Source organism: Callorhinchus milii, unplaced genomic scaffold, assembly GCF_018977255.1.
Source record: "Callorhinchus milii isolate IMCB2004 unplaced genomic scaffold, IMCB_Cmil_1.0 Scaffold4, whole genome shotgun sequence".
In the NCBI taxonomy this organism is placed as follows: Eukaryota; Metazoa; Chordata; class Chondrichthyes; order Chimaeriformes; family Callorhinchidae; genus Callorhinchus; species Callorhinchus milii.
This window is the reverse complement of record NW_024704745.1, coordinates 5,899,457-7,027,882: the sequence shown is the minus strand read 5'-3', so window position 1 is coordinate 7,027,882 and position 1,128,426 is coordinate 5,899,457. Positions and strand designations below refer to the sequence as shown.

Below are 1,128,426 nucleotides of genomic sequence, written 5' to 3'. Positions count from 1 at the left end.
TACAGTGTGTATATACCCACCCCATGCTCTGTGTCATTGTGTATATACCCACCCCATGCTCTGTGTTATTGTGTATATACCCCCCATGCTCTGTGTTATTGTGTATATACCCCCCCATGCTCTGTGTTATTGTGTATATACCCCCCCCATGCTCTGTGTTATTGTGTATATACCCCCCATGCTCTGTGTTATTGTGTATATACCCCCCCATGCTGTGTTATTGTGTATATACCCCCCCATGCTGTGTTATTGTGTATATACCCCCCCATGCTCTGTGTTATTGTGTATATACCCCCCATGCTCTGTGTTATTGTGTATATACCCCCCATGCTCTGTGTTATTGTGTATATACCACCCCATGCTGTGTGTTAGTATGTTTATACCCCATCAGTCTGTGTTACAGTGTGTATGGAGTCCTGTAGATCAGTGGTTAGAGCACTCGCTTTGCAATCGAGAGACCCGAGTTCAATTCCAGGCAGAGGGCGAAACCTTGGGCAAGTTTCCTTACTCCACACAGAGCCTAATAATAATCCCTCCAAAACCAAACAATAATAAATTGGTCATTTTCAATCTACGACTGTTTGTGGGGCACTGCTGTGCACAATTGGCTGCCGCGTTCGCCCACAAATATATACAGTCAATTCACTTTACAGTGTGTTCTGTGAAGCGCTTTGGGACATCCTCCTGACGTGAAAAGCGCTATATCAAATGCAAGGATTATTATTATTACGTACCCCCTATGCTCTGTGCTATTGTGTATATACCCTGTGTGACGGACATCCTCACGCTGTCCTGTGCTTTTTGTCCATCAGGTGACATGAGTTCCCGCCACTACAAGCCTGAGATACGTGTGAGTTGCCTTCGCTTCTCCCCCACTGGTACGTAGCATCAGACACCATTTACGCTGTCCGTCCCAGGTCAGCTACAGCACGAGTTAGAGACGAGTAAAGATCCCTCTGCACTGTCCGTTCACACTCCTGGGTCGGTGACACCACAGTTACTCTGCGCTCTGGGATGTTAGCCCGTGTGAGGGGCACCATATAAATGTTGTTGTTGTTGTCTGTAGGCCGGAGCTGGGCGGCCACCACATCAGAGGGGCTGCTGATTTTCTCTCTGGACGGATCCGTGGTCTTTGATCCGTTTGACCTGGACGAGGAGGTGACGCCGGTCAGCGTGCGCCGTACCGTGCAGCGGCAGGAATTCACCGCGGCCGTGGTCATGGCCTTCAGACTGAACGAGAACTGTCTGATCCTGGAGGTGCTGGAGAGTGTGCCCCACACCGAGAGTGAGTGGGGAGGGGTTGCGGGGGAAGGGGGGGGGCTAGAGATTGGGGCGGATCGTGTGAGATTGGGGTGGCGTGGGTGGGGTTTGTGTGGAGTTGGGGCAGGGCCTTATGGGTCTGGCGGGTGGCCTGTGGGGCGGGGCCTGGTGTGCTGAGTGGGGCTGTCAAGGTGGGGTGGATCTTTGGGACTGGGTGGGGCCTGTCAGGTTGGGGTGGGACCTGTGTAGATGGGTGGGGCCTGTGGTGCTGGGTGGGGCCTGTCAGGTTGGGGCGGGACCTGTGGGGCTGGGCGGGGCCTGTCAGGTTGGGGTGGGGGCTGGGCGGGGCCTGTGGGGCTGGGGCAGGTCTCTGACACTGTTCTGGGCTGCAGTTGGGGTGGTGGTGGCCTCGCTGCCCGCTGTGTACGTGGAGAAACTGCTGCTGTTCGTGGCCTCAGCGCTGGAGACCAGCCGTCACCTCGAGTTCTTCCTGCTCTGGGCCCAGAGGCTGCTCACACAGCACACACACACGCTGAAGAGCAGGTCAGTGTCCACGCTCACACACACACTGTCCACACACACACACACAGTGTCCACACTCACACGTACACACATACATATTGATGCTCAGTCTGTACAAACGTTTCACAGAAAATCGAATGAAATTCTCTTGCCCACAGGTCAGGCCAACTGCTCCCAACCATCCACGCTCTGCAGAAGAGCCTCCAGCAGCAATTTGACTCCGTTTCCAAGCTGTGAGTTATCAGACTTCTCTCTCTCTCTCTCTCTCTCTGTTCCTTGAACCATTCAACCTCATTTCCTTCTCCGTTTGGACAGTTGCACAGATGTCCCCTGGTACCTCGGTCAAGTGGCCATTGTGTGAGCATGATGGCGGGGGGTGGGGTATGGTTTGGTTAAGAGTGCTGCAGTGTCAGAGAAGGTCCCGTCTCCCTGTTGAGGCAGATTTTAAAGACTCAGCGGTGCTTCTTTAAATCTATTTTTGATCTAAAAAATGACTTGGCCTTGGGGATTTTTTAATCCCCAACACCGGGCCCATGATTAGCTGCTAATTGACGTGTTTCCCTGCTTGCGTATAAGGTTGCCGCTACCTCAACATAGATTTCCCACTCTTGTGCTGAATGAAAAAGTTCTCTCTTGCTCTCTGATGTCTCTCTTGCTGAGGAATTCCCACTCTCACCAAATTCCTTAACAGAATTCTCACTCTGTTCTACCTCACTCAGTTTCCTTCCTCTTGCTGCTGGGCTCTCTGCTCAAGTGAGGCTCTCCCAAGTCTTCTCCTTTATATGGGACTCATAAACAAAAGCACCCAGTTTCGACTGGTCATTCAGCAGATTTTTAATCCCTAAAACCTTCCACCTCACTCAGTTTCGTCCTCAAGCTGCTGCACTCTCTGCAGAAGAAGTAGATGGATATTTGGGGAGGACAAATTTACAAGGCTATGGGTAGAGTGCGGGTGAGTGGGACTAATTCGACAGCTATTTCAAAGAGCCGGCATGGTCACGATAGGCCGAATGGCCTCCTTCTGTGCGGTATAATTCTATTGGAAAATAAAAGGAAGTTTCTCTCTCCTGGTGCCCTGGACAACAATCTCCCAAATCAACACACCAAGTGAACAAAGTTTCACAAAATACACAGTCAAAAAAGAACTTCACACTTTGACAGACGTCTTGGCAAAGGGGAAGGAGCTATATCAAATGCAGGGATAATTATTATTTTATTCAGACGAGATTGCACTGTGGATTCCCTAACCTGTGCTTTTCTCTTGTAGGTGTGACTGGAATCGCTATAATATGCAGTACACACTGGCTCTATCACAGCAGCGGGGGCTGAAGCGCAGGGTGGAGCCCCCTGGGGGCAGCGAACAGGACTCAGACATGGACGGAAAGTGACTTTGAGTCTGGAGCGGCAGATTACAGCTTCCCTGGGACAGATGAGTTACCGCAAAACATGCAACAAATTTATTTAATATCACCAGCAACTTTTACTCTTGTTTCTAATCTGTGCTGTCGCTGACCTGGGAATGTGGACAGACAGCGTAGAGGGAACTTTACTCTTGTTTCTAATGCTGACCTGGGAGTTTGAATGGATACCAGAGGGAGCTTTACTGTGTCTCCTAACCCTGATCCAGGAGTGTGGACGGACAGTGTAGAGGAAGCTTTACTTCACCCCACTCTAACCCTAATCTGGGAGTGTGGACAGACAGTGAGTGGTTAAAATCCTCATATGTACATAATGTGTAATAAAGTGTTTCTGTTTTTATTTGTGTGTCTCATGACGTGTGATGTTTAACATGTTGGGGGCGATGTGTTTGTGTGTGTGTTGGGGGGTGGGGGCAGCAGTGTGTGTGCTGGTATGCATGTGGGGATGGTGGAGGTTGGGACAGATGCTGAACTGAATTCCTGACCCACTGGACCTCCTCTCGCAACAACCTACCACCACTCTCCTCCACAACTGTCCGTCTGTCACACTCGGTGCCCTTGCCCCCCACCCCCCCCCCCCCCCTCCTCCTTCACCTCCCGAACTGCCTCCCACTCCCGCAAATTCCCCGGTACACCAGCCACCTCAAGGTAGCAGGCGTGTGCCGCAAAACACATCGAGCTCAAATCCAAGTGCTTTTTAATACTGACTGTAACGTTAAACCTTGAGTTGCTCTTTTGCTCAGTATGTGGCGAAGCAATCTCCCGGGCCACTTACTGAGAGATCAGAGGCCACTGGTTTCTCGTCTCTGAGCAGGATACTCATTCAGCTCACGTATGCTCAGAATTACAAACAAAAGCTTAGCAGAGCCAAGCAGATCATTGATATGGAGAATGTTCAACCTAACATCACCTGCCTTTGGTGCAGTGTTCCGTCACTTCAAAACGTCTCATTTCTTTGAAGCAGCTGTGACAAATGACGAGGCAAACGCAGCAGCACAAATCGGGAGTAACACACGGCAGCAAAGTGGCTGATAAATTATGCTGGTCTGGGGGCGATTTCCTGGATTAAGGAAAAATATGGAGCAGGCAGGAAACGGGAGAAACTCTTTGCCCTTTCAGACAGCTGCATTGTTTACATGTTTCTTCCAGCACTTTTCTTGTCGTTTAAATCCATGAACCATCAACTGGTACTTTCCACGTCATGTCGTCACCTTCTCTTCTCCTTGGAACACATGGCCATCTGGGATGACTTGCCTTCCAGGCTGTGCCATGATGTGATCAATCTTACCTGGGGTACTGTTGGCCAGGACCTTTCTCTTCTCAAATAGTGCCATGGGATCTTTAATATCTCCCTGAACAGGCAAACAGGGCTTGGTTTAACATCTCATTTAAGGACAGCACCTCTGACAATGTAAAACCCACCCCAACCACCACTCCCCACACATGCTAAAATGTCGGCTTAGACTATCCTATTGCTGAAAATTTGTTCAACTTTACAGTTCATAATTTTTGTCTGACACAGGCAGAAACCCATCCCCGTGCGTAAGAGTCTCAAAATCAAACTGCAAACTCCATGCACAATCAGAGAGAGGGCAGAGCAGGGTTTGATGGGCAGACACACACAGAGGGCAGAGCAGGGTGTGATGGGCAGACAAGAAGATTACATTTGTATAGTCGGGAGGACGTTCCAAGGCGCTGAGAGAGGGCAGAGTAGGGTTTGATGGGCACACACACAGAGAGGGCAGAGCAGGGTTTTGATGGGCAGACGCACAGAGAGGGCAGAGCAGGGTTTTGATGGGCAGACAGACTCCGCACACAGAGCAGCTCGGCAACCAGCAGCTCGAGGCAGTCAAACGACACCCAACACTGCCCTTGTGTGGCTGCAGCTGGTCCTGCCACGTGCATCTCTCACCCGATATGAAGAACTTTCTACGTCTCTCGTAATCCAATACAATTTGCATTTATATCACCTCGGAGGATGTGTCAAAGCACTTATAAACTGCTGTGTGTGGAGGGAGAGAGAGGACTGCAAATGGAGTTGGGAGGTGTATCTCCCACCTATTGGGGCTGATTTCAATTCTGATTTCAGGCACACTCAAGAGAATGGGGAGAGTGGGTTTCAAGGCTTCTATTAAGGCGATGAAGCAATAAATCCGCAATGCTCAAAATGGGAAATCCCTTCTCCTTTTGAATAGTGCCGTGAGATCTTTTAATGTCCCCCCTGAACAGACGGCGTGGCCTCGGTTTAGCACGTCAAACAAACACCACCTCTGATAAGGCAGCGCTGTGGACTGAATGTACCGGCCAGCTCAGACCTCCAGAACAAGCCCACTGCCTGGCTGCTCAGGGGCAGCAATAATAATCTTTAAATTTGTTACATGTGGGTGAGGACAACTCAAAGCGCTCACACAGCGACTGCACTGTAAAATACCGTCAGTCTGTGTTGCTGCGATCAAAACATGTCCGCCACACGTTCCCTCTGCTCGGCGGACACTGGCCACACGTCATTCCCCCACATTTCCCACCCCAACATTGGTGGTCGGGCATTCAGCATATCTGCCCCCTCTCTGGAACTCTATCTGGAATTCCTCCACCTCATCCCCTCTCTTGCCTCCTTGAAGTCCCGTCTATAGACCTTCCTCTTCGACCGTGCATTTGGATCCCAACTCGGGTCCAAGACTCCTGATTGTCCAGCGCTGATGTGAAAGGCGCTATACAAGTGTAGTAACCTGTTGCTGTTGTTCATTCTGTGCTGAATGGCGTTATGTTTAAAAAGGTTTAATGTCTTTCCTCTACACAAAACTGCTATTTGTTTTTCATTGAGTGAAACCACCAACAAAATTGTTCAGAATTTCTTTAATTAAATTGTGCTCAAAATAAAATAACTGTCTCCCAGACCCGAATAATGCTCAGAGTGAATATAATTTCCACATCTTGCAAAGTGCACCTTCCTAGATTCAATTCCTCCAAATACACCAACTACACACCCCGATCAAGATTGACAATTCTCTAGCAGCTACACCCAACCTTTCAAGGATTAAGATTCAGCTTCTGCAGTAACAGAGTTAGGCTTTTTTTTTCTGGAAAGGTCAGTGAATTTCGGTTCCATTAACGACAGAGGTGGAGAGAGCGAAGTGGGGAAGAGAGATTAGAATTACTTTCATGCAAATTAGCTGGTTTATTCCAGTTTTGTTCCTGAATCGGTGAGTCCCAGGATATACTGAACAAATCAAAACAGGAGCCTCACCCTCCCAATCTATACAGACAGATACACAGCAGTATAGTATAGTATAGACTGAGACTTCCCCAGCTCATATACATAGCAGTGCAGACTGAAAACGCACATGCGCTCCACGTACACAGCAATCTCGCGTATAGACTCACCCCCGCATGGACACACAGTTTAACACACAACCCTGGCAAAGCTGGAATAGATTAAGCGGTGCGCCTGTAAATGCACTTCATTAATCATACAGAGCACAGATCGTGACCCACGTTTTAATGCTGACTGTAACCTTGCATTGATAGCTTTGACCTATTTAGAAGAACATTAGTCACATACAAAACACAGGGTGGTGAGTCGTAGTACTTAGTACATCAGTCACTACAAAAAAAAGCGTCTCACACGCAGCAGGGTGGCGGCAACTTCAGAGAGTTTTTGTTCTAAAAAAAAATCTGAAATCTAACATTTTAGCCATTTCCAAAGGAGTTTTGAAAGCCTCTCAACTTGGTCTGCACTTTGGTATTGTCATGCCCCTATTCCCAAACACAAATGCCACTTCTGGCTGTGGGGCCGTGTTAGAGTTAGTCGTTTAGTAAACCAAAGCAGTCACCATTTGTGGTTAAGGGGCACAAACCTGCAGCTGAGGCAGCCGGCCTAGGACCAACCTCAACATGTGCGCTATGCTTTGCAGACACAGTGTGCTAAGAGTGTGCTATACAGACACAGTGTGCTATGCAGACATAGTGTGCTGCGCACACTCAGTTTGTGCCGCATGTTGAGGATGGTTCTAGGTTGGCTGCCTTAGCTGCAGTTTGTTCAACTCACATTCAGGACCAAGCAGAGAGGACGGGCACAGAAGGGGACTTTTGGCTGGTGAAGTGAGGCACTAATCAGCCCTCAATGCGGGCTCAACAATCACACGGTGCAAGAGAACAAACACAGTCTTTCCTCTCCCAACCTCCCCACCCACACACACATTATAATGAGGTAGCCATTCCTCTCCCCCTCCCCCCCTTCCCAATCAACTCACTATATTTCAGGGCTTAAAGTGCCAGATTGGCAAAAAGGGTTTGTAAAAATAATTATTCCTAATCATTCCTGTCCTGGCCGACCATCTGGAACTCTGTTGGTATGGGAAGTCAGAGGAGGAATCAGTAGGGCAGGATTCCAAACAGTCAGCATGACAATCCAGCATTCAGTATTTACACATCCTTTTGCCAAACCTATCATTCCATTCCAATTAAGGCATCAAGTTAACTGCGAGGACACATTTTATACCCCTCACTAGGTCGAACACTTTATATCACATTTACCCCCCCCCCCCCCCCACTCCCAACCCCACGTTGCTTATCTATTCTAACGGCATAATTTCTTTGTAAAGGTGATGGCCATTGAGATGAGGTGGATTCTCGATTCCGGTCCCAGTCCCTCCAGCACTGCCAGGGTGGAAGTGGGTGTTCAATTTGAGTCATCTACATTTGCCAGTATAATTGCAGTTCTGCTGGGAAGGTAGACCTGAAGAAACAATACAAGAATGGGAATTAGCATGAGAGCACAGTGCATCAGAGAGGACTCAGTTTCCAGAGGCTCAAGTAGCTGCACATGACACCTTCTATTTGGAAACCCTTAAAAAATGTCAAACAATTGCTAGTCCGACTGGGTGTATTGTGGAAAGGGATTCCGTTTGTAAAGGCATAATTTCTAGATTAAAGTGATCTTAACAATCTCCAATCGCAAAGCTTCTGGCCAGTGAAAAGCTTTGGAGGTTTTGAGTTATTCCCAGTTCCCGACGGTTAGCGATTGTTGGATTTTGATTGTAATTGGTGAAAGGTTGCAGGTTATTTCTATAGCTAGCTACTCAGGGTACTTAGCACTTAGCCTCCATAAGTCTGTGCTGTGGGGAGGGAAACATGCAAGTGTCTGAGTTATTGCTGCCAGACAAAGCACATTCTAAACTAACAAGAGCCATGTATTTTACGTGCTAAAACAAGACCGATCACAAGACCTTTTCCACTAGACTCCCAGAGGCAGAACCCGATAGACAAGCTAACGAAAACAGCCCTAAAATGGAAGCAATTCCATAATTTAAGGACTTCTGACCTGAAAGCTCACCCTCGAGAAGCTGACCATGAGAAATCGCACTCTCATTCTCAACAAAGAACTGCAGCACGAATACTTTGGGCCTCAGCAATACTGAAGAGGCTGCAGGATGGGCATCACTCACAAAGGAATTTTTCAAGAAAAACCTTTGGTTGGAGGCTCTCATTCCTGGTTAATTGGGGCTGGGGTAAATAGTCAGTCTGTGTGTTGGGGTAAGGCTGGCTGCTCTGCTTTAGGCTTGATCCTAAAGCAGTCCCAGTGCTTCCCCAGCAGCCTCGAGAGCTCAAACAATCAACAACACGGCTCTGATCCTGACCACCTCTGGAGAGGAGTCACTACGTTTAACCTAACAACAGAGGGTGAGGGGAACCTCAAGGGAATGGGAAGAAAGCATTGGACATTTTTTCTGCCTTTATACAGCATGATGCAGAGGGCAGGCAGAAGAAGGAGGTTGCACGGTGATAATGGCAAAGGATTTCCTTTCAAATCTATGTCTGGGAGTAGAATTGTTTTACAAAATTGGGAAAACTAGATAAACAGCGAGCACTGGAAATGTACAGCATGATAGATTGCAGTGCAGACAGCACATCCAGCAGTCACTGGTTTGCACCTATTGAGTGACTATAGCACTGGTGAAAGCACGGCAGATTTGTTGCACTTATCACACTGTCAGCAGAGGTCAGGACTAAATGAATGTTTAGTAAAAGAATCAACATTTTCTCAAAGCCACTTCAACAGGAAGCCGAGCCTTCAAAAACCCAACTCAAGAGGGATTCATCCATCTGTTCACACGACACACTGGAGCACGAACTAACACACACATTAACCTATGACTGAACTGATTTGGATTACTCTCATCTGTAAGAGCATTTCACAAAGAATTTCACAGAGAGCCCATTCTATCTGAGCTCCAGAGTGCACCCTTATTGTCTCTCGACTCAAAGTTGATTGTCAAACCAAGCTGGGGTCAGACATGTAAGCTGTGATCTCCTACTGTTACAATATTAACACCAAGTCTAACAAATGTGCATCCAGTAAACAATGCCAGATCCCACAGGATCTTTCCCATTCCTTCTGTTTCCAATCTCTCCCCCACCCCCCCCCCTCCCCCAACCACTCAACATCCCCCCTTGCTGTGGCGTGCCAGGAGCAAGATACAGGAGTCACTCTTCGAGGTGAGCTGACTGATGACTTGTAGTCAGTCTGAGACCAGCTTTTACAAGGCACCATGTAGGATGGAACACACCACCATAGTTCTGGCCGGCACATTTCCACTAACCCACCCCTCATCACAAGCTCCAAACCACACCAGCACTTACCTTAAGAATATGAGGGATTATTCGCATGATATCAGTAGTGAGGAACTGAGGAAGGAAAAAGAAGGGAAATAAAGAAATGGGAAAAGGAGCAAACAGTAGGAAAACAGGAGTGAGGAAAAACAAGAGGGGCAGTCAATGTTTCAAAATGAGCAAATGTGCAAGTTAGAAGCACGGTAGAACAGGGAGAAAGTGCACAGCGCCAATAACTGAATAAGCAAACAAGAGCTGGAGAAAAAAAGCTGTGGGAGGAATGGGTTGGGAGGACACGTGTGTATGAATAGAGAATATTCTGTCTGGAACTCAAAAATCTTAGAATTTTACAGCACAGAAGGAGGCCATTCAGCCCATCATTGTGCCTGTGTCGGCTCTTTGAAAGAGCTACCAACTCGTCCCACTCCTTCGCTCTTACCCCATAGCAATTTTTTCGTTTTTAAGTACCTATCTAATTCCCTTTTGAAAGCTACTTTCAAATCTGCTTCCACCACCCTTCCACCATGCAGTGCATTCCAGCCCATAACAACTTCATCCCTTGCATTCAAAGCCCACCTTAAGACCTATCTTTTTGACTGTAGGAGGGAGACTGAAGAAGGGCAAACTAAAGCAATGGGAAACAAATTAGGAGTAAAATAACTCTCAAACTGACTGATTAAATGAATAAGTAAATTAGGGAAAGTTACTACTTTTTTATAATAAATACAGACAATGGGTGAAGACATTTTAAAAAATGGAAATTTTGATGTGTTTGGGGTCACAAATGAGTTGTTAATGACTTGGGAAAGTAGTGTTGAGGATATTTTTAGAGGACGGGAGAAACAGAAAAGTTAAGAGGAAATGGAACAGGAAGCAGGAGGGATGGCTGATGGGTTGGTCCATTCTTCACCCGTTGGAATCAATGCTTCTCATGATTTACAAGTTGTAAATGTATTCACCTGTCCTGCCATAGAACCTAACACATAGAACCACACAATGCTTTTAGCACAGAAGACCTCAGTTATACAGCATTGAGCAATACAGGCAATTAATTTCCTCCAATCTGAAGAGGACTGATTACACATTTGCAGAGAATATAGGCATTACTTTTTGACTCAGTCAGACATAACGATTGGATCAGGAACGCAAGCTTCTCTTAGTCATCAGCTACCATCTTGGATACTGCCAAATACAGGACAGATAAGAGGTGTGTAGTGGCCATTATGGCTTTGAAAGGATTCGGCATTCCCACTTTGGGAACCATGCAAGATGGAAAGAAAGTCCTAGGTTGCTATCTGATTCATGTCCCAAGGAGAAGAACTTGCATTCGATATAGCATCTAAAATCTCTTGCCTCTTCAGAGTAATTATTGTCAAGTGTAATTTTATACATAAGCCCCATACTCTAGGTTGACATTCCAATATAGTGGGGGAGCGCTGCATTGTTAGAGGTGCCGTCCTTTGGTTGAGACATTAAACTAAGGTCCCATCTGTTTGTTCAGGTGGGCGTTAAAGATCACATGGTATTATTTGAAAAGAGAAGGGAGTTTCTCTCTCCCACTGTCCCGGCCAACAATCCCCAAAATAAAATTTGTCACTCACTTCACGCTTGTTTGTGGGACATTGCTGATTGCACAATGGCTATACTGTTCGCCTGCAAAATACAGTCACTACACTTTACAGTAAAATCCTGCAAAGCACTTTAAGATGCCCTCCTGATGTGAACGGATCTATATCAAATGGAAGGAAATGGAAAACACAGACTCCTATATTGTCTTAAAGCTCTTTGCAGTAATCAGTGTCAACTATAGTAACTATTTGTTGTAGGCAAAACAGGCTAGGCTGCCACTGAAAATGTTCCCCTGGAAGCTGAAATACCAATCGCCTGGATGATGACAGATGCATGAGTGCTGCATCCACAGGAGAGGGTTTTAGGAACATTCTGTGGGCTGATAGGCGACTGAACAGAACAGAAGCCTCACGACTATGCACGTGAATTACAGGGAAACCCACATCAATTGGAATCCAGCCCGACACTCGTGCTGCCTGGGGCACGGATCCAGCAATTTCCTTCCTTTAGCAGCTCAGAAGCTTGTACAATCATTGGTCCCACAGTGGTCCAATGCCAGGAATCCTGTGGAGCGCCAGCTCCTAATGTAAAGTGTGTTCCAGAATCAAGTGTCTTGCTAGGCTGGAAACTGTCACCGAGGGCACCAAAAGGCAGGGCCACCATTGGCAACTGCATGTAATTATTTCTGCAAAGAACGTACTATTCAGCTGTGAGTATTTCTCCTGCTTCTGAAACAAAATGCCTACTGAATTGAAACAGGCATTTTGATTTGTATTCATTTATCACTTCACAAAATAAGGTCTTTGCCAGCAAGACATTATGGGGTGAATCAGCCTCAATTATACGTATGCACATGGTGGCAAACAGCAGCAGTGAGTCATTTCAAGACTTACTGTAATAAAGGGAAGGAGGATATTAAAGCACGCTGCGCTGTGTCTGCTGTGGTGCTGTGCAGTTCACAGGCAAATTGAATGTAAACTGCAGTTTCCCTGGAGTATAAAATACCAATGAGCTCGGAAGTCCATTTTGTGCAGAGCTGGCTGCATGGCTTTTGAACACCAGCGATGTCATTAGATGTCGCCACCAGACTGCAGAACCTTTCTCCCCTTTAATACTTATTTCCTCCCAGCACTGGAGTAATAGTGCCTGTACTCTACCTAGAAAGGCTACTGTGCATGTGTGATCCTTGGCAGCGAGTGTTGGTGGGGAGAGGAAAAGGGGCATCACAGCTACGCTCAATTGTACAATTGTACACACTAATTTTCTGGCAATCTTTGGCATGAAGTTCCAGCTAGTGTTCCATCCAGACCAAGGTGGTCCAAACTTTTGGCTGCCGTGGGACAGATTCCTATTTAAGAAAGGTCCACAGGCTGCATCCAGCGTGGGCCAGCTGGCGGAGAGAGAGGAGAGAGGGAGAGAGAGGAGGGGAGGAGAGGAGAGAGAGGAGGTGGGGGGGATTCCCACAAAAATTCTTTGTTATCTTATACTTTTAAGACTAAATGGACTGATGGGTGCAATTTCATATTTCAGCTCCAGAAAACCTGACAGAATTCTCTCTAAATAATTTTTGCCTTCGATAAAGCACCGACAATGTTGAAATGCCTCCAATAATAGTGCTTCACAGATAATTGCTGTCAAGTGAGGTGTCTGTAATCCAATATAGCAGCAATTTGTGCACAGTAAGATCCCACAACCAACCATGAAGTGAATGACAAATTTATCTAGAGGGTTGTTAGCCAAGACAACAAGGTGGGGGGGCAACGAGAACACCTTTCTCCTATAATATAGAGAGGGGGCCAGAGGTCAATTATAACTCCCACCTCTGTTCTGGGATGACAACCACTAACTCCACACAGATCGGCATTCAAACCTGTGACCTTCCAGTTTAGAGCAAATGGCTCCAGTGGAGAAACTGGCAGCATCTTGAGGCTTAATGGGCCAAATGGCCTCCTCCTGTGCTGTCACTTGTAGGATTCCATGAAAAACAGATGTCACCAATAAACAACACTGCCAAATGGCACCAGCGCTGATCAAACAGGAAATGAAAACGAACGCTTCCCGAAGGAGTGAGAGAGAAGTGTCTCTCTCCCGTCCCTCAGTTCCTTTCTCTTCAATCAATAAAAATCCATATCTCCATATCACTATTATTGCAGAAAAGTGAAAGGTCAACAGAAAATTGCCCTTTAATTATATAGAATCCATCAAGCTGTGCTGTGATAATTGCGAGTTGTCCTTCAAGCTTAAAGTTCAAGGTTGCACAATCCAGACACATAGAAAATAGCTGGAACCTGGTACTGGAGCAATAAAACATTCAAGAAAACATTTAATTGTATCTGGACAGGTTGCCTTAGTATCCACACAGCATCTCAGTCCATTCCTGACTGAGCAAATATTTTACTTTCCCTGATGTAAAACACAAAAATCTATTTTAAAAAAATCTGCCTTTATAATGCATTAACGTTAAAGTTACTGCTCTCTGGAAAGGTCCTCTGTACTTCTCCATGTCAAAAGAGGAATAGACTCTGGGGAAGAATGTCTGGTAAACTCGACCCGATGCTGCTGTCAGATTGACTGTTATCACTGGCTGCTGTTCTCCCTCCTCACTGAACCAGCCCTGGAGCTGTGTGGATACCCACTGGCACCGCAGTTAAAGTCAATGTTCAAATTGTCAGCACACCCTCATGACATCCCCTTGTTCAGTAAATGGAATCAAATAATAAAAAGCATCGAGAGAAGCAAAATAAGATCACATGTGGAGCTTGTTTCACTATAAGGCAATGGAAACTCTTCATTCCCGTGACCCAATCACCACATGCCTTAATATTCTTGCTTACCAAGTACCTAAGTGTGTCTCTCTCAATTGCTGAAATTAACTGCATCTGTGATGTCTGAGGCAATAACGATTTTCTTTTCTGGATTTTTCTTTGGTTTAATTTTAAGGTTACATCCTGTTGGCTAGTATAACCTTCCTCAGGTGGAAAATTCTGCCAGTGTAAATCTCCCGAATGCCATCTGCAGAGAGCAGACAATGCTACGCAAACGCAGCCAAGCAGAGGAACCTCTTCTTTTTTTACTTAACAAACCTTGGTTCTTAACTGCGTAAGCTACATCACAGACAGGCTCGTATTCCATTTGGCAATAACCTCCAAAAGTAAAATGGTAACTTTACTATGATTAGAAAAAGAATGGTCACCGTCACTCCTATATATTACAGTTTAAGATTTGTGATCTTTTAAACACTGAATACCTGTTGAATTTTAACTGAGACACAATAGAAATTGCCCACTGAAATGTAAAACAATGAGTATCTGGGACAGGAGGAGTGTATCACCTCAGAGTTGCAGAATTCCATCTTCTTTGGTCATCAAAAAATCTAATGTGAGAGTTAACCGAAACATGAGTATTGAGCTGAACTCTCTCCTCACCTAAAAAAAAACCCTGGAACTAACAAGAACAGAATCTCCTGAAACCATGGACTTACCATCACAGAACTGGCACGGTTATTATGCGGCATGGATTCAGTGAAGAATTCGGTTTTGTTGTCTAAGCGAGTGTGTCCACCGAATTCGCTCGCGTCCGTGTCCAGTACTATTTTATATCTGACGCAAACCAGTGAAGGAAAACAAAAAGATGCATACTCTCCGAGATCACACACAGCTCACAATATTCAACCAGTTTTTGAGCAAAAATTAGACAGCAATTGAGGTTTCCCAGTGTGAAAGCATGAGTGTAGAATGTTTGACATTATTCCAATTGTAGGTGAAAATGATCATAATAATCCTTGCATTTGATATAGCGCCTTTACTACGTCTTAAAGCTCTTCACAGAATATACTGTAAAGTGAATTTACTGTATATTTTGTAGGTGAAACATGGCAGCCAAGTGTGCTCAGCAGTGTTCCTCAAACAGTCATGGAGTGAGTGACCACATTTTTTTGTAAGGGACTATTACTCCTGGAAAGCAATCCACCAATCGACTAACAACCGGGTTCCTATTTACTGCTAGGTAAACAGGCATGTGGAGTAAGGAAACTCGCCTAATATTATTATTATTATGCCTAAGGTTTCACCCTGCCCAGGAATTGAACCCAAGTCTTCTTGCTTGCGAGGTGAGAGCTCCAACCAATAAGCTACAGAACTCCTTATTCAATTCATGACCAAATTATGCTCTGTAAGCATGCCTGATGAATTTTAGGGATATAGGAACAGAAAATGCTTCTGAGGTTCACTTGACAGGTCGAAAGCTGGATGGATAACGGACCCCTCTCTTTCATACTTCTCCATCGTTTCTTTCGACTCTTGGCTCAATTGGTAGCACTCGTGCCTGTGGGTCAAACTAGAGTTTTCACTTATATAACAACATCTTTCACTTTGGACGAATAATTCAAAACACTTCACAACTACTATAGGCATCACTGGGCAGGAAGGAAAGGAGCAGCGAATGAGTATAATGTGTTGAGCTCACCATTTAAACAGAAACAGATCAACAACGCAAACCTCATTACTGAAGGTTTGGAAGCCACTAATGATTTCTGATCAGACCTGGGTTAACATAGGTTATATTATTTCATGTTATAACTCTCATAGGGTAAATGCTCTGTGTTAACTCAGCCACTGATCCGTGCAGCACAGAGAAGTGCACCAGAGTCCAAAAGAATTGAAGAAACGTATTTTGAGTTAGCCACAGATTAAAATTCAGTGGAGGGATCTCTGAGTAGGACTTAGCACCAATTACAATTTAATGCCAGACACTACTTTGTAGGAACTTATGGCATATTTCAATTTATTTAAAACTGAGCAATTCTGGACCCGCTGAGAGCTACATCTCTCACAGTGGGAAAGTGAAGTGTGTAAGAGCAGCTTGCCTTACAACTCAGGGTCAAAAGTGTGCGTGGGTCTGTTGGGAGGGGTTAGAAATACATTATGTATGGATCTATCGTAACATTATAAAGTACGATTGCAGACAACTCTGGGCTCAAACAAACGCTGATCTGTACCTGTGTTGTCAAGGGGCACTTGAGTGGAGTGGCTTTGGTGATGACAGGGCAATTACTTCCAATAAAAGGAATTGAGTTTAAATGCACTGTAAGGAAGAAGAGTGTGCACTTCAACTGAATGCAGCTTGATTTCTTTCATCTTGCAAAAATGTGGCCTTAGCAAATAGCTGCATAGAAGAATATATCCATAATCCTGTCTCATAAGGCGTGGCCATTTTCCTTCTATAAGACGCCCCAGCCCGTGACAGCCAGATTTCAGAAGCTCCTCTCCAGTGTACGATTTGCAGGCAATTCTCTCCCAGCCCCATTTCTGAATCCACATTCCACCCAATAAAATGGAGGTACGCAATAGGTTTCAGGTTAACCTGCTCAACAAAGCCAGAAAAGTAAATTACTCTGAAATGTTAACAATCTGCACTTATAGAGTGCATGAGATGTCTAGAAGACGTGAAAAGCGCTGTATCAAATGCAAGGATAATAATAATAGTATCCCCAAGGAGAAAGTCTCACATGGATGGTGTGGAACACAAAGAAAGTTGGGAAGTAGGTGGATTGGGGGATGATGTCTGAAGGCATGGTTGAAGAGCAGAGTTATAAAGAGAGGGTGAGAGGAGGTGTTTTAGGACAGTTCAAGGATACAAGAGTGTAGTGGAAGCTCAGCTGACAACGGTGGGATGGAGAAGACAAGAACTGTGCTAGACTGTGTGGAGCAAAGGCAAGTTGTGGGAGCATGGGGCGGAAGTAAATTACAGGTGTAGAGTGCAGGTAGCAAAGGTAGAGATATCAGTAAAGCTCTCAGAATGCAATCACAGGTGAAATCACACCTGCCGACAGATAAAACTGTTTTTGGAAAAACAGAAGGGAAGATGAAAGCCAAATATTGTGAACATTTGGGTGTTCATCCAACAGAATTTATACTGGAGAGTTATAGCTTTCCAAGCCACTGGTGTACAATGATAGAAGTTCTGAGCAAACAAGTAGATCAATAACAAATTAAATACCAGGACTGTGGATATCCTTAATGGCATGTTACACTGGGACTGCTGGGCTAGCACACTAATACACACCAAAACACAACTGGAACTGTTTTGCTGGGCCACGGAGCCTGGTGCGGGAGACAACACGAGCTGCAGAGTTCTGGATGATCTGTAGCTTGTGGAGGGAAGACCGACAAGCAGGGAGTTGGTGTAGTCAAGCCTAGATGTTATAAATGTACACAGCACCAAGAGGTTATTTAATGAGTTTTTGGTGAATTTGGATGAAGCATTTGTCTTGAACACCAGGAAAAACTCCACGTCCTCCTTCCAAATAACACTGAGGATAATAATAATAAATAATCCTTGCATTTGATATAGTGCTTTTCATGTATTTTAGACGTCTCAAAGCGTTTCACAGAATATACTGTAAAGTGAATTGACTGTATATTTGTGGGCGAAACGCAGCAGCCAATTGTGCACAGCAGTGTCCAACAAACAGTCATGGATTGAGTGACCAAATTATTATTATTATTTTTTGAGGGATTATTATCAGGCATGTGAAGTAAGGAAACTTGCCCAAGGTTTCGCCCTCTGACAATTACCCTTCTCATTACTGTGTTGGGAGTGTCAGCTCCAATCACAGTTCAATTCATTTTCGATTAAGTTAATCAATGTTTCTATTTGATCACTGAATGGGTTGGGGGGAGAATTACAGCATTTGCAGTCATCCAAGATTGGGCGCAACCGTGAAAGACATCACCTCATTTATAGCTGCAAAGGATCTCTAACAAGTAAAGCAGCTTCAAAGCGATTTCAAGACAGCCCGTTTGGAAGCGAAGATCAGAAGCTGAAATGCAGATTTTGTACGCTCACAGAAGTTTTGGACAGAAAGTAAAGGGAATGATTGGGACACTGCAGCCTGGGGTTATTGATGAGGGAAAGCGTGTAATCAATGGCCAGATATCAGGGCAGTGCCACAGAGCTCCAGTTTCCAGCAATCTGGGCAGATTATTCCACACACACAGTCCAGAAAGAAAAANCTATACAGAGGCAATTTGTCAAATTCTCAATACAGCAGATTAGAGAGGATCTGCATTGCTGATGGGCTCAGAGGTGGAACTGCAATGTTGCCAAAATTCTTAGCAATGCACAGTACATAATTTTACTTCAGCACCATTTTGTGGAGGGATATGATCCAGATAGATAGCGAGAGTCCCCCACCATACACATTTATCTGTCTCTCTACTGTCTGTACAACAACCACCACAAATTACATTTGTATAGCTTCTGTCATGTCAGGAGAATATCCCAAAGTATGGCAATCAATAATCTAATTTAAAGCAATCTGACATTAATGTAGGAGGATCCTTTATCCATTTGTACAATCTAATTTGCATTCACATTGTACCTTTCACATCGGGAGGATGACTCAAAGTTTTGCTGGGGGAAAAGGAAGCAAATATCACAGAACAAGCAATCAAAGAGGTATGTCTTAAGATGGACTTTGAACGGGGGGATGAAGGAGGAAGGTAGTTGGGTGTAAATCTGGGATGGATTTCTAGCGAGTGGGGGCAGAATGGTTGAACGGCTGCCAGGGGAATGAGGAGCTGAAAGAGGATGGAGGTGATAAGGTAGTGCTGGAGAGGACACAGGCTGCAGAGTTCTGGATGGCTTGCAGTCTGTGTAGGGAGTAGCTGGGGAGTGAGTTGAGCAGGGAATTAGCGTTGTCAGGCCTGGATGTGATCTTGTCTTGAAGACTAGATTCACTGTTACAGATCTGAATGGTTTCACACCCACATAGTCAATGTTGATGAACCGTCTGGGAAAGCTAAGCTGCTCTGCAACAGTTCAGAATGTCTCCCTCAGGAACCTTAGCATTGTGTGTTACAAAGTAGAGGTTACATTAAATCCAATCATTAGATTTATAATCTATCAATAGATCTTCAGAAATTTGTTAAACTGATAGATGTTAAAGTACGGTGATCATTACCCAATGGAACATCATCTTTTGTTGCTCTGGTAATTCAAAATAAATGTTCACCATGAAAGAGGTCTTATTAGTGGATTAACCCCACTAAATAAATATTCTCAATTCACTACTACATACTTTATACTAAAAACTGAGACTATGACTTCAGTGGAAGGTGAGCATTATCACCACCAACGACTCATTCAGACGCACTGAGGTCAGCTGCAGAATGGCTGAGACACTGTGAATGGCTGGAGGGTAGGAAGTCCAACTTATCAACCTTGCACTATGGGCCTTGACTCTTCTCCAAGTTTCTCAGTAGATAAATTATCTTGTCTTGCTTGAAACTCCAATAGAATCACCTCAGACACAAATTATCTTCCTCCTCCAAATCTCTTTAGTGTGTTTCCACAAACCTATTATACTCTTGCAGGTCCTCCACGAAAGCTACCGGTGTATCTTGCTTCTTGCTCTGGACATTGTGTGTAGAAACACTGTTCATCAACAATGTGTGTGAAACTGATCAGATTGTAATGGTGACAATGCTGAGAAAGGGATAATCCTCCAATTATGCCAGATTCTCAAACTAGCTAATAAATGGTGGAGCGTCTATGTGGGGTGCATTACCTCACAACATCATACTGAAAGACGACCGAGGTCATGTAGTAGTTGTCTCATTGACATGCCAGCATTACCCTAAAATGACATTAATGTCATAAACCTATGAGATTATTAAGGGGCACGACAGAATAGATAGTGGGAGACGTTTTCCCCTGGTTGGAGAAACTATAACCAGGGGTCACAGTCTTAAAATTAGGGGTAAGCCCTTTCGCACTGAGTTGAGGAAAAACTTCTTCACTCAGAGGGTAGTGAATTGATGGAATTCTCTACCCCAAAGGGCTGTAGATGCTCAGTCCTTGAACATATTCAAGACTGAGATTGATAAGATTTCTTGTGGATAAAGGGATTAAAGGATATAGGGATAAGGCGGGTAGGTGGAGTTAGAATAGATCAGCCTTGATCTTATTGAATGGGGGCGCAGGCTAGAGGGGCCGAATGACCTACTCCTGCTCCTAGTTCTTATGTAGGAGGATCCTGTATCCATCTGTACAATACAATTTGCATTCACATTAAATTTTTTATGAACTGTTAAGTTTTTACTTCTTAGTTATCAAACTACAAAATACTGCAGTCCAGTTAAGTACTGAGTCCAGTTTAATAAAACAAAGGTGATTTTAAAGACAAGTAGCAGTAGCATTGACACACAATGAGCCGAATTCTGCATCTCTGTGCAGAAAACTTATTTGTCCATAAAATTCATCTCAGCGCACAATTATCCTCCTGCCTTTGCCTTGTATACAGATTCTGTCTACATCTCTAGTTCTACAGTACTGGAATCAGAGGAAGCTACGGTTGACAGGTGACACAAAGAGAATCTTGTTCTCTAAAGATGATGACATTCCCCAAGTAACTGCGCACTTACTCACAATGTAGGCCAGACTCTACAGGAAGTGCCTGTAGGAATGAAACCTCTTAACACAAGACTCCTGAAGGACAAAAGGCCGATCTTGCATCCGAGGGTTGCAAGTTTAAGCTTCAAGGCAGGACTTTGAACTCACATAATTGAGGCTGATCTATCAGGACTATTCAAAAACAGAAGAGTTTCCAGTGGGACACTGCTGTATGCAAATTGGCTGCCACATTTGCATTCAAAATACAGTCACTCCACTTTACAGTAAATCCTGTGAAGTGGTTTGGGACGTCCTCCTAACATGAAGGTGTTATATCAAATTCAAGGATTGTTTTTAGGATTATTACATTTTGTTGCTTATGATTTCATTATTATTGGTGATCAGAGAGTATCATGAAGAACATTCTCCACAGTGGATAGCGTGAGTAGCTGGGTAGTTGTGGCAAGAGGCAAGAGCGTACTTGATGAGCTCACTGTAATCTTTGGTACAAGATTTAGCAGAACCCAGATGATCACGCTACTGTAACATTAACTGCTGTTGACAGTTTAAATAGAAATAAATGGAGCAAGATTTTTTAAAAAATGATTAATTGTATAATTGTATAAGAAGGCACAGAACAAAGCCATTGAGTCCACTATAAATGGATCTACGATAAAACAGGGTCTGTTCTCAAGTAGTTACTGATACAGTTCTTTCTGGAAGAAGCTTATTAATGTTGAGTCAGCTATTCTCAATGTGAATTTTTTTNCTAAACAGCTATTTGATTTGCTTGTCCCCATTTTATTACAGTAAAGAGCAAATGCAAAACCAATTGAAATCAAATCTTCATTCACCTTTTTATGAACCCATATTCTATCTACATACCGAATCTTAACAAAGGACAGCTGAATACATAAGCTTTTAGGTTGTCTACAAAGTCAGCCTAACTGAAGATATTCAAGTTGTAAGGGCCTGCACACCAGTCACATATGTCACTGGCCTTATCTGTACACTAGTAGCTCGCAATTAAGTGCTAGAAGAGGCAGAAAGTTAGGTTTAATTTGAGCAACATTAGATGGGCAGAATGTTCTCATTCAAGGAAGCACCAAATGTCCTCTGAACCATAAGATTTAAAAGCCAATCTCAGTCCCAGAGCTTTATGGTTTGTGCTGATGTAAAAACAATCCTTTAGCAGCTAATACAGGAACTCAAGCATCAGAGATTCATCTCCCCTCCTCCCCTCCTCCTGCTCCCTGCTGTATGTAATTTTCACAGAGCACAACTTGCTCGAAAGCTGGATTGGTCCTGAACTCAGCGAGCACAAGAAAAAGAAATACAGGTGACATTAGAGCTGCTGAAAGCCTAGCATGAAAATAGAAAGGTGACGAATTGCTGCATGGATGGAGGGACTTCAATATGGGTCAGGTAGGGGTTTTGTAAATGACATGGAGACTGTTTTCAGGATGACAACCATTGAGATCAAGCAACTAAAGTAGAAAAAGCTGATAGCATTCCAAGGATACATTAAGAGAGCAAGCTGCAAGTGGGAGCTGATTTTAAAAGAGATAATTGCATTCTTCAGACTGGAGCAGAAAGCATGAACTATTTACTGAATGAATTGCCATCTATTATCAAAATGGAAAAGGAGTTGGGTGAAATTATGAACCACTATATTCCCCACAGTTCTTAGACAAATGAAACTATTGTTAAATGAAGCTAACACACTAGGGCACATTTGCAGATCAAGATATATGGAAGGCCACAAAATACACAGTCACTGCACCTGCTGAAATCCAGCCTACAATGACCTGTCACTCAACAACTGCAGGTAGAGCTGGCTTCACGACAGCTACTTCATTTTGCTAAAGCCACACATGAGGATCTGGATTACGCAGTTGTTCAGTAAACCTGGTATATGGCACTCGTAGCCTTCCGTCCCCATCTTGCGCCTTAAGAGCTTCCTCTTCAACTCTGCTTATGGTCACCACCCCCGAGCTTGGTGTCGTGCTACCCCACTGTCAAGCGCTCTGGGAACTACCCTGCGTGAGGGGCGCTATATAAACACAAGTTGTTTTTGAGACATAGATCCTTAGAGCATCAAGGTGGATGGTACATCACAACCTGTCCTGTAAAGGTCCGTCCGCTTGGGAAGACAACTGCTGAAGGATATTACCTGGTATCCTGAACACAAGCTCATGTATCCAGGGCTTGGCATCGACCATGATTGGTGGGGGGGGGGGGGCGAGGTGGGGGGAGGGAGGATTGCTACATTGTCAGATGTACTGTTTTATGGATGAGACGTTAAACCAAGGTCCCATTTCAGATTAGCATCAAAAAAATAATCCATTTGAGAAGGGAGTTTCCTGCAGATTAATTTCTCTGCCTTAAGTTACAGCTTCTCTAGATTGATTACAAAAAGTTTACAAAGTTTGGAAAAGCAGGAATGATTGTGGCTGGCACCAGCTGAGCTATTTACTGACATGTACTTTCTCAATTTTTAACCAGGTTGAAATGACTGCGGTGTGAAATGGAGCCCGATCCATCACGTCTGACTATAGAGTCAGCCATACTATTGATCACTGAAGTATAATCATTCTGTGCTCCAATAAGCACAGTTTTGCAAAGGAGATTTGGAGAACAGTCTGTCAATTCTAAAATTGGCAAAGCTGGTAATGAATACTAACAATCTGTGTGCTAAAATATATGAGTACAAGTGAAGCTTGCGCATGCTCCATTTGCACAGCAGAATGACCTCTCCATGACTTTAGCTCACTTTATAATATGCCAGGATAGTCTCAGGTTTCCTGAGCAACAGCTTGGATTTACACAGAGCATTGTATGTATTAGAAATGCCTAAAGCACTTTATAGAATCGGTACAACTAGAAATTCATTGAATGTTATTATGTAGCCAAATTTGGTAGCTATTTTAGACCGATAAAGACCCCAAACAGCGAAATCAGTAGCCTACTCTGGAAGGTGAGTTTGGTTGATAACTGCGAGAAAAGCATCTTCTTTCCTTGAAATAACAGTAGAAAGTAAACAGGAAATAAATCAGTTTCAAACCATCCCCACCCAAGCTGACCTTTCGAGTTGGCCAGAATTCCGGATTAATCTCTCCTTTTGGCCCACGGATCTAATCATCTCAGAACCATCTATTTTTAGCAGGCACGTCTCGCGCTCTGTGGGTAGGTTATTGATTGACGCTCAGTCAGCGATAACAAATGGATAGAATTAATGAACAGATCTCGGGAAAGACTTGAAATATTTATTCGCTATACAAATGGTAAACATGGCCAGAAGCGGGACATTAACCATTCCCTGCACTGATTCCCCCAAAGCTTATCAATAGTGATTTCTCGTAGGACATCTGTGAAGAGGCAGTGATTTGGGGTGGGTGGGAGAAGTAGCTTACCATACAGCAAGCTTAAGAACACCCCCTCAGCTGAGAGGTGGGATTCAATGTCTCTGAGTTAATGTCAATGTTCTATTTATGAAGAGAATTTTGCATATTAACAAAACATTCAATACTTTTTACATCTGAATGAAGACACACCCAGGCATTCGGGGCAGCTCAGTTTCACAGCCAAGCCCCATGGATTTCATGATAAGCCATATTTCAGGATGGTCATATTGACGAAATTGGTCTGATTTTACAAAGTGCTAAATTCAAACAGGTTCATGAGGTCTCAATCTTCCAGAATATCACCTCCCATCTCTGTTTGTTAAATTATTCCACTAACCTGCCTTCTAATAGTCTCCTGCTAACGCATTCCAAATGTTGATTCCTCTCCATCGATAAATATTTCCTGATATCTATCCTAAACTTGCCCTCCAATCCTGTTGCGGTGGAGAATCAGAACATATTGTTCAGGTTTACTTTCTCTGTCATATTAAAGCAACTTACATACCTTTATAAGGTCCCTTCTGAGCCACCTCATACGGTGAGTCACTTTCTTCAGGAACATAACTGTGTCAAAAAATAAACTGGATGCCAAATCTCAAAAGGATACTTCCCTGGTCGTTCGACTCCCACTCTGTAGTCCGTGAAACTTTTCTGGGAGTTGAAATTGAAGATAAAGAGAAGGTTGGCCCGCTCAAATGCAATCACCTTGTTACTTTCATGCTTCTCACTCACGTAAGCCTGGAAGGGGAGGAGTTGTATAAAAATGCGATAGGTTGTTATTAAAAGCACAGATGTACAAGTTTGAAAGAGTGATGCTTGCTTTCACTAGCGAGAGATGGTGGGCCTCCTTGCACAGTCTATCAGATTCGGCATACCAGCTGTAGCACTGCACTTGACTCATAGAAGCGAGAGACAGATATATCTGGATTGTAGTTCTCAATAAAAAGTGATTATTTTAGGGCAGCTGGGTGACACACGGAAACCCATCATCAAGCTTAACAGAAGCCAAACCAGATACAATCCCAAATATCTATATCACTTACCCATGGAAATCTCCCTGCATTTGGAATGGAATCTGCATTCTCTCTATGGAGGGCACTCTCTGCTTATGCAATTCTGCATGGTATTAGTCACAGGCTGATGAGAATCCCAAGGCTTGGGGACCCCTCACTCAGTATGCATTTGGGTGACTGCTGGACTTTAACCAACTAAAAACGAATAGCTTGTAAATGAGAGCAGTTTCTAGCAAGCTTTCCCATTGCTTCCTGCGAGGACAATCCTCTCCATTAGGGCTTTGGCTTGCATGGTTAACAGGAGTTAAGTGGGAAACAACCTTGCCCCCGGTGACTGGTCTGTCACTCCAAGTCCTGCTGATGCGCCAGACACGCTGGTCTGTCATCAGCAGTGTCCCGGAGCACTGCAGATGCACCTGGCTCAGAAACCAGACCACTGAGACAGCCAGAGGGTGGACTCAATTCCGACATTCTGTGGCCAAGCTCAGCTCCTTTTCCCTTTCCTTAAATTTGTGCCTCGTCATTCCTGACCACTGATCAGTGGAAAAATTTGTTACTTATTTATTAGTTATTAACCTGCCCCAAACCTTTGATCAATTTCAAACACTCAATCAGGTCACCTCTAGTTATTTTGCAAAAGCGCAAAAATGTGATGTTTAGAATCAATCCCGGGGAACAGACATTTTATGGAACCATGAGATTTAAATACTGTATAGTATTCACTGCTGCTGTTGCCGAGTAAGTCTGGGATAGTAACAGTTGTGTCAGTCATGCTTCTAAACGATTCAGAAAATATATCCTAACCATGATTTCCCACATCACAGCAAGAACCTCATCTTTACAAACATCTTCACAGCAAAGCAAAGTTGTGTCACGGTTGTTAACTCCCACCCATTCACATAATTACTGTTACTATAGTTACTCCCCCCCCCACCCCCTCCCCGCGCTCAGATAGCCCACCAATGTCACTGTAGGGAAGTGTGAGGTCATCCACCTAGGTGGCAAAAACAGTAGAGCAGATTACTTTTTTAGAAGGGGAGAGACTAGATAGTGTTAGCGTTCAGAGGGACTTGGGTGTCCTTGTACACCAGTCACAAAAAGTTAGTTTGCAGGTACAACAAGCAATTAGGAAGGCTAACGGTATGTTGGTATTTGTTACAAAAGGGTTAGAATATAAGAGTAGGGAAGTCTTGCTGCAACTGAATAGGGACCTGGTGAGACCGCACCTAGAGTATTGTGTGCAGTTTTGATCTCCTTATTTAAGAAAGGATGTACTCGCCTTGGAGGAGGTACAACGTAGATCACTAGGTTGGTAACTGGGACGAGGAGGATGAGTTATGAGGATAGGTTGAGCAATTTAGGCCTATAATCTCTAGAATATAGAAGAATGAGAGGTGATCTTATAGAAACCTATAAGATTATTAAGGGGCACAACAGAATAGATAGTGGGAGACTTCTTCCCCTGGTTGGAGAAACTATAACCAGGGGTCACAGTATTAAAATTAGGGATAAGCAATTTCGCACTGAGTTGAGGAAAAACTTCTTCACTCAGAGGGTAGTGAATTGATGGAATTCTCTACCCCAAAGGGCTGTAGATGCTCAGTCATTGAACATATTCAAGACTGAGATTGATAAGATTTCTTGTGGATAAAGGGATTAAAGGATATAGGGATAAGGCGGGTAGGTGGAGTTAAAATAGATCAGCCATGATTTATTGAATGGGGGCGCAGGCTAGAGGGGCCGAATGACCTACTCCTGCTCCTAATCCTTATGTTCTTATTATCTCCCCCCACTCACAACTCAACACTAGCGCAGATCATTGCCCTGCTCCCCCACTCTCACCACTATCGTCTCCCTCCTCTGAGACTGCTGAGGAGAACATTTGTGGATTGCTCAGTGGTCCAAACTGCATTGATGTTCAAGGCCAAGTATAATGGAGTAAAGCCACTATCTTCTGGGCAAAGTAGTTGCAGTTCAAGTGACGCGTAGTCTGTTTTACAGGCTAGTTCAGATGGAATTACAAATTGTTTCAGCTTCACTTATGACCCGTTCCATCGTATTAGTCTGGACAACACAATGCATCATGCATAGACACACAGACAATCACAACAATATGCCCACCACACCCATACGTACCGGTTGTGATGCAAGCCAGGCATATTTCTCTTCGGTCTTGTTCATGGCTCTGTCAAAAGTGTACAGGTATTTGTAGCGAAGGTTTGCATCATCCACAAGATTGAACTGACGCCGGGCGTAATGGTAGCTCTCGTTGTTTCCCTTTCTGGGGAAATCCAGCCACTCAGGGTGTCCAAACTCATTGCCTGGAATGAAGAATTGCGATTATTAATATTATAATAATAATCAATCCTTGCATTTGACATCTTCAAGACATCTCAAAGTGCTTGGATGGTGATAATGTCAGCGCCTGAGGTGCATATATTGTAAGATGAATTGACTGTACATTTTGTGGGCGAAACGCGGCAGCCAATTGCGCAAAGCAGTGGCCTACAAACAGCCGTGGATTGAGTGACCAATGTTTTTTTTTGAAGGAATTGTTACCCCCGGAAAAGTGATCCGCCAATTGACTAACAACCGAGTTCCTACTTACTGCTAGCTAAACAGAGGCGTGTGGAGTAAGAAAACTTGTCCAATGTTTCGCCTTGCCGGGAATCGAACCCAGGTCTCTCACTTGCAAGGCAAGTGCTCTAACCACTGAGCTACAGTGCTCCACGATTTTATTGAAACTTCACAAAATATCTCTCCTGTTCAAGCCAATTTCTCTCCTCAATTCAAAATATAGAAATGTCTGCAGGCAAGATGACCATTAATCATTATCAATAATACTTTGATAACCCTTACATTTGGATTATTGTGTGTGTGCCACAGCTAACTATTTTCCTCAGTTGATGATTACTCCCATTTTCTAGCTCTTTCTCCTCACCTTGTTACATGTCAATGCTCAGCTGATAATTTAGTTTGCTTTTGAATGTTTATTCCAATTCAACTGCTACTTGCAGTACTAAATTCCAAACCCAAACTAACCATTCAGTGAAGAAGTTCCTTCTCACCTTCAAGGAGTGGACTTGCAGTGAATTCATTAGATCTAGGACATTTTTGTTTTTGTAAAAAGGTGCCTATGAAATCATCCACGCACAGGGGACTGAGCTTGTGACAATGTTAGATAAACAGAAGGTGCAGTTTTAAAAAAGCAAACCTTTTAAATCAGACTTACAGGGTAACAAATTCAGCCAAAGATGGACCAAACAACTTTGTGCGTGTGGTGATGGAGGTGTAGGGAAGGGGGTGGATAAGACCCTTGTGAGCTGGTTGAGCGAGAGGCTGAGCGAACAAACAGTGGAGACATATTCACTGTGAAACATGCACCCACCACTGCATAGATTAGGCAGTTGGCCAGCAAGAGGTAAATACCTTGGGGCAGCTATAGTCCCACAAGGCTTGGAGCACAATGACATCCTTTGTGATTGTACTTCAGATGTTAACCAACACCTCTGGCAGCCTCAGTGAAGCTGCAGGGTGGCGCACATGAAAGTAAACTCCTGTAGATGGCATCCTTCGCTCAGTAATAAGCAGCTTTTGATCCAAAGCTCTCACAGCACAGTGCATCAGCTAGCTTTCAACAACCGGATGCTATTTTTTCCTCCTTATTTAGATCTTAAGTGGAATTAACAAGAGAGAACGTATTAAGGAATTTTATTCAACGTGATCATTATAGAAGGTAACTCTCGTTTAACTTTAAACTACCGGGAACTGCTCTCACTGGTGGAACACTCAGCAGGTCAGGCAGCATCTATGGAGAGAGGAAAATCAGGTAATATTTCAGGTCGATGATCTTTCGCCAGTGCAATCAGGTCAATGACCTGCAGTATCTTGCGTCAGTTACACGGATGGGTTCAGAGGAGATTCCCTTACGGTCCTTGATTTCCAGGTTTTAAACCAATTTGTCATTTATATATTGTTATATTTACAAAGTTCCTTCCACAGAAACTTGCTCCCTTTCCATAAGTAAATGGGGAAATCAAGGACCGTAAGGGAATCCCCTCTGAACCCATCCTCTTCCCAACACCTGTGTAACTGAGGCAAAATACTGCAGGTCTTCGACCTGATTGCACTGACAAAAGATCATCGACCTGAAAAGTGAACTGATTTTCCTCTCTCCATAGATGCTGCCTGACCTGCTGAGTGTTCCCAGCAACTTCTGTTTTTATATCGTGTAACTGGACCACTTCAAAATGCACAAATCATTTTTTCAGCCTTTGTTCCACTGGAAGGGGGAATAGATAAAATCTGCTCCTTCAATGGGTCAAATAACGAGGGTGGGGGTACACTTCTCTCCAATGGAAGGAGCATGCCTCTGTCTTAGGGTGGGAGCGGTGGTGGGGAGAGTAGGTTTTTCACCATTTTCATCCGCGACTGTTTGTGGGACACTGTTGTGCGCAATTGGCTGTCGCGTTTCACCCACAAATATACGATCAATTCACTTTACAGCATATTCTGTGAAGCACTTTGAGAAGACGTGAAAAGCGCTATATCAAATATAAGGATTATTATTATTATTATTAAACCAAAACAGGCCAAAGCAGAACTGAAATGTTTGGGATGTGTGCAAGACTGCAGTCCCTTTTGGCAATGCATTATTGACACGTGTCACACTATCCACATGCAGACAGTTTCAATAAATTTGGTATTTCAGACTGCTGTATATGAATTAATTCCTATTAACCCCTGGCACTGGATAAATTATTTCCAAGATACACCAAAACTATTGTTATTAAAAGCTATTCAAAACATTAGCATCTGAAGTATTATTTGCACATTTAAGCAATAACTTGTTCCTCGTTTTAAAGCAATTAAATTATTCTGCCTGGCGTGAGGGGGCTTGGGGCGGGGTGCTGAGGCTCTCTGTGGTACAATGTAAAGACGTAAAAAAGCTTAAAGGTAGTGCTGTCCTTCATTGACCAAAATTATTTCTAATGCCTTCATCATCTTGATTAGCAAATATTAAAGTGACACAGTAATTTAGTGACTCTCATTCATCTCAGTGATTTAGGAGAACAGCATCAACGAACTCATGCTAACACGAATACATACTCCAACAATGAGCAGTCGGTCGGCAGTGACGAGAGCGAACAAATTGAAGATAATCACAGAAATAAAATAAAGGAGAACTGAGGAAAAAAGGCTCTGCAGTGGGTGGGTGGAATATGAATTCTCTGTCACGCACAACTGTTGAAGCAGAGTCCATCAATTCTTCTCAAAGGGAATGAGATATTATTCTTGAATAAAGAAGAATATCGAAGGTATGGAAAGCAAGTAGCATCGTGGGATAAAGATTAAGTGGAGAAAAATAACAGGCCGAAAATAAAATAAGAGTTGGGCTGAAAGGCTTGTTTTTGTGCTGTAACATTCTATGATTTTATGTTACTAATGTAGATTGTGATTATGCCACAGTCCAGCATAGTTAAGCAGGGTCTCCTTGTAGTTGAACTGGCTCCAAGGTGACATGCCTGGCAATGGAATGTGAGCTATTTTCACATTGCAAGTATAATAATAATAATCCTTGCATTTTGATATAGCGCTTTTCACGTCGGGAGGACGTCCCAAAGCGCTTCACAGAACACACTGCAAAATGAATTGACTGTATATTTGTGGGCGAACGCGGCAGCCAATTGCGCACAGCAATGTCCCACAAACAGCTGTAGATTGAAAATGACCAATTTATTATTGTTTTTCTTTGGTTTTCGAGGCATTATTATTAGGCTCTGTGTGGAGTAAGGAAACTTGCCCAAGGTTTCGCCCTGCCTGGAATTGAACTCAGGTCTCTCGCTTGCAAAGCGAGTGCTCTAACCACTGAGCTACAGGACTCCACTAATGCCAAGATCATGCTCTCTTCTGTAATTAGAAATAAATGTGGGGCATAAATCTACAATGAGCTGAATTAGAGTAGGCAGATTTGGTAGCAGTGGCTGATGTGTCAGTGTCACTATCCAGCAAATATGTATTCAAGTCTACAGAAATGATGCTGAGGCTTCACAATGCATTAGTCAGAAAACAGTATTGGGTTCTGGTCACCAGTCCTCTAACAAGATTGTCTTGCATTAGGAAGACAATAAAAAAGCAAGAAGATTTATCCCAAGTGTAAAGCTGTGGAAAAAAAATAAAGAGAAACTTGGGATTTACAGTTTGGTAAGAAGATAGCAAACAAGAGACCTCATCTAAAGCATCTAAAATATTTAATGGTGCAGAGCCAATGTCAACTTTCTTCAGTTGAACGTCAACAAGACCGAGGCCCTCCTAATTGGCTCCTATTAGCGCCTTCACACCTCAGGCGCTGACAGCCTCACCATCCAAGGAAGCATACTACTAAGCCAATCTGGAACCATGGCGTCTTGTTTGACCCTCAACTATCCTTTCTACCTCTTCCATGACACGCTCTGCTTTCCCCCACCTGCAATATCGCCCGGCTCCGACACTGTCTCACATCTCAGCCCGCCGAAACCCTCATACACGCAGTCATAACATCCAGGGTTAACTATGCAAACTCCCTCTTGTTGGCCTCCCCAACTCCTCCCTCCATAGGCTGCAGATCATCCAGAACTCTGAAGCACGTGTTCTCTCCCGCACTAGGCTCCGTGACCCTTCCACCCCCATCCTCGTCCGACTCCACTGGCTTCCCATCAAACAGAGGATACAGTTCAAGATCCTGGTCCTTACCTTCAAAGCCCTCTATGGCCTCACTCACCCCTACCTGTGAGACCTCCTAACCCCTTACATACTTGCCCGCTCTCTCCGCTCAGCGGACTCTGACCTGCTTCATGTCCCCTGCCTCATTCACCCCACCACTGGTGGACAGACCTTCAGCCACTCTGCCCCTATCCTCTGGAACTCCATCCCTAAGTCCCTCCACCTTGTCCCCTCCCTTGCCTCCTTCAAGACCCATCTCAAGACTCTCCTCTTCGACTGTGCTTTCGATCACCCTCCTTCACCCCCTACCCTCCACCCACCCCAATCCTGACTCCCAGCTCAGATGCAAAACACTGACTGTCCAGCACCATGGGACATCCTCCCTTTACAAATGTAATATTGTTGTTGTTAACTCAGATCATTACTTCAAAGTAAAGGATACACATAGGACTAGGGACATTAATGGGAATTAGGGAAAAGAAAATTTAGATCAGACATCAGTAAAAACTTCTTTACTTAAAGGAGGGATAAGATGCTTGTAATTTCCATCAAATTAGCTAATGGAGATGGCAACAGTGGGCTTTATTCACAGTAAAACTGGATGGTGTGACAGGGAGATCTTCTTCTGTGGGTGTGAGGACAGTGGCTGAATGACACTTTGTTATCCTTGACATCTCCAGGGATACTGTCTACGTCTTGTGTATAATGGAAGTCATAATAATCATTCTTGTATTTGAAATAGCGCCTTATCAAGACGTTGAGGAGTCTCAAAGCATTTCGCAGACTATATTGTAAAGTGAATTGACTATGTACTTTGTGGGCGAAACGTAGCAGCCAAACGTGCACAGCAGTGTCCCACAAACAGTCATTGATTGAGTGACCAAATAATTTTTTTTTTGGAGGGATTATTACCCCAATCGACTAACAACTGGGTTCCTACTTACTGCTAGGTAAACAGAGGTGTGTGGAATAGGAAACTTACCTAAGGTTTCGCCCTGCCTGAGAAATGAACATGGGTCCTCTCACTTGCGAGGCGAGTGCTCTAACCACTACACTACGGCCTCCTGAGTCTTCTGTATAATAGAAGCAAGTAATAATAATTATCCTTGTAATTGATATAGTGCCTTATAATACTTAGGAGACATCAGGGATGACAAAGTGCCATTCAGCCACTGTCCTCACTCACACAGAACAAGATCTCTCATGCAGGGTGACCAAAAAGTCTTATTTTTCAACTAAACTGTTATCTAAAAAAAATCATAATTTTTTTAAGACTTATTAGACATTGTAATATTATCACAACTTTTTTGTCACCATGCATAAAAGAATTTAACATTGTGGATCTCTGCTCCAGATCATAGCAATTCTTTTTGGATCAGAGAGGGAAAGGCTCGGAAAGCAGTGAAAGGGTGAATGCTTTCTCTTGCTATCACCTAGTTTGTGCAATTGCCACCTGCTGACAGGTCTCAGTCAATGCAAGACCAAAGCTGTGTACAAGATGATCGTCTCTTCCTGCCTTGACTTCGCATTTCTCCTCAGAACAACCAGGATAGGGAAATCGGAGGCACGGATGAGCCCAAATAATCAGATTAGCTTTCTTCTGGTGTCCTCCCCCTTGTTTCAGAATAGAATTTGCTATCTTGTACCCTTGTGGTAAATTGAACTATGACTCTTTTAACAACAAACTGCATTTATACAGTGCCTTTTACGTCGGAAGGACGTCCCAAAGCCATGGACAGTCCATTTGGGAGCGGTGAGGGCCAAGATAACTGAAGGAGTCACAGAGGAATGTGTTGAGATGGGCCATAATCAAATGCAAGGATTATTATTATTATTATAATGGAGCCAAGGGAGGGGGTGAGGCGGTAGGACTCAGGATGGAATTATAAAGAGTGAGGGATAGAAAGGCTGAAAACCCAACCATTGATGGTAGAGAATGTGAAGCTGGTGACTAGAGGGAGCAATTGGGTAAGGAGGTCGCAGAGGTAAGGACCATGAAGGTACTTAACTGTGAGGACAATCGCTTAAATCTTGAACTGATTCATCTGGTGGTTGGGGAGCAACAGGATCCAGGCAAGGATGGGGACGATAGGCTTGTGGAACTGAGTGTGAGAGAGGATATGAGCTGCAGAGTTTGGGATGATCCACAACTTGTGGAGAGAAGGGTTGGTAAGTCCGACAAGCGTAGAGTTGGAGTAGTCTAGCCTGGAGGTTTTAATCTTGTTAAATTTCAACAATCGTGAGGTTTCATTTTGTTTTGCTGCAATTTTTCCTTTCTCTTCTCAACTCCTCTTCTGAAGGCATCAGATTCCTTTTGAGGTGACAGTTCACAGTCATTGGTCAATCCGCAGAACCTGTCCCCTAATTGACAACGTTTTGGCTTGACCCTTTCACATCGAAGTTTGTCAACAGTACAGATGAACTGTACTATCCTCACTGACTGCCACATGGTCAACTGCACAAGGAATCTCAGGCTGGCTAATATGATTGATATTTCCCCTCACTATTCCGAGGGGCGTTTGCAGCCTGAAGTATTGCTCCAGCTAACTATCAGCTGATCCAGCACTAACACGGGACTGAAAATGTGACTTTTTTTTGACTGTATGGCTCATCAACCCACTGGATAAACTTGCCGATCCTTTGGAAAATAGAGACCTCAAACTCTGGTCTCTGCTTTTGACTGATGCATTCGTGGTTTGGTGGGAAATGTCTACCAGTTCATAAAACAGGAATGCCAAATTTTCTCCAGAGTGGAAATGCAAAAATAATACCCTCAATACCCAAGTTCAAAGCCACTAGTAACTTCAGAATGCCTGAATCCTTGCAAGAGAGAAGCTTATTGATTTAGGGCTTCATTGCGGCATAAGAAGATCAATAATGAAATATGGCTGAGAGGTTTGGGGAGCCACTGTGCTGGAACAAGAAGTTGGACATGGCTGAAAATGGATAGCTTGGAGTGTAAAACACAGTTCCCTCCCCTCCTCACACCATTGTATATCAGAGTGAGACAGCGGTATGGCATTAGCGTTCTCAGTGAACAACAGATGAAGTACAGTACAGGCTGCACCAAACATCAAACAAAAATGAGAATAGACTCCCCCTTCTCTCTCAGCCGTTATGAATGACATACTGTCTGTCCTGTGCAACCAAAAGTGGAAAAGCCTTCTGCAGAACTCAAATTACAAACAGTAAAACGATTTGCACGACAGATTCTATTCTAAGGTTGGGGTTTGTAAAGACAAGGAAGAATTTAACCAGAGTCACTGTCAAAGGGTTTAAAGGGATGACCTCCAACATAAGCAATTGAGAAGTACAATCATCAGTGTTTATGTTCCTTGAGGTACACTCCTTCTAACACACATCCTGGAACTCCTAACTATTACCATTATAAGAGCACTTTTACTACAAGGACTGGAGCAGGTTAAAAATACCTAGGTAAGGGGAATTAGGGATGGATATCGAATGCTGGCCCAGGCAATGTCATCTAAATCCAGATGCTGATTTAAGGAAAAAGGCAGAGGAGGAACACTCTGTGCTGCTTGAATTCACAATCTTATATTTCAAAGGTCAATTGAGTCAAGCTGTGCTTCCCACAAGGCTCAATAGGAGGTGTGGACTAGCATGATAAATTGCATTTCTTTTAAATGCTGCAAGTTTTCAATTCTTGGCAGAAACTCGTACAGGTGGGAGAAAGAGTTCTTGAAACACATTGCTAAGTTTCCGCTAATACCACAATCTCAGAAAAATGGAGTTGCTGTGCAAAGTGCTCTCCACAAGAGTGCACTGAGTAAAAGCTGATAACACTGACACATTATACATCGTTTGTCTCCCAAATGGCATCTCATACACATTCGTGTTTTTCTGTCCGCCTGCTGAGGGTTCAGAGCAAGAGAACGTGTATGGATACACATTGTTGGCAATTTCAAATAAAAATAGCATGCAACAACTGTGAAAGGCATATTCTTGCCAATTAAGAGCTCTTGCCAGCAATGCTGATGGAGCGTTGCATTGTCAGAGGTGTCATCCTTCAGATGAGACATTAAACTGAGGTTCCGTCTTCTTGTTCAGGTGGATGTTAACAATCTAATGGCACTATTCAATAGAGAAGGCAGTCTTGGCCCCCACATAAAAGTAGTCGTTCCAATTCATGGCTGTTTATGGGACAATGCTGTATGAAAATTGGCTGCTGTGTTCATCTCCAAATCGTTACTACAATTTACAGTAAATGCTGTGAAATGCTTTGAGACTACATCGTTTATGTTCCACTGTGCTGCATTGCTGGAGGTGCTGCCTTTCGGACGAGATGTCCCGGGATCCGTTACTGTAAAGTGCTCTGAGACTCCGTCCGGCGTGGAGGGCGCTATATAAATCCAAGTTGTTGTTGTTGTTGATGTTAACCGGTAGACTGAGCCTTGGTTTAAGGAGGACCTTAAAGAACCCACGGCATTATTCAAAAAGAGAAGGTAGTTTCTCCCGATATTCTGGCTAGCAATTCCCCGAATAATCTGATAAACTGATCATTCACATTATGGCTGTTTGTGGGATACTGTGTGCAAATTGGCCATAGTCGCATACAAAACACACATGCACTGCTTTTTAAAGTAAATCCTGTGATGTGCATCTTCCTGATGTAAAAGGCGCTATATCAAATGTAAGGATGATTATTATAATAATATCAAAAAAATACATTTCTGTCCTCAAGGTGAGAAATGTCAGTAGAGAAAAGTGGAACATTTGCCAGTGTTTGACCAGATTCAGGGTCAGTGCCAAACAGTGCTTGGGCAGCGATTGAACAGGTTAGATTTGGATCAAAGCTCAATATAATAAAACAAAAATACAGAGTCACTACACTTTACAGTATATCCTGTGAAGCCCTTTCAGACGTCTCAGTGACGTGATAAGGCGTTATATCAAATGCAAGGATTATTATTATTATAACGCACTCTCTCTTCCCTCAAAAGCCAAGAATTTCAAGATTATCGTCCCTTCACTAGTGCAGAACCTATTTATTGCAGACTGTTTGACACTAGTCAGGGCCAAACCAGGAGAAGTATGCACTTAGGACTTGTCCCTCAACCCAGTTCACTCAGCACATTCACAGAGAGTTTTCAGCACATAAAACTGGACTGGATTCATCCCAGGACTGTTAACAGACAACGCTGAAATTCAATGTCTTGCTTGCATATCCAGTGCTTCCAATTCAAATATAGCTCTTCAGTAGATCTAAGTTTGTCCCATCCAAAAACAACAAAGATTTGTATCCTGCCTTAGAACTGCAACGTGAGATTGCTGTTTGTAGTTACAAATTCCAAACGGCTGTAGGTCAGCCCCTCAGCACAGATTGTCGAGACAAGAAGATGACTGGGCCTTGATTGCACGCCGATTGCTGGTCATTACATTTTAATGCTCAGCTTTGTAGTACCAAGGTCACATTTACAATTACTGTGCACAGAAATCCAGAAGATCGCACAGATACAGAGAATTTTCTACACATCTAATTTGTAAGGTTTGCAAAGGGATTTATAACCATCAGATCGTGCAGATGCCCAGATATGCTGGCCAGTCTGGAACACTGCTCAATGTTAATCCCACACCAGGCTTCAAGGTGGCTTCACACAAGCCAAGCTACGGTTGGCCTGAGACACATTCAGGCACCTGTAGGGCTCTCATAAATTACAATTCACACAAACAGCACACAGCTATTCATCTTATCCCTCCACAAGATTGATTTGGATAAAGAAGGACCTGCGGCTTTTCCAACCTATCCCTCCTGAACACCCACCCTACAGATCCGCTTTTTAACGTGTTCCAGGGTACTGGCCTCAACCACCTTTCCTAGTAACCTGTTCATCATTGATTACTCAGTATAAAGAAAAACTTCTGTCTATCCTGAAATTGCTCTTTACATCTCTAAACCCGTGTGCTCTTGTTTTACCGCCTTGATACATCCTAAAACATTTATCTAAGTTTACTTTTTAAAACCCTTGTTTTTGTTATACACCGCTATGAGGACCCCTCTGAGTGATCTTCTCTCAAGCCTAAAGATTCAACAGTTTGTCTAATCAGTGCTCTTAGCTTATTCTTCTCGCACTGGGAATCATCCTCGTTGCTCTCCTTCTACACTGCCTCCAGGACCTGGACAGCCCCCTTAGGTCACAGTGACCAGAGCTGTCTGCAGTATTCAAGATCCAGTCTGACAAGATTACTGTACAGCCTCAGAGTGACGACAGGGATCTAAACTCAACTGATTTAGCAATCTAGCCAGCATCCTGTTTACCTTGTTTACTGCTGCATCAAACTGGTTTGACATAGGGAGTGACAAGTCAACTAGCACCCCTAGATCTTTCAGCTTCCCCATTGGCAAGTTCTATCCCATTCATGGAGGACTTGTGTTTCTTGTATACTATATCTAGTATCATGTATTTATCAGGATTAAACTTCATTTGCCATGTGCACCCTCTATCAAGCTCTTTTTGAAGGACCTTTGCTGCCTCCTCTGATTCCACAGTTCCCCCCAACTTGGTGTCTTATACTGAATCTGTGAATCTAGGTCATGAAATGTGTATGAGGAACAGGATGAGTTCCACTACAGATCCCTGAGGTATCCTGCATAATTTTGATCTAACCCTGTAATAAAAAGCCTCTGCTTCCTCCCCTTCAACCAATAATCAAAACTGTTCACTACACTCAGATATTATAAAGAGATTTGGGAAGTTGCAGCTGATAATAGTTGTTCAAAGTGATGAAGGTTACAACACAGTAAACAGTACAGATTATTGCCAGGAATCAGTCACTCAAAAAGAGGGCGAAAAGTTAAGCGAACACAAAAGGCATGAAAAGCTAGACTGGAAAACGTGTCTTCACACAGAGGTCAGTGAAAATATGGAATTCTCTGTAATCAACCCTATTTGAAGCTGAGCCTGTAAATTCCTTTTTCCCCTTGTAAAGATAGATGTGAAGAGGAGGAATATTAAAGTGTGTGGGGAGCAAGATACGACATGGCTCATGTGGATAAAAACACCACTGTAGTCTTGATGCTCATTAGAAAGCTTGAGAATTCCTAGTATCTGCCTAGTGAGGGCTCAAACTTGTTTGGAAATCAAACAACCAACTGGTGCCTCTCCTCCTGGGGGTGGGAAGAGAAAATAAATGGTCTCTCCTTGGAGCTATGCTGGATGGAAGGCAAGATTTTTGGCAGTGGTGTATCGGAACCAGGTCAAACTTGTCTAGTGGTTTCGGGAATTCAGTTCCCTAAACAGTTGGGTCCATTGTACTCGAGGCAGATTCTGGCTGCTGAGGGCTGAATACTGGATTTTGAGAAAAGTCTGCAGGCCGCTTTAGCAATATTTTTGTGTTTCCGTCCATGTCCGTAAAACATAACCTGTAAAAATTATATACAAATCCTACGTTTTAAATTACAGTATTACTTAAATTCACTCTATTTTAGATACAATGCAAACTTCAAACAGACAATATAACAATTCATACACATTTTCAAACCCATTTTAAAACAATATACTTTAATCACTAAAGTACATACATACAAGAATAATTATTAAATCCGGAGTAAACAATGGAAGTGAAATAAATAATTAAGCGTATTAAAATGCACATAATTGAATAGCCCTAAAAATGAACAAAATAATGATAACACTGTGGAAAATGTTTGTCTTGAACCAGAGCTCCAATGTCCTTGATTTTCCACAGCGATTTGCGTTTCTTACTGAGACTCAAGGGTTCTGTAGTTTTAGAATTGCAACATGTGCAACAAAACCTTTTTAAAATACTCTCAATGTCTCTCACAAGGTTGTATGAGACTAACTGGAAAAGAGGTGCAACAATAATATTGGAAATGGTTCATGGGCCAGATGAAATCATCCCCTGGGCCGGGTGCGGCCAATTGAATCACCCTGCTCTCGGGCACTGCTGATGACAGCCCAGTCCTACATCTCATCAGTAGGAATTGGAGGGGCAGACAAGTGACTGGGGTAGGGACTCTCCACACTCAGCTTCTATTAACCCTGCAAGTCGAAGCCTAATGGGTAGGTGGTCCTAGCTAGACAAGCAGCGGGAAGCTTGCCAAACAGTGCACTCAATGACAAGCTATTCATTTTTAGTTGATGAAACTGCAGGAGTTACCCCAACGCACACTCTGGGATCTCCAAACCTTGGATCTCACCAACTTTTGCCAAATACTCTACGGAATTAGGTAGGCAGAGTGCGTTCCTTCAAGAAGAGAGTGCGCATTCCAGAAACCAGGAAATTTCCACGTGTATGTAGTATACATACGTGGAACTCTCTGGATGGTTTGGAGATTCCTAAGCATGGTGATGGGCTTCCGACCAAACGAAAAAGCCTTGACTGACCAAGTGACCTCTGCAAGCAATTGGCTTCTGCGCTGAATGACAGCTCTTCCTCTCAAAAAGAAATTAAGATGCCAATCGTGAATCAGCAATCTTGACAATTTAAAACATATCATTACAGGTACATACATGATCACATAAAAATACTTTGGACATCTAGAAAATAGAATGAATTATATGAAATGAGCTGGTATATTAAGGACAGTACCATTAAAACCCCACACTATATAAAACGGCACAATTGCATTTCACTTTAGCAGTAAATATGCATGAAACTAAACTGCTATATAATTCACCCCAGCAGAATGCAACATTTCCATAAATTAAACATACAGAACCATATTACCTTCTGTGCCGAATAAAAAGCAGCACATTACACAACCAGATGAACAAGACAAGAGAACAAATAATAACACCTATAGCTGCAGTTGTAAAACTTCATTTCATTTATGACCTAATTTTCATGACAAAGAGGTAAAAAACAGCTAGAATCAAACCACTTTCTGAAAATAGTGGCACCAATTGTGGTACCCTTCCACAATGAGAAGCTGCAAATCCATTTACAAATGAGAAACGGGAAGGGAAATCAACAACATCCACATTCATGCAACACAAAGCCTTGGACCACATGAAAGAGCAGTGAAGAACCATAGAAACCTACAACACATTTGGAGGCCATTCAGCCATTGCATTAATGCTGGCATTTACTCTTCCAATGAAGCATCTGCTGTAATCCTAATTGCCTGCTCTTTTCCTGTAACCTCTAGGATATGCTTTCTGCAATAGCAGAGAAAAGGAAAGCTCGGATTGCTGATTTGGCACCAGTAAAAATACAGCAATCTAAGACTGCCTAGCAGACTATTTGGAGCAAGCTTCCCTTTGTTTAGCTCTCTCAATCTCTCCACCGCAGCCACCAAATGCATCCCCTTCTCAGGCCTGGCATCCCTTTCCCTGCCCTTGGCTTTGCTGGTTTACTATGCGTTGTCTCCATCAAGGGAGATTAGACCCATGAAGCCTGTGACCACAGCAGGTCTGTGACCTTGTCAGTACTTCCACACACGCGCACGCAATTGGGTTTTAACTAAAGACACCACAAACAGAGGATTAATAATAATTGGAAGTGTGGCAACAATGAGCTAGCCTGGTGGGGAATCACTTGGACAAATGACAAGACATGCACAACCCTTCGCATTGAGCATTTTGTGGAAGAGAATGCTTTACGATTTGAACTAAATTTAGTTAAACATTTTTTCAGAAACGAATACAGAAGAGGTGGCAGAGATGCTTTTATTTGTGAGAGGTTTTGTAACTAGTGGATGCTGTGCGTCAGGCTGTCCCTCTGGAAATCGCATCTGCACCTGCAGCATCCCGCTTGTTATAAAATCCTTCTGCGTTTCGAGCAAGTTTGAAGTCAGTGCAGCAGTGTGCTCGGTCTTGCATTTTGTTGACCACCACAAACAATGCCTTTTTAAAAACAAAAGGTTCACGCAACTCCTAAATGCCACTGTGGGAGCTGGAATAAAGGGAGACTTGATACAACACAGTCAAGGCACAATATTCAAAGTAAAAGAAATAAGAAAAAAAAGTTTTAAAAAATTTAATTGCCAACAGTCTCTTAAAAATCTTTCCTGCATTATTTCAAAGAAATGTATGATTAATATTTCACTAATATATCTATTCTGAATATTGAAGGCATCACTACAATTTGGATTTAAGTATAATGATTCTTACATTTGGTATAGTACCTTTCGTGTCAGGAGGACGTGCTTCACAATTTTTACTAGAAAGTAGAGTATAAGGCTGCACATAGTATAGAAGCTTCATATGTCTCATCTCTCTTGATGGAGGCAGCACATAGCAAACCAGCAAAGCCGGGGGCAGGGAATGGGATGCTAGGCATGACAAGGGGTGGATTTGGTGGCTGCCTGTGGTGGGGAGATTAAGAGAGCTAAACAAAGAGATGCTAGCTAGTTTTCTGGGAGAACACGGCAGCCAATTTGCACAAAGCAATATCCCACAAACAGCCATGGAATGACTAATTTTATTTTGGGAGATTGTTGGCCAGAACACCAGAAGAAACTCCCTTCTTTTTTCGATTAGTACCATGGGATCTTTTCACTTTCATCCAAACAGGCAAATTGCCTTAGTTTTAAAGCTTCTTCAGAAGGATAGCACCTTCGGCCGCCAGCATTGGAGTATCACCTTAGAGTATATAAGTTTCAAGTCCCAGGGTGAGCTTGAACACACAAGCTTACGATAACTCAAAGGTGAGAGTGTTGCTGACTGAGCCAGGCTAACACACACATTAGCATCCAGAATTGCCTCCATAACATTCCCTTCTTTTCTAATTTGAGATATTCCATTTACAATGTTTTTTTATTATACATCATAGAATATGACACAAATCTACATTTATATAACAAGGTTTATATCATGTCGAGAGGAAGTCCCAAGGCGTCTGACACTCTAAGGTTTGTATGTGAGCTTGGGGGTGGAGATGAGGAGGGGAAAGATGGTCGAATGTCGAAGAGGAAGGTCTCGAGACAGATCTTGAAGAAGGCGAGTGAAGGAACTTTGGGATGGAGTTCCAGAAAGTGGGGGCAGGTACACTGAAAACCCGATGCCAATGATGAGGCAGAAGACATGAAGCAGCCTAGTGCCAGCTGAGCAGACGGACTGACCAAGTGTGGGGGGTTTGAGGAGGTTGCCAAGGTAGGGTGGGGCAAGACCATGGTGGGATTTAAAGGTTATTTATATTGTTTCCTTTTATGGTCAGAGGCTTGGTAAACATGAGTTCTATTCGTTAGAGCGGAGGAGACAGATTAAAGATTAGTCTGACTGAAGTGAGTAAAATAATGAAGAGAATTGACAATCTAATTTGTGATCGATTGTTCCTTCCTTGAGAGGAATCCAAAATGAGGAAAACCGTAAGATCGTTGGAGAGGCTGAGATAAAGGAGAGTCTTCTTATTCTTCCGGTCATCTGGCCTCAGTCACCAGCACTCTCGCCTCAGAGTCAGAGGCTGTTTTGTCCAACCCCATTCCATCCCAGGACCTTTAAACTCACATAATCTAGGCTGAAACTCCTATGAAGTAGCAGGGGAGGACTGCCGTTCTTCGAATCAGATATTAAAGTAAGGTCCCATCTGCCTGTCAGGTGGATATTAAAGATCCCATGGTACAATTTGAAAAGAGAAGGTGTTTTGGGCAACGGTCCCTTGAATAAAATTGGGTCATTCACTTCACGAGTCCAGTATCCTGACATCAAACACCATTCCCAGTAACATGTTCCAGGCAATAATTACCCACTAACAAACCCGATAGAAGTGAGATCAGAAAGCATATCTGCACACAGTGTTGTTTGATAGATAAATACTTAGGAAACGTTATTAAGGAGTATGGGGGAAGATATGAAAATTTTATAGAAAGATAATAACCTGGTGAAATAGGTTCAGTGGTCTGAACAAGCTGTTCCTGTGTTCCATGTTGTTAGAGTAGTAGTTTTAATTAAATATAATAATAATCCTTGCAATTGATATAGCGTTTTATCACGCTTTTGAGATGTCTCCTTAGCCTCCTTCAAGTCCCGCCTCAAGACCCTCCTCTTCGACCATGCCATCGACCACCACTGTAAAGTGAATTGACTGTATATTTTGGGGTTGAAAGTTTTGTTTCAGTGTCACAGTAACAGAACAGCACAAAACAATATGAGCTCAGAGACTGCAAACGCACCAAGCGCTAAAGACCAAGACAATAGTACTGTATTTTTTTCCTCTCATCCCGTACACAGAGATGCCCAATTGTGCTTTTATGGAGGTAACAAAACTATCTGAAAACACAGTAAATGATACAGCTATAGAGCGTTCAATTTACACCTATAACATGCTCCCTAAAGATTCCTCACAGAACCAAATACCATGTATTCTTTGTAACGATAGCCAAAATAGAAAATTAATTACTTTTGTTTTGCACAGGGAATTAGGCCTGACATCAATCTGAGAACAGGATGCTAATGCCAGTAGCTCACTGCTCCCTTAGCCTGGCCCCCTCATTCATAGCATCTCCTTTTCATTTCTCTCTACTTCATGCCTTTGTGATCGTCCCAATCACCCCTACCTCTAGCCGGAAAAATTAAAGTGCTGTGTTTTGGAAGGGCAGTCAGGGAGGAAGCTGGTAACTCCTCAACTTGTGTGAAAGAGCCAAGGATAGTTCCTACATGTGCTTCTGGGTGAATGAGGCTAATCTTTACTCGGACAGAAGCTGTTTGAAAGTAAAGCCGATGCAGCGTAGCACAGGCAGCTAATGGCATGTAACCCAGCATGTGGTGTGAAGTTCCCCTAATGCCCTCCTCTCGCTCTACCACAGGAATGATAATGTTTGCAAATGACCTGATTATTCTTTATGCACGACTGCAAACCATGTGGAGCTTGGTTTAACTTCTCTTCTGAAGGTGGCACCTGCGCCAATAATGAAATATGAGGTTTATTACTTCCAGATTAATGCTAACAGATCACAATACTCCTACTCCCCAGCACAACAACTTGTATTTTTATAGCGCCCCTCATGCAGATCAGCGTCCCAGAGCGCTTGTGCCATCCTAGACTGTGAGCTCAATACGGACTAGCTTGAACCCATATTCTGACCCAGAGGCGAGGAAGCTACAAACTGAGCGAAGATTTGGAATCCTGACTGTTTCCTGTGAATATGTTATGCTGAATTGCCTAATATTACTTCGCACTTTGCCACCTGTAATAGATGCAGCTGGGTAAAGGGCTCTGTTCCCTGGGCTCCACTTGGAGCAGTTTAATATGCCTACAGATGCAGTGGAAGGAAATGAGTTCTCCACCTCCTTTACAACAAATCGGTACATGCCCAATTATTTACACAAAGCTTCTACCGAGTCTAGCTTTTTTTAAAAAACAAATAATTTTAAATAAAGTGTTGTGCTTTGCTCCCTTTCATGGTTCTGCAGTAAAATCTGCGGAGCAGAAATGAACCTGACAGCCTTGAAATGTGTTACTGCATTTAAGGGGTCACAGGAATTCCTGTTTGCCATTATGCAGTTCACGGCGGTCAGTTTCTCTGAAGAGTGCTGTTAAAATGTTTATATACTTTAGGGATAAGTATGAACTAAGCACGAGCTCAGCTCAAATGGAGGTTCCTCAAGAGGAAAGACAACAAGCTCTGAATTCATCCAACCACAGTTGGGAGGAGAGAATTGCAATAGCTCAATATCCCTACAAACAGATCCAAAGCAGCATAATTTCCATCATGGCCAGCAGTGAGAAGACGAATAACCTCTTACAGGTACAGTCTCTGAAACAGTTTTTACAAACGTTTGTGATAGAGTATGTTCTCATATCTGTGTCTTGCAAGTTCTGCAAATACTGTATCTTACATGAAATTGAAGGGAAGTGAATTTAACAGGAAAAGGAGGAGAGTTTTTCAATACCAGCATCAGGCAAGATTACAAACATAGGAAAGAATGGAATGAGGAGCTGACAATCAAACCATTAAAGCGGTGACTTCCAATCTGATTCCAATAATACCTTGACAATTTCATCGCCAAGGGGAATGTTCTGCATAAACACTCCCTGATCTAAAGGCCCCCCCACCCCCCAAAAAAACAATCTATCCAACAATCCACCCCAATTTCACTCTTCATCCCCAGCCCAGTTACCTCCAGTGCCCCGCAATCCCAAACAGATGACTTGTGTGAAGTAGCCATGCTCAGTGTACACCTCATCCAGCTCTTTTTTTTTTACCTTTCTACCCCCACATTCACTCAGCTGGCACAGGTCTGCTGCCCACTGTTCCTTTTGTGCTTTCCGCCGAATCTCTGGAACTCCTTTCCCCAATCCCATCGTCTTGCCCCTTCTCTGCCCATCTTCAAATCACACCTGAAGATTCTCCTCTTCGACTGTGCCTTCGGTCACCTCCCTCCATTCTGGCTCTGCATCAAGCCCCATTGCTGTTAACTGCTCTGAGATGCTACCCGCGTGAAGGGAGCTGTATAAATGCAAGTTGCTGTTGATCACATGGATGTTTTGCAGACAGTGTTTGACATTTCCATTACAATATTTGGCGAGGGGGTAAGAAGAGCCACAGCTCCGCCTGTTTCAATCAACTGGATCAGAGAGGAAGAGTGTGAAGATACAACTAGCAACAAAAAAACTTGCAACAGATTCAAGATTTTTCCTCTGCGGATGAAGTGTTTGAGGTCTAACACCTGTTAGTTATGTAAGGGTTTGATAAATAGGCCGTTTCTGCTTGTTGATGAGTCCATAACAAGGGGGATATCAATACAACATTAACAGATATACACCAAATGGCACAGTTATACACTAAATAGTACAGTTTTAAAGGGGGGTTCAGGAGCAGAAACACCGGGGCTCACATACACAGGTCTTTGAAGATTGTTCTCCTTAGAGCAGAAAAAGTTAAGGGGCGATTTAATAGAGGTGTTCAAAATTATGAAAGGTTTTAACAGAGTAGATAGGAAGAAGCTGTTTCCACTGACAGGTGGGTTGGTAACCAGGGGACATAGATTCAAGATAATTGGCAAAAGAACCAGAGGGGAGGTAAGGATAACTTTTTTTCACACAGAGATTTGTTACGGTCTGGAATGGTGGAAACAAATTCAATAACAACTTTCAAAAGGGAGTTGGATAGGTACTTGAAAAGGAAAAAATTGCAAGGATCTGGGGAAAGAGCAGGGGAGTGGGACCGATTGGGTAAATCTTCCAATCCTTCTGTGCGGTAATAACAACAAGAACAACAAGATTACATTTGTATAGCGCCTTTCACGTCTATGGTTCTATGATAACAGATCTAAAAGATAACTGAGGAGCATTTTCGTTACACAGACAGTGTGAGAATCAATGTATCTAAGAGGAAACTCAATGCATACATAAAGCATTAAAAAAATTTGATCGCTTAATCCACAACTGTTTGTGGGACACTGAAGTGCGCAAACTGGCTGCCACGTTTTGCCCACAAAATACACAATCACTTCACTTTACAGTATATTCTGTCAAGCACTTTAAGATGTCTTAATGATGTGATAAGGCTCTTTATCAAATGCAAGTAATATTACTATTATTAAGGCAGCAGGAAACACAGAGGAGTAAGACAGGGGAATACGGATTAGGATGGGTGGAAGATCATAGGTAGTACCAACATCAATACGGTAACAGAGCAGCCAAGCAACACTGGCACCCAGCCCATCTCAGCTCCAGCACAGGTTACACACAGATGGCCACCCAGAAAACCTCAGCTCCAGCATTCAGAACTCCAAGTGAGGAAAGTATTGTCAAATATAGAATAGAGCTCACTTTACATTATCCATTCAGCACTCCTAGGGCAGCTCGGTCAGGTTAGCGTGATGGGCTGAATGGCCTTCTCCTGTTCTACAGTGTGGTTTAATGCAGATGCTTGTTTGATTTATGACAAAGGAGCTGAAGAAGGCAATACAGCTTGTTCCTATTTTAAAAATAAAAGCTATAGGTGATATACACAGCCAAATGGCTGGCTGCACTGTGGAAGTTTCCCAGAAGCATAAAGGGTCAGTATACATACATATATAATAATACTAAAAACTGAACGATGGCATTGGAGCAGGAAGGTAACGTATATATTCTGTGATATTTTAAGCCTGCTCTGAGCTGTTCTGTTTCCTGGGAAATGAATAACCTGGAGGTCTGCGATATCACGTTGCTTTTCAAGTTCATTTCAACCGCTGAGCGCCAGCCTCTGCTGCCTTTCCGCCCACTCGCTATCTGAGCAGCGAGACCGCACTGCAGCAATTGAATTAGGATGCGATTCAGCAGCACTTTAATAATGCTCTTGTCACAGATCCCATGTTATTCCTCCCTTTGCATTAAATAACTAAACTGTACATTGTACTCTGCCCCTTCATGTTAAGAATTGTTTTGAATATCCTGAACTCGTTGGCTGAATTTCACTTTAGCACTTCACATCAATTATGTACTAACAAATCAAATATTTCATTTGGCTCCAATCCTCCACAATAGAGAAATACAGGAGGAGAAAGCATTCAGGAAAATACATTTCAGATAAATCTATTAGTTTGAGGTCTTGGCAGATCCCCAAGTGCTATTAAATAAGAGATTTATCTGGGTCCTCTACTGAAACAAACTCATTATGCCTCCATTAAGCACAATTACTCTAAAGCCAGTGGTGCTGCAGTTTTGTGTCCATGGGGGTGAAAGGCTACTTCTAACCTTTGTGTTGTCACTTTGAGGCATCTTTTTTCTATTTAACTTCCAATTTGGTAAACCCCAACCTCTTCTAGATCAGATTTTATAATATATTACACTCTGCAAAGGGGTCTTGTCAGAACTCTTTAAAAACAGCAACTATTTCCCAGTAATCTTCTACACAAAACAAACCAGTGCTACTCCTCATGACAACTCCTCAAATTAGCTTGACTTAGTCTGTAATGTTCTCATCTTATGAGTCAAAAGATTGTTGACTCGAGCCCTGCACAGGGCTTCAGCTCAGCATTCCTGCAGTATTGAGGGACCTTTCCATTGTCAGAGGTACCATTCTTTAGCTGTTAAGGCATTTTCAGATCCTCTTTCAGATCCTGTGGGATATTTGGAAGAGGAGGGAGTTTCCTGTGTAGCCTAGCCAATCTTCTTGCCTCATCCCAATTCACTGAAGTTAATCATCATTAATATTTTGACTCTAACCCTTGGGGAGAGAGTTGCAGAAGACAGAGGTGTGTGACAGAGGGAGTGAGGACCAAGCAGTGAGAAGCGCTGAGGGGTGCAGACAGAAGCGTAAGCTGGGGCAGGGGGAAAGAAGACGGTGAAGTGATTTGAAGGTCATTAGGATCTCTGGGGAAATCGATCCTTGTTAGGCCAGCGGGAAAAAGAACGACTGAAATTAAACAATAAGAGAGATGGTCGTGTCCGACTGTAAACTACTCAATGAGTAGTGTGAGCTAATTAATAAGCAAGATGATGCACAGTGTAAAGAGGGCAGGTGAAACTGATGTCTGTTGGTAATCAAAAGGTGAACTTGTGCACTATACCAATGCTTGTTACAGTGTGATTGGATAGAAAGACGAGTGGAGTGAAAATATAATGCACACAATCACTTGAAGCACTCGGCAAGTGCCACTCTGTCAAAATGCAATTTCTGGTCAAATCGTTAATATATACAGACAGCTACCAAGCAGATTGTAGCAATCCATGCAAGAATTTTATTATTGAAATCTTATCACTGCTTCACGATATCAGGAGTTTACCAATGACTATGAAATTCCCAGTCATTCCCTGATGGAGATGTGTACAGCAACTGCCAAGCGCTCTTGTCTTGATTCCTATACCAGGCTTCAAAGACTGCACAGGTCAGGGGAACACAGCCCTATTCTAAATTCAGAATCCTAGTTGAGGAGCGAAGGACCACAATGCAGTGGATCATCAAATGCTGACAATAGAGAGAGGTACACAATGGTTAGGTGCTTCCAAATGTTTAGATAAAAGCTTGGAGAGTGCAGAACAAGGGGAAGCCTGAGGTAAGAGCTGAGTTCCATTATCTTGAGATCTTGGGTAAGAATGAGTTGGAGAAAGCACTGTGATAAATTTTGATTCCAGTGAGGATAATAATAATAATAATCCTTGCATTTGATATTGTGCCTTATCACTTTAAGAGGGGTTGAGCCATGGTTACGTGACTGCTGAAGGGGCAATGAAATGTGACCTCTCTGTCTGGAGAAGTGTTGGGTGGTGTAGTTGTGCTTTAGGGAGACAAGCAAACTGCTCACACACACCAAAAACAGCTGGAGATATGAAAAGCACCTGTTAGGACACAGTTTTAGAAAACACCTACTCAGGCTAAATTGATGTTGTTCAGCTGCTTTAATCAGTCACATTCATATTTCAACTTATTAAAATGAGTGCAGGAGTGCAGTTATTTCATTACCACACTTTCAAATACATTATTCATGCTCAAACTATTAAATTAAAAAATAAACAAATTAACAACACTGTTATATATAAAGCTGCCTGTACAGAGCTGCAGATTTCAGACATCCTTCTGTGCCAGCTTTCTTCCCTCAAGCTTTAATTCAGACACACATGAAATGCCTCAGTTTCCTAACAATAAAAGCCAGCTTTGAGCTCGTCAAGTTAGACCAAAGGTCCCCTCCACACACACACACACACACACACACACTAAATACGGCTAAAGTTTTTCAAGTATTCGGAAAAACTCTTCAGTGGATAAACATTAAGGGAAGTGGAAAATGGAATGAGTCTGGCATAGCTGATAGCAATTTAGCCTCTGGGTCAAAATGTTGTATTGTCTGTACAATTCTCACATGGGGAGTGGAGCTCACAGCGCAGGCTGAGACTGTAGTGCTATGCTAAATGGACATTCTACAGAAGCTATGCCTATAAGAGTGAGTGGCCTGTTTCCGTCCTGCACATTCTTTGTAAACAGTCCACACTGGTGCTTAAACCCTACACAAGTCTCCACCCGGTCCTTTACTGCCTCTCATACCCTTCTATTCCCTTTGCTTGTATATGAAGGGCTCGCTTCTTCTTGAATGCATATATACCATCTGATTCAACCACCACTTCAGGCAGCGAGTTCTACAGTCTCATTGCCCTCTATCTGAAGTAGTTCCTCCTAAATTCTCTTTTGTGTCCTCTAGTCATTATCTTACACTTGAATGCCCTGGGTACCGATTCCCAACCAGTAAAAATGGCCTATTTATGTTATCAATGCTTTTTGTTTACCCCTGAAAGATCTCTTCTCTTGAGAAGTGGCCTAAACTATCCTGTCTCTCCTGACCCAAGATGCTGTTATGGGACAGGATAGAGGGAGTTTTACTCTGTAACTATGGTATACCTGATCCAGGAGTGCTGGATGTCAGGGGGATCTTTACTCTGTATCTAAGCTGTACTATACCTGATCTGGGAGTGCTGGGATGGACACTGGACACCAAGGGGAAGTAGATGAATCACTTCCAGCAGTGACACTGAAGACCCAAATATCTCTTTGGCGTTTTCAGGAAGGAATTGGTTAAAATATTAGCTAATGTAATGGTGCCTCAGCACAGCTCTGCACAACATCCTTTCACTGTATTCAAGGCTTTGGTTCAAGGCTGTTTGTTTCTTTCATTCAAACAGCGAGTGCTGAAAATGGCATCATCAGGGGAACTGGCTAGCAGGCTGCTCTTTCAGGAGCTCAATTATCAGAATGTTGAAATGATGCATTGAAAAAGCACTCTGGGCTAATTACTCTCTCTCCACGTGGTGTTAATTCATTTTCCTCCTCATCCGTTAAGGTCAGGAACTCCGCTGTGTCCGCTACACTGATCAGATCACAAGACTCACTGTTCAAACAAGCTTTTTTTTTAAAAAAAGAAAAATTCATAATAAAATATTAACTATAAATATTTGGAGGCTTGGGAACGATAGCTGTATATCGTTGCTGCGGGTCAGAGAACCAGTACTCAGGGGCTATTGAGCTCAGCACTTGTGCATGGAAGAGCTAAGAAGAAGGTTAGAAAAATAATATTCATGCAGAGGGTTATTGGAACGTGGAATACTTTATCAGGAGTGGCTATTGAGGCCAAGGCCTAAACATTAAAAGGGAACTGGATAAACATTTGAAGAGGAAAAATATAAAAAGGGTACGGGAAAGAGCAGGAATTGGGCTTGGAGGGGACAGTTCCAATGGGTGAAGCCTAGCACAGATACGATAATAATATAATAATAATAATCCTTGCATTTGATATAGTGCTTTTCACGTCGGGAGGACGTCCCAAAGCGCTTCACAGAACACACTGTAAAGTGAATTGACTGTATATTTGTGGGCGAACGCGGCAGCCAATTGCGCACAGCAATGTCCCACAAACAGTCGTAGATTGAAAATGACCAATTTATTATTGTTTTTATTTTTGGAGGGATTATTATTAGGCTCTGTGTGGAGTAAGGAAACTTGCCCAAGGTTTCGCCCTCTGCCTGGAATTGAACTCAGGTCTCTCACTTGCAAAGCGAGTGCTCTAACCACTGAGCTACAGGACTCCACGATGGGGAAGGAGTAAGCGATTGGGATGAAAGTAGACATGGAAACAAAAAATATGAATAATTACTATCAAATCAGAGCAATTTACTTATGATCAGTTCAACAAAGAAGCCCTGCACCAATTAGTACAGAGACCCACTGGCCTCTGCCCCCATCGGCATTTGAGAACAAACCTGGCCATCTGGACAAATGTGATACCACAAAACATAAAGAAACCAGGTGAAAAAAAGAGTTCAGTGTGCTGTGCACTGAATCCACAGCATTACTAGTAGGAATATCAGGGGACTAGTTTGAAGAAAGTTCTTCAATGAGAGGGTGGTTAGGATGCACAATTCTTCACAAGTGGCAATTGAGACCAGAGCAACAGAATCATTCAAAAGGGAATGAGATAAGCACCTAAAGAGCAAAAATATTAAGGGATGTAGGGAGAGAGCTGGAAAATGGCTTTAATTACAAAAAAGGAAAATAGGTTGCACAGACAGAATGGGTGAAAAAGGCCACTTTTGTGCTTAAAGTTTCCATTCCTAGAATGTCACACAGTAAAGCAGAATTTCTTCCGAGCCACAGAATTGTGAAGCTGTCACCAGCTCTAAACAACCACTGCCACAGACTCAGACAGGTGAGTAATGCCTGAAAAAAGTACATCCAGAACATAAAGACATTACAAGACAGCAGCTCCAGACATTCACTATTTGCAAATTGGACAAGATCAATGTCTGGACATTTCATCAGTCCTGTAGGTCAGTGGTTAGAGCGCTCGCCTTGCAAGCGAGACACCTGGGTTCAATTCCAGGCAGGGCAAAACCCTGGGCAAGTTTCCTTACTCCACACGCCTAATAATAATCCCTCCAAAACAAAACAATAATAAATTGGTCATTTTCAATCCACCATTGTTTGTTGGACACTGCTGTGCGCAATTGGCTGCCGAGTTTCGTCTACAAATATACGGTCAATTCACTTTAGAGTCTATTCTGTGAAGCGCTTTGAGACGTTGAGAAGATGTGAAAAGAGCTATATTAAATGCAAGGATTATTATATTATTATTACCAATGTTATTTAGGTGTTGGCCTGACTCAGTTGGTAGCACTCTCGCCTCTGAGTCAGAAAGTTGTGAGTCCAAACACCCATTACGGGTCTTTGAACTCACATATTCTAGATTGACACTGCAATAATAATCCTTGCATTTGATATACTGCCTTATTACGTCTTCGAGATGTCTCAAAGCGCTTCACAGAATATATTGTGAAATTAATTGACTGTATATTTTGTGCGTGAAATGCAGCAGCCAATTGTGCACAGCAGTGTCCTACAAACAATCATGGATTGAGTGACATTATTGTTATTATTTTTTGAAGGAATTATTACCCCCGGAAAAGCAATCCGCCAATCGACCAACAACCGGGTTCCAACTTACTGCTAGGTAAACAGAGGTGTGTGGCGTAAGGAACCTTGCCCAACATTTCGCCCTACCCAGAACTGAACCCAGGTCCTCTCGCTTGCGAGGCAAGTCATCTAACCACAAAACTACAGGACTCCACTGTGACTCCACTAACTATAAATGTAAAAGATTTAGGCTCGGTAAGCAACTTGGTAAGATTGCTTGGTTTGTAAAACCCATTCTGACTCACTGAAGTCTCCGCCACCAACAGAGCAGAGGCCTTTGGATGCCCATTGATAATCAGAGCCATTTCTTTCAGTGGACAAATGGTCCTGGAATACACAGCATATTAAAATAATGCATTTCTTCCAGGGTAAGGGCAGAGAAGCTGCGCATTTCAGAAATCAAGCCGCTACATTTGTATGAAGAAGTGTCTATATAATAATAATTATATATAGCCAAATTTATTTCACTTGTAGTTTGTGTAGAACTGAATTAATACCAACTTATTTTATAGCTGAAGAAAATCCAAAAGAGAAGCTTTGTCGTATTTTATAATCGTCATTTTCATCAGTATATAAACACATGAGAATGCTGTAATGTAAGCTTCAAAGTGGGTCAAAAACAAGCACAGAGAATGTTTTTCACAAACCATCTTCAGGAGCAATAGATGTGAGGTTCAAAAATCACATCACATGGATGTTTAAAGGAGGATACATCACCCAATAATCATAACCGGAAATTGAACCTCTTAATGATTCATGAAATATTATAGGCAGCAGCAGATATGACATTCAGGTATCCTTCTCACCCCAGTATATGTGAGATGAGGCAAGGTTGTGCAACTCAATCTATTACTAGCGTTAATGGGCTGAGCAATGTTTTCCCTATTGGATTGGGAGACTGCGCCACATTAAGGATTAAAGCCTTCTCAATTACTTCTCCCTCCTACCATATCCCACATGGACTCCCTGAATTGTAGAAATGAGGGGGGGGGGTGGGGGTTGTGAGGTGAGGTTGGCTCCAAGCTTAGCTTTTTTGAGCCTAAGCTGTAAGGAAAGCTACCAGAATCTCTTAAACTCACCATTAGAAACTGAGCTTATCGAGCAAAGAGAACTCATCCAAAAATGATTACATCTACTGTGGGTTGCCATAGCAATGAGTGAATTCAGAATGTAATGGAAATCCTTATAAGACTGTCAGGCAAACACCCACCACAGGTGCATCACTCAACAATCAGAACGCATTTTTCAGCTCAAATGGCCTCAACTGGACAAAGTTTCTTCTTCAACACATTTTATATAAAGCCTGCGCTAAACTTAGTTTTAAATGGAGTTTCTAATGTCACATCACACAGGCTTTACAGAGAGGTGTTCAGAAGAAGAGACATCACTCCGCAATCATAACTGGTAATTGAACCTTTGTTACTCAAGAGATATAGTTAGCAGCAGACTTACCAATGAAGTTCAAGTATCCCTCTCCTCCCAGTCCATGTGTGATGAGGCGGATCATCTTGTGCAACTGAAGGCCGCGATCTATTTTTAGCGTTAACGGGCTGAGAACGCTCATGTTAGTGTACATCTCTGCATCCATTAGCCAGAAAGCCAGAGTCTTGTCCCCAACGAGGGCCTTGGAAACAAAACCAAAATAATATTAGTATTTGTGGCCAATTATTTAAACCAGGAATTAATAGGAAGGAAAGACAAAATGTTCTTTATACCAGATCCTGGGAATGCAGAAATCTCTGCCACGCATCATATTGAAGCAGAGAACAGAGGTGAAGCAAAGAGCACAGCTATCAGCCTGGCTCAGTGTCCTGGCCAACAATCCCCTAAATTAAAATTCATGTCTTTTTGTGGGACATTCCTGTGCACAACTTGGCTGCCATGGTCTACTAGAAATACACAGTCACAATACTTAACAGTAAAATCCTGTGAAGCGTTTTGAGACCTCTTGATGACATGAAAAGGCGCTGCATCAAATGCAAGGATTATTATTACCATTAGACAAGAGGATGTGGCAAGAATGAAGACCCGACTGAAGAGGTAAACTGTCCATCTAATTTTAGCAGCCACAAGAGACGTCTGCATCTGAAATAGCATTGCATTGCAAACCCAACATCCTGCTTTAAGGAAAACTGAGCAATAGTTACCTGATCATGGCTTTCTGCATACGCAATGCACTTCTCTCCATAACGCCGATTTGACAGTGTAAATACTATGTTACCCATGTTCCAATCCTCATCCTTCAGTTCTTTCAACATCTGCACCGGTTGGAAAGAGAAGCATTCCAGTTAGGTAGAATCCTCACGGTAGGAATGGTTTGGTTCAAAGTATTATCGAGCCAGAACATCGAGCTTGAATCTGACAATCAACCTAGAAAATCACATTACCTGGACTGCAGCTGAAGCCTCCAACTCCTTCTATTAAAAACAATTAAATTTAAACACTGCATGTTACCAGCTTTATGTGATTGAGAAACAATGCAGCTGCAGCTAAAACTCTTGATAATAGCCAATTTATTTTATGATCAGATGATAAAGAAACAGTCATCCAGTTGATGAATCGGGGATTTGTAATGTAAGCTGAGAAAAGCAACTTACATTCTTATATCACCAGATCATGTAGAAATGTCTCAAAGGCCTTTACAGACAATTTCTGGCAAGTGTGATCAGTATTTTTAAAGGCAAATTCTAAACGTAATCCATGAACAACATATCCCACCACGCTGAAGGCAGTTATCTGTCAAATACTTAATGAGGAAACACTGATGCTCGAGATAACTAGAAAGCATTACCTGAAGTCTGGTTGCTTGGACACATGTTTATATATCCAGGGCTTGGTATCTACCTTTATTGGTATGCATGCAGAGAGGTTATCATCTGCTGCTCATGCTCCATCTGGTAGAACCATCGCTCACTGGGAGGGATGTGTGTCTGAGCTGAGGGCAGGAGGATGATGGCAATATTTTCACACATTTTATGTTGCTCACCAGGAAACTCACAGGAATTTCTGGTACCTCCTCTTCACCGAGTGAGAGTTCAAACCTACTTGCCGATGACCATCGAGTCAATTGACTAACAGGAGACTTTGGAGATGCTATCCCACGTGAAGTGGTATAAAATATAAGTTGTTGGTGTAGTGATTATTCTTGGAATCAGGGGAGGAAGGTAAGTGGGTATTCAGCTAGCCTGGCTGATCAGCGGGTCATGGAGAGTTGACTGAGGGCACTGGGGGCTGTAATTCTTTCTACTTGACGCCTGTTAACCCTGCAAGCCAAAGTTTCAAGGAGCAGAACACAAAATACTGCAGCTGGAATCTGAAACAAAAACAGAGAGAGCTGGGAAAACTCAGCAGGTCAGGCAGCATCTATAGAGAAAGGAAAGTGAGTCAACGTGTCGGGTCCACGAACCAAAGGGTCTGATGAAGTGTCGCTTAAAAGCTAAGCGTTTTCAGCTGATTGAACTTCAGCAATATCGTAACACTCACTCAGATTCCCCAATTCTTGAATGCTGCCAACCTGCATTTAATACTCACTAGAACCGATTAAATGGTACATTCCCTAGGGAGAGAATGCGGATTCCGTTCCAGACAAGTGGAATTTTCCATGTGCGGGTGGCATATATATGTGGAACTCTCGGTCTGGTTTGGATACCCCAAACAATGTTGATGGGTTTCCAGATGGTTCCACACTGGCTGACCTAAACAACTGTACACTCTGTGCAGCAAGGCACAATTGATAAGGCACTTTCACCTCTCCGTCAAAATCTTGTGGGTTCAAACTGAATGTTTGAGGCTCAACGTCTAAGCAGATACTCCAGTGCTGTAATGGGGGTGCCCTGCAATGTTAGAGTTAATGTCCTTCACATGAGATTACAAAGAATGTACAACATGGAAACAGAATACTCGGCCCAACTAGTCCGTGCTGGTGTTCATTCTCCACACGAGTTCCTTACTCCCTTCAGTACCTTCCTATTCCCTTCTCACTCATGTGAAGATCTAGCTTCCTTTAGAATACATCTACACTATCTGATCCAACCCATGCTTTTGGCAGCGAGTTCCACAATCTCACTACTTGCTAAACCATCGTCCCATCTGTTTGTTCAGTGATCCCATGGCAATATTCAGAACATTTCTCCTGGTGTATTGGCCAACAATCTAACAGATAAATTGGTCATTGTTCGCCTTCAAAGACACAGTTACTATGATTCGGAGCACATTCCTTGATGTAAAACATTAAGATGTTTTGATATTATAGTCGCTCTTCAAATGTAACAGATTTTTGTAAAATTGCAATTTGTAAATCATTCGTAATGTGTTTTACATACAAACATGCCCACGATCTCTACACCTCAAGACTATTGTGGCATCTTTCAAATAGCAGCACACGAGCAGTGTGAACGGCTAAACTAATTTAAACTCAGTTGTGATGTGCCTGCAAAATGTGACACCTCCTTAATGAACAGAATGCATTTGATCCTGATCTGAATATTAATATGCACAAAGAGCATTTTGTGGTATTAAAAAACCTGATAATCAGTCAACAATTACTGTATGATATATGCAAGGGCCTGGGGTCTCCCTAATCAGCTCACTGCTATAGAATCTCTCTTTCTGTCATCCACCAAGCCTAACCTAACTTCATTTACTGACTTGTCCTATTTTGTGGGCCTCGATTTACTGTAACTTTAGAAATGTTTGCAGACTTGGATTGAATAAAAGCTAGTTTGATTCCTTCAGTGTCATTTTTCACAACCATGTTCAGGATTTAATTCACTTCTCATTCCTAGCCCAAACACACGAGGATTTCAAAAGAGGATTTTGTCAGAATTACCAGTGTAATGCCATACAACACATTCGACATCCCATGACCACATTGGGGTGCCAGCTGGAGGACCGAGCTGCCTCAAGATACATTTCAGGACAAAGCCAGCCTTGGTTGAACCATATATTATGTCCCGCCCTCTCTTTGTAAGGCTTTCATAATATTCCATTTTTCAGAGATTTTGACCAGAGCTAGGCTAAAATATTAAGCCTTGCAGAAATCATTTAAGTAAAACTGCAATGTATAATGAAATAATAATAAAATTCTTGCAATAGATACATTGAAGAATGGTTCAAATACTGTGCGCCAACAAGTTTGAAATTGAAGAATACCACAACTGATAGCATCAATTGTAATTGACACGAGTGTTGCATGCCAGGAGGCCATCTCAAAGCACTTTACAGACATTACTGTAAAACGTATTTTGTACATAAAGCCAATTTGCGCACAGCAATGTTCCACAAACAGCTATGAAGTAAGTGACCAATTTTTATTTAGGGGATTGTTGGCCAGAACATCGAGTGAATTTCCCTTCACTCTGAACACTGCCATGGGATCTTTAACGTCTACCTGAACTGGCAGACGGGGACTCGGTTTAATATCTCATCCGGAAGATGGGAATGTGTCACACCCCCAGAACTGCAATGGAGTGTCAACCTAGGCAGTGACTTTAACGTCCCGACGTGAAACCTCAGAAATGAGAGTATGAGTAATTACAGACAGCTCATGTCCTGGCCAACACTCCCGTAATGAGCTAGCCTAAAATTACAGTTTATGGTGAACAAAAGCGCCATGTCTCATTTCACCCATCACAGTAACTGAAACAACTCTTAAGTCTAACATAATTGCAGACTACCTGTGAAGTCACAACCCTAAACTTTCAGCATTTTCATTTTGATACAAAAATATGCTGATGGCCTCATAGTGTATTGTGCATTTCTATGGTTCTTATTAGAGAGCGTTTCCACTCTGCACATCATTTGGATTTCTCAATTGCACTTATCGGAAACAGGTTCTACAAAACCAATAAAAAGGTACTTTTTAGCAAAGTAAATTTTGCCCGAATCTGAAGAGGCTGAGATTCGCAGCCCCTCCATGGGATTAGAATCTCTTTTTAATAAAAGGGGGGAAAAAAATCAATGTAAAGATTCTTAACATGATCTGAGCTTTTACTGCATCACCTTGAACTTATTGCTTCTTTTGTTCATTCACTGGCTCTGAAACACCAAATCAACTCTCCCCTGAGAACGGCAACTGCTACTGTTGCAAACAAGATTTCACTAAAAGAGCAGATCAGAGCAGGGCATGTGAAGCACGTCATTTGATGAGTGCAGAGCCTGGTGAGAGATGAAAGGAAATGAAAAATAAGGGTAGGATATTTACAGACATTGATTTTAGTGGGGAGTTACAGAAAAAGAACGAGAGATAAAATCACAGAATGCTTGAAACAGAGAAAAATACACATACAGACGATTTGTATAGTGCAGCGAGCTCAGCGGTTAGAGCGCTCGCCTTGCAAGAGAGAGACCTGGTCTCGATTTCCAGCAGGGCGAAATATTGGGCAAGTTTCCTTACTCCACAAGCCTCTGTCTACCTAGAAGTAAGCAGGAATCCAGTTGTTGGTCGATTGGTGGATCTCTTTCCGAGGGTAATAATTCCTTCAAAAAACTAAAATAATAATAAATTGGTCACTTCAATCCACGACATTCCTGCGTGCAATTGGTTGCCGCAATTCCCCCACAAGATATACAGTCAATTCACTTTACAGTATATTCTGTGAAGCGCTTTGAGACGTCTCGAAGACATGATAAGGCATTATATCAAATGCAAGGATTATTATTATTATATCTGCACGATTTTCATATCCTTGAAGGTGCCAATTAGTAAGAATAAAATATAATTTCTGCCTAACTTAGAAAAAGGTGTTGAGTGCAAAATCAAAGTATGTCAGCCGAGTTGTCATACAACACTGCAACAGCTTAATTGCAAAACACTGCAGCATGACAAGACAGAAGGACAGACACTTCACAACGATGGAGCTTTTTCAGTCAGTGTAAATCAAATAGGGGTTTCTCACCTGGATCCACTTGTCTGGTATAGCCATAGCTAAGCGATAATCAAAACCAGCTCCTCCCTCACTGATAGGTCGGCACAGTGTCGGCATTCCAGACACATCCTAAAAACAAAAGCTTTCAGTTTAGCATAGCAGCACATAAGTACATGAAAGTATAAGCTATAAGGAGAGGCTCGGGAGTTCAGGACTGGAGCAGGTATGTTCGGGAGTGACGCGATGGAGATGTTTAGGAAAATGAAAGGGTTAGAAAGAACTAATCATGAAATCTTCTTCAAGAAGTCAAGAGGGCAAGATCCTATGGAAAAGATCACTATTTCAGTTGATTGCCGCTTATTTCCACGTTCCTTTCCTTATCTACATCAGGGCTCAGATACAGAAGTAAAGTTGAGCTGCTATGTCGGGCAAAATTCTGTTGTGCATTTGCATGCATTATCACCAAGTTTGTGAGTGTGAGGACTACAGAGGGAGGGAAAGAGAGCGAGAGAAACACGCACACACACACACACACACACACACAGGGATATCATTACCAATCAATTAGACTCCCCAATAGACCAATAGTTTGTGGGAAGTACTTTAATTAAGATATTCCGAAGGACACCACAGAATACCAGCACAAAAGGAAAATGGGTTGGATTAGGAGTTTCCCCACATTGCTGCACACAGCACCACAAATGTCCACAAATGTGACTCTCTTAAACAACCAATATTTTGCACAATCTATTCATGTTCCTTTTTTAAAAACAACATTTTAAAAACAGTTATAGCGGCATGGGCTCTGGAGACGTTCTGAGAGATGCAGAGGTTTCATTAAGATACTTACTGCTAAAATAACGCCAGTGCCAAGTCATCAGAAGGGGGCAACTGTTTACTGAAGTACAATGCGAACAGTTGTGATGGTTTAGGCAATAAATTAATCACATTTTAATATACACAGGAAATGTCATAAACAATATATTCTGTAATATGTACCAGCACAGCAACAACAACTTGCGGGCTAGCATCCTATATCAACAGACGTAATGGAGAGAGAGCAGGGAATGGGATCCGAGTAGAGAGCTCCAGTGGGGGAGTGAGCACCAGCAGACAGACATGATAGGGAGAGAGCAAGGAATGGGAATAGAGTAGAGAGCTCCAGTGGGGGAGTGAGCACCAGCAGAGGCACAATGGAGAAAGACCAGGGGAATAGGATTAGAGTAGAGAGCTCCAGTGGGGGATCAAGCACCAGCACAAACACAATGGGGAAAGAGCTCCAGTGGGGGAGTAAGCACGATGGTTAAAGAACAGGAATGGGATATGGGTAGAGAGCTCCAGTAGGGAAGTTTCCACAACAACAACAACAAGATTACATTTGTATAGCGCCTTTCACGTCGGGAGGATGTCTTGAGGCGCTGGACAGAGTACAGCATTTCAGACCCGAGCTGGGGTTGGGGGGGAAGGGAGGGGAGGGGAAGGGGGGTGGCCGATGGCATGGTTGAAGAGGAGGGTCTTGAGGCGAGACTTGAAGGAGGCTAAGGAGGGGGCGAGGCAGAGTGACTGGGGGATGGAATTCCAGAGATTGGGGGCAGAGTGGCTGAAAGCTCTCCTGCCAACGGTAGGGCGGGTGGGCCGGGGGACGTGGAGCAGGCCAGAGCCGGCTGAGCGGAGGGAACGGGCAGGTTGGTAGGGGGTTAGGAGGTCGCAGAGGTAGGGTGGGGCGAGGCCATGGAGGGCTTTGTATGGGAGACCAGGATCTTGAACTGGATCCTCTGAAGGATAGGGAACCAGTTGAGTCAGGCGAGAATGGGGGAGATGGGATCACGGAGTTTGGTGCGGGAGAGGACACGGGCTGCAGAGTTCTGGATTATCTTCAGCCTGTGGAGGGAGGAGTTGGGAAAGCCGACAAGCAGGGTGTTTGCACAGTCGAGCCTGGAGGTGATGAAGGCATGAACAAGAGTTTCAGCGCCTGAGGCGTGGGGTAGTGGCGGAGTCGGGCGATGTTATGGAGGTGAGGGAAGGCAGAGGCAGAGGCATACCAGCACAAACTAAACTAAATGTCCTCCTGTATCGCATCTATTCTATGATACTACAAATCTCTGTCAGTAACTCTTTCAATGTGACAAAGCTTGTCAGTCTCAGTACAATAGTTAAACTATGAAACTCCAAAGGAAAAATTCCATAAAAGTAAATGATACGAAGCTGGGGACATAAAATAAAACCAGGCACTTGGGAGCTGGTTTACAGTTTCAAACACACTCTTGCCAGTTTCTCTCCAAAAGACCATTAATTCTCTACACATTGTGCAGTGGAATACAAGGGAATCCAGCACGAAACAGACAGCTGGTTTATTATCTTAGCTGGGGGAGGTCAAAGCTGAGCCAGGCACCTCCATTGGAAGAAGAGTGGGCGAAATACATCAAACATTGTTTTTCAGGATGAGATCGACGTTTCACTGTGCCATGTCACAAATCAGAGCTGTGCAGAAGTGAGCAAGTGTCTTTTTCTCTTCCCACAACTTCAACTTGTGAAGACAGTGCCTCAGTAAAGGGCTGCCCTCAAGGCAGTGCAGTCGAGATCAATGAGGCTGAGACCGATTATGAGGAGAATGAGAATAATGTAACTAATCTAATTTGATGTAACAGGCTCTTCAGCCTTGATGTTACCTGAAGTCCGAGTTTGTGAACACACATTTGTACATCCAGCTACGGAATCCACTTTGATTGGCGAACAGAGAGGCAAGCGCTCTGGTCCAAATCCCCCAATTAGTGAAACTATCACTCAATGGGAAGGGACAGTTTTTGGCAGACCTGCTAGAATGGCAGTAAATGGAAGGGTCGTCCAGTCACTGGCATTAGTGATCCTTCCCGCTCGGTGGGGGGGTGGGTAGGCAGAGGATATAAGCGGAGTCTCAATGGAGTTGAACTGGCTTCAAGGTGACCTGTTCAGCAACAGCCAGCCCTCTGTGATGGTCTCTACTCCAGCTCCTGATCCAGGTGGGTCCGCAGTACTCCAGGACACTGCTGATGACAGCACAGCCCAGCCCATCGGCAGGACTTGGAAAGGCAGACCAGTCAGGGGGAGCAGGGAATCACCCCACCCAGCTCCTGTTAACCTTGCAAGCCAAAGCCCTAACGGATAGGGTGGTCCTAGATGGACAAGCAGCGGGAAAACTTGCCAGACAATGTTCTCAATGGGAAGTTTTGCAGTTTTAGCTGGTTAGACTCCAACAGTACCCCACACGCTCTGGGGTCCTCAAGTCTTTTTTCTTGCCAATCTGCACCCAGTAGACAATGCCAGATTTCAGCACATAGCTCTAATTAGATTGTTTTGTGGGGAGCTCTAGTATGATGTGGTGAGATGCTCATAGGAATCCCTCCTGCCACTTTGAGATTCAGAAGAAAATAGTTTCCAGCAACATAGGGACAACATTTTTAGCACAATTCAGCCCATTGTGTCTGTGCCAATGCTTTTCTCTTTCTAAGTAATCTTTATTAATCCCAATTTCCAGCTCCTTTTCCACATCTCAATGTTTTTTCTGCCTAGCCGGTTCCCTTTTGTATGATTTCCCTGATCCAGCTTCAACAGCCACTTGTGGTAATGAATTCCACTCTGTAACAACCCTCAGAGTGAAGAAATTCTCTCCTAAAGCTTCTGCTAACAATCCTGAGATAAGGGCCCTTGAAACCATTCTGAAAAAGGAAATCGTTTTTGCCTATTTGCCTTGTGATGCCCTCCACTGACTGGAAAATAATAATAGTTACCCTTCATATCAGGATATCAGTCCCACTGGTTGATTTTCAGGGGTTTGTTGAGATCAGCTTTTGTTTGCACTGTCTTGCTGGTCTACTCTGAAAAGGTGCAAATGGGACTCGAGTCATTCTGGTCTTGCTTCAAAAGACAGCAAGGTCCCAATGTATGCTAAGCTTGTGCCTTGTAAGACCTGTGTCCAAAGAGTTCTACATGGTTTTGAGTTCTTAGGCATCCAGTGGAGAGGTTTCCTTTGGCCCACATGCAAAATCCAGAACCAAACTAAGAGTTGGTATTCTGGTAAAAGGGGAAGAGGCTACAAGGAGGCAGAGCTCCGGCCAGCACTCACCTGTTGTTGAGTACCCTGGAGGCGAATTTGACTTCACAGGGGGCCTTTGACTTTTTTCTTTTTAATTTTTCCTTCTTCTCATCTTTATTTTGTGTGTGTGCATGTGAGGTTTGCGTGTGTGTGTGTATGTATGTGTGTGCGTGTGGGGAAGGGAGGAGGGGCAACAGTATTTTTTTCAAGTATTTGCCAAAGCCCCTCACATGAGGACCTGCATTAAGCAACTGATGCTGAGTAAGCCTGGTACGTCACATTGATCTGAGATCACTAGATCATCAAGGAAGCTGGTACCAAATGGCCCTACTAAGGTCCTAGTGCCACAGCGAAAGCAGATGAATAGCTGATGAGTAAACTTGTTTAGGAAGCTTGTTAGGGCACCTACTAGAAGGCATTACCTGGAGTCCGGTTTCGTGAATACACGCTCATATATTCAGATATGATATGATATCCACTTTGATTGGTGTGCAGAGACGTAAGCAGCTGCTGCTCTACTTAAACTCTGCTAGTCTCAGCTCCGCCCGTCCCACCATGGGAAGGGATATGTGTCTGAGGTGTAGACAAGAAGGTGGTGGTAATGCTCTCACGCATTCCATGCTGAGCTGTGTTGCCCACTGGGAAGCTCGCAGGGAGTTCCTGGTACCTGCCATCCACTTAGTGAGAGCTCAAACCTGCACTTGTCGGATGTTATATAACCGACTATTGACTATTCTCTTTGGGGTGGGGGAGAGGGAGGAGGTAAGTCGGGTTTTCCTGAGAGCCAAGATGGCTCTAAAGTGACTTATTTAACAGAACGCACACTGGAATGTTACCTTGCATGAGGGGAGCTATATAAATACAAGTTGTTGTTGTCGAATGTTGGAATCAAGTTAATCCTGTGCAGTGGTCTCTGTGGTCTGCATTCCAGAGTAACTGCAGGGCACTGCTGATGACATTTCAGCCAACTCGGCTCATTGGCAGAAGTTGCAGAGGCGGAGCAGTCACTGTGAGCTGCAATTCATCCTATTTCGTCTTTAAGTTACAAGCCAAAGCCCGAACTGGTAGAGTGATCCTTGCTGGACAAGTAAGGGGAATGCGCTTTCAATAGTAAGCTATGACGTTTTAGCTGGTTGCATTCTAGTGGCTACCCCGCACACACTCTGGGGTCCCCAAGACACGGCTCGTGCCAATCTGCACATAATACTCTCTGCAAGTAGAGTGTGTTCCTCCAGATGCATTCCATTGCACACAGATGTAGATGCATCCTTATGTGGAACTCTCTGTCTGGTTTGGACACTCTTAAGCACAGTGATGTTTCTGCATGCCCACCTGACCAAATTTAAAAGAAAATCCTGCATCATAGTCTTTCTCGGTCTCTTCTGCTTCAATAGAAAAAGCTTCAATTTAACCAGCCTCTCTTTATACACATATTAGCTGGGGATTCCAGATGCTGAAAGGATTAGCTGCATGGTCAAGCACAAGAACCGCATTAATATTAGACACAGGACCATGGCATGCCAGAATTTCAAAATAGAAACTGTTTGCATCACATTTCACCAAAACGTACATCAACCTCAGTGGCACCCCACTGGAATATTAATGCACTGTTTGGTTTTTAAGTTACTGACAATTTCGGAAGGATCAAAGAGGAGAGGTGGGTCTGCACATGTAACAAGCTGGTTTGATTCACCTCAGTGAAAATGAAAGGTAAGACAGTCCAACAATGCATCCCAAATATTGCCAAATACACATCAACTAAACTGCTGAAGTGCTGCAGATGACGCCACAGAATGCTGTTAAAGCTTTTGGAGAAACTAAGACAGTGTTTACTGATTGGATTTAATTTCCTTTGGTTTGGAAAAAATTGCAAAATTGATGAATCCCAGTTTTTACCGATTAATGGGAAACGGACAAGCCGTTATATATTATACAATTAACTTTACACTGGGGACAATTTTGCAGACATTAGATATTTATCACATTGCTAAGTGCAACCCCTTTCCCCCTCCTGACCTATTTCTAATGAACATGTCCCAGAAGCCAGGCACACGGCGTTAGATTTCTGGTTCGCAGCTTTTGACTGTCACTACAAGCTTTATACTAAACAAACCGAGCAACTCTTTGGACATTGAAGCTTACAGAACATTGAAACCAAAATTATGCTTTCAATGGCCCATTGTGACAAACACACTGCAAAGGCACACTTGGTTTAAACTTGGCAATACCAAAGCCTGAATGTGGGATTATTGAGTTCCGTTTGATGGTGCAACTGAAGCATTACTCAGACCTCCTGCTGACTACTGCATTAAGTGTCCAACTGTCTTTACTACATTTTCATTTCCCCCAGGGGTAGGCAATTGAAGAAAGATTTCAGAACACATAAGAAATTCAGTTTGATGCAGAAAATCATCTGTCCAGAATACCAATCCTACCACCTTCCTTTTCTGAATCAAGTTGTTTCTTAAGAGTTCCCTCACCCAATTGCCCTTCCTGGGAGCCAGTTCCAGTTGTTGATTCCACCTCAGTGTGAAAGAAATACTTACTGCTGTCCACCTTGAAATCACCTTTTATAATCCCTGAACCTGTGCCCCTTTATTGGTGCATCTGGGATAGTGGTCATTTGTGAATTAAGTTTTGTGACAACATTTAGCAGGCAAGGATAGTTACCTCGGCAATGGTGATACAGTCTGGGTATAAGCTATGAAGGAGATGGTTTGAGAGCATGAGGTACACCACGGACTCGTCATCAACTTGAAGACCAAAATACTCGCTGTAATCTCCTGAAAAGCCAACAGCTGCAGAAGGGAGTGAAAAAACATAAGAGAGTAACCATTAAACCATTCATTCAATAGCCCTTTCAGCTCTGCAACAGAAGGTTGTGGGTTCAAGCCTCCAATATCAGGTAAATAGGAATCCTGTAGCATAGTAATTAGCACGCTCGCCTCGCAAGCGAGAAGACCCGGGTTGTTAGTCAATTGGCAGATGACTTTCCAAGGGTAATGGTTTCTGCTTGGGCAGTTAGCAAATGGTATTCCTTGATACCATGTTATACTGCTTGCTATCTAATTGTAATTCCCTCAATGATTCCTGGCCAATCCATCAGACTTACCAAACCAGTGTGCAACCTAAGTGTCAGGTTCAAACCACAACAATCCTTCCTTCACCACATGCGGTCCCTAACCAGGCCTGCCTTCCTCCACCTCTGTCACATTGTCCACCTCCGACTATGCCTTACACCAGAACCAGCCGAAACACTCGTCCATGCATTTGTCATTTCCCAACTCGGCTTCTCAAATGCCTTCTTTGCCGGTCACCCCAGCTCCACCATCCACAGGATCCAGCTGATCCAAAACTCCGTCAACCACATACTCACCCATACTAAACTCTGTACCCCCATCACACCAGTTCTAGCCAGGCTCCACTTGCTCCCTATCGCTGAACGGATCAAGTTCAAGATGCTCACACTCGTCTAATGTAATTTGTTGTTGAGGTTTTCAAAACCCTTCATTCCCTGGCACCTCTCTACCTCTCCGATCTGCTTAACCCCAACCCACAGCCCCCTACCTCCGCTCAACTGGCTCTGGCTTTCTGCATGTCCCTTGTACCCGCCGTATCCACCATTGGTAGCTGCGCTTTCAGCCACTAAGCCCTGAACCTCTGTAACATTCTTCCCTGATCCTTCCTTCCCCATCTGCCCCACAATCTGAACATCCAAGTGTTCACATTGTGTGAACGGCCAACTTCGGATATGAAGGGTAACTATTATTATTATTCACATCAGGTTAACAATTCAACTGTCAGTTGGATCCATAGCTGGACAATCTGAACTCTAAGAGTGTAAGTACATAATCTAGACTGAGGACTGCACTGCAAGGAATGCTGCATTGTCAGAGATATCATCCTTCAGACGGTAACGCTTGTTCTGGGATTTGGGTGTACTTTCCCTACGCAAAACGTTGAAGAGTAAGAAGTTTCTCCTATTGCTATGGACCACATTCCCTCATCCAAATACATCAAACAGATCAATTGGCCATTCATATTTTATAGCTCTTACTTATTTTATAAACGTTGGAGACTGTGCTGCTACACAATAATTGATTAAAGCTGCTGGATAGTGTCTGTAAGTGGGTTTTCTCAACTCTGGCCCAGCATTATTCTTTACCCCCGTTTCTGAAGGGCACCCTGTTGTGGCATCAACCTGACATTTTCATTGCTTTTGACCCTGTGTACCACGTTTCCTTTCTTGGTGGCGGTTGTACACTGTTCCAGTGGGTCACATCCACTAAGAGATGGAATTCATTTCAAAGAGATCCCTTGGCACTAACTGTGAAACAGGAGCTCAGGCTATACAGTTTGCACTGGCTTGAAACAAAACGCATATCGATCCAGTACTTTTTTTTACCTAAAATAAAAAAATCTCCAGCACGCAGCAGAATGAGATTATTTAGAAATTGAATATTACAATGGAGGCAGCTGATTTTATCAACAACAACATAAGTTGATGGTCGATTAACTGGAATTTTTGCAATGAATTTGCTTGACAAATGGAAGCCAACATAACCTCCCACAAAATAAAGGAGTTAACTTTTCCTGTCCATGTAAAATAAGGAAAATAAAACCTACGTCCGACAAGGGTGATGATCGGGAAATAAACAATAAAGCTTGTACGTAATAGAAAGTCATTAATAAACTAAATGTGTCAACCAATCTGCACCAGCAATGCCTCACAATAATCAAATGAACTGCATTGTACTGGAGTGCAACTGGCTGGCTGCCTGAGACATCGTAATAATCCTTGTATTTGATATAGTGCCTTATCATGTCGTTGAGACGTCTCAAAGCACTTCACGGGATTTACTGTTGAGTGTGACTGTATTTTGTAGGCGGTCGAAGCAGCCAATTGGCACATAGCAGTGTCCCACAAACAGCCATGGAGTGAGTGATCAATTTTATCTGCGGGATTGTTGACCAGGGCTCCTGGAAAACTCCTTTCAAGTAGCCAATGTAACTTCCTGCATGCTAAGGATGCACACTATGCACAGGAAGCTTCCCAACTTTCACTGACCCCAACTTCACTTCACCTTCTGGTGCTCTCTGCGCTATATACAATCCTGAAAAGGAAGTGACCTTGGCAGCAACTCCACGACTAGCAAGTCATTCTGTATTTGTGTAGGAAGGCCCCCCCCCACCCACCCAGGCTTTCGCCCAACTAGTGACTTACAGCAAGGTCGACTGCTTTACATTAAACACCAGAGTCTGAGGGGGAAGCCATGTGTCTAGATTAATCCTCTCCATTCAGTTTGTTACCTGAGAGGTGGCTGAGCTTATAGAGTTACTTATTGAGAAATGGATCAATCAGAGAGCATGGTGGACTTTAATCTGAAAGAAACCGAACTGCCAAAACCTTCAGGCTTAAACAGCACCACAGTTTCCAGCAGCACATGAAGGGGAGGCAAAGGTTGTTAGTTTCTCACCTGACAACACTTACCTAGGCCATGGTGGTGATACAGCATGGACGTCACCCCATCAAATCGGAAGCCATCAAAGTGATACTCCTCCATCCACCAGCGCAGATTGGCCAGCAAGAACCGCAGCACCTCCCAACTGCAAGTAAAGCAATATCATTCCTCACCATCACAGCACCATAGGATAGCCAAGCAGAGAAGCAGGCCATTCTAAGCTTTTTTCTGAATGGTGACTTTCTCCACGTGAACCACCAAACCTAATCCTGCCTCTTTACCTGCTTCCCGTTGCTTTCAACTAAATCAAAAGTCATATACATAAGCCGCTTTAGTTGGACGCTGGTTAACCCTGGACGCCGGATAAATCGGACAAAACCCCCTGGCCCTGATTCATTTGCATTCTTACCCGTTTTAAAGCTGCCTGTTGATTTGGACAAAAATCCGGTTAAACCGGACAAAATACCGCGCTGATCACTGCTGCATCTACTCACTCGCCACGAGCCGCTCCGGGATGGAGATGGGACTAGTCAAATTGCAATTGATTGACAGAGGATGCCAGCCATTCACAAGCAGCTTCAGGCTGTCAATCAGCGAGGGAGCGCAGAGAAACGGGGAAGAAACAGGGAGTGAATGGGAGGAGTCATATCACAACTGATTGACGGCTGGAGTCGTTCGTGAATGGTTGTCTCCCACTGTACATGACAAGCTGTTCTCTGCTGCCTTGGAACATTGGTCTGAATTTGATCTCCACCTCATCAAGTTCCTCTCGAAGGTCTGTTTTTTGAGGCTCAATTGCCGCATAACTCATTCCTCTAAAACTGCAGATCTCACTCATTGTTCCTCCCCGCACTGCTTCTGGGGACTGTTTTGTGGTGCCGGAACTCACTCCCACGCGCCTTCTGTCGGCTGGTTTCACGGTACTGGTGCGAGTGGTGTTACCACGGCTAACGCTGATTCCTTAGAGGACCCAAAAATATATTCCACACAACCCCATAACCTACTGTACCAGGCTGCAGGAGTCATAGCAATGTCAACACAATGGGAGCCTATTCAGTCCATTGTGTTTTCTCCTCCAAACACTATCCACTCTAATCCCAATCCCTTGCCCTTTCCCCCTGCTCTCCATTCCCCCCTCTGCATGTACTTGTCCAATTATTATTTTTAAAAGCCACTCTAACAGCTCTGCTCTAACAGCAAATTAATCCCTTCTCTCAAACTCTTTCATTACTTTAAACACTTCAATTCTATCATCCCTCAAGATTCTCTATACGAAAGGGAAGACTTGTAACATCTCTAGCATCTACTTATAGCAAAATCTTTCCAGTTCCGGTATAATTTTCACTACTTATGTTTGTTCTCTCCATAGCTCTAATATCTTTCTACTTCCCCTTAATAACCCCTCCATAATTCTGCAACCTCCTAACCCCCTACCAACCTGCCTGCTCCCTCCGCTCAGCGGGCTCCAGCCTGCTTCACGTGGCCTAAGCAATGTCTTCTACAGACTCAATATCACATCCTTCCTCTTTTTTGATTCTGTATACAATCCCAGAATCCTGTTTTCCCTCTTAATGGCCTGAAATCTCTATTTAAACAAACTTTAAATATCTACTTACAGACCCTCTGTTTCCCTATTGAGAATTCTACACCCGGGATACAATTCTGTTCCTTAAAAATAATAATAATCTTTGCCTTATCACATTGTTGAGACGCCTCAAAGCATTTCACGGAATATACTGGAAAGTGAATTGTCTGTGTATTTCGTGGGCGAAACGTGGCAGCCAATTGCGCACTGCAATGTCCCACTTGTGGATGTCCATATTTCTTCCAAAAGGAATTCTGACATTGCTACATTCCCCACAACTGCCTGGGTGAAGACTAACTTATTAAGCATCTCTGCCGTTAATGCTCAGCTCCCACAGCTTTCCCCTTACTGTTGAAAAAAGTATTTCAAAAAGCATTTCTATTACTGTTAATGATCCCGCCAATCTGTTACAGTAATGTCTCCTCGTCCTCATCACTTTTGTACTTCGCTTCTATATGTGACAGACAAGTTATTTGCCTATCTGTTGTAGCCTCTGTCGTGCTTTTTTAATTTTGCTTAATAATAATCCCTACATTTGATATAGTGCCTGTAACTATAAAGTGATATACTGTAAAGTAACTGTGTATTTTTGTGGGCAAAATGCAGCAACCAATTGCACACGGCGGTGTCCCACAAACAGTTATGCATTGAATGACCAATTTTTTCTATAAATTCAGCCTTACCTGTAACAAGACAAGTAAGACTTAATTTTAACCCCCTGCTATTTGGGGTATTTTGAAATGGGCTTAGTGCATTGATAATAATCCTAGCAATTAATAAAGCCTAGTGAAACCACCTAAGCTTCACTGGAATCACTATCAAATGTAGTGACTGTATTCGTACACAAACATGACCGCCAATTTGCCCACCGCAAAGTCCCACAAACAAACATGAAATGAAAATTCAATTTATTTGCAAAAATTGATAATAATAATAATAATCCTTGCATTTGATATAGCGCTTTTCACGTCGGGAGGACGTCCCAAAGCGCTTCACAGAACACACTGTGAAGTGAATTGACTGTATATTTGTGGGCGGACGCGGAAGCCAATTGTGTACAGCAATGTCCCACAAACAGTCGTAGATTGAAAATGACCAATTTATTATTGTTTTTTGGTTTTGGAGGGATTATTATTAGGCTCTGTGTGGAGTAAGGAAACTTGCCCAAGGTTTCGCCCTCTGCCTGGAATTGAACTCAGGTCTCTCGCTTGTAAAGCGAGTGTTCTAACCACTGAGCTACAGGACTCCACTATGATGAGGACACTAGACAAAACTACTTTTTCTTTTCAATCTTGTGATCTTAATGTACACATAAACAGGCATACTTAGAGTACAAGATTTTTTTGATTAAAAAAACAGCCCAACTAATACACAACACACTGGATTTACAGCATGTTAAATATGCTATACTTTATGTTTTAGAATGGATTCAGCATAAATGGGTAATATTAGCTTCAGTAGGTAAGCCACATATTTCGCACAGGGAATAACTAGTGCCTCTGGTAGGGAGAAATATTTGATAGTCAAGAATCTAATTATTTCCCTCATTTATAATAAGTCTAATAATTTCCTTATTTATCAAAGGAGGCTGCACCTTATAGAATAATTCTCAACCCATTTTGGATGTACTTATATGTGTTATGTATTTCGTCTGGTCAATACCCAGTTCAACTTTTAATATTTCTCACTGTCACCCTATCATCTAATCTGCTAATTTTTTCACCCGATCTATCTGTGCCAAATCTTTTTTTAATTCCTACAAAATGTGCTTTTTCGAATCAAACAATTTTAATGCTTGCAGATGGTTTTGGTATATTTATTTTGTATTGTACAGGGAAGCAGTATGAAAATGTGTTCTTTTATGAAAAAGTGGGAGAAAAATACTTTACCAATAAAGATCCATTAACTGTCAACAGAATCTCATACAGCAAATAGAGAAGCTCGAAATTATCCTGCAAGAAAGCACGCTAACTATTAGAATAAACCTTGAAGGAATTTCACTTGAAAATAATTATTTTACTGGGTTCTATTCCTTTACATAAAATAAACCAATTTAAAATAAAAAAAATTATAACCCGATGGAGCTCAGCTTCAAGCGTGACAGATTGGAATCACATGTTGTACTTCACAATAACTGTAGAACAGGCTAAGCCTTGCACTGTCTCATATATCTAGTAACTTAATGTCAGAGATGGCAAACTCAAAGCGCACTCTGTAAAACATAGCAATGAAATACTTGCCAACAAAAAATGTAATGCAAACTGAATATTTTATAGCTCTTATTTTGTTTCCACACTGCATGCTGTGTTACGACGTTGTAAATTATTAAAGCTGCCAGTTTAACTGTTGAGAGTAAAATCTGCAGGGCTTTATTCGTCTGGAGGAACATTTTCAAGGGGATTGGGGGCAAAGTCAGTTTGTGTACTTTGTTTCACATCTGGGACCTGGATTTGTATTTAAGCCAGGAAAATAAAGTCACAAAATAGTAATGTCGTGTGGTACATTCCTCACGTCCCAGGGTTGGAGACATCGGAGCACTGAAAACTCTCATTAATTTGCCACAAGACTGCTCAACCATCAACAACCATCAACTACCATCAGCCAAGCTGCCTCACTGACACCTTCAATACCCTTGTTCAATCGAAAGGCTTCACAAGTCAAAGATCCTCGTTCTGACTTTCACGTGCTTCCACACCCTCGCCTCATTCTCTCACTCTGCGATCTCCTGTCGTCCTTCCCACCTACTCCCGCCATTCTGATAACCTGGATCTGGTCCTTATCCCCTGTCCACCCCGACTAGGGGAGCTTTCAGCCTCTTTCCCCCCCCCCCATCTTCTGGAACTCTTTTCTTAAATGTATCTGTTTTGCACCCTATTTTTCCGCTTTCAAAACAATTCGAAACCTTCTCTTTGACTGTGCCTACAATCACACCTTTCCAAGCAACAATTTGCATTTACATGGCACCCTTCAAGCAGGGTATCGTCTCGGAGCACTGCACAAGGGCGGGCTGACACCCAGCAAGGGAGAAAGGAGAGCTGACCATGGGCATGGTCAAAGAGGCAAGGAGTGCGTTTGAGACATCGAGGGAAGTGGTGACAAAGGTATGGATGAGGATTTCAGGCACTTCTTAAGAGGTGAGCGATATGGTGAAGGTGGAGAAAAGCAGTCCCAGTCACAGACTGAACATGCAGACAGAAGGACAGTTGGTATTGAACTGGAAACCAAGGACGCACACATATTTGGCGGGTTCGAGATAGGCTTGGTTAGGATACGGAGGTCGGAGCGCGGGGTGAGGAAACTTTGATGGGAGCTAAAGAGGATGGATAGCTTCCTTCTTGTCCGTATTTAGTTGCAAGAAGTTGGTGCTCATTCACGCCTTGATGTCTGACAAACAGGCAGGCAGAACATCCATGGACCTGGGACTGAAGGAAGTAGACTTGGATATGTGGAAATTGAACTCCTGTCTGTGGATGATGTCACTAAGAGGTCGTATGTAAATGAGGAAAAGGAAGGGGACAAAGTGAGAGCTCCGAGATACACTGCAGGTGTGAGGAGAAACCATTAGGAGATATAGTGGAGGTGATTGTCAACTGTAACTAAAGCAGAAGAGTGCGATCCTAAGGAGTTGAATGATTGAGGAGAGACGATTGAAGAGGATGAAAGGATCAATAGTGTTGAACCCGCAGAGTGATCGAGGGGGACAAAAAGACAGAGGGAGTCCCGATGGCATTTGCAAGTGAACCAGCAGGCAACTTGCACACAGAAAGGTTCCTCAAATAGCCAGGTGGTCTGAAGCAGATTTACCCTGAACATTCCCTCTACTCCGTTTTGGTGGGTTGTTCAACATCCAGTTTGACAACGCATCTGAAAGATGGATAAGACTTAAAACTGGACCAAGGAAGATCACAAGAGACTTTTAGCACATTTAACCTTCCAAAATACCCACCCTACCATCGTCCTAGTGCAGCATTTCAACACAATTCTACTACAAAAACATGGTGACTTATTGGCAAGCTCAACTGTAGCACCCACCTGCTGCCACTACTGAGATCTGCTAACTCATCAATAACAACTTGCATTTATATAATATCCCCCATTCGTGGTAGCATCCCAGAGCGCTTGATCACCAGAAACATCAGACTGGGCTCCACACGTGTAACATACAGTCTATACCTCCTTATCCCTGACATATCCTTTATCCACTAGGCAATCCTGGTCATGTGTTGAACACTACTTAACGCAGTGGTGCCCAACGGGGACGTCAAGAAGCCTCCCTCACCCCGGAACATTCACACAAGCCTAGGTAAGTCTGTGTCGTTTGTTAAGTGTGGTTTCTTGATTTATGACATAAATTGGTTGGTCAACCATAAAGGTCGGCCACCACTGACTTATTGTGTAAGAATTAATAGTATTTCAGATCTTAATGAGATTAATAATGGTCTTAATGAGACCTCAGGCAGGAAGTTTAATTTGTTGATATAAACTCACACCTTATCCAGCCCATTATTGATCTCCATGCAGTTCTACATGTTATTATGAAGCCTCAATTAAGAGAATCTTTGAAAATTGTGACCACTGATCCCCTGGGAGTTTTTGCTAACACAGTGAAATTAAAGATTCTGCCACAAGGAGACCAACGGACTCCAATATCCAATTCGCCGGATTCCAATGTTGATGCTGGAAAATGAATGAAGAAATAGTTCAGTAATGATTTATGGACCCAGATGGCTGTAGCTGGCTTTGCAAATAAAGTAGGGCAGTGTATGTAGAGAAACACACCGATTCTCATGGCAGAACTTCGATACTGCTCATACCAGTTTATAATTACATTGGCAGAGTGTTAATGATTCCTCAGACTGACAATTTCCAAGAGATTTTTTCACAGACCTGTTCCACTCGATGAAAATGAACAGGCAGCTAATGCAGCATTGAACTCCTCCTTTGAAATATAGCTAGATCATATAATCAGAGAATACAATACAATATAAAATTACATTCACAGTCAATTCGTCTTTTCCCAAGGCGCTGAACAGACAGGGATTAGGATCAGGGAGGGTGGCAGGCAGAGAGGGTAGTCGACGGCATGGTCGAAGAGGAGGGTCTTAAGACGTGCTTTGAAGGACGCAAGGGAGGAAGCGAGGCGAAGGGAATATGGGATGGGAGTTCCAGAGGGTGGAGGCAGAGAGGCTGAAGGACCAACCGCCAATGGTGGGGAGGGCAGGATGGGGGATGTGGAGCAGGCTGGAGCCTGCAGAGCGAGGGAGCGGACAGGTTGATAAGGGCTTAGAAGGTCGGAGAGGTAGGAAGGGGCAAGAATGCCTTGAAGGTGAGGACGAAAATTTTTAACTCGATCCTCTGAGGGATGGTGAGCCAGTGGAGCCAGGAGGGGTTAGGTGTGATGCCTGGTGCAAGAGAGGACACGAGCTGCAGAATTCTGAATGATCTGCAGCGTGTGGAAGCTAGAGTTGGGAAGGCCGACAAGCAGGGCATTGGCATAGTCAAGCCTGGTTGTAATGAAGGCATACATGAGGGTCTCGGCGGCCTTAGTGGTGAGGCAGTGGCGGAGTTGGGCAATGTTGCAGAGGTGGGGGAAGATAGAGCGGGTCATGGCACGGATGTGGGGGAGAAAGGACAGTTGAGGGTCGAACAAGACGCTTAGATTCCTGGCTGGCTTGGTGAGGGAGAGTGTGCATCCTTGGATGCTGATGCTGCCAGTGCCTGAGTTGTGGAGGCACTGGCGAGAGCCAATCAGGAGAGCTTTGGTTTTGCTGACGTTCAACCGTAGGACCATTTAAGGACAGAACCTTGAAGGTTGAGGTGTGAGGAGAAGCAGTGGAGGAGGATAGAGTGGTCCACAGTGTCAAAGGCAGCAGAAAGGTCTAGGAGAACGAGGAGACAGAGGGAGCCCTGGTCACAGAATGTCATTTGTCACCTCGACCAGGGCTGTTTCCGTGCTGTGGGGAATGGGACAGTCAGTGAGGCTGCTGCTGGATAGCCAACCCGAGTGCCACTGTGAGCTCAGCAGAGGATTCCCAGGTGGAGCAGGAGGCTGTGGGACTGTCAAGTGAGGATAGGAGGTGAGGAGGACGAAGAGAGAGGAGGACAGAGCGGGAGAGATACAGGGTAGGGAGCATTTTGGGGGAAAAGCAGCTTGGGTCGGGGACAACAGTCAAAATGCACATGCCGAGACTTGAGGCAAGCGATTAGTGGGGCATGGTCAGCCCACAGGCATGGAGACTGTGGGGGATAGATGTGGTGCAGAGGGGGTAGGGCACTCATTGTGTTATCCACCAGGTTGCCTAACATGGAAGATAACATCGAGCAGCCTGCAGCAAATAAAAAGGGTTCAAGCCCCACGCCAGATCTTTATACTCAACAGTCAGTTTCATAGGTTGACACTGTAGTGCTGGAGTGTGCAACATTGTTAGAGCTATCCTTCAGATAAGACATTCAACTAATATCCCTTCTGCATGTTAAGGTAGACATCACAACTCAAATGAAGGACAAAGTTTCTCCCGACGCTCTGATCAATATCTCCCCAGATAAAATTAGTCATCCATTTCATGGCTGTAGGAAATTGCTATACATAAATTGGCTGCTGTGTTGTCTACAAAATCCAGTCACTACATTTTACAGTAAAAATCATGTGCAGTGGTTTGAAATATCTTCGACATAAAAGTCACTGGATCAAATGCAAGGATTATTATTGCAATGTTCCAAGACATCACCCTGCATGAAGGGTGATTCATAAGTACAAGTTGTATTATTACTCATATTATCACTTATCAGTGATTTAAATTTCAAGATTATCAAGGGCTGTAATACCCCATATTTCTGCTTATGATAATGTAGAAGAATTAAAAAGATTAGAAAATATGTCTTACACAGAGGCTGGCAGAAATGTGGAATTCAAATCATCGAAGAGAGAATGAAAATTCTGTTTTAGGATAATTAGAAAGATGTTTGTAAAACAAAAATATGAAAAGCTTTGGAGTGAGCAACAACAACTATTTGTAGAGCACTGAGCTCATGTGTTGCTGTGGGCTAGATTGGGTGTGGGGTCATCTGTGGAGAGCAGACAGCCAGATATCAATGGTGGAGATAATAAATATTCTGCAGTTGTCCTTGGTAATCTTTGGTAAAACGGAGTCAACGATAATGGATAATATGTGACAATTGCTTAACTGGTCAAAGTGGAATTTGACCAGTTAAGCAATTTGTAGGCAAACATAGCAGTCCATTTTGCACAGCAATGACCCACAAACAGCCATGAGGTGAATGACCAATTTTTATCTGGAGGATTTTTGGCCAGGAGACCAGAAGAAATTCCGTTCTCTTTTCGAGTCGTGCCATGGAATTATTAACATCCATCTGAACAGAAAGACAGAACCTCAGTTTAACATCTCATCTCTGACAATGCAACATCCCCTAGCAGTTGCCTTGTAATCAATAAAATTCACAACAATTAGCATCAATGCTTTTCTCTAACACTTGTGAGTTTTGATTATGAACCGAACTCAGTGTATAGGCTGGGAAGAGATGAAATACTTATTTTATATGAACTGACCTGTATACCCCTGTGAAAAAAGTTGGTCATTTATGTTGCTATCTGTTCTCCTGCATTAAAAAAGCCGATTCTAAGGTCAATCAAAGAATATCTAACCAGCCTTAAAATTTACTGGGTGTCTGATGGCACCAGAAATACCGTTCTATACAACAGGAGAAATTAAAATCAATATTCATCTCTTTATCTTCAGTAACTGCATTTAAAACCGATTAGGTTTCATGAGATTTCCAAAATAGTGTCAGGAAGAACGAGAATGAGGAAATATGTGCTTTGTTAAATTGATCTGCTCAGTTTATTGGTTTACAGGAAAAGACAGCTATTTTCAAAGCAACGGCTTACCATGGCTGACAACAAAAAAACAGAAACAGATCCCATTTCAAATGTATTTTGTCACCGATTGAAACACCCAGAGGGTTTGGAGCACCAAAGTTTCGCATTTTCTAAGTACAGAGAAGCCCACGATCTACAAGTGAAGTTGAGCTGGAATGTCAACAAATAGTTTTACTTCTCCACAAAAATCACTGTACATGATTTTTCCTAAGAAAATCTGGGAAAATCTGATTTTGGCATGTAAAGGATTAGAGACACACAATGCTGTATAGAGTTAGCAAGAAAGCCATTTTTAGAGGCACAGAGAAACTGACAGACAGACACCTGATAATCACACAATGGGGCCAAACTCAATTAATGTGGATATCACGCGCTCTGCACTGTACAGCCCCCCATATCTATATAATTATTAAACAGCAGCACCTTTCACAACACAATGACCTGTATTAAAGGTCATCCTTCCAACATGAAAGGCAGGCACTATATAAATGTGATTTGCTGTTGCTGTTATTTATTGCACATACTCTCATTCTTTCTCTAGAGATCACAGGTTTACAAACCCAATGACGAGGGTTTTGAACTCTCCATTAGACCAACTCTAAACAGTATCTTACAGTATTCCATATATCAAAGACTATGTATTGCTATTAAACCTTAGGTCTCATAATTTCAGGAAAACTGCAGTCTAAAAGGAGTCCATTCAGCCCATCAAGCAAGGTGCAGTTCAATGTTCTGCTCTTCCTTGTAACCTTCTATATTATTCCTCCTCAGATATTTATTCGTCCAGCGCCTTGGGACATCCTCCCGACATGAAAGGCGCTATACAAATGTAATCCTGTTGTTGTTATCCAATTCCCTTAACGGCCACTAGTGGCCAAACATTCAAAATTATCATAACCCTCTGGGAGCAAAATTATCTTCTAACCTCCCTGTTAACCACGTTAGGCATAATCATGACCTTATCTCCCACTTGTTATTGATTCAATCATCAGCAATAATCTTCCCTATTTATTCTCTTGAAATCTTTCAGAAGTTTGAAGATCTCTATTAATACCGCTTCTGAATTACTTCCAAAAGATAAAACCACAAAGCGACCATGGCAAATTACTAAAGTGCCAGCACAAATATACAATCACTACACTACACAGTAAAATCCTGTGTGCTGCTTTGGGACATTTCAGCGACGTGATAAGGCGTTATATCAAATGTAAGAATTATAATCTATTTGCATCATTCTCTCTGTCTGAATGTGTGTGTTTGAGTGCATGTATCTCTTCCGTGAAGTATCTTTCTTGATCTGTGAAAATGAGATTTAAAGATGTGTTTTCTGGACCAAAATGACTGTGATTTACAGTGCAATTATTTGCACTCAGAGGTACATAAGTATAAGGTGCAATGTTAGTCAACCAATTGAACATGACCTGGCATTTTCTATCTTGGCTGATACCTACTTCAACAAAAAATTTCAATAAGTCAACCTATTCCTGGTAATAAAACAAGATGTAAAATAAAAAGTGTCACAAAAAACCACTGGAAAGAAGCCTACACTTTAAACTAGAGAGCTGTCAGTGAATTTAAGATCTTGATCCAATTTCACAGCTCAGCGATGGAAAGAAAGCCGGTGAGTTTCACTCTCACAGTTTGTGACATTTTCCAAACCCTCCATTAGATTGCAGACTGCAACTGACTTCCTGGTATTTATTATTCTATATCTTCCTCCAATTTCAAATCACAATCATTTTGGTCCAGAAAACACATCTTTAAATCTCATTTTCACAGATCAAGAAAGATACTTCACGGAAGAGATACATGCACTCAAACACACACATTCAGACAAGAGAGAATGATGCAAATAGATTATAATTCTTACATTTGATATAACGCCTTATCACGTTCGCTGAAGTGTCTCAAAGCATCACACAGGATTTTACTGTGAAGTGTAGTGATTGTATATTTGTAGACTAATGCAGCAGCCACAGCAATGTACCACATATAAAGTGAGTGACGTGAATTTTGAACTGGACACCAGGAGAAACTCCCTTCTTTTTGAATAGTGCCATGGGATCATTAATTTCCTGGGTTTAAAGTCTCATCTGAAGGACGGCCCCTCTAACAATACAGCACACCCCAGCACTGCATTGGAGAGAAGGAGAAAGACAGACATCAAGAGAGCAAAAGAAACAGCGAGAGAGAGAGAGAGAGAGAGAGATAGGCAGGGCAAAACAATGTGTGAGAGAACCGTAGCGAAGGAAAGAGAGAAAGTATTTCGGAACTTTGAGCTCATGGTTCAGGCTGACAGTCCAATACAGTGCCAAAAGGCGCACCTTTGGGATGAGATGTTAAACCAAAGTCCTGTCTATGTCACCTGGATGTTAAAGACCCTGTGGCACAATTATAAAAGAGAAGGGAGTTTCTCTTGGTGCCCTGTCCAACAATACTCAAGATAAAATAGTTTTTTCACTTCATGGCTGATTGTGGCACAATGCTGTGCTACTGGTATCTTCCACAAAATATAGTCACTTTGGAATAAATCCTATGAAACGCTCTGAGATGTTATAAGGCATTAAATATATGCAAGGATTATTTTTGAACACAGAGGGTTATGCAGATATCTAACGTGCTATCCCGGAATCTGTAGAGACAGAATCAATAGGGACATATAATACATGGGTAGTAGAGTTAGTAAGGGATATGGAGAAAGAGAGGGGAATCCAGATAAGACTGCCCTGTGTACTGTACAGAATAACTTAAATATTACCCCTTTATACTGATAAGACTGTCCTGTACACTGTACAGAATAACTATATTACCCCCCTTTATATTGATAACACCATCCTGTGTATGATCACAACACTGAGGAGCCACTGGTTCTGAATGAATATCCTGAAATCAATGTCACATTCCTATAACAAGGGCAGACAGCTTCACGCATAGAACGACAGGATCAGTCTCTGTTCAGCACCATTTCGTAGAAAGATGCAAAGCTTTGCAGTGAGAGCACTGATTGCTGCCTGCCTCACACAGCCACCTCACAGAAACCAAACTAGTCTTTGAACCTCCCTTCTTTGAGCCCACTGGAGGCATCATTTTGTTCAACATCTAAAATCTGCCATTTGTAAGCTGTCAATGTGGCATACATACACGTGCAGTGATATCTTGACATACCACAATCTAGAAATTAACTGTCTGAACATTCCTACTGATATGTAATTTGTGATATTCTCAAAGGGGTGGAACAACATCACAGCATCAAACATGGTATGAAATTTGCTGGTTAGATGTGCTCAACGAGAAAAGCTTCAGACTGACATTTGAGGTTTGTGACAAACCAAATTAGGGAGATTGACTTGGCACTTTGTAATATTCGGAGTGTATGTGAAAAAAACAACACGTTGGCACTGAAAGAGACTTCTATCAGCAACATAACCAGGGAATACCCAAATAGGAAGGACTCTGAGCTTGTCAACGTACGACTTCTTCCAGAATCACTGTATCAGCGAACCCACAAGTAGCAGTATACTCAGACACGATTCAGGAAGGAGTAGTTGCCCCAATGAGTTACAGTGACAACAGCTCAATAACATTTCATTGACCATTTCTTTTTGACATGGGAAAAAGCACAAGCACTCAACCAAACTAGTATACAACTTCAGATGAGCAAACATCGTGACATGAGCGGTGATGTACACTGAGAGCCAAGACGAGAGGACAAATCACTTGACGATAAATGGAAACAACCGTTATGGAGGGCCTGCAGTACAAGTACATACTAAATAAATGACAGCCTATGTGGGTTCAGTCAGGGTAGATCTTCTCTGACGAAACTCATAGACTTTGAGTGGACGGTCCAAATTATACTGTGGGAATCCTTATGAAACATCTAATCCTTTAAAAGTTATCTGACCATGTAGTACATAAAAGGATCTGTCACAAACTGAGGTCGCTGGGTATCAGCAGCAAGAGGTGAACGTTGATTCAGAATTGCCCAATAGGGAAGGAAGCAGAGGCTCTTTGTTAGGGGAGCTCCGTCAAAATCAGGAGAGGTATTCAGCCAGATACAACAGGGGGTTCCACTGGAACCCTCCTTTCCTTGGGTACATTAGGGATCTAGATTTGCAGACCGAATGCAACTTTTTAGATGACACGAACTTTCAGGAAATGTTGGAATCAGAGGAGGCAGCTAAGGCCTTACAACAACCCTTCCCCACTTCCCTTGGGTAGCATCTCAGAGCCCTTAACAGCGGTGTGGCTTACCACCAAGGGGAAAGGGGAGGAGGCACGGTCAAAGAAAGTCTTCAGTTGTGATTTGAAGATGGGCACAAAAAGGGTCAGGATGGAGGGATTAAGGCAAGGAATTCCAGATATTTGGAGTATAGTGGCTGAATGCACAGCTACCAATTGTGGAGTGGATGGGATGAGAGATGTGCACAGACCCTTGTCCCTGAGCGAAGGTGGCAGGTAGAGGAGTGAGCAGATTGGAGAGATGCACCAAGACAGCAGAACCGTGCCACGTGTGAAACGTGAGAGTGAGGATCTTGAAATTGATCTGTTCCGCAATAGGGAGCCAATGGAATCTGGCAAGAACTGGAGTGATGAGGGCGTGGGGAGGACATGGGCGGCAGAGTTTTTAAATCATTTGGACCTTGTTAATCGTGGAACTAGGGAGACCAGCCAAAAGTGCATTACAAGAAGAATTTGATAGGCTGCGCTGGGCTGATGACTGGCAAACAAAGTTAACACAAATAAGTGCAAGATATTACATAAAGGAAGTAAGCGTAGGAAACACAAGTCCTCCATGGATGGGACAGAACTTGCCAAGGGGGGAGCTGAAAGATCTGGGGGTGTTAGTTGACTCATCATTCATCATGTCAACACAGTTAAAGGCAGCAATGAACAAGGCAAACATGATGCTGGATTATATTGCCAAATCAAATGAGTTCATATCCCCAGAAATCATAGAAGCTGGGCTCCTGCGGCAGACAACCTGAAGTTTTTTAGTCTTGAAAAGAGACATCTATCTCAAAGCAAACTTTAAAGTAGTTTAGGATTTTAGATGGAATTTTGAGACATCTCAACAATGTGATAAGGCGCCACATCAAATGCAAGGATTATTATTATTTTAAATTGGTTTGAGAAAATAAACTCAGAACAATACGATTTGATGCGTCAAGAGAGCAGAACCGTCACACCATCTTGAAAAGGGCAATTTCAGGACAGACACCAGGAGTTATATCTTTACTGGGAGATTATAATTATATTATAATAACTATATTATAATATATATTATATAATATATTATAATATAATTATAATTATAATGACTGGAAGGGATTACCACAAAGAGTTGTTGAAGCCAGGGAGCATTTAAAACACAGTTTGATACTGTGATGACAGGACGATAGATAAGGCTTTCTGAAAACGTGAGAGCCAATGGGCGAAAAGGCCTTCATCCAAATCAATCTTGTGATGTTGAGAAGTGCTAATTTGAGCCTCATGGTCAACATGAATAGGGGGCAGTGAGCTGTCATTTCCAAGGAGGGCAAAGTACAAACCAAGTCTGGAAAGCAAAGCAACATCAAGGGCGAGGACTGTAGCTGCATTGGAAATGTGTTTACACAAATTAACATTAGGAAAAAACAAGAGCAGAGGAAGAGCAGCCCCACCTCCAACACAGTTCTCCCTATCCCCCTTGTAGGAGACGCTGGTCTGCAATCAGCACCTGGCCATTGATATGTACCACACCCACTCATGTACTTGGCAATGACTGACACAATGCCCTACACTTTGCACCACAGAACCACCCCACACTGACAGACCCCCCCGCCCCCCCTCCTTGGTGGTCATGGCACTGCAACAGCAATTTGTATTTATACCGCGTCCTTCACTAATGACGCTTAGTTGCGTCATTAGCAACATCGGTAATACGGCACACAATCCATAAAACATTTAACATGCAGTTTTTCTAACAGTAAAACAATTTACAGTGTGAGTTTAAAACAAATTAGCCACATGCTTTTTACTGCAAGATTATCTTTATTATGGAAGTAGCCACAAGTGCTCCACTATCTAATATCTAATGACGTTTAAAAGGGTTCCTTTTTCATAATTTAACAGCGCCTGTCACTTTAGAGAAGAAAGGAGTCCAATTAGTTACCACATGGATAGATTCATTTTTACAGTTAAACAAAAAAGGGTAGAGGATTACTGGAGGAAACAGCTCTCTTACTCGTCTTCTCCTACTCTCCCCCCACCCCGCGCCCCCCCACCCTCCCGTAAAAGGTTTTGATTTCCAAGCTCCCATTCTTCTGACTCAAGTTAGAAAATCCAATTCCTCTCCAATAGTTAACCCTTCTTTCTGAATGCACCAACTCATGCTGGGATGTGGTTGCACAGGCACCTCGCCAGTAACCAGGCATTTTCCATGTGTGAGCCTAGTCAGCGAGTGTTGCAGTTGATTTAGCTTAACATCTGAGAATGCTATAGAACAGAGATGGGCCGTTTGACCCACTGAATCGCGGCTGGTGTTTTTCTCTACTTTATCATTGGTCAGTCATGTTTCCACCTAATACATGTGAAAACCCATCACCAGCTTCAGAGAATCCAAATCAAACAGAGCTCCACTTTTATATGCCTAGACACATAGAGAATTCCCTTGGTCTGGAAAAGAGTGTGTGATTTCTCCCTGGAGGGCTGCACCCTGCTTACCTAATTTTGGAAAGCAGGTGCAGATTGGTAAGAGTCAAGGCTTAAGGATTCCAGATGTTTTGCTTGGCGGCAGCCGGAGTTTACCCAGGTAAAATCACATAGCTTGCCAAGTGGAGCAGTGTCCAGTAAGCTTCCTGCTGCTTGTCCAGCCAGGAACCCGACAAGCCTTTGGCTTGTATACTTAGCAGAGTGGGCAGAGTTCCTGCTCCTGATGACCCCTTTAAGTGCTCTGAGTTTCTACCCCGCGTGAAGAGTGCTATATCATTGTTCTAAGTCCTGTCATCGAGCCAAGCTAGCTAATCTGTTAACAACGCCAGAAGTGCGAACCCACCTGGCTCAGGAAACAAATTACTAAGACCAACCCAGGAGGTCAACCTGATTCCAGTGTTCGGTTAGCAAACACATGACCTGGGAGCCAACTCGGACTCGTTTTACGTCTGCCGGCCCCAAAAAGGGGACATTCATTGGTTAGCTATTCAACATCTGACAAACGCTGGTTTCAAAAACGTTTTTTAGAATCCATATCAAATAAGTGCTTGCCATGAAGCTGACGGCACCTGCTGAGCGACCGATCACTGTAGGCTGGAGCCCTCCCAGCAGCAGCTTCTCCTCGCCATTGCATGGTCTTGGATTTTGCGAATGGCCGTCGCAGGAAATCCGTCTGCAGCATCCCTAGGAGCTCGGAACCATGAAGGAGAACTGTTTGGATACATCTCATTAGCCACAAGCTTAAAATGCTTTACTAGCATTGAAGAGAGATGAGGAAAACCAGATAGCCCTTTGCCCTAAGCGCTATCCTGAAGGATAGCATCCAAGCCTCAATAAAACAATACGGATCAACAATTGGGACGGATGCCCCAATGAGCGGCTATCATGCCGGGCCTTCAGTTTCTACATCTCTAACCTCTGGAATTCCTTCCCCCTGCCCACCGTGAAATAAGGGCCCAAGCCCTAAAGACATTGCAGAGGAGAGAAAACGAGGATGTTCCCCAGTGTTAGAGGAATGAGCTATGGGCCAATAGAAAAGTACGGAAATATTTGCCCCCAAATTGCGGGGAGGTTTACATATCCTCCGGAAAATTGCATGGGGGTGGGTTTGGGCGCTGGTGCTATAGAGGTAGATTTTACTGCCAACCTTCAATTTTCACTTTGTTAATTAAAAATAAACGTAACGAAATAACACATATTAGATTGTTTAAAAAATATATATTAATTGCTTCTTTAACATAAACTGAGTGGCCGTTTTGTTTTGGCGGGGGGTGAGTGGTGAGTGGGGTGTTACACCAGCGAGTCTACAGGAGCTCACCACCTCCTGCCTCTCAGGCCATTATCGTACACAGGCACAGAGACACGCCTGTGCAAGAGACACGCACATTCACAAACACAGAGAGAGACACACAGACACCCACAAACAGACACAGGCAATAAGAATAGCGCCCTCCACGCCGGACGGCGTCTCAGAGCATTTCACAGTAATGGTTCCCGGGGCCGAGCCAGGGGGAGGGAGAGGAAGGTGACCAAAGGCGCGGTCAAAAAGAAAGGTCTTCAGCCGAGACCTGAAAGTGGGAAGAGAGGGGATGAAGTGGAGGGAGTGAGGAAGGGAGTTCCAGAGCCTCATAAGACACAGCCGCTGATGGTGAAGCGGAGGATTCAGGCGACAAGGAGGAAGCCAGACTCGGTGGAGCGAAGGCCGCAGGCACTGTTGTGAGGAGAGAGGAAGTCAGAGAGGTAGGGGATGGTGCAGAGGAGTGGAGGGATTTGAAGAGGGATTTTGATGAGTCAATATGGAGAAGTTATTTCCATTAGTCAATGAGTCAATGACTAGAGGGCATTCATTTAAGATCAACAAGCAAATGTAAATCCATATTTGTTTTCAATGGGTATCCAGATAAATATCTAACCAGGAGTTAACTACAAGGGTATGCAGAAAGAGCAGGTAAATGAGACTGAAAAACTGCTGTTTTTAAAGTCATCAAAAAACACGATGGGCAAAGGCTTTCTTCTGTACTGTATGGATTTCTATAACATAACATGTAGGAGCAGGAGTAGGCCATTCGGCCCTTCGAGCCTGCACCGCCATTCAATCATGGCTGATCTTCTAATCTAACTCCAGCTAATAACATATCCCTGCCTTATCCCCATATCCCTTAATCCCTTTTGCAATAACAAATCTATCTATCTCAGTCTTGAATATGTTCAAGGACTGAGCGTCAACAGCCCTTTGGGGTAGTGAGTTCCATACATTCACCACCCTTTGAGTGAAGAAGTTCTTCCTCAACTCAGTACGAAAGGGCTGGTCTCTGATTTTAAGGTTGTGACCCCTAGTTTTAGTTTCTCCAACCAGGGAAACAATCTCCCACTATCTACTCTATCATGCCTTTTGATGATCTTATAGGTTTCTATAAGATCCCTTCTAATTCTTCTATATTCTAGAGAATATAGGCCCAAATTGGTCAGCCTATCCTCGTAACTCATCCCCTTCATCTCTGGTACTAACCTAGTAAATCTACGCTGCACCCTCTCCAAGGCAAGTACATCCTTCCTTAAATAAGGAGACCAAAACTGCACACAGTATTCCAGGTGTGGTCTCACTAGGGCCCTATACAGTTGCAGCAAGACTTCCCTACTCTTATAATCTAATCCTTTCATAATGAATGCTAACATACCGTTCGTCTTCCTAATTGCTGCTGCACCTGCAGACTAACTTTCTGTGATTGTGTACAAGGACATCCAAGTCCCTCTGGACGCTAACACATTCCAATCTCTCCCCTTCTAAAAAATAACCCGCTCTACTGTTTTTGCTACCTAGGTGCATGACTTCGCACTTCCCTACATTATACTTCAGCTGCCACCTACCTGCCCAATCACCTAACCTTGCATTTAAAGATCAGTCATTTTAAAGATGAATCGGAGAAAGACTTAGCATTCTGTTATTTACAAAGACTATTGTTTTCAGCCGCTACGGGACTCTAACCTATTATGTCTCGCTGCATTTTTTTAATGGATTTGAGATCCTCCCTCTATATGAACATGTTTATGGCCATCTCCGCCTCCCCGCTGCTCTCACTTGCTTGGTGTAAACTGTTCTGAAACGTTATCTATGTGAAGAGGGTTATATAAATGTTAGTCATTGTGTCATGGACACTAACTCTAGCAGATCAACCCCTTCCCTCAAAGTATGAGTTAAAAGCTGTGGCTGAGATCAGCTAACTCAGCACACACGACAAAGTATGAAATCTGTGTCTGCAGAGCTGAGCACCAACACTCGGTGGTTTTATCAGCAGGAAACATTTTCTTACCTTCTTTTGAAATGCTTAAAATCAAACCACAGACTGCGAGCAGCAAAACAAAAGAAGTGACTAACCACTCATTAACTAACTTGGCATCCCATTAGAAGCTATCATCACTACAATACATTAAACGTCAAGCAAGCTTGAAAAATGTTTCATTTAAAAGAAATAATACATCTCCCTCCACCAAAAAGGTACCTTCTTCATCAAACGCTTTGATGAAGATCAAGCTTTGCAAACTCAATAGTAGGATTGATAGCTGGGGATTAACAAGGACAAAAAATGTTTCAGTTTGGAACATTTACCATTGAGGAAAAATTATTCCAATCTCAGCAAAAAAAGATGTTTTAAGAGGACAGAAGTTCAAGCAAACCGTTTCTCATTTCATTCCCCTCCTGAAAGTGCTTCATTTAAAAAATAAATCCATGTAAAGTATTCCTTGGGGAATTAATTAAAAGCGAGATACAAAGAATATCTTCAGATCGAACAGCAGGACTTGGGCTAAAATCCTGCAGACCAGTCAATTTGTGATAGTTATCACATAAATCAACTACGGCAGAAAAAGGGAGGAAGGAGAGGAGAAAATGAAAGGAGGGAAGAAGCAGTGTCACACCACACCGTACACTAAATGCAGAATACACTGCAGAATACACTCAGCGGGCACGCTGCCCACGGCGGCCACATTCCATCAACACATCCCATCCTTGCAACTTCCACCATTCAAAAGAAGAACACTGATGGCAACCCCACCTGTTTCCCTCCCCATCACTCAACAACCTAAACTGGAACATGTACCACAGGGTCAAAGCTATGGCAATCTCTACCCAGCATAATTGTTGAAGCACCTCACAACAAGGACTGCAGCAAATTTAAAGAATAGCACCCCCCCACCCAACCCAACCATCTTCTTTGCAAAACTTGGGATGGATACAAAGTTTACAGCAATGGAAACAGGCCATTTGACCCAACCAGTCCGTGGCAATGTTTATACTCCGTACCAGTATCCACCCACTCTTGTTACCTCCCTCATCCTTCTATTTCCTCTCTCAATCATGTGAAAGTCTAGCTTACTCTGATTGCATCTGCACTATCTGATTTAACCACCGCTTCAGGCAGCGAGTTCCACAATCTCACTACCCTCTGCATGAAGTAGTTTCTCCTGAATTCTCCTTCAGATCCCCTAGATCTTTTAGATCTTATATTTGTGTCAATAACTTAGCCACATCAGAAGAATAAGTTAAAAAGTGGTAGAGAGGGAGGAGTAAATTATTTTATAATGAGCCAAACAAGATATGTAAAGGCACTTACTGAGAGTAGTTGAAAAGCCGGCTGTCCCATAGTGTGTGAGTTCCACGGGATCCGGAATGGAAAAAGCAGGAGTCTGTTCCGTCAAATTCATTCAGTCCATCATCTGTGTTTGTCGAAGCGTGGCTGTGCACCACATCAAGCAGAACCACAATCCCCATTGAATGAGCGGTGTCCACTAACTGCTTCAGCTCATCGGGAGTCCCGTAGCGGCTGAAAACAATAGTCTTTGTAAATAACAGAATGCTAAGTCTTTCTCCGATTCATCTTTAAAATGACTGATCTTTAAATGCAAGATGGATCTTCACAGAGAAGCCATCCCAAGCAGGTTATTGTTGAATGAAATCATTACTCAAAAGAACATGCAGGGCTCAAAGCCAAGAACCATTTGAATTTTTTCTTACCAGCAGGGACTGATATTTCAGAGCATCTCGCAAACAATAAATAATTCCCCATATTTTCCCCCAACTAAACAATCATGCTTCCTCCGCAAATGATCAGTATGCTTTGGGTCTAATCCCAGCAGTGTTGCTGTGGGAAGATGGAATAGATCAAGAGTCAAGGCAGGAGGGGGAAAAGTACCTCCTCAAAACAAAGTCTCAACCTTCACTACAATTTCAGTTTTCCTTCAAAATATCCTTCATTTTAACTACAAGCATCCTCATAGTCAATGTGCCAAGGAGGGAAAAAAAACAGTTCTGATTGCTGTCCAGAGGTACGCGAACATTGACCCTAAAGCAGATGGAAAGTTTATAGGCCACCAGAAACAGCTTCAATTAGATTAGTGGTCCCATTGAAATAGCTGGAACCCATGGCAAAACTAATTTAGACTGTTGAAAATATAACCGTAGCCTAGCCTAAGCATTCTGAAGTAAACCACATGAGTGTTTCATCATCTGGATTATAAAAATCCTATAAAATAATATGAGATGAGTCAACTAGGTCTCATTAACTTAATGGCATAGTCTTTCAATAAATATTCTGAACATCTGCCAAACGTACTGATCCCAGCAGAACTGTGACAATAAGGGCTTCGCTGGATTGGGAGAATGGACTATACTCAGCTGCAGCATCCCATGCCAGTCATCAAGAGGTCAGCAGGAAATGTTTCTCAACACACTAACTTGTTGAGGCTGGTTAGACAACATCTGTAGGAGGCTGACATGTTCTTCTGTTGGTGGATGATGCAAGCAGACAAAATAATGGAAATGTTTAGCAGTCGGTCTCAAAACAGCTTGGCTTCAAAGCTCTGTGCTATGCAATGGTAGGTTGCAGGCTTGCACTCGTGATTCATACTGCAGTGTGTTGGAGCTTCAATACTTTACTCAATTTCAAGCCATTACCCAATGAGTATGTCAAGGGGAGAAAACATATCTTGTTCTTCATTGCAACCAAGTGTGAACAAATGGGTCTTGGTGTAGTTAGCAACAGAATATTAGAAATAACAATGTTTAAGATCTCTGGTACATGCACGAGTCAACTGGCCCCCATCTGAGCTTTAAACCTCCTTGATCCTATTTCCTACAGATTTGCTTTTAGAAAACAAAACAATCTATAATTGTGCTCAAAGCAAACACCAGCATTGTAATGAACCTTCTGATCACAAGGCGAGAGTGCCAGCAGCCAAACCAAACTGATTAGATCAATATATGGCATTAACAATACAAACTGAGGTGCAATAATAATAATCCTTGCATTTGATGTAGCACTTTTCACGTCTTCTAGACGACTCAAAGCGCTTCACAGAATATACTGAATTGAATTGACTGCATATTTGTGGATGAAACATGGCAGCCAATGAGCACAGCAGGGTCCCATTAACAGTCGTGGATTGAAGTGACCAATTTATTATTGTTTTTTTTTTCTTGAGGGATTACTATCAGGTGTGTGGAGTAAGGAAACTTGCCCAAGGTTTCGACCTGCCCGGAATTGAACCCAGGTCTCTCACTTGTGAGGTGAGTGCTCTAATCACTGAGTTACAGGATTCCACAAATGACAAATGACAATGAGTCCGCAATGACAAAACAGCGATCACCTTCATTAACACAACAGAGATTGGGATGAAGATGTCCCTTCAGCCCATGTGATCTCACCTACCCTATCGTCCTCCCATTGCTGCAAAGAGCTGTTTCTTAAATGTCTCCCAGTGTCCAGGCTTCAACCACCCTTCCTGGCAACCCTGCTCAAATTATTAAAGCACCTTAGATAATGAAATACTCACTGATGCTTGCCCTACACATATATAACCGAAATGTTAAACTGTCTACTTCTTCAGGAAGATGTTAAAAGATCCCCTGACATCATTTGAAAAGAGAAAGGAGTTTCTGCAGTGTCCTGGCCAACAAACCTCTAAATTAATTGGACATTTACTTCATGGCTGTTTGTAGGACCTTGCAGTGCACAATTTAGGTGCAGTGTTTGCCAATTAAGGATACCACAGTTGACAGCAATTACCTGTGAAAAGTTCGAGATGATCTGATTTTACATGCTTAATATTAAATACATGCTTAATATTAAATACAAGGATTTTTATAAAAAGAGACTATCGCTCATATGTATATATTCCATATTAAAAAAAATCCATACCTTGATGCAGCAAAGAAGCTGGTAATCTGATAACCAAAACTGGCATAATATGCATGCTCCATAATAGCCATCATTTGGATAGCATTATAACCTGCAAGAATAAAAAAAAGGCATGTTTTCATACCTTATTGCAACTAGGAAACAGATCACAGTATGTGTGCACAGCATTAATTATTGTAAGTTTCATTATCTCAATCACAACACAGATAAAGCCTATTGCACATACAGGATTGATTCTGCATTTATTATCCATTCTCTGACGATTTACAATAATATTGCACCACGGTATCAGTTACACAATGCCACCGTTCACACCTTAAACTGACAGATCAATATCAAAGACATGTTTTGCTTGCTCACATCATTTCCATTCCGTTTACGCACTTAAGTCAAATCACATTGGCAAATCTATTTTAACAGTTATTCTTCAAACATCTGTGCTCCTGCTCAACCTTCTTCTACCATTGGTCAAATTCTCTCATATAATACATAATAATCCTTACATTTGATATAGCAAGCCAGAATTATATCTGTAAAGCGCTTCACAGGATTTACTTTAAATCTTAGTGACTATGAAAATCCAATTTGCACACAGCAATCCCACAAAAAGCCATGAAGCAAATGATAAATTTATCAGGGGTATTTGACAGAACAGATGGAAAAACTCCACTCTCTTTTCATATACTGTATTAATATAATAATAATCCTTGCATTTGATATAGCACTTTTCATGTCTTCTAGATGTCTCAACGCGCTTCACAGACCATACTGTAAAGTGAACTGACTGTATATTTTGTGGGCAAAACGTGGCAGCCAATTACACACACCAGTATCCCATAAATTGTCGTGGAATGAGTGCAAATTATTATTTTATTTTATTATTTTTCTTGAGGGATTATTATCAGGCATGTGGATTAAGGAAACTTCCCAAGGTTTCACCCTGCCGGGAATTGAACCCAGGTCCCTTGCTTGTGAGGCGAGTGTGCTCTATCCACCGAGCTACAGCGCTCCAGGATATGCCAGGGTATTGCCATATGATCTTACAAAAGTCATACAACAGTCGACTAACAACCTGATTGGCGAATCGCTTTTCCAGAAGTAATAATTCCTTCAAAAAACTAAAATAATAATAAATTGGTCATTTCAATCCTCTGTTTTTGGGACGCTATTGTGCACAACAATTGGTTGCCACGTTTTGCCTACAAAATATACAGTCAATTCACTTTACAGTGTATTCTGTGAAGCGTTTTGAAACATCTCGAAGGCGTGAAAAGGGCTATATCAAATGCAAGGATTACTATTATCTTTAACATCTACCTGAACAGGCAGGCAAGAAGGATCTGATTGACACTACCTCCAAAAAAGAACTCCTACATCACTGTATTAGAGTCAGTCTAGACTGAGTTCAAAGCCCCAAAGCAGGGCTGGAACCTAATACATTCTGACTCGGGAGCAAGTGCTGGGGTTAGCTGCACTGTCATTGGTACCGAATTTGGATGAGACATTAAACTGAGGTCCCGTATGCCTAATCAGGTGAAAATATAGGACTGTGGGTATTCTTGAAGGATCAAACGGATCATATCCCATTCTTTGGCATATCCCAATCTCCCTTGTGACCCTTTGGGCCATTCCATTCACACTCTGAACGGCCAAAAAACATCCCCAAAGACTTTACATCAACACAATTTTTAATGAGAATACTTGTATACCCCAGGAGAAAAGAAAGATACAATCACTCATTCATCATTTGAACATACATTATTCCATCCAGAATTTAAACTAATGTCTTATTACCCACATTGAACAGACAGTTTACTCCATTATTAGTGGCATTGTGGTCAAGGACACTGTTGATAACAGCACAGCGAATCTGGTTTATTGGCTGGGGCAATAGAAAAGTGCGGACATATTTGCGGAAAAACTGCAGAGCGCTTTACGAATCCTGTGTGAAATTGCGGAGGTCATTGCTAAATTTTGCAGGGAAATTATAGGGGTTGATTGGTGCTTTTGAGGTATATTTTACTGCTACATTTTTCCACTTTTTTTGATAAAAACTAAAGATAAGGAAATAACACATATTAGATTGTTTTGCAAAAAAAAAATTGCTTCTTTAACAAAAACTGGATGGCCATTTTTTGTGGAAACGAGACACACCAGCGAGGCTACAGGAACTCACCCTGTCCTGCCTCTCAGGACCAGCACAGCACCCAGACACACAGACCCAGAGAGAGACACACACACTCAGAGACAGAGAGAGACACACACACACACACAGAGACAGAGTGAGAGAGACACACACACAGATGCACACATTCAGAGACACATACACTCATATACAGAGAGAGACACACACACACTCTCATAGACACAGAGACATACGCACTCAGAGAGAGACACACTCACAGACACAAACAGACATGCAAACACAGAGATGCACATTCACACAAAGACACACACATATATAGAAGAGACATAGATACACCCACAGAGACACACACACACACACAGACAATCACAACAGCGTGTGAGTGTAGCCCATTTTCCGCTTGCGCCGCACTGTGCTTGTGCATCCGGAGCCGCGAGCGGCCCGCGGGCCAGAAACTGCATTGATGGCGGGTTTGTAGCAGACGGGGTTGTTGTAGCGGGAAAGGTGCAGCCACATTTTTCTATTGGCCCAGCTTATCGGGAGGACTTGAAGGCGCAGACCAGTCACTGGGGGCAGGGGTTCTCCCAACTCAGCTCCTGTTAACCCTGCAAGCCAAAGCCCTAATGGGTAGCTGGTCAAGCTGGACAACAAGCTTGCCAGAGTTTAAACTCCAACAGTACCCAAATGTACACCCAAGCTGTCTCTTTCTACCTCTCAGCCTAATACAGCAACAACTTGCACTTATATAGCATCCTCCAAGCAGAGTAGTGTCTCAGAGCGCTCAACAGTGGCAGAGGAAAGTTTCAGTCGGGACGTGAAAGAGGGGAGAGAGGGGGCAAGGTGGAAGGCTGAGGAAGAGTGTTCCAGATTTTGGGGCGTAGTGGCTGAAAGCACGACCTCCAATGGCAGGGCGGAGGGTGCAAGGGACGAGCAGGAGACTGGTGGCAGTCGAGCGGAGGTGATGGTGGGTGGATTGAGGAGTGAGGAGGTCAGGGTGGTAGGGAGGTGCCAAGGAGTGACGCAATGTAGCCAAGGGAGTAATACTCTCTGGAATTAGGGAAGCAGGATGTGTCCCACCAGGGAGTGCGTGCATTCCATTCCAAAACACACAAATTTCCATGTGTAGGTGGTAGGCACGTCTCTCTGTCACAGGTGTGACAGGGAGCAAGAAATATCTTTTGTACATCAACAACATAAACTAGGGTATTTCACAAAGGATGAACATCAAAGTGTTTTCGGAGATAATATGAAGCACCAAGCAGGGAGGAAAATCAGGAAACTGAGTTGCATGTTTGGTATTTTATTACAATGTTCAGCCATTGTACCAGCCTCTGGCTGATGTGAAGACTATGATAGTAGGCCGAAGTGTGAAGTAAATTCTTTAATCAGGAGGGCTGAATATTTTTTTCAATTTATTTTGTGGGAAGGTGATGATGAAATGAAGGATTAGAAAAACACGTTTGTATCTCCACTGCCCGGAACGATGTATTGATGAAATAATGCAAGTAATTGAGGTTTTACAATTTTTAAAAAATAATATTTTCAAATGGATCCATTTGAATTCTTGGCTCAGATTCCATTTTATTTCCATTTGCGAAGTTCTGCTAGCACCGTCTAGCAACTTTTTCTAAAAATGACTTTGAACCGTATGGATTCTCCAAGGAGACTGACCTGCCACCACAATATTAAAACATTTATAATGGTGCTCCGTGCATACATTTGGAGCTACTTGAAAGGTTAACTTAATGCAAGATTTTAACTTTCATTATGTATGGTGACCTCCGCTTTAAAAAAGAGGGCAGTAAATGGGAGCACATCTCAGGAGATCCACCTCTAGATTGTTAAATAAAAGCATCCGAACATCTTGAATATTGAGAGCACATTTTAGTCCACATGTATAAATGTAATCGTAGAAAGGACTGTGAATGTATCCTGGGAATGAATGTATTTCAGCAACCAACGTCCTGCCGCAGGCTCATTTTCTTCCACAAGTCTCAACAGCAACAACGTATTTCAATATTTATTCCTTTTCTTGCTCTTTAAAGAAAATTTGTTTTATTTCAGGTGCTTGCGGAGGTGAAATGCAGCCATGTGTACTACCGAGGACTAACTGAACACCTGAATGAACTGGCTGCTGCACAGTGGCATGTTGGTTTGGTGTACGAGGTAGTGAAAATATTTTACTATTGGTTCAAAATACTAAAAAGAAAAAAACAGCCAACTTTTTAAAAANTATATAGGCATCATGTGAGTTCTAACCAAGAGATGACCGTGTAAGTCACATTACTTCCAATACTTCACACCGGCGATATACACATATGCTTTAGCATGAATATTCAATATTCAACAGCATTGCATTAGGAGTCAAAATCCTTGGAAGAAACACATGCATCACCCATTGCCCATCACGCAGGTTGTGTCTCAGATTTAAGGAGATAACCTGGAGTGAAGCTTAAACAAAGTTAGGGAAGCTTTACTTCCATCATTAGCACGTCAGCCTAATTTGCAAATCTCTTTCAGGCAAATTGCCTGAAATTGTTATTCTGAATTCTTACAATCCACAACACCACGCAGATGAAGAAAAGGTCAGACAACCCAACCCAATGAGGCTCTGATGATTTAGGAAGCAGATATACAAGTCGAGCCTGTCGGCAATAGCCCTGTGTCTATGACTCTGACTAAAAATTGTTTGACCTGCTCCCTTGACCCCATCCCTACCTCTCTCCTAATCTCCCTCTTGCCCCTCTACTCACAGACATCATAAATCTATCTCTGTCCACTGGTACCGTTCCCACCCCTTTAAAAACAGCCGTCATCATTCCTATCCTTAAAAAACCCTCCTTGGACCCATTCCTGTTCTCAAACTACCGCCCCATCTCCAACCTTCCTTTCCTCTCCAAGGTCCTGGAACAAGTTGTTGCTTCCCAGCTTCGCTCCTTCCTCTCCCACCACTCCCTTCACGGACCCCTCCAATCGCAATACAGAAACAGCCCTGGTCAAAATGACTAATGACATTCTGTCCATCTGCGACCAACTCTGCCTCCTCGACCTATCTGCTGCCTTTGATACCGTTAACCGCTCTATCCTCATCCAACGCTTTTCCTCTCACCTCAATCTTCACGGCTCTGTCCTTGAATGGTTCAGATCATACCTCTCACACCGCCTCCATTTCATCTCCACAAACAACTTCACGGCTAGCTCCCACACCGTCTCGTGCGGAGTTCCCCAGGGCTCTGTCCTTGGTGCCCTCCTTTTCAACCTCTATATGCTCCCTCTTGGTGACATCATCTGCAGACATGGGATCAACTTCCACACATATGTGGATGACACCCAATTCTACCTCTCTGCCTCCACCCTCGACTCCAGGACCACTGCTGTGCTGACAGAAAGTCTGTCAGACATCAAGTCCTGGATGAGAGCTAACTTTCTTCAGTTGAAACAAGACCGAGACCCTCCTGAGTGGCTCCCGTCAGCACCTCCACACCTCAGGCGTTGACAGCATCACCATCCAAGGATGCACACTCCACCTTGCTAAGCCAGTCGGGAACCTTGACGTCTTCTCTGACTCTCAACTATCTTTTCTACACCACATCTGTGCCATGACACGCTCTGCCTTCCCCCATCTCTGAAACATTGCCCGGCTCTGCCACTGTCTCACACCGCAGGCCGCCGAAACGCTCATACACGCATTCATAACAGTGAGGCTTGACTATGCAAACTCCTTGCTTGTCGGCCTCCCCAGCTCCTCCCTCCACAGGCTGCAGATCATCCAGAACTCTACAGTCCATGTCCTCTCCCGCACCAAGCGCTGTGACCCTATCACACCCAAACTTGCCCAACTCCATTGGCTTCCCATCACACAAAGGATACAGTTCAAGATCCTGGTCCTCATCTTCAAAGTCCTCCACGGCCTTGCTCCCCACTACCTTTCCAACTTCCTAACCCCCTACCAACCTGCCCGCTCCCTCCGCTCAGCGAGCTCCGGCCTGCTTAATGTCTCCCACCTCGCCCACCCTTCCTCTGGCAGGCTGACCTTCTGTCACTCTGCCCCTACCCTCTGGAACTCCATCCCACAGCCTTATCCCTTCCCTTGTCTCCTTCAAGACCCATCTCAAGTCCCTCCTCTTTGACCGTGCTTTCGATCACCCTGCTTCCCCCCCTACCCTCCCCAATCCCGAGCCTCAGCTCAGGTCCGAAACACTGACTGTCCAGCACCTTGGGACGTACTCCTGACGTGAAAGGCGCTCTACAAATGTAATTTTGTTGTTGTTGGTTCTGTTTGGAGCAGTCTGTCTGGACTTTGGTGAAGTGGCAACAACAATGTGCAGGAAAGCACCAATGCTGGTCTGCTGTTTGGACAGCTTTATTCCTATGTTCAGTGCGTTTGCATGTAATTTTAACCAGGCTTGGACTGGAGCCCTCTGTGATGGTAGAATTAAGTTAATAAAGTTAATAAAATAACACTGAACAAGATACTCCGGCTCATCTGATATTTTTCCTTTCAGAATACCTGCCTTTCCTTCCCCGTTACAATTTTTAGCTGATGCTTATTGCACCAGTGTTATGGAATCAAGTACCCTCTGGTAACGCAGCTGTTAATTTCCCCATGTGTAAAGAAATACATCCCGTTGTCAGTACTTAAACTGCTGACAAAAGAAAAGGTTACAAGCCATATCACTGAACCCGTGCCCTCTTATGTTGGCAAAGTCTTATTCTGGTTCTATGTTCTCAATCTGATTTAACACCTTGTAAACCTCTATTAAGTTCATTTTGAGACCTCCTCTTAGGGCTGAAGAGCTCTTTCTTATCCAGTTTCTCTTCGTAGCTCATTTCTCCAACACAGAATCAGCCTCTTGGCTTGCATCTGCAATGCACTGCTGTCATTATTAAGACCTCAACAACAGCTGCTGCTGCTCCATATTAATACGCTACTAATGCGTGTAGATCTAACACCAATGTTGTTAAATACATGAGAAATGACAGCCCTGCCAGAATCAATACCAACACTGTACTCAGAATCACCTCCACAAAGAAAAGGTTACAAGCCAATTCTTTACTAAATGCACAAATTAACTGGAACTATTTTAGATACCAGGACAGTTCAGCAACATGTTCCCAAGCCTACCACAAAGACACTATCTTGTGCTTTAGCTAAGTATCTTTTTGTGATCATCCAGACAATGAGCAGAGCATGACAAACATTGAAATGCGAAACATAGACTCCACAAACAGCACATTTTCCCACTGTTGCAATGTCTGAAAGAACACGAAAAAACCAATTCTATCCAGGAAAATTGAATTTGGCTATGGGGAAAGGATATTTTTTTAACCCCAGTCTTGCATCCACCAAGGGTAACACACGGTAATAATAATAATCCTTACATTCTATAATGTCAAAACCCAGGTCAGGCTTTGCATGGATCAGAAACAGTTCCTGCTACATTGTCCCACAAAATCCCTTACCCAATTTCCTACTATTCCAGACAAACCATTTCACAGTAGATCTTCATGTGGCAGAAATGAAAGCACAGAACGTTATCATTTAACCCGTGGAGGCCACTTTGTTACCAGCTTCCCTATCTGCACTGACTACTCTTTCCTCTTTGATTTTGTTTCTCATTAGATAATCATTCAATTACAATAACAACAAATTATGTTGGACAGTCTGGGGTTTGCACCAGAGCTGAGGGTTGGATTTGGGAGGGCTAAGAATGGGGGGAAAAAATGACTATGGTCTTGCTCCACCGGGGTCAAAGAGGAAGCTCTTGAAACAGACTTTGAAGGAGGCGAAAGAAGGGTCAAGGCGATAGACCTCTGGGATGGAGATCCAGATGTGACACACACGAAAAACTTCACCATGCTCAAGAGAGTGGGGACAGACAGACCGAAAGCCCCACTGTTGATGGTGGGACAGGCAGGGTGGGAGAATGTGAAGCAAGCTAGTACCTGCAGAGTGGAAGGAGTGAGCGCGTTGATAGGGTTTAAGGTCGCAGAGATAGGGTAGGGAAAGACAGTGGGGGGATTTAAAAGTGAGAACGAGGATCTTGAACTCAATCATCTGGGGGATGGGGAGCCAATGGAGCCGATAAGGAGCCAGTGAAGCCGTTGAGGATGAGAGTCATAGGCTCATGGAGCTTGGTGTAGGAGAGAACACGAACTGCAGAGTGCTGGACAATCTGCAGTTTGTGAAGGGAAGTCCAATGAGCAGAGAGTTGGTGAAGTCTAGCATGTGATGAAAGCATATTTAAGGGTCTCGGTGGCCTGAGGGAAGAGTTAATGACAGAGGCGGGGAATATTGTGGAGTTGGGGAAAGCTGAAAGGGTCAGAGCACGGATGTGGGGTTTAAAGGGCAGTTGAGAGTCAGACAAGACACTGAGGATCTGGACTGACTCCGTGAGGTGGAGTGTGCATCTGTGTAGATTGATGCTGAAGTGAGAAGGCGCTGACAGGAGCCAAGCAGAAGAGCCTCTGTCTTGTCAACATTCAACTCTAAAGTTAATTCTCATCCAGGATTTGCTATCCGACAGGCAATCGGTCAGAACAGCAATGGTCCTGGAGTCAAGGATGGAAGCAGAGAGAAGATGAGTGTCATTGGCATGCACGTGGAAGTTAGCCCCATGCCTTGGATGACATTGCCGATAGGGCGGAGATGTAGATATTAAAGAGAAGACTGAGGATAGAGCCCTGAGTAACACAGCATGTGATGGTGTGGGGGCAGGAGGAGAAGCCATTAGCAGATACGAAGCAGAGACGCTGGGGCAGGGATACCATGAGCTGAGTGGGAAGAATCCCTGCTCCCAGTCTGCTCCTCACCGAACCAGGTTGACTGGACATTCATCACTAGTGGCCTAGAGTTTGAAAGAGCTGTCTGGTTCAGGAACTAATTAATAATTAATACTGTGGCTCAGACTGTCACAGTAAGTTGATTCGATTCCAACATTTCGCTGCCAAGTGTGTCCCCTCTGGAGCCAGTTCAACTTCTGCATCCCCCCCCCCCTCCCCTGCCCTCACCCAAGAAAAATAGTCACCAGTTCGTCTGACAAGCACAGCTTTGGGACCTCATGAGGTGTACAGCCGGTACCAGGAACTCCCTGCAACCTTCCTGGTGAGCAGTACAGCTCAACATGAAATGTGTGAGAGCATTGCCACCTGTCCACAGCGCAGACACATATCCCTACCCACTGAGACAGGTTTCCACCAACTGGTGGTGCAGAGCTGCAGCAGCTCAAGCTATGCATTAATAATCCTCAGCAAGAATATAATTTGTCTAACTTCAAACTCCAATCTTGCTTTTACGCCTCTTGTTACCATTTCAAGGCCTTTTTGAGCGAGGACTGGGTACCAATTTGCGTCTAGTTATTAACAACTTGTTCTGTGAACTTGCATGCTCTCGGAACTGGGTCAAGACTGTCTAAACTCATTTCACGTAGGACTCGCACTGATGCCAGAGGGAAGACTTTTATCTCATTAGTTTTAAGATACATTTGAATCAAAGCTGAAAGAACAACATTTTAACCCAATGCACCATCCAGTCCCCAATGGAAAACATATTTATAGAAGAATTAAATACGGAGTATTTAATATGAAAGTAGCCTGAACGATGTTGATCTACTGAATATGAAGCACTGGCTCTATTGGAGGGGGAGGTATAATGCTTGTCACATGCCATATCAACGACTGTATCATATTGCTGGGCTTCTCCAGAGGCCAGGATCTAATAGAATAAAATATTTTCAGTTAAATTCTGCAGTACAATAGACAGCCAGTGACCTACCACAAGAGTAGGGCAAAAATATACCAGCACATGGCACCCAGCCACCAACGCCTAGCACCAAGTTTGAGGTATAGGCTTGATCTTGCTCCCCACGAAATCCCAAGTCTCAGCTACCATCAGATGCCAGATAATAATGTTTTTTTTGAGGTAGTGACTTTCATGTCGGGAGGGGTTTGAAAGCACTTGAAAGGATAGATTGTAAAGTGAAGTGACTGCATATTTTGTAGGTGAATGCCAATTTGCACAGAGCAATGTCCCACAAATAGCCAAGTGGTGAATGATGAATTTTATCTGAGGGATTATTGGCCAGGATACCAGGAGAAATAACCTTCTCCTTCTGAGTCATAAAAATGCTATCTTTAATGTTCACCTATAAAAGTAGATAGGACGTCTCATCTGAAGGACAGCACATCCAACAGTGCATCACACACCCAGCACTACCTTGGACTATCAGCCCAGAGTGTGAGTTTTGAAGTTTTACACTTACTTGCTTTCATGTGGAGAGAAGGAAAGGCAAATGGACGGAAAGGAATCAAGTGGACAAAAGAAATACTGGCCTGGTTACCTGTATTTATAATCGGAGTGCATATCAAGTAATCTAGGAATACACGAGAAACGCCATAAAAATCTCCACAAGCAACTCATCACTGGCTATATCACAGAATATTTTAAGCATTCTGCCTGGTACGTTACATTAGAAAAACACCTTCACAACATCCCAATTACAGAAACAATCTGCAATTATTAAGCAGCAACAAGAAGCTGGAGACAATACTTTAAAAACACAGAGACTTTGTTTTCATCACAATGAGACTTTATCACTGCTTCGAAACTGCTGTAATTGTTCTGGTTACTGCAGAGCCTTCATTTCAAGAAGCAAATTATTCATTTTAAAAAAAAAATCTTTCATGCAGCAGCTCGGCAATCCATCAGCACATCTCAGAGAAGGTGTGAGGAGGCACTGTGCATAATGAGAAGCTTCATTATGCCAGCCTATGTGCTTATGAACCGACTTCAAATAACGGACCCACTGGCAAGTGTCCCAACCAAATTCCAAGAACATTAGTACATTCCAAACGGCAGAAATTAAACACCGCCAACACTTCGCCCAAAATGGTTTGTTTTGAACTTATTAAATTTAGTCAAGTTTTCCAGCCCCTGCATGAGTGCCGTAATAAAATGACACAATACAACAACTTGCACTTACATAGCATCCTCCACGCAGGGTAGCGTCTCAGAGCGCAATACTGTGCAGAACTGCGCACGTAATGTTTACAGCACAGTAAAAGGACATTCGGTCCATCGGGTCTGTGCTGGTTCTAGCTCCTTCACTGGAGTTTTCTACACTAATCCTATTCCCCTGCTCTTTCCCCATAACCTGGGCCAATAGAAAAATGCGGCCACACTTTTTCTGTGGCATCCCCTATAAACGCCCCCCTCCACTACAAACAACCCCATCCACTACAAATGCCCCCTCTGCTACAAATGCGCCCCTCCATTGCAAACGCCCCCCTCCATTGCAAACGCCCCCCTCTGCTACAAACAAACCCTCCGTTACTTGGAATCCTGTAGCTCAGTGGTTAGAGCACTTGCCTCGCAAACAAGAGACCTGGGTTCAATTCCCAGCAGGTCGAAACCTTGGTCAAGTTTCCTAACTCCACACACCTGATAATAATCTCTCAAGAAAAACAAAAACAATAATAAATTGGTCACTTCATTCCATGACTGTTTGTGGGATGCTGCTGTGCGCAATTGGCTACTCTGTTTTGCCCACAAATATAGTCAATTCACTTTACAGTATATTCTGTGAAGCGCTTTGAGACGTCTCGAAGACATGGAAAGCACTATATCAAATGCAAGGATTATTATTGTTTTAGATTACAAACAAACCCTCCGCTACAGACAAACCCTCCGCTACAACCCCCCCATCCACTACACCCACCCCGCTACAAACACCACCCTCCGCTACACATGCCCCATCCACCACAAATACCCCCTCTGCTACATACACACACCCTTCTGGCTACAAACCCGTAAAAACCACGCTCCTGCTGGCTGTTCGCTCAATGCTGCGACTGTGAGCGGAGCAGCTCTGGAAGCGTATGCGCTGTGCGGTGCAAGCGTGAAATGGCTTTCACTCATCCCCAGGCCCCGCTGTTGAGATTGGGTTTGTGTGCCTCTCTCCTCGCTGTGTGTGTGTCTCCCCTCTGTATGTTTGTTTATGAGTGTCTCTGTCTCTCTCTCCCTTGTTTGCGAGTGTCTGTCTGTGAGCGTGTCTCTCTCCTGGTCTCCATTTCTGGTTGTGATGGATGGCCCCGAGAGGCAGGAGGTAGTGTTCTCCTGAAGCCTGCAGTCAGGACACTGGTGAGCTTGGCAAGCAATGCTGGTGTTTGGCAGATCTCGAGGCCTTCAAATGTAGTGTGGGGTGTAAACGGACCATTCAGCTCTTTGGACTGCTCTGGTGTTTCACATTCCACTTACAAGCGGCTCCAAGGCTGTCAATCACCTCGGAGACGTCGCTAATTGATGCCCTTCCCTTCCTATCAGAATGGCAATGAGAGGGAGAAGGCACCACCACCGTTCCACTGCTGGGCGGAAAGAGGTAATGGAACTTCGTTTCCTCGGACGCCACTTAACCCGGACAAAACGGCCGACCCCAATGTGTCCAGCTTAACAGGCTTCCACTGTACTAAAATAATAATAATAACCTCACTTTGTTTTTTTCCCCCACATTACCAAGAAAGGTATTACAGCAAGGACACTGGGACTCAGCTTATGAATTGCTTGATGCTATAATGGGTAGGCAGCAGAGTTGGTGAACGACCAAAGCATTGGACCCAGGATTATACTGATATTGGTTTCATCCTTCCTGAAGGCTGAAAGGCCCCTTCTGAAGGATGAAATCAATATAATATTGGGGTACGGTGCTTTTCCCCTGACTTCTGGCTTAAGTCTTAATCCAGCTCAGGACCATCTTGGTTTACGGGGATTCGAAACATTTTGAGCACAACTGGCACTTACCTTACAATTGATTTTCAAAGAGGAATAAGCCAAATATTTGAAACAGAAATATAAAGGCACATGGGGAAAGGGAAAGGATGTGCGGATGGACTCTCTTTATGAGAGCTGGACTAGATTCAATAGGCCAAATGACCTGCTTCTGTCCTGTAAATTCTATGATTTTATATAAATTTCTGTCACACTCAGTCAACCCGTTAGCAGCTATGTTGGGTAACAAGCAGAGTGCTGGACTCATGGGTGCTGTTGGGAGTTGGAGGTCAGGTACTATATGCAGTCAGACATGTATAACTGTAGATAAATTCCCTTTGTCACACCAATACAGAAATAACCCATCAATTTCTTCTAGTTCCTGGAAGCACTCCAGATCCTGCCCACAAACTCTGAAAAACATAAAATTGGCACCTTTGCCAAATAAGTCCCAAACTGGTTAATTAGTCGAAACAGTACAATTTTGAGCTCCTATAATTAACAAGCAGCAGTGAAAGAAATGATTTATTTACTGGTCTCTGCAAATTGCCACAGTTCCATCTGCAACATATTCCCACTCATTATGTCACACATTTCTTCACCGCATCCAAAAGAAAAAAATAAGCTTAATAAGTGTTGTGTAAAAAAANGACAAACCCAGGCTGTTGGGGAAACCATTGAAACTTTAGATATTAAAGCAGTGGAAAATCCAAATGGAGCATGGCTTTAACAATCGTCAAAATAACAGTTGCAGCTCACTGAAATCTGCGACAGTGTTGAAAAGACAATAAAAATGAGCGCTGACTTCCTTACCATCAAATTTCTAAGGAGAATATTTTTTTTTCCAGGAAGATTCAATTTTCCAAACACTTGGAGGGGGCACAAGAAAGAGCTGAAGCAGCTGATTTGAGGTCTAAGCCAGCAAGTTTGCAATTTCAAGAACCTCCAGAGGTTTCTTCCACCTCCCAACCCCACCCCCAGCTTCTAATCTTGTCAACAGTCTGATAACCATTTCAACAAGTAGTTAAATAAGCAGGTCACTGGTTAGGCCTCAGCTAGAGTACTGTGTTCAACTTGGGCCCCACACTTTAGGAAGGATGTCAAGGCATTCGAGAGGGTGCAAAGAAAATTTACCAAGATGGTATCAGGAATGAGGGACTTCAGTTATCAGGAAAGACTAGAGAAGCTAGGATTATTCTCCTTAGAGCAGAGAAGTTTAAGAGTAGTCTTAATAGGTTTTCAAAACTATGAGGGGATTCAATAGGGTGAACAAGGAGAAACTATTTTCACTGGCAGGTGGGTCAGTAACCCGAGGACACCGATTTAAAATAGTTGTTAAAAGAAACTGAGGGGAGGTGAGGAGAATTTTTTTTGCACAGCCAATTGTTCGAAACTGGAACTTATTGCCTGAAAGGATGTTGGAAGCCGATTCAATAACACTTTTAAGAGAAGTAGATAATTATTTGGGGAGGACAAGTTTGCAGGGCTACGGGGAGAGAGCTGGGGAGTGGGATTGAATTGGATAGCTCTTTTCAAAAAGCCCAGACACGATGGGCCAAATGGCCTCCTTCTGTGCTGTATAATACTATGAAGTATCAAATAACTAATTTTCTGCTGAACTAAAGACAATCACAGACAATTGCATATGACAGGAGTAAGCTGACTCTGGAGGGGAAGCACTACCATTTCTTTCATGTTCATCTATTGCACCTCATTTAGTTCAATGCTGACCAAAAGCGCAGCAGTGCTTCTTCATATTAGGACTAAACAATTTAAATCAAGGGAAAGCTTCACCCTCGACTCTGCCCCAACAGTCTGCTTTAATTCTACTCAGCCTGACTGCGTACTCTCTAATCTTTACTCACTAATATCCCTCGATACCTTACCTCCACTCACCTCCTGCAAGTTCATCTGGTACACCAGCCACCTCTAATCCCTCAAGTGACAGGTCCGTGCTGCCAAAACCACCTGACTCAAATCCAATCTAATGGTTCATTGCCAGAATCTACCGCTCCACTCTTGCCTCAGCCAAATCATCCATCTACTCCAGAATCATCCTGGAGGACAAGGGCAACCCCAGGTTCTTCTCCACCATGAACCAGCTCCTTTGACCACCTTCCTCTGTTCCACACATTCCCTCCTCCATTGAAATATAAATTCACTGTGAGGAGATTGATGGACTTCCTCGGGTCCAAAATCAAAAGGATCCGTTCTGCTGCTTCTGCCCTTTTTACTGCCACCCCCTCCCAACCTCCACTTCCTTCTATGGCCTCCACCCATCCTTTCTTCTTGTCCAGCTAGGAGCACCCTACCCTTTGGATTGCAGAATTAAAGGGAGCTGAGGGGGAAAGAGTCCCTGCCCCCAGTGACTGATCTGTCCTTCCAGGTCCCGTCGATGAGCCAGGCTGGCTGTGTTGTCATCAGCAGTGCCCAAGAGTACTGTGGCCCCCCGCCTGGCTCAGGAACTGGACCAGGGACCCTCACAGATGGCTGGCTCGATTCCGACACTCCGTTGCCGGAGAAAAGGAGGGAATTGGAATTAGAATGGATAGCTATCTCGAGAAGCAAACACTCACACACCAAAATGAGCCAATCATCACTAAAATTTCTATAGTTGTAAGCACTTTGAGACATGCCCTTCTGTGAAAGGTGCAATAGATTATAAGTACAATTTGTTTGGTAAACTTAAAATCCAGCAGCGAGGAAACAATCAGTGTATGCAAGAACTCACCAAGATCTTTTATTCTAGGCAGCATATTTCGTGTGAAGTTTGTATAAGAAGCTATTTTTCCTTCAGGCGATGCAATTCCAACATGAGCCTCATAGATTCTTAAGCTCCTTGGTCTTTTGGGACGAGGTTGTATGCACTGTGAATAAATGAATTCATATTTCAATGATAGTTCCTCCACACACTTGCTCAGGGGGGCACAACAGGGAGAAATTTAACACACTTGGAGATGAAGCATCCAGGTGTCCCCAGCATGCTGTGCCGTGAAGCAGTTAAGTTGCAGAAATCCTACAAGCAAATGCCCACAAGTCACACTGTCAAACCGACGTGTCAAACAGAGCCTTTTGCTGTTTTCCCACAGGAGAGAAAGGGAAAGGAGAAAAGAGAAAGAGTGATAGGCTGCTTAAAAACAATGTCTGGAAGTAATATGCTTGTTTCTCCAGCGCTCTGATGGCAATTTGCACTGTTGTGGATTCCTTAACTCATTAATTTCCTGAATGAGATGAACAGACAACACTTACACAACAAATCCCTACTAGAATCCCAAAGACAATCAAGCAGTCGTCTCCCACCTTGACATTTTATATTTGTACAGAACAGCAGCATGGAAAGGTAAATAAGGTACCTCTGGGGGAAACAAACTACCACTATTTTTTAATGTCAAATGACCAACTAGTGAACATCCTAGTAATCAGGGTCTCCTTGGAGAGGAACTGGCAATAGAATGCCAGAATCGAGCTAACCCTCTGTGGTCTGTACTGTGTTCTACTCTGTAGTCATATTCCTGAACCCAGCGGTGCTGAAATGTTAAGAGAAACTGTTGCTCATGAATTGCCTGGGAATTGAAAGAGAGAAGGGGTTAACATTGAGGTCAATTGAAAGTTTAAAGGCAGCCCAATAACAACAACAACAACAACAAAATTACATTTATAGAAAGCCTTTCATGTTGGGAGGACATCCCAAAGCGCTGAACAGTCAGGTGTCGGGGCCTGAGCATGGGAGAGTGGGGGTGTAGGGGTGAGGGAAGGCAGAGAGGTGGGAGGGAGACCAAAGGCATGGTTGAAGAGAAGGGTCTTGAGACCGGCCTTGAAGGATGCAAGGGAGGAAGTGAGGCGAAGGGACCGTGGGATGGAGTTCCAGAGTGTGGGGGCAGAGAGGCTGAAAGCCCGGCCACCGACGGTAGGGCGGATCGGGCGGGAGACATGGAGCAGGCTGGAGCCCGATGAACGGAGGGAGTGGGCAGATTGGTAGGGAGTCAGCAGGTCAGAGAGGTAAGAGGGGACAAGGACATGGATGGCTTAAAGGTGAGGACGAGGATCTTAAACTCGATCCTCTGGGGGATAGGGAGCCAGTGGAGTTGGGCGAGGGTGGGAGTGATGGGGTCGCAGAGTCTGGTGCGTGAGAATGCACGAGCTGCAGAGTTTGGATGACCTGCAGCTTGTGAAGGGAAGAGTTGGGAAGGCTGATGAGGAGGGAGTTCCCGTAACAAGCCTTGAGGTGACGAATCCGTGGGTGAGGGTTTCGGTTCAGAAAACAGTCATGTTCGCTGCTTCAAATCAGAGACCTTGCAAGAGAACATTAAAGAGAAGATTCCACTTATCTTACCCCCCATCAAGTTCTCCCTCCCTCTGTTTGGCACACAAGCTATTAGGACCATAGATTAAATGGACTTGGCGCTGGCTGAAATGCTGGTGGGAAGCAAAAAGCAACTGAGACCTTAAAATAAATTTGAAAACTAACATATTGCAACATTGGTAATAGTTGTTTTTCTGCCACACAAAAAATACAGCCAATACCTTTGAGTTATCTCACAGAGAGAATGAGAATTGAAAGGTAACCATCTGCTGTGGCAGACTGAAGGACTTTGCCAAGGGTTGGAGGACCATTCGTCCATTTTATCAGCGAAGAATGACAGTTATAAAAAATGAGTAAAGGTCTTTTCATTAAACTGAGAAGATTAAGGAAAGATCTGAAATAAGTTTTCAAGCTTAGGAAGGGTCATGATAAAGTAAACATAAATAGATCATCCACTAGTCAAGCTCCAAATCTGGAGTAACAGGTTGAAGAGCATGTGTTTTTTAAATCAAGCTTTAGGATGATAGAGTTTGAGGAGTAAATTTCTTCCGAAGTCAGTTTCTATTTCCACAAATTGAAAGATTGTTCTATAATTCTAGTGGATTGACTTTCAAGGTTCCTTCAGCACCCATTCCCTGGGTTCATCTTTATCTTCAAGGCCAGTTGTTGTTGTTGAGAGTGGCTCATTCGCAGATGTGATGGATTAAATGGGCTGTTTCTTGCTGTAAAATTTAATGGAGCCTCACTCCTGCCATTGCTGAATGGGGCCAGAAAGGAACACTGCAGATCTGCTATCACAATGCAATTGTGCTACAAGCAGAAATGGTGAAGTTACTCAACTGTACAACTCTGAGCACCCTGAAGAATTGGTTACAAACTACTCCAAAATACAGCTGTAATGCCCAGATCCACTTCTCCCCTCAATCCGTAATGAGTGATAATAATAAATAATCCTTGCATTTGATATAGCGCCTTATCACGTCTTGAGACGTCTCAAAGCGCTTCACAGAATATATTGTGAAGTGTATTTTGTGAGTGAAACATGGCAGCCAATTGAGCACAGCAGTGTCCCACAAACAGTCGTGGATTGAGTGACCAAATTATTATTATGATTTTATTGTGATTGTGAGCGATGCAGGTTTAAGTCAATGTACCTTTAGTCAGATTTTGTTAGGTCCAGACACCTACTTAAAATAGCTCAATTAGGCACCAACCCAAACTCAACAAATGCTGTTCAGCCTTTCTGAGGTGAATAGGTGTCAGGCCACCACATGGGCTAAAAGGGCTCAGTTCAACACTTTACAAAGCTGAAATTTATCTTCCCCCTCTGTCTCTCTCCCCCAAAGAAAGTCATAAGAGGAAAGATTCCTAATACATTTAATTGGACTAGCATAATGCACAAGCTTTCAAAATATCATAAAGATAGTTTCCTTTATCGGCCAAGATATGGCAAGAAAAAACGCTTACATTTTAAATATCCAGGTACATTAAGCAGAAATATTCTGCTGCTATGGCAACAATGTCTGATTAGGCAGCTAGGAGTTCAAACCTATCGTAATAATACTGTCTTCTCCATTTGTATAAAAAATACACAGGAGGCTGAAAATGTTCAATTCTAAAATAAATGCTGAACAAGTCCCTACCTGAACTCAAACTGGTCAGTGCAAGGCCAACCTAAATATCTATATGCACTATAACGTTTCCTTTTATTGTGATGAAATCCAATTCATACTGACAGACAAATGATGTGCATATCCAGTACATTTGTACCACATTGAAATTAGGGAAGGCATCTCAACAAGCAAAGTATTCCTTTTTTTAATCAATGGACCAATTATTGCTGTAAGAAATATGATGGATCTATATCCATTTGAAGTTAAAATGAAATATTCTCCATTTAACCCTCATTGAAGATCCAGGGCTATTAAATTGAAAACATTTAACAGTTCAGCATTATTTCAATGGGGATGTTTCAGCAAGAGCTTCCCCAGCATTGGAGTAGCAACCTAAATTGTGGGGCTTTAACATACAACATTACAACTCATACAGAAACCTTTCCCCAGGCAGAAAATATGGCCGCAGGTGCAGGCTGGATTGAGGTGTTTTAAAAACTGATAGATTATTCAGGAAGAAATTTAAAGTTACGGGGAAAAGATCTGCCTGGATCTAATAAAATAGCAGAAAAGCCTGACAAGCTGTGTGAGGAAGGGCTGACAGTTTTAACTATTCCTATGTGAGGACAGGGTTCAACTTAATATCCTGCAAGCACAGTTTCGACTCGCCTGGCTCCAGCAAATCAGCATTAGTATTTACCACATATTAAATTAGGTCTTATCTCCCCAGTAACTACGTGAAGGATAAACAAGTAAGTTGCTTACCAGATATGGCTGGGCTGGGTCCCAATGTAACCAGTCGTAAGTAATATTCTTTTCACTAGGCACTACATGCTTTGCCCAGGGGGATATGCGGTAGAGCAGTTCTGATTTTTTGTTGTGTATCAACACCTAGGAAAGAAAAAGAAAAATATTCATTATTTGCTAGCGTTTGAATGGATTTATTTTGTTAAAATATTCGATTCCTCATTTCCTCGATTCCATATTGTTGAAATGTCTCAAAGCGCTTCACAAGTAACTTCTGTTAAAGTTTAGTGTACATGTTGTGGACAAATGTGGAAGAACAGTCAATTTTGCACCCATCAAGTTCCTAGCCATGAAGGGAATGATCTATTTATCCAGAACAATTTTGGACACCACCTACTTTCCAATAGTGTCATGGGATAATAATAATAATCCTTGCATTTGAGTCTTTGAGACTCCTCAAAGCGCTTCACAGGATATACTGTAAAGTGTAGTGACTGTATATTTTGTGGGATCTTTAACATCCACAAACTACGGAACCTCCGAGGATCACAAACAAGTGTCAATCCATTCCAACAATCTATCTCTGGAATTTCCATGTGCGAGTGGGATACATGGAAATCTCAGCTTAGTTTGGATGCTCTTAAGCATGGTGATGGGTTTCCGCATGTATCAGATACATGGCTGACCAAAACAACAATCAATCTGGACTGTGAGGTCAAGTTCTATATGGGGTTGAACACATAGCCTCTAACCCCAAAACTAGAACACATCTCGCTGATCCAATCTACAGAAAACATTTTAGACTGAGGCCTATACTATGCGTCTGATAAAAAGTCAGTACAAAGGCACTTCCAATGCAGGGAACTACAGCACTCTGCAGAATAACCCGAGATAAACTTATTTTACTCATATGACAACATGAACACGGTACAAACATCTTTCCTAATTTTCTTAATGAATCCAGATCCATCACACAGATTTCAGGATTGTTCCAATGAGGTTCCCTTTTTTGTAATCGTTGCTTCCAACTCTGATAAGGGTGTAATGGTGATGAACTGGAATTCAGAACCACCTATTTGAAAAAAACACCAACTCAATCCATCATCTGAGGAGAGACTGCTTTGAGAATCAATTGGGTGGAAGAAGGTTGAAGGTTAATATAAGCCACAATTTAATACTGTAGCCAGTGATAAGAGTTGACAGGAATGAAGAACTTCGAGGCTAAGAAGATGAAAGATAGGCCATAAGTGAACAGGGCAAAACCCAAATGCAAAGAGTAATGCTCGATTCAGGGATTTCATAAGAGACAGTTAGATGTGGGCAGCTGCGGCCTTGTAAATCATAACCAGTCACAGCAAAACAAGCCTCACTTGGAAGTTATATTGGAGTTATTAAAGGGAGCTGGAGGCTGTGGGCATCCTCAACCTCAACCACGCTAAACTGTAATTGAAATAGCAACACAGATAGCGAGCTGATGGCTGCTTTGCAAACCTCAGGAGGTCCATGTCCTGGGAAACAATACAAGCTTTTAAGTGATATTATTAATAAGGATTTTATGAAAAAAATTCAAAACACCTTTCTCCAAGAAATTGCAGAATTCAATAAAAAATCTCTCCAATCCCACTTCTGTCCCATAACTTTAAATTCTTAACTGCCCTCAGGAATGAAAACATTCTTTCATTCCCATCTTTCCTTGCACTTCTAATAAGCATGATCAGAGATAAATTGCAGATTTCAATTATCACTGTCTTCAACCATGGGTTTATCCGGGTATTTCAATTGTCTCTTCAATTATCACCATCTGTTATCAAAATTCAAACAGCTGGGTTGAAGTAGAACTTAGGCAGGATATCTTGCTCAGTTTCGCTCCCGTGGATCAGCATGAATTTTCCCAGTTACCATCTACGATGGTGTCACTGTCTCTTAATGATAACTCATCTGTTCAAGGTGATTGGCTCCAGTTGTCAGTGTACAAACAATGGATATCTATAATTCCTCTGTGGAGGACGTTATCACATGTGCAACAAATTTGCCAGCTGGTCTGAACAATCAGACAACATAAGAACATAAGAATTTTCTAGGCAAAAGAAGACCATGGTCCATCCAGTTCGCCTTCCACCATCCTGACAGTCGCTTGACATGTCGGGTTCCAAATTATATATTGTATCCCGAGATATTATTTTCTAACAGAAATCGATTTTACTTTGTCTAAGTAGCGTGGTCTGAGGAGAACAATTTGCTCTGCGAAATTCAGAATCTCAGGCTCTTAGTCCAATCGGGCCAAATACATCGGAACTATGCCTGGGTCATATCAAAACTTTCTCCTTCCCGCTCCTGAGTAGACACTCATTCTTCTCTTCTCCCAATCCTATTTGGAGTAAGTTTGTGACTTCCTTTTGAACAGTCATCAGCACTCTCATAAATAATCCTTCGTCCAGTTCAGTATGGTAGCTCCGACACATGTGATGCTTGCAATTCACCATTCTTGGACAGATTCTCCAACAGAAATGTACAAAAAAAAATTTCATAGTGCATTAACATATCAAATTATCTTCAGCAATTATGGTCAATTATAGTGACTGTTTTTACATAGCAAGAGCAGCAGAAATTCCCCTAGCAAGGTCCAAAAAACAATATATCTGGAGGATTGTTGGCCAGGACACTGGGGGAAATTCTCTTCTTTTTCCCACTGGATCTTTTAACGATCAACAAAACTTACAGAACTCAGTTAATTTGTCGACCACTCTATCCTCATTCACTGTCTCTCCTCTCACCTCAACCTCCACGGTGCTGTCCTTGAAAGGTTCAGCTCGTACCTCTCACACCACCTGCACATCATCTCCTCAAACGGCTTCGCCTCAAGCCCCCGGACCGTCTCGTCTCATGCAGTGTTCCTCAGGGCTCTGGTCTTGGTCCCCTCCTCTTCAACATCTATATGCTCCCTCTTGGTGACATCATCCACAGACATGGGGTCAACTTCCATATGTATGCGGATGACACCCAACTGTACCTCTCTGCCTCCACGCTTGACTCCACTGCTGTCAGACATCAAGTTCTGGGTGAGCGCTAACTTTCTTCAGTCGAAAGTCAACAAGACCGAGACCCTCTGATTGGCTCCCGTCAGCACCTCCTCACCTCAGGCGCTGACGCATCACCATCCATGGTTGCACACTCCATCTTGCTAAGTGAGTCTGGAACCGTGGGGTCTTGTTTGACCCTCAACTATCCTTTCTACCCCACATCTGCACCATGACCCGCTCTGCCTTCCCCCACCTCCGCAACATTGCACGGCCCGTCACTATCTCACACCGCAGGCCGCCGAAACCCTCATACACGCTTCATTACATCGAGGCTTGACTATGTAAACTCACTGCTTGTCGGCCTCCCCAACTCCTCCCTTCACAGGCTGCAGATCATCCAGAACTCTGCCCCCTGTCCTCCCCCCTTTCCCACCCCGACCCTCAGCTAGGATCCGTAACTCTGTCTGTCCAAAAACAACTTGGATTTATATAGCGCCTTCCACGCCGGACGTCTCAGCGCTCTTCACAGTAATGGATCCCGGGGCCGAGCCAGGGGAGGGAGAGGAAGGTGAACAAAGGCGCGGTTCGAAAAGAAAGGTCTTCAGCAGAGACCGAAAAATAGGAAGAGAGGGGGCGAGGCGAAGGGAGTGAGGAAGTGAGTTCCAGAGCCTCGGGGTATAGTGGCCGAAGGTGGAGCGGAGGACTCGGAGGAGGCCAGACCCGGTGGAACGAAAGCAATGGGGCACTGTTGTGAGAGAGGTCAGAAAAGTAGGGGGTGCAGAGGGATTTGAAGACAAGGGTGAGGATCTTGAAGTCGATCCTCTCTGGGACAGGCAGCCAGCGCAGTCTGGCAAGGACTGGGGTAATTGGGGAGCGGAGTTTGGTGCAGGTAAGAATGCGGGCGGCAGAGATTTTTATGACCGGGATTTTATGGATGGTAGTGGAGGGGAGACCGGCAAGGAGGGCATTTGAATAGTCCGGCCGAGCGGTGACAAAGGCATGGACCAGGGTTTCAGGCGGCTTTTGGGATGTCTTCCCGACATGAAAGGCGCTATACAAATGGAATTGTATAGTCTAATTTGAAGGATGGTATCTCAAACACAGTGCTACATTACTAGCCATGCTGACCAGCACAAATGAGGGAGGGAAGAATGTTCCCGAGAACATGGTTCTAGCATATGGAAATTATTCAGTCTCTACACTATAAGGGAATGTAAATCTAACCAGAATTTCTCTTATTTAATAAAAGTGCTGTCATGGAAGAGAAGAGTCATTACAATCTAAAAATATTATAGCAGCAACTTCTGCAAGATTACTGGCATTGATTAGTGAAAAAGCCGGCCTCCCATAAAACATGAGCAGCTTCCACCTGCCAAGAGAGGGAGCCATCACTCTGCAATTGTAGAAACACAAGCGAGCACAACATTTTCCCTTTCAGTCTACCAAATGTCACTGCAATAAAAATAATACAACCCTTATGAAAGTCAGACGATGACTATGGGAGAGTGCTTTCAAAGTTACCATTTTACATCTCGGAGGAGGAGGGGAAAGACAAGGAAGAGGCTCGAAATGGTCTACATGTGGAGAGAAACTGTTATTTTAACAGGATTCTCCCTCCCCTCATAGACATGACAGAATAAAAAGTCTGCAATAAACTGATACTGTAATAAACTGATGGGGTAAATCAACCCGCAGTCCTGCTGCGCTGGGCAACTCTTTGTTTCGATGCCTATCCAAATCATCAGATCCTTTTCTGACTTGGCAGCAGCTCAGCACACAGCAGATACAAAAATAATTAACAGGAGAGGAGAACTGCCAGGAGGGAAAGGTGATGTGTGTGTGTGTGTGTGTCTGTGGGGTGGGGGTAGGGAGAGAAAGAAACCACACGGCAGTAGCAGGACGAGAGGAAAGAACTGCCAGACAATATATCAACAAGAACACCTTGCATTTATAAAGCACCCTTCTCACTGGGTAGCGTTCCAGAGCGCTTAAATAGCAAAGTGCGTGTGTGTTGGGGGTGGGAAAGAGGAAGGAAGGAGCAACTCAGCAAGAGAGGAGAAAGAAACACGCAAAAGGCAAGGGATGGGAGGCGCCGGGGAGAGAATAGAACTGCCAGGCAAAGGGGGTGGGGGAGGAAATTCAACAGGCGACAGGCGAAATGATGGGGGGGGGGGGAGAGGATCTACCAGTCACCGAGTGGGGTGTGGGAGGGGGGGGGGGGGTGTGGGAGCAGAACTGTCAAGAGAAGAGGGTGGAGGTTAGAAGATACTTGACGAGAAGATGGGGGGGAAAAAAGCTCTCACTCAACACAGCTACGAAGACATCTTTCTAGCCTGGTAGCGCAGGGCAACAATGGAAGCAATGTGCTGGATCATTGCTGCCTTGCACACAGGATCTCCCGCACTGCAAATCTCTTTAAGCTGGGGATAGTGCACAGAGAAGATATTACCTTGAAGAGAGAAGCTCAAAAAGAGACGCTTTTGAAAACTAACTTCACTCGATGCTTTTGTAGATTCAGCTGTAACTCAGGAATTGCTGTGGGCGCTCTGCTTTATTTGCATTCGAGTTACAAGAATCAGTAATTATCGCAATTAAAGGGGAATATTACTTCTGATTACTCTTTAGGATTTTACAACATGCAAATTGTATACTTTCTAAGCTACTAAAGTTGGCTTGAAAATGTGTTGCGGGGGAAAAACGTTTCTCTAGGCAAATAAAACCCATATTAGAAAGAATAATTAAAAGGAGCCAGCTTCAAATCCAGTTTATATTTTTCAAGAGTTTCCATCCCCCCCACTTTCGTGAATAACATAAAAAATAAGAAGCTATTGCTAGCAGCAATTGCTGGTTTAGGAGCTGAATGGACAGTGAAGTCAATGCTGAAACCTAACCAGAAGCTCTTCCAGAGATAAAAGCCACAACGCATCTGGAAACACACAACAAAGAGAGTTCCAGAGATTACAATGCACTAAGCAGTGAAGACGGGGCACGGAAGCTTTATCAATCCACTTGGGGGACAGAGCGGAGAAGAAATTAAGTGGGAAGAATGCAATTTTTTTAAATGTAGGGATCAAACAAATGGATGCTGAGATGTGACACCAGAAACAAGTAACTGCTTAGAACGATAAAAAGTTTATTTCTCAAAGCTTTCGTTGTTTTATTTGTCACCTTCAGACTTGACTTCTCCACCTCTCTGCTCACCGCCCTCTCCAGCTCTGCCCCCCGAAAGCTCCTGATCATCTAGGACTCTAGCCCACATTCTCTTTCACCCTAGACTCTGGGATCCCATCACCCCATCCATACCTGGCTCCCGATACCCCGGATCAACTCTTAAAAACCTTGTCCTCACCTTCAATTGCCTATACAGTGCCTGTAGCCAATCTTACGTCTGCCATCTCCTGTTATCCTACCCTCTCCAACTATCCTCTCTGCTCCGCCAACTCTGACCTGCTTCATGCCTCCCGCTGTCTCTGCCCCATCAGCAGGCACACTTTAGCCACCCCGCAAATTTTCAACATCCTGTCCTCTTGCTCCTTCTCTCTCCACTTTCAGTACCTGTTTACAAATCTTTGAACTGCACCCAGGGCATTCCCCCATTTCTCCATCCAAACTTGTGCTCTCACTCTGCCTTTGTGAAGCAGCTTGAGACATTCTCCTAAGTCAGTAGTGTCCAACCCATGGTCCATGCGGCTGCCAAGAACATTAGCATTGGTCTATTTTACATGTCCCTTTTACATCAATGTTTGTTATCAACTTTTTCTTCAATTAATATTTATTGATTTATGCCACAAATCAGGAAATATTCAATCAAGAATATTTATTTTGTTGGCAAACCAAGAGAGCTGTTGCCAATATAAATAATGATGTGAAGAGTGCTATATAAAAACTATATAGATGCAATTTATTGTTACAATAATAATATTGTTCTTCGTTTGCATCATTCTGAACAGTGTGAGGAGGACACAGTGTGTGGCAGTCACCAACAGCGAGAAAAGCAAGACTTACAACTTTGATAGTTGACTTTCAGTGTTAACCAGCTCTTGGGCTTCAATCTGAGCAGTTTCACACTCTAAAGATCAGGCTCCTTATTCTGTGTAAATTGAAACGTACATGTACATGTAGTGTATTTAAAGAAACTCAAACACTGCGAACAGTTTAAAATCAATCTGACATTGCTTTTGGTGTCAAACAGTCCTGTCGACAATGAAAAGAGAACAGGGGTCTAAAAAAAAAGAGTTTTATTCATCTTGTGGTAGTGGGATATTGCTGAGGCAGATTAGCTGCTGCATTTACCTCCACAAATACTTTCACTTCGGTTCTAATCCATCTCATTCTGTAAAGTGCTTTGAGAGGTTTATTTTTTGTAAAAGATCCATTAAATTGTAAGTTGTTAAGTGGACCCCTGGACAACACGGACAAGGGATCATGCATGTGTTACTGTGAGGTCAAGGGCAGAATACTATTGCTTTCCCACTTCAATGACAACTCCAGTGTATTTGGGGGTTCAATGTATGAGGAAGAATTATGATTGACCTTTTTTGTTTGCTTATATTTTTAGATAATTTGGTTTCAAACAAGTGAAGTTCTACCTGAGGTGCTGATTGGTGCAGTTTCTGAAAACCCAGAGGAAATTCAGTAAACAGATCGAACTAGGAGCCATGATCAGCCTCGATTAATGGCTGAGATAACTGCTGTTGCACCGAGTCTTCCTTTCACACAGCCTCAGTAACTCAGCACTTCCACTCCCCAGATGAGCCAGTAGTAATGCTTAAACAAAAAATATTGTACTTTTTAAAAAAAATAAAGTCAAACATTTCATAATTCTCTGTACCCTCTGCTTTATGAAACTGTACAGATGGTGAGAATCATTCATTAAGCATTTACAGACAGCACTGCAACTTATTACCTACTCAGACGGGACCACGATTCAACTCCTTTGGAGCCCATCTGGTAAGATAATCCTCAAGGCAGTGCTCGAAATGCATACTGCCCACTTCCCTCAGTTAGGGATTGTGCACAGCTATGGGGATTATAAAATAAACACCTGTGCCGTTTCAGCAGCCATGCTTTCTGCACAACAGCACTGCCATTAACAAAAAATAAAAAGCAAGGCACAAATACTGAAATATTGATGCCGGTCGCCAGATTTAATAACCAATACGTCTTTCAAAAGATCAGCTGCCATCTTAAAGGGCAATCCGAGAAAGTGAACAAGTCCTGGGACCTGGATGAAGAATAAAAGAAACAGGTGCAACACAAGAGGAGCTGAACTCATTATTCACATGTAATTTATGTGTATTTGGATCTCAACTGCATTGAACAACACAAAATCAGCCAACCCGCCCCAACCCCAGACCCCAGCCAACCCTCCCAGATAACCCACCCCCTACCTAGCCCCAGCCAATACCCTCTTACTCAACCCCAGCCACTGCATTCCAAGATTAAGTTACACCCTTTTACCTCCTCCACCATTGCTGATTTCATTTTAATGTACTTTGTGGCCATGAGAAACTAAAGCATATTATTGGCAGTTAAAATTAGCAATGGGAACCTGCTGCTTACAAACGGCTAATGGCACTGAGGACTGGTTCAGAGAGAGGTTCAATGTCAGAATTTTTCTACAGTTTTACAACATGATTCTGTTAGGGGAATGGCAGCTTCACAAAAGACATATAGGATATCACACTTATCCAACTCTTGTTGCCAAACCTCACTCATTGAGTGGTTGGAAAGTGCCATTCTTTGCCATGAACTACTGGGCTCATCCTAAACTGAGTTTCTCTCGGTGTTCTGACCAACAATCCTGCAAATTAAACTGGTCATTCACGGCTGTTTGTGGGATGTCGTGCACAACTTGGCTGCTGCGTTCTCCTACAGATATATAGTCACTATACTTTACAGGATATCCTGAGGCACTTCCAGACATGATATACTGCACATCAAGTGCAGTATTATTATTGTTATCCATCAATTCTATTAAGAGGGAATCAGAAAGAAGAATATTAAAGGGAATGCACAAGCAAGTGGGGCTAGATTAGTGGTTTATATGGTGAAAATACTTGTAATAAGGACGTAGACCCAACCTTAGAAATGGGAAGGTTGACTCAGATTTAATTCATTTATACAGAAAACAGTACATATGTACAGTACGGTCCCTGATAACATAATCAGGATTCAGACTATCTATATCCTTTCAGTTCTTAAGATTCAATCAGACAAAGATACACAATCAGTTTGTAATGTGTCTGCTTGGCTCAGTTGGAAGTGCTCTTACCACTCGGCCAGATGATTGTGGGTTCATGCTCCACATCAAGACTTTGATATGAATTATCAAAGATCCTTTCTTTGAATGAGACGTTAAGCCTAGGTCCATGTACAAGTTCAGTTTTTTTTTCACATCTTCTAGATGTCTCAAAGGCTTCACAGAATATACTGTAAAGTGAATTGACTAAATTTGTGGGCGAAACGCAGCAGCCAATTTTGCACAACAGTGTCCCACAAACAGTCATGGATTGAAGTGACCAATTTATAAAAAAATTTTCTTGAGGGATTATTATTAGGCGTTTGGAGTAAGGAAACTTGCCCAAGGTTTCGCCTTGCAGGGAATCAAACTCAGGTTTCTCGCTTGCGAGGCGAGTTCTGTAACCACTTTAAAAAAGATATTCGGGCATTATGGAGGGTGCAGAGGAGATTTACTGGGATGATATGTAGAATGAGTGGTTTGACCCAAGAGTAGATATTGGAAGAACTGGGCCTTTTTTTCATCAGGAACCGAAAATGTTCAGTGGAGATCTGATGAAGTGCTTTAAAATGATGAGTGTTTTACGAGTCGAAAATGAAAAATGATTTCATTAATCGATGAATCAGTGACTTGAAGGGATCAATTTAAAATAATAAAAGAGATTAGGAATTTTTTTTATTTACACAGAGAGTGGTTAGGATGTGTAATGACCTGCCGGGTGCAGATGAACACTGGCCATCTTCCTGTCGCCTGTGTCATCTGCTCCATTGATAGCAGAAGAGCTTTCAGCTATTCTGCCCTCGCTCGCGAGAACTCCATCCCAGAGTCCCTCTGACTCGCCCCTCCCTACCCACTTTCAAAGCTTCAAGACATACTTTGACCACGCTTTCAGTTGTCTTCTACCTTCTGTGCTGTAACGTTCAACAGGATAAATTCAAACCACTTATGGCAAGAACCAACTATGCTATGTGAAAGATCTTACATTTTCACTCTAACAGGATGTCAATGTAAGGTTTCACTTCACTTCAAAGCTCCAGAAATAACTTTGGTCACATAAAATTCTTACAGATTAATGTTCTATTCAAAGATATTTTTGGAACTTCAACACAGGATACTCAACAAAACAGCAAAGAAAAATAAATATTTAGCACTTTGCCTGCCACTGCATAACCTCACACAATTACCAGCTTATGGTGCACAAAAAATATCTATAGTTAGATCATTAGTACAGATATTAAAGCTTTTTTAAAAAACGATTAAAGATATTTATGGTTATTTACTGAGGTGGCTGAACACACTGCACTTCCAATTTATTGTGCCGCAGAATGCCAATCCAGTTGGAGAACTTTATTTTCCCTCTTGTCTTTTCTTCCCCAAAAGTGTTTGATTCCTTTTTAAAAAATTGAGGTTTCAAAAGCATTAAAGAACCTCTCACTCAAAATTAACAGCTTCTTTTAACGCAAATAAAACTGTACAGATTACAAATAATTTTTGTATTTGACATAACATTAGAACTTCTTAAAGCACTTTACAGGGAATTGCAGTCAAGTGCAGTAGCTATGTAACAGGATTTGTGCACTGTGTGGCCCCCAGTGGGTAATTTAAATAAGAGCAGGGAACCGAGGTAGGCTGCAGACCACTGTGCATGGCAGGAGGAGAACCTGCTGGAGGAGACAAACTAATAGTCAAGTAGGACAATCATGAAGTAAACGCTCAATTAATCTGCAATGATTACTGGACAGAAGATTAGGAGAAACTCCTTGTTTCTAATAGTGTTGCAGGATCTTGAACATTCATCCGAACAGACAGGACCTCGGTTTATCAATTGAAGGATAGAACTTCGGACAATACAATGCTCCCCAAGTACTTAAATGGAGAGTCAGTCTTGACTGAGATCACTAAGAGATTGAGATTATGAGGTAAGGGATAAAATGATAACAGTGGTAATTAGGTTTAAAATTACAAACTGATTTTAACTTAACTCCAAAATAATTTAGAATTCAATGCTTCCCCAAACATTTTGTGAACAAAACATGTCTGCCTACAAAACAGTCACTACACTTTACAATGAATCCTGTGATGCAGTTTCAGATGTCCTCTTGACACAAACGAGTGCTATAACCGATCAAATGTAAGGAATAGAGTCATAATAATAATAATAATAATAATAATAATAATAATAATCCTTGCATTTGATATAGCGCTTTTCACGTCGGAAGGACGTCCCAAAGCGCTTCACAAAACACACTGTAAAGTGAATTGACTGTCTATTTGTGGGCGAACGCGGCAGCCAATTGCGCACAGCAATGTCCCACAAACAGTCGTAGATTGAAAATGACCAATTTATTATTGTCTTTGGTTTGGAGGGATTATTATTAGGCTCTGTGTGGAGTAAGGAAACTTGCCCAAGGTTTCGCCCTCTGCCTGGAATTGAACTCAGGTCTCTCGCTTGCAAAGCGAGTGCTCTAACCACTGAGCTACAGGACTCCAAACCACTGAGCTACAGGACTCCGAAGGAACGGTCATAATAATACAGTACTTACCATTACAGTAATAGCTGAATTTTTAAATAAAAACAAGCGGCACCATTTTAACCATCTAACAAGGAGCCACACACAGGATCGCATATCATTGCAGTGTGTCACTCAATGCAAAAGGAACGGTTTTGCAAGTATCCTGTGCAAAGTAACTGTGAAATTTAAGAAGTGGCACAAGTGATGTAGCGCTGAAATTCTGAGCACAGCTGAACGCAGACCACCTGGAGTGTGCGAGGGAAAACTGACTGAGTCTACTTCAAAATTCAGCTGCATAATGTGGAATCAACTTTAGTTTGGTTAGACACCAATAGTAAAAGACATTTTTCCTCATTTGCAATTACAACTGTTGAAAAATACACACATTAAACCATCTGGCATCATCTATACAAAGTGAACTTCAATTATCTGTATCTACCTGTTGTACTAAAGCAAATTTGTTTTTTCTATTAAAAAAATCATTCATTAGTTTACAAACCGCTAAAGTATTCTGTCAGAATGGCCTGCGGATATCTTCAAAATTTTACAAACAGCTACTATTTTCATCGATCGGCCAGTGAGTAACAAGATGGCATAAATTAATAATTACCAAAGGCAAAGGCTAAACTGCTTTTTTAGCAGATGGTTAGATTATGGAATAATTTATCACAAATGAGTGCTGAAGACAAATCCATAACATGATTCAAAAAGGAACTGAAAAAAAGTTGAGGAAACATGTTAAGAGGAGAAGAAGAAGCTATCATGAGCATAGCACTGATCAGGAAAGAGCATGGGAATTAATTAAAATAGGGAGCTCCACGAGGGTAGCAAACACCAGCACACACACTAAAAGGAAGGAGCAGGTAAATAGGGTTACAGCAGACAGTTCCAGTGGGCGAGCGAGCACCAGCACAGACATGAAGGGGAGAGAGCAGGGATTAGAGTAGAGAGCTCCAGTGGGGGAGCGAGCACCAGCACAGACACGATGGGGAAAGAGCAGGAAATGGGATTAGAATAGAGAGCTCCAGTGGGGGAGTGAGGACCAGCACAGACACGATGCGGAAAGAGCAGGGAATGGGATTAGAGGAGATAGAGCCAGCGGGGGAGTGAACTGAAATAATGGGATGAAAGACTTCTTTCAGTAAGATGTTTACCTCGATCATTTACCTACCAATTTTCCATTCCCTCCCTACCCCACAACCTCAACAGGCACGCACATGGCCTCCACTTAGAATCTCTGCCATAAGTCGGCATAAAGGATGAATAACCACTACTGCAACATCAACTTGCTTTTATACAGCACCCTTCATGTGGAGTGCTTAACAGTAGCACAGGTAGGTAACCGTAGGCACAGTGAAAGTGGAAGGTCTTCAGGGTTGATCTGAAGATGGGCAAAGATGGGGCAAGGCAGAGGGATTGAGGCAGAGTTCCAGAGCATAGTGGCTGAAGGCACAGGCGCTGACTGTGAAGTGGAGAGAATGAGGGACATGGAGAAGCCAACCTTGCAAAGGGGTGGATAGTCAAATGGGGGGGGGGGCTCAGAGAGACAGGGAAGTGCCACAGAGAGAAGTGATTTGTATGCAATGGTGAGGATCTTGAAATCGATCTGTTCTGAAGTAGAGAGCCATCAGAGCCTGGCACGGACTGGGGTGATGGGAGTGCAGGTACAGGTGAGAATATAGATGGCAGGTTTTGAATCAGTTGGATTTATGAATGGTGGAGCTGGGGAGACTAGAAAAGAACACATTGGAAAAATCGGAGTGGGAGGCATTGGTGCATGAAATAAGAGGTTTGATTCAAAACTCTGTCATTCCACTAAATTGTGTTGGGTGTGAGATATGGTTAAAGGTGAGCAATGTGGCGGAGGTAGAGGAAAGCGGTCTTGGTCAGAGAAATGGGGAACTGGATGCCTAGGTCGTGTACAAGTTCAGTCAGTCTGAGGGCTAGGCCAGAGAAGGGGAGGAGGTTGGAGCTGCAGGGAAGAAGAAGGATGAGTTCCTTCTTGACAACACTATTATGAGACATGGCAAAGGTGCATTACTTATCACAGATTTATAGAATCATTCTGTATAGTAACAAAGTCAAATATACTGCATTGAATGAAGGTTTTGTTTTTCTTGATCTACACGGAGTCTGTAGACCAATTTCTACTGTAATAGGCAAGTCACAGGCTCAATAATAAGCAGTTAAGCCTCAAAACGCTAACTAATCAACCGTTCCTTTCAGGTCTTATTTGAATTTAAAACCTTTAATATGAATTCACAAGGGGAAAAAAAATCAGTCATTAAAATGGAATAAGGCAAAGAATTTCAAATCTAGGATTGAATCATACAATATCCAAAAAGACTGACAATGACTCATTGCATTCAGCTGAAATGTCCGAAAATTTCTGTACAGCAGAAAAGAATAAAGTAATAGTAATAAAAATAACAACCACTCGGGGAATTCAGTGGAAGCCACTTAAGCTGGATATCAGTTTAGCTCGGACGCCAGGAAAATCAGACAAAATGCCTGGCCCCGATTCATTTCTATTCCTACCGGTTTTGAATACGCTTTTGGGCAAAAGTCGGTTATTCAAGATAAAATGCCGCGCGCTGCATCAACTTACTCGTTCCTTCTGTGAACAGTCTCGAGCGGCTCCATTCAGACTCCATCCATTCATAAGCGGCTGCGGGCTGTCAACCAGCAGCAACCAGTGATGGGAAGGGAGCAGTGACTGCATCCGGTGGATGGGAAGGGGACCAATTAACAGCGGCTCATAGGTGTCAATCACCTTGTGGTCACAGCTAATTGAACTCCTTTCTGTTCAATGGCAATGGGAGGGAGGAGGCACTGCTGCAGCTCCTCAGCTGCACGGGAAGAGGTAAGAGAACTTTGGTTACCCTCAGACACGCTTGAGCAGGACAAAACATATCCATCTTAGGCGGCTTCCACTGTATATGCATTTGATGGAGTGTGTATCACATCAGGAGCAGACTTCAAATCATTTCGCTGAATTTAACTGTAAAGTGTGTTGTGTGACACCTCTGAAATAAAACGAAAACACTTTCCATTCAGAGCTTGAAAAGTTTTCAAATTTATTGGAGGTCCACTGCCTCTTCTGCGCGTGCAGCGACGGAATAAAGAGTACATTTCCTTATATATGATTAATAAACATATGAGTTTTACTGCATCTTCTACAACAGAGTGGAATGACTGTATTTTATATGCACAAAGCAACCAATTTAGGCCCAGCAATGTCCAACAAACAGCTTTGAGAGCATGGTAGGTATCAAGCCTCTCTCTGGGTAACACTGGCTCCACTGAGTTTAAATTTGAATTTAAATTTACTTTACTTCCGTTTTACAAAGTAAAGAGATATTGGGATTGGGGTAACACTAGAATTAGGAAGGGGTATGATAGGGGCGCTGAATATATCTTGAGAAGCAGTTAAAAAACTGAGTAATCTCAAGGAAGACAAAGCACCAGGACCTGATGGAATACACCTGAGGGTTCTGAGAAAAATTGGAGGAAATTGCTGAGGCCCCTGAGATTATATTTCATAGCTCAATGGAAGAAATTACATACCAGAAGACTGGAGAGTGGCTAAGGTCAAACACATCTTCAAGAAAGGAAATAATGCCAGTTAGCCTGACACCGTAGTGGGAAAAGTAATAAAATCTATTCAAAGACTCCATTACCAATTTTGTTGATGAGGAAAATATAGTTAGAAAAAGACTTCATGGGTTTCAGAAGATCCTGTTTGACAAACTAAATATAATTTTTTGAGGGGGAAATAAAAACGGTTGACGAGGGACATAAGGTAAATGTAGTGTACAAGCTGAACTCGATATAACAAACACCCTGGGGACCTGGGAAAAAGTGCATTCTTTTTTCGCTATAAACATTGAAATACTGAAATGGCCAAATGTTACACGTGGTGAGCAGTCATCTACTGAAGGGGAAGAGGAATGACTATGGGCTGAGGGAGGGGGTGGGCTGTCTGAGCAGCCGCCTTATGCTGTCACTCTCAGGTGCTTAGATAAATTTGTTTGCTCAATTCCGACATTCAGTTGCCAAGCATGGCACTTTGCAGCCAGTTAAGCTGTGAGACCCCACTTCCCTCCCTTGACCCAGGAGGGAAAGTCACCAGTTCATCATCTGACATCTGACAAGCATGGGATTGAGCCCTCACTAGGTGGATGGCAGGTACAAGGAACACCCTTGCGAGCTTTCTGGTGGGTAACACAGCTCAGCACGAAATGCGTGAGAGCATTGCCATTATCTTCACTTCTACAGCTTGGATACACATTCCTTCCCATTGAGTGATGGTTCCACCAGTTGGAGGTGTGGATCTTGAGCAGCAGCTGCTTACCTCTCTCTCTGTATTCCAATCAGGGGAATCAAAGCCCCGAATGTTCACAAACTCAGACTCCAGGTAACTCCTTCCAGCAACTATCGCCTCAAGCCTCAGTTTCCTTATCAGCTATTTGCTGAGCTTACCCAGTTTATGACAAATGCATTTCACTACTTAATCCTAGAGTTTGTAAATGGGCCTCTCCGCTGCACCACCAAGAGCTCAGAACCAAAAAGGAGAACTATTTGCAGACTGGACTTATATGTCACAATCTTGATCCGCATTGGGACCTTGCTGTCCTTGAAGATAAGCATGATCAGAGTGCCCTTCGCCCCTTTTTCTGTGTGGTCCCTCATGTAAATATTGGTGTCCACCACAGCCCGCCATCATGTCCCACCGAGTGGCCAAGTGTTCAAGATCTAGTGCAGCGCATAAGGTCCTCAGATGAGTCCACCAGCAGTGCAATATCTTCAGCAAACAGAAGCATTGCTATTCTGTCAGGAAAGCCTGGACAAGATGCACCAAGTCCGTACCCCTTGATGCCATTGATGAATGTATTGAATAAGATGGTGATAGTGGACAGCCTTGCCTTATCTCCTTTCAAGAGGGAGAGCTTCAGTGAGTCCACCAAGAACCCTTACATGGATCTTGGAGCTGAAATACACATTCCGGATAAAATCTAAGATTTGGCCATGTTCTCCCATGGTTTGTAGTTACATTGTGAAAACCTTGTGGAAATCAAGAAACACAATGTCGGTGGGCTTTCCCTGAACCTTATGAAGTTCCATGATCACATATAAAGCTGCAACTTGTCCTACACATTCCTCACGAGAACAATTCTAGCCTGTTTCTTTCTGATCAAACCACGAGCCTCCAATATCTAGGTTATCCGTGCAGTGACTATCTGAAGCACCACCTTAAATCACTAAGATTTCTCGGTAGATCCAGGTCTCACTAAGTCATCCTTTTTTGTGGACAGATTGCACTATGGAACAATGACGGAAAACATGCCTCAGAGAGAACCCTGTTGACCTGCGCAAGGAGGACAATTCCAAGGTGAGTTGGTGCTTCTGGTTTTCATTTGTTCACCTCGCCTTCAGAACAGTTTTTAGGAACTTGTCATTAACGCCTTTGGCACCTACTGCCTCACCATGAGCAAGGCTGCAGTGTAGAGCACACCTCCTCCCCGGGGCACTGAGCCCCTCAATTCTTATGGGTTTATTGTAGAACACCAGACTTGTCAAACAACTGGTCTCTCGGCCAGAGGAAGCCTTCTGGCTATGAGCGACGACGGACCTCAGCCAGCAGAAGAAAGATCATGAAAGATAGAGGCACAGACAATAGGCTAAACGGCCGCCAACTGTACTGAAAATTTCAATGTAATTCTCGGGTTTGTACATTAAGAATATGAACCCTGTAGCTGCTAATATCCCCAGAAAGTTGTTCAATTGTCCGTTTCCTGACAAAACAGAGGACGTGTAGACACTGTCAACACCTCTTCGCAAATCACGTAATCTAAACCTAAATTTCTAACTACTTAAGAGACATATGAAATACCCTTTTTCTAAAACAGTTTTTTTCACGCGATTCCACCTAAAAATTACGCGAGGATTGCTCCACAGAAGCAATACCCCAACCTATCACACTTTCAAAGTTCACATTCAGTTTTTTTTATAACGAAGAGAGCCTTTGATGGCTGGGAACACATGCTGACCACTTTCTCACAGCGCATGATATATAGCACAATAACTGGCAAAGACGTTTGAAAATAAAAACAAATTTTACAAGGGACAGAAAGGATCTCAAACAAACTGGAAAAGGCACAAGATCAAAAACCGAAGATGAGCTGTCACATGTCATTACTAACAAACTCCATCAGTAAGAAACAACCTGGCCCTTTGTTACCTCAATCTGCTACTAACCATCCCTGGCAGGTATCTGCGCTGGACTTTTGCATGAGAGGCACCAGAGAAGGATGTCAAATGAAATGGGAGCAGTGGTTGTACACGGTCACAAAAGGTACGGACATAAAAATACAATTCTAGGAATAAATTACACATCACTTCAAAAAAAAATACACAAGCAGGACTGAAAAGTGCTAAGGTCACACAAACTAAATGAAAGAACGAACAACCTCCTGCAGCACAAACAAGAGCAGCAGAAGGTTGAGCGTCTGGTAAAAAACATCCTTGCTTCCATTCAACTCTGATAACTCTCACATCTCTTCCTTCGGAACACTGCAGCTCCAGCAGCAGCCACATGATTTATTCACATCGAAATGGAGACAAAGAGCTTGAGTTTGTTCTGCACGGCTGCAGACAGTCTCATCCATCCCCACAATGATCCATAAAGTTCAGATCTGAAAGAAGTTCATTCTCTGGTTGGCCCCATAAAATAAATGGTTCCCACAGGCTGACCACATAGTTGTGAGAGTGATGTATGCTCCTAAGACTCTGCCAACAGAACAGCGAATAGACACCCAATTCCCAGCCACCAACAATTTGTCTTCCTCTCCCCGCTCCCACCAACAATCCTCAGAAATATGAATGGAGATCTTCAGTTCACTCCAATCACTCAGTCATCAGACAAATAGTGGAATAACTTGCATTTTTGTACATTACAATTACCCTTACATTTGCTGTACAGCACCTATAACATATTTATAATTCACAACATATTTGTAGGTGAATGCAGCAGCCAATTTTCATACACCCGAGTGAATGATTAACTTATGGGGAAGATTCATGGCCAGACACCTTCCTTTCTCCAGTCGTGCCTTTAGGATCTTTAATATCCACCGATCTTTAACAGGCACACAGAACCTTAATTCGATATCTCATCTAAAGGACGGTGTCATCGTCAATATAGCCCTTCCCCCAGTGTGAGAGCATCAGCTGAGAGTGTGAGCTCAAAGTCCTGACATGGGACAATCTTCTGATGCAGAAAATGTGACAGAAGCAAGGCATTGGCACAGATATAGACAACAGGTGCAAGGGCAAACATGCCATGCATTTGAATCTTGTGGTCCGCGGGACCATGGAAAGACTTGGGATGTCTGCAGTGAGCAAGCAACACTCTTTTTAAACCATGTGTGCTCACATATCCCTGATGTAACTTGCAAATGGCAAGACACAAAAGCAGTGTTTAACATTCCTGAACCATAGCGAAATATATCTCCCTGTTTCCTCTCTCTTCTGTACCATTTGGACAAGAGTTGAATAATGACGAGGTAGCATCCCAGCTGCTGTTGTTATCGTTTTAAAGCTGAGACAGTTTGAAGTTCAAATGTTACCAGTCATTCAATTTATTGAATTCAATTTAGCATTCAGGTGGAGTAGCAGGGCAGATTGTATCAGTGCCAGCACAAACCAAGCTAACCAGAGAGAAAAAACTCTGGGTGAAGGATTTTATCAGGAAAAAAGGAAACAAGCACAAGGGCTGCTTGTAAATGATGGCTGTCCCTTCCCCTTAGCAAGCTAGATCAAATGGAGACAGCTGGAGCTGCCTCAGTAATAAACTGGGCCCTACTTCACTGAAGCCAACACATTTATTTTATGACCCAAAATATAAAAGCTCAACAGATGTCACCACGCAGTAACCTTCAAAAGATGGAATCCCGCCACTGCATCCCACTCAAAATTCACACTGTTAGGAAGAATGATTTGTTTTCTGCTGCTACTGGTAATTGTTCTGTATTGGGTTGGGATACTCTGAAGCATGGTGATGGGTTTCTGTATGTGTCAAGACACCTAGCCGACCAATTTTTTTTTGTGTTTTCATCTCTACCCCGTTTTCAGCTTTCCCTGAGCTACACAACCAAGAAGGCAGCAAAGCCAATCGTTGTCAAATTATGTTCATTTGTCAAGGAGAACTGGTGTCTTCTCCCTGCCCCGGCATCAAAGAATTGACAGCTCATAGAGCAGAAAGGGATTCGGATGCAGATTGTTCAGGTTCACTGTAACATACAGGTCCTTACTGTGCAAGTTTCCTTCACTGCTTGACCCACCCCACCCAGAAAAGGAAACAAAGAAACATATATTTGGAACCATTTATATTTCATACAAGATCATGTGTAGTCACCGTACTGAAACCAAGCTAATGTTTCTACAATATTCTGTAAGTGTTGAATCATTTATAAAGTACCTTAAGCTTAGACTTGTGGGGTATTGGTGAGAAGCCTCTGGCATCTGGTGGAATGCGCAGTTCCCATTTTCCAAATTCCAGCTTTTTGTAGGGATGGGATGAGGTATTCCATTGATCTAGGGTAGAAGACACAGGATACTTTGATGTTATACAGCAATGACTGCACGTCTAGAGAAGAGTTATATTCTTCAAATCCCCAAAATATTCTGTTGTCAATTATAACATTATATATTAGTAATTAGTGTGTCAGCCTGGCTCAGTAGGGCAGCACTCACGTCTTTCAGTCAAACAGTACCTTCCACAAGCTGCTGATTATTCAGAATTATTCCCTCCTTTGCCTCCTTCAAGGACCGTTTTAAGACCTTCCTTTTCGACTGTGCCTTTGATCATCTTCCCTCCTCCATTCCCCTTACGCTTCACACCTCTCTGATCCCAACCCGCAGTTCGGGTGCAAACCCCTCACTGGGATGTCCCCCCGATGTAAAAGGTGCATAAATGCAAATTGTTGATGTTGTGTCTGTTCTGAAAATGCCATTCACAGTCCTAAACCTGTGTCCTCTTGTTTTGCTGTCTTGGTGCTTCTGAAAGTATTATTGAGAATAATAATCCTTGATTTGATACAACAAATCAGGTTGTTGAAGCGTCACAAAGCGCTTCACCGGATTTTACTACAAAGTGAGTGACTGCATTTTGTAGTTGAACCCAGCAGCTAATTTGCAGACAGCAATGTCCCACAAAGAGTCAAAGATGAAGTTAATTGACACTTTTATACTGGAAGAACAAGATCATCCATATATTGTGTTTTTGCAAGCACATTATTTTGTTCAGTCTGCAGCAGCCCAGGCTGACCCAATGTCACCTCCAGATATATCAGTTTTTACAAGCCTTTGTTCAGTGCCCCAGATTGATTATTGTGAAGTAGTACCAATTATTTGTTGCAATAACAACCTGAACTTTACATACCAGTTTTGATGTAGGGTGAAAGTCTCAAAGCACTTTTCCTATATTTTTCCAACTAGTAGGCACAATTCCAATGTCTAATCTTACATACCCAGGGAAAGATAATGTCAATTACTCCTACACCCCCCCACGTTCTTTCCTAAACCAGCTTGGGTTGAATCCAAATCTCGGTTCAAGAAGTGCTAACTAACTACGACAGAAGTACTTTAAGACTTGTACTGCTCTTCCTTCCTCCAACCCATCAGCTAATATTTTATGAATAGACAGGAACATTGTGTTGCAGGTACTTCAGATGAAGTGCTGTCAGACACACGGCACGGCATGCTTAATATTCTCATTACCACTGCTTTCTCCAGATTCTGCAACCGCGATGTTTCAGAACCCGGAAAATGTCCTTAACAAGTGCTGCCCGTGTGTCATTTGACTGGCAAGCCTTGTTGAAAACTTGGGAGAACATGTCAAGGTCTCAGTACATATGTGGAAAGCTGGCTTTTTAAGCCTGTATGCTGCCATGTATAGTTAAGTGCTCCAGGGCCACACAATTATATTTCTGGTAGGCAATGTTTAGAGGTAAGGCAACTTACCTGGGGCCAACAGAGTATATACTGCACCAGTAACACAGAACTCGCATTCTTATAGTGCATTCTAAATAAAATGTCCCAAAGGGCTTTACAATAAGTAAGTGTTGTGACTTTTTCTGCCTCAATACTGCATTAGCTAAAGTATACGTGCAGCTTGAAGCCATCACCTTTTGCAGCAAAAGTGCCACCAATTGAGCCACGTTAATAGCACACCCAGAGATCAGAATCGAGAAGTTCAAGATTGAAAACCTCATAAAATCAGACAAATTATAGCTTGATTCAGCCCATTAAAACTATGCTGGGTGCAAACTGCTAACCCACTGAAGCTATTTTACTCGAATGCCAATTCCCTGCTCTTTCCGTGCCCTTTTTACATTGTTCCTGTTGAAACATATTAAGTCAATTTAAATATTGCAGCAACTTGCCATCTGCAGCAAATAAGTTCCAAAAACTCTCCAACAGCAATCCAACAATCCAAATACTTTCTAAACTGGAGTATTGCTAGCAAACAATGCTGCGGGGGCGGGCGGGGAGAAACTCCCACCAGTTCATATGACTCAATTAATAGAACTTTTATAATACTTTCGCCCACAAATATACAGTCATTCATTTTGCAGTATATTCTGTGAAGCACTTTGAGACGTCTAGAAGTGAAAAGCACTATACCTAATGCAAGGATTATTATTATTATTATTACTTCACAAAGCATCATCAGTTTCAGGACAAGAATGTGCACCGCAATGATCCTCTTTGCTCATGTCACTTTTTATATCCTTTTAATTACCTAGGTGAAAGACTTGTAGATGGCACAATGTGCCTTACAGAAGATGTTGGTTTGATTCACCAACTTAGTGAGTTGTTGAATTCATATCATCATGAAGCAGCCCTGCACTAAAGAGCAAGTTTTCCTCACAGGTAAGAGAGGTGGAAATCCTGAAGTGACCCAAGCTCCGTGGAGACCTCCTAAGAGCCAACTAAAGCACACGTTTCAGGTGAAACTCCGCAGCCGGTGCTCTCAATTGCAAAAAAGTGTTTGGCATGAGAAAGGAGATTTTATTGATTCATTATATATGGTTGGTGTCGGCCTGGCTCAGTACCACTTCCAGCTCTGGGTCAGGTTGGTGCATTAAGTCCTGCGTTGGAGACTTTGTCATTCCACACTCTAGTGCATCGATTATGGCAGTGCTGCATATATTGGAGTGTCCTTCATCAATACAGCAGTAAAACCGTGATCCCACCTCCTTGTTTATCATCCTGGTGCCATCATCCGCAGACATGGGGTCAATTTCCGCATGCGTGCGGATGACACCCAACTCTATCTCTCTGCCTCTACCCTCGACTCCAGGACTACTGCTGTCCTGACAGAATTCTGTAGCTCACTGAGTCCTGTAGCTCAGTGGTTAGAGCACTCGCCTCGCAAGCGAGAAACCTGGGTTTGATTCCCGGCAGGGCAAAACCTGGGCAAGTTTCCTTACTCCACATGCCTGATAATAATCCCTCAAGAAAAACAAAAACAAATTGGTCACTTAATTCTACAACTGTTTATGGGACACTGCAGTGTGTAATTGGCTGCCACAATTTGCCCGCAAATTTAGGCAATTCACTTTACGGTATCTTCTGTGAAGTGCTTTGAGACCTCTAGAAGACAAGTTCCTCTCTGCCTTCCCCCACCTACTCAACATCGCCCGTCTCCGCCACTGCCTCACACCGCAGGCCATCAAGACCCTCATACACACATTCATAACATCCAGGCTTGGCGAGGCAAATTCCCTGCTTGTCGGCATCCCCAACTCCTCCCTCCACAGGCTGCAGATCATCCAGAACTCTGAAGCCCGTGTCCTCTCCTGCACCAGGCTCTGCGACACTATGACCACCATCCTCATCCGACTCCACTGGCTTCCCATCACATAGAAGATACAGATCAAAGCCCTCCATGCCCTTGCTACCCCCTACCTCTGCGACCTTCTAACACCCTACAAACCTGCCCACTCCTTCCGTTCAGCGGGCTTTGGCCTGCTTCACGTCCCCCGCCCCACCAATGGTGAGTGGGCCTTCTGCCACTCGGCCCCCACCCTCTGGAACTCCCTCCCACAGTCCTTCTGCCTCGCCCCCTCCCTTGCCTCCTTCAAGACCCTTCTCAAGACCCTCCTCTTCGACCGTACCTTCGGTCACCCTCCTGCCCTTCACCCTCCACCACCCAGTGATCCCGGCCTCGGGTCCGAATCACTGATTTGGGACGTCCTCCCGACATGCAAGTAATTTTGTTGTTGTCGATCAGGTGGATGTTAACAATCCACAACACTATTTGTAAAGAAAAAGGAGTTTCTCCCAGAAACCTCAATTTCACCATCTCTTACGACAATGCAACCTTCCTTCTGTGCTGCACTGGATTATCACCGGCCCTGGGTAAGAACCCATAACCTTCTTACCCCAGGCAATAGTGCTAGCGAGCGGGTGAATCTGACACCATCTGTGTGCCAAGCATAAATATCAGCTTCTTGACCTCCAATAAGACTATTCTCGAGCAGCCAGGAATCACAGTTCAGACTGAGGAGCTTGCACTTTACTATGGAATCCTGTAGTCTAGTGATTAGAGCACTCGCCTCTCGAGCGAGAGACCTGGGTTTGGTTCCCGAGCAGGGTGAAGTGTTTCGACCACAAAACACAGTGAATTCACTTTACACTATATTCTGTGAACCGCTTTGAGACGTCGAGAAGACGTGATCAGGCGCTATATCAAATGCAAGGATTATAATTATTATTGCTTGAAATCTGTATCGTAATCTTGGTGTCAGAAATCTGGCAACGCCTTGCAATGCAACATCTGGCCATATGCACCACAAAGCATTGCACAATTCAACTATTGTGGGTGGTTTTAAAGCACATGCACATCACCGTCTGTGTTCTATTCTTGCAGTGTAATTGATGCCCAAACATGTCACATCTGTGATTCTAAGCTGCAAGTTAACAGCCACACAACACATCAAACCCCAAACAGTTACAGACGGCATTGAGCATTGCCAGAAATATGCAAATAAAGATTCTGTATGCAGAAGTTAAATAGAACAGAGACAAAGGCATGCAAAGATATACAGGTACAAATAATCATAATAATCCTTCCATTTGATTTTGCATATTATCACATCATCAAGATGCTTCAAAGTGCTTCACAGGATGTACTCTAAGTGTCGGAACTGTGCGAATGCAAATGTATGTAAGAAAAAGACACACAGAGACAGCGTGAAGAGTAAATCACCCGAGGTTAAAAGTCAATAGAAACACATTTAACTAGCTTTTGGTGAGAGCGGTCAGATGGACAGATATGAGAGTCAAGGGAACCTCTCCCAGATATCCAAGACATAATCTGAAAATAGGAGCATTCCACAAGGAGTCTACTTATTATATTTTATTTATCAGACTTTCAGTTGCTAAATCAAGAGTCTGACAGGATGACCAAAGTCCATAGGGTGACTGAAGAGAACAGTATCGACTCTCTGTAGGCTTGTTCATCGTGTCAAAGTTGTATCTTCTATCGATTTTCATCTCAGAGCCATCAAGTCATTCTTGCACTATCTGACTCACAATGACTCTAAAATGTACTTCTGTTTAGTGAACTGTCTCAAAGTGCACCACCACTGGCGCAAGGTTACATCTAAACAAGAAAGGACTCAATTAATTTTTTATGTCTGACATGGGCAGAAACCAGCACCGTGCTTAAAATTGTGAGTCAGCCTGTCTCGAAATCCTGTGAAGACCTTTGAGACCCAATAACCTCAAAGATCTATATCAAATGTAAATACATCATCATCAAAAACAAAATATAATAATCTTTACATTTGATATGGTGCCTTCCACATCAGGAAGACGTCTCAAAAAGCGCTCAACTAGAAATAATGAATAATAATCCTTGCATTTGACAGAGGAGCATGTTATTGAGATGCCTCAAAGCAGTTCACGGGATTTTACTGTAAAGTGAAGACAATTTGCCCACACCAATGATCCAGAAGCAGTCATGAAGCGAATAACCAATTTTATTTGGGGGATTATTAACCAGAATATTGGGGAATTACCCTTTAATTTTGAATCACTATCATAACTAAAATAGAGCATATTTTAATATACTGTGCACTTTGTAGACAGTCAAGGCAGCCAATATACACAGAGCAATGTCGCACAAACAGCCAAGAAGCAAATGACCAATTTTATCTGGAGGATTGTTGACTAGGCTACAGGGATAAACTCCCTTCTCTTTTTACGTTGTCCCACATATTGTAAACTTACATCTGAAAAGGCGGATGGAACCTCGATTTAACATAGGATAAATTACTGAGCGTTCAACATATATATGTAAATTTCCCTTCACCTGGAATGGAATCATAACAACAACTTGCATTTATGTAGCACTCCTCATGCAGGGTAATGCTCCAGAGCGCTTGATCATATTCTCTCCCCAGAGAATAACCTGCTAACCTCATCCTAGAAAGTACTAGGCAAGAACCAAGATTGGAGTTTAACCAGCTAAAACCATTGCAAACACTAAACGGCAAGCTTCTTGCCTGACTACCAAGCTTGCTGCTTGGTTCCTGTTTGTAAATTTCTCAGATTCTATGCTGTTTGTCCAACTCAGTCCACCCTACGTGTTAAGGCTTTCGCTTGAAGCATTAATAGAAGCAAAGTGAGAAGAATCCCTTCCCTTGTTTAAACAGAAACTGCAGACTTTCCTGCAAGTTCTGATCTTTTGCTTCAGATTCTTTCTGCTTTCAAAAAATTTGGGCCTGTCTGCAGGTATATGTAAAACCTTGGTTAGACCACATTTGAAGTACTATGTCCAATGATGGTTGCCTCACAACAAGAAGGATATAACAGCAATGGAAAGAGTACAGCATGGGTTTTCTAGAATGATACCAGGCTGGCGGGTTACTGCTCTTAGGATGAAACTGCTAGGTTAGGCCTTTTTCACTGGAGAAGTGTTGGGGAGCCCATAACCGGGGAACACAAATATAAGCAACTAAGGGATCTAAAAGGGAATTTGGGAAGAACTATTCACACAGAGGGTAATGAGAATGTCAAACTCATTGTCCGAAGTGGTGGTTGAATCAGATAGCATTGATGCATTTAAGAAGGAGCTAGATATACACATAAGGGAGAGGGGAATAGAAGGATAAAAGAGGGAGTAAGGTGTGGGTGGAGTAGAGAATAAAGTCACCTGGTAGCTTGGTAGTCAGGCAAGAAGCTTGCCGTTTAGTGTTTGCAATGGTTTTAGCTGGTTAACCTCCAATCTTGGTTCTTGCCTAGTACTTTCTAGGATGAGGTTAGCAGGTTATTCTCTGGGGAGAGAATATGATCAAGCGCTCTGGGGCACTACCCTGCATGAGGAGTGCTACATAAATGCAAGTTGTTGTTATGATTCCATTCCAGGTGAAGGGAAATTTACATATATATGTTGAACGCTCAGTAATTTATCCTATGTTAAATCGAGGTTCCATCCGCCTTTTCAGATGTAAGTTTACAATATGTAAACTAGTTGGGTCGAGTAGCTTGTTTCTGTGCTGTCCATTCTTTGTAAATCTGGATTTCTGTGAGACAAGAGGACTAAGAAAAAGAGAAGCACAAATTAAAAATAGAATTTTTTGACTTTATGCTCCATTTTCAAAAGAAGAATTGATGGAAATTTCTCACTCTGACTGATTTTTGGGGGGCATGAATCAGGTTAGTTCTGTGTGATATTGCCCCATCGTCAGTTTGCAAAATTAATATTTAGAAAGGCATTTTGTCCATGTACTTTACCTTCATGAAGATTAAGAATTAGTGTTCTCTGCATAATTAAAATGAAAAAAAAGTCTTCACTGCAAGTGTAATAATGTTGGTTTATTTAATGAGCGTGCAGAATCTTTATTTGCCCTTTAGGCTCAGGGGGAAATATCAGAATTTTGGTTAGAGGAAAGAAAAAAAATGCTCACAATTCATATCATGAAGAATATCAGGGTCACAGAGAGAAGTTTTGTGACGGGGATGGAAGAGAGGAAGTGTAAGTCTCAAAGGCAAAATTCTGAAACTTCAAACCCAAAGGAGAATTAAACACCTGGAGGCGACTCACTAAGTGTAATTATAAGTCTATCAATTCCGCGATGGACTAAATGACTTAGTCCAAGCTCCAGTGAGCAATTCAAGGACCACTAATTGATTAAACTGTAGCAGATCAGCAGGATTCCAGTGCTGCCCATGGAATCTCAATCAGCTCAAGCCCAAATCACCTGGAGGCACAGCCCGTCTTTGCTGCAAATCTGAGCTGAAAGAAAACGAGTGAGTGAGAAAGAAGCAGAAAGTATAGTGGAACGTGCTGAGCAGTGCGTCAGCCTGGCTCAGTGGTAGCACTCGGGAATTAGAAGGTTGTGAGTCCAAGTTGCACACCAGCAGTTAGAATCACTTGGTCTAAGCTGACGCAACCAACGCAGTGCTGGGGTGCATTGCACTGTCAAAGGTTCCCTGCTTTGGATGAGACGTTAAAGTGAGGTCCCGTCTGCCCGTTCATGGAGACGTTAAAGATCCCATGGCACGATTCGAAAAGAGAAGGGAGTTTCTCCCAGTGTCCCGGTTAACATTCCCCAAAATAAAATTGGCCACTCACTCCACGGCTGTTTGTGAGACACTGCTGCGCTCAAATTGGTTGCTTTGTTTCACCCAAAGAATACAGTCAATCCACTTTACAGTACGTCCTGTGAAGCGTTTCGAGACATTGCGATGAGGCGCTATATCAAATACAAATATTATTATTATTTTTAGAGAGGTTGTACTAACAGTGCCAGATGATGATAGACCACACAACACACATCATGCTTGGAAAACAAACTCAGAAACGTTACTTATGCAATAACGGATTCACAATCTGCTGGGAGAGCCAAGTTCAAGCAAACCTATGCATTTAAAAGGGCGAACACAAGCAGAGTGTCTATCCTGTATTCTCTTGTAAGAAACACATAAGCCCATTACTGTTATCTACTCTGTCGACTGAGGTTATCCATCTATTTTAGAATTTTAAAAGATGCATTTCCCAACAGACCATAGTTAGTTTGAGCAGTGGGATAATGTCCTCAAAAGACATTTGAAAGGAAGCATTCAGCTGACTGCATTGGGCTGCACTGGAATGATCAGATAGTTAGCACAGCACATTGCTCCTAATTAGTGTAATGCAGATTAAGATTCTGCTTTACTTTCAGTAAGATGGTAAAATGAATATAAGATGGTAGCAATGAGCACCCACTCACAAACAGCTTTATTTCAGTAGCAATTTCAGTAGCAAGCCTCATGCTGGGACATATGGAGCCCATATCGTCTTAACAGACACTCCAATGCAGTGCTGGAGGTGTGCTGCATTGTCAAAGATGTCATTGCCTTTCGGACACATTACACCGAGTTCCCGTCTGTCTGCCAAATGGCTGTTAAAGATACCATGCCGCTATTCAAAAAGAGAAGGAAGTTTTTCTCTCGCCATGTCCTGGCCGACAATCCCCTAGATAAAATTGGTCATTCAGTGCGTGGTTCATTTCTGTGCCCAAAATGGTTGCCGCTGTAAAGCACTGTGACTATTTGTTTGGCCATTTTCACACTACTTTACAATAAATCTTGAAAAGTGCTTTGAGACATCAAGGAGGTGATAAAGTGCTATATTAATTGCAAGACTTATCATTATCTATTGAATGGGCTCTGCTTCAACTATGCCCCATGACAGAGAACCCCAATTCTAACCATGCTCCACGTGAAGAAAGAATTTGATCCATTACCCCACCACACACACACCTAATGGTTAGAGACAGCTCACAAAATACCTAAATTAGAAACAACTTGATCTTAGCAGCCCCATGACACTATTGCTCCCAGTTCCCTAGCCAATTCTTCAAATAAATTGGGTCAACAGCAGCTATTTGTGGAACTTCGCTGTGTACAAATTGACACAAAGAATCACCGCACTTCACATTCGTTAAATGAATCGAGATGTTTTAGCATTTTGTTTGGTCAGCTGGGTGTCTGAAACATGTGAAAACCCATCACCATGCTTAAGAGTATCCAAACTAAACACATTTCCATGCATCCCACCTACACATGGAAATTTCAGATATTTATTGGAAAGGAAACCACTCTCTCCCCGGAGAGCAGCATCCTGCTTGCATAAATCCAGAGAGTATTTGACACAGGTTGACAAGGGCCAAGGATTGGGGACCCCAGACTGTCTATTAGGTCACTTCTGGAGACTAACCACCTAAAACAGCATAGCTTGCCATTAAAAGCACTGTCTGGCAAGCTTTCCTGGTGCTTGTCCAGCTTGGAGCGCCATACCCGTTACGGCTTTGGCTTGCAAGGTTAAAGGGAGCTAAGTGGGAAGAGTCCCTGTCACCAATTAAACCCGGGTGGCTGGGCTATCATCAGCAATGTCCTGGATTACTATGGACCTGTCTGGCTCACGATTGTCACAGAGGGTTAGCTCAAATTTAGACATTGTGTTGTCAAACAGGTCACCTTGGAGCCAGTTCAGCTCCAAGGAGATCCTGTTTACCTCTTCCAAGGAAGATTGTCACGAGTTGTTCATTTAACATCTGACAAGTAATAATAATAATAATAATAATCCTTGCATTTGATATAGCGCTTTTCACGTCGGGAGGACGTCCCAAAGCGCTTCACAGAACACACTGTAAAGTGAGTTGACTGTATATTTGTGGGCGATCGCGGCAGCCAATTGCGCACAGCAATGTCCCACAAACAGTCGTATTTTGAAAATGACCAATTTGTATTATTGTGTTTGGTTTTGGAGGGATTATTATTAGGCTCTGTGTGGAGGAAGGAAACTTGCCCAAGGTTTCGCCCTCTGCCTGGAATTGAACCCAGGTCTCTCGCTTGCAAAGCGAGTGCTCTAACCACTGAGCTACAGGACTCCAAAAGTGCAGGTTTGATCTCTCATTAGGTGGTTGGCAGGTTCTCCTTGGGAGCTTCCTTGTGGGGCAACATAGCTCAGTGTGAAATGTGTAAGAGCAATCTTCCTGCCCACATCTCAGACATGCATCCCTTCCCATTGAGCAATGGTTCCACCAGTTGGAGATGCGGAACTTGAGCAGCAGCCTTTTATTTCTATGTTTCAACAATTCAAAACTCTGTATCAAATGCAAAAATGTCAATGGGGTTGATTGTACAATCTACATTGTTCACAGTTTATAGTTAATAACAATCTTCCATTTCAACTGTAACATTTACAGATTGGCTGCAATCAGTGGATTTTCCTGCCCGTACATTACAGTGATGACAAAATATTCAAAATAACCAGATCTGCAGCTTTCTGGACCCGAGTTATTCTGAAATCTAATCCAGTACAAAGCGAGAAAATTAACTGTGCATATTCTACAGAGCATAACGGGGTGAAGAAGCACAGGAAGGATCAGTGCAGGATTTAATCGTGTAGGCAGGGAATGGAAGAGAAACGGCAGAGGGATGTTCTTTGCTAGCTGACTGAGCTGCCATTACGTTGAAATGTTTCAGAAATATTCAACGTTGGTCATTACAGCAGTCAGAGATAGATCAGAGGACAAAGAAGCAAGGTATTAAGTTAGAAAAAAAAACATGTATCCACGCGTGGCTTATCCATCCATCCATTCATTACTTGAATAAAATGAACTTTTTCATCAATTTCCGGAAAGGTTCTGAAATCCTTGAAAGTTACATTAATCAATATTCCAATGGCTGCATGTTAACCATACAATTACTCCAATTTACCCAATTAATTCCCAGCCCCGATTAATTTTGACCTCTCATCCCTGCTGGATTTTCTACCCGTCGTTGTTGTTGTTGGGAGTTTGTTGAAAGGCGGCGAGATGACCAATCCTGCAGATTTTTTCTGTGCTGGGAAGGGATAGTGTGCAGCAGCAACAACAAATTGCATTTATATAGTACCTTTCATTATCAGGAGGACGTCCCAAGGTGCTGAATGTTGAGCATACAACCAGCAGCACCCACTTCCAAATAGTTCACAGACATGAATGTTTGATATTGGAGCATGGTCTTGCTCTCCCCTACCTCTGCGACCTCCTAACCCCATACCATTCTGCCGGCTCGCTCCGCTCAGCAGGCTCCAGCCAAGTTCAAGTCCCCAGCCTCGCTCGCCCCACTATTGGCGGGCGGGCCTTCTGCCCCTCTGCTCCCACCTTCTGGAACTCCATCCCGCAGTCCCTTCGCCTCGCCCCCTCCCTTGCCTCCTTCAAGACCAATCTCAAGGTCCCCCTCTTCGACCTTGCTTTCGATCTCCCAGTGTGCCCCCCTGCCCTCCATCCTCCCCGATCCCGACCCCCAGCTCAGGTCCGAAACTCTGTCTTCCCAACGTGAAAGGGCTACACAAATGTAATTTTTGTTGTTGTTGTACCTTACTACACTGAAACATCTCAGAGCTTCACTCAATGTTATTTTCTAACCTGTACTGACACTTATGTGGACAAATACAGCAGCTATTCTGAACCAGCAGCAAGGTTCACAGGAACCCAGCAAAACAGGAGCGGGTGTAGGCCATTCACCAGTTTAGATCTTGCCAGATCTTTTAATCCTAATGACCTGTCATCTGTCCACCACTCATTTAAATAACCCATTGAATCCACATCTGCATCATTCTGGGACATAGCATTCCACATTTTATGTACGAGTATCCTTAGGGGGAGTAACTGAACTGGCTCCAACGTGACATGCTTGATAACAAAATGTTGGCATTGAGCTTAACCCTCCGTGGGGATCTTGGTAGGATTTGGAAGGGCAGGCCAGTCGCAGGGGGCAGAGGTCCTTTCCACTCAGCTTCTTCTAACCCTGCAAGCCAAAGCCCTAACAAGTAAGTCATGGTCCTAGCCGAACAGGAGCTGGACAGAGCTTTCAATGGCAAGATAAGTGGTTTTAACTGGATGAATTCCAAGAGTACCCCAACAGACACTTTGGGGTCCACAAGCCTTGACCCTTGCCAATTTGCACCAAATAGTTTTGGAATATATAAGCAGTTTGCATCCTCCTGGGAGTGTGGATTCCATTTTAATACATGGGAATTTCTATATGTAAGTGGGCTGCATTGGATTCTCAATTTGGTTTGGATACTCTTAAGCAAACAAAATAGCACCTTATAAAATCATCAGTATGTATCAAGGCACTTCACAGGACATACTGTAAAGTGTAGTGACGGTGAATTTAAAGGCAAATGCAGCAGCTAGTTTGCATACAGCAAACAGACACATTTTATTTGAGGGATTGTAGGCCAGGACATCGGGAGAAAACTCCCTTCTCTTTTCAAATAGTTTCACGGGAAATTTAACATCCACCTGAACAGGCAGTCAGTCAAACAAGACCTCGGTTCAACATCTCAACCAAAGGACGGCACCTCCAATAATACAGCATCCGCAGCACTGCACTGGAACTATGTGAGTTCAGAGTCCAGACATGGAGCTTAACCCACAACCTGACTCAGGCAACCATGCTGCCAACTGAGCCAGGCCGATCACTAACTATGTGGCTGAAGGCTCAAACCTACTATTTTCCAGTGAGAATGCAAACAACTGAACCAGGCTGACATCCCAACTCAGTTATAAAGCAGGCAGACAACATCAGTTTAACCTTTCATCCAAAAGCCAATGCAGAGTTGCCTCAGCTGGACTGTAGCGAAGCCTGGATTACACAAGCTCCTGTCCGAGTGCAGGCTTCCAACAGGTCATGTTTTGACTCTGAAGCAAGTGTCTAATTGACTGAGCCAGACTGACACTAAATAATTCCATAGCAGGGTACATGTCTACGTGAACAACAACAACAACAACAACAACAAGATTCCATTTATAAAGCGCCCCTCACGTCGGGAGGATGTCCCAAGGCGCTGCACAGTTGGGTCATGACCCGAGCATTGGGGAAATGGTCAGGGTGAGGGGAGGGAAGGGAGGGAGCGAGGAGGGGGAAGAGAGTCGAGAGGGGAGCTGAAGGCTCGGTCAAAGAGAACTTACAGCACTGTAAGATTCTCGTTCATTCCCTCTGGATCACCAGTTACTTTGAGTCAGTCTGCAATCAGGATTCTTCCTTCCCTCTGGCAGACCACACGCAGGAACCATTCTTGTTGAGCCACATACCATGTCAGGTCTCTCCAATAACTATCATCAGGCAGAAAACAATGTCGTGACTACGAAACACAAGACTTCTCTGAAGCTGTTACTCCATGAGATATACAGTACTAGCAAAGTGCATGTCAAACAGGGAGCAAAGCTATCCCACCACACAGTTACAATCATCTTTGACCTTATGTTGGGGGAGTTGGGCTGATTCTGCATCGTACAGATTCAATAATTACTTATATAATACTAAAAAAACAATTCTGCTCCAAACTTTGGAAAGAGAACCAAGGGAATGGTCTTATTCTTTCAAAAAATTGATAATTATGGATGAATAAAATGAAGCAAGAATCTGTTGTTACAACAGCATTCTCAACAGTTAAAAAAAGGTAATCGCCTAGAAGATTATGAATATGAGAGGACAGAGAAAAAGGTAGTTCCATTCAACCCATTGTAACTACATTTTTACTCAAAAATTAAGATTAGGGCCAGAACATTTAAATAGACAGGTGTTTGAAGAAAAATAATGTAAGAGCACAGGGCCGAGCAAGGGAGTGGGATTCGAGTAGAATGGAAAAGCTCACACCAGCTCATGCTCTCTATCCTTATCCACATGTGGGGCGAAGAGCAGGAGGATGGGATTAGGATATAGTACATGAGTGAGGGAACGAGTGTCAGCAAAATACCAGGAGGGTAGGAGATAGCAAATAGAACTGCAGCTTGTGGTCAATGGTTCAACCTCTGGTTTTTGCGCCAAACATTCTGGTCTCCATCGGGAGACTAAATCAGTCCCAGATTTCCCGGTGTAAGAGAGAGTAAAACCAATGCTGAAAAGAGATTCAATCCCCTTTCAACATCCTCTACTGGTCTTGTGTGTGTGTGACACCCTGGTGGGAAGAGGTCAGGCATGGCTGTAAAGCTCTCTGCAGTTGAATAGCCAACAAACGTTCACAATCAAAACTAACACATAACCTGGACCAAGAGAAAATTGCAGAAATATTTGCCAAAAATTGCAGGGAGATTTGCCAAATTTGGGGGGAAACTGCAGGGAGATGATTGGTGCTATTGAGGTACATTTTACTGCCATCCCACATTTTTTTCACTTTATTGATAAAAAACTAAACATGAGGAAATAACACATATTTAGATTGTTGCATAAAATTTGAATTAATTTTTTCTTTAACGGAAAAAGGGTGACCCATTTGGTGGGGGGAGACGTCAGCGCAAGCCTGAAGGCCTGGAGATTTGACAAAAAGTAGACCTAAGGACCAGTGTCCTGACTGCGTGGCTACAGGATGTACCACCTCCTGCCTCTCAGGGCTTGGCACTGATACAGAGACAGAGACTCAGAGAGACACACAGACATTTACACAGGGACACTCATAAGCACACACGTATAGAAGAAACACCCACAGAAACACTCACAAACACACAGATGCAGAGGAGAGACAACCACAACAAGATTACATTTGTATAGCGCCTTTCACGTCGGGAGGACGTCCCAAGGTTCTGAAACACAGACACACTCACAAACAGCCACACACACATACAGAGAGAGAGAGACAGACATACACACACAGAAACACACACAGAGAGACACACTCACAGAGACACTCACAAGCACACACACACACACACAGACACACAGAGAATCTCAACAGCGGGGCCTCCGAGTGGGGAGCTGCACCGCGCATGTGCGTCCGGAACTGCTCCGTCCACAGTAACTCCCCCGCAGCACGACAGGCCCAAGCGCCAGAAACTTTTTTTTTAGCGGTTTTATAGCGGAGGGGGGTGTTTATAGCGGAGGGGGGTGTTTATAGCGGAGGGGGGTGTTTATAGCGGAGGGGGGTGTTTATAGCGGAGGGGGGTGTTTATAGCGGAGGGGGGTGTTTATAGCAGAGGGGGGTGTTCATAGCAGAGGGGGGTGTTCATAGCAGAGGGGGTGTTTATAGCGGACGGGGGTGTTTATAGCGGAGGGGGGTGTTTATAGCAGAGGGGGGGTTTATAGCGGAGGGTTTTTTTAGCGGAGGGGGGTGTTAATAGCAGATTCCGCGGAAAAACCACAGCCGCATTTTTTTTTGGCCCAGCACATGACCAATGGCCAACTTGAGACTGGTCCTGTAGGGTAATCAACACCTGTGGAACCACACCTCAACCAGATGAGCAGGGAACGATCTCGGTGCCAGAAGCAGAACAGCATATTCCAATGAGAAGAAAATTAGAAAAACAACTGACACGCAAAAACTCTGGGGAAAGAGCACAAGATGAAATTACAGTGGAGAGCTCCAGTGAGCATCAGCATAGGCTCAATAAACCATCCTGTGCTGCGGTTCGATTCTTTCCTATAATTCAGAGTCTCATGGGGAAAGAAACAGAGGAAATACTGAGGGCATTCGCGGTAAGTTTACACCTTTACAGTTATCAACTACCTATCAACTATTAGGGAGCTATTAATTACGCAGATTTATATTGCAAAAGCCTGAAAATTATCTTGGTATTGGGTACACCATTTTTAAATAATGATTAAAAATTAAAGAAAACAATATCTCCTCTTTTGCCCCTTTCAATCCTTCGAGGTCCTCAGTCTCTCCGCTGTATCCCAGGGGCTCAGAACCATAAAGGAAGTTCGCAATATAGTCAATCAAAATCTCACTCGCTTTCCTTCCTTGAGCAAGGCTTTAACACACGCGAGAACTTGCTGTACTTGAAGAGAAATAAGCATACCCGAGTGCCCTTTGCCCCTTCTCAACGAGATCCTTCAAGACAGTGTCCAAGCAAATGTTGACGTCCAACCACTACCCCTAACTATTGGGACTGATGCCCCTTGTACTTCCAATCAACAATCTCGGTATCTTCCCTTAGCCCTGCAGAGCCATGATTCCGCACTTGGGGGCACACACCACCATGTCCCACTAGTTGGCGCAGTGTTCAAGATGGCGAGTGCAGCAAATAAAGTCCCCAAAACAGAAGCACCGCAATCCTGTCAGAGAGGCCTGCAACAGACGCACCCAGTCCATCCACCTCAATGCCGTCCAACATGTCATTGTTGAATACATCGAATAGAGTTGGTGTCAATGGGCAGCCTTGCCTTACTCCCCTTTCACAAGGGATGGGATCAGTGAGCCTACTATCCACCCTTACCTTAAGCATGGTGACAGGTATCCTCATGTTGTCACCCAGTTGACCAACAAAAAAAGCTGAATGTTTCAACTCTTGAATTTGGCAGATCAAATTCAAGATTCTCTTCCGTACTCTTAAATGACTCCACTTTACCTCTGCCACCCTACTGCTCCGATCAGGATAATGCAGAGGTGCTTTAGTCGGCATTTAACCAATACCGTGGCTGCCCTGGGAATGTGGAAAGGGACAGTGTGGACAAAGATTTATAGTTTATTCCATGTCTAACTCAAACTGTAGCTATCCTGAGAGTCCTGGATGTGGCAGCATAGAGCAAGCTTTTATGTGTGTTTAACTTGAGCTATAACTGATCTGGGAGTGAACTAGACAATGAATATGCAATTCAGGAAAGTGTTCTCGTTCCCAAAACAATACCATTTGCAGCTTTAAAAAGAAACCCTTGGCTCAGCAACCTTAATAAAAGGAAAGGAGATCTAAGGGAATAAAATCGTCTTTTGAACATTCTGCTGATCCGCAGGGAACTGACAATCTCCAAAGTATCAGATGGAGCAGAAAAGCTGGGAAAAAGCAACGTATGGAGTTGGAGTAACCTAGATGACATGCAGTTTTACAGGCACTAAATTTAGTTAGTCGTCAAGTAATGGGTGAGAAGGCGATATACCAGCAATGGTTTTAAAGACACAGCATAAGAAAATGGATAGCAGTAGCAGGTTTCTAGCACTCACATCAGAAATTACTGGCAGAGTGCAGAAGAGGGTCAATGTCCAACCTCTTGGTTGGAGATTGATTAATGATACACAGAAATCCAACACACCGGAATCTAGAAGGAACATGTTCAGTTTCGTCCCCTCTCTGCAGCTTTGAAAACAAAGGGTGCTTTGCTGGGAGTGCAGTTTAATGCAACTTCTCTCAGGTTGTATATTCTTTGGTAAATGAAATGCTTTCGCAATGACAGGATACAGTTGGAAAAGCTTTGTAATATTCTTCCCCTTTTATTTAAGAAGTTAGACACTTGCATATTCTTCTTATTGTGATGCAATTAACATTGTACTTCTGATGGTCTTATCCATAGCCAGTGGCAAATGCTGCAAGACACTATCTTGAATTACCTCAAAGCAAGGTCTCTTTCTTTCCTTCTCCTGCCTTTTACTCACACACGCCCATGCACACACACACACAGACCCGCACGCGAACACACACGCACTCATTACCAAGTGAGTATTTACTCACTTTCACAGTTAAAGACAGCCATCTCACTAAGTGCAAATCCAAGATAGAAATTTGCAACATTCTCAGATGGCTTTGGTACCATTATTATTAAAAATTTGGCCAGGGGCAGGTATGAATTAGAAGAGAGAATGTTTAATACTTTAGAACATATTCTAACAACTCTTCAAACAATTTTGATCCAACAAGTCCATTTTACTGCAAGCCAAGTGCAGTACTTTTCTTCCCCATCTCCAAATTCTTCAACTTAATTCTCCTTTGTCATCCAACTTTTCACAGTAGATCAAAATGATCACATGCAGAAATATGAAACCTACTGTTGGATTCATTAACAAGCGAGAGGACCTGGGTTCAATTCCCGGGTAGGTCGAAACAGTAGGCAAGTTTCCTTACTCCACACGCCTCGGTTAACCTAGCAGTAAATAGGAACCCAGTTGTTAGTCGATTGACGAATTGCTTTTCCGAGGGGTGATAATCCCTTAAAAATTAATAATAAAATGATTTGGTCACTCAATCCACGACTGTTTCTAGGACACTGCTGTGAGCTATTCACTGCCGCGTTTTGTACTCTACAGTATATTCTGAGAAGTACTTTGAGACATTTTGAAGACAAGATAAGGTACTATAAGGATTATTATGATTATTATTATTCCAGGGAAAATACGATGTCCAACTACCCAACTGTATCCAGTTTAAAAATGCACTCAGCCATAACGGGCTTCACCCCTGGCACCTGCAAAACCCTGGCAGATTTAAAGATAAAGCTTTTCTTTCAGTTCCAAAGGAAAATAACTGACTGGATGATTGAAACGCACGAAGTTAAAGCGCTGATGTTTTTTAGCTCGAAAAACATAGTCATTCATTCTCCATTGGAATAGAAATCTTTGAGAGTTCATTATCAGAATGAGTCTAAAAGGGGCAAAGCATCTGTGGGATTCCAGGACATACTCAGAAATGACTTTCATCAAAACCTCACTGTAGAACTAACCCCTAAAATTCAAGCTTCATCATCTGCAATTGTAGTAGCACAAGCCAACCACTAATGGGATGCAGGGCCTTCAAGCTCACAAGAAAGCCCAAACTGCTATGGATTATAGAAGAAAACCCGATATCTGCATTAACTGTCCACAATGTGGATATGAAAACTATGCAGATACCAGGCCTGATGGCATCTGTATGTGTTTGTCTTACTCTCTCTATGTATGTATCTATATCAATACGTATGGACAGATCTGGATCAGATCGCCACTTTGCACTGCTCGAGTAAAATCATGAACCTGGGTACAATGCAACCATAGACCAAAGAATAAATTTTCACCGACATCTCAGCCTGACTTAACTTCCGTATCTGCACCCGGATGAGGAAGGCAACATTCTTATATAATGCAGATTCACAGCGATCTGCCACATTTGGAAGGAAGCTTTTTGGGGGTCAGCTGGGTATCTGACATGCAGAAACCATACCGTGTTTCAACGTATCCAAACCAGACAGAGTGCATATTTCAAGAAATATCCTCATGTCTGGAATGAAATGTGCACTCTTCGTCTGGAGGGACAAACAATCTCGAGGACTGCCTGGCAAACATCCCAGCTACGTGTCCAGCTAGGTGCACCCTGCCCATTAGGTCTTGGGCTTACAGGGTTAAATAGGACCCGAGCGATGAATCACTTTCCCCATTGACAGGTCTCAAAATCCTGCTATTAAGCCAGGCTGGCTGGTCTGTCATCAGAGATGCTTTGGAATCTAATGCGTCCACCTGTCTCAGAAAACAGTCCAGATCACAATAGAGGGTCAACTCAGTTCCCCATATCGCATTGTCAAGTAAGTCACCTTGTGCCAGCTCAGCCCCAAAGAACCCCACCTGACCCCCCACCTAAGAGATGTCATCGTTGGTCATCACTAAACGTAGGAAGAGGGGGACAATGCAGATACCTACAAACTGTATAAACAAAACTAATTTCCTAACTGAATTAATGCTAACATTAAAGCAGAAACATTATGACCAGGAACAAGTAGACACATTAACCAGTCTGTACAGTTACTTACTGAAGTCTCCAACGAGAAACACAGCCTCTGCGCCCGGTGCCCATTCCTTGCAATAAATAGTATTGCCTTGAGAGTGGATCCCAAATGTCTCATAAGCCTTTGAAAACTGGTCCAGACTTCCTTCATTCTCCTCAATACTCTTCAGCAATGTATGGAACTTTTTGTACCTTTAAGAATAAAAACAAGGGAAAAGGGAGCTTTGAGAAAGTATGCACAAATACAGTGGAGCTGAAATTTAGATTGGCTTTTGGCTTAAAAAAACTGTAAAAGATGAGGAGTGTTTTATTTACTGAATTGCAGGTTTCATCATCGAAAACGCAATTAGACATGTGTAACATAGGGCCAATCAAGTTTGCAAGTCTTATGAGAATAATTAACTTGCATTGTTAAATTGCCAACAGCATCAAAACATATCAAAATGCGTTAGTCATGAATGTCACATGTATTGACGTTTTATAGGCAAATTCCCACAAACACTCATGAGATGAATGATTTGAAGGATTGTCGACCCGGAATCCTTGAGTGGAGTCCTGTAGCTTAGTGGTTAGAGTACTCACCTCGCAAGCGAGAGGACTTGGGTTTGAATCCCGGGCAGGGCAAAACATTGGGCAAGTTTCCTTACTCCACATGCGTCTGTCCAGCGCTTTGGGACGTCCTCTCAACTTGATATGTGTTACACAAATGTAACTTTATATATTTGTACTGTATTGTTTACTTAGCAGAAGTAGGAACCCATTTGTGATTCGATTGGTGGATCACTTTTCCGAGGGTAATAATACCTTCAAAATATAAAAATTTGGTCACTCAATCCATAACTGCGTGTGGGACACTGCTGTGCGCAATTGGCTGCCGTGTTTCGCCCACAAAATATACAGTCAATTCACTTTGCAGTATATCCTGTGAAAAACTTTGAGACGTCTCGAAGATGTGATAAGGCGCTATATCAAATGTAAGGATTATTATTACTGTTATTATAAACTCCCCTCTCTTAGCCAATAACCAGGGTCACACTTCAGTGCAGGACTGAGAGAATGCTGCCGTGTTCGCTGAATTGAAGTGTTAGCCTGGACTATAAAGTCAAGTCCATTGGGCTTAAACCCACAAAGTCTGATCCTCTGCATGTTCTTCTTCAGTAACATACACTTCTTTCACATCTTAAGAAATATATAGGACTTGTGGTGTCCTGTAGCTCAGTGGTTAGAGCACTCGCCTTGCAAGCGAGACACTCGGGTTCAATTCCAGGTAGAGGGCGAAACCTTGGGCAAGTTTCCTTACTCCACACAGAGCCTAATAATAATCCCTCCAAAACCAAAAACAATAATAAATTGGTCATTTTCAATCCACAACTGTTTGTGGGACATTGCTGTGCGTAATTGGCTGCCGCGTTTTGCCCACAACTATACAGTCAATTCACTTTACAGCATATTCTGTGAAGCGCTTTGAGACATCTATAAGACATGAAAAGCGCGGTCTCAAATGCAAGGATTATTATTATTATCATTAAATGCAGCCTATTTCCCTCTCTTGCCTTACACACACCACACACACAGGAAGCATTTATTCAACCTGACAAAGAGACATCTAATGTAAAATAAAGCCCACCAGTCAGGGATTGAACTCGATCTCACCCACTGTCATTCCTTCTATCATGAGTCTGAGTGTGAGCACTGGATTGTTCCAAGTACCCTCATTCCTTAGGTTTGCTTCCTGCACTCCCCTTAACTCCACATCACCAAACTTCCCCGGCATACAGCAGATTTTGATTCCTTATTGGCTTCAATTATCCCTGGCAAAATTTTCATTCCCCCAGCAAAATTAATCAGAATCAAGAGTGAGACTGATGACAGCAGTGGGAAAATAAAGATTGAATGCTGGGACGCTGACCCTCATCGGAGATTGCAATGTTGACGCGAAAGGCGCTATACAAATGTAATCTTGTTGTTGTTACCGTATGAAACTGCATGGAATCCCCTCATATCTCACCCGCGAGTTGCTGTAATATTACATTCAAAGCCCTGGTTTCACAGCAGTTTCTTATCCTCAGCTTTCACTTCACCTCCTCCTGCTCTATCTCCTCGGACTTCTCCTCTCTCCTTTCTTTTCACAACCTCTCCCTCCACATCCGCTCTGCTAACCCCTCTGGCCTACCTTCCGCACTGATTTATCCTCCTCGCTCACTCTCCTGCACAACTCCCTCTCCACCGCTCTTGATGTCTTTACACCCCTCACCTCCCGAACCACCTCCTAACTCACGAAGCTCACCCCGGTACACCAGCCACCTCCGCTCCACCAAGGATCAGGTGCGGGCTGCCAAACGCACCTGGCTCAAGTCTGATCTCACGGTCCACCAGCAGACCTGGCTAGATCACATCAAAACATACCGCTCCGCCCTCGCCTCCACCAAATCGTCCTTCTACTCCAAGATAATCTTGGAGGCGAAGCACACACCAGGCTCCTGTTCTCCACCACCAACTGTCTCCTCTGTCCACCCTCCCATTCTCTCCTCAAGCTCTGACTGTGAGGAGATGCTGGATTTCCTCGAGTCCAAAATCGAGGGGTTCCGTTCAGCTGCCTCGGCCCTCCAAATCGCCACTCCCTCCCTTTCTCCCCCCGTCACTCCGACCCCTACCCATCCCTCCCTCCACATTTTCGAACCTGTCTCCCCCTCCACTCTCATCACCATCATATCCAACATGAAGCACACCACCTGCTCCCTTGACCCCATCCCCACCCTTCTCCTTAACTCCCAGTTCCACCTCATCGCCCCTCAACTCTCCGAAACCGTCAATCTCTCCCTATTATCTGGCACCGTTCCCATCCACCTAAAAACAGCTATAATCACGCGCATCCTAAAAAAACCTTCCCAGGACCCATCCCTGCTTTCTAACTACCGGCCCATCTCCAACCTCTCTTTTCCTTCCAAGGTCCTTGAAAGCGTCGTTGCTTCCCAGATTCGCTCATTTCTCTCTTACTACTCCCTTCACGAGCCCCTGAATCGGGTTTCCGTGTTGCTCACAGCATGGAAACTGCTCTGGTCAAGATGACAAACAACATCCTGTCCATCTGTGACCGAGGCTCACTCTGCCTCCTTGTCCTCTTGCTGCCTTCGATACTGTGGATCACTCCATCCTCCTCCACCGCCTCTCCCCACACACACACAACAACAACAACAAAATTACATTTGTATAGCGCCTTTCATGTCGGAAGGACGTCACACAGTACTGCCCTCATAGAGCCCCTCTCACACACACACACACACAAAGCCTCACAGAGTCACACAAACACACAGTAAGCCTCACACACAAGAATACATTTGTATACCGCCTTTCACGTCGGGAGGATGTCCCACACAGCAAGCCTCAAAGAGTCACACACACACATAAAGCCTCTCAGAGCCACATACACAGAGTGCAACCCTCTCAGAGCCCCTTCACACAGCGCTGCCCTCACAGAACCTCTCACACACACACACACATTCAGAGCTCTCTTCCAGCCCCCGCAGTCATGTGCGGTGTTCCTCGGGGCTCTGTCCTCTGTCCCCTCATCTTCTACCTTTATATGTTCCCACTTGGTCACGTCATCCGCAGACATGGAGTCAACTTCCACATGAATGCGGATGACACCCATCTCTCTGCCTCCACCCTCGATTCCAAGACAACTGATGTCCTGACAGACTGTCTGTCTGACATCAAGTCCTGGATGAGAGCCAACTTTCTACAACTGAATGTCAGCGAGACTGAGGCCCTCCTGATTGGCGTGTGCCAGTGCCTCTGCACCTCAGGCACTTGCAGCATCAGCATCCACACGATACACACTCCACCTCACCAAACCAATCTGGAACCTGGGGTCTTGTTCAACTCTCAACGTCATTTCTCCCCCATATCCGTGCCATGACCCGGTCTGCCTTCCCCCACCTCTGCAACATTGCCCGACTCCGCCACTGTCTCACCCCTCAAGCCGCCGAAACACTCATACGTGCATTCGTCACCTCAAGGCTCGACAACGGAAACTCACTCCTTGTCGGCCTCCCCAACTCTTCCCTCCATATGGTGCAAATCATCCAGAACTCTGCAGCGCGTATCCTCTCCCGCATCAGGCTCCGTGAATCCATCACCACCACCCTCGCCCGGCTCCACTGGCTCCCCATCCCTCAGAGGATAGAATTCAAAATCCTCGTCCTCACCTTCAAGGCCCTCCATGGCCTTGTCCCCTCCTACATCTCGGACCTGCTGACCCCTTATCAACCTGTCCGCGCTCTCCGCTCAGCAGGCTCCGGTCTGCTCCATGTCTCCCGCCTGACCCCCCCCCCTACCATCGGCAGCCAGGCTTTCAGCCGCTTTGCCCCCACCCTTTGGGACTTCATCCCACAATCCCTTCACCTTTCTCCCTCCCTTGCCTCCTTCAAGCCACGACTCAAGATCCTCCTTTTCGACCGTGACTTCAGCCGCCCTCCTACCTCTCTGCCCTCCCTCACCCCAATCCTGCCCCCCACGCTCGGGTCCTGATCCCCGACTGTTCAGTGGAGTCTCGTAGCATAGTGGTTAGACGCTTGTCTCTCAAGCGAAACTATCCGGGTTCGATTCCCGGGTGGGACGAAACCTTAGGCAAGTTTCCTTACTCCACACGCTTCGGTTTATCTAGCAGAGAGTGGGAACCCAGAAGTTCGTCAATTGGTGGATCGCTTTCCAGGGTAATAATCCATAAAAAAAGGTCACTTAATCCACGAATGTTTGTGGGACACTGCTGTATGCAATTGGCTGCCACATTTTACCCACAAAGTACAGTCAATTCACTTTACAATATATTCTGTGAAGCACTTTGAGGTGTCTCATCAGCATTTTAGGTGCTATATCAAATGCAAGGATTATTTATAATTAAAAGATTGCTCTTTAAAAGAGCCATCACAGTGGATTGAATGGCCTTCAGTACTGTAAATTTCTATGGTTCTTTAACCTGAATCTGAACAATATGTTCAGCAGAGTTACAAACTCAAAAACAAGGAGGCATAAAGTCAAGCTTAGAAAACGCAAAAAGAAGAAACAGTTCAATCCAATTGCAGTATACAGAGTGTAATAGACTGTAAATTGAAGAGGAAATAAGACAATTATTTGGAGAGAATCGATTGAGTTATGCGATCTCCTTTTTTAACTGAAGGATCATTTTAACTAGGGTCATTTATTCAATTTATTTCTTATTAAGATTTTTACTAGGGTCCAGCCAGGTGACCACGATCTTTTCTACTTCTGTACTTTCCGACACCGACAATAAATAAAGCCTAAGGTTATTCCTTCTGGGACCGGAACTGTGGCCTTTTCAAACAAAAAGGCAATGGAATCACGATTATCCACCATGGAGGGAAGGAGCCGCACATCCTTATAGCAGCTTGAACATTACAACCAACAATTAATATCCACCTGCCTAATCGTGGAGCCTCCACTACACTAACCTGAGTGTCTGCCATTTGCTCCATCTCTGGTTAATACTAAATTACTTGCCTGCTTAATTTCAGAGCAGGATATTAGATTTTTCTTCAAGTTGCACCTGTATTGTGTTTGGCCTGACCCAATATATTTCAGTTCTTCCAATTATCATCATTATAATTAAGGGCTTGAAGACCACTTACACCTCCATTACAGGCAACAAAATATTTTTCTGTGACAGGCATTTTATGTAGTATTTAGGCGATAATGGAATGGCTGGAGTACAGTTGTAATTGAAGAGAGGCAGCTTCAAGAACGAGATCATTACTGACCACATCTTGAAGGATGCTTGCCTTCGAATTCCAATTATTTTTATATACAAGCTTTCTTTTTAGTTAAACAAAAAGACCACTCCAACTAGCCAGGCTGAATACAAAGTGTATTTATACCCAAAAAAGTTTTAAAGGCAGAGGAAGTGATTGAAATAATGCACATTCAGCCAAGAGAAAAAGAATTGGATAAATGCTCCAAAAATAATGTTCATGGGTTATGGGGAAACAGCATGAAAATGCCATTAAAACAGCATTCTTAAACAACTCCTCGCTCAGCTCCCCAGTTCCACCATCATCAAGAGCCAGCTAATCCCAAACTATGCGCTTGTGTCCTCACCCGCATTGAATTTTGCACGTTGATCAACCTAATCCCACCTGGCTCTTCTGAAAGGATCGATTTCAAGATCCTCATACTCGAATTCAAATCCCTTCATGCCCTAGCTCCACACTATCTCTCTGATCTATTCCTAACATATTCCGCTCAATGAGCACAGGCCTGCTGCACATCCCCCTCCATTGGTAGCTGAGCCCTTCACGCCTCAAACCTTGCCTCTATCCCTGTACCTCGCCCCCTCCCTACCCTTAAATCTCACCTTCAACCTTTTCAACCGTGCCTAGGTACACCTCTCCCCTTCCTCAGTGTCTAATCCTGCAATTGTGAAGCTCTCCGAGATATTGTCCAACGTAAAGGGTGCCATATAAATGCATGTTGTTGTTGATAGCTGGAGAGGTGCAACAACGATGAACACAGACACAACAGGGATTTCAGTAGAAAGAGATTGGGATTGCAGTAGAAAGCTGAAATGGGTAAAAGGAATAGATGAAGATCCTTTGCAATCTCGACCACCCTTCCCGGTGACATTGCAAGTAAACCCTATACTTAAAGACAAATTGCCTGGGTTTGGCTCTGTGATTCTCCATCAACCATTGTAGTGTGTTTGTGGGGGAAACCAGTTTTACCCTCAAGAGAAAGAAGAATGGCATAAAACACCCCAATCCATTATTATCACTTGCCTTCTTATGGCCATCCAAACACCAGCAGAGAAGCATGTGAGTTGGCAGCACTCGCATCTCTGGGTAACATCTCGAGACTCCAGCACGGCTAACCGGGGAGCGCTGCATTGTCAGAGGCACCTCTTTCAAAACATATATTAAACTGAGCTCCTGTCTGCCTGTCCAGGTCCGCATTAAACATCCAATGATATCTATTCTTAAAGAAAAAGTTTCTCTTGCTGGCCTGTCTGACAATCCTCCATATTAATTGATCACTCAATGTACAGCTATTTATGGGACTTCACTGTGCACAAATTATGTTTGCCTCTTTACAAATACACAGCGACAACACTTGATACAACTTGGAGAAATTGTAGATGCTGTAATCAAGTGCAAGGAATATTTGTTGCAAATATGCAGTCACTACACTTGGCAGCAACGACCTGTGAAGCTCTTTGAAAAGTTATAGATCCTATATTAAATCAGAGTATTATTGTTACTATAGCAAGTAGGAACCTGAATAAATAAGGCAGTGGTCCTTGACTTTTACAAAAAAAATAACTTAATGTTGTGCCAATAGAATTCTTATGGGATGCCCTTAATTTGTCTTCTGCTTCTCCACTGTCAGTCCTTCACTTCTGCGTTATACAGTTCAACACGATCTCCAGATGTGAGCTAGGAAGCAAAAAATCTATAACTGAACTCTGCAGCAGTAGGATCATTTCCCACGCCTACCGTAACACTGGACTGAAATCCCAGCGACATCACTGTGGTGGTGCATTACAGAGAGCAAGATAAAAAGCATAGGAGATTAAAACAACTGTCAATGTTGAAAATCTAAAAATGCAGGAAACGCACAGCAGGTCAATCAGTATCCGACAAGAGAATGACACGTGTAATGCCCTTCATCAGAAGTGAAAGCTGGTGGACTGGATGAGACTCTTTAAGAGAGAATCGGATCCAGAAAGCAAAACATATCAGAGACACTGTTGATTGCGGCCAGTTGATGTTTATTAATTCCACAACAACAATGAATACTTTTTTGCTCCAAATCAAAACTGAAATAGTAATAGCAGCAGAGTCCAGGAGATATTCCTGAATACAAAATTACCCAGCTTCAGCCTTTACCATCAGCTCTGCAACTGCTACTTAGCGAGCGACACAATTACATTTGTATAGTGCCTTTCACGTACAGGGGGATGGTGAGGGCGACCCAAGGTGCTGGAGCAACTCGAAAGGATTTGATGTCATCGTGATGGTTGGCAGCACATTTGCATGGTTGTAATTTGGTGCAGAGGCAGCGGGAGAGCGGGTAATAGCAAGCCCATAATGAAAAAGATGCACAAGGTTAAAACAATGAATATCAATAACTCAGACACAGCATATCTCCAGCGGGTCATTAATAGCCTATAAATTGCATAAAGCAGGTATTGGCAAGATCTGCAGTAAAATAATAAGACGGCGCGGCTCAAATGAGAAGTGATAAACAGCAGAGCATAAGAAAGCTGGAAACCCTGAAATAAAAACAGAACACGGCAGAAATGCCCAGTGGACAAACAAGCAGCCGAAAAAGGCTGCTCTGTGCCTTGCATCTCTGTATAGGCCATCCACCTGCCCACAGATGTCGGCCCACCTGCTGCAGGGGCCCCACCGCCCTCGGTTCCACATGAAAGCTACGTTTAAAAATGCTGCATATTTTACAAGACAACTCAATTGTTTTATTCAAAAGATTTCTGGAATGGCTGCTGCGGCTAGCTCAGAAGGATTTCACTGAAACGTAGTCCATGCTGTATTATTCTACGGTTTTATGTGGCGCTTCTACAAAGCAGGATATGTGTTCACTTTTTCTAGATTACAATTGGTACTTAAGTGGCACAATATCACACACACGAAAGCCCAATGGCTAAAGGACGACGTGCGCGTGCATCTCTTTCCTGCTCTGCCTCTCAAACTGCCCCGTGTGTTGTGCGTGAGTCTCTCTCCATCCTCTCCATCCGTTTCTGTACGTCTCACTCAGTATCCATAGGCTTACTTTGTGCTACTTAAATAAAATTGCAAATTTTATCATTCATGCAACTAAAGACTTTTCTCCCACATCACAGCCTGACTTGACTGATGGCATTGAACCACTTCTGGGATTTGTTCATCTGATACAAAATTCATTTTGAGAACATTGGACTCCTGTGATCTCCAAAGTGGATAAGGGGACACGCAGCTTCAAATATACTGTACATATATAATGTGTGTGTGCAAGCATACATTGCATACCTTTCCCATCTCAATTTGAAATCCATTTCAGGATTCTGACTGCATGAAACTGGATTGCTGCATTACACGAGGAGAAAATCAACTTGAAAGGTCACTTCGATGCTACAAAAGCAGCCACACAAGTAATCAGCAGAGCATGTAGCGAGGACGTGCAGACACACAGGCATGACAGGGATATCAGTATCGGCGCAGAGACACGCTGACAGTCCCACCAAACGAGAGCACTGCAATTCAGGTCTCGAATAAACACAATAGCATAAGATTGTGCAGCACCAGAAAAGAACCATCTGCTCCCAAGGAAACCCCAAAAATTAATTCCGGAAAGTAAATGATCCTATGATACGCTCTGTCCGCTGTCCTTCAATCAAATTCTTCAACACATTTTTATAGCCCCTAAACCCTTGGAAAAGCCTCAAATTTCTTCAGCTTAACTGTAATTTCCACCAGCGCAATGACTTGTTTGTTGGCAAAAGCAGAAGCCATTTCACGCATAAAGATCCTATAAATAGCTACAAAGTGCACGATCAATTAATCTGGAGGATTGACCAGGACACCAGTAGTCAAATCATGGCTTCAGGCATCAATTCCTTACCCCTCCCTCCCTCCCTCTCTCCCAAAACACTGAAGGTAAAGAGGATCTGAAGCCACACCCTTCAGGCACTGTTTTGCATTGATAGTACCAAACCTACTTATTCATAATATAGAGTGCACCAAACAACAGTGAGTCGATTCTGCTGGAATTAACTTGGAGAAGAGGGAGAGGAATGTGTGGGTTGGTGAGAGACATACATACATGAGAGGAGTGAGTGCGAGAAAGGAAAATATATGTCACTGCTAAAGGAGAACTGACTGCTTTTAGAAATTAAGAAAACATTTACTGAAGTTTCTGAAGGAATACTCCAGGATGAGCCTCTGTAATAACCTTCCTGATAAGTATTTTACCTGAAAGCACTATTATTATACCTAACTTGTGAAAATGCACAGATGCCGTGGTTTCCATTATCCCTACTCAGAACAGTAATAGACGTTTTCATTTATCCCGCAAGGTAATAATCCTAGCTTTTGATATAGCGTCATCACACAAACAGAGCTACACTCACATTTTAAGAGAAGCAACAAAATACGAGGTGGTAATGTACCGGAATACAAGCATGCTTGGTCACCCTGTGGACCTAAAACGCCCAACATCTTTCATTTAAAAAGACCTGTTTTCCTCACATACATACTTTATAAATCTTGTTGGAAGTGATTCATGCAGTGCTACAGTCAAGTAACTTATTCTTTCAAAGCCTTATTTATTACCACCTAAAGTGACACGAAAACAGCGCTATGGGAAACGCAAATTTTCCCTTAGCCATTATCTCAAGATACCACGCTGCTGAAATGTAATTTCTCTCATTTAAATGTCTAATAGTTCAACAGAGGCAGCCACAAGACCACTGCCAGTTCATTATTGCACGGCTTATTCCCTCGGCACCTCTTCAAGGTTTTAATGTTTATTGGTTTTGCAACAGAGGCACTGATAGGATTGCCCTATTGAAGTCTTGCACAACAGCCAAAACCCACTGAGCCATTGCACAGCAACAGACGATCATAACAGAAGCTACAACACGATTCTACCGTATACAGCCCTAATCCATTTGCAAAAGATATACCCTTGCGACCTCTAGAAAAGCATCTACCAATCACATGCATCAGGGTGGTCCACGAGCTGAGGGCTGGATGTCCTATTTGAGAAACATCCGCGGGCTACACAAGCAATATTTTTGAATTTCTCTTCCAGAAACATAACATAATATTTACACAGCACCTTTCTGACGTCAGAGGTGCTCAACCCTATCGGCTTGGCATCTGAGCTGGGGGTGGGAGGTGAAACACTGAGGGAGGTGGGATGGGGAAGGAAAAAGATGACCGAAAGCGCAGTCGAAGGGTTAGATCTTGACATGCCTTGAAAGAGGGGAGGGAGGGAGCGAGTCGGAGAGACTCAGGGAATGGAGCTCCGGAGTGCGGTGGTAAAATGGCGCCAGTGGTGCAGATAAGGTGGGAGAACATGAAACAAGCCGATGTTTGCTTGGCAAAGGGAATGGCCTTGTAGGGAGATCACAGAGGTAGGGTGGGGAAGGGGTTGAAGGGCATAGAGGAGTTTCTTACTGGGGAAAACCGGAATTTTTCTCTCTCTCTCTCTCTACCCCCCACACCATCTCTCCCTCCATCCCCACTCCCCACCACTGCCTCTCCCCTGTCCCATGCTCCCCTTTCCCTTCCCCCCGCGCACTCGCCCCCTCCCTCCCCCCACCATAGATACGGTCTCCAGGTGTGATCTAAAGACAGCCAAAGAGGAACAAGGCAGAGAGATTGAAACTTCTATCTTTTCGTGGCTGAAAGCACGGCCGTCAATGGTAGAGGAGGAGGGCGAGAGACATGAAGGAGTTCGGCGCCGACTGAGCGAAGAAGGAAGTTCAGTGCGGTGAGGTGTAAGCAGGCTGGAGAGGTAGGGAGATACCAGGGCATGAAGTGATTTATTCGTGAGTGTGAGAATCTTAAAATGAATCCATTCCACAATGGGAGGCCAGTGGAGCCTGAGAAGGACTAGGGTGATGAGGTAGAGAGATTGGTGCCGGTGAGGGTACGGTTGAAAGAGTTTTGAACTAATTTGATTTTACGAATAGTGGAACTAGGAACAGTTACAGTGAGGAGGGCATTCAAATAATGTTAGTTTATATGAAGCAATTTAGAGCCACCCTCCCAATGCAAAAGTTGCACTATATAAATAAATTGTGGTTGTATATACAGGAAAGTAAGAGACTGGGACATACCTTGGCATGTCGGAGGAATATTGTTGGGATAAAATCTGGGGAGCCCAAAGCAGTCAGTGAAAGAATGTTTTCCAGTGTCAGCCATGTATCTCTCCGGGACATGTATTCACTTCAACATGATGTCTCGAAAGACACTGGAAGGGGTAGGGAGGGTGGATAGAGGATGAGGACATGAGAGAAAGGATCACCCAATTACAGGAGGTTTACAGAATTTGTTTCACGGCAGGTGAATTGATGCATATGTACATAGGGGTGCAAAACTTCCCTGCCAGCGATCAGATCTATTCTGCACAACCTGAATGTGGAAATAACTGATTAGGTGAGGCACAGACAGCATCAACACCAACATCAACGGAGCAAACTGGCTTGCTGAGCCGGACGAAGCAAAAATAGGAACACCTGGGAACTGAGGCACTGTCTGGAAGCCTTGGTGTTGTTTTGAAGAATCCTTACTGGAATAATTAGTAAATGCAACATTCACACTCCCTACTTGAGGCTAACACAGGACAGGCAGTAATCCCTGTAATAATGCTGCCATTGCTTTGGCTTCTTAAATTTCAAGGCCTTTGAGTCACCGTGGAATCTGGTTGGGATAGATTTCAAATCCCTGGATTTAACAGTCTGCGGCACAAACAACATGCCTTTATACTGCCTTATCCACTGGGAAGAGCTTGCCAACGACCATTAGGACCAGCAAGTTGAGTGGGAGGAAGTTGGAACTTGAGAAAGTTAAATAAAGACACAGGTTTTTAAAAGGGCAGGGAAAGGAGGTCCAGGACAAACCATTTGAGGAGAAAGTTTAACAGTGGGAAATCTAAAACTCTGACAGCAGAATGGAAGAAACTAATAATTTCAAACATGCAATGTTCAAAGGCCAAGTTTTTTCTTTTAATTTGCTGCTGGACACTCTCCAAAATCCGTGGTATTCACTCTTTATAAAGGATGCAAGGGGGAGGGATTGAGAACACAAGGTTACAGCAAGGTGGAGGCCGAGAAGTCTCATGACATTCCTTGTGAAGCCATTTTTGGGAAGGACTCCAAATGTTTACTGTGTGGCTAACGTTCCTGATATAACCTTGACATTCAAAGCGTAGGATTAACGGGAACATGTATTCCCATTTTTGTGCATTGTGGTATTGCACAAGTTTTTAAAAAGGCTAAACACTTGTGCAATACCACAATGCACAAAAACATCAATCACTGAGACATCTGAAATTTCCATAAATCAGCAGTATAAAGTGCAGATCTAAACCCACAAGCAATATCGAACCAAATGATAACCATTGTTGCCATTCCCCTTGTACACCAATATCATCATCTAAGGATTCACATTAGATGTAGGTTAAGGAAACAAAATATATGAGATGTAGAGGTCACCTGAGCTGAAAGAATAAAAGTGAATTCTGTGTTTGCTACAGTGGAAGTGACAGTATTTCAGGCAGACATGTTCCCAGTGCAATGTCATAAACCTATTACTATTTACCTTGAAGACATCGATTCACTCAGTCACCCTTGAACTATTCTCAGCGCTAATGAAAAAGGAACAATAGTGGACACTTAAGGATGAAATGAAGAATGTCAAAATATATTGGCAAACAGCAGATCATGCTTGACCAATAGTTGGGAGGAACCAACCAATATAGGGACAGGAATGGAATATGTATTCAAGTATAGTAGTTAGCAAATACAGGAGCCAAATGACCTCCTTCCGTGCTGTAATTTCAAGCATTCATACAGATAAAAAGAACACAGCGTATGTTATATACATAAACTTTCAAAAGGCGTTTGATTCAGTGCCAGTCTACAACTTTACAAAAACCCTCTATTTTTTATATTTCAATACACAGAAACAATTCCCCAAACACCCGGTGTCGATCCCTACAGTACAACTTGCCTTCAGATTGCTCCCAGACATCTGAAGAGAATGCTTCAAAGAACCACTGGTAAGGTTCAAAGTCATGAGAAGATTTTGTTTTTAAACCGACGTCCAAGGTTTCTAAAATTTTGCTCATGACCTGGTTTGAAGCGGAGTTCAAAGCTCAGGTCGGGGACATTCAGCCAACACACTTGGTTGATACTCTTAACGGGGTGCGAGGAAAGAGAGAGAGGAGAGAGAGACCACCGCACACTCAAGCGATGGTATAATTCAGGCGCGACGTTAAACCGAGGTCTCATTTGCCTTCTTAAGTGAATGTGAAAGATGCCGTGAGAATATTATTAACAACACTATCGACCGGTGCATTTGATTTTGCGCCTTTCGTACCGGGAGAGCAGCTCAAAGCCTTTCAAGATCCACTGAAGCGTAGTGACTGTGTATTTGGTTAAGCAAACGTTGCAGCCAATGTGAACACGGCTTTAATGTTTGCCGCACGGCACGAAACCACAACTTTTCTAACTCAAGAGGCAAGAGCGCGACCCACGGAGCCAGGCTCGCGCCAATCAGCCGATGAACCCCCCAAAACTGTCGTACCCTTCGCGGCTGCGTCAGTGCAAAAAAAAAATTTTTTTTTCTTTTAAAAAAATCACTATTGCTTCACACTCGTTTCCGATGAAACATCACGGAATCGGTGCAAATGCAAGAAGATTAACGGCAACATAGAGAAGGGGCACATCTGCGGGGAAATGAGGAATAACCAGACGTTACTCCAGAGGCGGTTGGTTGGTGGCTGCGCAAACAGGAAGGAGAGTGTCTCAACCCCTCACTCTCAATCCTCCGCACATCCCTCACCCCCTCCTCACTCTCTCTCTCTCTCTCTCTCCCCTCACCCTCTCTCCCACCTTCACCCTCAACCCTTCACTCCTCCACCCTCACTCTCCCCTCTTCACCCTCACTCTCCCTCCTCCTCCTCAACCTCGTTCCTCACTCCCCTCCTCCTCCTCCTCCTCCTCAACCCCTCACTCTCACCCCCTCCTCACTCCACTCCTCAACCCCCTCCTCCCTCACTCTCACCGCTTCCTCACTCTACTCCTCAATCCCCTCCTCACTCTCACCCCCTCCTCACTCCACTCCTCAATCCCCTCCTCACTCTCACCCCCTCCTCCCTCCCTCCCTCTCACCCCCTCCCCACTCCACTCCTCAACCCCCTCCTCACTCTCACCCCCTCCTCACTCCATTCCTCAACCCCCTCCTCCCTCCCTCTCACCCCCTCCCCACTCCACTCCTCAACCCCTCCTCACTCCATTCCTCAACCCCCTCCTCCCTCCCTCTCACCCCCTCCTCATTCCATTCCTCAACCCCCTCCTCCTTCCCTCCCTCTCACCCCCTCCTCACTCCATTCCTCAACCCCCTCCTCCCTCCCTCCCTCTCACCCCCTCCTCACTCCACTCCTCAGCCCCCCACCCCACCCACTCTCACCCCCCTACTCTCTCCCCCCCCCTCACCTACTCCCCCGGCCCTCACTCACTCCTCCCTACTCCCCCCCCCCCCCCAGCACTCGGGGCCTGTGGCTGTAGCTGCAGGAGGCAGGAGGCAGGAGGCCGGGGGCCGGGGGCCGGAGGCCGGGGGTCGGGGGAGCCGTGTCTCACCTCCTCCGCAGCTCCTCGCTGAACGGTTTCAGGTTCGGGTCTATTTGCAGCAGCGGCTCCAGCTGGGGCTCGGCCGCCACCGCGCCGACAGGCATCCTGCACACCGGGGCCCGGCGCCGTCCCACACTGACACCGTTACCACCTCTGACCCTCGGCCCTCCGTCCGTGCCCGCGCGCCTGTCTCCCCCAACCGTCACTCACTGCCCGGGGCGGGGCCAACCTGTCACTCACTGCCCGGGGCGGGGCCAAGCCGTCACTCACTGCCCGGGGCGGGGCCAACCTGTCACTCACTGCCCGGGGCGGGGCGGGGCCAACCTGTCACTCACTGTCCGGGGCGGGGCCAACCTGTCACTCACTGCCCGGGGCGGGGCCAACCTGTCACTCACTGTCCAGGGCGGGGCTAACCTGTCACTCACTGCCCGGGGCGGGGCCAACCTGTCACTCACTGCCCAGGGCGGGGCCAACCCATCGCTCACTGGCCGGGAAGGGGGCGGGGCCAACCTGTCACTCACTGCCCGGGGCGGGGCCAAGCCGTCACTCACTGGCCGGGGCGGGGCCAACCTGTCACTCACTGCCCGGGGCGGGGCCAAGCCGTCACTCACTGGCTGGGGCGGGGCCAACCTGTCATTCACTGCCCGGGGCGGGGCCAAGCCGTCACTCACTGCCCGGGGCGGGGCCAACCTGTCACTCACTGCCCGGGGCGGGGCCAAGCCGTCACTCACTGCCCGGGGCGGGGCCAAGCCGTCACTCACTGCCCGGGCCGGGGCCAAGCCGTCACTCACTGCCAGGGGCGGGGCCAAGCCGTCACTCACTGCCCGGGACAGGGCCAACCTGTCACTCACTGCCCGGGGCGGGGCCAAGCCGTCACTCACTGCCCGGGGCGTGGCCAAGCCGTCACTCACTGCCCGGGGCGGGGCCAAGCCGTCACTCACTGCCCGGGGCGGGGCCAAGCCGTCACTCACTGCCCGGGGCGGGGCCAAGCCGTCACTCACTGCCCGGGGCGGGGCCAAGCCGTCACTCACTGCCAGGGGCGGGGCCAAGCCCTCACTCACTGCCCGGGGCGGGGCCAACCTGTCACTCACTGCCCCTTGTGGGGCAGGGTCAGCGCCTGTCACTCACGGCCCGGGGCGGGGCCACGCACTGTCACTCAATGCCGGGGGTGGCGCTGGCGGCTGTCAATCATTGGCTCACGTCCCCATCCAGAATTTCTTTTCGTCTCATACTTTGCTCACCAAGTTGCTGGAAGGTCAAGGACGGAGCGCCTGTCCCAGACACGACCGACTGTTGCTTGCGCTTCGCCGAGAGGGTAACAATATCTCAGCAAAATATTTCCTGGAGCAAAACCACACACAGAACCTAATAATAATCCCTCCAAAAACAATAATAAATTGGTCATTTTCAATCTACGACTGTTTGTAGGACATTGCTGTGCGCAATTGGCCGCCGCGTTCGCCCACAAATATACGGTCAATTCACTTTACAGTGTGTTCTGTGAAGCGCTTTGGGACGTCCTCCCGACGTGAAAAGCGCTATATCAAATGCAAGGATTATTATTATTATTATTATTATTATTATTATTAAATAGTTCAGTGGGGGATGGCACTCTGATGAAGCACGGCTCAGCCTCGGTGTGGCCTGTGAGCGCGCTGCGGAGAAAAAGGGGGAGGTTTGCCCTTTAGGTGAGGGTGGGGGGGGGGGGGGGCGCTTGTCCCGCGCGCGGTGAACGGCTGCTCAGACGCGGGGGCAGGTGTTCGGACGGAGGAAACGGAAGAGAGATTTCGCTGAGAAAATATTTTGCACAAAAAACCGCCACGAAAGCCCCGGGTGCACCGTTTGCAGGCGTCGGTCTGTCTGCCGTCCTCTCCGCCCCAAACTAAGGTTCTGAGGGCATCAACCTATGCAATCGGGAAGGTTTCCTTACTCCACACTCCTAATAATAATCCCTCCAAAAACCAAAAACAATAATAAATTGGTCATTTTCAATCCACGACTGTTTGTGGGACATTGCTGTGCGCAATTGGCTGCCGCGTTCGCCCACAAATATACAGTCAATTCACTTTACAGTGTGTTCTGTGAAGCGCTTTGGGACGTCCTCCCGACGTGAAAAGCGCTATATCAAAAGCAAGGATTATTATTATTATTATTATAAGGTGGCCTGGGCCACTTCATCTCCCAGTTGCCCTCTCTCTCTCTCTCTCTCTCTGCGCCCCAACCAAATCAAAGCAACGGCTGGAACTCCTCTGGTGGCTTGGAGTCCTGGAGCGTATCGGTTGGAGCATTCGACCTCGCAAGCGAGAGGTCCTGGGTTCAGGTCTTGGGCAGGGCGAAACTTTAGGCAGGTTTTGCTCCACACGACTCTGTTTACCTCGCAGTTAGGAGGAACCTGGATATTAATCGATTGGTGGATTGCTTTCCGGGGGTAATAATTCCTTCGATCAATTGATCGATCGATCCATCCATCGATCCATCAATGAAAATAGTAATCCTTGCTTTGGATATGGCGCCTTGTCACATCTTCGAGACATCTCAAAGGGCTTCACAGAATATGCTGTAAAGTAAGTTGACTAAATTTTGTGGGCGAAACGCAGCAGCCATTTCCCTGCCCGGGAATCAAACCTGCGTCCTCTCGCTTGCAAGTGACACTGGATGACACCGAGTGACACAGAGAGTGACACACGGTATAACACACACAGTGACAAACACAGTGACACACGGTATAACAGTCAGTGTAACAATATATTCTGTGAAGCGCTTTGAGACGTCTTGAAGACATGATGAAGCATTATATCAAATACAAGGATTATAATTTTTATTATATTATTAGTCAATGTATCTAGAGTAGGAAGACGATCCTAGTTCTATCCTCAGTCTTTGCTGAGTTCCTTATTGTGATCGGAGCAGCAGTTAAGCTTAGACAGGCGGGAAAATGCAATGGTTCTTTGTTTCAGATCATTCTTCAGGATGTGTGCAAATATTTGCATGAGTGTGAGTATGTGTAAATATACCTTATGATGTTGTTGCAACATCTCAAAGCGCTTACTATCTATTTGTAGGCAAATGTGGCAGCTAAACTATACATGACAACAAATAACAGGGAAAGAGACAGAGAGCCAGTGAAGCCTGACAGTAATATCCCACGAACAGCCATGAAATAAATAACCGATTTAATCTGGAGGATTGTTGGCCAGTATACTGGGAGAAACTCTCAGAATTAGATAAGCAGGATGCGTCTCTCATGGGAGAAATACACATTCCATTTCAGATATGGTAATTTCCATGTGTAGGTGACATACATACGTGGAATTCTCAGTCTTACTCATGGTGATCGGTTTCTGCCCGTATCATATATCTGGCTGCCGACCCAAAGAGTGGGTGTGTATGTATGTGCATGTGTACGTGGGTGTATGTATATGTGCGGGAGTTGGGGGTCGAGCGAGTATAGGATTGGGCTCAGCTACGATGCCTCTCCCCAGAGTGTGTGGGGTCTGTCAACACTCGCCATCATGGCTCACACTTAAATCTAACAGTCACTCGGGCGAGGTAGTGGGTTGGGGTAGAGGAAGGGAGAGGGTTGGGGTCGAGGAAGGGAGAGGGGGTGGGATGGGGTAGAGGGGCAGAGGGAGTGAGTTGGGGGAGAGGAAGGGAGAGGAAGTGGGTTGGGGGTAGTGGGGTCGAGCGGAAGTGGGATGGGGTAAGGAAGGAAGAGAGAGTGGGTTGGGGTAGAGGGGCATAGGGAGTGGCTTGGGATAGATGGGCAGAGGGAATGGGTTGGGGGAGAGGGGCAAAGGGAATGGGTTGGGGGAGAGGAGCAGAGGGAGTGGGTTGAGATAGAGGGACAGAGCGAATGAGTTGAGGGAGAGGAGCAAAGGAAGTGGGTTGAGATAGAGGGCAGAGAGAGTGGGTTTGGGAGAGGGGCAGAGGGAATGAGTTGGGACAGTGGGGCAGAGGTAGTGGGTTGGGGGAGATGAAGGGCAGAAAATAAAACTTTGAAGAGAAGCGAGTTGACTGATTACAATTCTGTTCTTTTCACAGTTGCGAGGTACGGTGCTGACATTAACAGCTGCCCTGAAAGGTCGACTGAAGGCACAAGCTTGTTGCTGGAATGTTTGCTGCAGAGAAAGGAGTGTTGGGGAATGTTTAACTTATGCTGCACACTGAATTTCAACAATTCTCCCACTGAATAACTACAGCACTACAGGATGACTGTCAGCTAGGACACCGGAGAAACTCCCTTCTCTCTTCCAATAAAATCACAGGACGATAACATCCTCCTACAACAACAACAACAAAATTACATTTACAGAGCGCCTTTCACATCGGGAGGACATCCCAAGGCGCTGGATAGTCAGGGGTTAGGATCCAAGCATGGGAGAGGGGTAGGGTAGGGGTGAAGGAAGGCAGAGAGGTGGGAGGGTGACTGAAGGCACGATCGAAGAGGAGGGTCTTGAGACCGGCCTTGAAGGAGGCAAGGGAGGAAACGAAGGGGCTGAGGGATGGAGTTCCAGAGTGTGGGGCAGAGGGGCTGAAAGCCCGGCCACCGATGGAAGGGCGGGTGGGGTGGGAAGCATGGAGCAGACTGGAGCCCGCTGAACGGAGGGAGCAGGCAGGTTGGTAGAGAGTCAGCAGATCAGAGAGGTAGGAGAGGACAAGGCCATGGATGGCTTTGAAAGTGAGGATCAGGATCTTGAATTCTATCCTCTGAGGGATGGGGAGCCTGTGGAGTCGGGCGAGGGTGGGAGTGATGGGGTCACGGAGCCTGGTGCATGAGCACAGAGCCTGGTGACAGCACAACCAGACTGCCTCATCAGCAGGACCTGGAAGGACAGACCAGTCACTGGGGGCAGGGAATCCTTCCACTCAGCTCCTGTTAATCCTGCAAACCAAAGCCTTAATGGGTAGGGTGGTCTTAGCTGGACAAGTGACATGAAAGCTTGCCAGACAGTGCTCTCAATGGCAAGCTATGCGATTTTAGCTGATTAGACTCCAGCAGTTACCCCAACACACACTCTGGGGTCCCTAAGCCTTGACTCCTGCCAACCTACACCTAATACTCTCTGGGAGTTCTTCTTTGTGAGCAACACATCTCAGCTTGAAATATGTGAGAGCATTGCCACCATCCACCTGCCCACAGCTCAGGCACATGTCCCTTCCCACTGAGCAATGGTCCCATCAGTTGAAGGTGTTGAAATTGAGCAGCAGTTGCTTTCCTCTCTCAAGACAATAAAGGTGGATTCCAAGCACTTGATGTATGAATGTGTGTTCACGAACTTAGACTCCAGGTAACGCCTTCCAGCAGCTGTTGACCCAAGCCTCAGAGTTTCCTAATCATCTATCTGTTGTACATCTGCCTTCAGCATGGTGGGAGGACCTTTTCAGCTTGTGATGTGAGAGCCACCTTGATGTTCTCAAGGCAGGTTCAAGACCTGAATTATTCAGCACCAGGTCTTCTTGCAAGTGGCTGTGGCAAATAGACTGGTGCCCACAGTGAAGCCAACTCCTCATCCAAGGTGCTTAGCGACAGGTAGGCTGGTCACTCCTCCCTGTAGCTGTTTCCTGTGTTTGCCACAAGTCCAACTCATTGCTTGATTCCAGAGGAAGCCCCTGCTACATCCCCAGGAGCTCAGAACCATAAATGAGAACAATTTGTGTAAGTGAGAGGACCCGGGTTTGATTCCCAGGCAGGATGAAACCTTTGGCAAGTTTCCTTACTCCACACACATGCCTCTGTTTGTCTAGCAGTAAGTAGGAACCACTTGTTAGTTGATTGGTAACAATCTCTCCAAAAAAAATAATCAATCCACGACTGATACTGGGATACTGCTGTGCGCAATTGGCTGCACATTTCTCCCACAAAATATACAGTCACTACACTTTACAATATATTCTGTGAAGTGCTTTGAGACATCTTGAAGATGTGATAAGGCGTTACATCAAATGCAAAGATTATTTTATTTATTAAGCTTGACCTGCATTGGGACCTTGCTGTCCTACAAGAGGGACAACAATGACTTAGAGTGCTCTTTGCCTTTTATCTGTGCGGTCTTTCAGGACTGTGTCCAAGCAAAAGTTGGTGTCCACTACATTTCCAGGTACCAGTAAGAATCAATTGGGCTGATGCGCAGGGAGTTTGACAATGGGGAGCACTGCCCTACTCCCTTTCAAGAGGGTTGGGCTCAGTGAATCACCATCAATGCTTATACAAAGTTGGAGCTGGAGTACACATTTCAGATAAAATTTGTTCATTTATTTGCCGGAACAGCACGATGGGCCGAATGGCCTCCTTCTATGTTGTAAGATTCTATGATTCTGTGCTATACCCTTGGCTTCCATTTTCCAATCAATACCCTCACAGTCTTCTCTTGAGCCCTGCAAAGCCATGATTCTAAACTTGGGGACACCCACCACCATGTCCCACTGGGTAGCCCAGTATTCAAGATGGCAAGTGCAGCTCCTGAGGTCCCCAGGTGAGTCCACCAGCAGTATAGTATCATCTGCAAACAAAAATATCGAAATCCTGTCTGAACGCCTGGAACAGATGCACCAAGTCCATCCCCCTCATTGCCATCCAAGCATCATTGATGATTTATTCAAATAGGTTGGGTGACAATGTCCCCTCGCACAAGGGATGGGTTCAGTGAGTCCACCTTTGACCCACACATGGATCGTGAAGCTGGAATACATATTCCAGATAAAATCTTAGATTTGGCAATGTATTCAAGATTTGAATCTGGGTTCAATTCCCGGCAGGGCAAGTTTCCTTACTCCACATGCCTGATAATAATCCCTCAAAAAAAAATAAAAAAATTGATCATTTCAATCCACGACTGTTTGTGGGACACTGCTGCGCGCAATTGGCTGCCGCATTTTGCCCACAATCAATTCACTTTACAGTCTATTCTGTGAAGCGCTTTGAGACGTCTAGAAGATGTGAAAAGCGCTATATCAAATGCAAGGATTATTATTATTATTATTATAATTATTATGTACTCCCATGGCTTCCAATTTCATCATGAGGGTTTTAAGAGGGCAGCACAAGGCGAGGTCGAGGTTCCTGAGTTGGATCTGTAAGAGTCTCACAGCTCTTTGTTACCCCCTCAGGGCAGCTTTTAGGAACATGAATGCATCTGTCCTGCAGTTTTGACCTTCTCCCTGGCCTATCCCTCAGACTCACCGAACCAGTGCACAACTAGACATCAGGTTCGAGCCACAGCTATCCTTTCTTGCTCACAACTGGTCCCAGACCAAAAACGCCTTCCTCCACCTCCACCACATTGCCCGCCTCTGACTGTACCTTATCCCAGATGCAGCCGAAACACTTGTCTATGCGTTCGTCATTGCCCGCCTTGACTATTCAAATGCCCTCTTTGCCAGTCTCCCAAGCTCCATCCACAGGATCCAGCTGATCCAAAACCTGTCATCTGTGTACTCACCTGTACTAAACTCCGGACCCCCATCACACCAGTTCTAGCCAGAACTGATCCATTTCAAGATCCTTACGCTCGTCTTCAAATCCTTTCATGCCTGGCACCTCTCTCTAACCTGTTTACTCCCCACTCCATTACCCACTGCTTTCGCTCGACTGGCTCCGATCTCCTGCATGTCCCTCATGCCCTCCGTTTGCCTGCGCTTTCAGCCACTATTTCACAAAACTCTGGAACTCTTCCTCTATCCTTCCACCTTGCCCCTTCCTTCCCCATCTTCAGGTCACTCCTAAAGACCTTCCTCTTCGACCAGGCCTGCGGTCACCTCCCACTTCTCCTGGGGTCGGAATCGTACTCTGCCACTCTCAAGCACTCTGGGACGCTACGCTGCATGAGCAGTGCTATATAAATGCAAGTTGTTATTGCTGTAATGCTGTCCACACTTGCTGCCTTGCCATTAGCAAGGCGCCACAGTGTGGAGTCCACGGATTGGGTTGTTAAGACCTTTAGTCTGACCCACACTTGCCCCCCAGCTCATTGAGAAGTTGCAGGATAAGATGCTGTATTATTAAATGTAAGCGTGACATTTTTTGGTTTTAAATTGCTGCTTTTCAAAGGTTTGGAATTGTTTGCCAGGTTTTTAAAAGATCCCAGCAAGAGAATTATGTATGGAGAGCACAAGCCTGAGAACTCACCAGGGGTTTGCGTGTATCCAGTTCTAACCTAGTAGGTTACAGTGCAGCAAGAGGTCAGCTAAACGCTGCTGGAAAACCATAAGAATTGGTTGAATCTCCACAGAGACAGAAAGGGTTTTGCGTTAGATTGAAACACTGAACGTGTTATGGAGAAGGACTGTTCTCAATCCCCAATGAGGATCAGCCGGAGGAATGAAGATTTGAAGTGAGATTGAGAATTTTTACTGAAAAGTCCGATCAGGTTGAGGCTGTCAATTATGGGCTAACTTTGCTTTTCATGTTTAATATAATAGTAATCCTTACATTTGATACAGCGCTCCTTCACATCAGAAGAACACCTCAAAGCACTTCACAGAATATATAGTGTAGCTGAATGTAACTGTATTTTATAAGTGAGTACGGCAGCGAATGTGCACACAGCAGCATCCCACATACAGCTGTGAGGTGAATGTAGGAATAACTCACCTGTGAGTCAGAAGGTTGTGGGTTCACGCACCATCTCGGGATATGAACTCACATAGTCTAAACTGACACTACAATGCAGCGCTGAGAGGTGTAGCTTTGTTGAGGTGCCGTCCTTCGGATTAGGCGTTAAACCGAGGTCCCATCTGCCTGTAGGGGTGGATGTTAAAGATCCCATGGTGCTATTCGAAAAGAGAAGGGAATTTCTCCCTCCCAGTGTCCTGGCCAACAATCCCCCAAATAAAATCAGTCACTCACTCATGGCTGTTTGTGGGACATTGCTGTGCACAATTGTGCTGCTACATTTGCCTACAAATATACAGTCACTCCATTTTGCAGTATATATTGTGATGTGCCTTGAGACATCCTTCCGAAGGGATAAGGCACTGTACCAAATGTAAGGTTGATAGAATTATTATAACTCAAAATAGCAACCACACATCCACAGCATGTGTGTATGTGTGAGAAAGATGAGAGGAGGCCCAGATATACATTTGTATTTGTAGATCCAGCAGCCAACGTCTCACACAGACATCCAGGATCATTGGCCAGGGCACTGGGACATAGTCCCTTCTCTTTTCCAACAGTGTTGCAGGATCTTAAATGTCCATGTGAAAAGACCCAGATCATCAATGATGCAGCCCTCCCCCAGTACTGCTTGGACTGTGAGCTCAAAATCCAGATCGGTCTTTTGACTTCATCATGTTCTTGCCTGAGGTGAGAGCACCACAGACTGAGAGGTTTACTGGTGAGGTAATGTAGAGCCTGTGGCTTGGTTCTGAGTTTTTCTCAGTAGCATTATCCTGACTGTATAGGAAAAACCTATGAGATGTGGAGATATGAAACATGTGGTTTAGTATGCCCTGCACATGAGGTCTGGAGTTTATAAAACATTTTGGCCCCAAAAAGGCCTCAGTTTTTGTACACATGGTTTCAGAGTAGGTCCCATTCAGAACATCATACCAGTAAACAACAACAACTTGCATTTAGATAGTGCCCTTCATGCGAGGTAGCATCCCGGAACAGGGAGAGCGAGGGGGAAGGTGAACCATAAGCACGATCAAAAAGGAAGACCTTTAGGTGGAATTTGAAAGTGGGGTGGTAGGGGCAAGGCGGAGGGATTGAGGAAAAGAGTTCCAGAGTTTCGGGGCATTGTGGCTGAAGACACAGCCGGTGGTGGAGTGGGGGGGTAAGCCGATCGGATATGTAGGGAGGTGTGAGGGCATGAAGGGATTTTAAAATGAGCGAGAGGATCTTGAAATCGACAAGACAAGTCTCAAAGTTAATATTGATCTCAAATGGCTGAAGCACACCCATAACATTCCCCACGGCGCTTCACTGAATCATCTCCTCTGTTACAGGCTACAAGGAGAGCAGAAGCTAAGACTCCTAAACCTGCCCACACATAGAGACAGGTTTGTAATGTTTGGAGATGTAATAATGTCACAATTTTCAACCTAACATGTATATTAATTGTCACCGATTCTTCCACTCCACTGTTTCTGCTTCGAATCCCATTTCTCTTAGCTTTCAAATCTTACCTAAAAATTCTCCCAGCCTGAGCTCCCACTCCCACTTCATAATACAATTGGAGATATTCTCTCAATATGAAAGGACCTTTATAAGTGCAAATTACGTTTGTTTTGAACAATTCTACTGATCACTAGCCATTGTGGCAATGAATTCCAAACAGTATTAATCCCTGGATAAATAAATTGCTTCTAATCTCTCCCCTCATTTTTCTGCTATAAAAATTCTGAGACCGTGTCCCCTCGTCACCCATTCCCAATGAAGGGACATGTTTTTCCTTTTTTACCTTGTTGGTACTGGCCCTTCAGTAGCACTATTTCGATAAATTTACACATGTACACGCACATATCACAGGGTTTGTTAAATAATGATAACTGTGTCGCGAGGCACGATCTAATCTGCTGAGCTTTGTCACTGTGCAGACTGCCATTGATACAGATGGGAGATCAGAGATCTTTACCTCCAGTGACACTGAAGCAAGGATTTCTGAAAGAAACCAGAAGCTCAGAGTATGAGGCAAATCCCCAAAGCCCAGAGAAATGAATTATCTATCCATGTTATCAATACTTTATGTACTAAGAATATTTCAGCTGCCTTTTGTTTCTTTATTAAATCTATAGTGAAACATTCCACTCCTCAGTGAAGCCTGTGAATACCAATGATTCACTTATTGAATCCTCATTTCATCCAATTTGGATTTAAAATTTCTGTTAAAATCAATCAGTCATGGTGTCACAGAGTCTGGTGGGCAAACATCAAACCTCCCCAACTGGGGAGATCAGTATTAACTGAAATGCTTGGCGCTGACGCCCTGAACTGTGTTCAACCCCCAGATCCCAGCTTTTTCGTTACACCCACAAAATATACAGTCACTCCACTTTACACAATATCCTGTGCAGTGCTGTGAGATGACTAGATGACGTGATAAGGCGCTATATCAAATGCAAAGGATTATTATTATTATTATACTTGCATACTGAAACATTTGAGTATTGCTTAAATGCTGGATTGTGCTACAAAGTCTACCATTTACACTGTGTCGGTTGGTTATCTCTCTTTGCCTCTGAATCAGAAGGTTGTGAATTTAATTGCCACATCAGGACTTTGATGTAAACTGTGATCTCAGGACTTTGAGCTCACAGTCCAGGCTGATGCTCTCGTGCAAGCGGTGGTGGGGGGGTTGCCATTTCAGAATTGCCATTCTTCAGATAAGATATTAAACCGAGGCTGGGTCTATGCCTGTTCAGGTAAATGTTAAAGGTCCCACGGTGCTACTTGAAAAGAGAAGGGAGTTTCTCCTTATGTCCTTGGCCGTCAATCCCCCACATAAAATTGATCGTTCACTGAATTATTGTTTGTGGAGTATTGCTGTGCACAAATTGGCCCGTCGTGTTTTCCCACGATTGCGATTGCAGCCACCTCGAGGCTGGCCTACAATTACAGAGTCACTGCGCTCGACAGTTAAATCCTGTGAAGCGATTAGAGACGCTTCAACGATGTGATGAAATATTACGTGCAAGGGACGTTATGTGAGTCAATACGTATTAGGTAACTGCCAGGAGGTGGCGCCCTCAGCCCCAAGGTGGAATCTTCCAGTTTGCCCAACACCATTTGTATTAATCAGAGGGTTTTATGAATCCAATTTTCAGCACCTGGGAGACTTCTCTGGTCTCTCTTGTTAGTTTTCTAAAGAGAGGGGAAAACCGCCTCTCTCCTTGGCACCGATGGGCAGCTTTAGCCTTAGTGGTAGGGAGCGAGAAAGAGAGAGAGAGAGAGAGGAGGCGAGGGCGAGGTTTCTGCTCAACATACTGATGTAACTAATCCCCAGAGTTGGGCTCGATGCCAAACTCACTGAATCCAATTTGCTCTTGTGCAATTATAAATAAATATATATGAAATTTTAAAAAGTATCATTTAATTTATCATGCCTTTCTATTTATAATTTAATGCTATGAGCCTTTTATTTATAGAAAGGGATAAGCTCGCTAAATGGACTGAACAGAGCTCAGAGGAATATCATGGTGCGTCTCTGGTTCCTTTGAAACGCAGGGGTTTACGGCTGCGTCCTCAAGCCTTGGCTCCTGCCAACCTGCGCCTAATACTTTCCGGAATTAGGTAAACAGGATGCGTTGCCTCTGGGGAGAGAGTGCGCATTTCCACGTGTAGGTGGGATGCATCGAATTCTCAGTTTGGTTTGGATACTCTTAAGCACGGTGATGGGTTTCTGCCCCGACTGACATAAAAAATATCTCTTATATACTCTTTCCCCACCCCGAGTCCAACTTTGTCTTCCGTGCTTGAAGGCGCCTTCAAGGGTGGTTTGATGTGCGCAAAATAGCTGTCGTGCGTTTTTCCTCCAAAAAAAACCGTCACCACAAGCGACAGTGATTGCTGTAAAGCTGTTTGAGACATTGGAGGTGCTGGATCTAACGCAGGTTCCTTTTCCAAAGCAGCCTGGGAGAAGCTGTCAGTGAGGCTGAGCTGACAGTAAGTCACAAGTATATCAGACCCACTCGAGTAAAACTCCGAATGTCTGAGAGTGTTTCTCTGCTGCTACCCATATGTTACGCTGCATTTTAGAACAATACAATAGAAATTAACATTTAGATGCAGTTGTGGCTTTCACGTCAGCAGGACGTTCCAGAGCACTTGATACCTGGCACCTGAGATGATGGAGTACATTTTATGGAGGGTTTTTCTGGAGGGGAGGAGACAGGGCAATGGTGTTGGGGTGCGGGGGGGAATGGAGGGGCGATGGTGGCAGTGAGGGAAGGAGGGTGTCAGAGCCTCAGCCTATGATACAGTTTTGTCTTAAAAATGTGCGTTACAATGTAATACAATTTAAATTTATACAGCACCTGCCAGGAGGATGTCCCTCATGACACAGAATGAGCTGTAATTTGGAAGCCAGTTTTCCTTCAGTGTCTTAAGATAGAAAATCAGCTTCCACATCAGGACTGGGTGTAAATAGTTCCCACAATGTAAAGTTGAAGAGATAACTATCTGATGGGGGAGACTGGATGAATTTGAGGTCTCAGATCCACAGAATTTAATTGCAGATCAGTTTTCAGATAAATATAAATTCTACTGAAGTCATGTTTCATTCATGAGCTTTAACAACATATGGAGCTCGTCCAAGACTCAAGAGATGGTCTGATTGAATGTATAAACAATTTAATATACAATGCATTTAACGGATAAATCATAGATGAAAATGATTTCATTATTTATTAGCCATAAATGATTTAGCAAGGAAACAAAAAAGAGATTTGGATCTGCGAGGCGGGAGTCAGTTATTAACAATTAGATGAATATTGTGGTGTTTATTGAAAGGTGCAGCAAAATTAAAAGCTTGTTGGTAACCAGGCAGGAATGAGGAATCGGGTGAGAGCAGGGAATGGAGTGGAGAGACAGCCACCTGGAGGGATTGACTCCTCACACTGACATTTCACAGTCTGTCATCGCACAGGGGGATGAGCGAAAACTTCCTGTCGTACTCGGGCACCTGGTGATTGACAGGCTGGCTGAGCTTTCTGGGTTCTGGGTTTCAAGAGGCACTGAGGCACTGACAAGTGAATGGGCAGATGGTGCCTATCAGGCATAGCGTGTTTTTTGAGGCAGCTAATTTGCACACTGCAATGTCCCACAAGCAGCCATGAAGTGACCACTGATTTATTTGGAGGCCAGAACGTCAGAGACAGTACAGACAGAGAATGTCTGTCGGAGTACAGGCTGAGCCCTCCCTGCATCCGGAGCAGTTACTCAGCACACGTGGTAAGAAGCCCCCACTCCCCCACCCCCTGCGCCCTTCCTCCGGGGCGGTTATTGCAGGCGACAAAGGGAGGGTGAAGCTCAGAGTAGGGGACGGGAAGGATTGAGGAGTGAGTGTAACGTGGGGAAGCAGCACAAAGTCCTCAGTTTAATGACCATTGGAACATTTGGAGACATTACAGCAGCTTCCCTCCTCCCCCAGGCCATACACTGGCTTCAGTAAAACACTGAGTGTGAGCACGCTCACTGGACAAACACCAGCTCCTTATAATATTAATAATAATAATCCTTGCACTGGGATATAGCGCCTTATCACAACTTTGTGACGTCTCAAAAAGCGCTTCACAGAATGTACCGTAAATTGTATTGACTGTGTATTTTGTGGGCGAAACCCGGCAGCACAATTTCGCACAGCGGTGTCCCCACAAACGGTTATGGATTTAGTGACCAATTTATTATTTCAATTTTTTTTAAAAAAGGGATTATTACCCCCGGGAAAGCGATCCTTTCTGATCAAAGCCAGAGAGAGAGCGATCGACAGAGAGAAAAGAGAGAGGGGAAAGAGACAGATATTGGAGAGAAGAGAAAGAATGTAAAGAGAGAAAGAGAAAAGTGGAAAGAAGTGAAAGTAGGATTGTAGTTGAGAGAGAAGAGGAAGAAATGGAGGCAAAGGAGTATAAGGAAGGGGTAGTGGCAGGAGCCGTGGCAGAGGAAGAAGGTGGTGTGGATGTTCCGGGTGGGATGGAAGGGGACATGGGGTGGGAGGACGATGCAGCCAAGCAGATGTTTTCAATTTTTGAGGCAAAGAAGTCCAGGACCTCTTCGCACTTGGCGTTTGATGTGAGGATAGAGGGGGCTTGAGGGGTTGCATGAGGGAGGTGATGGGCGGTGGAAAACAGCATCTTTGGATTGTTGCTTGCCTCCAGGATGACTTTAGAGTAAAAGTCAGTTTGGGCCTGTGAAAGGGAGAGGCGGTAGGAGCGGAGGTACTCGAGCCATAGCTGGCGGTGAATCGTGAGGCCATATTACTGCCACCTGCGCTTGGGCATCCGGGTTTATGTTTTACGTGAGCGGGGATGACTGTTGTACCGGGGGAGAGGAGGGGGTTTGGAAACAACCCTGGATTTCAGGGGAGCCAGGAATTGAAGGTTGTGAAGAGACGCCATCTGGTCATTGTGCAGCTTGACATCTGCGTCAGAATCGCTGCCGGTGGAGGACCAGAAGGAGAGGAGGTCCAAGGAAGAGACGCCATTTGTGAGGGACTCAGGGGGAAGCTTTTTCCAAGGGGGGAAAAATGGTGAAGGGTTTGAAAGAGGGGAGGGGGATGTGGGAGGAGAACAAGATGAGGAAGTGGTCTGAGGTGGCCTTTTCCGTGATTGACAGGTGGGAAATGTCAAGGCCATGTGTGACGACGAGGTCAAGGGAGTGGCCGTGGTTGTGGGTCAGCGAGTTGATGTGGAGGGTCAGGTTTAGGGAGGAGAGGAGGGCAGTGAAATCCGAGGAGGTGGTGCAAGCGAAGTTTAGGTGGAGGTTGAAATCACCCATTATGATCAGGTGTTCAGTGCAGAGGGACAGGGATGAGGGGAGAGATGAGATATTGGTGAGGAAGGAGCCAGAAAGTTTGTGGGGGGAGGGGGCGGTAGACTAGGAGGATTTTAAGGGGAAAAAGGAGGAATGTTAAAGGGTGAGGTGCTCGAAGGAGGAGAAACAGCCAGAGGAACAGGGAGATAGACCAGGGAAGCTTGGGAGATGAGGGCCACACTGCTGCTACGTTGATTGGGGCGGTGGGTGTGATGAAAGATGTAGCCAGGAGAGGAGGGGTCACCGGGGAGAGCCAGGTTTCTGTAAGCCCAAGAATACCAATGTGCTCATCCAGGATGAGGTCATGGATGGTAAGGGCTTTGTTGGAGAGGGAGCGGACATTTTGGAGGGCAATGTGGATAGGTTTGCTGGTGGGGAGCGGTGATGGGGAGAGGAATTGAGGTCGTGCGGGAGAAGTGACCATGGATTTTGAGGAGCAGGCAGTGTTGGGGATGGTATGGATGAGGGAGGGGGTAGGTGCCAGAGACCAGAAGGGAAGAGGGGACAAGGTAGCAGAAGGATAGTAGAATATACGCGATACTTACCCTACCCTGGCGGATTTGAAAAAGACTTACTCACTCTCACTTATTTACTGGTTCACTCACACATTTTCACACTCAGCCGCTCATTTGATTCCTGGCTCATTTATTAATTTATTAATTTATTAATTACTCCCTCACTGACGGGGCAGAAGATTCACCAAAGTGCTGGTTATGATTCGCTAAAGCTCTGAATCGAATTGTAATGTTCAAGTTCATTTATAATACAAAGTAAATCAGACAGCTGATATTAAATGACCCGATTAGATTATCGTTCACTTAAACTGAGTCTGTGTGTGAATTGCAAAAGAAAATCTGAGAAGGCAGTTTCTTCCAATGTCTCCGGATCCAGTGCTCGTCCACTTCATGGGACATTGCTGTACGCAAACTGGCTGCCATGCTTGCCTACAAATACCCAGTGAATATATTGTATTTTACAGGCAATCCTGTGAAATGCTTTGAAATGTTTCAATGCGATAAGGCGCTAGGTAAGGATTATTTGTTGGAGTTCTGTAGCTTAGTGGTTAGAGCGCTCGCCTCGCAAGTGAGAGCACCTGGCTTTGATTCACGTTTCTTACTCCACACACCTCCGTTTATCTAGCAGTAAGTAGGAACCCGGTTGTTGGTCGATTGGCGGATTGCTTTTCCGGGGCTAATAATCCTTTCCAAAAAAAAATTTTAAATAATAATTTAGTCACTCGATCCATGACTGTTTGTGGGACACTGCTGGACATAATTGGCTGCAGGGTTTTCTCCACAAAATATGCAGTCAATTCACATTACAATATATTTTGTGAAGCACTTTGAGACATCTCAAAGATGTGATTAGGTGCTGTATCAGATGCAAGGGTTATTATTATAGTTATTTGGATGTCCTCCTGACGTTAAAGGCGCTATACAAATGTAACTTGTTGTTATTATTAATACTTGTATTATTATTACAGACTGTTTATGAGACATTGCTGAGCGAGAAATCAATGGGCTGAATGGCCTCCCCTTGTTCCCTTCTGGCAAACTATGGGCCAATTATCAAGGGTTGCCTACTGCAAGTCGCAAAAAGATCCTATCACCGACCCGTAAAGCATCTCCTCGTGAAGCCTTTCCCACTTATTTCCTTATTTACTTACAGTACATTAAACCGTACATAAAAAACTAACCTTTGATGACCTTTAATATGCAGTTTGGATAGAAACAAATTGTGTCTGTTCAATCTGTTTTATCTATTCAAGCCTCACAATAAACCAAAGAACCTTTTATACAGATACAAATTGCAAAAATCTACGATTTCAATGAAAATGTGCAATTCGTTGACAGGTGATTTGCTTGAAAAAAGCCACATTACATTTTTTTTACTGGCGACTGGCAAGGCAGTAAAAACCCAGCCAGGTGGCACTCCTGTCACCGCCCTCGTGGTTAATTAATGTAATTGCAGATCTTGCCAGCAAAACCGTGGCCAAGTTGAATCCATGGGGAGACAGACCGCCTGATCAGTGGGAGAACAAGTCTTAATCATCTCTTCCCTACATGACCACAGCTCTTGTAACTCCTCAGTCGAAATATCAGTGGCCTGAGTGTGTTTTTACACGTGAAGCGCTCAGTGAGAACCTTGTCCTTTCACCTAACCTCAGGGGATCGTGTTCAAATCCAGCACATTGATCAAAGAAAGGCTATGTGCCGGGGGCTCTCCAAGTCAACAGCAAGGTTTAAGTGGCATAAACCTGCACCTAATCGTGCACTAAACCATTACTAACTGCAATAACCTAGTACCGAATTATACTAAATTAGTACTGATCGGCACTAACCTAACAGACTGTCAATAAACTTGTGTCCGCCTTCATGTTCTGACCTTCAGATGAAAAGAGAAGCGAGTTTCTCCTGGTGTCCTGGCCAACAATTCTCCCAATAAACTGGTCATTCATCTCATGTAAATTGGTCATTAACCTCCTGGCTGTTTGTGGGACATTACCGTGTACTTCTAAACACGCACTCACAGGAATGAATGATTTGAGACGTTGACAAGGAAAATGATTAAGATGGGGCTTCTCAATCTCAACAAGAGGTGTTTCTGAATGAAGCTTAGAAAAGGATAAATGGGACTGAGTAAGGGGACTCAGAACAATACTCAAGAGCGTGGACTGACAGTGTAGAGGGAGCTTTACTGTGTCTCTAACCCGTGCTGTCACTGACCTGAGGAGTGCGGACAGGCAGTGGAGAGGGAGCTTTACCTTCCCTCTGACCGATGCTGTTGCTGATCTGAGAGTGCGGATGAGATAACGAGGAGATAAAATTCCCTTCACAACGAAACATAACTAGAATCAAATAAACAATTTTTGATAAGTGCGGTAAGCTTGGCCCATTTGAATATTTTAGCTGCTAAAAGTTATGTGATTTCTTTGAATGTGTGTACTGTGGGCGTCGCTGACAGTAATGGAGACAGCTGCATTTTGTGGCATCAGACTCCATCCCCATTTACATCTCCCTCCTGTCGAGCTGACAATAACCATCACTCCCTAGTGTCATGTCTGCCCGTTCTCTCAGCCTTTTACCTGCTCTCTCTCTGCTTTACAAATAAATAACAATAAGCCTTGCATTTGCTGCCGCCCTTCATCACCTTGGAATGTCTCAGAATATAAACGTGTCTTTGTAGGTGAATGTGTAGCCGGATTACACACAGCAATGTCTCACAAACAACCAGGAAGTGACTGAATCTGGAGAATTGATGGTCAGGACACCGGGAGAAACTCCCTTACCTTTTCCAATTTGTCGTGGGATCTTTAACGCCCACCAGAAAAGCCTCGATTTAATGTTTTATCTGAAGGATGGCATCACCGACAATACAGCACTCCCCCAGCGCTGCACTGGAGTATCAGCTTAAATCAGCAGCTCAAAAACATGACATGCTGTGCGGTTCACGTTGGGAGGACGTCTCTTGGTGCTGAATAGTCCTGGCTTGAAACCTGAGCTGAGAATGAGACCGAGGAGGTGAGCAGGGGAAAGAATCACAGTCAAAGAAGTAGGACTTGAGATGGACATGGAATGAGCTGAGGGAGGGAGCGAGTCGTAAAGCACTCAGAGATGGATGAGTTCCAGAGTGGATGCAGATAGGCTAAAAGCCTGCCTGCTGATGGTGGGGCAGGTAGGGTTGGGATATGATGCAGGCTAGTGCTTGAACAACAACTACTTGCATTTATATAGTGCCCTTCACACGGGAATTGAACCCACAACCTCCTGACTTAGAGGCGAGAACCAGGCTGAGATCTTTATTTTTACTTTCCTGCCATTGAAACAGAACAACGTAATCAGATCAGCGCTTCCCATTGCCCCGGGCACAGTGACCAGAAAAACTGCTCTGAGATGTGAGCTGGACCTTACTTAGACACCCCAATATTCTTGATAAAAACGGGGTCACTTTTGCAGTTGTTGAGGTTAAGGGTTGGGTTGGGGATGGTGTCAAGCTCTCTCCACCCTCCAAGGAAATGGACAGATTGTTCAAATGTCTCACTTCCCTGCTCGCTATCTACTACATTTGAGAGGTGCTTTGAAGCACTGTGTAAGTACCAGCAGAGAGAGCAATACAACCCAATTTTACAATTTATATTTACATAGCGCTTTTGGGAGGACATCTCAAAACGCTTTACACTGCCAGCTGGGCACCCAAACCATGGGTTGGGAGCAGAGTCCTTCATCCCACAAACCTCCCTCTCTTTCCCGAAACATTGCTGTATCTTTTAAATCTGAACAAGCACAGATGGCGCCTCGGTTTAATAATAATAATCCTTACATTTCGTCTACAAAATATTGTCAATTCACTTTACAAAATATTCTGTGAAGCGCGTTGAGAAGTCTCGAAGATGTGATAAGGCGCTGTATCGAACGCAAGGATTATTATTATTACAACATCAACAACAGCAACTTGCATTTATATAGTGCCCTATACTCAGGGTAGTGTCTCAGAGCGCTTAACAGTGGTGGAGCCTGACTCTGAGCCAGGGAGATGGGAGAGGTGGCTGTGAGCATGGTCGAAGAGTGAAGTTTTCAGCTGGGACTTGAAAGAGGAGAGAGAGGGCAAGACAGAGTGATTTAGGGAGAGTGTTCTAGAGTTTTGGGGCGTAGTGACTGAAAGCGCGACCTCCGATGATGGGGAGGAGTGGGCGAGGGACAAGCAGGAGGCCGATGCCAGTCGAGCAGAGGCTCCGGATGGTGGATTGGGGAGTGAGGAGGTCGGAGAGGTAGGGAGGTGCCAGGGAGTGAATGGATTTGAACACGAGATCCACGAGATTACTACATTTGATATAGCACCTTTTACATCAGGAGGATGTCCCAGAGCACTTCACAGGATGTACTGTAAAGTGGAGTGGCTGTGTGTTTTATGGGCAGCCAATTCGCACACAACAATGTCCGAAAAACAACCTTAGAGTGAGTGACCAATTTTATTTGGGGATTACTGGCCAGGACACTGGGAGAAATTGCCTCGGATCTTTAAACATCTACCTGAACAAACAGATGGGACCTCTGACAATACAGCACACCAACAGCCACTGCATTGGAGTGTCAGCCTGGAAAACACATGTTGCAAGTCCTAATGTGGGAGCTTGAACCCACAACCTCCTGACTCAGAAAGGAGAGTGCTACCAGCTAAGCCAAGAATGCTGGAAGCACTGACAAGACCTATTGCCACAATGGCAGACCCAGATCAGAAAGGGATAGTTTTGTGTTTGTGAGGGAAAGCATCTCTTGAAATGACACAAACAGATGAAGCTCCTGCTGACTCCAGCGTTTGCCAGATGGACTCATTGCAAAATACACATTTCCTCCATGTATTATTGCAAGCACATCATTATTTTTTTAAAAAAAAATAAATGACAGAAAACATTGGAGCTCCAAAGTGCTGATCTTTATGAGATGTGAGAAAGAAGTAGGAAAATGCAGATTTTATAAAAATCTGTTCCACCATCAAAGCGTTCATTAAAAAGCCTGCGAGAGGAACGTTTCTCATACATTAGCATGAGATTTACATACCATCAACAAACATAGGCATAAAGTGGGAAGATTAAACATTGTTCTAAGCGTGGTTATTCAACCCAGACAAAGAAGCGTGACTTTCAATACACTTAAAACCGTGGTTTGCTGGCATCTAGGTGCTTCCATTAGGAAATGTCATAACATGAAGCTAGAGAATGATTCACTGTGTGTTCCACTCCCTAATATCTTCTTAAACGCTTCCCCAAAATGTTATTATCTAAACATCACTTGTCAGCGGCTGGTGATGGGATAAGTATCCCCGAGTCAGATCGGGGCTTGTGATGAGTTGTTTCTGAGTAGGTCAGTAAAGTGACATCCAACGCGGCCTAAATAACTTCCACTCAGCTGTAAATTCACTCCAGCAAGTCAGTAATATTTACACCGTGGCTGTCAAACAGGAAGGTCTGGGTGGAAGCTCGTTCAGCCATGGTGGGTCACCCACTGGGACTCACAGTAACCAGGGCCAAATATCTCTCACTATTTCGCCCACAAAATATACAGTAAATTCACTTTACAGCCTATTCTCGAAGACGTAATAAGGCACTAGCTATATCAAATGAGGGATTATTATTATTCCACCTGTGAAAAAATATCCTTCACCCCTCACCTCTCCTTAAAGCACCCGCACATGCACACGCACACACACCCCTCACCTCAAGGTAGGACAGCATGGAGCTCCTGAGAAACCTCGCTCACAGCAAGAGGCCATTTAAATAACCCTCGTAATTTATCTAACGTTTTTCACATCAGGAGGCCATCTCAAAGCATTCTACAGGCTAAATTGTAAAGTGTAGTGACTGCAATTTGTAGGCAAATATAGCAGCCAAATTGCACACAGCAATGTCACATAAAAGGGCATGAAACAATTTTTGATCAAAGCCATTAACATCCACCGAAACAGACACAGACAGCACCTTGGTTCAGTGCCACAAGTTTGGGCTGGATGAAGGCCCCATCGCACAATCACAGTCACCCTACCCTCCCCATCACAAAATCACACACACCCTCCCCCATCACTGCATCACACAATCATCCCACTCTCCCCTCTCCATCATAGCATCATACACACCCTCCCCTACCCACAGCACTGCATCAAGCTGCGTTTTAAATGAGACCAGCGTCCTGACCTCTACCACCACCTCATCTGTTGGGAACCTGTTCCAGTCGTTAATTATCCTCTGGGTATAAAAAAAATTCCTGGTGTCTGTCCTGGAATTGCCCTTTACAACCTTAAACCTGTGTCTTCTTGTTCTACTCTCATGATATATCCTAAGTGTTGATCTGAGTTTACTTATCGATCCCACTTAAAATGTTACGCACCTCTATGGGGATCCTTCTGAGTCATCTTATCTCTGTCTAATCGTTGCTAATAACTAATTCCTCTAACACTGGGGATCATCCTCGGGCCTTATGTCACAGTGACCAGAACTGTGTGCAATACTCAAGTCTGGCCTGACAAGAGCACTGTACAGCCTGAGAGTGACGTCTAAACTCAACTGATTTAACAATCTAGCGTTCCAGCATCCTGTTTGCCTTTGTTTATTGCTGCCTCATGCTGGTTTGACGTAGTGAGCAACAAGTCAAGCAACACTCCTCAATCTCTTTCAGTTTCCCCGTTGGCAAGTTCTATCCCATCCGCGATGGCCTTGGGTTTCCTATTCTTGGACTCTATATGTAGCACCTTGTATTCATTTACCAGCTATCAGCCCAAGTGCACACCCTATCAAGCTCTCTTTGTAGGACCTTTGCTGCCTCCTCTGATTCCACACTTCCCCCAGTTTTGTGCTACCCGCGTGAAGGGAGGCTATATGCAGGTAAGTTGCTCTTGTATGCCAAAGCAGGTCATTAATATACACAACAACAAATTACATTTGTATAGCGCCTTTAGAACAAAAGGGTTCCCAGGACAGACCTCTGAAGCATCCGCTTAGTACCTCCCTCCCAGTATGACCTCCCCCCCCCCTAACAACCCTCTGCTTGTTTCCCTTCAGCCAATTCTGAATCCACGTCTGTTTCTTGCCAATGACTAGTTTGTGTAGAATTTTGTGATATCCTACGTGGAGTCCTGTAGCTCAGCGGTTAGAGCACTCGCTTTGCAAGTGGGAGACCCGAGTTCAATTCCAGGCAGAGGGCGAAACCTTGGGCAAGTTTCCTTACTCCACACGCCTAATAATAATCCCTCCAAAACCAAAAACAATAATAATTTGGTCATTTTCCATCTACGACTGTTTGTGGGACATTGCTGTGCGCAATTGGCTGCCGCGTTCGCCCACAAATATACAGTCAATTCACTTTACAGTATGTTCTGTGAAGCGCTTTGGGACGTCCTCCTGACGTGAAAAGCGCTATATCAAATGCAAGGATTATTATTATTATATTTCATGTGGTACTTTATCAAACACCTTTTGGAAGTCATAATATATATATTACATGATGTGGTTTCTCACAACAATCTGGGCTATCACCTCCTCTCAAAAGTCTATGAGATTGGTCAGACAAGACCTACCCTTTCTGAAGCTGACATTTATCAGATTATATTATATAGATAACCTTCCAATTCCTTTCTGATGATTGACTCCGTCTTATTTCCTGTTATTGAGCTCAAGATAATGGTCTACAGTTGCCAGGTTTAGTTTTGTCGCCTTGATTGAATATGGGAACAACATCTGCTGCCTCCTGTAAATTGGAACCTCCGCAGTGCTGATTGACTCCCTCATGCTGTCTGTCAGAGCTACACAAATCTCCTGCCTTGTCTCCCTAAGTACCCTGGGCTACAGGCCATCCGTCCAGGGGGATTTGTCGGGTTAAGTCCCTTGAGCCTATTGTAAATCTCAGCGTCAAGTAATGTTTGCTGTCTGTTGAGAAGCAGGTTTTAGTGTCCTCCAAGAATTTAATAAGGTCGCTGTTTCCTGTTCATTCTCTTTTTCAGCCTGATGTGAATCCCTGGGAGTGTTAATGTCTTCCCTCACCACTCGTGTATTGTGTTAATATTGAAAGTATTTGGGGTTAGGTTTTACATTTGCTGTTACGTCCCTTTTCAGTTTCTCTTCACTTCCCTCATCTCTTTTCACCTCTTTCTGTTCAGACTCTTCACTTTTTTCTTCTGTCAAACTTTATAATTCCTCCTTTTCTTTTTCTTTCTCTCTTTTTATTTTACTATGAATCCATTTGAATGTGATATTGTTTATTTTCCCCTACTGTATTTGGGTATAGACTTGTCTTGCATGTACTGTATTGTATAATGTCAATTTATCCTCAGCTGATCTGTCTGGGGTAATGCTTCCCAGTCTATGTCTCTGAGCTCAGCCCTCACTCCCCTGATATTTACTCACTTAAAGAACAATGTGCTGGTGCTGTTTCCCAATAATTGAAGGTTATTGAACTTTGAAACTCCAAGGCTATTAAATGTGGTCACTGTCCCCTATTGGATCATCAGCCGAGAGTCTAATACCCAGTGTTACAGCAATTTGCTTTGAGCAACGATAAATAAGCTCGGGCTTTTCAGGTTTGGAAAAAGATATCTCAAAGCCTTACAGAAAAACACATAAAATAATAATACAGTGAAACTCACATAAGTCGTACCATTCAGGACCATAACATTTAATATGACTTATGCAAAGTCTGAGTTGCAGGAAAACTGTAGAAGTCATAGAAAATCCAATTAAATCAATAATCTACACTGTGCATGCATAATTTAATGCAGTGGTAAATGCGCCTGCAGTAATTCGTCATTGCAGCCGGTAAGTGCGCTGACGGGTTAAGACTATATTTCCTGTCATTCTATCCTCCTTAAGGGGAAGGTAAGCACCCCAGGAGCCTGTTTAGAGCTGAACTGGCTCCAAGGTGACATGTTTGGCAACGGAATGTCAGAATCGAGCTCTCTGTGATGGTTTCTAATCCGGTTCCTGAGTCAAGCGGGTCAGCAGTATTCCAGGGCACTTCTGATGATAGCACAGCCCATCCTGGCTCATCAGCAAGACTTGGAAAGGCAGACCAGTCACTGAGGAGAGGGAATCATCCCACTCAGCTCCTGTTAACCCTGCAAGCCAAAGCCCTAACGGGTAGGGTGTACCTAGATGGGTAAGCAGGGGGAAGGCTTGCCAGATAGTGCTTTCAATGGCAAACCATATGGTTCAAGCTGGTTAAGACTCCAGTAGCTACCCCAACCCACTCTCTGGGGTTCCCAAGTCTTGCCTGTTGCCAATTTGGGCCTAATACTTTCTGGAATTAGGTAAGCAGGATGCATCCATCCAGGGAGTGAGTGCACATTCCATTCCAATAAATATCTCTGGAATTTCCATGTGTAGGTGGGATGCATGGAATTCTCAGTTTGGTTTGGATACCCTTAAACACGGTGATGGGTTTCCGTATGTGTCAGACACTCAGCTGGCCCCCCAAAAATCCCAAAGTAAATAATTATGTCTCTTAGTTATTTATATCTGTTTCCATGTGTTAGCGTTTGACATCTCTCAGCGATTCAAATGCCAGAGATTCATGTGTCAGGGATTCACCCGTCTCAGAGATTCATGTCTCTCGGGATTCACATGTTAATGATTCACATGGCAGTGATTCACGTCTCTCAGTGACTCACGTGTCAGTGACTCAGGTGTCAGTGACTCACGTGTCAGTGACTCAGGTGTCAGTGACTCACGTGTCAGCGATTGGCGTGTCAGTGACTCACGTGTCAGCGATTGGCGTGTCAGTGGTTCACGTGTCTCAGCGTGGCACTGGTCCCATTCACAGCTTGTTAATATTCATCAGGCCCAGTGATGGTTCAAAGATGTCAATGACATTATTATTCACATCTTAACAAATCAATGAAATATGGCTTCTTCTCTTGAACCACTCCAATCTAACGCCAGCTAAACAACCCAGCACGCTTCACCTTAGACTTTTGACTGCAAAAAACATCTACTTTATGCAATCAGTCCCCGTACAGCTACTTGCAGTTTTCACCTCCAGTTAGCCTGTCCCACAACTCCTCAGCTCTGGGATTTTAACTCCTCATCCTCTTCTCATAGTTTCCTACATTTTAAATCAGATTTTCTATCGGTTATAGTAGGGTACAAATCTAAGTTAACACATTTTAGAGACGGAGTAAAGTTCCCTCTACATTGTCCGTCCACACTCTCAGGTCAGTGACAACATGGGTTAGAGAAGGAGTTAAGTTCCCTCTACACTGTCTGTCCACTCTCCCAGGTCAGTGTCAGCACAGTCAGAGACACAGTAAACCTATTATTATTGTTGAATCATCTGGCTGTGTGGTGCCTCGCCCTCTCTGAGTAAGACTGACAATTAGAGTCATAGAATGTTCCAGCGCAGAAACATGCCATTTAGCTGAGCAAATCTAAGGTAGTAGTTTTCTCGCCTCAGTCGCTCACTCCCCCATACTCTTTATTCAGGCTTGACCTGGCTTTGTTAAGTACAAATCTAATTACCATTTAGAAGAATTTATACTGTGCTTCAACAACAGTGGGAAGAATTCCACAATCCACCTCGCCTGTGTGACAAATAGTTTTTCAACCTGAATGTAGTTTTGTGGTTATCTCAGAGGTTTCTGCAGCAATTGGTGGTGAACCGTGGGCAGTTTGGCTCTGAACTTGTGCTCATCAGGAAAGGGAATAGGAGAGCAGGCTGAAGGCAGAGGACACACTCACATACACACACACACACAAAATTGCACACCGGACACATGTACAACACATGTGTCTATCCACCACCGTGGGAGACATAAGAGTGCTTAAAAGGATATTGCAGCAAATGAGAAGACAGAGGAGTGCAACAACAACAACAAAATTACATTTATGGAGCGCCTTTCAAGTCGAGAGGACGTCCCAAAGCGCTGAAACCAAGATGATTGGGGGGATGGAGGGACTGAACTACCAGGAGCGATTAGATAAACTGGGCATGTCCACGCTGGAAAAGGGAATGTTGAGGGGCGATACGATTATGGTCTTTAAGATTCTGAAAGTACTCGATAGTGCAGACCTTGAGAAGCTGTTTTATTTTGTACTGAACAGTAGAATCAGAAAACACCATCTGCGATTGAAGTGGGGGTAAATTCAGAATAATTCTGCGGAGACACTACTTCAGTGAGCGATCAGTAAACTTATGGAACAGGTTCCCTAGGCAGAAAGTGGTGTTTGTTTCACGAATAAGTTAGATGGATTTCTGCTAGAAAGTAATATCTTGGGAGAGTGTGTGTTGTTTGGGATACGACATGTCAAGCGACTGCCAGGATGGTGGAAGGCGAACTACATGGAGCTTGAAACAAAAACAGTGAGAGCTGGGAAATTCAGCAGGTCAGGCAGCATCTATGAAGAAAGGATAGTGAGTCAACGTTTCGGGTCCACAACCCTTCGTCAGAACTGGACCTGGGCCTTCTTTCGCCGAGCAAATTCTTATGTTCTTGTGCATGCACATGAGTACAAAGACAAACCTGTGCATCTCCCCTTTTCTTTCTCAGTCTACAAACAGCAGCCACATAATGTAATAATTCACCGCTGGTCTTTTTAGTCTATTAACAGTAATTGCTGCTACATCAGAAAAGGCAGCATTTGACTTCTCGCCAGGACTTTATAAAATTTGATATATATTTTCTTCAATCAGTTAGTGAAAGTGGGGGAGCGAACACCAGCCCAGACTCGATGGGGAGAGAGCAGGGAAAGGGATTTGAGTGGAGAGCTCCAGTAGGGAGCAAGCACCAGCACAGACACGATGGAGAAAGAGCAGGGAATGGGATTAGAGAGCTCTACTTTATCGGGTATGTAGTGATGAATTTATGTGTAATTTTTTGGGGTCAGCTGGGTGTCTGACCCATGCGGAAACCCATCACTATGCTTAAGAGTATCCAAACCAAATTGAGAATTCCATGCATCCCACCTACACATGGAAATCCCAGAGATAGATTGTTGGAATGGAACGCACACTCTCTTCCTGATTCCAGAAAGTGTTGGGTGCAGGTTGGCAAGAGCCAAGGCTTGGGCACCCTAGAGTGTGTGTTGAGGTGACTGATGGCACTAAAACCGCAAAGCTTGCCATTGATATCACTATCCGGCAAGCTTTCCCGCCCCTTGTCCAGCTCGGATCATTACCCATGAGGGCTTTGGCTTGCAGGGTTAACAGGAGCTGAATGGGATGATTCCCTGCCCCCCCAGTGACTGGTCTCCCTTCCAGGTCCTGCCAATAAACCAGGTTGGCTGTACTGTCATCAGCAGTGCCCTGGATTTCCGCAGACCCGCCTGGCTCAGAAACCGGATTATCGATACTGCCACAGAGGGCTGGCTCGATTCCGACATGCCATTGTCAAATGCTTCACTTGGAGCCAGTTCAGCTCCAAGGAGACCCCACTTACCTCCCCCCCACAAAGAGGATAGTCACAAGTTGGTCGTTCAACATATGTGTGAGATACGGGTTCAGGAGAGCACTGTTATCCATGGTACACACTCACAGACAACCGAAAATCCATATTTTTGTTTCTGGAAGGATGAGATTAGATGGTCTGATGGGCCTTGTTCATCCAAGCTAATCTTGTGATGTTATGAGTTGTTCCCTGTCTGGTAACCTCTGCCCCTGAGAATAGCTCCATGTCCCGTCTGCCTGTCCTACCTGCAGGCTTGCATAAAATTCAGAAGAATGCAGCTCCCTGTATCCCTGTTGGCTTCTAGAAACTGTCTGAATGGAGGTTGAATGGATGTTCAAACTGTGGCTGGCTCTGAGCAAGCTTTGAAATCATCTGCCTTTGCATCTTAAGTATTTTTCAGCCTCCTCGCTGCACCTCTTGCCATTATTGATTGTGTTCAAAGGCTGATAATGGCGTCGTATCACTGGGAAGCTCCGAGCCAGTAGCAAAGGCTCCCCTAGCTCCCAGTCTACATAAAATTACCTTTGTAGAAACCACTACCTTTATTCATCCTCCCCAAAAAAGGATGAGAGGCTGGAGGTTAGGGGCTATATTCTCAAGTGATCACATTGGCTGCTTTGAATTTATGAGATGCAAGGCTGTTGGGCACACTGGGTCAGCTTTATAGGAACCCTGTGGAGCAATGCACACGGGTACTATAGCATAGACTGTAATTCTTCCTGCACACGAGCTGCAGTGTCAGCACTGTTGGCAGCTATGGCAGTGAACCACATGCCACAAACATAGGAGGCTGCAATTTCCTTCACGCTGCTCTTCCCAGGGTGCGTGGAGGGACATTTCGCACAGGAGGAAAGCTACTCAGCAAAGCTGATCCCAAGCCTCAGCCTGGCTCAGTTGCTGGTTATCTCTGGGTCAGGAGGGTGTGAGTTCAAACCCCACGTTGGGAGCTTGAGCTCGTTCTCCGGGCTGACATTCGAGTGCAGTCCTGCGGGGAGGTGGGGGGGGAATCAGAGTCAGTCTTTTGGATGAGACACTCAACTGAGGTCCTGGCTGGGCCTCTTCAGCAATGTCCCACAAACAGCCATGAAATGAATGATGCATTTTATTGGAGATTGTTGGCTAGGACACATGAAGAAACTCCCTTCTCTTTTCCACGAGTGCCGAAGCAACTTTAACAACCACCTAAACAGGCAGACTGTTTAAAGTCTCATCTAAAGGACGGCAATTCTAACAATGCAGCACAATGCAGCCCTGCATTGCAGTGTGAGTTTATGCGATTCCAAGTCCCGACGTGGGGCTTGAAACCACAACCTTCTGTCTCAGAGGCTCGAATGCAACCAACTGAGCCAGGTTGACACACATGAAACAAAAAATACATTGCTTATTAGAGTTACAAATTCTAATACTGTGGTTTGGCCAGCACCATGTGACAGCAGGGGATAAAGACAGACTGTTCTTTGAACCATAGAGATGGACGACACAGCAAGAGGCCAGTTGACCCAATTCTTTTGTGGCAGTATCTGTTCCTCCAACAAGCTGTCCATCCTAATCCCCATTCCATGCTCTTTACCCTCTAATACGTTTCCCCTCTTTGTGCTTGTTCATTTCTCTTTAAACCCCCAGCCCCAATTGACGCTCTTCTCCTCTTGCGGGTCCCCCACCCCTGCCGCAGACCCAGGGCAAATTAATATTTACAATGAAAAGATTTGTACACAACACACTGGGCTGCATTAAACTGCGCTGTGAATCTGAGTGAAGTGCCATCTGTTTAGTGCCAAAATATGGCATTGTGCTTGTCTGGTTTATTCAAATGAGATCTGCCCCTAACAGTTGTCTAATTTGGCGTTTAATCGACAAGCTCTATTCTATTAGAGCTGCCTTTTATAATCCTGGGATGAGGTGGAAAGGCAGTAATTACTGTATCAGCAAAAGCTTTAACCTCACTCAACACTAAGCGAGCGGGAATATTACTCATCCAGGACCGTCCACAACCCTCTGCTCATCGTTCACCACAACATCTGGACACAGTGTACACGCCAAGGCTGTAATATTTAGCACCAGTGAAAACAATAATAACTTGCACCCTTCACGTAGGATAACATCTCACAGCACCTCACAGCATTGGAGCGGAACACACACAGCATTGGAAAAAGGTCACAGACCTAGGGGTATCACTCTCGTACAGCCATTCAGGCATTCTCCAGATGTGCAAAATCAATGGACTCATTAGCACTTCACAGTGCCCATTTTACCCTCTCATTGAAAGCTATAGCATGGTAACAGTCCATTCAGCATAACCAGTTTGTGCTAGTGTTTCTCTCCACATGAGCTTCCAGTTTAGCCCCACTCTCCCTCCAAGGATCTATTCCTCAGTATTAATTATCTCTCTGATTCCCTTTTAAACAAGATTAAAGAATGTGCTTAGCAATGGTTTGTGGCAGAGAATTACACACACACACTTAGAATCTCCCTCACATTACCTCCCACTACTGCCTCAGGGACAAAGGCACATCAGAGGGTGAGCAACAGCAGGTTTCTGCATAAGGTATATTCTATATTATATAGAGTTTCTTTTTGATTTTCAGATTATCATCCCCATTACTTGTGGCTCAGTTGATAGCGTTCTCGCCTCTGAGTCAGAAGCTTGTGGGTTCCGCCCCAAGTCGGGACTTGGAATTCAAATAGCCTGAGCCGATGCTCCAGTGCAGTGCTGTGTGTGCTGCAGTGTCAGAAGTGTCATCCTTCAGATGAGATGTTTAAGAGGAAGTTAAAGATCCCATGGCCTTTATCAAAAGAGAAGGAAGTTTCTCTCTCCCAATGTCTTGGCCAGCAATCCCCCCAAATAAAATTGGTCACTTGCTCCAATAGCTGTTTGTTGGACATTGCTGTTCACAACTTGGCTGCCGCATTTGCCCACAATAACACAGTCTCCCCACTTTACAGTAAATCCCGTGAAGCAACCTGCCGTGTGAGACACAACACCTAATACAAGGATTTTTATTATTGTTTGATCATTGTAACAATTTAAGTTTCTTCCTGTCTTATGATTCTCGACAACAATTTGCATTTATATGGTTCCTTCACATCGGACAACACCTCAGAGAGCTTTACAGTGATGCGGTCGGACACCGAGCAGGGACAGGTGAGGTGACCACATTCGCAATTGAAGAGATCCGTTTTGATGCACCGCTTGTAAATAGAGAGGAGGTGAAATGGAGGAGGAAAGGGTGGGAGTTTCGGAGGTTTAGTGGTGTGGAATCTGAAAGCTCAGTCACTGATGGTAGCTCGGACAGAGCAAGGGACCTACAGCAAGGCTAAGCTAGCTGAGACTTGGAGGGGAGCGAGACCAGGAATGGGGTAGGAGTACATCAGAGAGATACAGAGCTACTTGGAGTGAGCAGAGGAGTGGAGTAGGGGATCAGAGAGCTATGGAAGAGCTGGGGCATGCCTCTGCTTACCTTGCAGTAAGAAGGAACCTGGTTGTTAGTCAATTGGTGGATCGCTTTCTAGGGGTAATAATCCCTTCAAAAAAATAATGATAATAATTTGGTTCCTCAATCCACAACTGTTTGTGAAACACTGCTGTGTTTCACTCACAGTCAAAACCCTGCAGTCAATTCACTTTACAGTATATTCTAAGGAATGCTTTGTGACGTCTCATCAACAGGATAAGGTGCTATATCAAATGCACGCATTATTATCAAATGCAAATACAAGGGTTATTATATTTCCCTCCTCGTCCTACATTCCACCCCAGATTTAAATGAATTGCTGCTCAATTCATGACTGTTAGCAAAATGTTGCTGCCACATATTAGCTGCTGCGTTTTACTTATACAACAACATCCATTCATTCATTGTGTCATTTCTAACCAATTAGACTTTGTTACGTGCTTCAGGGCGTTATTTTGTGTCAAAGGCACTGAGTAAATGAAAGTTATTGTTGTGGTGCATATTACCCTTTCTGAACTGAAAGGTTTATTCAATTCTTGCACAGCTCACCGTCAAGCTGTACTCTAGTTATTTTTGTGTCCAATTATCTTTTGAATTTTCTTCCCATTGGCACACACCTCTCTGCCCCCAGCCTGGCCTTGTCTCTGTCCATGGTCTCATCTATATGCTCCCTCTCGCCGAAGTCATCTGCAGACATGGGGTTTCATATTTCATATTTCAATATTTTCATATTTCCATATGAAACCCAAATCTACTTCTCCCCCTCCAGTGGTGACTCCGATTCCGCTGATATTCTGTCAGCTTTTTTAACGGACATCAAGGCCTGAATGAGCACAAATTTCCTGTAGCTGAATGTCAGCAAAATGAAGACATGCTTTTTGGCTCCCATCAACGACTTCTCTCCTATGGGTCTGAACTCAACTTCCCCAGGCTCTCCCTCAGACTCACCGAATCCGTGAGAAACTTGGGCATCAGGTTCAATCCCCAGCTTTCCTTTCTACCACTCATCTGTTCTCTACCGGAATGCTTTTCCCAACTCTGCCACATTGCATGCCTCAGTCCATATCTCACAACCACGCAGCTAAAACCCTTGTCCATGCCTTCGTCACTTCCCAGCTGGACTATTCCAATGCCCTCCTTGCTGGTCTCCCCAGCTCCACAATACACAAAATCCAATTAATTAATAATAATAATCCTTGCATTTGATATAGCGCTTTTCACGTCAGAAGGATGTCCCAAAGCGCTTCACAGAACACACTGTAAAGTGAATTGACTGTATATTTGTGGGCGAACGCGGCAGCCAATTGCACACAGCAATGTCCCACAAACAGTTGTAGATTGAAAATGACCAATTTATTATTGTTTTTGGTTTTGGAGGGATTATTATTAGGCGTGTGGAGTAAGGAAACTTGCCCAAGGTTTCGCCCTCTGCCTGGAATTGAACTCAGGTCTCTCGCTTGCAAAGCAAGTGCTCTAACCACTGAGCTACAGGACTCCACAATTAAAAACTCTGCCACATGAAACTCCGTACCCTCATCACACCAGTTCTTGCTAAGGCTCCACTGGCTCCAAATCACCAAATGAATCAATTTCGAGATCCTCTCACTCGTTTTCAAATCCCTTCATGGCCCCGCACCTCCCTACCTATCCGAGCTGCTTACCCCCCACTCCACCACCTGCTGCCTTTGCTTGGCTGGCTCCGACGTCCTGTTTGTCCCTCGTGTCGTCCGTTCCACCATCGATAGCTGTGCCTTCAGCCACTACTCCCCGAAACTCTGGAACTCTTGCCCTCAATCCCTCCATCTTGTCCCTTCCCTCCCCACTTTCAAATCCCGTCTAAATATGTTCCTTTTTGATCGTGCTCATGGTCACCTCCCTCACTCCCTCTCCTCCGGCTCAGTGTCAGACTCTGCCACTGTAAAGCGCACCGGGACGCTACCCCGCAGAAAGGGCGCTATATAAATGCAAGTTGTTGTTGCTGTTGTTGGCTTGGCCTGGGCTCTTCTCCGCTCCTGGTCTGGCCTCCTCTCTGTCCCTGTCTGACCTCCTTTGTCTATGTGCCCACTGTACTTTGCCTTCGCACTGAGTGCTTGATTGTGACATCTGAATGCATGTCACATTCAAGCCTATCATCCCCTCATCCGTCTGCCCCCCGTAACCCCCCCCCCCCCCCCCCCCACACACACACACACACACATGCAGAAGCAGCGCACAGTGGCCTGTGGAAGGAACCAGCAACAGGGTCTACTGGCTCATTTTCCCCTCCTTCGCTGTGTAACGACAGCACAAATTTTGCATTTCTTTTGACCAAATGCGTGGTTGAAAAGAAGGGTCGTGAGACGTGACTTGAAGGAGGCAAGGGAGGGAGCAAGTCGAAGGGACTGTGGGATGGAGTTCCAAAGGGTGGGGGCAGAGAGTCTGAAGGGGTGGAAGTGGAGCAGGCCTGAGTCGGCTGAGTGGAGGGATCAGATGGATTGATATGGTCAGCAGGTCACAGAGGTAGGAAGGAGCGAGGCCGCAAAGGGCTTCGAAGGCCTCCATCCACTACACTATCAGGGCTATGCCATCTTACATACTCTCACAAATAAATTCATTGGGACATTGAGAAAAACAATCCACGGTACTGTGTAGCTCAGAACCTGACATACAGACTGTGGCACTTCACTCCCTCCCTCTTGGAACATTGTGGAGCCTAGGATGTAACAGCGATCGAAAACAGCAAAATGCAGAATGCAGAAATATATATATATATAAACAGGAAATGTTTGTGATGTTATTCATGTTTTATTTGCAGGATTTGAGTGCTGAAATCTCATTGTGGTACTGTGCTTCCAGGAGACAGTGTATCCAGGTGAATTATTGATAGCTCAATAGGATTAAATGCTGGATTATCATGAATTATTGCTATGGTATAACACACAGGCAAAAGCTTTCGGCTTTCAAACCAAGAATAATACAGTTCTTCTTGCATTTTCACTCGTGGCCCATCATGTCTCAAAGTGCATTGCAGGTGATTACTGTCAGGTGTAGTGACTGTTTCTGTAGACAGCCATTTTGTGCCAGCTGCGTCAGACAAACAGCAATCTGGCCTCCGAATCTGGCCAGTGTATTAGGAGAAATTTCCTTCTCCCACAATAGAGTCAGAAGATCATTAGTATCCACTTGAGTAGGCAGACACACCTCAGTTTAACATCTCATCTGAAGGAAGGAGCCTCTGACATCCAGCACTGGCTACAGCTTTGACAGTTTGACCTTAAAGTCCTCAATATTGGGCTTGAATCCAGAACCTTCTGACTTAGAGATGAGAGCATGAGCGGCTGAGTGAACAATTTATAAACCTTGTGTGTAGGTGTGTGTGTGTGTGTGTGTGTCTCTCTCAGTGCAATTTAACAAAAAGCCACTCTCTTCTGACAAGCACTGTTTTGGATGAGGATGGAACATATTTATAAAAGGAAGCCATACAGTGCTTTTAGTAATGTAGAAGCAATCAGGATTATGTTTCTGACTGAGCACTAGCTGAACATGATAGGTTGTGTACAACTGTACAAAACACTACAAAGTGCACAAAGCAAACCGAGAACGATACAATTTGTTCCAAAAGTACAGAGTCAATGGCACCTAGTCAACACAGGCTTGGGATGAGAAAGTAGAATTAGGTGTCAGCCTGGCTCAGTCAGGAGTACAATGACGGAAACATACAACCAAACCCTTTTCTGGGGAGTTCAGGTGGAATGAGACAATTTTGCTCTTTACTCAAAATTAAAGAAACATTTTATCATTCAGAAGAGGCCGGCTTCACCCAATCCAATTTAATCCAATCCAAATTTCACGAAAATGAAAGTACAGTATATAATAATAATCATAATAAACCTTGCATTTGATATAGCGCCTTATCACGTCTTCAAGACATCTCAAAGCGCTTCACAGAATATACTACATATTTTGAGGGCGAAACACAGAGACCAATTCCGCACAGCAGTGTCCCACAAACAGTCATGGATTGAGTGATCAAATTATTTTTTTTAAGGGATTATTACGTGATAATCGGATTATTAAAGGACTATTACGCGTAAAGTGATCTGCTAATCGACTAACAACCGAGTTATATTCTCAACACACAACAGAAGGAAATGGCAGGAGGTAGCAGCAGACTCTGAATATGGGGACCTAATGTTTAAATGGAGATAGATACAAAGACAATACACAGCTCGCCTCACTGATAACAAACAGATAATGTTGTGAAGATTCAACTAAGTGTAATGTAAAGAGGTGGAATAAAAAGATAAATATATAGAACACTGGTTAGATCTCACTGGTATTTGGTTCAGTTGTGGGCCCCCGATATTAATGATATACTAACAACCTTGGATGGTGTCCAATGATGAATCACTAGATTAATACCTGATTTGAAGGGGTTTAGCTATGAGGAGAGGATGGATAGACTGGGCTTATTGTTCATGAGAGCAGATCAGGTTAAGGGATGATTGAGATGTGCAAAATAATATGAAAATTGACAAGTTAGATGGTGGATGAGTATTGCTAATCGGCCTGGCTCAGGAAATGGACTAGAGACCGCCACAGAGGGCCGGCTCGATTCTGACATCCCATTGCCAAGCATGTCACCCTGGAGCCAGTTCAGCTCCAAGGAGACCCGGCTTACCTCCCCCCAAGGAGCATAGTCACTTGTTGGTTGTTTGACATCCGACAAACGTGGGTTTGAGCCCTCACTAGGTGGATGGTAGGTACCAGGAACTCCCTGCGAGCTTCCCGGTGGGCAACACATCTCAGCATGAAAAGCGCGAGAGCATTGCCACCATCTTCCTGTCCGCAGCTCAGGCACATTGTCCCTTCCTATTGAGTGATGGTTCCACCAATTGTAAACGCGGAGTTTAAGCAGCAGCTGCTGACCTCTCTGCACGCCAATCACGGTGGGTTGAAGGCGCTGGATGTCCAATGTGTGTTCACGAACTCAGATTCCATCAGCTTTCATGAGGGAACCAGACAGATGTCTGAAAATGAACAATATGGTATGGTGGCATTCGTGGGGAGATACATTTAATAGATAATGACAAACAATTTAACAACACTAGGACTGATTTGGGAAGTATAAAGAACACTAGGAAAGGGCAGTGTGTGGTTATTGCAGTATATTGATTTGGATTGAGATGCACATAAACTCCTTAACGCACCAATAAGTTGAGTACTAATTATAGCACTGAATTGATCGCTCTTTCAAAAAGCCAGTACAGACATCATGGGCTGAATAGCTGCCTTCTGTGCTGTCAATTACTGTGGTTCTATAATTCCTATAATAATGAGTACAGTAATAGTGTTCTGGCCAAGAAACCACCAAAATAAAAGTGGTCATTCATCTTGTGGCTGTTTGTGGGACATTGCTGTGTGCAATTGGGCTGCTGTGTTTTCCTACAAACTGTTTGCCTACGCTCCACTTCACAACAACAACAACAAATTGCATTTATAGCATATTTCACATTGGGAGGAAATCCCAAGGTGCTGAAATCCTGTCCAGTGCTTTGGTACGTTCTCCCGATGTGATTATTAATATTATTATTACAGTTTACATCACTCTGTAGAAGTAGTTTTTAAGTGTTTTTCAGTGCCAGACCAATACCACCTCCACTTTGTATATAAATTGGATGTTACTTTCCTTAGAACGTTTGAACTTCCTAAAATAGCTGCTTTAATATTATTATTATTATTGTTTTGACCCCAATACTGCAAGTAGAATGAACTACAATATCTGTGTACAGGTTTTGCGAACATAGTCCTCCCCACTCCCAAACCCAGTGAAATGGTTTGCTCCAAAGTTTCTTTTCAAAATTGTTCAGCTGCACTCTTGGATTCTCACAGAGTGACAGAAATCCCTTCCAACGATCTCCCAGGGTGTGTGACTCCACAGCTTTACAAGACACCAACCAAGTCAAGCCAATATCGTACCTTAGTGGTCAGAGCATTTGCCTCGCAAGCGAGAGAACCTGGGTTCGATTCCAACAGGGCAAAACATTGGGTAAGTTACACTGCACCTAGGAATGGCAGACTTAACAAGAGAAAGCAGTCAATAAACCAAATGGGATGCAGGCCTTTAGTACAAGAAGACTGTAATAAATAAGTAAGGAGCCCTTTAGCATAGTGGTTAGAGCGCTAAGTAAGTTGGAACCCAATTGTTAGTGGATTGGTGAATCGCTTTTTTGGGGGTAATTTTAAAAAAATTGAGTCACTTAATCCATGACTGTTTGTGGGACACTGCTGTGCGCAATTGGCTGCCACGTTACGCCCACAAAACATACAGTCAATTTACTTTGCAGCATATTCTGTGAAGCGCTTTGAGACGTCTAGAAGACTTGATAAAGGCATTATATCAAATGCAAGGATTATTATTATCCTGTATGGAGTCTGATCAGGAGCACGGAAGGCCATTGTGCCAAAGATTTTCTTGTGTGTGTGTGACTGTCTGTGTGTAGGGAGAATGATTCGCACTGCACCTAGGAATGGCAGACTTAACTAGAGAAAGCCAACAAAATATACAGTCAATGCACTTTACAGTGTAGTCTGTGAAGTGCTTTAGGACGTCTCGAAGATGTGATAAGGTGCTATATCAAATGCAAGGATTATTATTATTAAGGAAGTGCTTCTCCAGTTATCTGGAGTGCTGGTCTAACCTCATCTGGAGTAGTGTTCACCCAATCTTAGGAAATGGGATGCATTGAAGGGTGTTAAGCAAAGCTTCACTAAATTTATAGCCGCCTGAAGGGAATTAGATATGTTGAAAGACCGGGGTTATATTCCTCAGAGAAGAGGAGGTTAAGGGATGATTTGATTGAGATTTTTAATATAATGAAAACAATTGACAGGTTAGATCGTGGAAGACTTTTCCCTCTGGTTGAGGGATCTATTGCAAGGGGCAGAGGCTTAAATTCAGAGCCAAGACAGTTAGAACTGAGGTCAGGAAGCATTTCTTCACACAAGAGGGTTGTGAAGATATGGAATGCTCTGCCTCAGAAACCTGTGGAGATGTAAACAATATAAATGATTAAAAGAGAAATTGACAGTTATTTGGGTTGTAGAGGTAATAAAAGGAATAGCAAAAGACCAGTGCATTGGGTTAAATGATCTGTCATGATGTAATAAACTGATGGAAAAGACTCAATGGGTTGAATGGGCCTCCTCCTGTTCCTATTTTTCTATGTTCCTAAATCAGGTTATGTTATCAACAGCTCCAGGTTACCATTTATTGTGCGTTATTATGATGATATTAACAACAATAATCCTCACATTTGGCACATCTACGTTCACATTGGGAGGACGTCTCAAAGCGCTTCATGGGATTTTCCATAAAGTATAGTGACTCTGTTTTTTGTGGGTGAAGGTGGCAGCCAATTGGCACACAGTAATATCCGACAAACATTTTTATCTGGGGTATTGTTGGCCAGGACACCGGGAGAAACTCCCTTATCTTTCTGAGCAGCGCAACGGGATCTTTAACAACCACACGAAACAGACAGAGAGAGCCTCATTTTAATGTCTCATCTAAAAGACAACAACTCCAACAATCCATCATACCCCCAACACTGCATTGAATTGTTTGCCTATATAAATTCCAAGTTCCAACAAGGGGCTTGAACACGCAACCTTACTGACTCAGACTGCTACCAACTGAGCCAGACTGACACACAGGTTTGGGCCTTTAAGTTGTGAATGAATGTTTTGCCCAAACCACCTCAACAGCAAAGCTCCAGTGGAATCCCCTCCCGATTGTACTGCAAAAACTAGGCGTGCGTGTCCGATCTTATCCATCGGATTCAATTTGCTTCTCATCGGATGCACTATGCATGTTGACCACTAGCAGGTAGCACAGAACATTCACTCCAAATCATGTGGCTTTTACACAAACTATCAAAGCATCATTCCTCCTTGATTGGTTACGCTCTGTCTACTGATACTGAGCACACCATTAAATCCACCAGCATAATGTGGAGAGCAGTTGAAGGTATTCACGTTTGAGGGAGAAGTTGTTAAGATTTGGAATAGAATTTTTACAGGTTTCTCCACTCTGCTGACGGAGGTTATGTCAGTCCTCTCCCTACTGTTGAAGTGGGTATTATAAGCCAGTGACTCTCAAGCACCTTGGGACGTCCGATCAACGTGAAAGGTTTTATACAAATGCAATTTTTTTTGTCGTAAAATTATTTTGACTTAGAATTTATGGTCGCTCAGAATTATGTAAAATACTTTAAGTCTTTCATTTAAGTCTTACCTTGGAAGCTGGTTATTTTCAGAAAGTGTGTGAGGCATAAAAAACAGATTTTTTTTCGCATTTTTGCCATTTCAGTTTGATGGAGGAATAACTGGAGGAATAACTCATCTCTTCAAAAACCATACTACGCATGCGTCTATGTTGTTAGCAACAGCTAATTTCGAGACCTCTCAACCTGTCGGCCTTGAAATTCTGGCCTCTCTCAGCCATCCCAAGTCAAGGGTTTTTTCTGAAGATTTCTGAAACGTCTCGAGGAGGTGATAAGATCCTATATCAAATGCAAGGATTGTCACCGTGTACCACAGTGAGGAACATCTATTCCCTTTGCTTATGTGTTCACAACCAGCCAGTGTCTTACATTTTTACAGTAAAGGGCATTTCCCAGGATTTAACTATAATAAACAATAATAATCTCTGCATTTGATATAGCGCCTTATTATATCTTCGAGACATCTCAAAGCGCTTCACAAAATATACTGTACATTTTGTGGGCAAAACGCGGCAGCCAAGCTAAACTGCTTTTTTGCCTTCCTCTCATCCTCTTTTTTAAAAAACTTTGGAGACTCTGACATGAAACATTAGCCCCAGAAGAAGATAAAAAGCTTTCACGGAGGATGATTTCATTCAGGTCATTTTACTAATACTTTTCCTCTGCAAACTGCACATTGTTAAATCAATTTAATTTTTTGAAATATTAGACACGCACACACACACACATGCGTGCATCCCTCACACACACACACGTGTACGCCCCCCATACACACACGTACATCCCTCCCTCACACACATGCGCGCACACCCCCCCACACACACACACACCCACAACAACCCCCCACACACACACGCAAACGTGCACATACACACACGTGCGCGCACTTGCAAACATGCAACAGATGCACAGCTGTACGCCCGAGTCCGCACCTCCCGCACACATGCAGCATGTGCACACACACACACATGCGCGCGGTCGCCAGGCGTGCATTCACTGTGTAATATTTTGAAAGTGACATCTCCGATGTTGGTGGAATGCTCATGGGGTTTATATTCAAAGCTGTCAGCGGGTAAGTCGGATGTGTAGAATTACCTTTGCTCATAATGCATTGTGCATGAATAATATTTTGTCTTGAGCTTTTTTTTATTCTTTATTCAATATTTTATTGCACAGCTTGTTCGTGGGAGCGTCGCTGTGCAGACTAGCTGCAGAGTTTGCCCTGTATTATACACCTTTCATCATTAATCAGGTTCTACCTGCTGTTGATTCAGGACGTGCTGTCAATATTTCAAAGAAACACAGAGACTTTCTCCTGATTTTCTTCAGTTTATATTCTGCTCCTCAGTCAGTTTCACCCCAACCTCCTCCTCCTCTGCCAATCCTGTCCTGCCCACACTAATACCCTTCCATTACAGGTGTTTGTCCAATTTCTTTTTGAAATGCTTCCCATTCGTCTTTGCTCTAACAACAACAACAAATTACATTTGCAAAGTGCCTTTCACGTCAGGGATCCGCGCCAGAGCTGGTGGTTGGGATCAGGAGGGGCGGAGGGTAGGGGTAGGAGGGTGGGGTGAAACAGTCACTCTCTGAGTAGATAGACCACATACCTGGACAGGGCTCACACAGTGTGCCTGAGGGAGGCGTGTGGGAAGGGAATATTTATCAAGCTTGCGTTTGATCTAATGCATATGATGTCAATATGCCTCAAAGAGCATCACAGGGAATTGCTGTTGAATGTGATGATTGTGTATTTTTGCAGCCCATTTGTGAACAACAAGATACCACACAAGAGAATGACAAATCATATCCGGAGGATTGCTGGCCGGGACACCGAGAAACTCCAGCCTAGACTGTCACGATGTGGGGCTTGAACCATAACTAAAATTGATTACAAGACATACTTCCTGGGTTTCAAATCCATCCCCCACGATCATCTCCCTGTGCCTCCTCCAGTCCCACTCCCCACCCAATCCCACACTGCAAACTCAGACTTGTTAGCCACCCCCAGCTCCCTCCTCCCCACCATTATAGTGTCTGAGCGTCCGCCAGTGGCTTCAGAACTCCCTCCTTAGAAACAGCTGATCTGGCCAAATGCTGGTTGGGGGAAGGGAGGATATTAGGGAAGGGATATTGCATGAGTCTCAAAATATGGGTCACATCGGATTAACCAATCTAGGTCCACAATAATCCTCAACTGTTTCTAAATCAGTGAACGGTTTATTCACAAGCTGCCCCATAGCTGCTTGTTTTACTCTTCTGAGCATAATACGAACGTTTTGATGTAAAATTGAACCAAATGCATTCCCTCCCTCTAAGTGCTGAAACATGGTAAAAGGAAAGCAATAGTTAAAGCTGTTTATTCGCATCCCAAATGCTATAGTGTTGCTGCCATGTAGCACTCTGCAAATCTCCTCTGTTTATGAAAAAAATAATTATCAGCGTATTAGCTTTCTGAACAGGCTGGATTAGGTGCCGCTACTGAAGTCCAAATTTATCTTTTTATATTCTATTGTGTGTCCACACTTGATCCACAGCCTCATCAATATTCGTCAACGGTTTCATACAATTTCAGTTCACTTTTTTCTTGTTTTTTCACCCAGTTGTGAAACAGATCTAGGTGTAACAATAGATACTGGGCAAAAGACAAAACTGTTTGTTCTAATCCAGCCAGTGGCATGTGACACTTGGTATTGTTCTGGGCAACAGGCAAAAACTGGCATTTCACTCACAAAATGTACAGTCAATTCACTTCGCAATATATTCTGTGAAGCGCTTTAAGATGTCTTGACAATATGAAAAAGCGCTATATCAAATGCAAGGAGTATTGTTGTAAACAATGATAACTCACACTTATGCAGAGTCTCTCACACACAATGAATATCTCTAAACACAACGCCTTCACGTTTCCAAACACTTCACAACAACTCACACTTATACAACGCCTCCCACACAGGATGAACATCACGAAGCAGGAAGGCAAGTGCTCCAAGACATGACTCTAGGTATAACTACAAGTTGTTGTTGAGTTGACTGGGAGTTTGAGGTTGTTGACCAAAATACGGTGAAAGAGAGCTGTATAACTATAATAGGGTTTGAAGGTAGAGAGAGTTGCATGAATCTTGGGAGGGAGTTACAGATTTCTGCAGCTCTTATCGGCAACTGATCTTCAGTCACAGCACACAGTTATGTATTGTCACCAAAGGCTCAGCTGCCGATGGTAGAGCGGAGGCCAGGGAGTAAGGAGCGAGCAGCGGGTAGAGTCAGAAGAGCAGAAAACAGGCTACACAGAGATTGAGGACAGCAGAGGGAAAACAAATAAAGAATTAGAGATTGTGCTTTTGAAGGCTACATTTTGGCAGGTGGAAAGAGTGAGGACGGGCAGAGTGAACCTGAAGGGGGTGAGGAATATTTGTGGAGCAGTCAGAAACTCACTAATATAACAATAACAGTTACTGTCGCATAACATCAAAACATCTCAAAGCACTTCACCAACACTGCTATCAAGTACAATGACCATCACTCACAGACAATGTACTCCGGGCAAGGTTCGCAGTCAGGCAGGATGTAAATGACTAATTGATCTGAAGGCTTGACCAGGATATAAGGTGAACCTCCCTCCTCTTTTCCATTTACGTGGTGGAATCTTTTAACATTGGGGCTTCGAAGCACATAGTCTAGGTTGACACCTGGACTATGGGGAGGGGTTTCATTGTTGAAGGTGCTGTCCTTCGGATCAGATGCCTGTTCGGGTGGATGTTAAAGATCCTACGTCGCCTTTCAAAACAAGAAGGGAGTTTTTCTCTCGTGGCCAACATACACAGTATAGTATACACAATACAAAATACACTTTACAGTATAATCTGTGAAGCACTTTGAGACGTCTCGACGATGTGAAAGGCACTGTATCAAATGCAAGGATTATTATTATGTAACATCTGCCTGAACATTGATTTAACATTGAACATACTAGTACTAGTGCAGTACTAGTGTGTTGTCCCTAGTTCGTAAGCCCTTGATTTGAGATTTGAGCTACAAACTTGTCACCCACATGGAAGTTGCTACCAACTGAACTACACAAAGTTACAAACCATGACCTCAATACTAGCAATACGCCTGTGGAGACTCAGGCACTGCACATTTGGTAATGCTTTTTGGTTTTGCACTTTGTTTTAAAAAACTCTGAAAACCTTCACAAGACGGAAGCGTTCAACAACAAGGTAACGCTGAGGTGCTCCTGCGAGATGGGCTGGCCGCAGACTCATGGACAACAAATATGAAATGCTCCCAATGAGCAAAAGGAACATAGAAAGTCCCCCAAAATACTGATGTGACTTTGCATCACACGAGGCCGTGTGTGTCAAGCAATATCGCATTCTAGATGCCACTCTGAGAGATATAACTTCTCACACACAGAGCCTCCCAAATGTCTGTTGCTCATACAGACGCGTACTGGTCTTACACGGCTGGGAGATATATTATCACAGTACTTTGCGTTCTCAGCTTTTGTTTGGTTTTGCTTCACTGACACAACTGGCAATTAACATGAGAAGAGCAGGGAGGTTGTCAACAGAATAATCAACCAGAAGACATGTGATGGAAAGGAGCACAGACTGGGGACTGCAGTCTGCAGACACAGAAAGCCCAATGCTTTAGTTAGACATTGATTACATTCCACAGGAGGGTTTTCTTTATATTTTATCCAGTCTGCTTGTTCAGGTGGACGTTAAAGATGCCATGATGCTGTTCAAAAAGAGAAGGGTGTTTCTCTTTCGCTGTGTCCTAGCCAACGATCCTCCTAATAAAATTGGTCACTCACTACATAGCTGTTTGTGGGTCACCGCTGTGCACAATCGTGCTGCCGTGTTTGCCTACAAATAGAAAACCTGTGAAGCGCTTTGAGACGTCCTTCCGACTTGATAAGACGTTATATCAAATGCAAGTATTATTCATTACTTAAGAAAGAAAGGCACCTCATACGCGACAACGCAAAGAGCTTCACAGTCATCAATGTCAAGTGTAGTGAAGTGTTATTATAGGTAAATACAGCAGCAAGTTTGCCCACGATAAGACCTCCCTCCCTCCCTCTCCCATGGTTGCATGTACACAGAACCATGAGGCCCAAGCAATGAATCTGGGGGAAAGTCCCTTCACTTTTTCCCCATCGTGGTGTGCGATCTTTAACATCAATAAAAGCCATTTATGGAATGAACTCTTGTTAATCCTGCTGTTCTCGCAGCAGACATTGTGCTTAAAACCTTCCATGGAGGTGGAAAAGAAGCCCAAACTTGCCACTGTGTAATTACTGTAAGGAGAGCAGAAGCACAGTCCTCACAGTGGGTGTTAGCGTGAGGTGCTCTGTAAGTAAGTGCTTTAAGTTTAGTTAAGTAGATAACAAATGTATATTAGCAATCAACTGTGGATTACTCTCTTCCCAAGTGTATAGTTTGGGGCAGATCATCCAAATAATAAACAAATGATGATAATAATTCAGTCACTCAATCCACTACTGTTTGTGGGACACTGCTGTCCGCAATTGGCTGCCACATTTCACCCACAAAATATGTAGCCTTTACAGTATATTGTGAAGCGCTTTGAGATGTCTCAACGACGTGATCAGGCGCTATAGCAAATGCAAGCATTATTATTATTATATCCTCAGTACCAAGCATACATGAATAGGAATGCACACAAATAAGCACACACACAAAATCTGTCCCCGTCACTTTGAGTAATTTCTCCAATCCCCAAATTACAATTAATTATAACTCAGGATGAAGCCTCCAAGTTTAGCACATTTAATTCTGAGGGGCATTAAAATTGAAGACAAAACTGTCAGAAGTTCAGACTGGGTGGAATTTGGAGTCAGAGTTGCAGACAAGATTGGGGTTCACCTGAGAGGCTCTTGGTGCTCAATCCTCTGGGATACTGACAGCTGAGGGCAAGCCGGTGCTTACAGACAGGAGGAAATAGAAGGAAGAGAAAATGACAACCAACAAAAAAGCTCAGCAGCAACAACTATTTTAGGGAACACACCCTTGTAGATGATCGTCCGATAATAGTGTGGCTGACACATAACCCTGATCATACATCAGTGACTAAAACATCACAGTGAAGAGGTGACTGAGGCCTTTCACCAGCTGTGCTGTGCTAGTGAAAGGTAGATTCACATTATTACCTTCAGCTGCTATTGCCATGAGCCCCCAGTCTACAGCCACTGAACAATCGGTAACTATGATATTATTCAGTTAGCTAATCAGGTTACACTAAAATAATCAATCACGTAAAGTAATGAAACCAATCCCAGGAGTGACTCTATGAATCTCCAATATAGAACACAGTCACTCCGAGCCAAAGATCACAAGTAATACATCTCATCCTCTCACACACACACATACTGTTTCTGCAAGGCTCCCAACAGCCAGCTGGAAGACAAAAGGGATGAACTCAGAACAACCCAGAACAACTACAACATTTTACATTGAAGAGCACTTTTCATGTCAGGAGGACATCTCAAATCTCTTTATACTGGTAACTGTGAACCCAAGCCGAGGGAGCGGGAATTAACTAAAATAATAATATAATAATCCTTGCATTTGATATAGTGCCTTATCATGTCGTCGAGACGTCTCTAAAGTGCTTCACAGAATATACCGTAAAGTGAATTGACCGTATATTTAGTAGACGAAAGCGGCAGCCAATTGCGCACAGCAGTCATGGATTGAATGCCCAAATTATAAATATTTTTGAAGGAATTATTTCCCCCAGAAAGTGATCTGCCAATTACAGCAACAGTTGAAGAGATAGGTACAAAGATAAGCTTTAAAAGTGTGGAAGAAGGTTGCGAGGCGTAGGGACTCCAGGATGGAGTTTCAGAGAGCAGAATGGAATGACCGAAGGCTTACTCATTGAAGCAGGCGATGTGAGCTGAGCAGAGGAAATAGCTGGATCAGTTGGGTTGCAGGAGATCACAGATGTAGGTCTTATACTTTCAGGTACAGCAAGACAGCAGAACAGGCAAATTTAGGTCCAGGGTCAAAGGGCAAGTTTGGGGCAGACACATGAAGTGTTTCTATGGCCACAGAGGTAATGACAGTTGGAATGAGATTACCAAGAAGAGTAAAACACTGGGACTGATTTAAAGCGCAGTTTGATGGGAGAAAGGTAGAGAAGGGATTCAGAATGTTGAGCTTAAATGGGGCAAAGGGTCTTCTTCATTTGAACTTCTCTTGTGATCTTGTAGGGAGAGTGTTAACAATGAAAAATAATATCTGTTCAAATTCAATGGACATGGGGAATGGGATTAGAGTGGAGAGCTCCAGTGCGGAGTAAGCACCAGCACAGACATGATGGGGAGAGATCAGGGAATGGGATTAGGGCAGAGAGCTCCAGTAGTGGAGTGAGCACCAACACAGACATGAGGGACCTCATGTGCAGTAAACTTTCCTATGGGGGTTTGAGATACTTCAATATAATTCCACAGAAAATCCACAAAGTGAATGATGGAACATTTTATTCTTTTAGGTTTGGAAGTAAAATAAATTTACTCTCCACATGAGCTGCGAAATTGCCAATTCAGTGCTGTAATAGGAGTTGTTGTGGGTTATGAGCCCAGGTGCCCTGGGATCCTCAGCCAGCAGGCGAGGAGACAAGGCATGAGCAGTCGTCCCATTTACTGTTTCCCTCAGCTCGTCTCTCCATCTCTTTGCAGAGCGGACAGTCCCTGAAGTGAGTCTGGATAACAAGTGAAATATTCTGTGTATCTAGGACCTCTCATTTTTCTGGTGTGATACTAATAATTATCCTTGCATTTGATACAGTGTCTTTCTGTTCAAGAATTTCACAGGATTTTACTGTAAAGTGTAGAGACTTTTTTTTGTAGATGAATGGAGCAGCCAATGTACACACTACAATGTCCCCACAAACAGCCATGACGTGAGTTATTATTTCTGTGCTGGATTGTTGGCCGGGACACCAGGAGAAACTCCCTCCGCTTTTCAAGTAGGCATAGGATCTTAGACAGCTTTGGGTCCCATCACAGCTTTTAAGAGAGAACTGGATAGGTATCTGGAGAAGACAGGTTTGCAGAGTTATGGGGAGAAAGCTGGTGAGTGGGGTGAATAAAAGTCAGTTGCTCTGTCAAAGAGCCGGCACAGACTCGATGGGCCGAATGGCCTCCTTCTGTGCCGTAAGATTCTATGATATGATTCTATGATATGATAACAACTCAACCTCTTTTCAGGGTTGAGGGGAGAGAGTAATCAGCATTCCTGCTCTTGAACACTATCCCGAGCACCCCCACCCCCCTCCACACTCCCCGCAGCTGTGCGTGTAGAGTACTGAGTATGAAGTAGGTAAGGCCAGTGTTGCGCTTGGCTTTGATAGCTCTAATAGCCCAATGCTCACTGTCACTGCTCACACATGAACAATGGCCACTCAGCAGCATAACCCAGAGAAGAGGGAAGAAAGGAGTCATGACGACGCCTGCAGCAGAGGAGAAAAATTGGCAGAAAGAGAGAAAAAAAGTTGCCTCGGGGCACATTTTTATTTTCTGGATGCTTGCTCAGCTTCTCATTTTTGTCTGAAATTTCTTCTGAGTTCCCGGAGGAAAGGCCTGTTTTGCAATTGTTGGCGAGATGTGAAACAGACGCGTTAGAAATGAGCAGTTCCTCTCCAGCCTCCATCAGTTGGGGAAGCTGTAGTTTACAATCACGTGGGGCCCCAGATTACAAAGATGTTTGTTCCCCACAGAGGGAAGATGTGTAAAGCAGACAAACTGATCAGGCTGTGTTCATTAACCTCCTTCAACAGGAAAACTTGTAAGCATCCACCAGGGACAAGATTGAGAGACAAAGGAAAATTTACAAAGCTTGCATGGAAATAGAGAAGGTGACCATTGGGCTGAATACAAAACTGTAGAGAAAAAAGAGGAAACAAACAGTAATTAGGGAAGCCGAGAGAAAATTGGAAAAGGACAAGGCAGCAAGCGGAAAATACAAAATCAAAAATATTCTTTCAATCTCATCACATGAGAAGGGAGTTCGGGAAGACATTAAACCCTGAGGGACACAAAGAGAATTGAAAAAGAACAGCAAATAGCAAACATATTAGATGACTACTCCCTGCAGTTTTTAACCAGGAAGGACACTAAAACCTGCCCCCAACATTCACCAAACATTATTGAGCTCAGGACCTTGTCATAATCAAGGCTGAGATTCTTGATAGGCTCAAGAGTTTAAACTAACAAGTCCCCTGAAATAGAGGAATGATACCTCAGACTATACAGAGAAACAGGGCATAAGGTTTGTGTAGCTCTGATATGAGGGAGTTGATCACCACTGGGGGGGTTCCAACACATTGGAAGGAAGCGAATATTGGCCCTAGCCATATACAGGGATTTGAAGGCGAGAACGAGGATCTTGATCCAGGTCTTCTGTGGTTGGGGAACCTGTGGAGCCGAGCAAGGCTGAGGGTATTAGACTCGTGGAGATTTGTGTAGGAAGGACATGGGCTGTAGAGTTTTGGACAGTCTGCAGCTTGTTTAGGGAACTGCTGGGGAATTTGCTGAGCAGAGTGTTAGCATAGTCAAGCCTGGGTGTAATATCTTTCCGCATTTTGATCTAGTTCCTCTAACAATGACCCTCTGTTTCCTTCAGCCTATTTAAACATATGTCCAAGGCTTACGGTGAAGCTGTGAAGAACGTTGTGATATTTTGATGGCAATGATGGGGTTCTATATCAAATGCAAGGATTATTATTATACCTAATGTTATTACAGAGTCCAAATGAGGCAGTTAATCTAATGCCAGCAATGCAAGGCATACAACAATAAGATGATCAGCTAATTCATTTGAATTTGGGGTGGGAAATGTAGCTCAGCACGGGAATATAAACAAGGCGAATCTGGAGAAAGAAAGAGAGCAAGTAAGTGGGGTCTCTTTGGAAACCTGTATCGCAACAGACTTCTGTGACAGTCTCTAGTCCAGTTCCTGAGCCAGATGGGTCTGGAGTATTTGCAGGATACTGCTGATGACAGAACAGCCCAACTTGGCTCATCGGCAGGACTTCGAGGAGCAGACTGCGAGCAGGGATTCTTTGTACTCATCTCCTGAAAGCCACAGCCCTGGCAGGTAGAGCGGTCCTAGCTGGACAAGCACAGTAATAGCCCTCACACAACCCTGAGTTAAATGAGCAATTTATTTGGAGGACTGCCAGCCAGGACACAAGAAGCATTAAACAAACTCAAGTTGTTGTTTCACTTGAAGACCAGCAAGTCTTTTCTGGTCCTGTACATGCCTGTGTTCCCAAGTGATGTGTAACAAAATGTCACAGGACAGAGAGAAGCGAGGCGGGAGAGTGGGGAGTTCAAAGCACTCCACAGCCTTGCTCCTCCCTACCACTTGAAACCAGCTAATTTCATATCACATGTCCGCTCCATCCACACATCGGGCTCTGGCCTGCTCCATGTCCCCCGCCCGGTCCGCCCCACATTGACGGTATGGCCTTCAGCCTCTCTGCCCTCATGATTTGGAACTCCATCCCACAATCTCCTTGCTTTGCTCCCTCTCTCACTTGTCTCCTTCGAGGCCTGTCTCAAGACACTCCTCTTCAACCGTGTTTTCAGTCACCGTCCTGCCCCCACCCTCCCTCCCCTCCACCCCTCCTGATCCCAGTCCTCAGTTGGGGTCCAAATCCCAAACTGTCCAGCATCTTGGGACATTCTCCCGATGTGAGCGGTGCTGTGTAAATGTAATTTGTTGTTTCATGTATATGTGTTTCTGCAGAGTGGGATTGTGTGGGCTGATCAGAAGTAAACGAGAAGGGATTTCAGGGGGAAACATTGTCAGTCTCTGTTTTCCATATCGTTGTCATGTTATTTCCTCTTTGGAAGCTTGAATAAATATTTCAGAGGCCACAATGTTCTCTTTTCCCTGGACAGAGCAAGCGTGACGTACATTTGTTTGTAGTCAGATGTGGGGTAGACTGCACAGGGCAAGTGACAATAAGTGCAAGAAATGCACAATCCTCATCATCTGTCCACCCAAACAGTAACAGCAGGTCAGCACAGTAAAGGTGTTCCAGGGTTTCCTCGCTTCCTCCCTTCCCTCCCCTCACCCTGACCATTTTCCCCCCAAGGCTCGGGTCCTGACCCAACTGTCCAGCGCCTTGGGACGTCCTCCCGATGTGAAAGGCGCTCTATAAATGGAATCTTGTTGTTGTTGTTGTTGAGGGGAAGAGCGATGAGTTAGGAGATAGACAGTGCAGATTACATGATGATTTTAGATCGATCGTTACAGCGACGAGACTATCAACCAAGACAAGTATCACAAGCTCAACAGTGCGCTCTTGCTTTGGGGCAGAAGGTTGTGGGCTTAAGTAGCACCTCAGGACTTTGACACCTAGACACGCAGTGCAGGGGAGTGGGGGTTGCTGGGGTACTGGTGCATTGTCAACTCGAGGCTCTTATCCCATGAACTCTCCGATGAACACAAAGACCAACGTACACAATGGCAATAATTCTATTAAGAGTCTGGAATATGCTAAATGTACAACAAATGTACTGTATTGAACACCTTCAGCACTCGGGGCACACTAAATGTACAGCACTGTGTTAAAGAGCTTACAAAGTGCACCAAGGACACAGTGAAAGTACTACACTGAATTGTGCATCAATATTCAGAATGGGTTATGTGTAGACAGAGAACAGAATGGTTTGGAGGCGGTGACAAGAGGACAGTCAGTGCTGTTCACTTTGTGATGCAATACACTTCCCACTATAAAGAACTTTATAGTGCCTTATTACAATAATAATGCCTTTTCATAATAATAACCCTTGCATATGATATAGAGTTTCATCCCGACAATGAGACATCTCAAAGTGCTTCACAGGATTTACTGTAAAGTGTAGTGACTGTGTATTTGTAGGCAATCACAGGAGTAATTTTGTGAGTAATTATCCCCAAAACAGTCGTGAAGTGAATGGCTAATTTTATCTTGGGGAACCCAGAAGCACTCCACTGGAGTGTTAGTCTAGACTGTTAGCTCCCCAAGCAATGCACTGGAGTGTCAGCCTAGATTATAAAAGTTCAAAGTCCTGATGGATAAGGTGATAAGGATTTATCATTGCCAACACCTCTCACTGCTCTTCACAGTAATATGCAATGCCTCTTCTTGCAGGCAAATAAGGTAGCCATATTTATGTAAGGCAAATTCTATGAGGTTAATGACCACTTAATCCAGAGGATCATTATAAAGAACACTGGAAGAAACACCCAGTACTGCACTAGAGTGTCAGCCAGGACTGTAAATTCTACCGTACGCAACCAAGGCGTCAGGTTCGACCCCCAATTATCCTTTCTCTCCCACATCCGGTCCCTCACCAGCACCGCTTTCTTCCACCTCCAACGCATCGCCCGTCTCTGCCAATACCTCTCCCCAAAAGCCGCTGAAACCCTGGTCCATGCCTTTGTCACCTCTTAGCTGGACTACTCTAACGCCCTCCTCACCGGTCTCCCATCCACTACCATCCATAAAATCCAAATCATTCAAAACTCTGCCGCCCGCATTCTCACCCGCACCAAACTCCGCTCCCCGATTACCCCATTCCTTGCCAGACTGCACTGGCTGCCTATCCCAGAGAGGATCGATTTCAAGATCCTCACCCTTGTCTTCAAATCCCTCCACTCCTCTGCACTCCCCTACCTCTCTGACCTCCCCTCTCCTCAAAACAGTGCCCGTTGCCTTCATTCCTCCGGGTCTGGCCTCCTCCTCGTCCCCCAAGTCCTCCGCTCCACCCTCGGCGGCCACTATGCCCCGAGGCTATGGAACTCCCTTCCTCACTCCCTTCACCTCGCTCCCTCCCTTCCTATTTTCTGGTCTCTGCTGAAGACATTTCTTTTCGACCGCGCCCTTGGTCACCTTCCTCCCTATCCCCCTGGCTTGGTCCCGGGATCCGTTGCTTTGAAGTGCTCTGAGACGCCGTCCGGCTTGGAGGGCACTATATAATAATAATAATAATAATCCTTGCATTTGATATAGCGCTTTTCACGTCGGGAGGACGTCCCAAAACGCTTCACAGAACACACTGTAAAGTGAATTGACTGTATATTTGTGGGCGAACGCGGCAGCCAATTGCGCACAGCAATGTCCCACAAACAGTCGTAGATTGAAAATGACCAATTTTTATTATTGTTTTTGGTTTTTGGAGGGATTATTATTAGGCGTGTGGAGTAAGGAAACTTGCCCAAGGTTTCGCCCTCTGCCTGGAATTGAACTCAGGTCTCTCGCTTGCAAAGCGAGTGCTCTAACCACTGAGCTACAGGACTCCACAGGAGTCCAAGTTGTTGTTGTTGTTGTAGTAAATTCCCGACCTGGGTTCGAACACTCTGACTCGGAAACAAAGAGCCTAGGCGAGTAGCACAGGAGGTCACTGCTCTGCACTGCTCTTACTCACTCAGTCATTTTCCACAAAGGTGCTTTCTCTCTACGTGAAAGTAACTGTGAACCAGGTCAGGCTGTCTTTTATTATCCAGACAATTCAGATCCATCAAGTGGCTTGTCAATGTAAAAAGGCTGCAACCCGCAGAGTGGCTCAGCGCAAGCAGGGACGGGATTTCAGAAGGGAAACACCATCAGCCTCGGTTTTTCATACTGTTGTCACATTATTTCCACTGCAAGTCTGGATAAATATTTTAAACTTGTAATGAATTAAACAAACGCGATTCCCATAAAGTTACACAACAAATGCAGGACTGAAACCCTTCATGTAGAAATCAAAGATTCGGTAACAGATGGTACGAAGGTTAAGATGCAGTCACAGGAAACAGGTGAACGTAAAATGCCCTCACAGGGCTTTTATTCTTGCAGTTTTTACCCCATTTGCTTTGCTCTGGGAATCAAACCACAGTTTGCTAAACCTTGAGCCACTGTGTGGGACCGTGTCAGCCTGCGAGTTCAAAGTCCTAATGTGAGGCTTGAACCCTCAACCTTCTGACTGAGAGACAAGTGCACTTCCAACTGAACAGCTGATTTATCCTTCCCACTTTCCATATTCCTCAATGGTTTTGCTGCTCAGCTATTCATAAAATAATCCTTCATTTGATGCAGCACCTTTCACGCAGAGAGGACGTCTCAAAGTGCTTTATAGGATATATGGTAGGAATTTTTTTGTTGAGCTATACATTTATTGAACTTGGTTCCCTTTTAATGGAAAAATTCTATTCCAACATGTTTGATAAATTTCCCGACATTTAGAATATTGGGAAAATATGTTAAGAGTCTCTCTAAATTATCCCTGATTCCAAATAAGGCTTAAACCTTTTTATTTTGTTGAGGTAAGGTTTCTACCTTATCTGGAGTCTTGTAGCTTAGTGGATAGAGCACTCGCCTCGCAAACAAGAGGACCCAGGTTCCATTCCAGGCGGGGCGAATGTTAGGCAAGTTTCCTTACTCCACACATCTCTGTTTACCTAGCAATAAGTAGGAACCCGGTTGTTAGTCGATTGGTGTATCGCTTTTCCGGCGGTAATAATCCCTTCAAAGCATGCGTGCGTGCGTGCGTGCGTACATACATGCGTACATACATACATACATACATACATGCATCCATACATACTAGCACACAGCAATGTCTTCACGAAAAGTCATGAAATGCATAACCAATCTGGAGGAATTATTGGCCAGGTCACCAAGAGAATATATTCCCTTCTGTTTTCAAATACAATGGTATTTTATGCAATTCCCATTTGAATTTTGGGCGTGTGACACATACGGAAACCCCGATTTTCTACTGACAATTCTGAGACGCCGTCCCCCCTAACCCCATGCCACCCATTCCCAACAAAGGTTTTTCACGTTTTACCTTGTGGTGTCCATTCAGAATGTTAAAGACCTCGATCATATCCCCTCTCAGTTTCTGCTCCAGTGGAACGAGCCCTGGTTTCATTCAGTCCCTCTGTATGTAAAGTGGCTGATTGGCTGCACTCTGCGTTTGCCATCACAATATCCTACATTAGAAAAAGTTCATTGTTTATTTCAAGGTCGGCATCTATTTTTAGATCAAATCATGAATTTAAGTCTTGCCTATCTAGTCATTCAGTTGAATTCCCACCCCACCCAGCCTCCCCACCAGCAACTCCCACATCGCTGTCGTTGTCTATACTGTCAAGAATGTATCTTAGAATACAGCACAAGATAGAAAAAGAAACAAGCCATTTGGCCCTTCCAGCCTATCCTCAGGATAAACCCTCAATCTAACCCTACCCTCTGACAACTGCTCATTCCCCTCTCACACACCTGAAAGTTTCCCCAACTTGCTCACACTTTATTATTCCTTCTGCTGCTCGCTCCTCCACACACCATTTCATATTCCTCTGCGCTCACTCCCTCACATGCTTTAATATAACTGTGAAGCGCTTTGAAACATGTTCTCCACATGCCTGCAGATTTTAATATTGTTCCCCATTTGCTCCCCTCACATCTTTTATTATTTCAGCCCAACTAGTCCGGTTGGTGTCTGTAATCCACACCAGGCCCACCCCTGCCCTAACCCCCTCGATTCCCTTCCCCCTCATGTACGCATCAAACTCTTAAATACATTCATGTTCTTAAATACATTTATGGAATCCTGTAGTTCAGTGGTTAGAGCACTTGCCTCTCAAGCGAGAGACCCGGGTTCGATTCCTGGCAGGGCGAAACCTTGGTCAAGTTTCCTTACTCCACACGCCTAATAATAATCCCCCAAGAAAAAAATAATAAATTAGTCACTTCAATCCACGATTGTTTATGGGACACTACTGTGTGCAATTGGCTGCTGTGTTTTTCCCACAAATATCCAGTCAATTCACTTTACAGTATATTCTGTGAAGCGCGTTGAGACATCTAGAAGACATGAAAAGTGCTATATCAAATGTAAGGATTATTATTATTATTTGCTTCAAACACAGGTTTTGGCAGTGGTGTTCTATACTCTCACATCCTCTGTGTGAAGAAAATCTTCCTAAAATCCATATTAGATCTACTGCAAGCTTTCATATCTTTATCTTCTCTAATCTATTTGATTTTAACATGTATTCAAGTCACATTTAGTGCAACTCCTACACTACTCAGTCTCCTACTCTGCCTCCCAAATCAGCACTGCTGCAGTTGCAGTCTGCAGGAGAATGACTGCATGTTTAATGGGCAGCTGACAACACTGGTACTGCAGCTTTCACATCACGAACAAAGAGGCCCCCCTACACCTATCAGTGGCTTGAGACTGAAAGTCTTCTCACTTCTAGGGAATGTGAAACATCAATTTAAGCACCATTCGTGATACCCATTCTTCAGATGAGATGTTTAACCGAGGTCCCATCTGCCTGTTCAGGAGGATGTTAAAGTTTCCATGGCACTATTCGAAAAGAGAAGAGAGGTTCCCTCTCTCCCGATGTCCTGGCCAACAATCCCCCAAATAAAATTGGTCACTCCATGGCTGTTTGTGGGACATTGCTGTGCGTACCTGGGTGCCGTGCTCCGTCCATATCCTGTGAAGTGCTTTGAGACATCTCAATGACGTGATGAGGTGATATACCAAGTGCGAGGATTATTATTATTATTACAGATCAATGCTGCTACCATTCATTGTTTGAATAATTCTGAGGCTGTCAGTTCTATAATATTGACATCTCCCTGTGTAACATCATCACTATTATTGGCATCTCTGTGTGATACGTGCCTCTGGTGTAATATTAGAGTCTTTTTCAAATAGTTTGCCCAGAAGGTCGCAGACATGGATCAATGGGATGTTTAAAAGAGATAGAACGTGAAATATTCAGAAAGTGAGGATCGCCTAATGACCCTGGTGGCCTCCCATCAGAAGCAGAGGATGACGTACAAATTAAATATAATTACAAAAGGAATTAAATGGGAGGATAGAAAACATGTCTTTACATAGAAACTGCAGTGTGCAATTGCCTGCCACAAATGGTAGTTGAATAGAGTGTAGTTGAGTCCATTAATTATTACAGTAGGGAAGTTGATAGATGTTTGAAGAGGATGATTATTAAAGGGTGTGGGGGAGGAGGAATATTAAAGGTTGTGTGTGGAGAATGAGTGGGTAGCAATATTAAAGCATGTGTGGTGCAGTGAGTAGAGGGCATATTAAAGGAGAACGTGGAGTGGAAGAATGGTAAAGGGTGCGGGGGGAATGAGTAGAAAAATATTAAAAGGCGCAGATGGAGTGAACAGGGGAGTATTAAAAATGGGAGAGAATATTGAACAGTGTGTGGGGGGCTAGCGAGTGGGGAAGAAAATTAAAAGGCGTGGGTAAAGACTATGTATTCTGTAGGTGAATGCGGCAGTCAATTTGTACAAACCAATGTGCTACAAACATTCACAAAATGAATGACCAATTTATCTGGAGGATTGTTGGTCAGGACAACAGGAGAGAGAAACTCCCTTCTCTTTTTGAATAATGTCCACCTGAACGTCTGCTCATTCCACTCCTGCCTCTCATTCTGCTGCTCATTCCACACTCCCTCTGTCCCACCAACAATACCTGGCCTTCGGGGTACACTGCCTCCCTTTGTAACCCACTCCCCAAATCCCTTCAAAACCCTCTAAGAAATGTTGACTGTGGCTCTGGTCAATGTTCTCAAACTCCTCCCCACCCCACCTCCCGCCCATTATCCTCCCTGCTTGTTAATTTGCATTGCCGTTAAGCATGTCTGAAAGGCACTATATAATAATAATTATTAAATTTTGAAACATCTCACAGTGCTTCATAGTTATTAATGTTAAGTGCAATGACCATGTATTTTGTGGCCGAATGCAGCAGCCAATTTGCACGCCGCAAAGTCCCACAAACATCCAGGAGGCAAATGAGATCTTGGTTTCACGTCTCATCTGAAGGATGGCGACTCTGACAATAATGGTCCTCCCAGACCTGGGCTGGAGTGTCAGCCTGTACTATTATTACAATATAATAATATTAAGGTGTTGTTATTGGCTTGTAAACACGGATGCTCTTGCAGATCTGACTCGGTTGTTTCTCTCTCTCTGGTCTGTCCCTTGTGAGATCTGAAGCTATTTCTAGTTCCCTTAGGTAGACCTGAAGCTTACAGTAATTCCTCCTGCTCACAAGAGAACTAAATCGGTCAGCAAACCACTGAACTCTATGGAGAGTACAATAACCCATTCCACAGTTGTCTCTGTGAATCAGGAAGTGAAGTATGGTCTCGTCCATAACCTGGTTTTTAAATGAGCTCTTTAACAGTGACTGATGCAAACGATACAAAAAGCTGCATCGATCTATAGAGAAAATGACAGAATAATTCATACACAAAGTCACTGAATACAAATGAAAGGAGTTACACTGTCACAATAGTGCCATAATGTGCAAGCCTTTGTCTCCGTGACACCACTCTCTCTGGCAGAGAGGGTAACTTGCACTCGTAGAACCAATTTCCAGCAAGAGGAGGCCAGATCAGGAACAATTTGAATAGGTTTGCTCTGGATATAAAACCCAGATTCGCGTTTGCCCTCCGAACAACCTTCTCTACCTGCAACCTCTCTGTTGATCAACTGCAATATGTGTATTTGTACTCCCAGATTCTTCTGTTTCTCAACATGTTGAGGATTACAATTTGACACCCAGAGTATCATTCCTTTCTCCCAAAATGCACGAGTTCTCATTTTTCTTTATTGATTTCCATTTACCACAAATCTGTCAACTCTGCTATGCTGTCAATATCCTCCTGTAGCTTCCTGCACCCTTCCTCACTGTTAACAACACTTCCTAATTTACTATCATCCACAAATGTAGATATTATTCCCACAACTCCTGCAGCCAGATCACTGATATAAATCCTTGCTCAGGCACACAGGCAGCATTGGGCTGTCAGCCTGCAACACAATGGTGAAGGCAAGAGGAAAGGTGTTTCAGTGTTTTCATGTAAAATCTGAGAATCTTAAGTTGGATCATAGAAGCTCTGGTCACATTCTCTTTTACTGAACCTGACTAAGGCTACCAACCTGTTTTCTATACTTCATCAATTTAACAGAGTAACCAAAGCAGCCTATAATCTGTAGTAACTGGCGATGGGATAACTGATACATGAAATCCAGCTCTGTCTTTTGAAGAAGAAGAAAGCATTCTGTGCCCCACTCTGAGAGGAACAGGGAAGGAAAGAGACTGAATGCAGAGCAGGTGAAATGGTCAAAACATTTTCTCAGAGCTGCCTGGATGTGAGATCACTGTAATACTCCAGGACTAGCTGACTTGTTGTAACTTCAAAGCTAGGTCCATGACTCTGCAACTCCAACCCGAAGTACCTCCCTCACCTCCTTCAAGGTCCACCTCAAGACCTACCTCTTTGACCACAACTTTTGATCACCCTTCCAACACCCCTTGATACCCACCCCCAACTCGGGTTCCAAGCAGGGATTGTTATATGCCTTAGGATGTCCTTCCAACACGAAAGGCACCATATAAATGTAAATATCTATTGTATTAATCTCCTTCCTCACCCCACAGATTTCCTGAGCCACGCCCCTTACTGAGGTAGGAATAATTGCTCCCAGCTCACCAATAATTAACACTCCGACAGAAAGGACCATTCAACTCCCCCACTCGCACCCCCACTCCCACCATCACGACCACCCAGAAACTTCCTGGTCTCTGTTTAGCCTTCAAATCACATCTCACTTTCACGGTTTAGGGAGTTCCCAATTCTAAACATGCAATTGTAATTGAATTGCAATTTATTTTACACAACACTTCTCTGGTGAAAAGAAGCGCCCCACAGCACTTGACAGAGTGAATACAATTAGAAATGGAGGTAAATCTAATGTACACAGGCGACATCCTCCACAGAACAATCAGATCAGCAAACAATTCATCAGAACATTTGGGGTGAATTTATAATGAGGGAGGGAGGAGCCTGGGAGCCTGGGGGAAAGCTTCAGCTGCTGAAGTCACAAGGCGACGGGAGCGAAATTAGTGAGTTTATCGTAGAACATAGATCTAAGTGATCTGAAAATACGAATTTGCATTCAATACGAGTTCAGTGATGTTGTTATACAGGCAAATGCAGTGGCCAATCAATGCCCGCAACCTCCTGCACACAACCAAGAAATAAGGAGCCAGATCAATTTACAATCTGCACTGAAGCGTTGTGACAAACCCCATTCACACAGAGCCAGCTTGCCAAGAGATGGGAAATATTTCCTGTCTTTCTAAATGTTTTAAGACGCTCCACTGTCCTTTTAATCAAGTTCATCTGCTGCGGCTTAGATGAATTGAGTGTTATTGCTGTGAATGTTTCGTTTTGTCTGCTTGTCGCCTGTGTGAAGTATTTTATCTCAGAGACTTATTTTTGTATTTAAATTCTGAGAATTGCTTCATCGCCCTTATTCACCCACAGAATAAGTGGGAATCCCTTAATTGAAGTTGGATTGTTTTAAGTAGGAGCCCTCAATCTCTGTCGACAAGTGAAGTGCTGGTATTGAATGCAATTCAGTTACAGTGTAAACATTTTTTGACCAAATTTTTTTGGTGTCTGACACATCCGGAAACCCATCACCGTGCTTAACAGTACCCAAACCAAACTGAGAATTCCATGCATCCCACCTATATTTGGAATTTCCAGAGATAGATTGATTTAATCGAGAGCGCGCTCTCTCCCTGGAGGGACACATCCTACTTACCTAATTCAGGAAGGTATTAGGCGTAGGTTGACAACAGCAAGGCTTGGGGACCCCAGAGTATGAGTTGGGGTAACTGAATGAGTCTGACCAGCTCAAAGCCCATAGCCTGCCATTGATATCACTGTCTGGTAAGCTTTCCCGCTGCTTGTCCAGCTTGGACTACCCAACCCATTAGGGCTTTGGTTTGCAGGGTTAACAGGAGCTGAGTGGGAGGATTCCCCATTCCTGTTAACTGGATTTAAACTGGGTGCTGAAGTCCAGCTCAGAATGAACGAGATGTGTATTCTGTATAATAACAAAATAATAATTATATTTGCATTTGATATTTCACATTATCATTTTATCAAAATGTCTGATAAGATTTAAAATGAAGTGACTGTATTTGTGGGTGAACATGGCAATCCATTTCACGCATAGCATAGGAATATAGGAACAGGAGTGGGACATGCAGCCCCTTGAGCCTGTTCTGACATTCTATCAGATCATGGATGATCTGTATCTCAACTCCATTTACCCCATAATCCATAATCCCTTGATACACTTACCTAGCAAAAAATTATCGATCTCATTCTTGAAAATGGAAATGGATCCAGTATCCACAGCCTTTCGGGGGAGAGAGTTCCAGATTTCCACTACCCTTTGTGTGCAAAAGAGCCTTCTGATTTAATTCTTAAATGGCCTAGCTCTAATTTTAAATTTATGCACTCTTGTTCAGGATTGCGGCACCAGAGGAAATAGTTTCTCTGTTGCTACCCTACCAAATCCCTTTATTATTATAAACACCTCATTAAGATATTAGCAATGTCCCCATGAGGTGAATAACGCATTTTATCTGGGAGATTGCTGACCACATTGGAAAATACTCTTCTAATCTAATAGTATTGTGGGATTTTTAATCACCAGATCGCAATTTATCACCCAATCTGACAACACAGCACACATCCTGCACTGCACTATAACATTAGGCTGGTCTGTGAGCTCAAACTCCCAACATGGGGCTTGAACCTACGACTTGCTGACTTAGAGATGACAGTGCTAACAACTTAGCCAGGCTACCACCCTGTCTGGCTGTCTCTGAAAGAAACAAGCGGTACTTGTTGAAGTGTGGTTAGAATGCATATCACTTTCCCAACAAGATTACTCGCGGGACCTTGTCAAACCCAAACCACGAGAGGACTGCGACAGTGTGCAAGTCAGATCATAATACCAATGGTGGAAAGCTGGTCCCTGGACATCTTGTGGATTTTTAACATCCCTTCTCTTCCTCTGGCCTGGCAATGACAATCTGCTATTGTCATCTCTAGCAGTGCCTCCCGCCCTCCTCTCTTGCCTCGCACAGAGCTGTAAAAGTAAATTGATGTTTAGTCTCAGTTTGGGCTCTGATTTGCTACATGGAAATGCAGTGCCGATTTACTGTGTTCAAAAGCAAAACTAGCAAAAACCTCAACAAAAAAACGGTGAATATAACTCTAACTTGCACTGTAAAAGTATCTTGCTAGAATATTTGAAATTTCACGCAATTTGCCTCCCAGAGCACTTTTGTTGTGTCTGTATGTTATTACGTTTGATCTAGCATGCAGTGATTTTATTTTTATATAAAAGTACATCAGATTATGTGTAGCAAGATAATTTAAGCTTCACAAATGGACCCTCAGGAGAGTCAAATGAAGAATCTCCATAATGTGAGAGAGAAACGTGGAAGCAATGTTGGAAGTTCCTGCTTTACCATGAACTGGGCAGCACAGTCAGCTGATCAGCGTCCTGTCCTTTCACCTCTAGGAGCTAGGCTTGGATCCAGTCCAGACTGATGGGATACAACCTCATTGTCTTCACTGGCTGTAGAGCTCTTTCATCCATGGAGTTGAGAAATGTCACCAGTCAACAATGACAGTGCAGAGGAGAGCAATGAGGCTGATCACCAATGTTAGAAGGATGAGATGTGACGAAAAACCAGATAGGGCTCTTCATCCTTGAAAAGACATCTGAGATGAGACCTTACAAAGGTGTATAAAATGGAATAAAGAGTGTAAACCCAGAAAATGTTTCCAGATACCCAAGGGATGTGATGAGCAAATTCAGGACAGATACCAGGAAGTAGTTCTTTGTATGGAGGGGAATGCGATAACCAGGGTGGTTCAGGCTGGTGAATGGGGAATTTTAGGAGGCACTGCTCGGATGCTTGTTGTCTCTCTTCCTCTTGGCTGATTACTATTTATTACAATAATAATCATTGCATTTGATATAGCACCGTTCACTTTGGGAGGATGATTCCAAGCCAGTAGTGTAGTGCGAAGTGTAGTGACTGTGTATATTGATGGATGTAACAGAGGGAAGAGAGAAGCCAAAACTCCACAGAGTGTCCAGCAGTGATGTTAATATCAGCCAAATCGAGACAGACTTGTATGCTGACACAGCCTGCTCGTTCAAAGGTGACCAGGTGTGTCTGATTCACTTGGGAATTTGACCATACAATTTGGCCGGGACATTGGCTAAGCAAAGCTCTGTTTGTTCCTTACAGAGAATAGGCTCAAAACCCTCCATAGAGGTGCTGAACACAGGTTAGGCTTTTAATGTTCTTTTGACCAGCACTGTGATTCATAAAATGTTCGCAACAGGTTCTTAGGTGGGGAAATGAACTGTGAACAGAGACTGAAGCAATTTAATTATTTCTCTCCAGTTTTCTCTCCTCCTTTACTGAGGGCATAGGTTCATTTAACGGTTGTCAAATCTTACTCAACCGAACATTTCCTGACATGCAAGATGCAGAACATCTCTACCTTCTAATGGAAATGAGAGCAGAAAATATTTCTAAGCAAGGGGTGGTGAGAATGTGGAACAAAACTCCCCTTTGAAGACCACAGATGCAGAATCGATGAATATGTTTAAAAATGGAAATAGAATTTGGGAAGTAGAGTGGTTGATTAATGGGAATGGAGAGAGATGGAGAAATGTGATTAAGTGCCAAGACCTAATGAAACGGCAGCACATGCTTCATGCTTAAATGACCTCCTCCTGTTCTGATCTTGCTTTGGTCCTATTTATATGTAATTCTGGGTCATGAGTGTTCGCAAATAATTATGTCATGGGCAGCAAAGCAGCCAAACTCAATCCTGTTGTTTACCTACACTTTATCCTCCCAACCCCCACCCTCCCCACCCCTCCACACACTCACCGCAGTAGGAAGTCAGTGGATAGTAGTCAGGAAAGTTTTTGTGGTCTCCTCACTGAATATTAATGCAACCTAAATCCTAATGTAGCCTGAATCACTTACTCCACACGTCTCTGTTTAGCTAGCAGTAGGTGGAAACCTGGTTGTTTGTCAATTGGCAGATCGCTTTTCCGGGGGTGATAATCCTTCCAATTTTTTTTTAAAAAATAATTTGGTCACTCAATCTTCGACTCTTTGTGGGACACTGCTGTGTGCAATTGGATGCCATGTTTCACCGACAAAATATACAGTCAATTCACTTTATAGTGTGGAGCACTTTGAGATGCCTCGTTGATGTGATAAGGCGTTATATCAAGTGCAAGGACTATTATTAATATTCCAATGTATCACTAAATCCTAATGTAGAACTGAATTCAAATCTAGGACTGAATCCAAACGAAAGCTTCCTAAGATCAGTAAATTCAGCCCAGACCAGGGAGCAGAAATATGAGTATTCTGTAAGAAACACCAAGGGATGTGCTTACCCACTGCGAGAATACAGATTGAATAAATGTTTTATGTTTTATTGACTTGAGCTATTATTTTCCATCATGTTCCAGCTGTGTTCAGGATAGTTTATTATGTTGAATCATGCATGATCATTGCAATAAAACCGACCGACAGGAATGTGTTCAGACAGATGATGTGCCGACTATTTTGATAGGTTAGGTATTCCATTTTTAATGTACAAAAAACAAAATGAAAAGAAATGAAATATTAATCATACTCTGTAGCATAATAGAATACCTTGCTATCTCACAGCTGAAATACAAGGCATTTTAACGCTTTCAGTGAAACCTGCAAAAGCTGATTCAATCAGTAGCTCATTTGTGGATAGTGGAGGCTTACATTGGGATTCAGTGGACCATTTGAATTCAGTTAGAATCATACACCACAGAACGAAAAGCTATCCAACTAGTCCCACTCCCCCATTCTTACCCCACACATCGGAACATTTGTCCTTTTCAAGTACCTATCCAATTCCCTTTTGAAAGCTAACATCAAATCTACTCCCAACACCCTTTCAGGCAGTACATTCCAGATCGTAACAACTCTCTAGGTAAAAAATGTTCTCCTTGTCTCTCCTCTGGTTCTTTTGCCCAGTTCTACATTAGGATTCAGGGCTACATTAGGATTCAGTCCTGCATGTCTGGACTTGAACTCACAATTTAGACCGACATTTCAACGCAGTACTGGGAGAGTTAAAGGTACATTGTTAGAAGTGTCTTCCTTCAGAAGAGAAACTAAACTGAAGTTCATTCTGCCTGTGTGTTACTTGGCACATGAGAAAAAGCAAAGAGCTTTCCCCCTGGTGCCCTGGATAACAATCATCCAGATACATTGACCATTCACTGCATGGCTGTGTAGGGGACTTAGCTTAAATTGGCTACTGCTTTAGCTTACAAACAAACAGATAACAATTAACTTTGAGTGCTTTGAGACATTTCAACATCATTTTCATCAAATGCAAGAATTATTATTGTTATTTTCCCCTTGAATCTTTTGTTTTATGTCCTGTATAATGCAAATTGGAGAGACTGTGAAGAGCTGAGCGACCCAGAGGGACATCCATCACTCAGTCTGGTTCCGAGTCTGTCAAACTGAATGTGAACTAGAAATACTCAGTCAGATTACAAATAAATCTCATCGCAGACTGATCGTAGGAGTGGAATCTAACTATCCCAAAACATTTCAGAAATAAATACATGGAATAAAATATCAGTCCCATAAAAGCAAAGTTTGCAAAAAGACCAATATCACATATGACGTTTATTCTGGTGGAAGTGATCTGTGCACAGACTCACTGTCTAATGCAATATTGTGTCAGACATCACACATGGGCTCAGTGTTTCACCTGTCAACTCAGATATTGCTGAACCAGGCATTTCAACTAAATATTGCTTCATCCATTATTGAGCTGGTCAAATTGATCTTGATGAATTATGTTTAGTTTCACTGATTCCCACTCCAAATATATAAGAAATAAAGCACCGAAACTTCCAATGAACACCATCAAAATTGATAGACAATCTCTGCGTTTCCATCAATGATTTGCATCTTTTTACATCCCTATTAAACTGAATCCCATCTGCCTTTCCAGATGGATGTTAAAGGTCCCATGGCAAGGCTCTGAAATGTGTTGTTGCAAGTCAGCTTTGCTCACACTTCTCCCTCTAGGAGCCCCAACCCCCCCACCCCCCAAGTCTGGTTTCCACTTTGCCCACTTCACAGAGATGATGCATACCGAGGTCACAAACAATGTCCCTTCTCTGTGACCAGGGCTCCCCCTGCCTCCTCGTCCTCCTGGACCCACTCCGTGGCGTTCAACATAGTCGACCATGCTATCCTCCTCCACCGCCTCTCCTCCCTCATCTACCTCAGTGGTACCGCACTCGCATGGTCCAAGTCCTACTTAACAAACCGTCAACAATATAACTCAGAAAATATTTTTTCTTTCTTCCCCTGCCCGGTCACCCGTGGTGTACCACAGGGCTCCATCCTTGGCCCTCTCCTCTTCCTCATCTACATGTTCCCTCTTGGTGATGTCATCCGCAGACATGGGGTAAACTTCTACATGTGCGCGGAATGCACACAAATCTACTTCTCCTCCTCCAGCTGCGACTCCAGGTCTGCCAGTGTTGTCAACTTGTCTGGCAGACATTAGAGGCTCAATGAACACAAACTTCCTGCAGATAAATGTGACCAAGATGGAAGCCGTATTCTTTGGCTCCCGTCAACATCTTCCCTCAGACTCACCAGACCAGTGTGCCACCTAGGCCTCAGGTTCAACCCATAGCTGTCCTTCCTACATCACATTCAGTCCCTGAACAAGACAGCTTTCCTCCACCCCCACCTCCGACCTTACCCTAAACGCAGCTCCTGCTCGACTACTCAAACGCACTCCTCACTGGCCTCCCCAATTCCACTATCCACAAAAAACAGTTAATCCAAGACTCCGACGCCCACATACTCACATGCACTAAACCCCATACCCTCATTACACTAGTTCTTGCCAGACCCCACTGGCTCTCTATCACCAAACGGATCAATTTCAAGATCCTCACATTCGTCTTCAAATCCCTTCATGCCCTGGCACTTCCCTACCTCTCCAACTCCCCAAACCACTACCTGTTTCCTCCGCTTGACTGGCTCAGGCCTCCTACTTGTCCCTCGTGCCCTCCGTTCCACCAACTGTGGCCACGGTTTCAGCCACTGCGCCTTGAAATTCTGGAACACTTCCCCTCAATCCCTCCACCTTGCCCCCTCCTTCCCCATCTTCCAGTCGTGCCTGAAGACCTCCCTCCTCTCCCTGGCTCGGTATTGTGCTTTGCCACTGTCAAGTGCTCTGGGATCGTACCCTGTATGAAGGGCACTCTATAAATCCAAGTTGTTGTTGTTGGCACGATTCAAAATGACGTGAGTTTCTTCCAGTGTCCAAGCCAACTCCCCAGAAAAAAATCCCCATCGACTTCATGGTTGTTTGTAAGACACTGCTGTGTGTAAGTTGGTTACTGCCTTAGTCTACAAAATAGATAGTAACTCCTGTACTTTAAGACGTCCTCCTGAAGTGAAAGGCCTTGCATTCAAATGCAAGAATTATTTATTTATATATCTTTCTTTTCCACGCACATGAATGTAGCACATAATGTGATCATTCACCAATGATCATTATAACATCACATTCCCTTCTTTCCCCTTATACAACAGATGCTAAACCATCAATGAATTTGATTTTGTACAGGATCTCTGGCAGCCCACAGTTGGTATATTTTGTACACGTTTGGCCAATACATTGTAAAAGGCATCTGAAAGCAATGGAAAAGGTGTACTGGACATTCACTCATGTGGTACCAATGACGAGGGGTATCATTATGAAAAATTAAAACTTGAGGTTAGGGTTTAAATAATGACGACACAGTGCCAATTTCACTATTTCCACAGAGAATGGTGAGTACTGTATATGGAACAATCTACCTAGCGAGGAGATAGTGTTGACACTGCCAAGATGGAATTATATACATGAGAGGGACAACTATGGCAACACAGTAAATACCTGCTTAACAAACCAATGCTTTCGCTGACCTAGGACTGTGGACAGACAGTGCAGAGGGAGCTTTACTCTGTCTCTTACCAGTGCTGTGACCCAGGAGTAATAGATGCACATGAAGAAAGTGAATGAAGAAAATGGACAAAAGTCCCTATTAAAATTGTAGTGGCAAAAATATGAGCTCAGATCCTGCAAGAGTTAATGGAGGAAAGCCATTGCAGGCTAGCAGACAGCTATAAGTCTATCAAGGCTATTGGGGATGGCTAGCCCTGAAGTCATAAAATCAATCTAGCAGACCAACTGCTCTAATGAGCAAAACTGTAACTGTGTCAGAGAATATGCTGAGAACTGAGGGTCTGTGTGATACCCAACCCTCATATCAATCAGAGCTGGGAGTGAAAAATGATTTCCAATAAAATCTCGGCCGGTTTCTCTTGAATAAAGATTTGCTTGGAATGTAACTGTATTTGTGTAGAAGAGGCAAGAAAAGCTGTAAGTATGAAAAGCAATGTGCTTTGTTCAAATTGTGTTTGGAGATGGTGCATCAGCAATATCACAAATGGAAAACAGCGCTGGTCTGAGAGAATAAACAACAAAATTACATTTGTAAAGCGCCTTTTACGTCGGGAGGACGTCCCAAGGCACTAAACAGTCGGGGATCAGGACCCGAGCGTGGGGGAGCAGGGTTGGAATAAGGGAGGGCAGAGAGGTAGGAGGGCAGCTGAAGGCACGGTCAAAAAGGAGGATCTTAAATCGTGCCTTGAAGGAGGTCAGGGAAGGAGCAAGGCGAAGGGATTGTGGGATGGAGTTCCAAAGGGTGGGGGCAGAGAAGCTGAAAGTCTGGCCGCCGAATCAGAACAGACCTCTGATAGACAACATCTCGCACTTACACAGCACCAGGGTAACATATCAAAGTGCTTTACAGAGAAAACGGGGAATCACTGAACAGGAATGGAAGGAGGGAGAATATCAGGAGCTTAACCAAAGGCACGATTAGATTCACTGGAGGAACTGGGGAATTGGAAGAGAAAAGGTGGAGGGGAGACCTGATAAAGGTCTTTAAAATTTATCTGGGTTTTTGGTAGTCATAAGGGAGACAGAAATGGCTGCTGTGTTTGCTCGCTATACTTGACAGCTGAAAGCTTTTGAGACCTTGTGATGTTTATATGCACTGAATCAAATGCAAGTAATATTATTTGAAGGTGGTGCGCAAGTTAATAAAGCTGTAAAAAAAAGCTAATGGAATTCTAGGTTTTATAAATCGGAGCAAAGATGTAATGCTAAACACAGACACAGCTACGCGCACAGTTATAGTGATATATAAATCATTAGTTACGCTGCATTTGGAGTAAAGGGTCCATTTCTGATGTCCCAAGTATAGGAATAGCCATAAAGGGAGTCTCAGGAGATTCGCTGCAATACTACAAAGGATGAGAGGACGGTGGTCACAGCAATGCCCCACAAACGGCCACACCTCCAACTGGTGGAACCATTGCTTAATGGGCAGGATTGTGCATCTTAGATGTAGACAGGAAAGATGTGGCACACAGTTTATACTGAGCTATGCTGCTCACCCAGAAATTCACAGGGAGGTGCTGGGAACTGCCGTCCACCTAGTGAGTGCCGAAATGTGGGTTTGTCAGATGTCAACTGACTAATCAGAGACTTGGGGGTGGTAAGCAACGTCTCATTGGAGCTGAACTGGCTCCAGGGTGACATGCTTGGCAATGGAATATGGAAATTGAGTCAACCCTCTGCGGCAGTCTCGGTAGTCTGGTTCCTGAGTCAGATGGGTTGGCAGGAAACACTGAGGAAGTTCCAGGTAGTTGCCATCGACCTAGTGAAGCTGAAACGTATATTTCTTGGATGTTAACTGACAAGACTGCTCTTGGAGGGCAAACTGGGGCAGGGATTCCTCCCACTCAGCTTCTGTTAACCCAGCATCTGTAAGCCAAAGCCTTATGGGTATGGGGATCCTAGCTGGACCAGCAGCTTGTTAAACAGTGGTGAGGCACTATCCTGTGTGAGGGGCGCTATATAAATCCAAGTCGTTGTTGATTTAAATGGCAAGTTATGTGTTTTTAGCTTGTTAAACTCCAGCACACTCCAATGCAGACTCTGCGGCCTAATACTTTCCAAAATTATATAAGCAGGATGGGTGCCTCCAGGAGAGAGTGTTCATTCCTCCCAAACATAGTGATTTTTATTTGAAGGTGGAACTCTCTGTCTGGTTTAGATACTGTTAAGATATGGTGATGGCTTTCCTCAGGTGTCAGCCACCTGACTGGCCAAAAACAAAACAACCATTAAGGGAATTTTATCTGGCAGAATGTTTTAGGTATTAGGAGAAACTCCCTTCTCTTTTCAAACAGTGCCATAATGGGATCTTTGACATCCACCTGAACAGGCAAATGGAAATCTTGGTTTAACATCTCATCTGAAGGTTGTCACTTCAAACAATACAGCCATCTCCAACACTACTGGAGCTGAAAAATATAAGAGTGTGGGGAAAAGACAAGAGAATGGAGAAAAGTGGAGTGTATTTCATAGAACTGGCACAGGAACTTGGTCGGAACAGCCTCCAAAGTGCTGGAAAACTCTTTGCTTCTATAATCTGTCGAGCCACTTGGAGCACAGATAGAGTTCAGGGTTATACACAAATTGATTTTCACTATACCATTTCTCTGTCTTAGGCTTTACTGTGGGTGGGAGAAATTGTGTGACATCTTGTAATATCATGAAGTGAATGTGACTCTCTCCCCTGTTCCCCACTGGCCTCCTCTCCTCCCACTTTGCTGTCCTCCTAGTCCTCATGAACCCGGAGACATGATATGGCACAAAATGTCTGCCTCTAATCTCTAGACTTATAACACACAAACTGCAGGAATAACAGATGAGGAAGAGGCATCAACAGTGCACAGCCATCTCTCACTTATAGCATTAAGACTCATGTGACATTTCAATGAAGTTCACTTCCCTTCAATAAGTTATTTAAAAATATCCGACAGAGCAATACACACATACACAGCAATGCACACAGCCATACACACATACAACAATAAACACAGCCACCCCCACACACAACCATACACACACACAGCAATAAACACAGTCACACATAGCCATATGCACACACACAATACACACAGCCACACACACGCAGCAATGCACAGCCACACACACACACACACAGCCATACCCACAACCATACACACACAGTAATAAACACAGCCACGCACACATAGCCATATGCACACACAGCAATGCACATCCACGCACTCACATAGCAATACACACAGCCACACACACAGCCATGTGCACATACACTGCAATACACAGCCACACACATATAGCAATACACACACACAGACACGCAGCCATACACACACACACACAAATACACACAGCCATACACACACAAACCAATACACACACATACACTAACACACAGCAATACACACAGCCACACACACACACACACACACAAAAAAAGTTTCCTTACTCCACATGCCTAACAATAGTCTCTCCAAAACAAAACAATAATAAATTTTCAAATTTTCAATCCACGACTGTTTGTGGGACCCTGCTGTGCACAATTGGCTGCCGCGTTTCGCCCACAAATATACGGTCAATTCACTTTATAGTCTATTCTGTGAAGTGCTTTGAGACATCTAGAAGACGTGAAAAGCGCTGTATCAAATGCAAGGATTATTATTAGTAGTATTATTATTATTAAACACACATAGCCATACACACACACAGCAATACACACAGCCATACACACACACAAATACACACAGCCTTACACACAGACACAGCAATACACACAGTCATATACCCACACATACAGCAATGCACATAGCCATAGAACTACAGACCTTAGAAATGTACAACATAATACAACCCAATATGTCAAACTGTCTCTTTTAAACAACAGTCCTTTCAGTGCAAATTTACCAGCCCTTTTCTCCATATCCTTGAAGTTTATGGGTCCATATTGACCTGTCCACTCCCTCCGCTCAGCGGGCTCAGGACTACTCCATGTCCCCCTGGTTGGCCCACCCCACCATCAGTGGTCGGGCCTTCAGCCTCTCTGCCCCCACCTTTGTAACTCCATCCCACAGTCCCTTCACCTTGCTCCCTCCCTTGCCTCCTTCAAGGCCCGTCTCATGACATCTTCGACTGCGCCTTCGGGTCCAAAACCCTAACAGTCCAGCACGTTGGCATGTCTTCCCGACCTGAAAGATGCTATACAAATGGAATTTGCTGTTGTTTATACTTTTTTAGATATCTGTCTGGTTCCCTTTGGAAAGCTAATATGGATTCTACCTCCACCACCATTCCCGGCAGGGCATTCTTTTTCCTAAACTCTCTGTACTTGAATAGATGCCCTCTAGTGACCGGCTCATCGACTGGTGGAAATAATTTCTCCCTATTGACTCTTATCAAAATCTCTCATAATTTCAAAGACTTCAATCAGGTTACCCCTCAACCTCCTTCGTTCCAACAGTCTCCCCTCATAGGCCAAACCACTCCTTCCTGGGATCATCATGGTAAATCTCCTCTGCACCCCCTCTACCGCCTTGACATCCATCCTAAAGTGGGGTGGTCGATTCTGGATACAATATTCTAACTGCAGTTTAACTAAACATTTATTCTTTGTCTCTATTTAAAAACCTTGGATTCCATTTGCTTTCTTGACAGTTTTATCTACCTTGAAGAGTTTTTTGTAATTAACTCCCAAGTCCACTCCTCTTAATATTTTAGCCCAAAATACACTTGACCTTCTTCTTCCTCCCAAAATGTATAACCTCACATTTATTTGCATTAAATTTAATTTGCCATTTCTCTGTGCAAATTATGTAATCTATATATGTCCCCTGAAGTTGCCTACAATCTGCACTGTTAGCTACACTCTCTATCTGCAAACTTAGAAATTATGCTTCTTAAGCCGGAATCTAGATCATTATTTATATAAATGGAGAACAGCAGTGGTGCTAACACTGCCCCCTGGGGACACCACTATTTACATCTCTCCATTCAAATAACAACCCTGAACTCCCACCCTCTGTTTCCTATGATAGCATCTTATCACTTCATTGTGAAATCTCAAAGCGTTTTATAGGATTTATCTGTGAAGTATAATGACTCTGTATTTGTAGAAAAACAAATTTTGCACAATAGCAATGTCCGACAAATAGCCATGAAGTAAATTACCAATTTTTATCTGGGAGATTGTGGGTCAGGAAACTCATTCTCTTTTGGAATTGTGCCACGGGATCTTTGACATCTACCTGAACAGGCAGACGTTTAATGTTTCACCCATAAGATAGCAACATCAACAATGCATTACCCCAACACTACATTGAGTGTCAGCCTAAACTGTGATTTCAAAGCCCCAATGTGGGACTCTTTCTCGTTCTATCACTGTTATATCCTTCCTATAGTGTGGAGGTCAGAAATGGACGAAATACTCCAAATTTGGTCTAATTTATAAATACAAATGGTTTGTATAACTTCAACACCTCCTCAGCCAGGTTGACACACATACCATGTGCCCTATTTTTTAACAAGACTTATACGGCATCTTAGCCTTCTGAAAATCCCTATATATCACATCCACAGAATTATCTTTATCTATTCCTTCAGGTATTTCATCATGGAACTCTATTAGATTTGAGAAACAACACCCGTGTTCAACAAATTCTTGCTGAATAATTTAACAAGCACAAGGATGTACACAGGCAAAGTGTTGCATACAAACACAATGATATATCCAAAGAAAACGATGAACACAGACATACCAATGCATTCAGGTAAAGTAATACACAGACAGAAGAATACACATAGAGACAGTGATGGACCGAGACAGAGTGAGGCACACAGACAATCTGATGCACACAGACACAGCAATGCACAGAGATGGATGGAGGTATTTTATCAGACAGTCCCTGGATTCCTCACTGAAAATAAAACTAATAGCATGAGGCATCTGACAGACACAACAGAAGGAAGTTTCTACAGCCATATGTGCTTTGGAAGGAAAACAAGAATGTCAACATTTCGTGCTGGCCCTGTGATATCACTGAAGATCACAGACGGTTGATTAATTGGCCAAGCTACAGGAGGAGATGATGAAAGGTCACTTGAAATCATCAAGCAGTGCGTGTGTGGATTTTGTTGTTGAGAGAAGCACAACTTGGGATTCATTGTGGCCTTTCCCTGGGGTTAGTGCTAATCTTAGCATAAAGTTGCAGACCTGTCAGGTCCCATTTGTTCTCAGTCAGACTCGCTGATTTTGCAATGGGAGAAAACTGTTTGCAACATAACCTCGCTCTCGCTGTGTCTGGCAGAGACACAAAGGCTGTTTTGTTCTTTTCAGCATGCAACCATTCTCATAAAGTCTCCTGTCTGGGATTACCTGACCTTGTCCTGACACATGTGACAATTACATTGTGCCTCCTCTGGTTTGGCAACAATAATGAGCATTTATACAATGCCCTTTATGTAGGGTGAACATCTGAAATGCCTCATTTGAGTCAATAAGGAGCAGGGAGTAGAAGGGGGAGAATTTAAGGGAGTTGATCAAAGGCAGGTGCAATGGGATATGTTTTGAATTTGGGAAAGCAAAGAGATTTTGGGAGAGGATTGGAAGATCTGGGTGCAGGATTCGCCACAAATGGAGGGAGTGAAGATTGAACAGTGCACCTGGTAAAGGTTCCCCAGAATTGAGTTGGTTAAGCCATGTGGGTGATGTTATTTGAGAAAGCCTTATTTTGTGTAGTGGAGTGTAGTAGAGAGCAAGCAACAAGCCACAGAGAATCAAACAGATGAACAGAGGATGTAGTTGGTTGCGACTGTATTGTTTCACCCTCTGCAATCACCCCAAAGTAGAATAATCAAATCATAGAATATTAATAATAATCATTTTTGAAATTTACAGCACAACAACAAGATTCCATTTATAGAGCGCCTTTCACGTCGGGAGGACGTCCCAAGGCGCTGGACAGTTGGGTCAGGACCCGAGCAGGGGGGAAATGGTCAGGGTGAGGGGAGGGAAGGGCGAGGAGGGAGTAGAGAGTTGAGAGGGGAGCTGAAGGCACGGTCGAAGAGAAAGGTCTTGAGACCAGCCTTGAAGGAGGAAAGGGAGGAAGCAAGGCGAAGGCACTGGGGGATGGAGTTCCAGAACCTCGGGGCTGAAGGCCCGGCCACCGATGGTAGGGCGGTAGGGGTGGGGGATGTGGAGCCAGAGGAACGGAGGGTATGGGCAGGTAGATAGGGGGACAGTAGGTCGGAGAGGTAGGAGGAAGCAAGGCCATGAATGGCCTTGTAGGTGAGGATGAGGATCTTGAATTCGAGATCCATTTGAAGAGCTCTTTTAAAGAGCAATATTTTAATGAAAAAATAATCCTTGCATTTGATATAGCACCTTATCAAGTCTTTGAGATGTCTCAAACTGCTTCACAAAATATATTGTAAAGTGAATTGACTGTATATTTTGTGGGTGAAACACAACAGCCAATTGTGTACAGAAGTGTGGATTGAGTCACAAAATTATTATTATTTTTTACTCCCGGAACAGTGATCAGCCAATCGACTAACAACTGTGTTCCTACGTACTGCGAGGTAAACAGAGGCAGGGAGTAAGGAAACTTGCCTAACGTATCACCCTGCCCAGGTCCTCTCGCTTATGAGGCAAGCTCGCTAACCACTATACTATAGGACTCCACAAGACTTTACATATTCCTGTAAAGGAGATATATACAAATGCACCAAATATACCCACAAATCTACAGCAAAGTGAAGTGCTTTGAGATATCTCACCAATGTGATAAGGCTATATCAAATACAAGGATTAATATTATATACAAAACCGTGTGGAGAAAAGGCAGAAAGATGAGACTAATCGGATGTCTCTTTCAGATGGTACGATGAGCCACATGGCATCTTTCTGTGTGGCAGGAATATGTAAAGTCTTGTGGAGTCCTATAGTATAGTGGTTCTGATACAGAAACAGTGTTTCCTCCCATCAAACCTGTGCTGGTGCTTTTCTATCCAAGGGCCATTCAAATAAAACTCTTCAAGAATCTATCCAAATTCCTTTTTAAAGAATTGATGGACACTGCTTCACCGCAATTTGTGGCTGAGAACTCCACATTCGTATCACCCTGGTGTAAAGATATGTTTTCTAACCTCTCCCCTTTTGGAAAATTCCTTTTGGACCTTTCCTTTGGGATGAATGGAAGCAGTCTCCCCTTTCTCAGAGTTGCAGGATGCTAAGACAAAGTAATAGACATGGTCTTAAGCCAGTTCCTCAGTGTGCAATTGCCCAGAGCTAGATAGTAATTGGCATAAATTATCAACCTCACTCACACAAGCTATAAGGGAGCTGTGAAAATGAAAATCTCTGCGAAAGGATTCAGACCTGAACTCCATTCTGTATCTGATCTCTGTTGCAGCTGATCTAGGAGTCCTGGATGGGCAGTTTAGAAGGAGCTTTATTCTGTATCTAACCCATGTTGTAGCTGACACAAGAGTGCCGGATGGACAGTGAAGAGGAAGCTTCACTTTGTATTTAACATATTGCCTGATCAATTTCATGGACTTTTTTGAGCTGCAGCTAACCAGAAGAACTATTAAAAAGAAAGTAGGTTGTTAGTATATCATGTGAAGCACTTGAGACATCGCCTGATGTGAAAGGTGCTAAATTTAATGCAAGGATTATCATTAATAAGTTTTGTAGTGGTACAATTTTTAATCTAGATTTTTTATGGCAGAAACCTTAACATTCATTTATTTGCTTACTTTTAAAGCCAGTAAAATATGCAAAGGCAATCTTATCCACTGTTAAAATTCACTCAACTCTTAAATATTTTATAATTAACTTTTTTTGGCCTTTTTCCACAGATACATTTTTTAGTGAGTGAGTGAGTCTGGATGATGGCATGATCAAGGAGATGCAATTTGGAGGAGTCGGTGAATGTGATGGTGTGAGAGAGATAACTAACACAATTTAAACAGCACAATCACTGCAGCAGTGGCCTTGACGATATCTGCATTGATGTTAATTCAGTTTGCTTCACGATGTCAGACTCAGCAGACTCCAAGCAAATTCGCCATTGAAGTTTAATTACAATTCATTGTACTGGTTTAATTCTTATAAAGGGTAGAGATAGCAAGACTTCCATCTTCAAAGTAAGAATGACTAATAGGATCCAGAGGCCAGAGCAGAGATTAGTGAGTGGACTGGCTTTTCCAAAGCAAGGAGATGCGAATCTCAAATTGACCATGTGCTGAAAGGAGGTGGGGTGCTTCATGGCAAGGACAACCACACACTGTATAAGGGAGAGCAACAAGAATGATCCACAGTGTTAGATGAATAGGCAATTCTGCCGTATGGTAAAACCCATCACCATGCTGCACAATACCTATCACCAGGCTGCGCAGTATCCAGACCAAACTGCGAGTTCCACATATAATAATGATAATAATCCTTGCATCTGATACCAGCGCCTTATACAGTCGATTCACTTTGAGACACCTAGAAGATGTGAAAAGCGCTATATCAAATGCAAGAATTATTATTATTACTATCATGCCTCAACATGCTTCACAGAATATACTGTAAAGTGAATTGACTGTATATTTTTNGTGTGTGCGAATTCACTGCAGCCAATTGCACACAGCAGTGTCTCACAAACAGTCATGGATTGAGCGACCAAATTATTATCATTATTATCATTTATGTATTTTTGAAGGGAATATTACCCCTGGTAAAGCAATCTGTCATTCGATTAACAACCGGGTTCCTACTTACCGCTAGATAAACAGAGATGTGTGGAGTAAGGAAACTTGCCCAACCTTTCGCCCTGCCTGGAATCAAACCCAGGTCCTCTCACTTGCAAAGTGAGTGCTTTAACCACTAAGATGGAATGCATACGCATTGAGAGATGTATCTGCTCTTATAATTCTGGCGAGTATTAGGTGCAGGTTGGCAAAAGCCAAGGCGAATGGCAGGTACAGGAACTCCGTACTAGCTTCCTGGTGAGAAGCACAACTCAGCATTCTCATTCTCCCATCATAGTATCAAGTCGTGTTTTTAAAACCCTTGCTGATAATGTTACGGATGTTAATTACCATCTGAACAAAGGAAAACATCCAGGTTCTCTTGTTCTATGCCTTGCTCTACTGGATCTCCATTCCCCCAGCGGACTGAGTTCAAAATCCTCGTCCTCATCTTTAACTCTCTCCTCATCTTTAACTCTCTCCTCAGTCTCGCCCCACCCTATCTCTGCAACCTCCTGAAACTGTATCGACCAGGCTTTACCTGCCTGCCCCACAATCGGTAGTTGGGCTTTCAGCCTCTCTGGCCTCTCTTTCTAGAAATCCATCCTGGAGTTCCTCCAATTCGCTCCCTCTCTCACCTCGTTCAATGTCCGTCTTTGACCACATTTTTAGTCATCTTTCCCCTCCACCCCCTCCTTCCCTTCAGGCATCACCGAAGAAACTGTGCTGAACAGAAGTGTAATTTCATTTTGTCTTAATTAGCAGCAGGAATGCTTCAAGGAATACACACAAACACGCTCCAGTAACTCTCTATCAAGTGATAGTTAACTACTGAAGTGAGTATCATAACAACATTCAAAAGGGAATTTGATAATTGAAGAAAAACAGAATTATAGGGTATAGGGAAAGAGCAGGGAGTGGAATTAGAGTAGAGAGCTGCAGTGGGGGAGAGAGCACCAGCACAGACACAATTGGGTTAGAGTAAAGAGCTCCAGTGGGAGCACATAGCACTTGCATTAATAGCCACATTGGAAAAGAGCAGCTAGATTAGAAACAAGGGCAATGATTTCACTTGTTAGCGAGAGCTCCAGTGGGCAAGCAAGCACCACCCATACGGTAATAATCCTTGCATTTGATATAGTCAATTACAGCATGGAGATGTCTCAAAGCGCTTCACTGAATATACTCAGTCACTTCAATCCATGACTGTTTGTGGGACTCTGTTGTGCAAAATTGGCTGCCGCATTTTACCCACAAAATATCGTCAATTCACTTTACAGCAATTCTATGAAGCACTTTGAGACGTCTCGAAGACATGACAATTATTATTATCATATTATTATGCTGTAAAGTGATGTGACTGAGTATTTTGTGAGTGATGGTCGATGGGAAAAGAGTAGTGAATAGTATTAGAGTGGAGTGAGCCGTGCAGTGCCAAACAGGAGTGAACCCCGTATGCACTGTGGGAGCTTAGATATCCTGCTTTTCTCAGCTCCATAGGATCAGATACAATTCTGCTTTACCTCTTTACCAATGTGTACTGCATGTGTGTGCAAGTTTAAATGTATTTGTGAAAGCTGGCTGTCCTCATCGCATTCTGTGCCACCAACATCAATCAGAACTAATTATAAGTAAACCCAACTCAAGTGGGAATTTATGCAGTGCTAAAACATTGTGCAGTATTTCAATAAATTCACTATTTTTTCATCCTGGGCCAGCAGTGACTTTACTCTAGATTCTAGACAGAATTTCAGAATTTGATATCAGCGACCTGGTTTATTTCAAAAGCAATCGCTCTGTTAAAACTGAATTATTCACTGCGGTTGGTCTAACCTGAATTCATTGCCCTTGTTTTTCGAATGTACCTGGTTTGGAAAGAGCGTTAATTAACAGAATGGTGTCTGTCTGTGTCCCACCTTAACAGTTTTGAATAGAGCTGAATCTCAGGGAGCTGGTCTTCCCAGTTTCCCCATCCCTCTCTGTTGCCTGACTGTTTTAACTCTGCCGCTGCAAAATATAAGCACAATAGGATGTAATTGGGGCTCATTGCCATCCCTGAGCGCAGCCTCCCTGAGCGAATCCTCTGTCACACAAACAGTACAGTGGCGGTGGCAGTAACCATGTGCACTGAAGCACCGATGTGCCCTGTAGACATGGAGCTTTAATTTCTTCCCTCCAGAATAATAATAATCCTTGCATTTGAGATAGTGCCTTAACCTGGCATGAAAACGTTTCAAAGTGCTTCACAGGATATACTGTAAAGTGGAGTGACTGTGTATTTTGTGGGCGAAATGCAGCAGTCAGTTGCACACAGTAATGTCGCACAAACAGCCAGGGAGTGAGTGATCGATTTTGAGGATGGCACCTTCGACACCCAGCAGTGCATTGGAGTGTCAACTTAGATGATGTGATTCCAATGTGGGGTTTGAACCCACAACTTTTTAACTCAGAGGCGATGAGGGAGAAGGGGAATGTACGCATACAGTTCTTGGTGATAGCCTGTGACTACACAGTGGAGATATGGGGATGGATAACGATTCGGAACTTCGACTTGATTTGCCTTGGGGGGAGTTTGGGATATAATAAGACCAATCCTTGCATTTGATATGTATTGGGAGGATATCTCAAAGCACTTCCCAGAATTTAATGTACAGTATGTACAGACTGTGCGTGTTGTGGCGATAACATTGCTCCAAGAGTGAAGCTGAGTTCGTGATAGGTTTGATTACATGTGTAGAGATTGGAAAGAGCAGGTCTGATGAAACAAATGCCCTCTTCTCACTCTATTCTCTCTCCAGCATTCAAGAGAGGACAATTACATTTAAAAAGAGAACGGAGGATTTGTGCTCTTGGCTAGAGGGCTGCCATGTAAAGATCAATTTTTTTAAAAAAAAGTTGATGCTTCCTGAAGCCAGAATGAGCCAATGAGAGCTTATGAGATCAGAACCTGCTTATTTACCCACACAGGATTTATTGCAATTAAGGGGATGGACTACATAAATGTCAGTATGGTTTGTTCTTTGCACCTTAATTGTCGGCTTACCAGTTGGTAAACACAACAAGGATAATGATAATACAACAGGTAAACACCGAGCAGTAGCTTATTATTTCGAAGGATCAAAAGATCAAGTTGCCTTTTTGATGTTCTTTTCAGTTGTTGATGTCCAGGAAGCAGCTGCACTACCCTGCCTGACCACCGAGGGAGGCTGTTTCCCTTCAAAGGCCCCATCGAAATATGGAGGTTTCAGTCTATCTTAACATTGCTCCTTATTAATTTTCACTTTGCTCGAGTTACATCTCATTGTGCGTAGGATGTCGCTGGCACACATTTGCTACTGTGTCTGCCTCCATGACAGCTTTCCCTTCATTTCTAATCAACTTTATTCTGCTAAATGCTTTGATGCTATTTTTTAAAAAACACGAAGGCACTGATTTCAATAGAATCGTAGAATCATAGAATTATACAGCACAGAAGGAGGCCATTCGGCCCATCGTGTCTATGCCGGCTCTTTGAAAAGAGCTATCCAACTCAATCCCACTCCCCCGGTCTCTCTCTCCATTTATGGCATTTCTTAACAGGATTCCTTAATAAGGATTTTCCGCAGGTCAATGTGAAGTAAATCCTGTTAGGAATAGAAGTCTCTGTACAATGCTCCAGCTCAGTGCTCAGGACAATGAGCTCGGGTCCCGATGTGGGGTTTGTATAGAAAAAATGAGAGGTATCTAAACAGCGGGTATACAGGACTTAATTGCAATAATGGGGTCAGATGGTGTCTAGTCACCATCACTGGACACCATCTTTCTCATTTCGCAGATGGGTGATCAAAACTGATTCATGACTTTCACTGTGTGAAAGGATTATCATTGCATTATTGTATTACTGTAGATCTGGTCTTATCAGTTTGAGGACCTGCCAATTTTGTTTTGTTAAAAAGGGCTTCACATCTTCAGGAAATGATCTTTATAATCCTTGGCTGGAGAAATGGATAAAATCAGCAAGAATTCTTGCTCCTTATCCCCAGTCAGTAATTATTAGAGGAAAGATGTTGAGTGAGTACACAATCTGGTTCAAAATGGGCTGTGATACCATCACAGTTCAAATACCTGCAGACATGCCCTATTTAGGGCTAGCAGTCTTGCGTATCCCAACAACAACAACTTGCATTTATAAAGTGACCTTCATGCACAGTAGCATCTTGGAACGCTGATATCCCAGTACAAGTCCTGGAGATATAGGAGCAAAGCAAAATTTGTGGTTTAGCTTTTGTTTTGACTTAATTTTCTGATTTAAAACACCTAAATTGACTTACAATCACTTAGCATTTGCAACGACAAAAATACAGCAGAAGATATTGAGGCAGGAGAACATCTCAACGTACTTTACAGAGATGGAGTGGGCTGGGCTGGGTGGGAGATAAGGGTGGGTAATTAGAGCAATAGACATTTATGGCACTGAAGAAGGCCATTCAGCCCATCATGTCTGCGACAGCTGTTTAGAGAATAATCCTATTAGTCCCATTTACCTGGCCTTTCCCCATACCCTTGTATTTGACTCTTTTTAAGGTATCTGTCTAATTTTCTCTTGAAGGCCAATATGAATTCTGCCTTAACCATTGCTCCCAGCAGGATATTCAATATTCTAACCGCACTGTGTGTAAAAAAAAGTCTTCTAACCTCCCCATTTGCTTGTTTACTATCTTAGAATAATCATGTCCTCCAGTTACTGACCCACAAACCAGTGGAAATAATTTCTCCCTACTGACTATCAAAACCCTTCTTTGTTACAGTGGAAAAGTCATAGTTTTTCCAGTCTTTGTATACGGATGAAACCAACTATCCCCGGTATCATCCAGGTAAATTTCCCCTGAAACCCTCTGTCACCTTGATATCTTTTCTAAAGTGGGGTGAGACCAATACTGGACACAATATTCTAACTGCTGTCCAACTAAAATCTTTGCTTTATATTCTTTATTCCTCTTTATAAAACCTAGGATTCCATTAGCTTTCTTGACAGTTTTGTCCACTTGCCTTCCCACCTTTAAGGAATTATGTACATTTACCCATTTTCTGTTCCACTTCTTTTAATATTTTACCCTAAAATATACTTGCTCTCCTTAATCTTCCTCCCAAAATATATAACCTCACATTTTTCTACCTTAAATTTCATTTGCCATTTCTCTGCCCAATCAACTTTGTTCCCCTGAAGTTGCTTACAATCTTTTTCACTGTTAGCTCCACTCCCTATTTTTGTGTCATCTGCAAACTTGGAAATTGTGCCTTTTATACCAGAATCCAGATCATTCCTGTCAATGGAGAAAATTTGTGGTGCGAACACAGACCCCTGGGGGACACCACTGTTTACATCTCTCCGCTCTGAATAACAGCCCTCAAAGCACTTCACAGGGTTTTACTGTGAAGTCTAGTGACTGTATATTTGTAGGAAAACACAACAGCCAATATTTCGCATAACAATGTCCCACAGACAGCCATGAATTGAGTGACCAATTTTTATCTAGGGGCTTGTTGGCCAGGACACTGGGAGAAACTTACTTCTCTTTTCAAATAGTCCCAAGGGATCTGTAACATCCACAAGAACTGAACGAGTTCTTGGTTCAATGTTTCTTTCCAAAAGACAGCACTTCCAAATAATTATTAATCGTATCCTGCGCTATAGCCTCTAAGCATTTGCCCACTACGGACGTTAGCCTGATTGCTATAAAATTACTCGCCTGGTCCTGTTCTCCTTGTTTAAACAGAGGCATTACACTAACTAGCTTCCAGTCTTCTGGCACAGCTTTCGAATCCAAGGATGTTTGAAAAATTGCAGTTAGAGCATCTGTGTGGTGGTTGAAGACACAGTGAAAGGTTGGTTTTTAGAAGGTTCTTGAAAGCGGAGATGAAGGGAGAGAGGTCAAAAGCCATTAGCAATGTGGTGAGCAAATCTCAATCACTAAAGGCCATAATCATCAAAACACCCCAAAGGCTGATATCAATGCAGAAGAGAATCTCAGCATCAAATGACTGGTCATATGCTTGGGCCGCCAAGACCCTCATCCATGCATTCATCACATCCAGGCTCGACTATGCAAACTCCCTGCTTCTCAGCCTCCCCAACTCCTCCCTCCACAGATCATCCAGAACTTTGCACCCCATGTCCTCTCCTGCACCAGGCTCCATGACCCTATTACCCCCATCCTAGCTGGGCTCCACTGGCTCCCCATCACTCAGAGGACAAAGTTTAAGATCCTGGTCCTCACCTGTAAAGTCCTCCACAGCCTTGCTCCTCCCTACCTCTGTGACCTCCTAACCCCCTACCAACCTGTCTGCTCAGCAGGCGCCGTCCTGCTCCAACGCATTGCCCGCCCCACCATTGGCGGACAGGCCTTCAGCCTCTTTGCCCCACCCTCTGGAACTCCATCCCACAGTCCCTCCCCCTCACCCCTCCCTTGCCTCCTTCAAGACCCGTCTCAAGATCCTCCTCTTCAACCTTGCCTTCGGTCACATTCCTACCCCTACGCTCCCTCCCCTCCACCCCTCCTGATCCCAACTACCAGCTCAAGTGTGGATCCCTGACTGTCAGCGCTTTGGGACGTCCTCTTGACGTGAATGGCGGTATACGAATATAATTTGTTGTTGTCACTAATTGTGTAAAAATTAACAGGATTAAATGTTGTACAAAATTCTAATATAGTTATGTATTGTTTACATTTGATATAGGACCTTTCATGTCAGGAGGACATCACAAAGTGCTTTACAGGAATATAAAGTGTAGTGACTGTTTTGCATAGGCAAATGCCATATTTTTATTTGACGATATATTTTCCAGAGAATCTATTTGAATCGCTTAAATGAACGTAGATTGAACTCATTATCCATTTGTCACAGTCCTTAAGTAACTTGGTGATGAGAGTGAGGTAGAAGTGAAATTTTGGAGGGAAAAGACTTAGAGTGAATCTGATGGCTTCTATTGGAAATGTGTTGTGCAAGGTTTATGTCAATTTCAATTATGCCAGATTCCATATTTACAGACGAACTCCGCAAGTCACATAAAGTCCTACAGCTCAGTGGTTAGAGCACTCGCCTTGCAAGCGAGAGACCTGGGTTCAATTCCCAGAAACCTTACTCCACACACCTGATAATAATCCCTCAAGAAAAAAAACAATAATAAATTGGTCACTTCAATCCACGGCTGTTTGTGGGACACTGATGTGCGCAATTGGCTGCCGCATTTCACCCACAAATATAGTCAATTCACTTTACAGTCTATTCTATAAAGCACTTTGAGACATATAAAAGATGTAAAAAGCGCTATATCAAATGCAAGGATTATTATTATTATTATAAAGACACTGAGATTTATAAACCAAACATAATGTCTGTAATGTGAGTGGATGTGAACAAGAGTGTAGCTATTTAAAGTTCAAATGATATTTGGGATTCACCTAAGAAATTTCTTTAGCTGAATAAAATCACTAACCTCAATAGTTGTTGCTATTTTCCCCCACCTGGGCAAAGCATCAGGAAATAAGTGTTTGCGTGCAAAAAATCAGGCAACTGCGCACAGCAAACAGCCAGAAAGTGATTAACCACACAATCTTTGCTCAGGATATCAGGAGAAACTCCCTCCCACAATACTATAGGTAAAGAGGAGGGAGTGTTCCACAAAGATCAGGTGTTCATTCACTTCCTGACTGTTAGTAGGATCTTGCTGTGCACAAGTGTTTTGTTTTGCCCACAGACACTTACAAGAAATTCCTGGAAAGCACTTTGAGCTGTTCAAAGTGAAATCTATAACCTATTTTCTTGCAAATGCAGTGTTGCTGGAAAATCTACTTTTTGGCTTTGTCTCAAATCTGTTGAGCAGCAGATACAGACAAGATAAATGAACCATCTGGAGGTGATGGTAAGGTAAACAATAGCGGAACTTCATCACCAGAGCTTGTGATTTACTGCCAAGAGTGCAGGCCACATGTTGACATTATACCACACGCGAGTGGAACTTAGGGTTGTGCCTACACTCATCAAGTTACTAATCTTTGTCATTAAGAATTCCCCATAGGAGCCTGTAAAGATTGGAGGGCTATTAATATTGGGCCACTCTCGAACTTCAACTTCTGGTCAATTTAAAGCAGCAGGGAATGAGGAGTCTGGACTCTCTGTGGCCATGTGAAACTGGCAGTAAATGGAGGAAGGGAGAGAAAAACGAACCTTAATTTAATAGATGAAGTTGCCATCAACCAAACAGAGAAAATCACAGTCTAATTTATAGTCTGGAAGGTCTGAGTCAAAATCTTCCACCCTGCAAAAAGCACAGACACAACCCCAAGCCACTTTCCTTGCTACAGGAGAGCGCTCCTGATAACAACAAACAACAACAAATTACATTTATAGAGCGTCTTTCACATTGGGAGGACATTCCAAGGCGCTGGACAGTCAGGGGTTGATAAGAGACCAAGGTGGGACCCACGGTGGAAAGAGAGCAAGGGAAAAGAATATGTGTGAAAAAAAAGTCAATGCCAAGAGCTACCCACATTTCCTTACTGCCTGCTTTGAGTTCTTGACCTTCTTACCACAGCCAGCAGATCCCCAGTGCACAAAACGCTTGACCTTGCAGAGGAATGTTGAAGAGATCCATTCACCAGGGACTGGGTACATTTCCATATTCATCTAACTGAGAGGAAGATGGATGGGAAAACATTTCAAGAAAAACCAATACTGACATCAGTGAAACCACATCTTCCTCAATGCTGCCGGCTTGTTGCACAGGATTCTGCCAGCTTTATTGATGCGTGCGATCTTTAACAGTTGCCATCAGTCAGTGAACCGATCAAAAAAAAACGCAGACTCAATATTGACTGGGGACCCGCTCTGAAATCACACGCTTCGTCCCCTTCAGGGGTGGGAGGGGGGGGTAAAAAAATCAGCGAGGTCGTAACTAAAACAAGTCTTGGAACCAAGGCTGCGGTAAATGTTGCTGAATTTCTAATCTAAATTATCATCAGCCTTGTCACACGCAATGCTAATAATTACCAGGATTAGCATTCTCACCACTGCTTTAGATTTGCATCGCTGAAAATGTCACGTCTGTCCTTCCAGTGTGCCAGTATGCTAATAATGAACATTGCAGGAGGTGCTTTGCTGGAGCGGAAGGACAGAGACCTGATTAAAGTACAATGTACAGTCATGCCCAGGGGTAATCAGCTGCGGGTCCCTCTGGTCCAGCAAACTGCACTCTTTTAGTTAGTTAAACCCCTTCAGTGGCTAACGTAAACTCTGGGATCCCCAAGCTCTTTCTGCCTCTAACTCCAGAATTATTGAGAAGGATGTATCCCTCCAAAAAGAGAGTGTCAACTCCATACCAAACAAATTAACATGTTTTTTTTTCCAAATAGAGCAAGCGAGAGGACCTGGATTTGATTCCCGGTAGGGCGAAACGTTGGGCAAGTTTCCTTACTCCACATGCCACTGTTTACCTAGCAATAAATAGTTGATTAGCGTTAGTCAGATCACATGTCTGGGGGGGGGGGGGTAATAATCCCTTCTAAAAAATAATAATATTTTGGTCACTCAATCCAGAACTATTTGTGGGACACTGCTGTGCGCAATTGTCTGCCACTTTTTGCACCCAAAATATACAGTCAATTCGCTCGACAGTATAAACTGTGAAGCACTTTGAGGTGTCTGAAAGATGTGATAAGGCACTATATCAAATGCAAGCATTATTATTATTATTATTATTATATGTGTAATATTTGGAACTTTCAGTTAAGTGTGGATGTGCTGAAAGAGACAAGGAAGATACATCAATCTCAATTGTTGATTGTTCTGGACTGCGGTAAACCGAGAATGGCAGGCAGGGATTGCCCTGTCCTACACTGATCTGTTGCTCAGCACCCTCTATCTGATGAGTCAGTTTCACACAATCACAAGGTTGGTTTTGATGAAGATCGTCATCAAAGCACTATTTAAGAAGCTTCTTTTTATGAATTCTGTGCCCTGGCCCCAACTTCTCTGGCAAACTGTCCCCGGTATTAATTACCCTCCGGAAAAATATCTTCCAAATACGTGTCCTGAAATTGCCCTTTGCAACTCTAAATCGGTGTCCTTTTGTTCTATTGTCATGAGGTATTGATCTGGGTTTACTTTTTCAATCCTATTTAAAATGTATACGTTTCTACGAGGTCCCTTCTGAATTGTCATCTATCAAGACTTCAGAGTCCCAGTTTATCTAATCATTGCTCATAGCTCATTCCTGTAACACTGGTGGATTATCCTTGTGGCTCTCCTCTGCAACGTCTCCAGGACCTAGGCAGCCCCCTTATGTCGCGGTGACCAGAACTGTGTTCTCAAAGTGCAGTCTGATCAGAACGCTGTACAGCCAGAGTATGATGTCTAGGGATCTAAACTCAACTGATTTAGCAATATAGCAATACCAGCATCTTGTTTGCCTTGTTTATTGCTGCTTCAGACTGGTTTGATATAGTCAACAAGTCAACTAACACCCCTAGATCTGTTTCAGCTTCCTCCTTGGCAAGTTCTATCCCTTCCATGAAATTTTCTAATCTGGCATCCCACATAAAACACCTTGAATTTGCCTGTTAAAAATCCATGAGTTGGAGAAAATTATCAAGTCCAACTTATTCTAAAATATCAGTAATAAGATGTTTCTGAAAGATCAGCACTTTTTTTTCTCTCAGTCTACCTACTTCTTAGATTGATGTGAAAGATTCCACGTGGAGAGAGGTTTTTCCCATTGTCTTGCCCAACAATACTACAGATAAAATTGGTCATTCAATTTATGGCTGTTCACTTAATTTGGGACTTTCTGTGCACAAATTGGCTGGGCACACAACGGCTTACAAACACACAATCTTTGCGTTGTAATTATCCACACGCTTCTGTTTACCTAGCAGTAAGTAGGAACCTGGTTGTTACGTCCAGGGGTAATAATCCCTTAGAAATAAATAAATTAAATAATAATAATTTGGTCACTCAATCTACAACTGATTGTGGGACACTACTGGGCGCAATTGGCTGCTGCGTTTCATCCACAAAATACAGTCAATTCACTTTACAGTATATCCTGTGAAGTGCTGTGAGATGTCTCAAAGATGTGATAAGACACTACATCAAATACAAGAATTACTATTATTATTATTTGTGAAGTGCTCTAAGGTGTTTCAACGTTTAGATGTTGTATCAAATTTAAGGATTATTTTGATTGAAAATAGAGATAAACATTGAGACCCCTCGATGAAGCACAATGTTCTTTTCAAGTATTGTACCAATTACAGTTCTTGAGAAATAAACATCGATCTTGTAGTTGCTTTGTCAAAATCAGGATGTTAAACATTTGTTATGATGATTTTAGTCCTGGATGTTTAACATTAACCAAGATTGGGAACAAGGTCCAGTCAATATGCCCAGAGGCGAGAGCATGACCAACTGAGCTAATCTGATACCCAGTCTCACTGTCCACTGCTCATCTCCACAATGCAAAGGTTATCTCTCAAAAACATTTGTGGCTCAAATCTATGCAAGACTTTCAATGCAGCTCTCCTCATCTAATGAAACTAGGGAGTCCTGTAGGGTAGTGGATAAAACATTCGAGAAGACCTGAGTTTGATTCCCGGGCAGGGCAAGACCTTAGACAGGTTTCCTTACTCCACACTGTTAACCTAATAGTAAGTAGGAAACTGGTTGTTTGTCGATTGACAGATCATTTTCTAGAGGTAATAAACCTTTTTAAAAAAAATTGGTGTTTCAATCCACGACACTGCTGTTCGTGGGACACTGCTCTGTGCAATTGACTGCCGTGTTTCATCCACAAAATATAGTCAATTCACTTTACAGTATATTCTGTGAAGCGCATTGTGACGTCTCAATGATGCAATAAGGCACTATATCAAATGCAAGGATTATTATTGTTATAAATATGACTGAAGAAAGTATCTAAATATTTCTAAACACAAAGTAAAAAATTACATACAGGAGAATAGGATAAACAGAAAAGAGGTAAAGCAGCAACCATCTTCAATGTGTCCTGTAGTGTATGTTACAAACTAGCTCTTAGCTTTGAAGACTAATCTCCTCTAAACAGATCCCCTGCAAAGCCCAGCAGACTGGCATGTCAAGAACACACTCTCTCGACAGCAGGCAGTGAGTGCCCAAGGCAACGTCTCCTCTTGGAGTTGGTGAGATGAGACTAAGATAAATAGTTTCTCTAAAAACGTTAGCTTGTCTTTCCTCTTTCAGCTACAGACTGGCCTCCAGTTAGAAAATTACCAGCAGGGCCTGAGACACCATCTAGTCTTATTCATGTGTAAAGGTTACAGCACGTGCCTCGTAAGCGAGAGGACATAGGTTTGATTCCTGGGTGTGAAATGTTAGATAAATTTCCTTACTCCACACATCTCTGTTTACCTTGCAGTAAGTAAGAACCCAATTGTTTGTTGATTGGTGGATCGCTTTTCTGGGGGTAATAATCCCTTCCAAAAACAAATAAATAAATTGGTCACTCAATCCACAACTGTTTGAGGGACACTGCTATGCGCAATTGGCTGCTGTGTTTTGCCCACAAGTTATGTAGTCAATTCACTTTACAATATATTTTGTGAAATGCTTTGAGGCATCTCAAAGACGTAACAAGGCACTATATCAAACATAAGGATTATTATTAGCCTGTATAAAACAATTCTGCAATAAAATTTAGAAATTATTATCCTGCAAAATTATGGAAAACAATTTGGAAGCTGGTTTGGTTTTAAGAGGTTAACATCGGGTGAAATGTCAGTCCTCAGGGATCCAGTCACTTAGCTGCAGGTTGGAGGGGGTCCTATGGAGGGTGTAAGCCTTCTGAAAAGCTAGAAGCGAGTTTGACACTTGGGGCACAGAAGTGAAGGTCTATTTTTCCACACGTTAAGTACTTTTCCCTGAGTTACATTCCATTTTAATTAAATCACTGTGTAAATATCATTCTTCTTGGCTGCAGATCAAATCTTTAACACTTCTAATCAATTAACATTAACAAAATGAATGCATTATTAGTAATTGCTTTGCTAATGGTTAAGTAGGGGGGGGTAAGTGCTTAAGCCCCAAGTTGAAATGCTCTTGCCAACCCAAAAAACATGTTCTGCTTCAGCTGACCATTTTTTTCCCTAGGGAAATTTGCAGCCTTTCACAAATCAATGTTCCAACACACAATGACACACCGCTCATTTTGCCCCAATCGTAAAATATCTCAGGGTGCTCAGCCTCTCGCCATACCCCTACCAGACATGGTTTGCTGTTTCACTGTTTTTTTAGATAAATCGTTGCCTCTTGGATTTGGGACCCTCCTCTCTCCTGACCAGAGTTTAATTTTAAATGCGTTTGCATGCTTTTTTACAGGATATTGACTGAGTTAAGTTGAAAGCCTGTTTTAGCTGTATTCAGAAAAATTCAGAAAGAAGCAGAAAAGTACTTGGGAGCAATCAATGGAGCATTTGGCAGGAGGTGAGGTGGGGGGGGTGGTTGGGAGGGCAGAGAGGGATGGAACATCACAAATTTCACACCATCATTCCTTATTAGGTCAAAGGTTCTTTGGAACAACAAGAAACAAATGGGGAGTTGGGGGAGTGGGAGGAAGAGCAATTTCCACACTTGGTCTGATGCATCTCAAATGAGATCAGGGCTACCTTGGCAATGGATCCTCCGCCTATCTCCTTCTCACAGGTATTGGTGCAGAACCCCTGCCCAGCTATCCTCGTGGACATGAACATTGGAACGGTTCCTTTCCCTGTCTGACCACCCCTCCTGCAAATGGCCATTAGAGCAGTTCCCCTGCATCATCGCCCTGACGGATATAGACATAGCTGTCCTCTCCCAGCAAAACCCTCTCAGACATGGACACTGGAGTCGGTTCCCCCTCCCAGCTCCCTTCTCAGAGACAGGCAGGGATATGGTGTCAAGAAAGTGAAGAAGATGAAAAATGCTGCAGAGGAAATCTCAGCCTAGATATAAGAAATATATAAAGTATTGCGTCCTCATTGCATTGCCTGTATAGTACCTTTAATCTGGAGCAGTTTCTCTCACCCTGACACAAAGACATTGACAACAACAACAACAAGATTACATTTGTATAGCGCCTTTCATGTCAGGAGGACGGCTCAAGACCTCTGAGAGAGGAAGGCGGAGATCAGCCTCTGTGCCGAGCAGCCCGGGCTGACACTCCTGCTTGACCTGCTGCTTTTACCCTTGAAGTGTCATCGCCCCCCGAGCAAGGCTCTTTGTTATTCAGCTGAGATGTTTATAAAGGAGAGTGAAAATAATAATAATAATTTGCATTTATATAGCGGCTTTCACTTAAAATAAACATCTCGAAGCGATTTGAAAAAGTAAAACTAATTAGGAATGATAGCGAATGTTATATAGGCAAATGCAGCAGCTAATCTATGCCAGCAACACACCATAAAGAATAATGAGAAGAACAGCCAATTAATTTAAATTTGGGGATAGATTTGAACGATGAGAATAGAAACCAGGAATAACTGGGAGAAAAAAANTCCAAGATTCATTGAAATAGAGACAGGCTGCTATCACAAGAAAGATAGCACCTAAATCGAAAAAAAATTATGATTTGGAAATAAATAAAAAATGTATTTTCTCGGAAAATAAGCATATTGAAGGATGAGCAGAATTTTTGATTTAGTCAGCCGGGTGTCTGACACAGGAGGAAACCCATCACCATACTTAAGGGTACCCAATCCAGACAGAGAGCTCCGTGTTTGCCACCTTCACATTCCTGTGCTTGGAATGGAATGCGCGCTCTCTTCCGGAGGTAATGCAAATTGCTTACCCAATTCCGGAGAGTATTACAGGTTGGCAAGAACCAAGGTTTGGGACCCCAGTGTGTCTATTGGAGTTTGACCAGCTAAAATAGCACAGCTTATCATTGCAAGCTTCTTGTTTCTTGTCCATTTAGGAGCATCCTTGCCATTACGGCTTTGGCTGGCAAGGTTGACAGGGACTGGGTGGGGACAATCTCCACTCCTCCCACCAAATGAACCAGGTCAGTAGTCTGTCACCAGCAGTGCCCTGCAATACTGTAGAGCCGCGTGGTTCAGAAACCAGACTGCCAAGACCGCCAGAGAGGGCTGACTTAATTTTCATATTCCGTTGCCAATTATGCCATCTTGGAGCTCGTTCTGCTCCAAGGAGATCACCTCTCCCCTCTTGCCACCCCCACGCCCCCTCCCACGCTCTCACTTCCCCAAGAAGAATATGCAGAAAATGGATGGAATTAAAAGATCTGCTATGTTGACTACAATACAATATAAATTTCCCCTCATGTAGTGCCTTTCACATCAGGAGGATGGCCCAAGGTGCTGGCCAGTCCATGGTTTGGACCAGCGAGTGGGGGCAGATAAGCTGAAAGCCTGATTGCTGATGGTGGTGGGGGAATGGCCTGGGGACATGAAACGGGCTGATGCCTGCTGAGCAGAGGGAATGGGAGTTTTGGTAGGGTTTGAGGAGATTGAGAGATGGGGCAAGACCATGAAGACCATAATTAATAAAATGGCTCAGTGAACCTAATGGTCTCTACCTGCTTCTATATCCTATGTTCTCAATACTAAAGAAACTTGTTGGGAAGAGTTGTGGGCAGTAAAATCTCTGCTAAAGTAATTTTGTTTAAAAAGTTCATAAATTTTCCAACTAAATGTAACTAGACACAATGACAACCCACAATAATTCTGTGCAATAAAGAGCATTCAGGTTGTCAATAAATTAACCAAAAAATAAACCGTTGATGTATTATGTGTGTGAAACCTGCTTTCTTGATTGAATATTTAAAAAAATGTAAGATTCTATGCAATGCTGCACAGCACCAGAATGTATTTAATGATAGTCCTAGATCCAGCACCCAGAACTAAGTGCTTCACAGAGAATCACTGCCAAGCGTAGTAACGGTATTTGTGAGCAACTGCAAATGTACACACTGCAAGTTCCCACACAGCTGCAAAGTGAATGATTCATTTATCCAGAGGATTGTTGGCTGGGTCACCGGGCATAACTCCTCTTTTCTAGCATGATGGAATCTTTTATATCCACCTGAACAGGCAGACAAAATCCCAGAATCTTCAGAATATACTGTATATTCTGAAGGACATTTCTTACAAACTCAATCTCTCTCATTTGCATTGTCAGTGTGGCCAATGTTGTTTAAACCTCCAAGTCAGAAGATTGTTGGAACGTAAGTTAAGTTCTGACGACGTTCTGACTTGGAGGCAAGAGTGAGCCAAGCCAACAAATGCTTCCGACCAATACAATACTGGAGGCAGATTGTGCCTAATTAAAGAGAGATCTGAAAAGCTATTTGGCAAAGAAATAGATTGAAGGGGATGTGTGAGAGTAATGCAGGAATTTATTTCCCATACACCACTGGACAGATGGACCACAATAATGGGCTTTTCTGCGTCTTCAGTACATTCCGATTTCCCATCCCCAAAAAAATTCCTATTGACTACAATGTAGTTTATGAATCACATCAAATATCACTTAAGATCATTACTTAGATCATTATTTCAGTTCAGAATAATTTAAAGGTGGTGTTGCCATGGTGAAGTGTCTTGCAAGATACTTTGCGATCTGTGTGCAACAGAGAACAATGCATATTGGCATCTCAAAATCATTTCCCTGTCAGTTGCATATGGTGCTGTAAATTTGATCTTTATTGTTGCAGCTCCAGCACAACTAAAATTAAAAGTGGCCAGAATTGCCTTTTGCTTGGCTGTATATTTAGCACTTGCAGCAGTTCGTAGCCAATTGCAGGAGCCAAATGGGAGGTGTTGCATCGGATATTTTTGGAGATGGCTCTTTCAGGAAATGAGCTTTCTAAAAAANCTCTGCAATGTGGGAATGCAGCACTTTAATTTCAGTATTCTGCCTTACTGCTCGTTGCACAATGCACTGTTAATGGTTTTACCTTAAGGGCTCTGTTCCTCTAACAGTCACAAATACAAAAATAGATGGAAATGTCCCCAACCTGTATCTATACACAACAGTCCAATTTCCTTTCAAGGCACTGGAGAAGCTAAATAAATGTCTAACTTATGTATTGATGTCTGGAGGCTGTTTCGTCAGGATCCATTTCAGTGGGTAAGTTTGGGAGGAATTCACACCTATAGGTCTTGGCAGCATCCAGTACCAGTGAATGGTCAGAGACTCACTGCCCACTTCTCTCAATTTTTCCCCAAACTCCCTCCCTCTACATTCTTCAACTGCTCTATCAACTCCCTCCTAACATCCATCAGATTCAGGCCTGGGATGGTCAACCACCTACCACCTCAACCCATTAGCAATGCAGATCTTGAGCCACCAATCTAACCCTTCTCAACCTCCTGACTGCCAACATTGTCAACATTTCTCTATTATCAAGAACTGTGTGGCCAACTTCCTAACCACTGTCCTCAGCTCTTTTTTTAAAAAAGCCACCCTCAGGTCCTTAATATTTTCAAACTCCATCTCTAACTGCTTTAATGAAGTTCTTAAATGTTTCATTGTCAACCAGATTCATACTCTAAGGCCATTCATTCTTGATACCGACTGTCCCACAGCACTGACAACCTTGGTCAAAGTCATGAATGATACAGTGACTGTGATTTGCTGTCCCTCCAAGTCTCTCCATTGTTTCAATCCAGTCTCCTTTGTCAGATCTCCTCAGCGGTTGCCAACTGTAGTGCTGTCTACTTATTGTTCCATTTCTATCCGGCCTAATTACTATTGCACAAATTCCACATGCCTCTGTTCACCTAACAATAAATAAGAACCTGGTTGTTAATCTATTGGCAGATTGCTTTTCTAGGGGGAAAAATCCCTCTGAAAAAAAAAATGAAAGAAAATAATAATTTGGTCACTCAATCCATGAGTGTTTGTGGGACATTGCTGTGCGTAATTAGCTGCCGCGTTTCGCCCACAAAATATAAGTCAATTCACTTTGCAGTATGCAAAATACTGCAGATGCTGGAAATCTGGAACAAAAACAGAAGTTGCTGGGAACACTCAGCAGGTCAGGCAGCATCTATGGAGTAATGAAAGTGAGTCAACGTTTCGGGTCCACGGCCCTTTGTCAAAACCACTTATGACGAAGGGTCGTGGACTCGATTCGTTGACTCACTTTCCTTTCTCCATAGATGTTGCCTGACCTGCTGAGTGTTCCCAGCGACCTTTGCTGTTGTTTTACTTTATAGTATATTCTGTGAAGCGCTTTGAGACGTGATAAGGAAGATGTGATAAGGTGTAATATCAAATGCAAGGATAATTATTATTATTACTACTATATCTCCTCCTACATCTTCTCCCTCCATTTCCAGTCAATTCCAGGGTACTCCATGGCTCCATCCTGGAGCATTCAATTGCTATCTGCATCTACAGCTGCATCTCTCTAAATATCACTTTTAATTCCCAAACTATTGCTGTTTGTCCAACGTTAATTATTTGATGAGACATTTAATAACTCAATGTCAAACAAGACTGTATTCTTACTAACATCTGTATGTGCCTTGGGATCCCCTTCCATTACTTGCTCAGACAGAACCTTGCACAAGTTGAATTCTGAGTTTCAAACTCCACAACCCCTTCTGGAATATTGTCGAATGAGATTAGAGGATTGATAGGGTGTGGGGATAAGACAGAGCAGTTGGATTGAATGTGCAGGTTCCTCTGTGAGCTGGTGCAGACTCAATGGGCCACATGGCTGTAAATTTATATGACTGTATATCACCATATTTCATTTTCATTCCCTCACAGAATCTAATTCATGCCTCCATCATCTCAAGCACAGAATTCACTAAGATTTCCCTTGTAGCTCTCTCCTTTCACAAACTTCAACTCATCCATAACTCTGAGTAACCCTGTTCTGTACATGGAGAAATGATATGGAAATCAGATTAAATAAATCTGCCATGATCTGAGAAAGTTACCTAACAGGCTTGATGGGTGACCTGTGTCTATTTCTTGCTCAGAGTCCATATTAACCCACTGAGAATTTTAAAAAAAATCTGAATGGTGCCTTGCAAATCCAAGCAGTTATTGTTCGAGATTGTTTCTATTTTAGTGGTTGCAGAAAAATCAGACATCATTTAATCTAATTAACTTTTAACAGAGTTTATGGCCTCTGCCCCAATAATATTTGTAGGAAAAAACTTCTCACTCCAACTGGCCACTGTAAAAAAAAATCACTTTGACTTTAATTCCTCTGCTAATGTCCTCTGCCTTTTAAACACAGCTAGAGAATAGGTCTACACAGATGGAGACCCATTTAACCTTATGTCTGTGCCATGGCTACCTCTGGCATTTCATATTGTCCTCATATAATAATCACAATAAGTTCTGCACCCGTCTCTCTGAGCAGTGCCCTGGCAGTCCGCACATGTTTGGCTATCATGTACAAGGTACTTTGGGAAGTTACTCTGCATGAAGGGTGCTATATAAATGTAAGTAGTTGTTGTTATCATAAACTGTAAGGAGAGAGCTGAAAGTCCACATGCGAGATAAACAGAAAATGGATCCCATTTCTCTCCCCCACCAAACAAAGTGCCATTTAAAAATGTGGCTGCTGGTTAGCATCTGCTAATGGCAGTTGCACTGAAGAGAAGAGGCATTTTTTGTTTGAAACAGACAATCTAAATATAATTTAAATACAGAACAGCAGCGTAGACCTGAGGGCAAACTGAAAGGTTGTTGGCCAGAATTAGGCTCACATTTGGAATGCAGTACTATGAGAGGTAAATAGTCAGGCTGATGGTGCCTATAAATAACAGTTTCAGTATTTAAGTGAAGTATTAATTTACTATTGAAAGCAATAAAATGTATCTGTTGAAAGCCGGGATGTTTACATCAATATGCCAAGACACTTTGAAGTGATCAATATGCTGGCGGCATGTGTAATTCACTGTGAATAGATTAGTGAGGTAGCAGCCACGATCTAACAGTGATCCTGGAAATGCACATACAGCAGAAGTGGAAAGATGAATTAACAACTTGCAAGCCATTAATCACACAAATATGTAATAATCAGACCCTAATTCGATTTTCATGCTGATTGCATCTGGACTTTATTACATCCATCTGAATCCTATCGCCTTAAACACTTCTAAATGCCAAAGTCAGAATTCATAAAAGAGGAAAAATACAGAATGCAAACAAATCCTTGAAAAATGAAACCGAAGCTCAGGTGTTTGGACAAGTACGTCAAGTCCCATCCTAACCAGAGGCAATGGCATCTGCTAATAGCTTCCAGTGTAACTCCCTGGGGGATTTGGATAGGAACTATACAATCCACTTCCCAGAAGACAGAATTCAAAATCGCCTTCAAAGCCCTCCAAGGCCATGCTCCTTCCTACCTCCGTGAACTGCTGTAGACCTGTCTGCTCCCTCCGCTCAGCAGGCTTCAGCCTGTTCCATGTGCCTCCATCCTTTGGAACCCCATCCCACAGTTCCTTCGCCTCAGCCCCTCACTTGCCTGTTTCATACCTTCAGTTACCCTCCCACCCCTACAGTCCCTGGCTTCTACACCACCCCCTTGATCCCAACCCCCAGGCTCAGGTCCAAATCCCCGACTGTCAAGCACCCGTGGGAGGTCCACCCGACGTGAAAGGTGCTATACAAATTTAATTTGTTGTTATTGTTGCACCAACTTATTCACTATACACAGGTACATCATTTACTGCACCTAGCAACAACAACAACAAGATTCCATTTATAGAGCGCCTTTCACGTCGGGAGGACATCCCAAGGCGCTGTACAGTTGGGTCAGGACCTGAGCAGGGGGGAAATGGTCAGGGTGAGGGGAGGGAAGGAGCGAGGAGGGGGTAGAGAGTCGAGAGGGGAGCTGAAGGCTCGGTCAAAGAGAAAGGTCTTGAGACCGGCCTTGAAGGAGGAAAGGGAGGAGGCGGCGAAGGCACTGGGGGGATAGAGTTCCAGAGCCTAGGGGCTGAGAGGCTGAAGGCCCGGCCACCGATGGTAGGGTGGTTGGGGCGGGGGATGTGGAGCAGACTGGAGCCAGAGGAACGGAGGGTACGGGCAGGTAAGTAGGGGGATAGTAGGTCGGAGAGGTAGGAGGGAGCAAGGCCGTGAATGGCCTTGTAGGTGAGGATGAGGATCTAGAACTATATTATGGGCAAGCACAAGACATTTCTACTTTGACCTACCTCTTATTCTGCATTTTCAGTCGTGGAGTCCTGTAGCTCAGTGGTTGGAGCATTCGCCTCACAAGCGAGAGACCTGGGTTCAATTCCCGGCAGGGCGAAACGTTGGGCAAGTTTCCTTACTCCATGCACCTCTGTTTACCTAGCAGCAAGTAGGAACCCGGTTGGTAGTCGATTGGTGGATCGCTTTTCCGGGGGTAATAATTCCTTCAAAAAAAAATTGGTCACTCAATCCACGACTGTTTGTGAAACACTGCTGAGCACAATTGGCTGCCGTGTTTTGCCCACAAATATACAGTCATTTCACTTTACAGTATATTCTGTGAAGCGCTTTGAAACGTCTCAAAGACGTGATAAGGCACTATATCAAATGCAAGGATTATTATTATCTTTCCTATTCCCACTTTCCTCGACTCCCACTGCAGTCCAGTGCTCAGCTAGTACTGTTGAGCGCTTCAGGATGTCCTCCTGATGCGAAAGGCACTGTATAAATGAAATTTGTATTATATTATAATTAACTGACACAAATTTAACTGCTAATGTTCTAAAAATACTTTATTCCATGGGGAGCAAAAATCTTTATCCCTTGTCACATTTAAGGCTAGTTAATTTCAACCTTATGACCACTTCTACTCTGCTCAACGAACAAACAAAATCATCTGCTTACATCTGCTTTATTTTAACTTCTCATCAATTTGAAGACTTCGATCTTCTCCCCCTCTCAATCCTTTTCTCTAATAAAATGCGTTCTGCTCCACAATTTTTCCTCATAACCTGTGGTCCCCAAATACTGGAATCATCTTGGTTGCTCTTCTCTAAAGCTTCTCCACCAGCTAAGTATTCTTTTGAAAGTAGGTATCACAGGCAATGTGTGCAATATTCCAAGCGTGGCCTTGTCAGTGATGTGTACAAGGTTAGAATAACTTTTTTTGATTTATAGTCAAATGTTCCAGAGATACAACTTAGAATTTAATTAGCTTTGTTGCTAAGAGTTTCACATCGACTGGAAACCTTCAGTGATTGATCAATAATTATACCAAATTTCTTTTCCTTCTCTATCATTACTAATGGCCATCCCTTCACCCTGTACATGTTCACTGTGTCTGCTTCCAATATGCATTACCTTACATTTATCCGCATTAAAATCCATCTGTCACCTTTTAGCCCATCTGCTTAATTGGATGACATCTTCTTGAATGCTATTTATCCTCCTTATATTAGTTACCTGTCCAAATAGCTTAGAATTATCAGCACATTTTACAATGTTTAAGAAGGATTCACCACCAAGACATTCATAAATAATGTGAACTCCCAAATGAATGATTCTAAAACAGAGAATGGAAGATGTTAATAATGATATTGCAATGAAAATGAGGGAAGGGAACAAAAATTCCCAGATTTGTGTTGTCCCTATGAGAGTATCTACACACAAAATTCAACTCTTGCCAAAGCTGAAAATGACATGCTTAACTAGATAAGAGACCCTCCTTTCTGTAAACCAGCAGAACTTCTCAGTAATCATGTTTATCTGTTAAATAAATTGTCTGGTACTGTCTGCCACAATCACTTTGCCTTTCGCATTGTTTTCAAAATAGTCCTACACATCCACGTCTTCGATCACCTCAAAATTCCTCCCATTTTTGCTCACTTTCTACCACTTACATTGTTAGGTGCTTCCATAAGACACTGTACAATGTGGATAATAACTGATTTTCAGTCCAATGTTAAATTTTATTGACAATAAACTCAACGTCGGGACTTGGAACTCATATAGCCTATCCTGACAATTCAATGCAGTTCTGGGAGGTTGCTGCATTGTTGAGATGCTGTCCTTTGGAAGAGATGTTAAATCAAGATCTGTTCAAGTGGATGTAAAAGATACCACAGCATTTTTTTAAAAGAGAAAGGAGGTTTTCCCAGTATTCTGGCCAACAATCCTCCAGATAAAATTGGTAATTTATTTCATGGCTGTTTGTCGGTTGGTGTTGTGTGCAAATTAGCTGCCAAGTTAGCCTACGAAATTCAGATTCATACCTGTGAATTACTTTGAGATGTCGCTCTGACATGAAAGGGTTATACCAAATGAAAGGATTATTATTATTATTACATTTCCAGAGTATGAAGTTTTGATCTCTGAATTCTATGGTTTCAGAATTTCACATTTGCTTAATTTGCTTTATTTCAAATCAACCTCCCAGTTCTGTAAAAATGAGAAACTGGCTTCTTCTTTGTTCAAAACATATGGCGTGCTATTCAGGTATGAACCAGTATCTCACACTAGATGGGGGCTGTCTTCTAGATGTCTCAAAGCGCTTCACAGAATATACTGCAAAACGTCCACAAATATAATACCAATAAACTGTGCAGTTGGTAGAACTAAGGTTGGGATTGAGATATATTGTCTGAGCAAAACAGAAGCTGATTTATCTGGTTTCAAACTTATGCTTTATTTCACTTGAGAATGCTTCACATTGATGTTAGGAGCAAAACTTGGGGAGGGGCAGGGAAAAGAGAAAAGAATCCATTCCTAGCTCCTTCATCTCTCATTCTGACGCACACAAGATTCAACCATTATTCTTCAAATCAACTATTTGCTGTTTGGAGTCACATCTGCATGTTTGATGCTGCAGAATTCAATGAATGTTAACAGCTGCTAACATTATGTTCAGAACATATGGAAATCAGTACTGCATGTTGGAACAACAATCACGCCAAAGCTGTTGAGGTTGTGGAATATGCTGCCACAAACTCTAACTGGTGCAAAGGCCATAGATTCTTTTAAAAGGGAATTGAATAGATTTGTTGAGTCCTGTAGCTTAATGGTTAGAGCTCTCGCCTTGCAAGCGAGAGGACCTGGGTTTGATTCCCGGGCAAGGCGAAATGTTAGGCAAGTTTTCTTACTCAACACACATCTGTTTACCAAGCAGTAAGTAGGAACCCGGTTGTTAGTCGATTGGTGGATCGGTTTTCCAGGGGTAATAATCCCTTGAAAAAAATAAAATAATAATAATGATAATAAATAAATCAAACAATAATAATTTGGTCACTCATTCCATGACCGTTTGTAGTACACTACTGAGTGCAATTGGCTGCTGCAATTCGCCCAATTCACTTTATATTATATTCTGTGAAGCGCTTTGAGACGTCTCAAAGATGTGATAAAGTACTATATCAAATGTAAGAATTATTATTATTATGGATTCTTAAAGTGAGCAGGGGCATTAAAGGGGAAGAGGAGCCAAGTGGAAAGTGGGATTATATTAAATGGCTCACGTGGAGAAAAACGCCATGGTAGCCTTTTATTGTCTGATTCTCCTCTGTAGGTTTAGATAAAAGACAATTCTATTCCTATCTCACTCAATACCTATTCTCAGTGTGCCTGCTCTTTGCCGAGCACAGAAATAAAATAAAAAAGGGATAATTGGTTAGAGAATCTTGATCAGGCTGCTATCACATGACTCACAGCAAAGTAATACTGGTCCACCCTGTATGTTGAACACAGGAATCACTTAGCGCAAGGGTAAATTAGTAAAGGGAGGGGAGCTAAAAGAACCATCGAATTTTACAACACAGAAGAAGGTCATTTGGCCCATTGTGTCAGTGTTCGTTCTTAGAAAGATCACAATCTTCAGTCCCACTTACCTCCCTTTTCGCTAAAACCTTGCAAATCAATCCTCTTTAGATATCTCTCTGGTTCCCTCTTGAAAACTATAATGTTGCCTTGACCCACCTCGATGAAAAGGGCATTCCGTTTCACAAGAATCACAAAATTTGGTTCGGTGGACGAAAGTCCCATCTATGTTTCTATTCTTTTTAAAATTTTACAATTTAACACATATTTTTCTCATTATTCTGCCTTCAAAATGTTTAACCTCACACTTTTCTACTTTAGGTGTCATGTTTCTTCTCTCTTCCCAATCTACAAGTCTGTCCACCACCACCTGGATGTTGCTTCCAATATTCTTTATTGTTAACTACAATTGTGCTCCTTATACCAGTGTCCACATCATTATAATAATTCTTGCATTTGATCAATTCTTGCTTTTCAGCACTTGTCTCAAAGCGCTTCACAAGATTCACTGTAAAGTGGAGTAACTATGTACTTTGTAAGTGAACAAAACAGCTGATTTCGACACAGCAATGTCCCACAAACAGCCATGAAATGGCTTAACGATTGATTTTATCTGGGGGAATTGTTGGCCAGGATACCGAAAGAAACTCCTTTCTGTTTTTGAAGAATACCATGGAATCTTTTTAGCTGCATGCTATATATTACTTGTGGGAATATGCATAATCTGTAACTTTTTCATCTCATGTTTGTAAATTACGCTGCTGATTTACTATTTTATCTGCCAGCCTTTCTCTGCAATTTATCTGGGCTAGCTCCTTTCTTATCTCCTTGATTTTTTTTTCTTTTTCCAGTTGATACCCTTGAATTTGCCCTCCTTTTCAATTCTTACATCAAAATCCACTAATGTTGCGGTCACTGTTTGACAGATGCCCCACGATCCCACATTAACTTACCTGCTCACGTTATTTCCTGGAACAAGATAAAGGACTGCTCTTTCCAAGTTACACCGACTGCTCGCTCCTTCCAAGTTACACTGGAAACATAACTGATTAGGAAAATAATCTTGTTAAACCCATTGTAAAACCCTTCTCCCCTTTTGGCCACTTACATTACCTTTGTTCCAGTCTATTTGTTATGATGCTCTTGTTATTTCTGCTCATCTTAGATATTGTTTAAAGATCTCTTCCTCCATCTCATGTTCACCATTCCGTGTCATTATCATTATCTTATCATTATCCAGATAGATTCAGTCCGTTCACCAAATCTTCCACTGTCACTATATTCCACTGCTTTAGAATCTATGATTGATTCTGCTACACCCCTCCTTTGGTCCTACTCTGCCTCTCCTAAACAAATTGATGAACAGAAACATTACGTTTCCAGTCCTCTCCTGGATTAAGTCAGGTCTCCAAAAATGCTACAATATCATTCGATATTGTAACAATCTGTGCCTCCATTTTGCTCATTTTCCTCTTTCTACCTTGTGCATTAATGTACATGCTTCTTTAACTTTCTGACCTTCTGGATTTAATCCCTCCTGTTCTTTATCTGTTCTCTGTTATTCCCTTGAACTACCCTTGAAGTCTCCTTTTATCTTTTTGATACTTTATGAAACTTCATAAAACTGAAAGCTTCACACTGGGGAATGTGACACCAAACCACCAGGGGAACGGGAGGGGGGAGGTGACCGTAAGCACGATCAAAAAGGAAGGTCTTCAGGTGGGATTTGAAGGTGGGGAGGGAAGGGACAAGGCAGGGGAATTGAGGGAAAGTGTTCCAAAGTTTCGGGGAGTAGTGGCTGAAGGCACTGCCGTGATGGTGGAACGGAGGGCACGAGGGACAAATAGGAGGCAGGAGCCAGTCGAGCGGACGCAGTTGGGCAGTGGAGTGCGGGGTATGCAGGTCGGATGGGCTGGGAGGTACGAGGGAATTAAGTGATTTGAAAACGAATGAGAGGATTTTGAAATCAATCCGTTCGATGATTGGGAGCCAGTGGAGCCTGGCAAGGACTGGTGTAATGTTCAGGTGCAGTGCGTCCATACTGTCCAGGGCATATCTGCTCCAGAATTGGTTCCAATATCCCAAAATCTAAAGCTTTCTCTTCTGTATCATCTCTTCAGCCACACATGGCTGAACTTCTCTAATCTACTGATTCCTGTGCTGAAGCGAAACAGTTTGGATTATTGTAACCTGCCCGTAAAAAGCATGTACTGGCAAAAAAAAACACAAAAAAGAGGTACCTTATCATTATGCAATAAATTACAACAATTGGGATCAGCATTTTCACATAGTTAATTGTCACTATTTCCACAGCTACACCACCCCATTGTCTTAAAGGCAGCAACCTGTGTTTTGGGACAACAGCCTGTGATTTTCCAGCTTGTAAACCTCAGTACATGCGCTCAACACTGGCAGAGTGCTGCATTGTGAACCTGAAAGGACAACAATTAGGTATATTAACAGAATTGGCTGTTTCATAAAACAAGCTCGCTACAATACAGCGACAGCACCCCCAGTTGTCAGTGCTCTGCCTTCTTGGCTCAGTCCACAGTAATTTGTTAAATGTTTAGATGTGAAGGGCTCTGTTCACACGTACCTTTACAGTAATTGCCACTGCAAATAGGGGACAATCATGCAAACCCACACCCAACTCCAATTTGCTTTTCAGCTGAAGAAGGAGAATAAATAAGAATAAAATTGATATTTTCCTCCTTTGAAAAAAATCTTTACATTAGTGAAACTTACCTGTGGAAAAACACACATTACACAGGGGGAGGGCATGGTGTACCTTCCACATGCAACGGATACTCAAAAAAGGGTTGTCTTGGCTGAATTTTGGGTTGATAGTGTCCCACTTAGCATTGAAAAACATTGTATGAAATATGCATCTATGCTCTTTAGTTCCTCAGTCTCTGTTTCTCAAAATAACAGTGCAATTTTTCACTTAAAATGTATGCAGGCCAAAGCATATTATTCCTCTCATATCAGTGAAAACATGTGTACATTGTTAATGAGAAATGGATGTAGCTTCTCTCATCCCTGCTATTCTGCCCCCAATTTGCAAAAAAAAATATAAATGGGTGGCTTTTTGATACAAAAGGTATTCTGTATAACAAGGTCATATGTTTATTCTGCAATGAATAGAAATGTCAAAAAATGTGATTTCTAGTGTCCTAAACTCCATAATTTCATTTCCATTAAAAAAAATCATACTGAAGGCTGTGCATTTAAAATAAATAGTTCAAATAGTACACTCTCAGGGTCCTAACCTTCACCTCCAAACGTTCCAATTCTTTACCCAACCTCCAGTACTCCCTCACTCGAACCCACTGTCTTGCCCTCTCACTATTTGTCTTTATGCTTGGTCTTAAACCTATGTCTTCGATTATGCTTATGGTCACCCCCTTCCCCGATCTTCCCTTCCTCCTACTCAGTATCTGCCCACCACTGCAAATGTGTTTGAGATGTTATTCTCCGTGAAGTGCACTATATAAATGCAAATTGTTGTTGTACCATTGTATACCGGAACATCTCACATTTCTGTCTTCCATTTTATTCCATTTCCCTTTATTCCTTTAATTTTCTTTTTCTCCTGCTTCAATTTTTGAATTGTCCCTGAACAGTTAAATGACCAAATTAACCCTATCAAAAAATATAACTTCAAAATTCAAATTTCATTTAATCTGCAATCAATGTGGGACATTAGTGGTGCAGATTAACTACCACCTTTGACTGCAATATTTTGTGCCAAATGCAGTTTTATTATTTATTTCCAGACCATCATCCCTTTTTTGAATGTATTCCAAATGTATTTGTCTTGTATTTCAAATGCACTTTAATCAAATTGAACTCGGGTTTAACTCACTATTTAAAAAAAAAGTGGAGTTTTTCCTCTCATTAATTTATTGAATTGGCTGCTCATTGCAATGTTGATTATGGAACATTCCTGGTCCACATTAGCTGCTGTGTTTACCTTACAACATTGTGTGTCAGCCTGGCGCACTGTCACCTCTGATTCAGAAGGTTGTGGGTTCAAGCCATATGTCGGGATGTGGAATGACTTAGTAATAAGGCGACACTCCGGTGCAGTGCTGGGAGTGCGTTTCACTGTTAGACGTGGGGTCCTTCGGAAGAGGTGTTTAAAACAAGGTCCCATCTGCCTGTTCAGGTGGATGTTAAAGAACTCATGGCACTATTTGAAAAGAGAAGGGAGTTTCTCCTGGTGGCCTGGCCAATAAATTCCCCAAATAAAATTGGTCACTCACTCCATGGCCGTTTGTGGAACACTGCTGCGCACAATTGGCTGCCGTGTTTCACACACAAAATACACAGTCAATCCATTTTACAGTACTGCCTGTGAAGCGTTTTGAGACATTTTTATGATGTGGTAAGGCACTATATCAAATACAAGGATTATTATTATTAATATTCACTTCATTTCTAATCAATTTTCTGAAGCGCTTTGCAACATTTTACTTTGTGCGAAAGGTGCTGTGTGAAGGCACGTTGCTGTTGTTTTTACTAAAGAAACATCACTTGATATATTCTCGACATAGCTAGTGGTCTCTGGGAAGATGTCAAGTGATTAATGTAGTTGAGCAGTTGAGATGAAGGCAACAGCAAGGGGCTGAACAATTGCTGCGTGAGTGGGATAAGTCAAACCTTATCTGGAATAATAACCACATGCACAATGTATATAAAAAACAAAACTCCCAAAATTATGTAAAGGATACGACAGAAACAAATAAAACATAACTATAGGACAGGGTTTCAGCTATAAAATACAGAGATGTCGGTGTCAGGAGATTTTCTATGTATAGTAAATTAGAATGATGTGCTTTAAAAATGCAAGGGTTATCATATTGTACCATCATTTCAAATTAATTATTCACCTCATGTTTTTCCTCTGTGTTATAATTCTCAAAGTTCTAAATCACATCTCGCAACACTGAAAGTCCATTACAAAATCACAAACTGCTCATTGTCAAACCAACAACCCTCAACTAATTTGTTTTCGTTTTTTTTAAAAAAAGGCTAAAATTAGCTGAAAGCTTCTTTTGTTATTATTTACATGATTTAGCTGCTGGTAAAATCAAGCATTGAGAAATCACAAGATATGTACAAAGATAAAATTTACAAAAAATGTACAGCACACAAACAGGCCACTTGGCCCAACCAGTCAGTGGTCTAACCCCAACTCACATCCTAAGAATGGCCATTTTGGTGAGATTTCAGAGGAATACCCTTTTGCCCGTCTCTGTTTGTGCTGCCGCGTTTTGCCCACAAAATATACAGTCAGTTCACTTTAGAATATATTCTGTGAAGCCATTTGAGACGTCTCGAAGACAAGATAAGGCATATATCAAATGCAATATATCATATTATTATATCATATATAATATATCATATTATTATTATGTTCTTCTTCACCTATCTATCTATCTATCTATCTATCTATCTATCTATCTATCTATCTATCTATCTATCTATCTATCTATCTATCTATCTATCTATCTATCTATCTATCTATCTATCTATCTATCTATCTATCTATTAACCTCTGAAAGAATGAAAAGACTCTGCGTCCACATGTTTTTAATATCAGAAAATCCCACATACCAATCTTTCTCATTGTAAAAGCTCCCCTTTAATTAGTTTAGTGATGACCCTAAATTTTGCCCTCTTGTTTCTTTCTCACCAACCAGTGATATGATTTACCCACAAAAAAAATCATATCAACTGCCACAATCTGGAGTTGAATCAGTGTCCCTACATTTTCGAATGCTCTCCTCTACCCAAGCTTGACCACCAACAAATTCCAGGGACGTTTGCTTTCCTCTCGCCTACGGCCACTATTGTGCTAAAATAAATATAAATCACAAAAACATTTCTGTGTGTTAGGATGTGTATGCAGGTTTTTTTTAAAACAAGGGGGAATTTGCTTTCAGGTCTTTATTGTGATTCCCCATAGATATTTCAGCAGCCCTTGATAGATGAAGGTCATGTCAGGACCAGCAGTTAGAGACAATAAATATCTCTAAGGAAGGCTGATCAGATAACTCACATGTGGGTTGCGGCCGCCTCTATGAGCAGAGATTTTTATACCTCACTGTTAGCTGTGACATTCTATTTACATTTGCAGGCTAAAAGTATTTTGTGAAGACTCAGTTACCTATTTTTTAAATACTTTATTGATTTTTCCAAGATGATGCAAAGAAAAGAATGACGGTTAAAACAATAATTCTATAGTTTTATAAATTGCTTTTTGCTCCTTCCACAAGTGAAAGCACCACAGTTGCAAGCAATGAGCGTACTGCTTGTAACACACATTTTTTGATATAAACTGCAGCTCTTTGTAAATAATGGGAGCTGCACGGACTAGAATCAATATCTCTCATCTGAAAGGAATTTCACAGGTAGACCTCTTTGTTTTAGGAACTTTCGGATGGATTGAATGAAGCCTTGCAATTGGATAAAATTATACTGACACCCTACAAATTGCCCACCACTTTCCCATTGACTTGTCGATAACTCGGGCCTTCGTCACCATGCAACATGTGTGAGGGGATCCTTAACCTAGCAGCTTTAGAGTGACTCAGAAGCTGGTCAGAATCCCAACGTTTTCAACCTGACAGATATTTAATATCTGAATGTTGAATGCTAGGACAAAAAAGCCGACAATGCTGTTCATAGTGCAGTGCCTGGGGAAATAAGCAGGACCTAATTTGTTTTTGTTCATGTTTGTCCCATTTGTACCATTTTACTTCTGCAAAATCATCAGAAGGAAAAGTTAAGACGTCATGGGAGTCAAAACTTGCAATTTTGAGGCAAAAATGCCTCAAATAACATTGTTTATTCACTTCATGGCAGTTTGTGAGGTACTGCTGTGTAAATTGGCTGCAGCATTCGCCTACAAAACACCAAGTCTAAACAGTTAACGGTGAATCTTATGAAGCACTTTAACACGTCCTCCGGATGTGAAAAGATGCTATATCAAATAAACAAGTAATTATTTTTATAATTAATTACACAGAATTATATTTAACAGTACAGGACCGAATCAGGCCATTTAGCTCAAATAATCCATGTCACTCTAGCTACTCCTTATCCAAATCCTAATAATCTCTCCCAATCATCTTTATTGTCTTCTATCTTCCCATTAAGTTTCCTCTTAAATATGTCGACACTGAATGTTTCAACCACAGCTTCCAGCAGTGAGTTCCATATTCTTATCACCTGTTATAGAAAGAATTATAACTACTTTTTAGATCTGCTGCTGGGTACTTTATGTTTATGATCTTTGTTTAGGACTCAGCAATAAGTGTAAACAGCCTATTACAGAAGGAGTCCGTTCGGTCCATCATGCCTGTGACGGCTCTTTGAAAGAGCTAACAGCTAGTCCCACTCATCCGTTCTTACAAATTTGTCCTTTTTAAGTACCTATCCAATTCCCTTTTGAAAGCTACTATTGAATCTGCTTCCACCACCCTTTCAGGCGTATCAAATTATTTCATTAGTTAATCAGGGCGATCAGGTCCCTTCTCGATTGTCTCTTCTTCCAAAGCTCTAACCTGTCAATCCTTAAACTGCTTGAAACAAGACACCGAGGTTCCCTACAGGCTCCGTGAGGCGGTGTCTACATCCAAGTAGGCACTGATGGGAGACAAGCAGGAGTGCATCCGTCTTGTCGACATTCAGTTGGAGAAAGTCCTGATGCCATCCTTCAGATGAGACTTCAAGGTCTGAGGTCCCATCCTACTGTTCGGTGGTTGTTAAAAGATCCCATGGCATTATTCGAAAAGAGAATTTCTGCCTGGCCAAGAATTCTTCAGATAAAAACTGGTCATTTACTTCATAATAATAATAATAATCCTTGCATTTGATATAGCGCTTTTCACGTCTTCTAGAAGTCTCAAAGCGCTTCACAGAATATGCTGTAAAGTGAATTGACTGTATATTTATGGGCTGCTTCTGGGAAACTGCTGCTGGTGTGAACAAACTGGCTGCCGCGTGTGCCTAAAAATACAGTCACTACTTTATAAAAGTTGCTGCACTCCATAGTATAACAAAAACACCACCAACTTGCACTTATATAGCACCCTCCACACAGGTTAGTGTCTCAGAGCGGCAGAGCTTGACTCCGAGCTGGGTGAGGGGTTTGAGGGGAAGTGGCCATAAGTATATCCCATGAAGCACTTTGGGGACATCTTCCCAACACGAAGGGCGCTGTATAAATGCAATTTCCTTATTTGCATAATTCTTGCATTTGATACTTAAATGTTTAAAGTGACTTACAGGTGACTTCTATCAACACAAATAATGTTACTTGTATCAATACAAATAATGTTACTTCTATCAATACAAATAATGTTACTTTTATCAATACAAATAATGTTACTTCTATCAACACAAATGCGACAGCCATTTTTAACAGCAAAATCTTACGAACAACCATTATGTGGAAAAAAAAGGAGGATTATTAGCCAGACCATCAGGAGAATTTACCTTTTCTTTCTGAACTGCATCATGAGGTCCTCAATGTTCACTTAAACAGGCTGACACGACATTGGTTTAATACTGTACCTCATTTGAAGGATGGCACATTAACCAAGGCTGGACAGCATCAACCTGAGCCATTTGTTCAAGTCCCGACTGGGGCTTGAACCCACAACCTTCTTCCTGAGAGGCAAGAAAACTGTCAACTGAGCCAGATTGACACTCTGCGAAGAACAAGTTCTGTTCATCAGCACGACACCTTTCAGCTTGCCAAGCGTAAAATTCACACCGCACACCCAAATTCTTTTTTGAGCTTTCGTTTTGCAACTAAAGAGCTAAATGGTTTTCAAAAGATTTTTTTTAAACAAAGGAATAACACCTACTTCCAGTAGTTGGCAGAATCTTAATGCAGAGTCACAACCCAATTAAAATGTTAAAAGCAGGCTCGCGTCAACCAGTGATTTTACGCTGATTTCCTAACCCAGAATGTTGATGTGCATCTTACTCTGTCTTCTTGCCCTTGGAACAATATGACAACCACTACCATTTCCAAAGCAGTAATGATTCCCATGCACCTGCCCTATCTCCTTAAAAATTCCACAAACTGCATCTCGACCTGCTACTGACATGTTATTAATATATCAAAACACCGTCAACTTACTCTTTGCTTACAAGGTGTACATTTCAACCACCTTTATAGTGCTTATGTAAATAAAACCTATTATGCTTGTGATTTATATTCAGTTGTTATCAAAACATGATTACGTTGCTGTGCTGTACAGTGATACACAGCAACTTTAAGTCGTTCGTCCTTGTCAGGCTTTTGAAAGTAGAAATGCATTTTCACCATCTCCGTTGTGTGTGCACCGCCCCCTTGGCTCAGCTCACTATTCTTATTGGAGCCTGACTGCCAAGCTCTGCTCCACAATCCCCTTTATCAACAGCTGTTGGGACAATCACTGCCTCAGCGCATCATTCTGGTTATAATAATAATAACAATAATAATCCTTGCATTTGATTTAGCCCCTTATCACGTCTTTGAGAGTCTCAAAGTGCTTCACAAAATATACCGTAAATTGAATTGACTGCATATTTTGCGGGCAAAACGTGGCAGCCAAATTGCGCACAGCTGTGTCCCACAAAGTCACGGATTTTCATCGTTTTGTCTTATTTATTTTATTTATTTATATTTGTTTGAAGGAATTATTACCCCCAGAAAAGCAATCCGCCAATCGACTAACAGGCGGGGTTCCTGCTTGGTAAGCAGGGGCGTGTGGAGCGAGGAAACCTGCCCCGCATGTCGCCCTGCCGGGAGTCGAACCCAGCTCTCTCGCTTTGCGATGCAAGTGCTCTCACCGATGAGCTGCAGAGCTGCACATGTTGGCTCCAAGCCATTCTCGGAGGGGCAAGACCACCCCACACCACAATTCTTAACGGAGCAGTAACTGCTCTCCGTCCATTCATCAAGGCCAAAAGCATGGCAACCACTCCACCCCCAGCGCTGAAGGACAGAAACTGCTGCCATCATAATTTTTTTTGAAGGGCCGGTAATTGCTCCCCTTTTGTTTTAAAAGGGGCGGTAACTCCTCCCCACCATCTTAACCGGGGGGGAGCAGCGAGATACATCGCTTAAATGAGCACACTCGCCTTTGATTACGAAGGTTGGTGGTGGGTGTGGGGGGGGGGTGTTTTCAAGCTCCGCGTCCAGGCCGATGAGTATCAACTCAGCGCCGCGGTGGGAGCGCTTCGGAAATTACGTCACAACTTCGGTTCCCCCGCGAAGCCGCGGTCAATTTTATCTCTGGGGGCCGACAGGGCTGAGGCCCCACCGGGCGGGCACTTTTGAGCTCACGGTCCAGTCCGAAGGTCCAGCGAGCTGCTGGCGTGTGGGGGTTGGGGGGGGGGAGGCCGCCTTCCTCTCGAACAGTGCGGTCGTTTGACTGAAACGTTAAAAGCCGAGGTCTTCTCGAGGTGTCCCCTCAAGAGGAAGGGCAGCTCGTTAACAGCTTGGGGAGAGAACTTGGCAGTCCGTTACTGTTGCGCCCGTCAAGGACCCGACCGACGCTGGCGGAAATTACCGGACGAGGCCCGACCGTCCGTCCCGCGGATAAATCGCTCGCCCGTCTCGTCTCGCTCGCCCGTCTCGCTCGCCCGTCTCGTCTCGCTCGCCCGTCTCGTCTCGCTCGCCCGTCTCGTCTCGCTCGCCCGTCTCGTCTCGCTCGCCCGTCTCGCTCGCCCGTCTCGCTCGCCCGTCTCGCTCGCCCGTCTCGCTCGCCCGTCTCGTTCGCTCGCCCGTCTCGCTCGCCCGTCTCGTCTCGCTCGCCCGTCTCGTCTCGCTCGCCCGTCTCGTCTCGCTCGCCCGTCTCGTCTCGCTCGCCCGTCTCGTCTCGCCCATCTCATCTCGCTCGCCCGTCTCGCTCGCCCGTCTCGTCTGCTCGCCCGTCTCGTCTCGCTCGCCCGTCTCGTCTCGCTCGCCCGTCTCGTCTCGCTCGCCCGTCTCGCTCGCCCGTCTCGCTCGCCCCTCTCGCTCGCCCCTCTCGCTCGCCGCCGTCTCGTTCGCTCGCCCGTCTCGCTCGCCCGTCTCGTCTCGCTCGCCCGTCTCGCTCGCCCGTCTCGCTCGCCCGTCTCGCTCGCCCGTCTCGCTCGCCCGTCTCGTTCGCTCGCCCGTCTCGCTCGCCCGTCTCGTCTCGCTCGCCCGTCTCGTCTCGCTCGCCCGTCTCGTCTCGCTCGCCCGTCTCGTCTCGCTCGCCCGTCTCGTCTCGCCCGTCTCGTCTCGCTCGCCCGTCTCGTCTCGTTCGCCCGTCTCGTCTCGCTCGCCCGTCTCGCTCGCCCGTCTCGTCTCGCTCGCCCGTCTCCCGCACGGTTGGGGCAAGATCCTGCGGGGAGCGAAACGTCTGTGGCTGTTGCCAGAAAGACACAGTAACTACACTTGTCAGCCACTGAGAAGCACTTTGAGACATTTCAATGATATGTGAGACGAAGGGTTGGAGGATTATTTATGAAGGTACCACTTTCCTCCTCCTCCCTCCCTCCCTCCCTCAGGGCGACCGAGGCTCTCTCCGCAGATCGACCACAGGGTCCCGCCTTCCTCCTGCTGCCGCGTGTACTATTGGTCAGCAGTGGGACGGGCTTGTCCTTCCATTGGCCGTGGCGGCCGTCGCTCAGGCGGGCATCCCGCCCCCACCCCCTCCCCCCGCCTACCCTCACCCTCCCACCTATCAGCAGTCGGGCCTCGGAGAAGGTCACGCCCCGGAGCGCCGCCACCGAGCCCCCGATTGGTCCGACCCGGGCGAAGTGCGGGCCCGCGATTGGCTCGCGACGGCTGTCACTCCGGCCGGATCAGCGCCGGTCAGGTGAACGGGTGAGAGAGAGAGAGAGAGAGAGGCTCGAGACGCTGTGGCTCGTCCGTTGGTGACGGTTGGAAGCGCGAGACGGGCGAGACGGGCCGAGTTGGGGGGGAAAAAAAATAACGGTCAATTCAAATCTCAAACCCCCTCTCTCCTCCCCCTCCATCCATCCCCCCCCACACAACAACCCCCCACCACCTCCTCCTCCTCAACAACTCATCCACCTTGGAACAGGGCGATAAATGAACTGAAGAATACAGCCAACACAAGACTCCCAGACGAGATCATTTTTTTTTGAGACATACAATCTATCTCTCTCTCTCTATATATTATTATATATATATATATATATATATATACACTCACACACAAATATATATACATATATATAAAAAAAATTGTCGTCCTTCGATCCGCACCCCTCCTCAGCCCCCATCAGCAGCCTCGCCACCTCTGGAGAGAATACCGGGCGGGTTCGCTTCGTGCGAGGAGAGGAGAAGGAGAAGGAGAGAGAGAGAAGAGAAGAGAGAGATAAAGGGGGAGAAAAAGGCGAGAAAAAGAAAAAGAAGAGTGTGAGAGAGTGAGAGAGAGAGAGAGAGTGTGGGGGAAAGAGAGAGAGAGAGAGAGAAAAAAAAACCATGTTTACCAAACCGAATATGTTCTTTTTCTGCTTGTGCAGCTTCTGCGGCTTTCTCTTTCAACTCCAAGGTAAGAGGAAACTTTTATTTCTTTCTCTCTCTCTCTCTCTCTGTCTCTCTTCTCCTCTCTCTCTCACTCTCTCTGTCTCTCTCTCTCTCGAAGACCCATTTGCAAACGAGCAGGTGATTTTGTAATTGCTTCTCGTCCCACTTGCACCCCCATTGGCTTTTTTTTTAGTAAGAGAAGGCGATTTTGTATGTATTTATTTATTCTCTCCCCCCCCCCCCCCACCACCCTTTGAATTGTACGTTGATGACTGCAAATGAACGTTCAGAGGAAAAAAAAGAGGGGGGGGGGGGGGGCAGCTCATAACGTTTTGGGAGAGAACTTGCGGTCTATATTGTTGCACCATTTTGCCCAGAAAGGGAGGAGAGTGAGTGAGTGAGTGAGAGAGAGAGAGAGAAAGAAAGAAAGAGGGGGGGTACCTTTTTTTTAAAAAAAAATGATGCAGTTTGGCAGAGAAAACCACGAGGGAAACGCTGAGTGTCATCTGAAATCCGTTTTGCACTGTTGGGCTGGGGTATCACAGCAGGAGGGAGTGTTATTCCCTGGGTCTGTCTTTTTTTTGGGGGGGGGGGGTTGTGTGTGTGTGTGGATCTGGTGGTGGATGTAGTTTTGCGATGGGAAGCAGAGCCCTTCGATGTAAAGGATCTGATTTGAAGAGCTCAGCTCTTTTTTTTTTTGTCTGCCGGCTATTGTGTGCACGTAAAAGATCCCTGTGTGTGTGTGTGTGTGTGTGTATATATATATGTATATGTGTAGCATTTCTAGGTACTTGCAGTAGTCTGCATCTTGGTGTCGTCTTGGTCCAGCGTTTCGTCGGGAGGACCAGGGATTAACTATTCCTGTCACAGCCGTACAAAACGGGCTGTGCAATTATGTACAATGTGTAATGACTTTGGTCATTTTAATGATGGTGTTGAATTTCATAATGCAGCAGCAATTAGCAAGTTCATTAGTCGTAGTTGCTATCTCAGTAGTTATTAAGTGTTTATTAACACTCGTTTAAAAAAAAAGTCGAATTTTAATGGATTGTTATGATTGTATACCCCCCCCCCCTCCCCCCTCCCCTCCCCCTGCGACTGAAGGAGAAATCTATGCACTTTTTTTTCTGAAAAGAAAGAAGGCGAGGGAGGCTGTCTGGTGTAATGTGTGGTGTTTGGGATTTTAGGAACACATCCCTATTTGATACAAATAAGCAAAATATGATGTGCCATATATATATATATATATACATTGTGTTTTTGTTCCAGATGCTGTGTTTTGAAAATACATTTTATTTCAATTCAGCTCAATGCAAATGAGTTTCTGGTGTTGACCAATGGATGTTTCTCTGTGAAGTCCAAACAATATAGTGTTTTGTAAACTAACAGTAACGAACTATAACCAATAACAAAACATCAAATACAATGTGTTTATAAAACAGGCTTGAGGTTTTGAGTGTTTTGAAGAATCTTGACTGAAAAAATCCTCATTTTGTACACCAGGTGGAGATATTGATACCAAAATAAATGCTGTACATATTAGTTGCAGTCAGTATTCTATTCTTTATTAATATTCTGCTCTTATTCTGTATATGTAATTGAAAATCTTACCAATTATTTGTATTTTATTTCTCTGTTGTTAGCTAATGCGTTTATCAGGGTGGTGGGTGGCTCGCAGCAAACAGTATTTTTTTAAAGTTATCCAGATAATACATTGGAGTGGTAATGCTAATTAAAATTGTATTACATTTTATCAGACTGATTTAATGTTGCGGTACATTGCACAGCTGGTGAATTTCATATTAAAAGTCTCAAAACTTGATTTAGATAACTGTACAAATCAGATAATTTGATCTTGCCCCTCCAGTCAATTTATAAATATCCGTTCATTCACGTGGTCCTGAATATGTACTTCTGTGGTTTTATAGGCTTTAATCTCAACTGAATACAGATATGATTATTTTGCACCCTGAGTTTGATTTTTTTTAAAAAAAAATTAAAAGGCAGAGTAGCAGCAGCTAAACGCAATCTTTGCACTCTGGGTCAGCCAACTGGGTAATTTGCTTTGTATAACAGATGGAAGAGTAAATTCTTGAAAGATGTATCTATCATCTTATTTTCCCCGGCTTTACTGCCCATTCCACCTCCTTACACCATTGTTCGTGTGTTCTTAAGATACAGAATGCCAGAATTGGAACATTTTTGCATCTCGTGACAGCATCAACCCGTGCCAATTTCAGTACAACTCTAGTTGTTATAGAGATTGAAGCTTCCAATGTGGTATATTCACAGTGAAGATGTAGCATGCTTCAGATGTAAAATAAAGATTGGTTCATCCTATCTTTAAGCATTCCCAGATTCTGTACAGCTTGAGCTCGATGCAGGGTAGAGTTTATGTTACATTACGTGAGCAGTGTAAACTCAGGAGCAATTTCTATTGCACTATTGTGAAAATTCTGTTTTCACAGTTATCCAATTGGCCCATCTTGACACTACTGCCATCAGCTCTTGGAAGCAACATATTTATACTGTGAGGCAACTTTATGGACTGAGAGACATTTTTTTAAAAAAACAATTAGGCCATACTTCTCTTATATAAGGTGACCAAAAATTTGCGAAATCTACCCTATTGTCTAAAAAGAGAAACATATCATAATTTCTTTGACTTATTAGACATTGTAATGGTATCACGACTTTTTGGTCACCCTGTATTTGTAGGTTATCCAATTTCAGTCTTTCATTACATGCTATAATCACTAGTCTTCCTACGTTTTAAAAAAAATTATAATTATTGGTGCCTCCTTGAAGCTCCGTCTCAAGACGCTCCCTTGAAGACCCGTTTCAAGACTCTCTTCTTCGACCGTGCCTTTGGTCACCCTCCTACCCCTATCCTGATCCCAACCACCAGCTCAGATGCAGATCCTTGATTGCCCAGCACCTTGGGATGTTGTCCTGACATGACCTTCTACAAATGTAATTTGTTATTGTTGATAGATATATATTTACACTTATCTCAGAAAGAATAAAAATCCATGTTTTCCTGTCTCGGGATGCAACCAATACACCCGGCCACATATGACGGTGGGGGAGGGGGGCCTCTGTGCACTCCACTGACTCGGGGATCTGCCTACTCTGTACCTTTCCTGTACCTCTACATTCTTACATAGTCCTCCACATGCTGGTTTATTTGCCCTGAAATATTCAGGGGGTGGTGTGAACTGGCAAGCAAATGGGAAGTGGTGGACCGATCAGATGACCCTCTGATAACCTAACTACTGAGATTAATGAGGATGTGACACCAAGCAACTATACGAGGGGGAGGAGCTACCCAAGGCTGTAGCGCAGATTTATTACGGTCTCTCGGGAAACTGCATGTAAGAATCTGGGCATGCACATTTGTCTTCTGAAACCATGCTCTTTGGCTACCACTCCTTTATGCTGCGTATTGCACCATCAACGTCATATCAGCCATGCCAATCTTCCACAGTGTAGCTTTGCACAGCAATGAGACTGTACAGAATTGATTCACGCTGCCACATACAGTCATTGCACATAATGAACGCGCCTGGCCAGGGTACAGCACATCATAATCGTGTAATGCTTTTAACCAGTGCTGCTGTTTTTTTGAACACTTGGCAATGGGATTAGGGTACATTTAAATTGACTCCACAAGTCAAGATAGTGCGTGATAGTGGGAATCATGACATTGGTTACCAAGTGACACCAAACATATTGAAGAAAACATTCTATCTGCTCTCAGATGTAAACACTTTTTCTAAGCGTCCCAGGAGTGAGGCCAGCAGTTCTAGAAGTATTCATTGCGTGTTTTGTTGTTCAGGCCCTTTGAAGAGATGTTTTTGTGTTGAAACAGGTGAGCTGATTTTGTATTGTTCTGAAAACGTGCCATTTATGTTCAAAATGGTTTACTGAGAACTGTGTGCTTGAAGATTGAGTAACGTTTCCTATATTTTCAAAGTTCAGTAAATAATAATAATCCTTGTATTTGATATAGCGCTTTTTACGTCTTCTAGAGGTCTCAAAGCGCTTCACAGAATATACTGTGTAGTGAATTGACTGTACGTTGGTGGGCGAAACGCGGCAGTCAATTGCGCACAACAGTGTCCCACAAACAGTCGTGGATTGGGAATGACCAATTTATTATTGTTTTGTTTTTTGGAGGGATTATTATTAGGCGTATGGAGTAAGGAAACTTGCCCAGGGTTTCGCCCTGCCTGGAATTGAACCCAGGTGTCTCGCTTGCAAGGCGAGTGCTCTAACCACTGAGGACTCCACAATATAAGCCAGTGTCAATATTATAAATAAATTTTTTGAGACTAGTTATTTCTTCATCAATAGTAGCCATTGTTGTGTATTCCTCCTTCTGGAATCTTTCTCCTTAAGGCTGGTGAGTAAGTGTAGGATGCGCCATGCATCTTTGTTGAAAGAGTGTCTAGGGAGAGAATATCTGATGAGATAATGTACCAAGTGGCATAAAGTTTACCTTTGTCTAAGACAAATACTGTATTTTGATTTCTGAACTCAGAATTTTGCTTAAAGTAACATATTCCTCTCGATACACTTTGCCCAACGCTGTTGGTCTTTTCTACAGCAGCTTGCAGCATGCTTCCGCTAAGGTGTACCATAATGATGGATGGTTCAATGAACGCTTGGGCAGGTAGATGGACAGATGGATGGTACAATTAGAGCATGTACTCGCGATAGTCATTAAAAGTTGCGGCAATTATAAAATGTTGCGCTGTCTGTTTAAAGCTTTGGTCTCTGCACTGCCCGCGATTTTCTTACTGGTGGTGTGAACTTCACCCTTTAATGAGGTCCATTAGGATTTTTATGGAAATAACATGTAAAATATTACACTACAAGGAGGACTTTATATGTCACTAAGAATATAAGGCTACCTGCATTATTTTCCTCTCAGTTACGTAATTCACTCTGCACATGTGAAGACTGAAAGTTGGTATTGTCCAGAAATGGATATAGTACTTGAGGTGGGCCACTGCAGTGTCAAAAGACTCTTTAGTTTGTAATATATCTCCTCAAACGGCTTCTCCTCTAGCCCCCGGACCATCTCGTGTGGCGTTCCTCAGGGCTCTGTCCTTGGTCCCCTCCTCTTCAATATCTATGTGCTCCCTCTCGACACCCAACTCTATCTATCTGCCTCCACCCTTGACTCCAGGACCACTGCTGTGCTGGCAGATTGTCTGCCAGACATCAAGTCCTGGATGAGAGCTAACTTTCTTCAGTTGAATATCAACAAGACCGAGGCTCTCCTGATTGGCTCCCGTCAGCGCCACCTTACCTCAGACCCTGAGCATAATAATAATAATCCTTGCATTTGATATATCATGGATGGTAACCATGGATGGTATAGCATCACCATCCATGGTTGCACACTCCATCTTGCTAACCCAGTCTGGAACCTTGGGGTCTTGTTTGACCCTCAACTATCCTTTCTACCCCACATCTGCACCATGACCTGCTCTGCCTTCCCCCACCTCCGCAATGTTGCCCGGCTCCACCACTGTCTCACATTGCAGGCTGCCTAAACCCTCATACATGGCTTCATTACATCAATGCTCGACTATGCAAACTCACTGCTTGTCGCCCTTCCCAACTCCTCCCTCCACAGGCTGCAGATCATCCAGAACTCTGCAGCCCGTGTCCTCTCCCGCACTAGGCTCTGCAACCCTATCACCTCCATCTTTGCCCAACTCCACTGGCTTCTCATCACACAGAGGATACAGTTCAAGATCCTGGTTCTCACCTTCAAAGCCCTCCACGGTCTTGCTCCCCGCTACCTCTGCGAACACCTAACCCCCTACCATCCTGTTCACTCCCGCCGCTCAGTGGGCTCCGGCCTGCTTCACATCGCCCGCGCGCATTGCCTTCCGCCACTCTGCCCCCACCCTCTGGAATTCCATCCCGCAGCTTCTCTGTCTCGCCCCCTCCCTCACCACCTTCAAGACCCATCTCAAGACCCTCCTCGTCGACCGTGCTTTTGATTTCCATGCTTCACCCCTGCCCTCCTCTCTCCCCCACCCCTACTCCCAGCTCGGGTCCGTAACTCTGTCTGTGCCTTGGGATGTCCACCCCACGTGAAAGGCGCTTTACAAATGTAATTTTGTTGTTGTATATAGTTCATGCTATGTTGGCCCTGGCAGTGGCTGCCTCACACTGTTTTGAGGTTGAAGAGTGAGATTATTCACGGATTGTTCTGGTGCTTAATTGTATTACACTGCACTTCCCAAATTAAAAGATTATTTAATGCTTTTGCTAATCTGGGTTAGAATACTTGCATGTTCACTCTTGTTCTTTGTTAAAATCGGGAATTTCCATTTTGGACTTGTCAAGGTAAATCTATATTTTACCACATTTTGAAATATCCTTTGGGTTACCAATTTTTTTCAGTGATTGATGTGTAAAATAGTGGGCTAGTTCATTGTCCAATATTGTTCAGGTCATATCACTCATAAGGATAATCTAATTTCATTAAACTTGCTGTGATGTGAATTATGGGTCTTCCATAAACTCTTTAAAATTATTAATGTAGTGATGTCAATTCAGTATTATGGAGTCCTGTAGCTTAGTGGTTAGCTCGCTTGCCTCGAAAGCGAAAGGACCTGGGTTCAATTTGTGGGCGGTGCGAAACCTTAGATAAGTTTCCTTATTCCATATGCAGTTTACTTGTAGTAAGTAGGAACCCAGTTGTTAGTCAATTGGTGGATTGCTTTACGGGCACAATAATCCCTCCAAACCCCCCCCCCCCAAAAAAAAATTAAATTCATGACTGTTTGTGGGGCACTGCTGTGTGCAATTGGCTGCCGCGTTTCACCCACAAAATAAAGTGAATCCACTTTATAATATATTATGTGAAGTGCTTTGAGACGTCTCAATGACATAGGATGCTATATCAAATGCAAGATTATTATGATCATCTATTGTGGCATACTGCTGTGCTAACTCAAGATAGAAGCCTCGGCTTCAATAAGATTTTTGTTGGGGAATAACATATTATGCACGTAGATGAAATCGAAGATGAGAAAAGCACTTAAAACAGAGGAAAATGTAAATTTACATTGATAATTTGTGGAGTCCTGTAGCTTAGTGGTTAGAGCACTTGCCTTGCAAGCAAGACACCTGGGTTCAATTCCAGGCAGAGGGCGAAACCTTGGGCAAGTTTCCTTACTCCACACGCCTCATAATAATCCCTCCAAAACCAAAAACAATAATAAATTGGTCATTTTCAATCTACGACTGTTTGTGGGACATTGCTGTGCGCAATTGGCTGCCGCGTTCGCCCACAAATATACAGTCGATTCACCTTACAGTGTGTTCTGTGAAGCGCTTTGGGACGTCCTCCCGACGTGAAAAGCGCTATATCAAATGCAAGGATTATTATTATTATTACTAATTTGGATTGTTAAAGGTCTGATTTTGAACTCCTTCTTGCTTCTAAGGGAAATTAGACATAAAAGATGGTGTGATTTTGTTGTCCTTTAATATCAGTTGTCTTAAATAGTCTACTCTTGGTTGATCAGATTTAAATTGAATACAATATTCCAAATGGATTCCTCCAAATTGAACTGGTGTAGTTTAATTTACATTATTATCTTGCAACAACTCAAATTCAATCCTGAAATGTTGAGACATTAGCTGTAATTTGGATTTCAAGAGCAACATCAGAAATTGTTGGTAAATTAATACTGCTTAACAAGGAAGGGTAGAATATGAGTAAGTTAGGTGTGAATTCACTCATTTGTAATGGGACCTGTGGTTGTCAGATACATTATAAGGTACATTAAAGGTGTTCAAGGTAATTTCTGACTGCTGCAATGTAGTGGCAGACATTTGTAAAATTGTGGTTTGTGCACATCAAGGGTGAAAAATGATATTAATGCTGTACTAGTTGTCTTACACTGGGGTACTAAGACAACTAGTAAGACAACTCCGCCCACTCTCTCATGCCTCACCCATCCTCACCTCAAATGCCAGCTGCGAGGCGATGTTGGACTTACTCGAATCCAAAATCGAGGGAATCCGCTCAGCTGCCACTGCAACTCCTCTCGACCGTGCTTTCGATCTCCCTGCCCTCCCCCCTCCCTTCCCCCTACTCCACCCCGACCCTCAGCTCGGGTCCATTACTCTGTCTGTCCAGCGCCTTGGGACCGCCTCCCGAAGTGAAAGGCGCTATATAAATGTAATTTTGTTGTTGTAGTAAACTGGCAGACACCCAATAGTAAGTGAATTTGGATGAGAAAAATGTAATTCTGTAACCATGTATTGTAGAAATGAAAGAAAACAAATTGCATCTATTTTCCAGTCTCTTTATGTATTTGACTTGGTGTCTACTATTTGCAATAATCACTTCAGTGGAAGAAACCTAATGGTATTAATCTCAATTGAGGTCAGAATTGACGGATAGGAAAATAGAGAAACAGAATCATTTTTTTCTTTTTTAAAAAAATCCAATCAACACCACAAAATGTAGATGTATTGTAATTTATAATACTTACGTGCATAATTGTAATGGGGGTGGTGGGGGGTGGTTAACTTCCGCATATATGCCGACCACACCCAAATCTACTTTTCTCCTCCAGCCATGACTCCCAGGTCTACTGATACTCTGTCCTCTTGCTTGTAAGACATTAAGGCCTAGATGGTGGCAGCTGAGTGTTGACAAGACGGTATCCATGCTCCTTGGCTCCTGTTAACATCTTTTCACGGAGGCTGCAACCTCCTAACCTCCCCAGCCTTCCATCAGACTCACTGAATCTTGTGCAAATTAAGTGCCAGATTTGATCCCCAGATTTCCCTTTTCCCTTCACAGCCAGGACTTCTTTACACCACCTCCACCACATTCCCCGCCTTGACCATAACTCACCCAGCATAGCTGAAACCCTTAACACTGCATTCGTCACTTCCCACCTTGATTTCTCCAATGCCCTCCTCACCGGTCTCCCCAGCTCCAACATTAATAAAATGTGGCAAAGATGCACTTTTATTTCTGAGATTTTTGGCTCTGAATGTATCCCCATTACTCCATTCCTTGCATGTCTTTTTTTTCTCTATTGTTTTACTAGTTAGTGTAGTTTTTCTATTTATTGGTTCGACAATTTTTTTTTCCTCTGCAATTATGACTTGAAGCAAAGAATTGTTCTGCAAATTCCACAGTTATTTCATTGGAGCACGTTTTTTTGTCACCTTTGGCGTTGCTGTTTTCTAGCAGCATGTTTTGAGTTTGAGTTCAACTAAGCAATTTGATTTTTTTAAATTTGTGGTTGTTCAAAATGGAGAGATTAATCTAGTTTTCAAAATGTTTAAGAACATAACAATTTGCTCGGTGAAAGAAGACTGAGGTCCATTTAGTTCTCCTTCCAATATTTTGGCAATTGTTTGACATGTTGTGTCCTGAACTATATATTGTATCCCGAGATATTATTTTCTAGCAGAAATATATCCAATATGTTCTTGAAACAAACAACATTTTCTGCTTCCACTGTCTCCCTAGGGAGCCTGTTCCATAAGTTTATTGCTTGCTCACTGAAGTAGTGTTTCGCAGATTTGTTCTGAATTAACCTCCATTCAGTTGTCGACCGTATTCTCTGGTTCTACTGTTCAGTACAAGATAAAACAGTTTATCATGGTCTACATTATCTATTGCATTCATAATTTTAAGGACCGTAATCATATTGCACCTCAACATGCTCAGTTTATCTAATCGCTCCTTGTAGTCCAGTCCCTCCATCCTCCCAATCATTTTGGTTGCCCTCCTCTGCATCCTCTCAATCGCTGCAATATCCTTTTTATATTGTGGTGATCAGAACTGCGCACAGTATTCCGAGTGTGATTGTACCAGTGATTTGTAAAGTGGTAGGAATACCCCACTATTTTGGCTCAATATTCCCTTTTGACTGAGGGTGACTGAGGTTTCTTCCTTGTTTGTCTTTGTTTCATTGCTTTCTGATTATGAATCATTTTCCAAATTATTGTATTGTAAACTTGATGCTAGCTTGGCTCAGTTGATTTCATTTTCTCCTCTGAGCAAAAGGTTGTGAGTTCCATAGGTGCATCTTACAGTCTCTAAGATGACATTTCAAAGCAGCTGTGCATTGTTGTAGATGCCTTCCTTCAGATGAGATTGTTCATATCCCTACTCCACTGTCCATAATCTTTTTTCAATGGATTATGGGCAGTTGAGTGGGCTGTGGATCGCCAATACCTCTGCACCATCATTGGTGGTCACGCCTTCAATCACTGCATCACTACACTCCAAAGCTCTGGAGCTTGCCGCTTCAATCCGATGCTTCCTCCTTCCCGCCCCCCACCTTATCATTTTACCTGAATACTTCCCTCTTCAACCATGTCAATGGCCAACCCCCTCTCCTCCATTCTTGGAATCCACCCCACCATTGTGCAGCACACCGAGATGCTATCCTGCATGAAGGCTATTATTTGTTTTGGTCAGTTAGGAGAAACCCATTCACCATGCTTAAGAATATCCGAAGCAAACTGAGAGTTCCACGCATTCCACCTTTACATTAGGAAATTCCCGAGATATTTATTTGACTGGATTGCACACTCTCTTCCTGGAGGGACATATTCTGTTTACCTAATTCCAGAGAGTATTAGGCGTAGGTTCACAAGAGCCAAGACCGGAGGACCCCAGAGTATGCATTGAGGGTCCTGCTAAACTCTAACCAGCTAAAACGGCAAAGCTTGCCATTTAAAAGCACTTCTGGCAAGCTTTCTTGCCAGAAGTGCTTGGTTGTCCAGGTAGAGCTTTGGCTGGCAGGGTTAACAGGAGCTGAGTGGAGAGATCCCTGCTTCCCACTCAGTGACTGGTCTGCACTTGCAGGTCCTGCCGATGAGCCAAAATGGCTCCCATCAGCAGTGCCCTGGAGTACTGCTCAGGAACTGGACTACTGGTCATTTGACATCCGATAAGCGTGGGTTTGACTCTCACTAGGTGGGTTTGAGCCCTCACGAGGCACTCCCTGCAAGCTTCCTGGTGGGCAACACAGCTCGGTATAAGTTGGGTAATTTGAAACAAAAAGGGTATGTATGTCTCTTTATGTTCTGCTATTGAGGAATTCTTTGAATTCATCAACCCAAGTTGGATGCCAATCAATCAATAAGATTTCCAAAATTTTTGATTCTACCTTCATTCTCAACATCCTCCACATGTTGAAGGTTTGAGATATTGAACAACCACAAAATATTGGAGATCAGAATACTTAGAACAATTTTTACGCAATGACATGTTTCCTTTCCATATGAATTCCATAAAATATTTAAAATGGGGTTCTTTGGTTAATTTTTCTCCTGCTGGGAGAAAGTGGTAGATCTCTAATGTTCTGTGTTACTTCTTAAAATGAATGCTGGGCTTATTAGTATCGTTCATAATATAAGTTAGGCTTTAAACACTGTACAGGTTGCTCAAGGGCCTTTACTATCACTGATGGGTAGGATTGATCTCCTCAATGTATTTGTCATCGAAGTATGATGCTCTGATGTGTACAACTTTCCTTCGTTCCCTACTCGCATCAAATGAACAGATTATATCATTTGAAACAAATAGTGAAAGAAAAATGCAGAGAAATTGTAAAGCATCTAAAACTATTTGGTTCCTTAAAAGTTCAAAGGAATTAATTTAATCTTGGTTAGCACCAATTCCAGCAACACTGAAATAATTACTAAGTCATGGTAATGGAAAGGAAATAAATTTGAGCTTTCAACACTTCGAGATGCTTACTGCAAAACAAATTACTGATTGCATGTTAATAGCATTAGGGGATGACTCCATTGGACAGCGAAGCTTCCAGGTCAACTCTTTTAGCAGCATAAAGATCCTTTGTTGGGCTTTACCCCACTAATATTCTGTTTTAGAAGTTGCATTATATCATTACAATTCAATACAGTAAGTGAAAGCTTGCGCAGCCAATAGACTGGCCTATTTTGCTATTGTTAATGCATGGTGGTCCAACTGGTGGCAGCCTATAGGCCATATCCGGCCCGGAGGATGTTTCCTTCGACCCGTGAACACTGTCCAACTGTGTGTCCAGAGCCCGTGCTTGATTTGGCCTGGTGGGGAAAAAAACTGTAGGTCGAGGAAGCGGTTAGCAGCAGAACCTGTCAATATGCGGTGGGTGATATGGACGACAGGAGAAAGTTTGAATATTTAAAGCTTTTACCACACTGATTTGGTGTTTGAAGGAGGATCTGCTGAATTTTGCCTGAAGCAAAAAAGAGGGGCGATTGTAATCTATGATGGGGACACATCTTCAGTTTGTTTAATGAACTGAATTGCTTTCTCTTGTTTTCTGCTTTCTTATCTTATTGCAAATTGGTGCAGTGTGTGGAAAGAGAAGTCATGTGAGCTGAATAATGTTCTCTTCCTCCTTCCATACTTCACCGTGACATCTTCGCTGAGATTATGTTCCATGGGGATTGGAGGTGTGAACACTTAGCTGTTTTAACAAACAAGGATTCATCAATAAGAATTCTGTTCATACAAATTGCTTACATTTTTTGCTATGAAGGATTTGTAGCAGACTCAAAATTCAGCCTTTCTTTTGTGTTATCCAAGAGCTGCAGAGTTGTAAGCATTCTAAATTGAAATACTAAAAATATATTGTAGAAAAGGTTATTGCTTGTTGACTTGTGAGAGAATGAATGCCACTTTTGGTTAATTTATTGCACTTTAGTCTTGGAACTATTTATACACTTGCTAAATCATGGTTCAGTCATGTGTATGTCCTAATCAGTGCTTCAAAATTTGACAAATGCAGCAAGTGTGATAAAACTTGATTACATTTTTGGTTTCCACTTCAGAAGTTGACAGACTGATTCTAGTTTGAATCCTGTGACTTGCACGTCACTGAGCTACAATGCAGAAATAAAAAAGGTGTATTTTATGAGAAAGCATTTGACATTTGTTTGGAATTTTTTTTTAGTGTGTGAGTGTTAAATGAAAATTCAGCTTATTCAGTTAAGCCACATTCAATTATCACATCACCAGGTGGCAAACCTTCATTCATTAAAAGTTCTAAATTTTGTTCTGCAATGCGCTCATAAAACTTGACTAAAGCACAGAAGCCAAATAATATTAGGAAAGGACTCCACGTCTATCAAATCAAATCTACATTGAATCGCAAAGTTAGTGAGGTATGAAATGCTTCTAACCCCCAACCCCCACCCCCCCCACCCAGGATAGTTACAAGTCAGTCATTTGACATACAACAAGCTCAAGCCTGAGCCCTGACTAGGTGGAGAGTAGCAACAACAGCTTGCATTTATATAGTGCCCTTCATGCAGGGTAGTTTCTTGGCGCAGTTAACAGTGGTGAAGGTTTGAATTAACAGTAGTTGGATTTTCTGAGTGTTTGAGATGGGGAGATCGGTGAGGAGAGCAGTGGAAAAATCGAGATGGAAGTAATGAATGTGTGAATAAGGATTTTGTTAGGTGTGATGTTTGATTGGGAGGTGCAGTGTGGCAGAGGTGGAGAAATTTGGTACTGGTCAGTGACAAGACACGGGGAAGGAGAGCTGGGGGGTCAAACCTGAGCTTGGGTTGTGCGCAGGTTCAGTGAGTGAGGGATACACCAGGGAGGCTAAGGAGGTTGAAGACGCAGGTGAGAAGACATTGATGGGAACCAAGGAGATTGGCTTTCGTCTTGTCAATATTCAGCTGCAGAAAGTTGGCACACATCTAGACCCAACAAGCAGGCAGAACATTGGGCTTTGATAGATTAAGTAGGGGGAAACTATTTATTCTGGTGGGTGGGTTGGTGACCAGAGGACACAGATTTAAGATAATTAGCAAAACCCCAGAAGGGAGCCAACGAGAATTTTTTTTACTTAAGAGTCTGGAATGCACTGCCTGAAAGGGTGGTGGAAGAAGATTTGATAATAGTTTTCAAAAGGGAATTCGATAGGTACTTAAAAGGAAAAAATTGTAGGGCTATGGGGTAAGAGTGGGGGAGTGGGATCAGTTGGTAGCTCTTTCAAAGAGCCGGCACAGGCACGATGGACTGAATGGCCTCCATTTGTGCTGTAAGATTCTATGAAGAGAGATGAGAATCAATAAGCTGCCCTTCAGTGAGGTCCTGAAGGACAAACAAAAGCTGGTGTTCACGCAAAACCTCCCAGATTTGGATGCAGATCAACAAATGGAACAGATGCCCCTTGTATCTTCTAACATCAAGATCCCCTCTTGAGCTGTGTTGGCATTATTCCACATTGAGTGAGTGGTCCAGTGTTCAATATGGTAAGTGCTGAAAGTGAAAGTACTTTCAACATAACAAACCGGAAGGCCAAAGAAAGCCCTAATGAGTAAGATGGCTTAGCTAGAATGTGACACAAAACCTAACAAGTCAGCTTGGCGCAGAGGTAGCACTTTTGCCTCTGACTCAGAAGATTGAGGGTTCAAGCCCCACATTGGGACGTGGAATCACGTAGTTTAGGGTGACCCTTCAATGCAGTGCTGGGGGTGTGTTGCATTGTTGGAGCTGGCGTCCTTCGGTTGAGATGTTAAAGCAAGGTCATCTGCCTGTTCAGGTGGATGTTAAACATCCTCATAATGATAATAATAATAATCCTTGCATTTGATATAGTGCTTTTCACGTATTCACAGCGCTTCACAGAATATGCTGTAAAGTGAATTGACCGTATATGTATGGGCGAAATCCGGTAGCCAATTGCGCACAGCAGTAGCCCACAAACAGTCGTGGATTGAAAATGATCAATTTATTATTTTGTTTTTTGGAGGGATTATTATTAGGCGTGTGGAGTAGGGAAACTTGCCCAAGGTTTCTCATCTCAAATTAGTGATTTGAAATTTTGGAACACATGCAATTTGACATCACTAAACATCACATTCTCTGCTTCCAAACCGTTTAATCATATATCTTGGTTCACTGGCTTATCGCTGTTGGATCTAGAATTAATTTACACAACTTTCTGCTATGTTTCAAAGATTGAGGTCAAAACCCTATAAAATCAGATTATGTCACAAATGTGAATCCCATTTTATTCCCGTCCATCTTGGGGGCAATAAAAGAACAAAATAGATAATACTGTGTATCGATTTGGATCTGTTTCATTCTGCTCCAACCATAACCCTATCACGATTTAGAAATTAGCTTTATTTTTCATGTTCAGGTTGCATGTTCCTACAGCTTGTTTGCCATTAGCGGGAGCAAATATAATCGGTTTGGCTCGCTGATTAGGTACCTATTCAAAGATTTGAAGAGGATTTTTTTTGTGGTGGTTGGGGGGAGGGGGGACCAACTGACAATAAGAGGTGTGATTTGTTCCACTAACGTAATAGACAAATAGTGATTTCCGCCTGCCAAAAGTTTATCTCATTCAGAGCTTTGTAATTTGTATTGATCAATATATTTTACCAATGGAGCGCCTTACTGAACTAACGTATATGTTACAGTGATGTTGTGAATTCAGGGATTTGGTTTCACAATTTTATTGAAAATTTCAGAAATTTCATGAATTGTGAATGGCCATGTGATTAATGAATGGCAATTCATTAATCACATGATTAATGAACTGCAACACAAACATGCCAAGGCGTAAGAATTATTCAAGTCTCTCTGTGAGGAGTGGCAGAAGAAGAGGAAGAGGCCTATGACAAAGGGGTTTATTGTATGTCTCATTCTCACTAGAGTCTGCAACCAGGGGTCAAGTTGATCTCATTGAGATGCAGTTTGTGGCAAACTTCAAGTGGACTACGGTGTACCAGGATCATCTCACCAAGTTCTGTGTACTGACGCCTCTCACAACCAAGCGTGGTGTGCCTGCCATTCTCCAGATTGACAATGGTTCTGAATTTATAGCCCAAATCATCACTAACTTCCCTTCAGTTCATGGCATGCCTCGCCACCCACAAAGTCAAGCTTCAAGGAGCCAATGGTGACATCAAGGATATGTTGTCTGTCTATTAGACAACAACACACAGTCAGCATTAAATTTGGCATTAAATTCCAAAAGAACTGCTCACTATTCAGGAATAAATTGCTCCTCTTATGTTGCTACATTTGGCAGCGAGGCTCGTGTTGGCCTGACATCTTCATCACTACTAACTGAGGTGATTTCTACACTGGAAAGTGAGGTTGATTTCTTGTCTGTTCTTGCTGGTAATGCGCCAGAAGTACCAGCTGACAACAGTCCACTATCAGTGCACTTGTATCTCCAGTGCCACAGATCCACAGCAGTTTGACTCTGTAATCTCCATGTCATCGACTAGAAATTTCCAGTGATCCTCCTGTACTGACTCCGACTTCACAGACCCCGGAAGATCGCATGACCCAGCTCAGAAAGCGGAGAGCTGCTGCACATATGGGATAAGTAGCACAGGCAGAGGTGATGGTGAAACTGAGTAGGCTGATCTCCAAGCTGCTGCACCTGGCTGTTCCCATCCCAGCAGTGGACAGGTGTCGAGGGATCCCAGAAACATCCTTGGTTATCATCAGAGATATAGACACTGGCCAGTGCAAAACATCAGTGAAGGCTGGTGTTCCGAGGAATCACTATTCCAGGAACCATTTTGACCTCTGCCTACATGTTAGTTAACCAGGAGAAGTCAATGTCATTCCATGAAGCTGTCTGCTTGTGGTGGACAAGGCTTTATGAAGTTAACTGCAGTGGTGAGAAGAAATGTCAGCTCAACTGTTGTAAATGCTTCAAAACAAAGCTGAAATGTAACTTCCTGGTGTCATGGAAGCCTCACTTCTGCTAACAAATGAACATTTAACTCCAATATGCTATTCTTTATAGAACTCCCCAATTTAAATTGTTCATATAACATGACAAATCAGATGCTTCTCATTCTTCAGTAAATACATTTTTGAGTGAAATTCTTCATCAGTGAATGAAATGTCACGAAATTTTATGATGAATAACAAAAGGATTTTTATTATGTGTTATTTATTTGTTGATAACGCTTACAAATAGCAAAGCAAGGTTATTAATATGATGAAATAATCACTAGTCATTTCACAAAATCCCTGTTTCCTAATTTTAGTGATTTTATGAATAGTTTAGATATTTCATGAAGTGCCCAAGTGAAGCTCCAACTGTGGGAGTGATACTTACAAGAAAACAACTCTGCTCACTTTACATTACTTTCTTCCGTGAATTTCCTGACTTTCCTGAATGGTACACAAATTTTGGTAATTTTTTTTGTTCTTTGTACTCTCTTCCCAATGCTTTCAAGATTTTAAAGAACAGAAAATTATATTCAAAATACAATGTGCTTTACCGTTGATTTACAAAAGAATATCTCTGGTTACATATTTTTCTCCAAATACTCCACAGTGAAGCAACTGTGCCATGTTTGAAAACACATTTGTGTGAACAACTGTGCTCAGTGATGAAATTATCAGCCTTTCATCTGATCTGCAATGATACAGAAGCACCTGAACGTGTCACAGGACATTAAATCTACATTGATGCCCTCATGATATCAGTGATGTCAGGTTTCTGGCCCTTGAACTTTTAAATTTAGGATATTTGTGATGATGTGCCTCGCTATTGTATAAATCTGCCTATGGATCTGCAAGAGTGGCTGCTGGCTTTTCTCCATTCGGTATTGTTGCGAGCAGGAAGTGACGTCAATAATAAATTGGGGGAAGAACACTTTGAGACATACTCTAGATGTGAAAGACACTATATAAATTAACGTTGCTTGTGGTGACTATTTTCACGTGAAGTGGGATGGGTGCTTACCATTTTTGTGGTCCTGTTGTTCATGCTTATCCTCTCAACCAGCTCAGAAGTCCGAATGAGTTTGACTCCTGGTTCTTTTATTCAGATGGTTCCTCCATGGACTACTCTGTTTGGAGAGTAACTAATTTGAACCATTTGCTTTTCTACTGTTGAGCTGCCTTGTTAATTTCTTGACTATACTAAACATTGTTTTATCTCAGCCTTTTGAATATTTTAATAAGATCTCCCTTGAGACTTCTCTTCAGTGTAAACAACTGCAGCATCTTTAGCCTTTCTTCATAGCTCAAATGCTTAATTGCAACTCTTAAATTCATTGCCCTCTGCTTGTACATATACTACATTGTAATACATCCTTCTGAAATACGACGAACAACTATTCAGTGTATATGGGTGGGGAAAGATAAAAGCCCTTTGAAAGTTAAGTATTACTTCTGCAATATATGTGTTTTTTTTCTCTATAGCCACATTCTTCTACTCTGATGTGTATGCTGGAGATCAATACTATACAGTTTATATTCCTTCCCCCACCTCGTCACTATGCATTTGTTCACATTGAATCACATTGACACTTATAATAAATCCACTCCTATCCATCCTTCCTTTGTGTTCCATCAGCCTGTTTGCAACTTTCCCTCAATTAGGTATAATCAGCAAACATAGATAGCTTGGTTTCTGTGCTTATTCTTAGTTTCAAATTTACGATGAATTTTCATCATTGAATCAAGTATGAGATCTGAGGGTCCTCGCTGGAATCTCCTTCCCTGCCATTGCAGCTCCTTGTATATGTGGAGTCCTGTAGCTCAGTGGTTAGAGCACTCGCTTTGCAAGCGAGAGACCTGAGTTCAATCCCAGGCACAGGGCGAAACCTTGGGCAAGTTTCCTTACTCCACACGCCTAATAATAATCCCTTCAAAAACCAAAAACAATAATTAATTGGTCATTTTCAATCTACGACTGTTTGTGGGACATTGCTGTGCGCAATTGGCTGCCGCGTTCGCCCACAAATATACAGTCAATTCACTTTGCAGTATGTTCTGTGAAGCGCTTTGGGACGTCCTCCCGACGTGAAAAGCGCTATATCAAATGCAAGGATTATTATTATTATATCTACCCATTCTTCCCTTTCAACTACAGAGTTTCCAAACACTTCAGAAGCCTGCCTTCATGCTCAGTGGCTTTCATGCTTGTAGACCAGTTTTCTATGTAATATGCCAATATTTAAATATATAACATTTTCTGAGGATCCTTTGTCTGCAAGTTCTACTTCTTCCAAGTGCTTCAATTTAGGTATCACAACCCAGGTTAATTTGTAGCACACCTGCCTCTGATTCATAACGTTGTTTAAGGCAACATCGGAATTTTAATCTGTTTATTCACAGGAGAGTGCTGCTTTCAAAGGTGCCAAAGCTTGGATTAGATGATGTGGGGTGGGTGCAGGGGAGAAAGGGGTCTGTGTTCATCTGTGTTAAAACACCCAAATTGCCACATTTTTTTCAAATGTGAAATTGTTCCTGAAGATTACTTGTATGACGAGCGAAATATAGTTCCCTTGCACAAGAGACAACTCTGAGTGGAATGTAGGAAACCTGCCGCAACCACCATTCCTTTGTGTCGTATGTGGTGAGATTAGAAAGGTTTTATTGTTTGACAGGTTAACCTTCTATCAGTGAGGTCAAGAAAGATGACCTGCATATGAATTACTAAAAGACCATAAAAGCAGAGCTATCAAAAATTAATGAGTCTCCCATGGCTTCATTGTGTGGCTTTTCAGAGACAGTAATACTGTATTTCCTTAGACATTTCTAAAAGCATAGATTTACCACTGGTTCTGAACAGGAATTCCAGAATAAGTGCACTTAATTCAGCTTTGTGCAGTTCCATAAGATCTTTAATCATCAGCTATACTGATCTGTATTCCGATAAATTCTATGCCAGGGTGGTCAAACTGGCAGCCAGTGGGCCACATCCTGCCCGGGGGATGATTTCACCCGGTCTGTGAACACATTCGTACTACGTGTCCGGAGCTCCAACTTAGTCTGACCTGGTGGAAAAAACAGCAGTGTGAGGTGCCAGCTAGCAGTAGAACCTGCCAATCACTTTCAAACTGGGCAACAGAAGAGTGAGAAATATAGAGACACAGTGAGAGAGAGAGATTTACAGAGACACACAGACCGAGAAAGACACTCAGACATGACACGACCTTCAGCAGCTTAAAGGTTGGACCTCCCTGTTCTGCAAAAATAGGAGATGGAGAAAAGATACCAAGCCTTTTCTTCAGATTGCTCCCACGATTATGTTTAGTAATAATGGTCCAAAAACTACTAGATAAAGGTCAAAAGCAAATTTAAGTAATCCCTTCATTGTCTTGGCTTCCTCATGCGCTGTGTAGATTGATTAAATTAATCAGATAGCCAGCACAATCTCAGGAGTGGGAAGATATGATGAAGAAAGTTTTTATTGCTATCTTTCAGAAAGTTAGATTTGGTAAATACAAGTGCGATAAGTACTCAAAGTACTGATGTATTGCTGAGTTTATTTCTCATCGATACACTCCAAACCTACTACAATAACCACTCTTTTGTCCTTTTATACTTCCTGATCAATCCTATTAGTTGTTAATTGATTGTCATCTTTCAAAGAGACCTCCCCTCAAAAGGCAACATGGTGCATGTTATTTAACTAGATTTCAGAGATAAAAGTGAATTAACAAAAGTTATGCTTACTTGAAGTGCTGATCTACCTATTTCAAGGACACTCAATTGTTGGAAGGAGTGCAGGGAAATATTATTAATTACTTATGTTTTCATTGGTCAGCACAATAAATATTGCCAAACCAGCAGGTTAGTTGTCTTGTATTCACCAATAACATCATGTAAAAGGTCACATTTTGCATAAGCAACTGCTTCCATTTAGATTCAAATATATTGACAGAGGTACAAACATTTCATATTGGTCAATTTGCTTTATAAGCCATTTATATGAAACTTAATGTAAGCATAAACCTAATCTCATTATAACTTTTTTTGATTCGCCGGCTGAAACACATGCAGAAACCCATTACCAGGCTTAAAAGTATCCAAACCCCGAGGAGCTCCATTGACTCAGTTTTTCTGATGAGTCAGGTTGGCTGGTCTGTCATCAGCTGTGCAGTGGAGTACTGCAGAACAGCCCGGCTCAGGAACTGGACAATGTGAGACTGCCACTCTGTTCCAACACTCCATTGCCGAGTACCTCAAATCCATGTTCACTGCTTGGTCCTGGACTTCAAGAATGGGCTGAAGGAAATTCCTCTGCTTCATGCCCAGGAAATATGAAGCTTGGAAATATGAAGACAACTGTTTGGACACGCATCTTGTATGTCAGACATTTAACCTACATGGGGACCTTGCTGTCATTGAAGAGACATGAGAACAAAACCTTCATCCTTTTTCACCATGGACAGTGTCCTAATATAAGTTTATTTCCACCACTCACTTCCCCAGGTACAGTTGAGTCCCCATAATATTAAGACGCTTATCATGAGGAGGATACTAACAAGCTGCAGGAGGACATAGACAAACTGGTGAAATGGGCAGGCAGAGATGAAGTTAAATACAGAGAAGTGTGAAGTGATTAATTTGGGGAGGTGAAATGAGGAGAGGCAATATAATTGATACAGTTTTAAAGGAGGTACAGAAACAGAGACCTGGGGATTCACATACGCAAATTTTGAAGGTGAAGGTGGCAGGACAAGTTGATAAAGTCATTAAAAAATCATGGGATCTTTGGCTTTATAAGTGGAGGCATAGAGTACAAAAGCAAGAAAGCTGAGCTAAACCTTTATACATTATTGATTAGACCTCAGCTGGAGTTTTGTGTCCAATTCTGGGCACCACTAGCTTTCAAAAGGGAATTGGATATGTACGAAAATGAAAAAANTTGCAGGGCTATGGGGTAAGAACGAGGGAGTGGGACTAGTTGGTAGCTCTTTCAAAGAGTCGGCACAGGCACGATGGACCAAATGGCCTCCTTCTGCGATTCTTTTGTTATAATCCGCGTAATGTTACACTGGCAGCCAGTCCCGGCTATGCTTGGTATGTTTTGTACACATTTGAGTTTGCGTATTGTTGTAGCCGTATAATGTTATAATTCCTCTAATGTTATACAAATTTGTGGTCCCGATTAACAAAAGAAGGAATAATGTTATACCCTGGCGGATGGTTCAATGGGTGTCCAGGGTGGGTTGATGGTGGGCAGATGTCCAATGAGAAGAGGTTGTTACAGTACAATATTTTAGCGTCCATAATGGCTTATTTTTTGATTCAATTTTGAGGATTAAACAGTAAAAAAATGAAATTAAAGTAAAATATTAGGGTTAGGGCCCTCACTCTCCATATACCCACACACCTGTGACCTTACCATAATCCTCTTCATAATTCCTGCTCATATCTCATTAGTCATTTTCTAATTGACCATTTACTTTTAAAAGTATGTTTAATATTGCTATCTTGAGCCAGGCAGAGCCATAATACTGCCACTTACCACGTCGCACCAAGTGTGCTAGTATTAGAGATCGTGAGTGAGCATGCAAAATTCCCAGGTGAGCCCACCAACACCACAGTATCATTTGTAAATAGAAACACTGCAGTTCTGTCAGAAATATCAAACTTGTATGAATGTGTATTTTTTATGTGTAAATCGTATAATATCCAAGTACTGAATATTTAGGCGAGGTTTCAAAATGGAAATTTTCAGATCCATTACTTTCCAGAACAACCATTTTCATGTACTTTTCAATCTGTTTTATTTGTAAATTCACCCGAGTCTTTTTCAGTTTATCTGTAAATATTTTATTTGAAAGTTCTTGTTGCTCTCCCTGATTTTATTGTAGTTTTCTTGCAGTGGGAGATGATGAGTGTGTAAATTATTAGGAAAGAGCTATTCATCAATCTATCTCTGGAATTTCCAAGTGTAGGTGGGATGCATGGAATTCTCAGTTTAGTTTGGATACTCGTAAACATAGTGATGGGTTTCTGCAGGTGTCAGAGACCTGGCTGACCAAAAAAGAAAGATGTGTCCCTCCAATTTGTCATCAGCAGTACGTTGGACCTGATAACAGATTCAGGAACTGGACTAACGGGTCAGCCACAGGAGATTGACTCGATTGTAATATTCTGTTGTCAAGCATATATCCTTGGAGACATTGCAGCTCCAAGGTGATCTTTCTTACCTCCCCCCAAAGGAGGATAGATGGGCACTGATGTCTGATGCATGCAAAACTGAGTTCTCGCTTGGTGGGTAGCAGGTATCAGGAACTCCCTGCGAGTTTCCTGGTAAGCAGCACAGCCTGGCTGGAAGGCACGGTCGAAGAGGAAGGTCTTTGGATGGGACTTGAAGGAGGCAAGGGAGGGGGTGAGGCGGAGGGATTGCGGGATAGAGTTTCAGAGTGTGGGGGCAGAGATGCTGAATGCCTGTCCACCAATGGTGGAGTGGAAAGTGCGGGGGATCTGAAGCAGGCCGGTGTCCGCTGAGCGGAGGGAACGGACAGGCCGATATGGGGTTAGGAGATTGGAGAGGTAGGGTAGAGGGGGGAATTTTGTAGTCGATTCTCTGAGGGATGGGGAGCCAGTGAAGCTGGCGCAAGAACAGGAATGATTGGTTTACCAGATCTGGTGGAGGAGAGGGCACGAGCTGCAGAGTTTTTAATAATCTGCAGTTTGCGGAAGGAAGAGTTGGGAAGTCCAGTGAGCAAGCAGTTGGCATAGTCGAGCCGGGATCTGATGAAAGCGTGGATCAGTGTCTCGGTGGCCTGTGGTGAGTGGCGGAGGTGGGCAATGTTTCAGAGGTGGGGAAAGGCGGAATGGGTGATGGCACGAATGTAGGCTTTGAAGAATAGCTGGGGGACCAGAAGGACACCGAGGTTTCGTATTGGCTTGGTGAGGTGAAGAGTGCAGTCATGAATAACAACTTGAACTGTGACCGGAGATGTTGGTGGGAGCCGAACTAAAGCAGAAATAGAACCAGGTCAAGATGTAACCAATAAAGTGCTATAAATGTATGGTACCAGGAAATGTTTAGAATTTCAGGGTGTGTAGAAGAAGAAATAAGATGATGAAAATGCCTTAAGGTTTCAGTCTTGTACTGTACAAATATTATGCTTTACATTTATAACATTCAGTGATAAATTGCTAATGTCTTATTGCATAATAGTCTTAATATGTGTCCTTAGAAATGGCCTGAATTATTCTTTCGTACCCTTTACAACATGATTTGTAATATGTATTAAAACTGTAAGGGCTGTGGTAATATTTCTGGATTATTTAAACTCAAATGCATAAATAGTTCAGCACACATTCCTCCACCCCTGCTGGTATTCAAAATAAACTATTTATTGTTGAGGTTAACTTCCTATGCTGGTGTGTAGACCGGCACTCATATCTGATATTATATAACTGTTAACCTTCAATTTTTTTTCCCCAAGTCTGTGGGTCATAACATCAGTAATATAGCCCTTATGTGGGAGGAGTGGAAAGGGCTGAACTCAAAGGGACTGTAAACATTTTACTAGTTCTAAACATTTTATTTTACCAAAGATTTATTTTAGTAAAATTAATAAATACATTTTTGTGCCCATTTAAAATTGCTGCATTTAATTCCATGAACTCTATTCTTTGCTAAATATAATGTGGGAAATTACAAAAAAACGTTTTGATCTGAGTTAAAACCTGGCTGATAAAATCAGATTAGCAATATTGTGATGTAATCTGGATAAAATTGCAATGTAATCTTTGTAAATGTTATTTGGGAATATCTTGACAAATCCAGTGAATGGTACAACAGTTAAGTCTTGAGACTCAGATAGTAGCACACTCTACAAAAACATCTGCTGCTTTAACTGCTTCTTATCTTTGTACTTGCTAAAATGTTCAATTTTATTTACATAATTGAGACATCAGAATATTCCCAATGTTTTATTGACAACATTAAAGGTATATTTTTAAAGCTCTCCCGATACTTGGTAAGCTACAGTCACAATCTATAAAAGTCAGACTTAATAGAATTAATTAGAATTTATGGAATGCTGTAAAAGTTTTCAGTCAAGAAAGTGTTGCTGAATGCTGAAAGTATAAGTAAACGATACCAAACAGCATCATAATCATTTCAGAAGAGCAGTAATTTCTAAGTGTTTCTTTCAAATGTATGGTGAAAGACTGAATAGAGGATAAGGGCTTACTGTTTACTCTTAAAGAATGAATGAAACAAAGTGAGAAAAGAAGAAATACTGGACAATCTTCCATTTTTGTAATTATTTTGATCAATTCAAAACTAAATATAATACAGAACAACCAAAGTGCAAGATACTTATAAATATCAGGAATGTCAGCTCATTCTAGTGATATCAGTGGATATCACCATTGAACATTGAGAATGGATAAATATTAAATAATAGCTAGGGCCCAGCGCAATATTGGTAAATAGCTTGCTCTGACAAAAAAGAAAACCGCTTTTTTTATATAGGTTACAAATGTCCAATATTGATATAATGGTAATGATATAATATCGGTTTATGCCCAGTAATTGCCACAACTCTCTCCTCCATCTTCACTGAATACATTTTTGAATCAGTAAATAGGCTTTAAGTTGTGCTGAATGATTTGACTTTTTGTTCTTTCAAAAAGAGAAAATTGTAATGATGCACTATAGATTCCAGACAAATGGTTTCTCTGCAAATATATGATTTAGGAGACATTTTGCTACTGCTCTGGCCCACGTGCTTGGCAAATGATGTGGAGTTGGTTTGCATGGTGTTCATCCAAACCATTGTGTTATCAGCATGGTACAATTGGCATGTCATTTATTTCCATTACTTCCACTGTTAATAGTTATTTTTTAAACAACAACTTCAGCTATTAGACCCTAAACCTCTGGAACACTCTTACTCTATCCCTCCACCTTATCCTTCCTTCCCCATCTTCAGGTCGTGCATGAAGACCTTCCTATTCGACTGTGCCTACGGTCACCTCCCCCTCCCTCCCCCAACTCGGCCCGTTCTCCTCCACTGTCAAGCATTTGAGACGCTACCCTGCATGAAGGATGCTATATAAATGCAAATTGTTGTTGTTGCATTCCCTTTCATATGGAAAATTTAGTCCAAGATTTATGTTAAGCTTCTTGAAATGTTTTGGGGTTATCTCTATGTTCTGAGTCAGGGTTACATAATTTTCTGGAGTAAAATTACATTGTTCCCCAATAAATAAACACTGTAGTACTACCATCTAGGCAGCAAGATTTAATGATGCAAGTTGTACCAAGAAGAATAGTAGATGAAGCAATCTAAAACTTGTTTTTTAATTGGGTAGAAAAGATTGTCTGAGATAATTAAAACAAAAACAATTTTACAGAGAATTTTGAGTGTTTGGGGCCCGTGGTTTGAACCGAATATCAGATTCAAACCATATTTTGGATAATTTTGTTCTGGTGTTTTACAACAAATTCGTCCATAAAATATACAGTCACAACACTTTACAGTATATTCTGTGAAGCGCTTTGAGACGTTTTGAAGATGTGATAAAGGCTATAACAAATATTATTGTTACAAGAGGGTTTGTTGAAAAATCTTAATTACAATATTGGTGCATCAACTTTCAAAGAGCTTTCTCAATTTGTGAGCACAACCTTTTGAGGTTTGTTGTCAGAAAATTATTGAGCCATTAAAGTTTTAAATCCACCACTGAGTGATTCATTACTCAGCTTATCAGTCTTGATCTAGTGAGGGATGGCTACTTTAGTGCTATGTAAAGCTACTTTAGAAAATTTTAGTTTCTCTTTAGTGTTTAATACTTAATGATATTTTGAATAATTTTGATCTGAAGGAAAATTTAATACTGTATCTCCATTTAGGGAGGAGAGTTTTTTCTACCTGTAATTGCAATGGTTAAATCTACAATACCATTCACGTATTGTATTATTTTCAGTGTTTGCTCCGCTAATGTAACCATTTATCCTAATCCAAATTCCCAGCTCTTTCCCTGTACACTTGAATATACTTTACACGTGCCTAATTCCCTTTCAAATGTTTCCAATTGACCGTAACAGCCATTTCATTCCATACTTGGACAATCCTCTGAGAATTATTTTTTAGCTGACTTCCCCTTTCTTACTCCTTGTTTTAATATTAAATGTATGCTCACTTGTTTTTGAACCTACCGTTGGAATCAGTTCTTTACCATTTATCCTCTGAAACCCTTTCATTTTCTGAACATCTTTCTTTCATATGTGTAGTATTTGAATTGACATTTCATAGGCAGTCATCCTGTGCCTTGCCCATGGAACTTTTCTTCCCCCTGTCCAATGAATGCTGGCAGGCTATTCAACTACAGAGCATTAATTTGGATTATATTAATGTGCAGAACTTTCATAGTTAAGCTTGACATTGTCAGTCAAGAGTATAACTGTTTTCACCCCAAGATGAATCACCAGCTACCCAACATTCACCATTTGGTTGAGATGAACTAATTTCAGATTGGAAATGAAAGCTATTGCGTCGAGCACTTAATATCAAACAAATAGAAAAATTTAAATGATCATTAGTCACCTAAATATCAAACAAATAGGAAAATTTAAATGATCATTAGTCACCTAAATCCCTACATGCCTTCACCCCAACTGAACTGTGCTACCTTCTCATTCTTTTGCTTGCCCGCTGCACATTAATATTATTAAATAATCATACTTATATTTGGTATAGCATCTTTCACATCAGAAGGATGTCACAGTGCTTCACAGGTTATACTGGAAAGCGGAGTGACTGTGTGTTTTGTGGGCAAAAGCAGCAGCCAATTTATGCACAGTAGTGTTCCACAAAGTCATGTAGTGAATGACAAATTTTATCTGGGGATTGTTGACCAGGACACTGGGAGAAACTCCCTTTTCTTTTTCAAATGTGTAATGCAGAGGTTCTCAAACTTTGTCATATTGACCCTCCACAGGTAAGAAAAAAAACAATTGTGCCTCCCCATAGTTTACTAAGGCAACACTTGCAGAGCCCCATACTGCCATTTGCCAGAAAATCACCGGGTGCAACACACTGAGGCTGTGGCAGTTCACTTGGACCCACTCACAGCACTGCTTTGGAATGTCAACCAAAACTATGTGTTCGAAGCCTCGACATGGGGTTTGAAGCCACAACTTTCTGACCCAGAGTTGAGACTGCAACCGACTAAGCCAACTTGACAATGCAGGTCTACTGCATGTTCAGCACCCCTTCCACACCAACATCGACAGCTGAGCCTTGAGACGCTATGTCCCTACCCTCTGAAACTCCTTCCCTAAATCTTTGGTCTTCATAAAATATGTTCTTTTATTTAAACCATACCAATCTGAAAAGTTGAGTAATAATTTGTGACTTTTGAATTTGATATATTGCATCATTTGATGATACTTAGCTTCAGCCGCTACTGCATCTTTGTCTGTATTAACTTTCTACCTTGTCATTTAGCTTCCAAATGCTCAGAGTATCTTCTACATACGTTTCCCAACCTTAATATTAATTATTTTAAAAAATGGCAGTGAGGTTAAAGCATTGTATCAATCTTAAGGTTCTGCTGATGGTTGTCATGAATTACAGCCTTTTTATTCACTTAGATAAATATGGTCTTAATAAATTGTATATCAACTAATATTTGTTCCACCTCAAAGTACTGAAATATCTGAGCCTATCTTGTTGTGGTGAAGGTACACCTAAAGGGCAAATGCCCAATTATTTTACCTTGTATTACGCTTCTGCTTTACACTTAACTGTGCTCCATATGTCAAAGATAATTGTTTCATGAAATAACACATTTATTAGGAGTTTAGATGTTTACAAATGTTTTGGTGGTGTCATGACATCACCTGAGCCAGTTAATTGAATTATACACTTGTAGCTCTTTTCCATCATCATATTAAATGTAACCACTGTTAGATGCAGTGAGTGATTGTATTACTGCTCTCAGTTTTGTCAGCAGTCTCATAATCCAGCCTCTAGGACAGAAGTTGAATTGTAGTGATTGACCGATGTGGTAATTCTGCAAGTTGAGGTCATTCTGCAAGTTGGGGTCTTGGCCTGAATAGGCAGTCTTTGTTTCAGAACAAACACATCACTTTCAAGCTCATCCTCCGGCAGCTGTATTAAAATAGATCTGTCATGTCAGTGAATTCATTGTCGCTATCCACATTGTTGGTTTTATACAATCCACTTTATGGAATTGATTGTGCTTGTATTTATCATTTAAATGATTTAAATTGTCTATTGATTGAGGCCTAAATTTGAGTGAAGCATGTTTCAACATTGGTTTTGAATCAGGCTACCATTATCAGTACCCAAGGGGAATTCAAACCTCCCCCACACTGGGTCTTTGTGTTCATTGCATTTGTTTCCCCTGTGAAACTACAAATTTGTCATCAAAATTCAGAATGTTACTGATATTTTCGCTTTCATTTATATGTGTTGTACCACAGACTTGAGCATGAATTTCACTTTAACAGCTTTTGACAGGTGTCTCATAACATTTTAATGGTTGGGGAAGGAATAGATGAGTGCAATTTAGCTCAAAATTTTGAAATGTCATTGTTGAAATAGTAATGTAATCATTTTTTTTGCCAGGGCAGCTCATATTTTAGGTTGCATTAATAATTGTTCCATCATACCAATTTTGCATTTCTTTCCAAAAACTTTAATTTATAGTAAAATTATTGCAATAAGAAATATTCCCTTAATCCTGTATTCAGGGATGTATCTGCCAATTTTGTTTTTTCAATTCATTTTAAGAATGTCTTAAAATAATTCAAGATTTGTACTTATGCATAGGAAAAGTGCAAAATGATTTTAAGACATTCTAAAATGTTACACCAAATTGTGTAGTTTGTTGCATATTTACATATATTGTATTGTAACATTTGTGATCTAAGTACAAAATAGAGTAAAAATCTCCTTGCTGCAAATTTGACTGTTTTAGACGAGGATTAAACTATTTTATTTCAAGGAAATTTTTGATGAGTTTGAGGAAATGATAATCTTCTGCAGTGTTAAATTGAACCATATGTCCAACTGTCCAGTAAATAGTTGCCATCCCGTTTAGATATTGAGGAAATAGACAAAATTGCCCAAATTGGAAAGCCTGAATCATAATAATCCTTGTATATTGCAGTCCGAATGTATCTTAGATCTAATGGTAGTTTATTCTAATAACGTTTGTATGCAATATTCATGATAACTAAAATTTTGGTGCAGCTCTGTAAAATAAAGCATATTTCGGATTATTATGTTGTAAAGGAAATTCAAACCCTCAATTCATGTGTTTGACTTTTGGTGAAAATAGTTGGTATCAGTCGCATTCCGAAATGTTAGTTTGGAAAAGTTGCTTCTTGTATTGCGCTTATTTACTGTTTGAAATGCCTGTTTTGCTGGTATGTGCTCACTACTGTTAAATATAATTTCCTTTTTCAGCTTGGAATGTGAAATAGTTGAGCGGGACGATCGCAAACCTCCTTGCCTGCTCAAGATTCTTTTGGGATTGATTTTATTCATTGTCCTCATTTACACTCCCTTCCTGCATTTTCCAAAGTTATTTGCTCACTGCATTGTGAGTGACAAAGCCCTAACTGCTTATGAGTTTGAATGAAGTCTGGAATTTAAATTTGTACTCTCTGGGGGGTTGGGGGTGTAGAGATTGACTGCCTTAATTTTAATTCATAAAAACTTGTTGAGTAGCTTTTTCCTTTCATTTGACAGTGAGTACAATTTAAAGATTAAAAGCATTACATTTTACTCAAATTATGAAAGTGCTCATTTTGTGAAACAGTGTCCTGGATGTGCCACGTTTCGTGCAGTAGGCCTGCTTTGTCAGACTTTTATATAGAAAATATTGTTGTAGTTACAACCAGTATAATCATATTTACTGTGACAGTTTGACAAACTGCAAGTAATTCTAAAAATGAGTTTGAGAAAAAACTCTTCAGCCACTGCTAAAAGAATAAAAGCAGTGAAATGAACACATTCTGAAAATATCTAAAAGGGAATGTTGGAGTTTTATTAAAATAACTCATTTTTGAAATGTTTCATTTATTTGGGAGAAAAAAAATCAAAACAAATATGGAAGTGAAAATAGCTACAGATTGCATTTTATTTGGAAATACAGCGATTGGTCAGGTTAAATCAATACACAGATCATAATGGAAACCTATAATTACCTATTCGAGCTGAAGGATATTTGAGTCATAAGTCTGTAAAGATTGACTAATAATGACAGAATATAATGGTTACAAGGAGAAAAATAAACCTGAAGAAGAGAGAGCAATTCTGCATTCATACCTACATTTGATGGGTATAAATTACTCAACATGCTACCCAGGTTTCTGGTGTCGGAGATATCAGAGATTTGGGTACATTTAATCCATCTTTCACTCCTTCATCCATCTGTTTAATTGATTCAGCTCTTCCGTGAATACCACGCATTCCTGTGAAAAGGTTTGTTTTATAGGGCGTGCTGCTATGGACCCAAGCTATACAGTACACTCGATCTCTGGAGATAGCTAGACTAGTTGACTTACCTAAAATGATATCCTTTCTCCTGCCTCTGGGTTATTGGATCACCACTGAGTCACTTCAACAACAACAACATCTTGGATTTATATAGCGCGCCGGACGGCGTCTCAGCGCTCTTCCTATGTGCATGTGCACCATGCGCAGAAAGAGACTGTTACGGAAGAAGTGATGTCAGCAACAGAATTTGCATAGTACTCTTCATGCCAGGTGGTGTCTCGGAGCACTGAAAACTAGCTTTCAAGTGATAGCAAAATTCAACAATATTTCACAATTCTGTGAAATCTTATCCTGGACGGCTATTTTGTCCTAAAATGTAATATCATAAGTATAGTCTTAAAAATATTAACTAGCCTCCACAACCTTGCCCACTCCTCCCTCTCTGACCCTCTAACCCCCTATCAACCTGTCCGCTCCCTCCGTTCAGGTTCCGGCCTGCTCCATGTCTCCCGCCCAACCTATCTTCGGCGGCCAGGCTTTCAGCCTCTCTGCCCCTTTGGAACTCCATCCCACAATCCCTTTGCCTTGCTCCTTCCCTTGCCTCGTTCAAGGGCATGACTCAAAACTCTTTTTTGACCGTGCCTTCAGCTGCCCGCCTACTACACTATCTGCTCATCCTTATCCCAACCCTGCCCCCCCCCCGTGCTCAGGTTCTGATCCCTGACTGTTCATCTCCTTGGGATGTCCTCCTGATGTGAAAGCGCTTTACATATGTAATATTGCTGTTGTTGTTTTCCCTCTTTCATATCACTGAGTACTTGAGTACATCCTATCCAACTCAGCTTCTAGGTAGTTTGTACTTAACCAGTTGTCCTGTGTAGGTCGTTCTACCATGCTGTCAACTGATCAAATAACTGACGAGATAACAAGGACTTATTTATTGCATGACCTTGAGTCCCAGAGTCATGACTACATGCTCAAATATCCTGTCCTTGGTACTGAGGGTTGCAATCCTGGTGCTCTTTCAGAAACCTGCGATTTGGGAATTTTAATGTCCCAAATCCCGGGATCCCAAATCGAATCCTGTCCAGGACGCTTGCGGTTGTTCTCCACAGCAGCGGGAGGTTGAAACATTCATCTCTTCAATGAATCCTGGGATTTTGGGAGCACCATTATTATAAGGGAGATCAGGAATCCTAGGAATGCAACCTCTATGTGGACCTACCTTGATTGATGTGGGGTGGCAAGTACCTGCTGCTGAAGCTCCAAACTTCCAACTGTTGGATCGATTGCTTCAAGTTGTGTTTCTGGAAGATAGTGGCAGATCTCTCAAACATTTCAAGCTAAGTTGCACAACTCACTAAATGGCATGCAGTGAGTACCTAGTACTTGCAATTCATCTAGTTCAAACCTGCACTGGTCAGATATTTAATGACCTGATGATAACCTTCTTCCTAGGATGTAGGTGAAGGCAAGAAGGATATATTTGGGACTGAATACCCTCAATCCAATATCAGGCTAAATTTGCTCCATCACAAAGTGATGGAATAATACAATTGAGTTGATCTTCTGTGATGGTCTCTGCAGTACAGTTCCTGAGATTGACATGAATGTACCGCCACAAAGTACTGCTGATGACTGATTAGCCAACTTGGCTCAGGAGAAGAACTGGAGGAGCAGGCAGTCACTGGGAGCTAGGATTCCGCATACTTTTTGCTTGTTAACGCTGCAAGCATGTAATCATGAATCTGGGACTCGAGGTCATGCAATAAGTCCTTGTTATCTCAATCAGCTATTTGATAGACATCAGTCGACAGCAATGGTAGAAAGACCTACACAGGATAACTCCTTACTGGTAGGGTGTCCTGAACTGAATAAGTAGTACTAGTATTTGTAAATGACAAGTTGAACTGTTTATGTTGTTTAAACTTCAGCAGTTAGGCGCCCTCCCACCCTCCCCACCCATTAAACACTTTGGGGTACTCAAACTATGCCTCTTCCCAGCCTAAACTTTACGGAATTAGGTGAGCAAGGTGCACTCCATTTGAGTTTTCCTACACTTTTCACCAACCTTTTTTATACCAATTTCCAGCACAGCTGCAGATTATCCAGAATACTGCAACCTTGTGGTACCCTGCTCCAATGGCTTCCCCTTCTCCAGGGTATTCAAAATCTTTGATCTCAGATCCTCCTACATCCTCTCCCATATGACTTGAGCTTTGAGAAGAAGCTGTGGAAGCCAGGAATGTTTCCATTGGAGAAGAGAATGCTTGAAGCACTAAAGATAGTCTACAGCCAAGGTACACACACTCCAACTCAGAGTGAAAGGTGGAAACCATTCAGATTAATTACCTTAATTACACCAAGGCCAATGTATATGGAACAAACAACAACAAAATTACATTTGTATAGCGTCTTTCACTTCAGGAGGACATGCCAAACTGCCCTGGAGGGTATGAGAAAAAGTTTGTGTAGAAACTAGATTGGTAATTAAAGAAGACATTGATTCAGGGGTATGAGAGAATGATGTACATACATTTCTTTTTGCCGGTTAGATTGTAATGTACATTTTTGCTTAATTGTTTGGCAAAGAAGAAAAATAAAGGAGGAGCCAAATATGGTCCAACAGCTCAACCTTAAAATATATTCACAGAATATACCATAAAATGAATTAACTGTATATGTTGTGGGTGAATTGCGGCAGCCAATTGCACACAGCAGTGTCCCACAAAAATTTTGTGGATTGAGTGACCAAATTATTATTGTTAAATTTATTTTTTGAAGGAATTATTCCCCCCAGAAAAGCGATCCACCAATCGACAAACAGCTGGGTTTCTACTTACTGATACTTACTATGGAGTAAGGAAACTTGCCCAATGTTTCGCCCTGCCTAGGAATCGAACCCAGGTCCTCTTGCTTGCGAGGTGAGTACTCTAACCACTAAGATACTGGACTCCAATTAGGTGAAGGATGCGCTCCAGTTTTATTTTTAGATGCAATCATTTTACAGATACAATTAATTTTGAAGTTTTAGTTTTATTATCCTTCTTCCCATGTATAGCAAGCAGGATTGGAGTTCAGAAGGAATTGAGGAGTCCATGACATTTCATTAATAGAATGATTGTCATATTACACAGTGCTGTGTAGGTTAATATATTCATCATTATAGATTATAGTTGTCAGAAATCATCAGCTACTCCATAAGAGCAGCTGATCATTTATGACATTTTAGAGACTGATCCCTTTTTTTATGCGGAGTTATCATTGATATGTCGTGGTGTAATTCAATTTACTCTCAACCAGCTGAAAGTCTACATTGATAATGCGACTTTATAAGATTATGGAATTTGAACATGAATTAATGAAGGGATTGGAAGTAGTTATGGCACTGTAGCCCGACCAGGATCAAATGGCTTCTGTATTTTAGTATAACCTAGGATCTATTTTGATGTGGCTGACTTATTAGAGATGTATATTAAGTTTGAATGCTTGTAAACAATTTAGCTGATGCTGTTAGTGAATTAATTAATACACATCAGTTGCAGCAACTTAAAATGGACAATTATGCTATCATTAAAATCAGTGATGGAGCAGTCATGAAGTTGTTTTAAAATAGTTATTTCTTGTGATTTCTGCTTCTTGAGGTGAAACAAGCAAATTGGAGATGATTTTAATTTTGAAAACTGCCCATAGCTCTTTGAACCCTTTCTCTTGTAAACTGTACTTTATATACACCCTGGCAAATTATTAAGCTTCATATTATTAAGCGTCAGTATATTTTACTGAACTGAAAATTAACTATACCCTTTAAGAGTAATAATGTATGCAGAATTGTCTGTCTTGTGCTCATATTTTGTCTTATTAATCAGATCACTGCAATTCTGTGTTTAAATTGTATCAAAAATTGGTAAAGACTCGCTTGCGTTTCTTGAACTTGGAAACCCAAGTTCATTTTTGAGTCTTGATTTATCTCAGCAATTAAATTTGTTTTTATTTCAATCTTTTCATTTAACTTGCTGCTTTTTATTACCTGCTGGGATATTGAGGGCAGTCTGCTGTGTCGAGAAAGTAACTATTGTCAGGTATATGGCATTCAATTGCTGGATTTCTGTGCTTCTGAATTGCTCCAGATCTCAAACATAGCACTGAGTTAGGCGTATTTCAGGTTTGAGTGTTTGCATTACTTCCAGAAAAAAACTTATTGGATTTGTTCCAGTTCAATGCAGTATTTTTCAAATTAAATTAAGTAATTTTGAAAGAAACGTCTTCCCTTCAAAATCAATATTACCACCGTGATAACAAACTACAATTTAATGAAAACAACTTCATGCATCCTGACACACTTGAATATCTGTGCTTGATGTAGTAATAGAATCTGTGGTGTTTCTGTTTTGTTAGAATTTGATTTAGATGATACCTACAGAAAATAATTTATGGTGTTGAAGTGAATGAAAGTAATAATATTAATTCTTGCATTTGATTTAACGCCTTATCACATTGTTTAGACGTCTCAAAGCGCTTCACAGAATATATTGTAAAGTGGATTGACTGAGCACTTTGTGGGCGAAAATAAAAAAAATGATTTATTATGCAGCACAATAGTGCCATTGGCCATATTTTGCCTTGAAAATTTATTTTTTACCCGGGTTTTCTTGCTTCAAAGACATTTTCTGAGCAATCTGATGGACAGCTAGCTAATCTATAGTGTACATGGCTTTAATATATCATCATAGAATTCTGAAAAGACGAACACCTGCTTCAAGAATAACATTTTCTGCAATTTTTATTTTATTTAAGTAAAATTCAATGTTAAGTAAGCCTTTTATTCTGGTGGTCTATGAATGCAGTTCTTGACGTTTTGGTGTCCATTCTGAAAAGGATATTCAACTGTTAGAGGGAGCTCAGCGGAAGGACTACTGTATAATCCTGGAAAAATATAACTTTAATTACCGGTGAGGCAATGGTGATATGTGTGCTTCATGTCCTGACTTTAAATATGTTAAACCTCAGAATCTGTGCAAGCGTGATAGATACCGTATGGGTAAGCATCAGTATTATTGTCAACATGTTGAAGTGCATCAAAATGAAAGTTACACAGTTGTTAATCTTCCAATCATACTTGACAAGTTCCATCACCTGTTAATTTAAAGCAAAGAACCTTTGTATAAACGGTATTGAAAATGCCAGCATTAAGTAACACAATTTAGGGCACAAATATTGGGGTTTAATGTTTATGTGGGGATTTTGAGCTCATTGTCTGGGCAATGCTAGGAGTTCGCTGTAGTATCAGAGATGTAATTGCTAGGATGAGATGTAAAACCAAGATTCTGTCTGCCTGTTCAGGTGGACATTAAGGATCCCAAATACCGCTTGTAAAGAGAAAGGAGTATCTTGTGTTCTGGCCAACAATCCCCAATTAAAATTTGGTCCCTTATTTCATGGTTATTTGTGGGATTTTGTTGTGCACAATTTGCTGTCGCATTCTCCTGCGAAAATACACAGGCACTACACTTTACAGTGTTGTGAAATACCTCACCACCCGTGAAAGATGCCTTTTCAATGATACTATTTAGCCTTATTTTGGGTCATCCAAGTCTCTGACACACGCAGAATCCCATCATCATGGTTTGATGCTATCCAAAGCAAACAGAGTTCTATTCTCCCACCTACGTATGGAAATTCCTGTGCATTATGCTTACCTAATTCTGGAATGTATTAGGCGCAGGTTGGCCCCAGAGGGTGCATCGAGGCTCTTGTCAGTGTCATAACTAGCTTAAACCACATAGCTTGCCATTGAAAGCACTGACTGGCAAAACTTCCTGCTGCTTATTCAGCTGGGACCACTCTAGCTGTTGGGGCTTGTAGGGTTCACATGAGCTGAGTGGGAAGATTTTCTGCTCCCAGTCTACCCCTCCAAGTGCGACTGATGAGCCAGGCTGGCTGTGGATGTCAGCAATGCCTGGAGCCCTGCGTGACTCAAGAACAACTCAGGAACAGGACGACAGAGCCCATTACAGAGGATGGACTCGATTCTATCATTCTGTTGCCGAGCATGTCACTTTGGAGGCAGTTCAGCTCCAAGATGATTCCACTTACTCCGCCAACCACCCCCCGCGCCCCCACCATTACAAGAAGGATAGTCCTATTTCTAGGAATGTGATGAAATGTAAGATTTTTATTATTGTAGGATCATCGTAATGCATAAAGCTGACCTCAAAAGTAAGCGTTCATAGACCAAGCAGATGAGTAGCCTGAAATCACACAGCTCATGTTGTGTTTGTAAATTGCACAGTGTATGCTTAACCTAAAAACCATAGGAGAATAAATGACCCATATAATCTCAGCTTGCTCAGTCAGAGAAATGTCATTGATTTGCCATTTGCCCACAAAATGGGTTTTCCTTGCCAAGCCAACAACTTCCGTCAAACAATATTCCAGAATTTCAGCCTTTGGGCTCCTATCAAGGTCTGGCTGTACATATCTAATTTGCACATGACCCTGCCACATCACTGAGCCTTAATTAAATTAATCCTTATTTGGATCTCAATTTGAGGGCATTTATTGTATACTACTACAGTGAATGCAGTGAAATTTAAGTGTTTTATAAATTCACAAATGTTTACATTAAACATTGTAAGGTTGAAACAATAAAATATCGTAGTTTTATTGTGCTTTACAGAACTATTGGCCATTTGTTTTTGTTTCATACTATCTTAGCCACAGATTGATTTGTATTCTGGTTTTAGAAAGAACAGAATGTAGGGGGAAAAAAAGGTATTTGACCCATTACACTTTCTCCTTCTACAGCAACACAAATCTTCTTTATTATAAGCATCACCTCATACACTCTCTTCTCTGAGGCAGAGTTGTGTTGCTATACATAGAAGTAACGGAACCAAAATATTCATCTAATCCACATGTCAAGATGATGAGAGATTAGAATGGAAAAGGCCCTTTTGGCCTATTTTGATCTCATTCTTCAAAAATACCTTAAGCAACCCAGCTTCCCATTCCAGCTGTTTCTTTAAGAATGGTGTGCTGTTCATTATCACCTTTCTTGGTACCCTTTCGATTACACTCTGAAGAAAAGCTTCCTGATGACTTTCCTAACTTAACACTCTAAACCTGTGGCTTCCTTGAACTCCTGCTTTGGCACATATGAAATGTGTGGGGTTCACTTTCCTTACCCAAAATAATAATACTGATCCTTGCATTTGATATAGCGCCTTGATACTTCTTCAAGACGTCTCAAAGCTCTTCATAGAATATACTGTAAAGTGAATTGACTGCCTATTTTGTGGGCGAAACGTGGCAGCGAATTGCTTACCCAATTACTGTGTAATCCAGTTCACATGTTTTTAGAAGGAAACAATCCATAATTAACTATTTTAATTTGAGAGCCTGTTTCACATATCCATTACTTTGGAGGAATACATTTTTTCCGATCCCAGTCCAGTTTGACACACCTAACTTTGAAGCCCGGACGGACCCTTTACTTTCGTTCTCGGTTTGTCAAATAAGCTTCTTATAATCAAAATTATATCTATGTTGCTTATTATTTTAAAGTATTTTCTTCTGATACAAAATGTAGCTCTAGAGCCTCTCATCATAAAATAGTTTTTAGTGTCCGATTCATTTTTATTGCTCTTTTCTAAACCCTTTCCGATGGTTTTAATGTTGAATGTAAAGTCAAATGCCCAAAAGTGTTTTTCTAAATGTTGTCTCACCAATAATTAAAGTTACATTTTAGGAAACATTATAAAAATATTTAGCTAAATGCCTTGAGAAGCAACATGTTATTGGTTGCAGCTTCACATTGTTGAGAGACTTTCAGTGAATGATCGATTATCACATTTATACTGTGATACACCTCCTCATTATGTGCATGTGGACTGTTTCTTGCTTTGATATGCATTGCATTATCCAGGTAAAGAAAGACTTGGATCAAGATTTATTACAACAAAATGTCTTAAAGTACCTGCAGGTGATTACTTTGTAATGAAATGATTGTTTTGGCAGAAAATATCTGTCATTTCCCGACCATAGATTATCAAATACCCATGACTAACTACAGTGAGCCCCTGATAATAAAACGTTGGCTTATACTATCACACGGTTTATATAACATCATGCTGTCAAAATCATGGCCGCTTCCCATACAAAATATGAATAAGGGGTATCCCCTTTGTTTCATCACTTGTTTAAAACATATAAAGTGGCGTTATACACATCCCAGTAAGTAAAATATTGGATATATCATCTGAACGGACTTACCTGCAGAACTCAGCCAGCCATGTGGTTAGCAGTTTTGACAAGATCTCTCGGTAGAAATCTTAGACCTAGCCTTCATGAGTTTCTGTCCAATTATTAAAGTCTTGAGTGATTCAGGTTCTTAAAATGGGCAAAATTAACAAGATTTTTTTATAGACACATGCGGGATATATGAGGTTATATTGTACTTCAATGAGTTTTAACAAATAAACAGAGTTGTGGGAGCCAGGGTCATTTAGTCACACTGATAGCTCCTTGTTCTGTGTTGGCACAGTGTGTTGGTGTAGGTCACACAGAGCTCCCTAGTGGCCCCGGAGGACTTGTGTCTACATATTCACCCCAGATGTAGAGCCACTGAGCTCTTTACCCTTCGAGTGACGATAATCTTGGCATTTTTCAGTAGTATAACAGGTAAATGAAGCCTTGGTTTAATGGTCTCTTCTATTCTGTAAAGGATTCAAAATTTGGAGTTGAGGTACAGATTAGCCATGATGTTATAGAATGGCAGAACTGGCTCGAGGTGCTGAATGGCCTACTGCTGTTCCTATGTTACTGTGATGTGGTTAATGACGACAGGGTTGGTTCTAGGTACCCCATACAAAAATTGCTGGAGGAAAGCTTTTTTAAAAAATGTTTGCAGAGGTGATTTTTCAACTAATTTTTTTATCCACACTGCATTATGCTTGAGGTTTCAGAAAATGTACGTTTTTGGAGTTTATGGTTTTGTGCTTTATTTTTATGATGATTTGGAAAAGAATTCAAGAGACATATATCCTAGGCTACTCTCTATTTAAGCCTATTTCTCTGAAGCCCTTAATACTTTATTTGAAGATGCTAAGAATCTACAATTCATAAGAAGGTGTTTCTCACTGGTTTAGCAGTTCAATATCAAATTTCAAAGATTAAAGTCATTGAGAAATTAATATAATCAAATGTTTGGTCATTTTCAAGATAAAAAGATTGTGATTACTGTTTGGTATCCGTTTTTGTTTGAAGTATTATGCAAGACTGACCAGTTGATAGTTGTACATGTGTGGGAAAATAAGGTTCTTCAAAGCAAGTAAAATTGAATTGAAGAGCTGAAAATGCTAAGGGAGATGTGAGCCAACTGTAGTTGCCATCAAAAAGCACTAATAATAATAATAATAATAATAATCCTTGCATTTGATATAGCGCTTTTCACGTCGGGAGGACGTCCCAAAGCGCTTCACAGAACACACTGTAAAGTGAATTGACTGTATATTTGTGGGCGAACGCGGCAGCCAATTGCGCACAGCAATGTCCCACAAACAGTCGTGGATTGAAAATGACCAATTTATTATTGGTTTTGGTTTTGGAGGGATTATTATTAGGCTCTGTGTGGAGTAAGGAAACTTGCCCAAGGTTTCGCCCTCTGCCTGGAATTGAACTCAGGTCTCTCGCTTGCAAAGCGAGTGCTCTAACCACTGAGCTACAGGACTCCACACTAATGGGAATTATTCAGAAGTACAGATTGATGCGTTAGTAAGTGCAGCTGCTTAAATGTCAGAACCTAATGGTGGGAGAAATGTTTGCCAAATCCTATTAGTGAATTGAAAATAGTACAATACTGTGAGATATTAAAACCACTGAACATGACAGCTGGTGTGGCTACCTACAGGATCTTTTATTATGAACATGGAAAGGAATCAGCTTCACATATCGACATGTAAAGCACATTGAATCCTGTTTCATATTTCTATTTTGTTTCGCTTTTCCACAGAATAAATAATAGCTGGTAACTGAATGTTCACTCACAGCACCGAGGAACTTCATTTTGCACCAAGTAATGCTGCAGGGTGAGATTCATAAAATATGCTAATCTAGGAAAATCAGACAATGAAATATCATTAACAGTTATCCTGATAACCTGTAGGGTTGTGAAGTAAAGTCTGCCACTTGGACAAATGTAAATGTACTGAATAAATAAGATTTATGCATTAACAGTGCTATCAGTCGCAAACTATGCAGTTTCAGCTGGTTAGACTCCAGCAGTTACCCCAACACACGTTCTGGGATTCCCAAGCCTTGGTTCTTGCCAACCTACTCCTAAACCTTTTCTGAATTAGGTAAGCAGGATGCTTCCCTCCAGGGAGAGTGCGCATTCCATTCCAATAATTCATCTCTGGAATTTCTATGTGTAGGTGGGATGCATGTAATTCTTGGTTTGGATACTCTTAAGCATGGTGATGGGTTTCCACATCAGACACCTGCTGACCAAAAAGAACAAAATGAAAATTTATAGTTTTGTTTTTAAAACTGAAGTAAGCCTTTATAAACATTAATAAATTGCAATTGGTTCATTTCACCTAACGAAAATGTATTGCAAGTGGAATAGATTGTTCTTAAGGAAGACAGAATTGGACAAACTTGCCAAAACATGACTAGTAATAAAGTTATAGAATAATATAATTATACAGCACAGAAGGAGGCCATTAGGCCCATCATGCCCATGTTGGCACTTTGAAAGAGCTATCCAAATTAATCACACTCCCCTGTTCTCTCCCCATAGCCTTGCAAATTTATCCTCCCCAAATATCTATTCACTTCTCACTTGAAAGTTGTTATCAAATCTGCTTCCAACGCGCTTTCAGTCAGTGCATTCCAGATCTGAAGAGTCCTGTAGCTCAGTGGTTAGAGCACTCACTTTGCAAGTGAGAGACCCGAGTTCAATTCCAGGCAGGGCGAAACCTTGGGCAAGTTTCCTTACTCCACACTCCTAATAATAATCCCTCCAAAAAACAAAACAATAATAAATTGGTCATTTTCAATCCATGACTGTTTGTGGGACATTGCTGTGCGCAATTGGCTGCTGAATTCGCCCACAAATATACAGTCAATTCACTTTATAGTATATTCTGTGAAGCGCTTTGAGACGTCTAGAAGACGTGAAAAGCGCTATATCAAAATGCAAGGATTACTATTATATGAACAACTCGTAAAAAAAATTCTCCTCATCTCCCTTCAGGTTCTTTGGACAACTATCTTAAATCTGTGGCCTCTGGTTATCGACCTACCTGTCAGTGGAAACAGTTTTTCCTTTTTCACTCTATCAAATCCCCTCATAATTTTGCACACCTCTATTAAATCTCCGCTTAATCTTCTCTGATTCAAGGAGAACAATCTTAGCTTCTCTAGTCTCTCCACATAACTCAAGTTCCTCATTTCTGGTAACATCCTGTTAAATCTCCTTTGCACCCTCTGCAAAGCCTTGACATCCTTCCTAAATGTGGTGCCTAGAATTGAACACAGTACTCTAGTTGAGTCCTAAATAGTGTTTTATACAGGTTTACCAAAACCTCCTTACTTTTGTATTCTGTGCCTCTATTTATAAAGCCGAGGATCTTGAATGCTTTTTTAACATCTTTATCTTGGACAAATATTGACTAATTTGATACTGAATGATTTTGAATTAATTGTAAGATCTAGTACTGCATATTGAGTAGTTGTTCATATATTCAGACTTCCATAAATGTAGCAATGAATACATACTCTATTTGGTTGCATTGTGCAGCTTTTACTGATAGTAGCACATCATTTGGCTATTCAAATGCTTGTTAGGGAAAATTATAATGCAGTTTGTTAGGGAAGATTATGATGCACTAGGCTGCAAGCATCATTGCGAGTATTCAAAGATGAAAAGCAGGGGCTTTAACTATCAGCTTCTAATCTTCTCAACAGTCAGATAACACTTTCAACTTCCAACAAGTAGTTAAATAAGCAGGTCACTGGTTAGGCCTCAGCTAGACTACTGTGTTCAATCTGGGCCCCACACTTTAGGAAGGATGTCAAGGCATTGGAGAGGGTGCAAAGGAGATTTACCAGGATGGTACCAGGAATGAGGGACTTCAGTTATCAGGAGAGACTAGAGAAGTTAGGATTATTTTTGGAGCAGAGAAGGTTAAGAGGAGACTTAATAGAAGCTTTCATAACTATGAGGGGATTCGATAGGGTGAAGAATGAGAAACTATTTCCACTGGTGGGTGGGTGGGTAACCTGAGGACACTGATTTAAAATAGTTGTTAAAAGAAACAGAGAGGAGGTGAGGAGAAATGTTATCACACAGCGAATTATTTGGCTCTGGAATGCATTGCCTGAAAGTGTGGTGGAAGCTGATTCGATAACAGTTTTTAAGAGAGAAGCAGATAATTATTTGGGTAGGACAAGTTTGCAGAGCAATGAGGAGAGAGCGGGGGAGTGGGATTGAATTGGACAGATCTTTTCAAAGAGCCGGCACAGACACAATGGGCCGAATGACCTCCTTCTGTGCAGTATAATTCTATGATTCTATATGTGAGAGTGCTTTTTGTGGTTTTGCTGCAAACTACAAATTATTGTTGCATTATTCAAAACCTGATTTACATTGGTATGCGCTATGACCATCCTGAGGACTTAGACTGCACATCATGATTAACATTACATTTACAGAAACAATTTAATGCTGGTGAAACATTCCATCACACAATTTGTGTGTCAGCCTGGCACAGTGGTAACAAATTCACCTCTGAGTCATAAGATTGTGGGTTCAAGCTCCACATTGGCTGATAGTCCAATGCAGCAGTGTGTTACCTTGTTGGAGGTGCTGCCCTTTGGATGAGATGTTAAATAGAAGTCCCATCTACCTGTTTAGGTGGACGTTAAAGATCCCATGTTACTATTTGAAAAGAAAAGGGGGTTTCTCCTGGTGTCTGGATAGACACCTCAGTGCGCAAATTGGATGCTATGTTCGTTCACAAATAGAGACACTGCATTTCACACTAAATCCTGTGAAATGTTTTGGGACGTTTTCCCGACATGAAAGGCACTATACCAAATGCAAGGCTTATTATTATACAAGTTTGCAAATGTGGACTCCGGAAACAGAAAATTGCTTTGGAAACTGACCTTGTTGCTGTTATTCCTGACAGCCTTCTTGGATTGCTACAGTTGGGAGCACTGTTGAGTCTGAGTTGGACTGTTGTGGTTTCAAGCTTCCTGTGGGGACTTGACCGTTTATAGACTAGACAGTAGAGTGCTGGGGAAGCACTCCAGTGTCAGAGGTTTTGTCATTTGGACAAGACATTAAACTGAGCTTCCATCTGTCTGTTCTTTTGGTAGACATTAATACTAGGGAGGTTCTTCCAAGTACTTTGACTAACAATCCTTCTTATTAATCATTCATCTCATGGCTGTTATGAAGTTTGCTATGTGCAAAATGACTGCTGCACTTGCTTAAAAAATATCTCCCATGAGTATCATCTGCAAGGTACTTTTGAGACCTTTTAATGTTGTAGGGACCATATCAAATGCAAGGATTATTATTGTAACAACAACATCAAAATGACATTTGTATAGCGCCTTTCACGTCAGGAGGACGTCCCAAGGCGCTGGACAGACAGAGTTACGGACCCAAGTTGAGGGTTGGGGAGGGCAGAGGAGGAAGCAGGGAGATTGAAAGCACGGTCGAAGAGGAAGGTCTTGAAGTGGGTCTTGAAGGTGGCGAGGGAGGGGGCAAAATGGAGGGGCTGCGGGATGGAGTTCTAGAGGGTGGGTGCAGAGTGGCGGAAGGCCCGCCCGCCGATAGTGGGACGAGCAAAGCGGGGGACATGAAGCAGGTGGGAGCCCACTGAGCGGAGGGAGCAGGCAAGACGGTAGGGGGTTAGGAGGGAAGCAAGACTTTGAAGGTGAGGACCAGGATTTTGAACTGTATCCTCTGTGTGATGGGAAGCCAGTGGAGTTGGGCGAGGATGGGGGTGATAAGGTCACGGAGCCTGGCCCGGGAGAGGACACGGGCTGCAGAGTTCTGGATGATCTGCAGGCTACGGAGGGAGGAGTTGGGGATGCTGACAAGCAAGGAGTTTGCATAGTCAAGCCACGATGTAATACATGTATGAGGGTTTCTGTGACCTGTCGTATGAGACAGTGGCGGAGCCGGGCGATGTCGTGGAGGTGGGGAAAGGCAGAGCTGGTCATGGTGCAGATGTGGGGTAGAAAGGCTAGTTGGGGGTCAAACAAGACGCCAAGTTTCCGCACAGGCTCAGTAAGATGGAGTCTGCATCCGTGGATGGTGATGCTCAGTGCCTGAGGTAAGGTGGCGCTGATGGGAGCCAATCAGGAGAGCCTCGGTCTTGTTGGCGTTCAACTGAAGAAAGTTAGCTCTTATCCAGGACTTGATGTGTAACAGACATTCTGCCAGCACAGCAGTGGTCCTGGAGTCAAGAGAAGTGGGGGAAGGCAGAGCGGGTCATAGTGCAGATGTGGGGTAGAAAGGATAGTTGAGGGTCAAACAAGATGGCAAGATTCCGCACAGGCTTAGCAAGGTGGAGTGTGCAACCATGGATGGTGATGCTGTCAGCACCTGAGGTGTCGAGGTGCTGACGGGAGCCAATCAAGAGAGCCTCGGTCTTGTTGACATTCAACTGAAGAAAGTTAGCTCTCATCCAGGACTTGATATCTGACAGACATTCTGTTGGACAGCAGTGGTTCTGGCGTCAAGGGTGGAGGCAGAGAGGTACGTTTAGGTACCATCCGCATACATATAGAAGTTGACCCCATGTCTGCGGATGAGGGAGCAAATAGATATTGAAGAGGAGGGGACCAAGGACAGAGCCCTGAGAAATGCCGCATGAGAGGGTGCGGATTTAGAGAAGAAACCATTAGTGGAGATGAAGCGGAGACGGTGTGAAAGGTAATAATAATAATAATAATCCTTGCATTTGATATACCGCTTTTCACGTTTTCTCGATGTCTCAAAGCGCTTCACAGAATAGACTGTAAAGTGAATTGACCGTATATTTGTGGGCGAAACACGGCAGCCAATTGCGCACAGCAGTGTCCCACAAACAGTCGTGGATTGAAAATTACCAATTTATTATTGTTTTGTTTTGGAGTTATTATTATTAGGGTGTGGAGTAAGGAAACTTGCCCAAGGTTTCGCCCTGCCTGGGATTGAACCCAGGTGTCTCGCTTGCAAGGCGAGCGCTCTAACCACTGAGCTATAGGACACCACAGATGGAGAGAAGTACGATCTGAACCAGTGAAGGACAGAGCGTGAAGGTTGAGGTGAGAGGAGAGGCGGCGGATGAGGATAGAGTGGTCAATGGTGTCAAAGGCAGCAGAGAGGTCAAGGAGGGCAAGGAGGCAGAGGGAGCCTTGGTCACAGATAGACAGAATCTCATTTGTCACTTTGACCAGGGCTCTTTTTGTGCTGTGGGTGGCACAGAAACCCAATTAGAGGGGTTCGTGAAGAGATTGGCGGAAGAGGAAGGAGTGAAGCTGGGAAGCAACAACTCATTCCAGGACCTTGGAGAGGAAAGGGAGGTTGGAGTTGGGGAGGTAGTTTGAGAGCAATGATGGGTCCAGGGAGGGTTTTTTAAGGATAGGAGTGATAATGGCCGTTTTTAATGGGGTGGGAACAGTACCAGTGGACAGGGAGAGGTTTATGATGTTTATGATTGTACTTGTTATCACTTGAACCACTGCAGTTTCGACTCAACATATGTTTGCCTCATTGTGGAGCAGGAGAAGGAGAGGAGAGTCACTAGCATTAAAAATAGCAGAAAAATGAGGTGCCCAGCTGTCCTTTCTGGGAATGGCAGGGATGGAGGGTCTCAGACGGCTGATGTTGTCACACTACATAGTAAGGTTATGCTGGAATCTGCAGCCATTTTCCATTGCCACAAAAGTGACCAAGATCCTATTTAGAGTTAGGTCTGGTAATAGCCATCAACAATAACTGCTCAGACAACAGCAATGTGGACAAATTGCAGATTTCTCAGAAATGGAGCTAATAGTCTGTACCCATGTAGCAATTAGAGCTCCCTCCACAAACTACTTACAGTTAGAAGGGAATTCATTTATAAATGTTCAAATAATTGATTCCCACAGTATAATTATGCAAACAAATTCCCAGTGCTCCAATTCTCTTATACTGCAGGCATCAAGAGTTTCTGAATTATTCTCCAGCATGAGAGAACTGGACTGCTGATTGTTTGGTGACATGGTCTCATGGCTTATAAACCCACTGTACAATGCCCGAACATGCCATATTACGGGTACTGTAGTTCTACAAGAGTCTTACGTTCTTATTTAGGGTTTTCAAATCAAGATTTTGGTTCCTGGATCACCCTGGGGCTTCAATATAATAGATATGAGAAAAGGCTACAGTGTTGTGATTGTTGTCCATTGTGTGCTCCACAGCATCACATAGTCTAGAATACTGGAGTATTCCGTGGAGTCCTGTACGTGGAGTCCTGTAGCTCAGTGGTTAGAGCACTCGCTTTGCAAGCAAGAGACCCGAGTTCAATTCCAGGCAGAGGGCGAAACCTTGGGCAAGTTTCCTTACTCCACACAGAGCCTAATAATAATCCCTCCAAAACCAAAAACAATAATAAATTGGTCATTTTCAATCTACGACTGTTTGTGGGACATTGCTGTGCGCAATTGGCTGCCGCGTTCGCCCACAAATATGCAGTCAATTCACTTTACAGTGTCTTCTGTGAAGCGCTTTGGGACGTCCTCCCGACGTGAAAAGCGCTATATCAAATGCAAGGATTATTATTATTATTATTATTACTGGAGAAAAAATACATCAAGGGTTTTGAGCATGTGAAATTGATGGCCTCAGAAGGCCAAAGCACAGCCCAAGCATCAAAAGAGAAAGATCCTTGTAACAATATAAAGGAATATGCAGACTTCTTTTAAATCCAGGCTTCACAAGCAAGGTCAGTGTCACAAAAGCCTTGTTGTACAACCCTGTATGAAATGAACCTTGGCCTTTTCACAATAGCATCAGCACCAAATGTCTTGTGCTGCTGCCTCCCTTTCCCCACACAGTGCTATGCATTTCTCTTCTCCTACTTGCCCTGCTGAAAAAATAGGAATAGATCCGTGTTGTGAACCAACAGCAAGACATTTTGCATCATATTAATTGGAGGTCAATTAATTTTAGTGAACTTAATTTTATTAAGTTTAATAATGGATAAATGGATAAGAACTGGTTGGAAGACAGAAAGCAGAGAGTTGTGGTGAATGGCTGCTTTTCCTACTGGAGGGAAGTGTACAGTGGCGTCCCCCAGGGATAGGTATTAGGACCACTGCTTTTCTTAATATACATAAATGATCTGGACTTGGGTATAGCAAGTACCATTTCCAAGTTTGCGGACGACACAAAGTTAGGTAGGGTAGTAAACAGTGAGAAGGATAGGAGCCAACTGCAGGAAGACATAGACAGAATAGTAAAAAGGGCAGACACATGGCAGATGAGTTTCAATGTAGAGAAATGCGAGGTAATGTATTTTGGTAGAAAGAATGAGGGGAGGCAATACAGGCTGGTAATACAATCTTAAGGCGGGTAAAAGAACAGAGAGACCTAGGGGTGCAGGTAAATGAATCCTTGAAGGTGGCAGGACAGGCAGATAAGGCTGTAAAATGGGCATATGGGATACTAGGCTTTATAAATAAGGGCATAGAGTACAAGAGTCAGGAGGTTATGATTAACCTGTATAAAACACTGGTTAGGCCTCAGTTAGAATATGCGCCCAGTTCTGGGCACCACACTATAGGAAGGATGTTGAGGCATTGGAAAGGGTGCAGAGGAGATTTACGAGGATGGTACCAGGAATGAGGGACCTTGATTATGAGGAAAGGCAAGAGAGGCTGGGATTATTCTCATTGGAGCAGAGAAGGTTACGAGGAGACCTAATAGAGGTGTTCAAAATCATGAGGGGATTTGATAGGTTAGAAAGGGAAAAACGGTTTCCACTGGTGGGTGTGTCGGTGACTCGAGGTCACAGATTCAAAAGAAGCAGAGGGAAGGTGAGAAGAAATTTTTTCACGCAGCGAGTTGTTTGAATCTGGAACGCATTGCCTAAATGGGTGGTCGAGCCCGATTCGATAACTACTTTTAAAAACGCGGTGGATGGGTATTTGAGGAGCACGGGTTTGCAGGGTTATGGGGAAAGGGCCTGGGAGTGGGATTGACATTAATTGCTCTATTCAAAGAGCCGGCACAAACTCGATGGGCCGAAAGGCTGTACAATTCTATGATTCAATGATTCTATGCTGGCCTTCCTAAAGTCCAGTTGCACCCCCCCCCACCCCACCCCCCGCCCAACTGGGCACCTTGTATTTCTTTTTTTAGACATTATATGCTCATTGTATTTGACTATGTGGTGAGTAAAAGCAAATGGTGATCAGCACGATCTCCCTAGCATGTGCCATTCTCTGCATCACTCCAGGAGCAGTGTTAATTTGTTAAACAGTAATAATATACAAATATGTTTGCGTGTCACATGAGCTACATCGGTTAGAATTCTGCGCTTTAGTTAACCCTACAATTTCAGGATTTAAGTATTTTACAAATGGCCGATTGTTAATCGTTCAATAATTTGGAAAATGTTTTCAAACTCCGCTTCCCATTTCATTTCATGTCAAAGAATCTGGGCTGCTTCAGCTATTCATCTTCAACTGGATTAGCAAAATCCATCATCTCAATTTGCACTTATTTGTCTGAGGCCAATTTCTATTCACTGTAATTCGTTTTTATGTTCTCATAACAGCCACAACCATAAAATTGCGAGAAAAAAACTCAATTCCAGTTATAATCATCACAGGCACAGAGCATAAATCAGACGTTTAAGGCACAAACAATCCTTAATGTGATTTCCGCTATGAAACTAGCAGGAGAGGTTTTGAGTAAAAGTCAAAGAGTAAAGAAAGCCAGATCATATCACAGGCATTTTTGTTCTCAGTTATATTGGCTAATTCCTGCAGCTGGTTATCTGTTTGCCCTCTTGGTTTGGGAATGGCACATTGCTGCTGACTGCTAAGTGTCCGACCTACTGTGTATGTTTTACCCACGGTGGCTTGTGTGTCATGCAGCGTTCAGGAGCACTTTTACCAGTGCTTCAAAATCAGGAAATTTTCATTGTATTTAACATGTAAACAACTGGTACATTATGCAAAGCTCCTTTGTGCTTTAAACATCATAGCTGAATGTTTTCTATAATATTTCAGTCGGGTAATGAGAGATGCATTAATTGAGTTAACTGAAACAATCCAATTAAGCATAATACTTTAAAACATTAAGAATTGAAGTTTACATTTTAGGATATTTGTAACCACACCTGAATTCAGATGTGAAACTACAAAATTAAACCTGTTAAATTTAACATTCAAGGGTAGTCCTACTTCAGGTTACAGTATTTCGTTTTACTTTCAAAGATAACTAAATCAAATTGATTCATTAAGTAGCATATCACTCAATAAATATTAGTACTGTTACCAAAGGTCCTAGCACCTTGGGCAAAAAATAATAATTTGGTCACTCAATCCATGACTATTTGTGGGACACTGCTGAGCGCAGTTAGCTGCCTTGTTTCCCCCAAAAAATATACAGTCACTTCACTTTACAGTGTTTTCTGTGAAGGGTTTTGAGACATTTCAACAACATGATAAGGTGCTATATCAAATGCAAGAATTATTGTCATCCTGACGTGAGAGTTACTTTATGCTTTAGTATGAATGTTATTATGTAAAATTGCAAAACATATATTGTTGATGCTTTATTACGGATGTTATTGTGTATCAGTTGCAAAACATACTGGCTCCTGTTGACCAAAACCTCCAGAACCAAATGCTGTACAGCATACTGTATGTTTTCTCATCTGCTGGTTAAGAACATTGGTATGAATTGCCTGATGTTAATTGTCTGAAGTGATAGGCACCTGGTGATAATTCAAGTACGTTTTATTCTCTTATTTTTTACCATATTTGGTCAAAGTATACTAATATACAAGGGTGTGAATCTTCTTTGAGCCAGATTCCCAAGAGTTCCACGAGAAATTTTTGAGGACTTGGTAATCCTTTTCTGCAGTGAAGTTGTAGAGTTCTGCATCAAAGGACTGAGTTCTTTGAAGATTTCTTTCCTTGCTAAAACATTAGAAATGTGCTTCTCGAAAGGAGAGTCGAGGGACTCTGAGCCTCAGGTTAGCAGAAAGTCTGCCTGGTTATTGTTATGAGCATCAACTGGATGCATATCACCATTGTCATAAACACATTTTCCCTTTTCACTATTTTCCATAAGACTCAAAACCCTCTCTCTGCAACCAGGGCTCCTTCCACCTCTTTGTCCTCGTGGACCTTCGATACTGTTGGCCAGGCCATCGTCCTTGATTGTCTCTTTTCCCTCATCCAGCTACGTGCACATCTCTGATTCAAGTCCTACTTGACCTACCTCTATCATTTTATCTCCTCCAATGGTTTCTCCTCCCACCTGAACAGTCATCTATTATGTTACCCAAGACTCTGTCGTCTGCCCCCTCCTTTTTCTCATTTATAAGCTCTCTCTGTGTGATGTCACCCAGAAACATGTGGTCAACTTTCACTTGTATGTGGGTGTGTCACGGTTACCGTATTCTTGCAATCTTTCGTAATGTGTAAATAGTATGTATATATAACTATATAATATTATTTAAGGGAAATGGGGAAGCTTGCCCCATTTGCAGAAGCTGCTGTAGCACAAAATTAGTGAGAAGCCTACACAAGTTTTCAAGAAAGTATAGATCCAGGGTTGCTTGAAGGACTGTCAGCTAACAAGCAGCCTGCGGAGTAAAATAACCCGTGGGCACTAGCGCAGAAAAAACGCTCACATTGGCATCATATGATGGGTGGAGACTCACATCTATTTAGGGCAATGCTCGGCGCTCCTTGTGGTCGCTAACTAATGGTCGCCGTCTGGTACGTACTCATGTGCACAGGACTACTGTATAGTCAGGGATGATTATATATTTCTTTACTAATGTAGTATTGTGCTGCCAGTTGTTATAGCTATGTCTGATTGTTACGTTTGCTCCCACTATTGTATATCTTCCATTGTTGTGTTCCTTATATGCAAGGTAGCTTGGGGTTGTTTGGCTTTAATAAAGAGCTGTTGTTTCTACCGAATGTATCCTCGAATCTCTAGACAAGTATTCTATTCTGTAGTATTCTACAGAAAAGAAAAGGAGTAAGCGCTTCGGAGGGTAGTTGCCAACATCGGAGGTCTACTAGTGTGAGCAGACTCCGATTAGACATTCCAGTTACTGGGCATTGGGGTTAACTGAGAATACCTGTCTGTGCGTGACTCTGACTTGGTTGAGTCACCTTTGAAATAGGGACTCACACCAACAGGGTTAGGAGAGAAGCAGAGGCCACTTTATACAAAAGTGTTAATAAAATTTGCACATACATCAAGGGGCGAGAACCGTCCTCCTCTAGCTGCAAACCCAGGTCCACCGATGTTCTGTCTGCCTACTTGTCAGATTTCAAGGCCTGGATGAGCACCAACATTCTGTAGCTGAACATGGAAAGATGGAAGACCCCCTCCTTGGCCCCCATCAACATCTTTTCATCAGCGACTTGGCCTGTGACTCTGACTTGGTTGAGATAGGGACTTTGAAATAGGGACTCGCACCGACAGGATTAGGAGAGAAGCAACAACACAAAATTACATTTGTATAACGCCTTTCACATCGGGAGGTCGTCCCAAGGCGCTGGACAGTCAGAGATTCGGACACGAGCTGGAGGTCATGATTGGGGTGGGTGGAGGGCAGTGGGGGAAGCAGGGTGATCGAAAGCACGGTTGAAGAGGAGGGACTTGAGATGGGTCTTGAAGGAGGCAAGGGAGCGGGCGAGGTGGAGGGACTGTGGGATGGAGTTCCAGAGAGTGGGTGCAGAGTGGTAGGCGAGGTAGGGGACGTGAAGCATGACGGAGCCCACTGAGCGAAGGGAGCAGGCAGGATGGTAGGGGGTTAGGAGGTTGCAGGGATAGGGGGTGAGCAAGACCACAGAGGGCTTTGAAGGTGAGGACCAGGATTTTGAACTGTATCCTCTGTGTGATGGGAAGCTAATGGAGTCGGGCGAGGATGGGGGTGATAGGGTCATGGAGCCTGGTGCGGGAGAGGACATGGGCTGCAGAGTTCTGGATGATCTGCAGCCTATGGAAGAAGGAGTTGGGGAGGCCGACAAGCCAGGGGTTTGCAGAGGCAGAAGCAGTGTCTACTTAGGACAAAATCGTTAATAAAATTTGCACGTACATCAACGGGTGAGAAGTGTCGCAGGTAACCCAAATCTACATTTCCTCCTCTAGCTGCGAACCCAAGTCCACCAATGTTCTGTCTGCCTACTTATCAGATTTCAAAGCCTGGATGAACAACATTCTGCAGCCGAACGTGAAAAGATGGCTCCCATCAATGTCTTTTCAGCTTCTTTATCTGATTGGCCGATTCCTCAGACTCACTGAATCTGTGCGCAGCCTAGTCGCGTCCTACCCCACATCTGGTCCGTATTCAGCATTGCTTTCTTCCACTTTTCCCCATCCGCCATCACCAACCACACAGTTGAAACCCTCATCACACTTTTGGCTGCCTTGATTTTTTTTATTCCAAATGATAATTTGGTAACTCAATCTACAACTGTTTGTGGGACACTGCTGTATGCAATCGGCTGCTGCGTTTCGCCCACAAAATATAAAGTTAATTCACTTTAATGTATATTTTGTGAAGTGTGAGCTGAATAGTGTAGTGGGATCTTCAACGTCCACCTGAACAGGCAGACAAAGTAGCTCATCTACTGGAAGTTATCAAATACCTGGTTGAGGTGATACTAAGTAATACACCATTTAGGACATTATCTGAAAAGAGACTGAATAATGATACACTCCAGAAGTAAGTCAAAAATTTCGGATTACGAGCCTGATTTGTGTAATTGGATAATGCATGTTTTCATTCCATTAGGATTTTTATGTGTGATATTGTAGAGATTAGAGTAAACTTTAGTCTTGGGGAAAATTGAATAAGTTGTAGATGTAATCATTACCATGGATACCATCGTGTCCAGGAGCACAATCTTTGGTTTTACTGACAGCTTATAGAATAGTGTCAGAAATGGTTATGTCAGGCGGCAGAGATTACTAGTGCTGTGAAGAGTTCCAAAAAGCATTCTGAGAAATGCAGCAAAAAGGAAAGTAATTTGCTGCTATTAGGTGGTTCTGTATTGTGCACCTTCTAAATTGGCAATCACAGAGCAGCACAGAAATGGCCTTGGTTCACTGGGGAGAGTGACATTGTTTCTCTGTATAACACATCTTTTGTAATAGAATCACTGAATGTAGAAATTGCGGCGCATAAGAAGACTACTCAGCCCTTGCTGTGCTAGTTCATCTACTGGAATTAACCACTCTAATCCCAATTCTGTGTTCTTTCACTTTTCAAATGTTTATCAAATTTCTATTTAAATGAATTTGGATCAAAAGCCACTGACAGCCAAGTATTCCATGTTCTCATAACCATAGCATTAACCTCTGCCTTAAATTTCCAATGATGGTTGTTGCATATTGTTCTTGTTTAATATATTTAATAAAGTCTCAATGGTAAACAGCGAGGGGGTTCACTGTGTCCATGTGGAGGTGGTGTTTGATAATGTAGTGAATTAGGCGGGGTGTGCAAATCTTGTTATTATGTTCAGCAAATTCGTGTTGCTGTGCTGCTTTTTTTAAATAGCATATTTCTAATTGAATGCAGTTTGTATAATTTTATTTCTAATCTAAAATGTCATGACATTTAATGAAAAGAGCAGAATAGACTTAAAAAGGTTTTCATTTATGATTTACCTTCTGTATTCTGTTGGCAAACAAATGTTTTATCCAGCTACTTGTAATAAGATCCAGAAATCTTTTTGCTTCCTAAAAAATGGTGATGTTGGCTTGGCTCAGTTGGAAGCACTCTCATCTCCGTGTCAGAAGGTTGTGTGTACAAGTTCCACATCGGAACTTAGGGACAGTCCTGGGGATGTGCTGCGTTGTTGGAGGTACCGTCGTTGAGATGTTAAACTGAAGTCCCGGCTGCTTCAAAGATCCCATGTCACTGTTGAAAAAATACAGTCTTTCCTCCCCCCACAAAAAAATCATTCACTGAGTGTTTGTGAGATGATGCTGTGTGCAAAATAAACAGTCACTACACTTCACAGTTAATCCTGCGAAAAGTTTTGAGACATTCTCATTAAAGCTGCTATGCAAAATACACAGCTTAATATTTTATAATAACTTTAATCAGTTGCATAGTAAAATAAGTCATGTGAACCACAAATGTGTTTTTGTAATTTAATTAGATTATTGTAATAAGTATTCAGCGTCTAATTGAATTGAGCTGCCACAATGTTTCAATGAAAGGAAATATTTGTCTAAATTTTGTGTTCTGAATTAACTCTTAAGTACTGCTTGTGGTTAATTTAACAAACTCATGATGTTTAACCCATCAACGAAGTTGGGTATGCCAGAGAAGAACTACCCTCTCCACCCTTCTCAGTGGAATCTATGCATTACCTGCACTGGAATTCTGTATCGTGGCAATGGCCAGCCAATTAGCAGGATAACAGTTTCTAAGAAAAAAAGCTAGTATTGATGATTATAATCCTTACAGTTGGTACAGTGCCTTTCACATTGGGAGGACTTCCCAAAGTGCTTCACAGGATATATTGCAAAGTGTGTTTTGTGAACAATTGCAACTGTCTTTTATGTGAGTAACCAAAGATCTGTGAATCGGAAGTCCAGTGCACAGCTTCTGGCTTCTTGAATACAGCTTTTGAGAATGGTATTGGGTGGAATGTGAGGGCGCCTCTAGCCCACCCTTGAACCATGTGTTAAATACTGGAAATATTGACATGTCGCAAAATTTACCACACTTGTGATTATACTAACAGAGACAGAGGAGGAGAGATAGAAGCAATGATAAAGAATAGCATATTCTCAGTCTAAGCGCACATTACCAAATCATCTAATTATCCAATTGCCTAGGGATAAGGCTACATTACAGCTTGGTGTTTTGGACATGGTCTGTTTGGCCTTAGTTTAGTGAATTAATCCAAGGTCTCCTGTGTCTTATCACAGAAAGAAAGGAGTGTCATTTTCCTCTTGTGCCCGGATGTCCCAAAACCATGATGCTAATTTAGCTCTCAAGTTTGAGCTCAGTTGGTTAGATTCTTGTACTATTCAGTAGGTTATGGGATCAAGCCCCATGTTGGGACTTGAGCTCACAATCCTGGATGACATTCTAGTGTAGTTCCTGGAAGCCCTGCTTCATCACAGCTGAGTATTAAACCATGTCTACCAGGTGAGTTGAACATTAATCCCATATTGCTATTAGAAAGGCAAGTGAATATCTTCTGGTGTCCTGGCCAACAATCCTCCATAATAATTGATCATGAGGATTTATGATCCTTGCATGCTGGTGCAAATGGCATTTGAACTCCACTGTATAGTGGTAAAATAAGTAGTTAGAAAAATCTTTGCCTTTTTTGAGCATTTTGAACCAGATTCGATGTATAGTACAACTGTAAAAATGCAAATTGACGTTTTTATGGCAGCTGGCACATTGGGAGGATCTCAAAGAAGAATTCAATTAGATTAGGATAACCTGAGGTTCAACTTCCAAAAGGCATTAAGGTGTGGATTTGGTAACAGTATAATAATCCTTGCATCGATCAGACTGGTTCACGTTGCAGGCTCAATCTCCAGATGAGGAGTTTGAACTCAGTCCAAGCTGACACTTGAATGCCGCACAGGGGAAGCTTTCCATTGCAAGAGGGCCATTCCTTTCATGAGGCATTAAATAATGGTCTCATCTGCCAATTCAGGTGGATGATGAAGATCCCACAGCACTCTTCAAAAAGAGAAGGGTTTCCTCGAGTGTCCTGGTCGACAAGCCCCCTCCCCCTCAGATAAAATTAGTCATTTACTTCATGGCTGTTTGTGGGACATTTCTGTGCACAATTTGCCTGCCATTTTCAGCTCCAAAATAAGCAGGCATTGCACTTTAAAGCAAAATTCTGTCAATCCTGTTGAGATCTGGATTGTTATTGATTATTTGATGTAGTACTTCATCACATTGAAACACCTCAAAGCAGTTCACAGGTGTTTGTTTCACTATAAAGTATAGTGAATGTGTATTTGAACATAGCAAATGATTTACAAACAGTCATGAGGTGGATGACCAATTTGAATCTAGAGGATTGTTGGCTAGGAAAACCTCCCTTAATCTTGTATCTGGACTGATGATTAACTGCTGGACATATCAGATTTTTTTTAACAGTTTCCTTAAAAATGATCTGTAGCAATGATGCATGACGGAAAGTTCTTTCATTCATGATCTCTTGATCCCAGCTGACCTTTTTGGGAAAGCCACTGAGTGGAAATGAGCATCTTGCTTCAATCAGTGGCCAAGGCTCACGTACAGCTCCCTAGCTGTCAAAGGATTTATTCTCCATTTACAATTTTACGAAACGTAAGTGTGCATTTGAAATAAAGTCTATCCTTTATGTTCCTGTATTTTACAAGGAGAAGTTTCCATTAGTAAATCCAGGATAGAATATTTGAGTTCCATTTGTAGAGTTAAGGAAATGGCTTGTCTGGCTTCTCTTTTGAATAATGATGGATGGAGGAGGTCAGAGGGAAAGAAACCTTGAGAAGTTTGATACCTCTCATCACTGAAACTTCATTCAAGGAATGAAACATTGGCTAAAAGTTTCTGAACATTTTTTTTTTTNGGTCAGTCTCCAAGAATTTGTGCATGTGCATCCAGAATCTGTTTACTTTGGACTCATACTATGCAAACACCTCATTACATAATTGTAACTACTGAACTAGAATAGTACTGAAGCACTGCATCTGTAAACTTTAATTTCAATCCCAGGGGTAGTCATTTAGAGGCAAATGCAGACCAAAAAAGCCTGTATTTATCTTCCATTTTGTTTAATATGTAGTTTAGGAAATAAATGATTGTGCAAATCTCTTTTGGGTTTCAGGCTTGTATTTCACATTATTCTCTCAAAAGCTCTTTGAATAAACTATTGCCACACAACACTTTTTGTTTCCTTGTTTCATTTCTATATCTGCTTAAAACAAAAAATATTTTTTGTTGGATCTCCTACAAAATACACATCACAATAAGTCCTCTGCAATGCTTTGAAACATCCTGATAACGTGAAGGGTGCTAAATAAATGTAAGGATTATTTATTTACTTTCTGCTTAAACATGTTTGGTGCAGTCAACTTAAGATAGACATTATGCACTTTGAATTAAAAGAAACTGGCAATACTGGGGCAGTATGTGGCAACACGACACTTGCCACTTCTGCTTGCTTAAGGACCAGGTGTGGTCTGCCGAACGCACTTGGCTCAAATCCGGCCTAACGGTCCACCGCCACATCTGGCTGGACCTCATCAAGAACTACCGCTCCGCTCTTGCCTCAGCCAAATCATCCTTCTATTCCAAGTTAATCCTGGAGGCAAAAGGCAATCCCAGGTTCCTGTTCTCCACCATTAACCGGCTCCTCTGCACTCCCCGATACGCCTCGCAGATACTTTCCTCTGATTCTCACTGCAAGAAAATGCTGGACTTCCTCGAGTCCAAAGTCGAGGGAATCCACTCAGCTGCCACTGCCCTCCAACTTCCAACCCCTCCCTACCCCCACCCCACACAATTACCCATCCGACAATTACCCATCCCTCCTTCCATACCTTTGAACCTGTCACCCCCTCCTCTGCTTCAACACAGTAACCTCCATGAAGTCCACCACCTGCTCCCTCGCCCCCATCCCTACCCCTCTCCTTAAATCCCAGTTCTACCTCCTTGCCCCACTACTCTGCTCTGGTCAAGGTCACAAACGACATCCTAACCATGTGTGACCAGGGCTCCCTCTTCCTCCTCAAGCTCTCCGCCGCCTTTGACACCGTGGATCACTCAACCTTCCTCCACCGCCTCTCCTCCCACCTGAACCTTCAAGGTTCTGTCCTTGACTGGTTCAGGTCCTACCTTTCACACCGCCTCCACTTCGTCATGGCAAACGGTTTCTCCTCCAGTCCCCGCACTTTCTCGAGCGGTGTTCCTCGGTCCTCTCCTCTTCACGCTCTACATTCTCCCCCTTGGTTACGTCATCCTCAGACATTGGGTAAATTTCCACATGTATGCGGATGACACCCAACTCTACCTCTCTGTCTCCACCCTGAACTCCAGGACTACTGGGGTCCTGACCAACTGCCTGTCCGACATCAAGTCCTGGACGAGGGCCAACTTTCTCCAACTAAATGTCAACAAGACCGAGGCCCTCCTGATTGTCTCATGCCAGAGCTTCCGCACCTCAAGCGCTGGCAGCATCAGCCTCCACAGCTGCACACTCAACCTCACTAAGCCAGTCAGGAACCTGGGTGTCTTGTTTGACCCTGAAGTGTCCTTTCTCCCCTACGTCCGCGCCATGACCGGAACTGCCTACCACAACATTGCCAGACTCTGCCACTACCTCACCCCTCAGGCTGCCGAAACCTTCACTCACGCATTTGTTGAGTTCAAGATCTTCGTCCTCACCTTGAAGGCCATCCATGGCCTTGCCCCCTCCTACCTCTCTGACCCGCTGACTCCCTACCAACCTGCCCGCCCCCTCCGTTCATCAGGCTCCAGCCTGCTCCATGTCTCCCGCCCGACCCACCCTACCATTGGTGGCCGGGCTTTCAGCCTCTCTGCCCCCACTCTGGAACTCCATCCCACGGTCTCTTCGCCTCACTTCCTCCCTTGCCTCCTTCAAGGCCGGTCTCAAGACCCTTCTTTTCGACCGTGCCTTTGGTCTCGTTCCCACCTCTCTGCCTTCCCTTACCCCTACACCACCCCTCCCCGATGCTCAGGCCCTGACATCTGACTGTTCAGTGCTTTGGGACGTCCTCCCCACGTGAAAGGCGCTCTATAAATGTAATTTGTTGTTGTTGTCTGTGTTTCATTTATGCCTGTCAAGCCCTCTGTCACTAGCTATATCTTTGATTTAATTTGACTTGCTACATGACTGCAAATCTTACTACCCTACCACACTTGATAGAAATAGACTATTTTAGCACAATTGCACGTACAGTGTATGAATGCTTAACACCATGGCAACAAGTGCTGCTTTCCCGCTGGTATGATCAAACTTTTTACATTGAGTGAAAATAAAGCCAATAGCCAGAAAATTTTATACAGGTGTAAAGATCCAATTCAGTATTTCATATTCATGATTTTGATACCATTTGACAAGTCTTGCACTTATGTTCTTATATGATTACAGACACAGTGAAAACATTCATGTAATGTAGACAACGGTTTAGTCCTTTTCAAAACTTCTGCAATAAAACTCTTCTATCGTAAAAGTATTATTTTTATCAATCTCATAATCACTTAAGTCACCCAAGTTCCATTCAGTTTCCCATCAAAACCTCTTAGATTTCTTTGCCCTACTCGTATTACTCACCTCCTAATTCGTAATACTGCTCCCCTACCTCCAATATTACCGGCTGCATTGAATTGCGGGAAACATAGTCTTGATCCATCGTCGCATGTGCAGAACTTTATTTCCCGCAATTCAATACAATTCCAATGCTTGTCGACCAGTGAGCTGCAGCGACAGACCAACTCCACATTTCTTGCGATTCAATGCAGCTGTATGCGCAGTTAACGACTGCATTGAATTACACATGTGCAGTGCAGATTATTGGTAAAATTGTATTTTATATGAATATGAATTATATGCAAGCATTTACTATGTGAGTTTTATTGTATGTGCAAAATTACGGTGCATTCTAATCATCAGTAATTTTTATAGAATTAAAATCAGTTCATACAATTAATTTTTTTTATGCTACTGGAATTATAATACCAAGAGATAAAGAGAGAACAATTGCAATTTTCTTTGATCAACCCCATATGGAAACCCATCACCATGCTTCAGAATATTCATACCAGACAGAACTCCATCTTCTCCAAGCAATGTCTATGGAAATGAAAATCATAAAATCCCAACCTGTCTGATAATAAGGCTGGATGACTGGTTTTGCATTGCATGGAGCTGGTGTGGAAGATTTATTGAGAGACTGTTTGGATATGAATTGAGGTAGACATTTGCTATTCAGTTTCATTTATCTTTGTTGTTAATTCACCTTCCACACATTCATTGGCTGAGATCGTAACAATTAAGAGGGAATTATATAAACATTTTAAATGCAATATAACTGAGTTGAGCAAAACGCAGTGAGTTGGGATTTGAGAAATTAGCAACTGACACCACTTTTGACTTGATAGGTTGAATGCACCCTCCAATGCTGCATTCGATCTATGCTGTAAGGAAACGTATTGTGCAAGTGGAAGGAGGAAGGAAGAATTAAGGGGGCATTTTTGTGCTGTTCTTTGTGGCTGGTTAGAGCAATGTAGGTTTCTCAAACAAGTTGCTAGCTTTAGTTTGGGCTTCTGTCACTTGCAATGTCTGTTCTAGTTTTGTGCATAGCCTGGGTAGGAAAAGCTGAAGGAATCTTGCTTCAAGGAAGAAAAAAACAGCGTTGTTACTAGAGCAATGTTATTTAAAGAAACATCATCTTGGCAGATGCACAGCACCAGTGTTGAGATTAGCTGATTTTATGCAACTCACATGTCCAAATTAGTGCTTGTGCCAAATAATGGAAAAATTGGGTAGATTTGTAATCAAATACATTGTAAACCAGTGGGATTCAAATACAATATGTATTAGGTTGGGAGTTACATCAGTGACTTCTATTTGATTTCCTTCCATTTCAGAATTCTATGTCCTTTGTTTTTATTCCTATTAATTTTTTTTGGAACAAATTTCAGTGAATGTTGTAAACCTTGATTTCATGTTACTGTATGTGCTGCTGGAGTGTCAGTCGCTGTGTGCCTACCTTTACATGTCGTGAGGCGCTTGATAGTTTTGTATATTCATAAATCCTCCATGATGAAGGACTAATAGGAAGAAGCTTTAGAAAGGATTGCATTTCCAGAACAGGCCAGCCAGCATGTGTTTCATTTCATAAGTGGAAAAAAACACTTTGTTTACATCAATTTTATCCCCTACTTCAAAGCAATATTAGAGTACTCTAGTGTTCCAGCAAAGCATTAGCGTCACAGAATCTGAATTGATTATAAGGGTTTGAAAACCCATGTAACCTGCACCGTTTTTCCATTAGATTATTATTACTATGTGTTGGTATTGAGTTCTAAAATGCCACTTGCCAACAACTACGGGTGTGGTACATTTCCAGTTTTGGCAAAACTGAAAAACAAAGCAATCAGTTTGCAAACAGTTTTATGGTTTCTATTTTATGGAGGGATTCATGCCAATTTTTTCACTCCACTTTACAGTACATCTTGTGATGTAATTCTACCAACATTAAAGGAGCTATATTATGCCCCTCTAATGTTGGCTGTATTATTATCATTTCATTTGGTCTTGTGCCTGTATTATAGTCTGCTCCAGAGCCAATGCGATTCCTCTTTTACCCAGATGCCCAAATTGCTCCAGAGTGAATTCTGGTATTACTCTCTGTTGGTCCTACCACATAATTGAATAGAGAACGCTTCATTGGCACTGAGCATCTATTTTACAGAGTTCCAACCCCATTCCATCATTGGTTATTTCTCTGGTTTTGATTCCATCCTTTACTGTCCACTTACACTTTGGCTTGATTATACTGTACCTTGAGGGAATTTTACTGTAAGTTAAAAGAAGGTTATGTAATGTGGTACAGGTTACTGGTGACACTACATCTGGGAATATTGTGTAGTGTTTTGAACAACTTACTTTCAAAATATCTGAAGTATTGGAGGGAGAAAAGAAATGAGGATGACTCCTGGATTTATAGCTGTAAGTTTAGAAGAAAGCCTGTGGAGAAAATTAGGAATTTTATTCCTTTTAAAAACATTAATTACTGTAGTTTGTCTCTTGAGTTTCCATTAATTTTTTTTTGGTCAGCTGGGTATCAGATACGTGCAGAACCCTATCACCATGCTGAAGAGTATTCAAACTAAACTGAGTTTGTGCATGTCACCTACACATGGAAATTCCTATGTTTGGAAGGAATGTGCACTTTTTCCCCGGAGGAACACATCACGCTTGCCTTTTTCCAGAGATTATTAGGCACAGGTTAGAAGGCTAAAGCTTGGAGACTGCAAAGTGTACATTGGAGTACTGCTGGAGTTTTTAAACCATCTAAAGCAGCTTAGTTTGCCAATGAGAGCACTTTTAAAGAAGCTTTCTGCTGTTTGTCGAGCTACAACCATCCGACCTGATAGGGCTTTGACTTGCATCGTTAACAGGAGCTGAGTGAGAAGAATCCCTGTCCCCAGTGTCTGGTGTCTGCCTACTGATGAGCTAATTTGGCTGCGCTGTCATCAGTGGTGCCGTGGAACACCGCGGACCTGCCTCTGGCTCAGAAACTAGACTACAGAGTCCACCACAGAGAGCTGACTCAATTCTGACATTCCATTGACAAGTACCTTGGAGGTAGCTTAGCTTCAAGGAGACCCTACTTACTGAGGATAACACATTTCCCATCAGCTTGTGCATGTGCAACACTTTTGTCCCATTCCCATGGTTTGCCAACTTGTAATTCAATCAATGTATTTATATTGCTGCCTAGTGGCAAAATCCCCTGAAGTTGTATTCATGTATGTGGTTAATTTTGCTTTACAGTGTTTGCCTGTTTACAAGAGCCACTGCTGCTACATAAAAATTAAAGAAAAGAATTAACTGAAGAGATGGTACATCGACCCAGCTCCTTCCGCTTTCTATGCAAAACGTACCCTATCCTGATTTCACCCCAGGGCTCAAGCCTTTGGGAGAATGCTCCATATAACTTCGCCCAAATGTCTCCAAGCAAAAATTGAAGAACGTTCACCAATCGCCTAATCTCCCTGATTCAGGCCAGACTTTTACTTATCCTCAGAAACATACGTTTGTGCCCTATGAAGACTAACCTTGAATTCTAATTTTCAATCAGTTTTTCTAGATACATTAATCATCGTCAACTATCGTCAACTAGTTTTGTTTAGTCTCTTCCAAAAAGGAATTCAGTTCTGATATTAGATAACACACATGATTTACAAGTATTTTTCATAAAGAGCTGCAGTACAAATAATTACAGAAAGAGTTCATCATAGGGCTAAATTACAACCTGATAATACTGGATAGCAGACAGTACTTTATGTGCATGTTGTCTGACGTGCTATAGAATTGTAAAATATAAGTGCACTGTTGAGCAAATATTAGAGGAAGTGGCCAAAAGAACAAAACAACTTGCATTTATATAGCGGCCCTCACACAGGGTACCATCCCAGAGCGCTTGACAGTGGTGGAGCACAATGCTGATCCGGGGTGAGGGGGTCACCCGAGTCATGGTTGAGAGGAAAGTCTTCTGTTGCGACATGAAGATGGGGATGGAGGGGGCAAGGAGGAAGAGTGTTCCAGAGGTTCGGAGCAAAGTGGCTGAAAGTGCGGCCACTGTTAGTGGAATGGAGGGCACGAGGGATGAACAGGAGGCCGGAGCCAAGCCGAGCAGAGGCAGCGAGTAAATGATTGGGGAGTAAGCAGGTTGGAGAGGTAAGCAGGTGCCAGGGCATGAAGGGATTTGAAGAGGAGTGGGTGAGAATGTGGGTGGCGGAGATTTGGATTAACTGGATTTTGTGAATAGTGGAGCTGAGGAGATCGGTGAGGAGGGCATTTGAGTAAAAAATAAACAAACATGGCAGATGGCATTCAATTCATTTTGGACATGCTAACACTAAGATGGCAACAGAAAGATGGTGTGTTAAAAGCCCAGTTATATCCTTCCAAAGAGAAGTTAGTAATATAAAAGAAAAGATTTGTGAAATAGATTTTTTACATCAGTATCAATAAATGAATTTCAGATGCAGATTGGTCTTGGGAATCTTCAAAACAAGTAGATATCAAGTAACACTTTAACAATTGGATTGAAATCCAGGTGGGGTCTGTACTATAAAATCGTGGGAATAGGCAGTTTAAGATTGGCTATCAATCCATTCCAAAGCAACAATGCAACAACAAATTACATTTGTAGAACGCTTTTCACATCGACAGATTGATATGGCCTTAAAGTGAATTCAGCCATTTTGAGATTCACCCAGCTCTTCCAGGAGACTGATCCCTGGGATGGATGAAAAGTGAGAAATACTCTTGACGGATAATATAGAATTTTATAACTATTTCCTCAAGGAATAGAAATTACTCTCCGTCAGATGAAGGATGGATGAGAGAACCTTGTCAGTCTGTAATTCAGTCAAGCAGTTCAGATATCACGATGACATCAAAACGTTTTTGGCTTCTGATCATCAGCAAACCTCAAGATCGCCTGAAGCCAGTTGATGTCAGTAATTGTATCTGTGTTTTATATCATACTGTCTTGGAATTTTGCGGTTATGGTTCACTAAGCATGGCAAACGAGCTGACTGATAGTAGTCCAGATAGTAAATTAGACTTGAAGGTACAGAATAACTTGACTATGCCTTTCCAAAATAGATTATTAGATCTAGAAATAAGTTGAACACATACAGGTTTGTTCTACAGGATAATAAATGCATCTTCCAGGTAAAGGCTATTGTCTACCCAAATTTGAGCTAAAATTATTCCTTATTGTAAATATAATTTACTTTTTTAAAAACATTTTCAGAATTCATATGATAATTCCATAGGATAAATGTCAAGAAAGATGAAAGTTCATGGAATTAATAGCAAACTTAACTGTTGGATTGAAATCAATCCCATGATGAACTTTCTAGAAATTAGATTTACTATAAATTCAAACCAACAACTCAATTTTTTAAACATTTCAAAGAAAACTTCCATAGAACATATGAAAATTATAGTTCTAGATTAAGATTGTGACAACTGCTATTCGTATCAGTTAATAGTTAAGTGAAATAGAAAGATGAGAATAATCTAGTATCTATAAAGTGTTAAATTCAAATGCAAGTACTTTTATTGCGGTGCTATTGATTACCAAGACTTTTATGGTATGCTATAGCAATAAATTATTATTACTTGTAGGACTTCTGTTAGACTGTAAATTGAAAACATAACAACCTAATCTAACTGTGTAGAAGAATATCAATAATAGTTATAATAGAAAAATGACAAATTGCCTACTGGAAAATTGTACTGCTGGTCACATTTGAATCATGTACTAATGCAGTCCAATAAAATGAAACTAATTCCTTGTTAGAACATGAAGAGTTAAACAGACCAAGCTGTATTACAGTTTTCATGAACAACTAAAGTGTGTTAAATTGTACCAGCTGTGTGCAGCATAAGGTTAATAATGCAAGCCTATGGTTAGATCTACTGTATTTTCTTGTACTGTTTTATATTAAGCTGCTTCACAATTTTGTAGAATAGTGAAGTGTTAGCTATGTAGTTCTATAGTGATTCTATAGTGTTTCAGGGCAATTGAAACATTGATTTGATTTTTGTATGTACACATGGAGAAAAGCTCTAATGTAAAGTTACTATAAATCAGAAATGTGGAATTGTTTACCCCTCTTTTTAACATCATCATCACACATCCAGCATAAAGCAAAAAGAAGTTAAATATAACATAAACTATAAGCAACATATTAATAAATACTAGGCTTGAATATAATGGTTGTAATCAAAACTTGGAGTTGTCACCACTGTTTTAATCTGATGAATTAGATTACTGCTTTATTTCCCCAGATATTTATTATTCCCAAATTCTCAACATTGAAACATTCAAATTGTCAGTCCTTGGGAAAAAGTACCCCTGAATGGATTGCTTCAACTGACCATTATTGCCAGGGTTATTGTACACTTGGGGCACATTCTCTGCCCTATTTACCTTTATTTACATTGTATATTATGGGGCAAACGGATAATTCTGAAGGTTGGAGGTGGGTAGAGAAAATGTATAACAACTGTGAGCAAATTGGCTTCCATGTTTAGCCACAAAAAACACAGCCCATGCACTTTATATCCTGTAAAGCGCTTTGGGATGTCATCCTGATGTGAAAGCCGTTGTACAAAATGTAAGGATTATTATTATTATTATTATTATAACTGTGTATAACCATTTGGGATATTCCTTGTTAATCATTGACAAAAGAAATAACTGCATTTTATTTGTGGAAGACTATCATAGCATCTTTAAAATCTCTTCAGTGCTCATAATAACACTTGCTTCAAGTCTTTAGAAAGGCCTGATACCTGGAATACTGCATTGTAAATCTGAAATGAGAAGATGGTGAGCTTGGTGTTCTACAAGGAGATTTTGAGATTATTAATAAATATTTTGAACAACTCAGACCCTGGGGTCACTTGACCTGTCGCAGCTATTCAATTAGAATACTGATCATACCTTTGGTCTCAATGTAGCCAATTTTTACATTCTCTTTTATCCTGAGGAACTTTCACATTAACGATAACTATCATGAAGCTTCTTAACAAATCCTCTCTAAAAGTGAAAATATAGTATCTTCTGCAGCACCTTGGGACGTCCTCCCGACATGAAAGGAACTATATAAATGCAATTTGTTATTGTTGTTGTATTACCATTATTTACTAATTCTTGAAGTGTGTTAAAGAAACCAGCAGCTCCAATTAATTATTGTATGTCCTTCATCCTGTTATGTTGGTTATTCGTCAGAAAAATATAAATGAAAATTCCACTCACAATAAATTATATAACTACCCTTCCAGAATCTGAGAGCGAGAATTGTTATAATGCATTACTCTGGAACGTAGAAGACATTAACATTTTATGTAGACAAATAACCTTCCAGCCATTAATATGAAATAGAAAAATCTCAGGAGGCCCTTCAAAGCAAGGCACCCATCTGAACCATAAAATAATATTGGCTAAAAGTGTGGTGGTATTGATGCAATCTATCCAGAAATGAGAAGTGAATCAGGAAGGTCTGGTCTGGAAGATGCATGCGTGACAACGTTCTTTTTCTCTTTTCCCAATTATCTCCTGCTCTATCAAGTCTGCATAATTCACTTAAAGTATTTTACATGGTAAAGAAATCTTCCCTTTCTTTCAGTCTGACTTATCTGTGCACTGAGTTAAGTAGGATCGTCATGGGAAGCAGAGTGTGATGATCAGGTGAAGGCCAACTGTCACAAAATGCGGGTTTCAGAACTCACACAAGGCTGTTGAGACAAGGTTTTAGCTGCATATCAGCCTGGCTCAGTTGCTAGCACTTTCTCTTCTAAGTCAAAGGGTTGTGGGTTTAAGCCCCACGTCAAGGCATGAACTCACGTAAACTAAGATGGCACTCAAATGCAGTGCTGAGAGTGTGTTGCATTGTTGAAGGTACTGTTCTTTGTGGAGTCCTGTAGCTCAGTGCTTAGAGCACTCGCTTTGCAAGTGAGAGACCTGAGTTCAATTCCAAGCAGGTCAGCGCGAAACCTTGGGCAAGTTTCCTTACTCCACACAGAGCCTAATAATAATCCCTCCAAAAAACAAAAATAATAATAAATTGGTCATTTTCAATCTACGACTGTTTGTGGGACATTGCTGTGCGCAATTGGCTGCCGCGTTCGCCCACAAATATACAGTCAATTCACTTTACAGTGTGTTCTGTGAAGCGCTTTGGGACGTCCTCCTGACGTGAAAAACGCTATATCAAATGCAAGGATTATTATTATTATTATTTGGATGAGATGTCCCGTCTTCCTGTTCAGTTGGATATTAAAGATCCCAAGGAGCTACTTCAATAGAGAAGGGATTGTTATCATGTTGTGCTGGCCAACAATCCCCCAAATAATATTGGTTATCTGTTCCATGACTGTTTGCAGGTTCTTGCTGTGCGCAATTGGGCTGCCGTGTTTGCCTCCAAATATACAGTCACAGTAATTCCTATGAAGTGCTTTGGGATGTCCTCCCAATGTAGAAGGTGTTTACTGAATGCAAGAATTATTATCATAACCACACTAGATCAAAATAGTTGACAATTTATTTTATTCTTTCTCTCTGGATAAATGATAAAGTCATGTTGAGTTTGATCACTCCAGATGATGACTCACTTATCAGATGACAATTCACATTCCCTAGAAAGCAAAGTTACCCAAAAAACTACTTGACCAACTTCCTTGAAGATGCTCCAGTGATTGCTTCTGGCTATCTGCCTTGATCTGGGAAGATCTGAGTTTAAAGTGGATAGTTACATTCAAAGTACAGCAGTTGTAACACCTTTGGAAGTGAGTCTTGTATTTTCTTCCCGTCACCCTAAACTTGATAAGTACCGCGACATTAACATTATACAATCAGTCAAGTCATTTCAAATAGAGAGTAAAAGGATGAAATAACATTTTATATCTTGATTCCACAAGGGACAGCCATTTTATTCCACACAAACCATTATTGAATAAATAACAAGATGTGCTCGTGGAAAAGAAACATTTCGGAGGTTAATTCTTTCACCACTATCAATCTAATAAATTCATTTTCTTTTGAATGCTACTTCAAATCCATATACATTCCCATGGGATATAGGAGGATTTCACTCTGGTGATGTTTATCCTGCTGGAATACAGCTGTTACCTACTTGTGGCTGGTTTGAGTATGGCATTGATAAAGGTTTAGCCAGAGAATGGCTGGATACCAAACAGGGGTGGTACAGTATAGTATTCTGTGGTGGTTGCTCGTCAAGGATGGCTTAGTGGACATGGAAAACAGCTATATTTCTCATTACTTTTGTCACCATTTATCATATTTCACCTCAGTTTTTACACCTGTTCATTTTCAAATGTGCCGTTTCTGTCTGTTTATCTGGCTCACTGACTCTCTCACACTCACTTAACACACTCAGCTTGGCTAAGTGTACATTGCTGTGTACACAACAGCAATCAGATGATTCCATATAAACCATATACGCATTCCATAAGAGCTCAAAATCATTTGTACAGGAGGTAAACACTGCTTGTATTGGCAATTTCTGTTAGGTATGATTGCTGAATCTAAGTTGCTTGACCAAGAAATAATGTGTTCAGTTTGCCCTGCACCTCCGGCCATGTAGCTTTATCCAGTTACAGAATGTAAAAAAGTATTTATTACTAAATGTTACCGTTGTTATTTATGTATACAAATTGTATAGTATTTAATATTTAAAATTAATACTTGCTGAACAAATGTACAATGCTTTGTTTCCCTCCCACACACCTTAACTGCTCTGGCCTTTTGATGCATTTCCCAAATCCAAGTGACCTGCTCCCTGTTCAGCAATACCACACAAGAACAATATGTTAGGTATTGCATAACAGCAGCTCAACAATGATCATCCATTCAATAATTCCACTCCTCCCTTTCCCTTTTACCCCACAACGACATGTCATGATCTACTTTCGAGTGCCTGGCTTGCTCTTAAGATCATCACCACGCAAGCAACTAAACTGAGTACAGGACTGCATTTCTGCTACTGGTACTATATTGGTGCAAAACATGGATACTACACCAAGACTACCCTGGTCAAAGTCGATGTTCTCGCCATCTGTGACCATTGCTCCCTTTGTCCTATGCTCCTCAATCTCTCTAATGCCTTCTGTTGACCCCTCCTTTTTTCTCCACCATCTTTGCTCTCTGCTCCTCCTCGTCCTCCTCCATAACTCTGTCCTTTCCTGGTGTCACTCTCACCTATCTCAGGGTCTTCACTTGATCTCCTCCTGCACCCAGAGTCAGTCACGTTCAGCATTCCTCAGGGCACTATCCTTGATTTTCTCATCTTCAACATCTACATGCACCCCCTTGGTGTAATAGCTGTCTATCTGCTACTATCCTTGATTTCAGGTCCACTGCTTTTCTGACTGATTGGCTGTCCTAGATAATTTTTTACTTTATATGGCTCTATTTCAACAAGACTCTTTGCTCCTCGGCTCCCATCTCTCCTCAGGCCTGTCCAAATCTATCTGCATCAGTACTCCACCTAATGGAGCTCCTGAAAAATTTGAGTATCTTGTCCAACCCCCAACTCTCCAAAAAACCTTACATCACACTCACTTGTTTTTTCCTCACCTCCAAAACATTTCCTGCCAAGACAATTGCCTCTCTCTTGGAGTACAGGAGACTGTCATCCATGCTTTCATCACATTCAGGCTCAACTATTCTAATGTCAACTCACTGGACTACCCAGCTCTTCCCTACACAGAACTCTATCCAGACCACCCAGACCTTGTTGGCTCGTGTGTCCCCCACCACCAGGCTCCAAGAGGCCACCTTCATCCTCGCCCAGTTCCACTGGTTTTCCATTCCCTTGCAGATCAAATTCAAGATTGTTGTCTTCATTTTCAAATCATTCCACCCTCTCTTTTGATGCATCTCCCAAAGCTAAGTGACCTGCTCGCTGTTCAGGACAACATAGGTATTGCGTAACAGCAGCTCAACAACCTTACTGCCACTCCATCTGCTCAGCTATCACTGGCCTCTGTCATGTTCCCTGCTCTGCCTCAACAATAGTGTGCAAGCCTTCAGCCACTCTGTCCTGACTCTCTGAACTCCATTTTGGAGTCTCTCTGCCTTGCTCACTCCCTCTCTGTCTTTTCTCTTCCCACCCTGGATTGGCACATGAGGTGTTCCTCAGGTTTCTATTCTCGATACTCTCCTCTTCACTATCAAAACACTCCCATGCTGTGACATTGATAGGGTTCATTTCTACATGTGTGCAGATGACACCCAACTCTTATCTCAATGCCTCTACGCTTAACTCCAGGACCGCTGCTGTTTTGACTGATTGCCTGTCAGACAACCAGTGCTAAATGAGCTCTTAACTATTTTCTGTTAAATGTTGACCCGGCCGAGGTTCTCCTGCTTGGCTCCCGTCAGCGCCTTCTCATCTCAGGTGCTGCCAGCATCAGCCGACAGAAATGTGCACGCCACTTTGTGACGCTGATTCAGCATATCTTTGACTTCCAACTGTCTTTCAAATCCCTCTGTGTGCTTTAACCGTCTCAGCTTTCCCTCACTTCTGAAACATTTCCTACCTCTGCAACTACCTCTCCCCTCGGGCCATTGAGATCCTCATCTTGCTTTTATCACATCCAGGCTCGACAGCCAACGCTTTGCTCACCAGATTCCACAGCTTTTCCTTACACAGCAGACTATCCAGTGTTCTGCAGCTCTGCAACTCGTGTCCTCTCCTTCCCCAGGCTCCGCTGACAGAGGAGTAAATCATTGCTCTGCTTCACTGCTTCTCCATCCCCGAACAGATAGAATTCAAGATCCTTGTGGCTAGTTCAGATCACTGCAAAGTCTCGCCCTAGCTTACCTCTGCAACCTTTATCAACCACACCGACCCGGCTGCTCCCTTTGCTTAGTGAGCGGATTGGGAAATGTTAAAAACGGTGTTGAAGGTAAAAATGTAAAAGTGAGTGTATCTGCAATTTATAAATGTAAAATTCTAGTGCACCTGGAATGTCTGGGGAGTGGAGGACCAGCCAAGGTTAGCAGATGAAAAGTAAAACGAGAAGATTTTAGAAATCTGAAATAAAAAAAATCAAGTGTTGCGGTATCTGAGAGAGAAAATCAGGCCAACCAATTGGTGCTGTTAATATCTCACTATCTCACTTGCAGAGACACACCTGCTCCTGATCTCTGATCTCTTCCGCTGCCTTGATGAATATCTTCTCACTTTTGCTCTGATGTGGTGAAAATCATTGGCAGTGCTGCTTTTTTCCTGTCTGTCTTTCAGCTTCGCTTGATCCATCTTTGGCTTCATTCCCTCTTCAGCCCTTTTTTCTTTAGTTTCTCTGGGAATCAAGCTTGGCACCAGGATGCATTACCAACCCACGATTTCTACGAGCACTTAGATTATCATTCCTCCCACCCTTCTTCATAAAAAGACCTCATCACTTTCTTGGTTCCTGCTCTATCAGTTCTCACTTCATTTCTTTTGCACCAGGGCTGCTCCAACATATTGCTCCATCATTTTATCCTCCCGACGTGAAAGGCGCTCTATAAATGGAATCTTGTTGTTGTTGTTGTTTTTCAGAGCAAGCGTGGGAATCTAGTCCCTCTTCGATGCTCTTATTTACTCCTCTGTCACCTCACCACTACCAACTCTTCTCAGTGGTTTTGTCCGTAGCAAATTCGACATCTACCCTTTGATTCTTTACTTCCTACCACTGTCCTATGTGAGGTGATTTACATATATCTCCACCTATCTTGTCTATTTACTGTTCAAGGTGCAGTTTTTATATTAAACTGATTAAATTTGGAACCTTGTTTCATGGAATGGGCCTGACTATAACTTCACTATAGAGTATAGTATAGAGTATTGGTGAGACCAAGCATAGATTGGGATTTTACCAAACATCTGCATTCCATTCACAAATCTGATTTCCCTGTGACTGAGGACTTAATTTCCTCATTCCACTTACATTTCTACATTACCTTTGGCTTGGTACACTGCTCCAGTAAAATTCACACTAACTTCAGGTACAGGAATTCTTCTGTGTGTTCTGAGATTAGCTTTGAACTCTGCGTTACACTAAATGGAGATGGTGTGCTGGATTGCTTTGCAGGCAGTGGATCAATGTGCATGGACAGGTTAATATTACCACCTTGACAAAAACGTTAGCAGCCTGACTTGATCTCTTACTCCAGTACTCTTCACCTCAATATTGATTTGTATCTTCAAAGCTAAGAGACAAACCTGCTGGGTATTTGCAATGGTTGGGTTGATTTGCCTGATGTGGGTTTCCATCAGTTTCTCATTTTATTTTAGATTTCCATGATTAGCTAGGTTTTCTTCTTATTATTATCCTATCCAATATTGGTTCTGCCTCCATTTTCCCAAAGACCTGTAATGTCCTAATTTCTTCTGCTGAGGCAGTTAGCTTTATTTGACCTATACCAACCTCCCAGCATTTCACAATCTGCCACTGATGTGTAAAGGGTTTTTTAACTAACACTTTGTATTTTTCATCTGTCCCTTCCGCCCTGCTGTATTCCATAAAAGGATTCTGCCAACACTCATTTTTGTTTTGAAGAAGAGTTGGATGTAACCCATCTTTCTCTTTCAGATGCCAATTGACTTGACCTGTGCAATTCCAGCATTTTTTATTTTTACTTCAGCCTGTGTTGCCTTTGTTGTAAGCTAAGTAGTTATAGGCCAATATCTGGCTTCATCAGATAATGGAAAGTTTGAGTTTCAGGGAAACGGTTCGCATGACGTTTTCTGTTACATTTGGCCTGGAGACAGGGTGGTGGAAAAAGACCAAGGTCAGCATTTGCGGTTTATTATCCTGTAATGTGAATTGCAATTTCACGAGAAGTGGTCAATGAATCCAGAGAGACCCTGGGGCTATGCCTTGGGTTGCAGTGAAATTGTAATTTTAGGCTTGCAGCAGCAGTATGCAGCCAGTTACCATTAACCTGTTTGGGATCTGCTTGTCACACTGAGCTTTCAACTTGTCTTCAACCTAAATTAATAATGGTAAATGTAATGAATTATACCAAATAGATAATTAATTAAAACATTTCAATGTTTTGACATTTGGAAGCAAGAGTTGCTTCCTCACTCTAAATCTGTTCCGATGCTTTCTGATACATTCTCCTTATTCTCCTTATCTCTCAATGAACCTGCCAAATCAGTGCCAAATTAAAGTCAGTTTTGTACTATGGGTCCTTTAACGACAACAACAGCAACCTGCAACAATATAGAGTTCTTCATGCGGGGTGGCGTCTTGGAGTGCTTAATAGTGACAGAGCCTGACACCGAGTTGGTGGGAGAGAGGAGGTGACTGTAAGCATGGACAAAGAGGAAGATCTTCGGGTGTGATTTAAAAAAGGAGAAGGAGGGGACAAAGTGGAGGGATTGAGGGAGAGAGTTCCAAAGTTACGGGGCATAGTGGCTAAAAGCATGCCCGACAATGGTGAAGCGGAGGGGATGAGGAACAAGCAGGAACCTGGATCCTCCTTCTCGAGCGGTGGAGGCGAGTAGTGGAATGGGGAGTAAGCAGGTAGAAAGGTTTCATGGCACGAAGGGATTGGTAGACAAATGTGAGGATCTTGAAGTTGATCCTTTCTGTGCTAGGGAGCAAGGACTGGTATAATGGGTTTAGAGTGGGTGAGTATACAGGCAATGAAGTTCTGAATTAGTGGATTTTGTGGATTGTAGAGCTGGGGAGAGGAGGGCATTGGAATGGTCGAGGTGGGAGGTGACGAAAGCGTGGACGACCATTGGGTGTGAGGTACAGTTGTAGCCTGGCAGGAGGAAATCGTTCCTGGTCTGGTACCAGATGTGGGGTAGCAAGTACAGCTAGAGATTTTACCTGACTGTACAAGTTCAGTAAGTTCAAGGGAAAGGTTGAGGAGGTCAGAGATGCTAGAGAGAAGACGTTGATGGGAGTCGAGGAATATGGAATCCGCCATGGTGACGTTCAGCTGCAGGAAGTTTGTGCTTATCCAGTCCTTGATGTCCAACAAACAAGCTGATAGATTGTAAGTGGATCTGGAGTCGCAGCTGGATGAGGAGAATAGATTCAGGTGTCATCTACGTTCATGTGGAAGTTTACCCCATGTCATTAGGCGACATTGTCAACAGGGAACATTTAAATGAGGAAAAGAATGGGGCCAAGGAAGGAGCCATGGGGTAGGCTACGCTACGACAATGCACCACCAAATTTCCATTTACACGGGACACCCTGTGCCTTGAAGACTGGAGACTTTCCTAATCAGTTTGGAATGTATCTCAGGGATTACAAGATTGGTTTAGATGAAGAAAGCCCTTCAACCAATCCAATTCGACCGATCATCCTTCCAGAACACCCACCCTAACATCTGTACCTGCTTTTCAAATGTCCAGTATCCTGGCCTCAAGTGAAGGGGCTCATTACAGGTAAACCAAGTTGGCTACACAGTTGGCTGGGTCCATTGCCCTAGTGGTCTCATTTCAAGCGAGGCACGAGAAAATGGTCAACTTCCAGGTTGCCATTGACAACACTTTCTGCACACTGCGCATGCACCATACGCATGAAGTACTATAGACGTCACTTCCTTGCTCATGTGATGTTAATTGAATTTCCTGTGCATAGTACACATGCACAGCGTGCAGGAAGTGATGTTCGTAGTGCTTCTTGAATACAGGAAGTGATGTTAGCAACATGATGACTCAGAGATTGGCCATTTTATTATATGAGAAGTCCGCAAGTCAGTTGCGTGTATTGTATTTCCAGTTAAGCATGGGTCCACAGGAGAAGGGATCTATAATGAACTTCTCCCTGTACAAAATCCCTACACAATCAAATTTCCACAAATTTATTTACTGAAGTCTTTCATACAGATTAGTTACCAGGCTGTTCACTGTTACTTAGGGTGAAATAATTGTGTGAAGTGTGCAAGCTTTTCCGTCACTTTGTACTGGTTGATAAGCGGTTCAGTTTTTGTCATGTTAACCTTTGGTTTTCATAGCGCTGTGCTGAAGCCAGCCAGGCAGAGAACTGTCCTTTGGAATAGGAAGGGTCAATGTTTGTGTGCCTGTGTCGGTAGATCAGAGGCTGAGCATCCTCAGTTCTCTGGATTACTCTTGCACAATCAATTGCCATGGCTTCAGTTACCTCTAAACTTCTGCCTTTTCTGGTTCAGTGTCCACCCTCCCTTTTTAGGCAATTTAAGATGTTCTTTTACATGGTTGATTACAGGAAGTGTTCTAAAGCGAGAGGTGCTATAGATAAAGGCAAGTTGATGATATATTGTCCTCTCAGGACACATATGTAAGAATCTGTTAAAGCACAAAACACCCTTCTTAGAATAATACTGAACTCCTTCCTTGTTACCATCATTGTGCTTCCCTTTTCATTTTTTTCTCTTTTTTTATTGTTTTTGTTTGCTCTGCTGTCTTTCTGCTGCCTTTGTTTTCAGAATGTGTTGCGCCTCTTTATTTGTTTCCATTTTCTGAATGACCTTTGTATGTTTCCCTTGTTTTTGTTAATTTATTACCTTGTTTTTCTCATTTTAATTTATTATCTTAATTTTTCTTTTAATTTCAATATCATAGTCTAATCGTTTCCCTCTGCAGTAACCAGCCCAAGAAGCAAAACTTTTAATTAAGGCTTGAATACAATGGTGATAGATAGGATACGGTTTCCCCAAGGCCCTCCATCTTGTTTCATTCAAACTGCATATATTAATCAGTTTAGCAATCTGGATTACTCTGCACAAAAACAAGTCAACGGACTAATTCTGAAGAATGCTAGTAGCTACCTTGAGGATTAATTTGCATCCCAATTACAGGTGGAAGTCTTATTTATTTACAGTATTTAATTTTAATTTTCATTCTGAATGTTCCACAATCTGCTGGAACGGAGCCAACAGTTGTGCAATGGTTGATTGCATCCTTCTCGATATTTTCAATCTGAGCCTAAAACGAAAACCAAAGTAACTTCTGCATTCTTAACACCAGTTGCGGCACTCATCTGGGTATAATAAACCCTCATCCACGCATTCAGCACCTCCAGGCTCAACTACGCTAACTCCCTGCTTTTCAGACTTCCCAACTCTTCCTTCCACAAGCTGTAGATCATCCAGAACACGGCAGCACGAGTCGTCTCCCGCACCAGACCCTATCACCCTCACTCTTGCCTGACTCCACTGACTTCCATCCCCTAGAGGATAGAGTTCAAGATCCTCGTCCTCCGCTCCGCAGGCTCCGGCCTGCTCCACATCCCGAGCCCGGCCTGCCCCACCATCGGTGGTCGGACTTTCAACCTCTCCACCCCCACCCTATTAAACTCCATCCCACATTCCCTTTGCCTTGCTCCCTTCCTTGCCTCCTTCGAGGCCCGGCTCAAGACCCTACTCTTTGACGCCACCTTTGGTCATTCTCCTACCCCTACCCTCCCTGCCCTCCACTCCTTCTGATACCAACCCCCTGCTTGGGTCCAAATCCCTGACTGCATTTTCCATACACTGCTAGCTTCCACCTGGCTATCCTTAAGCCTTAAGAGAAGAACATTAGATGTCATATGCCAGGGGAGACTTTGGGAAAATAAATCGCCTTTTCAACCAATATTCATCTTTTATACGTTCTGGAAATTGGCTCAGTGCGTGGGCCACATTGAAGTCATTGTCATAAAGAGCACCATTAAGCATATATTTTTTTCCTCTGAATATGAATGGCTCAACAGTGATGAGCAGAGTGATGTGGGAAGAAAGTAATTATTCTTTTAAAAAAAGATTGGTCATGTCATTATAATGGTTCTTACATTTGATATAGCACTTTTCACTTCTGGAGCACAACTCAAAACACTACACTTGATATATTGAAATTGCTCTCATTAAAAATGCCTAGGTGTGTGTAAAAAAAAANGACTTTAACTGGACAATAAATATATTGCATAACATTTTTAAGTGAATCAATTCAAATCAGCGTCCAAAAATTTAACCCCAATTAAGCTTTGAAACTTATTGTTACATTACAAATTCTGGAATTCTGCTCTGAGTTCTAACATTGCTCTCTGGCGGTTTATTATTTACAACTTGCTCTTAAAAATGACTCTTCACAGCAGATACCCACACAGCATATGGATGAATTAAACATAAAATAAATTACGAAGGGATTTATCATAAGGGCCCTGTCATATGCAGCATGAGCCAGAAAACCCAATGGCAAGCTGTCAGAACCCAACTTACTCATAGACCAACACCATTTGGAAATGTGATTCAGCATCAGGCGATCAGAAGTACTTGATTAAAACTGATTGTTTATTTTTTCCCCGGTCAGTGGTGCATAAAGCAACATGAGAAAGCTGTTATCATTGGACATAATGTTTGGGCATCTACTTATGCGTGCTCATTGAAATGGTTGCCATCAGACCAAACAAAGCATCTTAATATTTAAATTTGATTTGTGTCTGGACAGTAATGACAACTTAATTTATACAGTATCTTTTTCCAGTCTGTTTTATCATGGGTATATGATAGCTGAGCCTTATTCTCTGCACACCTAAAACTATTTCCCTTGAACAATGAGTCCAGAAAACATAACTTTACATTACCGAAACAGGGAGAGGTTAGGAGAATTTCTCTGCACAAATGATTATTAGGAGATTGACTGAAGAACAGCTTACTGTAATTTTATGAAGAACCATGTATATCACACATAATCTACTTGAATTTTTCTCTCACAGAAATCTCAGGGAATAATGCCATTTGTCTTGACAGATCAACCAAATCAGCGAAGAGTGAGACTCTAAAATGATTGAACCTCGATGCCTTCCTTTGTTCACAGCCACACTAAACATTGCAAACAGAGATAAAGATTCAGTTGAAAAAAATATAATTTAAAAATATAGTTATAATATAGTTTGAATACAATTTGATTGTAAAATGGAGTAGGTATTCTGGTGACTGTAGAGTTAGCATATAATAATAATAATCCTTGCATTTGATATAGTGCCTTACCACGTCTTCGAGACGTTTCAACGCGCTTCACAGAATATACTGTAAAATGAATGTGGATTAAACACAGCAGCCAATTGAGCACAGCAGTGTCTACAAACAGTCGTGGATTGAGTGATCAAATTATTTTTACTATTATTCACTTTAATAGACTGTATATCACCTTTTTTAGCCCTGAATGTTGGCCGGTGGGAAATACACGATTGTCGTATGATTACATTAAGAGGGTGAAATAGTTAAAAAAATAGTAGGCTGAAGAGCCAATCTTCTTTTGGTCAACTGGGTGTTTGACACTTGTGGAAACCCATCACCTTGCTTAAAAGTATCCAAATCAAGCTGATATTTTCCATGCATCCCACCTACACATGTAAATTTCAGAGATAGATTGTTGGAATGGAGTGCACACTCTCCCTAATTCCGGAAAGTATTAGGCGCAAGTTGGCAAGAGCCAAAGCTTGGGCACCCCAGAGCGTGCGTTGCGGTACTGCTGGAGTCTAACCAGCTAAAACCAGCTAAAACTGCATAGATATTGTCATTGATATTGCAAGCTTTCCCGCAGCTTGTCCAGCTTGGACCCCCTTATCCGTTACGGCTTTGGCTTGCAGGGTAAACAGTAACTGAGTGGGATGACTCCTGCCTCCAGTGACTGGTCTGCCCTTCCAGGTCCTGCTGAGGAGTCAGGCTGACTGTGCTGTCATCAGCAGTGCCGTGGAATACTGCAGACCCGCTCAGCTACCAAGATCGCCACAGAGGGCCGGCTCGATTCTGACATTCCATTGCCAAGCATGTCATCTTGGAGCCAGTTCAACTCCAAGGAGACCCAGCTTTATCCAATTAAGGTCCAAGTTTTTCAAGCCACCTCAACTGCCCATTGAGTCCTACTGAGTCGATTGGCACCGATTACACAGGCACAACTGAATGCCCCACTATTTCAATGCAATGCAGGGGGTGCTGCATTGTTGGAGATGCCATCTTTCAGATGACATGTTTAACCAAGGTCTTGTCTGCCTGTTCAACAAACCTCAAATAAAATTGGTCACTTTCATGGTGTTTGTGACATTCTTATGTGCCATACTCGCCAATAAAACATAAAGTCACTCCACTTTGCAATTCAGCATCTTAAAAGCATTATACGACGAGTACTATATCGAATGGAAGGATTATCATAGTTGGTGTTCCAAACAAATCAAATTTTTTGCAAATAAATGAAACTTTCTTAATCCCCAAATTGTGTAAAATAAAATTCGATTAAGGTTCTACAATGAAACAAATTAATATCATCCTTGTATAACAAAGCATTGCCATAACATTGTCATCTGCATTTTGCTATATTTTATTGCCTGTTTGAAGAAAATGTCCCTCGGGGCTTTAATAATATTACAGGTCAATGGATCTTCCACTGATTTGAGCAGCGTGCTACAAATATTACAGTCTATTTACCTCACTGACTGCAATTATCTAATTTCAGATCGTCCTTGGTTACCATATGATTTTGGAATAAAGATCTTGCAGTGTTTTAAACCTGCTGCTTGTTTGCATGATTTATTGGTGTAAAAGTAACAATCTGCTGCACCTAAGCTTGTGTGTGCATGACAAAGGTGTCTTGTTTCTAATATATTTCATATTATGGCTTGCAAGCCTCCTTTATTCTAATAGCCATCGGTTTAAATTTGTCTATGTTGTACACAGATTCAGACTTTATTTGAAAGAAATGAGATGCTAAACTTATAGCGATTATTTCAAAACCTTGTGTGGAGAGAATAGGACAGCTTTCACTGTCTATTGCTGAACATGATGCATATTAAGGGTTCATAATATTTCTTTGTTCATACAAATAAATGCTGCTCTCGTCCTCAATCAATAAATGTGGTAAGATTCAAGATTGATATGACTGAGTTGAGACTAATTTATACGTGCAACTTTTTCACAATATTGTACTTAGTTGTTTATTCCAGGTATTTCAAATCTAAGTACTGTTTGGATAGTATTATTCTCATTGTTTACAATAGTTCAGCCATCAAGGCCATTCCTCCAGGCATCGTGCTAATCTATCCCATCGTGGAGTTTATCACGCACACTAGCTCCCATGGGAGGAAAGCTTTGCATGGATTTCCTGAACTCCTTAATCAATAAAACAGAAATGGCAAAATATTCATTCCACTGTTGAAACCCGTTTTCGGACGACCTCTTCACCAGAGCTTGTGTCCTTCTGGAATGTGATTCGTAATACTGTTCATTCTTCAGTACATATGTATCCTATTATTATTGAACTAGTTAACTTATGCAAGATTAAAGAGGAAATCTGCACCACCTCCCATCACCGAGGTAGGCTTCATTGGCGCCCTAGTGCAGAAAGGATAGATTTCAAGATCTTCGCATTTACATACAAATCACTTCATGGACTGGCACTTCTCTCCCTCTCTGACCTGCTTACACCCCATTCCTGTACCCACCTCTTCATTCAGCTGGTTCCTGCCTCCTGCATGTCCCTCGTTCCTCCACTCCATCATCAGTGGCCGTGCCTTCAGCCCCTAAGCCCTGAAACTAAGGAACTGTCTGCCTCAATCCCTTTTCCTTGCCCATCTTCAGATCACACCTGAAGACCTTCCTCTTCAACTGTACCTACGGTCATCTTCCCCCATCTCTTCGGTACGGTATGTTGTAAAGCTCCACCATTGTTAAGAGCTCTAAGATGTTGCCCCATGTACCAAATACAAAAGAAATTATTGAGACAAAAGATTGTGGGTTCACACTTCACATCAGGACTTTGAGCTCATAGTTTTGGATGATGCTCCATTTGAAGTTGGAAAAGCACTGCGTTGTCAGAGGTGCTGTTCCTCAGATGCAAAATTCAACTTGGCCACTTCCAATGGTATTGGGACATTCCTGTGCGCAAATTGGATGCCACATTCGTCAACAAAAACAAAGTCACTACACTTGACAGAACACTGACAAATGCTTTAGTGTTATTGGTGCTGTTATCAAATCCAAGGATTTTTATTCTCTATTCTCATCATAATTTCTAGCAAAAATCGTTATTGCTCTTCTCTGAAAACTCTGAATAACAACAACAAATCACACTTGTGTAGCATCTTTCACATCGGGAGGATGTCCCAGGCACTGTACAATCAGGGATTTGGACCCGAGCTGGGGGTTGGGATCAGGAGGGGTGAAGGGCAGGGGAGCGATGGGGGTAGAAGGGTAACCAAAGGCGCTGTCGAGGAGGAGGGTCTTGAGACAGGCATTGAAAGAGGCAAGGGAGGGGGCGAGGCGGAGGGATTGTAGGATGGAGTTCCAAAGGGGGGCAGAGAGGCTGAAGGCCTGACTGCCAATGATGAGTCAGGCTGGGTGGGCGACATGGAGCAGACCAGGCCTGCTGAACAGTCAGGACTGTACGGAGGGCTTTGAAAGCGAGGACGAGAATTTTGAACTCTTTCCTCTGGGTTTTGGAAGCCAATGGCGCCGGGTGAGGATGGGGATTATAGGGTAACAGAGCTTTTCAGCATGATCGCTCTTCAACATCTCAATGCTGTAATGTTTTCTGTTTGAAGATTCGATGCCCAGAACTACATCAGACATGTTTTTTTTCTTGTGCTAAACCACTTCAGGACTATATTATTGGTGCATCTAATGCTGGTGCTTCAGAAAAATAATGATCGTGTCTTCCCCAGGGGAACAATCTACAAAAGCCATTAACTTAACATATCTGGCTGGAAGTACCAATTCCATTAAAACATTCAAATTATTCAGTATTTTACTGTGTTCTAATACAGAATTTTTTTTAGGCTGAGTATAGGAGTATAGTATCACGCCGCAAAAAAATTGGGTGTGCTCCTTTTTTTTTTACCTTTTCAGCATGATTTCTCCTCAACATTCTCAGGAACGTCATTTGCTGAAAATAGCAGTTTGACAATCACATCTGGGATTTATTGCAGCACAGCAACCCATATCTATCCTTTAAAACTCTTCCTGTCTGTCTTAAAACAGTTTGATTTTAAGGATCCTGCTGCTGGGATATACTCTTCATTGACATCCAAACGATTGTTTTAGTCGCTAGTTTCAATTTAATATTGTGATTCATTTCAAGTCTAAACATTTTGGCAAAAAACGCTGTGTAATTGGATGTTTTATTATTGTCAGTTATAATTTATTGAAAATTTTGCTAACTTTATCCAACTGCTCCTTTTGTTTAAATGATATGGATAATATGATATGTGATGATATCTTATATGATGATAAGTCAAGATAGTAAGATTAAATGAACACCTTATTCTGAGAGTTGGTGCAGACTCATTGGGCCGAATGGCCTTGTTCTGTACTGTACTGTAAATGTCACTGTATGATATTTTAATGAGCCACACTGTGGACATTTTGTAGATCATCATCAGTGTTATTAATGCCAGCTCAGTACAGCACTACATTTTCCCTCTGTAATCTGAATTACTTTGACTTTCAACACTGGCCCCGAAATAAATGCATACAATTAGCATTTATGAGCATCCTAAAATGATTCACATAATGCTTTGTGGTTTCACTTGTATCTCACTGGCTTGTCCCTATGTATCTAAGTATTGCACGAAAAATGACTTACGGTTTGCGAATGAAATGGCAGAATTAGCTATGAATGCAGGAGGAACTTGCTGAACTGAAGATCCTGCAAACTCTGTTTTGTGGCCATTTTTTTTCTAGTCTTTTGTTGGATTTTTATGCTTTTTCTTGGTCAATAAACATGTTAAAGCAAATCGCAAAACTAGTACAGTAAAACTTGCATATGTCTGATCTGTATATATTGTATAATCGCCTAAGTCGTACATCGGCCCAAGACCCCTTCAAGAGTTTATATTCTATGCAAATTTGATATAACTCATACTTTGCATACGTCATATTAAATGTATGGTCCCGGCTGAAACGACGTATGTGAAGTTTACTGTAATAGTATTATTTTTGTTATCCAAATAATAAATTTCTTTTCTGACGTATTTTATGAGTGAGTGATGAGGCGAAATGCATCTCTGACAGCATGGAGTCCTGTATCACAGTGATTAGAGTGCTCGCTCTCGCAAGCAAGAGGACCGGTGTTTGATTCTTGGGTGGGACGAAACATTAGGCAAGTTTCCTTACGCCACATGCCTCTGTTTACCTAGCAGTAAGTAGGAACCCGGTTGTTAGTTGATTGGCAGATTACTTTCCGGGGGTACCCTCTCCCCAAAACATAATTATAATAATTTGGCCACTCGATCCGTGACTGTTTGTGGGACATTGCTGTGCGCAATTGGCTACCGTGTTTCACCCATGAAATATGCAGTCGCTCCACTTTACAGGATATTCTGTGAAAAACTTTGAGATGTCTCGATGACATGATTAGGCGCTATATCAAACGCAAGGTTTATTATTATAGTCCTCAACCTGCTGCATAATGGATTTTTTTCAGCAGTTTAAATAAGATTTGATATTTATAAAAACTATTACTCAACATTATTGTTAATGCAAAGTAAAGTGGACAGACTGATTCTTGGCACTGAAAATATAAACCAGAAAAATGAAATGTTTCAGACTTTTGCACTGGTATGAGCACTTTGAAAAGTTATTTCATTTTTCACCTTTGATTTCACCTTTGGACTTATTAGGAATAGGTCAAAAAATTGACCTGAAAGACAAGTGAAGGGAGAGGGAGATGTGAGGCTTATTTAATAAGTATTTATGACAGCCCTGTTGCATGATGATGATAATGCACTTGAATAATAGTGATCATAGTTGAATAAATTCTAATGAGCATAGAACTCTCGCCATCACATTAATCTCTTTGAAAAACAATTAAACCTGGCAAATCCTTCTTGTTGCCACTGGCATGCTTTCAAATTAGTCTGATTACTCTTGTTTGCACAGTTTGTACAATTTGTACTCTTGTTTGCACAATAAATTGTAACAAAGAGCCAGATAAATACTTTCTCTTGGGACTTTCATAGTAAGCTATCAAACTGTTCCTCATTGTTCTTTCTTCATGATCATCTGGGGTCTTTTTCTTCCGACTGTTGACAATAGTACATGCAGATATAATATTGAAGCTGAAAGGGATACTAAAAGGGATGAAGGATTAAATGTTAATATCAATCAATGTGTGAATAGTCATTTCTTCCTCACCTAGTTTGGTTGGATCTGTTCTAATTTGGCATTGAAGAAAGAATCTCACTGTGTTAGGTCATTTAAAAATTGGTGAATTAGAAACGGGCAGACGTGACCTCGTTTTACCGTTTCATCTGCAGGGCAGCACCAACTGAGCCTGTCTGCTACTGGCTTTAACAAGATTCTTGTTATCTGACACCTTAAAATGAACAAAAAGCAAAATGCTGCAGATGCTGGAAATCTGAAATAAAAGCAGAAGTTGCTGGGAACATGCAGCAGGTCAGGCAGCATCTAAGGAGAGAGGAAAATGATGTAAAGTTTCAGGTCTATAACCTTTTGTCAGAATCGTTTGCATTTGATATAGTGCCTTATCACATTGTTGAAATATCTAAGTGCTTCCCAGGATTTATTGTAAAATGGTGAAGTGGTGTGACTGTGTCTTTTGGGGGCAAATGGGCCCACAAGCTAATAGATTGTTTTTCTTGGTTACAGAGCAGCGTTGGTACCTTTGTATATTTTCTGTGAGACCACATAACTACTGATTGACCAAGAATTGCGTTCTAAACAGGAAATGTGTTACAATCAAATTTTAGACTTCAGTATAAAAATGAATTATTATAAGAGCCTCTTATAATAATTCATTTTTATACTGAAGTCTAAAATTTGATTGTAACACATTTCCTGTTTAGAACGCAAGGTCATGTGACTGAAGGCCAAGTCTATTGGAATGCAATATGTAGGAATTAATTTATTTAACGCATATACAATTTTTCCTAGCAGTAAGGTAGTTTCTGAACAAACATTTTCTTGTTTACATCATGTGTAAGGTAATGGAATTGTGTCCTGTGTCAGCCTGATTGCACTCTTGCCTCTGAGTTAGCAGGTTGTGAGTTCAAATTCTGCAGCAGGATTTGAGCTCACAGTCTGGCTGACACTCCAGTGTAGTGCTGGGGGTGTGTTGTATTGTTAGTGGTCTTTTGGATGAGATGTTAAACCAAGGCACTGTCTGCCTGTCAAAGTGGATGATAAAGATGCCATTGTCACAATTTGAAATGATCAGCGAGTTTCTCCCTTCTGGTGTCTCGGCTAATAGTCCCCAGGTAAAATTTTCACTCACTTCATAGCTGTTAGTGGGACATTGTGGAGAGCAAATTGGCTGCCATGTTCATCCACAAATACAGTCAGTACGCTTCACAATCATTGCTGAGAATTGCTTTAGGACAACTCGATACGTGATAAAGTATCAAATGCAATTATCATTATAATGTTGTTGCTGATAAGGAGGAGAGCCTTTTTGGTCATGTTACTATCTGCCCCACTTAAGCAAATTGAGTCAGGTTTCTGCCTTACAGTTGGTTAGAAATACCTTCATGTTTATTTTACTCCATGTTAATTGCTTATTGTACCTGGTGGCACTCCAATGATGTCTCCTACAGGGCAGCAAGCATGGTTCCTGAGATCATTTTGCCAACACAGCAACAGTCAATTAATGATTAGAAAGTTACTCTAGCCTAGACCATAAGGTAAATAATAATAAAATAATCCTTGCATTTTGATATAGCGCTTTTCACGTCTTCTAGATAATAATAATAATAATAATAATCCTTGCATTTGATATAGCGCTTTTCACGTCAGGAGGACGTCCCAAAGCGCTTCACAGAACACACTGTAAAGTGAATTGACTGTATATTTGTGGGCGAACGCGGCAGCTAATTGCGCACAGCAATGTCCCACAAACAGTCGTAGATTGAAAATGACCAATTTATTATTGTTTTTGGTTTTGGAGGGATTATTATTAGGCTCTGTGTGGAGTAAGGAAACTTGCCCGAGGTTTCGCCCTCTGCCTGGAATTGAACTCAGGTCTCTCACTTGCAAAGCGAGTGCTCTAACCACTCTGCTACAGGACTCCACAAATAGTGTGGCTTGGATAGGATTGGTCACAATGCCATTGTGCTCTCACATGTGTATAAAGTGCAGCAAGTGCATCTATTTCATTTATTGCATCTATTTCATTTATATTTCGCTGGCAGGTCAGACTTGTCCACGTCCTCCCGGCGTGGAAGCTGCTGTACAAATGTAATTTTGTTGTTGTTGTTGTAGTTTTGCAGTCTTCATTTCCAGCCCTGTTCATTACACCACGACTTTAAGTAATTGCCAAACCCAGAAATAAATCTACCAGTTCAGCTTGAGTGCTTTTCAAATACAAATGTCAATTCTGTGAGGCAAAAAACAAGGAGCAAATACCACGTTTATTGCTAGCATTCATGTAGCAACATACAATAATTACCCTGTTAGCACTGTTAGCATAATCAATTAGCTGAAACCTGTTTCACATTTAAATATCCAAAACATGCAGTCTTAATTAATGCATGTTATATTATAGTCACTACATTTCTCAGGCTGAACAAAACCATTGGAATCTTAATTCAAATTGGACTCTGATTTAGTAATGACATGGTGGGTTAATAGGCAACCTCAGGTGTTATCTGTCACAACACTTGTTGCAATAAGTGTACAAACTAGGCAGTGGTGACATCTGGAGTACAAACAGTCAGGATCTCATAATGAGGACATTAAAATGTAGTGGCTGTGGCCATTGGCTAGTTTGTGATTTGGAACATAGGAACAGGAGTAGACCATTTAGCCTCTCGAGCACGTTACGCCATTCTATTAGATCATGGCTGATCTGTTCCTCAACTTCATTTCTCCTGTACTCCAAAACTCCATTTACCTCTACCCTTTATCCCAACTCCATTTACCATTTACAACTCCATTTACCCGTTACCTCAACTCCAGTTACCATTCACAAATTTGCTTTTGAATTCAGTTTCATTAGGACTATAAAATAATGGGATGGTTTAAATGACATTTTTAAAAAAAAATGGTTTCTGTCACACTGTAGTGTCTTTTCTCATTACCTCCCACGAGAAGCTTTGCAGATTGTTGCAAAACACACTGTACATCTTCTGAGTGCCCTCTATTGGTCAGACTGATGTGTAGGCTGTCTTATCCCATCAATCTACTAATCTATGATGTACATTTCTAAAACAATTCATGCACCAATAATTTTCCATTAAGCAGCTGTGTGTTGGCCAGCTTGATTAAACCTTTATGTTATTTGTGGATAGGAGTTCAATGGGAATAAATGAAATGTGATGTTCTTTCTTATCCTCAGCATACCACTTGAAAAAATATAGCTATTATGGGAGCCTAGCTGGTGAGTGCTGGCAGTTTTCACGTTAGATAGGGGACTCAAACTTACCGACGCCTTAGGCCTGAAATGCCACCTAGTTTTGTTTTAACATGTAATGTTGTAGAATTGGAGAAAATGAAAAATTCTGCTTTAATTTTTGGAGGCAAAGGGTACTCCACCCTCCCCGAGCTGGGGACCAGGGTCGGGGAGGGTGGAGTACCCGTTGCCTCCAAAAGAGGACCCATTGCCTTTGTTCCTCCGGGTCTGGCCTCTTCCTCGTCCCCCGAGTCCTCCGCTCCACCCTCGGCGGCCGTACCTTCAGCCACCGTCTGGCGTGGAGGGCGCTATATAAATCCAAGTTGTTGTTGTTTCAGGGCGGGGTGGAAGCAGGGACATTGAAAGCACAGTCGAAGAGGAGTGTCTTGAGATGGGTCTCGATGGTGACGAGGAAGGGGGCGAGTCAAAGGGACTGTGGGATGGATTTCCAGAGGGTAGGGGCAGAGCAGCAGAAAGCCCGCCCGCCAATAGTGGGGAGAGTGAGGCAGGGGACATGAAGCAGGCCGGAACCTGCTGAGTGAAGGGAACGAGGAGGATGGTAGGGGGTCATTCTACATGTTGCAATCATTTTACATGTTGTTAGAATACGTATTTCGAGCCATAACTGAAAATTGATGCTCATTTGGAAAAGTACAGAAGATGTTCAGAAAGAATAAAGTGTACCAAGTGTTACAAGGCTGTGAGAGAGAAATATTTCACTGGCAAGGGGGGACCTGCATTCTTTATATTTTATTATAGTACTCATAGTATTGCTATGATAATCTTGATGATTTAAGAACTATGTTCAGAATATCCCTGGGTTAATTAATCAAGAATCTGAAAAGCAAGATGAAAGTAACAACTGAATAGAAACGCTATTGTTATTGTTGTTGCTTTAATCTACATACAATCTGAACTGTTAACCATATCCACCCACAATCACTTGATAGATCCAGCAGGTGTTAATAATAATAATCCTTGCATTTAATATAGCGCCTTATCACGTCTTCAAGACATCTCAAAGCACTTCACAAAATATACTGTGAAGTGAATTGACTGTATATTTTGTGGGCGAACTTTCTGGATGAACGTGGTTTTGAACATAGTTCCTATGTCATCTTGAATACCATAGTAATATTGCAAATAACAAATACTAAATAATAATAAGCTTTGCATTTGAAGTAGTACATTTTGTGTCAGGAGAACATGTCAAAGTGCTTCACTGTAAAGTGAAGGCCTGTGCTTCACTGTAAAGTGAAGTGACTGTGTATTTTGTTAGTGAATGTGGCAGCTGATTTTCGCAAAGGAATGTCCCACAACCAGCCGTGAAGTGAATCCTTAATTTTATCTGGGGGATTGTTGGCCAGGACATTGGAAAAAACTCCTACAATCTTTGTACATTAGGTACAATCCACCTGAAGGCAGATGGGATTCAGTTTAATGTCTCATCCAAAGGACTGTATCTTTCACAATACGGTGCTCAGCCAGCATTGCATTGGAGTGTCTACCAAGACTCAGTTAAAAGCCCCTACATGAGGCTTGAACCCACAACCTTGATTCAGAGGTTAGAGAACTAATAACCGAGCAAGGCTGATACTGAAGAGGAATAGAATACAAAAGCAAAGAAGTAATGTTCAATTGGAAGGAAACCTTAATTCGATCACTTTTAGAATGCTGTGTTCGGTCGGATCTGACCATCAAACAGCAAGGATATTGTAGCAATAGAGAGTACAGTGTACATTTACCAGGGATGAAAGGATACAACTGTAAGGAAACACTGGACAGGTTAGAGCTTTCTTTTCCGTGGAGACGATTGAGAGAGTCCTGTAGAAGTGTTTAAAATTAAGAAGCGGTTCGATAAGGTGCACATAGATAGAGTTTTTCCATTATTGGCAAGTCTGTAACAAGGGGGCTTAAATATAAGATAGCCACTGACAGATCTACTAGGAGCAACTTCTTGACATGGTGAGATTATGGAACTAACTGCTGGAGGCAAACAGAAAACGTTGATGTGTAAATGAAAGAAGGGAAAAGAGACTTCTGGGAGAGAAGGAATTAGGAGGAGTGGAGGCTCACGTAGATATAAACACCGGCAGCAAGTTTGGCTGAATGCCCTGCTTCAGGGCTATAGATTTTAAGTAAGTATGTGTATTATGAATAAGTGACTGGACTCTGCAGGTGGAAGCAGTTCTCAGTTTAGTTGGAGACATCGATGTAAGCAAATTGGCTGGCACATCTGCCTAAAAATACAGCCATTGCACTCTACAGAAATTCTGTGAAACGATGTGCGATGTTTCTATGATGTGATATGGGACTATATCAAATGCAAGGATTATTATTATTATAAATATGTAAATTGTTTAATAAAGTATGTGGATGCTGTAAAATGTATTCGACTGTGTCAGGTATTCATGAAAAAATAGTATAGATATTCAAGTGTGAGTATGTAAAATGTTAAGATATTCATTAGTTTTTTGTTCAGTGGAAAGTGCAAACAAAGACTTCAGTGGTGCAGAAATATTCCTAACAAAGAGAAGTGAAGAAAACTCTGAATAGGGATTGCAGCTGCCCAACATTGAATAATGTAGATTATAATATCACACTGACAAATCTTGAGATATTTCTTGATTGCTTGAGCATAGGATGAAATTTCTCCGAGCTTTGCCATCTTTTAGTGTTTTACACAAGTTGCTTTTTAACCTAGATCAGGAGATGGCATATTTTGGATAGAGCCTGAAATAGTACAAATTTAATGCAGTCGTTTGAAAGAAAAGATCAGAGGTATATTATCAAAGGAGACCATGCGGCCCAATCTCATTCTTTTCCTAGGAGGCGTTTCAGTAAGTGAAGCTTAATTCTTTTGATTGATGAGACTTGTTCGTAAATTTTGTTTGGTCAACAACAACAACAACAAGATTTCATTTATAGAGCGCCTTTCACCTCGGGAGGATGTCCCAAGGCGCAGGACAGTTGGGTCAGAACCCGAGCAGAGGGGAAATGGTCAGGGTGAGGGGAGGGAAGGGAGGGAGCGAGGAGGGGGTAGAGAGTCGAGAGGGATGCTGAAGGCACGGTCGAAAAGAAAGGTCTTGAGACCGGCTGTGAAGGAGGAAAGGGAGGAAGCAAGGCAAAGGCACTGGGGGGTGGAGTTCCAGAGCCAAGGGGCTGAGAGACTGAAGGCCCGGCCACCGATGGTAGGGTAGGACGGTTGGGGCGGGGGATGTGGAGCAGACCGGAGCCAGAGGAATGGAGGGTACTTTAATAAAAAGATAAAATAATTTACTTTACTTTAAAAAAAATAATTTAAACAAAGTTTATGGTTCATTTTGACTGTACTGTTTAACTGTTGCACTGATTTTCAGGAATAAAATATTGTTCTGAATTACACAAAAATATTAATAGTAAATTGTCCTGAGGTTTATCGGTCTAATATTATAATCTACATCATTCAATGTTGGGTAGCTGCAATTCTCAAATTTCTTAGTAAGAGACAATTAATCTAATTATGAACTCCTATGCAAGTGATCCAAGTCCACAATGATGTTGCATCATTTTCTTTGTGTTTTGTTAATCTTAGAAAACTGAAATACTTGCAAATAATTAATAAGGAGACTTGCAATTGATTTTGGTTCGGAAAAACAAAGATCATAATAATCGATGTTGTTAGTCAATTAATTAGAGTTTTAACCTTGAAGCGAATGAAGGAGGTAATGAATGATCCCAGGAGCTCTAACTTTCACTCTTTCCACTCGTTTGTTTGAAAAATTGTAGATTGGTTGTGAATATTGAACCAAGTTTATATATCGGAACAATGTAAACCTGGGATCTCGGCTGCTCAATTTGAATACGTTACAGGAAGAAAACAAAGTTGGATGGCAAACAGCTACTCCGGTGTCCATTTGCTCCATTTTTTGGGGGAGTCAGCTGGGTGTCTGACACATGTGGAAACCCATCAACATGCTTAAGAGTATCCAAACCAAGCTGAGATTGCCATGCATCCTACGTACAGATGAACATTCCAGATTGTGGGGATGGAATAGCACTCTTTCCCTGGAGGGACGCATCTTGTTTACGTAATTCCGGAAAGTATTAGGCACAGGTTGGCAAGATACAAGGTCTTGGGACCCAAGAGTTTCTGTTGAGGTAACTGCTTTGAGTCTAACCAACTAAAACTGCACAGCTTGCCATTGATATGGCAAGTTTTCCTGCTGCTTGTCCAGCTACTCATTAGGGAATTGGCTTGCAGGGTTAACACGAACTGAGAGGGATGACTCCCCAGTGACTGGTCTGCCCTTCCAGATCTGCCGATGAGCCAGGCTGGCTGTGCTGTCATCAACAGGGCGTTGAAATACTGCAGACCCTCCTGGCTCAGGAACCGGACTATCGAGATTGCCACAGAGGGTTGGTTTGATTCTGACTTTCCGTTGACAGCCATGTCACCTTCGAGCCAGTTCAGCTCCAAGGAAAGCCCGCTTACCCATTATGTTTCACTGACATAAGGCATAAACGATATCAAAGTCAAGGATTATGGTGTGTTAAACATTTGGAATTAAATAGAGGGGAATCAAATCATTATAGCTATCTTCCTTCATTAAAAATTCAATTCTATTTTCCTGAAAACTAAATGTGGGCTTATGCTTTAGTAACTGACTGTATCAAAAATAGACATTTCCAGCAACTCCTAGTGTGATGATTGCAGCTTGCAACTCAGCAACAGGAAGGGGCTGAATTGAGCCTTTGTTTCCCAATTTGAGATGCCTGTGAGACTCCTTACTCGTGAGGAGAGAGAAAAAAATGTCAGGACTAAACGTGAATGCAGCTTCTCTTAAGCGTTTTTTTATTGTTGCCACAATATTGGCTTTCAATTGCTGTAGGTACCATTATATAGATTTAAACTAGCTTGTTAACATAGATTTTGAAAGCTATTAAATACACAAAGGCAGGAAGATAGAATAGTTGGTGGAAATGATACATGCTTTATATTGGTACAAAGCTTGAGTTTAATGGAGCTGTTTGATTTACAAAACAGTACATCAGACCAGCTCGCTGAAGATAGGCTTCAGTGTTCATTCAGGTGGATGAGGAATGTTGTATAAATTCTCAGAACAGTTATATTTTTAGACATGTACAACAGTCTCAGAGAACCTTCCAAGCATTTAAAGAGAGATAGAAATCTTTGTTTACTCTCCAGTTATAAGCCATCAAACCATCTCTTATGGAAAACTTTAAAAACCGAAAAGTCACTGATGTATTCCTGGAAATTAGTTGTAAAGAGAAACATTCCGATTTTGTTGATGGCGTGGCAGTGGTTATCAGCAGCTGAAAGATTTTGCAGTGCTGAAATGGATAGCATCTAGCTCGTGAGAGAAATTGGTGTCTCTGGAGATCTCTATTCTCATGCATTTGGCATGCAGCAGTTACAGACTTTCCTTACAGATACTCTGCTGTAAATTCATATTCTGTCTGAAGCTAACACATTTCTCTCCAGGAGGAGTAAAATCCTGATCTACTTATTTTATAGGATTCCTATAATGTGATTAAATACTGGAATTGCAATCCTGAGCCAGATTTGGAGAAAGTGGCATCTCTTCATTTTCTAACCTTTCAGTTGAATTCAAGCTCTCCGAGTTTCTGATTCAGCTGATTTACAACTATTTATATTTCTGTTTTATCGCTTACTCGGTGTTTGATTATTTTACATAGGACTTTGAAAATGGAATCAGCTCAGGACATTTTGGAAGTCAACTGTGCTGACTTAATTTGTTAACTGATGGTTGTTAGATTAGAAAACGACTGGAAAATTACTTGACACTAGATTGTGAAACTTTACAAGGATCAGAGAATGTTCACAGAATTTGCAATTTATCTTCAATTTATATAAAGAATTCAATTTCCTGTCATTTCTTCAAACAAGAGCATGGGATCTTGGGACTCAGCTGGTTTAAATGCTTGTTTACTGTGCGTAATACCGGTCAATTGATACTATTTGAGTAATAATAAATAATAATAATCCTTGCATTTAATATAGTGCTTTTCATTCGGGAGGACGTCCCAAAGCGCTTCACAGAACACACTGTAAAGTGAATTGATTGTATATTTGTGGGCGAACGCGGCAGCCAATTGCGCACAGCAATGTCCCCAAACAGTCGTAGATTGAAAATGACCAATTTATTATTGTTTTTGGTTTTGGAGGGATTATTATTAGGCGTGTGGAGTAAGGAAAGGTTTCACCCTCTGCCTGGAATTGAACCCAGGTCTCTCGCTTGCAAAGCGAGTGCTCTAACCACTGAGCCACAGGACTCCACAGAGTAATTCCAATGCAGAACTTTACATACACAAACTATGTTTTATCCTAAGTTATCTTTTCTAGCCTTTTGCCCTGAATTTTAGAGACTATAAGAGGAAAGTATGAGGAGGGCCACAGCTCAGTTACCCAACTGAGGTGGACTGGCAATCCGCTCCCTGTCTCTGCCGTTGTCTGCTTTGAGCCAGCTTCTTGTAGATTTGTAAAAGCATCCAGAGTTGATTGTCCCCCCATCCCACCAATTGTAGACAATAGGATCTTTACTCATACTTTAAATCCACAATGTCCAATTAACAACAACAACAACAACTTGGATTTATATAGTTCCCGCCACACCGGACTGCGTCTCAGAGCGCTTCACATTAACAGATCCCAGGGCCGAGCCAGGGGGAGGGGGAAGAAGATGACCAAAGGCACGGTCGAGGAGAAAGGTCTTCAGCAGAGATCTGAAAATAGAAAGAGAGGGAGTGAGGCGAAGGGAGTGAGGAAGGGAGTTCCAGAGCCTCGGGGCATAGTGGCTGAAGGCACGGCCGCCGAGGATGGAGCAGAGGACTCGGGGGACAAGGAGGAGGCCAGACCCGGAGGAACGAAGGCAACGGGCACTGTTTTGAGGAGAGAGGAGGTCAGAGAGGTAGGGGGGTGCAGAAGGGTGGAGGGATTTGAAGACAAGCGTGAGGATCTTGAAGTCAATCCTTTCTGGGACAGGCAGCCAGTGCAGTCTGGCGAGGTCTGGGGTAATCGGGGAGCGGACTTCGGTGTGGGTGAGAATGCGGACGGCAGAGTTTTGAATAAACCTAATTTTATGGATGGTAGTGGAGGGGAGGCCAGCGAGGAGGACGTTAGAATAGTCCAGCCGAGAGGTGACAAAGGCATGGACCAGGGTTTCAGTGGCTTTCGGGGAGAGGTATTGGCGGAGACGAGCGACGCGTTGGAGGTGGAAGAAAGTGGTGCTGGTGAGGGACCGGATGTGGGGGAGGAAGGATAATTGGGGGTCGAACCTGACGCCTTGGTGGTGTACAGGTTCGGAGAGTTTTAGTGGAAGGTCGGGTAAGTGGAGGAGGTGAAAACCGTGAGATTTTAAATGTTGACGAGAGTCAAAGTGTATGGCTTCCGTCTTGTCAACGTTCAGCTGAAGGAAATTTGCGCTCAACCAGCCCCTGAGGTCTGACAGGCAGGCTGACAGAACATCAGGGGACTGGGGGAAGCAAAGAGAGGTGGAAAAATAGAGTTGGATGTCATCCGCATACTTGTGGAAATGTATCCCATGTCTGCGGATGACATCCCCAAGAGGAAGCATGTAGATCAGAAAGAGGAGGGGGCCAAGGATGGATCCTTGGGATACCCCGCAGGTAACCGGGTGAGAGCGGGAGGAGAAGCCGTTTGTGCAGATGTACTGCTGGCGGTCTGTGAGATAGAACTCGAACCAGGCGAGTGCGGTCACACTGAGGTGGATGATGGAGGAAAGGCGGTGGAGGAGGATGGCGTGATCGATTGTGTCGAACGCGGCGGAGAGACATTTAGAGTGTCTCTAGAGTGACATTTAGAGTGGAGGGGTAGGCTCGAGTCGGGGCGACAGTCAAAACACGCACGCACATCGGGAGTGAGCGATCAGCTGGACGGTATCAGCCCGCAGGCTGTGTGGTCATGGCCGGGATGGCAGTGACAGGGGCTACCAGGCCATTGTTGTTGTTGTTGCTGCTGGGTTTTTTAACTGTGACGCAACGCCGACGTCACTTTGTGAATCGCGCCCCCTCCCCTCACCCACCTCGCCCCGCGCTCTCCTGACTCCTCTCCCGACTGAGTGGCTCCTCACCTGGCTGGGCTTTAAACCCGCAGCTAGGCCTCGGCTCCGCCCCGCTCTCTCCTATTTTTTGATCACCATCAGTTTTCAAAGCAACTTAGCTTTGTTTATCGAAAGTTGGTAGTGGAATCAAAGGACAGAACTACAGTATACAGAGTGAATAGATTATCTGTTGTTCCAAGGTACATTAGCTTCTGACATTTACCAATAAAGAATTTGGCCCAGCTGCTAGAGTGTAGCCCATCAAATTACCATATCTTTTGTAGCCTGAGTTCAATATTTATATCGCCCACAAATATACAGTCAATTCACTTTACAGTCTATTCTGTGAAGCGCTTTGGGATGTCGAGAAGACGTGAAAAGCGCTATATCAAATGCAAGGATTATTATATAGATGAAACAACCTTATAGAAAAAACATCGTCCAAGGAGAGGGTGCAAACTGAGAGGCTATACAGTAGCTATGTGGAGAAAATCGACAAATTGAGACTGTGTTCATTGAGGAAGATTGTGTAGAAGTGGGTAATTGAATGCATTTAGTCGGTAAATTCTGGACCCAACACTTAATAATGTGCTCCTTTGTTTAGTCCTTTGGTGTTTTCAGTGGGAAACTTCTAAACTGAGGTGTGAATGAGAAATAAGAACATAAGAATTTGCTAGGCAAAAGAAGACCAAGGTCCATCTAGTTACCTTCCACCATCCTGGCAGTCGCTTGATATGTTGTGCACCAAACTATATACTGTATCCCAAGATATTATTTCCAACAGAAATCTATTTAATTTGTTCTTGAAACAAACAACACTTTCTGCTTCCACTGTCTCCCGAGGGAGCCTGTTCTATAAGTTTACTACTCGCTCACTGAAGTAGTGTTTCCGCAGATTTGTTCTGAATTTACCCCCCTTCAATCACCTCTGGTTCTATATATTTTACATTTTTGTCCTTGGAGCAACACTGTACTTTTGTCATTAGCAGAGAATTTCTGTAAGGCATGAGGTTACATGGAGTGTTTGATCATCTGCTTTTCTGTTTAGGAGAGGAAAAGGCTAATTTATTACGTTCTAAAGGATGTGCTGATTTTTGAAAGGATTGCAGTGAAGAACCATTAAGGTTAATACATGAAATGAAAAATCTGTTTTTTATGTAATGGTGCTGGGGAAACACCAAATTAATGTTGAACATTTGTGTAAATAGTTTGGTGATTAGAGCAGCACGAAGGAGTGGAATGCAAACCCCATCTCCCCTCCTGCTGAGCTGATGAACTTAACCATGCAACTGCGGGGAAGTTGTGTATTAGAATAATAATACTGTACTTGCTTGATTTAGTGCCTCACCATGTCGTCAAAACATCTCAAAGCACTTCACAGAATTTACCTTAAGGTGTATTGTGTATATTGTAGCTGAACATGGCAGGCAATTTGAGCGTAAGTAAATGACCAATTTTATCTGGGGGATTATTGGCCAAGACCCAGGGAGAGAAAAACTCCTCTCTTTTTGAGCAGTGACACAGAATCTTTAACATCCTCCTGAACAAATGTAATTTTGTTGTTGTTGTTGAACAGGCAGAATGGACCTTGTTTTTTAGCATCTAATCCGAAGACGATACATAGCAATGTAGTGCCGACATTGAAGTGTTGTTGAAGACCAGGTGAGAAAAGCAATGGGAATTTACTAATAAAATGTTAACATACTACGCTGAGGTGGGAAAGCTTAGTTAATCTGTCTTTCTGTGACACGTATCTTGTCTCTGCTTGACACTATGTCTGATGGCACAGCAATTAACAATCCTAGGTCTAAAGTGTTCGGGCTTCCTACCCAGCAGAGCAAAAATGGCTGGCCAAATAGAGGCAGCCATACCCTTTGTTTTGCCAATACATATGGGTAAATCAAGCTAGGGAGTATTATGAATAACAGAAAGAGGTACACATTCACAGTGTAAGCAGAGTGAAAATCACATTGTCAAGTTTATTCTCAAAAGATTGTTGTCTGCACATATATCCTGCATAGGTTTTCTTTAAATTCTAACTAGTGGAGGAGAACTCCACATGCAGATTTCAATGAAATAAGCATATTATTTTGCTCCAGATGATACTATCCCTGCGAAAGATATTACAGAATAAATGCACCATGAATATTTGTGCTCCTCCTATGATGATACAGTGTCAAATGCAATGCAGCAAAACAAATGTGGGCTGAAATTGGCAATAATTTGAGCATGCTGGCTTCTCCTCTGAACAGTATTATGTTACAGAGAACCCTCTGCCTCTACCAGTGTAGAATGACCCACTCACTGTCCTCAGCATCAATTCTAGATTGATTGTGAAGTTATATTTTATACCTGGACTGTGCAAATAGAAAACATCTTGGTATTTGAAAAACAAAATCAATAGCAATAAAGGAATGAAGATTTATTCAATGGAGAAACTTATTTGTGCTGGTCAGTGAGTCACTGGAGTACATAAATTAAAGATTATTATCCCAAAAAATGGAGAGGGTGAGAGAATTTTTTTTTGCCTAAAGCGTTATTTGAGGCATAGAATGGCTGACAGAAAAACAGTCATTGAAATCAAATCCATAAAATCTTTTGTAAGGAAATTAGGCAAATGTTGAAAAGAAAATCTAAGAAGATAGGATAGGTAGGGGAGTGGGTATGAATAGATTGATTTCTGAGTTGACAGGGACATAATTGGACAAACAATTGCCTCTTTCTGTTATCTTGGCCAACTCTCCCCAAGATAAAATTAGTCATTCACTTCACAGCTGTTGGTAGGACATTGCTGCGTGCAGATTGGCTTCTCGGTTGTGCTTACAAATGTACAGTCACTGCACTTTACAGTAAATCCCATGAAGCGCTTAATTGTTTTGATGACTTGATGAGGTGCTATATCAAATACAAGGATTATTATTAACAGTTATTATTATTCTGGGGTGTTAAACTCTGTTATAGTCTGTCTGAATCATTTGCCGTTCTGGTTTTGCATTCTTAGTTCTTGCAATTACACTCCTCCAAGCATTTATAGTTGAGATGCAGAATACAAGGGCCAAGGACGTGCTTTGTTTCGAATGCATTTAGAAATTAAATCACAAGTTCACAAAATTGGTTTACACCACAGCTCGGGTACAAACCCTCAACTGTCCAGTGCTTTGGCGTATCCTCCCGACATGAAAGACGCTATGTAAATGCAAGTTGTTATTGTTTAATGTATGTTATTGTTGGATGAAGAAGCCTATCTGATCTCCTCATTTCAGAACACCAACCCTGCCCATCTCTGCACCAAGCTGCTTTTTAAATGAATCCAGTATCTTAGGCTCAACCACCTTTTGTGGCAACATGCTCCAGTGATTATCTTCTGAGTAAAGAAAAACGCCCTGGTGTCTGTCCTGAAACACTGCATTGGAGTGTCAGTTTACATAATATGAGTTCCAAAACCTGACATGGGGCTCAAATCTATGATCCTCTGGTTCGCTGATTCATCTGATTCTTACTCCTTGCCAAAACCTTCTATTCCCGTCTCTCCCATGTGAAGGTCTATCTTCCTCTTGATTGTATCTACACTATCTGATTCAACCACCGGTTCAGACAGCGAATTCCACAATCTCACTACCCCTCTGCGGGAAGTAGTTCCTCCAAAATTTTCTTTTAGATCCCTGGTGGATATCTTATATTTGTGTCCACTCAATTATCCAATCATTTCTCATTAGCTCATCCCTCTAACGATTGGGATCATCCTCATTGCTCTCCTCTGCGTTGCCTCTAGGACCTGGGCAGGCCCCTTGTGTCGCAGTGACCAGAACTGTGTGCAGTACTCGAGTCTGACCTGATCAGAGTACTGTACAGCCTCAGTGTGACGTCTGGGGATCTAAACTCAACTGATTTAGCAATTGAGCCCAGCATCCTGTTTGCTTTGTTTAGTGGTGCCTCACGTTTGTTTGACACAGTGAGCGACAAGTTAATGAGCACCCCTAGAACTCTCAGCTCTCAGGTTCTGCCACCTCCAGCTCATTCAGCCGAGGTCACTGCGGATACAAGGCGGCTTTATGTTTACTCATCGTGCATCCTGGATGTAGTGCCTTGTAGTTATCTTTATTAAACTTAATTTGCCAGTTATCAGACAGTGTGCACACCCTATCAAGCTCTCTTTGCCTCTTTTTATTTTAAGATTAACTGAGCCTGGCCTGCTGACCAATTAGGGGAGCGTATTCTATGATTTTATAAAGGCAGTAATGATGATAATAAAAAAGCTTGAATTTTATATAGCTCCTTATTACATCAAATGTCTTGAAGCATTTCAAATATGAATTTAGGGCTGTTATAGGCAATCACTGCAGCAAATCTTTGCTACTAATGTCTCACAAATATCAATGAGATAAATGAGCAATTCATTTGTATTTTTTTGAACGAGGGAGGAATAGGAGACTGCAATAGGCTTTCTTTTTTTCCTACATATTTCTAAACCTGAAACCTTCTGACCCAGAGGGCAGAGTTGTACTAACTGAACTAGAAGTATTTTAGGGATGTTTATTATTTACAGTATAATAATTATAATCTTCCATTTGGTATATATAGCGCCTTTCACGTCGGGAGGAATTCCAAAGTACTACACAAGATTTTACTGTGAAGCAGAGTGACTGTGTATTTGTGGTCGAACAGAGCAGCCAATTTGTCCACAGCAGTTTCTCACAAATAGTCATGAAATGAATGACCAGTTTTAGTTGGGAGATTCTTGGCCAGGACACCGGGAGAAAATCCCTTCTGTTTTCCAACAGTTTCATGGAATTTTTAACATCCACCTGAAGAGGTAGACTGGACCTCAGTTTAATGTCTCGTCTGGAGGACGGCATCTCTGACAAAACTACACCCCAACACTGGAGTTTCAGCTCAGACCAGGGTGGTTCAACTAGCAGCCCGAGGGCTGTATCAAGCGTGGGGGATGATTTAATTGATCTGGGCTGCCCGTTCCCTCCCCGACAAACTGTCCCCTCATTACAGCAGCTCAATGTGTGGGGAGTGGAGGCAAGCGGGTCTCCTTACCAACTGCGTCCTCCCAAATGCTGGCTGCTGCTGCTGCCAGATAGTAAACCACCCCAGGTGGCCGGGCGAGCAGCCACTCCCGCTGCCAGATAGTGAGCGGTGCGGCTGATTGAGAGAAAGAGAGGGGAAAGAGAGAGCGATTGAAAATGAGGTGGAGATGGGGGAGAGAGTGAGTGATTGAGAGAGAGGGAGGGGAGAGGGAGAGAGGAGAGTGAAAGAGGGCACGGAAGAGAGAGTAATTGAGAGAGTGGGAGTGAGAGAGAGTAATTGAGAGGGTGTGTGTGAGAGAGTGATTGAGGGAGTGAGAGAGAGAAATAGAGGGGAGAATATGTTGTTTCTTTATATCTCAACCACCCTACTTCTGTGGCCTCCCGAGCTGGCATTTCCCTTTGCCTAGTAAACACCGTCTTGCTTCATGCAGCCCCCCACCCCATTTGCCTCACCATCGTGATTTTGCCCCCACTCTGGAGCTCCATTCCTAGAGTCCCACTGACTCGCTCCCTCCCTCCCTCCCATCCCTCTTTCAAGGCACATCAGTGCACTTTTTGACTGAGCTTTCGGACATCTTTTCCTCTCCAACCCCACCCACCTCCCGCGACTCACGCCCCAGCTCGGGTGCCCGGATGACAATCGAGCACTTTAGAAACATCCTTCCAACATGAAAAGGGCGCTATATAAATGTTGTTTCTGGAAGGGAAACAAGAAAAATATTGCTTATGCGGCCTGCGGACATTTCTCAAATCCAGCATCCGGCCCTCAGCAGTCGGGAGGTTGAACCAACCAGGCTTGGATTATGTACTTTCAAAACCTGATGTGGGGCTTGAACCCATAATCTTCTGACTCGGGTGAGAACGCAGGGCTGACACAATATACTTCAAACTTTCTCTTAAGTAACAAACATTGAAATGAATAGCGTTGCTGTAATCTGCTTAGCACGTTGGACTGGTAAGCAACAATGCAAAGTCATAAGCATGAAGTCATGTGGCACGAGTTAGGGTTGGAGTTGGGAGGTTCCTCACAGGGGGAAGAACATTCATTGCGTGAAGTCACACCTGCCTGCTCATGCGACTGGAGCAGAGATCCAGGGCCAAGTATCTGTCTGCTTTTTTTAAGTTGGAATAAAGCAAATAATAAATAAAGGAAACTAGAGAAATAAATATTTTTTTTATATATGAAAAACAAAGCTTAAATCTCTATTAAGATATATGAATTGACAGAGACTTGTTTTGTTTTATTTGTATATCTTAAGGGCCAATCTACTGCAGGCAATGGTTTGATGCAGTGGTTGCACTGGAACAAATTGAATCTACAATGTGACTGTTGGCTCCACAATGTTCTCACTCAGCAGGATGCAATGAAAATCATTTCTCTCATACACAGCAGCACCCAATACCAGAACTCTGCTCAATCAGATCACAAAATAGGTCATTTTAACAATATTAAAGAGATGGTTTGACTTTAAAACTGATTAATAATAAAGCCTTGAATTAGATCTAGCAATTTTATCATTGAAACATCCCAAAGGATTTTTGAAACAATAATAATTAATAATAATTATTTTTAAAAATCCTTACATTTGTTAGTAAGGATTAGGACGTCCTCCTGACGTGAAAGGCGTTCTATAAATGGAATCTTGTTGTTGTTATTGCGCCTTTCATGTCAAATGTCCCAAAATGCTTCATAAGATTCAATGTAAAATGTGTGACTGTGTGTTTTATGTGTGAATGTGGTACACAATTTGTGCACAGCGGTGTCCCACCAACAGCCATGAAGTGAACGATCAATTTTATTTGGGGGATTATTGGTCAGGACACCGGGTGGGAGAAACTCCCTTCTCTTTTTGAACAGTGCCATGGGATCTTTAACGTCTGTCTACGTGAACAGGCAGACAGGAGATCTGTGTAATATTTCATCTGAAGGACGGTCTCCTTCCACCTTGCTCAGTGTTTCTCATCATACTTGTGAATTGGTGGCATATTCATCTAACATGAATGGTACTGTGTAAGTGGTTGAAGTAACCCGTATCTTTTGCATTTGTACACGAAAAATAATGATTTTATACAGTTCCCACTTCAGATAAATGTTTTCTTTGTTTATAAAGGTTTAGTTGGACCAGAATGAATGAAATATTATACCTTGAGTTGTTTCAGCTGCTTAATTCCATGAACATCTCAAGTCTCAGTGTGCTGCAGTTAAGAGGGAGATACTTTATACGATGAAAGAACTAGCGTACAAGTTTACATCCCATTGGGAACTAAGGATTTCCAACCTGTCGATATGTTTCAGTTGTTTAGCTTGTGTTCAGCTGCAGCATGTCTTACTGTCTTGAAACTGATGCAGACTGGCATGTCTTCAGATGTGTTTGGGCTGATAATGCTCCTCATGGAGAATTGCTCTACCCTTAGGATTTGAGGCCTATCAGAAAGCAAACATTGAATAGTAACAGCAGCTTCCTTGCAGGAAAACTGCTATTACACGGTTGCGAATTGATTCATGGAGTAGAATGAGGACACTTGTTTATTGTAACCTGAAGTGGAGATTTTTCAATTGATAGTTGTTGAAAAGCCAGCAAATCTTCCACTTAGTATTAAATCTTAAATTCTTTCTATAAATTCAACCTCTTTTTCCAACCTCAAGAGAGTACCACTGGGTGTTTAGTGGAGCATTTGGGAAGTGGTTCTGTTGGTTTCTTCACGTCTATATTATACTAGTGCTTTTTATGGGTCAGTCAGCAGAAAATGGGTTCCATCAAACTTCTCCAGACATTTACTATTCTGCAAGTAGTTTACTTAGAATTGTATAAGTAGATGTTGAATTGAAACAGTTACCATTAATATAAAGTTTTACATTACCTCTCATATTTAGCCCCTTACAACTGCTTGAAGCTTGTATTGATTTGCCTCAATGCACTTTACACAGTGCATAACAGGCCAGTTAGGTTCACCCATAAAATATACAGTCAATTCACTTTACAGTATATTCTGTGAGAGGCTTTGAGACGTCTCGAAGACCTGATATATATCTAATGCAAGGATTATTATTATTAAAGAAGTGATGGGGAAGGTGATCAAGGCACAGTCTTAATAGATTGTTTTTGAAGATGGGAAGAAAACAGGAGAGATCTGTTAAGTGCAGGGAAGGAAGTTCCAGGGAAGTGGCACGGTTGGTGGAGGAAATGGTCAGTGAAGCAAGCCTTACTTTGTGGAGGAGGATGGAGGGAAGAGTGAGGCTGGAACGGCAGATGAGGCAAGGCTAAAAACATAATAATCCTTGCATTTGATATATGGAGGGATTTGCCCAAATGCAAATCTTGAAGTCCATTTCCCAGCTAGGGGAACAGGGTGAGGATGAGTGTGGTGGGCACTCTTGTTGGAGAGGATATGAGGTTTAAATTTCAATATAAAACTCTTGCTTGCAAAAACAGATGAAGAGCCAATTAAACATATTAGATGCCATGTCTACAGCTGTGGTTTATTTGCGCCATTTCAGACTTGAGTGTAATATTGGTATAATATCGAGACAAGGAGAGGCAGCTTGAACAATGAGCAACAACTGTTCTTTCAGCTAGCAGAGAAAATACCTATTCATCCTTTCTAGACCTCGTTAGAGTTAGGGTTAAAACATGAGCCATTATCACAAACTTCAAGGAAAATTTCTCAGCGATTCACTTTTTCTTAGTGCTGACAATTTTAATCCCAATGGTCTGGTTACCAAAATGTGTATCTATTACACTCAGAATCAAGTGGGTAACCAGGTTAAAGTATTGCCTTGAAGTCGTATGCCTGTTCGCTTTTATTATTATGAACTTCATCTTTACAGAGAGTAATACAATACAAAATTACATTTGTTTAGCGCCTTTCACATTGAGAGGACTTCCCAAGGCACTGGACAGTCAGGTATTTGGAACCGAGCTGGGGGTCGAGATCGGGGAGGGTGGAGGGTAGGGAGGTAAGGAGGGTGACTAAAGGCACGGTCGAAGAGGAGGGTCTTGACACAGGTCTTGAAGGAGGCAAGAGAGGGGACGAGGCGGAGGGACTGTTGGATGGAGTTCCAGAGGGTGGGGGCAGAGAGGCTGAAGGCCCGCCCACCAATGGTGGAGTGGGGGGTGAGGCAGGGGACATGAAGCAGGTCAGAGCCCACTGAGTGGAGGGAAAATGAAAGTCTCTAAAATAATTATATACACTGAACTTGTGCAACATGTGTGCAGGATAACCCTGTGTACAGTATTTATGTTCGTCAGTTTCAGTTCCCAGATTTTTTGTTCCGAACTGTACCCTTCCAATGTTTGAAATGTTCAGGACTAAAGGCATAATGTTTCTGTAATTTTATGGCATGGGTATGGAGCAGCAATATAAATAATGAACACAAATGTCACGAGAAACGAGCTTAGTGTGTTTAAGGTGTCTGATGGCATCACAACCGAATAAAGATTCATATGTTCACAACCTTCCAGTATTCCTTCGAGTGTTCCGAGATGCTGTCCGGCGTGAAAGGCGCTATGTAAATGCACGTTGTTGTTGTATTCATCCTACTTGTGACACATGAGCATTAGCTCAGTAGCATATGCAATTTACTTTGCAGGAGCCACAGCTATAGAGCTACTATACCCATTTGAAACTAGCTGTCAGCAAGATACAGGTACTCAGACCCTGGCCTCAATTCCATGTAAGGCATTTTGAAATAAGATGTGTGACGAATTTAAGGAAAAAAATTGTAGACAAGTCCAAAATTCCAGAGGCATTTTTTTTGTTTGTGCAGCATAAATCAGTAACCCTAAAACTCCCCCATTGGACCATATTAATCGATTGGTAATGGCTGTAGTTTTGAAGCAGGTAAATCCCTTGTTTTACTTCCAGGCTCTTTTAGTCCCATTAACATGGTCTAAACTCTGTTCTCACTTTCTGAGCTTCTGTTGCAGTCTGACACTCCACCCTTTCAGAAGAGGCACGTTCCACAAAACCAGATTAGATCTTGCTGTGTGCAATTGGCTGCCGTGTTTTGCCCACAAAATATACAGTCAATTCACTGTACAGTATATTCTGTGAAGTGCTTTGAGACGACTTGAAGATGTGATAAGGCACAAAATCAAATGCTAGGATTATTGTTATTATTATTTGCACATGGACCTTTTGGGAGTTTCCACACCAAGAACCTGGAAGCTATTAAAAATCGCCACAAGTCACTCTCTTAATTTGAGGTCTACTCTATATTAACAAGTGTGCAGTTTAGACCCTGAGACTTCAAATGAGTCGTGTTAAATGCAATTTGTTAGTTGCAGTCAAAAGTATTTTGAAACAAGTTAACAGCTTCTCACCACAAGACCTTGTTGATCCCTTATAAACTGCTCTGAAACCTCTGGGACCAAAGGTTACAAGTATCCCAGGATGATGAGATGAAAAATGTTCCTCTCTCTGATGGCTGCTAGGGTTTGAAGTGAAATGAACTTGTGCAGTATCAATGTAATCGACATGAGTTTATAGAAACCTATCCATAATTTGGTACTAATTGAGCACTCTCTGAGAGACCATAAATATGTTTGCTAATGGGAATGATGCCCTGGAGCCGTGGAGGGCACCAGTTGAGAGTTGACGGTTATTAACTCTTCATCTCAGAAGAGTAATACTCTTCAACTCTTCTAAGTTAGACATGTTGTTCAAACATGGAGGTTTGACCTGAATCTGACTCATGCTCTCCTATGGACTGAAAATCCCAGGTGCTTTCACTGGATGTAAAGAGGGAGACTGGCTTATGTTCCGATGGCTGGAATCCCTAGCTTGAATCTTGTTTAAAACATATAATTGAAAATTCCCCCTCACTCCCAGTAGAAACTTGCATCCCAGACAAAACGGAAGAAATTCTGTGTTCCATTTTTCTAGGAATATTTATGAAGTGATGCTTAATAATAATAATAATAATAATAATTCTTGCATTTGATATAGCGCTTTTCACGTCTTCTAGACGTCTCAAAGCACTTCACAGAATATGCTGTAAAGCGAATTGACCGTATATTTGTGGGCGAAACGCGGCAGCCAATTGCGCACAGCAGCGTCCCACAAACAGTCGTGGATTGAAAATGATCAATTTATTATTGTTTTGGTTTTGGAGGGATTATTATTAGGTGTGTGGAGTAAGGAAACTTGCCCAAGGTTTCGCCCTCTGCCTGGAATTGAACCCAGGTGTCTCGCTTGCAAGGTGAGTGCTCTAACCACTGAGCTACAGGACTACATAGTGGGTGGATTCACGAGTGGGTGGAACAAATTTGGTATTCCACCACTTCCCATTCGGTTAATGTAACCTATTTTATGTGAAACGTTTAGTATTCAATAAATGGAATAAATTGCGCACTGCTGTGGGACACTGCTGTTTGCCATCGGCTGCCGCGTTTCGCCAACAAATATACAGTCAATTCACTTTACAGTATATTCTGTGAAGGGCTTTGAGACGTCTAGAAGATATGAAAAGCGCTATATCAAATGCAAGGATTATGATTATTATTGCAAGTCACAATTTTCATGATCTGATTATAAAACTGTATCCATCTAGTACAGAATTTGACCCTTTTTACATCAGATTGTTTTGCAGTTTTTGGAGAATAAAGTTTAAACATTTTCCTGTTGTATCTATTTGGTTAGATTCTGGTCTAATTTATTTTTAAAAAATGTATCCTTGTACAATGTTGTCTTGGAAAACAGGTCAGATGGGCACTGGTAATGCAATAACTGCTTCTGCATTTTTTCCTTATTTTCTTTCCTTTCTCTTTCTTGGGTCTCTTGTGTCACAAACTATCTAATAATAATAATCCTTGCATTTGATATAGCGCTTTTCACGTCTTCTAGACATCTCAAAACGCTTCACAGAATATGCTGTAAAGTGAATTGACTGTATATTTGTGGGTGAAACGTGGCAGCCAATTGTGCATAGCAGTGTCCCACAAACAGTCGTGCATTGAAAATGACCAATTTTATAATTGTTTTGTTTTTTTGGAGGGATTATTATTAGGCGTGTGGAGTAAGGGCCAAGTATGCAGGGGCTGAGCGCTTTGGAGCCTCCTCCACTGCCACACTCTAAAACTGATCCAGGATCTATCAGATCATTCTTCCTGTGATACCTGGCTCTGCCACTGCCTCGCTCCTAAGCCCAAGACCATCGTTTATGCATTCGTCACATCCAGGCTCAACTACGCTACCTCTCTGCTTGCCGGATTTCCCAACTCTTCACTCCACAAGCTGCAGATTATTCAGAACTCTGCAGTTCGTGTCCACACGTGCACTAAGCTCCTATCACCCCCATCCTCGCCCGGTCCCACTGAATAATAATAATAATAATCCTTGCATTTGATATAGGGCTTTTCACGTCGGGAGGACATCCCAAAGCGCTTCACAGAACACTGTAAAGTGAATTGACTGTATATTTGTGGGCGAATGCGGCAGCCAATTGCTCACAGCAATGTCCCACAAACAGTCGTAGATTGAAAATGACCAATTTATCATTGTTTTGTTTTTTGGAGGGATTATTATTAGGCGTGTGGAGTAAGGAAACTTGCCCATGGTTTCGCCCTGACCTGCCTGGAATTGAACTCAGGTCTCTCGCTTGCAAAGCGAGTGCTCTAACCACTGAGCTACAGGAATCCCCATCCCTCAGAGGATCGAGTTTAAAATCATCCTTCTCAATGTTAAAGCCCTCCATGGTCTTGCTCCTCTCTACCTCTGTGACCTATTAACAGCTTACCAAACTGTCCACTCCCTCCGCTCAGCAGGCAAGCTTCATGTCCCAGCCCTGCCCATTGGTGATCGGGCTTTCTGCCGCCACCCTTTGGAACCCGACCTCTCCACCGCGTCCCCTCACTTGTCTCCTTCAAGGCCCGCTTAAGACCTTCCTCGTTGACCATGCCTTTGGCTTTCTCTCCACCACCACCCTCCACCCCTTTTGATTCCAACTACCCCCCCCCCCTCCCAGCTCGGGTGCAAACCCTTAACTGTCCAGCGCCTTGGGACATCCTTTCGATGTGAAAGGCACTATATAAATGCAATTTATTGTTGTTGCTGTTCCTCAATCTCCATGTGATTTGCTGCCCTGAGGGTATCCTTGTGATTTCAGGAACTGATAGGTGTGTATCTATGTATCTTCCAGACATGAAAACCTCCATGTATCGGTGATATACATGGAACCAAATCTGGTCTGGATACTCTTAAGTATGTTGGTGGGTTCACAAATTTGTCAAGACACCTGGCTGATTAAAAAAAATCCATGTGTTTTGTTTGGGATCTTCACTTTTACATCTCACCTCTACTACTACGTGGAGTCCTGTAGCTCAGTGGTTAGAGCACTCGCTTTGCAAGCGAGAGACCTGAGTTCAATTCCAGGCAGAGGGCGAAACCTTGGGCAAGTTTCCTTACTCCACACAGAGCCTAATAATAATCCCTCCAAAAAACAAAACAATAATAAATTGGTCATTTTCAATCTACGACTGTTTGTGGGACATTGCTGTGCGCAATTGGCTGCCGCGTTCGCCCACAAATATACAGTCGATTCACTTTATAGTGTGTTCTGTGAAGCGCTTTGGGACGTCCTCCCGACGTGAAAAGCGCTATATCAAATGCAAGGATTATTATTATTATTATTATATGTACTTTGAGTATTTTGACATTGGAAATGGATAAAACATTTTTATTTCCTATCACTGATCATTCCTTACTTGGCATAAAAATATTACAGGAAACATTAAATAATAATAATAATCCTTGCATTTGATATAGCGCTTTTCATGTCTTCTAGACGTCTCAAAGCGCTTCACAGAATATACTGTAAAGTGAATTGACTGTATATTAGTGGGCGAAATGCGGCAGCCAATTGCGCACAGCAGTGTCCCACAAACAGTCTTGGATTGAAATAACCAATTTATTATTGGTTTTTTTTGAGGGATTATTATCAGGTGTGTGGAGTAAGGAAACTTGCCCAACATTTCACCCTGCCGGGAATCGAACCCAATTCTCTCGCTTGCAAAGCGAGTGCTCTAACCACTGAGCTGAAATAATGAGGAACATTACACTATGACTAGTCCATTAGCTACAGAGATGTTAATAAAATGTTAGCATAATCTCATCAAAGACATACATCTGCATTAAAATGTTACAATGTAATGAAAATACCCATTGTAGTGCTGGCTGCTGCAGGTACAGCCTTGCTGATGCACTGTACATCACTTGCTGTCAAATCTCCTGAATTTTGAGATTTTACCTCCTTCAGAATATGTGCATGAACAATATTTTTCATTCCACAAAGAGAAGTTGCTCACCACTGGCCTAAATTTGCTCGCCTGTCTAACTGAGCCACTGCACAATTGTTTGACAGGACTGAGATTTGAGAACTGGGCTCTACCAGTGAGTCAGTGCAGTTTCCTGGCTAATTCATAACCTGTTTTTCTTTGGGAAACTCTACTCCTGCAATAGCAGAAAGCAAATCAATTGGCACCACATTGCTCTTTAAATGAAATTGAGCTTTGACCTTGGATGTGCCCTCTGTGGAGAACTGCTCGGTGAAAGTAAATTAGAGGCTAGATTATAGACCGCTGGTTCAGTGACATTGTGTATGAAAAACCACTTTGGCCGATGACTGACAAAACTAAATTAAATAATATTTTGCTTCAGGAAGAAATGTACAATATATTACTGACAGTCAGTCTATTAGACCTAGCTATTCATTCAGGATTTCAATACAATGAGCCTTTGAGTTTCCGTGATGCTCCACAAGGTGAGTGTGTAATTTGGTGGGGCACTGGGGAGAGAACTGTTGACTGGTGACAGGCTCACTCACACAGCAGGTTTGCTTTGCACAGCAGCTGGGTCCAGATTGCCATTTGCAAAGATCATAGAACAGTTGACCTTCGATGCTTTTCTGAAAGGAGAAGGTGGTGTGAAGGATGTTATAGGAGAGAAAAAAGTTGTAATAAGATTTCAAGACTTTGTATGAATATTTATTACATATTTAGCTGCAGTTCTTTGTGAGGCTTGGTTTTATTAATGTGCAATTAAAAAATAATCACTGCATTTCATTTTTTACTAGTGACGTTCTGGTTCCATTTAAGCTCAGTAGAAATGAAATATGATTCCTGGGATTGTGTTGCGTGTTTCTGTAACACTTTGCATTTGAGGAGCCAGTCGAGGTAACCAAGTCTGTCATTAGCTATTGTGAGGGCTAACCTATAGCTTGTTACGCACAAAATCCGTCACAGGATATATTGGAGGTAAAAGGACCAAACTGTAATTGTTGAAGCAAAATCCCCAACAGTTGGGATAGTGAACCTTTGACATGCTTGGCATATTTCTTGGCTATGTATATGTGTGATAAAAAATCTCAAGCACATAGTCTCCTTCAAAATGTATTCAATTTAATCTCAATTAAAATGAATTTAATTCATAATTTGTTCCTTTTAAAAACTAGAAGGCCAGCTCAAGACTAAATGTCATAGTTATCTGCAATTTGGGACAATTTTTTTAAGACAGGTTAAGACTTCAAATGCTTCTCACTTCCATGCATCCCACCTACATATGGGAATTCCTGTGTATTAGAATGGAATGCGCACTTTCTCTCTCCTTGGATGGACGCATCCTACTTACCTAATTAATTCCAGAGAATATTAAGCACATGTTGGCAAGTACCAAGGCTTGGAAACCGCAGAGTGTGCTTTGGGGTAGCTGCTGGAGTCTAACCCCTAAAACTGCATAGCTTGCCAATGAAAGCACTGTCTGGCAAGCTTTCCCACTGCTTGTCCAACTAGTACCACCGTACCCATTAGGACTTTGGGTTGCAGGATTAACAGGAACTGAGTGGGATGATTCCCTGCCCCCTGTGACTCCAAGTCCTACCGATCAACCAGGCTGGCTGTGCTGTCATCAGAAGTGCCCTGGAGTACTGCAGAACCGCCTGGCTCAGTAACTGGACTGCCGAGCTCGCCACAGATGGTGGACTCAGTTCTCACAGACCATTGTCAAACATGTCATCCTGGAGCCAGTTCAGCTCAACTAGACCCCATTTACTTCCATCCTGTACAAGGAGGTAATTCTAACTGATCATTTGCTATCCAATAAGCGTAGGTTTGAGCCCTCACTTGGTGGGCGGTAGGTACCAGGAACTCAAGCTTCCTGGTGAGCAGCACAGCTCAGCATGAAATGCATAAGAGAGCATTGACACTATCACCCTGTAATCAGCTCAGACGTAACCCTTCTCAGTAAGCAATCGTTCTACCAGTTGGGGGTGCGTTGCTTGAGCAGCAGCTACCTACCTCTCCATAAGCCAATCAAAGGGATTCCAAGCCCAGGATGTATGAACGAATGTTGATGAACTCACTCCAGTTACCGCCTTCCTTATCAGTTCTCTCATGGATATCTACCTTCTGGGTGGTGGGATCATCTTTACAGGACAGCTTGTGATATGCCAGCAACTTTGATGTTTCAAGGACCAGTTACCAGGCTTACTCAATACATTTGTTTCAGAGCCTTGGGACGTTCTCCTGACATGTAAGGTGCTATATGAATGGAATTTAGTGGTGGTGTTATATTGAATAACACTTTTATTAAGTAAACTGTTCACAACTTTTCTCCCCACTCAGAAATATTCTTGCACCTTCTGATTTTGCACTGAATGCACTGGTGACCCTTTTCTGATCAGGGGAATTGAAAGACTATCCCCACATTGGTTGAGACGAACGTTTAAACAAATGGAGCTTGCGTGTGTCAAATGTTGAAGATAATTGCAGTTTCAGGCAACGTACATCTTAAAAATAGACTATTTAAAATTTGTTCACTAGGAAATGCACCATTTCCCAGCAAGAAAGAGAAATAAGTAATCAAAAATGGAATTGAATCCAGTTTAAACTCTTGCCTATGGCCATGTGAAGGTTATCAGAGCATGAAGGGTAGATCTGAAGGGCTTGTGGAAGGCAGAACACAGAGTACTTGATTCTGTTGCTCTAAATAAATATCAAATGTAATATTTTAACACTCATCCAAAAAATACTTTATTTTTACTGTATAGTTCATATTGCCTTTTGTGTGAAAAGTATAGGAATGCTTCAGGGATATACATGGCAACTTGCAACAGAATTTAAAGTGCCTATGTTTTATCTTGTTACCAATGTAAATGAATCAGCACATTCTTTTAACACCTTCCACCTCCAAATGTTACCAAATTTCACAGTTGTGTATAAGTGGAGTCAAATATTGCAGTTCCTAATTCAGGCCCCAAACAGTATGTAATGTAACTTAATGAGTTATGTAATGAATGTCATGTATAGTGCCTGATAATTCCACAGTTTTACACGTCTTCAAGGAATCGTGGAACCGCTTCAAACAATGGAATAATTTGCTCCAAAATTGATTCTAGGTATTAAGGATTTGAAAGAAGTGGATGCTTTCAGTTGCCTATTGCATTGCTTCAACGTACACTTACTTGCCAAGCTTTCAGTGTGACATATGAATTTCTGCACCCACATTCCTCAATCTCAATCATTGAGATCAACTTGGCGTATTCCCAATGAGAGATTTGGTTAATGATCCCAAGCTGATCCCAATAGTTTCCCCAGAGTGGGAAAATGGAAATGAGTAACTATTGGGTAGCTGTAAGGAAATGGCCCGTGGCTCCATTTATATTTAAACTGACTGAGCGAGCACTGTTTGAAGGAAAACTCGCTTTCTTTAGAACTTCACACAGACATGGTAAAATTAGCATTTTTTGTTGTTTAAATATATTATTGCCAATGTTTTCAAAAAAAATCTAAATTTCTTGAAGTGCTATAAGAAAGAGTGGTCCAACCTTTGACCGCTGAGGGCTGGATACCGGATTTCAGAAAAGTCCACGGACCCCATAAGCAATATTTTTGCGTTTCCCTTACAGAAACGTAACCCGTAATAATCATAGAGAAATCCCATGTAAAATGTAAGATTTCTGTATGATAATGTAATTGTGTTATAATTGTAACAACTGTGTAACTATCACTTAAATTCACTCTATTTAGTTGCAGTGCAAACTTCAATTAGGCAATGTAAAAATTCATACGCGTTGTAAACAAATCTTGTAGGGTTTAATTGAATTTAATGTAAAGCGCATCACCCCAAAGGAATGAAAATTGGCGTCAAGCTGGCAACATTAATGTAAGTTACATGTCATGTACAGGATGGTCTTCCAATGCCTAACTTATCCTGCAAGCAAGTGTCCCTAACTCACGAGGATCATTTCAGTTCTGAATTGAATTACAAAGAGGTTCTCTGCACAGTGATGGAGCGACAAAATGTCAACGCAAACTGACTCGCTTCTGTGGATTTTTTCGTGACCACGTTGCCTTTTTCAACTGCTCACGGCCCGCACAGACTCTCTGTCAGCCAGGTTGGTAGAGGCAGAGGATTGGAACCAAGTCGGGCAAATCCTGCCCCTGAATCCCTCCAATCCTTCAACACTAGATCTGCTTCTACTCCTGCCTGTACCCCTGCCCCTAGCCTGTTAATACTTTCCGTGATTTATAGCATTTGCTCGTCATACAATGAAGTTGGAAATGATTTGTTAACCAGATGAAATCAGCCCCAGGTTGGGAATAATGGAAATATCCCAGCTATAACTGTCTGAGCTTCCAATAGTAAGCTCACCCCTCTTTCTCCCTCTCATTTTGTAGTTACTCCATTATTCTCAATTTTATACTAGAGTGTTAGTAATGGTGTTACATAGGTTTGAATTCTATAATTCATAACCTCAGTACAAATAGCTGCTGTACTATTACCTTTCATTGGATTTCAGCTCCTGGGATGTTTGCTTCTGTTAATAAAAAGAATCATATTGAATAACATGGTAGGTTTTCGGAACACTTATTATAGAATTCCTGTGAACCAAATAGCCTGTAGTGTAGTTTTTCTTGTTAAAATCGCAGTTTCAAAGAATAGGGTAAGAGTCCGTTTGAATGCTGTGGGCTTTGAGGCGACCTACATAGGCAAGATTTAAGTATTTCTTGGTGTCATTTTTCTGAAAATTAGCTTTTAGCGTTCAGACTTGCATTGATTTGCAGTGTTTGCTAGACTCGTGATGGATACATAAAATAATGGGAGAGTAAAACAATATTTGGCTTATGAAGTTTCTTCTATGCAAAACCCATCCACTTACCCCAAACTCTACCTTCTGACAAAATGTATACATAGAGGGGAATCCAGCAAAAACTCCAGTTTATTCATGCACCACACACTAGACCCCAGTAGCTTGCATTTGTTTATCTCATTGCACCTCAAACTATATGCTTGACTGTATCAGTTTGGCTTAGTTGATAGTAATCTTGCCTCTGAGTTGGAAGGTTGTGGCTTAAAAGCTTTAAATTCACACTCCAGTGGAGTACTGGGCTGCTCTCCATTGTTGGAGGTGCCGTCCTTTGGATGAGATGTTAAAATGAGGACCTGTCTGCCCGTTGAGGTGGATGTTAAAGATCCCATTGTCACTATTTGTAAAGAGAAGGGAGTATCCCTCAGTGTCCTAGCCGATAATCCTTCAGGTAAAATTGTGCACTCACACCATAGATTTTTGTGGGACATTGCTGTGCGCAAACTGGCTGATGCGTTTGCCTACAAAACACATCATCACAAAAATAGGTAGTCGCTAGACTTTACAGCAGTGGGGCTTAATAAATCAAGAAATATTCAATCATGAAGAAACTGAAAACACATTACCGATCGAACACAGATTTACCTCAACTTTTGCAGACGTTCAGGGGACCTCTTCCTGTAAAGTAGGAGCGGCCACAGGCAGGTCATCACTGTTTGTCCTGCAAAGCGCTTTGAGACGCCTCGATGATGTGATAACGCACTAAATCAAATTCAAGGATTTGTATTTGGTATAATATTTAATATTATACCAAATGCAAGGATTATTTCATTCTCCTTCATTCCTATATGTATCTTGTTTTTAGGGAATTAATTGACACACCAACTACTTTTGTAGAGAGTCTGTTCAACATATTTGCCACTGAGGGGGTGTGGGAGAAATTTGAATTTCTGCTCCTGATTTAGCCGTTCTAATTGAAAGCCTTTGCTCTCAAATTCTCTTTCTGTCCAAGTTAAATAGTCTACTGACATAACCATTGCACCTTGTTGGAATAGTCACTACAATGTCTTGATACCGTTTCTGGTTATAATAAATTTTGCAATAATGCAGATGGTCAAGAAGCATAATGTGCTTTGTTTACCATCTGGCTCCAATATTCCAAATTCTTTGGAAACTATACTCTGTTGCCAAAGACTTTAAAATATTGGAGCTAGATGGTAAACATCCTGGTCTTCCCTAACAGTGTGTAGGAGGCAAGTGATATTAAGCCATACACTGGATTCAGGTTAGCACAAAAAAATTAATATGTGGAGTGAATATTTATATATGTTCTGTGAACTATAATAATAATAACAATAATCCTTGCATTTGGTATAGTGTTTTGTCATATCGTTGAGATATCTCAAACGATTCACAGAATATACTGTAAAGTGGATTGACTATGTATTTTGTAGGCAAAACGCGGCAGCAAAAGCACACCGCAGTGTCCCACAAACAATCGTGGATTGAGTGGCCAAACTATTATTTATTTTTTATTATATTTTTTTGGAGGGGTTATTATCCCCAGAAAGCGATCCGTTAACCAACTAACAACCGGGTTCCTACTTACTGCTAGGTAAACAGAGGTGTGTGGAGAAAGGAAACTTGTCTCAGGATTTGAACCCGGGTCCTCACACTTTTGAGGTGAGTGCTTTAACCACTGTGCTACGGGACTCCATTACAGGAAAGATTAAATAGCGACTGAGAAATTGATTTTTGTGGGATATCTATGTTGTCTCCAACAGGATCAATGTGACAGATTTGTGTTACTAACTGAAAGATGAGGATTGGGAGAGAGAAAGTGCTGTGCCCGTCGATTTCTTTCAGAACTTTCTTTATGCTGTTTCCACTAATGAGCCCTGTGTTTTAGCAATTCAGGTGTCTGGGAGACTAATTTGTCTTGGTTTTTGTATTATCTAGTTCTGTTCTCGCTAGCCTTGCTGATTTCCCCTGGCCAAGTCCTGTCAGCCCTTCATCAATTTTCCTCTGAATTGCAGACTTGGAGACCAATGACTGTCCAATATATTTGTACACAGATAATAATAATAATCCTTGCATTTGATTTAGAGCCTTATCACATCTTTGAGACATCTTGAAACGTTTCACAGACTATACTGTGAAGTATAGTCTATACTGTAAAGTAAAGTGAATTGAGAGCACTCGCTTTGCAAGTGAGAGACCTGAGTTCAATTCCAGGCAGGTCAGGGCGAAACCTTGGGCAAGTTTCCTTACGCCACACGCCTAATAATAATCCCTCCAAAAACCAAAAACAATAATTAAATTGGTCATTTTCAATCTACGACTGTTTGTGGGACATTGCTGTGTGCAATTGGCTGCCGCGTTCGCCCACAAATATACAGTCAATTCACTTTACAGTGTGTTCTGTGAAGCGCTTTGGGATGTCCTCCCGACGTGAAAAGCGCTATATCAAATGCAAGGATTATTATTATTATTATTAATTGACTATATTTTGTTGGCAAAAGGCAGCAGGCAATTGCGCACAGCAGTGTCCCACAAACAGTCATGGATTGAATGACCAAATTGGTATTTTTTAAAGCGATTATTACCCCCAGAAAAGTGATCCACCAATCTACTAACAACTGGGTTCCTACTTACTGCTCGGTAAACAGAGGAGTGTGGAGAAAACTTGCCCAATGTCACCCTCCTGGGAATCGCTCGCGAGGCGAGTGTTCTAAACACTAAGCTACAGGACTCCAGATGCAAATATTAGCTTCACAACTGTGCTCTCTGAAATGTATTCCCTTTAAATAAATGTGTAAGTAATCCTCTGAAAGATTGAACTGTTGCAATCTTTAGTTTGTTAAAATTATTTTAATTGCAACTGCGGAGTGAGAGAGGGTGTGAGGTTAATTTCAGGCTGTGTTTAAATCCAGTTCAGATTGATCTGGTTAAATTTGCTGTTCCACTTTTGACTTTTCGGGAAAATAAAAGATGGTCCACTTCCACTGCAGACTTCCCCTCCCCCCACCCCCCCCCCCCCTCCACCTCCAGAAAAAGAAACTTGTCATGTAAACTAAAGCAAATATTTTCCAACAATCTGAAAGTAAATTATTCTTATGCATTTTGTTTTATGAATGAAAGTACTGCACAACCATAATGTGTGAAAATAAAATAAAAATGTTGCGCAAACATTAAGGGAAATGGATCTGCAAATGTTAAAAGGTACTGTTCCTTTTTCGGGGAGTTGGAGAGGAGAAGGGAGCAATTTATATTCCAAAGAAGGAATAAAATGAAAGATATATGAGCTTTATAAGACATTTATAATATCGATGAATATATTTTATAAATGGTGTTAGAAAGTAGATGAGGTTTAGGGAAGGAAAACTCATCTGGTGCAAAACCTGAAATCAGGATGTTTACTTGCTGTGTTAAATGAGAAAGTGGAGTTCACTTGGGTAACACTATTCTTCTGCACACATTATCTGCAGTAGGGAGAAACGTGCAGAGGGTTTTAATGGTTGTTTACCAGTTCACTTCACAGCTGTTTGCTACCATCTGCTGTAACTATGTAACAGGCAACATTTTTCATTGCATAATATGCTGGCGGCTGATACATTTCTAATTTTAAAACAGTGATTATTTTAATAATAAAAATGTTAATTACCAAGCACATAAAATGCTTCTTGATGATGGCGTAACTTTCTATAAATAAACTGAAGGGGAAAAAATCAATTGTTTCCCGAAAGTTACAGACTGCTGGAAACAGAGGTCAAAGGCACGATCTTGAAACTCCAGTCATGAAACCTGAAAAGAACAGTTTCAGCTTCCCAGACCTCCTGTGTGCATCCTTAATAGTTTTAAACTATTTGTATTTTAAGCACTCTTCCTTGCGGTGCTCAGTGAAGGATGCAATGCCAGTTTAGATTTTTGTGGTCCTCAACAATTTCTAATGCTGTAAAAAGTGGGAAACAGATTAGTTGGGGTGTAGGGAGGGAGGAGTGGAAATTAAGTGATTTATTTCCTGTTTGCCAATACGAACATTGTCAATACAAAACACTTGGTTTCCGTTAAATCTCTTTATAATAGGCTTCATTATGTGTCCGATTTGCAAGTTCTCATTAGTATGGATGTTAAAGGGACAGAGGCTCGTGGGGAAGCTATTGTAGATGTAGAGGATTGAGTTCTGTTAGTGGGGTGTACATACGCTGAAACAATGTGCAGTATTGTACACTCTCTGATTCCACTTGCCTCACGGTGACATATTTTGTAGTTTTCCCTCATAAAGCATTAGGTCTCTGTGCGCCGGATGACACAGGAGAGAACCTGCCAGCTGTCCCTGTTTTTTGCCAGGTTTGAAATAATGTTCAGGTGGTTCCCAACAGCCCGGAATCTCTTTATCTAACATTTCCAAGTTAGCTACCAGCTTCTCCTGCCATGGAATCTCAAATCAGTGCTTTCCTCTTAGCACGATCCAAATATGGGACTACTTTACTCTGCTGATTAACTTTCTAGCTCTCCATTTGACCAGCCCTGTGACCTTCCACTTGTCTTAATAATCAGCATAATAATGATGTCAAGTCCTGACATGGGGGCTTAAGCCGCAAGCTTCTGACTCAGAGGCAAGAGCGCTACCATTAAGCCAGGCATATTTTCCTTGTTGTTCCTAAAGCAATGTGGGGTGGAAATTCCATCCAGGTCTAGATTTATGCGATTGATGTAGCTTTTCAGAGTGTGGAGAATTCAGCTATTTGTTGCACTCAGTTTCAACTTTGAAGCAGTTTTCTGTAGTTTAAAAAAAACTCACAGAAAAAGAGTTTGAATATTAAAGTTTTTACTTAAGAATTTGACAAATTCTGGATGCTCTGAAATGCAATAGAGTAAATCTAGACCCAGATGGAATTTTATTATTAATAATATGTGCATTTGGTACAGCACCTTTCAAAGTGCTTCACAGGATTTCCAGTGAAGTGAGACTGTGTATATGTAGGTGATAATTGAGCCACGGCGTTTAACTGGAAGGATGGAAGCACCAGCTGTCGATTTTGAAGTCTGTGTTCAAACTCATATTGCACAAACTCCAGATATTAGTCAGCAGATGGAAAACATTAGCCACTTTGCCAGTTCTCACATTCATTTCCTTTTTCATGCTTTTGATGAGTCATTCTGCCTTCCAAAGAAATGAAAATGCAACTCTGAATACTGACAGCACCACAGACAACCTTCAGCACTTTCATTTTTTGAGTCTTGATCGGCAGCTTTATCTGACTTTCTTGCATGGTCTCAATAAACTATGAGCGCAGGACTGTGTTGTCACATCTCGTGCTTGGTGTTCAGCCATTTGAACCTATTATAATCTCAAACCCTTTTTATAATCTAATCAATTCTAATGGTAAAGAGCGTGGCTGATGAAATGTGCCTTGTTATTTGAAGATCAGCAACACATGTGTTCAATTTCTGACCATCGAGTGATCTGCAAATATTAGAATTGCCCCCATTCTGGTTGTAAAAGATTTTGCTGAATGCTTATTCTATTTAAAACCGACAATTATTTGAACTACACCCATTTAATTCGGGTAATTAAGTTCCATGTAGATTGATATTTTATTGTTTGCTCAGATGGCTTAAGCAGAGATGTGTTGGCTAATGCCATCTGGAATACATTTCATTCAAACCTAAGTACAGTATTGAATTGCATTGGCAACAAAAATTCTGTTTTGCTACTAAAATGATCAGCCCTACAATGGCATGCCGATAAGATGATAATTTTATAGGACTACAATTTAGCATTGCCTTGTTTTATGCACTTTTTCACTGACTCTTTGTACTGATTTGCTTACTCTTTCTCTAAAATATTGAGTGAGAAAAGATAATTCTATTGATCCTGCCCCTTAACCAATTATTCCACTGAGGAATGGGGAAGGTAATGAGCATGAACCAATGAAGAGATGCTTAATAAAGGTTTGCCTCAGTGTTTACAGAGAAGGGAGATGTTGATCGTGTCAGAAGGAATATAAGAAACAGGTAGGACATGTAGAGGTTAAAAAGGAGATGGTGAGGAACGGGTTCATGGTGCTTAAAGCGGATAAATCTCCATGTCCCAATGGGATGTACCTGAGGGAAGTCGATCATGAAATAATAGAGCAGGGTTTGGGTTGGAGCAAAGTCGGTTGGGCTTTTAAAAAGGAATTGGACAAGTATATGCAGAGGAGACTTAGAGGTGACAGGGTTCAGATGAATTGCTTCTTGGTGGAGCAAACACCAACATGGACAAATGGGCCGAATAACCTCCTATCTATTTCTATGGCTATATTTGTACTCTCATCGATTCTCCTGCAGCTAAATCTCATTGTCAGAAGATAGCAAATTAATACAATAAATTTTCAGAAAAGAAAAGTTATGAAATTTCTCCCCAACTGTTCAAGCAATTAAGCTAAGACTTTTCATTACAAGTCTGTTAAATTTCATTGATGACATTGTGTTAAGGATTGAGCAGGCTTGGTGTTCTATAAAGCCTTTGATTATTTATATCCATCCTTACCCAATAGTCTCAATAATGTTTAATCCCGTTGAGCCCTTTTTAAAAGAGTTAATGGATGTGTCATTAACTGCTTGTGATGAAAAACTATTATTTTCTTCTGCAATATAGTGTAGAATTGGAATAGTAAGCATTCAGTCACAATATTAGTTTTAGGCAAGAGTTGATCATCTTGCTAATAAACGATTCCTTTGAGCCATGACCAAGGAGCAGTGAATAAGGACATTGAGGCTGACCTAGAAGCAATAGAAAAGTCTAATGAGATGGTGGATTTTATAATGTGATCTGGAATATAAAGTATGGAAACCCCAATACAGCTTGCAGAGCAGAGATCAGATTTTATATTGTGGTCAGTTCTGGTGCCAAGCCTTGGGGTAAACAGAAGTGTCAGAGGATTTTCTACAATAATTCACCAGATCAATCCTAGGGATGGAGAGGCTTAGCTATGAAGGGAAGCTAGATAATGGATAATAGAAGCTAGATCGTGGATAATAGAAACTAGTGGAGTCCTGTAGCTTAATGGTTAGAGCACTTGCCTCACAAGCGACAGACCTGGGTTTGATTACCAGCAGGGCAAAATGTTCAGTACGTTTCCTTTCCACACACCTCTGTTTACCTAGCAGTAAGTAGGAACCTGGTTGTTGGTTGATTGGCAGATTGCTTTTCCAGAGGTAATAATTCCTTCAAAAAAAATAATGAATTTGGTCACTTCAATCCATGACTGTTTGTGGAACACCGCTGTGTGCAATTGGCTGCCGCGTTTCGCCCACAAAATATGCAGTCAATTCATTTTACAGTATATTCTGTGAAGCACTTTGAGATGTCTCGAAGATGTGATAAGGCGCCATATCAATGCAAGGATTGTTATTTATAATAATGGAGATGTAATCCATAGAGGTGAAGACGTTGTATCAACTATTTCTGATACAGTATTTAAAATGAGAAAAGAATTGACAAGCTAGATAATGAACATTTCCCCTGGTAGAAGGAATAGAAACAAGGGGATAAACTGTTAAATTTGCATTAAATTGGTTAAAAATAAAATCTGAAATACTTCTTCATACACGGTTTGCAGATATTTGAAAGGGAGATTGATAAATATTGTTCGGGGGAATTGAAAGACTTACTTTGATCCAATAAAGTGGTGGCATGGCTTGAATGGACTACTTAAATTTCTAGGTTTCTAAGACCTGCAAGAACACATCCACCCTGAGGACAGCAGTCCCAGTGACAGCAAAGGTCTTTGTGCTCTCGTATCCCTGGGACCTTCCAGGCACTCCCAGGGGACTTTGGAAATGGTTTGCTGTGTACCACTGCATCAAGAAAGTAATTTGGCTACTGTATTACAAGGCAGCACCATACATACCTCAGGGATCAGTTGAATTCTGGCTAATAAAGGCAGAGATACCGATTTCGTAGGTCATTGTCACTCCCATTGAGCTCTGCAATTTAGCCTACTACAGTATTTTCATATCGTCATAATTACACTCATTTTCTTTGCTGGTTCGTTCTAACTGCCTAGTTTGGCTCCAGCTCTAACCCTCTCTACCACAACCCAGCCACAGGCTTTCCTCTGCGCAAAATGTATTTTGCAGTGAATGTTTAATTATAAGCAACTTTGACAAAAAAGTAAATTATGAACCAGAATTACAAGGAAATGTTTCACAGATAGCAACCCTGAAAGCACAGGCAGGAATTTTACTGTGAGATTTTATTAGTTCCATTTTCTCTGCGTACAAGGGAGCAGATAGATGAGCATCACAAAGTGGCACTGAGGAGGCAGTGGAGTGTGCAACTGCTTGCCCCTGTCAGTTTGATAGAGTGAAGATGTTGAAAGAGATAATGGAAACTTTCTGTTCAGTGAGGACCTGAATAAAGAAACCATTTCTAGTCATTCATCAGCATTGATTGTTATTATGCCAGAGGCAGGGATCAGTATCTTGCAAGTCCACTAAAAGAACGTGTTGAAAAATTCTAAGAACCTACGGTATCTTGTGGCTTGATGTGGCTTATCCTGAATCACTGAATATCCACTGCCCTGCTAAATACAGTATCACAAAGATAATGATGATAATGTTGAGAGTTCCTTTTGCAGCCCTCTGTTTGAGATGATTAAATGTGACTATCACAGGGTCTCCTTGGAGCTAAACTGGCTCCAAGGTGACATGTTTGGCAACGCAATGTCAAAATCGAGCCAGTGCTGTGTTGCGGTCTTGATAATCCAGTTCCTAAGCTTCGAGTCCGCAGTACTCCAGGGCATTGCTGATGACAGCATAGCCAGCCTGACTCATCGGCAGGATTTGGAAGGGCAGACCAGTCACTGGGGCAGAGACTCTTTCCACTCAGCTCCCATTAACCTTGCAAGCCAAAACCCTATCAGGTGAGGTGATCCTAGCTGGGCAAGCAGCAGGAAAGCTTGCCAGGATCTACTACGAGTTTATAGGGTTTTAGCTGATTAGACTCCAGCAGTTCCCACTCTGGGGTCCCCAGCCTTGTCTCTTTCCAAATTCTACCAAATACTTGTCGAAATTAGATAAGCAAGATGTGTCTCTCCAGGAAGAGAATGTGCATTCTATTCCAACAATCTTTCTCTGGAATTTCCTTGCATAGGTAAGATGGTGTCCTGCCAACAATCATCCAAGCAAACTCATGTGGGACACTGCTGTGCCCAAACTGACTGCCGCGTTTGGCTCACAAAAATTCACAGTCACTCCACTTTACAGTATGTCCTGTGAAGCTCCTTGAGATGTCTCAACACAACAACAAGATTCCATTTATAGAGCGCCTTTCACGTCGGGAGGACGTCCCAAGGCGCAGGACAGTTGGGTCAGGACCCGAGCAGGGAGGAAATGGTCAGGGGGAGGGGAGGGAAGGGAGGGAGCGAGGAGGGGGTAGAGAGTCGAGAGGGGAGGTGAAGGCACGGTCAAAGAGAAAGGTCTTGAGACCGGCCTTGAAGGAGGAAAGAGAGGAAACAAGGCGAAGGCACTGGGGGATAGAGTTCCAGAGCCTCGGGGCTGAGAGGCTGAAAGCCCGGCCACCAATGGTAGGGTGGTTGTGGCGGGGGATGTGGAACAGACCGGAGCCAGAGGAACGGAGGGTACGGGCGGGTAGGTAGGGGGATAGTAGGTCGGAGAGGTAGGGAGCGAGGCCGTGAATGGCCTGTAGGTGAGGATGAGGATCTTGAATTCGATCCTCTGGGGGATGGGGAGCCAGTGGAGGCGAGCGAGGGTGGGAGTGATGTGGTCGCGAAGCCTGGTGCGGGACAGTACACGAGCTGCAGAGTTCTGAATGACCTGCAGCTTGTGGAGGGAGGTGCCGGGAAGGCCGGCGAGGAGAGCGTTCCCATAGTCCAGCCTTGAGCTGATAAAGGCGTGGACCAGAGTTTCAGCAGCGTGAGGGGTGAGGTAGTGCCATAGTCTGGTGACATTCCGGAGGTGATGGAAGGCGGTGCCAGTTGTGGCGCGGATATGAGGGAGAAAGGACAGCTCAGGGTCGAACAAAACCCCGAGGTTCCTGACTGACTTTGAGAGGTGGAGAGTGCAGCCTTGGATGCTGATGTTGTCAGCGCCTGAGGTGCGGAGGCGCTGACGCGAGCCAATCAGGAGGGCCTCAGTTTTGCACACGTTGAGCTGGGCCTCACACCACAGGCCGCCGAGTCCCTCATACATGCATTCATAACATACAGGCTCAACTACACAAACTCCCTGCTTGTCGGCCTTCCTAACTCCTCCCTCCATAGGCTGCAGATCATCCAGAACTCTGCAGCCTGTGTCCTCTCCCGCACCAGGTTCAACGACCCTATCACCTCCATTCTCGTCCAACTCCACTGGCTTTCCTCACACAAAAGATACAGTTCAAGATCCTGGTCCTCAACTTCAAAGCCCTCCATAGTCTTGCTCCCACCTACCTCTGCGAAATTTCTAACCCCCTACCAACATGCCCACTCTGTCCGCTCAGTAGGCTCCTGCCTGCTTCATGTCCCCCGCCTCGCCCGCCCCGTCATTGGAGGACAAGCCTTTTGCCACTCTGCCCCCACCCTCTGAAACTCCATCTCGCAATCCCTCCGCCTCACCCTCTCCTTTGGCTCCTTCAAGGCCCTTCTCAAGACCCTCCTCTTCGACCGTGCCTTCGGCCTCCCTCCTTCCCCCCCTGCTCTCCCCCTCTCCAATCCCGACCCCCAGCTCAGGTCCGAAACACTGATTCGACAATGCCATGGGACGTCCTCCCGATGTGAAAGACCCTATACAAATGCAATTTTGTTGTTGTTAGACTCTAGTAGTACCCCAATGCACACTCTGGGGACCCAAAGCCTTGCCAAACTGTGCCTAATACTTTCCGGAATTAGGTAAGCAGGATGCATTCCTCCGGGAGAGAGTGTGCAAACCATTCCAACAATCTATCTCTGGAATTTCAATGTGTAGGTGGGATGCATGGAAATTTCAGCTTGGTTTGGATACTCTGAAGCATGGTGGTGGGTATCAGACACCCAGCTGACCAAACAAAAGTGAGCCAAGTTGATACTTAAGTAAGAAAGTGTTGGGGGAGAGGAGGTGTACCTTCTGCATTTTCTTGTCCTAAGAAATGCTTTAAATCTATTTGTAGTGGTGTCTTAAAGATCAATGAATGAGGCACCTACATCTCATAGCAACCAATACAATTCAAGAACAACATTGATCCAGGTCTTGGAGATGATCTCCTACCTGCCCTCTCAACAGAGGAATGATGTATCGTGCAGGGAAGTCCTGCATATGAGAAAATAAAAAATGACAGAGGGAATTTTACCTGTAACTTTTATTTCCCCATTTCTTTGTCGGCCAGACTTCCATGATAACCTCTATGCTGATTAAATGTCAAGGCCACAGGCAAAAGAGTTTGACAAAGTGAGGTAGCTATTTGCTGACAAAGATACTATAGACACATACAGCTCATCATCATTTTAGATATTTGATACTACCTATTTGCCTATTTTTTGACTGATTGAGGAAATTTAAAATGAAACAGTGCAACGTCATACTTAATGTTAGTCTGAGAATTTTATAATCAGCATGGTGTTTCTCAGCCATGTTAGAGAGTACTCTGGCTGGATGCCAACCTTTCTTCTGCCTCATCCACCCCCTCCCCTCAAACCAGGAATTGTCGCAGTACGTTATTTTATTTTTAAGGTCTTTTATTGAACAAAATTGAAAACAGTGACATTTTAAACCAGTTGAGTACATTGTGCTGTGCATTCAAATCACGGTCTTAAAAAAATATTGAGAAATGGCTCTGTACAAGGGTTACTGAATGGCTGGTAGTGAGCCAGTTTTATTGTTCTAATCTCACTTTTTGCTACTTGAAATAACATCATTGGCACCACAAAGGATAATGTTTCATTTTATTTGCAATTTCAAGAGTAATCGATCTGTCATGTTGCGTGTGACAGAGTTTAGTGCCATTGCAAAATAATACCCTGTCCCAGAGTCAGGTTGGTACGGTTATGATTTATACTGCACATTATAACATGATGCCAACAAAATATTTTCATATTTCATTGTGTTAAAAAAACTTTCAGATATGAAACTGGAACCAGTCTACAATCATGCATCAGATGAGATCCTATATTTAGTTGAACATTTACAGACATCTTATTTTAACTTCATTTTCTCCTCTAATGTGGGACCTCCTGGTGAGAAGATCTATGTTCTACTGGTGGCGACAACCATAACTCACATGTGCCTTTTTTGCTATTGAGCCACACGTAAACTCACTCAGAGCCATACATCATCCTGCACAGCTCCTCATCATACCAGTATAGTGGCAGCAATGACTGTGGTGCTCCTTCATATCTAGACCATGGAAAACTCGCAGTTGCCATTAGTCTTGTCAGTCTGTGGTTGTGCACTCAACACAAAGTAGCAGTTTTGAGAAGGTTGCGGCGATGTGCGAACATTTGAAAGAAGCTTAATCGTGTATAGTTTGGAGAGGCTGATGGGACTTGAAAGCAATTAACTTTACTGAGTGGATTCACTGTCTGTAACCAAAAGTAATCAGTATTGTCAACAAATGTAACACCGAATAGCAGAGAGAATAATTACAATGCTATTGTAAGACATACAAAATAGATCAAAATGAGATCTGTTAAATAAGTTTCCAGGTGGGCAGCATTTGTAGGCCTGGAGGTATGTCTGCAGAGAACCATTTTTTAATTGTTCTCAACACAAGCTGATTTTACAGATGTACAGGGGAGTCACACACAGAAGGCATCAAAATAAATTTATCACAGAAGTAGAGACTGATTTATTCGGTTAGTAAATTGTGAAACAGTGCATTGTGATCAGAATCAACTTAATACTGACTTATTTATTTAAACTAGACAACTTTTACAAACTCAATTTTCTTATGCTAAATCGGGCAGCTTATTTATTGTGTATCTATTCTTTCATTTGTAGATCCAATAGTTGCCCCAAGTATGTTCACTTGTTGTAATCCTCGATGACACAAACTTAAATATAACTCGGTTTCATTTTGTCTATGATTTTTCAAATATATTTGTACAGGTGCTTGAGAAAACAAAAAGTTCAATGTAGAAATTATAAAATGGGTTACTGGTAGTTCCTTTGTAAAACAGGTAATAATAGAGTGTAAAATGTGACCTGATTAAAAGATCTACTAAAACAATCCAGCACAATGGGGGAACATGCTCAATAGGCTTCATTTTAAAACGGTGTCCCTTGTAGTTCCATGGGCACAACATTTTTCTAATATCAGCAACAAGAGAAAGCCACTTTGTCCTTCAGGCCCGTTGAGTCATCGTATTCGAATATTCTATCGGATCTTTTAATCCCATTTATCTCCCTTTTCTCCATGTCCCAAATTGGGATTAGGATGGATGGCCAATTGGAGCAAACACCAAAACAAAAAAATAGGCCAAATGGCCTCCTACTGTGGTTCTAATTTAATTCGACATGCCCTTCTTTTGGATCTCCCTTCATCATACTTTGTTCTGTTCCTCCAAATTCCAGATCATTCCTTACCTCCTTCACCCTTGAGAATATAACCTGTTTACCCGACTTCTCATCATAGCGTGGCACAGCTTTTAATATGATAGCAAGGCACTTGGCGCCCTCCAAACACAGTGGATGTATTGCTTTCTTACAGCTGAATACCCAGTGAACAGATTTGGAAAACGACAAGGCAAAAGAGTTGATTCTCAGATTTTAATTTACAGTTCAAACCTGGTTCTGTGGAATGAGATTCTTTGCACATCAGCAGTAAAATGATTTGAAAGTGTTTAGAAACTGATGCTTATCTTTTTTATGTTCATTAACAGTTTTTCACCTCAACTTCTTCTGAACTGCAGTTGTACTGAGTAATTACTTTGTCATTTCAACTGTCGTTTCTATTTAAATTTGCAAACGAGCTTTTGTATGCTTTTTGGGCTGCTTCTGTCTCTGTCTTCCTAATAATTACATACTCAGTGAACTGACTGATAAGACATTTCTTCCGTTAAAGAACACTTTGGTTATTGTTATAATGTTGAAAATCAATTACACACACAGTAGCTACAGTAAGGTTAACATTTTTTCTACACTCCTGAAAATATGAAACTTGATGAAATCTGTGTGTCAGTTTTCAAAGGAGAACTCGCAATCTTTGATGTGATATAAATATTTATCATCTTTTATATATAATTATAATAATCCTTCTTTGCATTTTTGATATAGCGCCTTATCAGACATCTCAAAGGGCTTCACAGAATATATTGTAAAGTGAAATGAATGTGTATTCTGTGGGTGGAACACGGAAGCCAATTGCGCACAGCAGTCGTGGATTGAGTGCCCACATTTTTTTTGGGTGGGAGAGGGATTATTACACCCAGAAAGCGATCCACCAATCAACTAAAAAATGGGTTTCCACTTACTGCTAGATAAACGTAGACGTGTAGAGTAAGAAAACAAGCCTAAGGTTTTGCCGAGTTGGGCACTGAAACTGGGTTGTCTCGCTTGCAAGATGAGTTTGCTAACTAACCACTACGCTACAAGGCTCCATATACTGTATATATATTATATATGGACAATCTAATTTTGATGTTCAGATAACTGTTACAAGATGCTTGTGCTTTTTTCTCATTACATCTCATTCTAGCAATTATACCACATTTAGAATCATTACATGGTGTGTTAAAATATTGAAGGTGAATATTAAATTCATCCCTACATCATTTCTGTAAACGAGATGAGCCAACTTTTTAATCAAAGCTGTAATTGTCTGTAATTATTTCACACTTTGAACCAAAGCTGGTTAATTCAAGAGCTTTATTTTAGTGATAGAAATTACATTTGCTTTTTTTTTCTTTTTAAAGCAACTTTTATTGACCAAGGGTTTTAGAAACTTCAGGTGGATTTAATATGACAGGCTAGGCCAAATCTCAGTCTGAACATAACTTGTCTATTTGTGTAAATTGGAACGGAAACCAGAAGCATGGGCACAATGATGGGTTATCCATCAGTTAAAGTGGTTGTAATTCTCGCTTTACGTTCAAAGTGTCTGACTGCTACAGTGTAAACTTGTCAGTTTGTCACTGAGCACTGACTTAAATTTAGACCTAAATGGAGACTTCTGGTAACTGGAGGGATGTCCCATAGCTCCAAAAGCAGATTGCATTAGAGCCTAGTTCCTATGAGTTGGAGTGACTTGTTTTCCATTTTCTTATAATAATAATCCTTGCATTTATATAGCGATTTTCACGTCTTTTAAACGTCTCAAAGTGCTTCACAGAATATGCTGTAAAGCAAATTGACTGTATATTTGTGGGCGAAACGCGGCAGCCAATTGCGCACAGCAGTGTCCCACACAAACAGTCGTGGATTGAAAATACCAATTTATTATTGTTTTGTTTTGGAGGGATTATTATTAGGAGTGTGGAGTAAGGAAACTTGCCCACGGTTTCGCCCTGCCTGGAATTGAACCCAGGTATCTCGCTTGCAAGGCGAGCGCTCTAACCACTGAGCTACAGGACTCCACAAATTAAGCAATCCTCTTCGAAACCTGTATATAAGACCCAGTGAATCAAATTCTATATTTAATTTTGCCTCGTTTCACACAGAATGTCTCGAGAACCCTTTATTCATGCCTTTGCTTCCCTCCCCAACTCAACTCTTGTTCCACCATCCATGAGCGCCAGCTCATTCAAAATTCCTTTATCCGCATCCTCAGCTCCAACAAAGCCATCTCCCAGTCCTCACTTTGCTCCCAATAGATTGACTTCAAGGTCCTCTCCAACTAAAATGAATCATTCATTTTATATAGGACATTGCTGTGCACAAATTGGCTGTCACCTTCGCTTGCAAAATGCATAGTAACTGCACTTGACAGTAAATCTTGTTAAACGATTTGAGACATCCTCCTGATATGAAAGGCACTATATCAAATGTAACGATTATTATTATTTATTGTTATCAACTATAAAATGCTTCACGCCTTAGCACCTCTCTATCTCTGGGATCATCACATGTCCCGTTCTTCTGCTTACCCCTCCGCTTAGCAAGCTTGGGGCTGAATGTGCATTCATTGGTGACCAAGCATTCAGCTACGTTCCTTCTCTTTGAAACTCCCTTTGTGTACCTCTCTGTCTGGACCCACCCTCTGTATTTGTCTTTAAATCCTGCCTAACATCCTATCTCTTTGACTGTGACTATGATCATCTGCCCCTCCTCCTTTGTTCAGCATCTAAAACTATGAAGTGCTTTGCAATGTTATCCTATATGAAGGGCACGATATAAATGCAAATTGTTAATTCTGAGTAGTTTAAATCCTGTATGGATTATTGATGAGACCACAAATTGAGCATTGAATGCAGTTCTGGGCACCCAATCTTCCAAAGAACATAAATGCTTTGGTGAAGAGCTTCAAGAAGAATGAGATAAATGATTTTCTGGCCTGAATGAATTTGTTTTCACTGGAAAAAAAGATTTAGAGGATATTTGATTCAGATTTTTAGAATGCAAAGGAAAACTGGTGAAGGCAATAAAAGTAGATGAATTTAGAAGTCGGCACATAACTCTAGAGGATATGCATTTAAATTAACCAGCCCCAAACAAGATTTGAGATTAAATGGATTATTTCTTAAAGTGTATGAAATTGATTCTCAGCTATCAATTTAGGTGCTCTATGGCCAGAAAGTTTTAAAAAAAGGATAAATGTACAGCATTGAATGTGATTTTCAAACAGTGGGACATAAGAAGGTGGGTAACTGGCCTGGGTTGTATAAATGTAGGAGGAAAAGTTACATATGTGCAATGTGGAACTCATTGCCGGAATCTGTTGTTGTGCAAAAAAAACCAACATATTTAAGAGGAATGTATGCATAGACGAGAGAGAAGGGAACAGAGGGATAAAGAAGAGGGGAATCGGAGCTTGCGTGACGTATAAACACCGGCACAGATTAGTTGGGCTGATGACCAGTTTTCACGTCATGCAATTTTATATACATACCTATCATCCTCAGTCACTCTTCTCCACAGCTTTCTCTCCTCCACTTTCGATTCCCTTGCGCCCCTCTCTACTCGAACTGTCTCCTGTTCACGTCACCATGGTACACCAGCCACCTCCGCTCTCTTAAAGCACAGGTGCGTGCCGCTGAGCGCACCTGGCTTAAATGAAACTTAATGGTTCATCGGCAGATCTGGCTGGACCATATCAAATCCTACCGCTCCACCCTCCCCTCCGACAAATCGTCATTCTACTCCAAGAAAATCTTGAAGGCTAAGGACAACCCAGGCTCCTCTTCCCCATTACGATCCAACTCCTCCACCCACACTTTCATGTCTCGTCCATCCTCACCTCAAATGCCAACTGCGAAGCGATGCTGGACCTCCTCAAATCCAAAGTCGAGGGAATCTGCTCAGCTGCCTCTGCCACTGCATCTGCTAGCCCTTCTGCATCTCCACCTCCCACCCCGGCGCCTACCCATCCTTCCCTCTACACCTTCGAACCTGTCTCCCCCTCCTCTCTCATCACCACTATGACCTGCATGAAACTGACCACCTGCTCCCTCAACCACATCCCTACCCCCCCCTCCTTTCCTCCCAGCTCCACCTCCTTGCCCCTTTACTCACTGACATCATAAACCTCTCCCTGTCTTCTGGTAGTGTTCTCGCCCCATTAAAATTTGCCATTATCAGCCCTATCCTTAAAAAACCCTCCCTGGACCCATCTCTACTCCCAAACTACCACTCCATCTCCAATCTCCCTTGCCTTTCCAAGATGCTGGAATGAGTTGTTGCTCCCTAGCTTTGCTCCTTCCTCTCCCACCACTCCCTTCACGAATCCCTCCAATCGGGTTTCAGTGCTGCCCACAGCACAGAAACAGACCTGGTCAAAGTGACAACTGACATTCTGTCCATCTGCGACCAGGGCTCCCTCTGCCTCCTCGTCCTCCTTGACCTCTCTGCTGCCTTCGACACCGTTGACCACTCTATCCTCATCCACTGCCTCTTCTTTCACCTCAATCTTCACCGCTCTGTCCTTGACTGGTTTAGATCGTACCTCTCACACTGCCTCCACTTCATCTCCTCAAACGGCTTCTCCTCTAGCCCCCGCACCGTCTCATGTGACATTCCTCATTGCTCTGTCCTTGATCCCCTCCTTTTCAACATCTATATGTTCCCTCTTGGTGACATCATCCGCAGACATAGGGTCAACTTCCAGATGTATGCGGATGACACCCATCTCTACCTCTCTGCCTCCACCCTTGACTCCAGGATCACTGCTGTCCTGACAGAATGTCTGTCGGACATCAATTCCTGGATGAGAGCTAATTTTCTTCAGTTGAATGTCAACAAGACCGAGACACTCCTGATTGGCTCCCGTCAGTGCCTCCTCACCTCAGGCACTGACAGCATACAGAGGATACAGTTCAAGATCCTGGTCCGCACCTTCAAAGCCCTCCATGGTCTTGCTCCCCCCTACCTCTGCGACCTCCTAAACCCCTACCATCCTACCCGCTCCCTCCGCTCAGCCGGCTCCGGACTCCTTCAAGTCCCCCATCTCGCTTGCCCCATTATTAGCGGGTGGGCCTTCTGCCACTCTGCCTCCACCCTCTGGAATTCCATCTCGCAATCCCTCCGCCTCGTCCCCTCCCTTGCCTCCTTCAAGACCATACTCTTAGATTATGCTTTCGAACTCCCTGCTTCCACCTCTGCCCTCCACTCGCCCCGACCCCAACCCCCAGCTCGGGTCCGAAACTTGTCTGTCCAGTGCCTTAGAACGTCCTCACGACGTGAAAGGCACTATACAAATGCAATTTTGTTGTTGTTGAACATATTCAAGACCTTTACTTGGTGAGAGTTTGGAGGAGAAGGGGAATTCTGCAAAGGTGGCTCCTACATGGTCTTTGTGGGCAATTGTAAGCTTGATTGATAGAAAAAACCTCTGTCTTATGACTGCTCGAGAACCATGAATTGACGAACAACAACTTAGCGCCCTTCACACAGGGTAGCGTTCCGGAGTACGAGTACCAATTGTAACCCAACCAGTTTTGGTTATGTTGAGGAGGATTTTCTGATGCTCTGATGGTTTGGGATGGAATGGTTTACATTGATGGTGCAGGAATTTATACTTGACAGTGCGCTGATAAGTATCAGAATCACATAGGAGAAAGCCCACATTTTGAATCCTGACCTTGAACTATTGCTAAAGAAATCAGGAAACGGGGCGTGCAGTTTTTTTTTAAATGGCATGTTCCCTTTTAGCTTTGGGACGATCAGTGGTGTTGGTGATTGCTGTTGAACTGAAAAATGCACAACCATGATTCTCAACAGGTGAATGTCTCCAGTTCAAAAGTTTCACCTCAAAGTGGCTGAAGGTGAACACGTGAAAGGTATACATGCACCCTGTTTTTTCCTCAGAAAATCTATGTGCGTCAACAGGTTTTGCAGTGGAGATCCATCAATTGTAAAGCTACAAGGACATAATAACCCATTATTACATTGTTTATAACCCTTGGTTGCCTTTACAATTTTCTTTTGTGGCAGGGCATTTAAAAGAAAACAGTGACATATGGTGTGAATCCCCAAGAGCAGTAATGATGTATAGCAGCACATAAGCTATTTTTAAATACATTTGATGTCCTTACGCATGGTACTGTTGCAAGCGCTGCCAACATGTCTCAGTAATTATCATCATCTAGGAGAGGAAAACGAGCCTTTGTGTCAGGCTGTTGTTCGAGAAATATTTGAGACCCAACATTTCACCTGGTCTTAGCCTATCTTAAATTGTATGACAGTTATGAAAAATGAATTAAGGCATAATTTGGATGTTGTTACTTTTCTAAAAGTTGCAGAAAATGTTTCCAAATTCAAACAAAACTAATTTTTCTCTACAATTCTATGTAGATTTAGCTTAAAATGTGTTTTACAGGCTAAAACTAGGTGGAATTTCAAACCTGTGGAATTTAAATAGCACATTGGGCAGTAAGGCTAGCTATATTGATGTTAATCTTGGTAGTGTATTTGTTGCTGATGAAATTTTAACTCCATCCAGTTTACATCCAAAGCTCTGCCCGTCTGGCAGGTTTATTGTGGCACCACTGCAGTCCATTGCACAACTAACAGTCAATGAGAAGGCGCCTTCAGTAATGTGCTTGGTCCACTTATCAATACCTGAACAAGTCAATTGACTGTGGTAATAATGGCGAAGCGTGCAAATCCTGATATGGAGGAAATAAAGCAATTCTAAAATCTGAGTTAGAGATGATAGAAAATACTTAACAGAGAATAAATAAAGGCACATCAATTCCGAGGCGGAAATTCAGTGCAACAATAGTCTATTTTCAGCGAAATTTCAATGGCAACACTTTTCGCTGAAAGTCAAAATTTGTTCTATTGTTGTGATGAACTTTTCTTGCAGATATATCCAAAGTTATTTTGGAACTTGAATTGGAATTAAGATTAAAGTTGTGTTGACGCATTTAAATTCAATACAACTGTACTGTGCAACAAGAGCAGTGTTTGGATGCCAGCCAAACACTAGTGTAAGTGGAAGTTTTCTTCATCAAGGGAGGAAACATGTACTCAGTAGCCCCAGTGTTACAGCATGATTCTGCATTTGTTCTCATGTCAGGCCTCCTTGTGACTCTTGCACAGCAAATTGTGAACATGTTTCTGCATGGAGTTAGAGGGATGACTTTGAGAATATTTGTCTTTGTGCCACTTCAAGCTTTCAGACTTGAGGCTTGAAAGCCAAAAGGACACAAGGATTCCCAAAAGTTAAATGAAGTTGTGTGGCAAATGTTAAACGTTGTATGGCATGCTCCCACATTTGTGCCCACACATCAATTGACAGACTAGGTGCAGATGGCTGCTTTCTAAATCTGTCATTATTCCTGATGGAGCTGAGTCAATGCTCGTGCTCTGAGCTCGTTGCTAATGGGTTAGGTATCCTCAAGAGATACCTGTTGTCAGTTTTGGAGTGTTACATGAACTGCCAGGCGGATGCACCTATATTACCTCAGAAGTCACTGTTTGAAGCCATCTGATTTTGGTATCCATGGATCTGTGTAAGCACTGAATGTTGGGAATTGTGATTGCTGCTTTCTGTTCTCCAAACATTAGACAGCCATGACTACTTTTGGAATTTTCAGCCCTAATTCCTCCTTGGCAGTTTTGAGTGTATTTCTGAGATGGATTTATTGTCTGCAGAAGTGAGATCTCTACTGCAGATCCACTGATGTAACCAGTTCTTTTAAATAAATGTAATCCTTACATTTGATACAGCGCCTTATCACAGCATCAAGACAGCTCAAAGCACTTCCCAGGGTTTACTGTAAAGGGTATCCTGTGAAGAGCTCTGAGATGTCTTGATGATGTGATAAGTATCACAGAGCATGCATTAACTGCTATATCTGTGCAAATTCAGCATTGCAGCATATGCAGGACAGTTTGTAAATGAAACTATAGCTACAGCATTGTTGAGTTGGCACAGATAGAGAGGCTCTGCGATGAGCTTAATTACGATGTGTCTGGAGAAATAGTTGCATTCCATACATTTCTATCCAAACTCAGCTTCCTAAATACATTGATAATTGTGGTGTGAGTGGTTTAAGGTTTGGTCTCCGCCTATTGCACTCTGTGTCCTCTGGCACTCGGCCAATCTTGCCTTTGAACATGGGAACAGTGGTGATTGAGTCCCAGTGATTTGGCCTGTAGCACATTATTGCTCCCTTATGTCACATTCCTTGTAATTTGCATAACCTGCTATTTTCACACTTATTCAGTCATACTAAATTATTGCTAATATTCCTCTGATGGTGCAGCCTGTTTTGCCCACCTGACTTGTAACTTTCCCAAATGTGCCCTTGTGTAAGCAATCCAACAGGATTAATGCGATCCGTTCAGTTTCTCATTGCATCTTTGAAGCAAATAGCTCTCTCGCTCTCTGCCTGCTTCTGATCTGTCTGTGATAGTACACACATCATCTCCTTGAAAATCATTTCACATTCCACCCTGGACTTGCAGATTTTGGATCATTTAAATAGGATCATTAAAGTACTTCACCAACAGTGAAAATCTCATTGCTGCACGCAACTCTTAAGTGGCTGTAACAGTTTGTCTACAGTGCAGTCTGGCGATCAGTTAACACCAGCACAAGTATATTTATTTTTCATGTTCTACAATTCAAAAAATTCATTAAATGGATTTCACACGTAATTTTACATCAAAAGAACATTAATTAGCCTTGGTAGAGAAGGAGATGTTCAGAATGAATTCTGGTGCTTAACAATACTGACTAAGGTTTTGTTGCATTATTACAAAGCCTTTTTTGTTGATTTATACAGAAGTGAATCTGTGCTACAATGTGTCTGTAGGGTTTTGAGCTCATAATTTAGGCTGACACTTAAGTGCAGTGCCGGGGGAGCATTGCAATACTGTCTAAGGGATGTGATATTAAACCAAGGTCTGACCAGCTATTCAGATGTTGGTGGGACATTGGACTAACACCTCCTCTCATGGCAATATTTGAAAAGAGAAGGGAGTTTCTCCTCGTGTCCTGAAGATAAATTGAACATTCACTTCCTGACTGTCCTGTGATATTGTTGTGCACAGATTGGTGCCACACTTACTTACAAATATACAGGCCTAACACTTGACAGATATTCCCTGTGAAATACTTTGTGACATATAGGCTCTATATCAAATGCAAGAATTGTTATCTAAGCATAATCTTTTTGAGCTAGACAAACTGACATTGATGTATGTGTGCAATGCCTGTTTATGTGAGGACAGCAATTCAGAGCCAGGAAGCGAGCTCCACTGTTAACTCCAAATCCCCACCTGGATTCCTGCTCACTCTTCTGGCGACGTAAGGCGGATGGATGCCTAGGCCGTGACAGACAGTGCAGAGAACAAGATTGATCTCCAGGGTGAGAGTGACGAGCTATTATCGTTTGAAAATGAACTAATGCTTGATGCTGGAATTGGAAAGTGGTTAGGATTGGAATTCAAAAAGGATGAAATCAAATGGGCAGAAAGGTCTTCTTCACTCAACTCTCCTATGATCTTGTGATTTGATTTGCAGTATGGCTGACACAGTGGGTTCAGATTCTAATCCAAGTGCATGACTTCAATGTAACTGGTCTGACCGCTGATGACAAACCACATTCAAACTTCATGTCATCTGCTCTCCGTTCGGCAGATTTTTTCTACAGAGGATGCATCCTCCTCTTCAACTGGTTGACTTCACTCTCTTGTTTATTTTCTAATCACAGGTCAAAAAGATACAAATCATTTGAGCTCATTTGGGACTCATTCATTCTTAATTATGACAGATGATTAACAATGCTTAATTTCAAAATGCTTAAAGGTCTTGGTCTCAACACACATTTAAATGTCTCTGAAGACTAAGATACCTCAACATATACATTTGGTGATGTTTATTGCTCAGGTTTGTTTATTTGACCATTGTTTTGACCATTCAGGTAAAATAAACAAACTTGAGACCACATTTGCCCTTTTTGTACTCTTTCCCATTGACTTTCCACACAGCAAACATTCAAAAGGTTTTGATTCCCAGTGAACGCCTCAAGTGCGAGTATTAAAATTCACAACGAATAACCAAACTCCACCAATTTGGCAAATGGTGTTAATCTGCGTAGTAGAAAGTATATTAATCGTCTGAAGTGTCATTGAAACCAGATAACTAATTTAATTAAAAGCAAAACTTTGAACTAGCTTTATATTAATGGTTTTCTCTTTCATTATTTTGTCCTGGCCACTTTGCCTGCTTCAAACATCACCAGCTTTCTGTGGTTCATTTAAAAAAAACTCTTCACAGTGCAGAGAGAGCACTCTCCCTTTACACACATTAATTATGCACAGCTCTTTGGCTATGGAGAACACTTGGAATATAAATGATGGATAAGTGCTGCTTTTTAAATGCTGAGATAGACGACAAGCTCTCTGTTTAATAATCCATTTTGTGGTAGTACTTTCTTGCGTTGAGACATTCAATAAAGTTAGAAAAAGTTCAGTAACTTCTTAAATGAAGTTTTAAGTCCTTCTATTCCAGGATAATCCTGGAGGTGAAAGGCAATCCCAGGCTCCTGTTCTCCACCACTAACCGGCTCCTCCGCCCTCCCCGACATGCCTCGCAGATACTTTCCTCCGACTCTCACTGCGAGAAAATGCTGGACTTACTCGAGTCCAAAATCGAGGGAATCTACACAGCTGCCACTGCTTTCCCAACTTCCAAGCCCTCTCTAACCTCACCCCACACAATTACCCATCCCTCCTTCCACATCTTTGAACCTGTCACCCCCTCCTCTGTCTTCAACACGGTAACCTCCATGAAGTCCACCACCTGCTCCCTCGACCCCATCCCTTCCCCTCTCCTTAAATCCCAGCACCACCTCCTTGTCCCACTACTCGCCGACATCATTAACCTCTCCATGTCATCTGGCACTGTTCCTTCCCCCGTCAAAACAGCCACTATCACCCCCACCTTGAAAATACCTTCCCTCGACCCATCACAACTATCTAGCTACCGGCCCATCTCAAATCTCCCTTTCCTATCCAAGGTCCTTGAGAGAGCCGTTGCTTCCCAGCTTTGCTCTTTCCTCTTCTCTCACTCCCTCCTTGAACCCCTCCAATCGAAACTGCTCTGGTCAAGGTAACAAACGACATCCTGACCATGTGTGACCAAGGCTCCCTCTGCCTCCTCCTCCTCCTCGACCTCTCCGCCGCCTTTGACACCATGGACCACTCAATCCTCCTCCACCGCCTCTTCTCCCACCTCAACCTTCAAGGTTCTGTCCTTGACTGGTTCAGGTCCTACCTTTCACACAGCCTCCACTTCGTTGTGACAAACAGTGTCTCCTCCAGCCCCCGCACTGTCTTGCGTAGTGTTCCTCAGGCCTCTGTCCTCGGTCCCCTCTTCTTCACCCTCTCTATGCTCCCCCTTGGTGACGTCATCCGCAGACATGTGGTAAATTTCCACATGTATGCGGATGACACCCAACTCTACCTCTCTGCTTTCACCCTGAACTCCAGAACTACTGAGGTCCTGACCAACTGCCTGTCTGACATCAAGTCCTGGACGAGGGCCAACCTTCTCCAACTAAATGTCAGCAACACCGAGGCCCTCCTCATTGGCTCGTGCCAGAGCCTCCGCACCTCAGGCGCTGGCAGCATCAGCCTCCACGGCTGCACACTCAACCTCACTAAGCCAGTCAGGAACCTGGGTGTCTTGTTTGACCCTGAACTGTCCTTTCTCCCCCACACCCGCGCCACGATTGGCACTGCCTACCACCCCTTCCACAGCATTGCCAGACTCCGGCACTGCCTCACCCCTCAGGTTGCTGAAACCCTCACCCACGCATTCATCACCTCAAGGCTTGATTAAGGGAACTCCCTCCTCATTGGCCTTCCCAACTCTTCCCTTCACAAGCTGCAGATCATCCAAAACTCTGCAGTTCGTGTACTCTCACGCACCAGGCTCCGTGACCCCATCACTCCCACCCTCGCCCGACTCCACTGGCTCCCCATCCCCCAGAGGATCGAGTTCAAGATCCTCGTCCTCACCTTGAAGGCCATCCATGGCCTTGCCCCCTCCTACCTCTCTGACCTGCTGACTCCCTACCAACCTGCCCGTTCCCTCCATTCATCAAGCCTGCTCCATGTCTCCCTCAAGGCTGGACTATGGGAACTCTCTCCTCGCCGGCCTTCCCGGCACCTCCCTCCACAAGCTGCAGGTCATTCAGATCTCTGCAGCTCGTGTACTGTCCCGCACCAGGCTTCGGGACCACATCACTCCCACCCTCGCTCGCCTCCACTGGCTTCCCATCCCCCAGAGGATCGAATTCAAGATCTTCATCCTCACCTTCAAGGCCATTCACGGCCTCCCTCCCTCCTACCTCTCCGACCTACTATCCCCCTACTTACCTGCCCGTACCCTCCGTTCCTCTGGCTCCGGTCTGCTCCACACCCCCCGCCCTCACCGCCTTACCATCGGTGGCCGGGCTTTCAGCCTCTCAGCCCCTAGGCTCTGGAACTCTATCCCCCAGTGCCTTCGCCGTCTCCTCCCTTTCCTCCTTCAAGGCCGGTCTCAAGACCTTTCTCTTCGACCGTGCCTTCACCTCCCCTCTCAACTCTCTACCCCCTCCTCGCTCCCTCCCTTCCCTCTCCTCACTCGACCCAACTGTCCAGCGCCTTGGGACGTCCTCCCGACGTGAAAGGCGCTCTATAAATTAAATCTTGTTGTTGTTGTTCCACCATCCTTTCAGGTAGTGCCATTGGATTGAAGTGTTAACCTACTAAAAAGCACTGGATTTTCCCAAGTGTTCTCCACCTGTTAGGATTTAGATGCAAGGTGCCTCACTAATGTTGTTGAATGTGAAGTGAGACGGGAAGTGTTGGCAAGCCATTTTAGTGTGCGAGAATTGCTCCAAAGCCTGATTCTTCCTGCCTGCAGTGCATACGTGCACAGGGAACAGGAGTTAGTTATTTAATAGCAAACAAGTGTGGCAATTTATTTCCTCCCTCCTGAGCCCAGGGACACAGATGCTAATTACAGCACAATATGTCTTCCCAGTCTGTGATCACTAACTCTGCCTAGATACTACCAAAGATTTGCCGATTGAGGATTTGCCGGATCTATTGATAGTAACTGACTTAGCAGAACAGCATTTCATTGATAAGATGGGTTTTATGTAACCCCACCTAATGTGAGAGGGAGTTAGTGTATTTCAGTTCTCACTGAATAGCTTGCCTGTTTACTAATGAGATCGTTGTTTCATTTATGAACATGCTTTTTCTCCAGCTGCAGCACACCCTCAGTAATCTCAGGTGGCCTGTCTTTGCTCCATTAATCAGCCATTAACAACTCATACAGATGCACAACAAAAAAGTGAGCATGTTAATAGTTTATTGATCGAGGCAAAAATAAGTAGTTACATTTGTCTGCATCTGGTATCGGTTGTAAGATTTTTTTAATGTGGTGCCAAGACTGTCACACTCCTGACAGCATAGTTTAACCTAAAATAGATTTGAACATAAAATAAACTTGAACATGGTTTCTGACCTGAGTTGGACCATGAGTCTGAGGTCCTCATGCCTACAAATTTGTTGGTCAGCCTGGCTCACATTAATAGCCTTCTCACCTTTGAGTCATAAAGTTTTAGGTTCAAGCCCCATTTCAGGAAATTAGCTATTTAAGAATCCATGCAATGTAATGACTCTCTAATGCAGTGCTGGAGGGAGCGTTGCATTGTCAGAGGTGCTAACTTTCAGATGAAACATTAAATGGAGGCCTCATATGTGCCTGATCAAGTGGATGTTATTAAAGGTCTCATGGCACTATTGGAAAAGAGAAGGGAATTTCTCCTGGTGACCTGACCAACAAGACCCCAAATAAAATTGTTCACTCCGTCCTTGGTTAATTTGTGGGACATTATGCAAATTTTGCCATGTTCACCTACAAAATATGTTGTCAGTCCATTTTACAGTGTATTCTGTGAAGAACTTTGAGACATCTCGATGACATGAGGCGCTGAACCAAATACAATTATTATTAGTATCATTTCAATACAATCACTACATACAATAGTAGTTATCCATGAAGCACTTTGAGGTAGTCATTGTAAGGTGCTATGTGATGTACAGCAAATACCTGGATTTGTCAGCCCAGTGTAAGATAGTCAAATTTGCAATTAATACTAATTAGGGGGCCGCTGTGGAATCCAAGAAGGCAGCAGAGGTCTTTGCTGATCCTTCAGATGAAACTTTAAACCGGAGTCCCTCTGGGTAATTAATGATTGGAACAGGTTGGAAGAAAGGGTTGCGGTTGAAGGTGCAGGCCAGGACACCAGACTCATTTTAAAAAAAAGGTTTACTGTTGTGATGGGAAGATGGTAGAGTGGGTTCTGGAAGGCTGAGATAAGATGGACCAAAGGGCCTTCTTCATGTGACCAATCTAAGAAGATAAGAATTTGCTAGGTGAAAAAAGTCCAAGGTCCATCGAGATTGCCTCTCGCCATCCAGGCAGTCGCTTTACATGTCATGTCACAAACTATACACTATATCCTGAGATTTTTTTTTAGCAGAAATCAATCTAATTTGTTCTTGAAACAAACAAAATGTTCTGCTTCCACTATCTCCCTAGGGAGCCTATTCCAGAAGTTTATTACTTGCTCACTGAAGTCGTGTTTCTTCATATTTGTTCTGAATTTACCTTGTGATCTTGTGAACACCCACCCTATGCTCCTATTACAAGCATCCTTATAGCATCATGACTGATTTTGGTGCATTGCTGTGTGTAATTGGCTACCGCGTTTCACTCACAAAATATACAGTCAATTCACTTTACAGTATATTCTGTGAAGCATTTGAGACATCTCGAAGATGTGATAAGGAGCTATATCAAGAGGAATTATAACGGGGATAAAGATATGGCAGAGTCATTCAACAAATACTTTGCTTCTGTCTTCATGTTAGAAGACACTGAAAACTTATCAAAAATAGAGGGGAACCAAGAAGCTATTGTTAGTGAGTAACTTCGGGGAAATTAACATCAGTAAAGAATTAGTACTAGGGAAACTGTTGGGATTGAAAAATGACAAATCCCCTGGACCCGATGACCTGCATCCTAGGATTTTAAAAGAGGTGGCTGCTGAGGTAGTGGATGGTTTATTTTTGATCTTCCAAAATTCTCTGGATTCTGGAATGGTTCCCATTGAATGGAAGATCGCAAACGTAACACCACTATTTAAGAAGGATGGGAGAGAGAAGATGGGGAACTATAGACCAGTTAGTCTGACGTTGGTGGTGGGGAAAATTCTGGAATCCTTAATTAGGGACGTCGTAGTGGAGTACTTAGAAGACCATAACATGATTAGGCAGAGTCAACATGGCTTTACAAAAGGGAAGTCATGCTCAACACATCTTTTAGAGTTCTTTGAGGATGTAACTGGTGGGTTAGATAGGGGGAAACCAGTAGATGTAGTGTATTTAGATTTTCAAAAGGCATTTGATAAGGTGCCACATAAAAGATTTCTACACAAGATTAGGGCCCATGGAATTAAAGGCAATATATAAGCATGGATTGAAGAGTGGCTAATGGGAAGAAAACAGAGAGTAGGAATAAATGGGTCCTTCTTTTGGACTGATTGTGCTTGTACACCAGTCACAAAAGGTTAGTATGCAGGTACAGCAAGCAACTTGGAAGGCTAGTACAATGTTGGGGTTTATTGCAAAAAGGGTTAGAATACAAGAGTAGGGAAGTCTTGCTGCAGTTGTATAAGGCCTTGGTGAGACCGCACCTAGAATATTGTGTGCAGTTTTGGACTCCTTACTTAAGAAAGGACATACTCGCCTTAGAGGGGGTGCAGCCTAGATTCACTGGGTTAGTTCCTGTGATGAGGGAGTTGACCTATGAGGATAGGTTGAGTAAACTAGGCCTATATTCTCCAGAATATAGAAGAATTAGGGGTGATTTTATAGAAACATATAAGATTCTTATGGAGCTTGACAGAGTAGATAGTGTGAGACTGTTTCCCCTGGTAGGAGAATCTATAACTAGGGGTCACAGTCTTAAGATTAAGGGTCAGCCTTTTTGAACAGAGTTGAGGAAACACTTCTTCACTCAGAGGGAAGTGAATGTATGGAATTCTCTACCCCAGAAGGCTGTAGATGCTTAGTCCTTGAACATATTCAAGACTGAGATTGATAGATTTCTAAAGGATAGAGAGATTAAAGGATATGGGGATAAGACGGGCAGATGGAGTTTGGTTGAAAGATCAGCCATGATCTTATTGAATGGTGGGGCAGGCTCGAGGAGCCGAATGGCCTACTCCTGCTCCTAATTTCTATATTCCTATGTTCCTATATCAAATGCAAGGATTTTGATTATTATTATTATTTTTATTATTATTATGGTGTCTGACCTGAAATCGCCCTTTCCAACTCTAAACTTGTGTCCTCGTGTCCTTTTTCTGGAAGGATGAGATCAAATCAAATCAATTCCTCCCCCCACCGCCATCTAACCCACTCCATCTCCTACCGAGCCTGGAAAAAAAATCGCCCTCCCATCTCCCCCACCTTCCCTCTCTGCTGCCTTGGAGCTACCTGAACTCTCTGGGCTTCCTCCCACAATGACCTATCCTCCTCGGTCCCTCTCCTCCACAACTCCCTCTCCTACACTCTCAAAGCTTCTTCATCTGAACCTCTTGTGATTAACAATCTTGGAGCTCTAACCCATTTGATGGCTGTACTTTTTTCAGTTACTAAGCAATTAGTTCTTGCTCTAGAATACAGCAAATGGTGAGTGTTTAGAGGGGTTCTGTTGTAAACGTCTTTTCCCATGCCATTTTGGAAATTGCTTTCCAATGTTGTTTCGTTATATATGAATTTATTCGATGAAATGTGCTTTGACTGTTAATGTATCTAGCTATTTGGTGAGAAATAGCATAACATTATGATAGGGTGCTTTCTATTCTTGTAATTTAATTTTTTTAAAATTTTTGTGTTTTACATCAAATAGATACATTTCAGAGTGACACATTTTGAACAACCTTCATGAAAAATACTGGAAATGTCATAAACCACAAACCACTGCACAATGTGTGAGGCTTTCTACAACATTTCAGTGGTCTAATTAAAAGCCTGACTACAAGAGCATTTCACCCCACTATGCACCGAATATTGTATTCATCTGAGCAGTGATATATGAGAGCACAATTGATTACCCAGGGCCTCAGTCTCAGATCTCACCATCACCGAAAAAGCCATATCGGACCACCACTTCATCTCCCTATCTCCTCACCGCCACCGAACCCACTCCATCTCCTACCGCCCCGGAAAAAAGATCTCCCCCCCACCCATCCCCCCCACCTTCAATCTCTGCTGCCTTGGAGCCATCTGAACTCTGGGCTTTCTCTCGCAATGACCTATCCTCCTTGGTCACTCTCTTCTACAACTCCGTCTCCTACAATCTCAATGCCCTTGCCCCCCTCACTTCCCGAACCGTCTCCTACTCACGGAAGTCACCCTGGTACACCAACCACCTCCGCCTCCCTTAAGGCTCAGGTGCATGCCGCTGAAAGCACTTGCTCAAATCCAACTTAACAGTCGATAGGCAGATGGCTGGATCTTATCAAATCTTATCACTTCGCCCTCGCCTCCAATAAATCGTCCTTCTACTCCAAGACAGCCTTGGATGCCAAGGACAAACCCAGGCTCCTCTTCTCCATCACCAACCGGCTCCTCTGCCTACCCTCTCATGCCTCACCCATCCTCATCTCCCAACGCCAACTGCGAGGAGATGCTGAACTTCCTCAAAATCAAAGTCGAGGGAGTCCACTCAGCTGCCTTTGCCCTTCCGACCACTTCCCCCTCTCCATTACCATCCAAGGATGCACTGACAGAATCACCATCCAAGGATGTACACTCCACCTTACTGAGCCAGTCCGGAAACTTGGCAGCTTGTTTGACGCTTTTTACCCCACATCCGCGCCATGTCTCGCTCTGCCTTCCCCCACCTCCGCAACATCGCCCGGCTCAGCCACGTCTCACACCTCAAGCTGCCGAGACCCTCATACATGCATTCATAACTTCCAGGCTCGACTACCAAACTCCCTGCTTGTCGGCCTCCCCAACTCCTTCCTCCATAGGGTGCAGATCATCCAGAACTCTGCAGCCTGTGTATTCTTCTGCACCAGGCTTCACGACCCTATCACCCCCATCCTCACCAGACTCCACTGGCTTTCCTCACACAGAGGATACAGTCAAGATCCTGGTCCTTACCTTCAAAACCCTCCATGGTCTTGCTACCCACTACCTCTGTGAACCTCTAACCCCTTGCCAACCTGCCCACTCTGTCCGCTCAGTAGGCTCTGGCCTGCTTCACGTCCCCCGCCTCGCCCGCCCCACCATTGGTGAGTGAGCCTTCTGCCACTCTGCCCCCACTCTCTGGAACTCCATCCCGCACTCCATGTGCCTCGCCCCCTCCTTTGCCTCCTTCAAGGCCCGTCTCAAAATCCTCCTCTTCGATAGTGTCTTCAGTCCTCCTCCTTCCCCCCCTGCCCTCCACCCTCCCCGATCCTGACCCCCAGCTTGGGTCCGAAACAATGATTATCCAACGCCTTGGGAAGCCTCCCAACGTGAAAGGCGCTATACAAATGTAATTTTGTTGTTGTTGTTCAGTAAATGTTTTAAATGTTCTATTTGGAACAGTCACCTTGTTTTTTTTAAAAAAATGGCATAAATGCAGTTTGCATTTTTAAAAACTGAAGAAATGTGTTTTGTGGAGATTATACCTTAGAAGGCTGTGGCATTGGTCATACTGAGTGAGGTTACCTTTCTCAGCAAACTGCTGAGGACATTGTGTGCTTCTTCGGGAGGAGCTACCATAGTCTGCTTATGCTCATTTTAAACAAGGCCTTTAATCTCTTGAAATGTGCGTTCTTTGGAGTTTTACTCCATGGAGAACAATGAGAATTCGAGAAGTCTTCAGGGCAAATGGTGCCAGTCCAGATCCAAGACATTTCCAGTCCGTATCCTTGGCTAATTAAAAGAAATTGCTAGCGAGGCCTTTATTCATTTTGTCATTTCCATAGGAAGAAACCTTTCATTATAATTCTGAATTTGCAGTATGATTGTGCATCACGTAGGTTATTTCAATTTGAAGGACTTTTTTGTGACAAGAGTAAAAAATAATAATAATCTCCAACATTTGATGTAGCCCTCATCACATCATCAATGCGTCTCAAAGCACTTCACAGGATTTACTGTAAAGTGATGTGATTGTGTTTATTTTGTGAGCAAATGCATCAGCCAATTTACAATTTTATGTGGGCAATTGTTGGCCAGGACACTGGGAAAAACGTCTTTTTTTCCAAGTGCTTTGGGACAGGCAGACGGGACCTGGTTTAACATCTCATCCAAAGGAAGACACCTCCAACGATGCAGCCTACCTTCAGCATAGACTATGTAGGTTCCAAGTCTCAACATCGGGCTTGAACCCACAACCTTGAGTGGTGAGTGGCTCACCAGGCTGATGCAAAAAAATGTTTGTAGCTGGTAATGGGGCCTGGGTTTGATTCCCGGGTGGGGCGAGGCGTTTGGCAAGTTTCCTTACTCCATAGTAGGAACCCGGTCAATTTGCAGATCGCTTTTCCAGGAGTAATAATCCTTTAAAAAAAAAATAATAATAATTTGGTCACTCAATCCATGACTGTTTATGGGACACTGCTGTGCTCAATTGGCTGCTGCGTTTCATTCACAAAATACACAGTTAATTCATTTTAGTTATATTCCATGAAGCACTTTGAGACGTCTCAAAGACGTGGTAAGGTGCAATATCAAATGCAAGGATTATTATTACATAATGAATTCATTAATCACACTTGTGGAAATGAAAAGATCTAAAGTAAACGGTATTCTTTACTTATTTATATGATTAGATTTATGTTTATGAGAATATTATCAATTTAGATTTGGTTAAAGTTATAAATTGATTTGGTGATCTGCAAATGTAATTTCATATTTAATATTAATATTTAATATGGTACATTTAATAGGGCTCTGTTCACATCCAGAGGACATTTCCAAGCAAATGCAGCTCACAGGAATTATTGGAAAGTATTTTGTGTGTATTTAGTTGTTTAATTTTGTTTAGTTTAGTGGGGTTCCTTCACATATTCTATCTCCTTATAATAATAATAATAATCCTTGCATTTGATATAGCGCTTTTCACGTTGGGAGGACGTCCCAAAGCACTTCACAGAACACACTGTAAAGTGAATTGACTGTATATTTGTGGGAGAACGCGGCAGCCAATTGCGCACAGCAATGTCCCACAAACAGTCGTAGATTGAAAATGACCAATTTATTGTTGTTTTTGGTTTTGGAGGGATTATTATTAGGCTCTGTGTGGAGTAAGGAAACTTGCCCAAGGTTTCGCCCTGCCGGGAATTGAACTCAGGTCTCTCACTTGCAAACCGAGTGCTCTAACCACTGAGCTACAGGACTCCTTTTCCTGAAGTTGTCACATTATGCCATTTCCACAGCCAACAGCAGCTGTTTGGTCCATCACCCAGTACCCTATCTTCCAGGACGCCTGGAGAGTGTCGTCAGCACTATTCATCCTGAAGGGGTTCACAGCTGAGGCTGATCCTGGCCACGCTTGCTATACATATATCCTGATTATGACATACATTAATCTGTCGTAATAAGACAGTTGTAGAGCCACCACCACCTTGGCTGACATAAACTAGTTCAGCATAGACATGAGATGGACCTCAGGCCTTCCTGGAATGTGTGACTTATTGGGAGAGGTTAATTACAATTTTTGCAGGATTATTATGTTGGTTGGGAGGTGAGCAGATACAATAAAAAATATGTTCACTTTTTTTTGGTTCTGCCTTGCAAAGCAGCCAGTACAGATGTACTGTGCATGCACAGATGCACCAGTGAGAAACAATTGAAAGGAATTGAACCCTGCTGTAAATCAGAGTGTTTCAAACTTGAAACCGGAGCTGTACACTTGCCATAACGTGGTTTATAATGAAAAGCTTTCTGGATTCCAAAACAAACTGACATGTGTAAAACAGTAAGTGCAAAGTTCTAGTTTTTCCTGCCAGATCAATGTATGTCACAGCAGAGGAACATCGTTGTGCTTGTAATTGGACACCTTGACAAATTGTGAATTTGAGTTCTAGTTAGTTCATTGTTTTCTTGTAAAGCTGCACATGAAAGCCCTGATGGATAAGGTGGACCTAGCTGGATAAGTCTAGGAGGCTTGCTTGTCAGGCAGTATTCGTGTATTCTACATGGCTTTAGTTTGTTAATCTCCAGCGAACCTTGGCTCTCTCCAGTCTGCAGAATTGAGTAAGCAGGGTAGATCTCTCCAGGCAAAGTGCATATTCCAGTTCCAGATACAAAGATATGTCCATGCTTAGGAGCCATGTATATGTGGACCTCTATCTGGCTTGAACATTCTTAACCTTTAGGGGTGGATATCTATGTATGTCAGACACCCAAACGACCAAAACCTTTCTTTAATAAAAAAGTACTACCACAGTTTAGGTTTTAAAATATGAAATGGCTTATTAATCATTGTCTGATTCCAACAGCAAACTAATTCAGTATTGTTAAATTAAATATTATCCATGGACTTTACCACTGGGCTCAATTTAAGGGTTTTTCCTTCCATCTACCTGTTAGACACTGACTTAAATTAAAGTACAAATTTAATATTTGAGCAGAATTGTGAAACATTCTTAGGTTCAGTCTTAATTTTTTTCATGTTTGTTTCATAATTATTAAAAATGACTATTTTGCATTTAAGAACTTCCACAATTCTGCTCAATGTGACATTTTAGTAATTTGGTCTGAGCCCCAATATTCTGCAGATAAGTATTTGCTGTAGTTAACCACTCTTTAGTCTTGTCATTTTTAGAGATATGCTCCCTTCCCAGGGAATCCATTGCTCATATCTTTTGAGATGTAACCATGCAACTGTTGTGCTTTGTGATTTATCCATAAACAGCTGCTGTTTCACAAGCTTGGCTCATTGGAAGATGTTTGGCAGAATTTCAAGTGTCTTTATAACATTTTGTGATAGGCTTTTAATATGCATTTCAAACCACATACATTTAAAATTTATTGAAAGCTGTAGACCTATTAAGGAGTTTGCTTTGAAATGGAAAAAGTGAGGTGTGGGTTTCTAATATGGCCTACAGGGCTGTTTACAGCGTTTATATATCAAACACTGGTTGACAGTGATTGCCTAGATTTGCTAAATAGATTATTTTTACTAATATGGATGAAGGGTTTCTGGAGTTCAGCTCTTTCGCTATCAAAGAATCACGATGGGATTGGCAAGGCCTCTGTTAATTTGAGCTTGTTTTTCTATCGGAATTTCTTTTGAGTATTGTTAGTTCAGTCACCTTATTTTTCGACGCATGTGCTTTCAAGGTCATTAGATATAACAATTTTCACCAGATCAGTATTGGGCATTGTCCCCAATATTTTACGTGAATCGATATGATTTATTTCAATATTCTATATGTATTCTATTCTTTCAATATTGTATAACTACATTAGAAAATAAATGGTGAAATTCAGATGCATTTTAAACCAAATACCATCTTGCCTGTCATTTTGTCTTAAAATTGAACATTGGGCAGAATTGTGGAAATATCTTAGGTTCATTCTTAATTTAGAAGAACTAAGGAAAACTTGCCTCTACAATTAAGACTATATTAAAGAATTTTCTACAATTCCATGTGATCTTAAATTTTAAGATAAATGGTCTTATAGGCCAAGACTGTGGAATTTCAGGTCTCATGTATTCACTGACGTCTTGTCAATTGCCTAGCTCAATTGGTAGTACTCCAGCCTCTGAGTCAGAAGATTGTGGGTTGAAGCTGCGCATTGCGACTTTGAATGATCAGTCTAGGCTGACCCTAGTGCAGTGCTGGAGGTGGTGCCACATTGTTAAAGGTGCCGTCCTTCGAATGAAACACTGAACTGAGGTCTCGTTCACCTGTTTGGATGGACTCATTTCAAAATTACCATTTAGAGAATCCTTGCTTTCTTATTCTACTTCCCAAAATGTATAACCACAAACGTTTCTGCGTTAAATGTTGACATGGACAGTACAATAATAACCTCATTGATTTAACTGGATGCTTCCCTCAAAAGCACAATCTTTTTGAACCTTGGGTTTCATCTGTGTGCCACTATAAGCCACTTCCAACATCCAAAGGGCAAGAAGTAAAGAGCAGTCAGCATGGATACTCAATGATCTGTCCTTTTTTGGTAACACAGATTTATTTCTGTAATTCCTTGATAGCCAGAGCTTTACAGAAGCTTGAAATGATCTCAGACTGTCCTCAGTCACCCACTATTACTTCTGAAGCTTGTTGCAGAATTCAATTTCCAGTAGAAAAATTACTATTCTCTTTTTATGATCCTTTGCCTAGATTTGAGTTGGTTACATAGGTTTTGTTGTGGGAGAATGATTCCATTTGAAGAAAGATTGAAATGGAGCATAATCTGGAGATTTACCGTGGTGAGAGGAATGCATAATGAAGATACAAGCAGGTTATTTCAGATGGACTAAACGCAAAACTGGAAGACAGGAGTTTAATCAACCTCGAGCAAAATGTAAGATTAGAAGGAACTTGTTTTTCCCCAGAGCAGTGGATACGTGGAATAGACTCCGAGTAAAAGCAGTTGATGTGTTGATTAACATCTTCAATATGAGCTGGATAAATATCTAGTTAGGAACAGTACTGAGGGATATAAAGATAATTTGAGACGATGGGATGAGCAGTGAACCGTGTTAGTTGCTGAGCTGCTGGGACCTGAGAAATGTCATGCCACGGCTGAATAATGCATCCAGGATGTAAGGTTGGATTCATACGTTGGAACCTTCTTCAGTTTAGCTATGGGCTGGACAGGGAGAACACTTACAATAGCCTTTGCTTGGAAAGTGAAGTGTGTTTTGGAAAGTCCTGGGTTCCATTTGGTCTGTACAGGTACGAGACTCAGTAGGGTCACTTTCCTTGCCACGGTCCAGTCTTCCTTGTGTTATTTACATGTTCGTCTTATTGCAATATCTAAGCACTTCTTCCTCAGTCATTATCGTTGGCTATATATTTAATCCCAAATCTCTTAATCCAAGATGTATTTAATACTAGAATCTCCTACTGCAAGATAAATGTAAACTTTGGGCCGTGGGATGAGAAAGCAACTGAGTCATTTTAAATTTCTGTACATTCAGTCACTAAAAAGATATGAAGATGTTAGAAATAAATCAGGCGACAGAAGCTGCAAAGCCCAACACAGAATCCCAACTGCATCGATATATTGTAATTTGCAGGGAAAAAGATTGCTATTTATGTAAGATTATAATAATAATCCCTGCATTTGATATAGCCCCTTATCATGTCTTTGCGATGTCTCAAAGGGCTTCACAGAATATACTGTAAAGTGAATTGATTAAAACAAGCAATAGTTTTGTCACCTAAGGCCACTTGTTTCCTTGTTGTCGGGTTATCACAATTGAACAAGGGATAACAGAGTAATCGCTGCTATGCAAGAGAACGACTTCACAGATCTCCTCGACAAAACTGCCCAACAGGGTTTCTGTTGATGCTTGAATCTTATTTTAATTCACAGATGAAAAGGTTGTGAAACGTGTGTCATCATTAGCGCAAAGCATTTAAAAAGCATGTGTGATGTTACTGGGAGTTTCTCTATAGGGAGCAGAAGCTTCAGGGAAACACTCTTTATACACTGAACATAAATTACGAAGCGCAATGAGCATTTTTCCCTCCATTGCATGTGGCTTTTTCATGTTAAAGTTCTGGAGACCAGACAAATCTGGTTACAAAGCGAAGTTTATAAATAAAATATATATGCATTCAGGGTTTAAAATAATGAGAGTTGGAGTAAAATATTTCCAAAATTCATTCCTTTGACTTTCAAAGGCAGCACTTATCTCGTGTGATTTCAACATCTTGACTTGAAATTGCAGAAGTAGCGCAGATATCTTGTTCTTTTTTTCACTTCGCTTTTTCTTCTTTAACACGGTCCTATACCTCTATTCTCACTTGTCTGTAAGTAATCGATGCTTCTTTGTAGACAACAGTTCAATGGATGGCTTAAGTTGGTAATTTGTTCAAAGTTTCTATTTTTCCTTTTGGTGAGGAAATGAAAGAGCAGCAGTTTGTCAACATGACTCAATTGGTAGGGTTCAGACCTTCGAGTCAGCAGTCTGTCGGTTCATGACTGGAACTCGTGTAATCTATGCTAATACTTATAGTCTCTGTTAAAGCATCTTAACTATGTGTGTGAGCACTTTCAACTGAATGACATTTTTTTTAATTAAAATAATGAATAAAATTATGATAAAGTAATGAGTAAAATCTACTGCCCTACAAAATATTTGTAATTATAGTTTTTACAAGAGACATTGAGATCTAGGTGTAAAGAGATCCCACCTTCACGCTCAGATCCCTAAACTGCTGTCTATAAATTAATGGTCTTTCAAAAGTTTAATTGGTGTTCATTTCCAAATCTACCTAAAATGGAGATACTAATAAATGCCAAATTTGATATGTGTAGAAATCACAATTATATTTATAATAATAATAATCCTTGCATTTGATATAGCTTCGTATCTTCAAGACCTCACAAAGTGTTTCTCAGAATATACTGTAAAGTGAATTGACTATATATTTTTGTGGGCAAATCATTGAAATCAATCAGAGCTTGATTTAGGAATCGAGGAAAGGACCAAGTTCTTAACGCTTATCCCTGGTGGGGAGTGGGGGTGGAGATTGGTTAGGATAGGATGTGTGTGGCCTAATGTGACAGAGGGTGCAGGCTGCTAAGGCATGGATTACATTTAACATTTTGCCCACAAAATATACAGTGAGTTCACTTTACAATATATTCTGTGAAGTGCTTGAGACATCTCAAAGACGTGATGAGGTGCTATATTAAATAAGACAATAAGACGTAGGAGCAGAAGTAGGCCATTTGGCCCTTCGAGCCTGCCCCACCATTTAATAAAATCGTGGCTGATCTTCTAACCTAATTCCATTTACCCGCCCTAACCCCATATCCCTTAATCCCTCTATCCTTTAAAAATCTATCAACCTCAATCTTGAATATTTTTAAGGACTGAGCATCCACAGCCTTCTGGGATAGAGAATTCGACAAATTCACTACCCTCTGAGTAAAGAAATGTTTCCTCAACTTAGTTCAAAAAGGCTGACCCTTACTCTTGAGACTATGACCCCTAGTTTTAAATTCTCCAACCAGGGGAAACAGTCTCACGGCATCTACCTTGTCAAGACTCTTAAGAATCTTATAGGTTTCTTTAAGATTACTCTAATTCTTCTATATTCTAGAGAATATAGGCCTAGTTTACTCAACCTCTCCTCATAGGTCAACCCCCTCATCCCAGGGACCAACCTAATGAATCTACGTGGCACTAAAGTGAGTATGTCCTTTCTTAAATAAGGAGACCAAAACTGCACACAAGGATTATTATTATTATTATTAACAGGACTAATCAAACCAAAAGAATTCCTTCTATTCCTGGAACACAGGTTCACCAATAACAAAATAAGTTCACCAGTAACAACCTGGACTTCTAGAATCACAAGAGGTAATGAGGGCTTCCTGCACCACTTGAGCTGTACGCCAGCATTATATGTAGGTATTATTGTATTTTAATTGTTACATCATACCAGGCAATGAGATTTTCGGTACGCTAGTAATGAAGTAAACTTGATGCAAAGTTGATAAACTTCAGAAACTATTTTTCCTCATCTTCACAAATCTTGATGCATACAGGAGCGAGAAAGTCATAGAGGGGGACATGAGATTGCAATAGGTGAAATGGATGATTGTGTGGCGTTGAAACACCAGCATGAACTAGTTGGACCAAGTGGTTTGCTTTCGAGCTGTATCATGTAATTCTGACCATGGGATGTAATGTGCTCTGCCAGGTGGAGAACAATGGCAGAATTTCACCTTGACAAAGACATTTTAATCCCAGCAGTGGTGGTATTAAAATATGGGTGTAAGCAGACAACAGAGTGGGAAAGCAGACAATGCATTGGATTTGAGATTTAAAACTCACTTTGGGATCGAAAAGAATAACAACACACAACATAGAGTCTGAGCGAGCCACGACGGGAGGGTGATATAATTAGAGTTAGAGGCACACTGGTGTAAATGAGAGCCAAACAACATAGCTTTAGCCTTGCTAATATTGAGATGTAGAAATTGTGGCTCATTCACGATTTTATGTCGGCAGAACAGTAACATCTCTGGAATTATTAAAATTAGCAGAGACATAGAGATTCCTGTTGTCAGCGTAAATGTGAAAACTAACATACTGTACAATAACAACAAATTGCATTTATGTAAAACTTTTCATGTCAGGAGGATGTCCCAAGGTGCTGGACAGTGTAGGGTTTGCACCCGAGCTGGGGGTTGGAGGCAAGGTGATGGAGGGCAAAGGGGGTTAGGGTAGGAGGGTGACCAAAGGTATAGTCAAAGAGGAAGTTCTTGAGATGGGCCTTGAGGGAGGCAATAGAGAGGTGAGCAAGAGGGTCTCCATGAGGATTTCCAGAGGTGGGGGCAGAAGGGCTGAAGGCCAGACTGCCGATGGTGAAATGGGAAGGGCAGGGCATATGGAGCAGGTCAGTGCCCACCAAGCAGAGGAAGAAAACAGGTTGGTAACGTTTTAGTAGGTCGCAGAGGTAGGGAGGAGCAAGGCCATGGAGGGCTTTAAAAGTGAGGACCAAGATCTTGAACTTGATTCTCTGGGGAAATGGGGAGCCAGTGGAGCCTGGTGTTAATTGGCTCACGGAGCTTTGTGCGGGAGAGGACATGAGCTGCAGAGTTCTGAATAATCGTCAGTTTGTGCAGGGAAAACTTGGGAAGTCTAGCTTGCAGAGTCGAGCCTGGACGTAACAAAAGCATGGATGAGGTTCTTGGCAACCTGAGGGGAACGGTATTGGTGGAGTTGGGCAATGTTGTGGAGGTGGGGGAAGGCAGAATGGGTCATGGTACGGATGTGGGGGTTAAAAGACAGTTAGTTGAAGGTCGAACAAGGTTGTGTGATAGCTCATGAGGTGGAGAATGCATCTAATAATTACAAATTGTCATTGAGGAGTAGTGTGGAAATTTGGAATAGAGGAGACTAATTTTTTGGGGGGTCAGCCGAGTGTCTGACACATGTGGAAACCCATTACCATGCTTAAGACTATCCAAACCAAACTGAGAATTCCATGCCTCCCATCTACACATGGAAATTTCAGAGATGTTTGTTGGAATGGAATGCAGACTCTCTCCTTGGAGGTACGCATCCTGCTTACCTAATTCCAGACAGTATTAGGGAGCAATTTTGCAAGATCCAAAGCTTGGGGACCCCAGAGTGGAGAGAGATAGAGTGTGGGAGTGAGAGAGAGAGTGTTTGTGAGAGAGAGAGAGAGAGAGAGAGAGAGAGGGTGCGAGAGATGCTGGTAAATGCTGGAGTCTAACCAGCTAAAACAGTATAGCTTGCCATTGAGACCACGGCCCGGCAAGCTTTCCCACTGCCTGTCCAGCTAGGACTACTCTACCTGTTGGGCCTTTGGCTTGTTGGGTTACCGGAACTGAGTGGGAAAAATCCCCGTCCCCAGTGACTGGTCTGCCTTTCCAAGTCCTGCCATTAATAGCACTGTCTGGCAAGCTTCCCTCTGATTGTCATAGGGATAATAATAATAATAATAATAATAATCCTTGCATTTGATATAGCGCGAGGAGCTCAGTGGAAGAATCCGGGTTCTCATGACTATTCTGCCTCTCCCAAGTCCTGCTGATGAGCAAGGCTGGCTGGTCTGTCAGCAGCAGTGCCTGAGAGTTCTGTGGCTCAGCTCGAGGTCAGAGTTGTGCAGGATTCTATCGATTAGAAGCTTTAGTGTGAGAGGGAAGCAATTGGATGACAGCTTGGGGACCTTGGGGGGGGGGGGTGGAAAAGGCTGAGGCGACCTTCAACAATATTGAAGACCAGAGTGATTGTAGATAGTACTTTTCTCCACTGCCTGGTAAAAGCTCCATTAAATCATGATAAAAGCAGCAACTTTGGTAAGAATAATGTTTAGCATAGTGGTGACTGTATTTATGATAAATATGAATATTATTGAACATTCAAAATGCATTTGTCAGTCTGGATAGAAATCACATTATCTTCCAGCTTATTCAACGGTCGTCTCTTCCATTCCTCTGTACCTTACATCCAAAGCGACCAGCAAAGCACAACAACAACAACAACAACAAGATTCCATTTATAAAGCGCCTTTCACGTCAGGAGGACATCCCAAGGCGCTGCACAGTTGGGTCATGACCCGAGCATTGGGGAAATGGTCAGGGTGAGGGGAGGGAAGGGAGGGAGCGAGGAGGGGGGAAATGGTCAGGGTGAGGGGAGGGAAGGGAAGGAGCGAGGAGGGGGAAGAGAGTCGAGAGGGGAGCTGAAGGCACGGTCAAAGAGAAAGGTTTTGAGACCGGCCTTGAAGGAGGAAAGGGAACAAGAACCAGGAAATGCATTGGCACTTCAAATTATTCGAGTAAACCTGTCGCTCACAGAGATTGGCATTTATTGGGGTTACTAGTCACCGATATCCCATCAAGCACAGTGAAATCAGCAGATTACCAGTTGACTGATATTGATTGTTACTTGCAGATATCATGGGCTGCTGTTTTAGATTTGAGAAATTTCCTTGACACTGACAAGTTTGTGGAGAGGAAAAGGTGGCTTGTCTGACCCGGTGGGTCAGGGGGTGAATTTTCGTAGGGTTGTAGGGAAATGCGCACAAGATACAGAATGGTTACAGAAAATACTGTGGTTAATATTTTATACACTGGACTTTGGTGGATTTTTGTGAAGTTAATGAAAGAAAAGCACTGGTGAGAGTGCTTTGAGAGAGCTATTGATTAAATGAACATCTGGTGTATCTCCAAGTAAAGAGTTGCCCACTGAATAGATGCTGTAATTTAGCCAAATATTGCATATTGCCTTTCTGCACTGAATTCAGCTGTGATGCCTTTGATAAGGCAGAAAAGCAGTCTATTGGGATGAAAACCATCTATTTTTAAATCCTTCAACTATGCCAAGCCATTTACCAGTGATTTGTTGAAAGTCAGTCTTGCAGGGTTTTGTACAACTAATAACATTTTCAAATGCAAATTGCTTTTGTTGCAAGATGGTGGTACTGCTCCATAGCAGTCCCGGATTTTACCCAAATTTATATACAGCATTTTACAATTTTGTGTGAAGTGAACCATAGGACCTCACAGTGCAGAAGGCCGTTGTGTCTGTGTGCTGACGTTTTGAAAGATCTATTCAGTTAATAATAAATTAATTAATAATGCATTTGATACAGCGTCTTATTGCGTCTCAAGGTGCTTTGCAGAATGTACTGTAAAGTGAATTGATTGTATATTTAAAGTTCCTTTGATCTGCCTTTTCTCCTAAGGGGCGAAACCGTAGGCAAGTTTTCTTACTCCACATGCCTCTGTTTACCCAGTAGTAATTAGGAACCTAGTTGTTAGTCAATTGGTGGATCATTTTCAGGGAAGTAATAATCCCTCGAAAAAAATTGGTCACTCAATTCACGACTGTTTGTGGGACACTACCGTGTGCAATTGGCTGTCACTTTTCACCTGCGCAATACACAATCATTGCACTTTACAATATATTCTGTGAAGCGCTTTGAGACGTCTCAACAACGTGATACGATGCTGTATCAAATACAAGGATGATTATTATTATAATCCTGGCAAATTTAGCAATCTAAGTGGTTCTATCTTGAAAGCTAATATGAATCATGCCTTTGAAGTGCAATGGTCAAACTGGAATCCATGTTAACTTTTAGAATTTTCTGTTCAACACCACAATACATTTTCTGGTAAAAGCCTAATTTTTCTGTTTCTTCTCCATTAATCTACGACTGTTTGTGGGACATTGCTGTGCGCAATTGGCTGCCGCGTTCGCCCACAAATATACAGTCAATTCACTTTACAGTGTGTTCTGTAAAGCGCTTTGGGACGTCCTCCCGACGTGAAAAGCGCTATATCAAATGCAAGGATTATTATTATTATTGTATTGCCCAGGGTTCATGTCGCTTTCAAATCATATTATTTCACCCCAACCAAAGGCTGGTCATATGGATTCGGAATTGGAAGGAAGCCAAGATTTTTGCTAAGGATTTTTTTAGGTATTTCTTTAATTGCTTTATAGGGTCAGACGTTTAAAGCTTTCCCAACGAAATGCCTGAGGATGTTTAGTTTGGCTTAATGAACAAGTGGAAAGTTATATGACTGAACAACTTTCATTTGCAGAGATTTGATATCATTGGAATAAGAACTCCTTTGAAAACCGACACATTCCTGGGAGAGTCACACTCATTTCAAAGAACTGCAATTCATTCAAACTGGACATTTTGAATCTACAGACATCTATTATGTCAGTGCTATTACATTTTATTATTATTATTACATAATCAAATATAGTACTGATGCATTATAAGTGCACAACTATTACTTCATTCGTATTTGTCAAATTCATTTACGTTTGGTTCAATTAGTTATTGGCTTCTGCCACTTAATCGATCTTTACAGTCTCCTTGAAAGACTGAGTAACTTAACGGCTGACACAATGTCGTTACATTATTAAAGATCATATCAGTAATAAACCTTTCATTTGACATAGTGCATTATGACGTTGTCAATGAGAGTGCTTCACCCCATTTTACTGTAAGTGTAGTGACTGTACATTTGTAGGAGTTTGTGGCAGCAAATTTGTGCACAGAAATGCCCCACAAATAGACATGAAGTGAATGACCAATTTCAGCTGAAGGATTGTTAGCTTTTTCTTTTCAAATAGTGCCATGGAATCCAAAGGACAGCACCTCTCTCAATCCAGCATTCCCCCAGCACTGCATTTCAACATCAGCTTTGATTGTGAGCTTGATGTCCTGACGTGAGATTTGACCCCACAACTCCCTTACTCAGAGGCAACTGCTGTCAACTGAGCCAAGCTGATACCTTGATGTAAGGTATTGTTGTTAGGCCAAAGGAAGGTTAAAATGTTTGTAACAAGCCTGGGATTCTTAGTATTTTTGTAACATGCAGATTGGAAGGAATACAGGAAAACTACTGTATTTGTTGGTCATAATTCGTTTGTCGTTTTGTTTTACAAAAGAGGTTGGTCAAATAACTAACAAAACAATTTACAGATTAACTGCACTTTCCCCAGAGTGTTTCTTTGAAAGCCAAGTTTCGAGAAGTGGCCAGAAAGAGCTAAATAAATAGCCTATTCTGATTGACAGTGAATGTAGGCTATATTTAGACTCAGTTTGTAAACCTGCCTGCTATTTAACATCTGTCAACATGGAAATAACAGGGTGCACCAGTGTAATAGTGAGTTAACCATCAGTTGCTCAAGTTTAACGCATCTGTACACATCGTTGCTGCTATGACACACACATCAAAGTCTCAAACATTGCTGTCTTCATGATTATGTGGGAACTAGCTTTAATGGAAAAATAGCGGTGAACAGGATAGAAGTACGCAGTATGCACAGTACGCATACCTCTGTCGCTCTATGGGATCGTGAAGCACTGCCTTTTACAATAAGTAAAGACTGATTTGTAATGTAATACATTTCACAAGAGGATTAGAGGTTAGGGGAAAAATGCCTTTGCCTCATCTTTCCCTGTTGTTCTCCCATTAGAATTACTTTGAACATTACAGCATGGAAACAGACCATTATTTTTTGTGATTGTGCCCCCAATCGGTAAGCAATAAATTAATAACAATGCTAAATTTGATGTAACGCCTTTCGCATCAGAAAGATGTCTCAAAGTGCATCCAATGTTTAGTGTAAATTGCAGTGACTGCATTTTCCATCAGATGCCATCCTTTTTTGACAGCACCTAGGGTCACCTCCTACCTCAAGCTCTGCCACTTTTGGTTCTTATTGTAAGTGAATACAGCAGCCAATTTGCACACAGCAATATCCCACAAACAGCCACAAAGAGAATGCCCAATTTCAATTTGGGGAGCATTAGCGAGGTCCCTAAACTACCTTCTCTTTTTGAGTGTGGCATCTTTAACATCTATCTAGGCACACACGGGACTTTGGTTTAACTTGTAACCCGAAGAATGGTCACTCAGGAATTCAGGAGCCCAGATGTTTGTGAACTCATTTCAGCATAGATGAACTCAGTGAGTGTGCTACCAGCTGAGCCAGAATGGCACATAGTTAGTTTGTTTGAATTAAAAGAGAAGGAAGTTTCTCCTGGTTTTCTGGCCAACACTCCCCCCCCCCCCCCCCAGTTAAGCACTTCATGGCTTCATTTGCTACAAATACACAGTCACTGCACTTTACAACCAGTGCTACTAAGCTCCCAACACGAAAGGCACAATAAATTATAGCTTCTGTTGAAGACCCACGATACACGGGGCAGTTTCTGTCCCTCGTTGCTATTTGTATGCGTACAATAAATACTTTTGCCTGCTGAAATTATTCAAAGCTTTCAGCAACGTAGAGTCGCACTTTGTAGATGTGAGAGGCATTTCCAATGTAAGAATGTGTGTATCTTATCGTTATTACGTGCACCACTGTGTGATCGTAGTTAATGTCTAAGCTCATCGTTCAACTCTGTCATGAAGCCTCGTGCCCTTCACAGACCACTGAATCCTGATGATCCCATCTCACGGCAAACCAGACATAGTGAATTTTAAGTTTGAAAAAGCACTTTTTATGCATAACTTGGCATATCTAAAATAGGTATTGATGGAACAGAATTCATTTTAGCTCCTGGAATTAAAAATAGATTTTCTTTTAATCCGTTAAAGATGCAATATATTATACAAAACCACCGCTATTGATTTCTGTCCCCATTTTTGAATATTACACTTCAAGCGTGGCGTATAAAGCAGTGATGTAGTTGCTGTATGGCTCACCACCACTTTTATTACCCCCGCCCTCATTTAGCATTAATAGTGCGTTCTTAATCACATCGGAACATCACGTAGCTGTCATGAGATCCACCACGAACCTTTCAAAGGTCTCCATGTAGTAACTCAGTCAGCCTCCTACAGAAAATATCTGTCTCAACTTCTAAATCTTGATGGGACTTAGCTGAGTCACCGGCAACAGCAAAAACCTGTCAGAATTGTTTGGACGTGCTCGTGCAAACCTATACTGTTTTCCCAGTCAAAGGCCTCAGTGGTACCGATATTTCAAAAAGCTACTTAGTCCTGTAAGATGTAAAGCTCGAGGTCATATGGTGCCAATTAAATGCATCAGCGAGTGGTGCCCTAGGATTGCCAATGTGTTGAGTTTCCAACAGCAATGTTGGCCACTGAGGGGAAGTCAAAGGCCAGTGACTGCTGGCAGCTCACACAGCTATTAGCTGCAGCATTGGCCTTTGACAATGCTCCTCTCCATTAGGAATATAGAAACTTAAGAGTCCGAAGATATTTATAAAGCAACTGTATGAATATGATTTCTTGATTAATGATTTTGCTTTGTCTGACATACACGAAAAGCGCTCCGAGACGCTGCCCGGCTTGAAGCGACTATGTAAAAATCGTTGTTGTTGAAAACTCATCACGGTGCTTTGGAGCAGTCATACCAAACAGAGAATTCCACATATGTATGTCATCTACACAAGGAAATGTTCCCTTGTCTTGAATGGTTATGCACTCTCTCCTCGGGGGGAGCACCCCTGCTGACTCAATTCCAGGGAGTGTTCCGCACTTCAATAGGAACCAAGTTACTGCAGGTAACTGCTGGAGTTGAACTGGATAAAATGGCAGAGCTTGCCATTGAAAGCTGGCAGGGGTAACAAGAGCGGAGTGGGAGTGGAGAATTCCTGACCTTAGTGACTCGTCTGCCGCTCCCAAGTCCTGCTGTGCTTGGCTGGCAGGGCTGTGATCAGCAGAGCCCCGCAGGACTGCAGACTTGTCTGCCTCAGGAATTGGACTTTCGAGACTGGCACAGAGGTTGGGCTCGATTCTGACATTCTGTTCCACCAGTTGGAGATGCAGAACTTGAGCAGTAGCTCTCTGCATACTAGCCAAGCCCTGGATGAACATGTTCACAAACCTGGACTCCAGGTGCTGCCTTCCAGCGATTGTCGTCTTAAGCCTCAGAGTTTCCTCATCAGGAGCCTGACAGACATCTTGTCTTCATTGTAATGGGAGGACCTATGCAGACAGCTTGTGATGTGCCAGCCGCCTTGATGTTCATGTCTGCCCAATGCCAGGCATACTGGGCTTATTCAACACGTGGATGGAAGGGGCTCATAACATCAAAAGTGGGGAGGCTGATAGAGACGATTAAGTGGCCAAGTTTCAATAACAATCCAGAGGTACCCACTCTGTGCAAACAAGCCACTGATCTGCAACTTTCTGTAAAATTATCTTTAGTGATAAGGTATCTGCTATGCCCTGAAGCTCTATACAACATCCTGCTCTTCTCCCTCGATGACTAATAACAGACCTGTAACTGCCTGTGTGGGTGTCAGCACCTAAAGCTGCAGAGGCTGTCATCCTAACATAAAACATGCAGTCATTAACTTCTCTATTTTGCTGGCCTCCGTTTTGAAGATTTATGGAAGTGTATGTGTGTGAGTGTGAGAGTGTGGTGGATAAGCCAGAATCTATAAACATCATCCTGTTCTGTTCATCTTTCCTTCAACCCATTTAGATGCCATCCCTATCTGCCAGCAGGACATCCTGCAACTACTGGCAAAATCACCCTGGAGGATTCCCTCTTACTAATCCTCTCTCCTTTGTCGGCATGCAGCGATGTTACAAGTGGCTTCAAAAAGCCTCTGAATCTCAGCACTGAGGCTGCCAGGGCTAATTGGCCCCTGGAGCTCAGTCTCCTGTCTCTTCATTGGACTCTATCTCAGCATTGTCACATCCTCTTGAAAGCAGTGTTTATATGTAGGATGCATCTCCAGGTAACAATTATCGCATCATTCTGCTTGGTGAGCGGGGGAAGGGGGAACAAGTCAGAAGCCTTGTTTAGAGAGCTTCTGACGTGCTGTGGTCTTGTTGACTGATTTTGACCCTGTCAGTGACTAACACTGAAAAAAATCAATTCACATGTTAACATTTTGGCTGGAAAGAGGGTATTGGACCACTATCCAATCCCCTTTACTCAAATACCAATTGGTGACCAGAATTTCAACCCCAATTAGTTGATTCATCAACTTTAATCTTACGTGAATTTAGAAAAGGGGATATTGGCCAAGATGAACCCAACAACTTGCATTTACATAGAGCCCTTCATGCGAGTGGTGTCTCAGAACACTCACAGGAAAGATAGCAGGAGAACAGGATCAGAAGTTATAATTTATGGTATGGACTCAAAATGGTAGACTGTTTCCACTGGAATGGAATTTGAAGGCTTTAACATTTTAAATGTTTGAAGAGGAATAAAATATTTCCCTTGTTAAATAAATATTTAATTCAAATATTGTTAATTAAAATATTTAACTTGTTAAAGTTATAACTAGATTCCAAAAAATATATCCAGTCAATTCACTTTACAGTACATTCTGTGAAGCGCTTTGAGATGTCTCGAAGACGTGAAAACTGCTACATCGAATTCAAGGATTATTTATCATAAAAGAAATTCAGGATTTTTCATGCAAAAGTTTGTTCGAGCACAACAATAATAACAATTCTTGCATTTCATCTAGCTAGTTTCACTGAACCACATAAATTTATAGTAAAGGAGAAGGCAATTTGGCCCATTGTCTCCATGTCGGCTTACCTTAAGAGCAATCCATTCAGTCCCATTTATCTGCCCTTTCCCCACACCTCTGTAAATGACTCTTGTTAAGATATCTGTCTAGTTTGCATTAGGAGGCTGTCTCAAAGCTCTTCACAGGATTTACTGTAGTGTAGGGACTGTGCATTTTGTTGGCAAACATGGAATAATTTGCTATATGGTACACCATCATGTCACTTAAAAGAGAGTTGGATAAAGATTTTGAAGAAGGAGGGATTTAAAGGGAGCAGGTAATTGAGATGAGATAGTTTTAGTGCAGGACAGCACCACCATGGACTCAGTGGGCCAAATGGACTAATTTGTGCTTTTTTAAAAAATCTTTCTATCTCCCTGCTTTTCTTCCAAATATTGCCATTGTAATTATTTTTGCTTCTACTCAGGTTTACAGCAAAAATATTATACTTTCTGGCTTTCCTAATCTGTTCCCTGCCCAAGTAATATCTAAAAGTAGACTAGATATAAATTATTACCAGCAGACAAATACAATTCGCACAATAATACATTTTTTTAATCTTTACTACATTTCCTATTTCCCTCCTGGATAGCCTGGCCCAGATTATATGACAATCGCAGAACACCATTAACTGATTTATTTTCTTGAACTGTCAAATGGATTCTTTTTTCACTGTTCTCAGTTCAGTATTCCATAAAATGTTACTGATTGGATCTAGCCTTGCTTGTGATATTGTGCTTACTCTGAAATCATTTCAATTCAGAGATTTGAACTTTAATAAGGGACCTGTTAGTGGTTTTACAGGTACATTATTTGGTCATTGATTGATTTCAATATTTCCTAAATTCATACTGTATGTAAGACAGAACTTGTTGATTGAAATGTCTCAGTGCTTTTCGGTGTTTGTCAAGTGCAATGGCTATTTTTTGTAATAATAATAATCCTTGTATTTATATAGTGCCTTATCACATCTTCGAGCCATCTCAAAGCGCTTCACAGAATAAACTGTAAAGTGAGCTGACTGTACATTTTGTGGGCGAAACGCGACAGCCAATTGTGCACAACAGTGTCCCACAAACAGCGGAGGATTGAGAGACCAAATTATTATTTGTTGGCCAAATGCAGCAGGAAATTTGAATACAGCAAAGTCCTGCATACAGTACATGAGGTAAACAAATTACATCACCTTTATATTGAGGGATGTGTGTGCTTCACTGTCATTTGTCTTCCGTTGTTCTGAATGCCAATTTCACTTTTGGGCTAACAGACGGGTCCTCGTTTGAATGTCTCATTTAATGTCTCCGCACCTCTAAAGCAAGGTTTCCCCATCAATACGTTGGAGTGTCACACTCGAGTCTGGACTGAATGAGTTATTTATACTACACAAGTTTAAAGTTACAACTTGAACCACACATTTTAAAAGCTTCAGACAAACCACACCATTGAAAATATTTGTTTCAATCTGTTGTTCAAATAAGGTCCTGCCACTATAGGTTTGTGTAATGCATATTACACCTGTTTTTCTATGGTGCTGTATGGATTAGCTGTGACTTGAGCACGCCTGAGGTGCAACTGATAAGCATAGAACTCAGACTGCGGAACTAACCAGCTTGTCAATAGTTTACACTATATCTGGAATATTCAGAGTAGAAATCTTAAGCCATTATTGTGTTTATGTGTAACCTTCAATTTCACATGATAATGGTTAAATTGCCAGGAGAGTTGGGGTTTTGAGCACTGGTATATAGGACAGTGAGGTAACAAACAAGGCAGTTTTTCTTGTTTAGTTTGAAACAGGATAAAATGCCAGAGAAAGAAGAGTTATTTCACACTTTAAGTATTTAAGTATTAAGCAAAGAGGTGTTTGTGGGGAGAGCGGAAGTTTCTGTCTTTACTTGAGTCCAGTGTGACATTTATGTTCATTTTTTTAATCTCTAATGCATTTGCCTGCTGCCAATCTGTTCCCATTCAAGGGGTTTGAGATGGAGGAGAGAGAGAGAGAGTGAGGGAGAGAGAGAGAGATAAAGAGAGCAGTGTAGAACGAGCCTGGTGCCTGATGGATGACAATGGCCTTTTCTGGTTCTGTACAAAAAAAAACTTGCATTCGGTAGAGCAACTTTCAGGAGAGCATCTCAAAGCTTTTCACATGATTTGCTGTGAAGTGTAGTGACTGTATTTTGTGGGGAAAACACAGCAGGCAATTTGCGCGCAGCAATGTCCCACAAACGGAGATGAAGTGAATGACCGATGTTCCCAGACCTTTACCAATTGTGCTTTGTAACTAGCTGCTGGGATGCATGCCCGAATCACCCATTAACTTTCTCTCTTGATTCTGTTCTTTTGCTCTTTCGCCTCCATCCCCCGTCCTCTTCCACTGGGAGGAGGCAGGGGAGTTGTACATCTCCTTTCAGCACCATCTCAGATGACGATTGAGAATTTACCATTAATAATGGAATGTGGGAAACTGTATTGTTCGGCATATAATAACTTGTGATTATAAATTGAGATTTTTCCGGGGGTTGTTGGATTATAAAGCAACGACTATTCTTGAATAACAGAATTTGCACCTACATGGCGCATTTTAAAGGCCCAATTTGCAAATGCAAGTTGCATTAATTAGAAAATAGGGTTGTCTGTAACTCACAACGTACAAGGCCCGCCATTGTGGAGGATATACATAATCTTTCTGAACTTTGCATTCGATTTCAGTCTAAATACTTTATTAGCTGTGGCTTTTGCACTCTCTGTTGAAAAGATATGAATCGCTGTTTTAAGCCCTGACGCCTTGGTTCTTGTCAGTTTTTGTCCTGGAGACTGCAGGCCTTAAAATAATCATTACATTTGATATAGCACCTGTAAATGGTGAAACGTCACAAAGTGCTTCACAGGTAGTAGTGGCTGTATTTGAGCAGCACTGCAAGGTCTCACAATCAAGAAATGAGTGACTGATTTATCTGGATGATTCTTGGCCAGAGGTCCAGGAGAAACTCTTGGTATTCTTTAACACCTTATCTTCTAAGTCCTCAAACATAGACCTTGTTTCCATTGTAACTGATGTACAATTAATCGGCAATGTATTATCAGTTGAATTCTGTTTGTGAGAATTTTTCAACTTCCAGTTACAGCCAATTATGATTACTGATTGATTCTCTGATCGAATGATCCTTCAAAGCAGGAAACATTAAAGCAATTGCAGAATGATACATCATGGGAAAAGCTTTAAACTTTCTGTTCTTGTGGAAGTTTGGAACTGACCCAATTAAATTATATGTTGGAACAGAAAAATTGCGCTACCATTCAATTGGTATCATCAAATGCAACGATTATTAATCATCCTTGCGTTTGATTTCATGCTTTATTCCATCATCAAGATATCTCAAAGCTTTTTACAAGATATTTGCTTTGAAGGGCGGTGACTATTCACTTGTATTTACAGGTAAATACAGCAGCCAATTTGCTTAAAACACTGTCCCACAAAATGAGTAATTTTATATGGGGGATTGTTGGCTGCAGATGGAGAAACTTCCTTCCCTCTTTGAATAGTGAAATAGCTTCTTTAACATCCACCTGAACAGGCAAGCAGAACCTCAGCTGACGTCTCATCTGAAAGCCAGCACCTCCACCAATGCAGAACTCCCAGCAGTGCTAAGCAATGTCAGTCTCGACTGTAAACTCAAGTCTAGACGTGAGATTTGAAGCCACAGACTTCTGACTCAGAAGCAAGAGTGCTACCAACTGACCAACTGAGCCAGGCTGACGCCTTTTATTATTAATATTTCATGTTAGAGACTCAGGGATAACAAAGACAACTAGCACTTATATAGCGTCCTCCACGCAGGGTAGCATCTCAGAGCGCTTAACAGCCCGACTCTGAGCCGGGGGAAGGTGGCCGTAAGCACAGTCGAAGAGGAAGGTTTTCAGGTGGGAAAAAGTGGAGAGATGGGGCAGGGTGGGGGGATTGAGGAAGAGTGTTCCAGAGTTTTGGATCGTAGTGGCTGAAAGCGTGACCTCTGATGGTGGGACGGAGGCGCCGGGTGGTGGATTGGGGAGTGAGGAGGTCGGAGAGGTAGGGAGATGCCAGAGAGTGAAGGGATTTGAACACAAGTGTGAGGATCTTGAAGTCGATCCGTTCGGTGATGGGGAGCCAGCGGAGCCTGAGCCAGAACTGGTGACATGGGGGTACGGAGTTTGGTCCGGGTCAGTTCTGAATGAGCTGGATCTTTTGAATGGTGGAGCTGGGGAGACCGGCAAGGAGTGCGTTTGAGTAATCCAAGCGGGAGGTGACAAACGCGTGCCCAAGGGTTCCAGCTGGATTTGGGGTAACGTCCGCTTGGAGGCGGGCAATGTGGTGGAGGTGGAAGAAGGCGGTCCTGGTCAGGGACCGGATGTGGGGGAGGAAGGACAGCTGGGGAGGTGAACCGGACGCTTAAATTGTGCACCGGTTCGTTGAGTCTGAGGGAGAGCCCAGGGAAGTTGCGGAATTTGGATACATTGTTCAAAAAGAACTATGCTTTTTATAATAATAATAATAATAATAATCCTTGCATTTGATATAGCGCTTTTCACGTCGAGAGGACGTCCCAAAGCGCTTCACAGAATATACTGTTATAAACCTGCAAGTAAAATTATACCCTGCGTGAAGGGCACTATGTAAATGCAAGATATTGTCGTCGTTGGGCAGAATGTGGGCTTCTTCACTGTTACTACATTTTGCTATACTTTTTCATGACTTGATTGTAGCTAGATATTTTATAATTAAAACATATAAATGATCGAAAGTGTGACAATGTCGCTGCTACCGCCTCTGTTATCTGTCATTAATTGTGAGTCTTGTTTTTTTTGGAGGTAGTAGCCTCTTTAAGCATTTATTTTTGGTACATGCCAAGCATATGTCAGTCATACATCGTTATGATTAAACTGATGTGATAAACCGTGGCATTTTGCTCTGAGTGTGACCTTGGCTTTGTAGAACAAGCTACGGCTGTGTTTGTAGTGCTGCAATCATTGCAGGAGCTGAAATGAATGTCAATTACCATGAGACTGAATACTTAAGTGTGTTATATTCATCTGTGTACTGAGCAGAATAAAAATCAACATGTTTTGTCCTGATTCCCTGGTTTCTGTTCTGCACCAGTGCAGACTATATGAATTGCCCAGTGGATATGTTGAAGTGAGAACTGGGATTCTCACTCACTTGGACGTGGTCAAAATATAGTCTTGTGTACCCATTATTATCAGTTATGCTAAAGAAATATTTATAATAATTCTGGAGCCTTTCACGTTTGGGAGGAGCTCTCAAAAGCTTTACAGAATTTACTGTTGTGACTGTATATCTTTGGAAGCTAACGCAGTAGGCAATCTTTTAAGTCCCAGAAACACCCATTAAGTGAAGAAAAAAATAGAAATGAGCTCAAATCCCAAGTCAGGGCTTCAGCTCACAAACTGACACTTCAGTGCAGTTCTGGGGGAACACTGCTTGTTGAAAGTGCCGCCCTTCGGATGGTGGGTGAAATGAGGTTAAACAGGTGGTTGTTATATTCCATGGCAAGATTCAACAAGAGAAGGAAGGTTCTTCCAGTTTTCTGGGCAACAATCCTCCAAATAAATTGGTCTTGTTTAGAGCAAATGCACTCAGGCAAGCAAAGCCTCTCTGCGTACTGCTCTGAAGCTTGCTGCAAGGAGTGCTGGAGTATCATTTATTTTTAAACTCTTCCCTCGGTCTAAGGTAACGCTTGGCTCTGCCTTGATGATATGGTTGACATTGACTGCTCACCGTCTGATGTTCCAACAAATTGCACTGTCCCAGAACACAATATATCAATCTCCATCTGGTCAATGAATGAAACACTTCACAAACCCCCCTTTAATGGAATCAGGTAGCAAAGATTGTTTTTATTAAAGAACATTTTCAAGGAGAAGCTTTTGTCGTGAAGGAGCAAGTACCTTTACACACACTCCAGATGAACTTGATTCAATATCAGCGGACTGCAGGCGTTTCTCTCCATCATATAAACATGGTGGATTGGATCAGAAAGCCACATCAGCAGAGAATTCAAAAGTGCCTTTGTGTCACTTTGCTGATAAATTTTGAACACAAGAGGATTCTCTGCTCCAGTCACGCAGCAATTGCACCAGTGAACAGGGCGAGGAAAGTTACCTATCGACAATAAATCCATATATAAATAATTAATAGCCTCAGTCGTACTGAGTCTGAAGGTTGCTGTTGTTTCTCCCTAAGTAACCCTATAGGTTCCAAGAACCTTTCAGTGTGAGAAGAAGTTCAAAACAGCAGTCGTCCGATTGAACAATGCTCTGGACGAGCTGTTTTTCCAACGTGCCTTTAATTATAAAAGGATATGTTTTTACTTTGTGAAAGAGCTACTCTAACTGCTTTTTGCTGTGAATTTAATTCAAGTCGGAATGCAGCCTTAATTACACCATGATTGTATAAGCACACACTTCGAGCCCAAATCTGTCATAATCTAGGGGTATTATAACCTATCGCTTTCAATGAAAGGCTCTTTGTGTTATGTCTGAGTTTACATCATTTCATCTAGTCCATCCAGTTTGCCTGTAAAATACATGGTCACTACACTTGACAGTAAATCCTGTGATGCGCTTTACAATGCCCTCCTGACACGAAAGGTGCAATATAACATACAAGGACTATTATTTTTATTTGCTCACTAGCTTCAATCCTACAAAGCTGAAGCATGTGCCATAACTTGATGGCATTACAGTAATAATGAAAAGGAAAAATCGGTGGCAGGAACAATAAATAGAAACTCCGCTCAATAAGCTAGAGCACAGAACCACATTATAAAATAAAAAATGGTTTGACTGTTCAGTGCTATAATGTATGCACACTTGGGTTTTAGAAATCCATGATAATAAGCAGAGCTTTGCTCTCATGTTTTGAAGTCTCTGAACCCTTTTAGTGCATTATAGCTTTGCAGTATATGCAAAGTTATACTTCTGCAAACCAATTTAGATTATTTCTCACTAAAACCCTCTGACTCCCATTTAATGTCACAGAAATTGTACCCGCAAAGCTGCATTGGCTGTAATCTCTGTGATAATCACTTTATTACATTGTTGTCAAAGAGCCACTCATACAACCACCCAAAATAGAGGCGCAGAGAAATGTTTGCTCAGAACAGTGATTTGGGGGTTTCATTAAAAAAAGTTTTGGTGAAATAATGTCAACTTCTACATGAGTATTAAACATAAGGGACATTAATTACATGAGGACCTGATTAAGCAGCTGGTGCTGAGTAAACTTGGCACACAACATTGGTTTGGACCTCGAGAACATCAAAGTGACTGTCCTGTAAAGTTCCTCCCATCATGCTGAAGACGGATGTTCATCAGATAGCTGACTGGAACACTCTAATGTTTAGGGTGACAACTGCTGGAAGGTGTTACCTGGAGTCTGAGTGTGTGAACACATGATCCTATATCCCGTTTCCCCATCCTCTGTCACCAAACTCATCCTGTCCCTGAAACCCACCACCTGCTCCCTTGACCCCATCCCCACTCCACTCCTTATCTCTCAGCTCCACCTCCTTGCCCCACTTATCACAGACATCATCAACCTGTCCCTCTCCTCTGGCTCTGTTCCCATTCCCCTAAAAACTGCCATCATCACTCCCACTTTGAAACTCCAACTTCCCTTTCTTGTCCAAGGTCCTTGAAAGAGTTGTCGCCTCCCAGTTGCGATCTTTCCTCTCCACCCATGCATTATTCGAACACCTTCAGTCGGGTTTCCATGCTGCCCATAGCACAGAAACCGCCCTGGTCAAGGTCACCAATGGCATCTTGACCATCTGCGACCAGGGCTCCCTCTGCCTCCTCGTCCTCCTCGACCTATCGGCAGCATTCGATACGGTCGACCATGCTATCCTCCTCCACCGCTTGTCCTCCCACCTCAACCTTCAAGGCCCTGTCCTTGAGTGGTTTAGGTCGTACCTCTTCCACCATCTTCATTTTGTTTCCACAAACGGCTTTTCCTCCGGCTCCCGCACTGTCTCGTGTGGTGTCCCTCAGGGATCTGTCCTCGGTCCCCTCCTCTTCACCCTCTATATGCTCCCCCTTGGTACATCATCCGCAGACATGGGGTTAACTTCCACATGTATGCGGATGACACCCAACTCTACTTTTCCTCCTCTACCCTCAACTCCACGACCACCGATGTCCTGATATTGAGTCCTGGACGAGAGACAACTTTCTTCAGCTCAACGTGCGCAAAACTGAGGCCCTCCTGATGGCTCGCGTCAGCGCCTCCGCACCTCAGGCGCTGACACCATCAGCATCCAAGGCTACACTCTCCACCTCTCAAAGCCAGTCAGGAACCTCGGGGTTCTGTTCGACCCTGAGCTGTCCTTTCTTCCTCATATCCGTGCTACAACTGGCACCGCCTTCCATCACCTCTGGAACATCGCCAGACTACGGCACTACCTCACCCCTCACGCTGCTGAAACTCTGGTCCACGCCTTTATCACCTCAAGGCTGGACTATGGGAACTCTCTCCTCGCCGGCCTTCCCGGCACCTCCCTCCACAAGCTGCAGGTCATTCAGAACTCTGCAGCTCGTGTACTGTCCCGCACCAGGCTTCGGGACCACATCACTCCCACCCTCGCTCGCCTCCACTGGCTCCCCATCCCCCAGAGGATCGAATTCAAGATCCTCATCCTCACCTACAAGGCCATTCACGGCCTTGCTCCCTCCTACCTCTCCGACCTACTATCCCCCTACTTACCTGCCCGTACCCTCCGTTCCTCTGACTCCGGTCTGCTCCACATCCTCCGCCCCAACCGCCCTACCATCGGTGGTCGGGCCTTCAGCCTCTCAGCCCCAAGGCTCTGGAACTCCATCCCCCAGTGCCTTCGCCGCTTCCTCCCTTTCCTCCTTCAAGGCCGGTCTCAAAACCTTTCTCTTTGACCGTGCCTTCAGCTCCCCTCTCGACTCTCTACCCCCTCCTCGCTCCCTCCCTTCCCTCCCCTCCCCCTGACCATTTCCCCCCTGCTCGGGTCCTGACCCAACTGTCCAGCGCCTTGGGACGTCCTCCCGACGTGAAAGGCGCTCTATAAATGAAATCTTATTGTTGTTGTATATCCAGAACTTGAAATCCACCTTGAATGGTATATAGAGAGATGAACAGCTACTGCTGAAACTCCATACTTGCAACGAGTGGAACTATCATTCAATGGGTAAGGATTTGTTTCAGATGAGTGAGCAGAAATATGGTGGCAATACACTCAAATATTTCATGATCTTTTGCTGCTTACCAAGAATTCTTTGTAACTGAGTAATTGGGCTCAAACTTGCATTCGACAGAAGGAATCCTGTAGCTTAGAAGTTGTAGTTTAGTGGTTAGAGCACTCACCTCCCAAGCAAGAGAACCTGGGTTCGTTTCCTGGCAGAGCGAAATGTTGGGCAAGTTTCCTTACTCCAAACACCTCAGTTTACCTATCAGTAAGTAGGAACCCAGTTGTTAGTCTATTGGCGGATTGCTTTTCTGGGGTTAATAATCCCTCCAAAAAATAAATAAATAATAATTTGGTCACTCAAAGGGCATTATAAAGGCATAAGATTGCATTTGTCAGATGTCTAATGGCATTAGGGTTAAGCTGGTTTCATGTTGGGACGTCCTCCCAATGTGAAAAGCGCTATACAAATGTAATCTTGTTGTTGTTGTTCAATTTGACTTACCTGGCAGTGAAATATAGGAATCCAGTCAATTCTTGGTGGTAGTGGTGGCCAATCTTTTTGTTTGGCCAATAAAATCAATGTTCTTCATTTAGTATTTCTGGATTTATGCCATAAAACACACTACCAATCAAACACGGACCTATCTCGACTTGTGCAAATGTTTGGGGGCTGCTTCATGACGGCTCTGCAGGCCACAAGTTGGCCACCATTGCTCTGTGGCAATGTCAGCAGTCCCGTTCCTGAGCCAGATGAAGCTGCAGTACCGTGCGGCATTGCTCTTGAAAGATTGACTTGTCAGCAGGACTTAGAGGGGCAGACCAATCATTTGGGGCAGATTTCCCACTCAGATCCTGTTAGCCTTAAATGCCAAATGCCTTTACTGGTTGGATGGTTCTAGCTGGACAAGCAGTGGGAATCTTGATAGAGAGTGCTCTCAATGACATGGCAGTTTTAGCCAGGTGCATGAAAAATGTGCCAAATACTTGGGTAAGCCAGCATTTATTAGGTAACATGGTGTGTCTTTCCGTAGAGAGTACTCATTCCAAACACAGGGAAATTTCCATGTGTTGCTGGTACACATACGTGGAAGTCTCAATTCTAGTTTGGATGCTCCAGGTTGGTGATTGGTTTCAGCATATATCAAGACATCCAGCTGACCAAAATAAAAACAATCTCTGATCTAATTCTCACATGTCTTTCATAGCTGGAGATGCATCCCAGAAGCACTTTGTCTTTCTTATCAATGCCCACCTCAGCTCAAGTGTTGATCCAGCATTGTAAAACACTTTGAGTTGTCCAACCCTAAGAGGGTCTCTTAGCAGCACTCTTCACTCTCCTACACTGGAGAAATTGCTTGATTGATCATTCCTTCTTTCACCTCTTGCTCTCTTTCACCTCACCATCTCTGCTTGTTGTACCGTATTGATTCTTGTTCCTCTGAGGCTTCCTCTTGTTTCTCTCAAGCTTGTGGAGTCCTGTAGTGTATTGCTTAGAGCAGTTGCCTTACAAATGAGAAGACCTGAGTTTGATTCCCTGGCAGGGTGAAACCTTAGGCAAGTTTCCTTACTCCACGTGCCTCTGTTTACCTAGCAGTAAATAGAAACCCGGTTGTTAGTCGATTGGTGGATCGCTTTCTGGGGTAATAATCTCTATAATAAAAAAAATTGGTCACTCAATCCAAGACTGTTTGTGGGACCCTGCTGTGCGCAGTTGGCTGCAGTGTTTCACCTATAGAATCTGCAGTCAATTCACTTTATAGTATATTCTGTGACTTCTCAAATACAAACACGCTGGCCGGAACACGTGTGTTAAAATCCAGACTAATTACACCATCTCCTAGGCTGACACGCTTTTTGCTAGGTCCTCAAGGATCTTCATTGCTCTTAAAAGTTATATTCTTTAAATATGAAGATCTCACCTCTCTGCCACTTTTTTTCAACCTTGGTGCTGACCTGCCTGTGCTATGTGCCCTTCACTCAGCTTGCCGAATAAGAAATCTATGGGGTTATAGATTGACTCTTTTCTGAGTGTCCAGAATTCTTAAATATAGTCCTAATTTTGAAGCTGGTTTTCTGTAAGTTATTTTAAGAGCTACAGAGATCCGACTTCAAAGTTGAGACTGATTTTAGCAATTTGCCAAAATCTAGATGCTCGAAACTACTACATAAATAGTCACGATAGTCCCAGATTGACTCTTCACCACTCGAGCCCAAATGCATGTTTTTTTTTGTGCAGTTAAGACCTGACAGAAAACCAGGAGTACAGCCATGACTGGTGTTAGGTTCTTACCACCATAGCCACGGCGTTCTAATTCTTGTTGACATTTTATTCGCTGTTCAGAATCCGAACAAGACTCTGATTAGTGAAGCGGTAACGTCCTCATTGAGACTGCCTGTGCTCCCCAGATAGCCGCATTAGAGTCTCCAGCAGCCATTAATGCTGTTTATCATTAGTGACAGAAGCTGGGGAGAGTTTTTTCTGTATTTCTCTGCCACTTTGCCAACATAAGTTGATTGGCTTTGCGATTCAAATCCCATTCTAATGATTCGATATTCATGTCATCTCAGCTCAGAGCCGAACACGAAGGCATCTTGGCAAGAGATGAGATTGATCAAAAGAACTTTCAGATACCCTGCATATGTTGTGCACTGATTGGAAACCTCTGTCAAATAGGTTTGAGAGCCTGCCTTAATTGTTTGATTGCCGCATTGCATTTGATGCTTGCCTTAACGTGTCATTTTTTAAATAGCTTGTACCTTCTTTGTAAGGTATTGCAATGCATTCATGCCACTCAGTTCCTGACTAAAGCTTACAGTCGTGCTTAAATAATATTAAGGAGCTAAATAATTCTACTTTTGTAAAGGTGTTTTCCTCCCACTATCTGTGAAGAATGCTTTGATGTTTATTTGAGATTTACAGTAAGATATTATAGGTTTATGGCCATGATTTGTGAGGAGGAGTAAAGGGCAGCTTCCCACTCTGGAAATAAGTAGGAAGTGGTGTTCCACAGGGATTTGGGTGAGGCTGCAGTTCACCATGTCTCGAAATGATTTGGATTCAGATATAGCAAGTGCGGTATCAGAATTTGCAGATGGCACCAAACTCGGGAATATGCTAAACATGCACAAGGGCAATAAACACGCTTGTCGAATGGGCAGAGAGTTGGCAGATGAAGCTTAACATAGAGGAATGTGAAATCATTCACATTGGCAGGAAGAATAAAGAACCCATCACAATGGGATTGTGAGAATGTGGAACTTCCTGCTGAAAATTGTGTTTGAAACAGAATGAATCAAGGCATTTAAGAGAAAATGTGATGCTGATGTGAAGGAGAAGTGAATAAAGGAGTATAGGGCAGGCGATTAGGAGGGGTGGAAGCTCATGTGGAGTTCAAACACCAGCACGGACTAGAGGGGCTGAATGTTTCTATGCTGTAACATTTTTACAAATGTATACAATTCCACTCTGTGCCTAATGGGTTGATTGTGGCTGGCGTCATCCGTGGGCACTTGAGCAGACTCTACAAACTGACTCCAGATTTCAGCTGGATTCACTGAGGTCGATGGTTAAGAATCGCGTTTCTTTTCAATTGAATGATACGTGGGGAGTAAAGAAACTTGCCAACAATTTCGCCCAGCCGGTGAATCGATCCTGGGTCCGCTTGCTTGCGAGGCAAGCGTTCTAACCCCTACTCTTCGGCCCTCCACTGTGTTGAAATGCATTCTTCAAACTTACATAGATGAATGGTGAAGCTGCATTTGCAACAACTTGCATTTAAATAGCGCCCTTCATGCAGGGTAGCGTCCCCGAGTGCTTGTCAATGGTGGAGCACAACGCTGACTCGGGGAGGGGGAGGTGATCATGGGTACGGTTGAATAGGAAGGTCTTCAGGTGAGACCTCAAGATGGGGAAGGAAGGAGCAAGGCGGAGGGATAGAGGAAGAGTGTCCCAGAGTTTCAGGGCGTAGTGGCTGAAAGCGTGGCCACCAATGGTGGAACAGAGGGCACGAGGACATGCAGAAGGAAAGAGCCAGTTGAGCGGAAGCAGTGGTTGTGGGGTAAGCAGGTTAGAAAGGTAGAGAGGTGCCAGGGCTTGAAGGGATTTGAAAACGAGCGTGAGGATCTTGAAATTGATCCGTTCGGCAATAGGGGCCAGTGGAGCCTGGCTAAAACTGGTAATGGGGGTACGGAGTTTAGTACGGGTGAGTGTGCGAACGGCAGAGTTTTGGATCAGCTGTATCCTGCGCACGGTGGAGCTGGGGAGACTGGCAAAAAGGACATTTGAGAAGTCAAGTTGGGAGGTGCTGAATCCATGGAGTGTTTCGCTTGCATCTCAGGTAAAGTACGGTCGGAGGCAAGCAATGTGGCGGAGGTGGAGGAAGGCGGTCCTGGTCAGGGACCAGATGTGGGAAGGACAGCTGTTGGTCGAACCTGACGCCAAGGTTGCACACTGGTTCAGGAAGTCTGAGGGATAGGCCAGAGGAGATCAGAACTGCAGGGTAGAAGACGTTGACAGGAGCCAATGAGTATGGCTTCCTTCTTCTCAACATTTAGTTGCAGGAAGTTTTCACTCAGCCAGGTCCTGATTGCCGCCGCCAAATCATGCTGGATCTATGTGATTATCCCATAATTATTGTTAAAATGTGAAACACTTTTTCTGTCATTTTGTGGAGTAGATAATAATAATAATAATCCTTACATTTGATATAGCGCCTTATCACGTCATTGAGATGTTTCAAAGCGCTTCACAGAATATATTGTAAAGTGGATTGACTGCGTATTTTGTGGGCTAAACGCGGCAGCCAATTGCGCACAGCAGTGTCCCACAAACAATCGTGGATTGAGTGACCCCAAGTTTTTTAATGTTTCGAGGGAATATTATGTGGAGACACGTAATAATTAAGAATAATATGCATATGCAATTTTGCATTGCATCTTCCTAACTCACATAAGTACAGCAATGAAGTTGATGACCACAATACAACTTGCATTTATATAGCGCCCTTCATGCGGGATAGCGTCCCGGAACTCTTAGACGTTTTATGCATATTTTCTGATTGCCCTAATACTCAACAACTTGAGTGCTAACATGTGAACTTGGAGAATCTCAGCTGCTGAAATCCTTCCATGTCTGAGCAACTTGCGTTGATGGACCTCACTTTGGTAGGGGTGTTCGATAAGATACTCACCACTGGGCACCTGAACCCACTCCCTACCATTTTGAAGCTTTGTCAGTAATTTGCTATCTTGGCTTATAATGAACTGCATATTTAGTGTGTATGTTATTCTTAATAATCAGGCAAAGTGCAGCTCCTCAAACTAAAGCCGGTTATGTCTACAAGACTCATTAGTTGGACCGGACCCAGACACGATTAGAGTTTATCCCTAAAACCACATGGCAGGGTTTCCTGACTCTAACTCTCAAGCTCTTCAATACTTCAGACTAGTAACAAGTAGTATCAGACAAATCGGGTCTGCACCAATAAGTCTGTTATAAGCAGCTTACATTGGATCAGCACATCTTGCAAGGTGGAGAAATTGACTGAAGAGCATGAACTCAAGTAGATGGATGGATCCAGTCTTGAGCCTACACCATGGAGGCTCGATGAGCTGAATAGCCTCCTTGAATGCTGTACTTTCTAGGATTCTGATAACCTCTTTGGGTCACAGTCCAGTGCTTCACCAGCCTGTTGCATTAGTTTGCTGACCAAATTGTATTTTGTTCAAATTATGCTCTTTGTTCTTCATGATTGGACTTAAATCTGAACAACTCATTAACTTCCTTTGGTTAAATATAAATATTTTACATGCTCTTCAGAAATGGAAGAATAATTTGTTAGATCAAAGCAGTGTAGTGTTTCAGAGCAGAACTGCCTTGAATAAACCGGTGTACTGGCCTGCAGTAAATTTATTTATATTTGGGGACGTTCAGTGCAAGAAAAAATAGACTGATTTTTTTAAATGCTGAAGGCAGCGGCTTAACCCTCTTGAGTGTTTACTGGCCAAGGAAAGAAAGTAGAGTGTGACTAGGAGTGCAGAGCAAGTTGTTGGAAAGTATTATACTCTAAGTCTGGGTGACCTCCATCAATCCATTTGGGGAATTAGATCAGAGTTGGATTTATTATAAAACTAATCTTATGAAAAGCTTCAGATACACTTCAAATTGTCATATGAATGTTGATGGTAAGAGATCACAAATACACAGCCACTTCATTTGACAGTAAAATTGTGAGTAAGCCTATTACCCCCATCCTTGCCCGGCTCCTCAGCGGATCGAGTTCAATATCCTCATTCTCACATTTAAATGAATATTCCTCCTTGCTCCTCCCTAGCACCGTGACTTCCAAACTCTCTACCAACCTGTTCGCTCCTTCCACTCAGTGGGCTCTGGCCTGCTTCACGTACTTGCCTTGCCCGCCCCACCGTTGGCGGGCGGGCCGTCAGTCTCTCCCCTCTGGAACTCCATCCCACAGTTCCTCCGCCTCGCCCCCTTCCTTGCTTCCTTCAAGACCTGTCTCAAGACCCTCCTCTTCACCCGTACCTTCAATCACCCTCCTACCCCTGCTCTCCCCGCCCTCCACCCCTCCTGATCCATTTAACCAGTTCAGGTGTGGATCCCTGACTGTCCAGCGCTCCGGGACATCCTTCTGACATGAAACCCATAACCTCTTGCCTCGGAGACAGAGGTTGTGGGTTCAAGCCCCATGTCAGAACTCATATAGTCCAGGATGATACTCCAGTGCATTGCTGGGGCGGGTTTGTATTGTTGGAGATGCTGTCCTTCAAACATTAAACCAAGACCCTATAATAATAATAATGATCCTTGCATTTGATATAGCGCTTTTCACGTCGGGAGGACGTCCCAAAGCGCTTCACAGAACACACTGTAAAGTGAATTGACTGTATATTTGTGGGCGAACGCGGCAGCCAATTGCGCACAGCAATGTCCCACAAACAGTCGTAGATTGAAAATGACCAATTTAATTATTGTTTTTGGTTTTTTGGAGGGATTATCATTAGGCGTGTGGAGTAAGGAAACTTGCCCAAGGTTTCGCCCCTATCTGCATGTTCAAGTGGAATTTTAAGAACCAACAGCTGTGAAGTGCTTTGAGACGCCTCAAAGACGTGATAAGGTGCAATATCAGATGCAAGGATAATTATTATTCGAAACGACAAAGCAGTTTCTCCTGGTGCCCTGGCTGACAATCTCCCAGATAATCTTGGTCACTCATTTCTTGGCTATTTATGAGATATTGCTGTGTGCAAACAGGCTGCCACATTCTCCTATAAATAAACAGTCACTACACTTTCAGTATATCCTATGAAGCACTTTGAAATGTCCTCCTGATGTGAAAAGTGTAATATAAAATGTAAGGATTTTTATTTATTCTTCCAAAATACCCATCCTTCTGTCTTCACATTGCAGTAGTGAGCTGTTTCTTAAATGAGTTCAGCATTCTGGACTCAACCACCTACTTGGTAACCCATTCCAGCTATTGATTCTCCTTTGTGTAAAGAGTTATTCCTGTTGTATGACCTAAATCAAATGCAAGGAGTGTTAATTTTACCTTTCACAAGCCTGAACCTGTGGCCTCTTTTAAGATCGCACTGTGATGCTGACAAAATATAATTATCACTGGAATAAAGCTAATCACACATCAAGGTGACTTCATTCCGGTAACGTCAGCCCGAGCTGTACCAATTCAGCTTTTAAATAAAAAAAAATCATGGTATTTGCTGTATTGCCAGAAGAATGGTGGCAGAGAGATGTTTTAAATATTGTAATCTGCTCTTCTGTTTGCTGGTACTGTGTACAATATCTGATATGGTGTCAAGATGGATTTACTGTCTATAATTTGCCTTGAATGGCTAGCCATAGTCTTACATGTCTAGTGTGTCAGTGATAACAATCTCTAAAGGCTGTTTTTGTACTTGGGTTCTGTTGGCTTTCTGTTTCTGCACTTACTGAATTATTGAATACAGGAAAGTGGTGAAGTGTACTACATTGCAGAAGACACTGTTAAGTGATTCCTTAGTAACTTAAGTCCCATGTTTGAATCTAGCCCAGGGGACAGAGGAGATAGTTTCCTCTTTTGTGAGCTATTAAGGATCACAAGTGAATGAGGTATAATGGAACCCAGTGACAAGATCTCACTACATATTCTAGAAGTGAATTCAAACAACCAGGTGTAAAAAAATGTAGGAACGAGAAAAGACCATTGGATGTATCAGTTGGACTTCCATCATCGGGTCTGGTTTCTAGAGGTGATCTGACAAATATTCAATTTTATCCTACCTCAAACCTTTTAGAATTATTCACCTGGATGGGAATTGTACCAGATGACAGTTTTCTCTGTAAATCAGAGATTCCCAGCATGGAGAAATTATTTCCTAATTGAAGTTTAGCTGCCATCATGTCCATCATTCTACTATTCTATTTTGAAGCAGAATACCTCTCTACATCCATCATATTGCCTTTTCTCATTATTTCATGTCCTGTTAATCTTTCTTCCACTAATAAAAGATTTAACATTTTCATCTGCTCATTATGTCAGTGATCTAAAACTTGGAATCATTTATGTTGCTTTTTTTATATCTCTGATTCTTTCCGTAAGGCACTACATGTAGGTCACAGTATGCCCCGTGCAGTGCATCATAACAATTCTTGCACATTGTATTTGCCTATGGAACACTGCACTGCTTTCTGTGTTTGGTTTACTATTGTACTTTCCTAGCTCACCTTGTTTAATGCCAGCACTTTTTTTTGCGCACTGCCTTGGGATGTCCTTCCGATGTGAAAAGTGCTATATAAATGCAATTTGTTATTGTGCAATGCCATACATGACATTGTGTCAGCCTGGCTCAATTGGTTGCACTTTTGCCTCTGAGTCAGAATAGTGTGGGTTAAAGGCCCACAAAGGGACTTAAATTTACATAATCTAAACTGGCACGCCAAAGAGCGCTGGGAGACATTGTTAGAGGGCCTGTTCTTCAGATGAGACTTCAGACCGAGATCCCATCTTCTTGTTCAGGTTAAGTGCTATTGAAAAGAGAAGGGAGTTTTTCCCGATGTTCTGGCCAACAATCCCTAAGAAAATTTGGTCAATAAAATTAGTTTTATTGCTGTTAGTGGGATATTGCTTGCAATAGTCACTTCATTTCACGATAAATCCTGTGAAGCAATTTGAGATTTCCTCTCAGTGTGATAGGACGCTATACCAAATGCAAGGATTATTATTATGATTATATTTCAGGGTATAATTGGCCTGCCATGTTCATCTACAAATAGACAATTGCTTTGGAAGATTCTCCGGACGTGAAAAGCACTCTACCAAATACAAGGATACCTCTGATTTTCTATTTGTATTTACATTTTGGATTAATGTTGGGAAATATAAGGAAATATAAAAACCACTGTGATTCATCTGCCTGGTCGCTGTTTTTGTGGATCTTGCAGAATTTTATCCCTTTCCTCCGAACATCTTGTTTACCCCCTTGTGACTTGCTGAAAGAAGCGGTCTTACTCATGTTTTAATGGAGTATCAGCAACATTTTCTTGTTCTGATATTCTGTGAATCTACTTACACACTACAACATTTGATTTGCTTTTGCAATTCCTAACTTAAACTGTGACACTTTCAATAATTAGTCAACTAAAACACCAAGGTTGTATACTTTATTCACCAACACATCCTTCATCTTGTAATTGGGTTTTGTGTTTGGCTGCCGATATGTATGTGGATCATGTTGGATTTTATCCTTATCTTCCAACAGCTGCTTTTCCCCCCGTGTGACTTGCTTGTGTTGACGGAAGAGTGCTTACTCGTGCTTTTCTGGAATGTCAGCAACATTTTCACAACAATATGCCACTTTTACATTTTTCAAACCTCACTCACTGTGCCTTGTCCTTTGTCATCTTGTTGGCTTGTGGTGATTGTTGGGTACCCATAGGCACCTTGTCAGAGAGATGGGCATGAGGATCAAAGCATAATGCCTGGGGCTCTCCTGTTGCCACTAGTTGTTTCGGATGGAATAAGAGAATATGCCCAGATCTGGAAATACAGGATAATGTTTCCCATTCTAGTCGTGCTTAGCATCGTTAGAGTATATATATGTATATACACACACACACTTCACACATACACTACATCACACCATCCACATACACCAAACACACACTGCTTCACATCACTCAAACAAGATACATGCATGTGCACACCAGATGCACCCAGAGACACACCATAACACACACACATACCACACACAATACAGGTACAGATGCCACATATGAATCAGACCACACACACATGGCAACACGTAGATACATTCTCACCCAGACACACCAACACTACCCTACGGCATGCCTCACATCACAGACACACTAAACGACAAAGCCACATACACACACAAACCACATATATACACACAATCAACACACAGTAATAGGCACGCACAAACACACACAAACGGTGTAGGCGTTTATCTACAAAATACAGTCACTATACTTTACATTATATCTTGTGAAGCACTTTGATGTTAGGATTATTATTATTTATTTATTATGCACACCCCACACACATGTTCACCACACACAGACACACAATTAAAAGGTGAAAACTATTTTATTTGTTTGGGAGACAAAACTATTCACTATGCCTAATGCAGATCGTTACTTACTTGGATATTGATGTATGTCTGGAGCTTACACATCCCAACTTTGCGTATCCGGTAAGCATTACATTGGACTCTAGTACAGAATCTGTATGATTGTTACACACATTGATGTTGCTTGCATGGAAACTACTCTCGATGATAGCTCGCTATGTATAAATTTCTAGCTGTGATTGTAAGGTATGCAGGATCTGTGATGGTGAGAATATTAATAAGCAAGGTGCGATAGAGCAAGAAGCTACTGTTTTTTCCCCATAATCCAGTTTAGATCTCCATTTGTGCTTCATAATGGATTTCAGCAGTTTTTTTTATTTCATGGTGACTAGCTTTTCTAGCTGAAATCCATCAGCTCAGTAGTGAGAGTGCAAGATGAAAGACAGAGTAAGGTATTGCAATGGTGTGTCAACACAAATTGGGACTTTGCGGTTCGAGCCTTGTCACTTGCTGCAGGTCTTCCTGAAAGGCAATTCATCTTAAGCTGTGCACTGCCTCGAAGGCAATAGCACACGACATCTATGCCTGTTCCAGTAGCTCTGATCAAAAACTCTAAATCTCTCTGTCACCGAAAGGTACACCAGGCAATCAATCTCATTCCCCCGAGTTAAATGGAATACAGGGTTGCTGAAAAATCGTTGCCAGCCAGTGACCACTGTTGGAAAGAAACTTGCATGCTGTTGCTTTGGGACATAAAGGAAAATATGGTAATGTGTTTCGAAGTGAAGCTTGCTCTGTTTTGCTCAAAGCTATATTGGAGCACAGACCCAAGGAATTGTGTATCAGGTTCAACTAAATTTTCCAATTAAAAGCTAACGTACGCATTTTATCCATTTTGAGTGTTTTTAATTTGTTTTCCTTTACACTATGGGTTTGCTTGCTATAACACACCATTTTTTGATTTCTCCCATTTTTTGGAGTCCTGTAGTGTAGTGGTTAGAGCGCTCGCCTCACAAAACAGAGGACCTGGGTTTGTTTCCCGGGCAGAGCGAAACCTTGGGCAGTTTACCTAGCAGTAAGTAGGAACTTAGTTGATTGGTGGATCGCTTTCCAGGGGTAATAAATCCTTTTTAAAAAAAAGTAATTTGGTTACTCAGTCCACAACTGTTTGTGGGACACTGCTGTGCGCAATTGGCTGCTGCATTTCGCCCATAAATTATATAGTCAACTCACTTTACAGTATATTCTGTGAAGCTTCTTGAGACGATAAGGCGCTATATCAAATATAAGGATTTCTGCCGGGCCTGACTGTCTGACTGCGAATACAATAGCTTGACAGGAGATTCTTTCCTGTCGTAATGAGTTCATCTGAAAGTGTGCAATGAATGGGGTCTTAAATAAATTCAGATACTAGGCATTTTGCATCCTCATCCAAGGTTTCAATCAGGACATTTATCCAAAACATTTCAGCTCCATATCACAACTCTTTGTTGGCCTTTGATGCATTTACTCTACTTTAATTACTCTACAATACAATACAAAATTACATTTGTAAAGTGCCTTTCACTGGGAGGGCTTCCCTAAGTGCTGAACAGTCCGGGATTAGGACCCGAGCGGGGAGAGTGAGGGTAGCAGGTTGGCCAAAGGCATGGTCAAAGAGGAGGGTCTTGAGGCATGTCTTGAAGGAGGCAAGAGAGGGAGCGAGGCAAAGGGAATGTGGGACAGAGTTCCAGAGAGGCTGATGGCCCGACCGCCAGTGGTGGGGTGGGACGATTGGGGGACAATGAGCAGCCCAGAGCCTGCTGAGCGGAGGAAGTGGACAAGTTGATAAGGGGTCACCAGGTCGGAGAGATAGGAGGGAGCAAGGCCATGGAGAGCCTTGAAGGTGAGGACTAGAATTTCGAACTCGATCCTCTGAGGGATGGTGAGCCAGTGGAGCCGGGTGAGGGTGGGTGTGATGGGTTCACGAAGCCTGGTGCGGGAGAGGACACAAAGCTGCAGAGTTCTGGATGATCTGCAGCTTGTGGAGGGAAGAGTATTGTATTCATAACTATATTAATTTTTTTTATGAGTGCGGTACTTATAATGCGGTGGCTCAAAAGACATTAATTCTGTGCTGAACATTATTTGTGTAAAGTAAGGTGGCTGACATAATTTGGGGAGGTGAGGGAAAAATAATGTTAATTGTACCCCTAAATTGTTGTGAGTTTAAAGGTGTTTATTGGAGCCTGTTTATTGGAGATATCGTGGTCATGTGCAAACATGAAAGCCATTCATTGAGTATCTAACTAAGCAATGGTAGGTTGGGGAGGTCTCTGGTCAGGTATGTGTTGCTATAGAATGAGAGTTATTTTTCATTCTTAATTCCTTAATCCACACACACGTTTCTGGGGTGGAGCACCTAAAAACACCCAGATTAATTGAAGGTTTTGACAATTAAAAGCCCAGCACAACGATTTGCACGAGCTCTTTCTGTTTAAAATACCGAACTCCACAATTTCACATTCCTCTTCTAAAATGCTATCATTTTAATGAAAGGTCTTGTTGAGCGAGAAGCTAGCTGATATTGAAGTTCTTAATTAAAAACTATATGCTATAATGTAAAATCTGTTCAGTAGTTTCTTGCAGTAGGAAAATATGGCACTGTATTCTGGAAAATAGGAGGTGAAAAAAAAAGTCATTGAACTTAAAAGTTGCCTCTTTATTACTGCACAAACATAGGGCAATCTGGTAGTGTGTTTCAGAATGTCCACTTGTCATTGCAGCTTCATACTCTCTCCATTACAGTTGGCCAATGAGATGTGGAAGAATCTCCTGAGTTTTAATCTGAGCAAGAGGATGAAGGAGGTGTCTGTCCTCATTTGTCCAACGCTGGTCAGATTTCTACAGAGAAATGCAATATCTCAATTAAATCAAACTGTGGTGTTGCTCTCACTGTGATCCTTGTCGTGAGCTATGATTCAATCCTTACACTTAATACAGTGCCTTTAATATTGAAAGCTCTCCAGATGCCTCATATGGAATTGCTGTCAACTGTAGTGACTGTATTTTGAATATATATTAATTGGCTATTTGTATCCGTAAAGAGCCATGAAGTAGCTGACCAGGACATGGGGAAAAACTCCCATTATTTTCCCCCTTTGGAGTCATGTGATCTTCAAAGATAGTGATGATTTAATTCTGCCCACAAATATACAGTCAATTCATTTTACAGTCTATTCTGGAAAGCGCTTTGAGATGTCTAGAAGACGTGAAAAGCTCTACATCATACGCAAGGATTATTATTCTTGTCCTCACATCCGCCGTTTGAGAGGCTTTACAGAGTACACCTCCAGCGCTGAGTGAAAAGGCATGGAAAAGCTCCCCTCCCAAAGCTCAGAGCGTGATATTGAAAAATAATGGTGTTTGGAGTCTGGGACAATTGCTTGAGCAGTGTTGTTTCCAATTGTCCTCTCCAGCTCTGCCACATGCTGTGTCAATGGTTCTGGGATCAATCATCATAGCTTATTATTCTCCTTTGGAAAGAAACTCAGCATATTTGCAATCCAGGACGCACCCCTCCATTACATTATACATAGTACATAGAGTCATATAACTTTACAGCTCAGAAGGAAGTCATTTCAGTCCCCCCACCCTCCCTTACCACCATGTCCCTAATTTACATTGAATCTGTTCACAAACTCGTCCAGTCAGCTTCCAGATTGTGTGACCTCAACATTCTCACTTTGAGAAGTATCTTTTACCTCTGCAGTCTGATAGGATGTCAAGGCTTTTGTTTATAAATTACATCTGACTTGGGTATGTCTCAAGAAATTATGCCAATTGTTTGCCAAGATGGTCTTTAATTGAAAGGAAATGCCATTTTGTTTAAATTCTCTAGACCAAGCAATTGGTTGTTTTATTTGATGCCCAAACTCAGCACTAAGCAGAAGCAATGTTTTGCCCATGCAAAGTAAACGTATGCTGAATAGTAACTCCTTCTCCAACATACAAACAAGTTGTATCTGCAAAGCAGCTGTGTGCTAATCTCCCTGCTCTTACAGTGAATTGTCGTCTTTATCTGTTTCCTCGAGATAAGTTACTTGGCAGTTGTACATTCAAAGCAGGTCTGAAGATTAAGTCAGAGTTACCCTCCTCTGTTATTGTACTACTTCTATACAGTTCACGTCTATGAGGACAATATACAAATTAGGCAGCCTTAGATTGCCTTTTCCTGTACTTTTGACAGTAAATTCATCCTCCAAAATCTCTTCTTTTCAACCGCTCTCTTCTGGCAGGGTGCCTCAAGCTTTGTTATTTTGTTTTTTAACTTCAACACGTCTATTGTTGGACCACCTTGGCCTATTTTCGAGCTGCATTCGCCAAAACACTGAGGATATCCAGAACAAGGCTTTGTGTGCAGCATGGGGTTGGGGGAAATGAATAATAATAATTCTTGCATTTGATACAGTAGTGCCTTATCATATCTTCAAGACTTCTCAAAGCGGTTCACAGAATATATTGTAAAGTGAATGGACTGTATTTTATGGGAAAAATGTGGCAGCCAATTGCATAGAGCAGTGTCCCACAAAAAGTCATGGACTGAGTGACCAAATTATTATTCTCAAGGTTCCTTGAGAACATCAAACATCTCTATTACATCCCCTCTCTGTCTCCTCTGCTCCAGTGGAAATAGGACTGCTCCCAGATGTGCACCAAGGTCAATTTAGAACTGGCTGAGACTCGTGCACATAGCTTAGTGACCTCCAGTAAAAAGGCTCACCTTCGCGGCAGCTCCTCCCGATGGAGCCGGAGAACTGGCATCCAGCTCACTGTGGTCACAATTCACAGCAGCCAATGTGCCACCGAGCAGGTCACAACCGGAACTGCTTAAAGCTGTGTAATGTACAATTATTATTTAGAATAATAATCCTTGAATTTAATACAGTCAAGTCAAGAGGACGTCTCAAGAAGCTTCATAGGAGTTATAATAAAATAATAACAATCCTTGGATTTGATATAGCGCCTTATCACGTCTTCGAGACTTCTCAAAGCACTTCACAGAATATACTGTAAAGTGAATTGTGTATTTTGTGGGAGAAACGCAGCAGCCAATTGCGCACAGCAATGTCCCACAAACAGTCGTGGAATGGACTGAGTGGCCAATTTTTTATTTATTTTTGAAGGAATTGTTACCCTCTGAAAACTGATCCGCCATTCGACAAACAACCGGGTTCCTGCTTACTGCTAGGTAAACAGAGGCGTACAAAGTAAGGAAACTTGTCTAACGTTTCGTCCCACCTGGGAATCGAACCCGGATCCTCTCGCTTGAGAGGCGAGTGCTCTAACCAATACGCCACAGTACTTAGTTTGTGAGGTTACTTCTGAGAAACGAACGTGCCTTTCCTTCCTCCATTCCAGTGATAATAGACCGAGGTTGGGGAAGGCAGTGTGCACATTTTTGTCAGAGTTGGCAAATTGCTGCTACTGCTGGCTATCGTTTCTACTGGTTTCCGTGCCTCAAGAACATGACAAAATGGATCTGACTTGAAGTGAGATAGATGACCAGGGGATGGCTGAATGGAAATCCAATATGCAAATGCTGCATCATTGAGTTCTCTACTTCAGTAGCCAAATTTTGCTGGTGATTGGAATCGAGACTGATGAAACTGAACTAAAAATTTCAGACACATTTTACCTGTTTCTTATTATTAACACTCGAATCCTCCCAGTTATAGTAATCAGTTTGTAACACAAGCAAGAACTTGTGCGGTCAGACTACGAACACTTGAACGCAAATTGATTGGATTGTAATCTGCTGATGAAAAGTTCTGACTTCACCAGATGGTGCTTTATGGTTTTTCTTCTGGGTGTAAAAGTTGCAAACCTGCAAAATATTGCTGATTCAAATTTTAAAATCAGACCTTTATAATAATAATATTAATAATAACGATAATATTCAATACCAGTGCATCACTCCAGAGCGATGTCATCGAGTGGTAGTGATTCAGGTTTAAATCCAGTGCTGGGTTGAGACTTGAGCTGAACAACCAGTGTTTACTGGAGGAGCACTGCATTGTTGAAGTTGTCATTTAGCTTGAGACGTTAAAGCAAGGTCCCAGCTACCATTACGAAGAAGAAAGGAGTTTGTTTCCTCCAGATTTTTGACTCACTTACAAACTCTGTGTATGCAAATTGGTTTGCCTGCAAACACAGAGCAGCGGCAGTGTTGCTGAGTGGGAGTTGGGCAAGTTTCCTTACTCCACACAGAGCCTAATAATAATCCCTCCAAAACAAAAACAATAAAATTGGTTATTTTCAATCTACGACTGTTTGTGGGACATTGCTGTGCGCAATTGGCTGCCGCGTTCGCCCACAAATATACAGTCAATTCACTTTACAGTATATTCTGTGAAGCGCTTTGGGACTTCTAGAAGACGTGAAAAGCGCTATATCAAATGCAAGGATTATTATTATTATTATAAGGTCCATCTAAGTTCGCCTTTCATCTTCCTGGCGGTCGCATGCACATATGTCTCAAACTACCTATGTAGTGTATCCCATATTGTTATTTCCTAAAAGAAAACTATCTAATCTGTGTTTGAAAGAATCAACACTTCTTGCTTCGACCGTCTCCCTAGGGAGCCTGTTCCACAGGTTCACTCTTCGCTCACTGAAATAGTGTTTGGTTGGTTCGTTTTGAATTTACTCCCCTTCAATTGCAGGCCATGTCCTCTGGTTCTACTACTCTAGACAAGTTGAAACAGCCTGTCATGATCTATACTGTTTTGTTCTTTTAGAATCTTAAAGGCAGCAATTATATCGCTTTCATATCGGCAGCACTCATATCTTCTCTTTTTCAGCGTGAACATGCCCAATTTACTTAGTCAGCAAATGGCTGTGAAATACTTTGGATATGTTCTGATGTTATTATTTTTATTATATTTATAAAATCAGATTTGCTGCTGCAAAGGTAGCAAGTGGAGGGCTGTTGCTTCCTTACAAGGAGCAGGGAAAATAGAAGGAAATGGATTTTCAAGTATTTTGTTTTATGTTGCCAATTTCAACCCAACGTTTTCATCTTCGCCCACAAAATATACAGTCAATTCACTTTACAGTATATTCTGTGAAGCGCTTTGACACATCTTGAAGACGTGATCAGGTGCTATATCAAACGCAAGGATTATAATTATTATTCATCTCTCTTTCTCCTTCCAGCTAAAGGGAGTTAAATGACTTTTTCCTAGACTGTTGCCAAGATCACTCACGTGACACATTGCAGCTTCCCCAGACCTACGTCATAATAATGATGATTATAATAACAACAATAATAATCATTGCATATTTATACTGTACAATCATGTTAAAATACCATAAACACTTTAGGTGTATTTCAAAGGTAATTTCTGTTGAGTGTTGTTTCACCATTTCGCAAACATTAAGGTCCCACAAACAGCCATGAAGTGAATGACCAAGTATAGGATAGAAGGATAGAAGGATAGAAGGCCAGGACATCAAGAGAAAATCCCTTCCTTCTCTTTTCCAATAATGTAACCTGATCTTTAACTTCCAATTGAACAGCCACAAGACCTTGGTTCTAATGTCTCATCCAAAGGGGGGGCATGAGCAACAATGCTGGTGCTGCCCTGGAGCTCATGGTTTACTGTCTGTGAGACTGTGAGCTAAAAATCCCAATGTGTAACTTCCTTCCTGTGGCATTGCTTGCTTCAATTCACCACCTCTGCTTGCTGCGTGACAAAAATCAGGAACCTCTTGACGCGGACAATCACAGAGATGAACTGGCATCCAATACCTCCAACTCTGCTCAGCTGAGATAAAACCTTTTCTCTGCAGCTCACAGGCAGATTATTTTTACACTTGCGACCTGAGGTTATTTTCGTTCCTTGTAAACCATATGCGTTTTCGAACCTAGCCAAGGTTCTCAATAGTCATACTTTCTTCTGGGTCTACAGGGAATGCTTGAAGCTGAATAATGTAGTACATTTGCATTTGTGTTCTTGTGTGCCGTATAATGTTGACTTGATGGACACCAATTGACTAACCATGTGTACCACAATTGTTTTCCTAATGACCCCATAATTGCACCTCATGAATTTCACCCGCCTGTACCGAATGGAGACATAAGCAAAGACAATCAGTTACTTTTTTTAACAACATTCTAAATTAGCTGTTGATGTCCCAGGAAACTGAATGCCGCAGTTTAAATGCAATTCCCACCAATGTTTAGCAGCTACATTCAATGGGTGTTTTGTAAAAAAAATGTTTTTAGTTTATTTTCAAATCTGCTGTTTCGTAGCTGCAAACATCCATCGGCAGCACCGACAACAAATTACATTTACACAGCGCCTCGCACGGTGGGAGGACATCCGAAGGTGCTGGACAGTCAGGGCTTTGAACCCAGGAGAGGTGGAGGGCGGGGAGGGTGACTGAGGATCCGGTCGAGGAGGAAGGTTATGAGATAATAAATAATAATCCTTGCATTTGATATAGCGCTTTTCACGTCGGGAGGACGTCCCAAAGCGCTTCACAGAACACACTGTAAAGTGAATTGACTGTGTATATTTGTGGGCGAACGCGGCAGCTAATTGCGCACAGCAATGTCCCACAAACAGTCGTAGATTGAAAATGACCAATTTATTATTGTTTTGGGTTTTTTGGAGGGATTATTATTAGGCTCTGTGTGAAGTAAGGAAACTTGCCCAAGGTTTCACCCTCTGCCTGGAATTGAACTCAGGTCTCTCGCTTGCAAAGCGAGCGCTCTAACCACTGAGCTACAGGACTCCCCGATGTGCCTTGAAGGAGGCAAGGGAGGGAGCAAGGTGAAGGAAATGGATGGAGTTCCAAAGGGCGGGGGCAAGGAGACTGAAGGCCCAACCGTCAATGGTGGGGATGGTCGGTTGGGGGACATGGAGCAGTACGGAGCCTGCTGAGCGGTAAGAGCAGACTGCAGCTAAGCAGGTCTGGTGGTGTACACTAATTTTTTGCATACGGTGGCATTAATTCAGAGGTCATAGTTCTCTAATTTTGACAATCATGGACAAACAGAAAGGTAGCAGCGCTGACTGCAAAGCATTTCCTCAAACAATCAACACAAATCAAGAGTCTGACCTTGGGACAGAGAATGTCAAACAGGAGCAACTGTTGCAAAGATGGAAAGGATGTGCAAGAAATATAGAACTGGGATGAGGGCTTGCCTAGAATAGAGAGCAGAATAATTTCACCTCTTACAACCCTTTCAGCTCTGTCTGCCAGACCTGATGTTAATGAAACTCGAAAAGTGATGGTTTTGAGATCTTGGAAGCTTTCAGACATTTTTTGCTTGTTGCATGCAGGCATTTCATTTACATTTTATTAATGTGAAGCTGCCTTTACCAATTTAAAAACATCCTTGAGATTTGACTGAGATTCTATGATTCAATGACGTAAAACGTAAAACTCGCGCTTCTCTCTAACTGTTCCATCGGCCACCCCCCGTCCCCTCCCCTCCCTTCTCCCTCCCTGACCCCAGCTCGGATCTGAGTTGCTGTACACTGTCCAGCGCTTTGGGACGTCCTACCGACGGGAAAGGCGCTATACAAATGTAATCTTGTTGTTGTTGTTGTTTGTTCAGCTGGACAGTAAAATTCAAAAAGAGAAGAGAGTTTCGCCCAGTGTCCTTCCGATAAATTGGTCAAGGCTAAATGTGACCATGTTGTGTGCAAATTGGCTGCTTACAAATGCTAGGCAATAAATGCGGCAGCACCTGTGAAGTCCTTTGAGATGGTTTAGAGCCATGGCTTGTGTATCAAATGCAAGAATTATTATTATATGTCTAACCGTCATGCATTGCAGCAGCCGTTTAATATTTATCTCGGAAATGAGTATGTACTGGAGGGAGGGCAGTGAGTGCACTGGGTTGTGTGGCCGTGTGGCATACAACAATATGCTGAACGACAGGCAACTGGGAAAGATCGCTCAAGGTGATATCAAGCCAAGGTAAACAGAGGGCAAATAATAATAATCCTTGCATTTGATATAGCGCTTTTCACGTCTTCTAGACGTCCCAAAGCGCTTCACAGAATATACTGTAAAGTGAATTGACTGTATTTGTGGGCGAACGCGGCAGCCAATTGCGCACAGTAATGTCCCACAAACAGTTGCAGATTGAAAATGACCAATTTATTATTGTTTTTTGTTTTGGAGGGATTATTATTAGGCTCTGTGTGGAGTAAGGAAACTGGCCCAAGGTTTCACCCGGCCTGGAGAACAGCCTCCAGCAATATCCGCTTTCCAGGGCCAAAGCCTTACATTTGACATTGTTCCTTTCATATTAGAAGGATGTCTCAATTTTTCTTAGAATTTCTAATGATGACGATAATAATAATAAGAAAACAACAGCAACTTTTAATAACATCGGTAACATCGCCCGACTCCGCCACTGCCTCACCCCTCAGGGCGCTGAAACTCTTGTTCATGCCTTAATCACCTTCAGGCTCGACTATGCAAACGCCCTGCTTGACGGCCTTCCCAACTCCTCCCTCCACAGCTGCAGATAATCCAGAACTCTGCAGCCCGTGTCCTCTCCCGTGACCCCATCTCCCCCACTCTTGCCCGACTCCACTGACTCCCTATCCTTCAGAGGATCCAGTTCAAGATAACCACTAAGCTACAGGACTCCTGATTAGAGGGATCGAGGGTGGGTTTTTTGAGGAGGGGTGTGATAACAGAGTTCGAGTCCTTAACTCTGTCTGTCCAGCGCTTTGGAACGTCGTCCTGACGTGAAAGGCGCTGTACAAATGTAATTTTGTTGTTGTTGTTTTCAAGGGGAGTGGAACAGAGCCTGAGGAGAGACTGGTTGACCGTGTCGGCCAGCAGGGGGGAGAGGATAAGGAGTTGAGTGACTAGTAGCGGGGTGGGGAGAGGGTCATAGCAGCAGGTGATCAACTTCATCTGGGTGATTGTGGTAGAGGGGAGGATGGCGAGAAAGGCGTTGTATAAATGTAATTTTGTTCTTATTGTCGAAAGAAATGAGGAACTAGAGAACAACAGCAACAACAACTTGGATTTATATAGCGCACTCCACGCCGGACGGCATCTCAGAGCGCTTTACAGTAACGGATCCTGGGACCGAGCCAGGGCGAGGGGGAGGAAGGTGACCAAAGGAGCGGTCGAAAAGAAAGGTCTTCAGCAGAGACCTGAAAATGGGAAGGGAGGGAGCGAGACGAAGGGAGTGAGGAAGGCAGTTCCAGAACCTCGAGGTATAGTGGCTGAAAGCACGGCCGCCGAGGGTGGAGCGGAGGACTCGGGGGATGAGGAGGAGGCCAGACCCGGAGAAGATCAGGAAATATATCGAACTATGGCAGTATAATATGTGGCAGTATAAACCACAGTTCCTTCAATCATCGGTACAACTGGGACTGTTAATAAGACTATTCAGAAAACTAAATATCAACCACCTGCAAAAAGTAGCTATTTTAGGACGTTCAACCATACTAACAAAAGTAACATCCATTTATGTATATATAATGTGGCAATGTTCTTGGTATGGGCAACCCATCACTGAAAACCGCTTAGAAACTACCTCCACGGAGTAATTTAAACTGTAATAACATAATAATCATAATAATAATCCTTGCATTTAGTGTAGCACAATTCACGACGGGAAGATGTTACAAAGCGTTTCACTGGATGTAAACTAGAGTGATTGTGCATTAATGGGCAAACACAGCAGCCAAGTTGCAAAACAGCCATGAAGCGAAGGACCAATTTTACATTTTTTTTAAGAAGATTAACTGTAAAATTCAGTGTTTGCATATTTTGTAGACCAACAAAGCAGAGCCAATTTGCTCACAGAAAAGTCCCACAATCAATCATAAAGTGAGTGACCAATTATATCTTGGGGAATGTTGGCCAGGACACCAGAGAGAGAATTTCCCTTCTCTTTTCCAATACAGGGATGGGTCATCCAATCGTTTGGTTCAGAAAAGGGGAAAAGTTGAGATCAAAGAGGAGATGAATTCAGAACAAGCACTTTAATCCTTAAAAAGTTAGTTGAAGAAATCCTCCTTTTTGAGTCACTTGGGAACTTTCTCCTTCCACAATTCCCCCCTTTCTGAACCAAAAGAGGGTGTGACACATCCATTCCTGCATTGGAAAAGAGATGGAAGATTCTTTCTCCCAGGTTCAGTGATTAGTTTTATGTCAATTAGTCTTTTGCTGAGCATTCATGTCACTTGACGTGCCAAATCTGACCTTGAACCCCTTTCAGCACTTTCCCTAACACTTTCATTCCCTCTGCCCTTTTCTTGAGGTTTATCTTTTGAACACGGGTTTTTTTTCTAATCTTTTTTATCCTCTTGTGCTGCTTATTGAGGTGGAGGATGATGCGGCTGGGAAATGGAAATGTTTTTCTACTTTTCTAGCACAGTGTCTACATCAAGGGGAATTGAAAGTGATTGAATAGACAGCTTGCTCTAAGAGCTGGTACAAACTCAACAAGTCAAATGCCTCCTTCTATGTTGTAAATTCCTACGATTCTATGAAATGTCCCCACACTCCATGAGGTAGAACTGATTCTGTTGCATTTCTAATTGGTCTTTGCTTTGCTTCAATCTCGTGCCTTAGTCGGAGCCTCAAAAAAGCACCCAATTAGGCCAGTGCAAAGCGTATCCCATTCCTACACTCACCATCCAGTGACCTGTCTGAGTCAGTGTGGAATACTGTCACACGGTGGGCTGCTGTAGCACTGACAAGGAGCTACGTTCAAACTATGTGGAACACGCGACCGGAGAGATGCAGTTGCCATCCAATTGATTGGTATGAGACAGGCATGGGCTCATTTCCCACATAACCCACTCCAGTCTGTTTGAAATTTTAACTCTTATTAATTTATTCTACTGGGCTGATCTAAAATGGTGAAACCCCCAGACAATTGTGGGGGGCGGGTTCCTGCTTTATTACAGGAGATGCAATGTGTGTGAGTTTATTTAATAGTTATAAATAATTTTTTTTATCTACAAAACATAGTCACTGCAATTTAATATTGTGCAGATTAACTGATCCTGATCCTGAAGCCCTCCATGGTTTTGCTCCTCCTTACCTCTGCAAAACCACTAACCTTTTTAACAACCAGTCCATTCCTTCCCCTCAGTTGGCAATGGCCTGCTCCATCAATGGTGGTCGGGCCTTCAGCCTTTCTGCCCCACCCCCCCCACCCTCTGGAACTCCATCCGCCTCGCCCTCTCCCTTGCCTCCTTTAAGGCCAGTGTCAAGACTTTCTTCTTTGACCGTGCATTCAATACCATAACAATTCCTTCAAAAGAAAATGGTCACTCAGTCCACGACTGTTTGTGGGACACTGCTCTGCGCAATTGGCTGCTGCGTTTCAGCCATAAAATACACAGTCAATTCACTTTACAGTATATTCTGTGAAGTGCTTTGAGAAGTCTCGAAGACGTGATAAGGCGCTATATCAAATCCAAGGATTGTTGTTATTTTATTATAACTCCTATGAAGCTTCTTGAGACGTCCTCTTGACTTGACTATATTAAGTTCAAGGATTATTATTCTAGATAATAATTGTACATTACACAGCTTTAAGCAGTTCCGGTTGTGACCTGCTCGGTGGCACATTGGCTGCTGTGAATTGTGACCACAGTGAGCTGGATGCCAGTTCTCCAGCTCCATAGGGAGGAGCTGCCGCGAAGATGGGCCTTCTTACTGGAGGTCACTAAGCTATGTGCACGAGTCTCGGCCAATTCTAAATTGACCTTGGTGCACATCTGAGAACAGGTCCTGTTTCCACTGGAGCAGAGCAGCCAGAAAGGGGATGTGATTGAGATCTTTAATGGTCTCAAGGAGTCTGACAAGGTAACTATTTCATATAGAGGATGAGGCGGCATAATCTCAGGATTGTTGGCAGGAAAATAGGGTGGTGGTTAGAAGCAGTTTCTTCACACAGAATGACATTGCCAGACATGTATTGTGCATTTCTAAGTCAGTGCAGAAATTCTACGGCACCGGAAATGTGTGTTCTGCACCAGATGTGCGAAATAATCAGCTCTCCGATATAAAAGCTTTATTTTACGGATAAAAAGAAAAACTGAATGCTGGAAATCTATTCAGAGAGGGAGAGAGAGCAGAAACGTAGACTTCTGTTCTCAGGCTAATTGATCTGCTATATATTTGCAGCAGTTTGTGTTTTTATGTCACATTACTTAGGTATCAGTCTGTGATTCCGTCATAGAATTGCCTTTAAAGTAACTCATTTTGCTGAGCAGTTTAAGATGTTTCCACCTGATCAGATGATCTATTCTTACTGCTGACTTAATCTGATTCAGAAATGTTCTTGTGTGTGAACAGGCTGCAACATCGCAACTCAGCTTCACACCTTCACTTGCCTTTCTGTGGAAGCGGTTTTATTCATCGTGCAGTGACAGATGGAGGCTGCTTCTAATCAGCAAGAGAAGTGAGGATTGGGGATAAAACAGAGGAATATAATGGAAAGTGTGCAAATGTAATTGATTGTCTTAAAAAGTGCTGAATACTGCAAAGTAATTGCTCTTTTTTCCCCTGGGATAATGATATTCCTAAGATTCAGTGGAAACTTCAGCTGTTCAATGCTGCAATTTAGCAGCCAGCACAGCACCACAGAGCCTAAACAGAGTGTGTTCACCACTATGTAAACCACATCCTTGTAAATAATTGCAATTATTTACAAGGATGTGGTTATAATTACGTTATAATTATAATTATGTCCCGTCGACGTTTTCTGTCCCACATTCCGACCTCCTCAACCTACCCGACCTATCGTTAAAACGCTCCGAACCCGTGCACAACTTAGGGGTCAGGTTCCATCCACAGTTGTCCATCCTCCCACACATCCGGTCCCTGACCAGCACCGCTTTCTTCCACCTCTGCCACATTGCCCGTCTCCGTCACCTCTCGACTGGACTACTCTAATGCCCTCCTTGCGGTCTCCCCTCTCCCCCTATTCACAAAATCCAGCTCATTCAAAACTCTGCCGCCCGCATTCTCACTCTCCCCAAACTTCGTACCCCAATTACCCCAGTCCTTGCCAAACCACTGGCTGTCTGTCACAGAGTGGATCGACCAGGATCCTCACTCTAGTGTTTAAATCCCTTCATTCCTTGGCAACCCCCTATCTCTCCAACCTCCTCTCTTCCCCACAGCAGTACCCACTGCCTCCGCTCTACTGGGTCCAGCCTCCTCCATGTCCCCCGAATCCTCCGCTTCACCATCGGCGGCCTTGCCTTCAGCAACTACGCCCCGAAACTTTGGAACTTCCTCCCTCAACCCTTTCGCCTTGCCGCCTCCTTCCTCATCTTCAGGTCATGCCTGAAAACTTCCTCTTCGACCGCGCCTACGGTCACCTTCCACCTCTCCCTGACTCGGCCTTGGGCTCCGCCGTTGCTAAGCACTCTGACACCGCACGGTGTGGAGGGCGCTATATAAATACAAGTTGTTGTTATTAAACTTCACAACTGTATAAAACTGCCATTTACCAGCCAGAGGTATATAAACTTTACAACTGTTTACACCTTCCATTCATACACCTGACTCAACCGTCATATCCACAAATCCATGAAATGGTATGGCTCTCATCTCCCACAGTGCAGATTAAAAACACAACAAGCATTGTAGAATTCTCTGGAAAAAGTGGATTGCAGTGGACATTTGCGTGTGCGTTGTGTGGTTGTGGTACTGAATGAGCATGTATACAGAAATAGACATTCAGCAGTTGCTTGTGTTGAGATGGAGAACTGGTTGTCAATCAGACGTTCTCCTGTTTGCATGTGCGGGACTTGGGGAGCATTAATGCATTGGATCAGCATCATCCACTATTAGTAGGCAACCTTGGAGACACTGTGTAAACAGATGGTGAGTCTCTGCGTTTATAGAGCAATTTCAAAGGAGAATGGTTAGAATCAGTAATTATTTCATGAATTTGTGGAAGCAGAAGCATTGAATGGCTTTTTCATGTCCTGTTCATTTTATCAGAGAACAAATTTATAAAGGATGGTTCATAACCTTGAATCTCTTTCATGCAATGAATTGTCCATTTTTGTTCTCCTTCCTTTGGGGCTCAGCAAATGATGCTGTTTATGAGGTTTAATCTACGAAAGCAGTGGAACAGGCAGTGGGGGAGAGACAGCTAATTTTAGGACTCACATTTGAAGATTTATCTCTGCAGAATGTTAACTAATAGCTCTGTTACTTAACTTGCTGTTGGGGAATTTACTTTGAAAATCTGTAAGTTGTTTGGTGCATTTGAAATGTTGCAAAAATAATGTCTGTTTTTATGATTCCAGAGCGTCCACGCTCTGTGAATTGTGAATGTGGCACAGCTATTCTGCAAATAAAATCCGTTTTGCTGTACTTCACTAATGTGTGCAATGATCCCATGATTCCACTCTGGAAAAGCTGAATATAGCAACTTATTTGGCCAGCTTGACACCTAACTTTCTGTATATATGGCATCTAACAAGTCATCTGAAATCAAATTTTCTCTTCGAGTATTTGGGTGAGAAATTGCTTTATATTTGATATGCCAGCATGATTATGGTAGTGTTTCAGAAATCAAGCTTGCTGCATTAAGTGCCTACGCCCAAACACTTCCGTCACATTATGATGTACCTGCCACTGTTTGCTATTAATTTATAGTGAACGCAATTACAAATAAACAAAGTAAATTCCACCTGTATTTGCTTAAATACTTGAATGGAATAGTGTTATTCATGTAGAGATTCAGCAAAGAAAACTGGATTCAACCCTTGTGCTGCTCTGAATAGGTTTCTAAATTCCACAAGTTAAAATGTAACTTCTCCGTTCGGCTAATTGCAGTGACGGTAGCCATTATAGGCTTTCCACATTGTACAGAAAGGCTTTGACTAACATCTTCCAGGCTATGCCTGGGTTGAGAATCTCACTTGGCAATGGCAAACCATGCGGTTTTAGCTGGTTAGACTCCAGCAGTATCACAACGCGCACTCTGGGCTCCTCAAGCCTTGACTCTTGCAACCTGCGCCTAATACTTAATGGATTTATGTCAACAGGATTTGTCCCTTCAGGCGCATTCCATTCCAACAATCTATCTCTGGGATTTGAATGTGTAGGTGGGATGGATGGAAATCTCAGTTTGGTTTGGATACTCTTAAGCATGTGATGGGTTTCTTCATGTGTCAAGACATCCGGCTGGCGAAAAAAAATGATATAACAATAATAATAACAATAATTTTTGCGTTTGGTACAGCGCCTTATCATGTCTTAGAGACGTCTGAGACGTCTCTCAGACGTCTCAAAGCACTTCACAGAATATACTGTAAGTGAATTGACTGTATATTTTGTGGGCGAAACGCGGGCACAGCAGTGTCCCACAAACAGTTGTGGATTGAGTAACCAAGTTTTTAAAAAAAATTTAAGGGATTATTAGCCCCGGAAGAGCGATCTGCCAATCGACTAACAACCGGGTTCCTACTTACTGCTTGGTAAACAGAGGCGTGTGGAGTAAGAAAACTTGTCCAACGTTTCACAACTTTTCCTTACTCCACAGACCGCTGTTTACCTAGCAATAAATAGGAACCCGGTTGTTAGTCGATTCGTGGATCCCTTTCGCTGGGGAATAATCACTCCAAAAAAATAATGAACCTCACCTCCTGGCTGTCTGTTCAACATTGTTATGTGCACATGCCTGCTGTGGTTTCTTTGAATGCACAGCTACTACACTTTACACAAAATCTTTGGAAAATGTTTGAAACTTCTGCCCAACGTTGAAGACACTGTATCAAATGCAAGGATTATTTATTGTTCATTTGTTGTATTATTACATTCTGATATTTAAAATCACTGGATGGAGCTCCTTCTATGCAACATTGAATTTGATCAGAGATAGTAAATATCTCATATGTTGAATTTAGTTTTCTCTGCGGAGTTAGTTTGATTTTGATGACTTTCTTGAAGTTTAAATAGGTCTTTGCTATTAATAAGCATAATATTTATAAATCTGAATAAGAATACTCATTTCACAGGCTGTTGGTCACAGATTAACATCCCAAGGCTTTGTGACACCTACATCTGCCGCTGGAGTTTACCAATTATCAAGTCTATGAATGAGCCTTGAAATGCTGTTCATTTGTTAGGTTTGCGAAATAATCCTTCTTTCCCACAATCAGCTATGCATTTTGGTGGGTCAGTGAAATATGTATTGATGAGTCTCAGTTTGTGGTGTTATCTTCCTTCAATTGCAGGGTATGAGATGTCTGTCAGGAATTTCATTCTCAGTCGATAATGATATACTCAGTATTTGAGGAGTGCCATATGTTGGAGATGCCGTCTTTCAGGTGAAACATTAATCGAGTTTCTAGCTGCCTATTCAGGTAGAGATTAAAGACCTCATGGCACTACTTGAGAAGAGTTTCTCCAGGTTTTCTGCACATTGGACAAATTAGTCATTCACTTCATGTCTGTTTGTGAAGTATGCAAACTGGCTGCCAGGTTTGCATACAAAATACACAGTTACTGACTTGACAGTAATTCCCTGGGAGCTGCTTTGAGATGTTTCAAAGTACAGTAAAGGGGACTACAGCAAATGTGAAGATTAATATTTATTAAGGACTGAGCAGCATTGGAGCAGCAATTTCCTGTGGCACCCTCCAGCTTAGTGGTTAGAGAACTTGCCTCTCAAGCGAGCGGACCTGTTTTGCACACCTAGCAATCTCTCCTGCCACTTTAATGAAACATATTCACTCATACATGTAGCAAAATGTAAATACCAAACTCAATATGGTACATTTACATTGCACATTTTATGGCAGTTAAATAGCATCCATTCAGAATTGTCATGCATCGAAGATTTTCGCACAGTTTAGTACCAGAATTCATGAACAGTGAATGGCTTTGCCTGTCCCAGGCATGATCAAGTGAAATAGTCTTTTAAGGCATAAAGAGTTGAAGGTATGTTAGATACAGGCTTTCTGTTATGTGCTATATTATTTGATCACTCCTGACTCATCAGGTATTACAATACAGTTGGTGGTTACTAAATGTGGATGAATTCAGGTTCACACGCCACTAGTCACAAAATTATCATGTTAATGGGTGAATCACATGTAGCCGTGGTAGAAAAGGAGAGATAAATGAGAAAACAAGCCTTCCCTAAGCTTTCCCCAAACCCAGGTCCTCTCACATGCCAGGTGAGCACACTATTACTTTGAATTGCTCTCCCTGTCCTCAAACCATGTCTCACAGCAGAAAAGGCAACTGTGGGACTGGGTGGAGCAAGAGCTGGAGAAGGAAGCCAGGGCTGTGAGCCTAGCTCAGTTGGTAGGACTCTCAACTGAGTCAGAAGATTTGGATTGAAGTCCCATGCTAAGATTTTGAATTCATTATCCAGACTACTCTCCTAGACCAGTGCAGTGCTGGGGGAGTGTTGCAATGTTGGAAGTGCCATCATTTGGATAAGCTCTTAAACCAAGGTCCTGTCTGTGGATGCCCAGTTGGATGGTAAAGATCCCATGGCACTAGTTTAAAAGAGAATGGAACATCTCTTGATATCCTGACCGACAATCCCTAAGATAAAATTATTCATTCACTTTATGGCTCTTTGTTTTGTTGGACATATTTGTGCTCATTTTGGCTGGTGCATTCACCTAGAAATATATACAGTCACTTTACATTCAGAACATTTTCCAGCAGACATCCTATACAGCATACCATTGATATGAAAGGGTTTATGTCAAAAGTAAGGAATTGCTTTGTCAGCACCATGGAGAGCTGGTACAACATGATAGCTCGCAAGAAAGCATCAGGAAATGATGACAGATTGAATCTGGAAGGACAAACCCACTGCTCTTATTTGCTGGTTTTCAATTGGCCGCAGCTGGAAATGAAATTGCTTATCAGTGAGGGGAAATTTCCAGTCTTGAGGGAAGGACATTCGATGTAATCCTGGACAGAAACAAATTGCAAATGTATTTCTGTGCAAAACATGCCAACCTGGTTATAATCGCAGCAATTCCTGAGCTGGTAAGGATGACGTCAGGTCACAAATGTGTAATGTAGGATATATAGCAAAACAAACACTCTTTTTTAATGGAGCCTCATCATGTCAAAACATTACAAATCGCTTTACCGTAATTACAATTGTGTATTGACTGTTTTGTAGCTAAATGTGGCAGTTATTTTATGCAAATAAATATCTGTGAGGTGAATCATTAATTAATAATAATCCTTGCATTTCGTAGAGGGCCTTTTACTTCGGGAGGATGTCCCAAAGCGCTTCACAAAATGTTATTGTGAAGTGTATTTTGTGGGCAAACAGGTTAGCCAGTTGCACACCATAATGTCCCACAAACAGCCACAGAGCGAGTGACCAATTTCATTTTGGAAGATTGTTGGCTAGGACACCGGGAGAGAGAAACTCCCTTCTCTTTTTGAATAGTGCCATGGGATGTTTATCATCAACCTGAACAGCAAATGGAATCTCGGTTTAACTTCTCATCCGAAGGACGGCACCTCCAACAATGCAATACATCCCAAGCACGGCATTGGAATGTCAATTTAGACTTTGGGAGTTCAAGTCCTGACATGGTGGCTAAAGTGCTACCACTGAGCCAGGCTGACAACTTAATCTGGAAAATCATTGGCCAGGACACCATGAGAAACTCCTTTCTCTTTATAAATAGTGTCACAGGATCTTTGATGTCCACCTGAATAGGTCGATGGGATCTCAGTTTAACATCTCATCAATAGGATGATGCATGCAACACTCCGTGGGCTCAAATTTCTGACGTTGGGCTTGAAGCCACAATCTTCTGGGCCAGATGCCGGAGAGCTACTAACTGATCTAGGCTGAGTAAACCCCTGAATAAAAAGTCTTCTACAAGTACACTTTCATTTGATTTTTGTGGTTAGCCGGGTATCTGACACCCATCACCGTGCTTAAGAGTATCCAAACTAAGCTGAGAATTCCATGCATCCCACCTACACATGGAAATCCCGGACAGATTGTTGGAATGGAATGCACACTCTCTCCTTGGAGGGACACATCCTGCTCACCTAATTCCAGAAAGCACGAGGCGCAGGTTGGCGAGAGCCAAGGTTTGGGACCCCAGAGTGTGCGTTGGGGTAACTGCTGGAGTCTAACCAGCTAAAACCGTGTAAAGACCTGCAAATGTCTTACATTTAAACATCCTCATAGCATCAATAAAAGCCTCCGGCTACAAAATCTATATTTTATGAACTGTTTGCAGGCAACAAATTGAAATCACACTGGAACACAGTAATTAATTTCAGGAATTCCATGTGGTGGGGGCTATTGCATTTTATTTAGCATATTTCGATCAATATTAAATATTGTGAAATAATAATCTTTGAGTTCATATTTTGAAATGATATTAGCTTTACAGTGTTCTGTTACAACAGTACAGAGGTGTTGCCATAGCTTCTCAATAACTGTGAGAACTCAATAACTTAATAACCTTACGGTGTGCAAAAATTCCAATCATCTGGTGCTGTCAGTATTGTAGCACAGGAGACTACCTGGTCCATTCTATCCTATGGTAGTGCTAAGCCCCCCCCGCCCCCCCACCCAGAGCTCTATACTCGAATCCCATTCCCTGTCGCTCTCCATCGCGTATGTGCTGGTGCTTGCTCCCTCGTTGGAGCTCTCTATTCTAATCCCATTCCCTGCTCTCTCCCCATCGTGTCTGTGCTGGTTTTCACTCCCCACTGGAGCTCTCTACTCTTATCCCATTCCCTGCTTTCACCCCATTGTATCTGTGTTAGTGGCCGCTCCCCTACTAGAGCTCCCTACTAAAATCCCATTCACTCCCTGTTTTCTCCTCATCGTGTCTGTGCTGGTGTTCACTCGCCCACTGAAGCTCTCTACTCTGATCCCATTACCTGCTCTCTCCCCATCATGTCTGTGCTAGTGCTCGCACCCCACTGGAGCTTCCTACTATAAACCCTTCAATGCAATACAAATTTACATTTATCCGGCACCTGTCAAGTCAGGAGGTTATTCCAATGCACTTGACAAATCCTGGCTTGGTACCCAAGGCTGGAGGTGTCAGACTCATAGAGACTAGTGAGGAAAAGGACATGGTCTACAGAGCTCTGGATGGTCTGTTCCTTGTGAAGGGTAAAGGCAGGTAGCCTAGCGATCAGAGAATAGCCTTGTCATGCTAAATGCAGTGATTAAGTCTCGATGGCTAGAGGGGAGAGGTTGTGGTATAAACGGGCAGTATTATGGATGTCAGGGAAAGCTGAACGGATCAGAGAATGGATATGGTGTTTCAAGAATAGTTGGAAGTCAAACAAGACACTAAATTTCTGCACTGGCTGTGGAAGATGGAGTGTACATCCATACAGGTTGATGATATCAATGCCTTAGGCGAGAGGAGCCAAGCAGGATGTCTTGTCAACCTTCAACTGGAGAAAGTTGGCACTCATCCAGGACTTGATATCCAGCACATAATCGGTCAGAACAGCAGTGGTCTTGGAGTCGATGGTGTAGGCAGAGAGATAGAGTTGGATGTCATACACATGCACGGGGAGGTTAACCCCATGCCTGTGGATGACATCGCCAAGTGGTAGCATGTAGAGAGAGCACCAAGGAGAGAGTCCTGAGGAATGCCGCACATGACAGTGTGGGAGGAGAAGCTGTTAGAAGAGCCAAAGTGGAGATGCTTGGATAGCCAGGAGTGCATTCCCTTGCGATTTCCCTGCCGTGTCTGTGCTGGCATTCACTTCCCCCAGCTATAGTTCTCTATTCCCAATTCCTTCCTCGTTCCCTGTTGCAGTATATTGTTAATTATAGAGTACCTGTAGCAGTTCACCCAACTCTGAATAAACCCACCCTCAATTGGCCAATGATGGAGCGGTTGAGACCGATTTCTCTGATGGTTATGACGAAGAAGGAAATGCCACGGTGTGAGGCAGCAGAAGAGCAGCAGAGGATCACTACAAAGCAATGTTTTTCCCTGTGGAGAAAGGTATTTACAAGCCCTATACATGTATGTGAAATGGATCTCTACTAGCTGTGTATTGAAGAAAATCTTTGATGTTCTAACAGGCTAAAGTGTCTGACCACATCTGCAGCACAAAAAGCAATTTCTCACCATATTAGGCCACCTGGGCTTCTCGGTAATATTGGCTGCTCTAATCTGACTGAAATTACAGAGTCCGAAGGCTTCAAATCAGAGAAATTGAATGTTTACTTTAGCCTTGGGGCTCATCCTGCAGGAGTCCTTAATCTATCACTGATGCGGTGAGATCTTCAAGTAAGCGGCCAAAATTAATGACAAAATGTTTATGGAGCAGTTATCTGTTCTGAGCTGCGTTCGCACAGTGAATGATAATCTGCAGGTTGGAGTTATTTTGAGAGGAGGTCTGGGTTTATTAATTAAAGGAAGTAAATCACTTTTGTTATTGACACTTTCATTTGCATGCCCAGTCTTGTTTTCCAAAGAGCCATCAAGCATATTTTTCCATTTGGCTGTCACAGAGCAAAATAAGATGACAAACTGAATTGCATTAACGTATCATTATGCAAATGTAGGTGCAGATTATGTTTTATTAATGCGTTTATAAAAAAGTCATGTCCAAACTTGGCTTTGGATGAGGAGAATGATTTGTAACCAAGCCTTAGGTAGAACTAGAAAATGCATAAATGCATCGGTAACACTATTTATTTATATTTAAACTGCAGCACGATTGATACGTTTCAATATACGACTGAATTCAATGCTCGGGTGGAATCCACCATTTAAACCTGTCAAACGTTTAGCCCTTTGCCAACCTGAAACAATCCTTGCTTAGAGGAAGGAAAACCCATTTCCAAACTTAGTCATCCTGTCCTTAACTGATTGCAGAGCTTGTCAGTAAGGTAGGTCTGCCGCTGATTCTCATCCCACCTTAATTTCCAAGGGAGAAGGAGGATTCAGCCAGCCAAGGCTGACCAAGATGGTCCTTAGTTTTGTAAACCGAGAGAATTGCTGGTACCCTTGATTATAATAATAATAATAAATCAACGTGAAATATATTCACGTGGTTTACACCAGCTGCTTAATAGACATTGGATGATAATAATAATTACTCTTGCTTTGATATAGCACCTTTCACATCAGGAGGATGTCTCAAGAGTGCTTCACAGGATACACCGTAAAGTGTAGAGTCTATGTATTTTCTAGCTGAAACGTGGCAGTTAATTTGCACACAGCCATGTTCCGCAAGCAGCTATAAAGTGGTAAGAAACGGCCTTCTCTTTTCAAAACCTGCCACGCCATCTTTAATGTTCCGCTAGACGTTTCAAAGACATCATAAGGCTCTATATCAAATGCAAGTATTATTATTATCCAAAGGATAGAATCTCTGAGAACACAGTATTCCCCCAGCATTGTATTTCAGTGTTAGCCTAAAATGTGACTTCAAAGTCCCAGCTCGATGCTTGAACCTTCAAACCTTCTGACTCAGACGAGAGTGTGAGTCAGGCAGACATACATAGCTCCCCAATTTACATAAGAAATAGGACCAGGAGTAGGCCATTCGGCCCCTCAAGCCTACCCCACCATTTAATAAGATCATGGCTGATCTTCTAACCTAATACCATTTACCTGCACTTTCCGCATATCCCTTAATCCCTTTAGTTTTTAAAAATCTATCTCGGTCTTGAATATGTTCAATGACTGAGCATCCACAGCCTTCTGGGGTAAAGAATTCCATAAATTCACTACCCCCTTGAGTGAAGAAATGTTTCCAGGTTGATTTGGTAGAAACAATTGCAAAAATGAAGCATCAACATAGGCTAGAAATAGAATGCGGAAGAGATACTGAGAAGCAGATGTGATGTGCTTTCAATATGACACCAAGATGGGGAATGGAATCAGAGGAGTCCGAAAAGTTCTTACAAAGGGAAGTTGATTAGGGTTATAATAATAATAATAATAATCCTTGCATTTGATATAGTGCTTTTCACGTCGGGAGGATGTCTCAAAGCACTTCACAGAACACACACTGTAAAGTGAATTGACTATATTTGTGGGCAAACGCGGCAGCCAATTGCGCACAGCAATGTCCCACAAACAGTCGTAGATTGAAAATGACCAATTTATTATTGTTTTTGGTTTTGGAGGGATTATTATTAGGCTCTGTGTGGAGTAAGGAAACTTGCCCAAGGTTTCGCCCTCTGCCTGGAATTGAACTCAGGTCTCTCACTTGCAAAGCGAGTGCTCTAACTACTGAGCTACAGGACTCCACGAGCTGCACACGAGCTGATGACAACCATTGAAGTCCAATGCAGATTAATAGGAAATGCTCCATGGATGGGATAAAACTTGCTAAGAAGGAAGCTGAAAGACATCTCGGGCGTTAGTTGGCTTAACACCATGTCAAATCAGTGTGAGGTAGCAATAAAAAGGCAAACATGATTTGCTGAGCTGTATTGTTAAATCAGTTAAGTTCAGAAGTCATACAAGTGTACAGTGCTCTGGTCAAGCCCCATGTTGACTACTGAATTCAGTTTTAGATCGCCTCAGCCTTGAAAAGAGACCGAAAAAAGTCTTTATAGAAAGAGGTATTTAAGATCTTGAATGTGATTGAGAAAGTTAACCCAGAAGTTAATAGTAGATTAGAATCAGTTGACCACCCAGATCGATATTTGTAAGCCCAACAATGATTGCCAACAAAGCTGACAGGTCTGTGTGGGAAGCCTGGTTGGATCACTGGCTACAACAACTTGCATTTATTGCGCCCTTCATGTGAGTACTATTTTGGAAAGCTTAACAGTTTGATGACGAACCAAGGAGAAATGTGAGGTGTAGACACGGTTGAAAAGGAAGGTCTTCAAGTGTGATCTGAAAACTAACATAGAGGGAACAAGATGGAGGGATTGGGGAAGAGACTTCCAGAAAGAGAGTTATCAGTGGAGGTGTGTAGAACAGGTAGAACATTAATTGAGTGGAAAAAAACAGGGATATTCTACCTGAATAACTGGACTGATGTCAAATTGGTAGCTGTGTTTTAAACATTGAGAGGTGAAGTGGAATCCCATAGTGTAATGGTTAGACCACTCGGCTCGCAAGCGAGAAAACCCGGGTTCGATTTACAGGTGGGGCGAAACCTCAGGCAAGATTCCTTACTCCACACGCCGCTGTTTATTTAGCATCAAGTAGGAACTCGGTTGTCGATTAGCGGATCGCTTTCTGTGGATAGCAATCCGTCCAAAAAAAAATAATAATTTGGTCATTCAACTCACGACTGATTATGGGTACACTGTTGTGCGGAATTGGCTGCCGGGTTTTGCGCGCAAGATATACAGTCAATCCACTTTACAGTATATTCTGTGAAGCGCTTTGAGACGTCTCGATGGCATGATATCAAGTGCAAGGATTTTTATTATTAAGTCGTTTCTTTCAGTGAAAACTGCCTTTTCTTCATTCAATAGCAAATTTGGTAGAAAAGCTTGATTTGACGATATTTCCTCACCCAACATCAGCTTTAGTGACACAAGCTCTCGAGGACAGTGCCACTGTATCATGTTACTTGCACACAGACACTCCTGGCCACAAGGCCTCGCAACTGATTGATAGTCGGTCAACTTTTTTCCCCCAAGAAGATGATTGCTTTTCAACATCTACCTCTCACTGAGCCCAAATCCAAATGATAATTAAAGCGTAGCATTAATTTAACATGAGATTCTGAATCTGTAGGTGTCAGGAATTTGCAAGAATTGTGTCTTTTTGATGTATCAAGTAGTTTTCTGTTGGTCAGGACACAATTTAAATACAGATTGCTTCTTGAATTATTTGTTTAACGTATTTTGAACCTGTGCAATAATTCTGGACCAGCTGTGTGTTTACCTTTATGCCTGAAATCTGTCTCTGTTAATGTATTTCTTTGTAGTATATTTTTTAATCACCGTTTGGGATTTTTCCTGGCAGCAAGCTCAATGGGGAACCTTTGTCCATCTGTTCTGGCTCCCTGCTCGTCTCCTAGAGACTGTACTCGCATGGTTCATTCCGGATGCAGTTCACTTCTTTTGTGATTTCCCCCTCGCTTCTTTTTTCTCGAACATCTCCCTATCTGCAGAGTTTAGGAAGAGAGAGAAACCTCCGCTCTTGTGATGCGTGATGCAAACGCCCGTCTTCGGCGTGGTAGTATTATACGTCACGTCATGTACATTTAGAGACTGTGGCGGTAATAGCACCGACGTAACAACTCGTAGGTCGTGGGTTCGAATCCCGCTGTGGTATTTGTGTAATTTGAATTTAAAAACTTTAGCTACTTGAACTTACACCAGAAAAATGCTCACAAAGCTGCCAGTTTGTCGTAAAAAAAACATCTGTAATGTCCTGCAGGAAAAGGAAATTTGCCACCCTCACCGAGGCTGGCCGATACGCGACGCCCAGCTCACTCCACGTGATTAACTCTTAAAATACCGTCGGAAATGGCCCAACAAGCCACTCGCCTGTTATAAATTGACACAGTAAGTGGTTTAAAAGACGAGGCCCGCCAACAGAGTGTCCGACAGATAATAAAATCCTGGCAAAATGCCAGAGTCACCCATTAGAGTTACAGAGACATCATAATTCTACAATCATACTGATAGTGTGTGTCAGCCTGACTCACTTGGTCGCACTCTCTCTCTCTCTCTCTCTTGAGTTGCGTTGTTGTGCGTTCACTCCAGTGCACTGCATTGCCAGAGGTGCTGTTCTTTCTGGCTGTTCGTGGGTCAATCTTTGCTGTGTGCAAATTGGCTGCCATATTCGCTTACGAAGTATCCAGTCATTACACTTTTAGCATATCCTGCAAAGTGGTTTGAGATGTCCTCCTGACGTGAAAGCCATTGTATCGTATTACTATTACAATTATATCGTCTTCAAGTAACGCGTAGCCCAAAACCTTGCTCCTACTCGCTCCTCTTCAATATTATTCCTCTTCAAGCATCTAATTCTGTTCATATTTGAAAAAGAATTGATGGACTGGCTCAACTACAGTATGTGGCAGTCAATTCCACATTCCCACCACCCTCTGGGTCAAGATATTTGTCTTGAACCTCGCCTTTAACTCCTTTTATTATATCTTAAATTTACTCCTCTCGTTACTGATTGAATATCCAATGGAAATCATAAAGTTTTGATTGACTAACTGGTTTGGTGCTGCTTTGATTTCAAGCTTATTGCTGTGTATTTCTCAAATGCGCTGACTACCCTTTTGTAGAATCCTAAATTGCTTCTGCAGAGCAGTTGATATTTTCAGTTGCAAGATGTATTGATGGTGTCCTCTCCAGAAGTGATGTTTGGCATGTTTTGAAGGACAACTGCAGCTGTTATTGAAGTAATTATTGTTTGGTGCTCTGTGCGAGACACAGTATGAATCAACGTCAAATACTGAACCCAGTCCAGAGTGTGAGTCAGGTGACAGGGCTTTGGTGGAAATGTTCCACCCAGTGACAGGCAATCTGGCCTGTTGCTGTAATGTTAAAGTTACTGCCAACTCTCATTCTCTCCCTGTCAGTTCTTACTCATTGCTCAGCAACCGAGCCAGTTCCTTCCAGCTAAACTACAACTTATATTTCAGCAGATCTGGTAACAATTGGTTGGTGGGTTTCAATTGAAAAGTAAACTTATATTGTTAGGGTTAGTCCAATGTAATCTGTTTACTCATCCAGAAAAGGTCCACGATTCAATAGGTTTATGGAAGTTTCCAAATGAGACTTAAATATACCTCAAGTGGTTGAGGCCACCACGCTGGACACATTTAAAACACAGCTTGATGCAGTGATGGGGGGACGTTAGAGTGGGTGTTCCTGACGATGAGATTGGGGGGGGGCATCAGGACCAATCCATTGATCTCATGATACATGAGTTCTGAATGCTGAGATTTAAATACACCTGAAGCCATTGGTTCTGAGTGCTGATGTATAACAGCAGTTAAATTAGCACCAGACAAACCTGAAAAATACCATTATAGTTGTTCTCATTCACTGCCAGGTCAGAACCTTCTTAACTCCTGACAACTGTTTCCACAGAATTGCAGGATTCAACAAGACCAACCAAAAATACTGCATTGTAGCTTGCATCATTCCATTCTGCATACAAAATTGCTATACTAAGCACTAAATTAAAGCGTGATTGTATGCTTCCTCCAGACTGCACGTGTATTTGTACAAATCACCTAAATGGTCCTGTAGGGTACTGGTTACAGCATTCGCCTCGCAAGCGAGAGGAGCTATGGTTTGTTTCCCGGCAGGGCGAAATGTCGGTCAAGTTTCCTTACTCCACACTCAGGTTACCTAGCAGTAGTAAGAATCCGGTTGTTAGTCGATGGGTAGATCGCTTTTCCAGCTGTAATAATATCTTAAAATAAATACTAAATAAAATAATAATAATTTTGTCACTCAATCTCCTACTTTTTGTGGGACACTGCTGTACGCAATTGGCTGCCTCATTTCACCCACAAAATATACAGTCACTTCACTTCACAGTATTTTCTGTGAAGCACATTGAGACGTCTCGAAGATGTGATAAGGTGCTAGCTATATCAAATGCAAGGATTATTATTATTGTTGTTGTGAAATTGGCGATCCTACATCCCCACTCATAAAACTGTGGATTAAGGAATCATTCAATTTTTTTTAGTTCCAAACAAAAATGTTTATTAGATGATTAGGCAAACAATGGAAGGTAGATTTGTGGTCCAATGAGGATTGCGCATGCTTGATAGGTCCAGAAGCTTTTGGTAATTATTTTACAGTGTTTATAAGAGATAGCTCTATCATTTTCACAATGGGTGCTCGGAAGATTTATGCTTTTGTGCTCTCATGATGTGACGGTACTTTTCACTTTTATCATGTGCTTTTGTGTGGAGCATAAAGGACTGGCCTACTCATGAGAAGCTCTAACATCTATCTGAAGTATTACAATAATAGGGAAAGTGAAATGTAGATTTATATGCTGAAACCCTGCAGCCACTTCTTTGTATTTGAGTCTGTGCATCGAATCCCCATTCAGCTTGCGCTGATCGGGGTGAGCGATACTATACCACTGACAAATATTGCGTTGCTATCTGGAATCCCCACTGGCAGCAACCCACACTCCCAGTTCCAGGAGCGTAGATTTGGGATTGTGATTGTAGTGTTCTGAAGACGAGCAGGAACTCGGAGTAGCCACTTGAGTATTTTCAGCCTCTGGAGACCACCTGCAACAAATGCCGTTCTGCGGAGGTTTGAGATCAGCGTGAAAGTACGCACGCGCGTGTCAGAACAATTCTGGATGGTCACTGCTTCTTCAATAAGTGGAAGAGACCAGGAGATTTGTCTGAAAATCAGATGGCTTCACTCCCAGCTTTTACTCGAGTCAATTTGAACATGTACAAATTTGATAATTCCATCAGGAGATTTGCACAGAGATGAACTATCCGCTGGAGGCTGGGCTGACTCTCTGGAACTCTGATGTTTCTTTTTTTCCTGACTCAGATTTCCTGGATGTGAAGGCAGCTGGAGATCCGATACATCTTGCCAGAGCCAGGGAAGGGCATTTTCCACACTGTTCTTCGACTATTTTAATATTAAATAAATGGTTGATGATTATTAAATGCAAGGATTTGTACTATATAATAATCCCTGCATTTCATATAACATCTTTCACATTAAGAGGATGTCTCAAAGCGTTGCTATAGGATTTACTGTGAAGTGTAAGCAAACACAGAGGCCAATTTGCCTATAAAAATGTCCTATAAACAAGACGTGAAGTGACTGACCAATTTTATTGGGGGATTGTTGGTCAGGACCCTGGGAGAAACTTCCTTCTATTCGAACAGTGCCATGGAATCTTTAATACCTGAACAGGCAGAGATGGAGTCCTTTAGGTAGTGGTTAGGATGCTTGCTTCATAAGCGAGAGGACCCAGGTTCGATACCCGGGCGGGGTGAAATCTAAGACAACTTTCCTTACTCCACATGCCTCTGTTTCCCTAGCAGTAAAGAGGAACCCGGTTGTTAAGTTGATTGGCAGATCGTTTTCCAGGGGTAAATCCCTTAAACAAAATAATAATTTGGTCATTCAATCCACGACTGTTTGTGGATTGAATGACCAAATTATTATTTTTTTTAAGGGATTTGCCCCTGGAAAACGATCTGCCGATTGTGTACAATTGGCTGCCACGTTTCGCCCACAAAAATACACAGTCAATTCACTTTACAGCATATTCTGTCAATCGCTTTGAGACGTCTCAATGACATGATAAGGCACTATATCAAGTGCAAGGATTATTTTTATATTATTATATGGAATTTTAGTTTGACGTCTTATCTGAAGGGCACCCCTAGTGCCCCAAGCCAGCTCCTGACACTGTAACCTGACACTTTAATTTCTTCCAACCATATTTGTAGCCTCTCCTTGGGATTTTCGCCAATTATCAGTTACGGATACATCCTGGACAGTTGAGTGTTGTGGATTACCTCTGTCGGAAAATGTGTGTTGGAGTGGAAATGGTTAAAAAGCATTTGTTATTTAACTGCCTTATTTGCATAACTTATTCAGGAGCTGATGCCGTGTCTCATTTTGTGCAGCACTTATTCCCCTCAATTTCATCTGATGCTCCAAGAATAGCACATTTTAATAACTTGTCTTCGTGCTCACTTAAATCTCTATCTGTCTGGCTTATTGGCACTATCTAGAAATGTATTTTCAAATCTGCAGTGCAGGATAGAGCGTAAGGGAGGGTATTTTTGAAGGGTGCAGGTGGGTGGTGAGTGCTAAGGCCACACGCTGACACTGATAAATGTATTTTATTCTTGTTGTATTTTGAGTGCCAAAATGTCTTCAAATTGAAATGAGCTTGATAACAGGTTATTAAAACACACCATTGCGAAGGCTAGAGCTGCCAATATCACTGCTTTTTTTTGCACTCATTTTCTCCCCTCCTCCTCTCCAGTGGGTACTGCCTAATATTGGGATATCTCCTCCAATTCTTTGGCTGCTTTTCCAGGAAGGAATCCAAGTGCTACCGAGACCACCACCTCCAAGGTTTGTGGAGATCAATTTGTCTCGATTAACCCACAATTTATCATGCACAACCTGTAACAGATCGTCATGAAAACCACACCTTACACTGTGTTGTGGAATCCAAGTCTGCTTTTTGTACAGGAAGCTCTTGACAAATGTCCACCCTAAATTGCACTGTTCCCGAGGGGATGAGTGAGAGTAGAAAGCAAGAGCATTGAATTTCGAAGAACTAAATCACAGCATGTAATAAGTTCCTGAGTGACAGATCTCTGAGCACTGTCAATCTCAGTCGTCAGAAACAATAAAACAAGTGATTGCTAACTCCATTCGATATTGGCACAATAGCCTGTTCATACACCCTGATCTATACTTGAAAAGTCAACAAATATTGACCACGGCTCGAGATGCATTTTCATTAATAACCCTTTCAGATGATCTTACCTTTGGAGTGACATTTCATTCGTCAGTTGCGATAGGTGACAAATTACCTGGCCAGGCTAGAACCTTATTGCAAAGCAATGTCAAATAGTGGCAATGCTGGAGAAAATCATATTTAAATTCCTGTCCACATAGGAACACAGAACAGGAAGAGCCATTCACTCCATCAAGTCCAATTATTATTATCAAGCCTGTTGTACCAATTTTTAGATCTTTAGGAGATCTATTTACAATAATTCTCTACCTTTTCTTCATAATAATAATACTTGCATTTGATATAGCGCCTTATCACGTCTTCGAGACATCTCAAATTACTTCACAGAATATACTGTAAAGTAACTTGACTATATTTTGTGCGCGAAACACAGCAGTCAAATTGAGCAATGTCCCACAAATGGTCGTGTATCCAGTTCCCGAATTATTGTTTTTTAAAACATTTAGGTATATTTTTTGAACGGATTATCAGCCCTGGAAAAGCGAACCGCCAATCAACTAATAACCGGGTTTGTACTTACTGCTATGTGAACTGAGGCATGTGGAGTAAAGGAACTTGCCCAATCTTTTGCCCCACCTGGGAATCGGACCCAGGTCCTCTCGCTTGGGAGGCAAGTGCTCCCAACCACTAAGCTACAGGACTCATATAACCTGATTTCTAACTCTATTCCCCCCTTGTGTCTGCCTTGTGTTCCCCCCCTGAGGGGGCGTTCTCAGACAATACCTCCCACATTTTCATTTTGCTAAAATTGTTTCTCATCTTGCTGCTATTGGCTGTAGCTTGTAAGATTTGTTTGCTTGTTATGAATGCATCTACCAGAGGGAAAAATCTAGCTTGTTAATTCCCTTCATCATTTTAAAAACTTCCATCAGATCACCCCTTAACCTCCTTAATTCTAAAGAATATAATGAAGTCAATTCAGCCTCTTAGCTAAGGCATTCATCCCTGTTATTAATGTAGTGAGCCATCATTGTGTGTCCTCGAAGATTTGTATGACCAAAACTGAGCCCAGTATTGCAAATGAGGCTTGACCAGAACTCTAGTGAGATGCAGTCTGGTTAAAGAGTATTAACCTTGTTGAGTCTCACTGACTTGCCATTGACCGTCCCTTTAACTTGGTTTGACCCTCCCTGCTTTACTGTTTCTCCCAAGTATCACATTTGTAAAGCCTGTCTGTAATGGAAGCTTCTACTGGTTAGGACAGCCTTTGAATTTCTACGATCTTTCACAGTATTTCACAAATGTTTGCAGTGAGGCTAATGACCAGTGAAAATATTGTGCAATACTCGAGCGCATGGCTAGGAAAAATGTGGAAAGCCTATTTGAAACAATTTGAGCAATATTTGAAATGTTTGCAAAAACGTGGCATTAAGCAGCCACAATTAATGTATTTTACTGAGAGCTAGGCTGGGGGAAGGGGAATTCAGGGCAGGTTGTAGCTCAGGAATCGTCTAGGTTCTGTAAGTGTCTACTGCTCATTTTCTGAGTGATTCAACAACAACAACAACAACAAGATTTCATTTATAGAGCGCCTTTCACGTCGGGAGGACGTCCCAAGGCGCTGCACAGTTGGGTCATGACCCGAGCAGGGGGGAAATGGTCAGGGTGAGGGGAGGGAAGGGAGGGAGCGAGGAGGAGGAAGAGAGTCGAGAGGGGAGCTGAAGGCACGGTCAAAGAGAAAGGTTTTGAGACCGGCCTTGAAGGAGGAAAGGGAGGAAGCAAGGCGAAGGCACTGGGGGATGGAGTTCCAGAGCCTCGGGGCTGAGAGGCTGAAGGCCCGACCACCGATAGTAGGGCGGTTGGGCGGGGGACGTGGAGCAGACCGGAGCCAGAGGAACGGAGGGTACGGGCAGGTAGGTAGGGGGATAGTAGGTTGGAGAGGTAGGAGGGAGCAAGGCCGTGAATGGCCTTGTAGGTGAGGATGAGGATCTTGAAATCAATCCTCTGGGGGATGGGGAGCCAGTGGAGGCGAGCGAGGGTGGGAGTGATGTGGTCCCGAAGCCTGGTGCGGGACAGTACACGAGCTGCAGAGTTCTGAATGACCTGCAGCTTGTGGAGGGAGGTGGCGGGAAGGCCGGCGAGGAGAGAGTTCCCATAGTCCAGCCTTGAGGTGACAAAGGCGTGAACCAGGGTTTCAGCCGCGTGAGGGGTGAGGTAGTGCCGTAGTCTGGCGATATTCCGGAGGTGATGGAAGGCGGTGCCAGTTGTGGTGCGGATGTGAGGGAGAAAGGACAGCTCAGGGTCGAACAAAACGCCGAGGTTCCTGACTGGCTTTGAGAGGTGGAGAGTGCAGCCTTGGATGCTGATGGTGTCAGCGCCTGAGGTGCGGAGGCGCTGACGTGAGCCAATCAGGAGGGCCTCGGTTTTTCGCACGTTGAGCTGAAGAAAGTTGTCTCTCGTCCAGGACTCGATGTCGGACAGGCAGGCTGTCAGGACATCGGTGGTCGTGGAGTTGAGAGTAGAGGAGGAAAGGTAGAGTTGGGTGTCATCCGCATACATGTGGAAGTTAACCCCATGTTTGCGGATGATGTCACCGAGGGGGAGCATATAGAGGGTGAAGAGGAGGGGACCGAGGACAGAGCCCTGAGGGACACCACATGAGACAGTACGGGGGGTGGAGGAGAAGCCATTCGTTGAGACGAAGTGAAGACGGTGGGAAAGGTAAGAGCTAAACCATTCAAGGACAGTGCCTTGAAGGTTGAGGTGGGAGGACAAGCGGTGGAGTAGGATAGCGTGGTCGACCGTATCGAATGCTGCCGATAGGTCGAGGAGGACGAGGAGACAGAGGGAGCCCTGGTCACAGATAGTCAGGATATCATTGGTGACCTTGACCAGGGCAGTTTCTGTGCTATGAGCAGCACGGAAACCTGACTGAAGGGGTTCAAAAAGAGAATGGGTGGAGAGGAAAGAGCGCAGTTGGGAGGCGACAACTCTTTCCAAGACCTTGGAGAGAAAGGGGAGGTTGGAGATGGGCCGGTAGCTTGATAGCTGCGACGCATCAAGGGAGGGTTTTTTCAGGGTGGGCGTGATGATGGCAGTTTTTAATGGAATGGGGACAGAGCCAGAGGAGAGGGACAGGTTTATGATGTCAGTGATGTGTGGGGCAAGAAAATGGAGCTGGGAGATAAGGAGTGGAGTGGGGATGGGGTCAAGGGAGCAGGTGGTTGGTTTTAGGGATAGGATGAGTTCAGTGACAGAGGGTGGGGAAACGGGTACGAAGGTGTGTAGGGGAGGATGGGTAGGAGTCGGAGTGTGGGAGGGAAGGGGTGGGTGGTGGGTGGAAGTTGGAGGGGAAGTGACCGCGGAGCGGATTCCCTTGATCTTGGATTCAAGGAAATCCAGCATCTCCTCGCAGTGAAGGTTGGAGGAGATGACCTGCGCGGGGTGGCGGGGGGGACGGAGGAGTCGGGATGTGGTGGAAAACAGTAGCCTGGGGTTGTTCTTCGCCTCCAGGATTATCCTGGAGTAGAAGGACGACTTGGCCGAGGCTAGAGTGGAGCGGTAAATTTTGAGGAGGTCCAGCCAGATTTGTCGGTGGACCGTTAGGCCAGATTTGACAAAGGTGCGTTCAGCAGCCCGCACCTGGCATTTCAGTGAGCGGAGGTGGGTGGTGTACCAGGGGGAGGAGCGGGAGTAGGAGACAGTGCGGGAAGTGATGGGGGCAAGAGTATCGAGTGTGGAGGAGAGGATATTGTGGAGGAGGGAGAGAGGAGAAGAGGGGTCGGTGAGGGTTGAAGGCCAGAGGGAGAGGAGTTCAGAGGACTCCAAGGCATCGGTTAGGGATTGTGGGGGTAACTTCTTCCAAGGGCGGTAGAAGATGGTGGTGGGTCTGGTGGAGGTGGGAAGGGGGGTGGAGGTGGTGAAGGAGATGAAGTAGTGGTCAGAGATGGCCTTGTCGGTAATAGTGACATCCGAGACACTGAGGCCCCGGGTGATCACCAAATCGAGTGGGTGGCCGTGACTGTGAGTGGGGGAGTTTATGTGTAGGGAAAGGTTGAGTGAGGAGAGCAGGGAAGAGAAGTCTGTGGAGATGGAGCAGGAGGGGGTGAAGTGTAGGTTAAAGTCGCCCAGGATGATGAGGCGATCAGAGGAGAGGCAAAGAGATGTGAGGAGTGTTGAAATGTCAGAGATGAAGGTGGGAGAGGTTTTAGGGGGCCGGTAGAGGAGGAGGATTTTAAGGGAGAGGAATGAGGGGTGGGAGAGGGTGAGGTGCTCGAAGGAGGGGAAAGAGCCAGAGGAGTAGGGGGATAGGGCAAGTGGTGTCCTTGAGATAAGGGCAACACCACCGCCACGGCGGTTGGGGCGGGGGATGTGGTGGGAGGTGTAGCCGGGTGGCGTGGCCTCCGTGAGGGGGAAGGTGTCGCCTGGGGTGAGCCACGTTTCTGTCAAGGCCATGATATCAACGTTCTCATCAAGGATGAGATCGTTGATGACCAGGGCCTTGTTGCAGAGGGAGCGGACATTTTGCAGTCCGATGTGGAGGGAGCGGTTGACAGAAGGGTGTGTGGGAGGGGAGGGGGGTCCAGGTTGTGAGGCAGGGGTGGGGGGGATGGGGATGAGGGAGGAGAGGTTGACTCCCCGGGTCTGTGTCCGGGGTGGCTGGCGAGTGTGGTGGGGAATGGGGCAGTCGGTGTGGCTGCTGCTGGACAGCCAACGCCGAGTGCCGCGGTGAGCCCGGCGGAGGATTCCCAGACTGGAACAGAGGGAGGTTGTGGGAGGGTCAAGTGGGGATAGAAGACGAGAGGGACGGAGAGAGAGGAGGAGAGAGCGGGAGAGATGGAGAGGGGGAGGGTTTGGGGGGAGAGAGGAGGGGGGCGGGAGGGAGGGGGTGAGGGGGCTCGGGTCAAAGCGGCAGCCATAGTGCGCACGCGGGGACCGGGAGCGAGCGGTCAGGTGGATGGCATTATCCCGCAGATTGGGGCATCGAACCCAACAGGACCATAGTGGGCTCTGATGTGAGCCCTGGGGGGGGGGGGCGCAGAGGGTTTTTTTTTTTTTTTTTTTTTTTTTTTTTTTTTTTTTTTTTTGTGCGCGCGCACTCACCTGAAAACTAATCTATGACGTCGCAGTTCCCCGCTCCGTCCCCTCCCCCTAGCTGCACTCGCTCCGGCGTCGAGTTTAAGTACCTGGGTCAGTAGGCCCAGGCTCCTCCCCGCGCTGTCCTGCTGCCGCTCCCCGACTGGCTGCACTCGCTCCGGCGTCGAGTTTAAGTACCTGGGTCAGTAGGCCCAGGCTCCTCCCCGCGCTGTCCTGCTGCCGCTCCCCGACTGGCTGCACTCGCTCCGGCGTCGAGTTTAAGTACCTGGGTCAGTAGGCCCAGGCTCCTCCCCGCGCTGTCCTGCTGCCGCTCCCCGACTGGCTGCACTCGCTCCGGCGTCGAGTTTAAGTACCTGGGTCAGTAGGCCCAGGCTCCTCCCCGCGCTGTCCTGCTGCCGCTCCCCGACTGGCTGCACTCGCTCCGGCGTCGAGTTTAAGTACCTGGGTCAGTAGGCCCAGGCTCTTCCCCGCGCTGTCCTGCTGCCGCTCCCCGACTGGCTGCACTCGCTCCGGCGTCGAGTTTAAGTACCTGGGTCAGTAGGCCCAGGCTCCTCCCCGCGCTGTCCTGCTGCCGCTCCCCGACTGGCTGCACTCGCTCCGGCGTCGAGTTTAAGTACCTGGGTCAGTAGGCCCAGGCTCCTCCCCGCGCTGTCCTGCTGCCGCTCCCCGACTGGCTGCACTCGCTCCGGCGTCGAGTTTAAGTACCTGGGTCAGTAGGCCCAGGCTCCTCCCCGCGCTGTCCTGCTGCCGCTCCCCGACTGGCTGCACTCGCTCCGGCGTCGAGTTTAAGTACCTGGGTCAGTAGGCCCAGGCTCCTCCCCGCGCTGTCCTGCTGCCGCTCCCCGACTGGCTGCACTCGCTCCGGCGTCGAGTTTAAGTACCTGGGTCAGTAGGCCCAGGCTCCTCCCCGCGCTGTCCTGCTGCCGCTCCCCGACTGGCTGCACTCGCTCCGGCGTCGAGTTTAAGTACCTGGGTCAGTAGGCCCAGGCTCCTCCCCGCGCTGTCCTGCTGCCGCTCCCCGACTCTCCCCGACTCAGGACGTCCCAAGGCGCTGAACAGTTGGGTCAGGACCCGAGCAGTGGGGAAATGGTCAGAGTGAGGGGAGGGAAGGGAGGGAGCGAGGAGGGGGTAGAGAGTCGAGAGGGGAGGTGAAGGCACGGTCAAAGAGAAAGGTCTGGAGACCGGCCTTGAAGGAGGAAAGGGAGGAGGCGGCGAAGGCACTGGGGGATAGAGTTCCAGAGCCTCGGGGCTGAGAGGCTGAAGGCCCGGCCACCGATGGTAGGGCGGTTGGGACGGGGGATGTGGAGCAGACCGGAGCCAGAGGAACGGAGGGTATGGGCAGGTAACAACAACAATAATAACAAGATTCCATTTATTGAGCGCCTTTCACGTCGGGAGGGCGTCCCAAGGTGCTGTACAGTTGGGTCAGGACCCGAGCAGTGGGGAAATGGTCAGGGTGAGGGGAGGGGAGGGAGGGAGCGAGGAGGGGGTAGAGAGTCGAGAGGGAAGCTGAAGGCACGGTCAAAGAGAAAGTTGGGGGATAGTAGTTCGGAGAGGTAGGATGGCCTTGAAGGTGAGGGTGAGGATCTTGAATTCGATCCTCTGGGGGATGGGGAGCCAGTGGAGGCGAGCGAGGGTGGGAGTGATGTGGTCCCGAAGCCTGGTGCGGGACAGTACACGAGCTGCAGAGTTCTGAATGACCTGCAGTGTGGAGGGAGGTGGCGGGAAGGCCGACGAGGAGAGAGTTCCCATAGTCCAGCCTTGAGGTGATAAAGGCGTGGACCAGGGTTTCAGCAGCGTGAGGGGTGAGGTAGTGCCGTAATCTGGCGATGTTCTGGAGGTGATGGAAGGCGGTGCCAGTTGTGGTGCGGATATGAGGGAGAAAGGACAGCTCAGGGTCGAACAGAACGCCGAGGTTCCTGACTGACTTTGAGAGGTGGAGAGTGCAGCCTTGGATGCTGATGCTGATTCAGTACTTTGGCTAAAGAAAAATCTCTTTTCCTTGATATCAATTTGAGATGAATGCATGAAGCGAAATGGATGTGCGTTTTACTGAGGACTGTCAGAGTCTAAACAGTTATATGCTTTTCAAAGTGAAAATTGTTTGTCACACAATGTTGGTGTATCGGGTGTTGGCTCAGTGAAACTGACTGACACTTTAATGGAACGGATAAAGCAGAACGTTCAAGTTCAATTACAGTTCAAGACCACAATTGGTGAAATCCCGGCATTCATTCAGAGAGTGAGTCAAAGCTATTGGTGTTCGTAATCCGGAATTCATATGTGGAATTTTCATTGTGGTTATGCAGCATCAATTCAGCGTCAACCACCCAAAGCACAGCTTCCCATGGCTTCCACTCCTCAGCCTCCAGCACCATCAGTTCGGAGGGCTGGTGATGACAGAGTGTGCTGGCTCCTGCCGAGCAGCCAGTGAATGACAGTAAAGGGTTACAACCAATCCAGTTCGTTGTTCAGATGTTTACTGACCTGCTGTCTACTTCCAACTTGATCTTTTTAAGCCGACAATCTCAAGCAAATAGACTTGGATTGTTAAGTAAGGTGTTACAGCTACGCCTTGAGTTAACAGTAATGCTTGGATTTCATACAGCACCTAGAACATCGCGATGCCTCCAATCTTTTCTTTAGAGAATTGCTATCAATTGTAATGATTATGTATTTGTAGCAACATTGACAGCCACCTTGTGCACAGACAGCCACGGAGTGAATAATCACGTTATTTGGAAGATTGTTAGCGTTTAGGAAACTCCCTCCTGCCTAACAATCAACAACAACAACAACAAAATGACATTTATGTATAGCGCCTTTCACGTTTGGAGGATTTCCCAATGCGCTGGACAATAAGTGGTTCAGACCCAAGCTGGGGGTCGGGATCGGGGAGGGTGGAAGGCAGGGGTGGGAGGAGGGTGACCGAAGGCACAGTCGAAGAGGAGGGTCTTGAGACGGGTCCTGAAGGAGGCAAGGGAATGGAGAGAGGCAGAGGGACTGTGGATCGAGTACCAGAGGGTAGGGGCAGAGAGGTTGAAGGCCCGCCCGCCAATGGTGGGGTTGGCAGTCAAGGCGGGGAACGTGAAGCAGGCCGGAGCCTGCTGAGCAGAGGGAGCGGGCAGGTTGGTAGGGGGTTAAAAGCTCGCAGAGGTGGGGGGGAGCAAGGCCATGGAGGGCTTTGAAGGTGAGGACCAGGATCTTAAACTGTATCCTCTGTGTGATGGGAAGCCAGTGGAGTTGGCCACATTTCAAATGATGTGATTATTTGGAAGATTGTCAGCCAGGACTCTAAGAAATTCCCTCTTTGGTGGGGTCTCTTGGAGCTGAACTGGCTCCAAGGTGATGTGTTTGGCAATGGAGTGTCGGAATCGAGCCGCCCTCTGTGGCGTTCTCAGTAGTGCGGTTCCTGAGCCAGGTGGCTGCATAGTACACCAGGGCACTGCTCACGACAGCAGAGCCAAACTGGCTTATCGGCAGGACTTGGAAGGGCAGACCAATCCCTGGGGCAGAGAATCATTCCCACTCAGCTCCTCTTAACCCTGCAAGCCAAAGCCCTAACGGGTAGGGTGGTCCTAGCTGGACAAGCGGCGGGAAAGCTTGCCAGAAAGCGATATCAATGACAACTATGTGGTTTTAACCGGTTAGACTCCATCAGAACCCCAATGCACACTCTGGGGTCTCCGAGTCTTGGGCTCTTCCAAGTCCTGCTGATAAGCCAGGTTGGTTGTGCAGTCATCAGCAGTGCCCTGGAGTACTATGTACCCATCTGGCTCTTGCCATATCGTGTGTGTGTTTGTGTGTGTGTGTGTGTGTGTGTGTGTGAGAGAGAGAGAGGGAAGTGGTCTGTATTTCTGTTTTACACTGTTCTGTCAAATCCACTGTATAACATTTTTTGGCCTGACATACATGTACATCCTTGATAAAAGCAACACAAATTGCACCTGTGCAACTGTCTTGCTGAGAGACATCAGTGAGGCAGCTTGACTCCATCTGCTTCCATACACTTCAATACTAAGCTTCAATTACAGTGTAAACAGAAGTGGTTCCAGTTCAAACAACTGTTTGGATCATGGCTTGTTGTTTTTACTGCTGGCTCAAAATCTTTCAATTCAAGGCAAAATAAAAGATGTTCCAACAGTGTTAGTTCCTGACACCAGGAGAGAGTCCGAATATATAATGTTAGGAATGTAATCAAATTGTTGTTTGATGTGACTATTTTTGTAGTAGTTTATGATCAGATGAGTTGCTGGCGAAGGGATCTGCAGGCATCGATGCATGTGGTTGAAGGGAGAAGAAATAGTTTATTCCCGATAGATCTATCTAATACACACGCTGATCAATCAAAATAGACCTTCATCATCATTCATTGAAGTCAATGTGAAGGCAAATTGTTACATGCTGATTGATTAACATAATGCAGATGTAGTGGACCGATTCATCAGCCCCCACGGCAGGTCAATGGTCTGATACTTCTTCATGTAACTTGGTTGTTGATTGCTTTCTTTAGCATGAAGAATGTAGGCCATGGAAGCTACAGCATCTCACAGGCCATTCAGATTGATTAGAATCATAGGATTTAAAGCACAGAAGGAGGTCCTTCGACTCTTTCTTTGAAAGAACTATCCAACTAGTCCCACTCACCCGCTCTTATACCATAGCCCTGCAAATTTTCGCACACAAAATATACAGTTAATTCACTTTATAGTATGTTCCATGAAGTGCTTTGAGACGTCTAGAAGATGTGATAAGGCGCTATATTATATGCAAGGATTATTATTATTTTTCCTTTTCAAGTACCTATTCAATTCCCTTTTGAAAGCTACTATCAAATCTGCTTCCACTACCCTTCTAGGCAGTGCATTCCAGATCACAACAACTCTCTGCGTAAAAACAAAATTCTGTTCATCTCGTCTCTGGTTCTTGTGCCAATTATCTTAAATCTGTGTTCTCTGGTTACCGATCCACTCACCAGAGGAAACAGTTTCTCCCTATTTACTCTATTAAAACCCCTCTTAATTTTGAATGCTTCTATTCAATCTCCCTTTAACCTTCTCAGCTCGAAGGAAAACAATCCCAGCCTCTCTAGTCTCTCCACATAATTGATGTCCCTCATCCCTGGTATCATTCTGGTAAATTAATCCCTGCCGGGCTTTATACTCCGCTTGAGCCTCCAGCCCTGGAGTGTCAGTTAGATTGTAAGCTCACAATACCATTGTGGGGCTTGAACCTCCATCTTTTGAGGTTAGTGGAATTGTTAGTTCTGCTAACTGAGCCAGGCTAACTCCAAAGGCTTCTGTTGCTGAAGCTGAGGGATCATGGGACAGTTTGTGGAAGACTAGCATTGCTTTGGATTTGAGCCAGCATCCTGCTAGGTGGCTCTCCAATGCCGGAAGTCACTAGTCCAATCGCCCAACCATTGTACCAGTTTTGAGGGTGTCACATTATGGAGAAGTGTTTATTTACCAACATTACATCATTTTCAATGATATGCCAATCAACACCTTTCACCCAATCTCTCTAATGCTCTAATCGCTCTTCTCCGACCTGTGGCAACTCACTGAAACTCCCCACTGTAAGAATAAGCACCTCTATGCAGAGAGCTAATGCAGTGTCACAGTCTATCACCAGGAGACGTGCACTCTGAACATCCCAATTTGACAATTAAAAGATTAGTTCAAGTATTGCATTACATGACACAGAAGATTGTGGAGTACAATAGCATTTCAAGGTTCTAATGAGTTTAGAAACTTATGTCCTCAGAACTCAGGGATGGCATTCCAGGCGTTTCAGACATTTAAACACACTGAAGCCAATAAAACCCATTGATATTGTGATTTACACAGTACTTTGTGATCAACCAGGTGCACCACAACGATGTTCCTTACTCCTGTACGCTCCTATACACCTTTTTTCCTAACTAAAGTCCTTCATGTTTAATAGCTGTCTACTGAAATTGGTATTTTTAGCTCTGAGGCTTCCAATTTCAAGCTAGCTTGATGTGGTTTAATTTGAAACCTGTGTCCTCTAGTTCTCTTCTCATTTTCAAAGTCAAATCTCCTCACCTCCATCTCTTAGCTTTTTTAAAGATTCATGTCCTTTTCTTCCCACCTCAATATTTTACCTAATCAGTTCTGTGAATTCTGCTCACAATGTACAGTCTGACTCCTTGGAGGGAAGGTAAGCGGGGTCTCCTCAGACCTGAAGTGGCTCCAAGGTGATGTGCTTGGCAGCGGAATCCCAAAATCCCGCCAGCCCTCTGTGACGGTCTCGACTGTGGTTCCTGAGTCAGGCATCCTCGGTATTCCTGGGCACTGCTGAGAAAGCACAGCCTAGCCTGGCTTCTGGTCAGGATCTGGAAGGACTTTTTTTTAAAAAGAGTCTGAGACCTATAATTACCTAGATGTCAGCCTGGCTCAGTTGGTAGCACTCTCTTTGGGAAGATTGGGGGTTCAAGTCCCACCTTTGGGCTTTGATCTCATATTCTTGGTTGACACCCCAATGTTTTGCTGGCGGAGTGCTGCATTGTCAGAGGTGCCGTCTTTTAAATGAGCATTACGTCGAGGTCTTGTCTTCCTATTCAGGTGGACATTCAAGATTCCATGATACCATTTGAAAAGAGAAGGGAGTTTCTCCCATGGTCCTCGCTAAAAATCCTCCAAATAAAGTTGGTCATTCACTGTACAGCTGTTTTGTGAGATAATGCTGTGTGCAACTTGGCTGGCGACACTTTGTGAAACTTTGTGAAGCACATTGAGACATTCTGGACAGATGTTACAGCCTCTGGAATATAAATATCTTAAGTGTACAGGTGGGGTGCCCACAACTACATGATATTCCAAAGCAAGATTGTGACGTGGAGGGACAGAAGGGAGACTTGCACTGTTGCAGGCTGTAAGTTCCTTTTTGCTTACCATGTTCAAATAGCGTGAGGGAATGATGAGGATGAGATCAAATGGTCTGTCTGCTGCATTCCAAACCACTTCAGAGCCAAGGGGAGAATTGTGGGGCTGCAAGTATAAAACACAATTGTTTCTTCTAAATCTGAACCCTTCATGGTGTGGACTCCCGTCGAATGAATTTAATTGTGGATATCTGGATTTACAGCTGGTTTGGTCAGAAAAGTGAATTTAACAATCATTTTTTAAAAATTGCTGCTTGAACGAGTAAAAGGTAATTGGTTAAGCTTGTTAACATTAATAAGGTGTCAGGGTGGCTTAATCGGTCGCACTCTCACCTCTGTGTCAGGAGGTTTTAGGTTCAAGCCCCGCACCGTGTCTCTGAGCTCATAATCTATACTGACACCCCATTGCGGTGCAGGGGGAGAGCTGAATTGTTAGAGGTGCCATCCCTCAGATGAATCGTGAAATCGTTGTCTCGGCTGATTGTTCAGGTGGATGTTAAAGATAACATGGCATAATTCAAAAAGAGAAAGGAGTTTATCTCCCGGAGTTCTGGCCGACAAACCCCCAGACCAAATTAGTCACTCACTGTGTGTGGGACATTGTGGTGTCTAAATGGGCTGCCATGTGCACCTACAAAATTACAGTCAATGCACTCTGGAGTTCTGTAGCTCAGTGGTTAGAGCACTTGCCTCACAAGCGAGAGACCTGGGTTCGATTCCCAGCAGGGTAAAACCTTGGGCAAATTTCCTTACTCCACACGCCTGATAATAATCCCTCAAGAAAAAAAATAATAAATTGGTTTGTGGGACACTGCTGTGCGCAATTAGCTGCTTTGTTTCACCTACAAATACATGGCTGCCATGTGCACCTATAAAATTACACAGTCAATGCACTCTGGAGTCCTGTAGCTCAGTGGTTAGAGCACTCGCTTTGCAAGTGAGAGACCTGAGTTCAATTCCAGGCAGAGGGCGAAACCTTGGGCAAGTTTCCTTACTCCACACAGAGCCTAATAATAATCCCTCCAAAAACCAAAAACAATAATAAATTGGTCATTTTCAATCTACGACTGTTTGTGGGACATTGCTGTGCGCAATTGGCTGCCGCGTTCGCCCACAAATATACAGTCAATTCACTTTACAGTGTGTTCTGTGAAGCGCTTTGGGACATCCTCCCGACGTGAAAAGCGCTATATCAAATGCAAGGATTATTATTATTATACTCTACAGTAAATCCTATGAAGCGTTTTGAGAATTTTTCATGATGTGATCAGGCTCTTTGAATTAAATGCAATGATTTTAATTGTATAACAATAATATAGCAAATTATATTATATAACACATTCCAAACGTTGGACACACATTTATGTGATGTTTGCATGGGATGGGTGCTGCCCCCTTGAACTGTCTCCATGCATGAAATATTAAAGATATGGGACCCAAGTTTCTTAATCTACTATACACTTGTATTTCTGACTTCTTTACACTCTTTATCCTGAAATGTACCGGTATTTGCAACACAATATGTTCTTAATTCACAATGTGCACATTATTTGTTATAACATCCCTCTGGCACGAAGCCTCCGTTTTCTTACCAACCCTTATTGAAATTGCTCCATAAAATCTCTTGCATCTCAGAGTTCTGGAGTGTGCTTAAATAAAGTTCAAGTAAGTTATTTTGTAAATGCGGAGCAGGTTCAACCCGGGCAGACATACTGGAAACTATTCTTAAAATTCTCACATTATACAATCATAGAATCCTAGAAATTTGCGGCTCAGAAGGAGGTAATTTGACCTTTCGACTCTGTGCAAGACATTTGTGAGATAACAGGATTGGACTCTGTGCCATAAAATACACTGCATGTATCAACTTCCTTGCATAATTTTTCATTACGAATGATGCAAATTACCACAATTGTCTTTGAATTCCTCAGTGTCTTGAGGAGCGCAGTGGCTCGTGGGACCCAGTACTAAGTGACATGTTGTAACTTGTGTTATTGACCATGTGACAAGGCAGCGTCAGTTTTATGGAACAGAGTATCCAATGGGGCTCTGTGAATAATCCCCAAAGTCATGGCGTGACAAGACACGTGTCCCTGCACGCCAAAATATTTCTTCAGGTCTAATTGAAAAGGATATCACAACATTGTCATTTGTGCGTGGTGTGATTTGAATGTTTTCACTTCATGTGTGAACAAATGCAGAATGATAAGACTGGAGAACTGGAACAAACTGAGCAAACAACAACAACAACAAGATTCCATTTATAGAGCGCCTTTCACGTCGGGAGGACATCCCAAGGCGCTGTACAGTTGGGTCAGGACCCGAGCAGAGGGGGGAAATGGTCAGGGGGAGGGGAGGGAAGGGAGGGAGCGAGGAGGGGGTAGAGAGTCGAGAGGCGAGCTGAAGGCTCGGTCAAAGAGAAAGGTTTTGAGACCGGCCTTGAAGGAGGAAAGGGAGGAGGCGGCGAAGGCACTGGGGGATAGAGTTCCAGAGCCTCGGGGCTGAGAGGCTGAAGGCCCGGCCACCGATGGTAGGGCGGTTGGGGCGGGGGATGTGGAGCAGACCGGAGCCAGAGGAACGGAGGGTACGGGCAGGTAGATAGGGGGATAGTAGGTCGGAGAGGTAGGAGGCAGCAAGGCCGTGAATGGCCTTGTAGGTGAGGATGAGGATCTTGAATTGGATGCTCTGGGGGATGGGGAGCCAGTGGAGGCGAGCGAGGGTGGGAGTGATGTGGTCCCGAAGCCTGGTGCGAGACAGTACACGAGCTGCAGAGTTCTGAATGACCTGCAGCTTGTGGAGGGAGGTGCCGGGAAGGCCGGCGAGGAGAGAGTTCCCATAGTCCAGCCTTGAAACAGAAACCAATCAGAAACCAAACAATATTAGTCCAGGACCCTTAGAACAGGAGAGAGGTTAGGGTAGCTGGTGGATTAATCGCTGACGCTATCAGCACAGTGTGGGGTGGCCATAAAGAAAGCAAACAAGATCTATAATCTTGATACAGAACCTTTCCCATCAGCAGGACGTCTGAAAGCGCTTCATAGAATTTATTGCAAAGTGTAGTAACTGTATATTTGTAGGTGAACACAGAAGCCAATTTGCATACAGCAGTGTCCATAAACAGCCATGGAGTGAGTGACCAATTTTATTTGGGGGATTTTTGACCAGGACACCAGGAGAGAGAAACTCCCTTCTCTTTTTGAATAGTATCATGAGATCTTTAACATCCACCTGAACAGATGCAACCAGGGTTTCACATCGCGTCCAAAAGATTGCAACTCGAACAATTATATAATATAACCCTTGCACTTGATATAGCGCCTTATCACGTCATGTAGAAGTCTCAAAGTGCTTCACAGAATATACCATAAAGTGGATTGACTGTATATTTTGTGGGCAAAACACAGCAGCCAATTGCGTACAGGAGTGTCCCATAAACAGTCGTGAATTGTGTGATCAAATTATTACTTTTTTTGTTGTTGAAGGGATTATTATCCACGGAAAGGCGATCTGCCAATCGACTAATAACTGGGTTCCTACTTACTGCTTGGTAAACAGAGGCATAAGGAAACTTGCCTAACGTTTCGCCCTGCCTGGTAATGGAACGCAGGTCCTTTCACTTGCGAGGCGAGTACTCTAACCATTAAGCTACAGGACTTCACGAACTCAGCTACAGAACAATGCAGCATTCCCCCAAACACTGTGGTGGCGTGTTAGCCTCGACAAAATGAATCCAACGTCCCACCATTCAGCTTGAACCCACAAGGTCTGGATGAGCCATACATTTCTGCAGCTGAGCATCTTGCAGTACTGAAGCCATCTTGATTGTTTCTCATTAGCATCCAGGTGTCTCAGCACAGATTCCATCATCTTGTGTCATTGACTTGCTCAGGCTGAACCGGGTGATGCACACCCTTGGCAATCTGCTGGAGCTTCAGAGAGAGAAGGTAAACATAGCATTCTGATCAAATTACTGTGCATTAGAGAGGTAAATATGTGAAATAGACAACTCGGGTGGAAGTGGAGGTTGAAGCAGCATTTATCAAGCTGAATTGGATAGCAATTTAGAAAATAAATCAATTGATTATTCATTATTTTTAACACTATTTTTACTTTGGCACTGATATTCTTTTCCAGTCTTTTCTTTTGGTCTCTCTGATGCGCTCGGAAGCGCATCACCATGCTTTAGAGTATCCAAACCTGACTCAGAGTGTCAGAAATGTATGCCACAGACACATGGCAACTTCCCCATGTCTGGAGAGAGGCACCCCACTTACATAATTCCAGAGAATGTTAGGCGTAGGCCTACAACTACAAGGTTCTAGCCTTATAATAATATATGTACCTGTGAGAAGAATTGATAGGATTCCCTGTGTTTGCATTAACATTAACAGTAAATAGTGTTGGGTTCAAACAAACACAAACCATGTTAAACCAAGAAAGGACCCATCAGATGCTTTTTGATATCTCAAGGTCATTCAAATTCAAAGACAGTTGTGGGTTATTTGCATAATTCGCAGTGAAAAATTATGCAAGAAGGTTGATACATGCATGTGTATTTTATGGCACAGAATCTAATCCTGTTATCTCACCCAGTACATGTGTTTCATGACGATATTCCAGAGGGAATCCTCGTGAAGAGCATTGTTGTGTTCTTTTGTTGGCTGCACATAGCTGTGGTCTTGGGGGAGAAACAACAGGCCTGCGCGCACATGCTCCGTTTGAATCGAGAAGTGTTAGCTTCGTGCCCTTGAAGAGACGAGAGCAGAGAGTTGAGCAACTTGAAGGCTGAAATAGGATCACTTTCTGATCTCACGAGTTTGTCTTATTGCCAATCTCTGTTGTCTCGTCTAACCAGCCCTGTACTTTGTAGACTCCCCTATCAGCCCCAGAACTCCCTATTGGCAGGTTGTGACTCAGAAAAAAATGTGGTTGACGCTGTTTTCAACAATTGCTGATACTGCTCTGATCCTTCCTGAATGTTTTATGCAGTAACCTGTCCTTGTCGACCGGATGCCACTCAATTTATTTATGTTTTAAAGTGCATTAAGGAAATTACAGTGTCATGCTGCGTTTACCCAGTCGGTTTGGGAAGCCTCGGTCTTTGTAAAGATCTTTGTAATTCCAATAACTGATTTATTAATTTTTTTTACTGCATTAAACATTAATAATTAACATGGAAAGGGCCGCGCAGTCTGGTGAAATGGCGCCAGGGAGAATATTTGGGTGTTGAGCCAATTGCGGGTAGGTGGTCTTCGACATGTCATTCCCACGTGGGTAAGCGGGAGAAGTGGGTTTTAGCATAAATATGTTCTTTACTGAGCAAAATGGTAGTTGTCAAAATTGCCATTGAAGTGGCTGAATCCTCAGTCATACATTTTGAGTGGTGCTTTTACTAATGATTCACACATCGAGAGAATAATGCGGGAAGATTGTCAGGAACCAGCAACAAAAGATCCCTGGTCGCCCTGCACATTGGGAAGCGTCTCTGCACAAATTAAATTGTTTCCATCTTTCCTCACTGGTGATGGCTGCTACCTCCTCAGCAATAATCCTTGAATTTGATACAGAGCCTCACAACGTTGTGACATCTCAGTGGGGGAAAGGGCAGGTAAATGGGACTGAAGGGTTTGTTCATCAGTGCACAAATACAATGAACCAAATGGCTGCTTTCTGTGATGTAAAGTTACTGTGAAGTGTAGTGACTGTTTTTTGGTGAACACGTCAGCCAAGTTAGACACAACAAAGTTCCGCTAACAGCCATGAGATGAATGACTAATTTTATCTGGGGGATTGTTGGCCAGGACACCAGGAGAGAAAAACTCCTTTCGCACAGCTTCACCCTGGTGATCACTTGATATCTTAACATTGTTTCCTGAGTGCAGCACTTACAAAACTGAGCCCATTTCACTTGGGACCGTGAAACACAGATGCACATAATTTGTTTGAACAATTGTGTCTGAATCTACTGGCTCAGTGCTGTAATTCATGGCATTCCTACCCAATATAAAGAAATAATCAGCATTCGCAGATAGATTTTTATTGTGGGAACGGGCTGGATAGAGTAGCACTGGGATGATAACACAGATCAAGGACAGCTGCCAAGCCACAGAATTAAAGAATCATTGAAGTGAAGGAAGTGGGATACAATGTAAGACTCAACACTCTCCGTGTTTGCCGAGTCTTGCTGCAGTGACCTTGACTGCTACACGTTCACATGATAGGAGCAGGTTGTGTGCTATTTTTAGCCGAGACTTGATACTGAAAACGTGAGGGGACTGTTTCCTCAGCACAATAAAAGTCAAATTGTGAAAACCACAGGCAGGTATACAATCATATACACATGCAGAGTATAATTATGTTAATCCCAAATGCATAAAATTAGTGTGTTTATGTAGGTAACCTGAAGGACCTTGTAGTGTAGCACACACATCACAGGCCCCTTTTTTTGCTTGAGGCAGAATTAAGCTGGGGATACACAACTCTGAGCACACTGTACGTGCTCAAATTGGCTGCTGGGTGTGCCTGCAAAACTCACAGTCACTGCAGTTTACAGTAAAATCCTGTCAAGCGCTTTGGAACGTCCTCCCAATGTAAAAGATGCTATGTTGAATGTAAGCACATCATGGCAAAATTATTCCAGACCAATGAATGACTGAAGTAAATTATAATCCTTGCATTTGATATAGCGCTTTATCATGTCAAAACACCTCAATGAAGCTAAGTTTTTTTTACTGTAAAGTGTAGTGACTGTATAATTTGTATATATTCAGGGCTTGGAATCCATCTTGATAGGTTTGGATAGGTAAGCAGCTGCTGCACAAGCAACTCGCCTCCCACCTGTGGTACCTTGAATGGAAGGGATGTGTGTCTGAGCTGCGGGCAGGAAGATGGTAGCAATGCTCTCACACATTTTATGCTGAGCTGCCCACCAGGATTCTCTCAGGGAATTCCAAGTACCTGCCATCCACCTATTGAGGGCTCAACCTGTGCTTGTACAGATGTCAAATAACCAACAATGACTATCCTCCTAGGGGAGGTGTAATCAGGGTCTCTTTGGAGCTGAACTTGCTTGCCTACAGAAGGCTACAATCGAAACCCCATCTTTGGCGGTCTCTAGTTCGGTTCCTGAGTCAGATGGGTCCACAGTACTCCAGAGCATTGCTGAAGGCAGCGCAGGTAACCTGGCTGATTGGTTGGACTTGTGGATCCAGACCAGTCACTGGGGGCAGGGAATCCTCCCACTCAGCTTCTTTTAACCCTGCAAGCCAAAGCCCTAACATGTAGGGTTGTCCTAGCTGGACAAGCAGCATGAAAGCTTGCCAGACAGTGCTCTCAATGGCAAGCTATGCAATTTTCGTTGGTTAAACTCCAGTTGTTGTTACCCCAAAACACATTCTGGACTCCCCAAGCCTTGGGTCTTACCAACCTGCATCAAATACTCTCTGGAATTAGGTAATCAGGATGTGTCCCTCAGGGAGAGGGCTGCCCAATTCATTCCAAATGCACAAATATCCATGTCTAGGTGGGAAAAATTGAACTCTGTGTCTGGTTTGGATACTCTAAGCATGTGATGAGTTAGTCAGGTCAAGTCACCTGACTGACCAAAATAAATCTATATTTTGGCACATGCTGCAGCCAATTTGACACAGCAATGTCCCACTTATAGCCATGAAGCAAATGATCAATTTTATCTAGGGATTATTGGCCCCCATATGAAGCTCTGGCTGATGAAAAAGAACCTCTAACCAGACATCAAAGTCTATTTTACTCAGTGTGCCTCTTCTGTGCCATCTGGAGTTTGCCACTTTCATTCACTGCTGCATACATTGTGTAAATTCCATCTGTTTTTTTTCTACGTTAATGCCAAACTCCATTGGCTCCCTGTCACAGAGCGGATCAATTTCAAGATCCTCACTCTTGTATTTAAATCCCTTCATGCCCTGGCACCCCCCCCTCTCACTCCAACCTTCTCGCTCCCTATACCACTACCCGCTCCGGCTGCCTCCTTGTCTCCCTGACCCTCCGCTCCATCATCAGCGGCTGTACTTTCAGCCACGACACCGCAAAGCTGTGGAATGTTTTCTCTCAATCCCTTCGCCTTGCCCCCTCTCTCCCCATTTTCAGTTCGTGCTTGAAGACCTTCCCCTTCGGCCATGCCTATGGTCACCTTCCCCCTCCACCTGGCTCGGCATCGGGCTCCGCCACTGTTAAACGCTCCGAGACGCCGTTCAATTTAGGCTTCTGAATGTATTGTTGAAAACACAATTAAGACGGGAACTTGTCGATTTTCCACTGCCTTTGAGGCTCAGTGAACCTGGGGGGTAGGAGAGAGTTTCAGCACAGTGTGAGTATGGCCATAACTTGTGTAAGTCGGCAGCAGTGTGGACGGAAATCTCTTCCACTTCAACAATGGCATGTACTCCTTTTGTCATTGTACCATCCTAGGGGAGGAATCGGATGAAAGGCAGTTTAGGGGTCACAAGCAGAGGACTCTGCACGAGATCGTATCCATGGGAAGAGGGTCAGATTGTCTGTTGTGAAGCTCGCCAGTCCTGGCAGTTAGCTGGTGGATGAATAATGGCACTATTGATGTCGGTTTCTAAAGTTACCCAGCACAGCAGCGAGCAAGAGCACAGCGAAAGCAGAGACTTAATGGTGAGATAAAAGTGCTGTGAATGGGATTAAAGGAGCAGTTTCAGAATGATCCACATATGTGTATCTCAGGACATGTTTCTTTTCAGGAGAAATAGCAAAAGGAAGATCTGATCCCCCAACTCTGTTCAGCTTTGCTTCCTGTTTTAAGTCACAAACAAAATGGAACATAACAAACAAGCCTTTTTCAGGCTTGTCTCGCGTCCCCTGCCCTGTCTCACCCCTTTATTCTTCAAGCCTTACCTCAAAATCCACCTCGACCGTGCTTATAGACACCTTTCTCTCCACTCTCCCCTCCAGGAGGTCACTGCAAAGAGTGAACAAGTCATCCCTGTATGAAGGGTTATACATATATGCAAGCTGTTGTTTTTGTAAGAACTTATTTTCTCCCTGTTATAAAAAAAAATCTTCTTTTCTGCCCTATCTTTTCCGGTCCCTTGGGCTCTCTGTGGTGGAGGCAATTGATCCTCAGGTGTGCTGAAGCCATACTCAGCACTGCCCAGCTGCTGGAGATACTCAGCTATTCCTTCATGCTCTGTGGTGAAGAGAACAGCTTCTGCGCAGTGCCTGTCTCTGGGGAAATGCCGAGCAAGACTCTGACCCAACACTGGGCTGCACACTATGGCTTACATTTCAATTGAGAAACGCTATGTTTCCAGATTGAACTTTTACAAATTGCTGGTTAGGTCTCAGCTGCAGTATTGTGTCCAATTCTGGGCACCACGTTTTAGGAAGGACGTCAGGGACTTGGAGAGGGTGTGGAGAAGATTTACAAGAATGATACCAGAGATGAGGGACTGCAATTATGTGGAGAGATTAGAGAGACTGGGATTATTCTTTTTACAGCAGAAAAAGTTGAGGGGAGATTTAATAGAGGTGTTCAAAATTAAGAGGGGTTTTGATAGAGTAGATAGGAAGAAAGGCGGGTGGATCGAATAACCAGAGGGCACAGCTTCAAGATAATTGGCAAAAAAAACAGAAGGGAGATGAGAATTTGTTTACCTGGAGAGTTGTTATGGTCTGGAATGCACTGCCTGAAAGGGTGGTGGAAGCAGCTTCGATAATAGCTTTCAGAAAGGAATTAAATGGGTACTTAAAAAGGAAAAATTTGCAGGGCTCTGGGGTAAGAGTGGGGGAGTGGGACGAGTTGGTAGCTCTTTCAAAGAGCCGACACAGGCACGATGGGCTGAAAGGCCTCTTTCTGTGCTGCAAAATTCTAAGATTCTAACCCACGCCAGCACAGGGTGGATGTTTGACTCTGTGTTTTGTGAGCTCTGCAGGAACCTGGCTGTTGATATTTGTATCAGTTGAAAATCATGTTGAACAATTCCACAAGGACTCTGGAGACGATCCAGATTGATTCCACTTTGCACTGTTAGCTCAGAGACATTGATATTAAGGGATTAGCGGAGTTAGAATTACAGAGCCTTTGGCTCACAAGAGAGCCACAGCATGAAAAAGGTCCTTTGGCCCATTTGATCGCATTCCCCCTTCTTCTCAATAAAACTTTGAACTTTTTTAAAAATACGTCCCAGCTGTTGATCAACCTATTTACCTTCTGTGAGAAGAAAAACTTGTAAATAAATAATCCTTTGATGTAGCACCTTTCAAATCAATTGACATTACAAAGGGTTTCACGAGATTTACTAACAAGTGACTGTATATTGTAGTGAATGAGGCAGCTTCAACCAGTCATGAAGTGAATGACCAATTTTATCTGGGACGTGTTGGCCAGGACATCTGGAGAAACTGTCTTATTTTCAATTTGTGCCATGGGATCTTTAACCTCCACCTGAAGAGGCAGATGGGACCTCAGCTTGGCTTCTCATCTGAAGGATAGTGCCTCTAATAATGCAGCACACCCTTAGCACTGTATTGGAATATCAGCCTAGACTATGAATTCAAAGTTCTGATATGGGGCTTGAACCCACAACCTTCTGAATCAGAGATGAGAGTCTTACTAACTGAACCAGGCTGACACCTGTATACTTAGTGAACACTCCAGTATTGTTGGCTTACTTTCTCAATCTAATTAAGCATCTTACAAGGGGGTTCTCGTTTCAAGGCTGGAGATCCCTAGTTTATCTTGTTTAACTCATAAGTCTGTTACAGAGAATCAGCCTTGATGCTCTGCTCTGCCTTCAGGACATGGAGAACCCTCTTATGTCACAGCGATCAGACAAACGTTATCACAACATCATAAATATCTTGCACCTAATTAAATATAAAAACAGAGTGTTTCTGTATGTATTAGAACAAGACCAACTGGGATTCGGCACAATTGAAGTATATGCATGAGAATCGCTTGATTGACTGGAGACAAGTACTAAATATTTCCAGGTCCACCAAGGCAGGAGGGCAAAGTATTTCTTTAAACAAAGAGTAATTACAAGAAAAACAATTTAGATTGAGAAGCCGTCTCAAAACGCTTCACCCTGGGAACTCAGGCTGGTGTGTGTGTGTGTGTGTGTGGGGGGGGGGGGGGGGATGACAGAAAGTGCAGTCGAAAGAATTAATGGCTGTTTTGATAGAAAGTTGGTTGAGGTACAATTATTGGGACTCCTTTAAGAAGGGCCTCGATGCTGCAATGGGGAAATGGAAGGTTGGCATTCTGACTGGATAAGCAAGTGAACTAAAGGGCCTTCAGCCCGAATCAATGGTCCTTCAGCGCCCAGGCCAAAGGGCCTTCAGCTCCTGTACTACAATATCTGCCTCATCTCAGTAGGACTATATAGACTTTGAAATTTTAATTCAAGCCAACCTTCCTGTCCACCAGGCCATAAACAACCTGCCCCAATCTACCTCAACTCAGTCGGGTTCACATTTCACACTCAATAACAGGAATGTGACCAGTTTTTAGCCCAAGCAATTTATTGCTTGAAAAGGTTGTAACTTATGAACGATCAATCAACTGGAACATCATGTAAAAAGCTTATTTTTGTTGTTATTTATTTCTGAACGTCAATGTTTCAGTCGCTACCTTTCATCAATGAGACCAAATTGCCTTCTCCGGCACTGAACCTTAAAGAACAATCCCAGTGTTTGCTCTGGCTCAATCAGCACTTAAGCGTCGTATTTAAAGAGCAAAGATTCCACTCCAGACTGTGTTTTCTTTCTATGTGAGGCTTTTCATCTCTCTGAGTGGAAACCTTAAGTACTTTTCATTTCTTCACCTGAAATTTGCCGAGTGGAGCCAGCAATTGAACAATGTACCATGTATTGATCAAAACTCTTGTAATGGCGGAAATGTATAGCATTTCACTCCAACTGCTACACAAGCAGATGTGGTAAAGGACACAAACTGGTGGGCAAGTGTTCAGTTGAAAAACAGAAAATCTGCTGCTGATGTTTTGAAGAATGTTGAAAATGACGGCATTTTTGTTATTTTGACCATGCTGTATTGTGACCCCTGTTAAACACAAAATTACACTGGCATTATATTGGGTCGACAAAAAAATTGGCCACTGGTCCCATGCAGGCATATGATATTTAAAGGTATGGGAAAGAGCAGGGGATGGGATGGAGTAGAGAGCTCCAGTGGAGAGCGAGAACCAGCACAGATATGATGGGGAGAGAGTAGAGAACTCCAGTGTGAGGGAGTGAGCACCAGCCCAGACACGATGGATTAAATGAGCTATCAAATGAATATAAACTTTAGTAGGAAATGAATCCTTAGCACCTAGCCTTCTGCACATAGGGCTGGGCACCAGAAGAAAGCCCTAACTCTTCCCCTTGCTGGTACATTTCTGACTCTCAATGTGGAATATATTTGGTGAAGGAACAAGCGGAATGGCTGAATGGCCTCCTCTTCCTATCATCAAACTACTGTATAATGTACCTTGAAATATTTGTACGAAACAAATCTATTTCTGGTCTGCAAGATTTTATGCTGAATTTACTGAGAGGAAAATAGACATTCTGTTGCCATCCTTCGTAGGCAGTCTGACAACATACTTCAGTGTCAAAAACATTCCATCGTTGCATTTCAGACTGGCTGCACTAATAAATGCAATTGCATGTGTGGAATTGACTGAGATAATTCTCTCTTGAAAGACAGTACAAATTCAACTGCTCGAGGTACAAGTGATTTATAACTGTTATACACACATACACACACGCGCTGTGACAGAGACACTGAATATCAACAGCAAAAATGCTTTTTATATGTTGTTCCAGTCGATCGATCATTTGTAAGTTACAACCATTTCAGGCATTGAATTTCTCAGGCTAAACCTGCTCATATTAATGTTATTCACTCTAGAATGTGAACTGAGTTTTGCAGTAGACTAGTGCAGGTTATTTATGAGGTGCCCCACAGAGAGGTTGCCTTGAAATAAAATGGAAATGTCCCTCATTCCTTCAGAACCAAGGCAGGCAACTATCTCCTTTTATTTTCCGCATAAAAGAGTTGCCTATCTCAGTAAGGGAGCACGCAGAATGGCAGTGAGGGAGAAACCCCACTTCTTCAGAACAAGAGAACAATATTGAGAGAATTTCCTCTTCAACATCCACCTTAACATGTAGACAGGTCCTTGGTTTAACATCTCATCTGAAGGATAGAATGTTGGAAAGATGGTAGAGAATTGTACAAAATTTTCCAATTAGCCTTAATTTGAAGCTGGTTTTTAAGAACTCCATGTGAAGAAATGCCTCCTACCCAACTTCACCTCTAACTGTCCTGTTACAAGGCTTTGCCCCTTGTAACTGATCCTTCTGCCAGAAGGAAGTTGTTCACTATCTAGCCTGTCAATTTCTTTCATTATATTAAAAACTTCAATCAATTCGCCCTTAACCTCCTCTGCTCTATGGAATATAACCCTGGTCTCTCATCATATCTAATTCCCTTTAGGCAGGTATTAATCCAATTAACTGTCACTGAACACCCTCCAAGGTTGATACATCCTTCCTACGATCGGATGCCCAAAACTACACAGTACTCTAAATGAGGTCTGGTCAGCGCTCTGTATAATTGGAGAAAACCTTTTTACTTTTATATTCCAGACTTCTTGTGATTAGTGCCAGCAGCCCATTTGCTATATCGACTGGTTTCTGCACCTGCAATGTAATGATGTAGTGATCAATAACCTTGCACCCTTGGATCTCTGTGTGATCATTTCCTCCTGGTGCTTCTCCTTAGAACAGATGTGCACAGTAAAAGAGCAAAGGTTAAGCAAGGATTACCCTGTCTGTATGCCATGTTTTCAGGTGTGAAAAAGCTATGAGCAGACATTTCCATATGTTATATTGTCAGTTCCCCTGGCCATCAGTGTTCATTGTCAGTCCAGCTATGGTGGTAGCGCTCTCACCTCTGAGTCAGAAGGTTGAAGGTTCAAGTGCCACAGCAAGACTTGGAACGCATATAGTCTGGTCCTGGGGACGTGCTGCATTGTCGGAGGTGCCATTCTTCAGATGAGATGTTAAACTGAGATTCTGTCTGGGTGGATATTAAAGATTCGAATAGTGGCACTATTTGAAAAGGGAAGGGAGTTTCTCTCTCCCGGTGTCCTCACCAACAATTCCCCAAATAAAATTGGTGACTCAATTCATGGCTGTGTACAAATTGGCTGCCCCGTTTGCCCACAAAATTTACAGTCATTGCACTTTATACTATGCCAGTACTTTGAGACATGTTGACTTTGTGATAAATGTTGATATCTATGTCAAATGCAAGGATTATTATTATTGTTATGAAAATGGTCTCCACTGATGTGCTGTGTATAGAAAACAGCCAGCCCATCCAACGCTGAAGCTATCTCCTGAATAAATGCCACTAAGCGAGAATCGATCGATATGTTAAAATGGAGATAGAAAGAGAAACAGACAGTAATGTGATTAAAGGATATTACAAGAAGGCAGGGAAAGGGCATTAAAAGATTTACTATGGTCTATGAAAATGTCAGGAAACAATTAAGATAGGTTGGATGGACTCCTATCCCAACGTCCCTATCATCTGTCCCATGTGTGACTTTCTGAATGAAAGCCAAAGATGTTGCTGTAAGTGAGGATAAAATTAAAATGAAAGCTGTGACTGAAGTCCCCTGAACAACGGGTCCTCAGACCTGAAACAAGGAGCAACAGAAAGGCATAGTGAGGATATAGATCTCACCTTATAATGTTTACTGGTATTCAAAGAACGTACTTGCTGTCTAATAAATATGCTAATTAGAGTTAACATAATTAGACACAAAGACATGCATCGTAGTGCTACAAATCAGGAACTAAATTCCCCACGAGTGAGATACGCAGCTTCTCTTTCAATATCTCCCTCTTCCTCCCCCCGTTACGCTTCTCAAGGTCACTGTGTTCTCAGGCTAAGTTCTTCCCCACCTGGTTCAGGATTTGCATGGATGTTCTGACCAGGAGACCAATATGAATATTGCATGACCGATTTCCTGATGACATTGAGGGGACTTTATGGGGAAGAATCTGCATCAAGATGCTGAGTCGCCTGCATCAGTTGTAGGAGCCTTTGTGCAATGCACAACCATCAGTTAGTTCTGGCTGTAATTAATGTAATGAAAATCAACGGTCTTCAATCTGCTCCAGTGCTTGTTCCACATACTGATTCAATGCTAGTTAGCAATCAATAACTGTAGCAGTTGAGAATTATAGATATAGAAAACGTACCAGCCAACTTCTGATACTGGGTCTAAACTATTTCTATTTAACCAGAAGTCATTTCAGTGCAGTATTCCCTTGTGTGGCAGTCTTAACTTGTGTTTGTTTGGAGTATGAGGTTATGACACCATTATTACTGTTAACATTCAAAACAAGCTTTTTTTGGTCAACTGGGAGTCTGATATGTGCAGCAACCCATCCACTTGCTAAGCTTATCCAACCAGACTTGAGAATTCCACATATGTATTCTATCCACGTGTGGACATTTCCCTACATCTGGAATGGAATGCGCACTCTCTCCCTGGAGGGACACGCCATGTTAACAGAGAGTATTAAGTGCACATTGGCAAGAGCCAAGGCTTCGGAATCGCAGATTGTGTGTTGAGGTACCTGCTGGAGTCTAACCAGCAAAAAGCATATAGCTTGCCATTAAGAGCACTTTCCCGCTACTTGTCCAGCTAGGACCATCTTACCTGTTAGAGCTGTGGCTTGCAGGATCAACACATTCTGAGTGGGAAGAGTCCCTGTCCCCAGTGAATGATCTGCCTCTATAAGTCAAGGCTGACCGGTCTTAGAAACGTTTTGGTCTCAACGAGCATTAAAATACTTATATATATTATATACATATATTTAAAAATGTTTGATTTTTATTCTGTTGTCACTGGTTCTCCTCTGCCAAAGTCCTGAGCAACTGGTACCAAGACTAGTGGAGGATTCAGGAATGAGAGAGATGGAAAAGGGGAGATGATTGATTGAGAAGATTGTCTTTTCCCACAAGGTTGTGATTTGCCAGGTCAGCTGTTAGAGCAAAGTGCAAAGAGCAGCATTTAAAAAAATGGACAAACGGTGTATTAAAGAATACGGGAATTGGGAGAGGATGCACGGCTTCTTAGAGGAGCTAACACTGATGTGAAAAAATGAGCCAAAAGGCCTCCAGCAGTGTTGTACATTTCTGTGCTTCTAAACTCAGGCCCAAGTATAACACTAAGGCAATAAAAACAAAAGTCACCGGGAACACTCAGCAGATCAGGCAGCATGGAGAGAGGAAAGTGAGTTAATGTCTCAGGTTGATGACCTTTTGTCAGAACTGGGGGATGTTGGAAGGGAGCAGATTATAAGGACAAACAGAGAAGGGGGCGCGGAAAGAAAGGCAAAGGAAAAATTTAAGGGAGGACAAAGATGATGAGATCAGAGGTGTTGATGGTGCAAGACAAATAAAGACAATAATGGGAGATTATGGAAAGAAAAGATGTGTCTGAGACCCGGAGTAAATGGTTATAGAAGAGTGTGGGGGTGTGGGGTGGGGGGACAAGGCTGAGAGAAGATGGGAGCTGTGTTTGAGGTCTGAAGTGGTTAAAATCACTAAATCCATGACTGTTTGTGGAACACTACTGTGCACAATCGGCTCCCACGATTCGCCCACAAAATATACAATCAATTCACTTTACAGTGTATTCTTTAAAGTGTTTTGAGACGTCTCGAAGACCTGATAAGGCGCTGTATCAAGTGCAAGGATTATTATAATACTTTTCCTTGGAGTGATGAGTTATCAGGAGTTTACTGTATGTTATACATATATATGGATGAGCACTTGTTCAATCACAAGCATGCCAATGAGTTTTCTGATCAGACAGGCTAATGATGACTGTGTGGGTGTTGGTGGTGGGGAGTGGGTGAGTGGTACTGTTGGTTCTGGAATGACAAACATCTTGTGCTGTTCTCATAAATGCTAATAATATTATAATTTTGAAATAAATTTAAACCTTCAACTGTATTGTGAGGCTGATCTATGACCAGAAAAGAAACAATCCTGATTTGTTGGTTTGAATTGTTAACATCAATTTACATTTTGAGAATAAAACACACCTCATTGCCTCTGCTCTAACTGTCGCCTCTGGTAAACTATTCTCCACTGATATCCCTCTGATAGAACCAGATGTCCCATTCAAATGTCTCCAATTTTTATAGCTAATTTCTGTTAAATAAAATCATAATCCTTACACATAATACTGCACCTTTTACATCAGAAGTAAGTCTTGATATGCTTCACAGGATTTACTATAAGGTGACTGTATTTTCTTGAGATGTAGCAGGCAATGCTTCTCCGAACAGCCTTGTTTCCCATGAAGCTGACACAATCGGTCGCCTCTCTGTCAATTTGTCTTCTGAAACCAGGGGCGTGCCAATAATGTGCAGATTAATTTAGTAGGAGTCGATCTGCAAATGCGTTACAGTTGTCATGACTTCATGTAAGTTGGAACCTTTTTTAAGGTTGAAATTATCTTGTCAGTTTGACTGGATCACCGGCTGCAGAAGGTAACAGCTGTGTTTTTTTCCCCCCGAACTGCGTTAAGTTCCCAGCTATTATTTATTTTGAAACTGACAGCAGGCATTAAGCTGTAATGTAGGCTTTTTGGTAAATTCACAAAATGGATGCATCTGTCAGAGCTTGTGCAAAACTGTACGGCATTTGTTAGCATTCTAATTGCCCAGGTCTCTGCGATTCAAAGTGAAACCCTTCGAAAAGATTGTCAGCTGAAAATTTACAGCAAATTGAAGCATATGTAGCTGGGTCACTTGTGGCTGTGCCCATTAATAATTATGTTATCCCACCCTCCTTATGTGCCTTCATAAATAAGCGTAACCCCTCCACACAAGTGGCCTTTAGTAAGTTGTGCCTGCAGTAAATTGTAAAAATTATCCTATAATAATAATAATTTCACTTAATGAGGTGCCTTTCAGGTTGGGGAGACTGTCTCAAAGCGCTTCAAAGAATTTACGGTCAAGAGTAGTGACTGTGCATTTGCAGGCCAACGAGGTAAACCAATTTGCACACAGCAACGTCCAACCAACAGCCACAAAACCAATGACCGATTTCAGTGATTAAATCCTGGAATCTCTTCATTCAAAACGTGGTCCCACTTTGGGACTTGAACTGTCTTGGCTGAAACTCCAATGAAGAGTTCGGGGAGTGCTGTATTGGCAGAGTTACTCTTTTTCTGATGAAACATTAAACCAGGGTCTCGTCTGTGCCTTTTCAGGTCGACATTAAAGATCCAATCGCACTATTCAAAGAGAAAAGGGAGTTTCTACCGGTGTCCTGACCAACAATTCCTAAGATAAAATTGGTCACTCAGTTTGTGGCTGTTTGTGGGACATTGCTATGTAGAAATTGGATGCTTTGTTTGCCTACAATTACCCAGTCACTAAACTTAGTATATCCTGCAAAGTGCTTTGTTGCATCAACCTGACATGAAAGACACTATATTTAATGCAAGGATAAGATTGTATTGAAGTCGACACCACGGCTGAGGGAAGTACTGAGAGAACAGTGTAGAACCTAGAAAATTAGGAATAGAAGGGATTTAAAAGCTCCAAGATTCTTCAGTGACTGAAGGGTACTACGTAAATGTATGTTGTTATTGTTGATTTGACCCAGAAATCCTGTTCCACCACATCCCATCCCGTGGTCTACATATGATAGCTGTTCTATCACAACCTCTGTCTGAGAAATACTTTCTAATCACAGCTTGAACCACGTTGGTTCTACTTTTAGAGCTATATCGCCTTGTAACAGATCCCTCTACCAGAGGGAAGAGTCATCCACTATCTAACTGTTAATTCTTTCATTATTTTAACTACCTCAAATCACACATAACCTCCTCATCTTAAAGGAATATAACCCCGGTATACCCAGCCGCTCATCATAGCTCAGCCCCTTCAGCTCAGGCATTCATCTTGCGAATGTTACTGGATGCTGTCTGAGGCTGATTGTATTATTAGAGGAGCCTGTAACGATAAACTTGTTGAGCTAGATGGTAAGGATCCTGTGGCACTATGCTAAAGAGTAGGCCGGTCTTCTGTTGCTCCAGGCAATATTCCTCCTTGAAAATAACTGGCGAATAACAATGGCTGGTCGTCCATCGCATTGTTATTTGTGTTCAGTTTCTGACACCGACTTGCTGCCACGTTTGCCGAATGGCTGAGAATGCCACTCGTGTCCCTTTTCTCATTGAGGAATCCATTCTATTGTCCGTCGCTGGCTCAGTTGGTAGTGCTCTCGTCCTCTTTGAAGCATCTTCCCAGCGTGAACGGCGCTGTACCAAATGTAAGGATTGTAAGGATGATTAATTATTATTAATCCTATTTCTATTTCATATTCCTTACAAATATCGATGGCCACATTTTTCCACATGAAATCCCATCTAGCATCCTTTAAACGTACCTACCTGATTAATGCAAATTTTCGGAATAATTGCACGGTTAGATTTAACCCCCCTCTGCCCCCTCTTCGATGCACTGTTCCACTTAAGTATTCGCCTGAGATTGAAACAGTGACCAGATTTTGCCCTCTGATACGCTACTACTGATACTAGCCACAAACCCAATCTTGCAATGCCAAGAAAGTAAAACGTCGATCAATCCTTATCTTATTTGTTTCCTTAGTAATAAGCACTTTGAGTAGACGTCACAATTATTTATTATCAAGTGTACCAACACAGGTTGAACATTGTGTAGAAGACTGGAATCATCAGTGGAGATGTCAATCTATGTTGTTTTCTGTCGTCGAGGTGTTTGTGTGAGTGGGCAAGGGTTCAGTATGACCTGTAAAAAAAATAAAATAATTTGGTCACTCAATCCACGACTGTTTGTGGGACACTGCTGTGTGCAGTTGACCGACATGTTTCGGCCACAAAATATACAGTCAATTCATTTTGCAGTGTATTATATGAAGCACTTTGAGATGTCCCGAAGACATGATAAGCCAAGTATTATTATTATAATGCAAAGTTCCCTGCACTGGGCACTTGACCCATGGCTTGGAATCATCTGCATATAAAAGAACGCTTTCATATCATTACTGAACAACAAGATTACATTTGTAAAGCGCTTTTCACATCGGGAAGACGTCTCAAGGTGCTGACAATCAGTGTTTCGGCCCCGAGCTGGGGGTCGGGATTAGGGAGGGTGGAGAGCAGGGGGGAAAGGAGAGTCTTGAGACGTATCTTGCAGGAAGCAAGGGAGTGGGCGAGGCGGAGGGACTGTGGAATGGAGTTCCAGAGGATGGGGGCAGAGTCGCAGAAGGCCTGCCTGCGAACAGTGGGGCGGGCAGGGTGGGGGTCATGAAGCAAGCCGGAGCCTGCTGAGTGCAGGGAGCAGGCAGGTTGGTAGGGGGTTTAAAGGTTGCAGAGGTAAGGGGGAGCAAGGCCATGGAGGGCTTTGAAAGTGAGGACCAGGATCTTGAACTGTATCCTCTGTGTGAGGAGTAAGTACTGAAAGATGTAAGTAGAGGGCACAGACTCTGCTCCACAGTTTGCATTTTTTTCCTCTTGCCCAGCTGATATGATTCTAACTGATCCTTTGATTTGTCATTCATGCACAAAAATCTTCATGAAAACCTATAGATGTGGCACTTGCCTAGTGTCCGGAATACTTAAGGTTATTATATTAGCAGAGGGTCTTAATAGTAAGCAGTACATTAGGGCATTGCTGATGACAGCCTGGTTTATCGGCAGGAGGGCAGGCCAGATACTGGGGGCAGGGACTCTTCCTACTCAGCTCCTGTTAACCCTGCAAGTCAAAGCCCTAACGGGAGGGTGGTCCTAGCTAGATAGCGGGAAGTTTGCCAGGCAGTGTTCTCAATGGCAATTATGCAGTTTTTAGCTGGTTGGACTCCAGCAGTTACCCCAGCATACACTCTGGGGTCCCCAAGCCTTGGCTCTTGCCAACTGCACCTAATACTCACTGGAATTAGGTAAGTAGGGTGCGCCCCTTAAGGAGAGAGTGTGCATTCCATTCCAATAAATATTTTAGGAATTTCCATGTACAGGTGGGATTCATGGAGCTCTCAGTATTAATAATAATATTTGCATTTGATGAAGCACCTTTTGGGTTGGGAGAACTTCTCAGGGTACTTAGCAAAATTCACTGTAAACTCTACTGACTGTGTATTTTGCAGGCAAATACGGCAGACAGTTTGTGCATGTGTTGGGCTTTTGAGAGCTCTCCTGCTCCCCCTTAGCTGTTGCCGAAGTAAGGTTGTGGGACGTCCTCCCGACGTGAAAGGCGCTATACAAATGTAATCTTCTTGTTGTTGTTGTGGAAGTAGGCAAACAGAAAAAAGGCCTAGTTAGTAGCAATAACGTCTCTGGGTCAGAAGATTGTGGGTTCAAATCGCTTTCGAGGATCATGGTTTAGGCTGACACTCCAGTGCGGTCTTTGGGGAGCGCTGCATTGTGAGGTGCCTCTCTTCCAATATTACTTTAAACTGAGAACCCGTCTGCCTGTTGTTCAAATGGATATTAAAGATACTTTGCCATTATTCAAAAAACAGAAGGAAGTTTATCCAAGTGGCCAACAATTCTCCAGTTAAATTGGTTATTCACCTCCTGATGTTTGTGGATATTGCTGGGTTTGCCTACAAATACATAGTCACTACACTTGACAGAACACTCTGTGAAGCTCGATGTCCAGGCTTGATTATGCTAACTCCCTGCTCGCTGGACTTTCCAACTCTTCCCTCCACAACCTGAAGAACTCTACAACTCATATCCTCTTCTTTACCAGGCTCCGTGAACCGATCACCCCCATCCTCACCCGGCTCCACTGGCTCCCCACCCCCCGGAGGATAGAATTCAAAGTCCTCAACCTCACCTTTAAAGCCCTTCGTGGTCTCGGCAGGCACTGGCCTGTTTCATGTACCACCGCCCCATCCCCCTGCCCCCTGCCCCCTCCACCATAGGCGGTTGGGCCTTCAGCCTTTCTGTCTCCACTCTCTGGAACTCCATCCCCGAGTCCCTCCGCCTCGCTCCCTCCCTTGCCTTCTTCAAGATCTGTCCCAAGACCTTTCTCTTTGACCGCGCCTTTGATTATCTGCTCAGCTCCAGCAACCTTGCTTTCCAGCCCTCTTGACTCCAACCCCAGCTTCACCGTCTAGCGTCTTGGGATGTCCTCCCGTTGTCTGAGTCCGTGATCCTCCATCAGCTGGCCAGGGAGCTCATCTTGTTTCCAGCTCACACAGTGAGGTCAGTAACTATAACTGTGATCACTGAGAGCCATTGTATACTCCTGGTGTGGAGCCTCCCTAGGGTGGATTATCATAACAGGCCACAGAGTCACACCGATGACCTCAATTTCAGGGCAGGCAAGAGAGCAGGTTTAGCGACAGAGAAAGGCACCGGTGACTCAGCGAGTCTGTGTTTTAACCAAAGCTTGTTGGTGAAGCCATCTTTGAAGAGCTGCTAATCTTTGTTCCTTGTTTCGCTGTTCTCTGTGCTATGTATATAATCATCTTTAGCAATTTATTAAATTAAAATGTTATAATTGGAAATCCTTCAGCTCTAAGAGATTGAGATTTTTTCACCTGCTTGTCAGACAAACCCCAGCTTGGCTGTGTCCATTGCAGGCAGGTCTGTGTTCCTCATTAATGGAAAATCAGAGCATGCCACACAGGCACGCAAGGGGTGAACTTTAGGGCAGCTGGAAGTAGCCTATTTGAGAAATAAGCAGCTTCACCGAGCATTCGATGAGCTGAAACCAGACATTACACAAAATTGTGACTTCCAAAAGCCAGTTTGATCTCTAGATTTTATAGATATACCCAAGTGATTGACTGATCCTCATTAAATTCTTTCCCAAATTATCTCTTGAAACAACTATTTGGTGTTTAACTCATTGCCTACTTAGCTAGCTCCTAAAAGGAAATCAACTCAACCCTTTTTTATACTTATTTAGTTTTGCCGGTAATAAAATAATCCTTACATTTGGTATCATGCTTTATCACAATGCCAAGAGGTCTCAGAGGGCTTCACAGGATTTTACCGAGTTTAATAACTGCATCTATAGCCCAACATCGCAGACAATTTGCACAATAACCATTTACACCCATGTCTTGAATAACCATTTTAATCTAGGGCATTGTTGTCCAGGACCCCAAGACAAACTCCCATTCTCTTTTCAAATAGTGCCACGGGATCTTTAACATCCACCTGCAGCACTCCCCCCAGTGCTGTACTCGACTGCGAGCCTAGACTGTGAGTTCAAATTTCTGACGTGGGAGAACGCAAAGTCTTCTGACTGGGAGGTGGGAGTGCTTCCACTGAGCCAGGCTGACCCCGTAAACTGCAGTGTGCATGGCTTTCTCTGCCTCACTTCTTATATGTTCTTTCATTTTTTGATAGTATTTGTTCCCTACCAACCTGCCCATTCCCTCCGTTCAGCGGGCTCCGACCTGCTCCATGTCTCCTGCCCAACCCGCCCTACCGTCGGTGGCCGGGCTTTCAGCCTCTCTGCCCTCACACTCTGGAACTCCATCCCACAGTCCCTTCGCCTCGTTTCCTCCCTTGCCTCCTTCAAGGCCGGTCTCAAGACCCTCCTCTTCGACCGTGCCTTTGGTCTCCCTCCCACCTCTCTGCCTTCCCCACCCCTCCTCCCATGCTCAGGTCCTGACCCCTGACTGTCCAGCACCTTGGGATGTCCTCCTGATGTGAAAGGCGCTCTATAAATATAATTTTGTTGTTTTCTTGACCTTTTTTACGCATTGAAGCCTTGAGTTTCAGCATCCCAGTCTTTTCAGTGTCAGTGTAATATGTTAATGATTATTACATTTGCTTTTGTTTTATTGATCCCATTGTGTACATATTACGGCATCCATTGGGATTTGCGTGAAATCTATAAACAACTCAACTCCACAAAGCTTGTGTGATTGATGTGCTCTGATCTACGGGACTGAAGCCTAGAGACAGCAGGGCTGCCTCCATCCCCAGCGCCTTGCCCGCCCTTCCTTTGTTGGACCTTCAGAAGCAAACCTCTGGGCTGACTCCATCTCAGTCCGTTCAGCTTTTGTTTACATTACCTGACGTGTACAGAAATCCTTGCATTTTTACACCACCCTCCCCCCCACCACCTTTGCTGGAATGACCATTATGTTGCCTTCAAGACGTCTATTCAGGATGCCCCCCCCACACCCACTTGGCTCATCTGCCTGCCCTCTTTGGGAGTATCTCTTCCCTCTTATGATAAGCAAGTGGTTTTAGCAGCTTTTATATATGATTCAGTCTGTAATATGTGCTTGTTTCACTTGATTCTCTTGAATGCAATTAACTCTGGAATTAGTTTGCTGATAATCACCTCGCCTGGGGCAGCCCAGTAAAAAGCCTTGTGTCTGCTCCCAGTTGTGTTGCGTTGTTACTGATGGGAAGTCGGTGGCAGAATGCTGCCGAGCCGAGCTGGGGAAGAGGAGCTGTGTCTATATCTATATCTGTTAGTTGAAGGCAATTATTGAGAGACTTCCAGTCGCTTTTTGCCTTCCTGTTAGGTTTTCTTCCCCTTGACATTTTACAAAATTGTCGCTCCTCACGTCTGTCATGAATTTCAGCCTTTTGTTAGAATTTTGCAGGTGTCTGTTACCTGCTCCTGTGGCTGTGAGGAGGCGATGCGGCAGCAATGCCTGATTTTATTTCCAGTCAGACCTGCTTCAGCTTCAGTATTTGTAAGAAACGCAACACTCACCCAGATAAAATTAGTCATTCACTTCACAGCTGTTGGTGCGACACTGCTGTGCACACTTTTTTGGGGGTCAGCCGGGTGTCTGACAACATTTGGAAACCCATCACCATGTTTAACAGTATCCAAACCTGAGAGCTCCATGCATCCCGCTTTATCCCACTGTATTGCAAGCAATTACGCAATCTCCCCCTGGAGGGACGCATTTTGCTTACCTAATGCCAGAGAGTAGTTGGCATTGATTTGCAAGAGCAAAAGCTTGGGATACTGCTTGAGTCTAACCAGCTAAAACCGGATAGCGTGCCATTGAAAGCCCGGCCTGGCAAGGTTTCCTGCTGCTTGTCCAGCTAGGACCACGCTACTCATTAGGTCTTTGGCTTGGAGAGCTAACAGGAACTTAATGGGAAGAATCCCTGCCCCCAGTGACTAGTCTGCTCCTCCATGTCCTGCTGATGAGCCAGGCTGGAGCGCTCTCATCAACAGTGCCCTGTTGATGTGGGCACTGTTGATGAGAGCGGACTGCGGACCCGCCTGGCTCAGGAATCGGACAAGAGACTGCCACAGAGGGTGGATTTGATTCTGACATTCTGCTGCCAAATACGGGCGAGTTCACCTCCAAGGAAGTCCTGCTGATCTCCCCCACCCTTCGGCAAGAAGCATAGGCACTAATTAGCCATTTGACATACGACAAGCGCAGGTTTGAGCTCTCACGAGGTGGATAACAGGTATCAGGAATTCCCTGCGAGCTTTCTGGTGGGCAACACGGCTCAGCATGAAATGTGTGAGAGCAATGCCACCACCTTCCTGCCCACAGCTCGGACACACATCCTTTCCCATTAAGCGATGGTTCCACCAGCTATGCACACATTAGCTACCACATTTTCTAACAAAATTCACAGTCACTGCACTTTACAGTAAACCCAGTGAAGAGCTTTGAGTCGTGAAAGGCACTGTATCATGTGAGGATTATTTTCGTATGTGTGTTTGAGTGCTTTAGGGATGAGACTGTGCTTCTGGAGCAGTTCGGCTGTATGTTTTGATTGTCACTGTCTTCTCTTCCCCAGAGGATTCTGCACCAGCACATTTTCAATCCAGTTGATGTTTGCCTTAACGTATTTTGCAGGATAGGGACTGTAAAGTGTAGTGACCTTTTGGAGGGAGTGGGTCCTTTTGTATAGTGCTATACAAATGTAATTTTGTTGTTGTTTGAGAGAAAGGAATCAACCAAAAAGTCACGGAATCTTCATCGCTTGTCTTCAATGATCAGAGGGGCACAAGGCACCTCTTCACTCGTGGAACATCATTCTGACAGCATGTTTTGTTTGATTGGAAGAGACAACTGAGCCCAGCATACCGCTAACTGCGATTTACATTGGTAGACCCCTTGATTTTGTGATTTGCTCATCTGATTCACTCTCTATTGTCACAGTCCAGAGATTTAATTGCATGGCAACAAATGGAAAAAAAATCAGAACATAATTGCAGAAAATACTGTATTGTAAACCAGTACCAGTAATAGGTAAGACCTTCTGCAGTATTTTCTGCAGTTAGGTTCTGATTTTTTTGTCAAGGAAGACAACTCAAGTTCCAGAACAAGGAGGCATAATCTTAAAATAACAGTTAGGCCATTAAGGAGTGAAACCATTGGAATTTTCAAGACTGAGGTGGATAGATGTTTGTTAGGTAACGGTATCAAGGAATATGTAGAAAAGGCAGGTAAATGGAGCTGAGGTGATCTGATAGAATGGTGGAACAGACTCGAGGGTCTGAATGGCCTACTTGTGTTCCTGTGGCACACGTACACTATACAGCGTATAAAATGCCTTTAAACTCACCAGGTGTTTGTTTTTATAGATATGGAGTGCTGTGATTCTCAGCCACATACATCAGAACAGAGAAAATAGAGCAAAAACAACTTGCATTTATGTAACATTCTGTAAAATAATACGGGATACAGAACAAGTGCAATCTCATTATGATGTGGTCCTCTGGGTTCAGGCACTCAGAGATATAAGTGAAGCACAAAGAACGGTCAACTTCCAGGTCGAAATCACCTCCGTGTTTCCTGTGCGTATGCATCACGCAGGAAATGATGTTAGCAGCACTTCCTGCACATAAAGATACACGTAGGAAGTGACAACAGAAACTCGTACCCAACACAGTCATCAGTCATAACTTGGCAGCCTGGAAGTGGGACGTTTTTAGTGCAGAAGCCGCTAGACGGCATTGGATGCCAGGTGTGCTTTTAATTAGCACAGATTCACAGGGACCAGTGCTGTAAGCAAAGCAACATGTACTGCAGTTAGTTTTGTTGTTGGTATTTTCCAATCTCGAGTAAGAAAAAATAGACCTTGTGAAGATTTTAACACTGTGAGAATGCAGGTAGAGGAAGATTAAATAGGCCAGTGTATTTTATTGATCTTGGGAGGGACAAGTGAGAAGCTTGGAGACATGGAAAAAGCAGAGTATAACGTAGCGTTGATAAAGTACAGACACAGAAGATAGTGATGGAAGAGAGGCTGGATACCAGAGATGAGAGAAAATCCACTTTCGAGCCTTTTATCAGTTTCCAGAATACTTATACAGGTCTGATTCAGGGTTTGCTGGTGACAAATACAAGCAATCTTGAACAGTTTATTTTGATCAACCCATTATTCCATATGGAATAGTGGGGTGATTAGTGAACCACACTCCCTCTGACATTTTGCCATTCTGACATTTGGCATTCTTCCAAACTGCTGTGAGCACGAGAGTGCAGAGCAGAAGAGGAATCAATGGCACAGGCCTACTGACAGTTAAAGTGGATCCTTCAGCCTGCGATGAGAAGCAATTGGAAACCCTCCAAAATGGCTCACACTTTCATTGCAATCCATATCACACAGAGCACAGCATCTGCACTTTGGTTTGGTTTCTGGCTGCTTGAAATGGAATTGACTCTTCCAAAATGGTCTGACAGCTGGGAAGCCTGTGTGAGCAAAGAGATCAGGTTTGTTTGCTCATTTCCAAAAATGGCAGGAATGAGTTTCTCCAGCCAAGCTCAGTGAATCTTTACAAATTATTAAATTGGAAATTGGAAACCGATCCTGTTGATAGCAGAGTGCAATGTCACAGAAGCATCAATTTAATCAGTCTAGCTCCCCAATTGGAGCACTACAGTAGTCACAAATTTAGTATTGGTCATTCACTTCCTGGCTGCTTGTGGGATGTTGACGTGTGCAAATTGGCAGCATGTTAGCCTACAAAATATGTCACCACACTTTACAGTAAAACCTAAGAAGTATTCTGACACATCCTACAACATGAAAGGTGCTATACGAAATGCAAAGATTATTACTAGGAGCACTCAACACTGAACCAAAAGTCATCTCTCACCTCAGGTTAAGCTCAGCTGTCCCATCTAAGTTTCCCCCTCTTCTGCACATTGCACTTGGCTGCAGAGTTCCTTTATATTTCCTTAAATTCCATGTTTCTCAAGTAGAGCTCCCAAATATCTATCTCAGCTCTTCTTGCTCCACTTTCCAGTCTGTTTAGCTAGCTCACCTATCACAAGCAGGAATGCACGTCCAATAGAGCACAGTCATCTCTGCCTACTTTGGGCCTTTCATGGACACATTAATCGAGTTCTTTGTATTGAAATTGTACATCAATAGCTTTATATCTAGGCTGTGTTCCCATGGCCGTATCCTGCAAGAGAAACCTTTCTCCTAAACTCACTGGAGGCATGTAAATTATTAAATGGTGTGGTGAGGATGTGAATATCCAGGCTTTGTTCCCTGGCATTAACTCTTGTCTATTTGTTTGGAGGATGCTGTGCTCAAAAGTCTTGACAAATCTAAAAAAAAAAGAGAACAGAGTGTTGCTAGCGAGGGATTGAATAAAGTTACTCCCTTTTCTGCAGCAAATGGTATGTTCTGAATAAAGCAACAATAATCTCCCCAAATCTATTTGTTTGGACTGATTGCACTAGCTCCTCATTCAGAACTCTGCAGCTCATGTCCTCTCCCGCACCAGGCTCTGTGCTATCACTCCCACCCTCGCCGTCTCCACTGGCTTCCCTCCCCATTCCACAGAGGATCCAGTTAAAAATTCACTTCCTCGCCTTCAAAGCTCCGCACGGCCTTGCTCTTCCCTACCTCTGTGTCCTGGTATCTCCATACAGATCTGTCCGCTCCCTCCGCTCAGTAGGCTCTGGACTGCTCCATGTCCTCCACCCTGTGCTCCCCACCATTGGCAGTTGGGCCTTCAGCCTCTCTGCTCCCACCCTTTGGAACTCCATCCCATAGTCCCTTTGCCTTGCTACCTCGCGTGCCTCCTTCAAGGCCCATCTCAAAACCCTCCCTATTGACCGCGCCTTTGGTCACCCTCCTACCTCTACTCTACCTGCCATCCACCCCTCCTGATCCCAACCCCCAGTTCGGGTCCAAAACCTTGATGATCCAGAGCCTTGGGATGTCCTCCCGACGTGAAAGGCGCTGTATACATGTCATTTATAGTTGTTGAGTGGCACCGGAGCAGTGCCTGGCCACCCTTTCTGGGCAGGCGGTATGATCTGCCTGCAGTATGTTGTCAAGTTGGTGAAAAGATGAGCGTCAGGCTTTAAATGTTCAGTATTGTGTTTTCTGATATATATCTCAGGGTTCTCTCTGGAAGGAAGGAGGGAGAGAGAGCTGAGGAGAAAAAATGGAGCTCTCTGTGGGTGGGTTCTGAGGAATGGTGTTCCAACATTTGAAACAAATAATTGGTCCCTTTTTGCCAGACATTTGAAAACACTGTAAAAAGATGCTGGACTGCTCTTGACGTGTATTGAATGTAGCTGTGTGAGATTGATATCGTTGTGAAGTCCTTTTAATAAGGAAAAATGTTTTCTCTGCCTTATTAAAGCACTAAAGTTGCCCACTCCTGACATACAGCTGGAGAGCAAGCTAAATATGAAGCAATTATAGAGTTTTACACAATTGGTGTGAGGACAGGGAAGGTTACTTGCATTTGCTGTAATACCTCAGTGCAGCCTGAGCTGGTGTTCACATTCTTTGGGCCAGAGATAATTCTGGTGAATGTGCCTTGTATTTGTCCTGCGTTGTTCTTGCAAAGTATTTGTGTTCCTTTTCGAAACCTGCCTCATTTCTAAAATTCTGACACTACTGCTCCAGGGTGTCAAATGTAGGTTGAATTTTCTATCAAAAAAGACAGGAATTTTAAAAATGTCTCTCTCTGTTTTTTGGCTACGTAGCTGAGAGGACAAGGGTGGGACTGAGGCAGGGAGTTCTGGAGGTTAAGAGCATAAGTGGCTGAACTCAACGAGAATACCATCACATTTGTTTTCTTCTGGCCTTGGACTCCGCCACTGGAGCTGTTGCCTTGCTCTGTGCAGATTGCTCACAAATATGGAGTTCGCCTTGCAAGTGGGAAGACCTGGGTTTGATTCCTGGGCGGGGTGAAACTAACCAGGAACCCAGTTGTTAGTCAATTGACGGATTGAGTTCCTACTTACTGCTAGGTAAGCAGAGGCGTATGGATGAAATAAATAAATAAAATAATAATAATTTGGTCACTCAACGCACAACTGTTTGCGGGATATTGCTGTGCTCAATTGGCCCCAGCATTTCACCCACAAAATCCACTTTACAATATATTCTGTGAAGTGCTTTGAGACGTCTTAATTATACGATAAGGCGCTATGTCGAATGCCAGGATTATTATTATTATTATTATTATTATTAATACTCCACACCTCTCCGCGGAGGATCTTTGGATCGTGCTTTAGCTGTCTCACAGTCAAATTGATTTCAAAGTCAGGCCCCAGCAACACAGAAATGTTCTGACTTGCTCTGACTTTCCCCTTGATCGAGGTACATCTTGAAACACTCCTCTTTGACCAGTCTTTCTGGCATCCTCTCCCCCTCTCAAATCCAGCACTGTCAGGTACATCCTTTATACATGTAAAGTGCTGAAATAATGTAAATTGTACTGTCCTGTACATTATTTCCCTATCATCATATATACTCCGTTCCTGTTCCCAATCAGATGCTTGTATCTGGTTGTACTTGGAGGACTTCATTAATAGATTGCACTTATCAATGCTCTGGGTACTCAAATACACAGAATAAATTCAGAACCAATCTCTGTTGACTTCCCAAGTCCCATTCAAAGTCATGAGTATAATAGTTTGAGTTGTGTGAACACCTCCCAGGCATCCTCCCAACAATGAAGGTTCCTCCTAACAATGACGGTTAGATGATAGTTGTCTATTCAGTCTTCAGTTAAGACATTCGTTCGACATGAGGTTCTATGTGTTAATACTCTCTACAAATGAGGTTGAACTTACAGTAGCGAAGAATGTAATAATATCCGTCGCTTCGTCCTCAAAAATGGTCTTGTGATCAGTGTAATTCCCAACTTTATTATCTCTGACACTCAGCTCCTGAGAGCAGAGCGGCTGATGAAGATTTGGAAGTGAAGAGTTGAGTGTGACAGGTACGATGCTGAATGTGCAGGGCTTGTCACATGTGAGAGCCATGTGGCCTAATATATATTCATAATTTCTGTAGATTTGTCAGAAATTATCAACTGATCTGTAGGAGTAGCTGATAATTTGACATTCTCAATAGTGCTTATGATTTGCAGGCAGAGTTGGCTATCACAGTTCTGAAGGATTTGGGGGAAACTACGAGCATCTAAGCTGAGAGCTAAGCATTGTCTTCTATTTTGAACAATTGCACCCACGGGGAAAAAATCAACTTTGAAACTTTCCTGCTGCTTTTCTTGTTCCTGTACAGAGCTGTAATGGAACATAAGATGAATCCCACCGTTTGCCTACAAAAACAGTCACTGCTGTAATGTACTGTGAAGCGCTTTGAAGACTCTCGAGGACATAATAAAACACAATATCAAATGCAAGGAATTTTTTTTTATTAATGTTTTGCTGCAAGGTGTCAGCCTGGCTCAGGTAGTAGCGCCCTCGCCTCTGAGACAGAAGGTTATGGGTTCAAGCCCCAGATTTGGACTTTGAAGTGACAGTCGAGGTTGACACTCCAGTGATATGGGTGGGGGATGGGGGTACTGCATTGTTGAAAGGGCCATACTTCAGTTGAGATGTCCAGTGTCCAACCCTGACATTGTACAGCGCTCTAAGATATCTTGTGTGAAGGGCACTATATAAATGCAAGTTGTTGTTCATAGATGTCGGAATTGAGCCAACCCTCTGTGACGGTCTCGGTAGTCCAGTTCCTGAGCCAAATGGGTCCGCAGTATTCCAGGACAGCACAGCCAGCCTGGCTCATCGGCAGGACTTGGAAGGGCTGACCAGTCACTGGGTACAGGGAATCATGCCACTCTGAAAGCATGATCCTGTTAACTCTGAAAGCCAAAGCCCCAATGGTTAGGGTGGTCCTTGCTGGACAAGCAGCGGGAAAGCTCGCCAGCCAGTGATATCTAAGGTAAGATATGTGATTTTAGCTGGTTAGGTTTCAGCAGTTACCTCAACACTCACTCTGGGGTCCCCAAGGCTTGTTTCTTGCCAACCTGTGCCTTGTATCTTCTGGAATTAGGTGAGCAGGATGTGTCCCTCCAGGGAGAGAGTGTGCATTCAATTCCAGCAATCTATCTCTGGGATTTCCATGTGTAGGTGGGATGAATGGAATTCTCAGTTTGGTTTGGATACTCTGAAGCACAGTGATGGGTTTCCTCATGTGTCAGACCCCCACCTGAAAAAAATGGTCATAGCTGTTTGTGGGACACTGCTGTGTGCAAATTGGCTGCTAAGTTCACCTACAAATACAGCCACTACATTTGAAGGCAAAATCCTGTGAAGAGCTTTCAGACATCAATGTGATAAGACGCTATATTAAATGCAAGGATGTGTTATCTTCACCTGTCTATACATACTAATAAAACAACAATGTCTGTCTGCGCTTCAAGAAGGATTTCAATAACCGATTGACGTAGAGACATGATTTATACCTCACCATAAAAGATCTTGCATCTGAGAGTGACGTAGGCATATTTGTTTTAGGGGATCTCCTATTGTTTATGAGTTTTTTCAGTTTTGCATTTTCCGCTGCAGTTACACCTGGTGGCCGCCGAATCAAAGTGGCGCTATGGCATTGTGCATCACAGAGCACTTACGTATGTATGCACACACACTGTAGTGATACCTGGTGGCCGCGGCAGCTGATCGTGGCGCTGTGGCATCCTGCGTCACAGAGCACGTACATAGCCAAGCGTCGGGAACAAAATAAAGAACACAGACGAAGCTAAGCCATGGCAACAACAACAAAATTACATGTTTAAAGTCCCCTTCATGGCGGGAATACGCCCCAGTGATTAGAAATGATATATTTATATTTATCATTATAAAGATGCCTAAGCGAAAATCAAACTTTTCAAGGATAAGTAAAAATGCTAGACAAAAGAGAGAAGGTCCATTAAACGAAACTGAAGAACAAAGTCCTCCCACAGAAGTCCTCCCACATGAGTGTCGATAATGGTGAAATGTCTGTCTGTATCTGTCTGTGTGCCAATCTACATTCCATATCGGATCCTTTGGCTGCAGGCGTAGCTGCAACGGGTACAGTTAGTTAGTAAATAAGTCTACCATTATACCATCAGGTTCTAAATGCAGCAAGGTGGCTCAGACTGGAACTCTGACTGGAGTCTGAACAGAAACAGTACAGCTTTAATTAGTGAGTGTGTGAAACGGACAACCAAGCAGTCAGTTTGTGTCAGCAAATTCAAGAGAGAATTCGATAGCAATCTGGGAAGGAAACCGCTTGTGAGATGGAGAAGCTTGGGATTATTTATTTCACTATAGGACCAGCCAGATTGTCTGCCTTAGTCTTCTCAACCCCTGTTCATTCAATGTTCCTAACGCCACGAGGGGATGTGGAAGTGGCCATGCACTACCTGATTTTTGTACTCACTTGACTTCCTTCAGAAGCCAAATAAAAGGTTCTTATCGAAGAAGTCAGCCTGGCTCAGTTGGTAGCTCTCGCGCGTCTGAGTCATAAGGTTGTGGGTTCAAAGCCGCATGGGAATTTGAGCTCATATTCCAGTCTATGCTGAAACTGCAATGCAGTGCTGGGGAGTTACCTCATTGTCAAAGGTGCCATCCTTCGAATGAAATGTTAAACAATGGTCCTTGCCTGTACCTGTTCAAGTGGATGTTAACCTCATCTATTCCATTCTCATGCTCATTGCCACACCTAGTTGTAGTGCTCTTTTCAAGCATCTGTCTGCTATTATTCCTTTTGAGTTTATGGCCTCTTTCAGTAACAGTCGATGACAGAGAATTCCATAAGCTAACAATCCTCTGTATAAAGATAGACATTGATTGTATTGTGTTGTATTGTTTACCCAGATCACATGAGATCACTAATGCAGCACAGATTTTTTTCCTCTGGTTAGCAGATGTCTGAACACAAAAGGAAACCCATCACCAAGTATCCAAACCAAGTTGCGAATTCAATGCATCCACCTACACATGGAAATCCCAGAGATAGATTGTTGGAATAGAATGCGCTCTCTCTCCCTGGAGGGACACATCCCGCTCACCTAATTCCGTAATGTATTTGGCGCAAGTTGGCAAGAGCCAAGGCTTGGAGTCCCCAGAGTGTGCATTGGGGTAACTGCTGGAGTCTAACCAGCTAAAATCACATAGCTCGCCATTGAAAGCACTATCTGGCAAGCTTTCCCGCTACTTTCCAGCTAGGACCACCCTACCCATTAGGGCTTTGGCTTCCAGGGTTAACAGGAGCTGAGTGGGCTGACTCCCTGCCCCCAGTGACTGGTCTGCCCTTCCAGGTCCTGCTAATGAGCCAGGTTGGTTGTGCTGTCATCAGCAGAGACAAATAAAAGGTGATTATGGAAGGTGTCAGCCTGGCTCAGTTGGTAGCACTCTCACATCTGAATCATAAGGTTGATTATTTATTTAAAAAGGAACCTCTAGTTGGGTGTCTGCACCAAATGTGTCTGCACCAATCCTTCCTCTCAGCAGTCACATTAAATCACAACTTTTAAAGAAATAAAGACCAGAATAGAAATAACTGCCACTGCATGACTGCATATTACATGGCTATTACATGGGCGGGAAAGCTCACAGTCAGTTCCCGGCTACATATGTGTACAAGGGATTGATGAGAAGAATGGTGGTGGTGTCCTTGACAGCTAGATATGTTTACATTTTGATGTTTGTTAGCAGATTATGGCAGGACTGATCTACTTAATATATGTGGGCAGTACAAAGCCACGGATATGAAGCACTTTGAGTCATCCTCCCAATGTGAAAGGCATTATATAAATGTAAATTTGAATGTGATATAGTTTCGCCCACAAAATAAAGTCAATCCACTTTACAGTATATCCTGTGAAGTGCTTTGATACGTCTCGATAATGTGATAAGGCTGTATATTAAGTGCAAGGATTATTATTATTATGTTACTAGGAATTTAGGATTTCACAGAACTGGAAGGAGTTTATCCGTCCATCCTAAACAAAGTAAAGATCTGTGAACTATTTCTGTCATTTCTCTCAACCACACTGATCAGAATGGCTGTGCTGATATGGTTAAAAAGCATTCACATTTCATATACTTCACGAAATGTCCTTTTGCAATATTTCATGTCACATCTGATCATCTGAAAGCGAATGACTTCCTGAAGGAGTAGGCAGACGGGAACATGATCAGCATCTTTAAAATCCTGAGAAGCGTAACTGAGGTAAACACTTTGACAGCCCCTTCTCATAACGTCAGGGTCTCAAACCGCTTCACAGGTTTTCCTGCAAAGTGACTGCAGACGGATGTGGCAGCACAATTGCCGATGTCAATGTGCCACAAAGCCATGAAGTGAATGACTAATTTTATCTGGGAGATTGTTGATCAGAACTCGCTTCTCTTTTCCAATCGAGACAGATGTAGAGTTAGATGCGAGCCCACTAGTTAACAAATTGTGAAACCACACCAGAGACCGTTGTTTCACGTGAAAACGAGAGACTGAACATCATAAGGATGTCTTTCCCTGCTGCCCCCACCCCTCCCCCCACCACACAGCACCATATGAGAAACATGCCCATCAAAGGCAATATACTACATCAATTCAGGTCAGGCAGCATCCATGGAGAGAGTAAAATGAGTTAACGTTTCAGGTTCTGCTGAAAGGTCATTGACCTGAAACGTTCCTCTCTCCATGGATGCTGCCTGACCTGCTGCGTGTTCCCAGCGACTTCTGTGTTTATACTACATGAATTCCCTTGTCAAAAAATAAAGTGGTAAGGGTTTTTTGGTCACATGTGGAAAACCATCATCATGCTTAAAGTATCCAAACTAAACAGGTCCTTGCATCCCACCTATAAGTAGAAATTCCCATGGATTAGAATGGAATGCACATTCTCTCCCTGGAGGAACACATCTGCTTACTTAAAGCAGATTAGAGTATTAATTTAGAGTATTAGACGCAAGTTAGCAAGTATTGCGGGTCCCCAGAATGTGTGTTGGGGTGATCGCTGGAGCTAAAACCACATAGCTTGCCATTGAGAGCACTGCCTGGCAAGTTTCCCTGCTGCTTGTCCAGCTAGGACCACCCTACTCATTCGGGCTTTGGCAGGGTTAACAGGAGCTGAGTGGGAAGAGTCACTGCTCCCACTGCCTGTCGGGATAAGTAACTGCTTGAGGCCAGTATTGGAGAATCCAGGTAGAGACTAAATGGAGCACAAATACTCAGGATACACTCTCACTGTTGGAGCTGGGAGATGTTGTCTGTTCAGGGTTGAACAGTGGACATGAGATGAATAATTCTGCAGCGTATGCTTCATTACCTTTTTGGTTGACAGAGCGTTATGCATGCCAAGATCTTCCCAGGAGACAGCGGCTGGAATGACGTCCACGATAGCTAGGTGTGGGGGAGAGGTTGAGTGGCCAGTCCTCGTTCTCTGCTTCCTTTGGTTCTCGTGTTTACTCGTTCAGCAGTTTGATGCCAACTCCATGTAGACAGCTGCAGAGTTCAGCTTGTACAGTTTACAGTCTGGGCTCTTGGGAAATACTGAGCAGAAGCTTGAAGGAGTCGTGGGCAGGAGGCTGCTCTTGCTCCCCACCTCGTGGCCAGTTAAGGTAGCCCAGGGAGCAGGTCCCAGACCCCCACACGCTCGGGAAGGCAGACGAGGCTAAATGTGCCTAAACCAAAGGATAAACGCATGTGCAGCGAGCTCTGACTTGTTCTAACGGGCACACTTCCCCTTTGATATTGTTTAGAAGGAAGGACTGATTTGAAAAGGCCTCCTCCGCCTGTCTCAGTTTGTACAGTATTACGCTCGTTGCGGTTCTGCGATTACACTCGACGGTTCAGCTTCACCTCAGAACTTTGAACTTACAGTCCAGGCAAACGTCCCAGTGCAGATGTGGGGGAGCACTGCTGTTTGAAAAGAGAAACAAATTGCTCTTTCCAAGTGTCCTAGCCAACGATGCTCCAGATAAAATGAACGTTCATGTGATGCCTCTTTAGAGGACGTTGAGGTCTGCAAACTGGCTGCTATTTTAGGCTAAAAATACACTACAATAATTTATTTGACATCCGGGCGATGTCTCAAAGCGCTTCACATAACTAACCAGGAGCACGACAGGGTGAGAAGGTGGTTGAAAAGGTCATTGAAAAGATAGGTTTTAAGCTTTTGAAAGCAGTGAGTGAGGGAGTAGGCAGAGGCACTGTTAGACGGAACTCACGGAGCAGGAACAGTGTCTGAAGCTGACCCACTGATGGTGAGGTGGAGTGAGCGCTGGATGTGAAGCAGGCAGGGTTTTGCCGAGCGGAAGTGCTGACCATATCAGTCTGCACGAGTGCTGACTTCACCTCCCAGAACCTCTGTCACCGTCATTACACTTGGCAGCAATCTGTTTTCAGAAGCTTTGATGTTGTAGGCACAGTAAATGCAAATGCACCCTCTGTGTAATACTAATACTCGCACTTGATATAGAGCCTTAACACGTCATTGAGACGTCTCAACGCGCTTCACAGAATATACTGTCAAGTGAATTGACTACTTTACAGCATATTCTGTGAAGCGCTTTGAGACAACTAGAAGAGGTGAAAAGCGCTATATCAAATGCAAGGATTATTATTATTATATATTATTGTGGGAGAAACCGGGAATCAAACCCGGGTCGTCTCACTTGCGGGGCGAGTGCTCTAACCACTATGCTACAATGTATGATTTAATGAATGAGTTTTGTTGTGAAAAAAATTGTCAACAGACTTTGCGAGATGTCTTTTCATTGATGAGCAAAGCTAGTAATCTCAGACCAAGCTGCTTATATTTGTACAGCGCTGAAAGTAGACAGCTGTCCAGAGTCGTATCAATTCTGTTTGCTCTTGTCAGCAACAAACAAATGAGTTTCCACCCTGTCACCAAATCGCTCTTTCTGGAGAAGCTGAAGTACTCTTTAGAACCAATTATAATAAATGGCTAATAATAGTGGTTTGCGCAGAGTGTCCCTGCCGTGTGTCTGATTTTATAATCAGGTATTACTGTATTACAGTGAACTGACTGCCCTTCCTTTTCACTATCCTTGTTACTTTTGGCAGTTTGGACAACATAACATTACTGTCAATTTCATGATAATTCACACCCAAAAAGCTCTCATCTCAGTGTACTCATTACTGAAAATAAAACATCCTGATTCTTCCCAACAACTCAGCTACAAATCACTGTGGCACGTTGAGTTTCCACTCATTGACTGAATTACCTGCTGACGCTCAGTGACTGAGCCCTGTGACTGAATTACCTGCTTACACTCAGTGACCAGGAGTCCCCCTGTGACTGAATTACCTGTTGACATTCAGTGACTGAGCCCTGTGACTGAATTACCTGCTTACACTCAGTGACCAAGATTCCCCCTGTGACTGAATTACCTCCTGACACTCACTGACCAATAAATGTTGCTTCTCTATAACACACGGAAATTGACTCGTAAGTCAGCTTTCACAAAAACGATCTCAGCCAACTCCACTTTCTTTTAATTAAACAATATGAATCTTCTCATCGCAGTGACTGGTGGCAGTGCTAGGAAATGAGAGGTGGATGTGACCTGAGTGTGAAATTCCACCTTCTCTCACCCTGCCAATAATAGCACTGTTGTTACAATTTAAGATAATTCAAAACTGGCTTGTAAATTAGATTGAACAATTTAAGACATTTCCACAATTCTCAGCAAAGACTGGGTGTAATTTTGTGCCTTTCGTACCTGCTGTGAGCATCACCTGCTCCAATATCAGGTGTAGGGTGTGGGTGAGAATTAGCACAAAGCCCTCTCTATATTCTTCATGTGGCATGTTTTACTGGCTTCCTCTGCTGCACAATATGAGACCTCCATCTCCTACAGCAGCCGTCCTCTGGCCTTTTAAAGATTGACAGCTCTGTCCTAATTATGGACAATTTTTAGCTGTGGACTTATTATGGTAACAACTAGGAATTAAATTGTGACCGTCTCAAACTCAGTGCACATTAGTCCTGCAGTGCTGGCACGGGGGCCTTTTACCTTGTCAGTCAGCATTCCCATCCAAGTCCAGCTACTGGGTCAGTGCTGCAACCCTTTCATCACTCAGGCCTTGTCAATCCTCTGCAGACAACATGAACAGAACTATAAAACCATGGGAAACTACAGCTCTCTATTATAATCCCATTCCCTGCTCTCTCCCCACTGTGTTTGTGCTGGTTCTCGCTCCCCCACCGGAGCTCTCTACTTTAATCCCATTCCCTGCTCTTTGCTTATACCTTAAAAAAATGTCCCATGTTTGTGTATGAGACTATGAAGTATTCTGTACTCCATCAAAACTCAAGACAGGATAGTAATTTTTCTATACTCAAAAGTAAATGCAAGAAAAGTAAAACTTGATCATAGTTTTAAAATAATTGCATTTCAGTTCAAAACCCAGGCTTGAATCTGGCACAAAATGAATCCTGTCATTCTGAGAGGCTTTAAAATGGTGATTGTTGGAAATGGAATAAAATAATCCTTGCATTTGATATAGAGCCTTATCAGGTTGTCCAGACGTCTCAAAGCGCTTCACGGAATATACTGTAAAGGATTTACTTTACTATGAAGTGGATTGACTGTATTTTTTGGGTGAAACACAGCAGCTAGTTTGCACTGGAAATGTCCCACAAACAGCGGTGGAGTGAGTGACCAATTCTTTTATTTGGGGGATTGTTGACCAGGACACTGGGAGAGAGGAACTCCCTTCTCTTTTCCAATAATGCCATGGGATCTTTAACGTCCACCTGAACAGGTCCTACTGTTTATGGAGAATTGTTGACAACTTGGTTACCAGGAAGGGTGATTGAGGCCAGGATACTGGGACTCATTTAAGAAACAGCTTTATCTTACAATTAGAAGACAGTAAGGTTGGGATTATGAAAGGAGTTTCAATCTTCATCTTAACCTCTCTGGGTATCTTGAGAAAGATCTTCAGATCGCACCTGAAGAACTTCCTTTTCGACTGTGCCTCCCCTCTCTCCCTGGCTCGTCGTCAGGCTCTACCTCTGCTAAGCGCACCAAGGAGCTACCACTCCACGCGCAAGTTGTTGTGGTTGAGATTAATCGGTCAGTCACTTCATGGTGTTTGTAGGACGTTACTGTGTGCAACCTGGCTGCCGCATTGGCCTACGCTCGGCCATAACTCGCTGCAAAGTGCTCTGAGGTGTTTTGACTTCAAGGACCTATCAAATGGAATTATATTATTTATTAATATTTATGGGGATGTTTCCACAATTTTTGGGGTTATTGATTTCAATCCTGTTTTTAATAATAATAATCCTTGCATTTGATACAGTGCCTTATTACGCCGTCTGTATATTTTGTGAGCAAAACGCGGCGGCCAATTGCGCTTAGCAGTGTCCGACAAACTGCCATGGATTAAGTGACCACATTTTTTTTGAAGGCATTATTACTCCCAGAAAAGCGATCTGCCAATCGACTTAAAACCAAGTTGCTACTTACTGCTAGGTAAGCAGAGGCGTGTGGAGTAAGAAAACTAGCCTAACATTTCACCCTGGGAATCGAACCCGGATCCTCTCGCTTGCGAGGTGAGTGCTCTAATCAATACACTACAGGACTCCACAATTTTTAGGCAATTGGCAGAATGCAGATCTTGGGCTGAATAGAATAATCATTGCAGATAATTGGTTATTCCCAAATAACTGGCAGCAGCCTGTTATCTGGACATCTATCTGGGTTGTTTCCACGTAAATGGTATTGCTTCCTCTTTCCATTGATTCTATACTGACATCACGGATGGTTGTGCTGCTCCTTCACATTCCTGTTGAGAAGCTCTTGAGGCATGTTCTCTCAGTAGGCCCCTCTGCTCAATCCTCACAGCTCTGCCAGCCGCTTCTCCTGGCTGTGCAGCACCGCATTGTGCCTCAGGCTTTCCGTCACACAGGGGTGGCCTGAACACAGCTGGACGCTATACTCCAGGTGTGGTCTAACCAGAGAGTGTGCAGCTTGAGATGAGCTGATTGTAATGGGAAATAAAGCGCTGGCGTTCCCTGCTCCAATACTGCCATGAATGATTGCCATGAATTGCCTGCACATTCCGATATAAATCAAACCTAAGCGCATGTGGCAGGCAGGTAATTTAATTATAAACGGGCCATAAGAAAATCAGAGCAGCTACAATGAGGTGGTCACTGTGTTTAACTGGGCACCATGTGATGATACATTCATTCGTCCTCTTGGTTAGGAAGTGTGAATGCAGCTCTGGGGATTTCAGGCATTGTTGAATTCCAGCAAACTTATCTAGAAGCATCTGGAGCTGCTAACATATTTAGAATCATAAATTTTACAGCACTGAAAGAGGTTATTTAGCCCTTTGAGCCTGTGCTGGCTCTCTGAACAAGCTCTCATTTAACCCCACGCCCTGCCCTTTCCCTACGGCCTTTATATTTTTCTTTTTGTATTTGAATGCGGTGCGCAAATTGGCAGCTGTGTTTGCCTACAAATACAGTCACTTGACTTTATAGTAAATCCTGTGAATCTCTTTAAGCCATCTTCCCATTTTCCTGATGTGAAGGGAGCTATATCAAATGTAACAAGGATTATTATTATTAATATTGATTTGTGGGGAGTAGAGTCAACCCAATAAATCCTGCCATCATCCAGTTGTCAGAGCAGGCTCACTGGTCTGAATAGCTTCTTCCTGTGTTCATGTATTGCTCAGATGTTGGCACACAGTTACATATTGATTAGATGATGCTGTGGAATCAGGTTCCACCAGAAAAGCTTCAGCCACAGACAGTGAATACTGGCCAGCTAAGAACTACTGGCCCCTGTGCAACAATGCATCGAGAAGCACTGTATGAGGCTCCATGTAGGAGGCTTGTGCAGGCTCAGGATACGCCATCATTGAACATTAAACCAGTGCCTTGTGGTTGTTAAAGATCCGAGAGGATATTGGAAAATATATCTATGTTGGAAAATATATCTATCAGCCGGGTGTCTGACACATGGGGAAACCCATCACCGTGCTTAAGAGGATCCACACCAAACTGAGAATTCCATGCATCCCACTTACACATGGGAATTCCAGAGATAGATTGTTGGAATGTAATGCGCACTCTCCCTGGAGGGATGCATCCTGCTCACCTAATTCCGTATTAGGCGCAGATTGGCAAGAGCCTAATATTGGAAGGGAGAGGGAAGCTTCTCACGGAAACCTGGCCAACAATCCATAGCAATTGGTCGTTCACCTCATGCCTGAATGTGGGTCTTTGCTGCTGTGTTTGCCTACAAAAAAAGATCACCCACATGACACTAATTAGTGTGAAGCCTCAAGATGTTTCGCTGGGATAGGTGCTATAAAAATACAAGCTCATTAATTCATTAAAATACTGTAGAGAGTGGTACTCTGTTCTCTCCGAGGGTAATGGACACATGCACTCATTACATTCCTGAAATCACACAGAGTGTACTTTACTCTTCGAATAAGTACTGTGTATCCAGCATTAATTCTGTCTGGCTAGTTTATCCTTTTGATGCTGGCAGCAGCGATCAATGAGAGCTCTCCATCGCCAGGGTGAAACCTCATGCACACTGCAGCAATAATGACCGTGATTTCATTATAAGTTGAATGCAATGAATCGCAGTTGATTACTGGGAGATTTCAATAGCCATTTCGATTCCTCTTACCTATGAGCTTCCAAAGGGGCTGTGGCTGGGCTTTCATTCTAAACAACTAATGCCAGGAAAGCAGCAGACTTCCTGCACTGAGCTGTAGCCCATTAAATGAACAGATTATTATGATACTACCCATCATTCTGGGAGATTAGCCCAAAGATAGATGATGACGGTCAGCCAGGCAATTAAGATAACAGCATACTGTGCCTCACTCCGGGCCAGAGATTTCATCAACACTCGTTCCTGCTCTTCTTCTCCACTTAAGATTTAAGTGACACTGTTTGAGCTATAGTGCTGCATATTAGCTTAGATCTGAAAATGCTCAATGATACATACTTATGCGGTGATTTGGTAAGTCTGGAGTGGAAATGCTTGGTGGGGCACAAGTGATTTGACTCGGGCAGCTGAGTCCCATTAAAGTGCTTATCTTCAAGATAATCTGCTTGTTCTTGTTAGTTACTTCCTTCCCTGATCCTGGATCGGATCAATCAAATCATATTAATGCAACACAGAACAACCCTGTGCGCTGTTCTGCAGAATTGATTGCAAGTTAATTCAATTGAGACCTGAGCCTGAGGGTGGCTTCCTTCAGTTGAGCCACTTCTCTTCCCTCTGCAGGCTAAACACAGGACTCTATTGCTACTTGATCATATTTGGATTTTGTTTGTTAGTTTGTGTCACTGGGGTCTCTTTGACAGGCGATAAGTGACAGATTTCTTGCGGGGTTAACTAAGTTAGCAGTTGACTGGCTGGAGCTCTCAATTGCCACCTGTGCAAGACATGCTAATAGTTAACATCTGGGAACATCTGGTGAAGGAACCTTGGTGTCTTGTTTGAATCACCCATTTGTGTCATAAACCCGCTCTGCCACTACCCCTCAGGCTGCCAAGACTCTCATATATGATTTCATCACGTCCAGGCTTGATATGCTAACTCCCTGCTTGCCGATCTTTCCATCTCTTCCCTCCACAAGCTGCAGATTATTCAGAACTTTGCTACTCGTGTCCTCAACCTTACCAGGCTCCGTGAACTCATCACCCCCATTCTCAACCAGCTCCACTGGCTCCCATCCCCCAGAGGATTGAGTTTAAGATCCTCACCCACACTTTTAAAGCCCTCCACGGCCTTGCTCCTCCGTACCTCTGAGACCTGCTAAAACCTTACCAGCCCGTCCACTTCCTCTGCCCCATGTCCCCGCCCTGCCTGCTCCACCATCGGCGGTTGGACCTTCAGCCGTTCTGCCCCCATCCCGGAATCCCTTCACCTCACTCCCTATCATGCCCTCCTGCAACACCTTCCTCTTTGACCGTGCCTTTAATCAGCTGGTGTCAGCCTGCTCAGTTAGTAGCACTCTCTCTGAGTCAGAAGGCTGTGGGTCGAATTCCCATTCAAACTCACGGTCTAGTGCAGTGCTTGGGGGAATGCTGCATTATTATAGGTACTGCCCTTCGGATGAGACGTTAACCAAGTTTGCCTATTCAGGTGGAGGTTAAAGATCACATGGCAATGCTCAAAAAGTGAAGCGAGTTTCTGCAGGTGTCTTGGCTGACCAAATAAAATGTGTTGCTTACTGTTTGTGGCACATTGGCGTGTGCAAATTGCCTGCCATTGTGCCTGCAGTATGCACAGTCACTACACTTTCCAGGAGTGACAGCGGTGTATAAATGCAAGTTGTTGTATATCCTGTGAAGCACTTAGAAAAGTCTCGAAGATGCTATCAATGTGCTGTTATACAGCACCCCTCACGTAGGATCGCATCTCAGATCACTGTACAGTGACGGAGTTGGACACTGAGAAAGGGAAGAGGGAAGTGATTATAGACGCGAGTGAAGAGTAGGTCTTCAGATGGGATTTAAACATAAAGAGGGGACGACGTGGAGGGATAGAGGCAAGGAGTTCCAGAGGTGAGGGTCGTGGGGCTGAAGGCTGAAGAGATCTGGGCTGCACAGAAGGGGACGGCTGGGAATTGCCCACCTACATGCCCTATATTTCAGGAGGAGCAATCGCAAGATCAGTTTAATTAAAGTTCTCATTTAGTAAATTAATCTTGTTTCTTGGGAAATAGAACACCCGACTCAAAACACCCGACTCTCGATGTTATTGCAACATATCTACACTGATAATGTGATTTTCTGGAGTAATTTAATGGATTACAGTTGCGGTTCTGTGGAAGAATCCCAACAGCATGTCGCTGTATAATTAGTCCATTTGAAAGCCTCTGCTGACCTGCTCTGGACACTAACTAATATGTTGGTTATAAAGTTCAGACAAAACAGATGGTTCACTTGAATGTTGGCTAACCCAGAGCAAGGGCAGTGTTGCGAGGTCAGAGCAAAGGTGTTCCCCGTACCACACATTTGTAGATCGATGGTGCAAAGGCACAGTAAGTTGAGGGCTTCTTAATTCTCTTACTGCATTAAATTTTACTGAATTATACTGTTGTTCAGATAGACGTTAAAGATCCCATGGCACTATTTGAAAAGAGTTTCTCTCTCCCAGTGTCCTGGCCAATAATCTCCCAAATAAAATTAGTCTTTCACTTTATGGCTCTTTGTGCCAAATTGTTGTGTGGAAATTGGCTGCTGCGTTTTCACCACAAAATAACCAGTCAATTCACTTTACAGTATATTCTGTGAACACACAAATGGCACCCTCCCCTTCCCTACAAACACTCACACACACTCACTCCTCCCAACACACACACTCCACCCTCCAGCCTTTTACACACACTAGCCCCTCCCTACACACATTCGTCCTTCCCTATACACACTCGCACTCGCTCTTTCCTACACGCTCACTCACCCCTCCGTATTCACACTCACCGTACTCACACTCATTGACTCTCCCTCATTGCACACTCATTCGCATAAATTCGCAGAGCCTCACTCGTACAGATTCATTCATTCACTCTCTCACACATGCACTCTTTCTCGCACACTTTGCTCTGTCATATATATGCAAATACATGCACAATCAGACCCGTGTCTGTGTGAATTCTCTCACACGCACACATCACCTGTCCCATGCACACTCAAACTGAGCATGTAGACGCAGCTCAGTTTGTCGTGCGCACATACACGCACAAGTACAAAGCTCTGAAAACTGTTTACCATGTTTTTGTGAAATTAACCACAAAGGCTGGCAATTGACAGGAGGCCAATCGGCAGCTGAATGGTCTCTTATTTTGCTTCTTCTCTCACGCAGTAAAGCTAGCAAACAGCTCATTAAATGTGGTGAACTCACTGAACACGGCGAAGGATTGTGAACCAGATGAGCCTGAGATGCTGCTGTTAACCTCTTCCCCTCGTGGCTCTGCTCCAGGCCTCCTGTTATGGCCTAGATTGCGGTTGAGAGTGAGTGGCCCTGCCTCAGAAGTGATGCAATTATTGAATATTCCTTTTCACATTTTTAGGTGCATTGATTTCGGCACCTTGCATCACCGCTCATTCAATAAGAAGAGTGTAAATTTGTCTGTGGCTACATGGCGTGATTTTATATTTATACATAACTGCTTCCTCCGGACAGTCTTGAGGCTGTTATTTGTTCAGATGTTCAACTTCAATCCTGCTGTGTGTTTTTTTGGTCAGCCAGGTGTCTGACATGTGCGGAAACCCATCACCATGCTTAAGAGCATCCAAACCAGATTGAGAATTCCATGAATGGTCTACTTGTCCTGAATGTGCCAGGCTGGCTGTCATCAGCAGTGCCCTGATGGACTGTAGACCAGCCTGACTCAAACCACTGGATTCTGGAAACTTCACCTCCATCACTCCGCCTTGCCCCCTTGCCTGTCTTCAGATCACGCCTGAGGACCCTCAAACTGAGCATGTAGGTGCGACCGTCACTGTTAAACACTGCGAGACGCCACCCGGTGTGAATGGCTTTATAGAAATGCAAGTTACTGTTATAGATATAGATGTCTCGACGCCGTGATAAGGCAATATATCAAATGCAAGGATTATTATTATCTGATATCTGACAAGCGTGGGTTTGAACCCTCACTAGGTGCCTGGCAGGTGGCAGGAACTCCCAGTGAGATCTCTGATGGGCAGCACAGCTAACCATGAAACGTGTGAGAGCATTGCCACCACCATGTTGTGTGTTTAGGGTGCTACCCACTGTCTGCGATTCTACTTTGCCATCACTTAGGAAAGAAGGAAAGGGAGACTGAGCGAGTGGCAAAGTGTGGGAAAAGTATCCCGACAGCATTGGCAGGTTCGTGGATCCTTCTCGTTTCTTCCTCAAAAGTCGTCAAGTAATGTACTTAATTCTGGACTAATTTGGCAACACGACTTCTCAAAGTCAAGGTCTGACAGAACTGAGAGGTGTTTGAAATCCACACTCTGCATTTTGTTTCCATGGAAACTCGTAAGAGTGGTCAAGAGGGATTCCAGCATTTTCATAAAAATGCTAATTTCTCCCATGCATAATTTCTTAATATAAGGCACATGTTATGTGCCAGTACAGAAAGTAATTTAACCCCATTGTCCAGGTTACTGAGATCATCTGGGCGGCTTTGCATTACGGCACCGGAAGCAAAACTAACAGGAATCATAAAGTTTTGCTGAATATATCTACAATAAAGTTTTGCTCTATAAACAACAAGGCATGTGTTACTATTGTGGCACAATCCATGAAGTTTGCAGTTTCATTTCCCTGCCAGATTTAGACTTGATGTTTGGGTGGGAGGTAAGTGGGGTCTCCTTGGAGCTGAACTGGCTCCAAGGTGACATGTTTGGCAATGGATTGTTGGAATCGAGCCGGCCGTCTTTGACGGTCTCTCTTCCGGTTCCTGAGCCAGGCGGGTCCACAGTATTCCAGGGCACTACTAGTTACAGCACAGCCAGCCTGGCTCATTGGCGGGACCTGGAGGAGCAGACTAGTCACTGGGGGCAGGGAATCCACCCACTCAAAGCCCTAACGGGTAGGATGGCCCTAGCTGGACAAGCAGTGGGGAAGCTTGCCAGACCGAGCTCTCAATGGCAAGCCATGTGGTTTTAGCTGGTTAGACTCCAGCAGTTACACCAAATCAAATCACACTCTGGGGTGCCCAAACCTTGGCTCCTGCACCTAATTCTTTCTGGAATTAGGTGAAGGGAATGCGTCTCTCCAGGGAGAGAGAGCGCATTCCATTCCAAAGGTCTATCTCCAGAATTTCCATGTGTAGGTGGAAGGCATGAAATTCTCAGTTTCGGTTTGGAGACTCTTAAGCACGGTGATGGGTTTCCGTGTGTGACAGACACCCGGCTGAGCAAAACAAATGGAATGTTGTCTTTTAAAGCCAGGGAGAGACATGGCAAGGCAAAGTAATTTAGGAAGAGAGTTTGAGAGGACAGTGGGTGGAGTGAAGTCGAAATCTATCCTATTGGAAAAGAGAAGGTAGTTTCTCCCAGTGTCCTGGCCAACAATCCCCCAAATAAAATTGGTCGCTCACTTCATGGCTGCAGTGGGTCGCAGCATGTGCACATGCACTTACCTACAAAGAAAGTAGTCACTGCCCTTTAAAAATCCTGTGAAGCGTTTTGAGGTGTCCTCCCGCCGTGGAAGGCCCCATATCAATTAACACCAGTGATATTTTTGTATTTTGCCCACAAAATACTCAAGTCAGTTCACTTTACAGTATATCCTGTGAATCGCTTTGAGACATTTCAATTACGTGATATTTTATCATAGAGCTAGGTAATACCGGCAACATCTGGACTGATGATAACGTAGATATAATGATTACCTACTCCGGTGCAGGTTTTATTGCCCCAGCCCAAAGGTTATTTTACCCTCGTTATTCTGCAAGAGGCGCCCTGTGAAACACAGTTTAAGAACAAAGCCCTGGGCTTTACAGTGATTTCTATCGAGCAGTACTGGTCGCAGCAGTTGCTCAAGGGTTCTGTGTTCCCATCACTTGTGTGATTTGCAAACAACACTTCTCAACAACTGAGCAAAATATTAGAAACTGCATGGGGCATTAAATCCCAACAGGAATCCTATTGGCATACGCTAGGAAGAATAAAAGTTGCCTGTCAGACACAGTATTAATTGAATCTGGGGTTTGATTGTGATAAGAGCAGGAGGGAAACAATGCCAGTTTTCAGTTCAGTGATTGCCTTCCTTGCTGCTGTGCAACTTATGCAATATCATATCATTATTTTCCCATCGCTTTACTTTTTAATCTCCACCATTCTCAGTTCCTTCCTCTTATTTGGACTGAGATTTAGTCAAGTCTCACACTAACACCCGTGATATTTTTGTATTTCGCTCACAAAATATACAATTCACTGTGCAGTATATCCTGTAAAGCGCTTTGAGACGTCTCGAGGATGCGATAAGGCGCTATGTATTATTATAACAAATGCAAGGATTATTATTGTGATCGCCTTAAGGATGGGAGAGAGGCATATCCTCTTTCTTGATCAACCTGGTGTCTGACATGAATGGACATCATTCATCTGTGATCATCCGTGCTTATGGGTATCCAAATAGGGAATAGAAGGGTAAGGGAGGGAGTAAGGAGTTGGTGGATCCTCATCTGGAATATGAAAAGAGGCACAAACTGAGTGGTCCGTTTTGTGCTGACAGTCTATGTAAATATTTGCAAAGCAGATTGAAATTTCCATACATGCCATCTACACTTGGTAATCACTCTGGAATGTGTACCATCTCCCTGGAATGTATACCATCTCGCTGGCACTCTCCTTACCTAATTCTTCTCTCCTCTGCTGGCTTGCTGTTGTGAGAAAACTGGCTGGAAGCCAGTGGAGATGGGGAACTTTTTGTGGCTTTGCACTAGTGTCCATGACCAGACAGGCAGCCTTTCACACACTGTGGGCCAAATGGTTATCTCCTTAGTGCTGTAAACCTTGAAAATCCTGTTACTTTGTGGACTCAGTCAATGGTAATGAACCACAGCCCCTTCCATACTAACAGCTGGGAACACCACAATGACCCAATGGTTCAAATCAATTGTAAACTGGATTATTCTTTGTTTGACTGCAGCAATAACTGAAAGTTATCAGTTACCCCCACCCTCCCTGCCCTCCACCCCTGCTGATCCCACCCCCCAGCTCGGCTTCAAAATCCCTGACAGTCCAGCGGCTTGGAATGTCATCCTAAAGCGAAAGGGGCTGTGTAAGTGTAATTTGTTGTTGTTGTTGAAAGGGGCCAGCCTAATAACTGTGCTTTCAAATCTGTCTGGGGGCTTATTCCCATTGCCTCTCACCAGTGACTTCGGAATCTACCTCTGAGTTACTCAGGTGGTATTCTGGAGAATTTTCTCATTCTTCGGAGACACACAGCTCAAGATTAAAGAAAATCCAATTGCTCTTCAGAAAGATTATCCTGAAAGAAAATTACCGTTAAATTATTTAGGGAAGGTTTCCTTCCTGACTTTGCAGTCTTGATTGTCAATCTTCACCTGCAAATGAACCACAGTCCTTTACTTACTAACAGCTGGCAACATTAGGTTGTTAGGTCTCCCCTGGTCTTCCCAGAGCCCACATTAAAGTAAGGTAGAATTGTAATGAAACATGACAGTGAAAACTAGCAGGAGCTGGAGAGCGAGCAGCACACCTAATAGGGAGTTTAGGAGGACCTGCTTCATATAGAGGGGGTGATAATGTGGAGCTCAATATACTTAAGAGAGAACTTGATGCATTCATGAGGGAGAAAAGAATCGGAGGGCTGGGTTGGAGCATGCATGGACCTCCTGGGGCGAATAATAATCCTTTCATTTGATATAGTGCCTTATCATTATCTTCCAGACGTCTCAAAGCGCTTCAGAGAATATACTGTGAAAGTGAATTGATTGTGTGTGGCGGGAGCCAATTGCACACAGCAGTGTCCCACAAACAGTCGTGGATTAAGCAACCAAATTATTATTATTGTTACTTTTTTTGAGAAGGGATTATTGCCCCTGGAAAAGCGATCCGCCAATCGACTAACAACCAGGTTCCTGCTTACTGCTAGGTAAACAGAGTCATGTGGAGTAAGGAAACTTTCCCAACGTTTCGCCCTGCTGGGAATTGAACCCAGGTCTTCTTGCTTGCGAGGCGAGTGCTCTAACCACTAAGCTTCAGGAATCCAAGAATGGCCCGATTCCATGCTATATTATTCAGTGTAATTCTATCTCGCTCGGAATTGACTCGTGTACCATTTGAAGGATTGTTTACCTTCTGCCTTTCTTTAAAATGTTTCCAAGAGCACCGTTCCCTGGTGTCCAAAGGGCATTTAGCTCTCTGGCCCACGTTCCCTTCTCTTGATATTTGGTGTGTCAGCCTAACTCAGTCGGTAGCTCTCTCCCCTCTGAGTCAGAAGGTTGTGGGTTCAAGTCCCACCTTGGCACTTGGATCGCATATAGTTTCACCACCTCCATCCCACCAGAATACCTGAACTTTCAGCCAGTATTCCCTTCTGTCTGAAACTCATTCCACAAATCCCTTCACCTTTCCCCTTCTCTCTGCTTTTAAACCCCACAGGAAAAGCAGTATCTGACCGTGCCTTTGGTTAACAACTTCAATCCACAACCTACTGCCCCTTTCTTCCCAACATGCTTGTTGCTCCCTTTCATCTCTGTAAAGGAGTTCGGAGACATTCATCCTGTGTGAAAGATGCTGTAGAAGTTTAAGGTGCATCTCAGTCTGGCTCAGCTGGTAACACGGAGTCACATCTTGGATTATTCTCCTTAAACCAGAGAAGAATGAGGGATTAATAAAGGTGTTCAAAATAGTGAGGAATTTTGATAGAGTGGATAGTTTCCTATGGTGGGTGGGTCAATGGGATCCTGGTCGGGCTGTGTCTCTCTCTGTCTCTGGCTCAGTGCCTTGTCTCTCAGCCAGTTTGTGTCTTTACGGACATGCTGCTCTCTCACTGCGCCAGGCACCTCCGCCCACTGCTCTGTCTCCCTGCAGCCCGCAAGGCAGGCCCGGGCCTCTCCGCTTTCTGCCTGGTAAAAGGCTGCAAAACGCTGCTGCATTCACCCACCAATACACAGTCACTACAGTAAAATTCTGTGCAGTGCCTTGAACCCAGGTAAAATTCCAGGATTATTATAAATTGTTCTTGCCATTTATACTACAATAATGATGGCATTCATATAGTGCCTTTCGTGTAAAAGTTAGTGTCTCGGAGCACTGCACAAAGTCTAATTGATTGGAAATTAAGTGATTGTTACTGAACAAAATGTGGCAGCTGATCCATGTCGCAAACGACGGTGAGGTGAGCTGCCAATTAGTTTGATTTTGTGTATAAATCTGGGAGGTGAAAAGGGAGAGAATACATCTAGGGTAACCGGATCTTACAAATTATCAACAACAACTTGCATTTATATAGCGCCCCTCATGCAGGGTAGTGCCCCAGAGCGCTTGAGAGTGGCGGAGCACCATGCCGAGCAAGGGGGAGGGAGGAGGTGACTGTAAACACGGTCGAAGAGGAAGGTCTTCAGTCACGACCTAAACATGCGGAAGGAGGGGCAAGGCGGAGGGATTGAGGAAGAGTGTTCCAGAGTTTCGGGGCGTAGTGGGGCCACCGATGGTGGAACGGAGGGGATGAGGGACAATAACTTGCATTCATAGAGCGCTGCTTACTCAGGCCCATCATGGCCATTCTCTCTGACAATGAGGAAGGTGGATGTGGAACATCCGAGAAAAATGTTAAATAGACTGCCGCCCATGAGGTTGTTAAACTTTGTTGTTGGTGAGGTAATGTTGAATTCTGCAGGTTTAGGAACATAGGAACTCGCTAGACGAAATAAGGTCTATCCAGTTTGCCTTCCACCATCTTGGCAGCCGGATGCACATGCCATGTGCCAAACTATATATTGTATCTCGTGATATTATTTCCCAACAGAAATCTAATTTGTTCTTGAAAGAATCGACAGCGTAGGTTTCCAGCTCGGCCAGCCCTCCCTGCCTGTCTCCTGGCACTGCGCTCAACCCTCTTAACATTCTGAACACATGGATCAGTGTTCCAGTCAGAGATTAGGTTTGAATATATTTGTTCCACTTTTGCTGTGATACAGTCTGTTGATTTAATAAATGAGGAATCCAGCTAAGGCGAGCTCGATATTTGTCTGCTCCTGTCTCCTTTTGTCAAAGAACTGACATCATTGAAATGAGATAATATTTGTGTAAATCAAGACTGAAGCAACCCATTCTGATGCTAAGGGAGCCCATTAAGGATGTTGAAAGAATCTCCACGCTCCCCCTCCTCACCCCCCCACAAACTGTGGAACCAGTGGAAGAAAAGGATCTTTGTTTCTCCAGGAGATTGAGTTAACTCCTGTGTTGCTGCGTTCAGCTCTCATAAGTCCTCATCTGTACCTTATCTGAAGGCAGCGTTTGCAATGATTGAGCACAGCCAACTCATGCCGTTGATTTGTTTGTGGCTGATGTTAAATTTGCACAAGCCTGGTTCAGTACCATACATTTTTATAGTTAGGGAGACTTCACAATGCCACCAGACGAGGATACATATTCAACATTCAAACCTCTAGAAAGACAGCAACTGCTGCAATAAACAAGACAACAAATGGTTTGGAATTAGGAAATGGTGACATTTTAAATGGAATCGAGTAGCAGAGGAATCTGGGTGCACAGATAAAACAACAACATGTGCAATCCTGTAGTTTAGTGGTTATAGCACTCGCCTCGCAAGCGAGAGGACCTAGTTTCGACTCCTGGGCAGGGCGAAATGTTGGGCAAGTTTCCTTACTCCACACATCTCTGTTTACCAAGCAGTAAGTAGGAACCTGGTGATTAGAGGTTTGGCGGATCGCTTTTCCGGGTGTAATAATTACCTTTCAAAAAAAATTAAACAATAATTTGGTCACCCAATCCACAAGACTGCCTATGGGACACTGTTGAGCGCAATTGGCTGCCAGAATATTTTCTGTGAAGCGCTTTGAGACGTCTAGAGGACATGAAAAGGCCCTTTATCAAATGCAAGGATTATTATTATAGCAACAACTTGTATTTATATAGCGCCACTCACGCAAGGTAGCTCACGCCAGAGCTCTTGCTCGTGGTGGAGGACGACGCAGAGCTGGGGGAAGTTACACGGATCATTAGGGGGTCAACCTGGCTCTGATGGTAGCACTCTCGCCTCTAAGTCAGAAGGTTGTGGGTTCAAGCCACACCACTGGGGACCTGGAGCTGACATTCTAGGCTGACACTCCAGTACAGTGCTGGAGTAGTGCCTCTTTGCCATCCTTTGAGTGAAAGGTTAAACCGAAGTCCTGTCTGCCTGTTCAGATGGACGTTATGGCCCTGGATAAAATCAGTCATTCATATCGTGGCTGTTTGTGGAACATTAATATGCATAAATTCACTGCAGGGGTTGCCAACAATCATTGCAGTTAACAGTAAAATCCTATAACCGTTTTGAGACGTCTTCCCAACATGAAACAACAATAACAACAATGAAAGGCGCTATATCTAATACAACCGTTATTATGTTCCTTTGTTTTATATCTGGATGAGGAAGTTACTTATGATCTTACTGCAAACACAGTGGGAGGACTGACTGCAGGGAAACAAGAGGGAAAGGGGCTCATATGGTGTGGAGTTTAAACACCGTAATTAACTCATTGGGCCGAATGGCCTGTTTCCATGCTGTATCACTTTATTTAACTATGTATCAAGTGTGATCCTTTGACTTGTCGTGGCAGTCAGTTTGCAATGTGGTACGACACAGATTGGTCCAGTTATTACTAACCTATTTGACAGAACAAAGTGAGCACCGTGGTGTACCTCAGACTTTAGTGGTCAGATAATAAACCGGCTCAAAAATGTGCATTGAATGAACCAGAATTCTTCCATCACCTTATCACAGAGAAAGATGTTGCACACACTATCATTTTTTGCCTCAATTTAATGTTGGCAAATATTCAACGCAATCCTTTCACATATCAGATGATCGTGTTCAGGGAAACGCTTATTAGATCTCAATTTGCGTCTCCAAGACTCTCAGTGGAGTCCCCCTGTGGGTGATAGTCTGAAGTGTCCAACACCTGAATTGTGTGTTGCTGTGCGAGGTTTATCTGATGAGATGTTGATGTGAGATTTTGACACTCATTATCAGACTGGGGATTGACTATTGCAGCCACGGTTCAGTTTGGGCTTTCTGCTCTGGGGAGAACAGAAACACATTAGATCATGTCTTACGGCTGTGTCTCAAAGCTCAAAATGTAAAGGATCTTTTCAAACCGGATAAACACTTCAAAAAAAGTACAAACAGCATGAAATATTCGACGGAGCGGTTAGGTGTGAAGTTTTTGCCAACAATCCACAGTCAATCCACTTTACAATATATTCTGTGCAACACTTTGAGATGTCCCCCTCACCTCCCGAACTGCCTCATACTCCCGTAAATCCCCCTGGTACACCAGCCATCTCCGTTCCCTCAAGGCACAAGGGCGAGCTGCCAAACGCGCCTGGACGAAATCCATCGGCAGATTTGGCTTCACCACACCAAGACCTACCACTGCCCTCTTGCCTCCGCCAAATTCTCCTTCTACTCTAAGATTATCTTGGAGGCAAAGGACAACCCCAGGCTTCTCTTTTCCACCACTAACTGTCTCCTCCGTCCACCTTCCCATACCTCGCTCATCCTCTCCTCAAACTCCAACTGTGAGGAGATGCTGAACTTCCTTGAATCTAAAATCGAGGGGATACATTCAGCCACCTCAGCCCCGTCCACAGCCACCCCCCTTCATGAACCACCCCCCCACTCATCCCCCACTATACTCCTTCGACCCTATCTCTCCCTCCTCCCTCACCACTACTGTCCGCAAACTCAAACCCACCATCTGCTTCCTCAATCCCATCCCCACCTCTCTCCTCATCTCCCAGCTCCACCTTCTCGCCCCTCTCCTGTCCGATGTCATCAACTTCTCCCTGTCCACCGGTTCAGTTCCCACCCCCCTAAAAACAGCCGTCATCACCCCCATCCTGAAAAAGCCTTCCCTGGATCCATCCCTCCTCTCCAGCTACCTCCCCATCTCTAACCTCCCATTCCTCTCCAAGGTCCTGGAACGAGTTATCGCGTCCCAGCTCCGCACCTTTCTTTCTCGCCATTCCCTCTTTAAACCCTTCCAATCCGGCTTCGGTGCTGCCCACAGCATCAAAACAGCCCTGGTCACAGTCACTAATGACATTCTGAACATCTGTGATCAGGGCTCTCTCTGCCTCCTTGTCCTCCTCGACCTATCTGCCGCCTTCGACACTGTCGACCACTCCATCTTCATACACCACCTCTCCGCTTTACTCAATCTTCATGGATCTGCCCTTGCCTGGTTCAATTCCTATCTCTCTCACCATTTCCACTATGTTGCCTCTAACGGTTTCTCCTCCAGCCCTCGGACTGTCACATCTGGCGTCCCCCAGGGCTCTGTCCTTGGCCCTCTCCTCTTTAATATCTATATGCTCCCCTTTGATGACATCATCCGCACACATGGGGTCAACTTCCACATGTATGCGGATGACACCACTTTATCTTTCTGCCTCCACCCTCAACTCCAGGACCACTGCTGTCCTGACAGACTGCCTGTCAGACATCAAGTCCTGGATGAGGGCAAATTTCCTACAGTTGAATGTGAACAAGACTGAGGCCTTCCTGATTGGCTCGCGCCAGCGCCTCTGCATCTCAGGCTCTGGCAACATCAACCTCCATGGGGTTGCACACTCCAACTCACCAAGTCAGTCAGGAACCTGGGTGTCTTGTTCGACCCTCAACTGTCTTTTCTCCCCCACATCCAAGTCTTGACCCGCTCTGCCTTCCCTCACCTCCGTAACATTGCCCGACTCTGCCACTACCTCACACCTCAGGCCACTGAAACTCTTGTTCATGCCTTCATCACCTCCAGGCTCGACTATGCAAACACCCTGCTTGTCGGCCTTCCCAACTCCTCCCTTCACAGGCTGCAAATAATCCAGAACTCTACAGCCCGTGTCCTCTCCCGCACCAAACTCCATGACCCCATCTCCCCCACTCTCGCCCGACTCTCTGGCTCCCTATCCTTCAGAGGATCCAGTTCAAGATCCTGGTCCTCACATACAAAGCCCTCCATGGCCTCACCCCACTCTACCTCTGCGACCTCCTAACCCCCTACCAACCCGCCCGTTCACTCCGCTCAGCTGGCTCTGTCCTGCTCCATGTCCCCCAACCCACCCGCCCCACCATTGGCGGGAGAGCCTTCAAGCACTCTACCCCCAACCTCTGGAATTCCATCCCCCAGTCACTCCACCTCGCACCCTCCTTAGCCTCCTTCAAGTCTCGCCTCAAGACCCTCCTCTTCGGCTACCCCCTTCCCGTCCCCTCCCTTCCCCTCCCAACCCCAGCTCGGGTATGAAGTGCTATATTCTGTCCAGCGCCTTGGGACATCCTCCCGATATGAAAGGCGCTATGCAAATGTAATCTTGTTGTCGTTGTCTCAACGATGTGATAAGGCACTATATGCAACAACAACTTGCACTTATATAGCGCCCTCCACACAGGGCAGCGTCTCAAAGGTACCAAATGCAAGGATTATTATTATTCAGAAAAAAAGTCAGAAGCCCGGGGGAGAAAGGGCAGTAACTATAAGGCACTTTGTCCTTTGTTGGGGTAACTCCCTTTACAGCCCCTTTCAGAGACACAACGAGAGATCTCAAAATAGCGTCCATTTAATAACGCGGTAACGAATGAGGCACCAGCCAGCACCCCGGTCAGGTTTGTCGGTGAATTTTCGACCTTATTTTCCTTTTGTGTTGCACACTGCTCCCATTCTGGAGCAAAAATACAATTACACTCTTGTTAACTGCTCATTATGATCCCATGAAGTGCTCTGCATTGCATGTTTGCACACTCCGATTGACTTAGAATTTTCTTGGGCAGCACGGGTGTGTGTGTGTGTGTGTGTGAGGGAATCCTGCAACTTCCTGGTTTGGGAAATCTGGCTCTTTTTTCTGGCGGGGGAGTGGGGATAGTAACATGTAATGTGTTAATTAATGTCTACTTAACACACGCATTGAAATTAGCAACCATCGACCAGTTCCCATTCACTGCAGGCCCAATGTGTATGAATAACGCGTTAGCCTTTGCCCACAATTCACAGTTGCTACGCTTTACAGTAAAATCTTGGGAAGTGCTTCGAGACGTCTGGATGGCATGATAAAGCTCTGTCAAGTACAAGGGTTATGGTAACTAATCTTGTCAATCTGCAGAAATTCTGCCCTGGGAGATGATGGCATCAGGCCAGAGTTCCTGCGCTACGTACTCCATTTGGGGTTGAAATCCCTCATCTGTGTGACACCGATTACTTTTAAAGGAATCCTGTTAAATAACACAAAAGATAACACACCGTAGATGTTGGAAATCTGGTATAAACTCAGAAGTTGCAGAACTCTGACGAAAGGTCAATGATCTGAAACGTTAACTCATTTTCCTCTCTCCATGGATGCTGCCTGACCTGCTGCGTGTTCCCAGGGAATTCTGATAAATAACACATTCATCTCTGTTATAACTGTGAGTTGTGAACATGGGAGGGGGATTTTATTTTAATCAGTTGGGTGTCTGACACACGTAGAAACCCATCACTGTGCCTAAGAGTATCCAAACTCAACGACGTGATAAGGCGCTATATCAAATGGAAAGTTTATTATTATTATTAACCAGACTGAGAGTTCCATGCATCCCACCTCCACATGATCATTTCCTCGTGTCAATGGAAATGTATACGCTCTCCCCAGAGGGATGGATTCTGTACAGCAAATTCCAGAGAGTATGAAGCACAGGTTGGCAAGAATTGGGAGTCTGGGACTCCAGAATGTGGTTTGAGGTAGCAGCTTGAGTTTAACCAGCTGAAACCGCATAGCTTCCCGCTGCTTATCCAGCCAGGAACACCTGACCTGTTGATCAAACACCCGGTTGACCAAAAAGTGATAGAAATTGCTGATGACAGCACAGCCCAGCCTGGCTCATTGGCAGGACCTGGAAGGGCAGACCAGTCACTCGGGGCAGGGAATCCTCCCACTCAGCTCCTGTTAACCCTGCAAGCCAAAGCCCCAATGGGCAGGGTGATCCTAGTTGGACAACCACCGGGAAAGTTTGCCAGGAAGTGCTCTCTATGTGGGTATCGCTGGTTAGACTCCAGGTCCCCAAACCTTGGCTCCTGCCAACCTGTGCCTAATACTCTCCTGAATTAGGTAAGCAAGATGCATCCCTCCAGGGAGAGAGTGCAGGTGGGATGCGTGGAATTCTCAGCTTGGATTGGAGATTTTTAAGCACGGTGGTAGGTTTCTGTCCGTGTCAGACACCCGGCTGACCCAAAAAGAGATACAAAGCACGTCACCACCCAAGATGATTCACAGAGTTTAATCCTGAGCAATGGTAGTTGCAACAAATTATTACTTTGGCTGTTCTGAACCAGATCTATTTACGCTATCTGTATTTCACCCGGTGCGATCAGAAACGCAGGAAAAGCTGAATGAATGAAACAAGCATAACATTCCCTTTGTTCTGCCTGGTTCTCCATTGTGCAGGAGATAGCTGATTTGCCGAGCTCACCGTGGGCAGAACGCTTTAATTAGAGAGTGCTTTATGGCGACATGCAAATCTGTTTCTCCGCAGGCGACTGTACATTGTAGTGTGTTTCTCCAACTGTACTTCTTAATCTGTGCCTATTGTGAGGATTCTAAACCGTGTTTATCCCAGTGATTGAGGTTGTTTGAACATTGTCTTTTCATCTTGCCAGTGTAAATTCGTACAGCGCTCACAGATGGGCTGAACAGCTCCTCCCTGATGGTGTTAAGGTCCTGTGTGTAATGGGTTTGGGCAGGTACAATCCAGCTCCGATTGAATGTGAATCCAGAGGACAAAAGTTCTCCTAATTCACATTAATTGCAACAAATTGGTGTAAACTGTTGGGAAGAATGGATAGGGACAAAGGAACAGAGCCACAGGAGAATGCCATTCAGAGTTTCAAGTCTGTTCTAACGATGTATTAGATCACAACAGATCTTTTAATTCCATTTCCTTCTCCATATCTCAAAATTAAAAAATGATTTGGTTACTCAATCCACGACTCTTTGTGGCACACTGCTGTACCCAATTGGCTGCCCACAAAATATACAGTCAAATATACAGTCAATTGACTTTATAGTATATTCTGTGAAGAACTTTGAGATGTCTCAAAGATGTGAAAAGGCGCTATATCAAATGCAAGGATTATTAAATGCAAAAGGAAGGATTATCGTTTATAATATAGTATAGCTTGCATTTGATATATCACCTTATCAAAATGTCAAAATGTTTCAAAGCGCTTCACAGGATTTACCATCACATAGTGACTGTAATTTATAGGCGAACACAGCAACAAATGTTCAACAAACAGCCTTGAGGTGAATGACCATTGTTTGATCTGGACGATCATTGCCCCACCCTTCCTATACCCGGCTATTCCCCTTGCCCACACCCTCCTATTCCCTCTCGCTGCATGTTCCCTGACCCTTCCATACCATCATCGGTAGTCGGGCCTTCAGCCTTACCTCTAGAATTCCCCTGCCTCTGCCTCTATCTCTCCACCTCACTTCTCTTGGCACTAGTTACGAAAAGCACATCAGGATTTGGGCTCGCATAATCTAAGGTGTCCCTTCAATGCAGTGCTGGTGGGGTGGGGTAGATGGGGGGAGTGTTGCATTGGCGTCCTTTGAATTACATGTTAAAATAAGGTCCCGTCTGTTTTTGTTCAGGTGAACGTTAAAGATCCATGACATGAAAAGAGAAGGGAGTTTCTCTCTCCCGGTGTCCTGGCCGTCAATTCCCCCACAAATAAAATCGGTCATTTGTCAGCCAGGACACCGGAAGAGAGAAACTCCATTCTCTTTTCACCTGAAGCCTGCAGTGAGCACTGACTCCCCACATAGCCACACACTGACCCGAATACCGGTTGAAATAGTTGCCATTGAAACTTGGCTGCAAGGAAACTCCAAGACAGTGCAACGTGCAGAGCGCACATTCGTATCTGTTCCGGGTAATAATTCCTTTAAAATAATAATTTGGTCACTCAATCCACGACTGTGTGTCACTGCTGTGCGCAATTGGCTGCCGCGTTTCATCCACAAAGTCAATTCACTTTACAGTATATCCTGGAAGCGCTTTGAGACGTCTCGAAGACGTGATAATAATAATAATAATAATCCTTGCATTTGATATAGCGCTTTTCACGTCGGGAGCCGCTATATCAAATGCAAGGGTTATTATTATTATTCGGAGAACGTTTTCACGCACAGAGTAATAAGGATATGGAATGCCATTCCCAGGAGCAGTGGATAAGGCAGAATCCATATTGTCCTCAAGAGGCAACTAGACAAAAGAGTCAGTGACAGGGCTGTGGGGAAAGGTTAGGTAAGTGGGCCTGAAAGGATTGCTCTTGAGGGAACCAGCGCAGACACGATGGGCTGAATAGCCTCTGCTGTGCCGTAGATTTCTGTGGTTCAATCTCAACGATAGGACAGCACCTCTGACAACACAGTGCTTCTCTAGCACTGCACTGGAGCGTAAACTGAAAGTCCTGCCAAGGGGTTTGAACCCATAACCTTCAGAGGTGAGATTGCTGCCAACTGCGCCAGGATGTGGGTTGGAATTTTCAGCATTTCAGACTGAGTCCCTTGCGGTAATTATTACAGGGAATGGGTTATTAAACTCCACAAATGTCAGTGCAATCTGCCTAAATCTTATTATTTATTAATGAGATGTGCATCAGACTTTGAGACGGGGGTTTCCGTTGTTTAGCAATAATCCCCGATTTAGATTAATAGTTTTTTTTTCACATATGAATTACTTAACAAGAAGCGAAAGCTTCTGTGCACACCAGTGCGGAGACAGCTGTCTTGAATTGTACAAGGTGTGCTGTTATTAAAACATATTGAGAATAATAACCTCAAAATGATTCCCAAACTATCAGCGACAAAAATACCTGTGTGCCTGATTCCTTCTCAGATTGCCTACAATTTAATTTGTTCCCTAAAGGCTGTTAAAAATATAAATAGTGGCCAATGCCTGCCTGCCCTACACAAGAAAGATCCGAGTCAGGCAATGAGTGTGTGTGTACTCGGGTGTAATGGCCCCGAATCACTCAAAAACAGCCACAGATGAGGTATAAATGGAAGATACTTAAGTTCCACCCAGTGAAATTAGGTTGTATTTCTCTGAGCGAGGCTGCCTCGATAGCTTGCGATGCCCGATGACATGACTTATGTTTCATTTTTCAACTGGAAATTAAAATATTTCCCAGGGAAGGACTGAGTATTCTATTCCAGTCAGCTGTGCCACATTCCCGCGCATGTCTTATTTTAACGGCAACACAGTGTGCGTTGAGGGTGCTGAGCTCCTCCTGATTAACACAATCAAATTTAACAAGTTCATCGGGTTTCCGGGACCCGGGCTGCCTAATAACCATAATCATTGTATTTGATGTGACAACGACGACAACAAAATTGCATTTATACATATATGGCGCCTTTCACGTTGGGAGGACGTTCCAAGGCACTGAGACGTCTTATCACATCGTAGAGACGTCTCAAAGCGCTTCACAGTATTTGCTGTAAAGTATAGTGACTCATTATTACCCGGCTCGATCGAAGTTGGGTGTGGGCGGGGGCGGGTGGGTAGGGGTGCCCTGGTGGGGGAAGGGGAGAACAGTTGATTGCCTGGACTTCATCTCAGTTTTACAGAGTGTGAATGATTACCTTGCAATTTTGGCCATTCTGTCCAAATTTCTCCCATTCACAATGAGGACCATTGTAGTCTCCTATTGATTTCATGTCAGACGATGGGAGGGGGGAGCGTGTGTGTGATTGGTGGGGGGAAGCGCTAAGTACATTCATGTTTTCTTTCATTCTGTGTGGAAAATAGATAAGTGTTCACAGTGCATAGGTGGGTGGGGGCGGGGTGTGGGAAATCACATTATAAATAGGTATCAAATCGAACCACGTATCAGGACTTGACATGTGCTGGAATCAGTGTGTTTGAAGTGCATTAAAAGCCCATGTTTCACCCATTGTAAACAGGGCAAACAGAGGACAAGGCACATCACTCAGAGCTGCGATCAACAGACAAAAGAAACTCTGAAATTCACTGTAAAAACCTTAAACCGATTAGTCAGTTGCATTGTGCTGCCCTGACCCCCTGGTGACACACATGTGCCTTGAGTGTTAGCAGGTGAGGCTGAAGCACTCTGGGTCTGTACGTGGGGAGGGCGTATTTAGTTTCTAAACATAAATCAGTGCCGCCCGCTGTTCTTTCGCTGCCTTTCTTATTGAGATAATGAAGTTTACAATGCCCGCACCCAGAGATCAATCCCACATACACCAGCGACTGATCTAGAACCATATTTCATCAGAGCAAATGATTTTCATTCTGCTGTACACTTGGAGACATTGATCAAGTGTCAGTGCTCCACTACCTTGTAAATTTGCCCTTCGCTGAATCCTTTACACTTCCTCTCGTCACAAGTGCAGTGCTGATAGCTACAATACAATACTCTGGCTGGCCTCACCAGATCATGATAGAGCATCTTAAGTTTATTTTATAATAGTAATAATAACGTTTTGGTTTGACATTGGACCTGCAATGTTCAAACCTCGTACCTCATACAATTGCTGTTTGTAAGCAAATCCGTCACCCAATCTGCACAAAACAATGTCCACAATAGCCATTGTTGGTCAGGACACCGGGAGAAATTCCCTTCTCTTTTCTCAGAGCGATATGGGATCTTTAACATCTACCTGAACAGGCAGACAGGACTTCGCCTCTGAGGCAGGAGGTTGTGGGTTCAAGCCCCATTTCGCGTCGGAACTTGGAATAACTTAGTCTAAATTGACACTGAAATGCGGTGCTTGGGGGTGGTGGGGGTGGGGTGGGTGTAGTTACATTGTCGGAGGCGTGCCCTTCGAATGAGATGTTAAATCGAGGTCCCATCTGCCTGTTCAGATGGGCGTTAAAGATCCAATGGCACAATTCAAAAGGAGAAGGCAGTTTCCCTCTCCCGGTGTCCTGGCCAAGAATCTGCCAAATAACATTGGTCACTCATTTACTTCATGGCTCTTTGTGGGACATTGATGTGCGCAGACTAGCTGCCGCATTTTGCCCACAAAACACACGGTCAAAACCACTTTACAGTATATCCTGTAAAGCACTTTGAGATATCTCGTCGATGCAAGGATTATTATTATTATAAAACCTTTTGAGGTTCTTTAGTTAAGTGTGAAACCTTGATGTCTCTTTAAAATGAGATTAGCCATCTTTAGAACCAGTTGGCCTTTTGTGTTCCAGTGTTCGATTCCAATTTACACACCCAGTTAACGGTTAGCATCGAAACGCATGAAGAACTGCAGCAACAGTTGTGTTCTGTGATAGACTGACAATGAGTTCTGATCTCCCATTACTCTCCCTTTTATCCTGATCTGACAATTCAGTTCCATCAGGTCGTCACTTTTAGCTTAAAAGTAATGAAGTAGGAAGCGGAGAAGTGATTGGTAAATTTGAGATTATTGTTCCACATGGCAGGCATTCCAACCACTGCCCCTGAGGAAAGCCAGTACATTGCGGTGTGAAAACGACAGCCTGCATTTAGATTACACTTGGAGTCCTGCAGCTCAGTGGTTAGCGCGCTCACCTCGCAAGCGAGAGACCTGGATTCGATTCCCAGCAGGGCGAAATATTGGGCAAGTTTCCTTACTCCACACGCCTCTATTCACCTCACAGTAAGTAGGAACCCGGTTGTTTGTCGATTGGAGGGTCGCTTTTCCGGGGATAATAATCCTTCAAAAAAAAATTGGTCACTCAATCCACGACCGTAAAATCAGCGCCTTGGGACGTCCTCCTGACGTGAAAGGCGCTTTATAAATGGAATCTTGTTGTTGTTGTTGTTGTTGTTTGTGGGACACTACTGTGCGCAATTGGCTGCCACGTTTCGCCCACAAATATATACAGTCAATTCACTTCACGGTATATTCTGTGAAGTCCAGTAGACATGAAATGCGCTATATCAAATGCAAGGATTATTATTATTATTATTGAGTTTGTTGGGGAATAGGCAGTACCTTTAGTTTTTATAAACTATGTAAGTAAAGAAAAATATGCAGCTACAATCTAATAAGAGCTTTTCCACACCATTCAATCTATTGGACTGGGTGTCCATGAAGTCCTGTTATTCCTTATTTTTTTTTCTCCTGTGCTCTGACCAACAACTGAAACATGTGGAAGAATGATGATGATTGTATTTAGAAGTACATTGTATTCAGTCCAAGTATTTAACTGTAGTTAGACGTCCAGGGGATGGGTGTGTGTGAACACCATCATTTTCATGGCAGATAACGATCTTTCACCGCGTAACATGGAATGGAGTGAGCAGGAAGTTACTGGTATCGGACATTGTCAGGCTCCCTCATCTGCAACAGAAAATAATAATTCATTGTAAGAAAAAACATGGGATAAAAGTACTTTGTAAACCCTGTTGTAGAGACCACAGAAAGATCTTGTACCAGTGGATATCACACACCCAGCTCTGCAGTCATGGTTATCTCTGCATTTAAGCTCTTAAAGAACCATCCCAGGGAATGAGCACGTGTGGGGGAGGAATGCAGGGGGGAGTTGCAGTGTGTGAGTCTTCAGCCCCAATATTGTCATCTCGCATTCGATACAACGTTGAATTTTCTTACAGCACTTGCTGTCAAGCTTAGCGACTGCATCATTGCAGGCAAACACTGCAACAAATTTACACACAGCAAATTGGCCATTCACTTTACAGTGCATCCGATGAGGACCTTTGAGATGTCTCGAAGACGAGATAAGGTGCTGTAGCAAATGCTAAAACCATTATAGGAAAACTTGCCTTACGTTTCGCCCTGCCCGGCAAAATCAGGGCGAACTCACAAACAGCACAAGTCACCCTGAAAATGTCCTGCTTAGCTCGAGTCCTCAGGGGCAAGAGATGGATTGGAATTGTTACAGTGCGGGTGGGTGGCTGGATGGGAGGAGAGTTGAAACATCGCAGACGACGTTGTGTTGAGCGAAGGAGCTGTCGAGGAGGTCTCAGCGCTGAACCTAACGTTACCATCTGTCTGCAGTGCCACTCACGGAAGGTGCTTGTCGGCAGAGTCCAATTAGCGAGCAATAGGGAAGGTAGCTTAATAAATCATTACACTGTGTGTGCCTTACACAAGGTAGACAGCCGTACAATATGTATGAGAATGTTCCCTTGGGGAGCAATGTATAGAACTGGGAATTTATCTAGATCACAGGACAATAAAGTGATGTATTGGAATATTTTGAATTTATTGAAGTCGCACGCCCTAGATGGGGATTTCGATGGATTGTGGGCTGTATGGAGTGTGACTGGCGCACTTGCAATGTGTGTGTTATCAACGCTGATAGATACCTTGAGAGCTGGGCCGATAGAAGAGTGCGTCCGCGTTCTCCGCTACAGAAGGCCCCGCGCCCGCTGCACCCCCCGCCACCGGTGCAGTTTCTGGCCCGCGCGCTGTTTGCCTGACGTCGCGGTGGGAGGAGCGGCTCCGGAACGCGCAGGCGCAGCGCGGCGCAAGCGGCAAGTGGGCTACACTCGGAGGCTCCCGCTGTTGTGGTTGTCTGTGTGTGTGTGTGTGTGGCTCTGTGAATGTGTCTGTGTCTCTCTGTCTGTGAGTGTGTCTGTGTCTCTCTGTGAGTGTGTCTGTGTGTATGTCTCTGTGAGTGTCTCTGTCTCTCTGTCTGTGTGTCTGTGTCTCTCAGTGAGTGTATCTGTGTGTGTGTGTCTCTGTCTCTGTGTGTCTGTGTCTCTGTGAGTGTCTCTGTGAGTGTGTCTGTGTTTCTCTGTCTGTGAGTGTGTCTGTCTCTGTCTGTGAATGTGTCTATGTCTCTTCTATATGTGTGTGTGTCATTGTGTGTCTGTGTGTGAATGTGTGTCTCTCTGTCTGTGTGTGTGTGTCTTTGTGTCTCTGAGTGTGTGTCTCTCAAAGAATGTGTCTCCCTGTGAGTGTGTGTCTGTGAGTGTGTGTTTCTCTGTCTGTGAGTGTGCATGTCTCCCTGTCTGTGAGTGTGTGTCTCTCTGTCTGTGAGTGTGCTTGTCTCTGTGTGTGTCTCTCTCTGGGTCTGTGTGTGTGTGTGTGTCTGTTTGTGAGTGCCTGTGTCTCTGTGTATGTGTCTCTCTCTGTGTCTCTGAGAATGTGTCTGTGAGTGTGTGTGTGGCTCTCTGTCTGTGAGTGTGTGCGTATCTGTGCGTGTGTCTCTCTCTGTGTCTCTGAGAATGTGTCTGTGTGTGTGTGTGTGTGTGTGTGCCTCTTTGTCAGTGTCTGTCTGGCCCTGAGAGGCAGGAAGGTGGTGAGCTCCTGTAGCTTCGCCGGTGTCCCCCACCCCGTCAAAAATTCCCACCCAGTTTTTATTAAAGAAGCAATTAATATTTGTTTTGCAGTGATCTAATTAACATGTGTTATTTCCTCATGTTTGGTTTTTATTAATAAAGTGAAAAAACGTAGCAGTAAAATGTAACTTAATAGCACCAATCAACCCCCTGCAATTTCCCTGCAAAATTTAGCAAAGCCCTCCGTAATTCCCCAAAAGATTTGCGGAAACGCTTCACAATGTTTTGCAAATATGTCCACTCTTTTGTATTGGCCTAAAGAGTCAGTTGAGTAGCAGGTATCTATTGGAAGGTGTCTGATGATTATTCATACATTAGTGAACATCTGAATGTTACACTCCGTACATTAATGATCTGCATTTATTGAGAGCCTTTCACGTAGTCTCAAAGCACTTCATGGACAATGTGGTTCACCGAGCAGGGAAGGAAGAAAAGGGTATTTAGGAAATGTTGACATATAGGAACACAGAACAAGTTCTTCATGAATAGAAATAAAGAATAATAATAATAATAGTCCTTGCACTTGATGTAGTGACTTATTACATCTTTGAGACATTTCAAAGCGCTTCAGAATATGCTGTTAAGTGAATTGACTATATTTTGTGAACAAAAAGCGGCAGCCAATTATGCACAACAGTCTCTGAGTGTTCCCCCCCACAAATATTCAGTCAATTCACTTTACAGTATTTTCTGTGAAGCGCTTTGAGATGTCTGGACGATGTGAAAAGGCGCAATATCAAATGCAAGGATTATGCTCTGCCGGCCGCATTCTCACCCGCACCAAACTCCGCTCCCCGATTACCCCAGACCTTGCCAGACTGCATGGCTGTCTGTCCCAGAGAGGATCGACTTCAAGATCCTCACCCTTGTTTTCAAATCCCTCCACTCCTCTGCACTCCCTACCTCTCTGACCTCTTTCCTTACAACAGTGCCCGTTGCCTTCGCTCCACCGGGTCTGGCCTCCTCCTTGTCCCCCGAATCCTCTGCTCCACCCTCGGCGGCCGTGCCTTCAGCCACTATGTCCCAAGGCTATGGAATTCCCTTCCTCACTCCCTTCGCTTTGCCCCCACTCTTCCTATTTTCAGGTTTCGGCTGAAGACCTTTCTTTTCGACCGCGCCTTTGGTCACCTTCCTCCTCTCCCTGGCTCGGCCCCGGGATCCGTTACTGTGAAGCGCTCTGAGACTCCATCCAGCGTGGAGGGAGCTATATAAATCCAAGTTGTAGTATTATTATTATAACAGTGTCCTCCACACATTCGTAGATTGAATGACCAAATTGTTTTTGGGAAGGATTATTACTCCCGGAAAGCAATCCGTCAATCGACTAACAACAGGTTCCTACTCAATATAATCCTTGCATTTGATTACTTACTTGTTACTGCGAGGTAAACAGAGGTGTGTGGAGTAAGGAAAGTTTCCTAAGGTTTTGCCCCGCCTGGGAATTGAACCCACGTTCTTGCTTGTGAATCCCCTACCTCCACATATATTATCTAATGTACCCCAATTGATTCCTCGCCATTAGCCTCACTGGTGATTCATCTCACTGTCTGACAACCTCTGAGGGAAAAAAAGATCCTAATTCTAACCTCCCCCTTTCATGTTCCTGTTTCTAATCTTAAATTACACCTTTGTATCCTCGAATCACCCACCAGTGGAAATAGCTCCTTCACTATTCATCTTCTCAATCCCTTCCATTATGATTATCACTCCTATCATAGCAACCTTCTCTACGTAGGCAAGCAGTCCTCACACTTATGTTCAAATCCATTCATTCCCTGACACCTCCTTACCTCTCCAATCTCCTCACTCCAATCCACCACCTGGCACCTCCGCGCGGCTGCCACCGGCCTCCTGCTCGTCCCTCGCACCCTCCGCCCCACCAACAGAGGTGGCGCTTTCAGCCACTACGCTCCAAAACTCTGGAACACTCTCCCTCACTCGCTCAGTCTTGCCCTCTCTCTCTCCCCTCTTTCAAGTCCCACCTGAAAACTTTCCTCTTCGACCGTGCTTACAGCCACCTGCCCCCTCCCCCTGGTTTGGAGTCAGCTTCCGTCACTGTTATACGCTCTGAGATGCTACCCTGTGTGGAGGGCGCTATATAAGTGCAAGTTGTTGTTGCTGTTGTAGTCTCCACTCCCTCCGCATGCCTAGATTCTCTCACCTCTGGTATTTTGCCCACAAAATACCCATTTACACCACTTAAAGTAAATCCTGTGGAGCACTTCAGATTTTCTACTGTTAACGATGCTATATCAAATGCAAGAATAATTATTATATTAATATCCTTTAGTGCAATGTCAAAAGCTGAACACAGCATTTCAGTTTTTGAAAGATTTCTCAATGCGACCTTACTTTTGTGAGATTGCCTCTGTTTTTTGACACCAAGACTTCTGTTTGCCCTTCTCCCCGTAATCTCATTTTTACTGATCCACTGCAAGTCTGGGAACTGTAACCTTTTTTATATCAATTTTCTGGCTTTAACTTCAAATTGTTTGTGTTTAAAAGGTGCTGTCTCTCAAAGAGTGTTGCTGCTTAGATTGGCCAAAATACAGTCCCCTGATCCTGGTCAAATCATTGTGAAACAGTAATTTAGTTTATGCTGGGGTTAGAGCGGTCTCGCTTCATACGGTGTTTGATTTAACATGGAAAGCGATACCAAACGCAGCAAATTTCACCTCAATTAAATATTTGACTCGAGCTTGTTTTATATTAACACCTGGAAGTCTCATTATTGGAAGTCTTTTTGCCCAGAGAATTGTTACGGTCTAGAATGCATTCCCTGAAAGGGTGATAGAAGCAAATTTGATAACAGTTTTCAAAAGTGAATTGGATAGGTGCTTAAAAACGAAACAGTGCGTAGGGCTATAGGGTAATAGCATGGGAGAGGGACGAGTGGTAGCTGTTTCGAAGAGCCGGTACAGACACGATGGACTGAATGGCCTCCTTCTGTGCTGTAAAGATTCTATGATTCTATAAAGTCTCTTACACTTGTTGGTCTTTTTACTGTTTCTGATACTTGACGAAAGTGCTGTCTTTTTTTTGTTGTCAGTGAATGTAACGTACCCTCCCCTTCTCAAAAAGAGTATTTAAAGGGTATTCTTGAGTTCAGTGTCGCTGATCACTCCTGTGTTTACGTAGCACAGACATATGCCTGGATTTGGTTAAAAGAAACTCTAAGGTGTAAGATTGACAGCGAGTCTGAAGGCATATGTTTTTATTAAAAAAAATCTTGAGCTCCTAACACATTGTAATCACTGGGGATCTGAGCAGAAGGTTAATGACTTTCTTTATTGACATTCTGCTTACAGCACTTCAAATCTCCAGACATTATGAAAATCTGCAGTGCTCAGCTTTAATCATCATAACTTCTTCATGTTTCCAGATAAATGGGAGGTAGCTGGGTTTCCTGTAAGCAAATCAGAGTATAAAAGAGATGCTGAAGACATGTTTGAAGACTCTAGGGATCCATTTGCGTTACTATCTGTCACAGCCATCAGATTAATTTTCTTACACACTTCGAGCAGGTTGTTTTTCTTTAGCCCTTTCTAACAGATTTTGAGGTCAGTTCACGGGGATCTGGGGGCCCTGATTATTGAGAATAATAATAATAATTTCTACATTTGATATAGTGCCTTATCATGTCATTGAGATGTCTCAAAGCGCTTCATAGAATATATTGTAAAGTGAATTGACTGGGTATTTTGTAGGCGAAACGTGGCAGCCAATTGCGCACAGCAGTGTCCCACAAACAGTCATGGATTGAGTGACCAAATTTTAATGGCAAGGGGTTACCCCCGGAAAGCGATCTGCCTATCAACTAACAGCTGGGTTTCTATTTACTGCTGGGTAAACAGGCATGTGGACTAAATAAATAAAAATTTAGTCACTCAGTCCACGACTGTTTGTGGGACACTGATGGGCGCATTTGGCTGCCTTGTTTCGCTCACAAAATATACTATATAAATATAATCTTAGGCGCCTTTCACGCCCTCCCGATGTGAAAGGCGCCATAAAAATGTAATTTGTATTATATTGCATTGCCTGAGAATCAAATCTGGATCCTCTCACTAACCGCTATACTGTGGGACATTACCAAGAACAAGCACACACAAGGCTGTGTTTCTGTCTGGATCTGAATATACTGCGCGCAGTTGGCTGCTACGTTTCACCCACAAAATGTATAGTCAATTCACTTTACAGTGTATTCTGTGAAGCACTTTGAGACGTCTTGAAGATGTGATAAAGCGCTATATCAAATACAAGGATTAATATTTATTATTGGGTGTGAATCCCTCAGGGAGTTCATTGCGTTAGGTGATTGAAGCTAACTTGCTGTATGTGATGGGGACGCTGGAGAGAGGACGCCCAGCCTTGGAGTGGGCTGTGTGCCCAGAGAAATCTACGTGTTAATGATGGGCGGTTTCAGTGATGAGTAGAGGCTCGAGACGTTTTTGATTTTTTTTACAAGATTAGGGAGTGATCCACTAGAGATCTTTAAGATTCTGAAGGTTTATGACAGGTTAAATAATTATGCTAACTTATGGTCCGTGAATCAGTTGCAACAGGACGCAAATGCAAGAATCTCAGAAGGAATGATAGAAGAAAGATCTTTATATGAAGTTGAGGGAGGGAGCGGGAGAGTGGCGGAGAGTGCAATCGAACAAGGTGAAGATTAACGCCAGCATTTGAGAGGCTGAATGGCTGCCCGTTCCTGTGCTCTCAGGCTTTCGATACCGGCCTGTTTTAATGTGTTTGAAAAGATGGTATTTTTCTGGTTTGGCTCCAGGCTCAGCCTCGAGGGAGCACACTCAGAGTCAGACGTGCGACTGCCAGTTTCTCTGTGAAAATCACCTGAATTGCAGTCTTAACACAGCCGTCTGCCTCAGTGTGACTTCCCCATTCATCATTGTCTTCCCCTGTGGCCGGGCACAAACCAAACGTTACCTCCTCACACTGGCTCACCCCTCACACTGTAAATTTTACCCCATTGGAATTTGTTTCAATCTGGAAGGTGCCCTGGTTCTCCCTGGTATAAAGAAGTTGATTGTATTTTTTACATCTGCCTCTCATTATAGGGTGTTAGCCTTGCTCAGCTGGTAGCACGTTTGTCTGTGAGTCAGAAGGTTCTGGTTTCAAGATCCATAACGGGACTTTGTCTTCATGATTCTGCACAAACCGGTTGTCATGTTTACCTTTAAAATACATAGTCACTGCACTTAATGTGGAGTCCTGAAGTGTAGAGGTTAGAGCGCTTGCCTTGCAAACGAGAGGAGCCGGATTTGATTGACAGCGGGGCAAAATCTTAGGCAAATTTCCTAACTGCACACAGCTAGCAATAAGTAGGAACTCGGTTGTTAGTCGATTGGCAGATCGCTCTCCAGGGGGTAATAATCCCTCAAACAAAGAAATCTGGTCACTCAATCCACGACTGTTTGTGGGACCTTGCTGTGTGCTATTGACAGTCACGTTAAATCCACAAAATACACAGTCAATCCACATTACAGTATATTCTGTGAAGCACTTTGTAACGTCTCAACCACGTGATTATTAATTCATAATTTTTTGCAGTATATCTTGTGACGCACTTTGAGATATCCCTTAATCTAAAACGTGCTGGAATAATTGTTATTGAAATAATGGTCTTGGCAAAATCACTCGATAACAGGGGCAAATTGTGGTGTGTGGGAAATCGGGAAATTTCCTGAGCACTAACATAATTTGTGCTCAGCCCCCATAACTCAGCCCCCATTTTAATAATCCTTGCATTTGATATAGTGCTTTTCACGTCTTCTAGACGTCTCAAAGCGCTTCACAGGATATACTGTAAAGTGAAGGAACTGGGTGTGTCCTGTTGTGCCTGTATTCACTTTAATGGGGGCTGGATACCGGGAAGCTAATTCTATAGCCAGCAGCCCCCGAGAGATTCTCTGCAATGAAGGGCCAGGCAAGTAAAACTCTGGCTCTATGTTGACAGTAATTCTCGAAAACCCTTTATTGGCAGTCATAGACGTGAACTGAATTGGTGAACAAATAGCGGCGGTGTCACTTACAAGTATAAATCTCATGAATGTAAAATATTCTGAGGCCTGGAAACGAAGCCTTAAGTGGCTTCTATTCACGTGGCCTTCTGGCAGTGCAGTGTGTTTGTCAGTGATCACAATGGCTGAGTAAAATGCAACATAAAGGTCAAGCAGAAATATTTTAAATGATACACGGCAATCAAAAGCCAGCGAGGACTGAAAGCCACGAACCAGACATCCGATGATGGTTGAAAGTACTATTAGAGGACAATAGCAGAGCAGCCAGCAGCAGCCAGGTGTCAATAAAATATTGCAGCTACTTTCACTGTCGATGGTATCCTGAAGACCGAAGATTTACCGGCTGTACAGCCCAGTCAGTCCATGCCGGTGTTTATACTCCACACAAGTCTTCACCCAATCTGTACTCCCTCCCGAACCCTTCTGTTCCCCTCACGTCTAGTTTCCACTTAAATGCATCTACACTTTCTGATTCAACAGTCTCACTTTCCTCTGCATGAAGCAGCATCTTCTAAGTTCTCTGTCAGATCCCTTAGTCATCTTCCTATAATGTGTCCTCTGGTTATGCACTTCCCAACTAGTGGAAACATCTTATTGATACTAACCTTATCAAACCCTTACCACCTCTATTAGATCCCGTCTTCTCTAGCGAAAAAAGGTCTAGCCTATCCAGTCTCTCCTGATAGCACTAATCTGCCATCCCTGGTATCATCCTTGTAAACCTATTCTGTACTCTTTCCATCACTATTATATACTTCTTATAGTGTGGAGACCAGAATTAGACACAATAATACTCTAAATGTGGTCTAACCAAGGTTTTGTACAAATTCAATATGACCTCCTCACTTTTAAACTCACATTTCGCCTATAAAATATACAGTCAATTTACTTTACAGGATATCCTGTGAAGCTCTTTGAGGCGTCTCGAAGATGTGATAAGGTACAATATCAAATGCAAGGATTATTATTATTATATATATTCTATCCCTCTGGATATAAAGCCCAGGAACCCATGGCCTTTTTGTAGCCTTATCTAAAGGCTATAAAATGATAACATACGCTCTACTGGCTCGGGCCTCCTCCTTGTCCCTTGAATCCTCTGCTCCACCATCAGCGGCAATCAGCCACTACGCCCCGAAGCTATGGAACTCCCTCCCTTAAACCCTTCACCTTGCCCCCTCTTTCCCCATTTTCAGGTTGCGCCTGAAGACCTTCCTCTTTGACTGTACCTACAGTCACCTCCTCCCCCTGGCTCGGCATCAGGCTCCACCATTGTTAAGCTCCCTGGGATGCCCCAGCGTGAAGTGCATGATACAAATGCAGGTTGTTGCTGTTGTTGATATCTACCAGTGTGGCTACTTTTAGAGATTTTAGAGATCTCTTTGCTCCTCCACTCCTCTTAGGTTCCTACCATCTACGTACAGACGGCTTCTTTATTTTTCCTGCCAAAGTGAATTACTTGGCATTTTCCTACATTTGCCATCTATCTTGCCTGTTCTGTGAGCGTCTTTATATCTTCCTGCGTTCCTCTTTATATAGGTTTAAGGGAAGATGGCAAGTAATATAGAAGGTTAACAGACGATCGATTGCCTGCATAGATTTTAAGCTCAGTCTTCACAAATGAAGTCTGGTCAAATATAGAGACAGTTCTTGGCTTGTAACTCTGGCTGCACTGAAAGAACACCCCTCCACCCCACCACCCCACAGACACACACATACCCACACACACATACACACTACCGTCATAGTTCTCCTCCCAGGTATCTTGACTTATCTTTTCTCATTATCCAAATTCACCCCAAAACTTCAATTTGAAAGGTTACTCATCTCATTGTTTGTAGGATGTTGCTTAAATCAGCTGCTGCATGAGTCTCTATAACAATGTTCACTTTGTATCTAATTAATCATATTCCATGAAGTCCTTTGAGACATTACGTTTGCTTGAACGGTACTGCATAAACATAAATTGTTGGGCTCAGGAATCTTTACCACAAGTCAATATCATTAGACAATGGAGCCAGGCGATTATGGGTTTATGAAAAGAATTGATATGGTGGATCACTTGTCGGTAAATCCAAAACAATGAATATTAGAATCAATAGCAGATCGAAAAGACAGTTTAGGAGGAAGGTCTTTACACACAGGGTGTTAAGACGGTGGATTTCGATGTAGAAAGCAGGATCTAGCTATGAGGAGACGAGAGTGATTAGGAAACTTATGTCGTTCACTCACACCCATCCTCTGGACGTCTAAAGATAGTTAAACACTTGTACTGAATACAGTGAAGTACTTCTAAATACAATCATCATCATTCTACCACATGTTTCAGTTGTTGGTCAGTGCACAGGAGAAAAAAAACATGGGGGTAACAGGACTTTGTGGACACCCTGTACAACAGAGTGAATGGTGTGTTAAAGCTTGTCTTGTTAGATTGTAGCTGCATATTTTTTCCTACTTCACATGACATCAAAACTAAACGTACTCTGCCCCATGAAATGCAATCTAAACGCAGACTGCTGCTTTCACACTGCAATGTAATCTCTTTCCCCAGGGGGAGTGGTTGGAATGCCTGATGTGTGGAATAAGAATCTCAAATTTACCAATCACTTCCCCGCTTCCCACTTCATTACATTTAAACTAAAAGTGACGACCTGATGAAACTGCATTGACAGGTCAGGATAAAATAAAATCATCATCATTCTTCCATATGTTTCAGTTGTTGGTCAGTGCATGGCAGGAAAAAAACATGGGGGTAACAAGATTTTGTGGACACCCTGTACAATGTGACATAGTTGAGGCGCTGGGCACAAACTGGATTGAGTGCTGGATGAGAATCAGCCTCTGCAAAGCTAATCCCTCTGCTGAACACGGGGGCTCATCAGCTTCCGACATTCAGAATAACTGGAACCAAATTAAAGGGTTTTATTTGAAAATATTGCTTATTAAAAAAAAATTGCAGGAACCAGCAGCTTCTCACCACATGTTGGAGCAAAACAGCATTAGGGAGAGATTTATTGCTCACGCTCACAGTTTTTTTATTATTATTTGATGAAGCAAGTTATCTGAGGAATGTAGGAATCGTCTCTTGATAAAAAGCAATTGCTGTGGTAATCTCTGGCACAGTAATAACCACTGGTCTGATTAGCTCTCAGCATACAATTACTGAATGCTCTTTAATTTGTAATCTCTTTACCAGATCCCCAGCTTTGATTCTTTGATTCCTGTCTGAGTCATCAAATCCTAACATTATGAACTTCGGGGGATTATATCGTCTTATTTTGTGCTTTAAATCTTAAAAATAAACGTGTTCATTAATTAAATTCTCACCAAGTACCCCAATAGCGCTCCTAACTCTGACAAAATCACAGCACAGTTGCACAGCGCAAACGAGAGCGGAGTTCAAAATACGAGGCTGGGTTGACGAACCTGTGAGCATCCCGTTGCATCAATTCCCTGGCCCTGCTTCAGATTTCCTCTCCTCTCCAGGGTCCATTTCCCCGACAATCAAGACAGCAGCAATGGGAATCTTGCTCAGTTTTCTTCTGTTCCCTGGGCTGGTGACGCTTGACCAAAATACCGCCTGGCTGAGATCACTCTTTTTATTCCCTGCCCCCATCCACCCACCCGCCTCCAATTCCGAAGTTTCCCCAAATATCTTGTGCCTTAACCCAACTCTCCAAGGACACACACAAGTTCACAGTCACGAACTCCAGCCTCTCAAACCACCAGAAAGCAGTGAGGCCCCCGGCCTTGGCACACCAGGTTACGCAAGATCAAGACACCTGGTTAAAAACCGCTTCGATGTTAACCAAAAGAGGAGATCGACTGAGTCAGTGCAGATCATTCCTGGGATCTGCTTGGATTTCAGACCATATTTCCTGACAGCTACTCTGGCTCCACACCTGACTTGTACTACGACACTCAGTGTAGTTGTTGATGGGGTGTGGTGGGGGTGGTCATTGACAGGGCTGCTGACATTCAGATGAGATTTTAGATGCTGTGTACACTATTAGAAAGGTATTTCTCCCTGTCTTCTGGCCATGCAGATAATAATAATATTATTAATATTAATAATGTGCAACTTCCAATACCCTGGCGCCTAATAGTAATAATAATCCTTGCATTTGATATAGCGCCTTATCAATTCATCGAGATGTGTCAAAGCGCTTCACAGAATGAATCGAATTGACATTGCCTGTGTATTTTGCAAATTGTCAATTGTGAAATTGCCTGTGTAGTTTGTGGACAAAATTAACTCAGTGCGGATCAGTGACTTTAGACTGTTCCTGATTTGTAATGTCACATAGCATCTTATGATACATATACCAATTGAGCCATCAGTGAACACATATTATTGTGTGTGCCCACACTGGATATCCCTGTGAATAATAATCTTTGCATTTAATATAGCTAGTGCCTTATAACGTCACCAAAATTTCTCAAAGCGCTTCATAGGATATACTGTAAAATGTAGCGATTGGATTTGTAGGCAAACACATTAGCCAAGTTGTGCGAACAGCAACGTTTCACAAACAGCCAGGAGGCTGAATGGTCAATTTTAGCTGGAAAATTGTTGGCGCGAAACTCCTTTCTCTTTTCAAATAGTGTCCATGGGATCTTTAACATCCACCTGAATGTGCAGACGGGACCTGAGTTTAACGTCTCATCCAAAGGATGGCACCTCTGGAGTGTCAGCCTGGACTGCGATCTTCGTCCCGAAATGGGGCTTAAACCCACAACCTTCTGACTCAAAGCTGAGAATGCTAGTGCCTGAGCCAGGCTGACACCCCACTGTTGTGATGAAGCTAATATTTCACAACAGGGTGAGTTATGCAGCTACCGATTGCATCATCGGAGATTCCCCTTGGGTCCTCGCCAGCGATGCTCCAGATAAAGTGGTCAATCACCTCATTCCTTTTCTTGACAAAATCGTGTTATGAGTAAATTGCTTTGCTGAACAAAAACATTTATGTATGGATACAATCTTTCTTATTATTTGCCGCTTTGGAGGATCAGGAAGAATATGCGAGCTCAAAGTCTTGACGTGATAATTATGAGGTTCGCATGCCCTCCCCCACCCCCGAGCAGTGAATGTCACTGTCACCCCAGACACAGCAGTGAATAATAATAACCCTCGCATTTGATATAGCGCCAATCGACTACTAACCGGGTTCTTACTTACTGCTAGATAAATAGAGGCATGTGGATTAAGGAAACTTCCCTAAGGTTTCAACCCTTACTTAAGAAAGGACATACTCACCTTAGGGAGGGTGCAGATTCACTGGGTTAGTTCCTGTGCTGAGGCGGTTGACCTATGAGGATAGGTTGAGTAAACTAGGCCTATATTCTCTAGAATATAGAAGAATTAAGGGTGATCTTATAGAAACATATAAGATCCTTATGGGGCTTGACAGAGTAGACAGTGTGAGACTGTTTCCCCTGGTAGGAGAATCTATAACTAGGGGTCACAGTTTTCGGATTAATCGTCAGCCTTTTCGAACAGAGTTGAGGAAACACTTCTTCACTCAAAGGGAAGTGAATGTAAGGAATTCTCTACCCCAGAAGGCTGTAGATGCTCAGTCCTTGAACATATTCAAGACTGAGATTGATGGATTTCTAGAGGATAGAGGGATTAAGGGATATGGGGATAAGGTGGGCAGATGGAGTTAGTTTAGAAGATCAGCCACGATCTTATTGAATGGTGGGGCAGGCTCAAGGGGCCGAATGGCCTACTGCTCCTAATTCTTGTGTTCCTATAACCTGCCTGGGAGCTGAACCCAGGTCTGCTTGCTTGCAAGCGCACTAACCACTGCACTAACTCCACAACGGCACTGATACCACCCCCAGACACTCAGTGAATGGCACTTGCGCTCAGACAAGAGCAGTGATGTTGGGGCAGGGTTGCAATTTTCCGTAAGTTTATCACATCAAATAAATAAACAGGAGGTAAAGTGTCCGAGACCATGGGAAGAGGCACGGAAAACAATTGATTGTGTGAACCTTCAAAGCTCGTTCTCTGCCCGTGTATCTTTGTGGTTGAGTAACCAGTGAGCTGATTTTGTAATGTAAATGGGAATTCTTTTCAAGACATTCCTACCACAGAGTAACTGAACTCATGGCGCTCATCATAAATTGAATACACAATGCACACACCAGAGTGACTCCTCTGAGTAATGTACAGAACAAAAGAGCTCAAATAACCACTTTATCACCTGAAGCAAAGACCTCAAAGGTTTTCAGAGTTTGTGTGTGCTATAAAACACGTTCGTCAAACCAAAGCTATGACCTTTTCAGGAGCTGACACTTCATTCAAAATATTCCATTCATAATTACTTTTCATTACAAAGGAAATCTTTGTCCTTTTTCAATCCTTTCCCTCCCCCTCCCAAGCTAAAACACTCAGTGGAGGTATTGTATAACTGTGCTGTGATGAGAGAAATAGCCCTGGTGCTAAACCAATCTACTGTGGCTATATAACTTATTCACAGTACTTGCAGTTTTATTGCTCTATAAAGTCAGTGTTGCAATTACTTTGAAATAATTACTGTCATGTGTAGTGACTGGTTGGGACACTCGGCAGCCAATCTGGATGCTTTAAATAATAATAATAATCCTTGCATTTGATATAGCGCTTTTCATATCTTCTAGACGTCTCAAAGCTCTTCACAGAATATACTGTAAAATAAATTCACTATATATTGTGTGGGCGAAGAGACAGCAGCCAATTGCGCACAGCAGTTTCCCACAAACACTCGTGGATTGATTGATCAATTTATTATTATTTTTTGAAGGAATTATTACCCCCGGAAAAGCGATCCACCAGTCGTCTGACAACCGGGTTCCTACTTACTGCTAGGTAAACCGAGTAAGGAAACTTACCTAACGTTTCATCCCGCCGGGAATCAAACCCAGGTCTCTCGCTTGCATGGCGAGTGCTCCAACCACTGAGCTACGGGACTCCACGTTGTGTGCAAGTGAGCTTGTGAAGAATGAGTGCCAAGCGTGCAAGTGAGTTGCATGTGCGAGAGCGAAGATGGAACTTGCACAGCCGCAGCAAGGTCCCATTTACCAGGAAACTCCCCCGGCTCCTGAATTCTCAAAGCGATGCCTTGTGTTTGGGAGAGAGAGCCTCTCGTTCGCCTCGCGGTGCTGAGCGTGTGGGGGGAGGGGGCTCAGCGGGGACAAGAGGCTATCCGAGGCGAGGATTTGTTGACTTGCGAAGCAGTGAATCATGAATTATCAGCAAACGCCAACTTCCATTTAAAATACACTTAGGTTTGTGACCCCCAATTCAACCTTTAACCAGGAGGTACTCTATATGCAAATTAAGTGAGGTTTGCAATAAAAGCCAAGTGTGTCAGCCTCTGCTGCCGCCTGCAATGCCTTCAGCAGTGAGGTGGGCGTGGGGCTGTGGGTTAGCAGCTTTGGAATGATCTCTATTATTATACCAACCCTTCCTCCCACCCATACGTACACAACCCTTCCCACGCACAGACACAGTCACTCACCCATCACAAACAGAAATACATCCAGTCCCACAGAAGCATGCACATACACCCCACAGATACAAGCACACACAAGATACGCAGATAGACAGATGCTCATGCGCGCAGACAGACATAGACACATGCATCCCCGCGTGCACACAGACTCGCGCAGGCGGGCACGCAAACTCACACAGGTTTGCGCACACAACGGACATATACACACCCGCCATAAACACACAGGCGCTCGTTCACACACAGACACGTGTGTCGAATCCTAATCCCATGGTAACATCCCAGTGAATCTGCTCTGTACCTTTGCCGTTGTTTTTCTAACCTTCTCAACAATGGAATGTCCAAAAACCGTATACAAGTGCGGCTGTGGTCAAGCTGAGGTACTGCATTCACTCAGCCCTCGGTGGAGCTGTGGGTGATCAGCACGTTGTGAGTTACACAGCAGGACTGCCACTGTCGAGAACAAAGGAACTTTTCATCATTAGGTTTGACAGAGCAGCTTCTCAGCCTTCCACTGGAGGAAAAAAAAAGGACCATTTCTCTGTAGTCTATTGTAAACTCCCTGCAGTGGGTGCGCCACTGCGGAGGGTATGTGGCACAGAGAGTGTGGAGTCCTGCAGCTCAGTGGTTAGAGCACCCGCATTGCAAATGAGATGACCTGGGTTCGATTCCCAGGCAGGGCGAAATGTTGGGCAAGTTTCCTTACTCCACATGCCTCTGTTTCCCTCGCAGTAAGCGGGAACCCGGTTGTTAGTCGATTGGCGGATCGCTTTTCTGGGGTTAATAATCCTTTCAAAAAATAAATAATAATAATTCGGTCACTCAATCCACAACTGGCTGTCATGTTTCGGCCACAAAATATACAGTCAATTCACATTAAAGTATATTCTGTGAAGTGCTTTGAGATGTATCGAAGACGTGATAAGGCTCTATATCAAATGCAAGGCTTATTCTTATAGAGAGTGAAATTGCTCCATTAGCTTTCCGTTGAGGGGAGTCCATGGTCGGTCTCCCCCAGCGTCATCCACCACTCCATCACCACCCCCTTCACAATCAGCAATCAGGATGGGAGACCAAAGAGGCGTGCTGTGGATTGAAAAGCAAGATTTTTTTTATTTTCTTAGTTGCGCAGAAAGGACCTCCAGCTGATGACTCAATTATCTCCCCCCCCTTTTGTTTCACAAAGCTTTTATCCCTCTTCTCAACGTCTGCTCTCATTTCCAGGCAAAGTGTCAGCAGATTGTTAGCTGTGAATAAAGAAAGCTGAAGCAGTTCAAAACAGGACCCTTGACTGACTGTGATAAATTACTGCACTGTGCAGCCATGTGTGATCATCACTGGGATCCAATACTTTCTTCCCATTGCTTTCCTCTGCATTTCGTGCTTAGTTACTCTAATCTTCAAGTGGCTTGCAACATTAACTGTTGCACCGATAGACTTGACTCTTGGGAAGAGGGTGGCTAAGTAAGTGGAGTCTCCTTGGAGCAGAACTGTCTCCAAGGTGACATGCTTGCAACAGGATTCGACCCTCCGTGGTGGTGTTGTCCGGTTCTTGAAGCAGGTGGGTCCGCAATACAGCAGGGCACTGCTGATGACAGCACAGCCTTTGAGGGACAGTCCAATCAATGGGGGCATGGATTCTTCCCATTCAACTTATGTTAACCCTGCAAGCCAATGCCCTAACGGGTAGGGTGGTCCTATCTGAACAAGTAAAGGAAAGCTTGTCAGACACTGCTTTCAGTGGGCAAGCTATGCAGTTTTAGCAGGCTAGACTCCAGCAGATACCTCAAGCTGGGATTCATGCCAAAGCCCGCCTAATACTCTCCAGAACTAGGTAAGCAGGGTATGTCCCTCCAGAGACAGGGCGTGTATTCCATTCCAGTCACAGATGATTTCCATCTGTAGCTGGCATACATAGGTGGAACTCTGTCTGGTTTAGATAATCTTAAACCTGGTGATGGGTCTCTGCACATATTGAGCACTTGACTGAACAGTAAATGGACTGTCTGCAGGTTTCTGCTTACCTTTTGAAAATGGAATTTGCAAATTTGAGTGAGATTTGCTGTGCCACTGCGAGGGAACCAACAGAAAAAAAGAAGCTTGTGAGTTCTGTATAATTATTGACACAGCAAGCTGGGCTGAATCACTGTGATTCACATCATTTTGATTTTCCTCCTTTCTGAAAGCTTTCATCGTAAGCTCTAGTAAGCTCTAATTGGCTAAAGAACCAGAGGGAAGACGAGGAGACTCTTTCTAACCGGAGAGTTGTTACGATCTGGAATGCGCTGTCTGACAGGGTAGTGGAAGCAGATTTGATAGTAGCTTTCAAAAGGGAATTGGTTAGGTATTTCAAAAGGAAAAAGTACCAATCCAATTCCCGTAGCAGGGCTATGGGGTGCGGGCGGGGGAGTAGGACTAGTTGATAGCTCTTTCAAAGAGCTGGCACAGGCACGATGGACCGGGTGGCCTCCTTCTGTGCTGTAAGATTCTATGATACTAAGAGCAGCTTACGATCTGGCTATTGTGAATAACTGAGTGAAACAGTGTGGGGAAGCAGAATTAGGACTTGGAAAGACAGCACGCAGCATTAACTGCAATCAGAATGTTTACTTGTATAGCAATTTCACATAGGAGAACGTCTCCTAATGCTTTACAGCACAATACAATACAGTTTACATTTTTTATTAAGTATCTTTCACTTGGGCAGAACCTCTTCAAGCATTTCAAACAGCTGGAGTTGGGGCTTATTATTATTCCATAATAGTAAAGTTAATGGCCATTTTATCGGCAGTCGCCTAGTGTCCACTGTTTAGGCAGTTTTTACAGAATTTTAGGCAATTTTTACAACATTTTTACAAATTTTACAAATATTTGATAATTAAAAACATTGTATGATTATTACTTATTAGATTCCTGCTTTCATATTATTTTAATCATTCTAAAGTTTGAAACGAATACGCGAAGCATCGCCTCATCTGTGGAAAACTGTTTTTAATGTTTCTGGATGTGGGGTAAAAGTAACTCTTTGGGTTCAGTCCCCACCAGTGACAATTCCTTAAAGAAATGCCCCATTACATATTGTATTTTCCGTGTCCTATCCCGCATCAGGCTCCTTGACCCTATCACCCCCATCCTCGCTCGGCTTTACTGGCTCCCCGTCACTCAGAGGATACAGTTCAAGATCCTGGTCCTCACATTCAAAGCTCTCCATGGCCTTGCTCCTCCCTACTTCTGTGACCTCCTAACCCCCTATGAACCTGTCCGCTCCTGCTGCTCAGCTTCATGTCCCCCATCTTGCCTGCCCTACCATCGGCACGCAGGCCTCTCTGCCCCCACCCTCTGGAACTCCATCCCACAGTCCCTCCGTCTCGCCCGCACCCTTGCCTCCTTCAAGACCCATCCCAAGACCCTACTCTTCGATCGTGCCTTCGGTCACCCTCCTACCCCTGCCCTCCACCCCTCCTGATCCCAACCACCAACTCGACAGCGGACCCATGACTGTCCAGCGCCCTGAGATGTCCTCCTGACGTGAAAGGCGCTGTACAACTGTAATTTGTTGTTGTTCTATTTGGCGAATGAGCATCTGCTGTGCAGTCGTAAACTGTAAAAACGTCAGCCGAGTTGAGATTGTGCTGATGTTGTTTTGTGTCTTTTCTCTCCGTAGGTAAGTGAATCTAAAGATTTAACTGTTTGGGGGGCTGCAGTGCAGAAGCCGGTAAGTGGAGCTCCCTCTCGTGTGGACAGTGTGGACTTGACGGTAATAGCTGACTTGAGAAACGATTTCCTGGTGAAATGTGACATTATAATTTTCTTTGTTGGTGAAGGATGTCCATTTCATGCAGTGCAACAGTGTCTGTGGCAAAAGCAATTAAAGTGAGTAATACAGTCCGGGGTTTGAAGTGATGACTGATGAGACTGAAGAGATTGATGTTTCACTGTTTATACTTTTTGTTGATCTTAAATACTGAATGTCCTTTTATGTAAGCAGATGCATTACGTTTTGATGGTGCAAAGAGTTTGCCAGTAAAAATTCCTTTTAGTCAAGTTTAGTTTGTGAACACCCTGGTTTAAATGTGACTCGGGAATTCCTCACCAAGTGTGTGTGTGTGTGTGTGGGAGGAAGAGCTTGAGTTGAGTGACCAGTCAGGAAGCCAGATGGGGGCCAGTCAGCTGGCCAGATGGGGGCAGATGGTTGCCATTCAGTAGTGCCTCAGGCTTCAGCCATATGTAATGGTGTTCTGTTACCGCGTGTTACAAAACAGCGATAAAAGACTACGGAGGAGCTGAAACATGCTGTCAGAGATGCATTTCGCCTCCTCGCTCCATCCATATTACGGAAGATGTAGCACCAAACATGGCGACAGATCGTGATCTGCCGTGAAGATGATGGCGCTCACATACACCCGTCCCCTGGATGCCAATATTCAGTAAACACTTGTACTGAGTACAATTCAAGTACCTTTACATACATTTATCATCATTCTTCCACGTGTTTCAGTTGTTGGTCAGTGCACTGGAGAGAAAAAAAAATGGGGGGTAACGGGACTTTGTGGACACCCTGTACCTGGCCCCTTTTTATTGTGGGAAGCGTTGTACTAACGTGTCCACTCGCGGAAGTGTTTGCAGGAGGCACAGAAATGGTAAAGCCAATCCCAGACTTTGTGATGTGGACAGCTGCCTGGCTGCTAATCCCAGCTCCCTCAGTGTTCCTCTGGTCTTTTGAGGTGAATGTACTTTGATGGGGTGGACTGTGGGAGGGAGTCAGCATGTGTAGCCAGACTGCGGTAGATAGATAGGTGGTTGGATCCTGGACCACACCCGGAGTAACTGCTAAACATCATCATGATTGAGGTGGAGTTTGGGCAGGCATTGCTACAGGAAGAGTGGTTTGTAGGGGGGAGGGGGGGGCCATGTGGAGCAGTTGTCGTGTCTGGCGATGCCCTTCATGTGGTCTGAACCTGCAAAATAATAGTGATATTTCTTAACCGGATTCCCTAATAAGGAATCAGAGTTGTGCAAACGGGTGACCAAAAATGCATCCCATCGAGCCACAGGATCTGCTCCAATACCGTCTATTTCTGGAGCATTATTCCCGTCGGGAATTCTAACAGGATTCCTTGTTAAAATATAGTGAAAACTAGAGTCCAGTATTTTTTTGCGAGATTAGTTTGGGTTTGGGGTTGGAGGAGAGCGAGGATAATAAACTCTGTGTAATCCTGGCTGTCCCTGTCGCCAGGTCAGTTTAAAATGGCTTTCAGCCTGGTCTACAGGGAGAAAACTGCCTATTGCCGTGCTGTCTCTTCATCGCTTAAATAGATTTCTCGTCCACCCAACACTCAGTGTTTAGTACTGAACAGCACTCCCGCCTACCTACGTTGGTCTGCCTGTGATTCAACCCTTTGTAAATTTGTATGCGCAGTAAGGGACAAGACAAGACAAGACATCAGCAGCGCAGACGAGATATTGGAGCCTTTCTCTGTCCTAAACAGTGTGCAGTCCTGCACCTGGATTTCAGTTTCATATTCTAGACGGTACTTGTTTCAGCGCTGACCTGCTCTGACTCCGCGCACCCCCCCACCCTTTCTTATCTGTGATTAAGTTCAATATCACACAATAAAACAGTATTACAACATCAGCAATGTTCGCTCATCTGTCCTTGATGGGAAATTGAGGAGACCCTTCAGCCAAATGCATTTCACATTCAAATGAGTTGCAGATGAATTCAGTCGTGTGGCGGTTTCTGGGAAATCAGTGTGAAGCCAGGCCAGAGACGTTTGCATACAGAGCTGGTCAGGAATACATTATAAAGGGATTTATAAGATTACTGCTGTACTGAGCTATTATTTGTGGTGCTAATCCCACTGTATAACAAATCCACTGCTGTATCAAAAGGACTTGCTTTGAAACGCTTTGTTTGGAGGGGCGAGTTGGCACAGGGAGAAACACACTGGGTGAGCTTTGCTGCTGGGTATAATGTCCTTTTGTGCGGTATGTGCCAATGAGCACAGAATAATAATAATTGTAAAAATCTTTGCATTTAATTAGGGACCTTATCACTTCATTGAGATGGATCAAAGCGCTTCACATATACTGTGCAGCCACTGTGTATTTTGTGGGCGCAATGTGGCAGCCAGTTGCATGCTGCAGTGTCCCACAAACAGCCATGGAGTGAGTGACCAATAATATTTGAGAGATTTTTGGCCAGGACACCAGGAGAAAGAAACTCCCTTCTCTTTCCGAATAGCGCCATGGGATCTTTAATGTCCACCTGAACAGGCAGACGGGACCTCGGTGTAACGTCTCATCCGAAGGATGGGGATGATTAGGAGCAGGCCTTTCTGCCTCTCCTAATATGCTACCCCCATAAACCAGGGGAAAAGCTTTTCCTTGCGATCTAAAACCACCCTGATTTAAGGTCTTGTTAAAGAGGGTTAAGGATACATAGAAACACAGGAGCTGATCAGCGCTTTGAACCTGTTTTGCTAGATTCCGGTAGAATCTTAAATCCATTTCTCCACCTCACAAAGGTTTTACAAAGAATGTACAGCACAGAAACAGACCATTCATCCCAAGCAATCCATGCTGGTGTTTTTACTCCACATTGAGTTTTTACCCATTCCTTAATCCCTCCCACACCCTCCTATTCCCTTCTACCTCATGTGAAGGTCTAGCTTCCTCTTGAATGCATCTACACTGTCTAATTCAAAAAAGCTGTGACCCCAAAAGTACTTCTGTCCACATCCCTCAATACAGTTACTTCCCAAATACCATATCTCTCAATTGATTCATCCAGTACGGTCTTCCTGGCAGTGCATTCACACCCCTCTGGAAGAAAATTGATTTTCTGATCACACTTGTGTCTGTTTTAGCTCAAGTTCTAAAATTACTTCTTTGTTAATGAACCCTCAAGCAGAGTGAAGGATTGACCACTATCTAGCTTGTCAATTCCCTTCATTATTTGAAAAGCGTTGATATGAACACTCCTTAAAGTCCTCATCTCTAGGGAATTCAACCCAATTTACCCAGCCTCTGCTCATCGATAAATCCTTTCATCCCAGATATTAATCAAGAATAATAAGAAGTTACCACATGGCACCCTTCATGTGGGGTCGTGTCTCGGATTGCTTGATAGTGGCGGAGCACGATACAGAGATGGGGGTGAGGGGGGCAGCTGACCGTAGGCACAGTCGAAGAGGAAGGCCTTCAGGTGTGATCTGAAGACAGCAAGAGGAGGGTAATGAGGAAGAGAGTTCCAGAGTCTCGGGATGTAGTGGCTGAAAGCACAGCCACCGATGGTGGCGGGGAGGGATTGAGGGACATGCAGGAGGCCGGAACCAGCTGAGCGTGTGAGGCTCTTAATGATAATTAATCTAATGAATTGTTGTTAGACACCCTGAAAACCGTAAATCAGGAAAAATTCAATTTCCACCCAATTACATTAAGCCACTTCCTGATGAGATCTCATGTTGGTAGAAAACCAACTAAGCAGATGCTTCTCCTAGCAGATGTGCTCCATTCCTCTTGCCAATGTACTCACCGATCATGTTGGACCTTACTGCACATGTGATTGTAAAGGATGAGGAGACACAGAGAGGTGAGAAACATAAGAGAAAGATATCTGATAGTAGATTCTATGGAAAGCATTATGCCTGTATGCCTTCGGGCCATGATTGAGCTGCACTGAACCCTGGTGTAGCTCAATAGCCATATCAGCGGATGAGAGAGGGCGAGTGAGTGACGACACCTGACAGCCACAGCAGCTGCCAAGAATTGTTCAATTGACAGTCACTCTCGATTTCATGCCTCTGGATCATTCCAGGCAGCCAAGGGGGACGTGTCAGGTGTATTTTGGTTTGCAGTTTGCCACCATATTAGTGGGTGACTGATTCACTGTATGGAAAGGTTACACAATCTATACAATGCAGACTGCGATGGTGTTGATGGGTGTAACTGATTGAATGGCTGACTCAAGCTAATGATCTCTTCCCAACCTGAACTGCATCCCCAGCCACCAACCAGAACCAAAATTCAGCTGGGAGCAGGGAAGCCACATGTGGTTCAGAGAAGTTTCATAGTTAATAGACTGCTGGCGTATCACAGCGTCCCAGTGAAGGTGACAGAAATAGTCAGCAGCCGAGAGCAGGAGGTTTTGGTCTCTTGTCATTCTGGGCACCTTCGGCCGCATATCCATGTCCCCCGCCCGGCCTGTCCAACCATCGGTTGAATAAAAAATTGGTCACTCACTCCATGCCATTGCAATCACTATCTGGCAAGCTTCCAACTGTCCAGTTCACACCACCATTAGGGCGTTGACTTGCAGGGTTAACAGGAGTCGAGTGAGAGGAATCCCCTGTGACTGTTTGCTCTTGCGTTGAGCGATGGAGACACTGAAGCTTTCAAATAAACAATTGTTGGAAAGGAAGGTACACAGTCCTCCTATCATGAATGAAAGCTGAATGAATTGGATGCTAATTGATAGCGTAACGAGTGCAGAAAGCTGTTTGCTGCACTTGACATGGTTGGTTGTCCTGATCGCAGAGCTGCTGAATAATGGATTGGATACTAAACGGATTGTCAGTGATATCAGGATAAAAGGTTGTGGGTTCAAGCCCCACATCAGGAGTTGGAATCACGTAGTCTAAGTTGATGCAGTGCTGGTGGGGGGGGTTCCATTGGCAGAGGTGCTGTTCTTCGCATGAGACGTTAAACCAAGGTCCCATCTGCTTGTTCAGGTGGATGTTAAAGATCCCTTGTTACAAAGAGAAGGGAGTTTCTCCTGGTGTCCTGGCCAACAATCCCCCAAATAAAAAAATTGGTCACTCACTCCATGGCTGTTTGTGGGACATTGCCTTGCGCAACTGGGTGCTGCATTGCGCCCGCAAAATACACAGTCGCTCCACTTTACAGTACATCCTGTGAAGCGCTTTGAGATGTCTCGACATTGTGATGAGGCGCTATATCAAAAGCAAGGATTATTATTATTATCTGATTTCATCTTTCCAGAATACCTACCCTATCATCCTTCCAGTATAGCATCAAATTAAATCAAATTAATTAATGAATCCAATGTCCTGGCATTAACCACCCTTCCTGGTAACCCTGATCCAGGTGTGAATTAACCTGGAGGTAATGAAATACATCCTGGTGTCTGTCCTGAAATTGCCCTTTGCAACTCCAAACCTGCCACCTCTTGTCCTGCTGCCAGCCTTATCTGAAACTTTTGTTCTGAGTCCATTATATAGTATATAACTTTTCTGTTTAAAAGCTCGTGAAGTTCCCTTCCTATCACTTTTTAAAAATGAAGAGTTCTAGCCTGTCTAATCACTGCTTAAGCTGATTTCTGTAACCATAATAATCCTCAGCGCTCTCCTCTGCGCTGCCCCAAGAGATTGGACAGTCACCTTAAGTCGCAGTGACCACACAGTGGTACACGAGGATATGTCCTGACCAGATCACTGCTCTTAACTCAACCAATTTAGCAACATAGTCCACTGTTCTTTTTGCCATGTTTATTCTTACCTCACTGTCTTGACATGCAATACAACACAAAATTACATTTGAATAGCAGGTTTCACGTCCCAAGACACTGAAATAGTACAAACTAAGTCAGCTAAAATAATAATAATCCTTGCATTTGATATAGCGCTTTATCATGTCTTCGAGACGTCTCATAGCACTCCAAAGAATATGCTGTAAAGTGAATTGACTGTGGGTGAAATGCTGAAGCCAATTGCACACAGCAGTGTCCCACAAATAGTAATGGATTGAATGACCAAACTATTATTATTTTGAAGGAATTATTACCCCCGGAAAAGTGATCCGCCGGCAATCGACTAACAACAGGGTTCCTACTTACTGCTAAGTAAATAGAGGAGTGTGGAATAAGAAAACTTCCCCTACATTTTGCCCTGCCCGTGAATCGAACCCAGGTCCTTTCACTTGCGAGGCAAGCTCTTTAAGCACTACGCTACAGGACTAATACCATAGATCTCTATCAGCTTCCCCCACCACGGTGGTGGTTCTATCCCATCCATCATGTACATTTGGTCTCTGGCAGCTTGCCCACACCGTACGCGAGGCTACTCAAAACATTGCTAAAAGGGCTAAGATCAGGAGAGCTCTTCATGGAACTTTGGCAGCTTATAATAAAATAATTATTCTTGCATTTAATATAGTGCTTTACCACGTCAATACATCTCAGCGCGGTTCACAGGATTTTCCTGTGTAACGTAGTGACTGTACATTTGTCAACAAGTGTGACAGCCAGTGGCATTCGGTAAAAAACCTCTGCATTTAAAAATTTTGTCAGGAGTTATTCAGAGCTTCAGAACTAGGTCGTACGCAGTGGTATATATCGGGAGCCAATCACAGGGACCCCCCGGAAAGCTTTTAAGAGGGCCCTTGGGAAATTTCCTGATTTTCCATATACCCAGGCCACCCCTGGTGGCAACCAGTTTGTGCACAACAATGTCCCACAAACAGCCATCAGGTCAATAATTCATTTTTCTGTGTGTTGTGTGGCATGGATTTGTTTTTCAGGAGACATTGTCCTGATGTGTGCTTCCACACACACACACATACACACCAGGAATCTTTGGAAGCTTAAAGCACTGTGCATATGAAGCCCTGAAATGCTTCATTTTGTCCATATTTTGTAAACTGACCTTAGTTTAGTAACACAATAGGTCAATGGCTCACGGTGGCCTTGGGTTCATCTAAAATCCCACTCCTAGAAATCGTTATTTTTCATTACATACAATAAAAGAATACTTTTTAAAAAAAAATTCCACAGATTGATTTAGTGCCTTTTTTCTCTCGGAGACTTCACTATTTTGAAAAGCTTTCTGAAATAACTTTCAATTCTGCTCAATAGATTGAATTAAGCCATGTGACGTGTTCTGAAATTGCACCTGAAATTGTGTATGTTCCATAAGTGCTGCCTTATTCTGAAAGCATTCATTCTTCAGTCACACTGTATGCAGAAAATGGGCCTGATCCTCATCTGTGCTGTTAGATACCAACTGAAGCTTTTTACCAAGTCTCAGTTAATATGAATTGCCTTTGATTTCCTCCCTGGATTGCTCTCTCGCTTTTGCCACAGCCTGCCAGCGTTCCCAATAGATCTGCGTCCTCAGCTGTGTGATAGCAGCACTACTTTTGTGAAAAATGTGTGTACTTTTTATAAGCATCATTTACATGGAGCCAGAGCATTAAATTACCATTACTTATATCTGTAACGACAGGGGATAAAGGAGCAACATTAGAATTGATGTGCTCATTGAATCTCAGAGGAGGCTTTACGATGTTCTTAGTCCACATCAGTGCAATATAACGACCATCATTTCTCTGCTGCTTTTGGAATATTTGGTGGCTTGGGAGGAGAGAATTAGCAATATTACAATAACATCTGTGCAACGGATCTGCCGTGTAGCCCTGAAATCAAATAATGGGAGTAATAATAATAATAATCCTTGCATTTGTTATATATATATTATGTGAAGGACCTTGAGACGTCTCGAAGGTGCTATATCAAATGCAAGGATTATTATTATTATATAGTGCCTTGTCATGTCGTTGAGACATCTCAAAGTGCTTCACAGAATATATTGTAAAGTGATTTACTGTAATTTATTGGCAAAATGTATGTACATTTGTAATGCATGTACATGGACGATACCCATGTCTACTTTTCCTCCTCCTGCCAAGACCCCAGGTCCATCTCTGTCCTCTTGGTTGTCAGACATCAAGGTCTGGATGAGTGTCAACAAGACAGAATCCATTCTCCTCTGCTTTTGTCAACGTCTTCTCCCCTGCGACTCCAACCTCCTTAACCTGCCCGGCCTCTCCCTCAGAATCACTGAGCCAGTGCGTAACCTTGGCGTCGGGTTCGATCTCCATCTGTCCTTCCTCCCCCGCATCCAATCTGTGACCAGGTCACCTTCCTCCACCTCTGCAACATCATCAGTCTCCAATTGTATCTCCAACCCAATGCAGCCGTGATCTTTGTTCACGCTTTCGTCACCTCCTGCTTCAATTATTTCAATGCCCTCCTCGCCGGTCTCCGCAGCTCCACCATTCATAAAATCCAATGATTTCAAAACGCCCCTGCCTGTATCCTCAGCAGCCCCAAACTCCGCACCCTATCACCCCATCCCTTGCCAGGATCGACTGGCTCCCTATTGGAGAACTGATCAATTTTAAGATGCTCAGACTTACATATAAATCACTTCATGCCTTGGCCCCTCCTTATCTGTCCGACTTGCTTACTTCCCCACTCCCACCCACCGCTTTGGCTCAATTGGCTTTAGCTTCCCACATGTCTCTTGTCCCTCCGCTCCACCATCGACGGTAGGCCTTCAATAACTACTGCCCAAACCTACAGAACTCTGCCTCAACCCCTAGCCTTGCCCCTCCTTGTCCATCTTCAGATTACATCGGAAGGCTTTCTTCTTTGACCTTGCCCAAGGTCACCTCCCTCTTTCCCACACTCGGCCACTGTTAAGCGCTTTGAGACACTACCTGCGTGAAGGGTGCTATATAAATGCAAGTGTTGCATCTCTCATTGATCTATCTTTATTGAAATATTTGCCTTACTGCAATATTTTGTTTACTATATTTCCTGTCCACACAAGATGGTTTGTGTATGAGATGCAATAAAACCTGACAGCAATGTCCATAATGGATGCCCTGTTTTATCATTGTAACTTCGTACAATTTTCCATTTTACAAAAAAAAATCACTTTTCCTGTACGAAAGATAAAGGCTGGGTGAACTGCAGCAGATTTGCATTGAAACAGCACGAGGGGCCAGTCCTGTGTGCACTACCTGTTGTATCCCCCAAGGCGAATGTGGAATCTGCTCAGCGCTCTCTCTGTGTTAATGGGAGGCGCCCCAGATCGCGTAAATCCGTTGAGCGCTGGATTTGTTCTATTCTGGGCTGAGACGCCCCTGAGTACAACTCTTCCTGTCACTTGCACCTGGTTCCTGGGCTGAGCAGCAGAGGATAGATAGTAACAGCCGTTTTTCAAATCCCCCAACAGTGACGAACAAAAAGAAGCTTTCCCTTCTCCCTCATGTCTTATCTCGTGAGAGGGAAGGGAATGGGGAGATAGGGAGAGTGGATGAGAGAGGAGGTTTCAGCTTTATCGGGGCGAACGGCCTGTTTCGGTGCTGTACTGTCTGACTACAGTAACTCTATGGATTTCTATGAGACAGAGAAAGCTTATGCATTTTCAAAATCTAAATGATTTTCACACTCGGGCCAGCTTGGCTAAGCTAATAGCAATCTAGGCAGGTTGAGTATTTGAGCTCTTGAGCAAGGATTATTATTATTACTTTTATGTATCATCCTGCCCAGCCCTGCACTGAAGTGTCACTTCAGTGCAGGGCTGGGCAGGATGATACATAATAGTAATACTAAATCCTTGCATTTGATGTAGCGCCTTAACACATCGTTGAGACGTCTCAAAGTGCTTCACAGAATATATTGCAAAGTGTGCATTATTTTGTGGGTGAAACCCGGCAGCCATTTGCGCACAGCAGTGTCCCACAAAAAATCGTGGATTGAGTGTCCACATTTTTTTAATGAGGAATTATTACCCCCGGAAAGCAATCCATCAATGGACTAACAACCGGGTTCCAACTTACTGCTGGGTAAACAGATTTATGAAGTAAGGAAACTTGCCTAAGGTTTCTCCCCTGGCTAGGAATCGAACCCTGGTCCTCTCGCTTGCGAGGCGAGCACACTAACCACTACGCTACAGGACTCTTGACTCCTTGGAATACATTGAGGAATGTAGAATTCGAATGAAACAGTAATCTGAGGTGTAAAAGGTGAGTGTGGGTGAGAGGATGGGGCTTGAGGAGAGGGTATAGATAAGGAAGAGCGAGGCTTTGAAAGGATTTGAAGATCAGGCCTGCGAGTTTAAGATTGATTCAGTGGTGATGATCTCGGAAGCTGGCGAGGACAGGTGTGCAGAGCCGAGCACAGGAAAAGATTACAAGCTGCAGCTGAGTTGAAGCTTGTGGAGGATGGAGCGTGGGAGATCAGGCAAGGAGAGCAGTGAAGGCTTAATATGGAGTAGCCATGACTCAGGGTGTAAGCGACAGAGGCGGCTGTGTGGGAAGCAAGGAAATACGGAAACAACTGGATGATGTTCCAGAGTTCTGGGTGATGAACAGAGTGGTTCTAGCAAATAACCGAATACAGTCATTGTTTTAATCTTTAAAAAGCTGTAGTCTGCATTGTTTGTACAGGTGTAAATGTGTTTAGGACAGAAGGAATGGGCCTCCCGTTGACTAGTACGTTGTATGCTTATGGTTATCCCTCCCACCCCTTGGCTTGGGGTTGTGCTCCGCCACTGTCAAGCTCTCTGAGATGCTACCCTGCATGAGGGGTGCTATTCAAATGCAAATTGTTGTTGTTGTGCTCGAGTTCTCCTTTGCTGAGGACTTGGGATCCTTGGCTTTATAAATAGAGGCATAGAGTACAAAAGCAAGTAAGTCACCTTTACAAATCACTGGTCAGCTCTAGCTCAACCTCCTCGCCCCTTTACTCTCAGACCTTGTCAACCTCTCCCTGTTAACTGGCACTGCTCCCACCCCCCTAAAAAAACAGCTGTCATCACCCCTGTCCTAAAAAAAAATTCTCTGGACCCCCGTCTTGTGTGATGTTCCACAGGACTCTGTCTTCGGTCCACTCCTCTTCAATCTGTACATGCTCCTTCTTGGTGACGTCATCTGCAAACATGGGGTGAACTTCCACATGTACGCGGATGACACCCAACTCCACCTCTCTGCCTCCACCCTCGACTTCAGGATCACTGATGTCATGACAGAGTGTGATCTGTGAGCCTGTCAGACATCAAGTCCTGGATGAGAGCCAACTTTCTACAGTTGAACGTCAACAAGACCGAGGCTCTCCTGATTTGCTCACGCCAGCACCTCAGCATCTCAGACACTGGCAGCAACAGCATACACCGATGCACACTACACCTCACCGATCCAGTCAGGAACCTTGGTGTCCTGTTCAACCCTCAACTGCCCTTTCTCCCCCACATCCATGCCATGACCTGCTCTGCCTACACCCCCTCCACAACATTGCCCAACACTGCTACTGCCTCAACCCTCAGGCTGTCAAAACACTCATACATGCCTTCATTACATCTAGGCTCGACTATGCCAACTCCCTGCTTGTCGGCCTTCCCGACTCTTCCCTCCGCAATTCTGCAGCTCGTGTCCTCCCTGCACCAGGCTCTGTGACCCCATCACACCCACCCTCGCCCGGCTCCACTGGCTCCCTATCCCTCAGAGGATAGAATTTAAAATCCTCATCCTCCCCTTCAAGACCCTCCATGGCCTTGCCCCCTCCTATCTCTCCGACCTGCTAACCCCTTATCGACCTGTCCGCTCCTCCGCTCAGCAGGCTCCAGCCTGCTCCTTGTCTGCCGTCCGGCCCGCCCCACCATCGGTGGTTGGGCCTTCAACCTTCTTTTGCCCCCACCCTCTGGAACTCCATCCCAAATTACCTTGCTCCCTCCCTTACCTCCTTCAAGGCATATCTCAAGACCATCCTCTTCAATCATGCCTTCGGCCACCCTCTCTGCACTCCACCCTCCCTGATTCCTAACCCCTGCCCCGCCCCTCCCGGGTCTAATCCCTAATCCCTGACTGTTCAGCGCCTTGGGACGCCCTCCTGGCGTGCAAGGCTCTTTACAAACATATTTTGCATTGAACTGTATTGTATTGTTAGGCCTCAGGTGAAGTATTGTGTCCAATTCTGGGCACCACACTTTAGGAAGGATTTTGGACACTTTTGAAGCGCGTGCATAGGAGATTTACCAGAGTTATGCCAGGGATGAGGGATTTCAATTATGGAGAGATGAGAGGGGCTGGGATTATTCTCCTTAGAGCAGAGAAGGTTGAGAGAACATTTAATAGAGGTGTTCAAAATTATGAGAGATTTTGATAGGGTAAATAAGTAGAAACTGTTTCTTCTGGCTGGTGGGTTGGTAACCATAGTAAGTGATGGACCATCTGTAGGTTTCTGCTTACCTTATGAAAATTGAATTTGCAAATTTGAGTGAGGTATTAGGCGGGGAGAGAAGCAATAGAAGAACAGAAGCTTGTGTGCTCAGTATAATCACCGACACAGCAAATTGGCCTGAATCACTATGATTTACATTATTTTGATTTTTCTCCTTTCTGAAGGCTTTCATCGTAAGCTCCAGTAAGCTCTAATTGGCAAAAGAACCAGAGGGCAGACGGGGGGGCCTTTTTTTTCTTTATCCAGCAAGTTGTTACGATCTCGAACGCATTGCGTGAAAGAGTAGTGGAAGCAAATTCCATAGCAGTTTTCAAAAGGGAATTAGATGTATATTTGAAAAGGAAAAAAATGCAGGTCCTGTGGGGTAAGAGCGGGAAAGTGGGAACTAGTTGGTAATTCTTTCAAAGAGCCGCCACAGGCACAATGGGCCGAATGGCCTCCTTCTGTGCTGTAAGATTCTATGATTCTATGACTAGGGTATCGAGCACATAGTGACATTTTCCAGTCAATTGTCTTGATGGTGGAAATATTTGTAAAGTAACGAGAGGAGGGTTTTAACCCCTTGAGCTTTGTATTAGTTAATTGTTAGTGTCGGTTCCTGTCTGTTAGTTTGCCTCAGCGAACGGGCTTCTGAACCATTAATGTTGGCAAGCTGGAAAGTCAGTTTGGTCCAAAGCCCAGAGACTGGAGAGTACAGCGTGCAGCCTACACACACTACAGACAGTCCTTAAATAACTTATACACACATACATACATACACACCCACCCACACACATACACGCACAAGTGCCCACATAGACACATACACACACACACATATACAGGCATACACACAAACCCACACACAGGCTGCACACGCCCTAGACTTCCCTTAAATAATTTACACCCATACATACATGCACAGAGACACCCACCCACAAACAAACCCACACAAAGGCTGCACACGCTACTAACTGACCTTAAATAATTTACACCCATACATACATAACAACAACAACTAGCACACACACCCACACATAGACACTCGCACATCCATACACCCACTCACACTGAGTTAATGAAGTTCTAGTTCAAATCACTGGTGCCATCTGGTAACTAACGTGAATCAGGTTTGGCATATTAATATGTCCTCCAGCAACTCATTCCTTTTCTGAAGATCAAAACTGGAACGCTTTCCCTCATTCTTCCCTTCCTCCTTCATTATACATCACTCCTCCTTTCCTTCAAAACTACAGAAATCCTCCTTCTCCGGCTCTTCCTTTCCTGTGACATGCTCCAGGACTCCTCACCTCCCTCACTCTTCCCTTCCTCCTAGCAGTTCTTTCTCTGCAGAATGGGACCACACAACACAACTCTCTCTGTCTCTCCGAACGATTCATCTCTTGATATGCTAACAGCACCTCCCTGGCCCAAACCCCCCAATCACCTGAAAGTCAAGTGACTTTGTGAGTAACCAGCATAACACGTCTAAACTTAGACATAAATTAGCAAAGTTTTTAATGTGACTTTCAAACTTTTCTGAACTTCCAGTGCAGCTGTGCGCTCTAGTAGGAGATGTACTGAAGATGGCTGCCTGACCTGGAGTCGGTTGCTCTGCACAGAATGACAATTGATTGGAACGTTTGTATCAATTTATCAGGCAGACGTTTCCTGAATCCACTTCCTATAATAAAGGGAGACGCCACTTTTCTGTGAGTCTAGATGGTGCAATCGGTGCGGAGGTAGAGAGTATCCTACCAATGCCTTTTGGATTACTGTTAAACGGAAGAGCCTCTTGAATTGTGGCCCTGGAAAAAGCTGTGTCTTGCTGACTGAAGATACAATTCACATTGCAGGCACCCAGGGAATTATAGACACAGCCCAAACCCTGAGCTGAGACATCAGTCAGGTGCCTCGTCCATTCTCAGGCCCTGGATTGACAACAAATCATTGTTTATGAGACTGGTCTAAAGCACTGCTTCAGCAACAACTTACATTTGTATAGGGCCTTTCACGTCGGGAGGAGGTGACAGAATCTATAAAGAACCTATAAAAATCCCAAATTCCTCAGCCTTCAGAATGTCCTTCGATTTGGCCTCCATTTAGAACATTCTTTCCCTCAGGTCTTCAAACGAAGCTTTCTCTCCACCCAAGGGAAAATTCAATCTGATGTTAATAATTTTCCACAATTCCTATGTTTGATGTCGGCCTTCCATATCAGTCGTCTCCAAGTGGCTCACAGGAATTCTTTGGGGGGTCAGCCAGGTGTCTGACACACGCAGAAACCCATCACTATCCTTAATAATAATAAATAATAATCCTTGCATTTGATATAGCGCTTTTCACGTCTTCTCGATGTCTCAAAGCTTAAGAGTATCCAAGCTAAACTGAGAATTCCATGCATCCTGCCTACACATGGGAATTCCTGGGATTTTACTGTAAAATGTAGTGACTGTGAAATGTGTAGCCAAACAAGTCAGCCAATTTGTAAACAGCAATATCCCTTCAAACAGCCATGGCCAGTTTTATTTGAATTGTTGGCCATGAACTGGGAGAAACTCCCTTATCATTTTGAGCAGTGCCGTAGAATATTTAATATTTTCCGGAACAGGGAGACGGGGCCTTGATTTACCGTCTCATCCAAAGGATGGCACCTCTGACAGTGAAGTGCTCTCCCAGCACTGCATTTGAAGTGGCAGTCAAAACTGAGTTTCAAGTCTTCAACAACAATAACAACAACAAGATTGCATTTATAGAGCGCCTTTCACGTCGGGAGGACGTCCCAAGGCACTGGACAGTTGGGTCGGGACTTCACTTGAGGATCAAGCCCATGATCTTCTGACTTAAGGCATGTGTGTTACTAACCGAGCCAGGCTGACACCAATCTTAAATTGTAAGGCAAATACCAGGGATTTCTGGCCTCAGTTACTGCTTTATTCTTTTTGCCCAGCCTGAGGTAAGCATGAAGCCAGATTCCTACTTGGTACCAAGAATCGTCCCCATCCCCAGCAACTAACACTTCACTTGTTAAGTGCCCCAAATAATAATAATCCTTGCATTGATTTAATGTCTTATCACATTACTGAGACGTCTCAAAACGCTTCACAGGCTATACTTTAAAGTGAATTGATTATATTTTGTGGGAAAAACACGGCAGCTAATTGCACACAGACAGATATGGAGTGAGTGACCAATTTGGGGGGATTCTTGACCAGGACACCGGGAAAGAGAAATGAATAGAACCACGGGATCTTTCACATCCACCTAATCAGGCAGACGGGACCTTGGTTTAACGTCTCATCCGAAGGACGCCACCTCTGACAATGTAACTCCTACCCTCCCATCACTGCATTGGACTGTCATCTTAGATTATGTGATTCTAACTCCCAACGTGCGTTTGAAACCACAACTTTCTGACTCAGAGGCAAGAGTGCTACCACTGAGCCAGGCTGACACAAAGGTGTGGACAGTAATAATAATCCTTGCATTTGATATAGCGCCTTATCATGTCATCAGGATGTCTCATAGCACTTTACAGGGTTGACTGTAAAGTGGAGTGACTGTGTATTTTGTATGTTAAATACACACAGGTGTTGCAAGGCCGGACTGGATTACCTGGACTTGTTCCCTGTGTTGGTTGTGCTGGATTCTCACTTATTTTCCAATTTATTTTGGAAACACTTCTCTCGTCGCCTTGCTGTTTTGAAAAGACAGGATTTATAGCAGTTGCTGCTGTGTGCAGTAAACAGCACTGAACTGGACAGGTTTATAAATAGTCACCCGCTTGTGACTGCTAGCTCAGCCCCCAGTGAGGAAAGTAGCACTGCTTCTCTGCTTCTCTAAATGGCATGCCTATCAGCAATTAAAATACTCATTAATTGGTATCTTTTTCTTCTGATTTTTTAAAAATGTGTCTCCTTGTTTGCTGGTGCAGATTAACTGCTGCCTTTGCTGATAATAACATCCTATATTTAGATGGCAGCCTGGCTCTGTCAGTAGCACTCTCTCCTCTGAGCCAGAAGTGTGTGCATTCAAGCCCTACAGCGGGACTTTGAACTCATACAGTCTAGCCTGACACCCCAGTGCTGTGCTGGGGGGAGTGTTGCATTGTCAGACGTGCCATCTTTCAGATAAGACATTAAACTGTTCAGTTGGATGTTAAAGATCCTACGGCGCCCTTCAAAAAGAGAGGGGATTTTTTTTTCCTGATGTCCTGGCCAACAGTTCCTCAGGGAAATCAAATACAGGTTATTTTTATACGATACACAGTTTTATAATTAAGTTTAGGCTCTATCTGTTTATTCAGGGAATGTTCCTGCAATATTTGCCCTACATAGCATCCAGTGTAGTTATAACATCATTTCATCATTATGTTCAGGCTCCACTTGCTGTTGATTCAGGACCTGCTGTACTTCAAAGAAACACAGAGATTTTCTCCTGGTTTATTCTGGTTTACGTTCCACTCCTCATCTCAAATTGTTGTTAATTTTGGGTCATTGTGGGCGCAGATTAGCTGCAACATTCACTTCACTGCTGATCAATTACATCTTGTTAAGTGCTTTGAGATGTTTAATTTTACATTAAAATCTCTTGGATAAATGCACATTGCTGTTCTTCACTAAGCACGTCTCAAAACTCTCCTCTTCGACCGCGCCTTCGGCCCACCCTCCCTGCTCTCCACCCTCCCTGATCCCAACCTCCCCGATTGAGTCCAAATTCCTGACTGTCCACCGCCTTGGGAAATCCTTCCGGCCTGAAAGGCGCTATACAAATCTAATTTTGTATCTTGTCATAAGCAGGGTTTGTATTTTTCACTGTTCCGTTTTTCTGGGATTAGGGTTAGGCACCGTTAGATTGATCGCTCAGATCCTCTCCACGATGGCTGAGTTGTCCACTCTGGGACTGACCTGTACAGAGGTCCTGTGCTCTTAGATTCCATTTTCATGGAGTCCTGTAGCGTAGTGGTTAGAGCACTCACCTCACAGGTGAGAGAGACCCAGACACCATTCCTGGGCAGGACAAAACTTTAGGCAAGTTTCCTTACTCCACACACCTCACTTTACCTAGCAGTTAGTAGGAACCCGGTTGTTAATCGATTGGCGGATTGCTTTTCTGGGGATAATAATCCCTTCAAAAAAAAATATTAATATTTGGTCACTCAATCCACAAATGTTTGTGGCAACCTGCTATATATAATTGGCTGCTGCGTTTCGCCCACAAAATATACAGTCAATTCACTTTACAATGTATTCTGTGAAGCGCTTTGAGGCGTCTGTCTCAAAGACGTGATAAGGCGCTATATCAAATGCAAGGATTGTTATTATTATTTTAGATATCTATCTAGTTCCCTCTTAAAACTAATATGGAACGTGCTTCGACCACCAAATTGGCAGGGGATCCCACAGCCTAACCATTCTTAGTGTAAAAATAATCCTCCTAATTATCTTAAATTGATGCCCTCCAGTCACTGACTCACCGACCAGGTGAAATAATTTCTCCCCATCGACTCTCAAATCCCCACATAAATTTTAAAGAGCTGGATCTAGTCTCTTCTCAACCCTCTCTGTTCCTGAGAAAATAGATCCAATTCCTCCAGTCTCTGTTCAGAAGCCAAACCATTCATTCCTGCCATCATCCCAGAAACTCCCCTCTGCACCCTCTCCTCTCTATGGCCCTGACATCCTTCCTAAAGTGGGGGGGGACCAATTCTCCAGACACAATACTCTATCTACAATCTAATTAGTGATTTATACAGGTTAAACATGACCTCTGGTTTCGTATTCTAATGTCTCTATTTATAAAACCTGGGCTCCCATTAGCTTTCTGCAGCTTTGCCCACCTGCCTTCCCACCTTTACAGATTTTGGTACATTATCCCGATGGCTCTCTGCTCTTCTGCTGCTTTTAAAATGCTCATTTAGTGGAAACTTCCTCTCCTTGGACTTCTTTCAGAAATATATAATTTTACAGTACGCACATGCATCTGCATGCCTGAATATGTCTGTATGTGTGTATGCCTGAATCTGTTTGCCTGTGTGCACTGTTAGATGTGTGTATGTTATGCACATGTGGGTACTGAGCATGTGTGTTCTTGAGGGTGACGGTGTGTGCGTGTGTGTGTGTGGGTGTGTGTCTGTGTGCATGTCTGAGTATGTGTGTCTGTATTCGTGTGTGTGCCTATGTGTGTGCCTGGGTGTCTGTGTGAGTGCCTGTGGGCCAGTGTCATTCCCTGGGTATCTGTGTGCGTGCCTGGGTGTGCGTGCCTGGGTGTCTGTGTATGTGCCTTTGTGCATGTCTGTCTATGTGCGTGCCTGGTTATGAGTGCCTGTGTGTCTGTATGCGTGCCTGAATGCCTGAGCTGCCCTGACCAGTAAATCACAGCTGACTGGGTTGCAAACGTTGTCTGAGATTTGATTCTATGTGATTCATAAATGAATCTCTTCTGCTCTTTTTTGACATAACTACATTCAGCTTTTACATCCCTAATCTCCAAACGCCCTCTCTCTCACCCTCTCTATCAAACTTACCTTTATCGACTGCTTGTATGATCTCCCCCCTTTCCACACTCTCCCCGCATTGTTTGTTGTCAGACCCCGCCATTGTAAACCGCTCTGAGTCATTATCCAATGTGAGGGGTGATATACAAATGCAACTGGTTCTTTAACACAGTTGTGAGTCCTCAACCATTCATCCTGCTAGCAAAGCTTTTAATTTTTTTTCAGTTCACAATAAAATCATAATTATATCGCAAAGTTACTGGGGCTGTAAAAAATACAGATGATGCAACTTTGGAAGAAAATAAATCGGTTTTGATACCAGTGATTAGTATTCGTTGTGGCTGTCAGCCTGGCTTAGTCGCTAGCATTCTCACCTCATTCAGAAGTTTGCAGGTTCAAGCCTCACACTCCATTGCTGTACTGTTGGAGGTGCTATCTTTCAGTGGTCGCTGAGGTGCACGTTGTTGTTTGAAAAGAGAGGGGAGTTTCTCTCTCCGGGGTGCCCTGACTCCCATATAAAATCGGCCATTCACTTCACAATATTTATGGCATATTACTGTGTGCAAATTGGCTGCCGTGTTTGCCGACAAAATCTACACAGTCACTACACTTTACAATGTGAAGGCTTGACACACTCCTGATGTGAAGGCTTGATATGCTCCTGACCTGAAAGGCGCAGTATCAAATGTTGGGGTTATTTTGAGCTGAAGGTGTTCTTTTGGAGCCCGTGCAATGCTCTGTGTGTGTGTGTGTGTGTGATGCTGTTTGTGTATGTTGTGAAATGCTGTGTGATGTGTCTGTGTGTGTGTGAGACGCTGTATGTGTGTGTCTGTGAGTGAGGTTGATGCAAACCCTCTATCTGCAGCAGGCTTATTAATTCCAATCGCCTCACAGTTAACAGTGAAATCTAATGAGAACCAATGCTTGGGATTAATGCTGTGTAAGTGAACGAGTGACCGTGAGTTCATTTATCACCGTTAGTCAATAGGTATTTACAAGAGCTGCTCTGTATTTAAATTGGCAGCCAGTGCCGGTGTGCAGAGCTATGTGAGGATTCAGTCAAGGACAAATGCATATTTGAACGATACTGGGGTTTGTTCTGTATAACAGGCAGCACAAAATAAGCATATTACTGTCATCTTTGGGAAATTACTCTGCTTTCTTAACGGATTTCCTAAAAAAAAATTCCATGTTTTGAAATTTGATAATTTCACCTTTCTTATTAAGAAAGCAATATCACGAGTTAGACACAAAGCTGAAAGGTGAAACTGCAGCTGCCTTTCAGTCCGCAAGAAACATTACGGGATTAAGAATGGAGGCAATTTTTCTCTGTCTGTACAGGTAGGTGTCGGCCTGACTTGAACCCACAATCTTACCATTCTCGCCTACGAGTCAGAAGGTTGTGGGTTTAAGCCCATGTCTTACGATCAACTGTTCACAGCCCGAACATGGTATAGTCGCTGTAGTTCTACACTTCAGGATAGAGCTGAGGTTCTGGAATTAACTCTTGTGCGCACTATTCCAACCACAACATCCCCTTTGTGGATAGACCAACAACTGCGCATCCTGAAGATTGTTCTTTCAAAAATAGAGATCTGCAGGCATGTTTACAAGAGACTGAAAGCCCAACTAAAGTGGGCTGATGTTCTCCTCCCATCCCAAGTCAGTGGGGACAATTCTGAGCAGAGTCTTGAGCAGAGCATCAATAATGCATTGCATACTTTAACTAAGTATCGGATATAGGAGTTCATTCTTGTTGAGGTAAATGGTGCCTGTGAATATTCACCTGACCAGGACCGACAGCAGCAATCTTGTATCGTGCTGTGAAATGAACCCTCACGCAGACTTCTGTACACATTGTAAATTCATTGCCGTTAGTTAAAAACCTCTTTCCCCTTGCTTGGGAAAGGACGCAGTGTGGAATTGATAGTGTCAGAGCTCGCATGGTCTAGGTCAAAGCTGACGTGTCCTTCAGATTAGATATTAAACTGATGCCCCATCTATCTGTTCAGGTGGACGTTAAAGATACTGTGGTGCTTTTGGAAAAGAGAAGGGAGTTTCTCTCTCCTGGTATCCTGGCCGACAATCCCCCAAATAAAAGTGGTCACTCACTCCATGGCTGTCTATGGGAGATTGCTGTGTGCAAATAGGCTGTCGTGTGCACCCACACAAACAGTCATTATACTTTACAGCAAATCCTGTGAACTACTTTGACTCATTTCCCTGCTATGAATGATGCTGTATCATGTTATTATTATAATTCAGAGGGGGGAGACGGGGACAATAGTGTGGAGGGAGAATGGGTGGGGCCAGAAGGGGAATGGGAGGTGGGGAAGGGTTGCCGGGCAGCAGAACAGATATTATTATATTATTATTATAAATTGGCTGCGGAGTTAACCGACAGATACAGTCACTACGCTTTACAGAAAACCTGAAGCTCTGAGACATTTTAATGTTACAGTTGATCTGCTAAGAGGAAGCATCATTTATTCATATTTTAATAGCATTCATACATTCCCAATTAAACTCTTCACAGTCTTTAGGTCGTTCCTATGAGCTGCAGCGGATGGGAATCCATTTCATTTCACATTTCACTCTGAGAGAAAGTGAAGCAAGGAGATCACGTTCAGGTTATGTTTTCAAACCCATTAATAATTACCATGTGGGACGGACGGGCAGTCCTGAAATGTTGATTGTCAATGTATTTCACATCGTCCCCACAGTGTGTGCTTCAATGGGTTCTACGATCAACCATGAGAGTAGAAGGTGCTGTCAGGAACTGACAGCTTGTAAATAAACTTTTAAATCCTTAATTAACTGACTGCATTGAAGCTGCGGGGAGCTGTGGGCAGGCATTTGTTCATCCACCGCCGTGCGAATTGTTTGTGGTGTTGATCTCTCCTCCTGAGATAATGTAAAGATGCTTTGGTGATGCATTGTTTCCTGACCAGATTGATTTTCCACAAAGCACGCTCCATCTCGTGGGTTGTTTGGTTTATCGGATTTGGTTAATGAAGGTGTCTCGGAGATTGATAAAACCACTCAATATTTTTCAAATCTCCCCCTTTGCTCTCAGCAAACTGAGCGCAAGAGGAAGAAAGAATTCCAGGCTCCTAGCGTTTGAAGGTGTTGCAGTGATTGACTGCTTTCCCTGGGAAAAGCTGGCTTTTGGGTGGTGCAGAGATGGCAGGAGCCTGTTACTCTGTAGCTGTGCTGCTTAAATCTCCTTCCCTCTCACCAACACAATTTGTGGAGTCCTGTAGCATAGTGGTTAGAGTGCTCATCTTGCAAGCGAGAGGACCCAGGTCCTCCCGGATCCTGGGATCCGATACTGTAAAGCGCTCTGAAATGCCGTCCGGCGTGGAGGGCACTATATAAATCCAAGTTGTTGTTGTTATTGTTGTTTGATTCCCGGGCAGACAACATTAGACAAGTTTCCTTACACCACACGTCTGACTGAGGACAATGGTACAGCAGTCACATCTCTGGAGATTGGTTATAGCAGTCGTTGACCGACATACTCATGTGCTGAGTGAGTGGGCGCGGTATATAGCATAGAATGCACATTCTGGTCTAATGTACTAACCGACAAAGGGCCAACCTCCAATTCTACCCATCACCAACAGACTTGGGAAGCTATCAAACTGCTCATAGTATACTTGTGGAGTCCTGTAGCTTAGTGGTTAGAGCACTCGCCCCACAAGCGAGAGGACCTGAGTTCGATTCCTGGAAGGGCAAAACAGTGGGCAAGTTTCCTTAATCCACACATCTGTGTTCACCTAGCAGTCTGTAGGAACTTGGTTGTTCTTCGATTGGCAGATTGCTTTTCCAAGGGTAATAATCCCTTCCAAAAAAAAAGAAAAGTAATAATAATTTGGTCACTCAATCCACAAGTGTTTGGGACGCCTTGGGACGTCCTCCTGACGTGAAAGGCGCTTTATAAATGGAATCTTGTTGTTGTTGTTGAAACTGCTGTGTGCAATTGGCTGCTGCGTTTCACCCACAAAATAGTCAATTCACTTTACAGTATATTCTGTGAAGCGCTTTGAGACGTCTCAAATACTTGATAAGGCCTTATATCAAATGCAATGATTATTATTATTACTGTGTCTGGAAGTTAAGGATACTGAAGAGCAGAATGACCAAGAGATTACCTGTTCCAACAGTCTGAACAAGAACTAGCAGCGCCCAGACGTGCACATATTGACCGTGCAAACTAGTGACCTACAAACATAAGGTGGAATGGCTTACAATCTCCAAGTAAATCTCACACAAGGGGAGCTGACCTGCTGGACTCTTGTTTCATATTGAACGCTGGGGCCATCTAATAAAATAGAGCTGTTCATCATGCGAGCTTAGTCTAGAGGCTCGTGTCATTTCCTTCAGTTCATTTGCTGAAGTTTCTCAGAGACTTTCTTGGGCACACGTTCAAATCAGGAGCCGCTGAGCAAGCGGAAAGGGAGTTGGCTGGCCCCAGTGCCCCAATCCAATGATCCTGCTTTGCTCCTGCATGCGGTGCTGATAAATCAATTGAAGGCGTTCGGTTCCTGGTGGTATTTCCCCGCTCTTGAAATTAATCCTGAATTCTCAGAGAAGCGCGAAGCAGAAGGTGTGACCTTGAACTGGATGAGGGACGTGTGGTGGCCCGAGGGTTGAAATTAATTGCATTAATTGGCACGTGGCCCAGATGGGGAGGCTTGTTCTGGTTTCTGCTGTGTCCCGGTAAGAAGCCTGGAAGAGGTGGAGCAGGTCTGAAACTCTGGACAATTGAAGGGTCGACCTGCTGTGGCGATGAATTCGCCTACGTTCCCTGCTGCGGATTCCCCGGTGAAAGACTGAGGAGGTTTTCAGTGGAACAGTGAAAGTGAAGAGGGGATCTTACCAAGGTCTTCAAAACCCTGACAAGCTTCAGGAGATAGTGGAGATTATTCCCCATGTTGGGAATAATTGCTACCAAAGAGGCATATTTGAGCTATGAGCAACAATAAGACAAGCTTCAGCCAGGAGAGAAGTTGACTGCACAGGGACTTCATAGAGTTATATAAAACTTTAAATGGGATTGAAAAAGTAAACCCAGATGAATACTTTAGAATCCAAGTCGCTCATGTAAAATAGAGTTGAACAGACAATTTCAGGACAGACACCAGGAGCTTTTTCTTTATCCAGAGGGTAATTAGTAACTGGCACAAGGTTACCAGGAATGGTGGTTGAGGCCAGGAATCTGGACCCATCCAAAAAGCAGCTTGCATCCAGTGATGAGGGGAATGATAGGGTACGTGTGATGCTGTAATGGGGAGATGTAGAGGGGAGGAAAGAGATCAGATAGATCAGATCTTCATTCTATCCAATCTTGTGATTTTATGATCTTTGAAGTCAGGACTGCCACTAAAAGAGTGAAGGGGGAACCTTTTTCACTGAGAAAGTTTTGTCAAAGTGACATGTGAAGGCATTAGAAGATGTCAAAGGGAACTGCACAAGAAAAATATAAAAAAAATCCATGGAAAGTGCAGGGAAAAGGATTAGAGTAGAGAGCTATAATAACAACAACAATAATAATCCTTGCATTTGATATAGCGCCTTATCACGTCTTTGAGACGTCTCAAAGTGCTTCACGGGATATACTGTAAAGTAAATTGACTGTATATTTTGTGGGCGAAATGCGGCAGCCAATTGCCCACAGCTGTGTCTCATAAACAGTTGCGGATTGAGGGACCACATTATTGTTGTTATCTTTTAAAAATGAAGCTAATCAGGACCCAGTCAGAATTTCTCCCCAGTAGTCAGTTGACGGATTTGGGGAGCTGACATCCATAGAGCCACTTTATGACGTTGGGAGCGAGGTCAAGCGGATTGAGCTGCAGACATTTTAGGTTTAACCAAAGGAAAAAAAAAGTCACTTGTGATAACAAGTGACCCCAAGGGAGGTTGACTTGGAAGCTCAACGTTTTAATGAGCAGTTCTAGTGAGTGTGTGGCTCAGTGAAACACATTGGGCCGGCCACTTCTGTGGACATTTCTCCCTTCCTTGCCTCTTTCTCCAGCCGGGGAGCGAGCACCAGCACAGACATGATGGGGAGACAGCAGGGAATGGGATTAGAATAGAGAGCTCCAGTGATGGAACGAGCACCAGCGCAGAAACTAAGGGCCTAATGACCTGAATCTTTGTGTACTTTCTGTGATTCTAAGATACTCTAAACTGACTTTGAGGCATTATTTCGAATACTTTCTGTATTGCTTGTTGTATCTGCATTTCTCCCTCAGTGTCATGGCCTCTCTTCTCGGAGCCAGCATTTCAGTTCTAGTACATGTACATGGATTGTTCAGTGTGATTCTCCTCCTCATGGAGTTACTGGGAGTGTCTGCAATGTTCAGTCACGCCTCACTCATTGATCCCTTGGTGTCGCCATGTCATTGACACTGTATTCATGCAGTGAGAGTCTCAACTTGTTTCGATTCTACCAGCTAAATGATCTCTCGACTCAAATGCCACTCTCTTCTCCCTGTTTAGTGTGTTTATTCAGAATATTGCACTCATTATAATGGGTTGCTGAGTGCTCTGTTAAACTGAGCGCAGTGTGGGTGAGGTTAGTGTGTACATAATTATAATAATAATTATTATTATCATCACACACTCAGTGTCTCCAGGTGTGACACTAAAGGTGGTTGTATTGACTTTGGCTTCCTAAGGAATTTATAATTGCACTAAAACTGACGTTTACAAGATTTCCTTGGGCTCAGTGTACGACAGGAATCATTTCTGGGGCAGAATGTTGTGTCCCAGAATCGGGATATTGAACGCACACTCTGGATGCACTCCAATACAGCAGCTTCATCCTGCCTCAGTTGGCAGCACTCTCTCCTTTGGGTTACAAGCTTGTGTGTTCAAACCCCGCCACCAGCACTTTTGAGATCATAGTCTAGGACTGGCACTCCTGCGCAGTGCTGGGGGAGTGTTGTCAGAGGTCCTTTGCATGAGATTTTAAACCCGTTGTGCATGTGCACGTTCAGGTGGACGTTCAAGATCCTATTGGAAAAGAGAAGGGAATTTCTCTCTCTTGTTGCCCTGTTCAACAATCCCCCAAATAAAATTGGCCATTTACTGCACGGCTGTTTGTGGGATGTCACTGTGTGTAAATTGGCTGCCAGGTTGACCTCAATTCACTTTACAGTGAATCCTGGGAAGAGCTTTGAGATTCCCTCCAGCTATGAAAAGGGATTTTTCTGGTCATTTACCATTGATCAGGAGGAAATTAGATCCTGTCTGCCTGTCGACAGGATATTAAAGATCCCTCAACATGACTGGAGTTTATCCTAGTGTACTGGCCGACAAACTTCTGATAAAATGAGTTACTTGCCTTATGAGACCTTGCTGTGAAGCGCTTTGAGACTTTTCAACGATGTGATAAGGTGCTATATTAAATGCAAAGATGATTATTATTATTAAAATGGCTACCACGTGTAGCTAAAAAAAAAGGCACCTGACAGCAATTGCCTGACGGCACTTGGTGGCATTTCGATGTGCTAAGGTGATGTGATGAAAGCTCCACGTTCTTGCTGAAGGTAGATATCACTTGGAACTGAAAGTGCGGCCGGCTCAGACGTCCATTAATGTTATGCAAACACTTTTCAGCCGCAGAGCTGACAATCACTTTGATGCAGCTTAATTGTCACAAACATTACAGCGGGATTCAAATGTGTGTGTCTGTAAGCAGCACTTGACAGCTCAGTAGAAGCGGCACTCTGCAGTGCAGACACCTGTAGAACCAGAGATAGCACTCAGCACTACTTGGGTAAATGTGGAAATGTCACCTACTGGGCAGACAGCAGAAATAATTACAGCTGTTCAGGGTCATTGTGCTGCTCACGTCAGCAGAAGGACTTTTCAAAGCTTGTAACCGAACCTTGCATACATCGGACAAGAGCACAAATTGCCTACTCTTTGAAAACAAAGGCACAATGATGGCAATTTGCAATGTGCCCTGTCATAATAATTACCCTCTAATAACCATCCCAGTTGAAAGTGAGTATTAGCATTTTTTACAACCTTCTCAAGGTCTCTTATTTTCATATCTCCATTAGACAATACGAAGCAAATGGACTGTCAGATCCTGGCTGCCGGTAAATAAACAATTAAAGGCTTTACAAATGGATTTGACAGTTCATTAACGGATCTCATTAAGGATATTAGGAGCTCTGTGAGTGAAAGGCTTCTCCAGATGGAGCTGTGCTGTGCAGGCCAGAGCCCAGACCAAGGAACCGAACCCTACTGCTGTGCCATTGGGATCACTACCTGGGCTGTATTGATCGTTTCCCCTGCAGCCTAGCCCACTCGTGGTCTGTTTAGTTTTCATTGGACATGTTTTATGAATGTGCCTCTCAACATCTATAAATCAGCTCATTGCCAGCAGCCAGCCGGTGTTTGTGAAGCCTGTAGAGTGAAGAGTTTGGAAGATCTGTCGCTGGCAGCAAGGACGATGTGAGCCCAGGTCTGCCTATTCAATTTATTTGTGGAGTTCTGTAGGGCGTTGGTTAGAATGAGGGAACCCAGGTTTGATTCCCGGGTGGGGCAAGTTTCCCCCCTCTGTTTACCTAGCAGTAAAATAAGTAATCTATCACTGTTTGTGGCGCAATTGGCTTTCTCGTTCTGCCTACAAATTATAGTCAATTCACTTTACAAAATATTCTGTGAAGAACTTTGAAATGACATGATAAGGCATTATATCAAACGCAAGAATTATTAATAGTATAATCTGCTGCCAATCTGTTCCTCTCCCCCACCTGCAGTCACGAACAGAGTGGTTTTCGTAAGGAAATTAGACAGATGTTTGACAAGGCAAATTATTAAAGGAGATGAGAAAAGGTCAGCACTCTGAGACGCTATCCTGTGCGAAGGGCACTATGTAAATGCAAGTTGTTGTTGTGGGGAAAATGAGACGAGGTGGAGAGCTCTATCAAAGTGCTGGCACAAACTGATGGGCCAAGTGGCCTCTCTCTGTGCTGAAAGATTGTCTGAAGGTCTTTATCACTTGAATTAACATCACTTGAATTAACATGGAGATTGGAAGTACTTAATTCCTCAAGATTCTGTGGCAAATGAGAGTTAGCCAAAGAGTGGGTAACAGCCTAGCTCAGCTGGTAAGAGGCTTGCCTCTCAGTCACTTCTCAACAGCTGTGTAATCCAGCTCCTCAATACACCTCGCACAACCCACATCCACTCTGGGGATCTGGAGTGACAGGTCATTGAGGGCTACCTTTCATCTGCTTTCCCTGTTTACCACACATTCACCTCATAACCTTTTTTTTGGTCAGCCGGGTGTCTGACACACACTCATCACAAACCTCAAGAGTATTCTAACCAAACTGAGAATGCCATGCATCCCACCTACACATAAAAATTCGAGAGATAGATTGTTGGAATGGGATGCAAACTCTCCCTGGAGGGATGCATCTTGCTTTTCTAATTCCGGAGAGTATTAGGCACAGGTTATCAAGAGCCGAGGCTTGGGAACCCCAGAATGTACGTGGGGTAACTGCTAGAGTCTAATCAGCTAAAACCGCATAGCTTGCCATTGAGAGCACGCTCTGGCAAGCTTTCCCCTTGCTTCTCCAGCTAAGACAGTTTGAGATTTGGCTTGAACGGTTAAAGGGAGGTGAGTTGGAGGCTTCCCTGCCCCCCATTCTGCCCTTCCAAGTCCTGCCAATGAGCCAGGCTGGCTATTCTATCATCAGCAGTGCCCTGGAATACTGCGGGACCTATCTGGATCAGGAACTGGACTACCACAGAGGGTAGGCTCAATTCCAACATTCCATTCCCAAACATGATATCTTTGAGCCAATTCAGCTCCACGGAGACATCTCTTTCCTCCAACCCCCAAGGAGGATAGTCACTAGTTGGTGGATTGATATCCACAAGGATTTGAGTCCTCACTTGTATTGCCCACCAAGAAGTTTGTAGGGACTTCCTGGTACCTCACAGCTTGGTCCTGGACTTTGCAAATGGGCCGAAGGAAACCCTTCCAGGAAGAAGAGCAGTTTGGACATAATTCGTATATGCCATAATCTTAACCTGCATTGGGAACTTGTCATTGAAGAGAGACGAACATGACCAACAACAACAACTTGCACTTATATAGCACCCTCCATGCAGGGTAGTGTCTCAGATCCCTTAACAATGGCGAACCCTGGGTGGAGGGGAGGTGGTTGTAACCACGGTCGAAGAGGAAGGTTTGCAGGTGGGACTTGAAAAGGGGGAGAGAGGGTCAAGGTGGAGGGATTGAGGGAGAGTGTTCCAGAGTTTCGGGGTGTAGTGGCTGAAAGCGCGGCCTCCGATGTGGGGCGGAGGGTGCGAGGAAAAGCAGGAGGCCGGTGTCAGTCGAGCGGAGGCGCTGGGTGTTGGATTGGGGAGTCAGGAGGTTGAAGAGGTGGGGAGGTGCCAGGGAGTGAAGGGATTTGAACATGAGTGTGAGGATCTTGAAGTCGATCCGTTCGGTGATGGGGAGCCAGTGGAGCCTGGCCAGAACTGGTGAGATGTGGGTACGGAGTTCGGTCCGGATAAGTATGACCAAAAAGTGCCCTCGCCCATTCTAAACACGTCCCACTATCCAAGCAAAGGTTGGGTTCCAGCACAACCTCCAGATACCAATACGAACCAACAATTGGGACGGATGGCCCTTGTATCTTGCAGTTCATGTTTTCAGGGTCCTCTTAATTGGGGGAAAGACATAATACCACATTTGGAGAAGCCAACACCATATCCATCAAATGACCCAGTGTTCAAGATAGTGAGTGCAGGGCAAGAAATCCTGAGGCAAGTCCATCAACAACACAACAACATCCTCTACAAAACATATTTGCTACGTTTCTATTGGAAATGCCCAGGACAGAAGCACCAGGTCTTGTACAGCGTATTGGTGAATACATCATTGTGACATGGACAGTCTTGCCTCACGCTTCTTTTTGGGAGGTGATAGGCTCAGTGAGTCTCCCATCAACCTCTAAGCCTAAATACACATCTTGGAAATTCCAGGATTTCTAGCTTTGTCCCAAGGGTTACGAGACACTTGATTGAAAGCCTTATGAAAATTTCCCCTGAGCCTTGTATGGTTCTGTGATCTCGTACCAAGCCACAAACTGTCCCACATATCTCACCAGAACAAAGCCAGCCTGTTTCTTCCTGATCAAACCACGAGCCTCCAATGCGTGCAATATATGCAGTGACTATGCATCTCAGAGTGCTTTACAGTAATGGATCCTGGCGCCGAGCCAGGGGGAGGGGGAGGAAGGTGACCAAAGGCGCGGTTGAAGAGAAAGGTCTTCAGCAGAGACCTGAAAATAGGAAGAGAGGGAGCGAGGCGAAGGGAGTGAGGAAGGGAGTTCTAGAGCCTTGGGGCATAGTGACTGAAGGCGAAGGGAGTGAGGAAGGGAAGTTCTAGAGCCTCGGGGGAAAAAGGCATAGTGGAGCGGAGGACTCGGGGATAAGGAGGAGGCCAGACCAGGAGGAACAAAGGCAACGGGTACTGTTTTGAGGAGAGAGGAGGTCAGAGAGATAGGGATTGCAGAGGAGTGGAGGGATTTGAATACAAGGGTGAGGGTACATAGAAGGCTACAAATACACAGTCACTCCACTTTGAAGTCAATCTGTGGAGCACTTTGAGGCGTCCTCTCGAGGTGAAAGGCCAATCAACTAACCCCCTTCCTGCTTACTGCTCGGTAAACAGGTGTTGCAGTAAGGAAACGTTTCGCCCTCCCAGGAATCAAACGCAGATCTCTCGCTTGCGAGGCAAGTGCTCTAACTACTGAGCCACCATTAAGACAGCTCTGAGACGAGTTGGCAGTTTCTGGCATTGATCTGAAAGCCCTTTGCGGTCCTCGCCCTCCCTCAGGAGATGGCCTCTGCTTCAACAACAAGAGAAAACGCTGAAATGGAAGAAAAAGAAGAGAATGGGATACAGTTTAATTATTCTGTGTAATTCAAATTTTCAGCACAGAAGGTGGTCTTTTTGTCCATTGTATCTGTGCTGCTGCAATATCCCAAACTGTTTTTCTTTATTATTAATCCTACTTTGTGTGTCTCTTCCCACGTCCCTCGCTGTTTATACTGCTCAGGTGCTTATCCAATTTGCTTTTCAACAATTCTATTCATCTGGGTTCAAAGTCACTCACTTGTGGGAATGAATTCTTACCGCTGACTGAGTGAAGAAATTACTTTAACCTCAATTCCTGCTTCTCCTGAGACTGCCCCCCCTACCCCAACCCCCCCCCCCCCAATCCTCCAACATCAATTTCTCCAGCTTTTGTTCCCGATTTCCCTTGTTGTGCATCTTAAACGCCTCCCATTATAATAACACGGGAACTGGAGGAGGCCATTCAGATCATTGAGCCTGTTCCGCCAGTTTATTAGATCATCACAAATCTTTTAATCCCATTTCTCTGCATGCTCCTCACACCTCGCACATATCAGTCTCCCTTTCAACATCCTAATTTACTCTGACTCTATGCCTCACATCCTGATATGAGCTCTGTCCTTATCGGGGTACAGGTAAGTGAGGTCTCCTCGGAGTTGACCTGGCTTTCAAGGTGACATGCTTGGCATTGAAATGTCGGAATCAAGCCAGCCTTTGTGGTGTTCTCGGTCGTCTGGCTCTTAAGCCAGGTGGGTCTGCACTATTCCAGGGCACTGCTGATGACAGCATAGGCCAGCCATGTCGGCAGGACATGGAAGTGCAAACCAGTCACTAGGGGCAGGGAATCCTCCCACTCAGCCCCGGTTAACCCTGCAATCTCCACAAATGGTTTCTCCTCTAGCTCCCGCATTCCTCAGGGCTCTGTCCTTGGTCCCCTCCTCTTCAAAATCTTTGTGCTCCCTCTTGGTGACATCATCTGCCGACATCGGGTCAACTTCCACATGTATGCAGATGACACCCAATTCTATCTCTCTGCCTCCACCCGCGACTCCAGAATCACTGCTGTGCTGACAGAATGTCTGTCAGACATCAAGTGCTGGATGAGAGCTAACTTTCTTCAATTGAAAGTCAGCAAGACTGAGGCTCTCTTGATTGGCTCTCGTCAGCGCTTCCACACCTCAGGCGCTGACAGCATCACCATCCAAGGATGCACACTCCATCTCAGTGAGCCAGTCCGGAACCTTGGCATCTTGTTTGACCCTGCACTATCCTTTCTACCCCGTGCCATGACCCGCTCTGCCTTCCCCCACCTCCACAACTTTACCCGGCTCCGCCACTGTCTCACATCACAGGCCACCAAGACCCTCATATACGCATTAATAACATCCAGGCTTCATTATGCAAACTCCCTGGTTGTCGGTCTCCCCAACTCCTCCCTCCATAGGCTGCAGATTGTCCAGAACTCTTCAGCCTGTTTCCTCTCCCGCAGCAGAATCCGTGACCCTATCACCCCCATCCTCGCCTGACTTCACTGGCTTCCCATCACAGAGGATACTGTTCAAGATCCTGGTCCTCACCTTCAAAGCCCTCCATCCCCCCTACCTCTGCGACCACCTGACTCCCTACCAACCCTACCTCTGCGACCACCTGACTCCCTACCAACCTGCCTGCTTCCTCCGCTCAGTGGGCTCCTGCTTCACCCCCCACCCCTGCCGCCTTTCCTGCCCCATCATTGGCGGTGGGCTGCCAGCCTTCTGCCACTCTGCCCCCTCCCTATAGAACTCGAGCCTGCAGTTCCGCTGCATCGCTCCCTCCCTTACTTCCTTCAAGACCCGTCTCACTTCGATCATGCCTTCGATCACACTCCTTCCCTCCCTGCCCTCTACCCTCCCTGATCCCGACCCCCAGCTCGAGTTCAAAACACTGATTGGGACATTGTTGTTGTTGTTACAAGCCAAAGCCCTAATGGTTAGGGCAGTCCTTGCTGGACAAGCAGTGGGAAAGCTTGTCAGACAGCGATATCCATGGCAAGCTACGTCATTTTAGCTGGTTAGGCTCCAGCAGTTATTCAACACACACTCTGGCGTCCCCAAGCCTTGGCTCTTGCTAATCTGCACCTAATACATTCCGGAATTAGGTAAGCGGGATGCATCCCTCCAGGAAGAGGGTGCGCATTCCATTCCAACAATCTATCTCAGGAATTCCCAAATGTATGTGGGGCGAATGAAATTCTCAGTGTCGTTTGGATACTCTTAAGCACGGCGATGGGTTTCCGTATGTGTCAGACACCCGGCTGAACCATATAAAATCCTGCGAAGCACTTGGAGACGACTGATGTGAAAGGTGTTACTCTGCTCTGTACCATAATTGCAATTTGTGGGGCTGTGATCTTGTGCGGCGCTCGGCTGAAATCTCCATACGGTTGCTGACGCATTATATTACATTCGCAGAATTCAGTCTTCCAATGAATGTTGCCCAGAGCGCCGTAAGGCTTGTTTATCAATGCAGTGTCTTTCCTAAGAGTCAAGTGTTTGAACACCTTGCATTTGGTCATCTAACAGCCCCGGAGGGTGGATTGAATTCCAATCCAGAACGGAAACATTCTCTCTTTTGTTTCCAACCAGTAAACCTCAGGAACAATTTAATTACAGGACACTTCAGCAGAAGAGCAGCCTCTGTGTTATTTGTTACCTGGCAGAAATTAACATTTTCTTCTCAAAGCGGTTGCTGCAAGCTTTCTCCACGGATTCGTGTGTGTGTTGTTTTGTCAGCCAGGTGTCTGACTCAGGCACTTTGCTTAAGAGTCTCCAACCTGTGGTAAACCCTCTCATCTGCATCTGGTTATTTGTGCTTGTGTCTGTCAAGCTTTGGTAATTGTTCACTGTCCAGAAGTTTTGGCTTCGAGCCCCACATTGAGACGTTAGCTCACAGTCCGGTCTGACACTGGGAGGAGTGCCGGATTGTCAGAGGTGCTGTCATTTGAATAAGACGTTAAACCGTGATGCTGTCTCCCTGATGGATGTTAAAGTTCCCGCAACATTGCGGGAAAAGAGAAGGGAGTTTCTCCCACGTTCTAACCAACATTCCTCCAGATTTATTGATCGTTCATACATGTTTGTTGAGCCTTGCTGAGTCAGTAGGGCCTGCCAACCTGGAAGTCAACAGAGATTTAGATTGGGAAGCTAGCTAAACTGCTGGTTAGACCCTGTCTTGCTGGCTCCATTGTAGACTCGTGCTCTAAACCACATGTTCTATTGGGGCCACCTGTTTATTGTTCTACAATCATTTGAATTTCAGATGGATTAACAATAATGATCCTTTGGATTTGACACAGTGCCTTATCACGTCGTTGCGACATTTCAAATCTCGGGATATAATAATAAATAATCCTTGCATTTGATGTAGCATTTTTCACATCTTCTAGACGTCTCAAAGCACTTCACAGAATATACTGTAAAGTGAATCGACTGTACATTTGTGGACAAAACGCGGCAGCCAATTGCGCACAGCAGTGTCCCACAAACAGTCATGGATTGAGTGACCAAATTATTATTGGGTTTTTTTAGGGCTTATTATCCCCGGAAAAGCGATCCGCCAGTCGACTAACAACCGGGTTTCTATTTACTGCTAGGTAAATCTCAGGATGTACCTTAAAGTGATGTGACTGTGTGTATGTTGTGGGTGAACGTTAGCAGCCAATTTACACACAGCAATGTCCCACAAACAGCCACGGAGTGAAGCCATGGAATGGGAGCAAAGTGAGGAAATGCAGTGGGAATCATAACCCTGACATGTGACAAATAAGGTTTCTCTCCAAATCTACTGGGCCTGTCCCAAAAATACTACCCAAAACCCTGCTCCTTCACTCCCTCCTTCAACACTCAAAAAACCATTATCTTTGATCTAACAAGCTCCCCCTTCATCCCATCCTGCTTAGTGAGACACATCTAGTGAGATGCTTTCAACGTCTGAAGGCTGCTAAATAATGCAAGTTGCTGTTGAGCCGTCATTCTTATCTATACCAAAGACTGGCTATACCGAAGCATAAGCTTTTGTATCTGTTCCCAATCATTTGAAATTTTGGAGCTGAATCAATACGTTCAGGAACCTGGACTCAGTCTGATTGATCCAGCATTGTAATTAAGGAAATATTTCTGATCCTCGGTCATCAGTTACAAATAACAAGTCTTCGTGAGCAGACTATCAAGTGTGAAAGTCTTAAGCTCCTTGAAGTTTGCTTGCTCATTAGAAGCGGAAAGTCAGTGCAGAAGACAATCTCTGGTAATTTCTGACTGGCCACAAATTTACCGTCCTATTACCTGTTCTGATGAAAGAAAATTAGTGTGGGAGCAAGTTCCAGGTTGGAATTAAGCGAGTCCGGGTGAGATACAACAAGGTATTAGAGAAAATGCAACACAAATGGCAAATGTGGGATAAAGGGGACTTAACGTAAATCTTCTTCTTGCACTAAAGGTTTGCATGCAAACAGAGCACGGCATCTCAAAGCAAAATAGATCGATAGAAAGACAAACCTTGAGCTCTCCTTTTTCAATTACAGGTAAGAAGCTCTCTCAGGGGTTGACTCGAGAAATAATGTCCTCACATTTCTCCTCCTGATAGAGGTCGTAATTACAGTGAGGAAATTAAGCCCTCTGCCATTTAATTATAGGCATCAGATGCTTAACTGGAGCTCCCTGCTAAGTGTCTCTCAACTCTGGAATCCGCCATGATAACCAGGTTATAATACCAAGTGTGCAGGCATTTCGCCTGTTTCGCCCCAAAAATATACAGTCAATTCACTTTACAATATATTCTGTAAAGGGCTTTGAGACGTCTCAACGATGTGATAAGGCGCTGTATCAAAATCAAGGATTATTATTTGCACTCTTCATACAAAAAGATTGTACATCGACTAAGCTCCTCAGGGCATAGAGTCAGTCAAATAGGTGCACCTTCGCATCCCCCCCCCCCCAACAAATGACGTTTGAGTTTCAATGTGAGGAGCCAATGTGTCTCTCACATCAGAAGTAAACTGGAGAAACTTATTCTGTTTCCCTCAGAGAAAATTGTAGCATCTCTCGCTTCACTGCTTCCAAACGCTTTGCAAACTAGCACCATGCCGTGAATGATGCCTTCCTCTGGTGTGGCTATTTGCTAAATGAGTGAAATGGTTATCCTTATAACTGTCATGCCAGTCTGGCTCAGGTGGCAGCAATCTCGCCACTGCGTCAGAAGGTTATAGGTTCAAGCCCCACATTGCATCTTGAAACCCACACCGTCCAAGGCAGTGCAGTGTTGTAGGTGTCGTCCTTCGGCTGATTCGTTGAACTGTGGCCCCATCTATGCCTGTTCAGGTGGATGTTAAAGAGAAGGGAATTTCTGTTGGTGTCCTGGCCAATAATCCCCCAGACACAATTGGAAATCCCTCATTGTTATTTGTGAGACGTTTTGGTGGATAAATTGGCTGCCGTGTTCACCTAAAAGATACACAGTCACTACACATTACCTGTACTATGAAACACCTTTAGATGTCCTCATATGGAAGGACCTGTGTTCAAGGATGATTATTTCTTTACTAGGTGTCCATCATAAATAATTGGATGATCTGTAAGTAAAATCGAAGCAGGGACTTTACAGGCTGTGCAGTAAAACTGACACTCTGAGAGGTTGTTGTCAGGAAAGTGTACCAGATTGTGTTTTGCTCCCCGCTTTTACAATGAACATTTTCAATGTTATGATATATACGACCAAAGAGGAGTAGAGGAGCAATAACATCTGGGGATTTGGATTCACAAATCTCTAAAAAGTAGCCACGCAGGTAGATAATGCTGTAAAAAGGCCAATGGGGTTTTGAGTTTTATATCCGGAGGGATAGAGTATAAAAGTGAGGAGGTGATGTTGAATTTATACAAAACCCTTGGTCAGACCACATTTGCATTAATTCTGTCTTGGAGTATTGTGTCCATTCTGATCTCCACACTGTAAACAGGATATAGAACTGATGGGAAGAGTACAGTCCCGAAGATGTGATTAGGTGCTATATCAATGCAAGGATTATTATTATTATTATTATTATTGGTCCGACCCCCGAGGTTTAGTGTAGTAGAGGTGCATTTAAGAGGAAGCTAGACCTTCACATGAGGGAGAGGGGAAGAGAAGGGTGTGGGAGAGAGGAGTGGGTGACGATTTGTGTGGAGTATAAGCACAGATTGGTTGGGCCAAGCGGCCTGGTTCCGTGCTGTACAATCTGTAAATCTCTGATTGCTCGAAAAAAAGCTGGGGTAGAATCGTGAATGAATTTTACCTCAAATTTATCAAGCTCCTGCTTAATATTTCCAAAATCAAATAGCCTCCCAGCCTTGCCGGACTCTTTGAAGATGAAATCGTTATCTGTTGAAAAGTGTTTGTTTCTCCAAATTAATTTTCCATCTTGAGCCTCTCTGCCATCACATGTCCCGCCGAGGTAATCCATCATCTCACTAAAGCGAGGAAGATTCAATCCATCACCGCTGGCTTCTCAGAGAGCTGCTCAGATGCAAGTCGTCCTCCCAGCATTAATGGAGCAGCTGTGAGACTGTCATCTCCTGGCACTGTGTTATATAAAAGATGGTGTGCCCAGCGTGAGAGCTGGCAAGGAAAGCTCTCGGCAGATGGACCAGAGGCCAAGGTGGATGAGCCTCAATCTTGTGGGTCTGAACTAGTTCCTGACAAATACTATCTAATCAGTTTCAGTTCAGAACACAAACTAATGTGCAGAACGTTAGCACTAATTCCGGTTTAATCTGAGCTCAAGTGGCACCGTTTTATTGATGAGAGAATAATGGCTGAATTATTAAAAATTCCAGTGCACATGCATAAACAGGATTTATGGAGACATTTATTACTTGTACACATTTTTACTGCCATTACTGAACTGTGTTGCAGCCTTGTAATAACATGAAGCTTTTGTGTTTTACAATTCGCGAATGAACAAGGTTCCCATGCCTGGTCAAATACTGAAGGGTGTGTGTATAAGAGAGAGTTATCACTCAGTTTGGTACTGAGTGTGTCTGTGTAAGAGAGAGTGTTATCACCGAGTCCTATACTGAGAGTATGTATAAGAGAGTGTTATCACTGAGTGTTATACACTTAGAGTGTGTGTAAGAGTCTGACGCTGTGTGTATAAGAGACTATTATCACAGTTTGAATACTGTGTGTGTGTGTAAGAGAGTATTATCAGTCTACAACTGGGGGTGTATGCAAGAGAGAGTGATATCACAGTTTGATACTGGAGGTGTGTGTAAGAGAGAGAGAGTGTTACATTGAGTCTGATATACTCGGAGTGCATTTAAGAGAGAGATCAATCGCTGTTATCACTTGATAATGAGAGTGTGGTGTATAATTCCTTTATGGAGTAAACCGGGATGTAACATTTTGTTGAATATTCAAAGCGTTGCTTTGAAACACTGACTGTATCACAGTCTTTTGGGCCTTCTGCCATTCTGCCCCCACCCTCTGGAACTCCCTCCGCCTCTCCCCCTCCCTTGCCTCCTTCGAGACCCATCTCAAGAGCTTCCTCTTCGACCGTGCTTTTGATCACCCTGCTTCCTCACCTGCCCTCCACCCTCCCCAATCCCGACCCCCAGCTTGGGTCCGAAACTCTGACTGTCCAACACCTTGGGATGTCCTCCCGACATGAAAGTTGCTATACAAATATAATTTTGTTATTGTTGTACGAATGATAACTGGATTGTGTAGTCCTGTAGCTCAGTGGTTAGAGCACTCGCATTGCAAACGAGAAATCTGGGTTCAATTCCAGGCAGGTCAGGACGAAACCTTGGGCAAGTTTCCTTACTCCACACGCCTGATGATAATCCCTCCAAAAAACAAAACAATAATAAAATTGGTCATTTTCAATCCACGACTGTCTGTGGGACATTGCTGTGCGCAATTGGCTGCCGCGTTCGCCCACAAATATACAGTCAATTCACTTTACAGTGTGTTCTGTGAAGCGCTTTGGGACGTCCTCCCGACGTGAAAAGCGCTATATCAAATGCAAGGATTATTATTTTTATTATATCCTGTGAAGCGCTTTGAGATATTTGAACCACGTGACAAGAAGTTAGATCAAACGCAAGGATTGTTAACAGTTTAACGCTTTAGTGGTGTTTACAGACTTTTCAATCAAGAGCCTTTGTAGAGGTTCTGGTTCCTACCTGTTATCCAAATATAATATCGGAGGCCAGTTGTGTGGAATCTTGCCCTTAATATAAATGGGAGGAAATGCACATCACTAACAGCTGAAGTGTAAGATAACAGTTGAAACCGCTGTGCGCAATAAATCCAGGGTAAAATTCAACGGTAACATGACAGGAGCTAATAATTCCACCAGACTCTTGTAACACCAACTGAGCTAAAGGCTCTGGCCATATTATTTGCATAGCAGATTGATGTGTTCCTAACCCCTGAACATGTTTCATTATAATTGGAAGGCTAGGCTGAATAGCTGTGAATAGATAACAGTTTTACAGCAGTGTGAAAGCATAGATTGTCGGGAAATGTTTGCGATGGTTCAGACTCCCACTTAACTTTGCCTGTTAAGTGCAGTGACTGTGTATTTTGTAGGCAAACGCAGCAGCTAATATGCGCACAGCAATGTCCCACAACCCATAAAGCAAATGACCAGTTTTCACGACACCAGGAAAAACTCGATCTGTGGAATCTCTCATGCCCCTCTGAACAGGCAACCACCACCACCACAACAACAACAACAACAAATTACATTCGCATAGCACATTTCGGTTTAATATCTCAACCAGATGACATCTCCAACAGTGCAGCACTCCCCCAGCGCTGCACTGGAGCCTGGGCTGGGAGCTCAAAATCGGACCCAAGACTTAACCCACAACCTTGTGTCTCAGAGGCGAGCATTCTATCAGTTGAGCCAGGCCGCCACACAAATGTTCCAAATCAAATATTTATATCCTTTGCTGGCTTTCGGGACTTAGCACTTCAAATCCATTAGCAAATATTGTCATTTTATCCCCATTGCCAAGCCTCTGTGGGCCGCTGAAGTGATGATGCTCTGCCTGTAGGGGTCTCTTGCTTGTGGTCTGTGCACGGCTTGTTGGGCACAACGTTTATTAAATCTCCAGTGACACCTAGGGATAGAACACGAGTGCTGCACCAAATCTTACTTGTTACGTGGACAAATGTGGCTGCATTTCCATCCCCCCCCCCCCCCCCCACACCCCAGTCCGCTGTGAGACACTTGTGAACACCATTAGACAGAGGCCAGTGCATGTGTTGTTCACAGATTTCCAATTCAATTTTTCTGCAAATCTAACACCATTAGAAATTAAGGTTCACTGGAGTGTAAAGGTAACAGAATCAATATTAATTGACACAAATGTAACTGCATGTTGTTTAAGACGGTGTCAAAGGCCGGACCATGCTGCCAAGAATTCCCTTTCTAGCGGTTTTCGGCTTGGGCTTCGCTTTGACTGTTGTGCAGCGTGTGGGATGGTTTGAACGTCAATGGTAGGGTAGGTTGGAATGATACCTGATAACGTTCGATTCCCGGGCCGAGCGAACCTAGGCAAATTTCCTTACTCCGGACGCCTCTGTTTACCTAGCAGTAAGTAGGAGCCCCGTTGTCAGTCGAATTGCGGGTCGCTTTCCGGGGTAATAATCGTTTTAAAAAATTGGTCACTCAATCCATGACTGTTTGTGGGACACTGTTGTATGCAATTGGCTGCTGTGTTTCACCTACAAAATACACAGCCAGTCCATTTTACAGTATATCATGTGAAGCACTTTGAACGTTTCAGCGACGTGATAAGGCTCTATATTAATTCAAGGATATTATTATTATTTTAACTGCAACTGTAATCGTTCTTTTAAATACAAATGTGATTTTTTGCTGGGCTTGATCGAAGGATTGAAGAGGCCAGCCATTCAACCCCGTAAGATATACTGTAAAATAATAATAATAATCCTTACATTTGATACAGCGCCTCTCACATTAGGAGGACATCATAAAGCGCTTCACAGGATTTACTGTAAGATTGTAAGGTGTAATGACTGTGTGTGTTTTGTATGTGAACCCGGCAGCCAATTTGGCGCAATGTCCAACCAACAGCCATGGAGTGAATGACCAATTTTTTCATTTGGAGCATTGTTGGCCAAGAGAACGGGAGAGAAAAACTCCCTTCTCTTTTCAAATATCAATATGGGATCTTTAAAGTCTATTTGAACGGACAGATGGGGCCTCAGTTTAACACCTCATCCAAGGGACAGGACGTCCAACATTGTAGATAGATCGCCCAAGCGTTGTGTTAATCCACAACCTCTGACTCAGAGGCAAGAGGGTGACCAACTGAGCCGCGCAGACACTGAGACAGTTACTGACACAATATTGTGACTGTGCATTTTGACTGAAGGCGCAAAGAAAGAGGTGAGGGAGGGAGAGAGTCAGAAGGACTTCTGGATGGAGTTTCAGAAGTACATCAAAGGTATATATTATAACAGGAGAAGGGAATAGATTGATATCATGTGAACAAGTTCCTCTTCCTTGCGTATTACAAAGCAAGCAATTTCAGCTCTTCCCAGAGATCTTTAGACCACCCCCGCATGTAGCGTTCCTTGTATCTGTCCCTGTCACCAAAAGATTCTCTGCACAGAGGCAGAGAGGGATCATTGCTGGGGGGGAGTGGCGGCGGGAGAACAGGCACCCGCTCTTCTGAAGAGCATCATCTGCCATTTCCGCTGTCAGCTTAGCCCAAGCCCTAAAAACCGCTGGCAACACAGAGCTGACAGCTGACAGACTCAGACCATTTACATCGTTTATCATCTCACAGAGCTCGAGTAGGGATTCCCCAATGTGATGACATAATCACGCCCTGATGTGAAACAAGCCAACATACAGCATTAGATTGATACACGAGATGTAGCCTTTTGGCTTGTGCAAGGAATCCCCAAGTTTATATTTCACTCACAGTCAAAACCACTTTACAGTATACCCTTTGAAGCGCTTTGAGACATTGCGATGATGTGAAAGGTGCTATATAAAATGCAAGGATTATTATTCGTTTTTCAAAAAAAGTTCATCACAATTGAGAATTTCACCGCATATTAATTTGTGTTACGCAAAACAGGCACTAAATGAAATTAAAAATATTATTTTTGCTCATTTTCTATCTTCTCTCCAGATTCTGATTCTTGGTGGAACAAAATGCTAATGACAATAATTGTGATGATAATAACCTTGTATTTGATATAGCGCCTTATCATTTCATCAACTTATCAAAGCCCTGCACCAGATATACTGTAAAATTTAGTGACTGTGCATTATGTAGGCCAACGCGGCAACCAATTTGCACACTTTACCTAGCACCAAGTAGGAACCCGCTTGTTAGTCGATTGGCGGATTGCTTTCCGGGGGTAATAATCCCTTAAAGATAATAATAATGTGGTCACTCAATCTATGACTGTTTGTGGAACATCGTTGTGCACAATTGGTTGCCGCGTTTGCCCATAAAATACACAATCACTACATTTTACAGTACATGCTGACTCGAGGACATGATAAGGCACTATATCAAATACAAGGATTATTATTATTATAAATTACATTTGTGTAGCGCCTTTCATGTTGGGTGGACGTCCCAAAGCGCTGGACAGTTAGGGATTGTGAACTCTAGACACTGGACTCCCTGCAGTCCCTCATGCCAGACAATTTTTTAAAGAAAAATCCTTGCATTTGCTATAGCACCTTATCACGTCTTTGAGACATCTCAAAGAATGTACTGTAAAGTGTATATTTTATAGGCGAATTGCGGCAGCCAATTGCACACAGGAGTGGTCCACAAACAGTTGTAATTATTTTTTTGGAAGGAATTATTACCCCCAGAAAGTGATCCGCCAATCGACTAACAAACGGTTTTCTGCTTACTGTTAGTTAAACAGAAAGTGAGTGATCATCTGATTTGATCATGGGCGAACGATCGCAGCTGACTCTGAGCCTGTGTTCACCAGACCTAGAGGGCACACAAGCCAATTATACACCTCCCCGCTGAGTGCTTCTGAGGCTGAGTTCAGCCTCTTGACCTGAAAGGCTACAGCAACAGATTGGGGATCACATCTGCCAGCCGCCTCCCTACCTTCATTACTGTCAGACTAGATCTCTCCAATGCTCTCCTCACCGGCCTCTCTCACTCCACTCTTCATGATAATAATGCTTGTATTTGATATTGGGCCCTTATCGTGTCTCAAGCGTTTCACACAGTTTTACTGTCAAATTTAGTGACTGTTAGGTTAGGCGGACGCAGCAGGAATTGTCCACAAGTGATGCATGAAGTGAATGAACAATATTATCCGGAGGATTATTAGCCAAGAAACCAGGAGAGAGTCCCTTCCTTTCATAAGTTCCAACTCATGCAGAATGGCATATTAACCTTAAAAAGATATAACTCTGATTGTGCCTGTGGCCAACATTCTCACGCTCCCCTCCTTTGCTCAGGGATCCCTTAATCAGTATTATGTGATACAGTTCTGGTCACTGTAACATAAGGGGCTGCCTAGAGGCAGTGCAGGGTTGAGCAACAAGAGTGATCCCACTGTTAAGAGGAATGAGATGTGAGCAACGATTTGACAAGCTCGGGCTCCTCAGTCTTGATAGAAGACGACTCAGAGGGAGCCGTATAGAGGTGTATAATGTTGTAAATGGGATTGAAAAAGATTTGGAATCACACAGTCTAAGCTGACACTCCAATGCAGTGCTGGGGTTTGTTGCAATGTTGGAAGTGCCGTCTTTCGGATGAGACGTCCAAGGTTCGAAAAGAGAAGGGGGTTTCTCTCTCCCGGTGTCTTGGCCAACAATTCCCCAAAATAAAATTGGTCACTCATTCTGTGACTGTGTCTGACTACTGTGTTTCGCCCACAAAATACACAGTCACTGTTTATCCTGTGAAGCACTTTGAGACGTGATAAGGTGCTGTATCAAATGCAATGATTATTTATTATTAGTATGAAGAACTTTGAGAGGTCTGACTGATGTAAAAAGCGCTGTATAAATGATATTGCATTGTGTAATGTATAGAGCCAGCTGTGCACGATGGAAGAGGTGAAATACAACCACATGTTTTAAGGTTTCTACAATCGGCAAAATAGTGGAATTGTGAATTTCCATTGAATGGCTGCGCTCCAGTTACATAGTAAAGTTTAATACAGAAACTGTGTCCAATGATGTATTTTGTTACTCTTGCCAGTGACAGTTTGAAATATTACACTTCCAGGAATTCGTAATGTGAACAATGAATTAACTGGTTTCCCACAAACTGTTCCACTCAATTCGTGGGCTTGGGTTCGCGAGGAGAGAGCTCTCTGCATTGTGAGCTCAACACGCCCAGACTTGCCGAAGCTCAGACCTGCCAGAAAGAGGCAGTCCTTAGCTCTGACTCGGGAGCAGTGGCAGGTAGTTGGGCAATAGCAATAAATAATAATTTGGTCACTCAATCCACGAACTGTTAGTGGAACACTGCTGTGAGCAATTGGCTGCTGCGTTTCGCCGACAAAATACACAGTCAATATTATCCTGTGAAGCGCTTTGAGATGTCTCAATGAAGTGATACGGTGCTATATCAAATGAAAGGATTATTATTGTTCATATAAGCAGTTGTGCAAGTGAGCCTTTAAATGATCAGCTAACGGACCTCACACTAGACGTCCAGGCAGAGTTTGAATCTCGTTTTCTGGAAAGGAATAGCTGTGAGACAGACACGTAAAAAGCTAATCTCTTAAACACTTACCTATGGATTGTGTTAGAATGCCTACCATCTAGTGGAATAATGAATAAGGTGCATAACAATTGCAGTGTATCAGGCTGTCAGGGATGGGACATGTTCAGAATGAACATCAGAGAACAGTGTGACAGAATAGGTTCCCGCCGTGTTAGCACTCTTCGAACCTCTCTTGAACTTATGCTCCACGTACCCCTGAAGCCAGGCTTTGCCACGAGCTGGTGGAGCATAAGTTCAAGAGAGGTTTGAATGAAGTAGTCCCCTCAGCCCATTTGATCGAACACCAACTCTCTTCCATTGCAGCACGTAAATGTGTCTTAGATGTGGGACAGATTGGCCTGCCCCATTCACCTCCAAATACACAGTCGCTGCACTTTACAGTGTGACAAACCTGGTTCAGGTGGCAGCGCTCTCGCCTCTGAGTCAGAAAGTTGTGGGTTCCAGCCTTAACGTCGAGATTCCTCTTTTTTGAATAGTACTGTTGGATCCTTAATGTGCACCTAAACAGACAGGGAGGACCTCGGTTTAACATCTCATTCAAAGGATAGCACCTCCGACATTGCAAGCGCTCCCCCAGCACTGTATTGCAATGTCAGCCCAGACTGTGAGCTGAAAATCACGATGTGGGGCTTGAACCCATAACCTTCTAATAAGTACTACTGCCTCCAAAGGCAAAAGCTAGCTGTAAAAGCTATGGAATTAAAGGAGTGGCAAAGCGAAGCCCGGCACCCGTCCACACGTAGCTCTCCCTGAAACAAAAGGATAGAGGAATATCTATATTTATACATCGCTCAGCTTCTAGGAGCCACTGTTAAAAGGCAGGTCCTAATTGCTCAAACTGACAGCGAAAGTCATCAACGAGTTCTTTTGTGTAACAATTTTAATGTTAACTTAATTTTAAAGCACCGTGGGGCCTTTGAACTTATTATCGGAACGGTGGAGGTTTTAATTGACAATATAGTTCTGTGATATGCTTTCCACACGCGCTGACAGGCAGCCCAAGTGTACTCGAATATCATTTAAGTGCAAGAGGGCTTCACACAGTGATAGAATTTGCAGATACAACCTGTCAAAAGACTGCTTCTAGTGTTTTTTTTTGCTATTTCCAAACCTTTGTGCTGAATGCAGGCAGAGCCAGTGCCCGTGATCTGCTCGCTGGTGATAGCTTGTCATTCTCTCGCTGAGGGGGGGTGGGGGAGCCAGGCTCCCAGGCCCTATCACTGCTGTCTATTAATGACTTCTGAATATTTCTCAGCTGCTCTGCCCTCATGATCTAAACGTCAAGTCTGCTGTTTTATCTTGTCTTTTGCTCCGTTAATCACCTATTAGCAGCTCCGATCCATCACAAAGGCCTCGCAAACTACTGATTATTATTTATGATAACAATTATTACTATTGATAATTATTAATTAATAACCTCGAGCCAGTGCTGCTGACTGAGCCACATGCTGTGCAGGTATGCTCGTGTGTCCTTGTGCACGAGTGCTTTCACATGTGCGTGCATTGCATTTTCACACGTGTGACTTGTTTTGGGCGGGTGGGAACGGAATGGTCTTCACGCGGAATGTGTGATAGATTTTGTGCCGTGTTTTCACGTGCGAGCAGTCTGGCCCTTGCCATGCGTGCGTGCTTCATTCACCCATACCAGCAGCATTCTGCCTCACACGCTATCGGCGTGCAACACACAAAGTTCTGTCAGGTGGCTCAGGTTTCGGGCTGGGTGATACCTTAGGCAAGTTTCCTTACTCCACGCAACTCTGTTTACTCGGCAGTAAGTAGAAACCCGGTTGTTAGTCGATTGGCGGATCACTTTCGAAAATTATAATAATGACTTGGTCACTCAATCCACGACTGTTTGTGGGCCTCTGCTGTGCACAATTGGCTACTGGGTTTCGCCCAACAAATACACAGTCGTTGCACTTTACAGTATATCCTGTGAAGTGCTTTAAAACATCTCAAAGATGTGTTAAGGTGCAGTATCAAATGCAACGATTATTATTATTATTATTATTATTATTATTATTATTATTATCAGGTTCCAGTTCTCAACCCCCATGATTTCTGGATGAAAGCAGCTGAGCTCTCAGCAAGTGGCTTATCTTAAACTACGCTGCCAACTTCCTGAGTTGCTTTGACATGTCGGATCGGTTCGATTTTTTATTAAACTCCTCGGTTGATCAAAGTCACGTTGCAGCGAGCGGATGGTGCATCGCAAGACAGGTTGTGTGTTTGGTCTGTATCCCTCTGACTGAGCTGAGAAAGGTTCAAGGTTCAATCTTCGCACTTTAGGCTGTCCTCCCCCCATTGTAAAGGCAAATGTGGAGTCCTGTAGCTCAGTGGTTAGAGCACTCGCTTTGCAAGTGAGAGACCTGAGTTCAATTCCAGGCAGAGGGCGAAACCTCGGGCAAGTTTCCTTACTCCACACAGAGCCTAATAATAATCCCTCCAAAACAAAAAACAATAATAAATTGTTCATTTTCAATCTACGACTGTTTGTGGGACATTGCTGTGCGCAATTGGCTGCCGCGTTCGCCCACAAATATACAGTCAATTCACTTTACAGTATATTCTGTGAAGCGCTTTGGGACGTCCTCCCGACGTGAAAAGCGCTATATCAAATGCAAGGATTATTATTAAATGTAAGGATTATGATTGTTATTGTCACAATTGCGACTTTTCTCTGCTTATTCGCAGCACACACAAAAAGGGGGCAGGCAAAACGGCCTCTTGAAAAGACTCTTTGTGTCTGATATGCTGTTATTAAAATAGCAGGGAAAAAATCAGTACACTTTTGGGTTTAAACCAGAGCAAACCATGAGCTTTCAGCCATCGTAAAAACATTTTGTAGCTTATTGCACGTTAGCAACCGTCAGTGAAGATGTCCAAAGTAAGTATTACCATAGAAGGTGCGTACACCGAGAGTACTGTGTCCAGCTGTGGTCAGACACACCCAGAGTACTGTTAAATCTTCAACATCCACCTGAACAGACACAGAGAGGATCTTGGTTTAACGTCTCATCGGAAAGACGGCATCTCCGACAATGCAGCGCCCTCCAGCACAGCGCTGGAGGATCAGCTAGATAACATGAGTCTTTGGTCATTTAAGCAGATTGTGGGAGTTTCTTTGCTCTCTGTGTGCTGAATTGTGTTTATTAATGGATGTGACAGATTATGAATTGAGCTGCAGACGGTTAGCTACAGAAGTGGCAGCATTCGGTGTGTGTGAGACGTACTGTGTATGTGATTAAGGTATACTGTGTGTGAGAGACAGTACTGTGCGTGTGAGACATATAGTGTGTGTGAGAGACATATGGTGTGGATGAGACATACTGTGTGGTTGTGTGAGAGAAACATACTGTGTTGTGTGTATGTATGTGAATGACATTCTGTGCCTGTGTACGTGTGTGTGTATGTGTGTGAGCGATGTCCAGTGTGTGTATCATTGCGAACTCATTCTGTGCCACTCTATTTTGTAACATTGGTCTCTGCAGCTGTTGTTCTGCTTATTTAATCCCAGCTGCAGGCAGGCTGGACATCACTGATGATAGAAAACCTCTTAAGCAACAGATTATCTTTTTGAGATTGATCCTCTCGGATCTTTCTGCAGATTATTCTGTTCATTTGGAGCTTGTGACCTTTACAGCCCAAAGCAACCGTGCCGTTTCTCCTCCTGAGACCAGCCGCACACATCAGCCATGCAGGCAAGCTAACTGACACATTTTAGAGATTCATTGAAGACTGATAGAGCAGTACAGATGGACATTAAAGATCCCATGATAATAATAATAATCCTTGCATTTGATATAATGCCTTATCAGGTCTTTGAGATGCCTCAAGGCGCGTCACAGAATATACTGTAAAGTTAATTGACTGTATATTTTGTGGGGCAAAACACTGCAGCCAATTGCACGCAAACAATCGTGGATTAAGTGACCATATTATTATTTTGAAGGGATTAGTACCCCCGGAAAAGGGATTCACCATTTGACTAACAACGGGGTTCCTACTTACTCCTAAGTAAACGGAGGCGTGTCGAGTAAGGAAACTTGCCCAATGTTTCGCCTTACCCGGGAATCAAACCCAGGTTTTCTGGCCAACGATCCCCCAAATAAAATTGGTCACTCACTCCACGGCTGTTTGTGGGCCATTGCTGTATGCAAAATGGCTGCTTGTGTTTTGCCCACAAAATACACTCCATGTCTCAACAACGTGATAAGGTGCTAATTCAAATGCAGGTATTCATTTTATCATTATTTGCTGAATTTAACTGCGGATGAGATTTGATCTCTGTAACAGTGATTCCTCCTCTCTGCTATCAATCAGCATTTATAAGGATTGACTTTAATGACTTACCGCTGACATCTGATTGAAGCTAATGATAATTAAAATCTCTTTACTCCAAGGATTTGCCGTTAACATCTTCAACAGGCAGACAGGATAGCCCCTCTTTTGCTGAGATGTTTAACCTTCCACAATGTGAACAACACCCTAACCCAGATCACCAAACGGACCCTCGTCTGTCATTCCAATTCCAATGGATTCTAACCAGAATTGTAAAGCGAAGGACATGCACATTGGTTCATGTTCCTGAACCAGCCAAAGAGGGGATTGAGACTTACCGTCATAAGCAGACCCTCATTGAGAGCAATTCTGTCTATTTTGTGGGATGGCTGATATCCCTAAAAACAACATGTGGTCACTCAATCCACGACTGTTTGTGGGGACACTGCTGTGCGCAATTGGCTGCCGCGTTTCACCCACAAAATACACAGTCAGTTCACTTTACAGTGTATTCTGTGAAACGCTTTGAGACGTCTCGAAGACCCGATAAGGCGCTCTATCAAATCCAAGGATAATTATTATTATATTCCCCCTCCAGTATCGTCAGCTATAAAATGACACAGTGGAGACGTGTGTGTTTAAAAGGTGCAAGGGCTGTTTGTGCAATGGGCAGGTTGGCACAGAGAGGAGGTGCACAGGTGCCGTCCTTTGGATGCCACAAACCGAGGTTCCGTGTGCCTTTCCCGGTGGACGTTCGGGGGGATCTCTCCCCCCTTGTCATTGGTTTATTTTGGACATGTGGAAACCCGTCGTTATGCTTAAGAGTATCCAAACCAAATTCCAGGCATCCCACCTACACATGGAAATTCCAGAGATAGACACATCCTGTTTACCTAATTCCGGGAAGTATTTACCGCAGGCTGGCAAGAGCCAAGGCTTGCGATAAGGTAACTCCTGGATTGCGCCCTGGCCAACAATTCCACAGATAAAAAATCAGTCACTCGCTCTGTGGCTGTTTGTGGGACATTGTTGTGTGCAAATTGTTTCGCCCCCAAATGAACAGTCCACATAACACTTTACAGTATATTCTGTGGCAGCTGCCTCCAGGTCATGTGAAGCAGCCTGCTGGCAGCTGGTTCTGTTTCAATAATAATCATCATCTTTGTATTTGATTTTGTGGCTTTGTGGGGGAGCGAACACGAGTAAATTGGAGTTGCTGTGCTGTAATGTCCGGGATCTGCGTTGCGGGGAGCTCAGGGCTCCACACACAGGCTCCAGACTGCCAGGAACTTGTCGTCAGTTTTCATTTTCAGCAATCAAACTCAAGTCAGTGACCATCACAGTGTAAACAGTATAAAACACCAAGGTCCTTTCATTGCCTGAGGGACATTAGACTCGGGCATTATTTTAAGTAGATTCATGTTTCGAAACCTACAGAATGCCTCGCACGATTTTAAATAACTTCATTTTATTTTGATCCCACAAATCAGGACCATTTGGACCTGTTCTGCTGCGTTTCGCCCACAAAACAAAGTCACTCCACTTCACAATATATTCTGTGAAGCGGTGTGAGACGTCTCGAAGGCATGGTAAGGCGCTACATCAAATGCAAGGATTCTTATTATTATTATCTGAGGTGGAGCGAGCGAACAAGTTGTCTAAAATAGTAATTTCCCACCACACTTAGCTCACACTCTCCCGAGGACTGGCTGAGAGAGGAACTGGCCTGTACCAGTGACCTCAATACCAAATACAACTTCAAATCTCTCGTACTCGCTGGAGACACCATGTGTATCAGCCTGGCTCAGTCAGTCACACTCTCACCTCGAAATCAGAGGTAGTGTGTAAGCCCCATATCTCACGTCATGACTGTAAACTCATATTGTCTACGTTAATGCTCCCATGAACAACAACGACGACGACGACAACAACTTGCATTTGGAACAGGAATGGCCTGTTTCCGGCTATAAGTATTCACTGGAGAGAACCATCTGCCCCTGAACTGCCCAGAAATGTAAGCACGTTAGTCAGTCCATTACACTCCCTACAAAGGCCCATGAGCGTGCGAGGAATCAACCCACAATGTGACATTGTCGGAGGTAGTTGAGAGGATTTGATTTGAGCACGTGCGGGGTGTAACAACAGGATGACAGCAATTTCACAGCTTTTGTACACCACACACCATCTTATTTTTATTAGCAATGACTGGGTGAAGCTGGCTGTCAGAGCCTCAGTGCAGATCAGGAGCTTTTGCCTGGCAGCACTTCCATTTCTTGTAGATTTCACTTGCTGAAACGTCTCAAAACATTTTATCGTAATCATTGTCAAGTGTAGCGGCTTCTTTTTTAAGGTGGCAGCCACTTTTTGCATAGATGTGCACTAGGCTGGGACCTGTGCTGGGCTGTGACATGTGCTGTGACGTGTGCTGACCTGTGGCGTGTGCTGGGCTGTGTCGTTTGCTGAGCTGTGACGTCTGCTGGGCTGTGGCGTGTGCTGGGCAGTGGCGTGTGCTGAGCTGTGACGTGTGCTGGCCTGTGACGTGTGCTGGCCTGTGACGTGTGCTGAGCTGTGACGTGTGCTGAGCTGTGACGTGTGCTGAGCTGTGACGTGTGCTGAGCTGTGACGTGTGCTGAGCTGTGATGTGTGCTGAGCTGTGGCTAGTGTAATATCAGCTAGTGTCAATATCAGAGTCAGGGGGTGTTTGTATAAGCGGAGCTGATGGGGTAACTGACTGAGAAGTTGGGATATTAAGTGGAGTTGGATACACCCCACCCCATCATCTAACTCCAACCTCGCGTGCAGTTTCCATCTCAGCCGCACGGCTGTTTGACGGGATGTCAGACCTATTGTCTCGGGCATTGATTTTTTTTCCGCAAAGCTCAAGTGCTTTTTGAGGTTTGAGAATGTCACCTGAACTCTGAGAGATGTGCCTACTCTGAAACCTGCTCTAACATGTTGCTCAGCGTAATAAACACACTGTTAAAGGCCCTCGAGGGATGAGTTCAGGAAGTACTTGGCTGCTGAGGGAGCAACAGAGCCTAATGGTAATTTCAGGCTGATTGACGAAAGGGATGTGTAATCCTGGTTGACATTGACCAAGATGAAGCTTGTGTTTGCAATTTGACTTTCACTCGTTTTACTTCGGTTTACTCCCGAGGACTGTGCCAGTCACGCATTGTGAAGCCACGATTTCTCAAACATACTGGTCTGCCCAGTTTCACCATCCACAAGGTCATCAAAAACTCAGTCCCTCCATCTCGCCACCTCTTTATTTATCTTTAAATCCCACCTCAAGAGCTCCGACTCACATCTCATCATGAAACGCGTGAGAGCATCGCCACCATCTTTCTGCTCACAGCTCAAACACCACATCCCATCCCATTGAGCGATGGTTCCACCAATTGGTGGTGCGGAGTTTAAGCAGCAGCTTAAATCCTGGGGGTGGGAGGGTGGTCAAAGTCACGGTCGAAGAGGAAGATCTTTGAACCAGACTTGAAGGAGGCAAAAGAGGGAGTGAGGCAGAGGGATTGCGGGATAGAGTTCCAGAGGGTGGGGACAACTTTTGAAATCAGATTCCAGATTTTATTTGTGGCAGTAACTGCAACCTTGCCTCACTGAGCTCACTTCGCACTGCCAGAACTGACCTTTTGGGAAGATTGTCATAACAGGCGTACTCACAGGCTGGTTTTGGGGTAACAACAATAACAAATTTACATTTATCCAGTGCCTTCATGTCAGGAGGATGTCCCAAGGCGCTTAACAATCCTGGCTGAGTGTAGGAGCCGAGACAGTGAGGGGAAAGATTTTAAGCACGAGTTCTCCGCCATCATAACCATCCTCAACGCCTACCTTTTCGACTGACCTTCCTCCCCCCACGCCCCCCCCCCCACCCCGCCCCCACTCACTTGCCCCCCAGATCAGGCTGTCAGTCAGCTGTACAAAATGCTTTGAGATGTTCTCCCGACATGAAAAGCACTATAGAAATGTACAATTTTGCTGATGTTCCACAATACGTTTATGCGTTGAATTCCCCGATTTTTTGAAAGAAAAAAATATATTCCTGAAAACTATTGACACTCAATATTCCTTGCTGACACATGTGTTTGATTGTGTTTTTTCTCGCAGCGCTGAGCACCCGCTGAGGAAAGGCAGGTGTGTGAATTGTTGGCAATCTGTCACTTCTCTGCCTGATACCCCACTGATTGTAATTTGTTAATGATTTTAACGGCAAAGGATCTTTTGTTTGCACTGTAATTAAAAGGCGTCAAGCTGAAATTATGCCTTACAATCTCTCAGCTGGGTTTCAATGACACAGCATGCAGAAGTGTAGAAGTAGAAGTTAGCGAGATTGAATTTACTCCCAAAGGTGTATCAATGTATGGATCAAACTGCCAGGGAGATACTGGGGGCGTGTCAAAGGAACTAGTTAAAACAAGCACAGAGGAGGGTGTACTACTAATAATAATCCTTACATTTAATATAGACATCGAGAAAAACTCCATTCTCTTTTCGAGTAGTACCGAGTCTGTAGGAAAGGCACAGACAGGACCTCGGTTTACCTTCTCATCCGAAGAACAGTGCCTTCAACATTGCAGCGCTCCCCCTACACTGTATTGAGTGTGAGTTCAAGGTCCCGATGTGTTTTTGTATTTTTTTTTGGTCAGCCGGCTGTCCAACACCTGCGGAAACCCATCACAGTGCCTAATTGTATCCAAACCAAATTGAGAATTCCATGCATCCATCCCATCTACACATGGAAATCCCAGAGATTGATTGTTGGAACGGAATGCGCTCTCTCTCCCTGGAGGGACACATCCTGTTTACCTAATTCTGGAAAGTATTAGGCGTAGGTTGGCAAGAGCCAAGGCTTGGGGGAACCACAGAGTGTGCGTTGGGGTAACTGCTGGAGTCTAAACCGGCCAAAACCACAGAGCTTGCCATTGAGAGCGCTGTCTGGCAAGCTTTCCCGCTGCTTGTCCAGCCAGGACCACCCTACCTGTTTGGGCTTTGGCTTGCAGGGTTAACAGGAGCCGAGTGGGAAGATTCCCTGCCCCCGGCGACTGGTCTGCGTTTCCACGTTGAAGTTCCAAGGTCCCGATGTTGAACCCACAACCTTCTAAAGAGGTGAGATTTTGAACTGACACTGTAATCAAGCATGCTGAGCTGCAGCTCCGCGGCTGGGTTGGATGGTCATTGTGTAATGCTCACAAAAAAGAACAGTTCATCTCAAACCCTCCAGTGGGTCCATTATAACTTAACAAAGGGCAACTTTAAAAAGGCACAACTGTTAAAAACACACCAGGCGAGGAGGCACGGACACAATGGGCTGAACAGCACCCTTCTGTGCTGCGAGTTTCTGTTTAAAACACAGGCTGATAGAGGTAGAGTCTGACAACCGACTCCTCAAACCGTAGAAATCTCCCATACGGCAGAGGCCACTGAGCAATTGTACTGGTGCTGGTGTTTGCTCCTCCAGTGAAGCCATTCATCCTCATCCCTGCTCTGTCACGGATATTAAACCAAGGTCCCTGTTCAGGCGGATGTTAAAGATCCCCTGACACTTATTCAAAAGGAAGAGTTTCTCCTGGTGTCCTGGCCGACAATAAAATTGGTTACTCACCCCATGGCTGTTTGTGGGACACCGCTACTTGCAAATTGCCCGCCGTGTTCACCTACAAAATACAAGTCACTTTAAAGTATCTCCTGTGAAGCGATTTGACAAATTCATCAACACGGTATCAAAATGTAAGGATCATTATTATTATTATCATTATTCATTTGGTTTACGTCGTTCACTGTTTAGAGGTCATCCAACAGCGCTTAACAGGATTTATTATAAAGTTTACCGACTGTATTTTGTGGGAGAAACGGGGCAGCCGATTTTGCGCAGAGCAGTATCCCACAAACAGCAACAGAACGATTGACCAATTTTTTCTTTGGAGGATTATTGGCCAGGACATCGGGAGAGAGAAACCCCCTTCTCTTTTCGAATAGCGCCGCGGGATCTTTAACATCCACCTGATCAGGCAGGTAGGGCCTTGGTTTAACATCTCATTCAAAGGAGGGCACATCCAACAATGCAACACCCCCTCAGCACTGCATTGGAGTGTGTCAGGCTAGACTATGTGAGTTGAAGTCCTAATGTGGGGCTTGGCCCCACAAGCTTCTGACCCAGAGGCGAGAGCGACAGCTACTGAGCCAAACTGACACAGACTGACTGATTCAGTCTCTTTGGGGAGTCACCTTGTGCCTGTTATACGAAAACACCGACGCAGCTCAGAAGTTATGGTTAAGCAGAGAAGGATATAAAATATTCAGATCCTAAGTACTCTTGCTTCTTCAAAGTAGATTTGAAAGCATCTTAAAGAGGTTCTGGCTAAAATATTAACGAAACGCTACATGTACCGGTGCCTTTATTTAGTCCGTCCCTTCAGAAATGAACATCAAGCCACGATGCTGGAGACAGCCAGGCTGGTGCTTGCTGGATATTTGCTCAGGCGCCTGCTTCTAAATGCTCTGCTCTGGTGACTGGCCAAGGGGCTGGTGAGCTCCTCACTGAGTGCGAAGCTGTCACAGCGGGAAGCGGAGTTTAGCCGCCTTGTGTGACAGGTGCAACTCTGCCCCCGCCACAACCTCTTTAAGGCCTTCACGTGTGGGGCTGAACAGCACATTTCAAGTGGCTGGGTCTGGGCAGCGGGAATTCCCTTGCATTTGGTACAGCGCCTAATCACGTCATTGGGACATCTCAAAAGCGCTTCGCAGGACATACTGTGAAGTGAATTGACTGCGTGTTTGTTGAGTATTAGCAGGCGGATGCAGAAAGTGAAATCTCTCACATCAGGGAAGACTAAGTGTGCAGAAGCAGCCTGAGGGTAACTGACAGGATCTCAGCTCATTCACACATTCCAACCCCAACCTCCACCACCGCCCCCCCACTCCACCCCCGCATACCTCTACAGACCTGTGCCATTCTGCTTCAATTAATACAAACATTTTATACAACATGTTAATGTGGAAAAGCTTTTACTGGGCACTGTACCGCTTTTTACATAATCCTGGGGAGCAAGCCTGGCCCAGAGATCACCAGTGGTGTAGGATGGGCTGGTTTTACCGGTTCTTGAGAACGTGATGACAATAATAACGTGATAATAATCCTCAAGCCATGACGTCTCAATGCGCATCTTTCAAGCCGTGACATCTCAGTGTGCTTCACACTGTAAAATGCAGTATTTTGGAGTGGAGTGCGATTGCAGATGGTCTAGAGCCAGACTGGAATCGTCATAAGCAAAATACACACAGTCACGATACTTTACACTATGTCCTGTGCAGCACTTGGAGACATTGCGACGACGTGATGATGTGTGATCTCAAGAGCGAGGATTATTATTCTTATACGATCGTAAAGTGTCTAAATGCAATCCTGTTTTGTGACCAGCAGGTTGGTATTTTTTTCAGGATCTGTCTTTCCTGATGGGACCTCATGGTGTCAAATAATAGCGCATTTATCAGTGTGAAAAATCTTCAGCCCCGCTCATCCATCACCTGTAAACTGCGGCATCTGTGGTGTGACTCTGTTGTCAGGGCAGTTGCCGTACCAGGCAAATTGCACCGACTCCATTTACTGCCAAGGTCAGACAGTCGCAAGCCCTCACCACTGAGACAACATCTGTTAGGCACCAGATTTCCAGTGTCAATATCTTCTGTTTCTAAGCTTTATTTTCACTTGTGTTCCCGAGAGTGCCTCCTTCGGATGAAACGTTAAACCGAGGTCCCATCTGTACCTGTTTAGGTGGACGTTAAAGATCCTGTGGCACTATTCGAAACAAACAGAAGAGTTTGTCCCAGTGTCCTGGCCAAGAGTCTGCCAGTAAAATTGGTCACTCACTTCATGGCAGTGCGACATTTTTTCGCCCCCAAAATATACAGTCAATTCACTTTACGATTTATTCTGTGAAGCTCTTTGAGATGTCTCGAAGATATGATAAGGCGCTATATCAAATGCAAGGATTATTATTATTGCTGCTAGGAAATTGGCTGCTGTGTTTGCCTAAAAAGTATAGTCACCACAGTTTACAGTAGAACGGTGAAGCGCTTTGAGGCGCCCTCCCGATGCGAAAGGCGATGTATCACAAGTGAGGATTATTAAAGTGTTGAACACTGCAGACTGTTCACTGGGTGTATTTCTAGGGGAAACAATACCCAGTTTGCAGTGAGAGATTCCAGTGATTTGTCCACTGGCTGTGGGACCTGGAGCGGTTATGCCCTCGCCTCATCCTTCAGCTCAGCCATTAAACAACCCTCCCGACCAACCAACCCCATGACTACTAATGCAACCTTGTGTGCGTTTCCTTAGCAAAACACAGTCACTACACTTGCTGGTAGCTCCTGTGAAGACGGTTTGGTGTAAGAAGCAGAATAAAAATGCAGTCTTTCATTTCCATTGACGTGATGGCTGGGGGAAGAGGTGCAAACCCGGGACTCCCCAGCAGGTTTGCCCTCCTCTGCCGCGCACCTCTGTTGATGGACTCACAAAAAACAAGCCAGAGGAAAGCTAACAAACACTCTTCTGCTTTCCTTAAATCTGCTTCTGTTTGTTGCCCTTGGAAACAGTGGGGAGATTTGATCCACGCAATTAATAACTAGTTCCCCTTGGACTGATTGGAATCCAATTTCAATTTAGCAACCATTTAGCGTCAGCACTGCAGAAACCGGAGTCAAGATGGGGTTAGCGTGTGAGGCGCCCCATAGCCTTTGCCCTAAGGCTCTCCCTCGAGACCATCGATCACCAGGCCTTGTTGTCACTTTACTGCAAGGCGATGTCCTTGCTCAAGATGTCTTGGCACGCTAACCAGGAGTAGGCTGCTGGCAGCTCTGAGCTTCCCAGCCGCAAATTATACCGAGGCAGCATCTGCTGAGGCAAGTAAATGGAGGAAATGAGCAAACAGCCTTCTGCACACTGAATATTTTATAATACTTCCAGTAAAATGAATAACCCTATCTGCTACCTGAAAGGCAGCCTCATTACCCTTTTACCAACTTTTGGATTTACATATGCTGATGTCAAACGTTTTTTACACAAGCAATAATCTTCGTTCATTAATGTCGCCATGACTCAAGCACACAAGCAGACGCTTTAATGTCAGCAATAAATGTGTTCCAGGTCATAGCAGGGAGATATTAATAATAAAATGAGATGTTACATCGCGCAGAGGACAGCCCTGATCTGGGACTCAGTGAATACTGTAAAACAAAACAAACCACCCGGTGGTTCCTTTTTACTCTCTGCCTTTTCCCTCTGCTTCGCCATTTCTTCACCTCTGACACCAACCAGCAGGTCAGGAGGCCAGAGCCTTGGCCAGAGCCTTGCCCAGAGAAACGCTCGCCCTGAAATCAGCCTGGCTCCGTCAGTACCACTCTCGTCTCTGAGTCAGAGGGTTATAATCATAATCCTTGCATTTGATATAGGGCCTTATCACATCTTCTAGATGTCCCAAAGCGCTTCACAGGATATATAGTGAATTGACTGTATATTTTGTGGGCGAAACGCGGCAGCCAATTGCGCACAGCAATGTCACACAAACAGTCATAGGTTGAATGACCAAATTATTACCAACGGAAAAGTGATCCACCAATCGACTAGCAACCGGGTTCCTACTTACTGCTAGGTAAACAGAGGGGTGTGGAGTAAGGAAACTTGCCTAACATTTTACCCTACCCGGGAATCAAACCCAAGTCCTCTCGCTTGCGAGGTGAGCGTGCTAACCACTAAGTGCTTTGGGACGCTACATTGCGTGAACGGCGCCATATAAATGCTAATTGTTTTTGTTGCTATAAGCTACAGGACTACAGGGTTGCGGGTCCAAGGACTTTGAGCTCCCATTGCCTAGGCCAAAGTGGCCCAACTGGCCGACAATGCAGCATTTATACAGCACCTTTCATGTCGGGAGGGTGGAGAGTCCCGGCTTTGCACCTCTCCCCTCTTCCCCCAGCGGCTACGCCGGAGCGTCAGCCTGGACTGTGAGCTCAAAGACCTGAGAGCGAGAGTTTGCAGCTGAATTGTGGGCACCGGTGATGATTCCTGTGTGTCCGTGGCTTGCTGAGTGACACAGGATAGATAGCACAGCTGCAGTCTCCGGCTGGAGATTCCACACAACTCATCAGTTTCTGCTCCTCGTAATCACAATTGCAGATTCAATACGAATGCTCAATCATCACTGCGCTGGGAGAGCGACTCCCCAGAGGAACCTTCTGAGCCAGAGCTCGGCTTTTCCTTTTTTTTTCGTTTTCTTTTCTTTTTAGAGCATCAAAAATGATAAACAGCGGTTGCCAGTTTTGTTTTGCAGTAACACAGCAAGCTTTTTGTCAATAGCTCTCCCCCGTGGGACCCTGGCTGTACAGTAATTTGTTGTCAGATTGAATCCAATTGCAACACTGTGATACATTCAGTGCGCTGTGCGAGGATTAGTCTTTCAGGATCTTTGCTTTTGAGAGCAAATGATAGCAAACTGCAGTGATTTATTGCGAAGACAATGGCAGAAGCTGGATTGTGAGCATTATTATTGCACTGGGGGCAGGGAGTGCATCGCTTTGACAGCGACTGCTCTGCTTTTAACCCGCGACCTTACAAGCGTGTTTGCAGCTCTCAGAACATCGTGTCACTTTCATGTAAAAAGCCACCGGTTTTCAGGGCTTGACCTTGTTATGAGGTGCCAAGAGGGAACCGCGTTGCAGCTCCTTTGTAATTGAGCTTCTTCACTCGTTGCTCCCACTTTGCTTTGGCTCAGCAGTTTTTGGGGGTTTTGAGGCCCCACATCAGGTCTTTGAGCTCAAAGTGCAGGCTGATGCTCCAGCAAAGGACTGGGGGCGCCCTGCATTGCCAGAGGTGCTGTCCCTCAAATGAGACGTTAAACCAAAGTAACTGTTTAGAAAGTAACCACGTGCCTCTGTTGGGGAAGAGAAGGGAGTTTCTCTCTCCCGGTGTTTCGACCAATAAGCCCCCAGATAAAATTGTTCATTCACTTCATAGTTGTTTGCAAGTCATTGCTGTGTGCAAATGGGCTACAGTCATTACCTACAATACACAATCACTACAACTCACAACGTCCCACTACAGTGTCTTGAGATGTTTTGACATTTTAGGCGACGTATCAAATACATAAATACATTGAATTTGTATAATCACCTCTAAAGCCACAACTTTTTATTAATTCAACAACAACAACAACAAAATTACATTTATTGAGTGCCTTTCAGGTCGGGAGGACGTCCCAAAGCACTGAACAGTCAGGTGTCGGGGCCCGAGCATGGGGGAGGGGTGGGTAGGGGTGAGGGAAGGCAGAGAGGTGGGAGGGAGACCAAAGGCACGGTCAAAGAGAAGGGTCTTGAGACCGGCCTTGAAGGAGGCAAGGGAGGAAGCGAGGTGAACGGACCGTGGGATGGAGTTCCAGAGTGTGGGGGCAGAGAGGCTGAAAGCCCGGCCACCGATGGTAGGGCGGGTTGGGTGGGAGACATGGAGCAGGCCGGAGCCCGCTGAACGGAGGGAGCGGGCAGGTTGGTAGGGATTCACTGTATATATTCTGAGAAGCGCTTTGATAGTCTCAACGATGGTGAGACATCTCAAACCAGGTGCTATATCAAATGCAAGGATTATTATTATTATTAATAATATTCCTTGCATTGGATACCATGGAGGGTCGATCCTGCCAATCACCGTCTGGGAAGTGTTTCCGCTGCTTGTCCAGCTTGGATCACCCTACAGGAGCTGAGTGGGATAATTCCCTGCCCCCAGTGACTGGTCTGCCCTTCCAAGTCAGGCTGGCCTGTGCTGTCATCAGCAGTGCCCTGGAATACTGCGGATCCGCCTGGCTCAGGAACCGGACTAGAGACCATCACAGAGGGCTGAGGCTCGATTCCGGCATTCCGTTGCCAAACATGTCACCTTCGAGCCAGTTCAGCTCCAAAGAAAACCCGCTTACCTCCCTTTGTCTCCGGGTTCTGTAGGCACTGATATCAGTGCGATGCAGTGAGGAGAGGATCAGGGACCGTACTCTCTATAGATACAGTCTTTGGCGACCACTCAGCGAGGTTGAGATAGAGTGAGTGGAGCAGCTGGAGTGGTGTCGGGAATGGATGAAGGAATTTGCACAGATAACGGGAACAGGATGCAAATCGTTCCGAAACAATAATTATTTAGTCGGTGCTAAACTTGTGCCAAGAGAGGGAGAATGTTGAGAGAGATTATCTCAATTGCCGTTTGAAGACTGACTGCTGAGAGACAGATTGCAATCAATTTATTTGTAGTCGGGAATAAATGAGTTATTGCAGCTCGTTAATAAAGTCTAATCCACTTTAAAAGATAATGAGCATTTTCTCATTTCCAATTTTTGTTTTTGTCAGGAGAGAAAATAAGAACTGAATTGAAAGGTTGTAAAATCAGAGTCCATCTGTGCCATCTCTCATCCCATCATCATTGTTCTTCCTGTTAAAACCGTCCTCCCGGAAAAGCGATCCGCCGATCGACTAACAACCGGGTTCCTACTTACCGCTAGGTAGACAGAGGCGCGTATGTGTCAGTGGAGTAAGGAAACTTGCCTAAGGTTTCGCCCTGCCACCCTGATGATGCTGGAGGACCTCGGCGATGCTGTGAATGGTGTCAAGATCCCATCACACCCAGTGTAGGTATAACAAAAAAAAGTCGCTCAAAATAATAATAATAATGTAGACTGTTTGTGGGACACTGGTGTGCGCAATTGGCTGCCGTGTTTCACCCATAAAATATACAGTCAATTCATTTTACAGTATGTGCTGTGAAGCTCTTTGAGACGTCTCGAAGACGTGATAAGGCGTTATATCAAATGCAAGGAATATTATTATTCTCAGTAGCTCATCGCTGCCTGCGTTTCTCTAGGGCGTTCTCTTATGCCTGCTCATTGTTAATCTGAGAGACACCGCTGCTTGTGTCAGTACCAAGTCTGACGGAAAGATAACGAGTAGATGTTGATTCCCGATTATTTGTCACAAGGCAAGAAACGAGTTGAAGAGCCATTAGATCTGCATCGGGACTTTGAGCTCATGGTCCAGGCTGACGCTCCAGTATTGCATTGTCAGAGATGCCAGTCTTCAGATGAGTTGTCAAACTGAGATCCTGTCTTATGCCTTGTTCAGTGGATGTTATGGCCAGATCCCATGGCCATCCCATATTTGGAAAGAGAAGGGAGTTTCTCTCTCCCAGTGTCCTGGCCAACAATCTTCCAGATAGATTCGGCCGTTCACTCCATGGCTGTCTGTGGGACACTGCTGCGCGCAAATTGGCTGCCGCGTTTCACCCACAAAATACACAGTGACCACACCGTGGGCTGTTCTGTGCTGAGCGTCGGCCGAGGCTGGGCTGGGAGCTCAGTCCAGCCTTTCAGCCTTTGTCTGCCCTGCCACCTGCTCGTACATCAGGTGTACCCTATTCCTTCCCGTCAAAGATCACCAGATCGGTCTGGATGACGAAGGCCCTCCAACCCTTCCAGCATGACGCCGAGCCGGGGGGAGTGGGGAAGTGACCGTAGGCATGGTCGAAGAGGAAGCTCTTCTGAAAGTGGGGAAGGAAGCAGCTCCCTATCACAGAAAGGACCTCTACAACCCGCTTACTCCCCAATCCGTTACCCGCTGCCTTTGCTCAACTGGCAACAGCCACCTGCTCGAACATCATGCCCTCCATCGCAGCCGTGCTTTCAGCTGCTGTTCCCCAAAACTCTGGAACACTCTCCCTCAATCCCTACTCCTCGCTCCCGCCTTCCTCATCTTCGGATTGCGCCTGAAGACTCCCCCCGTCTCGGCATCAGGCTCCTCCGCTGTCAATCGCTCTGAGACTCTACCCTATAAATGCTCTATAAATGCAAGTTGTTGTCATTTTTCAATCGCACCTGACTTTTGTCGCTGACAGCAATGGCATGTTCATTTCTTACATAAGTTCCTTTGAACCCACAGAGCATTTTAACACAACAGGTACACCCTGGTAAAAAGAGACACCACTCGCTCCAGATACATTGGAGGGAAATATTATTAAGTGTTTTGAAAGGAGACCTTGTCAATTCCTATTCAGTTCAAAGTAATTAAATTGCAAGCTTGGAAAAGCATTTCGATTAAAACAGTGACAGAATGCAGACGTCAGAGGAACTAAATTCAACAGGCGCGTTTATTTTTTAATCGTCCTTGTTTGAAAGATAAAGAGCTTCTGTACTTTGTTCCAATGGAAAGACTTTTTGTAAATAGAGTTGGAAGGAATGGAGCTTGCTGTGTGAGGCTACCATTAAAGCAACCAGCTCATCTCAGAGACTCATGATCTTTTGTCATTTAAAGCATATCCTTGAGTCTTTCACGTATTACTCTTCTATACAAAGTGTTACTGTGCAATTACTGTGTTTAAAAGCTGATTTAATGCCGACCAACCTTTAGCTCCTGCTTGAGATCACTGTAAATTTCAGGTGATGTTCAGTGTGAGAAGCTCAGCACAGCCCCGCTCCCAAAAGCAACCTGCGCTTCATCTCACTGGGGAATCACTGAATACTTCATGCTAATACACCATCTCGTTGATCACCTGGGTCCATCTTTGGACCAGGAAGGCTGGGGTTACCGTTAGGTGTCTCAAAGGCAATAGAGAACACATTTATACAGCACCTTTCACCTTGTGAAGACATCTCAGAGCTCTTTCCATAACTGACTGGGAGTCCGAGCTGAGGAAAGGAGGTGTCTGAAAGCACATTCAAACAGATGGCAGGTGAGGTGGACAGATTCCGGGGATGGAGTTACAGAGAGTGAGGCCCATTGGCTGAAAAAACAGGTTCAAATGGTTTTGTTGTTCAAGTGTAGGAGAGGATGAATGAGTTTGAGGGGGGTTAATGACTGCTGCATTTGCAGCAGGCCTGCAGGCAGACATTGTACCTCCCCACAGGAGCTCCATAAATAAGTAACAAAATTAATCTAATAGGAAAGGGGATCAAAGACTCAAGGTAACAGGGCCATGAGTCATATAAACCTTGCAGCGTAAGAGTGGATCACTGATGAGTCTGAGCCCTGGGATATGTGCTCAGTCACATTTAGGAGTCCCGTAGCTCAGTGGTTAGAGCACTCGCCTCGCAAGCGAGAGACCTGAGTTTAATTCCCAGCAGGGCGTAACCTTGGGCAAGTTTCCTTACTTCACATGCCTGATAATAATCCCTCAAGAAAAAAAATTAATAGTAAATCGGTCACTTCAAACCACGACTGAATGTGAGACGCTGCTGTGTGCAATTCGCTGCCGCGTTTCGCCCAAAAATATACAGTCAATTCACTTTACAGTATATTCTGTGAAGCACTTTGAGACATCTAGAAGACGTGAAAAGGGCTATATCAAATGCAAGGATTATTTTATTATAGTCATACAGGCATGAATCAGATTATTAACATCAGTCTGTGTAACACAGACAACAGTAGATAGACCAGAAGCTGTTACAAGATTATAACTAACTTCAGAGCTTCAAGAGATGGCTTTAATGGTTAGAATAACTTAAGAAGCTTATAAACCCAGCCACAACAAGGAACTCACCCGCAGGGCAGCAGAAATAAAGACCTGCATAAACTGCACAAAATTCCGACACTCTCTTTAACTCTCCCTCATCTATCTCTCCCCTCTCTCTTTATCTCAACTCCCTCTATCTATATCTCCTCCCCAACTCTCTCTATCTCTCTTCCTCCTCTCTACTTCCACCTTTCTCTCTCTTTATCTTTTTACCCCTCTCCGTATATCTCTCCCCACCTCTCTCCCTAGCCTTCTCTCCCTCTCTCACCCTCTCTCTCCTTACCCCCTCTCTCGCTCCTTCTTTCTCTAGCTGTCTCCCTCCTCTTTGCCTCTTTCTTTTCCCCTCTACCTCTCTCTCCCCCTCTCGGTCTCTCTATCTCTCTCCCTCTCTATCTCTCTTCACCCCTCCTCTCTCTCTATCTGACCCATTGGGATGCGTTGCTCAGGTGCTGGTTCTCCCATTGCCACACAAGCACCATTAAGTATCTGAATAGTCTGTCAAACAGCAAATCTTATCTTAATCTGGATACTCAGAGCTTCCCTCGAGCCATTTACATTTGTTCAATTTCAGACACGTTGAGTCTTATAATAAGAACTGTGACAAGAGTCTTGTAATCCTAGACTGGCATCTCTCTCCCATGAGCCATGTGGATCTTTTCTGTTCTGTGTAGCAGGTGTTTGCAGCGTTCGGGCTGGGCTGCCCTGTCTCTCTGCCCACCAGAGAGGGTGCAGAAGACAAAACTTTAAAACAATGTTAATGAAGGTCAGTCAGCCTGGCTCAGTTGGTGCCAGTCTTGCCGAGTCAGAAGGTCCTGGGTCAAAGCCCCACATTGGTGAACTCACAGCTGAGGCTGATACTCTAGCACAGTGCCGGGGGAACACTGCATTGTTGGAGGAGCTGTCCTTTTGATGAGATGTTAAACCGAGGACCCGTGTGTGCCTGTTCAGATGATCTTTAAACATCCCAAGGCAATTTTTGAAAAGAGAAGGGAGTTTCTCTCTCCCGGTATCCTGGCCAACAATCCTTCAGATAAAATTAGTCATTCACTCCCTTGGCGGTTTGAGGGACGTCACTGTGTGCAAATTGGTTGCCTTGTTCACCTACAAAATACACAGTCACTACACTTTACAGTGAATCCTGTGAAGCGCTTTGAGGTTTTGGTGTTATGTCAAAAATAAAGATTGATTCTTATTATAATGATGTGAGTCTTACAATGCAATACATATTGAAATAGAATTTATATAGACGTCGGGTGGACATCTCAAAGCGCTTTACACAGCTGGGATTGGGAGCTGAAGAAGGTGGGAAGATATAATAATCCTTGCATTTGGTACAGCGCCTTACCATGTCGGAAGAACATCTCAAAGGCTTCACAGGAAATACTGTAAAATGGATTGACTGTGTCCCACACGAATCTCCGTACCACCATCACACCAGTCTTCACTGGTTCCCTATTACAGACGGATTGATTTCAAGATCCTCACGCTCATCTACAAATCCCATCACTCCCCGGCACCTCCCTACCTCCCTACCTCTTCGATCTCCTTTTTCCCCGCTCCATTACCTGATGCCTCCACTCAGCTAGCTTTGGCCTGCTGCTCGTCCCTCGTGCCCTCCGTTCCACCATCGGTGGCCGCGGTTTCAGCCACTTCGCCCCAAAACTCTGGAACATTCATAGACGCACAAACAGCCATCTGCCTGGACAGCTGGATGTTAAAGATCAAAGAGAAGGGAGATCCTGCTGGTGTCCTGGCCCGAACTCCCAGCTGAAGAACCTGTAGACGGAATCTCAGTTTAATAAGTCTAATAAGTTTCAGTTTAATAACCTCCACAAATACCTCCAATACACTCCTGTAATAAATACTGAACTAAATTGTGGAGTCCTGCAGCGCAGTGGTTAGAGCACTCGCCTCGCAAGTGAGCGGATCGTTTGATTCCTGGGCGAGGCGAAACCTTCAGCAAGTTTCCTTACTCCACATGCCTTTGTTTACTTAGAATTAAGTAGGAGGCTGGTTGTTAGTTTATTGGCAGATCGCTTCCGTCCGAAATAATCCCTTCAAAAATTAAATAAGTAAATATAAATAATAATAATTTGGTCACTCCACGATTGTTTGTGGGACACTGCTGTGCTCAAATGGTTGGCTCATAAAACATTTGATATTAATCTCTTTTACAGTATATCCTGTGAAGTGCTTTGAGACAAATGAAAGGATTATTATTATTGTTAGATACGTGTTGGAATAGGAATTCACGGTGGAGAGTTGAGAGGAGTAAGAGTGGGGAATTGGAAGGGGAGTAACGGTGGAGAGTTGTAGGAAGCATCAGATCATTTATGCATCATTTAAATTCATGACCTTTATGTTGGTGCCTCATCTATTATGAGATGATGAGGTGTCAGTGTATTATGGATATTTAGTAAAGTTATGGTCTTACATTAAGATGGTTCAGCAAGCAGAGACGTACTTAGGGAAGGATCTGCAGTGTAAAGGTTAGACATTCATTAGTCAGCACATCTAATGGCCTGTATTTAAGTAATGGTTATGGATTGGAGCTGCCAACAAGCTTCGAAGCTTCCCTCATTTTTTCTGGGCCAGACGCTTGTTTAGACCCCATGTTGGGGCTCGAGCTCACACTTCAGTGCAGTCCTGGGGGGGAGCACTGCATTGTCAGAGATGTCATCCTTCAATTGAGACAGTAAGCCCATCTGAGGTCCCATCTGTGTCTGTTCAGGTCAACATTTCCATGTTCCTTCTATTGGAAAAGAGGAGGGAGTTTCACCTGGTGTGCTGACCGACAATCCCCCAGGTAGTTTTGTCATTTACCTTTACCTGAGGTTTGTGACTGAGTACGTGAGAAAACTGGCACCCAGGGCACTATCCAGGGATTAGCTTGTGCACTCCAGAGAGTGGGGGAAGCTCTCCCAGCAACTTAACATTTTTAGATGCAGCGTCTGGATAGTTTATTCACTGTTTATGTCTATAATAGATGTCGTTGAGAGCACTTTGCAGAATATAGGTCTTACTCTTCACTGTGAAAGGCTGCTGGGAAGGATCGCTCCATCTAATTGGACTTGGCGTCTAAGGTTTGAACACACTACAAAGTCTGCTTAATTGTTCAATAATATTATTACTATTATTCGCCTACAAAATATGCAGTCACCACACTTTACAATGTAACCTGGGAAGCACTGTGACCATTGCTCACCAGTAGTTGAAAAAGACCCTTTCCACCTGGGGCAGGGATTAAGGCTAATGGGAGCCTGGCCTGCTTCTGTGCTGTAACATTATGTTTAATTCTACGTAAAAGAGACAGCATTCCACTGCTTGTCCAGCTAGGACCACCCTACCCAGTAGGGCTTTGGCTTGCAGCATTAACAGGAGCTGAGTGGAATGATCCCCTGCCCCCAGTCACTGATCTGCCCTTCCAAGTCCTGTTGATGAACCAGGATACCTTGAATACACCCTGGAATTCTGCGGACCTGCCTGGCTCAGGAATTAGACTATAGACTGTCACAGAGGGCTAGCTCCATTCCGACATTTCATTACCGAGAACATCACCTTTTTACTGTATCCAAACCTTAAACACCAAATAGATCCTGTAGATCCAGCTCACCTCCCTCCACACCCTCTTCCCCCCCACCCCCCCACCTGCAAGGTGGATAGTCAGCACCATCCTCCCATGTCATGTCTTGGGTTTGGAAAGTCCTTCCCAATGTGAAAGGCGCAATATCAAATATAAGGATTAGTAGTCCTGCCTCTGGACCAATTCACTGTGTTAATTCAGCTCTGTCTGACATGGACAGTCTGTCTGTCTGCCTGCATATATTATTGCCAACCAGTCACTGCATTTATAGCCTTCTCCTGCTTTCCCATTAAACCTCTGTTCTTGGTCTCTGCTTTCCTCTGTGCTCCGCTTTATGTTGCTCTCCTCCCAGCTCAAGAGGTCCCAGGGCTCAGCTTCTCTCTGCTAATTTGTTGTTCTCTACATCAATGACCTTATCCAGTCTTTATCCACCTCTCTCCATTCATCAACTTCCTTTAGATCACACACCACAGCCTACTGTACACAATTGCCCTTCTCTCTGTCTATCGATTGAACTGCAAACCTTTGATCTCCTCAACACCTTTGATGGGGCAAAGATCGATTCCTTTAATCCCTCAAAGCCACAGCTTATTCACGTTTTCCAGAATTCAAACCAACAACTCTCACCTTCCATGGTTTGCATTCTTAATCCTTCTGAACAAATTGAGTCTCTGGATGTCCTAACGTCAGACCTCACTCTCACATCTCCTTCTTGGTGAAGCAGCCTCAGTCGGGTCCACTTTCCTCTTTCACGATGAACACTTTTCCTCTCAATGCCTGTAGCTCAGTGGTTAGAGCACTCGCCTTGCAAGCGAGAGGATCTGGGTTTGATTCCTGGCAGGGCGAAACTTTGGGCAAATTTCCTTACTCCACATGCCTTTCAGCTTGCAGGCCACATTTTGGCCACCACTGACCTAGAGCCTTCTGACTCAGGGGTGAGAGTGCTACCGACTGAGCCAGGCTGACTTGGTGGATAAAGACTAGACAACAACACTAACAAACATGGATTAGGTCAGAGTTCGCGAGTTTCTGATCCTTTGAGAGAAACCTTTAGCTGGGTTTGAATGGCAATAAGGCCTTGAATATCACTTGTGGAGTAAGGGACAATAATAATAATCCTTGCATTTGATATAGCGTTTTTCACGTCTTCTAGACGTCTCAAACCGCTTTATAGAATAGACTGTAAAGTCAATTGACTGTATATTTGTGGGCAAAATGCGGCAGCCAATTGCGCACAGCAGTGTCCCACAAACAGTCGTGGATTGAAATGATCAATTTATTATTTTTTTGAGGGATTATTATCAAGCGTGTTGAGTAAGGAAACTTGCCCAAGGTTTCGCCCTGCCTGGAATTGAACCCAGGTCTCTCGCATGCAAAGTGTGTGCTCTAACCACTGAGCTACAGGACTCCACCAAGGTCAACAACAACAACAGCTTACATTTGTATAGCGTCGTTCACGTTGGAAGGACGTCCCAAGGCACTGGATAGTCAGGGACAGGTTGATATCAGATTAGCAGGTCGCAAAGGTAGGAAGGAGCAAGGCCATGGAGGGCTTTGAAGGCTTTTGAGTTGGCCCAATAGGGTAGGAGAGACTGGAGGTAGTGACAGGAAGGAGAGCATCAGCACCCTGGGTCTGTGGTTAACAGAGAATCTCCTTGCTCAAGTTGCCCCCACACTGCCGCCAGGCTCCATCGGTTCCGATTTAAATAGCCATCTGTGTGAACAGCCACAGTGAGATGTAATACACAATTTGCCCAATGCCAAGATGATTAAAAGATGTCAGCACTATAACACCCAGGGAGTGTAGTACATTAAACGTCCCTGTCACATGCAAATGTGTCTATATTAAAACCAAAACCAACAGCAGGCCTGGTTATAGCAATGCCTTCCAGTCATTTGTCTGTTGCACTTTATTCTGATTAAACCTCATCTTCCCAGAGGCTAAGACTTCAACAGTCTCTGAAATGTAATAAACTCTACTCCCCTCTCCTGTGTAATAACAGGCTTACTACCTATGCTTATTATTAATAATAATAATCCTTGCATTTGATATAGCGCCTTTCAACAAGAACTTGCATTTATGTTGTCCCTTCAAGTCATGGGACAACATGTCAGCCAATTTGTGCAAAGCAACGTCCCACAAACAGCTCTGAAGTGAGTGACCAATTTTACCTGGGGGATAGTTGGCCAAAAAACCAGGGGACAAACTCCCCATGCCTTTTTAAATAATGCCATGGGATCTTTAATGTTCACCTGAACAGGCAGATGGGACCTCGGTTTAACATCTCATCTGAAGGATGACATCTCTTGCAATGCAGCGCTCCCCCAACACTGTATTGGACTGTCAGCCTAGACTGTGAGCTCAAAGTCCCGATGTGCCCTTATCAATTTCACAGGGATTAATTGTCACGATTTCTTATAATGTCACATGCTATGAATGTCTGCACTTGTACATAAAGCCACTTGTAATCTTTCTGCAATACCAGATCTCAGAAGGCTTATTCATGCAATCCAACTGTCCTACTTTATCCCCCTACCTTCTTCAAACATCTATTTGCTTTGTTTGAGAGGTTTCAGGTTAGTTTTAATGGTGATTGAATTTACGGGTTGGGCTCACATTCAAAGCTGTGTAATTACACTAATAATAATACTTGCATTTGATATAGCGCCTTATCACATCGTTGAGACATCTCAAATCGCTTCACAGAATATACTGTAAAGTGAATTGACTCTATATTTTATGGGCAAAATGGTGTAATTACTCCTCAGTGGCATTCTGTATCCCGTCCTGCTGGATTACCCAGGGACACCAGTCGATGGCAATCTTATCTCTGTGTTTTTATGTTGCCCTCTCCCTTCATACACATATGGAAATTTCAATTTGGAATAAAATGCACCCTCTCCTTGGAGAAACAAACCTGATTAAGTTAGGATTGGGGTAACTACTGGAGTCTAACCAGCTAAAACCGCATAGCTTGCCATTGATAGCACTGTCTGGCAAGCTTTCCCGCTGCTTGTCCAGCCAGGACCACCCTGCCAGTTAGGGCTTTGGCTTGCAGGGTTACCAGAAGCTGAGTGGCAGCGAGTCCTGTTACTAACTTGATCACCACCCTGTGTGGCCACAGTCGGTCACTGATTGGCCATAGTTTCCCTCTACCTCGCTCTAAAATAAAACAAAGCCTCAAAATTAACATAAGAAATTCAATATTACATTTAAACACGGTGGTTATAGTCATCGAGAGGAAGAGCAACTGCTGGTATCCTAGCAACACGGCACCATTCTGAACCCATGAAAAAGTTAACTTGCTTCAAAATGTGCCTATAGTATGCTTATTACAATACACGGCCAACAACGCAGGGTATGTCAGTATTACAGCCTATTCACTCCTGATTTCTGACAACGTTGAAGAGTCATCTTTTTCAGTGTAAAAGAGATGAGATAGTGTCAGCCACTGCGAGGGATTGGATTACAGGCAAACCGTTGTGCAACAAACTCAATCCTGCCTTTCAGTTTGCTTGCATTGTCAAAGGTGTGAGATTGCTTTCAAGCAGAGGGACTGAAGGGCTTTGATTCAGAGACGTTCTGCAGAAAACCGGAGCTCACCAGATTAACCCATGCAGCCACAGAAATTTACAGCACAAAAGAAGGCCATTCGGCTCATCATGTCTGCGCTGTTCCTTTGGTGGAGCATTCCATTGTATCTCGAGCCTCTGGCTCATTCAGTGGCAATCTCGATTGCGGATCAGAGGGTTGTAGGTTCTAAGCCCCATGTACCGGGTTTGAGCTCACAATCTAAGCTGTATTATGCTTCAGATGAATTGTTAAACCGGGATCCCATCTGCGCTTGTTCAGGTGAATATTAAAGATCCTGGGACGTTATTCGAAAAAAGAAGGGAGTTTCTCTCTCCCAGTGTCTTGACCAACAATCCCCCAGATAAAATTGGACATTCATTTCTTCGTTGATGTGGAACATTGCTCTGCGCAAATTGGAGTTCTGTAGCGCAATGGTTAGAGTGCTCGCCTCGCAAGCGAGAGGACCTGGGTTCAATTCCCGGGCAGAGTGAAAACTCAGGCCAGTTTCCTTACTCCGCAGGCCTCTGTTTACCTGACAGTCAGTAGGAACTTGGTTATTAGTCAATTGGCGGATCGCTTTTCCCAGAGTTAATAATCCCTTCAAAAAAAAGAATTTGGTCACTCAATCCACGACTGTTTGTGGGATACAGTTGTGCAGAATTGGCTGCCACATTTCGCCCACAAAATACAGTCAATTCACTTCACAGTACATTCTATGAAGAGCTTCGAGACATATCGAAAACGTGATAAGGCGCTATATCAATTGATTATTGGCCGCCCCATTTGTCTACAAATACAGTTATTTTATAGTAAATCCTATGAAGTGCTTTGACGTATTTTGATGAATGATAAGGCACTACAGCAAATAAAAGGTTTATTATTATTGCAATTCATGCTTCATTCTGTTTCTCCCAACCAGTAAATCCTGTGAAGCACTTCGACATGTTCCACCTGACGTGAAAGGCATGATATCAAATTCAAAGATTATTTTTATCTAAATTCACGAACACGCACAGAATATTCCTGGTCAGTCATCTCATCGCTGGGTGTGAAAGAAACATTTACGGTCAGATTAGCCCCGCGCAAGGATTAATAAATCTTCAAAGTAACTCACTGCACACAGTGGTTTGAGATGATCCAACATAATGAGGCTTCATATCAAATGCAACTGTTACTTATTATTGTGAATGATGCGCTCACTGGGGGCCTGTTAAGCGGAGATCTGAATGAGACAGGAACATTGAAACCCACACCTTACTGAGAGAGACTCCAGGATTTGACTCAACATCCGAGAAGCATTGCATGGGGTTCTGGCACAATCCTGATCAATCACTTCAGTGCACTGCGGAACCGACTAATGAGAGAGATCAAACAGGCCCTGTTAAAGTTTCACAGGGATTGATTGAAATTGGACAGAGGCAGCGAAAAGCAGGCAGTAAAATCCCAGGAAGCCTACCTTAATTTTTTATAAAACGCAGCCACATTAAAATGTCTCGGTTGTGAATTTATTGGCGTTAATCTGGTTTAATTCCGGCGCTGGGAACACACCAGCACAATATTTCGCAGGGTTTAAGAGTCGATGGTCATTGAGCTGAAACAATTTGCACAGTTGATATGTATCCAAAGCTGGGACTATAATTGTACCAAAGTGAAAGATCAATACAATGCTTAAGGGCATTTGAATAAACACAAAGAAAAATCCATTGAGCCAGTTTTCATATTTCCTGAATTTCCACGTATTATCCCACGGTTAGAGACCGCTCTAACCCCCAGGGCCTCCTGATTCTGTGACAAGAATAAATAAGCACAGGATACAAACTATGTTCTTCCCAAACAGATTGTTAACCAGGGAGAATTATCTATCTATCCACCCTATCTATCTGAAAAAAACACATTTTGACCTGGAGTCTCTTCCTTTGCAAGTTTGTTTTCCAACAAAGTTTTAGTCAATAGTTTTGAAGCTTCAATTTGTTTAGGTATTGAGTCTGCAAGAGCCAAGGTTAGTGAGCTACATGCGCAGTGGTCGATATCGCTTGATATTTACATTGCACCATCCGTCAAGGAGGACCGAAGTTTCTCCCGCCTTTCATCCTGCTCATGAATTTACACTCCTGCTTGTACATGTATGGCTCACTGTGAAGGAAGTATGGCACTCTTCTCAACAAACTTAAAGGTAAATCTTATTCCTTGCCTTTCATCCAGCACCTTCCACGTCAGGCAAATGTACCAAAAGGCTTCACAGGATATGTTTTAAACTGGAGTGACTGTGTGTTTTGTGGAAGAATATGGCAGCCAGTTTGTGCCCAGCATTGACCCACAAACAAATGGTGAATTTGCGTAGGGGATTGCTGACCAGGACAGTGGGAGAAACTCCCGGCTTCTTTCCAATGGGTTTCCTTGGGTTCTTTAACACTCACCTACACAGGCACAGGCGGGAATTTCAATTTAACATCTCGTCTGATGAAGGACGATGACTCTGAGACTCTGGACTATTCTCACGCCCTCCTCGCCGGTCTCCCATCCACTAGCATCCATAAAATCCAGATCATTCAAAACTGCCGCCAGCATTCTCATCCGCACCAAACTCCGCTCCCTGATCACCCCAGTCCTTGCCAGACTGCACTGGCTGCCTATTCCAGAGAGGATCGACTTCAAGACTCCTGTAGTTCAGTGGTTAGAGCACTCGCTTTGCAAGTGAGAGACCTGAGTTCAATTCCAGGCAGAGGGCGAAACCTTGGGCAAGTTTCCTTACTCCACACAGAGCCTAATAATATTCCCTCCAAAAAAAAACAATAATAAATTGATCACTTTCAATCCACGACTGTTTGTGGGACATTGCTGTGCGCAATTGGCTGCCGCGTTCGCCCACAAATATACAGTCAATTCACTTTACAGTGTGTTCTGTGAAGCGCTTTGGGACGTCCTCCCGACGTGAAAAGCGCTATATCAAATGCAAGGATTATTATTATTATTATTAAGATCTTCACCCTTTAAATCCCTCCACTCCTCTGCGCCCCCCTACCTCTCTGACCTCCTCTCTCAAAACAGTACCCGTTGCCTTCGTTCCTCTGGGTCTGGTTTCCTCCTCGTCCCCCGAGTCCTCCGCTCCACCCTCGGGGGCTGTGCCTTCAGCCACTATGCCCCGAGGCTCTGGAACTCCCTTCCTCACTCCCTTCACCTCGCTCCCCCTCTTCCTATTTTCAGGTCTCTGCTGAAGACCTTTCTCTTCGACCATGCCTTTGGGTCACCTTCCTCCCCATCCCCCTGGCTCGGCCCCGGGATCCGTTACTTTAAAGTGCTCTGAGACACAGTCCGGTGTGGAGAGTGCTATATAAATCCAAGTTGTTGTTGATAATAGTGCTCTTCCTGGCACTGTAATAATAATAATAATCCTTGCATTTGATATAGCGCTTTTCACGTCGGGAGGACGTCCCAAAGCGCTTCACAGAACACACTGTAAAGTGAATTGACTGTATATTTGTGGGCGAACGCGGCAGCCAATTGCGCACAGCAATGTCCCACAAACAGTCGTAGATTGAAAATGACCAATTTAATTATTGTTTTTAGTTTTGGAGGGATCATTATTAGGCTCTGTGTGGAGTAAGGAAACTTGCCCAAGGTTTCGCCCTGCCTGTGTTGAAGTATCAGCAACGACTTTGAATTAAAAGTCTTGATTTTGCCTTTCATAGAATCATAGAATTATACAGCACAGAAGGAGGCCACTCGGCCCATCGTGTGTGTGCTGGCACTTTGAAAAGAGCTATCCAATTCAGTCCCACTCCCGCGCTCTTTCCCCATAGCCCTGCAAACTTATCCTCCCCAAATAACTGTCTAGCTTTGCACCCACAAGCTTCTGACTCGGAGGTGAGAGTGATACCAACTGAGCCAGGTTGAAACTTCTCAAAGTACTTCAAAAGTATAGTATGTTGGCATGGTATGAGTGAAAGTTATGTAGGCAAACACTGATTTGTGTCGACAAAGTCTACTAACAGCATCTGGAGGATTTGGGAGGATTGTTAGCCAGAAAACCAGGAAACTCTCTTTCCAACTGCCGTGAAGAGAGCTCAGTTTAAGGTCTCAGTTGAGGATCAGCACTCTAACAATACAGCACTCCCCCACAATTGCCCTGGAGTATTAGCCTAGACCAGTTGATGGTTAATGTCACTAAACAGCATGAGTAGCTTGTAAAATGCATCTCTTTATACTGATTAAGGAGCAGTTTAGCCTGATTTGACTCAGGCCATGGTCGTGGCAAGTGCAGAAGAGCTTTATTGTGTGGGGATTATCAGGCGGGCAGTTTGCAGTAACTTCACAAGATTGAGTAACTCAGGGGACAAATGCTATGAGGCTGCGGTGTTGTTGCTGACCTGCATGTTAAGTGGCAGAACTTTGCAGCGCTTACTTCTGCATAATTGATTTGTTTGTGGCAGGTGAAGCAATGTTACATTACTCACTGGAGGTGTTTCTCATTACACAGGTTTATTACTAAATGATTCTTGCTTTTTATGCAGTGCTTCATCACCTCTGCAAAGGCGCTGAGGTATTTGGACACACCGTGCTGATGCAAGGCTCAAGCCCAGAGCCTTTGACATTGCAGCAGTGAGTGCTCATGCCTGAGTCCAGCTCACTCTCTCCTGGTCACCAGTCCAGCAAGGCTGAATCAGAGCCTGAAGGAGAAACTCCACCCCAGAAATTGCAGGGATGCAAGGGAAGGAGAAGGGTCCAATTCCAGCTCATTGTGGAGTCCTGTAGCATATTGGTTCGAGCACTCGCCTCTCGATTGAGAGGACCCGGGTTCGATTCCTGGGCAGGGTGGAACCTTAGGCAAGTTTCCTTATTCCACACGCCTCTGTTTACCAAGCAGTAGGTAGGAACCCGGTTGATAGTCGATTGGCGGATCGCTTTCTGGGGGTAATGATCTCTCCCAAAAACCACCAACAACAACAAAGTTTGGTCACTCAATCCATGCCTGTTTGAGGTACACTGGTGTGCTGCTGTGTTTCGCCCACAAAATACACAGTCAATCTGTGAATATTCTGTGAAGTGCTTTGAGATTTCTCAATGACTTGATAAAGGTGCTATATCAAATACAAGGATTATTAATGTCATCCTATGTATTTTCCTGTTATGCATTATCCAGTATATATTATCCTATTATCCTAATTCCTGTTATACATTATCATAATATCCTGTGTATTTTCCTTTTATTCCTGTCATTACAATGACAGGCCCCACTCCCGTACCGTGGGACATACAGTGTACAGGGTTTGCCCAAACAACGCTGATATTAAAGGCTTTAGTATTAGATAGCTTTAATTGTGTCTAATAGCAGCACTTTAGACTCACGTGGCTCTTAAGTGGAATCAGAGAGTTCATAGTGGGCCGGGGCTGGTTGGACTCACATGGTTAAGAGCTGATTTTCCACGCTCCCAGCGTTGGGGATCAGCAGTACACCACTCAGCCATAAAAAAGCACCAGCCAAGCTAATGATCTGTTAATAATTAATAGATTATTAACTGCCCTGGCATTTTTATGATATTGAAAATGCACTAACACCACTTGAAGGAACCAGTATCACCAGGTATTTTTCTGGCCTGCTTCTACTGCCTTCATTTTGTGTACAAATCACTTCATGCCCTGGCACCCCACCCCCACCATGAAGTAACATGATCAACTGTGTGAATAACAGAGGATGTAATCAGGGTGTTTGCGCTGTGTTCTTTCAATGCCCGTCGCAAAACTTTCCTCTTTGATCGGTTTTGGTCAGCCTCCAGCACTCTTTTATGGGACACTGCTATGTGCAATTGGCTGCCGCATTTCGCCTACGGTCACTATACTTTACAGTAGATTCTGTGAAACGCTTCTTGGCGACGTGATACGACGCTATATCAAATACTTCCTCCCCCCTCGTTCCTGACCTGCCAGCCAGCGCAAAGCAGATAGGAACAAAGCGCCAAACAAGAGACGAGCATCACTAAATAAACTGCACACACCAGTGCACAATTAAAAGAACAACATCCTAACCCATTCCCTTCTTCTCCTTCAGCGCGTCTTATTCTCGCATTATGCCAATGCATGTGTGAAGTTCAATTACTGCAGGGCTTGATGCTGCTCCCCCCAGAGCCCTCAGCCAGTGATTAAAGCAGCCGTGTTCCGTGCATCTGATGAAGTTGGATTTTCTGGGGATGCAATCGCAGAGCAGCTCAGCTAAGCGAGCTCTCCTGAGTCATTATTAACAGCCTCCACAGTAACAGTAGGCAGGTCCCACACCTCGGCAGGTGCCCGCACATTAAATGAGGAAGATTCGCCTGATAGTTTAGAAATGCAAAGTAGGACACAGCCTGCAAAATGAGAGTTGCGGAGAGCAGTAACTCGCAGAAAAGCGTCGGCTTTTATTCTCTGCTGTTTGACCCTGACTGAAGATGTACATTGTTGGAAGCTTGGCAGATAAAAAAAAGACATTAGCGTTCAGATGAATACTCTTTTCTTGTTCATGTCGCACCATGACTTCTTCAGTGTATGACTGAAACCATTCTGTGTCCCCGTTGTACCAGACATCCCATTGTGCCTGTAGACGGTGCATGTAAGCTTATTGTATCTGGCATTCACAGTGGAAAGAATGTGGTTGAAGGAAATAAGTTGTAAGTGCAGTAGAATGAGAAACACCTTTGAGTTTTGAGTCCTAACATCACAATTTAAGCTGCCAGTGTACCAGTGTACAGATGGCAAGGCAGCGCTCCCCACTGGTGACAGCCCAGACCTCATGTGAGTCTCAAACACGCAACCTTCTGACGCAGACACTCACTGTTATTCACTGGCGCCATCTGAGCACTTGTCCCTGACCTGCAGACTCTTTGGTTGAACCTTACATAGAATTACATAGGGCGGATACAGGCTTTTTGGCCCAACTTGTGGTCACCAGTTGTTTATACTCCCTCACCCCCCTCCTATTACTCTCCCTCAATCCCTCCACCTTGCCCTCTCCTTCCTCATTTTCTGATCAAGCCTGAGGACCTTTCTCTTCGACCTTCTTACGGTCACCTTCCCCCATCTTTCCAGCTCAACGTCGTGCTCCACTACCGTCAAGCGCTCTGGAATGCTACCCTGTGTGAGGGATGGTATATAAATGCAAGTTGTTATTTGGAAGGAGCAGACTGGCCAGCTGCTAACCTTGACAGGTAGTCAAATGACTTTGTGCTTTCTGGTTTCCTATCCACACTAGTCTCAAACATTCATTGGGATAATCTCCTAACAAGTAATTCTAGACCCGCAATGTCAAAAGGTCTTAATGCGCTTGGGGAATTGCTGTCATGTATTGATTTGTAGAGAATCTGCCGAGTATTTGTAGAGAAACACAACAGTCTGTGTGCACACAGCAACATCCCACAATCAGCCATGAAGGGAGCGACCAATTTTATCTGGAGGACACCAGGAGAGAGAGAAACTCCCTTCTCTTTTCCAATAATGTCAATGATGCCAAGGGCTCTGAGATGTTACCCTGCGTGAAGGGTGCTATATAAATGCAAGTTGTTGTTGGGAACAATAATGACACTTACACCAATGCAGCGCTCCCCTAGTACTGCACTGGAACAAAACCCTAGACTTTGATCTTAATTCTTGACACTGGGCTTCAACCAACAACTTTCTGACCCAGAGGGCAGAGCAGGAGTGACCCAGTAACCTAGACATTCGTGGAGACATTGCTCTATGCAAAGTTGGCTGCCATGTTCACCAAAAAGACACAGTCACTACAATTACAATACAATACAAATTTAATGATCCCTCAAAAAAATTGTGGTCACTCAATCCACGACTGTCTGTGGGACACTGCTGTACGCAATTGTCCGCCGCCTGTTGCCCACAAAATACTTGACAATATATCCTGTGAAACACTTTTGAGATGTCCCAATTTCTTGATAAGGCGCTGTATAAATGTAATAATAAAATAATAATCCTTGCATTTGATATAGCGCCTTTCACATTGGGAAGAAATACCAAGGCGCTTAAACTGCTACACTTTACTGCACTTTACAGTAAATGCTGATACAGACAGTAAATCTAATGCTTGTTATATAGGCACTTAATTGAATCTCTCGTAACCTCAGACCAGTTAAAGTAGTAAATGTAGCGTTACCAGGATTTAAGAACCACAGCAAGCTCTGTATAGATTAGAATTTTTTTTAAATTTCTGACGGACTTAGTCAAACAAAATCCAATATGCGACTTCAAACCTTATTTTCGTGGTGAAATTATCCAGTTTATTGAAGTGTGACATATTGGGTTTATCCCTCCTGATCACACAGAATCAAACAGTTACAATGGAGTCCCGGGCATATTCCCAGGGTAACGCGTCAAATTGTGCAGCGTTCAATTTTGGCATTGCAAAAAAAACGACTTATTGAAAAAAAAATCCAATATGTGGCTTTAAACTCTGTCATAATTAAATTCTATCTGATCGTTAATGCGTTGTACATGGTTTGGTTCACTGTGAAATTAGCAGTAAAACCCAGTGTACGGAGTAATTATTTGAGGCCAATATCCTGCAAGCTTGTCGTTTTACATGGCCCTGTTATTTCCGTGTTCAATAAGTCTCGTGTTGAAAAAAAAATCCAATATTGCACCCTTAAGTGACAAGTTCTTTACAGCTGGTATTTCAGACCTATTCGTGTTCCTCGCTTAACGTTCAGGATCCAATCCCTCTACACTGGGTGGGGTTCAGCTTGGCTCAGTCTGTTGCACTCTCGTCTCTGAGTCAGAAAGCTATAGGGTTCAAGTTCTACATCTGGATTTAGAATTCACCTAAATTGGCCGACATTCCAGGCCAGTCCTGGGGTGGGGGGCGGTGGTGGGGGTGCGGAGGGGGCGCTGAATTGTCAGAGGTGCCGTCCTTCAAATGAGACATTAAACAAACATCCCGTCCAGCTGCTCTCTTTGTAAACAGCGCCATGGGATCTTTAATGTCTACCTGTACAGGCACAGATGGGGCTTTCGATTTAACGTCTCATCCGGGTGGCACCTCTGACAATGGAGCCCATCTCCAGCGCTGCACTGGTGATTCATTTTAAGATGTGAGTCCAGAATCCCGACATGGGGCTTGAACTCACAACATTGTGACACAACCTTCTGACGCAAGAGTGCTATCACTGAGCCATGCACCTTTTTATTTAATTGTCTTGTGCGATTGGCTGCCCACAAATATACGGTCAATTCACTTTACAGTTTATTCTGTGAAGCGCTTTGAGACGTCGAGAAGACGTGAAAAGGGCTATATCAAATGCAAGGATTATTATTATTATTATATTTGTGGAGTCCTGTAGTATAGTGGTTAGAGCACTCGCCTCGCAAGCGAGAGGACCCATGTTTGATTCCCGGGCGGGGCGAAATGTTAAGCAAGATTCTTTACTCCACACGCCTTTGTTTACCTAGCAGTAAGTAAACAGGCGTGTGGAATCTAGTTGTCGATCGGCAGTTGCTTTCTGGGAGTAATAATCCTCCAAAAAAACAACAGGACACCGGGAGAGAGAAACTCTCTACCTTTTCCAATAGTGCCATGGGAACAATCACAGTCAGTTCAATTTGCAGTATATTCTTTGAAGCGCTTTGAGACGTCTCAACGATGTGATAAGGCGCTGTATCAAATGCGAGGATGATTATTATTATGTTATAATATTCTCCTGGTTTTGTTCCCTCTCTGGGCCAGAAACCTCCATTCCAGGGAACAAACCTTCAGATTTCCTGAATGGATGTGGAGTCGAGGCTGGCACAAAGGTTTCAGTGTGGTGTAGGAATAGAATTAGGGTGAATATCTACCCGCCTTTGCCTGCAAATGCTCTTTATTGTTGATGAGATTAGTTTAATAATCTGGATGGTGTTAGGAAATGGGATTGTTTTAACACAAGTTAAATCATCCCCAGAGCCAGCACAGTGCCAGCAGAGTGGAGCTCAGTCTAATTGTACTGTTCCGCTTGATACTCAATGCGCTTCGAGAATAATAATCCACTGCTGATGACAGTGAATCAGTACAGTACAATTAAGCAATGTTCTGGTACTAGGTAATACACTTTGCGGTACAAATTCCCAGTAGGTAAAGGGTTGTCATTGCCCATTACCTCGGTGGTTTATGGCTCTGGGCTGAGGAAGATTAGAAAGTGCATGTTTCCATCCCTGCCTCAAAGCAGAACCAGTTCCGAGGGGGTCAGAGATGTGCAGTTGCCAGCACACTTCAGTGAAGCTCCCTGATGTCTAGTTGGCTGTGTCATTTCAGACTCATTAACCATAAGAACCAGGGAAAGACACAGAAGAAGGCCATTCGGCCCATTGTGTTGGTGCAGTATCTACAAATAGCATTGGTGTACTAACAAGGAAAAAGCCTGAAAATAGACTGCTCTCTTAAGTTAGGGTTAAGTTACGAGGAAAAGCTGCGTAAACTTGGATTGTATTCCCTTGAGTTTAGAAGGTTGAGGGGTGATTTGATTGAGGTATTTAAGATGATAAAGGGATTCGAGAGGGTCGATACACAGAAGCTATTTCCTCTGGTGGGAGAATCCAAAACAAGGGGGCATAATCTTAAAATTAGAATCAGGCCATTTAAGAGTGAAACCAGGAAGTATTTTTTTGCTCAAAGGGTGGTAGAAATCTGGAGTTCTCTCCCCCAAAAGGCCGTGGAGTGAGGTTGATGGAGTTTTGGTAGGTCAGGTTATTACAGGATTATGGGGAAAAAGTGGGAAATTGAAACTGAAAGGATTAATTGACGACAGATCAGCCATGATCTAATTAAACGGCGGAACAGATTCGTAGGGCTGAATGGCTTCCTCCTGTTCCTATGTTCCACCGTTACAATCTCCTCCCGTGTCTATTCTCCTATTGTGCTCTCTCCTTTGGTCCACTTCTAATTCCCCACTCCCTCCTAACCCGTCACTGGAGTTCTGCAGCGAGGTTAGAGTACTCGCCTCGCAAGCAAGAGGACCCGGGTTCAATTCTTGAGTGGGGCGAAACCTTAGGCAAGTTTCCTTACTCCACCTGCCTCTGTTTATCTAGCAGTAAGTAGGAACCCGGTTGTTAGTCGTTTGGTGGATGGCTTTCCAGGGTAATAATCCCTCCAAAAAAATGTGCGCAATCAAACCCATTACTGTTTGTGGGACACTGCTCCATGCAATTGGCTGCCGCATTTCACCCACAAATGCGATGAAATGGAGTCAGTAGACTTTACGTTTACGTTTTGCCCACAAAATATACAGTCGATCCACTTTACAATATATTCTGTGCCTTCACACATCTCAACGATGTGATAAGGCGCTATATCAAATGTAAGCATTATTATTACTATAGAGCAGACTTATTAGGGTGATTCTGCAGCATAGTGGTTAGAACACTCACCTCGCAAGCGAGAGGACCCAGGTTCGATTCACAAGTGGTGCGAAACCCAAGGCAAGTTTCCTAACTCCACACGCCTCTGTTTACCTAGCAGTAAGTAGCAAGCCAGCTGTTAGTAGAATGGCAGATCGATTTCCGGGGGTTTATAATCCCTCCACAAAAAACATTTTTTTTGGGTCTGGCTGAGATCCCAGATCTATGAGCAGAATCTGCAGGAATTGGGTCTATTTTCAATGGAACAGAGAAAGTGGAAGGGAGACCTAATCGAGGTTGCGTTTTCAAATGTAAAACTCTTTCCCAGCTGGCGGCTGACTGATGGGGATCAGCCCCCTGCTGACAGGGAGCAAATGGCTGGGTGGCTTTGTAGCTCTCGCTGGGAGACTGCCTCATTTGTCTACTCCCCTGGGTGCTGGCAGCTGTGGAAGATGATTGATCTGCGGGCTGACACTGTAAATGGCAGCATGACAGTCTAAATTGGAGTTGAGGTACAGATCAGCCATGGTCTAATACAATGGTGGAGCAGGCTCAAGGAGGCTGAATGGCCGACTCCTGTTCCTATGGCACGGCACATGGGAAGAGGCATCTCGGGAGCTGTGTGATACTCTCACACACACTTCCCCAAGCTCCTGATCATTCACAATCATAACCTTGTAATTATTGTGCATTAGAATAGTTTGGGGAAATAATCTCTAATCACAGGCTTGTAATTGTACCCTGGGCTGGTCTGCAGGCGTGCATTATAATGATAAACGTATAATTACTGTATTCCTGTTTTTGTGCATTGAAAGAGATGACGGGTGAGATGGGTCATTTGAAATCCACGTTGTAAACACTTACAGCCAGTCTGCAACGCAAGTCTTTCACTCCCCTCATTATTTCTCCAGTAACAAACTCACATTGTCACCAACTCTGTAGAGTTAGTGTGCAGAGGAGTCCCACAGAGTAGTGGTTAGAGCACTCGCCTCACAAGCGAGAAGACATGGTTTCGATTCCTGGGCATGGCAAAACCTGAGGTAAGTTTTCTTATTCCACATGCCTCTGTTTACCTATCAGTAAGTAGGAACCCGGCTGTTAGTCAATTAGTATTCACTCCCCTGTCTGCTCAGCCTATACACTCACTCCCAGCTGTACACTCTTCTGCTCCATAGAAGGAAATTGACATTCTGCAATACTTGAGCGATGACACTTGCAGAGGGAGAGCTTCACCAGATTGGTTGGGGTGAAGAAGGCCCTTCAGCCCATTTGATCCCATTCCCATCCTCCCGGATGGATCAGGAGGCTTACTGCAGCACACACTTTATTTAATAGCCTTCTCGCTTCTGAGGAGCTTCATAACCTCACACAAATTCCGCAGAGTTCAAAAGATATCAATCACCTCCTCAGATTTATCTCTTCTTCCCATGTTTTACATGCGAGCGGAGCAACAAACAGATTGTTTCACGATAAGACCATCAAATATTCATGAGGGAAATCCAGTCTTTGAAGAGGTGCTTGTGTCAGCATCCAGCTCTGACCACACCAGTGTGATGGCAAGAAACAGCCCAGGACTGGTTATGTTACTGCTGCTTGTTCAACTGGTTTGGGTTAGGCACCGGGCCGGCTTTGCCTCTGCTCTGTACCCACAATCGCTGCTTCGTTCTGCCAGCTTAGTTGGTGATAGGGTTTGTTGTTTGTATGTGTTGTGGGGGGGGGGTTAAGGGAAAGAGGGGAAGGAAATCGTAAAACCCCTCCACACGCGCACACACACACGCACACACACACAAATAACACACATATTACACACATGTAAATACACATACAGTTCACATTCACTCCTGTCATGTCTCACGTCTGAATTAATTAACTCCTGTACGAGGAAAATTTATGACGTTTCACAGTTATCGCATTGAATCTGTTATCACATCAGAAACACCATAATTATTATCACTCAGAGGAGCCATTAAGTCATTAAAATAGCATTCATATAGCGTCTTTCACGACGGGACGAAGTCCAAAGGATTTACTGTAAAATGGAGTGACTGTGTGTTTTGTGAATGGACATGTACACAAAAGTGAGGGACCAATTTTATCTGGGGGATTTTTAGCCAGGGACACCATGAGAGAGAAACTCCCTTCTCTTTTTGACTAGTGCAGCAAGATCTTTAACGTTCATCTGTTCAGATAGAGACAGGACCTTGGTTTAACGTCTCATCCTTTGAACACAACTCTTGACGGTTTAATGTATCCCTATCACTAAACTGGAATATCAGCCTGGACTCGGAGTTCAAAGACATGGGGCTTGAAGCCACCACAACCTTGTGACTTGGAGGTGAGAGTGCCTGCCTGAGCCAGGACACTTTTAAAGTTAAAACGTCACGTTTCCTCGTTTGCTAAAATATAATGTAAGACGTACGCCATTTATGAGTTTAACTTTGGACCCGGAGATCAAACAAGCCCCCGTGAGAGGCTGAACATTGAATGATTATGGTAGGTGATGAACGTTGGGAGCTGAGGACTACGAGAGGTTAATGAGTCTGCTCGAGCGGAACCATTAACACAGTCGAGCGGTAGCAGTGAGTGCTGGAGTGGCAGTTCTATCACCGCCTAGCCTAGGGCAGGGTGCTTGCTGTCACTTTAACAGTAAATGTCCTTGACAAAGCTGCCAAAGTATCTGCCCCCAGGCCACCACGCTCCCACATCGTCAGGCAAGTAAGTCATGCTTTTAATAAAGACACCGTGAATTCAAAAAGCCTTGATACCTTGACGTGTGTTCACCGGGAAGGAAAGAGCAGGACATGGAGCGGATTGGACAACTTTGGCCCCTCTCCACACCTCCTTCAAGACTGTGAGGGCAAAGACAGAACAAGCAGTACAATTTTATAACATAATAATCCTTAATAATAATAATTATAATAACCCTTGCATTTGATATAGGTCTTATCACGTCTTCGAGAAGTCTCAGAGCACTTCGCAGGATACATTTCGCCCACAAAATATACAGTCAATTCACTTTACAGTATATTCTGTGAAGCGCTTTGAGATGTCTCAATGACGTGATAAGGCGCTATAATCAAAGGCAAGGATTATTATTATTATTGCACTGTAAAGTGGATTGGCTGTATCTTTTGTGAGCGAAATGCAACAGCCTATTGCGCAAAGCAGTGTCCTACAAACAGTTTGTGGATTGAGTGACCACGTTTTCTTTTGAGGGATTATTATCTCCGGAAAGCGTTCCGCCAATCGACTAACGACCGGGTTGCGAGGCGAGCGCTCCAACCAATACGCTTCAGGACTCCACAACTATATACCGCTCCCTTCAGGAATCTCAGAGCACCAGGGCTGGACGCCAAGGGCAGGAGAAAGGGGAGAGGCACGGTCGAAGAGTTAGGTTTTAAGATTGAAAGGCCTCATTCCCTCTCTGGCCGACATTCCTCTAAATCAAATCAGTCTTGCACTTCCTAGCTGCTTGTGGAGACAGTGCTGTCACAAATTGACTGTTACCATGTTTCGTCAGCAAACCCCCATGTGAGCACTTTGAGATCACAGGGTAGGTTGGGACTCCATCGCAGTGCTGGAGGAAGTGGAGTGGTGCTGCATTGTCAGAGGTGGCGTCCTTTGGATGAGACATTAAACGGAGGTCTCGTCTGCCTGTTCAGGTGGACGTTAAAGATCCCATACCACTTTTTGAAAAGAGAAGGGAGTTTCTCTCTCCCGGTGTCCTGGCCACCAATCCCCCGAATAAAATTGGTCAGCCACTCCATGGCTGTTTTGGGGACATTGCAGTGTACAAAACCGGCTGCTGCATTCGCCTACAAAATACCACAGTCACTACACTGTACAGTAAATTCCGTGCAGCCCTTTGTGAAGTCCTCGAGACATGAAATGCGATGAATATCAAATGCAACAACAGCAACAAAATTACATTTGTATAGCGCCTTTCACGTCGGGAGGATGAACCAAGGCGCTGGACCAACAGAGTTTCGGACCCGAGCTGGGAGACGGGATCGGGGAGTGTGGAGGGCAGGGGGGGAAGGCGGGTGATCGAAAACACGGTCGAAGAGGAGGGGCTTGAGATGGCTCTTGAAGGAGGCATGGAAGGGAGTGAGGCTGAGGGACTGCGGGTTGGAGTTCCAGAGGCAGAGTGGCAGAAGGCTTGCCCGCCAATAGTGGGGCGAATGACGGGGGGATGTGAAGCAGGCCGGAGCCCACTGAGCGGAGGGAGGGAGCGAGCAGCAGAGTATGGGAATGGGAGGTCGCAGAGGTAGGGGTTAGCAAGGCCATGGAGGGCTTTGAAGGTGAGGACCACGATCTTGAACTGTATCCTCTGTGTGATGGGAAACCAGTGGAGTCGGGCGAGGATGGGGGTGATTGATTCATGGAGCCTGATGCGGGAGAGGACACGGGCTGCAGAGTTCTGGGTGATCTGCAGCCTATGGAGGGAGGAGTTGGGGAAGCTGACAAGCGAGGAGTTTGCACAGTCAAGCCTTGACGGAATGAAAGCGTGTATGAGGGTATTGGCGGCCTGCAGTGTGAGACAGTGGCAAGGATTGATATATTATTGCTTTTTACACAGAAGATTACTGGGGCGTGGAATTCCTTCCGAATAAGAGCGGTTCAGTAGTTGAAGCAGAACCCGTAATGATAATATAATTCTAATTATTAATCAAAATGGCAAAAAGAAAATGTAATACTTTTTAAAAGGGAATTAGGCAAAATATTTGGAGAGGAAAAATACATATGTGTTTGTGTGTGTGTGCGGTGTGCGCATGTGCCTGCTTGTGGGGAGGGAGAGAAAATGGTGTTTGTGTGTAAGTGTGTGCGGTGGGGAGGGAGAGGAGAGAATGGTGTGTATATCTGTGTGGTGGAGAGGGGTAGAGTCCTGTAGTTTAATAATAATAATAATAATCCTTGCATTTGATATAGCGCTTTTCACGTCGGGAGGACGTCCCAAAGCGCTTCACAGAACACACTGTATAGTGAATTGACTGTATATTTGTGGGCGAACGCGGCAGCCAATTGCGCACAGCAATGTCCCACAAACAGTCGTAGATTTAAAATGACCAATTTCTTATTGTTTTTGGTTTTGGAGGGATTATTATTAGGCTCTGTGTGGAGTAAGGAAACTTGCCCAAGGTTTCGCCCTCTGCCTGGAATTGAACTCAGGTCTCTCACTTGCAAAGCGAGTGCTCTAACCACTGAGCTACAGGACTCTACAGTGGTTAGAGCGCTCGCATCTCAAGTGAGAGGACCTGGGTTCGATTCCCGGGCAAGGCGAAACATTGAACAAGTTTCCTTACTCCACACACCTTGTTTACCAGAAAGTAGCAGAAAGTAGGAACTCGGTTGTTAGTCGATTGGCGGATCGCTTTTCCAGGGGGTCAATAATTCCTTCAAAAAAAGTACTAATAATAATCTGGTCACTCAATCCACGACTGTTTGTGGGACGCTGCTGTGTGCAATTGACTGCCGCGTTTCGCCCATAAAATAATCAGTCAATTCACTTTTCAGCATATTCTGTGTAGAGCTTTGAGACGTCTCGAAAAGGTAATAAGGCGCTATATCAAATGCAAGGATTATTGTAGAGAGAATGATGAGTGTGCAGGTGTGGGAGCGGGAATGACAGAGAGCTGTGTCAGAACCGGCACAGACAGGATGGGCCGAATGGCCTCCTCGTGTGCTGTAAGATACTTTAATTCGGCGACAAATGAAACACAAAGCTGCAAAACTGTGGCCGTCAGATGCGAGAACGCATCAGTTTGCAGCGCGAGCAGCAAATCACATCGCTTCCGAAGCCCTTAAAACATTTCATGTCGCATTTTTGCTTCGTAATAACGGGAAAAAAACACCTGACAATTACCGGGCACGCTGAGGCAAATCATTTTTATGAAAAGTTCTGCGTCAGCAGTGTTGTGCCTGCCTGCCCTGTGTGAGAATGATGGGGGAGTCAGACACACACTGTATCACTTCTCTTATCAGCTGCCGCTGTTTGTTTCCAGTAATTTCCCCACGGACTGAAACAGCAGCCACTTTCACAGGCAGATTGCTTAGGAAGGGAGGAGGACTTGTGCGATGCGCTGACATGTCACACACACACACACACACACTTACACCCCCACACTCATCCACACACTTACACCCCCACACACACTCACGCATCCACACGCCAACACCACACACACTCACCACACACACTTAAACCTCCCCCCACACACTCACACACACTACACACACACACACTGATAAGCACACATGCACTAATACACACGTACACATCAAAACATATCACGCGCAATCCTACACACACATTAATACACACATACAAAAACAATAACAACAACAGCAAAATTACATCACCAATATACACACGCGTTCATACATAAATACACACAAATGCACTTGCATAAATACACACAAACATATGACTAGCCTCCCGCAGGTGGGTGGCGGTAGGGGGGGGGGTCTCTTCTTAGAGCTGATTTGGCTCCAAGGTGACATGCGTCATGGCAGAATGGCAGAATGGAGCCGGCCCTCTGTGATGGGCTACAGTCCGGTTCCAGAGCCGGTGGGTCCGCAGTATTCCAGGACATTGCTGATGACAGCACAGCCCCAGTCTGGCTCATCGGCAGGACCTGGAAGGGCAGACCAGTCACTGGGTGGGGGGGGGTGGGGGGCGATGGAATCCTGCCACTCATCTCCTGTTAACCTTGCCAAACAACGCCCTAACAGGTCGGGTGGTCCCAGCTGTACAAGCAGCGGGAAAGCAGTACGCACATTCTCAACGCACATTCTGGGGTTCCCAAGCTTCGTAATCGCCAAACTGCACCTCATACTTTCTGGAATTAGGTAAGAATTAGGTGTGCACATTCCATTCCAGACCCAGGGAAATTTCCCTGTTTAGGTGGCATACATATGTGAAACACTTAGTCTAGTATAGATACACTTGGGTGTGTCAGACACCTCACCTGACTTATCACAGTGATGGGTTTGAGTGTGTGTCAGACACCCAGCTGATCATGGTGACGGGTTTCCCTGTGTGTGTCAGACACCCGGCTGATCATGTTAATGGGTTTCTGTGTGTGTCAGACACCCGGCTGATCATGTTGACGGGTTTCCCTTTGTGTCAGACACCCGGCTGATCACGGGAATGGGTTTGAGTGTGTGTCTGCCTCCCGGCTGACCAAAATAAATTGTGGATTACTGCTGTATTAGCTGCCCTGTTTCCTACAAAGACATTCACTACACTTGGCAGCAATTTCTGATGAAATGCAGGACTTACTCTTATTGTTTTATTAAGTTCCGCCCACGGTTCGACTGGTCACGCTGAGGAGCTGCGTCTCAGCACTTTATGACCATCCGTATTCTTTAAAACCGATTGGAAAGGTGAGGAGTGCCTTTAATGAACACTGACAAATGTCTGACATTTGAGTTGACTACGTGGAAGCATAATGAGGCTGTGGGAGACTCGGGCTGCTCTCCTGATAGGTGTCCCGAGCACTCAGCTGCATATTTTTACTTTAATTATTCAACACTTGAGACATGCTTCGGCACCAGACGCCACAATGACATTTTGCTGCTGGAGAAGCACTTCAAATGATTCCGGGAAAAAAGTGCCTCGAAAGGGCAGAGTGCACTCACAGCACAACTGGCAAATTGCTGCTCTTCTGGAAGGATGTGGACATGATGAAGTAGGCTCGGAGCGCGAGAACACACTGACCTCCGCGGCCAGGAATAAGAGTAATAATGATAATAATAATCCTTGCATTTGATATAGCACCTTATCACATCTTCGAGATGTCTCAAGGCGCTTCGCAGCATATACTGTAAAGTGAATTGACTCTGTGTTTTGTGGGCCAAACGGGGCAGCCGATTGCGCACAGCAGTGTCCCACAAACAGTCGTGGATTGAGTGACCAAATTATTGTTATTATTTAGTAGTTTATTTAGTTATTCGAAGAGACTGTTGCCCCCGGAAAAGCAATCACCAATCGACTAACAACCAGGTTCCTACTTACTCCACTTTGTGGAGTCCTGTAGCTCAGTGGTTAGAGCACTCGCTTTGCAAGCGAGAGACCTGAGTTCAATTCCAGGCAGAGGGCGAAACCTTGGGCAAGTTTCCTTACTCCACACAGAGCCTAATAATAATCCCTCCAAAACCAAAAGCAATAATAAATTGGTCATTTTCAATCCACGACTGTTTGTGGGACATTGCTGTGCGCAATTGGCTGCCGCGTTCGCCCACAAATATACAGTCAATTCACTTTACAGTATATTCTGTGAAGCGCTTTGGGACATCCTCCCGACGTGAAAAGCGCTATATCAAATGCAAGGATTATTATTATTATAGGTGAACAGAGGCGTGTGGAGTAAGGAAATTTGCCCGATGCTTCGCCCTGCCGGGAAACGAACCCAGGTCTCTCGCTTGTGAGGCAGCTGTTCTAACCACTAAGCTACAAGACTCCACAGGTTGAATGCACAGGAATGGTCTCCGCACACAGCTGCTGGCCCTCATATACTGTTGCTCCCCAGCCAACGTCACAGCAGCAGAAACATTTACATCAACAACAACTTGTATTTACAAGTTTGTGCAGGAAAGCGCCTGGGAATGACTTGCAACGCAGAAGGAGGCCATTCGACCCATCAAGTCTATCCCGGCTCTCAGAGCAAGGTGTGCATTCAACCTGTCACCCTACCCTTCAGTCTCTAGCTTTCACATCCCTCTCTACTCTGTTTACTCCCTCATTTGTCTCCTTCGTGGCCCGTCTCAAGACCCTCATCTTCCTCCACACCTTCAGTCACCCTCCTACTCCTACCCTCTGTGCCCTCCACCCCTCCTGATTCCATCCCCCAGCTCGGGTGCAAATCCTTAATTGTCCAGCGCTTTGGGACATCCTCCTGACGTGAAAGGCACTATACAGATGTAATTTGTTGTTGTTGTTCTTGCTGTTGTCTGCCTCCAGCACTCGGGCAGGACATCCACATGCCAACAGTTCTGAGTCACCACCAGAGCACACAGTGCATGGGGGAGGCGTTTGAAACGCAATCCATGCGATTCTCCCTGTCTCTCCTTCCTCCTACACTCTTGCTCTATTCCCTTCACCCTCATGTATGCATCAAAGTTTTTCTTAAGTACATAGAGGAGTTCCACATTCTCACCGCCCTCTGTGTGTGAAGGTTCTCCTGAACTCCCTATAGCTCTGTTACTGACTCACTTAGATTTATAGCTTATATTTATAGACTCACTCAGATTTATACCCTCCAATTCCACTAACAAGTGGAAACAGCCTATTAACATTCACCTTATCCAATCCTTTTATAATCTTAAACCCCTCTCAATCGTATTTGAAAGCGAAAAATCTTAAGCCTGTGTTCTGATTATATAGTTTAGTAGATGACATGTCATGCGACGGTGGAAGCGAATTGGATGGACCTTGGCCTGGCAATTGTTATGTTCTTATGTGTGACTTCAAGGTCCTCACTTTCGTGTTCAAATCCCTTCACTCTCTGGCATCTCCCTATTTCTCCGACATCCTCACTCCCCAATTCACCACCTGGCGCCTCCGCTCGACTGGCACCGGATTCCTGCTTGTCCTTCGCTCCCTCTGCCCCACCATCGGAGGTAGTGCTTTCAGCCAGGCACTACGCCCAGAAATTCTGGAACACTCCCTCAATCCCTCCGTCTTGCCCCCTCTCTCCCCTTTTCCAAGTCTGGCCTGAAAAACCCTCCTCTTCGACCGTGCTTATGGCCACCTCCCCGCCCACTCCCCCACCCCGGCTTGGAGTCAGGCTCCGCCACTGTTAAGCTTTCCGAGACACTACCCTGCGTGGAGGGCACTTTCTAAGTGCAAGTTGTTGTTGTTGAGGATGGGGAGAGACCGAATGGCCTCTTTCAATCCTGTAAAATTCTATGAATCTATAACAGTCTCGTTGCCGCCAAATCCGCTTTTAACCTTGAGGAAATAGCTACATAACATAACTGAGAGTCTGTCCCACTCTCCGCTGAGATCCGTGTGTGTGTCCCCAGAAGCCCTGGACTGGATTGGAAGCTTAATTCACTCAAGCGACATTTATTATTTATATCGTGGAAGCAACTCTGGATGACGTGAGGCGACTAAATGAAATATTAAACGTTCAAGACACTGGGAGAGTCACCCAGACGCCAGCACTTAGTCTTTCCAATGAAAAGAGCAGCCACGGGAAGGGGTGTGGCACAATGGGAAGGGGTGTGGCACAGTGGGAGGGGGTGCGGCACAGTGGGAGGTGTGTGGTACAGTGGGAGGGGGTGTGGGGTGTGGCACAATGGCAGGGGCTGTGGGGTGTGGCACAGTGGGAGGGGCTGTGGGGTGTGGCACAGTGGGAGGGGCTGTGGGGTGTGGTACAGTGGGAGGGGGTGTGGGGTTGGCACAATGGCAGGGGCTGTGGGGTGTGGCACAGTGGGAGGGGCTGTGGTACATTGGGAGGAGGTGTGGCACAGTTGGAGCTGTGTGGCACAGTGGGAGGGGATGTGGTACATTGGGAGGAGGTGTGGCACAGTTGGAGCTGTGTGGCACAGTGGGAGGGGGTGTGGGGTGTGGTACAGTGGGAGGAGGTGTGGCACAGTTGGAGCTGTGTGGCACAGTGGGAGGGGGTGCGACACTCTGAGGGGATGTGGCACAGTGAGAGTAAGTGTGGCAGAGTGGGAGGGGGTGTGGCACAGTGGGAGGGGGTATGGCACAGTGGGAGGGGGTATGGCACAGTGGCATGACTCCCATGACTGACTCAGTTAGCTACACTGCAATCGATTTGAGTAAACTGGATTTACACACTCCTCTGCACCTTCCACATCAGGACTCATCAGCGCTCAAACCCCAACACAGTGACACGGGCCGATGGGGGTTGGAGGGGTTTGTATTGTCTGAGGTGCCGGCCTTTGGTTGAGACGTTAATCCAAGGTCTCGCCTGTACCTGTTCAGGTGGAAATCAATGATCCCACGACCACAATTCAAAAAGAGAAGGGAGTGGGGTGGGGGGTGGGGTTTCTCCTGGTGTCCTGGCCAGCAATCCCCCAGATAAATAACAATAATAATACTTGCATTTGATATAGCTCCTTATTACATCTTCGAAACGTCTCAAAGCGCTTCACAGAATAGATTGTAAAGTGGATTGACTCTAATTTGTGGGCAAAACACAGCAGCCAATTGCGCACGGCAGTGTCCCACAAACAGTCGTGGATCGAGTGACCACATTTTTTAAAAGGGATTTTTTACCCCCGGGAAAGAGATCTGCTAATCGACTCACAGCCAGGTTCCTGCTTACTGCTAGAACAGAGGTGTGCGGAGTAAGGAATCTTGCCCAACTTTTCGCTCTGCCTGGGAATTGAATCCCCGGTAATCTCACTTGCGAGGGGAGTGATTTATCCACCAAGCTACAGGACTCCACTTCATTCATTCACTTGCTGGCTGTTTGCGGGACCTTGCTGTGTGCAAGTGGCTGCCGCACTTGCCTATAAATTCAGTGTGTGAGTGCATGTGTGTGCATGTTCCCTCACTCCCTTCAGCCAATAACGCCAGACTGTCCCTGCATTTGGCAGTGAGGCAGCGATAAGTGCCAGTCTGTGCCCTGTGGGTGCCACTTTGTACCCTGCAGTTGGGCAGTGAGGCAGTGAGAGGTGCCAGTCTGTGCACTCTAGGTGCCACTCTGTGCCCTGTGGCTGGGCAGTGAGGCAGCGAGAGGTGCCAGTCTGTGCCCTGTGGGTGCCACTCTGTGCCCTTCGGTTGGGCAGTGAGACAGCGAGAGGTGCCAGTCTGTGCCCTGTGGGTGTCACACTGTGCCCTGTGGTTGGCCAGTGAGGCAGCGAGAGGCGCCAGTCTGTGCCGTGTGGTTGGCAGTGAGCTGGTGAGAGCTATCACAGAATATGTCTACATTTGCAGCTGAAGCACTTTACAGTCGTCCGTAAGTGTCTCCCTGACAGCGAGGACCAGCACTACATTATTCAGATGAAGTAGCTGAAATGTAATTTGGAAGAAAAATTCTCAAATTACTCCTGCCTCCAAGGGACAGGAGAATCTCTCCTCACAAGACAAGTCACCTCTTTATGGGGTTTTTCCCCCCCCCCCCTGCAAGAAGCTGAATAATCTCTCTCTTTGTTAATGGTAATAGCTGCTGCAGGGGTTGGGGAGGGGGTGGGATTGACAGACCAGCCACAGAACAATGGACACCTTCACCCTTCACATCCCAGTCACAGCGTGTGGTAGAGCCGGTGAGTGGGGGAGCGAGCTACAAACCTGGAGCCAGAAGCAGGGGTGGAGAGGTCGCAGAGTGGTTTGCTTTGGCCCGGCCGCTCTCATCGTTCCACAATCCCCACCGCACCGTCCTCTCACAGCTGCGTCCGTCTTGTTCTTAAAGTGTCCTGGCCTCAACCACCCTTCCCGGCAACCCTCCCACGTCCATCAGTCAGTCGGTCGGTCGGTCAGTCAAAGGGGATTCTACAATAATGGCGACATTCTGTGGTGACTGACTGACTCAGACAGAGAGACAGACAGATTGTGAAGCAGACAAACAGAGAGACGGATGCACAGACAAGACAAATAGGTGGACAGACAAAAAGACTGACAGGCAGCACCTCTCGGCTGATGCTTTGTAGCACGTTAATCAGCATCTTCAAGAGCAGCTTCTAAGTTGTAGTAAATATTTCCTGGGGGAGGAATAATAATAGTATTCCTTGCATTTGATATAACGCCTTATCACGTCTTCGAGGCATTTTAAAACGCTTCACAGAATATTCTGTAAAGTGGATTGACTGTATATTTTGTGGGCGAATTGCAGCAGCTAATTATATACGTCAGTGTCCCACAAACGGTCCCAATTTTTTCGAGGGATTACTACCCTCAGAAAAGCCATCTGCTAGTCGACGAACAACTGGATTCCTGCTTACTGCTAGGTAAACAGAGGCGTGTGGAGTAAGGAAACTTGAGCAATTTTTCATCCTCCCATCGACGGATGTTCAGTGAAGGGATCTGTGAAGCGTGGGTGTGGAGTGAGTGTTTGTTCAGCGCTGCTTCAGCAGTAACGTTCAGAGAGGGGGCGAGCTGTGTGGGAGGATGCTGAATGTCTAAAGGCAATGACAGGCCCTTATATATCAACACACAGACTGTAAAGTGGGGAAATACTCCAAATGCTACACTACGGGTAAAATGGCAGGGAATGGGCATGGGATGTAATTAAGACAGACTGGCCTGAGCAGTATAGTCACAAGTGTCGGAGGCCAGTGACGCACTGGAAAGTGTGTGTGCCTATACAGATTCAGTGACCACTGACTGGCTCAGTCACTGGCGCTCAGAGGATTGTGGCTTCAGTTCAGACCCAGCTGAATCCAGCACTGGGGGGGAAGGGGAGCTCTGTGGGTCCGTGCTGCTTGGCGCTCGTCCCCTCCACTCCACCATCGGCAGCCATGCTTTCAGCCACTAAGTCCCGAAACTTTGGCGATGTGTACTTTGCAGGGTGGAATCAGGCGAGCGTGGGCTACAGTGACATTAGGTTCAATGAATGTCGGACGATTGAATAGTTACTGAATAGAATTTAGAGCTCCGTGAAATAAGGCTCCTCTTGTTTATTATTTATTATTATTTATTATTATTATTGTTTATTATTGAATAATTTTTGTAATCATACTGAGTATTCAATTTGTCGGGTGGCGGATCACTTTCTGGGGGTAATGATCCCTCCAACAAAAAAAATGTGGTCACTCAATCCACGATTGTTTTTGGGACACTGCTGTGCGCAATTGGTTCCCGGGTTTCACCACAAAACATACAGTCTATTCACTTTACAACAACAACAACTTGCACTTATATAGCGCCCTCCACGTAGGTAGCGTCTCAGAGGGCTTAACAGTGGCGGAGCCTGACTCCGAACCAGTGGGGTGTGTGGGGGTGGGGCGGAGTGGAAGTGGCCGTAAGCTCGATTGAAGAGGAAGGTTTTCAGAGACTTGAAATCCAGACGGGAGGTGACAAACGCATGCACGAGGGTTTGGGCTGCATTTGGGGTAAGGTATGGTTGGAGGCGGGCAATGTGGCAGAGGTGGAGGAAGTGTGGGGGAGGAAGAACAGCTCGGGGTCGAACTAGATGACTAGATTGCGCACGGGTTCAATGAGTCTGAGGGAGAGCCCAGGGAGGTTGAGGAGTTCAGATCCGCACGAGTGAAGACGTTGACGGGAGCCAAGGAGTATGGCTCCAGTAAACAGTTTACCGGATACAATGCAATACAAAACAATACAAAGTTACATTTGTATAGCGCCTTTCACGTCGGGAAGATGTCCCAAGACACTGAACTGTCAGGGATTTAGTCCCCGGGCAGGGGAGTATATTCTATATTCTATTAAGCTCTTTTGAGACGTCTCAACGATGTGATAAGGCGCTGTTTCAAATGCAAGGATTCTTATTATTATTATTCACTGCATTAGCCCACTGCCCGCCAGAGACTCTCCATTCTGTTGACACTGAAGTAGACGTATCTTACCTGCGGCCACAAGGCAGCAGGAAGTTCGATCATTGACTGCAGCCAAATGAAAAGTGAAAGGAGATTGCATTAAGGTTGTTTGTAAGTAATGGGAGGTGTAGATAAAGTAGGAGGTAATGAGTGATAGGAAGAGAACAAGGGCAGTCGTGCTCAGGAAGGAAATCTCTCTGGGCGCCGGTACAATGATGAGTGGATTTAGCGTCAGACTGATAAGATGTGACTGAAAACTCAGCAGTTTGCACTGGGGTGCTTTGTCACTAACAGGAGATGCTGTTAGCCCAGACCCAGTCACACCAAGGTGACCTCTGGTGTGGAGAGATTGGCGTTTCTCACATTCCGCTAACTGTTTCCTTAACGGAAATTGTGTAATTGACTTATGGAATTATTGAATTTCTGATACATTTGCCTGCATTGGAAAGTCCTTGCATTTGATATAGCACCTTATTCATGTCATTGAGACATCTCGTAGTGCTTCACACAGTTTATTGAAAAGTGGATTGACTGTATATTTTGTGGGCAAAATGCGGCAGCCAATTGCATACAGGAGTGTCACACAAACAGTTGTGGATTGAGTGACCACATTTTTATTACCCCTGGAAAGCGATCCGCCGATCAATAGGTAAACAGGCGTCTGGTGTCAGGAACCATGCCTAAGGTTTTGACCCGTCCAGGAATCGAACTCGGTCCCTCTCACTTGCAAGGCGAGCGTGCTTATCACTAAATTAGGGGACGCCACAGATCCATGGATCTCAAAGCATTTCACAGGATTGACCTGTAAAGTGTAGTGACTGTGCATGTTTAAATCTTGCTGTAACTACGGTCAGTCGAGTATACCAGCACCCTGGGACGTCCTCCTGACGTGAAAAGCGCTATAAAAATGTAATTTGTTGTTGTTATCTTGACACATGCGGAAACCCATCACTGTGCTTAAGAGCATTCATAACCAGAGTTCCATGTGTTCCACATATACGTAGAAGTACAATACAAATTACATTTGCATAGCACCTTTCACTTCGGGAGGACGTCCCAAGGCACTGGGCAGTCAGGGATTTGGACCCGAGCTGGAAATCGGGATCGGCAAGTGTGGAGGGCAGGGAGGGTAGGAGGGTGGCCGAAGACTCGGTCGAAGAGGAGGGTTTTGAGACCTGCCTTGAAGAAGGGAAGGGAGGGAAGGAGGGATTATAAAGGGAATTTGGGATGGAGTTCGATAGGGTGAGGGCAGAAAGGCTGAAGACCCTGTTGGGATTTCCGATCCCTGAGTTTGAAATATGACCCGACAATCCAAAGTGGTGTAACAGAGTTTTACTGAATATGAACAGAATCAATTTCAATCAATAATTACAGAGTCAAAGAAAACAAAATCATATTACCCAGTTCTCTGACCCTCGACAGTAGAGCACATAGCGTGGCAAGTCTCGTCATCTTACTCTTAATCCCGTGCTACTACTGCCCCGATTTCGGCATAAGCAATCCTAGTTATAGTGTGTTGGGTTTCCTAATCATGCGTTACAGGTGTCTTCAGAATATCCTTATTCGTTCCCCGCACTCCCTCTGTCTGCCCAAGGTTTCACACAACTGGTTCATACCAGTTTAAGTGGACCTGATCCTTATTTGGAGTTGTTCTGCACAAACTACAAACCGTTATCTGTCTTTCAGCACCTTGGGACGTCCTCCCGACATGAAAGGCGCTACACAAATGTAATGCTGTTGTTGTTGTTGTTTTAGTCCTTCACCCAAACCAGACAGAGTCAGTTCAGGATGGCCTGTTAACATATTATTTACAGCAAATCCTCCAAATAAGGTCATCCCTCATGGTCAACTTAAGCAAAAGCTGCATACAAACCTACCATTATTTTATCTAAATGATACAGTTAAAGTTCTTAAAAGTTCCTCTATATATTTAATTGATTGCATGTAAAAACTCATATTCTAACAGCCCGGCTGACGATTGTGAAGCGGGATGGGCAGTGGACAGAATGCGCACTCTGTTCTTGGATGAACGCATCCTGCTTACTTAATTCCAAACAGTATTATGCATTTGGAGAGTATTAGTTGGCAGGAGCCAAGGCTTGGGTACCCCAGAGTGTGCCTTGGCTGCTTGTACAGCTAGTGCCACCCTATCCTTTAAGGCTTTGGGTTAGCAGGGTTAACAGGAGCTGAGTGGGAGGATTCCCCGCCCCCAATCACTGGTCTACCCTTCCAGGTCCTACCAAAAAGCCAGGCTGGGCTGTGCTGTCATCAGCAGACCCGCCTGGCTCAGGAATTGGACTAGAGACTGAAGGTGGGCACATTGAGTTGATGTGTGTTGCCTAATAATGCCCACTTTCAGGAGATGATCCCTGATCAGAGGTCACTCTCTGTTGATGTGTAAGCAGATGAGTGGAAGGTTTCTATGTGCGAGTAGACAGGAGGCACAGCAGCAATGAGCAGCGGCAGGCTTTTAGCTGTGCATTTTCAACAGCTCCTTCACTGCCGTGAATTGCAGACAAGCAGAGAGATGCTCAGATGATACATTAATTACTGCCCTTTGTGGTGAGAGTGAGAAAGCCGTTTACATTTAATAATAATAATAATGCTTGTATTTTATATAACACCTTATCACATTGTTGAGACGTCTCAAAGCGCATCAAAAAATACATTTCAAGTGAATTCACTGTATATTTTGTGGGCGAAACACGGCAGCCAATTTTTGCACAGCAGTGTGCACAAACAGCTGTGGATTGCGTGACCAAATTGCTTTTTTTTTTCGGAGGGGTTATTACCCACAGAAAAGCGATGTCCCCAATTGACAAACAACCAGTTTCCTACTTACTGCTAGGTAAAGCGAGGCGTGTGCAATAAGGAAACTTGCCCAAGGTTTCGCCCTGCCCGGGAATCAAACCCAGGTCCTCTCGCTTGCGAGGCGAGTACTCAACCCAGTATGTTATAGGACGCCACATTTTATTGAGTCGGAGATGGTGGACATTTAATCCTTTCAAGCATTATGAACTGATGAACTGACAGCATTTACACGGCAGCAAACACAGTTCCCCCTCGAGCGAGAAGACTCTTGCCTCTGTAAGTGACGTCCCAAAGTGACAACAGGAGCCCTTGTGTATCCAACATTCCAGAAGGCTTTTGATAAAATAACTCGAGTCTGCTTTACAATGTATCATCAATGGCTAGCAAAGGTATCTTACCCGTAAAATAATAATTAATTGTGGGTGTAGGGCTGGGCAGTATGATTGAATGGGCAGCTTGCCCTGAGAGACTTTTATGGGCCAAATGGCCCCCTTCTGCTCTGTGACTTTCTATGGTTCTATATAGCACTTCATCACATTATCAAAACTTCTCAGCACCTCACAAGATATACTGTAAAGTGGAGTGACTGTGTATCTTGTAGTAAATGCAGCAGCCAATTTGGCACCGCGCTGACCAACAAACAGCCATGGTGCGAGCGACCAATTTGTATTTGGGGGATTGTCATCCACGATACCAGGAGAGAGAAACTCCCTTCTCTTTTCGAGTAGTGCCATGGGATCTTTACGTTCAACATCCACCCGAACAGGCAGAAGGAACCTCGGTTTAAACTGTCATTCAAAGAGGCAGCACATCCGACAATGCAGCACTCCCCCAGCACTGCACCAGCGTATCAGCCTGGACAACAATAACAGCAAATGACATTTATATAGCGCCCTTCATGTCGGGAGGACACCCCTAGGAGTTGGACTGTCAAGGATTTGTACCCGAGCTGAAGGTTGGGATCAGGAGAGGTGGCGGGTTAGAGGGAAGAGGGTGACCAGTTTAAAAGGGGGGTCTTGAAGGAGCCAAGAGAGCAACCGAGGCAAATGGATTGTGGGATGGAGATCCAAAGGGTGGGAGTAGAAAGGCTGATGGTGGGTCGGCCAGGCAGGGGTGATGGATGTGGAGCAGGTCGGAGCCTGCTGAACGAGGGAGCGGTATGGGGTCAGCAGGTCACAGAGGAGCAAGGCCATGGAGGGCTTTGAAGGCGAGGACAAGGATTTTGAACTTGATCCTCTGGGGAATGGGGGAGCCAGTGGAGCTGGATGAGGGTGGGCGGGGGTGGGCGGGGGTGATAGAGCACGGAGCCTGATGTAGGAGAGGGCACAAGCTGCATAATCTGAGTTCTGAATAATCTGCAGTTTGTAGAGGGAAGTGTTGGGAAGACTGACAAGCAGGGAGTTGGCATAATCGAGGCTGAATGTGATGGACGGTACGAGTTGAAAAAGTTTTGACCATGAACACCTTATATTCGCCTTATGATGTGATCAACCCTTTTGCCAATCGCTCAAACTAAACTGGGAGTTTAAAGCTCCAGTGATCTCCTGTTGCGGGGAAACAGTTTGGCAGTGCTAACTGGCCACCTTGATGTAAGGGCTGAGGCTGAAGTGTGCATTAGCTGTGAATGAGAACATTAGACTGGTAAGTACCAGCGAGATGAGAGTGAAATAGACTTAAAATGAATCCGAAGGATAAAGCCTCAAAAGTAATTAAGAACATTTGAAGCTCTTCATTGGGATTAGTTATAAGAGGCCCAGCACTCGGCAATGATAAACCTAAAGCTAGTTAGAGACTATCAGAGCCTCCTCCCCTCGCCTCCCACCAATCCACGCACAGTGTGTCTCTTCCCCATGGTAGACCCCAACTGATTTCCTCTGACTGACACCCCAACAACAACAACTTGCACTTATATAGCACCCTCCACGCAGGTTAGCGACTCAGAGCGCTTAGCAGGGGCAGAGCTTGACTCTGAGCTGGAGGTGGGGTGAGGGAGGTGACCACAAGCACGGTCGAAAAGGAAAGGTTTCAGGCGGGACTTGAAAAAGGGGAGAAGGGGGACAAGGCAGAGGGATTGAGGGAGGGTGTTCCAAAGTTTCAGGGCGTAGTGGCTGAAAGCACGACCTCCAATGTTGGAGTGGAGGGTGTGAGGCTGGTGCCAGTCTAGCGGAAACCATTCCCCTCCCCCAGATTCTGCCCCACCCTCCCCCAACCATGCATGCCCCGCCCAGAGTCATGCCCCACCCACAGCCATACCCCTCCCACAGCCATGTCCCTTCTAAAGCCATGAACCTCCCACAGCTGTGCCCCTCCCAAAGTCAGTGCTAACTGGCCACCTTCCCACGGCGATGCCCCTCCCAGCTCTGTGCCCCTCCATTTCGCTGGGTTTTAATTACAAAATAAAGTGTACCCGCGATGCCCTCTATGCAACATGTCTTAACCTAAAGCGCGTAATAGCAGTGCTTGCACAATGTGTAAAAGTGGACAACGGGACCCACTGTAGACAAGCCAGCGCAGTGACTGAGGTCCACACACCCACCTCTCAGGGCGCCTCACAACGATGACAGGGCATCAACAAGCAGGGGAAGGGAACTTGAGAATGTTGCTTCATTGTAAGCCTGGCTCACTTAGTAGCACTCTCACCTCCGAGCCAGAAGGTCACCAGGTCACTAGATTGGTTTGGATGTAGAAGGACCTTCGACCCATCTGATCTCATCCCTCCTGAACACCCAACCTACCGGCCCCCCATCACACCAGAAGCTATACGTTCAACCCCCATGTTGGGACTTTGAGCTCACACTTCACTGACCCTCCAGTACAGTGCTGGGGCATGTTGCTTTGGCAGTGGTGCCATCCTTCAGAAAAAATCTGCCTGTTTAAGTGGACGTTAAAGATTCCACTGCTGCCCCATTAGCCTTCAAAATACAGTCGCTGCACTTTACAGAAAATCCTGTGAATTGCTTTGAGGCAACGAAGGCAACATTAAATGTGAGGTTTATTATTATTTATTGCGAATACAATTATTAATTGCTAAGTTCTGTCACTGATACAGAGCCAGGTGTTGATGTGCGGTGTGAAACTGGCCTATGAAAGGAGTAAAAGTGGCGTTTTGATGCACTTCACTTCAGAGAGGAGGAGCAGTGAAAGTACAACCACACAGATTTCACTGGAATGTCAAATTAGTGCCTTCTGTAGTTTTTTTCTCTTGAGTTATCATTATACATTCAGATTTGCTGCACTGAATGTGTAATGATATCAAGCAGCCTTGTCTTGGCATATTAGATCTCTCAGCTTCTGTGGAAGCATTCACATGGAAATGAGATTTGCCTAGTGTGAGCGCTGGTGCCAGGCTCAGGACTGAGAAAGGTATTTGATCTCAGCCTCTCTGAAGTGAGAACAGGGCGATTGGTTTGGAATCCATTGTTCTGAATTAACAATTGACTTCAAATGATTGCGACAAAGTTTTGAAGCCTCTCGAGGTGAAACTGGGACAAGCTCTGGTGCGGAGCCTATTTCTGCCCATTATTGACAAGATGGAAGCCAGTCAACGTCTTCTCCCCTGCGGCTCCGACCTCCTTAAGCTGCCCGGCCTCTCCCTCAGACTTACTGAACCTGTGTGTAACCTGGACGTCAGGTTCGACCCACAGCTGTCCTTCCTCACCCAAATCTGGTCGCTGACCAGGATGTGGGGGAGGAAGTCTAGCACCACCCTACATCTCTGACCTGCTCTCAGGTAGCTCCGGCCTCCTTCGTGTCCTCGTCCCCTCTGCTCCACCATCGATGGCCATGCTTTCAGCCACTACACTCCGAGACTCTGGCCCGCTCTGCCTCAATCCCTCCCCTCATCGCCTCCTTGCTTATCACATCTGAAGCTGGTGCAGACAATCATCCAAGCTCCGCTTCTGTAAAGTGCTGTGAGAAGCTCACGTGAAGGCAACTATATTACAGTTGTGGAATGAATCCTTATCGGAATTGGCTGTGTTTTAGTCACTGTGGAGTCCTGTAGCGTAGTGGTTAGCACGCTCGCCTTGTAATTGAAAGTACTAGGGTTCGATTCCCAGGCAGGGCAAAACAGGCAAGTTTCCTCGAAGACATGATAAGGTGCTATATCAAATGCAAGGATTATTATTATAAATACACTAAACTCCGGATAACTTGTGCTGAGTTATCAGGAGTGGGAGTTAAGCATGTGTATAAATACATACGTAAATAAATAAATATTGACAGCATGATGATAGTGACAAGTTAAGCCAGGGTTGAGTTCACTGTATGTTATTTTGAGGTGAACAAATAGCATGAAGTGCCTTCACAGTCGTGTTAGAAATGAAATGAAGTTTGTTCCCAGATGATGGCGGTGGAGGGCGAGGTTAGTGTAGAGCAGCACACACTGTGGACCTTTAGAGAGCTATTTCTCACTGCCAAGTATTGTCGATGTGAACAGTAAACGGATCAATGGTGCAATTAGTTTAGCTGGACTTTTAGAGCATGTTCTTAATCTTCAATTGGCTGCCGCATTTCGGTCACAAAATGCACAGTCAATTCCCTTTACACTTATTCTGTGAAGAGTTTTGAAACAATAATGTGATAAGGCACTACATCAAATGCAAGGATTATGATTATGATTATTATTATTATTATTATTATTATTATTATTATTATTATTATTATTATTATTATCCTACTTAGGGGTGAGGGGAGGGAGAGGTGCGTTGGCTTCAAGGTGACATGTTTGGCAGTTCCTGAGCCAGGCAGCTCCACACTGCTACATGCTTCACTGCAGCTGACAACCCATCCTCGCTCGTCGACACGTCTGGGAGGGGCAGACTTGGGGCAAAGGGTAGCAACGCTCCCTTTATGGGTTTGACTGTCCGTCTACATCACTCATGTAAGCTAGTGTCCGGGCACTTTGCTGATGGAAGTAGGAGTAAGGTGATTTGTATCTATTTTGGCCAGGGTTCTATCTCTCTTTAATTGGGAGGAAGATCTGGTTGTAACGGGAAGCTTCCCAATTAAGAACACGGAGCTTTGAGTGAGCTTTTCCTGGGCGCTCTTGTCTCGCAGCCGTGTTTTAATGATGTCTTCCGCATCACAGCAGCCGAAAGGTAAATTTCACAGCTGCTGGAAGGATGACAAGCGGAGCTTGTGCGGAGGAATGCAATGTGAGCGAACGGATAAAAGGGAACGATTTGATTCAAAGAGATTGATCAAAGGGTCACCAATCCGAGTGTGATTTTGTAACTGTTTGTGTCAGTCTCTTTCTCTGCATGTTAGTGGTAAGCCACAAGACGGGAGGGCACAGGGCAGGAGTTGATGGAGGCTTTTAACTGTTCTGTTTGCATTAGCATTCGGAACCTGTGATCACAGCCCATCCAGTCTACCCACGCTTCTGTGTCTGTCCAGTGTAACGTTTATACATCGGCTTCACATAGGATAACCAAGAGTGTTTCGCACTGATAGGGAAGAGGTTGAGCAAGAGACAGCGTGAAGGGCGGGTTGTTGAAGAGGTAGGTTTTTAGGTTCGATTTAAAGACAGAATGAGTGGGTGTGAGGCGCAGGGCAGAAGCAGGGAGTTCCTGAGAACTCAGCTGATGGGCAGGGTTTTCTGATGTAAGATTGTGAGCGCATAGAGAGTGAGATCATTAACTAGAGGCCTCCAGAACAAAGCTCGGCCACTCTTTCTGAACAGCACTTCACGGCCACCTCGTGCTATCTCTGTCCCTCGCACTGTATTTCCTACTTTGCCTGAACAGAGTGAGAGGGACAGAAACGTAAGCCTCCACGTTGTGCTCTCTCCTGCACCCTCAATTCCCTTCTCGCCCTGTACGCATCAAGTTTCCTCTTGGTGTTTTGCTTGTTTTAACCACAGTTTCTGGCAGTGAGGTCCACATTCTCACCACTCTCGGTGTGAAGAAGTTCCTCCTAAACTCTTATTAGATCTGTCATGACTCGCTTAGATTGATACCCTCTGGTTATGGGCTCACTAACAAGTAGAAACAGCCCATCAACGTCCACCTTGTGGAATGCTTTCCTAATCCTAACCCCATCGATCAGGTCCCTCTCAATCCTCTCAACTTCCAAGAGAATAGCTCTCACCTGTCCTCTCTTTGCTGATGGCGGTATCCACTGTTTGCACACTGACAAGCTCTGTGAGCTTAGATGTCAGCCTGGAGCATAGTGTGAGCTGGATTTAGTGTTACAGAGAGACAAAGAAAGAGAGTTCATGTCGTGTCGGAGATCTAAATATTTAACCCCAACCTATCAAAAGATCACAATTTGCTTTATTTATTGAGTCCCAGTGTCTTGGCCTCAACCACACTTACTGGTAACCCTGTTCCAGTCATTAATTACCCTCTGGGTAAGGAAACTCTTCTTGGTGTTTGTCCTAAAATTGCTATAAACCTGTATCCTCTTGTTCTACAGTCTGGGCATATCTGAGAGGACCGTTCTGGGGTGACTCAGTTCCATCAGCTCCTTATCCACCTCTATAAGCTGTTCTCGCACCTCTCTTCCGGGGACTGTGTCACTGTCTTCACCAGCACCCTCCCCCCAAAAAAAAAATCTTTCTCTTTTAAAGAATAACTACAGAAGAACCGGACGAGGTTAAAAAAAATGTTTGTGGGACACTGCTGTGCGCAATTGGCTCCCACGTTTTGCCCACAAAATACACAGTCAATTTTACAATATATCCTGTGAAGCGCTTTGAGACGTCTCAATGACGAGATAAGGCACCCTATCAAATGCCAGGATTATTATTATCTTATTAAGGGACGAGGGTTTGATGTGGGATTCAGGGGTTGGAGGTAGACAATGTGGGGGGGTGGAGGAAAGCTGTTAGTTGGGGGGTTGGGTAAGCTCTATGAGAATGTAAACCACGGCATTGCACAGCACAAGTGCTTGGGGCTGAGATCAGTGACAAGTTCATCGAGCTCTTCAGATACTTGAATCTTTTGTGTTTGATTTTACTGGTCCCCTGGGTCAATTATTTAAACATTAAGGCTACAACAGTTTACTGTGGAAGCCTATGCTAAATTACAAAGGGATTCATTGTCTCAGGCAAAATTGCCTTGTTGCCATGTAATGTGAAGCAAATCTGTGCAATGGGACTGCAGTTATTTGTGGGGGATTAATAAAAGCAGGCATTAGTTGAATGTTCTGTTGTGTTTCGGAGCGACAAACATTTAGGCTCAAATGAAACTTGTAAAGCTTTCTACAGCGAATCCGGACTGAGTGAACAGACTAACTTCCCTTTCAGTTTAGAAACATTTTCCTTCCCGTAAAGGAGCCTGACTCACGTGTGGGGTTTGAGGCTGAGATTCGGGGGCGGGGTGGGGGTGGTGGTCACCCCTCCTTCGTTAATACTTTATACCCATCGGGTGTCTGATGCACATGCTTAAGAATCTCCAAAGTGAATTGACTGTATGTTTTGTGGGCAAACTCAAGTGTAAAGTCTAATGACTGCATTTCGTAGCCAAACACAGCAGACAATTTGTGCATAGCAACATCCCCATGCCACTTCCCCCCCCACCCACACACCTTTCATTTGAGCATAAATGCCTGTCATTCCGAAACACAATAGAACATTCAACTAATGCCTGCTTTCATTAATCCCCCACAAACTCCCTTCGCTTTTCCAAAAGTGTCATAGGATCCCCATCTGCGCCTGTTCATGCACCTGAACAGGCGCAGAACGGGAATTTAGTTTAAAGTCTCATCAGAAGGACAGTACGACAGCCAACACAGACATGATGGGGCGAGAGCAGGGAATGGTATCAGGGGAGAGAGCAGGGAATGGTATAAGGGGAGAGAGCAGGGAATGGTATTAGGGGAGAGAGCAGGGAATGGTATAAGGGGAGAGAGCAGGGAATGGTATAAGGGGAGAGAGCAGGGAATGGTATTAGGGGAGAGAGCAGGGAATGGTATAAGGGGAGAGAGCAGGGAATGGTATAAGGGGAGAGAGCAGGGAATGGTATTAGGGGAGAGAGCAGGGAATGGGATTAGAGTAGAGAGTTCCAGTGGGGGAGCGAGCACCAGCACAGACAGACGCGATGGGGAGAGAGCAGGGGAATGGGATTACTGTAGAGAGCTCCAGTGTGGAACTGGATTGTGTTGTGAAGAACTGGAGCCTCACACAGTCATACTCGCTGTCGGGAAATAAAAGGTTCAAACTTCGTATTTCTAAACTCGTGTCTTCCCTGAGGAAAGGATGGAGCATCGCACAGTAATTGTCAGCATTAGTTATTGGGTGAGGCACTCTCCCTGCGTGTGAACCACGCCAGTCACTGGTCTGTTATTAAGACTGGCTGTCCACTCGGCAGGAGAGAAGCTGCTTCATTTGCTGCCAGCAGTGAGGCTGTCTCCCCAAACGCCTCTCACATACTCAAACACAAGGTGTGTTTGAACTCCACACTCTCTCTGGCTCTGCTTTTAAACAATCGGGTACATCAGGTCAGCTCCAGCTTCCTCAGGTATCAGCGCAGATGATACCAGAGATGAGGGTCTACAGTTGTGTAGAGAGACTAGAGAGGCTGGGATTGTTTTCCTTAGAGCAGAGAAGGTTGAGGGGAAATTTAATTCAAGTGTTCAAAATTATGAGGGGTTTTGATAGAGTGGATAGGGAGAAACTGCTTCCTCCATGTTTTTACCCAGAGAGTTGTTACAGTCTGGAATGCACTGCTTGAAAAGGCGGTGGAAGCAGATTCGATAGTAGCTTTCAAAAAGGAATTGTATAGGTAATTAATAAAGAAAAATTTGTAGCGGTATGGGGTAAGAACAGGGGCAGTGGGACGAACTGGCACCTCTTTCAAATCGCCGGCATGGGCATGACTGGCCGAATGGCCTCCTTTTGTGCTGTAAAATTCTATGATTCTCTGATTGTATGACTAAGACTTAAGAAATAACCCAATTTTGATCCTTTTTTTCGCAGCAGGAGCAAAACGAATTGTTCAGAGATATGTCTTTTGTGACAGGCAATGGGCAAGGGCACGGAGTTAGAGGGAGTACTGAGATTGAGAGAGCAGTGAGACAGAGAGCAGTGAGATAGGGAGAGTAGTGGGATAGAAGGAGAGCACTGAGACGGAAAGGATTGAGACGTGTTTGTGCTGGTGGTCAGGCTGCAGACTACAGGAAAGCGATAAATCAGGCATTGCCATGTATTCATATGTATTCATAAGCTTCTGGTCAGGCTAATTATTGTAATATATGATGTTATTAGTCGTAGCACATGAAAAGAATTTTCAGATATGAAATGTGCTAAATTGGGTACCTGAACGCAGCTAATTGTAAGGCAAACCATCACCAAGGAAGAAGATCGCAATTCATTTTGTGCAGTTGTCTGCAATGTGCTAACCTTAAGTTATTTGACTGTGCTTTAATCGAAACCTAAGAGGAAAGATTCTCAGTCGTGAACCTCTGCTCAACCACTGAGTGAGTTCTCAATGCGCAACTTACATCACCAAGTGTGACTTTCGTCTGCGTGATGCTTTTCGCTCAGCTTGCCTCTATTGTTGTTCAAAAGAAATCGATTAAACCTCCCACAAGGACTTTGCTTCAATCCCTCCCCTCCCCAAAACCTGCTCCATTTAATGCTTTTGTACGAAGATTGAATTCTATTGTATGAGGATTGAAATCTATTGTATAAAAATTGAAATCTATTGTATGAAGTCTGAATTCACTGACAAAAAAAGCACTTATTCTGTAACAACAAATTAGTACTAATTTCGTGGTGGCCTGTAACATAGTGGTTAGCCCGCTCGCCTCACAAGTGAGAGGGCCCCGGGTTCGATTACCGGGCGGGGCGAAACCTAAGGCAAGTTTCCTTACTCCACACACACGCCTCTGTCCCTTGAGAAGAAACCTCGTTAGAAGTTTTTAAACCACTGTGACCGACCTGTCTAACAGAGGGCGAGAAGCACAGAGAAGACTGATTGACAGAGCTGCCACAATCACTATCTGCTCTGCCTGATACCGAACAGTGTGCTGGCGAATACAGATCTCAGATCCCCTTCTGGAGACGAGAGAATTAAAGGCGGAACTTCGGACGGGAGTGGGAGCTTTGATCTGACTGCGGCATTCTGATCTTTAATCAGTGGGAAGATGATCACTTATGTGTACACGGTGAAGCTGTCAGTTCCAATCTCGCCTCAGCTGCTCCTGCTCGTTTTATCTTGGCTCAAGTAAGTCTGTGAAGCTCTCACACTGCCTGAATGAGCAGCCCCACACAGGACCAAACTTCCTTCAGTTTTTGATTTTTACTCCCCTCGGATTTTCAAGGCAATTTGAACGTTAATAAGAATTCTTGCATCCGATTTAGCCTCTTTCCTATCGAGAGGACGTCTCAAAAGTGCTTCAAAGGATTTTGTTGTAACATGTAGTCACTGTGTATAGGTGAGCAAACACGGCAGCCAATTTGCGCACAGCCACATCCTACCCACTTCCAGAAAGTGAATGAACAATTCGGTTTGGATTCCCGTAGCAGAGTGGTTAATGCGCTCGCCTTGCAAATGAGACGACCCAGGTTCGATTCCCAGGCAGGGTAAAACCTTAGGCAAGTTTCCTTACTCTGTTTACCTAGTAATAAGTAGGATTATTTTTTAATCGATTTGTGGATGCTTTCCAGGGGCAATAATAATCCCTCAAAAATAATGAGGGATTATATAAGTGTATTATAAGTGTATTATAAGTATTATATAAGTGTAAATGGTAGTCTTCAGCCTGTAGTGCAGGAGGAATACCTGGATTTGCTTCATGGCAAACTTGTTTTTTGCAGTCACTGTTGCACGATGGTAGACAGAAGCGGGTGGAGAGGGTGGGGAATGTAGCCCGCCAGCCTGGGGCACATCTTGTTGCCGGAGCTTTTTGTCTTTCCTGCTAAAATCTGATCCACATACACGCGGTGGAAGCTTGGGGCCCTCTGCAGCTCTGATCCCTTTGCCCAGCAAACACCGGCTTGCTTCATGTTCCCCCCGCTCCCATCTGCCCCATAACCACCATTTTGCCCACGCTCTCTGGAGTTCCATCCCTGGAGTCCGTCCGACTCGCTCCCTCTTTCAAGGCACATCAAGTCCTAACTCTTTGAGTGCGCTTACGGTCATCTTTCACCTCGCCCCCATCCCACCTCCCTCGGCTCCCATCCCCAACTCAGGTGCCCAGTGAGCAGCGTCGATTGATTTGAGTCGTCCTTCTGACGTGAAAAATGTGCTGTGTAAATGTTGTTATGTTTCTGGAAGGGAAATATTGCTTATGGCGCCCGCGAACCTTTCTCAAATAGAGTATCCGGCCCTCGGCAGCCAAAAGGTTGGACCACCCTGGCTTAGACTATGTGAGTCCCAATGGGGGACTTGAACCCACAACCTCTGACTCAGAGGCGAAAGTGCTACACTGAGCCAGGCTGACACTCTGAAATATACCAAGACAGCAGGACAAGAGGACACGGATTCAGGGTGTGAAGGTCAATTTCAGGTCAGACACCAGGAAATGGTTCTTTACACAGAGGGCAATTGACAACTGGACAGGTCTATCATGTATAATAGTCAATTTACCTTACAGTACCTTCTGCGAAGCGCTTTGAGATGTCTCAAAGTCACAATTAGGTGCTATATCAAATGCAAGGATTATTATAATAATATATAATAACAATCCTTACATTTGGTATTGTGCCTTTCACTCTCAAGCGACTCACTCTTAAGTAAAATGCAGTGACTCTGTGTTTGTGGGTGAATGTGGCAGCCAATTTGCGCACAGCTAATGTGATTTATTTAAGCCAGGGTATCTCTTGATGTGAGAATAATCATATAATAATTATCAAATATCACCCCAAGGACAGCAACAACTTGTATTTCTATAGTACCCAACACATAGGATAACTTCTCCAAGCGCTTCACAAGGACAGAGCAGACTCTGAGCCGGGGGAGAAGCGGGAGGGGAAGGTGGCATCCCAAGAGACATCTCAAAGAGCTTCACAGGATATACATAGTGTAAATGATGTACTTTTTAGGCAAAATGCAGAAGCCAGTTGCGCACGGCAATGTCCCACAAACACCCATGGAGTGAGTGACCAATTTTATTTGAGGAATTGTCGGCCAAGACACCAGAGAAAGAAACTCACTTCTCTCTTCGAAGAGTGCCACGGGATCTTAAACTTCCACGTGAACAGGTAGACGGGAACATCCGCCTGTTCATCTCATCCAAAGGACGAGATCAAATCCTTGTATTTGTTACAGAGCCTAATCACATGTTGAAACGTCTCAAAGTGCTTCACAGGATTTTACAGTAAAACATACTGACTGCATATTTTGTGGGCGATCGCAGCAGCCAATTTGAACTGGCTCCAAGGTCCCACAAATAGCCATGAAGTGAATGACCAATTTTATCTGATATGCCAAGCCAGTAAAATAAGAGGCCACAGATTTAGAGTTGGAAAGGGCAATTTTAGGACCGACATGAGCAAGTGTTTCTTTACTTGGAGGGTAATTAATGACTGAAGCAGCTTGCCAGCAAGGGTGGTTGAGACCAGAACCTGGGATTTATGTAGGAATCCCTGTGTGACTGATATGCAATATGCAATCTCTCCCCAGAGGGTCACCCACTGCTTACTTAAATCTGGAGAGTGTTGAGTGCAAGAGGCAAGGCTTTGGGAACCTCAGAAGGTGAATTAGGGAATGGCTGGAGTCATTTTTAGGGTTAACGGGAGCGGGATGAGGAGAGTCTCAGCTCCCAGCACAGAAGCTGACAAGTATCTGTTATTTGTCTGGTGTCAGGGCTTTGGAAAGTGCAATCTGTCGGGTAAATATTTGTCTGTGGAGAAAAAAATCTAAAAAACTCCGATCCCAAATATTTAATGGAAATTATCATGGGTTTAGCAGGGTTGGTAAATGCCACAGCTCGCTCCTTGGTTGAAGGCCAAAACCAATTTCCTTTGGTTGTGTGAGATGTCAGGTGTGATGGTGTGATCACTTGACTCCTTTAGATACCTTTACCTGCTGTCCTGTAAGCGGGGTCTCCTTGGAGCTGAACTGGGTCCAAGGTGACATGCCAGACAACGGAATGTCAGAATCAAACCAGCCCTCTGTGATGGTCTCTAGTCCTGTTCCTGAGTCGGGCGGATCCGCAGTCCAGGGCACTGCTGATGACAGCACAGCCAACCCGGCTCATCGGCAGGACCTGGGGTGGCAGACCAGTCACTGGGGGCAGGGAATCCTCCCACCCAGCTCCTGTTAACTCTGCAAGCCAAATCCCTCGTGGGTAGGGTGGTCCTAGCTGGACAAACAGCAGGAAAGCTTGGCGGACAGTAATATCAATGGCAGGCTATGCGGTTTTAGCTGGTTAGATTCCAGCAGTTACCCACAACGCACACTCTGGTATCCCCAAGCCTTGGCTCGTGTCAACCTGCGCCTAATACTTTCCAGAATTGGGTAAGCAGGATGAATCCCTCCAGGGAGAGAGTGTGCATTTCATTCGAACAATCTGTCTCTGGGATTCCTATGTGTAGATGGGATGCATGGAAATCTCAGTTTGGTTTGGAGACTCTTTAGCACGGTGATGGGTTTACGTGTGTGTCAGACACCCGGTTGTCCTGGAGGGTCACACCAAGCAGCCTGACACAACAGTGTCTCCTCACACTGAGCATGCTCAGCAGTGCATATTTGCCATTGCCACTGTGTCACCCAGATCGCCCGGTGCCTTTGTGAATGACAAGTCTATGGTTCTTCATCTCTTTAGTAACTTTACTCACACTATTTCTGCTCACAAGCCCTGTGAAGGCAGTGCCTCTGGCTGACAATCTTTCGATGTGCGTCTGTGTGACTTACTGTGTCTGTGACTGACTGTGTGCCTGACTGTATCTGTGTGCCTGACTGTGTCTGTGTGACTGACAGTACCTGTGTGATTGACTGTGTCTGTGTGACTGTCTGTGTCTGTGTGACTGGCTGTGTCCATACCTGACTGTGTCTGTGACTAACTGTGTCGGTGACTGACTGTGTGACTAACCGTGTCTGTGACTGACTGTCTTTGTGCCTGACTGTGGAGTTGCTATGTGGGAGTGAGAGCTCAGTGTCCACTTTCTCTCCCTCTGTCACTAACCATACATCAGTCTAATCATTGCCTCTCTCTCCTCTCATCCTCTGCTCTCCTCCCTGGCTTCCAGTGGCTGAGTCCAAGACCAAAGGCAAAGGTAAGCGAGTGCTTTCACTTCTCTGCCTTGTGCTGTACTGTGTTCTTCGGACGCAGTGCCTTGGGACATCCTCCCCCGTGAAAGACACTATACAAATGTTGTTGTTGCGCTGGGCTGTATTGTACTGGACTGTGTGGGACTGTACTGGGCGTGGCTGTGCTGGCGTGTGCTATGCTGTGTTGGGCAGTGCTATGCTGTGTTGGGCTGTGCTATGCTCTGTTGGGCTGTGCTGTGTTGTGTTGGGCTGTGTTGTGTTGAGCTGGGCTTTGTTGTGTTGGGCTGTGCTATGCTCTGTTGGGCTGTGCTGTGTTGTGTTGGGCTGTGTTGTGTTGAGCTGGGCTTTGTTGTGTTGGGCTGTGCTATGCTGTGTTGGGCTGTGCTGGCATGTGTTGGGATGTGCTATGCTGTGTTGGACCGTGCTGTGTTGGTTTGTGCTATGCTGTGTTGGGCTGTGCAGATCTGTAAGAGCCTGTGCTGTGCAGGGCTGTGCTGGTGTGGGCTGGGCAGGCGTGGGCCGTACTATGTTGTGGTGGGGGCTGTGCTGTGCTGGGGGCTATGCTGTGCTGTGGTGGGGGCTGTGCCATGCTAGCTGTGCTATGCTGTGTTGGACTGGGCTATGTTGTGGTGGGGGGCTGTGTTATGCTGTGTTAACTGTGCTATGCTGTGTTAGCTGTGCTATGTTGTGTTATCTGGACTATGCTGTGCTGGGCTCTTGCTGATGGTGTGAACCTGCTGACCCACCGATACACTCGTTCACACACAGACTCACTTAATCATTTACACACTGGCTCTCACTCAGTCACACTCACGTTCTCTGACAGAGAACTCTCTCAGTGTGTTTTGAGTACTGCCCCGAGCGGGTGTGCTGGGCTGGGCTGCGTTGGCTGAACCAGCTCCTCAATCCACGCTTTACTGTAAACCTCAGCTACAGGGAGTTTGTGCAGCTTGTATTTTGCTGTGATTATTCCCACGGGGAAGCCAGGCCCTGGGGCAGCGAGTTGGCATCATTAACAGCTCGTCAGTGGCTGAATGTGAGGCGGGCAGTGTCGCCAGTCAGGGCGCTTTATACGCAGGCTTTCTCTTACACAAAGGACATCAAATGGAATTATTTTCGATGATGGGAATGGATTTAGGCAGCTCTTTGTGAATAATTAGTCCGGAAATGTGGGCTTCCCCGCCCATTCTGGGAACGGTTAAGTTCGCAGTATTTTCTTGTGGTTTGGGGATGATGGGGTTTGTATGTGCTGATGGCTGGATAATAATAAGCCTTGCATTGATATAACGCTTTTTCACGTCTTCAAGACATCTCAAAGCTTGTCACAGAATATACTATAAAGTGAATTGATTGTATATTTTGTGGGCGAAACGTGGCAGCCAGTTACGCACAGCAGTGTCCCACAAGCAGTCGTGGATTGAGTGACCAATTTTTTTTATTTTATTGAATTTTTCAATGAACTTCAACCCCCGGAACCCCCGGAATTTCTCAACCCCCGGAAAGCGATCCACCAATCGACTAAAGAACTGGGTTCCTACTTATTGCTCGGTAAACAGAGGCGCGTGGAGTAAGGAAACTTCCTTAAGGTTGCGCCCCGCACGGGAATGAAATCCGGGTCCTCTCGCTCACGAGTCAAGCACCCTAACCACTTGGCTTCGGGATGGTTGTGTGGAGCTGTGTGTTCTGGATAACTATGTTATTTAGGGATTGTTGGCTAGGACATCAGGAGAGAGAAACTCCCTTCTCTTTTTAAACAGTGTCAAATGTTTTTTTAATGTCTCACCTGAAAGACGGCACCTCCAACAATGCTACACTCCCCAAGTGGGGGGGAGCTCGAACCCACAACCTTCTGACTCAGAGACGAGAGCGCTGCTAACTGAGCCAGGCTAACTGAGCCATCCTTCTAGTTACATTCGAGGCAACGATCCGATCAACTGAGCCGGGCTGACACCTAGGTATAGATAAAAATAATAATAATCCTTGCGTTTGATATGTCGCCTTATCATGCTGTTGAGATGTCTCAAAGCCCTTCACAGGATACACTGTAAAATGGAATGACTGTATATTTTGTGGGTGAAATACGGCAACCTGTTGCGCACAGCAGTCTCCCACAAACAGTGGAGGATTGAGTGACCAAATTATTTTTTATTGATTATTATTAAATTATCATTATCAGATAGATCAGAACCTAGCAGAGGAAAAAGTCTCTTCCGGTATTGGATGAACAGACAGACCAGGAACAGCCTGTTGAACCTTTCTTCCTCAGGATTGGGTTGTGCTGTGAGTTTCTCTGCTCAGCCGGGTGGCAGGTCAGAGAGACCTTGCTTTTCCTTTCTGTTCATTGTTATTCATCGCCTGCTATTACTAACCACTGTGATTGTAATTCAGTTACAATGCCCGTCTACAATTTACAGCCAGATTCGTGCAAATAAATCATTCGGCAAAGATACTTAACACCGGCTCGATCAGAACTAATGTGCTAATTAGATCTCAGCTTCACAAAATGAAATTCAACATAGTCTCGACAACCTTCACTCCTCCATTATTATAATGAAAGCCAATAAATAGCACATTTTCTCTCCACATTAAATGTTCCACACCTGCAGTGACTTTCAACCTTTACCCTTGCCTTACTCTGTGATGCCAAACAATGGGTTAGAGATGATCCAACGTTAAGATGGCCTTATCTGCTTCACATCCCTGCCCGCTCTACCTGACATCAGCAGGCAAGAGTTTAGCCATTCCCATCTCCTCTCTCTGGAACTCAAGTAGAGTCTTGTAGCATAGTGGTTAGGGTGCTCGCCTTGCAAGCGAGAGACCTGGGTTCGATTCCTGGGCAGGGCGAAACGTTGGGCAAGTTTCCTTCCTCCGCACGCCTCTGTTCACCTACCAGTAAGTAGTAACCTGGTTGTTAGTCGATTGGTGGATCTCCTGCTGATGTCAGTTAGAGCAGGGAGGGACGTAAAGCAGATAATGCCACCAATTGTAGTGACTGATTTTATAGACCACACCTTGAGTGCTGCATACGGTTCCGGTCACTGCAACATAAGAGGGCTGCCCAGCGTGCTTTTCTGCCCCCACCCTCTGGAACTCCGTCCCAGAGCCCTTCGCCTCCTTCACCCGACTCAAGACCTTACTCTTTGATCACGCCTTCAGTCATCCTCCCACACACAACATCCCCACCCTCCAGTCCTCCTGATCCCAACCCCCAGCTTGGGTGCAAACCTTTCACTGTCCAGCGCCTTGGTACTTTCTCTCAACATGAAAGGCGCTGTGTAAATTAAATATGTTGTTGTGTTCAGAGAGGTATATTGTAATTGATGAGCGGAACAGGGTTGTCAGCAAGCATGATTGAGGCCAGGACATTGGGACTCCTTTTTTTTAAAAAAAAATGCACTTGATTCTGTGATTTGGGGAAGAAGAGAGTGGGAGTTCTGGAGGGATGAGATCAGATGGGCCGAATGGTCTTCTTCATCCAAACATCCTATTGTGATGCAATGCTCATTTGTGAGATGTTACTGTGTGCAAATTGGCTCCTGTGTTCATCTACAAATTAGTCAACCAAAGGTTTGGGAAGTCCCAGCGCCTTGGGAAGTCCTCCTAACGTGAAAGGTGCTCTACAAACGTAATAGTGTATTTTTGTATCCTGTGCTTTGGGTCAGGCACTGACATGTGCCACAGTGCTTCCACCAGAAGATTTCCAGTACAGGGAAACCACCTGAACAACCTGGACCTCAATTTAGTGTCTCATCTGAAGGACGGCACCTCTGATAATGTAGTGCTCCCCCTGCACCCACCCCACATGCCCACAGGGCTGGACTGGAGTGTCAGCCTAGACTGTGCCCAAAGTTCCAACATAGGACCTGAACTCACAGCCTCACTCAGAGATGAGAGACTAAACCAGGCTGATATCCTATGGTCCAAAAAACAACAAATTTAATTTATGTAGCACATTTCATGCCAGGAAGATGTTCCAAGATGCTGGACAATCGAGGGTTTGCACTGAAGGCACGGTCAACAAGTAAGATTTTGAGATGGACCGCTCCTCTGCTGTAACATTTTGGGAATGTACACAGTTGAAAAGTTAGTGGAACAACTTGTGGAGTCCTGCAGTGTATTGGTTAGAGCGCTCGCCTCACAAGCGAGAGGACCTGGGTTTGAATCCCAGGGCAGGGCACAACGTTAGACAAGTTTCCTTACTCCACACTCCTCTGTTTACCAAGCAGTAAGTAGGAACCCGGTTGTTAGTCGATAGCCGCATCTCTTTTGTGGGGATAATAATCCATTCAAAAATGTTTTTTTTAAAAGAAATCACTAAATCCATGACCGTTTGTGGGACACTGCTGTACGCAATTGGCTGCTGCATTTCACCCTCAAAATATGCAGTCAATTCACTTCGCAGTATATTCTGTGAAACGTTTTGGGACGTCTCAAAGACTTCATAAGGCGCTATACCAAATGCAAGGATTATTATTATTATAACTTTTTAGCATTTAGAGCGCTAATCACTATGCTATGGGAATACATAATGGTTAGAGCACTCGCCTCGCAAGCGAGAGATCTTGGGTTTAATTCCTGAGCGGGGCGAAACCTTAGGCACATTTCCTTACTCCACTCATCTATGTTTACCTAGGGGTAAGTAGGAACCCGGTTGATTGGCAAGAAAATGTGGTCACTCAATCCATGACTGTGTGTGGGACGCTGCCGTGTTTTGCCCACAAAGCACAAATTCAATCCACTTTACAATATATTCTGTGAAGCGCTTTGAGACAATAACAACTTACACTTATATAGCACACTCCACGCAGTGTAAGGTCTCAGAGTGCTTGCATCTCAACAATGTGATAAGGAGCTATATCAAATGCAAGAATTATTATATAATGTATATTCTCCCTGGGTTTGCTAAAAGCTGGGTCAGCCTTGATTCCCAATAATGCGGTTAGTGGAATCAGTGCTGTGTAAAATAGAGTATAATACAAGGGCACAAAACTGCTTTCTGAGGCATTCACGAGAAAGTAAAGCTTCCCCCCGCTGCAATCAGAAGGATCTGGATGGTGTCATAGAAACACCTCTTTCTTTTTGCCTACAGCACTCTCTCCCTCACTTGCTCGCTGCTAAGACTGAATTTAGGAAACACAGAGAAAATTGCAAATAAAAATGCTAATACCGTAATGGCTATTTTACAACACGTTCTCAGTAAAATTGTTCAATTTTGGCAGCTCAGTACATGCCTGTAGGGTCAGATATTATTAACACTGTTTTACAACAGCGTTTAGACAGAATACACGGGAGGGAGGTACGCATGTCCCCCTTTGCCGTCAGCCCCGTGAGAAGGGAAGGTGAAACACAAGAGGTTTGAATGATGTAAGCTCTGCTTTGCTGATTATTTGACGTGCATGTCAGTGCACAGTGCTCGCCGTCATTTTCAGAACAAATGCTTGTTTGACTTTGACGAGTACTTTGTTGGGTTGGAAGTTGCGGCCAGCAGTGGAGCTAACCGCTCTGTTGAAGCAGAACATGGGGGCGTAATCTTAAAATTAGAGCCAGGCCATTTAGGAGGGAAATCAGGAAGTACCTTTTTCACCCAAAGGCTAGTGGAAATATGGAACTCTCTCCCCCAAAAGGCTGTGGATGATGCATCCATTCATATATTTTTTTAAGATTTAGGTGGATAGATTTTTGTTAGGCAAGGAGATCAAGGGACATGGAGCAAAGGCGGGTAAATGGTTTTGAGGTACAGGTCAGCCATGACCCAATAGAATGGTGGTACAGGCTTAATGGGCTGAATGGCCTACTCCTGTTCCTCTGTTCCTTAGCCTGGGGCAAACGGTGCAGCCAGAAAAAACAGCTTATTGTGTTCAGCCAAAAGATAGAGTCAGGAACCTGACAACAGAGGAAAAACAAAGTCACTTTTATTCTATGCTCAACAACGCATTTGATTACTAAGTCAAAAAGACAGCTTCACATTGATTCAATAGAAAGGATAGTAATAATGATAACAATCCTTGCACTTGATACAGCGCTTCATCAAGTCATTGGGATGTCTCAAAGAGTTTCACAGGATATATAAAGTAAGGTGGATTGTCTGTGTATTTTGTGGGCGAACGACGGCAGCCAGTTGCGCACAGCAGTGTCCCACAAACAGCCATGGAGTGAGTGACCGATTTTATCTGGGGATTGTTGGCTAGGACACTGGGAGAGAGAAACTCCCTTCTCTTTTCGATCCTCAACATCCACCTGAAACAGGCAGACGTCTCATCCGAAGGACGGCACCTCCAACAATGCAACACAAGCCTCACGCTGCATTGGTTTGTCAGCTTAGACTATGTGATTCAAAGTCCCGACTTGGGGGCTTGAACCCACAACCTTCTGACTCAGAGGCGAGAGAGCCATGCTGTATTATGCTGTGATATTCACATATAGTATGACACTTTGGTGACAAAATCAAAGTTCGTGGGCAACGTCACTTGTTTTGGGGAACACTGATAATACCAGGAAATGACTCTCTTGCTGTGTTTTGTGATCTTGCAGTGACGTCTTTTCTTCCAACGTTATTGTTGGACATTGTTGCCACAGCGCAGCTCAGTTCTCCTTCATATCGTGCAACCTTTGTTTACTTCAGGTTGATGTGTACGGGTCAGCACATCCTCTGGGCTGACTCTGATTAAGACAGTGCAGGACTGTACATCAACCCCAAGCACCACAAGCTACAGCTGAAATAACAAGCTTACATCTTTTTTCTTCACCAATTTAACTGATTATAATACAGGCAGACTGACGGCTTCTCATCAAATTTTATCTGGAGTTTCAGTGCCTTGGGACGTCCTCCCGACATGAAATGCACTATATGAATCCAATTTGTTGTTGTTTGTTGTTGTTAGACCAATACCCCTTAACATCTGTCACGCTTAGATAGAGATTCTGAAGCTCAGCTCAGTTTGATTAGGATTGTAGTTCTACAAGTCATTTTGTTGCCGGCTAATGAGCATAACTAGCCTTCATCTAACTAAAACAAAACTTAAACAATCATTCACTTCTGATAATAGTGCAGGCAGCCTTCAAATGGGTTAAGGTGAGTTGCATCTTGATACTCAGTTACAAAGGGCCTTCTTCATCCCAACCAATTTTTCGATCTTGTATCACAAAGAAGAGAGATGAAGAGAGACCGAGAGACAACAACAACTTGCATTTACACAGCGCCATTCATGAAGGCAGCCTCTCGGAGCACTTAACAGTGACGGAGCCTGACACTGAGGTGGGGGGAAGGGAGGAGGTGACCATAAGCACGGTAGAAGAGGAAGGTCTTCAGGCGGGATCTGAAAATGGTGAAGGAAGGGGGCAAGCCAGAGGGGTTGAGGTAGAGAGTTCCAAAGTTTCAGGGCGTAGTGGCTGTAAGTGCGGCCGCTGATGGTGGAGTGGAGGGGACGAGGGACAAGCAGGAGGCTGGAGCCAGCCGCGTGCGTGGTGGAGTGGGGTGAAAGCAGGTCGAAGAAGTAGGGAGGTTCTAGGGCATGAAGGGATTTGTAGATGATTGTGAAGATCCTGAAGTTGATCCATTCTGTAACAGGGAACTACTGTAGCCTGACGAGGACTGGTGTGATTGGGGTACAGGGTTTCGGGCGGCTGAGAATACAGGCGTCAGAGTATTGAATTGATTTGATTTCATGGTTAGTGGAGCTGGGGGGACCGGCGAGGAGGGCATTGGAATAGTCAAAGTGGGAAGTAACAAAAGAGTCGGAGAGAAACCGAGAGAGACAAAGTCAGAGTCGCACACTAATCCGGACACACAGAGATGGGGACAGGCTGATTATTTTCATGACTTCTTTGCAAAATTACAAAAGAGGTTAGGATGAAGAAGGCCTTTTGGTCCCTTTGCTCTCATCCATCCAGATTCCCTGCCCTCCCAACTTCCCACCACAGTTTTAGGGAGTGGGTAGAGTGCAGACCTAGAGAATCAGTTTGAGAGAGATAAACAGAGTGTGTCAAGGAGGGACAAGAAGCTCAGCAAAGAAAATAGGGCAGTAGCAAGTGGGGGAAATAGCAAGAAATCAAAATTAAAGGCGCTATATCTGAATGCACATCTGAATCCGAAGCATTTGTAATAAGATAGACGAATTAGTGGCACAAATAGAAACAAACGGGTATGTTCTAGTAGCCATTACTGAGACGTGGTTACAGGGAGATCAAGGGTGGGAGCTAAATATTTCGGGTATTCAGCATGTAGGAAAGATAGGCAATGTGGAAAACGAGGTGAGGGGGTAGCCCTGCTAATAAAGAATGGGATACAAACAGTAGAGAGAAAGGATTTTAAATCAGAAAATCAGGATGTAGTGTCAATATGGGTGGAATTACGAAATAACAAGGGGCAGAAAATACTAGTGGGAGTAGTTTATAGACCCCCGAACAGCAATCACAGTATTGCGCAGAGTATTAACCAGGAAATGAATGGAGCATGTAGCAAAGGAAATACACTAATAGTGGGTGATTTTAATCTTCATATAGATTGGGAAAACCAAATTGGCAAAAGTAAGTTAGAGGAGGAGTTTTTAGAATGCATTAGAGATAGTTTTCTGGATCAGTATGCTGAGGAACCAACCAGGGCACAGGTTATCCTAGATCTTGTTTTGTGTAATGAAATAGGTTCTAATCGGCAATCTGGAAGTTAAGGCTCCTCCAGGGCAGGGTGACTATAACATGATGGAATTTAGCATTAAGTTAGAGAGGGATGTAGTTAACTTCGAAGCAAGGGACTTAAATTTAAATGGAGCCAACTTTGCAGGTATGAGAGAGGATTTAGCTAAAATAGACTGGGGAATTACATTAAAGGATATGACAGTAGATCAGCAATGGCAAACCTTTGAAGATATAGAACATAATTCCCAATGATCACATATTCCCTTGAGGAATAAAAATACCATGGGAAAAGTGGTTCAACCATGGCTAACTAGAGCAGTTAGGGAAAGTATAATATTGAAAGAAGAGACCTATAATGCTACCAAAAAGAGCAGTAAATGGCCCTCATCCCAAGGATTGGGAGGGCTTCAGAGACTAACAAAGAAAAACTAAGAAATTGAATAGGAGGGAGAAAATAGATTATGAGGGCAAACTAGCCAGGAACATAAAGACAGACTGCAAGAGTTTTTACAAATACATAATGAGGAAGAGACTATCAAAAGTGAATGTGGGTCCATTACAGGCAGAGATAGGAGGAATTAAACAAATACTTTGCTTCTGTCTTCACGTTAGAAGACACTGAAAACTTACCAAAAATAGAGGGGAACTAAGAAGATAATGTTAGTGAGCACTTTGGGAAATTAACATCAGTAAAGAATTAGTACTAGGGAAACTGTTGGGATTGAAAAATGACAAATCCCCTGGACCTGATGACCTGCATCCTAGGGTTTTAAAAGAGGTGGCTGCTGAGGTAGTGGATGCCTTGTTTTTTCCAAAATTCTCTGAATTCTGTAACGGTTCCATTGAGTGGAAGATCGCAAACGTAACACCACTATTTAAGAAGGGTGGGAGAGAGAAGATGGGGAACTATAGACCAGTTAGTCTGACATCGGTGGTGGGGAAAATTCTAGAATCCTTAATTAGGGACGTCGTAGTGGGGTACTTAGAAGACCATATCATGATTAGGCAGAGCCAACATGGCTTTACAAAAGGGAAGTCATGCTCAACACATCTTTTAGAGTTCTTTGAGGATGTAACTAGCAGGTTAGATAGGGGGGAACCAGTAAATGTAGTGTATTTAGATTTCCAGAAGGCATTTGACAAGGTGCCACATAAAAGGCTGCTACACAAGATTAGGGCCCATGGAATTAAAGGCAGTATATTAGCATGGATCGAAGAGTGGTTAACGGGAAGAAAACAAAGAGTAGGGATAAACGGGTCCTTCTCAGATTGGCAAGATGTGACTAATGGAGTGCCACAAGGAGCAGTGCTTGGGCCTCAACTATTTACAATCTATATCAATGATCCAGACGAGGACATAGAACTTAAAATATCTACATTCGCGGATGATACTAAGCTAGGTGGGAGACTAAGCTCTGAGGATAACACAAAAAGATTGCAAAGGGATATAGATAAGTTAGGTGAGTGGGCAAGAAGGTGGCAGATGGAATATAATGTGGGGAAGTGTGAAGTTATTTACCTAGGTAGTAAAAACAGAAAAGCAGATTATTTTCTAGAAGGGGAGAGACTGGATAGTGTTAGTGTCAGAGGAATTTGGGTGTCCTTGTACACCAGTCACAAAAATTTAGTATGCAGGTACAGCAAGCAACTGGGAAGGCTAATGGCATGTTGGGGTTTATTGCAAAAGGGTTAGAATACAAGAGTAGGGAAGTCTTGCTGCAGTTGTATGAGGCCTTGGTGAGACCGCACCTAGAATATCGTGTGCAGTTTTGGTCTCCTTATTTAAGAAAGGACATACTCGCCTTAGAGGGGGTCCAGCGTAGATTCACTGGGTTAGTTCCTGTGATGAGGGGGTTGACCTATGAGGATAGGTTGAGTAAACTACAACAACAACAAAACTAGGCCTATATTCTCTAGAATATAGAAGAATTAAGGGTGATCTTATAGAAACATATAAGATCCTTATGGGCTTGACAGAGTAGATAGTGTGAGACTGTTTCCCCTGGTAGGAGAATCTATAACTAGGGGTCACAGTCTTAAGATTAAGGGTCAGCCTTTTTGAACAGAGTTGAGGAAACACTTCTTCACTCAGAGGGTAGTGAATGTATGGAATTCTCTACCCCAGAAGGCTGTAGATGCTCAGTCCTTGAACATATCGAAGACTGAGATTGATAGATTTCTAAAGGATAGAGGGATTAAGGGATATGGGGATAAGGCGGGCAGGTGGAGTTAGGTTAGAAGATCAGCCACGATCTTATTGAATGGCGGGGCAGGCTCGAGGAGCCGAATGACCTACTTCTGCTCATAATTCCCAGGTTCCTATGTCCTATGTTCCAAGAGAGAGAAACAAAATGATGCCTTTCGCTGTCCTGGTCCCAGCTCAGCTGTCTGGCATCTCCTACAGCTTCTCATTGCTTCACTTCTAAGCTTCCCCGCTGAGCCTCTCAAGTCTTGATCTTTCAAGTATTGTTTCATAGCGCTGAATCAGCCTCTCGCTCTCCCACTGAGCCTGCCTGTGTTTCCAACAACTGTGAACCCAGCTCTGCTAACTGTAGTGTCCAGGACTAAGATCCTGGGGTCAGTCTGGCTCTGTCACTAGCACTCATTCTGGCTCAGAAGGTGTGGGTTCAAGCCCCACGTCAGAGACATTGAGCTCACAATTCAGCCGCAGCAATGCAATGGAGGAGGAGCACTGCATTGCCCGAGAAGATGTTAAACCGAGGTCCCATCTGCGTGTTCAGGTGGATAATAGAACCCATGACAATTTTGGAAAAGAAAAGCGAGTTTCTCTCTCTCTCACCCAAGTGTCCTGGCCAACATCCCCCAAATAAAATCAGTTATTTGTCGGCTGTTTGTCAGAACTTTACTGTGTGCAAATTGGCTGCGCTTTTGATTGTGCAAATTCACAGAACTGTTTCAAATGCAGGTTTATTTATACTGAACTTGGCTGAAGGCAAATATCTGTGAGATAGCTGATGACGAAACTCTGAGGCTTGGGACGACAGCTGAGTTTATGAACACACGTTAATGTATCAGTGTCTCAAATCCACCTTGATGGGTTAGCAGCTGCTCAAGCTCTGCAAATCCAACTGGAGGAACCGTCACTCAGTGGGAAGGGATGCGTGTGTGGTAGAAGATGGTGACAATGCTCTTGCGCATTTTATTCGGGTTACTGCGTGAGCAAAGCTGCACCTATTATTCTCCAGAATCAGGATTTGTCTTTCTGGAAAGAGAATGATGGGGCCTCAGTTTCATGTTTCATCCTAAGAATGGTAACTTCCAAAAATGTAGCTCCCCCCAGTACTGTGTTGGAGCATCAGCCCAGACTGTGAGCTCAACATACCCCACGTGGGACTTCAACCCACAACCCTCTGACTCACAGGCGAGAGCGAGCCGCTGTCACCTTAAAAGGTTTTCAGTCAGGTTTGAAGGTGAGGAGGGTTTGGGTGAGTCAGAGGGACTCTTAGTTCGAGCAAAATGACTGATAATAATAATAATGCTTGAGCCTTATCAAGTCATTGAGACATCTCAAAGTGCTTCACAGGATGCACTGTAAAGTGGAGTGTCTGTGTAATTTGGGAGCGAAATGCATCAGCCAATTGCACACAGCAGTGTCCCACACAAACAGTTGTGAGTTGAATGACCAAATGTTTGTTTTTGAGGGATTACTACCCATGGAAAGCAATCCGCCAATCGACTAACAACAGGGTTCCGACTTACTGCGAGGCAAACAGAGGCGTGTGGAGTAAGGAAACTTGACTGAGCTTTCGCTTTCGCCCTGCCCAGGAATGGAACCCAGGTCCTCTTACTTGCGAAGCGAGGGAGCTAACCACTACACTACGGGGGGGGGTCCACAATGGCAGTTCAGGCCAGAAGGTAGTGGCCGGGGAGGTAAGGTTGTGGGAGGTCGCACAGCAGAGGTTGGGGGTGGCAGTGAGACGCTTCTTAATTGCTGCTGTTTCTCTGCCATTCTTACACTGGGAGTGGATCACAATGAGCTAATTGAAAGCCGAGCATCAGTGTGTGACTCAGAGAGGGACGCAGTGACAGTTTGCCTTTCTGTTACTGAACGGCCCTTCGCTCAGGATAGCACCTGATAGCGCTGCTGCGCCTGACATCCTCTTCACAAAATAACCCCTCTCCCGAGGACCAAATGCTGAGAATCGGGCTTGAAATCCGGCCTTTTAATATGTTTTGTCTCTGGCAGTCGATGAGAGGCTTCTGCCAAGAAAGGTATGTGTGTGTCAGTGTAAAAAAAAGAGAGAAATAATCAAACAACTCCAGGCTTCCTCCCTCCTTGACAGCTTTGCTTTCTCCAGAAACAGAATTGTCAATCAGTTTCCTTCTCAAGACCTCAGTATTGTGTCAACAAACAAAATCCCACTGTGTCACAGATATTGGAAAAGCGTCAGAGTTGAGAGCAGCCGTGTAGGCTGTGTGTGAAAAGGCAGCCAAGCCTGCAGAGCACTGCCCTAAGGCGGATACCAGCTTCTAATAGCTTGGGACCGCTCCACTCCCTTCATTCCTTCCTTCCTCCCTCCCTCCCTCCCTCCCTCCCTCCCTCACTCACTCACTCACTCACTCTTCATTTCCTGTTCTCTCCTGATTGTGGAGTCCTGTAGCTTAGTGGCCTCGCAAGTGAGAGGACCTTGGTTTGATTCCCAGGCAGGGCGAAACATTGGGCAAGTTTCCTTACTCCACGCACCTCAGTTTACCGAGCAGGAAGTAGCAACCCAGTTTGTTAGTCTATTGGCGGATATGCTTGGCGTGTTAGAGACCGAGTAAAGCTCCCTCTACACTGTCCGTCCACACTTCCAGGTCAGTGACAGCACTGGTTAGAGACAGAGTAATGTTAGATTTGGGCACTGTGTAGCAGGTTAAACGTAGACTGCATATCAGATAATTTATAGATCCTATCTCCACTCTAATTACTTTTCCCCTCTAAAGCTGTTTTCTTGCCCATGGCTAGAGTGCTTTCTGGGATTTATTGCTAACCAAAAAATTAATGAAAATTATAAAGCAGTTTTTGAAGCATAATTTCAGACAGGGTTTTATGTTATGAGAAGCCTGACAGGCGAGCACGTCCAGAGCCACACCCAAAGTCATGCTACACTCAATCTTGTGAAGAGTTTTCAGACATCTCAATGACGTGATGAGATGCAATATCAAATGCAAGGATTATAGGCTTGTTTTACCGATTCCTTAACAAAGCCCAGCCTCCCGGTAACCAAGGACCAGCAGCCACAACCCTGAGCTGGATCACCTTGGAGATGTACTTAATAATAATAATAATAATCCTTGCATTTGACAAAGTGCTTTATCCCATTGTTGAGACATCTCACAGCTTGTAATGAAAATTCTGTAGAGTCCTGTATGCTCAGTGGTTAGAGCACTCTCCTCAGAGACCTGGGTTCGATTCCCGGCAGGGGCGAAACCTTGGGCTAGTTTCCTTACTCAACACATCTGATAATAATCCCTCAAAAAAAGAAAAAAAGAATAGTAATAAATTCATCACTTCAATCCACGACTGTTTATGGGACACTGCTGTGCGCAATTGGCTGCCGCGTTTCGCCCACAAATATATGGTCACTTCACTTTACAGTATATTCTGTGACGCACTTTGAGACATCTAGAAGACGTGAAGAGCACGATATCAAAGGATTATATTATTATAAAGTGCTTCACGGAATATACTGTAAAGTGGAGTGATTGTATTTTGTTGGCGAGAGAACCCGGGTTAGATTCCGGGTGGGGCGAAACCTTAGGAAAGTTTGCCTACTCCACAGGCCTCTTTTTAACCTATCAATAAGTAGGAACCCGGTTGCTAGTCGATTGGCGGATGGCTTTCTAGGGCTAACCATCCTTTCAAACAAAAAGAAAAGAAAATGTGTTCACACAATCCACGACTGTTTGTGGGACATTGCTGTGGGCAATTGACTGCTGAGTTTTGCCCACAGAATACAGTCAATTCACTTTACAGTATATTCTGTGGAGCACTTTGTGACGTCTCAACAATGTGATAAGGCGCTATATCAAATGGAAAGATTATTATTAGAAACCTTGTTTTTTTTCACTGTTAAGGGGCCTATTTAGTTTGCTTTCAACAATTCTATAGTGGCGGCCTCATTAGCCACACCCTAACAGGTCGAGTCTGGGAAAAGGGGGGAGATGACCATAAGCACGGTCACAGTTCACCTGAAGGTGAGGAAGGAAGGGACAAGGCGGAGGGAATGAGGAAGAGTGTTCCAGAGTTTCGGGATGTAGTGGCTGAAAGCCCGGCTGCCAATGGTGGAGCGGAGGTCACGAGGGACAAGCAGGAGGCCCGAGCCAGATGAACAGAGGTGTTGGGAACGGGAAGTAAGCAGATCGATGAGGTAGGGAAGTGCCAGGCTTTGAAATGATTTGAAGACAAGTGCGAGGATCTTGAAATCAATACGATCGGTTGGTAGGGAGTCAGTGTTAGCTTGCGGTTAGCAAGATGTCAGGGTCAGTCCTAATCCACACAGGCAGCTCAGACCTCTCAGTCTACGTCACGCACCGATAGAGCCAGAGCTCTAGATGGGCCAGGGAGACCAGCTTACAAGGAACTGCTACCTACCCAGAAGTGCCTGTTATGCCATTCTGTCACTTTTTCTGCTTGAAAAGCTTTTGAATTTGTGATAAAGTGGCTCTTGGAATGAGGCTTTAAGCCATTGCAGTTACTTGTCATGATTCAGTGTAATTGGCATCTGCAGTCTCATTTCAGGCTGCGTTCCTCACCTCCCCCATGTGGCTAATTGTGCGCTTTGTCCGATCAGAAATGATTTAGGAAAGAAATCCATATTTAATTGATTTTCTCGACTGTGTGTAAAACTGTAGCTGTGGAGTTCATCGCAGCAAAACGTTTTTTTTCTGCAGTCAGTCAGTCAGTGCTGCAGGATGTGAGTGAGAGATTGACAGGGCGAGGGAGCCTGAAGGAACATCAGTAGACACACAGTTAGTGACTCAGGGCTTGGTTGAGATACACAGTGCACCTGAGCCCTGCACCAAGCTCCCTGACCCTATCACCACCGTCCTCGCCTGACTCCCCAGAGGATAGAGTTCAAATTCCTCGTCCTCACTTTCAAAGCTCTCCACAGCCTCGCTCCCCCCTGTTTCCGTGACCCGCTAACTCCATATCGACCTGTCCGCTCCCTCTACTCGGAGGGCTCTGGCGTGCTCTGTGTCCCCCACCCAGCCCAACTCACCATCAGCGGTCGGGCCTTCAGCCTCTCTGCCCAAACCGTTGGAACTCCATCCCCCAGTTCCTTCGCCTCGCTCCCTCCCTCACCTCCTTCAAGGCCCGTCTCAAGACCCTCTTCTTCGACTGCGCCTTCGGTCATGCTCCTACCCCCCATCCTTGCTGCCCTCCACTCCTGATCCCAACCCCCAGCTCGAGTCCAAATCCCCGATTGTCCAGTACCTTGGGACGTTCCTCCGAAGTGAAAGACGCTGTGTAAATGTAATCTTTGCAGAGATTCCCCGCAGTGAGCTAACCATTCTAAAATGTCTGGTGCAGAGGAGAAATTTCCTCCTCGCTGCTCAAAGTGTTGTCATTTCATTTTATGAACAGACCCCACAGGGCTCGGTTGCTGTGACAGTTTCTATAATTTGTGAATCCAACTGGACAAAATAGACCGACATCTCGGAAGCATTGAGTTCAGCCAAGCCGTTTAATGCAGGAACAAGAGTACCCTTTTCAACATATCCTGCAGAGGATATCTTATATAATAATCATAATAATAATAATTAATAATAATCCTTGCATTTGTGATGAGCCACAAACATGCATTGAATGATTACATTTTTTTTAAGGGAAAGCGATCCGCTAATCGACTAACAACTAGGTTCCTACTTACTGCTGGGTAAATAGAGGCGTGTGGAGTAAGGAAACTTGCCGAAGGTTTCGCCCTGCCCGGGAATTGAACCCGGGTCCTCTCGCTTGCAAGGCGAGTGCTCTAACCACTACGCTACAGAGCTCCATAAATTATTGAGAAATGCCACAATATAAACCACAAAATTAGAAATCTGATAAGAAATACCACAAATTAGAGTCATAGAGCCTTTCAGTAGAGTCCCGTAGTGTAGCGGTTAGTGCGCTCTCCTCGCACGTGAGAGGATCTGGGTTCGATTCCTGGGTGGGGCAAAACCTTAGGCACGTTTCCTTACTCCACACGCTTCTGTTTACCTAGCAGTAGGTAGGAACCTGGTTGCTAGTTGATTGGCGGATCTCGTTCCAGGGTAAAAATCCCTTCAAAATAAAATAAATACATTTGGTCACTCAGTCCACGACTGTTTGTGGGACATTGCTGTATGCAATTGGCTGCCCTGTCTCGCCCCGAATATATAGTCAATATTTCCTGTGAAGTGCTTTTGTGATGTCTTAAATTCATGATAAGGTGCTATATCAAATGCAAGGATTGTTATTGCTATGTGAAAGTGGGTGTGACGCTGGGTTCTTCAGTCTAATTTGCAGTATTTCTTAACAGATTTCTAATTGTGGTTTACATTGTGCCATTTCTCTGTAAGAAATGTTCTGTGCTTTAACTTGTGGTATTTCTTAAGCAATTACAAACCTGAAGTTTATTTTGCAGTCTTTCTTATCAGACGGTTTGTGGTTTCGTTTGCAAATGTATTTCTCAATAAGAAATGTGTGATTATTACATTTCTGAAGCATCAGGCGTGCGTCTCGCTAATTACACATTTCTTACTAAGAAACGTCGCATTTTAGATCCCGGTTAAATTCCGTCTCAGCTGCCAGCGGTTTCACCAGAGCAGTGATGCCTGCGACTGATTCTGGGACAACCAACTGCAAATGATATGGAATAGGGTTTCCATCTCAATACATTTCAAGCTGGGCATGTTTTGTGCACACCCTGAGCGCTCGCTCGGTCTGTTTATTTAGGGGCATTCAGCCAGATAAAGAAATCACCCTGAGCAGCCACCTCTGTATTTAATCCCCTCAGCTCATTTGTTACTCACTATAACTGCTTCGCTCACAGTAAGCGACTCACAGGATCACGGTTTTCACTTCCCATTATATCCGAGCTGGTAAAATCGGTGCTCGGAGCTGGCTCGCTCGCGATCACCAGTCTCTTTACTCCCTGTCTTCCTCGCAACGCCTTCCATCCTTCTCCTCTGGCAAATAGATTTTCAGCACAATTTACATCAAATAGATTGTGCTCACCCACTGGACTAATTTCAGTCACTGTTTAGGGTTAGAGGCAAATGCATTGCAAGACCACAGACCAAAATTCCACCAGTCTCAGCCTGCGAGACCATTTCACCTTCAAACTGGAGCTCTACAAGTAATCACTAGTGATCACTAATCACTAGTGATTAGCGCACTCACCTCTCAAACGAGAGGACCCGGGTTTGATTCCCGGGCAGGGCGAAACCTTAGGCAAGTTTCCTTACTCCACATGCTTCTTTTTACCCAGCAGTAAGTAGGAACCCAGTTGTTAGTCGATTGGTGGATCACTTTCTGGGGGTAATAATCCCCCCCCAAAATTGGTCCTCAATCCACGACTGTTTGTGGGACACTGCTGTGTGCAATTGGTGCCACGTTTCACCCGCAAAATATGCAGTCAATCCCTTTACAATATATTCTGTGAAGCGCGTTGAGATGTCTCAACGATGTGCAGTCTTAATTTGGAATAATACCATAGCAATAATAATCCTTGGAGTGAGTACAGTATTTTTCATATCATCTCAAAGCACTTTGCAGGTTTCACTGTAAAGCGTAGGGATTTTAGGCAGAGGTTTTCCGCAGTTTTTCTCAATTCTGAGCTAACGTAAATTTTAAGACAAAAAGGTTTTTATCCGGGCGGAGGTGTGGCTGGACCGTGATGCCTCCCATTTGCTGGCATGTTGGGACGTGCCTTCATTGTGACTTTCTGTCTCTTTGCCCCCCCCCGCAGTCAGTCAAGCACAGTCTCCGCTGACCCAGAATGTGACGGCGGTCGAGGGCGGAACAGTAACACTGACCTGCAAAGTGGATCAGAATGACAACACCTCCCTCCAGTGGTCGAATCCCGCTCAGCAGACCCTGTACTTCGACGACAAGAAAGGTACTTGTGCTTAGTGTTTTTATGTTGGTGCTTTGTGTTTGTATCAAGGTGTCAGCCTGGCACCTCACTTTGAGGCAGAAATCTGGGGGTTCAAACCCCACACCAGGACTTTGAGCTCACAGTCTAGGCTGTCGCTCCAGTGCAGTCCTGGGGGAGCGCTTCATTGCCGTCCTTCGGATGAGACATTAAACCGAGGTCCCGTCTGCCTGTTCAGGTGGATGTTAAAGTTCCCGCAGCGCTATTGGGAAACAGAAGGGAGTTTCTCTCTCCCGTTGACCTGGACAACAAATTCTCCCTCCCCCCAAAAAAAAAAAATTAGTCACTTGCTTCGTGGCTGTTTGTGGGACACTGCTGTCCGGAAATTGGCTGTCACATATTTTGCCCACAAAAAACACAGTCGCTATACTTTACAATATATTCTGTGAAACGCTGGTAAAGCGCTGTGTCGAGTGTAATGTTCAGTATTGTTATCATCATTTACTGTATGGCTGTTTGTGGGACGTTGCATATGCCAAATATTGACTGCTGCAGTGCGGATCCCTGAGTGTCCAGCAGCTTGTGATGTCCCCCCTAACGTGAAAGGCGCTATACACGTGTCATTTGTTGTTGTTGTTGCTGCTGCTGCATTCGCTGACAAAATCACATTCACTACATCCTGTGAATCCTGCGAGGCACTTTGAGACCTCCTCCCGACGTCAAACGAGTTGAATCAAACGTAATGACCGTTGTATTATTATCTTGAGGTTTGTGTTTGTCGGTACTTTGGTCTGTGTTTGTGACCTGCTAACTCCATATAGACCTTTCCACTCCCTCCGCTCAGCAGGCTCTGTCCTGCTCCATGTCCCCTGCCCTGCCCTGGCCTGCCCCACCATCAGCAGTCGGGCCTTTCTACCCCTGCTCTTTAAAAGTCAATCCCACAGTCCCTCCTCCTCGCCCCCTCCCTTGCCTCCTTCAAGACCGTCTTCTTCGACCGGGTCTTCGATCCTACCGCCCCCACCACCCTTCCTCCATTCTCCCTGCCCTCTGCACCCCCTGATCCAACCCTTCTGCTCGGGTCCAAATCCCTGACCGTCCAGAGCCTTGGGATGTCCTCCCGACATGAAAGGTGCTGTGCAAATGTAATTTGTTGTTGTTTGAGGTTCGTGTGTGTCTGTGTTATGGTTCGTGTTAATGCGACCAGGTTGCTTGTTTTCCCTGCCCACGGCAGCGATCACTGAAAGGCTTGTGGGGAGAGCAGGGACCCTGAGCTAGCTGGAGAATGTGACAGCCGATCGGTGTCTGTCGGCAGCTCAGACCCACAGCCTCCTAAATGTATGTTTGGTCCTCGTTTGATTTTGACAATGAAAGCAGTGCTTGTGGTTATAATTACACACAGTTTGCAGTTGGCAGCCAGCCACAGAAATCACTGCCTTCGCTCACACACACCGAGCCCTGCCTCCCTCCCTCCCTCCCTCATTCCCTCCCTCCATTCACTCCCTCCTCCATCCGCTCCCTCCCTCATTCTCTCCCTCCATCCGCTCGCTCCCTCATACCCTCCCTCCATCCGTTCCCTCCCTAATTCCCTCCCTCCTCCACACCCACCTCACTTCTCACTCACACCTTCCTCCCTCCCTGCCTTTTGTATTGACTATATATATCTCTACTACTATAAATCACTCTGTGATGATATGACACAGTCTGACAGCCCTTTGTGTGTAACAAGCTTCTAAACGCCTGGGTTTATGTTGTGAATTCTTATTTTGGGAGATGTTGTTACTGTTCCAGTTGAAATAGCCTTTTCTCTGCAGTTCATGTCTCTGGTCACTATTTCAGTGCGCGGCACAGTCTGGTCAGCCCTGCCCTACTGTGCGCAATTGGCTGCTGAGACGGCCTCCCCACATGAAAGGCAAATGGTACTGTGTGTCCCGGCAATGAGGTGTGGTCACTGTGACTGTCTGTCCCCCAGTGAGTGAGTGGGTCAGTGTGTGGTCTGGTCACTGTGACTGTCTGTCCCCCCCAGTGAGGGGGTCAATGTGTGGTCTGGTCAATGTGACTGTCTATTCCCCCAGCGAGGGGGTCAGTGTGTGTGGTGTGAGCGCCTCTAGGCAGGCAGCTGGCGAGGCAGTGGATCAAAGGCTAGTTTATCCTTTTTGTTGCCGGGACACATTACCGTTCGAAAAGGATAAAAGGTGCCATTCCTCATGGCCAGTTCCCAGTCTAACTGGCATCATCAGGAGGACGTATTAAGAGCTCAGAGGCTTATACTGGCCGGGAGTAACATGACGGCCCCTCTTATGTTTTAAGCGATGAATTCCGATGAGGAGGGGCTACAGAGAGACAGCATTAATCACACTCTCGGGCTGCTGTGTCCGATCCCTTCCAATCCCCATGGCTCACCCTCGCAGAACGACTTTGAATCCCCCTCCACCAATAGCTCGCTGCCCTGACCCTATCCCTGACCCCAAGAGGCCCTTCTGCACTCAGCTTCACTGTCTTCAGCTACAAGGCTTGAAATTTCTTCAACAGATCAATTTCTTTTGAATTCCTTTCTTCTCTTTCGTGCGAGTCTCATGGAGCTGAGTCAAGCCATGGTCCAGGGACCTATTCTATAATAATCATCGTCCTTACATTTTTTACATAGCGCCTTTCACATCAGGTTGATATATCAAAGCACTACACAGGATTTACTATGAACTCTAAAAATAATAAAAGGATTTGATTGGGTCGATACAGAGAACCTATTTCCTCTGGTGGGGGATTCCAGTACAAGGGGGAGTAATCTTAAAATTCGAGGCAGGCCATTTAGGAGTGAAGGTAGTTTTTCACCCAAACGGTAGTGGAAATCTGGAACTCTCTCCCCAAAAGGCTGTGGATGCTGGATCCATTCAGATTTTCAAGATGGAGGTACATAGATATTTCTTAGGTCAGGATATTAAGGGATATGGGGTAAGGGTTGGTAACTGGACTTGAGGTACAGATCAGCCATCATCTTATAAAAATGGCAGAACAGGCTTGAGGGGCTGAGTAGCCTACTCCTGTTTCTATGACTGTGTAATTTTGTAGGTGAATACGGTACCCAAACTCCTGCAATCTCCTGCAAACAGCCATGAAGTGAGTGAGGCGTTGTCGGTTAGGATATTGGGCAAGAGAGAGAAACTACCTTCTCTTTTCGAATAGGCAGACGGGACTTCTGTTTTATGTCTCATCCGAAGGACGGCACCTCTGACAATGCAACACACCCCCCAGCACTGCAGTGTCAGCCTGAACTATAAAAGGGTGTGAAAATATGTGAAAATAACTGACAGAAAATAACAGCAGGACTTCACTTCTGAAAGATCACTTGCTGTATGCAATGCTGCTCCGAGCTAGCACTGGCCCTGATTTTTTTTTAGCTGCTAATGTAATTAGTTAGAAATACAAACCAGCTCAAAGCACAAACTAAAATCTCTGGGATCTGAAGCCAGGATTGACTGTGAAGGTTAAGAGGTGACTTGAGAGAGGCTTTCAAGCCTCTAATGTGCTCTGATTATAATTCTTGTTGACGGGATTTAAATGCTGAAGTGCGTGAGAATGCTTTTGGATGTGCCGAGGCAGCAGCAACAACAACTTGCATTCCAATTGGGTAGCGTCTCGGAGCGCTTAACAGTAGTGGAATGTGATGCTGAGCCGGGGAGAGAGGGGAGGCGACCGTAGGCCGGTCGAAGAGGAAAGTCTTTAGGTGCGATCCGAAGACGAGCAAGAGGGGGCAAAGATTGAGGCAGAGATTGTTTCACAGTCTGACGCTAGGCTGACCTCCATTGCAGTGCTGGATGGAGGGAGCTCTGCATTGTCAGAGGTGCCATCCTTTGAATGAGACATAAAACTGAGGTCCCATCTGCCTGATCAGGTGGACATTAAAAATCCCAGAGAGAGAGATTGAGGCTTAGATTGAGTTTCGGGGCTGAAAGAAAGGCTGAAAGCAGAACAAAAGGTCACAGGTTCTGTGTGTGTTGCACAATTTCAGGAGGTCTTGCTTTACCCAAAGCGGTAATTAATGACTTGAACAGTTACCAGGAAGTGTGCCAAAGACTATGATGCTGGACTCATTAATACAGTAATAGGAGGACTGTGGGGTTGGGGGGGGATGAAAGGATGAGTTCCAACAAACTGAAGGACCTTCTTCATCCAAACCAATGTTGTGATCTTGTAATTTTATTCATATGGCTTACAACATGTGCATGTGTGGTTTAGGACAGGTGTGGCTCAAAGCCAGAAGTTGGGAATTTGTGTCAGGCTGGCGCACTGGTAGTATTCTCACCTCTGAGCAAAAAGGGATGTGGGTTCAAGCCCAAAACGGTACTTCGAATCACCATAGCCTAATCTGACACTCCAATGCAGAGCTGTGGGGAGGTGTTGCATTATCAGAGGTGCTGTCCTTTAGATGAGATGTTAAACCGAGATCCGTTTGTCTGTTCAGCTGGACGTGGCACTAATCAAAAATAGAAGGGAGATTATCTCTCCCGGTGTCCTGGCCAACATTCCCCCGAATAAAATCTGGTCACTCACTCCATGACTGATTGTAGGATACTTCTGTGCACAACCGGCTGCCGCATTTTGCTCACAAAATACAGTCAAACCTCTATACAATATAACCTGTAAAGCACTTTGAGACGTCTCCATATCATGATAAGATGCTATATCAAATGCAAGGAATATTATTATATCTTATCGCATCTTCGCGATGTCTCAAAGTGCTTCACAGAATATATTGTAAAGTAAATTGACTGTATTTTGTGGGCGAAACGCGGCAGCCAGCAGTGTCCCACAAACAGTCGTGGATTGAGTGACCACATTTTGTTTGGGGGGGGTTACGCCACAGGACTCCGAAAATACTCAGTCACTACACTTTGTGAAGTCCTGTAGCTCAATGGTTAGAGCACTCGCCTCGCAAGCGAGAGACTTGTATTCAATTCCCTGCAGGGTGAAATATTGGGCAAGTTTCCTTAGTCCACACAGAAAAATAGGCCAAATAGCCTCATACTGCGTTGTCCATTTCTGTGGTTTTTTGCAGTAAGTTTGAACCCAGTAGTTAGTTGATTGGCGGATCGCGTTTTTTGGGGGGTAATAATTCCTTCAAAAAAATAAATTGGTCACTTCAATCCACGATCGGTTGTGGGAAACTGCTGTGAGCATTCGGCTGTTTTACAGTATAGTCTGTGAAGCGCTTTGAGATGTCTCGAAGATGTGATAAGGCGCTATATCAAATGCAAGGATTATTGTAACTTTGCAGTTTATCCTGTGAAGCACTTAAGATGTCTTCTCGGAATGAAAGGCACTGTATCAAATGCAAGGATTATTATTATTATAATCTTCAACATTGGGCTCGTTTTTCCTTGGTAAATGCAGCGGTCATTTGTGTACAGCGAGGTTCCCCCACACTGCTAAGAAGTGAATGAGCAATTGATCCAGAGATTGCTGGCCAGTACATTGGCAAAAACTTCTTTCCCAAAAGCGTTCAATTTCTGGGAGTGTTTTTCCCGCAGGACAGAAAAGAACTGCGAAAAATCAGCTTTCAAACAAAGAGCGATTTTCGGGCTCTTTCACACAGTTCTGTATGATCAATTTCACGACAATGATCTTAACTCTGGGAATGGGAGGAATTTGGGACTCCTAATTAGATTTAAGATCAGAATAGAGCTGGATCTAATTATAAAGGATTCCGGCCCAGATAGCAGGCTGAAGCCCTGAAGGATATTGATCTTAGAATATTCGAAGATCATTAGAAATTAAAATTCGCCATTCTCTTGTTAAAAGGCAAAGTGATAGAGGGATACTCACTTCAGAGACCCGAAAATGATCTGCTGCTTAGGCTTAAAGTCATTTTGTCTCATGATTTAAGGTGGCGCAGAAATTTCGATGTTTCTTACATTCAGGCTTAATTTATACTCTGGGAAACCGATTCTGAATTAAGACAATTTAAGACGTTTCCATGATCTTAAATTCAAGAGGATTTGCGTAGTTCGAGGTTTCTCGTAACGAGTTCCTTGTGTTACTGTGTCTGAAATTCAAAACTGCCCGCAGTGGTGCTAAGCGAAGAGAGTGCGGGCATTTCAGGCCTGTGAAATGGTATGGGATTGCAACCCACGTCACGGGCTGTGTTAAATGGTCCTACCAGCCTGTGAAGTCCCGTAGCGTCGTGGTTAGCGCGCCCGCCTCACAAGCAAGAGGACCCGGGTTCGATTCCCAGGTGGGGCGAAACCTTAGGCAGGTTTCCTTATTCCACACGCCTCTGTTTACCCAGCAGTAAGTAGGAACTCTGTTGTTAGTCGATTTGCGGATCGCTTTCCAGGAGTAATAATCCCTCAAAACAAAATTGGTCACTCAATGCACGACTCTTTGCAATTGGTTGCCGCGTTTCGCCCACGAAATACACAGTCACTCCACTTTACAATATATTCTGTGAAGCACTTTGACGATCTCAATGATGTGATAAGGTACTATATGTCGAATGCAAGGATTATTATTTCTTACTTTATTGGATAGTTGGTGTGTGTGTGTGTGGGGGGGGGGTTGGGTGGGGGGGTGGGCGAGGAGGTGGGGGGAGTGCAGGCAGTTGCAGTTTTACACTTGCAAGTTGTGATTGAGATTCCTCTTTCACCGTGTAAATTATTTTATTAATTTGCAACAGAAAAAGTGGATGGGGAGGGGGAGGCCAAAGGAGAAGAATGGGCTGTGATGAAATACAATTAATTATCAGGAGGAACTGAGGCCAACAAAGCAAATAATTGCCTTCAGTTTACCTGCAAACAACAATCCCCAGCCTCGGAACCACGTAAACCCAATACTTTATAATTATGTAGTGCATTTGCAGCCCACGAACGGTTGCCATAGTTACTGTAAGCTGGAATGTGATCTTGTAATAAATTAGTAATTGGCATTACAAAGTTAGTGTAGACTCGGAGCAGAGGGTTGATTTGAAGGATGTACCTCCCGCCTATTGATTTCCGAGAGGAATCTTAAACACCCACTTTCGCCGATCCCAGCACCCCCTCCCCTCCCCCGCCCCCCACCCCCCCCCCCCCCCACCACCCCCGCACGTCGTCCCAAGCCGCCAATCAAGGTTAAGGGGTTGACAATGAACAATCTCACAAGCAGTATATAAAATTATCAAATCAGCAGTGCTGTCAGCCAGTTTGTGCCCCCCTGCCAGCCTCTCTGGCAATCTCAGTACGAGCTGGAGAACTTCAAACAAGCCAAGCAAAGTGTCGGCAGCAGCCGCTGAGGAACCCAGGGCCCCCTCACTACAGCCAGTTCCCAGAGAAGACAGCAACCTGCCTTCCTCTCCTCTCCCACCTCAAGACCTTTGCCCCCTCTTGCTCCGTGGCACACTGCTGCCATCCCCGCTCTGCTAAACCTAGCTTTGCAATCCTGCGCAGATTGGAGTCTCGTAGCGTAGTGGTTCACCGTCACTACACTTTGCAGTAATTCCCGTGAATCGCATCGAGACGTGCTCGTAAACTGAAAGGCACTGGATGGAACGCTAGAATTAATTATTATATCCTCTCATCTGACATTAGCGTCTTATTGCATTATTGAACGACTCAAAGTCACGTGGGGAAACACAGCACCATTCCTAAGAATCTCCAAACCAGACTGAGAGTTCCACACGTGTGCACCAGCTACACATGGAAATTTCCCCATGTCTGGAATGGAATGCAGACACTCTCCCTGGAGGGACGTTCCCTGCTTACCTAATTCCAATGCGATACAATCTAAATTTAAATTTATACGGTGTGTAAGAATCCTGGCTGGGCACCCGAGCTGAGGGGACAGGGGTGGGGAAAGATGACCGAAAGCACGGTCAGAGAGGTAGGTCTTGAGCTGGATCTTATTCCAGAGATTACGAAGCACAGATTGGCAAGAGCAAGACTTAGGCACCCCACAGTATGCATTGGGGTAACTGTGAGTTATATAACCCACATTGTTTGCCACTGATTAAAGCAGCAAAGATACAAGAGGTTAATTTGCTTCTGAGTTACACTCTGCTGCCTGCGAAATTGTCACGGATTTTCCCTCCCACTCCAGAGAAATTTGTGGGAACTCAATCCCTCACCACACACAATCGCACTCACGCACACACATACACTCACCCACACAGACTCGCACACATTCCCTCACAAACACTAACTCACACACTCGCACCAAGATGACTGATATTCTTTTAAAATGAAAGAAAAACATCTCTGAACACAATCAAGAATCAGCCAGCTCCTCAATTTTGCACACATTCCCTTTGCTCCCGGGTGATTTTCCGTGCTCTAAATCCCATTATTACACCCTGTTGCACAGTGCTGTGTGAGGACAATTGACACTTTGGGGTTTTATAGCCTGCGTTCCTCTCTTGACTTTACCGGTTATTGCTGCGTCTGTCTGTGTCCTCCGTGCTTCCTGGGTCTTGTCTTTGTAGACAATACCCTTTTGGAAGCTCAGCTGTTTCTTTTCAGAAAATCAAACCTTTTTCAGTCCTCGCCAGAGCAGCAAATCACGTCTGCTGTGGCTCGAGCTGAGTTTGTGAGATGTGGAGCACTCTGCCTGCCCCAGAAAGTCAGAATCAATCGGGACATTTAAAAGGGAGATAGAAGAGATTGGGGTAATGGAGTTGTTAAGGATGAAGTGGTAAGGCATTGAGATGCAAAGATCTGCCACAATCTCAAACCAGTGGAACAGTGGTTTTTGCCACATTTCGCCCAAAAAACACACAGTTAATTCACTTCACAATATATTTTGTGAAGCACTTTGAGACTTTTCATTGATGTGATAAGGCGCTATATCAAATGTAAGGATTAGTATTATTATAATATTATTAATAGGCTCCTCCTGTAATGGTTTCCCTGTTTACCTCTTCCAGCAGCTCCATCCCCATCTGAGACACAAACCCCTTAGGGAACAACACAGGCAGAGAAACCGGCCACTCAGCCTGTTCCATCCACTCACTCCCTGTAACCCTTCATTTTTTTTTGTCAGTCAGGTATCTGACACATAGAATCACAGAATCGTACAGCACAAAAAGAGGCCATTCGGCCCATCGAGTTTGTGCCAGCGTACAGAAACCCATCAATATGCTTTAAGAGTATCCCAACCAATCTGAAAATCTGGCTGTGCATCCCACCTACACATGGAAATTCCAGACATAGATCGTTGGAATGGAATGCGCACTCTCCCTGGAGGGACACATCCTACTTACCTAATTCCAGAGAGTGTTTGAAGCGGGAGCTAAGATTGATTGACCCCAGAGTGTGCGTTGGGGTAACAGCTGGAGTTTAACCAGTTAAAACCACGTTGATATCGCTACCTGGCAAGCTTTCCCACTGGTTGCCCAGTTAGGACTACCCTACCTGTTAGGGCTTTGGCTTGCAGGGTTAACAGGAGCTGAGTGGGATGACTCCCTGCCCCCAGTGGCTAGTCTGCCGTTCCAGGTCCTGTTGGTGAGCCAGGCTGGCTATGCTGCCATCTTCGGGAATATTAATCTGAACATTCCTCTTTAAACTTCTGTGAATTCCCTTTTAAAGGAATTGACGGACTCCACGTTCTCCCCCCCCCCCGCCCCCGTGTAAAGACAGGTGCTCAGTTCCCCTTTGGTCTTAAATTATCACTGATTATCCAGACCTCCTCAGCTCCAAGTTTTCTCTCCACTAATTGCTCACCCCCATCCCTGCCTGGCTGCCTGTCCCACTACACATTGATAATAATAAAATAATAAAAATAATATTCCTTACATTTAATAATCCTTGAATTTGATGCAGCACCTTATCACGTCGTTGAGATGTCTCAAAGCGCTTCACAGAATATAATGTAAAGTGGATTGACTGAGTATTTTGAGGGCGAAATGCCACAGCCAAATTGCGCATGGCAGTGTCCCACAAACACTCTTGGATTGAGTGACCAAGTTTGTTTTTGAGGGATTATTACTCCTGGAAAACGATTGACTAAATGGCTTCCTACTTACTGCTAAGGTTTTGTCCCGACTGGGAATCGAACCCGGGTCCTCTTGCTAGCAAGACGAGCCTGCTAACCACTACGCTACAGGACTCTCTATATTTGTAGTGCCCTTCATGTCAGGAAGACATCCCAAAATGCTTCACAAGATTTAGTGTGAAGCGTAGTGACTGTTTTTTTAAAATACTTCCATGCCTTGCCTCTACCTCTGTAATCTCCTGGTGCCCTGCCCACTCCCTCTGCTCCAGCGCTGGGTTCTGTCTGCTCCACAGCACCCTCAGACACGGAAGCAAAGGGCAATTACAGGACCAATACCAGATTGCGTTTCTTTATCCTGAGGGGAAAGAACAACTAGAACAGGTTAGCAGGAAGCCCTGGAAGCTGGGCGCTCACTGTGATTGGAGGACAGTAGGAAAACAGGAAAGGGAGAGGCCATTCAGCCCCCTGAGCCTGTTACGCTATTCTATTAGATCGTGGCTGATCTGTACCTCAACTCCAAATACCCACCTTTGTTTCATAACCCTGGACACACTTACCTAACAAACATCTATCAACCTTAAGTGTTAAAAATTCGTCTGAACCTTGCAGTCTTGTGATCAGAGCAAAGTCTGGTGATGGCTGGGAACTGGCAGGGTTTGAGTGCACAGAGGCAGCAGGTAGCCCTGGAGGGGTAGCACAGAGACGCCAGAGCCACTGTTTAGGGTCTCTTGACATTTCCAGGTCAGACAAACACCCAGCGCCTTCCTAATTCACTTCCCAGCACCATGCTGGCATGGTATAATTGGAGATAATCACGAGTATGTCAAACTACATTTCAGGAGAAAATACGATTTGCTGGTAATAGATGCTTGTAAATGTTAATGGAAATTTCCTAAGAGTGAAAAGCTTTAATAGAAGACCTGAGCCGATTGTGCTGCGAACAATAAGGTGTTTAATTGGAAGCTCGGGATTGTCGTGTAGCAAAAGATTGGTTCCTACAGATACTTACCTCTCTGTGCGTCTGCACATTCAGGGAACACGTCTCCACAATGCACCCAGGGGCACTGCTAGATGCAGGGTATTATAAAAATAATAATAATAATCCTTGTTTTTGATGTAGCGCTTTTTCGTATTGTTTAGATGTCTCAAAGCTCTTCACGGAATATGCTGTAAAGTGGATTGACTGTATATTTAATGGCGGAAACTCAGCAGCCAATTGCACACAACATTGTCGCACAAACAGTCATGGAGTAAATGAGCAATTTTTTTTTGAGGGATTATTACCCCTGGAAAGCGATCCGCCAATCGACTAACAACCGGGTTCCTACTTGCTGCTAGGTAAACACAGGCGCGTGGAGTAAGGAAACTTGCCCAAGGTTTTGCCTTGCCCGGGAATAGAATAGAATAGAAATAGGTTCTTTCATTTGCGAGGCGAGTGCACTAACCACAACGCTATGAGATCCATGAAGTGAATGGCCCATTTTATCATGGGGTAGGGGGGAGGTGTTCGCCAGATAACTGTTGGCCAGCTTGCTACAGCACAGTATGAGTGTGATGAGGGACCCCTCCTGTACTCTGTGCTGCTATTTAGCTCTTTCTGCGATGTGTAGCCAGTGTCATTGAACCTGCCTCCAATTGGAATTTCCCACCCGTTGTGTCTAGAATAAGTGAGATTTATTTATGTTATCCAGGAGTCTGACACACACGTAAATCCATCACCTGCTTAACAAGAATAACAATGACTTGCATTTATATAGCGCCCCTCACGCAGGGTAGAGTCCCAGAGCGGTTGACAGTGGCGGAGCATGATGCCGAGCCTGGGGGAGGAGGGAGGTGACCGTAATCACACACTCGGGGCGGAGGCTGATCACACACACTCCGGGGGGTGGGGTCTGATCACACACTTGGGGGGGTTGCGGGGGGAGTTGGGGTCTGATCACCCACTCGTTGCGGGGGGATGATCACACACTCTCTGGTGGGTCTGATCACACTCTCTCGGTGGGGGGGTGTGGTGGCTATCACACGCTCTCCCTGTAGCACACACTGATTCACATGCACATTGCCGTGGAGTCCTTTTTTATTCAGAGTTTGTTAACCACCGCTGCTCTCCTATCTCTCACACAATGGCTGTATCCCCCGCCAGCTGGCTCTTGGAATATTAATCATTTTCCTATTTTGAATATTCACAGCCCCCGGGGGGCATGTTTGAGAACATTAACAAGCAGTGAGTTTCCCAGGGGCCGTTGTGACAGTGTGTCAGGGAGGCGCAAGATGAGGGGTTTAATGTTGTGGCTAATCTACATTGTGTTGGGGCTCGCGCTGTGTTTAGGTTGGTGATGACGATGCCCTGAGCACCTGGCTCTAATCAGATCCTGAAATATCTCAGCTTCGGACTTTATTAGAATAATAATAATAATATAATAATCCTTGCAGTTGATATAGCGCCTTATCACGTGGTTGAGACGTCTCACTGCGCTTCACAGAATATACTGTAAAGTGAATTGTCTGTGGATGTCCTTCCATTGTGGAAAGCACTTTATGAACGTAAATTTGTATTGTTTGATTTATTTTGTTCAGCCGGGGTGTTTGACACGTGGAAACTCATTACCCTGCTTGAGAGTATCCAAACCAAACTGAAATTTCCATGTATCCCACCTACACATGGAAATTTCAGGGATAGGTTGTTGGAATGGATTGTGCACTCTCTCCCTGGAGGGAAACATCCCACTTACCTAATTCGGAGAGTATTAGGCGAGGGTTGACAAGAACCAGAGCCTGGGGACCCCAGATTGTGCATTAGGGTAACTGCTGGAGTCTAACCGGCTAAAACCACATAGGGTGTCATTGATATCACTGTCTGGCAAGCTTTCCTGCTGCTTGTTCAGCTCAGACCACCCTCTCCATTAGAGATTTGGCTTGCAGGGTTAACAGGAGCTGAGTGGGAGGATTTCCTGCGCCAAGTGACTGGTCTGCCCTTCCAAGTCTTGCCGATGAGCCAGGCTGGTCTGTGGCATCATCAGTAGTGTCCTGGAATACTGTGGACCCACTTGACTCAGGAACCAGAATAGAGACCATCACAGTCTATCCGACATTCCAGATCAGCTCCAAGGAGGCCTGCTTACCTCCTCTCCAAGGAGGATAGTTACTAGTTGGTCATTCAACATCTGACAAACGCTTGTATTGTTTTGTATGAAGGAGCCATGCTCAGTGCCAGTGACTCTGCCTGGCTGTTCCCAGTCACACACCTTCCCTGACCCCATGCCCGCTCTGGAGTTGGATGTTACTGGTGCTGAGAGCTCCCATGTAAAGGCGGTGAGGAGCTGAGCTGAACTCCTGTCACAACAGCTGCTATGAACCCTGTCAACTGGCACTGGGAGTCCCGCAGTGGTGCCGTGTGAAGTTGTTCAGTGAGTTAGTGAGTTCCACAGAGGCCAAGGCAGCATGGCCCTGTCACCTCCAGGTTTACCTCAGCTCAGGCAATGTCTGAGTGTTTCTCTCTGACGGCAGTGAGTGTGTGCACTGATCCAGCTGCCTGCCTGCCGGCCGGGGCTGAGATCCACAGCACAGAGCGGGTCACGATTCACAGAGAATAGGTGCTTCTGCACCCAGGGCAGGAAAAGGGCAGGGCTGATGCTGTGAGAAGTGGGGGGGGTGTTGGGGGCGCTCTGCTCCTCTGGGCTCCAGGTCCAGTATATTTTCCTCTCTCCACCCGAGGCTCTGTGCATTTCCCGTACAGTAACGGCTATAAGTTGAGTCTCAGAGGAACGCTTGCAAAAATACATCAGTGAGAGCCCTGGAGGGTGTTTAGCACATGAAAGCCTCGCCTGGATCATCTTGCTTGCTAGGGGAGTGAGTTTACCACTACGCTACTCAGCTTGGGGGTAGTTTACAGGCTTTACGTGGAGTCCTGTGGCTCAGTTGTTAGAGCACTCGCTTTGCAAGCGAGAGACCTGAGTTCAATTCCCGGCAGGGCGAAACCTTGGGCAAGTTTCCTTACTCCACACAGAGCCTAATAATAATCCCTCCCAAAACAATAATAAAAAATTGGTCATTTTCAATCTACGACTGTTTGTGGGACATTGCTGTGCGCAATTGGCTGCTGCGTTTGCCCACAAATACACAGTCAATCCACTTTCCAGTGTGTTCTGTGAAGCGCTTTGGGACGTCCTCCCGACGTGAAAAGCGCTATATCAAATGCAAGGATTATTATTATTATTTACCTGCTGTGCTCTGGCCCCCCCTCCCCCCCCAGCCACCAGACAGAATGCATTTCAACAAGTATCTCTGCCGAAGGTGCTCTGATGTCTGTGCCCAAACTCATTTCCAAATCTGTGCTATAAAGGCATCAGCTCCATAATGTCCCTGGCTTGGACAGCCTTCTCTCTTTTCAAATAGCACCGTTGGGTGTGTCGTATGAACAGGCAGGCAGAACAGTTTAATGTCTCATATGAAGGACGACACCTCCAAAAATGCCGCACCACCCCAGGACTGCGCTGCAGTCTTAGCCTCGACTGTGGGCTCAAAGCCCCAAAGTGGTGTCTGAACCCACAACCTTGTGACTCGGAGGAGAGAATGCTGCACTCTGAGCCAGGCTGCCACCTATTGCACAAATGGGTGGGTCTGTGTGCAATGAGGGGGTGGTGGGGGAGGGGGGGGTTCGTGTGCGTTAGGGGATTTGTGTGTGATGGGGGTTCTGTGTGGGAGTTTGCGCATGCGTGAGAAGTGGGTCGTGTGTGAGGGGGAGTTGCGTTCAGGGGAGGGCTGGGTGGATGCATGGTGTGTGTGTGTGAGATGAGGACAGCAGCCCACTTACTCTTGTCTCTGTCTCTTTTAGCCCTTAGGGACAACCGGATCGAGCTGGTGCGTTCCTCCTGGCAGGAGCTCAGCATCAACATCAGTGAGGTGGCTCTGTCAGACGAGGGCCAGTACACTTGCTCTCTCTTCACCATGCCCGTCAAGACCTCCAAAGCCTTCCTCACTGTGCTGGGTGAGTGTCCCCGGGCTCAAGTACACAGGGGATCCTGTGAAACGCTTTGCGACATCCTCCTGATGTGGAACTCCACCCTTTCATCGCATGCAGACACCTCCTCCACAAAACCACCCAAGCCAGAAGCACTGCTTTCCCCAAATACCAGGCTTTCGTTGGCGGGGATTCAGGATTCCCCAACCCACCAGTAATAAGCCTCCTTACATTTGGTACAACAGGCGAGGGAGGCAGCTTTAGCCTCAACTAGGCTCAGGCAACTCCCGAGGACACGATTGTCAGGTTGGATTATGAGCTCAAATCCTGACTGCAAAATCCTGACTGATTCCCCCTCCACTGCCCCTCTGTGTACAGAAGTTCCTCCTGGTGTCTGCCCCTAATCTAGATTTGCCATAGCTGACACTCCAGCTGCAGTGCATTGTCGGAGATGCTGTCCTTCGGAGGAGACGTTAAACTGAGGTCCTGTCTGTGCCTGTTCAGATGAACGTTAAAGATCCCGTGACAGTACTCTAAAGCATGAGGGAGTTTTTCTCTCTCTCCCGGTGTCCTGGCCAACCATCCCCCAGAGAAAATCGGTCACACACTCCATGGCTGTTTGTGGAGCTGTGCCCAAACAGGCTGCAGCTTTTGCCTACAAAATACACAGTCACCCACTGAACAGAAAAAGTTAGCGAAGTGCGTTGAGATGGTTTTAGTTGGTCAAGCACTGTACGAAATGCAAGGAATATTATTATTTTACAAATTCTGCTTCAATAGAGGCGATGGGGAGCACGGAGCAATGAGGAGACTTGCTTTTATACCGCGCCCTTCACGCAGGGGGTAGCGTGTCAGAGCGCTGGACGGTGTTGGGTTGGACAGTGAGCGAGGCAGAGAGGGGAGGCGAGCAGTTAAATCTGGAGGGGTGACGGGGTTAGGGTGGGGAGAGTGCGTGTGAGTGGGGACTGTAGTGTAGCTGCTAACCAGGCTCATCTGTTTGCAGGGGTTCCACAGACGCCGGTGATAAGTGGCTTCAAAGGACCATTTAATGAAGGGGACCTGGTGGAGCTGACCTGCAGCACGTCCGGCAGCAAACCCGCGGCTGACATCCGGTGGTTCAAGGACGAGAAGGAGATGAAAGGTACAAGGCATTACACGTTGGCATTACACTTTGTCATTACTTCCAAACTGGTCACCTCCAGCAAAGGGGCTCTGAGCTGTGATCTGACAGCTAAATCCAGTGTGTGTAGGGATCAACCAAACTTCATAGTAATTACACATAGGAGAAGTCATTCATGCACATCCTGTCTGTGCTGGTGCTCTCTCCCCCACTGGAGCTCTCTAATCTAATCCCATTCCCTACTCTCTGCCCATCATGTCTGCGCTGGTGTTCGTTCCCTCACTGACTGATTTAGACCACGGTGAGACAGGTTGTCTTTACTTTGCTGATGATTATGTTATTGCTATAGTAATCCCGCTGAGCGCTCCAGAAACAGAAATACTTTACACAGATAAGGGCATTGAACCCATTGCGCCACTGATCTTTGTATTAAGGTTTGTATTAACCCATTTCTCAGCTCTCTCCCCAAATCCTGCGCTGTTTATCATCAGCAAGGTATCATCAGAACGGATTCACTCTCGGGCCCTTTCATAACGCTCCTTTTTAAATACTTTGGATACGTGCATTGAGACATTCTTTTGCACAAAGCGGGCTGTGAGAATGCAGTTTGTTATTCCATTCACTATTAATGCTATTACACTCTCAACCTCAGCATCCTCCTGTGGGGAATCGTTCCCTGTTCCAATAACCCACAGCGCAATATTAGCAGCATACAGTCAGTAACAGGTGCTCACTCCCCCGCTGGAGCTTCTACTCTAATCCCATTCCCTGCTCTCTCTGCAATTGTGTCTGCACTGGTGCTCGCTCCCCCACTGACTGATTTAGACAGGTTGTCTTTACTTTGCTGATGATTATGATATTGCTATAGTAGGAGGAACTTCTTCAGGCAGAGGCTGGGGAGAGCGTGGGACGCACTGTCAGAAGCCGGGGTTGAAGCAAATTTGATGTGTACATGAGGGAGGAGGGAATAGAGGGGGATAGGAGAGGGGAATAGGAGAAGGGATTAGCAGAGGGGATGAGGAGAAGGGAATAGGAGAGGGGATGAGGAGATGGGATGAGGAAAGATAAAGGCTTGTAAAAGTGGCACCAGCACGGACTAATAAGGCTGAATGGTCTCTTTCTGTGTCGTATCACTCTATGGGACCTTCTGTACAAACCCTCACCACCCCAGGCTTCCAGTGACTAGCCTGACCTGATGAGCAGTTGATGGGAATAAACCGGCATTTGTTACCCAGATAGGATCCACCACTCTTAACAAGCTTGGCACTTTAGCCACATCTCCAGATGCCCCAGCCTCTGTGTGAAGTTCCTCCTGAATTCTATTTATGATATCCGTTGCTGACTATCTTTTATGTAGGCTGCTCGGCCTGGCTTGCTTTAATTAGCTCACAGTCCAGTTCTGGTGTTTATTCTCTCTAACATTCAGGTTAAAGTATCGATTTACCATCAGGCTCAGCTCCTCGCAGAGTGTGAAGTGCTGAGAGGCAATGTGATAAGGTGCTAGATCAAATGAGGCCACCGTAATTAATTTGCTTTCCCATTTGTAGGCCTATCTGGCTGAATTTCACACATTCTCTCCATTTTACTGCTGTTTCCATTTGAAACCATTTATCAGCATACATCTATTCATGAAATTATTTAATTCTTCCTTTAAAGTCATGATGAGCGTGAAATTGATATTCTCTCAGGCTTTAAAAACATGCCCACAGAGGCACTGGTGTGCTTGACTCATCCTCCAGAATGGAGCAGTTATTAGGCAGGTTAGGGACGTGGGGAACAAGCTGGGAAGTGGGATTAGTGAAACAGACGTCATAAAAACACAGGGTTAGCTGTTTTTTGGTCAGCCGGGTGTCTGACACGTGTGGAAACCCATCGCTGGGTTAAAGGTAGCCAAGCTGAGAATTTCATGCATCCCATCTACACATGGAAATCCCAGAGATAGATTGTTGGAATGAAATGTGCATTCTCTCCCTGGAGGGATGCATCCCGCTCACCTAATATCAGCAAGTTAGTAATAATGATAATAATAATAATCCTTGCATTTGATATAGTGCCTTAACACATCTTTGAGTCACCTCAAACCGCTTTATAGGATACACTGTAAAGTGTAGCGACTGTGTGTTTTGTGGGCAAAACAGCCACAGGTTGGCAGGAGCCAAGGCTTGGTTACACCAGTGTGTGCTTTGGGGTAACGCTATATCAAATGCAAGGATTTATTATTATTATTGTTATAAAGTCCTTCACAATGCTGGATGGGTCTCCAAGCTGGCCGGAAGAAGATGTCCCGCAGAGAGGTTGGCAGCCACGGGCTGGCAGTAAAATGTGGATTGTGCAGAACTTCCTTTGAAGGTTAATGACTCTCGTAGTCTTTGCTCACACAGCCACGACGAGTACCTGATTGAGCACCTGACTGAGCTCAGAAGGGATGCGTGTGGAGGGAGTTGAGCAGATTTCCAATTGCACAGTTCAGTGGCTGGAACATCGCTGGGGAAGAGAGGCCCTGATACATTACCTTAATACGCACCAACTCCACTGCAGAGGCTGCACATGAACTTCACTAATTGTGACTAAGCCAACCATCTCATTGCTGCTTCAAGCTAATTTGCAGAGGTATCAGGCATAGTTAGCAAAGGGGAAATGAGAAGATTTTTTATGCAGAGGAGTTAGCTTGAGGAACACCGTGCTGATAAGGTAGTTCAGGCAGAATGTGTATTATTTTTTAAGAGGGAACTAAATAGATGTATTTGGTGCAGTGGTCTTAGGCATCACGGAACAGGTGGATAAAATTCTTCAGGGGGAAGGGGAGCATCCAGAAGTGGTGGTCCAGGTTGGGATCCATGATATTGGTAAAAAAAAAAGCTGAGACTCTACAGGGAGAATATCAAAAGCTGGGGAACAAACTAAAGAATAGAACATCCAAGGTGGTGATCTCTGGATTACTCCCTGTGTCTCGGGCAAATAAATACCATAATGGCAGGATCAAGCATATGAATTCTTGGCTGGAGAAATGGTCCAGAAAAGAGGGCTTCAGGTTTCTGGATCATTGGGACCAGTTCTGGGGCAGGTGGGACCTGTATCATATGGATGAGTTGCACCTAAACAGGGCTGGGGTGAATGTCCTTGCAGACAGGCTATCTACTGCTGTAGGGGAGGGTTTAAACTAGTTTTGAGGGGGGAAGGGAATGCAAAAAACAATGGGCAAGAAAATGGAGAAATAAAACGGGGGGGAAGTGCAGAACAGGTCAAGTCGTTCTTGGAGTGCATGTGCCTAAATGCATGGAGTTTAGCAAACAAGATTGGTGAGCTGCAGGCTCAAGTGGTCATAGGGGGATATGATGTAGTAGCAGTAATAGAGACTTGGCTCAAACAAGGAATGAGAGCTGAATATTCCTGGCTATAATGTATTCAGGAGGGATAGGGAAGGAAAAAAAGAAGGGGGAGTGGCATATTAATCAAGGATACGGTTATAGCCGTAGAAAGGGTCGAGGTGCTGGAGGCCCCAAAACAGAATCTATCTTGTTAGAGTTAAGGAACCAGAAAGGAGCTGTTGCGCTGGTAGAGATATACTATAGACCACCAAATAGTGGGAAGGAAATAGATGAGCAAATCTGAAAGCAGATCTCAGATAGATAGATGCAAGGCCAATAGAGTCATGATAATGGGGGACTTTAATTATCCCAACATAGACTGGCAAAACAACAGCGCAAAGGGCAAGAAGGCGGAAAGATTCCTAAAATGCATACTGGACAATTTTCTTGATCAGTACGTTTTCAGCCCAACAAGGAAGGAAGCAATGCTGGATCGAGTTCTGGGGAATGAAGTAGGGCAAGTGGAGCAGGTTTCAGTGGGAGAGCATCTGGGCAATAGTGATCACAACATCATTAGATTAAGAGTGCATATGAAAAGGGACAAGGAACCATCTAAGGTGAAGATACTCAACAGAAAGTGGGTTAATTTCAGTGAATTAAAAAGGGACCTAGCCAAGGTGGACTGGAAAGATTGGCAAGTAAAACAACTAAAGAGTAGTGGGAAGTCTTCAGGGATGAGATAGCTCGGGGACAGAACAAATACATTCCCACAAAAGGGAAAAGTAGGGCATCCAAACCTCCCTGGATGACAAAGGTAATTGTGTCTAGAATGAAGCAGAAAAAGGAGACGTATGACAAATGTCAAACCCAAGATACAGAATACAACAAAATAGAATATAGGAAGTGCAGAAGAGAACTGAAAAAGGAAATAAGAGGGGCAAAAAGATTATACGAAAAAAGGTTAGTGGGTTACATTAAAGGGAATCCTAAAATATTTTACAAACATATCAAGAAAAAAGGTTAGTCAAAGGTAGGGTGGGGCCAATTAAGGACCAAGGGGGAAATCTTATTGTGGAGGCAGAAGGCATGGCTGATGTACTGAATGAGTACTTTGCATCTGTCTTCACAAAAGGAGTGGATGTACCAAATGCTGCAGTATCGGGGGAGAGGGTAGAGGAAATAATAATAATAAATAATAATCATTGCATTTGAAATGAATAAGATAAGTATAACTCCAGAGGGTAAGCACTGAAAAGGTTGACCTGGCTCAAGGTAGATAAGTCGCCCGGTCCCGACGGGATGCAGCCAAGGTTACTATAGGAAGCATGGGTACAAATAGCGGAGGCTTTGGATACAATTTTTCAATCTTCGTTGGACATAGGGGTGGTGCCAGAGGACTGGAGAGCGGCCAATGTGACTCCCCTGTACAAAAAGGGGCAGAAGGACAAACCTGGGAACTACAGGCCAGTCAGCCTAACATCAGTAGTGGGGAAACTCCTGGAGACTATAATCCGGGACAGAATAAATCTTCACTTAGAAGAATAAGGGTTAATTAGAGACAGCCAGCACAGATTTGTTAAAGGCAAATCTTGTCTAACAAATCTAATAGAATTTTTCGATGAGGTAATGGAGAGGGTGGATGAAGGTAGTGCAGTTGATGTAGCGTATATGGAGTTTCAAAAGGCATTTGACAAAGTGCCATATAAAAGACTTGTAAGAAAAGTAGAAGGCCATGGTATAAAAGGGACAGTGGCAGCATGGATCAAGAACTGGCTGGGAGACAGAAAGCAGAGAGTTGTGGTGAACGGTTGCTTTTCTGACTGAAGGGAAGTTTACAGTGGCGTCCCCCAGGGATCGGTATTGGGACCACTGCTCTTCTTAATATATATAAATGATCTGGACTTGGGTATAGCAAGTACCATTTCCGAGTTTGCGGACGACACAAAGTTAGGTAGGGTAGTAAACAGTGAGAAGGATAGTAGCCAAATTGCAGGAAAACATAGACAGAATGGTAAAATGGGCAGACACGTGGCAGATGAATTTCAATGTGGAGAAATGCGAGGTAATGCATTTGGAAGAAAGAATGAGGGGAGGCAATATAGGCTGGTAATACAATCTTAAGGGGGATGAAGGAACAGAGAGACCTGAGGGTTCAGGTAAATGAATCCTTGAGGGTGGCAGGACAGGTAGATGAAGCTGTAAAAAGGGCATATAGGATACTAGGCTTTATAAATAGGGGCATAGAGTACAAGAGTCAGGAGGTTATGATTAACCTGTATAAAACACTGGTTAAGCCTCAGTTAGAATATTGCGTCCAGTTCTGGGCACCACACTATAGGAAGGATGTTAATTCACTGGAAAGGGTGCAGAGGACATTTACAAGGTTGGTACCAGGAATGAGGGACCTTGATTATGAGGAAAGGCAAGAGAGGCCGGGATTATTCTCATTGGAGCAGAGAAGGTTACGAGGAGACCTAATAGAGGTCTTCAAAATCATGAGGGGACTTGATAGGTTAGAAAGGGAAAAACTGTTTCCACTGGTGGGTGTGTCGGTGACTCGAGGTCACAGATTTAAAATAGTTTCTAAAAGAAGCAGAGGGGAGGTGAGAAGAATTTTTTTCACGCAGCGAGTTGTTCGAATCTGGAACGCATTGCCTGAAAGGGTGGAGGCCGATTCAATAACAAGTTTTAAAAACACGGTGGATGGGTAATTGAGGAGGACGGGTTTGTAGGATTATGAGGGAAGGACTGAGGAGTGGGATTGACATTACACTGCTCTTTTCAAAGAGCCGGCACAAACTCGATGGGTCGAATGGCCTCTTTTTGTGCTGTACGATTCTATGATTCTATGTCTGAAGAGGAAGCATTCCTAGGGGTATGGGGAAAAGGCAGGTAAAATGGGACTGGATGGATCACTCTTTCAAAGAGCCAGTACAGACACAATGGACCGAGTGGCCTTTTTCTGTGTTGTAAATTCACCTGATTTTATACAATAGAACCTACCAACAATTTCCCAGATAAAATTGGTCACTCACTGTTTGGAGCTCTCGTTTTGCTTGTGGGACATTGGTTCACTTGGCTGTTTGTGGGACATCACTGTGCGCAAAAGTTGGCTGCTGCGTTCGCCCACAAAACACACACATTCCCTGCATTTTGTAGCATTTAATGTCATTTTCACTGATGATCTATCCTTCTGGGAGCTCAGGTTAGCACCAGTGAGTGAGTGCGTGCGTGCATGCTGAGCCGGAGACTGCTCAGAGACACTGTCACAGCAGGTCACAGGAGTGGTGTGGCAGGCAATAGGCAGAGAAACAACAGGAGCTTTGCAACGTACTTCAGCTCTCGCTCCAGCACCGTGAGGGAACGATCAATGGATTTAAATTGCAGAAGACCTGTCACTCACTGTAGATATTTTAATATCACTCTATCGATCCCAGCCTTGGATAGTGCCATCCATGTATCGAGATTGCTATTTCTCTTAATCCCAATATTAGCATGTGATGTGCAGAGGTGCAGGGTGAATGAGAGCACGCAATCATATCGACTGAGCTTTCCTGTGTCAAATATTGATGCATTTACTTTCATTTCAACACCTGCCCCAGGGCAGCTTTGCTCTGCCTGCCTTTGCTCTATGGAATGGGATTAGAGGAGAGAGCTCTGGTGTGGGGGGGAGCGAATGCTAGCACAGACGCAATGAGGAGGGAACATGGAATGGGATTAGAGTAGAGAACTCCAGTGAGGGAGCAAGCACCAGCACAGACATAATGGGGAGGGAGCAGGGAATGGGATTAGAGTAAAAACTCCAGTGGGGGTGCGAGCACCAGTTCAGACACGATGGGGATAAGGCGCTGTATCAAATGCAATGATTAATTTTATGAACGTCTTCTTGAACAGGCAGATGGGACCCCAGTTTATATTAATAATCCTTGCATTTGGTATAGCAATTTTCATGCCTTATCGATGTCTCAAAGCGCTTCACAGACTATGCTGTAAAGTGAATTGACTATATTTGTGGGCGAAATGCGGCAGCCAATTGCACGCAGCAGTGTCCCACAAACAGTCATGGATTGAAGTGACCAATTTATTATTTTTTCTTTTTGAGGGATTAAGGGGGTGAAGGTGAAAGGGCCGAAGGGTTCTTCAAAGAGGAAGGTCTTGAGACGGGCCTTGAAAGAGGCAAGGGAGGAAGTGAGATTTAACATTTTATCTTTGATCTTATCTTATCTGAATGATGGCATCTTCAGCACTAGAGAGTCAGCCCGGACTGTGATCTCAGAGATCCAGCGTGAGATGTCGGGTTTCTGACTAAGAGGCTAGAACGCTACCGACTGTGCCAGGCTGACAGGCTAATTGATGCAGATTAAATACCGAGGGGATTAATATACGTCATCAAAAGGCTGTATGAATATGTAAATACATCTCACTGTCCCGTAACACATGGAGCGTAGCGGTTAGTGCGCTCGCCTTGCAAGCGAGAGAACCTGGGTTTGATTCCAGTGCAGGGTGAAACCTTAGACAAATTTCCTTACTCCACACACTTCATTCAAGCGCTCGGAGACTCCGTCCGGCGTGAAGGGCTCTATGTAAATGCAAGTTGTTGTCCTAGCAGTGCGCAGGAACCCGGTTGTTAGTTGATTAGCGGTTCGGGAGTAATAATCCCTTAAGAAGTACATAATAATACTTCGGTCACTCAATTTACAACTGTATTTTGGGACGTTGCTGCGCGAAATTGGCTGCCGCGTTTCGCCCACAATCAATTCACTTTACAGTATATTCTGTGAAGCGCTTTGAGACGTCTCAACCACGTGATAAGGCGCTATGTCAAATGCAAGGATTATTATATTATCATTAAAACACATGGTATCGCTGAACCTCAGACTGACTGCTAGAGCGCTCAGCGGATGTTAATTGTCTGCAGTTGATGGTGATTTAGCTAATTAACATACAGTGTCCTCAACAATTGCAAAGCAGTTTTACACGGCTGCTTTCTTCCATTAATAATAACAATATTAATAGATAATTATACTAATTGGACCCTATTTGCATATACAGATGAGGTTCCAGAAATCAGGTGAGAATCTATTAACAGCGCCCTGCAGTCTTACTCCAGTCTAGCTCAGTGTGTGTTATTGCAGTACAGTTCAGCTCTGATTCATTGTCAGGTAGAGTCCTGAGCCCCCGCTAACCATCTCCTTGTCTCGGAGCCTGCACGTCTCCTGTATCTGCTCGTTGGACAACAACAACAACAACAATTTGCATTTATTTAGAGCCCTTCAAGCGGAGTAAAGTCCCGGAGCACTCAAATTTAGTGGGAAATGGTTCCTGGGCCTGTTGAAATCATCCCCGGACCCAGATGGTGCCAGTTGAACCATCCTAGTTTAATCTGATACTACAATGCAGTCCTGGGGGGGTGTTGCATTGTCGAAGGTGCCATCCTCCGGATGAAACCTTAAACCGAGGTCCCGTCTGGCTGTTCAGGTGGGTTTTAAAGAGTAGTTAAAGGTGGCGGTGTCCTGGCCAATAATCACCCCAATATAAAATAGGTCACTCACTCCATGGCTGTACTGTAAAATGGAATGACTATAGTTTGTGAGTGAAACGCAGCAGTCAATTGTGCAAAACAATGTCCCACAAACAGCTATGGATTGAGTGACCAATGTTGTTTGGGGCATTGTTGGCCAAGACACCGGGAAAGAGAAACTATTCTCTTTTTGAACAGCACCTTTCACATCCTCCCGAAATACAGACTGTATTGGCGTTGGGATCTGTATTGTCCACCTGAACAGGACCTCAGTGTAACATCTCATTTGTCGGTCGGCACCTCTGACGGTGCAGAGTTTGGATTAATTTAGAAGCACATTTTCTGCAGCTCTCGATCAGCGCTAGCCTCCAAAGTTTTGACTGAATTTCAGGAAGTTTCCTAACAGATCAGTCTTTGGGCTCTGGCGGAGGGCGATAGGAGGCCAGATGCTCAATGTGATGGTTCTTTCCCACCTGATTAGGTGTGAAATGTCAGGTGGCAGAGCAGATGGTGTGCCTATAAACAGCTATTGTGTGATATCAGACAGCTCCGAGCAACCAGGGCCTGTGCTGCGTGATCTCAGGGTCAGTGGATTGTTCAACCAGTCTGTTGAGCCATGCCCTCACCCACGGACTCCCCATTTACTGGCCTCCTGTGTGAAGTGAGTGGCACCAGCTGTCATACCCATCACTGACCATTCGCCTTTTGCCCATCGCCGAGCTCTCAGCCATTTCCGTCTGATCCCATCCTCATCGAGTTCCGCTACAAAAATAGAGCAGAGAAGGTGGAGGAGAAGCTTCATTGACAAGACAGAATAAAGAGTGGAAAGTTACATCAGCAAGGAGCTCTATTGAGATGGTAGAGTTGAGAGTTACATTGAGAAGATACAGAGCTTCATTGAGAAAGCAGGGTAATAATAATCTTTGCATTTGATATGATGTAATGCATTTGATCACGTCTTCGAGACGTCTCAAAGCGCTTCACGGAATATACTGCAAAGTGAATTGACTGTATATTTTGTGGGCTAATCACACAGAAGTCTCACAAACAGTTGTGGATTGAGTGACCAAATTATTATTTATTTTTGAAGGGATTATTACTCCCAGAAAAGCGATCCACCAACTGACTAACAAATGGGTTCCTACTTACTGGTAAAGTCCTAGGTAAACAGAGGCGAGTGGAGTAATGAACATGCTTAACATTTCGCCCTGCCCGGGAAACAAACCCAGGTCCTCTCACTTACGAGGCGAGTGCTCTAACCACTAAACTACAGGACTCCAAAGTGGGATTAGGGAAGAGGGCAGTGTGTGTGATGGTCTCTGGTGGAGCAAGCTCAATAGGCTGTTTCTTGGCTCCTCTATTGGCATCGACAGTGATGTCTTATAAGTGTGTGCTCCGACCTCTGTTCAGCTCAGACAAATGCAGAGGAGCGTGCTTGCCCGGTATGTTAATGGTATGGTATGTTAGTGGCTGCTCACCTCTCTGACTCGCTGGATGATTTTACCATCAGTCACTGCAGACAGGAAAAGGGAATGATTCCTGTAGTTAAGGAGACAGAGACCTTATTGTTGGTCTCAGCAGGCTGGCTATAAGCCAGTAAGCATTCTCAGTAGCAGAACAGGAAAGGGCATGACATTAATAGTCTTAAATTAATTTACATAAGCAAATTCATTGACGGTGTGTATTTTCTCCGAGTTCTTCAAAGAAACACAGAGACTGAAGCTCAGCAACTCTATTGAATGTGGTGCCTGGCTCTGCACACTGTGTGCTCGGGGTGGGGCTCCTGTAGCGCAATGGTTAGAGCGCTTGCCTCGCAAGCGAGAGGACCTGGGTTCGATTCCCAAGTGTTGCAAAACCTTAGGCAAGTTTCCTTACTCCACGTGCCTCTGTTTACCGAGCAGTAAGTAGGATCCCAGTTGTTAGTTGATTGGGAGATTCCTTTCCGGAGGTACTAATCTCTTCAAAAACATAATAGTAATAATTTGGTCACTCAATCCACGACGTTTTGTAGGAGACTGTTGTGCGCAATTGGCTGCTGTGCCGTCCTGTTGCTTGAGGCGTTCTTTCCTGTGAGATTGCTTTGGGAGTCTCACAATGTGTGAGTATAAACTGTATTAACCAGTGTCGTAGAGCGAGGGCTTTTAAACTATTGTTTAACGCTGGAAGCGAGTGACAGCTCACATTCACCCACAAATCACATTCACTGCACTCTGACTCCGCTCTGGGACAGTACCCCGCATGAGGGGATGCTATAAAATGCAAATTGTTATTGTTGTTTCAAGATCCTGGTCCTCATCTTCAAAGCCCTCCATGGCCTCGCTCCCCCCTACCTCTACCACCTCCTAACCCCCCAACAACCTGAGCGCTCTGCTCTCTCTGCTCAGCCGCCTCCGGCCTGCTTTACATCCCGCGCATCGCCTACCCCACTTTGGCGGGCGGGCCTTCTGCTGGAACTCCAACCCGCAGTCCCTTTGCCTCGCCCCCTCCTTTGCCTCCTTCAAAACCCAACTCAAGAACCTCCTCTTCGACCGTGGCTTTGATCACCCTCCTTCCCCCTCTGCCCTCCACCCTCCCCAAACCCGACCCCCAGCTCAGGTCCGAAACACTGCCTATCTAGCACCTCGGGATGTCCTCCTGACATGAAAGGCGCTATACAAAAGCAATTTTGTTGTTGTTCGTGTTTGCACCAAACCTGGGGAGCGCTTTGAAACAACAACAATTTTCATTTGCATAGCGCCTTTCACATCATGGGGACACACACTGGCGTCTCAACGACCTGATAAGGCACTGTATCAAATGCAAGGATTATTATTATTATTAGTTCTGCTGAAACAGAGTAATGCAGCGCGCTGTTGCCGACATAGACCCTTTATCACACGACCCTGGGTTCCTTTTGAAAGACCTCCCAGTGCGTGAGATAAATGACCGGGCAGCAAATGATTCATGACTCCTCACGCAGAACTTGGCCTGCAATCAGAGGGCTGCGATAATGGATGAATGAATTAGAGCCACCAAAGTGATTGCAGCAAAAACAGCGCAGCACTGAGCGTCAGGGGAGAGAGAGAGAGAGTGAGAGAGAGTGCCTCGCATTCCCTGCGTCAAGCTCCTAACCACACGCCTGCCTCCAGCCAATACAAAAAAATCAATATATCAAATAAATTTAAAAAATGTGGTCACTCAATTCACGATTATGGGACACTACTGTGTGCAGTTGGCTGCCATGTTTCGCCCATGAAATACACAGTCAGTTCACTTTACAATGCACTCTGTGAAGCATGTGAGACGTCTCAAATGCAAGGATTATTATTATTATTTCAGCTCAGCTGGGGTGGGGGTGGTGGTGGTGGTGTGGGAGGGGTATTCCCCGCTATTTAGTGTACTTATAGCACCTCAGTGTGGAAGGCTGTCACTCTCACTGACTCCGCTCCACACTCACTCCACTCCAGGCTCCACACCGACTCCGTTCCACACTGACTTCTCGCCACACTGACTCCTCTCCACACTGACCGCTCCACACTGACACCTCAGTGCCCTCCCTCAGCTCGGCATTCCTGCTAGGCAGGCTCGGGGAGGTGCGACCCATTTTAGCCGGTACTGCTGGGTTGTGAGGCTGGTTAGAATTCCCCTCTGCAGTGCAGTGCAGCGCAGTCGCGGCTGACTGTCTGGCCGAGCCTGGGGACCTGTGCCGGTAATAGATTGTTGACGTTTTAATAACGCGAGTCTAATCCCTCGCTGATGGTCAGTGCAGCACCACTTTACTAACAATTTGTGGGCGTCCACACACTTTGTGAATATCAAAATGAAAGTAAATGGATAATTACTCAGGGCCTACATTTGGACGTTTCAAGCGTTCAGTGTGATAATCAGCGCTGTATGTTTATATTCCCTGGTGGTACAGGTACTGCACTGTCAGAGTTTCTGACCTTCGGATGAGATGTTAAAACAAGCTCCAAGTCTGCCTGTTCAAGCGGACGTTAAAGATGCCATGGCACTGTTCGAAAAGAGAAGGGAGTTTCTCTCTCTCTCTCTCTCTCTCTCTCCCCCCTGGTATCCTGACCAGCAATCCCTTATCCCTTCTTTGAGATGTCTCAAAGCACTTCACCGGTGTTTCCCGACAAACGCAGCAGTCAGTTTATCCCATAAACAGGCAGGAAGTGAATGAACAGTTCCATGCACATGTCTTGTCTCAAACTATATATCTGAACTAATGTGGTCTCCCCAAGTCTAAGCTTAATTTCCTCCCCCCAGCAGCCCCCTCCCTCGGGTAGAGGTAAAAAGAAGGGAGTTTCTCTCTCCCGGTGTCCTGGCCAGTGATCCCCCAAATAAAATTGGTGACTCACTTAAAAATAACATTTTTTAAAATAATAATAATTTGGTCACTCAATCCACGGCTGTTTCGAAGATACTCCTATGTGCAATTGGCTGCCGTTTTTCACCCACAAATTCACTTTGCAGCATATTCTGTGAAGCGCTTTGAGACGTCTCGAAGACGTGATAACAGCAACAACAAAATTACATTTGTAGTGCCTTTGACGACGGGAGGACATCCCAAGGTGCTGGACAGACAGAGTTACTGATCTGAGCTGAGGGTCGAGTGGGGGAGGGGGGGAGGGCAGGAGAGGGAAGCAAGAAGATCAAAAGCATGGTTGAAGAGGAGGGTCTTGAGGTGGGTCTTGAAGGTGGTGAGGGAGGGGATGAGACAGAGGGACTGCGGGATGGAGTTCCAGAGGGTGGGTGCAGAACCCTCCAATCGTGGGGTGAACAAGGTGGGGGACGTGAATCAGGCTGGAACCCGCTGAGCGGAAGGAGCGAACAGGGTGGTTGTGGGTTAGGAGGTCGGAGAGGTAGTGGGGAGCAAGACTGTGGAGAGCTTTGAAGGATCTTGAACTGTATCCTCTATGTGATGGGAAGCCAGCGGACTTGGGAGAGGATGGGGGTGATAGGGTTGCAGAGCCTAGTGCAGGAGAGGACACAGGCTGCAGAATTCTGGATGATCTGGTCACCGATGGACAGAGTGTCATTTGTCACTTTGACCAGGGCAGTTTCTGTGCTGTGTACGGCATGGAAGTCTGATTGGAGTGGTTCGAGAAGGGAGTGGCAGGAGAGGAAGGGGTGAAGCTGAGAAGCAACAACTGGTTCCAGGACCTTGGAGAGGAAGGGAGGTTGGAGATTGGGCGGTAGTTAGGGAGCAGAGAAGGGTCCAGGGAAGGTTTTTTTAAGGATAGGAATGATGACAGAAGTTTTGAAAGGGGTGGGAACAGTATCAGAGGACAGGGAGAGCTTAATGATGTCAGTGAGTAAAGGGGCAAGGAGGTGGAGCTGGGCGGTAAGGAGTGGGGTAGGGATGGGGTCAAGGGAGCAGGTGGTGAGTTTTGTACGGGTTATGGTGGTGATGAGAGAGGAGGGGGAGACGGGTTCAAAGGTGTGGAGGGAGGGGTGGGTAGGGGTTGTGGTGGGAGGAGGAGATTAGGAGGGGTTAGCAGTTGCAGTGGTAGAGGCAGCTGAGTGGAGTCCCTTGACTTTGGATTCAAATTAGTCCGGCATCGCCTTGCAATTCGCGTTTGAGGTGAGGATGGGTGAGGAGTGAGAGGGTGAGCTGAGGAGTCGGTTCGTGATGGACAAGAGGAGCCTGGGGTTGTCCTTAGCCTCCAAGATTGTCTTGGAGTAGAACGACAATTTAGCAGAGGCGAGGGCGGAGCGGTAGGATTCGACATGGTCCAGCCAAATCTGCTGGCGAACAGTTAGGTTTGATTTAAGCCGGGTGCGCTCAGTGGAACGTGCCTGGGCTTTAAGGGAGTGGAGGTGACTGGTGTACCAAGGTGATTCGCGTGAGTAGGAGACGGTTCGGGAAGAGAGGGGAGCGCAGGAGTCAAGAGTGGAGGAGAGGGAGATGTGGAGAAGGGTGACCGAGGAGGATAGGTCATTGCGGGAGGGGAAGGAGTTCAGATGATTCCAAGGCAGCCGAGAGGGAGGGAGGGGAGATTTTTTTCCAGGGGCGGTATAGGATGAAGGTAGGTTGAGTGGCAGTGGGGAGAGAGATTGAGGAGTTAAGCGAGATGAAGTGATGGTCCGAGTTCACTTTGTCGATGATGGTGAGGTCCAAGATAGTGAGGCCCCGGGGTGATCACCAGGTCGAGGGGTAACCGCGGACGTGGGTGGCAGAGTGGATGTGGAGGGAGAGATTGAGGGAGGAGATGAGGGAGGAAAAGTGAGCAGAGGTAGAGCAGGAGGGGGTGAAGTGAAGGTTGAAGTCGTCAAGGATGAGGAGGCGTTCAGAGCAAAAGGAGAGGGAAAATAGGAGGGTGGAGATGTCAGGCATGAAGGTGGGGGAGAGCTTGGGCGAGCGGTAGATTGAGGGAAAGGTTGGAAGGGTGATAGCGGGTAAGGTGCTCAAAGGAGGGGAAGGTTCCAGAGGAGTACAGGGATAGGCTGAGCGGGGACCGGCTCACCAGGACTGCAGAAAACAGGATTTTTTTCCCCGTTTTGGCAGTCTAGTTGGGGCCTCCACACGACTCCAGCCTCCAGCCCGCCACCATTTTGGATTGTGGATAAGGATAAGGGCGCTGTATCAAATCAAGGATTATTATTATATACTGTATCCTAAGATATTGTTTCCTAAAAGAAATCCACCTAATTTGTTCTTGAAAGAATAGAGGCTGAGAATTGCAGTCTCGGCACTGACCTCGGTTCCGTGGTTGACAGTGTACAGCACTGATTGAGGCCAAGGACAAGTCAGCAACACTCACAGCGTGTGCTGAAGAAATGGTTTTCTCAAACAGCAATATTCTCTTCATTATCTTTATCTCTTAAACGTAATGTTTGTAATTAAGTGATTTCTCACTTGGCTGCGTCCTTAATACACTGTTACACCTAATTTCAGCAAATAATATTTCCCAGGATGATTAAGCTGATGTGTCGGGAACTCTGAGCTAATGTGGTCTCCCCACGTCTGTCTTAATTTCCTTCCCCCCCTCCCCCCAGGTGGAAATAAAGAAAAGGGGCCAACATTCTCCCAAATAAAATTAGCTACTGACTTCATGACTGTTAGTGTGAGTAAACTGGCTCATCGGCAGGACTTGAAAGAACAGATCAGTCACTGGGGGCAGAGAATCCTCCCACTCAGCTCGTGTTAACTCTGAAAGCCAAGGCCCAAATGGGCAGAGTGGTCCTAGCTGGACAAGCAGCGGGAAAGCTTGCCAGACAGTGCTCTCAACGGCAAGCCATGTGTCTTTAGCTGGTTAGACTCCAGCAGTTACTTCAATGCACACTCTGGGGTCCCCAAGCCTTGGCTCCTGCCAATCAGTGCCTAATTAAGTTAACAGGATATGTTCTTCCAGGGAGAGAATGCACATTCCATTCCAACAATCTTTAAGGCCATCCATGGCCTTGTCCCCTCCTACATCTCTGATCTGCTGACTCCCTACCAACCTGCCCGCTCCCTCCGTCCATCGGGCTCCGGCCTGCTCCATGTCTCCCGCCCGACCCGCCCTACCATCGTTGGCCGGGCTTTCAACCACTCTGCCCCCACACTCTGGAACTCCATCCCACGGTCCCTTCGCCTCGCTTCCTCCCTTGCCTCCTTCAAGGCCGGTCTCAAGACCCTTCTCTTCGACCGTGCCTTTGGTCTCCCTCCCACCTCTCTGCCTTCCCTCACCACTCCCCCATGCTCGGACCCCAACACCTGACTGTTCAGCGCTTTGGGATGTCATCCCGACGCGAAAGGCGCTCTATAAATGTAATTTTGTTGTTGTTGTATCTCTGGGATTTCCATGTGTAGGTGGGATGTATGGAATTCTCAGTTTGGTTTGGAGACTCAAGCATGGTGATGGGTTTCCGCATGTGTCAGACAACCGTGCTTGAGCCCCCAAAAATGATGGGACTTGGAATCATATAGTCTAAGCTGACGCTCTAATGCTGCACTGGGGGTGTGCTGCATTGTTGGAAGTGCTGTCCTTCAGATCAGACGTTAAACCAAGGTCCTGTAATCTTCCTGTTCAGGTGGATGTTAAAGATCCCATGGCACCATTCAAAAAGAGAAGGGAGTTCCTCTCTCTCTCTCTCCCGGTGTCCTAGTCAACAATCCCTCAAATCAAATTGGTCGCTCACTTCATATATATTTTACGGGACATCGCTGAGCATAAATTGACTGCTGTGTTTATCTACAAAGTACAGAGTCAATGCACTCTACGGTATATCCTTTGAGACATCCTCTGATGTGAAAGCCGCTGTGCCAAATGTAAGGATTGTTTATTTATAGGATTATTATTGTATCAATCGCTCGCACTCAGCAGTCGCTGCGATCACAGGGTTGTGGGTTCAAGCTTCACAACAGGGACTTTGAACTCACCGTGGTAGGTGGGCATCCCACTGCAGTGCTGGGGGGGAGGGCCACATTAGGAAAGGTGCCATCCTTCGGGCGAGACATTAATTAAGAAATGTCCGACAACCGTCACGAACAACGGCTCACTCACTTCACTGACTGTCTTCGGGACGTTGCTGTGAACAAATTAGCTGCAGCGTCTGCCTGCAAATATAGTCCCTGCACTTGACAGCAATTTCCTGTGAAGTCTATTGAGATGTGTTGACATGAGAGGTGCTGATTCAATGCAAGGCTTGTTATTATTAGCAATAAGTTAGTGATGGGTACAAAGTTGGGAATAGAAATCCTTGGATGTGATCCAGTGCCTACAACGACTCAGGGCACTTCACAGGGAGCTGCTTAATTGCTGTCAAGTGAAGTGACTGTGTAATTTATAGGCAAACCTGGCAGCCAATTTTCACACGGCAACGTGCCTCAAACAGGCAGCAGCTGAATGACTGAGGATTGTCGGCCAGGACGCTGGGAGAAACTTCCTGTTTTTATTCCTGGGAAAGTCTTGCAAGATCTTTACCATCCACCTGGCCAGGACACCGGGAGAGAGAAACTCCTTTCTCTTTTCCAATAGTGACACGGGATCTTTAACGTCCACCTGAACGGAGGAGCGGTGACCATAGCCACAAGATGCTGTGTTGAGCATTGAGTTTGGTCATCCTCCTACCCACACCTAACCTACCCTCCAACCCCTCCTGCTCCCAACCCCCAACTCGGGTCCAAATCCCTGACTGTCCCAGCACCTTGGGACGTACTCCCGACATGAGAGGTGCTGTGTAAATGTAATTTGTTTTTGTTTTTGTAACTGTCGTTTCGCCCACAAAATACACAATCATTCCACTTTACAATATATCCTGTGAAGCGCTTTGAGACATCTCGAAGACGTGGTAAGGCGCTTCATCAACTGCAAGGATTATTGTTAATATAACTGGCCTGTGCGTGTGTGTGCGTGTGTGTGTGTGTCTTGCAGACATCCCGTCCATTAAGGAGTCAAACGGGAAGACCTTCACGGTGAGCAGTAAGATGGGGCTGCGTGTGGATCGCAATGATGACGGTGTGGCTGTCAGCTGTACCGTGGACCACGTGTCTCTCAAGGCCTCACCCCAGGTTGCCACCCAAGTGCTCAACATCCAGTGTAAGTCTGACCTGGCTTTACCTCACACTCCACACCGCCAATCACACCCACACCAACCAGCCACACACCGCCACACTCCCTGCTTCCTTCCCTTCCTTCCCTCCCTCTCTCCCTGCCTCACTCCTTCCTTCATTCCCTCCCTCACTCTCTTTGTTTCTCTCCCTTTGTCACTATCTCTATCTATCTCTCTCTCTCCCTTTGTCACTCGCTCTGTCTCTCTTCCTTTGTTGTTCACTCTGTCTCTCTGTCACTTGCTCTGTCTCTGTTTCTCCCTTTGTCCCTCGTTCTGTCTGTCTCTCTCTCTCTCTCCCTTTGTCACTTTCTCTGTCTCTCTCTCCCTTTATCATTCACTCTGTCACTCCCTTTGTTCACTCCCTTTGTCACTCACTCTATAACACTCATTCTGGCACTCATTCTCTCTCTCTGGCACTCATTCTCTCTCTCTGGCACTCATTCTCTCTCTCTGTCATTCATTCTCTCTCTGTCACTTGCTCTCCATTCTCTCTCTCTGACACCAACACCTGTACTGACACCAACACCTGTATTGACACTCGCATGCTGCAGGCAGGATGTGACTAGGAAGCAGGCAGAGGGTGTCACTGCGCTGCTGGACATTAGATTAGAGCCGTACAGTACGATTTTAGGGAGAAAGGAAAGAACAAAAGCCTCACCGGCAAAATATTTCCATCTAAGCCCAGAGTGGAAACGAAGGCAGATTGATGGCTACTAACACGGAGTCGTTCAGCCTTTCATTGGAGCTGTGGGAAAATGACCGAGCTCGAGATAGATGGGACCACACTGCTGAAGGTCCTTGAGGCCCACTTCAGGTGTTAACACTCGGCCACGTGCCTGTGACAGGCGGTATGGTCCTGCGATTACTCACACACGGCACACGGTCATGCCGATCTCACACCCCCACAGATAACAATCTGCACTTTATAACCGTCTGCCTGTTCAAGTGACCTGGCAAGTATTACGACTGTGAAATTGTAATCGAGGATTATCAGTAACAGTTCACTTTGCACTTTGGAGCTCTGCATTGTTGACCGAACTTTTGGATGAGACATCAAACCAAGGCCCTGTCTGCCTGTTCAGGTGGGTGTTAAAGATCCCGTAGTTGAAAAAGAGAAGGGAGTTTCTCTTTCTCTCTCTCTCTCTCTAACCCGGTGTCCTGGCCAACAATCCCCCAGATAAAATTGGTCCTTCACTTCATGGCAGTTTGCTGTTGTGTGCAAATTGACTGCTGCGATAACCCACAAAATGCACTATCAACAAACTTTATACATTATTATAATAATCCTTATGTTTGATAGTTGTCAGCCTGGCTCAGTCGGTCACGCTCTCGCGTCTGAGCTCAAGCCCCAACGTGGGGTCTTTCAGCTCACGACGCAGGCCTCTTCGCCAGCGCCTCATTAAACCCAGATCCCATCTGCCTGGTCAGGTGTCCTGGCCAACAATAAACAGAGAGAAATAAAATGATCGTTCACTTCGGAGGCTGTTTGTGGGACTTTGCTGTGTGCAAATTAACTGCTGTGTTTGCCTACACATACAGTCACCACACCAGAGAGTAAATCCTTGTGAAGTGAATTGAGATGTTTTGACATTCTGTAATGACATTGCTTTTATTTGACACAGAGGAGGTATCATCAAAACCTCTCAAAGAGCTTCTTATGGACATACTGTCAAGTGCAATGAATGTGTATTTGTCGGCAAGCATGGCAGATAATTTACTCACAGCAAGGTCCCACAAGTCCCATCAACAGGCAAGAGAATGATCAGTTTATCCGGATAATTGTTAGCCAGGACACCAGGAGAATCTCCCTATCTCCTTTCTAATAGTGTTGAGGGATCTTTAACATTCGACCTGAACAGATAGACGGGACCTCGATTTAACATCTTCATCTATGTACAGGAGCCTGGAAGGTGAGTTTAAAATCCCGATGTGGGGCTAGAGCCTACAACCTTCTGACCCAGAGGCGAGCGAGCTATCCACTGAGCCAGGTTGACAGTATCTACTTAGCTCCTTTCATAGAAAATAAATCTTCAAAATAATTTACAGGGACAGTGTGGCTAAGTCAGTAGATGGGAAGAGGGAACGGGGAAGGTGACTGGAAGCACAGTAAAAGGGGTACAGTTGTGTGACAATGAGAGACACTGTGAGTGACAGTGAGTTACATTGTGCGTGTGATAATGGGTTTCACTATGAGTGTGACAGTGAGAAACACTGAGTGTAACAACGAGAGTTACACTGCGCGTGTGAGTGTGTCTGTTTGACCCTGGTCCTTGTGTGGAATTAACCTTGTCGCTCTCCCTGTTTTCCTCGCTCAGATATGCCCTCTGTGAAGATTGACTTCTCCAGGAACTTTGCTCGGGAAGGAGATGAGTTGAGGTTGGAGTGCCGCGTCACTGGGAACCCGACGTAAGTGATTGACGTTTGTCATTTCATCATCGTGATCCCAGCTCAGATCCAGTTCCTCACACCATCCCAGCCTCGGCCCATCTTCAACATCACAATATGCGCTGGAGTGAAACTGGGTAGAAGGAATCCTAGAGAATAGAAGGCCATTCACCCCATGTTGCATGCGCTGGTGATCGCTCCCCCACTGGAGCTCTCTACTCTAATCCCATTCCCTGCTTTCTTTCCCCATAATTTAATATGACGTTTCTCAGCTAGTTATCCTGTCCTTTTTTTAATCGTTGTCACAGACTTGAGCTACACAGCCTCGGTGGTGAGAAATCCACATTCTAACACCTTCAGAGTCAAAGTAATTCTTTCCAGCCTTCCATTTTGTTTTTTCCAAAGGCACTGAGGGAGAGGGAAGGGTAGGGGGGGAGGAAACCTGAGGCCTGAGAGAACACCGTCCTGTAAACCATCAACTTTACCATAATAACCCACAAGCTTGACGCACTTGGAGGGGTCACTGGCCTGTTACCCATCCCCTGTCCTGCCTGCTCCACCATCGACGGTCAAGCCTTCAGCCTTTCTGGCTCCACCCTCTGGAACTCTATTCCCCAAATCCCTCTGCCTTTCCCACTTCTTCGCCTCCATCAAGATCCGTCTCGATACCTTCCTCTTTCTCCGTGCCTTCAGTCATCCTCTCACCCCCATACCTACCATCCCTCTTGATTCCAAACCCCAGCTCGGTTGCAAACCCCTGATGTCCAGCACCTTGGGAAATCCTGCCGACGTGAAAGGCGATGTGTAAATGTAATTGACTTCTGCTTTTCACCCACAAAGTACAGCGTCAATCAGCTTTGCAATATACTGTGTTGAGCGCTGTCAACGATATCAAATGCAACAATTATTATTTATTATCATTTGTTGTTGGTGTTGGCTGCAGGGGATCTCGGGTGAGGTGGGGAGGAGAGAGGGAGAACGAAGTGACACAGTGTGCCATAGGCAGGCTCTAAACCTGAAAAACAAATCCGTCTGAATTGCCGGGGAAAATCACTGAACGTGCAGTTAGAGGCTCTGACAGCCCGCAGATGATCCTTTTTATTCAATTTGCTGTAAATTGGTGTCCCGCTCTTTGAGGATCTTACAGCAATAATTAACTTGCATTGTGCTTTATTGTGTAATTAAGATAAGGTCTCAAACGTTTTAGCTATACGCGAACGGCTGTGATGCGGGGAAGCTACTTCAGGAGAGGAACAGCTGGAGATCTCTGCAGCCACTCGGAAATGAATAGAGATACTTGAGAATAAGCCTGTGAGCACACAGTCAGCTGCCGCACCCCATGCTGCCCTGATTAAAATCCAATCCTCCCGATAGCATCTATTTTACTGCACTCCCATATCATATCCCTTGCTTGCTGTACAGTCAAATGAATCTACTACCTCGTCAGCGGCTGCTCAGTTGGTGTGAGGTGCTTGGAGATGCATCAAACCCCCTGCACGCTCCGCCTGAAATGTAGGAATCATTATTATTGTTCTTAATATAACAATAATCCTTGCATTTAACAATGCTTGCATATTGGCTAGAGCGCTTGCCTTGTAAGTGAGAGGACCCAGGTTTGATTCCTGGGCGGGGTGAAACTTTAGGCACGATTCCTTACTCCACACAAGTAGGAACACAGTAGTTTGATTGGTAGATCGCTTTCCAGGGGTAATAATTCATTAATAATAATACCCCCTTGTAAATAATAATAATTTGGATACTCAATCCACGACACAATCAATTCACTTTGCCGTATATCATGTGAAGCGCTTCGAGATGTCTTGACAGCAATTTGCAGGATATTATGTAAATGTGGAATGACTGTGTATTTTGGTGGTGAAACATGGCAGCCTATGTGCATACAGCAATGTCCCACAAACATTGTGGGTAGTGAATGACTAATTTTATCTGGGGGTCTATTGGGCAGGGCGTGACTATATGAGAGACACCAACACGTCAGTTTGGATGCAGGTGGAACAGTCATACCCAGGAATTTTACCAGTTGTGGGACCATTTGGTCTTAAAATTTGAAGCGGTGCCAAAATATTAGGTCAGGGCTGAATCCAGCATAAGTGTGCCTTCCAAACTTTATGATAATAATCCTTGCATTTGATGTAGTGCCTTATAATGTCGACGAGACGTCTCAAAGTGCTTCGCGGAATATATTGTTAAGTGGATTGACTGATTATTTTGTGGACGAAATGACTACTTGACTTAAGAAGTTGCCGTAATCTGTCCTAAATTCCAAGGCAAGACGGTATGAGAGCTGAGACTGGGTGCATTTCAGACCCTGTTTGAGTACTCTTAGGTCACTCTGAGGATTGTTGGCCAGGAGACTGGAAGAGAGAAACTCCCTTCTCGTTCTGCTCAGTGCGAATAGGTTCTTTAACATTCACCCGGAAAGGCTGATCTCTTATACTTGTTGGCTTCTGAGCTGGCCAAGGCTGGTGTGGGAGAGGAGACGGGCGGAAATGAAAAGGAAAAGGCTGTGGATGAGGAGGTGGGGGCATTGCTCTGTGTACAAAACAAGCCTGGCAGTGTCACCTCCTGGCAGCAATCAGGCACTGCACCAGAGGTACCGCACACCTCCGCCTCTCAGCCTTGTCTGAAATTCAAGATCAGGCAGAATTCTTTGGGCTTAACAACCCTTTTCCGCAGTTCTTAAAAAATGAAATGTTCCCTGAATTTCAGACCAAATCAAAGAATTTTCCATCTGTCGGTACATCAACGCCAACAACAACAAATTACATTTGTATAGCGCCTTTCACATCGGGAGGACGTCCCAAGACCCTGGACAGTCATGATTTGGACCCGAGCTGAGGGTTGGGATCAGGAGGGATGGAGGGCAAGGAGGGTGGTGGGGGGTGGGGTGGGTGACCAAAGGTGCGGTCGAAGAGAAGGGTCTTGAAGGATGCAAGGAAGGGAGTGAGGTGAAGGGATTCCGGGATGGAGTTCCAGAAGGTGGGGGCAGAGAGGCTGAAGGCCCAACTGCCAATGGTGGGGCAGACTGGGTGCGGGCTGTGGAGCAGGCCGGAGCCCGCTGAGCAGAGGGAGCAGACCGGTTGATATGGGGTTATCAGGTCACAGGCCACAAGGCTGTGGAAGGAACAGCAGAAAGTGTCCAACTGCAGCCTCACAACCTCCTGTGTAAACTAACCTTGTGAGGGTTGTGGGCTGAGCGCAGCGGGACAGAGCAGAGGGGACGCTGTGGGAGGTTATTGTAGCTCGCTCACACAGCCCCTGAGTGTTGCTCTCCACACAGGCCCGAGGCGGTGAAGTGGAAGAAGGACGGTGCGGAGCTGCCCGATCCTGACAGGATGGTGGTGGAGGGCAACATGCTGATCATCAGCGCCCTCAACAAGACTGACAACGGCACCTACTACTGCGAGGCCAGCAACCTGCTGGGGGAGAACACAGCCGAGTACATTCTCTTCGTGTATGGTGAGTCACCGGGCAAATCCGTGCTCTGTCACTCTAACCCTCACTGTAACCCAATCCCTGCTCTATCGCTGTAACCCAATTCCTGTTCATTGTAGCCCAACCTCAATGATTCCAACCTCACTGTCCCTCACTGTATCCCAGGCTCCGCTCAGGCCCGGTGTAGGGTCAGGAGCACTTTCCTCAGTCCATTTTCATGGCAGGTTTCCCAATCCCATTTCCCAAACCCCTTTAACCCCTGGAGTTCCAAAGGGTGGTCTGCACCCCACTCTCTGGAACTCCATCCCACAGTCCTTCCGCCTCCTCCATTGCCTACTTCAAGGCCTGTCTCTAGATCTTCCTCTTTGACCTCGCCTTCGATCACCCTCCTATTCCCACCCTCCCTGCCCTCCACCACTCCTGATTCCAATCCCCAGCTCAGGTGAAAATCCTTGAGTGTCCAGCGCCTTGGGACGTCTTCCCGAAGTGAAAGGGGCTGCATAAATGTAATTTGTTGTTCTTGTTATTATCATGGCAGGATGTCAATCACATTTCCCATACCCTTTAACCCCATCACTTCACAATATGTCTCCCCCTCCCCTTTAAACATCCTGCTCCATTCCTGCTTCCCACACCCCGACTCCCAGCTCTCGGTTTGGGTGCCCGAGCCAGGCTTCTCTTTATGTGGGTGTCTCAATGAGAAACTTAACTGTTTCGTTTGGGCTGGGATGTTCTGTGTATAGTATCACATGTTCTCTCTCCTCTGCTCCAGACTACTAACCACTTCACCCCCACACTCATCACACCAACCTTGCAGTCTGTAACAGTGTGGTCACCTGATCCGCAAGATCCAGCCTTAAGGTGAAAGGACCAGACCAAGAGGTCAAACCATACCCAGTATGTGTCCTGGGATAACTGCTGGAGTTTGACCTGCAAACAACGCATGATTTGCCATTGAGACCACTATTTGTCCGGCTGTCCAGCTACCCGTTAGGGCTTTGGCTTGCAGGGTTAACAGGAGCTGAGTGGGAGGATTCCTTGTCCCCAGTGACTGGTCTGCCTTTCCAGGTTCTACAGATGATCCAGGCTGGGCTGTGCCATCATCAGCAGTGCCCTGGAATACGGTGGACCCCGCTGGCTCAGGAACCGGATTAGAGATCGCGACAGAGGGCTGGCTCAATTCCGATATTCCCTTGCCAAGTTCAGCTCCAAGGAAGCCCTACTTACACCCCCCTCCCCCACTCCCAAAAGCTCTTTACTCACACACTGACGAGCATGGTGTAGCCGGCTTCACACACTCACGCGCACACTTCTCTCACTCTGCAACGTTCTGAAACAACCCCAGGCGCCTTACAATAAACAGCAGCTCTGATAGTTCTCGGCCAGTGATGTGATTTTGTGCTGGCTGTCAGTAACAGAGATAAACGACGGCAAGTCTAATGGGCGAATTCATTAATCCTGCTTATCAGCAGCGCTGCTGTTATCAGCTGCTCTCTGTGCAGTGCCCGGCTCTCAGCCTCACTTTACTCGGAGCAGATGTTAAGCTAAGTTTGCTACGTGGTCTCCAGAGCGCTCACTTGATGTTCCGAGCGGATCAGTAACACAGCCCTTTTCCCCGTTCCCTTCCTCACACCGCAAGCCTTCCTCACTGACAGGCAATTACAGTGAGTAATGGCTGGCCCAGGAGCACTGCGTGCGCTGACTTATGGCTGTTTTCACCTCCCCATTTCAAGGCATTTGCACAGATCCAGGACACTGGGTCCATGCTCACTGATGTCCAGCTGTGTGTGCTTATGTCACATGTAAACCATCAAACTCCTGGAATTCACTGCTTAACACAACATGGCCTCTCCCCTGTCTGACTCCTTGCTCCCCCATGTAACTCCCATTCCCTGCTCTCTGCCCATCATGTCCGTGCTGGTGCTCGCTCCCCCACTGGAGCTCTCTATTCTTAATCCCATTACCCGCTCTCACCCCATCGTTTTTTCCAAAGACACTGAGGCAGCAGGAAGGGTAGGGGGGAGGAAACCTGAGGCCTGAGAGAACATCATCTTGTAAACCATCAACTTTACCATAGTAACCCACCAGCTCAATGCACTTGCTGTGGTGCTCTCTCCCCATCGTGCCTCTGCTGGTGCTCCTTCCACATTTGGAATATGTGTAAAGCTTCATTTTTGTGAACGCTGTTATATTTGAACAGCCTCTTGCAGTATATTCTGGCTATCTTCCCATTCCCAAGAACCTGCCGGGAGCTCCCATTCCGACAGCCGGTTTCTGCAGTTCTTAAAAGCTCCAACTTGAGACTGGAGTAAAGAATTTTGCACAAATTGGCTATGTTTTAAAGCAGTTTGACGTGCTAATTTCAGGCCAGGGCTCCATGCTCTATATTGTCACGTTGTCTTATTATTTTAAACACAGGGATCAGGTCAGCCCTGGAGGTGCTGAGCTGTGGGGAGAGATTAGCAAGCAACCCTTCTCCACCAGGGGTAGGGAGTGTGGGGCTGGGGGGCAGTGTTGGGATAGAGAGTGTGGGGGTCAGTTGTTGGGGTAGGGAGTGTGGGTTGGGGGGGGGTTGGTCAGTGTTGGGGGAGGGGGTGTGGGGGTTAGTGTTGGGGGAGGGAGTGGGGATCAGTGTTGGGGGAGGGAGTGTGGGGGGGCTCAGTGTTGGGGTGGGTAGTGTGGGGGGAAGGGTTACAAGAGGACATAAGGTTAAATTTACATTAAAATAATTTAGAACTGAAACAACTTTACATGTATATAATGGCCTTCCCGTGGGGCAGCGCTTTGGAGTACTTGAAAGTGGTGGAGCCTGACACCAAGCCTGGAGGGTGAGAGGAGGTGACCGTAAGCACGGTTGAAGAGGACGATCTTCAGGCGCGATCTGAAAAAAAAGGGAAGGAGAGGGCAAGGCGGAGGGATTGAGTTCCATAGTTTCGGAGCGTAGTGGCTGAAAGCACGGCCGCCGATGGTGGAACGGAGGGAACGATGGACGAACAGGAGACCGGAGCCAGCCGAGCAGAGGCAACGGGGTGGTGGAGTGGGGCATAAACAGGTCGAGGTAGGGAGGTGCCAGGGTGTGAAGAGACAGGCTGTCTCAGGAAATCATGATGGAGCCTCAGGAGAGAGATTTAGGGAGAATGGAGAGATACCTTGGGAGTGAAAATATCAAGGATGTGGTGAGTAGCTGGGATCATAGAGACCTGAAACATAGGGGACTTCATTGCTCATCATTGACCTTCTGTTCCTCATCTCCTGCTGATTCCTCCTCTTTCAACCTTGCCTTTGGTCCCCATCCTATCCCACTTCCCTGCCCCTCACCCCTCCTGATCCCAACCACCAGCTCGGGTCCAGGTTGGGGTAGGGAGTGTGGGGGATTGGGGTAGGGAATCGTCCAATGGCTTGGACGTCCTCCCAACATGAAAGGCGCTATACAAACGTAATTTGTTGTTGTTGTTGCTGACGCCTGTTTGGCCCCAGCCCCTGACTGATGGGTTGATTATCTATCTGCCAGGCAGATGTGACTGGACGTTGGTTTAGCAAAGACCCAGGCCTGAGTGAAGCTGGCTGATGGGTTTGAGGTGCTCAGGTTGGGTGGTGGTGGGGAGCTTCCCTTTTCCCCCTTTCGTGTCTGGTACCGCTTCCGTCCCATCATGTTAGAGGCCAGAGTTCTAGCCTCGACATCCCACAGGTTAATTCAGAGAGAAGCCAGGAATTGAAAGGAATCCAGAGATCTGAGTTGAGCCTCTTGTCTCCCACAGCAGAGTAATGGGGGTGACAGGGACTCACGTGTAAAGCAAATGATATTGATTTAAAAGGAGCAAAGGTGTTTACTCATTCGGGCATGTGTGTGGAGCGCTGATTTCAGGTGAAATCGATAGCTAGTTAGAGAAGCGGAGTGTGCGGGAAGCGTGCTTTAATCCTTAGCACCATTATTCGGGATCTGTATTAATGGTGTTCCTGCCTCTCAGCACCACGGAGAGCTCACAGGAGCTCGGGGCTGAAGCTCCCTCTCTGTGAGCTTCCTATCTCTTGTGTGAGCGACCAGCCCCTGATAGTGTCACTGCTGTCTTCCACACTGTGAGAGCTCACGCACAGTCAGGTCCTTTCACATCCGCGAGAACGGGGCGTGAAGGAGTAAGAGGACACGGCAGCTGAACAGACCCTTCAGAGCAGACCCTCAGAGCAACAACAACAACAACTTGCATTTATTTAGCATCCCTCACGCAGGGAAGTGTCTTGGCTCTTGACAGTGGCGGAGCCTGATGACGAGCACGGTGGGAGGGGAGGTTTGACCGTAAGCACAGTCGAAGAGGAAGGTGCAACCTGAAGATGGGGAAGGAAAGGGCAAGGTACAGGGATAGTGTTTCAGAGTTTCAGGGCGTAGTGGCTGAAAGTGCGGCTGGCGATGGAGGAATGGAGGGCATGAGGGACAAGCTGGAGGCTGGAGCCGGTCAAGCGGAGGCAGTGGGTAGATGAGTTAGGAGTAAGCAGGTCAGAGAGGTAGGGAGGTGCCAGGGCATCAAGGGATTTGAAGATGAGTGTGAGGATCTTGAAATCGATCCTTGCGGTGACCGGGAGCCAGTGGAGCCTGGCGAGAACCCTCAGAGCAGGCTCACAGATCACTGACTCACAGCTCCAGAGCGAAGTCTCAATGTGCTGTGTGCTTTATTGTCTGAGTGTGTAGCAGACTGAACCCTGGCTCCTGGCACACCTTAGAGTCATGACAATCCTGGCAGCATCAGCCATAAGACTATTTTATCTTATAATTGTATAGAATGTCTGAAATCCAGTATTATTTGGAAGTCATGGCTTCCAAACCAAGGCGGAACTGAACAAACCGTCTGCAATTCTGCTCCACCTTAAAAATATCGACAGTTTTCCATTTATACAGTGCCGGGAGGATGCCTCAAAGAGCTTTAGAGAGCTGACTGGGAGCTGGGGATGGTGGAGGAAGGAAGGTAACATGGTGGTTAGAGCAAGTGAGATGACCTGGGTTTGATTCCCCAACGGGGAAATACCTTAGGCACGTTTCCTTATTGCACACGCCTGTGTTTACCTAACAATAAATAGGGACCCGCTTGTTAGTCAATTGGTGGATCGCTTTCCAGGTGTAATAATCCCTCAAATAATCCCTCAACAATAATTTGGCCATTCAACCCATGACTGTTTGTGGGACACTGCTGTGCGCGATTGGCTGCCCCGTTTCGCCCACAAAATACACTGTCAATTCATTTTACAGTATATTCTGTGAAGCACTTTGAGACGTCTCAATGACCTGATAATACAAGGATTATTATTTGAAGGTATGGGAGGTGGGAGGGAGAGATGTCGCCAAAAGTAGCACATCCGCTCTCACCCACAAACAGACTGCTAATCTTCAACAGCATTTTTAGTAGTTCACATTGTCACCTTTATTTTTCTGACATGTTAAGATGGAATGCCGCTATTTCATGTGTGTTTGTAACATAACGGGATAAAGCAAACCCAGGACTTTTTGTGTTTAATTCATTGCATGCCGTTGCTCGATTTGAGTTGTTGTTTGTTGTTATTATTATTTTTAAATTTTATTTTGGTTTCACTTTGACTGTTTCAAGCTTCTTTTCTTTTCTTCCCAACAACCACAGATGCCCTCAGTTCTGCTCCGCCTCCCACCACGGCCTCCCCCTCCCTGCCCATTGCCACGGTCACAGCCCCCGCTAACCTAGCCAGCCGTGCCAGCGTAGGGGCAGCAGTGACCCGCGCACGAGGTACAGTATTCCCCCGCTGCTCTCTCACGGCTTTCCTGCATTAGATAGTAGTGCTGTAGTTTGGTAGAAAAAAAATGTCATTTCTACTTCATTTTCTTTTTCCGAAATGATTTGAAGGCATTTAAGAACTCTCTAAAGCCCTGGAATAAATCCTCCTCATCACAAAATACACAGTCTATTCACTTTACAGTGTATCCTGTAAAGCGCTTTGAGATGTCTCAACGATGTGTTAAGGCGCTGTGTCAACTGCAAGGATTATTATTATTATTATTGGCACCACCATTTTGGGGTGGAAATTCCGTTCAGCGCCAAGTCACACGTCGTAACACAGAACAGAGGGTTTTGCCCCCTTTGGTGGACGATTTAAGGAACGCGCAAGGATTGTGGAAAATCCCAAATCCCCATTTTATTCGGAAGCTGGTTTTCCAGAGTTTCAAAAAGAAACCGCCTTCAGATCCAGGTCAGGATTCCGGGTTTGTCACTATTCCGCACAGTCCATGGCCTCTCAGGCAAAGAGCAGGGGCTCACGGTCTGGGGTTGGAAAGGTCAGACGGGTTGAGAGAAGCAGGAATTCGGGGCTGGGTTTGGGGGAGTGGAAGTGGTCAGACAGGTTAAGCCACACTGGGTACCCATCAGTCATCCTTTACACTGCCGTTTAAGGAGCAGGGTTACAATAGCGCACATCGCATGTGTCTTTCCATTACTTCAAAGTCTCTGCTGACAATTCATGGTCTCTGTCTGCTGTGCAATTCACAGCCACTGGTCAGACTGGCACTGTGATGCTCTACATTCACGAACCATGGACCCCAATTCTGCCTGGTATTTGAATTCCTTCCTTGCCTATTTCCTCAAGTCACTTCCTATCCACCACCAGCAATGTGCTTCATATCCACTGGGAGACAGGCTGGGATCTGGGATGATTCCCCAATATCCAGAGGCAGTGCCATGCTCTTTGCCCCCCGAGTGTGACAGCAATGCCCACCCGGGACGAATCAAAGGAGCCCGAGAGGCCACTTGTCCCAGTTTCTCCCACACTCTGGTGGGCAGTGAGTCTGGCTGGGCGAGGGGGGAGGGGCTGAATGTTGAATTGAAGGAGTTTTAGTTTGTGTGGGAGGGTCAGGGATCCTATGATCTGTCATTCATTCGATCTGTCAAACAGTTAATCAATCAAGCATTTAATCAGTCAGGCACTTGCTCGTCTGGTAATCAATTTGGCAGTCACTTGATCTGTCAACTAGTTAATCAATCGATCTATCAATTGATCGATCAATTATTCAAACAACCAATCAATCTGCCAATTGATCAGTGAACCAGTTCACCGATCAATGAATCTTGTCAACAATCACTCGATCTGTCAATGAATCACTCAACCGAACTATTAATCACTTGATTAGTCAATCACTCAATGTGTCAATCATTCAATTTGCTAAACAATCACTCACTCAGTCAGTCACTGAGCTCACAATGGGAATCGACAGAAGATGCTGGGATACCCCCACCCATAAACCCGACTGGTCTGGGCTTGGGTCTGTGACCTGGGTTTGGCTTGGTTCAGTGCTTGGTTCATCCCTGTGTGACCCAGAGTCACCGGGGACGCCTTGCCCCCCCCCCGCCCCCAAGCCAGGGTGCCTTTTACCTGGGGTAACAGGCCTGTGGTGATGTGTGCGCTGATGAATGAGTTCAGTGTCCTGGGTGTTGAGGTTGCATGCTCTCTGCATGGCTTCCTATGCAGTGTCCCTTGTCTGACCTCCTGTGTGCTGAGTTGGGCTGGAATGATGCATTACTGTTTTCTCAGTTACCGCTGTGTCCTGCGGTCCCATCATGAGCCTCGGCAGCATGACGGGACAGCAGGACTTGCCATTCTCACTGATCATACGGATTAATGGACGAACGAACAGACTGCATAGCTTTTTATTTTTTATTTGTTTTCACGTTTGCCTTCAACCTTTTTTCTCGTCCATGCCATTGTTCCCGTCACCTGCATCCTAACGCCCATCCCGCCTGCAGCCTTGACGACATCCACACCTGTAACCACCATTGCGAAAGGTAAACCGTCAGCCTCGGCTTGGCTCGAGTCTCCACAGCGACCTGTTCAGGTTGAGCAGAGGACCAACGGGCACCTCAGCCGCTCTGGGTTGGCACTGCCTCTTGGTCTAAAGCTCAGGTCCATTCCAAACTGGCAACATGGCAGATGGGGGTGGGGGCCAGGGGAATGGAGAACACATTCTGAAATTGACCATCTCAAGCCCAGCATCTCCTCGGTGCCTGTGGAGAGGTCAGTTTGGTGGTGGACAGATCGATTAAGGCCCCTGGTTGCTGTGGAGTGTTCGTCCAGCTGTTTGCTGTGTTTTCAGTCTCTGTCCTAGGCGTGTTGTTGTGATTCCATTTACCCACATTCATAAGCGTGGATGTCTGACACGAGGACGCTTGCTTACACCCAGCCCTCGTGTCAGGTATCTGTATTTATACCACACTTTTCCAGATAAACTCCGGCCCCTCCCGGAGCTCAAACCCAGCCAAAGCTGCACTGGGAGGATCAGGCACATATGTGGGAATCTATCCCTGTGATCAGCCAGGCTTGTGGCACACAAGGAAAGTCATCACTGCTTAAGACTAACCAAACCAGACTTGAGAATTGCATATATCTAGGCCACCTACATGTCTGGAATGGAATGCACACTCTCTCCCTGGACAACCTGCATACCGAATTCCAGAGAGTATTTCCTGGGCAGGACAAAACCTTAGGCAAGTTTCCTTGCTTCACACGCTTCTGTTTACCGAGCAGTAGGTTGTTAGTCGATTTGCAGATTGCTTTCCAGGAGTAATAATTCCTTCAAAAAAAAACATTTGGTCACTCAATCCACAACTGTTTGTGGGACACTGCTGTGCGCAATTGGCTGCGAGTTTTGCCCATAAAATACACAGACAATTCACTTTACAACATATTCTACGAAGTGTTTTAAAATGTCTCGACGACGTGATAAGGCGCTATTTCAAATTCAACGATCATTTATATATTATTAGGTGCAGGTTGGCAAGAGCCAAGTCTAACCAGCTAAAACCGCATAGTTTGACACAAAGCCAAGCTCCCTGCTGCTTGTCCAGCTAGGACCAGCGTATCAGATACAGTCACCATATGGAGGAAATCTCCATATGTGAAGCACGGTGATGGGTTTCCATCAGGTGTCAGGCACCGGACCGAGAAAAATAAGTTCTGTGCCTTTAAGCAGTGATGGATACCCTGTTAATTTGGTGAGAATGAAAGAATAATTGTGGGTTATGTAGCAAATTCATCCGTGAACGTGTGGTACAAATACACTGTAGAGTACAACTCACACCTCCCTTTATATTGTCAGTCAAGTGCATTGTTTGCCGTTGATATTTACTTCCAGATTGTGAAATTGCTTTGAACTGAATTCTTCCCAAGGTCGGCTGGCTTGTGCTTTATGATTTTTTTTATTTAAAAAAAGAAGGATTTTAATCACCGTAAATGGAATTTCAGGCATCTGATTTGAGTCTGATCGGAATTTGTTCCACATCACAGTCCCTCCCAGAGCATAGCATGGCTGCTGAGTGTCCATCGATGGTGATGCTCACTCACTGGGGAGTTGTCTCTTCACCAAGGCCCTCCCGCCTTGGTTTAACCTCTGCCAAACTCCGTACTTTTCAAAATCCAGCTTCCAAAGTGGTCTCAGAGCAGGCGGAATTTCAGGCCTCAGATCCACAACACGTTGACACACTTAGCTGTTTGCAAGGCACAAATCGTGAAGAAGGTAGGAGGTTGTCTGATAATGCTGACTGCAGTCTGTTTCACTACACTTCCTTGTCATCGTTGTCGTCCCCTTCCCCCCCAGAAAGACCACATTGGACAGATCAAGCTTTTTTTTTCAGTCAGGTATCTGACACGTGCAGAAACCCATCACCATACTTAAGAGAATCCAAACCACTCTGAGAATTCCACGCATCCCACCTACACATAGAAATCCCAGAGATAGGTTGTTGGAATGGAATGCGAATGCTCACTCTTTTCCTGGAGGGACGATTCCTGCTTACCTAATTCCGGAAAGTATTCGGCGTAGGTTGGCAAGAGCCAATGCTTGGGGACCCCAGAGTGTGCGTTGGGATAACTGCTCTGACGTATCTCTCCTGTATAATCTGGAGGTTACAGACAGTGTTTTGTGTCTGGATGTGCGGGAGGTAAATCACAGCAGCCCTAGTTCTGTGGACATATTGATTGGGATGGGATAGGGCGGGTCAATGCTGCCAGGGTAGGCCAGCTTCAGTGGCCCTGAGGCAGAATGTTGTGGGATCTACTCCCAAATCGGGACTCTGAGCTGACTGTCGAGGCTGACACTCTTAGCATGTTACTGGGGAATGCTCCAGCAGTTCTGTCCTCCGGATGAGACTTTAAACCGAGGCCTGTATAAACTGTGCCTGTTCATGTAAAGGTCTTGTGTGACGTTTTAAAAAAAAAGAAGGGAGTTTCTCCAGGAGTTCTGTGGGATTTGGGGGGAATGTGTGCGGTATCACTCATATACTCTTATCACACACACTCTCACTCACACGCATTCTTACTCACACATCCTGTCTCACGTGTGAGACATAAATCTCTGATCTATCAGCATTGAGTTTAGGATCCCTAGGGAGCAGACATAAGAGATCCCCAGGGGCTGACACTATAAGCACAGTATTGGGAGAAGCACTGAACTGTCAGAGGTGTAATCCTTCGGATGAGATTTTACGCCGAGGTTCTGTCTGCCTGTTCAGGTGGATTTTAAAGATTCCCATGATGCTATTGGGAAGGAGAAGGGAGTTTCTCCCATTGATCTGCCAACAATCCTTCAGATTAATTTGCTCATTCACTTAATGCTGTCTTTAGAATGAATGAACCCCTGGACAACTTAGTAAACAGTATGACAGGAGACAATTGCTTTGAGACGTGGAGCTTGATGGTCACAGGATCCCAAGATTGTTTTTGGGTGAAGACAGCCCTTTGGCCCATCTGTTCTCTTTATCCCGAACACCTACCCTACCATTTTCTCCATTACAACATCATTTTCTTCAAATGAGTCCAGTGTTCTTGTCTCACTTGGTACTTACTGGTAACTGGTTAATTACCCTCCGGGGTATAAAACTTCCTGATATCTGTCCTGAAATTGCCCTTTTACACTGTGGCCTCTTGTTCTTCTGTCTTGCTGAATAAGAAAGTACTGTTCAGAGTTTACATTCTCAATCCCATTTCAAATCGTGTCTACCTTGATAAACTCCCCTCTGAGATGATGCTTTTCAGGACTGAAGAGCCCTAACTTGTCAATCCGTAGCTCATAGCTTATTCCCCTAACCCTGGTCCAGGCTGTGCTCATTACAGCACAGAATGAGAACAGGACATTCATCCAGCTCATTAACCGTGCTCCCTACACACAGCATCTCCATGTGTGTCCTCACCCTCGGTGTGTACAGCGGTGACTCATGTTTGAGACCAAAACTACTTCTTTGTCATATTCTACCCAAATCAAAGAGGGACGGAGGGCAGGAAGTGGAGGAATAATAATATTCCTTGCATTTAATATAGCGCCTTATCACGTCGTTCAGACGTCTCAAAACTCTTCGCAGAATATATTGTAAAGTGTGCATTTTTGTGGGCGAACTGATAACAGTTCATTTGATCATGACAAGATGTTTGATCCTGTTCCCCTGACCTTTTTCACCTGACTCCACAACTAAGTGAAGTCCTGGAGCTCAGTGCTCGCATTGCAAGCGAGAGACCTGGGTTTGATTGCCGGGCAGGGCGAAACGATGGGCTAGTTTCCTCACTCCACACGCCTTTGTTTACCTAGCAGTATAAGTAGGACTTGGTTGTTAGTCAATTGGCGGATTGCTTTTCCAGGGGTAATAATTCCTTCAAAAAAAATAGTAAAGAAAGAAATTGGTCACTCAATCCACGACTTGTTTGTGGGACACTGCTGTGCGTAATTGACTACCACGTTTTGCCCACAAAATGTACAGTGAATTCACTTTACAGTTTATTCTGTGAAGCGCGTTGAGACGCCTCGAAGACATGATAAGGCGCTATATCAAATGCAAGGATTATTATATTTTTATATTATCAAGTGTCTCCCTATCTCCCTCTGAAATATTCCATTGAAGCTTCCTCTCTAGCCTTCAGGTCAGTGAGGCCCACATCCCGCTACCCCTTTGGGTAACAAAACGCTTCCTGACTCTAGGACTATGCCTCTTCCTTTAGATCCCTCCCCAGAGGGCAGACTCAGTCATCAATTCCCTTCATTATTTCATACATTTTGATCATATTACCCCCAACGCTCCTGTAATAAAGGGAGCTCCAGTCTACACAGCTCCCTTCACATCCTGTTATCACATTCTCTGACAAAACAATCTAGGATTCTTTGGCAATAAAACAGCAAATTTCATTTGTATTGTGCCTTTCACTTCACAATTCTCTGAGAATACTGTCTGGGATTCTCTGGGAATATAGTGTGGGATTCTCTGGGAATATGACAGGATGTAGAAACTATAATAAATTGTTAACCAAAATGAATCACCGAGGAATTTGAGGAATGCCGGGGGTGGAGGAATGACTGATCTTATTTAATAATAATCCTTGCATTTGATATTGCATCTTATCAAATCTTCGAAAACGTCTCACAAGACTTGCTCTGAGTGCAGTGACTGTTTTGTAGGTAAATGTAAGACAGAGCGTTCCTGAGGGTGACCCAGGGACAGAGGCAGTGTGGAGTCACTTCCCTGAAATGTGAAGGCAGCTGCGGAGTCTGTCTGCATCCCACCTGCTAGAATATTCATGAGGACATCGCCATTAATGTTTCCATCCATCAGCTCTTCAAACAGACGCCTAGTGTTAATAATAAATGTAATGTGCACAGGGAGGAGGCAGAGTCCCCGCCGAGACAGGGCTGTATAGAGAGCGACAGCCGCTCTGCCTGGCTACAGACATCTCTCAACTTACACAACATGGAGTTTATCCATTCAACCTCCAGGAGCATCTAGTCACACCTGGGGGAACGTCTGTCTCAACTTCGACAGAGATGTCATCTGTCAATCAATCACCCCGTTAGCCTACACAGGCTTTGTATTCTTTGTTACCCACATAAGATGAGTCCGTGGAATCCTGTAGTGTAGCCACAAGCGAGAGGACCCGGGTTCCATTCCTGGGCAGGGTCAAACCTTAGGCAAGCATCCTTGCTCCACATGCCTCTTTTTGCCTAGCAGTAAGTAGGAACCCAGTTGTTAGTCAGATGGATTGCTATCTGGGGGGAATCCCTTTTAAAAAAAATGATAATCATTTGGACACTCAATCCACGACTGTTTGTGAGACACTGCTGTGCACAATTGACCGACACATTTCGCCCACATAATACAAAGTCAATCCACTTTACAATATATTCTGTGAGGCACTTAATGACTTCTCAATGACGTGATAAGGAGCTATATCAAATGCAAGGATTATTATTAGTAGTAGTAGTAGTAGTGGCTTTCACTCAGGCCTGTTAGTGATAAAACCAGTCCAGTAACAGTCCAGTCAAATGAATTGACCTGGCTCAGACTATTATACTGAATCTTGGCGAAGACTCGGTTTTATAGATGATAATATCATAATAACTCCTTGCATTTCATATAGTGAGTTTCATGTCAGGAGGACATCTCAAAGCAGGCTTTTTTGTGAAGTGTAGTGACTGTGTATCATTTTGGGTGATCGCAGCAAGCCAACTTATGCACAGCAATGCCCCACAATCAGCCATGATGTGAATGACCAGTATTATCTGGAGTATTAGGAACATAGGAACAGGAGTAGGCCATTCAGCCCTTCGAGCGTGTTCCACCATTCAATTAGATGATGGCTGATCTGTATCTCAACTCCAAATTTCTGCTTTTTCCCCACATCCCTTGATACCCTGACCTACCCTGATTGTTGGCCAGGACGGCCCCTCTAGCAATGAAGCCCCCACCAAAACTGTGCTGAATGCCATTCTAGAAGGTATATGTTCAAAGTCCTGGTGTGGGGCTTGAACCCAAAGCCGTCTTGATTCAGAGGTGAGAGCGCTACAGACTGAGCCGGGCTGACACAACATCTGAAAGTATTAATGTGGGTTTACTTCCAAACTTCCTTTTATAAAGTTCTTTCCGAGGGGTTAGAACTTTAGTGCCCGATCAGTGATTAATTTCACCTTGTGCTGTTTGGAGGGGGGAGACTGAGATGGACTGATTGCTAGCTGGAGGCAGATCGAGTGCTTTGGCCTGTCAGACGATCACCTTCAGGTGCCAGAGGCAAACAGGCACCAATACCATCTGACTGGTGTTCAAGGTCAAGGAATTATCACTTGTGAAATATCTGAAGCGATAAAAGCTGCGAGGCAGAGATCGATACACTGCCAGGATCACACACAGCCATGCTGTGACTGCCTGGCAAAAGGTGAGCCACGCTTGCTCCCAGACAGACAGGTTGTGTTAATAACAGTGTGTAGGGACAGGGCTCCACCTGCCAGTGAGCTTTGCACCATCTGTCATTAGAACAGGAGCCAGGAACATAGCAACACGATGAGGAGAGAGCAGGGAATGGGATTAGAGTAGAGAGCTCCAGTGGGGGAAACGCACCAGCACAGACACAACGGGGAGAGAGCAGGGAATGGGATTAAGAGTAGAGAGCACCAGTGGGGAGCGAGCCCCAGCATAGACACGATGGGTAGAGAGCATCATCAGAGATTATCACATATGAACTGTGGCCCATGGCAGTGATGAATTTATTCCAAACATGACAAGGGTTGTCAGAGGATGGAATGGTTTGCCAGGGGTGGCCGTTAGAGCACAGTTTGTGGGAATTAAAATAGAACTAAACAACTATATACTGAGAAGGATATTAGAGAAAGAGTAGGGAATTGAGTAAACAAGAGGAGTAAGCACTGACATGAAAACATTAGCTGATTAGCTCCTACACTGGTCCCATTTAGGAACATAGGAACGGGGAGGACATTCAGCCACTCAAGCCTGTTCCGCCATTCTCTTAGATCAAGGCTGATCTGTACCTTTTGCCCACAAAATATACAGTCAATTCACTTTACAGTATATTCTGTGAAGCGCTTTGAGATGTCTCGAAGACATGATAAGATGCTGTATCAAATACAAGGATTATTATTACCTCAATTCCATTTAATCGTCTTTGCTCCATATTCCTTGAAAGCCTGACATAACATCTATCTGCCTCAGTCTTGAAAATTTGAATTGATCCAGCATCCACAGCCTTTTGGGGGAGAGAGTTCCAGATTTCCCTTTGTGTGAAAAAGTACTTTCTAATTTCGCTCCTAAGTGGTCTGGCTCTAATTTTAAGATGATGTCCCCTTGCTCTGGATTCCCACACCAGGGGGATTAGTTTCTCTGAATCTACCCTATCAAATCCCTGTATCAATTTGAACACCTTAATTAGATCACCCTTCAACCCTCTAACCTCAAGGGAATAGATAGATACCATTCTATACCATAGAAACGATCTCTGTGGTTTCTATGGTAATGACTTGTTTGGAAGGAAGGAAAGGACTGTTCACTCCTAACACTTGAGTTTCAGGGTGCATCTTGACTCTCGATCTCTCCACCGTCTGTTTCTGGAATCAAGTTTTGTTACTCCACACGCCTCCGTTTACTTAGCAGTAAGTAGGAACCCAGTTGTTAGTCAATTGGTGTATCACTTTCTGGGGAGGCAATACACCCTCCAAAAAAACATTTGGTCATTCAATCCACGACTGTGTGTTCGACGCTACGTGGTACACTGCTGTGCACAATTGGCTGCCCTGTTTCTCTCAGAAAATGAACAGTCAATCCGTGAAACGCTTTGAGACATGAAATGCAAGTGTTATGGGAGCATCTGGGAGCTTTTCACAGTGGCTGGGATAGACCCTGAGCGAGGAGAAAGTGGAAAGCCTCCTTCAAAACCTGTCTCAAGACCCTCCTCTTCGACCGTGCCTTCCGGATTCCCCCCCCTGTCCTCCCCGATCCCGACCGCTAGCTCGGGTCCGAAACACTGATTGTCCAGCGTCTTGGGACATCCTCCCGACGTGAAAGGCGCTATACAAATGTAATTCTGTTGTTGTTTTGGCGATAGATAGAGTGGGCAAGGCAGAGGGAGAGGTCTGTTTGTGAGATATTACTCTTTGCATAATTGACAACAAAATACGCGACTCTGCAGATTCTCCCACAAAACACACAGGCTCTACACTATACAGTACTTTATATCCTCAGAGACACTTTGAGATGTCTTCCTGACATGAAAGGCATCATATTATTTTAAATCATTATTATTGCAGTATTCAAAACAATCCACCTACACATGAAAATCCCAGAGATAGATTGTTGGAATGCGCACTCTCTCCCTGGAGGGATGTATCCTGCTCACCTGATTCCGTAACGTATTAGGTGCAGGTTAGTGAGAACCAAGGCTTGGGGGACCCCAGAATGTCCGTTGGGGTACCCGCTGGAGTCTAACCAGCTAAAATCGCGTAGCTTGCCATTAAGAGCACTGTCTGGCAAGCTTTCCTGCCTCTTCTCCAGCTAGGTCCACCCAACCCGTTAGGGCTTTGGCTTGCAGGGTTAACAGGAGCTAAGTGGGAGGATTCCCTGCCCCCAGTAACTGGTCTGCCCTTCCAAATCTTGACAATGAACTGGGCTGTCATCAAAAGTGCCCTGGAATACTGACTGCGGAGCTGCCTGGCTCAGGAACCGGACTAGAGACCATCACAGAGGGCTGGCTCGATCCTGACATTCTGTTGCCAAGCCAGGTCAACTGCAAGGAGACCCCACTTCCCCCACACCACCAAGGTGGGGAAACTGATAGTGTTTAATACAGAAAAGCTTTTAATCACTCCGCTCCCAGACACAGGCATCAATATTTGAGTATTGTGAACTTTGCCAGCGCCTTAGGGTGTCTCCTCTGATTTCCCGATCAAAGTGATGTGGACCTGTTTGCAGCGAGCTGTCTGCTCCCGACAATGAAATGATTCCACATGCCTCGTTATTAAATATTAACGAACGGAACCGCACGCCCTCTCGTGGGGCCGTAGGAGCCGGCAGATCCATCTCTTTAATGAAGGCAGCACAAAGCCTGGCCTCACTAATGATGTGACACCCAGTATTGATCAGCGCTGCGGGCGCTGTGGTGTCTCTCTCTGATAAAGCTCCGTGGCGTCTCGCTCTGATAACACGCTCGGCCCGGCCTGCTGAATAGTACAGCACGGCCCACGCCAGCAACCCGGGCACAGACGGGAAGCTCCTACTTTCAATACAAGTGGCAATTGCGGGAGTCGCACAGCGCAGTGGTTAGAGCGCTCGCCTCGCAAACGAGAGGACCCGGGTTTGTTTCCTGGGCGGGACGAAACATTAGGCAAGTTTCCTTACTCCACCGCCTCAGTTTACCTAGCAGTAAGTAGAAAACCTGGTTGTTAGTAGATTGGAGGATCGCTTTTCCAGGGGTAATAATCCCTTTCAAAACAAAATTATAATTTGGTCAGTCAATCCTCATCTGTTTGTGGGGCCCTTCTGTGCGCAATTGGCTGCCAAGATTCACCCACAAAATATAGTCAATTCACTTTACAGTATGTTCTGTGAAGCGCTTTGAGGCATCTTAACGGCGTGATAAGGAGGGAAACGGAAGGATTATTATTATCATAGTTAATGACCGCTCATAGACTGACCCTCTGAGTTCCAAGCACACAGTAGGGCAGAGGCACAGGTTTTGGTTGTGATGGGAAATCATAGAGATCCAGAGAACGTTACACACAAAACAAGGCCATTTGGCCCATCGTGTATGTGCCTCTTCCTCAAGAGCTCCCTCTTAGCAAGTTAGAGGTGCTCATCATACAATGACTTGCTGTGAGTGTGCTGTGAGTGCGTGTGTGTGTGAGAGGTCATACATGAAGCCAACGTATGGCAAGCATTGTTAATGTGTGAGGTCACACGTGTGACACTGGCATGTGATGACCACAGTGTGTGTGTGAGGTCATACATGAAGCCAGCATGTGAAGACCGCAATTAGTGTGTGTGTGTGTGTGAGAGGTCATACGTGAAGCCATCGTGTGAGGCGGAGGCGAAGCGGGAACCGGGGGAAAAATGTTCATTGGAAGCAGAGTTAAACACCTCTGTGTGTTTGGCAGAGCATGAAGTTTAATAACAAACCACCTTTATCATTGTGGAGTTTAAAAAAACTGAAGTCAGCGCTTATCAGGGTGAGGTTTCACTGTTGCAGACTGTTTACTCTATATGACAGACGGGGCAGAGTGACAGACACGCCGGAGTGATTACACACAGCAATGTGATGGAGGCTGCAGATAGTGTCAGAATCCACAAGCCTGATGCTTGAACATGTTATAAATTGTCATTTAAAGACGGCGATTAGATTACGTCTCCAGATCAACTCTAATATTGTCGCTCTTGTGTTTAATGCATTCTGTCAGCTTTGAGGCCCCCGATTCCACCCGGTCTTAGGCCATAAGACTATTTTGGATTAATATTTTGATCGCGGCACATTCCTGAAAAATTCTGGAATCCTAATTTGGAAGCCGCTTTTCCGCTGATCTTAAAAGGAAGTCCCGGAGGCACAAATCTTTTTTGTGGAGTCCCGTAGCGAAGTGGTTCGCGCTCTTGCCTTGCAAGCGAGAGGACCCAAGTTCGGTTCGTGGGTGAGGCGAAACCTTAGGCAGGTTTCCTCTGTTTGCCTCACAGTAAGCAGGCCAGTTGTTAATCAATTGCTTTCTCAGTAATAATCTCTTCAAAAGAGTTTTTAAAAAGTTAAAGAGGTGGTCACTCAATCCACGACTGTTTGTAGAACACTACTGTGTGCAATTGTCTGCCACATTTCTCCCATAAAGAACACAGTCACTCTACTTTGCAGTATATTCTATGAAGCGCTTTGAGATGTCTTAATGACATGACAAGGTGCTATATTAAATGCAAAGATTATTACTATACCTGTAGCTGTAGAGGTGGGGAAGATATACGCACATACGTATAAACATGTGGGTCACATACACACACCCGTAACTGCATGAAAGTCTCACCCACATGATAAGGCGCTGTACCAAATGCAAAGATTATTATTATAATTAATAGTAAACCTTGCATTTGGTTTCTGTGGTATGTGGGAAATAAGTAACAGGAGCTAAGCGAGCGCAGCAAACAGAGATACAATACAAAATCCAAGATTACATTTGTTTAGCTCCTTTCACGTCAGGAGGACGTCCCAAGGCGCTGGACAATCAGAGACGTGAGTGTTACTGGAAGGGCTGAGGCAACTCAGTGACCCTCCCTGTCCCAGCCCGTCCCTCTCCCGTGTTAATACTGTGCTGTTTGTGTCCCCCAGATCCCAGTGCCCTGGCTGGCCAGACTGGAACTGACCATGCCATGATCGGTGGAGTGGTTGCTGTCGTGGTCTTCGTCACCCTCTGCTTGATTATCGTGCTCGGTCGCTACCTGGCCAGACATAAAGGTGAGCAACACACAACACACAGGGATGTGTACGCAACGAGATAGGGAAACGCATATGGCGCACGCGTGTAACGATATAAAGGTGGGTAACACGCACACGTACATGTCACTGTAGAGGTGGGGAAGATGTGGATTGACCTGTGGATCGCTTTTCAGGGATAGTAATCTCTCCAAAGAAAAAATTGTCACTCAATATACGACTGTTTGTGGGACACTGCTGTGCGCAATTGGCTGCCACGTTTCACCCACAAATTACACAGTCATTACAATTTACAATATATTCTGTGAAGCACTTTGAGACGCCTCAACGACGTGATAAGGCGCTGTATCAAATGCAAAAAATATTATTATAAACATAGAGATGGGTAACGTACACTATATATCATTTATGTACAATATAATACATCTACATTACACAGCACCCTTCATGTCACAAGGACATCTCAAAGCCCAAAGGGAGCGAGACCGTAAAGGTAGAATGTGTGAGACTGTGATATACACACACGCGTGTATCTAAAGGTGGATAACATGTGAGTAACTACATAAAGGAGACAGACTAGAGAACTGGTCAGACAAGTGGCAGATGCAGTTTAATGCTTTCAAATGTGAGATAACACCTTTCAACAACAACAACAAATTTACAATTGTATAGTGCCTTTCACGTCGGGAGGAAGTCTCAACAAGATAAAGAACAGTGAGTGGAAGGACAGCCCGATGGAAAAATTATATAAATCACAAAAAGTGGGGAACTAGATAGTTGACGGAGCAGGAAAATATTGAAATTGTCTGTTTAAGTATGAACACTGAAAATAAACAGAAGTGTGCTTCGGAAAGAGACTGTCATTCTGGTCTGGTACTAGTCGATTGTCGAATTGCTTTCTGGGGTAATCCTTCAAAAAAATATAATAAATATTAATAATTTGATTGCTCAGTCCTTAACTGTTTTTGGGACACTGCTGTGTACAATTGGCTGCTGCGTTTCGTTCACAAAATACACAATGAATCCACTTTACAGTATATTCTGTGAAGCGCTTTCAATGACTTGATAAAGCGCTATATCAAATACAAAGCTTATTATTGTTATTTCCTAGCTTGCGGGTGTCAGACCACAGGGGATGACTCTTGCCTCTGAGTCAGAAAGTTGTGCGTTCAAGCTTCATGTCAGCAGGGAGGGGCGTGTGCTTAGGATTTCCTGATTCCCGCAGATGGCGTTCCAGTCAGGCTATATGACCAATCTGTGGCTGTCTCGTTACAGGAACATACCTGACCAACGAAGCCAAGGGAGCGGAGGATGCCCCGGACGCAGACACAGCGATCATCAACGCGGAGGGAAGCCAGGCCAACGCCGACGAGAAGAAGGAATATTTCATTTAATCCCCATTTGCCCAGAGAACAACCCAACTGCTGTTAGAGAATGGCTCAGATCTGGACTCTCACCCACCGGCTACCCCTCCCCACTGTGTGTATGTGTGTGTGTGTGAGTCACTGAGACCCACCCCCCACCTCCCGTGACTGCTCTGTAATTACCATCCCCACCCAGACAACTTCACCCTGGACAATAACTTGCTTTTTTTTATGTACTTTGACTCTTAGACGGTGCATGGATCTCTTTCCTTCACTTTTCACATGGAGCTTATCAGGCGCTAAGCCACGTACTAACAGGCTGCACAACACCCCCCCCCCACCACCACCACCCCCCCCCTCCTCCATCCTCTCATCCCAGCGCTCGCTCTGCTGTTTGTGTGTCTGTGTGCTGCTGGCTGGGGGGGAGGGGAGGTGGGGTTTGGGGGGGGGGGGCAGAGCCACTGGCCACAGCTTCCGCCAGTACTGACCGACCCAACTGTGTGTTGAGTGAGTGTATATATGTGTAAGGGTGTGCGAGTGGGTGTCAGGGTGAGTATATGAGTGTGTGTGGGACTGTGTGTTTGCGTATGTGACAGACTGTGTATAAATGCGTGTGGGTAGATGTGTGGGTGTGTATGAGTGTATATATGTGTGTAAGTGCGCGGGTGTGTGTATGTGTGTCAGTGTATGAGTGAGTGTTCTGTTTTATTGCTCACCCCTCACACCCACTCCCTCCTCAAACCCTCTCACACCCACTCCCTCCTCACACCTATTTACACCTGCTCCCCAATCACATCCGCTCACACCCACTCCCCACTCACACCCACTCCCCAATCACATCAGCTCACACCTACTCCCCACTCACACACACACACACATACACACAATCGCAGGGCCAGGGTGGGAAGAAGAGAGGAGGGAGCTGAGTTGCGATGGGTGTATCAGGCTCTCAGTGTGAGGTTGAGTGATGTGGATAGGGACCAGGTTGTATGTGTGGTGTTTCCTGGTCACTACGCGGAGCAGGATCCTCTACACACAGCCTCGGTCTCACTCACACACACTGTGCCACCTGTCGCTGCTCGGGACAGCCACTGGCACTGCCCTGGGCTGTGTATGAGGAACGCTGACACACTCGCACACTCACACCATGTCCCCGGTCCAAGCCCAGGTCCTGAGCTCCACGTTGTAAACAGCTTCTAGGAACAGACAAGATTCTGACAACAACAACTTGCATTTAAACAGCGCCCTTCTCCATCTTCAAACTCTTGAGGCCCAAAGTAAATGATCGCTGTAACACTACCCCCACCTCTGTCCCCCCCCCCCCCCCCCCCCATCAATATCCTCATCAACTCGCTATCCAGTTCCCTCCAGAGATTTCCTGACACAATCTAATTGATACCCTCCCCCCCCCTTTCAGGAGGATGGCCACTAGTTTGACATCCAACAAACAAGTGTTGGTTTGAGCCCTCACTCGGTGCATGACAGGTACCAGGAACTCCCTGCTAGCTTCCTGGTGGGCAACACAGCACCGCATGAAATGCGTGAGAGCGTCGCTCGCTGTCTCCGAAGTGTGAAGCATTCTGTGTGGCCTGGTACCATCCGATCGATGGGGAGCGCGAGCGTCATGCATGTGACTCATGCCCTCACCCACCTCCCCCCAATCGATCACAGTTTGGACACAGGGTGCAGATTCTGTGAGGCGTTGGCACTTCTCTGGTGTGTTTAATGCAACTCTTCCCCCCCCCCCCCCCACCCCACCTAATCTCCCTGATCCCTTCAGAAGCTGTCACAATTGTCAATAGAAACAGTGTGAGCATTAAGGCCTCCTCGGTCTCTTATCACAGCAACTCTCGTCTGATACCCAAACGGCTTCTTATCAGGCGAAAGTCCACACGCCACACGCGTGCACTCTCACTCGGAAATGTATGCGGGCCCACGTGTACACATCCACACAATGCGGTACGATCATGTACACACATACACACACACACTTGTGCGTTTGTGTGTGCAAGGGTGCACTTGCATGTCAACATGCACACACACGCACCCACAAATCACACACCTGGCATCAACCCGGTATCAGTTCACAGCAAGTGCTAGCGCAGGCTGTGTGTATATTTGTGTGTGTGTGTGTGTACCAGGCACCTGAGTGCTTGCCCCTCACCTCCCTACTTGGAGTATGAACTTGAGAAGCACAGAGATTGAGGTGTAGTGCAACACTAGAACAAGGGAAACAAGAAGGGATTGGAAGGGGCCATCAAAAGAGAAACAGAGAGACAGCATAAAACACCTCTGAACTGCTGTAGCTTTTTTTTAAAAAGTCTTAACAATGAAAAGGGGAAACTTCTCAACGATTAATCAGCAACACATCATGAGAGTGGTCACCATAGAGCCAGAGACAGTCACAGCCTTCAAGAAAGCCATTCGGCCCACCGTGTCCATTTTGTTCTTTTAAGAGCGATCCTCTCAGTCCCATTTCCCTGCTCCCCCCCTTCCCCCCCACCCCACCGCCTGCCCCCATTTCTGTTGATTTTCTGCAGTATTTTGCTTGAACGTAATAGTCTGTAATTTCACACCACAGGTGGAGGTGAGGAGAAGGGGTGGGCCATGCTCAAAATTTAGTCAGGACCCAGGTCACAAAACCCAAGGCAATATTTATAGAGGGGGAGGGGGGTGGGGAGGGAGAAGAATTAGGTGTTTTCAACGTGAAACGAGGGCGTGTATATTGTATTAAACTGGCTTTTTAATAACATGTTTACCTTGACGCTTTCTAAGTAGGAAGAGTGTTAGGAATGGCTTCCGAACAGGGTGGGGATATGATAGCGCATTGCTTCGCTGTACTTTGGAAACCAGTGTTCATTGCAAAGTCCTGAACTCCACTGTAAGAACTCACATCGGTCACTTGCATGACATGGCGGAGGTCACGTGTGTAAACCCGGCTTCTCTCCCCCCCCCCCCCCCCCACTCACACACCCCCCAGGGGAGTGGGGGGGTCACACTCACCACACACACACGCGTGACCGAAGCCCATTTCCCGAACCACTCACGTGGAACGGTCCACGGCCCTATCATGAGTAGCAGACGGCTTGAACGCGGTTCATAATTTGTACTAAAAACTCTTCTCATTTTTTTTTCCACGATTGTTTTCGGATCATTATGTTCGGGGGTTACTGCAACGCAGCCGCAGCGGCTTGTTACGTGACGTATGTAAAAGCTCGGAAGGGAAGGAAAAGAGTAGGACACACTGTACTGTAATTCATTGTGTGACATTTTTAGTGGCTGTGTGGCATCTCAGGAATATGTTGGAATGCGACTCGGCGGGGGCGAGGCTGGGCGGGGGCGAGGCAGGGCGGGGGCAGGGCGAGTGGCCCGCCCTCTCAGCAGCCCCCCAATACTCCCACTCCCCCCACCCACCACCCCGCGAGCTCGGTCACATGGAGTTCTGTGTGTGTTATTTTCTTTTGTTAATCATTAAACTGTTAATAAAAAGAATTAAGATGCTCTCTCATGATCGGAAAGTGTAGCCTGACCCCAGTTATTTCTACAGTCAATGTTGGTGCTCACTCCCCCACTGGAGCTCTCTACTCTAATCCAATTCTCTTTACGTTTCCCCATCATGTCCGGCAACAAACATGAAGGGAATGACCAGTTTTATTTGCGCGATTGTTGACCAGGACACCAGGACAAACTCCTTTTCTCCCTTTTTGAGTCGTGCCATTGGATCTTCATAGCATTTGGTCCCATGTTTCCTTTCTAAAGGAATGCACCTCCATCACTGCAGCGCACCCCACCATTGTACTGAAGTGTCAGCCTAGACTCCACATGGGGCTGAACCCGCAACCTTCTGACTTGGAGGTGAGAGCGGTGCTCACTGATCCAGGCTGACACTGGGGAAGGAGCGTCTATTTTCAGGACATTTGAGAATCTTACCACAAAATTTGCACAATTTGAAATGTGAAACGGTCTTTCAGGTGAGGTGGAATTTTGGACCTCCCCCCCACCCCCCACACTGCCTCTCACCACACAGCACATAGATCCACACAGACCACGTAGAGCCATACACACAGAAATACACACACGCACGCACGCACGCTCTAACCCAGGTGGCACTGAGGCCAATTGTAACCTGGCCTGAGATGGAGGTCTCTTTGGGGCTGGCGGCTGGCAGTGTTTAACACTGTGCGGTGACCGGCTGATGGCACAGGAGATCGTGGATTCAACCTGTGCCTAATACTTTCCAGAATTAGGTAAGTAGTGTGTGTCCCTCCAGGGAAGAGAGAGACTGCATATTCCATTCCAATACATGGGAATTTCCATGTGTAGGTTCCACACCCATATATTGAACTCTCAGTTTGGATGGGAGACTCGTAATCACAATGAAGGGTTTCTACGTGTGTGCTGACCAGAAAGTAAAGAGAGTGAGGGTGATAAATCACAGGGAGAGAATCTCTTCTCATTCATGTCCATGAGCAAACATGGATCACATTTAATTTTTGTTTGCGTAATTAACGATTAGTCATCCTTGACCATGTTTCTCCATTTATATGCTAAGATTTTGTTCTGTGTACGGAATACAGAGCAAGCAACGTCCTTGGTATAGCGTGGCGGACAGACACATAGAAACAGCAGCGTGTGTGTCAACCCAGCTCACTGTGTGTGTGTGTGTGTGTGTGTATGTATGAGAGCCCGGCTCAGTGTGTGTGTGTCTGTGTGTATGTATTTATGAGATCCCAGCTCAGTGTGTGTCTGCCCAGCTCAGTGTGCGTCACCCCGGCTCAGTGTGTTAGCCCAGCTCAGTGTGTGTGTGTGTGTGTGTGTGTGTGTATGTATGAGAGCCCGGCTCAGTGTGTGTGTATATGTATGTATGAGATCCCAGCTCAGTGTGTGTCTGCCCAGCTCAGTGTGCGTCACCCCGGTTCAGTGTGTTAGCCCAGCTCAGTGTGTGTGTGTGTGTGTCAGTCCACATCAATGTTTCAGCCCGGATTATTATTATTATCACATAGTCTAAGATAACACTCCAATGCAGTGCTGGGGTGTGTTGTGAACCACTATGCTCCAGGACTCCGATTATAACATTTTATATGGGATTGAGAAAGTAAACCCAGAGCAGGATGCACTGAGACAGCAGAACAAGAGGACACAGGTTTCAAGTTGTAAAGGGAAATTTTTGAGACAGACACGAGGAAGTGTTTCTTTACCCAGAGGGTAATTAACGACTGGAACAGGGTCACCAGGAAGGGTGGTTGAGGCCAGGACACTGGGATTGTTTAAAATGAGTACTCAGCACAAAGCAGTTCTGCTCAAGGACGTGATGGGGTGCCATGTCGGATGCAGGGAATATTATTATATAACAGATACCTAACAGTAAGTGAAAGCCGGGAAGTGCAATTGAGGGGTTCAGGTGGATTATATATAGGATAATGGATTCCCGGGAGCATGTTACAGGCTAGAATCTAATGAGATTTTTGTCTGGTTTACATTTAGAATAATGTGGTTGAGTTGCAGGCTGGAATGTAAGCAAGCAATTCTCGTAAAAGTACCAGAGGGGAGACAAGGAGAATTGTTTTTACCCAGAGAGTTGTTACGGTCTGGAATGCATCGCATTCTGGTGGTGGAAGCAGGTACGATAATAGCTTTCAAAAGCGAATTAGATAGGTGCTTAAAAAGGAAAAATGTGCAGAGCTATGGGGTTAAGAGTGGGGGAGTGGGACGAGTTGGTTGCTCTTTCAAAGAGCTGGCACATGCACAATGGGCCGAATGGCCTCGTTCTGTGCTGTGAGATTCCATGATGCTGTCATTCATTTGAATTGGTCTTGTGATCTTGTGAGTTGCTCCATGATGTGAAAGATGCTGTTCTGAGGAATGGTATGTCAGGCTGCAGTAATGAGGCACACTTTCTCTCAGCCCTCCCTCATCCCCACCAACACCTCACAGCCACAGCAACCTCAACCCCACCGTGCTAACCCCAAACAAACCGCTTCAAGAACGAGATTCTCAGACCGTTTCTCTGATATAATTGTTCTCCGTATTGTGAAAAGGGAATTTGTCTTTAATGATGAGGTTCTGGATGTGTAACTAACTCGCTTCAGATTCACTGAACAGCAGCAGAACAGTTGATCTTTCATATTAGAATAATGATCCTTGTATTTTATTACATCGTTGGAATGTCTCAGAGCTTTATAGGATTTTGCTGTAAGGTGCAGTCATTTTGCAGGCAAAACACGGCCAATTTGCACAGAATAATGACCAACAAATATCTAGAGTGAATGACCAATTTTAGCTGAACAACAAATTACATCTATAGAGTGCCTTTCGTGTTGGGAGGATGTCCCAAGGCGTTGGACGATAAGGGGTTTGCATCTGAGCTCGGGGTTGGGATTGGGGGGGGGGTACGGTGGGGGAGTGGAAGGCAGGGAGGGTGGGGGCAAGGCATAGGGACTATGGGCTGGAGTTCCAAAGGTGGGGGCAGAGAGGCTGAAGGCCCAACTGCTGATGGGTGGGGTAGGGCTGGGGGCGGTGGCAAGGGACATGGAGAAGGCCAGAGCCCGATGAGCGGAGGAAGTGCGCTGTTGGTATGGAGTTAGCAGGTCACAGACAGAGGTAAGGAGGAGCAAGGCCGTGGAGGGCTTTGAAAGATGAGGGATAGGGAGCCAGGCAAAGCTGCGGATGATGGATTCACGGAGCATGGTGAGGGAGAGGACGTGAGCTGCGGCAGTCTGAATAATAGCAATAGTTCTGAATAAAAGTAATGTCCCACAAACATCTGTGCAGTGAGTGACCAATTTTATCCAAACAATTGTCAGCTAGGACACTGGGAGAAGTTTCCTTTTTTTGAATAGTGCCTATGGGATCTTTAAGATCCTCCTAAACAGACACAAGCATTCTAATAGTAACAAACTAATGGTTAATTAGAGAGGGAGGTTTAATGGGAGCTCCATCCCCAGCCATAGTATTATGGGATATATATATATATATCGCATTAAAGACAATAATTAAAGAGAACAGCCAACATCTCACATAATGAACGCTGAAGGCACAAAGAGAGTATTAATGTAGTGACAGGTTCCCAGCAGAGAGACTTTACTCAGTCCTACATCTGTTCCATAGAATGGTCTTTTTACTGACTTATATATAGGGCAATTTACAAACTATTTGCAAAGTCCATTTGAGGCTGGCACATTGGGACATCAATCTAGCAAGCAGACTGTAAAATTGGTTTGGTATCAGGAGATGGATGAACGCCAAACTGGTCGGTCTCCCTGCTCGGGCACTAAACTATTTCATTGGGAGCTCCCTGCTCTCCATGAACCAATCTCCCCGCGGCACAAATAGACCTGGTTAGTTTATTCAACCCTGAACAAGATGAATCTGGCCCCCGAGGGCATGAGTGTGCGGGTGGTCTCTCTCATTCACCTTGTGAATAGAGGCCACGTTGAGAACACACACACACACTGTGCAACACGCTGACTGTGAATGTGTCAGCCTGGCGCAGTGGTAACGCTCTCACCTCTGAGTCAGAAGGTTGTGGGTTCAAGCCCCACGTCAGGATTTGGAATCACACAGTCTAAGCTGACACTCCAATGCAACGCTGGGGTGCATGTTGTATTGTCGGAGGTGCCATCCTTCAGATGAGATGTTAAACCGAGGTCCCGAGAATCTGTTCAGGTGGGTGTTAAAGATTCTCATGGAGCTATTCGAAAAGAGAAACGAGTTTCTCTCTCCTGGTGTCCTGGCCAACACTTTCCCAAATAAAATTGGTCACATGGTTGTTTGTGGGAACAACAACAATAAAATTACATTTGTAAAGCGCCTTTCACGCCAACGGTAGGGTGGGTCTGGCAGGAGACATGGAGCAGGCCGGAGCATGCTGAATGGAGGGACAGGTTGATAGGGGGTTAGCAGGTCAGTGAGGTAGGAGGGGGCAAGGCCATGGAGCCTGTGGAAGGAAAAATGGCATTTGGCTACAACCATACAGTCACTGCACTTTGCAGGAAATCCTGTGAAGCGCTTTGAGACATCCCCCCCAACTATGAAAAGTGCCGCTTTCAAACGTAAGGATTATTTTTAGTATTAAAAGGCTGCGTGGGCTGAATGGCCTCCATCACTGATGGTCCCCTCTCTCCTCACTGGGATGACTGAGGTTGAAGGCTGAGAGGTTGGTAGTGGATTCTGACAACTGAAACACACTGGTGATAGAGCAGAGAGAGAGAAAGAACCTCGCTTGGCTGTGTGACAGGAGTGTTTGAAATGATAAGAGTCTGGAGACAACTGTCAGATTGAAAGCTCTTGTTTATGGCATTAACAACAAGGTGTTTACCTACAGTCTGTCAGTCACACATCAAACCTCTTGCTCTTCAACAAACGTCTCACATTAATTCCCAGTGATTGCTGATCGCGGCACAACTCAACACTTTCACTTCCTCCAATTAACTCCAGGCACGTTACAGTTTCTGCGGCAAAATCCTTCTTAAACTTGTGGAAAAGTTCATTCCAGTGCCTATCAAAATCAGTGCAAGAGTATACCTCCCTCTACACTGTCCGTCCACACTCCAAGATCAGTAACAGCACAGGTTAGAGACAATGAGGGAAGAGCAGGGAATGGGATTAGAGAGCTACAGTGGGGGAGCGAGCACTGGAACAGACACGATGGGCAGAGAGCAGGGGAATGGGATTAGAGTAGAGAGCTTCAGTGGGGGAGAGAGCTGGGGAATGGGAACAGAGTTGAGAACTCCAGTGGGCGGGGGAGAGGGGGTGGGGGGGGCTGTTTTGCTCCTCTCTGGAGCGTGAGGCTTTGTAGCTCTGCTCTCTCCCTCATCGCCACATGAGCTCTCCACGGGCTGTGGGAATGCAGTGAGTGAGGCTAATGGCTTGCCAGGCTGTAATTAATGGCTCTGTGTATAAATCATTATAATTTAAACCTGGGGCCTCTATTTCCATCTTATTATTTTAAAGATATAATTGGTGATTTTCTCTGTGCCGTAGCCCGTGGGGGGTAGGGGGTGGGGGAGAGAGTGGGGTGCTGCTTCTCATTCATTATCTACTTGCACCTCAGAGGGAAACTAAGCGAGGTGAAAGGTCTCATCTGACTCTCTGTGTTTTACTGTTAAACAGCTTTCCTCCACTGCCTCTAATTCGCCTCACCCAGGAGACACCCTACCATTTACAGAGAGAGATCCTGCGTTTGACACAGCGTCTTATCGTTTACAGTGTTTCAAAGAGCTTTACGGTAATTGCTGTCACGTGTAGTGACTGCATTTTGTAGGCATAACTGTAACATCCTTCAAACGGGCCTGTAGTGAATGATCATTTTATCTGGGGTGGGGAGGGGTGGGGTGGGGGGGGAGCGGGGATTGTTGGCCAGAATACCAGGAGAGACTTTCTCTCTCAGTCTTTCTCTGTCGCTCTCTGTCAGTCGCTCTCTCCCTATCTCAAACATAGTTCCTCTCTCAGTCTCAGTCTCGGCACTGTCAGGGGCAGCAAAGGATCCCACATCAGCTTTGTCTCAGCAATAGTTAGGAAGAACTGTGGTCAGTGAGCATTAGCTGCTGTGTGGAGCTGCGGTCACTAACAGCAAATTCATCCACACACACTGACAGGATCGCAATGTGACTGACCGCCAGTGTGTTTGTGGTTGGATGGGTGGGTGTGTGGGGGTGGGGGGGGTGCGAGGCGTTCAGGGCAGTGGAGGGGCAAGGCTGAGGGGTGGGCAGGTGAAAGATGACCGAAAGCGTGGTCAAATAGGAAGGTCTTGAGATGGACCTTGAAAAAGATGAGGGAGGGGGGGGTGATAAAGGTCATGGGGCTTAGTGCAGGAGAGGACATGAGCTGCAGAGTTCCTGTGGAGGGAAGAATTGGGAAGTCCAGGAGTCTCTGTCCTAAATAACTAAGCATTTATCACACTTCAGGCTGCTCAAGCACATACCAAACCAATATGATCATCCAGTTAACAGTATTCGCTAACTGTATCTTTTTCATCCTCAATGAGATCACTGTTGATCTCTCCTTCTTGGTCTTTGACCATTGATGGTTTTAAGTCTTTCTTTAAATTTGGTGTCTGTCTAAGCATACCCCACTTACCTTCCCCTAACTCCTTCCCCAGAGGATAGTCACCAGTTGGTCGTTCGACATCCGACAAGCGTGGGTTTGAGCCGTATTATTCGAATTGAAGGATTATTGCTGTGACATTCTGATTCAAGGCTATATTGCTTTAATTTTAACCATTTTAATGTTGTGATCGCAGGCATATTGCTGTAATATTGCAATCCAATCCTATTTCCTATAACATTTGAAGCCAGGTGGTTGGTAGTGTGGGCTGGGTGTTATTTGCACACTCAAACTCAAATGACACATGCAATCTCCTGTCAACACCAGTGGCTGACAGATTCCTGACATATGCAAACGGCAGAAGCACATTATTTGACTCCATCACTGAAATGCGTTGCTATGAATTTTCCACACATTCCCTCAAGCGACGCTTTTATTATGTATATTATGCAAAGCACAACATAGTCAAGTTATATATAAATTGTTTCTGAGCACCTCCAGCAATGGTTAGCGAGACTTGTATCTGAATATAAAGTGTCATTTTACACCCAGAGAAACTAATGTCCCGACAAGGGCTGTCACTGGTCACTGGCCGCTGCTATTTTTATTATAATATATTATAATATTATATATATTATATTATATATTATATATATTACAATATTATAATATTATATATTATATAGCTGGATTTTTTCACAGTCTCTGAGGTGGACTTGCAGTGGAGCCCCGTAGTGTAGTGATTAGAGCGCTCGTCTTGCAAGCGAGAGGACCCGGGTTCGATTCCCGGGCAGGGCAAAACCTTATGCAAGTTTCCTTATTCCACACACCTGTTTACTCAGCAGTAAGTAGGAACCCAATTATTTAGTCGATTGTTAAATCGCTTTCCAGGGGTAATTGTCACCCAATCCACCACTGTTTGTGGATCATTGCTGCGCGCAATTGGCTACCATGTTTCACCCACAAAATATAGAGTCAATTCACCTCATTTCACAATATATTCTGTGAAACGATTTGAAACGTCTCAACAATGTGATAAGGCATTACATCAAACTCAGCAACTAATTGCATACAGCAATGTCCCACAAACAGTGGTGGATTGGGTGATAAAATAATTGCCAATTTTTTTTGGGGGGAGGGAAATTATTACCCCCAGAAAGCAAACCGCAAATCAATTAACACAGCCTAACTGACACAGTCCCACTGATACCAGTCCCACTGACACACACAGTCTCACTGATACTCAGTCTCACGAACAGATAGTCTAACTGACACTCATAGTCTCACTGACACACACAGTCTTACTGACACACACAGTCTCACTGACACACACAGTCTCACCGGCACACAAAAAATTACATTTGTATAGAGCCCCTCACATCAGGAGGACGTTCCAAGGTGCTGGACAGTCAGTGTTTCGGACCCGAGCTGGGGGTCAGGATCGAGGAGGGAGGAGAGCAGGGTTGGGGAAGGAAGGTGACCAAAAGCATGGTCGAAGAGGAGGTGCTTGAGACAGGTTTTGAAGGAAGCAAAGGAGGGGGTGAGGCGGAGGGACTGTGGGATTGAGTTCCAGACGGTGGGGGTAGAGTGGCAGAAGGCCCACTCATCAACAGTAGGGCGGGCGAGGTCGGGGACATGAAGCAGGCCTAAGCCTGCTGGGCGGAGGGAGCGGGCAGATTGGTAGGGGGTTAGGAGGTCATAGAGGTAGAGGGGAGCAAGGCCATTGAGGGCTTTGAAAGTGAGGACTAGGATCTTGAACTGCATCTTCTGTGTAATGAGAAGCCAGTGGAGTTGGGCGAGGATGGGGGTGATAGGTTCATGGAGCCCTGTGCGGGAGAGGACATGGGCTGCAGAGTTCTGGATGATCTGCAGCCTATGGAGGGAAGAGTTGGGAAGGCTGACAAGCAGGGAATTTGCAGAGTCGAGCCTGGATGTTATGAATGCGTGTACGAGGGTCTCGGTGGCTTGCGATGTGAGACAGTGGTGGAGCCGAGCGATGTTACGGTTGTGAGGAAAGGCGGAGGGGGTCATGGCACGGATCTGGGGTATAAAAGACAGTTGAGGGTCGAACAGGATGCTGAGGTTCCGTATTGGTTCCATGAGATGTAAAGTGCATCCATGGAGAGAGATGCTATCTGCGCCCAAGGTATAGAGGCGCTGACGGGAGCCAAGCAGGAGGGCCTCGGTCTAGATGACATTCAACTGCAGGAAATTAGCTCGGACTTGATGTCCAACAGGCAGTCTGTGAGGCTCCAGCGGTGGTCCTGGAGTCAAGGGTGGAGGCAGAGAAGTAGAGTTGGGTGTCATCCACATACATCTGGAAATTATAGATATTGAAAAGGAGAGGGCCAAGGACAGAGCCCTGAGGGACGCCACACGAGACTGGTGTGGGGGCTGGAGGAAAAGCCGTTAGTGACAACAAAGTCCTGTAGCTCAGTGGTTAGAGCTGCAGCAAGCAAGAGACCCGGGTTCGATTCCCGGCAGCGTGAAACCTTGCGCAAGTTTCCTTGCTCCCCACTCTGATAATAATCCCTCACGAAAAAAAAGCAATAACAATTTGGTCACTTCAATCCACGACTGTTTGTGGGACGCTGCTGTGCACAATTGGCTGCCGCATTTCGCCCACAAATATACAGTCAATTCACTTTACAGTACATACTGTGAAGCGCTTTTCACATCTTCCAGATGCAAGGATAGATCAAATGCAAGGATTAATTAAAGTGGAAAAGGTGGGAGAGGTAGAATTCGAATAGTTTGACTGACACACAGTCTGACTGACACAAAGTCTCACTGATACTCAGTTACACTGACACACACGGTCTCTCTGACAGTGTCACTGACATACACACGGCCTCCCTGGACTGTGATATTGAGAGGTTTGAGTTGCGCGGAGGCAGCCCTGCTCTGAATTCAAACCGTTTTGTTTCCAGATTTCAATCAATACAAATTATAAGATATTACATGTAGCTCAGAGCCCTTAAAGCAACCAATCAATGTGCCGGTGGCAGTGAGATTGCCTGTGCTTGTGTCTGTGTAATGTTCCCCAGTAACAGGAGCTAATGGTTTCCTGGGTGACTAATAGCTGGGTTTACATGTGCGGATTATACATTATACGCGAATTAATCATGAGATAATTGATTGTTGCTCAATAGTTCATCAATCATTGGATTAAAAGTAGCCTCATCACTCTCAGCGGCTTTCAGGTTTGTGCTGTACATGAGAATATATAAGGTGAGAAGGCAACAATGCACACTGACACCTCCCACACAATCTACTCAGTGAGAAACACAGTCAACAACTTGTATTTATATACCGCCCCTCACGCAGGGCAGCGTCCCAGAGCCCTTGATAGAGGTGGAGCACGACTCCGAGCCGGTGGTGTGGGGGGGGCGGGGGAAGGGGTAGGTGACTATAGGCACGGTTGAATAGGAAGCAGAGAATAATAATAATTTTTGCTTTTGACATAGCGACTCGTCACATCATTGAGATGTTTCAAAGCACTTCACAGAATATACTATAAGTTAACGTGTATACGGTATTGTGGGCGAAACGCGGCAGTCAGGTTGCGCACAGCAGTGTCCTACAAACAGCCATGGAGCGAGTGACCAATTTTATTTGGGGGAATGTCGGCCAGGACACCGGGAGAGAAACTCCCTTCTCTTTTCGAATAGTGCCATGGGATCGTTTAACATCCACTCGAACAGGTTTAACATCTCATCGAAGGTTGGTGCCTCCGACAATGTAACAGCCCCAGCACTGCATTGGACTGTCAGCTTAGACGATGTGATTCCAAGTCCCAATGTGGGGCTTTAACCCACACCCTTCTGACTCAGAAGCAAGAGCACTTACCCACGAGTCAGGCTGACGCACACTGAGCCAAGCTATCACACAGAGCCGGGCTGACACACACTCCCCATAGTTTCTGTGAGAAATCCCTGACACCCTCACAATATCTGGCCACACAATAATGAGAATGAGAGAACGAGTGAGTGATTCCTCCAAGACGATCAAGCCCCTCACCCCCCAGGTTTGACTGTCAGTCACATTCTCGTCTCCGGGTCAGAAGGTTACAGTTCAGGGCGATCTCGGCTGTCCACCCAAACATCTCACAGCAATGCGGTCTCCTGATTCCCTGCCCTGACTCGCCGCGGACAGCTTGGATCCCGAGTCCCGGAAGGCGCAGCCGTGCGGAATTCCCGCTTAGCAGAGGTTTCCCCATCCCTGGAACACTGCTGCCATCCTGTGGTAGTCAAGTATTACATTATTATGTACGCTGCAAGACAAGCTCTCCATGAGATAGAACGTGCCAAGGAGGAAGCTGAAATAAGTGAGAGTGAGTGAGTGAGAGACCTGAGTTCAATTCCAGGCAGAGGGCGAAACCTTGGGCAAGTTTCCTTACTCCACACAGAGCCTAATCATAATCCCTCCAAAAACCAAAAAAAAATAATAAATTGGTCATTTTCAATCTACGATTGTTTGTGGGACATTGCTGTGCGCGATTGGCTGCCGCGTTCGCCCACAAGTATACAGTCAATTCACTTTACAGTGTGTTCTGTGAAGCGCTTTGGGACGTCCTCCCGACGTGAAAAGCGCTATATCAAATGCAAGGATTATTATTATTATTATTATAATGTCTTATCTCACCTTTAACACATCTCAAAGCGCCCAAATCTCAAGCAGCCATGGAGTGAGGAACCAATTTATTTGGGGGATTGTTAACCAGGACACTGGGAGAGAAATTCCCTTCTCTGTTGGAATAGTGCCATGAGATCTTTAACATCCACCTGAACGGGCAGACAAGAGAGATCTCGGGGAGTTAGTTGACTCAGTTGTTCACTATGTCAAACCAGTGTGAAGCAATAAACAAGGCAAGTAGGATGCAGGGTTAGATTGCTACATCAGTCGAGTTTAGATCCCCAGACATCACACTCAGGCTGCGGTCCCCAAGCCTTGCCTCTTGCCAACCTGACTGAGTAACTCGTTTTTCAAGTGATTATTACTCCTGGAAAGCCATCTGCCAATCACCTGACACCCAGGTTTCTACTTTCCTGAAATTCTTTTGCTTTAAATCTTACAATGATGCAGACTTGTTGAGTTTTAATTTGGAAGTTGCTACTTGTGAATGTTAGTGCAACGCTGGGCTAAAAGGATAGTCAAACTGTGAACAATATAAGCAACGGCATTTGGTGAGGGACTGGTTGATGACATTACAGTCAACTCAGAGAGGACCTCATGGAGGATGTAGCCCTGGCTCATCAACAGGACCTGGAGGGGCAGATCAGTCACTGGGGGACTGGGAATCCTCCCACTCAGCTCCTGTTAACCCTGCAAGCCAAAGCCCTAACAGGTAGGGTGGTCCTAGCTGGACAAGCAGCGGGAAAACTTGCCAGACAGTAGTCACCGTGGCAAGCTCTGCAGTTTTAGCTGGTTAGATTCCAGCAGTTACCCCAACGCACACTCTGGGGTCCCCCAAGCCTTGGCTCTTACCAACCTGCGCCTAATACTTTCCAGAATTAGGTAAGCAGGATGTTTCCCTCCAGGGAGAGAGCGCGCATTCCACTCCAACAATTTATCTCCGGAATTTCCATGTGTAGGTGGGATGCATGGATTTCTCAGTTTGGTTTGGATACTCGTAAGCACGGTGATGGGTTACCGAAAGACACCCGGCTGAGCAAGGAAAAGAGTGGTAGGCTCTTCTAGTATGCAGTGGGGGGGAAGAGGAAACGTCAAACAGAATGTATAGCTAATAAAACAAACACAAGGGAAATAGCATGGCATTTTATTCTATTTTAATTATAATAGTTACTTCTAAAATAAATGTCTTGTCTTATTCAAATCAGCTGATAAAGCAGATAACAATCTGGTGGACGGATGCTGTGCTCATAAACTCTCAAATGGGTGGGCACTGTCCCATCTTAACTTGCGCATGCACACACACACACACGGCAAAATACTGTAGATACTGGAAATCTGAAATAAAAACAGAAGTCGCTGAGAAGACTCTAGCAGGCCAGCAGCATCGATGGAGAGAGGAAAGTGAGTTAACGTTTTTAGGCTAACGATCTTTCGCGAGAACTAGGCGACGTTGGAAGGGACCAATTTATAAGGACGGAGAAGGGGGTGGGGAAAGAAAAAGGAAAAATTTAGGTGGGGGACAGGAGATGATGAGATCAGAGGTGTTGTTGGTGCAAACAAAAGAAGGCAAGAGTGGGAGGTTACAGAGAAAATATGTGGCTTTGAGACTCAGAGGATGTGTGAATGGTAATAATATTTTTTCAAAATTTGCCACTTCAACCCATGATTGTGGGACCCTGCTGTGCTCAATTGGCTGTCGCATTTCACCCAACAAAATATATAGTCAATTCACTTTGCAGTAGATTCTGTGAAGCGCTTTGAGACGTCTCAAAGACGTGATAAGGCGCTATATCAAATGCAAGGATTCTTCTTCTTATTATTATAGAAGAGGGGAAGTAGGGGGCAAAGCTGAGAGAAGATTGGAGCTGTGTTTAAGGTCTAAAGTGGTTAAAACCATGGTGCACACCATAGCGCTTTCAGCCACTATGCCCCGAAGTCCTGGAATTCTCTCCTTTAATCCCTCTGTCTTGCCCCCTCCCTCCCCATTTTCAAATCTCGCCTAAAGACCCTCCTTTTCTGATTGTGCTTACGGTCACCTGCCCCCTCCCCCTCGCTCGGGGTCAGACTCCGCCACTCTCAAGTGCTCCAGGACTCTATTCAGCAGGAAGAGTGCTATACAAATGCAAGTTATTGTTGCTGACACATACACACTTTCCCTTGCACGCGCGCATAAAACCAAATAATAAATTACCCTGGTACACACATCGGGAGTATGTACCAAGGCACCGGACAGTCAGGGATTTGGACCTGAGCTGAAGGTTGAAATAAGGAGGGGTGGAGAAGCAGGGAGGGTAGGGGTAGGAGGGTGACCAAAGGTGCGGTTGAAGAGAAAGGTTTTGAGACAGATTTTGAAGATGACAAGGGAGGGGACAAGGCGAAGGGACTGTAGGATGGAAATCCAGAAGATGGGGGCAGAGGCTGAAGGCCCAACCACCGATGGTGGAGGGGGCCGGGTGTGGGACGTGGAGCAGGCCGGAGCCCGGTGAATGGGGGGAGCGGACAGGTCGGTATGGGATTAGCAGCTCACAGAGGTTGGGAGGAGCAAGGCCTTGGAGGGCTTTGAAAGCAACGATGAGCCAGTGGAGCCAGGTGAGGATGCGGATAAGTTGATGGAAGTTGGTGCACACAACAGTTACACGCATACACACACACACTTTCGGTATCCTGTGTGATGCCCAGGGCCTGACAGCTCGGGCTGTTATTTGCCACTCAAACGGATCACGTCGGCGACCATGGCTCCGATGCCATCAAAGATGTGGTGCAGGTGTGTCTCGCACATGAAAGCGGGCGTCGTGACGATTTTATTCTTCATGTCCACGTGAGCTTGGTGGGAACTGGGTTAAGGATTGTGTTAACGAAGCAGGTCAAACAGCAGAGCTCAGATCTTGGGTTGTGCCAGGTAAGGAACTAACCCCACGCGCCCGCCCACCTCTGCCAGCGCAGCAAGGCCCAGGGCTGTCTACCACCACCATCTCCCCACCGTCCCGGGGACGAGCTTGGCCTTCAACCAGCATCTTTCCACCACAGCCAATTTTGGTCTAACCTTTACTCAGTCTCCACACAATGGCACCCTCAGATCAGGCGGATTCTCCGTTTCTGTGCCAATCTGGTCTCCGTGCCAGGGTACAGTGGTGTCTCTGTGACAGGGAACATTGGAGCACAGTGGTGTGAGGTAGGGGTGAAAGGATATGTGGACGTCACCGGGGAAGTGCTTTCCCCCCATACACCTGATGGCTTCAGCTGTTCCAGGGTACGGCCATTTCCCTCCCTCCTCTTCCTCCTGGCCCACCGTCACCTCCACCCCTGGCAGCACTCGGGCCACCAGCACGGGGGCAATGCAGCACAGTCTGCAACACAGGTAAGAGGACAGCATCACACAGTGCTGAGTAACATGCTTGCCAGTGGGAGGCAGTGCAACAACAGAACGACCCAGCACCCTGTATCACTGGCTGTGTCTCCACTGATGTTCCTCCAGCTCCCTTGCTCTGTGGGACTCTCGTCTCCCCTCTCTGGCACACACTCCTACGCAGTAACCCAAAGGGTGGTGTGGGGGGTGTTGGGGACGGAAAGGGGCAGAGACCTTGATGCTAATGAAACGCAGATTGCTCAAAGAAGTAGAGGAGTGATCGAAGCTGTACTTCTGCACACAGCAATGCCCCACAAACAGGCATGGAGCGAGCGAGCGACCAATTTCATCTGGGGGATTGTTGGCTAGGACACCGGGAGAGAGAAACTCCCTTTGCTTTTTGTATAGCGTCACATGATCTTTTTACGTCCCCCTGAACAAGCAGATGAGACCTCGCTGCCTTCAGCGTCTCATCCAAAGGAAGATTCAACTCCCCCCGCATCCCCCTTCTTCCTCCCAGCACTACATTGGAGCGTCAGTTTAAACTGATGTTCCTCCAGCTCCCTCTCAGTGTCAGGCTCAGTCTGTTCTTCAGCTAGTGTCCTGCGTCACTGACATGGAATATTACAGCACAGAAGGATGCCATTCGGCCCATCGTGCCTGTGGCATCGTTTTGCAAGAGCTACAAACTAATCCCACTCCCTCTTACTCCATAACCTTACAACTCCCTTTTGAAAGCTATTATCAAATCTGCTTCCACCACCCTTACAGCAGTGCATTCCAGACCGTAACAACTCTCTGGGTTAACAAAATTCTCCTCGTCTCACCTCTGGTTCTTTTGACAATTATCTCAAGTCTGTGTCCTCTGGTTACCGACCCATTCGCCAGAGGAAACAATTTCTCCCTATGCACTCTATCAAAACCCTTCATAATTTTTGAAAATCTCTGTTAAATCGCCCCTCCAGCTTCTCAGCTCGAAGGAGAGCAAACTCAGCCTCTCTAGTCTCTCCACATAATTATTGTTCCCCAACCCTGGCATCATTCTTGTAAATCTCTTCTGCACCATCTCCAAGGCCTTGACATCTCATGTCTCTGCTGATATTCATCCAGCTCCCTCACTCTGTCAGTCTCAGTCTCTCCTGCCGGTGGAGATGGAGTCAGCGCTGCGGCCATTACTCACCCGATGGGCTTCCCCGCTTGATGGAAGTCCTTCAGTACCCGCTCCACATCCGTGATCACTTTGCAGTCCTTGCCATCCACTGCAAACGACGATCTGTTGCGATGACAGAAGGTATGTGTTGGTCTGAGTAGCAACACTGAGGCACGTGGAGCCTGACTCCCAAGTTTCCTAACTCCACACGCCTCTGTTTACCTAGCAGTAAGTAGGAACCCGGTTGTTAGTCGATTGGCGGATTGTTTTCTGGGGTTAATAATCCCTTGAAAAAAAAATTGGTCACTCAATCCACGACTGTTTGTAGGACAATGCTGGGTGCAATTGGCTCCCGCACTTTGCCCACAAAATATACAGTCAGACAGGCAAACACACACAAACACCCAGCCGCTCCCCATAACCACTCTTGTCCTCAAATCTCTGACCAGCGGAAAGAGATTTCTGCAATTAATTATTTCAAACTTGTCATTACCTTAATGTTAGCAACTGCCCTGTTAGCAGCTGAGGCTGAGGTGCTGCTACTCACAGGTTCTTGGCCGCCCCAAAGCCCCCAGGGAAGATGACAGCATCATGGTCCTGGGCCTGCAGCTTGTTAAGATCCACCACTCGGCCCCGAGCTATCCGTGCCGACTCCACCAGCACGTTCCTGGCAGGGAGAGAGAGCGAGGGCAGCGTTAACATGGCTAATCTCAGCCTCCAAGAGAGACCCGTTCAGTGACACAACTACAACTACTAATGTCTCTGGCCAACCATCACTGGTGCTTAGGCCTGAGGCCAGCAATGCATAATGAGCTTGGCCTGAGTGAAGGAGCGGCTGGGAGTGAGTGAGTGAGTGAGTGTGTGTGAATGAGTGTGAGGGTGCCCACAAAATATATACTCAATTCACTCTACAGTATATTCTGTGAAACGCTTTGAGACGTCTTGAAGACGTGATAAGGCGCTGTATCAAATGCAAGGTTTATTATTATTATCAGAATGGGATGAAGGACCTTCATCTTTTTTGGGGGTCAGCTGAGTGTCTGACGCACACGGAAAACAACCGACCTGCTTAAGAGTATCCAAACCGAGCTGAGAAATCCATGCATCCCATCTACACATGGAAATTCCAGAGCTAGACTATTGGAATGTGCACTCTTTCCCTGGAGTGACCCATCCTACTTACCTAATTCCAGAGAGTATTAGGTGCAAGTTGGCAGAAGCCAAGGCTTGGGGATCCCAGAGTGTGCATTGGGTTAGGCAGTCTAACTACCTGCTGGAGTCTGACCTGCTAAAACTGCATAGCTTGCCTTTGAGAGCACTGCCTGGTACACTTTCCCGCTGTTTGTCCAGCTAGGACCACCCTACCTGTTAGGGCTTTGGCTTGCAGGGTATAACAGGAGCTGAAAGTGAAGCTAAAACCTTCGTCATCTGAACCAGTCCTGTTATTTATTTATTCAACACAGCGCTCCCCCTCGCCACCCCCCTCCACCCTTCCTCTCGTTGGTTCTCCTGCCTGCTCTCACCGGCTTTCCACCGCAGGCTCACCCCGCGCGTGATCAATGACGTGCATCTGAGGGATGTTGGGAGCGTAGACCTGTACAGCGGCTCCGACCCGGCTCAGGTGTACCAGGATCCTGGAACACAACGACAACAAACCACACTAACCACACCACATGCTCATGCCCCTCCACCCCACCCCTCACCACCCACTCACTCTCTTCCCACCTGACTGTGTTCTTCCCCCCCAAGTGTTCTCTCCCAATCTCTTGGCTCATTCCACTCCACTCAGTCTCAAACCCCACCTGCTCACTCCCAATATCCCCGCTCGCCGCCAACCAACAACAACAACAAAATTACATTTATAGAGCGCCTTTCACGTCAGGAGGACGTCCCAAAGCGCTGAACAGTCAGGTGAACTCGATCCTCTGGGGGATGGGGAGCCAGTGGAGTCGGGCGAGGGTGGGAGTGATGGGTCACGGAGTCTGGTGCGTGAGAGTACACGAGCTGCAGAGTTTTGGATGATGTGAACCACCCACCCCCGCTACCTCCCAAATCCCCCGCTCACAACCAACACCCCCCACCGCTCACTCACAACGCCCCCCCCCCCCCCCCCCCACACACTCACTTCCCATCCCCGGCTCACTCATAAACCTCACCCCCCCCCCCCCCCCCCCCCGGTGGTGACAGTGACACAGTAACCCGCTGACAGAGAAGTGCGGTGACTTACGCCGAGGCCTCATGGATCTCCGTGCCATCGTACACACCGCAACCTGACAGCACCTGCAGAGAAAACGACAATCAGCCGCCAATACAGACACATAGACAGACACGTACACACACAGATACCCACACACACACACACACACACGGACAGACAGAGCGGCTCACACTCACACCAGCCAACGGGAGGGGACAGCCGGATCCCACAGGACACCGCAAACAGCACATGTGAGGAGGTGGTTGCACTTGACATAGCGCTGGAGTGACCCTCACACACACCGACCAGAGAGAGTGACCCTCACACACCGACCAGAGAGAGTGATCCTCACACACAAACATTGACCAGAGGCTGGAGTGACCCTCACACACACACACCCTGACCAGAGGCTGGAGTGACCCTCACACACACACACTGACCAGAGGCTGGAGTGGCCCTCACACACACACACTGACCAGAGGCTGGAGTGACCCTCACACACACACTGACCAGAGGCTGGAGTGACCCTCACACACACACTGACCAGAGGCTGGAGTGACCCTCACACACACACACACTGACCAGAGGCTGGAGTGACCCTCACACACACACACACACTGAGCAGAGGCTGGAGTGACCCTCACTCACACACACTGACCAGAGGTTGGAGTGACCCTCACACACACACACACTGACCAGAGGCTGGAGAGACCCTCACACAGACACACACTGACCAGAGGCTGGAGTGACCCTCACACAGACACACACACACTGACCAGAGGCTGGAGTGACCCTCACACACACGCAGACCAGAGGCTGGAGTGACCCTCACAGACAAACACACACTGACCAGAGGCTGGAGTGACCCTCACACACACACACACTGACCAGAGGCTGGAGTGACCCTCACACACACACACACTGACCAGAGGCTGGAGTGACCCTTACACACACACACAGACCAGAGGCTGGAGTGACCCTCACACACACACACTGACCAGAGGCTGGAGTGACCCTCACACACACACACACTGACCAGAGGCTGGAGTGACCCTCAAACACACACACACTGACCAGAGGCTGGAGTGACCCTCACTCACACACACTGACCAGAGGCTGGAGTGACCTTCACACACACACACACACACTGACCAGAGGCTGGAGTGACCCTTACACACACACACAGACCAGAGGCTGGAGTGACCCTCACACACACACACTGACCAGAGGCTGGAGTGACCCTCACACACACACAGACCAGAGGCTGGAGTGACCCTCACACACACACACACACTGACCAGAGGCTGGAGTGACCCTCAAACACACACACAGACCAGAGGCTGGAGTGACCCCCACACACACTGACCAGAGGCTGGAGTGACCCTCACACACATACACACTGACCAGAGGCTGAAGTGACCCTCACACACACACACACTGACCAGAGGCTGGAGTGACCCTCACACACACACACACACACTGACCAGAGGCTGGAGTGACCCGTACACATACACACACTGACCAGAGGCTGGAGTGACCCTCACACACACACTGACCAGAGGCTGGAGTGACCCTCACACACACACTGACCAGAGGCTGGAGTGACCCTCACACACACACACACACTGACAAGAGGCTGGAGTGACCCTCACACACACACACACTGACCAGAGGCTGGAGTGACCCTCATACACACACACTGATCAGAGGCTGAAGTGACCCTCACACACACACACTGACCAGAGGCTGGAGTGACCCTCACACACACACACTGACCAGAGGCTGGAGTGACCCTCACTCACACACACTGACCAGAGGCTGGAGTGACCCTCACACACACACACACACACTGACCAGAGGCTGGAGTGACCCTCACACACACTGACCAGAGGCTGGAGTGACCCTCACACACACACACACTGACCAGAGGCTGGAGTGACCCTCACACACACACACACACTGACCAGAGGCTGGAGTGACCCTCACTCACACACACTGACCAGAGGCTGGAGTGACCCTCACACACACACACACACTGACCAGAGGCTGGAGTGACCCTCAAACACACACACTGACCAGAGGCTGGAGTGACCCTCACACTCACACACACTGACCAGAGGCTGGAGTGACCCTCAAACACACACACAGACCAGAGGCTGGAGTGACCCTCACAGACAAACACACACTGACCAGAGGCTGGAGTGACCCTCACACTCACACACACTGACCAGAGGCTGGAGTGACCCTCACACACACACACTGACCAGAGGCTGGAGTGACCCTCACTCACACACACTGACCAGAGGCTGGAGTGACCCTCACACACACACACACACACTGACCAGAGGCTGGAGTGACCCTCACACACACTGACCAGAGGCTGGAGTGACCCTCACACACACACACTGACCAGAGGCTGGAGTGACCCTCACACACACTCACACACACTGACCAGAGGCTGGAGTGACCTTCACACACACACACACACACTGACCAGAGGCTGGAGTGACCCTTACACACACACACAGACCAGAGGCTGGAGTGACCCTCACACACACACACTGACCAGAGGCTGGAGTGACCCTCACACACACACAGACCAGAGGCTGGAGTGACCCTCACACACACACACACACTGACCAGAGGCTGGAGTGACCCTCAAACACACACACAGACCAGAGGCTGGAGTGACCCCCACACACACTGACCAGAGGCTGGAGTGACCCTCACACACATACACACTGACCAGAGGCTGAAGTGACCCTCACACACACACACACTGACCAGAGGCTGGAGTGACCCTCACACACACACACACACACTGACCAGAGGCTGGAGTGACCCGTACACATACACACACTGACCAGAGGCTGGAGTGACCCTCACACACACACTGACCAGAGGCTGGAGTGACCCTCACACACACACTGACCAGAGGCTGGAGTGACCCTCACACACACACACACACTGACAAGAGGCTGGAGTGACCCTCACACACACACACACTGACCAGAGGCTGGAGTGACCCTCATACACACACACTGATCAGAGGCTGAAGTGACCCTCACACACACACACTGACCAGAGGCTGGAGTGACCCTCACACACACACACTGACCAGAGGCTGGAGTGACCCTCACTCACACACACTGACCAGAGGCTGGAGTGACCCTCACACACACACACACACACTGACCAGAGGCTGGAGTGACCCTCACACACACTGACCAGAGGCTGGAGTGACCCTCACACACACACACACTGACCAGAGGCTGGAGTGACCCTCACACACACACACACACTGACCAGAGGCTGGAGTGACCCTCACTCACACACACTGACCAGAGGCTGGAGTGACCCTCACACACACACACACACTGACCAGAGGCTGGAGTGACCCTCAAACACACACACTGACCAGAGGCTGGAGTGACCCTCACACTCACACACACTGACCAGAGGCTGGAGTGACCCTCAAACACACACACAGACCAGAGGCTGGAGTGACCCTCACAGACAAACACACACTGACCAGAGGCTGGAGTGACCCTCACACTCACACACACTGACCAGAGGCTGGAGTGACCCTCACACACACACACTGACCAGAGGCTGGAGTGACCCTCACTCACACACACTGACCAGAGGCTGGAGTGACCCTCACACACACACACACACACTGACCAGAGGCTGGAGTGACCCTCACACACACTGACCAGAGGCTGGAGTGACCCTCACACACACACACACACACACTGACCAGAGGCTGGAGTGACCCTCACACACACACACATACTGACCAGAGGTTGGAGTGACCCTCACACACACACACACACTGACCAGAGGTTGGAGTGACCCTCACACACACTGACCAGAGGTTGGAGTGACCCTCACACACACACACACACTGACCAGAGGTTGGAGTGACCCTCACACACACACACACACTGACCAGAGGCTGGAGTGACCCTCACACACACACACACACTGACCAGAGGTTGGAGTGACCCTCACACACACACTGACCAGAGGTTGGAGTGACCCTCACACACACTGACCAGAGGTTGGAGTGACCCTCATACACACACACTGACCAGAGGCTGGAGTGACCCTCACACACACACACACACACACTGACCAGAGGTTGGAGTGACCCTCACACACACTGACCAGAGGTTGGAGTGACCCTCACACACACACACTGACCAGAGGCTGGAGTGACCCTCACACACACACACACACACACACTGACCAGAGGCTGGAGTGACCCTCACACACACACACACACTGACCAGAGGTTGGAGTGACCCTCACACACACACACACACTGACCAGAGGCTGGAGTGACCCTCACACACACTGACCAGAGCCACGCTGGGGTGGGGACGGGCGGCCGCCGAGTGCAGGGCGCGGGGGTACCGGACCCGGGAGAGGACGAGGCCGCGGCTCAGCCACATGACGACGCGCACCGGAAACCGGACCCGACCGGAACCGGAAACGAGAGCCCGGACTAGAACCGGAAACGAGCCGCCCCAGACCGGAAACGGAAACACGGGAGCGGGGACCGGAACCGGAAACAAGACCACGCCGGAAATGCCCGGGATTGGCCGCTCCTCTGACGGATTTCTTTTCTTATCTTAAAGGTGTTTGAGGTGTATCGGCCCCTCCCCCCTCCCCCCCTCCCCCCCCCGCAGGCACTGTCTCAGGGGGGAGAGAGGGGTCAAACTGTCTGACCGGTTATATGGTTATCTGCTTCTTAGCTGTTTTTAATAATGATAATAATAATATTCCTCATCTGTGCTACGGCGCCTTATCACGTCTCCAAGACGTCTCCGAGCGCTTCACGGCATACGCCGTCAAGAGTAGTGACTCGTGTATTTTGTAGGGGCGACGCGGCAAGCGGGCGGGCGGGTGGGCGGGCCATCGGGCAGGCAGGCGGGCGGGCAGTCAGGCGGGCGGGCCGTCGGACTTGCGGGCAGTCGGGCGGGCGTGCAGTCGGGCGGGCAGGCAGTCGGGCGGACGGGTGGGCAGTCGGGCGGGCAGTCGGGCGGGCGTGCAGTCAAGTGGCGGGCGGGCAGTCGGGCGGGCAGTCGGGTGGGCGGGCAGTCGGGTGGGCGGGCAGTTGGGTGGGCGGGCAGTCGGGCGGCGGGTGGGCGGGCGGCGGGTGGGCGGGCGGGCAGTCGGGTGGGCGGGCCGTCGGGTGGGCGGGCAGTCGGGCGGGCGGGTGGGCAGTCGGGCGGACGGGTGGGCAGTCGGGTGGACGGGTGGGCAGTCGGGCGGGCAGTCGGGCGGGCAGGCAGTCGAGCGGGCGTGCAGTCAAGTGGCGGGCGGGCAGTCGGGTGGGCGGGCAGTTGGGTGGGCGGGCAGTCGGGCGGCGGGTGGGCGGGCGGGCAGTCGGGTGGGCGGGCTGTCGGGCGGGCGGGCGTGCAGTCGAGTGGCGGGCGGGCAGTCGGGCAGTCGGGCGGGCGGGCGGGCAGTCGGGCGGCGGGCGGGCGGGCGGGTGTGTGGGCTTTTTTTGGTTTGCGTTGATTATCAAACAGTCGTTTGTTTAGGTCAAGATTTTTTTGCAGTGACAGAGATCGTCAGTGAGACACAGGGCGACTGCGCAGGAGAGTCCCGTTAGTGCGCTCGCGTTTAGTGCACTCGCCTCGTGAGCGAGAGGAGCCGCGTTCGATTGCTTAGGCAAGTTTCTTTACTCCGCACGCCTCTGTTTGCCTGGCGGTCAGTAGGAACCCGGTTGTTACTCGATTCATGGATTGCTTTCCGCAGGTAATCCTTAAAAATACCATAACTAAATAATAATAATAATAATAATTTGTTCGCTCAATCCACGACTGTTTGTGGAACGTTGCTGTACGCAATTGGCTTCCTCGTTTCGCCCACAAGATATACAGTCACTACACTTTACATTATATTCTGCGAAGCGCTTTGAGACATTTCGAAGACATGATCAGGCACAACATCAAATGCAAGGACTATATTATTATAAAATCAAAGTGGTCAGCGTGACACACAGTGACTGCCAGTTCAGAGTGGTTGGAGAGACATTGACCATAAAGGTTAGAGTAGTTCTTGTGACCTCGGCGCCTGTCAGGTTGGATAGTTGGTGTGGAATGCTTGGCGTGATAGTGACTGTCAGGTAGGAGGGATAAGGTGACATAGATGTCATAAGGTGTCATAAGGTGTCAAGTTGGAGTAGTTTGTGTGATACACAGCGACTGGTTGGACTGGTTGTTGTGACAAGTAAAGCTCCCTCTACACTGTCTGTCCACATTCTCAGGTCAGTGGCAGCACAGGTTGATGAGTAAACTAGTCTGGAAGTTATGATCAGTGTCAGGGCTTCTATCAGAATGAGTGTGAGGCCATACAATATGAGCCTCTCAATAAAGGACGGTGTGGTTCTCGTGAGTTTTGTCCCGATTTTTTAATGCTGTGAGTTGGTGAGGCACGTCAGCAAGCCTAGCGCAGTTTGTCACATGCACATTCTTGCCTCTGGGTCAGAAGGTTGTGGATACAAATCTAGAGTCCAGGCTGGCACTCCAGTGCAGTGCTAGGGGATACCTTACTTTGGATGAAATGTTAAATCATGGTACCATTTGTGCTGGATTTGGTGGATGTTATAACAATCTTGCAAAGCTTTTGCAAAGAAAATGTGTCTCCTTGTATCCAGGTTAACAATCTCCAGATAAATCAGCCATTATGTATTATGTGTTTATTTCGTATTTCACCCACAAAATACACAATCAACAACAACAATTTGCACTTATATAACGCTTTCCACGCTGGATGGTGTCTCAGAGCACTTAACAATGGTGGAGCCCAAGGCCGAGCCAGGGGAAGGGGAAAGACTAGGCACGGTTGAAAAGGAAGGTCTTCAGGCGCAAGGAGATGGTCAAGGAGGGGATGAGGCGAAGGGGTTGAGGGAGAGAGTTCCAAACTTTGGGGATATAGTGGCTGAAGGCACGGCCGCCGATGGTGGAGCAGAGGATTCGGGGGACACAGAGGAGGCCGAATCCAGTATACCGAAGGTGGCGGTTACTGCCGTGGGGAGAGAGGAGGTTAGAGAGATAGGGGGCTGCCAAGGAATGGAGGGAATTAAACATTAGAGTGAGGATCTTGAAGTCAAACTGCTCTGTGACAGGGAGCCAGTGGAGTTTGGCAACGACTGGAGTAATCGGGTTACGAAGTTTGGTGAAGGTGAAAATGCGAGCGGTGGAGTTTTGAATGAGCTGCATTTTGTGAATAGTGGAGGAGGGGAGACCGGCGAGGAGGGCGTTAGAATTGACAAAGCCGAGAGGTGACAAAGGCATGGACAGGATTTTGGCAGCTTTTGAGGTGAGGTATTGTCGGAGATGGACAATGTGGTGGAGGTGGAAGAAAGTGGTGCTGGTCAGGGACTGGACATGGGGGAGGAAGAATAACCGGGGATCGAACCTGACTCCTAAGTTGTGCACAGGTTCAGAGAATTTTAAGGACAGGTCAGGTAGATTGAGGAGGTCGGAACCATGGGACAGAAGACGTCGGTGGGAGCCAAAGAGTATAGCTTCTGTCTTGTTGACATTTACCTGCAAGAAATTTGTGCTCATCCAGCTCCTGATGTCTGACAGACAAGTTGACAGAACATCAGGGGACTGAGGATCGCAGCTGTAGGTGGCAAAGTAGAGTTGGGTGTCATCCGTATACATGCAGAAGTTAACCCCATGTCTACGGATGACATCACCGAGAGGGAGCAAACAGATGAGGAAGAGAAGGGGGCCAAGGATGGATCCTTGGGGTACCCTGCAGGTGACCGGGTGGAAGTGCGAAGAAAAGCCATTTGCAGAAATGTAGTGCTGATGGTTTAACATAACATGTAGGAGCAAGAGTGGGCCATTCGGCCCTTCGAGCCCGCCCCGCCATTCAATCATGGCTGATCTTCTAATCTAACTCCAGCTAATAACCTGACCCTGCCTTATCCCCATATCCCTTAATCCCTTTTGCAATAAGAAATCTATCTATCTCAATCTTGAATATGTTCAAGGACTGAGTGTCAACAGCTCTTTTGGGTAGCGTGTTCCATACATGCACCACCCTTTGAGTGAAATTCTTCCTCAACTCAGTGCGAAAGGGCTGGCCTCTGAATTTAAGGTTGTGACCCCTGGTTTTAGTTTCTCCAACCAGGTTTGTGAGGTAGGACTCGAACCAAGCGAGTGCGGTCCCACTGAGGTGGTTGATAGAGAACAGGCGGTGTAGGAGGATGGTGTGATTGACTGTGTCAAACACGGTGGAGGGGTCCAGGAGGACTAGGAGGCAGAGGGAACCCTGGTAACAGATAGAGAGGATATCATTTGTGACCTTCATAGAGCTGTCTCTCTACTGTGGGCAGGGCGGAAGCTGGACTGGAGGGGTTTGAGTAGGATATGGAGGGAGAGGTGTGCGCGAAATTGGTAGGCAACAACCCATTCCAGAGCTTTGGCAAGGAAGGGCAGGTTTGAGAAGGTGGTAGTGGCCGAGGTTGGAGGGATCGAGGATAGATTTTTTAAGGAGGGGGGTGATAACCGCGGTTTTGAGGGCGAGTGGGATTGATCCTGAGGATCACTACAGCATATTCTGTGAAGCGCTTTCAGAGGTGTCAATGACGTGATAAGGCGCTATATTAAATGCAAGGATTATTATTATTATTATTCATGTCATGGCTATGTGGGACCAGCTGAGTTGAGCTGAAACCTGCCATATTTTCCTATAAAACCAGTCACTGCACTGGACTGTGGTTATATGTAATGCACTTACCAATGTGATAAAGCGCGACCACCCACAGTATAACCTGTGAAGTGCTTTGAGACGTCTCAACGAAGTGATAAGGTGCTATATCAAATGCAAGGATTATTATTATAAAAATAAAATTTTTTAAATAAAATAGGTGAATGCTACAGCCACCAGGGGGCAGAAGTGACCCAGTTATCTGCTCTGCCTCATCTGCCTCCCTCTGTGCTGTGGGAGTAATGTCAGCAGGAAAATATCAAACGGGGGGAGGAAACATAGACTTTATTTTGTGCAGCAAGTGAGTGGCATGGGTTTTGCCCCATTGAATTTGCCCGTAAATACACAATCACTGCAGAGCAATTAAAAGTTGAATCGCTTCAGAACAATTCAGCACTCAATTCAAGATTTATTAGATTGTGTGGGGGTTTGACTCAGTGACAGCAACTATAATTTGACCTTGTCTACAAGTCCTGTTTACCCCCATATTTGTTTTGTACAGTGCACTGACCAACAACTGAAACGTGTGGAAAGATGATGATAATTCTATTTAGAAATACTTAATTGCATTCAATACAAGTGTTTGACTGTACAGCATTTCGACGTCCAGAAGATTGGTATGAGTGATTTCCATCATTTTCATGGCAGGTAATGATCCGTCACCATGTTCGGTGCGACATCTTCCATAACATGGATGGAGGATGAGGGAGTTACCGGTATCAGACTTTCCTGTAGCTTAGTGGTGAGAGCACTCACCTCGCAAATGAGAGGACCTGGGTTCGATTCCCGGGCGGGGCGAAACCTCAGGCAAGTTTTCTTATTCCACAAACCTCTGTTCACCTAGCAGTAAATAGGAACCCGGTTGTTAGTCGATTGGCGGGTCGCTTTTCCGGGGATAATAATCTCTTCCAAAAAAAAATAATAATTTGGTCATTCATTCCACGACTGTTCCACAAAATATACAGTCAATTCACTTTACAGTATATTCTGTGAAGTACTTTGAGACGTCTCGAAGATGTGATCAGGCGCTAAATCAAATGCAAGGATTATTATTATTATTGTTACTCTCCACTCATCTGCAAATAAAATTAATTGTAAGAAAAAGAGGGTGTGGGGTGGGATGGGGGTTGTAACATGACTTTGTGAATACTGTGCATTATGTTTTGCTTATAAAAGTCAATTAATTTTACAATTTATTCTGTGAAGTGTTTTGAGTTGTCTCGAACACATGATAAGGCGCTATATCAAATGCAAGGATTATTATTATTATTTGAGTTTGAAGTGACTCAGAGTTCTGGAATCATTCATCATAGGAAGGCATGAGGAACCTTTGTGCCATCAAATGTCTTTGTTGTGATACAATAAGCTGTGATCTGGTCGGCAGCCAATGCAGGCTACAGGGAGAGAAAACCCTGAGTCCCACTTCACTGCTGGTATCCATCAATGGTGGTTTGGATTCTTTCATCAGTCGGTTGGATTAATTGATTGTTTGGTGATTAATTGCTTGACTAATTAATTGATTTTTTTTTTCTTTTTTCTTCCCACAATGTTACCGCTTTAACCTGTTCCACAGCCTCCTGGCATTATTCACGTGGGAGCTCCAGCAGGGGGGGGCAGTGGGGAGGGGTGGGTGAAGAGGGGAATTCACAGTTGAGTCTTATGCTGTCCAAATCTTACATCCAAACACCCTGGAGGATTAACCAGGACAACAGGAGAAACTCCCTTGTTTACAATAGGGAAACATGGGAATATTCATGTGTAGGAATATGAGGAACTTTCTGTCTGCTTTCCCCCCTGCCACCTCCCTTGCCTCCTTCAAGGTCTATCTCAAGACCCTCTCGATCGACCGCGCCTTTGGCCACCCTTCTACCTCTACCATCCCTGCCCTCCACCCATCCTGATCCCAACCCCCAGCTTAGGTGCAAATCCTTGACTGTCCAATGACAAGTCCTCCCGACATGAATATAGGAACATAGGAAAGGTGAAAGGTGCTATACAAATTTGTTGTTGTTGTTTGGGTGCTCTTAAGCACAGTGATGGGTTTCTGCATGTATCAGCTGAACCCCAAAACGGTGTATGATCTTCAGTGTCCAACTGAACAGGCACAGACAGGAGCTTGGTTTAACATCTGCCTCATTTGAAGGACGTCACCCCCGACAGAGCAGCTCTCCCCCCACCGACACAAACCATCCGGCCCAGAAGGGAGAGAGTGAAAGACTGGGAAAGTCTGTACCTTATAGCAGATTTACAGTCAAGGGTACAGATTGGAAATGCTGAGAAAACCTAACCAGAGAACATCAAGCTGGCTGAAAAGAGAGAGACAATGTACCCGCTGTAAGCAGGATGCTGCACGTCTTGGCTGACTGAGCACTGTTCTCAGGGTAACTCATTCTCAGACAGTTTATATGAGATTCATCAAGGACGAGCCCAGGAACAATGGAATGAGCAACAGAGCGCTTGTTTCAGCATCTGTTCCTTCAGCGAAAGGTCCATGTGTAGGAGCACCACGATCAGAGACGATGTCTCGGTGGGGGATGTTTGTTTACCATTCATCAGGAGCTGAAATTTGGCCCTTTCGCCTCTCGGCACAACCAGTTTCCACGGAGACAAGGCCCTCTTTGGGGTTATCTTGCCAGCTTTGGTAGCAGCTGATTCCTAGACACAAGGTGTGTCACTCTCATCACTCTTTCACTTCTGGGTCAGGAATTTGCGGGTTCAAGCCTCACGTGGGGGGNCTTTGAGCTCATACTATAGGCTGCTGCTCCAGCGAAGTACTGGAGAAACCACTATATTGTTCGAGGTGCCGTCTTTCAGATGAGATGTTAATAATAATAATCCTTGCATTGCATCCTTGTTGAGATGTCTCACAGAATATATTGTAAAGTGTAGTGACTGTATATTTTGAGGGCAAACCGTGGCAGCCAATTGCGCAGAACAGTCTCCCACAAACAGTCGTGGATTGAGTGACCAATTTTTTTTGTGGGGGCAGGGAGGGATTATTACCCCCAGAAAGCAATCCGCCAAACAACTAACAACCGGGTTCCTACTTTCTGCTAGATAAACAGAAGCGCATAGAGTAAGGAAACTTGCTTAAGGTTTTGCCCCTCCCGGGAATCAAACCCGGATCCACTCACTTGCGAGGCGAGCATGATAAGCACTACCCAACAGTATTCCACATCAGCCTAGACTGATGCTCCAGTGCAATGCTGTATTATTAGAGGTGTCATCCTTCAGATGAGATGTAAAACTGAGGCGTTCTCTGTGCATGTTCAGGTGGACATTAAACTGATGGGAACTGTTCACTGTGCGGTGAATCTTGCAGGTGTTAGTGGCTTACCACAATTTGTCTTATGAAATCTGTCACTAACACTTGACAATAATTCCCTGTGAATCACTTTGAAACATTTCAATGTGATAAGATGCTATAAAAATTTCTGTCTCCTTGATGCTGGTTGAAGGAAGATTGCAGCTTCACAACAAAGTGAGGATCAACGTGAAGGACTGTGGATCAATCCTCATAGATTTGCCAGCTTGTAGTCACAGGGCAGCTAAGTGCACATCGACCGCTTGACAAGTACACTGTCAGTCTGATTGTCCTCAACTTTAGCATTCTCTGAGCACTGACTCACTGTAGTATCCATCTTCCTGACCGCACAGCTCTTCCTTTCCCTGAATAAAACATAAAAATGTACAGCTCCTTCCCGCTCGTCTTCCGGGAACTACATTTGAATCTTGATGGATGCCATGTAGTGTATGGATCATGCAGAGTCCTGTAACATGTTGGTTAGCATGCTTGCCTTGCAAGAGAGAGGATCTAGGTTCGATTACCTAGCAGTAAACAGGAACGCGGTTGTTAGTCGATTGGCGGATCGCTTTCTGTGGTTAATAATCCCTCCAAAAAATTAATAATAATAATCAATAATAACTGTTAGAGCTTTGGCTTGTAGGGTTAACAGGAGTTGAGTGGGAGAATTCCCTGCCTCCAGTGATTGGTCTGCCCTTCCAAGTCCTGCCGATGAGCCAGGCTGGGCTGTGCTGCCAGCTGTAGTGCCCTGGAATAGTACAGATCAGCCTGGTTCAGGAACTGGACTAGAGACCATCACACAGGGTTAGTTTGATTCTATCATTCCGTTGCCAAACATGTCACCTTGGAGCCAGTTCAGCTCAGGAGGATAGTCATGAGCTGGTCATTTGGCATCCGACAAGCGCGTGTTGAGCTCTCACACAGTGGATGGTGGGAACCAGGTACTCCAGGATGAAGTTCCGGCCAGTGGTGGGGTGGGCAGGCCGGTGCTCACTGAGTGAAGGAGGGCACAGGGAGGAGATTGGACAATGAGCTTTCCAGCCTCTACCCTGGGACATTGATGTGGATCATCAGAATGGGCTGTCTGTCTGGTCAGGATGGGCGGGTGGGGGCCGGAGGTGAAAAGCTACAAATTGTGTGCATTTTATTATCTTCTGGATAAAGAAAAAGACGGAAGCCTTACAGGTGAGATGGGAAAAGGAGAGGAATTTATGCATGCTTTTTAAAACAAGTGGCATCTGCTATGTTCCTCAGCCACCATGCCAATTAGGAATATAGCTTGGCCAGTAATTGCCATTTGATGCGAGATTGATTCCTTCAGTTTCCAGCCTCTTATCCCCGCTCGGCAGAGAGCACTTCAGGATATTTGCTGCAGAGCCCTCGAGCTGCTGTTGAAATTGCTTGTTCTGCAGGTAATGTCCGACAGCAGCCTCCATGCGTGGGCTGGCAGTCCACAGGTTTATTAATCACAGGGTGAGATGTTAATAAGGCCAAACAGGGTGCAGTGAGTTCAGAGAACAAACCTCAGTTGTGGTGGGCGAACTGTGTGTGCAGGGGGTGGGGGAGGTGTTACTTTGTGATATAAATTATTGGCTGCTCCTTCCCATTACACTGCTATGTGTTATAATAATCCTTGTATTTGGTAGAACGCCTTTTCATGACGTTGAGACATCTCAAAGTGCTTCATAGGGTACACTGTAATGTGAATTGACTGCATTTTGTGGGTGAAACTCAGCAGCCAATTCTACACGCACACCAGTGTCACACAAACAGTCGTGGATTGAATGGGCAAATTATTATTATTATTATTTTTTGGAGGGATTATTACCCCTGGAAAGTGATCCTCCAATCAACTAGCGACTCTGTTCCTTACTTAATGCCAGATAAACAGAGGCTTGTGGAATAAGGAAACTTGCCTAAGGTTTCGCCTCACCCAGGAATTGAACCTGGGTCCTCTCGCTTGCGAGGCGAGCACGCTAACCACTACGCTACAGGACTCCTGCACAAATTGGCTGCTGCTTTCACCCACAAACACACACACACACACACACAGTCACTGCACTTTACAGAGATTAGGTGTGAAGTGCTTTGAGATTACGGTTGTATCATCGAAGAGAAGGATGCTCATTGTGTTATTGATTGTATCTCAGCTTCAAAAGCCACTTTTTTTTGATATGCTTATTCAATTTATTTCCAAATATAGAAACTAAAATTGACAATTAAACACCTCCTGGGGGTGCCCCCATCTCCTGCTCCACAAACCAACTAACCTCGCTGCCTTTGTAATTACAACCAGCAATAGCTGGGGACACTTGTGTACCAAATGGACCATTGGCCAGATAGGTGGTCTGAACAATCAGACCACTTTGACTGTTGTGTGGTTTCAATGTTAGGAATATCACTTGGCCAGGCACAAGGGGCACATAATAATAATAATAATCCTTGCATTTGCTACAGCGCCTTATCATGTTGTCGAGAAGTCTCAAAGTGCTTCACCAACACACTGTAAAGTGCAGTGATTGTGTACTGTGCGGCTGAAACTCGACAGCAGTTGCCCACAAACAGCCATGGAGTGAGCGATCAATGTTATTTGGGGAATTTTTAGGCAGGATACTGGGAGAGAGAAACTCGCTTCTCTTTTCAAATGGTGCCACCAGATCTTTAACGTCCACCTGAACAGGCAGACAGGGCCTTCCTTGGTTTGATGTTTCTTCCGAAGGACGGCACCTCCGACAATGCAACATCCCCCCAGCACGCATTGGATTGTCAGTTTAGATTATGCGATTCCAAGTTCCAACGTGGGACTTGATCCCACAATCTTCCGACTCAGAGGCGAAGGAGCTACCACTGACTGTGACTGTTTTGTGGGTGACCGCGGTAGCCAATTTGCGCACAGCAACTTCCGGCAAACAGCCATGAAATGAATGACCAATTTTATCGAGGGGATTGTCTTTTGAATAGGAAGTCAGAATATGAACCTTTGTATCTCTTTCAGTGTCCATCCTTTCATATGTCCATCTGGAGTCCCGTAGCACACCTTTCAAGCAAGAGGACCTGGGGTCGATTCCTTGGCGGTGGCGAAACTTTAGGCAAGTTTCCTTGCTCCACACGCCTCTGTTTACCTCGTAATAAGTAGGAATTGGGTTGTTGGCAGATCACACTCCGGGGGTAATAATCCCTCCAAAAAATAATAAATTGGACACTCAATCAACTATTATTATCTGCCGAGGACAGTTACTACACTACCAGTAATCGCTTTGAAATATCCTGACAATATGTGTCTGCAATTTTCTGAGGTTTGGGGAGCTGAGGATGCAAGTTGGTTATAACCCTGACTGGCTTTTTATTCCTGGTTGTGTTTTTGCCGGCTGAACTGCTGACCTGAATGAATGTGTAACATTCCTATCGATCAAGTAGAAAAGCCTGGCTCAGCATCTCAGGTAAAATCAGGCAGCCTCTTTCCCCCGCCCCACCCCCACACCCCCATCTTCAGTGTTCATGCTATTCGTGTATGCAGTGCTCCTCACTCAGATTGACTCACTGAGGCAAGTTTCCTTATTCCACACGACTCTGTTTACTTAGCAGTAAGCAGGAACCCAGTTATTAGTCGATTGGCAGATCGCTTTCAAACGCAAGATTAAAAAAAGAAATTGGGTCACTCAATCCACGACTGTTTGTGGGACACTGCTGTGTGTAATTGGCTGCTATGTTTCCCCCAAAAAAATATACAGTCACTCCACTTTACAGTAAATTCCGTGAAGTGATTTGAACCATCGTAAAGACATGATAAGGCGCTTTATCAAATGCAAGGATTATCATTATTTATTATTATTAATACATCAGTGTCTAATGAAAGCATGTACACTCTGGCCCGTAGTGAGCTGGCGTGTATGGGGAGCTCAGCTGCCCTGTGTGCGGGTTGGTGAGTGGATGAATGTGTATAAAGTGCCGTGTTTATCTTTTCATTCATTACAGCTTTCAAGGCAGCTAACCCCGTAATGACAGCCCTCAGTGTTATTTTCACTAATGAGCTTCTAAATTTCATGCTTTGACGGGCTTCCTCACAGACACCCCTGTGCCTGGGTGCTGCCTGACTCACACAACCGGGCCGGTGATAAACACTTGAGTCCATGCCTGCTCAAGCAATTACATGCTTTACACTGTGCCCGAACATTAAAATCTCATCCTTTAACCGCTTCCTGTAACTAAACTGTCTCCATTATTTACAGCTTACAAATTTAGGGGAAGGTCCACCTGCCACTGAACGGCATAACTAATCAAATATTAATTTTAATCTGAGGGATTTATCGGAATCATAAATTGTGTGTAATTGTAAAAAATTACTGTGTGTTATTAACTGCCTCATTGACTCAGCCGTTTCGCTGGCATTTCACTCCTGTCTGCTTCTGCCCGGTTCCTGTGTGAAGGAACAGGGATTCTCTGTGGGAGCAGGGTGACCAACAGCGAGGAGTCCTGTAGCACAGTGCTTAGAGCATTCGCCTCGCAAGTGAGAGGACCCGGGTTCGATTCCCAGCCGCGGCGTAACCTTAAGTAAGTTTGCATACTCCACATACCCCTCTGTTTACCTAGGAGTACGTAGGAACTCGGTTGTTAGTCGGTTGGCGGATCGCTTTCCAGGGTAATAATCTCAATAAAAAATCCAGTCACTCAATCCATGACTGTTTGTGGGACACTGCTGTGCACAATTGGCTGCTCACAATCATATCACTTTGGAGTATATTCTGTGCAGCGCTTTGAAACGTCTCAACGATGTGGTAAGGCACTATATCAAATGCAAGGATTATTATTAATGTCTTCCCGACGTGAAAGGCGCTCTATAAATGTAATTTTGTTGTGTTATTGACATCAAATGGGTCGGGGTTGTGAATGTATACAGTGGGAGTGCGCACAGTGGGAGTGTGTATAGTGGGAGTCAATGGGAAGGAGTTGGGTTCCTATGTTGGAATCACATTGGAATTAGTTAGCTGCTTATTTGAATCGATGTTCACGGGAGCTGGAGTGACAGCCTCCTGTACGTTACAGATGGTTTTGCATAGATTTAAATATGATTACGATTCAAACAACCGTGGTGCTGGAAGATGGAAAGAGAAGCACAGCTTGTGTGTATCATTCACTAACTGCAATCAGTAAGGCAGGCCAGAACCAGACAAGACAGATAGACAGACAGACAGGCAAGCAGACGGACAGACTGACTGACTGACAACACTTTTTGAAATATTCACAAAGGAAAGAGACCCAGTTCAGGATGTTATTGGCCACAGTATTGTTTTTCACTCAACCTTTACAATAAAATCAAACTTTATAATAATAATCCTTACATTTAGTACAAAGCCTTATTACGCTATCAAACTGGGGTCAGGGAATCTTTCTACTCAGCTCCTGGTAACCCTGCAAGCCAAAGCCCTCACGGGTAGGGTGTCCTCGCTGGATAAGCAATGGATTAAGCATGAAGATGGGTTTTTACATGCGTCAGACACCCAACTGACCCCAAAAAAACACGTGTTGTGACAGTGTATTTTACGGGTGAACGCAGCAGCCGATTTGCACACAGCAATGCCCCACAAACAGCCATAGAGCGACCGTCCAATTTTATTTGGGGGGATTGTCGGCCAATCACTGGGACAGAGAAACTCCCTTCTCTTAATACGTGATCTTTAATGGCCTTGAACAGGCACAGGCAGGACCTCGAGAAATCAATGCTCTCTCTTTATAGGTTTGTCTTTCAGTTTGTAAACGAGTGAATCGCAAAATCACGATGTGATGACTTCCGTCTTTGCTGATGGCTTGGTTATTCGACCATGAAACTTGTTCTGTTATATCCACAGAGCAATTCATCACCTGGGCTGGCACCAAGCTCAGCGCTTTCTCTCCCAAACCTCTCTCCATCCCCTTCTCCTGTGTGTGACACAGCTCACAGGAGGGAGGAAGGGAGGGAGTGAGGCCTGTCCTGAGGCAATGCCTTCATTTCACTCTAAATCCCCTCAGAAGGCCGCAGGGGTGGCTGCTTCCAAACTGATTCTTCTTACAGTGCCTTTCATGTCAGGAGGATGCCTCAAAGTGCTCCACAATTGTCCTCTTGCTTGCGAGATGAGCACCCTAACCACTGGACTCTACTCCAAGGGGAAACTCATCAGTGAAAGGAACCATCTCATAGGGAACCTTGCAGAGGTCGGTACGGCAGTAGCCAGGATGGGGAGATCAGGATTAAACATAGAACAATGGGATGAAAAACATAGTGTCTAAAGACTCAGTCAGTGGCATCCTTTCTCCCTTCTGTGTCACAAGGTTATGGGTTCAGGACTTTGAGCTCACAGCCTAGACTGACACTGCACAAGCCCTTTGAGATGCTGCAACGTTACAGGTGGCGTGAGGACGCAAGTTTTTCCTACGAAAGATTCTGCCAATTAGACACGACTGATGAAGGAAGCACTCAATCCTATAATCGGCTCCCACGCACACTTCCAGCCAAATAACACAGGAACATCATCACCGAGATACAGCAGACAGGAGAAGAGTGGCTCAGCTCAAAAACTATCCAATCGCCCTCAAGATTTCTTCCCTGCCTGTCTCTCTCTCCCTTTCAATCTAATATCCCTGAATCCTTTTAGTTGATTAGAATATGTCGAGCACTATTTTGAAACCCTTTTGTGGTCTCTCATTCCCCTGATTGCTTGAGCTCACAGTCTGGGCTGACAGTCCAGAGCAGTGTTGCGGAGAGCTCTGTGTTATCGGAGGCGCCGTCCTTCAGATGAGACATTTGGCACTTGTGCCTTCAGCCTCTCTACCCCCCACCCTGTGGATCTCCATCCTACAGTCTCTTCGCCTCGCCTGTTCTCTTGATTCTTTTAAGGGCCATCTCAAGACCTTCCTTTTCGACCGCGCCTTCGGTTACCCTCCTATCCCCCCCCACCCACCCTGCCCTCCACTCCTCCTGATCCCAACCCTCCTGCTCGGGTGCAAATCCCTGACTGTCCTGCATCTTGGGACATCCTCCTGACTGAAAGGCGCTGTGTAAATGTAATTAGTTGCTGTTCAATCGGATCCATCGATGCTTTTTCAGGGGGAAATGTTAAAGATCAATTTTGCAAAAGCAATGGGTTTTCCTGGCCTTAGGAAATTAGGCAAATTAGACAGGACACCGGGGGTCAGTCAGGCCGGGAATAGAGCCTGGGATTTCCCTGCACACCCAGCCACTCTGACTTTTTGTGACCTTGCTCAGTGTCACAGGTGTTGAACCAGTTGGCTTTCAGTCAGTCACTCTCTATCTTTGCTCAGTGTGGGATACCGAGGGCAGCCACACTCACAGAGACCCTGACAGGTGTGTAATAGCGGATCGATGCCATGGCCCTGACGGCATGTTCAATCATCCACCCCTCCCCCACCCCCGGCCAGGGGCTCACCAGCAGCACAATCATTGCTCCTCACTTGATATTTTTTGAAGTGATGCAAAACAGGAAGAGAAAAGCCCCACAAATCACACCATCCAATGGCTGCCAGGAGCAAGAACTGAAGAAAATAAAAGCTTCTTGGAGCCTCAAGCCCACGTCAGGGGCTTTGAGCTCACAGCCCAGGCTGACGCTGCAGCGCAGTGCTGGGGGGAGAGAGAGCTTTGCATTATCGGAGATGCCGCCCTTCGGATGATATGTTAAATTCAGTTCCAAAGTGCATTCAAAGTCTAAAAATGATAAATTCCGTTTTGTTTTATTTAAGAGCTCTGAGACGCTGCCCTGCGTGAAAGGCGCTATTTAATGCAGGCTGTTGTTGTTTATTTAAAGTAAACGTAATTCATGTGTTGCCCACAAAATACCCAGTCAATCCACTTTATAGTATATCTCGTGAAGTGCTCTGAGACGTCTCAACGACGTGATAAGGCGCAGTATGTTGGTGTTAGTATTATTATTATGCAGGATTGACCCACTGCAGCCAACAGCAGGTTTGACCGGGTTGTTGCCAGCGTTGGAGCGGAGTGTGATTGTCAATTTACTTTGCTGCTCAGGTAAGCGCATTGTTATAAATGGGGAATGTTAAGAAAACTGGACGCCCCAGATACACTTGATTAATAGTTTAATTTCCCTCTGCCTGGTTGCTGCGTAGCTCCCTTTGCTTCCTGATTATCAGAGCCCACGCCATCAATCAGCACATGCTCTGTTTTAGTGTCAGCCCCGCTGTCTATGTACCAGCCTCCAAGCTGTAACCTTACCCTGCCCAACTGGCAATCCTCGACCAAGGAATGTTCAATCTTGAGTACTGGCTGGCGATGCTGTCAGCACTTACAAGTGGTGACAGTGACATTACTCAGTCTGGCACAGCCTGGCGCAGCTCTACAAAGCCTGTCACAGCCCTACCCAGCTTGGCGCAGCCCGACACAGCCCGACACAGCCTAACGCCCTGAGTAAACACCATGGGCCATTGTTTGTGAGGAGAATCAGGCATCAGCCTGTAGTGCAGTCAGTCGCACTCTCACCTTGTAGTCAGGAAGTCATGGGTTCAAACCCCACGTGGGAGACTCTGAGCTCACAACCAGACTGACGCTGCATTACAGTGCTGAGGGGGAAGAGAGCGCCGTCCTTCAGATGTAATGTCCAATCTGTTTCATGTTCAGGTGGACGTTAAAAATCTTGCGGCGCTATTGGAGAAGAGAAGTGAGTTTCTCTCTCCCGGTGTCCTGGCTATCAATCTCTCAAATAAAATTGGTCACTCGCTTCGTGGCTGTTTGTGGGACGCCTCTGTGTGCACATTTTTGTCAGTGTTGCAATACAGTATAATTTACACTTATACACCTTTCACATCAGAAGAACAGCCCAAAGTCAGTGATGTCAATCGTGGCCGGACACCCTGGGTGGAGGGTGGGAGAGGCCACGAGCTGCAGAGTTCTCACTGATCTGCAGGTTTTAAAGGACAGTTGAGAGTTGAACAAGACACAGAGGTTCTGTACTGGCTCCACGTGGTGGAATCACACGTTATTGCTGAGACAAGCTGTGGCTCAGTGACAGCTACAGTGCCTGAGGCTACCTTCCCCACAACACCCCCCTCCCACAATCCCCCTCCCACCTCCTCTCACACACACTGAATTTACCTTAGATCTATCAAAAGATTTATTTGGAAACAAAGATGTGTATTAATATGTATGACGGGCCCAGGGGGAATAGAAAGGGAGTCCTGAGAGTGGGCTCACAGAATAATTATTAACCATCTGTGCAATAACTGTGCGCATCCGAGGACACAGTGAGGTCAGCTTCGAGCCAGACACAGGATAATAATAACCCACAAGGTTTGGTTCAGGTGCCTTTTCAGGATGAAGTTTCTGTGATAATAATAATCTTATAATAATAATAATCCTTGCATTTGATATAGCGCCGTATCACATCTCGAGACTTTTCAAAGAGCTTCACAGGATATACTGTAAAGTGAATTGACTATATTTTGTGGGCGAAACGCGGCAGCAAATTGTGCACGGGCAGCGTCTCACAAACAATCGTGGATTAAATGACCACAATTGTTTTTTCAGATTATTACCCCCAGAAAGCGATGGGCCAATCGGCTAACAACTGGGTTCCAATTTACTGCTAGGTAAACAGAGGCTTGTGGACTAAGGAAACTTGCCTAAGGATTCGCCCCCGCTCAGGAAGCTGGGTTTTTTCACTTGCGAGGTGAGTACTTTAAAAGACACAGTAAAGTTCCCTCTGGGTGAGTGTTATAGAGAGTAGTAGCCTGTGCGTGTGTTATAAAGAATAGCAGGCCCTATTGAGTGATGCTGAGGTAGCACTTCTCTCCTATTTGAGGACTTAGTCCCATTCCCAGACCCAGGAATGACAGCCTGTTAGCAGCGGCAGCTATGATATTCCCTGGATTAAGCTCTGCTCAGTACAGTCACAGCGCTGAATGACTGCAGAGGGTATGGAAGAATTTCATTGTGAGTTTCGAGACATGTTGTCCCTCGGAGGCTGATGCTATAAATCTACCTTTTTACTGCTGCCCTTTACGCGAGGAGCCTGAAGAGATGATAAAATGTAATGTAAATATATTCGCAGTTGCCGGAAGATGTTTTGTGATGTATTTGACAATCAGGCCCCCGTGCAAGGGTCCAGGGAGCAGCTTGATACTTAAAAATAATAATAAGCCTTGCATTTGATACATCCCCTTATCACGTCGTTGAGATGCCCCAAAGCGCTTCACAGAATATACTGTGAAGTGAATTGACTGTATATTTTGTGGGCAAAACAAGGCAGCCAATTGCATAGAGCGGTGTCCCACAAACAGTTATGGATTGAATTTTTTTTGGAAAAAGATTCCCCTGGAAAAAAGATCCGCCAAACGACTCAAAACTGGATTCCTACTTAGTGCTACAACAACACAACAACAAGATTCCATTTATAAAGCGCCTTTCACGTCAGGAGGACGTCCCAAGGCGCTGCACAGTTGGGTCATGACCCGAGCAGGGGGGAAATGGTCAGGGTGAGGGGAGGGAAGGGAGGGAGCGAGGAGGGGGAAATGGTCAGGGTGAGGGAAGGGAGGGAGCGAGGAGGGGGAAGAGAGTCGAGAGGGGAGCTGAAGGCTCGGTCAAAGAGAAAGGTTTTGAGACCGGCCTTGAAGGAGGAAAGGGAGGAAGCAAGGCGAAGGCACTGGGGGATGGAGTTCCAGAGCCTGGGGCTGAGAGGCTGAAGGCCCGACCACCGATGGTAGGGCGGTTGGGGCGGGGGACGTGGAGCAGACCGGAGCCAGAGGAACGGAGGGTACGGGCAGGTAGGTAGGGGATAGTAGGTTGGAGAGGTAGGAGGGAGCAAGGCCGTGAATGGCCTTGTAGGTGAGGATGAGGATCTTGAAATCAATCCTCTGGGGGATGGGGAGTCAGTGGAGGCGAGCGAGGGTGGGAGTGATGTGGTCCCGAAGCCTGGTGCGGGACAGTACACGAGCTGCAGAGTTCTGAATGATCTGCAGCTTGTGGAGGGAGGTGGCGGGAAGGCCGGCGAGGAGAGAGTTCCCATAGTCCAGCCTTGAGGTGATAAAGGCGTGAACCAGGGTTTCAGCAGCGTGAGGGGTGAGGTAATGCCGTAGTCTGGCGATGTTCCGGAGGTGATGGAAGGCGGTGCCAGTTGTGGTGCGGATGTGAGGGAGAAAGGACAGCTCAGGGTCGAACAAAACGCCGAGGTTCCTGACTGGCTTTGAGAGGTGGAGAGTGCATTCTTGGATGCTGATGGTGTCAGCGCCTGAGGTGCGGAGGCGCTGACGTGAGCCAATCAGGAGGGCCTAGGTAAACATGGGTGTATAGAGTAAGGTTTCGTCGTGCCCAGGAATTGAACACTGGGTCCTCTCGCTTGTCGGGGAGTGCTCTCAACACTAAACTACAGGATTCCAGATGTAAAGGATGAAAATTTCTTATTAAGATAGTTAACGTTGTATTACATTCATATGAAGATTGTAAAAATTAAAGCCCTCCCTACATCCCCTTATCACGTCCTCCTACCTCTACGGCCTCTTAAAACTTCACCAACCTGTCCACTCCATCTGCTTGGTGGGCACTGGCCTGCTGCACATCCCCTGCCCTGCCCGCACCACCATCGGAGGTCGGGCCTTCAGCCTTTCTGCCCCCACCCTCTGGAACTCCATCCCACAGTCCCTTTGCTTCATCCCTTCGCTTGCCTCCTTCGAGGCCTGTCTGAAAACCAGCATCTTGTTTCCTCCACCACGCTTGCCCTCCAACTCTCCCCCATTGGAGCTCTCTACTTGAATCCAATTCCCTGGTCTCTCCCCAGGTTTCTGTGCTGGTGCTCGCTCCCCCACTGGAGCTCTCTACTCTAATCCCATTCCCTACTCGCCCCCCGTTGTGTCTATGCTGGTATTGTGTGTGTGTGTTTGAACATAGGTATATTTGTGCATTATGATAGAGTGAACAGGGGGAAACTGTTTCCACTGGCGGGTGAGTCGGTAACCAGAGGATATAAGGTTAAGATAGGGCCATGGGATTAAATTGGATAGCTCTTTCAAAGAGCTGGCACGGGCATAATATTTCTATGATTCTATGTATGATTCTATGTATGAGTGTGAATGTTTGTGCATGAGTGTCTAAGTATGAGTGAGTAAGCATGTGAGAATGTGTGTGTGAGTGAGTGTGTGATAGAGAGTGTGTGTGTGTGTGTGAATATGAGAGTGTGTGTGAGCAAGTGAGCATGTACATGAGAGCTGGGGTGTATGAGCGTGTAAGTGAGTGTGTAAGTCAGTTGAGTGAATGAGTGTGCACCGGCATATTTTTCAATACATCAGACCTCATACTCCCACAGCCCTCACCAAGGGCAACCCATCTGTGTTATGTCTTACTAAATGCATACAGCCTAGAGGGAGCTTTACTGTGTTTCTAACCGGTGCTGTCACTGACCTGGGAGTGTGGACGGACAATGCAGAGGGAGCTTTACTGTGCTGTCACTGACCTGGGAGTGTGAAAATTGCAGTGTGAATCTCCATAGGAATTCGGCAGCCTTTATCATATGTAAATTTCCCCCCACCCACCACGCGCCCCCCGAAGGGAAATCTGTGGGGAATGGAGTGGGTAATTTCTCATTTCTCTTTAATGCAGCTCTCCTGATCTCCTACTGTGATAACCACTCTTTGTGCCAAACCTGTCACCGTGATCAGCCAGGTATCTGACACACATGGAAACCCATCACCATGATCAGCCAGGTGTCTAACACACGTGGAAACTCATCACCGTGATCAGCTGGGTGTCTGACACACGTGCAAACCCATCACTGTGATCAGCCGAGTATCTGACACACACGGAAACCCCTCACCATGCTTAACTAAACTGCCAGAAACTTCCTTGATGAATTTAGAAGCCAGTTTCTCTTTTTTTAAGAACTGCAAAAAAGAAGCTTTCCAATCAAGATGGGTTTTACCCTATTTTTCACATAAAAGTTTGTGAACGGCTGAGACTGGGTGGAATTTGAAGGACTCTCCAGCTGAAATTCCCGCTGTCTAACACAGGGGGCACTGAAGTTAATAAAAAATAATCAGCATTGAGTTGAATACATCTCCGAAATACACAACCATAGAAATTCACAGCACAGAACAAGGCCTTTCGCCCCATTAAAGGGCTTCATAGGATTTACTGTAAATAATAAAAATCCTCACATTTGGTACAGAGCCTTTTTCCTCCCTCCCTCCCACTCAGCTCCTGTTAACCCCGCAGGCTAAACCCCTAACGGGTAGGGTGGTCCTTCAACAACAACAACAACTTGCATTTATATTGCACTCCACACACAGGGTAGCGTCCCAGAGCGCTTAGTTGGAATCCTAGCTGGACAAGCAGCTGGAAAGCTTGCCAGACAGTGCTATGAATGGCAAACTGTGCGGTTTTAGCTGGTTAGACTCCAGCAGTTACCCCAACGCACACTCTGGGGTCCCCAAGCCTTGGCTGTAGCCAACCTGCACCTCATACTTTCTGGAATTAGGTAAACAGGATGTGTCCCTCTGGGGAGAGAGTGCGCAATCCATTCCAACAATCTATCTCTGGGACTTTTATGCGGGATGCCCGGCTGACCAAAAACAAATCATTGGGACATCCCAAAATACTTTGCAGGATATACTGTAAAGTGTATCTTATGTAGGGGAATTGTTGGCCAGGATAAGGGGGAGAGAGGCTCCTTTCTCTTTTCCAATAGTGCCTTGAGATCTTTAACATCTAACCAATGCATACTTTGAATGTCAAAACAATCAATTTCATTTACACAGCGCCTTTCACGTCGAGGGAATGTCTCAAGGCACTCGACAGTCAAGGTTCAGATCCGAGCAGGCGGTTAGGATCAGGAGGGGTGCAGGGCAGGAAGTATCCAGGGTGGGGGTAGAAGTGTAACTGAAGGTGTCATCGAAGAGGATGATCATGATATGGGCCTTGAAGGAGGTAAGGGAGGGGCGAGGCAAAGTGACTGTGGGATGGAGTTCCAGAGGATGGGGGCAGAGAAGCTGAAGGCACGATTGCCAATGGTGTAGTGAGCCGGGTGAGCGAGATGGAGCAGGGTGCCTGCTGAGCGGAGGGAGTGGACAAGTCGACACAGAGTTAGGATGTCACAGAGGTAGGATGGGGCAAGGCCGTGAAGGACTTTGAAATCGAGGACAAGGATTTTGAACTCTATCCTCTGGGGGATGGGGAGCCAGTGGAGCCAGGCAAGGATGGGGGTGATAGGGTTACTCAGACAGCTCTGTTCCACGCTTGTCCTTTACTCAGCAAATCAGCGAGTGAGTGACTGAGGCTGAGCGGAGAATCTCTCGCCGCCTTTTAATTTAATTACACGAGATTCTCTCTGACACAGCCACACAGCCTGTTGAAAACAAAGTGATCAATATTATCGACCGGACTGAGAACAGAGAGAGACGGTTTTAATAAATAGAAAGAAATTTCACTGCGGCGTTCTTCATTAAAGGTAAAGTCACTGCAGTACTGAGCTCCACATCAACATCCAGCACACATACAGCGCTCTGTTCTGAGTGGCTGATCTCATCCCGGGGCAGTGGGCTGATGGTGGGTGAAGGGTGGATGGGCGGTGGGGGTCAAGTCTCGCCTCTGAGTCAAGAGGTTGTGGGTTCAAACCCCATGCGGGACTTTGGAATCACATTGTCTAAGCTGACACTCCAATGCAGTGTTGCTATTCGAAAAGAGAAGAGAGTTTTTCTCTCTCCCGAGACTGGTCATCAATCCCCCAGATAAATGCCTTTGTCACCTCCTGCCTCAATTATTCCAGTGCCCTCCTCATCGGTCTCCCCAGCTCCGCAACCGGGTTCCTACTTACCTAGCAATAAGTAGTAACCCGGTGGTCGATTGGCGGGTCACTTTCCGGAGGTAATAATCCATCCCAAATAAACATGTTCCCTCAATCCACGACACTGTGGGACACACTGCTGTGCGCAATTGGCTGCCGTGTTTCGTCCACAAAATACAGCCAATTCACTTTACAGTATATCCTGTGAAGCGCTTTGAGACATCTCAACGATATGATAAGGTGCTGTATTAAATGCAAGGATCATTATTATGTTACACTTTATCCTGTGAAGCGGTTTGAGATGTCTCAATGATGTGATAAGGTGCTATATTAAATGCAAGTATTATTATTATTACTGTAATGTACGTGGCTGCGTATGAAGGCTGCCGAGTTTCCCTACACAGACAAGCACGATGTTTGGGCTGCGAAAAGCTGTGATATCTGAGTGGAAAGCTGTGCTCTGGAGCAATCCCCAGCCTCCCAGGGAAACTCTCTGAGGCCGGGGCTTGTTTGAATTAAACTCCACAGGAATAAACCATCCAATGTGTCTCAATTTGCTGCAGCCAAGCTGAAACTCCAAATATAAATGGCCTGAGCTGGGGGTCTCCATTAATCACACACGATGGATCGTTTTACATCTGCCATCTGCAAAAACATCGCCTCCTCCCCATCCCCCCCCGTGGGCTACAAATCCCTTAACACCCTGGCACCTCCATATCTCTCTGACCCGCTGACTCCCCACTCCACCACCTGCCGCCTCCGAATGGCTGGCTCCGGCCTCCTGTTTGACCATCATTCCCTCCGCTCCACCATCGGTGGCCGTGTTTTCAGCCACTACGCCCCAGGAATCTGGAACTCTCTCCCTCAAACCCTCCACCTTGCCCCCTCTTTCCCGTCTTCAGGTCGTGCCTGGAAGACCTTCCTCTTCGCCCGTGCTTACTGTCACATCCTCCCTCCCCCGCGGCTCGGTGTGATGCTCTGCCACTGTTAAGCTCTCCGAGACGCTACCTGTGTGAGGGCACTATACATCTGCAAGTTGTTGTTATTGTGGCTTCAGCTGGTCGGACAAGAACCTCGCAAAATGGAAAGGGATTTGTGTGTAAGCTTGGCGCAGTGGTAGCGCTCTCGCCTGAGTCAGAAGGTTGTGGGTTCAAGACCCATGTCAGGTCTTGAAATCACATAGTCTCAGCTGACAGTCCAATGCAGAGTTGTGGGGGGTTTCATTGTCGGAGGTGCTTCCGATGAGACGTTAAATCAGGTGGACATTAAAGATCTTGCTATTGGAAAAGAGAAGGGAGTTTCTCTCTCTTGGTGTCCTGGGCAAAAATACCCCAAATAAAGTTGGTCACTCACTCTATGGCTATTTGTGGGACACTGCTGTGCACAATTGGCTGCCGCGTTTCGTTAGAGCATTCGCCTTGCAAGTGAGGGACCTGGGTTCGATTCCCGGCAGGGCGAAACCTTGGACAAATTTCCTTACTCTACACGCCTGATAATAATCCCTCAAGAAAAAAAAGTAAAATAATAATTTGGTCACTCAGTCCACGACTGTTTGTGGGACACTGCTGTGCGCAATGGGCTGCCACGTTTCGCTCACAAATATACAATCAATTCACTTTACAGTATATTCTGTGAAACTCTTTAAGAAGTCTAGAAGATGTGATAAGGCATTGTATCAAATTCAAGGATTATTATTATTATTAAGAATCTCCAAACCAAACTGAGAATTTCATGCATCCAACTACATAATAATAATATTAATATAGCGCCTTATCATATCGTTGAGACATCTCAAAGCTCTTTACCGGATGTATTGTAAAGTGGATTGTAATGTGTAATTTGTCACCCACACATAGAATAGAGATTAGGAAAGAGAAGGGAGGCTGAGATGAGATTGAATTTGGATGGGAATTGGGGCAAATGTGGAGGACTTTCCTGAGGAATATCTTGCGCGTTTTAGACTGAAAATCAATTGGCCGGATGTCTTCAGGCACCAGGGGTCTCGCTGCTCCTCACCAGCGGTTGGGGTTTGAAGAGCAGTCGAGGAGACAGGGCTGTCCTGTGTGAGCGCTGGCTGGCGGGCGGGCGGACGAGCGAGCGAGTGTGGATCAGAGACTCACACAAGAACGAGTGGCCAGACGGAGCCATGAATATTTATGCAGTGACCTTCACACTTGTCAATTTCACTGACACTAACATCAAGCGCTCTTACATTTCCTCGCCAGCTACTTATTCTCCACTGTAATTAAAGAATTAAGCTGGCCCTTGCACTGCTGTGACTGATGGCTGGGTTAGCACACACTGATCTGTGTCTGTGTGTGTGTGAGAGCGACACCTGCACCATTCGACATTTACTCAGCGTGTGTGTTACATAATTACTTCCTTATCAGAATATAAATAATCATTAATACTTGTAAAGCGCCCGCAGAGTCCTGTAACATAGTGGTTAGCACGCTCACCTCACGAGCGAGAGGACCCGGGTTCGATTCCCGGACTGGGCGAAACCTTAGGCAAGTTTCCTCACTCCACAATTACCTCTGTTTTACCTAGCAGTAAGTAGGAAGCTGGGTGTTAGTCGATTGGAGGATCGCTTTCCGGGGGTAATAAACCCTCCAAAAAAAATGTGGTCACTCAATTCCCAACTGCTGTGCGCAATTGACTGTCGCGTTTCGCCCATAAAATGCACAGTCGATCCACTTTACAGTACATTCTGTGAAGCGCTTTGAGACGTCTCAAACAAGGCGCTATATCAAATGCGCGGATTATTATTATTATGATTATTATACCGATTCAGCCTCAACCACTGCTCCCAGCACAGCATTCCTCTACTTGTGAAAAAAATTCTCCTAATCTCCCCGTTTACCCATCTGCTTATTGGGCTTCTCATGTGATTAACACGTTGTTAAAAACCTGGGAGGTCCATCCCTGCTTATTGAATGGTCTGTGAGTGGGTCCCTCCCGCAGTGTTGGGGAGCTCGGGCGCTGGGGGAGCTCAGAGTTAATATGTTTTCGAATCCCTCCACGGGGCCTCGCTCCTCCCTACCTCCACGACCTTCTAACACCACACCGCTCTGTCCCCTCTGCGGACTCTGGCCTGCTCCATGTCCCCCGCCCTGCCCGCCCCACCATCGGCCTCTCTGCCCCCACTCTTTGGAACTCCATCCCATAGTCCCTTCGCCTCGCTCCCTGCCTTGCCTTCTTCAAGGCCCGTCTCAAGACCTTCCTCTTCGACTGCACCTTCGGACACCCTCTCCTCCCTGCCCTCCACCCCTGCTGATCCCAACCCCCTGCTCGGGTCCGAATCCATGACTGTCCAGCTCTTTGGGATGCCCTCCCGATGTGAAAGGCGCTGCGTAAATGTAATTTGTTGCTGTTGTTGGGGGAGCTTGACGCTGTGGAACTCGGCACTCGCTCTCTGTCTCTCTCTGGCCCTCACACTCTCTCTCTTTCTCTCCGTGCTGAGCAAAAGCATGTTGCATTATTTCACACCTCAGTCGGGGGAGCCAGCCAGGAAGGTCTCCATGGCAACAACACCTCCTGCGATCAAAACCATCTGCAAAAGTGCAAACAGAACAGGCCAAGCCGCTTGCCATTCAGCTTGTAAACCCAAGGCCAAAAATATTCCCTGTGATGCGGAGGCAGGAGCGAGAGAGAGAGCGCGCGCGCGAGAGAGAGAGAGAAAGAGAGAAAGGAGATTCTCCCAGCACAGGCTGGGGGCGATCACACTGCCGGCGTTATTGTCTGTGCCGATCATGCAGGCAACCCAGGCTCTGTGACTGCTGACAGTCTTATGACACCAATAATAATAATCCTTGCAATTGATATAGTGCCTTATCACATCATTGAGACGCCTTAATGCACTGCACAGTGTATTCTGTGGGCGTAACGCGGAAGCCAATTGCGCACGGCAGAGTCCCACAAACAATCGTGGATTGAGTGACCACATTTCTCTTTTTGAAGGGATTATTACCCCCGGAAAGCGATCTGGCGATCGGCTAACAACACAAAGTCGGTTCCTTACTGTTAGCTAAACAGAGGTACGTGGAATAAGGAAACACTCTTAGGTTTCGCCGAGGAATCGAACACTGGGTCCTCTCGCTTGCGAGGCGAGCGGGCTAACCACTACGCGACGGAGCTCCAGCGGAGGCTGGAGCGAGCACGCTGTGCGCTGGTATTGTCTCTTCCGATCAGGCAGGCAGCCCAGGCTCTGTGGCTGCCGCTCACAGTCTTCACTAATCACTCACTCTCACTCCAGCTCGCAAATACCCAGGAGATGGGCTAATCTCAGTGACAGGGATGTTTGTCAGGACCTGGGGCGCTGACGCCACCATTTAAATCCTGATGAGATGAGTTTTCGATTCCTCCAGACACAGAACACCGCATGATTCTTTGACAAGAAGCTTTGTAACGCTCTCTGGTTCCGCTGGTTTACATTAATCTTGTGTTTATTGGGTCTCAACGCTCTCCCCTCTCAGTCAGGAGGTTGTGTGGGTTCAATCCTCACTTCAGGGACATTGAGCTCATAGTCCAGTGTAGCGTTGGGGGGGCACCGCATTCTCAGAGACGCCGTCCTTCAGATGAGATGTTAAACCGAGGTCCCGTCTGTGCCTGTTCTGCGGACGTTTAAAGATCCAGATGTGTTAACTATCGCTCAGAAGCGGTTGTGAAAAATCGTAGCTTTCCTACCTTCTACACGAGAGAGGAAAGGACAAGGGGTGTCTGGGAGCAAGACCGTATAAACAGTGATCTGGTCGGTGGGTAACACGCAACTTTTGTAATCGAGACTTTACCAGAGTCCGTAACAAACTCTGTGTGGACAATGACACGATCAGACCGCAGCTCCCGCCTGCTTCTTGTTTAGGCAATCAGAGGTTACTTAACCCTCTCCTGACCCTGATTACCTTCCCACAATATAGTCTCCCTCCCGTGATTCACACAGGGAGATTTCATGACATTCCCCCGCATCCCCGCCACGCACACGCACACACAGTCAGACAGAAACCCACCCCACCCCCGAGATGCATACACATAACGGGTCAGATGTCCCCCCCACTCACACGCACTTGCACACATAGTGATTCAGACCTCGCCACCCCCCACACGCGCACGCACACATTGTAAGCCAGACACCCCTCAAAGTGTGTACATAGTAAGTCAGACACCCACCCCCCCCCCCACACACACACACACACAGTGAGTCAGACTGTCCCCCCAGATGTCCACAAACATATAGTGAGTCAGTCCCCCACCCCACACACACATAGTGAGTCAGACCCCTCCACACACACACATAGTGAGTCAGCCCCCACCACCCTCCACACAGACACACACACACAGTAAGTGAAACACCCCAGAAATCTATGGAGTATGTCACATACCTGGAGTGAGTTTGAGGCTGGAATCTAATCAGGGGTTCGAGAGTGGGGGTTTTATATACAGAATAAGAACCCTCTTGGAGTGAGTCGCAGGGGTTCAGGGGGGTTATGTCGAGAATAACTGATCTCAACAGTGAGTTACATGCTGGAATCTAATCTAAACTGTTATTTAGCCTCCAGTCACTACATTGAGACAGCAATTCCCTGGGAGACACTTTGATGTGATAAAGAACAGTAAAACTACAAGTTCTGTCTTCCCCTTGACCCTGTGCTCCTCATCTTTCACTCGGTGTGTGAGAGCATCGTTCTCAATCCCAGTTAGTTTTAGTCGCCTCTTAGCCACTCCTCTGAGATCTCGCTTCTCAAACAATAATAATCCTTGCATTTGATATAGCGCCTTATCACACCTTTGAGATGTCTCAAAACGCTTCATAGAGTATACTGTAAAGTGGAGTAACTGTGTATTTTGTGGGCAAAACACGGCAGCCAGTTTACGCACAGTAAACTGCTGTGGAGTGAGTGACCAATTTTATTTGGAGTCCTGTAGCTCAGTGGTTAGAGCACTCGCCTTGCAAGCGAGATATCTGGGTTCAATTCCAGGCAGAGGGCGAAACCGTGGGCAAGTTTCCTTACTCCACACGCCTAATAATAACCCCTCCAATACAAAACAATAATAAATTGGTCATTTTCAATCCATGACTGTTTGTGGGACATTGCTGTGCGCAATTGGCTGCCGCGTTCGCCCACAAATATACAGTCAATTCACTTGTGTTCTGTGAAGCGCTTTGGGACGTCCTCCCGACGTGAAAAGCGCTATATCAAATGCAAGGATTATTAAAACAATAATAAATTGGTCATTTTCAATCCACGACTGTTTGTGGGATGCTGCTGTGCGCAATTGGCTGCCGCGTTTCGCCCACAAATACACAGTCAATTCACTTTGCAGCATATTCTGTGAAGTGCTTTGAGACGTCTAGAAAACGTGAAAAGCGCTATATCAAATGCAAGGATTATTATTATTATTATTTGGGGGATTGTTGGCCAGAACATCGGGAGAGAGAAACTCCCTTCTCTTTTCGAATAGTGCCATGGCATCTTTAAATCCACCTGAACAGGCAGGCGGGACCTTGGTTTAATGTCTCATCCAAAGGACGGCACCTCCGACAATACAACACCACACTCCAGCACTGCATAGGAGCGTCAACTTAGACTATGTGATTCAGAATCCCGACGTGGGGCTCGAACCCACAAATGGGTGGCTGAGGATGCTTGTGACCGAAATGTTAGGACCTATTTGAAGGAACAGCTCCACCCTGTGATGGGAGGACGGTTGGGGTGGGGATTCTGGAAGGATGAGATGAGATGGGACAAAAGGCCTTCTTCATCCTGAGCCAGTCAGAGATTCCAGAGCGTTCAGTTCGAGACATACTTGCATGTGTCCGCCAGGAAGTTGGAAGGCGAACTACATGGACCTTGATCTTTTTGTCGCCTAGCATTTGTTACGTTCTTATCTTCAACAACAACAAATTACATTTCTAGATTGCCTTTCATGTCGGGAGGACATCCCAAAGCACTGGGTGGACATTAAAGATCCCATGGTACTATTTCAACTGAAGAGAGGACATCTATCTTGAATAATGACCTACTTTGCAATCATTCGCCTTCTAAATAAGTAATGAAACTTGCCTGTGGTTCCGCCCCGCCCGGGAATCAAAGCTGGGTCCTCTCGCTTGCGAGGTAAGCGCACTAACCACTATGCTACGGGATTCCACAATGTATGTGAGGAGATAAGAAATCTCGGTGCCTGAGAGAAAGCGATAAATATTCCACGAATTTACAAGCAAAAGACACACAGGAGTAAAAGAATCATGACAAATTGATGGCGAAACGAGGAGATTTGTCACCTCTCTGGGCAAAACACTCCACACAGGCGATCAGTCATCTCTCAAACCAGCGTTCCCCCCCCAGCGTGGGCACTCAGGAGGCACGGAACCAGGTGATAGACAGTGGAATCAACAAACCAGAGAGAGAGAGAGTGAGAACCTTTCGCAGATAATTAGACAATTTCTAAAACATTTCTCTCTCTCGAACCCCCTCCCCCCAAGGATTTGATCAAATAACGCAGCTTCCTGCATAAATGGTTTACAAATATCATGTCCCAGGGGCAGGGGGAAGGGCTTGTATGTTCTGTCTTGCACCACTGAAGGGTAGGATCTCTTCGCACAGGGGGGAGTCAACAGGGTGTCAGCCTGGCGCAGTCGTTTGCACGCTCCTATCTGATTCAGGACGTTGTGGGTTCAAGGCCCCTCCTCACCACCCCCACCCCCTCCTCCCCCCCCACTCATTGGGACTTTGAGCCTGAAAGACAAGTGTCCTTCAGTTTGAGATGTTAAACCGAGTTTCCGTCTGTATTAATGATCCCGCAGCGCTACTCAAAGAAAGAAGGGAGTCTCTCTCTCCTGGTGTCCTGCCCGACAATCCACCAGATAAAATCGGTCCCTCACTTCATGGCTGTTTGTAGGAGGGACTGCCGTGTTTGCTCACAAAATACACAGACAGTCACTACACTTGGGAAAAAAATTCTATGAAGCGCTTTGAGCCATTCCGGTGCGAAAAGCAAGGATTTTTAATGTTTAAGTGTAGTGACTATGGTGTAACCCCGTAACGTAGTGATTGGCATACTCGACTCACAAGCCAGAGTTACCCGTGTTCGACCAGGCGGTTTCCCAGAGTAATAATCCCTCCCAAAAGTAATAATGATAATTTGGTCATTCTGCGGTTTCAGTATATTCTGTGAAGCGCTTCGAGACGCCTCACCAAATGATAAGGCGCTATCATAATTTTTATTATTTTTATTATTATTATATCAATACAAGTAATTTTAATGTTTAAGTGTAGTGTCTGTGATTTTCATGGGCAAACATTATGGAATATGGCCCACAGCCACCTCCCCCTCCCCCCCACACACCCACAAACACACAGGCAAACAGCGGTGAGCTTCATCAGCCAGGACACCTGGAGAGACAGAAGCATTGCTGGAGGTCAGACGGGGAAGAAAGGGATTGTGTGTGTTGTGTGTGCCCTATGCCTTTCTGTGTCACTTAGGCCAGGATGTTGGAAGCAGATTTATTAGCCTAGTGCTTGGGGACTGAGCTCTGACTGTCCCTCATCTCTCAGTGTTTGTGGATTGTGTCCAAATACATGGAGTGAAATATTAAGAGTAAAAGTTACACAACGAGTGGCAAATAGAGTCAGTGAAGCAATGCTCTGGGGCCTCTCAATCACACCCCGTGCAGGCTGCCTGGAGGACACTTTCTCTTTAATATCATTACCTTGCCACAAATCTGCTTGTCAGCCCAATCCTCACAGGGACTGCGCGAGAGAACGCCACAGCATGCCATCAGCCCGGGCAGGAGAGACAGACCTGCTGCTCTTACCGGTGGAGTCCTGTTGAGTGTTGGTTAGCTCGCTCGCCTCGCAATCAAGAGGACCTGGGTGAGAATCCCAGACAGTGGGGGCAGCGGGGCAAACTTGGGCAAGTTTCCTTACTCGACACGTCTCTTTTTACCTAGCAGTAAGTAGGAAACCGGTCGTTAGTAGATTGGTGGATCGCTTTCCAGGGTTAAGTAGTAATTTTGCCCTCTTAAAAAAAAATGTGGTCACTCAATCCACGACTGTTTGTGGCAATTGGCTGCCACGTTTCACCCACAAAATATACAGTCAATTAACTTTACAATATATTCCGTGAGGCGCTTTGAGACGTCTCAACGACATGATAAGCCGCTACATCAAATGCAAGGGTTACTATTATTATTACTGTAACATCCGAGTAGGCTCTGAGATCGCTGTAGGTTCGAACCCCACGTTGGGGTTTTGATCCTCCAGTACAGTGAGTGGCATCGTTAGATGAGATACTAAATCCAGGGCAGAATATATCCCATCTGTGCTGTGTTCAGGTGGCTGTTACAGATTCCGTGGCACTGTTGGGAAAGAGAAGGAAGTTTCTCTCTCCCGGTGTCCTTCATCCCCCTTGCCCTCCTCCACCACTCTCTGATCCCAACTCCCAGCTCAGCTGCAAACCCCTGAATCTCCTGCACTTTGGGACGTCCTCCCGACAGGAAAGGCACTGTGTAAATGCAATTTGATGTAAATTGTTCATTCAACTTCACGGCAGTTTGTGATACATCACTGGGTTTCAAATAGTTTTATGTTCATCTACAAAAAATGTCACTGCAATCATTACTGTAAAGTCACATGTTGACCTATCAAAAGATTTTTTGTCTCTCTCTCTCTTTCCCACCACTCACTGTTCGAGTCTCTCCAATCTGGCGTTCATCCCGTTCACAGCACGAGACGGTCCTGATCAAAGTCCCTTCATAGCATTAAGTTTGTAGGTTCAAGCCCCCATGTTGGGACTTGGAGTGACCTAGTCTAAGCTGGCACTCCAATGCAATGCCGACCAAATCATCATTATTATTTTTTTTGGAGGGATTACTACAACCCGGAAAGCGATCAGCCAATCGACTAACAACCTGGCTTCTACTTACTGCTGGGCAAACAGAAGTGTGTGGGGTATGAAAACTTGCTTAAGGTTTCGTCCCGCTCAGGAATCGAACCTGGGTCCTCTTGCTTGTTAGGTGAGCGTGCTAAACACTGCAGTGTAACTAAGCAGTGCACAAACTCTACAGGACTCCACTTGTTGTTGGTAGCTCTTGTCTCTGAATCAGGAGGTTGCAGGCTCAAGCCTCACATCAGGGATTTTGAGTTCACTCTCTAGGCCGATGCTCCAGTGCAGGGGAGTGGGGGGGGAGGTGTGTGGAGGTGAGGAGGAGTGCTGCATTGTCGCTGCCACTATCCTTTGGATGAGACGTTAAACCGAGGTCCCATCTGTGCCAGTTCTAAGGTGGACATTAAAGTTCAAGCGGGGCTATTGTTAAAGAGAAGAGAGTTTCTCTCTCCCTGTAACCTTATCTGACAAGCTCTCAGATTAATCGCTTGTTCACTTGATGGTTGTACGCAGGACATTGCTGTACTCAAATTGACTGTCGACCAATGCACAGTCACTACACGTGACAGCAATTACAAGCTGACAAGACAATTGTTTGCGAGTTCAAAACCCTGCTCTCTCCTCTCCCACAGAGAGGCAATCCCGAGCCACACAATAGACTAATTCCCAGCTGATTTAGGAAGTGACTGGAAGGACAATGTGGCATTGATTGGCGCTGTGGGCACCTCAGCGTTTTACTCAGAGACCCTGACAGCGAGCAGCTTCTGAACAATTCGCTGCTTGGACAAAAGGCACAAAACACAGAAAAAAAAGACTTAACATTATATTAAAGTGTCTGAGCCCTCAGAGGAACCCCAACCAGCAGAGTGGTGTGAAATGTGCCTGTAAATGACTTTACTCTTTGACGCTCCCCCCCACCATACACACACGCAAGCTGAGCACAGCACTCACTGCTCGGAGACAGACAGACAGATATGGATAGTGGCAGACACTTCCATAATAATAATCCTTGCATTTGATATAGCATCTTATCATGTCGTTGAGACGTCTCAAAGCGCTTCACAGAATATACTGTAAAGTGGAGTGACTGAGTATTTTGTGGGTGAAATGCAGTTGCCAGTTTGCGAGCTGCAGTGTTCCACAGACAGTCGTGGATTGAGTGACCAATTTTACTATGGGAATCTGATAGTAACTCAGTAACATTGCAGGCAGGATTGGACTGTTGCTCATCAAGCCTCCCAAAAGATTCCTTCTGTACACTTGTCTCAGCCAGACTGAGCTTTCAGCTTTGTTAAACACCTGTCAAATCATCCATATTGTGTATGTTTGGAAGCGTGTGTCTTTTAATTGGCTTCTAGTCTTACAGGCTATAGGTGAAAGAGCACTAGAAGGAGAGGTGAGGCAGAGCGAGAGAGAGAAAGCGAGAGAGAATGCGATGACAGGGAGATAACGTAAAAAAATAGAGACACACAGACAGTAAGGGTGAAGGTGAGTGCGATTAAAGAAACAGGTACACAGAAAGCAGAGATGAAGAAACAGCAAGAGATGAAAGTAGAGACAGAGACACAGAGAGAATCATTGAGGTAAACTAAACTGACACACAGATGGAGACAGAGAGAGGCACTGGCAAACTGATAGAGAGAGAAACACACACACAGAATTACTGAGATAAACTGACACACAGATAGAGACAGATAGAGAGAGATACTGACAAACTGGCAGAGAGAAACATATATACACACATTATTGAGATAAACTGATACACAGAAAGAGACAGAGAGAGAATCACTGATATGCACTGATACATAGACAGACAGAATGTGAGGCTAAGAGAAACAGAGAGAAAAAGGAGAGCTTAAAAGTGCGAATGAGAGAGTGAAGAAAAGAGGCAGAGAAAGAAAGAGAGAACAGATGGAGGAAAGTGACAGAGAGAAACAAAAAGGTAGAGAGGCGTAGAGAGAGAGAGAGAGACAAAGGGAGAGATGTGTAGAGGGAGAGAGAGAGAGACAGCATAGACACAACCCAGGGTTTAAGCGCAGTTACATTGATTACAGCTCCACCTGTTATGCTGGTGTGAAGTGTTGCAAATCCCACAACACAAAGTAAATAGGCTGAAGACAGAGACACTGCAAATTAATTTATTAATATCTGTTGTTAATGCAGCGCGGTGTCCCTGGCGGGGCCGGGAGATTGAAATTCAGAGCGAGCAGCTGTGCTGTTATTCAAATTGCCTTTAACAATGTGACAATCCTGCCCCTGACTGCCCCTAACCCAGCTCGCTGCCTCCTCACTCTGCTCTCACCAGCCACTGATCCACTCCCTCTCTATTACTGTAACACACAGCAAATGTTAATTACCCTCCGCAAAAAACAAGGCTGCTTCGCCAACCAAAGGTCGATACGAATCACAGGCGGATACGAGCCAGAGGCAGTGTGTGTCAGCCTGGCTCATTGGTAGCACGCTCGGTGGATGTTAAAGATCCATTCGAAAAGAGAACAGGGGTTTCTCTCCTCCCGGTGTCCTGGCCAACAATTCCCCAAACAAAATTGGGCACTTACTCCGCGACTCTTTGTGGGATACTGCCCCGTTTCGCCCACCAAATACAGTCACTGCACTTTACAATATATTATGTGAAGCACTTTGAGATGTCTTAGCGACATGATAAGGAATGACAAGTATCAAATGCAAGGATTATCATTATTATTTATGGATGTTGAGGATAAACACTGGGATTTGTGTGAATGAACTCACTCACTGACTGGACCTCGATCGGGAGGGATTGGGGATGGGTTTATATTACATGGGTCCCAACACCAGCATTTACTAACACACACCCATCCTCCTCCCTGCCCCTGAACACACTCACTCGCCTGCACAGCCGAGCTCAGTTACTGGCTGTTCGAGCAAGTAGAATCAATGTTTTTCAGAGGAAACTGATGCACACATATAGGAGAGGGGAATAGAGGGGTGTGGGAGAGGGGAATAGAGGGGTGTGGGAGAGGGGAATAGAGGGTTATGGGAGAGAGGAATAGAAGGGTGTAGGAGAGAGGAATAGAGGGTTGTAGAGGGGGGAATAAAGGGGTGTAGGAGAGGGGAATAGAGGGGTGTAGGAGGGAAATAGAAGGGGTGCAGGAAAGGTGAATAGAGGGGTGTGGGAGAGGGGAAAAGAAGGGTGTAGGAAAGGGGAATAGAGGGGTGTTGGAGAGGGGAATGGAGGGGTGTAGGAGAGGGGAATGGAGAGGGGAAGAGAGGGGTGTAGGAGAAGGGACTGAACACGATGGGCCGAGTGGCTGCCTTCCGTGTGTAAATTTCTATTGTTCTACGGTTCTAAGAAGACCCTTTGGCCCACTTGCTCTCAGCCCTCCCTTGAGCTCACAGTCTAGGGTGATGCTCCAGTGCACGGTTGGAGGCAGGTGCCGTCCTTCAGGTTGAGACATTAAACCGAGGTCCATCTGTGCCCGTTCAGGTGGGCGTTCAAGATTCCGCGGCGCTATTGAACAAGAGAAGGGGAGCTTCTCTTGTTGTTGTTGTGAGGTGCCATGAAAGATATCTTTACCTGAGCAGAGAGGCTGTCAGTCACAGCCTGGCCTCTGGGTGCCCGAATGTCTCCCGACTCCCCATTGACCGTGGCTGATGGTATCTTGCTGACAATTCCTGTTACAAATGGAACACTTCACACTCGGGCAGTGTTGCGGTGCCGTGGCTAATAGGAATGTGCAGTGTGTAAGTGCAGAACACACTGTCCTAGCAACAACACAGCGGGGCACACAGCAACCGTGACCAGCAAACATCAGCACTTCATCACTGATAGAATACAGCTGACTGATGGACGGTTTGATACTGAGAAGATGAGAATTGGCCTCCACAGGCCCTTCCCCGTGGAGTCCTGTAGCTCAGTGGTTAGTGCGCTGGCCTCATATGCGAGAGTACCCGGGTTCGATTCCTACCTGATTCTTAGGCAGGTTTCCTCACTCCACATACCTCTCTGTTTACCCAGCAGTAAGTAGGAACCCTGTGGTTAGTCTATTGGCGGATCGCTTTCCGGGGGTATTAATCCCTTCAAAATTAAATAAAAATAATAATTTGGTCACTCAATCCACGAACTGCTTGTGGGACACTGCCGTGTTTCACCCACCCACAAAATATATGTTCATCGTTCCATGTGCCAATAACCCTCTGTGTCAATCATCTCCTTGCCTCTCGCTCTGGACATTGACTCAGTGTTGAGAGGCCCTGAACGACTGGAGCAATTATTGAGGGGGATGTGAATGGATGTATGAGTGTGATCTGTTTGTGGGTGGATGTGTGTTCTCCTTTGACCTCCGCCCTCTGCCGTAACCTTTCAGAGACCATCTGTTTGTGTGACAAGTGACTATCATGACCAGGCCTAACTCTGATTAAACAAGCGTTGAGTCCAGCCCTCGCCCACCCCCTCACAATCTCCCCCCTGTAGACCTTAAGATTCCCACCAGGAGGCAGCACGGAGTAGCAAGTCACTCCGCCTTTATGAGCGGTGTCACTGTTAAAATCTGTGAGACGTTCCCTCTGGGTGATGAACAATGCTGTCTCAATGTATTTTGTTGCTAGTTTCTCTTCTTCGAACCAAACTCCTGTAGTGCAGTGTAGTGGAGTTCTCGAGCGTAGTGGGTAGAGCACTTGCCTCGCAAGCAAGAGACCTGGGTTCGATTCCTGGGTGGGGCGAAACCTTAGGCAAGTTTCCTTACTCCACACGCCTCTGTTTACCTTAGCAGTAAGTAGGAACCTGGTTGAGAGTCAATTGGTGGATAACTTTCTGGGGGCAATAATCCCTTTAAAAACAATAATAACGCTTCTAATTTGGTCACTCAATCCATGACTGCGTGACACTGCTGTGGGCAATTGGCCGCTGCGCTTCACACACAAAATACACAGTCAATTCACTTTATAGTGTATTCTGTAAGGCACTTTGAGACGATGTGACAAGGTGCTGTATCAAATGCAAGGATTATTAAACTTAACTGTTGCTTTATTTCTCGCTCGCCTCTGAGTCAGGAGGTTGTGGGTTGAAGCCCCATGTGTGGGGCTATGAACTCAACAGTCCAGGGTGATGCTCCAGCGCAGTGCTGGGGGGAGAGAGCGCCATATTTGTAGGAGGTGCAATCATTCGGAGATTAAACCGAGGTCTCATCTGTGCCTGTTCAGGTGGCCATTAAAGATCCTTTATTTTGGGTCAGCTGGGTATCCGAAACCCAGCACCGTGCTTAAGAGTATCCTAACCAAGATGAGAATTCCACGCAACCTAACCTATACAAAATAAACAGTCAATTCACCTCACTATACGTCGAAGACGTGATAAGGCGCTATATCAAATGCAAGGATTATTATTATTATACACATGGAAATTCCAGAGATAGATTAGATTGTTGGAATGGAATGTGCACTCTCTCCCTGGAGGGATGCATCCTGCTTACTGAATTCTGGAAAGTATTATAACAACAACAACAAGATTACATTTGTATAGTGTCTTTCATATCGGGAGGACATCCCAACGTGCTGGACAGTGTACAGCATTTCAGACCCGAGCTGGGATCAGGGGGGAGAAGGGAGGGGAAGGGGGGTGACAAATGGCATGGTCGAGGAGGAGGGTTTTGAGACGGGACTTGAAGGAGGCTAAGGAGGGAGCGAGATGGAGTGATTGGGGGATGGAGTTCCATAGGTTGGGGGCAGAGTGGTTGAAGGCTCTCCGCCAATTAGGCGCAGGTTGGCAGAAGCCAAGGCTTGGGGACGCCAGAGTGTGCGTTGGGGTAACTGCTGGAGTCTAACCAGCTAAAACCTCATGGCTTACCATTAATAACGCTGTCTGTCAAGCTTTCCTGCTACTTGTCCATTTAGGATCACCCTGCCTGTTAGGGCTTTGGCTTGCAGGGTTAAGGAGTGTCTGGAGCTGAGTGGCTGGATTCCATGCCCTCAGTGACTATTCAGGTGGACATTAAAGATCCTGCTATTGGAAAAGATAAGAGAAAAGGCTATAGAATGTCCTCTCCAGGAAGTGGAGGCAGACTGTATCTTTCAACAACAACCACGGTTTGCATTACACAGTGCCCTTCATGCAGGGCAGTGTCTTGGAGCGCTTATCAGTGGTGGAGCCTGACGCTGACTCAGGCGGAGGTGACGATAAGCACAGTTGAATGGGAAGGTCTGAAAATAGGGAAGGAAGGGGAACGGCGGAGGGATTTAGGAAGAGTGTTCCAGAGTGTTTGGGGGTAGCGGCTGCCAATGGTGGAATGCATGCAGCGAGGGACAAGCAGGAGGCCGGAGCCAGTCAAGCGGAGGCGGGGGGGATGGAGTGGGAAGAAAGCAGGTCAGAGAGATAGGAAGGTACCAGGGATTTGCACTCTGAATGAAAGGAGGGAGAGTAGTTGTGTACGAAGAGAGTGTGAGTATGCGCTGTGTTGTCAGTGAGGAAGCTGTCTCCCCAGAGCACGACAAAGATAGCAGCACATTGCCCGCCCCGCCTCGCTCCCCGCCTGTCTCTTGCCCTCCACTGAGCTGAGTTCTCCGGAGACGGCAGGTGTGTGGATGAAATGAGATAGCACACGCTGAGGTGACCCGCGGTGGGACAATAAAGGGCACCGATAAAAGCCGTCAAAACACAAATGGTTCTCCAGGTTTCCATTACCATATATATTAATCATTGCCGCTAAACTGGGCAACTGGAGAGTACAAAACATTACTTCCCGGCATTAAATCCTCCAGAGTCACACTGAATAGAAACCGTCTCTGAAATAACAACACAGCCAAAATGAGAGACAGGCTTTTACACACAGGATGCGTCTCACTTGACCAAACACATTGGTTGAAGCAGAACCTGCGAGAGGTTTTACAATAACTATCCTTATAATAATAATTTGATACAGCCCGTTATCGCGTCATCGAGACGTCTCGAAGCACTTCACAGAATATACTGTAAAGTATATTTGGTGGGCAAAACGCTACAGGACTCCAAATTCTCGCACTTGCCTTTTTTTTGGTCAGCTGGGTGTCAGAAACCCATCACCGTGCTTAAGAGTATCCAACGCAAGATGAAATTTCCAGATATCCCACTTACACATGGAAATCCCAGAGGTAGATTGTTGGAATGGAATGCGCACTCTCTCTGGAAGCTATTAGGCACAGGTTGGCAAGAGCCAAGCTGCAGATTAGAGTAGAGAGCTCCAGTAGGGGAACGAGCACCAGCACAGACATGATGGGGAGAGAGAGAGCAGGGGAATGGGATTACAGTAGAGAGCTCCAATGGGGGAGCGAGCACCAGCACAGACACAATGGGGAAAGAGCATGGAATGGAATAAGAGTAGAGAGCTCCAGTGGGGGAACGAGCACCAGCACAGACACGATGAGGAGAGAGAGAGCAGGGGAATGGGATTACAGTAGAGAGCTCCAATGGGGGAGCGAGCACCAGCACAGACACGATGGGGAAAGAGCATGGAATGGAATAAGAGTAGAGAGCTCCAGTGGGGGAGCGAACACCAACCAGCACAGACACGATGGGGAAAGAGCAGGGAATGGGATTAGAGTAGAGAGCTCCAGTGGGGGAGCGAACACCACTCTAACCTGGAGAGAAACTGGTTGAGGGAACATTGTGCTGTTGACTAACGCCTGGTCTGATGTTAGCTGTTGATTATCCCCTGGCACTGGCGAGTGCTGTTAGTTACGGCTCAGTAAACTGTCTGCCAATGAGAAATTATAGAGCCAGCAATCCGTGACATTCCTGCAACACACACAGAGGGTCGGTCGGTGTGTCTAATGCAGGTACAGTCAGACTGAACCAGTCTGTGGAAATGTGTGGAGAGACACAGTGTGGTGGGGTGTTTCACACGGTGAGTCAGCAAGCAAATCGCCACAGGGAGGGAGGGAAAGATAGTTTATCAAGATTTATCACATTGAAATGTTTCATAGCACTGTTCAGGAATAATAATAATATTTATTCATTTATACAGTATGATATAATAATCCTTGCATGTGATATAGCGTCTTATCACTTACTTGATTACTTGAGACGTCTCAAAGCCCTTCACAGAATATACTGTAAAGTGAAGCGACTGTGCATTTTGTGGGCGAAACGCAGCAGCCAATTGCACGCAGCAGTGTCCCACAAACAGTCGTGGATTGAGTGACCACATTTTTTTTGAGAGAGATTATTACCCACGGAAAATGAACTGCTAATCGACTATCAACCGAGTTTCTACTTACTGCTAGCAAATGGGAAAGCTTGACAGTTAATGCTCTCAATGGCATGCTATGTGGTTTTAGCTGGTTGGATTCCAGTAGTTACCCTAACGTACTCTGGGATCCCCAAGCCTTGGCTCTTGTCAACCTGCGACTAATACTCTTCGGAGTTAGGTAAGCGGGATGCATCCCTCCAGGGAGAGAGAGAGTGTACATTCCATTCCATTCCAACAAACTATCTCTGGAATTTCCTTGTGTAGTTGGGGATGTATGGAAATTTCAGTTCGGTTATGCTTCAGATGAGATGTTAAAGCGAGGTCCTGTCTGCTTGTTCAGATGGATGTTGAAGATCCCATAGTACTATCCGAAAAGAGAAGGGTGTTTCTCTCTCCTGGTGTCCCGGCCAACAATCCCCTAAATAAAATTGGTGACTCACTCCATGGCTGTTTGTGGAACACTGCTGTGTGCAATTGGCTGCCATGTTTCACCCACAAAATACATAGTTCATCCACTTTGATGTGCGTCCTGCAAATTGCTTTGCGAGGTCTCGAAGATGTCATAAGGCGCTATATCAAATGCAAGGATTATTATTAATAAAATGCAAGAATTATTATTATTTTCTTGCTACGCACTGTTAGAAAAGAGTTTCTCCCGGTGTCCGGGCTGACAATCTCCGGATACATCACTCGTTCACGTCATATGGTTGTGTGCGACAAAGACCTGCTGCGCTGGGCTGGGGAACAAGCATATGATGGGATTAAACCAGGCAGAAAGACCTGGAAGGCACTCGGCTGCAGTAACTGGAAACAGACAGACAGACAAGCAGACAGGTGCTTCTATCCAGATGTCTCCCAGCTGTATTCAGAGGCAACCAGAGAGCCCCCTGCCCTCATTTAGTTGAAGGTAAGTGGAAACCACTGTAAATACCAGCACATTCAGTAAACTCACCCAGACACTGACCCTATAAACCTGCAGACATTTAACTGTAGCTTTTGATTGTGTAAATGCTAAGCTTCACAAACCCTCTCCTTCTCGGAGAGCTCTGTATTCCTCTCCCTCCCTCCCAACCAACCTTTGGAATAACAGATAGCTTAAGAAGTCGCTCTGGTATTAAGCAGCTAAAGGGCAAGCACACGGCATCAATGTAAAGTTCTTGGCTTTTCACACAGCGGATCCGTTCAGTGGGTTAACCCTTTACGTACTCGTTGCTGACTTTCTGGACTGACAAATGAGGAGGTGTACGGTCATTCAGACACTGACTCGGGGCTGTCTGCCTCTGAACTCAACCAGTAAACCATCAAACTATTCAATTTGTTAAAAACAGTGCAAAGTGGGTGGGGGTGGGAGAATCACCTCAACACCTGAAATCAACTTTGTGTGTCAGCCTGGCGCAGTGGTAGTGCTCTTGCCTCTGAGTCAGAAGGTTGTGGGTTCAAACCCCCAAGTCGGGATTTGAAACCACATAGTCTAAGCTGACACTCCAATGCAACACTGCGGTGAGTTGTATTCTCAGAGGCGCCTACCTTCGGATGAAACATTAAACCGAGGTCCTGTCTGCTTGTTCAGGTGGACATTAAGGATCCCGCGGCACTATTCAAAAAGAGAACGGAGTTTGTAATCGTAAGAAAAACTCTTTTTCAACAACATTAGCGGAGCATCTTTGCTGTCTAACTGAAAGGATGTACTTGCCTTGGAGGGGGTGCAGCGTAGATTTACTAGGTTAGTACTAGGGATGAAGGGGATGAGTTACGAGGATAGGCTGACCATTTGGGCCTATATTCTCTAGAATATAGAAGGATTAGAGGGGATCTTATAGAAACCTATAAGATCATCAAAGGGCATGATAGAGTAGATAGTGGGAGATTGTTTCCCTGGTTGGAGAAACTAAAACCAGGGGTCACAACCTTAAAATCAGAGACCAGCCCTTTTGTACTGAGTTGAGGAAGAACTTCTTCACTCAAAGGGTAGTGCATGTATGGAACACGCTACCCAAAAGAGCTGTTGACGTTCAGTCCTTGAACATATTCAAGACTGAGATAGATAGATTTCTTATTGCAAAAGGGATTAAGGGATATGGGGATAAGGCAGGGTCAGGTTATTAGCTGGAGTTAGATTAGAAGATCAGCCATGATTGAGTGGCGGAGCAGGCTCGAAGAGCCGAATGGCCTACTCCTGCTCCTACATGTTATGTTATATTATGAAAGCAGGTCTTGAATAATAGTCAATTCCTCATTAATTGAGTAAAATAATAATAGTAATAACAATCCCTGCATTTGATATAGTGCCTTATCGTGGATTGAGTGCCCCAATTTTTTTTTAAGGGATTATCACCCCCCGGAAAGCAATCCGCCAATCGACTAACATACAACAAAAGCACTTTGCATTTATATAGCACCCTTCATGCCGGACGGCGTCTCGGAGCGCTTAGACCGGGTTCCTACTTAGTGCTAGGTAAATAGAAGCGTGTGGATTAAGGAAACTTGCCCAAGGTTTCGCCCCGCCTGGAAATCGAACTCAGGTCCTCCTCTCAGCTATCCTACGAGATTCCATGAGTAAGATTGTTCTTCAACTCTTAAAAAAAGGAGGACGGGGGNATTCGAGTTTTAAGATTGGCCACATCTTTTGTGGACATTTAGATGGCTTTGTCAACCAATCCTGGAGAGAGAGATTTTACCACAAATGTGAAGGATGACCCAGTTGATGTTGTGGTCGCAGCAGGACTGACTGACTTTCCTCTGTCTATGTTTCTCTTCTTCCTTGGCGATTCTAGCTTGTTCAAAATCGTTGAACTCCCTGCCGACATATGGATCGCCACCGTTTGTGGTCTCTGAAGGCTTAATCATATGTATTGGTGTCAATACTGCATTTCCTCAGGTTGGATTTTAAAGAATCTTTACATCTCTTCTTCGGGCCTCCAACACTTCTTTGGCCGGAGCTCAGTTCAGATTATAGCAGTTGTTTTGGGAGCCTGGAGTCATCCATCAACACGCGCGACCACTCCAGACAAGTCAATCACTTTTTGGGTCAACCGGGTGTCTGACATGTTCGGAAACCCATCACCGTGCTTAAAAGTGTCCAAACCAAACTGGGATTTCCGTACAACCCACCCACACGTCGAAATCCCAGAGCTAGATTGTTGGAATGGAATGCGCACTCTCTCCCTGGAAGGATCCATTCTGCTTACTTAATTCTGGCGTATTAGGTGTAGGTTGGAAAAAAACAAGGTTTGAGGACTCGAGAGCGTGGATTAAGGTACTGCTGGAGTCTAAACAGTCAATCCCACCTAGCTTGCCATTGATAGCACTGCCTGGCAAGCTTTCCCGCTGCTTATCCAGATAGGAACACCATACCCATTGGGGCTTTGGCTTGCAGGGTTAACAGGAGTGGGAGCAGTCCCTGCTCGGTGACTGGTCTGCCCTTCCAAGGGTGAGCCAGGCTGGGCTGTCCTGTCATCAGCAGTGGAACAGTAAGGATCCGCCTGGCTCAGGAACCGGACAAGAGACCGTCACAGAGGGCTGGCTTCATTCTAACATTACGTTGCCAAGCATGTCACCTTGGAGCCAGTTCAGCAACAAGGAGATCCAGCTTACCTCCCCCCAAGGAGGATAGACGGCTTTAATAATCGTAGCTTGAATACTGATAAAACCGGATTTTGAGAGAATAGGCACATTGGTTTTACGAGATAATAATAAAATTGGATTTGATATAGCGCCTTATCACGTAGTTGAGATGTCTCAAAGCCCTCCACAGATTATATTGTGGAGTGACTGTGTACTTGTGGGTGAAACGAGGCAGCCAAGTGCGCACAGCTGTGTTCCACAAACAGCAGTGGATTGAATGACCACATTTTTTCGTTTGAAGGGATTATTACCCCTGAAAAGTGATCTGCCAATCGACTAACAACCAGGTTCCTGTGGGACCAAAATACACCGTCACTTCACTTTACAGTATATTCTATGAAGCGCTTTGAGACATCTCAAAAATGTGAAAAGGCGCTAAATCAAATTCTAGGATTATTATATTATTATGACTGCTAGGTAAGCAGAGGCGTGTGAAGTAAGGAAATAATAATCCCTCCAAAAAAAATGATAAATTGATCATTTTCAATCCACGACTACTTGTGGGACACTGCTGTGCACGATTAGCTGCCGCATTTCGGCGCCCACAAATATACGATTAATTCACTTTACAGTATATTCTGTGAAGCGCTTTGAGACGTCTAGAAGATGTGAAAAGCGCTTAATCAAATGCAAGGATTATTATTATTATTACTTGCCTAAGGTTTTGACCTACCTGGGAATTGAACCCTGGTCCTCTCGCTTGTGAGGCAAGCGCTCTAACCACTACGCTACGGGACTCCATAATCATCGGGTACTGAACATAGTGCAGCCTTGTTATGCAGTCCAAGGTTACTGCACCGTATCCTTCGTGTGAAGCGCTGGGTGACGGCAGGGACCTAATGGCGTGGCAGATTCCTTTTTTTTTTAGCCCAGATAAAATCGGACACTCATTACATTGCTGGTTACTTCGTCTATTAAGTGTCGTGTCTAGTCGGCGCTCTGAGATGCTGCCCCGTGTGAAGGACGCTATCTGAATGCAAGTGGTTGTTGTTGTTTGTGGGACTTTGCTGCACACAAATGGCTGCTTATGAAACACACAGTCACTTCGCCACATCGTAAAAAATCCCTTTGAAGCGCTTTGAGACGGCCACCTGCCGTGATAAAGTGCTGCATCATACGTATTGTTATTACTTTAGATATTCTGGCCGACATAAACTGGACCATAAATTTTTCTACGATCACCGGAGAGCCATAAAGTCTTTCAGGACACGTCACAACACACTATAAATTCAAAGTATAAAGTACCTGGCCTCGGAGGTGTTCCCTGAGGTGTCTATTATATCAGTGAATCTCCAAGATAAATTTACACCGTGCACAGCCCGCCGCTTGGAGACAGAGTCTCGCTCTGTCAGGAATGAGTACAAGAAGCCTCTCGGCCCCCACCCAATTATACCCGATACAAAATGCTCTCATGAGATCTTTAACCAAATGCTTTGTCATTACAGCCCAGATTCCATCTCTACAAATATTGACTGTAATCCTGACGCTTCCAGTCAGACTCCGGCCATCAGCCCCTCTGTGCTGCCAGTTGGGCACTTTCGTTGTAAATTTAAATTACGGGACTTGGAATCACACACAGTCTAAGCTGATGCTCCAATGCAGTGCTGGGGTGGGGGGGTGGAGGGGTGTTGGATGAGACATTAAATGTTAAAGATCCTGCGGAGCTATTCGAAAAGAGAAGGAAGTTTCTCTCCCCCGGTGTCCTGGCCAAGTCGTCCAGATAAAATTGGTCACTCACTCCTTGGCTGTTTGTGGGACACTGCTGTGCACGATTGGCTGCCGTGTTCTCCCATAAAAATACACAGTCACTAGATTTTGCAATATAAAGTATACCTGGGAAGCACTTTGAGATGTTTCAACAATGTGATAAGGTGCTATATCAAATGCAAGGATTATTCTTATTATTAGATAACTGATCAATTTTATTTGGGGGATTGTCGGCCAGGACACTGGGTAGGAGAGAAACTCCCTTCTCTTTTTTAATGTGCTGTGGGATTTTTACTGTCCACAGGCACAGGCACAGATAGGAACCTTGGTTTAACGTCTCATCTGAAGGACAGCATCTCTGACAACATGACGCTCTCTCACAGCCTAGACTGTGAGCTCAAGGTTCCCGACATGGAGTTGGAGTTGGTTATAATCCTTGTAATAATAATCCTTGCATTTGATATAACACCTTATCATGTCTTCGAGACGTCTCAAAGCGCTTCACAGAAGATACTGTAAAGTGAATTGACGGTATATTTTGTGGGCAAAATTTGGCAGCCAATTGCGCACAGCAGTGTCCCACAAACAGTCGTGGATTGAGTGACCAAATTATTTTAAAAAATTATTTTGAAGGAATTATTACCCGTGTAAAACCGATCCACCAAACGACTAACAACCGTACTGCTACAGGTAAACAGGTGTGTGGAGTAAGGAAACTTGCTCAACGTTTCGACCTGTCGGAAATCGAACCCAGGTCCTCTCATTTGCGAGGCGATTGCTGCACTAAGCTACTGGTTTCCACGATTAACTAAAATAAATAATAAATATGGTTAAGTAAAAGAGCACAGAGAAGGTGTCACACAGAATTTATATTAACGAAGGTTGTTTTTTTCCACTCAAGACTTGCTTTTTATCAGGCAACTTTTTATCTCTTAAGCAGCAGCTGAGGAGATGTGTATTGATCCAGCTGACAAGGTCTGCTGTAAACTTTTCACTAGTTTAAAAGTAATCGATCAGGCTTTGTTGGCATTCTGTCAGAAAGCGCGATCAAAGGTCTCGATCCAGGCATGTTGCTCAACACAGCAAGTGAAACCGTAACTCTGAGATTGGAAGGTTTATTAGCACATTTGTTCAAATTCCACCATTCCGCACCCACAAGTGTTTTTTTGATCAGCCGGGTGTCTGACTCACACAGAAGCCCATCAATGTGATTAACCGGGTGTTTAACTCGCACAGAAACCTGTCACCATGATTAGCTAGGTGTCTGATACACATGGAAACCCGTGATGGGGGTGATAGGGTGGTGGAGCCTAGTGCGGGAGAGGACTCGGGCTGCAGAGTTCTGGATGATCTGCAGCCTGTGGAGGGAGGAGTTGGGGAGGCCAACAAGCAGCGAGTTTGCATAGTTGAGCCTCGATGTAATGAAGCCATGTATGAGGGTTTACGTAGCCTGCGATGTGAGACAGTGGTGGAGCCGGGCAACGTTGCAGAGGTGGGGGAAGGCAGAGCAGGTTATGGTGCAGATGTGGGGTAGAAAGGATAGTTGAGTGTCAAACAAGACCCCAAGGTTCCAGACTGGGTTAGCAAGATGGAGTGCGCAACCATGGATGGTGATGCTGTCAGTGCCTGAGGTGAGTAGCTGCTGATGGGAGTCAATGAGGAGAGCCTCAGTCTTGTTGACGTTCAACTGAAGAAAGTTAGCTCTCATCCAGGACTTGATATCTGACAGACTTTCTGTCAGGACTGCAGTGGTCCTGGAGTCAAGGGTGGAGGCAGAGAGGTAGAGTTGGGTGTCATCCGCATACATGTGGAAGTTGACCCCATGTCTGCGGATGATGTCACCAAGAGGGAGCATATAGATGTTGAAGAGGAGGGGACCAAGGTCAGAGACCTGAGAAACACCGCACGAGACGGTCCGGGGGCTTGAGGAGAAGCCGTTTGAGGAGATAAAGTACAGGCGGTGTGAGAGGTACGATCTGAACCAATCAAGGACAGCACGTGGAGGTTGAGGTGAGAAGAGAGCCGATGGATGAGGATAGAGTGGTCGACGGTGTCGAAGGCAGCAGAGAGGTCAAGGAGGACGAGGAGACAGAGGGAGCCCTGGTCGCAGATGGACAGAATGTCATTGGTCACTTTGACCAGGGCAGTTTCTGTGCTGTGGGCGGCATGGAAGTCTGATTGGAGGGGTTCGAGAGGGGAATGGCGGGAAAGGAAGGAGTGAAGCTGAGAAGCAACAACTTGTTCCAGGACCTTGGAGAGGAATGGGAGGTTGGAGATGGGGTGGTAGTTAGGGAATAGGGAAGGGTCCAGGGAGTGTTGTTTAAGGATAGGAATAATGACAGCAGTTTTTAAAGGGGTGGGAATAGTATCAGAGACCAGGGAGAGATAATAACGTCAGTGAGTAGAAAGGCAAGGAGGAGGAGCTGGGAGGTAAGGAGGTGGGTAGGGATGGGGTTGAGGGAGCAGGTGGTAGGTTTCATACAGGTTATGGTGGTGATGAGAGAGGAGGGGGAGACAGGTTCAATGGTGTTGAGGGAGGGGTGGGCAGGGTCTGTGGGGGAGTGGAGGTGAGGGCGGAACAGTTGGATTCGACAAGGTCCACCCAAATCTGCCGATGGACAGTTAGGTTTGATTTAAGCCAGGTGCGCTCAGTGGAATGTGCCTGGGCTTTAAGGAAGCGGAGGTGGCTGGTGTACCAACGTCCCACACTATAAAACCAAATCCAGCCCTTTTTGATGGGGAATTTGGATTGGGAGGAACAAGAGTGAGTTCACAGGCACGTTTTCCAAACAGTAGGGTCCTTAACGTCTGTGTTAAACGGGACCTCAGTTTAACGTCTGATCTGAAGAGTGACAGTTCTGACAGTGCAATGCTCCCCCAGCACTGCACTGGTGCGTGAGCCTGGAGTGTGAGCTGCAGTGTCCCTGACCAAGGGGTTTGAACCCACAACCCTGCTGCCTTGGAGGGGATAAGCTCTGGTGGCACAGTAGCTTTCAATTACAGTAGGTTGTCTAAATGTTGTATTTGTGCCGGAGATAAAATAACACAAATGATCTCACACACAACTTACTTCTTATTTCCCTTCAATCCTCAATCAGACTGAGCGATTTTTACTCCTTGAGAGAAACAATTAAAAAGTGTAAGCACTTTTAAAAATCCATATTTCCCATTGACTTAATGCAAACCAATCATTCGATAACAGTTAGTGGCTAATTGTACCTTAAAAGTCTCTCCATTGCAGTAATTATCTGGCTCCCTCTGGAGCTGTCCACGAGACGCCACTGCTCGCCAACAGAGAGATAGAGGCTTCACACTGCGGGCTTTCCGTGTCCGGCAGCATACACGGAATACCATTCAACACATATGTACATGTGCATAGAATGACATTCGACGCAAAAGTATGTTTGCACGTACACAGTCCATCATTTGATACATGAGCATGCGTGAACACAAAAAGCCACCAACGTGCCTGGGTACACTTAATAATAATATAATAATCCTCGTACCTTATCACAAAGTTGAGAAATCTGAAAGCGCTTCAAAGGATATATTGCAAAGTGGAGTGATTGTGTATTTTTTGGGGGTGAAATGTGGCAGCCAATTGGGCACAGCAGTGTCCTACAAACAGTCATGGATTGAGTCATCAAAATTGTGTTGGGGGAAGGATTATTACCCCTGAAAAGTGATCCGCCAATTGATTACAACAACAACAACAACAACAAGATTCACAACCTTACTCAAGATCCTCCTCTTCAACCATGCCTTCGGTCACCCTCCTACCCCTAACCTCCCAGTCCTCCATCCCCTGATCCAAACCCCAAGCTTGGGTCCAAATCCTTGATGGTCCAGGACCTTGGGAGGCCTTCTGATGTAAAAGGTGCTGTGTAAATGTAATTTGTTGTTGTAACTGCTAGGTAAACCGAGGCGTGTGGAGTAAGGAAACTTTCTGTCCTGCCTGAGAATCGAAACCAGGTCCACTCGCTTGCGAGGTGAGTGCATTAACCACTATGCACTGTGTGTGCTTAATATCACAGAATGTAATTTTACTTATCAAATGCAAAGATTATTATTATTAATAATAATAATAATAATCCTTGCATTTGATATAGCGCTTTTTACGTCGGGAGGACGTCCCAAAGCGCTTCACAGAACACACTGTAAAGTGAATTGACTGTATATTTGTGGGCGAACGCGGCAGCCAATTGCGCACAGCAATGTCCCACAAACAGTCGTGGATTGAAAATGACCAATTTATTATTGTTTTTGGTTTTGAAGGGATTATTATTAGGCTCTGTGTGGAGTAAGGAAACTTGCCCAAGGTTTCGCCCTCTGCCTGGAATTGAACTCAGGTCTCTCGCTTGCAAAGCGAGTGCTCTAACCACTGAGCTACAGGACTCCACTATTATTGTTATTAGAATCTCAGATATACGGAGGCAGCAGAGAGCATAGGGTCACGGGCGTAATGGGCTATTTCAGGACAGACACCAGGAATTGTTTCTTAACATGGCAGGGCAATTCATAGCTGGAACAGGTTACCAGGACACGTGGCTGATCCCAGATCACTGAATGCCGTTCAATTAACATCTGCAGCAGTTATTAATTACTGCATGTTAGATACTAATGAGTTGAATTGAAAATGCAGATTGATTTTTTTGAGCAACAAAAATTAATAACTTGTATTTGTAATTCCACGCTGGAAGCAGTTTACAAAGAGGATATGGGAGAGGAGAGTGAGCTAGAGTCCTGGAGTGTAGTGGTTACAGCACTCGCCTCCCAAGTGAGAGGACCTGGGTTTAATTCCCGGGCAGTGCGAAATCTTAGGCATGCTTCCTTACTCCGCATGCCTCTGTTTGCCTAACAGTAAGTAGGAACCCAGTTGTTAATTGATTGGCAGATCACTTTCCGGGAGTAATAATCACTTCAAAAAATAATAACAATTTAGTCACTCAATCCACAACTGTTTGTAGGACACTGCTTGTGGAATTGACTGCTGCGTTTCACCCACAAAACGTCACCCACAAAATACACAGCCAATTCCCTTTAGAGTATAGTCTGTGAAGCACTTTGAGACATTTCAACAACGTGATAAGGCACTATATCAAATGCAAGGATTATTATATTATTATTATAAAGTGTTGATCAGAGAGATATGAAGTACTGGATCTTAAGAAGGTTTTTGAACGTGAAGAGAGAGACAGAGTGATGGGAAACGATACTGTGAGAATTCCAACAACAAAATTACATTTATATAACGCCTTTCACATTAAGAAGACGTCTTAAGGTGCTGGACAGTTAAGGGTTTGCACCCAATCTGGAGGTTGAGATCCAGAGGGGCAAAGGGAATGGGTTGGGGGTGGAAGTAGAAGGTGCCCAAAGGCACGGTTAAAGTGGACGGTCTTAAGACAGTCCTTGAAGGAGGCGAGGAAGGGGGCGAGGTGGAGGGGCTCCAGGATGCAGTTCTAGAGAGTGGGGGCAGAAAGGCTGAAGGCCCATCTGCCAATGGTGCAGCGGGCAGGTCAGTGGACATGGAGCAGTCCAGTGCACACCGAGCAGAGGGAGCAGACAGGTTGGTAAAGACGTTAGTTGCGGAGGTAGGGAGGAACAAGACCGTGGAGGGCTTTAAATGATGCCGAGGATTTTAAACTCGATCCTCTGAGAGATGGGAAGCCGGTGGAGTTGGGCGAGGATGGGGTGATCGAATTCCAGAGAATGGGGCTGCTCCTTTGGCAGAGACAATGGGGGAGTCACTGACTAGAGGGCGTCAATTTAAGATCATAAGCGAAGAGAGAGATTAGGAAGGTTTTGTTTACACATAAAGTCGATGGGATGTGGAACATCCTGCTGGGTGCAGTGGTCGAGGCAGGATCCAAATGAGCTTCAAGAAGCGACGAGACAGATGGCTAAAGAGATGCCATTTACAGAGGTGAGGAAGAGGGGGAGGCAGGGATGTGTAAAGGGGCTGAATGCGTAAAGCTCTGGTTTTTTACACAGAAACAAGTTACAGATAAATAATAATAATTCTTGATATCTTAAAGCAATGCCCAGGATTTATAATAACAATAACAACAACTTGCATTTAACTAGTGCCCCTCACACAGCGTAGTGATCCCGAGCGCTTGACAGTGGCGCAGCACAGCACCGAGCCGGGGGGGGAGGGGAGAGGTGACCACAGGCACGGTCGAAGAAGAAGGTCTTCAGGTGCAATCTGAAGATGGGGAATAATAATAATCCTTGCATTTGATACAGCACATTATCACATCATTGAGATGCCGCAAAGCGCTTCATAGAATTTAGTGCAAAGTTTGTGGCAAAACTCAGCAGCCAATTGCGCACAGCAGAGTCCCATAAACAACCATGGATTGAATGACCACATTTTTTTTAAAAAAAGGATTATTACCCCAGAAAGCGATCTGCCAATTGACTGACATCCGGCTTCCTACTTTCTTGTTGGTAAACAGAGACATGTGGAATAAACAAATTTGTCTAAGGTTTCAACCTGCTCGGGGATCGAACTCAAATCATCTCGCTTGGAAGGTGAGTGCTCTAAGCAATAACCTATCGAACTCCACAGTTTAGTGTAAAGTGTAGTGACTGTGTGTTTTGTAGGCCAATTTGCAGAAATGTCTCATACAGTTATGGATAGAATGATCAATTTTATTTGTGGGATTGCTGGCCAGGACACCAGAGGAGAGAAACCCACTTCTCTTTTCAAATAGAGTCATAAGATCTTTCACGTCCACTTGAACAGTCACATACAGGACCTCAGTTAAATGTCTTATCAAAAGAATGTACCTCTGACAAAGGACGGCTCTCTACTGCAGAATTAGGCTGAGAGTTCAATAATAATAATCCTTGCATTTGATATTGCACCTTATCGCGTTGTTGAGACATCTCAAAGTACTTCACAGAATATATTGTAAAGTGTAGTGAGTGTGTATTTTGTGGGCAAAACGCACAGCAGTTTCCCACAATCAGTCGTGGATTGAGTGACCAATTTTTTTTTCTTTTCAAAGTCCCGACATAGATCTTGAACCCACAATATTCTAACTCAGAGACAAGATTCCAAGTGACTGAGCCCAAAATGAAACAAAACATTTAAAATAAGACACTGAGAGGAGCTTTCTCATGGGTTTAGAGTGCAGGTGTGAGACATAGAGATCAGGAGTACAAAAATCCACTTAAAATTTAAGATGATGAAAAGAGATGAGGCACTCATCTCTGAGCCAGAAGATTGCAGGTTCATGGCTCATGTCAGAACACCGATATCTTCATATATCTACCTAGTTCCTTTTTCTATGTTAATATCGGATAATGCCTTGTCCATCACACCCAGCACGGTCTCTGGGATCCCCAAGCTTTGGCTTCTTGCTAACCTTTGTCTAATATTCTCTGGGAATAGATAAATAAATTGCGTCCCACAGGTGAGAGAATGGCCATTCCATTCGAGACAAAGAGAAATTTCCATGTATAGATGGCATGCATATGTAGAACTCTGTCTAGTTTTGGACACTCTTAAGCACGGTAATGGATTTCTGCTTGTGTCAAGCATCCGGCTGATCATGGTATTGGGTTTCTGCATGTTTCAGGTACCCGGCTGATCACAGCGATGGGGTTCCACGTGTGTCAGACACCCGGCTGATCACGGTGATGGGTTTCAGCGTGTGTCAGACACCCGGCTGATCACGGTGATGGGTTTCAGCGTGTGTCAGACACCCGGCTGATCACAGTGATGGGTTTCCTCATGTATCAGACACCCGGCTGATCACGGTGATGGGTTTCAGAGTGTGTCAGACACCCGGCTGATCACGGTGATGGGTTTCAGCGTGTGTCAGACACCCGACTGATCACAGTGATGGGTTTCCTCATGTACCAGACGCCCGCCTGATCACGGTGATGGGTTTCAGCGTGTGTCAGATACCCATATGACTAAAACATCAAATACGAAAGTAAAACAGGATAGGAGACAGCAGTGAGCAGGCGATGCGTATCGAGCTCCCTAGGCTGTTGCTTTCAGGCCTTCACGTTACGAGAGATTATATCTCAACCTTTGAAAAGAGAACAGAAAGCTTCTGATTGGCTTTTGAGCGGTTGGGTGTGGGGGGAGAGAGGGAAAGTACAATAGTAAACAAGCAACATTTTGATCCTCGAAAACAGGAACAAGAACACAGATGAAATAACATGACAAGCGGGACAGTGCGTCTGTCTGAGGCTATTGGAGATGACAGATGGAAATGGAGAGACATTGTTTTCTCAGGGCACATGTAAACACGCGATGCATCGCTACGTATGTCACAGAGAGAATGTGGGAAATCAATTCCTCGCTTGTCGCCTTTTTAATTACCATTTCCTTCCTTCCTCCTTCCTTCATTCCATCAAAATGGCTCCCAATGTTTCGCATTGCTGACAATTGTAGTGACTGTGTACTTGGTGCGAGGGAGGAACGTGTGGAGTATAAACACCGGCATGGACGGGGTTGAGCCGAGTGGCCTGTTTCTGTGCTGTCCAGTCTGTACGACCAGGAAACATATGACTAATTTTTGGCCAAGACACCAGGAGAAACTCCCACCTCTTTTTTCCAACATCGCCACGGGATCTTTAACGTCCACCTGAACAAGCACTGATGAAACCTCGGTTTAATGTCTCATCTGAAGGACGGAGTCTCTGACAATGCGGCGCTTTCCCCCCCCATCGCTGCACTGAAGCGACAGCCTGAACCGTGAGCTCAGAGTCTATCGACGTGGGAGCTCAGACCCACAACCTCCTGACTCAGAGGCAAGAGTGACTGAGACAAGTAAAAAAAATGTGTAGTAGAATTAGGGCCGAGCTGGTGTCAGAAAATCACAATCAAAGATGGAAGAGTTCGTACACGCATCAGCAGAGATAATAATAATAATAATCCTTGCATTTATATAGCGCCTTATCACATTGTCAAGACAGCTTCACAGCATACACTGAACACTGTGTGCTTTGTGGGGGAAACGCGGCAGCCAATTTGCGCACAGATATTATGAATGTTACAGCTCTGATGCTTTACACTAAAGCCTGCCACTATTAGGCAGAGAGCTTCCCCAGCGAATATTCTCTCCAAACTGCTTTCAGTTCCGCCTCCCCTCCCCTCTCTGCGTTATTCCCAGCTCCAGGCGGGACCTGGAATCTCAGTCCTATGTTGCGGAGCGACAATAATCTTGTTTTATTCAACGCTATTTAATCTTGATTAAAGTTCATTACCCGCCTAACAGCTGATTACCTCTGGTAATAAATATGCTAAGTGGGAAAGTGGAAACCGATTCAGACTCAGCTCTGCCAATGTTGTGAGTTTGGTGTGTGTGTGTGTGGGGGGGGGGGGGTGTTATGTGAATGTGTGTTGGTATGTGTGAGGGTATGTGCGTGTGTGTTGGTGTGTGTGTGAGTGGGGGGGTGGCTGACGGGTCACAAGGAAATGTACAACATATAGAGTGTGAACGACATCCCCCTACACACACAGCCCCCCCCCCACACAGCCCTCCCCCACACAGTCCTCCCCACCCACACAGTTTCCCCCACACACATACAGCCCCCCACACACACCCATACAGCCCCCCTCCCCACACACACAGCAACACCCCCACATATGCAGCCCACAGCCCCACACACACACCCCCCCCCCACACACACATACACATCCTTGTAAACAGTGAACAGCCCTGACACAAAGCCAGTCCTGAAATCATGAGCATGTATCCATGTTACCCTCTTATTCCCCACCACACACGCACACATAAACCACTGTTAATTCATTATCACAGTGACTTTCTCCCTGATGCAACAGAGCAGCCTGAGGGAGGGATCATGTACCATCTCGATGCACCCAAATAAGCAACTCCCCAGTTAATCTCCTCAAATACCTATTCCTGGCCACGAACATATGCTGAGCGCTCAAGCACAATGTAAGCAGCTGTATCAAGGTGTCAGCACTACATATTTTATGTGACTCCCCTCTCTGCAGACATCATGTTTAGACTGCTTGGAAATTCAATTATGATTGACCGGTCCACTAATTCACCACAGCACACAGAAGCCTGAAGTTATTCACTTTGTTAATTTATTATTAATATCCCCTGTGTTGAAATAATCCTCTAATGTCGAAAGCTTTCTGAGCATTCCTCAGGCGATTGTTGTCAAGCGGGTTGGTTTTGCATACAATGATGTCCCCCGCCATGTCTCCCAATCTTACCCCCACCCACCATCGACGGCAGGGCCTTTAGCCTCTCTCCCCCCACCCTCTGGAACTTCATCACACAGTCCCTTCGCCTCGCCCCCTCCCTTGCCTCTTTCGAGGCACGTCTCAAGGCTCTCCTCCTTGACCACACGTTCGATCATGTTCCCATCCCAACCCCTCCTGATCCCAAACCCCAGCTCAGGTCCAATTCATTGAATGTCCAGCGCCTTGGGATGTCCTCCTGACGTGAAAGGCGCTATGTAAAGGCATGTTGTTGCTGTTGTTGTTCAGAGCTTTACGCCTATAACCTTTCTCAATCAGAAATCCAAGGAGAGAAAGTACTGGTTCATTCACATCGAACCTTTGGTTTCAAACACCAATGATAACAGTAATATTAACATTTAAAGCAATAGTAATAATAACAGTAATAATAACAGTCAAAGCAATTGTAATAATAGTAATAATAACAGTCAATTTTTTGGGGGGAGGTCAGCCAGGTGTCTGACACACGCGGAAACTCATCACCTGAGACAATAGAAAAATGCAGCCGCAATTTTTCCGCGGAATCCACTATCCCCCCCCCCCGCCCCCGCTACACATACACCTTCCGCTACAACCTCACCACTACACACAACCCCCTCCCCTACACACACACTCTCCCATACACACACATGCACACTCTTTGCTATACACACACACACGCTCCGCTACACACCCCTCCCCTACATACACACACCCCTCCGCTACACACACGCTCCGCTACACACCCCTCCCCTACACACACGCTCCACTACACACACCCCTCCCCTAAACACACCCCTCCCCTACACGCACATGTGTGTGTCTCTCTGTATATGTGTGTGTCTCTATATGTGTCTCTGTATGTGTGTGTCTCTCTCCTCTGTATATGTGTGTGTCTCTCTGTATATGTGTGTGTGTGTCTCTCTCCTCTGTATATGTATGTGTTTCTGTCCACTGTATATGTGTGTGTGTCTCCCTCTCCTGTGTATATTAGCGTGTGTCTTTGTCTGTGTGTGTCTCTGTGTGTCTGTGCACCATGGTGGCCCTGAGAGGCAGGTGGTGGTGATTTCCTGGAGCCCCTCAGTCAAGACTAATCCATTACTCTACCCCACCCCCATCATCCTACCCCGAGTGAGACACCCAGGTTTGTTAAAGAAAGCATTGATAACTTTTTTCTTCATGTCTAGCTTTTATCAATAAGGTGAAGAAATGTAGGTTGGCAGTAAAATATAGCTCTCGATAGCACCAATCAACTCCTCGCAAATTTCTGCAAGATGTGCAAAATTTTCTGCAAATTTGTCAAATTTTCCCACAAGTTTTGGCAAATATCTCTGCAATTTTCTATTGGCCCCTGCCCACCGGCATGCTTAAAAGATCCTCCAAACCAAGCTGAGAGTTCCATGCCTCCCACCCACGCATGAAAATCCCAGAGATAGATTGTTGAAATGGAATACGCACTCTCTCTCTCCCTGGGGGGATGCATCCTGCTTACCGAATTCCAGGGACTATTGGAAAATATTAAAACATTTAACATATTGAAGTATTAAGAACAGTCAAAGTAATAATTAGTAATAATAACAGTCAATGCAATTGTAATAAGAGTGGTAATAATAAGGTGCCCTTGGGCGCCCAACGGTTGTGGTTGCTGAGAGGGTGGGGGTGGGCCGTGGGGAAAGGCTACTTGGAAGCGCTGTCGAAGAGGTGGACTGTCATGTGCCTTGGGATGTCGTCCTGACGTAGAAGGCGGTGTGTGGATATTACGTTGTATTTTGATAATAGTAATACCAGTAGGGTGTGTGTGTGTGGTGGAGGGGAGGGGTGGAGGGGAGGGGTGTGTAGCAGGGGGTGTGTGTGTAGCTGGGGGGGTGGGGTGTAGTGGATTCCACGGAACAGTTGTGGTTGCACTTTTCTATTGCCTTATCACGTCGTTGAGACGTGTCAAAGAGCTTCACATAATATATTGTAAAGTGGAGTGACTGTGTATTTTGTGGGTGAAACGCGGCAGGCAATGGCACACAGCAGCGTCCGACAAACAGTCGGGGATTGAATGACCAAATTATTATTTTTTGGGAGGGATTATTACCCCGGAAAGCGATCAGACAATCGACTAACAATCGGGTTCCTACTTACAGCTAGATAAACAGAGGAGTGTGGAGTAAGTAAACCTGTCTAAGGTTTTGCCCTTCCAGGGAATCGAAACTGGATCCTCTCGCTTGTGAGGTGAGTTCGCTAACCACTAGCTAAGGGACTCTGCAGTCACTACACTTCAAGGTAACTCACGATGCACATTGAAGCATTTCAACCCATTAAGTAAGGAAGGGGCAACGATACCAAACTTGAAGGTTCTCTGTGTTGCACTGCGTTGTTAGTCCACAGATGTGTGCAGGCCAGAGGGAGAGAGTAAGGCAGAGAGCGTGAGATTGTTGCTGGCTGTGGGAATTAACCATCACCCGACCACTGATCTCAATCACGGTTTAAACGGCATTTAGGGGTTAATGAGCTGTGCTAAACTCACCCTTTATCATTCTCACATCAATGTATCAGGGCCATTTCATTCTCTGTCTCTCTCTCGTACTCTCTCCGTGGAGTTCCATAGCGTCATGGTTAGTGCGTGCACCTCACAAGCGAGAGGACCCAGGCTCGATTCCCGGCCGGGGCGAAGCCTTGGCCAAGTTTCCTTTGTTTACCCAGCGGTAAGCAGGAACCCGTTTGTTAGTCAATTGGCGGATCGCTTTCCCGGGAATAATAATCCCTCCCCCCAAAAAATAATAATAATTTGGTCATTCAACCCATGACTGTTTGTGGGACGCTGCTGTGAGCAATTTGCTGCTGCGTTTCGCCCACAAGGTACACAGTCACTACGCTTTACAACATATTCTGCGAAGCGCTTTGAGACGTCTAATCGACGTGATAAGGCGGGATGTCAAAGGCAAGGATTATTATTATTACACTTGATCTTGCGCCTGACACATCGGGAGCACGTGTAAAAGCTCTTCGCAGGATGTGTAGTGAAGTGTAGTGACTGCATATTTGTAGGTGAACATTGCAGCCAATTGCAGGCAATTGTTAGGTCTCAGAAACAACCGTGCGGTGACTTTGAGGTGACTCGAGCCTTTGACTGATTGCTGACGAAGGTCCTCAGTGAGCATCAGCGGCGAGGGATCGTGTGTGTATCAGTGTCTGCCTGGACCTCGCAGCGGAAAGTGCCGCATTAAACATTAAATGACGTTTGATTCAACACAGCCTCGCGGGAGACTCCTGCACAAAGCTCGTCTGATTAGACATCTCTCTCTCTCTCTCTTTCTCTCTGTTTCTCTTCCGCCTGCCAAGACCCCCAGGCAACAGCGCACAACACAAGAGTTTCTGGCAATGAAGGAGGACACCTGGTCAGGTGACCCGCGGGCCACAGGGACATTCTCCGCTCCCCTTGTAGCGAGACGCAGATACAAAGAGGAGACGAGAGATGTCTGAGGCATCCGACTCCGAGCTCTCCTGACCTGACCTGACCTCGCTGATCTGTAAGGGCAGCAATAGGGCGTCTCCCCCACCCCTTCCCCCTTCACACACACACACATACATATACACAAACGCCCACACATACTCACACACACATACCTACCCACACACACATGTACACATACTTATACACACACATGCATATACACACACATATCCACACAAACACATACACACAAAACACAGACACTCAGACACACAAATGTACACACACGCACAGAGTTGCACACAGATACACAGTTGCAAACAAATACACACACACACTCCGAAACACATGCACACAGTTGCACACAGTTGCACACACACACACAGGGAAAACAACAGCGACTTGCATTTATTTAGCGCCGTTCATGCGGAGCAGCATCTCAGAGTGCTTAGAAGCCAACAACCCCACAGAATGGGCTTCTGTGTGTTTGTGTAAGTTTTTGTATACATGTCTGACTCTGTGTGTGTGTGTACATGTGTGCACGCGCACACATGTGTGTGTGTGACCTTCAGTTCCACTGTCTTCGTCAACCCGAGCGACTGGACCGCTCACTTTGCTCACCTTCCTTCCCATCTCCCAGGCTACCAGCACCGCCATCAGCAGGCTGGCTCTCAGCCATCCTCTCCCACTCTCAGGAGCTCCTTCCCGGAGTCTCACTTACTCCCTCACCGTGTTCAACGCCTGTCGCACAACGTATCTCTTTGACAACACGGTTGTTCATCTTTCTCCTCTTCATCATCCCGCTCAGTTCCCACCCCCAGCTCAAGTGCCCAGCCAAGTCTGTTAAACGCTTAGTGACGTCCTCCCAATGTGGCAGCCAATTGCACACAGCAGTGTCACACAAACAGTCATGGATTGAGTGACAACATTTTTGGGGGGAGGAAAGCGATCCGCCAATCAACTAACAACCATGTTCCTACTTACTGCTAGGTAAATGTACAGTAATAACACTACTCGTAATTGCAATAATACCAATACTAGTAATAATACCAGCAATGATAATAGTAATAATACCAGTGATAGTAATAATACCAATAATACAAGTAATAATAGTAATTACAACAGAAATAATACTACTAATAATACTACTAATCACAGTAATGATTATATTGCATCCAAATACAGAGAAATTTTCATGTGGAGGTGGCAGACATAGAACTATAGAAATTTATGGCACAGAAGAAGGCCATTTGTCCCATCGTGTCTGTGTCACTTCCTCAAGAGCAATTCTTTCAGTCCCATTTACCTGCCATAACAGCCATTGATGGTTTATAAATGCACTGAGTAATACCAAAGTATGTTAGTTTACAGCAAACATTAGAGTATTGGCTTGCATTATTTCTACATTTCCAAGTCCTGTAGACCTTTAGTGGTTTGAGCACTTGCCTCGCTACCGAGATGACCCAGGTTCGAGTCCCGGGCAGCGCAAAACCTTACATAAGTCACCTTACTTCGCACACCTCTGTTTACCTAGCAGTAAGTAGGAACATGGTTGTTAGTTGATTGGTGGATCGCTTTCCTCCCCCCAAAAATGTTGTCACTCAATCCATGACTGTTTGTGTGACACTGCTGTGTGCAATTGGCTGCCACGTTTTGCCAACAAAATACACAGCCACTTCAATTTACAGTATACAAGAACAACTTGTACTCATATAGCGCCCTCCCCACAAGGTTGAGTATATCCTGTGAAGTGCTTTGAGATGTCTCAAAGACGTGACAAGGGACTGTATCATATGCAAGGATTATTATTATGATGTAAAACATGATGAATGAGGGAATTATTTGACATCATGGCAAGAATATTAATTAATTAATTGATTCATATCTGCTTGAAATTTCACTGTTAGTTTATATTTTAAACTTTCCAACTCACTTGATGCATTTTCTACCATCTCTCACGATTCCCATTCTCCAGCTCTGTTGTCATACCAATTCCAGCCTTGATCTAAATCTCTGTCATGTCCTCCCTGGGGCTATTATCTCACCCCTAATTATCACATTAAACAAATCTCTTATCATTTCACTAAACTCTGTTCCTCTCCTTTCATGTGAGAAGCCATCTGCACAAAGACGCCGACAACACTTGCCAACATTGGCTGCTCTTTCCTAGTTGTCCTCTAGAGATCTTCCTCTTGACTTCTCAGCTGATGGAAGGTGTCAGACCTGCATTATGTACTTTCGATCCCATCCAGTGCCCTTCACTGACATTCTTTATATGGGATGGTTAAACCCAGGTCCCGCCTGTGCCTGTTCAGCTGGAGCTCTCCAAGATGGCAACCCTGTGCAAAGGGCATTATGATAATAATAATCCTTGCATTTCACATAGTGCCTTATCACATCGTTCAGACGTTTCAAAGCGCTTCACAGAATATATTGTAAAGTGGATTGACTGTATTTTGTGGTTAAAACATGGCAGCCAATGCCTCACAAACAGTCATGGAGTGAGCGACCAAATTTATTTGGGGGATTCTTGGCCAGGCCACTGGGCCAGAGAAACTCCCTTCTCTTTTCCAATAACCCTGCGTGATCTTTAACATCTACCTGAACAGGCAGACGGGACCTTGATTTAACATCTCATCTGAAGGACGGCATCCCCTGACAATCCAATATACCCCCAGCACTGCAGGAGAGGTGGAGAAAATATTTTAGTTGCAGTTCATCACAAATGGATACTTGGTGGTATGAACACTGCTGGTAAACATGCCCTAAAGCATCGGGTCTATGAGTTTTGACCAAAGAGTGTATGTGCTATTTTATTGGTCTGGGTTTCATAATAACCAGTAACCAATCAGGTATAAAAATACAGAGTTCAGTCAAGAAAAATGAGATGCAGATCTAAACGACTCCCAGCTGCTCGCAGTACTTCCACGGATAGATAAATGATCAATACTTAATTTTCTGATAACCTGGTGGCTCCAATTACCAGGTCTTGTGGTAGTGGGTTGTTACTCTTTGTATAATCATTCACTGTTGAACTACAATCGCTAAATTGTCTGCACATTATTTCGTCATCAATTAATAATAATAATCCTTGTATTTGATATAGCATCTTATTACGTCCTTGAGACTTCTTATAGTGCTTCACAGACTATACTGTGAAGTGGATTGACTGTGTATTTTGCGGATGGAACGCCACAGCCAACTGCACACAGTAGTGTCCCACAAACAGTCATGGATTGAGTGACCAAATTTATTTTGGAGGAATTATTACCCCCGGAAAGTGATCCGCCAATTGATTAACAACCGGGTTCCTACTTACTGCCAGATAAACAGAGGCGTATGGAGTAAGGAAACTTGCCTAAGATTTCACCGCGGCATGGAAATCGAACCTGGGGCTTCTGGCTTACGAGGTGAGCGAGCTAACCGCTAAACTACAGGACTGTAGGTTGTAAAAAGGATGAGTGGTTTGATGTGAAAGCATGGGGACCACAAACGAGTCAGAGCGGAGAGACTAGAGAAGGAGAGAGAGGAGCAAAGGAGGGGAGACTTCTGACACTTGGACTCCATGGCCTGGGGCTGTTCATGTTATTGACAGCGGAAGGTCTGAGTTACTTGATCTAGACTGAGACGGGCAGCAAGTGAGAGGTAATATCAATGCCTACTGCTGGTTGTGAGCTCTTTGTTTTAATACCAGGAAGTGTTCAAACTGAAATGTAGAGTGTGTTCCTCGCTCACCTCTTAACTCCATATCGATCTGCCTGTTCCCTCCACTCAGCAAGCACTGGCCTGCTCGATGCCCCCTGCCATGCCCGCCCCACCATCGGCGATCAGGCCTTCAGCCTCTCTGCCCCCACCCTCTGGAACTTCATCCCAGAGCCCCCCTGCCTTGCCCCCTCCCTCACCTCCTTCAAGGCACGTCTCAAGACCCTTCTCTTCAACGGTGCCTTCGGCCAGACTCCCACACCTACCTTCCCTGCTCTCCATCCCTCCTGATCCCAACACCCACCCAGCTCTGGTGCAAACCCCTGACTGTTCAGCGCCTTGGGACGGCCTTCCCAATTGAAAGGTGTGATGTAATTTGTTGTTGTTGTTGTTGTTCATTGTCACCTCAATCAGTTCTCTCCTGTCATAGGCCAGTGGGGGTGGAATTGGGAGTTTCTGACGCAATAACCCCAATAGTGAGAAAACATCTTAAAACCTCTTCGTTACCTGCTTCGTTACCTGTGTGTTGTGTGTGTGTACGCACAGCAAGTTTCCACACATAGCCAGGAGGCCAGTGAGCAAAGGTCAGCCAGGTCACCAGGAGAATCTCCCTTCCATTTCCAATAGCATCACGGGAATCTTTCACAGACAGTGTAAGAGGGTCCTGTATATCTAGATTGTAATCCTACAGTACAAGAGCTGTTCAGACGAGCCCGTCCTTCCTGCCTCACGTCTGGTCCCTAAACAGGACCACTTTCCTCCACCTCCATCACATTGCTCGCCTCCGACGGTACCTCACACTCAATGCAGCTAAGACCCTCTCCAAGCTTTCCCCACTCCACATCAACATCTTCTCTCCTGCGGCTCTGACCTCTTCAATCTCCCTGGCTTATCGCTAAGACTTACCAAACCTGTACGTAACCTGGACGTCAAGTTCAAACCCCAGCTGGCCTTCCTCCCCCACATCCATTCCCTGACCAGGATCACTTTCCTCCACCTCCTTCGCATTGCCTGCCTCCGACCGTACCTTACACCCAATGCAGCCAAATTGCTCGTCCACGCTTTCATCATCTCCCACCTCGACTATTCCAGTGCCCTGCTCACCAATATTCCCAGCTCCACTGCCCACAAAATCCAAATAATTCCGAATTTACCCGCATCACCCCAGTCCTCTCACCAGGTTCCATTGGCTCCCTATTACTGAACAATCAATTTTGAGATCCTCTCACCTGTCTCCAAACCCCTTCACACCCTTGGCACCTCCCTACCTGTGGTGGAGTCCTGTAGCTCAGTGATTAGAGCACTCGCTTTGCAAGTGAGAGACCTGAGTTCAATTCCAGGCAGAGGGCGAAACCTTGGGCAAGTTTCCTTACTCCACACAGAGCCTAATAATAATCCCTCCAAAACCAAAAACAATAATAAATTGGTCATTTTCAATCTACGACTGTTTGTGGGACATTGCTGTGCGCAATTGGCTACCGCGTTCGCCCACAAATATACAGTCAATTCACTTTACAGTGTGTTCTGTGAAGTGCTTTGGGACGTCCTCCTGACGTGAAAAGCGCTATATCAAAATGCAAGGATTATTATTATTATTATTACCTCTCCGATCTGCACATTGCCCACTCTACCACTCCAGGTGCTGTATTATATATAAGAATTATTGTTATTATTATTATGATTATTATTTATTATCCAAAGCCTCTGGCTTTGAGCCCTGGAATTGGATCCAGGGACAAGCACACAGCTGCTAATAATAATTTGGTCACTCAATCCACAACTGTTTATGGGACACTGCTGTGCGCAATTGGCTGCCGCGTTTTGCCCACAAAATATACAGTCAATTCACTTTACAATGTATCCTGTGAAGCGCTTTGAGACATCGCAACAAAGTGATAAGGTTCTACATCAAATGCAAGGATTATTATTATTATTACATCCCTTGGCTTTATTCTCAGTAGTTAATGCTGTACTGTGTTCTGTATTTCACGGGTTTGCTTGACCTCGCAGAGGCTCAGACGGGATGTGACGATGATTTAAATGTCAGCAATAAATAACGCGTTCCTCCAGGGCTTTTATCCCAAGCTCACAGGGCTGTGAACCGGTTGGTTACTATTCACTGGCTGGCAGGGACCGTTTACACCCTTTATCTGCACGCTGGAGCAGATCGCTTTCAAATCAATTTGTTTTTTGGGTGAAGGAGAAGTGGGGAGCGAATTTACTGATAACGTCAGGTTTTTTTTTCTCTCTACGTCTCTTTCTCTCTCTCTGTCTGTTGTGTCTATCTCTTTTTCTCTGTCTGTACGTGTCTTTCTGTCTCTCTCTTTCACTTTCACTGTGGAGTCCTGTAGCTCAGTGGTTAGAGCACTCGCTTTGCAAGTGAGAGACCTGAGTTCAATTCCAGGCAGAGGGCGAAACCTTGGGCAAGTTTCCTTACTCCACACAGAGCATAATAATAATCCCTCCAAAACCCAAAACAATAATAAATTGGTCATTTTCAATCTACGACTGTTTGTGGGACATTGCTGTGCGCAATTGGCTGCCGCGTTCGCCCACAAATATACAGTCAATTCACTTTACAGTGTGTTCTGTGAAGCGCTTTGGGACGTCCTCCTGACGTGAAAAGCGCTATATCAAATGCAAGGATTATTATTATTATTTCACTGTCTCCCTCTTTCTCTGCCTCTCAGTGTCTCTGTCTCTTTCGCTCTCTCTCTGTCTGTCTTTCTCAGTCTCTATCTGTCCAACTTCTCTCTCTTTTACTCTCACTGTCTCTCGGGCTCTTCTCTTTCTCGGTGTCTGCCTGTCTTTGTCTGTCTGTCACAGTCTCTCTCTGTGACTGTCTCTTTGTCCGTCTTTCTTTTTCGCTCTGTCTCTCAGTTTTTCTCTCTTTGTCTGTCTCTCGGATCTGATTTTTCCACCTTGTGTTTTTCAGGTAACATCGTGAACATGATGACGTGGTTCACCCCCAGCAACTACACTGAGGTCACTGCACATCGAAGCAGGCGGGCGGGCAGGTGGGGTGCAGACACACTGGGCTTCAGTGGATTATAGGATGACTATGGGAGAGTCACCAGTGAACCTGCTGTGTGGCCACTGAGCCTCACAATATCCCCCATCACCAGTGAGTTACTGACCTCAGAACATCTTAAAGTACTTCAACAACAACAAATGACATTTACACAGAGCCTTTCATGTCGGGAGGACGTCCCAATGTGTTGGATAATGAGTTGTTTATAGCTGAGCTGGAGGTTGGGATCAGACAGCGGTGGAGGGCAGGGAGGATGGAGTAGGGAAGACAACCAAAGGCACGGTCTAAAAGGAGAATCTTGAGACGGTCCTTGAAGGAGACAAGGGAGGGGGCGGGGTGAAGGGACTGTGGAATGAAGTTTCAGAGGGTGAGGGCAGAGAGGCTGAAGGTCTGACCGCTAAAAGGCTTTTGACAGAGGACCTCCTGAGAAACTGTAGCCCTTAGGGAGATAAGGCAGGAGATTGGTGCGCTCTGATAGACATTATGAGGAAGTTAGACAGGACAATGGACTGGAAGCAGCAGATGTGGTTCCCCTATTCAAGAAAGATGTCACAACTAAATCTGGCAACAATAGAGCCATTAGCCTGAGCTCAATAATAGGAAAAATAATAGAGACAATCATCAGAAAGGAAGAGGAAGATTATCAATATAAAAATAATTAATAAATGGCGGCTAACAAAGGTTCAGAAAGGGTAGGTCTTGTCTGACGAATCTTAGACACCGACACGATGGGCCAAATGGCTTTTTTCTTAAATTTCTATGTGTCTACATAGAAATAGATGTTTTTGAGGAGGTGACAGCCCAAATTAACTGTGGGAAGACCCTATGATGAGGTATATCCTGTAGCATATTGGTTAGCGCACTCGCCTCGCAAGTGAGAGGACCTGGGTTTGATTCCTGGGAGTGGCGAAACCTTAGGCAAGTTTCCTTACTCCACATGCCTCTGGTTACCGAGCAGTGAGTAGGCACCCAGTTGTTAGGTAATTGGCGGATTGCTTTCCGGCGGTAATAAGCCCTTCAAAAAAAATGGTGATTTAGTCACTCAATCTACTCAATTGGGTCAATAATAATAATTCAGTCATTCACTTGATAATATATTCTGTGAAGCACTTTGAGATGTTACAACAACATAAGGATTATTATTATTTTCCAATCAACACCCCTGAGGTTCCATCATGAACTGTGCAATCCCAGCCTGGACATTCAAGGACTGCGTTCCTCCTCTTGGTCTGGTCGGCCAGCAGTAATAATAATAATAACAAAAATAATAATAATAATCCTTGCATTTGATATAGTGCCTTATCAGGTCTTTAAGACGTCTCAAAGTGCTTCACAGAATATACTGTGAAGTGAATTGACTGTATATTTTGTGGGCAAAATGCTTCCACAATCAGGGAGCCTGGCATCGGCATGGAGATGAGAGCTGACCGATCTGTCATGTGTTCGTGCGGAGCTTGTTACATCACAAGGGAGTGCCTCAGCATTACGGACAGATCTCTGCTCAACTTCATTTGTTCCCTTGCTTTCCCGCTGCTTGTCCAGCTACAACAACAACAACAACAACAAGATTCCATCTATAGAGCGCCTTTCACGTCAGAGTGGGATGACAACCTACTCCAGTGACTGGTCTGCTGTACTAGCTCCTGCCGTTGAGCCAGACTGCGCTGTCGTCAGCAGTGCTCTGGAATACACAGTAACGTCCTGGAACTAGCCATGGAGTGACCAGGACATTGTCAATCAGGACACCATATGCAAATCCTTTCTGACAAGTGGAGATTCGATCCTCCCAATCAATCACTGTCTGGCAAGCTTTCCCGCTGCTTTTCCAGCTAGGACCACCCTACCTCGGGCTTTGGATGGCAGGGTTAACAGGAGCTGAGTGGGAGGATCCCCTGCCCCCAATGACTGGTCTGCCCTTCCACGACCTGCCGATGAGCCAGGCTGGCTGGCCTGTTATTTTACTGGATAGATCCCAAACTAATATTCTGTGCCCATTTCATGCCAGCCTGGTCCTATCTTTCAACCTCCTCACCTCTTCTCCTCACAGCCTCGGGTTACCTTCCTGATTACAGAGCAAATTGCTTTTGAATTAGACATTCCAGTCACAAATTCTCACTTTTATTTTTCACTGGCTCGAAATTATTCCTGTAGCTCCTTGAAAAAAATCTCACGTTTTCATCTTACAGACAGCACTTTTCACCGGGGAAAGGTTTTCCGGCATTACAGTAGTAATTTACAGCAGCACATCTGTCTCCGAACGCTCCTGCTCTCTATTTATTTATTTGCTGTTGTTGCTAAATCGTCTGAACTCTGACTGCAGCTCCTCTGTTCCAGACAGTGTGAAGCAGAACGAAGCAACTTGTGAATTATTTTACATAGTTTCTTATCTCAAAGTCTCAAAGAGTTCCCAGTAACAGTTGTTCAAACCTCACAAACCCTGCTGTTTAGGCACGAGTGGCAGCCATATTGCTCAAAGCAAGGTCCCGCATACAGTCAACAGATGAGTGATGTTATTGGGGTTATTGTTGGCAAGGACACTGGGAGCAAATCGTCTTTCTAAATAGTATCATGGGTTGGAGACAGAGTGAAGGTCTCCTCTACATTGTGGGTCCACACTCCCAGTTCAGCACAGGTTGGAGACAGTGCAATTATGGAGAAGATGAGATGCATAGATCCATTGCCAGCACATAAACATTTATAATTCTTGCATTGGATACAGCACCTATAATGTCAAAGTAGCTTAAACTGCTTCATAAATAATTGTCGTCAAGTGTAGTGACTGTGTATTTGTAATAATAAAAATAATCCTTGGATTTGATTATTTTATCACATCTTTGAGACGTCTCAAAGCGCGTCACAGAATATACTGTAAAGTGAATTGACTGTGTATTTTGTGGTTGAAACGTGGCAGCCAATTGTGCACAGTAGTGTCCCACAAACAGTCGTGGATTGAATGACCAAATTATTGTTGAGGGATTATTTGCGGGATTATTACAGTCTTCGATTGAGTGACCCCATTTTTTTTAAAAAGGATTATTACCCCCGGAAAGTGATCCGCAAATCGACTAACAACTGGGTTTCTACTTACTGCTAGGTAAACAGAGGCATGTGGAGTAAGGAAACTTGCTTACGGTTTTGCCCATCCTAAGAATCGAACCCGGGTCCTTTCGCTTGTGAGGCGAACCTCTAACCACTACGCAACGGAACTGCGACATGCATGACTCGCCTGTTGGTCCTCAGTCATCAAAGGGTTAATTCAGTCACGGGCTCGATCCCGCATGGAGAAAACAAATAACGTTGCTGCCCCCTCCCCAACCTTGTGAGGTTGTATTAACAGGAGGGTGAACGAACCCAGGCACACTCTTAAGCGCGAATTATCCAATGAGTATTCAACGCGTTTTGTACCAGATTAAAATTATAAATTGTAACCCAATTTACATGTGTAAGTGGAGCTTGTCAGAGCCTGCCTGCAATGGCTTGCGCTGAGCTGACCAGAGACGCAATCTGTTCTCACTGCGCCCAGCCCTGTGCAGGCAGCCTGGCCAATTAGTGCTCGCTCCCAGCCTCCGCTGATAAATGATGGATGCACACAGAGGCTTTTCTCAGTCGATAGCCAGACCGCTGAGGCAGCAGGAAGCACAAAGCTGCTGGACAGGCTTTGGCTTCGAGTTAAAGTCAATACGTACGTGCTGTTGGCTCTTGCTCAAAGCTGACGCTCTCGTTCAGTTACTGCATTGTCGGAGACGCCGTCGTTCGGATGAGACGTTAAACTGAGGTTCCCTCTCTACCTGTTTGTGACTGTACCATCCTCATCTTCGCCCGGCTCCACTGGCTCCCCATCCCCCAGAGGATAGAGTTCAAAATCTGCATCCTCGCCTTCAAGGCTCTCCACGGCCTTTCTCCTCCCTACCTCCGTGAGCTGCTAACTCTGTACAGATCTCTCCGCACCATCTGCTCAGCGGGCACTGGCCTGCTCCATGTCCCCTGCCCGCCCAACTCTCCCACCTTCAGCCTCTCTGCCCCCCACCCTTTGGAACTCCATCCGACAGTCCTTCTGCCTAGTTCCCTCCCTTGCCTCGCTTTCAAGGCCCGCCTCAAGACCTTCATCTTCGACCCTGCCCTCCACCGCTCCTGATCCCAATCCCCCTTGCTCGGTTCCAAATCCCTGATTCTCCAGCACCTTGGGACGTGCTCCTGACGTGAAAGGCTCTGTGTAAATGAGTGCTCTGAGATGCTATCCTGCGTAGCGGGAGCTATGTAAGTGCAAGTTGTCGTTGTAAATGTAATTTGTTGTTGTTGTTGTAGTTATTCAGCTTGAACTTCAGCTCCAGCAGGGCTATTTGGAAAGAGAAGGGAGTTTCTCCCGGTGTCCTGGCCAACGATGCTCGTTCACCTCCCGTCTGTTTGTGGGCATTTGCCGTGTGAAAAGTGGCACAACGATGTCCCCACCAACAGCCATGGAGTGAGCGACTAACCTTACTTCAGGGACTGTCACCCAGTGACACCGGGAAAGAGAGAAACTCCTTTCTCTTTTTCAATAGCGCTGTGGGATCTTTAACAGGCAAACGGGTTTAATGTCCCATCTGCAGGGCAGCGAAATACTCCCTCATAAGCCAGTGATGCACAAAGAGGCTTTTCTTGAGCATCAGAAGAGCAGCCACGGATGTGACACCTCCATTTCCCACGCTGGCCGCCTTTATAGCCTCTAAATGAAATTGCCAATTAGATCTTCAGAGTGCTGCTCTGCCCGGCCCTGGGCTCAGACGTTCTCCAACCTACAGCTTTTAGAGAGAGGGAGGGAGAGAGAGGGGGGGGTAGGAGGGAGAGAGTGAGAGAGAGGGAGGGAGGGGCAAGAGCGGGAGGGAGAGAGAGAGAGAGTGAGAGAGATGGAGAGAGTGAGAGAGAGAGTGAGAGAGGATTAGGGAGAAAGGGAGGGAGAGAGAGAGATGGGGAGGAATGTCTCACAGGTCGGGCTTGGATGTATTCACGCCACACAACTCACTGACCATTTCCACTGGCTGTGAACAATAATAATAATCCTTGCATTTGATACAGCGTCTTAGCACTTCGTTGAGACATCTCAAAGTGCTTCACAGGATATATTGTGAAGCATGTATTTTGTGGGTGAAACGTGGCAGCCAGTTGCACACAGCAATGTCCCAGTAACAGCCGTGGAGTGAGTGACTAATTTTTTTGGGGGGAAATTGTTGGCCAGGACACCGGGAGAGAGAAACTCCCTTCTCTTTTTGAATAGCATCACAGGATCTTTAACAACCACCTGAACAGGCAGACGGGACCTCAGTTTAACATCTCATCCGAAGGACGGCACCTCCGCCATTGCAACACCCCTCTCCAGCGCTGCACTGGAGCATCAGCTTAGACTATGTGATTCCAACTCCCGACTTGTAGCTTGAACCCACAACCTTCTGACTCAGAAGTGAGAGCGCTACCACTGAGCCAGGCTTGAGTGCTACTACCACTACCACTGAGGCAAATGATTGAATTTGGTTTGCTAAGGTTTTGAAAAGAAACTTGCAGAAAAACTGCTTCGGAGTGAAAGCTGTAATGTTAAGAATCTGCCGAATTGTGGAGGTTCTAAAAAGCCACACCAATAGAGTAAATCCAGATCCAGGTGGAATTTTTTCTGCGCAGCTTGGGAAAAGGAGAGGCCTGATAATAAAGCCCTGAGGTCAGGATTCAGCATGATGTTTTTTAATCTGAACGCCATGCTCGCTAGATGCTCCAGCGAACCCTATAACAATAACAGGATAGTGCCATAGTGTCTCAGAATGCTTAACAGCAGTGTGGTTTGACGTCGAAAGGGAGGGCAGGGCGTGAGATGACTGAAGGCACGGTCGAATAAGAAAGTCTTCAGGTAGGATTTGAAGATGGTCAAAGAGGGGGCAAGACAACAACAAAAACTTGCATTTATACAGAACCCTTCACATGGGTTAGTGTCCCCGAGTGCTTCAAGACAGAAGGATTGAGGCAGAGTTCCAGAGTTTGGAGGTTTCGTGACTGAAAGCACGGTGCTGCAGAAAGGATAACTGAGGATCAAACCTGAAGCCGAGGTTATGTACAGGTACAGTCAGTCTGAGGGATAGGTCGGGAAAGTTAAGGAGTTCAGGACCGTAGGTGAGAAGACATTGACCAAAGCAAAGGAAGATGGCTTCCTTCTTGTCCATGTTCAGCTGCAGAAAGTTGGTGCTCATCCAGGCCTTGATGTCTGACAAGCAAGCGGGCAAAACATTGGTAGGACTGCGGTTATAACTAAAGGAGGATAAAAGATTTAAGTATCATTTGCATTCATGTGGAAGTTAACCTCATGTCTGTGGATGACCATCTCCATCTCTAAACCATCCTCTTCGACTGTGCCTTCTACACCCACCCTCCCTGCCCTCCACCCCTCCTGATCCCAATCCCCAGCTTGGGTGCAAACCCATGACTGTCCAGCACCTTGGGATGTCCTCCCGACGTGACGAGTGCTGTGTATATGTAATGTGTTGTTGTTGTCGTCGTAGGCTGGTGACAGGCAGTGAATGTGTTTGGTGACAAGTTGAGTAGCTGATGATAAATGCGGTTCCGGGTGGCTGTGAAGCTGGAGATTATATGACCGTAAATAAAATGAACATGTATAGATTTTTAAATTCCGGTGTCACTTTGAACAGAACGTTTGCTAAAAGCCAGTAAAACCGAGACGCAGAGCGACACTAAATCAGCCGTCAGCCTCTTTGCTCCCTCCTGTTTTGTGTGGCCATACTGAAAATTCACCATCTAACCGTGGAGTCCCGTAGCATACTGGTCAATGCGCTCACCTTGCAAGCCAGAGGACCTGGGTTCGATTCCCGGGTGGGGCGAAACCTTAGGCAAGTTTTCTTATTCCACACTCCTCTGTTTACCCATTAGTAAAGTAGGAACCTGGTTGTCAGTCGATTGGCAGTTCGCTTTTCCATGGATAACAAAAAAAATAATAATTTGTTCACTCAATCCAGGACTGTTTGTGGGACACTGCTGTGCGCAACTGGCTGCCTCATTTCACTCACAACACATTCAGTCAATTCACTTTGCAGTATATTCTGTGAAGGGCTTTGAGACGTCTCGAAGATGTGATATGGCACAGTATCAAATGCAAGGATTATTATATCATGATACTATACACAAGGGGTTTGGATGAAGAAAGCCTTTCGACTCATCGGATCTCCTTCCCTCGTCACTCTCCTCTGTCTGTAACACTGGGGATCAGCCTCGCTACTCTCCTCTGTCTCTGTCTCTCTTTCCACACACTTTATAGTTGCTAAGCAGTGTAGGAGAGCAGGGCGCTGTGAGGGACACCAGCCTGGCTATCTCTTCCTGGTATTATGATAGATGAGCGAGTTCTCTGAGACCCCGGTGAGCCTCGATGCTCTTCAATAATAAATGAGCTGGAGAGGCTTGGGGAGGGTCGGGTGTCCACACTTCCTCCTCTCGTCACTTACACCAGATCAGCCCTTCGGGGCTGGGGGGGCTGAAGCCAGGCCAGCTCTCCCCCTGCCTCCAGCCCAGATCTCAGTGTGCCCTGAACTAACACACGCAAGCACCCTCGCTCACTCGCTCACTCACTCACTCACACTGACATACACACACACACACACACGTACTCACTCACACGCTGACGCGTATAGGGAGTCCCGGAGCATGGTGCTTAGCTCGCTCGCCTCGCAAGGAAGAGGACCCGGGTTCGATTCCCAGGCGGGACGAAACCTTAGGCAAGTTTCCTTATTCCACACACCTCTGTCAAGCGCTCTGAGACTGCCCCGTGTGAAGAGAGCTATATAAATGCAAGCTGTTCTTGTTTTAGTTCTTATTTACCTAGTAGTAAGTAGGAAACCGGTTGTTAGTCAATTGATGGATCGCTTTCCAAGGGTAATAAACCTTACAAAAAAATTTGGTTACTTAATCCACGACTGTGTGTGTTACGCTGCTGTGCATGATTGGCTGCTACGTTTCGCCCACAAAATACACAGTCAATTCACTTTACAGTATATTCTGTGAAGCACTTTGAGACGTCTCAACGACGAGATAAGGCGCTATATCAAATGTTAGGATTGTTCTCAAGGATGATTACTATTAAAACCTATCGCAGATTGTGTGAGTGTGCTTTGAGGGCCTGCCCTTCCAGTGAGCCAGGTTGGCTTGCCTTTGCTCAGCAGTGATCTGGCCTCAGCTCACGTCTCTGCTGGAGTCTGAAGGACAGAGGCTCATCTGTTTTCTGACCCACGTCTAACCGACAAGACACCAGATCAATACTCATCATTAGACCCTCGCTGCAAAGCCCACTCTCCACCATGAGTTCTTTCCCTCTTATTTCTTCAGCTCAAATGACTTCTGAGATGAAACAAGAGAGCAATCAAAAGTTACTCAGATGGAGTTAAGTGGCTCATTTTAGCACAGAGAGACAGCAAGTGAGAGCGCGAGAGAGAGAGAGAAAAAGAGAGAGTGAGAGTGAGAGAGAGACAGAAAGAGAGCAAGAGTGAGAGGAATCGAGAGAGTTTGAAAAAGAGCGAGAGAGAGAATGAAAAAGAATGAGCGAAAGAATAAGAGATAGAGTGAATGAGTGAGTAAAAATGAGAGAGTGAGGGACACAGTGTGAGAGAAAAAATGAGAGAGGGTGAATTAGTGAGAGTGAGGGAATCAGTGAGAGACAGAGAGAGCGAAAGAAAGAACAAGATAGTATGAGAGAGCGCGAGACAGAATGAGAAAGACTGAGTGAGAGAAAGAGAGGTGAATGGGAGAGAGAGAGCAATATTATTGTTAATCTGTTGCCGATTACCTTTGGGGCACCGTGTACAATTCCATTCCAGGAGCAACTGTCACACACTGAAAACTGAAGCGGATGGGTCTGTATAATCTGTATAATCCCAGATGTTCAGCGGGATCGAGTGAGGTCATTCGGCCCATCAGACCTGTACCATCCTCTCTGAGCTCTCCGTTCAGTCACCTTCTCCTCACTCTCTCCTCCCAATACCCCCATGCACACACCCTTTTCTCTTTATAAGTGTGCCTGTGATTGCCCAGTAAATCCTCTCACAGGCTCAGTGACCAGTGGATTTGGATGTTCGCTGTCCTAATTGTAGATGCATTTGTCATAATTATCCCAAACTCACTAGATTCGGTAATTGTGTGTGAGCTATCTCCTTCCGTTTTACTGTGTTTGGTGATGATCTCACACCGAAACCCTCTCGTCACCTGTGTCCATGAGTGTGAGTGCCATGGGGCATCCACCCGACGTGAAAGGTGCCACCATAAATGCCAGTTGCTGTTGTCGTTGAGAGAGGATATCTGTGTGTGCGTGTGTGTGGATGTTAATCATTACTTCCAATTTGCCTGTGTGTGTGTTAATCCTACTTCCTAATGAATTTCTGAACATTTTCTACAATAAATCTGGGATCTCATTGAGGAATAATCCCAGATGTGACTGGCGTCTCATCTAAATACGAGCGAACCTGGCTTCCTCAGAGCGAGTGCGAGGAATTCAGGGCAATCTCCCCCTTTATAATGATCCTTGTATTTCATATAGTGTATCAAAGCACTTCACAGGATATAATAATCCTGGCATTTGATATAGCGCCTTATCACGTCTGTGACACATCTCAAAGTGCTTCACAGAATATACTGCAAACTGTATATTTTTGTGGGAGAAACGTGGCAGCCAATTGAGCACAGCAATGTCCCACAAATAGATCGTGGATTGAGTGACCAAATTATTATTATTTAAAGAAAGTTTAAAAAAATGTCTTGGAGAGGGATTATTACCCCCAGAAAGCGATCCAATCGACAAACAACCAAGTCCCTACTTACTGCTAGGTAAACAGAGGCAAGTAAGAAGTAAGGAAACTCGCCTAAGGTTTCGCTCAGCCTGGGCATGTGACAAAACACTACCAGACTTGTTCAAAACATTCCCAGAATGCGAATGTTTTGTCATCACAAGTTTGCACTGATCAGAGGGAGCTGAGAATGTGGCTTCGCAACATCGCACATCTCAGCGCCGCTTAACACTCGAGTCAGGGACTGAGCCTGAGAAATCTCTCAATATTAACGTCAATGAAAATGTATTATCTCCATTTATTCCTCATTAATTACTGTGTAATCGCTCAGTGCCTCAGTGTTAATCACAGCTTGTAGCCTTATGGCTTTGCGAAGAGACATTAAACCCAGCTCCCATCTGTGCCCTGTTCAGGTGGACGCTTAAAGTGCTATTGAAAAAGAGAAGAGAATTTCTCTCTCCCAGCGTCCTGGTTGACAGTCCCCCAAATAAAAATTGGTTGTTCATCTTATAGTGAATGATTGATTAACCTGGAGGATACTTGGCTGCCATATTTGCCTACAAATACACAGTCACGACACTTGACTGTATACTCGAGTTTTAAATCCTTGTCCTCACTTTTGACATGCTCCATGGCCAAGCTGCTGTGACTTATTAACAACATACCAACCTGTCTGATCCATCCTCTCAGCCTGGCCTGCTCCATGTCCCCCTGCCTGGCCCGCCCCATCATCGGCGATCAAGCCTTCAACCTTTCAGCCCCCACCCTTTGGAACTCCATCCCACAGTCCCTCCACCTCGCCCGCCCCCTTGCCTCCTTCAAGGCTTGTCTTAAGACGCAAGTCTTCAGCCACCCTCCTACCCCCACCCTCCTCCGCCCCTCCTGATCCCAACCCCCAGCTTGTGCGTAAACACTTGACTGTCCAGCTCCTTGAGACACCCCGATGTGAAAGGCGCTGTATAAGTATAATTTGTTGCTGTTGACAGTAATTCTATGTTAAGCACTGCAAGAATTTGATGTCTTTCTCTCTCATCAGACGGTAAGACAGTCAGTCACTCAACAGTAGTCCCATTGATGGGAGGAGATGAGATGGTGTAAATGTGGAGAGTGTCTGGCTGGGTTACAGCAGATGCTGGGGAATCGTGACCTTCTGATATGCAGGGGCAAGGGACCAGTCAACAGGTCAAGCTTCACAGCTCTGGGAGCTCCTTCACCCTCACCAACCTGACCTTTCCCTTCGCTCACCAAAACTGGCTTAGTCTACGTCCCTCGCTCCAGCTGCACAACCATCAGTGGGCAAGCTTTTAGCCCTTTAGCACCTGATCTCTGGAGCTTCATTCCAAGGTCCCTCAGTCTCCTTTCCTCCCTTCTTAGGGACATAGGAACAGGATGAGGCCAGTCAGTCCCTCGAGCCTGTTTCACCATTCTATTAGATCATGGCTGCTCTGTACCTCAACTTCATTTACCCGCCTTTGCCCCAAATCGCTTAATACCCTGACCTAACAAACATCCGTCCACCTCAGTCTTGTAAATTTCAATTGATTCAGCATCCACAGCCTTTTGGGGGAGACAGACCAAGCTTATGCAACCTGTCGTCGTAATTTAACCCTTTATGCCCCAGTACCATTCTGGCCAATTCTTTCAAGCAACATAACAAAACATACCTCGCCACCTCCACTTTTGGTCTTTTTTTTTTCCTCTTCGCCCCCCCCCCACCCATTGTCAGGCTGTTTGGGATGTCCCCCTGACGTGGTAGGGGCTGTGTAAGGTTAACTTGTATTGTAAGGCGTGAAGAGTGACTAAATCACTGTGAGGAACAGCAGCGCTGGAAAGACAAAGCAGGTGATGAGTGTCCGAATGGGTGAGAAAATAAAACACATGATTAGAGTGCGGCCGGTCGGTCAGTTGGTCAGAGAGAAAGAAAAAGAGAAATACACAATCAGAGAGACAGAGATCCATACACACACACTGTTAGATAGAGCAAGAGAAATAGACACACACTGAGACACACATGCACACACTATCAGAAAGAGCAAGAGAGAGACACACACACTATCAGAAAAAGCAAGAGAGAGACGCACACATAGAGACACACACACAAACCATCAGAGAGAGTGAGACACACACCCAGAGAAAGAGAGACACACACACACACACAGTCAGTAAGAGAGAGATACACACACACAGTCAGAGAGACACACACGCACACAGTCAGGGAGAGCTATATAGAGAGACATGCACACAGTCAGTCAGACAGAGTGAGGAAATCAAGAAAGACACAGTCAGACAGAGAGAGACACACAGTTTTTCTTTGCACCTAGATCGAACCTTCACCCTCACAACCATAATATGAGCTGTGCTAACCTGGTGCAGTGGTAGCGCTCTCGCCTCTAAGTCAGAAGGTTGTGGGTTCAAATCCCACATCGGGACTTCGAATGACTCCAATGCAGCGCTGGATGTGCTGTCCTTCGGATGTGGTATTAAACCGAGGTCCCATCTGCCTGGTCAGGTGGATATTAAGGACCCCATAGCACTATTCGAAAAGAGAAGAGAGTTTCTCTTTCCTGGTGTCCTGGCCAACAATCCTCCAAATTAAATATGGTCAATCAATCCACGACTGTTTGCGGACACTGCTGTGCGCAATTTACCTGCCGCGTTTCACCCACAAGATGCACGGGCAATTCACTTTGCAGTATATTCTATGAAGCGCTTTGAGATGTCTCTACGACGTGATAAGGCGCTACGTCAAATGCAAGGATTATTGTTATTCATCATCAATAACAACAGCAACAACAGATTACATTTGCGTAGCGGCTTTCAGGTCGGGAGGACATCCAACGTCGTTCAGTCAGGCTCCGCCACGGTTATGCGCTCTGAGACGCCAGCCTGCGTGGAGGGCGCTACGCGAATGCAAGGTTCTCGCAGACAGACAGACAGACAGACAGACAGACAGATTCAACAAGACAGACTGAGAACAAGACAGGGCAGACTGACAGGGGGAAGAGATTGGAACAAAAGCTTGTGATGATCTGGTGCAGGCTACTGGGCTGTGGGTAGCTAGGACCCTGCAGCAGGCAAGGCAAGGCAAGGCAATACAGACAGACAGGAGGCAGGCACCTATTTGTATTCAATGCTTCATTCTGTGCCTATTAATGATCAGCCAGCATCCCTCTCCCCTGCCTTCCCTCTGCCTCTGCACTCTCTGCCCAGCCGCAGTCTGCTCCCAGTACAGCACACACACACTCTCACACTCACACACTCACTCACTCAGCATCAGCACCAGAACACACTCTCACCACTTTAATCAGAGTTCAATTCATTTCATTGGCATTTCATTTTCAATCCACTCCCCTTCTCCCACTCTCTCTTTCCCCCCTTTTTTATTATTACCTTCTCTCTCTCTCCTTTCCCTTTTTTCGACCTTCTCTCTCTCTCTCTCACTCTCTCTCTCCTTTCCCCTTTTTGCTACCTTCTCTCTCTCCATCCCCCTTTTTGCTTCCTTCTCTCTCTCTCTCTCTCCATCCCCCTTTTTGCTACCTTCTCTCTCTCTCTCTCCATTCCCCCTTTTTGCTACCTTCTCTCTCTCCATTCCCCCTTTTTTACTGCCTTCTCTCTCTCTTTAGTCCCTTTTTGCTACCTTCTCTCTCTCCATTCCCCCTTTTTGCTACCTTCTTTCTCTCCATTCCCCCTTTTTGCTACCTTCTCTCTCTCCATTCCCCCTTTTTACTGCCTTCTCTCTCTCCATTCCCCCTTTTTACTGCCTTCTCTCTCTCTTTAGCCCCCTTTTGCTGCCTTCTCTCTCTCTTTACCCCCTTTTTGCTACTTTCTCTCTCCTCTTTTTATTACCTTCTCACTCCTTTCCCTTTTTAGTTACCTTCTCTCTCTATCTTACCCCTGTGCTTTCTCTCTCTCTCCCTCTGTCATTGCTCTCTCCCTCTGTCATTGCTCTCTCCATCCTTCATGCTGTCAGTATGCAGAGGAAAAGTTGCTTGTGAAACAGGCGTTAGAATGACAGAAGGAACCTGGAGAGACTGCGGTGATGGAACACAGTTAGTGCTGCACTGAAGGAACACAAACCTGGTGGTAAGTTGCCTATTTGATCTCTTTCTAAATCTCTCATTTCCTTTCTCCTTGCGGAATCAATGCGCCTTCCCTTCCAAAACAAAAAAACAAAACACACACAAGTTTTTTGGGTTTTATTCCTTTTATTGTTAGTGGATTGGCGGATCGCTTTTCCAGCAGTAATAATCCCTTCAAAAATCAATCAATTTAAAAAAAAGTCACTCAATCCACCACTGTTGGTGGGACACTGCTGTGCGCAATTGGCTGCCACGTTTCACACACAAAATACAGCCAATGCACTTTACTGTATATTCTGTGAAGCGCTTTGAGATGTCTCAATGACCTGATAAGGCGCTATATCAAATGCAAGGATTATTATGATTACATAACTTTTTTAACCAGATTGTCTGATTTTGAAATCACTGAACATTGGTGTGAATTAGCCCGGATATTTAGAGTTTGCTGTGCTTGTCTGTGTGTGTAGAGAGAGAGAATTTCAAAAGCCAATGTAAGATCTATATTACTGGGTGCTGCAGTTTGTGACAGAATGCAAGTGTGACATCTGAATGTATTCAGGTTAACCTGAATTCAAAACTATATGAACAGTATATATTTTACAACAACAAAAAAGATTTTTTTTCTCTTCCATTAAAAAAAAATTATAACCTGTAAATATTATCCACAATAGACCGCATCCAGTTGTGAGCAGGGACTGCGCTGGGCACAACTTTGTCGAGGTACAATGCGGTTTAAAAGCACCCAATTTTGGTGCATGTGTGTGTAGGTTTGGCGTGTGTGATTTTTAGGTGTGCGTTTTTAGGGGTGTTTGTGTGTTCTGGTGGGGGGGTTTTTGGGGTGTGGATGTGTTGTATTTGGTGCGTGTTTTTTGGGGGGGTTCGGGGTGTGTTTTTGGGGGGGATTCGGGGTGTGCTTTTTAGGGTGTGCTGTTTTTGCGGGGTGTGTTGTTTTTTGGGGGTGTGTTGTTTTTGGGGGGGCTGTGTTTCTGGAGGGGTGTTTTGTGTGTGTGTTTGTTTTTGGGGTGTGTGTGTGTTTTTGGGGTGTGTGTGTGTTTTTGGGGGTGTCTGTTTTTTGGGGGGTGTTTTTTTGGGGGAGTCTGTTTTTTTGGGGGTGTGTGTTTGTGTATGTGTGTGTTTTGGGGTGTGTGTGTTTTGGGGTGGGTGTGTTTTGGGGTAGGTGGGTGAGTGTGTGTTTTGGTGTGGGTGTGTGTGGTTTTTGGGGGGTGGGTGTGTGTGATTTTTGGGTGGGTGTGTTTTTTGGGGTGTGGGTGTGTATGGTGTTTGGGGGGTAAGTTTTTTTAGGGGTGAGTTTTTTTTTGACGAGTTTATTTTGCGTGGGTTGGTGGGGGGTTTGGTTGCGTGTGTGCCTGTGGATGTGTGTCTGTTTGGGGATGTGTGAGTCGGTTTCGGGTGGGGGGGGAGGTTTCGGTAGGGTCTTTCGGGGGGAGTGGGAACGGTGTTTCGGGGGGGAGAGTGGGGGTTGTTTCGGTGGGGTGGGGTTCGGTGTTTCGGGGGGATGGGTGTTTCGGGGGATGGGTGGGTGTGTATGGTTTTTGGGGGGTAAGTTTTTTAGGTGTGTGTTAATCGTGGGGGAGGTTGTTTAGAGAGGGTGGTGTTGGGAGCAGTGGCGTGTGCGTTTCGGGAGGGTGTATGTGTTTTGGGGGGTGTATGCGTTTCAGGGGGGGGTGTATGCATTTCAGGGTGGGTGTATGCGTTTCGGGGGGGGTGTATGTGTTTCGGGGAGTGTGTGCGTTTCGGGGTGTGTGTGTGCGTTTCGGGGGGTGTGTGTGCGTTTCAGGGGGGGTGTGTGCGTTTCGGAAGGGGTGTGCGCATTTCGGGGGGGGGGGTGCGCGTTTCGGGGGGGGGGGTGCGCGTTTCGGGGGGGTGTGCGCGTTTCGGGGGGGGTGTGTATGCGTTTCAGGCGGGGGTGTATGCGTTTTGGGGGGTGTATGCGGTTCAGGGGGTGTATGCGTTTCAGGGGGGTGTATGCGTTTCGGGGGGATGTATGCGTTTCAGGGGGGGTATATGCATTTCAGGGGGGCTATATGCGTTTCAGGGGGGGTATATGCATTTCGCGGGGGGGGGTGTATGCATTTCGGGCAGGGGGTGTATAGTTTCGGGGAGGGGGTGGTGTATGTGTTTCGGGGAGGGGGTTTATGCGTTTCGGGGGGGGTGGTGTGTATGAGTTCCGGGGGGGTGTATATGGTATCGGGGCTGTGTATGCGTTTTTGGGGGTGTGTATGTGTTTTGGAAGTGTGTATGTGTTTTGGGGGGGTGTATGTGTTTCGGGGGGGGGGGTGTATGTGTTTCGGGGGGGGTGTATGTGTTTCGGGGGCTGCGGGGTTGGGGAGGTTGTCGCTGCGGGGTTGGGGGGATGGGTGTGTGGGGTTGGGGGGGATGGATGTGCGTGGTTGGGGGTGGTGGGTGTGCGTGGTTGGGGAGGGTGGGGGTGCATGTTTTTGGGAGGGACGTGCATGTTTTGGGCTGGGGCATGTGTGCTTTGGGGGTGTGTATGCGTTTTGGAGTGGCGTGTGCATACATTTTGGGGGGGGTGCGGGTGCGTTATGGGGGGGATGCACGCATGCGTTGTGGGGAGTGTGCGCAGGCGTGCTGGTGGGGGTGTGCGGGCATGTGTTGTGGGGTTTGCATGGGAGTGCATTATGGGGTAGTGCGCGGGCGCCATTGTGAGGCAATAGGCAGACACATTGTGGGGTGGGCGCTAGTGCGTTGTGGGTGGGGGGGGCGTGCGCGTTGTGGTGGGGTGTTGTGCATGGTGGGGGTTGCGCATGCGCGTGTTTCTGGGTGGTCGATGTGAGTTGTGGGGGGCGTACCCACGTGGATTATGGGGGTTGTACGTGTGCGAGTTGTGGGGAGGTAAGCACGGCTTGTGGTGGGGGTTGTGTGTGTGTTTTGGGGGTGTGCAACCGCGTTTTGGTGGTACGTGCGCGCGGGCTTCGGGGCGTGGGATGTGCGCGAGTGCTTCGGGGTGGGGGTGTACGTGCACAAATTTTTTTATGGGGCGAACGCGTGTTGTGTGGGCTGCTTTTGCGCGTTGTGCGGAGGTGCACGGGTGGGTCTTTTGGGAGTTGTGCGCATGTGTCTTTTTGGGTGGTGTGCGCACATGTGTTTTAGGGGTGTGTGCCCAAGCGTGGTTTTGGGGAGGGTGTTTGTGTCTGTTTTTGGTGGGGTGCGCGTGTTTATTTTGGCGTGGTGAAGTGGGGTGGGGTTGTTGCGCATGCGACGTAGGGGGTTGCACGCGTTATATGAGGAGACGTGTTCGCGCGTCTTGGGGTGTGCACGCGAATGTTTTGGGGGATGTGCTTGTTGGTTTTGGGAGTGGGGTGCGCTCTTGCATTTTGGGGGGTTGTGTGCGCATTTTGGGTGGGGTGTGCGCGCGGGTTTTGGGGTGGGCTTGGGGTTGTGCGCAAGAGTTTCGGGGTGGAGGTGGGAGTGCAGGGGCTGGCTTTGGGGTGGTGGTCGCGCATAGACTTCGCGGTGGGGGGAGCTTGTCCGGGCTTCGGGGTGGGGTGCAAGCATGGGCTTCAGGTTGGAGAGCGCGCGATGGGTTCGGACGTGGTGTGGGGTGTGCATGTGGGCTTCGGGGGGGAGTGCGGGTGTTTATGATGGCGCGCAAGCTTCAGGGTGGGGGCTGCGCAGGCTAAAGGGTGGTCGAGTGTGTGGTCTTTGGAGGCATGGGCTTGGTGGGTGCACGCAGGATTTGGACAAGGTGTGCGGGCTTCGGGGTGGTGGTTTGGAGTGGCGCGCTGGCTGCGGAGAGGGGGTTTGATGGGGGTTTGGGATGCAGGCTTTGTAGCGGGGTGCGCATTGTGGGGTAGGGTGCGTGCGCATTTTGGGGGTGCGTGCGAGTGTGTGTGTTTTAGGAGGGTGTGTACTCATGTGTTTTGGGTGTTGCATGCGCATGTTTTGGGGGGGAGCGTGCGTGTGTTTTGGTGGGAAGTGTGCGCATGCGTGTTTTGGGGGGAGCGCACCCTTCTTTTGGGGGGCGCGTGTGCCTTGGGAATTGCACGTGTTTTGGGGCGTGCATGTGTTTTGGGGCATGAGCGTGTTTTGGGGCATGCCCGTGTTTTGGGGGATGCGGGCGTTTTGGGGGGGCGGGTGTTTTGGTGGGTGTGCGTGTTTTTGGGATGAGATGGCGGGTGTTTTGGTGGGTGTGCGTGTTTTTGGGATGAGATGGTTTTGGGTGGTGCGCATGTTTTGGGGATGCACGTGCTTGTCTTTCAGGGGCATGCGCGTGCTTTGGGGAGTGCGTGTGCTTTGTTTTGTGTTTGTTGGTGGGTTTGTGTGTGTGTGTGCTTTGGGGGGTGAGTTCCTTGGGGGGTTGCTTTGGGGGTGTGCCTTGCGTGTGTGTGTGTGTTTTGAAGGGGTGGTATGTGTGTGTTTTGCGGGTGTGCGTTTGGGGGGGCGTTGTGTCTATGTTTTGGTGGGGGTGTTTGATAGGAGGTTTGGGATGTATGTGAACGCGTGCTTGATGGTCGGGTTGGTGTGTGTGTGTGTGTGTGTTTTGGTGTGTGCGTATTTTCTTGGGGGAGGGAGGTTGGTGGTGCGTTTATGATTTGGGGCGGTTGGGGGGGGGGCGGTTGTTTTGGGAGGTGGGTTTTGGGGGGGGGGCTGTGTGTTTTTCGGGTGTGTGCGTGTGTGTGTTTTTTGGTGTGCGTGTGCGTTGGGTGTGGGGGGGGCAAGTGTGATTGGTGGGGGTGTTTATATTGGAGGGATTTTTTTGGAGGGTGGGGGGGGGGGTTCTCTAGGTTTATTTTTGAGAGGATTACTGAGACCAGAAATGATACACCTCCCTCCCTCCCTCCCTTCCTAGCCTCTTATTCGACTGCAACCATTTAATTGTGAACCACTTTGGATGTTAACCCAGAGAGGAGGGGGGTGGGGGGGGGGGGGCTACATAATTTATTTCCCTGCGGGACCCTTGCTCAATCCGCTCGTTAAAGTCTGGCTCGGGTTTATATATCAGAAACTCAATCCCACCTCATCAGCCGCTGTGGGCTACATTATCCCAGCCCTGTTTGCAATGAGATGGATTTGATTGTGTGTGTATATTGGAGTGTGTGTGGGGGGGGGAGATGGGGGGTGGGGGGGGGGGGGAGTGGAGAGAAGGTGATGTGTGTGAGTCTGTGCAGAGAGCGTTGCATTTCATTTTTTTGGGGTCTTTTAATTAAAATAAATTTGGTTCAAGATCTTTCAATCACAGAGCAGTGAGCGCACACAGAGCCTTGTCTCTGCCAAATGGCTGTGACCGGTAGCCAGAACAGGGAGTGACCCCCACCCCCCCCCATCCCACTGGTGATATCTATCGGGGGAGGTGGGTGTCAGGGCGGGGGGCATTGATTTACCTACCATGGGGGGTAGGGAATTCATTTATTATTGGGGAAGGGGGGTAATTTTAGTTTATTATTGTGGGAGGGGGTAATTTTAGTTTATTGTTGTGGGAATGGGGTAATTTTAGTTTATTATTGTGGGAGGGGGTAATTTTAGTTTATTGTTGAGGAGGGGTGATTTTATTTTATTTTGGGGAGGGATGTTGATTTGGGTGGCGATTTGATTGGGGGGAGAATTTATTTTATTATTTTTTTTGGGGTGGTGGGGGAGTGGGGGGGGGGGTTGGTGATTTGTTTGCACTCTGAAATTTGAAGTTCTTGCTCCTGAGTCACAGAGTCTTGGCCACTGATAGTATTGACTGCGGAGCCAGGGGGTTGAGGGGTGGTGGTGGTGGAGGAGTTCAGTGTTTAAGCTCCCCTCTCGACTCTCTTCCCCCTCCTCGCTCCCTCCCTTCCCTCCCCTCACCCTGACCATTTCCCCCTCCTCGCTCCCTCCCTTCCCTCACCCTGACCATTTCCCCTGCTCGGGTCATGACCCAACTGTGCAGCGCCTTGGGACATCCTCCTGACGTGAAAGGCGCTTTATAAATGGAATCTTGTTGTTGTTGTAATGTGAAGGCAGTAGGTGTGGAGAAAGGGGCCTGGAATCCAGATCAATGACTGGAGCGTTGGCATTCCCACAATCCTGGCTCCTCTCCCTCTCCTGCTCTAACGCGACCCGCGGGGATCCGATGGGATTGCAGGGCTCAGGCTGGGGTGATCTGTAGGTAATGTTGTGTCGCTCAATATTCTAGGAAACAATCTCACAAGCAATCGCGCACACACTTGGACGGTGATCCACACTCGCCCACGTGCACGCACACCCGTAACAGTGAGCCACACTCACCCCACATCCTGCGCTCACATGCATACGGTGACAAGTCCTGCACTCAACAAATTACTTTTTCACAGTGCCGTTCACGTCGGGAGGATTCCCAAGGCCCTGGTACAGCTGGGGGTTAGGATCGGGAGGTGGAGGGCAAGGAGGGTAGGAGTAGGAGGGTGACCAAAGGCCCGATTGAAGAGGAGGGTCCTGAGACGGTCCTTGAAGGAGGCAAAGGAGGTGGCGAGACCAATGAAGTATGGGATGAGGCAGAGAGGTTGAAGGCCCGACTGCTGATAGTGGAGCGAGGAGGGCGGGGGACGTGGAGCAGGTCGGAGCCTGCAGTGGGAGGGAGTGGGTGGGTTTATAAGGTTTTAGCCGGTGACAGAGGTAGTGAGGGGCAAGACTGTGGAGGGCTATAAAGTAACAACAAGGATATTGAACTCTATTCTCTGGGAGATGGGGAGCCAGTGGAGCCAGGCGAGGGTGGAGTTGATAGTCTCGGAGTCTTGTGCGGAAGAGGACATGACCTGAAGAGTTCTGGATGGTCTGAAGCTTGTGGAGGGAAGAGTTGGGAAGGCCCATGAGCACAGAGCCTAGCGTAGTCCAGCCTCACCGATGAAAACGTGGAGAAGGGTCTCAACGGCCTGAGGGGAGAGATAGTGGCAAAGCTCTCACGCATTTCATGTTGAGTTGTGTTACCTGCCAGGAATCCCACAGGGAGTTCCTCATACTGGCCATCCACCTAGTGAGGGCTCAAGACTGCCCTCGCCGGATGTGAAATACCAACTAGTGATTATTTTCTTTGGGTGGTGGGGGGGTTTAAGCGGGGTCTCAGTGGAGTTGAACTGGCTCCAAGGTGACGTGTTTGGCAACGTAGTGTCGGAATCGAGCCAGCCATCTGTGATGGTCTCTAGTTCAGTTCCTGAGATAGGAGGGTCCGCAGTACTTTAATAATAATAATAAGAAGAAGAATAATCCTTGCATTAGACATAACGCTTTTCACGTCTTCTAGAAGTCTCAATGTTTTTCACAGGATAGACTGTAAAGTGAATTGACCGTATATTTGTGGGCGAAACACGACAGCCAATTGCGCACAGCAGTGTCCCACAAACAGTCGTGGATTCAAAATGACCAATTTATTATGTTTTTGGTTTTGGAGGGATTATTATTAGGCTCTGTGTGGAGTAAGGAAACTTGCCCAAGGTTTCGCCCTGCCTGGGATTGAGCCCAAGTGTCTCGCTTGCAAAGCGAGTGCTCTAACCACTGAGCTACAGGACTCCACAGTTCAAGGCACTGCTGATAAAGCACAGCCTAGCCTGGCTCATCGACAGGACTTGGAAGGGCAGACCAGTCACTGGGGGCAGGGAGTCATCCCACTCAGCTCCTGTTAACCCTGCAAGCCAGGTAGGGTGAGGCTAACTGGACAAGCCGCGGGAAAGCTTGCCAGACAGTGATATCAATGGTAAGCTACGAGGTTACAGATTTTATTAAGTGTTTAAACTTATCAAATCACAATCACCTCATTTAGAGATTGTATCACCGTGTAAAACCTTTCAGCTGATTTTACATCCAAGGGTGTCTTTAATAAGAATTTGACTGGCAATAAACCTCTCATAGGTATTAAGAGACTCGGTGATCAGTGGGTGCATTTGTCTGTTCCAATACACGGCTTATCTGTCCTCGTAAACTCAATGGTCGGCTTTCATTTGGCTTAAGATTCAATTCAGGCAGAACACGTACCCTTTTTCAGTGTCTATACAAATGTAGTTCTCCATGGGTGAACACGGTTACTGGTTTGAGAGGCGAGCAAGGCACAATGAATGTACCACAAACAGCCGTGATGAGGAATTAATCCAGGAGATTTCTGGCCAGGACATGGGGAGAATTTACCCCCCCCCCCCACTCCCTCCCCAGCCCTGGACCCCCAACCCGTCGTTGAGTTCACCTCTTCTCCACCCACCAATACAATACAGCCTGGCTCAGTCAGTAGCACTCTGGGTCAGCTGATTGTGGGTTCAAGCCCCAATTCGGGGACTTTGAACTCACAGTCCAGGCTGATGCTCCAGTGCGGGGCTGGGCGGGAGAGAGCACCGCATTTTCAGAGATGTCGTCCTTCAGATAAGACATTTATCAATATCCCGTCTGTGCCTGTTCAAGTGGACGTTAAAGGTTCCGCAGAACTGTTGGAAAAGGGAAGGAAATTTGTCTCTCCTGGTGTTCTGGCCAAAAATTTCCGAGATAAAATTAGTCACTGACGTCATGGCTGTTTGTGGGGCATTGCTGTGTGCGAATTGGCTGCCTACAAAATACACAGTCACCACACGTTACAGTATTTCCTATGAAGCGCTTTGAAACATTCTCCCTTTGAGATGTTAAAGGCTCTGTACCCAATGTAAGAAGCAGTTAATTACTGCCGGCTTTCTATCAGTACTCGAAATGAACAACAGAAAACAGGCTTCAAGCTTAATAATAATGATGATAATAATAATAATCCTTGCATTTGCTATAGTGCCTTATCACATCTTCGAGCCGTCTCAAAGCGATTCACAGAACATATGATAAAGTGCAATGACTGTATCTTGGGGCGAAATGCAGCAACCAGTTTGCACATAGCAATGTTCCACAAACAGTCGTGGATTGCGTTATCAAGAGTGATTAACAATAATATCACAATAATATTCCTTGCATTTGATACAGTGCCTTGTCACGTCATTGAGACATCTCAAATTGCTTTATAGGTATACTGTAAAGTGGATAAAGCACTCTGGGACGCTACCCTGCATGAGGGGCGCTATATAAATGCAAGTTGTTGTTGGATTGACTGTGCAATTTGTGGACTGAAATCAACAATTTGCCAAACTGTGAGTAGTTCTGAATTGCTGCGACATAAATAGAGTCAATCTGGAGCAGGTGTGAATTCTCTTAGAGTGTTTTGGAGGCCGGCAGCGGATGCTGGTTGCTCTGTGTGATTTCCCCCTACTGCCGTCTCCTAGCTCCAACAGATCATTATTCAAGGCTTGATGGAATCTGCCTGTTGTTTTAGGTCGGGCTCCCACCAAGAGAAATTCCATTTACCTGATAAGCTTCAGTTTCACACTGAAATGCTCATTTTCCCCTCTGTATTAAAGATCTCTCCATGCCCTGAGAGAAAGCGACCGACTGCTCATTCAAAAACACACAGCGAGTCTGCTCTCATTTACGAACCACAGCCTTAAACACCCCTGCATTTTCAGTCCTCAATCCTCTCTGTTTTATTGGTGATGTTTTCTTTGTGTGTCAGCCTGGCTCAGTCGGTAGCACTCTTGCCTCTGAATTAGTAGACAGTGGGTTCAAGTCCCATGTTGGGGCTTGGAATCACATAGTTTAAGCTGACACTCCAATGCAAAGCTGGGGGTGTGTTGCATCGTCAGAGGTGCCGTCCTTCGGATGAGATGTTAAACTAAGGTCTTGTCTGCTTGTTTGGGTGGATGCCAAAGATCCCTGGGTGCTATACGTAAAGAGAAGGGAAGTCACTCACTCCACAGTTGTGGGACATTGCCGTGCACAACTGGCTGTGGAATGAAATGCACACTCTCTCCCTGGAGGGATGCATCCCGCTCACTTAGTGACGGAGAGTGTTAGGTGCAGCAGGCTGGCAAGAGCCAATGCAACCCCAGAGTGTGCATTGAAGTAAGTGCTGGAGTCTAACCGGCTAAACCTCCATAGCACTGTCTGGCAAGCTTTCCCGCTGCTTGTCCAGCTAAGACCACCCTACCCGTTAGGGCTTTGGCTTGCAGGATTAACGAGAGCTGAGTGGGAGGATTCCCTGCCCCAGGGACTGGTCTGCCCTTCCAGGTCCTGCCGATGGGCATGGGCTGGGCTGTTATCAGCAGTGCCCTAGAACCACTGCTGGCCTGTCTGGCTCAGGAACCGGGCTAGAGACCGCAACAGAAGGCTGTCACATTCCGATGTTCCGTATGGAGTCAGTTCAACGACGAGCAGACCCCGCTCGGCACCCCCCAGGGAGCATAGTAAGTGTGAGGGATGACAGGTGCGCCCCCTGGTGGAGCAGGTACAGGCAGCTGTGTACAGAGTGAGCTCTCTGCCTGCTCACCGGCATCCGCTGGCCTGCCTGACGCGCTCACCGTAGCAGCTCCCATAGTAGGGCTCCCAGCAAATAGGGCCTCAGGGACGTGTGATACTGGTGACTGCACCTGCCGGCAATGTGGAGCTCCCCTCCCACCCCCTCAAATAGTGGGTCAGTAAGTAGCACTCTCACCTCAAGCCCCCACGTCGGGATTTGGAAACAGTCTAAGCTGACGCTCCAGTGCAGTGCTGAAGGTCTGTTGGATCGTTGGAGGTGCCATCCTTCAGATGAGACATTAACCCAAGCTCCCGTCTGCCTGTTCAAGGGGATGTTAAAGACACCATGGCACTATTTGAAAAGAGAAGGGAGTTTCTCTCTCCCGGTGTCCAGGCCAACAATTCCCCCAATTGAAAATTGGTCACTCACTTCATGACCCTTTGTGGGACACTGCTGTGCGCAATTGGCTGCCGCTTTTCGCCCACAAAATATAGTCACTACACTTTACAGTACATCCTGTGAAGCACTTTGAGACGACTCGATGACGTGGTAAGGCGTTATATGGAATGCAAGATTATTATTATTATTAATTTTATCATTGAGTCCCACGTCGGGGACTTTGAGCTCACAGTCCAGACTGATGCTCCAGGTCAGTGCTGGTGGAGGTGGGGTGGGAGCGCTGCATTGTCAGAGACCCTGTCGTTTGGGTGAGACGTCAAACCAAGGTCATGTTTTTGCGTGTTTGGATGGATGTTAAAGACCCCGTGGCGCTGTTGGAAAAAGAGACAGGAGTTTCTCCCTCTCTCTCTCCCAGTGTCCTGGGCCGTGTTCTATGCTCACCTACCAACTCGCCAGTTAGGGTACAGTGTGGCTGAGTGTGTGAGTGTGTCGGAGACAGTGACAGGAAGCGATAGAGCAATGCCTGAACACACAACATGAATCAATGGCAGAGGAGCTTGTAATAACATCCACGCTTATTTCACTGTGATTTACAGGGTGGTCGCTTGTTACACGACAGACTTCCTCCGAGACAGCATTAGCAGCCAAAGCTGCTACCCCTTGGAGAATACACCCCCCCTCACCCTCTGCCTCTCCCCTTCCCCCTCCCCCGTGCTCGTCTTAAATACATTCCTGAATAAAATATGTGCCTAGCGAGTCTTAGCTCAGCTCATCTGCCTCTGTCATTCATTCCTGTCATTAGCCGGGAGTCACCCACACCCCAGATCGAGTGTCTGTGGCTGGGTTCCGATAGCGTGTTCTAACAGGGCTGCCTCCCACAACGTCTATCTTGTTTGCGCCAGAATTTAGGGCAATTCCCCCACCTTTATAATAATACTTGGCTTTCATATAGCGTCTTATCACGTCGCGATCCAGTGTCTCGGCGGCTTTATTTGTGCGACTTGATTCTAACACTTGAAGTAACTCCTAAGACTTTTGATCCCATCCCCAGCTCGGGTGCAAACCCTTGAGTGTCCAGCGACTTGGGACATCCTCTTGACGAGAAAAGCGCTACACAATGCAAAATACAAAATTACATTTGTAAAGCGTCTTTCACGTCGGGAGGACGTCCCAAGGCACTGATTCTATCTCTTATTCGCTCTACAAATAATTTATATTGATAATACTCCTTTCATTTCACGTCTGAAGGACGTCCCAAGGCGCTGATTGTAACTTATTCACTCTACAAATAATTTATACTAATAATAATCCTTTCATTTGATATAGCGCCTTATCACCTCTCCCAGACGTACCAAAGCTCTTTGCAGAATATACCGTAAAGTGCATCGATTGTATATTTCGTGAGCGCAATTGTCCATTGTCAGAGCTGTCTTTCAGAGGTGACGTTAACGTGAGAACTTGTCTTTGTCTGTTCAGGCGGCTGTGAAAGGTCCAGCAGCCCTGTTGGAAAAAAAAGCGCCTTATATCACATTGTTGAGATGGCTCAAAGCGTTTCACAGGATATACTGTAAAGTGAATTGACCATATTTTGTGGGCGAAACGCAGCAGCCAATTGTGCTCCACCAACAGTCATGGAGTGAGCGACCCAATTGTCTTTTGAGGGACTATTTCCCCCAGAGATCGATCAGCCAATCGATAAAAACCGGGCCAATTGAGGCTGGAATGATGGATTCAAGGATCCCAGTGATGTTCTGACCTCTTTCCTCTTTTGGGGGGAAGGTGGGGGTGGAGGAGGTAAATGGGGACTTTTGGAGCTGAACTGGCTCTAAGGTGGCATTCCTGCCAATGGAGTGTCATCCAAACTCTGTGTCTGAGGCTGTGGTCGCACACAGCAGCCAATTGCACGTAGCAGTGTCCCACAAACATTTGTGGAGTGAGTGACCAATTGAAGAAGGGAGTCCTCTCTTGTGGTGTCCTGGCTATCAATCCCCCCGAATAAATTTGGTCACTCACTCCATGGCTGTTTGTGGGACATTGCTGGTGTGCAATTGGCTGCCGCCTTTCGTCCACAAAGTACACAGTCTCTGCACTTCACAGTATATAACCTGTGAAACGCTTTGGAACGCTGCACCAATGTGATAAGGTGCTATACCAACTGCAAGGATTATTAATATTATTTATCACTGCCCCTCCCTAACCCAGGCCAACCCTGCCCTGGCTCAGATCAGTCACTCAACACAGAGCCCTGAGTGAAGGGAGAGGGGAAGATCGCCAGGCAGAGCTCCAGGGCTCGTCATCATCCCCTTCGTACTCTTCCCTCACTCTCTCCCCTCACAGTCTACCCTCACTCTCTCCCTCTCTCTGTTTCTTCTCTCTCTCTCTACTTCTCTTTCTCTCTTTGTTTTTTCTCTCTCTCTGTTTTTTTCTTTTTGTCTCTGTCTGTTTCTCTGTCTCTTTTGTGTGTGTTTCTCTCTGTTTCTCTCTGTCTTTCTGTGTGTGTCTCTCTTCCTTTGTATACGTCTCTTCCTCTCCGTATGTCTCTCTTCCTCTCTCTGTCTTTCTTTCCCTCTCTGTTCATCTTTCCCTCTTTCTTTCTGTTGCTCTCTCTGCGAGTCTTTCTTTCTCTGTGTGTGTCCCTCTCTATTTCTGTGCGTGTGTGTAGAGCCTGATGTGTATATTTATCTGAGACAGTTAGATAGCAAGTGACCTTTTAGCTGATATGAAAGTATAATTAGGATCAAGTTATTTCTTTAAATCCGTTTCAACTTCCTGGAGAAGCAGCTTGCACCCTGTAATAAGCCCTTTGTTCTTCAGCAATTATTGGTGCGATGGAATGGCTGATCACTACCCTTCAGCCTCATCTCTCCACCAAAATATTTATAGCGCTTAGCAAACAGCAATTTGTGTTTGATCCTTGGTCAATAGCGGAGTCATCGAGGGCTGAATACATTAATCCCGACATTGACACAACCACCGGTGTTCCCGGCCGGCTCCCTGTGTCACTGCCTCTACTGCGTCTCTACCGATGTTCCTCCACTCCCTCGCTCTGTCAGGTTCAGTCTCTCCTCCCGACCAGGGCCCCGTGTCACTGACTGTATCTCTGCAACACCTGTAATAATTCTTGCATTTGATATAGTGCCTTACAGTTCACACGTCTCAGAATATACTCTAAAGTGAATCGACTGTATTTTGTGGGCGAAACACAGCAGCCAATTGCACACAGCAGTGTCCCACAAACAGTCGTGGATTGAGTGACCAAATTATTATTGTTTTATTCATTTTTTGAAGGGATTATTACCTTCAAACAACTTGCATTGATATAGCACCCTTCATGCAGGGCAGGGTCTCAGAGCGCTTAACAGTGGCGGAGCCTGGCGCCAAGGCGGGGGAAGTGAGGAGGTGATTGTAAACACAGTTGAAGAGAAAGGTCTTCAGGAGTCCTCTAATGATGGGGAAGGAGGGGGCAAGGTGGAGGGATTGGAGAAGAGGGTTTCAAAGTTTTAGGGCATAGTTGCTGAAAGCGCGACCACCGATGGTGGAGTGGAGGGGATGAGGAGGCCGGAGACAGCCGAGCGGAGGCAGTGGCATGGAATGGGGAGAATGTAGGTCGGAGAGGTAGGGAGGTGCCAGCTTGTGAAGGGATTTTAATCTGTGTGTGAGGATCTTGAAGTTGATCCGTTCTGTGCTAAGGAGCCAGTGGAGCTTGATGAGGGCTGGTGTGATGGGGAGTTTAGTGCAGGTGAGGATACCGGTGGCAGAGTTTGGAATTAATTGGATTTTATGAATGGTGGAAGTGGGAAGCCTGGCAAGGAGAGCATGAGAAAAATCAAGACATCAGGTGGCAATAGGTGTTAGGTATGGTACACACCTGTTACTCCAGCTCCCTTGCACTGTTGGGCTCGGTATTGTGGGCGGTGCTTTCCTTCAGATGAGACGTTAAACTGAATTCCCGTCTGCCTGTTCGGGTGGATTAAACATCTCACGGCACTACTGGGAAAGAGCAAGGAGTTTCTCTCTCCAGGTATCCTGATCAACATCTTCCCAGATAAAATTGCTCATTCAGTAAAGTAGAGTGACTGTGTATTTTATGGGCGAAACGTGGCAGCAGTGTCCTCCTACCTGAAGGTGTGATGCATTGGAGTGGCTTTTATCTGGGAGATTGTGGGCCAGGTCACCGAGAGACAGAAACTCCCTTCTCTTTTCAAACTGCACCATGGGATCTTTAACGTCCACCTGAACAGGCAGACGGGACCTCAGTTTAATGTCTCATCCGAAGGACGGCACCTCCAACAATGCAAAACCCTCCCACCCTTAGTGCTGCATTGGAGTGTCAGCTTGGACTATGTGATTCCAAGTCCCAACGTGGGGGCTTGAACCCACAGCCATCTGACTCTGAGGCGAGGCTAACACACAGTCAGTTTTGCCTTAAGATTTAAGGTGTTGTGGAAAATTCTCCAAACCAGGCTAATATTTGTGTGAACCGGGTGTTCAGTGCAGACTGGACTGAAGAGTTTTACGTAGTTCTGCCTGGTTTTAAGATGCTGTTTTTTTGAGGCTGAGACTGAGCAGCGTTTGGGGACTGGGCTGAAGTCTTTCATTTGGTACAGCGCCTTATGAAATTACTCGTCATTACCTTTAGCAAAAACAAAGCCTTTTTTCTCGGCAGGGTTGACAATTGATTATTGATCAGAGACAGTTTCACACGGCCCAGCCCAGCCTAGCCCCCAGCCGGCCAGTGGGGTACTCAATATAATCCTTATATCTGAAACATCACCTGTCATGTCAGGTGGACAGCCCAAAGCTCTTCACAGGATATACTGTAAAGTGTGTAGTGACTGTGAATTTTGTAGGTATACGCAGCAGCCTGGTTGCACACGGTGACTTCCCACAAACAGCCATGAAATGAATGGCCAAATATTTTTAAGGGATTGTCGGCCAGGACACCTGGAGAGGGAAACTCCCTTCTCTTTTCCAACAGTGGTGCAGGATCTTTGACGTCCACGGCACGACTGGGAAAGAGCAGGGAGTTTCTCTCTCCCGGTGCCCTGATCAACATCTTCCCAGATGTTGGCACAGACAGGATCTCGGTTTAACGTCTCATCCGAAGGTCAGGTGAGGGGTTGTCACCAAACACAAGAGTGGCCATGGTGTGGCCTGACTCGCTGGTATGAGTGGTGTGCTCGGGTCCTGCTGTTTGCCACGGTGATGGGTCAGGCGTCCCCGGAGAGGGAGCGTGCCCGCAGCACTGGCCAGTGGATAGTCCTGCCATGATGGATGATAGCGGAGTCCTGTTGCATAGTGGTTAGAGCGCTCACCTCGCAAACGAGAGGACCTCGGTTTGATTCCCAGCAGGGCGAAGCATTGGGCAAGTTTCCTTACTCCACATGCCTCTGTTTACTTAGCGGTAAATAGGACCTGGTCGATTGGTGTATCACTTTTCCCAGGATCATAATCCTTTAATAATAATAATATGGTCACTTAATCCATAACTGCTTGTGGGACACTGCTGTAGGCAATTAGCTGCCAAATTCACCCACAAAATACACAGTCAATGCACTTTACAATATATTTTGTGAAGCGCTGTGAGACGTCTCGAAGACATGATAAAGCGCTATGTCAGACATAAGGATTATAGAGGGCGAGACTGTGACAGAAAGTGGGGGAAAGAAAGGATGAGAGAGAAAGAAAGGGAGGATAGAGAGAAGCTGCGAGAGATAGAGAGGATGAGAGAGACACACTGCAAGACACAGATAGAGAGGAGGTTAGAATGGGGAAGAGAAGGGGGAGGGAGAGATGGAGAGAGATAGAGACAGAGAGAATCTACAATCACTTGTGGGTCATTGTTGTGCGCAATTGGCTGCTGCGTTTCGCCCACAAAAAATAAAGTCAATTCATTTTACAGTATATCCTGTGAAGCTCTTTGAGACGTCTCAACGATGTGATAAGGCGCTGTATCAAATGCAAGGATTATTATTATTGTTTTTATCATAGAAAGGGGAGAGTGAGAGAAAGGGGTAGAGAGAGAGAGTGGGGGGGGGGATAGAGAACAAGAAAAGTTGAGATAATTCGAACACTTTCACCTGGAGTTCACATGGTTCCCTCTCCTGTTTTAATTGCAGCCAATTAGACGGCGTAGCAAGCGGAGGCAGATTTAAGATCATGTGTAGCTTCTCATTGTCACTGCGTGCGTGACACCGAAGGGCAACAAAGGACTTAACATGTGATTTATCAGCCCAGCCCTGAACCTGCCCCATCACTCACTGCCTCTCTCTGGCTGCCTGCAGCTCACCCCAACCTCCTTCACAAGGAGATCATTTCTGTTTATCAAACTGGAGCTAGGGCGGAGTCCATTTCCATCCTTACATAGGCCAGTTGAAGAGTCCTGTAGCGTAGTCGCAAGTGAGACGTCCTGGGCTTGATTCCCAGGTGGGGCGAGAAACCTTAGGCAGCATTTTCTTAATCCACATGCCACTGTTTACCTAGTAGTAAGTAGGAACCCGGTTGGTAGTCCATTGGGCAGATCACTTTCTCACGGTAATAATCTCTCTCCAAAGAAATGTGGTCACTCAATCCACGACTGTTTGTAGGACACTGCTGTGAGCAGAGGGAGCGGGTAGGTTGGTATGGAGTTAGCAGGTCACAGAGGTAGGGAGGAGCAAGGTCATGGAGGGATTTAAAGGTAAGGAAGAGGATTTTGAACTTTATCCTCTCGGGGAGGGGGAGCCAGTGAAGCCTTGCGAGGATAGGGTCACAGAAATCGATGCGGGAGAGGACAAGGACAAGCTATGCAGAAAATAAATTTTGTCTTGTTCTGGCTCAATCAAGTATCACCTGTCTTTAAGGGTCTGAGTTTTCAAGCGCCACGTGGGGACATTGAGCTCACAATTTGGGCTGCAGCTGGATTGGATTATTGATCTGAGGAACGATCGATTGATTAATTGCTGACTGGGTTTGTTGAGCTGGACTGAGCACGGTCCATGCGTGGCTGGTCTCAGCTGAGGGCTGATCAGTGGGCAAAAGCGCACGGACAGGCAGTATCTATTCGTGGCATGACGCTTTGTCAGCACAAGTGTCAGCAGGTTGTGGGGATTTGGAATCCCATCGTCTAAGCTGACACTCCAGTGCAGCGCTGAGGGTGTTTTGCATTGTCGCAGGTGCCGTCCTTCAAATGAGACGTGAAACCGAGACGTCTGCCTGTTCAGGTGGACGTTAAAGATCCCGCGGCGCTATTCGAAAAGAGAAGGGAGTTTCTATCTCCTGGTGTCCTGGCAACAATCGGTCGCTCACTCCATGGCTGTTGGTGGGACACGGCTGTGCGCAAATTGGCTGCTGTGTTTCGCCTACGAATACAGTTATTCCACTTCAATGTAAATCCTGTAAAGTGCTTTGAGACGTCCTTCTAAGGTGCTATATCAAATGCAAGGATTATTATTGTTAAATATTCCAATTGATTCAGCAGAATGTTTAATGGGAAGATGGGGAGATAGTTTGCCTCCTGGGGAAGTGCGATCCACGCTCTCTCTGCCCTTCAGGAAGACATATAAATAACCTTGCTGAAATGGGCGGATAGGTGGCAGATGAAGTTTTTAGGCAAGCAAACATTAAATGAATCACTTTGGAAACGTGAAGAAGCCTTGGATGGTAGGAACCTGAGAGGGGCAAAGGGATCTAGGTTTCAGCTTCACAAGACTCTGATAGCAGCAGCTCAGAAACATACAGATCTTGATTTTATATCCAAAGGAATAGAATGTAAATGTAGGGAACATGTAGGGAGGTTATGTTCGATTTATAGGTTAGACCACAATCTGGTCACCACATTAGAGATACAGTACGCAATTGACTGCCGTGTTTTACCCATAAAAGCAACAGTCACTCCACTTAACAGTATATCCTGTGAAGCACATTGAGACGACTCGATAACGTGATAGGGCATTATATCAAATATAAGGATTATTATTATTATTACTGCAACAGTGGGGAGAGCACTGTGTGTATTTACCCTAGTGGAAATCTGGAACTCTCTCTCCCCCAAAAAGCTATGGATGCTGGATCAATTGAAATTTTCGAGACTGAGGTGGATAATGTTTGTTAGGTAAGGCTCTCAAGGGATATGAAGCAAAAGTGGGTAAATGGATTTCAGCTACAGAAGAGCCAAGATCTAATAGAATGGCAGAACAGACTTGAGGGGCTGAATGGCCTACTTCTGTTCCTATGTTCCTATGATGTTCCCAGGGATGAGGCGATACAATGATCAGAAGAGAGAGGCACAGGCGAGACCTTTTCAACAACAACAACTTACGTGTGTATCGCACCTTTCAGGAGGATGTTGCAAGGCGCTGGACAGTTAGGGATTTGTACACGAGCTGGGGGGTGGGATCAGGAGGGAAGGATAGTAGGGATAGGAGGGTGACCGAAAGCGTGTTTGAGGATGACAGTCTTGCGGGTCTTGAAGGAGTCAAGGGAGGGAGCAAAGCAAAGAGACTCAGGGATGGAGTTCCAAAGGGTGGAGGCAGAGAGGCTGAAGGCCCAATCGCTGATGGTGGGGCGGGCCGGGCCAGGCGGGGGACATGAAGCAGGCCGGAGCCCGCTGAGTGAAGTTGAGACGATTGAGAGGGGACCTCATTGAGGGGTTTAGGATTAGGAAAGGATTTTGTAAGATAGATGTCAACAGGCTGTTTCCACTTGTTGGGAGTCCATACCTGAGGGTATAATCTAAGTGAGTCAGTGACAGACCTATGGGGAGTTTGCGAGGAGCTTTACACAGAGGGTGGTGAGAGTGTGGCGTCACCGCCTGAGGCTGGGGGTTGATACAATTTCCATTTACACAGCAGCACCTTTCACACTAGGAGGGCATCTCAGAGCACTTCCACACTGCTGGCTGGGCGCCCAAGCAGCAAGGTGGGAGCCGATTGAGGGAAGGGGAAGATGACTGAAAACACATTCGCAAAGGTAGGTCTTATATAATAATATCCTTGTATTTGATATCGCGCCTCATCACATAGTTGAGACGTCTCAAAGCAATTCACAGGATATACTGTAAAGTCAATAGACTGTGTATTTTGTGGATGAAATGCAGCAGCCAATTGCACGTAGCAGTGTCTCACAACAGTCGGGGATTGAATGCTCTTTTTTTGTTGGTAGGAGGGGAATTATTACCTATGGATAGCGATCTGCCAATTGACTAACAACCAGGTTCCTACTTACTGCTCGGTAAATAGAGTCGTGTAGAGGAAAGAAACTTGCCTAACATTTCGCCCCAGAATCGAACCCTGGTCTTCTCTCTCGCAAGGATTTTAAGATCCTCTCACTCGTTTTCAAATCCATTCATGCTCTCGCACCACCCTACCTATCTGATCGGCTTATCTCTCACTCCACCATCCACTACCTCCGCTCGGCTGGCTCCGGCCTCCTCTGTGCCCCTCGTTCCCTCTGCTCCACCATCGGTGGCCGTGCCTTCTGCCACCACGCCCCGAAACCCTCTCCCTCAATTCCGCCTACAGACCTTCCTTTTTGATCATGCTCACGTCATCAACACATCATGCTCTCCTCTCCCTCTCCCCCTGGCTCACCAGTTTGCGCACAACAGTGTCCCCAAAACAACCATGGGGTAAATGACCAATTTAATTTGTGGAATTGTTGGCCAGGGACACCAGGAGAGAGAACTCCCTTCTCTTTTCGAAATAGCGTTGCGTGATCTTTACATCCACCTGAACAGGCAGACGAGACCTCAGTTTATCTGAAGGGACGGCACCTCCGACAATGCAACCCCGCCCCCAGCATGCACTGGAGCATCAGCTTTAGACTCTGTGAGTTTAAGTCCTGACAAACCCACTGAGATTTTGTGGCTGTTTTCGATGCTTGCACTGGAGAAAGGTCACCCACTATCCAGCTGGTCAATTTCCTTCATTATTTAAACGCCTCAATAAGATCACCCGTTAACTTCTGAGCTCCAGGGAATATAATACCCCGGCTCTCATCACAGCTAAGCCCCTTCATCCCAGGTATCTGCATGTCTGCTGTCAATCACTATGTGCCAAAGCAGCTCCGGGATACAAAGGCAGCTCCCCCACTGCGACAGCTCAGGCCTCTCCACCTTTTCCTCAGAAGATCACAGGCAATCGCATGGGCTTGTCAGCCCAGCTCAGTCCGCTCCCCCTCTCGCTTCTGGTCAGAGGGCTCCCTCTAGACTGTGCGTCCACACTCCCAGGTCAGGGTTAGGGACAGGAGTAAAGTTCCCTCTACACTGTCCGTCCATACTCCCAGATCTAATTGTTCCACATCAGACCATCTTTGGTACCTTATTCAGGTGGAGAGAGAGAGATAGAGAGAGAGAGACAAAGAATAACAATAAAATAATTATCCTTACATTTGATATAACACCTTATCACGTCATCAACACATCTTGACGTGCTTTTGTGGGCTAATGCAGCACCCAATTATGCACAGCAGCATCCAACAACCAATTTATATATTTTTTGGAAGTGATCTGCCTATCGACTTAACAACCGTGTTCCTACTTACTGCTCGGTAAACAGGCGTGTGGAGGTAAGGAAACTTGGCTAAGGTTTCGCCTTGCCTGGGAATCGAACCTGGGTCCTCTCGCTTGCGAGGTGAGCGCTCTAACCACAGGCTACAGGACCCCAGAGACACAGCGAAAGAGACAGAGTGCGTTTTAAAGCTATGCGGTGAGGGATCCCCAGACTCCATTATGAGTCGGTTTGAAAGCTTATCTGTGAAGACAGCGTACAGTGGTGTAGCTTTTTGGTGCAGTCAAAAAAGAGCACGTCAATCCTGTCACTTGTGACCTTTATGATGTATAAGAGGCCTTTGTTCCTTTAAATAGCAGGGGGCAAAGGTGTGAGGGCTGGTTTCCTATCGCTTTGATTGGCACTCACTGAGTAGAACTGGCGGCTTGCTTCCCAACACCCGTGCTGTAGCCTGGGACACCTCTGTCAGTCCCAGGGATACCGACCCTAACCCTCCCCGCCTGGCCAGCACGGTCCAACAATTTACATTTAAACCAGCCTCTTTCAATCGGGGCACGTCTCAGAGCGCTTCACACATATTAAAGGGCACCTAAGCTCGGGGTGGGTGGGGGGTGGGGTTGTGGGGAGAATTGGGCAAGGGAGCTCCTTCCATTGAATAGTGGCTAAAGCACTCGACTCGCAAGCGAGAGAACCCGGGTTCAATTCTGGCAGAGCGGAACCTTAGGCACGTTTCCTTACTCCATGCACTTCTGAGTACCGAGCAGTAAGTAGGAACCCGGTTGTTAGTCGATTGGCGGAACGCTTTCCATGGGTAATATCCCTCCACCAATAAAAAAATAATAATGCGGTCGCTCCAATCCACAGCTGTTTGTAGGGCACTGCTGTGCGCAATTTGCTGCCACGTTTCGCCCACAAAATACACAGTTAATTCCGTTTACTGTGAAGCACTTTGAGACGTCTCCAATGATGTGATAAGATGCTTATCTCAATGTAGGATTTCTATTATTATTATTTAATGTAGCACCTAATCATGTCATTGAGACGTTTCAAAGTGCTTCACAGAAAATGCTGTAAAGTGCAGTGACTGTGAATTTTGAGGTGAACGTGGCAGACAGTTGAGCACACCAATGCCCCACAAACAGTCATGGAGTGAGTGACCAATTTTGTTTCTCTTTGAATAGCACCTCGGGATCTTTAAAACCCACCTGAACAGGCAGACAAGAACTCGGTTTAACATCTCATCTGAGTACCGAGAAGATTGGGGGGAGGGGGAGGAAAGATGTCTCAACCGCAGTCAAATAATTGTCTTAAATGCAGGGACCCATCCAGCCATGCTGCCGCCACCATCCGCATCCCCCCCCCCCCCCAAATAAAAAGTAATCAACCTGTAACATCAGAACATCTCAACGTGCTTCACAGGGAATTACTGTCACTCTAGTGGACTGCCTGTTTGTTGCTTAAATGACTTGCACACAGCACGATACATCCTGAATCCAATTATTCTGAAGATTGTTGACCGGGACACCGGAGAGAGAGAGCTCCCTTTCCTCTCCGTGGATTGGGTGAACGGGCACAGATGGGCCCTCGGTTTAATATCTTGTCTGAATGACGGCGCCTTAGGCAGATCGGCACTCTCCCACCACTGCGTTGGAGCGTCAGCCTGGACTGTGAGCTCAAAGTCTTGAGAGGGTCAATGGTTGTTCTCAACTTCAGGCGTAGCGGTGAGGGTGGAAATGATTGACATCTGCAGATGTGTTGTTCGTGTTGGAGCCTGAGGGTTGGCGGTTGGAGGTGGAGGGAGGGAAGATGGCTTGAACACGCAGTCAGTGATTTGGTCAGCCACATCAGGACTTGGAATCACATAGTCTAAGCTGAAACTCGGGAACGGTGCTGGGTGTGATGCATTGTCGGAGATGTCGTCCTTCGGATGAGACGATAAACCGAAGTCCCGTCTTTAACGACGTGGATGTTAAAGATCCCTCTGGGCTACTCGAAAAGAGAAGTGAGTTTCTCTCTCTCTCCCGGTGTCCTGGCCAACAGTTGCCCAAAATATAATTGGCCACTCACTCACTCACTCACTCACTCTCTGTTCTGCGCAAACAAAATACAAAGTCATTGCACTTTACAGTATATCCTGTGAAGCGCTTTGAGACATCTTGACGACGATAAGTTGTTGAATCAAATGAAAGGTTTATTATTATTATTTGGAATTAGGGGAATAGAGTGGGGGGTGAGAGAGTGTGTGTGAGTGTGTCACTATTCTCGGGGTTAGCTGGAGCCAGGCTGAAATGCTGTGACAAGTAATTAGCTGCTTATCTGATGGTCGGGGAGAGAGGATCAGATAGTTCCTGAAACAATTACCTTCTGGAAATGGAATTGTTTTTTTCCAGAGCGTGTGTGGGGGGGGGGAGGGAAGCGGAGGGGGGGAAGGGGCAAAGAAACATTACAAGGACGGCAGAAAGCCAAAAAGGGAGATGAGGGTCTTTGAAGCCCCTTTGATTTCAGTGACACCTGACCCCATAGTTTGTGGGGGAGGGACAGTGCACAGCTGGCTGTATAACTACAGTCAGAGCTCTCACCACATCCAGCAGAGAATCGGTGATCAGACCCTCAGTTCATCCCAACTCTGCTCTGAAACCTCTGTGTCTTGTTTGACTTCCAACTGTCCTTTAAACCTCACTGCTGATGACAGCACAGCACAGTCTGGCTCATCGGCAGGATCTGGAAGGGCAAAGCTCGTTACTTCACTGAGACGTCTCAAAGCGCTTCACAGAATATACCGTAAAGTGCAGTGATGGTGTGTTTTGTGCGCGAAACAGCAGTGTCCCACAAACATGTCACGGGTTGAGTGGCCAAATTATTATCATTTTATTTTTTATCGATTGATTTTGCGCTCACTCTGCGTGCGGTGTGCAGAGGGGTGAATGTCTGTCCCCACACGCCCAATTGTCTGGGGTCTCGTGGAGAAAGCTGACGCTGGTCTGTGACTGGGTGAAGAAATGTATGCTCTCTCTTTTTTTCTCTCTCTCTCTCTCGCTCTGGGCCAGTGTCAGACTAGACTGCTGTGTGATACGATCCTCACTGACTCTCGCTCTCTGTCTTTGCTCTAGCAGCTGGTTAGTGACTCACCCGCTCGGCCACAGTGTGATGTGATGCGATGTGAGGACCGGACCATCATGCAGAGGAGGTGGGCGGCCGCCCTGTGTCTGATCATCACCTCCAGCCTCCAGCTGGTCAGCCCTCAGCACCTCCCCCCCACAGAGCACCTCCCTCCTGTGGGACACCTGCCAGGTAAGCCCAGCACCACTGGCCATGTGAGAGAGGGTGTGTGTGTGTGTGCGCTGTGTGTGAGTGGGTGTGTGTGTCAGTGGGTGTGCGTCAGTGTGTGTGTGCTTTCCAGTGTGTTTGTGTGTGTCAGTATGTGTGCATGTGTCAGTGTGCGTGTGTCAGTATGTGTGCATGTGTCAGTGTGCGTGTGTCAGTATATGTGCGTGTCAGTGTGTGTGCGTATCAGTGTGTGTGAGTGTGTGTGTATGCCTTTCAGTGTATGTGTGTCATTGTGTGTGTCAGTGTGTGTGTGTTTGTGAGTGTGTGTGTGTGTGTCTGTGTGTGTGTGTGTCTCTGTGTGTGTGTCAGTGTGTGTTTGTGCGTGTTGGGGTGCTCAGTGTTTATTCAGGGACGTTACACTGAGCTGCTGTAGACGATCCCTTTTACGGGGTCGCCAGAGGGTGTCAGTTCGTCGGGAGAAAACCTCGCCCTCTATCCGCTCCATGCCACGACTTTATCCGTCATCATCATAATAATAATGAAAATAAGTTTGATATCGCGTCTCTCACGCTCGGGTCCCCAAGTCTTGACTACTGCCAACCTGCGCCTAATACTCCCCGGAATTAGGTAAACAGGATGCGTCCTTCCAGGGAGAGAGAGAGAGTGCCCATTCCATTCCAACAACCTATCTCTGGGGTTTCCACGTGTAGGTGGGATGCAGGGAATTCTCAGTCTGGTTTGGATACTCTTAAGCACGGCGATGGGTTTCCATGTGCGAACCACAAAAAACTGCCAAGAAAACCGCCAACGTAAACTTGTTAGTTTCCGTGTGGCAGTGACTCGGTGTAAGAGACAGTGAAAGCTGTCATTTTATTTAATGCCTGTTGTTGCCCACGACATCCTTTATCTCCCTCCGTCCTCTCGTCAAACCCAGCATCACGTCAGAAAGCATCAGGCTAAAAGCTGTGTGGAGCATTATCCTGATTGCTCTCAGACTCTACGCAGGAGAAACCAAATCGCCGGCAAACACGCTGATAGTTTGCCTCAATCCATCTGCTTTTGCAGGGAGCTGGCAGCTGTCCACAAGCTTCGAGTTCCATCTCAGCCTGTCTCGGCCACTCTCGTCCGTGGGTCAGGAGCTCAGTAGCCCCCACGTCGGAGGCTTTAATAATAATAATAATAATAATAATAATAATAATAATAATAATCCTTGCATTAGCACTTCATGTCGTTCAGACATCTCAAAGCGCTTCAGTTTATATTAAGGGCGAAACGTGGCAGCCAATTGCACACAGCAGTGTCCCACAAACAGTCTTGGATTGAGTGATCAAATTATTATTATTTATTATTTAATTAGTTAGTTTTGAAGGGATTATTATCCCCGCAGGGTCCTCTCGCTTTTGATGCAAGTGCTCTAACCAATATACTACAGGACTTCTGAAGCAAGTTTCTTAAGAAGTCCTGTTCATGCCTCTGTTGACGCCTCAAAGCGCTTCATAAAATATACTGTAAAGTGTATCGACTGTATATTTTGTGGGCGAAACGCGACAGCCAATTGTGCACAGCAGCGTCCCCACAAACAGTCGTGGATTGAGGGACCAAATTATTATTATTAGATAGAGAGAGAGATAGGGAGGAGTAGAAGGATAGATAGATAGATAGATAGATAGATAGATAGATAGATAGATAGATAGATAGATAGATAGATAGATAGATAGATAGATAGATAGATAGATAGATAGATAGATAGATAGATAGATAGATAGATAGATAGATAGATAGATAGATAGATAGATAGATAGATAGATAGATAGATAGATAGATAGATAGATAGATAGATAGATAGATAGATAGATAGATAGGAAAAGGAAGTGAGTGTGGGCTGAGGGAGATGATGGGAAGGTGCTACCTGTGTAAGCCAGCGAGGAATCAGAGTTCTCTGAGGGAGGAATCGGGGTGGATGTCTCATTCCCACTGGCCGCTGGCTTGGAGTCTGTCAGGAGAAACAGCAGAGGTGGCCATGGGTATCACTGAGCACAGGAGCTGAGCAATCACCGACATGCGCACAAACACAGTGTGAGCAGACACCAACACCACATCACACAACACCACACCACACGGACACCTCCATCCCAGAATGACCACTCGTCATTACACTCTCCCACACCTCCCTCCCTCCCTCCCTCCCTTCTTCCGCACTTGTTTCGCACACAAAATACATACAGTTACGACATTTTACAGTACATTCTTTTATCCATTGCCAAACATGTCACCTTGGGGGCCAGTTCAGCTCCAAGGAGACCCTGCTTACCTCCCCCAACCCCCCCTCCCACCACCCACCCACTTGCCCCCAACACAGTTGACGGTCAGCAACTTGCTGTGGGAGTCAGCGAGTGCAGACAGAATCCTGACATTCCGAAGAGGTTGGGAGTCGAATCCCGGATTAAATCATTGGGAAAAACGTAGGCTCCCCCCGAACCACCCTGAGCAGAGGGTCTTTACACAGACAATTAGACAATAACAGGCCGAGAGGTGCCAGCACTGCTCTGAGCTCAGTACGCAGTTTGGAGCTGTTAGTCTGTTCAATTACATCAAATGGTTAACACGGGTTAGAGTAAAGCTCCCTCTACGCTGTCCGTCCACGCTCCCAGGTCAGGGACAGAGACAGAGTAAAGCTCCCTCTACACTGTCCAACCATACTCCCTTCTCTCTATGAAGAGCGCCATGGGATCTTTGATGTCCAACTGAGCAGACACAGATGGGACCTCGGTTTAATGTTTCATCTGAAACAGGACAATGCAGGGCTCTCCCTAGTGCTGTGATGAGTGTCAGCTTAGACCGGATGAGTTCAAGGTCCCAATTTGGGGCTTGAACTCACAATCTCTGCCACAAAGGGGAGAGTGTGACCAGCTAAGTCAGGCTGACACAAAACGACAAAAGAGTATGCTAATGTATAACATCAAACCTACTTCACAGATTATTGTGGTCAAATGTGGTGACTGTGAGTTTGTTGGCAAACCAAACCAGACTGAGAGTTTCCATGTGTGCCACGTACACATACAATACTCCTGCCCCTGGAAGGGAACCGGTCTCACTCTCTACCTGCAGAAACGCAGCCGAAACCCTCGTCCACGACTTTGTCACCTCCCCCGTCTCGACTACTCCAATGCCCTCCTCGCCGGTCTCCCCAGCTCCACTATCAACAAAATCCGACTGCTCCAAAACTCTGCCCGCTCTAAATTCTGTGCCCCCATCATGAGCGGCTGAGGCTCACTGATAAATCTCTCCTCCTGTGATCGAAAGGGAAATTGTGAAGACCCGTAGCATAGTGGTCAGCCCAAGCGAGAGGACCTGGGTTCAATTCCGGGGCAGGGAGAAACATTAAGCAAGTTTCCTTACTCCACAAGCCTCTGTTTACCTCGCAGTCAGTAGGATCCCAGCTCTCTACCTCTCCTGATCCTAACCCCCAGCTCGGGCCCAAATCCCTGACTGTCCAGCGCCTTGGGATATCCTCCCGATGTGAAAAGCAAATGTAATTTGTTGTTGTTGTTGTCGGATGAAGGAATAGAGAGTTTTATATCCAAATTTGCAGATGACACCACGTTAGGAGCACAGTATATTGTGTAGTTGGGAGCAGGAAGTCACAACGGGACTTTGACAGATTCAGTGATTGGGCAAAACTGCGGCAGATGGAATTCAATGCGGATCCAAATGTAGCAAAACAGAACATTTTCTAACTGCGGAGGAGCAAAGGGATTTGGGTGTCCACGTGCACAAATCATTGAAAACCAGCTCACCGGCACAAAAAGCTATCAAGAAAGCTGATGGGATGTCGGCCTTCAACTCAAGGGGGGGCCGGAATCTAAAGGAGAGGAAATGATGCTTCAACCGTACAGAGCCTTGGTCAGACCCCATCCGGAGTAGTACTGCGTTTAGTTTAGGGCACCGCGCCCCCAGGAAAGATATATTGTCTCTGGAGGGGGTGCATTCTAGATTCACCAGAATGATATCAGGGCTTAAAAGGGTTAAATTACGAGGACAGGGTTGCATAAACTTGGTCTCTATTCCCTTGAGTTTAGAGGGTTGAGGGTTGATCTGATCGAGGCTGTTTAAAATAATAAAGGGATTAGATGCAGAGAAACTATTTCCTCTGGTGGGGGAATCCAGAACAAGGGGATTACAATTAGAGCCGAGGCGTTTAGGAGTGAAATCAGGAGGCAGTTTTTCACACAAAGGCTAACGGAAATTGGGAAGTCTCTCCCCCAAAAGGCCGTGGTTTCAAAGGCGGGTAATTGGAGCTGAGGTACAGATCAGCCACGATCTTATAGAATGGCGGAACAGGCTCGAGGGGCTGAATGGCCTCCTCCTGTTCCTATGTTCCTGTGTCTAATTCCTGGGAGATTGTCGGCCAGGACATGGCAAGAAACTCCCTGCTTTTTCCCACAGGAGAGCGCCCCGGGATCTTTAAAGTCCACGTGAACAGACGAGACGGGGAACTCAGTTTCACGTTGCATCTGAAGGACGGCGTCTCCGACGAGGTGGTGGTAGAAGGGGGGCGGGGGGGGGGGGTTATGGTGGTGGGGGGGAATGGAACCCACAACCGCCTGACCCAAGGGTGAGTCTCTCCGCTGTGTGCAGGTTTGTATGTTTCACGGCGCCTCACAGCACGGCAGTAAATTGCACACAACAGACCCCGGGCAAGCTGTCACTCTTATCTGACGTTAATATCTTTGACTGTGATATGAATCTGTCCCCGAGCTCCGTTTATTACCGTTCAGTGTGAGAGAAACTGCGAGAGAGGCTGCATTAAAGAACGTTTAACCCAGGAGGCGACTTTGACAGATTGTCCCACCCTCGCCGTCCACTCTGCCTGAACTTATCTGTCCTGTAGCCTAGTGGCCAGTGCCCTCGCTTCGCGTTGCGAGAGGACCCGGGTTCGATTCCCGGGCAGGACAGGGCGAAACCTTAGGCAAGTTTCCTCACTCCACGCTGGTCGTGGGACACTGCTGTGCGCAAATGGTTGTCGCGTTTCACCCTCAAAATACACAGCGACTGCAGTATATCCGTGAAGCGCTTTGAGACGTCACAACAGCATGATAAGGAGCTAAATCAAATGCAAGGATTATTATTATGATTATTACTATTATGTGTGCCGGACCCAACAAGAGACAGAGAGAGAGAGGAAGGAAGGGAGGAAGGGAGGGAGATTAAATGCAATGCATCAGCCGCGGGTAAAAGGAGCTCGCTAAGTTTTTTCACACGTCAATTGTAAAGACCAGATAGGAACTCTCTTTCTCTCTCCCTCTGTGTTAATGAGCTCGCTGGCTCACTCGCCTGGGCTCGGAGAGGATAATTGGCAGGTTCTGCTGTCTCCCTGTGACTGTCGTTACATTTTGACATCGTTCCGTTCACAGGCTATTTATCACTGCTCGGCACAGCAACACACGGCAGCCCACCTCTCCTTCAGTCTTCCTATTTTTGTCAAACTTCCTCGAAAGGTCACTCAATCCACGACTGTTTGTGGGACGCCGCTGTGCGCAATTGCCTACCGCGTTTCTCCCATAAAATACAGTGAATTCACTTTAGAGTGTATCCGGTGAAGCGCTTTGAGACGTCTCGACGACGTGATAAGGCGCTGTGTAAAATGCAAGGATTATTATTATTATTATTGCACAGAGAGCTCCAACACTCGTGGGAACAGTTTGCATTAAATAAACCTCGTGTTTGCAGTCTGACATCCGGTCAGGCTCGCGGACACAGACGCCAGACGTGAGAAGCTATGAAACGCAGCCCGTGATTTAGGAATAAAAACCCAACAGGTTCAGCCCCAGCCATCCTGCTCCGCACAAACCCAGCTTCACACTGCAGCCGAGACCACAGCATCACCCACCAGCCACGAACTACACACGACCGGACAGGCCCAGGCCGCAAAATAATCCCGTAGTGTAGTGGTTGACAGCTCGCCTCACAAGCAAGAAGACCCGGGTTCGATTCCCGGGCAGGACAAAACCTTGGGCGAGTTTTCTTACTCCGCACGCCTCTGTTAACCTGGTTGTTAGTCGATTGGCAGATCGCTTTCCGGGAGTAATAATCCATCCATCCAAAACAAATTGGTAACTCAATCCACGGCTGTTTGTGGGACTCCGCTGTTGGCTGCCGCGTTTCGCCCACAAAATACGCAGTGGCCGCATTCTGTGAAGTTCTTTTGAGACATGTCGCTGATGTGATAAGGCGCTATATCAAGTGCAAGGATTATCATAATCCAGGGTTCAACAACAACAATAACAGCAAATTATTTTTATGCAGCAGCTTTAACGTCGGGAGGACATCCCGAGGCACTGGACAGTGATGGACTTGAGCCCGAGCAGGGGTTTGGGATCAGGAGGCGCGGAGGGGCAGGGAGGGTGGGGGAGGAGTGTCAAAGAGGAGAGTCTTGGCTTTAAAGGAGGGAGGGAGAGGGCGGGGGGGGGGGGGGTGGGGGTGAGGCGGAGGAGCTCCGGGATGGAGTCCAGAGGGTGGGGGCAGAAAGGCTGATGGTCTGACCCGCCGATGGCGGAGCAGGTAGGGCGGGGGGACATGGAGCAGGCCAGAGCCCGCTGAGAGCAGAGGTAGCAGAGGTGGCGGACAGGCTAGTGAACTGTTAATAGGTCACAGAAGCAGGGGAGCAGCGAGACCGTGGAGGGCTTTGAAGGTAAGGATGAGGATTGTTAAACTGGATCCCCTGGGGGTGGGTGGGGGGGGGGGAATGGGGAGCCAGTGGAGCCGGGCCAGGATGGGGGTGATCGGCCCACAGAGCTTAGTGTAGGGTTGATACGTGTAGAGTAACGCACCACGGGAGCGAGTTAGTGGCGGGAGTCTAATCCAGGGCTTCGTTGGGTGGTGGGTCACATACTGGAAGCCAATGAGATTATCTGAGTTTGTCGCCCTCCAGTGGACACCCTGATGAATTACACCAAGGGGCCAGCAGACAGTGAGGGGGGGGTGGGGGGGTGGGGGGGTAGGTCAGATAAAACAACCACCATTCTTTAGAATTATTATAATAATCCTTGCATTTGATACAGCGCCTTATCACGTCTTCGAGACGTCTCGAATATACTGTCCAGTGAACTGGCTGTAAGTTTTGAGGGCAAACCGCGGCAGCCAAACGCGCGTAGTCGTGGATTGAGTGACAAAATGATTAATTTTTTTTTAAAGGGATTATTACGCCCGGAAAAGCGATCCGCTAATCAGCTAACAACTGGGTTCCAGCCCCCTTCCCTCACCCCCCCACACCCCCCTCCGCGCCCCCACGTCAGGGGTCTCTGAACGCACAGCCCACCCTGACCCAGTGCTGGTTGGGGGGAGGGGGGGGAACACTGTATTGTTTGGAACTGCCGTCCTTCAGAGGAGATGTTCATATAACAATAATAATCCTGGCGTTTGAAATAGCGCCTGATCGCATCACTGGGTCGTCTCAAAGCGCTTCACTGCAAAGTGAATATAATTGGAAAGTACATCTTGCGTGTGCGAAACGCGGCAGCCAATTGCGCACCGCAGCGTCCCACAAACAGCCGTGAAACAAACGGCCAGTTTTATTCGGGGGATGGTTGGCCAGGACACCGGGAGAGGGAAACTCCCTTCTCTTTTTGAATAGCGCCGCGGAATCATCAGCATCCGCTCGATCAGGCGCAAACGGGACCTCAGTATCATTTCTCATCCGAAGGAAGGTTGAACCCCTCAACCTTCTGACTCAATCGAACAGGGTGGACCTACAGTGGGCCCTTCGCGAGAGGGAGCGGATCGCGGCGCCGAAACACGACAAGTAATTAAACCTGGGAGCCGATCGCCAAAGCTGCTGATAGCTGGCGATGAGCGTGGCACAGGAACGAGCGAACGAGAGAGACAGAGAGAGAGAGAATTTCAAACATTGATTTTAATTAACGGGCACATAATCGAAGAACGATAAAGAATTAAAGAGAATTAAAGTCTTAAAGAGAGGAAAAAAGGTGATAATCCCCTCCCTGCGCACGATGGGAATTTAGATCTGTCTCCCCCCGGCCGCCAAGATTAATTGTGGGTTTAATTTCCTTTCTTTTAATTTACTTTGTGGAGTTTTAATACCTATCCCCCGGAAGGGAAAAGGTGGGGGGGGTGTGGGGGGGAAGTCTGTGGAGTCACTTGTCTCTAGAAATAGGTACACCTGTGCCGCAGTTACACCTGTTGGACACTGGAGGGCGCCTGGAGCCCACAATAATAATAATAATAATAATAACCCTTGAGTTTGATCCAGGACCTGATCACAGTGTTGAGACTTCTCAAAGCGCTTCAAGGATATAATGTAAGGCGGAGCGGAGGGGACGCGGGGCCAAGCAGCAGGCCGGGGGCTTCTAAATCCTAACCAACCCGTCCACTCCCTCCGCTCGGCGGGCACTGGGCTGCAAATCCTGCGAAGCGCTTTGAGACATCCCAATGTGACATGTAACCAATGTAATTCGGTTAATTTTCCAGGCTCTTAACAGACAGACAAGTTACACTGAACGGCAGCGACTGAGGAGGAGATGAACACTGTCAACGAGCCTCACAGCTTCCCTGTGGAAGGGACCGAGCCAGGCTCGGAGAGACTGAGGGGTTAAGAGGAGGGTCAAAGGCATAATTCTCCTGCATAAAGGCCTGTAAATACACAGTCACTACACTTGACAGTGATTACCGTAAAGCACTGTGAGGGGTTTGGGGGTACAGTCAATTCACTTTGCAGTGCATCCCGTGAAGCGCTTTGAGGCGTCTCAATGACCTGATAAGGCGCTGTAATAAATGCAACAATGATTATTATCGTTTATTATTATTGAGACAAACAGTTTGCGATCTCCAGGTAGCGTCAGTCACAGCTCCACCACCGAAGGGCGATGTTTACCGCAGAATCGTTACACAATTCAATGCTGTGCTGGTGCTCGCTTCCCCCACCGGAGCTCTCTACTCTTAACCCCATTCCCCTGCTCTCTCCCCATCGCGTCTGCGCTGGTGTTCGCTTCCCCCATTGGAGCTCTCTAGTCTAATCTAATAAATGAGCAGAACAAATTCACGCACAATTGCTCCTGTTTGCAGTGGAAGCATTCAATTATTGCTGAGTGACTGGGGATAAAGCACACTCGAGCGATCTCTCTGTCGGTCTCGCTCGCACTCTCTCTCACCTTGATAAGTTCTCTGTCTGCCTCATTGTTCGTCAGTCTGTCTGTTCCTTACCATGTCTACATGTCTCGTTTTCTCTGTCTCTTTCTGAGCCTCTCACGCGATCTCTCTTTCTCTGACTTTCTCTCCCTCACTCTGTGTCTCTGTCTCTCTGACTCAACAACATTATCGACAACAAATTACATTTATACAGCGCCTTTCGTGTCGGAAGGATGTCCCAAGGTGCTGAACAGTTAGTGATTTGCACCCGAGATGGGGGTTGGAATCAAGATATTATTATTATTATTCTGTATATTGTTATTAAATTAGTTGGGTCTTCAGCCTTTCTGCCCGCACTCTATGGAACTCCATCCCACATTCCCTTCGCCTCGCTCCGTCCCTTGCCTCCTTCAAGGCACGTCTCAAAACCCTCCTCTTCGACTGAGCCTTTGGCCAACCTCCTACCCTCCACCAGTGCAGTGACTGTGTATTTTGTGGGCGAAACGTGGCAGCCAATTGTGCACAGCAACATTCCCACAAATAGCCGCGGAGTGAGCGACCAAATGTATCTGGGGGATTGTCGGCCAGAACACCGGGAGAGAGAAACTTCCTTCTCTTTTCCAATCGCCCCGCGAGATCTTTAACAGGCACAGACGGGACCTCGGTTTAACATCTCATCCGAAGGACGGCACCACCGACAATGCAGCCCCCACCCCCCACTCCCCAGCGCTCAGCAGGACTCCATGTTACTGTGAGAACTCTTCCCTCCGCTGGGCACTGAACCGTCATCCTCAACTTAAGCTCATGTCCCCCGACAAACCTCCCACCCCCACACCCCCCACCGCCAAGGGCATGGCTGAGCCAAGGCTGACCCGTGGCTTATTGCGAAGATGGCCTGACCTGGGTGACAGGAAGATAAATGGTGAGAGATACGCAGGGCTCAGTGAATCTCTATCTCTGATCAGCGTTAAAGGCCTCGGCTTAATACATGGCCAATCTGCCAAAGCCTGATTCAAGCGGGTCGATCAATACCTCATTCAGTGTCAAGCGACCTATTGTGCGATAATGGAATTAAACAGGTCATCACTCGTCAGGCACAGAGAGGGGACAATTCACAGCCTGAAAGCTACGCTCAGGACATCTCTCTCTCTCTCTCTCTGAGTTTCATTTTAAGGTCACGTCCTTCAGTTTTAAGATTCTGAAACGTTCGTAAATCCAGCCTTAATTTCTATTATTAATAATAATAATCCTTGCATCTCAAAGCATGTCACAGGATATGCTGTAAAGTGTAGTGACCGTGCATTTTGTGAGCAAAACACAGCAGCACAATTTGCGCACAGCAGTATCCCACAAACAGCCATGGAGCGAGTGACCAATTTTATTTGGGTGATTGTTGGCCAGGACAGCGGGAGAGAGAAATTCCGTTCTCTTTTTGAATAGTGCCGTGGGATCTTTAATATCCACCTGAAAAGGCAAAGACACGACGTTTAATGTCTCATCTGAAGGACGGCAACCTCTGACAATGCGGCTGACAAAACAGAACGTAAAAACAGAACCGTCAAGTCTACGGGGAAAGCTTGCGATGTTTGCTAAGGTTGTGCTAACTAGCACAAGGAACGCGGTAATAATAATCCTTGCATTTAATATAGCGCCGGGTCATGTCGTTGAGACGTCTCAAAGCGCTTCACAGGATACGCTGTAAAGCGAATTTGCTTTACTCGAGGGAGAGAGTGCTCATTCCATTCCAACAATCTCTCTCTGGGATTTCCATGTGTAGGTCGGATGCATCGAATTCTCAGTTTGGTTTGGATAGTCTGAAGCACAGTGGCGGGTTTCAGCGGGTGTCAGACGCCCAGTTGAACCCCCCACCCAAAAAAGTGCAGTGACTGTATATTTTTGCGGGTGAAACGGGGCAGCCAAAAGCTGTGTCTCACAAACAGCCGGGGATTGAGTGACCGCATTGTTATTTCTTTTATTTATTTAATTTTGTATTTCATTTCGGAGGGAGTAATATCCCCCGGAAAGCGATCCAACAATCAACCGACAACCGGGTTCCTACTTACTGCCGGGTCAACAGAGGCGCGTGGAGTAAGGAAACTTGCTTAAGGTTTCGTCCTGCCCGGGAATCGAACCCGGGTCCTCTCGCTCGCGAGGCGAGAGCGCGCTAACCATTAGGCTACGGGACTCCGCAAGGTGGAGGATTGCCAGGACAAGCGGGAAGACAGTCCCTGATCTTTTCCAATAGCGCAGCTGGGAATCCTTAACATCCTACTGTGACTGGCACAGACGAGACTTCGGGCTTGGCTTACCATCCGGAAAACAGCACCCCTGACAAAACATTGTTACCAGACGCGTACTGACTGCACTGTAGAGCGAGCGCTGGCTCTGAATGGTGACGTGTAAAACACAGGAACCGATTAAGCCGCAGAGGAAGAGTGTGAGCCCTGAGTTCCGATCCGTCAGCACAGGGGTGAGAAGAGAGTAACAGCGATCCGGTTTGCCGTGTCCGTTCCCCACTCACTGTTCATCCGATAATAAACCATTCTCCTGACACACGCGCTCACGCACACAATTGCATCCGCAGAGCCATTCCCTCGCTCTGCGACGATCGGATTAAAAGAGCAGTTTTTCACCCTATCCTCCAGCACGTGAGATAACATCTGGGTGAGTGTGTCCTCTGTATTAGGGTATTATGCCGGCTGACTGGTAATTAAAATGTTTGGGTATGAACCATCCGTCACGTCTGCTCGGTAATTGCAAACCATTGCTCTTTGTGCGTTGAACAACTGACAAGGTGGCTCTGTCTCCGTGAGCTGCCTCCGTCAGCGCGGAACTGGAAACACAGCCCTGGCGAAAGGCGCCGTATAAATGCAAGTTGTTGTTGCTGTTTATACCAATAACAGGTAGGGTGGCCCCTAGTTGGACAACGGCTGGAAAGCTTGTCAGACACTGCTCTCAATAGCAAGCTACGTGGTTTTAGCTGGTTAGACTCCAGCAGCTAGTTCGATTCAACGCACACTCTGGAATCCCCAAGCCTTGGCTCTCGCCAACCTGCGCCTGATATTCTCCGGAATTAGGGGAGCAGGAGGCGTCGCTCCAGGGAGAGAGAGAGAGTGCCCATTCCATTCCAACCATCTCTCTCCGGGATTTCCATGTGTAGACGGGATGGATGGAACTCTCAGTTTGGTTTGGAGACTCTCAAGACACCCGGCTGAGCAAAAAAAAGAATTGTTTATACAGAGACTGTGTCAGATCCCCTTTACAGAGAGCTCTTCTCATTACACCTTCCTTCCACCATATCTGAGGAGTCAGACAAAGGTTCGTCCCCAGGCGCACAGTGACAGGGCCAATCCCTCTGGCTTTCCTCACGTCGTTGAGACATCTCAAAGGGCTTCGCAGGACACACTGCAAAGTGGAATGACTGTGTATTTTGTGGGCAAAACGTGTCAGCCAGTTGTGCACAAGGAAATCCCGCAAACAGCTGTGGAGTGAGTGACCGCATTTATTTGGGGGATTATTGGCCAGGACACCGGGAGAAACTCCCTTCTCTTTTCAAACAATGCCGTGGGATCTTTAACATCCACCCGAACAGGCGTTTTCGCATGTTGTCGCGCGATCGAGGACTGAGTGACGGGGAACTGTGCGCCCCTGGACCAGGCTAAGGGCTGGCGGGACAACCCGGGAAACAAGAGTCAGCCTGATCAAAACCATTCTTTCTCCGCTGTTTAATCTCTTGTGATTTCTGTCATTGATTCACCTTTCGATTCTGCTTGCTGTAGCACTTTCTAACCCACGAGCAGGCTGCTGGCTGCCTTTTCATCTGGCGTTTTACTGGCCAATAAAAAAATCATTTGTTTACGACCAAATAAAACGGAATCACTTCTGAAGCACCCATGGGTGGATATACACAACAAATGAGCGCTACTCTGACACAGTGGATTACCTTCTAATTGCTCTGTGTGTGAGTCCGCAGCTTGACTGGACAGACCGAAACCACAGCGCGATATTCGCTTTCACCCAGGACCCATGGCATGAAAGATACGTCTCAAGGAGCTTCACACGTAGTAAAAACAATAATAATAATAATCCTTGCATTTAATATGGCGCCTTATCACATGGTTGAGACGCCTCAAAGCGCTTCGAAGAATATACTGTAAAGTGGATTGACTGTGTATTTTGTGGGCGTAATGTGGCAGCCAATCGCGCACGGCAGTGTCCCACAAATGATTTTTTTTGGAAGGGCTCATTACCTCCAGAAAGCAACCCGCCCCCTCGACCGGGTTCCTACTTACTGCTAGGTAACAGAGGGACGTGGAGTGAGGTAACTTGCCTAAGGTTTCGCCCCGTCCGGGTAACCGAACCACAAACAAAGCAACTGTTCTCAAATTATCCAGTTACAGAGACAAACCCTGCGGCTGATCTGTGCCAGCTTCCTGGCCGACAGTGGCTCAGGTAAAACATGTTTTGGGTCAGCTGGGTGTCTTGAGATATTTTGAAACCCATCACCGTGCTTAAGAGTAGCCAAAGCAAACTGAGCATTCCAAGCATCCCATCCCCGCAGGTTAATTCCAGAGATAGGTTGTTGGAATGCGCACTCTCTCCCTGGACGGATACGTCCTGCTTATCTAATTCGGGAAAGTTTTAGTCGCAGGTTGGCAAGAGCCAAGGCTTGTGTGTTGGGGCAACTGCTAGAGTCTAACCAGTGAAAACTGCATCGCTCAGTTTCCTCATCAGCTATCTGATGGACATCTCCTGTCAGAGTGGTGGAAGGATGTTTACAGGACAGCTTATGACTTGCCAAGCACCTTGATGTTCTCGAGGTCCGAGTCCAATGCCGCTTACCAGGCTAACCCAACACCGCCTGCTTCTGGTGAAATAAATTCACCCCCAAACTGTTCTAATTATCGGGCGGCTGGACTATGTGCGGGTTGGCCTCTGCGTGAGTGTTCACCCAATCTCTCACTCGCTTTACTCTGTGCAGAGTTCAAGCAGAGCAAGCATTCCTCTGCGCTATAATGGCGCTTACATAGAGCCTTTCACGTCGGGAGGACGTCCCAAGGAACTGGACAGTCATGGGTTTGCGCAGGAGCTGGGGGTTGGAGTCAAGAGGGATGGAGGGCAGAGAGGGTGGAGGACTGGAAGATGACCGAAGGCACGCTTGAAGGAGGCAAGGGAGAGGGCGCAGAGTGGAGGTGCTCCAGGATGGAGTTCCAAAGTGTCGGGGCAGAAAGACTGAAGGCCCGATGGTGGGGTAGACAGGACGGGCGATATGGAGTAGGTCAGTGCCCGCTGAGCGGAAGGAGCATAACGATGGTAGGGTTTTAGCAGGTCATATGGGGTAGGGAGGAGCAAGGCCGTGGAGTGCTTTGAAGGATTTTAAACTCGATCCTCGGGGAGCCAGCGGAGGCGGGTGAGGATGGGGGTGATCAGCTCACGGAGCTAAGTGCAGGAGAGGACACGAGCTGCAGAATTCTGAATCCTGACTGTCCAGCACATCGGGACGTCCTCACAAACGTGAAAGTTGCTAATACGAATATAACTTGTCGTGGTTGAATGGGAATAAACGGAAGGTAACTTTACGCTGCAAAACTCGGTGGATCAGAGCGACCCAGTTGGGAGGTTTCGTGTGTGAAGTGAGCCCTGGACGCAAGCTGAGACCCATCTCGCTGCTCCGCAATCTGAAAGCCTTCAATAGAACCGAAAAACAAACAACGCTTCCGATCGGCTGCCCCCTTATCAGCTAATAGGAACCCACCAAAGAGCTTCCAAACTCCGTCCATCAGGAATTTACGGCAAGCAATGCCATCTCGCGATACACCACTGACTTGCAAGTGTTCGCTACACACAGATTCAGATCTGGCTTCCTGCCTGCGTTAAGAGCAGTTAAATGTCAGTGCTGTTTAACACGAACCAGTGAGAATCCACTCGCTTTGTGGAGTCCTGTAGCTCAGTGGTTAGAGCACTCGCGTTGCAAGTGAGAGACTGAGTTCAATTCCAGGCAGAGGGCGAAACCTTGGGCAAGTTTCCTTACTCCACACAGAGCCTAATAATAATCCCTCCAAAACCAATAATAAATTGGTCATTTTCAATCTACGACTGTTTGTGGGACATTGCTGTGTGCAATTGGCTGCCGCGTTCGCCCACAAATATATACACTTTACAGTGTGTTCTGTGAAGCGCTTTGGGACATCCTCCCGACGTGAAAAGCGTTATATCAAATGCAAGGATTATTATTATTATTATTATTCTGCGTTTCACCCCACTCGCTCCAGTCTAATGCTGTACCGTCTCGTGGGTGTACAATACACCTGCGTCAGCCTGGCGCGGTGGGCAGCACTCAAGCCTCCGAGTTCGGAAGGGTGTGGGTTTAAGCCCCAGAGTCGGGACTTGGATTCACACAGTCTAAGCCGACGCTCCAATGCTGAGCCGGGCCGGGGAGCATTGCATTGTCGGATGAGATGTTAAACCAAGGTCCCATCTGCCTGTTCAGGTTAAAAGATCCAAGCTCGATCCCCACTTAACACCATCGACACGGGGAATGAACGAGGACACACTGGTGAGACCTTGACGTCAAGATGGAAACCAACCCAACTTCTCCAACCTAAACACGCATATCCCCACGTAGCACTCGTACACCCTCACTCGTGGTCATACGCGCGTTGACGAACAAACCTGTACACGAGCACACATGTATGCGCAGTGGGCGCGCACACAGACACCCTCCCCATCGGCAGTCATTAGGTGAAGATGAGATGAAAACCCATTTGAGAGCGAGCAGATTAATGATGTACCTGAAGCTATGTCACAGGGAAGATGGACAGCACTGATCAGCAGTTAATGAAGGTGAGAGACCTCGTGTCTAATGACCCAGCCCAGCCTCAGTCAGGCTCGGGCCCCAGGGCACACACACACACACTGTCTGCTTTGTCTGATACACCAGACAGCAAGTGTTACTTCCTCTGCATGGACACAAAGCTTTTTTCCCAACTCTATCGCTGTCCTCTCCCATTTCCACCGCAACACAGTGGTCAGCCTGGCTCAGTGTTAGCGCTCTAGCCTCTGAGTCCGAAGGTTGTGGTGTTCAAGCCCCCACGTCGGGATTTGGAATCACGTAGCCTAAGCTGACGCTCCAATGCAACACTGAGGGAGTGTTGCGTTGTCAGAGGTGCCGTTGTTCAGATGAGATGTTAAACCAAGGTCCCGTCTGCCTGTTCAGATGGACATTAACGATCCAATGGCACTATTCGAAAAGAGAAGGGAGTTTTTCTCTCCTGGTTTCCTGGCCAACAAACCCCCAAATAAAATTGGTCCCTCATTCCGTGGCTGTTGGTGGGACATTGCTGTGCGCAATTGTGCTGTCATGTTCATCTAAAAATACACATTCATTCCACTGCACTTTGGAGCAGGTTGAGCTGTCCTCCCGTCGTGATAAGATGCTCTACCAAATGCAAGGATTCTTATTGTGAAACACAATCACCAACAAGACTGCAACCTGCACAGTCTGGGCTGAGGCTCCAGCGCAGGGCGCTTTATGAAGCATCGTCTGTGCCTGTTCAGGTAGATGTTAAAGATCCCGCGGTGCTGTTGGCAAAAAGAAGGGAGTTTCTCTCTACTGGTGTCTTGGCCGACAAACCCTCAGATAAATAATAATAATCACCTACAAAGACAACAAACCACTTGACAGTATATTTTGTGAAGCACTTTGAAACGTCTCAATCAAGTAATATCAAATCAAAAAGATGATAACATTAACCTTGAATTTGATATAGTGCTTTACCATATCATTGAGACGTCTCAAAGCGATTGACAGGACATGCTGTAAAGTAGATCGCCTGTGTATTTTGTTCACTTCATGGCTGTTTGTGGGACGTTGCTGTGTGTGAACACAATACTGCTGCATTCGCCTACAAACACATAGTCACTCCACTTTACAGTGAATCCTGTGAAGCGCTTTGGGATGTCCTCCGGGCGTGAAAGTCACTGCATCAAACGCACGGATTACCATTGAGAATTCAGACTTGCACAGCGCCTTTTATTGAGGCCGAACATCTCAGAGGCTTCTCAGTAACAAGCAGGGTGTGTGTGTGTGTGGGTGGGGGTGGGGGGGAACCACATTGACAAAAGGCACAGAAACAGAAATATTTATTAAGAAGGTTTTGAAGGCGGGAGAGCAGTAGTGGCGGTGGGAGCGGGGTGGTGGGGCCGATGGGTGTTAGGAGAGATTTTGAGGGAGAGCAGGCGAGTGTCAGTGGTGGAGGGAGAGTTGGGGCAGGAGCGAGGGGGCGGGAGGTGGGGGCTGTGCAGAAATTAAAATCTGTTTTCTACAGTTTTTCCATGTCAATCAGAAGCGGAGCCTCAAATTTGAGTGACCATGTGAACCATAATAATAATAAACCTTGTATTTGATATAGTGACTTAGCACGTCGCTGAGACGACTCAAAGGATATACTGTAAAGTGAATTGACTGTATTTTGGGGGCAAAACATGGCAGCAAATTGCATACAGCGGTGTCCCACAAACAGCTGTGGATTGACTGACCACATTTATTTGGTGGGGGGGGGGTGGGGAGAGATTATTACCCTCGGAAAGCTAGCCACCAATCGACTAATAACCGGGTTCCTACTTACTGCTAGGTAAGCAGAGGCATGTGGAGTATGGAAGCTTACCGAAGATTGCTTCCTGCCCGGGAATCGAACCCAGGTCCTCTCGCTTGTGAGGCGAGCGCACTAACAACTACACTACAGGACTCCATACCATCAATAAGATGGGGAAAGAGAGCATCTTTGACAGGAAAACTGCGTGATCAGCCGAACTGGCCTGATGTGCTGTGTACGGTTCATTAATTTTGTTTCAGTCACTCTGTGCCTCTGTGCCCCCCAGACCTCTCGTCCACGCTTCACAGCAAGTTATCACAGCAGGTCAATGGCAGGGGGGTGTGGGAGCTTTGGAGGACATTAGGCCTCCACCCTGGGGGGGGGTTGTGGAACAGGGGATAAATGCCGGTCGTTCCGTTGCAATTAAAGCCCTGTCAATACACCCGGGGAAGAGTAAGGAGTCAGGCTACTCTTGCCTAAACCACCCTCCCCAACCCACAAAGTGGATTCTATCTCAACAAGTACTTGTTTGGGGATCAGCCAGGTGTCTGAGACGCATGGAAACCTATCACTGTCATCAACCAGTGTGTGACCCACACGGAAACCCATCACCCTGATCAGCCAGGTGTCTGACACAAGGGAAAACACAACACTGTGCTTAAATTCCCATGTAGCTCACCTACACATCGACAACAAAATGACATTTATAAAGCGCCTTTCACATCGGGAGGACATCCCAAGGCTCTGAACAGTCGGGTGGGCAGGGTTCGGGTGAGGGAGGGCAGGGAGGTAGGAGGGCGGCTGAAGGCATGATCGAAAAGGACCACATGAATATTCAACAAGTGCAAAGGACTGAGGAACGGGAAAGAAAGAGACGGGTAGAGCCAGACCAAGGGTGAGAGATTCAGAGACACGTAGAGAGAGACCGAGAGACAGAGAGTGAGAAACAGTCAGTCAGAAACTAACGCTGCTGGAATTGTCCCTCGTCAACCAACATTTTAATTAACTTTTTCCACTCAACATGATAAGTGGCTCCCCCACCCCTTTCCTCCCCATCGCATAAACTATTATTAGAGAGAGATACACAGCCCTTGGTTTATGATGATGGCTGTGTTATTATGGGCAGCCTGGCTCAGCCACTCTCACTCTATCAGGAGATTGTGGGTTCGAGCCCCATGTCGGGAACTCTGAGCCCACAGTCCAGGCAGAAGGTCCAGCACAGCACTGGGGAGGGGAAGAGAGGACCGCTTTGTCAGAAACGCCGTCCTTTAGATGAGACATTAAACCGAGGTCCCATCTGTGCGAATTTAGGAGGATGTTAATTATCCCGCAGCGCTATTGGAAAAGGGAAGCGAGTTTCTCTGTCCCGGTGTCCTGGCCAACAATCTCCCAAATAAAATTGGTCATTCACTTCACGGCCGTTTGTGGGACACTGCTGGGTGCAAATTAGCTGGTGCATTCGCCCACAAAACAGTCACCAAACTTTAATGAATCCTCTGATACATTTTGGTATGTCTTGACCATGTGATAAGGCGTGAATTCAAATGTAAGAATTATTATTATCAATAATAATACTAATCCTTGCATTTGCCACACCAATCTTATCACGTCGTTGAGACGTCTCAAAGCGCTTCACAGGATATACCGTTAAGTGCGGTGACTGTGTATTTTGTGGGCGAAACATGGCAGCCAATTGCACGCAGCAGTGTCCCACAAACAGCCACAGAGGAAGTGACCAATTTTTTTTGAGGGATTATTATTCCCGGAAAGCGATCGCCAATCGACTAACAACCGGGTTCCTACTTACTGCTAGGTAAACAGAGGCATGAACAGGACTTCTTAAGAAACTTGCTTCAGAAGTCCTGTAGTATATTGGTTAGAGCACTTGCATCAAAAGCGAGAGGACCCTGCGGGGATAATAATCCCTTCAAAACTAACTAATTAAATAATAAATAATAATAATTTGATCACTCAATCCAAGACTGTTTGTGGGACACTGCTGTGTGCAATTGGCTGCCACGTTTCGCCCTTAATATAAACTGAAGCGCTTTGAGATGTCTGAACGACATGAAGTGCTAATGCAAGTATTATTATTATTATTATTATTATTATTATTAAAGCCTCCGACGTGGGGGCTACTGAGCTCCTGACCCACGGACGAGAGTGGCCGAGACAGGCTGAGATGGAACTCGAAGCTTGTGGACAGCTGCCAGCTCCCTGCAAAAGCAGATGGATTGAGGCAAACTATCAGCGTGTTTGCCGGCGATTTGGTTTCTCCTGCGTAGAGTCTGAGAGCAATCAGGATAATGCTCCACACAGCTTTTAGCCTGATGCTTTCTGACGTGATGCTGGGTTTGACGAGAGGACGGAGGGAGATAAAGGATGTCGTGGGCAACAACAGGCATTAAATAAAATGACAGCTTTCACTGTCTCTTACACCGAGTCACTGCCACACGGAAACTAACAAGTTTACGTTGGCGGTTTTCTTGGCAGTTTTTTGGTGGTTCGCACATGGAAACCCATCGCCGTGCTTAAGAGTATCCAAACCAGACTGAGAATTCCCTGCATCCCACCTACACGTGGAAACCCCAGAGATAGGTTGTTGGAATGGAATGGGCACTCTCTCTCTCTCCCTGGAAGGACGCATCCTGTTTACCTAATTCCGGGGAGTATTAGGCGCAGGTTGGCAGTAGTCAAGACTTGGGGACCCGAGCGTGAGAGACGCGATATCAAACTTATTTTCATTATTATTATGATGATGACGGATAAAGTCGTGGCATGGAGCGGATAGAGGGCGAGGTTTTCTCCCGACGAACTGACACCCTCTGGCGACCCCGTAAAAGGGATCGTCTACAGCAGCTCAGTGTAACGTCCCTGAATAAACACTGAGCACCCCAACACGCACAAACACACACTGACACACACACAGAGACACACACACACACAGACACACACACACACACTCACAAACACACACACACTGACACACACAATGACACACATACACTGAAAGGCATACACACACACTCACACACACTGATACGCACACACACTGACACGCACATATACTGACACACGCACACTGACACATGCACACATACTGACACACGCACACTGACACATGCACACATACTGACACACACAAACACACTGGAAAGCACACACACACTGACGCACACCCACTGACACACACACCCACTCACACACAGCGCACACACACACACACCCTCTCTCACATGGCCAGTGGTGCTGGGTTTACCTGGCAGGTGTCCCACGGGAGGGAGGTGCTCTGTGGGGGGGAGGTGCTGAGGGCTGACCAGCTGGAGGCTGGAGGTGATGATCAGACACAGGGCGGCCGCCCACCTCCTCTGCATGATGGTCCGGTCCTCACATCGCATCACATCACACTGTGGCCGAGCGGGTGAGTCACTAACCAGCTGCTAGAGCAAAGACAGAGAGCGAGAGTCAGTGAGGATCGTATCACACAGCAGTCTAGTCTGACACTGGCCCAGAGCGAGAGAGAGAGAGAGAAAAAAAGAGAGAGCATACATTTCTTCACCCAGTCACAGACCAGCGTCAGCTTTCTCCACGAGACCCCAGACAATTGGGCGTTGGGGACAGACATTCACCCCTCTGCACACCGCACGCAGAGTGAGCGCAAAATCAATCGATAAAAAATAAAATGATAATAATTTGGCCACTCAACCCGTGACATGTTTGTGGGACACTGCTGTTTCGCGCACAAAACACACCATCACTGCACTTTACGGTATATTCTGTGAAGCGCTTTGAGACGTCTCAGTGAAGTAACGAGGTTTGCCCTTCCAGATCCTGCCGATGAGCCAGACTGTGCTGTGCTGTCATCAGCAGTGAGGTTTAAAGGACAGTTGGAAGTCAAACAAGACACAGAGGTTTCAGAGCAGAGTTGGGATGAACTGAGGGTCTGATCACCGATTCTCTGCTGGATGTGGTGAGAGCTCTGACTGTAGTTATACAGCCAGCTGTGCACTGTCCCTCCCCCACAAACTATGGGGTCAGGTGTCACTGAAATCAAAGGGGCTTCAAAGACCCTCATCTCCCTTTTTGGCTTTCTGCCGTCCTTGTAATGTTTCTTTGCCCCTTCCCCCCCTCCGCTTCCCTCCCCCCCACCCACACACGCTCTTGAAAAAAACAATTCCATTTCCAGAAGGTAATTGTTTCAGGAACTATCTGATCCTCTCTCCCCGACCATCAGATAAGCAGCTAATTACTTGTCACAGCATTTCAGCCTGGCTCCAGCTAACCCCGAGAATAGTGACACACTCACACATACTCTCTCACGCCCCACTCTATTCCCCTCATTCCAAATAATAATAATAAACCTTTCATTTGATTCAACAACTTATCGTCGTCAAGATGTCTCAAAGCGCTTCACAGGATATACTGTAAAGTACAATGACTTTGTATTTTGTTTGCGCAGAACAGAGAGTGAGTGAGTGAGTGGGTGGGTGGGTGAGTGAGTGGCCAATTATATTTTGGGCAACTGTTGGCCAGGACACCGGGAGAGAGAGAGAGAGAAACTCACTTCTCTTTTCGAGTAGCCCAGAGGGATCTTTAACATCCACGTCGTTAAAGACGGGACTTCGGTTTATCGTCTCATCCGAAGGACGACATCTCCGACAATGCATCACACCCAGCACCGTTCCCGAGTTTCAGCTTAGACTATGTGATTCCAAGTCCTGATGTGGCTGACCAAATCACTGACTGCGTGTTCAAGCCATCTTCCCTCCCTCCACCTCCAACCGCCAACCCCTCAGGCTCCAACACGAACAACCACATCTGCAGATGTCAATCATTTCCACCCTCACCGCTACGCCTGAAGATTGAGAACAACCATTGACCCTCTCAAGACTTTGAGCTCACAGTCCAGGCTGACGCTCCAACGCAGTGGTGGGAGAGTGCCGATCTGCCTAAGGCGCCGTCATTCAGACAAGATATTAAACCGAGGGCCCATCTGTGCCCGTTCACCCAATCCACGGAGAGGAAAGGGAGCTTCTCTCTCTCGGTGTCCCGGTCAACAATCTTCAAGAATAATTGGATTCAGGGATGTATCGTGCTGTGTGCAAGTCATTTTAAGCAACAAACAGGCAGTCACTAGAGTGACAGTAATTCCCTGTGAAGCACGTTGAGATGTTCTGATGTTACAGGTTGATTACTTTTTATTTGGTGGGGGGGGGGGGATGCGGATGGTGGGGCGGCAGCATGGCTGGATGGGTCCTGCATTTAAGACAATTATTGACTGCGGTTTGAGACATCTTTCCTCCCCCTCCCCCCAATCTTCCTCGGTACTTCAGATGAGATGTTAAACCGAGTTCTTGTCTGCCTGTTCAGGTGGGTTTTAAAGATCCCGAGGTGCTATTCAAAGAGAAACAAAATTGGTCACTCACTCCATGACTGTTTGTGGGGCATTGGTGTGCTCAACTGTCTGCCACGTTTCACCCTCAAAATTCACAGTCACTGCACTTTACAGCATTTTCTGTGAAGCACTTTAAAACGTCTCAATGACATGATTAGGTGCTACATCAAATAATAATAATAGAAATCCTACATTTGAGATAGCGTCTTATCACATCATTGAGACGACTCAAAGTGCTTCACAGTAAAGTGAATTAACTGTGTATTTTGTGGGCGAAACGTGGCAGCAAATTGCGCACAGCAGTGCCCTACAAACAGCTGTGGATTGAGCGACCGCATTATTATTTTTTTATTGGTGGAGGGATTATTACCCATGGAAAGCGTTCCGCCAATCGACTAACAACCGGGTTCCTACTTACTGCTCGGTACTCAGAAGTGCATGGAGTAAGGAAACGTGCCTAAGGTTCCGCTCTGCCCAGGAATTGAACCCGGGTTCTCTCGCTTGCGAGTCGAGTGCTTTAGCCACTATTCAATGGAAGGAGCTCCCTTGCCCAATTCTCCCCACAACCCCCACCCCCCCACCCACCCGAGCTTAGGTGCCCTTTAATATGTGTGAAGCGCTCTGAGACGTGCCCCGATTTGAAAGAGGCTGTTTAAATGTAAATTGTTGGACGTGCTGGCCAGGCGGGGAGGGTTAGGGTCGGTATCCTGGGACTGACAGAGGTGTCCCAGGCTACAGCACGGGTGTTGGGAGCAAGCTCGCCAGTTCTACTCAGTGAGTGCCAATCAAAGCGATAGGAAACCAGCCCTCCACCTTTGCCCCCTGCTATTTTAAAGGAACAAAGACCTCTTATACATCATAAAGGTCACAAGTGACAGGGATTGACGTGCTCTTTTTGACTGCACCAAAAAGCTACACCCGCTGTACGCTGTCTTCACAGATAAGCTTTCAAACCGACTCATAATGGAGTCTGGGGATCCCTCACCGCATAGCTTTAAAACGCACTCTTGTCTCTTTCGCTGTGTCTCTGGGGTCCTGTAGCCTGTTGGTTAGAGCGCTCACCTCGCAAGCGAGAGGACCCAGGTTCGATTCCCAGGCAAGGCGAAACCTTAGCCAAGTTTCCTTACCTCCACACGCCTGTTCACCGAGCAGTAAGTAGGAGCACGGTTGTTAAGTCGATAGGCAGATCACTTTCCAAAAAATATATAAATTGGTTTGTTGGATGCTGCTGTGCATAATTGGGTGCTGCATCTAGCCCACAAAAGCACGTCAAGATGTGTTGATGACGTGATAAGGTGTTATATCAAATGTAAGGATAATTATTTTTATTGTTATTCTTTGTCTCTCTCTCTCTGTCTCTCTCTCTCCACCTGAATAAGGTACCAAAGATGGTCTGATGTGGAACAATTAGATCTGGGAGTATGGACGGACAGTGTAGAGGGAACTTTACTCTGTCCCTAACCCTGACCTGGGAGTGTGGACGCACAGTCTAGAGGGAGCCTCTGACCAGAAGCGAGAGGGGTGAGCGACTGAGCTGGGCTGACAAGCCCAGGCGATTGCCTGTGATCTTTCTGAGGAAAAGGTGGAGAGGCTGAGCTGTCGCAGTGGGGGAGCTGCCTTTGTATCCCAGAGCTGCTTTGGCACATAGTGATTGACAGCAGACATGCAGATACCTGGGATGAAGGGGCTTAGCTGTGATGAGAGCCGGGGTATTATATTCCCTGGAGCTCAGAAGTTAACGGGTGATCTTATTGAGGCGTTTAAATAATGAAGGAAATTGACCAGCTGGATAGTGGGTGACCTGTCTCCAGTGCAAGCATCGAAAACAAGCCACAAAATCTCAGTGGGTTTGTCAGGACTTAAACTCACAGAGTCTAAGCTGATGCTCCAGTGCAGTGCTGGGGGCGGTGTTGCATTGTCGGAGGTGCCGTCCTTCAGATAAACTGAGGTCTCGTCTGCCTGTTCAGGTGGATGTTAAAGATCACGCAACGCTATTCGAAAAGAGAAGGGAGTTTCTCTCTCCTGGTGTCCCGGCCAACAATTCCACAAATTAAATTGGTCATTTACCCCATGGCTGTTTTGGGGACACTGTTGTGCGCAAACTGGTGAGCCAGGGGGAGAGGGAGAGGAGAGGTAAGTAAGCATGATCAAAAAGGAAGGTCTGTAGGCGGAATTGAGGGAGAGGGTTTCGGGGCGTGGTGGCAGAAGGCACGGCCACCGATGGTGGAGCAGAGGGAACGAGGGGCACAGAGGAGGCCGGAGCCAGCCGAGCGGAGGCAGTGGATGGTGGAGTGAGAGATAAGCCGATCAGATAGGTAGGGTGGTGCGAGAGCATGAATGGATTTGAAAACGAGTGAGAGGATCTTAAAATCCTTGCGAGAGAGACCAGGGTTCGATTCTGGGGCGAAATGTTAAGCAAGTTTCTTTCCTCTACACAACTCTATTTACCGAGCAGTAAGTAGGAACCTGGTTGTCAGTCAATTGGCAGATCGCTATCCATAGGTAATAATTCCCCTCCTACCAACAAAAAACAGAGCATTCAATCCCCGACTGTTTGTGAGACACTGCTACGTGCAATTGGCTGCTGCATTTCATCCAGAAAATACACAGTCAATATATTGACTTTACAGTATATTCTGTGAAGAGCTTTGAGACGTCTCAACTATGTGATGAGGTGCGATATCAAATACAAGGATTATTATTATTGTAAGACCTACCTTTGCTGAATGTGTTTTCAGTCATCTTCCCCTTCCCTCAATCGGCTCCCACCTTGCTGCTTGGGCGCCCAGCCAGCAGTGTGAAGTGCTCTGAGATGCCCTCCTAGTGTGAAAGGTGCTGCTGTGTAAATGGAAATTGTATCAACCCCAGCCTCAGGCGGTGAGCGCCACACTCTCACCACCCTCTGTGTAAAGCTCCTCGCAAACTCCCCATAGGTCTGTCACTGACTCACTTAGATTTATACCCTCAGGTTATGGACTCCCAACAAGTGGAAACAGCCTGTTGACATCTATTTACAAAATCCTTTCCTAATCCTAAACCCCTCAATGAGGTCCCCTCTCAATCGTCTCAACTTCACTCAGCGGGCTCCAGCCTGCTTCATGTCCCCCGCCTGGCCCGGCCCGCCCCACCATCAGCGATTGGGCCTTCAGCCTCTCTGCCTCCACCCTTTGGAACTCCATCCCTGAGTCTCTTTGCTTTGCTCCCTCCCTTGACTCCTTCAAGACCCGCAAGACTGTCATCTTCAAACACGCTTTCGGTCACCCTCCTATCCCTACTATCCTTCCCTCCTGATCCCACCCCCCAGCTCGTGTACAAATCCCTAACTGTCCAGCACCTTGCAACATCCTCCTGAAAGGTGCGATACACACGTAAGTTGTTGTTGTTGAAAAGGTCTCGCCTGTGCCTCTCTCTTCTGATCATTGTATCGCCTCATCCTTGGGAACATCATAGGAACATAGGAACAGAAGTAGGCCACTCAGCCCCTCAAGTCTGTTCTGCCATTCTATTAGATCTTGGCTCTTCTGTAGCTGAAATCCATTTACCCACTTTTGCTTCATATCCCTTGAGAGCCTTACCTAACAAACATTATCCACCTCAGTCTCGAAAATTTCAATTGATCCAGCATCCATAGCTTTTTGGGGGAGAGAGAGTTCCAGATTTCCACTAGGGTAAATACACACAGTGCTCTCCCCACTGTTGCAGTAATAATAATAATAATCCTTATATTTGATATAATGCCCTATCACGTTATCGAGTCGTCTCAATGTGCTTCACAGGATATACTGTTAAGTGGAGTGACTGTTGCTTTTATGGGTAAAACACGGCAGTCAATTGCGTACTGTATCTCTAATGTGGTGACCAGATTGTGGTCTAACCTATAAATCGAACATAACCTCCCTACATGTTCCCTACATTTACATTCTATTCCTTTGGATATAAAATCAAGATCTGTATGTTTCTGAGCTGCTGCTATCAGAGTCTTGTGAAGCTGAAACCTAGATCCCTTTGCCCCTCTCAGGTTCCTACCATCCAAGGCTTCTTCACGTTTCCAAAGTGATTCATTTAATGTTTGCTTGCCTAAAACCTTCATCTGCCACCTATCCGCCCATTTCAGCAAGGTTATTTATATGTCTTCCTGAAGGGCAGAGAGAGCGTGGATCGCACTTCCCCAGGAGGCAAACTATCTCCCCATCTTCCCATTAAACATTCTGCTGAATCAATTGGAATATTTAACAATAATAATCCTTGCATTTGATATAGCACCTTAGAAGGACGTCTCAAAGCACTTTACAGGATTTACATTGAAGTGGAATAACTGTATTCGTAGGCGAAACACAGCAGCCAATTTGCGCACAGCAGTGTCCCACCAACAGCCATGGAGTGAGCGACCGATTGTTGCCAGGACATCAGGAGATAGAAACTCCCTTCTCTTTTCGAATAGCGCCGCGGGATCTTTAACGTCCACCTGAACAGGCAGACGGGACCTCGGTTTCACGTCTCATTTGAAGGACGGCACCTGCGACAATGCAAAACACCCTCAGCGCTGCACTGGAGTGTCAGCTTAGACGATGGGATTCCAAATCCCCACAACCTGCTGACACTTGTGCTGACAAAGCGTCATGCCACGAATAGATACTGCCTGTCCGTGCGCTTTTGCCCACTGATCAACCCTCAGCTGAGACCAGCCACGCATGGTCCGTGCTCAGTCCAGCTCAACAAACCCAGTCAGCAATTAATCAATCGATCGTTCCTCAGATCAATAATCCAATCCAGCTGCAACCCAAATTGTGAGCTCAATGTCCCCACGTGGCGCTTGAAAACTCAGACCCTTAAAGACAGGTGATACTTGATTGAGCCAGAACAAGACAAAATTTATTTTCTGCATAGCTTGTCCTTGTCCTCTCCCGCATCGATTTCTGTGACCCTATCCTCGCCCGGCTTCACTGGCTCCCCCTCCCCGAGAGGATAAAGTTCAAAATCCTCTTCCTTACCTTTAAATCCCTCCATGACCTTGCTCCTCCCTACCTCTGTGACCTGCTAACTCCATACCAACCTACCCGCTCCCTCTGCTCACAGCAGTGTCCTACAAACAGTCGTGGATTGAGTGACCACATTTCTTTGGAGAGAGATTATTACCGTGAGAAAGTGATCTGCCCAATGGACTACCAACCGGGTTCCTACTTACTACTAGGTAAACAGTGGCATGTGGATTAAGAAAATGCTGCCTAAGGTTTCTCGCCCCACCTGGGAATCAAGCCCAGGACGTCTCACTTGCGACTACGCTACAGGGACTCTTCAACTGGCCTATGTAAGGATGGAAATGGACTCTGCCCTGGCTCCAGTTTGATAAACAGAAATGATCTCCTTGTGAAGGAGGTTGGGGTGAGCTGCAGGCAGCCAGAGAGAGGCAGTGAGTGATGGGGCAGGTTCAGGGCTGGGCTGATAAATCACATGTTAAGTCCTTTGTTGCCCTTCGGTGTCACGCACGCAGTGACAATGAGAAGCTACACATGGTCTTAAATCTGCCTCCGCTTGCTACGCCGTCTAATTGGCTGCAATTAAAACAGGAGAGGGGACCATGTGAACTCCAGGTGAAAGTGTTCGAATTATCTCAACTTTTCTTGTTCTCTATCCCCCCCCACCCCCTCTCTCTCTACCCCTTTCTCTCACTCTCCCCTTTCTATGATAAAAACAATAATAATAATCCTTGCATTTGATACAGCGCCTTATCACATCGTTGAGACGTCTCAAAGAGCTTCACAGGATATACTGTAAAATGAATTGACTTTATTTTTTGTGGGCGAAACGCAGCAGCCAATTGCGCACAACAATGACCCACAAGTGATTGTAGATTCTCTCTGTCTCTATCTCTCTCCATCTCTCCCTCCCCCTTCTCTTCCCCATTCTAACCTCCTCTCTATCTGTGTCTTGCAGTGTGTCTCTCTCATCCTCTCTATCTCTCGCAGCTTCTCTCTATCCTCCCTTTCTTTCTCTCTCATCCTTTCTTTCCCCCACTTTCTGTCACAGTCTCGCCCTCTATAATCCTTATGTCTGACATAGCGCTTTATCATGTCTTCGAGACGTCTCACAGCGCTTCACAAAATATATTGTAAAGTGCATTGACTGTGTATTTTGTGGGTGAATTTGGCAGCTAATTGCCTACAGCAGTGTCCCACAAGCAGTTATGGATTAAGTGACCATATTATTATTATTAAAGGATTATGATCCTGGGAAAAGTGATACACCAATCGACCAGGTCCTATTTACCGCTAAGTAAACAGAGGCATGTGGAGTAAGGAAACTTGCCCAATGCTTCGCCCTGCTGGGAATCAAACCGAGGTCCTCTCGTTTGCGAGGTGAGCGCTCTAACCACTATGCAACAGGACTCCGCTATCATCCATCATGGCAGGACTATCCACTGGCCAGTGCTGCGGGCACGCTCCCTCTCCGGGGACGCCTGACCCATCACCGTGGCAAACAGCAGGACCCGAGCGCACCACTCATACCAGCGAGTCAGGCCACATCATGGCCACTCTTGTGTTTGGTGACAACCCCTCACCTGACCTTCGGATGAGACGTTAAACCGAGATCCTGTCTGTGCCAACATCTGGGAAGATGTTGATCAGGACACCGGGAGAGAGAAACTCCCTGCTCTTTCCCAGTAGTGCCGTGGACGTCAAAGATCCTGCAACACTGTTGGAAAAGAGAAGGGAGTTTCCCTCTCCAGGTGTCCTGGCCGACAATCCCTTAAAAATATTTGGCCATTCATTTCATGACTGTTTGTGGGAAGTCACTGTGTGCAACCAGGCTGCTGCGTATACCTACAAAATTCACAGTCACTACACACTTTACAGTATATCCTTGTGAAGAGCTTTGGGCTGTCCACCTGACATGACAGGTGATGTTTCAGATATAAGGATTATATTGAGTACCCCACTGGCCAGGCTGGGGGCTAGGCTGGGCTGGGCCGTGTGAAACTGTCTCTGATCAATAATCAATTGTCAACCCTGCCGAGAAAAAAGGCTTTGTTTTTGCTAAAGGTAATGACGAGTAATTTCATAAGGCGCTGTACCAAATGAAAGACTTCAGCCCAGTCCCCAAACGCCGCTCAGTCTCAGCCTCAAAAAAACAGCATCTTAAAACCAGGCAGAACTACGTAAAACTCTTCAGTCCAGTCTGCACTGAACACCCGGTTCACACAAATATTAGCCTGGTTTGGAGAATTTTCCACAACACCTTAAATCTTAAGGCAAAACTGACTGTGTGTTAGCCTCGCCTCAGAGTCAGATGGCTGTGGGTTCAAGCCCCCACGTTGGGACTTGGAATCACATAGTCCAAGCTGACACTCCAATGCAGCACTAAGGGTGGGAGGGTTTTGCATTGTTGGAGGTGCCGTCCTTCGGATGAGACATTAAACTGAGGTCCCGTCTGCCTGTTCAGGTGGACGTTAAAGATCCCATGGTGCAGTTTGAAAAGAGAAGGGAGTTTCTGTCTCCCGGTGACCTGGCCCACAATCTCCCAGATAAAAGCCACTCCAATGCATCACACCTTCAGGTAGGAGGACACTGCTGCCACGTTTCGCCCATAAAATACACAGTCACTCTACTTTACTGAATGAGCAATTTTATCTGGGAAGATGTTGATCAGGATACCTGGAGAGAGAAACTCCTTGCTCTTTCCCAGTAGTGCCGTGAGATGTTTAATCCACCCGAACAGGCAGACGGGAATTCAGTTTAACGTCTCATCTGAAGGAAAGCACCGCCCACAATACCGAGCCCAACAGTGCAAGGGAGCTGGAGTAACAGGTGTGTACCATACCTAACACCTATTGCCACCTGATGTCTTGATTTTTCTCATGCTCTCCTTGCCAGGCTTCCCACTTCCACCATTCATAAAATCCAATTAATTCCAAACTCTGCCACCGGTATCCTCACCTGCACTAAACTCCCCATCACACCAGCCCTCATCAAGCTCCACTGGCTCCTTAGCACAGAACGGATCAACTTCAAGATCCTCACACACAGATTAAAATCCCTTCACAAGCTGGCACCTCCCTACCTCTCCGACCTACATTCTCCCCATTCCATGCCCACTGCCTCCGCTCGGCTGTCTCCGGCCTCCTCATCCCCTCCACTCCACCATCGGTGGTCGCGCTTTCAGCAACTATGCCCTAAAACTTTGAAACCCTCTTCTCCAATCCCTCCACCTTGCCCCCTCCTTCCCCATCATTAGAGGACTCCTGAAGACCTTTCTCTTCAACTGTGTTTACAATCACCTCCTCACTCCCCCCGCCTTGGCGCCAGGCTCCGCCACTGTTAAGCGCTCTGAGACCCTGCCCTGCATGAAGGGTGCTATATCAATGCAAGTTGTTTGAAGGTAATAATCCCTTCAAAAAATGAATAAAACAATAATAATTTGGTCACTCAATCCACGACTGTTTGTGGGACACTGCTGTGTGCAATTGGCTGCTGTGTTTCGCCCACAAAATACAGTCGATTCACTTTAGAGTATATTCTGAGACGTGTGAACTGTAAGGCACTATATCAAATGCAAGAATTATTACAGGTGTTGCAGAGATAGAGTCAGTGACACGGGGCCCTGGTCGGGAGGAGAGACTGAACCTGACAGAGCGAGGGAGTGGAGGAACATCGGTAGAGACGCAGTAGAGGCAGTGACACAGGGAGCCGGCCGGGAACACCGGTGGTTGTGTCAATGTCGGGGATTAATGTATTCAGCCCTCGATGACTCCGCTATTGACCAAGGATCAAACACAAATTGCTGTTTGCTAAGCGCTATAAATATTTTGGTGGAGAGATGAGGCTGAAGGGTAGTGATCAGCCATTCCATCGCACCAATAATTGCTGAAGAACAAAGGGCTTATTACAGGGTGCAAGCTGCTTCTGCAGGAAGTTGAAACGGATTTAAAGAAATAACTTGATCCTAATTATACTTTCATATCAGCTAAAAGGTCACTTGCTATCTAACTGTCTCAGATAAATATACACATCAGGCTCTACACACACGCACAGAAATAGAGAGGGACACACACAGAGAAAGAAAGACTCGCAGAGAGAGCAACAGAAAGAAAGAGGGAAAGATGAACAGAGAGGGAAAGAAAGACAGAGAGAGGAAGAGAGACATACGGAGAGGAAGAGACGTATACAAAGGAAGAGAGACACACACAGAAAGACAGAGAGAAACAGAGAGAAACACACACAAAAGAGACGGAGAAACAGACAGAGACAAAAAGAAAAAAACAGAGAGAGAGAAAAAACAAAGAGAGAAAGAGAAGTAGAGAGAGAGAGAAGAAACAGAGAGAGGGAGAGAGTGAGGGTAGACTGTGAGGGGAGAGAGTGAGGGAAGAGTACGAAGGGGATGATGACGAGCCCTGGAGCTCTGCCTGGCGATCTTCCCCTCTCCCTTCACTCAGGGCTCTGTGTTGAGTGACTGATCTGAGCCAGGGCAGGGTTGGCCTGGGTTAGGGAGGGGCAGTGATAAATAATATTAATAATCCTTGCAGTTGGTATAGCACCTTATCACATTGGTGCAGCATTCCAAAGCGTTTCACAGGTTATATACTGTGAAGTGCAGAGACTGTGTACTTTGTGGACGAAAGGCGGCAGCCAATTGCACACCAGCAATGTCCCACAAACAGCCATGGAGTGAGTGACCAAATTTATTCGGGGGGATTGATAGCCAGGACACCACAAGAGAGGACTCCCTTCTTCAATTGGTCACTCACTCCACAAATGTTTGTGGGACACTGCTACGTGCAATTGGCTGCTGTGTGCGACCACAGCCTCAGACACAGAGTTTGGATGACACTCCATTGGCAGGAATGCCACCTTAGAGCCAGTTCAGCTCCAAAAGTCCCCATTTACCTCCTCCACCCCCACCTTCCCCCCAAAAGAGGAAAGAGGTCAGAACATCACTGGGATCCTTGAATCCATCATTCCAGCCTCAATTGGCCCGGTTTTTATCGATTGGCTGATCGATCTCTGGGGGAAATAGTCCCTCAAAAGACAATTGGGTCGCTCACTCCATGACTGTTGGTGGAACACTGCTGTGCACAATTGGCTGCTGCGTTTCGCCCACAAAATATGGTCAATTCACTTTACAGTATATCCTGTGAAACGCTTTGAGCCATCTCAACAATGTGATATAAGGCGCTTTTTTTTCCAACAGGGCTGCTGGACCTTTCACAGCCGCCTGAACAGACAAAGACAAGTTCTCAGGTTAACGTCACCTCTGAAAGACGGCGTCTCTGACAATGGACAATTGCGCTCACGAAATATACAATCGATGCACTTTACGGTATATTCTGCAAAGAGCTTTGGTACGTCTGGGAGAGGTGATAAGGCGCTATATCAAATGAAAGGATTATTATTAGTATAAATTATTTGTAGAGTGAATAAGTTACAATCAGCGCCTTGGGACGTCCTTCCGACGTGAAATGAAAGGATTATTATCAATATAAATTATTTGTAGAGCGAATAAGAGATAGAATCAGTGCCTTGGGACGTCCTCCCGACGTGAAAGACGCTTTACAAATGTAATTTTGTATTTTGCATTGTGTAGCGCTTTTCTCGTCAAGAGGATGTCCCAAGTCGCTGGACACTCAAGGGTTTGCACCCGAGCTGGGGGATGGGATCAAAAGTCTTAGGAGTTACTTCAAGTGTTAGAATCAAGTCGCACAAATAAAGCCGCCGAGACACTGGATCGCGACGTGATAAGACGCTATATGAAAGCCAAGTATTATTATAAAGGTGGGGGAATTGCCCTAAATTCTGGCGCAAACAAGATAGACGTTGTGGGAGGCAGCCCTGTTAGAACACGCTATCGGAACCCAGCCACAGACACTCGATCTGGGGTGTGGGTGACTCCCGGCTAATGACAGGAATGAATGACAGAGGCAGATGAGCTGAGCTAAGACTCGCTAGGCACATATTTTATTCAGGAATGTATTTAAGACGAGCACGGGGGAGGGGAAGGGGAGAGGCAGAGGGTGAGGGGGGGGTGTATTCTCCAAGGGGTAGCAGCTTTGGCTGCTAATGCTGTCTCGGAGGAAGTCTGTCGTGTAACAAGCGACCACCCTGTAAATCACAGTGAAATAAGCGTGGATGTTATTACAAGCTCCTCTGCCATTGATTCATGTTGTGTGTTCAGGCATTGCTCTATCGCTTCCTGTCACTGTCTCCGACACACTCACACACTCAGCCACACTGTACCCTAACTGGCGAGTTGGTAGGTGAGCATAGAACACGGCCCAGGACACTGGGAGAGAGAGAGGGAGAAACTCCTGTCTCTTTTTCCAACAGCGCCACGGGGTCTTTAACATCCATCCGAACACGCAAAAACATGACCTTGGTTTGACGTCTCACCCAAACGACAGGGTCTCTGACAATGCAGCGCTCCCACCCCACCTCCACCAGCACTGACCTGGAGCATCAGTCTGGACTGTGAGCTCAAAGTCCCCGACGTGGGACTCAATGATAAAATTAATAATAATAATAATCTTGCATTCCATATAACGCCTTACCACATCATCGAGTCGTCTCAAAGTGCTTCACAGGATGTACTGTAAAGTGTAGTGACTATATTTTGTGGGCGAAAAGCGGCAGCCAATTGCGCACAGCAGTGTCCCACAAAGGGTCATGAAGTGAGTGACCAATTTTCAATTGGGGGAATTGTTGGCCTGGACACCGGGAGAGAGAAACTCCCTTCTCTTTTCAAATAGTGCCATGGTGTCTTTAACATCCCCTTGAACAGGCAGACGGGAGCTTGGGTTAATGTCTCATCTGAAGGATGGCACCTCCAACGATCCAACAGACCTTCAGCACTGCACTGGAGCGTCAGCTTAGACTGTTTCCAAATCCCGACGTGGGGGCTCGAGGTGAGAGTGCTACTCACTGACCCACTGTTGACCCACTATTTGAGGGGGTGGGAGGGGAGCTCCACATTGCCGGCAGGTGCAGTCACCAGTATCACACGTCCCCGAGGCCCTATTTGCTGGGAGCCCTACTATGGGAGCTGCTACGGTGAGCGCGTCAGGCAGGCCAGCGGATGCCGGTGAGCAGGCAGAGAGCTCACTCTGTACACAGCTGCCTGTACCTGCTCCACCAGGGGGCGCACCTGTCATCCCTCACACTTACTATGCTCCCTGGGGGGTGCCGAGCGGGGTCTGCTCGTCGTTGAACTGACTCCATACGGAACATCGGAATGTGACAGCCTTCTGTTGCGGTCTCTAGCCCGGTTCCTGTGCCAGACAGGCCAGCAGTGGTTCTAGGGCACTGCTGATAACAGCCCAGCCCATGCCCATCGGCAGGACCTGGAAGGGCAGACCAGTCCCTGGGGCAGGGAATCCTCCCACTCAGCTCTCGTTAATCCTGCAAGCCAAAGCCCTAACGGGTAGGGTGGTCTTAGCTGGACAAGCAGCGGGAAAGCTTGCCAGACAGTGCTATGGAGGTTTAGCCGGTTAGACTCCAGCACTTACTTCAATGCACACTCTGGGGTTGCATTGGCTCTTGCCAGCCTGCTGCACCTAACACTCTCCGTCACTAAGTGAGCGGGATGCATCCCTCCAGGGAGAGAGTGTGCATTTCATTCCACAGCCAGTTGTGCACGGCAATGTCCCACAACTGTGGAGTGAGTGACTTCCCTTCTCTTTACGTATAGCACCCAGGGATCTTTGGCATCCACCCAAACAAGCAGACAAGACCTTAGTTTAACATCTCATCCGAAGGACGGCACCTCTGACGATGCAACACACCCCCAGCTTTGCATTGGAGTGTCAGCTTAAACTATGTGATTCCAAGCCCCAACATGGGACTTGAACCCACTGTCTACTAATTCAGAGGCAAGAGTGCTACCGACTGAGCCAGGCTGACACACAAAGAAAACATCACCAATAAAACAGAGAGGATTGAGGACTGAAAATGCAGGGGTGTTTAAGGCTGTGGTTCGTAAATGAGAGCAGACTCGCTGTGTGTTTTTGAATGAGCAGTCGGTCGCTTTCTCTCAGGGCATGGAGAGATCTTTAATACAGAGGGGAAAATGAGCATTTCAGTGTGAAACTGAAGCTTATCAGGTAAATGGAATTTCTCTTGGTGGGAGCCCGACCTAAAACAACAGGCAGATTCCATCAAGCCTTGAATAATGATCTGTTGGAGCTAGGAGACGGCAGTAGGGGGAAATCACACAGAGCAACCAGCATCCGCTGCCGGCCTCCAAAACACTCTAAGAGAATTCACACCTGCTCCAGATTGACTCTATTTATGTCGCAGCAATTCAGAACTACTCACAGTTTGGCAAATTGTTGATTTCAGTCCACAAATTGCACAGTCAATCCAACAACAACTTGCATTTATATAGCGCCCCTCATGCAGGGTAGCGTCCCAGAGTGCTTTATCCACTTTACAGTATACCTATAAAGCAATTTGAGATGTCTCAATGACGTGACAAGGCACTGTATCAAATGCAAGGAATATTATTGTGATATTATTGTTAATCACTCTTGATAACGCAATCCACGACTGTTTGTGGAACATTGCTATGTGCAAACTGGTTGCTGCATTTCGCCCCAAGATACAGTCATTGCACTTTATCATATATTCTGTGAATCGCTTTGAGACGGCTCGAAGATGTGATAAGGCACTATAGCAAATGCAAGGATTATTATTATTATCATTATTATTATTAAGCTTGAAGCCTGTTTTCTGTTGTTCATTTCGAGTACTGATAGAAAGCCGGCCTCAAAATTAACAGTACTTCTTACATTGGGTACAGAGCCTTTAACATCTCAAAGGGAGAATGTTTCAAAGCGCTTCATAGGAAATACTGTAACGTGTGGTGACTATGTATTTTGTAGGCAGCCAATTCGCACACAGCAATGCCCCACAAACAGCCATGACGTCAGTGACTAATTTTATCTCGGAAATTTTTGGCCAGAACACCAGGAGAGACAAATTTCCTTCCCTTTTCCAACAGTTCTGCGGAACCTTTAACGTCCACTTGAACAGGCACAGACGGGATATTGATAAATGTCTTATCTGAAGGACGGCATCTCTGAAAATGCGGTGCTCTCTCCCGCCCAGCCCCGCACTGGAGCATCAGCCTGGACTGTGAGTTCAAGAATTGGGGCTTGAACCCACAATCAGCTGACCCAGAGTGCTACTGACTGAGCCAGGCTGTATTGTATTGGTGGGTGGAGAAGAGGTGAGCTCAACGACAGGTTGGGGGTCCAGGGCTGGGGAGGGAGTGGGGGGGGGGGGTAAATTCTCCCCATGTCCTGGCCAGAAATCTCCTGGATTAATTCCTCATCACGGCTGTTTGTGGTACATTCATTGTGCCTTGCTCGCCTCTCAAACCAGTAACCGTGTTCACCCATGGAGAACTACATTTGTATAGACACTGAAAAAGGGTACGTGTTCTGCCTGAATTGAATCTTAAGCCAAATGAAAGCCGACCATTGAGTTTACGAGGACAGATAAGCCGTGTATTGGAACAGACAAATGCACCCACTGATCACCAAGTCTCTTAATACCTATGAGAGGTTTATTGCCAGTCAAATTCTTATTAAAGACACCCTTGGATGTAAAATCAGCTGAAAGGTTTTACACGGTGATACAATCTCTAAATGAGGTGATTGTGATTTGATAAGGTTTAAACACTTAATAAAATCTGTAACCTCGTAGCTTACCATTGATATCACTGTCTGGCAAGCTTTCCCGCGGCTTGTCCAGTTAGCCTCACCCTACCTGGCTTGCAGGGTTAACAGGAGCTGAGTGGGATGACTCCCTGCCCCCAGTGACTGGTTTGCCCTTCCAAGTCCTGTCGATGAGCCAGACTGGGCTGTGCTTTATCAGCAGTGCCTTGAACTGTGGAGTCCTGTAGCTCAGTGGTTAGAGCACTCGCCTTGCAAGCGAGACACTTGGGCTTAATTCCAGGCAGAGGGCGAAACCTTGGGCAAGTTTCCTTACTCCACACGCCTAATAATAATCCCTCCAAAACCAAAAACAATAATAAATTGGTCATTTTGAATCCACGACTGTTTGTGGGACACTGCTGTGCGCAATTGGCTGTTGTGTTTCGCCCACAAATATACGGTCAATTCACTTTACAGTCTATTCTGTGAAAAACATTGAGACTTCTAGAAGACGTGAAAAGCGTTATGTCTAATGCAAGGATTCTTCTTCTTATTATTATTATTAAAGTACTGCGGACCCTCCTATCTCAGGAACTGAACTAGAGAACATCACAGATGGCTGGCTCGATTCCGACACTACGTTGTCAAACACGTCACCTTGGAGCCAGTTCAACTCCACTGAGACCCCGCTTAAACCCCCCCCACCCAAAGAAAATAATCACTAGTTGGTATTTCACATCCGGCGAGGGCAGTCTTGAGCCCTCACTAGGTGGATGGCCAGTATGAGGAACTCCCTGTGGATTCCTGGCAGGTAACACAACTCAACATGAAATGCGTGAGAGCTTTGCCACTATCTCTCCCCTCAGGCCGTTGAGACCCTTCTCCACGTTTTCATCGGTGAGGCTGGACTACGCTAGGCTCTGTGCTCATGGGCCTTCCCAACTCTTCCCTCCACAAGCTTCAGACCATCCAGAACTCTTCAGGTCATGTCCTCTTCCGCACAAGACTCCGAGACTATCAACTCCACCCTCGCCTGGCTCCACTGGCTCCCCATCTCCCAGAGAATAGAGTTCAATATCCTTGTTGTTACTTTATAGCCCTCCACAGTCTTGCCCCTCACTACCTCTGTCACCGGCTAAAACCTTATAAACCCACCCACTCCCTCCCAATGCAGGCTCCGACCTGCTCCACGTCCCCCGCCCTCCTCGCTCCACTATCAGCAGTCGGGCCTTCAACCTCTCTGCCTCATCCCATACTTCATTGGTCTCGCCACCTCCTTTGCCTCCTTCAAGGACCGTCTCAGGACCCTCCTCTTCAATCGGGCCTTTGGTCACCCTCCTACTCCTACCCTCCTTGCCCTCCACCTCCCGATCCTAACCCCCAGCTGTACCAGGGCCTTGGGAATCCTCCCGACGTGAACGGCACTGTGAAAAAGTAATTTGTTGAGTGCAGGACTTGTCACCGTATGCATGTGAGCGCAGGATGTGGGGGTGAGTGTGGCTCACTGTTACGGGTGTGCCTGCACGTGGGCGAGTGTGGATCACCGTCCAAGTGTGTGCGCGATTGCTTGTGAGATTGTTTCCTAGAATATTGAGCGACACAACATTACCTACAGATCACCCCAGCCTGAGCCCTGCAATCCCATCGGCCCCCCGCGGGTCGCGTCAGAGCAGGAGAGGGAGAGGAGCCAGGATTGTGGGAATGCCGACGCTCCAGTCATTGATCTGGATTCCAGGCCCCTTTCTCCACACCTACTGCCTTCACATTACAACAACAACAAGATTCCATTTATAAAGCGCCTTTCACGTCAGGAGGATGTCCCAAGGCGCTGCACAGTTGGGTCATGACCCGAGCAGGGGGGAAATGGTCAGGGTGAGGGAAGGGAGGGAGCGAGGAGGGGGAAATGGTCAGGGTGAGGGGAGGGGAAGGGAGGGAGCGAGGAGGGGGAAGAGAGTCGAGAGGGGAGCTTAAACACTGAACTCCTCCACCACCACCACCCCTCAACCCCCTGGCTCCGCAGTCAATACTATCAGTGGCCAAGACTCTGTGACTCAGGAGCAAGAACTTCAAATTTCAGAGTGCAAAACAAATCACCAACCCCCCCCCACTCCCCACCACCCCAAAAAAAATAATAAAATAAATTCTCCCCCCAATCAAATCGCCACCCAAATCAACATCCCTCCCAAAATAAAATAAAATCACCCTCCTCAACAATAAACTAAATTACCCCCTCCCACAATAATAAACTAAAATTACCCCCTCCCACAATAATAAACTAAAATTACCCCCTCCCACAATAATAAACTAAAATTACCCCCTCCCACAATAATAAACTAAAATTACCCCCCTTCCCCAATAATAAATGAATTCCCTACCCCCCATGGTAGGTAAATCAATGCCCCCCGCCCTGACACCCACCTCCCCCGACAGATATCACCAGTGGGTGGGGGGGGGGGGGTGGGGGTCCACTCCCTGTTCTGGCTACCGGTCACAGCCATTTGGCAGAGACAAGGCTCTGTGTGCGCTCACTGCTCTGTGATTGAAAGATCTTGAACCAAATTTATTTTAATTAAAAGACCAAAAAAATGAAATGCAACGCTCTCTGCACAGACTCACACACATCACCTTCTCTCCACCCCCCCCCCCCCATCTCCCCCCCCCCACACACTCCAATATACACACACAATCAAATCCATCTCATTGCAAACAGGGCTGGGATAATGTAGCCCACAGCGGCTGATGAGGTGGGATTGAGTTTCTGATATATAAACCCGAGCCAGACTTTAACGAGCGGATTGAGCAAGGGTCCCGCAGGGAAATAAATTATGTAGCCCCCCCCCCCCCACCCCCCTCCTCTCTGGGTTAACATCCAAAGTGGTTCACAATTAAATGGTTGCAGTCGAATAAGAGGCTAGGAAGGGAGGGAGGGAGGGAGGTGTATCATTTCTGGTCTCAGTAATCCTCTCAAAAATAAACCTAGAGAACCCCCCCCCCCACCCTCCAAAAAAATCCCTCCAATATAAACACCCCCACCAATCACACTTGCCCCCCCCACACCCAACGCACGCGCACACCAAAAAACACACACACGCACACACCCGAAAAACACACAGCTCCCCCCCCAAAACCCACCTCCCAAAACAACCGCCCCCCCCCAACCGTCCCAAATCATAAACGCACCACCAACCTCCCTCCCCCAAGAAAATACGCACACACCAAAACACACACACACACACACACACACACCAACCCGACCATCAAGCACGCGTTCACATACATCCCAAACCTCCTATCAAACACCCCCACCAAAACATAGACACAACGCCCCCCCAAACGCACACCCGCAAAACACACACATACCACCCCTTCAAAACACACACACACACACACACGCAAGGCACACCCCCAAAGCAACCCCCCAAGGCACTCACCCCCCAAAGCACACACACAAACCCACCAACAAACACAAAACAAAGCACACGCACTCCCCAAAGCACGCGCATGCCCCTGAAAGACAAGCACGTGCATCCCCAAAACATGCGCACCACCCAAAACATGGGTACCCCAAAAACACGCACACCCACCAAACACCCGCTCCCTCCAAAACGCCCGCATCCCCCAAAACACGGGCATGCCCCAAAACACGAGCACGACCCAAAACACACGCACGCCCCAAAAGACACGCACGCCCACGCCCCAAAACACGCTCATGCCCCAAAACACACGCACGCCCCAAAACACGTGCAATTCCCAAGGCACACGCGCCCCCCAAAAGAAGGGTGCGCTCCCCCCAAAACACGCATGCGCACACTTCCCACCAAAACACACGCACGCTCCCCCCCAAAACATGCGCATGCAACACCCAAAACACATGAGTACACACCCTCCTAAAACACACACACTCGCACGCACCCCCAAAATGCGCACGCACCCTACCCCACAATGCGCACCCCGCTACAAAGCCTGCATCCCAAACCCCCATCAAACCCCCTCTCCGCAGCAGCGCGCCACTCCAAACCACCACCCCGAAGCCCGCACACCTTGTCCAAATCCTGCGTGCACCCACCAAGCCCATGCCTCCAAAGACCACACACTCGACCACCCTTTAGCCTGCGCAGCCCCCACCCTGAAGCTTGCGCGCCCATCATAAACACCCGCACTCCCCCCCGAAGCCCACATGCACACCCCACACCACGTCCGAACCCATCGCGCGCTCTCAACCTGAAGCCCATGCTTGCACCCCACCCCGAAGCCCGGACAAGCTCCCCCCACCGCGAAGTCTATGCGCGACCACCACCCCAAAGCCAGCCCCTGCACTCCCACCTCCACCCCGAAACCCTTGCGCACAACCCCAAGCCCACCCCAAAACCCGCGCACACCCCACCCAAAATGCGCACACAACCCCCCAAAATGCAAGAGCGCACCCCACTCCCAAAACCAACAAGCACATCCCCCCAAAACATTCGCGTGCACACCCCAAGACGCGCGAACACGTCTCCTCATATAACGCGTGCAACCCCCTACGTCGCATGCGCAACAACCCCACCCCACTTCACCACGCAAAATAAACACGCGCACCCCACCAAAAACAGACGCAAACACCCTCCCCAAAACCACGCTTGGGCACACACCTCTAAAACACATGTGCGCACACCACCCAAAAAGACACATGCGCACAACTCCCAAAAGACCCACCCGTGCACCTCCCCACAACGCGCAAAAGCAGCCCACACAACACGCGTACGCCCCACAAAAAAATTTGTGCACGTACACCCCCACCCCGAAGCACTCGCGCACATCCACGCCCCGAAGCCCACGCGCACGTACCACCAAAACGCGGTTGCACATCCCCAAAACACACACGCAACCCCCACCACAAGCGCGTGCTCACCTCCCCACAACTCGCACACGTACAACCCCCATAATCCACGTGGGTACGCCCCCCATAACTCACATCGACCACCCAGAAACACGCGCATGCGCAACCCCCACCATGCACACACCCCACCACAACGCGCACGGCCCCCCCACCCACAACACACTAGCGCCCACCCCACAACGTGTCTGCCTATTGCCTCACAATGGCGCCCGCGCACTACCCCATAATGCACGCCATGCAAACCCCACAACACATGCCCGCACACCCCCACCAGCACGCCTGCGCACACTCCCCACAACGCATGCGTGCATCCCCCCATAACGCACCCGCACCCCCCCCAAAATGTATGCACACGCCGCTCCAAAACGCACACACACCCCCAAAGCACACATGCTCCCGCCCAAAACATGCACGTCCCTCCCAAAAACATGCACCCCCACCCTCCCCAACCACGCACACCCACCACCCCCAACCACGCACACCCACCACCCCCAACCACGCACACCCATCCCCCCCAACACCACATACCCATCCCCAACCCCGCAGCGACAACCTCCCCCCCCGCAGCCCCCCGAAACATACACCCCCAAAAACACATACACACTCCAAAAACATACACACCCCCAAAAACGCATACACAGCCCCGATACCATATACACCCCCCCGGAACGCATACACACCCGCCCGAAACGCATACACCCCCCCCGAAACGCATAAACCCCTCCCCAAAACATACACCACCCCCTCCCCGAAACACATAAACCCCTCCCGAAAATGCATACACCCCCCCGAAATGCATACACCCCCCCGAAATGCATATAGCCCCCCTGAAACGCATATAGCCCCCTGAAACGCATACACCCCCGAAACGCATACACCCCCCTGAAACGCATACACCCCCTGAACCGCATACACCCCCTGAACCGCATACACCCCCGCCTGAAACGCGACACCCCCCCCGAAACGCGCACACCCCCCCGAAACGCGCACACCCCTCCCGAAACACGCACACACCCCCCGAAACGCACACACACCCCCCGAAACACATACACCCCCCCCGATACACATACACCTCCCCCGAAACGCATACACCCCCCCTGAAATGCATACACCACCCCGAAACGCACACCCCCGATAAACACATAGACCCCCCCCCGAAACGCATACACCCCCCTGAAATGCATACACCCCCCTGAAACGCATACACCCCCCCGAAACACATACACCCTCCCGAAACACATACGCCACTGCTCCCAACACCACCCCTCTAAACAACCTCCCCCATGATTAACACACACCTAAAAAACTTACCCCCCAAAAACCATACACACCCATCCCCCGAAACACCCCATCCCGAAACACCGAACCCACCCCACCGAAACAACCCCCACTCTCCCCCCGAAACACCGTTCCCACTCCCCCCGAAACACCCTACCGAAACCTCCCCCCACCCGAAACCGACTCACACATCCCCAAACAGACACACATCCACAGGCACACACACAACCAAACCCCCCACCAACCCACCAAAAAAACTCCCAAAAAAAACCACCCCAAAAAACAACCCCCCAAACACCAACACACCACACCCCAAAAAACACACCCACCCAAAAACACACACACCCACCCCAAAAACCACACACACCCACACCAAAACACCACACACCCACCACCCAAAAACACCCCCAAAAACCACACACACCCCCAAAACACACACACCCAAAACACACCAACACAAACACACCCCCAAAAAACAACCCCCCAAAAAAAACACCCCCCCAAAACACAACACCCCAAAAAAAAAAAACACACACACCCCCAAAAACAACCACACCCAAAAACACACACAACCACAAAAACAACAACCACAAAACACACCCACACCCCAAAAAACACCCCCCCAAAATACCCCCCAAAAATCGCACACACAAAACACCCCTCCAAAACACAGCCCCCAAAAACACACACCCCAAAAACAACACACACCCCCCAAAACAGCACACCCTAAAAAGCACACCCCGAATCCCCCCAAAACACACCCCGAACCCCAAAAAAACATACACCAAATACAACACATCCACACCCAAAACCCCCCCACCAGACACACAAACACCCCTAAAAACGCACACCTAAAATCACACACGCCGCCAAACCTACACACACATGCATCCAAAATTGGGTGCTTTTAAACCGCATTGTACCTCGAAAAGTTGTGCCCAGCGCAGTCCCTGCTCACAACTGGATGCGGTCTATTGTGGATAATATTACAGGTTATAATTTTTTTTTAATGGAAGAGAAAAAAATCTTTTTTGTTGTTGTAAAATATATACTGTTCATATAGTTTTGAATTCAGGTTAACCTGAATACATTCAGATGTCACACTTGCATTCTGTCACAAACTGCAGCACCCAGTAATATAGATCTTACATTGGCTTTTTGAGAATTCTCTCTCTTACACACACAGACAAGCACAGCAAACTCTAAATATCCGGGCTAATTCACACCAATGTTTCAGTTGATTTCAAAATCAGACAATCTGGTTAAAAAAGTTATGTAATCATAATAATCCTTGCATTTGATATAGCGCCTTATCAGGTCATTGAGACATCTCAAAGCGCTTCACAGAATATACAGTAAAGTGCATTGGCTGTATTTTTGTGTGTGAAACGTGGCAGCCAATTGCGCACAGCAGTGTCCCACCAACAGTGGTGATTGAGTGACTTTTTTTTAAATTGATTGATTTTTGAAGGAATTATTACTGCTGGAAAAGCGATCCGCCAATCCACTAACAATAGGCCAAGTATTAGCTGTAGGTTACACCCAGCTGATCACGGTAACTGGGTTTCCGTGTGTGTCAGACACTCGGCTGATCACAGTGATGGGTTTCCGCGTGTGTCAGATACCCAGCTGATCGCAGGTAATGGGTTTCCACATGTGTGAGACACTCGGTTTATCACAGAAAATCTAGGCAGAATTTTGCAGAACATCTGACCTGATCACAAAATAATAAACTCCTGTCTTTTTAGTTTATAACATGGTTTATTATCTCAGCATGTCACAGGGAATAATGATAATAACAACAATAATCCTTGCATTTGATATAGCGCCTTATCACGTCTTCGAGACGGCTCAAAGCGCTTCACAGATTACACTGTAAAGTGAATTGACTGTTTAGTTTGTGGGGGAAACCCGACAGCCAATTGCGCAAGAACTAACCTTACAAAAAAGTCTCAAAGAGATTCGCTGGGAATTGCCGTCACGTGTGGTGACTTGTATTTGCAGGTACGCGCAGTAAAAATCCCACACACAGTCCCCGAGGTGAATGCTAACAGAGTCAAGTTGATGATAACCCTAATAATAATCCTTGTATTTGACAATCGGGTTCCCACTTACTCCTAGTTACTGCTAGGTAAACAGAGGCGTGTAAAAGTAGTGACCGCGTATTGATAGCCAGTTTTATAGCCAACGTCCCACGAAAAATGAATCTCATCCCGGACACCTGGAGAGAGAAACTTCCTTCTCTTTTTCCATTGGTGGGGTTCTTAACGTCCACCTCAGGCACAGGCGAGGCCTCGATTGAATGTCCCATCTGAATGACGGCTTCTCCGACAATTCAGCGCTCTCTTCCACCCAGCGCTCCACTGGAGGGTCAACCTGGACTGTGTGCGCTCAGCGACCCTGACATAGGGGACCACTGACCCAGTGTCACTTTGCTCTGTGCAAAATATCTAGTGGAAAAAACGTCACTACACTCGATATGAATGATTGAGAAGCCTTGGAACGTCCTCCTAATGCGAAAGGCGCTGTGTAAATATAAATTGTTGTTGTTGTCGTTGAAGCTTTCTGATGAGATGTTAAACTCAGGTCCCGTCTGTGCCTGTTCAGGTGGATGTTAAAGACCCTGCGTTGCCGTTGGAAAAGAGAAGGGAGTTTCTCTCTCCTGGTGTCCTGGCCAACCATCCCCCCATATAAAAAAAACAAATTGTCACTCGCTCCACGGCTGTTCGTGGCACACTGCCGTGCGCAATTGGCTGCGGTGTTTCGCCCACAAAATCGCTCCAGTTTACAGTGCATCCTGCGAAGCGCTTTGAGATGTCTGAACGACGTGATAAGACGCTATATTAAATGGAACGATTAGTGTTATTGTATAAATGGTTCGAGATGTTTTGATGTGATTAGGTCCAAAAAATACAAGATTTTCTGTCTTGTATTGTGAATCTCCCCCCACCCCCCCGCCCGCCCCCCATAAACACACACACAGACACACACACACCCCCAGACAGAGCGTGGAGTTTGCTGCGTGTGATTAAAACAAAAACTCACTCAGTGAATCACCCCTCCTCCCCCCGGGCACAGGAAGCTTCAGTCACATCCCCCCCACTGGACCAGCCCAGCCCTGGAGTGAACATAACATGTCGTGAGTTATAAACAACTGTAAAAGAAATTTCAACTTTAATTTGAAACATCTGAGAGAAATGGCACAGACTGGCCTCCTGCAACGAGCTCTTACCATCCAAATACTTGTGCTCCCCTTCCCCCTCGCACAGCCATTCCATTCCCTGCTTGGGATTGTCGGCCAGGACACCGGGAGAGAAAGAGAGAGAGAGAGAGAGAGAGAAAGTCCCATCTCGTTTCCAACAGCGCCGTGGGATCTTTAACATTCTCCTGAAGAGGCACACAGGGCCTCGGTTTAACGTCTCATCTGTAGGACGGCACGTATAATAATAATAATGTGCTGTGTCATGGGGCTACGTTGGGTTTATGACAGGCTAGTGTCTAGATCCAGAGGAACGCTCCATGGGGAGGAGAGAGGAGACACACTAATCTCGTTCACTCCAACCTCAACCTCATGGAGTCCTGGAGCATAGTGATTAGCAAGCGAGAGGACCCGGGTTTGATTTCCCGCTGGGGCAAAACCTTGAGACAAGTTTCCTTACTTCACGCACTTACCTAGCAGTAAGTAGGAATCCGGTTGTTAGTCGATTAGGGGATTGCTTTCTGAGGTTTTAATACGTCAAAAGAGAAAAAAAAATGGTAGCTCAATCCACGACTGTTTGTGAGACACCACTGTGCGTAATTGGGTTATCCCATTTTGCCCACGAAATACACAGTGAATGCACTTTACAGTATATCCTGTGAAGCGCTTTGAGACGTCTCAATGACGTGATAAGGTGTTTTGTCAAATGCAAGGATTATTATTATAAACAGATGGGGAGCAATGGCAGCCGGGTACAGACTAACTATTCACGGAGCGTTTCAGAACGGCTAGTGTTAGGCAAGGTGTGAGATTCTGAAGTCATTTTTTAAAAAGATCTTACAGAAAACCGGCTTCAGCTTGAAAGCCGTGTTTAGGTTTTGCCCAATCCTGGGCCCCATGAAAAGTTCTGTTCCTGGATTAATTCTCTCCCCCGGTGGGAATTCTCTCTCTGCACATGCGACTTTAGTAATCCTGACTCTGCCTCGCCAGCTCTTACTCGCTTAATATCTATGAAATAATAATTATGTATTGTCCCTCGGATGAGACATTAAACCGAGCTCCCCAATCGCCTGTTCGGGTAGATGTTAAAGATCCCACCACTCCACTCGAAAGAGAAGGGAGTTTCTCTATCCCGGTGTCCTGGCAAACAATCCCATCAAATAAAATTGGTCGCTAATCCACGGCTGTTTGTGGGACACTGTGTTGCGTAATTTGCTGCCATGTTTCATCCACAAAATACACAGTCACTGCACGTTACAGTATATTCCGTTTTTCCTGGGAATATCAACAACAACAACAACTTGCGTTTATAGAGCCCCCTTCATTCGGCGCAGTGTCTCGGAGCGCTTAACAGTGGCTGAGCCTGACGCCGAGCCAGGGAAGAGGGGGGCAGTGACTTTACGCGTGGTCGAAGAGGAAAATCTTCAGTCGTGCTCTAAAAGAGGGGAAGGAGGTGGCAAGGCAGAGGGATTGAGGGAGAGAGTTCCAAAGCTTCGGGGGTTAGTGGCTGAAAATACGGCCGCCAATGGTGGAACGGAGGTGACAAGGGACAAGTAGGAGACCGGAGCCAGCCGAGCGGAGGCAGCGGGTGGTGGAATGGGTAGCAAGCAGGTCGGATAGATAAGGAGGGTGCCAGGGTAGGAAGAGATTTGTAGACCAGGTGGAATATCCCAGGTGGGAAGCAGCTTCCAAGTGGATGGGATGAGGGTGTTAGGGTGCGGGGGTGGGGGGGGGAGAGGAGGAGGTGTATAATTTGTGCTCGCCCCCTCACTCCCACGACCCACCCACCCTCCTCTTCCCTCCCTGCGGCGAAGGCTGTTCCCAGCACCTCCCAACCTTCGGAATATCCGAAAAAAGTGCTGTCCTGCCCAGACACGGAGAATTCAGACAATGTGTGGAACAGTGCAGTCAGGAACAATAGAACGTATGGTAAAAGCAACCTATTAATTATTGCTTGTGGTCTGAAGCGTATGATTTCACTCTAATCTAGTCAGGGCACGTTTACATCACTAATCCCATTAAACACAGCCCGGAAAAGGGATTTGATCAAGCAAGACATTAACACCGGCCTTTCACCTCTGGGCCCTGGGTTCAGATCCAGCCCAGTAAGGCGGGGGTGGTGGCGGTGGGGGAGTTTCCTAGTTTCCTCCTCTGTTTGCTCACAGGGTCTCAGTGTCAAGCCAACCTCGGACATTGCTGTGTGCCCAGATTAGTAGTTTTTTCACATCATTGGTTTGCCATTAATTCAGCCTCTCTGCCTCCACCCTCCACCCTCTGGAACTCCATCCCACAACTCCATCCCATCCCTCCATTCCCTCGCCTCCCTCCCTTGCCTCCTTCAAGACCCGTCATAAGACCCTCCTCTTAGAACTTGCCTTCGGTCACCCTCCTACCCCTACCCTCCTCGCCCTCCACCCCTCCTGATCCCAACCACCAGCTTGGGTGCAGATCCCTGACTGTCCAGCTCCTTGTGACATCCTCCTGATGTGAAAGACGCTGTGTAAATGTAATTTGTTGTTGTCTGTTTCTCTTGTGATTCATACACCTCCCTTTATTTTTAATCCTCCCGGCTTCTCCTGCCTTATATTCTCGTCCTCGGCCCCCCAAATTCCCAAAGAATCATTCCCGTCCGTTTAGTCATTTTGTTTATCTTTGTAATAACATTTGCTTTGTTTCTGATTAATTGCACTCTGTAAAGCACTTGAAGACTATTCTCTGATGTTGTCTCAGGCCAGTTCCCCAATAGTTATCCCAACAGGCCAAGTATTAGCTGTAGGTTACACCCAGCTGATCACGGTAACTGGGTTTCCGTGTGTGTCAGACACTCGGCTGATCACAGTGATGGGTTTCCGCGTGTGTCAGATACCCAGCTGATCGCAGGTAATGGGTTTCCACATGTGTGAGACACTCGGTTTATCACAGAAAATCTAGGCAGAATTTTGCAGAACATCTGACCTGATCACAAAATAATAAACTCCTGTCTTTTTAGTTTATAACATGGTTTATTATCTCAGCATGTCACAGGGAATAATGATAATAACAACAATAATCCTTGCATTTGATATAGCGCCTTATCACGTCTTCGAGACGGCTCAAAGCGCTTCACAGATTACACTGTAAAGTGAATTGACTGTTTAGTTTGTGGGGGAAACCCGACAGCCAATTGCGCAAGAACTAACCTTACAAAAAAGTCTCAAAGAGATTCGCTGGGAATTGCCGTCACGTGTGGTGACTTGTATTTGCAGGTACGCGCAGTAAAAATCCCACACACAGTCCCCGAGGTGAATGCTAACAGAGTCAAGTTGATGATAACCCTAATAATAATCCTTGTATTTGACAATCGGGTTCCCACTTACTCCTAGTTACTGCTAGGTAAACAGAGGCGTGTAAAAGTAGTGACCGCGTATTGATAGCCAGTTTTATAGCCAACGTCCCACGAAAAATGAATCTCATCCCGGACACCTGGAGAGAGAAACTTCCTTCTCTTTTTCCATTGGTGGGGTTCTTAACGTCCACCTCAGGCACAGGCGAGGCCTCGATTGAATGTCTCATCTGAATGACGGCTTCTCCGACAATTCAGCGCTCTCTTCCACCCAGCGCTCCACTGGAGGGTCAACCTGGACTGTGTGCGTTCAGCGACCCTGACATAGGGGACCACTGACCCAGTGTCACTTTGCTCTGTGCAAAATATCTAGTGGAAAAAACGTCACTACACTCGATATGAATGATTGAGAAGCCTTGGAACGTCCTCCTAATGCGAAAGGCGCTGTGTAAATATAAATTGTTGTTGTTGTCGTTGAAGCTTTCTGATGAGATGTTAAACTCAGGTCCCGTCTGTGCCTGTTCAGGTGGATGTTAAAGACCCTGCGTTGCCGTTGGAAAAGAGAAGGGAGTTTCTCTCTCCTGGTGTCCTGGCCAACCATCCCCCCATATAAAAAAAACAAATTGTCACTCGCTCCACGGCTGTTCGTGGCACACTGCCGTGCGCAATTGGCTGCGGTGTTTCGCCCACAAAATCGCTCCAGTTTACAGTGCATCCTGCGAAGCGCTTTGAGATGTCTGAACGACGTGATAAGACGCTATATTAAATGGAACGATTAGTGTTATTGTATAAATGGTTCGAGATGTTTTGATGTGATTAGGTCCAAAAAATACAAGATTTTCTGTCTTGTATTGTGAATCTCCCCCCACCCCCCCGCCCGCCCCCCATAAACACACACACAGACACACACACACCCCCAGACAGAGCGTGGAGTTTGCTGCGTGTGATTAAAACAAAAACTCACTCAGTGAATCACCCCTCCTCCCCCCGGGCACAGGAAGCTTCAGTCACATCCCCCCCACTGGACCAGCCCAGCCCTGGAGTGAACATAACATGTCGTGAGTTATAAACAACTGTAAAAGAAATTTCAACTTTAATTTGAAACATCTGAGAGAAATGGCACAGACTGGCCTCCTGCAACGAGCTCTTACCATCCAAATACTTGTGCTCCCCTTCCCCCTCGCACAGCCATTCCATTCCCTGCTTGGGATTGTCGGCCAGGACACCGGGAGAGAAAGAGAGAGAGAGAGAGAGAGAGAGAAAGTCCCGTCTCGTTTCCAACAGCGCCGTGGGATCTTTAACATTCTCCTGAAGAGGCACACAGGGCCTCGGTTTAACGTCTCATCTGTAGGACGGCACGTATAATAATAATAATGATAATAATCCTTGCATTTGATATAGCGCCTTATCACCTTATTAAGACGTCTCAAATCGCTTCACAGGGTATATTGTAAAGTGGACTGATTGTGTATTTTGTGGGTGAACACAGCAGCCAATTGCGCACAGCAGTGTCCCCCAAACTATCGTGGATTGACTGACCACAATTTTTTTTTGGTGGGGGGGGGGGGATTTTTGCTCAGGAACGCGATCCGCCAATCGACTAACAATTGCGTTCCTTACTTCGTGTTAGGTATCCAGAGGCGTGTGGAGTATGGAAACTTGACTAAGGTTTCGCTCCGCCCGGGAATCGAACCCGGGTCCTCTCACTTGCGAGGCGAGCTCGCTAACCACTATACTGTGGGACTCCACTGACCTCTGTCAATGCGGTGCTCTCTTCCCCCCAGCACTGCGGTGGAGTGTCAGCCTAGATTGTGAGCTCAAAGCACCAGACCCGAGGGCTCGAACCCACAACCTTTTGACTTGGAGGCGAGAGTGCGAGCAGCTGAGAGATTTTCCGTGCAGTAGGGAGATGGTTTGGAGATGGTCTTTTGAAGACTGAGGTGGATAGATGTTTCCATTGATATGGAGCAAAGTTGGGAGTAGTTGAGGTACATGTTGGGAATAGTTGAGGTCCTGTAGCTCAGTGGTTAGAGCAGTCGCTTTGCAAGCGAGAGACCTGGGTTCGATTCCCGGCAGGGTGAAACCTTGGGCAAGTTTCCTTACTCCACACGCCTAATAATAATCCCTCAAAAAAAAGCAATAATAAATTGGTCATTTCAATCCACGACTGTTTGTGGGACATTGCTGTGCGCAATTGGCTGCTGCATTTCGCCCACAAATATACAGTCAATTCACTTTGCAGTCTATTCTGTGAAGCACTTTGAGACGTCCAGAAGATGTGAAAAGCGCTATATCAAATGCAAGGATTATTATTATTATATAGGTCAATCATGATCTAATAGAATGGCGGAACAGGTTTGAGGGGCTGAATGGCCTACTCCTGTTCCTACGTCCCTATGTTTGATGATGCTGAGAGGAGGTCTGACAGTGAGCAATGGTAGTCAACCATGTGGGGTGACTTGGGAGACTTTTTTTTTAACCACCTCCCCTCAAACTCAACAAGGCAGTGGACTTAGGCAGCGAGGCCCCAACAAAAAAACTGTAGTTATGAGCGAGGAGAGACAGAGTGAGACAGAGAGAGATGCGCACAAGGTCTTAGTTGTGAATTCCTGGCCAATGATGGTGGCCAGTTCAGGGACGTGATTATTGTACTGAATGCGACCAAAATCACATTTTCCCTTCACACCTTTACTCTCTCATCATTCTCTCTCTCTCTCTCTCTCTCTCTCTCTCATTCATCTCTCTCTCATTTCTTTCCATCTCTCTCTCCATCCCTCTCTCTCTCTCCATCTCCCTTTCTCGCTCTTCCTTCTCTCCTCCCATTGGAAGAAGTTCACATATGCAATTATTTTAAGTGTAGCGACCCATCATCCACACTGTTTGCTTATCCACATGGGAGCCAGGCCTTACAGTGAGTGTGGATAAACAGCTCTCTGTGATGTGAAAGGCTATATAATTCCAAGTTGTTGTTGTTGATGTTGTTGTGATGAGCCGAATGGGGGGGGTGGGGGTGGGTGTGGGGTTGGTTGGAGGTGGCTGGTGTAGTGGGGAGTTGAGGGGAGTGTTTGGGAGCAAGCTGTGAGCTTTGTTTTTTAGAGATTTATCGAATATATATTTTTTAAAAATTCATTATTAAAACCACATCCGCATCACATCTGCCCCACTCTCCCCAAACCAGAGACAGATGTCAAGCTGTTTATTCCCACAGCGAGGATCTGAGCTGGTCAGAATCTCTGTGTGAACTCACCTTCCCCTCTCACTCTCCCTCGCTCACTCCTTGTTTCTACCTACCTGCCTGCTCTCTCCTACCTCCTCGATCTCTCCCTCATACTCTCCCTTCCTCCTCACTCACTCCGTTTCCTCTCCCCTCCCTTTCTCACTCTCTCTCCCTCCCCTTCTCTCTCTCGCTCACTCCCTCCCTCCCTCCCTCCCTCTCACTCTCTCTCCCTCCCTCTTTCTACGTACCTCACTCCTCTCCCTTCTCTCCCTTCCTCTCACTCAGTCTTTCTGTTTCATCTCCCCCTCCCTCTGTTTCTCTGGAATCGAGCCACTCCTCTGTGACGGTCTTTAGTCTGGTTCCTGAGCCAAGTGGGTCCGCAGTATTCCAGGGCACTGCTGATGACAGCACAGCCCCAGTCTGGCTCATCGGCAGAACCCGGAAGGGCAGACCAGTCACTGGGGGCAGGGAGTCATCCCACTCAGCTCCTGTTAACCCTGCAAACCAAAGCCCTGATGGGTAGGGTGGTCCAGCGGGAAAGCTTGTCAGGCAGTTCTCTCAATGCCACGTTATAATAATAATAATAATAGTAATCTTTGAATTTGATATAGCGCTTTTCACGTCGGGAGGGCGTCCCAAAGCGCTTCACAGAATACACTAAAGTGAATTGACTGTATATTTGTGGGCGAACGCGGCAGCCAATTGCGCACAGCAGTGTCCCACAAACAGTCGGAGATTGAAAATGACCAATTTTATTATTGTTTTTGGTTTTTGGAGGGATTATTATTAGGCTCTGTGTGGAGTAAGGAAACTTGCCCAAGGTTTCGCCCTCTGCCTGGAATTGAACTCAGGTCTCTCGCTTGCAAAGCGAGTGCTCTAACCACTGAGCTACAGGACTCCAGGTTTTAGCTGGTTAGAGACTACAGCAGTTACCCCAACGCACACTCTGGGGTCCCCCATGCCTTGGCTCTTGCCAACCTGCGCCTAATACTTTCTGGTATTAGGTGAGCAGGATGTGTCACTCCAGGGAGAGAGAGTGCGGATTCCATTCCAACCATCTATCTCTGGGATTTCCATGTGTAGGAGGGATGCATGGAATTCTCAGTTTGGTTTGGATACTCTTAAGCACAGTGATGGGTTTCCGTAAGTGTCAGACTGATTCAAAAAAAAAAAAAGAATTCTCCCTCCCTCCATCAGAGGAGTAAGTCAATGGCAGACAGAGTGCTGTGTTGTGTGTTGAATGGTCCCGGTGATTTAGTGAGGAAGGGAAGGTGAGCGGGGAGATAGAGGGGATTAGCGGCCATTAAGAATGTGTTTGGGTTTGAGTTGAGTTGTGTTAAATCTCCTTATCGGAGCTGTAGATTGTGATGGAGTCAAACAACACGGGAAGTGTGAGTCATGATGATTCCCGATGATAATATCACTTACATTAGATACTACATGTGTAACTCCCAAATGCCCCTCTCTCTTCCCTGCCCCCCCCTCTCCCCCCGCACCTCTCTCTCCCCCGCACCGCCCCTCTCTCTCCACTGCCCCCCTCTCTCCCACCGCCACCCCCCCCCCCTACCGTCTCCCCGCCTGCGCCCATCTCTCCACTGTAATTGAGTGGTCTGGTTGCAGAATCCAGGAGATATAAAGTTTTATTCCCCCACCGAGGTCAAGCTGAAAGTCCAGAGATCATTGTTGTTCTCTTGTTTGTTTGAGTGCAAGGGTCAGCTTCCTGTCCTCTCCTCACAAGGGTCTGTCACTGCGCTAACCCTCACAGAGCGAACACAGCAGCGATCTGTTTGCACTGGCCACAAAGCTGAGACGTCAAACCGAGCAGTCTCCCTAGCGTAATGGTTAGCACGCTCGCCTCGATAGCCAGAGGACCCAGGTTCATTTCCCAACCGGGGCGAAACCTTAGGCAAGTTTCCTTACTCCACACGCCCTCGAGCCTATTCCGCCATTCTATTAGATCACGGCTGATCTGTACCTGAACTCCAATTGCCCGCCTTAGACCCATAGTTACCACATTTCGCCCACAAGTATACAGTCAATTCACTTTACAGTATATTCTGTGAAGCGCTTTGAGACGTCTCGAAGACTTGAAAAGCGCTGTATCAAATGCAAGGATTATTATTATTTATTTATCTCTTGACTCTTGATACATTAACCTAACAAAAATGTATCCAGCTCAGCACTGAAAATGTGAATGGATCCAGCATCCACGGCCTTTGGGGGAGAGAGTTCCAGGTTTCCACTACCCTTTGTGTGAAACAATGTGCAGTTTGATGGCGTTTTATAAAATCACTGTGTAGTGACTTTTTTTGGTGATCAAGTTGCTGTTTGTCACAATCAACTACAGCGTTTTGCTCGTAAAATACAGTCCGTCCACTTTACAGTGTATCCTGTGAAGCGCTTTGGGACGTATCAACGATGTGACAAGGCGCTATAGCAAATAAGGATTATTGTTATATATTATTATAATACTCTCTTACCCCCCCCCCCCCAGCACTGGGCTGGTGCATCTGGACCGTGAGCTCAGAGTGGGGCTTGAACCCACGACCTCCTGTCCAGTCAGCAAGAGAACAAGCAAGCGAGTGAGCAAATAACTGAGCCAGGCATGTGAGGGGTCAGTGGGAAGGTATGAAATGACAAACGGAACTGGTGTATTCTTCATAAAACAAGCTCCCGTTAACTGAACAAAGAGTTTATTTATGGAGTCTTGTAGCGTAGTGCTCAACGTGCTTGTCTCGCAAGCGAGAGGACCCGGGTTCGATTGTCGGGCGGGACGAAACCTTAGACAAGTTTCCTTACTCCGCACGCCTCTGTTTGCCTCGCAATAAGTAGGAACCCAGTTGTTAGTCGATTGGCGGATCGCTTTCCAGAGGTAATAATCCTTTCAAAAATAAATAATAATTTGGTCACTCAATCCATCCCTGCTTGTGGGACCCTGCTGGGTGCAAGCGGTTGCCTAGTTTTGCCCACAAAATATACGGTCAAAATCCACTTTACAGCGTATCTTGTGAAGAGTTTTGAGACGTCTCGATGATGTGATAAGGCGCTATATCAACTGCGAGGATTATGATTATTACCGGGCAAAAACTGGTCCTTTAAAGTGGGTGTTTAACTCTCATTTGAGATGGCTGGTTTAAAGGGACTATGGGTGTCTGTGACGAAGGAGGTTGGAATCCTTTTCTCTCTGATTAGAGGGCGGGGTGGTGGGGGGAGAATGGGTGGAACATACCAAGAGCATACCAGGAACATACCATATTATTATTATTATTATTATAAGAGGAGAGGAACAGGACATTTGGGTGGAGGGACTGAAATCAGGGGGAAACCCCTGATGCCGTCAGCAGATAGCGACTCACATTGATACAGTGACTTCCACTAGCTTTAGGGTCTCAAACAGTTTAGACGAGGGAGTAGAGGAGTTTGAGGGTGTTTATCACAGGCGTAGGCATAGATGAGGCTCTCACTAGCACAGACACGATGGGGAGAGAGCAGGGGAATGGGATTAAAGTAGACAGCTCCAGTGGGGGGATCGAGCACCAGAACAGACACGATGGGGAGAGAGCGGGGAATGGGATTAGAGAGCTCCATGACGTTTCATACTGCAGCGGAGGTCAGCACTAGGGTGTCTGAGTCTCTCTCTCCGCTGCTTTTGCCCACAGGCGTTATGTAATTACAGGACTTTCCAGTGTAAAGGATGGGGGCTCGGGGCTACAGACAGCAGGTGTCTTTCCTCCTCTTACAAAAGCGAACATAAAATTATTTTTAGGCTCAGCAGCTGGAACAGGCGGTGAGAGAGCAGAGCGCGGAGACTCGGCAGGAGCCCCGGCACACAGGCGTAGCGCGTCACACTCAGTGACAGGGGGATTAGCTCGACTCAGGCCCCATCACTCTCGTCCCCCCCCCCCCCACCCCCTCTCAGCCACAAGCCCCATAGCATCGTGGTTACAGCGCTCGCTTTGCGAGCGAGAGGATCCAGGTTCGATTCCCAAGCCGGGCAAAAATCATAGGCAAGTTTCCTTACTCCACACACCTCTGTTTACCCAGTAGTAAATAGGAACCCAGTTGTTAGTCGCTCTCTGGGGACAGCAATCCCTCCACCCACCCCCCCCAAAAAAATACATCTGGTCACTCACACTCCACAAACTGTTTGTGGGACACTATTGTGCTGCCGCATTTCACCCACAATTACACAGTCACTCCACTCGACAATGTATTCTGCGAAGCCCTTTGAGACGTCTCAACGACCTGATAAAATATCAAATACAAGAATTATTAGTCTTATTCTTGCTGTTGGTTTAAGCCCCACTTTGAGCTCCAGTGCTGTGCTGGGGGTGGTGGGGGGGAGTGCTGTGAAGTCAGAGACTCTGTCCTTCAGATGTGATGCTAAACTGAGGTCCTGTCTGTGTCTGTTCAGGTGGATGTTAAAGATCCCAGGGCGATGTTGGGAAAGAGAAGGGAGTTTCTCCTTCGCATTGTCCTGGCTGAGTAAGGAAACTTGACTACGGTTTGGCCCCACCAGGAATCGAACCCAGGTTGCGAGGCTTGCGAGGCGAGTGTGCTAACCACTACGCTACAGGATCCACAATAGCTTTCTCTCGCGCCTGCAGTCCAAAGGCACCTGATTGTCAGACCCGGGCTTTGAGGGATCAACCGTCACTGGGCTCAAGGGGGAGAGGCGGTGGGTGTGTGGGTGGGGGGGGAGGTGGAGGGGGTTGGGGGAGAGTGAAGAAAAGCAGTCGGCAGTGGGAAAAAAAAGTAGAGGCTCCATCTTTATTGAGTGGTTTTTTTTTATCTGTTTTGAATAAAAAAAGAGGGACGCAGATTTGACTGGGATGTGCTTTGTGCGGGCTGGGATTGACAGGGCCTTTTGTGTGTCTCTGTGTTCACAGTCGAAGTGACCATCCACTTCCCCCCCAGCCTGAAACGCCAGCCTTGCCCCATTCAAAGCTCTTTAATTGTCCGAGGGGATTAGTGACTCGTGAGAGCGAGCGAGAGAGAGAAACAGAGAGACAGGCTCTTACTATCTCCACAGCCAAAAACGCAGCTGTATATTCGTGTGAGAGTCGAGGTGGGAGGGAGGGAGGGAGGGAGGGAGGGATAGATAGAGCGAGTGAGCGCGAGAAAGAAGGAGATGAGCTTTCTTTTTTTACAGCAATTTTAATGTCTCCCAAGATCTTTGCAGTGATGATTGTCACTGGACAAGGGTGTGATAGAGCTGTTCAGGGAGACAAATGCAGGAGGAGAGAAGAGAGAGATTGAGCAAGGGCAGGGAGAGCAGGGAATGGGAATAGAATAGAGAGCTCCAGTGAGGGAGCGAGCACCAGCACAGACACGATGGGGAGAGAGCAGGGAATGGGATTAAGAGTAGAGAGCTCCAGTGGGGGAGCGAGCACCAGCACAGACACGATGGGGAGAGAGCAGGGGAATGGGAATAGAGTAGAGAGCTCCAGTCGGGGAGCGAGCACCAGCACAGACACGATGGGGAGAGAGCAGGGAATGGGAATAGAGTAGAGAGCTCCAGTCGGGGAGCGAGCACCAGCACAGACACGATGGGGAGAGAGCAGGGGAATGGGATTAAGAGTAGAGAGCTCCAGTGGGTGGAGAGTGGGTGGGGTGGTGAGGGGTTGGTGCTTGAGCACCAGCACAGGCTATAAACATTCAGTTTGTGAGCTGCCGGTTGCAATAACCCTGAGCGCTGCATTCCACTCGGCCCATATTTAGTTAAAGTATCTTATTGTGCGAGTTGGTATCCTCAGTGGAGCACATTCCTGCGTGGTGTGGACGGGGTACCTGCCTGGGAGCCCTGCTCGATGCTGTTACAGCCGATAAATATACTGTGGCTAACAGCTGTCTGGCCTCGCAGTGCCGAATATGTTCTGTAGAAAGGCAGAAAATGACATGCAATTGCAAACTGATTGGGTGAGTGGTGTACAACAAGAGCCCCATTGTCCCCGACTCATTCACTCCTTGTTAGTCTGTCAAACTGCAGCTCGCTCAGGTAATTAATAACAGCAATCGCTACTTACCTTCCCTCACAACAGTCAGCCAGTGTTTACACACAAACACACCCGGCACGGAGCCACGCTAAACACACACACACACACATACATACATACATACATAAACGGCAGCACCGAGACCACACTACACACACACACACATACACGCACGTACGCACACACACACACACAAACACGCCCGCTATGGAGCCACGCTAAACACACACACACACACACACACACACAAACACACTTGGCACTCAGCCAGGCTAACACACACACACACACGCGCGCGAGCGCGCGCACGCACGCACGTAAACACACGTAAACATGCGCACAAACACGCGGGGCACTGAGCCCACGCTAAACGCACACGCACGCACACAAACACGCATGCACACACAAACACGCCCGCACGGAGCCACGCTAAACGCGCACACACATAAACACACACAAACACGTACACAAACACGCCTGGCACTGAGCCACGCTAAACACACACGCGCACACACACACCACACACGTCCACAACAAGCACTGACATGGAGTGAAGAGGAAATCAGGAGCAGGCAGAGACCATGCAGCCCCCCGAGCCTGCTCCAACAGTTTATTACATCATGGCGCATTTTTTCCCCCATCATTTCCAAAATATCTCCTTTTAAACATCCTGATAACATTCCACCTCTCGAGACCGTGTACTGTGTGTGAGGAATGTTTCCTGAGCTCAGCTCTCACCGGCTCTACCTTTCATTGTAACATAAATTTTAACTTAATGTCCCCGTGTTTTGATCCCGCCAGTAAAATGTACACACTACGCAGAGGGGGGAGAGAAAGACAGAGAGAGGGAGAAAGAGGTGGGGGGTGTGGAGAGAAAGATATAGTGACAATGGGGAGAGAAAGACCGAGAGAGGGAGAAAGAAGCAGATAGAGAGAGCGGGAAGAAAGGAGAGAGAAGAGGGGAGGGGGAGAGAAAGGAGTGAGAAGTGGGGGGGGGACAGAGAGGGAAGGAAGGAATGAGAAAGAGGGAAGCAGAGAGAGGGGGAGAGGGAATGAGGTAACAAATAGGATCCGATTCATTCTGGGTGAGCGAGTGAGTCAGTGTGGCGGATCAGATGACACTCTGAGGGCCTGTGTTCTGTGGATACCCTGAGCCCCTGGCCAGACAGTCACAGGGAAACGCACACTGAATTCCTGCAGATTAATGAGACGTTGTGGGCCGGCCTTGCCTAAACTGTGCTGAGCCTGAGCAAAGCTAGGAACCAGGGCTGGGGGTGGCGGGGTGGGGGCTGGAGAGATGGGGCTAATCCCTAGCCAGCGGCAGACCCCCAACGCTACCCAGATCCGATAACCGCTGGCAACACCTGGAATAACTATTCCCAGACTGAGCCGAGAGGGATCCCTTTACCATTTCCCAAATTTACTGCTTTCGAACCCGGTTTAATTTGACACCGCTTCACCATCCTGGGTATAAGTGCAGCACAACTTGATACCACATCTAATAGTCAACCAGCTCAACGTTTCACCGGGATTTGCTGTGAAAGCGACTGGTGTGTTTTGTAGATTAACGCTGCAGCCAGTTTGCGCACAGCAATGTCCCGCAGACAGCCATTGGAGTAAGCAATCGGTTTTACTTGGGAAGATTGTCGGCCAGGACACCGGGAGAGAGAAAAACTCCCTTCTCTTTTCCAATAGCGCCTCGGGATTATCTCCCTCTAGCTGGCGCTACTGGCGTTGAGCACCACGTTCGATTCCCTGTCCGGGGCGAAACCCGAGGCAAGTTTCCTCACTCCACACGCCTCCGTTTTGCCTGTCAGTAAGTAGGAACCCGGTTGTTAGTCGATTGTCGGATCGCTTTTCGGGGGTAATACTACCTCCCCAAATAAATGCGGTCACTCAATCCATGACTGTTTGCGGGGACGCTGCCGTGCACAATTGGCTGCCGCATTTCTCCCGCAAAATACGCAGTCAGTTCACTTTACAGTATATCCCTGTGAAGCGCTTTGAGACGTCTCAAAAGTGTGATAAGGCGCTATATCATATGCAAGGATTATTATTATTTTAGGACTGCTCGCTCTGCACCTTTCACCTTTCCCTCAGTTCCCCCCCCCCCCCCATCTCTCTCTCTCTCTCTCTCTCTCTCTTTCTCTTCTCTCTCTCTCTCGCTCTATATGAACTACCATGGGCCCATTTTTGCAGTCTGCATTTTTTGCGTCGTGTTCTTTTACGACCCAGTGTGTCCTCCTGTCCCGGTGCCTCTCTGTACGGGGAATGAACCCTTGTCTTGTGCAACCGAGCGGTTATAATGATGCTGACTGCTCGCCACTTGCAGGCTAATGCCATAATTACCAGGGATCAAGTGGCGGGCTTTAAACCGGCACGGCCATCAATGGAGCCTTTGTTGTGTGGGCTGTCGACCGCTGTCAGCTTCGCCACTCACTGGAAGCCATTAGTTATTTCTGCTGGGTGTCGCTGAGGTGAGGCTGAGTTGCGACGAGACAGAATGATATGAGCTCAGTACCCAACGTCTGAATTTTTTTTTTTTGGCCAGCCGGGTGTCTGACACGCACGGAAACCCATCACCATGGTTAATACTACCCAAACCAAGCTGAGAATTCCATGCATCTCACCTACACATGGAAATCCTAGAGATAGATTGTTGGAACGAAATGCGCGCTCTCTCCCTGGAGGGTCGCATCCCGCTTACGTAATTCCGGAAAGTATTAGGTGCAGGGTTGGCAAGTATTAGGTGCTGGAGTCTAACCAGTTAAAACCACATAGCTTGCCATTGAGAGCGCTGTCTGGCAAGCTTTCCCTCTGCTTGTCCAGATAGGACCGCCCTATCCGTTAGGGCTTTGGCTTGCAGGTTAACAGGAGCTGCGTGGGAATAATTCCGTTGCCCCCAGTGACTGGTCTGCCCTTTCAGGTCCTGCCGATGAGCCAGGATGGGCTGTGCTGTCGTCAGCAGTGCCCTGGAATAACTTCAGACCCACCTGGCTCAGGAACCGTACTAGAGATCGTCACTTTGGAGCCCCCCCACCCCCGACCCTTACCTCTCCTCCCACCAGAACGATAAGGCAGATAAAAAGGACAAAATGTATTTGATTTTTAGTGCTTTACAACATCAAAACCTCTCAAAACTGCTTTCCCAGTGTTCAGTGTCTAGAGTGAGCATTGATAACTGTAACAGGCTATTTGGAAGAGCGCTTGAACTGCTCTGTGCTGTTGATGTTTGGGGAAACTAGAAGGATGAGATCAGATGGCATGTGTGACTTTCGTCACTTGAATCCTCCTGTCTGTGTTACCGTAACAGACTGGCTGGGTTGTGTGACCTCCTGTCTGTGTTATAATAATAATAATCCTTGCATTTGATTCAGCACGTTATCTGAGCTGTCATTGAGCTGTCTCAAACACATCACAGAATATATAGTAAAGTGGAGTGACTGTGTATTGCATTGGGCAACATGCGACAGCCAATTATGCACAGCAGTGTCCCACAAACAGCCTTGGATTTGGGGTGACCGAATTTTTTTTTTTTTTTGGAGGGATTATTACTCCCATAAAACGATCCGCCAATCAACTAACAACCGGGTTCCTACTTACTGCCGGGTAAACAGAGCAGTGTGGAGTAAGGAAACTTGCCTAAGGTTTCACCCCACCCAGGAATGAAACCCAGATCCTCTCGCTTGCGAGGCGAGCGCGCTAACCACTACGCTACGGGACTCCACAATGTTAGCGGACTTTACAGTGTTACTATAACAGGCTGGCTAGACTGAGTGACCGGCTGTTTTCAGGTTCCCGGGTTGGGAGACTTACAGATGTGGATTGCATTCCAGAGGGATTTTTTTTCCCTGCACTAATCCCTTAAATACCTGAGTCCAGCCAACACCACTTGACTGTGAGAGTGTGAAAGGCATCAGGCAGTGTATATTTTGCTCGGCTCACTAGGGGAAGAGCTGGGTGTTTGGGCTTTACACCTAGTCAGTCTGTGTCTGGCGGATGTTAACCCTTTCCTCCGGGCTCTGACCATAAACGAGAAATGATGATTCGGGGAAAACAAATGGGTTCACTCAATCCACGACTATTTGTGGGACACTGTTGTGCGCAATTGGCTGCCGCCAAGAAAATACAGTCAACTTACTTTACAGTATGTTCTGTGAAGCGCTTTGAGATGTCTCAACGACATTGTGGAGTCCTGTAGCTCAGTGGTTAGAGCACTCGCTTTGCAAGCGAGAAACCTGAGTTCAATTCCAGGCAGAGGGCGAAACCTTGGGCAAGTTTCCTTACTCCACACGCTGAATAATAATCCCTCCAAAACCAAAATCAATAATAAATTGGTCATTGTCAATCTACGATTTTTTGTGGGACATTGCTGTGCGCAATTGGCTGCTGCGTTCGCCCACAAATATACAGTCAATTCACTTTACAGTGTGTTCTGTGAAGCGCTTTGGGAAGTCCTCCCGACATGAAAAGCGCTATATCAAATGCAAGGATTATTATTATTATTATGAGTAAGGCACTGTATCAAATGCAAGGATTATAATAAGTAAATAAATTAATGGAATGAGCTATGATGAGCAACGAGTAGACAAGCTACCTGGGGCTCTTCAATCTTGACAGATGATGTCCCCGCACCTTGGGACGTCTTCCTGACTTGAAACATGCTATAACATATAATTGTATATTTGTGATTGTGTTTTGGGGGACTTCATAGAGGTGAATAATATTTTAAATGGGATTGAAAGAAGTAAACTCGTATCAATATTTCAGGACACACCGAGAAAAGTGGAAAACAGATAGTAGATAGTAAATGGACATAGACAGAGTGGCAAAATGGGCAGACACGTGGCAGATGAAGTTTATTGTGGAGAAATGCAAAGTGATGCATTTGGGGAGGAAGAATGAGGAGAGATAATATAAGCTGATGGTACAATCTTAAAGGGGGTGAAGGAACAGAGACCTGGGGTTCATACAAGTAAATCTTTGAAGGTGGCGGGACAGGTAGATAAAGCTGTTAAAAAGGGATACGGGATACTAGACTAAATAAACAGGGGCATAGAATACAAAAGTCAGGAACTTATGATGAACCTTTATTAAACACTGGTTAGGCCTCAGCTAGAGTATTGTGTTCAGTTCTGGGCCCCACACTTTAGGAAGGATGTCAAGGCATTGGAGAGGGTGCAAAGGAGATTGACCAGGATGGTACCAGGAATGAGGGACTTCAGTTATCAGGAGAGGATAGAGAAGCCAGGATTATTCTCCCTGGAGCAGAGAAGGTTAAGGGTAGACTTAATAGAAATTTCAAAGTTATGAGGGGAATCGATAGTGTGAACAAGGAGAAACTATTTGCACTGGCGGGTGGGTTGGTAACCTGAGGACACTGATTCAAAATAGTTGTTAAAAGAAACAGAGGGGAGGAGAAATTTTTTCACACAACGAGTTGTTCGAATCTGGAATGCCTCGCCTGAAAGGGTGGTGGAAGCCGATTCGATAACAACTTTTAAGGGAGAAGTAGATAGATATTTGGGGAGAACATGGAGGGCTATGGGAAGAGAGCAGGGGAGTGGGATTGAATTGGATAGCTCTTTTCAAAGAGCCGGCACCGAAACAATGGGCCAAATGGACTCCTTCTGTGCTGTATAATTCTATGATTCTATGAGTATAACAAGAGGAGACAGGTTTAGAATTATAAAGGCGCGATTTTAGATTAGATACCAAGAAGTGTTTCTTTACCCAGAGGAACAGTGTTAACAGTAAGGGTGGATGTGGCCAGGACACTGGGACCCATTTAAAAAGTAGCTCGATAATAATAATCCTTGTGTTTGATATAGCACCTTACCACATCATTGAGACGTCTCAAAGTGCTTCACAGGATATACTGCAAAGTAATGGACTGTATTTTGTGGGCGAAACGCTGCAGCCAATTGTGCACAGCAACCTCCCACAAACAGTCGTGGATTGAGTGGCCAATTTCTTTCTTTTTGAGGGATTATTACCACCGGAAAGCTGGGGGGAGTAGGGTGGAGAAGTGGCTTCAGGTGGGCTGAAGGGCCTTCTTTTCGTCGAACCAATCTTAGGGTCTTGTAATAAGCGGAGTGAGTTTACCAGCAAGCGTGGCTGAGGCTGGGACGTGTCTGTGAAAACAGCTGAAGCAGTGGTTGAAGCAAATAGTGTAAATACAATCAAGAGAAAGCTAGACCTTCACGTGAAAGAGTCGTGTATTGTCTCTCTGTCTATCTCTAACCATCTCTCTCTTTTTCTCTGTCTCCCTCAGACCTCTCTGTCTCTAACCCTCTCTTTCTCTCTGGCTGTCTGTCTGTAACACCCTCTCTCTCACACACACTCTCACACTGCGTCTGTATGTAACACTCTAGGTTTCTCACACACACTCCCTTCCCTCTCTGTGTCTCTCTCACGCCCTCTCTCTCTCACACTTTATGTATATGTCTCTCTCTCACACACGCTCTCTGTGTGTCTCACGCTCTCGCTCTCTCTCACACTCTCTCTCACACTCACTCCCTCTCTCTCCGTCTCCCTCTCACACTCGCTCTCTCTCTCTCTGTAACACTTGCTCACTCTCTTACACTCTCTCTCATACACATTCTCTCTGTGTCTCGCTGACACACATTCTCTGGCGCTCTCACACTCTTTCTCACAATGTCTCTAACCCTCTCTCTTTCTCTCTCTCTGTGTATATATATCTCACACACACACTTTCTCTCACACTCTCTCTCTCTCACACTCTCTCGCTCTCTCTCTCTCTCAGGCTCCCGTCTGCGTCAGGAGGACTTTGCCCCACGTATCGCCGAGCACCCGTCTGACCTGATAGTGTCTAAGGGGGAGCCGGCCACCCTGAACTGTAAGGCTGAGGGCCGGCCCAGCCCCACGGTGGAGTGGTACAAGGACGGGGAGCGCGTGGAGACGGACAAGGATGACGCTCGCTCTCACCGAATGCTGCTGCCCAGCGGCTCCCTCTTCTTCCTGCGCATCGTCCACGGCCGCCGCAGCAAGCCTGACGAGGGCGTGTACGTGTGTGTGGCTCGTAACTACCTGGGGGAGGCCGTCAGCCACAACGCCTCGCTGGAGGTGGCAAGTGAGTGTCCCGGGGTGGGGCGGGGGGGCTGGGCTGCTCAGTTTTGCTCAGGGAGTCGGCACGAATGGCCTCCTTTTCTGCACTGTAAATGGACGTGATTTGAGGTGACGAGAGCAGCGTCTGATGTTAACAGTGACACCTCTATACAGTCTGATATTATACAGTGATACCTCTATACAGTCTGATATTAACAGTGACACCTCTATACAGTCTGATATTATACAGTGACACCTCTATATAATCTGATACTAACAGTGACACCTCTATATATGAGCCCCACGTTGGGAACGCTGAGCTCACAGTCCAGGCTGATGCTCCAGTGCAGCGCTGGGCGGAGAGAGCACTGCATTGTCAGAGGTGCCGTCCTTCGGATGAGACATTAAACCAAGGTCCCGTCTCTGCCTGTTCAGGTGGACGTTAAAGACGCCAGGAGAATGTTGGAAAAGAGAAGGGGGCTTCTCTCTGGTGTCGTAGCTGATAAAATCCTCCAGCGTTGAAACGTAACGCTATCCGGCAGGTCTCAGTGACAAGCCTGCTGTCTGTCTGTCTGTCTGTCTGTGTGTCTGTCTGTCAGCTGTTACTGCTTACCGTGCTCGGCATATGGAGCTGTTTTGTTCTCAACTAGTTTTCCCCGGGGGTGAAATTCCTCCCATAACAGCCTGACAGCTGCTGGTTTATATTCCCCCGGACCAGAGAGAGAGACCCTGAGCCCCCCCCCAACGCAGAACTCATCCCCCTAATCACACCTAATACACAAGGGTGATGCTGCCTCTCACTCCCTCTCGGATTAGACTGTGCTCTAATGCAGGTGACCTGGTCTCAACCTCTCTCTCTCTCTCTCTGTCGCCCTCTGTTTGGTTCGAGCACCCCCACAATTAAATCTGGAGCTCGCAGTCCAGGCTGATGCTCCAGCGCAGTGCTGGGGAGGAGGGAGCCACATTCTCATTCTCACCCATCCTTCGGGTGAAACGTTAAACCGAGCTCCTCGCCTGTGCCCTGTTCAGGTGCATGTTAAGGATCCCGTGGTGTTATTTGATAGTTAGAGCCCCGTAGTGGTTAACTCACTCGCCTCGCAAGCGAGAGGACCCAGTTCGATTCCCTGGCAAGGCAACATCTTAGGCCATTTTCCTTACTCCACATGTCTCTGTTTGACTAGTAAAACGTAGGAACCACTGTTAGACTATTGACAGATCGCGTTCCAGAGGTAATAATCCCTGCCACCCCCACCCCGAAATTTTTTTTTACACTCAGTCCATCCCTTTCTCGTGGAACACTGCTGCGCAATTGGCTGCCGTGTTTCATGCACAAAACACAGTCAATCAGGGCAACACAACAGGACACAGGCACGTTGACCCTGCGTCCTGGCGTGTTGATCCTGTGTCCTGGCGTGTTGGCCTGTGTCCTGGGGTATAGACCCTGCGTCCTGGTGTGTTGGCCTCTCCCTCCCCTCCTCAGTTAGTCTAATTTGACAGATGTTTAACGGTTGAAAACTAATTACACATTTACTGCAGTAAAACTCACATAAGCTGTATCAGCTGGGACATCAACATTTCTTGTGACTTATGCAAAGTTATGAGTTATGGCAAACTCGTGACTTACGTAAAATTATGCGTCAATCGGATTTTATATGACAAACAACAATACAGTTGTTACAGTCTGGAAGTGCTGCCTGAAAAGGTGGTGGAAGCAGATTTGATAATAACTTTCAAAAGGAAATTGGATAAATACTCAAAAAGGAAAACTTTATGGGGTAAAAGCGGAGGAGTGGGACTAGTTGGTAGCTCTTTCAAAGAGCCGTCACAGACACGATGAGCCGAATGGCCTCCTTCTGTGCTGTAAGATACTATTATTTTAATAAATACACAAAAACTGTACTGGCTGGAGACATTAAGGCAAAGTTTGTGTACAACGTATAACCCATATATATCAAAGCTTTGGTAGTCCATTATTTCCTTGTACAGTTCTGCACAGTATTGCACCTCAAGTGCAGAAATCATGTAGTGTAAAACGACTTGAATGGTACAACCAAACAGGTTTCAGAAGAGAACTGTTTTTATCGAATGTATACGTAATTTGTGTTTAGTTATGGTATCTGCATTGCCTGATGCCATGGTGACTGGTCAAAATCTTGGCTTCTGTACTTGTGCATTGTTCTGTATTGTGCATTAGATAGAGAGAGAGCAAGGAAGGGGAGCAAGAAGGGGAGAAAAATAGCAAGGATGGGGAGGCTGGTGGAGAGAAGAGAGAGCAGGAAAGGCAGGGGGAGAGAGAACAAGGAAGGGAGGGGGAGAGATCAAGGAAGAAAGGGAGGGGAAGAGAGAGAGACGGGAAGGGATATAGAGAGAGAAAGAGAGGAGATATGGAGTGCACAGCTTTGATCAGTCCTCACACATTGTCCACCTATCAGTTGTATCCTGCAGCCGTGGTTTGTATCTAATCCCAAAACAAGAGCCCAGAAACACAGAGCGCTCACTGCCTCCTCCCTTTGCTTTCTTGTAAAAGACCGTGACAGAGCAGAATCTACCATCTCTAATGCTACCTCTAACTAGCATTAGACATAGTTTTCTGGATCAGTATGCTGAGGAACCAACCAGGGCATAGGAGATCCTAGATCTTGTTTTGTGTAATGAAATAGGGCTAATCAGCAATCTGGAAGTTAAGGCTCCTCTAGGGCAGAATGACCATAACATGATGGAATTTAGCATTAAGTTAGAGAGTGATGTAATTAACTCCGAAGCAAGGGTCTTAAATTTAAATAGAGCCAACTTTGCAGGTATGAGAGAGCATTTAGCTAAAATAGACCGAGGAATTAGATTAAAGGATATGATAGTAGACCAGCAATGGCAAACCTTTAAAGATATAGTACATAATTCCCAACGATCATATATTCCCTTGAGGAATAAAAATACCACAGGAAAAGTGGTTCAACCATGGCTAACTAGAGCAGTTAGGGAAAGTATAAAATTAAAAGGAGAATCCTATAATACTGCCAAAAAGAGCAGTAAACCCAAGGATTGGAAGGGCTTCAGAGACTAACAAAGAAAAACTAAGAAATGGATTAAGAGAGAGAAAATGTTTTATGAGGGCAAACTAGTAAGGAACATAAAGACAGACTGCAAGAGTTTTACAAATACATAATGAGGAAGAGACTATCAAAAGTGAATGTGGGTCCATTACAGGCAGAGTTAGGAGGAATTATAACGGGGGATAAAGATATGGCAGAGTCATTAAACAAATACTTTGCTTCTGTCTTCACGTTAGAAGACACTGAAAACTTACCAAAAATAGAGGGGAACTAAGAAGATAATGTTAGTGAGCACTTTGGGAAATTAACATCAGTAAAGAATTAGTACTAGGGAAACTGTTGGGATTGAAAAATGACAAATCCCCTGGACCTGATGACCTGCATCCTAGGGTTTTAAAAGAGGTGGCTGCTGAGATAGTGGATGCCTTGTTTTTGTTCTTCCAAAATTCTCTGGATTCTGGAATGGTTCCCATTGAGTGGAAGATCGCAAACGTAACACCACTATTTAAGAAGGGTGGGAGAGAGAAGATGGGGAACTATAGACCAGTCAGTCTGACATCGGTGGTAGGGAAAATTCTAGAATCCTTAATTAGGGACGTCGTAGTGGGGTACGTAGAAGACTATATCATGATTAGGCAGAGCCAACATGGCTTTACAAAAGGAAGTCATGCTCAACACATCTTTTAGAGTTCTTTGAGGATGTAACTAGTGGGTTAGATAGGGGGGAACCAGTAGATGTAGTGTATTTAGATTTCCAGAAGGCATTTGACAAGGTGCCACATAAAAGGCTGCTACACAAGATTAGGGCCCATGGAATTAAAGGCAGTATATTAGCATGGATCGAAGAGTGGCTAACGGGAAGAAAACAAAGAGTAGGGATAAACGGGTCCTTCTCAGATTGGCAAGATGTGACTAGTGGAGTGCCACAAGGAGCAGTGCTTGGGCCTCAACTATTTACAATCTATATCAATGATCCAGACGAGGACATAGAACTTAAAATATCTACATTCGCGGATGATACTAAGCTAGGTGGGAGACTAAGCTCTGAGGATAACACAAAAAGATTGCAAAGGGATATAGATAAGTTAGGTGAGTGGGCAAGAAGGTGGCAGATGGAATATAATGTGGGGAAGTGTGAAATTATTCACCTAGGTAGTAAAAATAGAAAAGCAGATTATTTTCTGGAGGGGGAGAGACTGGATAGTGTTATTGTTCAGAGGGATTTGGGTGTCCTTTGTACACCAGTCACAAAAAGTTAGTATGCCGGTACAGCAAGCAACTGGGAAGGCTAATGGCATTTGGGGGTTTATTGCAAAAGGGTTAGAATACAAGAGTAGGGAAGTCTTGCTGCAGTTGTATAAGGCTTTGGTGAGACCGCACCTAGAATATTGTGGGCAGTTTTGGACTCCTTACTTAAGAAAGGACATACTCGCCTTAGAGGGAGTGCAGTGTAGATTCAATGGGTTAGTTCCTGTGATGAGGGAGTTACCTATGAGGATAGGTTGAGTAAACTACAACAACAACAAAACTAGGCCTATATTCTCCAGAATATAGAAGAATTAAGGGTATCTTATAGAAACATATAAGATTCTTATGGAGCTTGACAGAGTAGACAGTGTGAGACTGTTTCCCCTGGTAGGAGAATCTATAACTAGGGGTCACAGTTTTAGGATTAAGGGTCAGCCTTTTCGAACAGGAAAGTTGAGGAAACACTTCTTCATTCAGAGGGAAGTAAATGTATGGAATTCTCTACCCCAGAAGGCTGTAGATGCTTAGTCCTTGAACATATTCAAGACTGAGATTGATAGATTTCTAAAGGATAGAGGGATTAAGGGATATGGGGATAAGGTGGCAGATGGAGTTAGTTTAGAAGATCAGCCACGATCTTATTGAATGGCGGGCAGGCTCGAGGAGCCGAATGGCCTACTCCTGCTCCTAATTCCTATGTTCCTTTGTAATCACAGAGACTCTCTTACCGCCATCGTGTTTGTACTGGTGCTCGCTGCCCCACTGGAGCTCTCTACTGTAATCACATTCCCTACTCTCTCCCCATTGTATCTGTGAAGAGCTTTGCCACATTTGCCCTGGTAGTGATGAGTGAGGCCTGTTTGACTGTATCAATCCACTGGGGCTGATCGCTGGGATCTGAGCATCGCCGGAGAGATCACAAGTGAAATTCTTGTGTCGTCTTCTCCCCCATTTCACCTCCGCTCCCCACCCCCCCACCTACTCCTCCCCCGCCCCCTCTCCGACATACACACCTAACCTCTGCTGACAAAAGGCTCCCTCTGAACTGTGCAAGTTAGCTGCTAACCTCGGTGTCTGATTACCATCTCCCACACATTAATCAGGTCTGGGCTGTAACCCCAGACTGATGGAACGATAAGACCCACATTCTTCTCTCTCTCTTCCTCCTCTCTCACTCGCTCGTTCCCTCACTGGCTCTCACCTGCCTGTTCTCTGTGGTGTTTGAAGTGTAAAAAGCTTTGATGCGAGTTTGTCAGTGAGTGAGTGTTGCAGTGGGAGTATAAGAGTTGGGAGTATTATGTGTATGTCTGAGTGTGTATGTGTATGTCTGAGTGCTAATTGCGAGTGGGTAAGTTTGGTGAGTGTGAGAGGGAGCACGAGTGTGTGAGTTAGTGTATAAGAGCGCACACTCACTAACATTTAGGATATGGAATGCCCTACTGGGGAGTGGTGGTTGAAGCAGAATCCATATAGGCTTCAAGAGGGAACAAGACAAATACCTTAGTAAGAGTCAGCTTCAAGGGTGTGGGGAAAGCGCAGGTAAGTGGGACTGAAAGGATTGCTCTTGAGGGAGGAACACAGGCACGATGGCCAACTGGCCTTCTTCTGTGCCCTAAATTTCTGTGGTTTTTATTTATGGCTATTACAGTTATCTTCTTTATTGTATTGATGATGGAGAAAACAAGGAATGGGATTAGAGTAGAGAGCTCCAGTGGGGGAGCGAGCACCAGCACAGACAGACACGATGGGGAGAGAGCAGGGAATGGGATCAGTGGTCACCTAAACACACACAGTGCCAGTCTTATGGGACGCTCTGGGTTATTATAAATACAGAATTCTGTGTTTACGTGTGTGATGCATCATGGAGAAATGTAAGGTGATTCCCAGGGACAGGTCTGTGAGTTAATCAGCAAGTCTGGGAGTTGGTTTATGACCTGGGAGTTGAGGAAGAGAGAGATAGAGAGAGAGTGGGGGTAAGAGAAAGTTACAGAACGAGAGAGGGAGAGGAGGATAGAGGGAGAGACACAGTGACAGGTGCAGGAAGAGATAGAGAGAGAAAGAGAGATAGGCAGAGAGAGAGAAAGGTGATGGACAGAGAAAGAGAAAAATCGTATGAAGGAGGAGAGAGAGAGTGTGAGGGAGAGAGCGAGGAAGTGGAACAAGACAGAGAGTTAATGAGGGAGAGAGAGATAGGGAAAGAGGTGAGAGGGAGAGAGAGAGGGATACAGAGAGGGAGATACAGTGACAAATACAGGAAAAGAGAGAGAGAGGCAGAGATGGACAGAAGGAGAAAGAAAGAGCGAGAGAGAGAGAGAAAGATTCTATGAGGTGAGGAGAGAGTATGAGCAAGAGAGAGAGAGAGCAGTGGGGGTGGTGGAGGGGGGAGAGAAGACAGAGAGCTTACGAGGGAGAGAAAGATAGGGAAAGGAGAGTGAGAGAGAGAGAGAGAGAGACGTACACACCCGGAGTGAGGCGGTGAGCTAGTGTGCCGGTATGTAAATCGCCTCATTAAAGACTGCCTGCGCTGAGACTGGGGAGTGTGATGGGCCATATAAAAGACCGCATCTATTATCTCCCGGTCCCAAATGGAGTGGGTGCCACTGTACCCGGCCTGGGTGGAGTGGTGGTGAGAGTAGGGCGTGAGGGTGGTGGCGGGGTGGTGGGGGGGGGGGAAAGCGTGGGAAAGCGCTGCAGCGTGAGAGGGGGTGTTTGGCGGAGTGGGTGTTGGGGCTGGGGGGGGAGGTGGGGGAGAGCTGCGGTGAGCCGCGGTGACAACGGGAGCCGGCCTGAATATTTTCCCATCCCTCGGCAGGCGATAATGTATTCCGTTTTAATTGTTATCAGAGAGAGAGGTGATGGCAGTGCGAGTCAGCCTGGGCTGACAGCCCCCATAATTTATACCTTCTCCCGTGCTACGTAGCGGTCTCTTTGTTTACCCGCCTGCCTCTCGTACACAGCTCATTAGCTCTCGCACTGGGTTGGCGGTGGCCGTCGTGGGGGTTGAGGGAGTTCAGGAGATGCTTTTATTTTGTGGGAAGCCTGTAGCTCAGTGGTTAGAGCACTCGCTTTGCAAGCGAGAGACCTGAGTTCAATTCCAGGTAGAGGGCGAAACCTTGGGCAAGTTTCCTTACTTCACACAGAGCCTAATAATAATCCCTCCAAAAAAACACAATAATACATTGGTCATTTTCAATCTACGACTGTTTGTGGGACATTGCTGTGTGCAATTGACTGCCGCGTTCGCCCACAAATATACAGTCAATTCACTTTACAGTATATTCTGTGAAGCGCTTTGGGACGTCCTCCCGACGTGAAAAGCGCTATATCAAATGCAAGGATTATTATTATTATTATTATTAAGCGTAATGACTGGAAGGTTTGTGCCTAATCAGCGCTGCTGCGCAGTTACGATATTAATCCTCGCATTTGATACAGCGCCTTATCACGTCGTCGAGACGTCTCAAAGGGCTTCACAGAATATATTGTGACTGTGCAGTGACTGTGTATTATTCTGGGCGAAACACGACAGCCAATTAGGCACAGCAGTGTCCCACAAACAGTCGTGGAGTGAAGTGACCAATTTTATTTGGGGATTTTTGGCCAGGACAACGGGAGAGTGAAACTCCCTTCTCTTTTCCAATAGCGCTGCAGGATCTTTAACCTCCACCTGGACAGGCAGACGGGACCTCAATTTAAGGTCTCATATAAGAAGGACTGAGCCTCCGACATGGCAATACCCACCCCATCACTGCATTGGAGTGTCAGTTGAAGCTGTGCGATTCCAAGCCTCGACGTGGGGCTTGATCCCACGACCTTCTGACTCAGAAACGAGAGCGCTTACCACTGAGCCGGGCTGACCCACCGGCTGATTGATTTCAGACAGACCTGAAAGGCAATATATCAACGGTAAATTGTTCAATAAAAAGAATGAATAACCCTTACACTTTATGCAGCGCCTTTCGCATCTGGAGGACGTCTCGAATCATCTCCTAGGGTGTACTCTAAAGCGTAGTGACTGTGTGTTTTGTAGGCGAACGCAATAAGCCAACTTGCACACAACGGCGTCACGCAAAAGTAATCATAATGATCCTCGCATTTGATATCGCACTTTTATCACGTCGTCGAGAGGTCTCAAAGCGCTTCACGGGATTATACTGTTAAGTGCGGTGACTGTGTAATTCGTGAGAGAAACGCGGCAGCCAATTGCACACAGCAGTGGCCCACAAACAGTCGTGGATTGAGTGAAGTGTAGCCAAGAAGTGGAACAGGCAAGTCTGAGAGCACTTTTAAATTTTACGACAAACCGACCGGGTTTTCTTGAGGCTGAGAAGTTGTGAGGATGCTCCTGGGGCTCCTTATAAACAAAACTAAGCCTCGTGTGAAGGCCTCGAACGGGTGAGACGTGTGGCTGATTACTGAGAGAGAAGGAGCGAGGCACAGCGAGGGTGAGCGCTGATCACACAGCACTCTCCTCAAGCTTGTGTCCTTCCTGAAACGTCTCAGCCTGAGGTCGTCTCCTCCGTAAGGCCTCAAATTCAGGTCGCTGGCATCTCGCTCAGAGGCAATGTTTAGACAAGTATAAAGAGAAGAGGCTGGACAGCAAACGCAGGCAGCAGTTGCTGTGATTTTAATTATTATTATTATTTCCGGAGTCCTGTAGTGTAGTGGTTAGAGCACTCGCTTGGCAACCGAGTGAGTGGACAACAGCAACAACAACAAAATTACATTTGTATAGGGCCACACTCCTCGGCTCATGTCAATGTCTTCACTCCTGCGGATTTCACCTCCTCAACCTCCCAGCCTCTCCCTCAGACTCACCGAACCAGTGCGCAATCTAGGCATCCAGTTCGATCCACAGCTGTCCTTCCTCCTCTACATCCGGTCCCTGGCCAGGACCCTCCTTCCTCCACCTCGGCCACATTGCCCGCCTCCGACCGTACCTTACCCCAAATCCAGCCGAAGCCCTCGTGCATGTGTTTGTCACCTCCCGCTTGGATTACTCAAACGCACTCCTCAAGATCCTCACACTTGTGTTCAAATCCCTTCGCTCCCTGGCACCTCCCTACCTCTCCGACTTCCTCATTCTTCAATCCACCACCCGGCGCCTCCGCTCGACTGGCACCGGCCTCCTGCTCGTCCCTCGCACCCTCTGCTCCACCATTGGAGGTCGTGCTTTCAGCCACTAAGCCCCGAAACTGTGGAACGCTCTCCCTCAACCCCTCCGCCCTTGCCCCCCCTCTCCCCCTTTTCAAGTCCTGCCTGAAAACCTTCCTTTTCGACTGCGCTTACGGTCACCTCCCTCTTTTGCTCGGAGTCAGGCTCCGAGACGCTAACCCTGCGTGGAGGGCGCTCTATAAGTACAAGTTGTTGTTGTTGTTATTGTTAGCTAACAAAAATCTATCGACCTCAGTCTCGGAAATTTTAATTGAATTGATCTGGAATTCACAGCTTTTTGGGGAGGGTTTCCAAGATTTCCACTATCCTTTGTGTGAAAGTGTATACTGCATAGGACGCACTGTAGAGTGCAATGACTGTGTATTTTGTCGGCGAACACGGCAGCCGATTTTGAGCACAGCGACGTCTCCCCACACACAGCCCTGAAGTGAGTGAAGCGATTCACAAAAGGCTGTGTTTTTGCCAATCGGAGGGACTTCTCTACAAGCGGAGGGAACTGTAAACGGAGGGAAATGATTTCAGTGTAAAAATCTCCTGTTTAAAGCGGCGTGGACCAGGGCTGTGTGTTTGGGGAGCTGTGCCTCTCTGACAAAGGAAATTGCTTCAGACGGGAAGCGAGGATATTCCCCTGGGACATGCCTGTCAGGCGGTGTGTTGGATCCACAGACTCGCAGCCCCGCTAATGAGCTTATCTTTCCTCACATGTGACCCGCACGGAATTATTAAAGCCAAAAATAAAAATAATTATCTTTCGCCTGCAGTCAACTTCGGCACCTGGAGGCATTGCTCAAAATCATGCTTTCTTTTTTTTTTAAAAAAAGCGTTAGAAAAAAATTCCGCTCGCTTATCCCAGCCCTCGCCCTCCCCCCACCCCCCACAATTTTTCTCTTGTATCTCTCTCTCTCTCCTCTTCTTACTCTCCTTTTGGCTCTCACTTTACAACTCTGTTCTCTCTCTTCTTTCTCCTGTCTCGTGCTCTCTCTCCCTCTCTCATACGTACGCTTTCTCTCTCTTCTTTCTCTGTCTTCTCTCTCTTCCTCCCCCTCCTCCCCTCATCTCTCTCCTGTGAATAGTGTGCATTCTGTAGCCAATTTGCACACAGCAACGTCCCCAAAACAGCCATGGAGTGAGTGACGGATTTTATTTAGGGGATTCTCGGCCAGGACAGCAGGAGAGAGAAACTCCCTTCCCTTTTCCAATAGCACCGCGGAATCTTTGACATCCACCTGAACAGGCAGACGAGACCTCGGTTTAACATCTCATCCAATATAGTCGCCTTCACACGGGGTAGCATCTCGGAGTCTCTCCCGGTGTCCTGGCCAACAATCCCCCAGATTAAACCATTCAGTCTCATCGTGGCCATTCGCGGAACATTGCTGCGAGCAAAATCGGCTGCCGAGTTCACCTGCAAAACACACAGTCACTACACTTTAGAACGTGTCTCGTAAGACACCCTCTCGATGTGATAGGCGTGTTACCAAACATAAGGGTTGTAAATAATAATAATAATCCTTGCATTTGATGTAGCCACTGATCACGTCGTCGAGAGGTCTCCCAAAGCGCTTCACAGTAAATTATATTTGCTGTGTATCGTGCGGACGAAACGCGGCAGCCAGTTGCACACAGCAGCGTGCCACAAACAGTCGTTATCTGCCACTCGACTAACAACCGGGTCCCTACTTACTGCTGGGTAAACAGAGGCGTGTGGAGTAAGGAAACTTACCTAAGGTTTCGCCCCGCCCGGGAATTGAACCCGGGTCCTCTCGCTTACGAGGCGAGCGCTCTAACCGCTACGCTACGGGACTCCACTTTACAGTAAGTCTCGTAAGACATCCTTCTGACGTGGTAGGCACGTTACCAAATGTGAGGGTTGTTGTTAAGAAATCGAGTGCAGCAGGGGTCGGGAGCAGTGACCTCTCTCTGCACGTGTTGGACCCGGGAGCTTTTTCCCGTGTCTTTGCCAGTCCTCCTCTCCCTCTGGCCTGGCTGTGAGCAGCGCGGGGTGTGAGCTGACACGAGGTGAGGCTCTCACGTCAGGGGGAAAGCCGTACTCTCTCTACCTCGGCCCCCTCTCCCGAGGCTTCCCTCACTGGCTAACGTTACACACAGACGATCACATTTCCCTTTGTCTCCTGTTAAAAGCGAATTGCAAAGTAACACACAGGAGAGAGCTGTGAGGGGGTAGGAGAGCGAGGGGAGAGTGAGAAGGTGGGGGGCAGTGGGTGGAGAGGGTGCAAAAAGAATCAGGGCCATCAAGGGGGAGAGCGCGGGGAGGAAAGGTGGGGGCGTGGGGTGGAATAGGGGCCAGTTAGGGTTTGCGTGGCTGCGGGGAGGGGGGGGGAATGGGCTTGTAATAATAATCATCGTTGCATTTGATAAAGCACCTTAGCAAATTGTTGAGATGTCTCAAAGCGCTTCACAGGATACACTGTAAAGTGGATTGACTGTGTTTTGTGAGCAAAATGAGGCAGCCAATTGCATACAGCGGCGTCCCACAAACAGTCGTGGATTGAGTGACCACATTTGTTTCGAATGGCTTATTACCCCCGGAAAGTGATTCGCCACCAATCGACTAACAACCGAGTTCCTATGTACTGCTGGGTAAACAGAGACGTCTGGAGTAAGGAAATTTGAGGTTTCCCAGGTCTTCTCGCTTGCGAGGCGAGCGCTCTAACCACTGTCGTGGGACTGTTTAATATCTACCTGAACAGGCCGCAGACGGTAACTTGTTTTAACGTCGTATCCGCAGGACGGAGTCCCTGCTAATGAAGCCCTTCACCTACTTCCTCCCCCCCCGCCCCCGCCCCCACCCAACACTGCACTGGAGCATCAGGCTGGACCGTGAGCTCAGGACCCCGGTGTGGGCGGGGCGGGTGGGGGGGTGGTGGTGGTGGTGTGGGGGTTTGACTGAGCCGGGGTGATTGCGTAATAATAATAATAATCCTCGGATTTGATACAGCCCCTTATATCATTGAGACGTCTCAAAGCACTTCACAGAACATACTGTAAAGTGAATTGACTGTGCATTTTGTGGGCGAAACGCAGCAGCCAATTGCGCACAGCAGCGTCCCACACACAGTCGTGGATTATACAGTTTGCAGGCGCAGTATAGCTATCAGATCAACTTGTAATGGAGCCTTTGAAGTGATGTGAGACAGAGCACACAGAGTGGAGGTGATGTTGAGCACAATGTGTGTATCCTGAGGGGCCTGGGATCAGTGTGTCATTACAGACATGATCCGCCATTGTGCAGGCAATGTAACAGACTCATTACACTACCTTTGTGTCTGTTCTGTAGCCTGTGGGGGAAAGCTATCTCTGAAACGCTTTTGTTCAGGGTTCAGAGGGCAGTCTGTGTCTATAGGCTGTGTAATGGCCTGAAAAAAGACCTGCTCTGTTACTTTACCTCAGTCAGGGGAACCATCGGCAAAGGGAGAGTGTGCTGGAGAGGGCACTTAGTCACCACGGGAGGAGATTCCCATTCTCTGCTCTCTCCCCATGGTGTCTGTGCTCGTTCCCCCACTGGAGCTCTCTACTCTCTACACCGCTTTTCGGGAAAGGGTTAATTGCTGTCACTGAATCATGGGTTTGGCATTGAGATAAGAGACAAGATGGCATTATCTTGTCCAGTAATTTGTTTTATAGAGAACCTCAGGTGAAGGGCCAAGGCCCCAGTGCCGAGGTCAACAGAGCAGGCGAGAGGCGTAGATAAAGACAGAGGCAGTCACTGAGGCCAACTTCGGGGGTTTAGGCACCTGGAGAGCGAGAGAGGTGAGGAGTCCTGTAGAGCGTAGGAGGAAGGGAAGAGCGAGGGACTCTCTCGCACTCACACCTTCTCACACTCACACTCTCACACTCACTTGCACTGTCTCTCACACACACTCTCTCCCACTCACACTCTCCCTCGCTTCTCACACACACTTCTCTCTTGCTCTCGCTCACTCTCACACTGTGTGCCAGGGCTGGCTCTGCCAGTGAATGCTGGCAGCCTCACAGGGGGTGAAGGAGAAAGGCTCACACACACACACACGCAATCTTTCTCTCTCGCTCTCTCAGCCACTTCGCTGCTCGCTGGTACTTTTGACAGCACCTTTTGTGCATTTGGCTGTCGCATAGCGCTGAGCAGCCGTGGGCGGCCTGGAGAGCAGGAATCACAGCCAAGGCTGGCTTTGTGTACAACACGCATACACCCTCCATCCTGACACCCTCCCTCACAGCCAACAGCACAGAACACCCTGGGCCGTTAGTGTGCGATCAGGGACATGTCTACTCAGTATTCATGGTGGCGGAGAGAGAGAGAGGGAGAGAGACTGAGAGGTGGAGGGGGGGAAGAGAGAAAGACACATACAGAGAAAGAAAGAGGGGGAGAGAAACACCAGAGAGAGAGAGAGAGACAGAGAGTCGGTGAGGGAGAGAGAAAGACAGAGAGGGAGAGAGAGAGACTCAGAGAGACAGTGGAAAGAAAGACAGATAAAGACTGAGGGAGAGAGAGTGAGACAAAGAGAGAAACAGAGAAAGGCGGAGGGAGGGAGAGAGAGAGAGAGAGAGAAAGAAAGTGTCTGAGAGAAGTGGAGAGATTAGTTTTTGCCATTTATGTTCTCACAAAGAAACTGAAAGAAGTGTTTTTTGTTTCCTCTTGCAGTTTCCATCCTTTTACTACCTTCCTCCTCTCCTGTTTCATCCTGATTCATCTCTTTCTTTCTCTCGCCTCTTTTGTCTCTCTTCATTCTCTCTCTCTCTCTCTCCTTTCTCTTTTCCTCCTCTCCTTTTTCTCTCCTCTTTCCCTCCCTGTCCTCCTCTCTTTCCTCCTTTGTCTCCCTCTCTTACCATTCTCTTCCCAACTCTCTCCTCCCTCTCTCTCCCCCACACCTCTCTGTCCTCTTACTCTTTCCTCCTCTCCTCTCTTTTTTTCCTCTCACCACTCTTTCTCTCTCTCCTCTTCTGTCTTCCTTTTTCTTTTCTTTCTTACTTCCTTCTCTCCCTCTCTTTCCCCCGTTCTCTCCCTCTCTTTTCGCTCTCTTTCTTTCTTCTTGCTCCCTCGCTCTCCTGTATTGAAGAGAGTGTCAAACCTCACAGCAATGTGTGTGTAGGTGTTGAGTGATGGAATCCTTGTATTTTGCACACAGCGCCTTATCACGTCATTGAAGCGTTTCAAAGTGCTTCACAGAATGTACCCTAAAGTATAGTGACTGTTTGTTGTGGGAATGCCCAATCCTCTCCCTCTCTCTCTCTCTCTCTCTTCATCCTCGATCCAGTTCTCAGGATGTCCACTATTTGACCTCTCGCCATAACCTCTGCTGTTTGACCCCCAGCTCCTGCCTGTGTGATTGACAAGACCCCCAGGGCAGGGGCAGTGCCAGAGCTGCGCCCTCCCCCAAACTGACCTCTGCCATCACCGGCTTTGTTCCTCTTGTGGGGTGGGGTGGCGGAGGAGGTTAGTAGGGTCTCCCCGGGGCTTAAATGGCTCCAAGGTGACAAGCTCAGCAATGGAACGCCAGAATGATCCATCCCTCTGTGATGGTCTCTAGTCCGGTCCCTGAGCTATCCCAAGGCACTGCTGATGACAGCACAGTCAGCGTGGCTCATCAGTAGGACTTGGAAGGAAGGCTAAGGCTAAGGTGTGGGGGTGGGTGGGGTAGTCGTTGGGTCACTAATTTCACTGATGTATTAGTTTTCACTTCCCAACAGTGCTCACCCTCCCTTTCCCTCTGCTCTCTTTCTCTCCCCCACTTTTCCTCTCTCAATTTCTCTCTCTATCTCTCCCCTCTCTCCTGCTCTCTCCCTTATTCCCTCCTGCTCTTTTTGTCTCTCACTATCTCTCGCTCGCTCTCCATCTTTCTCCCCATCTTTGTCTGGCTCTCAATCCCTCTCTATTTCTCTCTCTCCCCCTCTCATATATATATATATATATATATATATATATCACTCTCGCCCTCTCTCTCTTGCCCTTCTTCGTCTCTGTCTCTCTCTATCTATATAATAATAATAATCCTTGCATATGATATAGCTCCTTATCACATCTTCGAGATGTCTCAAAAGCACTTCACAGTATATAATGTAAAGTGAACTGATTATATTTTGTGGGCGAAATGCGGCAGCCAATTGCGCACAGCAGCGTCCCACAAACAGTCATGGATTGAGAGACTCATTTTTTGATTTTTTAAGGAATTATTACTCCCGGGAAAACAATCCGCCAATCGACTAACAACTGGGTTCCTATTTACTGCCCGGTAAACAGAGGTGTGCGGAGTAAGGAAACTTGCCAAGGTTTTGTCCTGCCCGAGAATCAAACCCAGGTCTCTCGCTTGCGAAGCAAGTGCACTAACCACCGAGCTACAGGACTCCATATATAACAAACCAACAACAAATTATGTTTGAATAGTGCCTTTCATATCCCAAGCTGCTGTATATAATAATAATACTTGCATTTGATGGATATATCCTGTCTTGAAGACGTCTCAAAGTGCTTCACAGATTATATTGTAAAGTGGAGTGACTGTATTTTATGAGCTAAATGCAGCAGCCAATTCAACCCCCCACCCCCACGGCCCTCTCTCTCTACTCTCTCTCTCTCTATGTATATACAAATTATATATACAGTCTTGCCCTCTCTCTGTCTCTCTCTCTATCTCTCTCTGTATACATTATTATATCTCCATCTCTCTCACGCTCTCTCCCTCCTTCTCTCCCTCTCTCTCCATCTCTCTGTGAAGCACACTCTATTACATATTCCCTGATACCATCTGTTGTGTATTAGACTGACAGACAGAGCTGGCTCCTATACCACTGTTCTGTCAACAACAAAAGCAGCTGATGGAGAGCTTTGCTGTCCCGCTGACTGCTGATTGTATGTAAATGTGTGTTGTGTGGTGTACGGTGTGAAGCTGCTTCTCCCCCTCTGTCGGCTTGGCTTGATGAGCAGGTACAAGAGACTGTGGGGTCAGCCTGTGCCTCACTGCCGTGTTATTCCACACAGTTGCTTACAAGGCTTCCTGTGGTTGTTTTACATGATCTCCTAAACGAAGCAGCGAAATAGAGGCCAACTGATGGGGCACTGGATACCCAGCCAGGCTCTCCGTCACTGTATCTCTGTCACTGTATCTCACACTGACTCTCTGTCCCTGTGTCTCACTGTGTGGCTCTGTGTCTGTCACTGTGTCTCTCACTGGCTTGCACTGGGGGGGAGGTGGGGGAATGGAACGGATGGGAGATCCAGCATAGTCACGATGGGCCGAATGGCCTCACTTTGCACTGTGAATTTTATAGGTTCCACATATAGCATTAATAATAATCCTTACATTTGATATAGCGCCTTTCACATCGGGAGGACACCTCAAAGCACTTCACAGGAATTTGCTGTAAAGTGTAGTGACTGTCGCGCTCTGGGACGCTACCCTGCCTGAGGGGCGCTATATAAATGCAAGTTGTTGTTGTTTGTTTGCCGAGTGCAGATGACTGAGCCAATTGTGTTATGAAGCAGATAGTTTCTGGTACCTGTCATCCAGGTAGTGAGGGCTCAAACCCATGTGGGTCAAACAACAATCTAATGACTATCTTCCCTGGGTGGTGGGGTGTGGGGATCTCACTTAGAGCTGAACTAGCTCCAAGGTGACATGTTTGGCAATGGAACATCAGAATCGAGCCGGCCCTCTGTGATGGTCTCTACCCCAGGTTCCTGACCAGGCAGGTCCACAGTATTCCAGGGCACTGCTGATGACAGCCCAGCCCAGCTGGCTCATCGGCAGGACCTGGAAGGGAAGACCAGTTACTGGGGGCAGGGAATCCTCCCACTCAGCTGTTAACCCTGCAAGCCAAAGCCCTAATGGATAGGATGGTCCTAGCTGGACAAGCAGCGTGAAAGCTTGCCAGTCAGTGCTCTCAATGGCAAGGCTTGAACTCACGTAGATTAAGTTGTGCGGTTTTAGCTGGTTAAATTCCAGCAGTAGACAAGTCTTGGCTCCTGTCAATCTGCACTTAATACTTTCTGGGACTAGGTAAGCAGGTTTCTCATGGGAAAGAGTATGCATTCCATTCCAGACAAACGGAAACCAACACATGTGAACTCTCAGTCTGGGTTCGGATACTCTTAATCACGGCGATGGGTTTCCGTGTGTGTCAGGCCCGGCTGACCCCAAAACACAGTAATAATAATCTTTGCATTTGATATTGGAGTCCTGTAGCTCAGTGGTTAGAACGCTCTCCTCGCAAGCGAGAGACCCGGGTTCGATTCCCGACAGGGCGAAACGTTGGGCAAGATTCCTTACTCCGCACGCCACTGTTTACCTAGCAGTAAGTAGGAACCCGGTTGTTAGTCGAATGGATCGCTTTTCCAAAAAAAAATTGGTCACTCAATCCACGACTGTTTGTGAGACACTGCTGTGAGCAATTGGCTGCCGCGTTTCGCCCACAAAATATATGGTCAATTCACTTTACAGTCTATCCTGTGAAGCGCTTTGAGACACCCCGTGATAAGGCGCTATATCAAATGCAAGGATTATTATGATATTGCCAGAGGATAGTCACCAGTTGGCCGTTCCAACAGCCGACAAGCGCGGGTTCGACCCCTCATTAGGTGGATGGCATGTCCCAGGAACTCCCTGCGAGCTTCCCGGTGGTCAACACAGCTCAACGTGAAAATGTGTGAGAGCATTGCCACCATCTTCCTGCCCGCAGCTCAGGCACACGTCTCTGCCCATTGAGCAATGGTTCCATCAATTGGAGGTGCGGTGTTTTAAGTGCTTGCCTCTCTGCAAGCTGGATGTATGAATGCGGACTCCAGGTGAGGTGAAGAAAAGCAGCCTGGGTCACAGAGAGAGGGGAGGGGGTGGATGTGAGGGACACGCACAACAGAGCTGAGGACAAAACCTCAGGCTCCGCACAGTAAATCTGTGAAGCGCTTTGAGAAATTTCCATAAGGCACCATATCAAATGTAAAGATTATTTACTTATTAATCTGACCAGCTTGCGTGCAGTATATCCAGGACAGTAGCTTGACTGTCTCTTATCTGTTGCTCCCTCTGTCTCACTGTCTGTCTGTTTATGTTTCTTTCCCTGTCTGTCTGTCTGTCTGTCTGCCTCTTTCTCTGTATGTCTGTCTCTCTCTATCTGTGTTTCTCTATGTCTGTCGATCTCTTCTTTCCGTCTCTCTCTCTCTGTGTCTGACTGTCAGAAAGCGATGCTGAGTGTCTGATGGGATGGGGGTTTGGGGGGGCTGCCCCTGGGGGTGATTGTGCTGCGCATGGGGAGTGTGTGAGCTCGGGGAGCTGAGGCGAGGGTTGCCCAGGTCAGGCTAATCCTCTAATTACAGCCTCACAGATGGTGTTTGTATCCAGCTCAGCCTCGTCCACACACTCATACATTTGCATCATTCCGTGCTGCCGGTGGACTCGCGCGCGTGTGTGTGTGTGTCTGACTGTGCGTGTCTGATTATGTGTGTGTGTGTGTGTGTGTGTCTGACTGTTGGGGTTTGATTGTGTGTGTGACTGTGTGTGTGTCTTTGTGTGTATGTGAACTTTGTGTGTGTGTATGTGTGTCTGACCGTGTGTGTGAGAGACCGCGTGTGTGTGTGTGTGGTGTGTGAATATGGCGGTGTTTAGACACTTGGATGTTTACAGTGACTTTACCAGTTGAAATATCTCAGCAAAGTGTTTCTCAGTAATTACTGACAAGTGTGCTTGTGTTTTGCATTTTGCACAGAGTTCCACAAGCAGCCATGAAGTGAACAAGCGGTTCATTTACCTCATTGGTCTCTCACTTCATTGCTGTTTGTGGGACATCATTGTGTGCAAACTATCTGTGAAGTGAAGTTCCGTAGCGCAGTGGTTAGAGCGCTCGGCTCGCAAGTGAGAGGACCCGGGTTCGATTCCCAGCCGTGACGAAACTTTAGGCAAGTTTCCTTACTCCACACACCTCTGTTTACCTCGCAGAATGTAGGAACCCAGTCGATTGGCGGATCACTTTCCAGGGGTAATAACCCGACAAAAAAAAAAGCAATAATAATAACATGGTCACTCAATCCACAACTATTTGTGGGACACTGAGGTGCGCGATTGGCTACCACATTTCGCCCACAAAATATTCAGTCACTCCACTTTACAGTATATCCTGTGAAGCGCTTAGAGACGTCTCAATGATATGATAAGGCGCTATAGCAAATGCAAGGATTATTATTATTTTAGGACCGCCCGCTCAGCACGTTTCACCTTTCCCTCAGTCCACTCCGCCTCTCTCGCTCTCTCTCTCTCTGCGCCTCTCTTTGTCTCTCTTTTCTCTCTCTCCCTCCCTCTCCGCCCCGCTCTCCGTCTCCCACGAAGCTCTGATCGAACTCCTGCCCTCTAATCTTCTCTGAACGGCTCTGTCTCAGCACATACTTGTGGAGTTGATGGCTCTGCGCTCTCTACTTAAGCACTTCGTCCAGATACCACTCAGCGCAGCAAATTACAGAGTTCAGCACTGCAGTGTCCTTGCCCTGACTGAGAGAGAAAGATTCCTTGTCTCCAGCCCAGACTCGCAGAGTCAGGTCAAGCCCCACAATGAGCTCATGGTCTGGGGCTGACCCTCCAGAGCAATGCTGAGACCTTAAATCCAGCTCCACAGTAAAATCCCGTGAAGCGCTTTGACCTGAAAGGCACTGTGTCAAATAAAGGGATTATTATTATTATTATGATTATTAAGAATGAGAGCTTTGATTATTTTATATAGTACACGTCTGCCTGTCCAGGTGGACGTTAAAGATCCTGCGACCTATTGCGAAAGAGAAGGGAGTTTCTCTTCTCTCCCATTGTCCTGCCCGACAATCTTCCCGGATAAAATTGGTCACTCACTCCATGGCTGTTTCTGGGACACTGCTGTGTGCAAACTGGCTGCCACATTTGCCTAGGCTCCTCTCTCCCTCGCTCTATTTCTCTCTCTTTGTCTTTTGCGCTCTCTATCTCTCCCTCTTATGTCTTGTTCTCTCATTTGCCCCCGCACCCCCACCCCCAACCGCTCCCTCTCTCTCTCTCTCTTTCTCCCTCAGCTCCAGGCTTCCCAGTATTGGTGATTCTTTGATACTGTTCCTGGGATTTTCTGATCGACATTCCTAGGAATTATTTAAATTCAAGGGAGACATGAAGGGGGAGGGGTTTTTCCCCCCCCAGGGGATGAGAGGTGTCCAGATTTGGAGCAGCATTGCTTTGTGTGCCTGACTGTGTGTGTTGTTTGGGATGAGCTAAGAGGTGTGTTGTTTGGTGATTATCTAGTGTTTCATTCTGAGATGGTAATAAATAAACCTTCCAATTCATGCAGTGCCTTATCCCATCGGTAAAACATCTCAAAGCGATTCACAGAATATATTGTAAAGTGAATTCACTGTGTATTTTGCATATGGGCGAAATACAGTCACCTTACCAGCTCGGTTATGATGAGAGACCATCACAGAGGGGGGACTCGATTCTCACAATCTGTTTAACAAACATATCTTCACCTTGGAGCCAACTCAGCTCCAGGGAGATGCCCACGTATCCAATTTTTGGGGGAGGGGGGTGTCAGCCGGGTGTCTGATACGTGCGGAAACCCATCACTTTGCTTAAGCCATATCCAAACCAAACTGAGAATCCCATGCATCCCACCTACACATGGAAATTCCAGAGATAGCTTGTTGGAACGGAATGCGCACTCCCTCCCTGGAGGGATGCATCCTACTTACCTCCTAATTCCCGACAATATGTGGAGTCCTGTGGTTAGAGCACTCGCCTCTCAAACGAGAAGACCTGGGCTCAATTCCCCGGGCAGGGTGATGAGTTCGGCAAGTTTCCTTACGCCTCTGTTTTACCTGGCAGTAAGTAGGAACCCGGTTGCTGGTCGATGGGCGGATCGCTTTCCGGGAGTAATAATTCCTTCAAAATAATAATCAATAAATATTAAGAAAAAATGTGGTCACTCAATCCACGACTGTTTGTGGGACACTGCTGTGCGCAATTGGCTGCCGCGTTTCACCCATCAAAGTACACAGTCAATTCACTTTATAGTACATCCTGTGAAGCGCTTTGAGACATCTTGAAGACATGATAAGGCGCTATATCAAATGAAAGGATTATTATTATAATTATTAAGTAAACACAAGTCCACTGTGTGTCCCACCTGATGGCTGTAACTGGCCAGCATCTATTAAGTAAACACATCGACCTAATCTAATTAAACCTTGCCCTCCAATTAGTCGTCTCTGCTGACCGCAAACACTAATGATTTGTAGCTTTTAATTGACTCTCATTAAGGCCTGATACCAGCCAGCAATCTGTCACCTTTAGAAAGTCACTGAGGGCAAGAGAGAGAATGCCTGACATTTGCCAGTGATAGCTTGGAGTCAAGACATTGAGACATTATCAAAGGCTCTGTTTAGCCAGCAGAAGGTAGGACTCGGTTGCTAGTCGATTGGCGGATTGCTTTCTGGTAGTAATAATGGCTCAAAAAAAAATTCTGTGATGCGCTTTGAGACGTCTCAATGACATGATAAGGCACTATAGCAAATGTAAGGATTGTTATTTATTATTAAAGCGCTTGACAGAATATATCGTAGATTGACTGTATATTTTGTAGGCGGAATGCGGCGGCCAATTGCGCGCAGCAGCGTCCGAAAAACAGTCGTGACTTGAGTGACAACATTTTTGTTTTGGGAAGGGATTATTAGCCCCTCCGGAAAACAATCTGCCAAGCGACTATATTGTAGATTACACCTGGCATCGATTCCCCGTGAGGCACTTTGAGTCGTTTGACATTACAGATTTTGGAACAAATTCTTTCAATCAAATCTGAGACATTTGAGCTTTGAAAATGTCAAGTTTGTAAGTGGCATCGCAGAGGGCAGCTTGATAGGATGTTCAGCGTGATTGAGAAAAGAAATCCAGAACAGTACGCTCAGAGACACTGAGACTGGGACACACACACAGGTCAAAATAAGGCATTAGGGAAAGCATTGCATTGTCAGAGGTGCCGTGGAGTCCTGTGGCTCAGTGGTTAGAGCACTCGCTTTGCAAGCGAGAGACCTGAGTTCAATTCCAGGCAGAGGGCGAAACCTTGGGCAAGTTTCCTTACTCCACACAGAGCCTAATAATAATCCCTCCAAAACTAAAAACAATAATAAAATTGGTCATTTTCAATCTACGACTGTTTGTGGGACATTGCTGTGCGCAATTGGCTGCCGCGTTTGCCCACAAATATACAGTCAATTCACTTTACAGTGTATTCTGTGAAGCGCTTTGGGACGTCCTCCCGACGTGAAAAGCGCTATATCAAATGCAAGGATTATTATTATTATTATTATTATTACCAGTCGCTGCAATTTAAAGTATATCCTATGCAGTGCTGAGAGCCATCCACCTGAAGTGAAACAACGATAACAACAAAATTACATTGGTAAAGCACCTTTCACGTCGGGAGGACGTCCCAAGGCGCTGGATCAAATAAGACCTAATACTGTTGATGTTGTGGTGGACGGTTTTGCCGAACTGTCTCACGGTGAAGAGAAATGGAGCCCTTTGCACTGTCAGTTGAACAGGTTAAGGATTTAGCACGAGATGGAATGAGTGCCAATCAATTGCCTGGGCTTATTGGGCTCCAGGGAGAGCGATCGTGTTCATAGAGCTGTGCTCCCGATCAATGCCAGGCTCCATTAGCAAATCCTGCTCGGAGAGACGTGTGTGGGGGAGGGGAACACACCTGGGATGAGACCAGAGAGAACATAGGAACAGGAGGAGGCCATTCAGCCCTCGAGCCTATTCCGCCATTCTGTTATATCACAGCTGATCTGTACCTGAACTCCAATTACCCGCCTTAGCCCCATATCTGCCACTCTTTGCCCACAAGTATACAGTCAATTCACTTCATAGTATATTCTGTGAAGGGCTTTGAGACGGCTCGAAGATGTGAAAAGCGCTGTATCAAATGCAAGGATTATTATTATTTATTTATCTCTTAACTCTTGAAACATTAACCTAACAAAAATGTATCCAGCTCAGTATTGAAAACGTGAACGGATCCAGCATCCACGGCCTTTGGGGGGACAGAGTTCTAGATTTCCACTACCCCTTGTGTGAAACAACATGGATTTGGTGGTGTCTTATCAAGTCAGAGTGTAGTGATTGTTTTTTTGTGATCAAGTTGCTGTTTGCTACAACGCACGACAGTGTTTCGCTCGTAAAATACAGTCAATCCACTTTACAGTGTATCCTGTGAAGCGCTTTGAGAAGTCTGAGTGATGTGATGAAGTGCTATATCAAATGCCAGGATTATTATTATGAGGAGGATGGCCCCAATAGTCAGATAGGGGGAAGGAACTGAGGCCACAGGCCCAGGCCCATCGACGCTGCCCCCAAATAAATGTCGCCAGGAGAAATCTGACCTCTGACTGTTGACTTCCCCACCTGCCACCATATATCATCCCAGCCACTTTCCAATTCCGTGCCTTAATGAGGATCAAAATTCCTTGACCTCCGAGGAGTCTTTGGAATTCAGGGGTGGGGAAGCAAGCCATTCGTCTCCTGATCTTTTCTCCATCGCACGCTGCCTTTTTCCTTCCCCTCTCTTTAATCCGCTCTCCCATACATCGTTCCCTTCCCCCACTTCCACTCTCCCCCACCCTCGCTCGCACCTTGCATTTAATGTCACACCATTGAGACTTCTCAAAGCACCTCGCAGGATTATACTGTGATGTGGAGTGACTGTGTATTTTGTGGGCGAAACGAGGCAGACAGTTTGCACGCAGCAGTGTCCCACAAACAGCCATGGAGTGAGTGAGCAGTTTTTTTTCATTTGGGGGATTGCTGGACAGGACACCGGGAGACAGAAACTCCCTTCTCTTTTCCAATAGCGCCACTGGATCTTTAACGTCCACCTGAACAGGCGGACTGGACCTCGAACTGAAGTCTGATCCGTAGGACGTCACCTCCGACAATGCATCACTCCCCCAGCGCTGCACTGGAGCATCAATTTGGACTGTGCGATTCCAAGTCCTGACGTGGAGCTTCAAATCACAACCTTCAGAGACGAGAGTGTTAGCACTGCGCCAGGCTGACACACAGCCTGGCTGGCTATAGATCAGTTGGCTGTAGATCAGTTTCCCCAGGATTATATCACAACAAGTGTGACATTCCTCACTCTCTGGGTGGTCTGTGCGTGTTTTTGCTCTGGCATGGCATGATGCGGTGTAGCACGGCTCGGCTTGGTGGGTGCAGTGGTGTCGTGTGGCGCAGTGTGAGATGGCTTGGGGTGGAGTGACGAGGGGAGACGGCAGAAGGGAATCTTCAGTGTTTGATGCACAGACGAGTTGGGATAAGAGTTTGGGATATTCGCAGTGGGACGCGTGATGTGAATTTTTTTTCGAGAGCAGAAAACAAATCATGAAAAACATCTATTGTTCTTTTCTCTTTCTTTCTCTTTCTTTCTTTCTCTCTTTCTCTCTTTCTTTCTTTCTTTCTGTTTTTCTCTCTCTCTCTCTCTCTTTCTTTCTTTCCATCTTTTTCTCTCTCTCTCTCTCTCTCTCTCTCTCTATCTTTCTCCGTACCCAGCCAGGCATGCAGTGATTGACATTTCTGGAGCGCGCTGATGGGAATGAATGGTGTTGAGGGTAGCATCAGTGTTGGTTGGCTATTGGAGTGGGAGGGGGGGGAGTGGAGGAGGGGAGGCTGCCGTGTCTATGTTAGCCTTGGCCTGGCTGGTTGCCAGGCTGCCTGGGCACTCAGCCACTCTTCACTTTCACAGCGCAGGCAAAATGCCCAGCTCATAAACCTCTTACCAGTCTCTTGCCAAGCAGGCACGGCTCACACAGCAGGTGACCTGGCACCTCTCTCTCTGTCAGCTTCCCTTCTGTGCTCCTCCTCCGAGGTCTCACCTTCGAGCTCGGCACCACATGTGGAGAGAGGTTTCTGTGCAGAGGTGAGGTTGACAAGAGACACCACCTCCCACCCATCCTTGCCCAGCTCCACTGGCTCCCCATCCCTTAGAGCAGCGAGTTTAAAATCCTCGTCCTCACTATTAAAGCCCTCAACGACCTTGCTCTTCTGCAACCTCCTACCAATCTGTCCGCTCCTTCCGACTTGAGCCTTTCTGCCCACCCTCTGGAACTCCAGCCTGGAGGCCATCAGCCTCGCTCCCTCCCTTCAAGGCCTGTCTTAAGACCTTCCCATTTGACCATGCTGTCGGGCGCCCTCCCACCCCCCTACCCTCCACCCCTCTTGATTCCAATCTCCAGCTTGGGTACAAACACATAACTGTCCTCCCACTCAGCTCCTGTTAACACTGCAAGCCAAAGCCCTAAAGGGTAGGTTGGTGCTAGCTGAGGAAGCAGTGGGAAAGCTTGCCAGACAATGCTCTCAATGGCAAGCTATGCGGTTTTAGCTGGTTAGACTCCAGCAGTTACACCAACTCACACTCTGGGGTCCCCCAAGCCTTGGCTTTTGCCAACCTGCGCCTCATACTCCCTGGGATTAGGTAAGAGGGATGTGTCCCTCCAGGGAGAGAGAGTGCGCATTCCATTCCAACGATCGATCTCTGGGATTTCCATGTGTAAGTGGGATGCCTGGAATTCTCAGTTTGGATTGGATGCTTCTCAGCACAGTGATGGGTTTCCGCATGTGTCAGACGCTCGGCTGACCGAAAGAAAAGACACAGTTTAAGAGATACTTCCTTCTCTTTTCCTGCAGCCCGTGGGACTTTTAACGTCCGCCTAGACATGAGCCTCGGGTTTGTCGAAGTCGGACGTCGCCACTATGAAGCGCTCCGGGACGCTACCCCACGTGACGGGCGCTATATTAAGCGTTTTTGAGACGTCTCAAAAGACGTAATAAGGCACTATATCAAATGCAAGGGTTATTCTTATTACTATTATTTTTGTCGTTATTGTTGTAATAAATGCAAAGTAGTTGTTGTTGTCCTCAGTCGGGTTGGGTCCGGAGACCGACAGGAGCTCCACGCTCTCTGTGTGAGACACAGTGCACGGTGCTGGGCAGAAACACAGCCCTAATTCGGGGCTTTGCTGCGCGACCAGTCTCCAAAGGACAATGGTATTGATCTGACAGGTTTGATCTCCTACCCAAAGGCCAATCTCATTCTCCAATACACAGGGGGTTCATTCGATACTCAGCGACACTATAAAAATACCAAAACAATAACCTTCTATTTGGTATATAGAGCGAGTGCCTTTCCCGTCAGGAGGTTGTCACAAAGCACTTCACAGGGTACATTGTAAAGTGTAGTGACTGTTTTATGGGAGAAAACGGTTGCGCACAGCAACATGCCACAAACAGCCATGAATAATAATATCCTTGCATTTGATACAGTGCCTTATCAAGTCGGAAAGACGTCTCAAAGCGCTTCACAGGATTTACTATAAATGTATCTGTGTTTGCGGCAAACAAAGCAGCACAATTGCACACAGCAGCGTCCCACAAATAGCTGTGGAGCGAGTGACCAATTTTATCTGGGGTATTGTTGGCCAGGACACCGGGAGAGAGAGTGAGAAACGTCCTTCTCTTTTCGAATAGCGCCTTGGGATCTTTAACTTCCGCCAGAAGAGGCAGATAGGTAGCTCGGTTTCACATCTCATCCAAAGCACGGCATCTCCGAAAATGCAGCCCGTGTACAGTGCCGTATTGGGAGTGTCATCTTAGATTATATGAATTAAAATTCCCCAGGTAGAGCTTCAACCCACAATGTTCTGGCTCAGTCAAGAGTGATATCGACTGAACCAGGCTGACATATTACTGTATTGCGTTCTGTGTGAGGTCCGAGGCCTCCAGGCAACTCTTGAAATGTCTCTAAAGACTCTGTACTATAAAGACACAATGCTGCACAAAGTTTCTGGGTCAGAAGGTTGTGGGTTGGAGCTCTGGGTTAGGGGAGAGGTACTGGCGGAGCTGTTAACAGGGATGCTGTTCCAGGCCGTGACAATGGAGACGTGAGATGTCAAATTGAAGGTTCTGTCTGTTCAAATGCACGAGAATGTCGCAATTAGAGAAGAGAAGTTCTTCTGTTGGAGAGCTCCAGTGGCGGAGAGAGCACCAACCCAGGCACGATGGGGAGAGAGAGAGAGCAGGGAATGGGATTAGAGTAGAGAGTTCCAGTGGGGGAGCGAGAACCAGCACGATAAACATTCTGCGATGCTGAGAGTACGTTTAGCTCATTTCCCTGTGAAGCTCAGATGTTCCGGAAGGTTCCCCGACACCATGTAATCACCAGGAGACCATGTGTTGCAAACCTGTTAATTGAGATAATTTTCCAGAGCTCTATACTCACTCAGTGTCTCTGTGTTATACACTTCACACTCGCTCAGTGTCTGTGTTATACACCCCGCACTAACTCAATGTCTGTGTTATATACCCCGCACTAACTCAATGTCTGTGTTATACACCCCGTACTAACTCAGTGTCTCTGTGTTATACACTTCACGCTCACTCAGTGTGTGTGTTACACACTCCACACTTGCTCAATGTGTGCATTATACAGTCCACACTTGCTCAGTGTGTGTGTGTTACACACTACACTCGCTCAGTGTGTGTGTTATACAGTCCACACCTGCTCATTGTGTGTGTCATACACCCCACACTCATTCTGTGTGTGTATTATACACTCCACCCACGGGTTCAGTTACTCTGCAGGCTATTAAAAGAGTCTTGAAGGAGGTCAGAAAACGTATGAGATGGTGGGTGACTGTAGGGGGTGGGGGGGGAATCTGTATGTTAAAGCCTCTGGTAAACATTGGCATGTCTGTGGCTGGCACAGCTCTCAACTCACTGCACACCAGTCAACCGTGGCACTCGCCCAATCAGGCATGACGTCTTCCGATATATGAGCCTCAGTGGCCTGATGGAGTATACAATGGCTGCTCACTCCTTCCTCTCTGTCACACTCTCAGCGCCCTGTGCGTGTGTCTGTGTGTCTCAGTGTGTGTTTGTGAGAGTCTCAATATGTGTCTCAGTGTATCAGAGCGTGAGTGTGTGTTTGTGGGTACATGTGTGTGTTTGTGGGTGGGGTATGTCTGTGTGTGTTTGTGGGTATATGTGTGTGTTTGTGGGTGGGGTATCTCTGTGTGTGTTTGTGGGTGGGGTATGTATGTGTGTGATAAAGATCCCGAGGCGCTATTAGAAAATAGAAGGGAGTTTTTTATAATAATAATAATAATAATCCTTGCATTTGATATAGGGCCTTATCACGTCGTTAAGACATCTCAAAGTGTTTCACACAATATACTGCAAAGTGGAGTGACTGTATATTTTATGGGCGAAACGCGGCAGCTGCTTATGCACAGCAGTGTCCCACAAACAGTCCAAATTGAGTGACCAATTTTTTATTGTGGAGGGATTATTACCCCCAGAAAACGAACCGCCAATCGACTAACCATCGGGTTCCTACTTACTGCTCGGTAAACAGAGGAGTGTGGAGGAAGGAAACTTGCCTAAGGTTTTGTCTTGTCTGGGAATCGAACCCGGGTCCTCTCGCTTGTGAGGCGAGTGCTCTAACTACTACGCTAAGTGACTCCACTCCAGGAATCCAAACTGAGAGTTCCATGCATCCCACCTACACATGGAAAATCCTATGTGTTCCCTGGTCATGCATCTTGGTCATCTAATTCCAGAAAGTAGGTTGGCGAGAGCGAAGGCTTGGGGAGCCCAGAGTGTCCGTTGGGGTAATTGCTGGCGTCTAACCAGCTAAACCCACATAGCTTGCCACTGAGAGCGCTGTGTGACAAGCTTTCCCACTGCTTGTCCAGCTAGGACAACCCTACCTGCTAGGGCATTGGCTTGCAGGGTTAACAGGAGCTGAATGGGAGGATTCCTTACCCCCAGTGACCAGTCGGCCTTTCCAAGACCTGGCGATGAGCCAGGCTGGGCTGTGCTGTCATCAGCAGTGCCCTGGAATACTGCGGACCCGTCAGGCTCAGGAAGAGGACTAGAGACCTTTCACAGAGGACTGGCTCGATTCTGACATTTCTTTGACAGGAACCTCACCTTGGAGCCAGTTCAGCTCCGAGGAGACTCTGCCTAGCTCCCCTCCCCTCTTTCCCGGGAAGCATCCCCTCCCTCTCGAGGGGGATGGTTGGTGGCCGTTGTTGCTGTGTGTGACTCAGCTGCTGTGTGGTGTTGGCGGTGGGGGAGTTGGCGTGCTGTCTGGCGGGCTGGGTTGTAATTAAATACAGTCAGCCTGGTTTGATCTTGAGGAAAGAGTCCGATGGTATGTGATTTATGCAAAGTAACCTGGAAAGCCACTTCCAGAGTGGGTAATGACCTCCCCTCCAGGGGCCCCTTCAGCCCACAGCTCACACTCCGTACAGATGCTTCCAGTGTTAATCACCTCATCCCGTCCCCTCCATCCTCATCGCCTAACCTCCTACATTTACTGTCTGCGCACACAGACATAGACAGTATGTACACACAGACACATAGACAGCGTATACACACAGCCACACGGGCAGCATGTACACACAGACGCACGGACAATGTACACACACAACACCAAAACATGCCGACACATGAACAGAGTGTGCACACAGTAACACGGTGTATTCACATAGATCCACAGAGTGTAGACGCCGGCAACACAGACATTGTATATGCACAACCCCGGAACACAGTCATTGTTTGTGAGGGTCAGTATTTGGGGGAGTCACTGTGTGTGTGAGGATGGTCAGTGTTTGTGTGTGTGTGTGTGTGTGGGAGGGGAGGGGATAGTATTTCGGGGAGTCACTGGTTGGGGTGTGTGTGTTGGGGCATTGTCTGGGGGAAGGGTTATCAGTGTGTGTGAGGGGAGTTGCCAGTGTATGTGAGGGTGGTGTAAGTGTGTGTGAGCGGAGGGTGTCATCGTGTGTGTGTGTGAATGTGTGTGTGTATGGGGGGGAAGGGTAGAGGTTACTGGCTCGGAGAGAAAGGAGGTCTGTTCTGTGGAGCAGGACTCTGTGGAATGTGTTGTAAATGAGGAAATTGCAGTCAAACAGAAACTTTGGCTTCAGGTTTCAGGCAGGGCTGAGCCGGTCTCTCTCTCTCTCTCTCACTCTCTCCTCGCAGTGAGAGACTCCACTCACTCTCCATTCACAGACATACAAACCTCAGCGTAATCTCCGAGCCCGACCCCACCAACAAAGACCCCTATTATACTGGCTCAACAATCCTCTTCCATTTGTAACTTTCATTTCTCTATTACACTGACGTCTGAATAGTTGGGTGGGAGGTGTGTGTCTGTGTGGGGTTGGGGGGGAGGGGGGAAGGTGTGCGTGGGAAGGGGAGATGGTGGGAGAGAGATGTTTTTCACAGAGAGATTAAAATTCACCAGCCACTCGGTCTATAATAATAATTTGTGTGTATGGTATCGCACCTTTCACGTCAGGAGGACGTCTCAACAACTCACAACTTTTTACACAGCGTCTCTCTCACACACACACACACAGTAACCGTCCCCAAACACTGACAACAACTCATACTTGTATGGGATCCCTAAGCGCTCCGAGACGCTATTGCATGCGAAGGGAGTTATATAAGTGCAAGTTGTTGTTGTTGTGGTACTCTTTCCCCGTCCTCTTCCCATCGTGTCTGTGCTAGTGCTCGCTCCCTCACTGGAGCTCTCTAGTCTAATCCCATTTCCCTGCTCTCTCCCCATCGTGTCTGTGCTGGTGCTCGCTCTCTTAATCTTATTCCCTGCTCTCTCCCCACACACATATTTATCTTCTGCCTCTTCAGATAGATATCCAGTTCCCTTTAATTGCCGGTTTGGTCTCAAGCTGAGCAGTAAGTTGTAGCAAAAGATTGCCACATCCTCATATCCCTCCGCCTCGAGGAATTTCTGCTCTCCTTACCTCCCCTTACCCGTCCTGGGGAGTGCTGTGATCTCTTGATCTCCCCCATCAACCCCCCCACCCACCCCTTCCCAACCCCTGTGCCGGGCGTGGATAGGGGGGCGGGGGGGCTACCTATTGATGTTGTGCTTGAAGTGGTGGGGTAGGGATGGTGCGCTGTGAGTTGGCAGGGGTTGTCCCACTCGCTCTGATGTCTCCCTGTATACAGGCAGCCAGCGAACTGCTTTGCTTCTTTGGATGTGTTTCATCTTGCGAGCGGGCACATCTGGTACAGTTTAGGCCACATCTGGTTGTGACTTGGATGGGAGCGAGCGGACGCTGAGGATGTTTAAACGACGGCCCTCCTCCACATGCCGGCCGCTGCTTATCTCAGGCCCGCGGGTGGGGTGGGGGGGGGAGGGCGGCGTTCTCTGATCTGCTCCCCCCCCCTCCCCCCACTCTCTCTCTGATGTTAATGACCACACCGTGGCGATTCCGGCTTCATTGACAGCCTACAGTGCATGTTCCTCTCCGTGTTTACCGTCCGCCTGGCTCCACCGCTCACACTTGCTCCCGTCAGGAGGTCGTGGGTTCAGCTGACCCACACTCACAAACTGACACTCACTCACACACTGACACTCACTCTCACCCTGACTCACACACTCATTCTCACTCTGATACTCACTCACTCACTCTCACACTGACCCACACTCACTCTCGCACTGACCCACACTCACTCTCGCACTGACCCACACTCACACTCAACTCTCACACTGATCCACACTCACTCTCGCACTGACCCACACTCACTCTCGCATTGACCCACACTCACTCACACTGACCCACGCTCACACTGACAGACACTCACTCTCACACTGACACTCACTCTCACACTGATCCGCACTTACACACTGACACTCACTCACACACTGACACTCACTCTCATTCTCACTCTGATACTCACTCACACACTCATTCTCATACTCACTCACACACTTACTCTCACACTGACCCACACTCACTCTCACTCTCATACTGACACTCACTCTCACACTGATCCACACTCACTCTCACACTGACCCACACTCACTCTCACACTCACACTGACACTCACTCTCACATTGACACTCACTCTCACACTGGCACACACACACACACTCATTCTCACTCTCATACTCACTCACTCACTCTCACACTCACACCGATACACTCTCACATTGATACACACTCAAATCACTGAAACACTACACTCACACTGCCTCACACATCCACACTCGCTCTCTGGCTTACTTACACACAGTATAAATAGCCTCTGCTCTGGAACCACACACAGAAACCCGAGCTGCAGATGGTGGAGATGAGAGTCTGTGTGAGCACTAACAGCCATCCCCAGCCTGTAATTTACCTCCACACAGCTCACATCTGATCACAAACCCACACACACATCCGGCCCTCCCTAATCACATCAGCATGACCTCACTCAGATGGCAGCCTGATCTCACCCCTGGGGGGTTATTCTATCTATATATATAACCCCCTGGTTAGGTAAGATTATCCTCCTGGGGGGGGGGAGGGGGTTAAGCGGGGTCTCATTGGAGCTGAACTGGCTCCAAGGTGACATGTTTGGCAACTGGATGTCGGAATCAAGCCAAGCCCTCTGTGACGGTCTCTTGTCCTGTTGATGACAGCACAGCCAACCTGGCTCATCGGCAGGACTTGTAAGGGCAGACTAGTCAATGGAGGCAGGGAATCATCCCACTCAGCTCCTGTTGACCCCGCAGCCAAAGTCCTCACGGTGGTCCTAGCTGGACAAGCAGCACTCTCAATGGCAGGCTATGCTGTTTTAGGTGGTTAGACTCCAGCATTTACCCTTGGCTCTTGCCAACCTGCGCCCCATACTTTCTGGAATTAAGTAAGCAAGATGCGTCATTCTAGGGAGAGAATGCACATTCCATTCTAACAATCTTATCTGGGCTTTCCATGTGTAGGTGGGATGCCTGGAATTTTCAGTTTGATTTGCATACTCTTAAGGATGTGTCAGACACCCGGCTAACCCAAAAAATAATTGGGTGAACGGAGTCTCCCTGGAACTGAGCTGGCTCCAAGGTGATGGATATGCTTGGAAACGGATTGTGAGAATCAAGTGGTGATCTCTAATAATAATAATCCTTGCATTTGATATGGCGCCTTATCACGTCTTCTAGACGTCTCAAAGCGCATCACAGAATATACTGTAAAGTGAATTGACTGTACATCTTGTGGGCGACTTACTGAACAGGTAGTCTGACCATATATTGTAAGCCAAACCTAGGGAAACACATATATATAAATGAACTCCTCACAATAGCTGATGCTGGCAGTTACTGAAGAAGCCTGCTGGATTAATGGCCGTGTTTCTGTCTCTGATGAGTGTGTCTGGTTTAGAATGTTATTGTTCTTGCTCAATTTGTTGCTGAACTCAACGCAGGGCGAATTTGGCCCCCGGGACACAATTCCTTATCCGGGAACTGGCCCTGGGAATCGGGGGTCGTATGGTCATCCTATATGAGCCAGGCGGGTCCGCAGTATTCCAGGGCACTGCTGATGATAGCACTGTCAGCCTGGTTCATCGGCAGGACTTGGAAAGGTAGACCAGTCGCTGGGGGGGGGCAGGGAATTCTCCCACTCAGCTCCTGTTAACCCTGGACGCCAAAGCTCTAAAGCCCTAAAGTTTTGTAGCCTAGGTTGACTGAATCTGCCATCCTTCAGATGAGGTGTTATAAACCGAAGCCACGTCTCCCTGTTCAGGCAGAAAAGAGAAGGGATTACCTCTATCCTGGAGAGAAACAGCAAGGAAACACAGAGTAAGAGAGAGAGAGAGAGAGAGTGCCGGAGCGGAGGGCAATGATGAGATTACCCTGGGCTGACACGTCACTACTTTCCTCTCTCCCGCGGATGACGAGCCTGTGTTTCTGCTGATCTTTGACCGGGTGGAAGCTTTGAAGTTGCTGTAATTACTGTGAAGCGAGCCGGCCCGGACACACATCAATAAGCTCCCAATTTGTTTGGAGACCCCCCCCCCCCGCTCCCCGACCCCCCTACCAACCCGCCCCCTCCCTGGCTAATTTCCAGGCCAGATGTGCACCGAGTGGCAGAGGATGGCCGGGCTCAGACTGACATTAGCTCAGCTTCTCATGTCAGGGGATCACCCTCACGTGAAACAAGGGTAACAGAGCATGAGAGAGCTGGGGAGATGCAGGGGGGTGGGGGGATGAAGGCAAGTGAGGGGGGAGGCACTGGTGGGGGGGGGCGAGGAAGTGAATCGAGCGCCTCAGGCTAATTGGGTGTCAAGTTACGAGCAGACTTAAGAAGCGAAAGGAGGGATATAACAATCCCACATTTGATACAGTGGACTCTTTGGAGCAGTTAGAGCACTCGCATCGCAAGCGAGAGGACCCAGTTTAGATTCTCGGGCAGGGCTAAACCCTAGGCAAGTTTCCTTATTCCACAAGCCTCTGTTTACCTAGCATGAGGCAGAAACCCGGTTGTAAGTCGATTGGCTAATCACTTTTCCGGGGTTAATAATCCCTTCAACAAAATAAATAAAAATAATAAATAATTTGGTGACTCAATCCATGACTCTTTGTAGGCAGTTGGTTGCCAAATTTCGCCCACAAAATATACAAGTCAATTCACTTTACAGTATATTCGGTGAAGCTCTTTGAGACGTCTCGAAGACGTGGTAAGGCGCTGTATGAAATGCAGGGATTATCCTTCAACATCTCACAGCACTTCACTGGATTTTTTCTGTCTAGTTTTGTGGGGGATTGCGGCAGCCGATTTGCACACAGGGACTTCCCCGCAAACAGCCATAAGGTGAACGAGTGATTTATGATTGTTGGCCAGGACACTGGGATGAGAGAAACTCCCTTTGCTTTTTCAATAATGTTGTGAGATCTTTAACGTCCACCTGAACAGGCAGACGGGACCTCAGTTTAACCTCTTGCCTTTCGGGGGGTAGGGGCGGGGCGGTGGGAGAACGTGTCGATCAGTGAATGTTCGGTGACACGCTGCGCCACTACACACCTATCTTGACGCAGCCGCGGAGCTGTCAGCACACATGTGTTAGCCTGTGTCCGCTCAGGAGGCCCTACCTTGCTCCGTGTCCCCCGCCCTTTGGAACTCCATCCTGCAGTCCCTTCACCTCACCCCTTCCCTTGCCGTCTTCCGGGCATGTCTCAAGACCCTCCTTTTCGACCTCGCCTTTCGTCACCCTCCTTCCCCCACCCTCCGAGCCCTCCAACCCTCTTGATCCCAACCCCCAGCTCGGGTGCAAATCCTTGGCTGTGCAATTAATCCTGTTTTCCCATCCTTTTTCCTTGTTACGGGAGCTGTGCTAGTGTCCCGCGGAAGCCTATGTTTGTCAGGACGCCAGCCAAACCTCCCAGCTACTGGGATCAGGCCTTGTTCAAAAACCTCTCATCGCGTACAGTTACAGATGTGCACATTTAAAGCGATTTTATGCAGCTGTTTGTGTCAGCTCTGCTTGCTGAGTCAGTAGCACTCTTCGCTCCCATCAGGAGGTCTTGGGTTCAAGCTCGGGTCTGGGGACTTTGAGCTCCACGGGAGCTCTCTCCCCTAATCCCTGCTCTCTCGCCATCGTGTCTGTGCTGGTGCTCGCTCCCCCGTTGGAGCTCTCTACTCTAATCCCATTCCCTGCTCTCTCCCAATCGAGAGTCAGGAGGAGGGTACACAGAGCTGCTCTGCCAGTTTATCAGATATTTTTAATACAATTTAATTGTTTACCACACACACCCCCCACCCTGTTATTTTGAGACATTCCAATGAATCCCGTCAATGAATGAATTAATTCTGCCACTGTCGAGCAGTCTGGGACGCCACCCTGCGAGAGGAGCACTATATAAATGCAAGTTGTTGTTGTTGTCTCTATGGGCTTGTGTCCGCGCTCTCCACCTCATCTGTGTTGGCTGATCTCATTGCCCTGGCTCTTACTTCCGAGATTTCCCATCTCTCTCTCTCTCTCCCCCTCTCCCCTCTCCCCTTTCCTCGCTCGTCAGTCACCTCATGTTAAGGGGCTGTGTGTGTTACGTGGTCTCAGCCTGGCTGGCAGCACGGAGCTTTCCCTGTGGACTGGAGTGCAGCGGAGGTCTGAGCTGATTTGGCAGGCCAGGCCGGAATTGGCCAGGCTCTCAGCTCCGCACTCTCTGCAAACGGGGAATGGGATTAATTGGTAACTGACTGCAGTGCAACGTGAGACTGGTTTGTCTCCGCTTCCCACAACGTGGCCTGTGCTGTTTACTATCAGATTCCAGCGAGGTTTCCATGTGGCCAGGGGGTGAGGGAGGTGCAAGGTCTAAATGGCTATAAAAATGCCAAGACATCGGCTGCGTATTATAACAATAATAGCATTGTGTACCCGTAGAGCAGTGGTTAGTGCGCTCACTTCCCAAGAGAGAGGACCCAGGTTCGATTCCCGAGCAGCGTGAAACCTGCGGCAAGTTTCCTTACTCCACACGTGCCTGTTTACCTATCAGTAAGTAGGAACCCAGTTTTGGTCGATTGGCGGATCACTTTCTGGTGGTAATAATCCCTCCAAACAAATATTAGGTTATTCAATCCACGACTGTTGTGCGTAATTGGCTGCCACTTTTCGCCCACAAGATGCACAGTCACTCCTAAGTGGTCCAGGACGCAACACAGTCAACGGGATCTTTAGCATACTGAACCAGCAGATGTGGCCTTGGTTTAACATCTCATCTGAAGGACAGCACCTCCGACAATGCCACAACCGCCCCCCCCCCTCCCCACCTCCAGTGCTGCATTGGAGCGTCAGCTCAGACTATGTGAAGTCCTGTCTTGAATCCACAACTTTCTCACTCAGAGGCGCGAGCGTAACCAGGCAGATTATCCAAGATAATAAGAATAAGAATAATCCTTGCAGTTGATATATCAAAGCGCTTCACAGAATATACTGTTAAGTGGATTTACTCTGTATCTTGTGGGAGAAACGCGGCAGCCAATTGCGCACATTAATATCCCACAAACATTCGTGGATTGAGTGAGCACATTTTTTTTTGAGGAATTATTACCCCGGCAATCGACAAACAAACCTCTGCGACAGTCTCCAGTCCAGTTCCTGAGCCAGGTGGGTCCGCAGTGTTCCAGGGCACTGCGGATGACAGCACAGCACAGCCCAGCCCGGCTCATCAGCAGGACTTGGAAGGCCAGACCAGCCACTGGGATCAGGGAATCAACCCATTCAGCTCCTGTTAACCCTACAAGCCAAAACCCTAATGAGGAGGGTGGTCCGAGCTGGACAAGCAGGGGAAGAGCTTGACAGACAATGCTCTCAAAGGCCAGCTATGCAGGTTTTAGCTGGTTAGACTCCCAACGGTTATCCACAACGTACACTCTGGGGACCACAAGCCTTGGCTCTTGCCAACCTGCGCCTAATACTTTCTGGTATTAGGTGAGCAGGATGTGTCCCTCCAGGGAGAGAGAGTTGCGGATTCCATTCCAACCATCTATCTCTGGGATTTCCACGTGTAGGTCGGATGCATGGAATTCTCAGTTTGGTTTGGATACTCTTAAGCACGGTGATGGGTTTCTGCGTGTGTCAGACACCCCGGCTGGGCAAAGAAAAATCCACATGGGTCTTGTGTATACTCTAGAGATATGCGTACAAAGGACTTTTGTCCACACAGAAACGACACAGCAAATATCTCCTGTGCATACACAAGTCCCGAGTACTCAGGAAGTATGTGTACTGGGGACCAGTGCATACACAGGCGATATTTGCAAGCAGGAGATATGTGTACACGGGACCCGTGTGTACACAGCCTCAGCAAAGTTCATTGTGAAGCTTCATTGAGTTTCTGGGTTAATCACGGACTGGGTGCCAAACGTCAGCCTTGAGAGTCAGATCCTGGTTGTGAGAAAGAACGTGTGTGTGTGTGTGTGTGTGGGCTCATTGCTGTTAGTTACAGAGATCACACACACACACTGGATATCACAGCTCTGCTTGAGATCAGTGCTTTTCATTGACACAATATCAACACGGCCTGTCTGTCTCTCTCATTGTCAGTCTCCCTCCCTCTCTCTTTCTCTCAGGCTCTCCCCCAACCCCCCCACCACTCCTCTGCGTTACGGATGTGCATGGTTGAATCTTACCCTCTTGAAATGACAGCTGTCAGCCTGACCACTGGCCCTTGTAACGACCATCCCACCTCAGTATCCAAACAGCGGCCCGTTAGACAGAACTGGTGGGGAGGAGTGGCGGGGGGGGGCGTGAGAGCAATCTCTGGATGCCGTGTGTATGTGTGTGAGTGCGCGTATGTGCGTGTGTGAATGCACACCGATGAGCATGTGTGTGTGTGTTTGTTTGTATGCGTGTGTTTGTGTGTGTATATGAATCTGTGTGCGAGTGCGTGTTTGTGTGTGTATGTATGAGTGCGTGTTTGTGTGAGTGCGTGTTTGTGTGAGTGCGTGTGTGAATGTATTTATTTGTGTGAGTGTGTGTTTGTGTGAGTGTGTGTGTGTTTGTGTGAGTGCGTGTGTTTGTGTGAGTGTGTGTGTACATGTTTGTGTGAGTGTGTGTGTTTGTGTGAGTGTGTGTGTGAGTGTGTATGTTTATGTGAGTGCATGTGTTTGTGTGTGTATGTATTTATTTGTGTGAGTGTGTGTGTTTGTGTGAGTGTGTGTGTGTTTGTGTGAGTGTGTATGTATTTGTTTGTGTGACTGTGTGTTTGTGTGAGTGTGTGTGTGTATATTTGTGTGTTTGTGTGAGTGCGTGTGTTTGTGTGAGTGTGTATGTATTTGTTTGTGTGAGTGTGTTTGTGTGAGTGTGTGTTTGTGTGAGTGTGTGTTTGTGTGAGTGTGTGTATGTTTGTGTGTCTGTGTGTGGGGGGGGGGTTGTTAATATTGGCTGGATGACACGAACACAGAGGTGGTGGCTGTGTGATGTGCCTGAGAGGCTGGTGAGGAACAGCCAGTAATTACTGTGCGAATCCTCCACTCTGTTCTCACCGAGTGATAACAGACGTATTTAACCCATTTGTGACCGTTACCCTCCGGTCAGCACGGCACGGTGCTGGCTCACCCCCTCCCTCGCTGACATTCGCTATCTCTGCCCAACAGAAGAGACATTAACCTGAGGATTGTGGCCTTTCAGGTGGACAATAAACATTCTATTGGCACAGGGAAGTGAGTTTCTCTGGGTGTCCTGGCCAACAAAGGCTCAGATTAAATCGCTAAGTTACATCGGGGCTGTGTGTGTGTGTGTGTGTGTGTGTGGCAGCCCGCTGTGTGCAAATTGGCTGCGGCGTTTGCCCACAAAATACACAGTCATTTGACAGTGATTCTCTGAGAGATGCTGTGTATGAAATGCTGTGGGTGAGATGCTATAATTGAGATGCTGTGTATGTGAGACACTGAGTGTGAGACGCTTGTGTGAGAGGAGCTGTGTGTGAGAGAGGGTGTGTGTCAGACTCTCTGTGTGAGACGCTATACTACAGATGGGGTTTGGTCAGTCACGGTGGTGTGACAAGACCGGAGCAGGCCTGTGTGTGTGTGTGTGTCATGTTTCGTTTGTGTGTCATTCTCTGTCCGTCTGTCGGTCGATCGATTGGACTGTCTGTCTGTCTGTGTCCTCCCCTCCCCGACTCCCAGTTAGCTGCTGGGCTCTCTCTGATATTCTATGTTGTTCTGTGTGAACATGAGCTATGAGCGCACAGTCACCACGCTAGTCAGTGATTGTGTGAAACGGCTTTGTGGTTGCTCTATGACCTCGGTGTGTTAATAACATCAGCCCCTCTCTCTCCCCAGTTCTCAGGGATGATTTCCGGCAGAACCCGGCCGACGTGATGGTGGCAGCGGGGGAGCCAGCAGTGATGGAGTGCCAGCCTCCCCGCGGGCATCCAGAGCCTACCATCTCCTGGCGCAAGGACAGCAGCCCCCTGGGCGACAGAGACGAGAGGATCACGGTAACACCTCAAATCATCTGCCTTCTCCCGCCGTGTCTCTCCTCACGAACCGTCACAGGGTCGGATTAAGCCCTAATGGGTAGGGTGCTCCGAGCTGGATGTGCAGCGGTAAAGCTTGCCAGACAGTACTCTCTCTCTCAATGGCAAACTATGCGGTTTTAGCTGGTTAGACTCCAGAAGTTACCCCCAACTCACACTCTGGGGTCCCCCAAGCCTAGGCTCTTGTCAACCTGCTCCTAATACTTTCTGGAATTCGGTAAGCAGGATGTGTCCCTCCGGGGAGAGAGTGCGCATTCCATTCTTCGGGAATTTCCATGCGCGGGTGGGATGCATGGAAATCTCAGCTTGGTTTGGAAACTCTTAAGCACGGTGATGGGTTTCCACATGTGTCAGACACCCAATTGACCCCCAATGCTGTCAGCTTGGCTCAGTGGTAGTGCTCTCGCCTCTGAGTCAGAAGGTTGTAGGCTTAAGCCCCCACGTCAGGACTTGGAGTCATATAGTCTGATGCTCCAATGCAGTGCTGGGAGTGTGTTTCATTGTCAGAGATGCCGTCTTCCTGTTCAGGTGGAAGGTAAAGATCTCATGGCACTATTCAAAGAGAGGAGGGAGTTTGTCTCTAGCGGTGTCCTGGGCAACAATCCCCCAAATAAAATTGGTCACTCGTTCTATGGCTATTTGTGGGACTTTGCTGCACTTTACAATATATCCTGTGAAGCGCTTTGAGAAGTCCTTCTGACGTGATAAGGCGCTATTTCAAATGTAAGGATTATTATTATTATTATACTAGTACTTGCATTTGATACAGCGTCTTATCAGATCGTTGAGAAGTCCCAAAGCACTTGACAGGATACACTGTAAAGCGAATTGACTGTGTACTTCGTGGGTGAAACGCGACAGCCAATTAATTGCGCATGGCAGTGTCCCACAAACAGCTGTGGAGTGAGTGAGCAGATTTTATTTGGGAAATTGTTAGCCAGGACACCGGGAGAGAGAAACTCCTTTCTCTTTTCCAATAGTGCCACGGCATCTTTAACGTCCACAATTCACGGTCCAGGCTGCCGCTCCAGAGCGGTGCTGGGGGGAGGAAGCATTATTGGACGCTTCAGGTGAGACATTAAACCGAGGTCCCGTCTGTGCCTGTTCAGGTGGACGTTAAAGATCCTATTGGGAAAAAGCAGGGAGTTTCTCTCCCGGTGTCCTGGACCCCGAGGCAGGCTGCTAACCAGGGATAGGAGCAGTGTGACTGTGGAGTCACTGCCAGGCTCACTGTGTGCTGACTCCCTGCACCGCTCCCATTCTTCCTGGCCACCCGCCAGCTTCCAGACACACTTCAAAGCCCCCCGCGTTGGGGGTCGGGCTGGTGATTCCCCCAGTTGCTGAATCGCTTGGTCTGTTTGGCTGGTTATAATGACTGGATCTCGTCAATATGTAATTAGTGCAATGTTTGATCCCAGATTAGGCCTCTCTCGCTCTCAGTCTCACCTGCTCTCTCTGTCTCCTCTGTTTCCTTTTATTTATTTCTCTATATCGCCTCTCTCACTCACTCTCTCTCTGGCTCTCTCTCTCTCACTTACTCGCTGTTTCTTCGCCTCTATCTGTCACTGCGCATCTCTTTGTCTTTCGCTCCCTCTCTGTCTCCTCTCTCTCACCTTCTCTTTGTCTCTCTGCCTCGCTCTCTCTCTGGTTTCTTTCTCTCTCTTTCTCTTGTTTCCTTCTCTCTGTCTGTCTCTCTGTTTCTCTCTCTCTCTCTCTGTCTGTCTGTCTCTCTCTATCTCTCCCAGCAGCAAGTAGGAACCCGGTTGTTAGTCGATTGGCGGATCGCTTTCCGGGGTTAATAACCGCTGCAGAAAAAATGCGGTCACTCAATCCACGACTGTGCTATATCAAATGCAAGGATCATTGTGTTATATATTATAATAATAATATAATAATAATCCTTGCATTTGATATCGCTTCTTATCATGTCTTTGAGACATCTCAAAGCGCTTCACAGAATATACTGTAAAGTGCAGTGACTGTGTCTTTTGGGGTTGGGGGAGCATGTTAAGACTGGGGAGGGAGGGGGTTGACTGTTTGCTGACTCCACTCTGGAGTACTCTGACACCACTTAGGCTCTGCTCACTAGCATAGGAAGGTTGGCTGACATTTCACAGGCTTTGGCAGAGACCGTGTTAGTTACACACCCCCTTCTTCCTCCCCACCACCACACACACACACACACACGCACACGCAAATAAACACACACACACCCAACAGAGTGAGTGTGTCACATGCCGCTTGCAGGGACCCGCCCTGTGCCAGCCTGCTGGAGTGATCAAAGCTGTGTGCGGGTGTGTGGTGTGTGCGCGTAGTGTGTGTGTGTGTTACAGTATCCGCAGTGATGTGCCAAGGCAGGTCATGCCCCCCCCAGACTCCACAAGTGCCAACAATTAATAATAATAATAATAAAGCTTGCATTTGGTATAGCACCTTATCACTTCGTTGCAACGCCTCAAAGCTCTTCACGGATGATATGTGTAAAGTTCACGGATGAACTGTGTTATTTTGTGGGCGAAATGCGCTGGACAATTGCACACAGAAATGTCCCAGAAAGCAGTCCGCCAGTCGACTAACAGCTGGCTTCCCACCTGCAGCGAGCTAAACAGAGGCGTGTGGAGTAAGGAAACTTCCCTAAGGTTTTGCCCTGCCTGGCGATCGAACCAGAGTCCTCTCGCTTTCGAGGCGGGCGCGCCAACCACTACAGGACTCCACGATTGTTGTTGGCCTTCATCAAGTCTAGCGATACACACGGTCACTACACTTTATAGATTCACTGTAAAGTACAGCCGCGCACAGCAATGTCCCACAAACAGCCATGGAGCGAGTGACCAATTTTATTTGGGGGATTGTCGGCCAGGACACCGGGAGAGCGAAATTCCCTTCTTTTCCACTAGCGCCGGGGAAACTTTAACATCCACCCGAACAGGCAGACGGGGGGGGGGGGGGGGGGCTCGGTTTCTCTGGGACGCACTCCCCAACACCCCCCCGCCCCCCTCGGGTTGTGGGGGTGAGGGAGGAGCTCGCAGCTCGTTTCTCGGTGGCGAGGGAGCAAGTCTGCAATGCTCTGCGCTGCGTGTGGGGTCACGAGAGGAGAGGAGGTTGTGTGAGCAGGCTCCCGTGCGGAGGGACACCGAGGTTGAATGACTGCGCTTCAACCTGCGATTGTTTGACAAGAATCACTCGGCATGTTTCATAAATAAAGAGCTTAAATGAATGGATTTGCCCGGGAGGGATTGGCTGCACAAATAAAGCTTCATCAGCCAAGGTTTCTTCAACACATCAAAGAAATGGACACCAGCCAAATACAGTGTGGAGTGTGAGAGAGCTATGTGTGTGTGTGTGTGTGTGTGCGTATGTGTTTGTATGTCTGTGTGTGTGTGTGTGTGTGTCTTATGTACATGTCTGTGTGTCCATGTATGAATGTGCCTGTGGGTTTGTGTGTGTGTATCTGTGTGCCTCTTTGTGTGTGTGTGTGTGCGTGTATGTGTTTGTCTTGTCCATGTGTGCCTGTACGTGTGTGTGTGTATGTGTGCCTATGTGTATGTTCACGTATAAAAATAATAATCCTTGCATTTGATAGAGCGCGATATCACATCTTTGAGACGCCTCAAAGCGCTTCACAGAATACAGTGTAAAGTGTAGTGACTGTATACTTTGTGGGCGAAATGCGGCAGCTAATTGTGCACAGGTTTCTGTGTGTGTACGTGGGTGCGTGTGTGTGTCTATTTGTGTATCTGTCTGTGTGTCCTATCTTCATGACCTCCTTCAACCCAACTGACCTGACCACTCCTTTTGCTGCCCTGCCCTCTCCCCATTACACTTCCTGCCCCCATCATACACCCCCATTACACATCCTGCCCCCATCAACCCCCCCCCACCCTGCCCCCATCACATATCCCCCCCACACCCTGCCCCCATCATATACCCCCACCCTGCCCCATCATATATCCCCCACACCCTGTCCCATCACCCCCCCACCCTGCCCCCATCACCCCCCACCCTGCCCCCATCACCCACCCCCCACCATGCCCCCATCAAACCCCCTCCCTCTCCACTCAACTCCCCCCACCCACTCTCAGCTCCCACCCCCATCTCAGGTAGCCAGCCGGCAGGGGCAAGCGCTTTGAAACATCCTCCAGACAGGAATATTGCTGCATAATTGTGAATTGTATTGTCATTGTTTGTGTGCCTGCCGTGTTAGTTTAGATTTTTGGGTGTCTGACACATGCGGAAACTCATCCCCGTGCTTAACAGTATCCAAACCAAACGATTGGGATTGTTCTATGTATGCCACCGACACATGGAAATTTCCATAGGAATGGAATGCGCAGAGGGATTCAACCTGTTTACCTAATTCTGGAAAATATTAGGCGCAGGTTGGCGAGAGCCAAGGCTTGGGTATCCCAGAGTGTGCGTTGGGGTAACTGCTGGAGTCTAACCAGCTAAAACCCTGCCATTGAGAACACTGTCTGGCAAGATTTCCCACTGTTTGTCCACGTAGAACCACCCTACCTGTTGGGGCTTTGGCTTGCAGGGTTAATAGGAGCTGAGTGGGAGGATTCCCTGCCCCCAGTGACTGGTCTGCCCTTCCAAGTCCTGCCAATGAGCCAGGTTGGGCTGTGTTGCCATTAGCAGTGCCCTGGAATACTGTGGACCCGCCTGGCTCAGGAACCAGACTAAAGACCGTCACAGAGGCTGGCTCGATTCCGATATTCTGTTGCCAAACATGTCACCTTGAAGTCAATTCAACCCTGGGGAGGTGCCGCTTTCTCCGACCACCCACCTTCCCGCCACCAAAGAGGGCATTGTGCATATATTCTTTGTCTCTAATGTGTGCTGTGGCTGACCTGGGAGTGTGGACAGACAGCGTAGAGGGAGTATTACTCTGTCTCTAACCTGTGCTGTCACTGACCTAGGAGTGTGGACGGACTCCCGGATTGCTACCGCTTAGGTGAGGTTTAGTGTAAAGAAAAGCTAGAAGCTTGAAGGGGTTTGAGGATTGAGAGGGCAGCTTGGTCTCAGACGATTCAGTCTTAAGGGGCCGATTGGCCTCCTTCTGCTCTGCAAACTTCTCAGAATCTCTCATTATCAATCCCTCAATATGTCAATATCCATAGATCAACATTAATACATCAATATCTCCACATTAATACTGTAGCGCAGTTTAAGATAGAGTAAAGCTCTCTCTACATAGTTCGTGCACACTCCCAGGTCAGCCACAGCATGGGCTAGAGACAGAGTAAAGCGCTCTCTATTGATATTGACAGTAATGTTGATTTTGAGAGATTGATATTCCTATTGACATTGAGAGATTATAATAAATAATAATAATCCTTGCATTTGGTATAACCCCTTTTCACGTCGTTGAGATGTCTAGAAGTGCTTCACAGGGTATACTGTAAAGTGGTTTGACTGTTGTGTTTTGTGGGAGAAATTGATAATAATATTGAGAGATTGATATTACTATCGATATTGATATGGATATTGATGTTAATATTAATATGGGTGTTAATATTGATATTACTTTTGATAAGAGATTGACATTAATATTGGTATTGAGAAATTAATATTAAGAAATTGATGTTCATACTGAGAGATTGATATTACTGGTGATATTTAGAGATTATTTAATATTGAGAGTTTGATATTAATAGTCAGAGATTGAAGCGGAGAGATTGATGTTAATTTTGCGAGATGGTTGCTGAAATTCAGTTGTGGAGTGCCTTGCTGTGTGCCGGTGCGGTAGCTGACTAATAAACAGTATCAATATTTCTCTATAATTGTGGATTGTGCTGTTAGAGAGGCTTCTGTGTGGTTGACCTTTCTTCTCTCCTGGTTTCCCGCCCGGGATGATTGAAAGCTCCTGCCCTGTGCAGCTGTTGTACTTCAGTGTCTGACCCTGCGTGAGAGTGGGGGAGGGCAAGCAGACCATGGCAGTGCTCGCCACATAACCTAAATCCAGAGGCCCTTCCCGATGATAGCACAGACCGGCCTGGCTTATCGTCACAACCCACTCAGCTCCTGTTAACCCTGTAAGACAGAGCCCTAACGAGTAGGGTGGTCGTAGCCGGACAAGCAGTGGGAAAGCTTGTGGTTTTAGTTGGTTAGACTCCAGCAGTTACCCCAGCACACACTCTGGGGTCCCCAAGCCTTGACTCTTGACAACCTGCGCCCAATACTCTTGGGAATTAGGTGAGCAGGAGGCGTCCCTCCAGGGAGAGAGAGTGCGCTTTCCATTCCAACAACCTATCTCTGGGATTTCCATGTGTAGGTGGGATGCCTGGAATTCTCAGTTTGGTTTGGATGCTCCTAAGCACGGTGATGGGTTTCTGTATGTGTCAGACACCCGACTGATCTCCCCAAATGGCACCCTCCCTTTTCCCCCAAACCTTGTTTAGAAGGTTGAGGGTTGACATGATTGAGGTGTTTAAGATGGTAAAGGGATTCAATACAAAGAAACTATTTCCTCTGATGTTTGGGGTAATCCAGAACAACAGGACATCTTCCTAAAATTAAAGCCAGGCTGTTTAGGAGTGAAATCAGGAAGCACTTTTTCACACAAAGGGTAGTGAAAATCTGGAACTCTCTCCCCAAAAGGCTGTGGATGTTGGATCCATTTACATTTTCAAGACTGGGGTGAATAGATTTTGTTAGGTCAGGGAATCAAGGGATATGGAGCAAAAACTCACTCAATCCGTGGCTGTTTGTGGGACATTGCTGTGCACGATTCGTTGCCACATTGCGCCCAAAAATATTCAGTGAATCCACCTTACAATATATCCTGTAAAAAGTTTTGAGGCGTCTTGATGACGTGATAAAGCGCTGCATCAAATGCAAGAATTATTATCATTATTCTATTATTATTTCAAACCCGTTTGTTTTAAAATGAATGTTTGGATTTTTCCCCACGTTCCTTGCAGATCCGAGGTGGAAAACTGATGATCACGAACAGCCGGAAAAGCGACGCTGGAAAGTACGTGTGTGTGGGGACCAACATGGTGGGGGAGCGAGAGAGCGATGTGGCAGAGTTGACCGTGCTAGGTAAGTCTGTCGGTCCGTCCTTCCGTCCTGCCTCACAAACACACAGCCTGGAGGGGATGCGCAGTCCATTGGGGGTGGGGGGCTGGGAGGAGGTGGAAAGTTTGTGCTGTGTGATGTGCTAATTATCACCCGCGAAAGAGTTTTAAACGGTGAGCTGAGCGCGGTGTCAGGCTCCATCACTGTTAAAAGCTCCGAGACCTATCCTCCATGAACGGGATGAGGTATAAATGCAAGTTGGTGTGATAATTAGCACATCATGTAGCTCATTTTACCCATTGTGCCCAGGTGTGAGTGCCGTCACAACAGCAACAAATTACACTTGTATAGCGCCTTTCATGTCCCAAGGCCCTGGAAGGATGTAACACGATGGGAAGAGGGTCAGGAGTGAGTCACTGAAATGTTCATAGAATCTTACAGCACAGAAGGAGGACCATTAGGCCCATCGTGTCTGTGCCAGCTCTTTGAAAGAGGTATCCAACTAGTCCCACTCCCCCGCTCTTACCCAGTAGCCCTGTCAATATTTCCCTTTAAAGTAAATATCCAATTTACTTTTGAAATTTTATTATTGAAAGTTATGCTCCGTGCAACGAGTGGGGGGTGGTTTCCCATCTGAAGAGACTTGGGGAGTTGTTCACTGGAGCTGAGAGGGTTAAGGGGCGAGCCAATCGAGGTTCTTTGAGATCACGAAGGGTTATATACGAAAGGGTGAATTTAACCAAAAAAATGAGAGGGCTTCAAAGCGGAGGAGCGAGAAAAAAAACCTTGACACACAAATCGGTGGAAGAAATGTGGAATTCTATACCAAAGAACCCGTTGTGTGTGATGTGTGTTTGTGTGTGTGTGTGTGTGTGTGTGTGTGTTGGTGGTTAATGTGGGTGTGTGAGAGCCTGGCTTCATTGACAGAACTCACACTGCTGAGTGAGACTTCATATCACAGCTCACAATCCATGCTAATGTTCCAGCGCAATGCTAGGCAGGTGTGCTGCATTGCCAGAGATGTCGTCCTTCAGATGATATGTTCAACCAAAGTCACTTCTGCGCCTTTTCCAATGGGTGTTAAAGATCCTGCGGTGCTCTCGGAATAGAGGAGAGAGATTCTCTCTCCCAGTGTCCTGGACAACAATCCCCCAAATAAAATTGGTCACTCACTCCATGACTGTTTGTGGGTTGTAACTGTGCTATGTTTGCCCACCAAATAGAGTAACTGCGGTTTTACAATACAAACCTGTGACATGCTATCAGAGTTTTCTCTCTCCCGATGTCCTGGCTGACAATCCCCCCCCCAGATAAAACCAGTCACTCGATTCACGGCTGTAAATCCTGTGAAGCGCTTTGAGGCGTCTATTTCGACATGAAAGACGCGACATCAAATGTAAGGATAATTGGTGTTATTATAGAAACAGTGTCCGTTAATTCTTTTCAAAGAGATTTGAAAAGGAGGAAACTTCAAAGAGTGTGGGGAAGCGATCAAAGGCTCAAATCCCACCTGTTCTGGAAGGACCTGTCACTTAAAATGTAATCGTACAGAATTGTTGGAACTTATTTATTCAGTCTCACTTTGGAAGCTGGTTTGTCTTTTTAAGTGTAGCGTAAAAACTGCATAGCAATATTCAGCCAGGATTGAAGGATTGACTCTTTCAGAATCATCCGAATCATAATAATTTTATATTTATATTCATAATTTCACCCACAAAATACACAGTCAATCCAGTTTACAATATATGAGACGTCTTTGAGATGCCTCTACAATGTGATAAGGCGCTATGTCACATGCAATGATTATTATTGTTATTTGACAGAGTGCCTTTAAGTTTTAAGACAAAATCACAAGACGATATAAGGAGACTGGTCGGTTGCTGGGGAAGTAGACACCAGCATGGTTAACATTAATTAATAATAATAATTATTAATATTAATGTTGATAATTGATCATAATAATTAAGGCTGAAGGTATTATTTCTGTCCGGATCAGAACATTTTGTGACTCTATTAACATGAGAACAATAATCCTTACATTTGATACAGCCCCTTATCATGTCCTCATAGCGCTTCACAGGATTTTACTGTAAAGTGCAGTAGGCAAATATAGCAGCCAATTTGTGCACAGTATTGTCCCACAAACAACCATGCGACAAGTATTATTTTGTTGAGGACACTGGGAGAGAGCAACTCCCTTCGCTTCTCCAATAGCACCATGGGATCTTTAACATCCACTGGAACAGGCACAGACGGGGCCTCAGTTTAATGGAGCATCAGCATGGACTGTGAGCTCACTAAAGAAGTACCTGACTTGGGGCTTGATCTCAAAACTATTGACCAATCTACTGACTCACAGAGTACTACTGAGCCGGATACACCGGGAATGATACACGAACCAAACTGCAACTTGGTGAGACACGAGGACTTGAATGTGAGACTCTCTCGGAGTTGAGCTTGACGCTAAATGTTGTTCCGGCTCCGAACAGCTTTTAACGTTCAACTCCTGAGAAAGTAGATCATGATCTTACTAGATCTGGCCCAAGCAGATGCGAGTGAGAGTGTTGTGTGCTCCTCAGAGAGACCGTCCTTTGTGAAGAGGCCGAGTGGACAGGTGCTGCTGGTGGACGAGAACGTGGAGTTCAAGTGCGAGGCTCGAGGGGACCCGGTGCCCACCGTACGGTGGAGGAAGGAAGACGGGTCACTGCCAAAGATCAGGTACAGTCCTGGCCGACTTACCCAGCAGTAAGTAGGAACACGGTTGTTAATCGATTGGCGGATTGCTTTCCGGGGGTTAGTGGTTTGTTTGTTAGCCTGGCTCAGTGGTAGCGCTCGCTCTCACCTCTGAGTCAGAGGTCATGTCGGGTCTTGGAATCACATCGTCTAAGCTGACGCTCCAATGCAGCGCTGGGGATTGTTGCATTGTAGAAGGTGCCGTTCTTCGGATGAGACATTAAATGCAGCGACTTGGGACGTCCGCCCGACATGAAAGGCGCAATCCAAATGCAATTTATTGCTGTTGAGATGTTAAACCGAGGTCCCGTCTGCCTGTTCAGATGGGTGTTAAAGATTCCCCGGCCCTATTGGAAAAGAGAAGGGAGTTTCTCTCTCTCAGTGTCCTGACCAACAATCCCCCAAATAAAATAGGTCACACACTCCACGACTGTTTGTGGGACGCTGCTGTGTACAACTGGCTGCCGCGTTCGTCCACAAAATACAGAGTCACGACACTTTACAGTGTATTCTGTGAAGCGCTTTGAGACGTCTCAACGATCTGATAAGGCGCTATGTCAAATGCAAGGATTATTATTATCATTGTTTATCAGGACTTCGGACACTGGGCTGGCATTTTGCCTACCGTGACCCCCCCTGTTATCCCGGCAAGATAAAGCTCGGATTGGTCAGGAAGTCAGGAATGTGCACTCTCTCTCCCAGGAGGGACGCCTCCTGCTTACCTAATTCTGGAAAGTATTAGGCGCAGGTTGGCAAGAACCAAGGCTTGGGGACTCCCGAGTGTCCGTTGGGGTAACTGCTGGAGTCTAACCAGCTAAAACCACATAGCCTGCCATTGAGAGCACTGTCTGGTAAGGTTTCCCACTGCTTGTCCGGCTATGACCAGCCTTGTTAGGGCTTTGGCTTGCAGGGTTAACAGGGTTAAACTCCAGCGGTTATTCCAGGCACGCACTTCTGACGAACCTTCGGAACGTCGCTTGGGCTCGGAGTCTCCACCAAGCAAGCGTCCAAGGTGTTATCAGAACTCCTGCGAGAACGTTTGTGACAACAGGGCTGGGTTGAGGACGGGCTGAGATTAGACCGCCCAGGGTGAGATACTGGGGGAGAGTGAGGACGAGGAGAGGGGAGAGTCAGACAGTTCCAGTGTGACATGTGCCAACTATCTCAACAGGTCGGAGATACAGGATGACAACACACTCATCATCCGTCGGGTGACGGGCGGAGACGTGGGGACCTATACCTGCCTGGCGGAGAACATGGTGGGCAAGGCGGAGGCATCGGCTACACTGACAGTTCACGGTAAGAAACCACATAGTCTGATATTAACCATGACACCTTGACAGCCTTACCCCCCACCCCTCCACCTCTCCGACCTGCAAACCCCTTATCAACCTGCCCACTCCCTCCGCTCAGCAGGCTCCAGCCTGCTCTATGTCCCCCGCCCAGCTCACCCCACCATCAGCGGTCAGGCCTTCAGCCTCTCTGCCCTCACACTCTGGAATTCCAGCCCACAGTCCCTTCGCCCCCCCCACCCCCACTTGGATCCTAATCCCTGACTGTTCAGCGCCTTGGGACGTCCTCCCAATGTGAAAGGCGCTTTACAAATGTAATTTTGTATTGTATATTGTCTCATATTAACAGTGACACCTCTATGTAGTCTGATATTAACAGTGACACCTCTATATTAGGTGTGTGTACAAGCAGTCTGTGTGTGCGTGTGTGTTTGGGTGTAAGTAAGTGATTGTGTCTGATTGTATCTCTGGTGCGTTCACACAGTTTCTGAGTGTTGCAGCTTTTACTGAGTGGGTCCTGGTAACCCGACTCCTTATTACCTGAGCTCCCCATGACCTGCTAAGTTCTCTCGCTGTATATTTCCTATAATTACACCACTGACCGCCACAGAGCTAGACACCGTGTGGTATACTCACAGCACACAGAGGGGAGATGATCCCTATTTAGTGTAGGTAAAATTTCAGTGAAACACTATACCTTTTCACAAGTAGCGCAGGCCTGAAATTGCCCACAGTCTTAGCCTGCGAGGCCTTTTGTCTTGGAACACTGAGATGTTGCTGAATTATGGAAACAACCCAAACCCAATCTCAATTTTAGACACGAGATTCCCGAGGTTTTTAAACAAAATTACCTTCTAAATTAAGAGTGATTTTGAAGCACTATCAGAGGTTACTTCCTACTGGTGAGATGTTAAACCGTACGAGGTCCCATCTGTGCCTGTTCAGGTGGATGTTAAACATCCCGCGGAGCTGTTGGAAAAGAGAAGGGAGTTACTTTCTCTCTGTTTGTGGTTCATCTGCGTGCAAATTGGCTGCCATTTTGCCTACAGTCACTACACTTAAAAACAATAATCCTTGCATTTGAGGATAGCTCAAAGCGAGTCACAGGATTTATTGTAAAATGTAGTGAATGTGGATTTTGTAGGCGAACACTGGGGATCGTTCTCCTTAGAGCAGAGAAGGTTGAGGGGAGAATTAATAGAGGTGTTCAAAATTATGAGGGGTTTTGATGAGAGTAGATAGGGAGAAGCTGTTTCCTCTGGCTGGTGGGTCGGTAACCAGAGGACACAGATTTAAGATAATTGGCAAAAAAAGAACCAGAATGGAAAATTTACAGGGCTATGTAGTAAAAGCAGGGGTGTGGGATTAGTTGGTAGCTCTTTCACAGGCACATTAGGCCGAATGGCTGTAAGATTCTATGATTCTATAACACGGCAGCCAATTTGTGCGCAGCGATGTTCCACAAACAGCTGTGGAGCAACCAGGTTTATCTAAGAGATAAACATCTCATCCGCAGCATGATGTTTGGCAGCAGTTTGCGGTGCAGAGATTTGAGACATTTTGTCGTGCATCAAATGCAAGGCTGAGATTATTTATTATGTGGAATCAGTGATGTGTTGCCACTCAGCGCTGTGTAGGAAATTTACAGGGCATTTTTGTAGCCCTGGTCTGCTGATAGGACCCATAGGGGCGAGGAATGTTTCTGATACAAACAAGTGTAGATAACACATTCCGGATCCCATCACCCCTGTAGCTCACTGCTTCCCTCGCCTGCGATACAGCAGGTTCACACTGAGCATCAGCCTTCAGCTCAGTTTAGAGAGGACATTTCACCCATTGCGACCACGTCCCTCTCTTGCTCTACCCACTTTCCTGTCCACTCCTCCCGACCCGCCACCCACCCACATACACTCACTCACACACTCACACACACACTCACATACTCAATTCAACACAGCCTCAGTATGAGGTACAATGCTGTCCTCCATCACGTCGCCACCCCACCCCCACACCACTCTGACTATACCTCACACCCAATGCAGCTGAAACCTCGTCCACACCTCTGTCACCTCCCGCCTCAATTACTCCAATGCCCTCCTCGCTGGTCTCCCCAGCTCCAAACCCACAAAATCCATTCAGAACTGATTCAGAACTCCGCCGCCTGTATTCATTCTCACCCACACTAAACTCCGTACCCCCATCACACCAGTCCTGGCCAGGCTCCACTGGCTCCCTATCACAGAACGGATCGACTTCAAGATCCTCACATACATCTACAAATCCCATCGTGCCCTGGCACCTCCCTACCTCTCCGACCTGCTTACTCCCAACCCACTACCCGTTGCCTCCACTCGGCTGGCTCCGGCTTCCTGCCCGGGCCCTCATCCCCCTCCTCTCCACCATCGGCGTTTGTGCTGACAGCCACTACACTCCGAAACTCTGCAACTCTCTCCCTCAATCCCTCTCAATCTTGCCCCTTCCTTTCCCACGTTCGGATCGCGCGCGAAGACCTTCCTGTAGGACAGCACTCCCTCCCTCCCCTCTCCCCCCCCACCCCCTGCTGGCTCGGCACCAGGCTTCCCCACTGTTTCCCCAAGCGCTCCGAGATGCCACCCGCCTGAAGGTGTGTAAACGCAAGATGTTACTGCCGTAAAATTTCAGAATGTCCCGGAGGGGGGGTGGGGAGGGTGGAGAATTCTTAAAATCCAGTCTGAAGTTCTTTTTAAGAAACTGCGGGGGCGGGAGGTGGTGGTGGGGGGGGGGAGGGGGGGGGAACAGCTACCAAAAAGCTTGCTGGGTTGAAGTGTTTACCATAGTTCTGGGTTGACTCAATGTTTAGGCAAACAGGTCGGACAGGCTGGGCCTGGGAGCGATGCTGGGCTCTCAGGTGTGCTGACACTGGCCTCTCTCTGTTCCTTCACGTTACCCTGGCTACAACTTGACGCATCGCCCTGCGCTGCTCTGATGTTGACGTACATTGTTCAGCTTGTCAGGGCCGCTATTCACCCACCACAAACCCTTCGTGTTTCAGCACAAACAATGCTTTCAGCAGCCTTGAACTCGGGTTGTTGTTATGCAGTGTAACTCACCAGTGATCAGCTCAGGTTAGAAACAGAGCAAAGCTCCATCTACACTGACTGTCTACACTCCCAGGTCAGGGTCGGAGGCAGTGCAAAGCTCCCTCTAGCGCTGTCCGTCCACACTCCCAAGTCAGCGACAGCAAGGATTAGAGACAAGAGTTTCACCCACAAAGTATGCAGTCAATCCATTTTACAGTATATTCTGGTGAGGCGCTTTGAGACGTCTCAAAGACTTGATAAGGCGCTATATCAAATTCAATTATTATTATCATTACACTGTCCGCCCACCCTCCCAGGACAGCGACAGCACAGGTTAGAGACAGAATAAAGCTCCCTCTACACTGTCCGTCCACACTCCTAGGTCAGTGTCAGAACGGGTTAGAAACGAAGTTAAGAGAGTTGTGTAAAAACGTTACAGAATCACTTTGCCTAAATGATCAGATTGCTTTGACCTGAAAGAAAGTGTGTGGAGGTTTGTGACTGTGGCATGTCAGAGCAAGCCCAGAGACATGAGGCCAGGCTGATTGGTGCAGGTACCTGCAGTAAATATATGCACCTGGCATCTGAAATACATCTTTATTGTTTTCTTATCCATAACCATTGATGTTTTACTCTTTAAGTTCGTTTTCATGTCTCAAACGAATCTTCCTGCCCGGCCTGTGCCTCACCAGGTTGGTCTATCTGTCCGTCTGTTGGTGTAGGAGTGGGATAGAGTAAAGCTCCCTCTACACTGTCCATCCATACTCCCAGGTCAGGGTTAGAGACAGGGTAAAGCTCCCTGACACATGTCCATCTGCACTCTGAGGCCATATTGAAAAAGTTTCATTGGTGGGACATTGGGAGGTTGGGGCGGAGTTGCTCATTGTTGCCAGACATGGGGAAAGAATAACAGTAAAACAAAGGGCTTGAAGTGCCACAAGTTGAAGATGAGCTGCCAAAGAATTCAAGATGGCAGCCATCACAACATGAGGAAACGTGGCTCTGTGGGGAGAGATATGCTGGCCCTTAGTGTTAGTATCAAAGTAACATTTGGAAACCTAGAGCAATACTTTAGGATGCACTGAGACAACAGAACAAGAGGACACAGGTTTAGACTTGCAATGGGCAATTTCAGGAGAGACACCAGGAAGTGTTTCGTTACCCAGGGGGTAAATAACGACCGGAACAGGGTTACCATGAAAAGTTGTTGAGGCCAGGAAACTGGAAATCATTTACAAAGCAGTTCGATGCTGTGATGGGGGCAGGTCTGGTGGGGGTTCTGGGGGGATGAGGTCAGATGGGTCGAAGGGTCGTCTTCATCCAAACCATCCTTTGGATGAGATGTTCAACCGAAGTCCCATCTGCTTGTTCAGGTGGACGTTAAAAGCCCGCGGCGTTATTGGAAAAGAGAAGGGAGTTTCTTTCTCTCTCTCTCTCTCTCTCTCTCTCCTGGTGTCCTGGCCGACAATTCCCCAGATTAGATTGGTCACTCACTCCTGTGGGATGGGGTGGGGAGTTGGTGGTGGGGGGGTGGGCGTTCTGATGAGATGAGATCAGATGGGACGAACGAAAGTTCTTCTTCATCCAAACCCGTCTTGTGAGGAGGACCGATTGGGTTGTATCCCTGCTGAAATGTTCTAGAATTTCAGGGCAATAACCCGGTGAGTCAACGGCGGCAGGAAGAGGTCGCTGGGAATGGCATGGTAGGTTGAGTGTGTGTAGTTTGCTTTTTTTGGTGGGGGGTGGGGGGTTAAATTCATATCGATTTCATCTTGTATTTTTTTTCTTTATGTCTGTTTGTGTTTCTAGTTGGTTCTGTGGGTAAGTTGAACCTCTCATCCTCGTCATTCCCTTCTTACCACTGTTACGGCCGACGCTGGGGGAAAACAACCCAAACTCAACCCGAGTCTCGGCTTACACACCCACATTCCAAACCATCACCTCCTCCATCCTCTCATCAACCCATCCCCGCTTGCGTGGCTCCGTTGTCAATGGCAAACCACCAAAGACGGAGCGAAGTAAAACAATCTTAAACAGTCACGTGACAAAGGGAGTATGGGGTTTGTTCTCAGTCCAGAGAGAGAGAAGGTAACATCTCAACCTGCTTCTTTTTCCTCTTGCTCACCCATCCTCATCACCTCACAGCCTCTGTTTCCCCCAAGTGATATCCGTGTTTGGAAGCTTTTGATGGATGTTGTTAAAAAGACTTTGTAATCCCTGCCTTTGGGACAGAGCCTTATCACATCTCCCAGGTGTCTCAAAGTGCTTCGTGGCATTTTACTGTGAGGCGTTCCCTAAGTGTTTACAAATCACTGGTTAGGCCTCAGCTGGAAGGTTGAGGGGAGATTTAATAGAGGTGTTCAAAATTATAAGGGGTTTTGATAGAGTAAATAGGGAAATAATTGACACAAGAACCAGAGGGGAGACATTTGTTTAACCAGAGAGTTGTTACGGCCTGAAAGGGTGGTGGAAGCAGATTTGATAGTAGCTTTCAAAAGGGAATTGGACAGAAAATTTGGCAGGGCTTTGGGATGAGAGTGGGGGAGTGGCACTAGTCGGGAGGTCTTTCAAAGAGCCGGCATGGACACGATGGGCCGAATGGCCTCCTTCTGTGCTGTAAGATTTCATGATTCTAAGAAAGAACGCTGAAACTGCTAGGGGGGAAGGCAGGAATTACAACTTGGTTTCCTGCAGGTGGGTGTAATCGTAAATTTAAAGCAATCTCACAGGCTGAGAGAGGGTTGGATTTTTCTGCCTGTACTGTGTGCTTGGCACAGTGTGTCACAATCTCTCTGGCTCAGGAGGTTGTGGGTTCGAGCCCCTCATCGGGGACTTTGAGCTCGCAATCCTGACCCTCTAGTGCAGTATTGGGGGGAGTGGGAGGGGGGGGGGAAGGGCAGAGGGAGTGCGGCACATACACAGAAGCGTCGTCCTTCAGGTGAGATGTTAAACCGAGATCCCGTCTGTGCCTGTTCAGGTGGACGTTTAAAGATTCCATGGCACGTTTGGAAAAGAGAAGGGAGTTTCTCTCTCTCTCTGTGGTGCCCTGGCCAACAATCCCGCTCACACTGCGGTTGTTTCTGGGACGTTGCAGTTGTTCTGAAGGGCCGAGTGGCTGGGGCGATGTCTTATTATTTTCCTCTGTTTGACAAACATTTTCCTCGCTGGACTGGTAACGAAGCAGGGTGGGGTAGAGAAACTGCCCTACCAGCCCCAGGATTACTTTTCAATGGGGCGTAGTCCAGGTCTAAGCCTGACGATTGCCTTAAATCTGGGTTGTCCAAAAGAAATCCTTATTTATCATAATGACACATAAAAACTATTGCAAATTTAACCCCTCTAATGTGCTGTATTGCTAGCGTGTCTCCTATGATATTCCATGTTAAACATAACTTCAGTGTTAATTTCCAGATATTTCCAGCTCTTTATTTTGTTGAGACATAGTTCAGGCCCTGTCTGCATTGTGATCTGAATGTGAGTTTAAATGTGGGATTAGCGTAGAGAGCTCCAGTGGGGGAGTGAGCAGAGACACGATGGGGAGAGAGCAGGGAATGGGGTTAGAGTAGAGAGCTCCAGTGAGGGAGTGAGCAGAGACATGATGGGGAGAGAGCTGGGAATGGGATTAGAGTAGAGAGCTCCAGTGGGAGGTTAGTTGACTATAATATGAATCATTTGTGTTATAACACACAAAATAAAGTAATCAAAAGCCAATCAATGGGATTGCCGATGTTCACATTAAGAGTGAGGAGAGTATTATGTGCAAGTGATAAATGGTGTGAGTTCCGCTGTTAATGCCTGCCCATTCCTCCCCCCCACCCCACCCCCGCCAGCTCCTCCCAAGTTTGTGGTGAACCCAAGAGACCAGGTGGTGGCAGTGGGACGGACGGTGACTTTTCAGTGTGAAGCCACCGGCAATCCACAGCCCGCCATCTTCTGGCAGAGAGAGGGCAGCCAGGTGAGTTCCAGGTCGACTTTGAGATCCTCTCACTCGTCTTCAAATCCCTTCATGCCCTGGCACCTCCCTACCTCTCCAGCCTCCTTGCTTCTCCCACTCCACTACCCGTCGCCTCCGCTTGACTGGCTCCGGCCTCCCGCTTGTCCCTCGTGGCCTCCATCCCACTATTGGTGGCCGCGTTTTCAGCCACTGCGCCCCAAAACTCTGGAACGCTCTTCTATTCCCTGCGCCTTGGCCTTGCCCATCTTCAGATCGCGCCCGAAGACCTTCCTCTTCAACCGTGCTCACGGTCACCTCCCCCCACCCCCACCCGGTTCGGCGTCAGGCTGTTAAGCAAGTTGTTGTTGTTGTTGCCTCTAACGCCCGTGAGCCAGCCTCTTCCCTCACATCCCTCGTCTCTTTCCAGAACCTTCTCTTCTCGTCACAGCCGCCGCAGCCCTCCAGCCGGTTCTCGGTGTCACCGACCGGTGACCTGACCATCGTGAGCGCTCAGCGCTCCGACGTCGGCTACTACAGCTGTCAGGCCCTCAATGTGGCCGGCAGTGTCATCACCAAGGCCTTCCTGGAGGTCACTGACGGTAACCACAGTGTGCTCAACACCTCCTCTCGTGACTGGCAGTGAGAGAATAACAGTGAGAGAGTAACAGTGAGGGTAACGATCTCCGTACCCTCAGCACACCAGTACTAGCCAGGCTCCACTGGCTCCCTATCACATAACGGATTGACTTACAAGATCCTCACGCTCGTCTTCAAATCCCTTCACGCCCTGGCACCTCCCTACCTTGTCAACCCGCTAACTCCCTATTCCACCACCCATCCGCAGCTTCTGCTCAGCTGGCTCAGGCCTCCTGCTTGTCCTTCGCCCCCATCGCTCCACCAAAGGTGGCTGTGCTTTCAGCCGCTACACCCCCAAAACTCTGGAACGCTCTTCCTCAACCCTCCCCCTTGCCCGGCTGTCTGGCTCCATCCGGTCACCTGCCCTTGGCTTAATCGGTCACTTGGTCATCAATTCCTGGATGAGAGCTAATTTCTCCAGTTGAATGTCGACAAGGCAATGGCCCTCCTGCTTGGCTCCCGTCATCGCCTCCTCACCTCAGGCAATGACAGCGTCAAGCTACTAAAACACCCACTCTACCTCACGAGCCAGTGCGGAACCTCGGTGTCTTGTTTGACTGTGCCAACCCCCTGCTCGCCGGACTTCCCAACTCTTCCCTCCTCGACGTGGGGAAACATCTCCAGATCGTATCCTCTCCTGCACCAGGTTCCCCTGAGTCTATGACCCCCATGGTTGGTCTTAATGGCCTGTTTCTATGCCACGTCACTCTACGAGCTCTGTAACTCTCTCAGGTAAATGCCGACCCTGCTATCGCGTTGCTGTGATAATTATCCCGGGCCTGCGGGGCTTTTCGCTTATATGATTCTCTTGTGTTTTTTTCTCGGCAGTGATTTCAGACCGACCACCTCCGGTGATCCGCCAAGGCCCGGTAAACCAGACGGTCCCTGTGGACGGAACCATCATCCTGAGCTGCGTGTCCAGCGGCTCCCCCACCCCCACCATCCTCTGGCGGAAGGACGGAGGCCTAGTCCCCACCCACGACTCCCGCGTCAAACAGCAGGACTCGGGCAGCCTCCAGATCCGCTACGCCAAGGTACGTCACTCCCCCGGGAGAGTGAACACCAGCGCGGACACGACGTGGAGAGAGCTAGGAATGGGGTTAGAGTGGAGAGCTCCAGTGGGGGAGCTACACCGTAGTGTAGAGACTATGCTATGGTATACTGTAACCTCCGATAGTTTAAAGTACCTCCAAGAGTAGAATGAGGCACGGTGGGGGTGGGGGGGAAACAAGCGCACTTTGTGTAACTTGCGACTGAAGCAAGGAAATATGAAGCAGATGGAATTTAACCCAGAATTCTGATCTTGTGCTTTGAGAAGCCGTTCTGTGTATGATAGATAGCAGGGAGTTGGCCCGAGGGCAGGCAGCACTCAACACCAGAGAGCGAGGGGAGAGCGAGCGCCGCACAGAACAGCACTGGGGACGGGGTTAGATAAATATTCGGCTGCTGTTTACACTGCGTATTCACAATACAATGACATCAGTGCCCAGCTGTGCAAACCTGCCCCGCTCTCCCTAGCCCGCACAGCGACACCGCACAAACCCTCCTCCGCAGCTTCCTGCTCCCCTTTCGCCTCTTTTACTGTTTTCAATCCACGACTGTTTGTGGGGACGCTGCCGTGCTGTGCGCAATTGGCTGCCGCGTTTCGCCCACAAGTTAGACGGGCAATTCACTTTACAGTATATTCTGTGAAGCGCTCTGAGAGGTCTCGAAGACGTGATAAGGCGCTATAGCACGTGCAAGGATTATTATTGTATTATTATTCTCTCTCTTTCTCCTTCCCACTCCCCTCTTTATTCGTCTTTCTCTTACTCCTCAATATGTTGGATTGTAGTGGTTAGAGCACGGTGGGAGTGGGGGGTGGGGTGAAACAAGAGCACTTGGGCTTTGAGAAGCAGTTTTGTGTGTGACAGACAGCAGGGAGTTGGCCGGAGAGGACCCGGGTTTGATTCCCGAGAGGGGCGAAGCATTAGACAAGTTGCCTTACTCCTGAACGCCTCTTTTTTTTTACCCAGCAGTAGGTAGGAATCCAGTTGCTTTCCAGGGGTAATAGTCCCTCCCCCCCGCCAAAAAAAAATGGTCACTCTTTGTGAGACAGTGCTGAATGCAATCGGTTGCGCATTTCTCCCACAAAGTATGCAGTCAATTCACTATACAGCATATTCCGTGAAGCGCTTTGAGACGTCTCAAAGATAAAGCGCTATATCAAATGCAAGGATTATTATAACGGAAAGGCAATACATAAATGTAATTTGCTGTTGTTATTATTATAATAATACTTGTATGACCAGCACAAGTTATTTTTCTTACTAAGCCTCCTAAGTATGGTTTATATATTTGCCTGTGTCTCTCTACCCAGCTGGGGGACACGGGTGTGTACACATGCATCGCGTCCACTGCCAGCGGAGAAGCCACGTGGAGTGCGTACATCGAAGTTCAAGGTAAACCCTCCTCAGCCATACATTCAGCCCTCACAGCCACACCCCCCCACCCCCACCACACCTTCCCCCACCATGTTTAAAGGGTTAAATTATGTGGACAGGTTGCATAACCTTGGCTGGTATTCCCTTGAGGTTAGAAGCTTGAGGGGTGGTCTAATTGAGGTGTTTAAAATAATAAAAGGGGTTCCATAGGGTAGATACAGAGAAACTTATTTCCTCTGATGTTTGGGGGAATCCAGAACAAGGGACATCATTTTCCAATTAGATCCTGGCCATTTTGGGAGTGAAATCAGGACAAGCAGTGGGAAGGTTTGCCAGACATCGCTCTCTATGTGGTTTTAGCTGGTTAGACTCCCAGCGGTTATCCACAAACCACTGGAGTCTGGGGACCCCAAGCCTTGGCTCTTGCCAACCTGCGCCTAATACTTTCTGGAATTAGGTAAAGCAGGATGTGTCACCCCAGGGAGAGAGAGTGCGGATTTCCATTCCATTCCAACAATCTATCTCCGGGATTTCCATGTGTAGGGTGGAATGCGTGGAATTCTCAGTTTGGTTTGGATACTCTTAAGCAACAGTGATGAGTTTCCGCCTGTGTCAAGACACCCGGCTGACCCCAAAATATTGTTATGGATTATCAGACCAACCTTGTCTCTGGTGTCTGTTTCTTCGGAAGCGGTTTAGGATGGGGGGGATTTACCCTTAATACTCCCCTGCGTCAACCCCCCACATACACACACACACACACCTCCTCTCTCCCCCGGGGGAAATTATGTCTCTTACTGTGAAAGAGGGGTTTTGAGCCCAACCCCGGATTCTGTTACTGAGCCCTGCGGACCCTTCTGTTAGTTGAGGTGAGGGAGGAGCGGGGGATGGCTTGGGGCTGGGGAGGAACAAACATTGCTATTAATTGAAACTTTATATTTTTCATTTTTCTCTGGAATGTGTGCACGTGTGAATCTGCCTACATGTCTTAACTGTGTGTGTGTGTGTGTGTTGGTGTGTGCATGTGTGTGTGCTGGTGTGGGTATGTGTATGCGTGTGTGGACGTATGCATCTGCCTACGTGTCTTAACTGTGTGCGCGTGTGTGTGTGTGTGCGTGCATGTGTGTGCATGTTTGTGTGGGTGTAACCGCACACCACAAATGGTGTGTTTGTGTGTGTGACTGTGTGTTTGTGTGTGTATGATGTGTGGGTGTGTGTATAATGTGTGTGTGTGTGTGGGTGTGTTTGGGGGTGTCTGTATGTGTGCGTATGGTGTATGATGTGTGTGTGTGTGTGTGTGTTACACTAACACTAGAGTTTGGAGTAGCGGCTCAGCCCCCCCGCCAGCCTGACCCGAATCTCATCCCAAGCGCTCCGTCCAAACCCAAAATCCCGGAGGTGAGCCGGAACACCGTCACTCTGACCTGGCAACCTAATCTGAGCGTGGGCGCCACCCCCATGTCCTACATCATCGAAGCTTTCAGGTGAGGTGCTCTCCTCTCTCAGGTAAATCACACTCTCCTCTCTCAGGTAAATCACACTCTCCTCTCTCAGGTCAGTCGCTCTCTCAGGTCAGTTGTTCTCTCAGGTGAGTCGCTGTCTCAGGTCAGTCGCTCTCTCAGGTGAGTCGAGCTGTCAGGTGAGTCGAGCTGTCAGGTGAGTCGGGCTCTCAGGTGAGTCGGGCTCTCAGGTGAGTCGGGTTCTCAGGTGGGTCGGGCTCTCTCAGGTGGGTCGGGCTCTCTCAGGTGGGTCGGGCTCTCTCAGGTGGGTCGGGCTCTCTCAGGTGGGTCGGGCTCTCTCAGGTGGGTCGGGCTCTCTCAGGTGGGTCGGGCTCTCTCAGGTGGGTCGGGCTCTCTCAGGTGGGTCGGGCTCTCTCAGGTGGGTCGGGCTCTCTCAGGTGGGTCGGGCTCTCAGGTGTAGGTCACTCCCTCTCTCTGTGTGTCTCTGGCAGTCACTCTCACTCCCTCTCTGTCTCTCTCTCTCTCTCTCTCTCAGCCTCTCATTTCCCCTCTCTCTCTCTCTCTCTCTCTCTGGCAGTCACTCGTCGGGGAGCAGTTGGCAGACAGTGGCTCAGAACGTGAAGACGGAAGCCTATTCAGTGAGAGGACTGAGGCCTAACGCTGTCTACCTGTTCCTGGTGCGGGCCGTCAATGCCTACGGCCTCAGTAACCCCAGCCCCATCTCCGACCCCGTCAAGACGCAGGGTGAGACGGGCGGGGACTGCGGGATGGGCACAGAGGGCAGTCTTTAGCACAGGGTGACCGTAATTTGTCAACCAAATCGTGGGCAGCTCGTGTACTCTCACCCAGCAGGCTCCGTGACCCCATCACTCCCACCCTCGCCCGACTCCACTGGCTCCCCATCCCCCAGAGGATCGAGTTCAAGATCCTCGTCCTCACTTTGAAGGCCATCCATGGCATTGCCCCCTCCTACCTCTCTGACCTGCTGACTCCCTACCAACCTGCCCGCCCCCTCCATTCATCAGGCTCCGGCCTGCTCCATGTCTCCCGCCCGACCCACCCTACCATCGGTGGCCGGGCTTTCAGCCTCTCTGCCCCCACTCTGGAACTCCATCCCACGGTCCCTTCGCCTCGCTTCCTGTAGCTCTGTGGTTAGAGCACTCGCTTTGCAAGCGAGAGACCTGAGTTCAATTCCAGGCAGAGGGCGAAACTTTGGGCAAGTTTCCTTACTCCACACGACTAATAATAATCCCTCCAAAATCCCCAAACAATAATAAATTGGTCATTTTCAATCTACGACTGTTTGTGGGACATTGCTGTGCGCAATTGGCTGCCGCGTTCGCCAAATATACAGTCAATTCACTCTACAGTGTGTTCTGTGAAGCGCTTTGGGACGTCCTCCCGACGTGAAAAGCGCTATATCAAATGCAAGGATTATTATTATTATTATTCCTCCCTCGCCTCCTTCAAGGCCGGTCTCAAGACCCTTCTCTCCGCCTTCCCTCACCCCCTACACCACCCCTCCCCATGCTCGGGCCCCGACATCTGACTGTTCAGCGCTTTGGGACGTCCTCCCGATGTGAAAGGCGCTCTATAAATGTAATTTTGTTGTTGTTGTGGGCACACAGACATATACACACACGGAGACACACACACACAGAAGTACATAGACACACGAGACACACACACTGCACACATACCTCATGCACACACACACACCGCATACACACACTGCGTACACATACACTGAGACACACAGACAGACATGTACATGAGACATACATACACTGCACACATACCTCATGCACACACACACACACACTGCATTCGCACACATACACACGCAGAGACACACAGACAGACATCTACATTCACACACGAGACACACACACACCAGATATACCTCATGCATACACACCACATACACACACACTGTAGACACACACACACCTCCCAAACACCGCACATACACACACACAGACACACCACACGCACACACCACACACACACACGCTTCAGGGACACACGGGAATTGGAGTCGTACCGTCATCCTAGCTTTAGGAGGGTTTCCAACACGGGAAGAGAGGAGCTGAGCAAAAGGGAGGGTTTTTTTGGGGGGTGGGGGGACGTGCGGAGGGCGGGAGCTCTCAATCCTAAGGATGGTGAGAGACGGGTGGGGGGACAGGAAGGTGTGAAGGTAACGTAGGTGGGCAGTGTGTGGATGAATGTGCGTAAGGGCAATGATAGAGTGGTTGAGGAGGGAGCTGAGGGAAGTGAGAGGGTTGGAGGCTGAACGGTCACTACAGAGTTGAAGGCTAGGAGCTGTGGGACAATGATTCCCAGTGCTGTTACCCTGACGTTGACCACCCACCCCCACCCCCACCCCTGCTCCTCCCCCTGGTCTAACGTCTCCCTGTCTGTCAGACTCGCCGCCCTCCGGCCCGGGTGTGGATCACCGGCAGCTGCAGAGAGAGCTGGGAGACGTGCTGCTCCACCTTCATAACCCCATCATTCTCTCCTCCTCCTCCATCCAGCTCCACTGGACGGTAAGTTCCCGGCTAACGACACTCAGGACACGCGAGGTTACCCAAAGCCGTAACTGTCCAGCGCCTCCGGACATCATTCCAATTTGTTGCTGTTGTACATTTCGGGAGGAAAAGTAAAGAGAACAAGTACATGTTGGATGGCGCAATATTAATAGCAGAGGAAGAGCAAAGGGGCCTGTGTATGGGGGTTAACGTACATATAATTGTACGTGTTGTACGTAAATACAGAGTCCAGCCTCGCAAGCCAGAGGACCCGGGTTCAATTCCATTTCGGGACGAAACCTTAGGCAGTAAGTAGGAACCCGGTTGTTAATCGATTGGCGGATCGCTTTTCCGGGGGTAATCATCCCTCCAAAAAAAAATTGATTGCTCAATCCACGACTGTTTGTGGGGATGCTGCTGTGTGCAGTTGGCTGCTGTGTTTCGCCCACAAAATACACAGTCCATTCACTTTACGGTATATTCTGTGAAGCGCTTTAGAGGCGTCTCAAAGATGTGATAAGGCGCTATATCAAACGCAAGGAGCATTATTATTATTATGGTGATGATGATGATGGTTGTGATGGTCACTAGCACTGTGTGCCCGGCAGGTTGACCAGCAGTCTCAGTATATCCAGGGTTACCGGGTACTGTACCGGCCCTCGTCACTGGACAGACGGGGGGACTCGGAATGGTCGGTGCTGGAGGTCAGGACCCCCACGGATCGCAGCGCTGTCCTGACCGCCCTGCGCAAGGGCATGGGCTACGAGGTCAAGGTTCGCCCCTTCTTCGATGAGTTCCAGGGCGCTGATAGTGAGGTGAAGATCGCGACCACATTGGAGGAAGGTGAGGTCAGGAGACGTCGTGGGCACTCCCATTTCCTTCTATCACACAGTCACTACACACCCCTCCCCGCCCCCCCGCCCCCACTCCTCCTCCCCCCTGGTTTACCCTTCCCTCCCCCTCCCCCCCCCACTCCCCTCCAGCTCTGCCCTGACCTTCTGGAACTCTATACCACAGTCCCTCTGCCTCATCCCCTCCCTTGCCTCCTTCAAGGCACGTCTCAAGACCCTCCTCTTTGATGGTGCCTTCAGTTAACCCCCCCCCCCCCCATCTCCAACCTCCCTGCTCTCCACCCTCCCAGATCCCAATCCCCAGCTCGGGTGAAGATCCCTGACCGTCCAGCTGTTCGGCACGTCCTCCCGACGTGAAATGCGCTGTACAAATGCATTATTATCAGCAGTGGATTGTGTGTGAGCGCGATCCGTTCGATGACCAATGTGAGAGCCGCTAATGTGGACCCTTTGCCCTCTGTCTGTATCTGTCTGTCTGTGTGTGTCTCTCTCTCTCTCTCTGTCTGTTTATCTGTCTGTGTGTCTCTCTGTCTGTCTGTCTCTCTGTCTCAGCACCGGACTCAGCCCCCGAGAGCGTCACTCTGAACGAAGGCAATGTGACGGGCGTGGTGGTGGTGACGTGGCTTCCGCCTCCAGACCACTCTCACAACGGGGGGCTCCTGGAGTACAGGGTAAGGCTGGGGAGAGCGGGGTATTGCCCCCGAGTGGGGGTGGGGGGTGGGTGGACGGTGAGAAACAGAGACACTGATGGCAGGGTTTGGGTTATTTGTTTGCGGAGTCCTGTAGCTTAGTGGTTAGTGCACTTGTCTCACAAGCGGGAAGACCTGGCTTCGATTTCTGGGCGAGGTGAAACCCTAAGGCAAGTTTCCTTACTCCACCCGTCTCTGTTTACCTCGCAGTATGTGGGAACACGGTTGTTTGTCGATTGGCAGATTGCTTTGCGGGTGTAATAGCCCCTTCAGAAAAATAATACTAATTTGGTCACTCAGTCCACGGATTGTGGGACACTGCTGTGCGTTCCACCCACAAAATATGCAGTCACTACACTTTACAGTATATTCTGAGAAGCGCTTTGAGACGTTTCAACCACGTGATAAGGCGCGACATCAAATGCAGAAATAATTAATATTATTACTATCTGTGGGGACACGGCCCCACCTGCTGGCCGAAGCTGGAAGCTGCAAGGTTTAAAGTCACGGATGTCTCCTCGGCTCCTCTCTCTCTCTCTCTCTCACTGTGTCTCCTGAGTGTCCGTCTGCCAGTAACCAGGGCTTTTATTTATTGGGAGGAATAGAGCTGCTGTGGGCGTTTAATAAGGAAGAATCAAGTGTTGATTGGTCAGTGATTGCTCACTGTGTGTCAGACTCGGGCTGTGTGACATTCACATTGTCAGGAACTACAATAGCATCTTGTGTGTGTAGGTGTGTCTATGCGTGTGTGGGTGTGTGAAAGCAGTGTGTCATAGAATCATAGAATTAGACAGCACAGAAGGAGGCCATTCAGTCCATCGTGTCTGTGCCAACTCTTTGAAAAGAGCTCTCCACCTCCCCCGCTCTCTCCCCATAGCCCTGCAAACTTGTCCTCCCCAAATAATTATCTACTCTCTTGAAAGTTGTTATCGAATCGGCTTCCAACACCCTTTCAGGTGATGCATTCCACATCCGAACAACTCGTTCTGTGAAAAAAAAGTTTCCTCACCTCCCCTCTGTTTCTTTTAACAACTGTGTCCTCTGGTTACCGACCACCCGCCAGTGGAAATAGTTTCTCTTTATTCATCGTATCAAATCCCCTCACAATTTTGAAAACTTCTATTAAGTCTCCTCTTAACCTTCTCTGCTCCAAGGAAAACAATCCTAGCTTCTCTAACCTCTCCTCATAACTGCAGTCGCTCATTCCTGGTATCCTGGTAAATCTCCTTTGTACCCTCTCTTGACATCCTTCCTAAAGTGTGGGGACCAGAACTGAACACAATATTCTAGCTGAGGCCTAACCAGTGTTTTATAAAGTTCATCATAACTTCCTGACTTTTGTATTCTATGCCCCTTCTTAAAAAGCCTAGTAATCCGTATGCATTTTTAACCGCTTTATCTACCTGTCCCGCCACCTTCAAAGATTTACTTATATGAACCCCAGGTCTCTCTGTTCCTTCACCCCCTTTAAGATTGTACCGTCAGTTTATATTGCCTCTCCTCATTCTTCCTCCCAAAATACATCACTTCGCATTTCTCCACATTAAATTTCATCTGCCACGTGTCTGCCCATTTTCCCAGTCTGTCTAAGTCCATTTGCAGTCTACTGCTATCCTCCTCACTGTTTACTACTTTTCCCAGCTTCGTATCATCTGCAGACTTGCAAATTGTACTCCCTGTACCCAAATCCAGATCATTTATACAGATCAAAAACAGCTGTGGTCCCAAAACTGAAACCAGGGGGACATCACTGCACACTGCCCTCCAGTCAGAAAAACAATCGTGTATGTGTATGTGAGCATGTGTGAGAGGGTGTGAGATCTTGTGTGTGTGTGTTTGCACATGCCTGGACGCGTACGTGTGAGTGAGCATGTGTGTGAGCGTGTGTATGTGTGCATGATTTTGTTATTGTGTGTGTGAGAGTTTGTGTGTGAGCACATGTGTGTGAGCCTGTGCGTGAGTATTAAGTGAAGCCAATTTAGTGCAATTCTTACAAAGATCCCAGCTAATTAATGACGGGATGAATTGAGGAATTCTGAACCACTTTAAATTAAACCGTCTTGTGGATGAGACGAGGGGGAAATTCAGGGTCGGACACCGATCACCAGGTAAGGTCAGGAATACTGGTTACAAGTCCAGAGAGCCATGGAGAGCGAACACCAGCACAGCCACGAAGGGGAGGGAGCAGGGAATGGGATTAAGGGTAGAGAGCTCCAGTGGGGGAGCGAGCACCAGCTCTGTGCAGTAATGTCTATGACTGTATGGCAATAAGATTTTGTATTGTGTTGATTGCTCCCCCGATTCATTGCAAATAGACAGCGCAGAGCCAAAGCAAACTGACAAGAAAGGCTGCCTTCTCTCAATGAGAATACAGACGGGATGCAGTGGAGACCTTGGCAACAGGTTCAAGGCTGCTTCAAGGCAAATGGGTGGGACAACTGAAATCATTTGGCTCATCTGTCGTCAGTGACTCAGAGACACTCATGAACACAGTGAATTCAGAGATATAGCGCTTAACCCCTTCAGCAAGCAATCTGCAAGTTATCTCCCAGCGCAGCGCTGTGGGGAGGGGGAGGGAGCACTGCATTATCAGAGACACGGTCCTTCAGACAAGACCTCAAACCGGGGCTTAACAGTAATTTCTATTACCATTAAATTCTCATCTCTCAACCTGCGGGCTATTCGAAAAGAGAAGAGAGTTTCTCTCTCCCAGTGTCCTGGTTGACAATCCCCCTGATAAAATGGACCACTTATTTTAAGGCTGTTTGTGGGACACTGCTGTGCACAAATCGGCTGCCGCGTTTCCCCCGTAAAATATACATTCTGTGTAATTTGTAAACTGCATTCAACACTTCTGTGATAGGACGCGATTCGGAGGCGAGAGAGGCACGTTGATACACTTCCAAAGCCCTTCCCATTCACTCTCACGGCACGCACTCCCACGGCACGCACTCCCACGGCACGCACTCCCACGGCACGCACTCCCACGGCACGCACTCCCACGGCACGCACTCCCACGGCACGCACTCCCACGGCACGCACTCCCACGGCACGCACTCTCACGGCACGCACTCCCACGGCACGCACCCCACGGCACGCACTCCCACGGCACGCACTCCCACGGCACACACTCCCACGGCACGCACTCCCACGGCATGCACTCTCACGGCACGCACTCCCACGGCACACACCCCACGGCACGCACTCACAATGGCCCAAAGCCCTCCCCGTTCAGTCCTCCCCTTCACCAGTGAGTTTAACCCTCTCCCTCCCGCCCCCTCCCCCCACCCACCGCCCTCCCCTCGATCTCGGAAAGGACTAACTTCTGGGCTCTTTGTCTTTCAGATCTGGTGCCTGGGGAACGAGAGCCGTTATCACGTGAACAGGACGGTGGACGGGCTGACGCACTCCGTGGTCATCTCCTCGCTGACCCCCGGCATCCGCTACAGCGTGGAGGTGGCGGCGAGCAACGGAGCAGGTCCCGGCGTCAGGAGCCAACCACAGTTCATCCAACTGGGTGAGCGTGTTTCACTGTCATCCCCTGACACCCCACACACCCAGCCTCTCACGGCTCCTCAAGGCCTGCTCGCCCTGGGGGCTGCCCGGAGCAACCTCCCTCCTGCGCCCAGAATGCACCTCTGCCTTTCAAGCCCCCACGTTGGGGCTTGGAACCACATAGTCTAAGCTGACACTCCAGTGCGGCGCTGTGGGGGTGGGTGGGGGGGTGTCCGTTGCATTGTTGGAGGTGCCGTTTTGTGTTAACTGTGAAGGCTGAGAGCAGAGTCTGAGGCGAGACCGAGGAGCTTGTATGTCAGCCTGGCTCAGTGGTGGTGCTCTCGCCTCTTGAGTCAGAAGGTTGTGGGTTCTCGCCCTCACGTCGGGACTTAGAACCACACAGCTGACACTCCCAGCAGTGCTGCTGGGTTGGGGGGGGGGTGTGTTCCATTGTCGGAGGTGCCGTCCTTCGGATGAGACGTTCAACCGAGGCCCCATCTGCCTTCTTCAGGCGGATGTTAAAGATCCCATGACGCTATTCAAAAAGAGAAGGGAGTTTCACTCTCCCGGTGTCCTGGCCGCCAACAATCCCCCAAATAAATTGGTCGCTCACTCCACGGCTGTCTGTGGGGACGCTGCTAGGTGCAAACTGGCTGCCGTACTTGCTCGCAAAGGCACACCGTCACTACGCTTTACGGTAAAATCCTGCACGGGGCTTTGAAAGTCGCCCTGCCAAATGTAAGGATTATTGTAAGGACCCTCTGTGGGTTGGGGCAGCGGAAGAGAGAGAGAGAGAGAGAACAACAATGGATTCCCTCCCTCTCTCCCTCCCTCCCTCCCACCCTCTCTCCCTCACTCCCTCCCTCCCTCCCTCGCTGGCTCTCAGTATTACTGCTTGTAATTGGCATCTTTCGGAAAGATCTATATTGACAATCAATGGTTTTCACAGCTACTCCCTGCCCATTACTGCCATTGTTCACAAAACCTATTTCTCTTCAAGAGCCATTAGAAAATAAACAGAGAGAGAGAGAAAGCCTTGAGCTCTCACATAGCCGTGGCCTTCAGCGCTCTTACAGATTTTACAGCCATGATTGTGGGAAATCTTCCAACGGGCTCTTCATTTGGAAGCAGTTTTTTTTTGTTTTTTTTCCCCTGCACTTTCTCAACAAGAAATCGGTTTGTGAACGAAACTGGTGCCCTCGCTTTTCAGTGTTAAGAATTCCCCCCCACAACACACACACACACACACACACAACAAACACAGTCAATTCAGTTTACAATATATCCTGTGAAGCACTTTGAGTCATCTAAATGACATGGTAAGGTGCTATATCAAAGCAAGGATTATTATTATTAATATTCGCTTCTTCCTTGGGCCATTCAGCCCCCACTTCACCCGCTGTACTGGTTTATTAATCCTTCGCTAAATCCTTTATCTCCCGATCCCTTATCCCTTCTGCTGAGAAATTTAACACCCTAGTCCCGTCTGTGCCTGTTCAGGTGGATGTTGAAGATCCCGTGGCGCTATTTGAAAAGAGAAGGGAGTTTCACTCTCCTGGTGTCCTGGCCGACAATCCTCCCAAATAAAGTAAAATTTACTTCACGGCTGTCTGCGGACGTTGCTGTGTGCAAATTGGCTGCTGCATTCGCCTGCAAAACGCACAGTCACCACACTTTACGGTAAATCCTGTGAAGCGCTTTGAGACACCTATCTGAGGTGAAAAGCACAGGATCAAATGGAAAGGAATATTGTTATTTATTCCGAATGATTCTCTGGCCTCCTCATTCTCAGCGTCTGTTTCAGAGAGAATGGGGGTAGAATGGGTAGCTGAACAACAGTTTAACGTCTCGATCGAAGGATGGAGTTTCCAACAGTGAGGCGCTCTCTCTACCCCAGCACTGCACCAGAACACCAGCCTGGACTGTGAGCTCAAATCATGGGGGTTCAACCCATAACCACCTGACCCAGAGTTGAGAGTGCAAGCGGCTGACACGACTGACTGACGGAATAGGCCTGATAATAATTAGTAATCCTTGCATTTTGATTTAGCGCCTTACCGCGTTGTTGAGACGTCTCAAAGCGCTTCACAGAATACGTTGTAAAGTGAATTGACTGTTTATTGTGTGGGCGAAACGCGGCAGCCAAATGCGCACAGCAGTGTCCCACAAACATTCGTGGATTGAGTGGCAACATGTTTTTTTTTTTTACTTATTATTTCCCCGGGAAGTGATCTGCCGATCGACTTAACAGCTGGGTTCCTGCTTACTGCTAGGTCAACAGAGGCGTGTGGAGTAAGGAAACTTGCCTAAGGTTTCGTCCCTGTCCCGCCCGGGAATTAAACCCGGTCCTCTCGCTCGTGAGGCGACTGCCCTAACCGCTAAACGACGGGACTCCAATCCCGTTTTCCGGTCCTTTTCCCTGTAACGGGAGCTGTGCTGGCGTCTGCGGAACCTCCCAGCTCCCGGGGTCAGGCTTTGTTTGAAACCTCACATCACGTCCAGTTACAGATGTGCCCTTTTAAAGCGATTTTGTGCAGCTGTTTGTGTCAGCTCTGCTTCCTGAGTCAGTAGCACTCTTGGCTCCCATCAGGAGGTCTTGGGTTCAAGCTCGTGTCTGGGGACTTTAAGCTCCACTGCTCCAGTGCTGGGGAACGCTCCCCCCCACTGGAGCTCTCTCCCCATCGTGTCTGTGTTGGTGCTCGCTCACCCACGTTTGCGAGGCGAGTGTACTAACCACAACACCTTGGGTCGCCGATGTATTGAAGCTCCGACCCAGCCACCCTGCATTGCTGGACTCAGTGTATCCTGTCCTCTCCTGTCTCTCTCCTCACAGATCCCTTCGGCAGGCTGACCCCCAAGATGTCCGAGGACCAGGTCAGCCTGTCCCAGCAGATCTCGGAGGTGGTGAAGCAGCCGGCCTTCATCGCCGGCATCGGGGCTGCCTGCTGGATCATCCTCATGGTCTTCAGTATCTGGCTGTACCGTCACCGCAAGAAACGTGCCGGGCTCAGCGCCAACTACGCCGGCATGAGGAAAGGTAAAGTGTGCTCCACCGTTCAACCCGGCCGTCTGTCTCTGTCTGTCCGCCTGACCTGGGAGTTTGGACGGACAGTATTAGAGGGAGCTTTACTGTGTCTCTAACCCTCTCCTGGGAGTGTGGCCTGACAGTATAGAGGGAGTTTTATAGAATCATAGAATATGGAATCATAGAAGGAGGCCATTCGGCCCATAGTGCCTTGACTGGTTCTTTGGAAGAGTTACCCAATCAATCCCACTCCCCTGCTCTTTCTCCAAACTCCTGCAAATTTTTCCTTTTCGCTTACCTATCTGATTCCCTTTTGAATGTTGTTATTGAATTGAATCTGTTTCCGCCACTGTTTCAGGCAGTGCGTTCCAGACCGTAACAACTCTCTGCGTTTAAAAAAAAAAACATTCTCCTTATCTCCCCTCTGGTTCTTTTGGCAATTATCTTAAATCTATGTGCCCTGGTTACTGAGCCACTGGCTAGTGAAAACAGTTCTCTGTCTCTAATCCTGACCTGGGAGTGTGGATGGACGGACAGTTTAGAGGGAACCTGTGCTCTCTCTAACCTGCGCATTGGCTGACCTGGTCTAGGAGGTTTAAGTAGTCAGTTTTGATGAGTGAAGCTTATGTGGAGGGAGTGTGTGAGACAGAGGGATGGTGGGATGGAGAGAGCGTGAGAGTCGGAGAGAGATGAGATGGAGGGAGTGTGTGAAGTAGAGGGATGGAGGAGTGTGTGAGGCAGAGGGATGGCGGAGTATGTGAGGCAGAGGGATGGGGGGAGTGTGTGAGGCAGAGGGATGGGGGGAGTGTGTGAGACAGAGGGATGGGGGGAGTGTTGAGGAAGGCTTCTGTTGCCAGTGTTAATGCTATTATTTCTGTGGTTGTCGTGTGAGGCATTGACATGAACACTAACACTCTGCCTTCTCCTGTCCTAATAACCTTCTCTTCTGTTTGTCTCTTCCAGTCCCCTCTTTCACATTCACACCAACAGGTAGATATTACTCTGTCCCTGTCTGCCTCCTCCCGCAACTTCCTACCTCTCTCTCTTTCTCTCACACACTCCATCTCTCTCTCTCTCTCTCTCTCTCTCTTTCTCCCCCCTTCTGTCTATTCTGTTTCTGTCTATGTGTTTGCATGTCTCTCTCTCTCTTTCTCTCTCTCTATCTCTGTGTATGTGTTTCTCTCTCTCTGTCTCTCTCTGTGCTGTCATTTTCAAAATGAAGTTGTTTAAATGTTTGTATAATGCTCTTAACATCTGGCCTCAGTCAGACCCCTGGTTTACACATTGATCTCCCGTCCAAATAGTAATCATAATAATCCTTGCATTTGATACAGCGCCTTATCACTTCGTCTCAAAGTACTTCAGAGAATATAACGTAAAGCATAGTGACTGTGTATTTGTAGGCAAATGTAGCAACCAGTTTACTCACAGCAGTGTCCCACAAAAAGCCATGGACTGAGTGACAAATTTTATTTGGGGGATTGTTAACCGGGACAACGGGAGAGAGAGAACATCCCTTCTCTTTTCGAACAGTGCCCCGGGATCTTTAACGTCCACCTGAACAGAGTGCTGCTGTCACTGACCCGGGAGTGTGGACAGACAGCGAAGTTTTAACGTCTCATCTGAAGGAAGCTGACACGCCCAACGAACGCTGAGGTCACTTCTGTGCCTGTTCTGGTGGGACGTTAACGATCCCGTGGGGCTATTCAAAAAGAGAAGGGAGTTTCTCTCTCCCGTGGTCCTGGCCAACAATCCCTCAAAATAAAATGCGGTCCATGGCTGTTTGTGGGACGCTGCTGTGTACAATTGGCTGCCACGTTTGCCTAAAAAACGCACAGTCAGTCCGCTTTTACATTATATCCTGTGAATTGCTTTGAGACGTCTCAACGACGTGATAAGGCGTGATCCCAAACGCAAGGATTATTATTATAGTTATCTGTTTTTTTTTCCTGAAACCGTCTGTGAAATCTGTGGAGTTGGCATTCTGCGCTGGAAAAACCTGTGATAACACGATCCTCTGTGTTTGTTTACAGTCACGTACCAGCGAGGCGGGGAGACAGTCAGCAGCGGGGGCAGGTGAGTGAGAGCCAGGCTTCACTGAATGATGATGGATACGCGGAAGTGGTGGGAGGTGGGGGGGGGCTGGAGGGAGGAATTGTGGATTGCAAATTCCCACCGACCTCAGCCTGTCACACCACTTTGCCTCCGAAGTGGTGGTTTGGATACTGTTAAGTACCGTGATGGGTTTCTACATGAGTCAGACACCCGGCTGACCCCAAAATAAACTGACCACAAAGATCCTTGAAAAAAACACCTGCTTGCTTTGCTTAAGTACATACAGAGCATAAGAATTTGCTAGACGAAAGAAGTCCAAGGTGCATCCAGTTCACCGTCCACCATCCTGGCAGTTGCATGCGCATGTCATGTCCCAAGCTGTATACTGTATCCCGAGATATTATTTCCTAACAGAGATGTGTGTAATTAGTTGCTTTGCTCTGGCTAGGCCTGGCTTACTGAACATTGGAGACTCAAACACACAGCCTTGGCTGGCAGACACCTGGCCCAACACAGGCAACAACCACAACGACTGTAGCATTAACTGCTGCACCTCAACCGCAGGCAACAGTGACAGCAACCTCACCACTTACAGCAGGCCAGGTAAGGCAGCCCGCAAGCAACAACAACAACAAGATTACATTTGTATAGCGCCTTTCACTTCGGGAGGACTTCCCAAGGCGCAAGCAACCCCATTCTCTCTCTGTGATCAGGGCCTCCCTCTCTCTGCCTCCTCTATCCCTCTACTGCAACGTGTCGCTTAGCACACTCGCCTCGCAAGCGAGAGGATCGGAGCGATACCCTAGGCAAGTTTCCTTCTCCGCACACCTCCGTTTACCTAGCAGTAAGTAGGAAGATGGCGGATCTCTTTCCGGGGGGGCAATAATCCCTTCCAAAAAAAAAAATAATAATAATTTGGTTACTCAATGACGTGATAATCAAATTACATCAAATTAAAGGATTATTATTCTATTTTACCTCTGTGACCTGGTAACTCCACACCGACTTGTCCGCTCCCTCTGCTCAGCGGGCTCCGGCCTGCTCCACGACCCCCTCTCTGCCCTCCCCAACATCGGCAGTCGGGCCTTCAGCCTCTCTGTCCCCATCCTTTGGATCTCCATCCCATAGTCCCTCTGCCTCACCCCTTCCCTTGCCTCCTTCAAGGCCTATATGAAGACCTCCTCTATCTACCACGCCTTTGTTTGGTCGCCCCCCCACCCCACCCCCTTTCTGCCCTCCACCCTCCTGATCCCAACCCCATTGCCTTGTTCGGTCCAGAGCCTTGGGATGCCCTCCCGATGTGAAAGACGCTGTGTAAATGTAATGTGTTGTTGTTGTTGTTGTGTCACAGCTGACTGCATCGCCAACTACAATAACCAGCTGGAGAACAAGCAGACGAACCTGCTGCTGCCGGAGACTGCAGTGTACGGGGACGTGGGGCTGAGCAACAAAATCAACGAGATGAAGACCTTCAACAGCCCCAACCTGAAGGAGGGTCGGGGCCCGGGCTCGGGCGCCCAGCCCACCCCCTACGCCACCACTCAGCTGATCCAGACCACCCTGGGCAACAACATCAACAGCAGCGGGGTCGAGCTGAACGAGAAGCACTGGAAGCCCTCCCTGCAGGGGAAGCACGAGGTCTCCTCAGTGCAGTACAACATCATGGAGCAGAACAAGCTCAACAAAGGTGCGGCTCAAGACATACCTGTCTGCTTGTCTGTCTTGTCTGTCTGTCCGTTTACTGTTAAGCACCGCTGCCCCACATTAAGGGTGCAATATAAATTCAAGGTGTAATAATAATAAGAATAAGAATACTTGCATTTGAAAACAGCCCCTTATCACGTTGTTGAGACATCTCAAAGCGCTTTTCACAGGAATTACTGTGAAGTGTAGCAACTGTGTATTTTCTGGGTGAAAACACTGCAACCAGTTGCGCACAGCAATGTCCCACAAACAGCCACGGAGTGAGTAATCGGTGTTATCTGGGGGGATTGTTGGGCCGGGACACCAGGAGAGAGAAACTCCCTTCTCCTTAGGAAATGCGCCGCAAGATCTCTAACGTCCAACTGAAATGGCAGACGGGAACTCGGTTTAACATCTCATCAGAAGGACGGCACCTCCGACAATGCAACCCCCCGCCCCCAGCGCTGCATTGGAGCGTCAGCTTAGACTAAGTGATTCCGAGTCCCGACTTGGGGGCCTGAACCCACAACCTTCTGACTCAGAGGCAAGAGCGCTACCACTGATCCAGGCAGAGATAATGTCCCCTTGTGTTGGAATGGAATGCGCACCTTTCCCAGAATGACCTAATGGCGGGGCGTATTAGACACGGGCTGGCGGATGCCAAAGGGAGAGTGCGCGGTGGCCGTGAGTGTGACTCTGTCTCTCTCTCTTTTTCAGACCTGCGGTTGGCTGAGAGCAGCACTATCCCCACCATCCCCTACAACCAGGGCAGTGACCACAACACCGCCGGCTCCTATAACAGCTCCGACAGAGGCAGCAGCACCTCCGGCAAGTCACCCACACCCCGATTAACCCCTCGCTCTCTGTGTGATTAAACTCAATGTGATGAGTGTGACACTGAACGCAACTGTGCTACCATTGCTGGGAGAGAGAGACACACATAGACAGAGAGCGAGAGACAGAGGACAAGAGAAATAGAGACAAGAGAGATAGACGCTGGGACAGAGAGAGAGATGTACAGAAATACAGAGAGCAAGAGACAGAGATATATATGCAGAGAGCGCAGAAGACAGAGAGAAAGACCCAGACACACACACACACACTCTGGGACAGAGAGATACACACAAAGTTGCTGGTAAGGCCTCAGCTGGAGTATTGTGTCCAATTCTGGGCACCATAATTTAGGAAGGATGCCAGGGCCTTGGAGAGGATGCAGAGAAGATCTACAAGAATTATACCAGAGATAAGGGACAACAATTATGTGGAGAGACTAGAGAGGCTGAGATAATTCTCCTTAGAGCAGAGAAGGTTGAGGGGTAAATTAATTATGAGGGGGTTTGATAGATAGGGAAAAACTGTTTCCTCTTGGCGGGTGGGTCGGTAAGCAGAGAACACAGATTTAAGATAATTGGCAAAAGAACCAGAGAGTTGTTATGGTCTAGAATGCACTGCCTCATTCGATAATAACTTTCACATGAGAATTGGACAGATACTTAAAAAGCAAAACTTTGCAGGGCAATGGGGTAAGAGCGGGGTAGTGGGACTAGTTGGTAGCTCTTTTAAAGTGCTGTCACAGGCACATTGGGCCGAATGGCCTCCTTCTGTGCTGTAAAATTCTATGTGAGGCAGACAGAGAGCAAGAGAGACAGAGCGAGAGAGAGAGACTCGGAAAGAGATAGAGAGGGAGAGAGAGAGGGGGAGAATTTCAGAGAGACAGAGATCAGATGTAGAGATGGTGTAGAGACGGAAGATCCTGTAGATGAGGTGCGCAGTGTTCAAACACCAAATGGTCTGTGGAGTGTGACAACTCACCCGTCACCGAGCTTGTTAAAGGCTCAACACACGGAGGAGTGGTTATATCACGTGGTTGATGAGGTGCAGAAAGGGGCCCAATCACATTTCCACATGCGCCGCGAGTGATCACAGATGACAATGAGCACACGCACTCGCAACGCACACGCAAGGGAACGGAGATCGGCAGAGGCCTGATGACCCAACCCACGCCTGTGCTCATGCCATTCTCCGTGCCCAATCCCAACATGCCAAACACGCTACTGCCATGGCACCGTGTAACACGTAGTGAGAGGACACAGTGTCTCACATAGAATAAGTGAGTTGTTGTCGGTGTTTAGGGATGGTCACTGTGTGTGAGAGACGCTGTGTAAGTGTGAGTGTTTGCAGGCTGGGTGTCTAGGTTGATTTGAGGTGTGTGTGTAGTGGGGTTCACTGTCTAACGTGGCTCGGTTGGTTGGTTGCTCCTGCAGGGAGTCAAGGTCACAAGAAGTCAGCCCGAACCCCAAAAATGCCCAAACAGGGGAGCATGAACTGGGCTGATCTCCTGCCACCACCCCCCATCCACCCTCCGCCTGGGACCACCCACTCCGAGGACTACGGCCTAATCACTGACTTGAGGTGAGTTACAATCTCTCCACAGCGCTAATTCTCTAATTGTGACGATTTCTAGTCCGGTTCCGGCGCCAGGAAGGTCTACAGTATTCCAGGGCATTCACTGCTAATGACCAGCCCAGCTCATCGGCAGGACTTGGAGGGGCTGACCAGCCACTGGGGCAGGGAATCCTATCACTTTGCTCCAGTTAACCCTGCAAGCCAAAGCCCTAACAGGTTGGGTGGTCCTAGCTGGACAAGCAGCGGGAAAGCTTGCCAGACAGTGCGCTCAATGACAGTGCGGTTCAAGGGTTTTAGCTGGTTAGACTCCAGCAGTCACCCCATCGCACATTCTGGGGTCCCCAAACCTTGTCTCTTGCCAACCTATGCCTAATACTTTCTGGAATTAGGTAAGCAGGAGGTCTCCCTCCAGGGAGCGAGTGTGAAATTCTGTTCCAACAATCTATCCCTGTGTAGGTGGAAGGTATGGAATTCTCAGTTTGGTTTAGAGACTTTTAAGCATGGTGATGGGTTTCCGCATGTGTCAGACACCCGGCTGACCAAAACAAATTCTGTGGGGGAGTCCCAGGAAGTCACCAGCCAGCTCCCGCTCTCGCTTCCCCCTCTGGGTCAGGAGGTTATGGGTTCGAGCCCCACGTTGGGGACTCTGAGCTCACAGTCCAGGCTGATGCTCCAGTGCAGCTCTGGGGGGAGAGAGAGCGCCGCATTGTCAGAGACGCCGTCCTTCGGATGAGGATTTAAACCGAGATCCCGTCTGTACCTGTTAAAGATCCCGCGGAGCTGTTGGAAAAGAGGAAGGAGTTTCTCTCTCTCGGTGTCCTGGCTAACAATCCCCCAAATAAAATTGGTCACTCACTCCACGACTGTTTGTGGGACACTGCTGTGGGCAATTGTGCTGCTGCGTTTGCCTACAAAACACACAACAACAACAAAATTATATTTGTAAGCACCTTTCACGTTGGGAGGACGTCCCAAGGCTCTGAACAGTCGGGGATCAGGACTCGAGCTTGAGGGGGGGGGGGGGGTGCTGGGTTGTGATGAGGAAGGGCAGATGGGGCGGTAGGAGGGCGGCACAGTCGAAGAGGAGGGTCTTGAGTCGTGCCTTGAAGGAGGCATGGGAGGGAGCATGGCACAATCACTACACTTGACAGTAAATCCTGAGAAGCGCTTTGAGACGTCCTTCTGATGTGATATGGTGCTATATCAAATGCAAGGATTATTATTTTTATTGTGCTGTACAAGCCCGGCAGGGGCAATATGGACCCCACTCACTGTTTATGTGGCTCTGGCCTCTCTCTCTCTCTCTCTCTCTCCCCCGCACACGCTGGCCCGGGGCTGGTGGTTTGATCAGGAAGGAACAGGCTGGATTCCGTTCTGGTCAGGAATGTGTAGGGGGACAGGTTGTGGCTCTGTAGGAGATCCTAGAACTTTGTAACGCTCAGGGAAAACCCACCTACATTGTGTTGATAGAAACAGGGGTAGGCCATTCAGCCTCTCGAGCCATTCTAGAAGATCATGGTTGATCTGTACCTCAACTCCAATGACCCGCCCTTGCCTGAATAACCTTACCTAACAAATATAATAATCCTTGCAATGGATAGAGTGCCTTATTACATCGTTGAGACGTCTCAAAGCGCTTCACAGAATGTACTATAAAGTGTTGTGTAGTATTTTTGTGGGGAAAAACGTCCCAGCCAATTGCGCACAGCAGCATCCAACAAACAGTAGTGGATTGAGTGACCACATTAATTTCTTTTTTGCGAGGGATTATTAGCCCTGGAAATCAATCCGTCATTCGACCAACAACCGGGTTCCTAACTCACCGCTAGGTAAACAGCGGCGTGTGGAGTAAGATAACCTGCCTACGGTTTTGCCCCGGCCGGGAATCGAACCCGGGTCCTCTTGCTTGTGAGGCGAGTCAGCTAACCACCACGCTACAGAACTCCACCCAATCCTGTGTCTCTGTGGTTCTTTGTCTGCAGTTACGAGCGAATGGAGCTGTGCCCTCTGCCCCCGGCTCGCATGTACCTGGAGCCGGACGGGCTGGAGGAAGATGATGAGGAGGAGGAGGAGGAGGAGGACGATGAAGATGAGCGGGGGCCAACGCCACCTATCCGCGGGGCAGCGTCCTCGCCAGCGGCCGTGTCCTACAGTCACCAGTCCACGGCCACCCTCACCCCCTCCCCACAGGAGGAGCTCATTCCTATGTTACTCGACAGTACTGAGGAGCCCCCACCTCACACACAGCCCGCCAGCGATCGCAGGTCAGACGCCACACACCCCAACCCTCCCTCTGCCCCTTTCTCTCCCCCACCCCACACACACGCGCGCGCGCGAGCACACACACACATCCCCGCGCACGCGCACACACAGCCCACCAGTGACCACAGGTCAGTGAACACTGCTCCCACCCCTCCCTCTAGCCCCCCCACCTCTGTCTATCTGTCCCTGTCTCTCTCTGTCTATAGTGACTCTCTCTCACCCTCTCTCTAGCTCTGTTTCTGTGTCTCGCGTCCTCTCTCTCTGTCTGTCACTCTGTTTACAGTAACTCTCTGCCTCTTTTTCTGTCTCAGTAACTCACTTTGCCCGCAAAATACACAGTCAATTCACTTTGCAATATATCCTGTGATGCTCTTTGAGGTGTTCCGACAATGTGATGAGGTGCTATTATCAAATGCAAGGATTATATTATTATTATAACTTTGTCTACGTGTCTGTGTGTGTCTCTCTCATTCTCTCTCTCTAGCTCTCTGTCTCTCAGAAGCTCTCTCTCTCCGTCAGTCCCTCTGTCTTTCTCAGTCTCTCTCAGTCTCTGTCTGTCTTTGAGTAACTCTCTCTTAGTCTCCCTCAGTCTCTCTTCTCTCTCAGTCTCAGTCTCTCTGTCTCTCAGTAACTCTCTTTCAGTCTCTTTCACACTTAATTCTCTTTCAGTCTTTCTCTCTCACACTTAACTCTATTTTAGTGTCTCTCACACTTAACTATTTTAGTCTCTCTCTCTTACATTTAACTCTCTTTCAATCTCTCTCTCTCACACTTAACTCTCTTTTAGTTGCTCTCTCGCACACTTAACTCTCTCTTTCTCTCTCTCTGTGTTTTCCAGGAGGAACCCAGTCAGCCCCCCGCCTCCCCCGCGACCGATCTCCCCCCCGCACACGTACGGTTACATCTCGGGGCCTCTGGTGTCAGACATGGACACAGACGCTCCCGAGGAGGAGGGTGACGGTGAAGGGGAGGGGGGGGAGGGGGATCTGGACCTGGATCTGGAGGTGGCTCGGGTGCAGGCGGGGGTTCGGCTGCGGTTGCCGGGGCTGGAGCGGACCCCGGCCTCCAGCCTGGGAGACCTGGAGAGTTCCCTGACCGGCTCCATGATCAATGGCTGGGGCTCGGCCTCCGAGGACAACCCCTCGTCCAGCGGCCGCTCCAGCGCTGACAGCTCCTCCGACGGCTCCTTCTTCACGGACGCAGACTTCGCCCAGGCCGTGGCAGCCGCCGCTGAGTACGCTGGCCTGAAGGTCACACGGCACCGCGGCCATGAGGGTGAGACGCGTGGAAACACGAGCACAGTCTGTCTCGCTCTCTGTCTCAGTGACTCGGTCTCGGTCTCTCTCTCTATCTCTCTCCCTCTATCTTCCGCTCTCTCTTTCTTTCTCTCTCTCTCTCCAGGCCCGCGGATACACGGGCACGCGGGCACAGAGCGGATACATGGACACAGCAGATACGTGGGCACAGAACGGATACACGGACACGGCAGATACATACATAAGAACATAAGAATTAGGAGCAGGAGTAGGCCATTCGGCCCCTCAAGCCTGCCCTGCCATTCAATAAGATCATGGCTGGTCTTCTGACCTAACTCTGATTACCTTCTAAACTAACTCCATCTGCTCACCTTATCTCCATATCCCCTAATCCCTCTATTTTTAAAAATCTATCAGTCTCAGCCTTGAAGATGTTCAAGGACTGAGCATCTACAGCCTTCTGGGGTAGTGAATTCCATAAATTCACTACCCTCTGAGTGAAGAAATGTTTCCTCAACTCTGTTCTAAAAGGCTGACCCTTAATTTTAAGACTGTGACCCCTGGTTATAGATTCTCCTACCAGGGGAAACAGTCCCTCAGTGTCTACTTTATCCAGCCCTTTAAGAATCTTATATGTTTCAATAAGATCTCCCCTAATTCTTCTGTACTCTAGAGAATATAGCCCTAGTTTATTCAGCCTATCCTCATAGGTCAGTCCCCTCATCCCAGGAACTAACCGAGTGAATCTACGCTGCACCCCCTCTAGGGCAAGTATGTCCTTTTTTAAATAAGGAGACCAAAACTGCACACAATACTCTAGGTGCGGTCTCACCAAGGCCCTATACAGTTGCAGCAAGACTTCCCTACTCTTGTACTCTAAACCTTTTGCAATGAACGCTAACATGCCGTTCGCCTTCTTAGTTGCTTGCTGCACCTGCAAACTAACTTTTTGAGACTGGTGTACAAGGACACCCAAATCCCTCTGAACACTAACACTATCTAATCTCTTCCCCCCTAGAAAATAATCTGTTTTTCTATTTTTGCTACCTAGGTGAATAACTTCACACTTCCCCACATTAAATTCCGTCTGCCACCTACTCGCCCACTCCCCGAGCCTATCTATACCCCGTTGCAATCTTTTTGCATCATCCTCAGAGCTTACTCTCCCACCTAGTTTAGTGTCATCCGCGAATTTAGATACGTTACATTCAATGTCCTCGTCTAGATCATTGATGTAAATTGTAAATAGCTGAGGCCCAAGCACTGATCCTTGTGGCACTCCACTAGTCACATCCTGCCAATTCGAGAATGACCCGTTTATCCCTACTCTCTGTTTTCTACCCGTTAGCCACTCTTCAATCCATGCTAATATGTTCCCATTAATCCCGTGGGCCTTAACCTTGTGCAATAGCCTTTTGTGTGGCACTTTGTCAAATGCCTTTTTAAAATCTAAATATACTACATCTACTGGTTCCCCCCTATCTAACCTGCTAGATACATCTTCAAAAAACTCTAAAAGATTAGTTAAGCATGACTTCCCTTTTGTAAAGCCATGTTGACTCTGCCTAATCTTGTTATGGTCTTCCAGGAATCCCATAACAACATCCTTAATTAAGGACTCAAGAATTTTCCCTACCACTGATGTCAGACTAACTGGTCTATAGTTCCCCATCTTTTCTCTCCCACCCTTCTTAAATAGTGGTGTTACGTTTGCAATCTTCCAATCAATGGGAACCGTTCCAGAATCCAGAGAATTTTGGAAGATCAAAGACAAGCCATCCACTACCTCAGTAGCCACCTCTTTTAAAACCCTAGGATGTAGGCCATCAGGTCCAGGAGATTTATCAGGTTTAAGACTTGACAATTTACCTAAAATTATTAATTTCCCCAAGTTGCATTGTCTTCTTGGTTCCCCTCTATTCTTGGTAGGTTTTCAGTATCTTCTAAGGTGAAGACAGTAGCAAAGTACTTGTTTAATGACTCTGCCATGTCTTTGTCCCCTACTGTAATTCCCCCGTCTCTGCCTGTAACGGACCCACATTTACCTTTGACAGCCTCTTCCTCTTTATATATTTGTAAAAACTCTTGCAGTCTGTCTTTATGTTCCTCGCTAGTTTGCCCTCATATTCCATTTTCTCCCTCTTAATCACTTTTTTGGTTCTCCTTTGTTGATCCCTAAAGTTCTCCCAATCCTCGGGTTTACTACTCATCTTAGCTGTTTTATAGGCTTCTTCCTTTAACTTTATACTTTCCTTAACTGCTCTAGTTAGCCACGGTTGGGCCACCTTTCCTGTGGCATTCGTATTCCTCAAAGGAATATGTGCTCGCTGGGAATCTCCTTAAACGTCTGCCATTGCTGGTCTACTGTCAAATCCTTAAGTCTAATTTCCCAGTTTATTTTAGCTAAATCCTCTCTCATACCCGCAAAGTTGGCTCTACTTAAATTTAAGACCTTTGCTTTGGACTTAACTACTTCTCTCTCTAACTTAATGTTAAATTCCATCTTATTATGATCACTTTGCCCGAGAGGAGCCTTAAGTTCCAGTTTGCTGATCAGCCCTGCTTCGCGGGCACAGAGCAGATACACAGGCACGGAGCGGATACACAGACACAGAGTAGATACACGGGCACGGAGCGGATACACAGACACAGCGCGGATACGCAGGCACAGAGCGGATACACAGACACAGCACAGATACACACAGACACAGTGGGGATTCACAGACACAGAGCATGCAGAACACAGGCACACAGCGTGTGGATGCAAGTGAACACTGTGTGCGAATGCATGGGTACCCGCCATGCGGATATGCAGAAATACCCAAAGTGCGGATACACAGGCGTGCGGATATATGGACACTGGCACACAGCGTGGAGATACACGGGCACCCAGCGTAGAGATACACGGGCACCCAGCGTGGAGATACACGGGCACCCAGCGTGGAGATACACGGGCACACAGCATGGAGATACATGGGCACACGGCGTGGCGATACATGGGCGACGGCGTGATGTGGTGAGCGGTGTGAGGGGTGAGTGATGCGGGGCAGGGGGTGAGAGTGCAGAACGATGCTCTCCAATGCAATGCAGATTTGAGCTGACCCTCTCTCTCTCTCTCTCTCTCTCTGCCATCTCTACCATATGCAGGCCGGCGGCTCCAGGGCTCCTCTCAAGGTCCGCGACCGACCAGCCCCTTCTCCACCGACAGTAACGCCAGCGCCGCCGTCCTGCAGAAATGCCGACCCGGCAAGAAATCCAAACACCCCCCGGCTCACCTCCGCAGAGACCTCTTCACTGACGGTACATATGTCTGAGTGTCACCTGGATAGCCACACACTGGGGATCCGTGTATCCACACACTGGGGGTCTATCGTACCTCACTCCCACATTCTCCACTGCCCGCACTGTACGCACTACCCACACTGTACGTACTGCCCACTCTACCCACTGCCCACACTGTACCCACTGCCCACACTGTACACACTGCCCACACTGTACCCACTGCCCACACTGTACACACTGCCCACTGTACCCTCTACCCACCGTACACGCTCCCACTGTCCACGCTCCCACTGTACACATTCCCAATGGACCGGCCTGCCCCCCCCCCCACCCCAAACAGAGCGAGCTCTACCTCAGGAAATGTGGAGTGACTAGAGAAGCTGGGATTGTTCTCTTCAGAGCAGAGGAGGTTGAGGGGAGGTGTTCAAAATTATGAGGGGTTTTGATAGAGTAAATAGGGAGAAACTGTTTCCTCTGGCTGGAGGGTCGGTAACCAGGGGACACAGATTTAAGTTAATTGGCAAAGAAAACAGAGGCGAGACGAGAATTTTTTTACCCAGAGAGTTGTCACAGTCTGGAATTCATTGCCTGCAAAGGTGGTGGAAGCAGATTCGATAAAAAAGGATGAATTTGCAGGGCTGTGGGATAAGAGCTGGAGAGTGGGGCTGGTTGGTAGCTCTTTCAAAGAGCCGGCACAGGCACTGTGGGCCGAATGGCCTCCTTCGTTGCTTCTACAAAATCCTATGATGTGGAATTTCCTCCCTCTCCTTCCTCCGAGAAGGATTTTGGGGGAGATTGCGGGAGCAGACATGTCCCAGAGACTGGGAGCACACCAGGTTGCAGGATGAGATCAGACTGGCAGATCACCAGTGCCTCTGTGTGCGTGTGTGCCAGCCCCAGCCAGCTGCCGAGTGCCTCGCTTGCTGTTCACTGCAGCCCGCTCTCACAGTGCTGAAGAGAGGTGGCACTCCACATGTTAAGTAGGCGAGATAAGCACACAGGCTGGTTCCTCTTGCTTGCGAAGCATCGGGTGAGATAGTTAAGTGGTGAGAGATACCGGGGCAGAAGATGCTATGAATGGGGCCAGATAGCATCCGTCCAACTAATGTTTACTGTCAAACCCTGCTCTCCCCTCTCGCTCACTCAGTCCGTCTGTCTGTATCTTTCTCTCTCTCTCTCTGTATGTCTGTGCGGGTGTATGTCTGTTTCTCTGTCTTTGTTTGTGTGCATCTGTGTGTTTCTTTCTGTCGGTCTGTATGCGTGTGTGTGTCTCTGCTTCTGTGCCTCTGTCTGTGTGTGTGTCTGTCTCTTTCTCCCTTTGCCTCTCTATGTACGTATGTATGTGTGTGTGTGTGTCTCTATCTGTGCCTCTCTGTCTGTACGTGTACGTGTGTTTCTGTCTCTGTGCCTCTCTCCGTATGTGTGTGTGTGTCTCTCTGTCTATTTCTCTGTCTGTAATTGTGTGTGTCTCTGTCTCTCTCTCTGCCTGTGTCTCTGTATGTATGTGTCTATATGTCTCTCTGTCTCTCTCTGTATACGTGTGTGTGTCTCTCTGTCTCTCTCTGACTGTGTGTGTGTCTCTCTCTGTCTCTGTCTCTGTCTCTGTATGTATGTGTGTGTACATCTATGTCTCTGTATGTATGTATGTCTCTGTATGTATGTGTGTGTCTCTCTGTGTCTGTGTGTGTGTGTCCTTCTGTCTGTGTGTATGTGTGTGTGTGCGTAGTGTCTCTGAGTCTGTCTGTGCGTCTGTGTGACAGGCTGACAGTTGTGCCTCTCAGCCTGACAGACCGTGCGCTCAGTGTCTCAAAGCCATCATCAACAAATGGCACAACGCAGTTTGAACTTAGGATTTCTGCGCAATTTTTTTTACCGTCTTGGATTTTAAGAATAAGGAATTTCAGGAACTCTGATGCCTGTGTGTTTGTGTGTGTGAGTGCTTGTGTGTGTGTGTCTGCCCCGGAATGGAGAGGGGGAGGTAGAAAGGATGGAGGGAGGAGAGTGTCCGCAGTCGGCTGACCCTACCCTGAATTTTGAACCCTGAGTCCCAGGAGAGGAGAGTAAATGGATTCAATGGGTTTAATACAAAATTGCGACACTGCAGGCGTTTTAATTGAAGGCTTTTACAAGACATTAGCGGAATATTAGCATTGATCCTCAGGGGATCCGGAGTACTGCAAGCTCAGGCAATAGATTAGACTGACACAGAGAAAGAGAGATGTGGGGGAGGGAGAGACAGAAACAGCTAGACAGCGAGAGAGAGAGAGATATAGGGAGACACAGCGAGTGAGAGATGGGGGAAACAGAGAGATACACACACTGGCACAGATCAAGAGAGAGGGACAAAGGGACAGCGAGAGAGGGAGAGAAAAAGACAGAGAGACACACACATATATACACAGCAGGACCGAGAGAGACATACATACACGTACAGTGAAACAAAGAGAGACACAGAGAGAGAGAGAGAGAGATAGAGAGAGAGACAGCAAGACGCAGGGAGAGACAGAGAGTGATACGTACAGCGAGAGAGAGGGAAAGAGAGGTACACACAGACAGACTTAGTCAGAGAGAGAGACGATAAGAAAGAGAGACAGAGATGGAAGAGAGGGGGAGCCCCAGTACAGAGAGAACATAATAACCTTCTCAACAACATCACCACGCTCACTGTATTAATTCCCCTCACTGACCTCACGGGGGGATTATCAGTGGCTCTCACTGTTCCCCCCTCTCCCCCCCCCCTCCCCCCGGGATAGTGACTGAGAATCACCCAGCTCCTCACTCACTCCCCAAATTGGAAATTCCAGCTCGTCTCAGGGTGCGGGACCACTGACCAGCTGGATATTTTTGGATGATCAGGCACCGGGGGTAACGGCTCTGTGTTTGGCTCATCGGCAAGACCTGGAAGGGCAGACCAGTCACTGGGGGCAGGGAATCCTCCCACTCAGCTCCTGTTAGCCCAAAGCCCTAACAGGTAGGGTGGTCCTAGCTGGACAAGTAGCGGGAAAGCAGTGCTCTCTCTCCCAATGGCTAGCTATGTAGTTTTAGCTGGTTAAACTCCAGCAGTTACCACAACGCACACTCTGGGGTCCCCCAAAGCCTTGGCTCTTGCCAATCCGCACCTAATACTCTCCGGAATTAAGTAAGCAGGATGGGTCCCTCCAGGGGGAGAGAGAGAGAGAGAGAGAGAGAGCGCATTCCATTCCCACAATCTATCTCTGGGATTCCCGTGTGTAGGCGGGAGGCGTGGAATTCTCAGTTTGGTTTGGAGATACTTAAACACGGTGATGGGTTTCCGCCTGTGTCAGACCAAAAATAGAATTGCCTGATTTCCTGTTTGTGTTTGGTTGACAGAGCTGCCCCCTCCTCCCATCCCCCCGCCCGCCATCAAGTCTCCCACCCAGCAGCAGATGAGGCCTCAGCTGGAGGGACGGCCAGCGATGGGGTGCAAGCCCCCCTCGGAGCACAGAGAGAGGAGGGGAGGGGGCTTCCGAGCGCGGGAGGCTCCCGAGACACGCTTCCCCCCGGAGAGACAGAGCGAGCTGCACGGCGTCGGCAAACCACGCCTGGGCAAAGCCGGGAAACGGGAAAGCTCCCAGACCAGGGCTCAACTCCACCCAGGTACCAACCGATTAGCTAACTGCGATTAGCTAATTAACCGCCAACGAGCCCGATGTATTTAGCGTAGCGATTAGAGCGCTCGCCTCGCAAGCGAGAGGACCCGGGTTTGAATCCCGGGCCGGGGTGAAACCTTAGGCAAGTTTCCTTACTCCACACGCCTCTGTTTACCTGACAATAAGTAATAATAATAATAATAATAGTCGATTGGCAGATCGTTTTCCGGGTGTAATAATCCCTCAAAAAAAAGTTTCCAGTGCGAATTGATCCCAGGTACTAGCGGTAAGTAGGAATCCGGTTGTTAGTTGTTGGGTGGATCGCTTTCTGGGGATAATAATCCTTCTGAAAAATATAATAATAATTTGATCACTCAATCCATGACTGTTTGTGGGACACTGCTGTGCGCATTTGGCTGCCGCATTTTGCCCACAAAATATACAGTCAATTCACTCTACGATATGTTCCAGCAGCTTGGGACATCCTCCCAACAGAAAGGCATTATATTGATGTAATTTGTTGTTGCTATTATAATAATACATAATGTAATATATCCTGTGAGGTGCTTTGAAACGTCTTAACGATGTAATAAGGCGCTGTATCAAATACAAGGATTATTAATATTATAGATAAAATGGGACATTGTTGTGCGTAAATTGGCTGCTGCATTTCACCCACACAACGCACAGTCACTACATTCGAGCTGTGAAGGAGGATAAAGCTGTGTGTGTGTGTTTGTTGCTCCCCGCAGTCACGCAGGATGTTCTGCCCTACAGTCGTCCGACCTTCCCCTCCGCCCAGAGCCCGCGAGACCCCAGCTCCTCCAGCTCGCTGTCCTCACGGGGGTCCGGGGGCAGGCGGAGGGGGGAGCCGGGAGTGCCGGGGGGCAGCGGGGCAGTGAGGCGCACCCCGGGGGAGCCGGCCCTGCAGGCGATAGGAACATACGAGTGTGAGGAGGATCCGGAGGTAAGTCCTCGCCAGGCACCGCTTCCTCCCTATCACAGAGCGCATCGATTAGAAGGTCATCTCGCTCTATAAATCTCTTCAATCCCTGGCATCTAACTACGGTCCCTCCTCGCTTCCCCCGCGCCCCCTCCCCCTGACTTGGAGTCATTCCCCGCCACCGTCAAGCGCTCCGAGACCCTTAGGCTCGGAGCTCCCGCTCCTCCAAGGCAATATCTGTCCCACAAATGTCCCAAACTCAGTTCCCCTGAGCGCGGACAGGTTCTACCCCACTGTCTCGCTCAGCCTCACGTGGACGACGATATTAACCGTGTGATTCCAAACTGTCTCCCAGAGGAGTCGCAGTTCCCGTCTGATTCCGAGGCAGTCGGAATTATGGAGACCGAATCGGTCAGTGGGATATTTCATCCAATCCACACGACTTCGTAACCTCCTGCTTTGAACTACTCCCAATAACCCCTCCTCGCCGGTCTCTCCAGCTCCGCTCTCACAATCTGCAACTGATTCAGAGCTCCGCCGCCAGGATTCTCACCCACTTTAAACGCCACACCCCATGACGCCAGTCCTCGCCCGGCTCCACTATCTGATACAGAAAGGATCAATTTCAAGGTTCTCACGCTCGTCTGCAAATCCCTTCCCGCCCTGGCACCTCCCTAGCTCCGACCTGCTTACACCCCACTCCTCTAGACGGTGCATCCGCTCGGCTGGCTCCAGCCTCCTGCTCGAGCCTCGCCCCCACCGCTCCAGCGTTGGCAGGCATGCTTTCAGCCACTACGCCCCAAAACTCTGGAACTCTCCCCCTCAGTCCCTCCACCCCACCTCTTTCAGATCATGCCTGAAGACGTTCCTCTCCGACCATGCCTACGGTCACCTCCCCCTCCCCCTCGGCTCGGCGGTAATAAACAATTGGTCACTTACTCCCTTTATTGCCACTTTCCTGCGGTAATAATCCATCAAAAAAAAATAACAATAATAATAATTTGGTCACTCAATCCACGACTGTTTGTGGGACATTGCTGTGCGCAATTGGCTGCCGCCTTTCGCCCACAAAATACACAGTCACACCATTTTACAATCCATCCTGTGAAGCGCTTTTGAGACGTCTCGACAACGTGATAAGGCGCATTATCAAACGTAAGGATTATTATTATTATGTTTTTGTGTCCGTGCAGGAATTTGGGAGCTGAGGATTTGCCTCGATGTCAGCGGTGATCGAGAGCCTTTTGGGACAGCGTGGAAGGGAGTGAGAGAGGGGGAGAAAGAGAGAGAGAGAGACGTCTCACCCTCCCCGGATGCCTGGAAAGGATTGGGTACCACAGTTTGGTGCAATGAGTAAAAATTACAAAAAATGACGCTTTCTTTTTCGTTACACATTGAACAATCGTGTGTGGTTCTTTTCTAAACAAAAATAATTTTTGGTGGGGGTGGGGGGGGGGGAGAAGAAGGGAAAGGGGAAAGAGAGAGAGAGAGAGGGAGAGCGACAGAGGAGGGGAAGAGCAAGGAGGAGAGTGGAAGAATAAAGAAGCCCTACATTAAATGATTGGAACTCAACAATTAGAGTCTTGTGAAGGTTTAATCACCTCATTGCAATCCTTTTTATAACACAGTGGGTGGACGGGCGGGTGGGGGTGGGGGGGGGCCAGGGGGGGTATCAGACTGTAAATACCCAGAGCTATTTGTGCCCCATTTGGGGTATTGACGTTTAAGCCCCAAAGCTCCTGTAAATAGATCCCTTCGTCTCCGGGGAGGGGAGGGAGGGAGCATGTGGGCGGAACGCAGTAACCCTGTTTTTTATATATATTTTTTAATTTCTGGTCTTGTGAGATGCACTGTTTTTAATTTCCTTGTTTTGTCCTTCCTTTGGTTTCAAAAGCACAATCACTAAACTTTTATTTTTTAAACCATTTTTACGGTTATTGTTTATTAATCAGCGCTCCGCTGAGGAGCGAGACGCAGTTAGCTCGACGGCAATGTGGGGGTGGGGGGGGGGGCGGGGAGGGGGGGGTGGAGGGGAAACAGTCTCCGATGCTGCCAGTTTTTACCAGGTTTCTTGTGTTCGGGGGAGTGGGGGGGTGTGGATACTCGAGGGAGTGAGCGCAGAGAGACAGACATTAACAGACACACACACACCCACAACACGCATAATACACACACAATGCACAGGCACGCACACAACACAGACAACAGGGGTAGTGTCTTTCACGTCGGGAGGACGTTCCAAGGTGCTGACATAATACACATGCGCAATACACAGACACGGATACACGGACACACACAACAGAGACACATACAACACACAAACACAGAAGCACACGTTGACGTACATACCTATACACATACACACTATAGGTGTGTAACCATTGGGACACATAACGTGGTAATTTGCAGACACATTCACACACACACACACACACAGACACACACGTACAGACACATGTGAACACCCGTGGGTGGACACATACACAGACACTTGTGTGCACACACGGACACATAAACTGACACATCAGAAAGAAAAGGTAGTTTTTATAAACGAGTCACAAGCCCGAGGGGAGCTTGTATCCTGGCAGCCTGAGCGGGCACTCTTTACATCCGCCAGCGGGAAGCCCGTTCAGCCTCTGTCAAAAACAACTCCCCCAAAATCATCTTAATTTTTTTCTAGAACGTCCCAGTCGCTGGCCAGCACTGGTCAGACATGGAATATCTGAAGCGATCAGTTAGTGTGGGCGGGCTGGGGGAAGAGGGCAGATTTCGGGAGGTGTTAGACGGGGGAGAGTGGGATGAGGGTGGCGAGGGGGAGGGGGGTGGTTTCCCTGATTTACATTGCTCTTATATATTTTCTTCGCCCCCCCCCACAGGAGATGAGAATATAAGGGAATGATTGGGTAGAGTGTGACAGGATAGGGCGGGGGACTGGGAAGTGACAGTAACGGTTGCTGACTGCCTAATCCTGTGTGTGGTACTTTGTGTGACGTACATTTGTTGGACTGAGAGAGCCCTGACAACCCTCCCTCCACACGTGTAAACTTTTGCCACGTTATTTATTAAAGTGTCATCGAGATGACTGATCGTGAGAGCTTGTCTGGTGCTGGCTTTATCTTATCGTGTGTTTTTTTAACCTTACAAAAGTCAGGACTATTCCAATGCCCTCCTCCCTCCACAAGCCACAAAATCCACTTAATCCTAAACTCTGCCGCCCACATACTCACCCGCACTAAACTCTACACTGCCACCGCACAGGTCCTCGCCACGTTCCACCTGCGCCCGATCGCCGAACGGATCGATTTCAAGACCCTCTCACTCGTCTTTAAATCCCTTCACACCCTGGCACCTCCCAACATCTTACTCGCCTCCACTCGGCTCGCTCCGGTCTCCTGCTCTCTGCTACTACGTCCTGAAACTCTACGGGCTTTCCTTTTCGACCGTGCCTACGGTCACCTCCCAACGGCTCGACATCATCGAGAAGGCGTGAAAAGCGCTATATCAAATGCAAGGATTATTATTATTATCAGGCTCCATCAGGGGTCATTATTACCCATTAGCAGGGTCAGCACAGAGCTTGCCATTGAGCGAGCACGACTGAGGCCGTTAACCCTGCCCTGCCCTGTCCAAAACCCCCTAATGGGTAGGGTGGTCCTAGCTGGACAGCAGCGGGAAAAAAAACTTAAGAAACAGGAATAGGCTGTTCAGCCCCTCGAGCCTGTTCGTTCCTCCATTCTGTAAGGTCATGGCTGATCTGACTGAGCTCAACTCCACATATCCGCCCTTGCCCCGTATCCCTTGATACCCTGACCTAACAAACATATGTCCTCCTCAGCCTTGAAAAATGTGAATGGATTCAGCATCCACAGCCTTTTGGGGGAGAGAGTTCCAGATTTCCCTTTGGGTGAAAAACTACCTCCTGATTTCACTCCTAAATTGACTCTAATTTTGAGACAATGCACCGCATCACCCCCACCTCCTTCACCCTTGTTCTGGATTCCTTCACCAGAGCAAAATGTTTCTCTGTATCTACCCTGTCCAATCCCTTTTGCCATTTTAAACACCTCAACCAGGTCAAACCTCAACCTTCTAAACTCGAGGGAAAAGCTTGCAGCGAAGGTTTTGAAATAACACCGGGAAATGTTTCAAAATGGCGGCCTTGCCCTGCGCGGACCGCGGCCGGGAGACAGCAGACAACCGTCACTCTGCGATCAGACAATTGTGCAAGACGGGCGCGGACGCAACGGCTCTGGAGAGACACCTATCATTTGAGGATTGAGTCACAGACAGTGACAGGACCGGTTTCAACCAGGTGCGCGGTCGGTGGAAGGTGTGGTCGTGTGTGACCCGGGGCGCCTGGTGTTCTTTTTTTCCAGTCGCCTCGGAGCTCTTCAGATTGTTTCGATGGAATGCTTGCTCTCTCCCTCTCCCGGTTGTATTAGGCGCAGGTTGGCAAGAGCCAAGGCTCGGGGACCTCAGAGTGTGTGTTGGGTTAACCGGCTAAAGCTCTTTTCGCTTGCCATTGATATTCGCTGTCCGGCAAGCTTTCCCACTGCTTCAGCGCTCTGAGAATGCCATCCGGCGTGAAGGGCGCTATATAAATGCAAGCTGCAACCACCCTACGCACCAGCACTTTGGCTTGCAGGGTTAACAAGAGCTGAGTGGGAGGATTTCCTGCCCGCAGTGACTGGTTGGTGGAGAAATTTAGAACAGGAGACAATAATAATTCCCCTGGCTGTTCACCTGCCAGTGTCTCGGAGTGATTCACTGTAAGGTGCAGTCACTATGTGGTTTTGTGGTGAACCCAGCAGCCAATACACACACAGCGATGTCCCACACACAGCCATGGTGTGAGTGACCCAATTTATTCTGTGGGATTGTTGGGAAATAGCTCTGTGGAGCCTTCAACTTTAATCCGCCAGAGCAGACACAGACTTGGTTTAATGCCTCATCCGAAGGGATTAGAGTACAGGGAATGGGGTTAGAATAGAGAGCTCCAGTGGGGAAGCGAGCACCAGCACAGACACGATGGGGAGAGAGCAGGCGAATGGGATTCAAATGGAGAGTTGCCTCTACAGTATCTGTCCTCACTCCCAGCTCAGTGAGAGCGTGGTTAAGAGACAGAGTAAAACTCCCTCTACACTGTCTGTTCAGCAGGGAGTTCTGCTGTCAATTAATCAGTGTCTCAGTTTCAGGGAGGGAGAGACATCTAATTTCTATCATAAATTGAGGACGTGAGATTTGATTCTATCCATGTTTCCTCTTGAAAACCGAGCAAACCACAGTACAACAATAACAACATTTTGCATTTACACAGCGCCCTTCACACAGGGCAGCATCTCGGAGCACTTAAGATTGGCGAACCCTGACGCCGAGCCTGAGGGAAGGGAGGAGATGACCGTAACCAGGGTCGAAGAGGAAGGTCTTCAGGAGCGCTCTGAAAATGGGGAAGGAGGGGCCGAGGTGGAGGGATTGAGGGAGCGAGTTCCAAAACTTAGGGGTGTAGTGCACTGCCGCCGATGGTAGAGCGGAGGCCACGAGGGACAAGCAGGAAGCTGTAGCCAACCGAGCAGAGTACGCCATCAAGTCAGGAAGAAGGCTTTCCTCGGTACTTGGTTCGTCTGTGCCTGGTTTGGATGTTCGACTCCTACAAAGAGAAATTCCACTCACGTCTCAGATCGCCTCTATTTGTGGAGTGTCTCAGAGTGTCCCGAGTTTGGCAAATTGTCGAATTCAGCCTTCCCTTTGAAGCGAATTTTCTGCAAGTTCTTTAAAGAAACTTACAGAAAGCCGACATTGAGGTTAGAGGCTGGGTTTCAGACCTGGACAAATTCTGGGTCCTGCGAAACACTCCGTGAAAAAGGAAATCTCCACCCGGTGGGTTTCTGACTGAGCTTCACATCACAGGATGCCACCACTCTGCCCGTCGTACCTGGCCGGCTCGCTGGCAGAGCTCTCCGTTCAGTTCCATTCTCCTCTCCTCCCCCCACCCTCCCCACTCCCCCAGCCCCAGCACCCATTTCCCTCGATAATCCTCTCACAGGGTCTGTGACCAGTGGGTTTGTTCGACAGAGTCTTGTGGCGTCCCCTAGCATAGTGGTTAAGCACTCGCAAGCAAGAGGACCCAGGCTCGATTCCCGGCGGGGAGGGGGTGGGGGGCGAGGGGCCAAACCTTCGGCAAGTTCCCTTACTCCACACATCTCTGTTTAACTAGCAATAAGTAGAAACCCAATTCGTAGTCGATTAGCGGATCGCTTTATGGAGATACTAATCCCTTCCCCCCAAAAAATGTGGTCACTCAATCCACGACGGTTTGTGGCACACTGCCGTGCGCAATTGGCTGTCGCGTATCACCCACAAAATACACAGTCACTCCACTTTACAGTATATTCTGTGAAGCGCTTTGAGGGCGGTGGGGGGCAGAGAAGGCTGAAGGCCCCACCGCCGATGCTGGAGCTGGCAGGGTGGGGGGGCAAGGAGCAAAACGGAGCCCACCAAAATAAATAAATGCAAGGATTAACATTAGCATTAACATTATTGTTATCTGTTATCAATGCCCTCCCGACACCAACTCACCAATTTATTGTGGAGTGTTTTGTTCTCTGGTTCCCGGATTGACCTCCACCCCTCTCTCCCCCTTCCCCCAGCCCCCCCCCCCCCCCACACACACACACTCTGTACTTTGACTGCTTCCTTGCTCATCGCAGGGCTCTGGTGAAGCCAATAACTTCCTGTCTGCCAGTCGGCCTTTTAATAATGGATTGAATCAACGGTGGATTTCCCGCTGCCTGCAGCCTGGGATTAGAGAGTCTGCTTCGTGCAGGTCAGTGAATCCCAGTATACATGATGATTTCACCAGCACTTTGATAACTGGAATGAGGTTAGACATCAGCCTTCCCATCTTGTCGCCCGCAGTCATGTCCCTGGACTCACCGACCGGATGGCTGACAACACCATCACAGGAACTGATCTCTTTATTTCCTGAGTTGCCTGTTTTCTCACACAGCGGGAGCAATTTGGCAACGTCGAACCGGTTGCGAGTTTTTAAAATTTTGTTTTGCTCAGCCGGGTGTCTAAACCACATACGGAAACCCATCGCCGTGCTTAAGAGTCTCCAAACCAAACAGAATTCTGTGCATCCCACGCTCACGTACCACCGAAATCCATGGAAATCCCACAGATAGATTCTTGGAATGGAATGTGCACTCTCTCTCCCTGGAGGGGCGTCTCCTGCTTACCTAATTCCGGAAAGTATAAGGCGCAGGTTGGCAGGAGCCAAGGCTTGGGGATCCCAGAGTGTGCGTTGAGGGTAACTGCTGGAGTCTATCCAGCTAAAACCGCAATAATAATAATAATCCTTGCATTTGATATGGCTTGTCACTGATATTGCTGTCTGCTGTCTTTAGCTTTCCCACTGCTTGTCCAGCTAGAACCACCCTAACCCATTAGGGCTTTGGCTTGCAGGGTTAACAGGAGCTGAACGGGAGGTTTCCCTGCCCCCAGTGACTAGGCTGCCCTACCAAGTCCTGCCGATGAGCCAGGCTGGGCTGTGTTTCATCAGCTGTGCCCTGGAGTAATGCGGACCCCAAATGCAGCCCGGCTCAGTCAGGAGATTGCGGTTTAAGCCCCACGTCGGAGAGCTTGAGCTGGAAGTCCAGGCTGATGCTGGGGGGAGCACCACACCTCTATACAATGCGGCACTCTCCCTCCCAGCTCTGTGCTGGAGCATCAGCCTGGACCGTGAGATCAACGTCCCCACGACCTTCTGAGTCAGTGGTACGTGAGCGTGGGTATTGGGTGAGGGCAGGAGGATGCTTTGAGGTGATGGGGTGGGGGGCTTGGTGGGGGAGGGTGAGAAAGGGGGGAGAGAGTGGAGAAATCCGAAATGAAGCTATTTGACCAATACGACAACCAGCAGAGAGTATCAGCTTTTTGTCCGCCTGGCGCTGTGCCGTTTCCGTGCCAACCAAGTCATTAATTCCTGCGCCAGCGCCATTACCCTGCACTCCATTACCTGAAGTGGCTCCTGTTGAAAATGAGATGCCGAGCAAATCTCTTCCCCAAGTACCTGGCGAAGGGTGCTTTACATTGTGCTCAAAGTGGATTACATTTAGAGAATTATAGACAGGAGAGGAACCAAGCAATTAGCTTCTCCGCTGTTTGAGAAGAGGAGGGCAAGATTGGTGCAATTATTTCTGAAGTCTCTGACTTCAGCTGATCGCGAAGTACAATCACTGTATCGGAGTCCCCGTAGCGTAGTGGTTAGCGCGCTCGCCTCGCTAGCGAGAGGACACTGGCTTGCTTCCCAGGCAGGTGAAACCTCAGCCACGTTTCCTCACTCCACACGCCTCGGTTTACCTAACAGTAAGCAGGGACCTGGGTTGTTAATCCATTGGCGGATTGCTCGTTCGCTATTGTACACCAAAAAAAATTTGGTCACTCAATCCATGACCGTTTGTGGGACGCTGCTGTGCGCAATTGGCTGCCTCTTTTCGCCCACAAAATGCACAGTCGATCCACTTTACAGAACATCCTGTGAAGCGCTTTTAGATGTCTCAACAATGTGATGAGGCTCTCTATCAAACGCAAGTTTTATTTTTATTAACCCGGTGTCCCACTGGCTGAATCCCGCTTCGGATAGAGCCATTCCCTGCCGAAGGGAACATTACAGCACAGGAACAGGCCATTCCGCCCAACCTGTCCCTGCTAGGGTTATTACTGCACAGCAACCTCTTTCACTCCTAATCCTCACTCACATGCCCTCTATTCCCTTCTCCCTCCAGCCAGCCTGGCTTATCAGCAGGGCCTTGAAGGGCAGACCAGTCACTGGGAGCAGGGATTCTTCCCACTCAGCTCCTGTTAACCCTGCAAGCCCAAACCCTAATGGGTAGGGTGGTCCTAACTGGGCAAGCAGTGCTCTCAATGGCAAGCTATACGGTCTTAGCTGGTTAGACTCCACCAGTTTCCCCAATGCATATTCCGGGCTACTCCAAGCCCTTGGCTCTTGCCAACGTGCGCCTAATACTCTCCGGAATTAGGTAAGCAGGATGTCTCCCTCCAGAAGAGAGAGAGAGCGCGCATTCCATTTAAAATGCAGGTATTTTCACGTGTCGGTAACATACATATGTGGACCTCTGTGCGGTTATGGAGACTGTTAAGTTTGGCGATGGGATCCATGGTGTGTCAAACACCTGGCTGACCAAATATAAGCAGTGGATAAATGCACGGTCTTAAATTTCAAGGCAAAAACTGCCACACAGGCCGAGATTTGGATGTTCCTCAGGTCCACAAGAGCTGCCGTTGCCACGCTCGCCCTCTCCCCCACCTCTCTTCACTGGAGTGACTCACAGCCCCTCATGAAACACAAAGAGCTCTCAGTGTGTGCACCCCTCGGCTGGCTAATTAAATCCCTGGATGCGAGTGGAAGAATTTCCACTTTATAAGCAGAGCTGTTTCTCTGGGCTCAAATCCAACCCAAACACTTCAGAATGCTGCTCGAGAGCTGACTTCAACGAAAGCAGTAAATTAATTCGGGCGCTTCTGAAAAATATAGCCCTGGAGGTCGAGGGAGTGTGTTAAAGGAGAGCTTTGTACTGTTAGCAAGTATGTGCTCCCAGTAATAACCGTGATGCTTAACCCTGCGAGTGACTGACTGACTGCGTGACGCGATGCTGAGCGGACAGACAGTTCCAGCGAGGTGTTTGAATTAACGACAAAATAATTAACAGGGACGGTGGAGGCGTGGGAGATTGGTGGGGAATGAGCCTTTCCCTGACAGGGGGCAGACAAGGCCACAGAAAATAAGCATAAAACTGTAAGCGTGCGGTGGTGATAATAACAAACAAATCCCTGCCTTTGAGACAGCATCATCAGATCATCTCAAAGAGTTTCGTTGGGTACACTGTAAAGTGCCGTGACTGTGTACTTTGTTGGCCAACACAGCAGCCAGTTTGCCCACAGCAATGTCCCACAGGACGACGACAACAACAACAACTTACATTTACACAGCTCCTTTCGCGTAAGGGAGGACGTCCCAAGGCGCTGGACAGTCAGGGATTTGGACTCGAGCAGGGGGTTGGGATCAGGAGGGGGTGGAGGGCAGGGAGGGCGTGGGTAGGAGGTGACGGCTCAAAAAGGAAGGTTTTGAAGAAGCCAAGGCTGGGTGTCTCGGCGGGTGGGGTGGTGGTGGAGGTGGTGGTGGGGGGCGGGGGACGAGGCGAGCAGGAGGCCGGAGCCAGCCGAGTGGAGGCAGCGGGTGGTGGAGTCTTAAGGTTAAGACAAGAAGGGCAAATGCGATCTGATAACCCATTGCCGTGCTGGAACTGCTGCACCTCGGCCCCCTCCGTCGGATGGGATTTAACGCTCTCTGAATTCTGGGCACCCGAACCTGCCGTGTCTCCAGGATGCTTTGCTTGGCGGGGAGGAAGAGATTGGGTTACACGAGCCTGGGTTCAGGGAGGAATGCTATGCTTTGTGTGGCCAGGGACTTTGGACATATTTTACTGAGAAATTACAGACACACTTTCTCTAGATTTCCTGCCCTGCAGCGCTTTGACCCCAAGACTCTCGACTGCTCAGGGGTCATTGCTCGACAGTTTCAGTCTCGAGTGGGAATGAGATGCTTCTAGGCGACTTGGGTCCGTCTTGCTGTTTTGGGGGGGGAGGGGTAGAGGGGGTGATGGTGAGGGGTGGGGGGGGGTGGGGGGTGAGGAGGGAGGAATGTGGAGGAGAGAAGGAGGAAGGAAGAGGAGGGAAGGGGGGAGGGGGGGAGAAGAGTTGGAAGGATTTGCAGCTGCTGCTTGGAAACACTGCTCCTTTGTGTGGACTGGCTGGCGTATACCCAGGCTGAGAGGTGAGGAACCAGGCCAGGCCGTGGAGGTATTCCTTCAAGTGCCAGAGACCTGCTTAGTGTCCCATCACTTCGCTTCAATTACTTTCCCTTGGAGAGGAAAACAAAAACCTTTTTTTTGCAGCTTCGAAACCATCTCAAAGTGCTTAAGGTTGCTTTTCAGCTCATGTAGTGACTGTACGCACAAGCTTTTTTTAGCACAGCCAAGTTGCACACACTCACACACACACTCACACAACATCTGAGTGAATGATCCAGGGCATGGTTGGCCAGGACACCGGGAGAGAGAAACTAACGTCCACCTCAACGGACACAGACGTTGAACTCGGTTTAATGTCCCATTTAATTGCTCAGGAGGGAACCTCTGACAACGTTCACTCCCCCCAGCACTGCACTGGAGGGTCAGCCTGAGCTGCGAGCTTAAAATCGGGGCTTCAATCCGCAACCCTTCTGACTTGGAGGTGAAATTGTAAACCACTGAGCCAGGCTTTCATTAACAGTCGTACTCTTCAAGATAGCTCCCTCTCTCACTCTTCCGTTCCTCCTACACTCCACAGGACTCCTCACTCTTCCCGGCCACACACACTCCACAGACTGTGAAAACCAAAGCGTGGAGCCAGTGAATTTTGACCTCCCCTGACGCTTGCCGGCTCCTGGACCGTTGAGCTCGGTTTCTTAGTGTAAGAGGAAGAGGCCAGGCAGGAGGCCCGGGGGCTGGCTGTCTCTCTTCCACCCACTTTCTCTGTTGACTGAACTGGCCTGGCCACCGGTTCACAAGCACTTTCTGACCCTCTCATTGAGGAGATAGAGGAAAGCTGTTCATTAGTTAACCTGACAGCTGCGTTCTAATTGGTGTCATGACTGAGAGGGAGGTAGACAAGCAGAGACCCTCCTCGGGAAGGTGGGAGGTGGCTGGAGCTCAGAGGTTCCGCAGCTGTAGAAACACAAGCTGCTCTTTGCTTGACACCTCTGTCTCCCACCCAGCCCTTTCTCATTCATCTTCACTTCTCTACGCAACTCCCGGTACAGAGAAGCTCTCTGTGTCTGTAATGTTCAATAATAATAATGATGATGATCCTTTACATTTCCCCTGCAAAAACACAGTCACTGCAATCCGCAGTCGGGCTTTGAGACGTTTTGATGGTGTGGGTCAGGCGCTGTATGCAATTAAATGCTTTCACGCCACAGGATAATAATCCTTGCAATTGCCTTATCATGTCTTCTAGACGTCTCAAAGCGTAACACAGAATACAATAATAATAATAATAATCCTTGCATTTGATATAGCTCCTTATCACATCTTCGAGACGTCTCAAAGCGCTTCACAGAATATACCGTAAAGTGAATTGACTGTACATTTTGTGGGCAAAACGCGGCAGCCAATTGTGCGCAGCAGTGTCCCCACAAACGGTCGTGGATTGAGTGACCAATTTACTACAATTATTTTTGAAGGAATTACCACCCCTGGAAAAAACGATCCAAAAATCGACTCGTGACCTACTGCAGAGGTGATGCAGAGGAGAGCAGCAAAAGGGATTAGCTGTAGAATGTCTGGAGAAGATAGGGCTCTTCAGCCTTGAAAAGATATGTCTCCAGGCTTTGTGAGCTCATCACCCCGGTCCTCGTATGGCTCCAAGTTCCTCAAAGGATTGACTTTAATATCCTCCGTCTAACTGTCAGATGCCTCCACACCCCCTTGCCCTATCTCTGTGACGTCCTACCTGCCCACGCGTTCTGATCCAACAACTCTGCACTGCTCCTCATCTCAAACCCATTTTTCCCTTCCCCCTTCCTATCGTTCCCCCCCCACCCCACCCCACCCCCAAACCAAAGCTCTCTGCAATTTTCTCTCTAAATCCCCACCTCTAAAGCTCTACTTTCAAACCTTTCTGCCTTGTGCTTTCGCCATCTCCATCCATTTGTGGTCTTTGATAGTCTAAGCTGATGCTCCAACACAGCTCTGAAGGGGGTTCTGAATTATCGGAGGTGCTGTGATATGTTAAACCGAGGTCTCAACTGCCTGTTCAGTTGGACGTTAAAGATCCCGCGGTGTTATTCCAAAAGACAAGGGAGTTTCCCTCTCCCAGTGTCCGGGCCAACAATCCCCCAAATAAAATTGGTCACTCACTCCATGGCTGTTTGTGGGACAAGTTGGCTGCCGTGTTTATCCACAAAATGCACAGTCACTGCACTTTAAAATAAATCCTGCAAAGCACTCTGCCATGTCCTGCTGACATGAAAGGTGCTGTATCAGCTATAATCAAATATTATCTCTCATTTCAGGCTCCTGCTCCATTTCCGTGAAGCATTTTCAGATGTAATCCTATGTGAAAGGCACTATTGGAGTGCAAGTCATTGGGTTTTTGTCTTATTGGGAACCTTACAGGTGTTTTTTTATACAGGTGTGTAACATGAGAAAACAAACACAGAGCAATGCTCGCAGAGGCACTCGATCTGGCCACCCTCCTGACATGACATCCTCCTACATGGGTTATAGGCGAACTAGATTGACTATATATGTGGGCGAAATGCGGCAGGCAATTGCACACAGCAGTGTTCCACAAACAGTCGTGGACTGAGAGACCAAATTTTTTTTTGAAGGAATTATTACCCCTGGAAAGTGATCCGCCACTAAGTCACTAAGCTACAGGGCTCCACGTATTAGGGCAGACACCAGGAGTTATTTCTTCATCTACAATGATCACCTCGTGACTATCCTCGTGTGTGTGTGTGTGGAGTGGGGAAGGGGGAGGAGGGGTGGAGGTTGTAAGTGAGGTGCCTTCACGATGCCGTGCTTGTCAAAGGAATGTCGGAATCGAGTCAGCCCTCTGTGTCATCCCAGCCCAGCAAAAAATAATTAATTCTTTACACAGAGAGTAATTAACAGCTGGACCGACCAGGTTCCCAGCAAGGTGATAGAGACCAGGACCACAGGCTTATTTAAGAAACAGCTGGATGGTGTAATGGGAGGACGGATGGGTGGTTGGGGATGAGATCACTAAAGAAAACATTGCATTTGATGATAATTGCTTGTGAAGCTCTCCTCTCTCCCTCCCGCTCTCTCAGCACATTGCTAAAGCGACCGCGTGAGAGAGTGAGAGAGAGAGAGAGAGAGAGAGAGAGACGGAGAGAGAGGGAGAAAACAACTGAAAGAAAGAGAGAAAGAAAGAGAAAAAAGAGGGAGAAAGAGTGGGGGAAAAAAAGAAAGGCATTACCGTGTGCATTAGTTTGTCCACAAAAATACGCAGTCGCTGCACTTTACAGTATACCCTATGAAGCGCTTCGAGATGTCGCAGCGACGTGATAAGGCGCGATATAAATGCAATGATTTATTTATTTTACTTATTTACTCTTCTTGATTGCTCCTCCAAATAAAGAATGTAAACATTTGTAAGAAGCATCTGGAAGCTGGCAATCCTACAATTGGAGTGGGGTGGTGGTGGGGGGGGGGGGGGGGCGGGTGGTGGAGGAGTGTAAAAGCCTTCAATAGCGTGACTTTTCATTCGCTTTTTCTGTGCAGTTAGCCCACAGCCTCAATCTCCCCCCCCTCTCTCTCGCTCCAGTCTGCTCTGCGATTCCCTGCATTTTAAACTCTAAATGAACTAAGGAATACATTTCGGGCTTGGCCAAACACCTTCTTCATTTTAATCGACACCAAGGAACAAGTTAAGGAATGCGGCAACCGCCACAACAACAACAACAAATTGCATTTACACAACGACTTTCACGTTGGGAGGACGTCCCAAATAATAATCCCTCCAAAACCAAAAACAATAATAAAAATTGGTCATTTTCAATCTACGACTGTTTGTGGGACATTGCTGTGCGCAATTCGCTGCCGCGTTCGCCCACAAATATACAGTCAATTCACTTTACAGTGTGTTCTGTGAAGCGCTTTGGGACGTCCTCCCGACATGAAAAGCGCTATATCAAATGCAAGGATTATTATTATTATTATTATTATAAGGCGCTGGACGGTCAAGGATTTGCACCCGAGCTGGGGGTTGGGATCAGGAGTGGTGGGGGAGGGGTTGCGGTGCCTATAAACCCCCCAACCCACCCCCCACAACCAGCCATTAATTTAGTGACCGATTTTATCTGGGGGATTGTTGGCCAGGACACTGGGAGAGAGAAACTCCCTTTTCTTTTCCAACAGCGCCACGGGATCTTTAACGTCCACCTGAACAGGCATAGGCGGGGACATTGGTTTAATGTCTCTTGCGTTCAATGAAGGACGGCACCTCGGACAATACAGCACTCTCTCTCTCTCCCCCCCAGCACTGCACTTGAGCATCAGTCTGGGCTGCGCGGTCAAAGTCCCAGATGTGGGGCTCGAACCCACAACTTTCTGACCTGGAGGGGAGAGTACGAGTGGCTAATTCGGGCTAAAGACGAAGGCTGAGGGAGAGGGTGGGGGGTGGGGGAGGGTGGAGTGGGGGTTCCTTGAAGCTGAACTGGCTCCAAGGAGACGTGTTTAGCCACGTTATGTCGGAATCGAGCCCAGTCTCTGTGACAGTCTCTCATTCGGTTCCTGAGCCAGGCGGGGGCCGCAGTATTCCAGTATGACAGCCCAGCCTGGCTCATCGGCAGGACCTGGAAGGGCAGACCAGTCACTGGGGGCAGGGAATCTTCCCACTCAGCTCCTGTTAACTCTGCAAGCCAAAGCCCTAACGGGTAGGGTGGTCCTAGCTGGACAAGCAGAGGGAAAGCTTGCCAGGCAGTTCTCTCAGAGACAAACCGTGCGGTTTTAACTGGTTGGACTCCAGCAGTTACCCCAACGCACACTCTGAGGTCCCCCAAGCCTTGGCTCTTGTCAACCTGCGCCTAATACTCTCCGGAATTAGGTAAACAGGAAGCGTCCTTCCAGGGAGAGAGTGCGCATTCCATTCCAACAATCTATCTCTGGGATTTCCGTGTGTAGGTGGGATGCATGGAAGTCTCAGTTCGGTTTGGATACTCTGAAGCACGGTGATGGGTTTCCTCTTGTGTCAGACACCCGGTTGACCAAAAAAAAACCCAGCTGAATGTGTGCGTGTAATTGGTTGCCAATGATAAGATGCAGATTTTCTTTCACCTCTGTTTATTTGAGGAATAATCTAATTATCTAAGTGCATCCAATTGAAAAAGTAATCAGACTCTTCTATTACTCACTCTGACCCCTTTTCTTACAGTTTTCCAGCAATTTGTCACGGATCCTCCTGAGAATTCAAGGCACATTAGCTCCCTCGCTCATGTACTCCCGATTATATCTAAAATAAAAAGGCTTCACTTCACCGCTCCTCTCCGTGGGATGCATTAAATCCACTTTCATGTCAGAGACTGGGCGAGGGTTTGTGGTAAACAATAAGAACTTTGTGTTTTTATACCCTCTGTGCGTCCCAACTTCTCACAGCGCTTCGCAGGGAATCGCTGTCAGGTGTGTTGACTGTATGTGTTTGTCCACAAAAACTCAGCAGACATCTTACTCACGGAAGTGAGGGGAATGATTGATTATTGCAGAGAATTGTAATAACACGCACCTTGGGGTGTACGGTGTGTGCGTGTGTCTCTCACTGTGTGTGTGTGCCTCCCTCTGCGTGTTTGTGTCTCCCTATGTGTGTGTATCCCTTGCTCACTGTGTGTGTGTGCGTGTATATGTCTCCCTATGTGTATGTCTCTCGCTGTCATGGTGTGTGTGTGTGTGTGTCTCCCACTCTCACTCTGTGTGAGTGTATGCATCAGGTGGACGTTAAAGATCTTCTGGAAAACAGAAAGGTCTTTCTCTCTCCTGGTGTCCGAGCCAACAATGCCCCGAATAAAATTGGTAGCTCACTCCATGGGTTTGGAGGTTTGGAGGTAAGTGGCGTACTCTCAGAGCTGAGCTGGCTCCAAGGTGACATGTTTGGCAGCGTTGGAATCGAGCCAGCCCTCTGTGACGGTCTCCAGTCCAGTTCCTGAGTCAGGCGGGTTGACAGTACTCCAGGGCACTGCTGATTTTGTGGGTGGGGGGGGTTCAGCCGGGTGTCTGACACACACGGAAACCGATCACCGTGCAATACAACTCGATCCAAATCAAGGGTGTGTTGGTGAGCTTCCTTGTTTGTCAATCCAAACACTCAGAAGTCCACAACTCTTTTACCACACACGTTGTCCCACTCCCAGTGCCCCCTTGTACTTCCTGCCCTTCTTCTTCTTCTTCTTCTTCTTGGCCCTTTTGTTCATTGTTAATTCACTCTCAAAGGCCTATCCAACAGACAGTGCTGAGATCAGGGTGTCACGTGCCCCACGGAGTGACGACTACTCAGTATTATCCTGTCCGCTGCCACTCACAGTTGTTTCCACCCTGAATCCACTCCCACCAAGAAGGCGGTCGATTTCCCCAAAATACACGGTCTTTGTTTCGCCCACAAAATACACAGTCGATCCATTTTACAGTATATTCTGTGAAGCGCTTTGAGACGTCTCGAAGACATGATAAGGCGCTATATCGAATGCAAGGATCATTATTATTTTAAATAACATTTGGTCCCTCAATCCACCGCTGTCTGTGGGCGAAACGCAGCGGCAAATTGGCTGCTGCGTTTTGCCCACAAAATGTGGTCAATCCACTTTACAGTATATTCTGTGAAGCGTTATGAGACGCCTCAACGATGTGATAAGGCGCTACATCGAATGCGAGGATTAGTATTATTAACCCGTTGGCTGAATCCAGCTCTGGATAGAGCCATTCCCGCCAGCGAGCGGCAACAGGAAGACGGATGTTCTGGGAATAATGAGAGCGACCATCAGAGAAAATGCTGAAATATTTATGGGAAATGGCCGTAAATCTTGCTGAAGGAGTGAGTGATGAGGGCTCTCGTTTCTGTGACCCGCTTGATTAGGTATCTCGACAGAGCACTTACCCAGCTCCGAGCGCACCCTCCTTTTTCCCCCCCCACCGCACCCTACCCCCCCACTCACATGCACACAGCCCTTACCCTCCCCCCATGCACATATACAAACAGCAACCCCTCACTCCCTACAAACACAGCTCTCCCACCACCACACACACACACACACACAGCATCTCACAACCTACACAGCACCCCTCCACCCGTCACACACAATTAACTCCCACACACACACCCCACCCCGCCATAAACACACACACAGCCCCCCACCCACTACAACCAGACACACACAAATAGCTCCCCCTTACATGCAGCACCCCCCACACACAGCCCCTCCACAGTCCGCCCCGCGCACACAAGTACACAGCACCTCCTCGAACCCCCCCACACACAGCCTCTTCCCCCACCCCTACCCCACACACAGCACCTCCACCCTCCACACGCAATCAATCCCCTCCCTCCACAGACACACACAGCTCCACACGACCAAGCACGCTAACCACTACACTACAGTGTGTGAGAGGGGGCACGACACAGAGTAGCACCATCCTGGTGTCAGGGCGATGACACCAGAGGGAAATCCACACCAAAGATTAATAATTTGAAGTCCAGTTTTACACCTCCCTGTGTATTTTGGAGACGGTAGATGACAGTGAAGTCCTACACGCAGCGATGATATAAACAACCAATTTATCTGGAGGTTTGTCGGCCAGGAATCCGGATAAAACTCCCTCCTCAGTTATATTTGTAGGCAAACGGGTTTCGTACAGTCAATCCAAAATACACAGTCAATCCCCTTTACAGTGCATTCCCTGAAGCACTTTGAGACATCTCGACGACGTGATAAGGCGCTACATCCAATGCAAGAGTTGTTATTATTATACTACGAGTGTCTTGTGGGATATTGCTGTGCGTAAATTGGCTGCGCGTTCACCTACAAGTTACACAGCTATTACATTTTACAGTGAATTGTGCGACGCATTTCGATACGTCCTCCTTATTATTATTGCGTCAAGCTGTGTGGTCAGCCTGGCTCGGCAGTTTGCGCTCTTGCCTTTGACTCAGAACGTTGTGGGTTCAAGCCCCACGTCGGGAGTTGGAATCACACAGTGTAACCTGACGCTCCAATGCAGTGCAGTGGGGAATGGGGGTGGGGGTTGCATTGTCGGAGGTGCCGGATGTTAAACCTAGATCCTATTTGCCTTTTCAGGTGAACGTTAAAGATCCTGTGGCGATATTGGAAAAGAGGAGGGAATTTCTCTCTCTCTCTCCCGGTGTCCTGGCCAACAATACCCCAAATAAAATTGGTTGCTCACTCCCTGGCTGTTTGTGGCACTTTCTGTGTGCAATTGTGCTGCTGCCTTTGACTAGTCCGAAGACTTTGCACGGTCACTTTACCGTATGTCCTGTGAATTGCTTTGAGGTGTCCTTCCAGCATGATAAGGTGTTGTACCAAATGCAAGGATTATTACTATTATCACTGGAGACATCTCTGAATCCCAGGGATATATTCACACGGAGCAAACGGGTCTGAAATTGTTTCTCAAATTTTATTAATCAATATACTAGATACCCATTGAACAACTTCTTAATACTGACACACAGTTAACATTACAGCAGGATAGATAAACAAGGGTTTGGGGATTTGCGTGTTGTTAGTGAGTGTGGGAGCCGGTGTGTAAGTGACTACGTGCGAAAGAGTATGTTTGTGAGTGTGTGCGTGCGTGTTTGTAAGTGCACGTCAGTGAGTGTGCGCGTGTGTGTGTGAGAGGTGGGGGAGTTTGTAAAAGTATAGAACAATGAACGATCCTTGAACCCCCCCATCCCCTCCTTCTCATCCTTCACTTGTGATTCACTCCGTGGACGTAGGTACGACAGAGGCTGTGCACACATACACACACGCACACACTGGGGGCGTGCACACACATGCACACACACGGGGAGGCGGTGGGGGGGGGGGGGCATGTACACACTCACGCACGTTCGTTTTTCTTAAAAAAGTGGGAAAAAAAACACCGTTTCAAAACCAAATCAATTTTATCATTTTAAAAAAAAGGAAGAACAAACACACGGACACGAAGGGAAGAGGTTAATTAACGACGCTGGGATGTGATAGTCAACACCGGTGCTTGGTTTAGCGACCGCATGATTAACACACGTTGAGTGGTCCGCGGGGATGATGTCGACGGACAAGAAAAAGGAACCCCCCCCCCCCTCTCATGAAGACAAAATTCTTCAGAAGCCATTTCTCTAAGAGAGAGAGAGAAACGGCAGCAACGCTCCACCAGTCGCTGAACAGTTGGATGTGGCTGATATTTTTCTCTCTCTCTCTCTCTTTTTCTCTCTTCTCTCTCGGTCTGTGTGCACACACAGAACAGCCAAAAAATGGGTCACGCCCTTCATCCTTTGTATTCAAACTTTAAATACTCTCTCTCGCCCCTCCAGTTCCCCCATCCCCCCCCCGTCTCCCACCCCTTCCCCCCCTCCCTGCCCACCCCTGCGTGCGTTTAAGGATTGTGCTTATTACCAAATTCTTAGTGCNAAAAAAATTGAAACATAGAAACAAACAAAAAAGAATATACATTGAACAATCGATCAACCAAAATACGTGCTTGACTGCAGGAAAAAAATGTTCTTTCTTTTTCTTCTCTCNTTTTTTAATGGCCTTTAACAGCCCGATAGAATTCACATATAGTACAATAAACCATTGATAAACAGACCGTAACGGGGATGGGGAAAAGACAAAGAGGTGAGATTGCATAGCAATGCTACAACACAAATTATTTACACAGGAAATCCCTCCTCTCTCTCCCTCCCTCCCTCTCTCTCAGAGGGCAACCGTTTGCCAACAATGTGCTACGTGATGTGTTCGTTATCACCGGGGGATGTTTTAATGGTCGAGTTGAGCCAGGACCGGTGGGGAAACGCCGAAATCCGCTTGACGGCAGGACAACTACTACTTGCGTTTAGATTCCCCTGCTCAAGCAGCTCGACTTCAAGATCCTCACACGTCTTCAAATCCCTTCACTCTCTGGCACCTCCCTACCTCTCAGACCTCCTCACTCCCCAATCCACCACCCGGCACCTCCGCTCGACTGGTACCGGTCTCCTGCTCGTCCCCGTACCCTCCGCCCCACCATCGGAGGCCGCACTTTTCAGTGACTACGCCCTGAAACTCTGGAACACCCTCCCTCAATCCCTCCACCTTGACCCCTCTCTCCCCTTTTTCAAATCCCACCTGCAAATCTTCCTCTTCGACCATTCTTTCGGCCACCTCTCCACTCCGGCTGGGAGTCAGGCTCCGCCACTGTTAAGCGCTCTGAGACGCTACCCTGTGTGGAGGGCGCTATACAAGTGCAAGTTGTTGTTGCTGCATTGTCAAGCCGGAGCCTGTTGCCGAGCTGGTTCTGTGTGTGTGTGTGTGTGACCGTAAGCATGGTTGAAGAGGAAGTTCTTCAAGCGCTACCTGAAGATGTATAGGGAGGCTGTGGCCGACCACCCCCCACCCCCACTCAACCACCCTCCTCCCCCCCAGAGTGTCGTCACTCCCTGGTACGTCTCCAACTCCTAAAATTCCAGCCAGTCTCGCTCAGCCTGCCAGACAGTTCAGTGATGATGGGGCAGGTGACCACAGGACTCGTCAACCTGTCTGCATCAAGAATTGCTTTTTTTTTTAGCTCAGCCGGGTGTCTGACACATGCGGGAACCCATCACCGTGCTTAAGAGCATCCAAACCAAACTGAGATTTCCATGCAGCCCACCTACCCATGGAAAGCCCAGAGATAGATTGCTGGAATGGAATCCGCAACTCTCTCTCCCTGGAGGGGCTCATTCTGCTCACCTAATTCCGGAAGGTATTAGGCGCAGGTTGGCAAGAGCCAAGGCTTGGGGGACCTTGGTTATTGCTGGTGTCTAACCAGCTAATACCACATAGTTTGCCATTGATATTCTGCATCAAGAACTGGCTTGTACACGTACGCTACAAATCAGAATTCTCCACACTTCAACCCGATCTTCACTTTGAAGACCAAATAGCCCAAGAACAAATGGAATATCAGGGCTGAAGGTCTCACAGGCTGACCGGGTGGAATTTTGAATCTGAGGAGTGGAATGTCCTACAATGTGATAACCATCACAACACGTAGCCCATTTTCCCACCCTCTTATTCTATTTTACATATTCATTTTCCCTGTCAATTATCTTTTTGGGGGAGGGGTGGGTGGGCTGAGGGGGGGACAGGAGATGGATGAGGAAAGGAGGGAGGGAGGGAGGGAAATCAGAGGTGAAGAGGTGGTGATTGAGGTGATGGTGGGAGAAAGAGGCAAACAGATTAAGAACCACATGGGGAAGTGTGTCTCTAGTACGTCGTCGTGTCTTTAGACTTTACATTACATTTACAGTCTGTCCCATAATACATTAAATAAGGAGCGGGTTTCAATGCCCCGCTTGTGTCGCTCAGTCTATCAGCTTTACATCCATCCAGTGCCTTGGCATGCCAGGAAATGGCTCTTCATTCACTCTGTGTGGAGAGCAGACACCCAGTCAGTTACATACAATCACAGACTCAATAATGCCAGGCTTATCAGCCTTGAAGGGACGTCTCAGTGGGGACCTTGTGATGTTGTGAACGACCCTAAACAGAATAGACAAGTAGAAAATAACATTCAATGTTATAATTGCAGGACTCTTCACCTCCCTCGCTCGTCCCTTCCTCCTATACTCTACAGGACACCTCATCTCATGTAAACCATCACGTTAACAATCACGTTAAATTGTTCTACAAGTTTGATATTTTAGACTTGGAGTCCTGTAGGTTAGTGGTTAGAGCACTCGCTTTGCAAGCGAGAGGTTTGATTCCCAGGAAGGGCAAAACGTTTCCTTATTCCACACGCCTCTTGTTTGCCTAGCAGTAAGTAGGAACCTGGTTGATAAGTCGATTGTTGGAAACGCTTTTCTGGGGGCAATCGTCCCTTCAAAACATAAATAATCTTAAAAAAATAATAATTTGGTCTCTCAATCCATGACCGTTTGTTTGACACTGCTACGTTCAATTGGCTGCCGGGTTTCACCCACAAAATATACAGTCAATTCACCTCACAGTATATTCTGTGAAGCGCTTTGAGATGTCTCGAAGACGTGATAAGCGCTAAATCAAATGCGAGGATTATTATCATTATTATATCTCAACGATGTGATAAGGTGCTGTATCATTTACAAGGATTGGTGTTGGATTATAAACAAATATAGCTTCCAACAAAGGCTTGATTTTGAAAAGGTTTCCAAAACGACGGCGGCTGTCAGATTTCCGAAGGATATTTTGAGCTGTGAGTCATCGCAGAGTGCCGATACTTACATACATCCCCCGAGTGCTGCCCTTGGCCAATGGAACCCAAATATCCTAGGTCTGTCAGGTCGCTGATGTTACGCTGGTGTCCACCGAGGACAGGACCGCCCCGCGAGCCCACCCCTTTCCTGGGTCCGGTCGATCCCTTAGACGAGGCTGTTCCCGACGAGCTGTGTCCACTCAGGTGTCCCGGTGATGGGAAGCTGGGTTTGCTGTATGGGATCAGCATCTCCTCTGTGTGCAGAACAAGGCCATCAGCAACACGGGCAGCAGAAAGTACAGAGTCCTTCAGCCTCCCTTCCTCCCTTGCTCTTCCCTTCCTCCTACACTCTAAAGGACTCCTCAACTCCCTGGCTCTTTCCTTCCTCCTACACTCTACAGGACTCCTCACCTCCTTCGCTCTTCCCTTCATCCCTTCTCTTCTCCCTGGGATCATCCCAGTAAAGGGCTGACAATCAGGGAACTGAAGGAACATCAGTGTGGAAGCAGAGGCAGGCTCGTTCCTACCTGAGTCCAGCGATAGTTTGGGTTGCAGTTTGCTCTGGAAGGCGTCGTTGCGTTCGAGGGATGCGATCTTTTCCTGTGCCTGCCATTCCAGCGACTTCTTGCTGTCTTCCAAACAGATGAAGGGCTGCCTCTCCAGCGAGCTACAGCTCCTGTCACTGCTGTTGCCCGTGCCCGGTACTTTCTGCCCTGGGCTGGGCTGCAGCCTCACCCCCTGGCACGGAGGGGGGTCCGGAGGAGGAGGCAGATCTGAACCACAAACAAGCACAGTGTTAGTGTCTGGCTTCTCCACAAACTGAGCTCTGCCAGGCCCACAGTACCAGGGAGATGGAGGAATATCAGTAGAGTACGAACAGTTAGTGATACACGGATCTGGCCGGGAAGAGAGACTGACGGGGTGTTTGGCCCTGGGTGTGCCAGTCACATGCTAGAGGGGTAGGGGGTAGGTATATGAGGTCCCCCTGGAGCTGAACTGGCCCCGGGATGTCATGTTGGAAACAGAATGTCTGAATCGAGCCAGCCCTCGGGTTAGACGGTCACTAGTCCTGTTCCTGATCACTGCTGATCACAGCACAGCCCAGCCTGACTCATCGGCAGGACGTGGAAGGGCAGTCCAGTCACTGGGGGCAGGGGATCATGCCCTCAGCTCCTGTTAACCTTGCAAGCCAATGCCCTAACGGGTCGAAGGTGGTCCTAGCTGGACAAGCAGCGGGAAACCTTGCCCTCAATGGCAAGCTATGCGGTTTTAGCTGGTTAGACTCCAGCAGTTACTCCAACACAAACTCTGGGGTCCCCAAGCCTTGGCTCTTGCCAACCTGCGCCTAATACTTTTCCGAATTAGGTAAGCAGGAGGCGCCCCTCCAGGGAGAGAGTGCACATTTCATTCCAACAATCTACCTCTGGGATTTCCATGTGTAGGTGGGATGCATGGAATTCTCAGCTTGGTTTGGAGACTCTTAAGTCGGTAATGGGTTTCCGTATGTGTCAAGAGACCCGGATGAAACACATCCCCGGCCCGCAAAAAAGTCACTTACCGTCCGCACCGGCCTCCCTGCTGTGGGTCACTGAGGGCTGCTCCGCCCGGCCCCCTGAGGACTTGTGTTTTTTGGAGGTTCGGGGGGGCCGGTGGCTCTGCGGGGGGCCCAGGCTGCTGTCCGTGGAGAAGGGGCTGGAGGGGCGGGGCCGCGAAGACCCGGGGTAACTCTTGCCTGTGGGAGGGGAGCGAAGGGACGGCAAGTGATCGCGGGGCTTTCCTGGTTAGAAACGGTCACAACTCGGTCAATTCCCAGTTTCCCATCAGAAACCAGCCGGGAACACCACCACCACCACCACGACCAACCCGACCGCGCAGACGGTGGGACTCGGAGGGTCAGGCAGAAACAGGGACCCTCTCACCAGAACTCATGCCGCTCGCAAGGAACCTCATTAGAAAGCAACGCAAATTCCACCCACAGAAACTCTGCGCAGTGAGCCCATTCCACTGGATTCTCCCTTTCGTTATAAATCTACAGGGTGTTCGCAAAGTCCCGTTGCTCCCCTGTGTGTTTTTCCCTTATGAATTTGGGGATTTTTCTGTTGCAGATGAGTGGAGGGTAACAACGTCCAAGACCAGTAACTTCCTCCTCACTCCATTCCGTGTTACGGAAGATGTGGGCCCGAAAGGATCATTACCTACTGTGAAAATGACGGCGCTCGCTCACTCACACCCATGCCCTGGACATCTAACTACAGTTAATAATAATAATCCTTGCATTTGATATACGCCTTTTCACATCTTCGAGACGCCTCAAAGCTCTTCACGGAATATATTGTGAAGTGAATTAACTGTATATTTTGTGGGCGAAACACAACAACCCTTTGCGGGCAGCAGTGTCCCACAAACAGTCGTGGATGGAGTGATTATTTTTTGAAGGGATTGTTACCCCCGGAAAAGCGATCCACCAATCGACTAACAGCCTGGTTCTTACTTACTGTTGGGTAAACAGAGGCGTGTGGAGTAAGGAAACTTGCCTAAGGTTTTGCCCCACCCGGGAGTTGAACCCAGATCCTCTCGCTTGCGAGGCGAGTGCTCTAAACCCTAAGCTGCAGGACTCCACTTATACTGAATATAATGAAGTACTTCTAAATAGAATTATCATCATTCTTCCACGTGTTCCAGTTGTGTAGGTCAGTGCACTGTAGGGATAATAATATAGAGGTAACAGTACTTTGTGAACACCATGTACCTCCCAGCTCTGTCTCTGTCTTCAACACAAATAGCTGTTTTTACTGACCAGCTATTTATCCGGGTCCCTTTTTTTGAATCATTCTATCTATCCAGCCTCGATCACCGCCCATGGGAATCAATTCCCAAACGCTGACCAGTCTCTGAATGACCAATTTTCCTCTCGCCTCGCCCTGATTCCCTGCTAACAATCTTGACATTGAATGCCCTCATCACCCGCTCTCCAAATATAGAGATTTTTTTCTCCATTTGCCACGATGGCCCGATAGACTGTTGTAAGACCTCGATCACATCCCCTCTCTCAGTCTCCTCGTTGCAGATCAGTTCGGCGTTTCTTCACACAAAATACTGAACTTGTCCAACCCCAACTCTCTTTCCCCCCACTCCCCCACCCAATATGGAGGGTGATCTTATTAAATGTCAGGCAGAACTTTGAAGTTGTAATTCCCAGCCCTCTGACCTCGAATTATAGAATCTTACAGCACAGAAGGAGGCCATTCGGCACATCGTGCCTGTGCAGGCTCTTTGAAAGAGCTACCCAACTAGTCCCACTCACGTTATACACATACCCCACCCCACACACATGCGCAAACCCTACATATGTACATATACTAAACGCACACATCCACCATGAGGTGAGGACTAATTAATTTGGAGAATCGTTGGGAGAAACTCCCTTCTCTGTTCCAAACAGCGCTGTGGAATCTTTAACATCCACCTGAACAGGGCATGGACTTGAAGGCTCATCTGAAGCACGGCCTCAAAAAATGCGACGCTCTCTCCCCCAAGCACTGCACTGGAGCGTCAGCCCGGACTCCGGGCTCAATGCCCCCGACGTGGGGCTCCATGACCTTTAATCACATATATTTGGGTGGTGGTTTGAGGGGGGTGGGAGGGGGGTTGGGGGAACCCAATGTAAAACACAGTAAATTGACTCAATCCCAAGTAAGTACAAGACCAGAACGAAATTCAAGCCAACCTCATACTCCAAGGTCACTGTAAGGCCAGAAGGCATCAGGATACCAGAAGCACATGGAAAAATGTAGGAAGAGGATAAACCGGAAAAGAGCCAAGCCAGCGTCAAGACTGATCCTGGCAGAGCACAGCAGAGCGGTGAACGGAGAAGGTGGACCTCTCTCCTGGCTTCCTTGGCTACAAGCAGGATTGATCCCGGCCAAGCAGAGCGGAGCGAAGTGGAACAAAGCAGCCCTTGACGGAGAAGGAAGATCTCCTGAAACCTTCAACACGAGAGAAAGCGAGAGAGTGTGAGAGAGAGGAGAGAGAGAGAGAGAGAGAGAGAGAGAGAGAGAGGAAGAGAGAGTGAGCAGATGGACCTCCTCTGCTCTCCTACCCTCTCCCTGGTAGCGGATAAGTTTGCACCCAGGTAGCAAGTAGATAGTGAGCTGGTGAGGTCAGAATTTGCTGTCAGGTAGCGAGTAGGCAGAGAGGAGCTGAGGTGAGCTCTCCAGTGCAGAGGTTTTGGCTTACGAACCTGTGTGGACCAGGCGGGTGCCCTGGAACGTGTAACCAGCTCGGTCAGCGGCCACAGCCAGTGCCTGGGCAAAGCCTCCGTCAGTAACAATGGATTCTGTGGAGGAGCTGCTGGCTGCACTAGACTGGCGGCTGGACAGAGCATGCTCATCCTCTGAGGCCGAGCCCCAGCCGTTAATCATTGAACCTAAAAGTAAAGGCAAGGGTCCGATCAGAGGAGTGGAGCGACGTCTCAGAGAGAGAGAGAGAGAGAGACAACCCGTCACCATCACCATCACCGTCCTCTGTCTCAACATCGTGGCCCACCAACACGCACACAGTCACTGCACTTCTCGGCAAGACTCTCGTTCGTAATAATAATAATAATAATCCTGGCGCGTGGTATAGCGCCTTATCGCGTCGTTGAGACGTCTCAAAGCGCTTACTGTAAAGCGCAGTATTTCGTGGCCAAAATACACGCCACAGCCAATTGCGCACCGCAGTGCCCCACGAAACATGCGTGACCAATTTGGTTCGGGGGATTGTTGCGGGTGAAGCGCGGGTGCCAGTTGCGCACACCAGTGTCCCGCAAACAGTTGTGGAATAAGTGACCAATTTCATTTGGGTGATTGTTGGCCAGGACACCAGGAGAGAAAAATGCCTTCCCAGACGGAACCTCGGTTTAATGTCTCATCTGAAGGACGGCACCTCTGCAATGCAATACCCCGCCCCCCCCAGTGCTGTATTGGAGCGTCAGCTTAGACTATGTGATTCCAAATCCCGACATGGGGGCTTGAACCCACAACCTTGTTATTACTGTCACTGTGCCATCTCAGAATCATAGAAACAGGAATTTACGGTACAGAAGGAGGCCATGAGGATAAGAACGCAACACTTAACACGGTAACAATGGTAGAAAAGGCTACCACACGCTTGCTTTTTCTCCACAGCTTATTAATAATAATCCTTGTATTAGATACAGCGCCTTATCACATCATTGAGACTTCTCAAACACTTTGCAGAATACACTGTGAAGTGGAGTGACTGTGTATTCTGTGGGTGAAACGCGGAAGACAATTGCGCACAAGCAGTGTCCCACAAACAGTCATGGATTGAGCGACCAAGTTTCTTTATTTTTTTTGGGGGGGGATTATTACTCCTCGAAAGCGATCCACCAATCGACTAACTACTGGTTCCTACTAGGCGTGTGGAGTAAGGAAACTTGCCTAAGGTTTTGCCCCGCCCGGGAATCGAACCTGGGTCCTCTCGCTTGCGAGGCGAGTGCTCTAACCGCTGAGCTACGGGGCACTACGTCAACTGACTAAATTGAAAAGGAACAGATTAATTTGCCACAACTGTGATTAGCCATCTCAGAGAGAAACGAGCTGTGTGTGGGGAGAGTCATGATCTTAAGAGGCCTGTGGTCCTGTGAGCTGCTGTGATGTTACAGGTGGAACATCGTGCCATTTCCTCACAGGTTCACTGTGATCATTGTGACAGGGAGATAGATAATGGGAGAAATACGGACTCATAAAAAGAAAATGTGCTGAGAAGTCAGGAGAGATGGAGGGACAAAGAGATCTGGAGAAGGGATTGAGTGATAGAGGGATCAGAAGGAGAGGGCGAGGGTTAGAGAGATCAAGAGGTGAGGTTGAGGGAAAGAGAGATGGAGGGATAGAGAGATCAGGAGGAGAGCGTAATGGAGGAGATATTTGGAGAGATGGAGGGATAGAGAGATTAGGAGAAGGGATTGAGGGAGGAGAGATCAGGGGAATAAGTTGTCTTTGTGCTCAGGCGGCAGTAAAGTTGATTTAAAATCTTCTGTCTCCTGAAGTAAGACATTCTTCCCCGAGACAGGCTGAGCACTCGGGAACTGGAGGGGATTAAATAAATAATCTGCCGTTGATTAAATCAGTCTCACATCAGACACAGCTCCACTCATCTGGGCCACTCCACTGGGCCGTCTGTGCCTCTCTCTCTCCCCCTCAAATATGGCTCACATCTGCAACCTCGCACACTCAATCTAGCACACTCAACCTCGCACACTCAATCTAGTACACTCAACCTTGCACACTCAATCTAGCACACTCAACCGCGCACACTCAACCGCGCACACTCAACCGCGCACACTCAACCGCGCACACTCAATCTAGCACACTCAACCGCGCACACTCAACCTAGCACACTCAACCGCGCACACTCAATCTAGCACACTCAACCTCGCACTCTCACACATTCAACCTCGCATAATCCACCTCACACACTCAACCTCGCACCCTCAACCTCGCACACTCACACACTCAACCTTGCATAATCCACCTCACACACTCAACCTGAACCTGTAGAATCCCCAAGGTTATCGGCTGAGACTGTACTTGCCGGCTGTGGGGGTGGCGGGCCGGCTGTGGGGGTGGCGGGCCGGCTGTGGGGGTGGCGGGCACACACACACACACACACACACACAGACTGTGAACACACACAGACTGTGGTCACACACACACAGACTGTGATCACACTAATACACACACACAAACACTGACTGATCATACACATTGATTGTGATCATACACACTAACTATGATCACACTAATACATAAAAAACTATGCTCACACACACACTAACACACACACACACACTGACTGTGATCACACTAACACACACACACACAGACTGTGATCATTCACACTAACTATGATCACACTAATACACACACTATGATCACACACACACACTGACTGATCTCACACACACTGACTGTGATCATACACTGACTCAAAAAATGTTACCTCTGCTCTTGGAATACAGTCAAATTCTAATTTTAAGACGTTGGTGGGGGGGGTGGGTGGGGTGTGGTGGTTTGGTGGTGGTGAGGTGCCAATAAAAGCCTAGATAAATGTAATAATAATAATAATAATAAAAATGTAAACTCTTCAGAACAGTGAGGTGTCTGCTCACCTCTCCCCGGAGTCTTACCTGTTATAAATCCACGTCCACGCTTGCTCCCTGTTTTTCTCTGTCTTTTTTTATCCCTCTATCTTACTGGTCTCTCCCACTCTCTGCCTCGCTCCCACTCTCTGCCTCGCTCCCACTCTCTGCCTCGCTCCCACTCTCTGCCTCGCTCCCACTCTCTGCCTCGCTCCCACTCTCTGCCTCGCTCCCACTCTCTGCCTCGCTCCCACTCTCTGCCTCGCTCCCACTCTCTGCCTCGCTCCCACTCTCTGCCTCGCTCCCACTCTCTGCCTCGCTCCCACTCTCTGCCTCGCTCCCACTCTCTGCCTCGCTCCCACTCTCTGCCTCGCTCCCACTCTCTGTCTCCTCACTCTCTTTGTCTCGTTCACTCCGTCTATCTCTCTCTCTCACTTTCTATCCCTCTCCCCACCGGTTTTACTGATCAGCTGTTTATCCAGGTCCCCTTTGAAGCGTTCTATTGATCCGGCCTTGATAACCTCTCGTGAAATGAATTCCCAATGCTGACCAGCCTCTTTGAGTGACGAGATTCCTTCCCACCTTCTCCCCCTCCTCTCTCCCTCCCACCAACCCCGAGAAACCCCCGACCAAGTCACGGGCTTAGCAGAATACAATGTAAATCTTGCCTAAGGTTTCGTCCTGCCTGGAATGGAACCCGGGTCCTCTGGTTTGCGAGGCGAGCACGCTAACTGCTACGCTGCGGGACTCCCCTGACACGGGAAGGGGTTTCCTACCTGTCACTGAGCTTTCCAGGTTGTCCATGCTGGAGGCCGGAGTGTGTTCCATCCCCCGCAGAGGGCGAGCCAGCTCCTCGTCTTCCTCATCCTCCTCCTCCTCCTCGGGCACGTCAGTCTCGATGTCGGAGATCAGGGCCCCGGAGATGTAGCCCAGAGGCAGGGCAGGGGCTTGGGGTGGCACTGGGTGGCTCTGTACGTGCCTGTGTGTCAGACGGGAGGCAAACAGGACAGTCTCAGCCACTCACACAGCGGCTTCGCTAACCTCCTCACTGCCTGACACTCACACCCCTTCACAGCTCGCTGAAGGCAGCTTAGTCGGTGTGTTTGCATAGGCAATCGTGGCAGCTGCTTGGCAAACATTAAGGTTCCCCCCAATACTCACACACACACACACTCATGTCTTCCCCCACCACCACAATATTGCCAGGCCACGCCACTGCCTCACCCCCCAGGGCTGCTGAAACTTTCATCCATGCATTCATCACATCTAGGCTCGAGTATGCCAACTCCCTGCTTGTCGGCCTCCCCAACTCTTCCCTCCACAAGCTGCAGATCACCCAGAACTCTGCATCTCGTGTCCTCTCCCGCACCAGGCTCCGAGATCCATCACCCTCATCCTTGTCAGGCTGCACTGGCTCCCCATCCCCCAGAGAATAGAATTGAAAATCCTCGTCCTTGCCTTCAAAACCCTCCAGGAACCTTGGCCCTCCCTACCTCTGAGACCTGCTGACTCCATATCAGCCTGTCTGCTCCCTCCGCTCATCAGGCTCTGGTCTGCTCCGCCAGGCGCAGTCCACCATGGGCAGCCGGGCCTTCAGCCCCCACCCTATGGAACTCCATCCCACATTCCCTTTGCCTCACTCCTTCCCTCGCCTCCTTCAAGGCGCGTCTCAAAATCCTCCTCTCGACCGGGCCTTTGGCCACCCTCCCCAATCCCGACCCCCAGTTCGGGTCCAAATCCCTGACTGCCCAGCACCTTGGGACGTTCTCCTGACATGAAAGGCGCTGTACAAATGTCATTTTGTACTGTATTGTATAAACACACAGACATTCATAAAGATACGCACACACACACATTTACAGACATGCGCCCACACACATACAGACAGATTGTTGGCCAGGACACCGGGAGACAGAAACTCCCTCCTCTTTTCCAACAGCAACATGGGATCTATAATGTCCACCTGAACAGGCAGACGGGACCTCGGTTTAACGCTTCCATCGGAAGGACGGGGCCTCCGACAATGCAAACCCCCCACCCCAACATCCCCCCACTCAGCGCCATTAGAGCATCAGCTGGACTGTGAGCTCAGAGTCCCCAACATTGAGGTTGTGACGCTGGAACCCAGAACCTTACCCCATTGTGTCTGTGCTGGTGCTCCCTCCCCCACTGGAGCGCTCTACTCTAATCCCATTCCCTGCTCTCTCCTCTCACACTGTTTAATGTTATTTTTCCTGGTTGTGAATAAGGAACTTGAGTTGCTCTGGCACCGATTGCTGGCAGAGACACACGCTCTGTTTCCCAGAGAGAGAGAGAGAGAGAGAGAGAGCCGTGTCCTGTTAAATCACACATCCGTGCGATGTTAAAATTAGCCGTGGCAACGGAGGTTCGTCAAGTTAATTGCATGCAGCGTGGCGAAGGGTGAAAGAAATGACGGGGTGAAAAAATGCGACGTGTGATACGAGCACATCATTCCGTGTCACCAGGCTTGATATTCCTCAGTCTGCTCCAAACAGTGCAATTCTGGAATCCAATCGGTCTTAATTTTGGGAACTAATTTTCCCCGCAGTTTAGAAGAACCACAGGAACATATCGTACAATAGGAGGCTGTCTGGTGTTGGCATTCACTCCCTCATTGAAGCCATCTATTGCAATGCTAATTCCCTGATCTTTTCCCCCACACCTCTAATAATAATAATAATAACTCTTGTATTTGATACAGCGCCTTATGTCGTTGAGACGTCTCAAAGAGGTTCACTGTAAAATATTGTGTATCTCGTGGGTGAAACGCGGCAGCCAATTGTGCACAGCAGTGTCCCACAAACACTTGTGGATCGAGTGACCAGATTTTTATTTGTTTTGAAGGAATTATTATTCCAGAAAGTGATCTGCCAATCGGCTAACAACTGTGTTCCTACTTACTGCAGGTAAACGTAGGCGTGTGCGGTTAGTAAACTTGCCTAAAGCTTCGCCACGCCTGGGAATCAAACGCGGGTCCTCTTGCTTGCGAGGAGAGTGCGCTAACCACTACGTTACGGGACTCTGATGGCGGTTGTGGTGGGGGGAGAAAGGGGGGCGAGAAGGGGATCGGGGGGTGGTGGGGGGGGAGTGTTGCTCACCAGGCCTGGCGGTTGATGTCGAAGTGATACGCCCGGCTGATCTCCTCTAGGTGGGCTTGCAGGATGGGCTGTAGCTCTTCCCGGGGAGAGGGGGTCAGCGTGGCCGTGGACTGCTGCCCGAAGGAGATGGCGGGGAGGAGGCCACGCCTCGCACAGGGGGTGTGGGCACACGGTCCTCCTCCTCCAGTTCGTCCTCCAGACCCTGGTGCAGGTAGGTTTTTACCGGCGGCGGTGGGCACCAGCCATCACTCTCATACCTAGGGTAAGGGCAAGCGAGACAGTGGACAGGTCAGTACGGCATAGCTGTGTGTGTGTGTGTGTGCATGTGTGTCGTGGTCTGTATCTGTGTGCCTGTGTGTATCTCTCTCTCTCTATCTCATTCTGTGTGTGTCCGTAATTGTCTCTCTTTCCCTGTTGTGCATGCGTGTGCACCCGCATGCTTGCATGTGTATGTGTTGTGCGTGTCGCTCTGTTCGTCTCTGTCTGTCTGTGTATGCACATCTCTCTCTGTCTGTGTTTCTCTCTTGTCTCTGTGTCTGTGTGTGTCGTCTCTCTCTCGGTCTGTGTGTATGTGTCTCTCTCTCTCTCTGTCTGCGTGTGTCTCGCTCTCTCAGTCTGTGTGTGTGCACGGGTGTGTTTCTCTCATTGCTATTCCTTTCCAGCAGTTTAATTAAGAAAACAATAACATAAGAAATAGGAGCAGGAATAGGCCATTCGGCCCCTCGAGCCTGCCCTGCCATTTAATAAGATCATGGCTGATCTTCTAACCTAATTCCATTTACCTGCCCTTTCCCCATATCCCTTAATCCCTTTAGTTTTTAAAAATCTATCGATCTCAGTCTTGAATATGTTCAAGGACTGAGCATCCATAGCCTCCTGGGGTAGAGAATTCCATAAATTCACTCCCCTCTGAGGAAAGAAATGTTTTCTCAACTCAGTTCTAAAAGGCTGACCTTTAATCCTGAGACTATGACCAGAAGTTTTAGATTCTCCAACCAAGGGAAACAGTCTCACGCTGTCTACCCTGTCAAGACCTCTAAGAATCTTATAGGTTTCTAGAAGATCACCGCTAATTCTTCTATGTTCTAGAGAATATAGGGCTAGTGTTTATGTTTCTTTTTTCTTTAACGTCCACCCGAACATGCAGACCGGACCTCAGTTTAATGTCTCACCCGTAGGACGGCGTCTCTGGCAGTGCAGCTCTCCCCACAGCACTGTGGGGAGCGTCAGTCTGGACTGTGAGCTCAAAGTTCTCGATGTGGGGCTTGAACCCACAACCTTCTGATTCAGACACGAGGCGTTGAGTGACTGAGCCAAGCTGACACACTGGTTACCCAGGCTGCTGGCTTACTTCACTCTCTGCCCGTACTCCTTCCATTTACAGCCACATGGGTAGTAGATTCTCATAGCGTGAGCATATTTCGCTGTCCCTGCAATATCTACTATCCACCACTAGATGCTGACAGCACAATATATGACACAGCCACAATACTGCCATCTAGTGGCCATTGCTGAACAACAACAACAACAACAACAAAATTACATTTATAGAGCGAGCGCCTTTCACGTCGGGAGGACGTCCCAAAGCGCTGAACAGTCAGGTGTCAGGGCCCGAGCATGGGGGAGGTGGGGGGTGGCGTAGGGTTGAGCGAAGGCAGAGAGGTGGGAGGGAGACCAAAGGCACGGTCGAAGAGAAGGGTCTTGAGACCGGCCTTGAAGGAGGCAAGGGAGGAAGCGAGGCGGAGGGACCGTGGGATGGAGTTCCAGAGTGTGGGGGTAGAGAGGCTGTTTCCTGTAGTTTATGTTTCCTATAATTTATGAATGGTACCAATCAACTGGGGGCAGGGAATCCTCCCACTCAGCTCCTGTTAATCCTGCAAGCCAAGGGTAGGGTGGTCCTAGTTGGACAAGCAGCGGGAAAGCTTGCCAGACACACTGCTATCAATGGCAAGCTATGTGGTTTTAGCTGATTAGATCCCAGCAGTTACCCCAACGCACCCTCTGGGGTCCCCCAAGCCTTGGCTCTTGCCAACCTGCCCTAATACTCTCCAGAATTAGGTAAGCAGGATGTATGGCGAGAGAAACAGGAATTTCCATGTAGTGGATGGTAGACCAGGAGCTCTCAAGTGTGGTTTGGATAATCTAAGCATTGTGACGGGTTTCCATGCGTGTCAGACACCCGGCTGATCACGGTGACGGATTTCCTCGCGCGTCAGACACCCGGCTGATCACGGCGATGGGCTTCTGGGCGGGTCAGACACCCGGGTGACCAAACCAGGTTTGTGGAATGTCAGGAGTAGCTCTTACCCGGTTTCCAGGAAGTCCACTCCGTAGATGTCAATCTCGGTCCCGGGAAGCGGCTGGATGGGGGGTGGGGGCAGCGGCATGTTGGACCAGCTGGAGCCGGTGGTTTTGTGGGATTTAGTGCTCGTCTTATTTTTCTTCTTTTTCCCACTCTTGCCGCCTGTAACCACGGCGAGGGAAGCGTTATTCATCACGAACAGAAACCCCACAAGTGACGAGAGCCAGCGAGGCGTGGTCACGAGAATCACGAGCCTGGTTCCGGTGAAGACCCTTCGGCCCATCTGATCTCATCCCTCCCATTCCCCGCCCGCCCGTCCTCCCAACTCTCCCAACATTGAGCTGTTTCTTATGGCTATAACCCAGCATTCCGGCCTCAATCAACTATTCCTGGTGACCCCACTTCCTGCCGTTATTCCCCTCTGGGTGAAGGCATTCTGGTGACTGACTGTTCTGTGATTGCCTCTGACCCTGTGTTCCCTTGTCCTGCTGTTTGGGTGTATCTGACAGTATTGCAGAGGAACATAAGAATTTGCAAGGCAAAAGACCAAGGTTTCATCCAGTTCACTTTTCAACAGGAAGAGGCCATTCAGCCCCTGGACCCTGATCATGGCTGATCTGTACCTCAACTCCATTTACCTGCCTTTGCTCCATAACCCTTGACATCCTTCCCTAACAAACATCTATCCACCTTGCTCAGTCTTGAAAATTTGAACTGATTCAGTTTTGGTCTGGGTTTACTTTCTCAATCCGGTTCAAGGTCTGAAATTCCACCTGGCCTCAGCCTGTCAGACCATTTATCTTAAAATTTCAGATGATAGAAATTGCTTCAACCTCATCATAGCTTCGCACGCTGGCTTCTCTTTAAGAAACAGAGAAAAATTGGCTTTCAAATTCAAACCGAGTTGAATTAGCTCACAGGCAAAGACTGGGCAGAACTTGGGGGTTTTAGCGTTATCTCCTGCCTGCCTAAAGATCCCAAGGCACTATTGGAAAAGCGAAGGTGTCCTGGCCAACAATTCCACAGATGAATTTGCTCGCTCACTCCATGGCTGTTTGCGGAATGTTTTGCTGTGCGCAAAATTGGCTGCCGCGTTTCGCCCACAAAATACACAGTCAATTTACGGACTTACTTTACAGTAATTCCTATGAAGGGCTTAGAAGACGTCTCGACGACGTGATAAGGCGCTGGATCAAAAGCAAGGGTAATTGCTATGTGAAATGTCTCCTTTCCTAAGCGAAGGAGATGGCAGACAGAGGGGTTTGAGGGGAGGGGAAGAGATACGCACAAACTATATTTGGCTAAACTCTCCCCAGCTCAGCGTCGTGCTCTGCCACAGTCAAACACTCTAAGACTCTACCCTGCATGAGGGATGCTGTATAAATCCAAGTTGTTCTTGTTGCTATACTTAGAGGAAGGGATTAGCTTTGAGCAAAATAAGCCTTACATTTTTATGGTGCCTGTAGCATCAAAACGTTGTCCGAACTCTTCACATTTCAATGTAGTAACTGTTTTTGTAGCCAAACAAGACAGGACATTTGGGCACAAGCCTGTACGCACACCATCATAAGGTAAAATGTGATTTTATCTGGAGGATTGTCGGCCCGGACACCGGGAGAGAGAAACTTCCTTCTCTTTTCCAACAGAATCGGGATCTTTAACGTCTACCTGAACAGGCAACAGATGGGAGTTCGGTTTAACATCCCACCTAAAGGACACCACCAGTGACAATGCCCTCTCCCTCCCCCCACCCCCACCGCAGCACAAATTCCCCGACTTGGGGCTCAAACCCATGACCTCCTGACTCCAAGGCGTGAGAGCTCCAACTATTCACATCAGAGCGAGAGGGAGAAAGAGAGAGAGAGAGAGAGAGAGAGAGAGGAATTCAATACAAAGCTGATGTCCCATCACCAAGGAAGCTCGGCTGAAGGAATTAACCCATTGTTAGAGAAGCAAAGAGAACTCGATGCCAAAATGACTCAAAGAGACACAAGCCAGATGTTCATCCACCCAATCAACTGGGCTTCCCAATCAATCACTATCCTTGGTGTTTGTAGTGATTTTACTTTGATGATTGTCAGAAAGTTTGTGCTGGAGAATGATGAGACAATAATGATAATCATTGCATTTGATGTAGCGCCTTATCACGTCGTTGAGACGTCATTGAGATAGATTGGAATCGATCATTTCCACCGGTCGGCAAGTCAGCAATGAGAGGGGGAGCACAAAACTTCCAAGTTATTAATAATAACAATAATAATAATCCCTGTGTTTGATACAGTGCTTTATCACGTCATTGAGATGTCTCAAAGCGCTTTTTTTAAAAAGGGCTTCTTATCCCCGGAAAGTGAACCGCCAAATGACTAACGACCGGGTTCCTACTTACTGCTAAGTAAACAGGCGTGTAGAGTAAGGAAACTTTCCTAAGGTTTCGCCCTCCCGGGAATTGAACCTGAGTCTTCTCGCTTGCGAAGCCAGCGTGCTAACCACGACATTACGGAACTTCATTTACTTTTACTGTTCACCCGATCTGTTCTAATTAAGACACTTCAGCTCACCTATCTCATCCCTATCTCAGAACGCCCACCCTACAATCTTCCGTCACTCTGGATTTTAAATGAGTCCCAGTGTCCTGGCTTCAACCACCCTTCCTGTTCTTGTGTCCTACATGTAGAACCTTGTTCTTATATGCATCAAAGTTCACTTGACAGTCATCAGCCCATGTGCGTAGCCTATCGAGATCTTTTTAGAGTTCAAAATCCTAATCCTTGCCTTCAAAACCATCCAGGGATCTTACTCCTCCCTAACTCTGTGATCTGCTGACTCTACACAGACCTGTCTGTTCCCTCCGCTCAGTGGGTTCCTTGCCTGCTCCATGTCCCTTGCCCTCCTCACCATCGGTGGTCAGGCCTTCAGTCTTTTCTGCCCCCACCCTTTGGAAGTCCATCCCACAATTTGTCTCTCTCGCTCCCTCCCTTGTCTCCTTCAAGGCCTGTATCAAGACTCTTCTTCAACCGCGACCTTGGTCACCTGTCCTCCCCTCCACTCCGCCTGATCCCAACCCTCAGCCTGGATCCAAATCCTGACGATCCCGAGTCTTGGGCCATCCTCCCAACGTGAAAGGCACTGTGTAAGTGTAATTTCTTGTTGTTTTTGTACGTCCCCTATGAGACCACAAGTTCCCCTAATTTGATGAGATTGATCGCCCACAAAATATACAGTCAATTAATCCACTTTGCAGTATATTCTGCGAAGCGCTTTGAGACGCCTCAATGATGTGATAAGGCGCTGTATCAAATGCAAGGATTATTATTATGATGATTTTTAAATTGATGCCCTCCAGCTTCCAGCCAATGGAAAGGGCTTCCCGGCAGTTGGAAGGCGAGTGGGACAAGTGTCTCTTTGGTGGGAAAGGAGTCATTAAGGTAAGTTGAGGTGTGATGGTGGGGGTGGGTGCGGAGGGAGGGGAAGATGGATAGGAGGTGTTAGTGATGAGGAACCAACCTGAGAGGCTTCGTTCAGAGCTGTTGTGGGAACTGGTGGTGTTGAAATCCTGAGACTGATTGTGAGGCAGTCTATTACAAAGTCCCTCGCCCACGCGGTAGTCAGGGATGAAAAGCAGAGCTAAGGGTAAAAGTCACAGTGGCATCAGGGGTCAGGGCACCAGCACCAGCACATGCAGGACATGCAGTTGGAGGGGTGAGAGCAGAGTACAAAGGACAATCGTGCAGCACAGCACCAAGGGGAAGCGTTTGGAGAGACAGAGACAGAGAGAGCATCACCATCTCAGGCCGTCGGAGGAATATTTGGTGTTAGTGTTGAACAAGTTACTGTTGAACGACTGCCCCTTCCAATGAGAACCTCCTCAACAACCGATAATCTTACTCCAACAACAATCTCCTCGTTTAGCCAGAATATACACAGGCAATTCACTTCACAGTATATTTTGTGAAGCACTTGGAGATGTCTCAATGACGTGACAAGGCATTATGTCAAATGCAAGGATTATTATAATATTATTACTGTGAAGAGTAGGGCGAGAGGGAATACTGGTGATCTCTTAAATCCAGTCCTCATTTGGAAAGGAATGCTGATTCCACCCACCCCACCCAGCAAATTTCTTGAAAAGAACCATGTCTAAACCAAGAATAGATATCATAATTGTTCACGACTCTGCACAGCCTTTAAAAATTAATAATAATCCTTGCATTTTATATAGCGACATCTCAAAGCGCTTCACAGGATACGCTGTCAAGTGTATCCAGTGAATACACTTGACACTGTGTATTTTGTGGGTGAAACGCGAGGATTGAACCAGCCAGACTGTGTAGAAACGGGAATTAAATCCTGGTCCGCACGAAACTCCGATCACCCCAGTCCTTGCCAGACTGCACTGCTGCCTATCCCAGAGAGGATCGATTTCAAGATCCTCACCCTTGTATTTAAGTCCCTGCACTCCTCTGCACCCCCCCCACCTCTCTGACCTCCTCTCTCCTCAAAACAGTGCCCGTTGCCTTCGTTCCTCCGGGTCTAGCCTCCTCCTCATCCCCCGAGTCCTCCGCTCCACCGTCAGCGGCCGTGCTTTCAGCCACTAAGCCCCAAGGCTCTGGAACTGCCTTCCTCACTCCCTTCATCTCGCTTCCCTTCCCATTTTCAGGTCTCTGCTGAAGACCTTTCTTTTCGACCGCTCCTTTGGTCACCTTCCCCCCCCCCACACCTGGCTCGGTCACGGGATCCGTTACTGTAAAGCGCTCTGAGACGCCGTCCGGCGTGGAGGGCGCTCTATAAATCCAAGTTGTTGTTGTTGCTTGTCCCCAGTGACAGGGGTCTCTGGGGTATTGCTGTTCTCTTCTGTTTCTCTCTCCACATACATCAGCTGAAACACTCAGCCCAGCATTGCACATCACAGCCCCCTGCTCTGATGAACTGTGTTGCCAGCTGGGGAATCCTCCTCCATTCATTTCTCTGGCTGTTGCTCTGCGCTGGCGAGCGAGAGACAAGGCAGTGTCACAATGACACTGTGCGCTCCTGATCACCTGTCAAACGGTGGCAATTACCTTAAACCGCCTGGTGTCACCACAGCCATCCGTCACAACCTGCTCTCACGCTCCTCTCTCAACCTATTTAACCATATAACCACCGAGAGCTCATCACCCAAGTCCTTGCCCACTCAGCCTCACTAGCTCCCCGAACCCCAGAGGATAGAGTTCAAGATCCTCGTCCTCACCTTCAAAGCCCCCTCCCGCGCCCCCATCCCACCCCACGGCCTTGCTCCTCCCTACCTCTGTGACCTGTGACCATATCGATCTAGCCGCTCCCTCCGAAAAAACAAAAGCAATAAAATTGGTCACTTCAATCCACGACTGTTTGTGGGACACTGCTGTGCGCAATTGGCTGCTGCATTTCGCCCACAAATATAGTCAATTCACTTTACAGTATACTCTGTGAAGCGCTTTGCGACGTCTAGAAGACGTGAAAAAGCGCAATATCATATGCAAGGGTTATTATCATTATTATTATTCAGGGGGCTCCGGCCTGCTCCATGTCCTTTGCCCAGCCCCCCGCCACCATCAGCAGTCTGTCCTTCAGGCTCTCTGCTCCCCACAATTTGGACAGTCCCTCCGCCTTGCCCCCTCCCTCGCCTCCTTCAAGGCTCGTCTCAAGACCCATCTCTTCGACCGTGCCATCGGTCTTTCTCCTACCCCCTGCCGTCCACCCCTCCTGATCCAAACCCCCAGCTCGGGTGCAAACCTGTCCAGCGCCTTGGGACGTCCTCCCGACGTGAAAGTCGCTGTGTAAATGCAATTTGTTGTTGTTGTAACCAGGAAAGGTTCGAGTGAAGAAGACCCATCCCGAATCATCCTTCCCGAATCTCATTTGAATCTCATCTCATCCCAAACCTCCTCACATTAGCGTTTCTTAAATGTTTCACGACCTCAACTGTCTTTCCCCCTCATGAAAATGTATACCTTAAAGTATCTTATACCGATACTAATAATAATCCTCACATTTGATATAGCGCCTTATCAAGTAATCGAGACATCTCAAAGCGCTTCACAGGATATATTATAAAGTGCAGTGAATGTGTATTTCGAGGACGAAAATGCAGCAGCCATTTTGCACTCAGCAGTGCCCCACAAACAGCCATTACGTAAGTGAGCAACCTTTATCCTGGGGATTGTTGGCCAGAACACAGGGAGAGAGAGGATGTTTTTCTTTTTGAATAGCGCCACAGGATTTTTAATGTCCACCTGAGCAGTCAGGCAAGACCTCGGTTTAACGTCTCATCCGAAGGATGGCACCTCGAATAATGCAACATCCCCCCCCAGCCCTGCAATGGACTGTCAGCTTAGACGATGTGATTCCAACTGCCCCTGATTGCCCTGAGCTGTCACTGCCCAGAGCAGTGCGGATGTGGTTTCTATGTGGTTACACTGAGATTTTTATGACTGTCTATCAGTCTGTGGAGTCCTGTCGCTCAGTGGTTGGAGAACTCGCTTTGCGAGCGAGAGACCTGGGTTCGATTCCCAGCTGGGTGAAAGCTTGGGCAAGTTTCCTTATTCCACACGCCTGATAATAATCCCTCAAGAAAATAAAACAATAATAAATTAGTCACTTCAATCCACGACTGTTTGTGGGACACTGCTGTGTGCAATTGGCTGCCGCATTTCACCCACAAATATAGTCAATTCACTTTATAGGCTATTCTGTGAAGCAGTTTGAGACGTCTAGAAGACGTGAAAAGCGCTATATCAAATGCAAGAATTATTATTATTATTATTATCACTCCCCATTCCTGATCAGGCTGCATCCGACTGCACGTCAGACTCCATTTAATGACACAACACTGTGCAAGTTCAGGGCACAATCAATGGGTTTCTAGAATAAACAACTTACGGTTGTACAACGTCTTGCGGAGTGAGATGGGGAGAGCGAGGGAGAGAGAGGTAGAGTGGAGTGAAAGAGAGAAAGTGGAATGAGAGAGTGGAGTGAGAAAGAGAGAGTGGAGTGACTGAGAGAGAGAGTGGAGTGAGAGGAGCGAGAGAGAGAGTTGAGTGGGTCAGAGAGGGTGGCGTGTGAGAGTGAAAGTGGAGAGAGTAGAGTGAGTGAGACAGAGAGTGGAGTGAGTGAATTGGGTGGAGACGACAGGGGTTATAGATGTTAAGAGTAAGGTGTAAAGGTGTCAGAATGAGGTGAGGTGAGTTAACTGTAAGTGGCGCTCAACTCCTGAGATCACAGGCTGACAGTAAACACGTGAAATAGTTGGTCAGTGGTGAGTCCCCGAAGTGCGTGAGAGAGAGACACACAGTGAAAGAGAGGCACACAGTGAGAGAGAGAGACACATTGATAGAGGGACACACACACACACATCATGAGATAGGTAGAGAGTGTCAGACACAAACAGTGTGACAGAGACACATAGTGAAATGAGACAGAGACACACAAACACAGAGTGAGAAAGACACGCACTCAGCGAGAGAGACGCGCACACAGTGAGGAGAGACATATACACGCACACACGTATGCAGTGAGAGAGAAACACACACACCATACACAGTGAGAGACACACACACACACACAAATGTGAGAGAGAGACCGACTTACGCACGTACACAGTGAGAGAGAGACACACATACACAGTGAGGAGAGACATATACACACACGCAGACATACACAATGAGAGAGAAGTACGCACATATACACAGTGAGTGAGACACACTCACTCACACACAAACACACACACGCACACACACACAGATACAGTGAGAGAGACACACACCACAGATAAAGTGAGAGAGACACACACACAGTGGGACACGGACAAAGTTTGAGAGAGAGCCTGACAGACACTGCTCATTGGAAGTAAAATGTCCAGCATGTAACTGTCAGATGGAATATGTATTGTGGTGTGTACCAGCGAGGCTAGAGACGGACAGACAGACAGACAGACAGTACCTGCAGGAGTGAAGGTGAAGGATTGAACTGTAAAACAAGAAGGCAGAGACAGGCAATGAGTCAAACAGAGAGGCCGCCACAACAACAGAGAGAGAGAAAGAGAGAGAGCAGCTTACAGGGCAAGAGCCAGCCCTTCACCCTGGGGTGATCCAGGCGAGAGAGATAAACAGAGAGAAGGAGAAAGAGAGAGAGAGAGAGAGAAGAGGGAAATAAAAGGAGTTCAGAGAGGAGTCTCACACTCCACTCTCCCCACACGTTGTGTTCCCTGGAGACCTCCCAGCCTGGCTCGTTCGCTCGCTCGCTCGCTCACACTCTGGCCTCCGAGTCACCATCAAACCCCACATGCCCGTCGTGGCACACGGTCCCACAGAAGGCCTCGCTGTGACCAGGAGAGACCGGGCCACACACCAACACTGTACAGGTCACACATTCCCCTCGAGACTCTCCCCATTCACCCAATCTCCCCATTGACTAACTGACTCCCCGTTGACTGATTGACTGATTCCCCATTGACTGACTGAGTTCCCATTTCCCCATTGATTGACTGACTGACTCCCCATTGACTGACTGACTGACTGACTCCCCATTGACTGACTCTCCATTGACTCTCCTGGCTGCCCCCGGTTACCTGCGTAGTTGCTCAGTCCCTTCCTCTTTTTCCGCCGCCAGTACAGCCAGATACTGAAGCCCATGAGGATGACCCAGCAGGCTCCACCGATGCCCGCGATGAAGGCCGGCTGTTTCACCACGTCCGTGATCTGCTCCGTGATGCTGTTGTTGCCCTGGGGGCCCGTCATGAAGATGTCCCGGCTCCCTGGTAACCAACAAAGGACAGCGATGGTTACAGTCCCCTGAGGACATGCTCACAAACCCCAACAACAACTAATTACATTTACACACAGCCTATCGGGTCGGGAGGACGTCCCAAGGCCTGGACAGTCAGGAAGGGGGTTGGGATCAGGAGGGGTGGAGAGGGTAGGAGTAGGAGGGTGACCTAAGAGGAGGATCTTGAGATGGCCCTTGAAGGGAGCGAGGTGGAAGGGCTCCGGGATGGAGTTCCAGAGGGTGGGAGCAGAAAGGTTAAGGCCCGACCGCAGATGGTGGAGACACCTTAACGTCGTGATAAGGCACTATATCAAATGCAAGGATTATTATTAGTAGAAGTTGCTCACAGCTCATTCCACATTAAGACTGGGTTTGAAAGTTTCCATAATTATTATAAGAACAGTAATAATTCTTGCATTCGATGCAGCGCCTTATCATGTCGTTGAGACGTCTCAAAGTGCTTCACAGAATATACTGTAAAGTGCAGTAACTGTATATCTTTTGTGGGCGAAATGTGGCAGCCAATTGCGCACAGCAGCGTCCCACAAACGGTCGTGGATTGAGTGACCAAATTATTACTTTGGTTCCTATTTACTGCTGGATAAACAGGTGCGTGGAGTAAGGAAACTTGGCTAAGGTTTTGCCCTGCCCGGGATTTGTACCTGGGTCCTCTCGCTTGCGAGGCGAGAGCTCTAACCACTAAGCCACGGGACTTTTCTGGCCCTTCCTCAGTTTGAAGAAGGAGGGAGGTGGGGTGAGGAAGGAGGCCGAGGAGAGGAATTGTATGTAGAGACGGGCAGGGTGGGCTCACGCTGTGGTGACTTACCGATGGTGATGGGCTGAGGATCGCTAGGCACCCCCACGCCAGCGCTGGTGCTAGCTGCTACCTGCACCTGGTAATGTATCCCCGGGTACAGCCCCCCCAGCACCACCGAACGGATCGACCCGTCCACCGTACGGTTAATGTGGAACCGAGACTCGTTCCCCACACACCAGATCTGTGAGTGAGCGGGAGAGGGAGAGAGAGAGAGAAAGCGAGAGGAGAGAGAGAGAGAGTAAGGAGAGAGAAAGAGAGAGAAAAGTGAGAGTGAGAGAAACAGAAAGAGAGAGAGAGGATAGAGAGCAAGGAGAGCGAGAGTAAGAGAGAGAGAGAGAGGCGAGAGTGAGGAGAGAAAGACAAGAGAGAAAGATGGATAGAGAATGAGGAGACAAAATAAGAAGAGAGGTAGAGAGAAGAGAGAGTAGGGGTGAAATAATGCAGAGGAGGGAAAGGAGTGAGAAAGAGAAGAAAGATATGTGAGTAAAGGGATGGGGGGAAGGGGGTGAGAGAGTAGGAAGAGCAGGGGGTAGGGGAGAGAGTGGAGAGAATCACAATAAACAACATTTTCAGCAAAACATCGCAAGCTTTTAACACCAAATCCCCAATAGCCAACTAGTGACTATCCTCCTTGAGGGGGGGGTAAGTGGGGTCTCCTCGGAGCTGAACTGGCACCAAGGTGACATGTTTGGCAACGGAATATTGGAATCGAGTCTCAGCCCTCTGTGACGGTCTCTAGTCCAGGTCCTGAGCCAGGCGGGTGCGCAGTATTCCAGGGCACTGCTGATGACGGCACAGCCCAGTCTGGCTCATCGGCAGGACCTGGAAGGGCAACCAGTCACTGGGGGCAGGGAATCCTCCCATTCAGCTCCTATTAACCCTGCAAGCCAAAGCCCTGATGGGTAGGGTGGTCCTAGCTGGACAAGCAACGGGGAAGCTTGCCAGACAGTGGTTCTCAATGGCAAGCTAAGTGGGTTAGACTCCAGCAGTTATTCCAACGAGAGATCTGGGATCCCCAATGGAGTCTTCACAGCATTCTGGCCTCAGAGTCAGAAGGTTGTGGGTTCGAGCTCCACATTGGTACTGGGAACTCATCCAGTCTGAACTGACACTCTAATGCAGTGCTGGCGGGGGGGAGCTTGGATGAGACGTTAAACCAAGGTACTGTCTATGCCTGTTCAGGTGGACCATAAAGATTCCGTGGCACTATTGGAAAAGAGAGAGAGTTTCTCTCTCTCCCAGTGTCCTGGCTGACAATCTCCCATATAAAATTGTGCACTCTTTCCATGGCTGTTTATGGGACGTTGTTGTGTGCAAATTGGCTGCCGTGTTGACCTACAAAACACCGTCTCATTAGAGTGAAGCGCTGTGAGACATCTCAATGACATAATAACAATATTAATAATTCTTGCATTTGATGCAGTGCCTTATCACGTGGCTGAGACGTCTCAAAGCTCTTCACAGAGTACATCGTAAAGTGAATTGACTGTATTTTTGTGGGCGAAACGCGGCTGCCAATATCGCACAGCAGCATCCCACAAACAGTCATGACCGCAGTTTTTTTCTTGGGAGGGATTATTATCCCCCGGAAAGCGAGATGTGATAAGGCGCTGTATCAAATGCAAGGATTATTATTATGATGATTTTTAAATTGATGCCCTCCAGCTTCCAGCCAATGGAAAGGGCTTCCCGGCAGTTGGAAGGCGAGTGGGACAAGTGTCTCTTTGGTGGGAAGGGAGTCATTAAGGTAAGTTGAGGTGTGATGGTGGGGGTGGGTGCGGAGGGAGGGGAAGATGGATAGGAGGTGTTAGTGATGAGGAACCAACCTGAGAGGCTTCGTTCAGAGCTGTTGTGGGAACTGGTGGTGTTGAAATCCTGAGACTGATTGTGAGGCAGTCTATTACAAAGTCCCTCGCCCACGCGGTAGTCAGGGATGAAAAGCAGAGCTAAGGGTAAAAGTCACAGTGGCATCAGGGTCAGGGCACCAGCACCAGCACATGCAGGACATGCAGTTGGAGGGGTGAGAGCAGAGTACAAAGGACAATCGTGCAGCACAGCACCAAGGGGAAGCGTTTGGAGAGACAGAGACAGAGAGAGCATCACCATCTCAGGCCGTCGGAGGAATATTTGGTGTTAGTGTTGAACAAGTTACTGTTGAACGACTGCCCCTTCCAATGAGAACCTCCTCAACAACCGATAATCTTACTCCAACAACAATCTCCTC

At 45.6% G+C, this 1,128,426-nt stretch overlaps 6 protein-coding genes and 2 non-coding genes across 14 annotated transcripts in view; 3 read left to right on the top strand and 5 right to left on the bottom strand.

The window, feature by feature from the left end:
* The first annotated feature begins 791 nt into the window (after positions 1-791).
* LOC121848845 (periodic tryptophan protein 2 homolog) lies at positions 792-3,540 on the top strand. The gene is made up of 5 exons (XM_042333835.1): positions 792-878; positions 1,067-1,285; positions 1,653-1,803; positions 1,941-2,015; positions 3,050-3,540. Exons 1-5 carry the CDS (start codon positions 818-820, stop codon positions 3,168-3,170), a joined length of 627 nt encoding a protein of 208 aa, XP_042189769.1. The 5' UTR covers positions 792-817; the 3' UTR covers positions 3,171-3,540.
* A 2,501-nt stretch (positions 3,541-6,041) lies between these two features.
* On the bottom strand, positions 6,042-168,905 carry gbe1b (glucan (1,4-alpha-), branching enzyme 1b). 2 transcript variants are annotated; one of them, XM_007903568.2, is made up of 17 exons: positions 168,705-168,905; positions 153,351-153,517; positions 133,294-133,409; positions 113,059-113,184; positions 109,109-109,244; positions 93,470-93,560; positions 90,887-91,096; positions 70,131-70,246; positions 67,310-67,437; positions 60,598-60,696; positions 55,849-55,959; positions 55,154-55,325; positions 27,328-27,512; positions 24,786-24,916; positions 14,863-14,980; positions 9,843-9,887; positions 6,042-7,938 (listed from the first exon to the last, which is right to left on the bottom strand). In XM_007903568.2, the coding sequence occupies exons 1-17, from the start codon at positions 168,797-168,799 to the stop codon at positions 7,882-7,884; spliced, it is 2,103 nt and encodes a 700-aa protein (XP_007901759.1). In that variant the 5' UTR covers positions 168,800-168,905; the 3' UTR covers positions 6,042-7,881. The 2 variants fall into 2 exon arrangements, with proteins under 2 accessions (XP_007901759.1, XP_007901760.1); XM_007903569.2 differs by lacking the exon at positions 9,843-9,887.
* Positions 168,906-283,731: 114,826 nt separating this feature from the next.
* cadm2b (cell adhesion molecule 2b) lies at positions 283,732-793,361 on the top strand. 4 transcript variants are annotated; one of them, XM_007903570.2, is made up of 11 exons: positions 283,732-283,835; positions 732,082-732,231; positions 746,999-747,151; positions 748,128-748,265; positions 766,415-766,579; positions 768,908-768,998; positions 772,279-772,457; positions 778,058-778,180; positions 780,188-780,226; positions 791,556-791,681; positions 792,936-793,361. In XM_007903570.2, the coding sequence occupies exons 1-11, from the start codon at positions 283,766-283,768 to the stop codon at positions 793,052-793,054; spliced, it is 1,353 nt and encodes a 450-aa protein (XP_007901761.1). In that variant the 5' UTR covers positions 283,732-283,765; the 3' UTR covers positions 793,055-793,361. The 4 variants fall into 4 exon arrangements, with proteins under 4 accessions (XP_007901761.1, XP_007901762.1, XP_007901763.1 ...); XM_007903573.2 differs by lacking the exon at positions 283,732-283,835 and adding an exon at positions 713,487-713,514; XM_007903571.2 differs by lacking the exon at positions 780,188-780,226.
* A 16,799-nt stretch (positions 793,362-810,160) lies between these two features.
* gatd3 (glutamine amidotransferase class 1 domain containing 3) lies at positions 810,161-818,878 on the bottom strand. Its single transcript, XM_042334687.1, has 7 exons — positions 818,761-818,878; positions 814,427-814,479; positions 813,723-813,833; positions 812,747-812,866; positions 812,230-812,322; positions 810,894-811,050; positions 810,161-810,530 (listed from the first exon to the last, which is right to left on the bottom strand). The coding sequence occupies exons 1-7, from the start codon at positions 818,851-818,853 to the stop codon at positions 810,402-810,404; spliced, it is 756 nt and encodes a 251-aa protein (XP_042190621.1). The 5' UTR covers positions 818,854-818,878; the 3' UTR covers positions 810,161-810,401.
* Positions 818,879-989,779: 170,901 nt separating this feature from the next.
* On the top strand, positions 989,780-1,082,436 carry robo1 (roundabout, axon guidance receptor, homolog 1 (Drosophila)). 3 transcript variants are annotated; one of them, XM_042334189.1, is made up of 29 exons: positions 989,780-990,090; positions 1,030,158-1,030,315; positions 1,037,278-1,037,398; positions 1,039,954-1,040,092; positions 1,041,279-1,041,406; positions 1,046,268-1,046,279; positions 1,048,289-1,048,413; positions 1,048,820-1,048,991; positions 1,049,857-1,050,062; positions 1,051,388-1,051,469; positions 1,052,767-1,052,935; positions 1,053,489-1,053,655; positions 1,055,336-1,055,457; positions 1,056,048-1,056,282; positions 1,056,843-1,056,961; positions 1,060,325-1,060,496; positions 1,063,308-1,063,511; positions 1,064,463-1,064,489; positions 1,065,533-1,065,575; positions 1,066,003-1,066,157; positions 1,066,906-1,067,241; positions 1,067,955-1,068,065; positions 1,069,502-1,069,649; positions 1,071,626-1,071,907; positions 1,072,744-1,073,180; positions 1,076,309-1,076,461; positions 1,079,795-1,080,061; positions 1,080,807-1,081,021; positions 1,082,191-1,082,436. In XM_042334189.1, exons 1-29 carry the CDS (start codon positions 989,949-989,951, stop codon positions 1,082,203-1,082,205), a joined length of 4,662 nt encoding a protein of 1,553 aa, XP_042190123.1. In that variant the 5' UTR covers positions 989,780-989,948; the 3' UTR covers positions 1,082,206-1,082,436. The 3 variants fall into 3 exon arrangements, with proteins under 3 accessions (XP_042190123.1, XP_042190124.1, XP_042190125.1); XM_042334190.1 differs by lacking the exon at positions 1,046,268-1,046,279; XM_042334191.1 differs by lacking the exon at positions 1,064,463-1,064,489.
* trnat-cgu lies at positions 1,001,270-1,001,343 on the bottom strand. The gene has a single exon. It is a non-coding gene; the product is annotated as a tRNA-Thr (tRNA).
* Positions 1,082,437-1,102,956: 20,520 nt separating the features above from the next.
* Positions 1,102,957-1,128,426, bottom strand: part of LOC103185188 (roundabout, axon guidance receptor, homolog 2 (Drosophila)) — a 61,945-nt gene continuing 36,475 nt past the window's right edge. Inside the window, 13 exon segments of the mRNA XM_042334019.1 lie at positions 1,102,957-1,103,348; positions 1,104,069-1,104,293; positions 1,104,567-1,104,812; positions 1,105,598-1,105,771; positions 1,108,280-1,108,465; positions 1,111,960-1,112,162; positions 1,114,303-1,114,438; positions 1,114,441-1,114,559; positions 1,116,610-1,116,766; positions 1,120,109-1,120,228; positions 1,124,561-1,124,587; positions 1,125,189-1,125,374; positions 1,126,212-1,126,383. Coding sequence (XP_042189953.1) covers positions 1,103,317-1,103,348; positions 1,104,069-1,104,293; positions 1,104,567-1,104,812; positions 1,105,598-1,105,771; positions 1,108,280-1,108,465; positions 1,111,960-1,112,162; positions 1,114,303-1,114,438; positions 1,114,441-1,114,559; positions 1,116,610-1,116,766; positions 1,120,109-1,120,228; positions 1,124,561-1,124,587; positions 1,125,189-1,125,374; positions 1,126,212-1,126,383 — 1,983 coding nt within the window. The 3' untranslated portion in view covers positions 1,102,957-1,103,316.
* Positions 1,109,492-1,109,565, bottom strand: trnaa-cgc. The gene has a single exon. It is a non-coding gene; the product is annotated as a tRNA-Ala (tRNA).

Excerpts from the sequence above, each read along its gene's own strand:
- gatd3 (XM_042334687.1), bottom strand. The coding sequence starts at position 818,853 with ATGTGGCTGAGCCGCGGCCTCGTCCTCTCCCGGGTCCGGTACCCCCGC. Across the intron at positions 812,867-813,722 it reads GAGCCTGCGGTGGAAAGCCG|GAACGTGCTGGTGGAGTCGG; the intron begins GTGAGAGCAGGC and ends TCTCCCTGCCAG. Across the intron at positions 812,323-812,746 it reads TTTGGGGCGGCCAAGAACCT|ATCGTCGTTTGCAGTGGATG; the intron begins GTGAGTAGCAGC and ends TCATCGCAACAG.
- LOC121848845 (XM_042333835.1), top strand. The coding sequence starts at position 818 with ATGAGTTCCCGCCACTACAAGCCTGAGATACGTGTGAGTTGCCTTCGC. Across the intron at positions 879-1,066 it reads CCTTCGCTTCTCCCCCACTG|GCCGGAGCTGGGCGGCCACC; the intron begins GTACGTAGCATC and ends TGTTGTCTGTAG. Across the intron at positions 1,804-1,940 it reads ACACACACGCTGAAGAGCAG|GTCAGGCCAACTGCTCCCAA; the intron begins GTCAGTGTCCAC and ends TCTTGCCCACAG.
- gbe1b (XM_007903568.2), bottom strand. The coding sequence starts at position 168,799 with ATGCCTGTCGGCGCGGTGGCGGCCGAGCCCCAGCTGGAGCCGCTGCTG. Across the intron at positions 24,917-27,327 it reads CCTGGCTTGCATCACAACCG|GCTTACGTGAGTGAGAAGCA; the intron begins GTACGTATGGGT and ends CTCCCCTTCCAG. Across the intron at positions 9,888-14,862 it reads ACCGTGCCAGTTCTGTGATG|TTCCTCACTACTGATATCAT; the intron begins GTAAGTCCATGG and ends TTCCTTCCTCAG.
- robo1 (XM_042334189.1), top strand. The coding sequence starts at position 989,949 with ATGCTGCTGCCCAGCGGCTCCCTCTTCTTCCTGCGCATCGTCCACGGC. Across the intron at positions 1,056,283-1,056,842 it reads CGCGACCACATTGGAGGAAG|CACCGGACTCAGCCCCCGAG; the intron begins GTGAGGTCAGGA and ends TCTCTGTCTCAG. Across the intron at positions 1,073,181-1,076,308 it reads ACGGCACCGCGGCCATGAGG|GCCGGCGGCTCCAGGGCTCC; the intron begins GTGAGACGCGTG and ends TACCATATGCAG.
- cadm2b (XM_007903570.2), top strand. The coding sequence starts at position 283,766 with ATGTTTACCAAACCGAATATGTTCTTTTTCTGCTTGTGCAGCTTCTGC. Across the intron at positions 766,580-768,907 it reads CCAAGTGCTCAACATCCAGT|ATATGCCCTCTGTGAAGATT; the intron begins GTAAGTCTGACC and ends TTCCTCGCTCAG. Across the intron at positions 780,227-791,555 it reads TGTAACCACCATTGCGAAAG|ATCCCAGTGCCCTGGCTGGC; the intron begins GTAAACCGTCAG and ends TGTGTCCCCCAG.